We start from the raw sequence: 1153433 nt of genomic DNA on the forward strand, positions 1-1153433 counted from the left end.
GTGAAGATATTTTCAAATAACCATACTGAGGGATGCCTGGGTGGCTCATTCAACTAAGTGCCCAACTCTTGATTTCGGTTCAGGTCATGATCTTGGGGTCGTGGAACTGAGCCCCAGGTCAAGTTCTGTGCTGGGTGTGGAGCCTGCTTGGGATTCTCTCTCTCCCTCTCCCTCTGCCCCTTCTCACCCTTACCACTTGTTCTGTTGCTCTCCTCTGGCCCCCCAAAACAATTCAAATGAGCATACTGAATGCAGATGAAACACTCTAACCTGGCTGGGGGAGTATACATATTCCTGACAATAATTTGCAATACTTATGCACTCTGTCACAGTAAGTTCACCAATAGTGGCCACTTCAAAATATATCACTAGTTCTGAAAACAATGACTTATATACTAAAATACTCATTTCAATGAATAATGATTTCTGAAAAATTAAAAAAAAACTGTGATCAATATAAACATCCAACTATAGAAACATGGTTTCATGCAATTAGAACAGCATGGATTCTTTGAAAAAGCTAGACTTTTGAAGTTTCTGACCTTGAATTCACATCCCAGCTGTAAAACCTTGGGCAAAACAGTCTCTGAACACCGGTTTCTCACCTGAAGAACAGGAACAATAATGCCTAAGATTCATGAATGTTGTAAGACAAAGATTTAAAAACAACAACAACAACTTTATCCATTTGCTTTTCTTAAGCAGGCACATTTCAGTGTTCTAAAGCTATACTGTCTCAGACAGTAGCACTAGCCACATATAACTATTTAGATCGTTTATTAAAAACAAATGCAATCTAAAATTAATTCCTTAGTTGCACTAGCTACATTTCAAACTTTCAGCAGCTGTATGTTGATGGTAGCTACTATACAGAACATTGTGTGGATATAAACATTTTGTTATCTCAGTAGGTTGTTTTAGACACCATTATTCAAGAGCCTTTCTGTATTTAAACTATAGAAGCTCATTGAAAAATTTTTGAATTTTTTATTTATTTGTTCATGAGAGACAGAGAGAGAGAGAGAGAGAGGTAGAAACACAGAGGGAGAAGCAGGCTCCATGCAGGGAGCCTGATGTGGGACTTGATCCCGGGACCCCAGGATTATGCCCCAGGCTGAAGGCAGGCGCCAAACCGCCAAGCCACCCAGGGATCCCCTAAAAACTCATTGAAAATACTGAAACAAGAGAATATAGTAGTAAATGACAAGAATGCTTCTAATGTAGATAAAACATATGCACTTGTGCACATTTTTAGGCATCTGTATTTTGATGATATGCTTTGACTTCTAAAAATTATTCCTAAAATTTAGTTAGGAAAAAATTATAAGTTCAGTTAGAGCAGAAGAATGATCACATTACAACCACGAAGACATAAATGTCATTATAAAACTTTCATTGCTTCTCACTTGAATTTCCTCATTTGTCTTAAGTTGTATTAGACACAGTCACCTCTTGATTTTTCATTTTTCAGTCAATTCTTGAAGAAGTTATTGATGAATTAGTCAGAATTAACTTGGCTTAAAATATCTCACTTCTTAATGGACATATTGCTCTGCTTGCATGATTCTATGAATTAAGTTCCTCAATTAATATAGAATTTTCATGTCTTCTCAGGGAATAGAATAGAATGGGAAAGATTTTTCAATAATAAGGATATTTGGTGTGGACTATATTTGGATGCCTTCTTCCATGTGATCAACACATGCCATACTGGCGGTTTGTGTGTGTGTGTGTGTGTGTGTGTGTGTGTGTGTGTGTATGTGAAGTATCCCCCCCAATCAAAAATACTCTTAGACATAAAAGAATACCATGATAATTCAATTCTTGATTATTCCATTTCACTTCTCTCATGGATCTGTTAGATTAAAATCATATTTTTATAGTTTTTATAGTTTTTAATACATTTTACGAAGTTTACTTTAAAATTCTCAAAAAATAAAAATAACAAAAATCTCAACATTAAAAGTTTGAGAGTAGAAATTCATTTCTAGAGAAAGTGAAAATTGACTTCTCTTTCTTGCTTGTTTTAGGTATGTGAAGTAGATTAGGGCATGGGTGTTACAAGAGCCTTTGTTTCTTTTTCTTTTGTTAATATCATTATTATTTTTATTATTTATTTTTCCTATTCACCCAAATAATTTTCTGATCACAAGCAGAACACAACACACGTAGATGTGTAAGTAAATGAAATTTGGTTCTTTTTATATCAATGCAGATCAAGAGCATTTCTTAACCTACCAATTTTATGCAGTCAACCAAGCCTTGAGATCCACACTTAAAGCATTTGGTCTACTCCTCCTGGACATGTGCTTGGTCTGTCTTCTCTTCCCTTTGTCCACTCATGTCTTGCATCCTCACATGTCTAGATTCACCTCCAGGTCTTCCATACTAGAGACCAGAGACACTGGCTTGGGACCCTTAAGTGGTTTGGTTTTTTAAAGACTTACTTACCTGAGTTTGAATTCGGCTCGGGATCTTTCTAGTACACTTGACCTGAAGAAACACTTCAATTCTTGATAACTTACTCGTCTATTACAAGGGTATAATTAGCACCTTGTTTGTGGATTGATTTGAGAATTAAATTAAAAATAAAGTACTCAGTATGGTTCTCGGCACCTATGAGAGAACTCAGTCACAGCTGTGACGATAAGCCTTTCTTCACCACACATTTCCGCCAGGCTATCATCGTCCTACTGATTTGACTTCCCAATGATTCTGATTCTAGGAAGCAGGTGTGCTGACAGTGCATAAAATATTATGCACATTAGAAAGGTCTGCCTTTCATCAGACTCTTGTGAGTTTGAGACCTATGATTCAGTCCTTTGAGCCTGATCTATTTCATGAACCAGCAAAATTGAATTTCTGGGGCAGCCCCGGTGGCTCAGCGGTTTAGCACCGCCTTCAGCCCAGGGCGTGATCCTGGAGATCCAGGATCAAGTCCCATGTCAGGCTTCCTGCGTGCAGCCTGCTTCTCCCTCTGCCTGTGTCTCTGCCTCTCTCTCTCTCTCTGTGTCTCTCATGAATAAATAAATAAAATTTAAAAAAACAACTGAATTCTGGAAATGCGCACTTAGGACCAGCCCCTAAAATGAAATGACCAAATAAGACACTCACTATACTCTCAAGCAAACTTCCTAGAGAAACCCACTCTCTTGAGTTGTGATAGTTACAGTGGACACAATAGCCAGTTTTATGATTCATTATATCCATCATCTTGTGTGCTCAGTGTCCTTCACATGCTGACTGGTTTTCAACATAAAGATGCATCCACGTTTACTATGAATTCTTTTGCTTTACAAATATTCTATATCACTCCATTGCAGAAAGAACTCAGTAAGAGTTAAATCTCAAACAGCAAAGCAAAACAAACAAACAAACAAAAAAACCCACCAAGGTTAAAAGAAATACCTGGAATCATTATTCACACTAAATACTCTGGACAAAACTGTGAAACAAAATTTCCCCCTCCTTGTGTCCTTTCCCTGTATCCATAGCCATCTTTCAGACCCTATTACTTTTCCATCGGGCGATCATGCTGCTTCTACCTTTTACCAACCCCTGTCAAAGATTGCTTTAAGGGGGGGAAAATCCAATAACCTCATTCACAATTAAGATGTAAATTAGCAATTCCCTGCAAGACTTAATAGGGTCTCTCCCATGGGGAATTTATATTTTAATGTGAACTAGAGGACCACATCTATAAAAATATAATTTCAGGGATCAGAAAGTGAAGTACAGAAGGTCATTCAAGGAGGCTGTAGGCATTTCTTGCACCTACATGTGTGATATCCTAAAGAGTGGAGCACAGCAAGGTCTGTGAGGAGCAGCCAGGGGCTGAGGCACAACCCAGGGATGTTTCTGGGTAAGGCAGGGTAAACTGGGAGGATGGGATGGGAAGGTTCATTGGCAGGTGGAAGTCAGTGGTCTGGTTCTTCCAAGGATTGGTGTAACAGAGGCCCAGCAAGACAACACCAATGGAACTCTTGGAAGATGAGAAGGGATCTGGCAACAGGCAACATTGGGGTTGCCCCTGAAGCTTTGGGGTTTAAGACAGGTTCAATGTTTCAGAGGACCGAGGTGAAAAATTCTGAAGTCACATGCTAGAAATATGGGGGTACCAGCCAGGAAACCAGAGTCAGGAGTCACCATTGTCCTGGTAGTACCTGGGAACTTAATGATACATCCTCCCAATTTCATGGCTCCAGTGTTAATTCAAAAACAGATAGTCTTCAGCCCAAAGTATTTGAGAACAAGTAGACCATGGCTTTGGCCTGATACTTTCTTGTTTCCTTTGCCACATACTCCAGGCTCATCCATTCTCCAAGTCTGACCTCCACGTGCTTCCCAACTCTGGATTTTTTCCTGGTGTATGGTTCTGGAAACTGAGCTTCCTGAGCTCTGCACTTTTGCTTCTTCTTGTTCCAGTCTCCCATTCCTGTTCCTCACTAACTGACTTTGCTCTCTGCTCCACATGTGGCACTCCTTCCAGCTTCTCAGACACCTTCCGTTGGAGTAATTTCTGTAGCACACAGAATAATGAAGAGATGCTTCTGGTAGTGTCCAAAACATTTTCCTCCTCCCAAGTCAAACTTAGCCTACTTTGTCTTAATTACCATTATTGGACATCCTGAACAAACTTGCTGTATGAAGAACCTTTATCATGCCTGGCAATGAAAAGATGTGAAGAAGAGGTCTGTCTAGCAGCTTGGGCCTTTCACTACTTAGAAGAAAATCAGCTGCAGTATCCCAAATCCACTGGTCCAATCAGCATCTTCCACTGGTTCAGGGCCTATGCCAGATGCCATGGGTCTTTCTGGATGAAGAAACAAAGTTGGGGAAGACTCTGAGGTTTTATTTGTTTTGTTTTGTTTTGTTTTTAATTATATTAGTTTTTTTATGCAATAATGCTGCCATAATAAACAGTCTTCAAATCTCAGGGACTTAGAGGAATACACATTTTTCAGTCAGATGTCTCTCCTGGAATCTGCTGGAACAGCTTCAGACTGTAGAATGGGTTTAGATCTGCTCCACATATCAGATTGTTCTAGAACCCAGACTGAAGGAATGGAGAGGACTCAGGGGATATTGTTCTCATGACAAATTACAGGAGGACAAGAAAGTGAGCCAAACAAGAGTAGCATATTCAAAACCTTTGAACAGACTTGGTATAGATTATATCTTCTCATATTCCATTGGCCAAAGTATGGTGAAGCTCAAAGTCAGTAAGGTATAGAGTAGTATTCCCTCCCCATAGTGAACCAAGGCATGACCACAGAGCAAAGATAGAATTGTGGAAAAACAATACAATCTATAAAACTGGCCTAGATAGTAATAACAACAACAAAAAATGCTAAAAGGAAGGCAAGGAGAAGGACAAAGAAGAAGAGAGGTATAAATCTTTGGTTGAATGCTTTCTTTGGGCTAGCCAATGGACCAAGCACTCTTATGCATTATCTCATCATCCTACTGACAAATCTCAAAAGTAAATGTCTTTTTATCCTTTACTTGATAGATGAGGAACCTTAGGGACACAGAGATTAAATCAACTAGTAACAACAGAGACAAAAATAAAGATGAGTTCATAATTATTAGGCATGACATCAATTTTGAAACTTTTCAACTACAAATAGTAGAAAATTAAAATGAATTCATTTCAGTGATGCCATCAATTACTGGGCAAAAAGTCCAGAGGTAGGAGACTCTGTCCTATTATTCGTAGCACGTGGATATTGCTCACCAATTGTTACCAACATGTCTACAGCAATCCCAGGCTTCACATGCAAATGACAACTTCTAAAACCTCCCTCTCATGTATCCCATGGTTAAAGTCCCTACAAAACCCTTCCCTTCATATCGTGTTAGCCAGAATTTTATCATATATCTATGCCTAAATCAATCACTTGACAAAAAGGAAATGAATCAAATTAACTTAGGCAAATTATGATTCACCACCCCTTAGACTTAGGAGAATCAAGTTCTGTAATAGATGTGGCCCTCTGAAGTAGGCAAAAAAATTGGAATTCTGGTTAATGAGGGAGAAAGGGAAGCAAGGCTGTTGGGTAGGCACTCAAAATGTCTGTCACCATCTCTTACTATGTGGCAGATTGCTTAAATCAACTCAACACATACTCTCCATGACTGTGATTTATAAGCTGTTATTAGCCTCAAATTTTACATTTCATTCTGAAAGCTAGAGTAAATTCTCCAAAATCATTCAACTAACAAACAGCAGAGCCAAATTTTAACCCTGCATCAAAATTAGCTTTCAGGGATCCCTGAGTGGCTCAGTGGTTCAGCACCTGCCTTCGGCCCAAGGGCGTGATTCTGGAGTCCTGAGATCAAGTCCCACATCAGGCTCCCTGCATGGAACCTGCTTCTCCCTCTGCCTCTGTCTCTGCCTCTCTCTCTCTCTCTCTCTCTCTCTCTTTCTCTCTCTGTCTCTCTGTCTCTTATGAATAAATAAATAAAATCTTTTTAGAAAATTAGCTTTCAAAGCCAGAGTTCCTTTTTTTTTGGCTGGTTTCTATTAAATGGTTTCTATTTAAAAAAAACTTCCAGCTTTATCTAGATAAAATTGACATATAACATTGTATAAATTTGAGGTGTACAACATGATGATTTGGTACATTTACATATTGTGAAATGATTACCACAATGGGGTTAGTTAACATTTCCATTGTTTCACGTAATTACTATTTTTTCCTCTGGCAAGAATAACATCTACTCTCTTAGCAATTTTCAAGTATATAATATAGTATTTTAACCATAGTCATCATGCTGCACATTAAAACCAAGATCTTTTCATCTTATAACCCCAAGTCTGTATCCTTTCATCAACATCTCCCCATTTCCTATAGATTTGGGCTGGTTTTCTGCACATGCTCACTAGCTATCTGCCAAAGGTCTCTCACTGCTGATATTGGGAGTGAGCCCAGAGAGGTGATCAAAGAGAGTAGTATGAGTGACGTAGATGGAGTCCTGGGGCCATGGGGCAGTTGAGGGGTCCTGAGGGTGAAGTGCTTCCAGCAGCTCATAGGTGGGCTTCTTGATGGAGTCCATGATGCAGTTAGTAGAATTTGTGTCCCTTTAATACCCTCTGAGAGTCTTATCTGCTGCTCTTCCAGCCACTCCCTGCCCCCAATCATGATTCAGTACTCCCTATGGGGTGACATATAAATGGGCCTCTTTGGCAGCATCCTGCATAACTGGGGAAGCTGAGCACTCACTCATATTCTCTCACTGTCTCCCTTCCCCAGGGGAAAATCACAGGCTGAGAGGCTCTCTCTTGACCCTGAGCCATGCTACCTGGGAGGGCTGATGCTGGTGAAGGCAAATTATTCTTCTTACCCTTTCCCATGGATCCAATCCTATATATATATATATATTTTTTTTTTCTCCAACAGCATGCTAGAACTTCTCCAGTGGAAACCTGGATTTCCACAGAGACTCTCTCATCTGTGGGTGATTTTCTGGGTTGATACTCTTCAGGAACTCCTGTACCATGGCCAAGAGGGGCTGAAGCTTGTTCATAGGTCACTGCAGAGTCCACAGCTGAGAGCAACATATCTATGGCTATGACCCGATGCACAGGTGGGTGAGACTCCTCCCCATATTGGCATATTGTGCTGGAGCCCATGTCTCCCATGAACCCATGAAGGCACTGTTGTCCGTGGATGGATGCCAAATCTTTGTTGTTGGGGTTGGGACACAAACGCAGAATGTCTTATTCTTCCACGTTGCTGATGTCACTCCTTCCACCAATCATTTTTCCCAAAGTTAGAGCTCTAAACCAGTCTAGACATTGATGCTTTATGTCAGTTGTAGGATATATATCTTTTTAAATTTTATTATCTCTGAAGTCAGAATTCAACTAATAACCAAAGACATGTTAAAGATTCCCTATCAGCGTTTTCCCCCTTAAAGGTGCATAAAATAACGTAACAAAATATTTTGAAATCAAAGGCATAATTATAAGAAGATATTAGACCTCCAGGTCAAGATAATGTCTCAAAAAGTGATACCAAATTGCCTAGCCTATGTCTCCAAATAGCAGTGCCCTGATTTGTTAGTCCTGGGAATTTGGGGGAGAATTTCCAGAGGCCTCTTGTCCCTGGTTGATGGGGCATGGGGAAGCCCAGACACAAGTAACAGTTATATACTCTAATGACATATTCTTCCTTTTATGAGTCCTTACCTCAGATGACATCCTCTCATGGATAGCTGTCTCTTACTTTATACCATCCCCTGAAAACCCATGGGGGAATAAGGCAGGAGCTATGCCCATACCTGCTGTCCCCAGCTGGCCTCACTAGCCTTGAGACTATGTTGCTTTTATTTAGAACCTAACCTAGGGATCCCTGGGTGGCTCAGCAGTTTAGCACCTGCCTTTAGCCCAGGGCACGATCCTGGAGTCCCGGGATTGAGTCCCGTGTCGGGCTCCCGGCATGAAGCCTGCTTCTCCCTCTACCTGTGTCTCTGCATCTCTCTCTATGTCTATCATGAATAAATAAATAAAATCTTAAAAAAAAGAACCTAACCCTGATCAGGACCTGAGTACAATCTGTTCATCTAGTGAGTACACCAGCAAAGACACCTATTGCCACCATGTTTCTGCCACTTGCTTAACACAAGAGAAGACTTGTGTCCCATCTTTCTATATAGTAAAAGTCTTCTCTGTCCATGAAAGACTTGTTTTGTACATCTTGAGAGGTAGGATGGAGGCAGTTTCAATTGAAATAAAAAGGAAGAGGTAGACATGAAATATGAAGGGGACTCATCTTAGATGATGCCTCATCTCAGATTCTCTTGACACAGAGTCTGAAATGTTCTCAGGATAGCACCTCAGGATAACCTTCAGGGTAGCACCAGGAAAGGAGCCAGATAGGATTAGGGTTACCAAAAGTCTAGACTCAGCCTGATCTTATGGGGAACTCTGGGGCATGACTGCCACCACAGAGGTGTTCTCCCTTAAAGCATGGGGTCTGGGATGCCTGAGTGGCTCAGTGGATTAAGCATCTGACTCTTGATTTTGGCTCAGGTCATGATCTCAGGGTCATGAGATCGAGTCCCCACCTCAGGCTCTATGCTGAGTATCTACCCTTCCCTTGCCCCCCACAGATGCATGCTCTCTCTTAAAAAAACAAAACAAAACATGAGGTCTGGACTTCAATACCATTTTCTTAGGGACTGATTGGGGGTTCCCTCCAGCAAAGGCACAGCTTCCCAGGCTATTCCAGGTAAAGTGGCTCCTACAGGCCAAGGGCAAGTGTTCATCCGTGAACCGTGAATGGCATTTGCATCATTTGGGCATTTGGATGGAGGGCAAAAATCATTAATAAAGGAAGAATTTTGATGATATTTAGTGGCATATTGGCTATTTTTTTTAATGAGCTCCTTGTGTTTACATTTCCTGTTTTTATTTATCTATACAACAAATGCATGTATTTTAAAGCTATACACACAAAAAAAAGAGTGAAAAAGACTTACTTGCTTCAAACTGAACTTAAAGCTGCCTTTTCTCTTCTTTTTCATACTAGTAGGGATATTACAGATGAATTTCTAGGACTTGATGATAAGCTACATCAGGAGAGCAGTCAAGCATTTCACCAAGGCTGTATATATCAAGACTCAATTCAAACTTGCTTGAGAGAAGAGAGACCTTGTTGGCTCCAGTTTTTAGAAAGGATGAATTAAAAAAAAATATTGATTTATTTATTCATGAGACTACAGAGAGAGAGAGGCAGAGACATAGGCAGAGGAGGAAGAAGGCTCCCCATGGGAAGCCTGATGTGGAACTTGATTCCCAGGATCTCGGGATCACAACCTGAGCCAAGGGCAGATGCTCAACCACTGAGCCACCCAGATGCTCCTAGAAAGGATGGATTTGGAGCTAACCTGTAAGGTGACTGATGGAGGACTCCAAACAAACTCAGTACTTTGACACAGATTTTCTCTGTGCATTAGGATCCTTTCCTTAGTCTGTGGATGGGGTGGAAGGGATTAGTGTTGGATAGACAACTCTAGGCTTACCCTAGCTGATGACCTTAGAATTTAAAGGAGACTTCCTACACTCTATTTTAGTATATCTAAATCCTAGGGAAGAACTCTGATTGGCTGCCTCAGGTCACTTGTCCACCACTTGGACCAATCACTGTGAGTGGGGTATGTGGCACAGACTACTATGGATTGACAAATATCTTTCTCATTTACATCCTGACACATAGCCAAGTTTCCTTTCCCAGCCTCCTATGCAGGTGATGTGGCCATATGTCTGTGCTCTGAATAATGGAATCTGGGAGGAGGTGATGGGTGTCACTTTAGGTTTTGCCTATGAACACCTCATGCCCAGTCATTCACACACCCTCTCTTTTCCTATATGCTAACCAAGTGGAGGAGACCAAGCTGCAGACTCTGAGACCAAGAGGATGATGAAGGCCCAAGACAGAAGAAGTCTAGATCCCTCAATGATTGTTTGGAAGGCTGCCTACTCTCCAGAAACATTCGCTCCGGCTCTTGCTTGAGCAAGAAATCAATTTGTTTGTGTTAAGACACTGCAATTTGGGGGTTATATGTAACAACATGCAGTGTTTCTTGCTATAACTAACACAGAGTACCATAAAGAGCCAAATTCTGAGAATTACTGCCCTACAGAAAGTGAATGGAAGAGTTGTCATGTTTGTGCGTTAGCAACTGCAGATGGATTTTTGCTAGATATTAGAAGATCACTATAGACTTAGGCAAGAAATGGCTGGCTTCAAAGAAAATATCAAAAGAATTCAAAAGAATCTCTGTTACAGGGTTGAACCCTCAAATAGTAATGGATGGAACTTAAAAGACTTTGAGAAAGTTCCAGGAGGACTTCATGATTGAACAAAGCAATTCAGCCAGAGTCAAGTAGGACATATGTGACTTTACCTTCCTCCTATCTGAGCCCATTGCTTCACATGTCCTCAAAGTGGTTGCCATTAGCTTCCGAGAATTATGTGGGGGCTAGGGCATAACCTAACAAAAACCAGATTTGAGATCTATGTTTAGGATCAGAACTATGTAATGACGTGAGTGTACTAAATTTTTTAAGCCATGCAATGCCAAAGAAACTGTGAGCCAGGACTGAAAAAGTTAGACTTATTTGAACTTTAAAATAATCTTCAGTCTGTCTCCTTCATTAGATTTTAGAATACATGAAAACAGGGACCTTTTTGGCCTGTGTCTTTAAACCATAGTACCCAAGTTCTCACTGCATCATAGAGCCTCACACAGAGTATAAGCTTAGTAAATATGTGCTGGGAAAAATGAAATAAAACGATACAACCTTCAGAGAGCTGAACGTTATACCAGCTAGAATCTGGCTATGAAGATTGTGTATATCCAGCAAAAGTATACTTGCTATGCACCCTAGATATGGCCATGGAGGCTTCTGGACAAGACAGAGACACCTTGAGTGCAGATCATGGGTCTTGGAAGCAAGGACAAGGGAGTTGCTCCCAGACAGGAGAATCAGAATGTATCAAGATACTCCCCCCTGTCTTAGAGTACTTGTGGGAGAAGGGAGTCCACAGTGTCTGCTTAGCAGGATCTCAAAATTCTTATGTGTGTCTCTCTCATCATTACCTTCTAGGAACAGAAGGTTTATTTGGTCTCTGCTGGATCATTGTGTAGTGTGTGTTATGGGAGTTTGCAGATAATTTGTCTTTTCAGATAATAGGTCACCGGGCTTTCAGGAGCCAAATCTGAATGTGGTTGTCTCTACCATTTCCTGTGATCCTCAAATTGGGCTAGGTATAGGAAATGGGTGGAGCTTTGAATTGTCTCACTTGGAGAAGGGATATGTTCTTGTGTGGGGAAAAAAAAAATAGGTAATATTTGAGCACTAAAAAGAATGAACTGTGAGTTCACCAATCCATTTCCTCTTTTTTTCAGGACTCATGGATGGCCTGCATTTCCCAGGCTCCTTTGAAGTAAAGTGTGGCCATAGGACTGGAATGTAATTGTCTTCATTTGCACTGCTGTAACAAAGTGCTATAGACTGTAGCTTATAAACAGCAGACATTTATTTCTAATCATTCTGGAGGTTGCAAGTCTGAGATCAGGGTGTCAGCATGATTGGATTCTGGTGGAAACCCTCTTCCAGGTTATAGACTGCTGACTTCTCTCAAGTCCTCATATGGCAGAAGGAGAGCGAGCTAGCTCTCTGGCCTCTTCTTATAAAGGCACTAATCCCACTCATGAGAGTGGGATTTACCCACTCTTTACCCTCATGGCCCAAATATCTCCCAAAGACCCCACCTCCAAATACCATCCAGTGGGGGGTTAGGTGTCTTTTTTAAAAAAGATTTATTTATTTATTCATGAGAGACACAGAGAAAGGGAGATACATGCATGGGGAGAAGGAGGCTCCCTGTGCACAGCCTGATGTGGGACTTGATCCTAGGACCCTGGGGATCACGACCTGAGCCGAAGGCAGATGCTCAACCACTGAGCCACCCAGACATCCAGGAGGTTAGGTTTCAACATATGAATTTAGGGCGATACAAACATTCTGTCTATTACAATAGACAATAGAATGTTCATGGAAATTTTCAGGCTTGGAACATAAAGATTTCCCATGTAAGATTCTTCATGCTTTTTTGTGTGTATACTACGTGGAAATTAATATGCTGGGCACCCCTCACAGTCTCTACTGAAAATGGCAGCGCCTCCATCAGTATGAGCCTATGACTCACTGCATGAAGCACTTACCACCTGCTGATCACGGACTTTGGGTTTTATGAAAGAGAAATAAATTTTTACAGTGTTAAGCCACTGAAAAGTAGGGTTTGTTTGTTATAGCAACTAGGATGGTTGTAATTTATGCCCTTATTATTCTCCTTCAGAATTTTAAACTTTTGCTAATGTAAAAGCAATCCACCCCTGCCTTGGAATGCCCATTCAACAAGCAAACTAACAAAATCTACCAATTACCTCAAGGTCAAGTTCAAATTCTACCTCTTGCCTGAATCCTTCCCTAACAACTGCAAAAACAAAGACCTCTTATTTTTCATTTTTTAAAATTGCCTTATATTCATTTCCTCTGGCTTTAGTCAGTATCATTGGTCCAAAATCAGTATGTTGGCAGGGCTGTGCTCCCTCTGGAGGCTCTAGAAGAGAATCTGTTCCTTGTATCTTCAGCCTTCTGGTGGCTGCTCTTTGCTTCATGGCCCCATCACTCCAGGTTTCAAGGCCAGCATCTTCAAATCACTCTGCTCTGTCTTCACCCTGCTTTCTCCTCTGTGTGAGGTTAATCCCTCTCTGCCTCCCTCTTATAACAATACTTGTGATTGTCTGCATGGCTTCTGTGGATAATCTAAACTAATCTCCCAATCTCAAAATGCTTAACTTTATTATAGCTGCAAATACTTTTTGTAGTTGTTGTTATTTTTTGCCTACTGTATATACTTCTCATAGAACACATGCTGGAAGCTAACTTCACCTAGCTCAGAATTTATATATTGCTTTGTATTGATCTCGCTTTATGTTTCCTATCATATGTAATGCTGATACCATTCAATAATTTATTCATTCAACAATTATCTGTTGACATGTCATGACAGATATGATGGGATCATAAAGGTGAGCAGTGGTTTATCAGACCACTTTAAAGGAGTTCATAAGGTGATACACATATTACTATATAGATGATGGTAATGTGGTGTGATGCCAATAGGAAGTGAGTGAAAAGCACATTATGTAATGGGGTGCATAACACAGACAATCCCAAGCTAAGACCTGAAAGAGCTACTCTGGTAAAGTGGGCAGGTAAGCAGGGGAAGAAAGTGGACAGGGTGAGTAGGATGTGTAAAGGCACTCAGGCTTCCAAGAGGATGTTTTGTACATGGAAGTGCAAGTGCCTCCTGATTTAACCAGACTACATACAGAGTGAAGGGGCTGGGGGGTCACAGGAAATGGGGTCAGGAAGACAAACAGAGGCCAGATCTTGTAAACCTTGGCAAGGATCTGGACCTTATCTCAAAAAGCAGTGTGAGGGGTGGGTATCCGAAAGATTTTAAAGTGAGTATTAAGCAAACAATCGGATTGGAGCTTTAGAGACCTCACTGTGGTGTGACTTAAAGGATGGGCTGGAGTTAAGCCATGGTGGTCTCAGAGCAGCTTCTCCTCTCTAGACTTATTTCAATATTAAAACCTTTCTTCAGTACTTCCTTTGGGCACTATTTTAAGTGGAATTAAAATTTTTCAGTACCAAATATGTTCAAATAGCAAGATACTTCTGTCATGGAAAAGCACTGGGCTGGAACTGAATTATCTATCAAGGAGATAAAATATCAGCACTATCTAGTAGAGCCTCCTGTGATGATGGAAACACTCTACATCTGGTCTGTCCAACATGGAAGTCACTATGGAAGACTATGTTGTGGGCTGGCCCATTTACTGAGGAGTAGAAGGTAAGTCACAGCTAACTTTGATTTAAACTGTCCAACAAATGGGTAGACATGAGTCTATGTACAAGTGTTTTTGAGCGTTATTATGTGTTGCAAGGGAAGCAACAGAACAGGCTCAGATGCAGAGACAGTGGAGGAGGGCGTTTGGGAGAAGACCATGGGGCTTAGCTGGAAGTCAGGGTGGGGACCCAGATCCATAATTCAATCAGCAGACTGACAGGCTTCTTTATGACTCCTTAAAGCATGGAGATGTTTAATGTCCTGTCCGTGTATGTTAACATCTTCTCTACAGTGGTTGCTCAGATGAAATGTCAGAATATGTGTAAACTGTAAAGTGCTATACAAACTTTTGGTAGGTTTTAATTATTGTTTTTATATTCAAGTCTGATATTAAAAGATTCTTCCACTTGAATTCCTTTAGATTTCACTTTTATCATTCAATTTGAGATGTTCTGTGATTCTCCTTTGACCTATGGACTATTTATAAGTGTGTTATTTAATTTCCAAATATCTGAAGTTTTTCTGATATCTTAAGTTACTTATCTAATTCCATCATGTCCAGAGAACATATTCTGTAGGATTTCAAGCTCTTGAAATTTAAAGTGTTCTTTTCATGCCCCAGCATTTGGCTTGTCTTGATGAATCTACTGCTTGTACTTGAGAAGAATGTGTATTTAGCAGTCATTGGGTAAGATGGTTATAAATATCAATTAGGTCAACGTGGTTGATACAGACTCTTGTTTTAGAAAAAAAATTAAATGCCCAATCATTTGAGGAATGGAAATTAGATATGGTAAATTCACACAGAAGACTATTTTATGTCCTGAATCCTTATGGACAATTTCACTCCAGATAGTCAAACTTAGAAAGTTCTTGAACAGCTCAACATTGTTCCTATCATGTTCCCTTCAGACAAATTCCCTGAGTGGATAAGGACTGGCAGTCACTGATGGTTAACTTTACACAAATTACAAGGTATTTATCATCAGAACTTCTGAAGCAACAGAGTACTTCAAGCCTCAGCTTTCCAAGTGTTTCCCTGGAGGGCTTTCCAAAGCTAGAGGGACCCAGGAATCTGGAAATAGTTATATTTTGCTCTTTTCATTATTGAAAACACAGAATATTGAATTAGCTAATTCCTCTGGGGATGAGAAAGCTGGAGGGTCTGAGCAATCTCTTACCTACTACTATTGTTTGGCTGTGAGGTATGGCTCCCATGTAAGCCAGGGGATGGCCTGATGTTCAAGGTTCAGTGTAAACAGAAATACAGGAAACATTCCTTTAAAACCAAATAGATTTTAATGTGAAGGGTGGATTTTATTAGTCAGAGTTTTTAGCTACAAGCGACAGAAATGAACTCTGCATGATTTGAATTCCCCAAATCAGGAATATTAGGTATTGCACATAAATGGGAGGAAGGATAAATAAATGGGATTCAAAAATGGACAGGAAACAAGGTGAGTCCAAGTTGAGGACTGTTGCACCATATCGTAGTTGCAAGAGGGAATGAAAGCAGCAATGTTTTTTTTTTTCTGTAGCTCCTCCTCCTGAAAAGTCCTGGATAGGAGCATCTGAATAACCAAACCTGCTTGCAAATCTACCACCCAAACACCAGATAAAGGTGGAAAAAATTCATCTGGATTTTTTTCCAGCCTCTAAAATGTTCTAGGTTTCACTAAGCCTCGTACAGGAGGACATACCTCCCAAATAGGAAAAGGATTCGGACAACAGCAAAGGAGATTAAATAATCCTTTCTCTCTGTCTTTATAATTGAATATAATCATGTCATAAGGCAAAAAGAAGGCATTTTTGTTTTGTTTCATATTTTGATTTGTAAAGAGAAGGATGGAGTGTTGGTTGCATGTTTAATCTGCACATTGGTCTGAACATCAGAGGAAAGGGTTTAGTACTGGATTCTTTTTTTTTTTTTAATTTATTTATTTATTTATGATAGTCACAGAGAGAGAAAGAGAGAGAGGCAGAGACATAGGCAGAGGGAGAAGCAGGCTCCATGCGCCAGGAGCCCGACGTGGGATTCGATCCCGGGTCTCCAGGATCGTGCCCTGGGCCAAAGGCAGGCGCCAAACCGCTGCGCCACCCAGGGATCCCTAGTACTGGATTCTTATAAATGAGCTGTGTGGTCTTGGTCAAGTCCCTATTTCCTGGAACCTTGGTTTTCTCACTTATAACTGAGGGAATTGGAGTAGATGAACACTAGATTACTTACCAAGACAGAAAATCTCTATCAGTACTATCCAATATAGATTTCTATGATCGTTGAAATGCTCTCCTTTTGATTTGTCCAAACATGGAAGCCACATGGGACTTTTGAGTCCTTGAAGGATGGCTCATGAGACTAAAAAGCTTAATCTTCAATTTTAGCTAATTTTAACTAATTTTAACTGATTTAAATAGCCATAGGTGACTAGTGACTATTAGGTTAGACAGTTCAACTCTAAATTATAAACCCTGTAAAAGCAGGGGCCATGTCTGCCTTGATGATTTATCAATTCTTGGGGCCCAGCACAGTGACTGGCTGAGTGTTTGGCAGGTGACAAGGATTCTTTTAAATATTTATTGGGCCAAAAATGGGCCAGGCATCATGTGTGGTGTGGTTGTCAACACGTGAACCCAACAGACATGAATCACTGTTCTCCTGGTGTTTACATTCTACTGGGGAAAATACACAATAAAGATATGAGTATAATTTTTAGTATGTTGGTTGTTGGTAAGACTTAAGGGAGAAAATAAATCAGGAGGAGGATAAGGAGCGTGTGGGCTGTAGCAGGGGAGTTGTTATTTAAATAGTGAGATCCAGCAATAAGAAGGTGACATTTAAGTAAGGACTAGCTATGTAGCTATGTGGGCCAGCTCACTCTAGGCAAAGGTTCTAAGATGAGATCAGGCCTGGAATACTCCAGAAATTGCTAGAAGCCAGTGTGGCTTTGTTGTAGGAGGAACAGGTGGAAAGATAAGTCAGGAGGTTGAAAGAGTAATGTGGCCTATCAGAAGTGGGGGGGGCAGGAGGTGGTCCCTGTAAAACCTGGTAAATTTTTTAAAGACTGATGGGAATTGCTGGAGGTTTTTGAGTAGAGAACTGTGACATGATCTGATTTATGTTACCAAAGGATCACTCTAGCTGTCCTGTCAAGAGTGCTATAGGCCAAGGAAAGGTGTAGAAGGGCCACATAGAGAGAGATATTCCAAAGATCCAGGCAAGAGGTGGTGGTGACTTAGAACACAGTAGCAGGTGGTATGAGCGATCAAATTTTGATTTTAGAGTTAATGCCAACAGCATTAGCTAATTGATTGGCCATGGGCTATAAAAAAGAAAGATGAAGCAAAGATGACTGAAATTACTTTGGCTTTGCAGCTGGACTAATGGGGTGGCTGTTCACTGAGCTGAGTAGGACTGTGGATGAGGCAGGTTGGATCACAGATCAGAAGTTCCACTGGCATCTGTTGAGTCCAAATCTGGAATGAGGAATGAAAGTGCTCTTTGAACCTTCCAGCTCCACAGATATAAGAGTCTGTCATTAGACCAGAAGGTTCTTATGGGACCTAAAGAAACCTGGTGATCTGGATCTTGCTCTACTGCTGTGTCAAGATGTGGAGCTTCTCCCCCATCACCTTCCCTCCTCCCAGACCCCTCAGCTGTCTATGACTGCCATTTCCCAAAGGGCAAAGAATCCATCTGTGGCTGGCCACTGTTTATTCTGCCTAAAGGAAGTTGTCTAGACAATGTTTCACTCCTTGCTAATAAAGTTTTGCTTTATTTTTTTAAATGTAATTTTAAGGTGGTGAATTGTGTTTGTTCCCCAAGGTACTTATATTTCAAGACTAGAAACCATTACACAATTTTAAACACAAAAAGAGAATTTCAAAATGTGTATATCCTGAGGACAAACATGGCCTATTGTTAGGACATTTCAAAGTAAATTGGCCTTTTTTTCTACAAAAGTTTGCTCAAGACCAGAAATATGTGATATCAAAAGTAAATGCAATCAACTTCAAAATGCATAGGTACTTGGGCTAAAAAAACATAATCGAAAAAGTTTCTTTCTTTCTCCTTTTTTTTCTTCTTTCAGCTGTGGAAAAGATTTTCTGGGGTTTGGAATCTTTCATTTATGAAAGTCTAGTGGTCTGGCATTTGCATGTTCTTGGGGTGATGCCAAGAAAATGAGATGCTTGTTATCTGATAAGACTGAAGGCCTCTTTGATTTCCTAGGAGAGCACAGACTTGGAGATATGAGAGGACTACAGAAAGGTAACTGGAAAGGAAACCCCCATAGAATGACCACATTCTGCCAAGCTTTCTCTTGAGGAAGCAACTGCTGAGAGTTTGAGAACATTTGCTCAAAGATGTTCTGTTGATAAGTGTTGCATGGTAGAAAACTGCAGAAATTGGAAGCTGTCAGTCCATAAACACTATATCTCAAGGTGGAATACAAGCTCATGTATCTAGAGGTCGTTTATTATCTAACCTGAACTGCCCAGAACAGAGCCTAGAACCCAAGGTATAAAATGATCTCTGAAAAACCAAAATGATCATCACAAAATTCATAAACCAAAATTCACTTCTCTTTAGAAAATCTCCTCAGACCCTCTTTTAGTGGACACTTCTTATGAGCTGTGTGCTCTAATAAGATTATTAAGTTCTAAAGTCTTCTGGAAATTCGAAAGAGCCATTTCAAGGGGGAAGTGGTTTCCTGGAGTTTCCTGAATTCTCAAAGTCTGATTCTGGGACCAACATGCTTTGCGGACCTGCTAGAAATGCAAAGCTCCTGTCTAGCCCTTACCTACTAGATTAGAAATTCTTGGGATGTCCAGCCATCTGTAGTTCAACAGGCCCTCCAGGTGATTCTGAAGCAAGTTCTAACTTGGCTTCCACTCTTCTGGAGGAAGCAAAGAGCAAAACTGATGACACGGGAAAGGACAGGAGAAAGTAAAGAAACAAACATAGGACTGAACAGACAGAGAGATGTCTTAGGATCCAAGAAGCTTGCTTAAAGGCATGAAGAGGGGCAAATTTTAGTAAGAGGGGCCAGGATAAGTAAAGATACACAGTCAAGAAATAATTGTATGGATAAGGATGATAGAGAAGATTCTAGAAAGGCAATGAGGGGATCATTACAGGCTATATAAAGAAGTTAGGCTTTTATTTTACTTTTAAGTAATTTGGAGCCACTAATTTTTTAGGTTGTAGAGTAAACGGTGAAAAAAGAAAAAAAAAAGTTTTGTAGTTGTAGGGAAGGTTTCAGTATCTAAAGATTTAATTTATCCAAAGATGTGGATTCAAAGAGGCATTATTATATTCAGTTAAATGGTGAATAATGCCCTGTGATAACCCTAAAGTCATAGACACAGAGTTTTGCTGTAACAGGATCTGGTCTGACCAGTTGTGGTGTACCTGGAACTTTATTTTGAGACAGGAATCTTGGCAGAAAATGAAAACAACCATGTTAACATTTCAGACTACCTTTCAGTGTTACATAAACATAACTGTATCTCTCCTCAAAAAAATCTTCCCTGTCATTCTTTTTTTTTTTTTTTTTTTTAATTTTTTTTTTAATTTTTTATTTATTTATGATAGGCACACAGTGAGAGAGAGAGAGGCAGAGACACAGGCAGAGGCAGAAGCAGGCTCCATGCACCGGGAGCCCGACGTGGGATTCGATCCCGGGTCTCCAGGATCGCGCCCTGGGCCAAAGGCAGGCGCTAAACCACTGCGCCACCCAGGGATCCCTTCCCTGTCATTCTAACAATATTTCCACAACATAAAATTTGGTTTCCTACTTTCTCTTCACAACTCTGTGTTTTTGGTCACAATTTTGTTATTCAGACTAATAAATACTAAAACAAAATCACAATTTTCATATTCACACCAACCACAGTAGTATTTAGGCTATGGAGAACACTCTCTGGCTACTGGTCACCATTTCCTTTCACTTTCTTAAATTTTTTGCATTTTTTTAAAATGAATTCTGGAGACTGCCACAAAATTTATACCATATTGCCCTGCCAAGTAGAAAGCAGATGTCCAAATGTCCAAACAAGGTGTCCAAATGTCCTTCTGAGAACCACATTAAAATGTATAATTCTGTGAACATTATATATTTGGTGCTTTAGGTTTAAATTATCAAGCAGTAAAAAACCCCAGATGACATCTTAGTGGCTTCAGGAAGTTAAATGCCAGCGTCAAAAGGAATCACATTATTTTCAGAGTCATGTTAATTTGAGGTAGACTGCTGTCAGGTTAAATGAACACCTGCCCTGCCATGGGTGAGAGAACCTGTACTTCGGCACCTATGAAATACAGCTCTTGGAGTTTCTGGTTAGTGACTTGGCACCACTGACCTAATACAAAGAATCCACCTCTGAGGACCAGCAGGGTCTCAAATGTGTTTTTAGTTCTTGCTGGTACTGGTCTTTTTGCAATAAAAAAAGAAGATGCAGGCTATATTTGATGGCCTCTGCTAAAACTTCTAAAAGCATTCTTTAAAAATTTACAAAATGCTCTCTGCAGTTTTTCCTATCAATATGGTCTTTTGTTTATCACAAAATAGAATGTCTACTTGTATAACTGACACAGATAACAAATACATTACTGGCATTTTTTGTTCAGTGTTGGTGTATAGCTGTTCAATGATAAGCAAAATTGTGTCTTTAAACAAGGTTGCATAGAGACATGATGGATGTTCCTTTCATAATGTAAAAAAGAATATGTGTATGAGTTATGCTGGAGAAGAAATACCTTTTATATATGTATGTTATATTATATATAAATATATATATTATATCTTGGGGAAGATACATATATATATTAGGGAAGAATACCTTTAATACACACATACACTCACACACACAAATACATATACATATGCATATAAACTGGGTTTTGGCTTCACAGGTTAGCATGGTTTGAAATGACATTAAAATTCCCATGGATCCAGGGGCACCTGGATGGCTCAGCGGTTGAGTGTCTGCCTTCGGCTCAAGGCGTGATCCCAGGATCCAGGATCGAGTCCCTCATCAGGCTTCTTACAGGGACTGTGCTTCTCCTTCTACCTGTGTCTCTGCCTCTCTCTGGGTGTCTCTAATGAATAAATAAATATAATATTTTTTAAAATTCCCATGGCTCTGGAATAATTCACTTGTGGACATATACACATACAACTATTTCACATCTTAAAGGGTTATAGTCTAAAAATAGGGAAGGAGAACCTGGGTGGCTCAGTTAGTTGAGCAGCCAGCTCTCGATCTCACCTCAAGTCTTAAACTCAGGGTCCTGGACTTGGAGCCTACTTAAGAAAATTTTAAAATAAAAATAGGTAGGAAAAAATTCATCGCTATTTTGTAATCTTTACTATTTCTACATCCCTCTAAAATGAGAAGGTAATAGTTGTTAACTTTACTAAATCCAATTTAAAATGATGGGCACACATATGTTCAAAAAATTTTAACTTGTTTTTTAAATATATATGAAGAGAAGTGCCTGATTCATGTGCTACTTTCCTTATCAAGACTTTTTTATTTCTCCAATACTTGCCACCCCTCAGCTTCTCTTCCACCAGTGCAAGTCTTATCTTTCCAGGATCTCTGACTGAAGGTCACCTCTTCCAAGAAGTCCTCCCTGAATTTCCTTCTACCAAAGAGTCTGAATCAAGAGCCTCTCCTTTGTACTCCTATGATATCCCCCCTTGGCACTTAAAACTCTATTTTAATCTTTAGTTTATCCATCCATCTTCCCTGGAAGACTGAGGTCCTTTAAGAGTTGCAAGGAAGTCATGTTTGCTATGGCATCTTCAAGGCTCAGCACAGTTGTTTGATTTAATTATCACATGAGTGAATTCCTATCTTATTAGGAGGTTTCATTTGGACATTTTATACTATGGTCATTATGTGCAGGCATCCAAAAAAACGTCTGCTGAATAATCTACTAAATGTAGCAATTCATAATATTTGACTAATCTGTTTCACAAATTTACAATTAAACCTGTCAATATATCTATAGTGGTTAAAAGAAATACTCTGGAACCAGGATGCTGGGGTTCAAATCACAGTTCTGTGCGACCTTGAAAAAATTATGTAAACACTTCATGTCTCATTATCTCATGGATGGAAGATTGTTTTGAGAAGTTAATCAATTGCGGATGCCTGAGTGGCTCAAGGGTTGGGCGTCTGCCTTTGGCTCGGGGCGTGTTCCTGGTCCAGGGATTGGTCCTGCATGGGGTCCTGCATGGGGTCCTGCATGGGGTCCTTGCGAGGAGCCTGCTTCTTCCTCTGCCTGTGTCTCTGCTGCTCTTTGTGTCTCTCTCATGAATAAATAAATAAAATCTTAAAAAAAAAGTTAATCAATTCATATGTGTGCAGGAATTAAAACAGTTCCTAGAGCATAGTAAGCACTGCATAAGTGCATGCTTTTTTATTTATTATTACTATTATTTGTTAAACAACTTAGTAACTAAAAAGGCAATTGCATAGATTTGGAGAAACTGGTTGTCTAAGTAGAGACATTAATGTTCTTTATCAATTTTATTCTGTATCAGTTGCAACATAAAAATATAGACTCTGACATCAAATTTATGATCATTTTATAGTTCCTATATACCAAAGGCATGTTTCCCTTAATTTCCTGCAACCATAAAATCTCAGCCCTCCCTAAGAATCCCCTTTGTACTGAAAAGAATCTTAGGCTTTGACACAATTTGAGATTCAAACTTGACACAGGATCCACTGTCATTCTCTTGAGCCAGAGCACTGTGGGTTCTGAAGAAAGAGGACATTCTTTGTGTAATATCCTCAAATGAAAAAGTATCTTGTTTGAGTCCAGTATTGTAAGAATCTGGTCTATTATTATTATGCTGGACAAAGTATAAAGAGAGGGTTTTGCACACAGGTGAATTCTACTTAATGCATGTTGTCTGTGTGTAAGACATTTTCCCTGTACTCTTTTTGGCTTGATATTCAAACAAGGAGATTGGAGATGTTTCATACAGCCAAACTGTCCATCTTCAAAATTTCCCTATGCATTCCTATCCTTAAAAACTTAGAGACCTCTGTAGCTTTGCTTTCAAAATTTATTCACCTTTATGTGTTGCCCATTGACAAACGTCTAAAAAACTGTCTCCTAATATAGGAGGATAGAAAATAACCTCTCTTCTATATCCAGTCATAGATGAAATGTAGTTCCTTCCTTGAGGAACTTGACAGGTAGATTGCCCATGAATTGATTACAAAAACACCTACCTTCCTAAAGCTTTCATCCCAGGGTAGTGACATTAATCTACTCGCTGTAGATTCGCCATTGTTCCCATTTGATACACTAAGAAAACAAAGGCAGGCAAAACAGGGACAGAGGGTTATTTTTTCAAACTCACAGAAAGAACTAGAGGCAGAGATGGGAAGGGGAGGGGAGTTCCTGGGGCTTTCCTTTGTTAAGTAACTCCCTTTGTTCTTCTACTTTGTCCATTTTCAATAGTGGTATTATTTTGGTCTGTACAAGTGGAACAAAACTTTAGCCAAAAAAGAAAAATAAGAAGCAAGCCTTGAAAATTGAGAAAAACCACTTGAAAATGGATTCTGCTTGGAGATACGAAGCTATAACCTTACCCAAAGTTTCTGGGCAAGACACAACAGAAGACCACTTAGAATCTTAAGCATCACTTGAGTCGAGAAGGCTTTGTAATCGATTCTTACAGGGCAGAATTCTAAAAATTAATGTGCTGTGGGCATACATTTTGTGCCAGGAAAATGAACATTTTAATGGAATTCTCGAAGACCTTATGAATGCAGGAAGAAGAGCTGCTGCCAGAAGAATGGGATACAATGAGAGTGCCAGCTTGGGCAACAACAATATTATCTAACAAAAAGCATAATGAAAACATCCTATAGGATGTTAATTGTGACCTTCAGATAACTTAGGCATCTGCAGGCCATTTTATCAAGGACACATTTTATTTGTGGACTGTGGTCTCCACGTGAGGCTCTCTGATTTACATTAATCCCTTCTTCCCGTACGTGTCTCATGGTTCAGAAGTCCAGTAGCTTTCATTTGCTTGGTTGTGGAGTCCCAGGATAATAATAGCTAACATTTATCAGGCACCATTTCTCAAGCAGTGGGCTGCATCTATGTGAATTTTCCAATTTAAAAAAATTTTTTTTTTCATTTATTTATGATAGTCACACACACAGAGAGAGAGAGAGGCAGAGACATAGGCAGAGGGAGAAGCAGGCTCCATGCACCGGGAGCCTGACGTGGGATTCGATCCCGGGTCTCCAGGATCGCGCCCTGGGCCAAAGGCAGGCGCCAAACCGCTGCGCCACCCAGGGATCCCTCCAATTTTATGCTTATTACAAAAGTACTTTCAGAATTCCTGTTTTATGAGAAAATTGAGTACTACAGAGGACAAGCAGCTTGTCTAAGGTCTTGCACTTACAAAATAACATAGTAGTTTGGAAACCAAGTGGTTGGTCTATCTCAAAAAAAAAAAAAAAGCTACAGCACTAACCTCTGGGCTACATGTCTCACAGCTATTACTTTAAATTAAATATGCATAGTATTAAGTCAAGTCAAGTTTGTTTACAACAATTGCAGTTTGCTCCCAACAGCTAATTCTAATATCTTCTACCTCATTTGTTTTATAGATAATTTCTGTTATGTTCTGAGATCGTGGTTTAAGATTTATGCTTTAAAATTGCCATTTACTGACCACCTACTGTGTCAGTCACTAGTCTGATGACCTATAAACTGCTCTCTATTTTTTTTTTAAGATTTTATTTATTTATTCACAAAAGACACAGAGAGACAGAGAGGCAGAGAGGCAGAGACACAGGCAGAGGGAGAAGCAGGCTCCATGCAGGGAGCCTGATGCAGACGCGATTCTGGGACTGCAGGATCATGCCCTGAGCTAAAGGCAAGCGCTTAACTGCTGAGCCACGCAGGCGTCTCTTTTTTAAATCATGATCTTTTTTTAAATCATGATCTCTCCTGGTTCTGGGGTTTGACTGGGCTTAGCCGGGTGGTTGGTTCTTTCTTTCTTTCTTTCTTTCTTTCTTTCTTTCTTTCTTTCTTTCTCTTTCTTTCTTTGTTTCTTTGTTTCTTTCTTTGTTTCTTTGTTTCTTTCTTTGTTTCTTTCTTTCTTTTTCTTTTTCTTTTTTTTAAGATTTTATTTATTTATTCATGAGAGACACACAGAGAGATAGGCAGAGACACAGGCAGAGGGAGAAACAGCTCCAAGCAGGGAGCCCGACACAGGACTCCATCCCAGGATCACACTCTGGGTGGAAGGCAGACGCTAAACCACTGAGCCACCCAAGCATCCGATCAGCAGGGTGGTTCTTGATGGGAGCTGCTCATGTAGTGGCAGTCAGATGGTGGCTGGACAATCAGGCTGACACCATGTCTGGAGTTCTTCCAAAAAATTCTGAGCTCAGGTGCCTGGTGTCTGGGCTAGATAGAAGGATACAAATAGCTGTGGGCTGGTATAGGTAGAGCTCTTGCCTCTTTATCTTGGTGTGGTGTCTCCAACATGACAGCTTGAGGCAGCCAGACTTCTTAGATGTGGTTCAGGGCCCCAAAGACCTGTGACCCAAGAGAGCCTTGAAATTCATGCAGGGTCACTTCTGCCACATTCTATTCATTAGAAGCGAGTCACAAAATCTAGCCCATCTCCAGGGGAGGAAAACTAGTCTCCATCCCATGACAGGAAGAGCGAAAAGACTTGCAGACATGTTTTAAAACGTGTCATGACATGACAGGCCCAGTCATAAACACTTTGCATAGTTCCTTTATTTAAATATCAAGTTATCAATGCAAAGTAGACATTATCTTCCTAGTACAGTGGAGGTGTCAGACACTCAGCTAGGAAGTGATGGAACTCGGATTCAAACTCACATCTGCCTTAAGCCACAGCCTTTTCTCTTATCCACTGTACTCCTAGCACTCTAGTCCAAAAAAGATATGAAGTTTCCAGGAGAATTAAAACAGAAAATTTAGGGATAAAAACAGGACCATTCCAGAGTAATAGAGTAAATCAATAGTATTGATTATTCATTCATTCAGCAAATATATATTAAATACCTACTATATGCCAGGCACTAGGAATATAAGGATATACATATAAGATCCAAGCAGAATAAGGATATAAGTTTCTGGGTGCATGTATCAGTATCAGAATATTTTTCACAGTCCTACTCTCATGGATATTAGTGTCTAGAGGAATTGGCATTTAACAGATAACCAAGACATAGCAAGGTTTTTTATAAGTGGTGATAAGTACTCAGAAGCGAGTAAGGGCTACGGTGAACTTTGTGATGGATATTCCCTATTCCAGGTAGTTCTCAGTAATTGCCACCCACCCTCACATGGAAAATAATACAGCTCAGGGTGGCCACAAACAGTGTCCATTGCACTGGTAATAGTGATAGGTCCAAGAAATTGACATCAGATTTAAGAAGGGTCCATTAGAAAGCTTTCTGGAACTCACACATACATAGAGGAAAAGATGTTTTCTTTCTACTAGGGTTGCCAAGCTAGGAGAATATCTATATGGAGCAATGGGTGGCCACATTTGAAGAAGCATATCTGGTCAAAGGTAAAGTGATGCTGACACACTTTTAGGGTGGGGAAGAGAAGGGCACAAAACAGACAAGAGAGAGATGGAAGAGAAGAGAAGAGAAGAGAAGAGAAGAGAAGAGAAGAGAAAGAAGAGAAGAGAAGAGAAGAGAAGAGAAGAGAAGAGAAGAGAAGAGAAGAGAAGAGAAGAGAAGGGGAAGAGGAGAGAGAGAACCCATGGAAGGCACCCACTGAACTTGGTTGGATTCAAGCTGCCACTGCCTTCCCCAGAGCATGCTGTACTTCCTCTCAGACACTTATACTGCCACTGCCTGCCCTTTATGCAAAACCTACCCAAGCATGAGGTTCGATAGGGTCTCTCTTGTCCACAATTTACCTGTATCCCCTGGTACAGAATCTGGGACATACTTGAATGAAGGGATGGCACATGAGTAAGTGGATGACTCAGGAAAGAAGAAAAAGACCCACAGAGAAAAGATTTGTTTTCCTCTATCTAACTACATGAAAAGAACACTTAGTGAAGCTGAGGAGTCAGGAATATTTTAGCATTTTCGTATTTAAAAAAAATTAATTCATATGGAGTTTCCTCACAAAATAAAAAAAAATTAAAAATAGAACTATTACATGACCCAGCAGGTCCTTTTCCAGGTACACCTCCAAAGGGAATGAAAACAGGCCACTGAAGAGATATCTGCATTCCCATGTTCCCTGCTGCATTATTCACAACAGCCAGGACAGGAAAACAACCTAAGTGTCCATCAGTGGATGAACCGATAAGGAAAATGTGGTATACATAAACAGTGGAATATTAATCATGGGAAGAGGGAAATTCTGCCATTTGTGACAATATGATGGAAACTTGGGGACATTATGCTAAGTGAAATAAGCCAGACAGAGAATGACAAATACTGAATGGCAACATTTATATGTGGAATCTGGGGTAGGGGGAGTCAAAGTCATAGAAACGGAGAGTGGAGAAGTGGTTACCAGGGGCTGGGGGGTGGGAAGAAATAGGGAAAGAGGTTGGTAAAAGGGCACTAACTTTGACTTATAAGATGAATAAGGTCTGAGGCTCTAATGTAGAACATGGTAACCACCACTGATAGCACTATATTGTATAATTGACGTTTGCTAAGAGAGCAGCACTTAATGTTCTTCCTCCCTAGCCATCCCAGAGGTAAATCTGTGAAGTGAAGGATGTGTTAATTATCTAGGTGGGGGGAGTCCTTTCATAATTCATATCAAATCACCATGATGTACACTTTAAATATCTTAGTTTTACATGTCAGTTACACCTTAATAAAGCTGAAAAGAAACATTAATTAAAAAACCGTACGGTATTGATTCAAATACTACATTCTCAACAGCATAGAAGAATCATAGAAGAAGCTGTAGTTTCTCTTCCACATGGGATGAATACAACTTAGACAATAAAATGAAATATCCCAAACCCTTCAAATGCATGCAAGTTTTAGGATCACTTCAATTTAAGGGAATGCAATGTTGACAGGTAGCACACAAAGTTTTGAAAAAAATCAAGAGGTAGTTAAGACATTCATAATTCCTAGCTTTCAAGGCTTCAAGCCCATAAAAATAATGGAACTTCCTTCAGAATCAAATAACAACTTGAGTTAGTACAATCAGAGAAGACTCAGGAAGCTAAGGCCTCGGGACCAAAACATAACCAGATTGGATGTGTCTTCATGAAACCTCAGAGGTATAATTTAAAAATTACAGGGTTAATTTGCTTTTCTATAGCAAATGGTCCCTGAAAATGATGGTGTAATTTATCATCCAGGCAGGAGGATGAAAAGTTCCTGGTGGGTAGCCAGGCCTTGTCTAGTCTCATAAATTCTGGCATTGGGAGATTTCCTCCATCCCTCACAAGTTTATGGACACAGTAGATTTCCATGCTATCACCTTTCATTTTCAGTACTGGCAATCCAAGCCTTTTTATTAAAAAGAAATCAAAACAAACATAAAAGCCAATAAACACTAAGCAATAAAAACTCATAAAGAATCCAGACATAGGGGAAGTTAGCATCTACTGTTGCTGGTCATTATATTCTAATGTCTTTCTTTTTTTCCACTCACCTCGGAAGAGCACCACCCCCAGCGTCCTTCCTCCCCTAACCCTTCCTAAAACAGCCTTCACTCATCCACACTAAAGGACAAATGGCAATGAGTAATTAAAGGTGTTTCTTTTCCAGAGTGCCTTCGTGACATAAGAGAACAAAGCTTCAAGATAGAGCAATTTCTGATGGTGAAAATTTGAGCCCTAGTGAGAAGATAAAGGACCTATTTTGGGGTCCGACGGGTTTTTTCAGATACCTCTCTGGCATTATGGAAGAGTGGATTTTGCAAATCAGCCCAGAAGAAGAGGCTTGATAGGTATTCATATAATGGAGAATAATCTCTCTTCATTGATATATTCATCCTTTCATCCAAAATTTTTTTCCATTTTTCAACAAATACCTAGGTTTCATTCTTGATTTCCACCCCCCCGGTGGATAAATTTCATAATGAAATAACCAGTGTACGTCTCTGTTTTCTCCTCTGTAAAATGAGGATAATAATGGTACTTACCTCACTGGGTATAGTGAAGGTGAATTAAGTTAATACACATAAAACTTGCAGACTGGATGCAAGTATTCTGGGTTCATATTAGTGAGTAATGACTGTGTGCCCATGACTCTGCCAAGTACTACGTATATAGAGAAGGAAACCATGTTACTGGACTCAAATCTCTCCCAATCTAGTTGAAAAACACTCATGTTGACAATGACAAGAAGCAGGTTACCATGACAAAGGTTGAGGCTGAAAGCAAGGAAACTACATGGTGTCCATTGCAAGAGTCAATGACGGGAATGCCACAGGGCTGTACTAGAGCAATGAATAAAAAAAGAGAAAGCTTTAGTGGAGTAGAGGAGAGGATGGTTGTACGAGTCTTTGAGGAAGGAGAAAAATAAGACTGGGAAACGAATTGGGTGTAGGAGGTGAAAGAGATAAAGACCTAGAGTGGCTTGAGGTTACTGTCTTGGACTGAGTATGTGGAATGGTTACCCATAGATACAAATCAAGGAGGAAGAGGGGAGAGAGCTTCAGTTGTGGATACTTTGTGTCTGAGGTAGAGGTATTACCAAGGAATTGGATATACAGATCTGCAAGGTTTAGATTGATGACTGAGATTTAGGAATTATCAGCTGATGAGTAGGAGAGAAGACCATTGAATTAGATGAGGTGGCCTAAGGACCCATCCTTCACTTCCTAGGCATGCTGCATGTGTCATTTTATTTTATTTTATTTTTGTTTTTTTTTAAACTATTTCAATTCAATTAACATATAGTGTATTACTAGTTTTAGAAGTAGATTTATCAGTTGCATATAACACCCATTGCTCATTACTTCAAGTGCCCTTCTTAATGCCCGTTACTCAGTTACCACATCCCCCAACCCATCTCCCTCCAGCAACCCTCAGTTTGTTTCCTAGAGTTGAGTCTTGTTCAATTTGCCTCTCTGTGTTTTCTTTTTTTAATTTATTTTTTATTGGAGTTCAATTTGTGAACATATAGCATATCTCCCAGTGCTAATCCCATCAAGTGCCCCCCTCAGTGCCCATCACCCAGTCACCCCTCCCCCCACCCACCTCCCTTTCTACCACCCCTTGTTCATTCCCCAGAGTTAGGTGTCTCTCATGTTCTGTCACCCTCTCTGATATTTCCCACTCATTTTCTCTCCTTTACCCTTTATTCCCTTTCACTACTTTTATATTCCCCAAATGAATGAGACCATATAATGTTTGTCCTTCTCCGACTGACTTGCTTCACTCAGCATAATACCCTCCAGTTCCTTCCATGTTGAAGCAAATGGTGGGTATTTGTCGTTTCTAATGGCTGAGGAATATTCCATTGTATACATAGACCACATCTTCTTTATCCCTTCATCCTTCGATGGACACCGAGGCTCCTTCCACAGTTTGGCTATTGTAGACATTGCTGCTATAAACATCGGGGTGCAGGTGTCCTGGTGTTTCACTGCATCTGTATCTTTGGGGTAAATCCCCAGCAGTGCAATTGCTGGGTCGTAGGGCAGGTCTATTTTTAACTCTTTGAGGAACCTCCACACAGTTTTCCAGAGTGGCTGCACCAGTTCACATTCCCACCAACAGTGCAAGAGGGTTCCCCTTTCTCCACATCCTCTCCAACATTTGTGGTTTCCTGTCTTGTTAATTTTCCCCATTCTCACTGGTGTGAGGTGGTGTCTCATTGTGGTTTTGATTTGTATTTCCCTGATGGCAAGTGCTGCAGAGCATTTTCTGGTGTGCTTGTTGGCCATGTCTATGTCTTCCTCTGTGAAATTTCTATTCATATCTTTTGCCCATTTCATGATTGAATTGTTTGTTTCTTTGCTGTTGAGTTTAATAAGTTCTTTATAGATCTTGGATACTAGCTCTTTATCTGATAGGTCGTTTGCAAATACCTTCTTCCATTCTGTAGGTTGTCTTTTAGTTTTTTTGATTGTTTCTTTTGCTGTGCAGAAGCTTTTTATCTTAAGTCCCAATAATTCATTTTTGCTTTTGTTTCCTTTGCCTTCCTAGATGTATCTTGCAAGATGTTGCTGTGGCCAAGTTAAAAAAGGGTGTTGTCTGTCTTCTCCTCTAGGATTTTGATGGATTCTTGCCCCACATTTAGATCTTTCATCCATTTTGAGTTTATCTTTGTGTATGGTGCAAGAGAGTGGTCTAGTTTCATTCTTCTGCATGTGGATGTCCAATTTTTCCAGCACCATTTATTGAAGAGACTGTCCTTTTTCCAAGGGATATTCTTTCCTGCTTTGTTGACCATAGAGTTGAGGGGCCATTTCTGGATTCTCTATTCTGTTCCATTGATCTATGTGTCTGTTTTTGTGTCAGTACCACACTGTCTTGATGAGCACAGCTTTGTAGTATAACCTGAAATCTGGCATTGTGATGCCCCCGGCTCTGGTTTTCTTTTTTAATATTCCCCTGGCTATTCGGGGTCTTTTCTGATTCCACACAAATCTTAGGATGATTTGTTCCAACTCTCTGAAGAAAATCCATAGTATTTTGATAGGGATTGCATTAAATGTGTAAATTGCTCTGGGTAGCACTGACATTTTTACAACGTTAATTCTTCCAATCCATGAGCATGAAATATTTTTCGATCTCTTTGTGTCTTCCTCAATTTCTTTCAGAAGTGTTCTGTAGTTTTTAGGGCATAGATCCTTTACCTCTTTGGTTAGGTTTATTCCTAGGTATCTTATGCTTTTGGGTGCAATTGTAAATGGGATTAACTCCTTAATTTATCTTTCTTCAGTCTTAGTGTATAGAAATGCCACTGATTTCTGGGCATTGATTTTGTATCCTGCCACACTGCTGAATTGCTGTATGAGTTCTAGCAATCTTGGGGTGGAGTCTTTTGGATTTTCTAGGTACAGTATCATGTCATCTGCAAAGAGGGAGAGTTTGACTTCTTCTTTGTCAATTTGAATGCCTTTTATTTCTTTTACCAGTGTCATTTTAGTTGGTACTTACAACATCCCTGTAAGTTAAAGGCATTAGTTAGAACATGGCTTTAGCTACGTGTGATTGAGACTAAAAATCAGCACTGGCTTCAAGAAGATACTCGCTAATTTTTTTCTCAGGTTAAAAATCTGAACTGGATGTGGAGGCTGTTTTCCATGTATGATGCTCCATGGTGTGAGGAACCCAGTATCCTTTCTTTTGTTGTTCTTCTCTGTCTAGACTCACTGCCATGCCTCCATCCTGCCAGCAGAAAGGGAAGCAGGAGGACAAAGGAGTGCATCCATCCCCTTAAATCTACAACCCAAGGTTGAATATGCCACATGCACTTACAGCCCATTGATAAGATTGAGTCTGTGTCAATAATCATCTCCATGGAAGGCTAGCCTTTCTTCTGGGTGGTGTAGCATGCTCTGTAAAAGCAAGATTGAGGACAACTCATGTCCATCAGTAGGGAACATGTACTTCTATAGGAATTCTGCACAGCCATAGGAAGCAATGAAGACTGGCTCTATGAACTCTTATGGAAGAATCTCTGGGATGAGTGGAAAAAAAGCACAGTAGGGAAGAGTATGCTACTGTTTATGTAAGAAGGAGAAAGCATATAAATACACATAAACATTTGCTTTTATGAAAGAAACTGGAGGATGAGCTTTACAGCTTAAAAACGTGTGTCTTATATAGAAAAAGGAACAGGGTGGACAATGGTAGAAGTTGATTTTTCTGCATATATTGTATCTCATTTGGAATCTTGTATATATTTTATGTAATTATGAAAGAAAATTAAAACTTTAAAAACCAAAAGCAAAATGAAACAAATAAATCTGGTTATAAATGCACATACCACCTCATTTGGAGTGACTTTAAAACATGTAAATTTGATAGTATTTTCCTGGTGAGCCATACCCTATGCATAAAAACAAAACTATAATAAAATATTATTCTCAATAATCATATATTGCTGGTGGTGTGGATGTTGTCATTCCAAGTCTATTTGTGGACAGTGAAAGAAAGTAATGGATAATTTTGTTGAATATCATTGAGAATCAGCATTTTTAGTTAGAATGAAAGAGCAGAAGAATATGAAAATCCATAAGGTCAAAAAATCTATAGTCCTGAATTTGATGTTTCAGTATGAATTTATGACATAGTTTCTTTAAAAAAAATAGATGACTCACACATGTACACAAATGTTTTCTAGATCTCTCCCCTGAAAAGGTCTGAGTATGGTGACAAACTCAGTAACATAAGCCCTCAGAGTCTTATCTCTAACTGCCTTTGCATTTAAGGGAGCAGGAAAAGCTGGTTCTGGGTCAAGGGCAGGAAATGTCCTCCATGTGCCTGGAACAAGGAAACTATCAGCACTATGAAGTGCATGTCAAACTCAAGAGTCACTGACCAAAAATGGGAAATTCAGACCACTAATAACGTTAGTGGATCAAAACATGTCAGAACATGTGATAATGGATCAAAACATGTCAATTAGCTCAAACCCTAAAATCAAATAGCAATAGAATCAAAACCACCTCTTTAGTCACCTTTGGAGTATGCTATGGAACAAATTATTTTGAAAACAAGTTATATGAACTCTATTTCAGGGTCAGTAAACAGTTGATTAAAGGAATCTTTTTATTTGTATTTATTTTTAGCTTTTATTTATTATTTAATTAATTTACTGATTTGAGAGAGGGAGCAAGAAAGAGAGCATGAACCATGGCAGAGGTGGGGAGGGAGGGGCAGAGGGAGAAACAGATTCTCTGCTGAGCTGGGAGCTCATCATGGGGCTTATCCCAGGACCCTGAGATCATGACCTGAGCCAAAGGCAGACACTTAACCGACTAAATCACCCAGGGACAGGCACGGTAGGAAGTTTCTCATTTTAGATGTATTCTTGCTAACATAGTCTAGCTAACAAATAAAGAAGAAATAATAGAATCAGAATACTGCCATTTTGTAATCCCTAAAAATTATAGACATACTGATCTAGGCAATGATCATCAAGACTTCATAACATCATAAAGAACAGCAATGTATTGTGTGTTTACTGTTTGAAGTACGCATCCTCCCTGCGAAGTTCTCTTTTAAAAACTCAAACTTATTTTTATTTAGACTTTAGATCTAACTACCAATTCGTAAGAAGCACAGGTAAGAGAGGAGCAGGTTTAACAATACCTAGTTGATATTGATCATCAAAATCAAGACGAGGGGAAACCAGACAGGACAGAAGAGCTGGTTGATTCAATTAAAACTTTGCAAGGTTTAAAAAAGGTCAAGGAGCAGATGATGTCAACCAAATACAATGCATAACCTTTGCCTAGATCTTGATTTAAACAGGGTTAGGAAGCACTGAGGGAAAGTCAAACATAGAGTATTAGAAGATATAAACTATGATTACTTTTAAAATGTGACATATTAGACCAAATTCCTCATCTTTTAGAAAGATACAAGGTTGTATTAATGACTAAAATGACATAATAGATGGTCTTTCTGAGCTTGGCTTCAACATAAGAGAATGTGGTTGGGACGAGGGGTGAAACCAGATCTGTCATGAATTGATAATTGTTAAATCTCTGTGATAGGTACCTAGGGGTTATTGTACTAATTCCTATTTTTTAGTACCTTTAAAGGTTGCTTTTAGGCAACACGCTTGAGCAATGGAGACCTCAGTGAGGTAGAAGGGTCCACAGTGACCACTGGGCTGAATGCAAACAGGCTTATAAGGCAACATACCTCAAAATATCCACAAGTCCCAGCTGACCAATGGGTACTTACACCTGGACACAGGTATCAAAAAAAGAAGGTTCTATACATCCCCATACCTCTTCACCTTCCCCCTTAACTCCAGCCCCTCACCACTGCCTCCTGGCCAACGCTGTCTACTCTGCTGTCCCACCTGTTGCTCTCTTGCAGTATATTTGAAGACTTCTCCTTTGTTCTGCCTTGGGTGAATCCTTCACTGCCCATGCCACTGGCCTCCACCCCATCAGGTCGCCCAAAGGTATATACCTAAAAATTTTAATATCAAAAAACTTTAACAAATTTTTGTGGAAGAGAGAGTACTGGCAGGAAACTAGCAATTTCTACCATAATGTGTGTATTCGTGTATATTCATTTTATGGAAGAAACGGTGACTTGGGAAAGAGAAATGAGTGTCATTCTAGGTTGATACCTGTAACGGGAAGATTTAGGAAAAGGAACACAGAAGGAGTCAGAGAAGGAGGTGAGGAGCAAGTGAGAAGGTCAGGAGACAATGGCCTAAAAGACATTAAGTTAGGGGGCATTTGGAAAGGAAGGATCTCCATGCTCATAGAAATGAGCTGATTTCTTTAAGAAAGAAAATTCCTGAGGCAAGAATTATCAAGAACCCACTGTTAAAGCTCACTGACCAAAGGCCCTCTGGAACATACCTAGAGCCCAATAAAGGGAGATTTATTTAGCTGGCTGCCACCAAGGAGAACACACCCTGAGAGACTGTGGGACCTCTAGTAAGAGGCAGTGGAAGGGGCTTCTTTTTAAAAAATATTTTATTTTATTTTATTTTATTTTTTTTAACTCTTTTTTTTTTTTTTAAACTTTTATTTATTTATGATAGGCACACAGTGAGAGAGAGAGAGAGAGGCATAGACACAGGCAGAGGGAGAAGCAGGCTCCATGCACTGGGAGCCCGACATGGGATTCGATCCCGGATATCCAGGATCGCGCCCTGGGCCAAAGGCAGGCGCCAAACCGCTGCGCCACCCAGGGATCCCTAAAAAATATTTTATTTATTTATTCATGAGACACACAGAGAGGCAGAGAGATAGGCAGAAGGAGAAGCAGGCTCCCTTTGGGGAGCCTGATGCAAGACTCCATCCCAGGACCCCAGGATCATGACCTGAGCCAAAGGCAGATGCTCAACCACTGAGTCACACAGGTGCCCTTGTGGAAGAGGCTTCTTATAGGATTTGGGTTTACACTGGATGGTCCTAAAGCCAGTATAAGGAAACAGCCAGTTCTGAGTGGTTGTCATCCAAGCTGGGGTATCCGAATAGTTTTCCTCCAGGAGATGGGAAGGCTAAAGCAGGGCTGGATGTATCATTGGTAGGAGGGGGCCATGGTTCATTGTTTGCTGTGGGTGCCAGGTGGCCTTGCCTCTGTCCTGTTTATTTGCTGGGAGCACGGTTCACGCTCAGTGAGGAACATCGGGGCCTGGTGTGCAGGAGGACCGTGTTTCACTTTCTTAATACTTCGATGCCGAGCTTCACGCTGGACTGCAAACCAGGTCAGCAAGGCGCTAGCTCCTAGAGTGTTCGTGTCGGCTTTGTTCTTCCAAGGCCACTTGGGTGTGTTGGGAGGACACCTCAGCATCTCACATGGTGAACCAACTTTAATTTTCCTCTTTAAGAAGAGCACATGCACACATCTTAAATGATAAGGGGGAAATGACAGAGACAAAAATGGTTTCCAAGTGGTATGAACAAGCATAAATTTCACAGCCATAAAGTGGAATGAGAATCACCTAATCAATTACCCAGAAGAGTCCCTCGTAGAAACGATAGATAAACTGCTAAACAAAAAAGTTAAAAGGAGTCTCATTAATGGTTACAGCAATCTTGTTTTGGAAACTGTTAAAAGAAATCCAAATTGTAATGCCTTAATGCACTTCACACCATTAACTTTACATAAAGAGCAGCACCATCAAGAAATAAAAGAAACAATTCAACCGGCATTTCCTGCAGGATTATTTAAGAAAATCACCACTTAAAAACAAAAACCCTAGGTGCTTTTGCATTTATATATCAGTATTGCCTGTATCAAGCAATTTCAGCTGGAAGAAGAAAGACCAAAGTAATTAAAATAATTTTCCTCGATATTGTGGGTACATGAGTGCAGCAGCTGGACATTTTTATCTCCTTAAGGAGAGATGTTTTTCAAATCACTTTTTGTTCTCTACATCTTGGTAACCAGAATACTGCTTTTATAAAGGCACTTTTGTTCCTGAATATGAAATGATTCTAGAAGCCCACTTCCAGAAAAGAGAGTCCCTCTTTTTCTGCTTGTCACTACCGTGTGGACCTTGAAGTGAACTCTGCAGCAGGTGGGGGTAAAGGCAGATGCTAATACCAATCCTGGAGAAAGCAACATCCTTTCTAAGGGCGAGGAGCTGCCCCTTGAGGCAGAGGCAGGAGAGAAGAGTGCGGAAACACGAAGAAAAGCAGAAGCAGAACCAAGATTGATCATACCTTCTACGAGGCAGACACTTCTCTAGGCACTTCTGACCCACTAACCCCATTCATTCTTACAACACCCACCCTCCAAAGTTAGATGTTATTGCTTATAATTCAGTGGCAATATAAACAGAGGGAAGTTAAGTAACTTGCTCATCTGGTATATGACTGAGACTGCTGGGAGTCTATAGCCTGAGCTGTCTGGGGTTGGTGGGGAGGGGGCGCAGTGGATTGCAAACTCAGATTCCTAAAAGGAGCCAAATGGGTAACATGAAGGTGTGATTTGTGCAGGAGTTAGGTCCTGTGGCCAGGTGGAGAATGTTTGTCCCAACTAAAGGCATTCCATTAAAAAGAAAAAAGTTAAGCACAGTGCTGGTTTCCCAAAACCATGCTGGGTGCCCGCTGGCACACTTCAATTTAGTACCTGTGGATAATGCTGCTGATCCTATGTTTATTTCTCGTCATCCTTGTTCCCTTGCCTTACGGTCCTTCCCAAGGCTGTTTCCTTCCTTTACCCACCCCTCCTGCCTCTCTCTCCAAAGGCTCATTCCCAACTAGGACAATTCCTTTTATTCCCTTAATCCACCAGAATGGCTGGGTTAGTTATAACTTGTTACTTATAATCCTCTTTTAACTTTACCGACATAAATAACAGATTTTTAACTTGTCATAATAAAAGGCCAGTTTATTTAGAGTCTAAGTGATAGAGGATATCCTAGGAATTCAAAAGTAGCTCAGTGATTTTTTTTTTTTTTTTTTTTTTTAGCTCAGTGATTTTGTTTTGGAAAAATATAAGGGCTAGAGTGCACATGGCTTTCCCAAATTCGTATAGGTTTCCCAAGGTCACTTGACTTTTTATTGACAAAACCAAAAGTTAAAGCTAGGTATCTTCATCCTTCCTGCAGAGCAGGAAAGGATTTCTCCAATCCTTTGTTCAGCTAACAGAAAATTCCTGCTTATTCATTTATAACAATTAGAAAAAGGAGTTTGGGTACCACATATATAGGAGGAAGGGACAATATGTCATATCTTTATAAAGCTTCATAGTTTAAAATCAGCTCATTTGCTCATCACAGGCTTAGGAAATGGAAAGAAAAATATTATTTCTACTTTACAGATGGAGAAACTGAGACTGAGAGAGTATGAGTTATTTTTCTAAAGTTACATCCTAGAAAAGTTATAATGAGAAATCCAGTTTCAGACACTTAATATAATGCCCTATGTACTATGCCACTCTGTTTCTCTTTTTCATAGAGACATCAATACTCACAGGACTTATTGCTGCTTCATTTGTTTTATTTACTTCTAATTTACTCTTTGCTAATTTATTTTATGATCATAAGAGCTACTCAGTTTACTTATTGTAGTGTACTGTCTCTCATGGACCTCCAACACTAGTATGTAAATAAACCCAGGCCAGCTTACTAGAAGAGCAGTCATATGGAAGCTAGTCCCCTTTTATCTGCTGGGGCCATCCTAGACCAGCCTGCAGCCACATAGCTCCCAAATTTGTGACATAACCCAGCTAAGATCAACACAACTGTCTCCTTGATTTACAGTTGTCTATAGAAGCATAAGTGAGCCCAGCCAAGGCTACAAGTACACCCAGATGACCTGAAGACATAATAAATAATAAGTATTTATTACCTTAAGATACGAAATTTGGGGTGCCTGGGTGGTGCAGTCAGTTGAGCGATCAGCTCTCGGTTTTGGCTCATATCTGATCTCAGGGTCATGAGATTGAGGCCCACATTGGGTTCCATGCTCAGCAGTGAGTCTGCTTCAGATTCTCTCTTCCTCTGCCCCTTCTGCTCATGCTCTCTCTCTCTCTAAAATAAATAAGTAAATAAATAAATAAATAAATAAATTTTAAAAATGATACTGAATTTTGAGGTAGATTGTTATGCATTAGTAACTAACCGATATAATGCCTTATTTCAGGAGCTAATAATACAGGTTTTTAAAAAGATTTTATTTATTCATGAGAGACACAGAGAAAGAGGCAGAGACATAGGTAGAGGGAGAAACAGGTTCCATGCAGGAGCCCGATGTGGGACTCGATCCCTGGACCCAGGATCATGCCCTGGGCAGAAGACAGGCCCTCAACCGCTGAGCCACCCAGGGATCCCAGGAATACAGATTCGACATAGCAAAACCACCACCATTTCTACCAACTGCACAGTTGGTTTCAGACGATGGTGAATTTGGAATTTGGCTTGCAAACAAAAACTCTAAACTTCTCTTTCTTTTTTTAAGTTTCAGGACTGCTTGGCTGACTGAAGATTCTGCATAAAGTGAAAATATGAGAAATGTTGTTGCTAGAGCAATGCCAGTCAGTTGGCAGACTATCATGAGACACAAAACCTATCTGGCTACTGATATATTGATAGATGGCAGTGGATTATTTTTAAAAATATCTGGTAATTTCACTAAAACAACTCTTGATTTCTGCCTGGAAGAAAATACATTCCATGTATTTCAAGGAATGTAAAAGTTCTGAAGGAATGGGACGAGAACATAGAGTGGAATATGTGTTACTACCATAAGCCATGAATTCTCATTTTGGTTGGTATTGCTACCATAGGAAGGAAATTGCTTCTTGGGGTGGGTGGTGAAAAAAATCTTAGATGTTACAAGGACTTGTTGTCCTCCAGAAAGCTGTAATACATAAACACATACATAGTATATTTGTTTTATTAGAATTTTATTGGGGGATGGGAGGTGAGATTAATAGTTTTTTTAAAAGTCTAAAAGGTCTCCTTAAGAGAAGCAATGATTTTTAAAAAGTTGAGAAACACTGCTGTAAGCAGAGGTCAATACCACATCGTCATGGTCAATAATTTTTTCATTGTATCCCCTCATGTTGTTTAGTTTTCTCTTAATTTATATCCTTTAACACTTCTGGCTTCTATTTTCCATTTTCATTCAAAATAAAATCCATCTCCCCTCCTTTCCGGAATAACTTCCAGGCTGGAATCATTACTAATATTTCCATCATCACCAGCATCATCAGTTATTTATTTTTTGTAAAGTGCCACTAGCAAACACTCTCTCTGGATAAATACATTCCATCTGCCACGGAGGTCTCTAGCCTTGTTACCATGGAGTCCCCTAAGGTACAAGTCCCTTATGCCTGGCTAATTTAGCAGCAGATGTTAGAGAAACCAACTGATTTGTGTACCTAGAAAAGGGGGTAAGAGAGCACTTTCATGCTGTGGTCTACTGGGGAGGTGAGGATTTCTACTAGAATAACACTCTGGCCTCTCTCCACCTTCTTACCAATTTCCTCTCTGAGGAGGAGCGAAGACTCAACTCCAAGGCTCACGTCCTACCAGCAGAGAGCATTCATTCTCATCTCTTTCATAATGTAAGTTTTTTAGGAGCTTGCTTCCATGGGGGAGGCTGGTGCTTCGGCAAGTATCTGTAATTCATATGTAAGTTTCAGTCAAAGAAGCCATGCTAGACAGCAGATAGAAGGCCCTTTCTCCACGTAGTATTTTTTCAATCATAAAGTTAGATTTTGATCTCTGACTGATGCCTTCAACTATCAGTTGGCTCCTAACTTGGGCAGATACAAAGGTGGGGGCTAAACATTAGCTTCCTTAAATCCCCACATGAATTTTCCTTAGAAGAAGCTCTCCTAAAGTTGAGATAACATTCTCAGTTCCAAGTTTTATATTTAGCCCTTTAATTAGACCATAGAATGGCTGGATTCCATAATTTATACCTCTTACATGGTTGACGCCATGTCTCATAAAAAGTTAAACTCATGAATTCATGGACTTTATTAGGATTGCCACAAATGAGTCAGATGTGACAATCTTCTAAATAACTATACTGTTCATAATGTGAGAATCAAGGATGTTTAAAGGGGAAGTTCAGTATTATCCTTTTTTACGTGTAATGCATCCAACAAATATGCATGCAGCACACATAATAAGCACTCTGCTACCCTCCGCTCTGGCAGCAAGGGATGTCTGTAACTCACAACTCTAAATTATGAGACCCTAATAGACTTTTGCTATGTAAACTCTGTAAAAACTTGCTTTCACAGGAAAAAAGTATAAACTTGGCTAGTATTTCTTTTTTTCCTTTTCCTGACTTAATTGTAGACATGATATCTGGAAGCACAGCATCCGTCTTGCACCCACAAAAATAATAATAATAAGAGTGAAATGAAATTAAACATGAGCCAAGCATGTTAAGGCAGGAAGAGAAAGAGCCAGAATTCCTATTGACAATTGAATAATATCAATGAATCGAAGCCACTACATGCCTTCCTCTAGATTCCTTCTTATTCTGAGGAGAGAGGGAACAAACCTTTATTTATGAAGGCTCTGCTAGTCAAGTGTTGTTCTTGCAGCCAGATGCTTTCCTAAAATTCAATGTGCAACAGTGGATTAGACATACTCTGGCTTTGAAGCTGCTAATATTGTAGAGTCACTTCGGTGTAAGTGAAAAGCATTATGATGAAGGTCAATACAGGAAGGATATAAATAGAAAATAGACCCCTAACATAGTCTAGATTGAGCTTTTGGATTAATAAAATCCAAAATAAAACCTGAAAATAAAAAGATGTTAGGTAAAGGGCTAAGGGGACCAAAGCAACAATTAGAAACAACAGCAACAAGACAATAAAGTTAAAAGTGCAGAGGGGAGTAAAGCTAAATAAATATAGAAAGATAACTAAGGATGAGATATGGGTCAAAGCAAACCTATCCTTTCCTGTCCACTCCCCACCCCACTCTGATAAAATAATCTTGCTTAATTTTATGACAAGTGACAGAGGGGTATTAGCACCATAATATATTATAGACAGGGATTGTGTTCAATCATTATTTATTTCCTACTGCATTAATTAATTAATTAATTAATTAATTTATTTATTTATTTATTATTTTAAGATTTTTATTTATTCATGAGAGGCAGAGAGGGAGACAGGCAGAGACACAGGCAGAGGGAGAAGTAGGCTCCCTGCAAGGAACCCGATGTGGGACTCCATCCTAGGACCCAAGGATCATGCCTGAGCCACCCAGGAGTCCCTGGCCTCCCATTTTATTTTTATTAAAAATTTTTTTTTATTGGAGTTCAATTTGCCAACATATAGCATAACACCCAGTGCTCATCCCGTCAAGTGCCCCTCTCAGAGCCCATCACCCAGTCACCCCAACACCCTGCCCACTTCCCCTTCCACTACCCCTTGTTCATTTTCCAGAGTTAGGTGTCTCTCATGCTTTGCCACCCTCACTGATATTTTCACTCATTTTCTCTCAATTCCCTTTATTCCCTTTCACTAATTTTTATACTCCCCAAATGAATGAGAACATATAATGTTTATCCTTCTCTGATTGACTTACTTCACTCAGCATAATACCCTCCAGTTCCATCCACGTTGAAGCAAATAGTGGGTATTTGTCATTTCTAATGGCTGAGGAATATTCCATTGTATACATAGACTACATCTTCTTTATCCATTCATCCTTTGATGGACACCGAGATCCTTCCACAGTTTGGTTATTGTGGACACTGCTGCTATAAACATCGGGGTGCAGGTGTCCTGGTGTTTCACTGCATCTGTATCTTTGGGGTAAATCCCCAGCAGTGCAATTGCTGGGTCGTAGGGCAGATCTATTTTTAACTCTTTGAGGAACCTCCACACAGTTTTCCAGAGTGGCTGCACCAGTTCACATTCTCACCAACAGTGCAAGAGGGTTCCCCTTTCTCCACATCCTCTCCGACATTTGTTGTTTCCTGTCTTGTTAATTTCCCCCATTCTCACGGTGTGAGGTGGTATCTCATTGTGGTTTTGATTTGTATTTCCCTGATGGCCAGTGATGTGGAGCATTTTCTCATGTGCTTGTTGGCCATGTCTATGTCTTCCTCTGTGAAATTTCTGTTCATGTCTTTTGTCCATTTCATGATTGGATTGTTTGTTTCTTTGCTGTTGAGTTTAGTAAGTTCTTTATAGATCTTGGATACTAGCTCTTTATCTGATAGGTCGTTTGCAAATACCTTCTTCCATTCTGTAGGTTGTCTTTTAGTTTTGTTGACTGTTTCTTTTGCTGTGCAGAAGCTTCTTATCTTGATGAAGTCCCAATAATTCATTTTTGCTTTTGTTTCTCTTGCCTTCATGGATGTATCCTGCAAGACGTTGCTGTGGCCAAGTTCAAAAAGGGTGTTGCCTGTGTTCTCCTCTAGGATTTTGATGGAATCTTGTCTCACATTTAGATCTTTCATCCATTTTGAGTTTATCTTTGTGTATGGTGCAAGAGAGTGGTCTAGTTTCATTCTTCTGCATGTGGTTGTCCAATTTTCCCAGCACCATTTATTGAAGAGACTGTCTTTTTTCCAGTGGATAGTCTTTCCTGCTTTGCCGAATATTAGTTGACCATAAAGTTGAGGGTCCATTTCTGGATTCTCTATTCTGTTCCATTGATCTATGTGTCTGTTTTTGTGCCAGTACCACACTGTCTTGATGAGCACAGCTTTGTAGTACAACCTGAAATCTGGCATTGTGATGCCCCTGGTTCTGATTTTCTTTTTTAAAATTCCCCTGGCTATTTGGGGTCTTTTCTGATTCCACACAAATCTTAGGATGATTTGTTCCAACTCTCAGAAGAAAGTCCATGGTATTTTGATAGGGATTGTAATAAATGTGTAAATTGCTCTGGGTAACATTGACATTTTCACAATATTAATTCTTCCAACCCATGAGCATGGAATGCAAGGCTGGTTCAACACTCGTAAAGCAATCAATGTGATTGATCATATCAGCAAGAGAAAAAAAAAAGAACCATATGATCCTCTCAATAGATGCAGAGAAAGCATTTGACAAAATACAGCATCCATTCCTGATCAAAACTCTTCAGAGTGTTGGGATAGAAGGACATTCCTCAGCATCTTAAAAGCCATCTAAGAAAAGCCCACAGCAAATATCATTCTCAATGGGGAAACACTGGGAGCCTTTCCCCTAAGATCAGGAACAGGACAGGTATGTCCACTGTCACCATGGCTATTCAACATAGTACTAGAAGTCCTAGCCTCAGCAATCAGGCAACAAAAAGAAATAAAAGGCATTCAAATTGGCAAAGAAGAAGTCAAACTCTCCCTTTTTGCAGATGACATGATACTGCACATAGAAAACCCAAAATACTCCACCCCAAGATTACTAGAACTCATACAACAATTCAGCAGTGTGGCAGGATACAAAATCAATGCCCAGAAATCAGTGGCATTTCTATACACTAACAATGAGACTGAAGAAAGAGAAATTAAGGAGTCAATCCCATTTACAATTGCACCCAAAAGCATAAGATACCCAGGAATAAACCAAATAGGTAGAGGATCTATGCCCTAAAAACTACAGAACACTTCTGGCCTCCCTTTTTATTTTTTTTATTTTATTTTATTTTATTTTTTTTTTAATTTATTTATGATAGTAACAGAGGGAGAGAGAGAGAGGCAGAGACACAGGCAGAGAGAGAAGCAGGCTCCATGCACCGAGAGCCCGACGTGGGATTTGATCCTAGGTCTCCAGGATCGCGCCCTGGGCCAAAGGCAGGCGCCAAACCGCTGCGCCACCCAGGGATCCCTGGCCTCCCTTTTTAAAAAAGAAATTTACCTTCTTACATATACTGAAAAATTTTTTGTGATGATTTAATATACAAATCTCATAAACTTTCCTTAATTTGTGCTGGGTATGATATGGAAACCAAGCTGTGTCTCAGATGCTTAATAAATATTCAATGTTGTCTGTTGAAAACATGTTTTGGACTCAAATCTGTGCTACATCTTCTTTGAAATTCTCCAAACTCTGTATGCTTTCATGGTCCAGTTCTCCTTCTCCCTTCAATGGTAGCTGAGTGAATCAAGAAGCTCATGGAAGATACTGGGAACTGGGCATTCTTGCTTGAAAAGAGAGAAGGAGGAAGCTAAAAGCATCCTGGTGAGCTGAACCAAGCAACCCTAAAGCTAGGGGTGTCTGGAATGATCTCTCCTGCTTGATGCTCCTCCTTTCAGTCACTATTTCAGTGACTGTAAGCATTATCTTCTACCTGCCTGTGATGGCTTAACAAACTTCCCTAAAACTTAGTGGCTTAAGACAACCACTACTTATTCAGCTCAATGTATGGCAGGTCAGTTCTTAGTTCAGGTGTGGCTTATCTTGGTTGGGCTTGCTTGTGTTTTATGGTCAACAAGTGGGTTGGGACTGGCTATATTTTTGCTGATCTTGGTTGTTACAGCTAGGTAAACTGGGGCCTTTGTCTCTATGGCCTCTCATCCTCTAAGTTGATTTACATGGTACCTTAGGCTCCAAACACAACAAATGAATAGACATTAATGCATGAGCACCTTCCAAGTCTCTGTTCATGTCATGTTTGCTACTTGTCCCAAGGTCATATTTAAAAGCCTGGAGAGACAAAATCCTCTTAATGGGAGGAATGACAAAGATGTTGCATAAGGGCATAGCTACTAGGAGGGGCCATTTTTGGCAATTAGCCCATTACAGTTGTGCCTTCAAATCAATTGGGGATAATGGCTGATGCCTAGGCAGTATGCCAAGCCAATTACATCAGAATTTCTGGGAGTGGGACTTGGCCTCAGTGTTTATTTTTAGTTTTTATTTTTTGCCAATGGTCTAGGGTTCTGTCTCCAACTCTGGGATGTGAGTTTACAGAAAAGAATTAGGTTCCCTGAAAACTTCTTTTGCAGTTGGTAAACTTTTCAATAATTCAGGACTTTTTGATATGGAAACCCTATTTTTATCCAGCTAACTTGGCAGGCCAATTCAGCTAAAACAGTTAAAATGGATTGCTCTTTGTAGATTGGAGTCTCTCAAAAGTTAGTGTGCTTCAGAATCACCTGCAGGGCTTATTGAACACAAATCTCTGAACCCCTCCCAAGAGATTCTGAATGAATAGGCCTGCTGTGGGGCCCAGGAACATGGATTTCTGAGAAGTTCCCTGGTGATGCTGCTGCTGTTGATCAGAGATGATATTTCAGGAAGCACTCGTTTTGACCCGGCCTCCATTAGATATCGTGTATGATCACCTCGGTCTCATTGCCCAGTGGATGGCTGTGGTTATCACTGTGAGCAGAAGTGACTTTGCAATAAGTTTAAAGTCTTTTGTTCTAAGCATTTAGATACAGCCACAGAGTATGTAATCACTACCACAGGGTCTGATGGGCTGGGAGACTTTTCCAATTGTCTGAGAGACTTAAAGTGCCTCCACGGGACATTCACTTGGCTAAAAATCCAGCTCTCTACCCTTCCTTCCCAACTTTCTCTTAAATGATCAAAAAAAAAAAAAAAAAAAAAAAGAAGAAAAAAAAAAGATGAGGATTTGGAAGGGCAGCAGCAAAGAAGCCTGAAATCTTTAGTACTCAACAATAAAAGTCTGAGACTTTACAGTGAACTCATTCATCCAGCTAACAATCATCAGTCAGAACTCACAAAAGATTTCCGATGAATCCCTTGAAGTGTATGAACCTAACCCTCTACCAACGGGGAAGGAGTGATAATAGAAAAAAAAAATTACTTGCTCTTTCCTAGATAAGAGCAAATGTTTTTTAAGTGCAAGTTATTTGCAGCTCATGCCTTGATCATAAGGAACTGAACACTCTGGTTTATCCTGATAATGGAATAGAGAATGAAGAGGTTCTTATCGGCACTGCCCAGAAAATTATTTTCTATTCTTTAATGTAATCACATATCTATTTATAATCACATATCTATTTATAAAAAAACACACTCCATCTATATATTCCCATCTAATTCTAGGTAACATGAATTCAACAGTTTGTTAGACACACAGCCCACTCTCCGTGGGAATCTCCAAAGAGAAGGATGGTTTTATACAGCATAGAAGCCATTGCTGGATACTATTTTTCTGCTCATAGTGACATTACCAGCTTTGCCAGAGCTTAGCGCCTTAACTTTTACCCAGTCTAACCCGTGCTCAGCCTGGGCCACTCATCTTCCATTGATCTCTTAATAATTTTTAAATTTCCATTCCTTGGAGCTCCTACTTTTCCCATGTACCCCTCAATCTCCTGTGTTCCTTTCTCTCTGTAATCAGTAAGGACATCCTTTTTCCTAAAGTCTTTTTCTTCTTATTAAAAAATATTTATTAATTTGAGAGAGAGAGGTATTGAGAGAGAGAGAGAACTTAAGCATGATCTGGGGGAAGAGGCAGAGGAAGAGGGAGAAGCAGATTCCCACTGAGCAGGGAGCCGGATGAAGGACTCAATCCCAGGGGCCTGAGATCACAACCTGAGCCAAAGGTAGATACTTAACCAACTGAGCCATTCAGGCACCCCCTAAATTCCTTCTTTGCTGAAACTATGGCCCTATAGCAGGTTTAACAATACCTAGTTGGTTTTAAGCAACAGATATATTTGGTCCTCGAACCATATAGCAGATATATTTGGTCCTCGAACCATATGTTTTTTTTTTTTTTTAGTTTTATCATTTAGCTCTCTCCCTCCATGTGCATACAGGAATGCCCTAGAAGCACCAAGTTCAACAGCACACTCGTAACAACAGCAATTATTATCAGAGGAAACAGTGAATTCTCACTGGTCACCATGCTTTATATTGAATTAATATTTTTGGTCTAAGAGAAGTTATTGTTTGTATTTTATCGATGATGACATGAAGTACAGAGAGACTCCTACTTTCCTATTTACATCACCACTAAATCTAGCCCCCGATGCCTTTTTCTATATTCATGACCTGCCTAGTGTAGGCTACTGTCTCAGACTGTTCCTCAGTTAAGGAAACTTCTCTCAGTCAGCCTTGCTGATGTTACAGTGGAATGGTAGTGTGGTTTATTGACAGCTACCAGTAAGTTTAGTTAGAAGATGAAATATTTCTTTAAAGGTGAATTTTACACAATCCCATGGAAGATGGTGACACAAGACAGGAGAAATCCCTGATGAACTCGTAATGGAAGATGTAGATTTCTGAAATTCCCAAATTCTCAAATCCAAATATCATCAGCTGCCACTCTGATTCCCGTTAAGGAGGGTTCCACCACAGTCAGCAGTTTACCTTTGTTTTTCTATTGGGCATTCTGATATCTTCTTGCATTTCCCCTTTGGTCACTCCACCTGTTTGCTCTGGAGATAGCTTACCAGGTGTAGTAACATCAGCTGGGACAAAACATCAGCTTATCTTCAAGTATTTAAGGTTAGAGTAACAGAATGAAAGATCAAGTTCTTGCGCCCAGCAGCCCTCAGCAAGGCCAGGTTTAGCCTGATTTAATCTTTCTCTCTGTGGCACATCCCCTATTACCATTCAACCTTGCATACCATCTCCCTGTACAATTCCTCTCTGTAAGACTCTCAAGTGTTTGCATATTTTTAGTTACAAAGTTTCAATCCAGACAGAATTTAAATGGTTTTCACGGTCACATTGGTTCACATATGCATAAGGGTATGTGTTTAGGTGCAGAGGTGGTAACGAGGGCAGTGGAAGGATGAGGGGGAATTAAAATGTTTACTCCTTACTGTGGTATCTAAACCCCAGGGCTGCCACTACCAAAAACCCAAAGGTGTTTTTTCTCCTTAAAATATGTCAGTCTAGGGGTGCCTGAGTGGCTAAGTCAGTTAAACATCTGACTTTGATTTCAGCCAGGTCATGATCTCAAGGTTGTGGGATGGAGCCTGGAGTTGGGCTCTGCTTTCAGAGAGTAGTTCACTTGAGGTTCTCTTACTCCCGCTGCCTCTTGCCCCTGCACACACACTCTCTCTCTTTCAAATAAATAAATAAAACTTAAAAAATATGTCAGTCCAATAACATGTATAAATAACACAGAAATTAAGCCAAATAATTAATAATATTGACATCATTGACTATGCACACTGGTTTTGTGTTGAATGGCCATTTGTAGGGGGAATAAATAAACAAACTGTGGATGAATAAATAAACAAATATGAGCCACACACTAACATGTTTATCTCAAGTTAACTTAGAGCTATTTGAATATTTGAATTTCACAGAAGCCACAATGAACAGAACAAAATACTGAGGTTGACAACATTGTTTCAAGTGGGCTAAGTCAAAATTTAGCCAATGTCTTATTAGATAATACTTTGCAGGCTCTGGCTTTACCACACCTTTCTTTTCAGGATTTTAAATTCCACATTTCTTCTCTTTGTCCCAAGCAAAGTCAGATGTGACTAACTGGAATATTTAATTTAAAAATTTAGTAATATTTTAAAATGTGTGTAGTTTGATAATATTTGTTTATTACTTGCAGAGTTAGCTCATTACTTTTACTGTCATTCCTGATGTATTTGAACTCATTTATTCCATCTCATTTTGCTCTATTTGACCTATTTTTAAAAGTGTAACTTTCTGTTCTCCTTTCTTATTTTTTGAATTGATTTTCACCAAATTCTACCTTTTTCTCTCTACTTAAAAATAATGAATATTCTTTTCTTGTAGAAAATACCCTGGGGTGGGGGTGCTGGATGATTCAGTTGATTGGGTTTCTAACTCTTGGTTTCGGTTCAGGTTGTGATCTCAGGGACTGAACCCTGCTTTGGGCTCTGTGCTTAGCACGGAGTCTGCTTGGAACTCTCTCTCCCTCTCCCTTTGCCCCAGGATTTCTCTCTCTCTCTAAAATAAATAAATCTTTAAAGAAAAAAGAAAAGAAAATACTTTGTAAAATTTAATATCAATATTTAACCTCGTAATAGTCTAAAATTAATATCAATATATTTACCTGCCTCCTGAACAACACAATCATTTTAAGATACTTTAAATCTAATGACCTACCCAAATTATATGTAATATCCAGGATTCTGGGTCTATCTTGAATTTTGTATTTTTTTGTTTATACTTTGAAGATTTGTCTGGCCTTTTGCATATTTTATCCATTTTCCTTGCCCACAATCCCTTCTTGCATCTCAGATCTACCTTTCTAGAATAATTTGCTTTCTTCCTAAAGCAAATCCTGTGCTTCCATTCTTTAGAAGTTCTTTAGAAAGAAATCATTGTGAGTAGCCTCCTTCACTTTTGTGTCTGTCTCTGTCTCTAGAAATATGACATGAGAGTGTATAATAAATATGTGTAAAGTGTAATATCAAAACTAATACCAACCCAGTTTAAGCCTTCCTAGTTTCTCTTTTTTTAAGCTTTCATTTAAATTCCAGTGCAGTTAATATACAGTGTAATATTAGTTTCAGGTATACAATAAAAAGTCAGTACTTCCATACAATATCCAGTGCTCATCACAAGTGTCCTCCTTCATCCCCCCAATCTATTTCACCCATCCTCCTCACTCACTTCTCTTCTGGTAACCATCAGTTTGTTCTCTATAGTCAAGAGTCTGTTTTTTTTGTTTGTTTTTATCTCTCTTTTTTCCCCTTTGCTCATTTGCTTCTTTCTTAAATCCCCCATGTGAGTGAAATCATATGGCATTTGTCTTCTCTGACCTTTTTCACTCAGCATAATACTCTCTAGCTCCATCCATGTTGTTGCAAAAGGCAAGATTTTATATATATCACATCTCTTTATCCCTTCATCAGTTGATGAACACTTGGGTTGTTTCTGTAATCTGGCTATTGTAGATAACGCTGCTATAAATATTGGGGTGCATGTATCCCCTTGAATTAGTACTTTTGTATTCTTTGGGTAAGTACCTAGGAGTGCAATTGCCAGGTCGTAAAGTAGTTCTATTTTTAACTTTTTGAGGAAATCATACTGTTTTCCAAAGTGGCTTCACCAGTTTGTTTTTCTGCCAACAGTGCTGGAGAGTGCCCTTTTCTCCACATCCTTGCCAAAACCTGTTGTTTCTTAAGTTGTTGATTTTATTCATTCAAACAGATGTGAGTTGATAGCTCATTGCCCAGTTTCTCTTTGTCTTTAAAGTCTCTATATTTCGCCCTCATTCTTGAAAGATTTTTTAATTGAGTATAGAATTCTAGGCTGACCAATATTTTCTCACATAAAAACATCCAATATAGTTAGCATACAGTGTTATATTAATTTCAGGTTTATAGTATAGTGATTCAACAAATTCCATATTATTACTCAGGGCTTATCAAGATATATCTTTTCACTTTGAAGGGATACATTTTTTTCTCTGCTCCATTGTTTTTTAGAAGAAATTGGCTCTTTAAATTTTATTCCTTTGTAGGTAATGTACTTTTCCTTTCTGGCTGCTTTTAAGATATTTTCTTCTGTATTTACTAAAACATGTCTAGGTGCTAGGAATTTATTGAATTTCATAAAATTTGATTAATTTTGGAAAATTATAGTCATTATCTCTCACATATTGTGTCTCTCCATCATTTGGTTTTCTCCTGAAACTGAGTATATGTGTACTGGAACTTCCCACTCTATCATCCACATCCCTTAGGCTCTCTTTTATAATTTGCATCTTTTCCTCTGTGAGTTGTATTTTATATAATTTCTTCAGATCTGACTCTTCAGCTGTGTCCAATCTGCTGTTTCATCTATTCATTAGATTTCAGATTATTTTTCAAATCTGCCTGATAAACATTGAGTCTCCTATTCCTTTATCATTATTTCAGTATCCCTTTGGATTTTTAAAAAATAATAATAAACAAATTTATTTCCTATTTCATATATATTAATGTAAGCATGTGCTGTTTTTGTAGGTTTTATTCTGGTGATCTCTCAATCCTGCTTTGTTCATTAAAACCAAAGCTCTGGGATTCTGCTCCCTCCCGCTAAGTTAAAGACCTCTTCACCTGAATTCAGATCTACCTGGTTAACCTTACCAGGTGCAGGACAAGATGCCAGGATGGAAAGAGAGTATGGGATTGTCCTTAGATTCTGTGTGATATTCCTGCCACACAGACAGAAAGCATAGTGGCAGTTAAGACTAAGCTGAGGAGTGAAAAGACAGACAGGAGGACCAGTCATAGTTGAGTTTAACTAGATTAGTTAAAGAGAGAAAATACAGATGATGTTTTGGGACACAGTGAAATGGACCCAATAAAGATCAATACATGCCCAAAAGGGTTAGTCAATATTCCTCCTCTGGGGAGAGGCAAATGAGAAGTGAGAGGGAGTGGGGGGAAGTGAAGTGTTGGCAGAAATCTCCTAAAAGTGACTTATAGAGGATGTTTTGGTTTCCCACAGCAGTCTCTTGTTTCAACTCTGATTCCAGCTGCAGGTATTGTGGGTAGTTTCCTGTGAGCTCAGTCACCTTGCTAACATCATTGCACTGGGGACACAGTTGTGTCTAGCTTTCTGCTTTGGAGCCTTGTCTGAAGCCTCAGAAAACTGCTTGTCTGAAGCCTCAGAAAACTGCTCAGCCTTTCAGCAAGATGGTATCACTCAACCTACAGGGAGGTGCAGCTGGTAGGGAATTTGGCTGTTTCTTTGGGAAACTCCCAGTGACAGTGTCTTTGGGTCGTTTATCCTGGGCTGCTAATATTCCCTAAAGACCATCTTCTGCTTGCCCACAATCTGGTAGTGGATGTAGAAAGAAGGCAAAGTTCTCCATATTGAACACATGCTTATGTAATTTTCTATTTGCAATTGGGGAATCAGCCACAGTGATTACAAAAATCTTCCATGTCCTCAACGACGTTCACAAAAACCATCCATGGCCAGAACAATCATTGAGCATTTTCCAGGTGGAAGTTACAGCATCAGTCTGTGTTTCTGTGCATAATGCCAAGACATGGGTCCTGATTTTGCATGGCTGGCTGTTTCTTTTGAGCTTAGCTCATCCTCTGGAAAAATGCAGGACATTTATTATAATCATGGTGAAAGGAAGAATAGTTTAAATTCAGCCCAGAGATATGTGAAAATAGCTTAGCAACATTTCTCTAGTGTCAAAATCAATTGTCAATTGTGCTTATGTTTAAGAAACTTTTTATTTTGAAAAATTCAAGTATTCAAAGAGTAGTACAATGGACTTGTACTATTTAAGCTCGCTAATTAACATTTTGCCACATTTGCTTCCCTTTACTGACTCTATCTCTCATTCTGTATCTCTGTTTCTCTGTCTCCCTACTCTTTCTGCATCTATGTCTGAATGGATGTATGACTACACATACACAGACATATATATATTTGATGAACAGTTTGAGGGTAAGATGCTGACATCACCTCTATTCCTAAATATCTCTACACATATCTGTGCAGACGTATGTATTATCTTACATAACCACAGTACAGTGATAAAAAATCAGGAAATTGAACATTGACATAATGTTGTTATCCAATATAGAACACATATTCAAATTTTGCTAAGTGCCTTATTGTCTTTAACAGCAATATTTCTCCCCATCCAGAATCTATTATGAGATCAGGCATTTAATTTAATTTTTATATCTTTGTAGTCTACTTTAATCTGGAAAAGAATCATCAACCTTTTTTTTTTTTTTTTTGGTCTCTCATGACATTGATATTTTTGAAGAGTACAGGCCACTTTTCATGTAATCTTCTGACATAAATAAATAGCTTTTAAAATAGCTGATCTCAGAATGGGTATACTTTAAATCTGTAGACACAACAGTGATTAGATTAAGTCAGTTTGTGGCTTGAATTTTACAAAACTCCTTCATCCTTTTGCTTCAAAGTACTCTGTACTATATGGGTATATATATAGTTCAATTAGGAGAAAATAATGAACTTAGGGCTTTGAGACACTCTCTGACATAATTGAGGTCAATCCTGTGATGCCACAGAGGTGTGGTTAGGAATCAATGGTTTATCGTGAAACACAGACCATACGGATTTTAACACATTTGGCAGATAAATTATCTCAATAACTTATCCTAAGAAGCCATACATCTGGAAATAAATCATAAGGTAATATATAAAATTAAAATTGTATCAAGAAAATGTTTTTTTTGGATGCTAAAATCAAAGACTATTTGCTTGCATACTTAGAGAAGAAGATTGGTGATTCTATACAGTTCGCACGAACTATGATATATGGTAACCTACTTTTTATATGATTTCCCTTTAGAACTAAAATCCTAGTTATGATGAAGACAAAGGATATTAATTATTAAAAAAACTTCCCATATCCAAAACACAGTAGGTAAGCTACGTTTATATATAGCAGCCCAGCTCCCTGAGCTTTACCATTGAGTATGTTCCAGTTGAGCCAAAGCTCCATCGTTGCAATGCCATTGAGGAACAATCTACAGAAGGATTTCCCCCTTAAGGGTTCTGATTTTCAGAACAAAATGAAGGACAAACATGAAACCAAAATGGATAAGGAAGACAAAGAACTGTCTGTGGTGCTTAATCTCTGGACCCCTACAGGTTAATGGACCGGGAAGCAGGGATGGTTGCAGTGGAGGGGAACAGGTAAGTTATATTTATTCTATTAGCCTTCAAGTGTGAAATTTCCTTATTTGTTCTGTGTTTTGTTTAAGTAATGTGATTAGAAAGGAATTTTTCAGACACAGATGATGTTTGCACATTTTAACTGTTTCTACCTGACCCTCAGCCCACTCTACTTTCTTAGTTACATTATAGTAATTGCATTATAATTATGTAGAATTTCAGGATATTTCTGCTTTGTCTTAAAACTATGTTGATGACTGAAAGCTCTTCGTTGAGTGCCTCAGAATTTGTTTCAGTTGCTGGCACTAAAGTCAGCAATTGAATTATCAAAGTGTCTGGCAGACCTAGAGAATTAGAAATAATAATTTGCACAGTATTCCAGATCAAAGGAGGGAAGGAAACTGTTATTCACAGCCACTTCTCCAGGAGCATTATTATTCATTCTGGATTGAAGCCATAGGAAGATGCTGTATAACATATGTTTTTAGAATGTGTAATTTAACATGGGGTGTTGTCATAAAAAGGAAATTACCAAGTTGTATTTAGCTTGAGGTGTTCATATTAATATTTTTTACCCTTTCCTTTCTTCTTTTGAATGAAGTTGGCTGTCCATTAGGAGGGAAAGCATAGATATTTTTTTATTCTTGATTTAAATGGAAAATAGTGAAACTATTCCCAATAATTTAACATTTTTTAATGTACCACTTGCATGTGGAGACAGTGAACTCAAGTAAGTGACTGTGGTCACTTAAATGAATAATTCATTTAGTTATCTCATTCTTGCCCTTCTCTTTACAATTGTAATGGTATTATAGAAACTAAGATGTGACTTCTATCCAGTAGATTTAGCACCTCTGAGTGAACTAAAATACAAGTCATCTATAAAATATTTTTGATTTGTCTGTTCAAATGAAGGGATTAAAAAAGGGAGGAACTAAAATTGGGAAATGAAACTCAGAAACACTGAAGGGTTTCAGATATATTACAGACACAACATCAATAACAGAAATTCCACAGCCTCCCTTTATTTCCCATTAAATGTTCATATTTTTGGAGCAACTTTCTTCCTGTTACATCAGCAGCATACTTAGAATGAGCTTTTTCCATGAGGTCTGAGAACTGAAGCTTATGAAGGTATTCATGCAACAAACCCTCAAAACTGCTCTCCTAGAGAGGGTGAGTGATTGGTGAATTAAGAGCCAGGAAAAGAGATGGAGGATTCGGTTTTCCAAATCTTTTTGTTGGGGACTCACTTTACTTATTTAAAATGCTTTCTTTCTTGATGATTTCCTTTCTTTTTTTCCCCACTAACCTCTTCTCTTCCATACCTGCTATGTGATACTATGCTGACCATGTTCATGTATACACACATACACACACACACACTGATGAAAGACATGGGCCAGCTGAGTGTTGCATGGAGACTATTGTGGCTATAAGCCAATATCAAATGATAATGGAGAATGTGATTAAAGATCTCACCTGAAGCACATTTCTCCTAGTCCAGGGATTGGCCAACAACAGTCCACTTGTTAGAACCTACCCTATCTTCTCTTTCTTTCTCCTTTCTTTTCTTTCTTTCTTTTTTTTTTTTAAGTAAAGGCTTATTGGAATATAGCTTTACCCATTTATTTACATATTGTCTGTGGCTGCTTTCAGGATACAGGGGATGGCAGAGTTGAATAGTGGTGACAGAGACCACATGGCCTGCAAAGCCTGAAATATTTATTTTCTGGCCCATTATGGAAAACAGTTGCTGACCCCTGCTAAAAGACAAAACATTATTTCACAAAGGTTGGTCCCAGACCAGCAGATCCAGCATCATCTAGAAATTTAATAGAATGCAAATTCTCCAGCCTCATCCCAAATGTAAGGAATAAAAGTATCCGAGGGTGGGGCTTACAATCTGTCTTTTAACAAACCCTTTGAATAATTGGGATGCTTTCTCAAGACTCTCCTGGGTCAGAGCATCCCAACCAGATGGTGTTAATGCATTTCAGGTGTGCTAACAATATTGTTCTATAGGCCATGGGTGGCATCATGTAGGATCACACAGAATCACAGTCTGGGGAAAAACGTAATTCAAATTGTGTTTTCGAAATTCATTTGAGCTGAACAGATAGAAGATGATGTTTTCCATACAGAATGAATTTCCTATCAATCTCAGAGTTGATTTTAGAATGACCAAAAAGAACATTCTGATAATACTTTCTAGTTTACAAGGTTGTCCAGAGTGATCTCAAAGACATTTTCAGTTTGAAAGTGTTACTTTAAGATGATGCAGAAAATCTCAGGATAGAGGGCACTTATCTATGTGTATTGTGTTTGTGTGTATTTAACACCTTTTCTTTAAGACAAAGAAATATCTTGTAGGTGGGTTCAGTAGAGAGATATACAAATGTATTTTTTGAGTATCCTTAATGCAAACCTGTTGTGTCAAGCTTTAAACAAATACTATATGATATGAACATCTAGACTGGATAAATTAGCCCAGAGGATCATTTTGAAGACATTAAATCAGTAACTTACTTGAAGTATTAATATCCCAGATTGCACCTAAATAAGATTCCACTGACAAGAATCCACTGCAAGTCATGTTTTTAGAACATTTTTCTCTTGCTTTCAGCAAAACATGCCTATAGGGTAGCCCATTCATAACTGGTGAGTACATGCTTGAATGTCAACTAGTGAGTAATAAACAGTGGTCCACTGCCCATCCATCACAAAGATAAAGAATGTTGACTTTCAGTGGTTTGCAGACTAGGGCCAAAACAGAACACTGGCTTGGGGAATTGGGCCTGTAGCCTATTGACTCTAGGTCTTCAAATTCCTTTCTACAAATCTTTGTCCTGGAATTTATTTTTTTTAATTTATTTTTTATTGGTGTTCAATTTACCAACATACAGAATAACCCCCAGTGCCCGTCACCCATTCACTCCCACCCCCCGCCCTCCTCCCCTTCTACCACCCCTAGTTCGTTTCCCAGAGTTAGCAGTCTTTACGTTCTGTCTCCCTTTCTGATATTTCCCACACATTTCTTCTCCTTTCCCTTATATTCCCTTTCACTATTATTTATATTCTCCAAATGAATGAAAACATATAATGTTTGTCCTTCTCCGACTGACTTACTTCACTCAGCATAATACCCTCCAGGTCCATCCACGTTGAAGCAAATGGTGGGTATTTGTCATTTCTAATAGCTGAGTAATATTCCACTTGTCCTGGAATTTAGACTGCTTCCAGGATCCCTAGAACTGTCTCAGATCAATTGGGTCCAGGATGCTTTGAAAATCCCCTGGGGTCTTTGTCTAGCGAGAGATTTCCATCATGCTCAGAGTATTGCCCAGTGAGTTGCTATTGGTCCAGCTGGGCTTGAGATAATATTTGCACTGGCATGCCCTGCTAATCCCATCCTTGCCCACCAAATACACACATATACATACATGTCATGGAAGCACTTGGACACTTGGACCCCCAAAGCTTGTGCTGATATGAGGTTGTGTTATAGGCCCACCATGGATTAAATTGATCAGATCTACTTTGAATCATTGCATGGTTAGGCCAAGATAACAAATGGAGTTTGACCTTATCCCCTGACCCAAAACTCTTCTCACCACTGGGAGGAGCTTTGTGTGCATGCGTATCTGCCTCAACTGGCATGCACCTTGTCGGGCCTAGGGGTAAATGCACTACCAGAGAAGTCTTCTGTAGAGAGGCAGTGAGAGGCCCACACTGGCCCTGTGTATCTAGTTCTGGGCACCTGGGAACACAGGATGTGGTCTGAAAGAGGAGTTATGGACTCTGGTGGTCCTGTGCTCTAGGCCTAGGCTTCTTGCTTTGTGGGGAACAGAACAACTAGAAGAAGACTAGAACAGATCCACTGAAGCGGGGGACCTGGAGAGAGGCCCATGTTGACCAAAGTCTAAAAGTGGCTCTAAATAGGTCTTCTCAACCTTCTCACATTGACATTGGTGGCCATATAATTCTTTGTAGGGTATATGGCAGCATCCCCAGCCTCTACCCACTAGATGCCAGTAGCACCTCAACTGTGACACCAAAAATGTCTCTAGATGATTTCTGGCAGATGTGATCAAATGTCTACAGAGGACAGAATCGTCCCTGGTTGAGAACCACTGTTCTACACCAAATACCACTTAGTCCCAGCATGTATAGATCTTCCTTGATCAACTTAAAACCAGATCCTCCTTCATTGGGCCTTTAAAACAAGAATGAAATGCAGTTAAGGCAGCTCCTTTTACATTACATCCTACATTATTACATTATTAGTGTATTATTAGTGTGCATAATAGTGGTTCGACTCCTTGTGAGATTTACTCACAATCACACTGGAAGGTAAAGTCAGAAATCCACATCCTTAAATTTTATCAGTCTGATATTGGGACCAAATCCATCAGGCAGATGGCTACTATTTCAGAATCAAACATCCAAGAAAAACTCATCTCATATACTGATTCTATGAAATGTACACAATGAAACTACAGACATTGATTCCATTAACTCAGAAGAAAATCTATTTGGTGCTATAAACCCAAAGTTGAGAACAGAAGGCAAATGTTGAGTAGAAGTGCTCTTTGCTAAAATACATCAAGAATAATGGACATTATATTCACTTCCAATGTCAACATATGTGTAAATCTCATAAATGTGGCTGCTTGAAATTATATTTCTATCATTCCCCCAAATAAAATAATATAAAAGTAATTAATAAATTACCTGCTTATTCCAAATCATCTAAATTTATGTTGCTGAGTTTTGCTTGTCTTGTGTATGTGTGTGTGTGTGTGGGGGGGCATACATAGTAAAGAAATTTTGTTTCAATTAGGCAGGAAAATAGAGGAAATTATACAGGAATCCACCTGTGGGCCAAATCCAGCCAATTTCTGCTTTCTAAATAAGGTTTTATTAGAACACACTGAAGCTCATTTATTTATATATTTTCTATGACTACTTTCATGGTATAGCAGCCAACTTGAATAGTTATAACCAGCTGAGACCATATGGCCTGCAAAATTGAAAATATTGACTTGCTTTTTTCATGAATTGTTTTTTGACCTCTAATACAAGAGATGTAGGCAGGAGTATGTCCCTTAAGAGAGCTGCCAAATATTTCAATGCATGCTTAAATTACTTCAAATTCCAGTCTCTTTTTTTGACTGTCCACTAAAGTTCTCATTTCATGTTGATGAGGGTTATAGTAATGATTTCCAATCATTTTCTGGACATGCCACAATGTGAGCAATTTAGTTTCTGTTTCAGCTACTTAGGCACCAACCACTGGTTGAAGGGAGAGGATGTATTTCTCAACGACAGTCTGGGTTCTTCTTACCCTAGATGGTTGTCACAGAGAGGCCTTGGTTAAACTTACTGTTGTTCTGATAAAATAATCTCAACTCCAATTGTATCTCCTTAAATGACTAAAAAATGTATTGAAGTGTTGGAATTGCCTTGGAAATGAGCAATTTTCTTTCTCTCTTTTTCTTAAAAGCTTTCCTAATATTTGGACACTGCTCATACTTCTAATTAGTACATGAAATATTTTCAGCTGGGTTCTTTGGTGTTGCTCATGTGGAAGAATGGCAGGCAGCTATTTTGAGGACTACCATTTGTCACTAAGATGATTGTCCTGTTATTTGATTGCATTTGTATATTCTGATTTTTCTTTTCTGATTCAGGGCAAGTCAGAGATAGAATTCCATTATGATGCCTTTGAGCACTTGTGTGTGTCTCCAGTCATCTCTAATAGTTTGTGAATGTTGTGCTTGAGAGGATTGAAGAACTCTAGGAAATATTTAAGAATTAAAAAAAAATCTTAGGGCCCTAGTCTTCTTCATAATAAATATTACATAATATTTATATATCATGGACATATGGCTCTAGTGTGCTTACTATATATATCATTACTGGTATTATAATATGTAATAAAATATTAAGTAGCCTTACTATATCTGTGTATGAGGGAATATGTGTAAACCTGATGTGTGTAGGTGTAAGAATGTATGTGCCTACCATACAATGTGTGAGAAACAATAATCTACAAACAAAATTGAGAGTAGGAACTTGAAGGAGGAAACTGCCTGTCAAGGTCAGATATTCCTTGATGTAACTGAACTTGTTTATATTGACTTTGTTATCTCCATGCTGCTTAGAAAATGCTGATTGTGTAAAAACAAAACATTCTTTCCCCTTTTGGATTTTAACTTTTAGAAGCAGATTTCTTCTTTTCTTTTACATTTTATTCACTGGGTTTTCTCTTTGGTTCACTCCCCAAGGTGTGTTTGTTGCTTCCAATGCCAAATGTTCCTTCTCAGCTGTTTCAGTAGTGTCTCCTCCAGATCTTGCCTTTCGAGGCAGCATTCTTGTCCCCCAGCTGGAGCTGACAGGACTCCGGCATCCCCACAAACACATCGTCTTTAGTTCTCAATCCCTTCTCTCTGTTGAGTTTTCCTCACTGAACCATAGCCAGCTTGTCCTAGGTCACAAGGAAAGCAGTTAGACCAGCCTAAACTCACCCCCTGAGATGGAAGTTTCCTGAAACACAAGCTGAATGTTGATGCCATCCTTGTTGCCCTTCTAGAGGAAACACCTCCCTTAGACCTCTAGCATAACTTTGTCACCTTGTTTGTTTAGCCTCTACTCAGCTCCCAGATCGTGAGCTGCCTGTGCGGAAGAACTATGTCTTGATTATCTTCCTATTCCCAAGGGGAGTGTCTCTGGACATAGTCAGTGACAAATGAATATTTATTGAGGGAAAAATGATAAAAAATTAATGTTTAAGCAGTTTATATCAGAGAGACAGCATAAATAAACAGTGGATTCTGTTTCATGCCAATTGAACTGGCCCAATCTCTGATACTTAAATGTAACAGAGGTCATGGAATTTTATAGCCAGGGAGGAAACTTAAGTCATACACAGTCCAATCATCTCAGTTGACTGTTGAGAAGTGTGAGGCTCAGACAAGAAAGGAGAAATAAAAAATGGCATCAGCTGTATGCCGGTCAGTGCTTTGCAATATCTAATCTTCATGGTAACCCCTTGCATACTCATTTTTCACTCTGAGAAATAAGACTGTACCATTAGAAGTCATGGCATGACAGGCTTCAAGTGACAAGCTCAAGGTCACAGACTGAGGAAGGCTGGTTCTGCTGAGCTTCAAAGCCATGCTCACTTCCTCACACCCTGTCAAGGCAGCCCCTGAGTACTATAATTTTGCATCGCCTGTTACTGACCTAAATTCACATAATATCTAACTAGCCACTTACAAGACATACAGAGAAAGGGAGAGAACTACATTATAAGATATCATAAATAAATCATCAGCCTTATCCCGGATTGGAGAAATCTGACAGGGCAAAAGGCCCTGCTTCTTCAACAAATAAATGACATTAAACCATCACCACCACCAACACCACCACCACCACCACAGGTAGGAGATGATTACAGAGAGGGACTTAAGGAGCATATTTTCCAAATGGGACCTTGGCGGCATCTTGATTCATGAACTAACTATAAAAAACAAACAAACAAACAACAAACATCGAGAATCCTGGGGAATTTGAAGATAAACGGTTATAAGATGATATTAAGGACTATTGTGAAGTCTTTCTGATAAGAAACTATTATTTTGAGTATGTTTAAAAAATCCTGGTGTGTGAGAGATTCATAATCATGGGTGAAGAGATATATATCTGGGAATTATTTTAAAATATTCCAGATGAATTCATATACTACTTATTTAATTAAAAAGCATGATTTTAATAAAAACTATAATACCTAGGGCCATGAATTTGGTCTGGGTGTCGGAGCAGATATCAGTTCTCCTCTGAAGTCTTAGGTAAGATTAAAATTCCACATATATACTTGATATGACTCCATGTTAAAACAAAACCCAATTTCTCTAAGATCAGAGTGTATGCAGACTGACAAGCTCACGTAGAGTTGAAATATTCCACTCCTTCACTAGGAACAGTCATAGTGGGGTTAGGATGGTTCATCCTCCTTGAAAACCCTCCAAGGTCACCTGACATGACCAAATTGGAGGCATTTCTTCAAACCAAAGCAAGGACATCTCTATCTTAACAGTCCTTGGGATTGGAAGATCTGAAGTGAGCAACACTCAAGGGCAAAATAACAGCTAGTTTCAAGGATTTTTGAAAAGCTGAGGAATATATTAATTCACAGCTCTTTTATCTAAGTGCTGCCTGCAGTCCCTAAAAAAACCCATCCCTCTCTCGATACTTCTTTCAAAGAGTACCTGGAGAAAGAAAGGAAAGGACTCATCTTCTGCCGACCTCTGCCCATAGAAGTCTTCTAGCTTCCCAGTTATCTGTTAAAAGTTAAAGATTTAAAGAAAGACAGGAATTGAGGGAAGGGAGACAAGACCTCCATGGTTAGAGGGGAGTCTAGAACTTTCTAGACTCAGGGTAAAAAAAAGAAATCCCTAATTTCTGCACCAAGAACTACATTTTAGTCCTCTGAATACTGGTGCTCTCTGTCTATAGTGTGTACACAAAATACCCTGGAGGTTTTGTTAAAATGTAGATTCTGATTCAGCTGGTCCAGGTGGAGCCTGAGATTCTGCATTTCTACCAAGCTCCCAGAAGATGTGCTGCTGCTGGTGGTGGTAGTCCACATTTTGAGTAGTGATCACCTGGTCACTTTTAGAGGTAGGATAGAATTTTCTTATCTTTTTCCTAGGTCAGGTCTTTATTATGTAGCATTTGTTAAAACTAATCTGTTAGCCCACGTGAGTGCTGAGAGTGAGTCTAAAAGACTTAATGTTAAATAAATGGGGACCATTTGAAACCCAATAAATTATAAACCTTCTGAAAGGATTGGAGGAGGAAGTGGTGAATAGGGGATGGGGACAAACATTTCCTCTGTTCTGGGCTTTTTTCAGATATTTTTTTCATTCAAGCCTTACAGAACCCCTCTGAGTGAATGTTATTGTCCTCATTTTATAATAATAAGAAACTGAATCACCAGCTTAAAATCATCCAAAGCAAAAAGGGGGAAATTCTACAAGAAAAATGACCTAGTTTCTTAAAAAATAAATGGCATACAAAAAGAAAGAGGGGCAAGAACGGTTTCAGATGAGAAGAGACTAGAGAGACATACCAAGCAAATCCAGTATCAGGATCTTGCCTGGGACTCGATTGAACCCCCCCAAAACCTCCCATAAATAGCATTTTGAGACATTCAGTAAAATAGATCAGAGACTGATTCTGCATTAAGGAATTGTTACTGATTTTGTGAGGTGTGGTAATGTTACTGCAATTATGTCATAAAACAGAGTTCTTATCAGTCAGGGACTGACTGGTAAAATTATATCCTGTTTGGATTTGCTTTAAAATATTCCAGCAGGAAAAAAAAAAAGTAGGAAAAGGTGAGGGTGAGTTGGGGGAGGAATAGAAGAAATTAGAATGGGGGGATGTGATAAATGTTATTTTTTAAAGCTTTATTAGGAACAGTTTTAGATTAATAGAAAAGTTGGGCTATTTTCAGCACAGGGGGCCTGACTGCATATCCCCTTGCTTCCCCTCATATTTACATCTTATATAACCATGGCACCATGATCATACCTGGACATTAATACTGATAGATCACTAGTAACTGACCTAATTTCTCGTCCCACCTTCTTCCAACTCAAGTTCTTTTTCTACTGCAGGTTTAACCCCGAGTCCCCCAGGGCATTTAATTGTCCTGTCTCCTTAGTCTCCTTGAATCTGTAGCAGTCTCTCAGTCTGTCCTGTCTCTCATGCCCTTGACACTTGTGAAGAGTACTGACGAGTTATTTGGTAGAATGTTTTTCAATTTAGGCTTGCCTGATGTTTCCTCATGATTAGATTGAGATTACATTGATAATTATTGGAGCCAGGTGACATATATACCTATGTTTTAATTATATTGTTCTCCTGACTTTGGGATATGTTTGAAAGTTTCTATAGAAGTAAACATTTTTTTTACAAAGGAGAATAAGGTGACATCACTTCTTTACATTAATTGAGTTATTAGATGAGCATTTCTGGGATTAGAACCCAAATTTGTTTGATTAAAAAAAATCTGTGGGGATCCCTGGGTGGCGCAGCGGTTTGGTGCCTGCCTTTGGCCCGGGGCACGATCCTGGAGACCCGGGATCGAATCCCACGTCGGGCTCCCGGTGCATGGAGCCTGCTTCTCCCTCTGCCTGTGTCTCTGCCTCTCTGTGTGTGTGTGTGTGTGTGACTATCATGAATAAATAAATAAAATCTTTAAAAAAAAAAATCTGTGACCTTTATATTACAAAGAGTCGGATGCAAAATAAATTGATATTTAGTTGTTAAGGTGAGATCCCTGGGTGGCGCAGTGGTTTGGCGCCTGCCTTTGGCCCAGGGCGCGATCCTGGAGACCTGGGATCGAATCCCATGTCGGGCTCCTGGTGCATGGAGCCTGCTTCTCCCTCTGCCTGTGTCTCTGCCTCTCTCTCTCTCTATCTGTGTGACTATCATAAATAAATAAAAATTAAAAAAAAATAGTTGTTAAGGTTGTGTTCATGGGTGAGCCCTGTGAAAAATTTTTTGCTTCTTTGAAAATAATGAAAGAAGCCTCAGTTAATGGGTACATACCACTAATGGATATATCAGGTCAAGATCGAATTGTCTTGCAGGATCGCTCATTATGTATGAGAAACTAAAACCCACACAGGTTAACTAAAATGAATATTGAATATATGGAAAGGGGTGGGGAATGGAATTCAAAATCAAGAGAATAGCAGACTTCCCATGGGACAAGATTTGAGAAAAATGAATCCATAGACATTCATTCTCTTTATATGTATTTCTCTATTTATCTGTCCATCTCTCTGGAAACTCATGAAATAAATGCTTTTCTTCTTCTCTTTGTGTGTCTGTTTCATTATTTTGCTTCTAAGCATAATCTTTCTTCATTTTATGTTTTTGTAAAATAGTATATGCCTGTTTCATCCTGTGTCTGCAAGACCTTAGATACAGTGATTATTACCAAGAGGTTTTTGCCTTCTAGGTTTCATCATTCAAAATCCTTTGTCATATAATCCAGTTTTCCCCATCTTGTTGGTTAAATGGCCAGGCTAGTCTAATGAGCTGTGGCCACTGAAGGGTGGGGACTTATGGTACTCATAGGGATAGGAACCTGCTCCTTTAACTATAGCTAAAAATGAGATGAGTGGATGGTGAGGTCAGGCTAACATAAGAAGCAACAGGAAAAGTAATACCTCATTCCATAGAATTGGCCATTGATTAATTTTGTCCACTTTTTCTTGATTCTAAACTCTCAGAAGAGGTTGCAAATACTGATTTCTTCGTTTTCACTGTTGCAGAAGGAAAAAAATAATCTATTAACACTAGGTGATGTACGTTCCTTGAAAGTCCACAATTTTCTATCCCAGAACAGGCATGATACTAAGTTCTTTGGGTAGGGTGGCACCATCTTTGTCCTTGAAGAGATCAGAAGTTAGTAGAAGAGATAGATGTGTAATTTAAAAAAAAAATTAATACCAAGGATGCTTGGGTGGCTCAGTTGGTTGAGTTTCTGACTCTTGGTTTTGGTTCAGGTCATGACCTTGTCGTTGTGGGATCAAGCCCTGTGATGGGCTCTGTGCTCACCCCCTCCTTGCATGCACATGCTCTCTCTGTCTCAAAGGAAAAAAAATCAATAAAAATGACAATACCATACAATTAATGCTGCAGTAGAATTATATACAAGGTTCATGGGGATAACATAAAAGGAAATAATTAACCATGTCTGCAGAGGGTAGGATGAGAAAGTCTTCAGAAAAAAGGGGACATCAGACCTAGAATTTGAAGGCTGAGTTTGGAGATGAAACACTTTTTTAAAACGACACTTCTTGTAGGATCAGGTCTCAGCCCATCATCTTGAATCTTTAAGGAGAACCAAGATGTAACCTTCCTCGTCTGCAGGAGCAGTGGGCTTGGTTATTCAGGGCTTTTCTAAATAAGCCAACTTAGCCTTTAAGGATTAAGTTATGGGTATTCATATGTGCTCTGCTTTCCAGATTGCTGATTTGAAATTCACTGCTTGACTTCTGACAAACAGTGTCTTCAGCCATGAGGCCCTCTTGGAGGGCATCACTGTGTTGTACAGTTTAGGGCTATTGTAAACAGGTTATCTGAGCAATCCCTACATTTGCAGTAGAAAGAAGGGCAGCGGGGTTTGAAGAAGACTGGTGATTTATCTCTCTCTCGCTTGCATTGTGAAATTTAAATGTGTAGGGTGGGAAGAGCTCTTTAATAATTAGGTAGTTTCACCAACTATGCTGGTGTTTGAAAAGCAGATACAAGAAGAGAGCTGGAAATGGAAAAGTGAAATGAGTGCATCTGAGTCGGTGAATTCTTTTTTTTTTAATAATAAATTTATTTTTTATTGGTGTTCAATTTGCCAACATACAGAATAACACCCAGTGCTCATCCCGTCAAGTGCCCCCCCTCAGTGCCTGTCACCCATTCAACCCCCACCCCCCACCCTCCTCCCCTTCCACCACCCCTAGTTCGTTTCCCAGAGTTAGGAGTCTTTATGTTCTGTCTCCCTTTCTGATATTTCCTACCCATTTCTTCTCCCTTCCCTTCTATTCCCTTTCACTATTATTTATATTCCCCAAATAAATGAGAACATATAATGTTTGTCCTTCTCCAATTGACTTCCTTCACTCAGCATAATACCTTCCAGTTCCATCCACATCGAAGCAAATGGTGGGTATTTGTCATTTCTAATGGCTGAGTAATATTCCATTGTATACATAAACCAAATCTTCTTTTTTTTTATATTTCATTTTTTTTTATTGGTGTTCAATTTACCAACATACAGAATAACCCCCAGTGCCCATCACCCAATCACTCCCACCCCCCGCCCTCCTCCCCTTCTACCACCCCTAGTTCGTTTCCCAGAGTTAGCAGTCTTTACGTTCTGTCTCCCTTTTTTTTTTTATGTCTCCCTTTCTGATATTTCCCACACATTTCTTCTCCCTTCCCTTATACTCCCTTTCACTATTATTTATATTCCCCACATGAATGAGAACATATAATGTTTGTCCTTCTCCGACTGAATTACTTCACTCAGAATAATACCCTCCAGTTCCATCCACGTTGAAGCAAATGGTGGGTATTTGTCATTTCTAATGGCTGAGGAATATTCCACTGTATACATAAACCACATATTCTTTATCCACTCATCTTTCGATGGACACCGAGGCTCCTTCCACAGTTTGGCTATTGTGGCCATTGCTGCTAGAAACATCGGGGTGCAGGTGTCCCGGCGTTTCACTGCATCTGTATCTTTGGGGTAAATCCCCAACAGTGCAATTGCTGGGTCGTAGGGCAGGTCTATTTTTAACTCTTTGAGGAACCTCCACATAGTTTTCCAGAGTGGCTGCACCAGTTCACATTCCCACCAACAGTGCAAGAGGGTTCCCTTTTCTCCGCATCCTCTCCAACATTTGTGGTTTCCTGCCTTGTTAATTTTCCCCATTCTCACTGGTGTGAGGTGGTATCTCATTGTGGTTTGGATTTGTATTTCCCTGATGGCAAGTGATGCAGAGCATTTTCTCAAGTGCATGTTGGCCATGTCTGTCTTCCTCTGTGAAATTTTTGTTCATGTCTTTTGCCCATTTCATGATTGGATTGTTTGTTTCTTTGGTGTTGAGTTTAATAAGTTCTTTATAGATCTTGGAAACTAGCCCTTTATCTGACACGTCATTTGCAAATATCTTCTCCCATTCTGTAGGTTGTCTTTGAGTTTTGTTGACTGTATCCTTTGCTGTGCAAAAGCTTCTTATCTTGATGAAGTCCCAATAATTCATTTTTGCTTTTGTTTCTTTTGCCTTCGTGGATGTATCTTGCAAGAAGTTGCTGCGGCCAAGTTCAAAAAAAGGGTGTTGCCTGTGTTCTCCTCTAGGATTTTGATGGAATCTTGTCTCACACTTAGATCTTTCATCCATTTTGAGTTTATCTTTGTGTATGGTGCAAGAGAGTGGTCTAGTTTCATTCTTCTGCATGTGGATGTCCAATTTTCCCAGCACCATTTATTGAAGAGACTGTCTTTCTTCCAGTGGATAGTCTTTCCTCCTTTATCGAATATTAGTTGACCATAAAGTTCAGGGTCCACTTCTGGGTTCTCTATTCTGTTCCATTGATCTATGTGTCTTTGTGCCAGTACCACACTGTCTTGATGACCACAGCTTTGTAGTACAACCTGAAATCTGGCATTGTGATGCCCCCAGCTATGGTTTTCTTTTTAAAAATTCCCCTGTGAGCTGGTGAATTCTAAGAACCAGAATGGTTGGCAAGAATCTTTCATTGTGTCTCAAAGCCTCCATTTTAACCACCAGGCTGTTGAATTTCTGGGGTGGGGTGGGGGGAGGGGATGGATTTGGTTACTTACCAGGAGTGTTGGGTGGACATGTGTGTATATATACACCAACTACTTTTTTTGTCAATCTGTGTGTAACCAGATGTCACAACATTTAGAATAATAATATGGGTAAAACACAGCTGGATTTATTTTAGAATAATGTAATGGCCACACTTCTTTCCCTGGAACATGCACAAGTGATGCCAGAAAAGTGTTAAACAAATTAAGTCAAAATTTAAAATGGGCCTGTCTATTTACTATCCTAGGATCCTTTGGCCATCTGGAACATACAATAAAAAGAAAGCCATTAGAAGGAAACTTCTGAAACATTGAAACGTCGTAGTTTAGTTTTGGAAAGCTTAAAAGAAGAGGACAGCAGAACCAGTTCCTCCTTGGACTGAAGTTTGTTTATTTTGCTTGTTTGAAATCAGAGCCAAAGGCCTAATGGTTTTGACTAGCTCTATGCGTTTGTTTCTGACTTTTGGGCTGGGCCAGTTTCTGCAGATGAGACTTTGCAGATAGCAGAAGACTTTCCCCCTGGTTTTTAGGACCTTAAACATTTCTGGGAAATCATTCCTGAAATTATGTCTTCTCCAAGAAGCTGCCTCTGCGTCATGAGAAGAAAAAGCATTTTTAAATTTATAACCATTTACCGAGTTCCTGATGTGGGGAGGTAGGATCCTCGTGTTATGGAGTGGAAAATACCTGAGAGCAGTGGGCAAAAGAGAAACCCTTACCCTCAAAACAGCCTGTGCTCCGCTCAGGGAGACAGCGTCTACCCAGGTCTCCCTCAAGGGAGACTTCTTCAAGGGAAAGGGAGAAGAGAAGGGTGATGTGGGAAACCCACCAGTTCAACGATATTGAAACTAGGAACATCAGCATCAAGAATGATGCACTTACCCATCTCATCCTGGAGACATGGTTGAGCACAGAGAGCCTTCCCCAACCTGGGAGCAGACAACTCCAAGTGGACTCCTGGGCATGCATTACATCTCCTCCTGCATTGTGTTCAGCAATGGGAGAATTTTAGGGCTTAGTGTACTGGCCGGACCCTTGCCTGTGATGGTGGTGGAAGGACTTCCAAGGTGTCTCTGCCAGAAAATTCTAGAGCTGGGATTGAAAATCCATACCTGGTTGACTTCAAATCCCACAGCTTGAGTGCTGACATAGATACGAATCAGCAAGGCATTTACCCTCTGGCCTCTGATTCTTCATTAGCAAAATAAGAGACTTGGAATCAGTTTCCAAATTCTCAACTTCTCTTCTTTGAAGCAATGGAATACTTCTCTCAAATAAAATATTACTCAAGCCCAGGACAGAAAACAGATCAAAGTAAAACTGCTTTGGTTGAAGCCAAAGTGGGAACTAGAGCCCTGACCTCCATTTCGCCCCAGAGGAGTCCTGCATATTCTGTTGCATTATTGTTCAGAAAATACTCTTTCTCCTTTACCCCTTCTGTAGGAGGGTCTACTTTACACCCTACTGATGAAGGGCTTGTCTTTGTGACTTGCTTTGGCCAAAGAAATAGATGTGACATCTTTCACACTCAAATTGAGCTCTCATAACCAGATGGCTTGGCCTTCTGCACTTCTGGCCTCTGTTGTGAGAAAAGTATGCTCTGAGAAGTCAGTGCTCCTGCAGCCTGGAAGGACAGACAGATAGAACACATGTGCATTTGACTCTTAGCTTCAAGCAGACTCTGTGGTCAGAGTGCTGAGAGCATAGGTCTAATTGGTGAAGAAAAGTGGGGATCTGAGATATTAAATGAAAACACAACAAGCACCACCAAAACATAACCCTATACTTATTCCACTGATAGTGACACTGGTGCCAGCTAATGAAATAGTTTTTGCTGCTTAGATGCCTCATGTTGTTGTTTTCCTATCCTGTTTTTCAGCCTTGTTTCTGCAGGGTCTGGTGCGATTTATGAGCTTCCTTATATCACTCCAATAAATTCTTTGTTCCTGAGTCATAAAGAGTTGTTTCTGTAGCTTGCAACCAAAGATCCCTAACTGACACAGAGATAGCCACTGTTTGAGTCACTACAGTATCTATATCTATGTCTTTGTATATACACGAAGAAGAGGAAGCTCAGAAATGAGGAAGGGTGGTCATCTTAGCTCATCTAGTTGGCAGTCTCACTCCAGCAAAGCTTGAAAAGCTCACTACTGGGTCCTGTCCGTGCTGTTTTTATCTCCATTACCAAGCCCTGTACCCTCTCCCGGCTGCTGTGACAGTTCACCTGCAATGGCTCACAGCTGTCTCTTCTCTAAAGCATGGCTTTGGGCCCGATAGGAGTGGCCTCACCCCTCCCACCTCCAGCAGCCTGCCCACAGTACCTAACTGACAACGGGAGCCATGGGGCCAGCTTCTTGGTTTGACGTGGACCGACTCTGTGATGCTGTCCATGCTCCAGAGCTCCTGTGGGGTCAGGCCCAATGTGAATCCCAGCTGTGTCCATATCCTTGCTCAACTCTCCCCTCCACCCTATACCATGACCCTCATCTCCCTTCCCCTGAGAACACTTCCTCAATAAATCACAGGCTCTGGCATCCATGTTGCAGGTTCTCATTATAGGGAAACAAAACTAAGAGGCTTTCCCTCCCATTAGTCATGCTGCTTCTGTGGCTACAGCAATCTTTATGCTAAGTTCTCATTTTATAGTGAAATCTTCAGGGCAGGGATGCCTGGGTGGTTCAGCGGTTGAGCGTCTGCCTTGGGCTCAGGGCATGATCCTAGGGTCCGGGATCGAGTCCCACATCCAGCTCCTTGCGGGGAGCCTGCTTCTCCCTCTGCCTGTGTCTCTGCTGCTCTCTCTCTCTCTCTCAAAATAAATAAGTAAATCTTTAAAAAAATAAAAAGAAATCTTCAGGGCAAAAGGAGATGGGGTATCAGAGGGATGGCACAAAGTAATAGATATCTGCCTCACTGTTCTGATGGAAATATCTAGGCCAAGGAAAGGTGGCTTTTAGAAGACACAGTGGAGACCTGAGAAGGGGGTCATGCTTGTTCATTTAACAGGCAGTTTTGCTTCAGCAAAACTGGAAATGGTTTACTTGTTAGCAACTTTTGCACTTTGATGCCAAGGGGCTCCTATTATCTTGCCTCTGTGGGCTCAAATTTTTTCTCAAATACATCCTGGAAACCAGTCCCTCACTGGCATCTAAGAAGACCAGAAAGGGATCCTTTATATCTTCTCTGCCACTTACAGTGCACCTACTGGATGCATCACTGTGCTCAGTGTTAGAGATATAGCCATGACCCCAAGCCAGCCTTGCTCTGTGAAAGTTATGGTCTACTGGGACAAAGACTTTTTAGTTTAAAAATTAAAGGATTCTTTGGTAACTTAAAATGAAAATAATGGCTGCCAATGAGAAGGACCAGTGACTGTATCCTGAGGGCTCTGTGGTTTTATATGGATCGCCATCTGTACCTGGGCCACAGCACACTGGAAGCCCCACTTGTTGCAGCCCATATAGATTTTCCAAAATATGGGCCCAAGGAAATGTATACATATAAGTATAGCCTTTTCTACTTAACATTTTAAAATTGAATATTTTAAAATTGAATATTCTAATATTTTACTTAGAATTTTTTTCTGTGGACACTCTTCCCAACAGCAGTGTCTTTGGACATGTATTCGGCTGCTAGAAATTCCTTTCTGGTTCTTTTCTGCTGTGTGAACTCTTTACTTAGCTTTCAAGAGTCATTTAGAATAGTACACACTCCGGGAACCTTCCAGTCACACCACAGTTTGCAAAGTGGAGCCTGGAACTTTTCTTTTCTTTTCTTTTCTTTTCTTTTCTTTTCTTTTCTTTTCTTTTCTTTTCTTTTCTTTTCTTTCTTTTCTTTTCTTTTCTTTTTTTTTTAAGATTTAACTTATTTATTTATTCATGAGAGACACAGAGGGAGAAGCAGAGACAGAGGCAGAGAGAAGCAGGCTCCCTGTGGGGAGTCTGATGTGGGACTAGATTCCAGGACACTGGGATCACGCCCTGAGCCGAAGGCAGATGCCCAACCACTGAACCACCCAGGTGCTCCTGGCACCTGGAGCTTTCCTTTCTGTATGTGCCTTACTGTACAAATATACAATGAGCTTCTTCTATGCAACTATCAGCTTAGAGTACAGACACTCCATAATAATGAAGATTGATAATACTCATTGAGCCCTTACTACAAAATGCATACTGTCTCAAGATGGTTATGCTACCTCATTTAACTTCCTCAAACATTTTATTGTCCCTATGTTGCAAATAAGTCATGAAGCACAGGGAGGTTAAGTAACTTGTCTGAAGCCACTTAGCTGGGAGAGGGCTAAAGTAGGTTTCCAACCATTCGGAGTGCCTGTCATGGCTTCCAAGTGCAGCTCTTTTATGTCTTTATTTATTTATTTATAAAAGATTTTATTTTTAAGTGATTTCTACATCCAATGTGGGGTGTGAACCCACAACCACAAGATGGAGTCAGATGCTCCAATGACTGAGCCAGCCAGGCCCTCTCCCCGAAATTCCAGCTCTTAATCTTACTAGGACTTCCTGGCCTGTAAGCCACACAACCCTGAGTCCAAGAATAGAATTCAGGGGGATCCTTATACAAGGATGGGAAAAACATCCCATCTTTGGGTAGTTTCTAGCTGAATTATAGCACTTCCTTCAATTGTGAATGCAGGCAACAGACCACAGCAGGGTTTGCAGAAACTGGGCCTTTGTTGCTAGTAGACATCACAGACATTTTCTTATGGCATGAGAGTTGTGGCTGCTCTCTTGAAATATTGTTTACATTCTTCACTACCTAGTGATCATAGTAGTTATTATACCTACCACTATATGTTATTTAAAGCCTTCATAAAATATAAATCATAAATCAGCTAAAAAATGATTAACTCTTTCAATAAATCAAGTTTTTGGGTAATCCATGTTTTCTGAAATTTTATACAGTTAAAACATCATTCTGAATGAAGTACTGATATATGCTACAGCATTATTATTATTATTATATTGTTATATTGAGAGATTGAGAGAGAGAGAGAGAAACTTGCACATATACACCTGGGAATGGGGGGGGGGGTCGTTCAGACAGAAGGACAGAGATAGAGAATCTTAAGCAGGCTGCATGCTCAGCTGGGAGCCCGACGTGGTGCTCCATCTTATGACCCTGAGAGATCGTGACCTGAGGTGAAATCAAGGGTCGGACTCCCAATTGACTGAGCTACTTAGATGCCCCTGCTACAGCATTATGTTAAAACAAAGTACCTAATCATTGAGGACTGCATATTGGGTGATTCCATTTATATGAAAAATCCAGAAGTGGCAAATCTGTAGAGGCAGAAAGCAAATTAATGGGGGCCTGGGGCTGGGTGAAGGGAAGCTAGGTAGTAGTTACCAAATGGATATGTGGTTTCTTTTTAGAGTGAAGAAAAATGTCTTAAAATTAGATTGCAGTGATGGTTGTACCACTCTATAATTACTAAAAGCTATGGAGTTGTAGATTTTCAATGTTTGAACTTTATGGTATGGGAATTACATCTCGGTTAAAGTGTTTAAAAAAAACAGAGAAGGTGTTAGTTAGTAGGCTTCCCTGGGCTACACATGGGCCCATTAGCACAAACACAAAGTTTACATTTTATTTTTATTTTTTAGAGATTTTATTTATTTATTCATGAGAGACACAGAGAGAGGCAGAGACATAGGCAGAGGGAGATGCAGGCTCCCTGTGGGGAGCCTGATGCGGGACTCGATCCCAGGACCCCAGGATAATGGCTTGAGCCAAAGGCAGATGGTCAACCACTGAGCCACCCAGGTGCCCCAAACACAAAGTTTAGAATCCCTGCTTGTGGTTGTTCTTGATAAATATGAAGAGAGATTCTGATTTGAATGAAATATTAAAAAAAAAAAGAGGTAACGGCTATTTTCAGTTTAAATACTGAATTTATATCATGAAATAAAGCAATATGGAACTGCTAGGAGGGAAAATTTTTCTGGATCATTTTCAGTGAACTATAGTAAGAAAACAAGGGGCTTGGAGGTCAGCATTTGAGCCATTGCTCCTTATTCTGGGGTAATACATTTCCTTCCAAATTTTCCCATTAAGTCTCCGTTCTCAGGAAACCCTATCACAGGAAACAGTAGCAGTAACTTGCTTTCACTTTCTGCTCCCCTGCCCCTGCACACCCCATAAAGATGCCTCTGTGATGAGTGCACAAAGTTCCTCCTCTGCCCCTCTCATGAAGCCTTCATCTTTGCCCACAGAGAGCTCTCTTTTGGAGCCTGTCCACCAGGGTGGTTGGTGGTGAGACCTGAAGGACACATTGTTGTTTTCGGGGTGCCTTTGCTTCAGGTATTTCTCCCTGGAAGGCCCCCCTCCCCAGCGAGGGCCTTGCCTTTTCTACAAAGATTCTCTGATGACCAGATCCCACCTGCCATGTTGTGAATGGTGCCTTCCTCTCCTCTCACTGCTCATGGGGACCCCACAGTTCAGCATTGCAGCAGGGACAGTTGATGCCCTGCTGGGGCCCACTGCAGCTTTGGGGGACACCTTTTTGAAAAAAAATGTGAGTATAGTTGACACACAATGTTACACTAGATTCAGGTGTACAAGGCAGTGATTCAACGAGTTTATCCATCGTGCTGTGCGCCCCACAAGTGCAGCTGCAACCTGTCCGCATACAACTTTACAGAACCTCGGACTGTGTTCCCTATGCTGTGCCTTTTATTTCTGAAACTTATTCATCCCATAAATGGAAGCCTGTATCTCCCACTCCTTGTCACACATTTTGCCCAACGGGGGGACACTTTCTGTTCATGCAGACAGCATCAAGCACTCACTACATTGTTGGTCTGAAGGGTTTCCTTGGCCAGAGAAGGGTGTTCAGCATGGCTGTGCTCAGCCTGGATGAGCCAGGGATTCAACGAACCCAGGAACGATCTGTAACCAATGACAGACAGGAGTTAGCGGATAAATACACTGTTTTATTCACCGTCTGCGGGGATTATTCTGGGGTGTATTTCCAGAAGGATCGAGCCCAGGGTGTATAAGTGGTTACCTGCTCAGCACTACACTATTGCCTTCATTCCCTGAATCACTCCATTGGCCCAACAAGCACTTTTATTTGTTGAAATCATCCTTCAAATAAACATGTGGCATGCATATTCTTGTCTTAGGGTTTAACTTAGGGTGATTTTCACTTGGGCAGGCATGCATGAGGTACGGCTATAGCAGAGCTTTATTTATTTATTTTTAATAATAAATTTATTTTTTGTTGGTGTTCACTTGCCAACATACAAAATAACACCCAGTGCTCATCCCGTCAAGTGTCCCCTCTCAGTGCCTGTCACCCATTCACCCTCACCCCCCGCCCTCTTCCCCTTCCACCACTCCTAGTTTGTTTCCCAGAGTTAGGAGCTTTAAATATGATATACAGCAGAGGGACCTATCATGTAACAAGCCCAGGGCCAAGTAGATCCACTGGGAAGCAGGCTCCTCATTCCACTTCCTTTGCTGTTGCTAAGACATTTTTGGAGCTCTTCTTTTTGAACTACCTTCAGTGCCCACAGAATACTGGATTCAGATCTCCAGAAATTTTCATGTGCTGAATAAGCATTAATGGAAGTGTTTTAAACTGCCAGAAGTTAACTCAGGCTGTCTAAGATGTAAGGTTGATTCTGGTAGGAGACAGAACTCTCTTTCCTCCCACTGATCAAAATTCCAAAGGGGAATTCCAAAAATGTGTTATCCAATTCACAAGAGCCATGCAGCTGAGACAATCCAAATGTCCCTCAAGTGGTGAATGAATAAACAAATGTTGTCTAGCCATATGACAAAATATTATTCAGCCCCCAGAAAGAATACTGGTACATGCACTTTGAAAATGTTAAGTGAAAGCAGTCAGACACAAAAGCCACACACTATGATTCTCCTTATATGACCATCCAGAAGAGATAAATCCATAGAGAAAGAAAGCAGATTAATGGTTGCCAGAGGGTGGGTGGAGGTGGGAATGGGGGATGACTGCTTAACGGATGTGGGGTTTCCTTTCAGAGCAATGAAAATGTCTTGGAACTCCATAGAAATGGTGGTTGTGTAATACCATGAATATACTAAATGCCACTGCTTTGTAGACTTTAAACTGATTAATGGTTGCTTTTATGTTATGTGAATTTTATGTCAATTAAAAAAAAAGCATGGGCAGATGGTAATGCCCTTCTATTCTTTTCCTGTAGGTAGGGATGGTATTTTAACTACTTGGGGAACTTAATGTGAATCAGCTTTCGTCCTGAAGAGAAGGTATGGCACAGGCCACAGCGACAAGACTTCTGTGTCTGGATCAGAGGGGTTTGGGAAGCTGGAGCTGTGAAGGGACACTCTGGGGTTTCAGGGCAGTGGTGGTTTACCACCTGAAAAGGAAGTGTTTCAAGATCTTAACAACTAGATAGTCTTTCTGAGCTATACTGGCTAAGCATCAGCTCTGACCACATGGGATGATTGGGAGACCGACCTCTGTGTTTGCTTAGTGAGATCTTCTTCACCCAAGAACAATTCCTCCTTCAGGCTCTATGGTCCAAAATGGGTGGGGTCAGCATGAATGACCCCACCAGTCACTTACCTGGCAGCCACCAGGCCCTGATGCCATTAGGGCAGGTACAATGGAGCAGGATGCTCACCTTTCCATTCTCATTCCCTTCCTACAGGCTGGGAAAAATCCATATTTTGGAACCTATGGAAGCACAGGTGGGAGGCTGGGCTCTACAGCCTTGCTATACAGGTCAGCCATGCGGGTGGTCACTTGGGAGCTTCTCTGAAATGCAGAAATCTGGAACCGACCCCACTCCTACTGAATCAGGACCCGTGGGTAATTTCTATGCACATTAAAATTTCAGAGACTGAACTTTAAGAGACGGTGCCTTAGGATCTCTTCCTATTTTATCTAAAAAATGTAGGTTTATGTCTCCCCCCACTTGCAGTTCTCTTACTGCCATAATTTGGCAAAAACATGTCTTAGATCTCTTTGGATACTGGCAGGGCTTTTCTGGACAGAACCAAACATAGCTCATAGAAAACCCAGGGTTTCTTTACAGTCTCTTGTTTCATCTTAGAAATTCATATGAATTTTGCACTCTATTTCATGGTATATTGATGTTAACCTCGACATAAAATTGTTTGCTTTTTACCTCCTGAATCTCTGAATAGAATCGAGGCTTCAAGTAAGTGCAGTGTATTTTTTTTTCCCCATGGCTCTGTATCTCTCAGAATCTTGTGCACACCATAGACTGAAAAGCAGATGTAAAGTGATTCAAGAGGTTTGTGATTCAACAGGAATACCACTGGCCATTTGAGTCTCCAATTATTAAGATAAGTGCATGGGTGCAGAAATATGATTAGAAGACCTTTCTTTGAATTCTCAACTCAGGGCACTGAGTACAGAATAGAAACAAAAAATTGATGTGATGTCTTCAACTAAAGCAGGAGGGATTTAAAATATCTCCAGAAAAGATTTCTGGACTCAGTGACTATCTTAGGATGAGTTCTTCAAAGCCGAGCCTGAGACAAGGATTTGGGTGGGTATGATTTATTGAGGGCCTCTCAGGAGACAGAGAGTGAGGGAAGCAGGGCAGGGCTGGGAGCTGAGCAAGGATGTGGCTTTAGGGAAAGCCCAGCCTTGGCTTTATTCACAGGAAGCTCTGGAGCATGAGTCATACCACAGAGTTCTCACTTGAAGCAAGAGGACTGGCATTTTGTTTCCCAGTGTCAGGCAGTCATTGGTGCATCTGGGCAGCCTGGTGTCTATTCATCCCAGAGCAATTCTCTGGAGAAAGGGACCTTCTTGGTCAGCAGCAAATCCTCATATCAGCCCTATTTGGAGATCTAGGTAGGCCACCACAGCCTACTACCCAAGACGGTATCTAACATTGCCATTGTCATAATGTCATTATTTCACTTAGAGATTGCATCCTGTTTGATTGAATATATATCACTGTCACTTTTCTTTTAAACTGCTGCTGGGCCTGACCACTACGGACCTGGTTTCTGCTCCTGAAAACAATATTCCCAAAGGATCCTGGTGATTCCCACCCAATGCCTCACCCACTTGTCATCTCATTCAGGTGAAGTTCCTGGGGTGGTTCCCTTCCTTCCCACTTTTGATTTCTGTGTAGTCCTGCCCTGGCCACACCCATCAGTTCAGGGGAGCTTTTTCCTGAGCACAGAGGCCCAAGGAAATAACAAAAGAGCAGCCCTGGCCTTATCATTCTAGCTGATTATTTAAACAGCTGCCAGAGAGCTGCAGCTGCCTTGGCAAGAGTCCAGGGTAAAAAAAGGGAGTGAACCAACATCCAGTGAGCACAGTCACTGCTGTTGCCATGCAGGAAGGCACCCTTGAGTGTCAAGTGGCCTTTAGACACGAGATTGCAATCATCTTGTAATCACCTGGAGTGACTGGGGTTGGGGAAGGTGGCCTACTTTCAGACTGTGCAAAATCTGGCAATGGCTTCATTAATGCAAAACGTAATCAGGGTTCTTCTGTCAAAATTATCTGGAAGCAGACATAGTGCTTCTCTCTACTCGTTCACTTCTGTCCCAGCCCATTCTTCTTTCTCTGTACCCTTTCCACTCCATGGGCAGAGCATATAGGTGCCATAACCGGTGGTGTATGCTCCACAAACAGAGCCTGAAATAGTCTAAGCAAAATGAGGAATTCAGAAATAATCCCTGAGAATGTATAGTAAAATTTACTCCCAATGCAATAATTTTTTTTAAAGATTTTATTTATTTATTTATTTGCTTGTTTGTTTGTTTGTTTTATTCATTCATGAGAGACGCACACAGAGAGGCAGAGACATAGAGGGAAAGGCAGTCTCCCTGGGGAGAGCCCGATGTGGGACTTGATCCAAGGACCCTGGGACCATGACCCGAGCCAAAGGCAGATGCTTAACCACTGAGCCACTCAGGCGTCCCCCAATGCAACAACTTTATTTTTTAGTGTTCCAAGAACTAACTCTAAGTGAGAAAGAGTATGTTTGTCCTTTCTGGAAAGAGCAGTCTTTTTCAAAAAAAAGATCATAGGGAGTTCCAGGTTCTTTGCTAGGTTGACTAAAAACTAATAACACTTCGTCGGAGAGTTCTCTTCCTGTGCGGTCTCTCATGATTACTGCTTCAGAATATATTTGGGGAAGTCTTGGATTTTGAATCTGTCTGAGTTCTCCGTAGAAACAGAACCAATAGGACATAGATAGATGATAGATAGATGATAGATAGATAGATAGATGATAGATAGATAGATAGATACTATGGAATTGGCTCATACAAATATGTTGGGTGAGAAGTCCAAGATCTCCAGTCGGCAAACTGGAAATTCAGGAAAGGTGATGGTACAGCTCCAGTCTGAGTGCAAGGGCCTGGCACCCAGGAGAGCCAATGGTCTCATTGTCAGCCCAAGTCTGAAGGCAGGAGAAGACCAATGACCCAGTTTGAAGACAATCAGACAAAGGGAGAGAATTCTCTCTTCCTCAGCTTTATATCCTATTCAGGCTCACCCACATTGGGAAAGCTATCTTCCTTATTCAGTCTACCAATTCAAATGCCAATTTCATCCAGAAATACCCTCACAGACACATCCAGAATAATGTTGAACCTAATATCTGGACACCCCATGACCAAGTCAAGTTGACACATTAAATTAACCATCACAGAACTATGACAAACCTCCCCCAGGTTTGAATACTCCAGGTTTGCTCGTAGTCAGCTCTGTCTTCCATAGACATAAAAATCCACCTCTTGGGGCCATAGTTTGTTCATCTCTGAAATGAATAGCTTGAATAAAGTAATCTATGAGATTCCAACCATATGATTTAAAATTCATAAAAATGCATTCATGATCCTATTTGAACTTTCTTTGAGATATAAAGGTTTGACCCTGCTTTATATTTGGAATTGTGTGTATTTATATAGAAGAGGGTCTGAAACTATGGTGGCAGAAAAAGTAAATTGCCTCTCAATAACTGTAATTTTAATCCAAGCAAAAGACTGTATTCCCAAACCTCTCTTCACTATAAGTGGCCAAAAACATAAGTGGGAACTGGTAAGTGGGACTTCTAGAAAAATTCCTTTGGAAGGATAGAAATAGGTAAAGTAGACCCTACTTTCTATTCCCCTTCCTCCTGCTTCTTACGTGGAACAGAGGTGAAATGTCTGGAGTTCCTGCAGCCATTTTGAACCATGAAGACATCTTGAGATTGGAAATCACACACTAAAGATTGCAGAGCAGGGAAATAGAAAGAACCTAGATTTCATCTGACACCTCAGAGCCTTCATACTAGCCATGAATATCCACCTCTGAACTTCTTTTGTATGTTAGAGAAATGAACTTCCACCTTGTTTAAGTCACTATTATTTTGAAAGTCTTTTTTTTTTTTAATTGTTATTTATTTATGATAGTCACAGAGAGAGAGAGAGAGAGGCAGAGACACAGGCAGAGGGAGAAGCAGGCTCCATGCACCAGGAGCCTGATGTGGGATTCGATCCCGGGTCTCCAGGATCGCGCCCTGGGCCAAAGGCAGGCGCTAAACCGCTGCGCCACGCAGGGATCCCTGAAAGTCTTTAATAGGAGATGAATTTAATTTTGAACTGCTATCAGAGAAAGCCTAGCTTCTGATTTCCTCAAAATATATTTCTTAAACTTCAGCCTGTGTCAGAGATCTTGTTAAAACACAGAATCCTGGGTGCACCCAGGAGTAGAGTCAGATAATCCTCATTTCTAACCATCTGATGCTGCTGACCCAGAGAACACACTTTGAGAACCACTGTCTCAGCACATCTCTAATCTATTTGGACAGAGTAAGAAACCTTTGCCTCTTGCAAAATGATGTCACAACTTGGATTATAGAGTGTTAATGAAATGCTGTCTTATAAAATACATCTAAATTTTACTTCTGAACTCACAATGAGGAGTGCCTGGCTGGCTCAGTGGGTTAAGCATCTGACTTCGGCCCAAGTCATGGTCCCAGGGTCCTGGTATTGAGCCCCAGGGAGGGCTCCGTGCTCAGTGGAGAGTCTACTTGTCCCTCTCCCTCTCCTTCTGCCCCTCCTCCCACTTCTTGCTCTCTTTCTTGCTCTCAAATAAGTAAATAAAGTCTTTGAGAGAAAACAAACAAACATGCAAACAAACCAACAATTCATGATGAATGGCATCCTGGGAAGTTTTCGTTTAAATGCATAGGAAATGGTGGGTCTTGTGTTCTTTCTCCAGAGCAAAGTGCTGAGCTACAGAGTTGACATCATTCGGCCTCTAAGTACATAGGCCAAGAAGTGGCTATAAGGAATGTTGTGGGTGTCGCCATTTTAAATGTGTGGTATTGCTGTTTTCTGTTCTCGCAAAGAAATGTCTGTTAATGTTTATCATAGTCTCAAATGCTCTCTTTATTGGTATCAAGATCTGGAACATGTTTTTTTTTCCTGCAGAGAGCTGAAGAAGATAAACAATCAGGCCGAATTTAACCCAGTGTTTTGGAAAAATCACCTCATGATGTCATTCAGCCTGAGGAAATGTCACTTTCCCAAGTCTCCTCAGGGCAGCACTTTGTCCCCTGCTTCCTGAATAGAACAGCGTGCCTGAGGAGATTTCCTTTTCCCTCTGTTCTGGTTCACCAGTGACAACTGGGTAACTCAGCAACCTGTGCAGACATCTGTCAGTATGGCCCCCCAGGGGGGGAGTGCTGCCTGCTGCAGCCCAGAGCGGCCTGTTTTCCTGAGAATGGCTTCCCAAGCTGAGCATTACACCAGCATTAGTCAAAAACGCCTTTCATGGTGATTGTGGCAGGAAGTCCTGGCCTTTAAGATGGTGATTTTTGTGCTCAGATTTTTAAGGGGAAAGAAAAGCATAAGCACAGGTGGATTTAGATCTCAGAATCCCTGGTCTTTCCAGCACCTTGTGCTGTCTCTTCAGACTTTTCCCAAGAGCACAGCTCCTTCCCTTCGGGCAGAACTAATCCCGCCCAGGTCTGAGCTCTGTGTATTTAACCTTTTGCTTCCACTCTTTTGCTGTCTGGCCACTTGACACATACTAGGCGCTCAATAATAGTTGAGGAGGGCACGTGATGTGATGGGCACTAGGTGTTATACTATATGTTGGCAAATTGAATAAAAAAAATAGTTTGTGCAACAAATGTGTGGCAAATGTGCAGTGGGTGTGAATCAGCTATGGCAGCCTGAGGTAAGCAACTGGCCCCACCTTTCTCTTCTTTTCTTCCTCTCTTCCTCTTATTTTTCCTTCTTTTCTTCATGGGATACTATGGGAGCTCCAAGTCACTTCTTTATTGAGATATAATTACACACATGAATAGGCAAATCTTGGGTGGGTAACCATCACTGGATCCAGAGAAGAACATTTCTGTCACCCCAGAACATCCCCTCATGCCCCTTAATAGTCGCTTGCTATCCACTTCAACTCCCAGAAAAAAATCTCTGTTCTGATCTCTACAACTATAGATTAGATTTCCTTATTTGTGAACTTCATATAAATGTCTGACTTCTTTCATACAGCATAGTGTTTTTGAGAGTCAAATGGCACCTTTTTTTTTTTTTTTTTTGAGATTTTATTGATTCGTGAGAGGCACACAAAGAGAGGCAGAGACATAGGCAGAGACAGGTCCTCCCTTTGGGGACCCTGATGCAGGACTCCATCCCAGGATCCCAGGATCGCAACCTGAGCCAAAGGCAAACACTCAACCACTGAGCCACCCAGGTGTCCCGCACCTTTCTTAATTTTCTTAGAAAGCGAATTGCCTGACCTTGAGCCCCTGTGACATTGGGCTGCTGCACACTCATCTGTAAGGGCCCTCATGCCCAACCTCAGCTACAAGGTTATAACGAATCTGAAGTGGGGAGGAGAGAAGGCCTAAGGCACAGAAGCTTTGGTGAGGACCCTCTCTTCTTTCCACATTGGTTGGCCCATTGTCTAAACCTACACAGTGCTCAGAAACAGAGCACTGGGAGCCCTACTATTCTGAGATGTGGGACCTCTGCTGAGGCCTCGGGCCTCTGTGCCTAGAGAACACTTCCTAGGTGCCCTCGCAGATGCTGCCTGCAGGTCCTGCCTCTCCTCAAGGCTCTATCTTGGATCCTCAGTAGTTGGGGCCTCCAGACCTCCGCTTGCTGTCCAGTCTAGGGGACTCTCCTCCCTCTTTCCCCCTTTCCTGTTCTCCCAATGCCAAGAATCTGCCTCTGTGTCCCTCTTCTTCCTTTTATAAAAGCCAGGAATGAGATTGTTTTCTTCCAGTGGCTTTTCTATAGCCTGGCCTGGGCCTGAGAAAAAGGAACAGAAGGCCATCTCTGATGGGTACTCCTGCAAATATACCCCAGGACTTCACTTCAGCTGCTCTTTGACCTCTCAGAAAAATCTCTAGTCCATAATAAATCATTCACTTTGGTGAGTTATTAAAGTCACTCCCTTGTGAGATATTTTAATTTCTGCTTCTTCATACTCACCTGGCAAAAAAAAAAAAAAAAAAAAAAAAGTAAATACCCCAACACAAAACCATCCTTTAAGCCAAATCCACACCGGAACCACAGAATCTTTGTGAGGAAAATGCTGACTGGTCTTACCTCAAAGTTAAGGTCATAAAACTCAAGTGAGTCTGGAATCCTTTAATATTTTCCAAGAGTGTTCAATTTCCTGATTTCAGAAACAACTCCTCCATATCTTTCTCTCCTCAAACTTCCTCCCCAATTCCCTCCACAGCGCCACACATCATACATCTCCACCCCCTCAGCCGATAACCTGCCTCAGATTCCTGTGAGAAAAAGGAAGCAGCCAACCACAACTCTAACATCTTGCTATTTCCAAATTTGCAAGGCACTGGCACCCACTCCCTTGGTCTCCTCCCCTCCTACCGAGAAGAGCTGACATCTTCTGGATTTCTTGTCTTCTTCCTTTCCTTAAAAACTTGACTCCTGAAATTGAGTCTTTTTTTTTTTTTTCTCCTGTATCATTAATTTCTCCCTCTTTAGAGGTTTAGTCTCTTCAGCACACTGCTTCCTAACAAACATATTCTCCTGGAACTACTGTATTTGTAGTAGAGCTGTTATAACAAAGTACCACAAATGGGGTGGCTTCAAACAACAGAAATGTATTCTCACAGTTCTTGAGGACAAAAGTCTGAAATCAAAGTGTTAGGAAGGCTGCATTCCCTCCACAGGCTCTAGGGGAGGCTACTTCCTTGCCTCTTCCAGCTTCTGGCAGCCCTAGGTGTTTGTGGGCTTGTGGTAACATAACTAATCTCTGCCTCTGTGGTCACGTGGCATTCTCCCCTAGGGTGTGCCTATCCTTGTCTCTTCTCCTTTTCTTATGTTTTATTTTTAAAAATTTTAATTCCAGTATAATTAACATAGAGTATTATATTAGGTTCATGTGTACGTTATAGTGATTCAACAGCTCCATATATTACTCAGTGTTCATCATGATAAGTATATTCTTAATCTCTTTTACCCATCCCCCCACCACTTCCCCTCCTGTAACCATCTGTTGTTCCCTGTAGTTAAGAGTCTATTTTTTGGTTTGTCTTTTTTGCTCTGTTGGTTTGTTTTGTTTTTTAAGTTCCACATATGAGGGAAATCATATGGTTTTTGTCTTTCTCTAACTTACTTCACTTAGCATTCTACCTACTAAATCCATCCATGTTGCTCTTTTTGATGGCTGAGTAATATTCCTCTGTGTGTGTGTGTGTGTGTACACCACACCTTTAATCATTCATCTATCGATGGACAGTGGGGTTGCTTCCATAATCTGGCTATTATAAATAATGCTGCAGTAAACATAAGGTTGCATATCTTTTTAAATTTGTGTTTTCATGTTCTTTGGGTAAAATCTAGTAGTGAACTGACTGGATCATATGGTAATTCTATCTTTAATTTTTTGAGAAACCCCCATACTGCTTTCCAATAGTGCACTGGCGTTCCTTTTTCTCCACATCCTCACCAACATCTATCGTTTCTTTTTTTGATTTTAGCCATTCTGACAAGAGTGAGGTGATATCTCGTTGTGGTTTTGATTTGCATTTCCTTGATAATTGTTGATGTGCATCTTTTCATGTGTCTGTTAGCCATCTGTGTGTCTTCTGTGGAGAAATGCATGCACATGTCTTCTGCCCATTTTTTAATAAGAATTTTCATTTATTCATTCATGAGAGACACAGAGAGAGATGCAAAGACACAGGCAGAGGGAGAAGTAGGCTCCCTGTAGGGAGCCTGATGTGGGACTCGATCCTAGGACCCCAGGATCATGACCTGAGCCAAAGACAGATGCTCAACCATTGAGCCACCTAGGCATCCCTCTTCTGCCCATTTTCAAACTGGATTATTTGGGTTTCCTTTTTTTTTTTTTTCGTGTTGAGTTGCATATTTTTTTGTATATTTTGGATACTAACCCTTTATCAGATATATCATTTGAAAATATCTTCTTTCATTCAGTAGGTTGTCTTTTGGTTTCATTGATTATTCTTCCCCTTTTCCTTCTTTTTAAAAAGATTTTGTTTATTCATTTATTTTTTTACTGAGAGAGAGAGTGTGTGTGTGCACAATTTGGAGAGGAAGAGAGACAATCTCAAGCAGATCCCATGCTGAGCACAGAGCCCAATGTGGAGCTCAATCTCACAATGCCAAGGTCATGACCTGAGCTGAAATCAAGAGTTGGCTACTTAACTACTGAGACACCCAGTTTCCCTGTTCTTACTCTTCTTAAAAAGATACTAGTCATACTAGATTAAGAGCTCACCTTACTCCAATATGATCCCATCTTAACTAATTACATCTGCAAAATCCCATTTCCAAATAAATTCACATTCACAAGAATCAAGAGTTAGACTTCAATGTGACTTTCTGGAGGGCACAAGTCACCCCAAAATAATCACCTCTCTTCCTCTAGCCATTGCACAGTGTCTCCTTTTGTGGGAGAGTGGTTCATTGTATCCTCTCACTGAACTCACTTAACCTTCTCACACAATCCACATTTGCCCTGCATTCTATGGATACTGCTCTTGTCAAGGCCACCAATGACCCCAGGTTGCCAAATGCAACTGGCACTCCACTGATCTTGAACTTGACCTCTCAGCACCAGTGCACTATTGATAACTTGTTTCTCTGGTCTCCCATGCCATACCACCCTTTTGATCCTTGCTTCCCATCCTTGCCTCTACTTCCAAGCTTCTGCTGGCATTTTTTCTTCTGTTTTTTTTTTTTAAGTTTTTATTTATTTAAGTAATCTTTACATCCAACATGGGGCTGGAACTCAACCCAGAGATCTAGTGTTGCATGCTCTTCTGACTGAGCCAGCCAGGTGCCCCTGGCATCTTTTCTTCTTGACTCCTATAGGTTGAAACATTCTTCTTAGATGACCCGATCCATTCCCATGTTTATTTTTTTAAGATTTTGTCTATTTATTTGTCAGAGAGAGAGAGAGAGAGAACAAGCAGGGGGAGCAACAGAGGGAGATGCATGCTCCCTGCTCAGCGGGAGCTGGATATGGGACTCGATCCCAGAGCTCTGGGATCATGACCTGAACGGAAGGCAGATGCTTAACCGACTGAGCCACCCAGACATCCCTCCTATATTTCTAAACCACCTCTATATCCATAGCCTAGTCTGTTTTCTGGACCTCTTGACTCACATATCCCACAGATTGTTTTACATGTCTACTTGGATTTGTAATAGACCTCTGAAACTTAACATGGTCAGATTAGAACTCTTTGATTTCCCTAACTAGTTCTTTCTCCATTCTTCAAAATAAAAGATATTACCATTTACCCAGTTATTCACATGAAAAAATCTGGGTTTGAGATTTTTTTTTCTCTTGTGCCTCTCTCCCCAACAATGTCTCACCCACCCTCATGTTCGACATACTCCATCTTCACAGTTTATATCTTATTTGTCAACCTTTCTCTGGTCTGGAACAGCTGCCATCATCTCTCACCTGATGACTAACATAACCTCCTAACTGGTCTGCCTATTTCCAATTTTGTTTCTCAGAATTCACACTTCTTAAGGAAACCAGAGTAATTCTTTTCAGAGATGAAAATGTAGGGAATTCCCATGGCATTTGAGTGAAAGCTCATCCTCTCATTTGGCTTACAAAGCCTTTTGTAGTTTGGCCTGTCTCCTTGCTGGTCTTATCTTGTGCTTGTCTTTCCCTCATTCCTCATACTCCAAGTCCTTCAGCCTTTCTCTGTTCCTTGAAAGCTCCAAGTTTATTCCCTTTTTGGGTCTTTGGCACTAACTAGTCCTTCTGTCCAGAATGCTATTTTTCCCTGGTCTTTGGCTGGCTGTCTCTCTACATTCAGACCTTAACCTAAATGTCAACTCCAGAAAAAGGTCAGATAAAGTAGCTGTGCAGACCCTAACTCATCCTATTGCCCCATCCTGCTTTTAAAACAATTCTCCTGTATCATTTACCACCAGCAATTTTTTATAGTTCATTTGTTCATCATTCATTCATTCATTCATTCATTATCTCTACCCTCCACTGGAATGTAAGGTCTGCTGTACATCCTAGGAGAGCAGAGACCTTATCTGTTATGTTCACTCTGTGTACCTGAGATCTACTGCCATGATAAAGTTGCATGACAAATAGCCCCCCAAAACTTGTGTTAAACAAATAGCATTTATTCTCCATGCACATATTTGCATGTTAGCCATTTAGGCTACTCTTGGTGGTGCATTTCTCCTGGTCTCAGTTGGGGTTACACATCTGGCCTTTGGCTGGCTATCAGTTGGGATGATTCAAATAACTGGGCTAGCTTGCCTTGCTCATAAGGCAGTGGTAAGGGTGCAACAGCGAGAACAGGCCCCAGTAAGCAAGTACTTTACAAGCTTCTCATTATGTTATGGCTGCTAATACCCCAGTGACCAAAGCAAGTCACACTAACAAATCCCAGGGAAAAAGCAGATGGCGCTAGGAAGTTATATAGCAATAGACATGGACACAGGGGAAGGTGTAGTATTGAGACCACAAATATAATCAGTCTACCCCAATATGGTATCCCTAGCTCTTGCTATCCATATCTTGTTTAATGAATGAATGAATTATTCTGTCACAATGAACAAAAGAAAAAGAAAACAATTAATGAGGAAAGACAACTCTGGCACATATAGTTGTAATACCACAGTCCCTATAAAGGATTCTCACCTGGGAGTTCCTGAATGGGTTTCAGAAGGCTGGAGAACCTCTGAAATAGTACATAATATCAGGAAAAGGTTGTCTTTCTGGGCAGACAGCAGCTCATAGTACAATCCAGGCCTCGCCCACTCCCCAGCTTAGGTGCCATTGTGCAGTCCATAAATCATACAATCGTATGCAACAGTTCTGAGCACTCACGTTTGAAGATAATTTTGAGCCTTTCTCTTCTATCTTTAGTGTAGTTTACTGGCTTGACTAGGGCTGTGTCTGGGTGTTTGGATGTCCCCATCTGCTTACATTCAGTGTTGATTCTCACAAGTTGATCATTTCTTGCAATGTCTATTAGAGGAAGAGAATAGAAGCTCCTTCTGTCTGGAAAACACCCAGCTTCTTGGTGTGTCTCCTGGGGCAACTCCTTGTCAACTGCTATCTGGAAATCTACCTGAATCTTACTGTGGCTTTGGGGGGGAAATTTTTCTTTAGACCCTGAACATGGATCAATTTGCTTCATCTTGAGAAGGCACCTTTGGACCAACACCAATTCAAAAAGAATCACCAAGATAGACACAACTGAGGTTACTGTAGGTAGCATCAATCAGACAAGGTGCACATTGGCCTCCCTAACTACCCCATCTGTTTAAAACAATTTTTTACACATTCAGAAAGTCTCTAAAATGACTGATCCTTGTTTGGATCAAGGAAAGTCTCATTCCTAGGAGGTACTATGTAACCTATTTCTGTGGACATCATAAGTGATGTAAAGGGATTGTCTTCTCATTTATAATAAATATGTTTTTGAAACCTACTATAATGTAGCTCTTTTCAAGTTCCAAAGGGAAGGAAATCCAAGCCATAGTGATGGTACAAAAATGGATGACTATGACTTGACAATATGTCTATCTTTTCCTGAAGTTTTAAAATTAAATTATATCATGGCATCCTTCTTTTAAAATATTTTCTTAATTTGTTTGGACACTCTAACTTCTCTTAATCACAAATAATCCACATCACAAAAAAGTGTAAATAAGTAAAAGGCAAGAAAAGGTAACATCACTGGTAAACATACCAGTTAGATCAGTCATCTGATTTTTATAGTATTAAATTTAGAGTTCACCTTCAGAGAAGAATATTTTTCTAGGTGGTTTTGGTCTCCCTGAGTTCCTTATGGCCCTTGAATAATAATGGATATTGATTATGCAGGCTGAATCTGGGAAGCTACAGAAAATAACTGTTTAAAATGCTAAATGAAGCAGCAAATGATGAATTACATTCTCCAGGGTCAAGTGGTGGATAATGTGTTTATGGAAAACTTTCTGTGAAAGAAGACTGGGGTGTTGCTAAGAAATGACTTCAAAGACAAGGCAAGTCTATTAAAATCTCCAATGCTAATCCTGGGATTATCAACCTAAACCCTTTTAGATTATTGTAAGCATCCAGTGGCCTTGAATGCTTTGTCTGGAATTCTAATGTTGCTGATTATTGTGATTTGTTGTAGAACTGATGTAGAGTGATCTGAAATCAGAGAAAAAATTATTGAGTTTCTCAGAACCACTATCTCACACTGTATGCCAAGATTAACTCAAAATGGATTAAAGACTTGCATGTAAAACATGCATGTATAAAACTAAAAGAAAATATAGATAGTAAACTCCTTGATATCGGTCTTGGCAATGAAGTTTTTGGATTTGTTACCAAAAGCAAAGACAACAAAAGCAAAAATAAACAAGTTGCCCTCATCAAGCTAAATATAAAAAACTTCTGCACAGCAAAGGAAACAATCAACAAAATGAAAAGGCAGCCTACTGAATGCGAGAAAATATCCGCAAATCATATATCTGATAAGGACTTAATATTCAAAATATATAAAGAACTCACACAACTCAATAGCAAAAAACCCCCAAACAATCTGATTAAAAAATGGGCAGAGGATCAGAATAGACATTTTTCCAAAGAAGACATACAAATGACCAACAGGTACATGAAAGAAATGCTCAAAATCATTGATCATCAGGGAAATGCAAATCAAAACTGCAATGAGCAATCTCCTCACACCTGTTAAAATGGCTAAAATCATAAAGACAACAGATAGCAAGTGCTGGCAAAGATGTGAAGAGAAAGGAGCCCCTGTACACTGTTGATGGGAATGTAAACTAGTGCAACCAGTATGGAAAACAGTAAAGAGTATATAAAATGTGGCATTAGTCATAAAAAAAATAATGAAATCTTGTCATTTGTGACAACATGCATGGGTCTTAGAGGTATCATGTTGTAGGAAGTAAATCAGACAGAGAAAGACAAATACCATATGATCTCATTTACCTTTGGAATCTTAAAAGCAAAACAAGACAATCAAGCTCATAGATACAAAAAACAGATACGTGGTTGCCAGAGGTGGGGAGTGGATGGTGGCTGAAATGGATAAAGGGAGTCAAAAGGTACAAGTCTCTAGTTGTAAAATAAGTAAGTCATGAGGATGTCATGTGCTCAGAGTGACCATAGTTAACAATATAATACTGTATATTTGAAAGTTGCCGAGAGAGTAAATCTTAAAAGCTGTCATCATGAGAAAAAAAAGTTCCATAACTATGTATGGTGATGGGTGTTAACTAGACTTACCTCAGCGATCGTTTTGTAATGTATTCAAATCCCGAATCATTATGTTATACACCTGAAATTAATATAAAGATGTCTGCCAATTATACCTCAATAAAAATTGTTTAAAAATTATCAAGTTTCTGCTTCAAGATTCATTTCTGAAAAGGGCCATAAACAGTGCAGAAAATATTGATAGAGTTTGTCCCAGGAAAAGCTTCCTTCTTATTTCATCGCTCTAGAATTATAGGTCATTGCCAACAACAATCCATGTGACTGTTTCTTCAACAGAAATACTTGGTCCAAAAGCTATGCTATTTTCTGAGACAATTTTTCCAAGTGACATTACAGTAATGTAATTAAAAGTTATTACAGAAAATCAATCTGCCCAGTTACTCTTACCTCTTCTAAACTCAGAACAATCTTCAGGACCGCTTGTTTCTAAGCCATGCCAGCAGACATTAAGAAATAGATTCTTACCAACTGGGGATTGGCAAAGGTTTTTCATAAAGGACTTGATAGTAAATATTTTTGTCTTTCCGAGCCATATGGCCTCTGTCTCAGCTATTCAGCTCTACCTTTGTGGCCCCAAAGCAGCTGTGAATATTATATAAAAGTGTGGATGATGTTGTACTCAAATTTAACTTGACCTAAACTGGGGCAGCCTCAGGCCTTATGCTATAAGCTGCAAACATTTCTTTCAGAGTCCCCCAAGGAAATGTGACCAACCTTGATGGGTTCTTTGCAGGGAGAGAGAGTTAGAGAATATCAAGGTTGGAAAAGAAAAAGGTAAAAGTTTTTGGACAAAAAAAAAACAAAAAAAACCAAAAAAAAAATAATAAAACAAAAAAACAAAGCCCCCAAACCAAACCAAACCAAACAAATAAAACAACCCCCCAAATATCAAAAAGTTATGCTGGCTTTATCGGAAAAACAATGACTTTACAAACTTATGTTTTAATTCAAAGGAATATTTTTTTCCTCAAATGAACATTTATAGAAAATTGCAGTATATGTATGAATTTAAAAATGAATCGCTGTATTTGAGGGGGGTTCCTGACCCTTCATCTTCTCTTTTGCCCTCTCAGCAACTTCCTATTGTATTTCCAGAAAGTTCCAGGAACTCTTGAATGAAATTTAAAATCCACTGCTTCAGTATAGTAGAAGACACATCTTGCCTATCATTAGGGTTACAAGATTTAGTAAATAAAAATATGAGATGCCCAGTTAAATTTGAATTTCAGACCATCAACATAGACTTTTTAAGTAAAAGCATGTCATATGCAGTATTTGGAACACACACACACTAAAAGTTACTCGGTGTGGATCTGAAATTCAAATTTGTCTGAGCATCCCTACATTTAACTGGACACCCTACCAGTACTTTTTTATTTAACCTCCTTGTGCCTCAATTTTCTCATCTGTAAAGTGGAGGACATGATAGTACTTATATAGCAGGATTTTAAAAATAAGTTAATTTTTGTAAAGTGAATAGAAAAGATCTTGGCACATAATGAGTGCTCTATTACTACCCACTTACTATTCCTATTATATTATTAGCTAATTATTTTTTTACTAGTGGTATTGGTTCTAAATGGTTGTCATAAGACTGAGTGATGTAATCCTTATGGACTGAGTTGTATCCACCCCCCATCAAATTCATAGGCGTTGAAGCTCTAACCCCCAAAGTAACTGCAGAGATAAGGCCTTTACAGAAGTAATTAAGGTTAAATTATGTCATAAGGGTAGAATTCTAATGCAATATGATTGGCATTCTTATAAGAAAGAGACACAGGGAAAGAGGCACACAGAGAAAAGGACATGTGAGGATGTAGTGGCAATCTACAAGCCAAACATAAAGGTCTCAAGAGAAACCAAACCTGCTGACACTTTGGTCTTAGGCTTCCATCCTCCAGAACTGTGAGAAAATACATTTCTGTTGTTGAAGCCTCCCAGCCTGTGTACTTAGTTATGGCAGCCCTGGACAACTAATAGAGTAATCATGCACATGACTTTTTTTTTTTTCTGAGCCCAGGAAGCTTATTTAATTATTTTAACAAATACTTTTTGAAGGACTGTGCATTAGGATTGGGGCTAGGAAGATAGACGATTTTTAAAATTCCTTTTAAGGAACTAACACTTTTAGAAATAGAAGAAAATGTTCAGTTAATCTCTTCATTTCTACAGAGAAAAAGGGTATCCTACTGGGGGAGGACACTAAGGCAGCCTTATTTCCACTTGAGAACAAGCCTATTGGACCTATTATTGGACTTATTCCCATGCCAGTTTTCATTGGAGGAAAGGATCTCTCAGGATAGTCTTCATTTCCTTGATATCAAACTCAAGGAAGCATCTTTGCTACATTCCATCGAAAACAGAGGATGAGATATAGTCATCCAAGAATTGGATGGAGCTAGGACGGCTAAGAAGTGCTTCCTGACTGAACAAGTCAGTCTCCCATTCACTTTATGGAGAGTGTACAGATCCAGGTACTTCATGACAGCCCTGTACTCTTCCATGGGCATCCCCCATAATCTGGGCCACCTGCTAGAGAGAATCATCATTCATACCAAAAAAACAAGTGATAGATGTTCAGACACTACTCCAAATCACCTTCATCCTGGATACCAAGGGTGTCTTGAAAACACTGTGAGGCTATTCTGTTCTGCAGGGAGGTAGCCTTGTCTTTAATGATCTTCTCATAAGCGGGACAAGTTTTTCAGAAGACATGGTGCTAGACATTAGAGAGATCCTTGTGCAAAGTGTCCTTAAGCTCTGGGAAGTCATGCAATAAGGGGTCAAGGCTAGAGACCAGAAATATGATGTGTTCACACACCCACTGCTTCTGGTGAGTTTCCAGAATATTCTTTGGATATTCTGCACGGGCTGTTCTTCCCAGAGGGCACTTGTGCTGAGGTCCCTGTCCAGCTTGGTCTAAATGATGTAAAACCTCTTCCCATGCCTTGGATGATTTTGGCAAGCTTCATAAGATTCATGCTGAACTATTTGGACACAATGATAATGAAGAGATCATACTGGCTAAGTGACATCTCCTCCAGATAGTTCTCCAGGCTTTGGATGGCAGCCGTTATGCTGGGACCGGGATAGGAGTTGGTGGATCCCACAATGTCACACTGGGAAAGTGGGAGGAGTAGCAACTGTGAATCTGAGTAGTCCTCACCACCTCAGTGAGAGCTGAGTTATCCTCCTCATACCAAATTCCCCACAGTGTGTTGATGAAGGACAAAACACCGTTGCCAGAGTCCCCAGTCACAGCAATGCTCACTTGGGCACTGGATGAAGTCTCCAGGCTCCCTCTGACCACAGAGACCACCTCCAGCTACTTCCCTTTCCTAAAGTCTTTTCAATATTCATGGGCCCCACCTTGTATAAAATGTACTGAGTGGTATCACTCAGTGATACCACTGAGTGGTGGTATCACACAGCACAGGCGAAGCATGGAGATAATGGGATGTGAGATGACATGGCCGGCTACACCACACTGCTGAGCAGTGGAAGAACGTCACAGGACTTTTAAAATATATTTCCATGGCCAGAATCAAATAACTCAATTCAGAAATTGAGTTATTGTTTTATTTATTAATTTACTTATTTATTTAAAAAAATTTAGAGGGTGGGGGAAGGGGCAGAGGGAGAGCAAGAGTCCCAGTGTGGAAACTGTTGTGGGGCTCGATCTCATGACCTGACCCAAAATCAAGAGTTGGCCGCTTAACCAACTGAGCCACCCAGGCGCTCCTAGATGTTCTTTTAAACGTGAGTTAAAAGTGATATTTTAATAAATTGATGTGCTTCTTCTTTTTATTAAACATACTCTGAAATATTTATTTTTGTACTCATTGAAGTTTTGTTCTTCTTTGACGTTTGTAACTCACTTGAAGTTTATTTTTGTAATAGTCTCATATTATAAAACCTCCCAATAGATGAAAATAAAGTATCTCAAGGAAGCCAAGCTTTGGCCAAAGTGATACAATTCTCATGTCCAGATAAAGTAACTTGTTTGCATCTTAAAATGCTTTTATTTCAAATTTTCTTTTCTTCTTCTTCCTCCTCATCTGTTGCTAGGATTCATGAACTAGTTAAAGAGCAGGCATTTACTTTTAGAATTTGGTGGTGTTCATTATTTTAGCTAGACCAGGCAGTTAAATATAAAATACATCAATATTCAGTGTAAAGTGCCCATGACAGAATCTTGGAATTGACTCTCAATGTTGTTGAATATGTTCTTATGCTTTATTTCATATCAAGTTAACTTACTAGTTAATCCCTTTCATTGTTTTGTAAATTATTTGAGATCTAAATAATGTCCCACACCATGCAAAAATATAGATTTACTTTCTTCCTCCAAAAGACACTCATCCATGATTTGCTTCAAAATAATGAGGGAGTGAGGGGGAGTGAAGCAAGATTAGTAGTGCGATGACTGTTGTAGCTGCGTGATAGGGATTATTATGACATTCTGTCTACTTTTGGCTATGTTTAAAATTTTCCATATTGTGGTAGATTTCCAATTCTTTATTCCTTTTAAGTAACAGGATTACGTATGCCTGCCCTTGGCTGTTTGTACAGTACCTCCCACTCTGCTGGGCATAGTATGTGTCCCTTCTCCTCAGATATTGCACTCAGACCAAGGATATTCTTTGGCTAATGGCATGTGAGCAGACTTGACATAGGACATTTGAGCAGGGCCTTTAAATGTACTTTCATTTTTTGCATGGTTTGCCTTGGCCTCTTACATCCCCACCATCTGTCTTGAGAGGAGTGTGCTTTGGGTAGCTGTTGTTCCTTCATCCATAAGTCCCATAAGGAAAAATGTAGAGAGGTGCCTGGGTGGCTCAGTTGGTTAAATGTCTGCCTTCAACTTGGGTCATGGTCTCAGGGTCCTGGGATCATGTTGGGCTCTCTGCTCAGCAGGGAGTTTGCTTCTTCCTCTCTCTCTCTCTGTGCTCTCTCTCTCTTATGCTCTCTCCCAAGAAAATAAATAAATCTTTGAAGAAGAAAAAGAAGAAGGAGGAAGGAGAAGAGGAGGAGGAGGAAGAGGAGGAGATAGAACAGACTCCAAGCTGAATCACAAATTGGAGTCTAGTCTAGCCTAGGTCAGCTCAGCTGAAAATAGCCAAACCACAGCCAACCAGCAGACTTGTGATAGTAAAATCAATGTTTGTTGTATTAAGCCACTGAAATTTTGGACTTGTTTGTTATGGAGCATCATCACCAGAGAAACCTGACTTATTACACATAAGTAATTTTTCTAAATAAAGAAGAACACTATTAAAAATCTATTCTACATTGAGAATTGTATACTACATGGTAGGTTGGTATAATTAAGCTTGATTTCAGTGGTTGAGCTGGTTTCCTATCTAGAGTTCATTGGTATCCATTTAGCAAAATTTAAAGCTAGTAACTGATTCTACCATTGGCCCCAGGGGTCCTGCCCTATCCATAGCAACTGAGAGGGTGACTTAGGACTTACCAAGTTGCAGCTTTAAAAGCCAGAAACCCACTTAAGCTCTGCTGAAGGGCAGAAAGAATGCAGTGGGGATTCTCAGTAGAAACCAAGGGCAGAAGCTGATTCTTAGGAGGATAAGAATTTAAAGTTTGAACCAAAGTAAAGGCAGAGTCACCATGTATGGCTGTGAAAGTTGGTTTGTCTTTCATACCTTGGATATTATACATTTATATGTTTATTACGACCATTTTCTGGCATATGACAATAAAGTGGCCTGTCCTATATTATAAAATGTTTCAATTAATGAAAGTAGAGTGTCTCAAGAGTGTGATCTTTTTTCGAAATCTTCAAAAGGCACCACATAGGCTTATAGGGATGTGGCAAGCTGGCTTCTCTCCTGGTCTTTTTCATTAACTGGATTTCTCTGATTGTACAGAATTTTTATTCTCTCCTAATTTCAACTTGTCTTTGGCACATCGTTTTAGGTCAAAGATAATTGACTGCGAGAAGCTTATATCCCTCCACTTCACCGTGAATGTCTTAGGTTGGGTTCCCCCGAAGGCAGATTCTAAGACAAGGACTTGTGTACGAGCAGTTTATTTGGGAAGTAACTCCAGGAATGTGAGAGTAAAGGAGTTAGAATTCAAGACAAGGCAGTAAGGGGAGTGTCAGCCTGCAGATTCCTGCCGGTCACTTCCCTGGGGGCCCTCTGTGGACCTGCAGAGTGCATGCTTTAGGTTTGTTCCCGTTTATGTGTCAGCTTGACTAGACCACAGGATGTCCAAATTTTTGGTTAAACATCATTACTGGTGTGTCTGTCAGGGTGTTTCTGGAAGAGATTAGCATTTGCATCAGTAGACCAAGTAAAGCAGGTTGCCTAGCCCATCGTGGATGGGCCTTTTCCATCCACCCATCCCTGAAGAGAACAAACAGGCAGAAGAAGGGAGAATTTGTTTTCTCTGCTTGACTGTGAACTGGGATGGCAGTCATCTGCTCTCAACTGACACTTATAGGGCCCCTGGTTCACAATCCTTGCACTCAGAGAGGAATTCAACCACTGACTCTCCTGGCTCTCTAGCTTGCAGACGGCACATTGTGGAACTTCTTAGCCTCCATGCTTGCATGAGTCAGTTCCTTATAATAAATAAATAAAACATCTATAAACATAAAAATAAAAACATATCTATCTATATCTATATCTATATCTATATCTATATCTATCTATCTCTATCTCTATCTCTATCTCTATCTATCTCTATATCTATCTCTATCTCTATCTCTGTATCTATATCTATTTCCTCTTGGTTTTGTTTCTCTTGAGAACCCTGTCGAATATACCCCAGGAAATGAAGAAGCTGAGGTGTTTATCTACTGATTTCAGGTTCTCATTGGTTGAGGGCTGCACCTGGGGGCATTAAATCCCCAACTTCCTCTCTGCATTGCAGGTGAGGTGAGCAAGTTTCTGAGGCAGTGAAGAAAGCCATCAAGCTGTTCAAAAGAGAGACCCATGTGCCTGTGTCAGGTGGGGAGCTGATGGCATGCTCAGGAACTGTCCCCACTGCAGCTGTAGATGACTCAGCATTGGGCTGAGGGTAGGTGGGTTGGAGCAAACAGCTGCTGTGATAATTATTTGACTGGACCCAGAGTGGATATAACTTGGACAAATATTCTTATACCCAGTGTTTCAAATGAGTTAACATTTAGGCTTTATATACTACCACCCGCAGAGTACATTTCAAGTCCTGAAGGACAGAGAAAAAGAACTGAAAGGTCAAAAAAACGAAACAACAGTATTCGTTCCCCTTGCTCTCCTCTCTTTCCCCAGTGCCCCTCTGCCTGGCAGGAACAAGGAAACAGAATGCAGGTCTATGCAGGGGAGACACAGCTGGAAACCTCTTCCACACCCACACCCAAATGTGTGTTAGGATGGAGTAAACACATTATGAGATGTTTAGTCAATGAAATGGGTTCCACTGGGCACCTGTCATGACATTCCTGTCTATTCATCATTGAAGCTGGGCTGCTATCCATCAACAGAGTCCAAAGATACTTTGAGAACTGTTTCTTGGTGCCCAGGTGAAGAGAACAGTGGGATGGGTCTGGGTCAGAATGGGGTTTGGCATTTCCCTGAAATGTCATTGCTGGGGTGAGGTGAGTGTTAGAAAGAAAGTGACAGGGAAGGAGCCCAAGTGGAGGAAGCTGAAGGCATAGTGTTATCAGAGGAAGTTAATGACCAGCCTAGGTCAAGCCAGACCAGAAGCCAAGGAGTGGAATGTAGTGAGGATACTTGAAGGCACAGACGCAAAGGTGAACCCTTACTGAGTTGAAGGTACTCGGGGAATGCCTCTTACACATATTTCAGTACTGCCTCCTCCAGCCCTGTATGTCTCCTCCTTGAAGTTGATTAACTGATTACTTCAAGAACCTATACTTGGCCATAATTCTTTCAATTCTTCCTCCTTTTATTTTATTTTTTTTTTTAAAGATTTTGTTCATTTATTTGAGAGTGAGAGGGTGAGAGTGAGAGAGAGCACAAGCGGGGGTGGGGGCAGAGGAAGAGGGAGAAGCAGGCTCCCTGCTCCAAGCTCCCTGATGTGGGGCTTGATCCTGGGATCCTGTGATCATGACCTGAGCTCAATCAACTGAGCTACCCAGGGTCCCCTCGGTTCTTCCTTCTTAGGAAGGTTCCTGCCCATGTGGATACAAATGTTTTGGAAGTGAGGTTACAGCCACATGCTCTGTGCAGAAACTTTCCAATCAGAACATTCAGTCAAGCCAGTTGATCAAGTCTGTGTGCAAGGTGGCAGAGTAAGCAAAAAGGACAAATATTGGTCTCCCTGATGAGACTGCTGACATGGAAGCCTGCAGCCAACTGGTTGGAAAGAAAGTTGTGTTTGAAGCACTTCTATTAGAATGCATCGGCCTTGTCCAATGGATTCTTAAGATTCTTAAGATCTGTTTATTATTCCAGGATCTGGGCTCTTTTGATTTCTTTATGATGTTATATCTGACATGCAACACTGCATAAATTTCAGGTGTACAACAGTGATTGGATAATTTTTGTTGCAATGCGATTGCCATATAATGTTACCTAACACCTGCGTAGGGTCACATAATTATCATTTCTTTGATTTTAATTGGAAACAATTAAAATCTAGTCTCTTAGCAAGTTCAATATTTAAAGATATAATTTGTTGTCTAATCACTGTACTGTGTATTTGGTCTCCCAAGACTAAGCCCTGTTTTTAATTTAAGAATAATTTATTAGGGATCCCTGGGTGGCGCAGCGGTTTAGTGCCTGCCTTTGGCCCAGGGCGCGATCCTGGAGACCCGGGATCGAATCCCACGTCGGGCTCCCGGTGCATGGAGCCTGCTTCTCCCTCTGCCTGTGTCTCTGCCTCTCTCTCTCTCTCTCTCTCTCTGTGACTATCATAAATAAATAAAAATTAAAAAAAAAAAAAGAAAAGGATATCATGGTGTCACCTACCTTTAAAAAAAAAAAAAAGAATAATTTATTAAATTATTAACAACACCCCATAGACAGAAGTGCAAAAGTGGAGCAATTGTATGGATTCCACTTCTAGCTCCCAATCCAGGTGGCCCTAGGCCTCCCACTGTCTAACCTCTCTAGTTAGGAAGGAAACTGCTCTGCAAAGTAAGTCCACACTATGAATTCTACCTGTAATGGAATGTCTCAAATTTTTCTTTCTTTGTCTTTCTTTCTTTCTTTCTTTCTTTCTTTCTTTCTTTCTTTCTTTCTTTCTTTCTCTCTCTCTCTCTCTCTCTCTCTCTCTCTCCTCTCTCTTTCTTTCTTTCTTTCTTTCTCCCCTATTTATTTATCTGAGAGAAAAAGGAGAGGAGGGGCAGAAGGTCAGAGGGAGAGGGAGAAGCAGACTCCCCGCTGAGCAGGGAGCCCAACTCAGGGCTCAATTCCAGGACCCTGGGATCATGACCTGAGCAGAAGGCAGATGTTTAACTGACTGAGCCACCCAGGTGCCCTGAATGAGTTAAATTTCTAAAAAGGCACTTTCCTCAAAGTCAAGATGGCAGAGCCTCAATTTCCTAATCTGTACAGTGGTTACCAATAAAGATATTACCTAGATCAGAAAACAACTTTGAAAGTTAAGTAAGTCAAAGGATTAGAAGACAAACAGAAAAGTCCAGAGTGCTGAAGGAGTTCGAGATCTTATGAGATCTGCTCCTCAAAGTAGTCCTTTTGGAAGGCAGTATTTTCCCCACAAGTAATTTGCTAATCATGGAATTTCAAGAGCCTGGAAATAGGGCAACCCTAATTGTTTCTCAATTGTGCTATATACCTGAACTTGTCTGTTCCATCTTTGCTTATAGCTCAGTCTGATAATCTCAGGGCTTATTAGAAGCCCACAGGGGTATTGATTTGCTCGTTAAGGCAAACCAACAGCTACACCAGCAATGCATTGGTCTGCTTCAGAACAGAAACTTGCACACTTTGAGTCCAGCAAACATGTTTTTAGAACACACTCTATGCCAGATATTATTCAGAGTTATCTGGGCTTGGAAGTCAGGGGTGGTTCTCAATGATCTTTCTTTTCTGGTTTACTGTAGGCTCCTACCAAATCTGTAGGAATAAAAGTGAGTCAGATAATGTCTCATCAGACTGTAGGCGAGAGAAGAGAAGATGAAGCAGAATGCAAGCATGGGCCAAGGTAGAGGAATTATCCCTCATTTCTGAGATCAGTTGACACTCCCTGCCACTGACCCCATAGAGGTGCTCCCAGCATGTGCCATTGTGCCCACCCAGCTCTCCACAGACTCTCTTCCTGGTACGGGTTTGATGGTAAATTTAGGTTAGCATCTCTGACAAATAGAGAAATATGAATTCACTTTCTGAGGTTTTGCTAAATCTTTCATTGCCACAACTGGAGCATCCCACGAAAGTCCATGTTCTCGGCACATGCCCTATTTGCACTGACAGTTATATCTGAAGTGAAAGTAACTTCTGGTTCATCTTACTTTCAATACTGAAGCACTGGCCATCATAAATTAGAACCAACCTGGCCCCGTCAATCTTATTAATGAGAATAGATCAGATGTGCCATTATGTGAAGCTGTCAGTTTTCCTCGGCAAGTGTGGCCAAGTGGGGGTGGAGGGGGCTGGCCAGAGAAGACTGAATAAGTCCAGTCGAAGGCTGATGCCTGCCTCTTTTTTGTGTTTGGACTTCTTTCTCCACCAGGCCTCTCATAGCAGATGCTAATAAGTAGTCACATTGGACAGATTTTTCTTTTTTTTAAGATTTTATTTAGACTTGACAGGATGAGCACTGGGTGTTATTCTGTATGTTGACAAATTGAACACCAATAAAAAATAAATTTATTAAAAAATATTTTATTTAGTTATGAGAGAGAGGGGGAGAGAGAGAGCTAGGGGATGGGCAGAGGGAGAGGGAGAAGCAGACTCCCCACTGGGCAGGGAGCCCAATGACCCTGAGATCATGACCTGAATCAAAGGCAGACACTTTACCAGCTGAGCCACCCAGGTGACCTTGGATATATCTTTCTTTTCACTGGCTTTCATTGCCTCTGTTTTTCCTTGTTCCATGGCAGAATGGGGCAGGCAGAGGAGGGATGCTAGAGCAAGGGACTTATATAATTCAGAACTTTGGAGAAGAGTTTGGAGTTACACGATTCTATCTTCATTATTCCCCCCTTGGGCTTCAATTACACGTTAGGAACTTTCAGGCTCTCTACAAATTTATCATCTTCAAATTCCCATGGATTATAAAAACCAAGGGGCCTGATCCTAAAGCTTAACATTGTTCCTGGTGCCAACAGAAAGCTTAAAGGATTAGATCATGAGGAGCCCAGAGAGGATAGTTTCTGTCTTAAGTGGGTAAAAAAACGACCTCGAATCTGGCAGGGCTCTGTTGCTGGAAAATCTCCCCTTTCTCATCATCGTCAAAGGGCCTACAACATTATTATTTCTTACAATGATACCATGACCTTTGGACACAAGGCAAAGGCTGCCAGTGATCAAAACTATTATTGCTTCCACACATATGGCCAGTTTACATTAGCATTTTGCAGAGTCCTAACTCTTATCCTCTTTTGATGTGTTCTTAAAACACCTGGGGAAAGTCACGCTACTTCCCCCTCAATATGTTGTCAGCAGGGAAGATCATAGACATTTTCTGTGAAATGGCACAGATCAAAACCAAAGTTCTTTTTTTTTTTTTTTTTTTTTTAAAACCAAAGTTCTTAATTGAATCACATTAGTTTCTGCTTATTGAGTGTGTATTTAGGGCCAGGCATTGTTTTAGGGTGCTCTGGTCAAGGCGTACAGTGTACTCAAAATGTGTAGTTGAAGGATGTGTAGTGAAGGGATTATTTTGGGGTGAAAAACAGTGGAAGTTGCTCTGCCAGCAACATTTACTGCTCACTGGTCTGAAGGAGGAAGGGTTTTATAGCTTGTGAGGATTCTAGGAGGGCCACCAGGGAAGAGAGGTTGGCAACTGCCAAACCTTTGGGACTTCCAGTCTCTTGGATGTGCTTGCCATTGGTCGAATCCAATCTGAAACTAGAGGCAAGGGAACTGGGTGGTATAGTCATCAGAGATCAGTTTCCTGGGGCATATGGCTGAGCTAGGCTAAATCACATATTCTCTTTATCATTATCGTCATTGTTGTACAGAGCAACAGACAGGTTAGATAACTGGCCTAGGCAGAACCAGGATTTGAACACAGAGAATCTCTTTCCCAATCCTAATGCCTAGTTACCATGTTCACTTGCCATTGGGTGCCTCTTGGCACAAGACAGTTAAAGAAGCCCAGAGCTCCCTAGTTCAATGCTGTTCTGCTCATCACTAAGCAATTATATCTTCATCTGCAGGTATCCCAACAGACCCTATGTCACAGGATGTCAAGGACCTTCTGTCCCTTTCATTCAGAGCTGAATTTCTCAGTGCAGAGCACATAGTAGAGACAACTCAGCATTTTTTTCTAATGTTTTTTTTTTTTTTTTTTTCTAATGAATGAATGAATTTGTGGAGAACCTCCCAGAGCAGATTCCTGCCAGCTCGTGCACTGCTCCTTTCTGGCTTCCAGTAAACACTGCAGTTGACTTGCCTCCAAGAATCATCTTTTCTTCCAGTATAAGTTCCTCATCTCAGTTCTAGAGCTTGAGTGGGCAGCAGTTTGGAGCCTCAGGCCATGACCGTGAGGTGGTGGACAAAGAGACGTTGAGGTCTCCTCTTCCATCTCCTCTGCTCACCTCTTGTGCTAATGGTGGGCTGCCTCTCCTTTCAGCAATGGACAAGAAACACATGCACCCTGGAGAGGATTTCTAAACTCAGTTTGCTGGCACCTTTGTTTTCTGCTTCTTTCTTTCCATGTTTTCTTTCCTTTCCTGGCCCTAAATCTACCACTGAAAAGTGGTACTCAGGTTGGGCTAGGCCATATCTGGTCTTTATTTCTTGCATTTTTCCGAACTAGGAAAACTCTACCCTGTTGAGCAACCAGACTTCATTAACCAGGGCTCGCAGGTGGTTGGTTGTACTTGTGGAAGGAGCCAGCCAGGGCAGCATAGAGAGCTTCCCGGGCGGATTTAGCTGCCACAGGACAGAATGCTTCCAAATGTAGATACTAAATCCCTCATTTCCATTAGCATCCTGTATGGATAAAGAAGCAATCAGTCATGTGATTCCCTCTTCCCACCTTGGGAGCTAAGAAAATACTGCAGCTCTTTGACACAATCTAGATTATCGAAGGCTAAGTATTCACAGAAAGGAGAATCTCTTGCCCTTTGTTTTGGGGGAAACCCTTCAATTTCCAATATAGTATATTAGAGCTTATAAGTATGTACATGTGTGCTGGGGGCAGAGGATGGACCTTAAAGTGTCAATTGGTCCATTTCCTTGTCTCTGGGCCTTTCCACATCATCCAAGATAGGTTTCTTTAGTTTTCGAAGAATAAAGTGTCCCAGCACTTTCTTTAGATCATGCATGATGAACTGGTGTTTTAGAACCCTTGTCTTAGCAACTTAACATGTTTAAACCTAAAAAATAACTTTAATATCAACTCTTATAAAGTTTTCTTAAATCTATAAGGTAGGATAAATAGTACAACGAGCTCCCACATGCCCATCCCCTGGATTCAATAATTACCAAGATTTTGCCACACTTGCTTAGTCTATTTACTTTTTCCTCTTAAAAAAAGCTTTATTGTGAAACCATTCTAAAGCAAATTCCAGAAATGTCGTTTCATGCCTACATACTGCAGCATGTATCAATAAAATCTATGGCCATTGGCTTCCATAGCAATAGTGCTGACTCATACTAATGTTTAAAGTAATAGTAAAAACAACAACTGTTACATAGTTAACAATTATGCACCAGGAACTTTACATTTTGCTCAATTCCAGCATGGTTGTGACAAGAGACTTCAGGCTCTTGCAGTCACAAACTAATTTTTGAATTAGTTTTGGAACTAGTTTTGAAAAGCAGGATTAGCACATGACTATCTCCCTAAACGAAGGGACAGGAGTAGTGAGGTTGAACCTAAGAAAGTGACCCTTAGAAATGGAACGTTGTTGGCATTAGAGGCTTCCCTGAGCTGCCATGGGTTTATCTACAAATCGGTAGCAAAAAAATATCTCGGGGCCCCTTGTTTCTTTTCTGTCTTCTACATTCCTGCCCATATCTCACTCTTGCACAGCTGCCAGAAAGACTCAAGTGTCTGATACGCAACCAGGGAGTTGTTAGATCACCTTCGATCCAAAGCTCCATTTTTAACAATATGTTCCCAACAACACTTCCTGAGGCTCGCTGGTCTTGATATTTGAGTTCAGGTTTAGCAGGATTGGGGGTGCCCATCTCTGTGTATGCTTGTTTACTTTCCCAGTCACATCCTCTGATGCTGGAGGATTCCAAAATGAAGGAATTTGCAGCAATTGCTTAGCACATACGGTGGAATACAAGGGATCCTTTATCTCCCCTGTCTCTGTGGCTTATCCATAGGGGGTGTGGATGTTTGAGGGACTCGGGTGTGTACACAGCTTGGAAGCAGAGGTGGGGTGGCTCTGTGGGCAGGAATTACGACTTTAGACCTGTACTCATGAGCAGAGAATGCCAGCTACCATGAATAATAGGTCCAGGAGGGCTCCATTCCAACAGAGAGGGATGGCTTTCACTCTCTCCACATAAATATCTTGTCATGTGTTCATTATGCTCAGTCTGCAAACAATTTCTCTCACCTTTGCTTGTGGTCCAAACAGGTGGCTCCAATCCAAGTGTCTTGCATGCACTAACGAGAGTTCCCATGTTCCATTTTCAATATTTTAGAGAGAAAGATCCAGCTGGCCCACGACAGACTTTGCATCAGGTGTCCGTGCTTTGTCCAATCACTTGTGGCCAGGGAAGAAGAGGTAGAAAGACCTGTATAGGTTGATTCTGGAGTTGAGTGAACAGTCTTCAGAAAGGATTTTTTGGATGGGAAAACACACCCAAAAGGTGTCTATTACTTCTAATTTCAACATCACAGCTTCTTACAAGGAAGAGAATTTTCTTCAAATTTTACAGGAAGATTAGTTGAAACTTAGACGATTAGGTTGCCTAGGATTACGTGTTTAGAGGATGCGACCCCAGCTTTACATGACTCCAAACCTCATAGGCTTGCCAAACCCCTCTCTCCATGATTCTCATCTTAATATTTATTGATTCAATCAATAATCTTTCCCCTAATTTTGGAAAACAGAGCAGTTCCTTTTAATAAACCTTCATCCTACTAGAAAACAGAATGACTGTTTTGTATGTTTCAATGTAGAGGCCACAAAAGTCACTTTAACCATTAGGTTTCAGCCAAAATTTAGGAGTATATCTCCCATTTATGGGAGTTTAAGAATGATAAAAGCCAGATTTTATCAAGGAGGTCAGCAAACATTTTCTGTAAAGGCCCAGGTAATAAATATTTTTGACTTTGTGAACCATTTGGTCTCTGTTACATACTCAGTGCTATCATTTTAGCGCAAAATCACTAGAACACAAAAGGCACATATGACAGAGACAATATGTAAATGAATGAGCATGGTTGTGTTTCAAGAAAACTTTCTCTGTGGACACTGAAACTTGAGTTTCACATAGTCTTCATGTCACAAAATACTCTTGTTGTTTTGATTTTTTTTAACCATTAAAAAAAGTGAAAACCATTCTTAGCTCACAGATCATACAAAAACAGGTAGCAGGCCACATTTGGCCAGTGGGCCATAGTTTGCTGACCCAGAGTTTAGGTTATTCTCATCCTAGTATTAATTTATTCATTCAATAAACATTGAGAGGATGCTAGCTATAACTGAGGAGTTGTGGCAGGCACTATGTGTATAATGGAACCACATCCAGAACTCGTATTCATGGAACCAATCATTTGTAGAAGAATGATATTTGTGAAATAACCACACCAAAATTTTAAAAATTGTCATAGTGATAAAGGCCACCAAAGAAAAGATAAAAGAACTTTGAGCGTGTATTACAAGGAGAAGTGATTGAATTTGAGGGTGGGGGTCACAGAAAGCTGTTCCATATTGAGGTAATACTTTGTGGTTGTGCTCATGATCTCCACAGCTGGAATTCATACTGCTGATGTGATGCTCACTGGCTCTGGTAGGAATGTCTTCTCTAGTTGTGTCCAGCCAGGCTTACCTACCTGTGCAGTCATGTGGATTTTCACTGTGATGAGCCATCCTACATCTGTTCCCCCTGTGTTTTATCTCCTTTCTAACAAGCTGCCTTTTAAATTTGCTGAGGATCATACTGAATTCTTGTCTGGTCCCTTGAGCCCTTAGGAACTCCATCTAGTTTCATTTTGCTTGCCATTTTAATCCTTCTTAATCCTCAATTTCTTTAGGCAGGCAATTGATAAAGACATTCTATACCCAGAATAAAATTTCCTTCCTGCCTGGTGCATGGTTTTGCTGCAGTTCTAGGAATCTAAAGATGGTTGATTCCATTTTCTTTGCCCAGAAGAGCGGCAAATATACCCTTCAGTTGCACTGGTACAATGCTCAGCTTAGACGAGCGGGTCAGAACATCTCAGGATACAAGTCTAGGATGTGAGATATACTTGTCTCCAAAGCTGCCAGGTACTTGATACAGAATAGGTTACTGACATGACTGAAATTCATTTAAGGTCTCACCTCTCAGAGTCATAGTTGCAAATATCAGACTTAAAGTCAGACAACCTAAGTTCAAATTTTAGCCCTGCAACTTACATGGCTAAGTGACTGCTAGTCCTGCTAGCTTTCAGTGTCTTTGTGTGGAATGGGCAGGGAACAATGCTTCTCCTACAAAGTTATAGGGTCAGGCTGCACAGGAATCTGTTTTCATTAGATGGGATCATCTCGTGGCTCCTGAGATTATAAATCTAGCAAAGCAATTTGATTAGTAGATTTGCATTTCTATGACTACTTGTAACATTATAGGTGAAGACTGCAGAGAACATCAGTCTAAGGAGGGAGATCAAATTTAATTTGGTTATTACACTGGTCACAGAGTGTGGCAGTTTAAAAAAAAAAAAGGTCCAAATATCTTTACTCTTCCTCTCATTGAAAAGTGGGGTCTAATCCTCTTTCCTCAAATTTGGGGGGGGGGCTTGTGGGTCACGTATAGCAAATAGAATGCAACAGAAGCAGTGCCACATGGCTTCTAAGGCAATATTAGCCACTCTTCCACGTTCTCAGGGAACGCTCACCTTGGGGAAGCTAGAAGTTAGGCACTTTATCTGTAAGAAAACCAATTACCTTAAGATCACCATGCTGGGGAAGCACGTGTCAGCGCTGCCAGTCATTAGCCCTAGCTGAGCCAGCTGATGGAACACACTACCTGCTAACTATACTGGGTGGACCAACTTGGATGTCCAGCCCAGTTGAGCCTCCAGGTGACTGCAGCCCAGTCAACATCTGATTGTGACTGCATGAGACACCCCCAGAGATAATTGTTCAGCTGGGCCATCCCCAAATTCCTGACCCACAAAACCAAGAGCAAAAAAATGGAAGCTGCTGTGTTCCGGGGTAATCTGTAATATAGTAACATGGCTGGCAATAAGAACCAGAACCTGTAATCACAATAGCAAGTAGATGTGACTAGAGACCTGGATGCTGAGTAAAGATGCTGCTCCGGGGACATGTTAGATTTAACTTTAACATGTTAGATTTACACATACTGATTGTGACTTTTTTGTGTCACTAGGAAAGAATCAAACAAGAGGCACAGTGGAGGCAATGGATTGACATCCAAGCTGTGGTTAACTCCCATTCCCATTGGGGTGTTGGAGATGATGTTTTAAGTGCAATATCAATTCTTTTGAGCATGTAACCATCGTGACTGCTTAACAGCATCAGGCAAGGTCTGGTTTCACTTCCATACATTATCTATGAAGAATAGACCCCATCTTTTTTTTTTAAGTTTTTATTTATTTATTCCTGAGGGACACACAGAGAGAGGCAGAGACATAAGCAGAGAGAGAAGCAAGCTCCTTGATGGTAAGCCTGATGCAAAACTTGATCCCAGGACCCGTGGATCACAACCTGAGCCGAAGGCAGATGCTCAACCACTGAGCCACCCAGGTACCTCTACTCAATGCTTTAAAGTGTGTACAATTGATTACAATAAAAAAAAAAAAACTGAAAAAATCTGAGAAAGGAAGGAAGAGTCTAGTTAGAAATACATCTATTCCAAATCCTACTTTTAAAAAACTGTTTTAATCTGGTTGGATAGAATTTTTTTCATGAGTGTAAGGAGAGTAAGGAGAGAGGAGAGTAAGGTAAGGAGATCTCTAAACTTTAAGGGATCTCTACAGTGGTCCTTAAGTGTTTTGTTTGATTTATAAGTAAATGTTTTATTGAAGTATTATACACACACAGGTATGCTAAGAACAGTTCAGTGAGCTCTTTGCAAGCTGAGTACACCTGGGAAATGAGAGCCCAGGTCTGAAAATGGAACGTTAATATTTCCTCAGGTATGCCTTCTTACCCACATCTAGTCCCAATGCAAACTTCATTCTAACTTCTAACACAATAGATTAATTTGGCCTGTTTTTAAACTTTTTAAAAAAGAGAACCATATATCATTTATTATTTTGTTCTTGGGCTTTTGCTTAATATTCTATTTGTGAAATTTTCATATGTGGTCAGACGTAATTGGTGTTTGTCCATTCTCATTGCAGTTTGATATTCCACTGTGCCAATATACCATAGATTTACTTATTCATTCTTTTACTGATGGTCTCAGTAATATTATACTCAGCTTTATGAAGACTTTGCAGCTCTAGTTGAAGTCAATCTCCTGAAGATCTTGAGCATCCAATATGGTAGTTTTTTGGAATATGATCTCACGGTGATCTTATCGTCCTCTATGGAGACTCTCCGAACTACAATCTTTATCTTTGATGACATTTTTAATGGCAAAAAAAGAGTAAGATAGTCTCTATACCATGTTAATGACTTCGAATGAATCATTAAAATTCTTTTGGGTTGTATCCTTTGGGATGTGGCTCTAAGAAATGTCAGTGGTTCCTGTTGAAAGCAAGTTTATGGCAAGGACAATGTTTAGTCGAGGAAATCATTGTGCTCATGAGGTTTCTATCACGGGAACAGTCAAATGAAATTTCTAAATGACAGTTTGCAATTTTTGTGGGCTTGTGAAGGATAGGTGAGATTAGCTGCAGAAGCCACGCCAGAAGGCAGCTCTCTTCATGTGAAAATATCAAGTGACATTAGACTCATTAGGGAATAGAATGCATGCAATTCACACCTGTTTGAAAAAAGCAAGCTCGTTAACACTTTGCAACAGCAATGCTAACTGCAGAAAACAAAGGAGATCTTCTGGCATCAACAAGTGTTTGGAGCAAGAGCAGGCTATACAACTGGCTACAACTTAGATCCCTATCTGGCTAGGTGACTCTCCTTTTGTATAAAAGCTGGGGATTTACCCCAAAGATACAGATGCAGTGAAATGCTGGGACACCTGCACCCCGATGTTTCTAGCAGCGATGTCCACAATAGCCAAACTGTGGAAGGAACCTCAGTGTCCATCGAAGGATGAAGGGATAAAGAAGATGTGGTCTATGTATACAATGGAATATTACTCAGCCATTAGAAATGACAAATACCCACCATTTGCTTCGACGGATGGAACTGGGCAGTATTATGCTGAGTGAAGTCAATCGGAGGACAAACATTATATGGTCTCATTCATTTGGGGAATATAAAAATTAGTGAAAGGGAATAACGGGGGAGAGAAAATGAGTGGGAAATATCAGAGAGGGTGACAAAACACTAGAGACACCTAACTCTGGGAAACGAACAAGGGGTAGTGGAAAGGGCAGTGGGCAGGGGGACGGAGTGACTGGGTGATGGGCACAGAAGGGGGCACTTGATGGGATGAGCACTGGGTGTTATGCTATATGTTGGCAAATTGAACTCCAATAAAAAAATGCACACACACACACACACACACACAATTTTGGAGACTTTGTGTTAAACCTACAGATTGTCTACACATGATTCTTTACGCAGATTCCTTAACACACACTTTCATGCAATGCTATTCTAGGGAGAATTCTACCCCAGAAATCTCTAATTAATCCAACATCAACTCTATATGTTGCCATAAGGTAAATTCTGTTTTTTCAGGAGTTAGTTTCTTAGAACCTAGACAGTGCTTCTTGCTTGGTTCATTTTTTTTTTTTAATTTGTGGGGGTTATCTTAACTGAGGATATTAACTGTGTAACAAATAATCCCCCAAATATCAGTGGTTCAACATAAGTGGTTCATTTGTTGCTCTCACAATGGTCTAATGCTGGTCTTTCTGGTGAGAAGATAGCCTTCCAGGTGACATTCAGGAGTTCAGTTTCCTTTCATTTTGTGTTTCTGCCTCCCTATAGCCTTGGTGTCCTTTGCAATTTATTTATTTTATTTTATTTAAAAAAATTTTTTTTTAAATTTTTATTTATTTACTTATGATAGTCACAGAGAGAGAGAGAGGCAGAGACACAGGCAGAGGGAGAAGCAGGCTCCATGCACCAGGAGCCCGATATGGAATTCGATCCCGGGTCTCCAGGATCGCGCCCTGGGCCAAAGGCAGGCGCCAAACCGCTGAGCCACCCAGGGATCCCTGTCCTTTGCAATTTAGACAGCAAGTGAGGAAAGAGAAAATAGAGAGAAGATACTTAGGTCTGAAAAGGACACGCATCACCTCCATTCACTGGGTGGGAACCTATCACATGGGCCAGCCTAGATACAAGAGGTTCTGGGAAATGTAATCTCCTGCTAGGCAGCTGCTTCCCGGTAAGTACTCTATTTCGGTGTAGAGAACAAGCATTTTGCTAGGGAACTAACCGTCAACTACAGAAAGTGTTGGCTACTACAAGAGTCGATTATAACAACTAACACTTGCTGGATTGTGAGTACATAACTCTAAGGTTTCAAAATTGGGTGTGCAAAAATATATGATTTCACTTCCTATAACTTGAAATAGTTTGCATTTTGAAGCTCTATCCTTCTAGTACAGCAAGATAATTTATTTGGGGTCTCTAAGGTATTCCTTTCCCAGAACTTATGCTAGGGTTCTAGAATGCATTTCTAAGATGTTAGGGATAGGATAGGAATCTTGTCATTGATCCATCTGTTGACATGGGTCCTCATGAGATGTCCACTACAGCAGAAATTGTACCTTCTCACGCTACTGATTTTGTCATGCTATTCTCAAAGCATGGAGATTTTTCCATGTCTTCCCCCAAATAAATTCTCTAGAAAAGAAGCACTGTCATAGGGTGCTTTTCCCCTTTGTTCTGAGATCCCAGATCCCTTTTAAGTGCCACTCTCTGAATTCTAACCCCAAATGGAAGAGTTTAGCTAGAAATTCTAAGAAGAGAAATCCTTCTTCTTTCATGTGTCTGATCAAGATGTTTTGTCTAACCCCAAATTCTTCTTTTTTCCACCCTGAGGTTCAGACTGTTCAGCAAACATATAAGACATATATTATTTCCTCCAGACCTTTGCACTTTTGATCCGTTATGCACCAGGGCGCATCAGTTGGCTAAGCATCTGCTTTCTGCTTGGGTCATGATCCTGGGATCAAGCCCCAAATCGGGCTTCTTACTCAGGGGGGAGTCTGCTTCTCCCTTTGCCTCTTTCCCTCCCCCTGGCTTGTGGACTCTCTCTCTCTCTCTCAAATAAATAAATAAAACCTTTAGAAAAAAAAAGACAAAAGCAGTACTTGGGACATAATCATCACTCAATAAATATTTGTGGAATGAATTACCACATTATATAACACATTACACATTATATAACCCCCATTTTACAGAAATGAATACTGTAATTTAGAAAGGCTAAGAAATCTGCAAAACTTTCTGAAACTAGCAAATGAGAGGGTCAGGATTTTAACCCAGGCAGTCAGTCTACTTTCATATCTGTTAAAAAAATATGATATAAATATTCTACCTTGTTCTAATTATCTATAGTGCATTGGGGAGAACCCTGGGCTTGGAATATGAAATCTACTTGATTTGCTATATTTGTGACTTTGGGCAAATCACTTAATCTCACTATGTTTCACTTTCCCCATCTGTGGAGTAAAAGTAATGACACATCTCTAACAGATGATTGGGAAGGTTAGCTGATGATAGACTGAGCACTAAGAAGGTAGGTAATTAAGTCAGTTATCTGTGGTTGCAACAATACACAGCAGTGTAATGGACTACCACACGATCACAGTGGCATATAGCAATAGATTGATCACTCATACACCTGAGGTCAACTTGGGGTTCAGCTGGGCAGCTCTGCTGTTCTTGACTGGACTATTTCATGTATCTGGGATTAGGCTGGCTGTCAGCTGATCAAGGCTGGCTTTGGCTGGGATGACTGGGTGATTCAGCTCTGTTCCATCTATGTCTCATCCTCTAGCAGGTTAGCCTGAAAATGTTGTCATGGTGATAACAGAGACACAAGAGAGCAATGGAAACACATAAATTCTCTAAAGGCAAGGCTCAGAAGTAGCACATCATCACTTCTCCTGCATTCTGTAAATTGCAGCAAATCATGTTGCCTAGCCCAGATTTAAGGGCTAGGGGATTGACTATCTTTTTTTGTGGAAGAAATTCAAAGTCACATGGCAAGCAACATAGAAATAGAGAAGGAAAATACTTGGGCCATTAACACACTCAGTTTTCCCCAGTAATCAATAAATTTTAGCTCGATCTGAAGTCCATTTGGGCATATTAAAACACAGCATTCACTTAATAATCCCTCTGGAATCAATTTCATCAACCCAGCTTCTTCTTCTGTCCCATAGGATGAATCTCTAGCTATCTTCTGAAAAGGAAAATGGTGGATGGTCACCTCTCAGTGGAGAAAGGCCTGCTTTCTAATGAGAAATGGTTTCTTACTGCCCAGATACCTATGATTAGTAGATTCCTGATATGTAGCTCATCTTCCCTTCTCCCCCAACAAAAGAAAAGTCACCTTCTGGTTCTAAATAAAGTTTAACATTTCTATGTTCAGAGGGACATGAAAAAAAAAAAAATCTACCAGCATAGAGATCTTGTGCACCTGCCAAAGTTCTTCTAGTATGGTCTCAGGGTGTGGTAGAGATGGCTTGGGTGTTCCTATGGACCTTCACTTCCTAACTTTTGTTGATTACACTGACTCTGAGGATGAGTATAGGGTCAGGTAAGCTCAGAAGTCATGGTATGATGGGAGAGGCAGCAAGGAATTTCTATTGGGACTCCTGTTTGTTCTCCCCTGGAATACCTGAATGAAAATATTCCCTGCATTATAAAGCTGATTTCCTCCTGAAATCTCCATGTAGTCTGCCTGTGGTATTCATAATCCTTCTAGTAATATATGTATGACTGTTTTTCTAGTAAACAAATTGCTCTGGCATTGTTTGCTGGAAGAGTATTTGCCTTTTACCTGTTCTGGGTTTCTGTATAAAGTTTTTCTTACACTAACTGATTGTACTAATAGCCTTGAGGTCTATGGGTAAGTTGCCTTGGTTTATAGCCTTCCCATAAAATCTCTTTCCATGCTGTAGGACTTCAGTGGGTACATCTTTCTGTTTAAAACCTAACTTATATATTTTTTCTTTACATACTCCACCATGTAATTTAGAAAGATGTGTCTTGATGTGCATGCTTTGTTGACTAAACACATAATGAACAATTTCCCTTTCCATTAAATTTACATCTGAAATGCTATTTTTAGTCCTAACCAAACATCTATTGCATATATGGACAGAAAATTTCACTTAATGGAGGCTTCTTGTTGAGAAACTTGATGTTTTCTGGTTTGTCATGATTATAAACAAAGGAGAAAGCACTGGGTGTCCCATTTCCAAAACAGATTCTTACTGATACACTGCTGTAACTGTGTAAGATATTTCCACCATGCAGGTGACAGAGGTTAGAAGCTATTATAACAGACACCTGTTTATTACCCAGAGCCTCAACTCATTCTAACCATGCTAAGCTATAATCCTCTACACAGGGGAGTCTTAAAATCTATATCTATGTGAAGAGAGGATGGGTGCCCTCCAGCTTATTTCTGTGGTCAGAATTTTTAATAATTGTATCTTATTGGATTCCCACAATGATGTGGTGAAGACAGGGAGATAGATGTGATAAGCACTTGGCCCAAGTCACATTCCTATAAAGAGGGGAGTCTGTCCTCCAGCTCAGGCTTTCTTTCTTTCTTTTTTAATTTTCTAATTTTTATTTTTTTAAAAGATAGATTTATTTATTTATTTATTTATTTATTTATTTATTTATTTATTTATTTATTTATGATAGACATAGAGAGAGAGAGAGAGAGAGAGGCAGAGACACAGGAGGAGGGAGAAGCAGACTCCATGTCGGGAGCCCGATGGGAACTCGATCCCAGGACTCCAGGATCACGCCCCGGGCCAAAGGCAGGTGCTAAACCGCTGAGCCACCCAGGGATCCCCTCTTTCTTTTTTTAAAAAAGAATGTTGATTTTATTATATTTTTAATTTTTAAAAAGATTTTATTTATTTATTCATGAGACATACACACACACACACACACACAGAGGCAGAGACACAGGCAGAAGGAGAAGTAGGTTGCAGGCAGGGAGCCCTATATGCGACTCGATCCTGGGATTCCAGGATCATGCCCTGAGCAGAAGGCAGACACCTAACCACTGAGCCACCCAGGCGTCGCCGGGTCAGTCTTTCTGACTCCCAGGCTGAGATTTTCCACTGCAATATGCTACAAAAACTTTTTGTGCTGACAATAATAATGATAGGTAACTTTTATTGAGTTTTATTATATGCTAGACTGTGTTCTCAGCGCTTTGCGCGTATTAATTCAATCTTCAAAGCAACTACGTGTGGTCAGTGTTATTATTTTTATCTTCACCTTCATTGGCATTTTATTGAGGTGGCAACTGGGAGAGATTAAATAATTTGTCAAGGTCACATGGCTGGTGAGTAAAAGACTTATAATTTTAACTGGGTTTGAACTCAATTAAGAGCCCAAGCTCTTGACCCTTGTGATGCATGGATAGATATTGACTGACGTATGTAAGTTAAGGTAAACACAAAGTCAACTTGGAACCACACCTATCAATATCATTGCCATGTTAAATCCTGGTAAATCCATCATCTTCTTATTTCCTCCATAGCTGTCCTTTGTGCATGTTTGTGTGCAAACATACACACACACAACTAGAGTATTATTCAACCTACCCCCAGATTACAACTCAAAGAATGTTCTTATCATCAAGCAGAGTAATCCCTTCTGGTAATCCTTCTCTTCCCCTATAAATCTCTTCTGTGTCAGTCTCCCTCACTCTTAGTGTCTTCCACCATAAATGATAAATTAATTGTTCAGCTGGATTTCATTTCTGCTTTAAAATATTATTTACTAAAATATTATTTACTATTTCCTTCTTATTGCAAAAGTAGTATACTTACTGAAAAAAACTAGGGAAAACAGAAAAGTATAGAAATTACATCTCCATGGTATCCCATTGTATTAATTAATATAGTAACTTAACAGATGAGCATCCTTTCCTTTCCAAGAAGTCAGCATTTAGAAACCTAACACATCAGGCAGGAGCACAGCAGTGCCAATGAAGATGCTCCCCTCACCCACCCAAAGGGCCCAATTCCTTGGATATCTGGATCATAGACTATATTCTCCACCATTCTAAATGATTGAGTGGGGATGTCTGGGTAGCTCAGTTGGTTGAACCTCTACCTCTTGGTTTCAGCTCAGGTCATGATCTCAGGGATGTGGGATCAAGCCTGATGTGAGGCTCTGAGCTCAGTGGAAAATCTTTTAAGATTCTCTTCCCCAACTAAAAACAAAACAAAATAAAACAAAACAAACAAACAAACAAACAAAAAACCGATTCTCTTCCCCAGGGCACCTGGGTGACTCAGTGGTTGAACATCTACCTCCAGCTCAGGTTGTGATCCCAGGGTCCTGGATGGAATCCCACATCAGGCTCCCCTGCAGAGAGCCTGCTTCTCCCTCTGCCTGTCTCTGCATCTCTCTCTCTCTCTCATAAATAAATAAATAAAAAATAAGATTCTCTGCCTCTCCCTCTCTCTCTGCACCCCCCTTCAAATAAATAAACCTTAAAAAAAATAAATGACTGAGCAAGAGTGACTCATCTGAACTATGTTTTTCTACATCTTGTCCAAAGCTGTGGCTGGAGACATCGTCCAATCTATGAATATCAAGATAATAGTAGAGCTTGGTTCTTGGGAAGAGTTTGTTTTCTTTTTTGTCTTAACTGCCAGTAACCTCAGGACCATGTCCTTGCCCAATGGTGGCAATTAGCCCATCTCTTGCATCTAGACACATCACCCTTTGCTCCCATTAGGTGGCTTCTCCCCTTCTAATTGTGCTATTTGACAGTTTGTTTCCTTTTGCCAATGGCCTCAGGGCACTTTGTAAGTGTCAAGGCAAACTTTGGGCGGGGTGGGGGTGGGGGGTTGTGTCCCAATGTGAGATGTAAGGAGTCATACTGACTATGGTCCTAAAACCTAGAACAATGGAGATCTGCCATCCAAATAAGCAAATGACTGTAGCTGAAAGCAGAAGTATAAACAGGACTCTAATCAGTGGATTTGCTAAGCAAGCATAGTTCCTGTTTTTAGGAAATTAGCCACAGTTTACTCATATGCATTTTTATGTTCTGAGCGCTCTGCGGTTAGAAAAAGTCCTAATTTGTGGTGTTTTTTTAGCTTTAACCAAGAAACATAACCACTTGAAGCCAGTCAGGGAATATTAGTAAAACTTCATTTATTTCTGTGGTTTTTATAATTAAAGATAAGTTATTTGAAAGTATAAAAGCAATTAAATATTTTTCAAATTTCTTATGGGGCATCATTTTCTTACTGACTCAGTGAGTACCTGCTGTGGGCCTGACGCTGAGGATATAAAAGGGAACACAATTGATATGGTTTTGCCCTGGCAGAGCGTACCATCTGGCAGGGCTGTTTGCTTGTTGTACAATAGTTGTTCCTATTACTATTAATTTACTGACAATAATTCCTTTGTTTTGTCTCAATATTTCAATAACAAGTTACCACAAAATGTAATAACCTAAAACTGCTACTTAAAATTTTTGCTCCCAAGTTTGTGCATCAGAAATTTAGGAAGGACTCTCTTACATGGTGGATATCAAACATTAGCTGGGCTATAGTCATCTGGTGACTTGACTGGGTCGCATGGCTGACTGAATACAGGCTGCCAGCTAGGAACTCATCATGTAGGTTGCTGATGGAAGCCCCTTCCCATGGCCTTTCCAGCATGGTAATCTCAGGCTAGTTGAGTCCCTTACATAATAACTGGCTTCTCCAGAACAAGCATCCCAAGAGAAGCAGTACAAGCCACATGGGCTTTCTGCTTGGCCTTTTTCTTTTGTGACCTAGCTTTGGAAGCAGCATCACTTCTGCTGTATGCTAGTGGTGATAATCAAGTCACCAAGATTAGCTCAGATTCAAGTGGAGGGGACAGGGAACCCACTTTTTGATGAGAAGAGTCCCAAAGAATTTGAGGACTGTTTTAAAACAACCAAGAGAGATTTTTCAAGTGGCATCTGGTCCTGCAAGATGTATGTGACTCTCTGGGGAACCTGGTACAGATACAGTGGGGAACATTGTTAAACATGACTGGAATTTGAAAATACACCAACAAAGCTTCCTCTGCTCTCCTTTCCTCCTACAGTGTCCATAAAGCTAATTGATGCAGTGGTTTCCCTACTCCATTTCTCTATTCCATTTAATAGCAGACTTCTTAATAGTTGTTTTGGGACAAGAGTGTAGGCTGTCATAACCAGTGCTGCCACTAATACCTGTAGCATGTTGAAAAAGGAGACATTTTTACTTTGCTAAACAAGAGCTTCCTTATTGGGATTTGCGAATACAACACCCAAAATATGCATATTTACTCTTGGACCCAGTATAGGATTAAAAGCAGAAAACTTTGGGTTATCAAGAACAGCAGGTGTCACACACGTGTCATATTACAGAAATCACCCCTGAGACATAGTCATTGAGTCATTAATCTATTTCTACTTGTAACCTTTATGAATTTCTTAAGTGTAGACTTCCTTGCTGCCACCTGGCTCTGGAATGACTTTTGTTAAAGTACAAGATGTTCTCTGACCCAATCTTGAGAATCTTGGTTTGTCCTTGCAAAGATCCTTATGAGGATCACATAAATTTTTGAACTAGCTGAGGTTATAGATGCTATTATATCAATTTTGCCATAGTCTCAGTGAGCAAGAAATCTCTTGATGCTTCTCTCTCCTCTCCAAATTGTCCAGAATTCAAATGCAGACTGTCGTGTTGTAAAATGTGTTTCCTCTGAAGGTCTTGGTCAAAAGGTTAAAAGCCACTTGCTCTTTTTTTTCTTTTAAGATTTTTTAATTTATTCACCTGAGAGAGACAGAGAGAGCAAGTGAGAGCACGAGCAGGGGGAGGGGCAGCAGGAGAGGGAGAAGAATACTTCCTGCCAAGCAGGGTCTGATCATCGTGGGGCTCAATCTCAGGACCCTGAGATTGTGACTTGAGCTGAAGGCAGATGCTTATGCAGCTGAGCCACCCAGGCACCCCAAAAGCCTCCTGATTTTAAACACCAAACATGATTTTCGGAGACTAACTAGGTGCACAGTGCCAAATTCTGAAAGATTCAGATGTGCAGTAAGCAGGTGTTCATGGGACTGTGAGACCCATGTTCAGTAGTGACATCATATGATGGCTTAGTCTGGTCAAGACCTCCAGTCTCCTCTCTGCCTGGTGGTTGGAAATAGTGTTGACCCTTTTGAACTGTCTACTCTAGGAAATTATACCTCTCCACTCCATGGCATCTGAGCACCCCGACTATGCTGGAGGGAACCTAAGGCAGAGTAAAAGCTGCCCTTGCTGAACTATTTTACAGGAGAGAGAAGTTGGTGCTAGGCAAGGGTGTTCTTGCTCCCTTACTAGCACCAAGTGCCAGTGTGTTGTTCCAGCAGTAAAGATTCCAGAATGTAGCCTGTCTCTTAGCAGGGGGATGGGTATGGGGCTAAGTGCAGGGGAACTCTCAGCCAAGCTGACCAAAGTTCCTTGGGTTCAACCCAGGGCTAGGGTAGATGGGCAAAAATGCAGTGCTTCCTGTGCCATAGGCCAGGATGGATGAAGGCTGTGTTGAGAGCACAGTGCTACAGAACCAGTTGGGGGTGGGTTGTTTGTGAATTTCTCCATTGAAGGCTGGCCCCATCCTTGCTGGCAAAGCCATCTATAATTTTGGATCAGGAGGGCTGGTGGTGCCAGTTGCCCAGCTTGGATGTGGAGCCTGATGTTTCTTAGGCCAAGGACTTTGAACCATTAGATTTGTTCTAGTACTGAGGGTTATAGCTCCTTTCACATTGGGGTAGCACCAATTTTTTCAGGGATTTCAACAATGCCTCCCTTTTATCTCCTACCATAGGGCATGCATGAAACTCCCCTCACTACCTTTTAAAGTTATTCAAAACACTGGAGGTGCCAACAAGCCTCCATTTATATAACTAAGGGCATCATGTATGTGATTTTCTACTAGTAGACGAAGACCTGCTTCATGGTGCATTTTCAGGATCTATACTCAGAGTAGCTAGAAACATCTCTCATTTAAGAGAGGAAAATAGCCGAATAATCTCTAATAGCCCAAGTCTGTGGTAAAGGCTGCTGCAGCATCACAATCAGAAGATTGCTAAGTAAGCAAAGAAACCAAACCACAGTGAGACGTCAGGAGAGCTAGTTGCAGGTCTGCTATCTTAGCTAGGCCCTAGTACATGATAGGTGGGAGACACGATAGGTGCTCAATATAATTTGTCATGTAAATATATGATGGACAAGAATTAGAATTAATGGCCCAATTCTGACAGAGCCTGTCTCTGTCTCACACTAGGGAGGTTCCTGTCCTTGGGTTGGACAACAACACTATGCTCATCACCACTTTAAGCCAATGGTGCTAAGGTGGGCACTGCTAAATTCTTCCTGCATTTCAGGGATAAGCTACTTCTCCTGCTTTTCACATATTTCCTTTTGATGATACATTTAATCAAGTCCTCATGCCCTCAAACTAGTCTGTTCGGCTTAGGTGCCAAGACAAAATTTCCCCTTGGGAGTTTTGACTGCTCAGAAAAGAACAGGAGAAAGTGGAACTCAGTCTTAAAAACTAAGATCTCAAGTAGAGTCTATGAATAAGTTTTAGGGACTTAACAGAATTGTATACAAACTTCCAGATTTGTCTGAGAATTTTTCTAGGGATAAGAGTTTACATTTAATTAGGCTCTTAAAAGGGTCAGTGACCATAGTCTAGTTAACTTTGTAGGATTCTGTTCCTTTCCATATAATCTTTAAACCATTCGGTATATTGTGTTGCTTCCGAAGAATTTCAGCTAAGAACCACAGAATCTTATGGAATTAATTTATTAGGTGGTTTTTTGTTGTTGTTGTTGTTTAAGTAAGCTCCATGCCTAGCACTTGAAGTCACAACCCTGAGATAAAGACCTGAGCTGAAATCAAGAGTCAGTTGCCCAACCCTCTGAGCCACTGCGGCATCTCTATTAGGCTTTAATGAAGCACCTACTGTATGCCATTCATGGTACTTGTGTTGTCAGTTTTGGCCGCTGTAACAAACTACCATAGATTGAGTGGCTTATAAACAACAGAAATTTATTTCTCTGGGTTCTGGAGGCTAGAAGGGTCACATCAGGATGCCAGCATGGTCAGTCAGGATCTAGCAAGAACTATCTTCTGAATTGCAGACTGACTACTTCTCATGGTCCAGTTACATGGCTGAAAGACAGTGAGCTAGCTCTCTGGTCTCTTCTTCAGAGTATACTTAAGCTATTCATGAAGACACCACATTTGTGATTTAATTATCTCCCAAAGGCCTTACTTCCAGATACTCTAACAATGGGGATGAGATTTCAACATAAGAATTCAGAGAGTGGGGTACACAAGTTTTCAGAGCATGACAGCTAAGCACTGAGGTATGAATACTAAAATGGTGTGGTTGGTAAAGAGCTTGCACTCAGGTCAGGGAAAAGAGCAATAAACTCACTGATACTGCCCAGCATGCAATTAGACAAAAGTGCAGTAAGAGATTAGAGAAATACTGGGTGCGAAAAAGAGAATTGAAATTACAGCACATGGTTAAAGGAAGTCTTCTGGGAAGAGTAAACTTAGGAAAATCTTTTACAGAGTTACAGACCATTATTTAATCTGAGAAATGGGGTTGAAGGATGATGGCTATTATGGGAAGAGGAAAGTAATATATATGTTGTAAACATGGAGTAGTGAAATGATACAGGCAGAGGGAAGCAGGCTCCATGCAGGGAGCCCGACGTGGGACTTGATCCTAGGTCTCCAGGATCACACCCTGGGCTGAAGGCGGTGCTAAACCGCTGAACCGGGGCTAAACCGGGGCTGCCCAGCATGTTTTGATTAGGGCAGCAGGAGATAAAGTCAGAGGTAGTTTGAGCTTTGTTTGCAAAACTAAGGGTTTAAGACTTGTGCTTCAGAAAGCTCATTCTGCAAACACTAGTAGACAGATTGGTTGGAAGTGGAATGGGACTGTGGTCTTGACCAGTGGTGTGGGAGTGGGAAGGAGGACAAATGCAACACTTGGGCGATGTTGATAGAGAAGGGAAAATGGACTTGGAGATTCTTTTTGTGTGGGTGAATGAAGTTTCTAGTCCCTGGTGAGTCCCAGTTTCTATGTGGAATAGTTTGGGTGATAGGCAAAAATCTCATTTGCTTAAATTAGTCTGGGAAAATGTTATGAGTTTGGTTATAAATGTGTTTAAGGAGATTGAGGAGCACATGGATATTCATGTAGAGAAATGTTCAGTAGGCATTTGCATGTGGATCTGGAACCAGGAGACAACAAAATATGAATCCTTAACATATATGTGAGCGCTCAGTTTCAATGAAGGACCCAATGAAAATCGACAGTGAAAATAAGAAAGAACCAACAGAGTCCTGAGGAGTGCTGGAATTTAGAGTTTGAGGAAAATATGAAGATTCTGGAAAAAAAAGAAGTAGTGAGAAAATAGCCAAAGATATCTAAGGGGTGATGGGGAACCAAGAGGCAAATGGAAAAGAAGACATCATAAGGGAGTGGTCAGCCATGTCCAACCTCGCAGAGATGTCAAGAAAGCCAAAGGCAGAGAGACATTGTGGGTCAGGTAACTAACCTACTAGGGCTTAGCGGGAGCATTTCCTCTCTTCTGGTGGGAGCAGAAACCAGACTAGAGAAGGTCGAGACATAAATGGGAGATGAGGAAGCAGAGAGAACGAAGAAGCTTGGCTAGCAAGGGAAGAAAAGAGCAAGGACTGGTGGGAGAAGTTGACAGATGGAAGGAAGGAGTTTTATTGTAAAGACTCTGAGGGATTTAAAGACATTGACTCACAGAGAGGAGCCTGCAAAAGAAATGACAAATACTGGGATCAACTCTGTGGCAAAGGGTTTGTGGAGGGGAGGGGCTGGGCCAAAGGTGAGATTCAAGAATTCATCCTGGCCTTGAAAACTTACGTTGGGTGAAAGAAGCCAGATGCAAAAGGCCACATATTGTATGATTCTACTTTCATGAAATGTCTGGAGTAGGCAAATCCATAGAGGCAGAAAATAGATTAGTGGTTAATTGGGGGCTGGTGGGAAGAGAGAATGTGACGTGATTGCTAATGGTAACTCTACATTGTTTTTTGGAAATAGCTAGTGGTGATGCTTGCACAATTTAGTGAATATACTAAAAATCATTTAATTGTATACTTTAGAAAGGTGAATCTTATGGTGTGGGAATTACAACACAATTAAAACAAATTTTGAAAAGAAAAAAGGAATGCTCCTTGAGTAGAAGGTGACATCTCTTAATCTCCAAGGTAGAAATGCCAAGAGGAATATAAATGACATGTTACTATTTTGCAGGAGGGCAGTACCAGCCACATGATTTGTGGGGCCTGGTTCAAATGAAAATGCAGAGCCCCATATTTACAAATTATTAATCCTGTGCCTTGGCCACAAGACCTGTGGGGCCCGGAGCTTCCAGTGCCTTTTGCTCACTTGCTCAGCTGCATGTTTAGCTGAGCTGGACATTTGATGACGGTGATTTATTTCTGATGCAGAGGGCTTTCAAGAAAGGGACAGCAGAACATTAAACAAAGCTTGGGGTCCTATGTGATTGAACAAGTAACACACCCATGAAACTGGCTGAGCAGAAGGGAGATCTCACAAGGTGGCTTTTCTGAGAAAATTGGAAGTAAGATGTGGCACTGGCGTAGCTAAAATGAGATCATGCATAGAAATTTTGGAACTGCCCTTGAGAAGAACTGTAGAGAAAACTAACCACTAACCACAGGCCTGGATTACTGGGCAGGGCATTGGTCAGAGACCCTGAACTTGCAGTAATATGACTGTGATTTTTAACTATTTGATCTCAAAAGACTAGCTATAGAGCTTAAAGCAATTGGAATGGTACAGGTTAGGTTTTTCAAGGCAAGTGTTATTGAAGATCAAAAAAGCAAAAAAATAAAAGTTAATGATTAAACTAACTTGGGTTGCTAGATCCCTGAGGATGGATTAGGGAAATCACCATGCATAGAAGGTGCTCATATAAAGCCTGGAAGTAGAATGGCCTATGAGTCATGGTCTAAATGAAGTGCAGACACAGAGAAGTGAGGAGAAATAAAGGAACTTGGAAGACTGTGCATAGAGATATGGTTATTGGAATTTAAGATTTTAGGTGTGGAGTTTTGGGTTTTGATAAGTCCAGGATGCAATTCTGTTGAGTGGAAGCTGCTTCACATAGTAATGGCTTGGCTCACAGAGCTTCAAGCTTCAAAGCAGTTTAATCTTAAGATCTAATTGGGGCAAGTTATTCTCCTACATGGAAGGAATGTCCTCAATCACACACAGTAAATTGCGTGTTGATAGAAGCTGCTGCATATGGCATGACAGATGGGAAAAGTGGGGGAACATGTTTTTCCCTTGTCACAGAAGTGTTTTCTCTTGATGGCTTTGCTCCTTTATAGGGGTAGCTGTGCTTCTCACAGTTCTCACCTCTACTACAGAGAAAGGACGTGCCAGGCGTAGCACTCCAAGGGAGACAACAAACCTGGCCAGCAGACAACCATCCAAAGGACCAAAAACTATTTCTACTCTAATCTCTTTAAAAAACTTTTTCACAAAAATGTATAAGTGTGCATGAATCAAGTTTTTATGCCATGGGGTTGATACAAAAGGCCCCAGTGTTCCCTTCCAATCACAGCTCCTCCACAAAGGTAATGGCTATGCTGATTTCTAACAATGTTTTGTATTTTGCAAATAAAAATCATGCAATAGGTACACTTCTGTATGACTTCTTTTGCTCCACTCTATGTTTGTGAGATCTACATTGTTCCATTAACTAAAGTTCATTCCTCATTGCTGTATAATATTTCATTGTATGGATACACTAGAACTTAATATCCATCCTACTGTTGGACATTTGAGTTGTTTCTAGTTTGGGGTTACCATAAATAACGTTCTCTTAAACTTTTGTTGAACATATTTGCATTTCTATTGGGTCTGTACTTAGAGTTGGACTTGCTGGATCTTAGGGTATAAATATATATTTGGTTTTACTTGGGACTGCCAAAGGGTTTTCCAGCATGGTTATTTTCATTGTCATTCTCACCAGGACTATATGAGAGCCCTAGTTGCTCCACATCTTTGCCAACATTAGTATTGTTTGTCTTTTTAAAAATTTCATCAATTTCATCATCATTTCATCATTGTCTTTGGTTGTGTGGTATCACATTGTGTTCTGTTTGAATTTATTGTGTATTTATTTAATAACCTGTGGTGGGCCTAGCTGTGTGCTGGATTCTGAAGGATATGCCTATTGTATTTGTCAGGACTCTGCTTGCAAGGGAGAGGAACTTGAACTACAAGTTGAACTACATAAGTGAAACAAAGGAGATTTTTTGCCCATATTACTAAGCTGTGGGCAGGAATTCCACTGAAGGAGGGAACTTAACACTGTCTGGACTTCCTTGGTGTTTCATCTCTGCTTTGCTCTGCATTTTGGTTTCATCCTTCCCTATGGAAGGCAGGCTTCTTGACCTGGCCAGTCACATTGATGATGGCAGGACTGTCTTTAGTGCAAGGACAAGGAAGGAGAAAAGTAGTTCTTTATCATTAGTTCCAAGCATAAAAACCCTGGAGAAGTATTCTTATTACCCTGGGTTTTGTGCCCATCTCTTGATCAGCCTTGGAGGTCATGGCAGCAGACATGGCGGGGCAGCGGGGGGGTGGGGGGGCAGACAAGTGATTATAATTCACATATTTGGATTAGGAACTCAATCTTTATCCAATTACTTTCCTTAAGAAGGCATTGATTATGGAAGAAGATATAATTCCTATTCTAATGACATAGCTCAGATTAAGGAAGGAGCAATTCCCCATAGTGAGAAGGATAAACACAGGTGGTCCTGGAAGAGTCCTTGAGAGCCAGGCCAGCATTGCTTGGTAGGTTATTTATAACCATGAGTGCAGCTATTTTCTCTGAATCTGCTCTTCTTTGCAAGGTGATATTGTAGTACCTCCTTCTAGTAATAGTATCTAAATCCTTTGTCCTTGGATCTAGGCTGGCCATGTGACTTCCTAAAGGGTTTCCTTTAGAATGTGATTTCCTTAAAATAAATAGAATGCAAAGAAGTAACACTGTGACAGTTCTGAGTCTACACTCAAGAAGACCTGTGTGCTTTCCCTCATTCTCTTGCCATTCTTCCCAGATGCCATGTGAATAAGTCTGGGCTAGCCTACCAGAGGTAGAGGGATCAACTAGGGCATGGACAAGTCTGTCTATTTATCCCATTTGAGGTCCCAGACATGGGAGAGAATACAACAAAATTAGTAAAGCCAGCTAGTGAGAGAGGTGGGCCAAGACCAGACAGATTATCCAGCTAAGTCTAGCCTAAACTGCCAGCCCACAGAATTACAAGCTAAATATATGATTTTTTTTACTATGTATTAAACTACTTAATTTGGGGATTATTATTAAATGATTCGTGGTACTATTTTGTTAAGTTATTGTTCTTGTTAAATCACTTCATTTTGTGGTGGGCATTGTGCAGCAGTAGTTGGTGGTGATATACACCCCAACCTGTGATTACTACCCAAGAAAATTGCATTTGTGTCTTTACCCCAGAAACTTAGAGCTTTGGTGAGAAAACGAAGCACTCACAAATTAAAATTCTAAAGAACAATATAAAATAGTACCAAAGTTTAAATAAAGAAAAGTGCAGGAAACAAGTACTAATGTCATGAGTGTGGTGAGAATAAGTTAGGTATACTCAAAGAATGCTTCATGGAGATACAGAAATGTGAGTTAGTTAGCCTTTGAGGAATGAGAGTGTGAGGTACAGAAGAGGTGCTGAAAGCCATTACAGATGGATATTTAAAAATGAACATGAGCAAGGGGGGACCTCAGTGGTCCCATTGATTAAGCATCAGACTCTTGATTTTGGCTCAGGTCAAGATCTCAGGGTCATGAAATGGAGTTCCACATCAGGCTCCGCATTCAGCTCGTAGACTCTCCTGAGATTCTCTCTCTCCTTCTCCCTCTGCCCCTCCCTGTGCACACCTTTGCTCTCTCTCTCTCTCTCTCATAAATAAATAAATAAATAAATAAATAAATAAACAAATAAATAAATTAAATCTTTAAGAAAACAAAACAAAACAAAAACCCAGAATCCCGAGCAGGACAGGTACAGTGGACAAATGAAAGACTTGCATGGAAGTGTGTTTGTGTGTGTGTGTGTGGGGGGGGGGGGCGGTAGGGAGTGGGCAGTTAAGAGCAAGAAGAAAGAGGAGGAGGAGAGAAAAGAGTAGCTCCATGAGTAAGGGCAGGAGAGAGAAGCACAAGTGGTCAAATGAAGACATAGAGTTTTGACCCACATTCTTTTTAGTATGAACAACATTCTATTTATTTATTTATTTAAAAAATTTATTTGAGAGAGGAAGGGGGTCTGGGAGAGAAGGAGAGAGAGAGAGAACATCAAGCAGACTCCATGTTGAGTGTGAAGCCCAACTCAGGGCTCAGTCTCAGGACCCTGAGATCATGACCTGATCCGAAATCAAGAGTCTGATGCTTAACCAACTGAGCCACCCAGGTGCCCCAGTATTAACAACATTTTAAAGTTAAAAAAAATATTTTCATAGGATGCAAAAATGGCACTAATTCTTTTCTCCTTTCTATATCCATTGCCTTTTACAATGTAAATTTATATTTCCTCTCATCAATAGATGCAGTCACTGTCTTTACTCAGTGAATCAGAGCTAGCCTTGTGATTTGCTTTGGATGACAGAAAGCAGAGGAAATGACTGTGTGCCAGTTTCAAGTTTAGGCTTCCAAAGGCCTTGCAAGTACTCACTCTTGGAGCCTGCTTCCATGGTGTGAGCAATCCCAGGCTAGCCTCCTAGAGATGAGAGACACACGGAGCAAAGGTGAGCCCTTCAGCTGATTCCATCCTAGAGAAACTAGTTCCCCATCCAACCTGGCAGCACACTGCAAATCCAAAAGAGAGCCCAGCTAAGATCAGAAAAACTATCTGGATCAACTCAGCCCAAATTGCTGATGCACAGAACTGTTAACTAAGTAAAAGACTGTTGCTTTAAGCCACTTAAATCAAATTGATGATTTTTAAAAATATTTTATTTATTCTTTCATGAGAGACACACACAGAGAGATAGAGACATAGGCAGAGGGAGAAGCAAGTTCCCTGCTGGAAGGCTGATGTGGGACTCAATCCCAGGACCCCGGGATCACAACCTGAGTGAAAGGCAGACACGCTCAACCCTGAGGCACCCAGGTGCCCCCAAATTGGTGATTTTTGATAGAAATCTGGAAAAATGTCTTCCCTAAAAAAAAAAAAAAATCATATGATGTGGAAATATTGGCCTGTATTCCTGCTTGGCACCAACTGGGCCTTGAGTGAATTTGCCTGTGTTAGGTGAGAATGCCAAAATGCAGTTTGCTACAATTTTTACCACTCTCTACTGTCTTACAACTGGCTTTATTTACTCATTTACAGGACCTGACTGGCCCCTATCAGCCTATTCATTTGCAACTATGGTTTAAGTAGTGGAAATATGTGAGGGAGGGGGACTTGGGTGCAATAGAATAGAAGAATGAATGTGATTAAAAAAAAAGACTATTTGGTGGCAACTATTTGGTGGAACAGGAGTGTGGAGGCAGAACTAAGATGCTGAGGTTGTTAGAGAAATTTTAGCAAGAGGGAATTTAGAGGACATTGCAAATATAAAGTACCAGGAGACCTTGATAACTGAATGGTTAGCCATGATGAAAATGAAGAAATTAGTTAAATTAGTTATGAAGGTAGAATGATGTGTTTGGTTTATAAGCAAAGGTGGAATTGCTCTCTTAGGAAATGGTAGATATTACAATATAGCCTGAAATTAAATAGCATTGACTTCCAATGAGGAATTATTTATGGCAGAAAATTCAGTTGATCAATCAGGACCACAGAGTCTTTTATCTTAGTTACCACAGTGTGTTGAGTATTTTATCTGTTACTATTTAATAAATAATACCCACATTAGTGGCTCAAAAGAGCCATAGCATTATTTTATTATCTCTAGGAGGGTTGACCGGGTTTAGCTTGCTGAGATGTCTCACAGGGCTGCTGTTAGACTGTGGCTGGGCTGGAGTCATTTGAAAGTTTCCTTGGGCACATGTCTGGTAGCTGGTATTGGTTGTTGGCTGGAGGTTCAGCTGGGATTGTCAGCTAGAACACCTACATGTGGTCTTTCCATATGGTATGAACTTCCTCACAGCATGGCAACTAGGGTCCAAGAATGAAATCCCAAAATATCAAGGCAGAAGTACTGCCATATTTATGGCCTCAATTTGGATGTCTTATAGTGTCACTTTCTCCATACTCTGTTGGTCAAGATCACAAAAGATCTGTCTAGGCTCAAGGCAGGAGGACATAGGTCCACCACTTGATGGGAGGAATGTCATATAAAGCATATAAAGAGCATATAAAATGGGATTTGGTGACCATCTTTGGAAAATGTAATCTGCATATAAAGAGCATATAAAATGGGATTTGGTGACCATCTTTGGAAAATGTAATCTACCACACACCCATAGGAGGAATAATTAAAAAATATAGTTCTTATTTCTTCTGATTTCAGTGTGTTTCTAAGAATTGACAACCTGTGAGCCTCAATGAGGGCAAAAGGAATAGATAATGGAACAATTAGAAATTTGGGTTTATTATCAATGCAATTTAACTTACCAGATCTGTGATTCTGAACTGAAATGGTTTTCCACCTGAGGAATAAAAGAATAAACATGCAGTCATAGAATTACTGTATCTAGCACATATCTTTGTCTCCAGACAAAACTGAATTTTATACATTCCAAGGAGTTTTTGCTAAATTTTTTTTTTTTTTTTAAAGTCGCCCTAACCAGAATGTGCCCATACAAGGAGACTTTTCTATGAAATTTCTTGGTTGTATGTTCTAGGTTCTTCAAAGAATTTGGGATCTTTACAATTTTTTAAAATGTTATAAGTATTGGTATTTCCCTCCTCATAACATCTCATAGTGTTGCTAAAACTTAGGTCTGAATCTGAAAAATGCAAACAACTTCTACCATCCCCCATGGACTGAAAAGTACACTTCAAACCAAGATATAGTTTTTAATTCTCTTAAATGTTCCTCTTTCCTTTCCAGAAAAATTTCAATGCTAAATATTCCAGGATCTACTGACTTCAGGACCTCAGCAATTATTTAGGTCAAGGGCTCTGTACATAGGAGAATCTTATGTCCAAAGTAAATGTATGTTAAAAATACCATCAGACTCTAATACATAAATTCAATCAAAATAAAGAGGGTTAAGTATGTATCACCCAGGGCGCCTGAGTGGCTGTTGGTTAAGCATTTGACTTTTGCTCAGGTCATGATCTCAGGGTCCTGGGATGGAGCCCATAATCCTCACCCAGTAGGGAATCTGCTTCTCTCCTCTCTGCTTCTCACCCTGCTCATGCTCTCTCTCTCTCAAATAAATAAATACAATCTTTTAAAAAAGAGTATTTGTCACCCATCCTCTTGATATTAACCTCAGCCTGCGTGGATACAAGTCACTCAACTGCTTCCCCAATCCTCCTCTCTCACTGTGTTACATAAGATGAAGGACTCCACAGAACTTTGGTTTGAGAATCACCAGTTAGAATTCTGAGCAGACTGGGGAGCATGATTAGAAGAAAGCTTTTACAGTGTTTTTAGCATAACATTACCATCGCTGTCATTACCATTATTGTCATCATCTTTAGAAAACATAGAAAACCCGAATGTTCACAAACACTCTGTGCAAGGCCAAGCATAGTGTAAGCTACATAGTTACTTTATCCTAAGAAAGATAGCCCAGGCTGACAAGGCACAGAAAACAAAGCACAGGATGAAGTAATTTCACAAATTCATAGAGTCAATAATTTTTGTTATCCATTCTATCCAAGCACTTATTTTGCCACAGCCAAGTTTTAGGAGAAGAGAATGGGTTTGGAAATGCACTGTCTCCTATCTATTTTAAATTCAAACAGAATCAGGAGGAGCTGGAGGGGGGCTCCTCTTTATTAGAAGCCAAATTTCCTTGTCTCAGGCATTGGGCACCTTTCTAGGTATATTAAGTAATTCATCATGGACGCCTGTGAATTTTGGTTTAAGAAAGCATAGTCTTCCAGCCCAGACTCTTGTTGAAATGCAGATTATGATTTGGTAGGTCTGAGGTAAAGACAAATTTCTATCAAGCCCCCAGATGATATTCACAGGCCACACTCAGGGAGAGAGAGTCTAGAGAAATATATGCGTTGTGTTTGAAATTGTAGACTTACATCTTCTTGGATAGGAAAGATGATATTTGGGAATTTCTGGCTTGTCATTCAGAAGCAATGACAAAGTTGATCTATTGCCCAATACTTAATGGTAGGTAGACAAAAGCTATTTATTTGTTATGGATGATGGTAAAGAAATGAAAAATGTTCTTTGTAACCTTACACATATATGTAAAACATATAATACATAATTTATTATTATGCATTATATACATGAATATTTGTATGAAGTACACACACGTAAGTGTATATATAAAAATCTCCATCTAATAAGAATGTATAATTTAAACTTTTCTGTTAGACTACCATAGAACAAATTTTACATTGGGCTTTGAAATGAAAGACTATGTAACTTCTTAACTTTAGTTCATTCATTCATTTAACCAACAAAAATTTTTGAGGTATCTGTTGTATCTCAGGCATTGGAAGAGAAACAAGATAATGTTTCTACCCTGGGATGAGAGGTGGTGATTCAGAGCCTACTGCAAGGGACAAACATAAATTTCTAAGCAATGTGGCAACTTTTATAACAGATATCTTTACTGAAGTTCTTTCTCTGTGTTGAAGGGAGAATCCTGACTCGTGATCAAGCCTGAGAAGACATTTCTGTTTACAAACTTGTGATTGAAACTTTCAACAATGCAAGTGAGAAATGGGAAAGAATTCTTGTCCTGGCAAGCATGTGACTCCAACAGATGACTGTTTTTTTAATAGAGGAGACTGTCTAACAGTGAAAAGTCAGAATTCCTGTTATGTTAAATAGCTTAAGTGAATGAAATGAAACCATCAATTCTTGACAAACTGCCAGATTGAATTTCCTGTTTCAACTGACTTTGGTGTTTTTAAAATGTCAGCTTCTTTTCTTTCTGAAGCCTTCTACTCAATATGTGAGTTTGGTCTTGTTAGTTAGTCTTCTCTGGGGGTAGGCAATGGCTTCTATGAAAGTCTTGAAGACAATTACAGATCCTGTCCATATAATAGCATCTTTCCTCTAAAAAGTTCTGATATGTTTCAATCTTCCCTTAATATTCTCAGATCCATAGCCATAAGGTTTATCAAACTCCCTAGTACTGTGGTCAATATCTTTAGAAACTGAGAGAATTAAACAAAAAAAATTCACATTCTCTAAGCAGTTAAGTTACAAAGATGACATCCCTTCTGCCAACCTGTAGCCCTGTGCCATGACTCAGGCCTTAATTTCATCCTCCATTACCTGCTTGGTGGTGGCCACATGCTGCACTGTCCTGAATCTTCTCAGTCCAGAAGACTTCCCTTTGGGTTTGACACCAAGTTGGATAATTGGCAATCTATTCCATACTGCAGATAGCTTGGTTAATGCTCTCAGGGGACCAGACATTATTGGCACTGTTGAGATAGTAAAATTAGGCAGGGACAAACTGAAGCTCAATTAAGTTTATAACAACCACCAACATAGCAAACCTATGAATGAGACTGAGGGGTGAATGAAGTGCATGTCTCAGAGAGCAAGTACCTGGTTCCTTTGGAGTCTGTTAATTTTTTCCTAATAAACGATGATGTAGGTCAGTCCAACTCATTCTCTGCCATCTTTTTAAAACTTATTTGTAGTCATGTACTACACAGAAAGCAAATCTCCAACACTGGATGCCCTGCCTGTAAGAACTGTACCATTTCCCAAAGATCACTTCAGCGAATGGACTGGCCTTACATCAGTTGGGAAACTTTCATATGTTCCTAGGAGACAGGATATAAATGAGTAAAATAGGCTCTGTAGGTGTCAAGTCCTTTCTAACCCTGAGTGCCTTTCAGAATTGGCACAGGCTATGTAAATACCCATTTGTTTCCAGATTTTATTCATTGTATATCATTTAATCTTGACAATAATACTATGAAGTTGGATTTTTTAATCCCTATTTGATAGTTGATGAAATAGGTTAATAAAAACAAAGTAACTTTCCACATTCAAACAGCTAGTAAGTGATAGGACTGAGTTTTGAGAATTTAGGCCTTAGTTCTGTTTTCTTAATCACATGGTGTGACTATGAACATAGTGCCTGACCAGGGGAGCTCTAGATCCATTGTAAGAGCCAACACCTGTCTCAGGTATTCAAATGTAACCAGGACATAAATTCTCCTGGATCTTCCAGGGCATCCCTTGCTTGTTTGCTTCAGTTCTAGGTTTTTAAAAAAAAAATGATTTTAGAGAAACAGAAGGGGAGAACTAGAAGGAATAAATTTGGTTCAATAGTTGCTGGGATATGCAGGAGTCTGAAAAGATAGATGGAGAAGATGAACGTTTCATGTTATGCAATACAATTTATGTCTACTTCCAACATCTTTTGGAGTCTTCTTTGAAGGTTTATTTATTTATTTATTTATTTATTTATTTATTTATTTATTATTTTTTATTTTTTAAAAGATTTTATTTATTCATTTGAGACAGAAAAAGAGAAAGAGAGAGAGCATGAGTAAGGGGAGAGGCAAAGTCAGAGGGAAAGGGAGAGGGAGAAGCAAATTCTCCACTGAGTAGGGAGCCCAACTTGGGGCTCAATCCCACAACCTGGAGATCATGACCTGAGCCAAAAGCAGATGCTTAACCATCTGAGCCACCCAGGCACACCTATTTAGTTTTTAAAAGATTTTATTTATTTATTTAATTGAGGGAGACAGAGAGCAAAAGGAGGAGCAGAGGGAAAGGGAGAAAGAGAATCTCAAACAGACTTCACACTGAGCGCAGAGCCTGATGCAGGGTCAGATCTCATGACCCTCATATCATGACCTGAGCCCAAATCAAGGGTTCAGCACTTAACTGATTGAGTCATCCAGGCACCCTAAGTCTTAGAAGATTTAAATTACATTACTTTTTGTTTTTTTTAAATGAAGGATTTCTGTTTCTTTGGAATGTGACCATATACCAAGATTGGCCATGAAATGGCCCAATTATCTCTGGATTGTAAAGAATCAGAGACTCTGGAAAGGTCCATCTTGTCAGCTCATTTCTAACTGATGACTAATGTTTACTTCCCAGGTTTTTCATACACTTAGGTTGCTGGGTCTGCTACAAAACATTAGGATGTGTGTGTGTGTCCTTCTACTCAGACTTGAGTTGTCAACAGGTTCACCTTGCTTCATGGTTTCTTCAGAAAAAGATATTTTAAAGGAATTTGTGCCCTATCCCCTGGTCCCCTGTGGCTCAGCCTTAAATAAACAACTCACCATGACAGTGGTTGACTTTTATCCTTACAAGGCATTAAGACAGCAGAGTAAATAAGCGGTATTCATAGCAAATAAACTGTCCCCCCGCCCCCAGGCACCACCTACTGCAGATTTCTTACATTAGATGGCGTCTGTTAACGTGCTTGTGAAGTTTGCTTGCACAGACTACAACAGCACAAGTGGCCTGAGGAATGTGTTCTGTGCAGTCCAGCTTGTATGGGAATAAGGACCTAAGACAAGGGGAAAGAGAGACCTCAGAGGCAGGGCACAGATGGGATGGAAAAACCTTATGGTAATTGCACCCAAGTAATTACTTGAACATCTTAAATGAGGCATTTTGAATGTCTTCACCAAGGTCATTAGCTGTATATGGAGCAAAGGCTTATTTTTAAAGTTTGACGTAGCCCAAGGAATGCTTTGTTCCTAATTTAGAGCGTTTGTACCGAGAGGTTCCAAGTCTTCGGCATCTGCTGCCACCCACCACGTGCTTTGCAGCAGGCCAAAGTCCACTTGTGGTGAAGTCCCCGAGTCTGTCAGCTCCATGGGAAGCCAGTAAGGCCTGGGAGAGAGGTTGTTTGGGGGGATTATTTAGAAAGAAAACTAGCTTTTTAAAAAGACATCTTGGGTATGAGAGTTTGGATTCTATTTCAGTAAGTGTTCACTTCTCTGACCTTTCTATTGTGTGTAGAGTATACTTCCTGGTCCTTTTGATTTTAGGTTTGGCCATGTGACTTGTTTTGGCCAATAAAATATTAGCAGATAGAAGGAGGATGGAGGCCTTAACAGAACTTCTGCCCTTGTTCCTGTTCTTGCAATCTGGTGATCTGCTGTGAGTTTGGGGTAGCTGCCAGTCCTGGGAAGAGCAAATCTGAATTCAGTCCACCATGAAGCTGACCCACAGCCCAGAGTAGAGCAATCCAGCTGAGCCCAACCTAGATGGACAAATCCTCTGATCTGTGATTATGATATGAATCTGTGATTCTTTTTTTTAAAAGATTTTATTTATTTATTCATGAGACACACACACACACACACACACACACACACACACACAGTGGCAGAAACACAGGCAGAGGGAGAGGCAGGCTCCCTGCAAGGAGCCCGATGTGGGACTCCATCCTGGATCCTGGGATCACATTGAGCTGAAGGCAGACACTCAACCGCTGAGCCACCCAGGCATCCCTGAATCTGTGATTCTTATATATGGCTTGGATATTTGCTACACAGCATGATTATAATAATAGCTGACCAAACATGGAGTAAATGATTTATTATTTCTGCACCTTGATGGACATTTATGTAAGTTGACATGATAGAGTTAAGACTCCTTTAGCACAAAATATAGAAAGGGAGCTTCAATCAGCTTCAATCTGGGATTCTGAGACAAGAGAAAGTAGTGGTCTACTCTCTAACAAAGATGACAGCTGCCCCTAAAATGAGCCTGTGGAGAGCCAAAATCAGCAGATATCTAAGAGTGGCAGTATTTAAGTTAATTTTGACCCATAAGCCTGAAGAGTTTATTGAAATCCTCTAGCCCATAGAGACTACCTTAAAAATTATCTACAAAGTTTTGAATTTAAATAGATTTTAATTTATTTAAGTGAAATTTAAGTTGAAAAATTTAACCTAGCTTTTTATATTTCTAGCTTCTCTTGAAAAAAAAAATCAGAATTCCAGAAAATGTCGAGCTTACATTTTTTTTTAAGATTTTATTTATTTATTTGACAGAGAAAGAGAGAGCACAAACAGGTGGAATGGCAGAGGGAGAGAGAAAAACAGGCTCCCTTTTGAGCAGAGAGCTCAGTGTGGGCTCGATCTCAGGACCCTGGAATCATGACTTGAGCTGAAGGCAAACACTTAACCAACTGAGACACCCAGGCACCCATGAGCTCACATTTCTTTCTGATAATAAATGTGGGAGCTGAGCTGTTCCCTCTAGATTGGGTGTATGCCTTTCAGTTTGCTAAGGTGTCTGCCATATTCAGATGTCTGTGATCATCTTTATACTTAAGCACTGGGGGTTGTGACATCTACTACATCTACTAACAACTCTCTTCCTATTTTAAGGAAATCTACAGAGGTAAAGAAAGGACCAGGTGCCCAGAGTAGATGCTCAATAGGGTGATCATACATTCCTTTTGCCCAGGATAGTCCTGGTTTGATGCCTATTATCCTGGGCAGATTTATTCAATTTGTATGAAATAATGACAGGATCCTGTCTGGGGGTTGATACTGGCTTTCAGTATCCCAGGAGCACCTCACATGGCATCACCATATGGTCTAGGTTTGCTCACAGCCTTGTGGCCTCTGGTAGTTAGACATCTTATGCTGTGGCTCAGGGTATCCCAGGTTACAAAGCAGAAGCTGTATTACCTTGACTGACCTGGCCTTGGAAGTCCCATAGCATTACTACTATCTCATTCTATGGTCACAATGCTGCCCAAATTCAGGGCAGGAGACATAGACACCACCTAGGGAGGAATGACTAATTACAAAGCAAAAACTAGAGCCAAGTCTGCTTACTTCACCCAGTATTTATTTTTCTGTTCCAAGAAGCCCTGTTTCCATTCTCCATCCCATTTTTTACTTCTCCACCTGTATTATATCATTGTATGTATTATATTATTAATGTAAAAGCACCTATATATTCTAAGAGAGCTAAGCTATGAATGGTCTTCAGATAGTCTTACAAAATCTAGAAATTACATGCAAAATCTGTTTTTTATGCATGCGTCAATCAGAATTCTATGTCAAAGACATGGTTTAAGAATTTATTAAAGGAATTAGATAGTTCACCACATCCCTGAAAGGCCTGAGAATCAGGTTTGGAACAATTTGAAAGTTAGACTGTGGACTGTTCCAGGGAAGAACTGCTGCCTCTGCTCACCCAACTGCCATAGAGAGCAGTGTACTAGAACATCCAACCACTACTGCTTCTGAAATCCCCATGTCTTCACCTCTGACCTAGCCAGAAAGGATCTGTGCAGTGTCCACTTCCAAATGTCATGTGCATTTATACCTCATCCTAAGCCACAGGTCTGTGTCATAGTTACAATTATAGGAAGTGGATTTCTAGTGTCTACTCTGGACACATGCAGATTAATAAGGTGGAAAAATTCTCAGCTACAAGGACAGCATTCATAAGGTGCTAAGAAGGCAAAAATCATGAGAAAGTCTATTATGTGAATGTGGCAGATATATGTGCTTTTCTGAATCATGGGTTTTGAGTTTTCATCAGATCTTCAAGGAGGTCCCTAATACCCACATATCAAGAATCACTGATACACTTATATAAATACTATTCTGTGTGTTTGAGTCCATTTGTATATACATATATATAAGTCTGATATACTTTTCAGAAAGTGGGGTCCAATGATGTATATCTCTCTACTCTGGTAATGTAATCAGTTAGTAAGAGCCAAATGGATATTAAAATGGTATTTTTGTTTCTTTGTTAAATTTGTTTTGTGCCCCTCTTTTGGGATGATGGAAAAGTGCAAATTCACTAAAGCATTGCTTAACAAGAACACTTATTTTAATAGATTTTGTTTGTTTGACTCCCACTTAGAGGATAAAACAACAAAAACAAAAATCATACAAAGCTCCCAATTAAAAAATTGTTTTAAAAATACTTTGAGGGCTGGCTTAGAGTAAGAGCACAGTCAGCTTAACTTTCTATAATTTCCAATACTCCATTTACAAGTAAATTCCCTGGAGACTTGATAAATGCTCAACTATTAAAAAAAAAACTTTTTAAAAAAGATTTTATTTGTTTATTCATGAGATATACAGAGATAGAGGCCGAGACATAGGCAAATGGAGAAGCAGGCTCCCTGCGAGGAGCCTAATGTAGGACTCAATCCCAGGACCCCAGGATCATGACCAGAGCCAAAGGCAGATGCTCAACTCCTGAGCCAACCAGGTGCCCCTAGAAAAAGCTTTTTCCAGAAATGTAGAGTAAATCATTTGAGGGAATTCCACACAACATATAAGATTAAAACTTAATCTCACATCTGTTGCAGAGAGAATATGAAATGCTTTGTGCAAGATTATGGCAGAGACTTAACTGGATCTGAGGACCTATTTCCAACTTGGCATCCTCTCCTCTAAAACACCCTCAAGAAGGCTTGCAACAAAGATTTTGTACAAGTTAGTTACTACTGTGTAATAAACCACCCAAAAATTGAGTGGCTAAAATCAAAAACTTCTTATCAATGATTACAAGTTTGCAGGTTGGCTTTGTGACAGCCCTGCTACCTCAGCGGGGTGGCTTAGCTAAATTTGATTGAGTCCATCTTATATCTAGAGCTTCAGTTGGGGAAATGAGGTCTACTCTGCTTCATGAAGTTTCTCATCCTCTAGCAGGCTAGCACTGGTTCTCATGGCTCCAAAATATAGGAGTCTGGGAACTGGAATAATGGAGTCATCTCACTCTCTTTGTCAAAACCCATTATAAGAGGAGCCCAGATTCAAAGTGGGGAAGAGACATGACCTCTTGATGGAAGAATCTACAAAGTCACATTACAAAAATATAGAGAGGCTGTGAATAATTAGTTCCATTTTTTCAATCAACTAAGGGTTAATTAATTCATTCAACCTCTGTTGATTGTCATCTATTACACCTGGCTAAGTGCTACACTAAGCTCTTATCAATCAGTCTTGTACTTATTTCTTAGTGAAAAATATCATATAACAAAAACAGTTATTTCTTTAGGCAATTTGATGGCTCTAGGGTCAGGTTTTATGTCATTGTTCTGAAAGCCATTAGTCCTTAAATTTGATATTACATCTTCTATAAAAAAATTACATAAGAGATAGAGAAGTAATTTAGCGTGCATAAATTAAAATTGGCTTTGGTGAGAATAAATGACTTCTCAGAGGGGCAGCCAATAGGGAACTGTCAGGCTAGATGGGTTTTTATACAGCTCAGAGAGAAATTGGAGCTCTAAATGCTAAATTTAGCTTCTGAGGCTATCATACATTACATTTGGCAACTTGAAGGTCTTTAGATTATAGAAATAGTTTGACAGATGTCAAAAACTATTTTCCTATTTAGTTGCTATTTCAGCTGAAATATATGAGTGAGGTTATACAGTATCTTCAATAACAAATGAACTAGTTTATTTTTAGACTTTGATCGCCTACTTTCACAGGTTATTGACAGCCAATATATTCATGCTGTCCATATGAAGGACCTGGTCTAAGAAGCATCAAGGTGTTCTTTGGGAAAATAGTTAAAAAAAATTTCAAAATACACCCAATAGAAATTGAGTAACTATCCTGCAGAAAACAACTAAAATGGTAGATGCAATAGAAACCTAAATCTTTTCTTAAATATAACGAAGAGATGACAAGATAGAAGGTAATTAATGGCCAAAATCTAAGGGAAAGCTGGAATCCAGTGAAGTAAGCACAGTGCTCAAGCCAATTTTCTTCTGAGAATATTTACTTATTCAGGCAAATTTGAATTTCAATTTTTTTTGAACTTCAATTTTGATAGCTTTACTGAGTAAGACAGATAAAAATGAAAATCTGTTTACTCAGATTTGAGACTTTGACATGAGATCCTTCACCCATAGGTTGATGCCCCAAGGGTTTTGATTTTAGAATAAAGGAAAACCAGAACTAATCCTAATACTGCATTTATTATAAGTTCTTTAAAAAGTTTGAGTTTCGGTTAGAAGAACAATGTCCCAAAGAAGTTATATCTTAAAATTAGCATAAGAATTTTCATCTTTGAATATACTATCACATACATTAGTGGTTCAAAACATTAAAAATAACACTAAATGCATCTAGGTTGGATATTCTCCTAGAAACCATGCAGAAACAAAAGCCAATTTCTAAGAATTCCTGTAAATAATTTTCTCAAGGAAAATAAGCATTATACAGTAAAAATTAATTAAGTACACAAGAAAATGAAGTACCAACAGAGAAGAACTAGAAGACACGAAACTGTCAATCTGACAGATACAAAGCATTTACATAAATAAATGCTTTTTACCCTTTACATATATAAAGGATAAAAAAAACAAGTAGAAATAATCTTCAGAGAATAGGTCCTGTAAAAAGATATCCTTAACAGTTTTATAAGAGTGCCACATAAAACATGTAGGTATGAAAAATGCAATAGCTGGAATAACAAACAAGCAACTCAAAAGATAGATTTAACAGCAGCTTAGACCGGGCTGAAGAGAGAATCAATGAATTGGAAGATAGGCCAGAAAAAATGTAAACTAGAAAGTTAGTTGAATAGTTTTCTCCGAGGCTATTATAATAAGATCAATGTGCTGAATGGGACAGGAAGGATCTTAGAAAGACCGGAAGGGATTCAGGAGGACATGGAGAGCTGGAACACCTAATTTTATCCATGTGTTTTTTTCAAACTCCCTTTGAATTATATGGGGCTCAGGCAAGTGGTAAGTAAGATAAACAGCATAGAAGACAGCTTTATAGCTCCACAATTAGAATCCCAGCATATGATAAGGTAGAATAATCTAATATGTTGAACCATAGACCACCATAGACTATTGGGATAGAAAAAAACAGAGTGTGACATCAAACATATTCAAGTGAAAATTCAAGTATGCTTGGTCTTAGAAACAGAGAAGAGCAAATTTGGAGATTATAGGAGACATTTGCACCAAAGTATCAAGCAACAACATCAGAATGGATGGTGAACATGGGAATTTCTAAGGGAACAATTTCTTCACCATGGTCAGCCAGTTGGACAACTGCTTCATAAGAATCATGAAGAATCATTGATATGCATATCAATCATGCATATCATGAAAGTAGTATAGTCCTCTGTCTGATCTTAAAGGACATTTTAGATTAGCTTAGGCCTTTTGGATGTAAGAATTATCTTCATTATCTTCTACACCTTTGGTAGGGTGTGCATTATTTTTATATAACTCAACTTAGTTCATTTTTCTGAGTACCCATCTTCTAAAAAATCTTAGTCAATTGTTTTCAGTTGCAGCAATGTTCCAGAAGGCTTGTATAGTGCCAAGATATGCCAGAAGGAGGACCCACCTTGATCTTCAGTTCATCTTTCTATGCAGGCATCCTCTGAGTCATTGGTTGTCTTGCTTTGTTCTTGTGCTTCTGGTCCATTTATATCCAATGGTTCTGTTTCATCTGTTCCATCCTTGGGAGTCCTGGAATTCTTTTGTTGTTTTCATGCTACTCTAGGATATAGGAATTTCTTACATCTTTCAAAGTGCAATTTGATAAGATTGACTGTGCTCACTCCAAGATCTTGTTAGTTTTTGGTTCTTTCATTGGAGGCAAAATTTCTCCCTTAGGGTGCCTCTGACATCTATGCTCTTAATATATACCCTATATCTCTTTATCTTTCCCAGCTCAAGGAAAAGCTACTTCATCTCATGATTTCTCCCAAATGTTTTGTCCATAGCTGAATCCTTTCCATTCTGCTGAGTGTATAGACTTTTGAATGACAAAGCCTAAGAGAACATAATGACAGACTTCTAGCTTTCTACCTTGCTACCTCCTTCCCTGATTTGTAGAACACAGAAAGGCTTAGCCTTTTAAATAAAGAGAAGCGCCATTGGGGAGACTATTGGGGAAAAAGACTGCATTATCTTATATTTAAGTAATTATCTAGTTGCTTATGTTTGAAAGCAGTATTGCCCTAGATCCAGCCAAGAAGAGTCCTTGCCTTGGGCTCTGTGATTTAGAGGGCCTCACACTGGTCTTTTTCTGACTGTGCACCTCCCCCCCACCACCCCCAACGACCATAGAAGAGATTTGCTGAGCCTAGGGCACCTGCCAAACTGGAGGCCACAACCTCTTTTTGGTCCAGTTTGGCATTTCAGAATTCCTGACCCTAATGCCCTCAAGCCCCATTGTAGGGCTAACACAAGCCTCTTCCTTGGGTCCATTCCTCTGAGGGTGGACCAAGCTGAGATTATGTCTACTTATAGGTATGAGAAATGAGATGGGGCATTTTTGAATTTTACCATTTAAAAATGTTCTAATTCTGACTTCATAGGTAGTTTTATAGGAATCAGTTTACCATTCTCTTCTGTGTATGTTACTTACAGATGGAATCGGGCCTATCTTGATGTATTGGGTGTTAGGATGTAGTTCCTCACTTGCCCCAGATCACCTGAGACCATTCTCTATCCACCTAAGAAGTTGTCTTTTCTGTCTAAGGATGCTTTCTGGACACAGAAGCATGTTTGGCCAATAGATAGGACAGACTGGAAGTGCCAGACAGCTAGTGGCCTCCAAGAGACCCTCAACCAATGAGGCATGGGCATCTGTGGGTAAATATCTCAGACTGTTCATGCCTGGTGGGTCAATTCTGAGCTGTACCTGTGGGGAGTGATCCCAGTTGCTTACAAGTGATAACCGGCTTATCAAAAATAACTTTCCTTAAAAAAAATAAAAAATAAAAAAATAACTTTCCTTGGCTTTCCTCATATCCTTGTCTCACTTAAAAAAAAATAGAATAAAGAAAGAAAGAAAAGAGGATAAATCAAGTGGGAATTGAAAGATATTTGGGGGACAGATATTTTATCTGTGACAATCATATTTACAGGGAAAGAAAAAATGGGAAAGGTATTTTGAAGACACTTTATATTACACCATGAATCAAAAACTACTTTGCCATTTTTAATAGAGGTTTCAGCAAAGGTTGTCTCCCAAATCAACTACATGGACTCACAAACTTTCCCTCAGTGGCATATGGGCCATGTCGTAGGTTCAACAAGTTGGGGTTGCTCCTTGCTGCAGATAAGGGGGAATCACTCAGGGAGACTACGCTTAGAAGATGCAAAGGTGTTATGTGCCTTTTGATGCTGAAGTCCCTCTGTCCAGGCTAGGTGTGTGTGTGCATGCATGTATATGTATAACAGTAGCAGGGGATATAGACCTTTCCTCTTAACTGTGTTGGGGTAGAGACATGCAATATGAGTCATTTTGAGGGAGTAGCCTTAAAGACATATTCATCTGAGTGTGGTTATGACAGAGAAACCTGGACTTCTAACCTGCTTTAGCCTAGAGTAGAACCAGTGCTTGGAACATAGTAGGAATTTATTAAATATGTGTTGACTGGATGTATTACTGGAAAAATGTTGACAAGAGAATATTTATAGCCTCTACCAGTAAAAGAATAATTCTGTTTTGCCTGCTTAGCTTGTGAGCCATTTGGGGGTGAATTAGGCAATACTAGAGCATTCAAGGATAGAATGATTTACTCTGGAAAAGTTAAAGAATTTAAAGAAAATAGAATGAATCCAGAAATGAAAATGACAGGGAGAGAAGGCAAGAATCTGTACAGACTGGGGTTTGAAGGAGATGGGGGTGGGTAGTGCCCTTATCTGTAACAATCACATACAGAGAGGGAAAAAACAATTTTAGCAGACTTAGTAATATGTTATGAATCAAATTTTATCTTGGTACATTTTATAGAGATTTCTGCAAAAATTTATCTCTCATTTTCAATTCCTCTTTTGGTCTTGAATGAGTGTTAGTGCTTCCTAGAGATTGGGCTTTCTACTGATTTTCTTTTTTATTTTTTTCTATTGGTTTTATTTATTTATTTATATTTTTTTCTATTGGTTTTAAATAAATGAATGTATAGCATTAGGTTCTCATGAAAGATATATTTCTTTGAAATTAAAAAAGTGATATTATGATATTTCATTGATTGTAAGATTTACTTTCAGCCTGTCTGAAATCAGGATATGCTTTTATGTTTGATGAGAAGTCATCGTTCAATTGGCAAGATTTTTTTCCTTTGTCACAGATACATTTCTTTTTGGCATGTTAAACTTTTTGACAGTGTAAGTTCCATAACATATTCTGTAATTCACTTCAACTTTTAAAGGCTATGTGACAGATATTTCCATGGCAATATTCAAAATTTCATTTGTCTCTAATAAGCTTCCTTCCATAGAAAATACACTGGATTCCAGTGAATTCGACCCACATTGTGATACTTATTTTGCACCCTGTTTTTAAGAGGAAGAGATAAATCTGGGAAAATAAACAAATATCTGACATTTAGTGTAAAAAAAACTAAGTAAATGACTTTTGGATTCACATAGAAAATAACCAGTACCATTTTCTAAACAATCTCCAAATATTCAGTGGCCCAGGGGAAAATTAGAATTGTGAGAGACTTTGTAAGACAGAGATTTAGGATGGAGAGGCATAGAAGGGACAAAAATCAAAAAGAGGGCCCAGATTTAAAAATAAATATTCATCCAATTAACAAATAGGCAAAATATTTCAATAGACATTTCTCCAGAGAAGATATATATGGGGTCAAGATACACAACATCATTAATTATTAGTGAAATGCAATTCTAAACCACAATGACATACTACTTCTTACTCACAAAAAAACAAAACACAACAAGTGTTGGCAAGAATGTGGAGGAATAGGAAGTTGCAGACATTTGTGGGAACATAAAATTGTGCAGCCACTTTGGAAAGCCATTTGGTAGTTCCTTGAATGGAAAGTTGAATGGGCAGATAACTTATGAACCAGCAATTCTACCCTTAGTATATACCTAAGGGAACTGAAAATATATTCTAAGCAAAAACTTGTGCATAAGTATTTTTAGCACTTATTCATAATCATCAAAAAGTGGAAAAAACGCAAATATTTATCAAGCGATGAATGAATAAATAAAATGTGTATGTAAGGGCATACTATTCAACCATTGAAAGGAATGTAGTACTGATATATGCTACAATATAGATGGACCTTGAAATTTTTATGTGTAGTGTAAGAAGCCAGACCAATAAGGCCACATTTTGTATAAATCTAATCATAAAAAATGTCCCGAATAGACGGACCTACAGAGACAGAAAATAGATTAACGGTTTCCAGGGGCAAAGGAGAGGAGGTGGAGCACTGGGGAAGGAATGAGGAGCGACTGTTGATGATATGGCATTTATTCTTGGGGAGACAAAAACGTTCTAGAATTATAGAGTAGTGATTAATGAACAACTTTTGATTATGTTAAAATTCACTGACATATGTACCTTAAGAGGATGAACTTTGTGGCATGTGAATTATAGTTCAATAAAATGTTACTAAAAATATATATGCAGGGGGCACCTGGGTGGCTCAGTTGGTTAACCGTCTGCCTTCAGATCAGGTCATGATTCCTGAGGTCCAGGGATCAAGCCCTGCATTGGGCTCCCTGCTTGGTTGGAGAGCCTGCTTCTTCTCCCTCTCCCTCTGCTGCTCCCCTTAATTGTGCTTGTGCTCTCTTTCTCTCTTTCTCTCTCAAACAAATAAATAAAATCTTTTAAAATATAAATGCAGAATGTTCAGAGTAACAACTGGACTATATGTGGATTCCAGGGGGGGAAAGAACAGCTCTCAAGTTCTCTCTTATAGGGAAAAGAGGCTGTTGGTACCCATGGAATGCAAGGTGAGCCTTGCTTTCTCTACCTGTGCCTCAGAACCTAATAATTAGTGATTGACCTACTTTAATCACTCACTTGCTGTTTTGTGTTTTGGGATCAGCACCATAAGTCCAAAGAGAAGAGTGTGGGTCCTGTGTGGTCTCACTTCTATTACAGAGTTGTAGACCCATGAGGTACTGAAAACAAGACAAGTTTTGAGTTAATGACACTTATGTATATATCCATGGTTCATTTTTCTCTACTTTAGAACTAATAGCTAGATGAGCAAGTAATAGCATTAATAAGTAGATGATCAAACAAATTTATTCAACATAAATGCAATATTTATTGAGGGATTACATTATAGTTGATGAGGGAGTCAATGGTGAATGAGACATGACACCTGGCATCAAAACTGTCAGTGGAAAAAAAACAAAAACAAAAACAACAACAACAAAAACAAAACAAACCTGTCAGTGAAGGAGGTGTCTAAGTAAGAGGGCCATTACATTAGAGTACATCGGCATATACTCTATATGTGGAAGAAAGTACAAGGTGTTTGGTGGATTGATTTCATTAGTGGACACCATTCAAACTACTCTGTGTCCATATCCTTTTCCCTGTAATATTATAGTGTCTTGGTCTTATGACTTATTTTCACCAGTAGAGTGCTAGAAGTAATAGTGTGCCAGTTCTGAGTTTAGACTTCAAGAGGCCTGAACACTCGTTTTTTTTCTCCAGATCCAGCCTCTGACATGTGAAAAAGACATCGCTAGCCTGCATGAGGGTAGAAAAATCATACAGAGTGGAGCCATGTCAGTCCAGTTGTTTCAGCCACAGTCCCAGACATGTGAAAGAGTTCATGTCAGCAGCCACCAGCCAAGTCACAGCTGCCTGCAGATGTACACATGAGCCTCGCTGAGCTCATGTCAGCCCAGCCCAGATCTGCAGAAACATCCACCTTCCCCTAGACTCACAAAGAATAGAAAATGATTGTTTAAGATGCTAAGTTTTGGTGGAATTTGTTATGCAGCAATAGATAATTGATACAGGATGCTATAAGAGCACACATGGTGAGGCCTGACAAAAACTTGGGTGAATGAAAAAGGGTTTTAGAGGAAGTAACACTTATGCTATAAATCTAAAGATGAATAGAAGTTAGCCAGGGAAAAGAGAGAATCTGAGTGTATGTGCATTTTAGAAGGGGTTCAAGGGAAAGGGAAACAAAGAGAAAGTCTAAGTAGTTGAGGGAATAGTATTAAAGTCAAGGAAGCAAGATGGCCCATAGGCTGGGATGTGGTATGGGAGAGGAGTATTAAGAGATAAAGTTAGAGGGGCACCTGGGTGGCTCAGTCAGTTAAATGTCTGACTCTTGGTTTTAGCTCAGGTCATGATCTCAGGGTCGTAAGATCAAGTCCTGTGTGGGGTACTGCACTGGGCGAGGAGCCTGCTTAGGATTCTCTCTCTCCATGTCTCTCTACCCCCTCACCCACTCGTGATTTATCTTTAAAAAAAAAGACATAAAGTTAGAGTCAAGTAGGAACCAAATCATGTAAGACCTCAAACATTTATTAAGGAGTTTAGATCTTAGCATGATGACAGTTGGATTCAATAAAGACTTTTAATCCCATTTTCGCTTTTGTATGATCAATCTAGCTATATTATAGTATAGTATAATAGTACACTAGTATAGTGCAGTCTAGTCTAGTTTAGTTGCATGATTTGGGACTAGTGGCATGGAGACCATTTAGGAAAACCTTGGCAGGTGGGACGGGGTGGTGGCATGAATTTAGGTACCAGCAGAAAGGATAGAAAATGAATGAATCTGAAGGCTGTCACGGAGTCAGAATTGACACAATCTGTGATTCACTGGAAGGAGGATGAGAGAGCTGTCAAAGATGATGCTGAAATTTTGCCTGAATTGATACTGCTTTTGTTCACTGACATAGAACACAAAGGAGATGGAGCAGGTTTGAGTGTAACTACAATTTCAGTCGGGGGGGGGGGGGCGTACTGTATGTTGCAAATTTTATTTTCCAAGGAGGCCATGCCTGTATGTTTGTTCCGCTCTTCATGTTCTTCATTGCAATCCACTGCCACAGTGAGATGGGGGTCTATGTTTGTTACTTCCTCTTGTCTCTGGGAAGGGGCTTGTGACAGCATCAATGAATGGGGTCCTGCATAAGTGATAGTATGTACCTCTGAGGCTTGGTCATAAAAATTTGGAAACGGCTCATGCCTGGCTGTCTCTCATGAGGCTTACCTTTGGAACCCAGCCACCATATCATGGGAAGGCCCAGGCCATGTGGGAAGGACATATGTGGGTGTTCCAGCCCAGCTGCCCTGCTCATCTCTCAACTGACGTATCATCAATAACCAGACATGTGAATAAATTTATCTTCAGAGGGTTCCAGCCCCCAGCCTTCTGATTTTCCAGTCAAGGTCCTGGACACTGTGGAGTAGAGACACATCATCTTTCTCTGCCTTATCTGAACTCTTGACCTACAAAACTATGAGAGATAAGATATAATTCTTACTGTTTTAAGCCATTGGGTTTTGGGCTAATGTGTAACATAGCAGCAGGTAATGGATATACTGTATATAGGGTGCCTATGGGACATTCTCATAACTCACATGTATACTCCTTTTTAAAAAAACCCAGTGTTACAGGGCATTTGGGGGGCTCTGTGGGTTAAGCATCCGGCTTTTCATTTCAGCTAATGCCATGATCTCAGGGTTGTGAGATCAAGGCCCATGTCAGCTCCCTGCTGGGCACTGGTCTGCTCTGTCTTCCTGCCCCTCCCCCCAAAATAAATAAATAAATAAATAATCAATGTTGCAAAGTCTTTTTATGTCTCATAAGAAAAACTTACATCAAGTACTCTTGTCCGTTTATCTCCACTATTTATTTGTTGGCAAACCTTTGACTGTTTTGCTTTACTTAGCTTCAGTGAAGGAAGGACGGGAGGGTGTCTAAAATGGAAGTAATGGGCAGGTATACCGTCACTCCTGCACGGGGTGGTGGAGTGATAGCGTAATGACAGCTGTGCCTTCTGGCACATACATTGCAGCAGCTAGATTTCTTGTACAGGCGCCGGTGGGCTGTGTCAGGGGGGTCCTTCTGCCCCTTAGTTTGAAGTCTACTCCCACTATCCTGCCAGTCAAAAAAAAAAAAAAAGGCTCTGACATCAAGAAATGACACACCTTGGTTGTGTTAAGAAATTTTTATTGTTTCCTTTGGATTTGTGATGAAAGCACATAAAATTACAAGTGGAAGAAACATCATGCCACAAAATTGCATAGAATTATTACAAAAATGTGAATTACGCATTTTAAATAATTTGAGATAGAAGAACCAGAATATGTACACTTTAAGAGTTTCAAATACTTTGTCCTATCTTTTATTTTTCTTCTGAAAAGGCAAAAGTCACAATGTCCAATCCATCACAAACAATATTTATACAGTGCACAAGCGCAACATTACATTCAAAGTAACGCAAGCAATGGCCCTTTCTTTCAGAATTATTTAATGACTGCTTATCTATTACAGGAGCATTAATTAATGTATGGTGATGTTAAAACGTTCAAATGAAATGTTGAAAACCAAAAAGTCACGGCATGTCATTAGAATTTTGAAAATTGGTGTTCACGGCCAAAATCACGCTATTTGCAGTAGCGTAAGGGTATCAGAGGGGCACAGTCTAATTTACGACACAGCTCTAACTCTCTATTATAGGAGAAACCACGGTACAGAATTTCACACATTCAACACAGAACAGGGCAAATACAGAAAGGCACAAAACTGCACATCATATAGACCCTTTTTCTTTATCTTACTCTATTTCAAGTAATATTAATATTGTTAAATGATAGTATCCTTGTAGTAGTTTCAATGATGCAAGATGGACAGTGTTATGCACTACCGCACGACTGCAAAAAGTGTCATTGTACAGATATAAAAATGTGATTACGGTAAATGGCCAAATACAAATGTATTGCAAAATGACTAGAGTCACTAAGAGAATGAAGTCCAACTACCAAAACAGTTTTGTGTAAGTCAGAGTTTTTCCACTTCTGTCTTTCTCTGGACTAATATGTGATCCAATGTTCAATAATAATTATCATTGTGTTTGGTTATGATTGCTATTATTAGTTCATTCTTCTGCAACATTAGACAGTCTGTGATTTTATTTATGATAATGTAGCTTTCAATTGTGCCCATTCTTGCTTCCTTACGATTAATGCCTTTCTTTCAAAGTGCAAAAGTAGTATGATTTACAAAAGATTTCTCTTTCAGTGGAAGATAAATTTTATTAAGTGTCTAATCAATAGACATGTCCTTCAGATCAAAATATAATAATCTCCAAAGAGGTTGGGATTTTTTTCCCCTTGTGTCTTGCTAGATGTGTTTTTTTTAATCACTCTTGCCTAATGTTTGAACTAAGCCTTCATTTTGATTAAAACTTAATTGTGACCTCTACTTATTGCTTAAAGTTAAATAAAATAATTTGCATAAAAATATTAAATTCTTGAAACACAATTTTCAGGACACAACTAGTTTTTGCATTTTAAAATGTTTCGCTAAGCTACAATCAGACAGGTTTATTTCAAAGTAAAATAAAGCTGTGAGTGTCTTTCTTTAGCACGTTAACTTTAATGTTCTTTGTGTTACTCTCTAAATTATATTTTCCTCTATATAATTATTCTCTCTTACTTAGGTTCTTTCAATAATATTTTTGATCAGTTTTACCATGATATAATTTGTTTTTCTTGTGCCACCCAACATAGAAACTTAATAAAAAGACACAGTTAAGTGAATTAAATGTACATAGTAAATATATAATGAATTTTTTTACGTTAGAATAAAATTGAAATCTGCAGACTTAAAAATTATGAAAGATATTAATAAATTTCCATATTGCTGTCCTATACAGTTTTGCATATTCTATTAAAACAAGCTTAACATCTGATACTTAAAATCCAGTTTTTGATCCTGCAAAATATATATCAAATTCATATTCTAAGCTCTAAATCTACCTCAACTTGCATCAATAGTTCCATCAACTGTTTCTTAGAATTTCAATATCATTTAATAGCCACATAATATAGATAGATGTTTGATCATTTTCTTCTCTAGGTGTTTATCCCTGAATTTGGTGTTAAGTCTTGTGGAAGAGACTTGGGTCATTGCCAATTAAAAAAACACACATCTACATTTATATGCATGTAGGAGTGTGTGTATGCACTTACATGGCTGTGTGTGTACATATATACATGGAGATAATATATATCATTTATATGTGGGTCTGTGTATTCTCTAGATAAATATTCAATCTTTATCTCTATAGTAAAAATAAATGAACCACAAAAAATGTGAGACAGCAAAATAACCACAGGAACCTCTTTACTCTGATTGAATCTCTGCTCAACATACATCGGCTCAACTATTTTTATTCAACCAGACAGACTCTTTGTAGTTATTAATAATCTTAGACCAACAACCAATGAATACTCAGACTTTGAGTGCAAATAGTCAACTCGGAAAGCACACTGCCTGGAAGTGTGTGGCCAATTTGCTCAAGCAACCAAATATGTTAGCCATATTGCTAAGTCTTGGGATAGCTTCACTGGGCAAGGCTACAGTCAAGTGACTTTTTTTTTTTCAAGAAAGAAAACCAACTTATTTGAATCACTATGGTATCTAATAAAGCCATGTCAGCAACAAATACACTGATGCCTCTATGATAAATAAATTAGCAAACTGCAAGCCGCCAGTACTTGCAAAGCAAAGGATAAAACAATTTAATATGCATGTTAACTTGAAGATATGGTAGTTGAGGGGCAGTTAGGAAAACAAATGCTCAAAGTTGGCTGTTGGATAGTGTTAAATAGTGCTATGCATTTCTCAAACTATTTTTATTACTTTGAAATACTTTACACCAGAGCTTCAAATAAAAACAGGAGTTTGATTTTCTTCAAAAAAAAAGACACTGTCCTTCATTAAATGTCCCATGGAGTCTGGAAGTTTCCTGCTTTGAATTTACTATTGGAAAGAAAACAAAAATCCCACATACATGCACTCTCTACAAGTAGACCTGCAGTAGTGTTCACATAATGCATGGAGCTTGGGCATGAGGATGTTTGCATGGATCCTTCTAGAACTCTCCATTTTGTGTGGATTTTAGGCGAAGGGATGCTTCTCAGGAAGATGCTCCAGGGCAGTGATATTTGTAGTCAGAGAGAGTTCGATGAAGTGGCCATGCATGCTTTGAAGGCCTGGCAGGGACAATCACAGAGGAGTATCAAACTCTTTTCCTGGGTTGTCTCCCTCTAGCTCCTCACTGGAGGGAGGCTTGTGGTTCAGTTTTCCAGGGTCTGAGGCCAGGGAGGGAGGGGCAGAACTGTGATTGCTCTCTTCACTGATCTTCCCTTTCATGGCTTCCTGCACAAACTCCAAGATCTCCAGGGGCAGTCTTTTGAACTTGTCTTGGTACTCTTGCTCCAAGTCCATCTGCAGCTGGGAGACATCAAGAGAGGAGGATGATTTTAGGTCATTTAGTTTTCTATAACCACCCACGGAGAACCTCTTTGGGAGAGATGTACAAAGATGAGGGAGGAATAAATTAATGTAAATACCATCCACTGGTTATCTATAGAGAAGATGTCAAACAGAGAGTTGGACACGTCACTTGTCCATAGCTGAAAGTCAAGTTCAGGTTATGTGTGGCTGTAATAGGGCTAAAGACCTGCAACCGTATAAATACATCCCCCCCCCCACACACACACACATACACAGGCACAGAGGTGAATCTTTTTGAAAACGTTTACAGAAGTAATACACAATGATCTGAAGCTCTTAAATTGAAGGGATTGGAAGCTACTGATAGCTGGGAGTGCCAAGGTCAGCCATACATCAGACTGGGGAGAGGGAAGAGGTGGCTGGAGAGGACGGGGGAGCTCTGAGTGGACTTCACGAAGCGAGGCTTCATCCAGGGACTGGGAAGCCAACACTGAATACTTCTAGAGAGGAGCTCAATGAGTTTTTAAAAAAGATTTGTTTAGGATAAGAGAAAGGGCATGGGGAGTGCAGAGGGGGAGAATCCCCAGAGGACTCTTGGAGGAGCCCATTACGGGGCTCGATCTCACAACACTGACATCTTGACCTGAGCTGAAACCAAGAGTCAGATGTTTGATTCTGCCCCACCTCACGCCTCTCAATGCATTTTTATGAACTGAACGTACTCCTGTAACCAACTTTAACTTCTGTTTTGACTTCTATTATCACCTCTTTGAATCTTTTCTTTTCATTCTAACTTTATTTGCCTTGTAAATTGCTTTAGCTATCCTATAAACTCTTTTAATTTATCTATTTAATGGTCTGGATAATGCCCAGACTTTTAAAAGTCACGGAACCCTTTCTTCAAGTACAGACTTAAATGGAAACAGTAATCATAAAACCAATGAAAGCTGGGTGTCTTCCATGGCTGTGGGGAGGAGCAGGCCAGCAGTGGGTGCTGCCTGCTGGAAAGCTCTGCTGCGCTAAGTCGCCATCAAAACCCAGAATTTTATTTTATTTTATTTTAAAGATTTTATTTATTTATTGAGAGAGAGAGAGAGAGAGAGAGCCTGAGCAAGGAGAAGGGGCAGAAGGAGAGGGAGAAACAGACTCTCTGCTGAGCTCGATTCGAGCCTCCATCCGAGGACCCTGAGATCATGACCTGAACCGAATGCAGACGCTTAACTGATTGAGTCACCCAGGCACCTGAAATCCAGAATTTTAAATAAAATTCCCTTTTCTTATTGAATGGTAAGCAGGGAATCTAGTCTTAGAAACAGCATGCGAGACTAATGCTTTTTCTGCTCTTAGCTCCAAGGCAGCTTTTCTTGAGACATGTCCTTTAAGAGGAGGAATTCTAAGGATTTTTTTTTTTTTTTTGTGGTTCTCAAATTTTTAAGATTTGTGCACACAAATCACCTGGGACCCTGACTTTGTTTCTGATTCAGGAGAGCTGAGTGGGGTCCAAGATCCTGCATACCTCAGTGGCTCCCAGGTAATGGCAATGAGGCTGGTTACTTTGGGCACCCTGCTTAACTTCCTGTCCTGCTTCAACTCTGGACTCCTTATTCTACTTTTTGTCTTGATTCTGGCTAGATGTTCTCCATTGGAGGCTTCTTGCAGTCTCTGCTGCTGTTTTCCCTGCACCTGGACCATCCAGGGTTAAGACAGTGCTCGGGGCATCTGTCCCTCGGTGCTGTGACCCCATTTCCTTACTCATATTCTGGACAGTGTCAGCAGCATGAGGAGAACACCCTCTTTCGTTCAACCCCTTTGCTCTTTCTTTTATGCTAGAGAAATTCTGCCAAGAGTTAGTTATATAATATAGTTCCATAATCTCTCATTTGCAGTTCTAAAACCCCTAAAGATCTGAAATCCAGAACTTTTTTTGTCAATTTGTGGCAAACACATAGACATTAATTGATATAAGGTTATTTATCATCCTTATGCATTTCACTGAATGTGAATAACTATGCATGGTACTATAGGCTTATCAATTTGTATGACTATGAAGATGGCCAAGCACCCCTCTAGAGTATTATGCTCACAGTATATGCATTATATGTCACTTTCTAAAATCAGAAAAATTATTAATTCCAACAAGCAATGACCCCAACAGTCTCACATAATGGATTATGGATCTGAGTTACCTTTTTTGTTTTTTTCTCCATGTCAAAAAGTGCCTGATAAAAATGACTCGGCCTAAGTATTGAAAGTCAACTATTCTTCCCAAATATAAAATGTAGGGTATTTACGAACATATTATGCAAGCATATGAATTCTAATAAGCCAAGGAGGAAATGCACTATGAGAAGGGCACTCTTGGGGCTCTGTGATTGACATTGCTACAATGGAGCAAAGGCACCTTCACACACAGCTGCTCCCTCCCTGTTGGGAACAGGTGAGCCATTGAAACATCACAGACTAGAGGACAACGGCCGATTCTTTCCCAGGTACCTCAACAATTTAGAAGGGAATGGAGCTTTTACGGTAGTGAAATCTTAAGCTGGTGTTTGGCAGTTCTCATTAACTACCATCCAGGTGTCATCATTGATTTGTCTCAATATTAATTCAGCAATGCATGCTGTTCAAGTTTGGTTTCTAAGGGGATACAAGGAAAGGAAGAAAAGCAAGGGATTTCACATTTAAGAAACAGTAGATTATTGTTTTCCTTTAGGTCACTGTTGGAAACCTTTAACTTTAGACATGTTGTATATTACCTAGTGGTTCAATTTATCTTAGGTCAGTAGTAGACAAGACCCAATGGTGCTAGATAGAGCTGTTTCCTTTTTTAAAATTTTTATATAAGAAAGAATCTGAAATGTGAGACACTGTCAAATACCTAAAGCTAACATTTTTGAATAATTTTTAATAATCTAATTTTAAAATAATCTAATTTTAATAATTATGATTCTACACCCAGTTCTAGCGTTTAAGGTCTTTCCCTGGCATGCCACAAAGCAATGCCCTAGGACACCAGCTGAGTGTCCCATAATTTCACTCAGTTATAATATTATCTATCTGGAGATAGCATCAGGTCCTAACAAGTTCAGAGCTCAGTCCTATAAGGCTGTCCCCCACTTTCACTTCATTTCAGATGTCAGTTGCAAGTCCAGTTTGTCACCTGTGATTCTAACTGAATATAGATTGGCCATTCCAATGATCCCCTCATTGGGTTTGATTAATCTGCTACAGTGGCTGGCAGAACTCAAATATTTTACTTACTAGATTACAGGCTTCTTATAAAAGAGTGTAGCTCAAGAACAGCTAGGTGGAAGAGATACACAGGGCAAGGTATAGGGAAAAGGGTGTGGAACTACCATGTTCTTTGAGCACCAATCTCTCTGGATCTCCTTCCACATGTTCACCAACTCAGAAGGTCCTCAAACCACATCCCTTTGGGTTTCCATGGAAGCTTCATTAGGTTGGCATGGTTGATTACATCATTAGCCATTGGCTATTGATTCAGCCTCCTGGCCACCTTATCTCCCTGGAGGTTAGTGTTGGGACTGTAAAGTCCAACCTGCCATGGCAAGTTAGTCCAACCCTCCTGGCAGTCAGTCCCCATCTTTAGGTTACCTAGGGCTTTTTGAAAAGTCATCTTATTAACATAACAGAGGACACCTTTGGTTGCTCATCATTTAGGAAATTTCAAGGGTTTTTTTTTTTAGGAAATCTGTGCCAGGAATTGGGATGAAGACTGAATATGTATTTCTTACTATAAATAACAATATCAGGGGTGTGGGGCAAGATGGCAGAGGAGTAGGGTCCCCAAGTCACCTGTCCCCACAAACTTACCGAGATAACTTTCAAATCATCCTGAAAACATACAAATTCAACCTGAGATTTAAAGAGAGAACAGCTGGAATGCTACAGAGAGGAGTTTGCACTTCTAACAAGTACAACTCGTTTTTTAGCCACTTTGCACTGAGCAAAATGACTAGAAAGAAGAACTTACCACAAAAGAAAGAATCAGAAACAGTACTCTCTGCCACAGAGTTACAGAATTTAGATTACAATATGATGTCAGAAAGCCAATTCAGAAGCACAATTATATAGATAATGGTGGCTCTGAAAAAAGCATAAAGGATTCGAGACTTCATGACTGCAGAATTTAGATCTAACCAGGCCAAAATTAAAAATCATTTAAATGAGATGTAATCCAAACTGGAGGTCCTAATGATGAGGGTTAATGAGGTAGAAGAAAGAGTGAGTGACATAGAAGACAAGTTGATGACAAGGAAGGAAGCTGAGGGAAAAAGAGAAAAACAATTAAAAAAAAAAAAAAAACATGAGGAAAGGTCAAGGGAAATAAATGACAGCCTCAGAAGGAAAAACCTACATTTAATTGGGGTTCCAGAGGGTGCCAAAAGGGACAGAGGACCAGAAAGCATATTTGAACAAATCATAGCTGAGAACTTCCCTAATTTGGGGAGGGAAACAGGCATTCAGATCCAAGAGATAGGAGAGGTTTCCCCCCCCGACTAAAATCAATAAAAACCGTTCAACACCTCGACATCTAATAGTGAAACTTGCAAATTCCTAAGATAAAGAGAAAATCCTTAAAGCAGCAAGTGACAAGAGATCCTTGACTTATATGGGGAGAAATATTAGATTAACAGCAGACCTCTCCACAGAGACCTGGCAGGCCAGAAAGGACTGGCAGGATATATTCAGGGTTCTAAATGAGAAGAACATGCAGCCAAGAATACTCTATCCAGCAAGGCTGTCATTCAGAATAGAAGGAGAGATAAAGAACTTCCAAGATAGTCAGAAACTGAAAGAATAAGCGACCACCAAAGCAGATCTACAAGAAATATTAAGGGGGACTCTGTAAAAGAAAGAAGATGTCCAAAGAAATAATCCACAAAACAGGGACTGAATAGGTATTATGATGACATTAAATTCATATCTTTCGGTAGTAACTTTGAACGTGAATGGGCCTAATGACCATCAAAAGGTGCAGGTTTCAGATTGGGTAAAAAAGCGAGACCCATCTATTTGCTGTCTACAAGAGACTCATTTTAGACCTAAGGATACCTACAGCCTGAAAATGAAAGGTTGGAGAACCATTTACCATTCAAATGGTCCTCAAAAGAAAGCAAGGGTGGCAATCCTCATATCAGATAAATGAAAGTTTATCCCAAAGATTGTAGTAAGAGATGAAGAGGGACACTATATCATACTTAAAGGATCTATCCAACAAGTGGACTTAACAATCAAGAATATTTATGCCCCTAATGTGGGAGCTGCCAAGTATATCAATTAATAACCAAAGTTAAGACATACTTAGATAATAATACACTAATACTGGGAGACTTCAACATGGCACTTTCTGCAAATGACAAATCTTCTAGCACAACATCTCCAAAGAAACAAGAGCTTTAAATGATACACTGGACCAGATGGATTTCACAGATATTTACAGAACTTTACAACCAAACGCAACTGAATACACATTCTTCTCAAGTGCACATGGAACTTTCTCCAGAAGAGACCACATACTGGGTCACAAATCAGGTTTTAACCAATACCAAAAGATTAGGATTGTCCCCTGCATATTTTCAGACCATAATGCTTTGAAACTTGACCTCAATCACAAGAAGAAATTTGGAAGAAATTCAAACATGTGGAGGTTAAAGAACATCCTGCTAAAAGATGAAAGGGTCAACCGGGAAATTAGAAAAGAATTTAAAAGATTCATGGAAACTAATGAGAATGAAGATACAACCATTCAAAATCTTTGGAATACAACAAAAGCAGTCCTGAGAGGGAAATACATCACAATACAAGCATCCCTCAAAAAATTGGAAAAAACTCAAATACACAAGCTAACCTTGTACCTAAAGGAACTGGAGAAAGAACAGCAAATAAAACCTACACCAAACAGAAGAAGAGAGTTAATAAAGATTTGAGCATAACTCAATGAAATAGACATCAGAAAAACTGTAGAACAGAGCAACAAAACCAGGAGTTGGTTCTTGGAAAGAATTCATAAGATAGATAAACCACTAGCCAGCCTTATTAAAAACAAAAGAGAAAAAATTGAAAAAAAAAAACAAAAAGAGAAAAGACTCAAATTAATAAAATCATGAATTAAAAAGGAGAGGTCACAACTAATACCAAGGAAATACAAACTATTTTAAAAACATATCATGAGGGGATCCCTGGGTGGCGCAGCGGTTTAGCGCCTGCCTTTGGCCCAGGGCGCGATCCTGGAGACCCGGGATCGAATCCCACATCGGGCTCCCGGTGCATGGAGCCTGCTTCTCCCTCTGCCTATGTCTCTGCCTCTCTCTCTCTCTCTCTCTCTATGTGACTATCATAAATAAATAAAAATTAAAAAAAAAAACATATCATGAGCAGCTATATGCCAATAAATTAGGCAACCTAGAAGAAATGGATGCATTTCTGGAAAACCACAAATTATCAAAACTGGAACAGGAAGAAATAGAAAACCTGAACAGGCCAATAACCAGGGAGGAAATTGAAGCAGTCATCAAAGAAGTCCAGAGCCAGATGGCTTCCCAGGGGAATTCTATCAAACGTTTAAAGAAGAATTAATACCTATTCTACTAAAGCTGTTCCAAAAGATAGAAAGAGATGGAATACTTCCAAACTCATCCTATGAGGCCAGCATCACCATAATTCCAAAACCAAAGACCTTACCAAAAAGGAGAATTATAGACCAATATCCTTGATGAACACAGATGCAAACATTCTCAGCAAGATACTAGCCAATAGGATCCAACAGTACATTAAGCAGATGATTCATCATGACCAAGTGGGATTTATCCCCGAGATGCAAGGCTGGTTCAACACTCATAAAGCAATCAACATGATAGATCATATCAACAAGAGAAAAAAACAGGAACCGTATGATCCTCTCAATAGATGCAGAGAATATATTTGACAAAATACAGCATCCATTCATGATCAAAACTCTTCAGAGTGTAGGGATAGAGGAACATTCCTCAGCATCTTAAAAGCCATCTACAAAAGCGCACAGCAAACATCACTCTCAATGGGGAAACACTGGGAGCCTTTCCCCTAAGATCAGGAATACGACAGGGATGTCCACTCTCACCACTGTTATTCAGGATACTACTAGAAGTCCTAGCTTCAGCAATCAGGTAACAAAAAGAAATAAAAAGCATTCAAATTGGCAAAGAAGAAGTCAAACTCTCCCTCTTTGCAGATGACATGATACTGAACATAGAAAACCCAAAATACTCCACCCCAAGATTGCTAGAACTCATACAGCAATTCATCAATGTGGCAGGATACAAAATCAATGCCGAAAAATCAGTGGTATTTCTATACACTAACAATGAGACTGAAGAAAGATAAATTAAGGAGTCAATCTTATTTACAATTGCACCCAAAAGCATAATATACCTAGGAATAAACCTAACCAAAGAGGCAAAGGATCTATACCCTAAAAACTACAGAACACTTCTGAAAGAATTTGAGGAAGACATCAAGAGATCGAAAAATATTCCATGCTCATGATTAGAAGAATTAATATTGTGAAAATGTCAATGCTACCCAGGGCAATTTACACATTTAATGCAATCCCTATCAAAATACCATGGACTTTCTTCAGAAAGTTGGAACAAACCATCTTAAGATTTGTGTGGAATCAGAAAAGACCCCAAATAGCCAGAAGAATATTGAAAAAGAAAACCATAGCTGGGGGCATCACAATGCCAGATTGCAGGTTGTACTACAAAGCCGTGATCATCAAAACTTGTGGTACTAGCATAAAAACAGACACATAGATCAATGGAATAGAATAGAGAATCCAGGAATGGGCCCTCAACTCTATGGTCAACTAATATTCATGAAAGCAGGAAAAACTATCCACTGGAAAAAGGACAGTCTCTTCAAGAAATGGTGCTGGGAAACTTGGACAGCCACGTGCAGAAGAATGAAACTAGACCATTCTCTTACACCATACACAAAGATAAAGTAAAAATGGATGAAACATCTAAATGTGAGACATGAATCCATAAAAATCCTAGAGAACACAGACAACACCCTTTTTGAATTTGGCCACAGCAACTTCTTGCAAGATACATCTATGAAGGCAAGGGAAACAAAAGCAAAAATTAATTATTGGGACTTAAGATAAAAAGCTTCTGCACAGCAAAAGAAACAGTCAATAAAACTAAAAGACAACCTAGGAATGGGAGAAGATATTTGCAAATAACATATCAGATAAAGGGCTAGTATCCAAGATCTATAAAGAACTTAATTAAACTCAACAGCAAAGAAACAAACAATTCAAGCATGAAATGGGCAAAAGACATGAACAGAAATGTCACAGAGGAAGACATAGACATGGCCAACAAGCACATGAGAAAATGCTCTGCATCACTTGCCATCAAGGAAATACAAATCAAAACCACAATGAGATACCACCTCACACCAGTGAGAATGGTGAAAATTAACAAGGCAGGAAACCACAAATGTTGGAGAGGATGCGGAAAAGAGGGAACCCTCTTACACTGTTGGTGGGAATGTGAACTGGTGCAGCCACTCTGGAAAACTGTGTGGAGGTTCCTCAAAGAGTTACAAATAGACCTGCCCTACGACCCAGCAATTGCACTGCTGGGGATTTACCCCAAAGATACAGATGCAGTGAAACACCGGGACACCTGCACCCCGATGTTTATAGCAGCAACGTCCACAATAGCCAAACTGTAGAAGGAGCCTCGGTGTCCATCGAAAGATGAATGGATAAAGAAGATGTGGTTTATGTATACAATGGAGTATTACCCAGCCACTAGAAACGACAAATACCCACCATTTGCTTCAACATGGATGGAACTGGAGGGTATTATGCTGAGTGAAGTAAGTCAATCAGAGAAAGACAAACATTATATGGTCTCATTCATTTGGGGAATATAAAAAATAATGAAGGGGAATAAAGGGTAAAGGAGAGAAAATGAGTGGGAAATATTAGTGAGGGTGACAGAACATGGAAGACTCCTAACTCTGGGAAACGAATAAGGGGTAGTGGAAGAGGAGGTTGGTGGGGGGTTGGGGTGACTGGGTGACGGGTACTGAGGTGGGCACTTGATGGGATGAACACTGGGTGTTATGCTATATGTTGGCAAATCGAACTCCAATAAAAAATATATAAAAATACTTTAGATCTAAAAAATAAATAAAAAATAACAATATCACAGTAATAATAATTAAGTAATTATTTAAAATAATTTTAAGAGGTTTATTTATTTATTCATGAGAGACACAGAGAGTGAGGCAGAGACACAGGTAGGGGGAGAAACAGGCTCCCCAATGCAATACTTGATCCCAGGACCCCGGGATCACACCCTGAGCCACCCAGTTGCCCCTAAAATAAGTTTTGGTTATTGACCCAGTTGTGGCTAAATTACAATTTTAGTGGACTCTTCTTTTATCATGGGGTTTGATAGCTTGTAATTATATTCTAAACTACTTTAATAAATTAAGATAATTTATTAACTATATTAATTTTATTTATGTTACATGCCATATTTCATTCTTATAAAAAAATCATTCAGTTATTAATAAAATAATTTCAAAATTGCCTTTATTATTAGATTTCAAATTAGAGCTATCCTTTTATTTTTGTTTCTTGTAAATGGAATACTTGTTCATTGTAAAAAATATATGAAGAGCAAAGCCTGAATTTGTTCCTAAAAAGTTCCATTCATCAGGAGTTTAGAATTATTCCAGCCTAGGAATAGGGGTCACAAACTCAGATGTTCGCGGGGAATCAGGCAAATCATGAAAATAAGTTGGAGTGGTGGGGAGGGTATGCTCTTTAAAGGGATAGCAGAAACTCATCTCTAGCTAATGTTTGCAAAACTTGTTTTTCAAGAAAAGTCAGAAATTTAAATTTTCATGAAAGATCTGATTTTTTATTGTTGGCAGTCAATTCGAACCATGTTCATGATTTCTGTTGGGCTTGTGGAGGGTTTCTACTTCTGTCCTAGCAGATTTAAATCTGGTTTAGACCAGAAAACTCAGGGATTGGTTTGACTATGCATTTTCAGTTTGGATCCCTCCTACTTTTGCCTCTCCACCACTCTGAGCTTCAGATGGTTCTCCCCGGAACACCAGGCTTGCTCTTGATCATCCTTCTGCTGGGCTTCAGTGCTATTCCATCTAATTTCCAGATTCTGGTTCACATCTTCATTGAGTATTGAGTGTCTACTCTCTGTAACTCAAGCTACAGGCTCTGAGGGAATGATAAGTTAATTGCAAAAATGATAGCAATTCCTCACCCCTCCTGGTACTCCTGGTCTTGTCAGTGTCTCTCATCAAAGAGGAGAGTTGTATTTTTCATCTTCCTGATTTCATCTCCTTGTGATTTGCTTTGTCCAGTAGAATGTGTCAGAGGGACAACATGCAGTTCTCAGCCTAGGCCTCAAAAGGCTTCATGTGATTCGGCTCTCACTGTTGGAAGCTTACTGAGCCATTATGTGAAGAAGCTAGCTTGCTGCAGGAGGAGATATATGACCCAGTTATACCCCTCTCCATCACTTCAAATGACTATCAGACACGAGAGCGAAGCTATTGTATAACAGCCAGCCCTTAGCTGACCCACCAGCTAAACATAGATTTGAGTAAGGCTACTGAGGCCAATTGAGCCTGACTCAGACCAGAGTTGCCCAGCCAGTTCATAGACTTATGAGCTTAGGAAATGCTTACTGTGTTATGCCACTCAGTTTTGTGGGTTTTTTGTTAGGCAGCAGTATTACGGCAATAACTACCTGATATAGTAGAGGAATTCAAAGGACAGTCATATATGGCCTGGTTCCATGAAGTACTCATTTAATTCAGCTGGCACCATCTTTTTATTGCTGTAATCCAAAACACATTCTTGAGGGAAAATCACCATAGGACTGATAGATCTTCATGAAAAATCTGACTTGGGAGAATATGCTTTTTATGGACCTTTTCTATAACATTAACAAACATGAGCTTGCTTGCTCTTAAATTTATAAGATCTATTTTTAAGAAATGGGCAAAAAAAGAAGGGAGATATGGTCAAATTTAATCTCTAATTTTAAGGCAAATTGTTACATCACATTCAAATATTAATAAATAAGAGCATTGTCAGAGTTTGTTTTTTTTTTTTTTTTAAAGATTTTATTTATTGATTTAAGAGAGAGAGAGAGTGCAGGAGCACACACACGCAGCAGGGGGGTGCAGAGGGAAAGGGAGAAGCAGACTCCCTGCTGAGCACCAAGCCCAATGTGGGGCAAGATCCTAGGACCCTGAGACCATGACCTGAGCCAAAGGCAGATGCTTAACCAACTGAGTCACCCAGGTGCCCCCAGAGTTTGTTTTAGTATGGGCTTAGTTTTCTAATTTGACTATCTGGACTCAATTTCTAAATTTCTCAGTTAACTTTCTTTTCAAAAGATGTTGCCTACTCATAGCTTCTGTGAACTCTGGGTAGTTAAGCAGGAAAATGCAACACAGTCAAATTCAAATGGTTTTAGCTCTGCTTGAGTATAATGTCCAAGATTTTTGCATTTGGGATGCTATTCTGCCTCTGACATTTTTTTCAACTGCCTTAAAAAAAATTAAGGAAGAGATTTTATCTAGTTATGCAAAGTTTTCAGATTCATTAGTGTAAGTGAAGACACAGGAGAAAGCAAAGTTACTATGAAGGTTAGTTTGCAAACAGGAGAGAATACTCAATATAATGTAAATGTGGCATAAATATAAAATAAGGCACGTTATGGAGTTAGTAAAGAGATATAATCAATATCAACTTTCCAAGGAAACAAACTGAAACCAGAGTATAATAAGATAAGTGGAATACCAAGGACAGAAGAACTGCTAAAATATAAAAAACAAACAAAACAAAACAAAGAAAAACCTGCTACAGCAAAGGCACAGACAGAGATAGAAGATTTAGGGAGATCTTTTGGTCCAACTCAAGTCATTTTGCCCAATGAAGTATATTAAAGACCTTAATATAAAACACAAAGTAAAAAAAAAAATCTTAGGAAAAAATCTGGGTGAATAATTGAATAATCATAGAGTATAGAGACCTTCTCAAGCAACACAGGAAAACTGTAAGCTACAAAGAAAAAAATTTACTAGGTATGCAGTTGATCCTTAAACAGTGTAGGGGACAAAGCTGCCAACTTCCTGCACAGCCAAAAATCCAAGTCTCATTTTTGACTCCTCCCAGAATTTAGCTGTTAATAGCTTATTATTGACTAGAAGCTTTGCCAATAACATAAACAATTAACACATATTTTAACACATATTTTATGTTATATGCATTGCATATTGTATTCCTACAATAAAGTAAGCTAGAGGAAATAATGTTTTTAAAGAAAATGATAAGGAAGAGAAAATACATTTATAATACTATGTGGGAAAAATCCATTTTTAAGTAGACCTATTCAAATGCATGTTGTTCAAGGGTCACTGTATTTATCTAAGTGAAAATAATATTTTTTTTTTGGTGAAAAAGTGGACAAACCTCAAGCAATTCATAGGAGAAGTGCAAATATCCAATATATATTTGAGCAATCGCTCACTCTCCTTGACAATAAGAGATATCCAATAGTACATTTTTTAAGGGACATAATGGTAGGGGAAAGAAAGGTTTGTTAAAGGGGCAATAACATCTGGGGAGAAGTGGACATTTTCAAACATTAGGCAATAATCTGATATCTATAATATTTACAAGAAGGAAAATGTACATAGCTTTTCACCTAGCAAATCCACACGTGGGAAGGGAATCTGGCCCAGAGAAATGAAAGCACCAACGTAAAAGGATAGAAGCACCAAACTTACTGCAGCATTGTTTGCAGAGGCAAAAACAAAACCTACCACCATCAAAAACAAAAACAAACCACAACAAAATAACAGCGACAACCACAAAAACCTTGAAAACAACTCTAATAATCTTGATATTTTGCTACATGTAAACATTTTTATTGTCTATCACTCTATTATTTTGGCGAATCATTTGAAAATAAATTTCAGATATCACAACCCTTGATCCATAGACATTACACCATTCTCCTAAAAATAAAGATATTTTCTTACTTACAGCAATACCTTAATCATGTCAAGGACATTAATAGTAATTCCTTAATGTTGCCCAACGTCTGTCGATGTTCAAATTTTCCCAGTGCTACCTCTCCCAAATTTTCTAGCTTTTTTAAAAACCAGAATTCAAAGTTCTTGCATTGCATTAGATTGTGATGTCTTCCTCTTTTTTTTTTTTAACACTTGAGTTATTAACAGTTTTAATTTTTTTATGACTTGGATTTTTTGAAGAGTTCTGTTTAATTTTTTTTAAAGATTTTATTTATTTATTCATGAGAGATATATTTATAGAGCGGCAGAGACATAGGCAGAGGGAGAAGCAGGCTCCCCACTGGGAGCCCAGTGCAGACTCAATCCCAGGACCCAGGATTACGACCTAAGCCAAAGGCAGACGCTGAACCACTGAACTACCCAGGTGCCCTCCGTTAAACTTTCTGAGAGAATGCCCACATTCTGAATTTGTCTGATTATTTCTTTGGGGTGCCATTTAAATTGGTCCAAGAAAACCTGCCTTTTCTGTAAATTAGAAGTTAGGCCTGTAAGCTTGATTAGATGGGGATTAAACATTTATTTGGGCAAGAAGACTCAATAGGTATTCTTTTATACCTCCTATCCTAATGTATTGTGAGTCCTATTATCAGGTGGTCGCATTATCAGCAATGTTAAATTTGATCACTTGCCTAAAAGTGGTAAATACCAGATTTCAACTTTGTCAAGACAATTTTTCCTTTGGCTATTGGTAATTATTCTATGGGGTAAAACTCTGAATGCATATAAAGTTTCTTTAGCACACTTTCATGAAATTGATGATTCTCGCTATCTTATTAAGGGTAAATGGCAATTTTCTAATTCTTTTTTATTTAGCTAGTATTCTTCTGTAAGGAAGAGCTTTCCCTTGTCACGTTGAGATGAACCAGAGTTCCTCCTAAAAAAGGCAGAGTACGCATTTAATTCTCTTCCTTTGATTTCACAAATATTCTGAGTAAGGAGTTGGAGCAATGATAATTTCAAAAGTTAGCAAGTGAGTTTTCTTTTCCTTCTCTCTCTTTGAAAATGACTACAGGCAATATATTTTTATTTCTATTTATTCCTTTTGTCTTTTTTAAAAGATTTTATATGTTTATTCATGAGAGAAACATAGAGAGAGGCAGAGACATAGGCAGAGGAAGAAGCAGGCTCCTTGTGAGGAGCCCAATGTGGGACTTGATCCCAGGACCCTGGGATCATGCCCTGAGCTGAAAGTGGATGTCCAACCACTGAACCATCCAGGTGCCCCTATTCCCTTTGTTTAAATCAGTTGGAGTCATTATTCTTTTCTGAGCTCAAATTGTCCCATATGATGCCAGCAGAAACCTTTTCAGGGCATTACCCTGGGTCCTTTTGACATGCCCTCATTAGATTTTGAGCACTTGCTTGTTTTTCTAGGTAAAATAAGATAAGTCAGCCACCTCTTTGTGCTTTCTCTGCCTCAGACCAGGAGTCAGCTACTTTTCCAGGGAGCCTTTATTGGAGAAGTTTAGTAACCAAGCTTGGCTGCTATAGGTGCTCACTACTACCAGACTGTCATGGTGTTTAGGCCTGCAGGGGACATTAGGACATGTATTTCTGAAAAAATAGTTAGTATGTATTGACATCTTGAATTAAGTAATTAATTTATTTATTTTAAAGATTCTATTTATTCATGAGAAACAAACAGAGAGAGGCAGAGACATAGGCAGAGGGAGAAGCAGGCTCCCTGTGGGGAACCTGATGTGGGACTCCATCTCCAGATCCTGGGATAATGCCCTGAGCCGAAGGCAGACACTCAACCACCAAGCCACCCAGGTGCCCCAACATCTCAAATTAATTAAATAATTATTTATTTATTTAATTTTAACATCTCAAATTTAAATGCAACACGATAGAATTTTGTCTCAATTTCTCTGATTTTATATTTCTATGTTTCTTATATTTTGTAACTAATTTTGTATATTTTGCTTTCTGGCAACATCATATTTGCTTATTTGCTTTACATTTTCAGTAATATGAAAATAGTTTCAATATTGTGACCTAACAGTAAAATAACCATGTGAAGCTTAAGACGTTTTTGAGGTTCTGTTTTTCACAGAATATATCCACCAAGGATGCACAATTATATTACCCTGCAAAAGTTCACTTGAAATAATTGTTATTTGTATAGTTACATTACTTTTGATACACATACAAAAATATGTTTCAGTTTGTTCTCTCATTAGACACTTTTTATTATTTCACTTTCTTTTTCTTTCTCTGGAAATATCTGCTGTATTTTTGAAAATGTAATTCCTCACAGTCTCTTAACCCTTTTAAAAATATCTCTGGCCTTTGGGAAATGCATGTGGTAATATGGTACTGAAATTATCTTGCTCAAGATATTTTAAAATTTACTGCTAAAAAAATTTACTGCTAAAGATTAGGGAAAATAATAAAACTCACAAACATGCAAAAACAAACAAACAAACAAACAAACAAACAAAAAAAACCCCGCAATCTCCTCCCCAAAACCCCCAGCAAAAACATCAATAAAATAGAATTTCTATAAAAGAAAACATAAGGCTTCAGCTTAAAGAAATGGAATGCAGCCAATAAATGTAAAACAATAAATGGCTATGAAAATAAGGGAACATAATTTTTACTGTGATAAATGAAGTAAGTCTACAAACAGTTTTATATGTAGTATGATTACAACCATGAGAATATTTTCTAAGAATATAGAATTACTTTGAAATAAAATACTAAAATATAAATTGTGTTGGGACTGAGTATTTTTACTTTTTCTATTTCTCATTTTTATGGTAATGTGATTATTTTGTTTTTAGCATGAAAATAGCACTCCAAAATAAAAGCAAATATTTTTAAAAACCAAACAGAAAAGTGCAAAACACTGGGCGTGAGATAAACAGAGTGGGAAAATTTTATGAAGAATTAATGCAGGTCTTTTAACCTCAACATCATCAATCAGCTAAGAGGCTACTGAAAACAGTGGGAATAGCATTAAAATACACACACAAAATGGGTGGTTTCAAAATCAGCCTGAGCCACCTTGTAGACTCATCTTATTTTTAGAATAATCTCATGAATTTTTACTTCAACCAAGAATAGAAATAACAGGATTGTATAAAAGATACAGAGGGAAGTCAGTCAGGTTAGCAGGGGATTGTTGGAAAATCGCATGTGGGAAAATGGGACCACATTACATATCCCAACCACTACAGATTATGTTGGTTTATTTGTTTTCCTCTAAATTTCTTTAGAATAAATTGCAGTGGGGCTTTGAGTCAAAATGTCTGAGTGGATATTCCTTCTTCTACTCCAAAGAGGGAAATGCTGAGTAAAATATAACATATACATTTAATTGAAATCGATAACTGAAGTTTAAAAAATATATATTTATTTATTTATTTTAGAGAGAGAGCATGCATAAGTGGGAGGGCAGAGGAAAAGGAGAAAGAATCTCAAGCAGATTCCACACTCAGTGCAGAGCCCCACTTGGGGCTCAATCCCACCACCCTGAGATCATCATCCGAGCCAAAACCAAGAGTTGGATGCTCAACCCCACTGAGCCACTCAGGAGCTGCTGACAACTGAGTTTTTAATACTAGAAAAGGAAACCACAGGAATAACAAAGGAACTCAAAGCCAAAAGGTCTGAGGGTGGCAGAAAGGATTCTCAATCTTAGATAACTGGAGTTTTAATGTTCTAAGAGAATGAGAGAGAAAGCCTATGAATTTGGGTTATTGAAATGGTAAAACTGTAGTCTCTGCAGAAAGCCACTGGTTTCCACATTTCATATGCAGATCGGGAAAACTCAATTCATAATCTCAGGGAAAAGGTGTAGAAGCTAGCAATTCATGGGGCTCACTGAAGGAAAAAGCATTAACCATGAGAATCAGAAACCTAAACCAGCACCATGAGGGAGTGCAGTCTCCAAATTCATAGTATCTTTATAGATGGGTATCCAGCTCCAATAAATCAAAGCCAAAACTTAAAAATGTATGAAACCCATAAGGTCCCTGCAAATGCCCAGCAAATTCAGACTGGATTTGCCACAATGCAGGGCAGTGATGATCCCTATAGATAAACAATTTCCACTGAATGTGAACTCAAAGTTCAAAGTTATAAACCACTCAAGCAAAATGTAGCATTTATTTAACCTTGTAATTTCAGGTTGTCATTGGCAACTGAAATCTAAAGGAAATGAGGAAAAGGTGAGATGAGTGTATTTCTAGGTCAAAATGAAAACCATTCCAGACCTAAACAGAAATAAATTGGATAGTTCATGCCAGTGTGGAGGAATATAGTTAATTTACAATGGGTGGAAATTCCTGAAATTGTTAATCAAGTCCTGGATGATGCTGCATGCCTATATTTTTGGCAGATTTTTCTTAAGCAGTTATATTTGCTGGAAAATAATCTTTTGAACAAATGCCAACTTGCAATAGAGTCCATTTTAAAGGGCTAGGAAGACAATCATGAATTAAACTGTTGTCATTGATCTATACAGTTTGATAATTTACTGAGGGATAGATAAGATTCTCTGTCCATGAAAGGTAAATGCATTTTCCAGATATGACCTTGAGCAGCTCATTTACTATCTTGGAATTGAAATTTCCTCGTATATAAAATGAGGATAATAATGCCAGTTCCCACAGGTTGTTGTTAAAAGCTGTAAATGAGATCATACACACTAAAGTGATTAGCATATTGTACTTGCTTATTAACTCTGTATAACTTCATTTCTTAAGAGAGAGGAAAAAACATAACTTGAGACTGAGAACATCTGGAACCCCATCTAAGTGGTCTTTGTTCTTTCTAGTTATGTCATTTGAATCATTATTGGGTCAACACAGCACAATTATGGGATGTGTTGGATCTCTCTTTTAGACTATGTGATAGGCTATTGTTGATTTTGAAAAGTATATCAACAAATGATATCTTGAACACTCTAATTAGTACAAGACCCTTTGTTTGGTGCTGTGAACAATGAAAAATTTAGAATCTGTTGGGGGTGATAAGCAATATGTATAGGGAAAATAACAAGTTGAGCTGAATGGGTTCTAAGACAAAATATACTATTGATGTTGAAAATGAAGATTGTACTATATAGCCTTGAAGTGATATGGGAAATACTTTGTAGAAGAGATGAGACTTAAAAAGTTGGGGGCCTTGTAGTATCTGCCAACATTCTTGATATTATCACTAGCCTAGGGCAGAGGTTTTCAGCCTTCAACCTGTGGCACATATGGTAGATGACATTTACTATGGGGATGGAGTTTTCTAAGAACAACTTCCTTGTTCCTTGCTCTTTTTAGTGGCGTACAGTACAAGAACATATATATTCTAATATATAACAATTAAATCATTACCAATTTCTTTCATCTATAATTAACCACAGATTACAATTGAGGGTACCTCACAGCATGCAACTGAGAATATATCTTTAAAAGATGGCTCTATGTTAAAAGTGACAAGGTGGGAAAGCTGTATCCGTGCTTCTCAAAGGTTAATGTAGATATGAAGTACCTGGTGATTTATTTTTTTATTATTAAAAAAATTTTTTTAAAGATTGTATTTATTTATTCATGAGACACACAGAGAGAGAGAGAGAGAGAGAGAGAGAGGCAGAGACACAGGCAGAGGGAGAAGCAGGCTCCATGCAGGGAGCCCGACATGGGACTTGATCCCTGGTCTCCAGGATCACACTCTGGGTTGAAGGTGGCGCTAAACCGCTGAGCCACCCAAGCTGCCTGTACCTGGTGATTTTGTTAAAAAAGTAGATTCTGATTCAGTAGATCTGGGACGGGTTGTGAGATTCTGCATCTCTAATAAGCTCCTGGGTGATGTTCTTGTTGCATCGTCTAAGGACCATTTTCTGAATAGTACCACTTTAGACAAAGGGATCCCAACAAAGTGTTCCTTTTTTGTAACCCTTCTCAACATTATTTCAAGGCTGATTTATATAATAGGATTTTCTTTGTAAATCTCATCTCTCCAGAACTCTGGAGGTTGCTAATGTTTAGGCTTTGATTCAAGGTGTTGGAGGCTGTTGCATGAAGGCAGAATGAGGGTTAAGTCTGCAGAGATGAAAGATAGAGGGATCTAGAATAGGTAGGCAGTGGACCCAAATACTAAGTGCTAAGTAGATCCCAATACTGAATCAACAAAAGAGGAAAGACAGAAGCTAGAGATCATGTAATTTACAAGCATAGTCCCTACATGCATTTGCATTTTATTTTATTTTAAAAAATTTTAATTTTTATTTATTTATGATAGTCACACACACACAGAGAGAGAGGCAGAGACACAGGCAGAGGGAGAAGCAGGCTCCATGCACCGGGAGCCCAACGTGGGATTCGATCCCAGGTCTCCAGGATCGCGCCCTGGGCCAAAGGCAGGTGCTAAACCGCTGCGCCACCCAGGGTTCCCTGCATTTGCATTTTAAATTTTATTTCACATCAAAAGCCAAATGCATTGTGACATAGATCTTATGTGTCAACTCTTCTATGTACCCATATACTCAATGAAATTTCCCATGGAGGAAATATGCTGTTAATACAGCAAAAAAACATAATCAGATTCTTGTGACTTGTTTCCTAGCTACATCCCCATTCTTTCTTCATTGTCCTTTCCCCAATATATCTCTTTTGAAATGCTTCAGTATCCTAGCTTAACCCAGAATTTATACCGTCTTTGATTCTTAAGATGTATTACAGAACTTCTTTTGTAATCATCTTACAGGTCTAGAGATTACTGTAGAAACCTCTGAGAGGCACATTACCAAATATATTATCAACCCCTCCAAGACTTAGTAGTATAGGAAAGGGATTTTAGAAATTAGATAGTCAAACCTTTTCCTTTTACTTAGTATAAATAAACCTGTGGCTAAAAGATGTTAAGTAGCTTTCTCAAGGATATAGCATGCTAATAGTAAAGCTAGCCACCAGAACCTAGTTGATTCCTCTTTGTAGTAAACTGACTGGATCAATGGCCTTAGTGCTTCACCTCTCTCCCTCTGTATCCACAGCCTTTGTCTTCTGACCTTTAGTTCCTCTTACTAAATAAAGTGTGGGATGCTCTCTACCTTTTGAATATGAGGTGGCCATGTGACCTATTTTGGACAATAGGGTATTAGCAGACATGGCCCAAGTAAAGGCTTGAAAAAGCACTTGTGCATTTCAGTTTTCATTCCTGTTATTCTGCTCTGGTGATGGGAACATGCCAGGTCTAGTCTAGTAAAGGATGAGGCACATGGAACATAACTGAGTCACCCCATCATCCCAGTCACACAGCCTGAATCATCTGAGATCAACCAGCAGGTGGCTGGTACTCGGATATGTAAACAAGTTCAGCTGAGATCAGTAGTTACCTACCTGACCCATACCTAACCATAAATGTATGAACAAGCCCAGCTAAGATCAGCCATACTCAAACCAGTGTGGCTGAATCCTGCAAATTTATGAACTAAATAAATATTTATAATTGCATGGCAGTGAAGTTTTGTGTTTTTATGCAGTGTTATCGTAGCATTTCCCCCATAAGCTCCACAATTTCTCTCAAAATTGTGCATGAAATTCTAGGGCCTTGACATGGGATGAATTATTTGTCATGTCCAAGGAGCCATACTCTTGCTGCTTTGTATATGTACCACCACCATTCAGCATCTAAAAGCAAATTATACTGTACTGGAGGTAATCATTTTGCTACTTGGCAAGCCACTTCATCTCAATGAATGTATGTGTTCCAGGCCTTGAAATTTTTATGTGTGTACTGGAGTACTCTTTCCTTATAGGTGCCTACCATTAAGGTCTAGGTGTTTTCTATTTTTAGTTAAATGCTTTCTGTAGGGCAACTCAGCTGGCGTCTATCATAGCTGGAAATAAAAATGATGGCGAATGAGGAAAGAAATTTTTATTTTACCAAAATGAGTAATCCTATTTCAGTGACATCTTGCCAAACTGAAAGTTACCCCGGTACTTAAAATACCAAAAGATGGTTTAAATCTCTGAAGATTTGTGCTCTGGGCCAAAGAAGTTCAGAGACTAATTGTATAACTTTGAGTGAATGCACATTTAGCTCATTATTAATTGTCATTCTTTAAACTGAAACTCAGGCTGTTTAGTGCAAAATCAAGATCTGAACACCAAACTCTTGACACCTAATTGAGGGCTCCATCTCACCATTCTAAGCCAACCCCCACTCTGTAAAAACAGAATCTGTGATGATCTCAATAACTAATCTGTTGCATGTTGAGAGAAGAATCACAAATAACTCCAGTGAATTATCTTGGCATGTCTAGGATTTTAGAGTTGCTTTCACAAAATAATCTGCAAGTGTCTTTAAAAAAAAAAAAAAAAGATTTATTTATTTATTTATGACAGACATAGAGAGAGAGAGAGGCACAGACACAGGAGGAGGGAGAAGCAGACTCCATGCTAGGAGCCCGACGTGGGACTCGATCCCGGGACTCCAGAATCGCGCTGTGGGCCAAAGGCAGGCGCTAAACCGCTGAGCCACCCAGGGATTCCTGCAAGTGTCTTTTACTGAAAAGTGACGATGAGGAGGGGTTCCATAGCATAGGGTCTTACTGACATGCTGCCCTTTTAGTAAAAAGACACAGGATCATGGAAACAATAAGGACTCTCACCCAGCTGCAATTAGCCTGGTCTATTTCTAAGCCTTCACTGGGTTTTTCTATTTGTATCTGTCATGCTTAAAAGACACTGGCTTTTCACCCCCCTCCTAAGTAATTCTTCAGTTTAGAATCTGTTTATTTGGTCAGCTGGCTCTTTTCCTGTTTGCCATTAAGTGCAGTCTAATTTAATCAGATTATTTCTATAAAGAGTCATATACTACACGGAGGAATAAGCAAATAAAAAATCGGAAGAAGAAAAACATTCTAGTTTACAAAAAAAAAGAGAAAAACCTCTTGAGGTAGAACTGATCTACTAAATATTGCTAGTACATTGCAAACAGACACAGAACATTAAAAATAACTATGATTTAATTATAATTTACTAAGTGCCTATTATGTGGCAGGCACTGTTCTTAGGAGTTTTCATTTATTAACTAGTTTAATACATGTTCAGTAATTTCAGAATCTCCAAATTCACATATCTATGGGGCCCAAGAAACAACATAAATCTGTGAATTAGATTTGCTATAAGGCAGTAGAGAAATATCAAGACCTATGGTCAACTGAATAGTATTTCATGTTAAACACTCAAATTTAAAAATGTATACATGTACCAAGAGTCAAATAAAAGGCTTGATTTAGTCTGCAGGTCATCAATTTGTAGCTCCTGATTAGCTGCACTATAAGTAGCAAGAGCATAAGAGTGAAGGATGATCTAGGCCCATTGGTAAGAGGGTAAAAAAGACCAAACCAGAAGAATCTTATTCTCTCTAATCTTATTCTCTCTTTTATTGAAAGAATCAATAAAAAGCCTCAAGTCAATTGAAATAAAGGCCATTCAAAGGCTAATTATTTTTAGATGAAGTATGTATTTCTTTTCAATCAAGTGGAATACCACCAGCAGGGAAGAATTGAATTTACATTATGACTTCAATTCCTATACTGAGTCACATTAGAAACAAATGTCTATAGTGCAGATGGTGCACACAGCCATCTCAGATAAGGGAGAGTTCCAGCAAAACATTCTCTGGGGTGGGTCTTGGGCTGGGATCCTTTGAGACATTCCAGAAGTGGTCACTGACACCTATTTCTCATGGAAGGTACTGCCTTTGTGCGGGTCCTTTGGAGCAGAGTCTCCTCATCTGCACACACTTTTGCCTTAACCCTTTTTAGGACTTAACAAACATCAGTAATTATCCATCTTGAGCCCTAGCTAAAAACGCTCTCTCTTGATTTAAAGTCTGTGAATTTAAAAAAACAAGACACAGGCTGTGTCAAATGTCCTGGAATGAACTCAGCCATGTCCCTGGAGAACGCCCTTCTCCTGATCACCTAAAATTAGTTTTGGTTTTTCTTTTTCTTTTTATAAATGTATATTTCAAGAGTGGTTAGCAGTGCTAGGGCTTTATCAGGATAATTGATTTTGATTCTTAGGGAGTGAGTATTTCCTAATTATATAGTCACTCCTTCTAAATATAATATTTATGTCTTCTGGTTATATCACTGTGGTTTTAGGTTAGCTGTTTCCAACTTGATCTGAGAATAAACTAGACATTTGTTCTCCTAGCCTCAGGGGTTTTGAGAAGTCTGATTGTCATTTCTGAATTCTCCATCCAAGGCCAAGTTGGAAACTATGATGGAATTTCTCAGAGAACAAACTGACACAGGGCCAGGTAAAAAGGTAAATGAGTGGCTGGGGCTGTGCAGGAACATAGATACCACAGAGGGTGTTCCTCAGCTACAAAGATCAGCCACTCAATCTTGCCAACTAGATTGCTGCCATGTGTATGCCAGATGTTCCTACATCAGATTTTTCGAAAAAAGCTAGCTATCTGGATCTTCATATTAAATCTTCTGGTTTGTCAGTGTTGGTGTCTAAGTTAGAAATTTATAAAACACTGTGCAGGTCTGGGGTGCTTGGCTGCTTCTGTGAGATGAGCCTGTGATTCTTAATCTTGGACTCATGGGTTCAAGCCCCACATTCGGTGCAGAGATTACTAATAAAACAAATAAATAAACGCTAGAAAAAATTCCACTGTGTAGCTTAATTCACAACCTCTGAAATATCTGGGTAATGTATTCCATGGGTGTGTTTTTGGACTTGATCTAAAAGTCTGCTGAGGCCTCTGTACTCAGGGAGAGGCCTCCATCCTCTGCTGAATAAACTGAGACATAACTACATTGTGCTGGTGTTCTGATTCTTAGATAAGGCACCAATCACTGGGAAGGGAAAAACACTTCATTTAGCTTTTGAATCAAGCAGGTCCTCTGGAAGGCACTTACCTGATAATTTGGGATGCCTCCCTATTCTCTCATTTCCTCGTTTGCCAACTTGTAGTGATGTGATGTGCTAAACCCATGGGGTTTGGAATGCAAACTCTGATAAACCTAATTGCAAGGTGTTTTCTTAAAAATGTCTTTTTCAAGTCTTCTATTCTAGATCCTCCTGCTGATGGATCTCTTTTTTCAAGGGTTCTGCTGATTTGGAACACAAAATGGTTACTCAATTGACTTTATCTTTGAAATCTTAGACAAGTGGCAGCCACTCTAGAGTCATTCAAGGTATAACAGATTTAAATTTCATTATCTTGGTCTATAGTGCTGATAAATGACTAGTTATGCCCCAATAAATTCTTCCTTCTATGGAGTCTGCTGTGTCTGCATGGGACTGCCTAGGCAGGGGCAATGTTTACAAACCCTTGTTAATATCTTTGCACCCAGAGATTACCTTTTGGCCTATTCTTGCCTCTAGAGGTCAAGGTAGGACTTTTTAGAGGTATATGAGGTATCTCTACTGTTTCTTTCCCTTTTCCAGCAAGGCCCTAGAGGATGGTGGAGTCAAATTATGAAAAGAACCTGGTCCTCTGAATTAGCATGTGGAAGCATGCTCTCCACCAACCAGAAACACCCACACTGGACTTTGTTAAATGGGAAAAAAAAGTATGAAGAAAGTGACATTTTGGTACTATTTGTCACAGTAGCTAGTGTTATGCTACCCAATACATTCTTACATGTATAATTTATGTTGCACAATTTACATTAAGTTTAGGTGAATGCTGAACATACGTGTAGATATTATAAGTATTTTTCTTATTTATGATTCATCCTTATTAGTCCATTTTTATACCAAAAAGATGATTTCTTAAAGTTGCTTATTTGATTATTATGAATTTAAAGTAGCATTAGAGAATAATCCTAACAATAAATCTTGTGTACTTTAGCTATAAGAGAGAAGGAGCTAGAGTTATAGATCCAGGGGCATTATTACTTTCCATCACTCTATTTCTCTTCTGCAAGGAAAATTCAGGCATGAAAAAAAATCCCTCCTTTCTTCTCTTGTTATCACTGGATTAAAAGTGTATATAGAGAAACTATAGTGTATGGCTATAATGAAGTTACTCTTGTAAAGACACCAGTGGGTGACTGCAATTAAGTCTTACTGAAAATCAATTACAAAATATGATTCCTTTATCTTCTGCTTAGATAACAAGACTGAGCTAGTCAGCTACATCTTACTTTCTGCCTCCACCTCCCCATCAACTAACAATCTCCTGCCATGTACAACCCCAAGGCTTCTTCCAAAAACTTGGATGATTTCTTCAGATTATTCAATATAGAGGACTAAAAGCCCTTCTGACAGATCATAGGCATCCTTACTTACACAGGAATAAATGTCTTCAAGAAAAGCTACTGGGGACAGAAAGTCTAGTAGGTTCTACCAAATCTGTTCTGGTTCTTGGTTGACCTGGACATCCAGAGAGCTACCATAATCCCAAATCATGGAATACAACCTGATACTTGCAGTACTGGACCAGATGGCAAATGCCACTGATTCATGGCTCAGTCTCTACATTTACTCATTTTTGGGCCTTTACTAACTAAAATGTGGTGAGTACCCTTCCACGTACCTGGCACTGTGACTAATACTAAGCATAGAGACATGAAGGCGATGTAGCTCGAGTTTCAAGGAATCCCCAGACTAGTGGGAGGATACTGAAGTGTAATACAATGATGTTATATGCTAAGAAGCAAGATAAAGTTATAATCAACATGTAATAATAGCACAACAGAGTTTATCTTGGTGTCACAGAGTAGGAATTACCTAAGACTAGAAGTATCAGACATTATTAAACTCCAGTCCTTCTGCATACTTGTCCAGGTGACTGCACTTAATTTTATCAAGGAGCCACGTGTGTCTCTTTCCCCTTACTCTCCATGGCACATCCAATTATATTATAAAATAATTTAAAAAGGAAAAAACATAAGAACTCTGAATTATATTTTAAAGACATGGCCATTTTGTCTAATTGTATACCACATAGAATAAAACAAGTAAAAGTTGAAAATATCCCATGATGCAGCAGAGATCAGTGACCGAGGAAGAGTGGAAAACATTATTATATGCATAAGTCTTCATAGTGCAATCCAAAATCCCACTCAGAAAACCTATCAATCTAACCCTTACCTATGAGTCCAAACTATAAACAACCATCTTTCAATACATGTCAATCAAAATGATATGATAGAATTTTCAGCCATGGGTGGAAGATTCCAGATTCTACTCCTAAGTTGTCTGACTTCTTCAGAGGTCGATAAAACTTCCTCTGCTTAGCTCTTCCAATTAGAATTAGATTGAAAATGTGTTTCAACATTTCAACATCTTTTATCTGAAGACTATATTATTACCAAGAGAAGTGTGTTATGATAATGATAAACACAGAAATGATTTTGGTAATAATGATAAACACAGAAATGATTAGGGCAGGGACAAGCAAAGTGTGTGAGGTTCACATCAATATCACCTGGGATCTTGTTAGAAATGCAAGTTCTCAGACCCACATAGAGCTCTGCAAAATAACCACTGCAATGCAGACTGTCCTATTTCCGACTGCTGCTTTCTCTAGTGGAGAGCACGGCTGGCTAGAAGTGCCACCCAGTAGTTGTCATATGTATACTCCAAGTTCCCTAATACTTGGATCGAATAACTCTAAGGTAGATGTTCCAAATAGACCTCTGGACTTCCCTAGTATGACTGAGCACTGGTTGCCTGAAGTTGTAACTTACTTGATAAGAAACTCATGCTTCATTGGTTGCCTTTGCTTGCCTGCTTCATTTTCCAACCCCTTACTAGTTTCCTGGGATCACTTCTCAGGTAATAATTTTTATTGATATTTATTTATTTAAATTCCAATATGGTTAACATACAATGTTATATTAATTTCAGGTGTATCAGACCTTGATACAAGGATGCCAAATGAGATACATTTCTCACTTCTCAGAAAAACTCCTTGTGCTCAAATCTTTGTCTCAGGGTCTGCTGCTGGGGGAACCATTAACTTAGTGTGAGTTTATTAGCTGACATATATTAGGTGTGAGCAAATTGCAGGGATTTTTGGATGGATATGTCCCAGTGTCTGATGCATGTTGATATTATTTGATTTCTTTATAAACTACTTGAGCTGAAGATCTATCATAAATCATCCAATGCTTATATTTAAATTGAAAAATACATATTCCTTTCTAAATCTACATATATCTATAAAGCAGATTAAATTTAAGCAGCAATCTGGGTAAATTTGAATTTGGCTATCCTTTGACTCCTACTGTATAAGACATTCATCTCAGTGGTCATATATAATATAACAGAAGTTCAGTCTCCTATGAAATTATTTCTGTGAGAAGAGAAATTGATGTACTGGAGAAAAGAGAGGCTGTGGCTGAAATGTGCCCAGCATATGCACATTTATTTCCCTCTTCATCCAGCAGCATATGGAATAGAGGGATAAACTCAAATGCCAATTGGTTCTGCTGTTTTTGTTACATAACATTTCAAACGAAAGAAAGGCTGTCAAGAAAAATTATGCTGAACACTGAGATGAATAAATAATGTATGATATAGTGAGCATATTCAAGCACAGTTTATCCCATCAGAAGAAGACCCAGTGTATTCCACAAGAGGAAATATATTACTGCACTGGATTAAATAGCAAAAATACAACAATATATTTAAGAAAATTGCTTTTGCATAATAATTGAATAATAACACCAGAGATATAATTAATGTATGTTTAAAGAAAAGGCTTTTGATTTAAAATAAATATTTAATATCTGTCAAAATGTATATTTTCAATATTTTTCAAATAACTAAAAAGTTAATTGGCATTTCTTCTCTTTAGCTTGTCTTTTAATCAAATGCTCTGTCTCAAAGAAAATGACCATCTCAACAATTAATGACTTTACTGTCATTTATGTCTCAAAAGAACATAGTGAGTGAATCATTCTTTACTAACAGTTCCTGTGCCTTGATCAAATGTCATTAATACAAATACAGAAATTAAACTTATTTGCTTTATACAAGTATGTTTGCATTTCATACTTGTAAGCCAAATGCAATGAATATTTTCAAGTAGAAATGTTACCAATTGAGACATGAAGCCTGATTTCAAATATAGTCTTTTGGATTAAAATATAGTCAGAAAGACAGCTGGCAATATGGCTTTCTTTCGCCTTTACTCATCCACAAATTTTTGTTCACTGTCTTCTCCTAATGCCTTAAAATATTTATTTTTATGTCTAATACTTATTTAATAAATCAGTAACCAACTTCCTTAGAAACCATCTAACAGAATACAATTACATATCTGTCAAGTCAAATACGGACACCATGATGGCGTGGACTCAAGAAAGTTAGGTCAAAATAATGTGGTCAAAATAATGTGTTGAAAGTAAAGCGACTTGTTGGAATTATTCAGTTTCTAATTGAACTTGGACATTCATTGATTATTATCCTATCAGTATATGAACTCTTCCTATGAGTTCTCTTAAGACATCAGGAAAATCATGTTCAAGAAACAAATGTAAATGCACAGAAATGTACCAATTTCTTTTTTTTTTTAATTTTTATTTATTTATGATAGTGAGAGAGAGAGAGAGAGGCAGAGACACAGGCAGAGGGAGAAGCAGGCTCCATGCAGGGAGCCCGACGTGGGATTCGATCCCGGGTCTCCAGGATCGTGCCCTGGGCCAAAGGCAGGCGCCAAACCACTGCGCCACCCAGGGATCCCTGGAAATGTACCAATTTCTTGACGGGAATAAACCTTAAGATGCTTTTCCTGATTCATTCAGCTTGGGTCTCTGTGGAGGTATGTTGATTACTTCAACTAATCACTGAATTGAGGAATAAATATTTATTCCTAATATTAGAATCTACTAATGTACATAATTGGCTCTAAGGGAGTCACTTGAAGAATCTTGAATAGTATATGTAAGTTGTTTCTTAAGGGTTAGAAACTTAAAGAAAATATATTTGGTGAGTCAAGGAAAAATTCTATAATGACATGAGCTAGTCATGCAAGATAAATTGCCAAATCAGTGAGTATTATTGATCTGGGAATTGTGAATCACTATGGAGAGACTTGACTCCGAGTTATTCCGTGAAATCAGTCTACAGTTACCACACATAATAACAAACCAACAGCCAATGCTTTAAGCACAAGGGTTTTCTTCCACTAGGCCTTTAGTAACTACTCTGTAATAATATGACTATGAATATTTATTGAACACTTATTATATGGTGGATGTTAGGTTAAACGACTGGCATGGACTATCTCTATGGATTGCCTCTTTGAATTCTCCCATTATTCTAGTCAGTAAATACTATTATTCTTTAATGGCTAAGTGACACAGCTAGTCACATAGCTATTAAATAGTGAAGTCAGAATCCAAATTCAGTTATTCTTAAACACCAGTCTCCAATTATGTATAATGACCTCCTCTCCTACCAAATAGCAAGAAGCCCACATATTTGTATTCCTTCAATGACTTGCTGGAATAAAAAGTTGGTGGGAGCTTTTTTGTAAAATAAAGGAAGAACAAAGGGAAAATTGATATATATTATCATGGTAGGTAGCCAAGTATAAAGTTGGTGGGAGCTTTTTTGTAAAATAAAGGAAGAACCAAGGGAAAATTGATATATATTATCATGGTAGGTAGCCATTACATTCAAGTAGATATTCATTCAGTTGACTAATCCATAACCTTTGCAAGAAAATATTTTACTTGGTCTGATAGACTTAAGCTTGAGTCTACATTGAAAAAAAGACCTCAACAAGAAATATTTGACCAACATCTCAGAATTAGGAAAGGATTTTGAAAATGTCCAGGAAGATTAAAATAAGCAAGCAAGCAAACAAACAAGATTTTTGAATTAACATAAGACTGAAGTAAAAACTTCAAAATATTTTTAAAAGATAGCTAGAAGGCCATCTCTAGAAGAAAAAGTTCCCTAATTCAGCTGTGTGGGATAAAATCACTTTATAAAGCCTTGATATTCAAAGTGTGGTCCTACGATCAGCAGTACTGCCTCATACTCAACACAGAGCCGCTGAATCAGAATTTGTGTTTTAACAATATCTCCAGATAATTCATATGTATATTAAAGTTTGAGAAGCATAGGTTTAGAGATACTTGTTATGATTTTCAGTAATGTGGATATAAAGCTGAACAAGTCCAGGCTGGGCTATTTTGAAATATTTTCTATTTGTCAGCAGATAATACTGACCAAGGGATCCCTGGGTGGCGCAGCGGTTTGGCGCCTGCCTTTGGCCCAGGGCGCGATCCTGGAGACCCGGGATCGAGTCCCACGTCGGGCTCCCGGTGCATGGAGCCTGCTTCTCCCTCTGCCTATGTCTCTGCCTGTCTCTCTCTCTCTCTCTCTGTGTGACTATCATAAATAAATAAAAATTAAAAATATATTAAAAAAAAAAAAAGATAATACTGACCAAAAAAGTTCCAGATTTGGTGCTTCTTTAAGATGAACTAAAGTTATGAGCCAATCAAAAATGAACTCACTCTTCCTAACTGCTGGACTTAGAAGTTAGGAATAGGGAGGAACATCTTACCAGATACAGGTTGTGCTATGGAGTTACACTATTCGAGAGATTGGTGCAGACACAAGGATAGATAAGTTCACCAAAGGGATAGAATAGGTAACCCAGAAATTGACCCATGTAAGTACGGAACTTTGATATATGAACATGGTGGCATGGCAGGCCAATGGAAAAAAAAATAAAGTATTTAATAGATAAAGTTTAAAAGACGGCCAGCTATTTAAATAAATAGGAAATTAGATCCTCACTACACACTATGCACAAAGATAAAATCCCGATAAAGATTTAAAAGCCAAAACTAAAACTTTCAAACTTTTATTAGAAGTATAACTAAACATATTTCAGACCTTGGGCTATTTAAGAGTTGCTTAAAAACAAGCCTCAATAGCTAACATTAAACATTAAAGCAAAAATCAAATGCTTAAACTTAAGAAATTTGTTCATTCAATGACACCTTCGATAAAGTGAGAAACAAATTATAAAGTGGCAAAGATGTTCACAACACACACCTGACAAAAGCATAGTATTGAGAATATATAAAAAATTGCTATAAAGCAGTAAGAAAAATAACTCAGCTTAAAAAATAAGCAAAAGATACAAATAAGTATTTTACTTAAGAGACTCATGGCTAAAATCAAAGCAACAACAAACAACAACAACAAAAATGAAAGGATGATCATTTCCTTCATTCTCTTCATCAGAGAAAGGCAAATAGAGACCCAATGCTGTACCATCTTATACCTATCCTGATGGGAAATAGTAAGAAGGCTGACTTGAATATCAACTATTGGCAAGTGTCTGGATCAAGAGGGTCTTTCACATACTATTGAGAGAAGGATAAAATGATATAATTACTTTGGAAGATAATTTCACATCATTTTGAAAAACTGAAAATTCATTTTCCCTATGACATAGCAATTCCACACCATGGTACACAGCCAAGAAAAACTCTTGAATAGAGTTTGCATACTAGAGTATATGGCAGGCAGGAATGTTCATAGCAGATCTGCTTATAACAGTGATAATCTGGAAATCCCTAAAATGCCCATCAACCAGACAGTGGATACACAAACTGTAATATATTATGGAATAGAATGTTAGAAGACAAAACAAACTGGAGTTGCACCCAGCAACGTAGATAGATGATACAGAGATACAATTAATTTTATTTTAAAAGATTTATTAGTATATACATAAAGAAAATTACATATATCATAAGTGTAGTAGGTTGATTTTTTTTTAAAAGACTGCATTTCCTCACTCCTCACTTGTGCCCTTTTTGTGTGTGAATATAATATGGCAAAAGTGACACTGTCCCATTTCTCAAATGCCTCCTGTGCTTCGACTTTTGCTTTTTGAACCCTACTACCAGCATGTGAACAAGTCTGGGCTTGCCTACTGGCAGATGAGAGGCCATATGGAGAGATCCTGTTCTAGCTGAGGCCATCTGAGATTGGCCTAAAGCCAGCTGACCCCCCCCAACTTGAAAGAGATCCAGCCAAAATCAAGAGAGTGGGGTAACCTAGCTCTTAGCTAACGCACAAGTGAGTCCAATATAGAACAGGAGAATGTCCCAGCTCACCAATTTGTGACTAATATCGAATACTTATTGTTTTAGGTTGCTAAATTTTGGGGATCAGAAATTTCTTTCTAAATCAGAAAGGTGAGTTGTTTTGTTCTTTTTTGCCAGAAACATCATTAATTGCAGAACAAGTCTTGTATTTCTTAGAACCTAGAGGGAATCCTGGGTCAGGAAGAGCTGGTGATTTGGAATCAGTTCTGTTGCAGCTGATTGAACTTGGCCTTTATAGACTTCCCTCCCAAGCCTAAATCAAGAGAGGGATTTGGCCACAGAATTACAATAGAGATACTAGCATCATTTTCCCATTTCTTATTGCTTTCCTAAGGGCTCAACTTGAAATATATCCTGGCCTTCATTTCTCTCGTGAGACAACACTCTAGAATTGATAAGGGGGAGAGGACCTGAAGCCCACCCCACCCCCAATTTCTGAAATGTCTGAGTCTTCATCCCTCCCAATCACATGCTCAAGAACGTCAGCAGGGAAAGACTTCCAGATCAATTCTACATTTTGGTCACATCCCCTTATTAATCAGATGTTTTTGCTACTTTCACAACAAAAAGAAATTCTAAATTCACTGTGCACACATCATTTAAAACTTCCCCTCTCCCTGTTAGGTTATTTAAACTTTTCCTACATATCAATTAGTTTGAAATAATAAGTCTTTAGGCTATCCATTAATTGCTGCGCTGTAGACATGATCTGTATTTAAAATTACACAAGGAAAATTAAGCTGCAGCGGGAAGGAGCTTTGGCCAACACTGAGGCTTCCTAGCCTTTCAGAGAAGCAAAAGGAGATAATGGGGACAGGGAATACACAGGAGGCTCCCCTCTGAGTTTGTCATTTGCTAGCGTGGGATGTGAAAACAGACTGCTCCAGCTGTAGGCTCTTCTTCCTCGCTTTTCAGTTTTCATTTTGAATTCTTACTGTATTTGGTCATGCCCAGGCAGAAGAAAACGGTTGTCAGCCAAATGTCCTTTTCTAGTAGAAATTTATTATAAATAGTCTGAAGGCAACTGGCTTCATAATGAATTTCCCTACCCTGCCTCCCTCCCTCCCCACCCGGCCCCCACAAAAACATCACTTCTCAGTCTCTAATGAGGGTAAGTCTGTGGGAGGCTGGAGGGAGAGGGGGAGAGAGAGGAGAGGTGTCACAGCTGGCAGCCTTACCCACCAGTGCCTTGACTTTAGTCAACGCTGTGGCTTTAGTGGAAGAAATACCACTTGGAAGGCAGAAGAGGTGCAGGATTCCCTGTTGCTTGCCCAGTAACCCTGGGGTTTTGAGGGTTCATAAGCTTCACCCCTCCCTAATCAAGCCTCTAGGCTGTGCTGAAAAAACGTCCTCTAGGGTCTGTCTGACCCAGTCCTGCCTTGCTAAGTGGTAATTTCAACAAGTGAGGACCCTGGAATCGATTTTTAAGAACCTTTCTCCTTAAGGAGAAAGGAAAGATGGAAAGAAAGTTAGAAACTGACTCATGGGTGACATTTTTCCTGCCCTCCCTACCCAGAACAGTTTAAGTTTATGGATGTTTATTTTGCCTCCGTGTGCTCTTCCCCTTTTCTCCGGCTTCTTGTTTTTGCCTAGCCATGATTAATCATTTTGACTTCGGGTCTGGCAAAGCCAAGCATTGCGGAGTCATTCTTGCCCTCTAGCGGTGAAATGCTGCATTCAGGGACTAGAAATGCTTTGTGGTAAGTCAACATGTAGAGCTGGGGGAAGCACTTTCTTGGTAGAAGAATGCGCTGGCCAGAGCCCACTCAATCATATAAAATGTCTCAGCACAGGAGGTTGTTGAAGAGGCAGAAACCATCCTATTCTGGGAGTCATCATTTAGCAAATTCATACAGAAGAGAATCTTTCTGCGGAAATGCTTTCTTTTCCTTGCTTGTATTGAATTTATATTTCAGAGGCAGTTATTCTTAATAATTCGGCTGTACAAATGTTCATACCATCACTACTTATAATAGTCATAAGCTGGAAACAATCCAAGTGTCTATCAACAATGGGACGGATAAGTAAATTGTAATGAATTCAAATACTGTATAACAATGAGAAAAAAACCAACTATGGGGACGGTGGATGGCTCAGGGCGTGATCCTGGAGTCCCGGGACCAAGTCCCACATCAGGCTTCCTGCGGGGAGCCTGCTTCTCCCTCTGCCTACACCTCTGCCTCTCATGAATAAATAAATAAAATCTTTTAAAAAAATATGGCTACATACAACAAAAAAAATGAAGCCAGACACAGAAGACTGTAGATAGTGTGATTCTGTTAATATAAAGTTCCGAAACTTCTAGGAAAACTAATCTCAATATTGACTGAAGTTAGAATGGAGGTTACTTCAGGATGAAGGTGGTATTGATGGGACTGGAGCAAGAGGAACGTTTCTTTGATGTTGATAATATTCTGTATCTTAATGTAAATGATAACTTTAGAACCTTTTAAAAAATTGTCAAGCCATGCACTTATGACTTGGGCATTTGATTTTTTTCCTCTCAGGCTTTCACTTATGGACTAATATTTTACTTTACTCCTTACTCTTCCTTTGATAAATCCCCCCCCCTTTTTTCCTGGATGAGCCTTTTGGGACATGTAACAAGAACAGATTCACCAATGTTGGTAGCTACAGCTTAGGAGTGACATGTAGTAATCTCAGACGTGGCTGAAATGCCAGAAAAAAAAAATCAGAGGCAGAGAAGAATTACAAAATAAAGAGAAAAGGAAATGGGATGGAAACATAGGGCTGATGGGAGCACTTGCAGTGACCATGGCAGACATCACTAATCAATTGTGGAAGTCTTTTATGATAAGCTAGATAGCCACAGAATCCCCACCAATGCAGAGTCCCAGACATCTACCATGCATTGGAAATGGCATGTATAGGGATCCCTGGGTGGCGCAGCGGTTTAGCGCCTGCCTTTGGCCCAGGGCGCAATCCTGGAGACCCGGGATCGAATCCCACGTCGGGCTTCCGGTGCATGGAGCCTGCTTCTCCCTCTGCCTATGTCTCTGCCTCTCTCTCTCTCTCTGTGTGTGACTATCATAAATAAATAAATTAAAAAAAAAAAAAGGAAATGGCATGTATAAAGCAAACCATACCATCAGGGTAAGGCAACTGCCTTACTGCAGGTTAAGTGGGCACTCAGGGTTATTTTGCAATCTGGTATAAATCCACAAGCAATAACCATCTCCAAAGTATGACCTGTAGAGGGCTTGTACAAAGAAATGCAAATATCATAAATTACAAGGGACCTTGAAAAATAGGAAGTTAGCAGTTATTAATGCTAATGCCTGTAGGAGGAAGAGAGGTGAAGTTAAGAGTAAGAAGCAGGGGTGGTGGTGGTATGTGGCTGTGGTGGTGACCGGGCTAAAGGGAGCGCATGTGACCATCTAAAGAGAAAGCTCATTTCCCAGGTCCAGAGAAGTACTGCCAAGTGGGAACCTCGACCCAAAATGGCTAGATCTTCCAATATTCAAAAGAAGCCAGGAAACATTTTAAAATGGGAAATTTCCTGACTTTTAAAGGTTGGAATCCAATTCAAAAAGAAAACAAAAGAATAGTAAAGGGGCACCTGAATGGCTCAGTTGGTTAAGTGTCTGACTCTCGATTTCAATTCGGCTCTTGACCTCAGGGTCATGAGTTCAAGCCCTGCATTGAGCTCCATACAGGCATGAAATGAACTTAAAATATATATATTTATATTTATATTTGTATTTATATATATTTATATATAGTATGGCAATGTGTGAGTCAAATAAATTGTGTCTTCTGCTTATTTCAACATGGTTGCCGGTTTGTAACATCTGGTTCATGGATTTTGCTTGGAACAGAATTGCCAGAGACAGGCTTCCTGGAGCAGGTTGGGGAATTCTTATTCTTACTTCTTTAGATATTTAGGATGAGAGTCACTGATTAAGTGCTCTGCATAATTTAGCCTTTTATCTTTTCCTGACCAAGTAAGGGGAGTCCAGTCTGGTTTCTCAGAATATTGACCCCTGGAAGTTCCTGCATATCTATGATTCATGAGCACTATTGGTACAGCTACAGCCCCTTAAACGCTGAGCACATTTCCTGGCTTTGTAAGCAGAAGTAGAAAATGTGCCCATGGGTATTTTTCAGTGGTTTGGTTTGCCCTGAGGCCACGGGGTCTGCTAAGGCTGTGAAACATTAACTGCACAGCCCATCTCCTTTGCCCTCAAAGAAAGAAGACTCTGCTGGGAGTCACACAGCTTTCACCTGAAAGCTGCAGTACATTTACACACAAGTGTTTTTCAAGAGACCATGTAGGCTAGTGGTTTCAATATGAGTTCTAGGGCCAGGTGCCTTGCTTCACATCTCAATTCTGGCTGGCAGAGAGTTGTGTGAACTTGGCCCCCTGGCCAGTCGCCCCATCTCAGTTTCCTTGCACGACATCAAGGTGGTAGAGTCAGCCTTACAGACACTGCACGGGCACCCAGAAAGAACTCAGTCAAATAAACACCCATTATTTTAAAGTCCCGAAGCCAGGACTAGATTGAATTTCTGGGGGAAAACCCAGATGGAGGCAGTGCCCACTTTAATGTCTGGCTTCTTTTTGTTTCTCAGACATAAGACAATACCATTCTAGCAGAAGGAGCTCCCAGAAGCAAGAGGGTAAAGCAAGCCTAAATCTCTCTGATTTTCTTGAAGCCTGCAGCTATTCTCTTCCAGGATAGACCTTTTGAAAACTCCAAGTATTTGGCTTCCAACTCCCCCAAACATAATGCATCTGCAAAAGCATGACAATTTCCTGATTTGACGTTTCAAGTGCAGTTTCCTGGATCTGAGTATGGTGAAGCAGAGGGGGAAAGGGGGGAAACTTTTTCCCCTTTGGTCCTGATCCTCTTGCAGCGTGTTTGTCCTTCCCAGTGAACTCTGAGGACCATCGGCTTCAGAATGTCCTGGGAGAGACCATGAATGAAGTTCTCAGGCCCACCTCAGAGCTTCTAGGAGACCTCCCTTAAATCTGGGCAAAGAGCCCCAATGGCCCCCTTCTGGCCTCCTACACACACACACACACACACACACACACACACACACACACACATTTGTCATAGGGCAAGCTTATCTGGAAACATGGCTTATGGATGCTGGGGTTTCAGAAGAAATAGATTTGGTCTTTGTATCTGGTTCCTGCACAGAGCTCCTAAAAGCCTGATAGCTTTCTAAGTGATAGAAAAAGGTTTTTTGTTGGTTTGTTTTTGTTATCCAATGGCATGAGGATTTTGAGGATGGGACCTAGCCAACAGTACTTCGAAAAGCTTTTCAAAGTGATTCCAATATTTAGGCAAGTTTGAAAGCCCTTAAAATTAGGAAGGCAGATGAACAAGTGCCATGGATTATGTGTAAGGGGTCGGGGTGATAGAAGTGAGGCTTCTGGCAGAAGGTAAATCATGGCCTTCCTGAAGTGATAGCCTCTATTTCTCTCCAGCTGACTATTGCCATGCATGGAAGCAAGCCCTCTCTGGTCAGCCCTTCCCAGATTTTAAGGGAAGCTTCACATGCTTACATGCAATTTCACCCTTTGTAAATGTTAGTAACTAATCCTGAACTGTGTGTGCCAACACCACATAAGCCAGGTGAAACAACCACTGTCATGATGTGGTGTTTGAGCTACTAGCTTGGGCTTCTGAATTAGAATTTTCCCACTCAGGGCGGTTCCCTCCGTGTCACCTGGGAGCTTACTATAAAGTCAGACTATGAAGATGGACTTGTTCTAAAGTCCACTCAGCGCTACGCACTTGGAACCTGCATTTCAATAGGATCCCAGATGATCTGCATGTACATTAAAGTTTGAGAATCACTGATGAGCAGGTTATACCAGTATGGTGATAACAAAACCAGATCATTCTGGTTTGTGTGCTACCAGTTGCCCTGAGTTCCATGATTATGGAGTTACATAGCCCCTGATGTGTGCCTTCAGTAATGGAAGCCTCCCCCTCAGGGAGACTTGGCATCAAGTATACCTACCACTCACTGTGTCCCCACTGCTCAGACCAATATTTGTGGCCTGCCAATCAACTTCTCCTACCTTTCTGAAAGTGAAACAAAGGAGAAGCTCTTTTTTCATCTTTTTAAAAATTAATACTTAATTGGCCCTCCCTCTCTGAACTGTCCACTGAGGCCCTTGAAAGACTCATTTTAATGTCACCTCCCCTGCGCTCCTTGTGTTCACAGATTTGCTTTCTCTCAATGTTCTCCCTGCCCTCAGTACTTTTATTATCCTGATTATACTCATATCATTATGATTCAATTTAATGATGAAAAGCAGGCTTTTAAAAAGCCTGGTGCAAGGGAAAGAGAATGGACGTGCATGGAAGTTCAGCAAATTATAGTTTCAAAGTCAACTTCTTAACTGAGCAATGAATGCAATTAAGTTCATTAGAGAGAAATTAGTGTTACAGGGGTTTTTATCAATTTAATAATCATTTTTGAGTAATAAAACCAACTTTTAGCCTTCTGGATTTCCTGTATTATTGCCTATTTTCTATTTCACTGATTGCTGTTCTTGTTTTATTTATCTATTTATCTATCTATTTATTTATTTATTTTTGAGAGAGAGTGAGCACATGGGAGTGGGGGCAGAGGGGTGGGGTTGGGAGGGCAGAGGGAGAGGGAGAGAGAGAATTCCAAGTAGGCTCCATGCAATACAGAGCTTGACAAGGGGCTTTGTCTCACAGCCCTGAGATCATGACCTGAGCTGATACTAAGAATAGGAAGCTTAACTGACTAAGCCACCCAAATGCCCTACTGTTCCTCTTTTTTGTGTTTGTTTCCTTCTACATGTGCTTAATGTGCTGTTTCTTTTCTAGTATTTTTGAGATGGAAGCTTAGAGCACTGAGTGTCACCCTTTTTTCCTAATACATGCACTGAAAGCTAGGCATTTCCCTCTAAACACTGCATAAGCCTCATTCCATATATTTTAATATGTTGTATTTTCATTATTGTTTAGTTGAAAATACATATATTCTCATTTTAATTTTGATTTCTTCTTTGACCCCTGGGTTATTTGAAGCATGTTGATTATTTTCCAAATATCTGGGAATTTTCTAGTTATCTTTCTAGCTTGATTTCTAGCTTAATTCTGGCATGGTCAAAGAATATTCTAAAAAAGTAAAAAAGAATATTCTCTGCATGATTTTAATAATTTGAGGTTTTGAGACTTGCCTCATGACCTAGCACATAGCCTACATTGCTAAATTTCCAGTATGTACTTAAAGAATATGTATTATACCATTGTTAGTGGTAATGTATTAAATGTATAAATGAGATTATGTTGGTTGTGCTACTCAAATCTTCTATATCCTCATTGATTTTTTTCCTGCTTTTTGAGGGTATGTTAAAATCTCCATCTATGATTGTGGACTTACCTAATTCTCCATGTATTCATCAACTAAAAGAAACCACGTGTAGTTCTTTTAATATCAGATGAAGTAGCTTTAAGCAAGCTCTGTCCAATAGAAGTTTCTGAGATAATGAAAATGTTCTTTGTGCTATCCATAGAGTAGCCACTAGGTGTGTGGCTCATAAACACTTGAAATATGACTAGTGTGACTAAGGAATGAAATTTTCTAATTTGTTTATCTTTAATTTAAAATTAAACACACAATGCTACTGGCTACTATATTGGATAGCATTATTTTAAGGCAAGAAAAATTAAAGGGGGACATTCCATACTGATAGAAGGATCAATTTAATAAGGACATGTAGCAATACTAAATATGTATGCACCTAGTAACTATATCTTCAAATTATATAAAGTGAAAGTTGACAGATCTAATATACTTAGATATTTTCAAAGACATAATGTTATAATACGGCACTTCAACTATCTTTCCTGCCTCCAAAATACCAGAACTCTCTAGTGACCAAAAGAACTCATGATCTATTTTTGGGGGGAGAAAAAAATTACTCACTGCCCTAAAACTGTACCATCGAAGGAGGCATATTTATCCTCAGAGGATACACAGAAAAACAATCCACTGGAATATGAGGAAAGAATACTAGAGCTTCCACTTGCAAGAAAATTTAGCTTTACTCATTATAAAGTTTGACACTGATACCATATTAGTGTTTGTCAGATGGTTATGGGTGCCACATGGTGCTCAAGGCCTTCTGAGAAAAAAGGAGGGCCCCACATCTTTGTAAACAGTGGTGTTCTTACCTATGTGTTCACTTTTGGTGTCCTGCAATAGTTCAGATCCATGTTAAGTGGATTTACAGGTTACTTTGGCTATTTTAACTAAATGAACTCTCACCAAAGGAATGAAATCCTTGTAAAAAAAAATGGAGATGGACCATATTAGCAATTATGCAAGTGCTAAACAATAAAAAACTGGCAGAGTTGACCTTTCCCTTTTTCTTACATCATGAGAAAATAACAATCAGATACCACATGAGGGTCAGTCTAACAAATAATATTATTAAGAAGGCTCTTTGAAATTATGGATTACTTCTCCATATACAACAACAAACCCTGCCTTAAATGTATAGCGATAGCATTTTAATGAATGTGTGAAGCTACTATAATTAGCAGAACACTTAAAAATTAAGCATCCATTATAAAGTGAAACCTTTACAGCTGGTGGATGGGATTGACTGAGAAGGGGTGTGATGATGCAAACACAGCTGAGATGCATTCCTCCATCTCAATCTTCAAATCTGTGCAAGAAATCTTTTCTTCTGGCACTGACAGTTATTAAACCAAGTATTGAAAAAATACCTAAACTTAGAGCCAGTGCTTTGAGTTTCTGAATTACAGTGTTAAACCAAGACATTTCAAAATCATGAAGTCTATTCAAACACATGTGCTCTCACTTTGAGAGCAAAGAGGTGTTTTGAATTATTAATAGATAAAATACTATTTTCAACTTTATCTCATCCTTTTCCATTAGTATTTCATTAAATTTTAAAATATATTTACATATCAAATATACATTCATTGATAATAGTCTAATAATACTTATAACAAATAAGTAAATGAATATGCCTATGGTGGGGTGAATGTTCAGTTTTTAGGGGTGTGAAATCAAAAAGCTGACCCTAAACTACTGGCCTAATATTTAATTTTGTTTCAGCAGGAAAGTAAAAGTCATTGGGTTGCCAATGTCTAACTTTAACTTTCACAAAATGAAAATTTCCAAAACCAGGAAATCTAATTTTGAAATAGTGCCTTACAGAGATTCTATATATTCATAGTGTAGAAGTTCCTCAAACTTTTTGTCTAGATGATGCCTATTAGGTCATGATTTAGGCACAACTTGGTAAGATACAAAAGGTTGAAATATTGTCATTCTCCAAGTTCAAATACTCATCATCATTTTATCTAAGTAAATTTTGTTTTCTGATACAAAAAAAACCTTAATGTACAATTAACACTATTTAAAGTATACATACTCTGAATTTATATTTATATTTTTAATATAAAAATATTTATATATTTAATTTATATTTTTGGCCTGTTATTCTGAAATCATTTCACTGTTAAGTCCATGAATCAAACTCGTAGGCATTGAATCCATATACTCTCTTTAATTCAATATGAAATAACAAAAAACACTTCACTAGGAGATTTTGCGTTGCTACCAAGCACTTTATGTGATTCGAAACCACACTTTCTTAATAAATTGTAAGGCTAGAGTGACAAAGTCAAAGCCAGTAGTCATTAGCAAGAAATGATAAGAATAAACAGCTCTATTTGATATAAAGTTAACAACACCAAATTTGGTTCAAATACCAAAAATACATATTAAAAATATTATCATTCAGTTTCTATGTAGGCATTTTTAGGGATTAGTTGCTTATCCCTATGCATGAGTAAGCTGACCCCTGCCATTCTCTCTAGGATTCCAGAATATTATAAAGCATGGCATTTGCAATGGTCAAATTTCATTCTATTTTACATTGACGTCATCATTTCCTTGTTTTGTTTCAATTTTATTACAGTTTGCAACAGTGGCTACATAAGCCAAGACGCTTTCAAAACTACAGATGTAGGCTATTAATTCTAACTCTGATAGTAATTGGACAAAGCTAATGTCTAATTTACATTTACTCCCTTCTTACTCCAAACCAGAGACCACATCAATTAACTGCTCTTTGCACAAAGCTAAAGAATCAAATTAAAGCCCCTCCAAACAATTTCAACATCCCTTAAAAAGATGACTCCAAGAAGTTACCCCAAGCATGAATCACATATTCCAGGACATGAGCTCAGAGTCATTTGGAGACTTTGAATTTGGAGTCCCAGAGCCTAATAGCTTCATTCACATGAATACAACCATCAGAAATTGTGGCCTGCATGGTTCAGAATTTATTTCATTTATTAACATTTACCCTGGAATTCTGATTTTAATATCAATTAGCACAAGCATAAGAGCAGAGATTATAAACCAGGAGTTGCATGCACATGCTCACCAGCACGCTTGCCACAGAACCCTTGCCAGCAAAAGGATTTGTCTTCTAGGAGGATAAAGCTAAAAAGGCAGTGAAAGCTCAAGAGTCAACTGAATACAGAATAAAGAGAACTGTTGATCTCAATTACTATGACTGTGCTGATCTCCTTTTAATAAAGATCTATTTTAGAAGGAAAAAGGCAAACGCATTAGCCTCATGATTCTCACAAGGGGAAAAATTTGTCTTATTATAACAGTCATGATAAGGGGTTCTGTTCTTTAAAATACAGCTACAGCGAAAGGTAATTAAGGTAACATGACAAAGTGTATTGTTTTAGAAATGACTCCATAAAATGACTTAATAGCCATTACTCACACATTTTAAGGAAGCTGCCTTGTGAGATAACACCAGGCTACTTCTGCAGATAGATTGCAATCATAAAAAATGCTGATGGAAAGTGTTTTATTACTTAATATTTTTTTGGCTTATAATTACCGTGGGATGCTATGCCTGAATATAAGATAAGAACTGATTTCAAACTTAAAAAGGGGAAGTCATTTGTTATGATGGCTGGATCAGGTCACCTTATTCTTGATGAGATTCAGTATGAAGGGGTATCTATGAAATTTAAAAAAACTAAATCAACAGAGAGTTCTGTCTTGAATTTGTTCTTATAGCATTTATGAATGTATTGCCTCTAAAAAAAACACACTGGCCAAAGTTATTGGGACTTATGAAAGCTTGGAACTTTTGATGAAGGAGACCATGTTTTGCTATGAGATAATTTGCTCAAGCCTGGCACTTTACAGACTTTCCACCTTCCTAGGCCTTCTTCCACTCAACTGACAATGTCCTTTCCCCAGGTACTTTCTACAGACCAAGTACTCTTCTTTTTCTCTCTCTCCCTCTCCCTCTCCCTCTCCCTGTCCCTGTCCCTCTCCCTCTCCCTCTCCCTCTCCCTCTCCCTCTCCCTCTCCTTCTCCCTCTCCCTCTCCCCGCCCCCCCTCTGGCTCCTATCTATGGATATCAATGTCATAGAACCTAGCCTTTATTCTATGTCATCATTTCTTTTGGTTATATCACCCTAACGAGATTATCAGTGAACTGAAAGCAGAGACATGTCCCTTTTATTTTTAAAAGCTCACACTAGTTTTGGATTGGCTGCCTGGGGTACAGGTCTGCGCTTGGGGTCATATAGGAGGAGACCCACTGTTGGTGTTTCAAGTCAGTCTTATGGGCCCTTACAGCAGCCCTGCAAGTGCTGGAAAACTCTCAGTGGGTCAAGGAGATATGAACAGAACACTGGGGAAAATATGTTAAACAAACAAACACGGATCAGCCCTGAATATACTTGGGAGTCCACAGCTCAAGAACTTTTTTTAGAAGTACTAAAAAACCTCTAATAAATAAAGGAGAAGTGGGACACCTGGGTGGCTCAGCAGCTGAGTGTCTGTCTTCAGCTCAGGTCGTGATCCCGGGGTGCAACGATGCGGTCCCTCATCGGGCTCCCTGCTTGGAGCCTGCTTCTCCCTCTGCCTGTGTCTCTGCCTCTCTTTGTGTCTCTCATGAATAAATACATATAATCTCTTTAAAAAATAAATTTAAAAGGAGAAGAAAGCAGGCTTTGGAGTCTGTCATAATCATGTTTGATGCTTAGTTTCTATTAGTGAAACTAGTTACTTACCTGTTTGAGCTCTATTTCTTCATTTGTGGGTATATGTCTGACACATAATATTAAACCTAGCTGCCACTGGATCTGCTGGATCATCCAGTCAATTGAATAGAACAAAGGGCTGACTCTCCTAGTAAGAGAGAGTTCTCCTAATGGCCTTTGAACTGAAGTATTTTCCTGGCTCTCCAGCAACTTTTGGCTTTTGTCCTTGAACTGGGATATCTGCTCTGAAGATTTTGGACTTGCCAGCCTTCATAATCATGTGAATCAGTTCCTTAAAATAAATCTTATAGCTCCTATTGGTTCTATTTCTCTATAAAACCACTTCCTTAAGATCACCTTCTCAATAATGCCTTCCCTGATCATCCTTTAAGAATAGAGAACTAAAATAAAATAAGAGGAAGACAGGGAGGCAGACAAACCATAAGAGACTCAACTATAGGGAACAACCTGAGGGCCACTGGAGGGGGGATGGGTGGAAGGATGGGGTAACTGGGTGATGGGCATTAAGGTGGGCACTTGAAGTAATGAGCACTGGGTATTGTATACAACTGATGAATCACTGAAATCTACCTCTGAAACTAATAATGCAGTATATGTTAATTAAATTGATTTTAAATAAAAAAGTTTTTAAAAGAATAGAAAACTTCCAGTCCCTACCTTTCCTTCTTCTTTTAATTTTGTCTATAGTTTTATTCCCTCCCAGCATGCTATATATTTTAATTCTTTATTTTACGTATTGTTTGTCTGTGAAACTTTATGCAAGCAGAGTTTTTTTGCCCATTTTCTTCCCCACTGGATCTCCATGACTCAGTACAATTCCTAGCACATGGTGGATACTTGACAAATATTTGTTGAAAGAACGAACTCAAGAAGAAAGCAAGTCACTAATTCAAGAGTTACTTTTGATCAAAAATTTTTATGAGTTCTGCAGGTTTTACACATATAATCTATAAGAAATGTGGTTGTAATGGTTTGTACTACTCCCACAGAGAACATTCCAGAAGGATGTGCAGAAGCACAGAAGGAGAAAGATTTTTAAGATATCTCATCCAGAAATACAGACATTAGAAAGGATACCAATAAATGGAGGAAATCAAATTGTGATGTGTTAGTTTCTTATGGCTGCTGTAACAAATTACCACAAATTGGTTGGCTTAAAACAACAAAAATCCATTCTCTCAAAGTTTTGGAGGTCAGAAGTCTGAAATCAAGGTTTTGGGAGGGGTGTACTCCTTCCAAAGGCTCCTGGGGAGAAATGATTCCTTGCTTCTTCCAGCTGTGGTGGCTGCCAGTATTCTTTCACCTGGCCTGCACCCATCTAGTTTCTGCCTCTGTGGTCATAATCCCCCCATCTCTTCTGTCTGTCAAATCTCACTGCTTTATTCTTATAAGGACACATGCTATTGGAATTGGGGCTCACTTGGAAAATCCAGGATGATTGGCTCATCACAAAATCCATACCTCAATTACCTCTTTGAAGGCCCTTTTTCCAGATAAGGTAATATTCATGGGCTCAGGGAATTAGAATGTGGATATGATCTTTTGGAGGATCACCATTCAATCTGCTAGAGCTCTGATAAAAAAAAAAAATTAAGCATTTGCTTTGATTCCACAATGACAGTTCTTGATTGTGTTGTCCAGCTGCCAACATGGGGTGCTTTCTGAGGAATGTGGGCCTTTGTCATCAAATAACTAAGCTCTGTTGTGTTCCTCTAAGGACTCAGACTAATCCATGTGGTAGTTTCAAACAGTTACTTATTATAGTAAAGATTTTTGCTCAGAAAGCCATGCAATGAGATCAAGATCAAACATTTTCTTTAAACAAGGGAGTCATCTCTGGGTCAGGCTTTCAATCTTGAGTCTTTCCTCTCATTTCTCATAATCTTATGATAGAGATTCTTATAATCTGGCTCAAGAGCTATCATGTGCTTTAGTCCATGGCAAAGGAATACAGTGCACTTTGCACTAGAGCTTCTAAAATGTCAGTGGTCATCAAGATCAACTTTTAAGCAATGATGTAGCACAAGGACATGCAAAGAGATCCAAGTTCCAAATTTCTGGCTGTTTTTCCTAGTGCTAGTCTCTATATCTTATGACTGCATTTTCACCTTCCCTGACACTCAGGAGACCTGAAACTTCTAAATTAAATTTAATTTGTTTAAAGTATCATAATGGGCACTATTCAGGACCAAGCGTTCCACAATTTATTTAAATCTCCTACGTAACTCTCCATTTCCCTGAGTAAGTAAAAACAAGTGTTCTATTTAAATTTTAGGGCCACTAAATTTTATTACAGCCAGTAATAGTTGCTTTTTTGCTGTTAGGAGTCTCAGTCCTTACATCCTGAGGTCAATAAAATGTCGATTAAAAGGTCATATGCAAATAGTGAGCAATGTCTACTAGGTGAATTTGTAAGTCTGAATTTTAACTGGAAGAATAGGGAAGTATTTATGAAATTTATCTGATAAAAATTCAGTTATCAAAAAATAAGTAGTCATTTAAACTTTCTCTTTTTTTAGGGCTTTGCTTTCAAGAAGAGGCATATCATAATAAAAGGAACTGGTGGGATGTAGTCAACATCCCAATATCAAAGGTATGTTCTGAGGGCATTAGCATGACCTCATCCTTTTATAATGACCAGAACATAGTGATGATCCTAAGGTACTGGAAGCCAAGGCCAAATCATCCAGTTAGAAGCAAAAGCTGGGAAATTTTAAATGAGAATTGAGAGACAGAGAGAGAGGTCTGTTGAACCTGTGGTCAACATTCTAATGAAATCTGAAGTGACTGTCATGTGTCAGATAGTTGTGTGGGCCAGTAAAAAAGTAGGGCTGGGGGATCCCTGAGTGGCTCAGCGGTTTAGCGCCTGCCTTTGGCCCAGGGCACGATCCTGGAGTCCCAGGATCGAGTCCCACGTCAGGCTCCCGGCATGGAGCCTGCTTCTCCCTCCTCCTGTGTCTCTGCCTCTCTCTCTCTCTCTGTCTATGTCTATCATAAATCAATCAATAAATAAATAACTCTTAAAAAAAAAGGAGGGCTGCCCTCACATCTCATCCAGGTTGCTCTGAACGTAAGTATATGCTATATGCTCTGAACATAGCAGAGAGTTCCACCTGTGGAAAACTGTACTGCTTCTAAAGATTATGTCTGGAACTCCCGGTGTGACCCGTGTGAAATCTTGGCTAGAACATATGCTCTGCTTAGATATACTGATGCTAGTCTTTGGATAGATTTGATTACAATTATACATGCAGACTCACATTCGGTAGCTTCTCATGAGACTCTTAAATGTTTTTTTAAAAAACAACTATAAAGCGGAGTTTCATTTAGATAAGGTACTTGATCTGATACATTAAAAAAATGCGTGTAATGGTTAGTGGACCTAATTTTTTTATCATCCTGCACCATTGGATGGGGAATGTTCTTATCTATCAAAAATGCATTGGGTAGGGCAGCCCCAGTGGCCCAGCGGTTTGGTGCAGCCTTGGGCCTAGAGTGTGATCCTGGAGGCCCTGGATCGAGTCCCACGTCGGGCTCCCTGCATGGAGCCTGCTTCTCCCTCTGCCTGTGTCTCTGCTTCTCTCTCTCTCTCTCTGTGTCTGTCATGAATAAATAAATAAAATATTTTTTAAAAAATGCATTGGGTGATCCTTACATGTACTTTCTTCTCAAGGACATAAATGTAGGATATCATTATTTTATAGAATAGCTTTCTAGCTAGTTTCCTCATTCCCCTTTCCAATTCAGCCCCCACTTGACAGAGAAATTCTACTAAAACAGAAATTGGATCATTGCATCTTCAGTGGTTGCTACTGTCCTTTGAATAAAGCTCTAAGCTCTTATTGCCTCTTGCCATAATCTGCCAATTCTGGCCCTGCTTTCTTCCTTGGCCTCAATTCCTTCTTTCTTTTTTCAGTTTCTTTTCTTTTTCTTCCTTTCCCTCCATTTCTTTCTATTGTAGTAGACTTTCTTTATTTCCTCCAATGGTCCCCTTGCCTCTGGGCAGCCACACTAGCTGTTCCCTCTGAAGGGAATCTCCTCCCACAACTTCTAGAGTTCTCACTCCTACTCATACACCTGCTATTGTCTTAGACCTCACATCCTCAAAAAAATGATGCATGGTGAAGCTAATAGCGTTTGTTGGTCCAGTGGTTATAAATCAAAAACCACTGACAATATGAGCATTTAAAAAGAGATTTTGGATTATATATGTAGACAGTTTGAAGCAATTATCAAAGATAGATGGGCTTCATGATATTTTCTGACAAAACTATCTATCTGGCATTAGATACTCCATGTGGTAAAAAAAATACTTTTTGCTCCCAAAACCGCTGCTGCGTGCTTCAAGGTGTCTCAATCATAATTTTAAAAACCATTCAGTAATACAAAATTTTACTCTAATATCTTTTTTGTTTTGTTTAAAAACTAAGTGTTTTATATGTTCTCATTTTATTCCCATTCATTAATATTAAATTAAATTAAATTAAATCAGATGCATGTCAGTAAGAAAACTAAATGTCAAAATGGCTGATTTTTAGCTCTCTTTTTCTTTGTCATTACTGGTCCAATGACTCCTGCATCAACATGGAATTCTATGGAATTCAACATGGAACCAATTAGATGTCCTCAAATCCGCCTACAGAATACTCTGAAAACATCTGTTGGTCTGAGGATGTAAACAAAGATAGTACAAACCAAAGCAGGTGGATAGGGACCAGGCTCAGAAATCTTAGAGACCGGATTTTTTTGAGCTCCTGTTCCTTTTATCATATCGTGGTATTTACCTGAAATACCCCCTAGCAGCCAGTGATTGGTACTGACAGTGGGAGGTCAATGGCATACACTACTGAGATGGGGACTAGCATTTGTGCCTGAATGTAGCCATGCACAAGAAAACCTGGACAATGATCCCTTTGGTCATAGATTTTCCTGATGATTTAGTCCTTTGAAGTCAGCTAGGCTTAAGGCTAATGCTGAGGATTTAGAGGCTTAAACAAGAAATGCATTTCCTGAGGGTTTTTGCCTCCCAGATACAATCTTGTACATCAACATTATCAAATGGGTTGGCTGAGTTCCTAGGGTGCTTTGTCATGGGGCCAGCTAATACACAGGTACCAGAAGATTTTCTGGTACCTGTGTATTAGCTGTCCTGGTCCTGCAGAAATTCTCAATAGCCTTGTGGCATTTCTGACAGGGAAAGGCTTAACGAAGCTCTTGCATGTATTTAATCGTGGCCGAATAAGAGGCAGCATATTCTTATTAGTGAGCCCATTCTCAAGAGATGGGGAGACATGATAATAATGAGAACAGATTGATGCTGACTTGGCTCAGGTCCCACTGTGAAATAATTTTTCATTGTGTCAGCCATTCCGCCTAAGAGAAGGTTAAGAAGATAATTGGCCTTGCTGTCAAGAGGGTAAATGAATTTCCTTGTTTCATATGTCAAACCTTTAAGAGAACTTAATTTGCGTTTTGACAATGGGGAGGAGAGCCCGTTATAGAGAGAAGTGAGCTTTTAGAGGGTATCTTTAAAATTTACGAAAAGACACTGAGAAAACTGAGGTTTCAATGAAGGCCTTTGGACTCATGTCTTGGTTTTAATTACATAGTAAACATGGGCAATCACATAGCATGTGCAAATTTGTCTGCACACATGAACAAAATGCAACTTATCACTGGAATGCCATCACTACCAAATTCAGTGAACAAAAAATCATGGGAAGGAAACTATACCGGTCAATAAAGATCTTACCCCTTATTCAATGTCTACTATGAAAACACAATATTGGGCAATGAAAACTTGTATAATATCAACTTAAAACTTTTCTGCTGGTTTCCTTAATTATCTGTTTCAAAATCCTGTATGTAGATGTAACTTGTAATAATGAGTTTGCAAAACTGACCCCAAGGGATGTCATCTTCCAAAATATACAGGTGGTCATTTCTAAGTAAATGACCATGCATGAACCCCAGGCCATCTCAAAGAAAATCTCAGACTATCTATGGGCAGTACCTCATGCTAATCTCACAGGTCAAGGCCAGAGTAATTGACCAGTAAAAGACAAAAGCATACAATCACTAACACTTAAATGGTTTTGTTAATAAGCATCACTTAACACACATATAAAGTCCTATTCATTAAAAACTAACCCAATTAAAAAGTATTCTTCATCTTGATTAAGACCATTTATGGTGAAACTTCTATTCATTACTGGCAGGGGTGATCTAGGGTTAACTAAGGAAATTTTATTATTTTATTTTATTTTATTTTATTTTATTTTATTTTATTTTATTTTATTAAGATTTTATTTATTTATTCATAAGAGGCACAGAGAGAGAGAGAGAGAGAGACAGAGACAGAGACAGAGACAGAGACACAGGCAGAGGGAGAATCAGGCTCCATGCAGGGAGCCCGATGTGGGACTCGATCCCAGGTCTCCAGGATCAGGCCCTGGGCCGAAGTCGGCGCTAAACCGCTAAGCCACCCGGGCTGCCCAACTAAGGAAATTTTAAAATGAGAAATGGGGGATAGTGTATATCCTTGGTAAAACAAAACAAAGTTAAAGGTTGTGAATTCATGGTGTAAGGGGGAAAAAAAAGAAAAAGACCTGCCCCTACAATCTTAATGCTGTGTTCAGAACAACCCCAGGCCAAGCTGCTCCTTGAAAGTGTCTCAAGGCTCCATCTGAGGCCGTTTCTTTCTCTTGCTATGTTCTGTTCCTTGGAATCTCATTCACACTCATGCCTCACTTCCATCTTTACATCTATATCTGTATGTGTATATGATTTACAAATCTTTTATTTCCAACTAACACTTCTCTCAACTCCAAATTGGTATACCTCACCATCTAAAGGACTTCTCTCTTGGATGCCTCTAAAACATCTCAATCACACCATATCCAATACTACCCTCATGACTCCCTCCTGTCATTCTCGCTTTGCTGTCTTCTGAAATTCCCTAGGCCAATGACAGGTGACAATAGCTGCCCAGTTACACAGACTCCAAATCCAGGTAATTCTGTGACTCCTCCCTTTCCCTACACCCTACCACTGACCTAGCACCAAGTCCTACCTCTCACATCCTTCTACCTCTTTTTGTATCCATTGTCATAAACCAAGTCTACACTGCCAGGATCTCTTGACTGAACTAATGGAATAGCTCTAACTAATCTTTTGCATCCTGCTTGCCCTTTCTATCCTTCAATTTGTTCTTTTCAATCAGTAGAATTTTTTCAAAACCTAAATCTGGTCATATCACTACCTCCACCCAGTTTAAGTCTTATTAAGATAAAAATCAAAATTGCTAGTGTATATGGATATCACTTTTGCCTACCTTTCTTTCCTCATTTTATATTTTCTTCTTTACTTCCTGTACACTGTCTACCATGGTCTTTCATTTCCTTAAACACACCATGGTCTCTCCTACCACAGGGCCGTTGCATGCACTATTTTTTTCTCTCCATCCTCTCACCCCTCCTCACTCCACTGGACCCTACATAATTTATTTACTTAGTTCCTACTCAGCTTCAGCTTCCAATTCAAAAATTCTTTCTCTAAGAAGCCCTACCTTATCTTTACCCTTTGATATCTACCCCATCTAGACAAGTCTGGATTTTTCTGTAATAAATTTTCCTGGAACCATGTTCCTTTCCTGCAGAGAAGCTCCACATATCCTGCAGAGTAGCTCCACATTCTTTTATGTGACCATTTGTTTTTTTGCATACCTCTCTCACTTTGCTATTATCTATGTCTACGTCTTTAAACCATGGTTTCTCTAGAACCAGGCACATTGCTGACACATTAAATGCATTCAAGAAATGTTTGAATGGGGACACCTGGGTGGCTCAGTGGTTGAGTGTCTGCCTTTGGCTCAGGGCATGATCCTGGAGTCCCAGGATCGAGTCCCACATCAGGCTCCCTGCATGGGGCCTGCTTCTCCCTCTGTGTCTCTGCTTCTCTCTCTCTGTGTCTCTCATGGATAAAAAAATAAAATCTTAAAAAAAAATCTTTGAATGGATAAATGTAAAACAAGAGGATCTGGGGATAGTGTAAGTATGTGGTGGCATCTGGGGATGGGAAAATATATGACAACAACTTTCTATGCAAGCACAAGCTACTCCAGGGATATTTCTTCTATACTGCTACTTTTGACTTATAGACTCTGTGGCCTACATGAAATAATGTAAGTGCTATTATGGAGTGTGTGTTGTGTGTGGTTTACTAACTTACTCTTTCCTGCTTCCATGTTACTTTTCTGTTTTTATTTTCCCCATACCTTATTTTCCCCATTTATTCTCTACTGATTTTTATCTTTCTATTCTGCACGTGCTATTGTCAGCTGTGTTCTGTTTTCTTGCAAACAGAGCTACCTTTAAATAATAATATTTAGGACTATAATTATTATTATTTTTTAAATATTTTACCCATTTATTCATGAAAGACACACAGACAGAGAGAGAGGCAGAGGGAGAAGCAGACTCCATGCAGGGAGCCTGACGCGGGACTCGATCCCGGGTCTCCAGGATCATGCCCCGGGCCTAAGGCAGTGCTAAACAGCTGAGCCACCAGGGCTGCCCTAGAATTATAATTATTAATCCCAATCCTTACTGTGCTGCTAAAGCTCTGAAGTCCCAGCTGAGAAAAATTCCAATAGCTCTGTGACAACCCAATAGCCAGTTGGTTACTGGACAAGCAGCCAGACAAATCTCATTGTCTCAGTATGAATATTTTTTTGCCCTTGAGGTTACTTAGAGTTTCTATCACATGCTCTTCCTCATTTCCTCCATGCTGTCCCTGAATGCCTCTGAATTTCTGGGCGTGTTGTAAAATTAAGATAAATGAAGCCGACATAGAATCTATTTAGACTGTAGCATTCAATGAAAATAATAAACAGTAAGATCATATTTAAACCTGTGCTAAAAAAAAAAAACAAAAACCTGTGCTGTTTTCAAAAAAATAATAATAAATATATAAACCTGTGCTGTGATGTCTTTGGGTTTACCTTGAGAACATTTTTCTAGGACAGGTAACTATCCTTGGGTTGGTGCTTGGTCTATCAACACTGTTTTCCAGGGTCTCCTCTCAGAGATATATTTGCATCCATCCAACATTGATTCATGTAGCCAGATGGCAAAGGACAGAGCTGGGTCATTTCACACAAAGTGTGACCTACTTACTGGTCCAACAATCTGTGGTTTAATACTAAATAAAAGTATTGAGCCTTTGAGTTAAAAAAAATGCAGTTTGGTTTGTTAGTTATTGTACAGGTGGCATGAACAGTCTGAATGCTGGATGCATCATTTCCAATAAGCAGGGGGATAAGATGCTAAACTGACTCCTGCAGGCTGGGTGAAATAAGGTGCATGGTGTGTGCCATTGCCAACTCAGTGAGGTGCTGACAAAAGCCATTTAGAATCAGGAGCAAACATTCAGGCACCTATGGAAGAAAATGTCACCAGCAGACAATCGTGATGACCTTCTGACTTGGTCAGAAGTGTCCCAGGGTATTCTGAAAGTGCAAAATCTTCAAGGGTCTTCTGAACTATCTAAGAGGTGGTAGAGCCTGAACGCATATCTATGTGAAAAGTCTTCCTCCCTGGAGCCTGTTCTCTGTTGAAACAGGGTCTGAATCAAAAGGATAAGAACTGAACTAGAGTGTCCCCTATAAATAAAGATGCAATTAGGGCCTGTACTCCCACATCAAGACATAATTGGTTTACAATGGCCTTGTTCAAAACTGCCACAGACACGTCAAATCAAATGTTAATCAAAATGTTAATATTGATACTATCAATAATTGATACTAATGTATTCATTTTCTTTCATCTTATTTTGTACTTTTTTTTTAAAAAAAAATCTTACTGACTATATTCTCTATGCTGTACTTTTCATCCCTGGGACTTACTTATCTTAGTTTGTACCTCTCACTTAGTAGTTTGTACCTCTCACTTCAGGATTGCCTGTATTTTTTTTCTTGCTTTCTTTGGATTACTTTTTCCAGACTCATTTTTTTTTCTCTCTGAAACAAAGTTATATATTCTTTTTATTCTCTTAGTAACACTAGATATTTAAATATTTATCCCATCAAGGGTTCATCAATATCTTCACCCTCTTGCTGAACAACACAAGGACTTAGGATATTTTAATACCAATGACCTCTTCTTGATTGATATAGAATTGTTTTATATGTCAATTCTAATTTAACCCCATAAGACATCATCATTCTATATAATTAATGTTCATGCAAAATTATCTACCTATGTATAATTTTCTTTGTTCTCTGTTCAGACTTTCCACTAAGATTAATTATTCCTCTGACTAGCATTAAGGTTTATGATTTCTTTTGATGAAAGTAAACACTCAGCCCTCTCTGGCCCTCATCCGCATCCTGTATCTCCTTTCATCCTGGGCTAGACAGAAAGTGTTTTTATTGCTATTACTTTTAAGTGATAACTTTCTTTGAGCACAAAACTCTAGACTAGCAAAAACTGGCTTTCAGCTCATTGAGGATATTATCCCTCTGTCTTCTTGCTTCCATCGTTACTGCTAAGAAACCAAGCTTCTAAGAAAGTAACCGTCATTTCTCTAAACGTAATTTCTCCTTAGCTATTTTTAAGATATTTCCTTTGTCCTTGGTCTTCTGAAACTTCAATAGGATGTTTTTAGATGTGGAATTGTTTAAAATATATCTTGCTTGGGATTCCTGAATCTCTGAATTTGTATCTTTCATCACTTCTGACATACAATCTCTTCAAATATTCTCCTGTCCTCATTTTTGCTCACCTTTTCTTCTCACATTATCCATGCTGGCTCTTAATCTCTCTACCCTATTTTTCAACTCTATGACACTCTGCTGTATTCTGAGTAATATTATAGGCCTATTTTAAAATCTCCTTAAGTCTTTCTCTATTACTGAAAGGCTGGAATCTTAAATGCAATGCATTTTCATTTATAGAAAATCAATTTGTTTTCAAATATACTTCATCCCCTTTTTTAGTCAATTGCTTTTGACACATGTCAATTCTAAAAGCACTTGTTTAACATTCTGCATGTCATAATTGCAAAATATAAATAAATTCGTAAAGGGCTCATTGTGCTGTCTGTAGGTTCTCATTCATTGACTTTATTTCTATTCATTTTGTAATTGCTTTGATGAGCTGATATTTCTTGGGTTTTGTTTGTTTGAGAGAGAGAGACAGTGTATGGAAAGGGCAGAGGGAGAAGGAGAGAGAGAATTTTAAGCAGGCTCCATGTTTAGCACGGAGCCACACAAGGGGCTTGATCTCATGACCATGAGATCATGACCTGAGCTGTAATCACAAGTTGGATGCTTAACCTAAAGAGCCACTCAGGGGCCCTGATATTTCTTGGAACTTTAATTGTAGTGACAGCACAAGGTCTGATTTGAAGACAGGCTCCTTTATAGACAAATTGAATGATTATGGCAGGAACCAGATTTCCAGGGAGAGACGTATTTAAGCTAAATCCTGTGTCGGGTGGTGTGAATTCAGGCTTCAAATCCACATGAGAGATAGCTTTTGACCATGAATTCTCAGGGAGAAATTTTCCTCCTCTATTCAATACCAAGTTTTAAGACCAATGATTTTCTTGCAATTCTTTGAGATGATGGGTTTATTTTTTATTCATGCATACTATGAAGTTGTGTGGTGCTCTATAATCCCAGGTTTATGGAGTGGGTCTCTTTTTAGATTCCTCACTTTGTCTTCATTTCCTGTTCTTCGACTACCCACACATCACGAAAAAAAACCAAGCTCAATGTCAACTTGACAGATACTTTCCAGGTGAAAAACAGCTTTACTGCTCTGTAGGACTCGCTGGGTACCCACTTTCACTTGGGCTTTGTGCTTTGAGCATTCCTTAATTTTTTTTCCCATGCACCAATGCATTTAAACATATTTAAAAAGTTATACAGAGTTTTTATTGGAAACTCCAGTCTCTCCAGTTTGTTTTTTGATGTTTTCATAGGTTAGATCATCAGCAACAGATGTGAGTTTTTATACAGCTAAGGGAAACAGGTGACTTCAGGATTGCTTCAGAATCATTGTAATTTTACTAAAAACCAATCAATTTTGAAGGTTTGAAGGGCCCATTAACAAAAATGCCATGATATCTAGTAGTCATAATGGCTTCTTTTAGCCTGAAATGGATTTTTTAAAATCAGAAATAGGAAGAAAAGGGGTACTTGAAAGAAGTGGATCCAGGTGAACAGTTAGAGAAAAGCTTAAATTTCAAAGAATCTCCCTTTTTAAAACTAACTTTTAGCAGTAAGAGAGTCTTTTATATTAATTCAGAATATTGTGAAAACTCAGATAATATATACATTATTTCCAGAAACACATGCAAATATACACTACAGATAGCTAGAAAGCATCCTTTTCTAGCTTCTAAGCATCCTTTTCTACCCCTCCCTCAACTTAACCAGGGTTTAAAAGTTTGATGTGTATAAGTCTAGAACTTTCTATTTATTCTTATTCGTATTCATATCTCTGCACATACACAGAAACATTGAGTTTGTTTTGCATTTTAGAAAAAAATATATAGGAGATCTGGTATTCTGAATGTCTGAACATGGCTTTGAGTTCTCTTTTGCTTTCTTTTGCTTAATATCAAAATATCAGAAATAGTTCAGAAATATCAATTTAATAATCCTTTCATAATTTTGAAGAGTTGGCTTCCCTTTCTTCAAACTTCCAGATTTTCTGTAGAGAATCCTGACCCCATTCCATTCTGACTTTCGATTTGTGACAGGGTAATTTCCTTTCTGGAAATATTTACACATTTCTCTTTGTTCTTGGTGTTTCCAAAACTTCCCAGTGTTGGGCCTTACTGTAGACCTTTTCTTTCTTGTTGTTGGGCTATCAGTTTAGCTCTTCAGTTTGATAACTAATGTTCTTCAGTTGTGAAAATATTTCTTCTCTTATTTCTTTGATAATCTGCTTTCCTCAGTTGTCTCTTTGTGGTGCTCCTCTCAGCTGGGGTCCTGTCTGGGAACTTAGCTTTTCCCTTCTTTTTCTGCAAAATCAGTTACCTCCCTTCCATTTGCCTTCTATGTTCTAATTATATATTATCACCTATTTTGTATTCTTCAACTCTTTTTTCCCCATTAATTATCATTTTAGGAGAAACCATTTAAATAACACTCCTAAGAATATGTCCAATGGAAATGCACAAGACTCCTTAAGAATATCTGCATATAGGTTATAAATATATGTTACCCATTTTATAGTTTCTGTTGTTTTCTATTATATAGAATTATCTCATTATGCATAATTATATGTATATATTATCTATATAGGAAAGAGGGAGAAATAGATTATTGCTGCTATAGAGGAAAGTTTTTTGTCTTTTGAAATTTAAATTACATTCACCGCATGACGAAATTCTTTTAATTTTTACTATATAAGTTTTTAATTGTCTTGTCATCAGCAGATAATTCTGTGGTTGCATTGTAATTGACTGAGATGGAATATGGCTGGGAGAACAAAGTAGCTGGAAGTGAGGTTGGAAGAACAAAATAAGGAAGCTGGGGACTAGATTTCTGGCCTGGTCCTACCACTATCTGTAAGTGGACCTCTCTGGGCCTCTTTTCCAAACTGCTAAATGAATGTGTCAGTCCAGCTTATCTCAAAACCCTTTGTGTTTTGTAATATGTCTATGTAATATTCTAGAATTTTCTACCTTGGGTTGCTCAGGGTTAGCAGTAGCTTTTACCCCACCTTTGGATGATGATAAATTCAATTTTCCCATGGCTCCTCAACACAGTTTTGTGTGAATAATGAAAATCGCAAAGCATGGCACTAGAGTCTGAACATAAGATGTTGTCAGAAGTCCAGTTGAAAAATCTTATGTTAAGTCAATGAGGATAAATCTGGGGAAATGCTGTTCCTGGACATTGGAGGTAATGAAAGCAAAGCCCTTAAGGTTATGTAATCAATTTTTCAATTAATATGCTTTCTTCCCCCTTCAGTGGTGTATAGATTAATAGGAGCTGAAAAGGAATCAAGGCAGGAGCACAGAGGAAAGTAGACTGGAGCAAACAATGCAGTAGAGCAGATATTACATTTACTTGACATCTACACAACAGACAAGGGGAAACATGTGATCTGAAATCAAAGGGGACTGGGTTTCTAGAATAATGGACATTTTACCTAGGTAGCTATCATAGCGATAGCCATGTGGCAAGATAGTGAGGCATGCTTGCTTAGGAATCTGTCTGCTGCTAACATAGTAGGAGGATGTGCATTATAATATTTACATGTGTTTTGAAAAAAATTAATGGATTAACACACTTGATAGGTAATGCACATGGTGCAAAATTCAAAGAGGACAAGAGGCTATTATTCAAGGGTGCTCATTCCTTCCCAATGTTATATCATAATACAATTTTACTGGTAATAAGCTCTTATGTAGCAACATAGGCTTCTTCAGATTAGAGATATATATCAAAACAATGAGTAAATCTAGCTTTTAATATGTCTACATATTTAATATTTATAACTTGTTTTATGTTTATATATATTTATATGTAATATATATACATATATACTCAAGTATGTATCATGGATAGATGGGGATGGAGGGCTACTTTCAAATATATTGTCCTCCAATTTCAAGACATAAATTATTTAATTTGATCTGATTTTTTTTTTTTAGATGGGTTAGGGCAGAAGGAGAGGGAGAATCCTAAGCAGGCTCCATGCTGAGTATGGAACATGGAACTCAACCTCACTATCCTGAGATTATGACCTGAGCAGAAATCAACAGTCAGGTGTTTAACTGACTGAGCCACTCAGGTGCCCCCTTAGGAGATAAAAGATATTTATTTATTTATTTATTTATTTATTTATTTAGATTTTACTTATTTGTTTGAGGGGGAGAAAGAGAGAGAGAGAGAGAGAAAGAGAGAGAGAGAGGAAGCACAAGCAGGGAGAGGGAGAAGCAGGCTCCCCACTAAGTAGGGAACCCAATGCAGGGCTTGATCCCAGGACTCTGAGATCGTGACCTGAACTGAAGGCAGATGCTTAACTGACTGAGCCATGTAGGAGCCTCAGAGATAAAATATTTTAAAAAGAAAACCTATTTCCACTGTGATCAGTAAGTGATCACTATAATTCCAAGATTAAAGACCTAGGTGATAAAATAGTTCTCAATCTACAGTTTCAAGGTTTTCCAATTAAATTAGCTTTAATCTTTAGATAGAATATTCCTAGAGGCCAGAATCCTGGTGAAAACAGTGACAAGTGCAATGCAGCTGATGGCCCCCTGGGTATCTTCACTTGTCATCTTGGGATCTTGGAAAAATCTCACATAATAGCTGTTTTCACATTTTAGTTTGCCAGCAGGGCTTACATACAGAGGAACTGTAGAAATATAAACGATTATGGTAAAACTCTGACCAACACGCCAAACAATATATTTAGGTACAAGGTTTAAAGAAAAGGAAACAACTATTTCAAAAACCCCCCACTGAGCCCAATTCTGGCAGTCACATCAGGATGGAGAGGAGACTCACAGATCACATGAAATGCTTTGCTGACTCTGTGCCCTTGCTGGGCATATGTTCATTTATCAATACATCTATTGAAATATCCCCCCAGAAAAGTGGCTGTCAAGAGCCAGTATAATTAATTTGTCTGTTAGGAATATTTTATTTTAGAGCCCATCTTCAAAGAAAGACATTCTGAGCAGTTACAGATGAGCTACACATTTCAAAAAACCACAAATTTCGGGTTATAGCTCAGCAGAATTGAGCATGATTTTCAGCCATGAAATAGCAAACACTTCTTCTAAAAATGTGAATTTAAAGGCTTTGACTAAAAATCTTGCCAAAGCTTTTGACGAGAGTTCAATTTGGTAGAGAAAAATATAAGAGAAAACAGGAAAAGGTTGGCTCCACCTAGACGAGCGTGCCTTTTGTTCCCTTGTGACCCAACCTTCATGAAACTGTTTGTTATTCACCTCATTACAAACATCTCTCTGCCACAGCAGGTGTTGGGTCGGGAGGGGACACGGTGTCCAGGAAACCTGCAATCAGGTTAGCAAACTCCCAGGAGCCCATTCCCTTTCAATCAACTTGAAGTGCCCAGCACTGCCTACCACAGCTCGTGAGCTGTCTGCCCATGAAATGGTTGTCATTTGAGTCACCGCAGAAACATGTTCCCAAACCACTTTCCCAGGAAGTATAGGAGCCATACTTCTAATGACAGAAAAGAAAGCTGTCCAAACCTTTCTAGCCATTAAAAGCAAGACAATTTCCTTAGAGTTGCTTCACAATTCTACTCTCTATAGAACTGGCCTTAAAAGTTTCTTGTAGGAATCAGTCTCTTTGGGTAAAGTTCAGGCATTTCAAAGATGTCCTTCTGATTTTTAGTTCCTCAAAATGGTGGCTAAGTCTATTTCAGAACTCAGAGTGCCTTCAAAGCAGAAGAGGAGTCAGCAGGCTCAGACTTACAAGGCTTCCTTCTTTTTTTTATTTATTTTATTTTATTTATTTATTTATTTATTTTTTTCAAGGCTTCCTTCTATATCCTCACAGGTCTCTGCTGTGAAGTGGTTGATCTAGATTTCTCCACTGACTAATAATGGCTGTTGGCCATCTGGGGTGATGGATTGGTAGCCACTGCTTGAGTCCACGGTCTGAGCCAACTGGCCTGAGAAGCATCTTTGTCATGTTCTTAGGCTTCCAGCAGCCCCTTCAATACCACCATTTTTTGTCACTAGGGTATACAGGATCTTTCTTCTTCCCTCCAGGACACACGTGATATGGGAACCTTCCAGATTTGGGCCCAGAGAGTAGAAGTGACAGAGGTACATACAAATCTTACCTCCTGCTCACTTCTCTCACCCTTTTTCTCACAGTTCTCAGGCTTGGAAAGGGGCACACTTTCCTCTTACCCTGAGTTCTGTCATCACTGGGTGTAAGACTCCAGCCCCTTAGGCTGTCTGTGTTCAAAGAAGCTAAAGGAATTTGGAGAAATCCTTTCCTCTCTTGAAATGTCTTGTTTTCAAGATTTCTGCCCTGCCCTCAGGAGTCCTGTCCTTTCCTTTCCTGGAGCTGTGATTCGGGAAGGATAGGGAGGGAAGGAGGATGCTTAAGGAGAAGAGAAAATATATCAGTTTATTACATGCAAGTAGTTTCACTGCTACACAAGGCAGAGTGAATTCTAATTAGAGGACGGCAAATGCGGAAACATCTTGGTCTAGGGTGCGTTGTGCAGCAGCCATTCAGGCTTTGTGCCCTTGTGGATCAGCTCTGGGAATCATCATGAAAGCTCTATCAGTATTATTGTTAATATACTAAATAGTAAGAGAAAAAAGACCTAATATTTAACCAGTGTCTAGGGAAACCCTTTATTGTTCCTGACAGTTTGTGAGAGTTTATGCTGCACACTCATTGAAGTATCGTTCTTCCACTGAAGAACTCTGATTCATCAGAGAAAACCACAACCCTGACAACAGTAAAATAGGTGAAATCCCTTTTTCCTGATTCTTGCCTGGCAGTCATTTTTTTTTTAAGATTTTATTTATTTACTTATGAGAGACACACACAGAGAGAGAGAGAGAGAGAGAGAGAGAGGCAGAGACACAGGCAGAGAGAGAAGCAGGCTCCATGCAGGGAGCCCGACGCGGGACTTGATCCAGGGTCTCCGGGATCACGCCCTGGGCTGAAGGTAGGTGCTAGACCACTGAGCCACCAGGGCTGCCCCTTGGCAGTCATTTTATTTAGCAGTCTCATGATAAACTAGACTGGACCATAAGTTGGAAGTACTGATTAATCTCTTCTCAAATGCATGTTCCCTTATTCCCTACATCTCCCATGACTAGTCCAGATTTCTGTTTCCCTTCAAGTCTGGACTTCTGGAAGACTGTTAGATAAGCAGTCCCTCATTGCTTCCTGTTTATCCCATTCTTATCCGGTCCCCAGTCACACCTTCCCACTGAGCCATCACTAATACCAAAAGCACCGGGTCCTCCTGATTATTAAAATCAAAGGACACCTTTCTGTACTCAGTCGTTCTAGACTCTGTGCATCATTTTTTTTTCCCCTCTTGGCTTCTCTGGCAGTCTTGGTTTCCCTCCCATCTCACAGGTTGTACCTTTTCTGTCTCAGGCTCTATCTCCTCTACCAGATCTCTTAAAATGAGTTTTCTGGATCTGAGTCTTAGGATCCCTTCTCTTTCCGCTCTCTTGCCAAGAATTTTATCCATTCTATGTTCAAATTTATTCTAGATTCATGATTTTCAGATTTTTGTGGATGTAAGTTACACCCAGAGAAAGGGTGAAAATTTGCAATTACTTAATCTTTGCTGCTTGAATTTCTTCTTCTATAATCAACCTCATAAGATTCTCATGAAGTGTTACAGTGATAAAAGGAATCATAAATGAACAGGGTTTTCATCAGAAAGCAGATGTATTTGTGGTGTCCATTTGATGTACAAACCTAGAGCAGGAAATAGAGTCCCTTATTTGCTCTGTAACCTTAGGCAGGTACTTTCACTTCTTGGGCTTCAGATTTTAGAGACCACAGGCATGACTTAATTGTAGTGTGCATCAAAGATTGAATGTGAATTCTGCCAAATGGTGTTTCATTTTCAAAACATGAGCAACTCTTTACTTGTCTGGAAGTGGTATAAAAGGGCAACAGTGGAGGGACACCTGGATGGCTCAGTGGGTTAAGCATCTGACTTCAGCTCAGGTCATGATCTTGGGGTTTTGGGCTCAAGTCCCACATCAGGCTCCCTGCTGAGCATGGAGTCTGCTTGTCCCTCTCCCTCTGCCCCTCTCCTGCTCATGCTCTCTCTCTCTCTCTCTCCCTCATATAAATAAATAAATAAATAAATAAATAAATAAATAAATAAATAAATAAATAAATAAATAAAACCTTAAAATAAAAAAATCAACAATCGGGAGAAATGTTTCCTACAGAATACAAAGCTTAACCTGAAAACTGTTATTTACCTCCAGAGGTTTCCTATTCTATTTCATTTATTGTCATTTAAAACTTTTAGTAGGAACAAAAATGTCTTCTTTCAAAGGAATGAGGCAAGTATAAGCTTAGTATTAGCTGCAGGGTAGTATTAGCAGTGGGAGGTACTATGTTACAGCTGTGGCAATTTTCAGGTAGAAGACATTGCTGGGTGGGTTCGAAAGATGTTGTCAGTGCTAGGTTTATGTTTTAGGAGACTTTCTGTTGCCCCCCAAATATTTGATATGCAGAGACTGAGTCCATGGGTCAGCAAGGCAGCACTTCCCCTTTCTAGTGAAGGGAACAAAGAAACACAGGATTTAAAAAGGTAAGAAATTACATTTCAGCAGAAAGTTTCATTTTGTTTACAACAAGTGGGTAATAATAATGTTTGTGATGTGGTAAGTGGCAATAGGAAACCTGTATAACTCTTGGGAAAACCCTATGCCATAAGAGTAAGTTTTGTGCCAGTGGTGTGCTGGTACATGTTTGGTAGGTGGCTCTCCTAGAAAAAGGAAGAGCCTGGTTTGCAGTGTTTCCTGATTTCTGTGGTGGAAATATTCCCACTGTGATCACAGTTAAGCTTCAGAAGGGAAGATCTTGTACGCAGACTTAGTAAGAAGTGCTCAGTAGCACTCTGTTAGAGGGACCACTATACAGATACAATAGATCTAAACTCCCTTGAGAGTGCAGACAATCAGGAAATGTCTTAGCCAGCATGAGCTCAGTTTTGGGTACTTGTTATCTTTGTTTTTAATATAACTTGTTTAATTGTAAGTTTATATAATTTACATTTTTATAATAGCTGTGTTGAACAACTGGCTCACACAGAATCCATAAAATTTTTTAAAATTAAGGTGCCTTGGTGGCTCAGTTAGTTAAGCATTTGCCTTTGGCTCAGGTCATGATCTCAGGGTCTTGGGATTGATCAAGCTCCGTATTAGGCTGCCTGCTTGGCGAAGAGGCTGCTTCTCCCTCTCCCTCTGCCTGCTGCTCCCCCTGCTTGCGCTGTCTCTTTTTCTCTGTCAAATAAATAAATGAAATCTTAAAAAAAAAATTAAATTACTTCTTGTGAGCTAGTCTGACTAACTCCAAGTTAACAACTGGCTTGTCTTCAAAGAATGAAGGAAAATTAATATTAATATTTGCTTGAGCAATATGTAATGACATTTGGGTTCTGAGAGGTGCACAATTTAGGTGATTTTTCTACTTGTTAATTTTCTAGAACTCTATGTATCTATCAATAGGTAAATCAAAAGCAGTGATTAAAATCATCACATGCTAGATCAATAGATGATAGTTTTCTGTAAATTTGTGTGTTGACTGTAAAGTATGTCTCACCTCCTCTCAGGAAAAAAAAGAAAGAATCCAGAGAAAAAGATATTTGCCTATTGAATGAATGACATGTTTTATGGATGGAATTGTGTCTCTTTAAATCTCTTATGTTGAAGCCCCAACATATGTGACTTATTTGGAGATGAGGCCTTTGAGGATGTAATTAAGTTAAATGAGGTCATAATGGTGGGGTCCTAATTTGATAGGACTAGTGTCCTTATAAGAAGAGGAAGAGACACCAGAGCTCTCTCTGTGCAGAAGGGCAGGTCAAAAGCCATATGAGATCATAGCAAGAAAGCACCGTTAGCAAACTGAGGAGAGAGGCCTCACAGAAACCAATCCTGCTGGCACCTTGACCTTGGACCTCTGTGAGAAGATAAGTTTCTGTTGTTTAGGCCACCCCATCTGAGATATTTTGTTATGGCTGCCCAAATGGACTAAGGCAACATACAAATAATGCAATTCCATAGCAATAGCATAATACTCATACCTCAGGCTCTGTCACAAGGTCACGCAGAATTTCTTCCTGTCTCCTCCTCTTCGATGAACTTCTACTTAACCCTACAGGTCAAAGGTTACCATTTCTGGGAAGCATTCCTTGGTTTCCCCCAGTATGTGTCAGGCCTTCCTCCCCTGCGAACAGCTCTATTATCATGATGATCATAGTGTTTTTATCCTAACACAAATCCTTTGAATCCTTTATTTTTTAAAAAAGAGTTATTTATTTATTTTAGGAAGAGAGGGGAAGAGAGAGAGAGAGAGAGCGAGAGTGAGTGAGAGAGAGAGCACACAGGGGGAGTGGCAGAGGGAGAGGGAGAGAGAGAAAATCCTCAAGCAGACTCCTTGCTGAGCACACACCTGAATGTGGGACTCTATCCCAGGACCCTGAGATTGTAACCTGAGCCCAAATCAAGTCAGCTGCTTAACCAACTGAGCCACTCAGGTGCTTCCCTTTAAAGAATCCTTTAAATAAAGGTAGATTACTTATTAGGAATTAAGATTCAGCATACTATCCACCTGTGTTGCCCATTGTTAGCCACTAGCCACATGCAGCTCTTTGTACTTAAATTTAAATACAATTTAAATATAATTGAAAATTCAGTTCCTCCTTTGCATTAGCCACACTTCAAATACTTAATAATCACTTGTGCCTGGTGGCTACTGCATTGAGATCTTACATATAGAACACTTCCATCATTGCAGGAAGTTGTATAGGCCAGAGCTGCAGTAGACTGTAAGCAATTTGAGGCAGGGGGCAAGCTTTGAAATCTTTTTGCATTGCTTTATGTCCCAGCATCTAACCTAGTGCTTGCTCTACAGTAGGCATCCAGTAAGTATTAGCTGAATTATTAAAAGAAAAAAATTAACACTATTTACCTAGTTGTAGCTCCTGAAAGCATTCATGGTTCCTAGAGATCACAGAAATAAACACACCTACATAAATTTGTTTTTACAACTGGCAAGTAAAACGCTAAAAATAAGCAATTTTCATTTTTCCTGGGATGAGAACATGAAGATGCATTAAGATGCAATTATAGAATTCATCTCAGGTGTTAATATAGCAATCTATAGTTGTTAATTCGGAAGCACGATATCGATTCTAATTTATTTTTTTCTAGGTCATCTCTGCTTCATTGTTCTATAAGTGACCCTATGGACTCATTAAATCTTTCAGCATGATATTTATGCAACCCTATTTAATGAGTCCTCCAACACCCTGAAGTCTCTGGATCTCATACCTATTATTTCAGTGGCAAACTTCTGAATTTAATTAATCGTCTTCTTCCTGGACACAAAGGAGGTCAGGAAAAGGTTGCCCAGTCGTACACAACTCTCTTCTTGCAGACAGCCCCTTTGTTGCCACATTTAAAGATATTCGAAGAGACCCACAATGACACTTGGGAATCTGGGTATTTAGAGGTTCCAACCCTAGGAATCTTTTCTTTATTTCTTGCTCAAATGTTTCACAAGTTAGCCCAAAGCAGTTCCCCTCACTCAAACTCAGGAACAAAAGGAGAAGCCCCATATGACAGGACTTAAATACCATCTAAAAAAAAGGTATTTCTCTTCCAAGATGTTCCTTTAGATTTCCTGGTAACTTCATGGATAAACACTAGGGCCGAGTACTTATTATTTTAGTGAATAAATGAAAACCATGAAAACAACTGCTTGGCCCTCGTGCAAAGCCCAATGTGTACCCTAACTTCTATCTTGTATAATTCAGGACATAACTTTTCAAGTGGGAGAAGGAGGTTGTGGTTAGTGAGGGTGTTCTAGAGGGGGAGCATGCAGAGAGAAGAGAATGGCAAGATCTCCAGGGAAGCAAAGCGATTTAGTCTCTGGTTTGAACTCAGCCCCAACGTGCATAAGCTGGATGGAGTAGAGAGGAAAGGGGAGAGGATGGAGGAGAGTCAGAGTTGGGAGGGGACGAGGGTCTCCGTCCTCAATCCTCATGCTTTAAAGAGAAGAACAGTGAGCCTTAGCAGCCGTGGACAGAGATGGATGTGTCAAAATCCTTTTAACCCACTTGTACAGGTGGCACTTGTCTCAGTCTCCACTATGCTTGGCATGGCTTGCCCGCTGGATATGATGAGCACAGAAAACACCTTTCCTGCCTCTCTCCCATGGCCTGGGAGCTGCTGTCAATGGTGACCCCCTGGAGGTGGAGCCCTGTGTTTCACAGGGCTGGAAGTGTTCTAACATCTAATCCTGTGGGATGTTCTTTTCTAAGACACTAGTTTAAAAACAAGTGATTTTGAGAAACTCAAACATCCTTGTTATGAGATTTAATTACTCTTGCTGTTGTGATCAGTTTGGGGGCTAAATTCCTGGCCAGATTCGGTTGAAAACGTATGAAGCCTGGAGTGTACCACCAGGAAGGAAACAGCGTTTGGTGTCATGAATGTGTCTATTCCTTTCAGCCACTCAGAGAGATTTCTTTCCCTTGACAGAGAGCCAGCTAGGTAGTCTCCCCATTTTACAGATGTGTATACTGGGGGCACAGATGGTACACCTTTATTGCTTGCCTGTCCATGAAATGTGAGCAAGAGATATTACACCCCTGACATCTAGATCACAAAATCATGGCTTAACATTAGAAACGACAAATACCCACCATTTGCTTCGATGTGGATGGACCTGGAGGGTATTATGCTGAGTGAAATAAGTCAATCGGAGAAGGACAAACATTATATGGTCTCATTCATTTGGGGAATATAAACAATAGTGAAAGAGAATAAAGGGGAAAGGAGAAAAAATGAGTGGGAAATATCAGAAAGGGAGAAAGAACATGAAGACTCCTAACTCTGGGAAACGAACTAGGGGTGGTGGAAGGGGAGGTGGGCGGGGGGTGGGGGTGACTGGGTGATGGGCACTGAGGGGGGCACTTGACGGGATGAGCACTGGGTGTTATTCTATATGTTGGCAAATTGAACACCAATAAAAAATAAATTTATAAAAAAATCATGGCTTCAGATATTTACTAAGAAAGCTGAAGGGCGTAATACATAGCATGCAGTCTCTAAGGTTGGACATTCTTTGTATGATCTTGGGAAAGTCTATTAACTTTTTTGAATATTAGTTTCCTCTGCTTTGCAATGGTGAGACTAGGAGCATACCACATGTGATATGCTCTGAAGGTGCTTGGCAACATAGTAAGTGCTTGATAAATGCTAGTTGTTTTGTTATTATTTATTTGTCAGGGGGAAAAAGCCTTTTTAATGCTCCCCTATGGCCTTGAATTGCTCTTTATTATTTAAGAACAGGTAGGACCTGTGTTTTTTGCTCTTCTGTGCTTCCTATTGAAATTAAAATTGGCACAGCCCAGAATAAAGAAGGCACTTAATAAATTCTTGACATAAATTAATAATTTTTCAATGCTATATCACTGGCATTTTTATAGACATTGAGGGGCGTGTGTGTGTATATATATACACACACACATATCCTTTTATATTTGTCTTTATGCAAAGGGTTCATGTATACCCAGAATGAGCAAACATCCTTTTTTGTTTATTTGGAATCTTGCTATATAGTGATTTGTATTTAGAAGTTACTACGGTTAAAAATATGACCCACCTTTTTAACCTCCATTTATTAATCTCTAGCGGATAACAAGAAATACACCTTTCATCATTGAAGGTTTGCATTCACAAATTTTAAAATGTGAAATTTCAAGAACTTATGTGATGAGTATTCTGAGGATCAATCTTAGAGGAAAAAAATCACTCTTTTCTAGCAAATGAGCAATGGCTTTATGTACTATTACTTGTTATTCATTTATTTTCTGTTCAGCTGTAATCTATCAGTGGAAATGTATGAGGTGAGTGAAACATTTGGAGGAAATATTAAATGAGGCACAAAAATGTACTTTTCATATACTAGTAGAAAAGGCCTTTTTGTTCTTTTTCAGGTACAAAACAATGTAATTTTTTGTTCTGTTTTAGCAATGAAATCTATTTTCTCATGGAACATATGAAATTGGTTTATTTTTATATTGCCTTTTATATGTGAAAAGCTAAAGGGACAAAAGTAACTATGTGATTAAAGATTTTCTTAATGTCCAGGTATTATGGGAATACTTATCTCTTGAAAACAAATATTTTTGCTAGCAGGAAACTCAGTTGACCTTCTAAAGGAAAAACAACTGGTGAACCAGTCATTATAAGCCTGATAGAGCACAGGAACCAAAATGTGATACTTAGGTATCTCTTGCATTTGTTTTAAAAAACAAAACCCAAGTCACATATTCTGAACTTCATTGTCATTCACCTCCTCAGGGAGAATTCAATATTCTATCTGTGGCATTAAATGTTTCATAATAACACTCAAAAACACCAGGACAGTAACAAGAGCATTAAAAAAATCCAATGATGCTTATAACTGATGACTTAAAAGATACCCTAAACATTTATAGCCAAATGAAGAAGTGATTGTCAAGGTCTCCCTGATTCCTTCCTAGAGGAATCAATATCACTCACCCTTCCCCTGTTCCACCTTCCCATGTGGGCTTTACTACAAGGTCACCACGGAAACAAGATTATCACTATTGGGAAGACACTGATGGAATTCATAGCCAGGCTGTAGCTTTGCTCTCAAACGGCATTTTCTGCCTTTCTCTAGTGGCAGAGTCCACAGTAATAAATAAAAAGATATCAGAGAGTCAAGCTCGTGATTAGGCCAAAATTTTAAAATACAATAAAACTTGAGGAAAGCAGCTTTAAGCTCTTCCTTCCAGGTGCTAGGACCAAGAGGTAGGAATGTACTAGATCCTTGCTTGTCAAATGTGGTCCATGGAAATGTGGCAGCAAGGGTATCCCCTGGAAGCCAGTTAGAAATGCAGATCTCTGGGGATCCCTGGGTGGCTTAGCAGTTAAATGCCTGCCTTTGGCCCAGGGCATGATCCTGGAGATCTGGGATTGAGTCCCTCATTGGGCTCCCTGCATGGAGCCTGCTTCTCTTTCTGCCTGTGTCTCTGCCTCTCTCTCTCTCTCTCTCTCTCTCTCTCTGTCTCTCATGAATAAATAAAATCTTAAAAAAAAAAAAAAAGAAATGCAGATCTCCGGTCCCATCCAGACCTTCTGAATCAGAATGCATTTTAATAGGATCTCTAGGTAATTCATACACTCATTAAAGCTTGAAAAGTGCTGAGCTAGAGCATCACTGCATGTGGTGATTGATGTAGAGGAAGAGAAAGAAATTATACCTTTTCTTTCCCCAAAAAAGTTGTTTTCACTAATTCTTTGACATGTTTCTAAACCATATGGCTTCATATATCAACAAGTGCTTGAAGACAAAAACATGAGCCTCACTGTAGAAATCTACTTTCAATACGTCAGAATAAATGTATTTTGCTTTCTTTATAATCACAATAACATCTTTTTTCCCTGAAATGCATATGCACTGGAATAACTTGGGCCAGTTTTCTTATTAGCAAAAGGAATATAGTAGATTTCATGATGCATTTCCTCTAGTAAGTTAAAGTCCTCTCTAACATCTGAGCTTCATTTTGCTCCAACCAGCAGCCCCTGGCCCAAGCATTCCTATTAGTGAGGTTATTTTCAAAAGCTCTTGATACTAGAGAATCAGGAAATCATGAGCTATCCCCTTAATTCAAAATATCATGTGGGAATACAATGACTTTTGCTGGATTTTTAAAAGGAAGGGTGTAGTAAGTTGAATGGAGTGGGTCAGGAGGACTTGCTGAGAGATAACTTAATCCCACTAGAGTTTAATATGATAGTAAGACTGTGGGCAACTAGTGCTGCAAGAAGTAGGAACGTAAAAATGTCTCAAAAGCAGAAATAACAATGTGAGTGTAAGAGAGAAAGATCAAGTTCTAAAAGGAAGCCAGTTTTGCAAATAGAGAAATAAAATGAAGAAAGAAGAAGATAAGAGGGAAGAATGGAATTTAATGTCAAGAACAGAGAGAACAATGCTGGAAAAAGTAAATACCAGGGAATATGGGTAAAGATGAGGGTGCATCATGGGTGTAGCTGAAAACTATGGCAGGAAAAGAATGGGAATGTAGAGAAAGGCTGGTGGGGGACAGGGCAGTATGAAAAACAAAGAAGCAAGTCAATGATGCCTATAAATCTGATGGCCACATGCCACCACTCTCTCAAAAGCGACCCCTCCCATCCAGTCCTACCTGGCCGGAAGGACGGTGGTCACCACTTGAGAGCTTGAGGGTTGGGGGGAGTAATGTTGGGGGAAACAGAGGGATCCTCATGGCAAGTTTCCGACAAGAATGAGGAGGAACCGTCCCCCTGTGTGGGAAAAAAAGGGAGGCTGTCATTTTTGTGGCATTGAAATTGAGTTCTAATCATTGGTTGTTTCAAATTATTTGTCTGGGAGCTCTCCTGGAGTACCTTCTAGAATGGAGATTTAAAATCTCTATCTCCTTTGTCTATTCCAACACTTCCAACCACAAATGCAATGGGATTGGCAACTGAATTCTCCTTGGTTCTTGCCTGCCCTCTGTAGGAATCAGATGTTACATACGATTATAACTAGTAGTTTTGAGAAAATCTCTACAAAATCCTACTACTGTCAAGAAGCTTGAAAAAAGATTGTATTGAATCCCTGACAGCAACTGAACAACACAGCCCAGTGAGTCTGGGCTTAATGGCTATACTTTTCTCTCTCAAAGAGAGAAATCTATTTTTTAAATGCATAAGGTGAGTTTTGTTAGCCCTCTACATAACTCATTTGTTTAAAAAAAAATTTATTGAGCACCAACTATGTGCCTCTCATTGTTCTTGGGTGCCTAGAACTCAAGAGCATCAGTAAGCAAAACAGTCAAAACCCAACCCTCCAGTGAAAATGCAGCTTACATTTCCCTAGGGAGGGATAACACTGGACAGCACATCTGAGAAAGAAGTAAATGATCTAATGAGAGAAGGTGATAAATACTACGAAAAACAGAAAGTAGAGCTGAATAAAAGGAAGAGGAGATGCCAGGGATGGGGAAGTGGTGGAAAGGGTGTACATTTAAGTGGTCATGGAAAGCCTCTTTGAAAAGAAAGTTTTTTTAAAAAAATTTTATTGTTTATTTGTGAACAAGAAGGAGAGAGGAGGGAGAGTGAGAGGGCACAAGCAGGGGGAGGTGCAGAGGGAGAAGGAGAAGCAGGCTTCCTGCTGAACAGGGATCCTAATGCATGGCTTGATCCCTGGGATCATGTCCTAAGCTGAAGGCAGATGCTTAACTGACTGAGCCACCCAGGTAGGTGCCCCATAAAGAAAGCTTTGAGCAAAGACCTGAACAACAGGATGGAGTTGCCCAAGCAGATCCTTGAGAGAATAAATGAACATTCTGAGCAGAGGAAATACTCCATACAAGAGTCCAAGATGGCACTGGCCTCACTTGTTGGGTCCTAGCAAGGAACCCAGGATGGCTGAAGCAGAGAGTGGATCAATGAGGAAACAAAGAGGGGATACAGCAAAGTGGAGTCAGATTATGTCGGACCTTGTAGATTCTTACTTCTCAGAGAGACGGAAGCCATGAAAGAGACTTGAACTGAGGAGTGAGCTGATTTATCTTCTAAAAGATGACTCTGTCTGCCCTGTTGGAAATAGATTGTGAGTGGGCACATGTGGAAGTGGGAAGACCAGTTAGGGGGCTATTTAGAAATGTAGCTGAGAAAGGATGGTGGCTTTGGCTAAGGCAGTCACACTGCGACTGGTACCTCAACAATTATCAAGATGTCCTGTTTTATGATTTTGCAAGTCCTGCAGTGTTTTTGAATCCACCTAGAACAAAGTCCCAATAATAAATGAGAATTGCAACAGCTTATTATGTATTTCCTAAAATCTAAGAACTATTTTTTAAAAACAATATGTAAGAATCAAAGGAAAAGGGAAAAAAAAATCCTTTCCAGCCAAAGCTAGAAGACAACATATAACCTGGTTTCTACATGTCACCAAAAACATATACATGCTGCTGGCTACTATCTTACACAGGATTTCCCATATGCTAGCATAATTTGAGAGGGCAAAATCCATTTTGATGCCAAAATAATTAAACATGTTAAGCACACCCCCAATTGTATAAAGTTGTTTTTGTGTGAGTGTGTGTGTGATGGTCACAGAGGGTATGTAGAGAGAGAATCCATGCAAACTATCAGAAATGTCATGAACTGTTTATTATTCCATCACAAACATTAGCAAAAGTTAAATCTACCTCTATTGATAAAACTCTTTGAAATGTGAAACTCTTTGAAATATGGAAATACTACTTGAGTGTTGGTTTCACCTACAAAGTCAAAGATCTCCTTGTTAAATTCAAAGATTGTCCTCAGCAAATGATTATAATAAATGTGGAAGATTTGTATCGATTGATGTTTGTTGATAGAAAATGCATTACTAGGACTCCACGTGGAAGATTTGTTATTTGTTAATTTGGCCTTAGGCAGAATACATGGGAAACGGAGAATGTGACTCCTGCTCTTAGAAACTGCTTTCCTATTTTAAACTGAAATTTTCTTTAGCATTTTTCTGCTCAGTGGTCATGCATTTTTTCCTTTGAAATAGCTTTTTATCTGGTCTCCATATGCTGCTTCATCAAATGTTTCAAAGCACCAGGAAAATTCCTTGTTTGATATTCTACAGGCCCATATTTCTCTTGATTTGAATTTGCCATCCTTCCCCTGAAAATGTTGAGGGCCATGGTAGAATCAGGTAGTGGTTCCTGAGGTAATGAAATATTTACATTCTTTGCTTTAAAAAGAATTTAGGGAGTGGGTGTTGACTATTTTTATTATTCTAGTTATACCAAAGCAGGGCTTTAGAAACAAACTAGAAATACATTTGGAATAAAACATCTAATTAGTATTGGCAAAATTCACACAAATCATGCAAAATGGCAGGCACACAGAGTAGAAGTTAACCCAAAAGGTTTTCTGGGGGATCCATAGTTGCATGAAGACTTTTGTGTTATGGAAAGTGGGCAGATTAAAGTCAATGGGATTAAAGTCCATCTCATCCTATTCCTGATGTTAAACTCAATTCTTGTGGGAAGAATCTCAACATCATCAACACATACGCATTCTGCTCTGGCAAGTTCTCTTTGGATCCCTTCTCCTCCAAATTATATACCCATCACTGTACTTCACATTTCCTCATCCTTAGGAAAGAAAGTAGGGGTAAAGGACGAGGAAAAAAAGTTAAGGGGGCCGAGAAAAGGGGGAGGAATCAATGACAACTATGTGAATTTCCATTCCAAATTTGGTTAAATCTCAAACCCAGTTGCCTTATGGGAGCTAATAGATAACAGAAATCCATGAGGCAGCCTGGAGAATGTCACGCAGGCCTAAGGGGAGCCTCTTCTCTGCCCTAAAGATTTGTTTACATATTGGCTGTCTGTAATCACAATCTTTTTTTCAGATTTTATTCCTAAGTAATTTCTACACCCAGTTTGGGGCTTGAACTCATAGCCCTGGGAACAGCAGGTATGTGCTCCACTGAGCCAGCCAGGTGCCCCATATAGTTGAATCTGTAAAGAGAAATTCATTTTTTAATAAGAAAATTTCCAAGTATTAAGTAATAGCATGAGAGTTTTGTAATGTGCTGACTTACTTAGGCTGAACTACATTTCCTAGAGTTCCTTTTCTTTATTTTTACAGTAATGTGAGTTACAGGGGAGACTCTCCTGAATGTTGGATGGTTGAAAGGGAGGCAGTGGCCATCTGTAACACATACACTTTTGCAGATCTATCGAATGGGGTCTGGAATAGTTTTCCATTCTCTTTGGATCTTTAGTTGTTCTGACTTAGAAGCCTAGGCCAGGTGTATGTGTGTGCAGTTCTGCGGTAAATACTCAATTTTCTACAGGTTCTATTTTTCTGGTGAACTTCAACCAATATAGATGTTAATGAATTCAAACATTTTAGAAATGCCATGTGGGTATTTTCTATCTCCGGTTAGGTTACTTGGGTTATCCTTCTCATTGAAAACAACCAAGAAAGCTGGATTTAATATTAAAACTATCTTCTTGGGGCACCGGGGTGGCTCAATAGTTGAGCATCAGCCTTTGGCTCAGGCTGTGATCCAGGGTCCTGGGATCAAGTCTCGCATCAGGCTTTCTACGGGGATTCTGCTTCTCCTTCTGCTTATGTCTCTGCCTTTCTGTGTCTCTCATGAATAAATAAATAAAATCTTAAAAAATAAATAAAGTATCTTCTTTAAACAACCTAAGAACCACAAAAATTTAAAGAATGATCAGGCCCAAACTGCAGGGACATCAAACCTAGACAGGGAATCCACTTTTGCCCTGAGGGGATTTTGCTACTGCTGGAAATTTTGAATTCACCTTTTGAAAGCCCCGTAGGGTAGGGCTATAACTCAAAGCCTGTGGCCTGTACAGAATGAAGAATCTCACAGGAAACTTTCCCTGCAATAAGCTAGACATATAGATTATAGATTTAAAAATAAACCAAATAGCACTATGGAATAAAATAGAATAGAAAAGCTAGAATTAAAAGCTCAGAAAAAAAGGAGAAGAGCAGGGTAAACAAAGAATTGGTGAATTAGAAAAAGGGTTAGAGAAAAATTGCCCTCAGGGTAGCACAGAGAAATGAAAAGATGGAAAATACTGAAAAGAGTTACAAGACTGAGTTGATGGAGTAAGATCCATTTTATTTTACATGTAAATAATGTAATGGAAGCCATTTTTGGTGAGTTTCTATTGAGGAAAGTTATCCATCTAGCCACCTCAAAAATGTATTTAGATACATTTTAGAAAACCTCCAGAGAACACACACACACACAAAATTCCTAAATGCAAGAAAAGGAGGAAAAGTGCAAGCTATTTTCAAAAGAATTACACTAAGACTAACAGCTTCCCAATAATAAGAGAATCCAGATGGCAGGTGAATTTTATCTTCAGTGTGCTAAAAGACAATAATGGTCAGCCTAAAATTTTATACCCAGTGAAAGTATCCTTCCAGAATGAAGGTAAAATAAAGATGTTTTCAGACAAAAATGAAAAGAAAACCAAAACCTCCAGAGTTTGTCATTGGTAGGCTGTATAAAGGAAATTCTAAAGGATGGAGAAGATAACAGTCCCAAATGGACAGTTGGAGGCACAAGATAGAATGCTAAACAAAAAATCTGGTGAATATGTAGATAAATCTAAATGAACACTGACTGTATAACATAGAATAAGGATGTCTTATTTGTTTAGAAATGTATATAGAATTATTTTAAAATTTTAAGAATAAATCAGGAGGAGACAGAGTCAAAACTATCCTACTGTTCTAGTATTGCCCAGGAAAGTCAATGTATCTAAGCTTTACATTCAAGAAAATAATGAATAACTACATTTTTTTAAAAGGCAGTTATTTACATTGATACAAATGAAAAAGAAATTTCTTCCACAGAAAAAAAACAAAACACAAACCATTGGGTGGACCTACCAAGACTTGACAATGAGCAAAACATAGTCAATAGGCAGCCAGTTTGCACTCTGTGGTCTGGCTTCTATGAGAAGGTCCACAGGGTGATAGCAGGGAGAATCCACATTTCCCCACTAAGTTACAAAGGATCAGGCAAGGAAGAAGCTTTTACTTTAAATCCCCTAATCTCTCTCTCTCTCCTTCACACTGTGAAGGTAGGACCGAAATCACTACATTGAGAGTTCTATCTCAGGGCTCAGTGTAGGTCTGGCAAGACTTCACCCAGAAGGATGAGTTCCTCATCCTGTTCATTCTAAAGATGTCAGAGGAAATGAGGAATATCAGTCTATATTCCCCTGATAGATGGAAAAAAAAAAAAGAGCCAGTAGACCACATGATGAAATGTTCTTTTGCTATAAATTAAAATGCCCTAAAGCTTCCTGGAATTCTCTCTTATTGATGAGCTCAATTTAAAACAGAAAACCTGTGTTCTAAGAAGCATCAAAGACAAATTAAGTGTCAGAGAAAAAGTAAATTTCACATTTATTGACTGTTTTATGAGGTTATGGAGATGGTTCATTAAAAAGTCCCCTCAAAGATGATTCTTCTTGTAGTCAGAGCCAGTAGCTGCAAAGTGATCAATATACAGTGGAATATTTGCAGCATATTTGGGGCAACTCCTAATTAACAATGCTTCAACATATTAAAATAAATCTTTTTGAAGTGTTCAGGAGAAAGGCAGAATGTCCTTTTTATAATGAATCAGTTTAGAGTTGAATGTAACCACAGACGGTATCATTTCTCTCCACTGGAAGTTGGGTTGGGAGTTGCTTCTATCACCCTTCATACACATATACCCTTTTCCTATTGGCTTTGGCAAACCCAGATGGAAACCCCAAGGAAACCAATTATGTCACTGATATAATTGGTGGGGTTTATTGCATCCATCTTAAGAACTCTGCAGCTATAGACTTCATAAAAACACACATCTTGAACAAAGCTAAAAATAGTATACACTCAGGAACTGAATAAAATATTTCACTGCTAGGATACACGAACTGAACATTTCTTCAGAATTTAGAACTTTACTGAAAAGGAACTGAGTATTCTCTTTCAAAGATGTCTCCTGGTGTTTGTAACTTAAGAATTTCAGAAGGCTTTATGTATAAGACTGCACAGTGTAACTTTACATTAAAATGAAGGCCAAAATATTTATCTATTGTACTAGTTGTGTCTAGGAATCACCTACTTCCATTTTCCTCAATGCGCTCAAAAATTACATACAAAAGGAATAGACTCATTGATCTCTTTTTTAGTGGGAAAATATACTCTATATAAGAAAAACACTTGGTGCATGTCACAATGTTGGACATTCTCAAATAAACTTTCACACTGTTACTGGCCAAATGTGGTTTCCTACCAAATATGTGCCAGTGGGATGGAAGTTCTTGATCCTAGTGTGGAAATGAAATGGTTTTGATAGAAGCAAATTGTCCTCTGACTGTTCTGTTGGAGGATGGTAACAATTTTAGGAACTTGAGTGGATACTTACAGATCATAAGCCCATGGTTGACTAAAAGGTTAGAAGGTTACATAGGTTACACTTTGGATTAATCTTCATTTGTAGCTTGCTCTACATCCACCAGAACTCCTTGCCATTGAGGAACTGTTTTCTCTCAGCAATTGGCTTTTCAAATTTCTTTTGTTAAAAAAAAAATACTTGTTCAATTTTAAAGGAGTTGTTTGGTTATCAAAGGCTTGGAAAATTACGCAGCTTATAATTGTGGTTCCGAACAGCCCAAAATAGTAATGCCAGGAGAATATACGAATGTAAAAATAGCTTCCTCCCTGTTTTGGAGGAGGTTAGGAACATTAAGCACATTATTACACTAGTTAGAAAAAGTGGATGAAGAGAAACTAAATGATTATATTGGACATTATGGTGAAAGAAACTGACAAATGGAAGAAATATGATGCCATGTAGTGTGTATTTTTGCTATAAGCAAAAGATAAGCCATTATTGGTTTCTAGGTAGAAAACTACTTACTGCATCTTAAAATACTTGAAAAAGGAACGGTAGTCCCCTCAGTTAACTCTGACAGTTTGTCATGATTTCCTCTTCATAGAAAGGTTGAAATTACCTTTAATATTACCTACTATAGAGTCAACTCAATTTTTTGTCCAACATTCAATGATAGAACAGCACATAAATTTCTAGATGTCATAAAATCATTCTACCCTCTCACCTTTCTAACTGAATGGAACTGACTCAGTTAAACCTCTTTTATAAATACTACTGGTTGGTTTCATTTCCTTGAGTTATTGTTCTTTCTTTTTTTATATAAATTTATTTTTTATTGGCGTTCAATTTGCCAACATATAGAATAACACCCAGTGCTCATGCCGTCAAGTGCCCCCCTCAGTGCCCATCACCCAGTCACCCCCACCCCTGCCTACCTCCCCTTCTACCACCCCTAGTTCATTTCCCAGATTTAGGAGTCTTTCATGTTCTGTCTCCCTTTCTGATATTTCCCACTCATTTTTTCTCCTTTCCCCTTTATTCCTTTTCACTATTATTTATATTCCCCAAATGAATGAGACCATATAATGTTTGTCCTTCTGTGATTGACTTACTTCACTCAGCATAATACCCTCCAGTTCCATCCACGTTGAAGCAAAGGGTGGGTATTTGTCATTTCTAATGGCTGAGTAATATTCCATTGTATAGATAAACCACATCTTCTTTATCCATTCATCTTTCGATGGACGCCGAGGCTCCTTCCACAGTTTGGCTATTGTGGACATTGCTGCTATAAACATCGGGGTGCAGGTATCCCGCGTTTCACTGCATCTGTATCTTTGGGGTAAATCCCCAGCAGTGCAATTGCTGGGTCGTAGGGCAGGTCTATTTTTAACTCTTTGAGGAACCTCCACACAGTTTTCCAGAGTGGCTGCACCAGTTCACATTCCCACCAACAGTGCAGGAGGGTTCCCCTTTCTCCGCATCCTCTCCAACATTTGTGGTTTCCTGCCTTGTTAATTTCCCCCATTCTCACTGGTGTGAGGTGGTATCTCATTGTGGTTTTGATTTGTATTTCCCTGATGGCTAGTGATGTGGAGCATTTTCTCATGTGCTTCTGTTAATTTCCCTCAATCTATGTCGAGCTTCAAAGGCCATTCTGATACTGGATATGAAGAGGGATTATTTCAAAGCCAGTGCTATCCTATTTCTGGTCCACATCCAGCAATCACAGGAGCATGGATGAATGCTATGCTGGCCTGGACTTTCACTTGCCTATATTTGCTATTCTGTGCTTTGTTCTTTCTCCACATGACCTGCACTTGATCCTTTTCACTTCACTGTTTATTATTGCCCCTTCTTATCACAGACATTTCCTTTGATTAGCCACTGTGTCCTACAATATTAACAGTCATAATTTCTTATGTTATTACTAAAGTCATGGTTCCAAACCACAAAATTTTTAAGCCCTGAAGAACACCTCTTAATAAATGCCTTAGTTTAACATGAAGCCAAAAATCTCCAAGGGCAATCTTTAAATCCAGAGACAAGATGATCATAAGGGCAACATGGAGGAAAAGCAGAGAGATATCACTGTAGTTTCTATTTACAGTAAAAAAAATAAAGGCAATAGAAATAAATGCTGATGAGGTTGTGGAGAAAAAGGAACCTTTACGCAATGTTGGTGGGAATGCAAATTGGTACAGCCACTATGGAAAATAGTATGGAGGCTCAAGTACATCCACTACTTTTACATCCAAAGTAAACAAAAACACTAACTTGAAAAAATACATGCACCCCTATGTTTACTGCAGCATTACTTAAAATAGCCAAGATATGGAAGCAACCCAAGTGTCTATCCATAGATGAACGGATAAAAAAGTTAAAAAAAAAAAGTATATTTATACAATGGATCATTATTCAGCCATAAAAAAGAATGAGAGCTTGCCATTTGCAACAACATGGATGAAGTTAGGGGGTATTATGATAAGTGAAATAAGACAGAGAAAAACTATTACTATATAATTTCACTCATATGTAGAATTTAAGAAACAAAACAAATAAAAACGAGACAAAAATCAGAATTTAAATACAGAGAACAAACTGAGAGTTGCCAGAAGGGAGGTGGGTGGAGGGTTGAAGAAATATGTGAAGGGGATTAAGAGAGTACATTTACCATGATGAGCACTAAGTAAGTGTAAATTATTAAATCACTATATTGTACACCTGAAACTAATATAACATTGGATATTAATTATACATCAACGAAAATAAAAATATAAAAATAAATAAACATAATACCTCTCAAATGCCCCTTCTCCATATATCATCACTTTGGGGATTAGGGCTTCAACATGTGAATTTTGGGAGGACACAATTCAATCCATAATACCATTTGATTTTGATTATTAGCTATTTTTGGACTAAACTGATCATGTGCAGACAGGCTCAGCATTTTGCAAACAAAACAAAACAAAAATGAAGGCAAAAAAATTACTAAAAATTCATAGAAATACTTCAGATCTCTTGTTAAGAGGCCAAAAGAAAGAAGAAATGGGAAATTGCGATAAATATGGTAGTGGCACACACTGTTAATTACCTACCTAATTGCTATTTCTATTTCTTTGATAAGGTGCCTGTTGACATGAAGCTGAGGAGAAGCTAGACTCCCTCCACTCCTTTGAGTGAGCCTGAATTGCACTAAGTCAATCATGCAAATGACACTCTCCTGCCAGTGACTGGTTTAGGAATGGGTATATGGCACAATCCTAGCCAATGAGGAAATTGGTATTGAGAAGATTCAGGAAGGATTTTTCCTTAATCCTATAAATAAAGGGTTATAAAATGAAGTCATTACCTTTTTTGCCTTTGAATGATTTTATGTAATGTGATGCATGGTGCTATGGCAGCCATCTTGTGACTGTGGGTTTATAGTACAGGCACGAAAGGCAACAAAGTGAGATGGCATGGTGGAAATTCTGAAAATACTTGGATTCTCGATGAGGTTGCTGAGCTATTAGATTAACCAATCCTAAAACTGCAACATGGCTGAACTTCCAGTAATTTGACTTGCTAAGTTTATTATTGTGTAAGCCAGTTATAATTGGGTTTTCTGCCAAACTGCTGCAGAATGCACCCTGACTGATCAGTTGTCCAACAGTTATTCTTCTAATGTGTAGTTATATGCAGTGAAGAAATTTAAAGGTGCTTAACACCTACCAAAACTGACTTTAGTTATGACAACCTAGCTCAGTAACAGAATCTTTGTAGGGTTTTTTATATTGAGTTACATAATTGGGACACATTTGTGATTGCATTATATCGAGACAAGTAGTCGACATTTTTAGAACAAAAACAAAGCAAAATAAAACTCTTGAGAACAACAATATCTCATAAGAGAGATTTAAAAAAAAACACACAACCCCAAAGATGGCTAATAAGATATCAATCCTAACCAAGGTATATTATGTTAATGTACAAAGTAATGACATGTGAATTCAAACAGCATGGATTGAAAATGTACATATTTGACTATATGATTTGGGGCTGATTATTAAGGTATTAATGTGTTTCTTTTTTTTTTTTAAATGTGTTTCTTAAATTCCAGTTGGACCTGAATCTTTTGCTCCACACATTTTGAAAGATCAATCCTAAATGGAAAGTATAGCAATTTCTGAAATAATCTTAAAACCTATCGCTAATGCATAATCAACCCAAGATGATGGCTAAGAATATTTAAATTGTAGGTTTACATGAAGAGCATAAAAATTAGCAGCATATTTAAGTAATTATTAATTCTCAGATTTTCATTACTGCTTCATCTATGTTGCCAGGCCTAAAAGCTTTAGGAGTCAAAAATATTAAATGTATTTCCTGCCTAATAAATAAAAAAGGACAAGATTGGAAATAACTACAAAAATATATTTAGAATTAGCCACAAAAAATTCTATAAGAAGTAAATTGATGAATGGACTATACAAGGAAATGAAAATAACAATTTTGAGCTTTGCAGGTTCAAAGAGTACTTGTATAGAATAGCAATACCTTTTAGAGTAGAGCTTTTAAGCCTCACATAGAATAATAATAAAACTGAAAAACTCATTTTTCGCAAATATTCACTGATGAATCAAAATGTATGGAATAATCTAAAATTAAGATGCTGTTTGCCAACCTAATAGTCTTTGATTTACAGATGATTAGTTTGTTTAAAGTTAGTATTCACGAACAATTGATTTTGACCAAACAATAAGGATAAGGTCATTTTAAAGAGGAGTCACAATAAACTATTACTATTGGGGAAAATAAGGTTTGTTTCTTGTTTTGTTTTGTTTGTTTGTTTGTTTTGGTTTATGAGATCATTTTGTTGGCTAAAAACCTGGGTGATTTTGGTACAGGACATCCTCTGCTGGACAGCGTCTGCCATTACAATATTTTATCAGATCTGAAGAGGCTTGGCTAATTCTTCTAATTATCCCTATTCTAGCAGGGAGAGAGGGAAGGTACTTCAAAGATACCTGAAACATCCCTCAGACTAACTATAATCAAAATGTCAGGAGCTGGGTTCCGAGGATCTGTAATTTGTAAATCTCACCAGTTGATGATAAATGTGTACTGAATAGTGCTAGTAAGATTTTTACCATAGTTGAGGAAGATACAGGAGTTTTACATGTAAGAATGGATTTGAGACTGTGTGTAAGGTACATGACCTACAGAGGTCTTATTCTAATCGAATGGAAAGAAAATGAAGTTATTGTGTATTATTTGGTTCAGTTTACCTTGGGCTTTTCATCCAGGATCTGCTGACGTATCTCCTTGTGTTTCTCTACAAGTTTTTCTTGCCGTTTACTTTGTGCCTCTTCTAACTATAAGAAAGTTACAAAGAAAGTCATTTTCATCTAAACATTCAAGTGAATGTTTTCAGAAAAATTGAAAGCTTTTCAGATCTATGGCATACATTGGTTTCTTTCATATCGTGATCAAGAACTGCCCTTACAAGTGTAGGAGACTGTTGGAGTCAGTCCTGGGTGATGGGTAAACAGAGTGGAGGTGGGTGATCTATAGATTATGCTATTCTTAGATTTTTGTTAATGTTTGAAAATTTCTGTAATGTCAATTTCAAAAACAAAACAAAATAAAACTAATATGAAGAAGTGCCTTTGAAGGTTGCCATCTTCCTTATCACTGATGACAATGACAGGTTCTTTTGGGGGATCTCCTATTAACCTTATGTTTCTGGGCTCCTGACTTTGGAAAGGATTCTTGACATCTATTTTTGATGAGCCTTATATTTATATGTAAATTTACAATTAAACTTGCAAAAACATTGATTACAAAAGGCCTGCTCTGTAAAGCAGCTCTTCTGGGTACTGGTGATAAGCAGATACAGCAAGGCATGGCATTTCCCTTCAGAGGCTCACATTGTGTTTGCCAAACATCGAGACATGGTTTGCAAAGCAGAGAGAGATTAACTGACATACCCTCTTGATGTACTGCACCACCTCCTGGATATATGACCGGATCATCTCTGTCTTTTCCCTAAGAGCAAATGACAACTAGATCATTATATGAACTCATCCAGCATCAACAAATAGGTGCACTTCAGACTTCCAGATGAAACTTTACAGAACTTTCAACATTCTCATTGCTACTGCAAGAAAGGTACAGTCTGCTAGCTCTGGACAAAAGTCAGTTCCGCCCAAGGGCAAGCAAACTCTGTCTTTACTAAATGCTGGGAAAGTTGCCTCACAGTATGGGAACTGAGGATTTGATTTTTTCCTAAAGGAAACTCTTTACTCAGTCTTTATCTGAAAGATCCTTAGGTGTGCCTTCATCCTTTTCCATGTTTAAAACAACAACGACAACAACAACAACAACAAAAACTTTACAAAAGGGATATTTTGAAAGGTTAATTAGAGGACAAATTTCACAGATGGATCTTTATGTGGTTAAGAAGCTCTTATTCTAAACAGAATAAAATAGTCCCCAGGTGAAACTTAGGGGAGAAGGGATTCTTTCTCCTTACTCTTCCATTTGACTTTTGTCTTTGGATTTAGCTTCTGTTATCTTCTCCTGCCTTTTTTTATCCATTTTCTTCTTTAATTCCTTCTTCTCTCTGAAGTCAAAATGGAAGTAGAAGAAAAAAAGGCAAATGAAATGGCAGTTTGTGTGCAATACATGTATAGACACAAGCCCAATGTAAAGAGAACGCAGGCTTACTTCTCACAGATTTCTTTGAGCTTCTTCAACTGATTGTTCTGACATTCTTCAGCAACATCCGTCAATTTTTGAATAAGCTGGGGAAAGAAAATGTGTTTGCTGTTTTACGCGATCATAAACAAAGCACCTGCTCCCTGGATCCCCCAGACAGCAGTGTCTGGAGTTAGAAAATCTCTGATTGATGTTTAACAATAGTTAAAATTGCGCATCTAACAGGCAATGGGGACATAATTTAAAAACCATTATCTAGGTTGTAATATGAAAGTAATCCTCATATCTCTTTTTAAATTTTTTAAAGATTTTACTTATTTATTCATGGAAGACCCAGAGAGAGAGGCAGAGACATAGGCAGAGGGAGAAGCAGATTCCCTGCAGGGAGTCTGAGGCAAGACATGATCCCAGGACCTGGGGATCATGACCTGAGCCAAACCACTGACCCACCCAGGCAACCCTACGTCTTTTTTAATTAAACAGAATTCCTTAGATTATTGTCCTGGTTACTACAGCTTGGCTCAGTGCGAAGAGAACGAACAGAGTAGGCTCAGGTTCCAGTCCCCACTCTATCTAAGACCTCAAAAATATGATTTTGGTCAAGAGTGCTACATTTTCTCAGTTATAATGGGATTATCAAATGCCTTTGTCTCTTGAAGATACAGTGAAGCTCAAAATAACATGAATGTAAATTATAATCAACTGTGAATTGTAATTCTTGATTTCCACTTAATTCATTGTTTAATTGCTTCAAGGGCCATGAGTTGCTCATCTTAGAAATTGATGTTTGTGTCCCTATGTGGGTCCCTTCCAAAGACCATCAGAAATTCTCTTCTATGGTATGGTACCATTGGATTTTAACACATGCCATAAAAGCAATTATTTTACTGTCTTGCATCTATTTTCTTATTAAACCAAGCTTCCTGAGATCAGAGACTGTGTTTGTGTTTGCATATCCTAGGCCCTCTGCATCATTCCTCATATTCAGTAGATGCTCAATAAATGTATATCAATTACCCAAGGGTCATTTTCTCCTCCAATCGCATCTCTTTCTCTTTTTCACATGAAGAACCTAGAGAACCTTCTGCCATTACTCAGGCAGTGGTGGCAACTGGACTCCACCTGTCTGACTGGAGCCCCAAGGAGATGGTGTGGGCTTCCTCTGAAATCCTACCACTGATGTTCGCCAGTGATAGAGATTCTCAGATACAGCAGGGTAGGTTGACACAGTTTCATATAAGTGATTGCTGCAACAGGGATAAAGCAATCTACTCAGTTCCAGCAAATTTGCTTTGATCATTTACATATGGCTGGCACAGTTTGAAGATTTTTAAGTGTATTCAATTCATCCAGTTATAAGAGCTGCACTATGAGGTTGTGCTTTTTTTTTTTTTTTTTTGAGGTTGTGTTTTTCTCTTCATTTTACACATGAAGACACTGACACCTGTGGCTTAAGTTCTGGGCTCACACTCAGAGGTAAGTGGCAGAGCTGGTTTCAAACCCAGCAAATCAGGTTCTGTGGCTTGTAGCCTTTACCACTTCCCCATGCTCTTTTCATTTTGATTTTAGAATTTTTTTTCTTAAAAAAAAAAAAAACACAGAAAAACCCTTCTTACATAAGAGAATAAAAAGTTAAGGGAGATATTTTCTTAGAGAATTATAATAAAGATGGCACATTAGCCTAACGTTAGTGTGAAATTTGATGCATTCATCTGTGAAGTGAATTAAATCTGAACAAATATTAACTGGGATGTGGGCCAGCAGAAAACCTATTTGATCATTCAAAAGACATTGCTTGATCATGACCATCACAATTACAGAAATCATGAAATATTACAGCTTCATAGTGCCATTTATCAAGCTGTCTAGACATAAAATTCCAATGTGCAAAACCTCTGGGAATTTCCTTGATATTCCTGCAAACTCTATTCTAGCTGAGGGCGTGCACCCAGCACCTTTCTTTCCCCACAAGATCTTTCTTCTCTCTCACTAACCCCAAGGAGTTAAGAGGGTTATCCTCCAACCTTTGCTGCAACATGAGATCCACTCCTGGGCAACTTCTTAAAAATGTGGATTGCGGGGCCTGTTCCTAGGCCTATGGACTCTAAATGTCTAAGGGGTGGGCCTGGAAATCAGTATTCAAAATCTCTGGTGATTTGGATCCTTCGCCAGGAGTCTCTGTGGGCCTGTCCCCATTTTACAGACCACTGCTAAATCTTCTAGCAATGTTTTTTAATTCAACGGCCTTCATACTTGTTTCCACTTTGTCATCTGTGTCATTCACCTGACTCCAGAATATTCCCTTATTTTCTTGATCATGCCACCATCTGCTCACATTTCTTGCTTTCCTCCCTCAGCTGTCCTCATCCTCAGCTACCTCGCCATCCAGTCATGGAAACCCCTGAGTTTGAGTCCCACAACCCTTCTCCCCATCCAATTCTGACATTTATTTTGATTTGTTGTCACCCCCTATACAATTGGAAGCACTACACTTCCTCAGAGTCTCACAGAAGTTCCCTACCTGCTGCATCCCCTGGCCTTCCTCACTGTCTCTCCTTCAGACCGTCTACATTTGCTCTTTACTCTGGAAGACTTCCCACATCCTTTGATCCCAGAACAAACACCTTTATGTAAACTATTCAATTTAGCCACAATCCAACAAATATTTATCAAATACTCTAAATACCTAGTGCTCTTCTACAAACTCTGAGCCAATGACTTGGCTTTTAGATCTTGTTACTCAAAATGGAGCATAACTATCTTGGACCAGCAGCACTTGCATTGCCTGGGAACACAACAGAAATCAAATTCTCGGGCCTTACCCCAGATCAACTAAATCAAAATCTGCATTTTTAACAGGATTCTCAGGAGATTTGTATCATGTTACAGTTTGAGAGGCACTGTCTAGATCACTGAGAAAGACAGAGAAAATTTAAAAGAAGCTCTCTGTTATGGGCCAAATGTTTATGTCCCCCCAGAATCCATATATTGATATCCTAACCCCTACTGTAATGGTATTAGGAGGTGGAGCTTTGTGAGGCGGTGATTAGGTCACAAAGTTTAAGCCCTCATTCATGCTCTTATAAAAGATATCCCACAGAGCACGACTGCCCCTTCAGCCATGTGAAGACATAATGAGAAGATAGCCATCTATGAATCTGGAAGTGGGCTTTCACCAGACAGCAGAGCACTTAATTTTAGACTTCCAGCCTTCAGAACTGTGAGACATAAATGTCTGTTGTTTAAAACACTTAATCTATGAGAATTTGTTATAGCAGCCCAAATGGACTAAGACATTTCCTCAGAGTCCCTCTTTTCTGTCTCAAAAGATCTTTGACATTTTATCTACATTCTCTTCACTACCTCAAACTCAGCGTCTTCACCTCTGACACAAGGATAACATTTCCTTCCTGGGGTGGTCGTGAAAGCTGAAAGGAAAAACATACACACAAGTCCTATTAGACCACTTTGTAGGTCCCTAAGTTGGTTTCCTTACCCTTCCATCCAAGAGGAAAGTTCTTGCCCTTGTTTTCTATCTTATCTTTTCCTACCTGTGGCAGGACTTGATCTACCATTTCATTTTCTTCTCTCAAACTTTTTTTCTGCCCTGGACACATTCCCTTTTTTTTTTTTTTTTTTTAAAAAAAAAAGATTTTATTTATTTACTCATGAGGGATGCCCAGAGAGGGAAAGAAACATAAGCAGAGGGAGAAGCAGGCTCTCTGTGGGAAGCCTGATATACGACTCCATCCCAGGACCCTGGGATCACACCCTGAGCCAAAGGCAGATGCCCAACCACTGAGCCACCCAGGTGCCTCATGGTCACATTTCTTTTGCATAAAAACCCATCTCTGTTTTCCTTACCCTCCCAGAATCCTAAACTTTTGTTCCATCTTGGGCCTTTCTTTCATTTCTAACCCTAAAATGGAAGAAGACCAATTGCAGCTTCCAAAGCTTGGATGCCCCAGCCTGATATTCTTCAGCTCCATCATGTCACTTCCACTTCAACCACTGGAATTCCCCTGATTTTGCTTTAAGATTACAAAAACTTTTTTTGTTCCTAGACTTATTGGCCATTTCTCAGACTTAACTTTTATTATCCAGAGATTCATAAAGTTTCTTAGTTCACATTGTCCTTAGGATCTTTTTTCATGGTACTCTTAAGCTAAAAGAAATAAAAAGACAGCTTTATTTATTCATGAAATAGTTAGGTCCAAACTTAATAGTAGTAGTCTGCACAGTGTCCAACAGATGTTGCTGTTTCCTTAAAAAATGTAAAATATCTTATCTTATCATGCCTCTGTGAGTTCAACATGGTGCCTCAGGGTGACTTTGCACACAGCTGGGGATCATGACTTTATCCTATCTTCCTGACATTGTGCCAGTTGCCAACACTCTCACACGAAGCTCTCTTTTCTGAATTTATGGTATATCTCCAGCAAACACCACAGTCACTTCAACTCTTTTAGGGGCTTCAATTCATTTCAGCATCATGCACTACTTCTGACTAACTCTACCTGAGAATGGCTCACCAGCATCTCAACATTTCTACAAGCAAGTTTAGGATTTGTCTTGCACAGAAGATAAGTCATTGTATTTTCCCACTAATTATCACCATTTAGTTCAAAAGTGGACATTATATTTGGTTTCCTTCTTGTGTACTTTCCACATCAAGTGAGTCATAGAGATTTGTGAATTGCTCCTGTTTTTTTTTAATTTTTATTTATTTATGATAGTCAGAGAGAGAGAGAGAGAGAGAGAGAGGCAGAGACACAGGCAGAGGGAGAAGCAGGCTCCATGCACCGGGAGCCCGACGTGGGATTCGATTCCGGGTCTCCAGGATCGCGCCCTGGGCCAAAGGCAGGCGCCAAACTGCTGCGCCACCCAGGGATCCAGTGAATTGCTCCTGTTACAATGTATCTCATGACTTTGTGTTAACAGGATTCTGATGCACATTTTTGCTAACTCTGGTCTAGATGTAGAATTCCCTCCCTGCCCTAAGTCTCTCCTTAGTTCTTCCACTCCATCCCACATATTTTTTCTTCTTGTATGTACTAAAGCCCTAACTGGCCTTCTATCCCCACTATGTTGTTATGTTCCAGCTCCAAATTTCCTTTCCTGGCTAGCATTCATCATACCCAATAATCTAGGCAGTATTTTGCTCTCTGAACTGTCCACACTTGCTTTGTCTTATTAATTTTTTTCCACCTTGATGATATTTCCATTTGAATGGAAGACAGTATAATATAGAACATTCCCATGATTACAGAAAGTTCCATTACACTGGGCTACTTTAACTGTTTCTGACAAGGGAGTGGGAACTGGGTCCCTGCTTGTCCATGCCCTTTTCCTTTCTAAACCAGCCTTTGGTAATTCTCTTCTTTGACTGCCCAGATAACTCTAAGCCTGGCCCTTTAACTGGCTTTTGTAAAAGATATTATAGATATTTACCTTTATGTGTACATACTTTATTATGGCTCCCTAAAAGAATACTACCACTGCAATCTCCTTTTCTTAATAATTATTTTTTTGGAAACCCAGACTCTGCACAAAATAAGTACTCAGAAATTGATGTGAATGAAATCTTTAAAGTTTTAAAGCTACATGGATCCTGACCTTGGTGACAATAATGAAACATCATGTTTAAGCCATGGGCTGTCCTATTGGAAATACTTTCAGGACTATATACTTTTCGTACTTAACAAGCTAAGTTTGAGGTTTTTTAAATTTTTGTTTTTTAAAGATTTTATTTATTTGTGAGAAAGAAAGTGAGAGAGAAAGAGAGAGAGAGAGAGAGCATGAGCAGGGGGAGGAACAGGCTCCCCACTGAGCAGGGAGCCTAATACCAGGCTGGGTCCCAGGACTCTGGGATCCTGACCTGAACCAAAGGCAGATGCTTAACCAACTGAGCCACCCAGGCACCCCACAAGCTAAGTTTTGTTTCATAAGAAACAAATGCCTTATTATGAAATCCAAGTATATCTTTTAAAACATGGTTTTGCATGCAACTAATGAAAACAATGTTTCCTTAGAATCACAGAGAATATGTGTTTTAAAAAGGACAGCATCCCTGTGTTTAATATGGCAAATATGTGAATGTCTTTCCATTGTGCTCAGTTTCCCTTGGCGTCTCCCACTCTTCCACACTACAGACCCCTCCCTGTAGCATTCTGCTTTTCCAGCTATTCCCAAAAGACCATTACTCTTACTATAATTCTGTCCTTTCAACATTTACTGTTTTCTTTTACACTTCCTCTCCTTAGGGTCCAGGAGGTAAAATGATTAATATTATGTGTCTTTGTTAATAATATACTACTATTGTCAGACTCCCACAAAACTGGCATATATATATATATATATACATATATATATATACACACATATGCATCAATATGTATAATTATCCCCTTCCTACAACTAAAGAGAGATTTGGGGCCTGGCTATGGTTTTCTCTACTTAACACTACATGTCCAGGAAGAACCTCTGCTTTCTGAGAACTGGCTCTGTGCCAAATGTGGTTCCCATAGGAGCTACTGTATTCCTTATCCCCATCCCTTGGCCAAGGAAACTGGTCCCAGGGGAGGCATTTATCTAAATTGGACCAGTCATCACCTGACCTTAGCCACAGGTGATTGGTCTAAGGATGCAAGTTTGGCCAATAATATGATGCTTACAAGGTTTCCTCAAGATTTTTCCAACCTGCTACTAGAGAAAGAAATAACTTAGATAAGGCTGGCCTATATTTTCTGACAAAGGGAAGCCTGTATGCTGTTAGAAAAGAATAGTGCTAATACACATTGGAAAGAAAGAGAGAGAGGGAGACAGAGAGAGAGAGAAAGAGAGAGAGAAGAAAGGAGAAAGAGAGGGAGGACAGAAAGAGAGAAAGGAACAGAAGGAAAAGGGGAGACATATAGGGAGACGCCAGGCATAGAAAGGGCTGCCAGTGATTGCCAGCATCCATTTCTCCATGCCTTCCCTTCCCTGGTGTTATGGTCATTCTTTCCTTACGTGATCTACCCTATGCATGTTTCTAGTGTATAAGTTAGTTCACCATGGACTCTTGTCACTTGCAACCAAAAGAATTGTGGCAAAAACTTGAAATAGAAAACCCCAAATAAGATAAAGGAAACTGCATATTTGGGTCCAGAATTTCTGTTGCATGAGGTGTGAAATCAGGACCCAGAAGAGGGATTTTTCACACAATAATTGAAGTGTTTTTTAGCTAACCTAAAGATGCACTCACTTTTGGTGTATTTCTTAGCAGATAGACTCTACTCAAAGAACTACTCAATCATGCACTAGTCACAAAACTCACTGAAGATGAAGAAAAGATTAGTTTAGAATTCCTGAGGGGGGGGGAACAAGAGAGTACATGGTTAAACTGAATTGCAGTAAACATTTAATTTTAACTTTTAGTATGGTTCTTTTATCTGGCCCAAAGGAATAGGCACATTTCAGTTATTGGGCTTATTTATTTACCACTCTTGACAACTCCCCTAGTTAAATGTTCCAAACCTTTTAAGGAGTGAAAAAGAAAAGCCCTGGGGGAACATAATTTCATGCTTGTTTTCAACTCCGTGCTGAAATTCACTTGAGTTAGTTATTTGAGGGTGAGAGAATGGTTTCCATGGAAGAGAATAATTCCTTAACTCTAACTCAAAAGGGATTAAAAAACAAAACAAACAAAAAAACAAAAAAAAAAAACATGTGGACAGAAATTGGCATGCTTAGAGTCTCTTCTTAAGAAGGACAATTTTGGAAAATAAGCAAAAGTCAAGTATAGGATGTTCAGACTTTAGGCACAACCTGTTTTCCTTCCCCTTCCAGTAATATATCTAGAAAAGATACTACCTTCTTTTCTGCTCATCAAAACATTTTCACTATAATTTGTTGTTTTTTCTTCTACAAAGAGTTAATTTATGATGCTTCTAAACCAAGTAATGATTTGTGGACTAAAGACATTACTGACAATTTAAAATGCAAGGTGGACACTCACACTAGAGTATATCCTGCCATTCAAATTGAGAAACATTCATTCAGTCAGTCAACCAGTATTTATTTACTGAGCACCTATGATGCGCTGGATGTTTGTGCTAGTATTGATGGTCCAACCATGAGCTGACAGGTTCAGTTCACAGGGAGCTGATATTCTTCATTTGTTCTCTTTTCTTTTCAAGAGGACAAAAATCTTGGACTAAAAGGGCAACAATCATTGTCTGAGATATTCTCTCATACCTATGAAATTATTTCTTAATATTTGCATAACTACATAGAATTTATAGCAACTTATTTGAGTCTAAATGTTAAAAGATCCTTGGAATTCTTTTCTTTGCTTGGCAAAAAAAACATGCACACACACACACACACACACACACACAAAGGAAAGAAAAGAAAAAAAAAATCTCACCACAATTCCTGGTCAATGTTCATTAAATATGTAACATTTAGAATTATTTTTCACTTTTAAGTTACACCGAGGTAAATGTCAGCTTTTTAGCTTTCTGGGAAATATAAATAGATCGATGTACCATACTCCCTTGAATGATATTTCTGGTATTCTTCTATGAGGCTGTCAAATGGAAATACATTCAAACTTTTGAAAAAATCGAGAATTTTATAAAGGGACCTCTACTTAAGGTATGCTAATGATACTTGGGTTTTACCAATGAGAAAATGTTTGAATTTCATCAAATTAATTGAGACTATTATATCTGATTAAGTCAATGGAAAAAACCACAACCAAACCACTACAATTTTAGGGTAAGGCTTTGTAATTTTAAAAGATGTCAAGACCATTTAGTTTAGAATAAATAAAATAAATATTAGTTACCACTCAGATGTGGGAAAGTAGCAGTAACGTACAAAACTAGAGGTTTTCAAATAATTAGCAAAAGAGATCTGATTAAAAGATATGTGATTTGTCCTGTGGTTTGTTACTAAAATAGGGCAATAAATCATGGGCTTAATATTTCAACAGTCCTTTTGGAATCCAGACTCAAAAGAGCTGCCTGTGAAGATAAATACCACAGCATGTCAGCTACTTTTTTTTCTTAATGCAAAATATATCATTTCAGCATCCCTGACTTGGCAAATAGAATGCAATGAGTCCTGTAATTCCAGAGGGCACAAAAGAAATGATCAGACTTGTGGGTTCTATTCTGGGATTTTCCTTCCAGCAGAATCCCTTCTGTTCCCTAAGCTTCTTTTAGTTGACACAAGTCAAAACTATTATTTTCTTTGCCTTTGGGGATGGTTCTATTTACTGACTTTTTTTTCTTAATGTTACCTAAATAGTTACCAATTAACACATAAAAGTACATTAAGATATATTGTGTACACACACAAAAGAAAAACCAAAATTTATTGCTTTAAACTTAAATTCCTCATTATTTAATAGGCCCAAGAATTGGGTCATCTCTGATTCTATAATTAAAGGAAATTAGCATTACTGTCAGAGGGAGACTTTACAACCATTCTTGTACAAACTTTTCATTTTAAAAATAAGGATAAAAAAAAAATAAGGATAAAGACACTCAAAGAGATAAAATTATTTAGCTAATGTTATACAAATAAAAATGGAAGTTATGTCTCCTTAGCTTAAATCCTATGCAAATAGTTCTTTGGTAAAGAATGATGACTATCTTTTGGGCACCATGTTAAGTTTCCATGGATGATTTTATTGCATCTCACATCCAAAGAATGAGGGCTGTGTGTAGATTATTGCCCTAATTCTCCACCATTCCCTGCATTCACGCTTTCTGTAATGTGACTTGCAGGTCCCCTAAGAGATAGGATCTATTTCCCTATCCCTTGAATCTGGACAAATCTTATGACTTGCTTTGACCAAAGAAGGAAGAATTTTAGAAGATCTCTCAAAACACCTGTCCATTTCCTCTTGCTCTCAAGTGGAATCCTTTTCAATTTTCACATGAACAAGGTCAGAGTAGCCAGCCAACATCTGAGCCAGCCAACAGCCAGCCAAACTCCAGAATCAGAGCCACTAGGTGATGGACAGCTAAACCAGAGACACGTGAATAAGCCCAGCCAAGACTGGAGGAACCATCCAGTTGAGTCAAGCTCAAATTGCTACACATAGAATCAAGAGGTAAACAAATTGTTGTATTAAGGCAATAAGTTTTGAGGTGTTTATTATGCAACAAAGCTACCTGATAAAGATGGGCATACTATTAATAGATCTGTCTGATTTCACAACCTGTACTCTTAACCACTGTAAGCCCCTGAGGGCAGGGACTACATTTAGGCTTGGTCCACATGGAATTCCCCCACCAGTATGAGGACCACAGCAGGGCTTCAAGAACTTCTGATTAATAAATGACTATATAAGTGTGTTTCATACTAACTTGCCCAACCTCCCAAAATAATAAATGAAAAGATACCACATAAACTCTATGCGTCAAAAGGAAAGGATATAATCCAACAGAAAAGCAGGTGATGGATATGAATGGGAAGTCCATAAAAAGAAAAAGAGACTATAATCCACAGCCAATTAAGCTGACTATACCCTTCCGCCCTGGGGGCCTGGTGTGTAATGGTTGCAAACAGTAGCCTCTGTGGTTAGTATATGCAGCCTGTTGTTTGTATTGGTTGCCTCGAGGGACCTTGGAAACAGTCCTTTCTAGTGGACATTCATTTCTGACAGTACTATGTCCAATCTAGGCTCCAGACAGATATTCAAGGTGCCTTTGGAAAGCCCCAGGGCACAGTGGCCAGGGTTCACATTGGCCAAGTCATCATGTCCCTTTACACTGAGGTGAAGAACAAGGAGCATGTGATTAAGGCTCTGCTCAGGGCCAAGTTCAAGTTCCCTGACCACCAAAAGAGCCACATTCCCAAGAAGCAGGGCTTGAATAAGTTTAATGCAAATAAATTGAGCACATGGTGGCTGGAAAGCAGTTCATTCTAGATGGCTATGGGGTGTAATACATCCCTAATCATAGTCCCCTGGACAAATGATGGGCCCTGCATTCATGAGAATCTTGGCACTGCCCTTTTGTTATTCATGCCCACCAATAAATCCTACTTCCTGCCAAAAAAAATAATAAAAGGAATACAAATAACTAATATACACAGGGAATTTCTGCTCATAATTAAAGCAATGGAATGTAAGATAAAGATAACTTCTATATATATATATGAAAAGAACAACATATATATATATATGAAAAGAACAACATCCATTCTATTAGGGTTACCCAATGGTAACAAATAAGAACACATTTTGACAATTCTTTCATTCTTTATTTCACTACTAAATTCTTTGATTTATTTGTCATTTCTTATTTGGTGGAGAATGTAAAATTTTTAGGAAAGTTAAGTAATTTATTTATCAAGAAAAATAATCTCATGTTAAGGTCAGAATATTGGAGGAAGACAGAGAACACTACCACAACTCAGTAGAGTTACTTCCTGACACTGTAATTACTCCTGGCCCATATACTTCAGCTGGTTGACCATAGAAGGGAGAAAATTCAAGGTTTTCTTATTTACAGGCTGCAACAGCAAATGGTGTCCTGAAATCATCAAAAGGAAGGCAATGAGCTCCATCAAGTTGAAGCAAGATGTTAAAAACTGCAATACACATTTATATGTGAAGTCAAGATTTCCTAGTCAATTCATGTATAATTTTTTACAAAGTCCATTAGTAGCTGGTCAGTATTCACCCAGAGCTGTCACTATGAAACATCTTTCAATCCCCGGGACTGGCATGGACCTGAGGAACTCAGGTGGATGGATATTAATGTTGGCTTGGGCCCAGAAATGATTCTTAGTGAGATAAATGGGAGGATGTAAAGAACAATAGCAGCCATTAAGGCTGATGTGAAGGAAGGGAGAAATGAATGGGACTGGCACACGTGTGAGACTTAAAACATGAGAAAGAGGAGAAAACTTAGGGAGTAAAGCAAAGCAAAGCAAAACAAGTCTCTGCAAAGGATAAAGAGTATGGTGACTATGAGAGAAAATGAGGAGATCTTTTCTCGAGCAATGAAAAAGAAGAAAAGGAGAGAAGACAGAACATCGGGAAAGGCGCTGCTGCAACTGAGAAGTGACCCCGGCAACATCACCAGGGAATTGCCTCTCACTAAGCTATGGGTTTGTTTTCTTTTTAAGATTTTATTTATTTATTCATGAGAGACACAGAGAGAGAGGCAGAGACACAGGCAGAGGGAGAAGCAGGCTCCATGCAGGAAGCCTGACGTGGGACTCGGTCCCAGGACACCAGGATCACACCCTAGGCCGAAGGCAGGTGCTAAACCACTAAGCCACTCAGGGATCCCAAGCTATGGGTTTTTTTAAAAAATTTTTATTTATTTATGATAGTCACAGAGAGAGAGAGAGAGAGAGAGAGGCAGAGACATAGGCAGAGGGAGAAGCAGGCACCTGCTTCGGGAGCCCGATGTGGGACTCGATCCCGGGTCTCCAGGATTGTGCCCTGGGCCAAAGGCAGGCGCCAAACGGCTGCGCCACCCAGGGATCCCAAGCTATGGGTTTTGAATGTGATGCCTATACTGGCAACAGGAGAAAACACTTACTTTCAGGTAGAGGTGAACGAAAAGAAAGATGTAAATTCCTCAACTCCAATCATGGTCTTGTGCTCCCTGAAATCTCTCCATAGACATTGTGGGGATCTGTGAACCCCAGTTGGGGACCCCTGTTCCAAAGATAGGGTTGGAATGTCTGCTCTAAATTAATCTGTTTTTCAGCAGCAGCCTCTCATTACTGACATCATCAAGAGCCCCCAGAGGGACCTCCTAATACTTTCTATCACTTACCAAAGTCACTTTTATTTTTATTATTTTTAAATTAATTAATCAATTAATTATTTGAGAGAGTGTAGGTGCTCAAGCAGACTCCCAGCTGAGTGCAGAGCTGACTCAAGCTTGATCTCAGGACCGGAAATCATGACCTGAACTGAAGCCAAGCGTCAGATGCTCAACCTCAACCAACTGAGCCACCCAGGCACCCTCACACCAAGTCACTTCTAAAACGAAAACCTAACCCTAATGGTATAACCAAACTCAGGGTCACCCTAAGGCTGCTGTTGAAAAACAGATTAATTTAGAGCAGACATCCCAACCTATCTTTGGAACAGGGGTCCCCAACTGGGGTTCACAGATCCCCACAATGTCTATGGAGAGATTTCAGGGAGCACAAGACCATGATTGGAGTTGAGGAATTTGCATCTTTCTTTTCATTCACCTCTACCTGAAAGTGTTTTCTCCCATTGCCAGTACAGGCAGGAAATGACAGGAGTGATTTCCACAGGCCCTCCCTGTGCCTTTGACACCAATAGGTATCCCTTCAGCTTGATGAGCAGCTGTGAATAATGGAGCTCATGCTGCATTTTTCATTTCAACTAAAAAAAACTTTAGTGGTATTCCAAAAGGCCTTTTGAGCAAAGATAAGGACTGATGGCTCTGAAACTGTGCTTCTTTAACCTGAACGTGTAACAAGTCACCTGGGACTCCTATTAAAATGTAAACTGTGACCTACCAGGTCTGGAGTGGGGCAGGAGACTGCATGTCTAACAGGTCCCAAGTGATTTGGGACCCATACTTGAGTAACCAGGCTGCAGAGCTATTTGGATACAGAGTTTTAAAGACAGAGATTCTTCTTTGGACAGGTATAAACATTTCTTTGAAGCAATAGAGTCTATGGAGCTTGGTGTGCATTCTCTAGCTCCTATGAACAATTACCTCAAAGATACTCTGTTGATGTTTATCAATTTATATAGTTATATAAGTTGCTCCCACATCTGGGTTTTCACATCAGTTTGCTGATAATTTTATTATTTCATTTATCATATGCTATTATAACTTTGAGATACATATTCCCTGAGTGTGTGTGGTGACCACATCTTCATCTCCAGTGTTTTGCAAATATTAATTTTTTAAAAGATATTATTTTCAAGTAATCTCTACATCCAACGTGGGGCTTGAACTTACAACCCCAAGTTCAAGAGTCACATGCTCTACCAACTGAGCCAGCCAGGCTTCCTGCAAATATTTTTTTTTTAATGAAGGTTTGGCAGGGAGTTTATTGATGTAATACTTTCTTTCTTAATCCTTGAACTGTGGGTTCAGCACAGTTCAGCACTTGAAATGTATAAACCTTAACCTAAACACATCTGTATTTAATTCCCAAAGCAATTTTGGGAGATGAAATATCTTGTTTAATTTTCCTCATCACCCAAATACTCCTTTTTACCTGGGGCCTACTTGCTTTTTAATTACACTTCCACTTGTCTAATTTAGCCTGAGAGGCCTGTTCCTAACTAGGATCCACAACCAAAGATAGAACTGACACTTCTGGGTACTCTCAGTCAAAAGATTTCCTGGCAGAACAATTTCTGGTTGTTACAAATGGAGTAATAGAAAGTTCTGATACATGGCAGCCAAAGACACTGGTATAAATCGTGGATGCCTCCAAATGGCAATAAAATAAACTTTGTGTGGTTTTAAATCCTAGGTGTTTGGGCCTTAACTTTCTTAACAAAAGAATACAATTGTGTTCAATGGCATTAGGGCTTTATCCAAAACCCAAATCCATAGTCACAAAGGTGAAACGAGGAGTATTTTGAGTATATTTGCCCTGAAAGGGCCAGACTGGCTTGAAAATGTATGTACGTTTTTCTGAAAACTCTTCAAAGCTTTTACTATGGACACACTTGTTCCTTCCTAGGGAGAAGGGTGTAGGAGCACGTGCTGTGGGATTGCCACCTCCCGTAGGAATTCTACTACTTCTCCTGCTTGTCCCTTCAGGTGGCTTTTTCCACCTATAAGCTCATCTGGGTCTTCCCTAGTTCCTAAGCCAAGCTTCCCTGGGAGAAAATCTGTTGAGCAGCCCTGTGTGGCCTCCTCTGGTGGAATGTGATGTGATGCCTCATGCTCAGGTGTTTCTTCTGTGATGCTGAGCTTCTGTAGCTCCTCCCTGTGATTTCTGCACCCATGTGTACCGTCCCCTGCTCCTGGAAAGGCCCTTTTGGTATGTTTGGGCTTCTGTTTTCATCCATGCTTTGAATTCTTCTTTTAGGACTCTCTCATGGCTGTTGGATTTCCCCTCTTATTGGGCCTTGTCTCTCTTCTTGGGGAATGGAATCTTGCTAGGGGCTAGAATTCTGGGGAAAAACTCCAGATTACAGCTGGATTGCCTAGTCCTCAAAGTGATATTTGACCCTGTTTGTCAACTGCAGTCATCTGCCAGGGAACCACCAGACTTCTAATGCCATGGGCCACCATTCAACGGAACTGTGCCTTGGGATGGCCTTCTCCTGGGGCCCTAATCTTCACCATGTACACAAGAGTGATCCTCGTAAATGTTACTTTAGGTCATGTCACTCCACTCAAAACCTTTCAGTGGCATCAACTTCCCTCTGAATGAAACACAGAGGCCATAGAGAGGCCTACAACCGTAAGAGATCTGCCCCAGCCCCAAAAGTCTCATCTCTAACGTCCTAAGATGGAACTACCTTGCTGGTCCCCCAACAGACAGGCTTATCCCTAACCCAGAGTCTTTGCATTTGCTAATCCTTCTGCTGGGCAAATTCCTGCCCCATGTGCTTGTAGGGATCAGTCCTTCATTCCTAAATCAGATGCTGCCTCTGCACTGAGTCCTTCCGGTTACTTTATTTAAAATTTCAAAGCATACTCCTCAAACTTCCTTCCATCCCTAATCCCTATTTCCCTACTTCTCATTGATTTTCCTCCTAAACCCTCAGGACCACCTGACATACTATATATTTTACCAACCTATTTTTTTAAAGCTTTTATTAATTTATATGAGAGAGAGAGAGGGAGAGAGAGAGAGAGAGAGAGAGAGAGAGCACTAAATGAGGGGGGACAGGGGCAAAGGGAGAGAGAGAAGCAGACTCCCCACTGAGCAGGGAGCTGGACTCAGAGCTCCATCCCAGGACTCTGAGATCACAACCTGAGCCAAAGGCAGACGCTTAACCAACTGAGCCACCCAGGTGCCCCTTACCAATTCATTTTGTTCATGGTCTGACCCCTCATCTAGAATGTAACCTCCATAGAGGCTGGGATTGTTGTCATTTTTATCCTCTTCTATTTGAAAATATTTACTGAGTAGGTATCTAATAAGTATTTGTTTAATGATGAATGAATGAGGGGTTTTTTTTGAGGTGATAAAAATGTTTTAAAATTGTACTGATGGTTGTATATACCATGAATATGCTAAAGAAAGTCACTGAATTGCTCTGTTTTTTATTTGCATAATAAGCTGACAATAATACTAAACTCCAGTGGTGGTTTTTGTAAGGATTAACTCAGACAATTTCTGTAAATAGCTTAGCACGGGCTATAGCCCCTATCGTGAATGCTCAATACATGGGTGTTATTTTAATTTTTATTATTGTTGTCATTTTCTGGAGTACTAGGGATGAGGTACTGGAGAAAATTCAGATGGCTGTGGTTGTAGCAAGGTCTCAAAGCCATTATTTCTCACTAAGATTTACTTTGACTTCCTCTGGCCTATCAGGCAATCCCTTACACTGAACCTGACCCCAGCCCTACCATTCTTATTTTAGTGATTCACAAACAAGGCAGCCCATCAAAGCAAGGCAGAACTTGTTAAAAATAAATCCTCAAGCCTTACATTTAGGAATCAGGCAGAGATCCTCAAAGTGTGGTCATGGGACCCAAAGCATCAGAAGCACCAGCCCTACAAGAGTCTTGATGAATTGGAAATTTGGAGCAAGGACCAACAACCTGTGTTTTAAGAGGCCTTCTAAGTGATTCTGATGCATGCTGAAGTTGAGAATAACTGGCCAATTGGAATCTGATGTTTAATTAAGTCCTCATGTGACTTTGACCTGCTCGTTTGCATATTAATATTATCATTGGGGAACCAGTGCTAGGTCAACAACATGACACTGAATCACCTATTTTGCAGTGATGGCTAAACCATCCGTCAATGGCTAAAGCATCCACTGATCTCCAAAGCAGAAACAGCTTCGGAATTCTCTTAGACAGACAGGACCTTGGCACAGAAACAGTTCGTACAAACACATACAAACTCTGAATATACTTTAATTTCTATTAGCTTACTCATTTGTTTTGTTTGGGGGCACATGCTTATTTTCAAGGCTACTTTATCATTTGATTCATTTAATCTGTCACCAAATATTTATCATGACCCTATTATATTGAGGCATCAACAAAGTGGAGAGAATGTCATAATCTTTGAGAAAAACTTTTGGGGGACAAAACTGATCACTACGAGAGAGACTAGTGATCACTATGAGACAGACTAGTGATCATCTCCTTCCATAGGGAGCCTCAGCAATTGGGTAGACATTTCATACTGTCCATGTAGATACTCTCCTAAATGTAGGAGAGTGAACTCTGCACTTTGTTTAGTGCTTGGAAGTCCCGGTGACACCAAAAAAAAAAAAAAAAAAAAGTATTTACTTGTAGCATGTTCTTAATTTTCTTGAGCCAGGATAAGTGTATTTTTGTTTTTGTTTTTGTTTTTTTAACTCCTTGTAAGAGTTCAGATTCTCCCCTAAAAGACTATTATAACCCCAAAGTAAGTTAGTGAGAACAAAAACAAACATAGCATCATTGGGGAACAGAGAGGAGCTTGGTAAAGATTCTGGAATAGTGGAGCTTGTAAATTATTAGTGAGGTAGACACTAGGTGCCCTTATACAATTCAAGTTCTAAGAAATGATTTTGTTGTTTTTAAAAGCCCAAATACTGAGTTATGATTGTGCTTTTAAGTTAAGCATGTGTTAAATCACATGTCCCAATATGGATCTAAGAAATGCATCTTATCTCTCTCAATAACCTGGCAGATAAGATTACTGGCCAAGGAAGCCAGAGGAAGGTTCCAGCCAGACCCACCACTGTTTCTCTTTAAAGTTATCTTAGAAACTCTTCAGAGTTTTCTTTAGAAAAGACGGTTCCAGCCATATAAACACAATTGTGTTTCTCAGGCTTACCAGTTTAATATGTTCTCGCTTCTGGTATTTTTCACTATAATACTGCTCTTGTCGAAGATTAAGCAGCTGCTGCTGTTGTTTGTCCTTCAAGTCTATTAACTTTTGGGTCATTTCGGCATCAAGGGCAGCAAGATCTTGCTCAATTGTTGATGAACCATGGTCAGGACTGCTGGGATCTGATCTGCAGAGACATGGAGTTTGATCAGAAAACATGCAGGTCATAACAAGTTGCAGGGAAGACTGCACACCATAGTTCCTCCTGGATAGAGTGCTGTGTTGTTGGGAAATTAAATGTTTTAATAAACCACTTGAGATAGAGGCCAATACCCCAAGGATAGAAGAGGGTCTCCAAATAGAAAGTGGATGATGTTTGTGAGATTTCAGGTAGGGGTAGAGAAGGAAAGTCAGGAGGCTGGGGACCCTGTGGTAGTTGTGGAGAGAATGATAATCCCCCCATTGGGAAAAACAATGTCTAATAAGCATTTTTTAAGGCTTTTATCTTGTAATTTTTTTTAACAGGACATGTATAATGTAATTCCCAGCTACTTATCTCCTATAATGACTTCAATACACTTGGCATTGATTGGATTCTGTCAGGGGAGTTGAAGAGGTGCTAAATTTTGCATCTGGGTAATATGGATATAAAACAGAGCATATGCAGATCCCACGTGCCAGGAAAACCTTCCCCCTCCCCAGGCTGACATGTTCTGTTTCTTGACATCTTTTAATAGCAAAAGTACATTATTAAAATCGGTTTCTTTGGGAGATGTACCAACTTCATGGATAGCTCTACCCAAAATGGAACTTTCTGCCAAATGCTTAGGTTACAAGAGAAAGGAGGATGAATGAGTTCATTGAAAAATATTTATTGAGTGCTTTTCTGTGCAGGGTGACTTTCTTTGAGCTGTTCATAGAGAATTATACAGATATTGAGGAGTTTAGGAGAAATGTTGAAATAAATCAAAGCAATTTTCACTAATTGTGCTAAAACATATGGTGTGATTCCTTCAAATTTTGTGCTCTTACTTTTTTTAGGGCACACAGAAAAAAGTGATTATGCTGAGAATGGGGCACCAAGAGCAGGTCTGTTTTCTTCATTCACATGGAAACTTCTGCAGAAAAAACTAAACCACCTAAGAGATCTAGCACATCAGATTCTACCTCCATGTTTTTCACTTGTGGCCAGGTGGAATGGGTGGAAGTTTCTTGAATCAGCTGGCACTAATTCCTGTTGCTTTCACTTTGACTTAGGCCAGTATTGATGGTGCTACAGGGAGAGGCAAATAAGGGATGATGTTGGTGTTGGTGTTGAATTGAAGTTGGTGTTAGGATCCTATTGTGGCGAGTAAGGGATTCAGAATTCTTTCAAAGGTTTCTATTTGCATTTTTATGTGCAATGCCAAATGAGAATGAACATTCTACAAGGCTCATGAGCCTGATACATCAGAATGGCATGGCAGCATTGAGGTGGCCCTCCGTCCTGGCATGAATACAAGTTTATTTGTCAATATAACAATAAGTAGCATCAGTGAGGTGACCTCCATCTTTGCATGAGCATGAGATACATTTATTGTCTTTTGTAGCAGGAAGTCAGTGAAACCAGAACATAAACGTGTTTCTTCAATCAGCCACAAGTACCAAGTACCACAACCACCACAACAGAGGCAACAGGTCAACATTTATTGACCACTCAACATGTGCCAGGCACTCTCTACTTTTGGTTTTCACAGCAACCCAACAAGTAGGTATGACTATCTCCAGTTTACTTTACAGAAAGGGAGATTCAGTGAGACAATTTGCCTAAGGACACAGTAAGGGGGAGCCCTGAGAAGCTCATCCAAGGACAGACATCTAGCGTAAGGCAAAGTCTGTGTTTTCAAAAACAACACAAACACTGCATGCCAGTGTCTGGACAGAAACTATCTTTGAATGATCTGCTCTTTCCATGATGTGGAAAGCTCAGTTGAAGACAGTGGATATTTTAATTAGAAACTAATCTAATGGACAATATTTCCATTTATTACTCTGAGCTTTTTCCAGGTTTTTACTGTGTATCAACGGTGATGGGAGATAGATGGACATAATCAGATCTCAGTGCTTTGCCTCTTGAAGAGAAGTTTCTCTTGATGTATCTTTTGATACTAGATGCTTAGGGACTTTTGTTTATTTTTTGAAGAAAAGTATAAAAAAAATAAAGGGAACAGTGTTTCTGTATCTTCTGTAAAAAACAGAGTTGAAGACATGATCCCTTGTTGCCTAATACTGTCTGTTTAAGATCCATGAGATGAATTCTCTTATAATTTAGTACCAGGAAAATGTTTGTCTCTCTTAGAAAAACAAACAAGTTTGCTTTAATCAGATAAGGAGAATTGTCTACCCATATTCCCTTTTCTTAGAAGCTAAGAGCTAACTTCAGTGTTCAAGGACAGAAATTACATTAAATGGTTGATACTGTCCAGTAGAAATATAACATGGGCCACATATGTGATTTAAAATTTTTAGTGGCTACCTTGAAAAGTAAAAACAAATGAGTGAAGTTAATTTTAATAACATATTTCAGGTGGCCTAGTACACCTGAAACATTATCATTTCAATATATAATTAAAATAAAATCAATATGTCAATATAAAAATATGAGCTATTTTATGTTCTTTTTTTTAAATGAAGTTTTTGAAATCTGGTACTTTTTTTTATACTTACAGCATATTTCAGTTTCCATGAGCCACTTTTCAGGGGTTTAGAAGCCACATGTGGCTAATGACTCCCATATCGGACAGTGGGCCTGAATAACTGGTAGCCACTCAGCCTGTATGTATATGTATTGCTTTCCTTTCTCTATTTTCATAGGATTTTTATGTATATCTTCTATGATAAATTACTTCTTTACTCTATTAGAAGTGCTCAGGATATGATGTCCAAGTAAGCAAATATGTGAATAAACAAACGACCACGTATACATCACTACAACAGAAATTTAGGAGAAGTTTCAAGCCAAGCTTTGCCTGAACTTTTTGTGTGACTGTGGGTAAGCATTAATGTCTTTAGCTTTTGGCTTCTTCCTAGTGGCAGCAGTTCACCTTGATGGCTTCTAAAATTAATATAAGAAATGATGATGTTGTTGCTTTTTAAAACCCAAGTACTGGGTTTGATTGTGCCTTTAAGTTAAGCACATATTAAATCTTATGTCACAATATGGATCTGAAATTGCCTCTTACATCTGTCTATAACCTGGCATCAAGATAAGATTATTCTGTAAGGAAATGAAAGAAAGGATGTAGTAGAGCCTATCTGATTCAGCACAATGGCAGGTGACTTGCATGATCACATAGTTCCCTGCATTGCCATGCTAGCTACTTAGGGTGGTAACTGCATAAGGCATGGTCACTGCTGTGTCCCTAGGGCACACAGCAGGCACTCAATAAATGTTGGTTGAATGAATGTGTAAGAGATGCTTCTCCCTGTCAAGGTCTGGGTATATGGGGCTGTGGGGGCCAGTAGGCCCAAACACAAGGGTCACCTGTGCAAGGCTTTGCGGGTTTCAGCAAGAGCAGCAAAGGGTAGTTGAAACCAGTCTTTTCTATAACAAGTTACCTCTTCAACTAGGTTCTAGAACACAGCAAAATTTCATACCTGCCAGGTTGGCAGGGGTCATATGGGAAGTCAGTCAACTGGTATTGGGTCCACAGGCCAGAACTCAAGGGTAGAATTGCCTGCATATCTTTTCTTAGGATGCAGGCAAATAAAGAAATTGAGTGCACAAGCAAAACTGAGCTGAGGTGGCTTTCCCTCTTGCACTGGAGCCAAAATATGGTGTAAAACATTGAAAAACTATGTAAAGGATTCTTTTCCTTCACACTATAGAACAAACCAAAAATATTCATTCAACTTACTTTTTCTTACTGTCCTTTTTGGCTGTCTTTTCCAAAGCTGCCCTCCTTCTCAAGTAGTCATTCTGAATTTCATTATATTTTGTAGTGTGTTCTTTGATAAGGTCTGTGGTTTTCTTGTGGTGTCTTTTAACCAGGTCTTTCATTTCTTTGTAGTGTTTCTTTTGAAGTTTCACAAACGATTTCTGTTGCTTTAGCTCTTCAATGGTCTGTGCTTCCACTTCTGCAACAAATGAGTATAAGAGCTAGCAGATGTGGGAGGATTGTAAAAACAGATGTAAAGAGGAATGGCAACCTGCTTCTCGGGTAATATTTGTTTGATTCCAGCCAACTGGAGCTTACGAGCAAAGCTTGGATATCAAACCTATATGAGTTCCAGTCTGGCTCTGTCACTTGCTAACTTCTGTAATTCTGTCACTAAATTTCTCAAAGACCCAATTTTTTCACTTATAATTTTTTTGAATGTTTGGGTTCCCAAGAAGCAGAAGCCAGGAGGGGGGATTTGACTGGATGTAACTTACTGAGAGGGGCTCAGGTAGAGGAAGTGACCTGTAGCAGGCAAAGGGAAGGGGAAGATGTGCACATGGTGTGGTCTCCTTTGGTGCCTGACTTCTACCCATCCAATGGGGAGCTCTACATTACTATAATGAGCCTCACCTTGAGGCAAGAAGGCCAGACTTTTGCAAATTGAGAAAGTCAGTGAAGGGAGGCATAACCTCTTGGTGAGGGGTCTTCCTTTTAGCTGAGGGCAATTTCCAAGAGAATGGGAAAGCTCTGAGCTGTTAGGAGCCAACACTCACAACTGGGGTGTGGGTACAAGTGATGGTCAAAAGATGGACCCCAACAGGATCCACTTTAAGGACCTCAATATTCCCACTACTTGTTAGGGTTGTTCTGATGATGAAATAAAAGAACCATGCAAAGTATTGAACACAGTTTCTGGCAGAGTGCCTGTCGAGGCTTAACAAATAATCGTACAGATTCTACAGCACCATCTTTAAGGGGTACTCTCCACAGCATAGACATTGTAGGTTTGGATTTATCACAATAGTGTTCCAATATAAAGCACTGAAGTGGGAGGGGGTCCTTTGATGTGATTTGCCCAAAGGCACCATCAGGGTTAGTAGTAGCATACGTTACTACGTTGTATTTTACCCAGTGCTTGGAAAACATTTACTGTGACAGGGCTCGACCTTAAAACATTCTGTATTTTACTGACATATTTCACAAATTCTAGAATATGTATTTTAAAATATGTTAACATTTCTGAAAATAAGATGCATTGTACAATCGACAGAGGTCACAACTTGTTGGTGCTTTTCTTTCTTAGCAATCCATGAATAGTGGGGAGCCTTCAAATTGATGGTGTCTTAACTTCAATGAATTATCATTTATTTGCACCTCAATTAAGTCATAGTTCACATGTTTCCATCCTTTCATTTGAACTTTCTGCTTCTGGGAACAAAAGTATGTTATCATAAATATTAAGAACTGTCCGGAGATTCAGAAATAGTATATGCCATGAAGAACAGCAGACCTGAATAGAAATGAGTTATCTAGTGGATAAACACTGAAATCAGAATAATAATTTGTGTGCTTAAATGCTAAGGTCGTCAAGCAATTGAAACATGCTCCCCTTTTTTACAATGTGTCTATTCTCTTGACAGTCAATTCCTTTTGAGAAAGAGGCCAGGAAGAGAATCAGGTACATTTATTTAATGGTTTCCCTCAGGCCCAAATGGACTCATTATGGTTGCATAATACCTTATTATACTAAGAATTTATAATCCTAGGAATTGCTGCATTTTGGGTGACAGATTCAATCCCACTTCATTAAAATGGTAGCGAACACTTCAGCTATAGTAGGTTTAGCATGAGAGTTCCAATCTATGATGAAAAAGAAATTCCACAAAAAGTACTATTTTTTTTAAGTCTATGGATAAAAGGCTGGTCTTTGAATATTCTCTGAAGCATACGGGTAATGTTCATTTACTTAGAGGAACAAGTATCACTCATAAACAAGCCACCCAGAGATAATCACTGCTAGTACATCAGTCACATCCATTGTCTTTTGTCTACACATTTATGTGTTTTAAAATAACACTAGAATCATGCTGTATTTACACTTTTGTCTTTTGTTTTACATGTTAACATTATATTATCTCCTGTGGAATTAAATCTTTAAGAACACGTTTTAAGACATTCCTCCAGTAATTATCCTATGCATATTTTACATATTATTTTGGTGAAATGTACACACATGAAAGTGCATAAATCATAAGCTTACCTCCCTATACATTTTCCCAGAGCAGACATGTCTTTGTAACTACCATTCAGATCAAAACCAGAATATTAGCAGTGCCCCGGAGATCCTTTTTTTTTTTTTGGTTTTTGCATCCCCTCTCCCCTCCCAAGTATAATCCGAATCTGTGTTTCTATGAGACGAATTAGTTTTGCCTGTTTTTAGCTTTATGTAGCTAGAATTACAAAGAATGCACTCTTTTGTGCCTGGCCTCTTTTCCTCAACATTATGCATGTGAATTTTATCCATGTTATGTATGGTCATAGTTTATTTATCCCTACAGCTGTACCCTATTTTATTCTGTGACTATACCACAATTTATTTATCTACACTACTGTTTATGGACATTTGGGTTGTTTATAGTTTTTGGCTGTTATGAATAGTGCTGCTTTTGGTGAACATGTGTTTGCATTTCTTCTGTGTATTGGGCCAAATATTGTAAACATTTCCAAGATTCTGCTACATGTTGCTAACATGTTGTGTTAAAGAAATCGTGTACCAATTTTAGTTCCACTAGTTTAAGGAACTAACCAAATAGAAATTATTTTCCAACTGGATCATAGTTCTTAAACATTCTATTCTATGGTCACAAATGGTTCACAATCTGCATTTCTAAATATGGCTTATTATCGGCACTTTGGGAAGGCATGTATTCCTTTTTCACTAGGTTATATTTCCAGTATGAAACTATCCTTTGATTCTAATATAGATATCTTATGAAATTGTATTATTTTTATACCAATCGAGTCCTATCTGCCAATATGGTTACTTCTCTGTGATGATATGATTACATTGCATAATATGGCTTTACCTAGTTCCGTATATTTTCAGATGTTTTCAGAGAAGAAATATTAATGATGCTATTTTTCAGAAATGAAGGGAAATCTTCTTTTTAAATACTTAAGCTGTATAATATTCAGCTGCCTAATTCCATGGGGAAAGAGGGCAGTGTTTACCTGTTAAAACACTCTGAATAAGATCTTCTGTTTTGGCAGGTGCCTTTACAGAGCCTGAGACAAAGAGACAAAAGAAAAAGCTTTCTTTAGCTTTATTTTTTTTCTGTTTTTTTTTTCATTTTTTAAAATAAGAGATTTATTTTTTATTGGTGTTCAATTTGCCAACATACAGAATAACACCCAGTGCTCATCCCGTCAAGTGCCCCCCTCAGTGCCTGTCACCCAGTCACCCCCACTCCCGCTCTCCTCCCCTTCCACCACCCCTAGTTCGTTTCCCAGAGTTAGGAGTCTTTATGTTCTGTTTCCCTTTCTGATATTTCCCACACATTTCTTCTCCCTTCCCTTCTATTCCCTTTCACTATTATTTATATTCCCCAAATGAATGAGAACATATAATGTTTGTCCTTCTCCGATTGACTCATTTCACTCAGCATCATACCCTTCAGTTCCATCCACGTTGAAGCAAATGGTGGGTTTTTGTTTATGTATACAATGGAATATTCCTTTAGCTTTAAAAACTGCATTCTTCCCGTAAAGCAACTAAGTTTGGCCCTTGAATCTGTCTCTTTATGGAGAAATAACAAACTGTAGGAGAAAACTACTTGCAAAAAAACCCTATTCTAAGCAATGTCTTCGTTCTGTTACTTTGAGGCAAACCTAATTAAATGCAAATCTATATGCTCCGTTAACAGAAAGGCCATCCCTGCACTTTGAATCAAAACTCCTATCAACAAATTCCGTTTCAGCAATGCTACTGCCACCTTTTGGCAAAATCAGGAATGGCAAGGTAGTCTTTGAAAAAAATCAAATGCTGACCGGCAGGCAGTAATAATTGTGGCAGGCTAGATCTATTGTTGGATACCCAAATTATGAGATAAGTTTAAGGAGAAAAAGGTTATTTTCATAGTCTCAAGGTATCTTCCCTAAGATAACTATTAACTATAAAGGGGAAATAAGAATTTTCAGTTGAAGAACCTGGCCGACTCCACCTTAACCAAGTGATCCAACAACACCAATGATGAGAAATGCATCAGGTGCCCGTGACGTGATGCAGTGAGAAGGACAGCATTGTCTACGCGATATTCTTGCCAAAAATGCAAAACTTCACTCTAATCATGGGGAAACATCAGACAAATCGAAATTGAGGGATATTCCACAAAATAATGGACCAGTACTCTTCAGAAGTGTCAAGGTCATAAAAGACAGGATCAACTGTCATAGCCTCAAGGAAACTAAGGAGACATGACAATTAAATACAATGTGCGATCCTAAGTTGGAACCTGGAACAATAAAAAGACATCAGGACAGGGACACCTGGGTGGCTCAGTCCATTAAGTGTCAGACTCTTGATCTCAGCTCAGGTCTTGATCTCAGGATCATGAGTTCAAGCCCCACACTGAGCTCCATGCTGGGCATGGAGGCTAATTTAAAAAAGAAAAGACATTAGTAGAAAGCAGGTGAAGTTCAAATGAGGTCTGTAGTTCAGTTCCAAGTACTGTGCCAACGTTAATTTCCTGGTCTGATAACTGCACCATGATTCTGACAGATGTTAACACTAGAGGAGAGAAGACCATTTTTGCAATACATTCTGTACCATTTTAAAAATGATTCTGTAAGTCATATTATTTCAAAACATCAAGTTAAAAAAATCAAGTGCTAAAATGCCAAATTTTCTTTTACTGTTCATAGCACAAGACTATATTTACTCACGTATTTAAATGACTTATTTATATTCCAGAAGCACTCAAAATGTTTGTATTCTTTATATAAAAAATCTTCATTTGAAAATGTCACTCTCTCAATCGGAGAAGGACAAACATTATATGGTTTCATTCATTTGGGGAATATAAAAAATAATGAAAGGGAATAAAGGGGAAAGGATAAAAAAATAAGTGGGAAATATCAGAAAGGGAGACAGAACATGAAAGACTCTTAACTCTGGGAAATGAACTAGGGGTGGTGGAAGGGGAGGTGGGCAGGGGGTGGGGGTGACTGGGTGACAGGCACTGAGGTGGGCACTTGACGAGATGAGCACTGGGTGTTATTCTATATGTTGGCAAATTGAACACCAATAAAAAATAAATTTATAAAAAAATAAAATATCACTCTTTATGGTAAAATTGTCTTCTTACCATTATTGATCTCAACAGCCTTCTTGATATTACAGGCCCCAGTTCATGTACATTTCTCACAAATTCAATATTATTTGTTCTTGTCAAAATCTCACTCTCCCCCATGAGAATTACCCTTTTCCTCCCAAATAAAAGATCTGGATTTCATCACTGCTGTGCTGTAGTACGATGAGGAAGGAAGGAAAAAAAAAAAAAAAAAAACCATACCTTCATGGAAGGAAATTGTTCTTCCTTTTTTTACTTTATATTAACCCATTCAACAAAAGTGATCAAGTCCATGCTATTCCTCAGGTCTGTACTAAGTAAGCATCAAACTGAAGCCTATCCTGGGAAGCTTACCATCCACTGGGGAAATAGGGACATATATAGGAGAGAGACTTGCCTAAAACAGTCTTAGATCAAAGGCCAAAGTTAGCTGCACAGAACTCAAAGGATTTTTCTAAGAAGTGAGATAGGCGTGGATCTTTGGTAGTAGAGGAACCGAAAGCAAGAATTGGGACCACAGGGAACTGTGTCCATCCTGACTTCACTCTTCACTAGCAATGAGGCCTTCAAGACGTACTTATTCATCTCAAAACCAATTTCTTCATCTGCCCAGTGGGGAAAATGACAGAATAGACCCTCTTAGCCTTAGTCAATCCACTTGAAAAGCTGAGCAGAATGCTCAGGAGTCAGTGGATACCCAAGGCCACTGAAAAATATGTTGGAGGAAGATGGAAAGGAATTATTGGCAGAGACTTAATTGGTGACATAGAAATAAGAAGATGCTTGTCAAGTGTTGCTGTTTCTAAGTCTCATGAAGAATCCTTCACAAACTCTGCGAGTGCATGGATTAATATTGATCACTAAATACACATGGGGATCTGGGTGGTGGTTTGTTGTAGCCTCGTAAGTTATTATCAGAGCCAGATGAGCACTCATGAATCTCTCTTGGCATTTGTTTTTTATTCATTCATTCATTCACTCCACATTTCTGGAGCTCCTCCTATGTCCTTGCATCTTTGCTTCCTTGATATTCTAGGTAACTAAATCACACTATCTCCTTGAGCGGCACAAATAAACTAGAGGCTCTTAGTCATGTTATACAGTTCTCTTTCCAGAGTGTTTACCTGGAGCTGGTTGGCTGTGGAGGGCCTGGGAGGGTGGTTTGGGTGCCAGAGATGTAGTGTGATTCACTCCGTTTTCTGCTGGATTTGTCCCAGCTTCACTTGGAGCTTCTGACGGTGTTTCCCCAGGATCAGCCTATAATCATAAACATCGTTTCATTTTCCAATTTTTTACCGTTCTTTTGTGACCTTCCTAAGCCAACAGGGCTACATTTGAGTTAGCGTTTTCACGACACATCTGGAATCTAAAATATCAAATTGAAACTGTCTGGAAAACAGAAAAACACCTTGGTGTTGAACCGTGACTATGGTAGGTTAATTATACTAAAAAACACTGATTTGTACATCTTCCAATGTCCATGCCTTTTTGTAATGCCCTCTCACACTGACTCTGGACAGGGCCATATAATTTGCTTAGGTCAGATGAGACAGTAGCAAATTTGATGCAAGCGGAAGATTGAGAAGGCACTTGTGAATTTTTCCTCTCTTTCCCAGACTCCTGCGACAGTCATGGAGAATAAGACACCATGTAGAGAAAAGCTGATTCATCTAGGTAAGGATCTCCCTGACTAGCCAGCGCCGGCTGACCATAAACACATGAGGGAGTCCAGCTAAGATGGGCTGAACCTGGCCCAAAGCAGCAGAACTGCCCAGCTAACCAAAAGACTCATGAAAAATAGTAAGTCATTGTTGATGTTGTAAGCCACTAAATTTGGGAGATGTTTGTCATACAGCAGTAGCTGATTTGTACAGTGGTTTACAAGTACAGATTTTGGAGTCAAATTTACCTGGATTAAAAAACTGGCCTTGCCACTTAGTTTTTTAAAAGATTTGCTTACTAATTAGAGAGAGAATGAACAACAGGGGCAGGGAGAGAGGAAGAAAGAATCTCAAGCTGGCTCAGGACAGAGCCTGACACAGGGCTTGATCTCACAGCCCTGAGATCACAACCTGAGTCAAAACCAAGAGGGATCCCTGGGTGGCTCAGCAGTTTACCACCTGCCTTTGGCCCAGGGTGTAGTCCTGGAGTCCCAGGATCGAGTCTCACGTTGGGCTCCCTACATGGAGCCTGCTTCTCCCTCTGCCTATGTCTCTGCCTCTCTCTCTCTCTCTTATGAATTAATAAATAAAATCTAAAAAACAAACAAATAAAAAACTAAGAGCTGGATGCTCAACTGAGCCACCCAGGCACCCCTGCCTGGTCTTGTATAGTATTAACAGTGTAGTATTGGGCAAGTCACTTAATTCTCTGCCTCAATTTCCTCATCTTTATAGATGAAGATGTGTCTATACTGAGTGTCATTATATTATGTACACTGTAAAGTTGTTTAAAGGATCAAATAAGTAAATATTTGTGAAATGCTTAGAACAGTTTCTGGCACAGAGTGAATAGGTGTGCACAAAATAAAAAAAAGTTTTGAATTTGTGCAATACTCCAGTGAAAAGTAATAATAAACACATTGGAATTTATGAAATCTCCACTCCATCCCCTCTAGCAGCTAGTCCACTGTGTTCTATGTAAAATAAATATATAATAAATGTTTGTTGAATAAACATTGTTCTTTATTAAATAGCTGCCTCACTAGTCATCACATACCATTGCAACAATACATTTGAATTCTTAAACGCTCTGCAACTCTTTTCTTAGAATTGCCTTCCAGGTTCATGGCAGATATTACTGACCCTGGCTATCCCAATGTTCTACTTGGTAGTACATAAAATATATATTATATTAAGAAAGAGCCTGAAGTCATTTGAAGCGCAACATTGCGATATTTTGCCATGTGACTACACACAGCAGGTCATATGAAAACATTTCTATGAAATGTAAGATGAAAATGATTGTCACAAGTGGCTTTTACTCTGTCCCCCAATGCATCGTTCAAACACAAATTCCAAAACTGCTTTAATTGATGGCAGAACTTATCATAACAGATCATCCCTACTTATCTACAATGGTCAACTCATGGCTAGTGGTATTGAAGTGCAAGAGATGAGCTCTGGGGCTAGTGGCTGGAAATGAAGTAGGAGAGGCAAGAACCTAAAGGAAGAAATTAGCCAGCCTACAGAACTCACTGTGGTAGAACTCTGCCTTTTGAAAAATGGCTACTTTGGATGGGTAAGTTCTACTTTGGTTGCATTAGTAAATTACATCCATCAGGAAAATTATCCCTAGAGCATTATGCCAAAGGGAGGGACTGCATATTTTTGTTCACCAAAAAATTGCAATGTTGGGGTGCCTGGTTGGCTCAGTAAGAGGAACTTGTGACTCTTCATCTGGGGTCATGGGTTCGAGCAGACATTGGGTGTAGAGATCACTTAAATAAATAAAACTTTAAAAAAAATGGCAAACTAGGGGAATATGATCCAAACAGAGCGCATGGAAATGTTTTCTTTGGCTCACCCAATGTTGCCAAATATTTTAATTAAGGAGATTTTTTTTTTTTGTTAATAAAATAAATTTCTTGCTTTTCTTGAAAAATCAGATCGGCAACATTGGGCCTGTGTTCCCCATGTTGGGCTGGCGTGGAGCGGTTCCTGTTCTTCTTAGAATTGTTCCCTCCTTACTCATTTAGGCTTCACCTCTCTCACTCCTGCAGGTATTTGGTTTTGTGGGACACTTGAGAAGACTGACATATATCATAGATGTTTGGCCACAAAATTCATAGAGGAGATACATTTACACTGCATGGGAGGGACCGACGTAAAGGGAATGTGGGAAAGAACACTGGGACACCAGCAAAGTCATCCACTGGGCCTGGTCCCCTGGGTCGAACAAGGAAGGGGAAAGCTTCCCAGCCTCCTGGCCACAAGGGTGCTTGCAGTCACCAAACTCAGTGCCTGGGAAACCAGGAGGGAGGGTCCTCCTGTTCCATGGGCATCTGACCTTCCTCATTGATATCCAGGCAGGTTTCTGGAACCATGTGGGAGATAAATCACATTTTTTTCCAATGTGAAAGCTGGCTAAAAATAGTCCTCTGGAGGGAGAAAGGGTAAAAGAAAATTTTGACGGAGGAAAAGAGGTGATGGCAAGCCAGCTTTCAGAAAAGCAATAATATGTGGCTGTTTTTGGCCACCAAAATGAGTGTCTTGGGGGATTCAGGCTGGAAGTGTGTCCAAAATGAATCCAACAACTTATTTTCACCTTGTATCAGGTTTGCAGACATTCCATGTAGCTGTATGCCCTTGGAAAACCAAGTTCAATTGTCAACTTGAGTCAAGTTGAAGGAAAAATAAATCTCTGCTTATCAAGGTTATGCAAGACAAAGCCCTACATCCCAGAAACTGACATACTGTATCAATGCAGAGAGATTTTTAAAAAAAGATTTTATTTATTTATTCACAAGAGACACACAGAGAGAGGCAGAGGCATAGGCAGAGGGAGAAGCAGGCTCCCTGTGGGGAGCCCGATGAGGGACTTGATCCCAAGACCCTGGGATCATGACCTGAACCAAAGGCAGACACTCAACCACTGAGCCACCCAGGCTCCCCAGACACTTTTTTTTTTTTTTTTAAAGCAGCTAAGTGTTGAGTAAACATACAGGCACACATGTTACAGTTATAATTGAGGATAAAGAGACCAAGGTTAGTTGCTGGATTTTGAGGTAAGCTTTGGAGAAATGCTTGCTTAGTCCAGGGCTCACTCACACCCTCAGATTCCTCCCAAAAGGTGGATTGCATTGCAGAACCCCAGGTGGCGCCAGTCACACCATACAATTTTTTTGTCTTAAAGATTTTACTTTTAAGTAATCTCTGCATCCAATGTGGGGCTCGAATCCACAATTCTGAGATCAAGAGGCATACACCCCACTGACTGAGCCAGCCAGGTGCCTCACACTGTTCATGAATAGGCAGTTAATGGAAATGATGGAAATGAGCAAAGCTGACTTAATGCAACAGCTCTGGCCATGCCCAGAGCTAGACAGGGAGCTCCTGGGAAGGTGCAGGTGCCACTCTGCTTCATACCAGCCTTTTATTGCCCAGGCTTCAAAAAAAGCTGGAAAACTAATTTTGCGTGTGTGTGTGTATGTGTGTGAAACTGCCTAATTTTAAGTCACTGAGGCCAAACAAAGCACATCTTCAGACCACATTTGGCTCAGAAGCTATTTGTACACTCTGCCCAAAGGAGCAGAATTTTCTGGAATTCTGGGATTGTGTCAGGGTGAGCAATGAACCCACAGCAATGGTGGAGTGAGAGGGCTATGCTGGGAAATGCAAAGGGCCAAAGGACCTGCAGTCCACCATGCCCTATCTCCTGGCCCCAGTGACTGGACAAAGGTGGTGAGAAAAGGGCAAGTGAGGACTGAATGCTAGACTGAGGAATCTGAGGGCTCCTTGTCAGTTTTTGTTTTTGTTTGATATTTGTCAGGTGTCTCTTATGATATTCCAGAAACAAATTTTATTTATTAGTTTCATGTGAATCTATGATGGTGAATACATCAGACTGATGTTTAAGATATTGTGTTAACCAAGGGCAGGATGTACAAATTCTAATACCTGTCTGTCATGAAGAGTGCTAACAGAAGCAACTGTAGATCACTCAGTGCTAGATGGTATTAGACACACCAGCCTCACTGCAGCCAGCGTGGGATGCCCTCTCAACTCCACTATAAAGGAAAGGAATCCAAGACATTGGGGTTCCTGGGTGGCCCAGTTCGTTAAGCGTCTGCCTCCAGCTCAGGCCATGATCTCAGAGTCCTAGGATCAAGTCCTCTGTCAGGCTCCCTGCTCAGCAGGGAGTCTTTCTTCCTCTGCCTCTCTCCCTCCCCACCATTCATGTGCTCTCTTTCTCGCTCACTCACTCTCTCTCAAATAGATAAAATCTTTAAAAAAAAGAAATCCAAGGTGTCATTAAAGGTCTTTTTTTTTTTAAGATTTCGTTTATTTATTCATGAGACACACACACACAGAGGCAGAGACACAGGCAGAGGGAGAAGCAGGCTCTATGCAGGGAGCCCAATGTGGGACTTGATCCCAGGACCCTGGGATCACCACCTGAGCCAAAGGAAGATGCTCAACCACTGAGCCACCCACATGCCTCTAAAGGTCTTTACTAAAGACTTTATTAAAAGTCATATAACTTGCTAGAGGCCACACAGTTAACAGCAGGATTGGTGTTTGAATATGTCTTAGAGTTTAAAGTCTGAATTGCACTATTGCCCTATTTCATTCAGTATTCTGTGCTAATAGCAACTTCTAAGGAACTTAATTTGAAGCTGAAATATAGAGATGTGTAAATGTAAGCATCATTCTCAGAGAGCTTACTCGGTTACACTCAAAAGGCATTATTCATGTATAAAAAGCTAAATGAGTTAAATAGAACAGCTAAACACAAATGCCTGTAGTAATAATACAATAGTAGAATTAAAATTTTGACATCATCACTGGAAAGTTGAATAATTCCCTTTTATAGATATGTGAGCTGAAAAGCAGAAACCAAATTCCTTGTCGTGCTCAAAAGAATCAGTGGAAGTCAACACCTATGACTTTATTTCTGCCCAGTCTTTTCCCAAATATTCTTTTTTATCAGTTTGAATAAAATAAGCATGAAATCCTTTCACATCTTACTGGAAATTACAAAATAAACAAAAGAACAAGAAATGTCAGTTTTGTCAATTTAATAGAGATCTTCCTGGAATCCAATTAAATAAATTTCAAGGAAAGTTCAGAAAATAGTTGCGCTAGAGTTCGCTTAATTGGGTGGAGAAAATTGTGCATAATGAACAACAGCAGTAGGTGCTTGCCCTCTAGTGGCCAAATGTAAGTATTACATTATTTTTTCCTTCAAAACACGGAATAATGGATGTTACAACACCAAGATTTTATTTTAAAAAAATTATGTCTTTCCTACTTCCAAAGAGAACAGAAGTGACTTTAAAGTATAACACAAGTGTATAAATAAGAGGATAGCTGGAAAGACCGTTTTTTGACAAGTTTTGCAGGAGGAGATGCCATTTGGTATGCTAGTTGGAAAGACTTCCTTCCACGGCATTGAAAATTTGGATCTGACAATCAAGGAATGGAAAACTAGGATTTGGAGGATTTATTCAAGAGGGTAATAGAGTAAGTAAGAGGTCTTCCAGATACCAAATATCTATTGTATTACTGGAGGTGTTGGGTCATGCTGACCTGCCCGAGTCACCTAAAAAGTACAGTCCCCTCTGTGTAGTGTTTAGGATGACAGCAGCTTGATTCAGATACCAGATGAATAAGGGGCAAGGTCATCAGTTTTTTACAGAATATCAAGGTCAAGGTTTATAATTTCGTCACGTAGAAATCCAATCCAGTCAGGACAGGTGTGGGCAGGGAGGATGGTTTTGCCAGAACTAGCTTTTCCCTCAGGATAGAACTCCCTCAAACACATGTATTAATTGGTGCCTTGAATTTATATTACCTGAATGAAATTAAATAATGTATCAACTGCACAGCTCTAAGGAATTAAAAACATCTCTAAAAACCTCCTGATGTATGTAATCTGAAGTATTTCAGGATGCAGTATACTAGTATTTGCTGACTAGTATACTAGTATATACCGGCTTCGAAATGAATCAAAAAATAAGACAGAATAATGAGTGGATAGAGAGATGGAGAGAGATATAGATGTGATAAAGCAAAGGCATCAAAATTTAAATTGTGGAACCCAGGTGATTGATACATATTCATTACACAATTCTTTCAACATTTGGGTACACTTAAACATTTTTATAATAAATGATGGTAAAACTATATTGTGAAGAATCTACCAGACTGAGTTAGATGCATGAGACAACTTTAAAGAGCTGAATAAATTTATCTGTTGACTTCAGTTTTTGTCATATCTGTGATCGCATACAAAAATCATCAGCATTCACATCGTATCTTTGTTGAAACATCTGTGACAGCTGTAAGTTGACATGTATATGCATGGATTTTAATTAATGTTAGTCTTCCTCCAAATTATAAGGCCTATGAGAGCATCTGATTTTGCTCATCATTATATATAGTATGTGATGCCAGCATGGTGACTGGCAAAGTTGTGTTCAAATATTTTTTTATTGAACGAATAAATGAAGAAATTTGCATTTTGTTTTTAGCTCATATATAATTACTACATATACTATCACTGACAAGTTCCTGAAACTAAAGAACCACCCATTATGCTAACATAAAAAAACACATTTTTTGAATGAATGAATCAGTGAGTGAATGAAGATGCTGCTCTTTCTCTTGTCTGTAGAGAATCTGCATTTGATTCAGAATTACAGCAGCTTATTTAGAAAGAGATTAAAGGGAGACACTATTTTAGATATGTTACATATGTTATCGTTTCTGCCAACTTTAAGGAATATTTGATATACTCTCCAAAGAAATCAGAAGAAATGAATGCTTCATAGTTGGGCAGATAAAACGGATTCTTCTTTTTAAAATGAAAGTAGACCAACCACCCTTAACATCCATCTTGTGGGAATGTGTCTTTCAAATTAACTAAGCCAGATCACTTGGCAAAGACTAGGGTCAATCACTCACAGAACAGATTCAGGACAATTCCCTGAGAAAACAGTTTCTCCTGCACCCCTGCTTGGATTCTGTGATAAAGCTGACATTTTAGAGTGGATGGAATAGTGACGTTTTAATTCTACATGGGGAGAGCCCCATGTAAGAAACAGATGTAGGACTCCAAAGCACTGGTTCTCAATGTGTTGTACCTTAACCAGCAGCAGCAGCATCACTAACAAACTCATTAGAAATGCAAATTCACCCCGGACCTACTCAGTCAGAAACTCTCAGGGCAATTGGAGCACTCTGTGCCTGAAGAAGTGATCCAGGTGATTCTGACAGATGCTTCAGTCTGAAGACCTTGCTGCTAAAATTTGTAGCAGCAGCATTACTTGGAAACACCTTAAAAATGCAGAATTTTGTGCTCTGCTTCAGAACAATTAAATCTGAATCTGCATTGCAACAAGATCCCCAGATGATCTGTATGCATATTAAAATTCGAGAAGCCTCAGAGTGAAAAATCTTTTCATTGAGAGTCACACTTTTACAATGCCTATGGTATGGGACCTGGCATGGACTACAGTATTCAAATTTCTGGATGTATAGCTGTTTTGGGCAGATGAACTCAAAGCTCCTTAGTTGAATCCATCGAAATGTGAAAAATTGTTATGGAGGAGGTTTGTAAAAGCAGTGAAATTGAATCAATATTTGAGTAGTTTCAACTCAAATTCATATATGGTCTTCTCTTGAGAACTCATTGAAAAAGACTAGTTCCTCCCTTTTTTGCCTATTGCTCTTAGGCAAGTCAATTTACTATTATAAGCAACCACTCCCTCTTTTAAAAATGGGGATTATATATTGTCTAGTTAGGGCTCAGTTTTATCCAGGGCACCCAATAAAATGCCTTGGAAACTCCAAAGCTGTATAGAAATGAAAGGGATAATGTCATTATCTAAAGGACATTTCCAGGGGAACTTTGGGTGGCTCAGTGGTTGAGTGTCTGCCTTTGGCTCAGGTTGTGATCCCGAGGTCTGGGGATCTAGTCCTGCATCAGGTTCCCCTTGGAGTCTGCTTCTTCCTCTGCCTATGTCTCTGCCTCTCTCTGTCTGTCTCTCATGAGTGAATAAATAAAATATTTTTTAAAAAAATAAAGGACATCTCCAAAAAGGCAAACTTTCTCTTCCTACTCTATTGGATGCTTTAAAGTTCAGGGATTGTGAGAAATTATTTCTATAAATTGGCATTTTGCTCAGTTATTATTTGGGGAGAAAGATTTTCATTTAAAGAGAATCCAAAATGACCAGTAAACCTCATCTTAGATTTTAGTGCTGAGTTCTTGAACCATGGATAAGGTATCAAACTCTGATACCCAAAGCTTTCTCTTAAATTAAACACTGTAACCTTATGAATCACCTTGAATTTTTGCTGTCATTATTTTACTTGTGAAATCCACACTAGTAAGACCATAAAATCTTTTTCTTTTCAAATAATCAAATCCCATCAAAGGTGCCTATAGTACCATACACTGAATAAGGGAATAAATTATTTTAGATGCATTCCAGCTCATTTATAAGAACACAGGAGTCTGACAACTTAAAAACAGGCCTCTTGGAATGAGTGAAATTATGGTATTACTAAACAACTTTCCTTTCCAAAATCAAAGTGATATGTAAGACCACCTTCATTCATATAAGACGCAGAAGCCAGTGTGCAAACTAATCAAATGGAACCCACATATATAAATTTCACTATTGAAGAAGAATATAGTATCCAGTGATGTAAATGAGGGGAAGAAGGAATCTTGACATTTGATTTAACAAAAAATTTAATTCAAAGGATGCTACTGTTTAAAGTAAAGGTCTTATATTCTGTACCTAGTTATTCAAACAACATGCTATAGAGGCCAGAAAGAGAAATGAAGGGCTAGTCCTTGTTAATGGTTACTAGAAAATTGCAGTTTTGTAATTGAGGTAGTATGATGGGGTGTAGTGGAGACCCTAGCTACTCAAAGTATGCTCCACAGAACAGTATTATCCTATCACCTGGGCTTGTGAGAGATGTTGAGCTTCTCTCCACCCCAGACCTGCTGACTCAGGACCAGCATTTCATCATGATACCCTGGTCTGCACATTAGACTTCTAGAAATGCTGGTATAATACATGAATTATGGAGCTGGATGGCTTGGATTTCAACACCAACTCTGCTCCTTATTGGTTGTGTGACACTGGCTGAGAAATTGAATCTCTCAGTACTCAGTTTCCTCATCTGTTAAATGGGAATAATCATAGCAAACAAGACATACGGATGCTTTAAGACGTAAGTGTATTAATACATGAAAGGGCTCAGAACAGTGCCAGGTACATAGTAAGTACTCAGTAAAATACTTCTGCATTCCCCAACATGCTAAAAAGCAAGTGACATCCAAATATCACATTTGGACATTAATGATGTCACATAATATTTTGTAATCAATACATTGGGTATTTACTTTTTTCTCTTTACAGGTATATTTTAAAAATAGAAAATCAGGAGTGTTACTGAAGTCTTATCAGGCATTTCTAGAACCATATGAAAACATTAGAGTTGTGAAACTTTTTAAAAATTAAGAATTTTTTTTAAAAGAGGGATGCCTGGGTGGCTCAGTGGTTAAGCGCCTGCCTTTGGCTCAGGGTGTGATCCTGGAGTCCTGGGATCGAGTCCCACATCAGGCTCCCTGCATGGAGCCTGCTTCTCTCTCTGCCTGTGTCTCTGCCTTTCTCTCTGTGTCTCTCATGAATAAATAAATAAAATCTTAAAAAAAAAAGAATTTTTAAAAAAGAAAAATATATGTATACCTACTTGTTAGAAGAATATATACCAAGAATGTTAACAGTATCTGCAAAATTACTGAGGGCCTTTTTTAAAAAAATTTTTTATTTATTTATGATAGTCACAGAGAGAGAGAGAGAGGCAGAGACATAGGCAGAGGGAGAAGCAGGCTCCGTGCACCGGGAGCCTGACGTGGGATTCGATCCCGGGTCTCCAGGATAGCGCCCTGGGCCTAAGGCAGGCACTAAACCGCTGCACCACCCAGGGATCCCTACTGAGGGCCTTTTTAATGGTATATTATGTTTAAAATTTTCTATAATACCTTTCAAAATAAAGAAATAGCTATAAGTATTATAAAGCCTTTGTTACAATTTAGATTAGGTAACTTTCTACAATTTTACTAACCCAGCATCCTGAATGACAACTTTAAAAGACACAATATAAATCCAGAAACTCAAATCTCTATTCTTTAACTTACATAAATATACGTTGGATTTCTAGATAGGTATCCATCTATCTTTTCACATGATCTGAAACAAATGCCTAGTGTTCAAAGCATGGGGGAGTTTTCAACTTGCCTACTTATTTGGTTTGCAAATTACTCTATGAAGATAATTTATTAAAGTATTGCAAATCTGGGAATATTTTGCAGGTCCAATGAAGTCTTGAATTTTCAAATAGAAATGACCTTTATAACTACCAAGTTAAAAGGATTATACTAAAAAAGTCTTTGCAGCTAAAATAGTGTCCCCAGTGCCTGCCATGTCCTAGATAGAATTTTCTTTTGAGAAAACCACAGCTACTTATTTTCAGTGGCCTCATTCAAACAAACTCACATTATTACAAGGCAAGATAAAGGGCACACTGGTGTTCAATGGTGTGGAGTGACTCTTCCTAGCGTTACATGATAAGGGCAAATGATTTTTTGTCTTGAGCTTCAAAAAATGAGGTCATTCAGGGGTTTGACATTTCAAAGGAAAAAAATTATATTTTCTCTGTTGGACCATTTGGAATCTATGGGATTCAATGCCTCTAAAATTATTTTTAAAACAAAATATCTAAATAGCCTCTAAATTTAATGAACATTATATTTACTGAAAATCCTTTCTGATCACCATTGCTAGAGGAGAAGCAAAAATAAAATTGACCTAAAATGCTACTTCTGTATTTTTGTAGCCATTAGTGTTGCATTCTCTTTAAATAGAGTTTTGATATGTGATGTTTGGTGCAAAGATAAGGCTTTGAAAGGACAGTGTGACAGGATCCCTGACATCTTGAAGCCCCTAGGTCTCCCACTCCTTAGAGTGACATTTTTTTTGCAAACACTAGAAAAATGGTCTCTCTGGTGCTCCAGTAAAATACACCATTAGGAGACTTTTTATTTCAACTGCCATACTATATAAGCAGAAACTGACGGTGTCTTGAAATGTTCTCTTCAACTGTGGGCTCACTCCTTGGAGAACCTGGCTAACAAATATGTAGACATCCAGGACAGAAAAAGTATTGCTTCTAAATAGGGACAATACATGAAATTTCACTTGAAAATGCTTTCTTTGAACTTCTATTTCCTAGGAGGGAGAAAACACACACACACACACACACACACACACACACACATCCAGTTGATTAAAGAGATTCCTGTTTTCTAACTGGAGAAGAATGTTATTAGGGATTATTTCTACCTACACAAATTATCTTTACTTTAAATTGTATTGTATTACATATGTTAGTGAGCTAAAGCAAGTAGAAGAGGAAAGAATTCTGGAGCTTCTGTCAGATTTCTAAGGACAGCCTCTAATTCCATATTGGTGTCCATACGAGCAAAATGAGAAATTCATTGAATTTTCTCCTCTTAATCTTTTCAAAGGTCATTGGAAAGAAAAAGTGCTATGATCTTTAAAGAACCACAGAATTAAAGAGGTAACTATTGCCATCACTCAAATTCTGGTTTCCAGACAAAACAATTCAGGAAAGGCATTCATTCTTGATTTTCAGTATAAAACGGCAGCTAGGGCAGCCTGGGGGAGCTCAGCCGTTTAGCACTGCCTTCAGCTCAGGGCCTGATCCTGGAGACCCAGGATGGAGTCCCACATCAGGTTCCCTGCATGGAGCCTGCTTCTCTCTCTGCCTGTGTCTCTGCCTCTCTCTCTCTCTCTCTCTCTCTCTCTCTTGAATAAATAAATATAATCTTAAAAAAAAAAAAGGCAGTTATTCAGCATTGTTGTGTTCCCTCTAAGCAGAAGGCGACATGGCGGTGGTTTTGATTTACTGAGACAATGGTCTCAGGAGAAAACTGCAGGAAGGTGAGGAAAGCAGGGTAAGAGGGAAAGAAGATTAAGTTTAAATGTGGTCTCAGCCTGGAGTCCAGCCTTAGCCTTATCCCATGGGGGCTCAGGAGTGTGAACTGCAATACAGAAGTTGCCCACCCAGAAGCAAGTCACCTGGGCTCTCATTCTCCTGGATCTTTCATTTGCTTGGCATGGGTCACTCCATTCCAGGACTAGCCTGCCAGACATCTGCAGCAAAGTAGTTCCTATCAACCCAGGCCAGTTTTCTGGAGAAGTCTGTGGCCGTGAGCCATCTGCAGCCCACACCTGCAGCAACCCAGTGGTAGTGGGTGAAGCAGCACTAAAAAGAAGCTCTGGGTAGGACACCAAAACATCTACTTGGAGGGTGAGAAGGCTCCCTCCTTCTGTGAGCCCCACACAAGCAGTGAGTGCTTAGACTAAGCCTTCAAAATTCACGCAGAAGAGGGCCTAGGTGTTTTTCATTTGTTTTTCCCCTCTGCAGATGCTAAGTATAGATGTTAGAGGCTCAAATAACTTTGGAAGTATATTTATGTCTGCTGTTCGCCATACTTTTCTGGCAGTGTAAAATTTTCCCATAACCCTACTTACTGCATACCACAAAAAGCATTATTTACGAAACTTATCAGTCTAAGTCTAAATTTAAATTTCTTTAAATTTCACTCTCTGCTGGACCTATGGGATATGATGCTGGCAGTGTAAATAAGAGCCTGGAAAATGTTACTTTTATGTTGAATATTTTCCTTCCCTTTCCTTTCCTTTTTTCTCATGTTAAATTAGTTCAAAACATATCCTAGAGAAAAATTTTCTAAAATTATGTACAAAAAACAAGGAAATAATCATATATGTACTCAAAAATGTGTTTACATATATGTTCACAGAAGATCTGATGGAACAGAGAGCGAAGAAAAGAGTGGAGTATTTCAAATATCCAAAAATAGGGGATTGGAAAAATCAGTTACGGTATGGCTATATGACAGAAGACTGTGAAGTCATTAAATGTTGTGTCATAGAACATTTAATGACATGGAATATATTTGCAGTAAGTGAAAATAAAAGGTTAAAACACAGACTGTGAATATTATTCCATTTTATGAAAAACTGTGCATAAAAAGACTCATTATGTATACACTCCATATTTACAGTGTTATGTCTGGGTGGCTTAGGTATTTGAATTACAGGTAAAATCTTTCGGATTTTCTTTTCTCACGTATAGTTTAAAATTTTTCTATGATAAACCTAGGTTTCTTTTGGAATAAGAAAAAAGTTATTTAATAAATTATATCAGCTCGGGGCACCTGGGTGGCTTAGTCAGTTAAGGGTCCAACTCTTGGTTTTGGCTCAGGTCATGATCTTGGGGTCATGGGATCAAGTCCCGTGTTGGGCTCCATGCTCAGGGAGGAGTCTGCTTGAGATTCTCTCCCTCTCCTTCTGCCCCCTCCTCCCAGCTTGCATGCTCGCTCTCTCTTTCAAATAAATAAATCTTTAAAAAACTAATTATATCAACTTTAATAGACTTGCTATTAGTTATAAATATCCAAACAATTTTCAAAATTTTGTTCTCCCATTCTGATAGTTCTCCATTTTTGTCTCATCTTTCCCCATGAATCTATCCTTAGAATATTCAAATGAAATATGAAAATACCTCATTTCTTTCACTATTTTTAATATTGGCATCATCTCTAATCACTAAATTATATTTCACTTAAAAAAAAAAACAAAAAACTAAAGGACTCGGGCAACCCGGGTGGCTCAGCGGTTGAGCGCCGCTGTCGGCTCAGTGTGCGATCCTGGAGACCCAGGATCAAGTCCCACACTGGGCTCCCTGCATGGAGCCTGCTTCTCCCTCTGCCTGTGTCTCTGCCTCTGTGTGTGTGTGTGTGTGTGTCTCATGAATAAATAAATAAAATCTAAAAAAAAAAAAAATTCCCAACTTAAAAAAAAAAAAAAAAAAACACCGAAAGGACTGCCCGTCTACATAGAAGCTTTCTATTTTTAAATTTCACTTCTAATATTTCTAGACCCTTCCTTAATTATTCTTTGCATTGTGGCACCTAATTTAGAAAAATATACCAATTGTTTGGAAATATATAATGTAATACTAGTGATAGATATTTGATGGCCCAAACTATACACCAGGCATATGTATTAAGGACTTTATGTATTATGAGAAGTCACAAAAGCACTTTGAAAATTCTGCACTTTAGATTAAAGACTAAAGAAAATATTAAATGAATTGAGGATCATCCTCTTTTCTAAGTGCTTTAATCACCTTTAATCAATATGAAATCAGTTAGAACTTCAATCTGAAATGTCAAAATGTGCACTGTTCTATGTGGTCACAAAAGGAGATGCTGGTCACAGAATACCAGAGGAGAGTGAAATATGAAAAATTCAGTCAATCATGTAGATGTTTTGTGAGATGATGCTGAGCTCCATCAAAGTGTTTTTCCAATGTGCCAGTTTCTTCTCGTGAGGTGTGATGTTACATAGGCAATGCCAGCCACTGGGTGTGGAAATTATGTTTAATGCCATGCATAAGATTATAATACTCACTCACCTCTTTCTTTACTTCTTCTTCATCTTCCAGTGTCAAAGCAGCCAGTTGTTTAGCTCTCTGTTCCATCAGATTCACATATCGTATTGGATTTGACAAAGCTTCAATCACATCTAAATAAGGAAGAGATATTTTAGATCAAAAGTCCTGGATACATTGATAGCTACCATTCATTCATCCATCCATGCATCCATCCAACCAACCATCCATCTATCCATTCACTCATCCATCCATGCATTCATTCATCATCTTTCTACTACTCACCTAACCCATCCACCAATTCACCATCCATCTTCTACTCTTCCATCTACCATGTAACCCTCCACTCATCCATCCAACATTTTGGAAATGGACAAGAGTCAGGACCCTTTGCTGCAACCTCAGGAAGACAGAACTCAAAGGAGTTCAGCTCTGACAGCTAAACTGGATAATAGGCTCTAACCCAGGGTGCCTAAATATTCCATAGTTTTTAGTTTCTTTTTGAGGGTCCATCCATTCCAGCACTTGTCCTATTTGGCCCAAATGGTGTTTCATAAATGTAGGAAGACATTTCACATTTTAAAAAGCCTGCTTTACAGACTGTTTAACAACCTAAAGATTGCACAGAATCCTTCATACATGATACTGTCTAGCTGGAGTGAGTTAGGCCTGCCATCTTTGGATGGATATGTGCTCTAAGTTTGCCACAGTCCGTACTATACCACTCCCCAATACCTCACAACCAGGCCACTTAACATTATAACTACTTAAATTTATGATTCCTGGTTAAAGTTGTCACAAGTTCATTCTTCTAAACTTAGAATTTCACCCATGATGTGGCTTCTGAAACTGGCTGAAGACAAATTCATTGTATAGACCTAGATACCCTGCTGTAGCATCAGGTAGCATGGGTTAGAAATTGCTAGATCCATAAGAACAATACCAATAGCAGATAAATATGCTCATACTTTATTGGGACTTAAATGAAATCAAATGAAATTGTATCCACAAAGGCTTGAGCAATTTAATAAATATACCTACATAAATAGAAGTAATTCTGAGGCCAGAATTTGCTGCTTATTTATGGTCCAGATTTCCATCTGAACCACAAAAATATGGATGGCCCCAGATAGAAATATCCCCTTGAGGTAAGTTGTTTACCTGCATAGGTATCTGGGACATAGTCTTTCACCTCTATGTAGACAAACACAGCTGGAAGCATCAGAGGCTGGTTCCTCTCATTCCTCAGACAGATGTAGTGATAGCCTGGAAAGGTGACAGCAGTACTGTGTATCGCATATTTTCTTCACAATGTTAGTTATAACACAGGAACATCTATGTGATGCAGGTGTTTATTTTAGGTGGCTTTGGATGACAAACAGGTCACTTCTTTCTCATTTTAATTGCATGGTTTTACGTGATTTTTTTTTTCCTCGTCAGACAGGAAAACAATGTTGATCTTGATTATTTTCCTTCCCAAACATGTTTTTTTCCCACAAAAGAGAATTTAAAAATGCATGCCAGAGGCTAAATTATTGGTCCAAATTCTTCCCCTGTACATGATTTCTTGATTTGGGGCTTAGCCATGTGCTTTGTTTGGGACAAGGAATATTAGTGATGTGGTACAAACAGAGCCTTAAAATACACTTGCAGAGTCAGGCTTGCCCTTATGCATTCCAGTGGGCTGCCATAAAAGTCCATACTGTGGGTGCCACTGTTCCTTCAGAATGAGCACACATGGAAGAGACCTAACTCCAGCCCACAGCCGCATGGCTGAGCCCAGCCAAACTCTGTCAACCCACAGACTTGTGAACCTAAGGATAAAGTACTTGTAATAAGCTGCTGAGCTTCCAGATAGCTTCCTAAATCATTCTTTAACCACCACCTAAGGTGGTGATGGTTTTCTTTACAACTTTGATAAGTAGTATATCACCATACTATCCATATTATCCATACCTGGCCGAATTGCCTGTACTGGCAAGATCCGGTGACCGATAAATTTACCTCCTTCTTCATAAACTGCTATCCTCAAACAGGCCAGAGAAGGAAGAACCACCTACAGGTAAATTAAGGATACTTGTGGTTAAAGAAGAAGCAACTCCAAGAAAGAATCAGAAACGTAATATTCAAATATGCCCTGTGTTTCAATTTCAAGTAGAAGTTTCTACTTAGCCAACTGATTAGAAGCTAAGTTGTTGCTCTATAACTCAGATTTTCAAAAGGATTACCGGAGATACAGCTTCAGCTATGCTTTATCCCTTTGTCCTGAGGAGGGATTCGTTCAACATGTAGCCCATTTACTTTTGACATGAACATTCTCAACATGGAAATGATAAAAGTTTAAATATACGTTTAAATATAAAGTTAGTAGTCTTATCACTATTTGAGAATTTACTATTACATTTTCTTCTTTCTTTTTCTTTGAGAGAGAGACAGAGAGAGCATGCGCACACACTCACTTGAGTGACGGGTGGGGAAGGGAGAGAGAAAATCCCAAACATGCTCCACACCCAGTGTAGAGCCCCATGTGGGGCTCATTCCCATGACCTGAGCTTCAAAGAATCAGGCATTTAACCAACTGAGCCACCCAGATGCCCCTACTCTTACATTATCAAAGCAAACTGCTTTCATATTTTCTTTTCTTTTTTTTGGGGGGGGGGGGTTTCATATTTTCAAAGCAAAAGCACAAATGCAAAAAAAAACAGCTTTCAGGACAGCTTTCAAAATGAGATTGCTTTATAAATAAATCCCAAGGGCAGCCCAGGTGGCTCAGCGGTTTAGTGCCACCTTCAGCCCCGGGCGTGATCCTGGAGACCGGGGATCGAGTCCCATGTCGGGCCCCCTGCATGGAGCCTGCTTCTCCCTCTGCCTGTGTCTCTGCCTCTCTCTCTCTCTCTCTGTGTCTCTCATGAATAAATAAAATCTTTAAAATAAATAAATAAGTTAATTAATTAATCCCAAATTAGCAACAAGTAATTGTTCATTTTTCCCCAACCAAGGAAAACATGTGTCTAAAACATGAGGCTGACTATATCCTTCAGAACTTAATTTCCATAACAAGAGCAAACTAACACTTATTGACTATTTTCAAAGTGCCAGACATTTTATAAATATTTTCAGTGTATTAGGGGATATTTATTAATAACTCGTTGAAGTAGACACTACTATAAAATCTGAGTAACATATTAAAAATAGTGGGATTACAGAGACATTTAACACAGATGTACTCTATAGAAGACACCCTGTCTAGATCTTTGGCCAGATAAAAGCCAAGGGTAGATATTCTATTCCACTTTCTTTTTTTTTTTTTTTTTTTCTCTATTCCACTTTCTACTGGACTTCTGCCTTCTTCTGTGTGGCAAGCACGTGTGAAGAAGATTTGCCTTTTTGGTATCAAGTGGAAAAACTTTTAACTCTGTCAGACAAAATCCAGACAAGATAGAATGACCAGCTGCCTGAGGCTAGAGTTATAGGAAATTTAATTAATATTCTTTTTTTAAGGAAGTATGGAATTACGGACTTCCTTCTCTCTGCTACCATATATATTATTCTCTACTTCCCACTCTACTTCACTTGAGTTAACAATAAACCTATATCACTTATCTCTTATTTTATAACAGGATCTGAGTTAAATTATATGTTTTTCTGGTTTTCCAAATGAGGCAAACTAGAATTAATAAATTAACAACACAATTCTAAAAACCCAAACAAGTCATTTGCAGAGATCTTGAACAGTTTTTAAGACCCCCCCCCAAAGTGCTATTGCTTGATTAATGTGCAAATTCCCAAATAATTCTTCACGTATTTTTTTTTTCTCAGAGTGAAACACCTTAAATATGCGGTTACATCTCATATCAAGGATATGAGACCAACCTTTTTGAACACAATGGGCTCTTCTTCCCAGACAGGATTTACAGCATTTCCTTGTGATGTTTTGGTCTTAAATGCCTTCCTCCTTGTGTCCACAGGCAAACCAAACATATCCACTTCCACGTAAGTCCCAACTTTCTTATCAGAGAGAAACTGACCTGAAATAATCTAGAAATAATAAAAAAGAATTCTTGATAAGTGAGTAAGTGATAGAAGAGCATACTTGAGGGAGGTACAAATGCTGGTTGAATCATAGCCAAAATGAAATAGAGGCAAGAGTATAAATATAATTGCTTTTTTGGTTAAAGAATTGGTAGAGGGCAGCCCGGGTGGCTCAGCGGTTTAGCGCCACTTTCGGCCTGGGGGTGATCCTGGAGACCCGGGATCGAGTCCCACATCGGGCTCCCTGCATGGAGCCTGCTTCTCCCTCTGCCTGTGTCTCTGCCTCTGTGTCTCTCATGAATAAATAAAAATCTTAAAAAAAAAAAAAGAATTGATAGAGGGACACTGAAAATGATGATTAGAAGGAATCCATTAATAGGACAAAATTGTATACGAGGAAATAAATGAACAACTACCAAGAGTTTGATGAGATTATACCTTTTGTACTTGAGATACATCTGTTAAATGTTGAAGATGGATCTTAGAGCCAACTGAATATAAAGATTTTTCTAATACTTAAAGATGTTACAAGAGAAAAAATTCTCATTTTAGCATGATTGTAAATGAAGTTAAAAGGTTATCTGAGAATACAAATTTTAAACATAACAAAGTAGAAACTCAAGCATTTAAAAAGTTTCCTTTTGTTCATAAAATTCAACATGGAGGAGTGATTGTAACTCTATGCCATTCAATTCTCAGAGTTGTTATACTTTCAGTTTTTAATTTTTTTAAGTAGGCTCTACGCCCAGTGCTCCAGTGTGGAGTCCAGTGCAGGGCTTGAACTCACAAACTTGAAAGCAAGACCTGAGCTGGAATCAATAGTCACTTAGCTGACTGAGCCACTTAGGCACCCCCAGAGTTATTGTACTTTAAATTAAAAAAATAATAATAATAATAAAAACAAATCTCAAATATCAACTTTATTTTTTTTTCAAATATCAACTTTAAACCATCAAGCCTAGTTTATCATCACTATCATAACCCCAACCTGTTAGCCATCCACGTGATTATGGGTATCCTCACTTAACTACAAAATTTATGGTTATTGTAGAGTTAAAAGAGAGCTTGAAATTACATATTCTGGTGGCTAGGAGCTTTCTGAGCTCAAGTCCATGAAAGCAGACAGAATTACCAAGACTATGGTGGTGCCAGAAATGGGATATAATGGCAGCCTGAGAATGGCCCTCAGAGGCTCAGCAAGGCCAGTAAGCAACATGCTCATGTGTCAGAAATTTCAAATAGGTTAGAGACAAAAAACAAGGAAGAGGCTGTCTGAATTTGCCCCCAAGGTAACTCATTTCTCCTGAATGTTCTCTTTAGCCTGAGTGCATGGGGATTTCCAGCAACAATCTCTATTTAATTTGAGGTTCTATGTGAGAACAACTTAGCAGACATTTTATATGTGTAAAACTTCAAAGTTATGTGAGTCACACTGGGAAATCAGATGCACCAAGGATTCTGTGTGATTAAGATGTTTGATTAAAGCAGAGGCCCTTAACTAAATTAACAACACCACACCCTCAATGTTCCCAACAGTAAAACAAAATGGTGAAACACCTTTTGAGCTCCCGAGTCTATTCTGGCATGAGGAAATCTATGTCAGAAGGTCCAAATAGAGGCACCACTGGATGGACACAAACTGTCTCTTGGTTCTGGCTGTCATGTTAAAGGCAGGACGGCTCGGCAGCCTGGCCTGTTCACTCTAAGTACACTAACCACTCTCCAGCAGTGTCTCCATTCTGGACTAAGGTAGTAGTTCATATCTGTTTGGGTCTTAACTGTTTCCCCTCAACTTACTTTCCTGTTTCTAGGTCATCATTTTATAATTACTTACACCATCATGGGAGAATCTTAAAGATTTTTTTAAAAGAATATTTATTTATTTGAGCGAGAGAATGCAGGGAGGAGCAGAAGGAGAGGGATAAGAAGGCACCATGCTTAGCACAGAGCCTGACAAGGTGCTTGAAGTGATGACTTGGAGATCATGACCTGAGCCAAAGCCTAGAGTCGGACGCTTAACCAACTGAGCCACCCAGGTGCTCTGGAATCTAAAAAATAAATAAATAAGCAAGAGCACCTGGTGGCTCAGTCTGTTAAGCATCTGCCTGCAGCTCAGGTCATGATCCCGGGGTCCTGCTTCAGGCTAGCTGCTCTCCTTCCATCCCTCCTCTCTACTAGTGCTCCCTTGCTCTTGCTCTCTCTCACTCTTTCTCAAATAAATAAATAAATAAAATTTAAAAAAATAAATAAGCAAGCAAACATGCACAAATAAAAATGAATTGGCACACAAGGACAACATTAGTTTGATCCAACTAGAGCAACAATTGACAAGGGTTCTAAAAATAACATTCGTCCGTGTGATGCTTAGGAGTTTATCTTAATCAAACTCGGCAGGAATTAAACATCCTTTGCTGAAAAGGATTTCCTAAAATAAACATAATCTCGAAGCTCTAATTCTGCCAACTCCACTCTTCAGATACATGGCGTGAAATAATTTCAGAAGATATAATTTTGAGACACTTCACTGAAATTTTATTTTTGATCTTTGGTGTCAAGTGACATGAATTTTCAAGTAAAACTGGTCTCAACAAGCTTAGGGTAGATAGAAATTAGTGAAACTGTTACTTTTTTTTTTTTACATAGTTTTTCATGTGCTTTTGGTTTAAAGTCAATCTAAAAATTGCATTTATGTCCAATAAAAAATGTTTCTTAGTTCCACAGTTATCCGGCTAAACAGGAGAGAGAAAGGAAAACTTAAAGAAGTAAATTAAACAACCACAACAACCAAGACCTTAGAGAATTCAAGTAAAAATCTCTTTGTAAAATCATTTTTCATTCATAGTACAAAAATACTTTCTTGTAGCTAAAAAAAATATATATTTGATGTAACATCAATTTCAAAAACAGCAGAGATCAATTTGAATTAATATTTTAGGGTCAGATGTATGTTTAATGAAATAATTTTCTTAGTTAATATCATTACTCTGTGTTTTAAGTCCCCAAATCCTCTGATAGATTTTCTTTTTTTTTTTTTTTTTTTTTTTTTATTTTTATTTTCTTTTTTTTTATTTTTTTACTCTGATAGATTTTCAAATGGTAACTTGGGAGCTTTTATTCAAAATTTAACAATTTATTGAGAAAATGTTTCTTTTTTTCTAATTTTGCTCGGCGTGGTTATTTTTCTAGAACTAATGGAGAAATAAAAGACCAGAAGATTCCTCCAACATGGGTCGCTGGCAGTTACACCGAAAGAAAGGACCAACCATGGTGACTCTCACCAACTTGGTTTATTGACTTAGGGTTCAAGTTTTATCCTATTAAAGAATAGGGCTTAGTCCCTTTATCTCATGCATGTGGCTTCTGAAACTTGTGATTCAGATTTAGTCCTTTAAGAAAAAAAAATGCATAAAGGGGTGGAGATATTGCTAGCTCTAAATTTTTGATGACAAAACTCCTTTAAGCAAAATAGGTAATGTTTGAGACTTTTGTTGGGGACAGTTTTGTAATAGAGAGGTACATACCTTGACAGATAAAGTATTGGCCACTATCCCATCCACGATGCCTTCGGTGAATGGATCAAAATGCTTGTCAGGTCTCCTCATGAACTCTGGCTTTAATCTGTAGCCACTTTTCCCATTGTATTCATACATCCCCATATTTATTTGCATAGCCAGGTCTGAATATCAAAAACACAAACCTTATTGTGACAATATTTGTGTCTAGAGCAAGAAAGATTGTATTACAGTCCATTTTTACTCCCCTTTTAAAAAAAGAAATATTTCTTCATTGTAGAAATTTAGGAAACACAGATAAGGAAAAAAAAAAAGTCAAGCTGTAATCTCCAAATCTAGAGATAAACCGCTGCCAACCGGTTGGTGTATATTGTTTTCCTACTTCAGATATGTTTGAATGTGTAGTATATCCATTTCACTAGATATTTGTCTGCTTTAATTTTAACAGCTGTACAAATTCTTTTGAATAGATTAATGTGAATAGATGTGTTACATAAGCCCCCTCTTGGGTACAGTTTTGTGTCTTGTAATTTTTCACCATTACATATGGTGTTTTGATGAATATCATCATGGTGAAAGCTTGGAAGCCATCATTAAGGGCATTATTAGGAGTGAAATGTCTAGGTCAAGAGATATGTTCTGGGAAAAAGGTATATTTTTTTATAAGTCTTGTCAAAATGCTCTTCAGAAAGCTCATGCCACTTCTGAGAATGGACTTCCCTACACCTCACCAACTGTGAACACCAGAATTCTTTTTTTAATTTACAGGAGAAAAGGATTTCCTTTCTGAAATTTGCATTTCTTTTGTTTCTTCCCACCTAATTACACATTGACTCCTTTCTAGTGGACAAAACTTACAGCCAAAGTTTTCTAAGACTCAGTTAATATATGAAATGAATGTCCACACTAATTGCAATTGGTAAGATTTGTAAAAAAAAAAAACATTTTAAAGTCATCAGGAATCTGGGAAGCTGTCATTTGTTCTGGATTGTCTGAGTCATGATTCATCTCTACATAGGTGGACAATAGCAAGGTGATCGTAGAATTATTTCAGAGTTCCATGTAATCAATCATTTTTAGAGTAGAGAAAATAAGTGAAGTTTTTTTGCCAATTTATTAAGCTATGATAACTATGATACAACAATTGGACAAAGTACCCCCCCCAAAAAAGAAAATGACCGACTTATTATACTTGAAGAAACTGACACCAAAAACTTAAAAAAATTGCAATAGCAAATCATATGTTCCAAAAAATAACATACAACAAGGAAGTAGAATTCATCCCATGAACAAAAGGATAATTACATATTAGGAGCTCTATTAACTCACAAAAGAAGAAATGAATACATATGGTTATCCCAACAGATGTCAAATAGACATTTAATAACATTAACATAAATTCCCAAAAGACTGTTATTCAATTAGGATAGGTGCCTACAGTAGTCCCCACCTATCCACGGGAAATGTGTTCCAAGACCTCCAGTGGATGTCTGAAACCCCGGGCAGTACCAAACTTGACATCTACTATTTTTTTTTCCCTATACACATAGAGCTATGACGAAGCTTAGCTTATAAATTAGGCATGAAAAAAAAATAAATTAGGCATGATAAGAGATTAACAACAACAACTAAGAGCAAAATAGAAGGATTATAACAATACACTGTAATAAAGGTTATGTGAATGTGATTCTGTCTCTCTCTTTCAAGATACTTACTGTACTGCACTCATCCTTCTTTTTGTGATGATGTGATATGATAAAATGCCTATGGGATGAGATGAAGTGAGGTAAATGATGTAGGCACTGTGACATAGCATTAGGCTACTTTTGACCTTCTGACAATGAATTAGAAGGAGGAGCATCTGCTTCCAGACCCTCTTTGACTATGGGTAACTGAAACCATGGCAAGTGGAGCCACAGGTAAGAAAGGCTATTGTATTTTTTTAATGTGTGGAAGATTATTTGTTTCAGTCACAGCCAATACCTACTCAATGAAATTCCCCTTAGTGTCAGGATGAAGAGAAAGCTACCCACCCTTAATACTATTATTTAATATTATTTTAGAATGGTCAGTCCAAAGCACTACCAAGGGAAAAAACAGAGATGTGATTAAATTGTTGTGATTGTGTGGGATGCTCGGGTGGCTCAGTGGTTGAGCGTCTGCCTTTGGCCTAGGGCATGAACCCAGGGTCCTGGGATCGAGTCCCACATCGGGCTCCCTGCGAGGAGCCTGCCTCTCCCTCTGCCTGTGTCTCTACCTCCTCTCTCTTTGTATCTCTCATGAAAAAATAAATAAAACCCTTAAAAAAATAAAATAAATTGTTGCCATTGTATATCTACCTGAAAAACCCAATAGAAGCTACTGGCAAAATAGGCTATTATGAGAGCTTGGGAGGATGATTATAAAATATATTTATTCATAAAACAAATATACAAATATCAATATCCAGAAAAAAATTGCTAAAAATATAATGTTTTTAAAAAAGGATTTCATCTAAAGAAACTAGACCTCAGGTGAAGACTAGTGATTTTGCTAAGGGACATAATGTAAGAACTTTTATGGTGAAGAGAAAAACATTCTTTCTGTGATAAGAAAACTAAAAATTAAAAGGTGCCGGTTTTCTTCAAATTTCCTCGAATTATAAATTTAATGTGATTTTAAACAAAATTGTTTTCCAGTAGGGAGAGGGAAACATAGTGTAACAATTAAACTAATGTAAATTAGTTTTGATTTTATTCAAAATCCCATTTCTTTCTCAGTGGGGAAAGGGGAAATAATTAATAAATTAAATTCATTCCAGTTTGCAATGGCAAGCAATGAACTAAAAATTAATAGCCATGAAGGAGAAATTCTACTTCCGGGTATTAGACTGTATTATCAAACATTACAATAATAACAGTGAGCTATTGGCTCCAGGAAGGCAGACAAATTTATTAATAGAGAAGAATATAACTGGAAGAAAATGAACCCAAATTAACCACATCAAAAAATACTACATCTATTAAGCTGTAATTTCAGTTTAGTGTAAAAAGGATTGGTCTCTTCCTGAGATTGTATATTACAATTAAATTTGGATGGCTGAAAGGGTCAAATTACAAATAAAACAGAAACCAGGGGCAGCCCAGGTGGCTCAGAGGTTTAGCTCCGCCTTCAGCCCAGGGCCTGATCCTGGACACGGGATCGAGTCCCACATCGAGCTCCCTGCATGGAGTCTGCTTCTCCCTCTGCCTGTTTCTCTCTCTCTCTCTCTCTCTCTCTCTCTCTCTCTGTGTGTGTGTCTCTCATGAATAAATAAATAAAATCTTTAAACAACAACAACAGAAACCATGAGAGAAACAGAAGTAATTATGGATCTAAATCGGGGGTGGAAAGCCTACAATAATAAAAGTAAACTAATACTGCATAAAATAAAACATTAATCAACCCAATCTCATCTGTTTCACAAAATATGACAACATGCTTATTATATAAAAAGTGCTGTTATAAATGGATAGGAAAACTGACAGTAGTCCTAAATATGCCTTCATAAAAGCAGAGGCACAAAAATCAAAACACATACTTAAAATTTTCAACCTCAGTAATAATCAAAGAAATAAAACTAGAGTAACAATAAGATAGTATTTTGTCTGGATCATCATTATTATTTAATGGTAGTACTTAACCAGGATCTCAAATGAAAAGGACCACTTCATTCCTGATGGAGGAAAAATCCAGTGCAATATATTTTTTTAATTTGTTAAAGGTACATATTTTTTTCAAATTATTTTTTTATCATGATAAGTGTACTCTTAATCGCCATCACTTATTCCATCCATCACCTATTTCATCCATCTCCCCTCTGGTAACCATCAGTTTGTTCTCTATGGTTAAGAGTCTGTTTCTTGGTTTGTCTCTCTCTCTTTTTTTTCTTTGCTCATTTGTTTTGTTAATTAAATTCCACATAGAAGTGAGACCATATAGTTTTTGTCTTTCTCTGACTTAGTTCACTTAGTATTATACTCTCTAGCTCTATCCATGTTGTTGCAAATGACAAGATTTCATTCTTTTTATGGCCGAATAATATTCCATTGTGTGTGTGTGTGTGTGTGTGTGTGTGTGTGTGTATACCACATCTTCTTTATCCATTCATCTAGTGATGGATACTCCAGCTGCTTTCATAATTTGGTTACTATAAATAATGCTGCAGTAATCATAGGGGTTCAGGTATCCCTTTGAATTAGTGTTTTTGTATTTTTTAGGTAAATACCCAAAATTTTGGATGGGCAATTTGGTATTGCATGAAGGTTCGTAAAACATTCACATTTTTTAACAAAGTGATTGTATTTTAGGAATTCTTCCAAAAGAACATTAGGACATAGACTTCAAGATGTTGTCTGAGTATTATTTATTATAGTTGAAAAAAATTTCCTAATGTCCAGTGGTAGGAAATGCAATTGAGTGAATTGTGAAATTTGCTTAATATACAGCTATTAAAATTCATGTTTCTATATAGCATTTAAATATATATGTACATATATATTTTTAAAAGAGGAATTAAATTAAAAAGCACATATATACATAGCCAAAAAAACCTTACAGATTACAAAGCCAAAAGTTAACTGTTGACTTTCTGAGTCATAGTGTTCCTGGTGCAGTTTTATTTTTTTTTCATACTTTTCTGAATTTTCCAAATTTTCTATGAACTATACATATTACCTTAAAAAGCATAAAATTTTTCTTTGAAAATAATGCAAGACTAGTAGAAATAAAGACTTGTTTGTAAACTACTAAAGACAGTTTCTCCATTTTCAAAAGTTACTTTTTTTCTTTGCAGCGATATTCCCTTCACTGAAATTTGCTTCTATTTGCAAGTCTGGAAATGTGGCTTTATAACAGAATGGAAATGAGCTATTAGCTGTGCTACTTACCCACAGTTTGAAAATTAAGTGCAACCATTTGACAACCTGCATTCCAGAAGAGCTGAGGCATGTAGTTAGATGAATCCACACGGGTTCCTTTTGGATATATCCTGCTAAGCTGCATTTTGTTATATCTGGACCATCATGTTAAGTAGTGAATACAGTTATAAAAATAATGAGCTGATACATTAACTGAGAGGCCATTTTCCTTCTTTCTCCATTGGGAAATGAACTAAATGTTGATGATCTCTTTGGACTAGTGGGTGAAAAATGTCAAAAACTTCCTGAACACACAGAATAAATGTGCTTTTAAAAAATTTTTATTTATTCATGAGAGACAGAGAGAGGGAGGCAGAGGGAGAAGCAGGCTCCATGTAGGGAGCCCGACATGGGACTCGAACCTGGGTCTCCAGGATCACATCCTGGGTCTCCAGGATCATGCCCTGGGCTAAAGCCAGCGCTAAACCACTGAGCCACCTGGGCTGCCCTAAATGTGCTTTTATAATATAAATGCACTATCACCTTTGCAGAGCCTCATGGCTGAAAACTAAAGGAGTAGCAAAAATGACCTAGCCAAAGTCAGTGGGATTTTGTGGAGATTATTCAGGATAGGCTTAAAAATTAAGGGCTCGTGAGAAAGCTCAAGCGTTTCAAAGCATGTGAGAGCATGATGTCGTCTCTGGTGGAAGCAGATAACATGCACTGCATGGCTATTTCTGAAATGCTCTCTGCTCATTTTTAAGCCTTCTCTGAGAATGCTATTTGCCAAGACTGTGGTATTCTTTATGATGGATAACCAGGTAAATATAGCACAGAAGGTTCTGACCTTGCTTCGTGTCTTTAAAACACAACTGACTATTCCTATTACCAAATTTAGTGGAGGTTAGTGAGGGTTTTGAGCTTGGGCAGGGGAATTAGGCCTAAAAGAGTCTGAACCTTATTTCTGGAAGTTGCTGGCTGTAGGCCCTGCAGCCATTTATCTCACTCTGTGTGTCAGTTTCCCTCATTTACTTAATAGACTGAACAACCCCTACATTCTAGGTCTATTGTGAGGCTTCAGTGAGATAGGACATCTAATGGAAGGGCTGTCCAATAGCCAGTTCATACTAGTGTGACTTTGTGGATGGAGTTACATTTGTTAAGGAGTTTATGGTTGTTCCCTCTCCTCTCATTGAAGAGTTCTAGTTTTTTTGTTTGTTTGTTTGTTTTATTCTAGGACTTGCTTCATGAAATTGGGCTGTGTGAGGCATTTACTATTACTTTCATGGGAAAGATTTAGAGACTTGATTCAGTTTTGCTTTATGGATAAAAATGAAAAGTTTTTGTTGGGACACCTGAGTGGCTCAGTGATCGAGCATCTGCCTTTGGCTTAGGTGGTGATCCCGGGGTCCTAAGATCACATTCCACATCGGGCTGTCTGTGGGGAGCCTGCTTCTCCCTCTGTCTATGTCTCTGCCTGTCTGTGTCTCTCATGAATAAACAAATTTTTAAAAATCTACAAAATAAATTAAAGTTTTTGTTGTCAGGACTACCAACAAAACCATTATTAGTAATATATATTGATATTCTTTTTAAGTTTTTTTTTTTGAAATCTCTACACCCAACGTGGGGCTCAAACTCATGACCCCAAGATCAAGGGTCACATGCTCCTCTGAGCCAGCCAGATGTTCCAATATTTATAATCTTATCATTGTCCTAACTATTTTCTGATTGGACATCGATTCCATGTAAGGATGTGAGATGCCAAGAAAGTATATTTATAAATGTATTCACTTTACACATATTCTATCTTACATATGTATAAAGTATATACACCTGCTTTACACATGTCGTCCGTAACCCAAAGGCAAGCCACAAAGCTGGTATTACCGTTTCTGTTTTACAGATGAGGAAATTCAGAAGAATTAAGCAAATCACCTTGAAACCTGAGCTTCCTTTACTGCAAGACCAGCACTCTTTTCCATATATCAGGCCAGCCCACTCAGCCTTGCATATGAAACCATTTATCACACCCAGGTGACAGAAGCCATTTCATGCATCTTTCTCCTTATTCAAAACAGAAACCAAACCAATGGCACGTGGCTTCCATTGGGTCATCTCAGCAGTCGATCGTCAAATCAAGGATACTCTACAAATTCCACTGGAGACTTTGTCAGTTGCTCTAGTCCTTTGGTTTCCACGAAAGAAGACATTTCAAAACTTCTATTTCTTTCTGAGTTAATGACAATAAAAACAGGTGAGAAGGACAATTCAATGATAAAACTTATCTCATGTAAGAAGTAGGCACATGTTCAGTGAAGTTAGGGCAATGAATCCTCATCATAACTTCATAAATCCATTTCTTCCAGTGAACCATTTATCTGTACCCAAAGTTGAGTCTTCTAAAAAGCTGTCTCTTCTAAAACTTACTACCTGAGTCAGTTATGCTTATGGTCTGTATTAGGATGAAGAAATGAATTTGAGATGTGGTAAATGAAAGCTGTTTTGTCAAAAGAGGAGGAGCCCTAGGGGAATCTTTTGTTCTGAATCCATTCAGATTGGTTTCTCTGACTCTGTTTGATGCCCACATTGCCATTGCCTCAGTTTGTATGCACCTCTTTGGTTCAAATAACTAACGTGACCTTAGGATCAAGGTTATTTCAAAGTAGAAGGATTCTTGGAAATCTTCCAGTCTAATGGCCTCATTTTCAGATTAGATAAGAGAGGGCGGAGAGATGCATGTGCTAGAGGTCTGAGTAGAGTACAAGAGCAATGTTTGGAAAGTGGAATCCAAACTGCCAATTAGAGTGGAAGAAACAAAACAAAGTTACCTTAGTTTGTAAAGACTAAGAGTCTGACAGCTTCTCAGTCCTCTTTCCAACTAAAAACCAAAGTGTTACACACAGTACTGAGGCAAGTGTCATTCAGAGTGGTTAGACAGCGCTCATGTGTTTTTTTTTTTTAATTTATTTTCATTTTTAAAAAGATTTCATGTATTTATTTGAGAGAAACAGAGAGAAGGGGGTGCCTGGGTGGCTCAGTCAGTTAAGCATCTGCCTTCAGCTCAGGTCATGATCCCAGGGTCCTGGGATCAAGCCCTGCATCAGCTCCCTCCTCAATGGGGAGGCTGTTACTCCCTCTCCCTATGCTCCTCCCCCCACTTGTGCATGTACATGCTTTCTCTCTCTCGCTCTCGCTCTTACTCTCTGTCAAATAAATAAACATTTTACAAGAGATAGAAAGAAAGCAGGAGTGTAAGTTGGGGGAGGGACAGAGAGAAAGAGACTCTCAAGCAGACTCAGCGCTGCTGAGCTCCTGGGACCCTGAGATCAAGACCTGAGCTGAAACCAAGAGTCAGAAGCTCAAGTGACTGAGCCACCCAAGCATCCTGACAGCTCTCAGTTTTTAAATGGTTACCTTTGAGGCATTTCCCACTCTTTGATGCCCACTTTCCATAATTAAAATCTCATTCTCTCCCCTCAATCATTCCTAGACTCTTTTATCCATCTCCTTACCTTCCCCAATTTAATCAACTCTATAGGAAACCCTTACTTCACTTATTTTGGTCCATCAGAAACCTATTTTCATACAACCAGTTATTTTGAGCATGACTGCTAATCAGAATTCAGTCAATTTAGTGGGTGCTTTTGTAACGTATGTGCAGTATTCTTTGTACAAAAGTGATAAAATGTTATAAAACACAAGGAGAAGAGTAGTTCTTGTTTGTAAACTTGTGGCCCATGCTGTTGTTACCAGGTTCTGAAGGATGTCAATGCATCAGTTCCTTCTCAACCTGGCTACTTGTCTAGGAGTTTCTGACTCATGAATTAGGAAAACTCATTTTTGCAGCCAATGAAAGTTATAGAAATATAAAAATAACTACTTTAGTACATTTATAATTGAACAACTTGTGGTAAGACCCATCAGTAATTACAAAAATCAAAGATGTTGAAATATTTATATATAAAACGTATTGGAAGTTAAATTCCTCACTGTAGAGATCTACAAAGTTGAGGCTCTTTGGGCAAAAATTATACAATTATGCATAAGTGTGTTATGTAGAAGCTTAGATTTTGATGTATCTATAAAACTATGCTTTATGAGAGGCTGCAATATTTAAGCAAAAATTCAGATTTTAAGAGCACTCTCATAAAAGCAGCTAAAACATCCCAAAGGTTTTCTTCACTTGCTAGCATCTTACAATTCATCAAGAAAAGGGCAATTTCATAAAATGACTCTTTTCTTTAGGTGGGCAAAAGGTGCTATATTTTTTTTCTTTGCATCCAGTATGGCTGTATAGTTGGATGAAGAAAGAACACAAAATGATGTGAAGTTAATGTTATAAAACAAGATGGACAATTGGAATGTGGGTGAACTTTTCTATTTCTTGTTATTAGAGCTAACCACGTCTCTGGTTGCTCCCTTTCTGGGGGATGGATAGTTGTGGGTTTTTTTGATAGTTTATTTCAATACTGTCCTTATATAACGGAAGGAACCCATTATGTTGTTGAACAGAAACAACTGTGAAACTCTCAATTAGCTATACTCTAGGATCTTTCAGATAACCATGTATGGCCTACAGCCCTATTAAGAATTTTGGGGAAACATTATGGAATACCTTCTCATCTGGTTATGGTCGTCAACGCAGGCATGTATTCAAGGCTTCCCAGAATAGTTCTGTTAAGGGTAACATTCTTTGTTCTAACTACCTTGTATTGAAAGTACACTAGGGGTTCAAACTGCATGCTACATTAGGGATTCTTCTCCAGGGAAAACTTACTTTTTGAAATTTCAAATGACTCAAACTTGACTGGTTGAATATAGTTCACCAGGTTAGACATCTCTTCTGTGGCCATGGCCTCACTCCCGGCAGTCCCCTGAAAGCAGAAATAAAAATAACATTCCCAGAGTCAGCATTACATTACCAAGGTTTTTTTTTCCCCCAAGGCAACGATGAAGTGACCCATGAGAGAGAACATCATCCCTTCTCATCTGAAAACGATTATTGCCAATAGAAAATTCATCACGGGAGAAAATTCGCTCCTATGTTACACAAGTGTGGGATGGAAGGAGGGAGATTTAGGGGAAGCTCCCAGTGTGCTCTGAGGCCAGCTGCAGGATCTGAGAGGGCCTGTTAGAGATGCGGAGATCTCTAACCGCAGATCTCGGAGATGCCCCGACCGCTCACTGGCCTCCTAAATCAAAGTCTGCATTTTACTAAGGTGATTCAAATTCATGTTACAATTTGAAAAACATTCAGCCATATTTCACCTGCCACAGCATATATTCCTTAGCTGATGTCTAAGGTTAATAAATCAAGAAATCAAGAATTCACTGCATAATATGAAAATTAGTCTGTAGGAGACTGCCAGTGAACTAAAAAATGTTTTTTTTTTTTTTTAAAGGTGCCTTGTGGAAATACTTGGGGTGGCTGAACAACTATTGTTTTTCTTTATAGATGTTTATCCCTCCCTGCCTTCTTGATTCCTGTGTGCCTACTAGGCAAGCAGTACAATGGGGATCAGTACGTGGGAATCAGTAGCAAAGGATCTGGAGCCAGTTTGCCTAATTTTAAATCCCAAGCCTACCACCTAGAAGCTGTGCAATCTTGGGTAAATTACTTAACTGCTCTGGGCCTCAGTTTTCTTAACCATTAAATTAGAACACAATCAGTCCCAAGAGCATCTAGATATTAAATGAATTAAATGATATGAAAGAGCTCAGAACATTACCTGGCACATAGTAAAATCTTATGTTACTTTAGCTATTATTAGCTATTACATTTCACTTAGCTAAACTTTTTAAGGAAGGAGAAAACCAATACTGCAGTATTGGTGTGGGACAGACCTCTGTAGGCTGATCTAATATTTTCTCCCAATTTCAGAAGACAGAATACATGGAGACATGATTTCTTTTTAAAACTCCTGTAGCAATATTTAGGTTAAATGTTAATGAGTTGATATTCATCTGCAAATGGACCATCCAATTAGTAAGACAATTTTAAATGATCAAGAATCAGTGATAAAAGTTATGCACAACTGAAATAATTATCAGACAAAACTACTTTACTAGGCATGTTAATCGTGTTCCTCCTGGACATTAACTTGAAATTTAGTAGAGGAACATAATTAATCAAAACTTTAGACCACATTAAAGGAAATAAGTGTCAGAGGAAACATCATATAAGAACAGCTTATTATTCATTATTTATTCCTGAGACAGATACTTTCCAGTATATTTGGAAGCAGATTCAATATAAACTTTTTGACCAAGACTTTTGCTACAACAAAGTTTTAAAATTCCAATTGACCTATCTCAGATTCACTTCTAGACTCTGTGTAATGAGTATCTCTGAGCTGATGAAGCTCTTTGGAATGTTTAAGCTTACATCAGTAAGGTTCCCAGGCAGTTCCAAAATTACAACAATGGAAGGAATGTCATATTTCTGAACATTTGTCCCAAACCTCATGTCTTCTCTGGATTTTGGGTCATTTCACAGTGCATTTAACTGCCTCAAAAATTGAAGCAGTCTCTTGGATGTCACGAATTTTGACTTCATCCTCCAGATGCCCCATTTGATGGAAGGCAATTTAAGCAGCACTGTTTATTATAGAGAACTTTGCTCAGTGCCACGCTTATTCCCTATCGACTCCAGCATGCATTTTCATGTTCCAACAGGGTAGGGTTAAGTTTTAATGTGAGCTAAGACTCTTTTGACCACTAGATGGCAGAAGGTGACCATGAACTGTATCCACATGGGTCAGGATGGGGAAACCAGGGGACTGTGCCTCTGACCAGAAGTCAGTCCCCAAATACCTACCTCATCCATAGAAGATTTTTTACAGTCATCATCATCATCATCATCATCACTCTCGGTATCAGCTTCCCCTGTCAGATTTTAATAACAGATCATGAAGTAACAGGTTTGAAGGCTTGAAGCACATAATAACAGGTGCATTACTAAAAATTTCCTTAGATATTTTGCCCTCTTATGGTTTTAAAATTGTTCTTTGGGATATTTAAATTTTCTTAACTACATAGGGAATTATACTGGGATTTTGAATATGGATTTTTTTTCTCCAAGTTTTTTTGCAAATGCCATTTAAAATGTCCACATTTTATTGAAAATGCTGAACATTTTTTATATGTTTTTAAAAACCATAGGGCATTGTCAACAGTGAACTTTCTATGGCACACACACTATATTGATGTGTACATTGCCTTTCAGGGTCTCCATGACCCTAAAAGAGATAAACTATCCTTTCCCCACTTTTCCCTCTTTTTCTCAGCCTTGACTCTTCCATGTGATGCTTGGCCAGTGCTCAGTGACTCTGTGGCCACTTTTAGGAGGCCATAGAAGACCTCAGAGTGAAGGCCGAGCACATAAGCTAGGAATGGTGGGGCTGTGGCAGCATGTCTGACTACCGTACAAAAACCTATGATTTGTCTGCAGGCTTATATGATGGATGTATTGTCATCTAAACAATGAACATATCTTAGAAAATGGCCATATCCCGTTGGGCGGGAGGATGGGGTAACTGGGTGATGGGCATTAAGGAGGGCATGTGATGGGATGTGCACTGGGTGTTATATGCAACCTATACATTATTGAACAATACATGTGAAACTAAGGATGTACTATACGTTGGCTAATTGAATTTATAATAAAAAAACAGAAAAGTAAAAAGCAGGATGGAATGTATGAACCCTTAAAATAATTATGCATGGAAATCAACTTCAATCAGACATAATTCAGCCTCATATTTAGCCAACACACAGTCATTTCAATGGATTATTTTTCCTCTCCGAAAATTTGGTGGATGATTCTGCTAGTTTAAATATTCATTCGAGCATGAGGTATTAAACTCTTCCACAGCTCTGGGCCTCAATCAGACCCAATAACATAAGCTATGTAAAAAGATTTTCAAGTAAAATACTAAAGAAGGCATTATTTGACTTGACTACTACACTCTTTTCGGCACTCACGCAGGGGAATAACAGGACAAGCCCAATAGATGGCGATATTGGCTCAACAATGAGGCAATTTGCACTTGCAAAGACCTCCCCGCCTCAAATCTCCCGAAAATTGGCCGCCCAGTTCAATCTATATAAATGACACAGGGTCCACAGCAAGTCTTCAAAGAAGCTTATATATGTTTTCATTTGGCTGACGAAGTTCGATCAACTACTGAATGACAGCTGTGAGCAAAGTATTCATGAAATATCTTTAGAGGGAAAAGATTTTCGGGACCAACACATCTTATTATTTATGGCTTGTTAATTAAAAGAAAGCACATACAACCACTTTAGGATGCTGCTATGTTGTTAGTCAATAAGAGGAATTCATTATATTTTAGACAGAAAACATATTTATATAGAGATATGTTCTTTTAGGAGGTTGACACTTAAGTTTTTTTTAATAATCAAATGTGTTGCTCCAAGTTTTTTTAACTCTTTTTTTTTCTTTTTAATTAGAGAGGGGATTCTTCTTATCTAGCAATTTAAAAGTTTGCTTGGCAAACCATTTACACAATGCTTCATGGGACATAACAATACACCAGTCATTTCAAATACTCTATAAGGTCATTTTTTGGTTTACAGGGGGAAAGAAATAATTTATCTTCCTTTAGGAGTGAGGCCCTGGTTTCTTCCTTATAAAAAGGATCTTTGAAGGATCTTAAGATCATAAAACCTTGAACTGTAAGAAAATCTACCTTGTGCTTGTGGTTTAAGACAAGTGTACTGGCTAAGGGCTGAATCCTGGAAGAGGCACCAGGCCAACAGAGGTCATGATAAGTAAATTAATTTTGAAATAAGAACTATTCCATGTTTTTCAAGTTACTTGAATTCTCATCACCAAGACCATCTACACACCAAATGGTAAATTAGCAGTGCTCATTATTCAAGAGCCTACCTACATATTAAAATGTCCAAAATTTTCCATTGAAATAAAGATTGCACAACAGATCATGAGGCTAGCTTAGGAAATCTACCGAATTACTAACAGATTGCTGCTCTTTTCTGTATTAAGCAATAATGTTCACTGCCTGAAAAAATCGTTATTTGTGTTATGCATCCAGTTAATAAGGGGGACAGAACTAGTAGTGGGAAGGGCATATGGGAAAACAAGTTTCTTCCTGCGAAGGAAGACTTGCTTTCCTCCCTAGATTCAAGCAAGAGGTTCAAGAATTGTGCTAGGGAGTAGGTGGCTTCGTAACAATATTTGCTCCAAATTTTCAAAAAGAACATTCTTACTGAGAACAACAGTTATTTTTGAAAAAAGGCTCAGAATTGTGTAATAATGTTTGAAATACACATTCAAAAACTATCCCCTCATAAAACCTTTCAAAGAATTGGATAATATCTATTGATAAGGATTTTAAACAAAACCATAAAAGAACCTGGCCATTGAGATGGCAAAATAGAAGAAAAGATAAATCAGAGTCTTGGTCAATCTTCTCCCCCACCCCTGCCCCCACCCCGGATTGCACTAGAGTTTTTATTTTAATTTTAAAAATTATTCTGAAATCTTTCAATTGATGTATGATAGCTATATAGAAAAGTATACATACTTATATATGTACAGAGTGATGAATTTTCACTGACTTAGCAGACCTTAGTAAATGTTACCCAGATCAAGAAGCAAAATAAAACAAGTGTCCAGAGGCCCCTGTGGATCTGATTCCAGCCACTCCTTCAAGGATCACCATTTCCTGACCTCTAACTGAATAGGGTAATTCTTCCTGTTTTTGTAATTTATATGAATTGAATCATACTTTTTTGTATTTGATTTCTTTTACTGAACATTATGTTTCTGAGATGTATCCATATTGTTGTGTGAAATTGTAAATTATTATTTCTGAATATTATACCATGGTGTAAAAATACTATAACTTATTTATCTGTTGATGATGGTTGGTATCCTGTTTTTGGCTGTTATGAGTGGTGTTGTGTTGAGTAATTCTTGTGCATCTCTTTTGGTGACATTTCTGTTGGGTATATGCCTAGGAGTGGAATCCCTGGGGCAGAGGGTGTGCATATGTTCAGTTTCCGTAAATACTGCCAGTTTTCCAAAGTGATTGTTCCAATGTTAGCTAAGATTTTGTTGAAGAACTTCCTAGATTCAAGCTTCAAGTTTCCTCCACTTATTCACTCCTCAATCAGGGGAGCTTCCTAATGCCCTTTTCTGATTGCCAAGATTCTGATTAAAGCTAGAAGTGAAATCAGACTAAATGACAAGTAATTCAAAGGAAATGGGGTGACCACTTGGAATTCTTTTCTCATCAGCCACAAAAATCTATATCAACTTAAATCTAAAAGGAAGATTAATGATATTAAGCATCACCTAGGAGCTTTGATAGATAATTAAAATAACTTTATCTTTTTACATTTTAAAAGAGATCTATAAAATATGGATGAGTTGAATTGCCCAGAACTCTTCAGGATATCATCAATGAGAATACATTTGGTGAATTTCTTGTGCCCAGACCTGAGTTAATTTAAGGGATCACTGCCCTTGAGAAGCGTAAAATCATGTGATCACTCCAAATATTATTTGGCCAATGTGGTAGACAGAATCATGGCTCCCCTAAATGACCGTGACTTGGGAATATGTCTTATGTCCTATGAATATATGGCAAGAGGGACTTTGCAGATAGATTAAATTAAGGAACCTGAGCTGGAGATTATCCCGGGTTATCCAAATGAGTCCAAAGTTATGGTATGAGTTCCTAAAAGCAAAGGACTTCTCTTGGCTGTGGTCAGAGGGTGATATGATGACAGAAGTGAGATGGGACATTGCTGGCCATAAACCAACAAATGTAGGTGGCCTCTAAAGCTGGAACAAACAAGGAATAGGATTCCCTAAAGCCTCCAGAAAGGAAAGCCACTCTGCTGACACCTAGAATTTAGCCTAGTGAGACCCAAGTGGGCCTTCCTACCTACAGAACTGGAGATCATACATTTGCATAGTTTTAGTGACTTCTCCAATACCGTTTTAACATGTGCCCAAATAGGAATGTTAAAAGCCTTTCTAACTTAAGTTAGAGCTGCAATTCTTAAAACCCACACATGATAGGGAACAAGGGCCCACCACCTCCTCACCGGCTCCTGGAGATGAGGGCTCAAACATGCTGGAGGAGTCACTGTACGTGTTGGAGACTTGTTCTGAGAGCTTCTTTTTGCCACTTCCTTCTGACGACTTGTGGGATTTCTTCTTATTTTTCACCAAAATTTTGTACATTAAATCCATAGGGCTTGGAAGAGGAACTCCAGATTCCAGCTAATGGAAAAGAAGAGCACCTTCTTTAAAAATATTGCCCTGTTAGGGGCGCCTCACTGGCTCAGTCCAAAAAGTGTGCAACTCTTGATCTGGGGGTTTGAGTTTGAGACCGCATTGGGTGTAGAGATTACTTACAAATAAAATCTTAAAAAAAAATATTGCCTCTTTCTTTTGGCCTCCCTCCCCAAACCCCCAGAACAGGGTTGGACACCAAGAGCTCCTATATTATTCATTGCTACCTTCAGTACAGATCAGTAAACTGTTCTAAGTGTGTCTTTATGCTTCATGGTTCTTTATTTTTTACATGAAAGGCATATTTTAACTACCGAAATCTTCTTTTTGCACAATGAAATCTCCATGAATAAGACCATTGAAATGTACTGGGAGATTTGTTAACCCAAAGTTTCCTGAGTTTTCTGTAGACCGTAAGTCCAACTGTTTTGGCAATTTAGGATGGAGAGGAAGGCCCTGCCCTGGATTTTCAAAGGAGGGAAGCCAATTAGTGTGGCATCTGTCAGGAACGGTTGGTAAAGACGGGCAGGAACTTACAGGCAAGGATATAGGATCAGCATTTCAGATGCAGTTTAAAAGGAGCAATCCCTCCCCCCGCAATCCGGAACTAGGTAACTAAGCTGCACATGTCCTTGGCATCAGCAGAAGTGGACTGGCAGCCTCACATTTCCTTGCAGCAGCCCTGAGATTCAAGCTACCCTTATTTGCAAGCCTTATTTCTTGTGTTTCAAGCTTTGCACATCTAATGAGAAAATCAATTTCCCATGAAAGGGTTGTTAGATATTGTATCAGAGAGCATGTGTGCAAGTCCCAAGATGGGTTATTTTTAGAAAGTTCAGTGAACTCCCGTATGCTGGTCCTTTTTTCTTTGTTTGCAAGGAGTCTGGGGATTGGTATGAATCCATGTAAGAATGTGTGGAGTCTAGGAAAAAGGGTTCAAGAGGGGGAGAGGCGACTTTAAGATATTCCTACAGCTTTCTCTCCCAAAGCAGGGATGCTACCAGGGCAACAGGAGGCCTGAGTACCAGGAAAAGGCACATGCGAGGAAGTGAGGACTGGGTGCAAGGCCAGATGGAGGTGTCATTGTGCCACCTGCACTGTCTCATTTTGCTGAACCATATCTCTCAAAGGGTGTGATGAGGTTCCTGGTTGGTGATCATAGCTCTGTCTGCCCGGAGTGTCTCTGCAGCTGACTGTGATTGTGGGAATTCTGTAGTCCTGCCAGTCACGTCTGGCAGAGGGGGAGGGAGAAGACAGAGTACGGGAAAAGGCTGGGAAGAGGCCGAGGAAGGATGCAGGTCTTCCACCCTCAGTAGGGTACACTGCCGGTTTCCTCTGGGTCAGACTTCATTATCAACTGAATTAATCTTACTGAGAAATACAAACATGGAAAGGATGTAAGGAAGCCTCCTCCTAACTGTGGTCATTAATATGCACATTCCTTGGGGGTAAACCTTGAAACTGCTTACTGGGTATTTTTCCAGTGGTTCCATGAGAAGAGCATCTCCAAAGATCAGTCGGCAATACTCCGCCATCTTGGCTTGCTGCTTTGGGCTGAGGGAAGTGAGAAAGAAAGAAAGAAAGGAAACAAGGAGGCTTATTTAAAGAGTTTGGATGGGATTACACTGTGTTGTTAATTACAGAAAGAGATTATTCCCTCATCTTACCCTTCAGGATTAGTATTTATCATTCTAAATGCCTTGTTTATTATCCTGCCTTCTGGAAATTTGAATACCACACGCAGGTAGGTAGACAGTGAAGGCTATTCCTAAGGCTGGCCTCCATAGACACAGATGCAGAGGACAGCACGTCATTTGCCATTCACTGGATTCTTGAACGTCTCAGAATTATGGACTCATTCCCTTTTGTTCAATTTCCTGATTCTAAGTCAAATGTAAGACCTTGGGGCAGAACCCATTCATGCCTCTGTGTGAATTCTTGATTGAGATTTGCCTAACCTGCAGAAAGCTAACTGCAAAGGAGTGTTTTTAAGGAGGTGAGAGAAGAGAGCAGAGGAAGGGCAGGAGGAAGAGAGAGACAGAGAGACAGAGAGACAGAGAGAGAGAATCTCAAAACATAGAAGAGCAGTCAGGCAGAAGAGTGTCTACTTGGGGTGGGATCCTAGAGGAAAGAAAAAGAAGCAGGCACACTGGGGAAAGTTGTATGCAACTGCTACATGCATAATAGGGCAGCATAGGTGGTGTCAGCCTAATCTGATCTGATAGACAAAGGCTAGAGCTGTAGGGTTGCTGACCTGAGCTCCAGGCTCTTAACCACTCTGGATCTATAAAATGAGAATAATAACTGTTCTTGGAAAAGGACAGAAGGTGCCAAGAAGATGAAGTGAGGTAATGCATACAAAATGCCTTTGAGGCGTTCAAAGAGTGGGGCAAACGTAAGATGATCCAGGGTTACGAGACAGCATCCGCCAGCTAGACTGGACAACTTGTATACTTGGTAACACATAAATACAGTCGATACGAGGGAACATCCACATCTTTCAATACTCCTGCTTCCTTTGACCTTTTAAAAAGCAATAACATTTTTTCCTTATTCTGTAGAATGTTAAATATCATTATAAAGGTATCCAATTCCATTGGGTTTTATGGACTGTGAGTTTGATCTACAGGCTGTCAAACTTGATTTTCAATAGTTGTCTCTGCATGAGGTAATGTTAATACATTTGAGCAGAACTGGGATTGTAGTAAGAAGAGTAAATGATAAAAGACCCTTCTTTATTACAATTCAAATTGATTATAAAATGTGATTCTTATTTTCTTTCTTTCTTCTGTAACTGTTAAGACTGGATCATGGACTGTTTTTTGTTTTTTCCCCTGGGAAGGGGTGCTCTGGGGGATTCAAATCATATTGCCATGGTCTACAGGGAAAATCACTCTTTATATCCTTTTTAAAGGCATATATTTTGGGGATCACATGAGTTCTCTGAGGTTCAGAGAGGTCATTGCTTTGTTGAAACTGCAGGGAGAGGCAAAGAAGAGATTCACAGAACTTGCAAAGCCCTGCATAACAACCTCCCACCTTCTCATCTACCTTTCTTGACCTATAGAAGATTTTACTGTGTGGTTTGTGCAGCCTTCAGATTATTCCTCACCAGGATTAGGGAGAGAAGAAAACCTGCCATCCAGAGAACTGATCCTGAAAAGCATGGGGATGACTGCTTAAGGACTGCTCAGTAGAAGTTGGGGAGCAAGCAGAGAAGCAGCTGATTTGGCAGAGCAGCCCTGGGCATCCTGTTCAGACTCTGTTACTCCAAGGATAGCTAGCCCAGTGGCTCAACCAAGCCAGCTGGCTCTGTGGCTGTAGCTGAGACAAGCCCATCTGTGCCCGGCCAACACCTCCAGGCTGCACAGGAGAAACTGTCCAAACTCTCCATTTTACTTTCACAGAATGACGCTACTGAGTGTCACAGAGCTTAGCTACTCCAAGTGTGGTCTGTGGACCAGTAGCATCAACAGCACCCAGAGCTGGTCAGAAATGCAGATTTAGGGCCTCTCATGCAGGTTCTGAGTCAGGATGTCTGGACAAGTGGGGCACAGGGGTCTTCAAACACCCTCTAGATGATTCTGAAGCATGCTCAAGTTTGAGAACTGTTGTGATAAATTAAAGTAAGTCAATAGGTGCTGAAGTCATGACATTTTTCTTGAGGTTTGGAATTTGGGAGCTCCAAGTTCCTTTGATCAGAGACCTGGAGTAAAAAGAGAGTTTTACCCTAATACCCTGGTTTCAGAATTTTTAGGGGATCCATATTCATACCAGTGCAGGGATTTTGAGGCAATGTTCCAGGTGTCCCTAAGCAGGTGATAGGCTGAATCCTTTGTCCTTTGTCAGGCCGTCCCCAAACCAGGCCCTCGGAAGGATTTTGTTGGAGCAAAATCTTCCCTGATTCCACTAAAGAATTACCTGAGCTGTTAATGCTGCAGGTGGTAGGGCCTAGGGCCTGGCCCTGAATTGAGAGAGGAATCCTGGAACCTGTATTTGTAACAAGCCTACAGGTAGCTCTGATGTAGGTAGTGGACCACACTGTTTAAAGCAACATTCTGACACTTCATCCAAATTACCTGGGGTCTTAAGAAAAGGAAACTTCCTAGGCAACATCAGTGTGGGGCCTGAGATTCTGCATTTCTACCCAAACTCGAAGTGGGGCTCGAATTCATGACTCGAGATCAAGAGTCACATGCTCTATCTACTGAGCCAGCCAGCTGACCCAATTCTGCATTTCTACTAAGCTCCTAAATGATGCAGATGCTGCTGGTCCACGGATCAATCACTCTGAAGTGCAAGGATCTAAATCTGATCTTTTAAAATTTGCTTCAAAGTCAACTGAGATGAAAAGAACAAGAGGTAATTTTCTAAGAAAAAGTGAAATGTGCTACTTGGTAATCAGGCTACTCAATTCTCCACAAACACACACATCCATCTCACAGGGAGCAGAATCAGAGCAGAGAGTATAGTGAATAGAGAAAGTCAGAGAAAAACAAAGAAACTTTGTGGGTTAAAATTGCAGAAATAAAAGACATTCACATTGTAGTTAGAGAGCAAGAAAAAAACCTGAAGCCCTTAGAGCATTCACATCGGCTACTGTGGAGATGAGATGATAGGAAATACAAACACATTTTGAGCTTTAAGACATAGCAGGGATGTCTGAACATATTAACACACTCCTAAAATGTAAGCACCTGGCCCAATGGTCAGTTTTCTGACCGAGGATCGTGCCCCATAAAATGTCATGGTGTAAGTCCTCCACATTGAACTAAAACAACCTTCTTTATAGAGGAGGAAGCTATAACCCATGGAAATTAAGGACCTTGTCTAAAATCTCATATTATCTGTGGCTGAACCAGAACTAGGGGTTACTTTGCTCAAATTCAGTGTAAAATTCTTTTAATGGAAATTCTAACTCACAAATTAGGTGGAGGAATTAGAGTTAACTAGGACTTTTTTTTTCTTTCAAGATTTCAAAGCCTCACTTCTACACATTCAAATCAAGTATGGGAATGCTGCTCAGGAATCTGCATTTTATGGGATTCTGATGTAGCATGTGGAGAAGGATGAGTTGTCATCAGCTAATGGAATGGCAGATTCTCTTTGTTGTTTGTAGATAGGTCATTTCGAGTATTTGGAGAGAAAGCCAGAAAATCCAGTGGATTTCTTCCTTTGTTCCAGCATGAGTTTGTTTGGGAGATGTGGCTCGAAGCAGCCTGAAGCACAGTTCTGAATCTGGCATTTTGTTTGTTTGTTTGTTTTTTTTAATTTTTATTTATTTATGATAGTCACACAGAGAGAGAGAGAGAGACAGAGACACAGGCAGAAGGAGAAGCAGGCTCCGTGCCGGGAGCCCGACGTGGGATTTGATCCCGGGTCTCCAGGATCACGCCCTGGGCCAAAGGCAGGCGCCAAACCGCTGCGCCACCCAGGGATCCCTGAATCTGGCATTTTGTATATGCAGCACATGGGGGAATAAAATGGTCCACCAGAGATGGTAAATAGGTTGCAGATATCTTTTTTTTTGGGGGGGGGGTTGTCTCCTGGCCACTGTGTTGAGAAGGATTCTGAGATTTATTTCTAGGTTTAGTGGGAAAGAGAGCTGCAAGTGAAGAATGATGTTTGCCACCAAATTCAGCAATGAGGTGAGGTGGCCTACATTTCAAGCATGGGGTTTTACCAGCAAAGATAAAAAAAGATTTTCTTTGGGTGTTTGATAGTGCCCCCCAGGAGAGGATTGAAACTGAGCAATTTTGGCATGTGAAGCTCGAAGACAATGGAAACGAAGCAAAGAAACTTCCCCAATAGATTTCCGTATCCTGCTATTTCACTGTCATGAGCTTATCTCAATGGTTTAGGCATCCTGGGAAGGCTATTTTCCTATTTTCTTTGGTTACCTATAAATTATTAATAAACTTTTAATAGCTAAATATCTCATTTTTAAACCAGAAGGGACAGTATCATGATACTTTTTGCTTTTGTGTGCAACTCAAGATTTAGTTTTCACGCCCTGTTTTAGCTCTCTGTATGTTTGGTGTTGAAAACCACAAAAAATGTCCTGTGGTTAAGGGTCACAAGCCACATAAAAGTGAATATCTACAGACAGTTGCCTTGCGGATGCTCTGGTTGTCTTAATTCAATATTTTGAAGGCTCCAGAGGCATCTGCTTAGGGGTGGGGATAGTGTTGGTTAAATGTGTGATTTCTGAAGCCAGACCAGCCAGATCTGAATTTCAGCTCTGTTACCTTTTAGCTGCACAGCCTTGGGTAAGTTACTCACTCTTTTGGGGGCTCAGTTTCAACATCTGCAAAATAACGATTATCATAATAGTATTTATTCCGAGGGACACCTGGGTTTGTGATGAGGATTACATGAATTTACACCTGTAAGGCTGCTCCACACATAATATAAATGCAATAATTTTAGCTGTTACTTTGTTTGCGGTGGTAGTGGTTGTTGATACCTCTCTGGTTACCTTATAGGAAAGCTCAGTGAAGCAGCTGTGACAATCAAGAATGGGGCTATGGCGTTTCATCTTCTCTAATTTATATAGAAACATTTCTTGAAGAAAATAAATGTGCGAGATTTGGAGATATTTCTTGAAAAAGGACATAATACACCAACAAGTCTGAGAACTACAGTGCCTAAAAGAAAGGTGTGAAAGCACTGTTAGAGCCCAATTACAAATGGATAGGCAGAGATGAGAAAATGCTCATGTGCAAGTCAGGGTTGTCACAGCAAATGAGGTATTAAATACAGCATCTAAAGGAGGCACTCCCTTGAGTTCGAAGAGAGACAGCAATGAAACAGAATCAATTCTTTTCTCTTCAACTGCCCCTTCAGAACTGTTAGAAAAACTATCTGCCAAATGATTAAGTCATTCATTGGCTGACTGTTTCCCAGCAAAACAGAACCAAGAGCTGGCAAATGTAATATGGATTTCCTAAGGGCAAACTAGAAATACAGATAATTATACAATTGGTTACTTCAAAATAAGGTGTCTCTCCATCTATACATTAACAAATGATCACATTTAAGTACTTGGAAATTCCTCAAGCTGAAATTTCCTCACAACCAAACTGTTTCTTTCAGATTTTAGTGAATTCTTTAAAAATTAGTAAATTGAAGTATGTGTTGCAAAATTAGTTGAACAAAGGGAATCAATCAATGACCCGGGAAAGACTTTCAATACAACAAAGGGTAAAGAAAGAAACCACGAGTCACATTAGGACAGGAGATGTTGGCTTTTAGTTGAGACATCTGGCTTAGGTCATTGAAGTGGAAGAGAGGGCATCACAAATACTCTTTTTTTGTGCAAAGGTGGTCAATACTACACCTTCAGACATTTATTCCATGGAGTAGAATTTTAGTTTCTTGAATTTGGATTCATTATAGAGAAGATCTTTCATTTTGAAGCACTTTAAAATGAGTAACCATAGGGTAAACTCATGCCCATATTTTAGATATAAATGTGTCTTACTCTGGCATTTTCTGATAAAATGAATATAAAAGATTAAGTCAAAAGTGTCTTTTCTTTGTGTGGCTTAGCAATAAGTGCAGGCTATTCTGAAATAGAACCACATTTGCAAATACTAACAAGGGAAACCGATGGGAAGAGGAAGGAGGGAGCATTAGGTGGTCTTAGTTCTGTGTTAAGTGCAGAATACAATTTACAGCTTTCCCTCCACCAGTTCCAGCGTGTGCGGAACTGGCCATTTTCATGTGGACTATAAATTTGCATGTAATAGAAGGAGCTAATGAAGGAGGATTATAAGAGTGTCCCACTCAGTGTCCCACTGAGGCATGCGTTATTCCACAGTGTTGCAAAAAGAGGAGTCCTTAATTTAAAATCCTACAGTGGCCTGAAAATAGATTCCACAAGTCCAGTGGATTATTGTAATGTTAGTGAGATTTGAGCTAATGAATCCCAACATATGCAGATGAAAACATGACACTTAAGACATAGCACAACTGAGGAACACCATTAATAAATCAAATAATCTTAAATCCAATGCACAACTGTTAAACATGCACTATTTGGGAAAAAGATCTCCCATTGGATGTGTGGAATACTTACGAATCTACGTGGTTCTCAAATGAAAGCAGAATTGGAAAAGGTGATGTCTTAAATGCACACTCAGCAATTGCTTCTATCACTTCCTAAAAAATGAAAACACAGGTATATTCAATATGCCAGAATTCTAATGTGTATATATGTTTTCCATTTGGGGTTGTACCCATTAACATGGTTGTCTCTTTCGTTCATAGAATTGTATGGAAAGGCCTGAAGTGGCTAGCAGGGTTTTGTGCAAGCTGCCGCACTATAAATTTTGATTTTTTTTTTTTAAGATTTATTTATCTTAGAGAGAGAGAGAGAGAGAGAGCATGAGCAGGGTCCAGGGCAGAAGGAAAGGGGAAGAGAGAGAGAGAGAGAGAGAGAGAGAAATAGGCTTCTCGTTGCGCAAGGAGCCTTGATGTGGGGCTCAATCCCAGGACCCTGAGATCATGACCTGAGCCAAAATCAGTTGGTCACTTAATCAACTGAGCCACCCAGATGCCCTTAAATTTTCTGAATCTTGACTTAACAAAGTAGAAAGAAAGAAGACTGGTTTGGTGGAGGCAGAGGCACGATGATAAAAGACAGTGGTTCTTCAATTTGCTAATTATATATATGTATTTTTTTTAATGAAAGAAGAAATCTAATCACATTATAAAAAATTTGGACTAGAGAAGGCAAACATTTTTATCCATAAATGCACCCTTTGAACCAAACCACTGTTGGCCTTTGGTTACGTTTACTTCTAGTTTGTTTTTCATTTGTTTATATAACTTGGTTTTCCTTTTTGTAAATACTTGTATTTTTTTTTAACATTGTTATTGAGATATAACCTTACTGAGATACAATGCAACCATTTAAAGTGTACAACTGAATGGTTTTTAGTATAGTCACAGAGTTGTGCAACCATCACCCCAATCTAAATCACGGCATTTTTATCACCCCCAAAAGAAACCAGGTACCCATTAGCAGTCACTTCCTGTTTCCCCGGCCCCCTCCCATGCACCCTGCTCAAGGCAACCACTAATCTACTTTCTGTCTCCACAGATTGGCCTATCCAAACATTTCAGATAAATGGGATCATATGATAAGTTGTCTTTAATGGTCTGGCACCTTTTCTGTAGCGTGCTTTCGAGGTTCATCCATGTTGTAACATGTGTTAGTACTTCATTCTTTGATCTGTGTTTTTAAAGAAAAATTTTATACAGCTTTATTAGCTGTACAGAATTCTAAGGAGCAGTAGTATTATAATTGATTTAAACATACCCAACTGTTGGACAGACATATTTAAGGAGCTATCGTTCAAATAGTTCCACAAAGAACATCTCCCTTTTTTTCTAGTATTTTGAATCACTTTCCAGGAATGAATTCTCAGAAGGGAAATTATTGAAGTAAAGAATATGAATACTTTTATAATCTGCATTTCTCCAGATTATTTTTCATCTTTGATCTCCTAGAGTAATGTATGAAGGACCAGATTGCAATGCATATCCAACCAGGTTTGGGCACCAGGTTTTCAATATGTTTTTCTTATTAGATTGGTATACTCATTCGTTTTTTCAGTTCCATTTATTCTTTCCATAGTCTCCTTTCAAGTAGAAATTTCCACTCTCGTTCCTTATGCCTGAGACTTTTCCACTATCTTCTCTACCTTCCTTAAACAATGCATAGCTTTCTTTATATCCATGTGAGAAAGCTATTTCCCTGGCCCCAGAGTATAAATAAGGCTTTCTAATTCTGTACTACATTTGCATATATCCTCTGAGAAGGATTTGCCTGCATGGAGCAAAAGAATCACTCTCAGTGTTTCTTAGAAGTGAATTCACAGATTGCCTTTCATACATTATCAGTTTAACTTTTATGATAGTTGATGCCATCAAAAATAAGTGCACTATAAATAGCAAGCAACACCAAGACTTTAAATTCTTGATTTATTTGAGGACAAGCTGCAGATTCAAGCAGGCTTGCGTTTGAATTGTAACTTCTTAGCTTTACAAACTGTGTGACCTTGGGAGAAATCACTTAATGCCTCTGTGCATTGGCTTGCTGATAAGTAAAGTGAGGGAGATAAGCCTCATTCCACAAGCCTGTTGTAAGGACCTAGGGAGAAAAAGTAAAGGACTCATCTCATGATGAGCCAATATTCTTAAATCAACTCAGGTTCCTTACCATGCTGGTGTCCCCCTCCTCACTCATGTAAAACCTTCCCTTTTAGACTCTTACTGATAACAAACAGTTATCAGAGCTACCATGGTTAGAGATATCACTAAATGGGCATTTATTATGGTCTGGACATGTATTTTAACTCATGCTGTAAACATTCTCTAAGGAAAACATTATTCACTATTATACAGATTATAAAATGGAGGCTCTGAGATAACCAATTTGCCCAAGGTCACAAAGAGGAGAATCCAAGAAACCCCAGGGAAGTTTACCTGACTCTAGAGTTTATGCTCTTAACCACTGCAGTAACTCTCATGCAGTTAATGGCCTTAACCACTAAAGAGCAAAGCCCTCAAAATAACTGCAAATAGGTGATCATAAAGAAAATAGGTGTTAATTGTGAATCAGAAAGAGCTAGATTTTTTTTTTATTTCATAAATTTGTCTCTATTGTATCAGTTAAATGCAAAACATAGTAGAGCCATTCTTGACTTCTCTTTCTCTCCTATCTTTTGATAGTCAGCAATCTAGTCCAAAATTTATCCAAAATACAACCACATCTCAGCATGTCTACCTCTATCATCCTGACCCAAAAACCTCTGCAATGACTGCTTTTGTAGATTTCAACATTGTTCCCATATTCCTTCCTGTGAGATCTGTTGACAACAGACATGGTCATGTCCTTCGTTTTAGCCAGTAAAATGTGTGTAAAATTGACATACTGAACACAGAGACTTTAAGAGCCACCATGTGATCCTGCCATTTCTCTTCCTCCTCTGCCATGAGCCCAGTGGTATCACAGATTGGGCTGTTCTTTCCATATAGATTATAGACAGTATCAATCAACAACAGCCAACATCTAACCTGAATGAGAAATAAGCCTTTGTGCCTCCAAACCACTGAGATTCCGTGGGGGCAAGGACGAGAAGGAGTGGTCTGTTATGCAGCAAAACCTAGCAGAAGCTTTTACCTACCACAGTCAGAGTGATTGCTCTTAAACTTGAATCAGATGATTTCACTCCTTTGGAGTAGACCTTTTCCTGGCCTTCCATTTCACAGAATGAAATCCAAATTCTTTATTAGATCTGGTACCTGCTCTCTCTCTAAATTTGTCACCTTTTCCTTTCCCATTGCTCACCCAGTATAGTCTATTGATCTTTTCTTACTTTTCCTCAAATTCACCAAGCATGATTTCATTTCTGTTCCTGTTTTTCATTTCTTTGTTCATCTTTTTACTTCTGTTAGCAATACTCTTAACTGAATGCAAGACTCACTTCCTTAATTTTGGGGGTGGTGATCTCTGCTCACATGTCATTTACTCAAGTCTTTTTCTCACCACCCTGCTGCAAATAGCACACCTTAGCTCACTTTTCCTTCAATATTTACTTATGTTGCCTTAAAGGCATGTGCTGTATTATGTGTTGATTTTGGTGTCTCTCTCCCCACTAGACTATACGCTTCTTGGGGATAAGCACTCCGTTTTCTCCAGGACTGTGCCCCTAGAATCTAGGAGGTGGTAAGGTATATTCTAGACACTCACTAAATATTTTCAAATAAATGAATGAACTCTCAACATTCTTAACAGAAGAGAAACATCATTTATCTAGTTGTATTCCAATTTAGTCCTCTATTGACTATTTCAGAGGTCAGCACACATTCCATAAAGGGCCAGAGAGTAAGTATTTTAGGCTTTGCTGGCCGCATGGTTTTTATGGCAATTATTCAACTTTGCCTTTGTAAATCCAAAGAAGCCACAGATAATATGTAAACATGTGGATGTGCCTACATTCCAACTAAACTTAGTTTGTAAAACAGGTGGCAGGCTGAATGTGGCCTGTCAGTTAACCCCTGGGCTAGTTTGATTAGTGGCTTAAGCAAAGCTTAAAACTCTGACTTTAACCACAGGCAAATGTTATTTTGTAGTAGAGAAGTTTGACTATTGATTCCACACTCAGTAGTCCAATGAACCTGAACAATTTCATGGCCAAAATTTCCACTTAAGGTTGAGTGTTGCATTAGAGAAAAAAATCTTTCAAACATAAAAGTAAATAAAAGTGTAATTAGCCTTTGATGACTTTTCAGAGGATGATTAGGGTCTTTGACTCTAAGAATTGCTGCAACTGCCTTTATTAAAAAAGGCTGGCTGTAGACTTGCCCCAAGGAGAGTTAGGCCTGAAAGTAAGCAAGAAATCTACCCCTTTTTCCCTTCTGGGGAAGGGCTCTGGCTAAAGGGCTCTCTCTCTTTATCTTTGGCAAAAGAAATGGGATTGTTTTCCTGAGCGGGCTCTCAGACTTGTAGGGTGTTTGTACTTTCCCCCAGCTTCCTAACTCCCTGTGTCTGGTTCTATGTTCCCACAGTTGAGGTGATGTTGCAGCCTGAATAGCAGCAGCTCGGCTCTGGGATCCCTGGGCCTTTCTGTCTGTGTCTCGTACTTCTGCTCTTTTCCTGCCTCTGGCATTCTGGTCGTCTGTACTTGACAAAAGACACCCTTCTCAGCTGGGCCTCTAACCAAGGCTGGACTGTGTTTAGTTTGGGCTTTGGGTTTTTTCCTAGCAGTGGATACCAGGGCTGGTGTGCGGAGGGCATCTACATTACAGCCTCTAGCAGGGCAACCTTACAATGGACTTAATTCAACCCCCTTCCCTTCTCATCCTGACATCATAAAAATTCTTTGCATATGTAATACCATAACCATTATGTTTACAAAAATAAAGTGAAAGTGTGACTTTAATATTTTCAATTATAATATCAATACCTAACATTTGCAGAGCACTCACTGTGTGCCAAATCTTGTTCTAAGCAACGTCTGTATATTAAGTAGGGTCACTGAATGCTTACAACAACCCTAAAAAGTAAGAATCATTATCATTTCCATTTGCTCATAAGATAGTGGCTAGGTTGGCTAAGGGAGCTTCTTCAAGCTCTTGCAGCCTGTCCTTGGGAGAGCTGGTATTGAAACCCTGGCATCAGCTCCACAAATGCATTCTTAACATCTACAGTCTCTTTTCCTCCCAGCCTCTCCCCCTCCCACTGTCCATCTGTCCTCACCTCCACCATAACTTTAGCCACTGGCATAGGAAACGTTTTTGAACCTTAAAAGCCAAAGAGCACCTACTAGATTTCATCTAATAACTGTAGTTGGAAGCGCATGAAAAATTCAGAAATTCTTCTATAGAAATTCCATTTTTTAATGGCATTAGAATACTTTGCATGTTGTGCATGATCACCGAGGATGAGAAAACCTGTTACGGGCTTTAAGTTTTGTTCTTACATCTGAGCTATCATTAGTGGACATTAGTGGGCATTGGATTGGAAGTACCTTACTACTCAATTGCTCCTTATTAAGCCAAAACTGTTTCTCAGGGACTTCTAACACTGGACTCAATAATCTATAAACCATATGGCTCAATTACTAACCTCCAGTGGGAAAAACTGCCCTTGAAATCCTTTATCCCTGACAGACAACAGCAGGATGTATTTGGATATCCATTTTATGTGAACATTTATGTAGCTGTTAAATTGCACCCTAAATTATTATTTTTCTCAGAGCTTTATTTTCAGAAATGCTCAATTTAACCATATCCTCAAATTTAATATATTTTCATCATCTGTTTTATCACATTACCCACTTTGCCATCTTATACAATTGCTGGAAACTAAGGAACTGCCCGAGGGGAGAAAAAGGAGCAGTTTGGGCATGGTGTGGGGTGGGGGTGGTGGTATCCAGCATGGGGAGGAAGAAGACTGAGTGGGAACAGGGAGAATGAAGACCAAGTGGCGAATTACTATGTCATGACCATCAGAAAGGCTAAGGCAATGAGGCAAAGAAACAACAGCAGATGTATGAGATAAATAATAAATAAATCCAGAATGCAAAATAAAAAGTCCTCCATAAAGATGCTGAATTACAGCATGTCCCCTTGCCCAGAACATAACCTTTTATTTTCACCCATATAATAAATAGGCAGTGAGTGCCAATAGGAACTCTCGCTTTTGGGGATATGTCGCACAGAAGATTTTCAGATTACATAGATTGAAAGCAGATAAACAGTGGGACATAAAAATGATGAACTTTCGTAATCAGTTTATTTTGCTACTGCAGTATGTGCTGTGCCTACAGAATACAACCTAATTGCACCATGAAGGTCAGGTCCAAATATATGAGATAGCCAAAACTGGTAAATGTTTGGAGAATCTTTTTACTACCCACCAATATGTCATACGTGTAATCCGACACAAGAAAATGGGGAAAGACAAAATTCATTTATCTCATGGACAGAGGCAAGGAAGACTAAAATTAAAAGCTAGGCTGAAATTTGTCTCTTTGCTTTGGGACAAGAAGTTATTAAAAACACACACACATTTGTTGAGCACCTACTATATGACAGATTCTTTACGAAGCACTTGGGATAAATCTGGGAAGGAAACAAAGATCTCTATCTTTGTGGTCCTTCCGTGCTAGAGTAGAAGGAGACAGATAAGAAACAAGAAACATGATAAGTAAATTAAGCAGAGTGGCAGGAAGTGATAAAGGGCCACTTGATAAATAGAAAAAATAAAGTGGTGCTGGGGAGTATATCAGGAGTATGGAGGTGGACGTGATGGCTCATTACACTACTAAATAAAGTGGTCCCAGTAGGCCTCATTGAGAAAGTGGCATTTGGGAAAGACTTCAAGGAGGTAAGAGGTGAGCCATACAGATACCGGGGCGGGGGGGCGGGGGGAGAATATTCCAGGCACAGACTTGCAACCTGTGCAAAGGTCACGAAGTGGGACCTGGCTGGCATGGTCAAGGAATAATAGAGCCCAGTGGAGTTATGGCCAAATGAGTGAGAGGGAAAGAGGTAATGGGGGTGGATCACACAGGATTTTGTCCCCCATTTTTCTTCTTACACTTTCTTCCAAAATCACATACACAGCAGTTTCTGGAAAAGCAGACTCTGCTGATAACCACGCAGAACAAACTGGGGCTGTGGTGAGGAAAGGGAGGGGCCTAAGTGCAAAATGTAAAGAGACACTCATCCTTGGGTGCCAACTTTGCATGTACATGACACTGAGAGCAAATGCCTCCTTAAATTTTGCATGTGAGGTCCCTCATCCCAGTCCTAGTCTTGATGCAGAGAATTCCTGCTCCCTATATTTGTCCACAAAACAGGTTGGCATTTCTACTAACCACAGCCATCCTATCCTACCACCACCATCACCCACCCACATCTTTGCAAGAATAATAAGCCATTCTGCAAATGCACATTAGCAGAAAGCATGGTTGGACAAACCAACTGCTGGGGAGAGGAGTCTCTTGCTCCATTTGGCCACTCCCACCCCCAACTGGTAGACAGAGAGAGGAGGCAGTATCCTGGGCTAGATTGAGTCTTCTAGTTTCTACATGTGTCAGCGAAAGTGCGGATGTGGTGGAGAAGTTATGTTTCTCGAGCTCAGGAAGAGATGTCCAATCAGTCTGTGACTCTGGGATCAGAGATGAGACTAAAGAACTGCTTGTATAGACAAGTACATGAGAAGAGTCACTCTAAGCCAACTTGGTGGCTGAGATCAAGAAGCCAATGCTCCATGCAAAATAAATACACCTAGAATGTGCTTGATGTTTATTTCTCCACTGCCCTCCTTTGAGTTCCAAGAACTCAAAGAACCCGAGGATTATACATTTTTAAAAATCTCTAATTGTTTCCCATATGGACTCTGAGGAGATATGAGCAGGAGTGGAAGGGCTCTCCCGGTACTGGGTCAATTCACAAGGCCTTCAGTCCCTTAGTGCAGTAATGGCTCCATCAGGGTGTGTTGTCTGCCTTCTCAGGATTATCTCCATCTATCAACAGCCAGATGAGCCCAAATTGCACTTACTCCACCCAGAGTCAGCTGTGCTACTTTTTCTTAAAAAGCCCAATGAGGCTGGGGTTGATATCTCAGAGAGCTGACAAAGGACAATGGCAAGAGCTGGGAGAATGAAGGGCCACGGAAATGAAACAAGAACCCATTGATTTTTCCATTAAAGAAAACCAAAAGAACTTGAGTGCTCCCTTTTAGGAGCAGTTATAAATTAAAAGATTTGATCAGAATTAAGGTCACCCTCATATTAAACTTTGTTGTAAAATTTAGTGAAGGGTGCTTTGTACCTCTAATTATTGTACTGTAGCCTAAGTTGAAGAAATCATGAAAAATCAAATTCCCTAGATGCAACATAGCGAATATACTTTAAGGTGCTAATGATATCAATTTTGAATGCATTTTTATTACTGTCAAATATGATATCTTTGATAAGGAAATCCATTTATCCTCATTGAAATCTGGCTGTCCCTTGACAATCTTGCTTCTCTTTTGCTGCTCTCTCAAGTGATAGCTGTTTATTTTCTCACATCCCAGGTGCCCCGGGGCCAAAAACTGGAGAACGGGATTTTTTTTTGCTCTCAATGCTACTTTGGAGTTCCTAGTTCTCATAAGGCTGTCCAACCAGCTTTTACTACTTCTTCTCTTGTGCCATTTACTGAGCTCCTCCTCATTCAGGAAAGACTAGCAAATGCCTCACTGTCTTCTTCATCTAAAACTTTGTCACCAATCCTGGTGACATTAACATATAATTCATCCAACATTCTGGTCTCTCAGCACTCTTACTGCCCCATTTTCAATGGCCTTGTCCCCCACTCTATTTTAGCTATCTGCATACTTGGGCTGTTTTCTTGGTTACTTAGGGCAAGAGTTAGTGACCCAGAGCCAGTTCTATCCTGAGACCCAGGTAACACAGTTAATGGGGCTTATACCTTGGGATTTGTGCTCTAAAGGTTATCCTCTGGCCCCTGTTTTCTGGTTCACTTCAGAGGTGCCTAAGTCAGTAAAAAACACATTTCCCCTACAGCCCATATATCCTCTTCCTAGATTGTTCTCTGGGTCCCTAGAATCCTAGATTCCCCCCACTCAAATGACTCCAAGCTCCTGGAGATGGCTGTCTGAGGGCAGGTAAACATAACTTGGATATTTGGGCTTCTGTCTCCAGATGCATGAATGTTAGCCCCTTGATGATGTAGAATGGAGCCTTGTGTGAAAACACAAGGGAGATGACCAAACATACTCTCATTCCTAGCTAATAAGAATGGTTGAAGCTCCTTATCAACTACAGTGTTACTCTTGCTTCCTAGATAGGATTTATTGAGATACCCAGTCACAGAATTATTTCTGCTTATTGACAGTACCCAATTTATAGCAAAACGTTACTTTCTTGAACCCTTACCCAAATCACCTAATAAAAATCCAAATCCTATAAGTCCTCTCTAAGGCACTTTTACTAAGATACCACAGTTCCCCATGCCAGGATGCTCATTACTCACAAATACAGTACTAAATTTTATCCTCTGAAATTGCACAGATGATTAATAGCCTGTGGACTTACTTGTAACCAGTGGGACTTTCTACCTCAGGAGGCTTTACCCAAATGGGTTCAGGTCTCCCTAGTTACTTCTGTTAGCAATACTCATTCACTCTACCTTGAAGGATATTTCGGTTGTCATGGTGAACCCATGGGTGATGACTGGTTCCTCTTCAGCAGTTCGACCCTTCCAGCAGTCCAACTCTACACAGCGACAACCAGACAGGAGCACTTGGCGATACATCTCAACAGAGGAGTTTCCAGCCAACTGGCCAGCTGTAAAACACCAAAATGATCCCTAGAATCTTACAAAGACATTGATGGCTTCTTATCTTGGCAAATCTTCTCAACAATGGGAAGACAAATAGTTCAAAAGCTTGTATAGTTGTTCTCAAACTTCTGCCTCAACATACCAGAAGTTAGTGGCATAATCCCACATTAACTGTGGCTCCCTAGCAATAGTTTCAGGGAAGAGAGAATAGAAGGACATAAAGACGAGAGCATTGTAACAATAACAATAACTCATGTATCCTAACTGCTTACCAGTGCCAATTGTAGTTCTTCTGACTTTATATGTACTACTACATTTAAACTTCATGAAAAGCCTCTCTTGTGTAACTACCCTTATATTTTTTAACATATATTTTCAGATAATGAAAATGGCAGAGAGCAGTTCATTTGCCAAAGTTTTCAAAACTGGAAGATCCAGGATTATAACTCAAAGCTTAGTCTTTTAGCATGAGTCTTTAAGGCTATTCTTTTGTAAATCAACCCTTCCAGAGTCATGTTCTTACAAGGCACAAATATTTAGAAAAGTTAAAGATTCTCTTTTCAAAAGTGGATTAATTTGTAGGAATAAATTTAAATTTAACCAAAAAAGTGCAAAATGTATACTCTAATAATTACAAAACATTGTTAAAAAAAATGAAAGGAAACCTAAATAAATGGAAAGGCAACCCATGTTCATGGTTCATGCCTCAACAAAAGACTTAACACTGTTAAGATAGCAATACTACCCAAATTTATTTACAAATTCAATTTCTATTGAACTCTAGTTGGCTTATTTATTTATTTATTTGTTTATTTATTTAATTTTTTTATTGGAGTTCAATTTGCCAACATATAGCATAACACCCAGTACTCATCCCATCAAGTGCCGCCCTCAGTGCCCATCACCCATTCACCCCCACCCCTCACCCACCTCCCTTTCCACCACCCCTTGTTCGTTTCCCAGAGTTAGGAGTCTCTCATGTTCTGTCTCCCTTTCTGATATTTCCCACTCATTTTTTTCTCCTTTCCCCTTTATTCCCTTTCACTATTTTTTATATTCCCTGAATGAATGAGACCATATAATATTTGTCCTTCTCCGATTGACTTATTTCACTCAACATAATACCCTCCAGTTCCATCCACGTCGAAGCAAATGGTGGGTATTTGTTGTTTCTAATGGCTGAGGAATATTCCATATTATACATAGACCACAACTTCTTTATCCATTTATCTTTCAATGGACACCGAGGCTCCTTCCACAGTTTGGCTATTGTGGACATTGCTGCTATAAACATTGGGGTGCAGGTGTCCCGCGTTTCACTGCATCTGTATCTTTGGGGTAAATCCCCAGCAGTGCAATTGCTGGGTCGTAGGGCAGATCTATTTTTAACTCTTTGAGGAACCTCCACACAGTTTTCCAGAGTGGCTGCACCAGTTCACATTCCCACCAACAGTGCAAGAGGGTTCCCCTTTCTCCACCTCCTCTCCAACATTTGTTGTTTCCTGCTTTGTTAATTTTCCCATTCTCACTGGTGTGAGGTGGTATCTCATTGTGGTTTTGATTTGTATTTCCCTGATGGCAAGCGATGCGGAGCATTTTCTCATGTGCTTGTTGGCCAAGTCTATGTCTTCCTCTGTGAGATTTCTGTTCATGTCTTTTGCCCATTTCATGATTGGATTTTTAAAAATAAATTAACAAGCTGATCCTAAAATTCCTATGGAAATGTAAAGGATCCCAAATGGCCAAAACAACCTTGAAAAATAAGGAGGATGGAGGTTGGAGGATGTACATTTCCCAATTTCAAAACTTAACTACGAAACTACAAGACAGTGTGTTCCTGGCATACAGCAGACCTATAGATCAACGGAATAGAACTGAGAGTGCAGCAATAAAACCTCACATTTATTGTCAGTTGACTTACAACAAAGGTACCAAGACAATTCATTACAGAGAGCACCATATTTTCAGCAAATGGTGCTAGGACAACTGGATACCCACATGCAAAATAATGAAGTTGGATCCCCATCTCACATCATAAACAAACAAAAAAAGATTAACTCAAAATGGATAAAGTTCCTAAATATAAGAGATAAAACTATAAGACTCTTAGAAGAAAACATGGGGGTAAATCTTTGTGACCTGGATTAGGCAATGGTTTTGTAGGTATGATACCAAAAGGAAGCAATGGAGAAAAAAAAAAATAGATACACTTTCTAAAAATTTAAAACCTTTGTGAACAGAACTTAAATACTCTAGTCAAGTGATAAGAATTCTGATAATCAAGGTACTTGTGAAGTCTGAGGGCAGAAATGGAAGCCAAACTATTCCTATTTCATTTAAGTAGTTATTGGAAGGTACTCATTTCTTGCTAAGTTATTTTTAAATGATTAATAATAAAAACTTTTGAGACAGGCCCACCATCAACATACAAATGGAAGTTTTTGGTTTACCTAATTAAAGATTTTCTCTGATTTCCATTCTATAAGTCTCCATCATTTTTTAAATAATTAAAAAGTGACATTCTGATGACAACTGTCAAAATGACTTTGAAATAGACAAGCTCTGTCCAGTGGAGACATACAGGACAAAGAAAATAGGATTAAGCCTAGTAGCTTAATTTTATTTTTATATGCATGTCACAACACTAAAACATCAGCATAACAAAAGGATGACATTCTTGAGTTCTACAGAGCCCCAGTAAATGCATGAAAGGCTGATTAAGTAGATTTTCATAATCACTTTTCTCTGCTGAAAAAATAGGGCATTTTAAACACACAAATGTGTTTGCGAAAGAAGAAACGCTGACAAAGTAATCTAGAAAGTTCCTGATGCTAGATAATCAATTTGCCATTTATAATTGCCTTAACGTTTGTTGTAATAAAGGTCTTTGCTGCATTTAAAAAAGGGGGTTGGACAGTGAAAGTGAATGAGAAAAGGTAGTCACTTATATGATTTTTAAGCCTAAGGGAGGCTGCTTTAGCTAAAGTAAGTGATGGATTCAAATAATTATTGGTTAACTCATTAAAAATGCTAGCTACTGCGAAAAATCATACATTATTAAAGAGTAGAGCAGATTTTCTTTTGTACTATCTAGAAAACTGTTTAAGTGTATTACTGATTATCCAATACTATTACAATTTTGGAGTCTATTTCATTAATTGGTCATTGAGTGTTTTTAACTTCAGTGGGGAAGCTGCCATTGAGTTATAAGCCAGATAAAGTTTAATGGTGGATTGAAATAAATACCTAACCCACACTAGAGTTTTCAGTCATAAAAGATTCAAAAAAATTTCTAGGAAAATTTCTTTGAATTTGCATGCAATTTTTTTTTGCAATTTTTTTTAATCATTCAAAGAACAAATAGGAGGAATTTGATGTACTTTTCAAATGTTGATCAGTTAATGTTTTTAAACATTGATCCTGTGTAAACACACAGGATAAGGTATGGAGTTGCTTTTGTGAGATGCAAAAGAGCCTGAAGAAAAAAAGCATTAAAGAATGGAAGAGGAGTGTGTGTGTATGTGTGTGTGTGTGTGTGTGTGTGTGTGTCTATGTTGTCTTTATTGTCCAACACCTAAGCCAAGAGAATCCTTCCAAGATCAACTTGTTCAATCTTAAAATGAATACTCTTTATAAGAAATGGAAGTCTCCCAAAGAAAGCATATTTTAAGAAAACTCACATTTAAGAAAACTCATAATTGTCCTGTTCCTTGGCATGCACGTTAGGTTCCCTGTGTATTTTCCTTTATTTATGGAGATTTTTTTCTCCAAATAAGTGTATTAATATTTTCCATTATTTCCTCCTTTTCTGCCCAAATCCTCAAAGCTCATTTATTTTTCTTCCGTAACATTCCTAACTCCTCATTATTATATCCCATCCATCTATTATATTTCCATTTGATTACATCCAATAAATATAGCTTCTGGGGCCAGGGGATTGCCTGGAATTGGGATTAATGATATGTCATGAGTCCCTCAACCCTTGTTATTTCTGAAACTAGTATCTGACATCACCTCGGCCTGGCTGTGAATACCCTCTGGAGTACATTCCAAGTCCATGATTGAATTTAGGAACCAAAGCTCCATCTCAGATTAATTCATAATACTGCCCAAAGTCATAGCTCTGCAACTTCTCACTTGACTGCATTCATTTTGGTCAGTTGGCTACATTCACTTGTGCTTTGTCTAAGATTACCGAAGGCATCCATGGATGGAAGAGACCAAAAAATTGAAAATAACAACCTCTCTATTAACACAGGCCTCTGAGAAATTGTCTATATTTATAGTTAACATTATGTATTGTCTTATTTTCAACCTCCATGCAAAAAGTTTCCAGAACATGATGAATTTGTTAATTCAGTGGTCTTCTTCAATAAACAGTATTTCTTTCAAAAAATGGAGATGGGAACTATTTCTCCTTTTGCTTTCAATGCTGTGTCAGCCAGGGACGCCTGGGTGGCTCAGTGGTTGAGCATCTGTCTTTGGCTCAGGACATGATCCTGGGGTCTTGGGATCGAGTCCCACATTAGGCTCCTCTCAGGGAGCCTGCATCTTCTGCTAGTGTCTCTGCCTCTCTGTGTGTTCCTCATGAATAAATAAAATCTTAAAACAAAGCAAAACAAAACAAAACGCTGTGTCAGCCATTCAGGTCGCCTCATCCCACAGTTACAGTTGAGGAAACTGTCCACAGGATAAAGGATGTGTTTATTCATCTTGACCATTTCTAGGGACATGAGTTTGGTCTGATGTCTCTCCCATAGTATCTGCCAGCTGCCCCAGGGAGACCATGAAGCTGTCTTCAACATGGATCCAATTGCCATAGGGTGGCTTAGGTGAGAAAATGGGGAAGCAACTTTTAGCATATGCTGTACTGATTATAGAAGCCTCACCATTAGGGTCTGGCACACTTCCAAACACGTTCTCTGTGGGATGCAAAAGTACTGGTTCCTGGGAATGCAAAATGACATGAGTCATGTTCTTTACCCTTGCCCATCTAAGTGGGAAGGCAAGTACAAACAAATAATAGAGATGTTCTTTTGTGCCAGGGAGTTCAAACTCTCACCTCAACCTTGCACTTCTGGTTTCCGTTTCTTTCTCTTTTTTTCTCTTTCTCCTCACCAAAGAATTCTCTTTGGATCCTATTTAATTTAGCTTCTGATATGCTTCAGGGTCCCCTCTTCAGCCCCAGGGTAAATCTTAATTCTTCCTAATTATTCACAGGAGTTCTGTGGCCCACGTTAGTGATTAAAATGGGCATTGCTATGTGGTGTAACTCTGGGCTATATCTAATAAAGCATAAAGGAAACTCTACTGGGTAGTGTGTGTGTGTGGGGTGGGGTGGGGGTAGGGGGAGGCTTCAGCTGTACAAAGGGCCACAAGACAGGGACTTGCCCTGTGCCACATGTGAATCTTATTTCATAGGGAGGCAATGATCAGGGTGCATAGACATCTTGCAGCCATAAAGGGAGCAAAGAGACAGAAGGCATCTGGGTCTCTGATGACATCAGTGAACTTTTTATTTAATCAACTCTCAACCTCTCTGCTTCTGGACTACTTGCTGTGATTGGTAATAAATTCCTTAACATTTAAGTCATTAAGTAACAGTACCTCTGGCTGTCTCAATTTATTTTACAAATGAAGAAACTAAGGTTTAGAAGAGTTAACTTACTTAAAGGAAGATTTGAATGAGGTCTATTTGTGAAATGTGATTTCTTTCCATTCTATCACTTAACTTTCATAGGTTTGTGTATGTTTTAAACCAAAACTAAATTATAAAAGGTTACACGTGCTAGGGTTTAAAAGGATAGGAGAGATGGGAAAGCAGAAGGTGACACTCAGTCTGGGTTGGTTGTGGCTAAATGACAAGGGTAAAACTATGCCTTGAATTATTTCAGGAACTTTTCTGCAGTCCAGAGCATATATGTGAGGAGTTGAATAATTATTTGATATACTCAATCAGATAATTTAATTCATCAGAGGATAGCTAAAACCTCAAATCTATTTTTTTTCTAAACTGAATGAGGATGTTAATTATTCAGAGATATACTACTTTGCTTTGTCCATGAATATGGAACCATTATCTCCCAAATGGATTGGAGTCTGGGAAGATTTATGAGAAGCTGAAAAAGTATAGGTTGAAATGAGTGCATACTGTTCTGTCCTGAGATAATTTTGTTTTGAGTCATAAGAGTGGATTCCTCAAGGAAAAACAATAATTTAAAACATAATTACTACTTGATGTACTGCCAAGACTATCCAAAACCCTAGAAAAATGACCATGATAATTAAAAATCAACTCATTCTGTGCATACAGTTCTCTCAATGATCCTATTTATTTTTCCTTCTGGGCATCTTGATGGTCAACAAAGGGGCAATAATGAGCAAAGAAATAGACATAATAATAATAGCATATTGCTAAATTGATTGGTTTTCATACTGTACATTTAATTTTTATAGTTCCTTTGAATGCTCAAAAGACAACATTCCAAAAATCAAAATCCTCCTTATTTGAATCTAGACCAGCGTTTCTCAGGAATACTAGCTCCTAATGTGCTCTAGGAAACTAAGTAGGGTAGTGACGGTGGGGGAAGAAGGTTGGTTGATCATAATCTTTTTTTTTTTTTTTTTTTTAATTTTTATTTATTTATGATAGTCACAGAGAGAGAGAGAGAGGCAGAGACACAGGCAGAGGGAGAAGCAGACTCCATGCACCGGGAGCCTGACGTGGGATTCGATCCCGGGTCTCCAGGATCGCGCCCTGGGCCAAAGGCAGGCGCTAAACCACTGCGCCACCCAGGGATCCCATGGTTGATCATAATCTTAATGATTGTGACTCTATAAGCTTTTTTCCTATATTCAAAACATACTGCAATAGGAGCCAACCTTTGTTTGTGTCTACCATTTAAAAAACTCATTTGAGTAGGAAGACTCCTTTTTTTCATTAAATACCCTTTATATGAAATAACATATCTATAGAAAAAGTTTCTACTTGTTCTGTAAGTGCTTGTAAACTATAAAATCTCATTTCCTAGGTATTGATTTTAACATTTAATTGGATTCTATTGGGTTATACATTGTTTATAACTTTATTTTATAATATTCTTAATTGGCTTTGGGAAGTTTGAATTTCTATATCATCAGTGCTTATATTTTACCCAAAGGCCTCTGGGAGAGTTCTACTTTAGATTTATCTATAATTAAAGCAAAGATACTAATAATATCATATGAAGTATAACCAAGTTTAACCAATAAATCAAAGAGAATTTCAGACAAAACATCCAGAGCCTGTATTAGAATTTATATGTACAGTTTCTTGGTTAACTATATGGAATCTTCTTTAATTTCTCAGTAGGAAAATGAAAAATTTTGACTGGTATTAGAATAAAATAACATTGTGAGAATGTGGATTAATATAGTGCAAATCTCAGTAAAGCAATACACGGCTCAGAAGAGTGAGCAAGTTAAAAAAAAACCATAAAGATCAGAACATGGTTTCACATGGATAACATAGTTTTAGACCTGAATATTTGAAAATATGTGAATTCTAATATCACTAGCAATTGAATAATTGGAGAGAGAATTGGTTTACTTGGTCAGGAAGCATGTGTATCAGGTGGTGCTGATATGAAACCTTTGAATTGAATACAAAGAGAGATAGAGCTCTTTGGAGCTCTTTGGAGCTCTCTTGGAGCTCTTTCTATATCAAAAAAATAGAGTAGACCCTTCTCTTTCCTAGTAGCTGAAGGCTCCAACTACTGATAACTATTAGCCATTAATATGCTAACACCCCAAAATCAAGCCAACACAATGAAGCCAAATTCTCAAACACATCTGTGCTTATCAAGTTATTCAGAGGGAGGGCAAATGTGTCTCAGGAAGAAATTCATTGGACTAGAAATCCTTAATGAAATGTAGTTATAAACAACCACAAAAAGGAATCAAAGAGAAAAACTGAAGAGTATTCTGTAGTTTTATTGTTCCTATTGACACCAAATAATTTTCTTGGAGCTATTATTGTGGTTGTTAGTAAAGTAAATGAATTAATTATGTATCATTTAATTGGTATCAAGACTGATAAAGAAAGCATGGTTTTAGGATCAATTTAAACAAGTTGGAAGATAAGAATGAAGATAGTTACGTGAACTGTGCCAGTTCACACACAAATATATCTTTCCTTGCTTTGTTCGCTGAGATGGTCTAGAAGCAGTATTTCCTAATGCAAATTGCTGTTACCCATTCAATTTTTCTCCACTAAAGGAAACCAGAGGTCATTTGGGGAAAAGTCTGATTCCATGGTGGTGCAGAAAGGAGCAAGGTGAGCCTGGAAGATCTTTATGTGCCAGAAAGAAAGGACATTTTCAAAGATCAATGGGTCATGTCAAGAGAATGCAGAAACCAGCTAAAAAATGTTTCCATTGACCAATGCTGAGACAATTTGTGTATCAAAAAGAGAACAGTGGTTGTGGTTGATGAACCTACATAAAATCTAAAAACCATAAATCCATAAAGATAGGCAGAAAGAGAGAATATATTCTGAGAGAAGGTAAAAAAAATTGATTATCCAATCAGTTTTATTATTTAATCATTTTGCTACCATTGCCTCATTTATTATATGACAAATAATACAGATACTAATAAATGTAAACGCATCAGCTAGAAGGCATTTTTGGAGTTAAAAAAGGACAATTGGTAAAATTACTGCATATCATGACTCCCAGGCAGATGAAACCACATACAATGTCCAAAATTTAATTTAACATATACTTAGGTATTTTTAAGAATCTTGTGGTCCTAAGCACATGATAATTGCAAGATGCCATCATGTGCCAGTCTTCATAGTTATATTGTTTAGGATCCTTTCAAATGAAAGATCTTAACTTGAGATTCTGTCAATCTCCTCAAACTTGGATGAGAGAAAAGATTATGTCTTTAATTTAAACCTCTATGTAAAATTTATTCAAGAGACACACAGAACGAGAGAGAGAGAGAGAGACAGAGACATGGCAGAGGGAGAAGCAGGCTCCATGCAGGGAGCCCGATGTGGGACTCGATCACTGGTTTCCAGGATCACTCCCTGGGCTGAAGGCGGCGCTAAACCGCTGTGCCACCTGGGCTGCCCTAAACCTCTATGTAAAATTTAATAATCTCTTCAGTTATAAATCCAGGTCACAAGTCACAGCACTACAAGCAGATCTGTGACTCTGCCACCAGCAGAAATTACAGATATTTTCATATCATGTTCCATTGTTGCAAACAGTCACATCATACTATTTATACTAATGTTTAAATTGTGCTCATAGAAACATATACTATTTGATTACAAATTTATTTTTTAATATTTGCTAAAACTATTTTGCTGGAAATTATCCATTTTTTATTATATATTTTATTTTCTTTTATACATTTAACACTACTCTTAGAAGGGTCCATAGACTTCATCAGAATGCCTAATTGGTCAATGATACCAAATAAGATTAAGATTCCCCTGAGAAGATAAAAAATTAAAAATATTTTGACATTCCTCCCAATGAGAGCTATGGTCTATGGTCTATGCTTTCTCCCTTTGAATCTGGGTAGGTTTGTGATTGTTTTGACAAAGTGACAGCACAGAACTTCAGAGGTGAAGTACAATAAGGCAATTAACTCTCTTTGTTCTTTGGGACATTTGTTCTTGTAGCCATGATCTGCCATATAAGAAGTCTACCTACCCTGGGCTATTATGCTGTGAGGAAGCCCAAGCTACATGGTGAGGCCTCTTACAGGCAAAAAGGTTAAGAATCCTAACTGAACTCAAGTTCTAGACATGCTGGAGAAGCATTCAGATAATTCCAGCACAACGCCTTTGCATTACCCCAGGCACTTATTTGGCAGCTGAAGCCCAAGACACCAGGAAAGAGAAATAAGCCATCTCCTCTTGTGCCCTATCTGAATTCTTGACATATAGAATATGGATCAAAATAACATGGTGGGTGTTTTATGCCACTGAATTTTAGAGTGATTTATTATGCAATAAGAAATGACAAGAATAGAGTTTAGGATGAGCCAAACATGAATCTAGTTAGTTTTTGGCATGCATCTCTCCCAGTAGATAATGTTAGTTGAAATGAAACAGGCTGTGAGTAGCCTGAGAGCCACCCAATTTTTATGAAGAACATACAAATTGCACTTCAATTGACCAGATCTCAGATTATATGGTTCTAATTAGATACTCTCAGATTATATGGAGGCATCCTGAGATAGCCCACTCTAGCTTTCTGGAGGCTACTTTGTTCTCTCTGTTGGAGGGTCATTTCTATTCTAAGCTTTTTTTTTTTTTTTTTTTTTCACCAAGTGTTGGGTACAAGGCCAATGCCGGATTTGATACAATACGGCATACATTTATACTGGGATGAATGGATCTTCTTAAGGGATTTAGATGAAAGAACTCCTTATTTGCCATATAATCGAACCCTGTGAAATTCTCTTAAACACCCCTGAATATACAGTGCCTGGATCTCCCTTGTCATTATGTTCATAGCTTTGCTGGTCTACCCTGCAACACAAAAAACCCTGCAATACGTCCTTGGACAACAAACCATTGGCACATCTAAGCCTCTCCCAAGGCATAGGGGGGCATCTACAGCTTACACAGATCAAATGAGAATTTGGTTGCATTGTGGGTCTTAAAGTCTGGCTATCATATATTAATTTGGGTTATGGAGTGTCTGAAGTAGGAGACTGATATGTTTTTTTTAAAAGGCCTTTTTTTTTTTTTTTTTTTAACCAGTAGACTTTTTTTTATGAAGTCTTTTCAAGGCTGGTAATTAGAAATCTGTCATACAGAAAGTATTCTGCAAGAAATGCATTTTGATTATAAAAACACTTTTTTAAAATTTTTAACTTTTTAATTTAATTTATTTTTTATAAATTTATTTTTTTATTGGTGTTCAATTTGCCAACATATAGACTAACACCCAGTGCTCATCCCATCAAGTGCACCACCCCCCAGTGCCTGCCACCCAGTCACCCCCACCCCCCGCCCACCTCCTCTTCCACCACCCCTAGTTCGTTTCCCAGAGTTAGAAGTCTTTCATGTTCTGTCTCCCTTTCTGATATTTCCCACTCATTTTTTCTCCTTTCCCCTTTATTCCCTTTCACTATTTTTTATATTCCCCAAATGAATGAGACCATATAATGTTTGTCCTTCTCCGATTGACTTACTTCACTCAGCATAATACCCTCCAGTTCCCCGTCGAAGCAAATGGTGGGTATTTGTCGTTTCTAATATAAAAACACGTTTAGCTTATTAAACTCTGTATTTATTAAAAATGTTAATTTTAAACTAAATTAAGATGATATGTATGTATATATGTGTTTTCTTGTTTTTCTATTTATTTAGGATTTTATGTATTTATTTGAGAGAGAGAGCACAAGCAAGAGAGCATAAGCAGGGTGAGCAGCAGAGGGAGAGGGAGAAGCAAGCTCCCTGCTGAACAGAGAGCCCAATGTTGGGCTTGATTCCAGGACCCTGGAATCATGACCTGAATGGAAGGTAGATGCTTAACTGACTGAGCCACCCAGGTGCCCCTTGTTTTTCTGTTTAATGATCTACTAAAAACCATGGCAATGCTCAATTTAGGATCACCTTAGGAAGCACACTGTTGGTTTTTCCTCCATTATTTTAATATTTACAATGAACTATAGGTTGTCATTCAGGGTTAAATTTGTTTTACATCTAAAGCCTCACTCCACCTTAAGCAAAATTAGCTATTTGCTTTTAACATAAGATATGTAGGCTTTAGAACTTCCTGTACATGAAAACAGTCCAGAGAACTAGGTAGTATTGCCAGTGGCTTTGAAGTCCACTGCAGAGGGAGTTCAGTTACACAAAACTTCCATTGACCCAAAGATACCAGACATGATACATTTTAGAAGACTTAAAAACTGAGGAAGAGATATGTTTTGAAGAAGTGATATTGCCTCTGACAGGCAGAACCTCTGGTCCCAGAACTCAGTTCTCAGAGGCGTTTTACAGGAAATGAGAGAAAACACCTTGTGAAAACAGAAAGTAGAGGTTGGTGAAATTTGTTGAGACTGGAGAAAGCCATCGTCAAAGACTTGTGAATTCATACCTGTGAGGTAGGTGTTGTGTGAGGAATTGATGAAATAGTGAGAAAGGGGCTGAGACATATCTTCATTCAAATCCAGTTTCTCAGGTGAAACGACTCCATTTTCTTCTCCACTCAGATAGCGCATAAAGCCATCCACTGAAATCTGTCCTGGAAGAAATGAAGAATTAAGAAGAATGTGAGTGGGTCCTTTCTATGGGTTGCTGGTATCACGCTGCTTGAACTTTTTTTTTCCCTCTCCAGAAAGCTCTGGTATATCCAAGGTAGAAGACAGTAGCCACAATTGCATTTTAACATGGATAACTGTAGTCAAGGATTACCTTATTTCACTACAACTACCTCCCAATGCCACAGATAATGGAGAAAAATGTATTTACATGAACCTAACTGACTTTCAGGGAATTTAAATACCTAAACACCAATCTCTTGTCTTTAAATTAAAAATGGTTATCAACTTTACGGATGGACATCAAAATGTTATTTATGCTTACCTTTGGGTAATATAATTAGGAGTGAATTTCCAAATTTTCTGTTATGTATATGTTATTTTTATAATCAAAAAAGTTATTCACAAGTTGTCTAATTATTTAAAATGAAATAGGAGTGTTTTCAGTTAGTGATCTTTTTCTCTGAAACAGAAACTATAGATGACCACAAATAGGTATCTCCTAAGAATAAAAAATCAAATGCTTATAAACAAGGAAGTCTTTAAATTTCTTATTTAGAATGACTTTACTTCAAATGAAAGAAATATGACTCACACTTTAGTTTACTTGGATCCTATTTAAATTTTTTGCTTTTGTTGTAACCTTTCTGAAGTGACTAATGCTAAATATTCAGATAATCCTTTATCTTTATCTCAGTAATCTTTATGGAATGCCAGAGAGGACATCCTCACTGTTTTCATCTATTACCACAGTTTGTTCCCTCATCCTTAACAATCAGAACCTCAAAAACCCAGCACATTTGTGACCAGTGGAGATGTTGCTTGTAAACAGAGGGTAGCAGTTCTTTCTTCTTACTGAAACAGTTTTGTATTAACATGAAAGTGGTATATGTTCACTGGAATAAAAATTAGATAATGGGATGAACAGAAAGGAAATATAAAACCTCTAAACATGCCTAACTCTTTCTTCAGAACCAGTGATGTTAAAATCTTGGTGTGTATGCTTCCAGGGGGATAAAAAAGTGTGTGCGTGTAATTCTTTTATGAAGGTACAGTTAGTAACTGTATTAGGTTAACCTTAATTAGATTAAGAGCCTTTGTGTTAGTGGAACAATATATAATAAAAATTGTCATGTAATCTATAATATTTGTATTTTATAAGATATGTAGCCATAGCATGACTAAAAAATATTCCATTACCATTGGACATTAAAGTTGTTTCTAATTTTTCACTAGTATAAATGACATCGTAGTGAATACTCTGACAGTTAAACCTTTGTTCAAACTCTTAATTATTTCCTTAGGATGAATTCCCAGGAATAGAACAGCTGGTTCAAAGACGATGCACATTTTTAAGTCTTTTAGTATACATAACTAACTTGCTTTCTATTAAAGTTCCAGCAAGCTACTCTTTCACCGGTGTTTTTTCCTTCTCTTCAATCCTATACCAAACTCATAGGTAAAAGTATGATATATGATAATTCTAATTTTTATTGAACATTTATTATTAAATGATAAGTGGTATGTCATCTGTAAGTGACAAAGCTAGTATAGACTATTTACCACAATGTAAATCTTATTTATTTGGGAGAGAGAGAAAGAGAGAGAATGCATGAGGGGAGGGGCAGAGGGAAAGGGAGAAGAGAGAAGCAGACTCCTTGCTGAGTGTGGAGCCTGACTCGGGGCTCCATCCTGGGATGCTCCATCCTCGGACGCCAAGATCACAACCCAAGCCGAAATCGAGAGTTGGACACCTAATTGACTGAGCCACCTAGGTGCCCCTGCAAATCTTTTTACACCCAATAAATTTCTCAGAATAACTGATGAATATTTTTCCCAATTCTGGAAACATTATAACTAAATTCCTTTAATATTTTCCAGGAATAAGTAAACTAAAAGAATAAATTTGGTCACTGGCTCTTGATGAGTGGAGCTGGGTTTTATAAAAGAAAAACCTCCCTAAACAAACTGAAATGGGAATAATAATTTTACTATGAACTTCTTAAAAGTCAGTTCTAACATATACCTTGATAATTTCAACAATGACAAAAGGAAAAAGCATCATGAAGGTCTCGTGCATTAGAAATGAGAAACAGACTAAAAGGTCCTCATAGTGCTATGTTTGTGTGAGTTTATTTGAAAGATTTTATTTTTTAAGTAATGTCTATACCCAATGTGGTGCTCAAACTCATTAACCCTGAAATCAAGAGCCGCATGCTCCACTGACTGAGCCCACCAGGCACCCCTGTTTATGTGGATTTTTAATAGATGCCATAGTTTGTACCTCCAAATCACCATCACGTAACAAAATGATTGCTACCATTGATGAAAGCACTTCGGTTACTGCACTGAAGACTTTGTTTTAAAATTCATTTACAGTGAAATGCGTATAACCTTTCAGACTGGTTTCATTTTGGAAACAAACCAAAATCAATGCCACTTAGAGTCAAAGCTATTTCAATAGATGGCTTTAAAACTATTTTGGAGTATAAAACTCATTAGAAATAAATTTTAAAAAAACAACTAACTTCTTCATTGTCTTCCCTTTTTTGGTAACAAGTCCAACTTGGCAGCTTCTCAAACTAGTGCTGTTCCTCCCTCCCCCTTTCCTTTCCTTCTTCTCTCATTATTTTCCACTTTGCTACCGTCTTATTTAACAAAAATTTATTGAATGTCTGCCATGTGATGCGTACACAGAAAAACAAAGCATAGGGAACTGCGGCCTCTGCCTTCATATAGCACACAATCTAATAGAAAATAAGATTGATCACACCTTGGAAGCCAGGTGTGAATTCTTCTGGAGCAGGGTGTGTTTTATATCTCTGTCATCCCTGGAATCTACCACAATGCTTTGTGCACAGTAGGTATTAAATCAGTTTTTTTTTTTTTGGCGAATTAGTGATTCAGAATAGGAATAAATTCATTTCAAACTGGAAAATCACCAAGGATAGCATAATTTTGATTCTTTTATCAGATTAGGTCAAATCATATGAAATTGCTAATTTTGGCATTTTTAACCTCTGCAAATGACAATTTCAAAGTACTCAGTCTCTAACTACAGTTTTTCTCAGAGGTCAAGCAGGGAAGGCAGTTATTTCTTTAGGGGCCAGCAAAGAAAAAGTAATGCGACTGATGGAATAATGTGCACACCAGGGAACTGTAGAGTGTGGAAAACTCATGAGTGAACTTTCCTTCTGAAGGCATACAAATGACAGCAATAAAATATTATGGGACTAAACAAACTGTTTTTATGGTGCTGGTGACTCTCAGGCTGTCACTTCATGTCTGTTATCTTGCAGGAATAAATGTCCTTTGGTCCGATTAGCAACTTCAGAGAGCGATTAAAAAAAAAAAAAGCAAATATAGTGAGGATGATTAATTTTAACTTTAGCATCAATGTCCATTTATTGTGTTTAGTACCTTCTGGGGAATTATGTTGTGAAAAATTCTGAGCTACGCTTATGATTAATTTTGATGTATTTCATGGGTGCAGAACAGAGGAGTGGGGATATATATAAACTATGTATTTGTTATTCTCAAATGAGGGTATTATAATTAAGGTCAAGTTATACTTCACAATATGCCAAAGAACATGTGTCAAAAGTTTTATTGAATCCATTAATGAGAAAACCAGGATGATGAAAAGCCTTTTCAAAGAGGGCTATGAGATACTAATACATACATATGTGCATGTTAGCACATCACCCAAACAAAAAAACCCCAAGCCTATAAAAATATTTCTAAATTGAATACAAAGCTGGTTAATGTTCCATAGGTCAATTAAGCACATAATTTTTTTTAATTAAGCATAATTTTTTATTATCTTCTCTAACTTTACAATTTTATAGGAGTTGAAGATTTTGACATAATTTTTTAAAGTCAGTAAAAAAAATAAGAGTTGAGTGAATCATTGTGAGGATTATTTACGATTAATTATATTAAATAATTTAAAACCCACCAGTGAAGGAATTACCTAACTTTGAATGAGAACAGTGCAGGAGTTTGGTGGACGGTTCAGAATATGATTGCAGATTGCAGGTGAGCAGACTCTTGGGAGCAGATTTTCAACCCCAAAGCTTGGCTTTGCTAACAAAGGAGCAAATGTGCAAGACTTTGATGGATCAAATGACTAGGCAGAGATGTGTCAAAGTCAAGAAAAGCCAACAAAACAGTAAGGTTAAGGAGTAGTAGGCTTATAAGTCACGAGGGTCAGGAGTTCATTCGCAAAAATGAAGATTTTTGGGGGGGCATAATGAAGTAGCTTCAAAAATTGTTCTGAGGCACTGGGACAGAAAGCAGACTCTTGGAGGATTTTCCTTTGTTGCATGTAACCTACAGCTAGGTAATAGCTGTTGCTGTTGACTTAAATGTATTAGTCTTTCTTTCTCCATCAACCTTGCACTGTTTTGCAAAACTGCTTGCAATTGTTTTCCTGGTCCACTGAGGAGCACAGAAACATGAAAAACCTTGATAATTAAGATAGGAAACATTGTTTTTCTAAACAAATTAATAGCAGAACAAGAGATCGAGCTTCCAATTCTGTCAGCAGTAACTGATCAGGGATAAATTCCTCAACCACAGGATGGGTAAACTATATGGGCTCTTTGGTCTCTTCTACTTCTAAACTTCAGTGAGTTCAAGTAGTTTAATATCTTAGAGATGAGTACTAGCTAAATTAAAACAAACTGTCCCATATTAGGATGACATTAGGAAACATCAAACCACAACTAAAAGCAATGCTACAATTTTCTGGAATAAAATCAAGAAGATAAGGTAAGTCCAAAAGGATAAGGCCAGCTTACAAAGGCTATAAGTAAAGCCCTTTACATATTTTCTTCATAGAAGAATGGTACATTTCTAATTGGACATGTCACTCCTATAATGGCACCTACTACAGTAGGAAAAATATAACCTCCTTAAGGAATAGGGAAAACACTGTTCTATGAAACTTTTCTGTTCAGAAGTTGTGGTGTTCAAAGAAAAAGGAAACTGGTGAGGCAAGAGTAGAAAGATCTGACTTCAGTGGGGAGAGACCATCTTGAAAGAGATGAAAGAGGCAAGTGGTATGACAAAATGGTGGTCCCCAAGGGCCATTGCTATGTTTCATAATTCTTCAGCAATATCTTTGCTGAAAAGAGACTGTCATGCGGTGTTGCATAAAAGCCATGGCCAGCAACTGTACCTCTGCCTCTTTCTGCTTCCCTCCCTCCCAGGGGGCAGATAATGACTGAGGTTCCACTGGTGTCCTCCTGAGCATGTCAGGAAGGCAGAAATTTGAAGTTCTATTGTGACAAAATAAGACCTTCCAGGGATGCTTTAAAACCATGGAGTGTATCCTTTGACACTCTGCTGGATTCATCTCATGCAGAGGCTCTTGTATATTTACTGAGGTATGAGCTACTCTGATGCCTTCTCTAAATCTGGGACCATCCCATGAGTTTCAGGAACAATTAAGAATAAGGAGGATCTGTGTCTACACAAGGGAGCTCTGGAGACAAGGACAGATATAAAGAGCAGGGTGGACTGATTATCTCACCTTTTTAGGTCCTAACCTTTACCTACTTTATCTACTGGCTTCTTAGAAAGCTACATCAACAGAACTTTCTTCCATAAAATCCTGTTCCAGGCATCTAAGAAAAGATGTTTCAGATCAAGTCTCTCCAGAAAGAACAAGGAATTGTGACCTTACCCTGAAGTTGTGGTAGCCCTTGCTGGTGTTGTTAATGAGCACATTTTTAGTGAGAGCCCAACTGTCTGTGTCCAAGGTTGAGAAGAACAAGAATGTATCTACCAGCGTCCTGACCTTCAAGACTTGAAAAACATAACATGTACAATTCCTTTTTGATGCTCTTTGATGTGCAGTTCAGGTTTCTATTCATTTAGTGTAATGTCCTAATGTAAATATAGCTAAAGAGTTTAGAGTCCCATTTAGCAGACAAACTAATTTCATGTTGGCCACATAGGAACCTTCTGGTCCAACTCATTGTGGTCTAGGTCTGCTCCATTTTTTCATTTACCATTCTGCTGCCAAAGTCTGGCTGAAGATGGAGGAAAATTGGCTGATTTAATTGCTAATGGACTGAATTTGGAAGGAAGGAATAAGGAGAGGCTGAGTGTGGCCAGTTGGTGGAATGGCAAAGGTACAGTTAGGAAGCCACCCAACTGATTTGCTTTTGATGTACAGACAGTAATGCAGGAGATATCTATGGGGAAAACAGTATGGTCCACAAGCAATAGGCAAGGGTAGTTTTCTAAATTTAGATATATTTCATAGCTGCTGTCCAGAATCACTTCTACTCTGATGGATAATAGAAACAAGCTCCCTCATTTCTGTTTGGTTAGAAGCCAATGCTTCTAAATCTTTTAGTTGATACTTTTGGTATTTACCCCTATATCTCAAAATAATATGTTTGTAGTACTATTTTTTGACTTCCTACTATGGGAGATGAGAATATTATTTTTTCTTCTCTATACCCCACAGCATTTGTACACATTCTTCTCATCCTTCTGAGATAGTTACATTATAATTTAGTTGGATCAGTATTCAGTGCTTATGTTATCATGACTATGTATTCTATTCAGGGCTGAGTCATATAGTAAACCAATAATTATTTTTCTTTCCATGCACAATTTAAAATTTTCCCTGTAGTTAATAATTGTCTTGTTTTGTCACTTGCTTAATTTCTTTGCACACTTCTCAAATCCAACTTCAAATTCCCCACTAGTTATCTAAACATGTTTACAATATGTTCAAATACAACACATGTTCTCCCAGTTTCACTTTCTTGAAGAAGCCTTTTTGGAGCCTTATGACCTACTCCAACCTAGATTGATCAACTTCTATTTCTTTCACTAGTATTTTTAATTGAATCTCTCTTATTTTTTATATACCATGTGTTTCTCTTTTATGGTTAGCCTTTTAATTTTATTTTTTATTTTTTAATATTTTATTATTCATGAGAGACACAGAGAGAGAGGCAGAGACACATGCAGAGAGAGAAGCAGGCTCCCTGTGGGAAGCCTGATGCAGGACTTGATCCCAGGACACCGGGATCCTCAACCACTGAGCCATATTTGTCAGTAGATTCCTGAGAAAGGGTTCATGAGTGTGAAAGTATTTGAAACTTTTTGTCTAAAATGGCTTCATGACACTCACACACTTGATTGCTAGATTAGCTACGTATAATATTCTAGGATGGAAAATATTTTTCCTTTAAATTTTTGTGGGAAAATTTACTTCATTGCCTTTAACTTTTAGTGTGGCTATTAAGAGGTTTGAAGATTTACTGATTCACCTCCTTAAAACAGACACGTGGCTTCTTTTTTTAAAAATGGTTTATTTTGTCTTTCTGGAAATTTCTAGCATCTTATTCAGTCCCAGTTTCCTGAAATTTTGTAACACTGTGCTTTGGTATAGGTTTATCTTTATCTTCTGGGCTGGGCACTCTTTGATCCCTTTTAATATGAAAGCTATTATTCTTTTATTTGAAGCATTTCATGAATTATCTTTATGATAATTTCCTCTGTTCTGTCTTTCTGGAACATTATTTAGGCAAATTTGCATTTTAATATACCCTCTCTCCTATTTTTAATTTTATTTCTTTGTTCTACTTTCTGGGAGATTTCCTCAGCTTTTCCCCCAACACTTCTTTTAGTCTTTTGTTTCTCCTGCCTTCTTTTCAATGTCTAAGAGCCAGTTTGTGTTCTATGATATTTCTTTAAAAAAATAACATTGTATTCTTTTTTGATAGTGCAATATGTTTTGTTATCTTTCTAGGTATATAAATAATATATCTAAAGTTTTTCTTCTAACTTCATAACAATTGTTTTAGCTGTAGTTACATATTTTCCTTATTTCTACCTTTTAAAAGATTTTATTTATTTATTTGAGAGAGAGATAGGGAGTGAGAGAGAGATAAGGAGCAAGGGGAGGGGCAGAGGGAGAAGCAGACTCCCCACTGGGTAGGGAGCCTGACATGGAGCTTGATCCTGGGACTCTGGGATCATGACCTGAGCTGAAGGCACAGGCTTAACCAGTTGAGCCACTCAGGTGCTCCTCATTTTTATTAAAAAAAAATCTTTTTTCCTCATATGTCTAGTAATTTTTAGTTTTCTGTTCAGATTTCAAATTGGTAAACTTAAAAGTTTAATTTGATTTGTGAATGCATCTGGATAACTGACTTTACATTGAAAATAAATTTTCATTGTAGAGGGATCAGTCTTTGTCTCTTTGGAGCAGCCTAGGGACTGTCAATACATTTAGGTCTTTCATCTTGTGCTGATCAGCATCCTACTACTTAACCACTTGTCAGGAGAGTGCAGGCCTGGATACTGCATTCCAGAGCACATAGGGAAAGAAGGATGAAGGACTCAGCACTCAGTATGTTTATGTATACATAACATATATAACTTTTATCTCCGATTTGCAGTGTGGTAGTCCTGCCTTCACCTGGGACTGCATCATCCTCAGACCCTCTGTTTTCTTGTCTCCAGAGAGTACACCTTTTGTCTTTATCCAGGTGGGAGTTCTGACTATTCCTTAAACAATAGACAACCAGACCTCCTTATTTTAGGCTGTACCTCTATACCCACTTCCAGATGAACCTAAAATCATCAATTTTTAAGACTTTTTAAGATTTCATGGAATAATTCATATTGGTTTCCAGCTTTTCACATGACAGGTGTATGATCAGTTTTCTCAGAACTATTATAGCTATAAGCATATATATTCATATATATTATGTAATTGTTATGTAATTATGTAATTGTTACCTTTTATTCTATTGTCTCCACCCTTGCCAGATTATGCCTTTAAAAACTATTTCCTTTAATGCAATTTTAGTGTGGTTTCAAGATAATTTAATTTAGATGAATATATTCAGACCATCATATTTCTCCTGATATCCCACGGTTTTTCTACTACACCAGATTGTTGAATTTTTAAGTTTAAAAAGTCAGAATTCACATGCTATATCCCTTGATCTTACTATTTTTAGGTAAAATTGAATCACATGGGAGGAACTAAAGGTCTTCTGTCATAGACCGACTTTGCCTGGTCAGAGACCTACCATGGGTCTCCCTGGTTTTCTTTTACTTACATCTTTCTAGTGAAGAGTAAGCGGTGACTAATATTTCCTTGCAGAAGGCCCTCGATGGGTAATGTGACACTTAGGTTTTTCCGAGTAGAGTGTAGTCAGAGTCACAGAAGCAGTCTGAGCTCTTAGCTACTTATCAGCTAGAAATGTATTTCATCCCCTGGGCTTCTCTTGCCAACCTCACAAGGCTGCTTGTGTTGAACAGGTATGGGAGTGTTTCTTTTTTTTTTTTTTTTTTTTTTTATGGGAGTGTTTCTATGAGGGTGCCAACATCCACACGTTTCTAAGGTAGTCATGACTGAGACAAGCTGGGCTTTGATTTTATGAGTGCCAGTGAATTGTCCATCTCCTCTTACGGTGGTCACGGAATGTGTCCCTCATGATTTCATTCAATCAGAAGAAAGTCCACCCAGATTTAATTTGATTTAATGTAATTCTATTTCCCAAGTCTCTCGTGTAAAATTACAATTTGAGTTCAAAGCATTGTTTGAGAAATTACCTGATTAAATCTAAAAAATATTTAAGGAGACTACTGGAACTAAATTCTAAGGCAGCTGAAATAAATTGGATATTCAATTCTGAGAGTATTTAACAGATGAGAAACTTCCTCTCTTCCTTTCCAAGTCCTCTCACCCTTCTCCAGTAAACACAGCAACAAAACATTCTAATTTTGCCTCAGGGAAGGGAGGGGTGGCAGAGAACAGGGCACTAAAGGATGTCTTTTCTTCTTGGTTCTGAGGGCACTCTTTGACCAAGACTTCCTTGTTCCAAGTTTAGAGGAAGTTCCAGACAAGTATCATGTCCTGAAGAGAGAAGGCTGTGACTCCTTTCCCTGGAGATGCTCCAGAAAGTTCTAAGCTCTGGTGTGTCCCAGTGGCCAGAAACAGTAGATAGGTTTTATTTTTATTCCCTCCCTCTGCCTAGCCTCTGGCAGAGGCACTAATCAGACAGCATTAAATGTCTAAAGCCATCAAAATAGACTAGAAAGAGGGTACTAGGATAATTCAGAATAGGCCAAATCAAATTCTTAAACAATAGAAGAGTTTATTGTACTTCATTACATTGCAGTGACAAGTTACCTGCCCTGTCAATACCCTCTCCTCTTAGCCTTCTTTGTTCAGCCCTGTGGAATTTCTTTTTAAATTCACAAGTAAGAAATGTATCTGAAATAAATCCATAGGCCTTCATCTTCTACCTACAAGCTTATGAAAGTGACTTTTGATAAGGTCAGATAACACAAGCTGATGTTCCTCGGCTCACTGAAACTACTAAACCTGGTGGTGAGTCCTCAGCACTATACTTTCTCATGATGCTTTACAGGAGCTGTGTGACCAGGGGAGGAAAAAAGTACAGCAGGGCATGCTCAAAAGCTAATCTCTAAATAGAATTCATGGCACATTATTAAGGTGCCATGAAATTCCCTCTGTCAGGCTCTTTTCTGTTTAGTATGTATCTTTTACCAGGATGGTTACCTTGGAAATGACCCCATCATGGCATCAAAGTACTGCCATGGAACTGCTCTTGAGCTAATCCTAAAAGCAGATATAAGGCAGCAGCAGGGAAGCGCTCAAGAAAAGAATTATGCCATGGTGGTTCAAGGAAAGAAAATGTAATGGCTATATTTACAAACATGGTACTTTTTTTACTAATGGATTCTGACTTGAAAGGAAATATTTTATAATAGTGTAAAAGGAGATGGAAGGAAAGAGAGAACCAGTCTTTGAAGAGCTTCTTGAATTGAGTCTATTTCCAGCATGTTATTTAGCAGACCTTTCTATACTGTTTAATATATGCAAATATTAACTCATTTTGTCTTCCTGGTAACTCTATGATGTGGGCAATACTATAAGGTCCAATTTATTGATGAGAAGCCTGAGGCAAGTAGCTTGCTTAAATTCACATAGCTTACAAGTGAATAAAATGGGATTAGAGCCCAGGTAGTCATGCTTTGTGTTCCATGCTATTAACTACTATGAGATCCTGCTGTAGAGGACACCATACATAATCTGGGAGAAGGTAAATCATCATCATCATCATTGGAGAAGAAGCTATCCTCACTTGAGCACTGATCATCTGCTAGGCAAGAAATCCTATGGGAAAAATCTCACCCCCTTTTTAGTTGAACAGATTGAAGCATAAAGAGGTAAGTAGCTTGTTGGAGGTCATAGGGGTACACAGTATGAGTGCTGGGTCTGGAGTCCATGGTGGAGCAATGGAGAGAGATGGGTGGTGGTAAGTATGACTGATGATATTTGTCCATATAACTTTCCCAGCACTGGCCTGGATGAGGGACACAGAGGATGAAAAGGAGAGAGGGTCTTGCCTCCCTGGTAGTTGGTTTTAATCTGGACACCCTTGGATTAGTCCTAAAAATAGCTCTGAATGTGACCAAGGAAGAGTTTTTTCCCATGATTTACTTATCTCTCTAAAACATGTTACTTTAATCTGTTAAAAGAAGCTGGGCTCAGGCAGGACAAGTGACCCATCTGGCAGAGGTACAAGGATTAGCTCTTTGATTCAGATTTGTCTATCAAGGTCTAAAATTCTTTTCCAGACTTAATTTACATTCTAATCTCTCCAAGTGATTTAAAGGCATCCTCTAGCATTTTTATTCTATGATTCATGAATCTAACTTTTAGAAAGAAAAATAAAATACAACAGGAAAACTGTTATGCCAATGTGAGGACCAGAGAAATGCTAACAGAAGATGTGACATTATTTTGTGAATTTGGGAAAAAAAAAAACCACAGGTTAGCTTAAAAAAAAATAAACATAGCCAAACACATGCAAATAATATCTCTCAAAGCCCACAGGCACAAAGAAATTTCTATGGATTTAGTCTTGGAAGACAGATGGCCTGTAAATCTATAAATCTAAAGCTTCACTCTGTGAAGTCATTGCACAGTTGAGATGGGCAAACTGGACAACCTGTCTGCCAGCTAGCATGGCCACCAGCCTCATTCTGTTGAGCCAAATTCCAATTAGGCAGGATCTGGCACTCAAATGCTTGGATATCACTGGGATTAGGTGGTTGAGAATCTATTCATCATTATTCAATCCCCACTCTCAATGTCATGATACTCAGAGCATGTTGGAATGCTACCAGTCCAGTGGCTTAACACCTCCTAAGTCACTTCCAAGCACAGCCCAGAAAAGCTATTCCCTTGGCTTGTGTTGCTGTAACCCTTATGTGAGTTTTGCTAGACCAGCTCAGAGAAAGTAAGTGCAGATGGCTTTAATATCCCATGGCTCACCAAAGTCTATTTGTCTGCTTTCAGAAAAAAATCTATTAATTGTCCTCTTTCCAAGTACTTTTGCTTGGGCACAAACTTTCCTATGACACCTGCCAACTAACTGTGCTTTTGTAGAGTGTAGGAACTTGGCCAGTTTATATTATCTGTTTATTTTTTAACCCTGGAGTCAGTATTACAGACTTCTATTCCATCTCCATTGCAAATCTGGTTCTATTACCATAAGTATAGACAAATACAAGTTCACAATACTATGTGATGATGCCCACTAAATGACTACATGGTCCTCTGCAGATGAACCTCTCATCCAGCTGTCATGGCTTTCTGGTCGCTGAAGTTTCCCCTCACCCTAGGTTGAACTTGTTGATGTGTGGTTTGTGTGAAAGTTCTTAATGATAACACCTAACTTTGATTTAACACTTTCCCTTTATCAGAATGTTCTCCCATCTGCGAGTTTATTTACTCCTCACCGTCTGCTTGGTAGGTAAGACAAAGTTGTATTATTTAACATGATAGATAAATAAGCTTTGGCCCAGTGAAATGACACAGTCCTTTTAAATGCTGTGGCTAGGTAAGGACAGAATCTATATTAGAATCTTGATCTCTTTGTTTGGGGTTTTGTTAGTTTATTTTACAGAACTACTGTATTTATTGAAAAAAAATCTGTGAACAAGTGGACAGTTCAAACTCATGTTGTTCAAGGGTTAATTGTACGTATATTCCTTTTTTTTTTTTTTAAGATTTTATTTTATTCATGAAAGAGGCAGAGACACAGGCAGAGGGAGAAGCATGCTCCATGCAGGGGGGCCGATGTGGGACTCGATCCCGAGACTCCAGGATCACACCCTGAGCCGAAGGCAGGCACTTAACCACTGAGCCATCCAGGCATCCCTGTTTATGTATATTCTTTATCCTAGAACCTTGAGCTCTTTAACACAGGCTTGGTGTCTTTACGCCCCATTTGTGTAAGTACTGATTTATTGTTAAGGGTTAGAGGTTCTCCGAGGTTTGGGAACAGTTTGTTGCATTTTATTAGTGGATTGTCATTTTGCTCTATCAGAGGAGATGTTTCACAATGGTTCCTGACCATAAGACAAAGGAGGCAAAATGTTCTAGATTCTCAACCAGAATGTTATGTTCCATGGTCAGGCTCAGCATTGGCTTTCTAAGGACAAGGACCAAACCCTCCCTTCATTTATATCTCTTCCAGTGTCTAGAATAAAGGCAGGCCCAGAATGTGTGCTCACTAATGCTTTCTGATGAGCTACTTAGAGGATATTATCTCTTAGTGCTTTAAATGTCTCAGCATTCCTGAAATATAGCTCGAATGTCACTTTCCTCTTTGAAAGCCTTCCCTTCTTAGATCAATTCCTAACACTCTCTAGAACCTTAATAAATAAAACTTCCCCTTCCTTCCAAGCTTCCCTAGCACACAAATGACACTTAACAGATATTGGCTGAATGAATGGAGGTATATTACATTCTACCTTGTATTATAGTTCTTTGTATATATCATCTCCTCTCCAAATTATAGTCTCCTTAAGAGAGACTTTGTCTGTATTTTGTTCCACTTCTTTGTCAAGTTCTTTTTTTTTTTTAATTTTTATTTATTTATGATAGTCACATAGAGAGAGAGAGAGAGGCAGAGACCCAGGCAGTGGGAGAAGCAGGTTCCATGTACCGGGAGCCCGACGTGGGATTTGATCCTGGGTCTCCAGGATCGCGCCCTGGGCCAAAGGCAGTCGCTAAACCGCTGCGCCACCCAGGGATCCCCTCTTTGTCAAGTTCTTAAGCCAGGTGGGCAATATATGTTTGTTAAAATAAAATTCCATGCAATTATATCAAGTATGTGTTAGAATAAAGAAGAGATTTCAATGAGCATCAGGTACCTTGGAGGAGTTCTCCTTTGATATGTGGAGCAGGTTGGAAGTGTCTAAAGATTAACACTTATTAAGAGCATCCACAGTGACTATGGGTGGGAAACTCAGGTGTGTGTTCTATACTAGCTTCTAGAGTTCACCCCTGGACTGAGCTCCGGTTATGCACATGGATAATTTGTTTGTTTTACAACCTTATTAGCTGCCTTCCCTTCTTTATTCTTTCTACTGGATCACCTCTCGAACTCTTTGTACTTGAATTTTCTCAGAGTTGCTCCTGGGAGAACCCAAATGAAGAAAAACAGAGACATTAATAAGAAGCATCTTTGGCTTATTTTCTGCATGTAAGAGAGAGTGATAGGTGAGAAGGTTGATTTTGTCAATCATGCTCAGTTAAGGCTTCATCTTAAAATAATATTATCTCTACTCTGTTTTGCTTTCACACTGGAGTCCTAGAGATCACAGTGATTCAGAATGAACAGAGTTCCGAGAATCTCTATAATGAATTAATGAAATTATTGGTCATGCTCAGCTTCCTGACATTATTTCACCTATTGCTGTGGCACATTTCTCAGCTGGTAAGTATTAGGGTAAATGGTCCACATCTCACCTCATCTGGGTTTTTTGTCCACACGGTTTGTTTTCCATGGAGTTGGTTCACTCTGTTTTGTTTTGTTTTTTTTTTAATCTGTTTCTCTCCCACTTAATTTGGTGCAAGATCAACTATTAACAATGGTAGACTATGAATAATGCAGATGTTGGGGGCCGGCCAAATGTGTATGTGACTTTGTGGCCTTTCTCCAGGACAGTATAATCTGCCAAGCTCTTTCTTTTAACTGAGCCACAGTCTCCGGTTGAGAAGGGGGAAGATGTCATAGTCAGCAGTTGGTAATACTATGTTCTTTTTTTTTTTTTTTAAGATCTTATTTATTTATTCATGAGAGAGACGGAGACACAAGCAGAGGGAGAAGCAAGCTCCATGCAGGGAGCCTGACGTAGGACTTGATCCCAGAACCTGGGATCATGCCTTGAGCCAAAGGCAGACGCTCAACTGCTGAGCCACCCAGGCGTCCCTAATGCTGTGTTCTGATGGGAGGTTACATGTAGGGAAAGTAGCCACCGTCTGCTTTGTCCCAACAGCTCTCACATGAAATGGCAAACACCTGGGGAAGGAAGGCTTCCCTGGCTGAGGGAAAGTGATTTTAGCAAAACTCAGCAGTCTGGGGTAGATTAGGCTACGAAGCTCACTTCTCCACACTTTGGAACTGGCATTCGAATTTGGCTCTTTATATTTTTCCTGTCTGGTTGTTTCCTTTGAAAAGGCTACTTCAGCTGTGAATGAACATGGCTGTGACTTTCTGGCTAGAACTGTCAGAGGTCACTGAAAGAAGTCTAGAGGCAAAAAACAAACAAACAAACAAACAAAATAAAAACCCCAGGCATCCTGGGCCAGAACTTTACCTCTCCTCAAGCCTCTGCTTCCTGGGAAAAGAGGAAATGCAATCAAGGAAGGGAAAGGGAAACAAGTTACCAAGTCATCTAATGAACAATGGATTCATAACGGCTATCTTAAAACTTTTTTTTTTTTCATTTTAGCCAATCTGAAATAGAGAGAAGTCTATGAGCATTATTTTTATTGATGTCAACTGCTTATCCTTGAGAGACCAAACATGCCATAATTAAAGGAAAAGGAAGAGTGTTAATGGCTAAGCCAGTTAACCTCGGGGAAAAGGAATTGACTTGCTTGAACTTCAGGTCCCTCATCTGTAAATGGGAGGATACAAACACTAGCAGGCCTAAATGCTCTTCCCAAGTCCCTTGGAACTCATTGTTCCAACACAGTCAACAGCTCCATTATACTTCTCCAAGACTTTCCCTCAGCCCAGCTGCAGCCAGCCTACAAGTGGCGGGCCATCCTGGAAGGAGTAGCTCATCTCTCTTGGAAGTCAAGAGGAGCTTGGAATACACTCACAGATGATAATGTCATTCTTCTGTGACCTTGCACAGGGGCTAGAAAGTCAATAGGTGGAGTTTAGATGGGATCTTAATAAAATATTAGAGTGGCTTTTCAGCCACTTTCCCAGTGTAGTAACATAATTAAGGCATTAAAAGAACTGGCTACGTCCTCCAGTTTGCATCTGTCTTCGTCTTTGGGGAAGACAATCTATCTCGTTTGAGTTGACTTTGTACATCCATTTCAATTCTTTTCTTTCTTGCCCTGCTACACAGGTAATCTATATAAAAAAATTTAAATGGATGCCATCTCATTTTGAGGCAGATCTTTAAACCAGTCAATATTTCCTCTAGATGAGTGGTTTTTAAACTGAACATCCTGAATCTCTTGGGGTTTTGGCATAAGTGCCTGCAGAGGATGAGGTGGAGGGGGAGCCTGGCTCCCCCTGTCTTCAAAAGAATGTTTTGAAAGGTTTTTTTCCTACACATTGGCCTTCCTTGTGAGACTTTGTTAGCAGAAACAAACACAAATAAAAGTAGGTTATGTCAAGGACAAGTCTGAAAGTGGTTTCTGTGGATGCCAACTGCTAACTTCTCAATAGTTGATTTGTATCTCTTTTCTCAGTAAGCCCTGATGGAGAACTCCAAGTGGGAGTCTTGGGTAGGAGGAAGGACTCCGCACTGGGGTACAGGAAATACGGTCCCAGTCTCACTGTTGCCACATCCTGCCTTTTCTACCATTTGAGAGTTTGGGCTAAATGGCTAGGTCTCTCGTAGGCAGGAGAGCCCAACGACTTGAGGGACTGGCCATGCCTTTGTGGATGGTAGCAACAAAGATATTTATGTGAAAGGTTGGAAGGGATGAGCCATGGGCACTTTCCATGTTTTTTTTTCACTTAATGCTGATTTCTGATTCTGCTAGAACTGCTTATAAAAAGTGCTTATCTTGCTTTGGCTCTTCTAAAAGTAGGTTTTGAGACAAAGATTGGAGTGCAAGTAACTTGTTTAGGAGGGAACCCCAGGACATAACAGTAGAGGAGTCCAGAACTGAGAAAGGAAGGAAAGGTGGCCTAGTAAAGGGAACATTATGGAGCAAGTTATAGTTATGGGCAATAAGGGCTCAATCCCACTGGGGAATTCTGGGAGGTCATGCATCAGGACTGTTGCACACAACGGGCAAGAGAGATGAGCTACTCCTTCCAGGATGGCCTGCCACTTGTAGGCTGGCTGCAGCTGGGCTGAGGGAAAGTCTTGGAGAAGTATAATGGAGCTGTTGACTGTGTTGGAACAATGAGTTCCAAGGGACTTGGGAAGAGCATTTAGGCCTGCTAGTGTTTGTATCCTCCCATTTACAGATGAGGGACCTGAAGTTCAAGCAAGTCAATTCCTTTTCCCCGAGGTTAACTGGCTTAGCCATTAACACTCTTCCTTTTCCTTTAATTATGGCATGTTTGGTCTCTCAAGGATAAGCAGTTGACATCAAAAAAATAATCATTTTGTTTCTTTATAATTTCTACCTACTAAGGAGAAATGGTGCTGGGAAAACAATGATTTTTAAAAACCTACAGGGGAAAAAAAAAAAAAAACAAAACCTACAGGGAAAATTAAGTGACAAACTAAGTAGTAAGATTCCAGTGTAAATCTTCATATTTTAAATTGTAATTCCATTTTAATAAAAATATTTATAAATGACTGAGTCAGAAATGAACATTTGTGCACAGATAAGACTTTCCATGTTTTATTGTGTTGTTTTCATCATCAAAGGATTCTAATTTATTAATTGCCATAAGTTCATAAGCCTGTTAGCCAAGATACAGCAACATTCAGAAATGCCTCTGCCCAATACTGTGAATCACACTTCCAGATCCATAAATGGTTTGAAATAATTTGGCATAAATACCAAGGACCACTTTTCATCAGTGTTTTGTAGGCAACAATAAATATATGCAACCTTCCTATCATGAATAACTTACTAAATTTTCCCAGCAACTCTCTCAGGGAATTATGTATTTTTTTTCAAAAAATGAGAGAACAAGAGGGTGCGATGGGTCAAAGAGGTTAAATGGCCTCCTAAGGTGAAGTAAACAGTGGGGATGAATAGTTGATTTCTGACCCAGTTTTAGTGGGATATTTTAGTTGCCTGCCAACAATTGTAGCTCCTTTTGGGAAGCACATCTGGACTGAATTGCAGGGAACCACTTACCTGCCACCTGCAGTCCAAACTATGTGCTTTAGGTAGTGGACCTCATTGGCTCTAGGGAGAGTCATGTGACCTAAATCTGTCCAATTATTACAGTCTATTCTTCAGGCCACAGTGATCCTAGATCAGCAATGGCTTTGGATGACTTAAGCCAGGTGTGGGTTTCTGGTACCATGGACACATGAGTAAAAATAATTTCAGTATTGGAGTCTGGTGGGTTTCTTGTTACTTTAAGAGAGTCTGCCCAAGCCTGTATGTTATACCCAGTACAAGAAAATGATTGGAGATGAAGAAAGACAATTCTTGATGACATCATTTGAGCCCCTGGATATAGTCATGCCTGCAGTCATTAACATCTTTCAGTGTAAGCCCTGACAGTGTTCTTGGCTTTAAATTTTATTTTTTGTAGTGGTAGTGCCTGATTTAAGCTTTGATTGCTGAGGCATCCATTCAAAAAGGCATCCACTTTAAAGATGCCTATCTTGAATAAGCCCATTGCCAGCCACATGGCTAGATAGTGAGCCAGGCTGCATCCCCACACTGAGACTCCTTTGAATTAGAAAGTTTGGTTTATTTCAATAACTGGCCATTTGGGCCAATTGCCTTTTCTCTTCCTCCTCTTATGTTTTTATGTTTCACCAATAAAGAGTGAGTCCATGAAACCCTAGGCATGCACCCTCAAAACCTGATAAAAACAGAACCTAAGCTTGCGAGTGTGCTTCCTTTCTCTTTCTACAAGTGACCTCGCTGCATTGCCCAGGTGTGCTATGTAGTTTCCAGGTCTTTTAAGTAATAAACATCTATTTTTTTTTTCTGTTACTTGATGGTTGTTGGTGAAAGGCATCTTGCAATTACAAGAACCACAAGGGTCTGTCTAACAAAACATTGGTTATTGATAAGCTGAGACCAACACAAAACACTCCTTGACTTTTTGTTCATATGTACCCATAAATTTTTTCTGTGCTTCATTTTGAATTAAGTTTCTGTCATTTTTCTACTGAAGGAATTCCACCTAATACTACAGTTTGCAAGACTCTCAAGTCCAGGGCTGCTTCTTTCACACTCTGGGTGTGTCTTGCCATTGACAATAAAGATATATTTCAATTGTCTAAATATTTAAAATACACATATTGAAAACACAATAGGGTTTTTTTCTACTGGCATAATCATTAGCATAGGACTATTAGAAGCAAAAATGCTTGCTTGCCATACCTGAACTTGTATTTGCTTTGCCTAAAACCCAATCAATTTGCTATTGTATTTGAGTTCATTTCTACTATTTAACTCTTAATTCAGTGAGAACTAATCAAAAACTAAGAGAGATGATATAGTTTCATTTTGATGATTTAATTGCAACAAAGCAGGAAGCTTTTGTATAGCATGCCTTATAAAAATTTAAGAGGAAGAACTGATAAAAATAAAGGAATGAAGCTTAAAACATCTGCCATACCATAAAACATACCATAATCTGCTATATTAATTCACTTGCTTAACAAATACTCATGAACACCTGCTCTTCACAGAAAAATAAAAATACAAAAGACAACTGTTTTCTCTGGGTTTGGTTTTTTAAATTAGTTTTGGCCTTCTTTTACAGACAATAGTTCAATCTAATCTGCAGTCTGTTACCTAGGGCTTTAACTTATTCTTTTTCCTGTTTATTTTACTCATCGCCTTCCTTCTAAAAAGTGTAAGTGATTAAAACAAACAAACTCTATTTTGGAGACACCAGTCTTCAAATTGACATTCAGGATGCTTTGGTTTGGAAGAGGCAGGGGTCATTGTGTATTCCTGTGTTAAGCATGGTTTAGCATTACACATTTTGTTCCAGGGCAAACAACATAACGGACCAAGGCATTTTGCAATGTGCGATTTTCAATTGTAAAAATAAACCAAAATCCCTTGAGAATAGTATTTTCTGCAACAAGATTTAAACTTTTTCTTTGTGGAGCACATGTGCACATTTGGACTTAAAACTACACAGAAACCCTGTGATGATTTATAATGAATACATACATCTTCAGAAACAGAAATTCCAGGATGGAAGTGTGGCCAACCCGCCAATACAGCAGGCCCCCAAAGTATCAAAGTCCATCATACCCTTCCGGATTTTCATTTCACATATCTATGTTTAGTTGACTAACCTACAATCAGTTTAAGCATTTAGGTATTTGGCCATATTGAAAAATTTTCACTTAATTTTACATTTCGTCCTATGTAAAAAATATGTAAAGTGCATTGTGAAAACTGAACGTTAGCATACATCAACTTTGTGTAGTTTATTTGTTTAACACCTACTTTAAAAAATAAGTTTCTTGATATCAGAGAATATAGTTATATTGTTCTATTTGGACATTATGGGTGCATCTTATTCTTAGCATTTTATAAATATAGGCAATATGGTTGTGTCTTTTTAAGATAACTGAAATTGAGTTTGTGGGTCAATATAACCAATACTTCTGCACATTTGGAGAACTAGTCAAAATGAAAGTAGCAGAAAAAATTATAATATACTGTTTTCTATCTTCTATCTTATTTATTCTAAGTATACTTATTAATATAAGCATATTACAGTGTAATATACTTATTTTATCCTATTACTATCCTACTTCTTTTCTTATGTGTTTTTTAATCAAAATGTTTTAACTGGTTGACTGAAAGTTAAAAAATCTGCTCTTTCAAAGAGATCGTGGTATGAGATCTTAGGAAGTCATTTGACCTCAAAATGTTGGTTTGCTTCTTTACAAAATGATAATATACATTTTGCAAGTAACATAATGAATTACAGCTAATTTCCTCGCACATCCATACCAGTTGTCATATTGAAATTAAACAATACTTACTTAAATTGTACTTCATTTGATTTTATTTTTAGGTATGTTATAAAGAAGATTCAAAAAATAGCTTTTGAAAAAATCCTAAAGTCAAACATCATATGTGAACAGTAAAACCAAATTTATAAATCAATTTTCATCTTTGGATAAAAAAATAATTAAAACTTTTTAATTACTAGTGAATTGAGGTCTAAGCCAGCCATTTCTTAATCCTACAAAGAAAGATTTCAAAATCGTTATCTTTTTACAATGAAATAACAGTTAACATAATAAAACACTTTTTTTTCTGGTGTCTTTGTTCACAAAAACAGACCCAAAGCAGCAAACAAAATGACTCTCAAGTTCATTTTCTGTCAAAGTTTTTGGGTTAAGAAATGAAATCTGTGATTTAAAAAATCACATCAGGACTGACATGGAGGCTTATCATCAGTATTATGTTAAGTTGTGGAAAAATAAATGAAATTGGTATTTTAAATATACCTGAAATTTGTGTGCCTATTGTAATTATGGAGATTCATACCTAGTATATCTATAAAATGGCACTAAATAAACTTGCAAATGCTAAGAGATATCATTTCAATTTCCATTAGAATCAAAACTGGTTTGGGACGCCTGGGTGGCTCCATGGTTGAGCGTCTGCCTTCGGCTCGGGTCGTGATCTCGGAGTCCTGGGAATGAATCCTGCATTGGGTTCCCTGCATGGAGCCTGCTTCTGCCTCTGCCTCTCTCTCTGTGTCTTTCATGAATAAATCATATCTCAAAGTAAGAATCAAAACTGGTTCTTCTGGGATTATAAAGTATTATAATAATCTGTCACAAATTTTTCCCTTTGTATATAATCTGTCACAAATTTTTCTCTACTGCCTGCAAGTGGTCAGAGTATGATGGATGGAGGCGTCATCCACCAGCTGAGGCATGGACCATCCCCATTGTGATGTGAAAAGTGGAGGGATGGGCAAAGTTTAGGCTCTGAAGTGCCTCACTGGTTTCACAAAAGCTATTTGTTTCCTTTGTGTCACGGGCTAACTGTTTTTAGAGGTCTTGTTGGATTTGTTATAACTGTGTTAGTTATTTTTGGTGCAGTTCAGAAGGAACTGTCAAGCTGCCCCAGTGAAATCTGCAAGGAGTGATTCCCTAAATAAAGATAAGGAGAAATGCCATATCCGTGGTGGTGGGGATGGAAGGGTGTCAAGTGTAAGTAGATTTAGGGGGGTGGGCCTGGTAATGCCAACACACACGGCTGGGGGCTGGGTCACCCGTTACCTTTGAATGACCTCATCTCCATGGCAACAATAAGGATGATGACAACAACAAAGGCAAAGTGCTTGACCAAGAAAATGAACAAAATGCAAAAAATTTCATCTGTAAGTTCCCAGCTAAACACATGTAGGATAAAGTTAATGGTGATATTTTACTTTTATGCTTTATAGATTCTTTTTCTTTTTTTTTTTTTTTTTCATTTAGAGGATTAGTTCCAGAATAAATACATTGGGCTCCTTGCAGGGAGCCTGCTTCTCCCTCTGCCTGTGTGTGGCTCTGCCTCTCTCTGTGTGTGTCTCTCAAGAATAAATAAATAAAATCTAAAAAAAAAAAGACTTTTTGATCTACTTTTACAATAACCATACTTACTAATGACAATGAGCTTGTTAGAGCTGTTTCTGTAACTTATGACCTGGCTGCATAGTAACATGCAATTTATTTTTTTAAATAATTGGCTAATTGTACTTTATTTTCCTCTGTATGGAATACCTAGGCAGTTTACAATAACATAACATTTTTCTCAATGAATATATTTCAGTCCAGGTGAGATATGGTCTTAGTGGTAAAGAGAAAGCTAAAGACCCGAATCAGAAACAGTGATGCCACATATAATTGAAAACTCCTAGGAAGTAAATCATTATTACCTTATTTTGGCAATTCATTTATCCAGAATCAAAAACATAAATTTCTTTATAACTTCAGGCAACTTAGAGTTATTGTTCTGTTATCAATTTTTAGGATCATATTTTTTCTACAAACATTGATTTTTTTTTTTTACATATAAAAGGCCGAATTTTCTATTTCCCAAGTGGAAAAATTCATCAATAGTGTAAACTAGAATAAAGTAAGGTCTAGTGGACTAAATATTTTCTTTTTTTTTTTTTAATTTATTTATGATAGTCATACAGAGAGAGAGAGAGAGGCAGAGACACAGGCAGAGGGAGAAGCAGGCTCCATGCACCGGGAGCCCGATGTGGGATTCGATCCCAGGTCTCCAGGATCGTGACCCGGGCCAAAGGCAGGCACTAAACCGCTGCGCCACCCAGGGATCCCTAAATATTTTCTTTAGTTTTAGAGATTTAGAAAAAGCTGTGGGTCATTTTACAGAACTTCTAGAACCAGAATGAAAAAAGTAACCTTTAATTTTTTTCTTTTTCTTTTTCTTTCTTTCTTTCTTTCTTTCTTTCTTTCTTTCTTTCTTTCGCAGAGAGAGAATCTCAAGCAGGCTCCACACCCAACGTGGAGCTTGAGAGCATGACCTGAGCTAAAATCAAGAGTCGGATTCTTAATCAACTGAGCCACCTAGGTGCTCTCAAAAAAGCAATCTTTAAGATAGGGAATTTCCTATTTAAGAAATATGCATTCAGTCACGGTAAATTTAAGACAAAACAAATGATTAGACATTTGAAAAAATGTTTACATGCATACATACATGTAACAACAAAATCACATGCTGAAGTTTAATTGAACCACTAGTGATTTGAGACAGAAAGGAAAGCAGGCATATAAATGTTGGATACTGACCTACAAATCCTTGATGTCAATACCTACCAGAGGGTGACCCATTCATAATAAGAAACCAGAGATTCCCTATAGTTGGGGCAAAGTGGACTGACCTTTTTTGGCGAGGCTATTGTTGGGTTCATACTTCTCAATCAATACTTGGACTTGTTCTTGCTTTAAAGGTGGGTAAAGTATTTCATTTAGCCGGGGATCTCGCTGCTTAAGGTTGATAAAATCCATCATCTGATCAACGGTAAGGTATGGTTTGCTTTTGGCACCACTAAAACCAATTAAAAACCAGAAATTAGAATATTTGTCTACCAAGTCTCATTCATATATTTGCATTTAACGACAGGGAAACAAAATCCTGCCAATCCTGGTAAGTGCATGCTATCCTGACATTCCTATCTTGCCCTGAAAATGTGTTGCTCCAACAGAATTACTGTATTCTATGGGATGCAAATATCTTTTGCAATCACTGCACTAAATCCCAATGCCTTTGAACTATACCAGATGAGTAAGAAAATCTACGGTAGGAAAAGATTGCATCTTGCGTGTAAAGATGCACCACTCTCAACTGAACATAGAGGAATGGGTTGTTTTTTGATTATGACACTAAACTTAAGCTTTAGTCATCAAATTCCCATATTGCATTTAATCATTTAGAGATGTATTTATCACTCATAAAAAAAATAAACAGCCTAGGTACATTTTTCTTTTCATTACAGTTCTGCTTCAGCACAAATCTGTAAGTCTTCAAACATAGTGTGATTCAGGCTTCCCATTTCAATTCTGCTGACAACCCAAAGACAAGTTCAATGGTAGAAATATTGCGATGCTCAATAAATAGTTGATAGCAACGAGCATCACAAAGCGAGTAAATCCAGCGTCATTCTTAGCACTGTTGGCCTGTCTTCCACATGAAAAAAAATCCTTATTTTGTTGATAAATTTTGGATTGATTTTCTGTCATCATGTAGATTTCACTGTACTAGAAAAGGTAAATTGCTACTGCCCTGCATTTGCCCTGGTGTTTTGGTTTGTTTCTTTTCTTCTTTTTTTTTTTTTTTTAAGGAATGACTATATATTTTCTAAAATAAAAGCTAATGACTTTCAGCTGGGAGGATTTTTAGCAATCCAAAGTTCTTATTTCAATAATCTGTGTGTGAGACGTTAACATGACAGATTCCTAGGTCAGAGTTCTTTATGCATCATGAGTCTGTCTCCGCAAAGCCAAGATGCTCTATTCTAGCCCTAATCTTTAAACCACACAGAGCCCCCCGAGGATACTAAAACAACACCCAGCAACAAATCATAACAAACTTCCACTCATTAAAAGCAGTGGTTGCACCTGAGGAATCGGAATGTTGATTGTCTCCAACAAATTACTCAGAAGCATAATTATCATATACAGTGCACGAAGAGTTCTTTCATCACCCTCAATTGCTCAAAATCTTGTCTGAGCCACCCTAAGCACCACTGCAAGCTGACAAAAAGTGGTTAAAATGTTGTGTTCTCTTACAATTCGGAAAAGATATTATCAATTTCAGGTCGAGGACAAAGGTTGTTCAGGAAAACTCTGTACACTTCTGGAGTGAAATCTTCTTGAGGTATTGAATCGTTCTGGGAAATAAAGCAACAGGGTCAGTGAAATGTCTTATTCTTTCCCTATCTTACCCCCTTCCCTTTTTTCATGTCTCTCTCTCTCCTCTTTCTCCAGGAGGTGAGGGTAAACATTCAGAAAACATCTATGAGGCCAGCTGTAGGGCTCATGTGGACTCTGACTTTGAGGTATCAAAAGCTGTACTTCCTGTTGCCTTTTCATTATACTTTAAGAGTTTTCTGCTTCTAAAGGGATGTTAGGCAATTTTTAGAGTACATTTACTAAGTAAGTTAGACCTAGCAAAAACAGGGTATGTTTAGCAGATTTTTTATGGTTTTAATCTTAAAAAAATTGTTATAAAATATACATACCATAAAACTGACCATTTTAACCATTTTTAAGTACAGGGACATGAAGAGTACTCACATTGTTTATGTGCTATTTAGCAGATGTTTGAATGAATTTTTTTTTTTTTAAGGAGCAAAGAACCTGGAAACAGATGTTTTCAAAATGAAAACATAAATTTCAATTTTGTATCTTTTTTTTTTTTTAAAACAATGTTCCTTCTGACTTAAGAAATCTGATAAATTGTAAAACAGTTTTTCTAAGTAGGACAGTACTAGGCATTATTTCTCACTGATTCTTCTTGGTCCTACTGTTTGGGAAGCAAGTCATTGATATAGAAAGTCATTTCTATGACTTATTTTTCTGTTTAGTCGGGCTGCCATGGAAACCGGAAGCATGTATTCAAGCCTTTGTTAACAGGAAAGACATTCTTCATGCTGTTTTCCTATTTCAGGTATGTGTTTATATAATTATTTTTATTTTCAAGCCTTTAAACCAAAAAAAAAAAAAAAAAACACACACACACACACACAAAACCACAAAACAAAAAACCCTTCCTTTTACCATATGCATATGTTTTGAAATGTACTTTTATAGAAATACCTAAAATTGTTATCTGAAATTGCACACTGCCTACTTATAGATAAGAGAACTTAGCTCACCACTTGGCAAACAGTAGGAGACTCATATTTGTGGAATGAATGAATAAAATAATATTTTCTATACAAAATCCATTCATAGAGCAGGAAAAATCTATTTTGCAAAACAAAATTTTAAGATAACCAAACAACACATGCAGCATTACACATAACAAAGCCCATCCCATAGCAGGGGTCCAATGTAAGATCATTACATTTGGGTGTTACTGACCTCTTATTTTTTTCTCCCTTCTTGTGTTAGTTTAAAACCTCTTCCTCCTGAACTGGATTTTGTCTTCCATTCTGGGCTACCATTACATTTCACTGGTGTAATATTTCAACACTCTAACCATATTGTGCTCCCAGTTGTATGGTTCTATTTCTTGCTAACCTGCAGAACCACATAAGCTAGGACTTGGGTGTTGGTTGTTAACTGCTAGATCTCCAGTGTGCAACATATAGTAAGTCCACAATAAATATTTACTAAATAAATCAATGTAATTTATGGGGAAGGTGGAAATTGATAGAACAGAATTCCCATAGGGCATCAGATTCAACTGATGCCATTTATATAAGATTCTATACACATAATTTCATAGAATATGCATTCCTAAAACTCTGACATTGTTTATTTATCAGCTATGAATTAGGGCTTATTATAAAAGAGAAAAAATTAATGAGATAATCTAAATAAACACAATATTATTTTCATTGCCAGTTAGATGTTAGCACATAGAAAAAAGCCATTTCAATACAGCTGATTTTCTTTGTCTCATTTTTCTTTGCCCAACTTAGCTAAAGATCATACCCAATGTTCAAATACTTTCCTGTAATCCTGCCTGACCACACTCATTAAAGATGGCATGTTTTTCTTTTGTGTTCACAATCCATATTTATATACTTTCATTATAGCATCAATCACACAGTTTTCCCATATTTTTTATATTTCTGATTTTCTACTAGACTGAGTTTTTGAGTGAACTGACTATCTCTTATTTAATTCCTTTGTGTTCCAAACATGCTGCCAGGCATAGAATAGTCTCTCAATAAATATTTGCTGGCGAACCCAGGACATGGGACCTGACCTTAGGTCTCTTGTCTTGTAGTCTAAGACTTGGCCCACCTCATCAGGCTTCCAATACAAAACAGATCATCAGTGATTATTTGTTGCTATTGTTATCAGGAATTTTTAAAGAGAAAATTAAGAAGGGTAATGTAGTCTAAATCAGGTCCATTTATTCCAGAAACTGCAAAGTATTGGCAAACTTTAAAAATGAAGTAGTTGCAATTCCATGCTGAATACAAAGAATCCCAAAAAGGAAAAGATTTTTTAAAACCTTGATGGTAGTACTGATGGCATCTCTATTTCCAGATTCCATAGGTCTAGTTATGACATACCCACATGCCAAATTAAAAATAAGAAAAAGAAAAAACTTTGCATATATGCATGTGAAAAAACACTCAGAAGAAAATAATATTTACTAAGCACTTACTGTGTGCCATGCATATGGAGATTTACTTGTATGTTTTCATTTGATCCCATGTCAACTTTATGTGATTACACACTGTAATCCAACAAACTAAATGTTCACATCAGCTTAGTCTCAATATTTTTGTTCTAAAGCTATAAGCCAAAAGTTGAGTTAGCTATAGAGTATATGAAATAATTACAGGTAAAGTACTCATAATAAACCAAATTATTAGTGTGGTTTAAAAATAGAATTTTGATATTAGTGATTTTAAGAGTCACAGCTACATAAATGATTAAATTTCTGATTTATATTCTGAGTGTGAGTCATAGGAGAAACACAACATATTATAGTCATTCTGGGAGAATTTTTTTTTTTTACATTCTTTTTATTGTATTCTTCAGTAAAATTTATGGTACTCCTTTCTTTAAATATTTTTTTAATTAATTAATCAATTTATTTATTTATTTATTTATTTATTTATTTGAGAGAGAGTGAGAGTGAACATTCAAGTGGGGGCAGGGACAGAAGAGGAGGGAGAAAACCTCAAGCAGAATCCGAGCTGAGCATGGAGCTGCATCTCGTGACCCTGAGATCATGACCTGAGCCAACACCAAGAGCTGGACGCTTAACTGAGACACTGGGCACCCCGTATGGTATTCTTTAAATCCAAAATAATCACTGATTTCCTTGGTGTCACATGTAAGTTCGCAGCTATAATAAACTTTCTTATTTAAAGCAAATAAACTTGACCCAACTTGAACAATGCAGGGATTTAGGATGTCAACCCTCTGCCACACATCGAAAATCTATGTGTAACTTTTGATTCTCCCAAAATGTTACTGAGAGCCTACTGTTGATTGGGAGTCTTACTGATAAAATCAGTAGTCAATTCACTACAGATTTTGCATGTTATATATATTCTGTATGGTACTCTTACAAAGACATAGCCTAGAGAAAAGAAAATACATTTACACTACCGTACTGTATTTACTGAAAAAAATCCACATATAAGTGGGTGGACCTGTGTGGTTTAAATCCGTGTTGTTCTGGGGTCAGCTTTTCACAGATTTAGTCCTATCTTGTTCATTAAAGTGCCAGTGCTCTGCAATGACTATAATACGACTCCAAATGTCACTGAGCTATTTTCAAGTTAATAAGCTTGAAATCAAAGGAATTTGGTACAAGTAAACTACTTTCAGGTTTCAGAAAGTTTGTGGGTAAAGTGGTAATTTTCTGAATATGAAAAGGTCTCTGAAGGTCTCCCTGGAAAATGTTTGGATTATTAATAGAAGGACAGTAATTGCTTTGTCTCTCTTTTTAGATACAGTGCTACTTTTTAACAATTAAGGTAACTTTGGCAAGCAACTGTAATCTCTAAAGGAGTACCCTCTAAAGGAATGTGTTATTCTAGTGGATCATGTTGGCCAGGATACAACTTCAAGTGCATTAATTATCCCTAACAATGTGCACAAAGATAATGTTTTAAAAGTCTCAACAGGATATCCACTGTGTTTCTGGTAATGTATCTATTTACAGAACACAATTCAATCTAGTCTGAACGACCACTGGCTATGAAATGAGGCTCCCAGATATGCAGCATTATCTACCATTTATGTAACCTTTTCTTCTGTGGAGTGTTTAAAACACCTCTTGTTAGTATATCCAGAATCTTTTCCCTATTTAGTGGATATTTTCTAGAGCCACTGCTCTGTAGGTATGAAACTACAACAAGGATTTAAAATACGGTCAGTTCAGGAAAACATTTACTTCCTAGCTCTGAAACTGTGTTTGATTTTTAGATCTTCTGAAAGCATCCTAATTCTACAAGTCCTAAGTCTTCCAAGTAAAGTATACTTTCCCATGGATAATGATCTTTCAAGACTTCATGATGGAGGTTGATTGTGTTTTTTTCAAAATCTCCAATTTGTTTTGAGAAAATTGTTATAACATCTAATTTACAAAAGATATATATTTTTTTCAATTTAAACATAACTTCTGTTATTTGAATCTCATTTTTTTAAAAAAATGTCTCCAGTTGATATTGGTCTGAAAGCATGAACCTATAATAGACATAGTGGTTGTAAAAACTCAATTTATATGTATTGACTGAATTGTCAGAATCCAATTGTTTAGAAAATTGCAATTTACAGAGAATTGGTTGATGGATTTGATTTTCTATTCAGCTTCATTTTCTATCCTTTCTTTGCCTTAGCTAGTTTTATAATAAGTTAAAAATTTTGGTCGTAAGATGTTACTCAGTAAAGGTAAAATCAGGAGCAATTGCAGAGGAAAATAATTCTTTTCATGTCTTTCTAAATTCATCTCTCACGCTTCTTTTTTATGCTTAAATGCAGAAGTCTTTTTTGATACTCAGACTGGTAAATTCTTTCCAGCCTAAGGCTTTGCACACATTGTTTTATTTTTTGGAATGATCCAACCTTATTCCCTATGCCAGCACTCCATTCCTTTTGTTCATGGCACCTTCCTCGCTCCATTTACACATGTGTCAGTCCACATGTTTGAGGAGTGCCTCCAGAAATTCTGTGGTCCTTGCATCCTGGGACTATATTTTGCTCACTACCACATTCTTGGTGCTTGAAGGCGGTAATAAGAGCCCAAGAAATCTGCTAAGCAAACGATGGGACCTTAACGGGCCTATCTTTCCTACCCCTAGAACATTTAGGAAAGAGAAATAATAATCAAGGTCATTTTATTTTGCTTATGAAAGTGAAGGTTAAAATGTTTGGGGGAGCCTCTCCATGGCTCTGCCCAGTGTTGGCAGCATCACCAGCTTTTTCCACCCATAGCAGGGTAGGGGAGCACTCTTTCTTTTCTTTCTGTTACCTACCAGGGACCTTAATAAAAGTATTCACAACACGAATGGGCTGACAAATTTAATAATAGCACTCAATACTTTTTCATAACCTAATGATAAATTTAGGAATGACTTCTCAACTTCATTCAGTGCAACTTGAACATTGCCAGAGTGTTTCAAGAGGCTCAAATGCTCTTCCTATAGTGTAAGTGTTATCCTTGGGTAAGAGCTTACTAGTTGCTTAGATACTAGGATAAAAATAATTTGCAATAGAAAGGTGAGTTCTGCACATAGCCTGAGAAAAAGGCTGTTTTATACAACAGGCTCTGCTCTCCCGGATACGATGGTAACAAATAATTTTAGAGCCAGTCATATAGAAATGCATTGAAATGAAGGCAAATTAATATTTATGTGAGCAATATATATTGAGTGCCTCCAATGTGTTGGGTCTAAAAAAAAAAAACATGTTACACAGCTGTCCTTGCATGTACCTTACCACCGTGAGCAAAGTAGGCAGTCTCTAAACTGATCCTGCACCCCTCCCAGCAAAAAGTTTGTGAACACAGCCCCAGAAATTGATATTTCCAATATCTTCCTAATAATAATCCATAATTATTAGCTAATGTCTCCAGAGATATCAACAAAGAATTTGTTATTAATGAGAAGTTTAAATTCTCAACACTAATACTTTTTGGCCAATACATTTTTTTTGTAATACTAACTTTTTTTTTTTAAAGACTTTATTTATTTACGAGAGACAGAGAGAGAGAAGCAGAGACACAGGCAGAGGGAGAAGCAGGCTCCCCATGGGGAGCCCGATGCTAGACTCGATCCTGGGACCCTGGGATCATGCCCTGAGCCAAAGGATCAACCACTGAGCCACCCAGGTGTCCCTTGGCCAATACATTTTTATGTTAGATGGTCTTAAAAAAATTAGTATTTACAAAGAACAAATTTTTATCTAGATAAAAATATTGGGCTTATGGGAATGAAAGAAAATAAAATTAGAGCAGCCCGATAGATTGTAAATATTAATAAGTAAGTCCTATGGTCTTCTTAATTTAAAAAGGTGTTTGACTAATATGGGGGCAAGTTATGTTTCAGTGTAATTATTCACAGCTATTTAGTAGTGCTAATTTTAGAAAAGCAACATGCTCACCCTTGAAGATGGAAGACTACAAGCCTCTAAAGCAGTTTCAACTCGCTTCCGGTCTGCTGAGAACAAGCGGTATATGCTGTGAAGTGAAATCACAACAGAGAGATCTGTGTCATACACTTATAAATGACACCAACCAAAGGTATCCCATTGAATCAGGCCTTTTTGTCATTCAAGATACCCACTGCTCCATGTATCTGCATGTATGTTCTAAAAGATCTATGTATGTGTTTTTTAAATTCAAAATGTTTAATGTAAAATCAATATTTCAAGGCAAAGGTGATGACCCAATTAAAACACATTGCACTAAGTAGCCTCTAATATTAAGCACTAAAATACATCCTTGATGACACTGTCTCCTTACTGATATCTATTGTGCTAAAGATATGCATTATTAATATTATTAATAAACAAGTAATTACTACTATTAATAAAGTAATTTAACATCATAATTAGCAGTAGTCTATTGTGAGCTAGTAAGTCAAAGGTCGAAGATTAAGGATGCGTTTTCTTTGGTCAGTAATTTGGTTTTAATTTTTTTTAAAATTTTATTTATTTATTCGTGAGAGAGAGAGAGAGAGAGAGAGAGAGGCAGAGACACAAGCAGAGGGAGAAGCAGGCTCCATGCAGGGAGCCTGACGTGGGACTCGATCCCGGGTCTCCAGGATCAGGCCCTGGGCTGAAGGCAGCGCTAAATTGCTGAGCCACCTGGGCTGCCCAGTAATTTGGTTTTTTTATTTTATTTTATTTTATTTTATTTTATTTTATTTTATTTTATTTTATTTTTATTTTATTTTTAAAGATTTTATTTATTTATTCATGACAGACACACACACACACACACACAGAGAGAGAGAGAGAGAGAGAGAGAGAGAGGCAGAGACACAGGCAGAGGAGGGAGAAGCAGGCTCCACGCAGGGAGCCTGACGTGGGATCGATCCAGGGTCTCCAGGATCACATCCCGGGCTGAAGGCGGCGCCAAACTGCTGGACCACTGGGGCTGCCCAGTAATTTGGTTTTAAAAAATAAAATTTATGTGTATCAATTCTACATCAAATAAAAAAGTGGTCAATTTATTGATAAATAGAGTGTTAAGCATTATATTAAAGATAGAATTGAATATAAGAGTTTGAATTATGGGTTCTACTAAAATATGACAAAATCTAGTGCCTAGAGCCCACCAATCCCACAAGGACTATGGTGGAGTTGAACTGTTGTTGTCTCCTCTAGATGGGACATCACACTAGTTCTGGCTCCTGGCCTGCTTCATCACGTAAGTTCCCTGCCTGGTTTCTGTTGACATTTGAGTTTGCAGCCCCTCCTTCAAGGCTAGCATCATTCTGGTAGCAAGAAGCACTGAAGTCACCCAGTTACCATTCCTAGAATAGATCGGAATCTCAAATGGCCTTTTAAGTTTAACAGTAAGTTTCCCCCACCTCTTCCCCCCTCTTCCTGCTTTGTTGTTTCTTGAAAATGATGCCACAGGAAAATCTCTATGAGGAAACCAGCTGCACTCCTGTGAATATGGAGCATGAAGGAGAATGGGGTTACCATGCATTTTTATGCTTCCACTTGGGCCAGTAGAGAAACAAAACAGAGCCATGGCACAGAGTCAAATCTTTGAGAAAAGAACATGAACACTGACTGGGAAATGCTCCCATAGCTTACTTTTTGAGAGGAATGCGCCCTTCTGGAGTGACTTGCAGCTTAAGCTTAGTATAGCTGTTAGAGAAACAGAAAAACAAGTGTTTAAACTTTATAAAGCTGTCTATTAAAGAGTAAAATACATAGGAAAGGGCTCGTGCATATTTTAAAATTCATTTGCAGAATTTTAACAAACTGTCCAGATCTCTGCAATCAGCACTCAGCTCAAGAAATAGAAACTTTTCACTTTAGCAGCATCCCAGAAGCCCCTCTTGTGCCCCCTTTCCACATCCAGGCCCACAAAGGGAATCATTATTATGACTTTAAACAACATAGATTCTTTTTGGCTGGTTTTGCACTTTATATAAATGGAATCACATTCTTTTGGGTCTGGTTTCTTTCATGCAATAATATGTTTTTGAGATCCATCCTCATTTTTTGCTTATAGCTGTAGATCATTCACTCTCATTGCAAAGTATTCCAATGTTTCAGTATAACTACCCATTTATCTCTTCGATTGCTTATAGGATATGTGGATAGTGAGACAGCAATAGAAATTACCAACACTGCTGATGAGTGTGTGGACTGGGATTACCACGTTAAGAAACTGCATATGACCCATCAATCCCACATCTAGAGGTATATGTAGCAGAAATGCCTATTACATATTTATCAAAAGGGATGTTCTAGAACGTCCATAGCAGCTATTCATAGGGATATGCTTGTTGGTAAGGGACATTTGCAATAGATAATGATTAGCCAAGTATAAAATGCGATGTTTGAGATAAGACATCTTTTTTTTTTTTTTTTTAATCTCTGTGTCCCCTTCCACTAATACCACTTGGCAAAACCAATGTTCTAGAAATGTCTGTTAGATGAGGGATGCTAAGGTCAAAGTCAGTAAAAAGAAAGAAGAAAGGAAGGGGAAGCATTAGAAGGGTCCTCAAGATGACAAACTAAAAAAGGAGATGATCATATGAAAAAACTTGTAAGTGAGGACCAATGAAGTACTGACAGTAAAAGCAATTCACAGAAGAGTAAGAAAGAAATGTAGGCTGGTATCATTTGGTCTAGAATAATGGGTATGCCTGACAGAAGAGGGAAAAGAGAAAGTTAATAAAATAGAGGACCACCTAGTAATGTTTCTGCTTGTGGTTTTGATTTCAAGGCTTCCCAACCTCCTGGACATACATAGCTTCCAAAGTGAACACAGCCAGCCTTCCTTGCTGCTCATCTGGCAAAAATCATTATTTTCCTTGGTCAAATTATTTTTAGAAAGACTGTAATTCCAGAGTGATTGGGTAATCCTGTTTTGCTTTTCTTTCCTTCTCCTTTTCATTCTGTGCCTTCCTCCACATCTTTTTCTCTTTTCTTACTAACGCTTTCTGCGATGTTAGTCTAAGGGCAGGAATCAGGACATTAGTCTATTGATTTAGGTAGGCAGGGAAGTTATTATAGCATCTATCAGATCTGAGACTCTAGAGAAATGAGTACCGTATGTTGTTCTTTCCCTTTGTCAGATTAATAATTGATATGACACAGGCATATGTAGAAACGGGGGCCTCTCTGAAATTAATAATTCTTGGTTCTGAGCACAGCTGTCGGGATTTGGACGTGTCTCCTTATTGTGTGTCAAAGGCATTGACATTCAGGGCAGCTCCGCCTAACACGGATGTGCAGCTTGGAGGAAAAGAGTGATCTTTCTTGGAAGTTTTCCAATTCCAAACAGTGGAGGTATCAGTTCTCTAACAAATCCCAAAGGGAAGTTTGTGTTTACCAATGTGTGAAGCCAGTGCAGCATAAACAAAAGACTTCACAAAGGAGAAAGGAAACTGACTCAGAAGAAGCAACACCCTTAGTAATAAAATTAGAGCTACTTACGCTTTTTCCAGAAATGCATCTCTTGACATGTTTTGGGCCAGCAGGTTTGTTGCCAAACTGAAAACCTCATTTGTCCATTCCTGAAAGATGTAAATCACACTTGCATTAGCTTAAATACTCTACAGTCATTAGACACATGTTTTTAGCTGGACTACCAGGAAGGCAAATTAGTTCAATTTGTATGCCTAAGGGATTTTTTTCTTTTTCTTTCTCTCTCCTTCTCTCTTTTCTTCTTCTTCTTCTCCTTCTCTTCTTCTCCATCTCCTCCTCCTCCTCCTTCTCCTTCTTCTTTTATAAAAATGATATAATTAAATTCACGTCCCTGAGTGACTTCTCCTTTCTAAGGAACTATTCTTTAGACATAAACAAAATTTTGTCTGCTTCTAAAAATGCCTACTGATAGGAAACTGGCATGTTGCCTTTCAGGAACCAAATACTTTTTACTAATTTCCTAGCATTATAAAGAGTTAAAGAGTTATAGAAAAGTCGAAAATAAAATCGAAAATATTTTTAGCACTCCTTCAAATGTAATCTTCCTGCTTTACTACTCAAGGCAAAGCAACTATAACAGGGAATTTTTAAATGTTACAGTTCTAGAAGTTCTTGAAACCAGTCCCAGTCACAATGTCACACTCTCCCTCCCCCTAATTCTGTCAGTCCTTTACTTCTCCCCTAATCGCAATTCCTACCTCACACCACTCACCAGTGATCTCACTTGGCTTCCAAGAAAATGGAAAAGAGCAAATCCACACCAAAAGCTGAAGCTACATTCTGAGTGGTTTTGAACATGAAATTAACATTTGCACACCCCTCCCCAGTTCTTTAGGAGAAGACATGAGACCTAAGAAACCAAGTTTTTTAGTTCAACAGCATTTCCATCTAATTGTGTGACTTCTGCTGTTTTATTGGTCTTCTGTGTTTTGCCTCCTGACTTAAGGCGTTGATAATATACCAGATATTATATTATACCAGATATTAATATTTGAGGTAGGACTTGGGGTATACAGTGGTGAAAGAAGAAAGAGGGAATTCTAAGCAAAGAAAACTGTCTGGGAGAAGAACCAGAGGTAAGCACGCAAAGTATGACTTAGAAGGAATGGGGAGGAGTCTAAAACAGATTGGATAAAAGAGTGGAGTTGCGATGAGAAAAAGTAGAATTGGGGGCAGAGTATGGAGAGCATTTAATGTTTGTTGAGGTATTCAGAGATAATTTAGCAAGAAATGTGCTATCACTGAAAGTTTTGGGGTGAGAGATGAGGACACCTGAGGCCGGATTGTGTATTAGGGAAGTTATTTGGTGGCCAGGTAGAGAATAGAGTTGAGGCTGAGAAACCAAAAAGAAGGAACTCAGTTAAGAAGCTGTCTCAGTTTAGGAGAGAACTTTGGGGGCCTTGAACTCTATATATTTTTGGTGGAAGACTTGGAAGACGAAGCACAGAATAATTGTGAGTGAAGCAAAATAACTGACCACTGAACTTTATGTATAAGCAAGAGCATTGGAATAATTTTTAACAGCTTTAAAATAAGTTTCCTCAAATTTGATCATTTAAAACTAGGAATAATAACTGCTAGCCCTAGTTTTACAATATGTTTCTGGTATAATATTTTCTGAGCTAAGGGTCAAATTTAGATACTTCCTATGCAACTTTATGCATTGATAAAAGCATCTGTAATTGAGGGCAATGTACCATTTTGCATGTTTACTGGGGACCAATTCCACGCCAGAAATAAGTATTGTGAAAGCCAGAAATTTAACTGGGTCTCACCTTTTAGTTTGAAAGGTAAGTTTCCTATTATATCCAGCCCAATAAAAATACAACGTGAGTTACGTACATAATTTAAAATTCTCTGGTAGGCACATGAAAAAAGTAGAAATAAACAGGTAAAACTAATTTTAATAATATATTTTATTTCAGCTAATATTTCAAAAATATTATTCATCATATAATCAACATAAAATTGAGATATTTTATATGTATTTTATGTGTTTAGTCTTTGAAGTGAAGAATGGATTTTACACTTACAGACCATCTCATTTGGCATTGGCAACCTCCCAAGTACTTAATAGTCACAGGTAGCTGGTGGATGTTGCTGTAGCATTTGGTCAGTGCTGGACTTCTAGATCCTTGGCTCTTTGTATGGGTCCTTTATAAAGCCAGCTGAAGGGCAGCATCATTGCCACCTTTACCACACAGCCACAGCTCATTAAGCAAGTCAAGCATAATTTATTTTCATCATATTCTGAGAATGTGGGCATCTAAATTTCCAAGTATGGAATTCTTAGAATTCATTGGCCTCCTACAGCCTTTTTGAGATGTTCAAAAGATCTGACCCAGGCTAAATCAAAGATTCAGGGACTAATGTATCGACCAAGGGAACTTTAGAAATCACCTAACTCTTGTTGGATATTGGTCTCAGTCTATATAACACTGAGCTAAAACAGCATGTGTCTTACTTTGGTTTCCTCAGAAGCAGACCCTGAAACAAAGATTTATGAGGAATGGGTTTAAAATGAAGTGTTTTCTGGCAACTTTATAGGGGACTAAGCAGGACTGGGAAGGTAGGAAGGCAGAGAGTAGAAGTGTAGAAGGAAGAAGGCAGATGGTAACTTTGACTTTATCTTGACAAAGACCACACATCAAAGTTGAGTTTTTGATGAAGAACGAGAAAACTGGAGTGTGGCAATCCCGGTGCCTATTAGTCTTGGTTAAAGGCTTCTGGAGGGGATGGAAATCCCCAGGCACTTCCTGGTTTCCTTGATAGTAGCTAAATTGGGTCCCAACATCCAGAGGGAGCAGCCAACAAAGAGACAAGGGTCCTGGCTGTTGGAAGTGAAAGTCACCAAGGCATTGTACGTGAAAGTGGAAAAGGACTGGAAGGGACATGGGGAGAGCACTGCTAGAGCTGGCTCTAGCAGGTAACATATTTCAGGACTTTTGGGTACCAGAAGTAGCTACACTGTGCAACCAAAGTCTTGAAGGAATAGATTCCCATATGTGCTAGAGCAGTGCTTCTGAAACTTTCATCTACATAGAAAATGCTGGGGGCAATAGAGGGCAAAAGTCTTGCTGAAATGCAGATGCTGATTGAGGAGGTCTGGGGAAGGGACAGAGAATGTGCTTCCCAAGGGAAGTCTACTGAACCACTCTACGAGTAGCAAGGTTCTAGAGGAAACTTGCAGCATTGATGGAAATTTTGGTAGAAATGAAATACTTTAAGCTCCACACTAGGTCTTTGGACTCAGAATCCACATATTTTTCAAGAAATCCATATATTTTTATGCACATTAACGTTTGTTTGAGCATCCTGCTGGGCCAGGATCAGAATTTTGAGTAGCAAGGTGTGCCAGGACCTGGTTTAGGAAATATTATTCTATTCTTTGTCTGCTTGCTCCCCAAGCAAATAAAGAAATTATTTTGGCTATTTGTTTTAGAATAACCAAAAAAATCTCAGAGCTGCATTAAGAATGACATGGCTGAAAAGTTGTGGCCAGCGCCGCTTAAAGCAGCCTTGGCTCATCCTGAGATTATGGCATATGCTTTGCTGCAGGATATACTGATGCCACCCTGACAGGGTTCTCATAAATCCAATGCTGGGCCCTGATGAGTCTGGCACTGGAAGGACAGCTTCTAATTTTAATCTAGAGGGTTTATTTTTCTACTTTCATAGACAAGGTTCTGATGATTGCCACCAAGGTTGGCTCAGCTTCTACTATTTCAAACCTGAAGCTTCTTAAATGACATTTTTCTGTCTTATGATCCACCTTTTCTCATGAAGGGGACAACCGAGACCTGAATTAGAGAAAATAGATCTGAAGGTCAACTTCCATGGAATTTCATCTGAAGTTTAAATGTACATATTTGTGTCTTAAGATCTTCAAAATTGTTCCTGCAATTCCCTCACCCCACGAGGTTCTGGTGCACTTATTGAAATGCCAGTATTGACACCATTATAAACACTTAAGTTTTCCTACCTTGCCGCAAAGTTAACGCACTTTTATTTCTAAAGTCATTTCAGTTCCACCATGCTTGGCACAGGATCTATGTGTTTGCTTAATACTGCCAACAATTGTTTCACAATTGTCAATTACTCTCAGAGGTATTGTTTGAGTGTTTACTATGCACTGACCTAAGTCTTTTGCAACCAATAACTTCATTAGTTCTTATAACAATTCTCCAGGGGGTAGGTGCTGTTATTAGCCTCATTTTACAGAGGAGGGTTCAAAGTTTCAAAGCACTTATAAAACTTAAATTCTCAGAGCTGATAAAAGTCATAATTTGGGATTAAATAACTGGTTTCTTTTCTTTTTCTTTTTTTAAGATTTTTACTTATTTATTCATGAGAGACACAGAGAGAGAGGCAGAGACATAGGCAGAGAGAGAGGCAGGCCATGCAGGGAGCCTGACATGGGACTCGATCCTGAGACTCCAGGATCATGCTCTGGGCCAAAGGCAGGTATTTAACAACTAAACCACTGGTTTCTTGGGCTCTAAACCCTGTACTCTCAGATACCATGCATGCTGTCATTTTGTTCTAGAAAATTTTAGGGTGGCTCATACAGTTCAAAAGATAAAAAAGATAAGTCCATTTAACTTTATTCTGTAGAAAACACTGCTTCAGCTCTTGCTAAGGGCTAGTTACTGTTCTAGGCATTTGGCAATTAACTCATGGAATCCCCACAACTACTCTATGAGATAAATTCTGTTATTAACACCCCATTTGTATAAATGAGAAAGCTGAGGCATAGAGGCATCTGATAACTGGCATGAGGTCATACAGCTCATACAGACACACCTGAGATTTGAACCCAGGACATTTGCTGCTGGAATCTGTACACCTTACCACTGTACTATGATGATGAATCAAACTCTGGTGTTTATGAAGTAAACATCTTAATAGCATGCTATCATGATGATGCTAGAGGAGATAAGATGGAGAGAGGGGTAAGGTCAATCACAAAATGCAGGTCTAAAGACTTGGAACTTTGATAGAGGTAGGTCATGATTTTTATTCACCCTTGCTTTGACCAGTGTAAAGAGAGATCCAATCACAACATGTTCAAACCTTTCCCTAGATCCAAATGCCAATCATCCAGCAGTTCGACTATGATGAGTAGTTCTGAGAACAGAGAGAAATTTCTCCCATTGGCATTCACACCTTGTAACTTCTTGGCTTAACTTGTCACCGCAAGGGATATACAGACAAAGACAGAGTCTACTAGAAGAAATAGAATTTTTGAAATAGAAGATGTTTCGCCTTCCCATTGTTCTGATTTATGTTACCTTTAATATTTTAATGTCTTTATTTTACCTTTCTTTTCTTTCAGTATTATGTATTTTCTTACACTTAGAAATACAGAAAACAGTGTAACTAGCACAAATCAAAATGTAACAAGTGTCAACATAGTGCCATATTTACTTTAGTCCTTTTAAAAAATAATATATCCTTAAGATGTTGCAGTGCAGATTAATTCTATGCTGTGCTTCTCCCTGTTTTCATTCTTCTCCCTTTCTCCAGGAGCAAGTTCCATCTTGAAAGGTAGTTATCAATATCAAATCTATTTTCATGTGTTATAGATCAAGGTTCAGCAAACTAAGGCCTGAGGGTTAAATCAAGCTGTCACCTGTTTTTGTAAAGAAAGTTTTAGTGGAATACAGCTATACTTGTTCATTTACGTATTATCTGTGGCAGTTTTCAGGCTATGATGGCAGAGTTGAGTAGCTGCAACAGAGCCAAAAGGGCAAAGCGTTTACTATCTGGCCCTTTATAGAAAATAGTTTGCTGGTCCCTGGCATGGACCCATGTATATTTAAAATGGTACATAAATCATATTATACTCTATACATCTTTGGCCAATGACTATTGGCAACCAACATTATACCCTTAAATATTTCCTTGCTTCTGCATATGGATCTAGTTAATTAATCTTAACTATTATGCTATTCTACTATAGGAATGCATAACTTATTAATGCGTTATTTTATTGATGAACAATTTATGGTTTCTTTCTTCAGAAGAAAGGAAGAAATGTATTTTTTTGTTTGCACAAATGTATTCCCTGTTGCTTTAAGTCACATCTGGGAGATTTTCTAGGGTGAGTATCATGAATTCTTAGAATCCATATTATCTTCATCAGTACCATGCTGATACTTGCTCACCAAAGTGGGAAGGACATTATATTCCCATTGGCAGTGTAGGAGAGATTGCATTTTGTCATATTTACTATATTCTCACTTGCTATTATCAAGCTTTCAGAAAATGTTGACAAATCTGATGGATGCAATGCGGGATCTTGCAGTGGTCTTAATTGGCATCCTTGATTCACCAGCAGAGTTGAGTATCATTTTATATACGTTGGGGCTGTTCCACTTTTTTTTCCTGCAAATTTCCTGTTAACATTCTTAACACATTTCTCCTTTAGGATATTTGTGTTCATTGTCTATGAAAAGGGGAGAAATGTGGGGGAAAAAAAGGAGTGGGGCAGTTTTTGTTTGAGATTTGAGCTCAAGTACAGGACGGTGGTTAGTATCAATCCTATCGATAGAAACAAAGTGCTGCACAGTGGCTGCATGCTGTAAATGGCACCTGGAGCATTGTGGCGTGCAAAGCACCCACCAAGACCATGGCTGTGACCTGATACCAAGCAGCTGGTGTCACAGAGAAGAAGCAGAATGTGGCCTCTGCCCTCTAAAACATGTCTTTATGCAGTGAGTTCTTTGGGAAAGAAAAAAGTTCAAAAAGGAATACTGGATATACAAAGAAATTATGAGTCCATGGTTACCCTAATAAAGTAAAAGGAGTGACAAATGATAATAATCTCAAAGCAGGTATTTCCAAAGTGCCCGATTTGGTAGCCTCAATCTCTCAATCTATTGTATTTAATTAATTTCTTAAAAGATTTTATTTGTTCATGAGAGATGCAGAGAGAGAGAGAGAAAGAAAGAAAGAGAGAGAGAAAGAGAGAGAGAGAGGCAGAGACACAGGCAGAGGGAGAAGCAGGCTCCATGCTGGGAGCCTGATGTGGGATTTGATCCCAGGTCTCCAGGATCATGCCCTAGGCTGAAGGCAGGCACTAAATCGCTGAGCCACTCAGGGATCCCTATTTAATTAATTTTTAAAAGGTTTCTGGAATAAAAAATAATATTATATAAGACATGTTAATATTTGTGGGACACATGTAGGTCCTAACTATCTTATCTTATTTTATTTTATTTTATTTTATTTTATTTTATTTTATTTTATTATTTTATTTTATTTTTTTTTGGTCCTAACAATTTTATATAGCTATCTATTTATTTTTTATTTTTTGGCAAACCCCTACTGCCATCGGCAGTAACAGTGTCATTCCCATTATCTCCACTCATAAATAGTTAACACTTTGGAACTTGAGTAAGAAGGAACATTGTCTTGTTCATGTAGAGCTGCACTGCCTGGCTGAGCACATTTCTCTCCCTACTGGCATGCATCAGAATTCATCTCACTAACCATTTGTCTTAATGGTACAGTAAAGAGTCTTTTCATTGTGCGAGATGGTCTATGAGTTATAAATACGATTTCATTAAAAGCAGAAAGGACTGTTGGAGAAGTCACTGCATTTATGATACTACATAGAGCATTTTGAATTTTGGTAAAACTTCTGGTACAGTTTCTGTTTTAGGTGGCAATGAAAGGCTTATATTTTATAGTCAAAATGTTCATCTCATACTCAGAGAGAAATGGTTGTCAAATAAAATATAGTTACTGGGCAGCCTTGGTGGCTCAGCGGTTTAGCGCCTGCCTTCAGCCCAGGGTGTGATCCTGGAGACTCTGGATCGAGTCCCGTGTCGGGCTCCCTGCATGGAGCCTGCTTCTCCCTCTGCCTGTGCCTCTCCCTCTCTTTCTCTCTCTGTGTCTCTCATGAATAAATAAATAAAACAAAAATATATAGTTAAAAGCAAAACAAAAACCAGGAAGCAATATTAGGACCCAGTATAATCACTACTGGGACAGAAAACTGTATTACTCAAAAGATGTAATATCAAAAAAGGGTGCATAATTATTTCCAAAAGACTATGTGATTCAAATGCCTTTAAGCTACAGCTGACAGAAGCACAGCTCAAACCAGCCTGGGAAATAGAATTTCTCAGGGACACTGGAGATTTCCTGTAATTGAAGGAAAAATTGAGCAAACTGCAGGAAAAAAAAGGTATAATATAAGACATCAGGAACCTGGGGCCTAAATGCAAAGGGGATTTTCTTTATTGCTTTTCCATTGCTCTATCTTACCTGGTGGTATATTTTTTTCACTGATCAGCTTCATTCTCATGGTCACTACACCAAAAGTTACACATGGCACTTCTCACCCACCAGAGATAGTCATGTGTGAAAAATCCTGGCAAAAGTCTCTGATTAGTCTACATCTAGAAAGCTTAGTCAGGTAAGAACCCAGCAGTATCCAAGAGGCCAAATCATTGGAACTGGGGGAGAAGCAGTGAGCAGAAGGATGGAAGAGAATAAAAACACTGCATATATCCATTCACAGGAGTATCATGGAAAACAGCAGATGGAAGAAAAGGATGTGTCATTCATAACGTGTGTGGAATCTCATAGCTCTGTGTCCCATTCTTTTATAAAATGAAATGGGCAATAAATCCACACTTTTGACTTGAGTTACTTCATGAATGAATGAATGTGTCAATGAAAGAGAATTATATCCATGTCTTATAATTAATGCCTTTTGAAATTAATTTTTATGTCTTCTTCATTGTTATAGGTGTTCAATCACCATTCTTGGCTACAGGGTTTTGGATGATCACTTTACATGTTTCTGATTGTAATTTGAACCATGCTGGAATAAGTTATAAGAACTCAGAGTACTGTGTACAGCATTGGGCCGAGGAGGCTCTCCAATTAGTAACATAAAGAAGGTTTAGGAATAGAGCTTAGGGCATCTATATTGGCTTCATAGACATGCTTTATGCTTTGCTTTATACTTTGGGCTATATTCTTGAAGAACTGTTACCCAATTATCTTTTTGCAGCTAAGTGATTGCTGTAGTACACAGTATCCGATGACCTAAGGTAGAGTTCACATGTTGTAGAGTGCAGTTTGCAAAATGTGGCAGTGCAAGGATCCATATTTTGGGAGGTAACAGATGTAGTATATCCCTAGTCTTCTTCCAACACCTCTTGACATTCCCCTGTTCCATGGGAAAACTTTAATGTGGAAAAATCAAGTTAGAATGAATATTAAGAGAGTTTTTCTAAGGGAAAAGCATAAAGCCTCTGAAAAGAGCAGCATGTGAAAGAAAAGAGGAAGATGTTTGCTCTGGCAAAGTTCTCAAGATGAGAGGTTTTCAGCTATACCATTGTCAATCTCAAGATGTATTTTGAGCATCAGCTGAGGAACACTCTCCTTCCCTTCCAGCCAGTTTCCTGAGTCATCGCTCATTTGTAACAGCTGAGAAAATGTTGATCGAGTGCCCTTCTAAAAAACCTCTAAAGCTTCCTTTCCATGGCTTTCATATCAACCTGCCATATTCTTGAAATGGTTCTTTCCAAAAGCCTCATGTCACTTTATGAAAACACTTGCTATAATGCCTTCTAAGCCTAGCAGCGTCAATGCTAATTAGTACTTTGGTTTGAATCCGCTGGCGTGCTGCGTACTAAAGACAGCAAATGTATGTGAGCGGGTCTGTAATTATAATCGATAGCATTGTTTATTGTTAAAGAAGTAATTCTGTTTGAAGAAATCAAGTGAAAAAAATTTTAAAGAAAAATAATCCAGCTAATTTCTTGGTAAGATGTACGTCAAGTGGAATAAAAGGAGCAATCATAACTTCTTGGGAGTAAGGTGGTGCTGCTTATCCATTAAATGAAATCTGACAAAATTCAAACTGCATTCCTTGAAATGTGATTAGTAAACTACACACAGGTACTTCCTCATTAAGTTATAACTTAACCTATGGAATTCTGCTAAAATATAATTTTCTCATTTGGAAGTCAATTTGTTTTAAATACTGTAATTATATCCCCATCTTTATTTTCAATCGTTTTACAAACTGGATTCTTTCCCTTTAAATGGAGGAGTATTTGACCCTTGGTAAGGACTCTAGCCTGTTTGTTAGCCCTTCCCCCACTGGCAGAATGACTCTGCCTTTGGCTCCAGTTGCTTCCCTTTTGCTCATTTTCTCACTGCCTTTGGAAGGGCGAATCTTGAATATAGATTGTGCTTGTCTCCTAATTTAATCTTAAAATACTGCCATTAGTTTATGTAATGATTCTTAGAGACCCTCATATTATTGATGCTTTTGCTAGTTTATGTAAAACTAAACCTTATTGGATTGCAGACCCCACTCTGCTCTTAGCTGTGGGACCCACAGCTCAGGATTACCTAATATCCATTTTCTCTTTCTCTCATCACTGAAACCTGTCATTATTCAGGCCAGCAATATATAATAATTGAAAAATTTGCATTTTCCAACAACTTCAGCAGCTAGAGTGGTAATGTGACACATGAGGAACCACATGTTAGCAGAAGTCTGGGAGGAAAATGTGGTTTCTGATATAGAGGCTCCGTTCTTTTTGCTGTTGGGACCACACATGCAATGGCTGGAGCTGCAGAGGCCTCTTGATCTATGAGGAAATGACCATGGGAACTATAGGGTCCCAGCCTTATTGTCCTTGAGTCCCTCTATCGAAGCCAGAAATGCCTACTTTTAGGCTTCCTGCTGCATGAGGGGAGGGGGGAAGCAAAAGCAAACAAGTAAAAAATCCTTAATTTATCTAAGCTAATGTTTGGTTTGATTTTCTATTACTCAAGGCCAAATGTAACCCCTGCCTGATAGAATCATCTTGGGCAAGTTTTTTTAACCTGTCCAATATTCGTTTACCTTGTAAAAAGGAGAAAATCACAGGACTTACTTCACAGGCTGTTGTGACGACTAAGGGAGACAGTTCATATTATATGTTTAGATTGGTGACAGACACAACACACACTTAGTAAATGGTAGCAATCTAAAAACTTATTATTTATCAAAGAAACACAGACATAGGTTTTCAAAAAAATTGTTCAGAGGGGCTGTCAACAAAAAGCAATGATCACTTGTGATACTCTTACCCTAGCTCTGCTTCTTGACAACTATTTTCAGCATTTCTATTCTTAAATTCCTGGGGGTTAATCCATATTTCTAAATAATCTATTTTTACGGCTTTCTCTTGATTGACCAATTTTAGAATTTAACTATCAATATCCAGCTCTGATCTCCTATTCCATCTCCCATCTGCCCTTTCTCCTTCCTCCTGATAGAATTCTGTGAACCACTGCTCTTTCTTCCCCGACACCTCTACAATCTCAAGCAACATAAATTAAGCCATTTCTTAATTCACCAATTAAAGACAGTATCACTTCTCTGAGAGGAAGACATTTACCTGCCAATCCTTTTATCTCCAACTCCTGTTAGCTTAAATTTATTTTTAAAATGATCAAAGTTGAAATGTTTTTATCTTGTCCAGTTTCCATAATTAACTTCAATTATGTGCATATAAATTGATTCTAAAAGTTTAAAACTGATAAAATAAAAATTTTACATAATTTTACAAAAATGCAAATATAACTTTCTGCAGAGTCACATATTAGACTCTGATTATCATACTTGTTACAGTTCCAATACCACAAACCATGTGACTTTCAAAAGGGAACATTCCTAATACCAACATAACATACATCCTTTTTGGGCTCCTCCTTTAGTTGTTGAATATCTGTATGCTTTTAGCTGGCTTATATTTAGATAATACTTTCCTTGGGGCAGCCTGGGTGGCTCAGCAGTTTAGTGCCGCCTTCAGCCCAGGGTGTGATCCTGGGGTCCTGGGATCGAGTCCCAAATCGGGCTCCCTGCATGGAGCCTGCTTCTCCCTCTGCCTGTGTCTCTGCCTCTCTCTCTCCCTCTCTGGTCTCTCATGAATAAATAAATAAAATCTTAAAAAAACCCATACTTTTCTTATACATTTTCTCTTCTTTTACTTTAGTTTTCTTTTGAAGAGAAGAAATTTAAAGCCTTTTACACTAATCTAATATCTTTCAGCTTTCTACTCATATTGCTTGAAACTCATTCATTCCAGTACCTTCTATTTAAACTTTAAGACAGTGTCTTTAGCTCTTATATATACTTTTTGAAATATATATTTCATATTTTCCTGTCTTCTGTGTTCTCCTACACTCTTTAGGTTGATTTTGTCTGTGTCTCTTACCTTTTGTCTCTCTCTCTCTCTCCCTCTCTTTAGCAATCTCTATATCCAACATGGGGCTCAAACTCATGACCTAGAGATGAAGAGTCCCATGCTTCTCCCACTGAGCCAGCCAGGCGCCCCTTATCTTTTCTTTCTTATTTTCATCTTTTTGTCTTTCACATTTCCTTGTTTTCTGCCTTCACTGTGGTTTCTGCTTGGTTCCCCATTCTGGGAGATTTCCTTCATCTCTTCTTACCATTATGTAGAATTTGGCTTTTGTTCCATTATCTTATTTTTTATTTCCAAAAAAACCCACTTTATTTTTGCTGCCTATTTTTCAGAGCATCTTGTTCTTATCTTATGAATATATTTAAAATTCTCTCTGAAGATAGTTCCTGTTTTAATTTTTTTGTTTATTTGTTTCTTGATTATCCCTGTATCTTCTATCATCATTTCTTATTTTGTCTGTCTTGGCCTCCCTCATCAATCAAGAGTGTAGGCTTTCTCAATAGCCTGTGGACATTTTGATGCTAGTTCACATTTTTGAATGCGGACATTAGAAGGGCCAACTGGGAGCTCTGAGTATGTGAGTGAGATTTACCTGCTTGCAGACCTCTCCTGTGGGTAGGCATGTGGGTGCCAGCCACTACGGTGTGGTACTCACAAATTCTAGAATGAGAAGAGCTTTACTCTGGATACTTGACTCCAATGCTGGCTACCATGATTTTTTCTAATAATTTGTTCACTTCCACAAAAAACAAACAAACAGAAAAACCAAACAAGTTCTCAGCTTTTTGGTCTGCGAAGTAATTGGTATTCAATAATTCTTAAAGCAGAGTAAGTGGAGGAGGTGGAGGGGCTGATAGTTTTGTCCATAACCTTTAATTCTTTGCCCTTCTTTTATTCCCAAGTCTTGCTTCCTATTCCTCTGGGCTGGTAGTTCTCAAGTCAGCGTCTTCTCTCCACTGACACTCAGTGGGTCAGTGACCTTATTGGCTACAGTTCTCTATGGAACCTAGACTCTGTTCCATCACACACTTTCCTCTTCATTTTCTTCTGCAAACTTATTGAAATATGTCATCTCGTAGTGCCCTATCTCATTCTTTACACCACTGTATATTTATGTTACTTTACCATCATTTTCATAGTATCTCAAGACAAATAGCAGGCCACACCTGTACTTATTCTGCTGCTTTGGACTGATACTATTATGAATCTTATGTTTAAAACCAAGTTTCTGATTTTTCCTCCTAATTGGCTCTCCATCTCAAGAAGTGCAATTTCATCAAAACTGACATCATCCTTAGCTTCCTTTTTCTCTCATGCCATGTGTCCAATCCATCAGTATAGTTTCTTTTTTTCTTTTCTTTTTCCTTTCCTCTTTTCTTCTTCCTTCCTTCCTTCCTTCCTTCCTTCCTTCCTTCCTTTCTTTCTTTCTTTCTTTCTTTCTTTCTTTCTTTCTTTCTTTCTTTCTTTCTTCTTTCTTTCTTTCTTTCTTTCTTTCTTTCTTTCTTTCTTTCTTTCTTTCTTTCTTTCTCTTTCTTTCTTTCTTTCTTTCTTTCTTTCTTTCTTTCTTTCTTTCTTTCTTTCTTTCTTTCTTCTCTCGGCTTTAAACTCAAAGTATATTCAGAACCCAGCCATTTCTCACTATCTCTACTCCCAACACTCTGCTCTCGTGGTTTCTGCTCTTGTATCCCTACTATGGCTTTTCAATGGAGCAGCCAGGGCAATCTTGCTAAAATATATTGCACCAAATTAATCCCTTGCTCAAAGTGATGTAAGTTACTCATGTCACGGGAAATGAAGCCAAATTCTTACAGTGGCCACCCACCACTGTCCAAGTCACCTGTCACCCCTCCCCCAACTTCTCCACTGCTATCCTTCCTTATCCCATGCTGGGTACACACCTGTATCAGGCTCTGCTCTCTTCCATGAGAACCATTTGACTCACTCCATCATCTTCAAGGTTTTCTTCAAAAGTCATCACTTCAGTGTAATCTTATCTGACCAATTTATTTAAAGCTGAAGTATGCCTCCCCCTCTCCAACACTTCCTATTCCCCTTCCCTACTTTATTTCTCTCTAGCACCTGGCACCGCCTTATTTGTCATGTTGATTGTCAACCTACCCCCACCATTATGTAAGCTTCATGAAGACAATGATTCTCATCATTTTTGTCTATTTGGCTTATCCCTGGTGCTCAAAATTATGCCTGGTACACAGCAGGCAACTGAGTATTAGTTGAATGAATGAATGAATGAATGAATGACTATCATTATATAGCCATTAGGAAAATTATTGACAAAATATTTAATTCTTTTTTTATTCTCAGGGGCAGCTTGTTCATTGGGAGTATCTGATGCATTAGGAACCGAAAAATGATAACTGATATTAAAGCAGTAGATGGCACAGATCAACTTGCCACTCTCATACGATGCCAGATATTTTTCTCCAGTAATTAAACAAGGAAGCCAAATTTTTTAGAGATCTTCTTTCCAAAAACATTATGGTTTTTTTTTTTTTGGTTGTTGTTGTTGTTGTTTGTTTGTTTTGATCTGCATTCCTGCTTCAAAGCAATTGACACAGGTAGACAAGTGGGGCTTACTCAGTTGTGAGCCTCAGAAGACAGGGAGGTGTAGGAACAAGGGGGCAACAGTTTATTTCTGTGTTATGGGCTGTTTGGAAGGAAAGAGGAGGCACTGCTGGTTAACCAGTTTTCTGACCTTCCTTTCTGGGGAAAAGTGGGTTTGCACTAACAGCAGCCCATACCTGAAAGCACGAGCATTTCTGTTTCCTAGGATATATTTTCCCTGCAGTTTGGCATTCATTCTTCTGTGTGGCTCCCTTCAACACTCAAAAGAAGCTCTTGCTTAAGGATTGCAGGAAAGACACCCAGAAGTCCGAAGGCGAGGCACTTTCCTCTACAATCACCAGAAGAGCAACTACTGCTTCTTATCTGGCTGTAAGGAAGAGATTAATGTCCAAGTTGCCTTTTCCCTCTTCTTTTTATTTTTATTTTTTTTTAATTTTTATTTATTTATGATAGTCACACAGAGAGAGAGAGAGAGAGAGGCAGAGACACAGGCAGAGGGAGAAGCAGGCTCCATGCACCGGGAGCCCGATGTGGGATTCGATCCCGGGTCTCCAGGATCGCGCCCTGGGCCAAAGGCAGGCGCCAAACCGCTGCGCCACCCAGGGATCCCCTCCCTCTTCTTTTTATTATGAATGCCCGTCTTTTGAATTTTGAACTTTTAAACCTTCATGTGGACATTCCATATGGGTGACATTTTCACAATGTAAAAGTTGAAGATGTGCATCTTTCATCTGCTCCACACTAATCCAAAATACAAATGTAGAATGTGGAATGAATCTCATTTGCCAACAGAGGACATCCACGATTACAAAACTCCAAGACCAATAGTGTAGTGCATTGACTTGGTAAGATCTTGGCCCTTATTTACAATCAGGTGGGGGAATATCTGAAGATGACATAGGCACATTTTGCTAGCATGAGGAGGTCAGGAATAGCAATGAATGAAGATCTCATAAAACACAATAATTCATTTATAAATGTCAATCTTTTTGGCATATATATATTCTACCCCCAAGGAGGTCCTGCACAATTTTCCATTATATTCTAAAGTATACTGCTAAAAACAATATATGATATGTCATTCTATTATTCTTAATCATTTTTGTTTAAAGAAAATAAAATCTACACCCATTGCTCACTCACCAGAAATTGGTCCTAAATTCAAAAAGTTAAAGGGATAAATATAAATAAATATTTTGTACAGAATATATTAGTGTTTAAAAAATCTTATTTCAATGTGTATGTCATATATATAAATATACTATTAATTTGGAGGAATGTCTAAGAGAATTCCAAGTTTTTGATGAATCAAGTTCTACGTCATGAACAGCTAGTGGTAGCTGTGGCAGGTCCCTTCACTGCTTCCTCTTTCTCTTATCTTTTCCAATTTCATTTTGTAGACAATATTTTCTTTTTTCTTAAAAAAAAAAAAAAAGCCCCTTCTCTGTAGCATCTTTTCTGATTCCCTTCACCTAAAAAGCTTCAACTATTTGGCTACTCCAAGCCATTTTGGAAACATTTTAACTGGTGGGTGGGGGAGTGTGATAGGGACTATAACTATGAGTAGGAACAAGGTTGAGTTTGAGACAGATAAACAGGATGAAAGTCATTGTAGTTAGTGTCATCCCTTTCTCCTACTGAAAACCTTGGCAAACTTTTCTTCCATCCTGGGAAGAAAGGGCCTGGAGTAGCAGCTAAGAGGCCTCAATTTCTTCAACTCTATAAAATAAGAAAATCAGAGAACATGTGTTCCAAATCCCCATGGCTTAAAGTTTTTCATGATCTATCAGTTGTTTTTAAGGGCTCCAAATCCCCTTTTCCCCTTTCTTTCTCCCTCTTTCTTTTCTTTTTTCCCCAAACACACATGTATTGAGCACCTATTATACACTAAGCTAGATCCTAAGAACATAGAAATGACTAAGCTATTGTTTCTGACTTTAAGTAGCTCACAAATCCAAGGTAGGTTGTCAGATACACTGACAGATAGTTACAGTGTGATAAATTATGCAGCAAATATACATGGGGTTCTATAAACAGCAGAGAAGTAAACTCCATTATTTGTGGAAATCATGAGATGGAGGGGGAGATGGAGGAGTTGTATTTAAGCTGAGTCCCCTAAGGAAAGCTTGGAAGTTCTCCTGGTAGACAAAATGGAGAAGAGAAGTCTAACAAGGCACACAATTCTGAAGGCACCAAAATTAAAATTATAAAGGCAGAAAGAACCACAGGTAGTTAGGAGTTACTGGAGCGGAATGGTACAAGGGCCTAAGTGATGAGTTATCAGCAACTGAGAGCAATCAATCCCCAGTGTCCACTGAGGTGCTCACTGCATCCTAGGCCTTCTATAAATATTTGCTCACTAAATGAATGAATTCAATAGACAGGGAACTTTATTTTGTAGGTAATAAGTAATAAAAAGGATTTCAAGCATGATCAGGTTTGAAGGTTGTTTTTTTTTTTTTTTTAAATCATTCTCATACAGATGGGCACATATAGTTGAGAGCAAAGAGAGCGTTCTAAGAAAGTAGGTAGAAGGTTCCCAGAGGTGAGACCTGTCAAAAATTTGAACAACATAGCAAGGAGATGAGGGATAAGGAAAGAGATGTGAGAGCTAGTTAGAAAATTCAGAGAGCTCGCAAGTTATTTGGATGATGGGCAAGCATCTAGTGTGGTGGATGAAGGTAGGGAAAATTTCCAGGGAATCCAAGTTTATACCCTCAAATGAGTGAACTATATTTTCTATGATGTTTATAGCTGCAGAGATGGGAAAGGTTCCCTGAAACATTTAAAATAACAGCCATTCAGTTTATAGAGCATATCTTTGAAAAACTCATTATTCTGCGACATCAAAATGTAATAAATTAACATATAGACATCCATTATAAAACATTATTTTTTGTGTGTGAATTACTGTTTAAAATACCAATTGGCTCAAACTGTTTGTTAAAATGTCATTATCTAACAAAGCTGAACATATGAAAACCTATGATCAGCAACACGTATCTCACAGAAAGCATATGTTTATAGCAACATTACTTGTAATAGCCTGAAACTGGAAACTGCCTGAATGTTCATGAACCATAGAATAGATAAATCAATTATAGTATACCTTTTAGCAAAGAAATGAACCAAACTATAACCACATGTAAAAAATATAGAAGGATTTCATATATATAAAGTAATAAAAATAAAAGTAATCTATAAAGTTGGAGGTCAAAATAGGGACATGTTAGTAGGTTACACACTGGAGACTTGGTGATGCTCTATTTCTTGATCTGAGTGCTATTTACATGGGTGTGTTTTTTCCAAAATCTATCAAATTATATAGTCACAATTGGTGCTTTTCAATCAAAAATTGAAAGATAATCTGGTTCCTCGTAAATAGCATGTTTTTCCTATTTTATAAAATGCTTCAGAGAATTTAGTGTATAAAGAATTAAAGATTGAAAGCAATGGCATCTGAACAAAAAATTTCCCCTGCACAACTCTGCCATTAGGCATCTCATTCTTAACCCACTGGATGGATCCTTGCTGTTTCAATCCACTGCATCTTAATACACTGGAGCAACACCTAGAAATTTGAAATTTACCAAACAAGGCAGTGGTTCAACAGTATGTCTATGCAGGGCGCCAATCAGAGTGTCAAACATCTAGAACTGACTATCACAGCCTGAATCTCCAATCCTTTTTCTTAGGGTGATAAGTTATGTCACTAATATATTGCATTGAACAAAGATTGGAGATATGAGTTGGGGAGGTGAGAGAGGGGATGACTTCTAGGAACCCAGCCATGGAAAGGGACTAGAACTCAGAGGGAAGACATGTTGTCTTTGCACACTGGGATTCCCCTTTGATAATCATGAGACAGATTTGCGTTCTTGCTGAGCTTCTCTCAGGGAAGGGTGATCTCCTAACAGTTGTCACTGAATACCTGAGACCTGAAGGTAAACACCGGTATATGGCAATCCTGTGAACCTCAGCCTCTAGATCAGAGCAATCTGTCTTACAACGTACACAATGCTGTTTAGACTCTATGACCACCGGGGGTAGTACATACTAGAAGTCTCTTTCTATGTAGCCTCTTCCCTCAAACGAGGGGCTAGAACTGAGCAAGTGGAAGACAATTATTTTATCTTCAAGCTCCTTGACCAGTGGAAGAATTTACATTTTGGTTAATATGCATATAACAACATTATTTTGGGGGCTGATGTGAATGATCCGACTCTTTGCAGTCTACTTTAATCTTACCAGTCAGATCTTGAAAGAAATGTACCAACTGGTGCTGAAAAAGGCTTGAGGGTTCAGATTGTCTTTACACTCAGCCACTGACTTCCGTGTCCTTCGTCACTGAGAAAGTAAAGGCAATCAGAAAATGTCTTCAACTTTCTCCACATGTACCCCTTATTAGCATCTATAACAACATGCTCCACTTTTCCTTTTCTTATTGAGGAAATGTTCTTTCTCCTGTCTGAGCTTAAGTACTCAATCTCTGAACAGGGTCAACACACTTTTTAAATAAAGAATCAGATAGTAAATCTTTTAGGCTTTGTGGTCCATATGGTCTACACCACAGCTACTCATCTCTGTCTAGCCAAAACAGCCATAGACAATATGTGAACAAATGGACATTGCTGTGTTCCAATAAAAGTTTTAGAAGAGGTGGTGGGCCAGAAGTGGCCCCCAGGCTGTAGTTTACTGAGCTCTGCACTAGATCCTACTGCTTCTACTCAAGAATTTGCTCTTACAAGTCTTCTCTCCTACCTTGGCACTTTGTTTTCCCTCTATGGGACCATTCCTATTAGCATACATGTATATTGTTGCTTCTCACACCTTTTTTTTTTTTAATTTTTTTCTTTTTTCAAGATTTTTATTTATTTATCCATGAGAGACACAGAGAGATGCAGAGAGAGAGGCAGAGACACAGGCAGAGGGAGAAGCAGGCTCCATGCAGGGAGCCCGACATGGGATTCGATCCCAGGTCTCCAGGATCACACTCTGGGCTGAAGGCGGCGCTAAACCACTGAGCTACATGGGCTGCCCTGCTTCTCGCATCTTAAAAACCATTTCTGGACCTTGCTTCCCATTTCTCTGCTGCCTTTAACATCAAAACTTCTAAGAAGAGCAATCATTTTTGAATTTTTTTTCTCTCTCTTGCCAATATTCCCCAGAGCCCATTCCAATAGGCTTTTGACTCCACCATTCCACTGAAGTTACTCTAATAAAAGTCACTAATGATCTCTATGTCATTAAATGCAATGGTTCATTCTTGGTCTTCATCTTGGGCAGCATCGGACCCTATTGTTGGCCACTTTACTCATCTTGAAATATTTTCTTCACCTGGCTTCCAATTACACACACTATCTCATTGCCTCCTCACTGGCCTCCTTTTCTGGTTCTTTCATATCTCAGTCTCTTCATGTTAGAGTACTGATGACTCAGGCCTTGGACATCTTCTCTATCCTCAGTCACTTCCTGGCTGATCTCATCCAGTCTCATTAGATAGTATCTATATAATAAATAAATAAATAAATAAATAAATAAATAAATAAATATTATCTATAACCTGATGACTTCTAAATTAATATATTATATTTGGCACCAATTCCAGCCTCATATATCCAACTCAACATATCCACTTGGGCGTCTAATAATGACCTCAATCTGCACATGATAAAAACTGGACTCTTACTATATACCCCCACATGTGCTCTATTTCAGAGGGCTAATGTGAAATCCTCTATTTCTCTGGCACATTAAAGGGATTGCCCCTCCAGGGAGCAGGGAAAGCTGATCCTTAGAGTATAGAGTAGTTGGAAAGTCAAGCTCCTTAACAAAAAATATCACTGTTGTATAATTGCAAGAGATACCATGTTTGTAGTCCAATTACAGACAGAAAAATTGAAAGTGTTCTCTTCCATCAATCTTTTCTTAAAGAAGTCACTTGTCTTAAAGAATAAATAAAAAGTTCAAATTCAAGTGATTTATGTTTATTAAGAAATAAAGCATACAAATCTAGAATAATATATTTGGGTAAGTTCAAGTCGTAGTTCTGACTAATTTTTTAAATTGATCCAAGAGATTTCTCAGAAATATATGATACTGCTATAACTGAGCAACTTCCTTCAGATTTTTTGCCCTCCCTGCACACCCCATAAAGAAGTAACCCTCTTTTCCCACCCCCATATCCTTTCTTCCTGCTTTACTCTTCCACACAGATTTCCATCTGACCTACAATATGTTTCCTTCATCATTATGATTTATCTGTTTATTTCTCCCAGAACACTGGCTCTCAGCATTCTAGAATGCTGTATCCTTAACACTGGAATTGTGGTTGGCGTAGAGAAGGAAACTGACAACTTTGTGTTGAACGAATGAACAAGCCAGAATTCCTTTGTAAATAATTTCTTCTGGAGACATTCGAGTTTCAAAGCAGCTCAGGTTTCTGTCAAGCGCTCTACATAATGAGACAGGCTGACTCCTTTGGCATTGGCACTACACAAAGCACCATGTACACTGGCCCCAGAGATTAAATAAAAGGTGTGATGTTATGAGACAATACTAACAATTAGAAGGAGGGAAAGTACGTTTTGGGAGTAAAATGGTCTTTGCAAATCTTAACCTGCTGACAGAGCAATTTCAGTGAGGGAAAAAAAAAATACCTTACTGGGAAGGCAAAACATATTCTGTATTTTCATTAATTATACCAGGAACATCAATTTGCTGCTGGAAAAATGTCTACAGATACAGTCCTCATGGAGAATATTACAGAACTCAGAAATCAAAATTCCTAAAGAAAACTAATGGGTAGGAGTGTACAGAGAGAAGGAAATTGAATATGTTTTAAACATAACTGCGCAAAGGTTTAATGCAGTATAAGATATGTAGATTGGCTTGTAATATAAAATCTATATTCATTCTTAGTAAAAACCTCCCTAAAACTTACTGTCACTTATTGGATGTTTCTGAGAGTTAATGAATCTCCTGAATTGGTTACTTTTTAAGCTGAATATGGTTGCATTTGGGGAAGATATCTTAAAAATATTTTGTAAATCATTAATATGTATTTACATATATTCATTCATCCATTCAACCATCCAGTCATATACTGAGAAATGAACTATATACAACTCACAGATTACCAATAGTATACCAGAATAAAAACTCTTGCTAGGCAAGTATAATGCTATCACACTGAATGTTTCATAAAACTGAAGTCTCTCCAAACATCAAAATAAGTTATACCTCAGAAGCAAATGGGTGGCTTGGTTCTTAGAAGGAAAATAGACTAGGTCTGTAACACAGTCTTGGAGAGTAGTTTCCAAAGACTTCAGACTGTGAAAACTGGCTCGCATTTCATTCATTCCTTTATAAGAAATAGAGTTGATGTTATGTAAATGTTGGAAATAGGCCTCTACCATGATCACTAAAGAATTAGAGTTCAGATCATTACTTTTGGTGTAGGTCAGAGAACTGTCAGACCATGGAGGGTTAAAAATTTATAAATCAGGGATCCCTGGGTGGCTCAGCAGTTAAGCATCTGCCTTTGGCCCAGGGCGTGATCCTGGAGTCCCGGGATCAAGTCCCACGTCGGACTCCCTGCATGGAGCCTGCTTCTCCCCCTGCCTGTGTCTCTGCCTCTCTCTCTCTCTCTCTGTGTTTCTCATGAATAAATAAATAAAATATTTAAAAAATATTTATAAATCATAATGATAACTGGCTTGACATGACCCCATAGTTATCCTCCACATGAGAAGTTCTATAAGGGCAAAGATATAACATACAAACTTAAAATAATTCTTTGACTCATTTTCTTAACTCTTGAAGGAAAGGTATGAAGGATAAAGATCATCATTAAATCCTATGAACTATAAACATGAACAAAGAAAGCTCTTCTTTCAATATGTTCATTTTAGTACTCTTTTCATGGCAATTGAACTGGTCCAGAGAAAGCATCAAAGTTGAGCCCAGGGTTCCCAGAAATTGATAGCTTCTCATTTGATAGATCTTGCCTGTATTCTAGTTATTTCTGCATGTATCCGAAAGGCCTGCCATATTAGTAAATTAGCAAGTCCTTAATGGAGAGGCCCTGTCTAATTTACCATCCTAGTCTATAACTGAATAGATGTTATTTATTATTATTATTTGAAATTTTTATCTTAAAAGTGTTTAATACCTTCTCATATTCATTAAGCAGCTACCATGTGTATGGTGGTGGGTTAGGTACTGCACACAGTAAAAGAAGTTAAAAATGTGCTAAGGATGTCTGCTCAAGGAGAGGATTGAATGGAGATCAGGTCAGAAGTTTTATGGAATGAGGTTAAGACACAATGTGTGGGGACAAGATGTTTAGGGAACTAAAAATTGGTTTCACTTATATTTTCTCCTGCAAATAAATTATATCAGATGATCAGACTGATTATCATCAGTCTTATTCTTGATGAAAAATCTCCATAATTCTTAGTAGATATCATTATTTGGAGGCATTTGAATTACACTTCTACCTGAGCAGCTGAATTATTTTTAGATGTAATTTTAAGACATGTTAAATATGACAAAAACCCAGTCTTTTGCAGGCATCAGTACAATATAATAAGGATTCAGAATGAGGTGACAAATGTCAGGAGTTTCCATCCACTATACCTTGGCCACTTCTTCTTGGAAAGCCACGAGATTCAAATGGGAGATGTTAACTAAGTCAGGCCCATACACCACCGTTATCATGCGATGCTCCAGGCGTCCGATGTTCCCCACATCCAAAAGTTCACGTAATTTGGGGTCCTAGATAATAAATGTTGAAAAAGTTAGTCTATAACTAGAGATTCCAACATGGTAGCATAGTTTCAAAAGTATTAGATCCAAAATGCCTGCAAAACAAAATTGCTTTTTATTCTTACTAAAAATTAGTATGATTGAAATCCCAAACCCCATCATGGCCCAGACAGGTAGAGTAACCTGATGAAAGGTTGTAGAGAGAGAATTTCTTCTGAGAAATCTCTTACAACTTATGGTCCTCATGGGATTATATAACATGAAATGAGCAATACAGAGAAAGACAAATATTGTATAATATCACTTACATAAAGAATTTTTTTAAAAAGCTGAACTCAGAGAAAAAAGAGTAGAGTGGTTCATTCCAGGGGCAGTGGTGTGGGGAAAATGAGATTTTATTCAAAGAGTACAAACTTCCAGATACAAGATGAATAAATTTTAAGGATTGAATGTATAGCATGGCAATTAATATTATAGTTAATATTGTATTATGTACTAGAAAGATGCTAATAGAGTAGATCTTAAATGTTCTCACCACAAAAAAGAAATGGTAATTATGTGATGTGATGGAGGTGTTGGCTAATGTTGTGGTGGCAATCAGCATTATATTGCAGTATATGCGTGCATCAAATCATCATGTTGTACATTTTATAGTTACACAATGTTATATGGTAACTAACCTCAATAAACTTGGAAAAAAATAAGACTTATGGTCCTCAGTCAACAGCTCTGTCATACATCTTTTAGTAGCATATTTTTATGTGCCATAATTCTCCCTTTATTTCCTCCAATCATCCCACGAATCGCATATTGAAATACAAAATGTCTCCTCAATTCATGACACATTAAGAAGAAGAAGGTGATTCGTGTAGAATCAAAACATGGTAATGCTATCTAGGCGTGAGGCGGAAACATGGCTGAGAGTCACAGAGTGCACCTTCTCCAACACTGAGTTCCATTGTAAAGACAGGTTGTTAGACTGGGCAAAATGGCGGCGCCTGCCATGAATATGTTCATTTTAATTCCACTGCCAGAATGTACTGGGATTTGGACATAGAGAACTTCTGCGATCTTTTCAGAGCAAGTTCCATTCTTTGAGATATCATAAGTAAGGATTCCTTGGAGATCTAGTCCTGCTGGGAAATGGAGGTTTCTGAACCTCCCAAATTGAAGTAAGACCTAAAATAGGACTCATTCACCTTGGCTGAATTCCTGTTCCTCTCATTGGAAATGAGAGGTCCATGCAGAAAATTAACATCAAATCAATCACTTAGCAAATCTGCAGCCAGCTTCTGAGCAAGGAATAGATTTGTATTCTTATTTATTTAGCTAAATTCTGTGCCAACAGGGCCTGGTTATTTTGATCTCCTTGCTGAGGTTTATATTCACAAATTCATGTAAGAATTTGCATTCTTACAAAGAAAAAGTGGTTTTTTTTTTAATTTTTTTTTTAAATTTATTTATGATAGTCACACAGAGAGAAAGAGAGAGAGGCAGAGACACAGGCAGAGGGAGAAGCAGGCTCCATGCACCGGGAGCCTGATGTGGGATTCGATCCCGGGTCTCCAGGATCACGCCCTGGGCCAAAGGCAGGCGCTAAACCGCTGCACCACCCAGGGATCCCGAAAAAGTGGGTTTTTAACAAAAATGAAGAAAGAAAATAAAACCTTTCCGGCTCAATTATTTGATCTATTGCCATTCATTCTTTCTTAGTTAATAAAACTTTCTCCTCTGTTTGTCTACATAAAGAGGAACATTTTCAGGTAAGTTATGAAGAGAAAAATCCATTTCAGAGGTGTGCCTAATATAACTAAAACCTCAACTCCACTAACAAGTTGGGAACTTATCAAAAACATCAGGCCTCCTAGAAAGATCAAATATTATCACCAGAACATCATTTTGCATGACCTAGAAAAGGAGAGGAATAGAGGAGAAATTTTATTAAGCAAGCAATAGCAAAAAAAAAAAAAGGGGGAAATTTTTAGCATTCTAGCATTAATGAAAGATTAAAGGAAAAGATTCAGGAAGAATGGATTTTTTTTGTGAAGACTAATAAAGAATGATTCTAGCTGTTCTGTGAAATGATTAATTGCATCCTGATTTTTAAACATTTTGATTTACTTATTTTTTAATTCAAGTATAATTAACATACAGTGTTATATTAGTTTCAGGTATAAAATATAATGATGAAACAATTCTGGTCATCTCTTAGGGCTCATCATGATAATTGTTCTTAATCCCCTTCACCTATTTCACACATTCCCCCCACCCACCTCCCTGGCTACCACCAGCTCATTCTTTGTATTTTTGTTTGTCACTTTTTTTGCTTTGTTCGTTTGCATCATAGTTTTTGAACATGTTTGAGGCATGGTTAGAAAAGAAAATGATCAGTACCTTTAATTTTTTTGTATGCATACTTGGAAGAGAAAGGTAATTCTTAGAAACCATCTGAAACTTTAATTATAAATAACAAATTTAAAATCAACAATTACAGAGTCTATCTGCGATATTGTGATTTATAAGAAAAATAGATTTGGTCATTCAGATGACCAAAATACATTTCTTGAATGGATTTTGGTCATTGTCTGAGGTTTCTGGCTCACAGCCTCTAAAACCAGAGCATCTTCTGTTCAGTCCGTATTACTTTACTAATTCTCATGTCATTTATTTATTTATTTATTTTTTAAAAAGATTTTATTTATTTATTCATGAGATACACAGAGAAAGAGAGAGAGAGGCAGAGACACAGGCAGAGGGAGAAGCAGGTTCCACGCAGGGAGCCTGAGGTGGGTCTCGGTCCCGGGTCTCCAGGATCACGCCCTGGGCTGAAGGTGGCGCTAAACTGCTGAGCCAACTGGGCTGCCCTCTCATGTCTTTCAAAAACAGGTTTTCCCACTTATTATATAGTTATTGATTAAAGAGTGCCCCTCTCAGAACTGCATGGACTAGGTGTGGAGGTCAGGGAGGAGCAGGTATCTGAGAAGCCATTCTGTATATAAGTGTCTCTACATCTGAGATGTTGTACAATAAATAATAAAAAAGAGTATTGAGCATGAACTACAGGCACAGTAAGATTTGAGAAATATTCTTTCAATAGAAACCACAATATTTTAAAATTATGTAATTCTGGAAGTAAATAGAGAAATTGTTTGAAGTATGTAATAAACAAGTTCTTTACTAATGTCCTTTTTTGGTGACTGACCATACCAATTTTTAAACTGTATTTTACTATCTTTCCTACCATTAGTCATTTTATTTGTTTTTACAAGTCCTTTTCCTTTATATTTTTATTAACATCAAACTTGGGTTATACTAGTATTCTCCCCCTTAACAAGCGACTTCTCTTTTTACCTATACTCTGAGTTTTCTCATTTTGAACACAATATCCCAAGGTGACATGGTAGCCTCAAACCCGAGTTCATTATTGAGCATATTGACATATGAAGGGTATACTGAAAAAAAATATTTCTCCTTTCAAGTACTGAAAGCTGCCCTCAGTTGTTTCAGCAGAGGAGACACTCAGAAAATAGGCAAAGGGAGAATTATCTGGGAGGATAAATAGCAAAGGCACCGAAGTGTTTGGAGGTCCTTATAGGTAGAAGGAATTTAATAGAAATACCTTGAAAAAATATTGTTTTTGGGTACATCAGTCTCAAGTCTGGGGATATGAGTGGCTGTATTTCAAAAATGAATAAAATTAAAGTAGTAACAATAACAAAACCGTACACACAATTTGCATGAAAATCACCCTCTCCTAAAAACCTATCCTACTAAGGATTTTATGTCTGAGATTGTCTTTCCTTCTTTTCTTTCTTTCTTTCTTTCTTTCTTTCTTTCTTTCTTTCTTTCTTTCTTTCTTTCTTCTTTCTTTCTTTCTTTTTCTTTTTCTTTCTTTCTTTCTTTCAAAGGAAGGGGAGAGAGAGAGAACACATATTCATGAGTGGGGCGGTGAGGGGGGCAGAGGGAGAGAGAATTGCAAGCAGTGCTCAATCTCAGACCCTGGGATCATGACCTGAGCTGAAATCAAGAGTTGGATGCTCAACTGACTGAGCCACCCAGGTGCCCCTGTCTGAGATTTTCTTATTGATTGAATATCCTAACCAGTTTCCAGAGAAGTATTTACCTTCTCAGGTTACTACCAAACTCAAACACATTTCTTGGTCCCTGTGATTGATATATATTCCTTGAGATTTTTATAAAGAAAACAAGCTATCTCTACAATTCTGTAATAATGTTAAATTTATCTGTTGGAGAACACTAAAGAATATAGCTCAGAAAACAGTAAGAGATGAACTTGGAATTTCGTATTTTCACTAAGCTGTCACTCAAGGCCTGCTTTCCCCTGAGAATATACTGATATGTCTCTACGGTTAGAATTAGCCAGACAACTAAGAATTTTGGCAGCTACAATTTAACCACACTGTGCAAGAGTTAAGTCCTAGATCACTTCCATTCCCCTAAGGGTTACAAAATGGAGACTGTCTGACTGAATAAGCTCACTTTCTTTCAATCATCAGGATTCATGATCAAATTACTTCATGTCTGTTGCAAAGAAAGTTACTCAAGTTAATAACTCTCATTTCTAGGTAATAGACCAATGAAGAAAGTAAAGACCATTCTATACCTGAGACACATGGCGCCATTACAGCATGTATTACTATAATTGTATCATTTAAAACGTTGGAAATTAATGGAAGGGATAAACACAAGCCAAAGGATGATTTTTCAAAGAGCTAAAAGCTTTGTTCCTTAATATGACTTTTAAAGGAAAGCTACTTTATTTGTATATTTGATATCTGCAAGATAAAATACCTTTTAAAGATCTGTACATTTCATTTTTGACACCAGAAAAATTTTGGTACAGAACATATACCCTACTCAGCCCCATGAAATATATGTTTATTGGATTTTAGGCTTATGGAACAATCTGTATATTGGTTAATTTTATTTTCAGCACTTAATGCAATATTTTCAACATGAATTACAGTTGTATGAATGTAACTTTAATCCATCTTTCATATAATGGATCAAGTATATGAAAGTCTTTCCATTAACACACAGTAAAATAGTCAGAAATAAAGTGACAGATTCCTTGTTTATTTAAGTGACTTTTAAAAAGTATGGCCAAACTTAGTAGATACTAAGCTACCATTTCTTTGAAGGCAGAGCAATCTCTTTTTATGCTTTATTCAAATTTTGTTGTGAAAAAAAGATATTAACATAATATAATATAACATAATATCCAGGATGGTTTTCCATCAAAAACTTGAATTTAATATTTGCCTCTCAAAAAAAAAAAAGATTAACAAATTCCCTTAGAATCAATACTTATCCTCACACTTTTCATTTTAAAGGTTTCTCTTCCCTAGATATTTGCAAATGCCATGTCTGAGAAAATGTTAGTATCCAAAATATGTAAAGAACTTATAAAACGCATCATCTCCCAAATGAATAATCCAATTAAAAATGGACAGAAGGGGGATCCCGGGGTGGCTCAGTGGTTTAGCGCCTGCCTTTGGCCCAGGGCATGGTCCTGGAGTCCCGGGATCGAGTCCCGCGTTGGGCTCCCTGCATGGAGCCTGTTTCTCCCTCTGCCTGTGTCTCTGCCCCCGTCTCTCTCTCTCTCTCTCTCTCTCTCTCTGTGTCTATCATTAATAAATAAATAAAATCTTTTAAAAAAATGGACAGAAGACATGAATAGACATTTTTTCAAAGAAGACACACAGCGAGTGGACACATGGAAAGATAATATCACGCATCATCAGGGAAGTGCAAATAGAAACTACAATGAGATTTCACCTTACACCTGTCAGAATGACTAAAATCAACAACATAAGAAACAACTGGTGTTGCAAGGATATGAAGGGAACCAACCTTTTTGCATTGCTGTTGCGAATGCAAACTGGCACAGCCACTCCAGAAAAGAGTATGGAGGTTCCACAAAAGTTAAGAGTAAAACTACCCTTGATCCAGCAATCACACTACTAGGTATTTCTCTGAAGAACAGAAGAATTACTAATTCAAAAGGATACATGCACCCCAAAGTTTATAACAGCATTATTTACAATAGCCAAATAATGGAGACAGCCCAAGTGTCTATCAATTGATGAATGGATAAAGAAGATGTGGTATATATACACAGTGGAATATTACTCAACCGTAAAAAAGAATGAAATCTGAATGGAGCTATAGAATATAATGCTAAGTGAAATAAATCAGTTAGAAAAAGACAAATACCATACGATTTCACTCAAATGGGGGAATTTAAGATACAAAATAAATTATCAAAAGGGGAAAAAAGAGAAAGGCAAACCAAGGAATAGGCTGAACCATAGAGGACAAACTGACAGTTACCAGAGTGAAGATGGGGGAGATGGGTTAAATAGGTGATAGAGATTAAAGACTAAACTTGGCATAATGAGCACTGGGTGTTGCATGAAAGTATCAGATCACTATATTGCATTCCTGAAACTAATATTACACTGTAAGTTAAGTAACTGGAATTTAAATAAAATCTTAAAAAAATAAAATGAAAGTTTCTCTCTCCTTTTAATGAATGTGATGAGGAATGTCATTCTCTTCAGGATGTACCAGTAGCTTAGGCAGCTGACATAGCCAGCAACCCTTTTCAGATAAAACACCATCCACTTGCATGAACCACAATTCTGAAATACAGTGCTGTGAACATTCTCCTATGCAGAGAGGAAGACTTGGAAGATGTGTAGGCGTTTTTTTTTTTTTTTTTTTTTTTTTTTTTTTTTCCTGTAAGTGAAAGGTGAGGGAGGCTTGGATATTTTTCAGCCATTCCTTTAGATGGAGGGAGCAAGAGGAAAACAAACTGACTATGACAAAGAAAGTGACTATAGGCAAATACTAGAAAGAAAAAAAGAGCAGATAAAGTACTGTCCTTCAGATTTCACAATGGTATTATAACAAGATCATTTATGTTTGTTTGGATAGAGTGGTGATGAATGTATCAAGACAGTCTTCACTCATGGGGAGCTGGAGTGTACAAATAAATCTACCAATAGAGAAAAGAAAATATAGTTGGCCTGCCTATGAATCTCCATCCAAAATAAAGTAGTTCAAAGGTGCCAGGCATGAATTGATAGAGCTAAAGTTAATATGCTATTGAAATATAAAATAAAAAAAATGTTTAGGGAAAAATGTAAAAACAACCATCCCCCAAAATATTCCCTTTGAATATGAACATATCCACTTGGCTAAGGGTTTGGTTATTCTTGGGAATGGCCACAGAGAAGAGAGAAAATTCAAGGAGAATGTCCAAATAGCATTCTAGTGATTAATTAAAAATTTAACTGATTGATGTTTTTCTCCTCTCCATAAACAAGCTCAGAGCACTGTTTCATATATTTTCAAAAGCTAGAAAGAAAAGAAAGAGAAAGAGGGTGCTGGAGGTGTTCAGATGGCTGACACTCAGAAGTAGCAGAAAAAAGAATTAAAATAAAGTGCCCAGATGCCTGGGAACAAGTGAGTTAGTCCCAGAATGTGAAGATGTTCAAGGGACATTTGCCACAACTGGAAAAATGCTGTACAGACAGTATTTCAAGAAGTTGCATTATCTGAGCTGGATTGCAATGCACCTGCTTAGCTAATAGGACGTTTGTCTTGATGCTCCAGAAGCAGACATGAGTGAACAATCTGGAGGCAAGTAGGTTAATTTGGAGGTGATAACGGGAAGGGTGAAGAGGGAATGAGAAAATGAGATGGGAAGAGAGAAAGCCAATAAACTGTGATAATGAGAGGTTTACCACTTTGAGCAACTGAGGCTCCATCCATTCAGGGCCACTCTAAGAGACTGTGAAGAACACATTTGAGAATGTTCCCCAAGGAGTGTTAGGAAAACTAGAATACTGATCCTTTAAATCCCATCTATCATTGGTGAAGAGTGTCTCCTGGGGTGTTTTCTTGCATCATGGCCAGAAAGCATTATCACACATATATGGGAGCCCTGCAGGTCCTCTCTAGGGGTGGAATATATGTGCCTTGAAAATGTGTGTTACACTGTTGTAGTAGTAACTCTCTGAGAAATGCAACCACCTAAACACCAGCAAAATTCATATGTGCCTGCCACTGCCACTCCAGTGCATAAAGATCTTTGTGCCCCAAGGGGTCATGGTACTTGCAAAGCAGGCTATTGGACATCACCTGTCCCTTCCTGTTTAGCTCCCTCACTAAGATGGTCAAACTCATTTTATTTTTCTCCAACTTTCTGGGAGGGAGTTGGTGTTTCTAGGTAAGTCTCAATGTCGTTGTGCCCAAGTTTTGGAAGAATAAAGAGGCTCATTTGGTTTTTTTTTGGGGGGGGTAGTTTAAAGATTTTATTTATTTATTCATGAGAGATACAGAGAGAGGGAGAGAGAGAAGCAGGCTCCATGCAGGGAGCCCAACGCGGGACTCGATCCCAGGTCTCCAGGATCAGGCCCTGGGCTGAAGGCAGTGCTAAACCGCTGAGCCACCTGGGCTGCCCAAGAGGCTCATTTGTTAAAAGAATGCAGATACATTAACCAAGTTCACCCTGGTGTGTGCATCCTTTACAGGTGAGTTTTTTTTTTTTTTTTTTTCCTCTTTTCCTATTTTGTTGTAATGTCAGCCTCCTTACATGGTACTTGATATATAGTACCCCTTCAATGGCACCAAAAGAGTTTCTGGAACCTCAGAACAGAAGTTAAAATGAAGCATAACCAAAAAAAGGCTCAGTAATTCCTTAATAAAGACAAACACAAACAATGCTCCCTTTGCAGTTTCCGGAAAATCCAAGTGTTCCCTAAGACTTTTGACACTTTGAAGAGGATAGTAGAAATTATATCCTCCCTGTTTGACTTTGAGTTTTGGTTCTGCCAATTAAAAGCAATGCGGTCTGTTGAGATTTCCTTAATCTTTCTATGCCTCAGTTTGTTAATTTGTGGGATGAGGATACTAGTATTGACCTCTTAAAAAGTTTGTTATGGGAATAAATGATTAATTATATTTTAAGTGTTCTGGGTAGCACATAACAAGCTGTGAGTACTTGAAAAATAAATCAGTAGCTTGAAAATGAAAGACAATATGGGGGTATCTGAATAATTTAATGGCATCAGAGTATTTTACTATATACACTTACATATATATTTATTTACTTTATGACCCAACAAGCAAGACATATATTTGTATTTATATTTATACATTTATGGTTCATGTATATTTGGCTGACTATATTCTACTCCTATGCATTTAAGTTTTTAAATTTTCTTTAATTTATTCTTCCATGAAAAGCATAATTCAAAAAGAGCTAGAAAACAAGTCATTTCTAGAACTTTTATATTTAACTAGCTTTGAAAATTAGGCAACTTGTTTTTTGCTGTTTCAGATTAGCGTCCACACAATATGGGTGATAGTAATGCCTGCTCATCTTAAAGCATTGATGTGGCGACCCAAATAAAATCTGCAAACAGTAGTGTGCCACCATATATTTTGTGGTGACTAACATGATTAACTTAAGGATGACGTGAAAATTGGCAGTAAAAGATTATTAGCTCTATATCTTTCCCTTGTTAAAATTATAAAGGATTGTATGGATTTAGAGAAGTTTTCCTTTCAGTTCGCTATAAATAATTGAAGGAATTTAAAGTAAATGGATACCTTATAAGTGCCTAAATACAGTTGTGAATATGTTTGTTAAAGTCTCTAAAAATATTTCAAGAAAAAATATTATTTGATTTTCAGATTGATCTCGTTTTATCTACATCTCTTCTCTTTTCCATTACTCTAGATAGATGAGTTAACAATGCACAAAGATCAATAATGTAGTTATTTCTTTAGAAATACAGGAGTATAAAGCTTTTCACAATTCCAAGTCTGGAGGAGGTCTCATGTCTACTTTATAAGAAATAACTAGTAGCATATAAATAAGCTCTGCCTTAAGTGTGCCTCTTTGTGTGGTTCTCGTTGAAAGTAAGAAAATATCTTCTAAAATTCTTTTTTTTAAAGATTTTATTTATTTATTCATAAGAGACACACAGAGAGAGGCAGAGACACAGGCAGAGGGAGAAGCAGGCTCCATGCAGGGTGCCTGATGCGGGACCGGATCCCGGGTCTCCAGGATCACGCCCTGGGCTGAAGGCGGCACTAAACCGCTGAGCCACCCGGGCTGCCCATCTTCTAAAATTCCTTACTGGGAATTACTCTCACTCTGTCTTACTCTTCTGAGCCATCTTTTCTTTCCCCTATCAGTTTTCCCTAGGGGACTTTGTAAATCCTTTGAAACCTGGCAAGTCAAATGTTTTTATATCATCCTATAAAGACAACATTTAATGCACAGAGTGTTTTAGCTCGAATTGTAATGTTGCCCAATTTCCTATCAAGAGAACTCAAATCATGCTATTAATAAGGACTAACTCAAATTATTCCACTTCTTGAGTTCTCTAGTTCATTTAAATATTTGCTTTATGTTCAAAACAAACACTGTCTTAGGTACTCGGGAAACAGAGTATACGAAGTGGGTGTAAGAGGATTCATATACTTTCCCCCTTTTTTTTTCTTCTTTAGTGATTCCCACTTAATACTTTTCTTGTGAAACACAGTTTAGAAGATATTGGAAGACTGCTTCACAGTTTCACTCCTATCTAAAGATTCCCTAACATTGTTGGGTAATTTTAGCAATTAAGTACAAAAAAACCGGATTGCATTGAACCATGAATAGGTTGCTTCTAATAGTTTGCTGGTACACATTTAAGACTTCCAACAGAAAAAACAAAAACAAAAACCACAAAGAAACAAATAACAAGAACAAAAACTCCCATAGTCCTGAACTGTAGAATTTCCTGATTTTCATAGTGATTAAGCTACATTGATAAATAAAAACAGGTACTACAAAACCCCATGGTGCTTACAATCTGGTGAGGAAACAAAGCGTTAGTCAAAGAGTCTGTAAATAAATGTAAGAGGTTTAGTAGGTGAACCTAATATATATAATGGAATAAGTGAGGGCTTCCCTAAAAAAGTATTAGATCAACTGAAATTTGAAAAATGGGAAAGAGTCTTAATCATGTGTAGGAGGTGTAGTAAGAAGCACTTCAGGCAGAGAAATGGCACATGCAAATGATTTGTGGCAGGAGAAAGAGCAGCAAAGTTCCAAGTAAGTAAGAGAGCCTAGGTGAAATGAACCAGAGGGCTATCCCTCTATAGACAGGGGACCAGACTATACTAGGAATATGTCTCTCCTTGTTAAGGAGTTCTAAACCCTTGAGCAAGAGAGAGGAAGGGTTTAAAGCAGAGGAAAGACAGTATGTGATTTGCTAGAATGTGGAGAAAGATTGCAGGTTGGCACCTGCAGCATTTTAGGAGAGAAGGACTTGTAGCATAGTGGTGCAACTAGACAGAGTTGAAAAGGTAAAAAATCAGCTTGAAGTGTTGTTGGATTGTGTATCGGGGTTGAAGAAATGCAGGTAGCAGCAATAACTATTAGATTCTGAAAACGGAGGCGATGTGTAGTCAGGAGGCTCAGGGATGCCTGAAAGAGGGACAGGTTTAGGGGGAGTAGATGGAATGATAATGAGTTTGGTTTTTAATCCACTAAATCTGAGGTGCCTTTGAGACTACTCCTACTCCCTGATCATAAATCTGTTTGCAAAGGTCTTATCTACCAGTGAGTGGCTACAGAAAACAAAGACTGATTCCAGTTTTATTCTAGATAGGATGCTAAATACGTCAACATGTCAAGTAGATTTGTTACACTTTCTCCTCTTCCATGGATTTCAGGTCATTGTCCTTTAATCCCTAACATTTTTTTCTTTTATTCCCATGTTAAAGTCATTTTATATTTATCAAAATATAGCCAAAGGAAGCCAAATGAAATATATACATTTAAAGACCAGCTTTTGAAGGGACTTAACGAGAAGTGACACCTTTTGGATAATCTCTACAGGAGACAGATATTAACAAAAAATTCTGTGTATTGTTAAATTCAGTAGTGGAAGGGGGCACTTGAGTTTTAAAGGCACTTTATCAAAAACATTGATTTCTAAGGCTGTTCTCTTGTATGAAAGCAGTTTTGAATAGTAAGTTAGGACAAAAAAACGCATCATCAAATTGTGATCTGCGAGAGGTCTCTACATATAATGAAAAAACTATGAATCACTGCTTTTCTTATGAGCTTAGCTTCCCCAAATCCAAGTGATTTGCAAAATTCTCAAATATTTTAGTAGTATTTTCAGGCCAACATGTAAAACTAAAATCATTTAAGCACACAGAATGGAATAGAATATGCAGCTTTTTAAAGTGATGTTTTGAGGAGTTTTAAAGAATAGGATACAGCACTTATGGCATAATATCAGCTATAAAAGTGACACTGAACCCTTGTACATGTGGTGTTAATTCTTTGACTCTATAAGTAAAGAGAGCAAAGACTTGAAAGAAATACAACTAGCAGTGCTTATTTCTATGTGGTGGAATGATAGGTGATTTTTTTTTCAGATAAAAGAAACTTCTGAATATGAAGGTATTACATACTCATAAAAAGTTCAAGTAATTTAGAGAAGTATAATGAAATGAAATTAACCCCAAATTTCACCAGCCGGAAGCAACTACTAAAAATATGTTGTAGAACATTTTTCCAGACCAACATTGTCTAATGGAACTTTCTATGGTAATTAAACTGTTTAATATGATAGCCATTAGCCACATGTATCTAGTGAATATTTGAAATGTGGCTAGTGCAGTTAAAGAACTGAATTTTTAATCTACTGTAATTTAAATTTAAATAGCTACATGAGGTCAATGGCAAGTTAAGTTCTAAACATTTCTAGTGTTTATTTTTTTTTCATTTCTAGTGTTTAGATAGTGTAGTTCTAAGCATTTCTCTTTACACACGCACACATGGTTTTATATAAATAGGCTCAAATCACATATTTATTTGTTACTTGCACATTTATCAATAGTTTGATGAAGTGTTTATAGACACAGGCATATATTCCTCTTTTAATTGATTCTGCAGTATTCATTGTAGGAATTTATTTAACACATCATTATATAATGTATTTAATATACCTCTCATCATTGCACAGATTTTACTATTCTAAGCAATGCTTCAATGAACATCTCTGTGAATATATTATCATGTACTTTCATGTACTCGACTGATGATCTAATTGGGATAAATTCCCAGGCTTGGAATTACAGGGCTGAAGGTAACTTGTCTATATTCCCAGTGCTCACTAAAGAGGCGTTACTAATTTACAGCCCCACAAATAGTGTATGAGGTCACAAATATGAGTTATTGACAATTTTTCATCTTTAGCAGATTGTTAAAATAATATTTTATTATTTTTATTTATGTTTTAAAAATTAATAGTGGCAGCAAGCATCTCTTCTTGTCTATTGGCATTCACATGTCTTTTATGGTATGAACTATTTGTTCATCCTCCTATTTTATCAGGATATTTCTCTTTCTTATTAATTTATAAAAAGATTTTTTTGTTAACACTTTACCTAGTAAATATATATTTTTAAGATTTTTATTTATTTATTCATGAGAGACAGAGAGAGATAGAGGGACAGAGACATAGGTAGAGGGAGAAGTAGGCTCCATGCAGGATCACAGCCTGAGCCAAAGGCAGATGCTCAACCACTGAGCCACTCAGGTGTCCCCCTAGTAAATATTTTGTAATAATTTCTCCAAATGTATCACTTGCCTTAATGTTTGTCATAATGTATTTTTTCTCTCTGGAAATTTAAAAGTTTTTGATATTCAAACCTATCAATATTTTAGATCTTTTTTGTCTGATTTATTGTCATCTATAGAAAGGTCTTCCCTATCTTGACAGTAAAAAATGTATTTACACATATTTTTATTTACAAAGTTTTGATAAGAATATATTTTGTCTTCATCATTTTAGTACTTTGTAACTGGTTATAAAAACTATACACTCTCTTTTTTAAAGAGTTTATTTATTTGAGAGAGAGAGTGAGCACAAGAGAGTGCAAAAGAGAGCATGAGCAGAGGGGAGGAGGAGAAAGAGGGAGAAGCAGGCTCCCCACCAAAGACAAAGCAGAGAGGGGTGCTTTGATGCAGGGGTGGGGTTGAGGATGGGGCTCAACCCCAGGACCCCGGGATCATAACCTGAGCTGAAGGTAGACACTTAACAGACTAAGCTCACCCAGATGCCCCAAGACTATGCACTCCTAATACACTCTGTTGCAATATTGAGATAAATATTAAAAAGTACTTTAAAAAATAACAAGCACGTTTTTTAAAAACGAGAGTGCTAATAGTTTCTTCACAGTCTATAGATGAGGATTTACAACTGCTCGGCATCATGAGAGAATCCTATATTGACTGCAAGTCATATACCAGCACAGAAAGGAGACAGCTACTAGCCTCTGAATTTCCCCTTGTAAGATTACTAGCCTCTAAAGGGGCCTCTGAATTTCCCCTTGTGAGATTACAATACTCAAAGGTATGCTTAATGGGCACAGCTAATGTCCCTGAAGTGAGTATCCAAATGTACATTGTTGAATTTATTACTCTTAGGAGACCTTGAATTGCTCTGCCATAGCCATATTCTAACACTTGAATAAAAATGTCATAATTAACGGTGGTCGCTGGTGTCACTTTACATAATTGCTGTTTTGGCTATGGGTGTGGCACACACACAGCTCTATAATGTATAGGGAAGTTACAAATCTAGCATAGTATTGGGCAGTACTCAACACTCCTTGAAGAGCCTTTAAACGTCTTCTTTTTTCTTTTCTTTATTTTTGAAAAATATTTTATTTATTTATTTGAGAGAGAGAGAACACAAGTAGGGGGAGCAGCAGAGGGAGAGAGATGCAGGCTCCCTGCTGAGTAGAGAACCAGACACTGGGCTTGATCCCAGGACTCTGGGATCAAGACCTGAGCTGGAGGCAGTTGCTTAACCAACTGAGCCACCCAGGCACACCCCCCCCCACACACACACATTTTTTTCTTTTGGAGAAATAAAGAGATGCACATTTAGATATTTAATATATGTAGTAGAGGCAACATTCAATTCCAAGCTCTACTGCTTTATGGTTAAAAAGAAAACAAGAAAAATAGCCTTGTACCCATGCATCTCACAAGTAGATCCATTCCTACTTGACATTTATGTTAAATTGTATCATGTATAGGAGACACACTTAAATGTGATCATCCATTTAGGACCCAAAACTCTTCCTGAAAAGTCATTACAGACAGTAACTTTTTCTAGATTGTCTCAAAAAATGCCCTTCATACAGAAGGGAATGTGGTGTTTCATACTTAGGTTGGTAGTTTTGCTTTTGTGTAATCAAGCTCTGCTGGAAAAGAAGCATAAAGTCCCCTAGCACACAGGGGAAGCTATGGGGACCCAAATGAACTGGGACATGTGGCCTAGTCAGTAACTGGGGCTGAAGGGTCTGTGGTAACCTACAGATCTGTGGAGTTTAGTGGGTCCATGATAACCCAATCCACCTAAGGAACACAGGACATACAATGCCTCATGGATGTTTAAACTAGTGGGTAAAGAGGCCTCCTGGTGAAACCTCTGGAATTCCACTAGGTTATGGTAGAGAAGAGGCTGTTAGACAAATAAGATGATGAGAAGATGCAGACATAAATGAGAGCTCTCATTTATTTATGTATGGCTCTTGCTCTACTAGCCCATCCAATGAATGGCACAGATGACATCTTAAGGACTGCCTTCTTCAAAATTGCCTTTTGGATCTTTATATCATAGAGTCCCAGGAAAACTCTGAATGCTTCCTTAAGTGAACTTTAGTACAAGAATTGATTCACCTAGACATAAATGAATATTCTGGGAACCTTATAAATACCATAAAAATACTTCTTTCATTTATATCTATCTTTTTTATTCATTCATCAGACTGTATGCTTTTATTTCCATTCTCTATGCTAGGGTTATATCTATAAATGAGGTATAATGGTTGCTCTCAAAGTTCTAATGATCTGGTAAAGGAGAAACATACATAGACCATTTGAGTATAATAGGATAAGTGCTTTTGGAGCACTGAAGAAGGCCACCTAATTGTGTTTAAGAAATTAAAAAGGGTGAGCTCTACAGCTGGTTGGTTTCTCAACAGAGGACACTCTGAGATGACCATACCTTTTAAGAATTTGCAGACACAAGAATAGTGCAAAGGAAATGTTCTCAAAATAGCAGTAGGAACACTAAACACTAAGACAGTTGATCAAAGAGCCGTCAAGTATTCCCTGCACACTTAGTCAATACAACTCCATCAACTATATTTGGCCTATAAAATTTCTTCTAGTTCATATCACCAGCCTTCATGCAGAATTTGTTTCTACAATCCCTGGAAGTGAAAAACATGTGGATATCATGTTTTCTGGTATTAAGAAACTCATAATTTTTTTACTATGAAAATAAAGTCTTAATCGAGTCTTCTAACATTTTAAGATAGTCAGTGCAGGCTGACAATTAGGTCACTTATTGTGGAAGAACTGACTACAGTGGAAACCTTTCTTGGTTATCTCTTTGTTAAAGATGCTGATGTGTTTTTAATTTTAATCTTATATATTTTTAAATATATGTTTATATACATAGTTTTATATATATATATATATATATATATATATATATATATATATATATAGTTTTAAAACTAATGCTTAACTTTATCAAAGCCAAAGTATTTCCCTGTATTTTATAACTAAATTAAGAAGATAGACCCCAATGGGCCTGTTTTTTTTTTTTTTTTGCATGTCTTTTCTTAACCTTGAAAACACAAAGGCTTTTATTTTTAAATAGATTTTTACATTCACATAGAGCTTGTCACATACATGTGTATGGGTGCCAACCTCTATCTCACTTCTGCATTTCATTCTTACCCTATATAAACTGAAGTAAACTCAACAAAAGTAAAAATTTAAGTGAAAATTTGCTCAGTAATATGCAACCTTGATTGGTGTTTCTAGAAAGCCTGAAAAAAAATTATGGCACATTTCCTAGATGCTTAATAGCTTGACATTTATTTATTTATATTTCCTTTAAATTGACAAACCTCTTTTTTTTAAAGATTTTATTTATTTATTCATGAGAGAGACACACACACACAGAAAGAGGCAGAGACACAGGCAGAGGGAGAAGCAGGCTCCATGCAGAGAGCCTGATACGGGACTTGATTCCGGGACTCCAGGATCACACCCAGCTGAAGGTAGGCACTAAACTGCTGAGCCACCCAGGGATCCTGACAAACTTCTTAAATTAAAATACACTTGCTTCAAATGAAACTTATTACCATTATCATCATGAAGCTGGACCCAAGTCTCACACTATTAAAAATAATTAAAAATGAATCATAGACCTAAATAGAAGAGCTAAAGTTATAAAAATCTTGAGGAAGAAAAGGTGTAAATCTTCATGACTTTGGGTTAGGCAATGGTTTCTTGGATACCAAGACACATGCAACAAAAGAAAACATTGATAAATCGAATTTCACCAAACTAAAAATTTGGTGCTTTAAAGGACACTATCAAGAAAGTAAAAAGACAACTAACAGAATGAGAAAACATCCGCAAATTCTATATGGTAAGAGACTGATCAGATGCACTGCTGTTGGGAAAGTAAAATGGTACAGCCACTTTGGGAAAGTTTTCAGTTCCTTACATTGTTAAACATGGAGTCATCATATGACTCAGCAGCTCCACTCCTAGTTATATGCCCAAGAGAAATTAAAACATATCCAAACAAAAGCTTTTACGTAGAAGTTCACAGGATGATCATTCAAAACAGCCAAAAAGTAGAAAAAAGCCAAATGTCCACCAACTGGTGAATGTATAAACAAAACGTAGTACAGTAATTCCCCTTATTTGCAGGGGTGTGTTCCAAGACATATGTTCCAAGTGGGCGCCTGAAACCGTGGATAGTACTGAACCTTATATATACTGTGCTTTTTGCTATATGTGCATATCTATGATAAAGTTTAATTTATAAATTAGGCGCAGTAAGAAATTAATAACAATAATAAATAGGATAATTATAACAATATGATGTACAAAAAGCTATATGAATGTGGCTTCTTTCTCTCAAGATATCTTACTTACTCACTTATCTTGTGATGATGTGAGATGATAAAATGCTTACGTGTGAGATAAAGTAAGGTGAATGACACTGGCATTGTGACATAGTGTTAGGCTACTACTGACCTGTCTGTAAATTAGGAGAGTCACCTGCCTCGGGATCTTGGTTAACTGAGGGTAATTGAAACCCCCAGAACTACAGATAAGAGGGGACTAGTGTACATCTCTACAATGGGATACTATAGAGTAATTAAAAGCCATGAAGTAATCTTACATGCTACAGCATGAATGCATTTTGAAAATGTTATAAGTGAAAGAAACCAGTTATTAAATACCATGTATTGCATGATTCCATATACACGAAATGTCTAGAATAGTCAAGTCTGTAGTGACAAAAAGTAGATTAATGGCTACCAGAGTCTGGAAGGAGGTAGGACAAGGAGTGATCATTAATGAGAACAGGATTTCTTTTTAGAATGATGAAAATATTCTAAAATTATATAGTGATGATGGTTGCATAACTCTAAATATACAGAAAGCCACAGAACTGTACACTTTAGAAGGGTTAATTCACTGATGTATGAATACAGATGTTCATCCATCTGTCCCCGAAAGTACTTTTGAACCCTTACCACACTGTGAAAGAAGCTGTTCTATGTCCACAGAAGACATGAGTGAATCATGGGTTTCAGTGTTTTTGGAGAAAACTTCAAAATATTTTTATTCTTGGTTGGTGATTGAGTTTTCCTGGCCTAATGATAGGTAGTGAATTGAAGGGAAAGAAAATGCTTAAAATGGCAGAGGCTCACTGGATAGATGTATTTGAGTCAGCATTTGTAATATGCATGGCTTTTGAAGGACACATTTAGCTTAACATAATAACTTTTAATTTTTAACTCACTTCTTCCAAATGCTGGGGAGCTTCCAAACGTTTAATAGGCTCATTCTTATCCTCTCAGCCACAAATGCAAAGGCTTGAGCCAGCTTCTTTAGAAAATGTACAGTTAGAGTAGACATCCATCTAAAATCAGCCACCTAATGCCCAGTAGCCAATACTGTCTTTGCTCTACTGACCTGCCTGCTGTGCAAATGAGTGAAACCAAGTGGGGGGAAAGGTGGGAGGGCAAGAATACCTTCAAGTCATAAAGTTTGTCTTATTTTGGCAGAGAATAAGAGAAAGGTATATAAATTCCTGTAAGCTCAGAAGTCCCAGAAATGCTGGAGCCAGTTTTTCAAGGTCCACTTAAAAGATTAGAGTAACTATATTTATATGTCTTAAACATTTTAGGCGCTAATAGTACTAAATTACACAGCCCATCTCTGCTGTACAATTTATCAATAGTTGTTACAGTCTTCTGATATGATAAAGTAAAAATTGAATTAAAATCTGTAAATAAAATAAAGGTTTGTTTGGAACCTTAAATAATTACGTTTAATATTTTTATGTTTTTATCCTCATTCATTCATTTATTTACTCAAAAAATATTTGTGTTTCTACACTGTTCATGTCACTATGCCAACTGACTCATATTCGTGTTTTTATAAAATGCTTTTATGAAATGTTTTATGAAAAGCATTAGTGTCCAATGCAAGAAAGCACCCTTTAAATCTAAGTATCATTTCCTCAATAACACAAAGTGTTTCTTATTCAGATAGTTAAGAAATATCACATGGTAATGTAAAACTATCTAATTTAGGTGAGCATGATAAAGTGTTTTCGGAGCTGCAACAAGTTTGCCCTGTGGGCATACCCTTTTCTTTTAAGCCAGAGATGATTATCAGCTCATTTTGAGGTCCATTTACTACCTTGAATAAAGAGAGCAATTTTGTTTATCAACCACACAGTAGAGCCCAAAATCTTTACAAAATCCCAAAGCTCATTCTCAAAGAAATGTTTAATTTGCATGTGATATTAGGTCCTAGACTATGTAACAATGGAAGCTTTTGAGTTAGGCATATGATTTAAGCTTTGCACTCTCTCTGACTAGCTGTTATCTAGGGAAAACACACATACATTAAAGAGAAAAGAGTGCATTACTTTTAATTGTATAGCTTGATATACATATATTCTAATTATTTTTACCTCTAATTTTAACAATTCTCGGTCTTCAATCTCTTAAATCCATGCATGCATTTTTTATTTTAATTTTTTAAAGATTTATTTTATTTATTTGAGAGAGAGAGTGAGAATGTATGTACGCAAGCACAGAGGAGAGGGGCAGAGGGAGTAAGTTAGAAAGAATATCAAGTAGACTCCCCACTGAGCATGGTGCCCAACTCGGGGCTCAAATCCATGACCTATGAGGTCATGATTTAAGCTGAAATCAAAAGCTGGAAGCTCAACCAACGGAACCACCCAAATGCCCCTTAAATCCATGCATTTTTAAAATCATCCTGGCTACATTCATTCATCATTCAGTGTATATTTAATGAAGGTAAATATGTGCCAGGCACATGTGAAGAACACATATAATGCTTACATTGTAGACGAGCAATAAACAAATAACTATAATAAACAAAATTTCAGAATGTGATAAGAATATTCATATTTCTTCATATTTGCTACTAAGAAAACAAAATGGGAGAAGGTGAAATAGTGAATGGATTGCGAAAAGGGACAACTTTAGACAGAGTAGTTAGGGAGGGACCCATATAACAAAAACCAGATAATGGACAGAGGAGTTACAAAAATTTGGAGAAGAATGTTCCAGGCCAAGCTAATGCTCTGACATGGGGATGCATTGACATGTTCAAGGAACATAAAGTTCAGAGAGGCTGGAACACAGCAAGAGAAGGGACAGTGATCTGTGATGAGGTGGGCTTGGGCAAGAAAAAGCTTCCATTTTCACATAGTCTCCATGGGCTCTTGAGGGATGAAGTTTGGATTTCTATTTGGAACACACAGGAAAGGAGGTAGGGTAGGTAGGGTTTAAGTCAGGGAAGGGACATAACTTGATTTATATTTTTGGAAGTTCACTTTGAAGCAGCAAGGCCAATTAGGAAGCTATTTCAAAGTCTGTTTCATGGTGGTTGGACAAATGAAGACTCCATGGAGATGGAAGTGCATGCATTATAGATGTAATTTAGACATGGAGCCAAAAGGCTTTTTCGAGGCATGGGATGTGAGGATAGTCATAGGTGGTGCTGGGAAAAGGAAAGAACTAAGGAAGACTCCCAGCAAATCTTCCAACAGAAAAGATGATATTGCCATTTAATGAGCCATAGATAACTGGGAAAGAGGTGAATTTAAAAGTGGGACAATCATCCCCGGCTCAAACTTATCAGAACACCTTTCTTTTTTTTTTTAATAAATTAATTTTTTATTGGTGTTCAATTTACCAACACACAGAATAACACCCAGTGCTCATCCCGTCAAGTGTCCCCCTCAGTGCCCGTCACCCACTCACCCCCACCCCCCGCCCTCCTCCCCTTCCACCACCCCTAGTTCGTTTCCCAGAGTCAGAACACCTTTCTTCCTGGTTTTTACCTTCAGGTATCGTCTCAGTAATTCATTCTAAAAAAATCTCATTTACCAAAACATCCAAAAGAAGAACTCTTTTTTTTTTTTAAAGGTCAAAAAATCTAGGAAAACTTTAAAATGGTTTTCAAAGTCTTGTTTTCCAATAAAGTTGAGGGCTCATAAAGGTTTGGAAGAAATTTTGTCAATGTATCATGGTAAAGATAAATTTTACACTTAATAAGATAAAAATAAAAAAGCTATAGAACTTTGTGTGTGTGTAAAAATCCCGGGAAAGTTGGCATAATCACAAGCAACATAGATCGTCTCATTATGAATATAAATATAAATATCCTAAAAAGAATACTAATATATTGAGTTGGAGAGGGCAATGCTAATTAAATAGTACAAATCCTACTAGTAGTAGCAGTAATGATTTACTGCTGATCAAGTGTTTATTTTGTTAGACACCTTTCAAATGTTTCCCATATATTAACCAGTTGAGGAATGTATTATATCTTCATTTTTTTCAGAGGAGGAAACTAAGGTACACAAAAATGAGATAACTTGCTCTACTTCACACACCTAGTCTGATAAGCCTTTTTTCCAAGTTGGTGAAAAAAGCATTGTATTGTTCAATAAATGGCGATGAAATAATATTTTAATGATTTGGAGAAATTATTTTAGATATTTTTACCATCTCACAGATCATCATAATCTTCAAATAAAGAGTTAAATGTAAACAACAAAAGCTTTGGGATGAACACACAGGTTTTTTTTTTTTTTTTTTTTTAAATACAATATTGGAGTAGAAAGTCAATACCATGAAAGAAAATGTCAAATATAAATAGATCCTTTCCCCACAAAGGACAATAACCAAGACCTTTGTGTTGCACAACTGTAGGGGGCACCCTCAGATCATACTATAAAATACATTCTATCTATAGAATATATTTTCTATAAAATATTCTTTGTTATGAATAACAACTACTTATGAAATATGAATTATATTCATAGTTTTATTATGAATAAAACTACTTATGAAATAAACTATGAACTGATCTTGAGTTTGTGCAATACAACGGTGGTGAAGTTTAATTTTAAAAACCTGGTTTTATGCTTTCTGCTTCTTTTAGAATCTTCATTCTAACAATGGTAGGCAATGAATAATGATTTTCCTTGTTTATTTGTAGTTGAAACTATTGTTTGACACATCAGGAAATTCTAGTGAGAAACTTTCCATACTAGCATTCAAATCGCAGAATTATGGCTACTCTATTTTCCATGTATACTTGGGAAACCTTAGTAATTGTGTAATTAAATGTATCAGATCATCCTGTGTCTAGAAAAAAATTAGGATATACTTAAAATATGAATGATTAGGGGTTGGAGAATTTTTTAATCTATAGGCTTATTGCCTTAGACTGGCCTATCTAAAGCATTTGATTTTCAAAGTGCTGTCATTTACATTATACTTTTAAAAATTCATGGTAAAATTCACATTACATAAAATTAATCGTATTTTAGAGTGAGGAATCCACTGGTATTTAGTATATTCACAATGTTTTACAATCCTTTCTATCCAGTTCCAAAACATTTTGACACCCCAATAAACCCAGTGCCCGTTAAGCCATTGAGGTCATTCACTTTTACCTGTACAACATAAAAGCTCATTAAAATGAAAGGCACTAATTCCAAATGGTGAAATTATTGGCTAATATCAGTTTGAAACAAGTATCTACAAATGTGGTTCTCAAACCTTATGCATCTGAATCGCAGGTAGGGCTTGTTAAGACACACATTGCTGGGCCTCACCTCAGAGGTATTGACCTGATAGTTTGCGTTTTCCCCAAGATTCCAGAGAATGCTGATGTTGCTGGTCTAGGGACACTTTGATAACCACTGATCTATGAATTCAGAAACAGCTGAACTGACAAGCATTGAATCTATGTTTAAGACTCCCTTCTCTTTGAGGAGAGGAAAATGGTTCATTAGAAGCCAGCTGGTGATGCTTAAACCTACCAGTAGGGATTATCCAAAAGGTTGTTTGAACTGCATCTCAGAGTCCCACACTTGAGGGAAAATGCAAATGTTAAACCAACTTTGGCTTGGAGCCACTTTGAAAACCTTAAACATTGGGCTTAGCCACAGATTTAGAGGAGATATACAAAAGGAGGGCACTGGATTTCTGAAATGTATTTTTAGTGATAGGTTCCATTCATAGTATGTTTAAGTCAGTGAGCAAGAAAAAAAAAGAAGAGAAAAAAAAGCAAAGCAAAGCATTCTGGAACATTTCATTTCTTTAAGTAACACATGCACTAAGGGAGTTAAACTTGGATAAAAATCAAATTTGTTTTTGCTAGAGTATTTATCCTATTTCCACAGACAACAGGTCTTCCTTCATTTTCTATACTTTCAGAGTCTTGAATATAGGATAGTGCAGATGGCCCTGCTATACAATAAGACTTTAACAGTGAGTTTTACATAGTCAGGGCTTTTTGAAAGCAAGTTGTACTGAGGACCCCCGAAAAAAATGCTGGATATTAGATGCCTAACAAAGAGGCTCACACTGCTTTTGAGCCCCAGGTCCCCATCGAGCAAATATTTAGAAAAATTCTATTGCTTGGGAAGAAACAGTGATGAGTTCTCATCTAAGATATCAGCTCTTAACTGTGCTTTTGGCTTCTCTGACTTTCATAAGCCACAGAAATTAAACTCTTTTTTTTTTTTTAAAGAAAGGTCTACATATTTGACACTACTGTAATTAGTCTAACCAGCACACAGGTTTTCTAAATCACAAGAACAATAGATTAAGAAGATAACAATTAAGCATAATTTGAACACTTCTTTGAAAACTCACTCTGCTTGCCCTTTCAGCAATCCGTTAATATTCTTCGGCCTGAATGCATTTGTCTATTAGAATTCTGGAGAATGTGACTGGCTTTCGGCTACAATCCATAACCTCTGGTTAATTGTCATGTATTACATATTTTGTGGGTAAAATACATTTGGACAGGGGTAGATAAGTCTATTCATGTTAATTTTTCATTGACATTCAATGTTTAATTTTCAGAAGTGATGATATCCCTGGCATTTCGATAAGTCCATTTTAATTAATACCGCTACACCTCTTTAAACATCATCTTGTATTCTATGCACTTGCTTTAAATTAAGGCAATTTAAGATCTGTTAAAAGAGCCCCTCTTCTGGGATTTCTAAGAATCCACCTTGCCTTTGTTTGGTTAAAAAAAAAAAAAGAAAAAGAGAACTTGGTGTCAAACACTGTCCTTTATGTAGAACATTCTTATGGATATTGGAAAATTATACCTCACATTTCTTATGATCAGCTTCCAAACTAGTTTTATTAGATAAATTTAATTGTTATCTGAATTGAGGCTAGGAAAGATAGTGCTCCATGTAAAAATGTATCAAATGACATCAGATGAACATCAGGTCCCCTGAAGCCTGGTACTTGTGCAGTCCTAAGAGATGAAATGGTGCTGGTAGTGGACATAGTAGTGTTGGAAAGAGGGAAGAAAGGTGGGAGAGGTAAATAACTGGGAAGGCAAACAGCTTCTGTGCTAACACAACAAGCCTTTTCTGAAAGCTAGGGGAGATCACACCCAGTAACATTAGGAGGTTTCGATGAATTTATGATTCAAACTTTGCACTTTTGAAATGTCTTAAAGCTTTATGGCAAATGTTAATTCATCCCCTTTACTCAGGTACATAGAAAACTTGCTGGGAGACATTCTAGTTCAGGGATGGATGACCCAGTGAGTCTGGCTTTGCCACATACTGGCCATTGAAATGTGGGCAGTTGTTGGATTTCTCCATTTCCTCATCCATACGAGGGGTCAGAGTGCATTTACTTCAGAGGCTTACTGCTCAGCGCAGTCATTAGTACATATTAGTACAAAGGAGTTGCTTGGTAAATATTAGCTTTTAACACAGCTTTTGAAAAGATGCCCTCAGTGACCTAACTAGACAGATTCATTCAAGCCCTGTAGGCTTTGACCTTGACAACTTCCTGCTTGGCCTGTTTCACCCAGTTGTAGCAAACATCTTCCTAAGTCAGTTCAGAGAAAAATTCTCTGTCATTGATCACCCTCAACATCTGATCAAATTGCTCATCCCCTCCCCTTGCTGTCCCATCACCCTGGCATGCCTTGGGCAAGACTCTTGTCAACTCAGATTAGGCAGCATTCTGCCTACCCCTGATGCTTCCTCCTGGCAATTTTCCATTCATTGGCCTGTTCCTGCTGCTTGGCTGTACGTTCCCTCTTGTCCTTTCTATGTCCACAGTGGATCCTGGTTCTACCCTGAGATCTCCTTTCCCCCATCACAGTAGTTCCTGAATAAAATGCGCTTTTGCCATCTTAAGTTCGTAAGGTTTCCTTCTTTGCTTTTTAAAAATATTGAGGGCAGCAGCGGTTTAAGCGCCTGCCTTTGGCCGAGGGCATGATCCTGGAGACCCGGGATCGAGTTCCTTGTCAGGCTCCCTGCATGGAGCCTGCTTCTCACTCTGCCTGTGTGTGTCTCTGTCTCTCTCTCTCTCCGTGTCTATTGTGAATAAATAAACAAAATAAAAAAAATAAAAATATTGAAATTATTACCATTATTATTTTAAAATCCGGTGATAAACAACTTCACATTGTGCATCAAAGGTCTAGGAAGTGAATTAAAATCCAACTCAGTTTTCTCTTGTTTGGTGCGTTTAGGTTAGGTTTAGTCTCATCAAAAGTCTTTTTCTCCTTGTTTGTTGGACAGGCTTATTAGTTGCCTTAAAAAAACCTGTGTCTTTAGTTGAACCTAACAGGTCAACATATATTCTTGAATGAAAATTCACAGACACATCTTTAAAAAAAAATACCTAGGTTCTAGACCTAGGTATGAGATATAAAATGTAAGACCCAACTTTTTTTTTTTTTTTTTTTTCAGCGGAGGGAAGACCCAACTTTAAGATAAGTAGAAAGTTAAGGTAAAAAGTTATTCCTTTAAGAAATGCCTTTTAAGAATCTGATTGAGGGCAGCTCAGCGGTTTAGCACTGCCTTCAGCCCAGGGTGTGGTCCTGGAGACCTGGGATGGAGTTCCATGTCAGGCTCGCTACATGGAATGGAGCCTGCTTTTCCCTCTGCCTGTGTCTCCACCTCTCTGTCTCTCATGAATAAATAAATAAAATATTTTTTAAAAAAAAAGAAGAACCTGATTGGGTGAGGAACTCTGTTTTCTAGGAATGCGCTAAGAATCAGATGTGGCCTTAGTGTCTGATGGATACAAGACACGCTAGGTTAAATGTTTTATTTCTAAAAGAAGTAACATATTTGGTGTTCCAGCTATAAATCCATTTAAAGCACTAGGCACTGATTAATGTTATTGTTTAAAAAGTGCTATATTTTTGTTTGTTGCCTCAAAGTCATACTAGGGGATTTTTACAAATCAATGTACAAAAGGACACTATCCTGAGTAGACTCAACAGTGTTCTCAGAAAGTTTAACTTAGTCGGCAGGCACCAAGTTGTGACGCAAAGTGTCGTCTGTGGACCAGCAGCATTGGATGGTCTGGCAGCACTGGGATCCAAACAGGGATGCAGAATCTTAGGCCCAGGCCTGACCTACTCAAACAGAATCTGCATTTAAAAAAAGAGACTTTATTTATTTATTTGAGAGAGAGAGAGAAAGAAAGAAAGAAGAAAGAACGAAAGAAAGAAAGAAAGAAAGGAAAGAAAGAAAGAAAGAAAGAAAGAAAGAAAGAAAGAAAGAAAGAAAAGAAAGAGAGATAGAGACGGAGAGAGCACATGAGCAGAAGGGAAGGGCAGAGAGAGAAGCAGGCTCCCCGCTGAGTAGGGAGCCAGACACAGGGCTGACCCCAGGACTCTGGGATCCTGACCTGAGCTGAAGGCAAATCCTTAACCACTAAGCCACCCAGGTGCCCTGGCATCTGCATTTTTAACAAGATCTCCAGGTGACTCATATGCTCCTGAATATTTTAGAAGCTCTGACCTAAGGCAATATATTGTAGTATGGTAGAGGATCCTTGGAACACCAGTGACAGACAAAAGTTAAAATTTAGATTCCCGAGTTCCAGTTCAGACTACCTAATTCACATTTCCAGGAAGTAAACAAGTTGCTCAAGAGAGGTTTATTTTCAGTCAAATTTGGAAAACTAAATGAAGGGTATAAGGTAATGTTCTGAAATAATATAGAACTGTGCTTGAACGTAAGGTCTGCCCCCTTGGAGACACTGTCACTTTGGGTAAACCCGTCTTTACTTATAATAATAGAACCTTTCCAAAATGGTTGTCAAGAGGCCATGCAAAGCCCACCAAAATTCCTGGTATATAAAATAACTTGATAAATTTTTGGCTAATATAATCAATTTTGCAAAATTACTAGCACTCTTCGTTATAAAGATATCCCTCTTCCAGAAAAAAAAAAATCTCAAGCCAAAAAACAACAATAACCATAAAGTTCCTATTAAACCTACACTAATTTGAAAAATTAATAATCTCAGGTAAGAGCCTTAAAGGCTGGGACACCATGGTGACAAGTGTATAACTGTGCTATTTCTTCCCCTTGTTACTTGCAGGATGAATGCAAGTGTCCTTGAAAATAGGTGAAAAATTAGAAAATAAGAAAACAAAAGACCCAAGATGTCTACAATAAGGAATGGCTCTGCTTTCACATCTGCTTTCTGGTTTTTCCTTAACTCCTTGGAATGCCATAGAGGCCTCTCCTGGATGGGTTGGTATACACTCTTGTTAGAATTTCCCCTTGCTTGGGTCATTATAATATTATTATATAAGAAAGCAAAGAGTGAAATTGCCATGTATCCTCCTAAAAGAGTCCCTAGGCAGGCCACATTAAGAACAGTGCTGTACATGATCTGATAATTGTTTTATTCCTACTAATTAATAATAACCCAAGTCATTTAGTATAAGCCTTGAGAGAATTCTTTATTAGTACTGCTGAAAGCTGAGTGAATCTTTCATCATTCCCCTTCTTGAGTTCTAAGCTGTTTTTATATTTGATAGTTCTGGCATAAGTCCTCCAGAGTAGCAAAGAAAGAAGCTCATTTTTTGTTCTCAAAATTTTGGCACAATTTTACAAATTATATACCACTTTCGGTAGGTAAAAATACTTTCAACTAGTAAAATATATTTTTAGACTTGAAAATTTAATAAAAATATCATCATTACATAACTTATACCAAAAGCTCTACCCTTTTATGTGCTCTTAAACTAAGACCTACCATCTAATGCTGGGGATCTATATCTCAAAGATTTCACAATGTATTTATGTGAGGATTCCAGTTTTTATAGCCCAGACTTTTGAGTTAATTTCACATTTCTGGATTTTAAAATCAAAATTTGTGAGCCCAAACATAAAGGTGTAGAGGGATTGAGAGCAGCACTACTCTTATAGACTATGGCATACATCTGGGAACTTAAATTGTTCCTAACCTAATTTACATCAAATCAAATTTTGCAGAAAATATGCAAAAGATAGCCTTTGGATTTGAAAATTTAATACTCCAAGTTTTTCCTATTTGTGACTGACCACTAAGGTCTATGGCATGTTGGGATTTGTAATTGTGAATATCAGACTTTACAAGGCCATTAAGGGAGTGATATAATTAGCAAGTCTGGCCTAGCCACTGGCCCAGTACCTGCGTTTAAATGCAAACTTGTTTGTCTGTACTCCTTATGGTGTTGACAATAAATCTGCTACCGCCACATAACAACTTCATTTCTTTGTGAAAAATGTGCCTGGAACAAAAGCCAAAGGCTAGATTTGGTGAAGTGATCCAGAGAGATGATTCTTGAGACACACACAGCCTTTGTGATATCAAGGGTATGTTAACCCTGTAGGTCATATTGCCTTCTCAAAAGTCAGGTAATGGAGCCAATATAATAAAACGTCTTTGACCCTGTTAATTGATGTGATTAATCCATGAGTCCCGCTTATTCACTCAGGTCTGCCTGAATGCATTCAGTGAACATTTATTGCATTTGGGGGTAGTGAGCTGGGTACTAGAGTGGACCATAATCCAATGTTGAATAAAACACGATGTCTCTTCCCAAGGATTTTCCACAATCTACTAGGAAAGATAAAATGTAAAAACCACGAAGAGGTATTAACAAACTCAGATTTGTATAGAGAGGAAACAGCTTTATCAGAGAGGAGCTGGAAAGATTACTTAGAGGCAGTATCCACATTTGGATTTAAAGAATGAATGTACTAGGATACTTGGAGCTAGTAAGTAGCAAGGATTGCCTCAAATTTAGGAAACAGTGGAAATAATACCGAGGAAGCACATTAGCATGAGACTCAGGAGAGAAGGACTTAACTTGGTATTCTAGGTTGTGACAACTCAGCTTAGACTTGAAGGAAAAAAGCATCCAGGTCAAGACAGGCAAAAACTTGGCAGTTTGAAAAAAATGGTAATAATATGATGAAAGGCAGAGAGACATGAACCAATGTAATATTGGGAACTAGAAACTGCTCAGTATTAATGGAGTAAAATTTCTGTAGAGCATCATGCCAAGGGCTTGTAGTTCTCCCCAACCCCATCTCATCTTGAACTATTCTGCAAGAGGCTGGTCTAAGGATGAGCCAAACATTTTCTGAGCTATCTGTGAACTGGAGATGTGGTAATGGAACCTCTCCTTGCCATATGACCCAACTCACATGACAGCATGGAGGCACTGGCTCTCAAATATTCACAGCCTCTTACCTCTGGAATATGAGAGATATCTAGATACAAATGTTACCTTTAGGTTGGGAGGTAATTGAAGAAGCTTTCTAGGGTATTAGAAATGCTCTATTTCAGTACCGGTGGTGACTGTGTGTGCATGTGTGTTTGTGTTTGTGTGTGTGTCTATAAATTTATCAAGATGTACACCTAAGATTTGCTCACTGTACTTAATGTAAGTTATACCTTAATAAAAAGTAACATTTAAGAAAAGAGAAACTAAACATGAGGTATTCACAATTTTGGATCTAAATCCCATTGTTGATATAGTTTATGCATTCACCACATATTTATAAAATTCCTACTTGGTGTAAGACAACCAGTTACTATTTCTTCACATTTTAGATATCATCAAATATTTTGCCTTGATTATAACCCTTCATGTATGATCTTTCCTCATTTTAAAAGACGGGAAGTAGGGCAGCCTTGGCGGCTCAGTGGTTTAGCGGGGCCTTTAGCCCAGGGTGTGGTCCTGGAGTCCCGGAATCGAGTCCCACGTCGGGCTCCCTGCGTGGAGCCTGCTTCTCCCTCTGCCTGTGTCTCTGCCTTTCTCTCTCTCTCTCTCTGCCTCTCATGAATAAATAAATAAATAAAATCTTTAAAAAAAGACGGGAAGTAAAAAAAGTTATTCAAAATTATTGTTATTAATAAATTAATTCCAGAAGTGTTTTTCTGGTAGTCAATTTACAAATGCAGATGGAACTCAATATTGTTTTTTTCTGAGAGAGTGCTTCATTTCATTTCTCTAAGGTTCTTATATTTGTGTCCCGGAAACACTCATTTAAATGCAGGTGTGAGGATGCATAAGCTTTTTAGCAGTGACTCAGAGTGCTGACGGACCCCTTTTTATGATTTTTCCAGACAGAGAGGAATGGTTCAGAATGTTAAGTAGCTACAAATGGTATAATTCAGCCATAAATGGCTGCTCCACATGATTGCCTACTGCCACTAAATTTCTCTACCTTAAATGTCATGCTAATACACTGGAATTTCATTTCTCCTTCTCACCAACTTAGTTAAATAAAGGAATATCCAAAGTTCAAAAAGCAAAATTGAAAACTCCCCTTGAAAGCATTTCGAGGTTACTACTAGATATGCAGAAGGTAACAGGAGAGAACTATATCATGGTATTCCAGCAAGCTCAAGAATCAAAAGGATTCTCTTTGCTCAAAGGAAGTATGAAGATCATAAAGTTTTCTCAATGGTTTGTTCGTTTGTACATGAAATACACTAAAGATCATATGTTCATGCCATGAAAATTCTCCATTGCTGGATCTGTTAGGTCACGTTCCCTAAAAGTAAAGTCTAAGACGGTGATTCTTAAACCAGGGATTGACTTACTGAGAGAGGCTCCTGGGGAAACATATAAGGGAATAAAGGAAGCAAGATAAGGAAGGAGAAGCAGGTGGGAAGGGATGTGGTTTCAGCTGGAGACTAGTCTCAGCATGATCCCAAAGGTAGTTCTGAAGTATGCATGGTGCCGCAGTTTTGCCCCAACCTGAGATAAAACGTATCAAAGGTAACTTAGACTGCACTCTATTATTCAGTCATTGGCTAGAGGCCACCAGTGGATGTAGGATATTACTTCCCAGGCATTTCCAGGCAAGGCAGCTCCTGTCAGCTGAGGACAATTCACAGAAAGGGGTGGCTATGAATTGTTAGCAGCCAACACACACAGCATCTAGAAGATAGATGCACTGCCCTTATAAATAAGAGGATGGGATGGTGCATCAATTACATCTACACTAGACTTTCCCCACAGTATTATATCGGCCAAACTTTTTCAAGTCAGTTCACATTACTGTTGTGTTGGTAAATGTTTTAAAACCACTTTTGGGATTAAGTGTGAGGAACAGGAGCCTTGATTTATAGTATTGCTGGTTTCCACCATGTAAATTCTTCCACCATGGCTAATTTCAATCCATTAGCATGACTCATAGATGTGGAATTAGGAAGAAATGAGCACAATCAGCTCTCGAGAGTTGGTGTGAGTTGGTTTCAGTACAATACTGGCTTACAGCAGTAAGCCACACTTTCTTCCCTACTCTGGTACATTGGGATTCACTATAAACACAGCTGAATGGTAGTTAAGATACGAGAAGTTTGGAGAAAAGGAGTCCAGATCTCTCTGGTCCAAATTTCTGAGGTCAGAGGAAAAAACTCAATAGCTATTCTTTGCAGACCTGGAGGGCCAACCATCCTGATTTGCCTGGGAGCTCTCTTGGGTTGAGCACTAAAAGTCCCTCCTGCATCCTGGGAAACCCCTCAAATCTTGGATGGGAAAACCTTGATGGTGGGTCATTCTATCAGATCTATAAAGCACTACATTTTAACGTTTTTTCTTCCTGATTGTCCATAGGGATTGCTGCCTGTATCATACATTGTAGAATTAGCTCTGTTCCAATTAAAACTTCATCTCAAAGGCAGTATATTCAAAATTGAATGAATTATTTTTCTTCCCAAACTTATTTCTTAAAATCATTTCCAAACCACTCAAGCAAGATTTGAGTCATCCTAGATATTGAGAAACTCATCTCCCATCTTTACATCCATATCCAAACAGTAACCGACGTACTTCTGCCTATAGCCATTGGCCAGATCTAGTCTCAAGGCTCCAATTCAACTGCAAGGAGAAATGGAAAATATAGGGAAGCATATGGAACATTAAATTAGCAAGATGGTCCCTGCCACATAAATACCTACCATGAATCAGCCCTTTTATGTGTTAGAGTATAGAAACAAAAAAAAGACGGATAGCATCCCTATCCTCTAAAAGCTTATGGTCTTCCACAGGAGAGCCCAAATGATCTTTTAAAAATGCAGGTTGTTCATATTATTTCTATACTTAAAACCTATAAATTGTTCCTTATTATTGGTGGAATAAAACACCAACTCCTTAGTATAACATTTAATATCCTCCTTGATCTTGAAATACTTCCTGCTTCACCTCATCCCTCACCATTTTTTCACAGGTATCCCAGGTTCTGGTCATACAGAAGTGTTTGCACTTCCTTATGACATGTTAATTTCCACCTTTGTGCCTTTGCATACATAGTCGCTCTGCCTGAAATGCTACCTACAGTCAGGTGTCATACTCATGGATGAGGTCCTTCCAGGATCTCTTCTCAGAAGTTGTCCATGACTCAGTTCAAGAGAACTGATTTCTAACTGTATCTTAATCATTTGTTTTTGTATAATTCATGTTCACTGAACTATGAGCCTCTTGAGTGCATAAATGGCACTTGGTTAAAATCCTCCAGCACCCATCATAGTGCCTGGTAGTTAGTAGGTGCCCAATAAATCATTGTTAAAGTGCATTAGGTTGACACTACCTTCTATTTATCTCCAATTGCTTCCCCTAAAGAAATTCAGAGAGCATGGCTACATTTTTCACACACATTTAGAATAGGCACTCAACAGAATGCTAAGATGGTCCTATATTAACGTTGAGCATTGGAAAGAAAATCCTAGAAAGGGGACAGAATAGCAAGAGGTTACTGCTATAAACCTCAGAAATGACTGGAAAATCCTTTAAAAAATACTTTGAGGAAGTTGTGGGCATTGTATTATCAGTAGGGTCAATTTACATGATTTTATGATATAAGGTTCAGACTCCTCAAACTTTCTTTTCTTAGAAGCATGATATATTATTGCCTAAGAAAGCTAATTTTGAAGTAGAGGTTGAATTAATCACATTTTTCTATTTTTTGTATTTCTGACGCTTTGAAATCTGGGGTCTGCTTACGCTGATGGGACTGCTCCTCGCAGGACTAAGAATTCCTAGAATAGCAATTCAAGTTTGTCTGTAAACCAATCCCAAATCCATCCCCTTACTTTTCTAGTAGGCTCTTGGACTCCCTGCCCTAATTACCCAGGGCCAGGCCCTGTACCCCAGAGTCTGCTGAACCAACCAATTCCAAGCCTGCTTACCCTGTTTTGCCCATTCATTCCAGTGGAAACCCAAGAAGGGCTCTTGCCTACATTTTCTCCTCACTTTCTGTTCCTCTTGACTGATCCTGGAGCTTCCTGCTATGGCTCCCTCTGATGTAGTGTGCCCCCTCCTTTGGGAACTGTGAGTAGCACATTATCCTTTCAGTGGCAGCTTTCTGATCTGTTGGTCTATATCTTTAATCTATATTTTAAAACAGGGGTGGAATTGCCTTCCATGGGCTAGCTTATAGGACTCATTGAATAGCTTAGAAGGATGGGCATGTAAGGATTCTGGCCCCCCATCAAGAAGATATAAATGCGACACAAGAGGAAGACTGCAAAATGGCTGCCATAATTATTTTCTTTGTAACAATGCCCTTATAAGAACTCTCACCCCACCCTTTCCCATATAGATTTTGGCTTTGGCCAATGGGACAATAATACATGAGATACTAGAGGGTGTTTGAAAAGGTTTTGCCGAAGGGGGCTTACCTCTTTTGCTGCTGGGACTTCTACTACCATGTGGAAAAGCTCAGTCCAGTCTGTTGTAGAATAAAAGTCTTTTTTAAAGAAGGTCTCAGTTATCCTCACTGAGGCCCCAGACATGTAAGTGAAGCTATTTTGAGCTATTAAGCTTCCATTGAGCTACCTCAGACAAGATGTGCCTAGTAAACCCACAGAATAATGAAAAATAATACACATTTATTGTTCTACTTTATTCTCTATTCCATGTAGCTGAGGAGACTGCCTTCTACAGCATTACTAAAACCTGTTGTCAGATTATCAGTTAGAAACATGTTATATAATTCTAGAAAATTCCAGATATAGGCCAGGTGGATTCTTTTATAGTTGCTCAATTTTCTTTTTAATGGGAAAAAATAAAGAGACCATAGTTTGAACTTTCTCAGAATTTTGGAGAAAAAAAAATCCATTGTATTTTAAATTTAATTTGATGCCATATCTGTAGAAAAAAAGGCATGGACATATTTGAGGAATTACTATTCATGTCCATATGGTCCTATACTTGTAATTAATAAGCAACAATTACATACTTGAATATTGAAAAATCAAGGTATATTAGTCAAGTGTTGTCATATTAATGCCATGTAACACACTGCCCCAACATATAATGGCTTAAAACAATAGGCAGCTATTTAGCATACACTTTTGTGGGTTGACTGCAGGGTTCTGCTGCTCTTGACTAAACATGCTCATGCATATACAGGTGGATATGCTGATGGCTGAACTAAGATGGCCCTGGTTGGGACAACTCTCAGTTCTGCTTCATTTGTTTCCTTCTCTGGCAGGTAAGCTTGGGTATAAACTTCTTCATGGCAGTGTTGGAGAGCAACTCTAAGAGCAAGCGCGACTGCACAAATGGTTTTCATACATCTGTGAACGTCACATTTGCCAACATCACATTTGCCAGTGTGAGTCACATTGCTGAGCCCAAAGTCAGAGCAGAAAGCAATTATAAAGTTACATGTCCAAGGGCATGGTTCTGGGGCGGCGGGGCAAGGGGCGGCTGATGGCAAAGAACTGGGACTAGTAATGCAATCCATTTTCCAGAAAAGTAAATATCAGCAAGAACACCTAAAGGAAAATAGGTGCTCTGAAAAGAGATTAATATTCTATCATCTGTCATAATGTTTCAGAATACAGATGAACATTTATTAAAAATATTTCTGTCGAACTAATATTTATTCATATCAAGATGTTGTTACTACTCTAAGAAATTTCCTTAGGTCTGTAAATGAATATCCATCTTATTATTGATTTACTCACTTGTTATTACATATGATAGGCTTAAAGAAGCATTTGAGTCATTGCTTCAGGTTATCCTAGAAATTGATAAGAAATAGTGTGACTTATTTCTCAGAAATTCAAGTCATGGTTGATTTCTTTTTGATGACCCTGAGTCATAATGGACCAAGAAGAAAAGAGTGTTTAAAAAATCCAGAGAAATAACTGGAGAACAAGCATGGGCTGCTTCCTTTGTGAATTTAACCTAATTTTTGTACTCTAGAAAGTCCTTTAAACAATATTGGTTGGAACAATCTTTACATAGAACTTTCTATCAGTAATATATTTATTCCTTTTATAAATAATAAGATATCACCATCATAAATTCTAATTATGGCCCTTATAACTAAGCAACACATCCTTTATAATTCAATTTCTTAGGAGAGATAATTTTTTATTTTTAATTTTTATGGCTCAACAGCTTTGTTCCTTTCACTCACTATGATTCAACAGATCAAGAAGTATTCAGATCTGATCATTTACTATCTTCACATACTGATATATTGTTTTACTCCCCCTGGAGAGAAGACTGCATCACACAGAAGTGGCTATCACATGTCCATCCAAAGGAAGTTGGTTCATTCAACAAAGATATTAATAGCAGATATAATATGTGCCAAGCACTGGGTTGGTGTCCAGAAAACACACACATGTGCACAAAGTTTGCAGTGTCATTGTTCTAACTAAGCCATTAATCAGTGAAGACAAAGAAATGAATTTACCAAAAATAAATTCCAAAGGCAAACAAAGGTTAAGACTATGAGTTAATTGTTAATACGTTTTATAAGAATACATAGATGAAAGAGATCCCTATGGGCTGAAGGCCAGGTTTATTAGTTACTGGGGCAACTTTTTAAGACATGTTCACAAAGGCAGAGGCCCCACAGCCCATGCTGCATAAACCCAGTTATAATGAGAATCTGGTATACATGAAAGCACAAATTGTTTTCATAAGACAATCAAATGCAGTAAACAGTAATGAGTTCCTTGACATTTTAACTTTGAAAATGGGGAGGAAAGCTAAAATTAATTGATAACCTATAAAGAAGCTAAGAGAAGACAATTAAGATGGTTTATTGTTCATGCATTTATATTTAGATTTTTAAATTTCTTTTAAAAATTTTAATGTCAATTTTCACCGATCCATTAAATAGTAAGTCTCCTAAACTAGCAAGGACAACCATATCATGACCTGCCTCTATAGAATTAAGGTCAATTCTGCAGTGTTACTTCTGTACTTCCTACAGTGACCTTTCTCTCTCCCTCTCTAAGATTTTATTTATTTATTTGAGAGAGAGAGGAAGAGAGAGAATACAGAGGGAGAGGGAGAAGTAGACTCCCTGCTGAGCAGAGAGTCAGACATGGGGTTCAGTCTTGGGACTCTGAGGTTGTGATCTGAGCTGAAGGCAGACACTTAATCCACTGAGTCACCCAGGCACCACTACAGTGACTTCTCTACTCCTCATCTTAAATACATGTCTTATTCAGCATCACACTTAGCTTTTAAATTCTCAGGTAGAAATTTAGATGATATGTAAATTCTTATGTAGCTACTCATTGATGGCTACAACTTAAAAATAAAAAAAAAAAAACAGCAAGAAAACACTGTCCCACATTTAACCTCAGTTCAGGTAGATAAATAAATAAATAAACAAATGCTTCAAAATACTCTTAGGAGAGATGAATAATGAAGCATTTTCTGATTCTTATTACATATTACCCAAATGTTTCTAGAATCAGTTTCCATTATTTAAATATATACATACATACACACAGCCCTACTTATATTAAAAACCGGAAAATAATGCATTAAATTATCGTCTGAAAATATCTAGAAGTATGTTAATGATAAGTGTCATCTCCAAACTTTCTGCTAAAACTGAAAAGGGAAGTTTTTGTTTTGTTGTTGTTGTTTTTCTTATTCTTTTTGAAAGAGAAATTTTTGAACTATATTTAGAATTAGAATGTTTGGTCAGAGAGAGTTACTTTATTCTCTTTGGTCTCTTATTTATTGCTTTATACTTTATATTTTGTTCATTCCAGACTGGAGGAATTTCATTAATAACAAAGATGTGCTCTTAGGAATGCCTTTAAGGGCATAGCGCAATCTTTGAACAACTGAGTAGCATTCTTTTATTAAGATATGAAATCAGATTAACTGTTTCAGGGGAGATAGGCCTTTACTGAAAATTAGGCAGAAATGCTCACGAATTATCAGAGATTTTTCAAATATTAATTTGACCAACTATGAAGTATAAGAGTAAAGAAGCAATTATATTTTCTTAGCTTTTAAAAAGGTGTATTGCATTTGAAAATATACAGGCTTATGTGATTTTATCTGGATATTTCTTATTATATAGTCTATTGTATTTATGACTTAATTAATATGTAACAATTTGAAGATGGCGTATCCTCCATGAGACAGAAGCACTTGTTTCTTCTTCAATTGTGTCAATCAGTTTCAAATGGTGACTAATATACATTTCTAAGCTTGTTATTGGTATAAAATAAAGAGATCAAATAAATAGCATAGATCACAATCTCTGGAGGTAAGGTGACTATCAATTCTTATGTGACACTGGGCCAAAGGGAAATCAAATCAAGGTGATAAGAGATGCAAATTCCACTTTGAAGTTTAATCCAGCCTGACTGCTTAAACAAGTCAGATCAATGAGAATCTTTCTGTTAGCACTCTTAGGTGAGTTGAAAAACAGCCAGGATTTTCCCCATTTAACAATGAATCAAATCTGTCCAGCAAAAGGATGGTCGTTCAGGTCATGATCCTGGGGTCTTGAGATGGAGTCCTGCATCAGGATCCCTGCAGGGAGCCTGCTTTTCCATCTGCCTATGTCTCTGCCTCTCTCTGTGGGTGTCTCATGAATAAATACGTTTTTTTTTTTTTTAATCTTAGGGAGAAAAACGGAAAAGGAGAATTTATCTCAAGTTGAAGTGCTAGGATATGGACATTGCTTGATCCTGCTCTAGTTCAAAGGAAAAAAGGAATGTTTTGCCCATTTCCCAGGACTCTCTTTTGGCAAATTTATGTCTCAGTCAAAGAAAACATGGGACAGTTACAGGGACTCTATCTATCCACAGATATATTCTGTGGACGTTAGTTACCTTCCGAGGCAAAAGAAAAACTCCTGTTGGGATCCTGGATGTTGTCTAGTATAATATCCTTGTCTGTTTTTGAGTCTTGTTGGGACTAAGTATAAGTTAAGCAGTTTCCATTTTGAAATACTTTGGTTGAATGTCTAAGACAGCTATTTCCTTCCTCTCTGTCAAAATATTTGAACACACACAATTTATTGATGATGTTCCAGACTCATATATAAATACATCAAGATGTCTGATTTCTCTATTGTATCTGTGCATCCTTGAGCAAGTCACTTAAAATATTACTGAGCCTCCATATCCTCATATGTCAATCAAAGGGTTAGACTCAATGGCTCCAAAGTAGTTGTGGGAGGACCTTTGTGGAGTAGTATCAGAAAGCAGTACTGGAGGAAGATTGTTTTAATTACTATTGTGTCTCCCAACCCAAGCCTCTCTTGATGCCCCATTCCTGTCCATACCTTGCCATTTTACTGCATTTGGACTTGACTTCCAACTGCTAGCCTTAGGATATTTTTGGCTGGAGCTTGCTTAGTGCCCAGCAGGCTGAAAGTGCCACCAAAATAATGTTCACTGGAAACAGCCTTCAACCAATAACTAAAAGGGTTGAATAAATACCCTGCTTCCTTGCAGTTCAACTGGAAAAACTCTGTCTCTCAGTTTCCAGTTGGATTGACTCTGTCCACAATGGTAACTGGCTTGATAACACATCTTAGGACCTGTATCTGGCCAACTCAAACTAAGATACTTCCCACCACTAAGTGTTTTGTGATGGAAAGTGATTACGAATCATAAATATTTATTATTTCTATTACTTCTAATGACTTTAAAGTTCTATGATTTTAGGATTTCCTAGTCTTAACCTTAGCATTTCTAAAAAGAGTACTCTCTGGCTCTTTATTCTTTCTCTTTTGCTGTGTAAACTGATTGCTGGAAACTTCTGAGATCTAATCTATATGCTTCAAACATGAATCAGACTTTAAAAACAAAGTCTTAGAGGAAATTCTAAAAAGTTGTACATTTATCTTATTCCTCTTTTGGCCATGAAATGATGTTCATCAACTACAGACTGCAAAATGTAAATGCTCAATTACCCTGAAATCACAGGCTTAAAGATGTATGGAATTCTTGGCTCTTTGCTTTGTTTTCATTTGATCATGGCCTGAAAGCCATAAAGGAAACTATCACCATAATCACACACTGATACTCCAGAGTCCAGCTCAGAAAGAAACAAGAAACAAAAAATTTAAAAAGCTCTTTGTGTCTTGGGGAGCTTATAGTAAAGCATAATTAGCAGAGATCAAAGTGAAACTCAAAGTGAGACCATTTAGAACATTGATCTTTTGAGAGGTCTGAAGGATCATTTGGCCAGAACCTCATACTTATAAATTAGAATGTCAATAATTGGGAACTCCTTTCTCTCTTGATGGAAGTGTAAATTGGTATAACCACTTTGGAAAACAGATGTATTTATGACCATTCAGGAAGTACTGTTTTAAAATACAAAATATATGTAGAAGCAGTCAAAATGACCAATAATTTGAAAAGGCATATAAAACTTGCAGTGTATTCATAGAATAGAATAACTACAGCATAAAAATGAATTGCAGGGATGCCAGGGTGGCTCAGCGGTTGAGCATCTGTCTTCCACCCAGAGCGCAATCCTGGAGTCCCAGGATCGAGTCCCACATTGGGCTCTCTGCATGGAGCCTGCTTCTCCCTCTGCCTGTGTCTCTGCCTCTGTCTCTCTCTCTCTCTCTCTCTCTCTCTCTGTGTTCTCATGAATAAATAAATAAAATAGGGGATCCCTGGGTGGCTCAGTGGTTTGGCGCCTGCCTTTGGCCCAGGGCCTGGTCCTGGAGTCCCGGGATTGAGTTCCCCGTCGGGCTCCTGGCATGGAGACTGCTTCTCCCTCTGCCTGTGTCTCTGTCTCTCTCTCTCTAGGTCTATCATGAATAAATAAATAAATAAATAAATAAATAAATAAATAAATCTTTAGAAAATAAATAAATAAATAAATAAATAAATAAATAAAATATTTAAAAAATAAAGAAAAATAAAATGAATTGCAACCAGATACATCAATACTACTTCTTTAATACACCATCCTTCTGCAAACACAGCCCCATTTCTCTGTCCCTTTTTCTGGCAAAAGTTCTCAAAAAGCTATCTTCATTGCAATCTCTTTTTTCAAGGTAGGTACATCTTCTCTTGAAGGTTTTTTGTGTTTTTTGGTTGTTGTTGTTTTGTTTTGTCTCCTAAAGTTTTAGTTTAACAATTATCTCCACTACACAAAAGAGATTGCTTCCATCGAGATCACTGATGACCTCCATGGTGCCAAATCCAATGATGACATTTCTGTTCTCATCTTGCTTAGCTGCTCACCAGCTTTTAATATAAGTGATCATGCCCCTCTACTTTAAATATTGTCTTCTGATGGATTTTATCATTCTGAAATTCTTAATCACATTACATTTGAACATGTGTTTTGTAACTGAAGTCCAGTGGGTCAATGAAGAGGGCACATGAACAGAGGAGATGTGTGTAATGTGCATGTTCACTGTTCCTTGTTGCACCAATCACATGTAGCATTTGCAATGCAGACAAGCATCACAAGATGAGTGCTGAGTAAATATGTGTCAACTGAAAGAGTAAATAAACAAATGAATCAGCTAAGTAGTTCAGTTGTGTTTTCTCTGTAGATAGATGTGTATGTATGCATTTATGTATCTGCGCATACATACATGCACATGTACAAACACATATATATTAATATATCATAGTAGATATTGGCATTGCTTCCTCAGCACTCATGCTCCGTCTCCCTCACTGTAGAGCAGCCATGGTTGTAGAGTGGAACTGAACTACCCACAGTTGCTCAGGGGTGCCCAAATTGGCTTAAAGCCAATTTTATCCTCTGGCCATATTTTTTGGGATTTTGTTCAATGTTTGAAGATGAGAAGTCCTTATTTTGACCCTCAGTCTAACCAATACAGCAACTAGTTCTAGTTTCTGCTGATGTCAAAGTGACATCCAAGAGGAAAGCTTGTTTGCATATGAAACAGACATCACAGAAAGCAGAGTGAAGGGAAGGAAACCAACTGATCTTAATGACCTAGCTGAGCTGCTGGACCAAACCTGAAGCCCAGTTGCTAGGTTCCCAGTTACACAAGCAATAACCTTAATGTTAAAGTGAATATGAGCTGGATTTTCTGTTACTAGCAAATAAAATATTGTAATTGACACTGGTACTAAATTCTAATCACTGTTAGCATTTTGGATATATTTTCTTCTATAAATTTTTAATGCTGTTCAAAGATAAGATAGCTGTAATCACACTGCATGTATACTTTTTAACAGATTTTTTTTCTATTTATTGTTACAGGAAAAGCATTTATTTTCCTGAAAATCTTCACAACCATGATTTCATCAGTTGTATAAATAGCCACTGATTGCATACACTATAACTTACTTAATGATATCTCTTTTTTTTAGATACATTATCACCTACTCATGTTTTGATTAATTTCTTTAATCCTTATTTCTTAGAAACTTAGCTGAAGGTTAAAGTGTATGGAAGTTCCTTTAACTATTGAAAAACATTACCAAATTGCTTATTAAAATGATTTTAATATTTTTAGTATCACCTGACTGTATTAGACTTTATCATAATTTTACTTTTTACAAAGATTTGAGAACTAAATATACCAATAATTGGTTTCATGTTATGTCTTAATTTATATTTCTCTGATTACTAGAGGGTTTGGATAATTTCTGATATGCATTTTACAGTTGAAATTTATTCTTTTGGGAAATATTTGTCTCTTTGTAGTTGGGCTTTATATTCAGCTTTTGAGACTCATTGTGGCAGATGTGATCAATGTTCTACCAATAACTTCTGAGTTTTCATCATTCCTATGTACTCAGACCAATGACTTTCACAGCAAACAGCCGAAGTTCTCTGCCTAAGGGCTTTGTTGGTGATGCACACTAGGTCCAAGTATGTGAGGAGGAGTAGGAAGTAGTTGAGTCAAATGTCCTCTCCTCAAAAGAAAATAGGAAGGAAGGAAGGAAGGAAGGAAGGAAGGAAGGAAGGAAGGAAGGAAGGAAGGAAGAAGGAAGGAAGAAAGAAAAGGAGGGAAAGAAAGAAAGGAAGGAAGAAAAAGAAAGAGAAAATAAAAACAAAGCAGTTCACTTTCCTTTGGAAATAAACAGAAGTACTTTGTACATTGCATATCAACCTTTTAAAATTCTTAAAAAAAAAATTCTTAAAAGACTTTTGAGAAAAAGGAGCAAAAATAACTAATGATTCGTGATGATTTTTAGACTAAAAGGAGCATTTATTCGTTAAATATGTGCCTTCACGTCTTAGTTTTTTTTCTGTGGGGTACTTCTTAGAGCTTTTGAAAAGTACAAATTTCTTTCTCCCTAGGCTTTAATCATCATGCTTTACGGAAATCTTTTGAAATGAAGGCAGCATATGTTGCAATAACTAGGCCCTTTCATTAAATTTATCCCTTAGGAAAAGCCCACACAGTAACTGATTTTTGACCTCTGTTCAAATAGAACTTTGGCTAGAAAATTCTCAGAGGTAAAATACCAAGAGTAATGGGAACTTTTCGTATTTTAAAGTTTTCCAACAACCACAATATGCTTTATCCAACATATATTTTGTTTGGGCTGTTTGAAGTTCACTTGGAGTTTAGATGGTGTTTTATAGATTGCATGAACAGCCTGTTTCCCAGCATATATGAACTCCTGTTTTAAAGATTGATAATGTAAGAAGAGATTCATCTTTTAAAAGCAAGTTCATTACTGCAACAATATCACAGCTATACATGCATGTTCTTTCCAAACATTGCATTTTAGAACTTCTAACTACTTCAGATTTCCAATTTGGGCATTAAATCTGAAACTCAACTGATGATAAATTCCCTTTAAAGCATAAATTTACTTCAAAGCTTTGGTTACTAAATCACAACTTCTAAATAATGTCTTTTTAAAAATTTTTAAAACTTCAGAACTGCCTAGGTGGCTCAGTAGGTTAAGCATCTGAACACTTGATTTCTGCTCAGATTGTGATTTCAGAGTCCTTGAGTCCCAACTCAAGCTCCATGTTCCACCCAGAGTCTGCTTGTCCCTCTCCCTCTGCCTCTGCTCCTGCCTCCACTTGTATGCACACACACACACACACACACACTCTCTCTCTCTCAAATAAATAAAATATTTTTAAAAATTATTTAACAACTTCAAGTGGGCATTTCAACATTGGTTGCTTTGAAGCAGAGTAGAGGTGTACACCACCTACTAGTAATGATTATTGCTTAACCTATTTTAAGTTAAGTTAAAGTAGCATAAAATGTTTCTGATGTGAAAGGTACAGTTTTATGCATCATAATGTTCACTAAAATATACAGAATTTTGAAAGAAGATTTTGTCATTCCAATTTAATTTTCCATTAAGATCTTGATGTTATTGTAGAATATTCATTTTATGAACATCATGTCCTCAAGAGTCAGGCTGTTTATAAGGGAAAAATAAAGTGGAGATTTGGGTGGCTGGATAATTTAGAGTAAAAACTGTTAATAAAATCAAGACAACGTAGTTGAGAAGGGGTTCATGAAAGAAGGGAGACAGAATTAAATCACTGTAGACCTATATCAGAGTCACCATGGTAGCAATCCTCCTACTTTAACTTTCACTGCAATACCTTTTACAAACTCTAATACTACTGGATATGGCCCATTGTCCCTGCGGCTGAAGGTTGAGAACACAGAGATCAAGAGGCTACCCTTTTTGCATTGTACCTGGCTGAAAATGCTACTCCTTTCCAATGTTTATGAGACCTATTCCCAGGTCTATATCACATAATGACCCAAAATGCCAATAGTATCCTCATTGAGAAAAACTAAATCTGGTCTGATCAAGTTTCTCATCTAACCGGCACAGGGCTTGAAATGCAACTTTTGTGTTTCTTCTTCCCCATATAGCAATTTTAAGTTTGTTTGTTTGTTTGTTTTAAGGTGACTTCATTTTTAATCAGTCCTTAGTTTCTCATTTAACTGGCACAGGGCTAGAATTGCAACTTTTGTGTTTTTTCTTCCCCATATAGCAATTTTAAGTTTGTTTGTTTTTTTAAGGTGACTTCATTTTTAATCAGTCCTTTGTTGCTTCTCTAGGACTGAAGAAAGATGTGAAGAAAGAGGCAAATAAACAGAATGAGAGGCTTGCAGAAGAGCAAGAAGCACAGGAAGGATGATCACCAATGACTGGGGTGCCCTGTCTCTGCCGCTCAGGGAGCGCTTGGTATATGCAGGGCCCCTGGGTCTATTACTGAGCAAAGAGGCCCAATGCAGACCTGCCCCTGAAGCATCAAGGCAAATCTTCAGCCCACTCTTCTTCCTTTCACAGCCTCGTAGTTGAGAGGCAGGCTCACATTGATTGTGCCTAGCTTGTTGGCAGCCACACAAATATAGTTGCCGAAGTGCTCCTGTGTCACATTGGTAACAGTGAGAATGGATCTTGTGCTAAAGTTTTGAGTAATAAATCCTTGTTGGCCATTGAAGAGCTTCTTTTCTCCTTTGTATCATTCAAAGGCTGGAGGTGGCACACCTGCACCTTAGCATCTTATCAATCCACTGAGTCCTGGGGCCATGGTGCCAGATTTAAGTTAATTGTCTATTACGTACCAATCTAAGGAATCCCCAAGTACAAATGACACTGGCAAAAGTATATTATCAGTTCCTTATGCTGGTAGGAACACAGAAGAAGTCTTCCACATAGATGCTATATTTCCTGAATGTGTGGTTTTTAAAAATCAGAAGTGATTTGTATTTTCAAGATAGCTTAAGCTAAGTAACTGAAGTCCAGAAAACCCAAAAGTTTCCTCATCACCCTTAAGTACTGTAGACAAATAGTCCTGTATCATAGCCAATTGCACACTAAATTTATGTTACATCAGCAGGAACATTCCAAGAAAATTCAATAATGTCTATTTATTAAATTTAGTACTATAATTACCAACCAAGCAAACAAAGCTAAAATATATTCCATGGAAAATCCAACTGCTTAAAAGGTGTCTAATGGATGTTATGTTTATTTGGTGATATTTTAATAATGTTCATCATCTCATTCATATTCATGTGATTCCTAAGAAATGATGTCTTTCATATTGCCAAGGATAAGTCATGCATCATTTCCCAGCCTGTTTGGGTGCTAGGGTATCTGTTGTCATATTATTGGAAATAATAATAATATAATGTATATAATATAATAATAAAATAATATTTATGTATTGGAAACAAGCAACTTTTTGATGAAGAATGAAATTGGTTCATATGCTGAAAAATCAATATAAGTTAAGATGCTCTATTCATCCATTCACTTGATACATTAAGCAGACATTCTTTATATTTAATTATGTCTCTATCAGTTGATAAGGTACAAACTTCACCTCAAATGAATACAACTCATAAACAGAAAGTCTTATTTATAGGCAGTCAGATACCCTCTGTAAAACTACAAAGAGAGTGGGGAATTAAAGCTAATTTTTAAAATGAAAAAGTAATTATTTATTTATTTAAAATACCTACATCATATTTTAATTGTGTAGTTAATATCAAATAAATAATGAAATGAAATCTTTGAACTATTGAATTTTTTTTAAGACAGAAGGATTAACTTTCCTTCTTATGGAACAACTTCAGAGTAGGGATTCAGGACTGGTGTGGTGGGTTCAATCACTAGGGACCAAAGCTCCTTATAAGTTTCTGTTCTATCATCCTTAAGCAATGACTTTCAAATGCAAGTTTGCTTCAGTCAAAATGACAGCTGCCACTGAAGGTTCAATCTTCACATCTGCATTATAAACATTAGGAAGGAGAAAGGACAGCAGGATAAAAGGCAAGCCCCAACTGTCTACACCCACTTGAAAAACCTTTAAAGTTTCACCTTCCAACCTTTTCTTACAGCACATTGGTTAGAAATTAGTCACATGGTCAAATCCATGTGACTTTGGGTTTGACTTTTAGCTCATTACATTGCCACCATGAATAAAAATGGGGTATGTTACTGAAGGAAACAGAAGGAAAGGATATTGATTGAGCAAATATACTGTATATCTTCTGATTGCCCATTCAGACCCACTTCCCAGCCTTCCCCATCCTGTTCTGTGCCTTAGGGGACAGACCTCTGTGAAGAGCATCAGCCAGCCTCACCTGGCTTCCTTTTGAGTTTGGACAGTAAGGTACACCAATAGGAGATTGAAAGGTAGGAGATAGGAAATGATGGGGTTTTTATTCCTTTTGCTCTAGCTAAGGCCAGAACCCCTGTGGATGGAATCTAAATTATTTGTGCAAATAAGACTTTTTAACTTGATTTATTTTCCTTAATAGAGCTATACTACTACCACCATACCATTTTAAGAAAATCAACTACTTGCTTGCTAATTCTTAAGTAAACTTTTAAATTTGTTTTATGAATGCAAATTTTATTGACCAATTCACAGAATGACTGTTCCAATTGAGAATTATTTACAAATTGGCAATCTTCCTACTCTGTGACTTAACATAATATGTACACTCCCTTATTGGTTGACTGATTTATTGATTGGCTGTCAGTCTCATAGGTTACTTTGGTTTACACTCTATAAGCTACCAAGAAGATGTATTTTCATGCAAGTGGTAGAAGTGATGCTATTAATGGCCCACAGATTGGTCAGCAATATATATCTCATAAAGATGAGAGACTATTTACTTAAAAATGCTAGCCCTGACTATGTACTTTTCCTGGTTTAGAATTTATTCTAGTTAGTAAAAATGGTGTATTGACCAAAATGTTACCAAAGGTAGTAATTTGAGATGAGAAATATTCTAGAAATGATTTCATTTCAGGTATTATTGATGTTAATATTACCTCCAAGTGAAACCACATTGCCTAATTGCTTGGAATTTCAGTTGGTTATATTTAAATTGGTGTTATGCTTATTAAAAATGCCACCCATTTTTTTTAAAGCCATTTCCAGGCCACAGAGGAGTCCATGTACTATTTGGCAAAAAGACTGCACACCATTCTGTTAGGCAGGTTGGCCTTCATATAAACATTATTAGCATGTGGCCGGAGCAAACATGATTGCCTTGGCACATTTACTACTTAAACATGCAACAAGACAGAAATATTTTGATGAGCAAGGAACACTTAGCTTGCATTTTGGTTCTTATTGGGACAACTACCTTCCCTTTCCCAAAGTCCCCAGGCACATCCTTGCTTTACCTGGCAACAGGTATAATGCTGTTTCTCGTAAAGCAGCAGCTCACAAATGTGGACACACATTTAAATTGCTGGGCAGCTTTTCAAATTCCCTGTGCCTGGAGGGCATCTCAGACCAAGGACATCAAAATCCTAGAGTAGACTAGAGACTAGAATTTCTAAGGTGCCTCAGATGATTCTAATATGCAGTTAAGGTTGAAGACAACTGCTACAAAGAGATAAGGCTCAAGATGTTTTATAAAACAGGACATATGCAGGGTTATAAACAACAAAATCCAGTAAGGTGCAGGGAATCCCATTACAAGACCTAAGTTCACTTCCTTTTTCACATCAAATCTTATACTCTAGGGTAAGTATATGTTTGCAGTTGTCTTATATTCTTAATTAATTGATCCTTTTGTCAGTATTTGATGTCTTTTTTTTTTTTTTTTTGTCTCTTACAACATTTTTTGACTTACAGTCAATTTTGTCTGGTATTAGCATAGCCACTCCAGCTATCTTTTTAGAATTTGCATAGAATACCTTTTTTTTTGTTCTTTCACTTTCAACTTATTTGTATCCTTGGATCTAGAATTAGTCTGTTGTAGATAGCATACTGTTGGACCTTTTTTCTTTTTCAAAAAATCCATTCTGTCAGTCTCTACCTTTTAATTGGAGGGTTTAATTCATTTACATTGAAAGTAATTATGGATGAAGAAGGATGAACAAAATATTTTCTATTATCTTCTTTACTCTTTTGTTCCTCAATTCCTCCATTATCTCCTTTTATTCTTAATTGATTTTGAAATGTACACTTTTGATTCCCGTTCTCATTTCTTTTTCTGTATTTTCTTTTTCTTTTTTTGTTATTTTCTTAGTGCTTATCTTGGTGATTGCAGTTAACATTTCAAACTTATAATAATCTGATTTAAATTAATACCAACTTCAATACTATATTAACCCTCTGCTCCTTTACTCCTCCATCCTTCTTCCTTTATATTGCTATTGTCACAGATTGCATGTTTATTCATTACGTGCTTATTAACATATATTTATAATTATTATTTTATACATTTGTCTTTTAAGTCATACAGAAAAAAGAGCTATAAATCAAAATTATAATAAAATGAGTTTTTATATTTACATATGCAGTTACACTTAAAAATGTTCTTCTTAGTTTGTATGGCTTCAAGTTACCATCTAGTATCCTTTCATTTTATCCAGAAGGAGTCCCTTTTTGTAGAGTACATCTACCAGCAATGAATCATATTGAGAATTTGAATTGCTGAATGATACAGTAGTTCTATATGTAACTTTTTGAGGAAGTACCGTATTGTTTTCTACAGTGATTGCAATATTTTACTTTCCTACCAGAAATGTGCAAAGGTGTCCATTTCTCCACAGCCCCACTAAAATTTGTCATTTTCCTTTTTTTTTTTTTTTTTGGTAGTCATCCTAATGGGTATGAAGTGGTATCTCACTGTCATTTTGAATTGCATTTCCCTAGTGTTTAGTGATGTTGAGCATCTTTTTATGTGTTTATTGGCCATTTGTATATCTTCTTTTCCTTTGCTCATTTTTCTAAACTATTTTTGAAAGACCGTATTATTTATTATGTGTGGTCTCTGAATCTCCATTCCTTTAGCTTGTGGTTAGCTAGTGATTTGACAGAGATTTTTTTAAATGTCTAGAGAAAAACAAAAACAAAACAGAATAAACAAACAAACAATCTTGGACTTTGTAGATTGACTTTGTGTTGGGGTATTCTTTCAATGCTTAGATAGGCTATTTATAACTCTGTCTTAGTCATTACTTTCTGCTAGTGTGGAGCCTAATGATTTAGCTAAAGGTAAAAGTTGTAGGTCTTCTCAAATTTTTTTCTGGGCTTGTATCCTATCTTGGGCATATGCATGGCTTTTTAGAATCCTTTATATTGGGATTTTCTCTCCCCAGCTTTTCCTCCTAGCTTTAAGCATTTGCCTCTATTGCTTGCCCCAACTGTAATCTTTTGTTCCTGGTGGCAGCAGCTTTTCAGGGTTTCTGAGGGACACCTTCTGCATAGTTTCTTTCCTGCTGTGATGGACCTCTGAGTTAGACAAAAGAAAGGCAAGCACCTTCTGCCATTCCTTCTGGGAACCTTGAGACACATCAAAACAGACAAACATAATACCTTGATAACAAGATTGTCTCTGTTCCTTATAGAACCAGATACCCATATTGGGAACATGGGTTGCCATCTTCATTACTGCTGTCATGCTGAGGAAAGTATTTGGCAAGGCTATGTTAAAATGCCACAAAGCTTCTTCATAATGTTTAAGTGACCTTTTTCTCAATGCAGCATTTACTTAGTTGCTTTAAGCCTTTGGCTATATTCCAGGGTTCTGATAAAGTTGATTATGACAGTAGTTTTTCTTCTTTCATTGGTGCTTCTCTGGAGGGATAGAACCCTGGAGCTCCCAAATCTGCTATTTTGCTGACCTTGCCACCAAACCTCACACTTTTAATACTATATCCTTAATGGAATTGAATGGAATTCAAAAGGCAAAGCAGGCAAAGGATTATAATGCCCAGGCAATAGTATGAACTTTGAAGTGAGAGATAGTTAGGAAATAGTCTGGGCACACTTTCCCTCTCCCCCATCCCCATACTTAAATAATAATCCAGAAGCATGAGGAAAACACCAATTCACAGACTAAGATCATCTACCACAACCTGCAATGCTGCACCTCACTCAACAAGGGATCTTGGCTTGAGCTTCTAGAGGCAGCTTTTATGATTTAAGCACCTTTTAAAGCATACATTCTTCCTTCTGGCTGGTTTTAAGCCTTCTCTGGAAAGGTCATATATTTGTATTTTCTATAAATCCCTGGCTTTCTCTCAACTCTTAAGTGTTTCTTCTAAATGTGACAAATAAAAAGTAAGTGGAAACATTTTGTTTTAATGATAAGGCAGGGCCCAATGTGTATGTCAGGGTATAATATGGCAGAGCTCTTATCATAAATGTTACAGAAGCTATTTGGTTGTCAGGGCTTCATCAAAAGCATCAGAAAATTGCTAAAGTTGGAGGGGAATAGACTATAATTTCCATGTCTGCCCCAAATAATCCATCACTGACAACTTAACAATTCTACCAATAAAGATGGAGCCAATTTTCTCTGTTCCATCAAAATAAGCATATTATTTTCCAAAAGAATTTTAAAAATCATTTCTAGACCTAACTAAAATTACATGAAAGAGATAGTGAGTCACAGGAATGATTTTTAAATGAAAAGAAATTTAATAAGTGACCATGAATGTCTGTTGATATGCTGGGCAGCCCATCTTTGCATGATTAAAGACTTATCTAGTCATAATAAAAACATCTAGGTCAATGTTGAGATTAGAAAATTCTTTCAGAGCTAGTAAATCTGATCACTTGGATGGTCCCTCAGCTTTCATCAACATGACCATGTGCTCATATTCATTTCTTCTTTCCTTTAAGGGCAAGAAATTTAATCAATTTACTTTTCTCAAATTCCTCCAAATTGTACCTATTCATTGATATTTAGCAATAGGACTACAGAAAGGCATGAGGGAATTGTGGTACATTCCACACAGTGAAAATATTTCTAATGTATGAAATGTCCTAGTGCATAGAAAATACTCATCTGGCTATTCTGAAAGGATATGAAATATGTCAGAGAATTTGTTGTCAATGCTGAACGAAAAGATGACCAATATGAGACTCTACCAAAAGAAAAAATGCAATTACTGGAGACTGCCACAAAACTGGTTAATTTTTTTTTCTTTTTAAGGCATGGTACTTGAAAGGGGGAAGTTTAGATTTTGTAGAGAGTTTCCTTAAATGGAACAGTACATGTACCAGTAATTTCACTTAAATTACATCCTGCCATATGCTGAATTTGAATTTAGCTTCCAAGCTAATGTAGGAAAACAACAGATAATATCAATATTGTCAAACAGGAACTCAGAAGCTGGGCAATAGCTTTTTTTAATGTTATAGAGCTTATTGAGGTATAATTTATGTATAGATAATGTAAATCTTTAGCAAACAGATTCATGTAATTTGGCAATTGTATATGATATGTCATCATCACCCAGAACAAGGTATGAAATATTTCATTTCTCCAGAAAGTTCTCACGCTCTTTTTCAATGAATCCCCCTGCATTCCAGAGTTAACCATGCTATTTTGTTTTCTATCACTATAGAGTATGTTGCTTGTCTTCGAGCTTAATATAAAGGAATCACAGAATATATTCTCTTTTGTATCCCTTCAACTCTCTTGAAAAACATGATTTTCAGAATCATCCATTTTGTTGAATATATCAGTAATTCATTCTTATTTATAGCTAAGTAATATTCCATTATATTATATACCAAGATTTTGTTTATTCATTCACCAGTTGATGGACATTTGGGTTGTTGACAGGTTGGAGTTATTATGAATAAAGATAAACAATCTTTCACAGGTCATTATGTGGAAATGTTTTATTTCTTTTGTGTAAATACCTAGGACCGGAATTGCTGGATCAAAGTGTAAGTAGGTATATGTTAAATTTTATTAGAGACTGCCAAAAAGTTTTCCAAAGTAGTATTTTTTTGTATCACCACTGCATAAGAGTTTAGTTACTCTACATTCTTGTTAACACTTGGTCTTGTTAGTTTTTTTAAAAATTTTTATGCATTTATATAGTTTCTCTTTAGTGAGTATATAGTGAGTAGAATAGATTTTGGTGGGTTAATAAAGAATTTTATTAAATCTCTATTTTTTATTCTGAATTTACTTGCCTGAGTTTTGCTTTACTTAACTTTCTGATTTTTAAAACATTATTATACCCTAAATGCTATCAGCAGTTACTGACAACAATGAAATATTTTTAAAAAACTTCACTATGTATGTATATAAATAGCAGAAAGACTACATAGAAGAAAAGTTATATGCGGTTTACATATATAAGAATCTATTTTTTACAAATGAAGAGCCTTCAAAGGCTTAGAAGTTTGTAGATCTTAAAACAAGATTTCTGGGTACCAGTTTCTTGCTTTATTTCAATAAATTATTCTACCTTGAACTTGGAGCTGTGTTGACATCACTTACTGATACTTGTTAACTGAAAATTTTGGCATTCCACTAAAATTTCAATAGTAAATTTAAATAGTGAGAAACTATATCTAAATCCTGCGTTGCAACAGAATAAACCAAAAAGAGCCCTGAAATTGCCTTTTTCACACTTATAAGAGTTCACCTTTTTTTTTTTTAGTTTTTATTTATTTATTCATGAGAGACACACAGAGAGAGAGAGAGAGAGAGAGAGAGAGGCAAAGACACAGGCAGAGGAAGAGGCAAGCTCCATGCAGAGAACCTGATGTGGGACTCGATCCCAGGACCCCAGGGTAACGCCTTGGGCCAAAGGCACGCGCCAAACCGCTGAGCCACCCAGGCGTCCCAGAGTTCACCTTTTGAATTTTGTGATTACTGTATCACAAGAAACTATAAAATACATGCAGGTTATAAAATCACCCTGATTCTGATATCTGATTTATCGGTGGGCATTTGCAACAAAACTCAGCTTCTGAAGCTTCAGCTCTGCTCTTTACAATGGAATAATGGATGTAGATCAAACTGTTTTCAGGGATCACCAAATCTATTAAAGGATGCAGCTCAGGAATAGCTGTCATTTGGACACATGTTTCTGCTCAACAACTCAAGTTTATCCTGAATTCTTAATAATTCCCTGAGGTGATTAACACATAATCACCATGAAATCAGTGTGAAAATGCTTTTCCAGTTATAAAACATACAACTTGGAAGGGGAGCTGGGAGCACAGGACCAGATGTTAAATGTCTGACGCCTGAGGGTGGCAATGTGGATACTAGTTCTGGCATCTGGCTCTGGAATTTAAGCCACCACACGTATCTGGCCAAATTGCAAATGTCCACTATGGAATTGTGTGTGTGTGTTTGTGATCCTTGGTATTGCATTTCTTTCCTCATGAACCTTTTGAATCTTAAAAAAAAAAAAAAAATGCAGGGGCTTCTCGTGGCTCAGTTGGTTAAGCATCTGCCTTAGGATCAGGTCATCATCCAGAGGTCCTGGAATGGAGCACCATGTCGGGCTCCCTGCTTCATTAGGAAACTGCTTCTTCCTATTCCTCTGCCTCTCTCTCTCTCTCTCCTTCTCTCTCTCTCTGCATCTCATGAATAGATAAATAAAATCTTAAAAAATAAAAAATAAAGGCAGAGCCAGGGACATAAGTATAATCTCAAGGAAGTCTGATCCATTGTACTCTGCTCAGCTTTCTATTTTAAGTACAGTGAGGCTACCAGGCAGGAAATGCTCTGGTTATAGGGCCAGCACAAGTTGAAATGCTGACAAATTTCCCAGATCATCAGGTATTGATTGTTTTCTCCATTCTTCATTCTCTTTTCTCTTTCATCTATCCTCCAAAAATCTAGATTGTATTAGTCAGACAACAAGAGCCAAAAGATGTCTATGGAGAGAAATAATAAGGCTGAGTTAGGGGGATATAAGTGCTTTTTGGTGAAATGCAGTCACTAATATTTTATGATATTATACTCAATTCAATTATTCCTGTTAATCAGTGAAAAGGGTCATGGGAACAGAGGAAAATTAGCCTCAGACCTTATTTGATAAAATTTCTTAATGTATCCAACCCACCTCCAACCCATTCTGTGTTCTGCGGTGTCACTTCTGGAATCCATCCTAGATGGATTTGTCTGCTATACTTGTCATTCCTTGTCATAGAATCTATAGAACCTGGATAGATAGAGAGAATGAGCCATCAGCTAGGATTCTCTAACTTCTTAACTGCAGAGAGTTGTTCTTTTAATTCAATATACACAATGAATTGTAAGGTGTACAAGAAACCAAGGGAAAAACTGAAAAGCAAAGCACTGGGTTAAAGTTTGATTCTAAAAACATATTTAAGGCATTGTGATAGCCCAGAGAATGAAGGGAGCTCTGAGCTAGGTAGGGCTCATTTCAATAATGAAAACCAAACGTTATACAGTCCTTTGGCCATCTGGACTTTCCAATGGGTCTTAAACTGGTCCTGAGCTATTTAATTACCTTAAAAAATGAAAATACTTAAAAGCAAGGACTGCCTTCAAGGCCCTACACAGTATTCTTTGATTCCATTTTATCTGTTTCCAATATAAGATAATAGTTGCTGACAGAAGGGGTCCATTTTATGTGCTCCAATGGTCTCTTCATTTCCTTTTTAATTTATTTTAGTCTTCAAGAACTATGTCTTCCCTTTCCTCCTGTTTCAGTGAAAACCATTTGATAAGAAATACTGAAATACCTCGTTTTCTTGGAATCTAATATTTTTCCAGTGGTTACTGCTTCTTGATCAACATTCAGAGCTCAGCAGAACACTTCAATTTATTGTATCAGTATTTATTGAGAACTCATCTGTGCCTGGTATTGACTTAGGTGTTAAGCAAATTAAGTTAAGCAATACCAGGTATAACCACTGTTCTCATGGAGTTTATAGTCTAGTAGTAAAGACTGTGGACACAAAAAAAATTTAAATTTATAAATGGAAATAAGTGTCCTGAAGTACAGAGATTGTCTTGTTGAATATATACATATAAATATAGATAGGTAGATAGAAGACAAAGATGGGTCTTGGAGACAGGTATGTAGGGTGGTTAGCAAGACCCTTCTGAGGAAGTAGCACTTGACTTGAAATACAAAGGTAGAGAAGAACCAAGAGAAGAGATGTGAGAGAAGAAATAGTCTTGATAGAGTGGACCTCTTCCTTCCAGAGAAGAGGAGAATGATAATGAATGATCTGGAGAAATAAGTGGGCCTAGAAAATGCAGTGTGTTCAAAGTCATGATAAGGACTTTGGTCTTAGGGATCCCTGGGTGGCTCAATGGTTTGGTGCCTGCCTTTGGCCCAGGGCGTGATCCTGGAGACCCAGGATTGAGTCCCACGTCGGGCTCCCGGCATGGAGCCTGCTTCTCCCTCTGCCTGTGTCTCTGCCTCTCTCTGTGTCTTTCATGAATAAATAAATAAAATCTTAAAAAAAAAAAAGGACTTTGGTCTTAATATTCAGAGCAAGGAAAAATCGAAGGGTTTTAAACCTGTGGCTTACTTGATTTACTAGTTAATTTAAAAATAACACTTTCACTAAAGTGTGCAGAAAATACTGAGAGGAGCACAAGTAAGGGGTTGTGGAGAGTAGTTAGAAGGCTACTGCAAAACATCAAGGCAGACCAACCAATTGAGGGTAGTTATGAAAGTATATCCAAGACATCTAGGATGGATTCCAGAAGTGACACTGCAGAACACAGAATGGGTTGGGGATGGGTTGGAAGAAGAAGAAAGGATAAGGAGATGACTCCTACATTCCCATATTACAAAATTGGATGGATGGATGGATGGATGGATAGAGGTATCACCATTTAAACCAAGGAGGTGATGCTTTTATAGTACATTTGACATGTGTTCCCATGCAGGACTAATTTCTTGAGACTTCATCCTTAGGTTTCATGAGGAATAACTTCGTGGTCCAAATCTGTGATGGAATTAGACTCTTTCTTTGATAACATTCTATTCGAAGATCCCATCACTATTTATTAAAAAAAAAAAAAAAAGACCCTGGAGTCAGCCATAGGGGTTCGGTGCACACAAGAGCGAACCATGAGTGGACAGAATGAGCACAAAAAACAAATTGCTTGATGCTTGGTAGCCTGAAGAAACAATGAACTGGCTTTATTATAAGTTTGGGGAAATAAGAAAGTTCTGTGAAATGACAGCCTGCCACTTCCGATTCTTCAGATAAGAATGCATGTGTTTGTTTTTATCACTGGGCCATTTCACCAGTAGCTGTTAATTAATGCCAAACCTTGGTTTCCAACTACAAGTTGCAATTATAAATCTTCAGATACGTATAGCAAAATCTACTATCTGGAAACAGCAGAGCAGGGATAAGGCAAAGCTGTTGCCAGATTATATTCAGAAAAACACAGCTGAATTCAAAAAACTCATTTCTTATGCCATAAAAAACCTCTTATCGGAAAATAGAAATCATTTTTGTCAGGGAGGTTTATGATACTAGTCATTTTCTACAAACACATAACCTGAATAAGTAACAGCCAGAACACAACAATGGTAATGGTGTTTATTATAATATCATCAACCAATAATTTCAGCCACAGATCTCAGATTTGTCAGCCATGCTTTGAATATACTTATTTTTGTAGCAAAGTCTTTTCAGGAGGTGACTGAGTTTTGAGGCACTGGTAACATTGCATTACTTCTCCTCCGGATCTTAAGTGTGTGGTATGAGCTTCCAGAGTGGTATTTTTGGCAATATAAGAAAATTTCTGAATCATGATGTATTCCCGAAACACAGTTTAAGAACTAATTTGCGAACATATCATAAGTTAGCAAAATGTTATTGAAACATTCACTGGAATGATATATTGGTAACCATTAGAAATGATCATTGGACCAGGAGATCACCCCTACTTCTAGACTTTGTAGACATACTGACTAGATTTTGTTCAAACGTCTGCAAATGTCATGGAAGGGAAGAAACTCACTTCCTCAATAACTTTAGGTAAAACCACTATATGTGTTCCATGTCCATCAATCTGCTAGATTTTTTGCAATGGTGATATACCAAGAATGTAATATTTAGATTTCTCCTTGAATGATGATTTTGCCACTTAGAGAGGCTAATTTACTTCTTGGGCTTTAATTTCTCTATCTGTAAATCTAGTATGATCTTAATCTTCAAAACCACTTTGAAGATTAAATAGGATAACGTGTAGTGTCTAGAAGGTACTCTATATACTAGCTCTCCCACTAGCACTAACTGCTTATGTCTTAAAAGACAGTCTACTGTCTTTCACCTAACGCAGTCTTGCAAGTTTTTTCATTTTGACTGGAAAACTGAGAGTCTTCTTTGATACTTCCTTCTTTCTTACCTCCTACATCCAATAGGTTTTAAAGTCCAAACAATTTTTTAATACTGTTACTTCTATTTGGACTTACCTTCCTTCCCTTATACCTGTTACACCCAATCAAATCCTCGTTTTCTCTCTCGATTACATTTGTTTTAGAATCGGCCTCCCTAATATTGGTCTCTCCCAACATGAGTACATACAGCTGCCAGAATTCATTTTCCATTGACATACTTTGAGTCATACCACAGTTCTGCTCCGAAACCTCCAGTGGTTTTCCACTTCTAGCCAAGAAAGACTGGCACATAAAGCCTTCCATGGTCTTGTCCTCACTTCACCTTCTTCAGCCTGATATTCCAAACTAGTGCCCCAAACATTAATTCTCCCCCTGCCAAATTGGCTGTCACATCAGTTCAGAAATGCCGTGTATTTTCCTGGTTCCATGACTTGGCGCAATCTATTCTTCCACCTGGAATGCCATTCTTGTTCTCAGTGGATTCCCACTCATTCCTTACTGTTCATTTCAAACACCACCTCTCTCATGAAGCTTCCAAGAGACAAGTGTTTATCCCCTTTTTCAACTCTACTGTATTAATTTTTTCTTGTAATGTTTTCCACATATGGTTTTGTATTCAAGTTATTTTTAGACCTATATTATCCATCCTTCTAGATTATCATCTCCCTGACAATGAAAACTGTTTTACTCATCTTTGTATATCTTTGCAAGCCTTCCTTAGTGCCGGATGCTAAGGATGTTACCGGATACATGAATGTGAAAAATCTATATCAAATCTGTTTTGTGACTTTCAATTTTGTTACAAATGCCGTCTCTTTACAGAACATATTTTTGTCTCTCACCACTTTGTCTTATACTGAGAAGCCTCCATGTAAGCTATATTAGAAATACATGTGCTGAACCTCTTTTAGGAATGCATCAGCACATGTAATAAAATTTTGCACGGACATCAGTAAAAGTTGACCATGCCCTGAAATTGTGTCAGTGTCAGTAACACCTGATAACTGGAGTCCTTTCCAGCTTCTGGGTCTCATTGATATGAATGCAATTCAGAGAAGGAAGTTTTAGCGACCACTTAACATTTTTATAGTGCCTTCTAATTTTCAAAGCACTGTCCTAGCTCTTACATTGCCCCTGACCCTTAAATAGCAGAGTGAGGAAAAGTACTCTGATCACTACCTAGAGGAGAAGAAAACTGCCTTCCCCAAAAGTGACTTTCCTAAGGTCACAAAGCTAGGAAGTAACAGAAGTGGAAGCAACAATAGAATCTTTTAGATGCTAATCAGATGTTCCCTCATTTCAGTACCACTTTGGATTCTCCACTCTTTCTTTTCTCTTTTGCTTATTAAAAAATTTAATACCAGAATAGTTAACATACAGTGTTATATTGATTTTAGAAGTACAATATAATGATGCAACAAGTCTATACATTACTCAGTGTTCATCATGAAAAATGCACTCCTAATCCTCCTTACCTCTTCACCCATTCACCCACCCACCTCTCCTTTGGTAGCCTTCAATTTGTTCTCTAGTTAAGGATCTGTTTTATGGGTTTGTCTCTTTTTCTTTGTTTCTTAAATTCCACATATGAGTGAAATCATGGTATATTTGTTTTTCTCTGACTTATTTCACTTAGCATTCTACTCTCTAGATCCATCTATGTTGTTGCAAATGACACGATTTCTTATTTTTTATGGCTGGTTAAGATTCTATCTCCAAACTGTTTTCCACAGTAGCTGCAGCAGTTTGCTTTCCCATCAATAGTGCACAAAGGTTTCTTTTTCTCCATATCTTCACCAACATTTGTTATTTCTTAAGCTTTTGGTTTGAGCCATTCTGACAGGTGTGAGGTGATATCTCATTGTAGTTTCGATTTGCATTTCCCTGATGATGAGTGACGCTGAACATCTTTTCTTGTGTCTGTTGGCGATCGGGATGTCTTCTTTGTAGAAATATTTGTTTCATGCCTTCTACCCATTTTTAATTGGATTATTTGGGTTTTTTGAGTTTTAAGTTGTATAAGTTCTTTATGCATTTTGGATACTAACCTTTTATTGGATATGTCATTTGGAAACATCTTCTCCCATTCGGTAGCTTTTCTTTTAGTTTGGTTAATTGTTTTAGATTCTCCACTCTTTTATTTTGCCAACTCCCAAGCTTTTTGAGTTCCTGAAAAATCTTTTGCAGGGTACAATCTTGTACATGGCACACACGTCTCCTTCTCTCCTCTAGTTTGTAGAGAAGTTTAGTTTCAACTATTGCATTTTGTAACAGCTTTTCTCTCACCTGCTTTTTTTCTTTTACATAATTTATGTCCTGTTTTGTGGTGCCTAACATTTTTTTCTTTATAACTTTTGGAGATAATTTGTATATAATAGAATGCACTCATTCTAAGCGTACCATCAGATTGGGTTTTGACAAAGAGATACATGGATGTGGTCCCTAGAGTCAAGATATAGAATATTTCAATCACCCTTAAAAGTTCCTTGTGCCTCTTTGTAGCCCATCTCCCATTGCCAGGCCATTACTGATCTCTTCTCTGTTTGCCTAACATGTAGGCTGTGCTACATATAATTTGTATTTAAGTCATTTTATGCCACACCTTTGCTCAGAGTCCTCTCGAGGCTTCCTTGCCCACTCAGAACAAAAGCCCATATCCTTTAACTGGTCCACAGAGCCTTGGGCATTGCTTCAACGTGTCTTCCTTGCCTTATTTCTCGATAGTGTCTCTGAACACTTCCTATGTCCCTTCTTTAAATTATTTTTCCATATGCATAGGAGGCTCCAGAAGATATTTTTTTTTTTATTTATTTATGATAGTCACACAGAGAGAGAGAGAAAGAGAGGCAGACACATAGGCAGAGGGAGAAGCAGGCTCCATGCACCGGGAGCCCGATGTGGAATTCGATCCCGGGTCTCCAGGATCGTGCCCTGGGCCAAAGGCAGGTGCTAAACTGCTGCACCACCCAGGGATCCCCAGAAGATATTTTAAAAGTATATTCAGTAGGTCTGAAGTGAGCCCTGAAATTCAACATTTCTGTCTGGCTCCTAGACACTGCTGACTAGCAAGGAACTGGGTATTTGTCACCCACATAAGGGTGGTCTGTTTTGGTCTGTTTTGTGTACCAGCAACAGTATTTCCAGTGCCTAGACAGTCGCTGCCACACTGTAGTTGTTCTTTCTCCTTACTCTCAACAATTTCTAGTCAGGGGCTTCCAACATATGATATTAAAATTAGCTGTCTGCTGAGGATTATAAAAATGAAAGAAAGGCCACAGACCACATTCACAGCCACAAGGAATCTTAAGCAAATAGGCCTGATACCCAGTGAGACTTTTTTTTTTTTTTTTTTTTACCCAGTGAGACTTTTGACAGGTGTGAGCCTTTAACATGGAAAAGGAAGGTGGGAGAAAGTCATATTGCTTAAAATGATCAAAGGTGACTGCCAGTTTCACTAGCCCATTGCCAATCTTCCCACTGATCCCTGCTTTCACATTTTGCTTGTTGGGGTTCAAGATGTTCTGCCAAAGATGAAAGGAGTACCTAAAGCAGAGGTAGACTGTTCCATGTCTGGGTTCATGTCTCTGAAAGGACAGGTCATGGAAGCATAGGAGTCCAGGGACCATTCACATCTGGATCGTTTACCTGGCCATTCAGAGAGGGCATAGCACGGCAGGGAAGAGAAGAAGGGTGTCTGTCTACATGAGTTATGTAAGTGGGCACCTGCATTGACAGAGCATCCTGGGCACAGTGCTCTTGCCTCATACAGAATGGGCTTCCGGTCTATTCACAATTCTACCTCCGGTTGGGAGGAAAATTATTCACAGCTGGGGAACGGAGCTGTGTGTTCTACAGTTAGCTGAAGCCACCTCATTCCTCTTTATCTGATATAAACTGTGCTGCTGTTTCAAAATCTTATGCAAATATAAAAAGGAGGGAAGTTTGAAAGGAAAGTTACATCTCAGAATTTCTCCTGGCTTCTGGGTTTGAGACATTGTCCCAAGAGTGGTGTTAATTCAATATTTGATTATTAAACTGTTATGTGAGGCATGGAGCAAGTGATGTATCTTATTTAGCTAATGCTCAAAAAGTGAATATAAATTATTCAAAAGAGAAGCAAATTATGCACCATTCCTGAACTCTCATCAGGCAGTCAATGTGTACCCATTTCCTCATCTTTCTTTCCTTACCTGGGTTTGCCCATCAATCATTCAATCATCAGTCATTTATAGCACTATGGATAAGAGTAGGAGACCCCACTGCCAGATACAGAGCACTTCTGTGTGTCCAGAAGCAGAGTGGACCTTAGTGACACCTTGCCATTGATACCTCCCCTTTGAAATTTATCCTGAAAAAAAAAAAAAAAAAAAAAAGAAATTTACCCTGAAACTTTTCTCCTACCACGTGACTCCTCTGCTTCATGACCATCTAAGGTTCTCTTCTGCCAGTGAAAGAAAGTCTCTATGTCTTGGAATGGCATTCAGAACCTTCCTTAATGTTTGAAATGGACAGTGGTTTGCTGGCAGTCACCATTCTACTAAATGATGGGGCCCAAATACCAACCAATCAATGGGGTTTTCTCGAAAGGCTTAATTCCTAATTTCTACTCCCATAACTTCTCATACAGTTCATGCTTAATCCAGAAATGCTCACTGCCTAAAATTTAGATCCTCACTACCTAAAACAGAAGAGACAGTAGAGAACAGTTTTGACATCTTTCTCTTCTCAACTTTATTTCTCAACTCAAAGGCATGCAAGATCTGTATGCCTTTTCTCTCCATGTGTTTCTGCACGTGACACACATACACTGGGCAGAGCCAGGCCGTTGTAATAACATGCCCCATTGCGTGAGCAGTGGGAGAATTATTAAAAAAATAAATATAGCGAATCAGGGCTTTAAGTCATTGGTCTCGAACAGGCCTAGAAGAAGTATTTTCATGAGTCAAAAACAAGTCCTTGCTTCAATAGATCAATTGTAGGTGTAACAATGCTGCCTTTATTCACTGTCTGTCAACAACATGGGAAAGGTGAGAATAATTCTAATCATTAGTTATATCTGACACAACCTCCATGCTACATTTCATCAATGGGGGTCTATGATGAGGTGTGCTCCAGTGGTTTGGAAACATTTCAAAGGAAAACTAAGATTTGTGGAGTAATTTGAAAGACGAGAGGGAGGGAGTTGTCTGGAGGCTCCAAATGAATTGGAAAAGTTTGTGTGAAAGGACCGTTCAGCCTGACAGGTACAAGGGGCAGGCTTTCTGAGATATAATGTGCTTCTGATTGCTGGCTGACAAGTTATTTTCTTTTCTGTCTTCTGAAATAGGCGAGACTTTTTCCATGTTGTGATTTACAACTGGGTTAGGTTTCATCCACCTGTGGCTACACTGTGGCAAACTGTAGTGTATTATTAGTGAGAGATCATGTTTTGAGAGAGGCTTTACCACGTCAAGAAAGCTAAAGATATGGGAGGTCCCACCCTGCTTTCTAGATGAGATGGTTCTCTTTTTTTATGATTTTATTTATGTATTCGTAAGAGACAGAGGGAGATACACAGGCAGAGGGAGAAGCAGGCTCCATGCAGGGAACCCAATGTGGGACTCGATCCCAGGACTCCAGGATCACGCCCTGGGCCAAAGGCAGGCGCTAAACCGCTGAGCTACCCAGGGATCCCCATATGAGATGGTTCTTGACAAAGCTAGAGAGTATCAAGTAAAAGCTCATTCATCAGGCACCAAAGCTAAATGAGGACTCCTGTATGAATGAATTTTTCAGATAAAAGAAGAAAAAAAAAAAGCTACGAACCTTGTTTTCTTGAGTAGAATATAAAGAGCATCATTTAACATTTTCTTGACAAATTGATATCCTTATGAGCTTCAATAGCTATGTTGCCCTATATGAAAATATGCGTAATCATTTATTTTGATATCAGCTATTACTTGATGGCTTCTTTCGTCAAGTCACTGGGCTAATAGGGTTGGAGGTTTGGTGGGGCAAGAAGATTGACATAACCTCTAGCCCCATGAGCACTGCTATGATTTGGAAGACCATCTTGTGAAATTCCAGTCTGCTAAGCTCTTTATGTTCTTCTGTTTATTTCCATCAGTGTTTGAGTTTTTAAAATATCTTTCATTTAAATAACAATAAAAGAAAGAAGGACAAACAGAAGAAAGAAAGATGGAAAGGCAGTTAGGAAGAATAGAAGAACAATTGTATCTACTCTGTGCCAAGCATAAACTTAGGTACCAGAGTTATAATCATCTAATGGCACAAAAGACAGGTGAGTTCTTCCCTGTCCTCTAAGGGATAGATCATAACTTATTAATCATCTTTAATTCTATTTTCCTAGTATCAGCATTGCACCTAGAACAGTCAATAGGTGTCAGTTGGGTGGCTGATTTGATGAATGATTTCGGTAAATGAATATGAATGAGTACATTACAGGCTGGGGAAATGTATTACACAAGTTCATTTAAAATGCATCCAAATCAAAGACAAATGGTTTCAAATTCTTTCCGTAAAGAATTTTACTGTAGAGTCTTCACGACTTCAGATCCTAGCTCTCTTACAAATGGCTTTTGCCATATAAGTGAACAAAGATGCTGCTCTTTATTAATCCTAAATGGTATTTCTGCTACAGCCGTGGTAAACTAAAGATGGGAATTAAGAATATGGTGTGAATATATAATAATATTTTTTAGGGAGAGGTGGTTAAGAAATTAGTTGTAAAAATTAAATGGGGACTGAGAAGTGTAAGATGGTCTTAATTTACTCATTTTTTAGTCACAGAATTGAGGTATTGCATTGTACTTTGATATCAAGAAATAGATTATTTGATATCCTTGACGTAGAATGTCAGATTTAGCATGTGACAGGTCAGAGAAATGTGAGACAAAGTAAAATAATGGCTAGTGTTGGTTAATTTGCAGTAGACTAGCAGCCTCTAATAAGTGGATTGAATCATTCTGTGTTGACATTTGCAATATCTCTGTATTTCATAATATATATGCATATTTTATTTATCTTGACTATTTGCTCATCAGCCACAATTCAGACTGACCTAGTCCAAGAAATATCAATCCTCCAATACAAGAAACAGTCCTAGTCATTTACTCATACATTTAGAAACAGAGTAATAATTTTGTTATACAGCAAAGGGGTACCCTAGTCAGCAATTCTGATTAATTTAATGTAGATTCAGGTATCCTTTATAGTGAATTCTACTAAATCTACTTCTTAGTTGCTCTGCTGAGCACTCTACCATCATGGAAAAGTAGGCTCCTTGAGACATGTTTCTTCATTAGAAAGTAGTTTGCATCTTTTCTTTTTAAGAAGTTTCTAATGCAAACATTAGTTACTGACCATTTAAAAAACACAGAAAATGATATAAGTATTTGAAATTTTCAGCTAGATGTCACAATTGACTGATTTCCATGATAGAAAATTTAGGAGGGTCCTTTTTTAATAGCATTCTAACTGGCAAAATGCTACTTAAGAGTTTTTGCTTTCTATAACTACTGTCAGAAACGTTCATTCCTTATCCAGATGTCTGCATGTCATGGGCATGAATGTGTCTTGATACTGTTTTGGGGGGAATACAATTCAAATCCACACATAATTAATTACTCTGCATTTCCAGGTGAATCTACAAAACCCTTTAGTCAAAATTCTTCATGCTGTCATGTTGCTAAACACTTGGGGAAGAAGGCTAATTATAAATTCATTCCTGTGTAAGACTCTCCCACTTTCCTTTCTAATGGATCCAATAACTTTTAAAGATTTTTTTTTTCAAATGCAATGAAAGTATAACACAGGCGTAAGAACAGAAGCAATATGAAGGGCATGAGTAGAAGGGTAAATTTTGACCAGCTGTGGAAATCATTTTCTAACTAGAAAGGCCTTACTTTGAGAAAGGAAAAATAGGTATTTGCAGGATGCTAAATGATATTTCAGAATGTAGACCATGTAAACTTACTGAGAAATAAGAATGTTGAAGTCTGACATCTGTTGAGGTTATTCTCAATCCTCAGTATTTTTCTTAAGAAATGTCCCTCAACTTAAAGAAAACAAGTTTTGAACTTCATGTACTCCTAGTTCATGGACATATGGATATCGCCATATGGCAGGCATTTTTATCACATCATATTTGTAGGGAAAGTATCTGTTTTTCATTGCTGACCCCTCCCTACCTTATGGTATTTCCAGAAACCAAATGTCTCTTGCTGTGGTAGCTTGTGCTTAAAGATGTCCACCATCAAGTCCCCCCTTGTATGTGCATGACAATCCCCCATGGAGAGAAGCTGTCTCTTCTTCCACCTCCTACCCTCTTCAATCTGGAATGGCTTGTAACTATGTCGAACCATAGAACGGGAACAAGGTGATGTGTTCCCAGTTCCGGATCTAGTTGTTAAGGGGACTGGCACTTTATGCTTCCTGCCTCTGGAGTACTAAATTGCCTTGTAGGGAGGCCACGCTACTCTGCTGTGCAGAGAGACCACAGGCTGGAGCACTAGGACACCAGGAGCCTTCAGATGACTTCAGTCTCAACCTCCATCTTATTGCAGCCATGTGAGAAGTCCTCAATCACCCAGCAAAGCTCAGCCAACCAATTAGGTTGTAAAGTGGTTTGTTAAAATCAAGAGGTGCCTGGAACACATGCCCTCATAGTGAAATAGTTGAACACCACAACAAATGACAGTTGTGAGACCAGGATGACCTACCAACCCAGAAAAGGCAGCCTAAAAACATCAAGATCCAAACCACAGGAACTATAATGGGGATTAATACAGTGAGTTTTCTCCACATACTTTTCTTCTTGTGTGTCTATAGACTTTCTTTTTCTTACAAATAATTTCTTTCATTATAAACTACTATAATAGCTTTACAAAACATTTGGGAACTAGAGAAGAGAAAAATGTTCCCCCTAAGCTCACCATCCTTACATTATTGAAGTTACCTGTTTGGTGATTTCCCATCAGATTTTTTTTTCTTGATCATATGCATGCTGTTTCACTTCACTAAAACTATAACCAAAGACAGACCTGATTTTAGGGTGCCTGAAGCCTACACCTATTAAGGAGGTAAAAAGAAAAATCTTACTTCAAGATAAAACTTAAATAATCTCACTTAATTTTTTTTTTACAAAAATCTGTAACCATATGAAACATATTGCCACAGCCTCTCTAAGAGACTTTGAGAAGCTTTGTATGTGGGAGGGCCTACAACCTGAGTTTCAATAGCATCATGATAAATTACTATTGGCCATAAGGTGTATATAAATTTGAAAACTTTATTTTCTTTTATTATACCAAAATAATTTTTCATGTTGAAACCTAGATTTTTTTTTGAAACCTAGATTTTTATATATGAGCTTTCGAGATTTCATATTTTTATATTGAATCAGTATACCCTAATTGCCCTAGTATCAGGATTTTGAACCTTGGCACTACTGACATTTTGTGCTGAGTAATTCTTTATTGTAGGAGACTGTCCTATGGATTACCAAATATCTTCTTGAGAGAGATTGCCCATATAAATCCCCTACTCTGGTTGCTTACATCATTTACTTCTTTATCATTATTAATTGAAAACTATTTTCATAAATATGATTTTATTCAATTCTTAACCTTTTTTTCATCCTTAAGACACTTAGAAATGGAATTACTATGTTAAAGAGAATGGTGTTGACATGGCTTTTGTCGTATACTGCCAAATTTCCTTCCCCTAAAGGCATACAGTTATCTAAAATATAGGGTAACATATCTTACTATAGATGTAGATATATTTATCGTAATTAAATATTATAATGAACAACAAAATCATGTTTATTTTTAAAAATCATATATTTAAAGTATATAATATACTTATGATATTATAATGAAATTATTTATTTTGCTAATAAACTGTAATTATTGACTGAGAATCTACTCTCCCATAGAATGGTCAGCAAAGAAATTCTGGATTGACTCTTTTTTTTTTTTACTTTAAAATTCTAAAAATTATATTTTCATAAAGAATTGTTCTATTCCCACTAACCATGAGAAGGGACTTGAAGATCTTCTGATTCATTGTCTTTCTTCTTCCCTGCCTGGTTTAACAGTTTACTGGGAAAGCCTATATTTGAATTCAGAAAGCTGATTCAACATAATCCACTTGCAGAGATAGAAAAACTGTAGGCTTTCTGCTCTGGTTGTGTTTAGTGATTAGAGAAGACAGATCAGATTTCCCAGCTTGTGTCCTCACCTGTCAGGAAGGCTAATTAACTGCAGCTCTCTTTTCTCCCTGTCATCACTACAAAAGCCCCACTAGCCACCTCCCCAAAGATAAACAAAGATATCAGTTATTTTGTGTCATGAACAGGATCTAGAAAAACAACTTTTTGTTCTCTCTCTTGCCTGCTGTGAACAGTGTGAACATCCCCTCTCTTTGAGGGAAGGTTCTCCACCCTCTTTCCCAGATGGTTGAAAACACTGCCTTCAATTTTACTTCAGTCCCACAATTTTTAAGGTATAGAACAGATCTCCTTCAGCTGGCAATCCCAACAGGCTTTGCTTTTAAGGAGCCCACAAGTCCCTCCTATGGACTGCCTATAGGACAGTCTATAGGACTGCCTCCTCCAGAGTATGAGGGCCAAAGCTCTAAACCACTAGAAGGGTTGGGTTTGTCCTGGCTGCATAGACAGGTGGCCGATGAGCTTAAAAAGTCTGTTACATAAGGAATATTCCAGGACAGTTCACATTCACATGTTACATTTCTCAAGGCTATAAAATAGTGCTATTCCTCCTTTCATCAGCCCCTCCTTCCTTCCCTACCCCTTTCCTTCTTTTTTCCCTTCTTCTTCCTTCCTTCCTTCCCTCCTTGCATCCCTACCTTCCTCTCTCTCCATCTCACTTTTTCTTCTTCCTCTAAAGTATTTTTTCCCAATTTCATGAAAATGGAAGTATAATACAGATTGTCTCTTTTTTAAAGTTTGTTTTTTATTTTTATTTTTAGGAAACTACTCCCAATGTGGGGCTCAAACTTATGACCCTGAGATTGAATCACATGCTCTACCAACTGAGCCAGTCAGGCACTCCAATATGAATTGTCTCTTAGTATATTCTCATCCATACTTTCAAATTCTACATATGGCTTTATGGCTTTGCTCTACTTCTGTTTAATGTGAATCTTCAGCATCAGTTAATACCATATTAGCTCCCATAAATGTCCCTGATTAAAAGTTAACTCACGGGATCCCTGAGTAGCTCAGTGGTTTAGTGCCCGCCTTTGGCCCAGGGCATGATTCTGGAGTCCCGGGATCAAGTCCCACATCAGGCTCCCTGCATGTAGCCTGCTTCTCCCTCTGACTGTGTCTCTCTCTCTCTTTCTCTCTCTCTCTGTCTCTCATGAATAAATAAAATCTTAAAAAAAAAAGTTAACACACAGATGAATGTGCTCATGACAGAGAAATGAGAAACAAAGAAAGGAACATAAGAACCTGGGAAATTTGGAGAGGTTGGTGTGAAATGCAGGTGGCATGAGCCACAGGTCCAGAAGGATAGCTTCCCCAATAGATGCCTAGCAGCCACTATGAGTACCTACCTGATCTTGCTTATAATGGAAAACATTATGCAGTGCCTGTGTATTTGGTAACTCATAAAATAGTGTTCTTGCTGAAGGATCTGATATTACCAATAGCTCAGAAGAATCCATAGGTTTCCGATATAAATGTTCATTTTGTTTTATTTAAATAAAAATACTCTCAAAATACAGACAATAAATAATTGGTTCATAAAATATTAGATTGACAAATAAGGTTATTTTCTAGACTAAGGTAGGAAACAAAATACTAATGTACCAAAGGAGTTTGTTTACAGGCCTCTCCATATCCCAACTTACTTATTACTTGGACTTTGGGAATTAGGTTAAGCAGAGCTCAGCATATCAGATTTCACCATTAAACTCACTATTATTTTTCCATTGCTATATATATTATTTTCATTTCTAGTTTTTAAAAAATAGTCAAGTGAAGTTAAGCTAAAAGTTATGAAACAAAATAACTTATGCTTTTAAAAACGCATGTCCTAAAATTTTGGGTTAGTGGTAACAAATTTCGTTCTTGATATAACATCATTTTCAAGACATAAATTTTAATCTAGAAGAATTTGTAAAATCTTGGTGAACTGGTTTTCCTATCCTCTCTCCCTTCTACCCACAACTTTCTGGGATGGTCAAGATTAAATTTTTGAATACATAAGGAGGGAAAATCTAAAGGTAGCAGTAGCCTTGATGAAATTTTGTAGGTGGTCACTAATTTGTATGAACTCTCCATATCTTGGAGGATAGATTATAAATACAAACAGAATATTGGCTTAAATTACAGGGAATTTGCAGGGAATGTTTCAGGTATGAGGACTGTATATATTAACTTTAACATTACATGCCAATTGCAAACATTAGGTCTTGTCATTTTTGTTCAAAAACTAAATTTCTTTAATCTACATGGTTTAGACTAGAGTCAAAACACCATAAAACACACATTAACTATATTCACCCATTTCTTTGAGATATGAGTAAGTACTGCAAGGATAATTTAGTATGATGTTTATTTTCATAATATGATGCATTTCACACAGCAAAGAATTACAGAGTTCTTTGTTACCTAGGTTTAAATAATTGCTAAAAATGTATACTTCTGTCTGTTGAAACTTCATTTTATTCATTCTTTATAAACTCTTTTTTAGGCAAAAAAGACCATGACCTTATCCATTCCTCTGAAGTCTCTACTTCACTTTTTTGACTTGAACTCTTCAGTGTATTGTTACATGAAGGCCCAGTTTATTACAGATTGTTATCTAATCAAAAAGTCCCATCCTGGGGATCCCTGGGTGGCTCAGCGATTTCGCGCCTGCCTTTGGCCCTGGTCGCGATCCTGGAGTCCCGGGATCGAGTTCGGGGTCGGGCTGTGTCTCTCTCTCTCTCTCTCTCTCTCTCTCTCTCTCTGTCTATCATGAATAAAAAATAAATCTTAAAAAAAAGTCCCATCCTTATGTGAATACAGATCAATGGAATAGGACAGAAGTCCACAAGTAAACCAAAATTAATATGATTTTGTATATAATTAAGGTGACAAAACAGATAGTGAGAAAGATGAATTGTTTGATAAAAGTTATTATTATAACTAATATCTGGAAAAAAAGAAGTTAGAGCCCTACCTCATACTTTACATCAAAATGAATCCTGAATAAACTAAATGTTTGAATATAAAAAATAAAGCATTAGTTATATTAATAACATACAAATAGGACTATTATAATTGATGGTTCAAACAGTAAAGACAGTATAATTGAAAAGTACAACCTACAAATTTGATTTAGTGGAGAATATACATTATGTTCAAGCATATATGGGTTGTTATAAAACCAGACCATATCTTAGCAATAAAGCTAATGGTATCAAATTTCAAAGTACCAATATCATACTGAACACATTCTCTGATCACAATGCAATTTAATTTAAATAAATAGCAAAAAAATAAAAAAAATTAAAAAAGCAAAAACTTATAAGAAACACCCCATCTTTTCTATAAATATAGAACAACTGATGGTCAATGTGGAAACAATAATGGAAATCAGACTATAAGAAATGAATTATAGTACATACACAATGCATAGAAGTTTGTAAGATGAGATTAAAATAATACTTAAGGGGATCTCTGGGTGGCTCAGTGGTTTAGCACCTGCCTTCGGCCCAGGGTGTGATCCTGGAATCCCAGGATGGAGTCCCACGTCAGGCTCCTGGCATGGAGCCTGCTTCTCCCTCTACCTGTGTCTCTGCCTCTCTCTCTGTCTCTGTGTCTCTCATGAATAAATAAATAAAATCTTTTAAATAAATAAATAAATAAATAAATAAATAAATAAATAAATAAAATAATACTTAAAAAATTAACTTCTTAAATATTTACATTAGACAATAAGGTTTGAGATTAGGCAGTGCTGCATCTCATTAAGGATTTAAAAAATAAAAAAAATAAAAAAAAAAGATTTAAAAAATATACCTGACTAATCCAAAGTATATAGGGAACATTTTGTGAGTCAATAGGAAAAAAGAAATAATGGGCAGAATAATTGAAGAGATAATTCACCCAAGTGAAACCCTGAAATACTCATGTGAATAGATGATCGATTTTATTAGTATCTAGAACATGCGCATTTTAACCACAGTGAGATATGGATTTCATACTCACTTGATTGAAAAGCTTGACTAGCAAGGTATTAGCAAAGATATGGAACAACAGCAAAACTCTCTCACTCTTAATGGTAAGGAAATTGGGTTACTTATCTGGAAAAAGTTAATAATTACATGGCTGGGCTAAAAATACACAGAGCACAAAATGCAAAAATTCCACTCCTAGTACTCCAAGAGTTATAGGACTTTCGAAAACATGTACATTGGTAGACATTGTTAAGAATATTCATAGCAACACTGTTTGAAATAAGCAAAAAAATGCATCAGCACAAAAATGTCTATCACTAGAATGAATGGATGAACAGTGTGTTCCTACAGATGCCCATCACACAAGTGAAAAATGGAAGAACTACTGTTGTATGCATTATCCTGGATGACCTCAAATTATAATGTTCTGAGGAAGAAACAAATTACAGAAGAATTTATACTGTATGGCTCCATTTACATATGATTTACAAATAATATGCTATTTAGGAATTTATACATAGAGAGAGGTGGTAAGAACATAAAGAAAAAAAGGTATCATAAATAAAAATTCAGTACAGTGCTTACTTCTGTTTGAGATGAGAATAGTGGCAGGAGTGGGTATTTGGAAGGGCTAGTGTCTAGGGTCTTGGTGACATATATTTGTATAAAAATAAGATGAAGAAAATATATTTTAGAATGTAGGGAAGTGGGGCACCTGGGTGGCTCAGTGGCTGAGCATCTGCCTTTAACTCAGGCCATGATCCCGGAGTCCTGAGATCAAGTCCCACATTAGGCTCTCTGCATGGAGCTGCTTCTCCCTCTGCCTATGTCTCTGCCTCTCTCTCTCTCTTTCTGTGTCTCTCATGAACAAATAAATAAAATATTTTTAAAAATAAATAAAATGTATGGAAGTCCAAAATATTATGTTTTGAAGTATATGCAAAATTAAGATTATTGTTTGAGGGGGAAGTAAACAGGCTAAATGCAAGACATAGACAATAGAGGGATTTTCAATATTTATCATTTCACACATTTTCTACAATGAGCCATGATGTAAATATTACTTCTGAGGAAGGGAACAGGATAGCTGGAGAAGGGTGGAAGGGAGACTGGTTTTTATCATTCATCATTTATTACCTTTGAATTTTGTGACTGCAATATAATGTTTATATTAATTATTGATGAAATAAACAAATTAATACTAAAACAATCAACAACAACACAACCACTCTGTTCTCATTCACCAAGACTCTGTCAAGAATGAACCAAATATATATACAATGGAATACTACTCAGTCATCAAAAAAATCTTGCCATTTGCAATGAGTTGGATGGAACTAGAGGATATTATGCTGAACAAAATAAGTCAAGCAGAGAATGATAATTATCATATGATTTCACTCATATGTGGAATTTAAGAAACAAAACAGAGGGGCATAAGGGAAGAAAGGAAAAAATAAAACAAGACAAAATTAGAGAGGGAGACAAACCATAAGAGATTCAATGATAGGATACAAACTGAAGGTCGCTGGAGGGAGGGAGTGGGGGAATAGGGTAAATGGGTGATGGGCATTAAGGAGGGCATGTGATGTAATGAACACTGGGTGTTATATAAGACTGATGAATCACTGACCTCTACCTCTGAAACCAATAATACATTATATGTTAGTTGATTGAATTTAAATAAATTTTTTTAAAGTATGTAAAAAAATAAACTAGTGGTTTTCAAAAAATATATATACTGAACCAAAAACGTCAATGACTAGTCAATGCTTTGGAAATAGCACTTCCTTAAAAGATAAAACTTTCCTTATTTGTAAAAACATATTGCAAGAAGCAAATAAAACCCCTACAAATGTTCCTTGAACATATGTTGGCAGTCGTGGAGGAAAGTACTGCTGTTCCTACCCTCCTGGAGAAGAAGTAGTGAAATACATTTAAAATAATACAGGAGAAAATTAAAAGGATCTTTTACTCATAACTATATAGAACTTAATAATGACCTAAAGAATACAGAGGGGACTTTTGGTGCACATTTTAATGTCTTGGAAAATGAGTAATGGATGCAAAATTAAGTGCAATCATGTAATTATTAAAGACTTCCATAAATTTCTTGATATGAACACAATTCAAAATGTATTATCGGGGATCCCTGGGTGGCTCAGCGGTTTAGTGCCTGCCTTTGGCCCAGGGCGCGATCCTGGATTATCAATAGTTCTTGAAATAGAACAGGAACAAACAGGTAAAAAGAAAATTCAGTAAAAGTGAAAACATCAAGTGTTGAGTGTTTGAGATATGATAAACATACATCTGTTACTGAAGGTACTGGAAGTACAAACCACCTGCACGTGAACAGTGAGAAATTATCAGGAGCCTCTCATATAGAACTGTATTTTCAATGTCAAAGCATCATCTCCTTGGCAGCTTGTAGTCAAGCTTTCTCATCTTGTATGGTGTGCTCTTGAAGCATTGTATAGAAAATACCCTTTCAGTTTCTCTGGGAAATACCATAGTGCTTTTAACCTCTTTTTGCTCATTAAGGAGATGGAGAATTGGATGCATATGATCTAATCTTGGCTGTTTGTGTCCTTGGCATGAGACATATATCCTCTCTGGGCCTTAGTGTCATTTTCTATAAATGCTAATGTCCTTTCCAGGCTTGTCATTCTATAATGCCACAGCGAGTGCCAGAGGCTTCCGGGATTCTTGCAGCTTTCTCCACTGACACAATACCTGTCTATACTGATACAAATTGGAGCAGCATTTTTTTTTCAATCTTCTCCTAATGGGATGTTCTCAGCTACAGTGGTTGAACAAATAGGACTTTGCCTTCTTTTACATAAGAAGTACGGAAGTACATGGGTGCTGGCATTGGTTCACCACCTCAACAATTTTAGGTCTGATACCTTTGCAGTTCTACTAGGCAGAACCTCAAGATCATGAGATGGCTGCTGCAGGTCCTGTCAAATAAGACAAGGACTCTCTCCATCACCAGGCTTTCTCATCTTCTTATAGTAGAGGCAACCGCTGTTTTGGTATCTACCACCATAGAGTAATTTTGCCTCTTCGGGAAGCTCATATAAATGGAATCACACAGTACACAATCTTGTGTGTCTGCCATCTTTCATTCAACATATTCTTTTGGCAATTCATTCATGTAGTAACTGCTGAGTAGAAATGCATTATATGAATATACCATTCCTTTATCCATTCTCTTATTGATGTGTATTTGAATTGTTTCCAATTTGAGGCTATTATGAATAAGACTACTATGAACATGAGTCTTTGTGTTGACCCATTTATCTCCATTTGTATTTCATAAAAACCCAGAAGTAAAATTGTTGGATCACAGGGCCAACGTATGTTTAGCTTTATAAAACATTGCCAAGGAGCCCTCTAAAATGGCTATACCACTTTGCATGATTTTAATGACTATGTAATCCTGGAAGTAAGGCATTATTGATTATGTAATTTTTTCCCCAAATTATGGGACATTTAATTTATATTATTTTCAATGTTTTTTTAATAGGAAATGTGATAATGAATGCCTTTATGCAAATAAATTTATCTGTTACTGGAGTATTTTTGCTGTTAAAATATTTACTTGAGGTAATAGGGGTAGAGTCACTGAGTCTGGCCATGATTTCTTAATTTCCCAAAGCCTGTAGTAATTTGTATTTCCTCAATAACTTTGAGAAATATTGTTTCTAAGACCCTTCTTTCTTTATTATTGAGTTTTATTTTATTAAGACCTTGAGGGTACAGCTCAATGAATATTTACAAATGTAAAATTCACCAGCTATGGCCTAGATCAAGAAACAGGACATCTTCAGCACCAGAGAAACCCTCGTGCCTCTCCCAGACTATCCCATACTTCATAGAAAGGCCTACTATTCTGACACTGATTCCATGAACTGACTGTGCCTCTGTTTAAACTTCATATAAATTGAGCCATACAGTTTCTATTTATTTACTCTCATATGCACGATTTGAAAGACAAAATAGTTTTTATTTTGGCTACAATCTTAATTTCTGATATTGATGAGAATGAGCTATAACTTATTTAATAAAAATAATAACATCATTGGTTGAGCTCAAGAAGGCACATCAACTCCTATCTAAGGAATTTACATCCATAATTTCACTTAATCTTTTTAATAAGCTAATAAGAAAGTTAGAATATTCCTACTTTCTGGATAATAAATATGAGGCTAAGAGTTGAAATGAGGTTGCCCAATCTTATAAGGCTAATATGTGCCTCAGCAAAAATGCATATTCACAGCTCGTGCTTTAAACTATTACTAGAGACCAGTCCTTTAGAATTTGCAAAAGCTCGGTCACCAGATAAAAGATCTAAATAAGCATCAGAGGATTCTTACACTGGCCCTGCTTTTCTTGACTCTTTAACAAAAGCCAAAGGTAAGCTGCTAGAGGTGAAGGATCAAAAGTCCACTTGATAGATGCAATTGCCAGGCATGATTTTCTCAATCACCCATGTTCTTCAGTTATTATAATCTTTACTAGAAAATTGAAATGGTAGGTGTATATTAACATTGGAGCCCACATCTGGTCATATTACTGCTGACTGGGTTCACTTTTTCATTAAAATGCAATTATTATCCCCAAGACATTATTATACAAAATTATATAGAAAGTAAGGAACAGAGTAGCTAATGATGGAAAAACAGCATGGATTCACAAAGTATACTCTGAGTAAAGGCGATTCTTACACTAAACATTTTACATATTGAAGGATAATGAGGAAGCTGATTGCTTAGGAAAGGAACAGAGAAAGGTAACTCAAAGCCAAGGCTTATATCTCAAGGCAGCTGGAAGCACCAGGCACCATTTAAACCAGTGATTTTCTAATCCCAACTGGAAAGAAGATATGAATTTGTATAACATATTAGAAATTTCAGATAGGGTTTTGCATTACAGAAACAAGGTCTCAGTAAAAAGAAACAAAGAAGGATATTAAGATACATTTGATAAAAATGCATGCATCCAGGAAACAGGTCATCATCAAAGAAAAGGATGGAACCAGTGCTTAAATGAATAAAGGAACCCAAGTGATGTTTTGTAATTCTTTAAAAACTTTTGGAACATGAAAGAGGTAATATGGTATGTGAATAAATCATAAGTGTACAAGTCAAGGAAGTTTCACAAAGTGAACATATCAGTTAGCTTCTACCCAGATCACAATATAGAACATTTACTGCATTCCAAGAACCATCCATATGCCCCATTCTTGTGATTACCAGCTCCAAAAGTAACCACAATTCTAACTTTTACCTAAAGGATAATCTGTCTTAGGAATGCAAAATTTCAAATAAATATATGATGCTTTAGGAGAAAAATAATGAAAATTGTTATCTAATCCTATTTGCATTTGAGGAGTTGAACAAGCGTCATAAAAATTTAACGAGCTAGAGCTACTGAAAGAAAATTTGACATCTCCCTCCTGCCCCCAAGCAAAAAGAAAATTTCATTTTTCCACATTTGTTATTGATTTTTCTGAATTTCATTTTATTTAATTCAGGTGTTAGTAATGGATAACACAGAGTTGATTTTCTTTGAAGTTCTACTTTATCTATATGACAGCAACACAAATGACTGTTGGTAAGACATGAAAATTAAATTTAGTTTTTCCAGTGTCTGTGTGAAGTGATTTCCCTGAGGTCTGCTTTTCAAGATCTCCTGGTGCCCAAAGGCAGAACACGGTCAGCAGAGATGCAGTGAATGGTGTCCTCTAGGTAGTGTTTTTTAGTGTGAAACTAACCAACCTAATAGCCTCCTGAACTTGGCCTTATCAACATCACAATCAAATTAACTAGAATATTACCATGCAGACAAATATTTATGACATTTCAACCCTTAAAAATAATTGTAAACCTTGAAAACACTTTTGAATACATAATACTAATTATAACTGAAGAGCATGCATTTCTGCTAAGGTTAAGCCTCTTCTGTAATTGGTCTGCAGTTAGCTCCTGTTTTTACTATCTTTGGATGGGCTGAGAGGATATTTTATAATAAATTTATGTTCCTCTCTCCATCCGCCAGTCTTCAATCTGAGGTTGAAAAACTTACCTTTTTCCCCCCCTTTACATAAATGACATTGCCAGCAGCTTTCTTGCAGACACTGGAAGTTTTTGTAAAAGCAACTGAAAGGATGTTGGTTGCTGATCAGGATTTTCTTTTAATCAATTCATTCATTAACTTATTTATTTATTTAGTTTTCTGAAAACAAGTGGTCAAACATTTAACTTCTGCCCACACGTCTCTAAATATTCATTGCGGGCCCCAAAGGTGCCTGTGATGACACTCCAGAAGAGGACACTGCCATGTTCTAGCCTTGGTGGCCACCACCTCCCTCTCCTACATCTATCCCTGTGAGAGAATGATAGAACTATTTCTGGACAGAGTGCAGAGGCATGAATTACTCAGATAGTATTTTTAGATGATTTGTAAACATTGATTAATACATCTTAGAAAGCACTGTTCACTTATACCAAACAACCCAACTCTGGCTGAAGAATAGTGCCCAAGCAAAGTTTTATGATTCCAGCGTTTTGTATCATTTAAGGAGACCCTGCAGGGTGATACTTGGTTTCACTTCTTAATTGCATCTTCTGTTCCATTTAACTTTACCCAACCGGACTTATAAATATTTAATCACATCTTTGCTGTCTGCTTAAAAAGGAAGAAGAAACCCTGGCTGATACTCTTGGCCAAACACGACCTTGAAAAGACAGACACACTTACAATGTTACTTTAATCCTGATTTCTGTTTAAGAAGGGATATGAGTACCACAACTGATTAGCAAAATTGAGTTATTATGAAAGATTGATCTAGGTTTAGGTAGCATGGGGAAATTTTTTTTAAAGAGCAGTCTTCTCCTCTTTCCCAGAAAACCCCAGAGATTAAATTTTCTCATGACTTACCGAATCTGCTGAATTGCCAAAGTCACAGAATTGCATTTAAATATTTGTTTTTCTTTAATATCTTCCCTAATATTACTTTGTAGAATATTACAGTTGTGATGAGAGTATACAACTATAACACCCTGCTTTTTGGATATGGAGGCTTTTAATACTTGCCATTGAAATAATTTTTTTTTTGTCTTTTATATTTTTGTTTTTATTGCTGTTGTTGTCAGTTATATATTTTTCAACCTTACACCAAACACTAAAACGTATGTTGGAAGTTTTTCTTTGTATTCTAAAATTAATTAAATAATGGATTATTTAACTATTGTGAAATCTTGAGTACTAACACTTTCCTCCCTACCTTATTCTATTTAATATGTTCTTCACATGCTGGCTTCTGGGCACAAGAAGCCACAAGCATAGTTTTCAGACCTCTCCAAGCAACTTCCTCTGTATCACTGGGCACTCACAGTCTGTAGGTCTTACCACAAACTTTCATAATGCATAAGCATCTCCCTCCCTCTCACTCAACATTGATCTGAGAGCCATCTTGATCTACTAGATACTGAATAAATTCCACTCATGCATTTTCAGTGGATCTAAAATTGAGGTTAATAATGCAAAGGATGTTCACCGATACCATCACTGTAGTCAAACATTGGCTCTAACTCACACCTTCCTGAGACATTCAATTAAATCCTCATACTACTCTATTTGTTGATGATCAAGTGCTTTACCTTTGGAAGTAAAGGTATACATATGTACGTATGTATATTTAGAGGATTAAGTGAGTTTTATATATATATATCACTTAATATATGTGTGAATATATATATATAGGATATATCCTTATTTATATAAATATATATATCCTTTGAAAACCTTCCACTTAAATCTATTATTGCTTAACATTTTTGCTTATTGCTTAACATGGACATGCTTAACATTTTTAAAAAGATTTTATTTATTTATTCATAAGAGACACAGAGAGAGAGGAACAGATATAGGCAGAGGGAGAAGAGGCTCCCAGCGAGGAGCCTGATATAGGACTCAAGCTGAGGACCCCGGGATCATGACCTGAGCTAAAGGCATACGCTCAATCACTAAGCCACCCAGGTGGCTCCAATTCTTATCTTTTTTCTGAATCCTCACTAAATCACAAGTCTCCTTGGCCCTGTCCATCCTCTTCCTTATCATATGCCAATTGCCTAGTATCTGGCACAGAGCAAGAACTCAGTAACACTACGTAAGGGGCCGTTTGGATAGGTGGATGAATGACCACAAGCAAGGCAACCAAGCCTACCTTCTTTGTGCTAATACTATATGACCCTTTCAAATATGTTGGTTATCAGGATACCACACTGGACCTATTTTCTTCTGGTGGAGGATGGTGAGAATCTACAGTGATCTCTACCTGAACTTTCTATTCCACTTAGGACCATAGCCATACTGTATGACCAACATTCCATTTGATAGCTTGGCTGCACATTTCAGCCAGTTTGACTGCAATGCCAGTCTGACTTAGCCTTGCTTTAACTTGAGACTTCACATTTGAGAAGCAGAGTATCCCCCTATATTCCTTGCCTCAGTAGATTTATCTCAAATAAACATAAGCTTTCATTTCATAGTCTTATCTTAATTATCTCCCTGTGTTTCCAATTATGTACAAGCAAGAATATTTTTGACCTTTTCTATGGTTTAGAACATTTATTTTTATTTTTTTTCCTTTTCTTATAGTGTGGTTAAGAATTTTTAAACACTTGTTTTTCAATTGCTCATACATAAAATGGCAGTGTGTGCTTCCTGGGCACAGAGATAACTTGTTTCATCATTGCAACATTGTTTTCTTGAATTTGCCTAATCCCAAGAAAAAGACACTGTGGTCTGCTACACACTAACAATGTGTATCCCATAGAGGAGGAAGTACGGAGTGTGGGGTAGTGGAATAATAAGAGACTTTGGATTTTACTGATCCATGGAGAATGACTCAGTAGATTTGTCTCAGTAGATATTATGTATATATTATGTAGACCATTCTAGAAAAGTGGTATTTGCTTATATCTGTGTTTCAATGATAAAATATTGACTTAGAGGCGAATTTCCAGAATGTGACCATGCTTAAGTACCAGTGTATTTGAACTATTCCACTGGATGTATGACATTCTGCATATGACAATTTACTGAAAGATATTTCAGTAAATATCTATTAACATAGGAAAAAGCATAATGAACCACCAGTACAATGTAGATCTCAGTATATATCTTTTTCTCTTCCTTCCCTTTCATAGGTCTTAAGATGACTCTCCAGAACTTCACCACTTAGATTTGCACCTTACTAATTTGTACACAGGACAAGGAAGATCTGATTGAATTAACAAAGAGTTCTAGCTGATTAATGAAAATTATTGAAAAATGAGTTTTTGAAGTGGCTGATAAAAGGTTAATGAAGCATTGCCTAGAACTGACCCTTAAGGGAACAGCCTTAATAAATGGATAAGAATAATTTATAATTTATAATTAGACTTTTCTTTTTTGCACTTGAGAAGTCCTTAAAATGAGCTCATCTGTAAGAAGGTTAAACAGATCTACTCTTGCCTGCAATTGAATTTCTATTTTTAATTTGTTTCAGGATAGTTTTCTTCAGGAATGTAGAGCTAAACTAACACAGAGTCCCTTCCTGGAGTAACACTTCATTGTGATCAGATATTTTCAGGTTAAGAACTATTACCTTAATTCTGACAGGGTTTAGACAGATGAAGTTGCATATCCATCCAATGTTTACAGAAGCTCTGTCCTATCTTCAACACTGCAGAAATTATTAAAATGCACAGATTTTGAGTAAAAGAAGCCAGACGCCAAAGACCACACACTGTATAATTCTAATGACATGAAGTTCAAGAACAGACAGAAGTAATTTATGGTCACACAAATTGGATAGTAGTTGCTTTTGGAGGTAGGAAGTTGGTTAGCTGGAATAATGTGAGTTGAAACTTATTGGGGTGGTATTCTATATTTTGATCTAGATAATTTTTGCATGGGTTTGCATATATGTCAGAGTTCTTTGAACTGAACTCTTAATATTTGTGCATTTTACCACAGGTAAATTATATCTTAATAAAGTATTATTAGCAAAAAAAAAGTTCATAGGTTGTTACTTGAATCCTGAATCAAACTGTTGAGAGGAGGTTAACACAGGAAAAATAAAACAAATATGGAAAACTAGAAGAGTAGCTACATAAAAGTGTTATATGCTTATGTGATTTATCCAAGCTCCAGTCTTTGCCCCACCACATAGTATGAACTTTAGACATTGATTATGGTGGGAATTGTGATAACAATCTGCTATCTTTTAAACCAAATATTAACTTTATTTTTTTAAGATTTTATTTTTAAGTAATCTTTCCACCCAATGTGGGTCTCAAACTTGCAACCTCAAAATTAGGAGTCACATGCTTTACTTATTGAGCCAGCTAAGCACCTCTGAATGCTAACTTTAAATTAACCAATGGGATACACTGAAATTCCTGAAATGAGATTCCAAAATAAACTACTTTTCCACTAAGTCTTGGTCTCACTAAAGAACTTGTCCACGGCATTGACTCCCCATGCTAAAAAGCTATGAAGATCCACCAACAGTTCTTCAAGCAAAATGCTAATAACTCCTATGGATACTTGTCTTTTCACTCTGTCACCTAAGTGCGATTTTCAAAGTAGCATTTCTGTGTCTGCCAGGTTTGAGAAAACCCAAATTCCCTGTTGGTGAGATCATGAACTCTAAAGCATTCATGGTCTAAGAAGGAAACCATATATTAAATAGCTGAATCGGGCTGTCTTATGATAGAAAGATATATCAAGTGTTTGTTCTGGCCAAATTATCACATGCTTATTAACATTATGGGAAATATCCAGCAAGAAATGTGAGAGCTAATCATTCTCCAGGATTTAATGAATGGTGTCCAAATAGGGCCTTAAAATTATTGAGCTGAAAGTACAGACATAGAAAATTAATTTTCACATGGGGGTTTGGGGGATAAAAGCAAGACATCACTATAGTAATATTTAGTATATCATTTTAGTGGGTGTTTCTGAGGTTCTAGGGTTCTGTATTTGGCTCCTACTGTGTCTTCTGTCTTTGTCTGCTCTAGTGAAACGAGGCAATTATAAAAAATAGAAACTATGCAAACATTCAGATCCCTAAAAGCAACTCCCTTTCCCAAATGTTTGATTATCATTGAGTGGGAAAGTAGTTGTAAAGGATGAAGAGGACTTTGCCACTATCGATGACATTTTATATTTTACTTTGTGTTGTATTCTGTACCTCCTACTCCCTCTTTCCCATCCTGATTCATCTAGTTTACTTTTACTCTTTTTTCAGCTCTCAGCATGAGTTCAAGAAGCTTTTCCTTATCTTTCCCCCCTACAGATTTTTCCCTCACCATACTAAATGCACTTACTTCTCTGTTTCTCCTGTGTAGTACACAACACAGTTGTAATATCTCTCTTGTTCTACAAACTATAAGATACAAAAAGATAAGGATTGTGTGCTTTCTTTTCTTTTTTTTTTAAGATTTTATTTATTTATTCATGAGAGAGACAGAGAGAGAGAGAGGCAGAGACACAGGCAGAGGGAGAAGCAGGCTCCATGCAGGGAGTCCGACATGGGACTCGATCCTGGGACTCCAGGATCACACCCTGGGCTGAAGGTGGAGCCAAACCGCTGGGCCACCAGGGCTGCCCAATTGTGTCCTTTCTTTGATCACTTTGCAACCTCAGTTCCATGCCCATTGCCTGGCATATTGTAGTAGATACTCAATAAGTAGTTACCAGATGAATAAATGCATGACTAACCAATGAATTAATGAAACCTCCCATCAAAACTGAGAAGGTTCTGAACGTAAACTGTGAAAAGAACATTAGTTGCCCTTAGTTAAGAGTGGAGATGCCATCCCAAAATACCCAGTCTTTGCTTGCTGTTTTTCCTCAACTGGGTTTTCTTTCTTCAATCCTATATCCCACCTCCTACCTCTTTGAGAGGGTCTTTTGTGAACTATGAAAAAGTTAATTGTCTGCAAACACAATAGTATTCCTGAAGCTGGGAGAGGGAAAGTGATAATAATCAAATTAACATTTCTGACTTTATTAGGCAGTCTAGGGTAATAATGCTAAGAAACAGCTTCCCAAACCAAGCAACACAATGTAAGTTCACTTCTGAGTTTACAGAACAGTCCAAGTGGATTGAGAAAGAGGTGGTTCTCTTCTTCACACTGCCATTTGAGAACCCAGACTCCTTCCATTTTGGTCCTCTGCTCTTCTAAATGGGCTGGAGCCCACCACTTCCCTGCACATTCTATTGACCACAGAGCTTAGTTATGCCCCCACCCCCCCAACCCCCAACTACAAGGCAGTTTGAAAATGTAACCTATGGTATGTCCAGGAAGAAGAGGAAAGAATATGAATGTTGCTGGAGCTGCCGGAGCCATTTCAGCAACACAGAGATCACTGGATCCTCTTTGCTCTTTCCCTCCAACCTGAATCAAACTAATACCACACAGAAAGGCAAGCTTTTACTGGTTGTCAGGCTCAAGTGGCTTGGACTAATGACTGCTACATCATCAAGTGAGCATTGGTTCCAGTTTCAAACATAGACAATGCCTCTCAGAGCATCTATTGTTTCCTATCTTTATGTGATAGAGTAAATACTGTCTTGTGTCTGTATCTTGACCAGGCTTTAGGCCCACCACCACACAGGCCCCTTCAGGGTCTTGCACCCTAGGTGCAGGGTTATCAGGGATAATGTATCAAACACAAGCAACATCTGAATGGAGTGTGATGTCATCTCTCTATACAGAATGTCCAACTCCTCTAACCTCCTGGTAAGTTTTTCCTCATGTTTCAATATTCAGGTTTAGACCCTCATCTTCTCTTAAGTGGTAAAACTTAATTCCCTAGGAGAAACGGCATACACCTAGTACAGAGCTTCATTTGTCTGTAAACATTGTAAGACTTGTAAAGCCTGGAGCTGGGTTGGATTCTTCTCCCTGGTCATACCAAAAAGCACATGGAAAATATTTGAGGAATTTTTTGTTGTTGTTGAATGAAACCCTTGCCAACCTTGACCATCACTCAACTACTATACCTATCTTGCCTATGACTTTATTCACCAGACTTTTTTAGAATTTAAAACCCTTACTGTGACTAGTAATACACAGAACCAAACAAAAAATACTACATAAGTGGATGTTAGAATCATAATTTTTTCACTTTTTATAAAAGAAGATTCTTGAAGAAACCAAAGCAATACCAATATTTCTAATTTTCCTAATAAAGCTATGGCTATTTGGCATATTATAAAAATAACCAATTTACAGACTTTAGATACTACTTGTACTTACATCTATTAAAAGGGAAACTGGTCCTGGAGATTAGCTTGTTATTCTGAAATAATCACTCATTCCCCTTCACATCTATGGGAGGATGACTCTTCTCTGATCCATTTAAGTTCACTTACTTTGGTTTCATTGTGAGCAAATTGGGTAGACAGTGGGTTCATTGGTCTGACTGGCTATGACCAATATAATCTAGCAGATGTAATGCAGTGGAGACTTGAGATGTGCTTCAATGGCTGAATGTGCTCTACTATGCTTGGGCCACTGGAGGAGAAGAGCATGGGCTCAGATGAGGTACATCAGATAGATATATGTGGAGGACAATGGCCTCACCCAATACACCAGCTGAGCACCTTCTGCTGACTTGACAGGAGTAGTAATAATGGTTTTTGGTTTAAACCACTGGACTCTTGGGTGTTTTGATGCATCAATATTTATTGTGGACATTTCTTATATGAACTTTTCCTTACATTGTACCACTCTCAAAGCCATGCCCAACTAGACTACAGATTATTTCTGATTAAGGCACTAAATACTGAATTGATCCAGCCAGTGCGAAGAGGAGATTGAGAAATAAATTCTAACTAATTAGTTAGTAACGCAAGTCTCTGGACAGACCATGTATCAATTTGAATGACTGTATGGAATACAGAAAACCACATGAAAGCTTTCATTTACTGACACAAATTCACAGAGACACGTGATAGAAAGAAAGCTGTTGGAGAGGTAAATAATTAGGGTAAAATTTCTATTAATTGTATACAATCTGAGTATATTTAGTTCCATGATTACAAATGTAATTTACAGTAATGGTGTCTACATGCTAACAGTTATTAGTCCAATAAAATCACTGCTCTAATAAAGCAGATGCCATTACTGAAACAGCTCTCATTGAAAAGCTACTATTGTAGTCACTTTAAAATAGGAGCATTAAATAAGCAGCACTTGGAAAGCGTGGGGCTTTACCTCCAGGGCTGGGTATATTGAAACTTCTACCATTTTCTATATAGCATTACTTTGAGCCTTGATTAGTGTTTTGCCTTTCATTCTCACCCCCACCCCCATCCTTGATTTTTGCAAGTCAATTAACGTCAGTGAGTCTAAATGTTTTAAAATCTAAGATCTTGTGACTCTAAGTGTGGTCTGCCAACCAGCAGCAGCAGCTCCCCTGAAAATTTGTTACAAATGTCAAATCTCAGGCCCCTACCCAGAACTGCAGAATCAGAATCAGAATCTCATTTTAGCAAGATGCAGAGGTACTCCATATGCACACTGAAATGTGTAGAACACTGTTCTAAAAGATCGTTCCTTCATACAATAAAGAAGATGAATTGTAATCTTTTTTTTGTTTTTGTTTTTTTTTTTGTTTTTTTTTTGTTTTTTGTTTTTTGTTTTTTATTTTATTTTTTTGAATTGTAATCTTACATCCAAGATTCTATGGTAAAAACCTGAAGACATTTCTGTATAACTGAATTAAAGTCCTATTACTCTCAATGCAGCCTATGGACCTGCAGCTTTAGCATCACCTGGGTATTTGTCAGAACGCCAGGAGCTCAGCTCAACCCTCCACTATGTAGAATCTCAATTGTTGCAAGGTCCTCAGGTGATTTGTTTGACTATCATAGTTTGAGAAGCACTGCTCTAAGGCATCTTTTCTAAGGAACTACTTTACATGTAAAGCAAAAGACAATGGTATTAGAATATCCATTCAAACATATTAAATGGGATATATGATGAAGCTAACTAAAATACTGCTTTCACTTTTCGCCAGAATTTTTTTTTTTTTTGTTAGAGCAGAAACAACACTATAAAATAAAAGAAAGTGCTTTACTCTATGGAACACAATTTTCCTTGGGGTTAGGATTTCTTGCCTTATTATGATAGTCTTCTTAATGATAAAGTTTAAAGTGCTTTTGTTTCTTCCGCTCTGGTAGCTCTTTGCCATTTTCTTTGAAAGTGTTTTTGGCCCTATCCTTATCTAGTAGGTTTTAGGGGATGCTATCTTATTTCAGGCAATATATAATGATAACAGCTGGCAGAAAGGGAATAGAATTTTAACAACACTTTAATGGGTATATAACTCTTTGGGTTTCAGCACCTGTTGTATATATTGTATACATCTTCATTTTGAATTGTCCAATGAATTCCAACACACTTGGTGCATTAAAATGAAGGTAACTATTTACACTGTGAGCAAATGTAATTTGCCTTACTGCAACTTACCACGAAAACTGATCATTCTGTGACCTGGTGTCCCCTAATAGATTATCTTTCATTTGGATGTAAGTGAATGAGTATATATTGTACCCTTCATTACTGAGCACTACATATATAGCCAGGGGCTCTAATACTGAGGACATAGTTTAATGAATTTGTTCACAGCTTTACCCCTGTATGACCTTCTCGGAGATTAAAGAGTATGTGCACTATCCCCAAAGGTTTCTTCAGGTTTCTTCTTGTCTTTCCTTTGATTAATATTTCCTTTTCTTATATGTTATATACAGACAATAATATAGTATATACTCATATAGTATATACTTGTGTCTAGATTTTTATGTTGAAGTCTTTTATTTAAACACTAAAGAAAGACAGAAACCACAAAATAAAAAAAGAAAGAGAGAGTAAAGTTGATATCATGTAAGTTCTTCCAGAGTTTAAAACGCTTGATTAAAAAAATAATTTGGAGTAGTTTTAGTAGGTTTATATTTACAAAGCTGTAATACCCATAGCGAAAAGGGATATTAAACTATTTCATAATACTAAATATATGAAATATATTAAAAAGAACATAAGAATTGTAAAATATAACACCTATGTCTAAGTTTTTATTTTTGATATTGGAATACTGACTTATTTACAGCTTATTTACATTCTTTTCCCATAAATTCTCACACTATCTCAGTGAGTCAGAAATGTACTGAAAATGATGATTGTGCACTTGACTTTATAGATTACTGATTAAAACTTCATCATTGTCTTAATTTCAAAAGATATGATCATTTATCAAATTTAATAACTATCTCAACCCTATGGACTGAAACTTCGGCATACAAAGCTTTTTTACCTGCTGCTATTTAAAATAATGGTTGTCCTATATGAAAGAGTTCAGGTGAGTACACAGTAAAAACCCTCTTCTTCAGAAACAATCCAGTTGATGTTAATTTGCATCTGCAGGACAATAATTACAAAGCAATTCAATTCTTCTGTGAGAACATTAAACTTTTAAATTACATTTTATAAATGATCATTAATATCCTCCCAAACAGAGGCATTTCATGACTATAGAGGATTGGATTTGGCTAGTAGAAAAATTCTAACTGGGCAATAACCTTCCCCCAGTTCTGAAATCATTTGGTTGATAGAATAAACAAGCTCCTCATTATATTTGATACTTGGTTCACACTACAACTATCGGTACAATGATCTTTGGGTCTCATACATAGTAGGCAAAATGGTCATGTTACAATCCTAGAAAATCTTTAGTCTTTTTGTCCCTTGTTATCCACAACATCGACATTAATCGTCCATCAATCAAGATATTATGTAGTCCTCCCCTGTGGGTCAAAAATTATAATCACTGCCAGAAGTGATGGCGAATAAGTGTTCCATAATGTAGTCTCTCTAAAGAAAGCAGAAACATAACTAAGTATACAACAAACAAAGCAGATGGTAATGTTTTTCTGTGCCTACGCTAATCCTAAAATGGCCTAATGGAGCAATATAATTTCAAGCAGTCACTTGTAAAAATGGACTGAAGTCTCCTCAATAGTCTTAATACTACCAAAATAATTTTTTACTGACCTCTCATCTCTGATGGCTTTTCTCATGCCAATGTCCTTACTAGAGGATGGCACTATATCAGCGGTAGGGTTAACTTACTGTTATATTCACTATCTCTTTATTTTCTCTTCTTTGAATTTTATAAACATAAAGAATGATACAGGTTTTTAAAATTTTATTTATTTATCTAGTTTACAAAGAGAGAGAGAGCACGAGAACAAGTGGGGAAGGGAGAGGAAGAAGGAGAGCATCCCAAGAAAACTCTGTGCTTCACTGTGAAGGAGAGGAGGGGCTTGATCTCGGGACCCTGAGAGATCAGGACATAAGTGGAAACCAAGAGTCAGATGTGCAACCTACTGGGTCATCCAGGTGCCCCAAGAAACATATAGTTTTGATGAATAACATTAACTAGCAAACCACAACAAAAACATTAACTAGTATTCTTTTAGAACACAAACAAAATGGTAAACATTGACTAACTTTACTTCCTACCCAATTGATTAGATCTTACTGAGGGATTTTTTTCATTTGAATTTGTGTTTATTTCGAAAGCATCTAGAAAATATAATCTCCCCTGCTTCAGCTAAAAATGATGACTTCATTTCCAAGTTGTCTTACAAGGATTAGTGTTCTTTCATGTGAAATGTGTTTTGGAAGCACTTTGAATGAAGATAGCATTTCTATTGTCTAGCCAGACACAGGCAGAGGACTTGTGCGATTTCTTTATGCAGCAGGACAATGCAAAGACCTAAAATACTATTGGGTATCAGTGAAGTTTTAACATAGAATTGCTACTACTGCAAAAAGGTTAGCCTTAGATAGCTAATGGATTATAGTTAAGGGAAAATATAATTAAAATATGATTCTATAATTAAAATAGGGAATAATGTATACAAGGGTGGGGCAGAGGGAGTTGTCTGCACCAGGTGCAGATAATAAGGGAATATATTATCTGAAGGAATTCCAAATATTATAACTAAAAGTTGATTGTTTTTTATTATCAGCCTTCCCTGGCAATTCTTTTGTTTTGTTTTGTTTTTTAGATTTACTTATTTATTTTTTGAGAAAGAAAGAAAGAGAGAGAAGAGGGGAAGGGCAGAAGGCAAGGGAGAGAGAAAGTCCCAAGCAGGCTAACTTGGGAACCCGAGGCAGGCTCGATCTCATGACCCTGAGATCATGATCTGAGATAAAACCAAGAGTAATTCACTTTATCTGAATGAGCCACCCAGGTACTCCTTCCCTGGCAATTTTTAATAAAGTTGATAATAAAATACTACCACCGCCCTCCTCCAAAAAAGTTTGTTGGTTTTACTTTTAAACAATTGCAAGGGTTACTGTTGAGTTTTTGTTTTACACACACACACACACACACACACACACACCTCAATTGCAGCTTTATCTATAAAATGCATTTATATATAAGTATATATTTCAATTATATGTATATATAATTTATGAATTTATATTATAATATATTTACACATTTGAACATGTATACACTTCCACATATATTTTGTATATATTTAAATTAAATATATATACACAAAATATATATTCTACATATATATGTCTTAAGTGTGCACATTTTTATTATTTATTTTTTAATAACCATTGCATTCTGTGTGGAAGTTCTTTTGGAGAACTCCTATTTATAGTTGACCCTGACACATAGCTGACATATACAGACACAACACCACACATTTCTTTTCAAGACAAGAAGTAAGTAACACTTTGGTTTGAATTCACTCAATTTGGTCAAAGGCCTTGTCTCCGGCCTCTGTGGTATTACATATACTGGAGTTTAAATAGTAGATTGGAAATAAGTAAAGACTGGTAAGGATGAAGAAACAGAACGTGAGTCACCTCAAGTCTGTCATTTGATGTGACCACTTGGTATTTTATCTGTGTTTAAAATTTAAAGCAGTGGTGTGGCACCTGGGTGGCTCAGTGGTTGAGCATCTGCCTTTCGCTCAGGTCATGATTCCAGGGTCATGAAATGGAATCTCACATAAGGCTCTCTGCAGAGAGCTTGCTTTTCCCTCTGCCTATGTCTCTGCCTCTTTATCTAGTGAATAAAAAAAAAAATGAATCTTTAAAAAAATAAAATTTAAAGTAGTGAAAGAAAATATGACTTTTGAGTGCTATACATTCATTAAGTCAAATTTTAGTTCATATATGAATGCATTCATTGTATTTCAAGTTGCTAATTGATCTTAAATCTCATATTGTTTTACTTACACACACTCAAAATCACTCTATTATTTGGTAAGATCGTCCCCATGAATCTATGCTGGCCCTAGTGATAGATGGGACTATTTTCTAAATGGGGTTGAAACACAACTATGCAATCATTTGATATGTCTTTAAATTATGTAAAGAGATTTTTTTGTTGTTGTTGCTAATTCAATAATTTTGTAAATTACATCTCTGTTCTGGGATATTTTTAAATTAAATTAACTTAGAAACTTCGAAATTATCTTGGACACTACAGTACACAGCTATCAAAAGATGCCTGGCATTAATCTATAATCCTTTCCTTTTGAAATGAGTTGTTCAGAAAATAATACAGATGCTAGAGTAGCAGCTATAGTGTGGGGGGTGTTAGATGCTGCAAGAGTCTACTTTGAATATGTAGACCTCAAAATTACAAATAAAAATATACTGCAGAATCACGGCTTTAGAAGGAGATACATAAAATTCCAATAACCCATTCCTTTTGTATTATATCTATCAATACATATTATTAAAACATTTATATTCAAGTAGTCCATTTTTAACCATTTTCTAAATGCTTAACTCCTCTACCTAATTGTCTGGTACCAATCTCTATAATCCCTTCTAGATAGGAAACATACAAATACCCCTGTGTCTACCCATGAGGAAGCTCTAGGTTACCACTTACTTGTGGCAAATTTTCTTTGCCTTAGTTCCAAATCTGCTATTTCTCTGATGTCCATTAAGTCTTGCTTTGTGGCTTGAAATCTAAGTTTATGGCGTGATCTCTGTGATTTCCCTTCTACTTTGACTTTGAACTTTGCTACTGCTGATTGTGACACCTGGGAAAAACATACTTCTTAAGATTTTCACTATCCTAAAAGTGTATGAAACTTATTAATTATTCTGATCTTTGGCAACTATTACTTCTCAGTTACCTAACCTCCGATTTACTGGAATCAACAGTTTTACCTAGTGTGACAAATGTTACCCTAACGACTTGCTTTTGAAACCATGACACTTGTGAGACTGAAACATTTTTGAATAGGAATTTGGTTTCATTATATTAATAGATTTCAGTAATAATTATATTAAAGCTATTTTTAAGATAAAATCCTAAAAATAGTATCCTATTAAAAATTTAAACTCTGAGACAAATGACAAACTGGACAACAGATGTCACCTGAGTTTATATCAGATAAAATAGAGTAAAGGGGCACTCTTTTCATAATTTTTCTGGGCTTAGAAAGTATTTTTAGATTAGTTGTGGTTGGTTAGATGACCTAATCATTTGAACTCTGTCTTCTTTGGCAATCCACCCTATAAATACCACCCAACACCTGGAAATTCATTTACAATGGGCTGAGTGAAGTTTTAAACACATCTACAATTTTAGCTTCATTAAAGCTCTGATTTTTCGTTATGTGCTTTGGATTATTAAAATCTAAAATTTTCAAGTTCATTATTCATTTTTTGCTAGATGTTTGGCATGTTAAAAGATGGAGTTTGCATATTCACTATAGAAAACACCATCAAAAAAACTGATAAAGATACTTTCACATGGAAAAAGAATGAGTTGCCTATAAAATCTAGTATCGGGTGCCTGGGTGTCTCAGTTAATTAAGCATCTGCCTTCAGCTTAGGTCATGATCCCAAGGTCCTGGGAAGGAGCCCACATCGTGCTCCCTGTCAGTGAGGAATCTGCTTCTACTTCTGCCCCTCCTCCTGCTCATGCGTGCTCTCTCTCTCTCCCTTTCTCTCTCAAAAATAAATAAATAAATAAAATCTTTAAAAATCCCTAGTATCTCAAAGACAGTATTGGAGGTATATATAAACAGCTTTATTATTAGATAAGGAAGTTCAGATGAGTTAGGTTCAAATCCATAGAGATAAAAATGCTAAGTAAGAATTATTGGCCAGATGCTAATAAACAAATGATTTTTAAAAATCAAGCTTTTTTTTTAAAGGCAAATGATTGTGTCTAAAATTCTTGTAAACTACAGAAGCCAACAAAAGCCAGATAAGCTGTGCTAGCTGGAGTGTTATGTTAAACCAACTTATGAATGACCAGCACCTGAGTTAAGAAAGGAAGCCAGAGAAATCATAGAAATGCACAGACCTAGGATAGTGATTTCCATCCCACACTGGAGTTAAAACTTAACCCAAAAAAGCAAGTGAAGTTCTCCTGCTATGCCAAGTTCCTTTAAGAAAAATGGAAAGCAGTGCTTTCCCAGTTGTCCATTTTGAGAAATTCCTCCAATAATGATAGCAAGTAATTTGCATGTAATCTAACCCGACTTTAATTAAATTGGTACCCCATTCACTTTCTTAAAGGCCAACTTGTTTCTCCAAACAGATGTGACATAATTACCAGCTCCAAAGGATGGCTTCTCTATGGAGCCAACTGTATTTTTCCTTCTCTCCTTTTAGATGCTAAAATTTCCAGTGGTCTCTTGGAGAAAAGTTAATCTCATTGAACATTGGACAATTTCAGAAAATTGTGTCCATCACATCTAGCAAAACAAGATATAGTTTATGGAGCCTTTCACTTGATATCACAGTAATGAGACCTCTGTCACGCAAATATTTTAAGGGCTTTTATATTTATACTTTAGAAGATCATCAAACAGCTGAGTAGGCTGCATTTCTCTTTCTTTCTGCCTTTTTCCTCCCATAAGTGGAGAAGGAAATAAACGTTTGATTGCTTCTTTATTCACCAACTGCATTAACTCAAAATGTCTCTGATGGGGTAACTCAAACCAATATTCATTCCCTACATCCCAGTCTGTGTTTCCCTATTAGTCACAGTGGGTTGAGCTGGAGTTGGCTGCTGAATCTCAAGAGTGCTCTCTGCTTGATCAGAAAGGAGCCAACAAATTGAGGAAATGGCAATAGCCCTGGTAGAAACATTGCTGGAAGCACAGTGTAAAAAAGAACTACCATTGGTCCTTCTTGATAAAGGCTTGTTGTTTCTTTGTCACAGTAGAACATTCCCATGTATACTTTATTAAGACAAAAGCTACAAAAGAACAGAACTGCCCACTTCTCAATGCCACATTGGCAATATTAGACAGTTCACTGGTACCCTCCTTTCAATATTTCCTAGGAACTAAATCTTTCAGAGGGCACACAGGTGTTTTATTTTGTTTTTCTGGTGACTTATGAGTTAAATTATGTTTTTCAAGGGAGGTTAGAGGAAAACATATGAGAAATAGGAGAAGAAGGAAACAAGAAAAGAGGAAGAGGAGAAAGTGTGGTGCAGGTGAGTTATATGGAATTCGTGTGTAACCCAAAAACGTCTTGTGGCCAGATTACAACTGAATCAAAATTTTAAGAGTCTTCTTGATTTATTCTCCTCAGAAAACACTTATCAGTGCTATCTGTGATGATTTTTGAGGTTTCTGGATAAATGGGGGGCATTGCCTGTCTCTGTCTACTTTGAAATTAGATGTGGCCATGTGGTGATTTTTTTTTTTTTTTGACCAAGGGGATGTCACCTGAAGTAGCTTGTGTCACTTCTCGATGTACATTTTAAAAGCCAATACAATAATTTGTCACAGGCCCTTTCCTTCTGCCACAGCAAAGGGCAACGCAACAAATAGTGGCTGCCCCATCACATGGACCTCAGAGTGAAGGTGATATGGGGCACAGTCCCTGCCCATCTACAATGGAACTCACTGCAATGGAGCTGGACAGAGAGATCACACTTTTTTCCATTAAGTTCTGCTCTCAATACCTGATAAAAAATAGGACTTTCAAGAGAAACCTTTATGTCATTTGACTCTTCTCCCTATTCCTGCTCCAATCATAGATGTCAGAAACATCAATACTGAGCAATGTAGGAAAAATATTAAGACAAGGGGGAAATAGTAACAGAGCCAGTGACATTCTTTTCTCCCCTGCAAGCCCATGAGTTAAGTACCTTACAAATTAGTTGAGTGAATGAAACTTTTACATTTGATTCTCCTAGACTTTTAAATTGTATATGAAATGTTCATTTAGGTTATTTAATATTTATTTACTTATTTATTTTTAAATATTTTATTTATTTATTCATGAGAGATACAGAGAGAGAGGCAGAGACATAGGCAGAGGGAGAAGCAGGCTCCTTGCAGGGACCCCGATGTGGGACTCGATCCCAGAATGCTGGGATCATGACCTGAGCCAAAGGCAGACACTCAAACACTGAACCACCCAGGTGCCCCAAGTTACTTAATATTAGATGAGAAATATATTCCAAAAATTTAAAAGTAAAAACAAAATATACGGTAAAAAGTCTTTCTCCAGCCCCTGACTCTATTAACCAAGCCCTAATCTCTGATTCCTGAGCAGTTTTTTTTTATTATGCCCATTCATGCTTCCAGAGATTTTTAGATGAATGTACAAGAAATACAAATATAACTTTTATTTTATTTCATTTTATTTTATTTAAGATTTTATTTATTTATTCATGAGAGACACACAGAAAGAGAGGCAGAGACATAAGCAGAGGGAGAAGCAGGCTCCATGCAGGAAGCCTGATGTGGGACTCAATCTCGGGACTCCGGAATCATGCCCTGAGCCAAAGGCAGATGCTCAACCGCTGAGTCACCCAGGCATCCCCATAACTTTTATTTTAATAGTAGCTACTATATACACTGTCATGCTTTTAAGAATTTTTTAAAGGAGACTATATTATAAATATTTGATAATCTAAATCATTGCAATTTATCAGGGAAAGGGGAAAATTAATCAGTAGAATCTGACTATAAGTTTGTGAGATAAGAAATAAAGTAACTTTCTTTTCTCTCCATAACATACATTAAATTGTTCATGTGACTGTATAAGGTTCAATAGGAAAGAAAGGAGAAGGAATGAAAGCTTATACTTTTTGAAGATTTATTCCGTGAAGTGCAGTTTATGTACGTTCATGTAGCAGACAAGAGGCTGTCTGCCCACTCTTCAGGTAAGAGAGATGTAAAAGCAGTTGGAGGGAAGAGACAATGTCAAGGTGGCAATAATGTGGAATCGTGTGTAGGAGGAGCACAGGAAGCACCTTGCCAGGAATCGCAGGGAAAGGAAAGTTCATGTGCAGGGTCTCTAAGAAATAGAAGAAATAACTAATCCAAGCAGCCACCAGCCATAGTTAGAGACCTGGTGTCATTCTAATGAGTTTGGACACATTTTATCGTTAGAGGCTTGTTGAAAGAAATGCTTGATCAGATTGATGATTATAAAGATTACTTCTTAGTACTCTACTATTTCTGGTGGTCTCTGAGGTCCACTATCCAAGTGCCTTCCCCTTTATAGATTATTTGGATCTTCATATTAACCTCTTGGGGGGGGGGTGTCCCAATCTGTCATTGTCCAGATAGTGGTCAACTCAGGAGCCAAGATGTCACAGCACCTAGCTGGTCAGTGGAAGGATAACATATACCCCTTTCTCTCTACCACTGCCTAGGATTGTGGAAAAGAGGTCACTAGCTGGAATACAGTAGAAGAAGAGATTAAATGGCCCCAGGCTTATAGATTTCCTATGACTCAGGGGAAAGGAGATGGGAAAACATGAGGCACAGGAATAGACTGAAATTATACTGATGTTGCAAATCTGCTCTCTCTAGGAATTATCAGCAAAATGCTAAATATATTATCTGGGGTTGGAGTTTTTTTATAGCTATTCTACCTGAAAATTTTCTAAGAACTCTGCAAAGATGCATGCAGAACAAAATATTTCCTGCCAGGGTTACAGAGTAGCACTTGAAAAATTACTTGGAACCAACAATGGACTTACTATTTACCAATCAGCAAACCCTGGGAAATTTCCTTATCTGTGAGAATGCAGTTGTTCAAAGAATGACCAGAACTTGAAAATGTTCAAGGGATAAATGCACTTAGGTATGAAAAAAAACTGTATTTAATTAAATGCAAATCCATGTGCCAGAAAATAAATAAGCATTTTATTTCCTCCAAATAAGAACATATGTATATTAATATCTATGCAAATAATACAATAAAAGATTTTAAACTGTAAACATGTCCATCTGGCTTGTCAAGTGAAAGATGTTAGAAAATTAATATACAGAAAAGTGTATGGCTATTAATACCACCTTTATCATTGACTGTGACAGGGCTGGCAAGCATAAGAAAAGATTTAAATGTCAGAATAGTTCATGTCACGTATTTTTCCTTTCTGAAATACTTTAAGAGTATGCATTTTTAATAGTTATATATTTTTAGACCTTACCTGTGAAGCACTTTAAATTTTAAAGTTTATATAATAACATTTTTATGCAGTAGTCACTATATACCTTTAAAAATGGAAAATAACTTCAGTTATAAAGATCCATGAATACATTTAATAAATGAAGCAAAGCCATTAACTATAAATTGTATTTTTTAGCTGTTGATTACTTGTTTTTTATTTAATTTTTAAAAACATTTTACTTATCCATTTGAGAGAGAGAGTGTGAGAGAGAGGGAGCAAAAGCAGAGGGAAGGGCAGAGGGAGAAGGAAAAGCAGGCTCCCTGCTTAGAAGGGATCCCAAAGCAGGGCTCAATCCCAGGACCCTGGAATCATGACCTGAGCTGAAGGCAGACGCTTAACTGATTGAGCCACCCAGGTGCCCCTGATTACTTGTTTTTTTTTAGAATTGCATTCCTCCTACCTTAGAAGAAAGTACCAACCTCAGGAAAGATAAAACAGGGGCATAATAGAAGCAAGAAAAGAAGTGCCTGGGACACGTGGGTGGCTCAGCTCAGTGGTTGAGCATCTGCCTTTGGCTTAGGGCATGATCCTGGAGTCCTGGGATCGAGTCCCACATGGGGCTCCCTGCCTAAAGCCTGCTTCTCCCTCTGCCTGTGTCTCTGTATCTCTCTCTCTGTCTCTCATGAATAAATAAATAAAATCTTTTAAAAAAAGAAGAAGTGGCTCAGTCAGTTAAGCGCTGGACTCCTGATTTCAGCTCAGGTCATGATCTCAGGGTTGTGAGACTGAACCCCAGATGGACCCCTGGTAAGCCTCAAGTTGGGCTCCGCATTGGGCTCCAAGCTGGGTGTGAAGCCTGCATAAGATTCTCTCTCTCTCTCCCTCTATCCCTCCCTCTCCCTGCTCCCCCAAAAGGTCCAAAATATATATACATAGATTTTTTTCCCCCAAAACGGTGGCATATGACATATAGTGCTGCACTTCTTAATATCTTTTTTAAAAAAGACTATTTGTAAATGCCCATTAAGACCTTAAAACTGCATTCTGCAAAGCAGAAGCCACTCTCAAAGTTTCCTCCTCCATAAATCCAGGAAAGCAATAGCTTCCAGGACTGTAGAATGTCTACAGCAGCCTGGGAGTTGAAAGCTCTCTCCTGCTGTGATCACTCACTTCCTGGTTGGAATGGCTGTGACCTTGATTCAGTAACCTTAGAACTGCCTTGGCCTAGTGCTCTATCTAGTTTTAGACATCACTGAATTCATCTCCTAACTAAGACTCCCACTCCAAGAGCCCCTCATTTATTTATAAGACCCTTTCCAATTTGAAAATTCTTTGATTCTGTGACCCTCATATGAATCTATCCTTTAAGAAAACTTTTAGGGTTAATTCAACTCCACAGGAGAGTTATGCAGCAGGCCAGAATCACAGCATGAGGATGTTTCCTACTTTCTGTTGTATGGAATTTATCACAGATGGTTCTTTTCCTTCATCCAACCTGAAAATCTAGTAGGCTCAGGGTTGCTGTACAGGAGCTTAGGTGGACTGTGCAGCCAAGTGCCAAAGGCTTCTCTCTAGGGGAGCCAACAGGAGATGAGGTGGGGTTCAGCATACCTTCAGCTGAAGACACACTGGAGGTGATCTGCTTCCAGGCCACTGCTTCCAATGCAGAGGGCACTTCTGTGTCTTAGCATCTCCAACCAGCACACACTCAGTGCCCACCATGCAGTGGGCATTGTGCTGGGCACCTGAGGAATGCTGGTATGCAAGGTGCTGTCCAACAGAGTCTCTCACAGTCTGGTCTGACCATGGAGGAGGGATTTACACAGTTCAGAAGTGGAGAAGTGAATTTGAAGTTTGAAATTGTACCAGGTGATCTGGATTTGGCAGAAATTGCTCTTTGTTGTTAAAAAGGCATTCTCTGTCCCAGACCATGAACAGAACACAACCTGTGTCTGGTTGGTCCACACTACCACACTGGGTTTCTCATGTGCAGGGGGCAGTTTGAGGAGAAGGGAGGGTGACTGGGAATCAGTCTCAGGTGTACTAGAGGGAGTGTCGGGATGTGAACTGTCAAGATTTCTCAGAAATCCTAAAACGAAAACAAGCATTGTGGATGAGGGGCCAGGTCCTGCACTTAAGGCAAGAAACAGAGGGAACCCTTCTTTCAGGCTATATGAGGAAACAGTGGTGCATTTTATGCCTATTTAACAGAGCCAATGCAAATAGGAACACAAATTTGAATAGGAAGACCAATGACCAAAATTTTGGGAATGCTTTTGATGCTGCAGGTACTGCTGTGAACTCTTTCAGGCATGATCTCATTTAAACCTACTAGCAAGTTAGGAAAGGCTTTATGAATTTCATGTTACCGAGGAGAAAACTAAGTCTACTGTTAGTTAAGGTTAAATCACTTGCCCAAAACTGTAAACAGTGACTCCAGGACTTGGATTCAGACTGATGACATCTGAGCATGAGCTCATAATCACTAATAAAGGATGTATAATAAAGATGAGGAACAAAGATTTGGTAAAAGTTTACTTTTCTAAGCTGCCGAAAAAGCAATCCCTGTAGAGTGTGAATTATTCGTGCACACAGTGACCTCTCAGGTATGACTTCTGTGATTCTTCTCATTCTGTGATTCCAACCATCATTGTCTATACCACAGTGGATCTTGCTGGGCTCTAGATTATAGCAATGTTGTTAGCATTTGAGGCACACAACTGGATTCTCATGTGTCTTAAATATCTTTACAACTCTAGATGTTAGAATAGTTTATAGAACCCACCAAAAAAATGTTCTGTTGGCTATAAAATATTTAAATTCCCAAGAGAACAATTTATATGATAAGAAAGAAAATTTAAAGGCATATAAAATGTTCTATGTACTTCCTTAGACTCTGCTCTTTTCTCTAGCTTCTTTATACCTCATGGACTTATTTTATAGAAGTTTCCAATCAAAACAACCTTTTCCTAAATTAATAAACTGCTAAAAAAAATCACTAGAATATTGGATTCAGCTCAATTGTGTCATGCAATCTTTTCTGAATTCTTTAGTAAATTTCTTACATTATGATATTCATTAAAATTTTTATTAGCAGGTTGTTTTTAAAAAGTAGAAAGACTGAATTGTCCACCTAATATCTTAGAGACTAAAAACAAGTTCAAGGGAGCAGGAGCATTACCTGTCTCATTTACAATGGGTCCCTAGCACCTAGAACAGTGCCTAGTAGATACAAGCATTAAATATATATTTGTTGAATGGTTTAATGAAAGATATCACTAAAGAAGAAAACTTTGTGAGTTACATAGAAATCTCCACAAATATTTACTTTTATGTGTGTTTCTATTTTTATTCAGAACACAGCAAATTAACATATATATTCCCCTTATTACAAATGTAGGAGAGTTAATTACATATTGGAATACAATAGATTTTAAAGGGGAGATAGAAGCACACATACCAATAATATAAGAGCATATGAGTAATAATCAAAATACTCTACATTTTGTGAACCAAAGTATGGAAATCTGTTTCTCTGCTATATGACCTCTACCTTCTCTTCAATGAACATGCGACACAAATTACTTGGCATTGATTCTGTATATATTTTTGGCACCCTAATAACAAAACAAAACAAAACAAATTGCATGCGTGTTCGACTTCCTCTAATGCAACTCCTGCTCAGTATTTTGCCTTCATATTGTGTTATAGTTCAACAGGCCAGGTAGATAGATGAGAAGGCATCTTTCCATGACTAGTGCAAAAGAAGGAAGCAGGAGAATACCATGAAAAAAGCAGTGCTTGGGCAGCCAGGGTGGCTCAGCGGTTTAGGGCCGCCTTCGGTCCAGGGCGTGATCCCGGAGATCCGGGATCGAGTCCCACACATGTCGGGCTCCCTGCATGTGGCCTGCTTTTCTTTCTGCCTGTGTATCTGCCTCTCTCTCTGTCTCTATGAATGAATAAATAAAATCTTAAAAAAAAAATACTACACTAAATGTCACTTAAAAAAATAAAAAAGCAGTGCTTGTATTTTTCTCAGAATTGTTACTATTTTCTTTTTTGCCCTTTCCTAAAATATCCCATATGTTCCTGAGCTATTGTAGTTCTTTCTCATTAGAGAAGTCCTAGTAAAATACTTAGTTCTGAATGAAAATCACAAACAGGTTCAAAATTAAATGAACATACATCTTGGCATAAAAGTAGATTCCAAAAAGCTCCCTAATATCATCCTATTAGCAATATGAATTTTATTTTTCTTAAGAGTTTTCAACCCTTGTGACAAAAGATAACAAAGATTTATGGGTAATCTGGTCAACTTTTATATGGTATGCACTTGGAAGATTGAAACAAAGGCCAGGGTGTTTGTTTTCCAATGACCCCTGCTGCATTTGGTACCCCTGTCACCACCACCTGTGAAAAATCTGGGTTAACAGAATATGAGAGTAAGGAAAGCAGACACAAGCCATCTAAATTGAGGACACCCTTGACCAACCTCCAACATGTGAGAGCTGGCAGCCCTCCAATAAGTTGGTCCAACTGAGAGCTGCTTGGCATGACCTAGATCAGCAGAACCACACAGCTGAGCCTAACCCAAATCACAACCATCTAAAACATGAGCCTATAAAAAGGGTTGTCTTAGGCCACTAAATTTTGGGATAATTTCTGTTGCAGCAAAAGCTAAGTGACTGCCAATAAGTTAGTCACTAGTACAGTATCATATGTCCTTTATAATGCATCACACATAGTAACTGTCTTCTTTATTGGATGTAATCTCTACGAGGGAAGGGATCTTTGACAACCTTATTTTAGTATGTATCCTCAGCTCTTACCATTTGCTCAATAAGTATTTGTGGAGTGAACAAGTGAATCTATTTCACAGAATTATTTTGAAGGTTAACAAAATAGTCTATAAAGTGGATGTTTTGATTCTTTGCATTTAAATTTATTATACGAATAGATTTTTGTTGTTGTTGGCTATATGATCTTCCTACAAGATAAACAGTGACCAAGAAATAAAAAGCTATGCAGAAAGTCATCCTATAGAAAGACAAATGCAGATCATGAGTACTTGTGAAGAATATTATGCACTGAGACAAGCAAATGATTGCAGTGATTAGAAAGAAAAACTTCCTAATAAATAAGGCTAAATTTCTGTAGTTAATGAGCTTCTTGGGTACTTATTCTTTATTAACTGACTTTAAAATTTCCTAAGAAGTTCAGATATTTTCCATAATTTATTTATTCAAAACACAGACTGTACCTTTACCAAGAAAAATATATTGTTAGTCTTACCTTTTTTTGATCATCCACACAAGTAATCATTGTAATTACCAATAAGTTAGAATAATGCTTGAATTTACATAAAGTCATCTAACACTATAATCCAACAGCTACAACTGATCCATTTTATGGTCCAATGCATGGCTAAATCTTTTATAATTAATTGGCTTGTAACTACTGTGAGCAGCCTTCAAAAACTTAAAAAAAAAATCGTCTTGTTTTTCAGAAAATGCCAAGGATAAGATGGGTAATTTGGATAGTAATTTTCTCCTCAAAATATATTTAATAATTGTTGGCAGAATTGTATTCAAAATATTATCTTCTGAATTACTTTCCAAAATTACTCTTAGACAGACGGTATTTACCTAAATTCTCATATATTATTTTAAAGTTCAGTAACAAATATCAGATGGGGATTTCAAATATTCAACAATGCATTTAGTGAATTAATAAAATTTAAACATTTTGCTGTTAATATATAGGTAGTTATACATCAAATAAGTTGCAGATTTGCTGATAACTTCCAAATATCAATGTTTATTCTACTTAAAATGCATCTGCCTAAATAAAAATTTTATAGATTTTTCCTTCATCTCCAAACAATTAAACTGCCTGGTATATCTAATGTATAAATATTTATCAGATAACTCAAATATATATATTATATATGACATTCACTGAAATCATCGTAGTCTTTCAAAAGTTTACGTGAAGTAGGCTTTTAATACCTTCAAGTAGTTCAAACTTAGTACACAGACACCCTACGTAGGATAGCTTTTGTTTAAGAAAGTCTTTTATTTCTTTGACTCAGTTCTTCCACCTATAAAATGAGAGTATCATCTTTTCCTTCAGTATTAGCTTTATTATAAAAAAATGAGCATGAAGTCTAATTTTTAAAGTATCAATAGGCATATAAAGGTTTGGTACTAGATATACCACTGAACAAAAAACTATGTTTGGTGGAATAAGGCCAACTTGATTCATGCATTGACTTAGGGTCCATCTACACAGCCTTTCCCTGACCAATTGCCAAGTTACACTAATGGTAAATAGCATTTAATAATGCTTTTAGCTAATCCCATTCCAAAAAGAATCCTGAGAAGAAAATCTACCTCTGTAAGTGGCTTTAAGGTATAGTCTGTTAACCTGTCCCTTAGCATTTCCTTATATGTCCACAAGAAAGAGAGAACTAAGAAAATCACTAGTTATTAATCAATGCGAAGATGGGATGCATAGGAATTATTCCACATTTTTGGAGAATAATTCACTGTAAATGTTATAAATCTGGGACATACCTTTACCACAATGCAAAATATAAGCTTCTCACTCAGTCATGCATATTGGACATTTATTATATGCCAGGACTCTCACTAGGTATTGAAGATAAAGCAGCAAAAAAAAAAAAACAAAAAAAACAAAAAACAAAAACAACAATATTCATCTTTTGTTACAGCTTACCTCCTTCAGGAGACAGACAGATAACAAGGAATAAAACCTAATAACTATAGATGATAATATACTATGTGGGAAGTATTCTGAAAAAGCAAAGCAGTTCAATAACATGATTGGTAAGAAAAAGCAAGTAAGATCAAATCAAAGAAGGCCAGATTTAAATTTTATGGATATCAATCCTGCTTCATATACCAACCAAGCTATGAGTACAGGGTCTGAAAGCCAAAAAGTTGAGGTCTATATTTCACCCCATTATATACAGGCTTTGTGATCCTGGCTTAATAATCTCTCTAAGACTTTACTTCATTAAGTATTAGACAGATATAATGATACCACTTATTTCATAAGATTGCAATGAAATTAAATGAATTTATGTAAATGAAGGGCTTACAATAGCATGTAGCCATGGTAAGTGCTCAATAAATGTTGATACTAAATATCAGCTCATTGTTTGTAGTGTTATTTTTCTCCTCTTTCTCGTGGATTCATGTCCCTTCTTCTCTGTAAGATTTAAAAAATAATAATTTTGAACTAAATCTCAGAATAATAGGGAAAAAAATCTCAGAGCAAAACAATAAAAAGAGGAAAACAAAGAGAACATTTATTATATATTATGATACTAGGCATATTGCCTGGGCATTCTCACATATTGTGGCTCAATCTTTATTATAAAAGCTCTGTGAAACAGATAAGTATCATTTACAGATCGGGATATTGAAGTTTCAAAGTTACATTGCCACCCAAGGTCCAAAAGAATCCAATGATAAAACTAGTCTGTAAATCAAAAGTAGTGGGAAAGGAAGGAAGGAGGGAGGAGTATGACAATTTTGTTGGAGAGAAAAGAATTCTAGAACTTTTTGAGCAATAAGGAAAGAAGTAGAAATTTACACAGAAAGCTGACAAGGAAAGCATTTTGACACATTTAAAGAGCACCCAGAATTACAGACTGAGAGAAGACTATTTTCTCTCCTTTTTTAGATCCTAAAGTACTTCATTCAATCTGGCAGCTGGCTTTCTGACTAAAGATCAAGCTAGCTTCAGAAGTGAAAGAAAATGTTCAAGTATTTAAAATACATTATTAATTTTAAAATATTGTGATGGATCATAGCGTTCTCCCCACTACAACAATACACCACCTATCTTGTCTAGAATACATTCTTATGTAATTTGAGTTAAATTCCTGGTAATTTTTGTCTTAGAATTCCTTAAACACATGATAATTCAACCTAAAATACCTCTGAACATCTACAGAAAAATTTGAGAAGCAGAAATGTAAACTTTTAAAAAGCAGAAGGAAAACAATATTCTCAAATGTTTTCTCATAATCTTCCACTTTATCAAATGCTCAAGATATTATTTATTAATTCCTTTTCAGAATTTTCTAGGATGTGAATGCAGACTTCTATGTCAAGGGAAGGACTATCTGAGGTTCATCTCTGTATCATGCTAAAGCATGCAGCACTCTGAAAACTTTATGAGAAATAAAGCATCATAATCTTCCTATTTGCTAGGTTTTAAAAATTATACAAAAATTTAACAACTTTTCCAGACACCCAAAGCAAGCCAGAACCTTTTATGTACACTAAATAGTATTATTACCTTGTCATAAAATCAATCCATTACTTAAAATCCAGTGATGTATAATCACAGTCTTAGAATAATGAAAATTGAACTCATTCTACAACCTAGATTAAGAAAATTTAACCAAAAAACAAACAAACAAACAAACAAAAAAGAAAATTTAACCAACAAGATATTTACTTTGGTTCTAAATTCAGAAGCTGTTTCTGAAATAAAGTTTTTTTGAGTCAGTATTCATTTTCTACCACTCTCTCATCCAAATGATAGAACAAAGAATGGTGCTTTTGATGACTAGAAACTGAGAAATCAATGGAAGACGGATGATACAAGACTGATCAAAACAGAAAATCAGAATGTATGAATAGAATTTTACAAAAGCCGAGAGCTGCCCAGGAGTATTGAAACCTCAAAGGTATCAGGTATCAGATGCAGAAGGCCATCATTGGGAGGTACTCCCATCAAACTCATTTCAGTGACTACCTCCTGGAGGAGAAAGAGATTGGAGATAGAGAAGGTGTAATCAGGGGAGTTTTATTTTCTCTGATTTGTTTGACTTCTTCACAATAAGAATGCTATATCCATACGATCATATAATTGAAAAATTTCAAGAAATAAAAAACAAAAAATGAACATATATAAAATACCTTTGTACTTGAGGCATGAAAACAAACTTCTAAATTCAAGATTAATCATTACCTGAGAAATCTACCTCTGGGAATATTTGTGTTTAGGTTTAATCCTATTATATATTCCAAAGCAGACATTCTTAGTTCCTGACTTCATTGTCCACATTGCCATTTGTACACAGAGGAAATGCATCATTTTCCCCCGTTTTATCACACTGAAACTATAAACCAATACATTCTTCCCCAACATAGATACAGGAAGAAATCTGACTCAACAAAAACATACATTTCCTACTTATATTATTTAGCATTCTGCAATGTTATTCTTTAAAAGCAAGAAAATACAATTATGCCACACATTTACATAAAACTTTCTTTGATGTGAACTTACAAAAGACTCATCTGAACGGTTTATCAACATCACCACAATTCCATTTGGAAGATGCAGTTAACCATTCAAGCTACATGAAAGGGAATGATTCACATGCACAAATAAGTTCTTTATGCATCAGAGGGGCCAGGAGCATAAATAATGGAACATTATGTAAGTGAATAGGAAGTGGACAACAGGTTTTTTTTAGGCGGGGTGTTTGTTTTTTAACAAACAAAGGGGCTGGTTGGAAAAAAAAAAAACATGTTTGGCAAAGTAATATTCATTAAAAATGAGCAGGCTTGCTAAGTAAATGATGTAGCTAAAATATATAGTACAGTTTGCAGACAACTTCTTAGCCTACCACACCTTTAACCAAGAATATGTACTCATTTCTAGATCAAATTAGTTCTTTCTGCTTCTGGTCATAAAGAAGTAATGGGGATCAGAATTACCCTCCTATCTGAAACAACAACCACCAAAATACATGCAACAATCATTTGCAAGACATAGTGAACTATGGATGATGGAAGCAAAGGAGATGTATAATCCAAATCCAGCCATAGCCAGTTTTATTGAGCTTTGCTTTGTTACCCTTTACAGATACTGCACTGTTGTTTGTTTTTCTGTTTGTTTTGTTTTACAGATTAAAGGTTCCTGGCAACCCACTGTTAAGCAAGTCAACCGGCACTATTTTTCCAACATCATTTGCTCACTTTGTGTCTCCGAGTCACACTTTGGTAATTCTTGCAATATTTCAAACTTTGTCATTTTTATTACATTTGTTATAATGATCAGTGATTAATGAGTAGGACTCAGATGAAGGTTAGGTCTTTTCAACAATAAAGTATTTTTTAAATTAAAGCATGCACATTTTTTTTTAGACCTAATGCAATTGCACACTTGATGGACTACTTATATGTATAAACATATGCTATATTAACTGCAAAACCAAACAACTCCTTTTGACTTGCTTTACTGCAATATTGACCTTATCATGGTGGTCTGGACCCCCACCTGCAGTATCTCTGAGGTATGCCATGATGCAGGAAAAAGGAATTCCAGAGATTTTCTGAGTTGAAGAAATGGAACTGAGAATCTAGGCAGACTAACACAGGAGTACTGGAGACAAGAGAGTTGCAGAAAGGAAGAACTTTGGAGATCTGCACAGAGCACCTTCTGAGTATTCACCTGAGTCAGACTATGCATGTAAGGAATCTACCCAAGGCTGAGGAAAGAACAGCTCATGAGGATTAAAGATAACTATGACCAACACTCACACAAGGCTGGAATAGTATTTATTCCAACTTAGCCTGACTGAAAAAGCTCATTCATGGGGTACTGAGGAGAGTAAACAAAAAGATGTAGTAATGGGAAATAATCAATAGTAGGCTGACCACTGCTGTGGTCTAAAAAAATTATCTTAAAAGTAAGGCCCGAGAACTAAACAGTTTATTTACTTAAATGTGACTAGAACAAAGCCAAAAATAATGGAGTAGAGAAATATTTATCATCCAACAATATAATATTTACAATGTCTGGTATTCCATAAAAAATTACCAGATTTTCAAATAAGTAGGAAAATACAAAACACAATGAAGAGAAAAATCAAGCAAATGAAACTAACCCAGAAAGGATACAGATGTTAGAATTAGTATACAAAGACATTAAAACAGTTTTCATGACCACATTACATATGTAAAAAAAGTTAGTAGAGACACGGTGATATAAAAAAAAAAAAAAGACCCAATCAAACTTCTAGAAATAAACATTACAATATGTGAGACGAAAAATCTCCCACAAAGAACACTTTGTGAAGATGGCTTCACTGGTGATTCTACAAAACATTCAAGGAAGAAATAATACTAATTATTTATAAACTCTTACAGAAAACTGAATACCCCTACTCATTTTATGAGGCCAGCTTTACCTCAATGACAAAATCAGAGAGAATCATGAGAAGAAAAAACCACAGATCGATATCCTTTGTCAATATAGATGACAATTTGGAAACAAAATTTTAGCAACTGAATCCAATAATATATGCAAAGAACAATATTGCATGACCAAGTGAGGATGTGATCCCAGGAATTCAAGTGGGGTTTGATCTTTTGAAAAGTAATCAATATAATTCCCTGTAATAGTAAATTAAAAAGAAAAATCATAGGATCATCTCCATGGATGCAGAAAAAACATTTGACAAAAGCCAACATATATTCTTGATAAAAACAGTCAGCCAAATAGGAACTTTCCCAATTTGATAAAGGGCAACTATGAAAAACCTATAGCTAGTATCACATTTAATCATGAAAATCCAAACGCCTTCCCTTTAAGATCAGGAACAAGACAAATGTAGTTGCTCTAGCTTGTACTCTTCTGCCCTGGAAGTTCTAGACAGTGAAATAAGGGAAGGAAATTAGATTAAAAAGGAAGAATACCATGGTTATCTTTGTAGAAAATCTAGTGGAATATATAAAAAGCTATTATAGCAAATAAATTTAGCAAAATTGTAGAATTCATGATCAATATGCAAAAATCAATTTTATTTCTATATATTCGCAACAGATAACTGGAAATTGAAATAAAAAAGCAATAGTGAAAAATGTGGAATATTTATAGATAAATCTAAAAAAAATAATGTCTAAGACTTGTACCCTGAAAACTACAAAACATCACTTTAAAAATTTAAAGAAGAACTAAATAAATGGAAAGATATGTTCAATATTTTTTAAAGTGTAAAATTTTCTCCAAATTCATCTATATATTCAAGACAATCCCAGTCAAAATTCAAAATTCTTTCTGGGACAAAATGATTCTAAAACCCCAAACTAGGGCTGAATGACCCAGAAGATTGCCTGACAGAACCACTCAGTATCTCTTAAAACCTTTGATGGGAAATGGATTACAGTATTTCTCTTACATTTCCATGTTCAAAGCAAAACACATGTTCCAGCCTTACGGCAATCGGGGAGGAAGGATGATCCCTTTGAAGGAAGGGGCTCATTAAGAAAAGACAGATGGAAAGAAGCAGCAAATATTTTGACACTATTACAACCTATCACAGTACTGGGAGTCCTCTCTTGCCTGGTTCAAGATATTTTGTACAATGTGCTACCTGGATTACTTCTTTCTTGCCTTTAGAGATAACTGGATCACTGTGAATGAGTCCTCAGGTGCCAGAAGGAGGAACGGCTCTTTATTACATAAGCCAAGGATCTATAACCCAATGGGACCCTGTGGCCTGGGAACACACTAGAGATCCCAAATCTGCAGAGAAGACACAGATTAGATTCCCCTTTAGATTCAGATATGGAAGACTCCAGGGTGAATATGATCAGGCTAAAAAAACTCTCTTTCAAACCAATACTTCCAAAAAGTGAAGAGCTTTTTAGAGCCATCCTGGCACTACAGTTGGCTGTGCCGCTTCTGTTCTCTGGATGAACCGAGACCACCAGGATCCTGCCAAGCCCTGGGCTGCTTCCATGGCTTGGACCCGTCTGACTTCTGGAAGCAGTTACAGTTTTCATCACTTGCTTGACCGAAACCAGCACTTGCTACAACATAAACATTTTGAAAAATCCCCTAAATCAAAGATACCTTTCAGACTCCAAGAATTTAGTGGAGGAAGGAGGAAAAAGAAAAGATGTGTAGCCAAGTTTTGCTTTTTTAGAAAAAGAGCAGTTATATAGATATGAAGACATTTATATTTCTTATATCTCTTTATCTCTCTAGGTAATTTAGCTGAAATATCATAGCTGTGTAATACTCATGTTTAATGAGAATACTAAGATTTATTCAGCTCCCAGCAGAGCTTTCCTCTGAATCCCTTTGTACTTCACTCATTTCAGTGCTAAAGTCATACCCTGTGTTCTTCCATCCTATAGGCAGGTCTAGTGCACAGATGCTTACTTATAAGTTATTTGCAGATCTGAGCTCACCCTCAAACCCAGTCCCTTCCCCACAACAGACTGTGGTATCCTCTTGGGAGCAAAACCCATATTCTACTACTCTGGGTTTCTAGCCCTTAGCAGAGTTACACATATTTAAGGTATTCAGTAAATGTATAAGGACTAAATTATCTTATGTTATAAACACTGCTTATCAGCACCTCATAAAATAAGGTATTTTATTTAGGAAAATGTTTCCAAATATCCATTTGCCTTCTTAACATGACACTACTGAGATTAAACGGGACTATGAATATTCCCCATGTATATTTTTCATAATATAAGCTATCAATTAAATGTTGATCTCTAAGAAACACTGTCTAGGACAGAGATATTAAGTCTAACAAATTTACATAGATTTACTAAATTCCTCTACTTGAGGGTTTACTGTGTAAAATTATGTAGCAAAACTACAGTTACCAAATACAGTTCAATAAATTTTGATACTATGCTATGACGAGGAGACAAAATTCTAAAAATGCCTGTTTGTTACTTATAGAGCAATTAAGTTGTAAATGATCTGGGTGGATCTCAGAATGAAAAGGTTAGCCATAAGTGAATTAAAGCCTCCTTTTGACTAATTGAAATTTCAAGTAATCAAAAAAGTAAGGTATATTCTAGTTCCTTCAGGTCATTTCGAGCATTAGCCTTTCAGTTGAGAGGCAGCCCCAGTTGTAATCAGATGTCTGATGCTTCCTATTAGTCATTTTACCTTGGTTGAGTTTCCTAGAATCAGAACCTGAGATGAAGATTCTTAAGCCTGTGATTCCTGATGGAGAGCTCCCAGGAGAAACCTGTAAGGGAGTGAATGAAGAAGGACAGGTAGAGAAGAAGCTAGGCAAAGCTAGACCAGCATGATCCTTGAGGAGTTCTGGAGCAAAAGCCATGCCTATATGTGAGAGAGCTGCACATTTACACTCTCATACAAATCATTCTCTGTGGTGCACCCTTGGGTAAGATGTAACATAACCTATAGGGCAGCTCAAAGGTGAATCATTAGGAGCCAAGTACATAACAGCTCTGAGGGCTGGCTACAGCAACCTACTGACAGGGATATGGGTATGGTACCAACAACTCCAATTTTAAAAAACCTCCATCTTCTGCTTACCAGAGTGTTGTTTACAACAACAAGGAACTATCGAGAACCTAAAATCTTTAGGGGCGCCTGTGTGGCTCAGTCAGTTAAGCATCTGCCATTGGCTCAGGTCATGGTCTCTGGTCCTGGAATGGAGCTCAGCATTGGGCTTCCTGCTCAGTGGGGAATCTGCTTCTCCCTCTCCCCCTCTCTCTGCCCCTCTTACCCCCTACTTGTGTGCTCTTTCTCTCTCAAATAAATAAAATCTTCAAGAAAAAAAAATTTAAAGAACCCAAGTCTTTAAAAAACATATAAATTGAGATAGAAAGTAACTACTAAAAATAAAACTTTAAATTGTTTTATTACACTAAATATCAAACGAATGAAATTATATAGAAGAAATACATAAATATCTTGTTAAGTACTCATTATTCAACTTGAACAAATACCAACTAAACACTGCTCACTTCATCTATGCCTCATTCCCCTTGCCTGATTACTTTGAAGTGAATCTCAAACATCATACATTTCATCATGAATATTCATGTAAGGTTTTTGAATAATTTCTGATACAAGGTTAAAGTTTCATGTTATAATAAATAAAAATTACAAATATCTCCATAGGATATTATCCTAATTACTTCTTAAGTATATGATTTAATATTTTTTGACAAATTCATATACTTGTGTGACCAACATAAAATATGGGATGTTTCCATTATTTCAAGAAGTGCCCTCATATTTACCACCCATATTTACCACACAGTTTTTCTTTCTTTCTTTTCTTTCTTTCTTTCTTTCTTTCTTTCTTTCTTTCTTTCTTTCTTCTTCTTCTTTCTTTCTTCTTCTTCTTCTTCTTCTTCTTCTTCTTCTTCTTCTTCTTCTTCCTTTCTTTCTTTCTTTCTTTCTTTCTTTCTTTCTTTCTTTCTTTCTTTCTTCTTTCTATTTTGTAATTTTTCAGTTCTAGAATTTTATAAGTAGAATCAAACGGTATGTACTGTTTTGTGTTTGACTTCTTTTACTTGGCATATTATTTCTGAGATTCACCTGTGTTAATTTGCATATCAGTAGTACATACCTTGTTTACTACTAAGCACTATTCATTAAAATGATTATATCGCAATTTCTTCTTTTTTTAAGAGAGAAAGGGAGAGCAAGCATAGGCAAGTGATGGGGGTAGCAAAGAGGGGGAGAGGGAGAAGGAGAGAGAGAATCTTAATGCCCAGCAGGGAGCCGAAAGTAGGGCTCCATCTCACAATCCTGAGATCATAACCTGAGCCAAAATCAAGAGTTGTATGTTTAACCTACTGAGTCACCGAGGTGCTCCATAATACTATTTTACTTTATTTTATTTTAATATTTTGTCTTTTTATTCATGAGAGACACAGAAAGAGAGGCAGAGACACAGGCAGAGGGAGAAGCAGGCTCCATGCAGGGAGCCCGAGGTGGGACTCAATCCCGGAACTCCGGGATCACATCCTGAGCCAAAGGCAGACGCTCAACCACTGAGCCACCCAGGCGTCCCAATACTTCTTTTTTTAAATTGAGGTATAATTGACATTATATGATATTAGTTTCAGTTGTACAACATAATGATTTGATATTTATATACTTTGCAAAATGATCACCACATTAAGTCTAGTAGTTACCACCTGTCACCAGTTATAATTTTTTTCTTTTTTTAAGATTTACTAACTTAGCAACTTTCAAATATGCAATAAAATATTATTAACTGTAGTCACCATGTTGTACATTAAGTTCTGATGACCTATTTACTTTATAACTGGATGTTTGTATATTTTGATCCCCTTCACCTATTTTGCCCAGCCCCATCTTCCTCTCCCCTCTGACAACTACCTATCTGTTCTCTGTATCTATGTGCATTTTTTTGTTTCCTTTTGTTTGTTTTGTTTTTTAGATTGCACATATCAGTGAAATCATATGGTACTTGTCTTTCTCTGTCTGATTTATTTTATGTGGTAGAAAACCTTCAAGGTCCATACATGTTGGCAAGATTCCATTCTTTTTATGGCTGAATAGTATTCTGTTATGTTTAGATACCATATTTTCTTTATTCATTCACCCATCAATGGGTCCTTGGGTTGTTTCTGTATCTTGGCTATTGTAAGTAATGCTGCGATAAACACAAGGGTGCACATATCTTTTGATATTAGTGTTTTTATTTTCTTTGGATAAATACCCAGAAGTGGAATTACTATGGCAGTTCTATTCCTAATTTTTTGAGGAATCTCCCTACTATTTTCCAGATAGTGACTGCATCTACTTACATTCCCATCAACAGCGGACAAGTGTTCCTTTTTCTCCTCATCCTTGCTAACACTTGTTATTTCGTGTCTTTTTGATAATAGCTTCTAACAAGTGATATATATATCTATATATAGATATAGATATAGATATATATACACAGATTTGCAGAGAAAAAATGGTGGTAAAAAACAAAATTTTAAGAAGAGGTTATCTGTGAATTGTGAGTTTATATTTGTATTTTTCAAATTTTCTACAGTGAATATGTATTTCCTGTTCAGTCATCAAATACTCTTACAAAAATAAATGTGTATTGAGGCACTTAGTTGGTTCAGTGGTTAAGTGTCTGCCTTTGGCTCAGGTCATGATCCCAGGGTCCTGGGATCAAGTCCTGCATTAGGTTCCCTGCAGGGAGCCTGCTTCTCTCTCTACCTATGTCTCTGCTTCTCTCTGTATATGTGTCTCTCATGAATAAATAAGTAAAATCTTAAAAATATATAAATGTTTATGAAAGTTATGCCTTAGCAATGCCTTTTTAAAATAAAAATGATTATCTTTAAAAAGAAAGGCCTCACCTTTCGCAGGCCCACCTCTGAAGTGAGTTATATTATGGATAACCTATGTATCTAGACAGACAGATCTGGGGTCACTGCAGAAGTTCTGAGGAGCTTAAGAACAGATCAGACCTGGAAGCTCCACATGTCCCCTCATCCCCTCCCTATCTGACTCCAATGAATACAGGAAGACTTCGTGCCTCTCCTGGTGTTGAAGAACCCTAGTCATCTCAGAGGAAGGAGAACAACCAATCTCACATTACAAGACAGTGCTTGCAAAATCTTCTAAACCTGGTTAATCACCACAAATGACCATTGCAAGGCAAGTGCTAATCTCTTGCATGAAGCCCAGTATAGGAGTATTTGGAATTACTTCTCTGTCCTCTGGAAACACTGATATAAGTGTTGCTTGGAAATCTCCACTCTTTACTTTCAGAAAGCCAACTAAGTATGGCCAAACCAGTACCAAAGGAAAAAAAATATATATAGTGTATCACTTATTTTGCAAATTCTAGGATTTATTCACAAAACACCTTCAAAATGTTTTGCAGAAGTATTCTTACTTGGGTATAAAAATATGAACATAGGAAAAAATAACCTGAGACTAGAAAGGACTCTGTCTTCTGATTTTACCTTGTAACTGGATAAACTTTTAAACTTTCTCATGTCACCCCTGCCCCCGTCCCCCCGTGACCCCTCCCCCCCTCACACACACACACACACACACACACACACACACACACCATAAATCACATGGCTCATATTTGGGAGAATGAAAAAAAGAGAAATATTAGGAATAAGTTGTGAACTCAAAGCAGTGAAACATACCCATTCCTGTCAAGATCTGTATTGCTGCATATCCAACAAGATTTCCTTTCATGGTAGAATTTAGAGTACTAAGACCTCATGAAATAGTAAACTATGTTGCTTGCATCCTATTTTGGTTAAAATTCAGTGAAATATTGCTATTGCTCACATTAGAAGTACAAAAGCGCTTACAAGATACTTTGATAGACAATGTCAGTGAAAACACAGTTTCTCTTTCACATACCTGCAAAAGTGTCAGCAACTCTTAAGATTTTGGAATAAAAGCAATTGAGAGAAAAATGAAAAACGCATGTAATACATGGCTGATATTTTATCTTTCTGAATCTCAAGTGTTTTTCCAATTTGAAAGTCAAACCAGGAAAATAACTGTGACATTTGACAAATTCATGCATCTGAATGGGCTGGAATCACAGATATCTAGATACTCAGTTGAGGGAAGTTCACCTTTTTTTCTACTTTTTTCCTGAATGGATTAAGATTTTTAAAAATTAGTGGACCAGGATAGCTTGACAACTTATCATTCATTATCATGTGGTAGGTAAATTATATAATTAGAGTATCAATGCCCAGATTTTGCCACCACTATGACATTGACTTTCATTCATCAGCAGATATCAACACTTATTATGTGCCAGCCATTGGTTTAGGTTCTAGATATACTATGGTGAAAAAATAGAAGACCCTGCTTTGATGGAGTGTACATTACAGTGGTTTGTTCAAAATATGTTAGGATATATTCTATAATTTCTTTCTTTAATATTTTATTTATGTATTCATGAGAGACACAGAAAGAGAGAGAAGCAGAGACATAGGCAGAGGGAGAAGCAGGTTCCATGCAGGGAGCCTGATGAGAGACTCGATCTCGGGACTTCAGGATCAAGCCTTAGGCCAGAGGCAGGCACCAAACCGCTGAGCCACCTAGGTGTCCCTGATATATTCTATAATTTCATGACAAATGTTCTGCAGTTCTGGAAAACCATTCATAAATTCAAAATAATGGGACTACCCATGAAGCTACCTCTCTTTTATTCATCCCTATGAAGAGGAGAGCTTTCACTTTTATTATTCATCAAAAGAAGGATCCTTCTAAATATGCCACTATTGACAAACCTCAGGACCAAAAGCATGGAATTCTTTTAACATTTTAGCTAGAAAGTCATTGATAGGATTGTCTTTAAAAAAAAAAAAAAGATTTTATTTATCTATTCATGAGAGACAGAGAGAGAGAGAGGCAGAGACACAGGCAGAGGGAGAAGCAGGCTCCATGCAGGGAGCCGGATGCGGGACTCGATCCCAGGTCTCCAGGATCACACCCTGGGCTGAAGGCGGCGCTAAACTACTGGGCCACCAGGGCTGCCCCCTATCTGGTTTTAAATCTCAAAACCACACAGTAAGCTTCTGCCAGTTACAAAACCATTATTATTCAATATAAAACAAAACAATACACCATACAAGGCACCTAACATTAAACACAGAAAAGGTATAAAAGTGATGAGTCAGCACTTAACTGGGAATTCAAGAGTGCTCTAAATTATGTTTTTAATGAAAAAAATTGAAATATCAACTACAAAAATCAAAACAAAAACCTCTCCATTATAGATGACTAATTTGATAAAGAGATTAAAGTGTGAGGGAATGGACTAATTTTCAATTAGTTAAAATGTACTGGCATGGGTGAAACCACCCCTAATGGAACCCTTTGTTGAGTTAGGAGTATCCTGCATGATTACAATAGGTTCGTTATTCAAGCCTGTGAAAACTCTGAAAATTTAGGTGTAAGATATAACTAGGCCACTGGGTAGGACAGAAAACAAATGCCAGCAACAATAGCATTCTCATTGGCCTGGAAATGCTTGAAGCATTTTATTTTCAGTATAAGATACTCCAGAGAGGGGCATCTGGGTGGCTCAGTGGTTGAGCATCTGCCTTTGGCTTGAGTTGTGATTTCGGGATCCTGGTATCGAGTTCCGCATTGGGCTCCCCGCAGAGAGCCTGCTTCTTCCTCTGCCTATGTCTTGACTCTCTCTCTCTCTCTCTCTCTCTCTCTCTCTCTCTCTGTCTCTTATGAAGAAATAAATAAAATCTAAAAAAAAAAGGATACTCCAGAGAATTTTATGCCAACACTGAAAGTAATTTTTCTAACTCCTCCTATTTTCCCATTTGACACAGTATAAATATTGAACATGTTGACATTTGCATTCAATTCAGTAAACTTTAATTTCTATATTTTCTTTCCTCATAACAATGTAATATTTGAAGGGGGAGGTGATAACAACAGAAAACTTCCTAAAGTAGCTTCTTTAACAAAATTTCCATTTGCTAGCACAACAATGAAACATCATGTTATCTGTCATTAAGATGTTTCTCTGTAACAAATTCAAATAAAAATAAATCCACAATATGTTAACATAGGACTAATTTAGCCTGCCAATCCTATTTAATATACTTTTACAAAAAAAAAAATTAAGCAAACTTTTCCTAAGACTGACTTTAAAAGCATTTCAAACTATTCCACATATTCTAGGGTTTACAGCATACAATCAATATTTTGGATTGCTAGAAAACTTTGCAGTTCTTCCTCTTAATTTGGTGAGCTGGAAAAATGCTGTTAAAGTTAAATCAAACCAGAATTTTCGAAGGTCTCACTGAATAACTGTCCCAGTGGTGGATTGAAGACGTCACAAATTCCTGGACACACCTCCAGTGGAAAGAAGGGGTTTCTGTCTCCTTCTCTTGATTTTGGGTGGCTTCTGTGAATGTTTCCACCAATAGTTTGCAGTAGAAGTGATGGTGTGAGGATTTCTGGGGCCAGGTCTTAGGACATTGACAACTTCCTTCGAGTCTTCTGGAATGACATCCTGAGCCACATCAAATCCTACTGCCCTGGATACCCTGATATCACCATGCTGGAGAGGTCATGTAACAGACTCCTACAAGAGATCTGAGAGCAGGGAAGCAGAGAGATGCTTGACTAGTTCCAGCTCCTCCCAGTCCCTGGCTCAGTATAGGACAAACATTGTGGAGCCGAGACAAGTCTTATTGACCATGCTTTGTCCATGGCCGTGATGATAACCATGATAAAAGGTTATTTTAAGCCTTTAAGTTTTAGAGTAATTTAATATCTGCTATAGATAACCCAATACCCCCATCCTGGTTTCTTTATTAACCCAGGATACCTCATGTGCACTCTTTGGTCTTCAGTGTACTCCTCTAAGGTCAAGGGAGGGTTTATTTATTTATTTATTTATTTATTTGAATTTTTTTTATTGGAGTTCAATTTGCCAACATACAGCATAACACCCAGTGCTCATCCCGCCAAGTGCCCCCTCAGTGCCCATCACCCAGTCACCCCAACCCCCCGCCTACCTCCTCTTCCGCTACCTCTTGTTCATTTCCCAGAGTTAGGTGTCTCTCATGTTTTGTCACCCTCACTGATATTTTCATTTTCTCTCCTTTCCCTTTATTCCTTTTCACTAATTTTTATATTCCCCAAATGAATGAGATAATATAATGTTTGTCCTTTTCCGATTGACTTATTTCACTCAGCATAATACCCTCCAGGTCCCTCCACGTCGAAGCAAATGGTGGGTATTTGTCATTTCTAATGGCTGAGATACATATACCACATCCTCTTTATCCATTCATCTTTCAATGGACGCCGAGGCTCCTTCCACAGTTTGGCTATTGTGGCCTTTGCTGTTAGAAACATCGGGGTGCAGGTGTCCCGGCGTTTCACTGCATCTGTATCTTTGGGGTGAATCCCCAGCAGTGCAATTGCTGGGTCGTAGGGCAGGTCTATTTGTAACTCTTTGAGGAACCTCCACACGGTTTTCCAGAGTGGCTGCACCAGTTCACATTCCCACCAACCGTGCAGGAGGCTTCCCCTTTCTCCACATCTTCTCCAACATTTGTTGTTTCCTGTCTTGTTAATTTTCCCCATTCTCACTCGTGTGAGGTTGGATCTCATTGTGGTTTTGATTTGCATTTCCAAGGGAGGGTTTAAATAACAACTCTGTAGGTTATGAATCTGTGATTTTTTTTAATTTTTTAAAAATTTTTATTTATTTATGGTAGTCACACACAGAGAGAGAGAGAGGCAGAGACACAGGCAGAGGGAGAAGCAGGTTCCATGCACCGGGAGCCCGACGTGGGATTCGATCCCGGGTCTCCAGGACCACACCCTGGGCCAAGGCAGGCGCTAAACCGCTGCACCACCCTGGGATCCCTGTGTTTGGAGTAGACACCAGACATCCAATTTTTTTTTTTTTGACATCCAAATTTTTAATATTTTTCTTGGTGATTCCGGTGCATACCAACATTGGAGAATGACTGGTATAGTGGAATGAGTAGGCTCTGCCACTAATTAGCTGTGTTCATTCAGGCCCAAGTTCACCTAATGTGGCCCTCTGGGTCTGACCTTCTGTGCCATACTCTGGTTAATGTCTTTGCCAACCTACCTTGAAGGAGTCTGGGATAATAAATTTGTTTATGTACAGAATGGATTTCTCTGTGACTAAATGAATCCATATAATGCCATTATCATCACCAAACCCTGATTCCTTAGTGAATACCTGGCATGCCCACTGATTACCTTATGTCTTAGGAATAAGAAGAAATACTGATGTATGCTACATTTTCTGCCCTGAAACAGCTTACAATTAATTTGATGAGTTAAAACCAATCATGAACACAAGAACAAAGGGAAACTTTTCTTTTTAAGATTTTATTTATTTATTCATGAAAGACACACAGAGAGGGGCAGAGACATAGGCAGAGGGAGAAGCAGGCTCCCTGTGGGGATCCCGATGTGGGACTCGATCCCGGACTCCACGATCATGTCCTGGGCCAAAGGCAGATGCTCAACTGCTGAGCCACCCAACCGTCCCAAAGGGAAAATATTTAAAAATCACTTTATTGGGATGCCTGGGTGGCTCAGTGGCTGAGCATCTTCCTTCAGCTCAGGGCATGATCTCGGGTCCCATGATCAAGTCTTGCATCAGGCTCCCCGCAGGGAGCCTGCTTCTCCCTTTGCCTATGTCTCTAACTCTCTCTGTGTGTCTCTCATGAGTAAATAAATAAAATCTTCAAAAAAATCACTTAATTGAAAAGCTTCCCCCTGCCCACCCCTCGCAATTCCTATCAAAACCCCAATAAAGAGAAATGAGATTTGGGTTGGACTGGCTGAGAAATATATAATTAAATCTCCTTTTATGTGAGTTCTATGTTTGGATGAATCCAGCCTAACAGAAAGCTCTAGATGTGAATCATGTACCTTTGTCTCCTGTACAATGTTCTATTTGACAACTCTGCCTTTCACGTGGTGAGAGACTTGTTTGCTGGAGGAGTATGAGAGGCCTTGGTCATTGCACTAGTCAGTACCCATCCAACAGGAGCCTGTGCAATAGTAGTCTGACAGAATTAAGTGCTTGTTTTCAAAAGCCTTCTTCTCTGTGAAGCACTGGTAAGCATTCTCCTCTCAAATTCCTCTCTCTTCATTTTGACTTCCAGAAAGCTCAGGGCCATGTAACAAATTCATAAGAACATTATTCACTTGGAACTATTTATAGTGTCCTCTTGTACCAGGCACCATTTTCAAAACTGGAGGAGGCAGCGGTGAGAAATTTCAACAAGACCTTGCTCTCTTGGAGGTGGTATTTGAATTGGGGAAGAGAGGTAACAAATCATAAACACACAAGTGAACAAGAAACAACTTGATTTTGGTAAATGCTCTGACGAAAATAAAGCAAAGGGAGCTGACAAAGATGACTGGAAAGCTATTTCAGACAAGGTGATCAATTGAGTGCATCTCTGTGAAAGTGCTATCCCTAAAGAGACACGTGACAAGAAAGAAGCCATCAAAGACCTGGGAAAGTGTCTGCTCTAAGAAGAGGGAAAAGAACTTATGTAGGCCCGAAGATGCAAGCCCTCATGACTATTGGGTCTGTGCATTTGTGTTTTATTTTCTGTGCTCTTGGTTTCCTAATTTATTTGGTTCCAATTCTTATTTTACCATTATTATATTGTATATACTTAGCCTCATCTATCTCTGATCCTTTGTGGAATGAAGCAAGAGAGTCAAAAGAATTAAATGGTTTAGCAAGACACAATTCTTCACCTAAAGTGTGATAGCATTCTGCAACAGTGTTTGCCTAGAAAATTTTAAATTGTGTATGTGCCTAGCTTTATGTTTCTATTCAACAGTATTCTAACCTGAACTAAAACAAAATATACTAGAGTTGCTTCTAATTTTAAGATATTAACTCAATGCTTTTAATTGGAAGGGCCCCGAAGAAGACCATTTTGTTCATATACTTATTATTGGAGGCAGAGAAGGGCCAACTAGGCAACTAATTTGGCTGACTTTTAGGAGGATGTTACTGAACAATAAGTCACTAGAAAAGAAAAAAAAAAAAACCAACAAAAATATGTTCTATACCTTGACTTTTGAGGACCAACTTCATATGACTAATGTTAACTGTAATGGTTTGATAAAACAAGGCATGTGATTCGTGAAAGTATGCAAATCTTTTTTTTTTTTTAAAGATTTATTTATTTGACATGGAGAGAGGGAGAGAGAACACATAGGCAGGGGGAGAAGAAGGCTCTTCATTGAGCAGGAAGCTCAATGTGGAGCTCGATCCCAGGCCCCTGGGATCATGACCCGAGCCAAGGGCAGATGCTTAACCAACTGTGCTACCCAGATGCCCTGAAAGTACACAAGTCTATGTATACTTTATAATGTAAACATGAGTGCCACATTATGGAGTACAACAGATTAGCAGTGGAAAAGGATGAAATTATCAGAAAATTATATGCTGAAGATGGATGGTCCATCAATTATGAAGTACTACTCTATGCCAGGTACTTTGCACTCATTAGCTACAATATTAACTGCAGGTGGAATTATTATTCTTAGGGTATGATTGGAGAGAGTAAGGTGTGAAATAAGTTAAATCAATGTCAAGGGTCACACATTTTGGAAGAATTGGATCAGTAAACTTGGCAGAAAGCATTTATGGAGGATTCTCTCTGAATAGAATATTGTACCAGGTTTTGTCTCAAGAAGGTTATAATAACATTGAGAAGAAAAGAAATAGATTTTTATTTATTTTAGTTTAATGCTTATTAGGTGGAAAATAAACTGGTATGAGAATTGTGCATTCAAATAATACTGGCCCGGCTAATTAGTGAAGGCTCTATTAGCCCACCTTGTTTCTTAGTTTCCATAGATGACTAGAACCATAGCAAAGATTTCAAATGAGTGGAGAGATAATTTCTCCCACATTTTTTCCCACCACCATTTCCCCACCCCCAAACTGATCCCTTCAGTTCAGTAGAGACCTTTAGAAAAAGAGGGAAAATGAAAGGGCTGCCTGCCCTGCACACACCTGTCACACATCCCTTGGCCATTACACTGTCTGTGCTTCACGCTTCACACTCTATGATTTTCTGATTATGTTTTGAGTATAAGTTTTCAAAACCCACTTTATTATACACAGTCCCATTTGACAAGCAGTCCACATTTGTGTATTTTTCCAATATATAAAATTGAGTCCTTTGTAATTAAATTGCTTTTTACTTTTCTGAGTTAAAATGAGAAATGCAAACAGCATTTTCAAAAATAGAACATTTTCCTGTATCCAAGACTGTATAGGGTTGACTGGACAGTTAAATAGGTTTGAAAATATTGCTCCTATTACTTTCAATAAGGGGGATATTATAACACGTTATATATATGTTTTTTCCCGAAATATACTTTTTAAAAATTTACTTCTTTTTGAGAGAGAGAGAGAGAGGTGAGGAGGAAAGGCAGAGGGAGAGAGTCATAAACTGACTCTGTGCTGAGAATGGAGTCCGACTTGATCTCATGATCCTGAGATCAGGACCTGAGCCAAAACCAAGAGACGGACTCTAAACCAACTGTGCCACTCAGGTACCCCGATAAATATTCTTTTTATTTAATGTTATAGGTTAATGGGTATGCCACTTTGTGAAGCTGGACAAAAGATACAAATTTCATCCTGGGTTCACAGTACAGCTTTAAAATAATGTCCTTTAAGCAGAAAATAAATTGAGCTACAGAAAAACACAGATTTTATTAAACTATGAGTAAATGACATACTGCAATAATTTTTTAAGCTGTGGATGTTCATAAAGATTCACATAACTATGGAGTAACTTTTAATTCTAAGCCAGCAAGTTTTCCTGATATTTAATATTTCTTCTTTCACAAAGAGGAAGGAACATTTAAGTAGATGCCAACTCTAACTTGGTAATATCATTAATCACAGAAAAAAATCATTATTCACAGAAAGCACTGACTTTTAGTTGCTTTCATTGTCTGTGCATTTAGGATCAAAGAACCAATTCAAATTATTTATTTGTTTAAGTGCCTACTAAATAACATTCAGTGTGATAATATCAAGGTGAGGGATCGAGACGAATAGAGAAGGCACGCACAATCTAGTGGGGAAAAAACAACTTGTATATAAAAATAGTTCTCTCCAAAGTGGTAATTAAGGGCTATTACATATGAGCTAGTTTATGATTCATTTTGAGAAAATTAACTAAATGGACTAAATTAGGCGGACAGCTAAGGAAGAACAAATATTAAATGTTTATTACACATTCAGGTTAATGCTTTCATTCAGTTACTACATTCAGTTACTGAATGTAACCACAGACTAGTGGCAAATAGGCTAGTGCCCTCCTTTATAAGTACAGGACAAATAACACATAAATAATTATCTGTAAAAAAAACATATAATCAAACCCTCCAGCTTTGTGACACAGGTCACACCCAAAGGCTATAATCTGTCCACACCAAAACTATCTAAAAATTGCTGGCAGATCCAAGAGCACCTTTTCCAGGAGAAATATCCCTTTCTTGGTGATCTCCCTTGGAACAACTGCTCCCCACCGCCCCCTCCCTCCCAGTTGCATGGCTGATGTTTCCCCCATGCTTCAAATTTGTTTTCTTTCCTCCGCATTTCTTGAACTAGCAACTATCAACCAACATTGTATGGTTGTTTTTGTTTACTTTGTACTGCTGGATATGAGTTTAATCTCACTCTTGATTTTATCCTCTGTCCAGCTTGGACATGGGACAGAACCCTGGCTCGCCACCCACTCATGCACCAAAGTCGTGCTTATAGAAGAATCTTTTGGTAGATCTTGACCCAGCTGGTCTCATAAGCCATGTCCTAATATTGCCTCTTTGTATCTTTGAGCTTCTTTGAATTGCTACCTAGACACCCTAAAGATGGGGAAGACTTCAGGTCTACCTGTCTTCTCTATTTCTTGCCTACTCAGAAAACCCACTACTCAGAAAACTTCTAGAAACCAATGTCTAGATAGTTCACTCACACCATCATATGTTAGAGCTCAATTCAGGGGATATTTGTCCCCAGGAACCCCATAGCGAAGACATGACAGCAGTGAAGGTGCTTTGTGGCTATGGACTGGTATCTATAGGACCTGTACTATTGTTAGGTCTACTACTGTTTACTCCACTGACGTTCAACCACAGCAAGGATGGAAAATAAAAGAATCATTAACACATCTATATGGTGCTAGGGATATGAAAGTGAATAATATATGGCTATGTTGTATAATAATCTGATTTGTATCTCTACCATTTTACATATAGTATAGATTAGTATAGATGAGAAACCGAAATACAGCACACACCATTTCCTTCTACAACTTTCCAGTGTCAGTTAATAGCCATAGATTTTATAACACCAAAACTTACAGAACATGGAAATTAATTCACATAAGCTAATGTTTTGGAAGTTCTTCTGAGTTTTAGAAATATTATATCTTCTGAGATATGTTTTGGTGCTATCTTGTTACTGAGGATACACTACATTTATCTATAAATATCTAAATTTTCTAAAAATCATAAAAATTTTCACATATAAATGCATAATTTGATTACCTACATATATTCTATAATGATGTAATTTGTTGGCAATTAGCATTCTAAAGCAAATAAAATAAGTAAAAAAAATTTTTTTTTTTTATGATAGTCACACAGAGAGAAAGAGAGAGGCAGAGACATAGGCAGAGGGAGAAGCAGGCTCCATGCACCTGGAGCCTGATGTGGGACTCGATCCCGGGTCTCCAGGATCGTGCCCTGGGCCAAAGGCAGACGCCAAACCGCTGCGCCACCCAGGGATCCCAAATAAAATAAGTAAACAAGTAGAGTTGACAATATAAAGTAAGGATATTAAACAAATAACATGAATTTACTGAGCTTATCATTCTGCACTATTTTGAATACATGAACTTCTTAACACATTATTACACAAAATAGAGAATATTTTTTTTAGATAGGAGTTATAAATCTTATTTTCCACATTAAAGAGCTAATGACAACAGAAATTCCAAATAACATTTACTTATAGAATTAGGCATGACTGTTAGACTACAAAATTAGCTCTATAAAACATATAGTGAGGATTTTGCAAGTATAATAGAATGAAGTTCATGAAATAAAGGCACATAACATCCAAGCAAATTTGAGCATTTTTAATTTACGGTAAGAATCGGCTCAAATTCGCAGTTTGCAGTTTTTAAATCATTACTAGGAGAAAAATGTTTTGAGGTATTTTTTCAGAATTAATATTTCATAAAACCTTTATGCTTTACATTTTGAACTTAGTGAAAATTACCAGGAAACATTATAATCCACACCCTTGAGGAAAAAAGAATGAAAATTACAACTATTTAAAATATGTTTATTTTCAGAACTAACAACCTCCCTTAATAAGAATTGGAAAAACTGCTACAATTTTCCCAACATACGTAAAATTCTATGACCAAAATTAAAAATGTAAGCTATAGGGGCTTCGCGATTTAGCGCCGCCTTCAGCCCAGGGCCTGATCCTGGAGACCGGGGATCGAGTCCCACTTGGGCTCCCTGAGTGGAGCCTGCTACTCCCTTTGCACACACCCCCCCCCCCCCGTCTCTGTCTCTGATAAGTCAATTAAAAAAATCTTTAAAAAAATGTAAGCTATAAAATACTATTACATGTTTAAGAGCAAGCTCTCATATTATTTGTTCACTGTCATCTTTGTGCCATTTGATATTTTTGCCTTTGTTCAAGCTGTAGTCTCTAAATGGAATGTCTTACATCCACTCATGTTTCATTGGCTCTGTGAAGTCTCACCTCAAACTGACATCTCTAATTTTTTTTTTTTTTTTGCTCAGACTATTATGCTTTTTCACTACTTTAGAACTTTATAACGTACTATTTGCATCTTGTTTGTGAGTTCAATACATACACCTGCAAGTTTTGAGCAACTAACCCTTTATATGTGCCACCATTATCTTGAGCATGATGCTAGGCACAAAGTCATCCCTCAATAAATGATTGATTGTTTATTCCTTTCTTGAGTTTTTAAACCAGTGATGAGGGATGCATTACTGCAGAGTAACAAGAAGAGGAGCACCATGGGCTCTATGGTCAAGCAATTCCCGACTTGAATTCTGTTTGTTTTTCCTCTAGAGTGGGGAAGGAAGGGGGAGGGACTGAGGGAGAGGAAGTGAGAGGATCTTAAGCAGGCTCTACACCCAACATGGAGCCCAATGTGGGGTTTGATCTCATGACCTGAGATTATGACCTGAGCCCAAATCAAGAGTCAGTTGCTTAACCGACTGAACCACCCAGGTGCCCCTAGACTTGAATTCTTGATTCAGCTTTCTTCAGGTAAACTTTGACTCAAGAGACTTATAGCTGGAAGCAGGTGATGAGGCTTTCTGGGAAAATGTGAGGAAAAATCATGATTAAGAGGAGCTAAAGATAGATGGAACGGCTGATGTGAAGCACCAGTAACCTGTGTCTATTTCTGTGTCTTTTCCCTCTTATTTTATACCTTCCCAGATGCGCTGGGGTCAGCCAACACACCAGCCTCTGCGTGGGCCTGTTATGTCTGCCTTCTTTTGGTCCTAATATCAGGCAGAGGCCCAAACTACTAGAAAGGAGGCGTTCAGTACTCACAATTACGTTGCTGTGGCAACTATCTAGGTTTGCCTCCTACTTAATAGTGTCTTTAGAAATTTGAACATGCATCAGCATGCTTAGGGATCTTTTTAAACAGTAGATTTAGATTCAGCAGATCTGGATGGGACCTGAGAGTCTAGATGTCTAAGCTTACAGGTGCTGCTGCTGCTGCTTGTCTAGAGATTACTCTAGACTTACTTTTTAATAAGATTCTGAAGTGATCTGTGTGCTCATTAAAATTTCAGAAGCAATGCTCTAATGAAGAAATTCTCTTGCACATCTTCAAAAGATTCACACTAAACTATTTGATCAAAGGGATCATTTTAATATAGTGGCTAAAGCACTTAAGAAAATTAACATTAGTGTCCATCTAGAATGAATAATAGGAAGGAATGCACTATTGGATTCTTTTTGTTTTGTTTCAGCGAGATAAAACTGAGGTTACATGGAAGAGCAAAAGAGTAATTTCTCAAGGTGGTCAACAGCTTTGCCTATGAGGGCCTTTCTTTTCAGATCAGCCTTGCTGAATCAGGCCGACCCTTGTAACAAAGATTGAATGATTTGCTTGTGGTTTCTTTCAGAGAGAAGTGCAGAATTCATTGTGGCATGTTTATTTCTCCTCTTTTGTCCCTTCTACCATCACATTCTTAAATCCTGTATGCTGCTTTACTGGGAAGGTCTGCCCAGAAAACACTGTTACAAAAGTAACAAATGGTAGGGACAGAACCCAAGATAGAACTTTTGACTGGGGCCTGAAATGACTTTAACAGCCTTAAATTCCAATTGTGTGGCCCACAGACCAGCAGCACCTGCATCCCCTGGGAGGTTGTTAGAAATGCAGAATCTCAGGCCAGCTCAGACCTGTGAATCAGAACCTGCAGTTTAACCAGTTCCCCAAGAGATTTGTATGCATATTAAAATTTGAGAAGCAGTGGCATATATGATATTGTGTTAGATATTGTCCCTCTATAAATGTGGAAAAGTAGCCATCTGTATCATAATAAGCCATGGGATTATTCATATAAAGTACCATGAGTGGGAGACTTGTTCTTAAAGAAAAAATCATGTATTCTCTACAGTTATCCTAGTACTACTTCATTCTGTGTTACCAGGTTCTACCTTACATAGTATTATCCTATTATTTTGTAGACTTCATGCAAACTTTGCTGCCAAACAAGATATTAATTATATTTCCTTAGATGCTATACAACTAACCTAAGCCAATCCATATGAATGGGAATACTTTATGTATGTCAGTTATCTCAAAATATTATAAACTGTGCAAGTATCCGAAATTCTTTTTTTCAAATGTGAGATAAGATGAAGAAAAAGTTGCATTTGTGTTCCAATTCCTTATTCCCAGCTGTGTGAATTGAACACATTTGTGCTTCCCCATGACTCAGATTTCTTGTTTGTGAAATTGGAATAGTCATGCCACACTTTGTGGTTGCTGCAAGTACATCTCTTTTGCTCTTCTTCGTATCTTCAGTAGCACAGGTAAGCCCCACAAAATGGTTTTTGAACAAATGAATAAAATGTATGGAAAAAAACCTTCCTGGCACATCATAGTACTAGATAAATATTTGTTTCTCTGTATTAATAATTTAACATCTTTCATATAGGATCTTTTGATTCCAAATATATCATTCCATTTTAAATTCATGTACTCAATGATATATCCTTGTTAAATACACTAAAGAATACATACATTTGTATATGTGTGTATATATGTATATCATGTATGCAGTCTTCTGGATATACTATATAGTTTTGTATACAATACATATGTACAAATATACATTTATATACATACACTTTTCTATGTAGACTATACACATATAGTCTTCTTTTTTAAAAAAAATTATATATAAAGTTACTAGATAGTTACAGGCTTTTGTTTTAGTCCCTATTTGATTGCCTGGCACAAGCCAAAGCAGTGGTGTACCAAGGAGAGGTTGAGGGTGGTCTGGCCTGGTGGGAAATAGTATTTTATCATTGAAATTATTTAAGTATTATGATAATAAAAAGTAGAGTAATTTTAGTCACATCTGTAATTGTTTTAAATTTTTTTCTGGACAAATGAACCTCCTCATTGCCTGAACCTAGGACCTCCCAACTTTCACTAATGCCTGAAGGCCCAGAAATGACAAATTGTAGTCTTCAGCCCAAATGCAGAGCCCAATCATTGTAAAGCATCATTCGTCCAGTGCTCCACATGAAAGGGAAGCCTCAAATATGGAGGCTTTATGGTTCTAGAGACAGTCCTTTAAAAGGTCAATAGCAGCATCCTAAAGTTTTAATCCCATGTCTACCACTCCATGCCCATATTCCCTAACTTCTCCCTCTCATTCACTTTTGCTGATCTATAAACTTGAGAAGCACACTCCTCACCCAGGGCCTTTGCCTTTGGTATTCCCTCCACCGTAATCTTCTTCCCACAAGTTTCTACATGATTTTCTCCCTCACTTCCTTAAGTATCTGCTTAAATGTCATATTCTCAGACCACTCTTTCCATGACATGTCATTACCTCAAGCTTTATCTAGCACTCCACCCAGCTTTATCTTCCTTTATGGCATTTAGCTCCACCTGGCATTAGGTTATATCTTTATTTAGTTATTATCTATGAAAATAGGAATTTTCTTTTATTGGTGGCTACGTCTCCATCATCTAGGTCACTACTAGGCACATAGCAAATGCTCAGTATTTGATAAATGAATAACTAAAAACCATTTCCACATCCTGCCCTCTTTGCCCGTTGGGATTGAGAATGAGTGAAGGTTGTAAGGCTATTCCTGGCTAGCCTATAGTGCAGCCCAGGGGAGATACTGACATGAATCAAGGCCATAATAGACAATTCTTTAATTCAATGAGTTCTTCTAGAGGCATTAGTGGTGTTCTAGAGCACATGATCATGACTTGTTTTTAAAAATAACCCACCATGTTTCCATTTGAGAAGTCATTACACTGTACAAATAAGATTAAAGTTCTAGAGGGATCCCTGGGTGGCTCAGTGGTTTAGCGCCTGCCTTCAGCCCAGAGCGTGATCCTGGAATCCCAGCATTGAGTCCCACATCGGGCTCCCTGCATGGAGCCTGCTTCTCCCTCTGCCTATGTCTCTGCCTCTCTCTCTCTCTGTGTCTCTCATGCATAAATAAATAAAATCTTAAAAAAAAAAAAGATTAAAGTTCTATACCAGGTTTATGTACTGCTATTGGCTTAAAAAATCAGGCTGCTGAGTGCCCAGTCTCTTCTCAGGGAATAATGACATCATGCCTTTAACTCATCTGAATCACATTTTCATCCACTGAGCAGTTCAGACAAAACCAATTACATGATGTCATTTTCTATTTTGAAAAGGAGGATGAGATGCGAGGATGGATATTTACTTCCCATTAACGTACTGGAGCTATGGCAGGCAGCTTGATCTTTGTGCTAATGGTACCTGTTGAAATGATAACTAACAAGGCTGGGCTGTCAAAATCTACTTTCTAGCTATGTATGATGCTTAGCTACTCACTTGTAAGGAGCTCACTTGTAAGGAGCTCACTTGTAAGCTCACTTGTAAGGAGATTCAGAAGATATTAATATAAGCCAGTTATTTGTTTTGTAAATGAAGGACAAATCCTTGGCTCAATAAAATTTGCCCACCAAGAATGCCCAAAACATCTTTGAACTTATCTGAAAAGAAGTTATTAAGGAAACTATTTAAAATGCTGATATATTAATTTTTAGTCGAGATTTAAATGCATAATTAACATGTATATATCATTTTGTTTCCTTCGGAGATAACCAACTCTATTCCATTAGTCAACTTAATTTCAACATCATAAATACAAAAAGGCAAATATCTGAAGATAGTTGTGGAGAGATAGTTGTATATTCAAAAAACCCATTTCTTCTTTGAGGCATGTAGTTGGACTCCATGTTCCAGAGATAAGATGTGTCTACATGATTGACTTCTCACCAGTAGAAAAAGATCTCAAGTGTACATTATAAAAACACTTTCCTTGGTGACCCTCCATGTTCTTTCTCTTTTGGCTTGCTGCAGCCTAGCAGGATAAATTAGAAGTACTTATTTTAAAATGATGGGCCTACAAAGTGGAAGGATTCTAGGACTGTAAATTATCACTTGAACAGTCCAGCATCAGAAGCATCTTATAAATAGCAGAACAAACTTCTACAATATTAAGGTACAGAGATGTGGAGGTTTCTCTTTTATAATTCCTAGCACCAAAGAGGGTGATGGCCTCCCTCCTGGTTCCTCTCTTACATCATGTCATTATGATTACCACTTTGATCCATTATTCTTCAATTATCCAAAATATTCTAGTGATTATTACAAGATGTCAAAAATAAAGAGAATTTTTGTTCCAGAGAGAGTCGTACTATGAAGTGAAGGCATGCTTAGGATTCAGATAAGTTTTATTGCATCAGTTTAACTAGTTTAGATGGCTTTAACTCTTATATTGGGGTTGGCTTATACATCGTCATCTGTCTCAACTTAACAATAAAACTAAGTAATCATCATCACTGGTGATATGGTCCCCCCAAAATAAATAGGTAAATAAAATGAATAATGTAATACATAAATAAAATAAGTAAGATGAAATATGAGAACAATGAAAGAAAAAGAACATTCTTTTGAGTTATGTGTAGTGATTTAATTTGGTCCCAAATAAATTCCACAATGGTTTGCAAACAATAATATCTTCACAATCAAGTTATGTATTCTTAATTTTGCCTTGAAACAAAAGTTTAACTACTTCACCAAAATAAAACAAAAAATAAGAGCTGAATCTCATAATGAATGTATTGCTAGTATCTTTAGGGAAGCATGTTTTAAATGATCAGTTTTGTATTTATTATGAACATAAAATAACTTATAAATATTTTCTATCTTCAACCTGAAGCAGTGGGAACTGACAAAGGCTATTTTCTGCAGTTCTGGAAAGGGCAGTAAGAGAGCCAAAAACAACTAAACTCTCAATTCCTATTTCCACAAATAGCTCCATTCCCTAGAAATTTATCAGAAAACTTCAGATTTACCAAAATATTACATAAATGAGAAGATACCCCAGAATTAAAATGGCTGGACTGAATAAGTTCTTGTTCTAATTTAGCAGAGATAGAGAAAACAGCTAGAACACAGTCCATGCAGCCTGTAAGTGGAAGGATTTCCAAGCTTACACTTGAAGAACAGTCCAGCATAACAGTCCAGTGTGTTAAATTTAGAGCTCTTTGAAATAGCATAATGAAGCAAGCCTGCAAAATCCCATTCAAAGAGGAGAGGGTCAATTAGAAACTCTAGTGAAAAAAATGAACATGCCAGCTTGCTGAGAGGAATCACAAACTATCTTTCTCAAATCTGGGTTTTTTTCCCCCTCTTTCTGTTTCATTAACATTAATTTTGATTTGGTAAAATGTCAGACCCCTTCAGTATTAATTCTGACTATATAACAAGCAACTTATTACTTATTGCTTCTCCATCCAGCCTTCATCCCTGTGCTATTGCCACATGAGAGCTCTCTATGGCAATATTTTTTTAGGGAAATTGATGTTTTTAAAGCCATGCTTCCTGAGTGTATTCTGTGGAAGACAATTCTCAAAGGAAGAGTACTGGGGAAAGAAAAAGGATTTCATGTTCTTGCTTGGCCCCTCTCCTGAACACTTAACAGTGTTCATTTACATATTAAAGTCTCAAGGAAGTCCTTTAGTTAAGACATTGCATTCTATTCATTGAGTGTTAGGTTCCCCGAGCTTATTAAGCCATAGAGAAAGTCTTCTGGTATATCTATCTATTTACATTCAATGGAACAGTTTGGGAAATGCTGATATTAAATATGGCTTAGAAGATAGGAATTAATTGCTATATTAAAACCAATATGTAGGTAGCACACGATATCTTTCTAACTAATGGTGGGGTTCAGGACCCCCTACCCCAAAGTATTACACCTTGGCATTAAACATTTTAAACTGAAGGAGTTTGAGAAAACAAGAAACAGAAAGGTCTCTGTGACCTTCCCCTTGCTCTTCTCCCTTGAAGCAGATCATAAAACTTTCATGTGAGAGATTCTGTCCTTATAGTTGAAAGAAAGGAGTGTCTTTACGTCTGAGGAAAAAGGAATGCTCAAAAGAGTTGTAACAAACAGGCCTTCCCCATTTCCCCATTTATTACACTTATCAGGTGCTCATTGACATATTTCTCTAAGACTGTCCACTCATCATCAAATCTAGCATAAAAATAATCAAGCTTAACTATTCCTTTGAGTCTTCATTTTTGTATGGAGACTGGTGTTACGTAAAACCTATACTGAATAGATTTGTATGCTTTTCTCCTGTTAATCTCTGTCACTCTGATTTTCGGATCTAGCCAGGGGCCCTAAAAAGTTGGAAGAAAACTCTTTCCTCCCCTATACTAGTATGCCAAACTTTAACCTGTTTATAATCTGCGAAACTTAGTTATCATGTCTATAGAGATTCCACAGTATTTGATTCTCTTCTATTCCCTCAAGCCTCTCTTTTTTGTTCCATTGTGGCCATTTCAGTAATGACTCACTTTAATCAATAGCAAAGGGTTAATGAAAACAAAACAAACCTACAACGACGTGACTCAATTTTTACAACTCGATTATAAAAAGACAAATAACCCAATTTAAAAATGAGAAAAGGATCTGAATAAACATTTCTCTAGGGGAGATATACAAATGGCCAATAAGCACATGGAAAGATACTCAACAGGGCAGCCCGGGTGGCTCAGTGGCTTAGCGCCTACTTCAGCCCAAGGTATGATCCTGGAGACCCAGGATTGAGTCCCAAGTCAGGCTCCTTGCATGGAGCCTGCTTCTCCCTCTGCCTGTGTCTCTGTCTCTCTCTGTGTCTCTCATGAATAAATAATTTTTTTTTTTAAAAGAAAGATGCTCAACATCACTAAGATTAGGTAAATGCTAATCAAAGTCACAATGAGACACCACTTCACACCACTGTAGTGACTGTAAACAAAAAGACAAATAATGACAAGTGTTGGTAGGGATTTGGAGAAATTGAAATCGTTATGCACAGCAGGTAGGGATGTAAAATAGTACAGTTCTTTAGGAAAACGGTCTGAAGCTTCCTTCAAGTTGACACATATAGATACTATCTGACTTGGGCGTTCCACTTCCTGGTATATTCCCAAGAGGAATGAAATGAGAGACAATGAAGGATTGACAGTTGGGAACACTTGAGAACTGGAAGGAAGCTGAACAATTCCTGAGTGGGCTACTTAAAAAGGAATCCATACCTAAGATATTGCAGTGAAACTGCAGAACATCAAAGACAACATAAAAATATTGAAAGGAACCAGAGAAAAACATAACTTAAAAGGAAGAACAGGACTGACAGCTGACTTGTCAACAGCAAAGGTGGCAACAGACTATGGGATACTCTTACCTGTGTGTCCAGAAACTCCAGGTGTCAACCTGGAACTAAAACCCAGTGAATCTTTTACTATTAAAGAAGGCCAACTGGGGGGCACCTGGGTGGCTCAATGGTTGAGCGTCTGCCTTTGGCTCAGGGCGTGATGCCAGCAGGGTCCTGGGATCAAGTCACAAGTCCCAAGTCCCCACAGGGAGCCTGCTTCTCCCAAAAAAAATGGGAAAAGTTTAACAATAGATCTTCACTAAAAGAAATCCTACAGAATGCACATACAGACAGAAGGAAAATAATCCCAAATGCAAAGCCAGAGATGTAAGGAAAGGTAAACCAGGAAACTGATAAATATGGGAATGAATTTAAATTATTAACATTAAAAATAAAATAAAAATTGTAAATATTTAAAATAACAAAGTGGTTAAGGGAGATATAATTAAATACTGAAAAAAAAAATTAAATACTGGATGATAATAGCTGAAGCTAAAATATTTAACATATTTCTGTTATTCAAGGGAAGCATAATGATTTTGGTTAAAGAAAAATTAAGCATGTTAAAATATCTGGGGTAACCAAGAATTAGAAAAAAAAGAATACGGTATGTAATTTCAAATTAGTTCATCAGGGAAAAAGGAAAAAAATAAACTTGGAAAAATTGAGACAAATATAGAGAAATGAAACATGAATGACTATAACTAATTACACCAACATAAAAAAATTTCAAGTAGTGCTATTGAATGAAAAATCAAATTTCACAAGAATGTATATAACATGATTCCATTTATATCCACTGATTCTTTCTAAAGGATTCTCAAACATGTAAAATTAAATGGCATATTTTTAGAGCTGTTTGCTATGTAGCACAATTATAAAGAGAAGGATAGGGAAAATAAGCACAAAATTCAGAAAAGTGGCTACTTTGGTGGGAAAGGAAATGAAGAGATCAGGATGGGGTGCAGAGGGTTTCTAAGGTAGGGCAAACTGGTAGCTGTTATATACACATTCATTTGATTGTCATTCTTGGTATCTTTGTATATATTACGAATATTTTAGTACATATTCAATACACAGTTAAAAGCACATGCGCACACACCTCATACCACACATACACACACGTACACACACACTACTATGCTGCTCTGTGCCAGGTCAGGTCGCTCCTGAAAAATACACTCATTTATGGAAACCCTACTTTAAGGAGACCACGGAGCATGATCTGAAAAAAACAAAAACAAAAACAAAAAACAAAACAAAACAAAAAAACATCGGGATAGTAAGGTGCCTAGAAATCAGAGTATCTAAGAAATAAATGAAGACACTGTAATTTTTCATCAAAGAATTGAGAAGTCAAAGTGCTTCAGGATAATGGCCTTCAAATATTTGGGTGCCTTTTACAGGGCCAACTGGTTAGATGGATCAAAGAAAAAAGTTAGTAGCAGCGATGGCAATTTATGGAGATACTCCCAGGTTCATTAAAGGGAAGACATTTTTGCCCTCTTTCTCAGACACAGCCCAAAGATTAAATTTTACAGCTTGGAAGGGGGTGAAGTCTTTCCACAGGGACACATTTGAGATTTTTAGGAGGATGTGGGTATGTGATAACTTTCAAAATATAATCCTCAGATAGTATAGACACTTCCATTTGGGTCACTTTACACAGCACAGAAACATCTCTCTTGCTTTAAGGACATCAAGTTTTTAAAGGCTATCCATAACATTTTTTCATATTTTTGATTATGTTTTACACCAATGTGGTAATTTTTTACAACATATTTCTACATTAGCCTCCAATTCTCTGGTTTCTTCTTCAATTGTAAAACTATTAGTTATTAAAAAAAAATCAAAAAACTATTAGTTATAGATGTTTGGCTCAAATAACAGAAAGCCCGACTAACAGTACATATAGTTTTTATTTTTCCCCCCTTCATAACAACATCTCTACAGATATGTAGGGCTGTTACGGCTGTTTGAATTCTGGGCTTTTTATGTCTTTCTGCTTTGATATTTTCAGCCTCGGGATTTTGACGTTTTGGTTACAAGATGTTTACTACACTTCTAATTCTCATTTATTCAAGGTTGGAAGAACACAGAATGGCTTTTTCTCCTTTGCCTTTTTATCCACGAAAGGAAGTTCTCTCTCGTTTTCTGCTTATTGGCCGGCCATCAGTCACGTGGTCTATCACTTGAAAGGTGATTGCGAAAATCAAGTGCTTTGCATCCAAACCTCATGGGGGATTGAGGTGAGTGAAAAAGCATGGAGTAGAGGTAGTGTGAGTGTCAGTCTAAACTCTCTTCTATTTTCCTGCAGTAGGAACTCAGAATTAAAACAGCACTGATTCAGCCTTGGAGAAGTTGTTAATAGTTAACATATCACATTTGCTTTTACATTTATCCATACTGGTTGATTTACTTTGAAATGTAATGTAGAATGAAGTAAAATGTCTATAAAGAAACACTGATGAATGCAAATAAGAAGTTGAATTCACAGTAATATGAAGTTTTAAACAAAACATTTAAGTTATTTAATAAGATCTATGGAGTTTGTTTCAGAATATATAAAAGCAGGCAGCTGCATTACAAGCTCTAAGCACTTTAACTAAGAAACATAAAATCAATCTGTCCTCCTTCAGAAATGCCATGATTTGTCTTAATCAATCATTCTTAAATCATTCTGGTGAAGTTCCCAGTTCAACCCATTTATAAATTATGATTGTACAAAGGTCATTGGGTGGCTGTGCCATGTCATCACCGGTAAGATGAAGACTATCAATATTTTCAGAACTCAACACTTCAGCAAACATTGAAAGAGCTTAAAGGTTTATTTGGCCTCAATGCCAATTCAGAGTTTATACATGTAACATGTTTAGAATAGTGCTCTGCATACTTAAAAAATGCTATTGTTATTTTTCTTATGTCCATGAAGCAGGCAATGCTTGTGATTTATATATATACACATATATAATATATATAGACACATTTACATATATGATATGAAAAACAAAAAGGTACCTCAAAGTAAACCTGCCCAAGAAAAACAAAAAGAGAATGTGTCTTCTTTTTGTCTTATTGCAAACAAGGGGAAAATTTAGCAAGTTGGGATGGGTTATTTTTAAGATGAGGAAAATTTAGACAATTCCAATCACACTTAGTAAAACATGTGTGGCACATTTTTATGAGGGAGTTAAATCAAACAATACAAAATTCAAAGCCAAAAATATTATTTTTATTTCCATATACAATAAAATGCAATGCATTAAAATACAAGAAACTTGCTAAAAGCCTTCCTCCTTGATCATCAAAACTGTTTTTTCTATATGAGGAGAGATACAAAACTGCATGTGGTTTTGTGTTATTTAACCTCTCAATTAGACTACAGTTGTGTCCACATAAGGTATCTTTCTATATTGTTTCACCTGAAATATAAATATATAGGAAGGAAAGGACATATGCTGACATTACAATAAAAACTACAATTTTCACAACAAACCACTTGAAAAAATGATTTGGCAAAAATTTCATGTGAACAACAGAGTGTCCCTGTGCAGTAGGTGTTACCATAATCATGATGGCTATTTTGAGATGATAAAATTGATGCTTAGTGGGATTAACTGATTTGTCAGAAATTATTCTGTAATTGGTGGTGGTAGAATTACCTACCCAACAAGTCTTGTAGTTTTACAGTTGAATCTTTTTATTATATGAGAATTAAATTAATCAGCTCTCATACTGTAGACTTCCTTTTCTTTCTTTTCTTAATAGAAATGCCACTTACTATGCCACATAATGTTCTTGGCCCTATGCAAAATTTTGAAAGTTCAGAGAGAAGTAAGAAGAAGCCCTCAACTTTGAGATCACCCTTCTTGAAACTGGGGAAAGCCAATGAACTATAAACACCTTACATTGAATCCTCTGGCATAGTCAAATAGGCTATTTAAATTTAAATTGATCAAAACTCAATGAAATTTAATTTCAGTTCCTCATGTATAGGAGCCACATTTTAAGTGCTCAACAGCCACATTTGGTAAGTGGCCAGTGCTTTGGAAGATGCAGATGAAGAACACTTCCACCACTGAGGAAAGTTTTATCAAAGAGCACTGTTCTAGAGGCTTTGTACTCAATGCGTGCTTTCGGTATCACCCTTGTCATCTGGGAGCTAGTTAGAAATGAAGACTCAGGTACCAACACAGACCTATTAAATCAAACCAATGACAAGAGCCCTCCCAGTGATCTATATGCACACTGAAATTTTAAATGGGGTGCTTTAAAGAAAAGCTTCAAGAACTTTCCCAAAACACTCAAAATCAGTAACATATGTGGGCTGGTGAGTGGGTGAGGGCAACAGGATGGAGCATTTAGCAGAATATAGGGAAGTTTACATTCAGAATAAACACTATTTTTACAAGTTAATATGGCCAATAATGAAGATAGGTGAATAATGAAGATAATGGTTATGAAATATGGATGATCTGCATGGGAGGCATAACACACACACAAACACAGACTGTACATAAGTTAAAGTATACACTTTTTTTTGGACAGAGAATTGTGAACAGTGATTAGTACTCATAATACATTCACCTCGTATTTTGATAAATGTTTAAGAAGAAGGAGTATTTCCAGTGAATTTAAGCAGGCAGTATAATCTACAAGAAGAGTTCACAGAGCTCTGAGTGTGATGCACTTAAGGCAGATGCACTGAGGATTGGCAAATATATGGTCATATATCTGAAACTGATATTCTAAACCATGTATAAGAGGATGACTTCCCAGCTCTTCAGCAAATGCCAGGAAAGTAGTTCTGGAGTTCCTTTTGATTGATACTGGATGATGTCAATATGTAACTGTTGCCAAGAAGTCTAGAAAAATTCTATGAATTACTAAGAAGGATTTCAGAAAGTACCATAAGACAGAACTCACCCTTAATATCTCTATCATAGCCTCATTCCAATCTTAAGTTTGATAGAATTGTTTCTACCATTTTTCAATTGATAGAAAAGAATAACTTCTCAGATCTGCGCAAATCTTTTCCATCCACATAGACTAAAGTAGTTCAAGAAGATAAAGCATTAACTCACAAGTAATTTTGGAACTTACAATCGCCACCAAAATTGGTGTACAATGAGCACATATTCAGCTGTCACATATTGACATTCATAATTTGGGGGGAAGATATTACACAATAACATGATTATCCTTCTTCAACTAGATCTGGGAAAACCTATTGGTGAACATACCTTCATTCATCATTCCCAGATAATTTCTAGAAATCTTGATGGCTGTGCCATGCAAGGTGGCAGTTTATGAAATGACCTTAATTACAATGGGGAGATGAAGAAAGCTGTACCTTCCATGGCTGATTATGGCATCAAATGGTTTAAATAATATGAGGTCATCTGAGATTCCTGGAACAAACCCATTAGATAATTTGCATAGTCACGCGTTTTCATGAGTGTCACAACCATCACATTAAAAATGTTAGTCTAGACAGCACTGCATGCCTCTTTTATATCAAATATATTTATCATTCTCTAACAGTATTTGAAGTCCTACATTATACAAGGCATTTATCATTACCTAAACCAAGCCCATACGTACAACTCAAGTGGTATTATCTGATAAAGGCAGCAGCAATGCATTGCAAACTAGGGTCTCAGATATTAAGTTATAAAAAAATCAGAAAAGTAATTAAGCATTCAATATCAATAATTTATTTTATATTGCTTCTCTGGGATCCATATTAATCCCTTGCCAAAGAATATGATTGAAGGGGAAAAATGGTTTCTATACAGATGCACATTCAGATCCAATAAAAGCCCTGTGCAAATGTCTAAAGACAAAATTAACTTGCTTAGCCAAAACTTCCCCTCAGAGATGAGTAGACAGATTTCCATGATTTAGCTACATAAGTATTCTTTGGTTCATACTGTAGTCCATTGTCTTTCTAAAAAGATGGATATGAATAAATACCACCATCACCTCCTTCTTCCAAGCCAATCACATTCTTCAGACATCAGCTTTTAAGTTGTCTAACGGCATCAATGTAGTCTTATGCCTCCGTGTAAAAGCATGACAAGCAATTCACATTTTATTCTACATTGGCTTTTAATTCTATTGAAATAGAATCTAAACATTTCATAGAGTAGACACCATGATATTAGAATATTTGGTAAAGTGTCAAGCTACCAAATAACGTTGGCACATTATTTCATTCATCTTTATGAGCTCCTTTCTTGAGTGAATGGCATGCTATTGTTACTGTTTTTAAATGGGAAAAGTTAGCTTTGAAGGTCAGCTTCCTTAGCCGCAAAGAAAGAATTTCATAAGAGTCCAGAATTATGACCTCAAATGTTTTTCATCGCAGGCATGTAATGCAAATAAGGTAAACAGGCCAAACTGAATACGTAATAGATATAGGCTGTGGAAAATCAGGGAACACAAGCTCCTGTTTCATGTAAGAATGGTGGTATAGCACAATGGTTAAGGCTTGGGAAATTTCTCTGGACAAGGAAATCTGCTTTCTCTTGGAATCAACACTTTGAGACCTGTGTGGAAGCTCCCTTTTCCATACATTAAGAAAGGAACATATAATTTGTTGAAGAAAGAAGCTGGGACATTAGAATTTCTTATTAAGGTAGAAGAGGAAGAAATGAATACTTACTAAGATGAAATGTTCATTTACTCATTCAACAAATATTGATTGGTCATGAGAAACTGAATATACAAATGGACGATGGCAAGATCTTATGTGACAATATAACTGTGACCATAACTCCTGCAATAGCCAGCCAGATACCAAACCTCTACAGCAACCAGACGAGAAGTAAAACCATAATGTCAACAGCAACCAGCCCCAAATAGTCATAGTCAGTCAGTGGAGTTCATCCCTATTTCTATCCCCCTTACCCATCTTCCAACTCAGGACCAACCAGAGAAAGCTAAACACGCTTGTCAAACCAATCCAATCAGATAATCATTTCTACTTAACTCCAGTTTCCCCATGCTAACAACTGCCAACCAGAGCACACTGGAAGCTGTCCCTTTGTTTTATTATAAATCCTATTCTTCTGCCTGCCTTTGAGTCTCTGCCAAATGCAAATGATGGTAGCTGACTCCCATGTAAGCCATAAATACAGAGCTTCTGTTTATTCTCATTTGTGTGGTCTTCATTTATTTCCAAGACCATATATTAAAGACAAATTTATAGAGTGATCCAGTAAAAGAATGGAAAGGAAGATTTTACAAAGAGGAAAGGCACTAAGAATTATTCACAGGATGACACATGGTAGATGTGTGTGAGTGTGCCTGAAGGGTAGGGTATGTATGTGTGTGTGTGTTTGTGTGTACACATGTGTGTACTTGGGACTGTAAGCATGAGATGAATTTGAATAAAGAGGCCAAGAAAATCACAAAGAGTATTAAATGACAAACTTGTTAGTCTGTAAGTTTATCCTCCAGTTATGGGCAACAAAATAAAAGTTTAAATGTGAAAATAACAGAATTTAACTTAGATTTATGAAATGTTACTCTAGCAGCAGGATAGAAGATGGATGGATGGTAGAAAATTTCTGTGGTGAGCCTAGTTAGGAAATCATCACTCCCAACACATTAGCTATTTTCCCATGCCTACCTCATCACACCTGTGAAGAATTTTTTAGAGGGCAAATCACTGTATAAGGCACCGCATAAAGACAAATAATAAGAGCTATTTTTTTGGCCCTCATGTGCCTAAAGAGAACTATAGTGTGGTGGGATCCACAGCAAAATCTTATTGCTTAAAAATAAGTCATAACATACTACTTTTTATGAGACAAATTCATAACATGCTCCACTTTATAAACCAAATCTTTGATTCTCTGTGCATCAATCACATGAGCTAGGTCAGAGTCATTGATTAAATCCTAACACATATTCCTATAATTTACTGTGTGGCTTTGATTTTTGATGTAAAAAAGCTTTGATTTTGCTGTACACATCATTCTGATTACTGCCCCTGCTTGATTACGGTCCTTGAACACAGATGGGAATTAATACTTAGCACAAAAATAAGAGCCTATGAAGGAAGCAGGAAATCTGCATAAGCGACCATTTGTATGACAGTGGTGACTGAGCAGCTTTGAAAAGGGTGCAGTTGGGCTGCAGTGACTTCCTTCACTACCTTCTCCCCAACCACATACCCACAGAGCCAGAGAACTAATAATCATGGTCTTAGAGAATGTCCCAACACAAAGTGTAGTAAGAAATGGATGCAGTAGGCTTAGAAATAGAATAATACTTATAATCATTATTAAGAAGTAAGCAAGATATGAGCCATTATACATGTCTTATCTAATTTAATCATACAGGCAATGGCCTACTAGAGGTTTCCACTTGGCTGTTTAGTAGGCTTACTGATAGAATTATTAAGTCCCCTTCCTCTAGATTCTCCCATTCATTCACTCATTCATTCATTCACATATGCAGCAAATGTTTACTGATCACCTGTCATGTACCAGACAGTGTTTTAGGCGCAATGAACCACAAAGCAGTGAACAAAACAGACAAAAATACATGGTCTCATAAAGTGTCCATTGTAGAAGACAATAAATGAAATTGGTAAGAACAATTAGAATATGCAAGATGGGTGTAAGTTCTATAGAGAAAAGTACAGTGTGAAGGGAAATGGAAAGGCAGTGTGGCTTTAAGTAGATTGGTTGGGGAAGGCCTGGATGTGAAGGTGACATCTGAGTAAAGACATCCAGGAAGGGAGGGTGAGCCATGCCAGAGTCTGGAGAACGGTGTTACAGACACGAGAAGAACAGCAATCTCCTCCAAAGCACCATCATTTACTCAACTGCTCAGTCCCATGACCTGTGAGTCATCCAATCCATCACCAAATTCTGTCAGCTGCATCTCCAAAATTGATCCCAACCACTTCCCACCATATCTCTAGACTCACTCACCTTTACTCTAGAGTCAATTTTCCACATGGCAGCCAGATTGATCTTTTGAAAACATGTCATATCATTTCACTTCTTGAAGCATATCTTCCAAAGACATACATCACTTTTGGCATAAAATTCTGACTCCTCATCCCAGCAAAGGTGTCCTGGATCTTCACTCTTCTCCACTTGATTTGCCAGCTATCTCATCCATCACTTCATCTGCTGCATCCCTGCACCAAGGTCATTTCAGCCTCAAACCCCTAATGGTCTGCTTGGGCTGCCCATAACAAAATTCCACAGGCTGAGTGGTTTAATGAGAGAATCTTCTTTCCTCACAGTTCTAGAGGCTGGAAGTCCAAGATCAAGGTGCCATCAGGGTTGATTTCTGGTGAGACTTTTCTTCCCGGTATGTAGTCGGCTTCTTACCATATCCTCACATGATCTTTCCTTTGTGCATGTGCAGACAAAGAGAGTTCTCTGGTGTCTCTTCCCTTTCTTTCTTTCTTTCTTTCTTTCTTTCTTTCTTTCTTTCTTCTTTCTTTCTTTCTTTCTTTCTTTCTTTTCTTTCTTTCTTTCTTTCTTTCTTCTTTCTTTTCTTTCTTTTTAAGGATTTATTTATTTATCTATTTATGATAGACATAGAGAGAGAGAGAGAGAGAGGCAGAGACACAGGAGGAGGCAGAAGCAGGCTCCATGCCGGGAGCCCGATGCGGGACTCAATCCCGGGACTCCAGGATCGCGCCCTGGGCCAAAGGCAGGCGCTAAACTGCTGAGCCACCCAGGGATCCCTTCTTCTCTTTCTTATAGGACACCAGTCCATTGGACTAGAATCCCATTCTTCTGACCTCATTTAATATTAATTTTCTTCTTAAAGGCCTTATCTCCAAATACAGTCCCATTGAAGGATTATTGCTTCAACACATGAATTTGGGGGAGCAAAATTCAGTCTATAATAGAGTCCTTGTACTTGCTGTCTTTTTTTCTGCCTAAAATACTTTTCTTCAGATTTCTGCATGGTTTGCTCCTTTGCTTCATGCAGGTATGAAGCCTTCCTTGACTTCCCCCTACAAAACTGCTACCCTCACTGCTTCTCTTTCTCCCTTTACCTTTTGTTATTCTTTTTCCAACATCCAATCCCTACTTATTTTTTTATTTTTAATTATTTTTTAAAGATTTTATTTATTCATGAGAGACACACAGAGAGAGGCAGAGGGACAGGCAAGGCAGAGGGAGAAGCAGGCTCCATGCAGGGAGCCCCATGTGGGACTCCACTCCAGGACTCCAGGATCACGCCCTGGGCCGAAGGGAGGAGCTAAACCACTGAGCAACCCAGGTGTCCCTCCAATCCCTACTTAATATTACGTTATGTAATCATTTGCTTGTTTCCTCTCTGAATCACAGGAAGCAGGGACGTTGTTCTGTGTTGTATCCCCCGGCCCTAGAATAGTAACTTGTATAGTGCAAGTCTTCATATTTGTTGTATGGAAATTCTCAGAGCAATTCTACCGAGTAGGTTCTATTTGCCCAACCCTCCAGATAAGAAGTTATTTTGAATTGGCTCCATTAATTATAACCAAGATTTAAATCCAAAGTGAACATATGTTCCATATACTATCATCTCTGTTCTTCACAATGGTCCTAAGACGTGGTTGTAGGAGCTACTGTTATTGTTCAGCTTCCACCAGGACCTACAAGGTACTGTGATGGTTTGGTAATGGAAACAATGAGAACTCAGAGGCAGGGGGCTACCTGCCCAAAGACTGGAGCTGAAGGGGAACTGCAGGAACAGGTAAACCTAGGAAGGCTTCTGTGCCAGAAACAGGGTTACTTGTTAATCCATGTTGGATTATCACACTCATATCTCTTCCTGGCATTGCATAAAAATTTGTCAAATGTTTTAATCAGATACAAGCCTATTCTACAACTTAGCCACAAGGTGATGAGCTCTATTGTGGAAATATCTACTCCACAGTTGGTGTTTGTTCTACCACCACAGTACTTTCACAAGACTTTTATTAACTATCCAAGGTAGCATTAACTTCCAGGAACCAGTTCTTATTTTTAGCAGAATTTTATTCACTTGGTCCTATGTCATGAATGGAGAAATGGTAGACTCCCTCAAAGAAAATCCTCCAGCTAGGTTGGTTGTTGTTGCAAAGTGTGGAGTTTCTGATGGGTGCTCTACTAAAAACAGAGCCCTAAAGTAGGATCTTACCATAAGGCTAAGGAAAAAAAAGGGCATACAATTCTGGTACTCTGCATGAGGCAAGAAGAAAAGCCACCCAGATATCTGAGAAGCAGGGATTGAAGAGAGTAGAGATGAAAACAATACTACACTGAAAGAATTCTGATGTGACAATTGCATGCAAGTCTATGAGTCCAGAATTGTACTGTTTTCACACATAAAACGCCACCTAAGAATGGTGCCACCATTAGGATGCTACTACCTGTCCTTATTTTCAGAGACTGACAAGAAATTGAAAGAAAAATGAATGTGATGATTTTGTTCGCTGCATTCAATAAAACTCTTCCCCAAATCGATGTAGCTGTTTTAATTCATTAGGGCTAAATATTAGGTTTGGAGTAGATGGAAAGAGGTTTGGCGTGAAATTTTCAAAAGGAATAAGAACATAATCATTTCATCTACAATCTCTGACTCATCTAAGACCACAAAGGAAATTAATAGCAGACACTTCCAGGAGTGGGATGGGAGGAAGCCTTAGAAAAATGATCTTGAAATATTCATGTGAAATCATTAGGCTTTTTGAAGACTTTAAAGTCATAGTAATGTGTGGTGGAGATTCTCCTTTATTTTACTGAATAATTGAATTCCAAAGAGCAAATTTCAATATATTATCATTAACTTCCATTATATAATTAGAGATTTGATGCCACAGAAATATTTCCCAATAAACTTCGGTTTTGTGATAGCCAATCCCCTGGTGCGATGGACCTTGCAGTCCATTAGTGGGATTATGCCCGTAACAAATATAACAGTTACATATTTCTAGGGAGTGTCTTAGTTTGGCTTCTCCTCAAACAGCACCTTAAACAAGGACATAAGTGCAGAAAGTTTATTTGGGAGGTGATCCCAGAAACAGAAAAGAGGAGTGGACAATGAATTAGGGAAGGAAGAGTTCTTACTAAAGGATACAGAAATTAGTTTGTTACTCCTTTGCATTGAATGAGGGCCCACTCTTGCTGGGGGCATTCTGAGGAACTATGTCTCAGAACTGCTCTTCTGGGAAATAGTGAGGCTGCCTAGAAATGTGTTGGCCCAGAAACCGCCCCCCATCATTCCACTGAGTTGAGGTCTGACCCTTGAGGATGTTGATTCCCTTGTATTCTGTGTTACAACTGCCCATTGAGTGGTCCTCTGATTTCTCTCCCACATGCACTTGAAGTGAGGTGTCAGCAGTATGCAATGAACTGTCTATGCCCAATGCTCTGAAATCTGGTGGGCCAAGGAGATGCCCTACGGGGTGAATCACTAGTGTCTGCTATAGAGAACCAGGATGATATAGTAGCTGGAAGAGCATTTGTTAGTGTCAGCTTCATGACATTACTTCAGATTATTCACAATCCTCTGTTTCCTCATCCATAAAATTGTGAGAATAATAGAGTCCATAATGCATATAAAATGCCTGATAGAGAGCCTGGCATATAATAATAAGCATTCAATAAAAACAAGTTGTCTTCATTTTCCTAAGTAAATATTTTTAAACATCTTTTTTATTTCTGGCAATGCTCACCAAACCAAAGAAATATAGCCTTTTCATCAAATTTTCATTTAAGAATATTCTATTCCTCTTCTCATTTTAGCTGGCATTTGGAATAGCCAACTGAGACGTTGTAAGATGTCACATGCACTGGTATTCTTGTGCTCATGAAATCAGAATCCATCAAGATTGGGAAGGGCCTCCAAATTTGTCCCATTCAATTGGCTGTGGCATGCCTTTTAGTAGATTTTGTTTCAGTAATTTTATTTCTTAACTAGAAGCGACCTGTTTACCTCAAACAATTGAGACTGTGTGAGATTGTTTCTTTGCTTTATTGTCATCACCACTCATAGGGACAACTAAAATCCGGACAATGGAGGAAAGCACAGTTTGAAAAGCTAAAACCATTCCCCAAAAAAGAAGTGGTTGAAGGAAATGACATTCATTTTTCAAAAATGAATTATCTCTGAGATATTATGTTGACATTTCTCCAAATTTGCTCAGAAATGGTAGACATTGCTATTTCCATCCTAGTAGAAGCTGTGATGTTGAAACAAATTTTTATAAGACAGGGTTTTCGCAGTCTTGGGCACACTATTTGTCTTCAGTGGCGCCCTAACACAGCAATTTCTTTGCCAGCTCAGACTTCTTCCGCCGCCTTCTAAACATAACATATCTACAGATTTACTTAGAAGTATGTCAGCCACTTTTCCACACAAAGGCTCTGCTCCCACCAAAAACACAGCATGTGCTGAGGATCTTTGAAAAGCTATAATTATCAACTACCAGTGGTACAATCAGAAGTAGGCACAAGACTGATGTGTGCTCAAGATTTCCAGAACCTACTCAATTAGGGTAAAAATACCTGGCAGAGCCAAAAGGAAAACATAAACACAGTGAGGCTTCTTCCCCTGCACAATACATTTTTTCATTCTGATCAAGAAAAGGAGTCCCTTTCAAAGGAAATTTTGTCCAGTTAGGAGGCTCCAATTCCCACAATACAGTTTCTTGAAGAAGTCTGCAAGGCTGTTGACATAGAAGCTATTGTGTGCCACTAAAATGTCTCTGGCAAGCAAAACTATCTGAACAGGGAAATATAGGTGGGATTGTCAATATCTCCTTGGGACAATATGTCTCAGGGCTACTGCCAAAGGACTGATTTGAAAAAGGGCATCATGAACACAAACAAAGGTTGCAGCCATTTTCCGGATATTCTGTCCAACATACACATAGACTACCAAAGGGAAATTAAAGGTCATTTTGTCACCTTTTCCCTCTTCCTGCACATCCTCCACTCTAGCACTTCTTGCAGGAGTTCCTGCTCAAATCATATCCCACAAAATGATTATCCAGTTTTTGTTGACAAATGACTCCAAAAGACATTGCTCATTAACTTGTTTCCTTGCTGGATATTTAGAAACTAGAAAAGTACTTCTACTATTGGGCCAAATTCTATTTCCCTGTAATTTCCACTGAAAGTCTCCTTCTGGCTTCCTAGGGCAATTCTCTTTCCTACTGGACAAACTTTTACATTTCTAAATAAACCTACCCTACTCTTCATACATCTTCTCTCCCACAAACTAAGCTGTCCCCAGTTCACTGGACTGTTACTCATGTGACTTGTTTTCCAGACCAGTCATTCCCTATTCAAGGAGTATTCAAGGTATTGTTTGTACGGTATTTGAAAAGTGCTGGGCATTCATTTTATGTATATTCTCTCAATGAACACTCTCAAGTTCTTAGGATCCCCACTTCAAAGACAAGGAACATGAGGTTGGCCAGCTGGTCCAAATTTCGCAGCTAGTAAGGAACTGAGAGTCAAATCCAGGTCACTAAAATCCAGCAGAACCCTATGCTGGGAACCACTTGCCACATGGCTCTCCAGTTTGTTTACCTGCTTGCTCACGGTAGTGCCCTAAACTGGAAATCTGGCCACAAATGGCCACAGGTCCGACTGGCAGAGGGTATAGTCGGTCTTTGATCCTTTTAATGATGTCTAAAATGTAATGAATATTTCTAAGTAGCCCAATCACAATGTTGCCTCACACTAAACTTATGATCAAAGAAAATCACTCAGTGTATGTACATTTCTACATGCATATTGTGATTTGTATGTGATTTGCATCTCCAACTCTGTATATGCAGGACTCCAGATCATTGAGGCCTCTTCAAATCTTAATGATATTACTCAATGAATTAACTGCATCTCCAAATTGTGCATCATATAAAATTTGAAAACAACATCTTCCAAGATGGCTTCATAGAATTTCTTAATAAAAATAATTGATCACAAAAAGAAGAAGGACATAGTACTGAGACATAATCCATCATAAATACTCATTCATTGGGGATGATCACAGATACTAATTTGTTTGACTAAATGACCTACCCCTGCATACTCCTATTGCTCACTTTGTTCTTCTCTAAGTATCCCCAAATCAAGGACTTAAAAATCCTGTACAAAGTCCCAGCCTCACTCCATCTCCTCTAAAATTCAAATCAGAAAAGTTAAGCCAAGAGACATTAATGAAAGGAGGACTCAGAGGTTTAGGCAGGTTAGGGCAAGCAACAAGGGAAGTTGGTGCACAAGATTAGCCACTGGGGAACTGGAATTACCCCTGGGTTTGTGGAGCCAGGGTAAAGTGGAAGTAGGAGTGTGATGGGAATAGAAATACTGTAACTGGTGACAGCTAGAGAGAGAGAGAGAAAAAAAGGCTGCCTGTTGGGAGCCACTGCTAGAAATGTGGGAGAGGTGGTGGAAGATAAACACCCCACATCTCTTCCCCCTGCCCTCCAATAGCCCAAGAGTGCCTCCCATTAGCCAAACTCCAACTACCTTTCTAGGGCAACGGTAGAAACTGGATAGGGGTGGGAAGTGACATGGGGTGGGAGACTGCAAATAGAGAAAAATAAGCATAGATCCCTTCTCTAGCTTAGCTAATGGTCAATAGGCTTTCTCATTGATTTCTTTTCCATATTGGTAAATGTTATTTTAAAATTGATATTGAATGGTATACTCTTCCATTACTATATAAAAATCAGGGGTCTCATTCCATTAAGATGGAAGAAGTGGCCTCTTCCATACCTGCCAATAATTTTTTTAAGGAAAAACACAATCCAAAGCCAGCCTCCACAGTTAAGTGCAATTTGCTTTAAATCACAACATACTTGTATAACCGAAATGTCAAATACAATTTTTTTTCTACTCTCCAGAAAACCGAGCTTAACGTACTCTTTCCGATTTGTACTCGTGTTCAGGAGAATAACAATGACTCAGTAGTTATTTCATAATTAAATAGTATTATCCCAGCATGGTTGGTTTTCATGCTTGGCTATTTCACTGGTTTCTACAGCATGGCAACGGTACTTCCATCTCTGGTTTCATCAGTAAAATCAAGAACTGAATAGATGATATTGTAAATGTTGATAATTTATGTCATGAAAAATCTGAGTTACTTACAAAAAAGATAATTTTAGTATGGGGCTTTCACTAAACTTCTGATGTAAATGCCCATTGAAATGGGCATTACAGTAGTTTTTAAAAATCAGGAAAATTCTTCTACAGATAAAAACATAAAATGAAATACTTAAAACATATACAGATTTTCTAGAAGATTCTCAAAATAAAAATAAGAAAGGACCACAGAATTGTTGCAACATCTTATACACACACCTACACACAAACTGAATGTATTTGGTTATTTGTTTTCTATGAATATTTTAGATTCAGTTATGTTCAGCTTGTTTCCCCCTGTTTCCTTGTATGTGACATAAGAACTAGAACAAAGTGTATTTCTTGAAAACCAAATCTTTATTTTCTACATTTCTCTATCTTGATACAATGCTTCTTTATATTAATTATATAACAGTTCCATGGTAAGGTGCTGTACTGTTATTGCATAGTTAACCCTCCTTTATTGATATTTAAACTGGCTTATGGAAATTTTCCAATAAAAAGAGCTTCACAGTTGGGCAAGCAGCTGAATGGCCACCCTTCCTAAAGACAATTTGAAGAGGATCCTATCTCCTCCCTCTCCCTCATCTCCCCACCAGAATTCTTCTGCAGGAAGCATGAATAATTTTAAAGATATCTTCTATTGTGGCCAGTCATTGCTCATGTTCCAAATCTGCCTGGTTCAATGGTAAGCAAACAGTGTTTCCATTCAGTCTCTGGTGTTCATGCAAAACCATTTATATTTAGATAAATATTGTCATTCAGCAAACTTCCAGAATAAGTCGTGCTTATTATTTCCTGTTGATGTGAGCTGGAATTACAGTGATTGAACTTCTTATTCTATGATTCCATTATCTGGTAACTAGAACACTGCAAGGTATCAAAACTTTGGTTGGAAAATGCATTCCAAGCAATTCTTTCTTGTAGCAAATCACTCTATCTTTCAAACATTCATATCATGTTCAGGAGCCTTTGGTTGATGGTCTTTGTTATCAAGCTCTTCTTGAAGTTTGCTGTTATGATCTGCAAGCTTGAAAATTGATTTTAACTTTAACTGTAACCATGTAATTCTTGATTTACTTTTTTATTAAAGAGAATCACACAGGTAAAATGTTACTCAAATTATATATAAATTATATATAAACCATAGATACTTGATGCCAGTGAAGAAATGACACTGCTTTAACTGAAATATCATAAATTAGAAACAATGATTTAACTTGAATTGTATATAATAGTAATAATTGGAATATTGCTAAGAAATGTAGCCACTTATTTGCAGAGATATAATCAAATTTCTTATGATGATTTTTTTTGAGAATATTACTCTTTTGGATGACAGCAATAAGGATTCTTGAATTGATTCTACAAATCTCTGTACTGTAAAATAGTAAGGTTGGGTTACTTTCTTAGCTCTGTGTTAGCTGTGATATACAAACATTCCAGATACATGGAAATATGAATAAGCCCTGAGGAGATAAGTATTTTACTAGTTGAAAGGTGTGTAATGGAGCAATACATAACAATCAATTCTTGCAGGAAGTCCAAGAAACATGAATCACCCTTTGCTCTGAGTTTCCCTTCTCCTTTCAGTTTTCCAGCTATAAATGCTAAGCAGTTTTCTTAGTTGATAAAATGTTTCTTTTTTTTTTGTTTTTTGTTTTTTTGATAAAATGTTTCTTAAATGATAAAAATGTGAATTAAAAAGTTGAAAGGTTTTTGAAGAATAAAAGCAGAACAATATAAAGAATACATTCTTATTTTCCATCACCCATATCAATATTAGTTATGGGATTCACTAAAGTTTAAGTCTTTTTTTTGCCATCAGAATATTGGCTATCTTTAAAATGATTTTCCAGCCATAGTGATATGTTTTCCAGACACTGGTTGATTGCTGGCTTTCAAGCTGCAAGGTATTTCTGTCTGAACACAACTAGTTTAAATCACACCATTTATGGTGACCTTGATGTGTTCAACTTACATTCAGCCACTGCTTGATTGCTGGCTTTCAAGTTACAAAGTATTTCTGTCTGAACACAACTAGTTTAAATCATCCCATTTATGGTGACCTTGATGTGTTCAAGTTACATTTCAATTATTCTTATGAAACAAGTTCTGAATATGTGAAATTCTATTATTTAGGATTCTTAGCATTCATTTTAAACTAAAGGAATCTTTGAAACTAACAAAATATCTTAAATGACTCACTACTATGTACTAAACAAGATAATACGTATGTACCCACAAATAAGCCTGAAAATCTATAAAAGATATTGTTAATTAAAATAAAGTAGAGATATAATACTTTCAAAAAAGGATATGGGATGATTTTAGTCAAAGGAAATTTTTAAAATTTTAAGAGGAGTTTTCTATACCTATAAAAATATCAATAATGTAGAAACACATTTAAATCTAACCAATCAAAAGAAGGAAGAAAGGATTTAAATAAAATATAAGGCAGAATTTAGGAAATACAGTAGATGAAGCATAACATTAGAGAAGATCTGAATTTTATTTATAGGTCTTCACATATCATTCAAATATCATTCATCTAAATACATAATGTCATAGATATAAACATCCAAATACCACACAACTTTAAAGAGTGATGAATGCCCATTTGGGATGCTGTCTGAAAGGTACAAGGCATTTTTTATTTAATTTGACAAAAAATCCAGCTCCTTTGGTTAAGTATCCGAGTATTTCTGGAACTCAGGTTTTCTCATGAAATAGTAACAGTTTATGCTACTTGTATTTATTGATTTTAGAGAAAAAAATGCATCTTGTCATCTTTGAAGCCTTTAAAAGAAGTTTTTTAAAGGTATTTTTTGAAAAGGGCCAATAAAATAGTTCCTTAGTCAAGAGAAACACTTCAGTGTGCTGCTGCTTACTAGATGCTTCACAGTTTGGCATCTTTACTACAACTACTTCAGCCACTGACCCTGAACCCTATGGATGGAAAAGAAAGAATCAGCAATTTGTTCCGTTGACTGTTAAATCATTTGCTCACTCTTACCAAAATTTTTACTGAATGCCTACTTTGCACAAAGCACTGGCTATACAAAAGTAGATTAAGGGAATCCTACGGTGTAGAATTCTCTCAAGAGATGCTTAAAAATAACTGTGAAGAGGGGGATTTTGAGAAGACAGCTTTCTGAAAGTATGTTCCTGACTACCTTTTTCCTCCCAATTCCCTTTTCAGAGTAAATTCAACAACAAAAGAGCAAAGGCAGTGCCTGCCTGGAGGTCACATACAAGGCCACGTGCGATCCAAATGGCCAAGAAACTGTGTGGCTTCCTTCGGCATGGGTCAGTTGAGATATCCAGTGGTCATGAAGGTCAGGTGAGATAGCCAGTGGCCAGTATTAAGGAGAGACTCTTCTTGTAGTTTGGGATGAAGGCTGAGAATTTAGTGGCTGTGTCCAGGAGGAGGGCAGAGTTGGGTCCCAAGGAACCTCTGGCAAAGGGGCTTTACTGGTGTGATTGCTGTATAGAAGCCAAAGAGAGGCACACTATTCAGCAGACCCCAGAGCACCTGGCTAGGGGATGTAGTCATTGATTTCTGAAGCACTCTAGACGTTGTGGCTAGGAGACAAGTGAGGCTTGCATCCATAGTTGCCTGAGAGACTAGTTTTCTTATTGATTTGTAAGAGCCACTTGTATGATAGGGATGGCATGTATTTGGTTTCTTTCTAACATATCTTATGTTTTCTTCCAATCTATAACTTGCCTTTTACCTTTGTCAATTGCATTTTTTTGCCAATCAGACATTTAATAGTGCTGAGTAGACAATGTGTCTGTGTTTTCCTTTCTACTCTCTGGGTTTTGTATCTTGTCTAGAAATGTCTTCTCTCCCACTCCACAATTATAAAAAGTATTTTTCACATAGTCTGATAATTTTGGATTTCCTTCAATGTTTTAGATATTTGTTCCATCTGGAACTTATTTGTTTATGTGGTGTGATATAAGGTGCCAAAATTACTTACATCACATATGAATATCCATTGTCCCAATACCCTTATAGTGGACACCATTTCCTGAAGTTTCATTTATACTTTCTTTTTCTCTAGCTAGTCAATCTTCTAAGTCTGCAGTGATGTTTATGACACCCACAAAGTTTTCAAAGATTCCCCCTAATATCTAATAACTATGTAACTGGTAATTTTGCCTAACATTCCCTTGATCACTGTCCAAAGAACTCCAAAATCCCAGTAAAAGTGACATTTTAACATCAAATTTCTTTGCCACTCTTATGGACCCTGCCAGAGCTAACATATGCACGTTTTTGTCATCCACCTTGGTTCAGAAATGTTCGTGATAATAAAAAAAACACTGATAGACACCACACCAGAGAGAACAAACCGATGTTGAAAACAATAGGCTGTCACTCTACTATATTAGATGATTGCTATTTGAAAAATACACATTAATTGCATTGCTCAGGATTTGTGTTCATGTGTTTGTACATAGCTTAATGAAAACATTTCTAAAACAGTAACACTAAAATGAAATAGCATTTCATGAAGCCATTCTAAAAAATTTATGCCCATTTGAACAGTTTCTAATCTCAGTTTCTAATCTGGTTGTGTATTCCTCTCCTAGTAGATGATATTTTAGTATATAGGTGCTTTAGAGTGTTCTCTCTTCTCGCCCAAACTCCCTCTACTTTGGGGATGATTCTAAATTTGTTTCCTAACTTCAACTCTCCAGGATCATTTCCTCTTTTTAGAGATTTTTCTAAATAAAGGAAAATTTTCACCCTTTTCTCTCTTCCCTCTTTTTTTGAAAATGGAACTCCAGTGCACATGGTCCTGATAGATGGACTTTGCTCCTGGCTACTGGGATGGGCATGAATTCCAGGCGTGGGCCACCAGATCATCAAAGCCCATGGCCACCACGATTAAGTCAAATGTTGGCTCAGTATGTAAGTTGGTCCAATGAAAGGTACACCAGGGATTTTGCTGGAGTGAACGGAACTGGGGATCTTTCTTGGATTTGGAGCTAGAATGTATGCCTAGAGCTGGGGTGCAGGGTAGTTTACATGGAGCAGGGAGCTAAGATACTAAGATCCATTAAATGATGAGGGGTAGGAGGAGAAGAGAGGGAGAAAATGAACAGTAGCATTCTTAGGTGATAACAGATTTCTTAAATTAAAAATCTCTTTCCACGTAGTGACAATGTAAAAGCATTATCTTGAAGTGTCTGTTTGCCTGTTTGTTTTTCTGAAGACAAAGTAAGATTTCTATACTTACTGAAGCAGAAATAGTCATTGATCAAAAAAATTAATGTATGTGTATAGTATATTCGATATTCTTAATGGTGGAACTTTCCAAAGAAGTTGGAAAGACTCTTCTTCCAAAGAAACAGAGAACATTACATTGTCTTCCTCATATGGAAAGGAAATCTAGTACATCTCATCTAAGGATCACCTGACTTATTCTTAGAGGTGCTTAAAATCTCATTATAGTTCATCTTTCCACCTGGAGGTAGTCAGCCACAATGATGGTATTTCAAAAAAGTACTTACACTAGTCACAGCTTCTTTGAAAAACTACTTGCCTTTTTAGTATATCAAATAAGGGGAAATGAGCTGTTATTTAATTAAGTACAAAAGCTTGCCTTGAAAAATGGAGCTGTAGGACTAAGAATGGTGACAAAATAGGGGCACCGGCTAACCTCATGAGCAATTCATATAACTTCCTGAGATTACCTCTTGTGTCCTTAAGGCACAAATATTAGATTTCCACCATTGTGTATAAATTACCAAAAATCTAGCAGCTGACAATACACATTATCTCAGTTTCAATGGGTCAGACATCTAAGCACAGCCTCCTTGAATCCTCTGTCAATGATTCATAGGCTACAATTAAGGTGTTAGCCAGGCTGTGTTACCATCTGAAGACTTGACTGCGGAATAATCCTCTTCCAAGATTATTCAGGTTGTTGGCTAAATTTAATTTTTTGAGCTGTATGACTGAGGGCCCTGGCTTTCTTCTGGCTGCCTTAGACACCAGAGGCTGCCTGCAATTCTTAGAGCCTACCATATTTCCTCACCGTGTGGGCTCCTCCAACATGGCCGCTAACTTTATCAAGTCTGTGAGGACAGTGTATCACCTCAGGAAGGATCCAGTCTCTTTTTTTTAAGGAATCCCACCTAATTAAGTCAGGACCACCCAAGATGACCTTTCTTTCGACTTGCTCAAGATCAGTGGACTTGAGGCTTTAATTGTATCTGCAAAATCCCATAACCTTTGTCATATTCCTTCCATTAGCTAGAAGTCTTAGATTCTGCCCCTACTCTATGGGAGAGAATTATAGAGGGTATGGACACCAGGGGATGGGGATCATGGGGGCCTTCTCAGAATTCTGTCTACCACATCTATGTTCCATAATTTTGTATTGTTAAGATAAAATCTGCCTTAATGTTTTATAGTGTATCTACACAAGACTTAAGCAGTATAGTGAAGAGTGATGAATTCAAATCACTGGGTAGCTTGTAAATATCATGTCAGATTTCATCCTTAAGGGGTAACTTTGTAGCTCAATTCATTTTAGCAGGCATTCTACTGCAGGCATGTTATATGCCATAGAATCATGGACTGTGGCTACCTGATGAAGTCTCAGTGTAATGTGTAGACTTCTGTTAGAATATTTATATGCCTAATGGTCTATGTGCATGAAAGGCTAGGTAACAGATTGAAAGAATGCACACTGTGGAGTCCTGAGAGTGGCAGTTTCAACATAGCAGGTCCTGGTTTAGGAAATCTGTTTTATTACTCATGAAGTGGGGGAAGTTATCCATCCATGTCTGCAGTATTAGGATAAGATATTGTAATAGATGAAAGTATTGGTTAAGGGCATGGGCTCTGGAGCCAGGCAGAGCTCCGTCTGGCTCTTACTGTTTGTGTGACCTTGGGTGATTTATATAACCTTCAATGTTCACTTCTGTTTCATAACATTAGTAACAGTTTCTGGTTTATGGTACTGTTGAAATGTTCAGTACAGTGCTTGGCATATAGATATGAGTTGCTAAGATTAGTTCTAATATTTTGAATATATATAAACTGCCTGGCATAGTGATTTATTGAAAAAATATTCATTGAGCATCTAATCTGTTCTAGGCACTGTCTCAGAAAGAGATAAAATAGTGAATGAGAAGGAATTCTCATCCTCCTGATTTCACATGTTCATCATCTTACATGTTCTACTATACATACTAGATATTATTATTGTTATTTTATAATTATAGCCTCTGCCATATGCTGCATCAGTAAAGATAGAGACCAGGTCTTATTGATTTATGAAACTTTAGTGTCTAATATGTTGGACACATGTAGGCATTCAGTAAAGTTCTAAATGAATGAAAACATGGAAAATAACAAGATAGAGGCCATCCATGCAAAAATGTTTAAATTCCAGGAGGAAGTACAGACACAAATTAACTGGAATGATTATAGAATTTAATCAATTGTCATCTAATTTCCTGCTTCATCCTAAAAAGCGTTCCATACAGGAGTGCCTGGGTGGCTCATGCAGTTAAGCATTTGCTTCCAGCTCAGGTCATTAACCCAGGGTCCTTGATTGAGCTCCTGAGCAGGGAGCCTGCTTCTCCCTCTCCCTGCCCCCCTGCTAGTTCTCTCTCTCGCTCTCTCTCTCTCTCAAATAAATAAAATCTTTAAAAAAAATTTTTAAAATAAATGTCTATATAAACTTATTTAATGTACTTTTAAGCTTAAGAATAGCATATCAAATTCATAGAATGAGAAGAAATAAACACGTTAGTCATAGAAACTAATAGTTACTGTGATTGAAAATAATCTATGATTTTCTGATAATAAGGACAAAAACAATAATATGATAGGTTGCTTAATTTGTATTTCTCAGTAGAAAGAAGTGTACCATTCTTTCAGAGAAACAGCTTATCCCCAGTGCTACCCTCAACAATTCTCAGTGTCATACTGTTAGAATCAGATATTTTCAGCATGTACATTGAAACATTCTTCATTCACTCCTAAGGCAATTAGCAGTGGAACGTTGTTAGATGGATGCAACCACGATCACCGGATAAAACCTATGGATGGTGATGATAATAATGATAATGATCGTGGTCATGGTGATGATAATATCCATTCGCTTACTGAAAAACTATTTGATGGCAGCTCTTCTTTTGTGCTCTTGATATATTTTCTCATTTAATCCTTGCAACAAGACTGCGAGGCAGTTACTTTTATTCCCACCATTTACAGCTCAGGATACTGAGGCACAGGAGTGTAGGGAACTCACCAAAGGTCACACAGATAAAATATGACACCAGGAATGTCACTCCACAGCCTGCACTTAACCTTGAAATTCATAGGTTCCCTCTTTTTGGGAGACTTACAGAAAGCATGAGCATGAATGGCTGTAATGCTGCAAATCAAAATAACCATATTGTCCCCAAACTTCAAAAAAACCCTTCAGCATCTCATTAACAATTTCCCAGAGATTTTTCTACAATCCATTCTTGCTCTACAGCTATTAGAGAGTTAAATTTTACTTTACATTTATTAGAAAGTTTACAGTTGAAGTTTTACAGTTATTGAAATGTTAAATTCCCAGATGTTTACAATATTACTCCTGATTCTGAGGTCTGAGGCTTTTCCCTGTTGACCAACTAACATGTGCAAAAAAAGGACAGGATGCTATAAAGAATTTGTTTCCTGTTGTAATGATCTTCCGTAAAGCTAATTGTATTAATAAACCATCCTGGGTCTAATTAGAAGTTTGGTTAACCTCCACTGATTACGTCCATGATGCTGAATGTGTTCACTCTGGGAAACTGGTTCTAGCCAGTGCTAGTGAATGGATCCCATGTGGAATGGAGAAACCTACAAAGAGCAGAGCTGGAGAGGTATCCTGCCATCCTGCCCCCATGGGCGCAGCCAGGAGAAATCATCCAGGCGCAATGGGTTCATTTCTAAATTTAACTCAGGACAGGAAATGTTTTTCATGCCAGCTGGACTTAAGTACCTTGCAGTTGAGATTTTCGATGGATGAGTCCTATCTCTGCTTGTTCTGCTGGCAACTAGGCTCGATCGATCAAAGGCTTAATGTTGGCAACCTCAAATGCCACTTGTAGTTCCTGTAACTTTGATCGTGTAGGAAAGAATGTATTAGGAAAGAACAAACAAACATGGAATTGACAGAAAACTGGGCTTTAAAAAATGCCACAAACTACAGCACATAATGAGCTGGTAAAATAGTGAAAGTCAGTTCAGAATTTCAGCGTCTGCTACAGACTGACTTGTGTCTCCCCCAAATTCACATGGTGAAGCCCTTACCCACAATGTGACTATTTAGAGATGAGGCTTATAAGGAGGAAATTAAAATCAAATGAGGTCATACAAGTAGAGTCCTGACATGACAGGATTAGTGCCTATAAGAAGCACCAGAGAGCTCTTCTCTCTTTTTATCTGCTTCTTTCTTTCTGTCCTGTGGCACACAAAGTAAAGGTCATATGGGCTCCGGGGAGATGGCAGCTGTCTACAAGCCAAGAGAAGAGGCCTCAAAATGAAACCTACCTCTCTGGCACCTTGATCTTGGACTTCCCAGCCTCCAGAACTGTGAGAAAGAAATTTTTGTGGTTTAAACCACCAAAAGTCTCTGGTTTTTAAGTCTCTGGTATTTTGTTATGGCAGGCTGAACAAACTGATACAGTATCCAAACCCTTTAAAATCAAATTTTTAAATTAAGTTTCAGCTAATGTATTGTTCTTTCCAAGACCCTCACATGAAAACTCAAGACAGCAAAGTATTCTTTGTTAGCACTAAATTATCTGGAGAACTTCACGCCATTGCATAGAAATCACCTACAAGTACGGAAACCCTAAGATGTGAGTCATCAGAATGAACACTGAAGTCCCCCAACAGTGTACATGCTAAATACAGGGCTGTAATCCCTAACCCATAGTTTGGAAATACTAAAGCCTCTGAAGATCACAAATCTGGCCCTGATTTTCCAGAAAACCTCATCTGGAGGCAAAACTTATTGAGAAAGGATGTGAAGCAATTTATAGTATTTAAAAAACTCATGTGGATTCATGCATTCATTGTGTTTTGTTAGAAGGAATTCTCCTTCTGCTTCTCCTCTCCTTTTTGTTTTTTGTTTTCCCCAAAAGGAAAAAGGGTGATATTTCCATCCAAGTAACCATCCTTCTAATATAATTTAGCTATTCAGATCATGACCATAACCCAGGTTTCAAGTGTACCAAGTGTCAGTGAAAACAGCCTCTTGACGGTAATCTTAGAGGTTTTGTTAATTCATATGAAGAACTTCAACATTTGGAACAGTGTTTGAAGCTGAGTATTTTTTTTTTTTTTATGGTTTGGTTTTTCTTTTCTACCTCATTTGAAGCTTAGAATTAGTTGAGTAACACAACAATAGACATTTATTAATGTACAATATAATGCATACTAAATAAGTGTATAATATAATTAATTTTATGTAATAAGAATATAATATAAACTATATTACAAGCCAATAAAAATAAATAGTGGGGAAAGAGTTTTTTCTCTAATTTCTAACTTTTCTTCTCTCTTTTGATGAAAAATAAAAATAGAACTTTCCATCATCAGCTCAGCTGTAGTTTTGCTAGCTCATTTTTCGAAAAGGAAACCCAAACCAGAACCAGTTTGGGACTTAACATTTTGACTGTCCTACTCCTCCCAGCTAGATTCATTAAACATGTACCTACAACCTGTATTCTCAGCCAGCTTTGGGACCATTCTGTTCCCAGGCAAGGTGATGTTGAGACCAGTGATCTAGGAACTGCTGTTTCCAACCATGTACTCAAATTTATTGAAAAGTAATTCCAGACTTAAAACTGAGCGAGCAGAACCTACCTCCTGTTCTTGTTTCAAAATACAGTCTCTCTCCAGTCACCTCAGTCGTCACTGATCACCTATATGCCCTGTCTACTTTAAGGAGAAATTCTTCCATCTTGGACTCAGCTTTGACCTTTTTCAAATGTAACTTAAGCTGACACCACATGGACTCATCTTCTATTTTCAGACCTATCTTCAGATTCATACCCTTACATGTTCAACTGCAAAGTAAATACTGCCCCCCCATCCCAGCTTTACACCAAGGCTCAGGCTCTCAGCCCTCCTCATGCAGCATGCAGATATGTGGAATATATGTGCAGTTTCGCCATCTGTTCTATTTCTTGCTTGATCTTGAACTCTGACAAACATACTTGGTGTGACTAATGCAGATCCATGTTCAAATTCAAGCTCTGACACTTACAAGCAACTAGGAAGACTCAAGATAATCTATGTTTTAAAGCCACTGAAAGTTCATTCACATTTTATTTTTTTTAAGATTTTATTTATTTATTCATGAGAGACATGCAGAGAGAGGCAGAGAGGCAGAGACACAGTCCAAGGTAGAAAGAGGCTCCCTGTAAGCCTGACTTGATTCTGGATCCCAGGTCATGCCCTGGGCCAAAGGCAGATGCTCAACTGCTGAGCCACCTAGGAGTCCCATTCATTCACATTTTAAAGCATTGAAGGTTCATCCTTAAACACAGTAAAATGTAATGCCTACTTCAATTGGAGTTTGAAAGAATTAAAAAGCCTGCTCAGAATAGATGTTATATTTTTAAATGTTCTTTCTTTTACCATAAAGACTTTCAGTTTTAAACCTAGCAGAAATACAGTGATGTTGATCAGTGATTTTACATTATTCTGATCATGGTCGCTGGTTGAAATGCACTCTACATCGTCACTCAGTACATTCATACATATACGTATATATGTTACTGAAACATAACGTTTCACAAACTAGCATTTAACCCTATTAGCTATGATCCACTCCAACATTTTCTACTATATTGTACTTGACTCTGTTATATTCTATTTCATTTTTTTTAAACTTATAGTTCCCAATCCATAAAATTAAATTCATAACCCACAGATGGGTCACGACCTGTAAAGCAGTGATAGATAACATCATTGTATCACCTTGGTCACCAATGGCAGTGAAATCTATAAGCTCTAGTCTAAAAGGTCAAGCAGGAAGTTCTCTTATCTTCCCATCGTGAGTTATTTCCTTTAGTTATTAAAGAGATAAAGAATTTTAAAAAATCCAACTCAGTTGTTACTACTCTGGAAATCAAAATCAAATGAATAGGTACATGTGGCGGCCACTTTGGTGTTACCAATCCATACTTAAAAATGTTCAAGACTGGACTCACTATGTGGCCAGGTCTTTTTTGTTGTTGTTGTTGTTTATTTACGATAGTCACACATACACAGAAAGAGAGAGAGAGAGGCAGAGACATAGGCAGAGGGAGAAGCAGGCTCCATGCACCGGGAGCCCGACGTGGGATTCGATCCCGGGTCTCCAGGATCGCGCCCTGGGCCAAAGGCAGACGCTAAACCGCTGCGCCACCCAGGGATCCCTATGTGGCCAGGTCTTATCAACCTGGAACATGTTCCCAGGACAGAGAGGATAAGAAACAAGTGAGTAAAGGGATCCACAGACACTGCTTATGTAGACACTGGGAACCTCCTCTTCTCTTTCTGGGCATACTACTGATTTCCTGAGGGCTTTCAAGAAACCCATCTATTTCAGGAACCATTGATGACACCCTAATCACCAACTAATCCACAATCCATAATTAATCTATACTAATTGTTGGGGATAAAATGCAGATTTTTCCCCCTTTTAACTCTAATGTTTCAGAAAAGTATTTGACAAAGATGCCAAGCAAAATTCTAGATGGAAAGTACAGAAGCTCCTAACTACTGACACTTCTGTTCTCCATCATTTCTCAAAGGCAGTCTGGACCTGCTGTGTCCAAAGTCACTTGCTTCCCTGAGATGTCTAAATTCATCTTAGATAATGAAGTATTTTTTATTTAACCCATAACATTTCCTCCTTCATGAAGTTTGGTATGCCTTTGCAGTTGAATGGTATTTTGGGGGATGGAGAATACAAAGCAGGAATGAATAAGCCTGTACATTCTATTGATACTACATATTTTTCCCAGTGCAATTGTCCTTTCTTTTCTCCAAATATTGCCACAAAAACTCTTCGGGTTGACCTCAGATTTATTTTTTGAGACTCAGGGCATGGAAACACTAGCCGAGGCCATCCTGAATCATTAGATCCTTCCCTGGTTTCATCCTCCCTCCTTGGTTTAATTCAAGGCAGGCATTTTACCTGTCTCTGTCCACAGACCTTCCAAGTACAGGCCTACTCCCTTTTAGACTCCATTTGACCCTTTTATTTTCCAACCCAGCTAGGACAAACTTCCTCAGAAGTTGGGTTTCCTTTTAGACTTTCTAGATGGGAGAACAAACTGGACTTTCATCTTCCATGAGTCTAAGCAACAAATCTGGGTATGTCCAGATTCCCATTTTTTATTATCATAAAATCCTCTGGTTATAATCACCTTCTTTGGGGCACTTGGATGGCTGAGTGGTTGAGTGTCTGCCTTGGCTCAGGTCGTGATCCCAAGGTCCTGGGTTTGAGTCCCACATCAGGCTCCCTGTGGAAAGCCTGCTTCTCCCTCTGTGTCTCTGCCTCTCTCTGTGTCTCTCATGAATAAGTAAATAAAATCTTTAAGAAAAGTCTGCTTTTGCATTTTCTCATTCCCATCAAGTTCGTTTTTACCCTCCGTATTCTGACAATCTGAGCCTACAGTTTTGAAGGTCTAGTGCTTAGACTGTGAAAGAAGGGCTTACATTTAAATTCCATTTTGCTCATCAAATTTCTCTTTTGAGCTTCAAATTTGTGTGTATGCGTGTGCATATGCATGCACATGTGTGTGCAAACAAACAGAACTAGTTAGCTTGTTTGATTTTCCATGCAGTGAAAATGAAATTGTAATGAGATTTCTATTTTCCCAAATACCACTGGAAAAAATAGAACTCTTTTTCCCCCTTAGGATGATTTATTTTAGGCCTTGTCCAGAAACTATGAGAGTTTAAAGTACCACATTGCTCATGGACTTGGCCCCCAATGAAGAATGATCACTGAGCTATGTTTCATTTTTTGCCAATCATCCTTCCAGGTTTCAGGGAAAGAAATGACATTGTCAGTAGTTCCCAGCTTTTCCAGACAGAAATGAAGCAGTGCTTCCCATGGTCCTTTCAACTCGACATAAAAGGAAGATCTGCTGAGGATGATGCCAGGAAAGTGTCACCATAATGCTCAAAGCGAAAGAGGGATGAGCTTAAGCAGGTTTTCCTACTGCCTGCTGGAAGATACCAGAAACATGAGAAGGAAGTTTTAAAAACAGCACAGAAGTGCTCTCTGATAAAGAAAATTTCAAAAACTTTTTCCCCCTAAAATACAGTATAGGTATAATATGCCAACTCACTGAAAGGGAAAATCCAGGAATTTAGACCTCAATTATAGTGCATATTGCCGCTGATGGTGGATACTACTAGTTTGCTCTGCATTAATTGCTTGGGAGGTTTATATCCACTCACTTCAGAGGAAAGGGTATGCAATTATGTCTTAAGGATGAAAATAAAATTTCTTATAAAAGAAAAAGATATGTATCCTGAAAAATGACAAATGTGTTTTCATCTAGATTTTTGCTATTTAGAGTGTGATCCATGGCATCATCTGGGATCTTGTTAGAGATACAAAATCTCAAGCCCCACCCAGACGTGCTGAATCAGAATTGGCCTTTTCAAAGCTTCCCCAGGGGATCTGGACACACATTGGAGTTTGAGAAGCACTGTCCTAGATGATTTGAGCCTGTTTCTCCGAGCACAGGTCAGCGTTGAGGTGGAACCTTTCTGGGGAATGTTGGACCATCTTTGCTCAGGCAGAAGACAGCCCAGAGGCATAATATAGCCTATGGTAGAACAAATTCAGTAGCGCAGGTCCCTGGAGGTAGTGGAAAGAGACACTCATTTAGTTTTGCATCAAATTATTTGTCCACTAAATAGCTCATGAATGCTAAAATGAGCCCCTCCACATTAGAATGGTGCTGCATGGTGAGAATGAGAAAAAGTAGGTTAGTCCCAACAAAATAATAAATACTTAATGTGTTATTGAACCCTCTTGTCTTTCAAATGTAAATGTGTGTTATCTGAGCCACTTAGAAATAAACATTTGCATTTCTGTTCTATGACTCAAAAACAAATCCTCACCACAACATAGTTGGCAGGGCCGTAAACTCTTGCCCCAGGTAGCATATCTTATAACTCATGGTACTCCAAGTGAACCATGGTTCATCACTACATTTTGATATTTTTTGGTTTTGCTTTTTATTTTTAAGCTTATTTCATTTGATTTTTTGGTGGGGATAAACTGCAAGCCAGCTTAGCAAGGTCAATAAGATAATTGTGTTATTGCAGCATTATTTACAATAACCAGACTATTATGGAAGCAGCCCAGGTATCCAACAATAGATAAATGGATAAAGAAGATGAGATATATGTATATACATATATACATACATATTTTATAAATATAATATGTATATACCACATACATATATATACCACATACACACACATACATACACACACACGAGATAAATATATATGGTATACATGCACACCAGAATATTATTCAGCCATAAAAAAGAATGAAACCTTGCCATCTGCAACAACATGGATGAATCTAGAGGGTATAATGCTAAGCAAAATAACACCACTCAGAGCAAGACAAATACCATATGATTTTATTCATATGTGGAATTTAAGAAACAAAACAAACAAAGGAAAAAAAAAAAGAGACAAACCAAAAACCAGGCTCTTAACTATAGAAAACAAACAGATGGTTACCAGAGGGGAGGTGGGTGTGGGGGGATGAGTGAAATAGGTGAAGGGGATGGAGAGTTCTCTTTTCTTGATGAACACTGAGTAATGTATGGAAGTGTTAAATCCTTTATTATACACCTGAAACTAATATAACACCATATGTTAATTATACCAGAATTGAAAAAAAAAAAAAAAAAAGGAAAGAAAACTGGGAGATATTAGGAGTGGGCCCAATTTCTGGATTCTGTGGGTGATCCCTCTCTCTTTCCAGCAGGCAGAGTCTTTGTAAAACACCAACACTTTCTTTAAAAACACTGATTCTTAGTAAGACAGCAACCCTGGATCTCAAGCTCTTGTTCATGTGTTCTACACTCTGAAATTCAATTCATTTAACTTGATTCTATACTAATTGTGCTTATTAAGTGCAAGGCACTCTGGAAAACTTCTAAGAGATACATAGATGAGGTCCCATACATAGGTCCCTACCTCACGGAGTTTGAAGCCAGGTGCATGGGCTAATAGTGCATTTGCCAAACTTGAAGGTCAAATGTTTCTGTTGTTTGGCCTTACTCTCAATCATAATATAAATTGCTTAATCTTAGTTATCTATTACCTTAAAGGGATAAAACGTAAATCTAGCATAATTTGATGGTATCATAAATGTCTTAGCTATGCTTCTAAGTATTCTTAAAAACAGTTTTTATTTCTCTAGACGCAAATTAAAATCTTAGTCTAAATATCGATACATGCACCTTCTTCAGATTCTGAGCCATGCTACAACCATTTAATTCTTGGGGCTTTGCACTGGTAATTCCCTCTACCTGCAATGCTGATGTCTTAGTTTTTCTCATTACTGGCTCTTTCTCATTATTTAAGAGACTTCCTTGATACTATCAAACCTGGCACCTCAGCCCCAAAGCTGTTTACTTATCTATCACTAAATGCACATGATAAGTGCCCAATAACTTACTCGGTACTTAAAAAAATTAAGATTACATCTCAGGATTCACTTCTTTAGAACTGATTTTGCTTAAACTGTATTCATTTATTCAATATGTTATTGGTCACTTACTCTGTCAGGAACTGTTCTAGGGCCTGAGGAGTTACATCAGCTAATAAAGCAGATCAGCTCCTTATGTCTTGGGGCTCTTGAAGTAGGTGGGTAAGTAACTGACAATAAAAATGCAAAAAAATAATTTACAACAGGATCATTTGAAATAGTGATAAGTGCTCTTAAGGAAATGAAACTGGCTGAGATGATAGGAATAGTGTAGCTTCTTTATCAGAGCCACTTGAGTTACCTAACAAATACACATGTAGATTTGCCATGTGCAAGTATTATTTCAAGTTCTTTACAAATATGAAGTCATTCAGTCTTCAAAGTATTTTCCAAGAGAAAATATTTTTTATCATTCCCCATTTTACAGATAAGGAAAGGTCATATGCCCTAGATCGCAGGGGACAAAAGCCAGATTTGAACCCTGATAGTCTTTATCCAGAGTCCATGCTGCATCCCTCTGTGCATGACTTCTCTGAAGAGCTGGCATCACTGATTAGCCTACCTCTGAGGTCAATGTAAACTAGCCTGTACAATGCACATGATTGTGCCCTCCAATAAAATACTCTCCATTTACCAGGTGAAGGGCATTTTCAAAGTATTGATGACAGCCCATCATGCCGCATCTAATATCAATTGTATTCAAATTTCATAAGACAAAGCATTTTACTTTTTTACTGAGGTATTATTAATATACTGGTAAAATATACAGATCTTATGTGAACAGTGTACTGAATCTGACAAATGCATATACTCATGTAACCTCTATCAAGATACAGACCATTTCCATCACCCCAGAAAGTTCCTTTGTGCCCCTTCTAGGTCACGTGTATACTTTTTAGTTGCTTCTTGTAGAGACAGTTCTGCAGACATTTTGCATAATGAACAGTGTTTTGATTTCTCATAAAGGTTTCACCTGTCAGAACAAACCAATAATCATCTTTGAAAGTTGTAATATCAGTTGCAATTTTCAACAGCAAGCTCCAATTCTGTACTTTCCTGTCCTTTTTGTGCATATGCAAATCTTCTTGAAATGTTGTTAGTCATGCTCTGATTTCTGTTAAATACAGCTAGTTCTATAAACTCCACCAGCTGACACTGTGCCTAGGCAAAGGCATACGCTCGTTTGTCTCCTTTTTGTAATCTAGAGTTTCATCACTCATAACCCACCAAACAAACAGAGCAGGTTGAAAAGGCTCACTGAGGTCTCTGAAGTCATCTCCCAACATCACAGAAATGAGGGAAGACATGTGCAGACATTATGTGGGTTCAGCTTCCCTGCAGCTCCCAAATTATTTAAGTTCTGTGCATGAGATATTTTCTCAGTAGGTCCCTAACCTCATTGAAGTGAAGGTGGCAAATAAGAATGAATACAATTCCTGTGCTTCTCAAACTTAAACATGACTATGAACCACCTGAGCATCTTGCTAAAATGTAGATTCTAATCCAACAGGTCTGGGGCTGGGCCTTTGACTCTGCATTTCTAACAAGCTTTGGGTGATGCTGATGCTGCTAGTCTAAGGACCACAGACTGAGTACTATGGACAAATGCAAGTTTAGATTAAATAAACATTTTCCAATATCAAAGGTTTTAGGGCATAAAAAGGATCCCTGCTCAAATCAGTTTGGGTTAAGCTTAAAATGATGTCTTTAATACAGGACTTACCAAAACCTTTAATATGCTAATGTGAATTGTTACTCCTCAAGAAAGCACTATGGTATATGAGGATTCCCCAAGTTTATTACATCATGGAACACTTTATTTGCAGAGCATTTGATGGGTCTGTTGCTATCCATTCAACAGGGTGAAAAGACATTGTAGATTCTTTCTGAACCTAAACGTCTGTTATTTTCAAGGGTGCTCCCTCAAGGATTTGATTGTCTTGGGGGAAAAAAAGTGAAAAATAAGCCAAAAAACTTCCCATTGTTTCATACTCCTTATTCTTGCTTCTGTTTTTCTGAAATGACAGGTTCTATATAAACTTTCAGAGCAAGAAGGCCAAGTTTATATATTATTGGCAACTTATTTCCTAAAAACAAGAAAAGTGGGTACATATAAAACTGTGTAACCTACAAATTACATGAGCAAACTCATTACCTCAGTGAGTTTCATAAGTAATGATAAGGTTATAGGATTCATTTTTTCCTACATTGTAACAATGCTATTTGTTGCTCAAACTAGTGTCACTGGGAAAGTCAAACCCTGTACCTTATTTCTCTAACTTACATCCTATCCTCAGTCTCTTGCTAGTGACATGGTATTTGTCAAACACCTGAGTCTTTAAATATCTTTTTCAAGGGTGCCTGTGTGGCTCAGCCCATTAAGATTCTAGCTTTGGCTCAGGTGAGGTCCTGGGATGGAGTCCCACATGGGGCTCCCTGCTCAGTGGGGAGCCTACTTCTTTCTCTCCTTCTGCTCCTGCCCCTGCTTGTGTTCTCTCTCTCTCTCTCAAATAAATAAATAAATAAATAAATAAATAAATAAATAAATATAAAATCTTTAAAAAATAAATTTCTTTTTCAGATTGTCAAACTCTGTTGTATCACAGCATTTAAAACAAAAACAGACAGTAAACATAAGCACTGTCAGTAACTTAAGAAATTCTGAATGACAATAGTTAATTTTTCCTTTCTGGTTTGGATCTTTCTGTTACTCTTACAGATGCACTTGGAATTTTTGAAACATAGCCTTGCATCTGTGAAATGACATTCTCGCCTTAGCTACTTAGGTTCGTTGATCTAATGTACAGACCTGAAGCTTTCAGAGTTGTATTTACTGAAAAAGATAACACATTAAAATGCCTCTATAGCTATTAAGGAGAAGCTTGACACTCTTAGATTTCATATTTATGGTTTGAAATAATCCTGAACAAACCTGAGCATTCATAAAATAATTAAAAATTATGCATTTAAGTCATGTCCTCTGCAAGAAACATAGGCAGGAGCAGGTTGTTTAGATAAATGAGTGGCTAGCTGACCACCAAGCATCCGGATCTTAGCTCTGCTTGGTTGTTCTCATTTAGCTAATTTAGGAACTTCCCTCCTATTCATTACAATCCATAGGGCAGACATTATTATCCATATTTTAAAGGTAACGAAATTAAGGGCATTTTCTGTTATGAAAGCTTATATTTATAAATGTCTTGGAAGTGTCCTCAGAGCTGTCAGGAATCAGCTCCATTAATCAGAATTACTGCTGTGACCTTAGTTAATAATGGAACTTCCAAAGACTCATTTCTAATATGCCAATTCATTTATAATAATTACGGATACAAACTGCTGTTCAAATAGATATTTGAGGCCTACAAGTCAAGGACAATGATAAACCTACCACAATCCTAAAACAACTAACATAGTTACCTTAAAGTTTTCAATCAGTGTAAGTAAATTGGATACAGAAACATCTGAGATACAAATAAACTATACTTTTGAACAAATGGTCTCATTTCCCACTATTGTCTTCTAATAAAATTATCTCAATAATCAGTAACAGTTTGGATGCTTTTTATAGGCCAAGCGCTGTCCCATGCCACATTTTTGGAAAATATAAGCTGATTCAATAAAACGATCTTTCCCCATGACAAATGAAGGAGCAACATAAAAGTATTATAAAATGCTGTTAAGCATTGTTTGAGGTTCAAAATGTGTCACTTGTTGAATTTTATACACCAAAGACCTGTTGCCTTTGATTTTAGAAAGATTAAGTAAAAAGTTTTCAAAACACAGACATTTTATAAACAACCACTACTTACAATATCAGTGTCAATATTTTAATTTAACATCTTTAATTTTCCACATGATCAGGGATGCTTGCATAATCACTGCCTGCAATAATCACTGCAAATTACATTAATGAGCTTATCAGCAATGATCATATGAAAATTACATTAATGAGCTAATGGAAACATATAAGAAATATTTTATACAGACTGAGGGGTTTTTTGTTTTGTATTTTGCTTCTTAAAAGAGAGGAAGACAGAGAGGTCGGGGGTGGGGATGGTAGTAGAGGCAGAGAGAGAGAGAGAGAGAGAGAGAGAGAGAGAATCTTAAGTAGGCTCCATGCATAGTGGGGAGCCCAACTCAGGGCTTGATTCCACATCCCTGAGGTTATGACCTGAGCAGAAATCAAGAGTTGGACATTTTACTGATTGAGGCACCCAGGTGCCCCTACAGACTGAGTTTTTTTTAAAGGTTCTTTTGGGACTCTGAGAAACTCTGTATTGTCCCTCCCACCACTGTTGTGTAGGTACTGGAGAAAGGGAATCATTTCATTAGCTGTCTCTAGGATGGTTGGGTCACAGGATAAACAAAGTTATCGTGTGCCTGAAGCAACCCATGCACCTAGAGTACTTAATAATTGTATGAAAATTAGACCATAATTAGATAAGAAATTCACAGACAATGTAGTTACCCATTTTCTTAAAATGTAAAGATTTTTATTTTTTCATTATAACATATTTTTGCAAAACCCAAAGATCATCTTTGAAAAAATGATAAAGGGAGAACAAAGAGAGCTTTTAGAAAGTTCTCCATTAATAGATAAAAGACTGCCATTCATTACTCACTACAGATTTTAAAAAGTAAGAATTTACATATAATTGTGTGTTCGCTTCTCAGGCCTTTTTAGGGCAGGTGAATAAAAAGCCATGATCTGCATGCCCTGATGATAATTCAATCACAGATTTGCACCATGTAGTGTTTGATGCTTGGACATGACGTGATGGGTGAGACAGAGCCAACAGGCGCTAATGCAGCTGGCACATGATCAGGGAGGCAGAGCCATTCAGAGTGACATGGAATTAGAGTTTATTAGAGTGAGTCCATCTCACAATACTGTGGGAACTAATGAAACTGTCGATGGAAGGTTGATACCACTGCATCCCCTGTTGCGGCCCAAGTGACTGTAGGTCAGGGCTGGCAGTTGGGAAACAAAGTTGTACATGGCATGGGAGAGAGTGAGGGCAAACAGACACGTAAGTCTGCTCTCACCACCTCCAACCATGACATTGTAGTTGACCTCAAGAAGCCACTGGCACCCTTCACCAGGGGACTGCCCACAAACTCAGGCCTCATGGAAGAGACCCAGCTGGAGATCAAGGACTTCAGGTTATAGCCCCATACCAGCCAGGTGACTACAGATCAGAATACCCTGGGTCTGATGACAAATGGTGTTTAGATTTATTCATTAATGAATTCATATATTTGTTTGCTTTTGTTGAGAGTCTTGTACTAGAACTACAACACTGAACAGGACATGCCCTCTCTTGTAGAAGAGCTCACCCTACACTGTAGACAAATGGTTATTATTCAATGAAAATAAATCCTAATAGATGTGCCCCTGAAATTATATACAGTCTAATCAAATTCTCTAACCGATTTGTTATTTAATTCCTATTTTCAATGGAGTCCCATATACTTTGTAAGAAGACAGAATGTCTGAGTGGAAAATTTTATGAGAGAAAATCTGATTTTTCAAATATTAGAAGGCTATTTATTATTTGTGAATAATAGTTCAGTCTAGCAGGATGTCCTAATGCATACTTAAATGGGTCTACAGACCCATGGCTAGGAAAGCCAGGTTGATATGGAACTCAAAGAAAATGAACTGTTGGGGCAGTTAAGTCCGTTTGCCATGATCAGTTCAAGAAAGAGATAGAGAGAGAGAGACAGAGAGAGAGACAGAGAGTAAGAAAATTTAGTATGTTCAGCTGTGGGAAAAACAGTAAGGATTATGCCCCTAAAGTTCTACATCTGGCCCTCATGTTCTCCCCAGGCTTTTCCAAATGCCTCGTCTCTTATCTGACAAATTCTTCTTCATTGGGCTATCTACACGTGGCCCCTAAACACAACACACTCATGTTCAACTTTATATGCATAATTTTCTGCAAGTCTTTATACCTATCTTTAATTCTTCAAGACTGGCTTCAAATACACCCATCTCCACCAGAGCCCTTGCCGGCCATGCTAAATGACAGCACTGTGTCCTCTGCTCTTTCTCCACACATTCTTCCAAATACCCCCAAATCTCCTTCTAATTCTACTCAAGTGACTATATATAAAATGTGCTCCCAGTAGAAGCTTATTTCACCTATTCTTGAGGATATGGGTCACCTTCCAGAGGGACAGGAAATTGCTTAAAGTAAGTGAACGTATCTTTGCATCCTCCAGAGGTAAGTGTGACCATATGTCTTAAATTTTTTTTGTTGAGCCATTAGAATTTTGCTTTATGTAGGAAGGTCAACTTGATAACATGTAACTAAACCCGATTTTGTAATATTTTTGCATCTAAAAGACCTTTCCTATAAATATTTGGCCTTATTTTCTCTCCACCCAGAACTTAGTATACTAAATACCTGTGTAAGTTGTTTTAAATCATTTTTGAGGTAAACTAAATAAATGTATAAAAAGAACAGAAAAGCTTCTTTGTCACACCATGCATTCTCATTCTCTTGGTTTTGAAAATATAACTTAAATACTCAGAATACCTTGAACATAGAAGTAGTTAAACACACATGGGCCAAAGGGAATTTCAAACAAATCATACCTGTGTTTTAGAGATTCATTAGTTTGCAGGGTATTTTTAGTGTTCTCTCAAGGAATAATGAAAGAGAGAGAAAGGGCAAGTTTCAGAAAAATAAAGATATATTTGTTGATGCAGAAGGGTATAGAAGAATATTGATGGACTAGTCACCTGATTACAAAGTCCAGAGCCTACACTGTACTCTGTGGCTCAGAACAATTTACCTAAGCCAAATAATTAAGCAGTAGGAAACCTAGGTCAGATTCAGGTGCCCTGCTTCTTCTTAGTTCTCACTCTCAAAAGCCATTGATATCTTTCTACAGGGTGGTATTCTATTGCATAAAAAATTTCTATTATGGTGTAGAATATCCAATTGGTGCCCCATATCATATGTATCACTTCGGTGGTCACCTGAAGTTTATGTGGGCAGTTCCCATACATGCTGGCATTTTCCTCCCTCAAACACCCAAAGTCTCTCAGATGGTCCCCAAGGAGAACTGGACCCCAGCTGCCCATTTCTGCAACACATTCAGCAATGTTCCCTTTGCTGACCTTCTCATTCTGTTTCACTCTCTTCACTCACTCACTGTGGTTCTTGAGATCACTGCCTAAGAGACTTCTTGTACCAAATTCTGATCTTAGGGTCAGATTTTGAGGGAATCCAAAGTAAGACATATGGTAAGAAGCAGAATCTAATCAACTGCTTCATTGACACCATTCCCCAATTCTAGCTCTCAAGATGTTTCCTTGCCTTAACAAATTTTGAATGATAATTTTTAAATCCCAGCCCCAAGACTGAAGTCAGCAATCTGTTTATTTCCTTCCCTTTCCCTTTACTATAGAGAGATAAAGCACACATCCAAATTTAACTAGATATGCTTAATAAACAGCAGGTAACACGTGCCATGTAGGGACTGTGTTTCTTTCATGAATGGATGAATCATGGGATCAATGGGACACGTTTATTCACATTTGGAAAAAATTTAAAGTAAGCAATTCAAACACTATTGCAACTCATTCCTACTGCATCAAATACTCTTCTGTGGACAAAATGAATTTGTTGCTAATGTTCATTAGCCCATGATAAAAATAGAGAATTCCCAGCTCTTCAAGAGGGGGTGATTAATTAGCAAATGAAAATTGCTCTAGGGCAGGGTCTCTCAAACTTATACCACTTGCCTGGTGGTGGTGTTAAAATGCATATTCTGAGTCAGTAGGTCTGGGTGGGAGCCAAGAGTCAGCATTTCTAATAAGCTCCCAGATGCTGCTGCTGGTGCAAGACTACACTTTCAGTGGGAAGGCTGTGAACCTGGACGGTCTCATAGGCAGCCACTAGCCACTTGTAGCTTTAAATTCAAAATGAAAAATTCAGTTGCCTCAGTCATCCTACTCAGGCTTTAAGTGCTCAATAGCTATGTAGAACATTTCTAGCAATGCAAAAAGTTTTATTGGATAGAATTGCTTTCAACACTGGAGAAGTATTCTCAGATATTTTACTTTACTTTGTTTTCACTCTTTTAATCTTTCCTTCCTACTTCCCCACTTCCTACTCTCCTGCAATACTCCACACCACGTTGGTGGAGTTTTGCTTTTCTCATATTTTCATAAGGATTCTGAAATGGGGGGGGGGGTCCTCAGAAGCACTTGAGGATACTTTTCTTCTAACAGAGTTGGTTGAAAAGCCATGGGCCATCAAGACAGTGTACCCTCCATAACTACCTTTATTTCTAGCCTATTGTTTTGTTTTGTTTTTGTAAATTTCATAAATAGTAAGTATTCAGTCAGATAGATAGTCTGGAGCAAATACATTAATTTCATATGGCTCAAATGTCCTCTTAGAATACTAGCTATAGCAATACTTTTTATCAATTTTATTAGCCAAAATAAAAATATGTGCAGAAATTGCTCTCCTTTTAACTGTCAAGATTGAGAAAACAGGGCATTTCCAATAAAAGAATTTGGGTTTTTTTCCTGATAGGGATCTCCCAATGTATGTCTGTTTATTGTATGAAACAATTTATGTTTCATAAAAGTACTTTTTATTGAGTCACATAGAAATTCATCTTTCTAATAGCTGAAAATATTTCAAAAATATGCTTGTTTGTTTCTCAGTTAATCTGTTAGTATCTCAGGAAGTAGGGATTGGCTATTTGATAACAACCTTTCTGGAAAATAAAGATACATCTGAAGTTCAAATGCAGCATGAATTGCTAGATTATAATTAAATGCAATTAAGTTTAGGAAAATACAGTTGATGATAGAATACACTGTAGGCAACACTTCTATGGGAGGTGCTGGAGATGGTACCAGTTCAATCTTCTAGCTCTTAAGTTTTAAAATCTAATTTGAGATGGGGAACATTGCAAAAAAATAAAAGATTCAGAACATGTTATAATGCTTTTGCCACTGCAAATACAGGAGAATCTAAGAACTGGGCTGTCTATGGGGTGTCCTTACCTTCACGGTCAAATAGCAGTGATGGCAGTCCTCTGATGTTATGTCCTTCATATTAAGCTAGAGTACCTTGGATATTAAGCTAGAGTGCTTTGGAGGGGTATCTGAAAAGTAGCAATTAGTGATTGATTCAACTCTAAGATCTGTACCAAATTTAGCAGAATACTCAGCCTATTTCAAATATTTGATAAACCTCTTCACATTCCTTATCAAGACTGCTAGTGGGAGCAGAGCCTCATATTTTAAAATGCCTTCACTTATTTACACTGATGATTTGATAAAAGAAAAGCCCAGACTGCTCACTCATTCCATACTCTTGTTGTTAAGTACAGGTTTTAACAATTCAAATGAACCTGGGACACCCTGCATATAATGAGGGTTCACTGCAGCAGTATACCCTGTCTTTGGCCATGAGAGGAAATCAAGTAATACTTGATATTTTAAACAACAATTGGGTGCACAAGAAAGAAATGGATGATTTTATTGGTTACAGAGATTAAACAGATGTAATGCTAAAATAAAATTTGTATCGATTATTAGAAATCAAATTCATAAATATATAAACAAACATTTCTAGAAAATTCCAAGTGATAGTTATGGAAATAAAATAAATGTTAGCATTGGCATAATTACATAATTTGGTGAAAGTCTTTTGCAAACAAATGTTGGAGCTTGAATTTCTCAATTTAATCCGATACACTGGGTAAATTACCTTTTAAAATATTTATTGATTTTTTTAAAGCCACAGATGATCACTGTAGAAATTTTAAAAGCTACCAAAATGCATAGGAAGAAAAAATAATCCTTCATTATGCCAAAACTGAAAGGTACCATTAACATCCTAGTATGTTCCCTCCATGTTGTTTTCTTTGCAAAATACACATAAATATAGATGTATTTCATCTTTTGAAAATTAAGGTCAAATTAAAAAACTAATAGACAATTAGATAGACAGATAGGGACCACAGCTATAATCTTTATACTCTTTATGTGGAAGGTGCTGTGCCCTTCATGTGTTACCTCATAAGTCTTTGTGATGACTGCATAAGACAGGCAACAGTGTTATCTCTATTTTACAGAAGAGGAAGCACAAGGTATTAAATATTGTCTATTAGACTACAAAGTATTCTCTGTTAGACTATAAAATCCTATAAGTCAAGGAACAAAGGAAAAAAGAGACAACCAAAACCAGACTATTAACAATAGAGAACAAACAGATGGTGAGTGAGGGGATGGGAGGAAATAGGTGATGGGGATTAAGGAGGGAACTTGTCATGATGAGCACTAAGTAATATATGGAAGTGCTGAATCACTATTACACACCTGAAACTAACAGAACACTGTACCTAATTACAGTAGAATCATATATATATATATCTTTCTTTTTAATCCAATAAGGCAAAGCCTTATGCTTTACTCATCTCAGACTTCCCACTTTACTCCGACTGCAGAATTTGATCACATGCTCCATAGTCAATCACTGTAAACCTAATATTGAAAGGACAGTTAGAAGAGGAAAATAGGGTTGTCTTGTGTGTTAGATGGAATTATTGTTCTTCACTCCCTCACAACTGGGACCCTGTGGTGGGGCTCAGTAGGAAACACATACACCGCTGCCCCACTGACCTTGGGGTTGGTCATGTGACTGGTTTACACCAACAGAATTTGGTGGAAGTAGGAATGTTCCAGGCATGACTCAAGGTCTTAAGAGTCAGGGAGGATTGCTCATCCTTTTGACTTGCTGAGTGAAAAAAGCCAGATTCAAAAAAATATAACAGTATTTATACTTTTATAAATATGAAATATAAAATATAAACAAATTTATTTATATGAAATCAGTTTTTACTAATCAAAGTTTATTAAATTGGATTCAAGGGGGAGATCCTATCCTCCATCCTTCCTGTCCCATTACTCTGTTCTCTTTGTCTTCATAGTCTATGTCATTCTCTTAACTGACATTATTCATTTGTTCACTCACCTCTTGTCACCTCTTGTTAACCCCTAATCTTAATAGAATCTAAGTTCCATATGCGTAACATCATGTCTGTTCTCAGAGACATCAAGTTTGGCTCAAGGGTGCAATATTTGTAGACCTCTCTGATTGTTAATTTAAGTTTGTCTAGAGTGGAGATATAAGTCCCCCATATAAAAGGTTTGTAGTACAATTTCCAGTCATGGTCTTTAATTCTGTTGGGATCCTACTCTTGCAGCTGCAAACCCTCAGAGGAAAGGCCTTCCCTACCAGGTTAAAACCTCACCAATATGCATTTCTTTTTCCCCAGTTCCAGCTTCACAGCCATTGGGTTTTCAGTAGTTGGAAACACATAGTGAGTGGATGCAGATGTGATCTCTCCCAATTGATCTATATCCCACTAGAATGTAACTTGTTTCTGAAATTTTTAAGTTTCAAAGCTCAACACTATATAAAATACTGAAAATTAGATTTGATAGAAAATCGACTGTACTTTGGATTCTGGAGCACTTATTCAAACAGAACATGGAGGATTAGTATTGGTAATGAAATCACATGGTAATTAGCAGAAAAATAATTATTATGACTATTACTAAAAATATATAGCTTTCAAGTGTCCTGAACAGGTAGAGATATGTGTGCGGCATGGGCAGAAAATCTGATGAGTGTGGATGTAGTAATTTGTTTCAGTTACCACAGTGGGTAGTAAGATAGCTAGAAATAGGTCCTAAGACAGTTCAGTGCCTTTACAGTGTGATTTCAGCTACTTAGATAAAGATGCTAATATGCTTAACAGTGTAAAGCTTTCCAAAATTAAAAATCATACTAAGTCTGTATTGCAACCGACTATCTACAGATTTACCCTACAGACAACTTAACTTTAAAACCAAACACTGTAATACTTCCAAGCATCCTCTATAAATTATAAGAAAAATAGGTAGGAAGTCTAATACTTATGTCACTGTAATCTTTAAAAGAAGATAAATCTCTCACAGAATATACAAGTATCAAATCATTATGCTGTACAGCTGGAACTAATATAATGTATTATGTCAGTTACACTTCAATAAAAATTTAAAAATAAAATAAATAAATTTCTAACTTGGAATGTTTTCATAGCAATTATATTAGCTTTCTGTCAATAGACTTACAAAAAGTTTGCAAGGATAGTGGGGAAAATTCTCCTACTCACCACATCCAGTTTCCTTGGTTGTTACTATCTTGCATTAGTATGAAACACCTGTTTCAACTAAGGAATCAATATGGATATTTTGTTCTGAACTAATGTCTATGCCTTATCATATTTATTTAGTTTTAACCTGATCTCCTTTTATGTTCCAGGATCCCATCTAGGATGCTACATTATCTAGTCTTTGTGTTTCCTTAGTGTACTCTCTACTATGAGTGTTTCTTAACACTTGCTTTGTTTTTGATGACCTTGACAGTTTAAAGAAGTACTACTCAGGCATTTTGTAAAATATCCCTTAAGTTGGGTTTGCTTGATGATATTCTGATGAATAGAGTGGAATCATCAATTTGGGGTAAGAAGACCACAAGCTAAAGTAACATTTTCATGATGTCATATAAAGGTTACGTACCATCATCATGACCAAATACTGACATGTTGACTTTGACCACCTGACTGAGGTAGTGATTATCATATTTTCCCACTAGAACATTACTCTTTCTTCCCTTTCCACAATGTTCCCTTTGGAAGGCAGTCATCATGTGAAGCACATACTTAAAGGCTAGAGTTATGTTCTACCCTATTGAGGGAGCATTATCTACATAAATTATTTGGAATTCTTCTGTACAGGAGATTTTATTCCTCTAGTTTTTAAAATTTACTCAATCATTTAATGACATCAGTATGGATTCATGGATATTTATTTTATACTTTGGATTATAATACAATGTTATGTTATTTATTTTGTTCCTTAAATGGTTCCAGCACAGCCATTGAAAGCTATTTCAATTGGTTCCAGTATACCTTTGACATACCCTTATTTTTATGTTTTTTTGAATACTTCCTTACTGTCAGGAACTACAAAATGGTCCAGGCTCACCTTGTAAATCCCCTACCACATCCTTAGAATCAGTCATTCTCCAAGAAGCTCCTGAATGGTATTACAAATTAAGATCTGGGCACTGGTATATGTATTGTTTCAGAGAGGTGTTGTTGCTTCTAGATTCTGTTAGTGAACAAGCAAGAATATATGTGTGTATACTAACCTGTGTATGCTGACACACTGGACCAGAGGGACTCAACAGATATAGTCAGAACATTTCCTCCTAAAGCAGCAGAATACACATTCCTTTCAAGTGCACATGGGACATTCTCCAGAACAGATCACATCATGGGCCAGAAATCAGCCCTCAACAGGTACAAAAATATATTTATAACTATTTCTCTATTACCCCATCTGTATCTATAGCTAGCAATGGTTCACACCGACATCTCAGTCTAGCATCACATGACTCATTCTAGCTTTTACTCCTTGATGATCTATAATAAATAGAGTATCAGGAGACTATGGACTGATAGTTTAAAAAATGACTTCATTAGAGCAGGCTTAGAAATAGAATTCTGATTTGTTACATAGGTACTGGTATAAATTTTTCCCATTCTGCAACATAATATCATCTATCTTAAGCTTCTACCATGCAAAACCATATTCCAACAATTCATCAAAACATCACTGATAAGTGGATTTTAAAATAAGGAACAGCCTGGCCAAGTTGATCCCTCACACAAAACCACTACAACTCTTGCTTTTTCTGGGGATTGACTTGAAGTCGGTACAGCCAAAGAACTGAATTTGAACAGCCTTACTCTGCATTTTATCTGCTTTCTAGTGCTTCCTCAGTGAGTTTTCTTTCTGAAAAGACTCACAGTTTGGCAGGTTCTTGTGTAGATTGAATGACCTTTTGGCTACATTGGAATACTGGAAGGCAGACATCAAAGCATCTGACTCAGAAAAATACATGAGCCCTCATCTCCACTAACAAGGAGATAAAACACAGTGCCTTGTTTGCCTTCTATTACTTCTCACGACATAAATCTTATCCTGAAATTATTGTATTGAAAACACATGATATTAATAAGGCAATTTTTTTCCCTGAATGTATGCACAGTATTTTACGAGTGTGGCTGTCATTTAAAACATTACTTGCCTGTCTCCCCAGATTTTAAAGTTAGGCCACTACTTTACCACTCTCAGGGTTGAACAAACTTATGTTTTTATTTAAAAACATTTGGCTTTACTAAAGAAAGAGGGGCAGCATTTACCACCATGTTCATCATTGTTCTAAAACTGCACATTTAGGAATTTTAGGTTTTTCAATTAACTACATATTTTTCCTTCTTAAAGTAATAGAACTTATAAAAATAAATAAGGTGGATTTGCACCAACATGGAGGGACTTTGAGAACATTAAGCTAAGTGAAATAAGTCAGAGAAAGGCCAATATGATCTCACTTCTATGTGGAATCTTAAAAAATTAACACAAAACCAAAACACAAACTCATAGATACAGAGAGCAGATTGGTGGTTGCTGGAAAGGAGAGAGGTAGAGGAAGAGTGGGTGAAATGGGTGAAAAGAGTCAAATGTTATGAACCTCCAGTTATAAATAAGTCGTGGGATATAATGTGCAAGATGGTGATGACAGTTAATAATATTATTGTATTGCATATTTGGACGTCGCTAAGAGAGTAGATGTTAAAGGTTCTTATCACAAGAAAAAATCTGCAACTGTATGGTGATGGATGTTAACTAGACTTATTGTGGGGATCATTTCACAACATATACAAATACTGAATTCTTATATCATACAGCTGAAACTAATATAATGGTCTAGGTCAATTATACCTTAATAAAAAAAAGACTAAGGTAAATCTAACTCATGCTACAGACCGCAGGAATGACTTGATAGGAACCTCTAAATCCTCCATGACACTTACAGGTAGATGATGTGTTGGTAAATGTTAACAAGCAGCCATGAAAAAAAAAAAAAAAACAATTAGTAGTGTTTGCCAATTTCAGTAGTATATAAACTCTCAAATTCAAGCTGTCAACATGATATCACTGAGCAGAGATTTGGGCAGAGATATGCAGCAGTACTTCATTAAACAGCATTTCAGATGTAACTGTAAATAACCTGGATCATAATAAAAATACCAGGATTTGATGGGTTTTAGTAATATTATCTTGTTTTCAATGAAATGTATTTACTTTTCAGCTTACATAATTTAATAGTTGTGTTTATCAACTGCTGTAAGCTGGTAAAAGCCAAATCAAAAATACTAACAGAGGAAGGCTTTGGTTATTTTACCACCCAGGTTTCAAATGGCTTTCATTTTGGTGAAAGCAATCAACTGCTGGGCAAGTAGAAAGAGATGCATTGCAACAATGGCCCAAATTCTCCACCCTCCCGGTATTCACACCATTTTGCAATATGACTTTGCAGCTCCTTCTACTAGGAGATAGTCTATTTCTCCAGCCTTAAATCTGAGCTGACCATGAGACTTGCTGTAGGCTTAAGAATGTGGCATAACTGATGAGATGCCTGTTCAGAATCTAGATCTCTAGAATCCCTGTATGCTGACAGTGTCTCTCCCTTGCCCTTCTGCTTTCACCTTGAGAATACTCCCAGTCTCCTGCTCTTACTCTGTTGGCTCCAACATGAGAACGTGCCCAGGCTAGACTGACTTCGAGAGAGTAGCATGCAAGAAACACAGGCTAAGGTGAGTTAGAACAGATCAGTCTAGAGTCATGTGAGTCCAAAACATGTGAGAGAGCTCAGTCAAAATCGGCAGAGCCACTTCACCAAAGCACAGCTGACTGCAGACACATAAGACAACGCAGCCTCAACAGAAGAACCACAGAACTGATCTGCGGGTTCATCAGCAATAACAGATGTTTACTGTTTCATGACCTTGTGTTTGGGAAGATTTGGTAGAGCTTGAGAGTAAAACTGATTTCTGCCTTCTGTATCGAGACCTAAGCAAAAAGGAATCAATATTTGAACATTTGCTGAAAGCAAGTAGAGAGCTCCTTAAAATATTAGAGGAAATTATGCTTTCAGGTAAAAAAGGTTGAGAGAGATACCCGCTGTTTTTGCTAATCTGGATACATGTGTCTTTCAAGAATTGTAGTCTGTAGATGGCTGAGATCCCAAACTCTAATTCTAATCAGCAAGAATTCTGTTATTTTAAATATCATAATCATATTTCCAAAATATTTTAATATGTTTTATGGATTCAATACTTGTGAATACATCTTGGAAGAATTAAGACTTGCTTTTAAAAAATATACCACTGATAAATATTTCTGGATCATGAAAAGGATCTTTATGTTTTTAAATTTAGAATCTTCAAATCACAGAATGCTACCCTAGCCACCAGGTAAGACTGCCAACTGAAGTATGGAATCAAAATGCCTTCACTGTATCGAAATGTATCATTTCCCTCAGTAGGAGTAAAAAGTGATATAACAGCTAGGGAAATATTTCATCCAGGTTTTTTAATGCAATAAGTAATTTAAAGAGTATAAGTAATATGACCTTATTCATGGGTTACACATTTTCTTACCCTGAGGAGTATTCAAAAGAAGAACAAAATAAGTGACAAGGAATTTTAATTTGTCTCAAGGAAAGAGATTAGATGGCCTAAGCTTTAAAATAAAGAGTGTGATAGGAAAGAAATTCAAGTATCTAAAGGCAAAATCCTAGAATATTCAAGGTCCCTTCCATGGTTGAATCTTTGTGGATTCTTATTCACAGTCTTGCCAGGGTATCTTTCTGAAGAAACACAAAGTACCTTTCTAGCCCGGAACAAAAGTGAGGAGGTCTTATTATCAAGATAAACAAGTGTTGTGGGGGAAAGTTTAGAATCATGTAGTAAAGCAAAGATAGACTAGAACCTGTGTCAACAGAACCTTAGAGTTTCCCAAGGAGCCTGATATCCTCTTCCTCAGAGGGAATAAAGAAAAGAAAGAGAATGCAAAATAAACTTGGGAATTGTCCTTTTTATCCTCTATGCTAGGTACTATTTTATTTCATTATTTTAAAATCAGCATCAGGAGACATACTTTACACAAAGAAATGCAAACCATTTGACATACCAGCCCAAATGGGGATTGTTTAAAACCAGTCTCAGGACAGAAGGAACCTACAAATTTTGTAATCCTGTATCTTAATTGTATACAATAGGAAATTGAGGACTGAGGCTTTGTACCCACATATATGCAGATATTTAGACAAGGTGCTGAAATAAAAATTTATGTCAGTTAACTCCTAGCACAAGGTATGCTTTCCAAAATATCACCAAACTCATTGCTTTTAATGAAGATCAACCAGCCATACTCCTTAAATTAAAATTTGCCTACAAAGAAAAAACAATCTTATTATTGCTATGAAATTACTTAATGTCACATTTTTTCACTTATTAAAAATACATAAAAAGTAGACACTTTCTGTCCATACATACAGAACTCCCCAAAAATGCCTGACTTGTAGCTCAAAGTATATAATAGATTTTGAAAAAATGAAATTATAGACAGCTCCACTGTCCTCAATTAATGAGAAAGAAATAGTCCTAATTCTGATAGAATGGACACTCAAATTTCAAATTAAAACATGAATAGATGAGTTACTAGAGTCCCTGTCTCACGTAGACGCAGTCTCCAAATAATATGGGATGTCCATGAGCATAATTATACTAGGTGCTAAATAAAATTAAGCCTCAAAAATAAGTCTAAAGTCACGCCTGGCATCTAGTCACCTGAGCTACAAACTTCCTGTCTCATTTCTGAATATCTATCCAGATTGCATCTACATACTACCTTTGCTATGATGCCATCCCAGCTCCCAGTCCACTGGGCAAAATTAAAATCTTGTTATTACCCAAGCATTATTAATCAAGATAGTATTTCAAATCAGTGAGGAAAATGATGGTTTATACCTGTAATTAATGTTGGACAGGTGGGTCACCAGCTAGAGTGAAATAAAACTACTACTGTAGTAGACATTACCAATGCACTAATCTTAGGTCTCTCTCTTTTCCCTGAGCATAGTAAAGACTGTATTTTCCAGCCTCTTTGCAACTAGAGTGGGTGATGTGATCAGATCTGGCCAATGAAATGTGAATAGAAGAAATGTGTATTGCTTCTGGGCCGAATGCAATGAAGAATCCCTGTTGACTCTCCAGTTGCCTTCTCTCTTCTCCTACCACAGGAAATGCAAAGATCTCTTGTTGGGTTGGCATAGCCCATGTCAGAAACAGCCTATATTCCAGGGGGTAGCTTGGAACTTTTTTCAGATCTTCAGCACATTGTTTGAACAAGAAAAAAGCTTCTGATGTGTTATGCCACTGATACTGAGGGATTTATTTTTTAAAGACTTATTTATTCATGAGACACAGAGACAGGCAGAGGGAGAAACAGGCTGCCTCCAGGGAGCCTGATGCAGGATTCATCCCAGGACCCCGGGATCACAACCTGAGCCAAAGGCAGACGCTCATCCACCGAGCCACCCAGGTGCCCCGAGCGATTATTTTGTCATCATGAACTACCTTAGCCTATCTTGACTAATAAAGATTCCTTTGTCACCTGTCGTAAAATAAGGTCCAGATGGTTCAAAGATATGATCATGAAAACTAAAACAAAACCATTGGAAGAAGTCACAAATTTTCTGTATTATTTTAGAATGGATAGATTTTCTAAGCAGTATTTCAAATTAAAATTTCATAAAGAAAAGAATTAATAAATTTAACTACTGGGACGCCTGGGTGGCTCAGGGGTTGAGCACCTGCCTTCGGCCCAGGGCATGATCCTGGAGTCCCAGGATGGAGTCCCACATCGGGCTCTCTGCATGGAGCCTGCTTCACTCTCTGCCTATGTCTCTGCCTTTCTCTCTCTCTCTGTCTCTTTCATGAATAAATAAATAAATCTTTAAAAATAAATAAATAAATAAATGTAACTATAAAAAAACTCTGGAAAGCAAATATTACACAAAGTCAAATAAAAGTAAAAAGCTGGAGATAAGACATGATGTACATGTTTTAATATATAAAAGTGTCTTATAAAACAATAAGAAAAAGTATAATAATCCATTGGAAAATGGGCAAAGGATATGGTTGGAAATGCAAATATATTGCTCAGGATAAAAGGTTCCTCTTCACTCATAACTGAAGAAATACAAATTTAAATAATAAAGATGTCCCTATTTTACATCCATCACATTTACAACATTCAAAAAATGGTTAACGAAACATAATGCTGGCAAGAGTGGAACAAATAGGTGATTTTGAATGCCACTGCTGGAAGTATAAATCAATACAACCTCTTTGTAGAGCAGTTTGGTAATATATTCCCATAACTTAAAATGCACATGCATTTGGATGTAGGAATTTCAGTAGTAAGAAATTCATACAGAGCCATATTATGCCCAAAGATAAATTTAGTAAATAAATATTGAAGCATTGTTTGGAGCAGCAAAACTGGATAAAACAAAATACCTGTTAAGAGGCAGCTCAATAAATAAATTTTGGTGTGTCTATAAAATCAAATAGTCTACAGTCTCTAAAAAAGAATGAAGTAGATGTATGTGTACCAATATAGTACAATTTGAGGTATATTGCTGATTAAATAGCCATTATTTACATAGAATTAAAAAAAAACCTTAATGGGTTGTTATACACATAGGTTTCTTGGGAAATAAAAATAGAAATATGGAATAAGAATAAAAATAGGACTCTGTATTGCTGCCTCTGGGAATGGAACAGAAAAAATGGGAGTGGGGTATGCTTTTTAATGATAACCTTTAACACTGCCAGAATAAAAACCAAAAACAATTTAAATACATTAAGCCAGACCAATTCCACTGCTACCCAAATGGCTAATATATTTTGAATTTTCACATCCCAAAGGTCATAAAATTGCAAAAATGATTATGTTTCTGGTAATCACTGTCAAGAAAATTTCTGTCTCAAAGAAGAGTAAAGACAGGTCGCAGACAGTTGCTTCTCCTGACATTCATTTAAAAGAAAAACTTACTCAACGTGGAGCAGTCAGTCCAACAGTTAGGAAGTAAAACTGACAGCTCTCACCTTCCTTAGATAAAAATCCAATCAGAAAATTTGACATTTTCACCCACATAATGCAGCTAAGGTGCTTCCCTGCCACCACAAGCAGTGGAAGATGCAAGAAAACTTCTGACATTACACAAGATTTCTATCCCATAAAATTGATAGACTTAAAAAGCACAAGGCAGATGCAGCATTAATCTGCTCCCACGTGTTTTATGGCTATTTAAAGGGCCTGTTAACATGAATAATGCACAGGAGTAATTTTTACATGAAATGTGCTCAGAAATTACAGAACGAACAACTCAATGATGGCATAGATTTCTAAGAATCAAATTTATAAGATAGAGAAATCACAAATATTCTTCTCTTATCTTTATTTCCTGAGCCTTGTGATTAAATTTATAAGAATTGTCAGTTGCTTAACTGATAGTGATTCTGTTTTCTATTTTCTAGGATTTTTAAAAATGAAATTTAAAAAATACACTTTTGTAAAATCAGAAAATGGCATGCAGTAGCCATAAATATATATATGTAAAACAAAAATTGCCTTAGAAAAAATAATTTTTTTCATGGGGGGTGGCTGTTAAGAGGAAAGGAAAGAATAGTGTTAAGATCAAAATTTGGTAGATCTGATTAGTTAATAAAAATTATAATTCTGGGTGGGTTTTTTTGTTATTCTGGCATAGAAATCCATTTTTCATAAGAGAACTTGAATTTAAAATAATCTAATAAAATAAAATAAAATAAAATAATCTAATATACGTTAATAGCCAGACTGAACAATGAAATAGAATAAATAGTCCCAGAAATAGATCTAGGTACATAGGGAAAGACTGTAACTGGTAAAGATGTTATCTCAAATCACTAGGACAAAAGCTGCACCTTTAAATAAATTGTGCACAGAATGAACTTTTAAATAAGTGGTTTGGCACAACTGGATAGCATGTTGAAAACAAGTGAAATTGGATTTTTAAATAAATGATTTTGGGACACCTAGATACCAGATTGGGACAAAACACAGACTTCAAAATATAGTGTTGTAACGAAAGACTATCTAGTAAAACAAGGAAATGAGATCCATACCTCACAACACACAACATAAAAAATCCAAGATGATCATAAAATCATACTTGAGAAAAACTGTGGGTGAATTTCTTGATTAATTTCTTGATAAGGGAAAAAAAAGACCTTTTGTGACTCAAAATCCAAAAGCAATAAAAGAGAATATTAATAAGTGACTACATAAAAATACAAACAAAAGCTTCCATGGCAAAGAGCACTGTAAGGAAATTCAAAAGGCAAAAGGCAAACCAGAATATTTTTACACCTCTATGATAGATAAAGAACTAATTCTCCTAAAAAGCTCTAAAAAAGTTAAAGGGGGAAAAATAAGGCCAAATACTAGATAGAAAAATGTGCAAAATACAAGAGCAGAAATTTGTAGGAAAAAAAAAATCAATGCAATATCACTCAGCCCTCAGAAAGTATAAATACTTAACATTTACGTAGACATGGATAGAACTGAAGGGTATTAGGCTGAGCGACATAAGGCATTCAGAAAAAGACAATTATCGTATGGTTTCACTCTTATGTGGAATATAAGAAACAGCTAAGAAGATTGTAGGGTAAGGGAGGGAAAACTGAATGGGAAGGCAACAGAGAGGGAGAAAAACCATGAGAGATTCTTAACTCTAGAAAACAAACTGAGGATTGCTGGAGAAGAGGTGAGAGGTGGGGTAACTGAGTAACAGGCATCAAGGAAGGCATATGATATGATGATCACCGGGTATTATACACAACTGATAAATTATTGAACACTATATCTGAAACTAAGTATGTACTATATGTTGGGTAATTGAATTTAAATTTTTAAAAAGTGGCATCTTAGATCATTGGGAAAAGATGAAATGAGGGGACTGGATAGCTCTGTGTGTGTCCTTATTTTTACAAACAGAAAAACATAAAGGAAATAACTAGAAGGTAAGTAGGAATAGGTGGAAGGGATATGAATGGGAATGAGTCTTCTCTGAGTATTCTTACATATATAATCTTAGACTTTGAACTACATATTTTACATTTTCAAAATGTAAATTTAATAAAAAGGATGAAGAATAGTAGTCTCTAAAATTGAGCATATCTATAAATAAATGAATCCAATTGTATGTCAAATTAGTATAGCTCTACAGAAAGTAATTAATTTTAATACATTTGGACCTATATCCTGAATGAGAAATGTTCTAAGAAATAAAGAATACTGCAAAGAAAGGTTGAGTTTTCACTACTGGATTTGTTATTAGTGACTAGTGGATTTTGTTATTCATTATTATTAACTAATATTTTTATTTTGGAATTATTTTTGTGTAGTCTGGGACAAAGAAGTACATGTATTAATAGAGTAAGGAAATTGAATTGCCACTATGGGAAAAAAAGAAATATCTACATGGATGAAGAGAAAATGAAAAAGAATCCTATAACAATGGATGAAATTGAATGTATTTAGACAGGTAATCCCACTGCTAGGACTATAATTTAAGGAAATAATAACAAAAAAGAAAATGGTAAATGTAGACAGATATTTGCTTCAGGGTTACTTATAATAGCAAACATAAAATGGGAACTGTGTCACTATTCTATAGAAAAAGTCTGGTAAATGGTTAATATAATTTCAAGTCAATGGATTATGTATTACTCTGCCATAAACTGACAAATATGAAAAATATTTAACATCATGGCTGTGCTTTAAGATACCATGTGAACTTTAATATGTCCTGTCTGCAAATGCACAGATGAACACTGACCTTTTGGGAGATAAACACATAGCTGGGATTTTCTTTTATATATTTGGAATTATTCAACCTTCAAGGCAATTTATCTAGTCTCCAATTTTCTTCAAAAACATATTTTGTAGTAGCCTCAGATGCTGCCAACATTAATGATGGAATACCTTTCCACCACTCTCTCCCACCTTGTTCTTGAACCATTCTTTGTGCAAGCTCCCATTTTTGGTGACTGAGCCTTTATTAAGGCAATAATTCAAGACCAGCCCCTTAAATGACTGGTTTCCTCTTCTCAGTCACACAGCCAAAAGGATTTATTTCTAACCAAAGATGTATAATTCTAGTGTTCCAGTGTAATGCTAGAATTAATAGTGTGTGAAATTTTTGCCACATGCAACTAATACCAGTTAATGCTATTAAAGCAATATGTTTTGTCAGGATTAAAAAAAATTTTTTTTAATTTATTTTTTATTGGTGTTCAATTTACTAACATACAGAATAACCCCCAGTGCCCGTCACCCATTCACTCCCACCCCCCGCCCTCCTCCCCTTCCACCACCCCTAGTTCGTTTCCCAGAGTTAGCAGTCTTTACGTATTTTGCATGGGCTTGGATTCACCACAGTTTGATTTTCTGCCCCTGAATTAACAACGCCACACCTTATTAATTATGGCAAAGATGCCATCAACACCGTCAGATGACACTTCTGAACTTCCTGCTTCCCTCTGCCTCTGCAACTATATGGTTTAAGATACATGATTTATTGTCTAACATCTTGTTGCCAGAGAAACTAGCTCAGCTCACAAAGGCAAGGCATGATTCAACTCCATATATTAATTTTCTTTTACAACTTCATGGTTTCTCAATTCATCTTGAATTGAGCATGAATATTGGTAAATTAAAAGCAGAACATTTAAGGACATGATTAAAAGAAGCATGATGAATTTCTAGTTACTTGGAACATTTCTAAGGATTTACTTAAAGAATTTGAACAATGTAACTCGGTTAAGAATCGGGGAAAATACTGACAGCAGAGAATTAATCTATTACAACTTTTTGTAATTTACACACTAGAATAATAATATAGTTTGTTTTTTGAAAAAAATGGTAATAAAAAAAAGGCTTTAGTCACACTTCTACAATATTTCAAATGCTCCACAGTGTCCTTCAAGTAAATTATTTGACTTACGATTTATCATCTGGAACCATGAAATTTTGAGCAGCTAGCCATAAAATTAAACATTGAGTCAGGTTGCTGTTACTTATACAATTTATTCAACATATTTTCCAAAGCTTTTATGAACCACTACTTCATATAAAATATCTATTTTTAGACATTCTACCATCTATTCTTTTTCAATATTATGCACTAATTTATTTGAAGCATTATTGACTTTAAAACTGTGTAAACATAAAATTTTATTTGCACCATGCAGCTACTGCACATTCCTAGGTATATGTGTGGGACAGAACTAACATAAGATCTAAAATTAATTTTACTTAGATTTTCATCTGGTATTCACGTATGTAAATGCAAATATGTAGATAATGCCTACTAATAATCTTTATCTTCAAACAAAATGGCATGAATGGATAATGATTAAAGAACTATGTTTTCAGAGTCCCCCAAAATAAAATAAATCTCTCTCACTACTCTCTACTTTTAACAGTAGAAATTTAATTTATCTATGGCAAAAATAATCAAGTCAATAGTTAATTTCTCAGATCATCTATATGTGTCCCTACACATAAAACTTCTTTGACTTTTATTATATTTAGGCTAAAGTACTATAAGAATGAAAACGAGTGTAATTCATATACAGACTCCAAATGACTTATTAATTTAACTTCAAATGAAGACAGTGAAATTTCATTTTTAATTAACATTTGTAGAAAGAAAAATTATGTTTGGTAAGTAATTTCCAAGCAGGTATTACAGATCCTAGTAAGGAAATGTTTAATGTAAAATCTGAACATCGTCTTAGTATTTTTGAAATATGAATGAGGAGCATAGCTCTTTTTTTAAAAATACTGTTCGAGGGGCAACCCCGGTGGCTCAGCGGTTTAGTGCCGCCTTCAGCCCAGGGCGTGATCCTGGAGACCTGGGATCGAGTCCCATGTCGGGCCCCCTGCATGCTTCTCCCTCTGCCTGTGTCTCTGTCTCTCTCTCTCTCTCTCTCTCTCTGTGTCTCTCATGAATAAATAAATAAAATCTTTAAAAAAAATAAAAAAAATAAAAATGCTGTTCGAGATAGCATTAAAAGAGAAAACTTGGCCAGAGAGCAAGAAGCCTACATAATACTAGATGGCAGCTGCAAATATCTAAGAGAAAAAATTCAGACTATGGCTGATGCAGCAATGTGTCTAATTTGTCAAATAATCCCCCCAACTGCAAATCTTAAAGGTACAAATTCACAACTTCTAATTGAAATAACAATAGCTACTATGCACAGAGCCAGGACCAGGAAACATATTATGGCCTTTCATCCTCACAAAAACCCTACGAAATAGTGTTCTGACCTTCATTTTATGTATGAGGAAATCAAGACACGAGGAAGTGAAGTGACTGACTGGCCACACAGATAACATTGGTCAAGCCTCTTAACCACCGCATTCCTGCCATATGAGGGGACAGAGTTAAAGCCTTCACTTCTAAGGCATTAAGTCAACTCATGGAAACACTTCTTTATAGGAAACCAGGCAGAAGTTCTGGCTTTTGAAAATTATTGCTTTCCAAGTAACTTCTAGCCACCTTTCATTTAACCTCAACTCAAGCTATATCTCAACTTAAGAGCCTTCCAAGAAAGCCAAGGGCCATTAATTTTATGAGTGCAAGCATGTAAAGCCATAGGAAACTGGTCTCCAGAAAAAATTATCAGTAGAACTGGAATTCTACCCAGGTAGTGTGCCATGCATTAGGAAGGCCTAAATGCCAAACTACTGTGGGAACAAATTAATTTCTCATGTTTTGAATGATATGTTGGCAATGCTGATGGCTTTCTGTCAAAACCAAGGTATAAATTGGGAAGAAGATACAAAGTGGGACTTATACTAACACAGTTTAAAATGAGTAACAGTCCATGGTGGAACACAAGATAAAGTCCAGCCATGCATTATCAAAGGATTTTTACATAAGGAAAGCCCTTTCTTATTTAGATCACCCAGGAACTCTGTCTTTGAACATCTTTAATCAGGTATCGCATGATAGTGGGAATAAGTGTCACTCTTAAGCTGGTGTTCCAGTCCCATATGGAGTGTGATAGATTTTACAAGAACCAACTATAGAAACACTTACCAAAGTGATTCAGCAGAATGTTAATCCTATGAGATGTCTTACCAAAAGGCCCATTGTCAAAAAAAAAAAAAAAAAAAAGGAAAATGGCCCCAGTCCGTGTCCAACATATCAGTCTCTGAGAAGTTCTGTAATAAAAAAATCTTAGCATCTTCCAAACATACTTGATCGGACTGCACTTTTATCTCGTAACACCTGTTAGTTTTCCAAGGACATCGCTTGGAGAAATGCTGAATTACTGTTTTTAAGAAGTATTCTCTGTCCTGGAGAGAAAACAAAGTGACTCTTCACAGAGTTACACCCATTTATAGGTAACAGTGTTCAGCAAATTCTTCCAGTACCACTGGTCCTACCCTGAAATCAGTAATTCCTGGATATAAATTAAAAAGTCAAGAAAGCCTCTGGATGATGAAGAACCAAGAGGCTAGAAGAAAGTGTCTTGGGGAGTGAAGCTGAGAGGGGAATTCTGACCTGTTAGACCCAACGGTCCTGTTTCACAGGTAAACACCAACACATATTCTGCTTAAGTTTGGTTAATCCATCACCTGGAAATCACTATGGACATCAATTTCAGCAGTATTAGAAAATTTCATTTCTGCCATTAACAAAAATCAGTAAATGAGCAAATATTGTACGACATTATTTCGACTTTTCATTGCCACTTTTTAGGTAAGATCAACACTATTTCTTCAGGTACTTGAAATTTCATGTTCTAGAGAGCTGTTTATGTTCACATTCAGGAAAGAGAAAAAAAAGAAAAAAATCTATGGCAAGAGTATTCGTTCATCCTTGAACATATCTTTGTGTCAGGTATTACACCCAAAGTCTGCAATGTAGGATTTCATATTTTTATGGCAAATGGGATAAGTGTAAGAATTTTCAGCCATTTCCCATTCGAAGATGATAAAAACAAAATTCTCAGAATAAACTAATACATACTTTTAAGTTTCTTCCACTCTACTGAACTGCCTCACAAATTAAAAGCACTATATCACACTTTATGGTTGGGAAAGCCATTCCAGGTATGCATATTATTAAATTGTCACCATTACTCCATAAATAACACCTTCCCTTCCCCAGACTTTTTCTTCAATTATGTTGTGTGCCAAATCGCATTCCATTTTTTTTGCCCTGTTGGACCAGGTGTCAAATCGTGTGCCAATTTACTTTAGAACCTGATCTTCAAAAAGAAAACAATTTACATTATGTACACACACACATATATAACACGTATATATGTGTTATATATATATAACATATAAAACACATGTGTGTGTATATATATATATATATATATATACACACACACATATGCTTAATTTCTACCACACTCTTGCTGAGTGGCTAAGAAGGATAAATTGAAAAGTGAACCTAAGGCAGATAGCTAAGTCGCCATGAGTGAGCTCCCAAAGTATCCAACACTAAGATTTGTCTCTTGCTACAAACCAAAATCCAACTCATGAGACAACCCTGTCCAACAGGAATTATCATTGCACGGAGAAACTAAGAAATCTTTCCGAGATCTCTTAGTTAATATGTGCACTGGGATTTGAATCTGGGTCTATTTAACTCCAAACCATGTTCCTCCATTTCAAAATACCAGATTTTGCTTCCATCGCTTCATAATGTGGAAAAATATGTCAACATGCTCTTAACTGAATATAAATTGTTCTTTTTTTTTTAAATATAAATTGTTCTAAGATTATTTTGGTGGTTGGGGAAATCTAACTGTTTGCAAATCCAGATAATTTTTAAAAAAGAACAGTAAGTCTTAGGGCAACAGATTGCTGATGGCCTTCTGTGGGCAGGTGTTTGGCTGCAAAGATAAATATGCTTCAACCTCATTTGTGTATAGTTTATACATTAAAAATAGATTTTCATGGACAGGTATAAATACTAGAACTACAAAGTATAAATCTTCCATTCTGAAGCAATTCACAGTAGTGCACGCAATGTCATTGTAAATAGATAAATTGTCCAACTCTTGCTTTTGCTACTACAATATATGACATAAGCATCAGCAATACATTTTCTTTACTTGCTAAAATTCATTCATGATGATGACTAAAATGTATGCGACATATACAACAGATATGAAAACTGCATTAACTCTATTAATTGTATTACATGCTTTTTATCATTGAGTCCTTGCAGCAATCAGATAAGCTAAACATGGAGATTATTTCCATAAATTTAGGTGGGAAAGCCAAGTCTCAGAGATGTAGAATACCTTGCTGAGTTATTGGCTTTGAATACTAGCCATCTGACCTAAGGGTTTGTGCACTTATTGACTACACTTTACTAGGCACCTATAATGAGCAAGGTCACATGTTAGGTGCTCTGGTGTATGAAAAAAAATGAGCACAAATGGCTGGTAATAAGAAAAACAACATATTCTGAAATAAAGGCACCTTTAAAGACCCATACTGCCTATTTCTAAAATGATTCCTACTACCCATTTTATACACTTTGACAAATTCCTACTACCCATTTTATCCACTTTGACAATCCTATGATCATAAAGAAAAAATCTATTTATATCAGATTAATTTCGAAATAATCCTACAGTACAACTCTCCATAAAGAAGGAAATTGTAAACTTGGTTTTGTAATATAATAAGGAAATAGTACCATAGACTAAATTTTGTGAGAATTCATATATTGAAAGCCTTATCTCCAGTACTTCAGAATGTGACTGTATTCAGGGATTAAGGTCTTCAAAGAGGTAAGTCAAAATGAAGCTGTTAGGATGGACCCTAATCCAATACCACTGATGTCCTTACAATGAGAGGAAATTAGGACAGAGTGGAGACCATATGAGGACAAAAGATGACAGCCAATCAGAAATCAAGGTGGTGGACCTCAGAAGAAAACAACTCTGCTGATACCTTGATCTGTTCTAGCCTCCAGAACTAGGAGGAAATAAATTTCTGTTAAACCACCTAGTCTGTGGTACTTTGTTACGGCAGTGAGAGGAGATTAATACAAACACCATGAGGCACTTTATGTTAACTAAGCCAAATCAAGTTTGAGGGAAACTATACTAAAAACAACAACAACAAAACCAAACAAAAAACAAACAAAAAACAAAACAAAAAAACAGTCTTTTTGACAAGCAAATACTCCAGGAAAATCCTCAATATCTTACTGTACAAAATCCTTATTTTGAAAAACAGAAACCATTCATTTAAGCTGGTGCTTTTTCTTTAAGGTTAATGATTCTCAAAACTTTGCTAAACACAGGAATCTCTGGGGAACTTTAAAGAAAACATTGGTGCTTGAGTCCCACACCAGACATTTTGATTCAACTGATCTGGGTGTGGCCTGCACACTGAGATTTTAAAAGGTACTTCTCATATCTCTAAATTAGAACCCAAGATTAAAAACCCTTTAGAAGGCAGTTCATGATGCAGAATTAATTTATGAAATAAATATCAGATATATCCACAAGATGGCGTATCATTGCATTTGAAAGAATGAAAATTGATTAATGTTTTCAAAATGCAATCTATACCATTACATGAAGAATAAATTGAGTTTAGATTGAAATTATGACAGATAGGAGCAATGGTAAAATGAGTCACAGCCTTCTGAAAAGACCTGAGGTTTAGATAACTCATTTTACTAATCCTGTCTTCAACAAGGGGTCGGTCCTCTCTGGGCCGAATGAGAATGCTTGTGGCTACCATGTCTTTGCCTGCTATTACCTCTTGGCAGAACTGGGGTCCCCCATTTCCTCTCCATTACCCTTCAGGGACCTTTTGAACTCTTTGGCAGTAGGGTACTAAGACAGACACTAGGTACTCTAAAAAATACTCAATCTTTATTCAGCCACACACATGTTCAGTTAGCAGTATTTTACAGATGGATATACATATATACTGAGTTATGTAGGCATTGCTCAAATGCTCAAATTTAGTTCTTGATAAAAGACATACTCTTCTTAAATTTGGGAATTTATACCAACAACCCAGAAAAGACGTAGCCTATCTGTGATTGCTTGAAAAAAAAAAAGTAAAAAGCTTTTAACCATTGGAGAAGATACTCTATACTTTCACGGTAACTTTTAAAATCTTCCCTTGTTCACTATTGAATGGTGAAGACGGTGAGGGGCAGGTGGAAGAGGCAGAGGAGTTTTAAATGCAAATATACATTTACTGAGGGAACCATTCCTTACCCCTCTCAGCATCCTGATATTTCTGCCACCAAATCTCTGACTAGTTATATAAAGGTTTTTGTTTCCAAGGAAACCAAACCACTGACATCTATGGAATTTAATGAACATAAGAAAGGAACCATGCCATATAATTTACATCTGGAGATAAATGTGACTAGCTGTCAAAACCATTACACACACACAAATAATTCTGTGAAATTTTAAGCTCTATTTTTCTCCATTTAGTAAAGATGCAAATAAATACTTTTATGGAAACAGGATGACAACAAACAAAAATTCTTGCACCATGTCAGGTAAATTAAGAAATAGCTAAAACCAAAAATATGGGCCAAAGGTAGAGCTCCTCAGCAATTGAGAGGACAAGAGAAAAACCTTTATTTTGCTGTATAAAGGGTTTTCTTCTTCCCTCAACTTCAAATATCTGCATCACATTTTATGGCTGTGGCTTCACACAATGGTGGAATCTGTACAAAGTTAGAGAAATAGCTTATAATCAGCAGAGGGGGACAATAAATAAAGCACTCATTTCAACTCCCGGCCTCATGGATGATTCATTGAAACCACTGTTGTAGAACATCCAAATAACAGCTCATTATGAGATTTATATATTGGCATCCAGATCCTGTGATGAGCTATTTGGGACTTGACAACCCTTAAATAAATAGCCTATTTTGGATATTAGCAGGAAATGCTGTTAATATGGGGGGAAATGAAAGCATATATAAAAAGGTACCTCCAATAAAATTAAAAATGCACAAAAGTGAGAAAAAAAGCTAGAAGGAAATTTCACTATTTTACTTAAATGACTATTCCCTCTTTGAAATACTTTTTTAGATGTTCAGAAGATATTCTCTTCTGATTCTTCCCCTCCTTCACTGGTTGCTTCTTCTGTCTTTTCCTTTTTTTTTCTGTTATGGTAAAATATGCATGCCATAAAGTTTACCATTTTAATGATTTTCAAGTGTATAGGTTAGTGACATTAGGTGATATTCGTTGTTTTGTAATGCAACCATCAACCACCATTGATCTCCAGAACTTTTTAAACTTGTCAAACTGAAACTCTGTACCCATTAAATAATAACTTCCAATTCTCCTATTCTTCTCCTCCTCCCAGTCCCTGGAAACTGCATTCTACCTCTGGCTCTATGGATTTGCTTACTCTAGTTACCTCATATAAGTGGAATCTTACAGTATGTGTCTTTTTGTGTCTGGCTTATTTCACTTAGCATAATGTCTTCTTATTCATGTTAGAGCCTGTGTGGAATTTCATTCCTTTTTGAGGTCGAATAATAATCCATTGTGTGTGTGTGTGTTTGTGTGTGTGTCTCTCTCTGTGTGTGTGTGTGTGTGTGTACTGTGTTTTGTATATCCTTCTATCAATGGACATTTGGGTTGTCTCCACCTTTTGGGTATTGTGAATATTGCCACTGTGAACACTAGTGTACAAAAACTGAAGCCCCTGCTTTCAATTCTCTTGGGTATATACCATTCCCAGCCTCTTTCCTGGCTCATTTTCATCTCTTCAAAGTTTAAATGCTGGACGTTCCAGGGCTCAAGCATCAGCCCTTTTTCTTCTATACCTACATTCTTTAAGAGACCTCACTTAGCTTTGAGATATAAATATTCGCTTACAACTTCACGGCTAACCTTGTCCCTGAACACCAGATCTGTATATTGAAATATGCCATATCAGATAGAAGCCCAATAGGTACCTCAGACTTCAAATATCAAAAACAAAACAAAACAAAACAAAAACCAAATTCAGAGTATTTCTGATTAAATGTGTTTCTTCCTTCCCAGCTTAGGACATGGCAACTCAATTCTTCCACTTTCCCAGGTCATATCACTAAGCATTATTCTTGAATCCTTTTTTCATACCTCACATTCAATGCATTAACAAATCCTGTGGTGCCACTTTCCAATTCAGAATCTGACATTTTTCGCCTTACCTCTATACCTCTTGGTCAAAATCATTATCAACACTGCCCAGGACATTTACAGTAGCCATTTGGTTGGCATCCCTTCTTCCTTTCTTTTTCTTCCTTTCTTTTTTATGGTCTATGCTCCATGCTGTGGCCAGTGATTTTTTTAAAATTATTTTTTAAAGATTTTATTTATTTATTCATGAGAGACACAGAGAGAGAGAAAGAGAAAGAGAGAGAGAGAGAGAGGTAGAGACACAGGCAGAGGGAGAAGCAGGCTCCATGCAGGGAGCCCGATGTGGGACTCAATCCCAGGTCTCCAGGATCAGGCCCTGGGCCGAAGGCGGCGCTAAACCACTGAGACACCCAGGCTGCCCCAGTGATGTTTTTAAAAGCAAAATCAGATCTCATCACTGCTCTGCTCAGAATACTCAGATCCCTTCTTAGGTCTTTCAGAAGAAAAAGTCACTGTCATTTGCCTGGTCTACAAGGCCAGAATAATATGGCCCCTGGTTACTTCTCTGACTTTATCCTCCTTTCTGTCTCGCACTCTACTATAACCAACTGGCCTCCTCCCTATTTTTCAAATATACCAAGCATATTCCCACTTCAGGGCCTTTGCTCTTACTCTGCCCTCTGCCTAGAATGCCACTCCTTTTCTTTTTCTTTCTTTTTTTTTTTTTTTTTAAGACTTTATTCATGAAAGACACAGGGAGAGGCAGACTCCTCGCAGGGAGTCTGATGCTGAACTCGATCCCAGGATCACGCCCTGAGCTGATGGCAGACGCTCAACCACTGAGCCACCCAGGTGACCCGCCACTCCTTTTCTTAATTAACATCTCTGCTCATATCACTTCATCTTATCAAAAGAACTTCCTTCATTATAACTCTAGAAAGCAGCAAGGACTCCACAACTCATGGTCAATGGTCTCTACCACTCATGGTCAATGATCTGTGTCCTGCTTTGGGTGTCTCAGTGGGACTTATCTGTTACCTGTTTCACCCACCCAGTGAGATACTGGAGTCTGCTTGTAGGGCTAGACACTGTGGTACACATTGCTTTACAAATCCGCATTTAATGGTTTTAAAAGCCATCATTTTTATTTAGGGATTAGGAAAACAAAAGCTGATCAATTTTTTAAAGTTCATTTTACTGTAATCTACCTTACATGATTCTAGTGATACTATACACCACATAGAATTTAACTGTAATCTAGATATATATAAGGAACTTGTATTCCAATTAACATTGCACACCTGAAATAAACTGCCCTTTATCTATAGAAGGAATTGGTCAATTGTTAGCTAAGTATGTGAATCACTTTTCTTTGGATGACACACAATTTGAAAGTAAAACTACAGAAATATTTTTCAATGGTTTTGCTACTAGTATTATTGAGAGTGAATGTCAGCAACAGTTTTCATGTTTGAAACATGGGGTGGTTTCTGGTATCAAAGGGTCTCTACGGAGTCCAAAGCAATCCTACAATGGCTTTCAAGAAGCCACGTGCAAAGTTTCATCACATAAATCTTTCTTCTTTTCTTTAAATTTTGTTTGCACTGCACCTTACCTTGGTTAGAATGTGACCTGATTTTTAACTAAGTTCACCTGATTTTCTACGACCAAGATAAGAAGTTTCTGGTGATGCAAACTTTTCAACGTTAGCTTTATAAACTGTAAGATGGAGAACGTTGGCTTGAATAACTTCATATTTAAAATATATATATTTATTTATTTGTTTATTTATTTATTTGAGAGGGAGAGAAGCACAAGTCAGGGGAGGAGGAGAGGGAGAGAATCTCCAGCAGATTACCTGCTGAGCACAGAATCCAATCCAGGACTTGATCCCACGCCCTGAGCCAATACCAAGAGTTGGATGCTTAACCTACTGAATCACCCAGGTGCCTCAACTTCTCATTTTAAAAGTTGGAATCAAAGGTTAACCAACTTACACACCTAAAATCCTGTGCCTCCTACACACCCCATTACATAGATGAGGAAGTAGAGGCATAGACAGAAGCATGCTACTGGCGGAGCTGGCATCCAAACCCACATCTTCATCTCCAGTAGATGGTTCCATCTACTTTTCAGTATACCTACAGATGGAATACACCCTAAGAATCCTGAGGATAAAAAAACTATCTTATCAGCAGCATTTTTTTAAACCTTTATGGCATGGCCCATAGTAAAAAATACACTTCATGTTGGAATCCAGAACATACCATACATTCACATGCATGGAAAAAGTTTCATGAAACAACTTGCTCTGCACAAGATGTTAACATTTTTCATTCGCATCAGATCTATTTCATTGTATTAATGCTGTACATGAGCCACGAAATTGATCTGCTGGGTGAAGAACCAGCACTAATAGATCAGAAATCACAGTGATCTCTTTTACTTTTTAAAAGTAAAGTTCATTTTGAAATGAAGATCCAGAGAATACGTGTATCTAGCATATGCAAGATGCATATCCCATAGCATCTTGCCTCTATATGTGCTCTATAAGCTGAGGAGGGAGGCAGAGAGAGAGAGAGAGAGAGAGAGCAAGGAGGGAAACATAAATACCTTTTAAATTTCAAAGGATAGGACTTTGTTTTTCTTTTACTTTTTTTTACATGTGGATAAAAATCTTCCAATTTCTCTCCAATGAGAAATTTTGAAACTGATAACTAGAACAAAGGCTGCCTACAGAAACACCAATCTAGAATTGTGTATACTGTGTTGGGGGTCGACATTTAAAATTCATTAATGGCCAACACATAGAGCCTCTTCCATTTCTTATAAATGTTATTTCCAATCACAGCAGGCACAGAAAACAGTTCATCTTCAGCTAGATCGTGGATTTTTATGTAATAAGATACTGGGAGAAAAACAAAAATGACACAAATACACAGATAAATATTTGCAGGGTGCCTGAGTATTTTGATAAATAATATCTGCTCCACACATGTTCTTCCTTCCTTTATGGTCTATAAAGCCCCGCAGAATGCCTTCCACTCAATCTGTCTTCATGTAACATTGCCTACCCATCCCGAGTTCCATGCTTCTCTCACTCTATACTGATTATCTTGATGCTTTTTAATCTTAGGCTCGCAGTCCTGCTGCTTTTGTTCCAGCCAAACCAAAGGTCTCCTCATATATGCTGTCCCCACCCCCCTAATTCAGAGGCCATTCACCTCCTTCTATGGGGAAGCCAGAGCTGCCAGTGATGGCAAGCAGAGGATGTCAACCAAGGGGATCCTGAGGATGGAAGAGGAATCTCTTTTAGCACCTTGGAAGCCAGACTGTCAAGAGAAAGTAGTACCTCTTCCCTGGAGACAGTTTTCCAACAGCTGCATGAGACTTCATCTAAACCCCATGCTTCCATTAGATTTTCAGCGCATCCCAATCATTTCTAGCAATTTAAAAAAATTTATCCAGTTTTAGCTGGGGTTTTCTTTTGCAACTGAAATAATTTTAAACTAATAGTCATGCCACCTTCTTTCTTGCTTGTCAATCCACAAAGCCCCTTTCAGCCAGGTCCCTCCCCCAATCTCCCTTTACAACATAAACCTTTCCACATTAAGTGGAATAAAACTGACTTTCTGCAAATCTGATTGAAATTTTTTATAATAATAAATACAAAAATAACACTGATAACACCAATAATTGTGCCTAATATTTAGCGAGTGCTTATTAAATGGCAGTGAAAAATTAAGGCAGTGGTGCTCAAATTTTGTTGCAAATCTACTTTTCAAAAACCCACACTACACTTACACCAGTTAGAATCTTGTGGCACCAGACCCTTTGGGAGTAGGAAAGGGTTTCACCAGTTTTTTATAAAGCTCTCCAGGTGATTCCACAAGCAGTCAAATTTGAGAACTCCTCTGCTAAAGATTTGCTAATGAATTTTCATTCAGTCCTTATGGCAATGATCTAAAATGTCCATTATTATTATAACTACTGTTATTGTTATCATTATTATTACCACAATGTAGCCAGTGAGGAAGGTCAGGCAGGTATGATGCAACAGAACCCAGATTTTAAAATATTAAGGTCGACTGAATTTCTTGAACACCAGCAAGAAACAGAAAGGAAAAAAGACACGAACATGGATAATCCACAGAGAAAGCAATCTTTGGTGAGAAAAAAAAGTAAAAGACAAAGTATTCTGAATGCTCAAGTCTGTCCGGCAGTATTTTAGGATCTAGTCGTGATTTATCAGCCGAGCACTGTACAGACACTAGTTCTATTTATCATCATTCAATAGACATGTATCCAATCACATCCATAAATGAAACACTGAACTGATAACCAGGCCAAGTGCTGCAATGAAATAGATGGAAGCCCCAGGGCTCCGTCTCAGATGTCAACAGACAAATGGGGGGTCTGATAGAGTGTAGGCAGCAGTCTTTAATCAATATTGGTCATGAAATTTCACGTTAGGCCAATACACTTTACTAAAAGACAAACTTTATAACTATGTTATCAATAAAGTTGTTGGAACTAACAGGCTTACATGAAACTTGGCTGGAACATGTTTTGGGGAAAGAAGAAGGAATTTCTTTCCTATACTAAAAACTGAACAATTCTGAATCATCAATGAAGGACTGCTACAAAATTAAAAGACCAAACTACTGAAATTCTATTACCTTACTAAGAGGTGAAGGCAAATAATAGACTGTTTTCTCATGGAAATGCTTATAGAAACCTCCTAGAGGACAGCCTGGGTAGCTCAGCGGTTTAGCGCTGCCCCCAGCCCAGGGCGTGATCCTGGAGACCAGGGATCAAGCCCCACATTGGGCTCCCTGCAAGGAGCCTGCTTCTCCCCTCTGCCTGTGTCTCTGCCTCTCTCTCTCTCTCTCTGTCTCATGAATAAATAAATAAAATCTTAAAAAAAAAAGAAAGAAAGAAAGAAAGAAAGAAAGAAAGAAAGAAAGAAAGAAAGAAAAGAAACCTCCTAGAAAGTAATTCAGATTTACCTGTCTTTTCATTTTTCACATTTTCCTATAGATCAGCTTAACTCTTACACTAGTAAAAGCAGTATTTGGGTGTTTGCTCCATGGCAAAATTTGCCAGCAACTATTGCACTGGTAGGTATCTGAAGAATAATCATTCTAAGTGATTTTTTTTCTTTCTGTCTCTCCACAGCAACACATAATTTTTGATGTCAAAGAAAGTATTTTGACTTTTAAAGAATAAAACAAAAGTTGCAGGCAGATACTCAAATAGAAAATCGCTAGTTTTATATCAATTATGGTAAGAGGCAGGAGTTCCTGAATGGCATCTGTACTTCCCTATTTGACAATATTATCTTTGCTAGAAAGGAAGTATTTAGAATACTAAAATTTAAATTCAATAAGAGTAGTTTCTCATTTTAATGACAAGTCAACACATTCCGTTACTATACTCAACCAAATAATCTAAGTTAAAAAATTATGTTCTTTATTCAATATTTTAATGTTATCATTAAATCTTCAAAAAATAAATCGCAAACACTGCTCTGAATATGCCTTAAGTTTTTCAAATGAAAATGAATTGATGGGCCGCCACATAACCAATCCCAAAGTTCAGCAAGTCTTCACTCTTGACATTTATAGAAGGACTTCACACCCTCTGGCTTCATGGATGGAATGATGGCAATTGCAAAGTATTTGAACTATAGGGTCTTATTCATCATGTATAATTCATCAGGTTATTTCATGTATGTATATGAGGCTTAAGGAAGGTTTCAAGTAATTTAAGCACATTTTAGCTACTGAGAATTACCCAGCAACTCTATTGTTATATATTTTTCAAACAAAACTAAAATTAAAGGACAGACAGCAAGCCCCCATGTCTCAATTACCTATATATTTACTCATGGTTGCCTTCTTTTAACAAAAGTGGAAATGTTTAGGGCATATAGGTTTCTGGAAGGACTGGCTGTTTTATTGTGTTTTACAACAGTCTACAACAGAGAAACTTTTAGTTGGGGCAATTAATTGATACCATGACATAGCTAAATAATCAAAGCAGCATCTGGTGCTTGCACAATGTTCTGCTTCCTACCTTGGGAGCTTTGGCATGTTTCCCACATCTGGCATCCTTGACAAGGCTGAGATCTAACAGCTCCGTCTCCTGGAAGGCAAAAATGTGAAATTGTTAGGCAACCACACAGATCACCTTTCTTTGTTTTATATCATTGACATCATTTTTCAAAAAATAATATTATCTTGAGACATGCCTGAAGATTTCTCTGCAGTTAGGATATTTTTTCTTTCACATTGTTTACCAGTCAAATTTGAATGGAAACAAGGCAGCTAACTGCTAACTATTCAGTTTAATATATGTTCTAAGACATTTTGAAAGTATAATTGCTGTGGTTAAGGTCCCCAGTCTATACTATGAGCCATTCCTAATTCATGATGAACCAAACCTTCCTGTCCTGTAGTTGAAAAGTAATCCTGAGAGTCAGACTTAGTGTGAAGATATGGGAGTGGCATGGGGTTTTAGGGAAGAGGGGTGGAAGAAGATGCTCCCATCAGCTCTGCTGCCCAAGATAAAGAGACGAATTTGCCTTACCTACCTGCCCCCTCCCCAGCTTTTAGCACACATATCTTATGCCCCAATCTTTTCCTTTATTGATCATATATTACCGAACACCTATAATATACAAGTTACTCTAAGATACAAGATACTTAAAATATGTTCACTCCTCCAGATGGACTTGTCATCAAACAGGGGAGTAAAGAAATGTGTATGTGTAAGATCGGGGAGAGAGTATTCATGCCAGCTTTTAAAGTTAATTGCTATTGGGGTCAATAGAGAAAAGAAAGTTTTTTCCCTAAGGTCCCAGAGAAAAGTCATGTAAGAGTCACTGAGCACAGAGAAGAGGAATTGGAAGGCATAACATTGGCAAATATTCAGACAAGAAGGGACCAGAAGTTTGTGCAGAACCTTGGGGGTATTTATGGCCTTTAGATGCTTAGAGATGGAGAACATTGCAGGGGGAAAGGGTAGGAAGGAGGAAAAAGATAGAGGGGCACCCAGGAGGAAGGAACAGCACAGGGAAGATGTAATGGCAGTGTGGGAGGGTATTCTCATAAGCAACGTTAAGTGTTTCATTGCTGGGGCACAGAACAGATAAAGAAAAGTCATGGGAGATAATACCAGAAAGGAATATGGGCAAAAGGATGGAAACCTTGACAGTCTGTCTTAGGACACTGAACCATGAGGTCTCTGACACACACATCACTGAGTTCTACAGTAGACCCTACACCAGCTAGATGGAACTGGACTGCAATGAATCTTAAAGTGACTCCTGCCAGCCATCCAACCCATGCTAACAATGAGATAGTTGGATGCAGAAATCTAATTCCCTTCTCCTTGTAGGAGGCGCTGCATGATAATTCAGCTACTCAGACTTTCTGGACAGGAGTGGGTATAATTTCCCATAGGTCTTAACATTCCCAAGTAATTGTAGCTGGGGTTCCCAAACAATTCCTTCAAACAGCTGCCACCAATTCCAAATGTTCGGTGCAAAATGGTCTGATTATTTTCTTGTACTTAAGGTTGGTCTCATGATTAAAGCATAACAGTCACAGAGAAGGTAGAGTCTGTCTACAGGATGCAAAATCACACAACAGGTCCAACAGACACCTAGCTCCTGCACATTTCTCTGTGAAGGCAGGACAAGAAAGAGTGCCTTCTTTCCATTTGCTCACCTTGGCCTTCTAAGTTTGCTTTTACCCATATTGGTGGATCCTTTAACCCTTTCCTTACCATGTGCAACTCTGGAAATCCTCCCAAACTCTGGGGTGTGACAGGTTGCAACCCAGCAAAGATCCTGCAGGACAGAATAAGTGGTACTATAGTTCCCATAAGGCCATACTATCCACAAGATTGAAGATCATCTTATGAGTGTTAGAAAAGAATGGCCTCGATGCAGGGCTCAATGCTTCACTTAGGCAAATGCATAATAAAGTCCTCAGACTTTCAGGGATGGAGCAACTGGTCTGGATTTCTTATCCCCACAGCAAGACAATCAAAATTTGTGTTGGAAGGAGAGAAACAGGAAGAGAACCAGACTTGAAGAAACTTCATTCCAAAGACCAGAACCGAGTGGACATTTGAGAGACAGGAGACCAAATGAAGATGAAGGTAGAGGTAACTGGAAAAAAGATGAGAGCCATCACAGGGAGGTAGAATTGCCTACAGGGAGGGAGAGGAGTCATAAATAGCCCTAGGGTTTCCATATTCCAAACTGGAATTTGGGCAAAATGATAACTGCATTTTTGGAGATGTTGGTTTGAAGGGTTTATCCAAGTGGAAATGCCAGAGGCAGCTCTTGCACAAAACCAATTATTATACTCTAAAGGAGACATTTCAAAGTACGCTGGAGATGTGGGCTACGACATCTTTTCAGCTAATACACAAGAATGAGAAACAGTCTGCTAGCCTTACAATTTTGTGGTTCTGGGGGAAAAGAGGGTTACAGGAAGAGAAAACAGTAGGTGCAAATGCACAGAGGCAGGAATCGTGTGCAGGAACTTACAAGTCACTCAAGATACACAGCAGGGTGCACACAGAGTTATCACTAACACTTCTTGACATGGTAGTCCTTACGTGTGTCTCCTCTTTATAATTATCCATAAAACACAGACACATATGTTTGGTATTCTTTTCCACAGATGTTATATGATGTTTTACATATATGCAGAATAGAAATTAAGCACACAGACATACTACATTTACCTAATTTTATTGCCACATTTTCTATTCAAGGAAGTTCCTCTCAGTTGAGCAAACAATAGACTTAAACTTTCCTCCATTGTTTATACACACAAAGCCCAAATTGAGTTCACAAAGAAGTAGATCTTAGCAGGAGTCATTATATAGGCTTTTACATTACAGATAATGAACACTGTTTTCTACTCTCAGCTCAAGAGGAAATGTTCATCCCCCAAGTCGCAGAGGGGTACTTAACGCCAACTGCCCTGGGGATTCATTCCAATACCACAGCGACTAAGAAACTTCTCTCGCCTGCGTGTAAAATTGTGTGTGCAGGAAAACCACCGCAGGGCACTATCAATGTGGGTAATGTGGCATGGGAAAGACCCAGGTGGAAAAGCTGTCCATGGACTCGTTGGAGTAGAAAGCAATGATTAAAATAGTGTCTCCCACTTCTATTAACATACAGCAGCCACCCCTCTGGGGTTTAACTACATCCTATTATCTCTCTTCCACTAAAAAGAAAATGTGGAACCCAATGCACAGGACCACAAAAATGTTGCTTGTGTCATTAAAACTTTTTCTAGGTTAATTTCTTCAAGCTAATAGTTTTAACAACTCACTCTCATTATTAGAAAGCAGTGAAATGGTCCCTTTCTCAGTTCATTTAAGAGATACTGATTTCCAGCTTTATAGAATTCACTATTCCTTTATTCCTCTCTTTAAGAGAGGGAGGTCACATGATGTTTAAGTAGAAAACCTGGCTTTGAGGAAGGGCTCTAAAATTAACTGGTTATGTATTCAACCAATCATAGTACCACACCAAGCATCAACTGTATCATCTATAAAATGAGTGTGATAACACTTTCTACATCAGTGGCTCTCAAACCTACATTAGAGTCACCTGGAAAACGTGTTAAAACATTGACTGGCTGAATGCATTCCATCCTTTCTGGTTCAGCAGGACAGGAATAAGCCTGAGAATCTGTATCTCTCATAAACTCTCAGGTGATCCGGATGCTGCTGGTCCATAGACCACACTTTGACAAGCACTGATATATTCTCATTCATGCGATTGTTACATAAGGCTTCTTAGGTGACTATGACTGATAAAATTATGCATTACTTATACATTATAATATGTTGTATGGAGAATCTACGACTGTCGTTTCTTTATGTAGGGAAGTGTCAAATAAAAATATTTTACTTACTGAATGCAAAAGTGTGCCTAGCAGTGAATAATCTAGGCTTCAGTTTAATTTAATTGAAGGAAAACTACTGAATGACAGATGGCATCAACACCTATTCTAATAAGTGTTCTTAGTATTAAATTTCACCCTATACAAGCAAATGTCTCTGTTCACAAATTTAAAAACTCACTGACATCGGTTTATATTTGCTTAAATGTTATACTATGTAACCTGTGTTTTACAGTTAATAACATTAGAGACATCTTTAGAAAAGCGAAAGAAGGAAACTGGTTCTCTCTCACCTCTAAACTCATCCAACCTTGGAAACAGAGTTGGTGTCCAGAGAAAGCCTGTGGGCTACCCTGACCAGGAAAGTTGGAATGAACTTATTTCAAGGCACACAGTGGCCCCCTGCAGAACTTGGAGACCACACTCTTAGGACCCCTCCCTCACTTATCCACTGAAGATTTGACAGATATGCCTCTTCCCTTTGTCATTATGGATGAAAGTGAATTAACAGTAATCAAGGATTTATTTTTGATGTTTGGAATGAGTGATGAGAAAAGCTAAGGGAAGACCAAATTATCTCTGATGTTTACTATTCAGCAGAAAGATTTCAATCCATCAGCCACAAACCCACTGTGAGGTAGATGAGCCATGAAATGCACTGCAAACTCAGGAAAGAATACAATTTAAAAACCAACTCTTTTCCAGAATACCAATTTCTGTGCATTGTCACCAAATTCCATTAGTCACCCGATATAATAACGTACTTCAAGTTCACACAATATATAATCAGAGCAGCAATTACAGTCACAAACATTTCATGGGGAAGTTATTAACGGCTGGGGGTGTGTGTAGGGGGGTGATTACGGACACCTCCCCATGTGGGAAATTCATTAAGTCGTTCAACCTTGATTTACCAAAGGTAGAAGACATTAATATGTTTTATTGACTGTCAAACCTCCCTAAAATGCCCAATGTTAAAGAAAAAAAGAACTATTTTAGAATCCTTTAATGAAGGGTTTTAATTTAAAGTGAGACAGATGAAGTAGATCCAGTTCTTTGTCCCTGAACTATATTCTACTTCTGAGGGAGTGAAAAATCTGCGTAATGTATCTCTAAAAAAAAAAAAAAAATCCCTGCATTCTCTCTCAGTCTCTTGTTTCCTTTGTTGCCTATCCTTCAATTTTGTCTTTTCTCCACACCCCCTCCCCCACCACAAAGTCTATAATTGAGCCTCAGTATAGGAAACACCAATGGAAATGAGGTGCACAGGTTATCAATACCAACCACAGCAGAGGAAAGAGAAAGGTGATACATCTAGATTCCCCTATGTAAACCAACTGAGGTTTAAGATTGTGAAAAGTTCACAAATCTAGGGTGCAGAAAACTTGTCTGTTGGAATTAGCATTTGTAATCTATGCATTATTAAACTGATTACTACAGATGTCTGTCCCTTGTACTCTTGTCTGTCAAACAGAGGAGTGGATGCCAGCAACACCTTCCTCATTGGGCTGCTGTTATATCGAGGGAGATCTTAAACTAAGATCTCCAGCTAGCAAGCAGGAACCAATGAATACATATCAAGTCTTATGCTTGCAACATTTCCCATTCCAAGTGAAAAGCAAAAGATCCTAGTAGGAAAGCCAAAACATCTGAAATAGAGAAAAGGTAATGAGATAGCTCATGTGTTATGGGTAGAATTGTAACTATCAACATAGTTTGGGCCAAAAAAATAAGTGAAGAATTATGGCTATTCAATTAAACTTTCCTACCACGGAAGGAGACAAAGTCAAGTAATATAATTTATAATGACAACAGCAATAATAAGCATGACTATTAACAATGCAGAACCAACAAGATGCCAAGAATTTTAAGAGATACTATTTGCATATATCACCTCATCATATGTCACCTGCAACACCACTGTGACATGAGTCTTACGGCCTCCACTGTGCAAATGAGAACTAATGGAGAAGTTGAAGGATAACTACTGGGCATTTGTACATGTCTCAGTGTCTTGCCCGTTGTAAGCAGAAAGCTAGATGACCACCCTGACACCTGTGCCCAAGACCTATGCCTTCATTTGATCTCCACTCTTTGAGTGTGGTCAGCACCCAAGACTCACTTCAGATTATGGCACAGGTGATGGGCTATCCCTCCCATGATGATGTCACTTTATCTGGCAAATGTGAAAGGATTTTGCGAGTGTAATTAAAGTCTTCAGATGACTTAGACTTAACCAAAAGAGAGATATCCTGGATGAGCCTCTCAAAAGAGGATCTAGAGGTAAGAAATTTGAAGCAGCAGAGATGCTCACCTACTCGTTGTGTTGTGTGTTACCTATTAAAAAGGAAGGCCTCTAAGAGGTAAGGGCCTCAGTCTTACCATGACAAAGAACAGAAATGTGGCAACAACCTGAATGAGCTTGGAAGAGGAACTTCCAGCTCCAGATGAGAACACATCCCAGCAGACACCTTTAATGCAGCCTGTAAGACCCTAGGCAGGTGAGACCCCGACCCATTGAAACTGGGAGATAATAACTGTTTGTTGTTTCCAGCTTCTAAGTTTTCAGTAATTTACTTTACAGTAATAGACTACAAATGCACTGCCCCCATTGTTTCCACATTTTAATGCACTTAAATAAAAAGACATGCACATGAATTTGCATATCTTGACACTCTACCCAGCATAAACATGACTGCAAAACTGTCATATTTTTTTAATCTAACAGGAAGCAATTACTCTAATGGAGCTGGGACAGACTGCAGATTAGAAAACTGAGTCTCAGAGAAAACATATCAATTACCCAATATCACAGAGACTGAGCAAAAAATAGAAAAAGGATCCACATACCCCCCAGATCTATTGATTGCTCTACAGAATATTTTCCAGTATTCACAAAATAGCAGGAACCTTAACTGAGTGATACGATTTTTAAAAGAATACATTTTTGTTTATATACAGGAAAAAAATATGATAAATAGAATGTGACACTGGTTTTCATAGGCTATGTCCCTATGAGGCAGCATGAACTGTTACTGGCAAATATCTAGTTGATTTTTTCTGTAGATAACCAGAAAGGTAGTTCAGTCCCTGGTTACACAAAAGCCAAATTTCTTCCTTCTTCCTTACTTCTTTAGCTGTCTGGGATAATTTCGCATATTCATGTAATAACAGAAAGTTGCTTAAGTTGAAAGCTAATGCAGATAAAATTGCACTCATAGCACCAAAGCTTTATTAGGACATAAAATTAGTAAAACAATTCTAACAGCATTTCTGCTTATAACTTGATGCATCTATAATCTAATGCATCTACGACTAGGCAGGTAGAGAGAGGGAGGTCAGGGTGGGGGGTGTGCAGAAAATGCCACACATGATTCCAACGTTCTGGAGCATTAGTGTCTTCTGGCAATTTTCTGAAATGATGAATGAAAACCGGTAAAATTTGAAACAGTAATTACTGGCTTTATTTTAACCTTATTTTGTTGACACTCTAAGAAACAGAAAAAAGTCTCCATACTCACCAAGGAAAATCTGAATATGTTCTAAAGACAAATAAAATCAGGAATATATTGGATGTTTATGTTTCTAGCCTCTGGCCTTGGGGAACTTAAAGTCCATTGGAGGAGATATGTATTCTTCAACTATTTGTAAAGCTTATGTGACATTTCATACACATAAGTATAAAATTTCAACTGTGCCCTAACAGAGAGAAGAGAGGGATCTGACCAGGGGTGGGAATCCAAGATATTTTGTTTTCCTAGTTCTTATTTATTAGCAGGCATAAAAAGATTCACCACATTTTTATGGATAAATAAGACATCACATTTGTTAAAGACCCAGAATATTTCCTTAATTGTGACTCCAAAGACAAAGATTGAGTTGTCACAATTTCCTATTATGCCTGTGCTCAGCAAAAATCCTCATTTCAGGCTAATCAGATTAACTAGAAAGAGCATCTATCATTTGGCAAATCATTTCATAAATGCTTAAAACTATCTTTGTGGAAATTTTGTGGGAGCATAAAATCCGATCTCCATAAAAAGTCACTTGGAAAGAAATATGGAAATGATATAGATTAATCAGGCACACAAGCTGTTTCCACTTGAAAAGTCCAGATGATATAAATGTAGCCAGGTTTTCCCTTCAAATTGACTAAAATGTTATCTCTGGTCCACACCTATTTCACTATGGTTAAATAGTCAAGCCACCTAAGCTTTATTATCTGGTAGTGGAAGCCTACTACTACCCTTAACCTCTTAACCACTATTAGTCCCTTAACCTCACCTGAATATAACATTTGAGCATATCACCTATCTGCTTCTATGAGTTAGATTCTTTCATTTCCCTAGAGCAATGGTTCTTAAAGTGTGGTTCCTGGAACAATACTATTAGCATCAACATCACCTTGGAATACGTGAAAAACACAAATTCTCAGGTCTCACCATAGCCTGGCTGAATCAGAACCTCTGAGGTGTGGGGACCAGAATCTGTGTTTTAATTAAGCTTTGGGATGATGCAGATGCAATGTGGAATTTGAGAACTTCTGTCCTCGATATTTTCTTTTTAAAGAAAGATTTTATTTTATTTATGTATTCATGAGAGACGCAGAGAGAGAGAGGCAGACACACAGGCAGAGGGAGAAGCAGGCTCCATGCAGGGAGCCTGATGTGGGACTTGATCCCGGGTCTCCAGGATCACACCCTGGGCCGAAGGCAGGCACTAAACCGCTGAGCCACCCAGGGATCCCCTGTCCTCGATATTAAATGGAGACAACAGCTTCCCATACAGAGGGCAAATCAAACAGAGCTAGAGCTTGTTGTAGGGCTTTCTGTAGGATGACAGACAAGCTGCCTAGATCCATCTAGGAAATTTTTTGCATCAGAGTCATATAGCAACTACAGAACTGATAATGAAATGTGGACAGTCTTCTTCGGACTACTGTGTTCTTCAGTACCATCAATATCACTATAGACTGAAGCAATGATTTCCACCTTGGACCCTAGAAATTGGACAAAGTCAAAGGGAAGTTCTAAAGATACTCAGCCTATTTCCAGATATTCTGATTCAACCCTATGTGTGACACATCTGGGCTAATAACTGATGAATTTTCTTTTCTCTTTAATCACACTATCATGCATGGCTAGTGACTTCCAAATTTTCTGAAGTATGTAAAAATGGCATTCATCTTTGCCTTCCTTGGTAGCCATTTTGTAAAATCCACCCAGATAGTTAACACTTTTCAGTTATTTATTCAAACATGTATCACAAGATTTTCTGCCCAAAGGTTTGCATTTTAATCATGCCAAGCCTAAATCCGTGTTCTGGCAACCACAGGATTTTTTTTAAAGATTTAATAGAATTTTTACTGCTTCATCAAGGACATTCTAAGACTTAAAAAAAAAAAATCCCTGTGATTCATGGAAATTAAACAGCATACTCTTGAAAAACTATTAAATCAAAGAAGAAATCAAAGAGAAATTAGGAAATATCTTGAGACAAAAATGAAAACAATATACCAGACCTTATGAGATGCAGCAAAAGTAGCAACTACAGATTTTGACCTTTTAATCTCACATGACATCCTGAATATGCAAAGAGTTAATCTACCTTCCAAAATGAGGTATTTTAAGTTGACAAGTATGTAATAATATGTCACTTTTTTTTTTTTTTCTTTTCAAAGAAGACTTGCTTCTTCAGATCATGTTTGGTTTTCTGGTAAGACAGAGAAATCCAACTGAGCTTTATCCCACGCTAATCAGTAGGGATAAAGATTGGATATGTCTGATGGGGAGTGTTTTCCCCAGAATTCATTGAATGGATCAACAAATCATCCCAAACATCCTGCCTATGTGCTTAAATTCATTAAAGGTAACTGCCTTTTCATTCAATTGTTGATTAACCTCACCACTAACACAAGGACATAAATGAGGCTTAGCTGTTCATATCAAGAACAATAAAGGATTGAAAAAGTTCATTAAATCCAGGTTCATTTTCCAGTTACTCAGATAATTTTCATAAAGCTTCTACAGGAATTCTACTGATGCCCACTTGGATCCTTGCTGGACCCCTAAAATTCAAAAATATCCTGAATCACAAACTATTCTTAAAAATCATATTTTTATATTGATCCTTTTCTTTGACTTTTGATAGATTTCTGTATATTTCTGGAATTCTTAAATTTTCTGTGAAAATAGTCATAATCATTATGACAAATGTACTAAATGAGCATTCTTTAAGAGATTTCTCAGTCACTCTATGCTGTATTTGATCTTGCATTATTCTTAATTGGGTTTTAAAATATTTTGACCATTTCCTGGGAAATAAACATATGCATATATATCATCTAACCTAATGTGCAAATAGTTTTCTCAAAATCTTGGAAGCATCACATCATAATCAAGAGGCAGTGCTTAATTCTAAAGAAGAAATATTTTTTCCTGACAAAAAAGAAGAAAAACTATAAAAAGCATCGGTTACCTAATTCCCATGCCACCGTTCATTTTTGTCATATTTAGAGCTAAAGAGAAATATGTTCTTATGCACTGTATTTTAGGTCACATTCTTTTTGGTAGATATTCCAGTATCAACCACCTACTACTCTAGGTTTTTTTTTTTTAATCTACCCCCAAGGGAACACAAAAACTTTACTCCAAAGATGAATGAAAAGGATTCGTTTCATAATTTCATCAAAATTTTACTTAAAAATGAATAAAGATCACTTTTTGCAAAGCATCTGTAGACATACCATCACTGTTCTAGGCATTTTCACAGACAGCATTAATTTAGTATTACCATCCCTCTGTGAATGGAGAGGGAGTAAGTGAAATGCAATCGCTGTAGGATCCAGATTGGGATAGGGCAGATTTGAAAGACAACACATGGGCTGGGATGCCTTCATGGCACAGTCCATTAGGCAGTTAACTCTTGGTTTCAGTTCAGGTTATGATCTCAGGGTCATGGGATCAAGCACTGTATTGGACTCCAAGCTCAGAAAGGTGTCTGCTAAAGTTTCTCTCTCCCTCTTCCTCTGCCCCTCCCTGCACTCACCTGCTCACTCATTCTTCCTCTAAAATAAGTAAGTAAATAGAAGAAAGAAAGAAAGAAAGAAAGAAAGAAAGAAAGAAAGAAAGAAAACAAACACATGGGAAGACTATAAAAATGAAGTTACAGTTCTTAAGAGGAGAGGCCTGGAGGAAGAAGGGAAAGATAAGGCCTGGTAATTATTAAGAGACCAAACTAATATTTACTGCAAGGCTAAAGTTTCAGAACAAGTGACTACAGAGGCTTACCCACCAGGAATCTTGGGGTAACTCAGAATTGGCACAGATTTAGAATTGAGACATGAAACTGGGGCTTAAAATTATACATACAGAAATAAGACTTCAGTAGTTCATGTGGAAAGGAAGGAATTTTTATGACCTTTCTATACATTCATTAAAAAAGTGAAATGTTTTGAAGAAAGAGGGAAATTTTTTAAATTACAGGAGTGAGAGCAGGACAGGTCTGGGAGATGGGCAGTGGGCTACATATCAAGTCGAAGTTTGAATAAATGATCTTCTTGGAATTCTTGACCTTGGAGCCAAAAGGGAGCAATGGCCTGATACAGGTATTTGCTTCACATCTGCACTACATAACAATGAGAAAGAAAATATTCTGTGAAAACTCTTTTACAAGGTCTTCCATTTACTCCAATTTCAGCTTCAGAACAGTAGGTAGAAACAGAACAAAGAAAGATAACTAATAAAAGACATTTATCTCCTTCCAATACATCTTTGTCTCAATGTTCACAAGAAATTCCCTGAAGAAATCAACCATTTACTACCCTCATTAAAAAGGTTGCAAAGTGGCAACACAGTGCAGGTTATTTCCATCAATTGGTGTGAAGTATAGAATCTTTTAAAAATTCAATGACTAGAAATTAGAAACAAAAGTACATGAATTAAGTAGTTTCTTGGGTAATGCAAACAACTAAAGCAAAAACATTTGAAAGATATTTCTTTCTGTAATAGTCTACACTTTTGTATTATATACCAAAAGGTATCCCTGGAAAGAAAGCTAGAAAGGAAGACAGGGAGAGATGGAGGAAGGGAGGGAGAGATTGTCATCTCCTCAAAGAATCACATTATTGATCAACACCATTGTTTATCTTTTGAAGTGACTTGTATGTACTGATTCCAAGGGGGTCGCTACATTTTCAAAATGGAATACACTGTAACTTTTGTTCTTTCATTCCACAATATTCATTTTATGATAAATTACTTTATTCTCTAGAGTCTAGAACAACTGAACTTCATAATCTCTTTTGAAGCCTCAATTTTGACCAAATTCACTCTCCCTGGGTATATAATCTTTCCAAATAAATAACTCATGAGGGATCCCTGGGTGGCGCAGTGGTTTAGTGCCTGCCTTTGGCCCAGGGCGCGATCCTGGAGACCCGGGATCGAATCCCATGTCGGGCTCTCTGCATGGAGCCTGCTTCTCCCTCTGCCTGTGTCTCTGCCTCTCTCTCTCTCTCTCTCTCTGTGACTACCATAAATAAATAAAAATTAAAAAAAAATAACTCATGAATCCTTAGCATAAGCATTGAATATTCAAGGGACAGACCATTTGTTCATTATTGCACAATATATTTCTTCTTGCTTAGGTAAAAGTAAACCCTGAAAATAAATCTTCTTTAGAATTACTTCCTCTGGAAGCAAGTAAATACTCAGGACAAAATTCTTAAATCTGTATAGCTCTGATCCTAGATTCATGTTTAGTGAAAATATTCTAACTTGCTTGTCTGGGAAGCTTTTGTTTTTGTTTTTTTGTTTGTTTGTTTGTTTGTTTTTGCTTTTTTCTTTAATGTCTGAGCAACATATTCCCTGTACACATTTGGCCAAACCCTTCCTATTATTCAAATAAGCAACTTATCTCTTTTTGGTACCATTATAGATACCTACTGTGTTTCACAGCCTAGGTTATTTGGGTTTTCAATTTTGAGTCAAATGAATCACACTTGCTCTATGTGGGTCAGTCAAAATTAAGTACAGAAGTCTCCATGTGCTGAAGTTGCTACTATTTTGCCTTACGATCATGGAATTAAATTAACTTGAGTCTTAAGCACTTTATGTCTTTCGGCATTATTTTTTTTTTTTTTAGTACAAAAGCTGGGACACATCAAATAGTTCAACCTTTGAGAAGCTACATGGATATGATACCTTTATCATTACCTCTTTTGGTATTACTTGATAGAATCATCAGTGGTTCTCAAAAGTAGGATCCCTCGAACAGCAACAGAACAGAATCACCTGAGAAATTGTTAGAAACACAAATTCCGGGGCCCCATCCCAGACTTAACTGAATTGGAAACTCTGGAGGGGCAACCCAGCAAAGTCTGTTATAACAAACTCTGCGGGTGATTCTGGTATACTCTGAAGTTTGAGAACCACTGAAATGGATACTTAGAGATTCCTAAGGAATAGCATTTGAAAAGAAGTATCAGGCTTTCTGGTTCTTAAGAGTTCCCTTACTTGTAAACAGTTATATTTACCCTAAAGCCCTCAGTAAAAGTAAAGTTTATCATCTTATTTAAAGAAAATACTTGATTTTTAGGGCTATTGGATGCCATTTTTTAAAAACGTATGTGAATTATGGAAAATTGAGAGACTAAGGGAGAAAAGGAGAGAGAATATATCAGCACAAATACAAAGAAAAATTAATTTCAGACACGACGGTTCTCACTTTATCTCCTACCTATTGTGCAATTCTGTTTTTAGAGTTAAAAAGAAAAATAAAGCATTACAAGGCTCTTTTGTTACATGAAAGATCATTGAATCCTGCAACTGTATGCAACTGATGATTTTCTTAATATTATTTTGATTACAAGCATTCCCATGTGCTTAAAAACATTTTCTGATGAAATTATTATCAAACCATTTAAAGGGCATACAAACATAAGGGGTCAATTTCATCACTACACTCAGTGATCTTCAAGGAGGACTGTATTATGATGGTGCCACTCTTTTCTCTACACAGGTGGGTGGGTTTGTGCAGGTCAGTATTACCAGGCTGTGCAGACCTTGAAGCACAGGTGGCCAACTCCAGTGCAGAGAATCAAAGAAAATCACCGCCCAATCATGAACCACAATTTATAGCACCCCTTGTAAGGAAGGGTCTTTGGACTAGTTCTCAGAAATGGAATGCGAATGGAAGAGATGAGAGTCATTTTCAAGTCTTTTTCTCTCCCTTCTTCCTTTTTTTTTTTTTTTTGTTTAAGATTTTATTTATTTAACAGAGAAAGAGAGAGCCAGAGAGCACAAGCAAGGAGAAGCAGGTTCCCCACTGAGCAGGAAGCCCTTGACACAAGGCTTGATCCCAGGACCCTGGGATCATGACCTGAGCAGAAGGCAGATCCCTAACCATAATCCAGGCATCTCCACTTCTTTACATAGTGGTCAACGAAACCCTAAGAAATATTGGAACATATTAGACATAGCCTAGGTCCCTGAGTTACATAAAAAGAAAGCTATCTTTAGACCAGCAACACACACATTGGACTCTTACATGAATGATAAATACTTGTTGATATGGGGAACAAAAGCAAAGGAAAAATTAAATTTCCTTACAACTTACATCTCACTGGCAAGTCCTTGAGACAAGAAGAGTTACCTTCCTCCAGGAACTCCACTGCCTCAGTGTTAATACTTTGCTGAGGGCAAAAGGCAATCTTAGCTTAACATTATTATCCCAACCTCCAGGATCCTGTAAGTCTACTTTAACACAAAAATTCCTTTGGAGACTTCCTTTATCTCTATCCCTGTGATCTATGTTTGCAATCTTCTTCCAAGCATATGGCCCACTGATATACATCTAAAGGGTCTCATAACTAAGGTTTTACTAGACAGTAGTAAATGACTTTTTCTTAATGACAGCTAGCCCGTCAAGATCCTAGAAACCTTGCTTCCAAATTCCTTAGAGACTTATGCTCCTGATCCCCTCTCAACTTGAAAGTTTATTATCAGCCACTCCTCACCTCCTCAGTGAAGCTCTTTCTGCCCATGGGTCTTGTCCCTATGCTTTAATATAATCACCTTTTTGCACTGATGACATCACAAGATTTCTTTCTTGACCATCTGCTCTGAACCCTGACATTTCCACATCACTTGTGTTAAGCCATTGAAATTCTGGAGTTTATCTTTTATAATGGTATACTCTAGTTAATATAGGGCTTATATAACCTTTTTTTAAAAGGCCAAATTCCACTATCTCAGATCATAAAACATCACAGACACATCGTGATGGGTATTTTTATGTGATAACCTAACCAAGCCATAAGGTATCCAGATATTTGGCCAAACATTATTTTCGGGTATGTCTATGAGGGTATTTCTGTATGAGATTAGTATTTAAATCCAGAGACTGAGAAAAGCAGATTATTCTCCTCAGTGTGGGTGATCATCATCCAATTCATTGAGAGCCTGAATCAAACAAAAAGGCAGAGAAAGGAAGTATTCATTCTCTGCCTGACTGTTTGAGGTGGGACAATAATCTTCTGCTCTCAGACTATGTCTTATGCCATCACCCCCCGTGGTTCTCAGTCCTTTGGACTGAACATCAGATTGTGGGAATTCTCAGCCCCCATAACTCTGTGAGCCAATTTTTTATAAGATAGATAAAGAGATCTGTTTCTCTAGATAACCCTGAAAACACATACAAGGAAAGTTTTGAAAAAGGGAAAAACTGTGAGAACTTATTTTATCTCCATTTTATAGATGGTAAAACTGAAACCCCTAGAGGACTGTGGACTCTGATATCTTAACACGTTTGATTTAACCCAGTTCTGTGACTTAGAATATAATTAAAGTTACAGCAAGCATTCACTAACACAAGTGTGTTGATTACTGTGGCTTTATGATAAGTCTCAAAATCAGATAGTGGGAATTCTCCAACTTTGTTCCTTTTTAGTATTGTGTTGGCTATTCTCAATTCTTTGCATTTCCATATAATTTTTTAATTGTGTTGATTTTTTTAAGCTTTCTAGGATTTGAATTGGGATTGCACTGATTCAATAGTTCAGTTTGAAAGAACTGACATCTTTACTACACTGAACCTTCCCATCCATAAACATAGAATGTCTCCGAATTTATTTGACTTTTTCATCAGAAAGATCATCATCAGATCGTCTTTGACCTTGTTTCATCAGTGTTTTGTATTTGTTTATATGCAAGATCCTTGACATATTTTGTTAGACTTAATCTGAAGCATTTCAATTTTGGTATGATTATGAATGGTGTTTCTTTTTTTTTTTAAGATTTTATTTATTTATTCATGAGACACACACAGAGAGAGAGAGAGAGAGAGAGAGAGAGAGAGGCAGAGGGAGAAGCAGGCTCCATGCAGGGAGCCCGACGTGGGACTCGATTCCGGGACTCCAGGATCACGCCCTGGGCGGAAGGCAGGCACCAAATGGCTAAGCCACCCAGGGATGCCCCATGGTGTTTCTTTTTTAAATATCAAGTTCCAGTTGGGCATTGCTTCAATATAGAAAAGCAATTGACTTTTATATATTGATATTATATCCTGCAGTCTCTGTGGACTCATTTATTTGCTCCAGACAGGATTTCTTGGTAGATTCTTTTGGGTTTCTTACATAACGTATCTTGTCATCATGAGTAAAGACAAGTTTATTTCTAGGTTTCACATGTGTCTTTTTGATTCACTGATTCTCTTCCTCCTCAACTGGACCGTGTTTGGTACTTCTTCCATAGTCCATTCCAGCCACCATACTTTTTCTTCAGAGTATTGATCTTCCCCCTGGTCCTACCAACCTCTTTGTCACATTTCTCCCTCTTATCTGAGCTCTTCTCACTTCACCTTTTCAAATGCCCTAACTTTCTGATTTCCACCAGCAATGCAGCCAGCAATAGCCAAGCATTCTATTGAGTTTCCTCCTTCCCAGACACAGTCATCACACTATAATCATTCCCTCATCTCTTGATCACAGAACTGCAAGTTGATATAGACACAATAAGGATTCTTCATAGAAAAAAATTCAGACCCTAATTGCACAGCTTTCCTGAAAATGCCACCAGGGGAATGGTGTGGTCTCTCATGGCAACTTAACGCATTGCATCAAGACCGGCTGAGAGAAATGAGGATTAGCAAAAGATCCTTTCACCAGGATTTTGACTGCAAATATATCATATTGTGATAACCTAAAATTCTTTCATTTTGTTGACAATCTATTCACTGTTTCCCATTTCCCCTTCTTGTCACTTGTCTAATCTTTCCTTCTAATCTTCAAAACCTAATTCTCCCCAAGACTCCCTAGTCTCTTTGAGCTGCATCCTCTGAGCTGCTGAGGATTTGCTGTGTGTGTTAATCTTTTGCTCCTTGCTTCACTGGTTCTATTGGATTAAACTGCTACACAGTGGAATGTTCTACATTGTTTTTCATGTATGTATGCATATATATAAATGTGTGTATGTGAATGTGCATGTGTATGCACATTTTTAATGTCTTGTTTTTTCACTTTACAGAAAATCACTCAAGGGTCAAAATTCCATTTCATGCTTCTTTGTAATCCATACATGTTCAAATACATTTGACTGATTGATATCTGTTTTTAAGCAAAGATATTGCCCTAGTTTTAGCAAAAACTGGAAGATAATATAACTTTCTAAATGTTGGGATCCCTGGGTGGCGCAGCGGTTTGGCGCCTGCCTTTGGCCCAGGGCGCGATCCTGGAGACCCGGGATCGAATCCCACATCGGGCTCCCGGTGCATGGAGCCTGCTTCTCCCTCTGCCTGTGTCTCTGCCTCTCTCTCTCTCACTGTGTGCCTATCATAAATAAATTAAAAAAAAAATTAAAAAAAAAAACTTTCTAAATGTTAACTAAATATTTTTTAATCCTACTTATAATCATAGTGAATGTATATCAGTAATAATTTATGTTCAAATATAAGTAAAAAAAGAAAAAAAACACAAAATAACAGTTGTTTAGGCAAGGTAAAGACTTATTTCTCTCTCAAATTAAAAAAAAAAAAAAAAAAAAAGCCCAGAGGTAGGAGTCTAGACTGGGTAGGGCTGCACAAAAAGGTTGACTGGATCCCAGCTTTTACCATGAGGTAGTTTCTCAATCCTCAGCATGGGGTTTTTCCCTGATGGCAGAGATAACATTCAAATACAATTCATATCGGTGACAGAAGAGAAGGAAGATTGAAGACACATCTCTCAGACACACCTGCAAAGGAAGCTGGGAAGCATATAGGGAGAATGGATACTAGATCAGCTGCTAGCAGGCTTCCTCTGACTAGAGGAAAAACACGCTTTCCGTGAAAGTGTGTATCTCCAGGACTTCTATGTTCAATAGTCATCAGATGGACATTTGCTGAAAGACTGGAATCTCAATAATCCTCCCTCTCTTTGGGAATGCTTTGTGGTCTGCTCTAGAATATTATCCCTCAGTTATGACTGCACACATCTCTCCTTCAACAGAAACTTACAGTGTGTCTACAGCTACAGCCCCCCCCCCCCCGCCCCTGCCAGATCCTCCCCATCTTGATTCTCTCTTGGAGTGGTTTACCATCATACCACTGAGCTTTTTAAGGAGCCAGGTCCTTTGTGTCTTCTAACCATTTGAAACTAAAGCAAAACTGATAGTTCATAAATATCTCTTCAGAGAATTAAATTGAAATTCAACTTTAAAAATTCATCATCCTTACATTTTATCTTAACTTTAAGGTCTAAATCCATCCATTCTGATAGTAGCATAGTAAGTACCTCAATAAGAAACAGCAGATAGAACAATATTTTAATGGGCCACTCCACTTATATTTTTGGACCATTTCAACTCCCCTAATATAGACATATTCTCAAGTTAACAGCAAATAAACCAAGACCTCTGTCCATTACATGCCCAGTGTCACCCGACTCATGGAAATTTCCAGAAATACTGATCCAAGAAAGTGAAAAAGAAAAGCACACAATAAGTGTACTTTAGACACACCAACTAGTTTCAGTTGGATTCTCCCTTCATGCTCTCTTCTGACTTCTGGTTTAATTCCAGTCCTGCCTCATCAGAGCTCATGTGCAAGGTTTCTTTAGTAATTAGCAAGCACGATTAGTATAAGGTACCTACCCTTTTAAAGGTTGCAACGAATTATGTAATAGACATTTCAAGACAATGAACTCTGCCTTTTTCTTACCCTACACTCCAGAATTTTAATTATACAAAATGCTTGCTCTGACATTCTTGCCTTTTATTCCATAAATAGCAAAATCCAGAGGTAAACCATGTTTGTTTCTCTTAATCAACATATTCTTAATCCTTTCCTGTTTATAGCTTTACACAGGAACCCTTTTGGAGCTGCTTTGCTGCTTAGCATCAAAGCTCAGGCTATCCAGGGAGCCTGGGCTATTTATTTCCATGGTTGCTATATTTAGCTCTTGGCTTTGTTTACAGTCATCTCTCTCCACCCCACAAACACTTTAAAATTCTGTGTTTTTTTTTTTTTTCTGCAATTCTGTACCCTTCTTCTATCTTTATAACTACCTAGTTCTCTACCTACCCGAGCATTTTCTTCTTGAGTTCTCATCCAGGGGATGGCTGTCCTTCCTCTTTGATTTCTTCTGGAGAAGAAATTGCCTTTTGGAGCTGGAGAAGCCTTCAGGGGCACAACTGTTACTGCTGTTCCTCTCTGGGAGAAGGAGCACCCTTCTAGTTGTGATTTGCAGGCAACTGATGAGTGCAATTTGAGTTCGTGGGACAGGAGAATGCTTTTCACCCCCAGAAGTCAGTGGATTTGTTTAATAGTTCATTTAAAAGTGAACATTAGTTTGACTTTAAGACAGATTTAGAATTCTGGGACTGAACTGTGCTTGTCACTACCTTAATTAATATAACAACTACAATACCAGCTTAAGGAGATGTGTGTTTAATAGTTCAAATAATAACTAATGACTACTTTGGGAAAAGGCTCAATGTGTGTTGCATAAACTAAAATAAGGGAATATTAGGAAACATTTTAAATGAAATCTTTATCATGCTAAGGGCCTTGCTCTGATGCACATCTCTAGCATTTAATTTTCATCACTGAGCAAGGAACGAGGTCAACATAACATTCTTCAAATGCCAAAATCATAGTTATTAATTAATTATTCAAGACTTGAAAATCAGATTGGCTTAATTATCTTTATCTTAGGTCAGCCTTCTATCACGATAAATATGAAGGAGTGAGTTCCACAGGCAGGCACAATTGAGGAAGAACATTGGAAGGATGAAATTTGCCAGGAGGAAAAGGTTAAAATTAGTCTGGTCACGGCTGTGTTTGGGGGTAACGTGACTAGTGTTCCTATCTCCATCTTGATAATGCCAGGAAGTTATAGTCAATAAATTATTTTCCTTTTGGAAAATAATAACATAAGCCTGGGACACTACTAAACCTGTTTTTAAAATTTTGTATCCTGCCACAGTCTGACATAAAACATGCATGTCCTCACTCCCCACCCCTCACTTTATAATAGGACCATTCTTAACCTCACTGAATTCTTTCAAATTGAACCCATGGCATCTTCTCTCTTTTGCCATTTTTAGAGACTTAAGGAACACTTCACTATAAAAGTTTGGCTGAAATTAGGAGGGGAAGAAAATGATGATAACAAGAAAAGGATGTAGCTCCTATTCTGCAGAATACTTCTACTCTCCGTTTTGCTTAGACAAGTTTCAGGATCTCTCACTGAAACTCACTTTTAGGTTCTCAATAGACCAATGGTTCTCTGTAGGGAGCCATTTTGCTGCCAGTGCTTTTCCCTCCAGCCCAGGGCATTTGGCAGAATCTGGAGACATTTTGGTTGTCACACTGATGGGGTGTTACTGGCATCTAGTGGGTAGAGGGCAGGGGTGCTGCTGAACATCCTCCAATACCCAGGGCCTGTATCAGCACCTGTCACAGCAAGGGTTGGGTACACTGACCCCCAAGGTAGTCTGGTCCAGTGACTGACATCATTGCTATTCAAGACTCCGGATTTCACAGTCCTCAAGAGGGAAGCTGCCGTTCATGAATACACTCATAATTAAAAATAAGTTATCTTTAAACATCAGGACTGATGAATTTTTAGCTCCCTTTTAGGTGCATGGATATTCACCAGACATCACAGATTTAAATGGTGGCCTGTTCCCAGACCCAAATGATATAATATCAATCAAGGATACTTATGAGCGAAAACATAAAAGACATAAAGAGTAAAAGGAACTCAAGTTTCAAACTGTAATCCATTTCAAATCCTTCCAATGTGTCTGTGTCAATGCATAAAATCCCAAAACAAACAGCCCAGCTCTTTCCTTTTTCTACTGAAGGGTAGTGAACAGTGAAGGAAGAGCTGACTCTGACAGTTTTGAATCTTTGTTACTTTACAAAAACTCAAAAAAATATGGAGAGTGAGTATACCATGTACCAAGTACACTAAAAAACAAATATCAGTTTGGTTAGTTTTCCACTTTTAATGGCTTCAGGTCTTGCTTACAAAAAGCAAGCAGAGATCATTAGGGACAAACATTCCTTTCAGCATGCCAACTTGGGATCGACTGTGCTCGCATTTACCAACCCTCATATGCTTCTGCCCCTAAGTCTGCCGAAATGTTCAAACATTGGCCTGCAGCAAATACCTCCTTCCTCCCTCACACACATTCCTATGAAAACCAGACCAAAAAAACAAAAAAACAAAAAAAAACAAAAAACAAAAAACAAAAAACAAAACAAAACAAAAAAAAAAAAACAACAACCCCACAACACACACACACACACACACACACACACAAACCCAAAACACTGAGACAAGTTAGAGTCCATTGCCTTTTGGGTGAGCTACCACTTGATTTTCATTGGGCTCAACAAGATTCAGTTCAAGATCTGAGTAGGACTGCCTGTGTGGGCATAACCAGGTTGGAATAGGGATCAGGAGAGGAGACACTGCAGAAGAGGACATTTTGGGAAGGGAACTAAGTGGGAAAAAGTAGAGAGGTACACAAGCTTATGACTTCCTTGGGGGAGTGGCTGGAGTAGAAGTGCCACAGCACCAGGAGCTAAGGCTGGAAAGGAAGATAGAAGCCACAAAGGGCTCAGATGCTAGCAGAAGCCCTAGAAGAACCTGGGCATGAGATAGCAAAACAGCAATGGAGGTGGATTTACACAATAAAGCCAGAGCATCATGCAATGAAGAAATCAAATTTTAGCTCAGGCTCCATAAATAATGTGACTGTTCTCATCCAAGGGAGAAGAGTAATAGGTTCCCTTCAGTACTTGTGTATGAAGAAGGTGGACTAAGGACATCATGCCCACTTGGCACAAACTGTGAGACCAAACAAACCCACAGAATCCATCTCCCGGATCAGTTAGCAAAACTGGAAGCCAGCATCTGGCAGTGCATCCTGGAGGCAAGTCAAGCCTCTTTATGGAGGGCACTTGGAGTATTTACAGATCCAAAGAAAAAGAATTAGGACCCAAATCCCCACAACAAAACAAACAGCAGCAGCAACAAATAACCCTTGCATCTTGAAGCCCGGAAAGGAAAAGGCAGGGGTCTCCCAGCAAACAATTTGCAAAACTATAGCAGAGCAAGGACAGGTTCAGGTACAGAACAGAGCAGCTTCTCCTGCTGACACTGGTCAATTTCTCAAGACATTGCACAAGACAGAATTCTGCTGTAAAGCATGATGGGTTCCAAGTTGATATTATGTCTTAGTCATAGGTCGCTAAAACGTTGGTAGGCATCATTCTATAGTGTGTTTATTCCTTCTCAACCGATGCTTTTGTAGTCTGCATAAGTCCCTAAAATAAATATTAATTTATATTATATTATAATATGCCTTATTAATAAGGCATTGATAAAGAGAGATAAAAGTGTGCTAGGTGGACTGTATCTCATAGTTGCTATTAGAGAGACAGGTCCCTAAAACACTTTGTCTTAGGGATGCTTATTTTTTAACCGTATGTCACAACAATGTCAGAGTCTAGAAGTGTATTCAATGGCCCATTGCAAATCATTAAGCAGTTTTGTGAACAAGGAGAAAATATACAAAGTTACCATTTTAAGAATGCTAAGGGTAAGTCTGGTGGTAGGGAAATAATGCAGCAGAGGGCACAGAAAGACAAGTCAGGAGCTCCTACAACAATCTAGGATAGTGGTTCTCAAAGAGTGGATCCCAGACCAGCAGTATCCACATCATTGGGGAACTTATTAGAAATGCAAATTCCTGGACTTCCTCCAAGATCTACTGAATCAGAATGTCTTGTAGCAGGGCCTAGAAATCTGTGTTTTAGCAAGCCTGAGGACATTTTGATGCATGCTCAACTTTGAGAGCGGCTGACCTAGGAACTTGCTCTGCCAACGGTGATCTAGTGGACCAGCAGCACCAGCACAATCCCACCTTCCCGGAGCTGGTTAGAAATACAGACTCTCAGGCCCTACCCCAGACCCACTGAGTCACAATCTGTGTGCTATCCAGAGTCCGGGTGCATTCCAGTCTGAAAAGCTGGACAAATAAGATCCTCAAAGAGAGGTTTGCTGTGGAGATGGGGAGGAAGTGCAGACTAGGAGAACATTTTGGGAAGACTAATGAACAGCTCCAACACTTTACTGGTAACCCAGTTGTATAAAACTACCCCTCAAATATCCACATAGATTGCATTACTGGCCTATTGGGATTTGATGCTCTTCAGAGTCTACTGTAGCGGACCAATAAAGACTTTTCACCCTGTGCAGCTCCACATCTGCCTCTCTAATTGTCCTCTTCCCTCAAATGCAAACATTTCTGGGAGGGGCTATATGTGAAGTCGTTATTGGAACACTTCCAAAGAATTGTTGGTCTCTTTTTGGGGGGAGGGAGAAACAGCAGGTGAGAGATGAGGATGCCTTAGGGAGTTACTCAAGAGGCAGTGATAGGATTTACTGGAAATAGGTTAGAGCCACATCATGGTTTCTGGGCGGGTTGGCTCTGGCTCAGGGCTATGACGGCTTGGCAGCAAGAAATCAACAGTTTACAGGAGCGCTAATAAGCTCACAAAGTGTGCTATGGATTTGTGTAAAGGAGGCAAAGTTCAACCTGTAAGTCAAAACTGAACAGGTGGGAAACACCTGCTCTCTCTAGCTGCAAAATGTGTTCAAACCTGTTTTTCCCTGCCAACAATCCATGAAGGCCTTGGCTTTAATGATTAAGTAAAGAGTCAAAGGAAAGAAAATATAGACCAGCTCATCTTTCTTATTTTGTTTTAATTGGGAACTCATTCTGGTTCGTCTTAGATTAACGATTCATTAACAAGTCAACTAACATATCTTTTTATGTATCAACTACAAGTTTTAGAAATTCACATCTTTATTCTAAGACTTATGCAAGACTTATAATGCACTGCATCATTTAATAAGCACTCGCCACACTCAATTCAGATTGAGATGAATTCTTCACTGTGTATGATCTATTACTTCCTGAGTCATCACAAAGCCAAACCTTGAGATTCTCAGGGCTTCAGAGGAAACATAAAATGTTAGTTCTCTCCAGTTGGTGTCCTTTGAAAATGTTCTGTTCCATCAAATTTCTTGGTGTACTCTCAGAAAGCGTGAGGGAGCAGCATAACTCAATGGTTTTCACCTCAGTAATTTTTATCATGGGTCCTGGCATCGGAATGGCCAGGTCTGAATTCTCACTCTGGTACCTATGGCTTTGAGACCAAGTGCAAGTTACTGAACTTCTCTGTCCCTCAGTTTGCACATATATATAAGGAGGAGCATAATTCCTACTTTGTATTTTAAGTGAGGAATAACCTAACTTGCACATGACAGGTCATCAGTGAAGGTCAGCCATAATTTTTGCCGAGTGTGTGATTTGAGAGTTACAAAATCCTCTGTGAAATAGCACCATGTATATAAGTAAATGAGAATGTCAGGAATGGATAAGTGTTGTTCTTGGGTTAGGACAATCTGGAACTTGGAAGGCCTCCCCAAACAGGTGCAATCCCTGAGGAGGAGGAGCATCACATGAAGATCTGGGAGAAGAGGATTTCAGCAAAAAAAAAAAAAAAAAGGTGGGGGGGAGGGCAGCCCTGGTGGCGCAGCGGTTTGGTGCCGCCTGCAGCCCGGGGTGTGATCCTGGAGACCCGGGATCGAGTCCCACATCGGGCTCCCTGCATGGAGCCTGCTTCTCCCTCTGCCTGTGTCTCTGCCTCTCTCTCTCTCTTTGTGTCTATGAATAAATAAATAAAATCTTAAAAAAAAAAAAGCAGCAACTCTAGTGCCCCAGAAACTCAGGATAAATTTCAGGGAAGAAGGAGACCCATAGGCCACATCAAGTGATGCCCAAGCAGCCAAGTAAGATGAAAACAGATGATAAGATGTTGGACTTTGGTAACTGTGATAAGAACTTTGCAGCAGAGTGTGTGTGTGTGTGGAGGTGAGAATGGAAGGGGAGAGAGGAGAGATCATATATGCAGATCACTCTCTAAAAGAGTTTTGCTGTGAAGGGGAGCTGCAAAATGAGGGAAAGAGCGCCTGGCAGTGCTTTCAAGTTGGTGAAAGAAAGGCTTCACCAGCCATACAGGTGATGTGTGTACAGGCTCAGAAAAGCATGGGAGGCAGGATCTCAAGGGGACAGGACAAGAGGGGAGGTCTGCATGCAGGCAGAGGGTACCCAAGCTTAATGCTGGTCCAAGGCGGAAGGGAATGAGTGTGAGGAGCTAGACTGGCTGGGGCACATCCTACCTGAACACTGCCGAATAAAGAGCTTGGAAGAAAGTGTGCAGCTATTGAATGACACCATTTAAGATAAAAACCCATGATCTTCCTGTTCCTGGGACTCACTAAGTCCTCTCTGCTGTAAGTAAGACAGGATCCCAAGATCATCAGGAATGAAGAATAGTGTTCAGGTACTCCAAACGTGCTAACAATTTTTAAAGGAAGATGCTCTTTATGTGTCAAAATTAGAGTTAAGCTATGTATTAAAACCCTTAAAAGGCATAATGGAGATCTCTATTTAGCATACGATACTTAAAGTTTCATCTTCATCTTGGAAATATGGGATAGAAAATCCAAAGGAAATCCAGATCAAGCTGGCAGGAACTTTAAAGTCTGCAGTGGAAAAAAATAAAAAAAAAAAAAAATAAAATAAAGTCTGCAGTGGAAGTGGTCATATTAACTAATCGCTAACTATCCCATGTCACACTGACTATTTCTCAGAGTGACAGTTTGTGGCTGAGCCTTGGAAAGGGGGGACCTCAACAAAACTTCCTAGGGCAGTTACAAAGATGGTCTTTTGATAGAATTATCCATTCAGGAGACCAGGGCTGTGGAGAGACAATCCATGTAAGAAGCACAGCAGGAGGGGCCAAGCAGGGAATAGAACAGGCAGCATTTACTGAGCATATGCTGTGTGTGCCCGGGCCTGTGCAGAACCCTTTTTGGGCATTCACAGCTGAGTTAACTTTTTAACACTCAGCGGCATTCTTAGCCCCATCTTACAGAAGAGGAAACAGAAGCTCGAAGATGTTAGGTGATTTGCCCAAAGTTACACACCTGTTATTTTTTTTTTTAAAGATTTTATTTATTTATTCATGATAGTCACAGAGAGAGAGAGAGGCAGAGACACAGACAGAGGGAGAAGCAGGCTCCATGCACCGGGAGCCCGATGTGGGATTCGATCCCGGGTCTCCAGGATCGCGCCCTGGGCCAAAGGCAGGCGCCAAACCGCTGCACCACCCAGGGATCCCTTACACACCTGTTATTAAGTGGAAGCACACTGATGACCACAAGCCTTCAGTGATAACAGGACCAACCAAGTAATTACCAAAAACAGAAGGGCAGAGTTGATGGAGCTGGATGAATGCAGGGTGGGTGTGGAGAGAGAACAAGCAGAGATGAGGTCAAGGTGCAGGTGGGCTGAGAGCCAGCCTCAGAGTTAATTCTGTAACACAGCCAGTCTGCTGATGGTGGAACTCTTAATGGAAGGTTGGCAGGCATGACTGTGCTGAGGAGCAGTTCTGGGAGCCAATAAGCTCAGCCTGCTGGCAGGAGAAGGATGAATTACCTCTCCAGGGCACTGGTTGTCTAATTCCATTGCCTCCCATCCCCAGCCTGTTACTCTCTCCTACTCTCTCCACCTCACTAATATTTAGGGTTGAAGAGCTGCCCACTTCAGGAGCGGGTGACAGCTTATCACTGCAATCAGGAGCACTGATGTTCATTCATACACGATTGGTGAGAATGTAAAGTGACACAAACAACTGGGAAAATTATTAGGGGATTCCTTATAAAGTTAGATATCCACCCTCAAAGACTCAACAAGCCCGCTCTTGGGTAATTACTCAAGAGTGATGAAAATATATGTCCACAAGAAGACCCATACACGACTGTTCAGGGCAGCTCTATCCGTAACAGCTCAAAACTGGAAACAATCCAGCAACTAGAAAATGGACAAATTGTGGTCAAATCATCTGAAGGAATACTATAGAGCAATAAACAAGAGTAACACAACATGCAGTAACATGGATGCATCGCAAAAGCATTGCATTCAGTGAAAGAAGCCAGATGCTTGAAAACCTGCTGTGTGATCCACTTAAGTGAAGGACAAGAATAGGTAACACTAAACTAGATGATAGGATAACAGTAGTCTCTGGGTATCTGTGTGTATGTAGGGCTAGCAAGGAGAGGTACTGTCTGGCAGAGGGCAAAAGAGAATTCTCTGGGGCCATGATAATATTCTATCTTGATCCACTCTATGGCTACACAGGTGTACACACTTGGAAAATTCATTTAGGGGGAAGCCGGGGTGGCTCAGCAGTTTAGCGCCTGCCTTTGGCCCAGGGCATGATCCCAGAGTCCTGGGATCGAGTCCCACATTAGGCTCCCTGCGTGGAGCCTGCTTCTCGCTCTGCCTGTGTCTCTGCCTCTGTGTGTGTGTGTGTGTGTGTGTCTCCCGTGAATAAATAAAAAAAAGAAAAAAGAAAATTCATTTAGGTATATATTTGAGAATTGTTCATTTCGCTCTATATAAATTATGTCTCAAAGAAGAACATTAGCATACAAAATAAAAATTTTAAAAATCACTCTTGTTTTGACCTCTGAGTAAAGAAAACTTCATTGTTAGCTTTCAAGTTTATTATCCTTTTCCCAGCTCTGCTAACTGGGCTCTTGGCCATCACTACAAAGCGCAAAGGCAATCCACAAAGCAGAGAACCTACACCATAGCTGCACTTGACCCAACAATTATCCTGGTACCGGGCAGTTTATTGTTTTTCCTTGCAAAAGAGTATTGATAAAAAGACATACTTGCCATTAACATTAACAAAATGATTCAATGGGCACAACATACTCCCACAGAGGAATGGGACAGTACATGAGCTTTCCTTAGGAATGTGCCAAGTTCCACGAATAATTAACTGTCATTGTTAAAATTTTGCCTTTTATATTTTTGAATCATATGCATGAATTATCTATGAATAAAATTTAATAAAAACCAAGTATATGGGAGATAGAAGCAAACAGCTCTCGTGAATTCTTGGAACAGTGAATTGCTCCGGAAGGACCACCACCTTCCCTCCCCTCTGCCCCCCATCACTGGCACTCTGGAGTCTCTAGCTTCTCAGGTACCAGAGTCTTAGTCACGGGCTGGATATTGGGTGCCCTTATTTTTGCTCTTCCCCTTCCTCTGTAACTGAGCAGCAATAGCCACAATGTGCCAAAATGGGTGGATCTCCTCACTATGGACTATTGCATGGTTTGAGATGCAGGAGCTCACCCTTACTCATGCAGTTACTCTTCTCATCTTGCGGACAGAAAAAATAAATATTGAAGAATGAATACTAAGTCTTAAGCATAGTTTATTTACTGAGAAAATAAGCCTCTTTAGAAAATAAATTGCATATCTAAATTAATTTCCTTCTTAAGGATGGTGTGGAATGCCTCAGGAATTAGATAATTTTTTTTGAAATCAGTTTCTTTTTTTAAGATTATTTATTTATTTATTCATGAGAGACAGAGAGAGAGAGAGAGAAAGGCAGAGACACAGGCAAAGGGAGAAGCAGTCTCCATGTAGGGAGCCTGATATGGGACTCGATCTCGGGACTCCAGGATCATGCCCTGGGCTGAAGGCGGTGCTAAACCGCTGAGCCACCTGGGCTGCCCTGAAAAAAAATTCTCTTAGTCAAATCAGTACTGAAATTCAGATATCCTTTAGTTTTAGCAAATGACATAAAATTATAGTTACGAGTCCTGAAAACTCTCCTATGCATTTTACAAATGCTATTTTAAGTTTCATTTCATGAAAGTGACTATTCGAGTAGATTCCATGTGTCTAAGACAATTCTATAAATAAGTTAGAATTTATAAAATGCAGCATGGGTGCTCTCAAAGGCTAAGAAATATATAAGACTAAGTTATCACCAAAGAAGGTACCCTGATGATAATAAGACAGGAACCCATATTTTGATATAAATTTAAGTTACTCTTTTTTCACACAATCCTAATGAATGTTCCCAATGTGGCTATTACTAATTGAGATTACCAACTCAGGAGCCTGGGTTCATATTCTGCCACTCACTAGCTGGGTGACCTTGGGCAAATTACTTAATTTCCCTGTATCTCACTTTCTTTTTCAGTAAAATGGAATAATAATGATGAGTGTTTCATAGGTCTGTATTTTAGATTACATCATTTGATGCATATAAAATCCTTAAAGCAGTGTTTAGTATGTAAGCTGTGGCTAATTGTTCTTAGCCATTGTTATTTGTTACTTAAAAAAAAATCCTGGCTCCTATTCGAATTATTTGAGACATCATTTAAATATAATATTTCTATTACTATGGGAAATCAGACACATAGAAATGATTCTAAAACTTATAGGTACATGTTTTTCAAAATAAAGATACAAGGAACCAGTGGAAGTTAAGGGCCACAATATTTGCTCTGAATGTTAAAATAGGAGATCTTATAATCACATTTATCGTCGTAGTGTTATAGACTGTACTAGCAAAAAGAAAGAAGAAAAGAACAAACTGATTAGTAATGGTGAGACAGTAAATGAAGACATGCATATAATCAACATTTTCCCACAAATGTATATGTAATAAAGATAAAAGAAATCATTGAAGTTACAAGGGAACTTAGAAGTATTATATCCCAACCCACAGCAGGCATCCGTTCTAAGCATCCCTGGAGATGTGCAGTGAGACTCTTGCTTCTCAAGGACCAGCATTACCTGGGAGCTTGTTAGTAATGCAGAATCGCACACCCCACTCCAGACCTAAAGAATCATAGCCGGCATTTTAACAAGATCCCCAGGGGATCTGCATGCATATTAAATATGGAGACATGCTGGCCTACACTATTTTAATTCCTTGCATTTGTGGCAAACTCACTACTCATGATGCAGCTGGTCTACTATGAGATATTCCCAATTCTTAACATGTCTTTATTATATGGAGCCCAAGTTTAAGAGAAATGTATAGGTCATGATCTCATTTTTAAATGCTTATATATATCAATGGTATCAAATACATATATATGCACATATGTATCTAGACCTCAGTTTAGGTTTACATAGAAAAACTTCTGGAAGGATAACAACTAATTGTTGATACTAGTATCATTTAAATGTGCTGTTGGAATTTCTTACTATGACTCCTTTTTGTGTGTGTGTGTGTATACTCAAGTCTTAGTTTGATCAGCTAGAGAATTCAAGATCCACTTTATTAATTCTTCCTCAGAGAGCTAAAAGCAGCTTCCAGCTTCCCTTGGACTTATTTTCTCCAGGCTAAATGGTTCCGAATGTTCACACTGGTCCCTGCAGTTCTACTATCCTATACTCCCCCTTCTGGATTCCTCCAAGTTATCAACAAGTCTTCTAGAAGCAGGTGCCAGAACCCAGGTCACCCTGACTGCCATCAGTAAAAGCAATCATTTGATCTCTAGGAGTGTTTTCCTCTTGGCTAATAACTTCTTAATTTAAAAAAGTCATTTGCAAAGTCATGGAAGAAATTAGTTTTTAGTCACATAAATTATTATAAAGTTTTTCTTCCGAGATGTCTCAAATGTATTGGAGATGCTAGGAAGAGCCCTGCAATAGCGTTAATTGCACTGAACTCAATATTCACTTCTGAAGCAAAATAATAGCCATCATGTGTATGGTGTTTGAAGGATGACAACGCAGGGGTACCAAGTAATTCCTGACAGGAGGAGAACAAGGAATGCAAAGGGACAGATCCGTTCATGTGCATGTAACGACATTTGGTGTAGTCAAGAGGGATAATTGTGAACCTTGAAATGAGCTCCTACAGATAAGATGACAATGGATAAAATAACCCAGACAATAAGAATAGAAGACAAACTTTAATGGGATCTATATAGGGGATTGGAGGTAAAAAAAAAAAAAAAAAGAGGGTAGGTAGGACTTTGTGTTAATTTTTTTCTTTATGTTCAGTCTAGAACAGAGTTCCCCAACACATCAGTGAGTCATGATCGGTGTAGGGACTCTGCCTTTTGGCACAACTGAGTGAGGCCTGACCAGTACAAGACCTCAGCTGGCCACCTCCAGCACGAACAAGCCTGCAAACACATTATATTTGTCCTAAATATGTTGTGCCACTGCTCCCACAAAAAATATATTTATTTGGAAACACTAGTATAAAAGATATTCCTTTTCTGTCAACTTTCAAGGCTGTTTTGAAAACATAGCTCCCAGTAGTGAAGCAGATACAGCATCTCTTAGGCAAAAGACAAAGACATTTCTAGTGCAAGCATTGATGGGCACACCCCCATTCATTAAGGCCTAGCATTGCATTAATCTGTGCTGACATCATTTGGTACAGAAATAGCTATGGTTATAGGAAAATTGGTGAACACTCTGTAACTCAATGTCTGAACATTGAGCTACTGCAGAGAGCACATGAGAATGTTCTGCAATGGCATATCAACCTTGATACAAGGACACAATCAAATATGCATAAAAAAGTATGGGGCAGAGGTAGGTGTGAGACATAGCTTAGGATGTGAAAGAGGAGCAAAAGGAAGAAAAAAAGCCCACAGAGAACCAGAATGGCCACAGAGAGAATAACCTAGACTGTATCAGGATAATCACATTTCCCTAAGTCAAAGAAGACAGAAGGTTTTACAATTCTTTGTTATGGAAGGACTAGAATTAAAACTGAAACTGTATGAGCTCAGGTTGAATATTAAAATATTAACTGTAGTTTAGCTTTTTTTGGAAACCAGTTACATATTCAACCAATAAACTGATAATATATAAATATATGGGTGAGCACATTCTGCCACTCAATAAATTATTTCTGATCTATTCCACCGTATGATTTCAGATCCTGTTAACAAGTTATTTTTGTCACATTTATGAAGGCTTGGGAAGGAAAAGAACATTTATAATGAATCCTTGTTATATGTTGGAAATTATACAAATGTTTAATGTGTATCATTCCATTTAAAGTTTATAAACCTATGAGGTAGGTAGGTAGTATTGAACTTGTGATATTCTCTTTTGTAGATGAAAGAAGTGAAGCATATGAAGATTTAAGTTGCCCAATAACAGCTATTAACAAGAAAGATCTAGCTTTAAAGCCAAAGTTTTCTACTCCACCCACTGTTTATCCTACCACAACATGCTACTTAGGACTGGAAGTGTCGTTGTTGAAACTGAATGATGCACCTTGTGAACAAGGACCCCAGCAGAGTAGGGGCTGGCTAGTGTCTCTACCAGTTCCTATGCACAAGATGTCACAACAGCACCATACGTGCTCATATGTGTTCCAGATATGCTTTTTTTTTAAGATTTTTATTTATTTATTTATTTGAGAGAGACAGAGAAAATAAGAGAGAGAGAGAGAGAGAGAGAGAGCACGAGTGGGGAGGAGAGGGAGAAGCAGATTCCCCACCAAGCAGGAGCCTGACACAGGACTCAATCCCAGATCCTGAGATCATGACCTGAGCCAAAGGCAGACGCCCAACACTCAGAGCCACTCAGCACCCCCAGATACACTTCTAAAGCAAGGTTTCTCAACCTCAGCACTATTGACATTTTGGGCCAGATGAGTTTTCTTTCATTGTAAGGGGCTGTCATGTGCACTGTAGGATGTTGAATAATACCCCTGGCCTCTACCCACTGAGATGCCAAGAGCACCACCCCAAAAATGTCTCTAGACATTGCCAAATGCTCCCCACCACAGGAAGTAGGGTAAAATTACCCCCATTTGAGAAACATTGCTCTAAGGCCACGAAATAAATATTTTCTTTATTGAAGAGTAACATAAGGCATAGCTAAATTTAATGACTTGCTCAGCAATTTTTAAATAGATTTTATTTATTTTTTCATGAGAGACATAGAGAGAGAGGCAGAGGCAGAGGGAGAAACAGGCTCCATGCAGAGAGCCCGATGTGGGACTCAATCCCGGGGCCCCGGGATCATGCCCTGAGATTAAGGTAGATGCTCAACTACTGAGCCACCAAGGTGCCCCTTTGCTCTGGAGTTTAAAGGCTGGACATGAATAGAATCTTCAGTTCTTTACTCTGGAGCTAGACTGAAGCCACAACAGTTGTGTACTTTGTTTTTAGTAGCAGGTAGGCTAAGTAACTCCAGCTGCTATACAGATAAAATCTTAGTGCCTTAATTCATTGCAAGATTATTCCTTACTCGTGTTATAATCCAATGTAGGTGTGCCTCCAGGTGATCATTTAGGAACCCAGGCCAGAACCCAGGCTACTTACCTCTTTGACTCTACCACCTTCAACACATGGCTGGAATTTCCTGCATTTAGCCAGGGAGTAAGAAAAAGATGTTGAGGAGAACACTTCCTCTCTGAACCACATCAGCCTGTAAATGTCAGACATGACTTCTTTTCACATTTTATTGATAGTCCTTTACCGGGAAGACTTTACAGCAATAATCCTATGCTATGAAAGAAATGTATGTAATTTTAGTGTCTTTTTTCTACCCATCTGCACCACCTTTCAAAGCAGGTACATAAATATTTCAGCCTGATAAGAACCTGGCAATGTAGGCAAATTTAATCCCAGTCGTGTGTGTGTGTCTGTGTGTGTATTATCTCCCCATTTTATACATGGTAAAGTTGGACATGAATACTACCTTTAACTTGATTGATATCTTAGGGCTAGAACTCCAAATTCTCACTCTTGGGTTGGGAGTTCCTACCTAAGAAGGCAGGTGACACATATTCAGCAGAGTAAGAGAGTGCCATTAGCCAAAGAGAGGGACAATGTTATAAGCACTGTCTCTGGAATCTGATTAGGTCAAGTCTTTGGCTTTGCCACCAATTGTTGTGGACGACCTCACACAAGTCCTCAGAGCCTACATTTTCACATCTCAGGACAATCATAGTTACCCTACTATAGCGTGGTAGTAAAGTTTAAATGAGATGATACATGGAAAGTACTTCAAACAATGTCCAATAAATTTTGGTTACTGATACAGCATAAGAAGTAACTAACACACGATCTACAAATTTACAGAATTTTCTTGCTAATATACATCACACTTAAGTTCTATGTATTTTGGGGTTAACTTAGTTTTCTCCACATTAGCCTGTTTAAAAAGAACAAATCAATTCTCATTGACTTCGGGAGATTTGCTGAATTCTACAGTAGAAACTGGGAGAAGAGGCATCTGGGAAAGCAAGTGACGATGATTCAGCATAAAACCATACCCAATTTTGGAAAGCAGCCCAGAGTGCAAGCCCTGCTGATAGCAAGTCAGTAGAATCTTGTTCATTTAAACACCAAGGGCAGCCCAGAGCATTATGAAGGATGGAAGCAAGGTCAAATGTTTTGTGTGTTCTTCTGCCAGTTTAGCTGCCAGAAATTCAAGGGCCAAGGATAGAAACCCAGCACCCAACCTCACTGCCCATTTCATGATTTCGAGTCATCTTGTTTTATAGATGAGGAGACAAAAGATGAGGAGACAAATGCAAAGCAAAGTTGATGGTTACACAGGAGACATGAGTTCCCAAACCATGTTTTGTTTTCTTCATTCTTGTGTCAACTGTCTTACCTGTGTTGCCTTCATATGTGTCATTTTATATTCCATAATACTACAAAGTGCAGTGATATTGCCCCAGGAGGCAAAACACAAAAGTTTACAGAGTATCTTTCTGGAAGCTGCCAATTTTTCCCATACATAAACACCTCTTCAAATTTAAGAGCTACTTCCCCAAAACTGAGGGTGAGTCCCACCTTCTGTCAGCACTTTGCCTCATGTCTTTAAAAAGAAAGAAAGAAAGAAAGAAAGATCATTTTCACAGCAAGTTCTTTGTTTATGATCAAAATATTCCAAAGCCCCTTCAGTTGAGTGCATAATAACTGAAGATGTAATGGTTTGGTGCACACGGACACCACACCTCAGTAATTTCTGTCAAAAAGATGGGGCATGAAAACCCACTCAGATCGGTGCAGCACAGACATCTCCCCAACCACAAACCCCTCTGAAAGGCATCAGCCTGCCAAGAGAAGAGGTTTCGCCTTCAGCAGACTAGTGTAAAAACAACTCAAAATGTCATCTTAGGGTAACATGTTTCTATGGATTTTAATATGGAAAAAAATTCACATAGATTGAGTCTTATTCTTACAGGATGTAAATTTTGCTTTGAGGATGTGATGGTGGGCACAATATGCCAAAAACAAACTTGTCTCGGAAACATTCTTCTATTGTAAAAACCTAAGGATGGCTTCTTAGAACAACCTTTTCATTTCAGTGATGCAAGATTTCAATATCACCTGGAAGTCAAGTAAAATCTCACTGGGTAATTGTGAGCTTTGTTTATTTGTTTTACTGACTGAGTTGGCAGCATAAATATCTTTAGAGACATATGTATATATGAATCTGTGTATATCTATGCATTACGTAGATGAAATTTCTGCTAGCTGTTTTGACCTACAGAAATGTCTAGTTCATAAAGTTCAGCCTCATATATTCAAGAAACATCTAATAAATATTATAAATGCAACATACTAAAAACATACTTTATGCCCTATGAGAATATGGCATCATACTTCCTACTTCTCTCCTTACTTCATTCTGTTTTACATCCATCCTATATGATACAGCAAAGGACCTAGATGCTGTTATCATAAACTCAGATTATATTCCTTCAACCCAACCAATAACAAATGTCATCCAAATGCCCAGAAACAGTCTTTCAGAATCTGTTACGTGCCAATGAGTTTGTCCTCAAAATAGACCTGCAGAACACTCTGCTGACTTTGCAGGAAACCCTGCATGCTATCAAGAAAATAGAAACCCTGAACTAGCCTTTTCTGCAGAAACAAGAGAGCTCCAGAGAGTGACGTATGTTCCTCAGAATTACAGAACTGAGAGCTAGCCACTGGGTAGAAGACAGGAAGATTGAACCAGCAGCCGAACCTTCAGCCGAACCAGCAGAAGGGGGACAGACACTCCCAACCAGTAAGCTAAAGTATCATTTAAGAGCCTTCTATGCAACACTCCATTTTAATAGAGCATGACTCTTCAATGGCTATAAATTGCAGCTTCTGGAGCATTTATATGCAACACTTGGAAAAACCACATCCTTGTTGCAATAGCTAAGCACACAAGCTCTAGAATCAGCTGAATCTCAGCTTTACAGCTATACCCGTAAGATGTGGTTCAAGTACTCATCCTCTCTGTGCTCTAGCTTCCCATCTAAAAATGAAAATGAAAGAAATATCTGCCCTCTATAGTTGCTATAATGATTGAGTTAATAACAGCGTAAAGTGCTAACCGGCTCAGCAAATGATAAGCAATTAATTAACAACTATTATTATTGATTTGATACCATTGTATCCATTCATTGTAAAATCCCATCATTGTATCCTACATTTTTTACTAGGGAAAGGGGAGGGAGATTTGTGACTAAGTGATTTTTGCCTCAGGAAAGAATTATTCCTAAAGAACTGCTTGTCACCTGCCTATTTTCCTATTTTCAAGTGCAAAATATGTCAGCTTTTCATGACAAAGGGGAGACCTGAAACACAGCTCCTTTACCAACATTTAAGTGATATTTATTTTAATATGCATTTCTGCTATATAGGAGATTTCATGAAATTTATTAGGCAGAGTCCTCATGAAGTCACACTGTGGTGGGCCAGTGCAGGGTTAAAGAGATCTAACTGAAGAACATGCTGGGACACAGCTCTGAGCATTGCACACATGGGACCTAGAAGTGAACCACACTTGATTTTAATAAGGGAACCAAATAATGATTTTAATAAGGGAACAATGCTGAACAGTCTTATTGTACATCTAGCAGAGGAAGATGCCATTGTCTTTAGTAGTGGCACTATTATTGCACATGGGACAAAACATGGTAGATTCAGAGAGGATCCTGGATCACTGACATTTCTGGCAGCTGAAAGGAAGAAATGTTCCAGTTGCCTGCATGCAGGGCAAAAAGGAGAGATGGCTGCAAATGCGGCAGATAAAAACACGTCTCCATTTCAGGCTGATAGGACAAAATACAGACTGTACTCCGGTTAAAAGGCTTTCAACCATTTCCAAACAAATTTGTTAGAAAAGCGAGTAAACGCTTTAGAAGTCTTGTGTGAAAGAGGCGAGGGTGAATGGGGACATATGTAAAACAGTTTCACTAAACTTTTCCTCTTATAGAATATTGGATATAAATACAGGAATACAAAATTAAATACTGTCATTTAAGACATCTCAAAGCTAACTGACGGAGTAATAGTAATAAGTTAGATTATCACTTGAATCTTGCATTCTGATTTGGCACTGAATTTTGAAAACAATTGGGGCTGTTCAAGATTGGCAGCTATTCCTTGATTTTGCACTCAGTGCTTTGTCGTAGGCATATCTAGCTAGTCAACTGACTAGATGTGCATTATTAGCTGGCCAGAATACAGTATTAGGTTTACAGTTCATTTTCCTTTCTGAGCCATCTCCTCACCCCATCCTCTAGGAAGTCAAGTCTTCTAGAAATCCTGGATCAGCAAGAACTCTTAGAGACATTGTATTTGGGTGAACCTGTATCAGAGCATACCATCAACTCAAAAGGCCATCAACTTTAATATACCCAAAGTTGCAAAGTAGGGGAGTAGTAGTAATTTATTGTTTTATAGATATATTTAATTTATAAAACTATGTAATTCCTATATAACAATACTTAAAAGATACATTTATGTATCTTTTGAAAATGAAGAAATAACAAATAAAACACACCAACTGAAATAATGCAGAACAATAAAAGTAAAAATTAAAATGGATGGTTAGGACCACCATCAGGCCATGCTCAAAAAACAAAACAAAACCAAAAACAAACAAACAAAAAAACAAAAAAAAGAAGCCAACATTAGTCATATGCTTAAAAATTAAGATAAGAAAAGCCAACATAGTGAAAAGAGAAGCTGGCTGCAGATACCAACAACTCCTGCATTTACCTCCTCCTTCCATTTTCAGCACTCTGCAGAAACAGCAGAATCACATTAAAGCTATGATCAAGGAATTCCATAAGAGAAATGAGAGAAAAAAGATCTGGTGAACAATATAAGAAAAATTATCCCTAGTCATATTGGGAGGTGTACATGTATGTCTATTATTCTATGTGTACATGTATAGTATATAATTATTTGTATATGTACATATAACTACATAGATATGTATACATAATATATATTCAAATATATATAACTACATCAATATATATACATAATACATATTTGTAGTTAGTGAAATGAATGAAAAGATAATCAGTTTTATATGAGGATGAGAAGACAATATAATTTTTCAACTATGGGTGAAATAATTTATCAGCTAGAAAAGCCTCAGAAAAATATCAGGGGTCTAAAGTAAACCAGCAGTTCATTAAAAAGCTGGAATGTGAAATTGCATTAATTGCATTAAGAAAAATTAGTTTAACTTACATTCACCAAACTAAAATAGGATAAACAGGCCCTCTATGGCAGGGACTGCTAATTGTTCTCCAATATCTGAGCCATCTTTCTTCCCTTTTGGTAATGGCAAATTTTAAGTGTTGGTTATAGACTCTTGGCCACTGAGCTAGAGACTACATCTCTCATATTTCTTTTCAACTAAGCATAGTCATGTCACTAAGTTCTGGCCAATCGAACATGAGCATCAATGATATATTAACATTCTACATCACATCTTTTTTTTTTTTTTAAGATTTTATTTATTCATGAGAGACACAGAGGGAGAGAGAGGCAGAGACACAGGCAGAGGGAGAAGCAGGCTCCATGCAGGAAGCCCGATGTGGGCTCCATCCGGGACTCCAGGATCACGCCCTGAGCCGAAGGCAGATGCTCCACTGCTGAGCCACCCAGGCGTCCCTCTGCATCACATCTTTAAAAGGAAACTGCTCACCATCCATGTTCTTCTACTTTTCCACAGCTGGAATGAGGACATGGTGCTGTGACCCATGTTCAGCCATATGAACTCTGGCATACACATGGTAGAACAAGATAAAAGAAACTAGAATACCTGGATAACCACATAGAGTAGGGTTAAACTGCCCACTGATTCAGATGTTAACATGAAAAAAGCCATGTCAACATTGCGGCAAATATCAGTCTTGCTTCGGTGTTGTGTTTCGCCCTTAATAACCAAGTATACCTTTGAGAACCTTCAGGAAGTTCTCAGAAATAAAATAAAAAAATAAGATACACTGTGGCTCTGATATTTTAAAAGCTTTGTTTTTTAAAAGGAAAAGACATTAACAAATGCTTTGACAGAAGATATGATTAGTAATAGGTACTTTGTAGCTTCAAAATTTCATAGGTTGAGTTGAACTAAGTCATTAGCTAAACTTTGAAGAAGTAAATAATCTGCACCAAGAACAATTTTCTAAGTCAGGAGAAAGAAATGTCTTTTTAAAGACTGGTTAAGTCATAGGTCAAGGAAAATCAAAACCTATCATTCCTAGAAAGCTTTAAAACAATTTCAAATTGCCTACTCTGGACTTCAGGATTATTCTGCTTTCCATAGAAGCTGGGCTGCAATGCAAACATTCTAGCTCCAGAATCGTATTAAATTAAAAATCTATTTTGTATTAAAAATCTATTCTGTAGAGGTTAATGTATCACTCCAAAATTTCCCAGAGAATTAATACTTAGTGTCAAGAGTTGGAAGAAAATAGGTTAGGAATGTTTCTGATGTTGGAGAGACACATGTAAACACATCAGCAGATATTTACACTTCCAAGTAGAACACTTAACAGAGAGCAAAATATTTAGACAACCCTAAAGGGTAAATCTCTTTTAAAAGAATAAACTCTTAATTACTCTTAATTAGATTACAAAAGTGGGCAGAAGTACTTGTAGCTTTATACAGATTTTAGAAATATTCTAAAATTTTTTCCTCCCTGCAAATAACAGCTTGTCCAATGTGCTACGTCCTTTCCAATTCAGGTCAAGGGTACTGTCCTCTGCAGAGCTTTCAAGCCCCCAGGCAAAGTCAAGGTTTTCATACTCTGTGCTTTCTAGCATTTCCTGAACATTCTACTACACGGCTTAATCCAATAAGCATTTGTTTGTTCGCTCTGCTTTCCACTTAACTGGAATTCCTAAGAACACCCATAGGTAGAGCCTCACATACAGGAGCATAGGCTCTAGAGACAGGCAGGGTTCAAATCCTAGCCCAAATCAGATGCACCTAACTTAAAGATGTGACTTTACCCTACTGAGCCTTATCTCTAAAATATATGAAATTTTCTCTTAAACGAGTTTCTGAGAATTAAGTGAGAATATATGATAAATGCATTAATACAGGATAAATTTTTCAGACCTGTGCCTGGCACCCCCCCCCCCCCCAAAAAAAAAGCCATTGTTTTTTTCAAGTCAGTTTCTGACTCCAAAGTTGTCTAATAAAAACTTGTTTGAACAAATGGTGGGTTAACTCCAAGCAGGACAACTTTAAGAATGGAATGAATCAGGCAGCCCGGGCGGCTCTGCGGTTTAGCGCCGCCTTCAGCCCAGGGTGTGATCCTGGAGACTAAGGATAGAGTCCTGCGTCGGGCTCTCTGCATGGAGCCTGCTTCTCCCTCTGCCTGTGTCTCTGCCTCTCTCTCTGCATCTCTCTGTGTCTGTCATGGATAAATAAATAAAATCTTTAAAAAAAAAGAATGGAATGAATCATATAAAGCAAGTGTTGCTTGTTAAAATATTTGAAATCTTCCAGTGGAAACATAACTTCATAAAACAGTGGGATGATCACAATCCAACACCATTATCTCACAGGCTTACCAGAGATGACTGCCAGAATATTAGTCTAAAATGCAACAATTTAGCTCAGAATATTAGTCCTTCCCTTGCAAACCTGGAACTTGAAATTGAAAACCCTGCTTTTCAATGACATTTATCTAACCAAGAAAATTTATGCTCTAGTTTTGAGTCATTTATTCAATGCAGACTACCTGAAATGTTCCTTCTTTTCAGTGTCACCTATTAATTCCCATGATTTCCACTCCTGTGAATAGCTGGTGTCTTCTAATTGTTTGTATCATAATTGTTACAAGAAGAAAACATCTGTTTAAATGCAGCATGTCACAAGGAATGTACCCAAAAATCTGTCTGTATCTTTACTGTGTCAGCATCTAATATTATCAAAAACTTTCATTTACCATTTTCATCCTTCAAAAATTATTTGGAAAATCTCCCCGAGTGGAAAGTGCACATGGGCACCTGGCAAACACTCAGCAAGCACTGCAGGTCATAGGACCTTAGATTGGGTTTCCCCAGAAGTATCAGTTGTGACAAGGATGTGAGCACAGGAATTCTTTTTGGTAGACAACCTCAAAAAATCCTAGCACAAGAGTGAAAAAGTAAAGAAGAAAGGGAAAGAAAGCCCATGAAAGTGTGACATCCATAAATACAACTCTGTACGCCCTCAGGGAGGTCACATTAGAACTCCAGGAGCCAGAGTAGAACATGTATCCCAGTTTTCATGTCCGAGGTAGGAGGGAGCTGAGGCATTTATACACTGATTCACAAAAGTCATTGTTTGAGGACTGTCTTATGGTCATAAACATTCTGTGGCACGTGGGCTGCCACACATTCTAGCATAATAGACTTTAGAGTTTCGAGAAAAAAATAAAGAGTAGCATACAGCAGGCATGTAACTGCAGATAATGGCCATGCTAGAACATAGTAGTGGCTATGAAGGATACAAGTGGAATATTGGCAGCATTTGCCACACCTAGCTAATCCCTATGTCCATATGGAAACTCAAGACAGTAAAATTGCTTAATAATTGCAGGAAAGATTCAAACAAGTAAGCACAGCCTGCGTGAGGAAGTAATTCTGTAAACAGGTTGGGATTTATGACATTTATGCATTCATGAGAGCAAAATAACACTGAAGGCCAATGAGAAATTGCCTCTTAGCATCGATTACACTTTCATAAAATAAAGTGAGAGGAAATGAATGTTCTTAATCTCCTTCAATACTTCTGTCTCAAAATAGTTCAAGGAGGTCTCCAGTCCTTTGATAGAAGATCTGCCGATGTCATGTTTTGCCTAGTGACACTATGTAAAGTCTCATTCATTCCACAAACATTTGTATGATATTTATGACATATAAGCCATAATTTAGAGTGCGGAAAAAATATCAACCAGGTCTTTATTGCCTGATGTGATCAATGCCTTTCTGCTCCATACAGAACCTGTGGTTTGCAGTTTCTTTGGAAGGAGTATGAAGTGGGAGAATGCTGGGAACTGTTACCTGACATTTCTGCAGAACATCAAAACTAAATAAATGTCTTTCAGTGATATTTCATTGGTGTGACCTCTGTAATGATGCGTTAAATAATCGTCGATGATTTTTGAGTGTGCACACGCGCGTGTGCACATTCATGCATGCACGCTCTTTTGGGACTGTGAACTCCTGAAGGACCTAGGAATAACTCCTGTACATAATTTTAAAGCTTCCTTTCCTCACTGTATTAATCACAGCAACCTAGCCCAGTGTTATGCTTAAAGAAGTCACCGGAAGTGTTCGTTGAATTTGACAAAGAAAAGCAAGAGTACATATTTCTTCCTGATTTAGAAGTCAACATCTTCCTTCTGAATCTCCAGTTCCCGCATTTAACCCATTCCTCTAGATAAATATGTTTAAAATAACAGCTCGACCACATATAAACATTAGCAAAAGTGTTGCTATATTATAATTTTGACATACTAATTTAGCCATTTTTTTTTCAGCCATGACTGAGCATGCTATTAGGCCAGATGCAGTTGGGCTGACAACAATGTAATGATGAAAAAGAATCATTATTAAATATGGTGGTTTAAAAAAGCCTGGAGATTCCTTGACAATCCCTCCATCAAGAGGTGGAATCTATGTCTCTTCTTAAAACATGAGCTACCTTAGTGATTTCCTGCTAACTTACAGAAGCCTGGGTGTTAAAGGGCAACACAGCTGCTACCTGGGTTCTCTCTCTTGAAGTATGCCTCTTTGGAGCATTGAGTCACCAGGTGAGAAGCCTAGCTATCTTGAGTCCACCGTGCTGATCAGTCTATATGGAAAGAGGACATAGAGACAGGGATGCAGACGCAAGAGCCTCAGGTGAGCAGACCTCAGTGATCCCTCCTTCACTGGCCTACCTGACCCCTAGGACCAGAATAGGGAACAGCAGCAAATGATTGTGCTGTTTTATGAGACCAAGTTTGGGGTGATATGTTACCCATCAGTTGTTAACTGGAACATTATGTACCTAGTAGATATATTTTTCCACAAAAACCTTATCTATAACTGAAAGTATCCATGATTATATTTTAGAAGGGACATAAAACATATAAGAAAGAGAAGAATGGCCAACTTCTGCAAATGTGTGTGTAACAAAGTTCATTCTGGCATCAGAGCCCTCTTGGGAATATGTTTTCAAAGGAGTCAGTGAGCTGGGTTTGACTGGAAACCCTTCTCACTCTGTGGGATGGAGATCTGACTGCAGCAGGAGGCTTTAAAAAAAAACAAAACAAAACAAAAAAACTTCGCCTTTCTAATGAGCAAGAGCTGTTCCTTTCAATTCCGACACAATGTGAGGTATATTTTTTATGTCAGTTCTGTCACACTTTGACATGTGGTACAGCCCCAAACAATTCAACACATGCTTGGTCAGTAACAGCTACTTCCCTTCTCTGACAGACCATGTAGGCTGCCCACGCTACCAAGCGAAGAATTTTAAGGAGCTCTTCCAGATTTATGCCTTTGCCTGTCATTTTAAATTCAAAACATTGGAAGTAAATTTTGGGGCTCTTCTACTTTCTGAGAGTTACCTTACATTGATCTAGATAAATAGTTTGGTTTGTTTTAGTGTCTGACGATGTAAGTCTCTTTAAAAACTAATTTAAGAAATGCTTGTAGAGTATCTTTTTATTCTATATTCATAAGCATCTTCTGTCTTAAAATTTAGTGAATTTTTGAAGGCACCATCCACAAGAATTACAAGATTCCTGTATTATATTCTACAGTGTTATATTCTATCCACCTATTCTATTTTATACTTTATTCCTTAGCTGGTGGTACTCCTTATACATTATTGCAAAGAACTTTGCTTTGTAAGATGGGACTATATAACCTTAGAATTCAGGGGGGAAAGGAGAAATGGAAAAGCATTGACAGAGGAAAGAAAAACACAGAAAAAAAATTGTTTTTAAGTAGGCTCCACATCCAGCACAGAGCTCAACACAGGGCTCGAAGTCACAACCCTGAGATTTGGACCTGAGCTGAGATCAAGAGTTGGACTGCTGAACCATGGAGCTACTCAAGTGCCCCACACAGGAAGAAAGTTTTAATAAAATAATTAGGATGGCTTCAGTAATCTAATTTTTGGAGTATTTTGGTAGATGTATTCAGTAGGGCTCCTCCAGGAACACACTAGAGATAAAGGCTGGAGTGCAGGATGGTCATCTGGGAAAAATGATCCCAGGAAGCAATGATAGGTGAATGCCAATGCAAGTCAGGAAAGTGAAGGAAACCCGGAAAGAGTGTTTAATTAAACAGATAACTGGGGCTGGTAATGAGGCTCAGTCCTGTGGGGGAGAGCAAAGCTCAGATTGTCCCACCTGAAAGCCAAAAGGCTTGGGGTCCTTTGCTACCAAAGCCCATCTGTAATTGATGGAGGGCTGCTTCCAGGGTCTTTAACTTTTTGTTCACTTTCAGTCTGGCTGAGAACTGACATGGCTGAGAACACATGACTGAGAACATTCCAGAGGCCAAAGAGATCTCTTAGACAGAAAGTCTCAAGTAATTATAGCAAGAAGCTGGCAGGATAGAACAGATGCTAAGGGAGTATGGACAGGGCACTGACATGTCTGATATGGTAGCTGAAGTTCTCCCTAACACCATGCTAGGGCAGAGCAGATACATGGTGATGGTCTTTATTTGGGGATTTTTATTTATTTGGATACATCTTGGTGACTTGGTAACAGAGTTTTAGACTTTGTGTTATTATCAAAGCCAGTCTAATCTCGTTGGGGACCTTGTACCAATGGAGGTTTTAAAATGTGATTTTTGAGAACTATGGAGTATTAATAAAATATTTAAAGGACCCCTTGCCCTCTTTGGCCTGTTATCAGAGGCCTACTGTTCCCATCCCAGAACCCATATCACCCTCTGGTTGGTTCAGAGTCTCTCCTAAACTCCAGGGCAGCAAAAATGTTTATTTTAAAAGTCAGTTTTCATTAACATACACCAAACACATAGCATAACATGGCAGTTTATATGAGGAACCCAGGACTGGAAAGCTCATTTATGAAGTGCTTGCGGGGGTGGGAGGGGGGCAGATATAAGGGGTTTGATGAATAGTAATTAGGAGCAGGAAAAGGGCCACCTGGTTTAAAATCTGCTTTGAATCAGAATTTCTCTCACATATGTTTACATTTTACTATAAAAGAGAACAAGTACACAGCCATACAAATAAAAAATACCAAGGAGAATACTTTCACAATTTGTTGCAATTGTGTACCATCCTCTCTGAACACCGAAAAATTAGCTTACTACCTAAATAATTTATTTCAGTAATGCGTGTGAACAGAGAAGTGCAGAGAGATAAGTGGATGCACCAGAAACTGAGCAGGAAGTATGCTTGTTTCCCACCCCCCTTCCTTTTCTTGACTTTTCCTCTCCCTTCCTTTCCTTTTATTCTTCCCTTCTTCCCTTTGATCTCCACTTCATTTATTTCTTTCGAGTAGTAGTTATCAGAGGCTTGGAGGAAGGAGAGAAGATGAAACACTGATGGAAGGGTACAAAGTCTCAGTCCTAGGTGAATAAGTGTTGGGAGACTGAATATACAGCATAATGACTACAGTAAAGGATAATGTATACTTGAAATTTGCTAAGAGTGTAGATCTCCAGTGCTTCCACCATTTAAAAAAAAAAAAAGTAACTGTGAGGTGCTGGATTTGTTACTTGCTTGATGGTGGTAACCACTTCACAGTATATATCAAAACATCATATTGCACACTGTACATATATTCAACTTTTATTTGTCAATCATACCTCAGTAAAGCTGGAAAAAGTTATTTTTTGTTAAAACTGTTTTTACATTACTTGATAATGGGTACATGGATGGCAAAGGAAAGTCTTATTAGTTAGGTGCAGAGTGGTGTCAGGGCACAGCCAGAATGGCATGAAAAATGCTCATGGAATGATACGCAAGTCATGGTTTAGTCTCCCTGAGAGCTGGCTTAAAGGAAGACAGCCAGAGTAACAGGAGTGACCACATATGGAAGTCTAACTGGAGCAGCAGCGCCAGAGCAATGGCTTTTGAGGCTCTGAGCCTACAGCAATCCTGCCTGCAGGCCAATCTCCTTGTCATTTACAAGTGGTGTAATTTAGAGTGAGATAACATCTATGAACCTGAATTTCCTCCTCTGCAAAACAGGGAAGTGCATAATGCCTAATACCTGCCTCCTAAAAGGAAAATATGCTAATAGAAGTGGTCCCCTAGAACAGAGTCTGGCATACAACAGACACTTGGTAAATATTGACTGCTGTTCTCTGGGCTCCCACGTTTTGTATTTGATTCCCAGTCTTCAACTTCTTTTGTCTGTGTGTCTATGTTACTGTAAAAACACACCTACTTTATTTATTACAACACAATAATGACCTATAGAAAACATTTATTAATGCATCATATAGTTACTGAAAATGTTGCATGCATCATGCTAAACTCTTCTATATACAGGCAGCTAAAATACTGTGTCACTCATCTCACTCTTGTCGCTGAAAATCTGGTGCTAACACTTTTTTCTTAAGATTTTATTTATTTATTTGAGAGAGAGAGAAAGCACAAATGACGGGAGGAAGAAGAGAGGTAGGGGGAGAAGCAGACTCCCCACTGAGCGCACAGCCTAATGCTAGGGGGCTGGATCCATGGACCCCGAGACCATGACCTGAGCCAAAGTCAGACCCTTAACCGATTGAGCCACCCAGGCACTGCTGGTGGAAATATTTTCAATAACACTGCTAATTTCATCATAGCATGGCACAGTGATACAATGCGTGTGACACATTCAGTGCCTTGGTTTTGAGTGAGTAGGGTCTTTATTTCACTGGAGTAATCCATCATCATCCATGGAGTCATAATAAGGAAAAGGAAAAAATGTGAGGCTTTAACATCAGCGATGACTACTTTTTTTTTTTTTTTAAGAAAAAGGGTAGTTTCTATAAAATAACATTTAGTTTAGTACATTAAGAATGTTCTGAAATGGAAGGGTCAGAAGACCTAGAAGTCAAACTGAGCTTAATTCAGATGCTTTATATTCATTAAAAGTCACTCCCTACCTCGCCAAAAATCAAACAAGGACTTAATAATGAACTTGAAATACTGTAAGGTCAGAAAAAAAAAAAAAACACACAAATACATATCTCCAATGTGGCTAAGGAATTGTTTTTTAATCTTGGTGGTCACATAAACCATATAAAACTTACCAAAAAAAATATTTTAAGTAAAAACCTAGTATTAGTGCTAGGGTGTATTGCAGAGATAAGTACTCCCATTTTATTTATGAATTCCAAACTTAGTGTTGGTCTCTGCATTCCAATATAGAAGTTGAGAGACTAACTTAAAAAAAAAAAAAAAAGAAGAAAAGAAATATTCTTAATGTATTCTCAATGAAAGAAAAGTAAGTGGAGCCAATAGTGTTCCAAGGAAAATAAGGAGAAATAATTAGAATTGCACATAAACTAAAAAGTGACAGATGAACAAGTTATTCAATAACTGCCTTCAAAACTATGATGTTCTGTTACAAGGTGAATATTAACATTTTATTCTTTATTTCTACAATGAAAACAAACAAACAAAAACACCAAAAACCTTACTAAACAGAACCAAGATGGGTAAATAATGAATAGCAGGTACCAAAAAAGACTTTGACAATAATCTGGGTTGGGTGTTGAGCTCATCTTTACAAATCCCATCTGGTCACAATTGGGAGATAGGAACACCTTAGAATTTGCATGTTCATTTTATGATAAGAATTTGCAAGTTCCCCAATTTCACATATTTGCATGGGATCTTATAGGTGTGTGTCTGTCTGTCTGTCTGTGTGTGCGCGCGTGCGCAAAATTGCTCATTCAACAGATATTTGCAAAGTATTCACTTGTGCCAAGCACTCCAGTAGGTGATAGGAGACAGTGCTTGTGATAACAGTGAGGCAGTCCCTGCCACCATGGAGCTCACAAACAAGGATGGTAGAGTGCTCATTTCAGCAGCACATATACAAACGAGGATGGTAGACATTCCTTAGAAATGGGATTACCCAAACAAAGCTCTGATTACAGAATGCCTATTGCAGTGACACACAATGGATCTTTTGCAAGTCTGGGAGGCACGGGAAGGCTTCCCCAAGGTAGGTCTTATCAAGTGAGCTGAGATCCCAAAGGCATAAAAATCTCAAAGCCAGAGGAAGGTAAGGAGAAATAGCTCTAGTCAACTGCTTAGTTCAAAGAAGACCTTGATGAATTTGAGGAACTGGGAAGAGATGTTGGTGAAGGTAGCAAGGTGAGCGTGGGGGATGATGACAGAGGATAAGGCTGAAAACCTGGGGGGAAGCCAGTGGCAAGTTCTTCTAAGCCAGTGTGAACCCCAGATCAGCATAACATCTCTTAGGAATGTGTTAGGAAAAGAAAAAAAAAAAAGGAATGTGTTAGAAATGCAAAGCATGGGGCTCGACCCCAGACCTCCAGAATCAGACACTCTGGGGGTGGGGTCCAAGAATGTGTATTCACTCCACCAATGAATCTGATGTAACCTCAACTTTGAGAACATTCTGGTTTTTTAAAAAGCATTTTGGGTGGTCTCCTTGCCCCAAGCTGTTAGAATCACTTCTCAACTTTATTCTGTCATATCAGTCAGCCTCTATTGCCACTCACCTTCGTTGTAAGCACAGACTCTCCAACGATCACCCACCCTGTATTCGTCTTTTCACTCACTTGTTCGTTCATTTATTTGGTATTTATTGACACTTTCTATGTGTTTTAGTACATTAGTGGACAAAATAAAGATCTCTGTCCTGGTAGGGTTTACATTACTGTTTGTGGGCAAGACATAGGGTGGACAGAAAGTAAGCCAAAAAACATGAAACATAATTAATGAACAAATTATATAAGATGGATGGTGATAAAAGCCACTGGGGATAAAAAGAGTATTTGTGACTACAGCAGGGCGTGGAGGGCTGTACTAACGGAGCTGCCTTTAACCGATCTCTAAATATCCATTTTATAAATGGGAAAAGAATCTCAATTTCCCAGGTAGCTTGCACCTCAGATGTTTCTGCCTCCCATCCCTTGACCTCCCTCCATGTCATTGCAGCTGTACTTTTGGTTATCTGGAAAGTAGTCACTGAGAGAAAGATTTTTATACAAGCATTTATTAGGGAATCCTTATGGGATCAGCGCCTGTTGAAGCAAATGAATGGGGAGAGAAGAAAAATGTTGGGGGCAGAAGGAGAAGTTAGGCTCTGAACAGTTGTCAAAGAAGTCTCAGCCAACCCCAGTGGAATTCTGAATTGGGATGGTCCTACAGAGTTTTCCTAAATTGGAATGAAGAGCCTGGGTCTTATATGCTGGAATCAACACTAGATTGGATGTGTGCTGCCAGAGTGCAAGCTGGCTCTCTGTTGGCAATGTCAACTCCCAGAGAGGGAATTGTCTAGAAGAGATTGTGATCCTGTACCTCGGACCTTACCAGCACTGATTGATTCACCAGTTGTCAGGGTAGGGCAAAGGTATGGACAAGAAGGCAGAAAAACCAACGCCCTTCAGCTTTCTTGGAATCTTCTATTCCAGAGAATCCCATGATAACATCTTCCCACAGAATGCCCAGCAATGCGGATCTGTGGCTCAAGCACTTTGTAGACTTCGCATCAAAACTGTAAGTGAGTGTTTGCAGGGAGGGAATGAGCCCTGCCAGATATCAATAAAATGTACAAGTGCTCATTCAAGAAGAGTAAAAACTGCCAAAATTATAATTGCTTGTAACTGGAAGTAGGCAAAGAAATTAATGTTGCTGAATAGCATTTAGCCCCCGGAGAGCTGGCAAATTTAGTCAAGATTGCATAGCATAGAAAAACTGGAGCGAAACATTTCAGTCAATATGGTCTGCTTTCTCTGAAATCCACGAGTGGTCATAGTTAACACGGTAAATATTTAATTCCATCACTTACGACTGCCCTTTGCCCTTCGCATTTGACTTTGGCGGCTGTGGGAGCTTGAGGCAAACACTCACAGCTCCTTCCCTCCGCCTAGAGCTAGCTCCTTTCTCCTCCATTGACAGCAGCCTTGGGGCAAGTCCCAGTAACAGTGGAAGTAAGACTGGTAGGCATGGGAAACTTCGTGAGGTGGGAAGTAGAATGTCCAACGTCTACACTGAGAGCTGGAAAGGACAGCAAAGATGAAAGAGTCCACCCTACACCCCCTTTTATACAGAAGAATATGAGGACATGGAACCCAGAGAGAAAAGTAATGTGGTTTTGCACAGTCACACAGCCACATCTGTTTCTGGTGTAGCTCACGGTCACCAGAGCTGTGTGGTGACTCTGCAGCCTGTTGACATAGCTGGATTCCACAAAATTCCTCATTTGACTTCCCTGAATGTTTCTGACTAGAGTGGGCCACAAGACATGGTACTGAGGAGAGTTGGAAAAAGGAAGTCAAGAGACAGCCATACTATTCTTCACACTCAGAAGGTGACCGAGTGCTTTGTAGTCCATGCCTGTTGTCACTCACTCAATGGCTCCTTTATTGAGCATGCAATGGCTCCATCTCTTCCTGCTCTCTCATGTTCTCTCTCCCTGAATAGTTATGTGTTCCACTCCATAGTGAAGCTTCTCCTACAGGACCCTTGCTTTGTCAGGGTCGGAGGAAGTGACGATTGACCTGGGTCCAGTCTGTTTTAGTGGCATCCAGTTCATGCTCCAGAGTTCCAGCTTGTCCTCACTCTCCCTCACTTTATGCCCATCTTCCCTCCCCCACAGGCATCAAACTCCAGCTTCAGATGTGAAAACAGCAGACTTATAGAGACTGTTCAGTATCTCCTTACAATTGTACATAGTCAAATCCCTGTAACAAATCATTAGTGGCTCTCCATCTCAAACTGAACTTGACTGAAACAAGGTGCCTGTAGCTGATAAAATCTTTGCTCAAAATGGTCCCTGGTATTTGGGGAATGGCCTCACCCACTGTTAGACCCAGGTTCACTGATTTTCCATTTTTCTCATCTGCTATCATCATCTAAGATTTCCAAATTCAGGAGCTCTATTTCATTTTCATTTTAAAGTTGTTTTAATTATTTGTCATTTTCTTGCTGCTTAGTTATATTTGAATAATAAAATGGTAGCTAGTATTTATTGTTTACTCAATGAACCCAAGACTGATTTTTAGCATTTTTTTGTCATATGGTAGCAGGTTTTTTGTTTTGTTTTGTTTTTGTTTTATTTGTTGCTTTGGGGATTTTTTTTTTTTTTTTTTTTTTTTTTTTTTGCATATGGGAAAACTCAGGCAAACAAAGGTCATATAGCTTTCCCAAAGGCATAGAGTCAGAAATCAGCAGAACCAGAATTTAAAGTCAGGTTGGTTGACTGAAGGCCCCAATTGTCATACTATACTGCCTCTAATAAAGAGATTTTGTTTAAATGTATGATTTCTCAAATACTTTATAATATTTTGGCATCACCATGGGTTCCCTTAAATCACTACTACTTTCCTCCATAGCTTAGGAGATACAGTGCCACTCGAAGAAGAATTAAGAGCTACTGTGGCACCAAATTTTAATGACCTATCCTTTTTTTGCATCCATGACAGGCATTACTAATCTATGGACGGCACTCATTCCAACTCTTCCTAGTTATGGCTGCAGAGTACTCTAAAGCAGTACTCTAAAGGCAGCTGTTACTAACTAGTTGAACATGGCACTCAAGATGCTAACTCAGATGTAGAAAAAGGATAATGTTGGCAGAGACAAGGATGAGCTCAGCATAGAATATGAAAATCAGACCACCAATCAATCAACATACTCATTCAGCTCTTCCTATATAATATACCCATTGGGAGGATACAAATAATTATGACATCGTCTCTGACTTCACGGAATTTATGCTATATCAGAGTAACAAAACATTTATACATATAAAAATAGCCATTAATATAAAGCAGTTTGTGAGTGTTGAATAATCACACAAGCATTAGATTTCCAGAAAACTGAATTTGAGCTGGGTTTTGGGAAATATTTAGGTTTTGGATAGATAAAGGCAAAAAGGCATAAGAATAAAAAATATTCCAAGAAGGAGAATGAAGTGTGTGAAATTTCTGATGATGAATGAAAAATGTCAAAATGAGTTGGGGCAGAGATTTGAAGAGGAAAAGACAAAGGAAATATGAAGTGACAATGGGAGCTTTAGGGTTCTAGCTGATAAGGTTTGTATTTCCATTGATAAAATTATATATACATATAATTATATATGTTGCCTTGATAAAATTATATATAATATGTATATTAAATAATTATAATTATTATGCATAAAATTCCATATATATATATATATTTGTGTAAAGTAGATGCCTCAATGTCTCCAATCCTGTATGTATGTATTCATACATCTGACTATTAATCTTCTAGTATTCTCCTTCAGTGACCCTTAGTTTGACTTTATGACATGCTTTAGCTAATGGAATCTCAGCAAAAATACAAGCAAGTGGCATGAAAAGCATTTAGGTAAGTGGAGTTGCTTACTCTCATCCTTGCTTTTCTGCCACCATCTCATAAGAACAGGTCAGGCTGCTGGAGAATGAGAGAGAGGTAGCTCAGTTGTCCCCATTGCCCCAAACAATAACCAGCTGACTATCGGGCACATGAATGAAACCAGCCAGGACCAGAAGGACTGCCAGGTAAGTTTAATCTCTGTTAGTGAACCACAGACTCCTGAACTAATTAAACCAATTGAAGTTGAGGAGGTTTGATACACAGCACTGCTTTGCAAATAGACAGCACTACTTTGCAAATAGATCATCAGTACAGTTCTTTTTTGTCCACTTCCCTTTATTTAAAACAACAAAAACAACTGCTTGTGTTTTCTGCTTTAATAAAATGTATGCTGAAGGCAGGCTGAGAAGCCTTCCATGGCACCAAAATTTTACTCTAAAGAGAAAGAAATGGTTTTCCCTTCCTCTCACATTTAATTAAAAAACAAATACACATAAACCTCCTTTTCAGTGTAAGTAAATAAGCAGTGTAAATAGTTACCATTTTTGTGATGCTATAAATCTCAAATATTTGGAAGAGAAGACTCACTCTGTAAGAATTGGTGCCACTTGCAAATACAGGAGAGCCTACTGAAAGTGGAAGCCATTTTTCCCCCAGAGAGAAAACATGGAGGCTCCAGGCTCCCAGGAGCTGCAAAGTCTCTGGCATATGCTAATGACTCAAAGTTAAGGTTTCTATTTCTTCTATATGCATCCATCCTGTTGAAAATTCTACACATGGAATGAGGATAAATTATGCCCTTTTTGATGGAGTGAGGAAGCAAGAGGAGAAAAATGTCAAAAAACATGCTTTTTCCTGTTTTTCCCTCCTGTATTAATATGTGGGAGGGTAATTACTCTTGGTTCTGTTTCATACAAAGAGTCGCACTCCATAACCACAGCATGCAGCTGGTTTCAGAGCAGGAAAAACATGAAAATGGCCAATATCTAATTATATGTACCCACATGTAAAGTCATCTCAGAGGCAGTCACTATGCTCTCCTAAGGTGGGCCTGCCTTGGTCCTTTTGAAGTTCTGCTGAGGATCTTCACCATTTTCTTGGGGAAGATAAACAGGAAGACAAATGTTTGAGTACAGTGTTTGGCCTGATCCCACAGGGAGTTCTGGAGCATAAATCAAGCTACAGAGTTGTCCCTATTTGTGGCAACAGAACAGGCCTGTTGGCTGGAGGCAGAGGGGTGCATGATGTGCATGTGTGTTGAGGGATAGATCTGTAACCTCCCTGACTAGACAGCTTCCACCAGCCAAGGGTAATTCTTTGAGAAGGGAGACAGCTGTGAGCCTGAGAAGCCATTCCTCCCAGAAGCTGGGATCTGTAAAAGGATCTGGGTAGGCCACCCATTGTACCTTCTGTAGCTGACTGTTGTATACAGAGAAACATGGACTCGGAGGTTCAGTGATGAGAGAAGAAAGATATCAATAGAGAAGAATATTTACAAAGCAGGTGCAGATGAAGTACTCGTTCTCTTCCTGCATAGATATTACTTAAGGTTGATCCCCCTGCTCATATTCTAAGCCCACAGCAGTACATGCGTGTTTCTGCTAACCATGTAATATGGACCAACCATGATTTCAGGGCAGGGATTCAGTACCACCTCCTCAGCTACGTAGCCACCTTCCAGTGGCAACTTAGAAAATTCAAAGCATTGATAGGGCAAAAGATCATTCTAGAGTTATGGTAGCATTTCAGAAAATCAAGACTTTCTGAATCATCAGACATGGCCAATGTCTGAGAACTGATGCATTTAACGAAATAAAAACTAAACTTTCCCTGCCCTGAGAAACAGTATTATCAAGCCACCTAATCACAGGCACACTTACAAATGCCTTTCCTCTCATTTCTAAAAAAGGAAGATGGATCAAAATGAAGTCCAAATGATCCACTTTTCAACTCAATCAAATAATTGCTGACCACACAAAACTAGAAATCAAGGCAGTGCTTTCTGAAGGTAAACACCTTCTTACAGGGATCTACAGATTCAGGTCAATATTTGAAGTAACAGAACAGACATATCCACACATAAATTTCCAATATTGCTGACTGAGCAGCCCCTAAGCACCACTTTTGTCAGTGTCTAGTTTTTCTAAATCTCTGATATAATGACTCTAGATTTTGCAATGGGGAACTTTATTTTTTACTCTTCTGAAGTAAAATTTATATAGGGTGGAATGCACGAATCTTAAGTGTACATTTATGAGTTGTAATGCATACACGCGTCATTCAAACCCCATCAAGATATGGAGCATTTTCATCACCCCAACCCTTATCCCCAACACCGAGAGGTAAGCACATTTCTCTTTTTTTTCACCATAGATTTATTTTTCTTATTCTAGAAAGTCATCAAATGGAATCAAACAGTATACACTCTTTGGTCAATGGCTTCTTTCACTCAGCATCATGTATATGATTCATCCTGTGGTTGTACCAGTACTTCATTCCCATGTGTTACTCGGTATTTTTCGATGGAGAAATTTTGGAACTAAACATTTTCCAGCTTTTTTTTCTGATGATGAAAGCTGATTTAAAATGCTGATTTAGATAATGGATAATTTCTTTAAAAACATAATGCCTTTTAAAGAATATTTTTTAGTAAATGAGGCAAAGTTTTCCAATAGAGACCCACAGCCATAAAAACAAACAGTATCTCCAAAGCTAAACTCCTAGAAATCCATTCCTGCCCCACAAGAAAACCACATAAGAACACATAAAAATATCTTTTAATCATTTGCAAATTTCTTAAAAGATACAGTAAGAAAAAAAAGGAGAAACCCACTATGGATCTTACTATAGACATTTTATATTTAAGACTCAGGGCTGGTCCAACAAGTCCAATCAACCATGTTGTCAGTTCTTGGGCATAACAGCAGCAAAATAACCCAAAGAATAATTCCCCGGGTGCTTTATTTCTGGCAAACTCTCTTAATTGGCTAGCATGCTAATCCCTTTCTTAGAAGAACACTTAGCACTGGAAATGTGTGAGGCAAACACAAAAATACAAGTCCTGGTTTGGTATGCAAATCAGCACCATGGAAACTGGCATGGCATTGCTGAGCTCAGGGCAATCGGCAGGGAGCAGATGAGCTATGAATCAGAGCCTGAAGAAAAGTGCTGTCAACAAGATTATAGACACAGATTGCTCCTCACCCTGTGGCTCCCTTTAACTCTGAACTAGGAGACTTAAACTTGACACTTCAATGAACTAGATCATCTTTGGGACTCTATTTCTCATTTTTAGCCCCCACTAACAAAGCTCTCAATTTTGTATTCATTTAGAATACAGATGTCAAAGTGTGACATATTTTAGTTACTACTTCCAGTTATAAGGAATATATTTGTAGAAATCTTAAAAATATCCTATTTTCTTATTCTAACAATAAAACAAATGTTTTTTTTTTTCTCTGTTATGTAAGCACAGGAATTCTCTTGTCCTTGGTTCTATTTGCATGACTCTTGTGGTCTAGAAAGGTCTTGGGCATTCTTCTGGGGGCAGAGAGAATTTCACTCTTAGTGTCTCATGGAGGGATATTTCCAAAGGCTAATCACAGTACTCTTAGAAAGCCATAATTCCTTGTTCACATTTGTCTCATACCAAGTGCCTCCACTAGCCCATTCAGAGAGATAATTACCAGCAAGTTAACTGTTGTATGAAACCAAAACCTTTTAAATAGCTCTTTTGGCCATAAGTTCCCAATCATGTGTAAGAGAGAAGGTGAATGGAGTCAGTTATCCAGTCCCCTAAGTCTGCATTAGAGATTTCAAAGGCCAAAAGTAGTGAGGGAGAAGCTAAGGAACCATGTAACCAGGAGAACCATCCTATGTAACAACCATATATTAGCAGAGTTTACAACATAATGTCCGTCCCCTTTTTTTTTTTTAAGATTTTATTTATTTATTCATGAGAGACACACAGAGAGAGGCAGAGACACAGGTAGAGGGAGAAGCAGGCTTCCTGAGGGGAGCCCAATGCAGGACTCAATCTGGGAACTCCAGGATCATGCCCTGAGCCAAGGGCAGACACTCAACCACTAAGTCACCCAGGTGTTCCAACCTTCCACCTTTTAAAAAGATAGATGGCTCCTTTATGCCAAAGAATCAGATAGTCCTTGCACCCACCATGCTCTAGGCCTTATTGACAAATATTGAAGCTGCTTGGGAAATGCAGGAAAGACCAAAGATCAGAAAAATTCAGATTTAAGTATGTCCTTGGCCTGTCTTCTGGGCTGTGATGTGTGAAGGCATTTCAGGAAGATGGCTCAGCACAAAGGGCTGACTGGGAACCGTGTGTGCAGGTGAAACACCATCATCAACAAGAACTGATTCAGCCTCTCTCCCATCCTAACTCAGATTCTTCATCTCCAAAAATAAAAGGATAAGAAAATCCTGAGCCTCTTAGTCCTAACAGTTGATGATCTCAAGGACCATATTCATTTGTTCTCCTAATAATATTTGGTTCTAGGTCCACAGTTTTTAAGATTTCTGTTTGGATTTTAATTTTAGATAACCAAATTGAGAAATTTGTTTTTAATATTAAAAAGAAAGAATATAAACATTCCTTTCTGGGCTTCAAACAGAACACCATTATAAAGACAAAATAGGTACAGTGCTAATGTTGGAAGGCTCTATTATTTATTGTTAGTTTATTTTTTATTACATTCAATTAAGAAGTAGACCAAAAGTAGCGATAGAGTACTGGTTAAGCTCACAGATACTGCCTGGGTTCAAATCCCATCTCTTCCAAATGCCAGCTACACAATCTCAGGCAAGGAACTCAACCTCTGTATGTTTCTGTTTTCTCATCTATATAATGGGAATATTTGTAATGCTTCATTCACAGAGTCATTATGAGAATTAAATTAATTAGTGTTTGCAAAGAGCATAAATTACCTGGCAGATGGAAGTGTTATATATGCATGTATTCAATAGTAAATTAAGAGCAAGTATTTTACTCAGAAAGAATTTGTGAAAAAAAAAAAGAAAGAATTTGTGTATGGTCTTCCAATCTCATATGGTTTCTAATTGCTGGCTATGAAAAGCTGTCCTCTCACAGGAAGGTCTTGTGCATAAAGCAGTAATGCATTCTGATTGTTCAACCCATGTTAAAAGAGGATTAACACTTTGATATTTAAAGCTCCCTTAATACGAACAATAAATAGCTCTACTGTATAATTTGTAGAAAAGAAATAAACCACCATGAGTCAAGTACACATGTTCTTAACTAACAACATAATTAATGATTAATGGGGTAGGGTAGGGGAACTGCTGGACCAAAACAAAAAACAAGCCAAAAAACAAAAACAACCCCCCCCAAAATTTATTAACATTGAAATACTCTCTGAAGCTTAAGGGGAGCAGTCAGGTCTTGAACTGACTATTGCAATAGATAATCTGTAATAAATCAATGGAATGTTCAATTCTTTAGCTTATTTTACCTCTATAAATTCAGTCCCTAATTCATTTGAAGATGACACCAGAGAGGCAAGGAAGGCCATTTTTATTTCATTTCTATGGATCCAATTAAAATTAAATCCAGAGATAAGACCTTTTAACTGATCCTCAGAGTGCCCCTGCCTGCAAGCACATTCACCCATAGTCACCAGCACCCATTCCCACTCTTAAGTCTCCAGGCATGCTGTGTCTAAAATAAACACTATTTTAAACCACTGAAACGTGGATGCTTTTGTTAATTCTATTTAGAGACCATGCAAGATGCCAGCAAAATGTCCCATTTTACATCATCCCTCACCAGACCTGACAGTTGGAAACGCTTAGTTCTGCTCTGCTTCCATTGTGTTTCTGAAGTCATTTGAATGATTTAAATCAGAGATAAGTATTTGCAAATGAGCTGAAGAGAAAAAAAAAAAAAAAAGATGTGTCTGAAAACTCCAAACTGCCTCGTTAAGAATGTACTCGGTTCTAGTTTAATTCTTGGGGACTTGGTTAATGCTTGTAAAGTACAGTGGCAGCTCTCTGCTGATGGTAACATTTCACAGTAAAACTTTTAAAGATTCTGTTTCCAAATCAAGTAGTAAAAAGAATTCCATAAAAAAATGGAAGACAAGATTGCATATGAGGAGGCTTCTTTATTCACTTTTCCTTAAATTCACAAACTAATATTAAAAGAACACTTTTAATAGTGTGTCATTATATTGAGCATCTATTATATGTCAGCACTAATCTGTTCGCTGATCATGTGAGGCATGATCACACTGATCCAAAAAGTATTACTAGCTTCACTTTCAGAGGAAAATACTGAGGATTGCAGACATCTAGAAATTTGCCCAAAGTGAGACAATGACACAAGATTCGATCTAAAACTTGAGAAAATTTGACCCAAAAGTAACGAGTGTCTTTCTAATACTTGACTGTGTAGAAGATTCCACAGTTGATGTAAGTTCTGAATCACTATACTGTACACCAGAAACTAATATTACACTGTATGATAACTAACCGGAATTTAAATAAAAGCTTAAAAGAAAAAAAAGATTCCACATTTAGACACGACCAATGAACTGCAGCTGGTATTTCTGGGACACTCCCTCTACATGTCCCCAGGAATCCAGCTGGGACCTCCCATCATAAAGAATTCATAATTAAGTTGGAGAGGAAAGAGCCAGAGAAAGCCAAGAAAAGACGTGCCTGAGACGTTGAGTCTTTGATCTTTCCACCTTATTTTGTTCCTGCTTTTCCAACAAATCACTCATTCCCTGCTAGCGATCTTTGCAAACTGCAACCCAATAAAGCAATTCATTCTATAATGAGAACTGTCCACCAGCTTCCCATCCTCTGAGAGCGTTTAAACTTCAAAAGGGGAATGCATTAATCTCCACAAATCCTTAACATCCCAGTGGTGTTAAATGCAAAAGAATAGGCCCTCACTTTTGCTCCTAGAGCTTGTGCCAGGGAGCATCTCTGCCCACTCTCCACTTCTGTCCCCACCCCCCGATAATTAGAGTGCCACATACATGCATTCAAATTACTTTAGCAGCCCACAAGTCAGTCTTGCTATTCTGAGACCCTCTCTTCTTTGCATGCAGTTCTATAAAAACCAAAGCTAACCATTGCATTGGCACAGAAATGAGTGGTTCAGTACATAATTTTATCAGTTCCTAAAGACTGAATTTGTATTGTAACAGAGGTAAGGAGAAGGCCTCGGAATTGAGAAAAAGATAAACAACAGGGTTTATGGGGTTCAGAAACCAACTCTGGTGATTTTGCCTCTAAGGCCTGAAGTGAAACCAGTCAGAACTCACCTGACCCCTTTTCTCAGACCACTAGAGGGCACTTAGTCGTAGACAGCAGAGCTCTGAATGAAGAAGCTCTCATTCATTTACCATAGGTGGTTGGCAGCTAGAGCAAATCTGAACTGGGTATGGTCCTTAAGGCAGGTTGGGAGAATGGAAACCCCATGCTTTTGAGCCAGAAGTGACTCGCTTCCAATCCTGATTCTGCTGCCTTCCATTCTCTTTAACCACTTCGAGTCCATTTCTCACCAGAAAAACAGGGTGGATGTGTAGTGAGTGTTGGACGGATGAATCGGGACAACATATCTAAAATTGCTAGCACATATCCAGTGTGGAGTAGATGTTAGAAATGCCAGTTTCCCAGGGGAAATTGAAGATGGCTTCTGTCTCCTGCACAGGCATTATTGAAATAGACAAATGAGGACATGAGGGGTATTAAAACATGGTTAGGGCTCTGAATTCTGGATTCCAATACCAGTGAGCAAGTTATTTAACCTTTCTATGCCTCATTTTTCCTCACCTGTAAAATACGATAATCCTAGTAACCAGTTCATACACTTGCGAGGATTACATGAGCTCTTAGGATACTGCCTGGCCCGCTGCGAGCTCTCTGTAAGTGTTGCCTTTTTATGATTATTATAGTTATTAGTATCATTTGCACAAGACCAAGTAGACACACACACATACACACAAATCATGCCCAATGAAGCATGTTTGAAAGATGCAGAGATGTTTGGCCCATAGAAGAGGTCCCTCAGGGGGAGTTTGAGACCTGCCTTCCCTTTTATTAAAAAGCTATCAAGCACAAGAAGGTTTTTGATTCGTTGTGTTAGATCCTCAGGGATAAATCAGCCTCAATGGATCAAAGCAGCAGGGGATTTGTTTTGGCTTACTTTTAAGGGAGAAAAAAAAAAAAAGGAAACAGTTTGAGCTGCTTAGAGATGAAACAGGATGCTCCTGAAAGGAAGGAGTTTCTGGTCCCAGGAGAGTTCAAGCAGCACTTGGACACAACTTTGGCACAAGTGGCCCTGACAAACATTGACAGAGTGATGGAACAGCCAACCTTTATGAATCACTCCCCAAAGACAGAAGTTCATGATGATAAGGGAAATAATGGAGCCATGTAAATAGATGCTCCATAAATACTATAGCTTTAGTGCTCGGGACTGAAAAAATGCCTGAGGCCATCAGATTTGGTCCACATTTTCCACTGGGCCAGAACTTACTGCTTTGTGTTTGCCCATACCGTCCACCCCTTACAGTCAGAGCTGGCTCAGGAGCTTGCTTGCCTCTCAGTCTGAGATGATCTTTCAAGAAAACAGCAAGAAATGCTATTCATTTGAGATGAGAACCTGGCCTTTGGTGCACTGTTCCATTTTAATTCATGGCTTATTGGCAATCACTCATCTCCTGCTGGAAATTAATTAAGGCTTGTGTTCAGCAGGAGCTGGTATTTGCTTTGAATCCTGGACCCTACTGTCGAAACTTTGAAATGACAAAAACATGTCTCCAATTTGGGGCTCGATGAGGCACATTTGAAGAGCCCCCTGTCGCTCTCAGCTATTCTGTTCTGAACAATGTGCTATAAATGTTCTCGGCAACAATGCACAGGGTGGATTTCAGCCACCTGGAAGTTCCTGCTGATTTTGCCAGGAAAAAAAAAAAAGTCTACCTAGGACTGGACATAAAAGGCCAATTTGAAGGGGAAAAATTAGTATTTTCACTGGAGATTTAAAAATTACTCTCTTCATATTTTGCTTCTCTGGTCCTTTTATAAAAGAAGCAATGCACCATGTATAAGAAGGATAGTAAAAAGTTGATTATTTCTCACCCGTGAATTTCTCTTGTTTCTCTCCCAACTTCTTTTTAAAATCTCTATCCAGATTTGTGGTATTCTTCTAGCTTCCATCTACTTAGGAGGGAAAGTACAGCTCTTCCATTAGTGCAAGAACTAGCAGCTCCCTTTGCCGTAAAGGCAAATGGGGCCCAGAGACAAAACAACTGAGGAGATAAAATCATGACCTTGACTCTGAAACCCCAGATCTATATAAAGAGTAATGTGACAAAGAGGAAACAGGACACCTTTCAACCTAGATGCTCTTCTCATGTTTTCAGGAGCTGCTCATGGCAGCAGGTCTTCTATTTCAGGGATGCACACAGGATGTTAAGATGGAATCAATCCTACCTTTCCAGGAAAAGGCTATTTCTCACCTCTATTCCTTCTCCTAGTAAAAGCCACTAACCCTCTCCTAGTACAAGCAGCCTTGGAGTAGATTCCCTACCTCACAGCATAGCAGTGCAACCAGTGTAATTTTTTATAATTCTATTTGTCTGTTTACATTTTAATCTTATTATACCATCACTGTCCTCTATAGTCTGCAATGTCTAGATGCTATATTAATGACACAAGAGGATATTTAGTAAATGAAACTGTTTTTCAGTGGAAAAAAATAATACCTTAGTTTTTTTTTTTTAATACCTTAGTTTTTAATCAAAAAAGAAGACAGAAGCAATCAGTCTTCTAACAGAGTTTGTATGTGGATAAAAAGACATGTTAAAAAATAAATTTAATGGGGAGCCTGGATGGCTCAGTCAGTTAAGCATCTGCCTTTGGTTCAGGTCATGATCCTGGAATCCTGAAATCCTGGGTTTGAGCTCCCAGTCAGGCTCCCTGCTCAGTGGGGTTCTGCTTCTCCCTCCCCTTGTGTCCCCCTGCCATGCTAGTGTTCTCTCTCTCTCTCTCTCTCTCAAATAAAATCTTTTAAAAAATACATTTAAAAGGTTAAAAATGGAAAGCAACATTAGGGCATGCAACAAGCAACTTCCATCAGCAGCAGTGATTAAAATGCTCTTTAAACACAGGGAAAGAAAAGCTAAATAGTTGTACTGGGAACACACAATGAGAAAATGCAATGCGTTGTTATTAAATGTCTAATTGAAAGCCAAAGTTTTAACTACCTAAAGCACAACACTGGCTCCTGACATTAGATAGAATACAATTAAGAGGTTAATTCTGACCCAATTAAGTCTATTTAAACAATTGGACTCATAGCTGATTTAAAGTAGCCACCTCTCTGAGTCATATTATCAAGTTGCCAGGGTCTTGAATAGCTGTCATGACATCTGTAGATGCTATCATGAAAGAGGAGTAGCTCCCCAAATTAAAGAGTTGGCAAGGCTTCCCTTGAAAGAAATTAGTTAAGAATCTACAGTATCTTTCCTGACAAGTTACCAGTAATTCATTGAACATCTATGCTAGCTAAATAAAGCACCAGGTAAAAGATTGCAGAGAATACAAAGAAGAGAGTCTAACTCTGGTATTAGCAGCAACTATGCAAGAAAAAAAGAAGAAAAATCCACAGATAATGAGAACACAGATAAGGAAAACAAAAAGGGCTTACATGCATTGAGTTCTTCTTGGGTACTGGACACGATTTAAGGTACATCACACCTTAATAAGACTTTTAGTCTTCCCTACGTGCTTAGTAGGTAGTTGCTAGTATTATTATCCATTTTATGTATGAGACAGTTGAGGAAAAAAGGTTAAGTTATGTAACCAAGTGATTTCAGATAGCCACCGATGATGGCGCCAGGATTCAAATCTAGGTAATCTGATGACAATACCACAGTCTTGACCTCCAAATTCCAACTCCTGGAGATGACATAAATACTGCTAATGTTCTGGAGTGTTGCCATGCAATCACAAAGCACAGTTCCAATTATATACTTAGAATAAATCATTCAAGGCAAACGTACTGGGTCAAAGGGTATGCCCATTTTAAATTTCAATAATATGTGATATCTAGACGTTGAGTAGACTCGAATGGCAGGAAAGGTACAGGAGGGTATTCCAGATGGTGGAAACAGCATGAGCAGCAGGATGAATGGGCATCATGATCCAGCAGCAGCAGGAGCTCCATTTGTCTGGTGTGTGGAGGACAGGAAGGAATGCATAATGGCAGTCTTGGTAAAGCAGTGGATGCTCTCTTACCATCATTCTGAACACCTTTTTTTTTTTTTTTTTCAAAAGATTCAGATTCCCCTTGAATCCCTGCAATTGTACCCAATTGTATTGGCAAAGCTTGCATTCATTATTTGATAGAAACAACAACAACAACAAAAAAGTAGTATGGATCTTTCAGTGCTTCCTATTCTTAATGAATTATCCTGAAACTTTTTGCAAAAGACAGCAAATGACTTCACTACTAAATTGTGAGTTACCAAACAAAACTCTTTGAAAGGGGCCTACTTTCTTTGAACTACAGGAAAGTTTTACTAGCAATAATGTTGCCTTTTAAATGGAAGATAATACTATTGAATATGCCATTAGTGGAATAGATGTTGCTTTAGGTTACATTCTTTGAAGGAGAGTTGAATTTCCAGGAAGCAGTTAGGGTTTCTCCCACTCCTTTGACTGGTTCCTGTGATTCCAGGCAGGGATCTAACTAGCAGAAACAGGCAAAGAAAAGCTTTTCTGAATACAGTGTCACAGCCCAGTAAACTGATCCAGGAGAGAACATCACAGTCACAGTATCAGGAACTGGGGCATCTCTCAAAAGGCTCAGGAGATCAGGGACCTTGTGGTGGATGGGCTGATTCATTAACCTGAAGTCCTTATCTCTACCTACAGATAAGTGTGGAGCAGATCTCCACTTAAGAAACAAAGTATAAAAACCTGTGCCTTTCCCCCAAGTTAAGAAATGTGATTTGCTTCGGCCAATAGGATGTTAGAAGGCATGACATACTAGGACATTGAAAAAAAAACACTTGGTGTCTCTACTTGTCTCTATGCCTCAGCCTCTCCCATGAGAATATTCTCCAGCTAGCCTGCTGGAGGATGAGATGTGGAGCAGACCTGAGTCTTTACAGTATTCCTAGCAGAAGCCCTCCTGAATCAGCCAACAGACTGCTGAGCACCAGTCATGTGAGTGAGCTCTTCCAAGACCAGCAGAGTCATCAAGGTGAACTCCACTTCACCAAATGTGTGAACAATGAATGTGTACCATTTCATTGCATGCCAGTGATGTTTAATGGTTGTAACACAGCATTATCACTGTGGCAAGATATAACTGATACATAAGATGACATTAAAGCAGAGCCTAGAGGAAGAAGCATCCAACTAAAACAAGGGAAATCCTTGAGTCTTGGGAGACAGTTAAAGTAGAGAGAAGTGGATGGATTTTAGATATATATTGGATATAAAATCAACAAGACACTGTGATAGATTAGATAGAGGGAGACAAGGGTCTAAAAGGTACCCAAAGATGACCCTTAGGTATCCAGCTTGGGTAACTAAGTAGATAGCTATGGAATTTATAAAAAAGAAGGATGGAGGAGGGGGCAAGTTTGGAGTATATAAAAGCTGAGAGTTCACTTATAGATGAGGAATCAGGGTGTGTGAGAGACGTGTAAGTGGCAGTGTCAGACAAAGAGCCCCCAAATCAAAAGTGATGTGTGGAAGAAATGGTCATATGAGTTTGGGAGTGGACGACAGGTATATTTCCAGCCATGAGGTTGAATGACATGACCTCGAGCAAGAGTGTTGACTGAGAATGGAAGAGGACCTGAGCTGAAAAGTAGTCTGAATGCACATGTGGATGATGTTCATTTGTATGCTGAGGTACATGATAACATGTAGGTTTAATTGTGACTTCATCAGAAGCAAAAACAAAAAACTCAAAAACACTGTTATTGGGTTACTTGGATCCTAAGCCTCTAATTCAGGGTAATAGCATAATAGTCTAGAAAACGATAGTGTAAGAAGAGAGTCCATCAGAAATGGCATGGAGACACTCCTGGAAGAAGAGAAATCTAGAAAACAATTGTTGTGGGATGAAGCATGTGAAGAAGAGCTGCTATAAGACTTTGCCTGAAGAGGATTTTAGGAAGTTTTACGGTCTCTCTTTTGCTACTTTTCAGTAAAAAAAATAATGAATAACTAGAGTCCCCCCCTTTTTCTCTCTCTCTAATTTAATGAAATATGTTTATAGTTAAAGTAGTACTTTAGATATCTGTTCTATTAGCATAACATATGCCCCATGCATCTGCTTTGTTGTTTCGGATGCTCCACCGCATTTAAATTCCCACGTGTTACATAATACCATCAGAGTTTGAATACAAGAAATGCTCAATAAAGAATGAAATTAAAGAATAGATAGTTTTTAAGTGCTATTATTTATCTTTCTGAGCAGTAAATAAATAACATGCAAACAAAAAAACAAAAGCAAAACAAGATTCAAATATTCAAATGAATAAGCATTTTACATTGGCTCATTTCATGGTGAGGTCCCCTCACCCCCCAAAAAAAATCCAGATTCCACATTTCTAAACAGAACTTCTTTGTTCAGTCAATAAAGCACTTTTCAGTACATTTATTCTAAAGTATATCAGATTAAAAATAAATATTAGAAATAGAGCCAAGGTAATATTTCATAAAATGATGAATGGTTTGAGAAACAGGAACACAAAATGTATTGGATTTTTTCCTTTGCACCTGTGAGTTGCAAGGGCTCCTGAAAGAGAATGTAAAGCCTAGCAATCGCTCTCCTAGGTTTTGAGCTTTATGATCTTGATTCAAATTCTTACTTCATCTTATTTGAAAGAACAGGCATTTGGTTGTTCCGTGATTCAAAACAGCAAGAAAAGAGCATATGAGTATGCGAAATCATGCAGGGCAGCTTTTGGTAACGAAGGCAAAGAGAGAGCTCCCTCCTAAGCTAGTAAGAAAGCAAATGAACGTGGAGGCTTAGGATCGAAGGTGACCCCTCAGGGGCGCTGCTCAGGGTACACTGATTTTAATAGCTCTTGACCAGCCAGACAGCCATGAATGTTCCTGAAACATGTCTTGCTTTTGCTTCTAACAGCAGTGTGTATAACTCACCTTTACAAGCCCTTCACAATGGTTATACACTAAGGATGGGGATGTCCTCAGAATCCCAGAAAGCTTTCTTTCGCCAATCAACAGCATCCACTCTCAACTGTCCCTCAATAATTATTATTACTTGGCATTAAATTGCTCTTCCTCATTTTCTCTCACTCCCCTTTGGAATTTTTATCAATAAACAAAGAGAATATGTTATTTAGTTGCTTTTTCCTATACTACTTTGGTATTGTCTATTACTGGTCATCAGTGCACTCAACTCATCTCTGAATATTGACATTGTTACCACTAACGTGACTAATCACCTTTCCTGAGTTTAAATTTATCTTTCTTGCAGAAAAAATAAAAAGGCTAATAGTTTTCAATATAGAAAAAAAAAAACAGAGCCATCTAATTCTTGACTTTATATACAAATGTAATACATATGTACATATATATTAAGACATATGTATCATATATATAAACTCCTGTTACCCAAGTCCTTTCAAAACAAGAGGAAAAAATGATACACTAAGAATACAGCACAATCTTTATCTGGGTAGAATTTTTAAAAATATTTTATTTATTTATTCCTGAGAGAGAGTGGCAGAGACACAGGCAGAAGGAGAAGCAGGCTCCATGCAGGGAGCCCGAAGTGGGACTCGATCCTGGGTCTCCAGGATCTGGCCTTGGGCTGAAGGCAGCGCTAAATCACTGAGCCACCAGGGCTGCCCTATCTGGGTAGAAATTATTTAATATCAAAAAATATACTTTATACTCTCATTTTCCATATGAATGGCTACTTAAACATATGGTTGCTTCATCATATATAAATAATGTCTAGATGAAGCTACATGCAGGTGCAAAGCGATTGCACACCTTTATAACCTTCCTCTGTACCTGCCCTACACTTTATGAAGAATCCTCAATTGCTCCAGAGCTCTTCCACCTGTGCCATAAGTTGCCAGTAAGAGAACAGGCTCAATAAAAGCTGAGAATGCCTTGGTTGACTTAACAGAACACCCAGGGGAAGAAACACAAAACAAGGAGTCATAATTCAAAAGAAAATGGCTATTCACATGGTCCCTCCCTCCCTTTCTTCACTTGTTTTCCTCAAATCATCTTTCCTTTTAGCCTCAAGACAACCATTTATAACTACAAAGTTCATGGGAAATGGGACCGAAAGGAGGTTTTCTAGGCCAATAACCTTGTGTTATTACCTCAGCTGGACAAGATGCAGAGAGCTCCAAGTTCTTGGTGTGCACACACCTGTTCCAATTCCCCGCCTTCATGATTCTATGAAGGTTTAAGAGGGCAGGATACAGTAAGGAAATGAGGATAATGCTATTCCATATAATTCCCTAAATGACACTGATGGGCTATGGGAAATGATTCCAGATGTGTTTGTAGGATAGATAGATACACTCTGAGCATATGTACACACACATACACACACACATCATTTAAGATACAACATTGCACTAAATAAACATGAAAGTTGCTTTTATCAAGCTACAGCAGGGTTTAACTGATGTAATTAAATTAACATACTCAGTGGCTAGTTACTGACAAAATACTACATATCTGTTTTTGAAATATGGTACTGTTCTGACAGCTGGTCTTCACATGAAAATAATCACAGTAACTACCTCAGCATATATGTCAAATGCCCGTATTATTTGGTTGAGGCAAATTCACTCAATAAACGTAATCAAAATCAGTTCAGTATACTTTCTCCTACTAAAAAAAAAAAAAAAAAAAAAAAAAAAGTAAAACTTATTCATTGTCTTATTAGGTTGAATAACGTATTAAACCAAACACAAAAAGACATTCCTTCTGGTTCTGTGTGAATGTGTATAAAATCTAATCTTCAAAATACTTAACCTAAAAGCCTATATAGAAAAAAAAAATTGAGGATTATATGTATATTCTGACTAATGGCCAAATGATAACTAATGTCTTCACATCAAAACATAATTGAAATTATAACTATAATTTATATTATAAATTAATTTTTATAATTGTAAGATTTCCAGCTATTTATTTATTTGAATTCCTTTTGGTAAGCAAAGATAGATTTGATGCATAAATATATCCTAGGAATTTTTTTTCTTTTTTTAAGGTAGGATATAAACATGGTGCCCTGGAAGTTCTCATAATTATCAGAAAACATGCAAAAAAACTCATACTTATAATACAATGTATAAAATACAAAAGAAGACTCAATACTGAGGTAAGGCCTTAACAAAGAAAATTTTCCTTCTATCATATTTTTATATCATTTGATTACAAATACCATACAAACTATATATCATATACCTGTTATATTCTACATCATTATAATAAAATAAATAACCATTTACCCACCTCCCCAACTGAAGACATAGAGGGTTACTAATATCACTGCATGATCTATATATTCCTCCCATATCGCATCTTTCTATCTATATACCTGCCAGAAGAAAACATTTCCTTAAATTCTGGGTTGATGCAGGCTTGTATAGTTTTATCAAATAGGCATATATCCATAAGTACCATTTTAAACTGTCTTCTCTTTGAACTTTATAAAAAGTATATCATACAGTGTACAGTATTTTGGAGCTTTCTTCTTCTTTTAGGCTTGTATTTCAAGTTTGTAAAATTTCCAGTTATTATCACATATAGCAGTTCATTCATTTTAATTGTAACATAATATTTCAGTGTAGGAATATACCACAATTTCTTCTCTAATTGATGGTCATTAGAGTGTCCCCCCAACTTTTTTGGGGGGGCATTGAATATAATGTTCAATTTCACAAAATACTATGAAATTGTTTTCAGAATGGAGGTATCAATTTAATCTTCCGCCAGGAGACCAGAGGCCCTCTCTACAATGCACCGCATCCTCAACCCTTGATTTCGTCCAACTTTTATTTTTTAAAAATTTTATTTATTTATTTATTTATTTATTTATTTATTTATTTATTTATTTATGAAAGACAGAGAGAGAGAGAGAGAGGCAGAGACATAGGCAGAGGGAGAGGGCCTAGGGGGCCCAATGTGGGACTTGATCCCTGAAACCCAGGATCACGCCCTGAGCCGAAAGCAGAGTTCAACCGCTGAGCCATCCAGGCATCCCTCGTCCAACTTTTGAATGTTCACCAATCTATTGAGCATAGAACATTTCACTGGGATATTAATTTGCATTTCCTTTACCTATGATGTAGAACAGAATGACTGTATATATCAATCTGACCAGGAATAAAGGATGGATGTAGAACAATATGTCATTGTGAGGGGCAGGAAGGCAAATGTCACCTTTGGCAAACTGGGATCACTTTTCATTGCCTTGCATTGTGATAGGCTCATAAAAAGTACTTTCTTCTAAATATATGATTTAGGTCACCCTCTAAGGAAGCTTACAATTTCACAAGGAAAATGACTTTTTGAGTGAAAAAAAAAGTTTGGAATGAAACACATTCTTATAGTCTTGGGCACATAGTGGGTGCTCTCTAAATTTTTTTAGAATGAAAAATTGCACAAGATGTCCTAAGATAAGCATTTCAAAAAGGATATCCTCCAGCTGTCTCATCATGCCCTAAAATAGAAATACTCTTTTCTACCCCCAAACCTATACCCTTCTAGTCTCTCCCTTCTCTGCAGTGGCATCTGTGCCTACCCACATTCTTAGAATGGAAAACTAAGTCATCCTTGACTCTGCTGTCCCCTCTATGCCTTCATTCATGAACAACAGTGTCCTGTCAGCTTTTCCTACTGAATGCTTCTACAGCTCAGTGATTCTCAAAGTGTGTTCCACAGATCACTGGGTTTCTCTAAGGCCCTTTCAGAGCATGTCTAGGGTCATTCCTCTTTTCACTATGTTAACATTTGCACTTTGTACAAAAGCAATGGCAGATAAAACTGCTGGTAACTTCACATGAATCAAGACAATGGCACCAGAGTTCTAGTGTTGGAGAAGTCAGTCATTAGATTCTTCATTCCCACACTATTAGAAAAATACCCTTAACAACACTTTTCTTGAAGCAGTAAAAATTAGCAATTTTATTAAGTCTTAACTGTTAAGACCATGATTTTTATTTTTTTAAAGAATTTATTTATTTATTTATTTATTTATTTATTTATTTATTCTTGAGAAACACAAAGAGAGAGGCAGAGACATAGGCAGAGGGAGACGCAGGCTCCCTGCAGGGAGCCCAATATGGGACTTGATCCCAGGACCCTGGGATCACAACCTGAGCCAAAGATAGATGCTCAACCACTGAACCACCCAGGTGCCCCAAGAGTATGATTTTTAATATTCTATATAGCAAAATAGAAGCAGGCAGAGGCATTACTTGTGCAGTATACTGAAGCACTTATTGGATTGTTTAAGTTTTGAATGAAAGGAGTCATTCTTCCCATGTAATATGATTTCTACTTAAAAGAATGAGTGACAGGCAAACTAGCATTATTCAGACTTGGGTACATGGCAGATATTTTCTTGAAAATGAATGAAATGAGTCTGTCATTTCAAGATAAATAACTGACAGTTTTTGTTGCCACTGATAAAATTCAAGCTTCCATGCAAAAATCCAAATTTTTGAAAAATTATATTCACCTCCATGAGCTTGACAGCTCATCAATACCTACAGACTTTTCTGATAAGTGGTAACATAAATGAATGTGACCACATATGAAATCGATTCATGCTAAGACCAAATAGTATGTCTTTGGAACTAAAGTATCAATGAAAAGATGACACTTCAATGTGAAGAATTCTTCCTTACTGTGGCTATTGAGCCCATCCCCTACTAAGTCCATTCACTCATTTCACCATCAAATATTTAATGTGCATCTAGTCTGTACTCGATTCTGGGACAGAGTAGTGATAACAACTGAACAAAAATCCCAGACACTGAGAAGTTCTGCATATATTAATTAACTTAATGCCCATAATTAAGTTATGAGAAAATATTCATAATCTCATTCCGAAGTTGAAGAAATTAAATCATAGGGAGTTTGAGTGACTTGATTAAATCATAAGCTCGTAAGTAATGGAAACAAGCATTTTTTAAATCCATTCATCATAGTAGTGTTATGTGTGATGACAATATGATGCAGTTGAATATCATCAAATATGCTTTAAATTACTCCCTAACTCTATAATAATTTTACTATCTGACACTCAGAGCATCCTAAGTGCCTGGTACCCTTTAAAGAACTGTGGGGGAATTAATTCTCATAGTAATCTTACAAAATAAGTACAGAGTATGTGCCCTTTTTACAGATGAGGAAGTTGAGGTCCACATATTATATAATTTATCAGTGTTAAATATTGGACTCAGACTTCCTGCTCCTTGAGATCCTTTTCTTAATCTATTAGGCTATATTTCTTCATAAAACACAACTGTGCTTGAGTTCTTATTCTCAAGGGTAACAAATAAATCAGGTACCAGGTACTAAGATTTTAAAAGCTTGATATGACATATTAGGCTATACTTCTTCATAAAACACAACTGTGCTTGAGTTCTCATTCTCAAAGGTAACAAATAAATCAGGTACCAGGTATTAAGATTTTAGAAGCTTGATATGACATAGAAAGAAGTCAACCTTACACGCAATCAAAACTTTTTTGGTTTCCTCATCCAATCCTCATTCATCCTGAGGGATCTGAGGGCTATCTTAAAAATTGCTGATTAGAAAGCCCAAACATCTTTTCGTTCCTTTCTTCAATTTCTGTTCTAGTTCTAGAACACAGCATCTCTAGATGCTCTAGATGCTCTAGATGCTCTAGAACACAGCATCTCTCTACCACAGAGGTTGTACACAATAAAAATGAGATCACAATGTAGGAATCTGGAAGTATTTGAGAGCATTTTCAGGGGTAATTTTGACTCTGTGGCATTTTTCCTTTAGGTTACTGACTGTACATTCTATTCTTTACTATCACAAAACCAGGGGCAACATTTTTCTTATAAGAATCCAGAGATGGGCAGCCCTGGTGGCTCAGCGGTTTAGTGCCGCCTTCAGCCCAGGGCCTGATCCTGGAGACCCAGGATCGAGTCCCACATCAGGCTTCCTGCATGGAGCCTGCTTCTCCCTCTGTCTGTGTCTCTGCCTCCTCTCTGTCTCTTTCACGAATAAATAAATAAAATCTTAAAAAAAAAAAAAAAGAATCCAGAGACCACAGAAAAACCCTCTAATAGGTACTGAAAAACATTCCTAAAGCTATCTGGAGTGGGAGTGGGGGGAAAAGCAGAAGGATTAATCTAGGAATCAAAATTAGTTAATATAAACATTTCATCAATCTTAATGCTATTTTCATGAGCATACCACTATGATAATCTAGGTGCTTCAATATTCACATCTCTAAAATGAGGGTAAAAATAGCACCTACCTCATGGCCAACTTCTGAAGATTAAATAAACTTAATCTGGCAAGTGCTCAGGATATTGTCCAGCATATGGTGAACACTACACTTTGTTAATTAAAATAAAATGGAAATGTGTCACTGAGTTATATAATGAAGCACACAGAGCTAGATGTACATCTCCAAGTCCCAAAAAAGTAAACCAGATATATGTTTGGTAGGTTCTCCTGGTCTATAGTGTCTATAAAGTCACGCTATTCCTAAGGAATTGGTTGAGGAATACAGGTTGTTCCTGGGCTTCCATGAGTAGCTTCACAATGGAAAATAGAACCAGATGGGAAAGCTTTTCTTGAACCTTGTGCCTGGTGTCAATGACCACACTTCTTTTGTTCTGTTTTCCTTCTCATGGTCAAGAAGAAGGTATACAGGTGGGCAAACAGCAGCGGCACTTGGAAGGTGGCAAGACAGCCTGTGTGGTGCCAGTCAGAAGGTCTAAATAATGAGACCACAGACAGCAGACCCTGGGAAGGAGCTGGATTTATTTCTCTTTGGCCTGGAATGCACTTTGCCATTTCTCCTTCACCTCTGACAATGCTAAACATCAGTGTTGCATTTTCAAGATTAATTTTTAAACCCATTAAAAATTACTGCAACACAGAAGCTTCTATTCAATTTTCAGTTTGGCTAGGCATTCTTCTTTTTCCTTCCAAAAAAAATGGTTACTGAGGGTTCACTCAAAGCCAAGTATCATGATGGGCATCCTGAAAAAATTGATGAACAAAATCCCAAAGCACTATAAAGTACAGTTTATAGTCTTTACAGTCTGCATAATCTCATCCATGGTTCTAGTTTAATTTATATCCTTCTAAATTGGGATACAGTATTGTATTATAAAATGTATGATGGATAATTGCTTTAGTTAAATGTCTCCAAGTCAGGGGCATATGTTTTCCAGATGATGGGCTCCGTGTAAGGTCAGGGACAAGAGCTGGGAACTGGTGTGGAGAAGCTGCTGGTATAAAAAAGAAATTCAAAGCAACACAATTTGTAGATGGATATTGTAATAGATGCTATAGGGTCCCATCTCCCCTTGGCATTGACCATTCCCACATAGGCACAACTCTACAGCTACAAGTGCAAAAGCAGTTCTTTCTTTCTTTCGAAGGCTTTCTCTGGCTGACATAGCCTGCCAGGCCCATGCCCAGAAGTGCTGGGATTAATACCCTATCCCTCAGGAGCAGCCCTACACCGATGACTGATGGGAGGGGTGAATATATATCCCAGTTGACTTGTTCCTTAGTTATTATTATTATTCTCAAGTACAAGATCTGTGGTGTCTCCCAGAGAACCCCAGAGGCAGAGCTGTCCCAGCAGTAACTAGTTCGATAATGTACTGTTAGTGTTGTTGACTCTGGTTTCCCTGGCTCTCTTCCCACTTCTTGTTGGGGTTTTTCTGGCACCACTTTCCAGAAAAACTACTTGCAGTCTCTTCCTGGGGGAGCTCAAATCAAGACAGGGTAATCCAGGGTGCTCTGTTGAGTTTTAGAGTCAATTTTCCTCCTTTATGTCTGGACCTCAACAGCAAAATCAATTTCTATTTACCTACCAAATAAAAGGCAAGTCTCAATTTTTCATAAACTGTTATACAGCTGCCTTTGGACAGCTTTTAAGAAGCCTAGTGCACCATTTTAGGGTACACAGGAAAAATTAATAGGACCCAAGGAAGCCAAGAAATCAATTAGAGTGAATCAGGTTATAAATCTCCAGTTGCCTGCTGTTTTACATTACATGTTGAAATATCACAAAAGACAAATCAAATGATCTTTGTGAAATTATAACTGTTGGCATTCTCTGCTATTAGGCCCTGGCACTCGCTCATTAGTTACTTTTAAGCAGTTGGGAAAGAGTGTCAGAACACAGCAAGGCTAATGGTTCACAGTCATGAGAGGCTGGAAGAGAAACAGAAGGTGGAACAGTCTAAGAGTCATACACTCTCAATGACTGAGGACATTGGGCAGTATTAAGGCTTTGTTTGCCTCGAGATCAACCACAGTGATGTCTGTCTTTATGTATCAGCCTGAGTGGCCTCATTTACAGCTTCACCTTCAACAGAGACCTTCCTTCATAGCATTTAAGGTGCCAAATTTGGGAGCCAGTTGCCTGGGTTCAAAACCTGTTCCACCTCTAAGCAGTTGTGAAATGTTGAGCAAATGACTTAACCTATGCCTCATGTTCCTCGCCTGTAAAATGGAAATACTAGTAGAATCTACACTGGGGAAAGGGACCTGGCTGGCTCACCTGGTGAGCATCTGACTCTTGATTTCAGCTCAGGTTGTGATCTCTAGGTTGTGAGATCGAGCCCCATGTGGGACTCTGCACTCCATGCCGACTCTGCTTGTCCCTCTCCCTCTCCTCCCTGCTCCCTTACTCTCTCTCTCTCTCAAATAAATAAAGAAGTAATCTTAAAAATAAAGAATCTACATTGGCAGCTATGAGGATTAATGAGTTACACCCTTGCTACTTATTGGAGCTCCACTGCAGACACACAACATCAGTACCCCAGTGGGGCAGGGGACCAGGAAGTTGGATAGAAATGCATTTTAACAAGATCCTCGGGGGAATGTGTGTGCACATTAAAGCCTGAGAAGTACTGACTTAACACGTGTCAGGTGCTTAGAGCAGACCCAGACAGGCTGGAAATGCCCTATCCATTTTTGCTATCATCATTTCCACTAATGAGACACTTCCCCAGGAAAGCCTTTAGTAATCTCCAAGAATAAGGTAAGTACTTCTATAACACTATTCTTTCATGGGAAAGGCCCTGGTCATACTTTTGCATTCTTTCGCATAGTTACTTGATACATGTCTTTCTCCCAGGTTTAATATACATGGTGTCACAGATCCCATGTCCTAGATGCGTACTGGTGAGGGAAAGGTAGATAAACATGCGACCTGCTAACACAGCGTTCATAGGAGAATCGGAGAGCGAAGAGGCAGAAACCAAATGGAATAGGGAAGAGAAAGAAGACAGGTATGTTTATGATCTCAGGCAAAGCTCTAGTCTCAACTGATCCTGTAGAGAACTCCATAGCTCAAACTATATTAGTGTCTCCAGCCTTAAGGCAAAGGAGCTGGACATTCATTAGTGGGTCCCAGTCACTCACTGTCTAGAGACTTCCCCAGGAGGAAACTCCAAGGCACTCCTGGCACCTTTGGAAGGGTAGCCTAAGGAAGGCCTTCTGAAGAAAAGAGCAGGAATTAAAGCGTGAAGCTCACAAAGCTGCAGGATGGGAACCCAGGACCAAGAAGCAGGGATCTAAGGCCATCTGGGCACATCACTGAAAGTGTCCACTACAGCTGGGCACTATATAGATGGTCCCAAATGGGTCTCTTTGCCATCCTACCCCACTGCACCCCCAATCACTCATGTCTTCCATAGATTATGTCCTGAGTACCTGCTATGCACCAGACACTGCTGGTGATACAGTACTGATGAAATATGGAGCTTATGAAACCTAGCCGAGAAGAAGCTGATAATAAGCAGTAAACATATAAATATGTCAGAGATTTCCAGTTGATGGTAAGTGCTATGATTATATAAAACAGACTAATAGAAAGAATGACTGCAGAGGGCAGGGACAAGAAAGTGAAGTTGGTAACTGGAGTTGATGCTTCCATGCCCCAGTCAGGTCCCCTGCACTGGGCTGGGGCCCCCATTCCAGATGTTGCAGGTGCTAACAGCTCCAATCTGTAACCTCAGGAGAATGGCCCTTGGCTGAGGAGTACCACTTCATCTGGAGGTGGCTGGAAAGTGATGTACCCATCCCTGAGAAGGGGAAGGTGCTGGTGGCCAAAGACTGCTGGCACACTTTGTTGCAACTCATACTCTAGAACTTCCTATGGGACCAGGTTAAGGCAAGACCTCTCTCACTCCACCTTTACTCACCTTCTATCTCTCCACCATTCTGATTCTCTCACTCTCTTTCTTCTGAGATCACTCCCTCAATAAATCACTTGCCTGAGAAGCCTTATCTCTGGCTCGGCTTCTACAGAACCTGACATAAGATAGTAAATTTTCTTTCCAGAATTTTTTTTCCCTGCCAGGATCCCAGGGCCAGTGTTCCAGATCTCTAGCTAGATGGGCAGCCGCTTTCCATTTCCTTGTAGCCTCTGAACCCACCAGGTAAAGAAGCAGGGTAGCAAAAGGCCACTTTCAGATTTGCATTGGCCTCCTGACAGACCTAAAACACAGATGTCAAGATCTGCTGGAAATTCCCTATGTATTGGTTGGGAAGGTCCCTTGCTGTTCAGCTGGCACTATCTTGAATCATGGAGAGACACATGGTTGAGTTATATCTTGAATAAAGAAGTCTTCTAGTTATTGTGCACTTACTGATCTGTCACCAACCATGAGAATCAAAATGGCCAAATCCACCACACATCTTTTTCCTTTTCTCTTTTTTTTTTTTTTGTCTTTTTCCTTTTCTCAATGAAAACATCTAAAATCTTTCTTAAGGGTGACATCAGCAAAAGCAACCCAAACCCTCACTGCTCATTTCATTGGTTATAAATAGGGTTTTACTGCCCAGTTGTTTCGGAGGCAGTAGTGAAGCAAAGATCATTGTCACATGTAAATGCCATAAAATCCTTGAGCAGTTACTAGTCTGTGTAGGTGACATCGAGGTGACGAACAAGCCAAGAGGGTCCATGCTGATTCTTTGTACATCGATCAGGAGGATGCTATGATTTTGTTGGCTTAATTATTACAACTTGTAGAGATGAATGCAAGGAACATGCTTGCCTTGTCGGCAGCCTCCCAGGGGACTGGTACTGAGTAATTGCTTTCCATCCCTGTAGGAATCATTGACATGGAACCACAGGCACCATCTGGCTCTCTGTCCCTCCCCCTCATGACTAGTAAGCCTCCTAGGGACAGAACGAAGTGTTTGGGGTGGCAGTTCTCATCAATACACCGATGACATCTTGTCTCCTTCTTTATTCTAATCACAAACTCTTGCAGTTTTAAACATTCTTGACACTTGAAAAACGATGCTAAACACAAATATAAAAGATATATAAATTTATATTCACATATCAAGTAAGATATAAATAATATATACCAGCAATTATGAAGAATTATACAAATATATCTATACATAAATGGAAATAAATATTACATATATAAAAATATAATATTGAAGTGGGAGCCTCTGGGGTAAAGGGTAAAGAAACTCATATGTGAACATGTAAGAAATATTTAATACACAGTACTATAAAAATTGGCTGGTGATTTCTGAAGAAGATGTAGTCATTTAGGTCTCACCAATCACCAAAAATGAAACTAAATTCTTGGATTAAAATAAAAGGTAAGTACTAAAATATGAGATAAAAAGTATGGATTCGAGTATCTAACAGCTTAATGGATGACTTGAATGACTTTTTTTTGTTGTTCATAAAACAAACGGAAGAAATATAGAAAATCTTACTGGTAATTTCATCAGGACAAGACTTTTCAACTTTTTCAGACCAAAACCATCATACATAGTTACAAGGAAAACAGAAAACTAGGAAACTATTTTATTACATATATAACAGATTAAGGGATAATGGCCTAATTATAAAGAGATTGCTTAATATAAAAAGTTCTGAGAAATGAATCTCTTTAATTCATTAAAAGAAATCTTTTAAAAGTATTCAAGAGCTCTAACATATAGTAGGCATTCAATAACTATTTGCTCAATAATTAGCAATTAATAAACAATTGACAAAGGGGGAAATGTGTAAAGAATACACACATACAATTCACATGGAAGAAAATGGACAGATTCATACATGGGATGCTTTGAATGATGGCCCCATTCTCTAGCTCCTGGGAGTATTGGCTGCTAACAGCTCATAATTGTCCCTTCTAAATATTGCTTTCATCCAAATAGGAGTCATCTCACCTGGGAACCTACAGGTCTATCCTGGGGCCAACCTCAGCAAATCATTGACTCTCATGAGTGGGAAGGAGCCAGAAAACAAAAGGAAGTAGGACAATAATATATGATACTTCTATGGAAATCACTAAAACAATTTTTGCCAGAACATCAAATAATAAAACCAGATCATCGTATACTATGGGGATTATAAAGTAGATATAGTCTAAGTTAATGGCATTAATATAAACTTGGCATTTGCACATAAGATGGCAGCCTGAAAAACCTACCTTTCCATTTTGTGCTATGCCTCTCAGACACCTTCTTAAAAGGCCGATGGACTACAAAATAGACTACAAGTGCAGGGAATCAGCCCTGACACAACACCAGCAATATTCAACATCAAACTTCTGCTACATATAATTGAGAAGGGAAACACTAAGGACTACCTTGCATGCCTTCATCTTGAGAAAGAACCATAACATGACTGAAAGTAATCCTTGCAGGATCATAGGAACCCTGCCTCAGGGTTGTTGTAGTGTTGGTAGGTATAGGTTATCAGGCCATGGGAGTAGCAAGCCCCAATAAAGAATCTTGTGAAGAAGCTATTCAAGCAAACATTTGATCATCTTTGTGACCCAGAATGTATGTTGATGATATAGCAAGTAGAAGAAAGTCATACGTGTTCACACTTTGTACTTGATAAGGAGGATATGCTAACAAGAAAGTTAAATACATAAAGCCACCATGCCCTTCAAGCAGGTAGGTCACTAACTAACAATATAAATATATTAATACAACATCCAGAGAAGGATTTCTAAACAAACAAACAAACAAACAAACAAACAAAAACCTTTTTAAATATAGACGCATGAAAAGATCCAACCATCATTATTTCATACAATGGTCAGGTCAACATCAGAGATGAGTCTTTGTTCAAGAATGAATAAATACTAAAATGAATAAAAAATTTTAATAAAAAATTTTAAAAGCTTGACCCCTAAAGATATTTTTTAAAGGAAAAAAAAATGAGGAGAAGGAGCATACATTTGAAGAGCAAAACAAGTGAAGCATTTGCTTTATAGGATTAATAAAATTCCTGAAAACAAGAACTATATAAACAATGAAAAGATAAGGCCAGAGAATGAGATAAAACAGGAGTTAAGACATCGGCAGAAACAAAACAAGAGCTAGATAGGCTAGAAACACAATGTCAAGAAAGAAAATTACCATAGTAAAAGTAAAATCTTTGTTAGAAACAGGACACATAATTGTCAGAGCAGAAAAATCAAACCACTGGTGCAGGAGCAAGCCTTTCAAACTCCCAGAATGAGGAGGAAAGATGAGATAAAGACAATGAAAAGAAGATAACACCTATAAAAGCAAAGGTAAACCCAAATAATTCAAACTGAAACACCAGAGAATGAGGCTAGATATATCCAAGAAAAGTGAGAATTAAGAACAGAATGGTAGGGAATATTTCCAAATCTGTCTGTCTAACTTAACTTCTGATATTCCAGGAGAAAATTATGAAATATCATTAATGTCCATACATGTTATAATAAGTTGATTTCTTTTTTTTTAATATTTTAAGAAAGAAAAAATTCTTAAGGTTTTGGAAAGATAAAACAAAACAGCAATATCTTAAGAAAAAAATAAAAATCACCTCTCCTAGCACATACCAGAAGGTGACAGGAAAGGTCTAGAGAGTTGTGAATAAAAACAGCCATAATGAAGGATTCTATACAATCACCCAAGTACTTCGGTAAAGTCAATAGAAAGATATTTTGATAGGCTTGAGCACCTCAAACATAACTCTTTCTCAAAAGTATCATTAAAGTATTTACTCTACTCAACTATGACACAAATCAAAATAAAGTTTCACAATGGGGGGTCCTAATTAAAGAAGAAAAAACTAGCAATAAGTATTAAATACAGTAAAATGTGGGAGTAAATCTTAATTGTTTACTCCTTGACTTTCTCATTAAATGAACATTTAGTGATCACTGACTAAATATAAATAAAATCTTTGTTGTAAATACAGTAACAGAACAAATTTTCAAGAATACATATACTTACTGAAAGAGAAGAGTAACTCCAAAGTGGGAAAATATTTAAGCATATTTAAAGAACTATAAATTATAATATCTGTGAATAAACTATATATACTATCTGTATCATACAAAAAGCTTTCACAAATTAGCAAGTAGGAAAAGAGAAAAAGATCACTTAGAGAAAATTTATTTATTTATTTTTAACAGATGTTATTTATTTATTCTTAAGAGATACAGAGAAAGGCAGGGACACACGCAGAGGGAGAAGCAGGCTCCCTGTGGGGAGCCTGATGTGGGACTCGATCCCAGAACCCCAGGACCATGACCTGAGCCGAAGACAGATTGTCAACCACTGAGCCACCCAGGCATCCCCATTTACAAGAAATTTAAACTAAATGCCCAAATTATCAGGAAAAAAATTTAAGGTTTCACTGTTGTTCATTATCAAGGAAATTGAAACTAAAACAATAATATGAGGCAGCTTATTAACTCTCAAGTCTTAAAACATCTACTATTTAGTGGGAAAAACTTTGTGCAGTAAATCTTTTAGACTTAACTGAAGGAGTATAATTTTGTATCACCATTATGAAATTATTAATAACCTTAAGATGTTCATTGTATCTCTAAGTTAAGGATCTTAACCACAAAAATATTTATAAATACGGGTGCCTTCAGAAAAATTTCTAAATATTCAGAAGTATGAACTCAGTTAATTATATTGTGATATGTACGTAGTATGTAATATTATTCAACCACTAAAATAATGTTTTGGATGGGATCCCTGGGTGGCGCAGCGGTTTGGCGCCTGCCTTTGGCCCAGGGCGCGATCCTGGAGACCCGGGATCGAATCCCACGTCGGGCTCCCGGTGCATGGAGCCTGCTTCTCCCTCTGCCTGTGTCTCTGCCTCTCTCTCTCTCTCTGTGACTATCATAAATAAATAAAAGTTAAAAAAAAAAAATAAAAAAAATAAAAAAAAATAAAATAATGTTTTGGAGGTTGTTGAATATTGGAGGAAATATTCAGGGTATGTTATTACAGTAAATAAAAACAGCATATTTTAACATATAGTGTGATTCTGTTTTACAGTATTGAATGCATTAAAGAAATGGAAGGAAATATGCCAAAAGTTAAAGATGAAATTATCCTTGGACTGTGAGTTTATGGATGATACTTATTTTCTTATATTTTTATGTATTTTAGCTAAGATTGCCAGCTAACCCCAATATTCAATCTTCTTCTCTTCCTATAGCAATAAAACTACTAATATGACCTGAGCATATAACTATAAGAAATCAAGGCTAAGTTATGCAGTTTTCCTTGTGTGACTGAGCACAGAATACAATTTAAATGGAAGTGAATACAGGACTTCTGAGAATGTCCAGAATATTCATTTCTCATTTCTACTTCTTGTTACAAGGCTGGAGTTGAAGCCTGTCAGACCATGACTTGCAAGAGGTCGGCAGCATGGTAATAGGAAAGAGTCCCAGGCCCAGACACCATGAAACAAACACCACAATAGCTTTGACTATTATCACACAGTAAGTAATATGGGATAGAAATAAAATGTAACCATAAGACACTTGGATCTTTGTTGCAGCAGCTAGACTCATATTCTAACATACACACCTTCCAAAATGTCTACCTTGTTCCCTTATTATTTTATGGTAGAAAATAGTATTTAAAAAAAAAGAAAAAAATGGAGTTTTTAATTAAAAACAGTTGGGGAAAGAAAAAGAAAGAAAGCAGTTGGGACAAGACTTAACTTGGACACATACAGTCAAAAAACAAAACAAAATAAAATGAACTACTAATGAATGCTTGTGATTGATTATTTTCTCTCATTTTATTTGTTTTTTAAACAAGTAGATTTAAGGCAATAAAATCTATAAAATGCTGCCTCCATATTACTGCTGTCATTTTTCCCCACTTGATATCACACAAAATTAAAATTACTTTATTATTGACCAGAAATCTTTAAACAGCTTCCTTCCGAAGATCTAGAGGAACAGAGAATGTTGATTATATCCCTTCAATTTCCAATGCAAATTCAAAATACCAGATGACATAAAAACAGAGAGCTAAAGAGCTGTCTTTCACCCAACATGACCAGCTGACCTAGCCTAGGTTTAATAGTTTGCGTATATATAATCTTGTTCCTCCAAGAGGCAATAAAGATTGGTCATAACAATAGAAAGCACAATTTCCGCACCTTAGATTGCTTCTGTTTCATCTTTATACTATTTCTCTTTTTATTAAAAATTAAAACCTGCAGGAAGTAGAACACTAATGCTTAGCATACAGCTGATCCCCATGGTGGATATTTATCTGTGTTGTCAGAGAAACTGCACTACAAAGAAATAGTATATTCTAATAGATCACACTGACCTGTAGTAGATGAAAATCAATGTATATAATAGTTAAAAGGTCTGAAATATGAAATTACATATTGAGTGTTGAGTGTTTTAGCATTAGATATATGTATGTGTGTATATATTTATATGTATGTATATTTATATGTATATATATATATATATATATATATATATATATATATATATATAAAATTTGGTGTTTTTGAAATGTTCCAGGTCAGATCTTCCCATGATAACTTATCCAAAGTTTCCCCCATTTTTTAAAAAATATTTTATTTACTTATTCAGGAGAGACACAGAAAGAGAGGCAGAGACATAGGCAGAGGGAGAAGCAGGCTCCCTCTGAGGAGCCTGATGCCAGACTTGATCCCAGGACCCTGGGATCACAACCCGAGCCAAAGGCAGGTGCTCAACCATTGAGCGACCCAGATGCCTCCAAAGTTTTCCTTTTAATGAAATAATATGTAGCTGCAAAATATACTAGTTATACTAGGAAGACCCAACAAAACAGTGAAAATTCAAGCATCCCTTAATTTCTGAATTACTAGGCAGACAGCAATTAGGATAGTGCCTGTTGTTGTAACAGCTATGCTATATCTTCTCAACTAGAATTCTAAAGGATAAAAGAAAGGCACACTTTCAAATTTGTTCAAATTTATTTGTTCAATGATAAGCATATCAGTTATTATCTGTTAATTTTTAAAGCAAATTTGGAAAAAAGTAAACGGCCAAAGTTAAAACACAACCATACCAAAATAATAATAATAATAATAATAATAATAATAATAATAATAATAACGCTATGAGACATCTTCATACAAGTTCTACACATGCTTTTGAGATTTTTTTTTTAGGCCAAAGTCATAAAACCAGTTTGGAAATGAATTAAGAAGAGTTACTGTGTTGAACTATCCGTGTAGATCTCTATTGGTGTAAAGATTTATCGGTAAAATGGGTCTAAAAGTTTAAATAGATCTAGTAAATGAACATCTTTATCTTCTATGTAGCTTTAAAAATCTGCTCTTTGCTGCTAAATTATTACTGAAGAGAATTTACAGTAAGGTTTTAAAAATAATTTAATCAAACAGTACAGGAAAAATATTTTCAAAAGAATAGTAGGTTGAGTTACATGACTTTTTTTTGTATACAAATAAAAAGTCCCAGTAATTTTAAGTGAAAATGGATGCCTGGATATAAACCACGAGTCCTCTAAAATCTGTCTTTTCCTAAGCTCACTATGCTTGATACATTGTTCTGGACTATGCTTAATATGCTGTCCTACAGATTCCCAACATCATACTGCTTTGACAGTGAAATGCGAAGTTTCTAAGAAGCAGGCTGACATTGTTTACCTTAATTCTTATTCAATTTCCAATCCCATGTTACCCAAAATAAAATTTCTACTCTTAGGAGGGGTTATTAACTTTTTGTGCAGTCATGAAGAGAGACACCTGAACAAAGCCCCACAGACCAGGGAAGAAATAGCCACCGAATGAGCCAAGGGTAACAGGTGATATTCTCACAGAGGAAGCTTAATCTTCTTGCCCACAAATGCTTCCTGAATCTCTGTGGGGAAACGGCTTTATTCAGAAATTTGATGCATGATCCAAACAAGGAAGTTAATTTGGCTTGCTGCGAGACTTCTCTGTGGGAAGAACTGCTACCGTGATTCAAGCCTTGGCCAAGCAGAGTTCAGTCTCAAAAAGGAACAAATGAATCCATCTTACTTCATATTTTTCTTCTTATTTATAATATTTAAAGGCCTGATGTTTCATGATCTAGGTTGGATTTTGAAGACAAATTAAATTTAATAATTGTATTTAAGAGATACTTGTTTTCATATTTACACAAATCAAGTCTTCACATGTTCTGGAAGGCTCTATAAGTTAAACATGTAAAATCAACATTTTTTCCAGTTATCTAATTCAAGTCATTTGATAGCTTACTAGTATAGTATTTTAGATTAAAAAAATAAATGTAATAACATCAGTTAAAATATCAAATAGAAATGGTATAAAATTAAGATAATCATGCCCACTACATCCAGTTCTCCCACAAACATACTCATGACCTCTAACCACTTTTAGTATTTTTTGAACATTCTATTGTGAAATGTAACACCTATGAAAAAATGCATTTAAAATATATACATAAACAGGGATGCCCATGTGGCTCAGTCAGTTGGGCAGCAGGCTCTTGATTTTGGTTCAGGTTGCAATGTGATCTTGAGATCATGAGATTGAGCCCTGCCTTGGGCTCCACAGCAGGCATGGAGCCTGTTCAGGATTCTCTCCCTCTCCCTCTATGCCTTCCCCTGCTTGTACTCTCTCTCACTATCTCTCTCTAAAATAAATAAATCTTTAAAAAAATTGGTGAACACCTAGATAAAGAAATGGATCACTGTGAGCATCCCAGGAGACCCCTGTGATCTATATCCTCCTTTCTATGGCAATGCCTTCAGTGCTTTCATTCCTACACTCTATAGTCTAATTTCACCTAGTTTGCCATTGTTATATACGAACCTACATATGTTTAATGTTAGGCATTATTTTGTGTATAGCTTTCATCATTATATTTAAAGGTTTCATCATGTTGAGTGTAGCTGTAGCATGTTTTCATCACTATATGATATTCTTTTCTATGAATACACTATAATTTATTTTATTTTTATTATGAGAAAACATACATAACATAAAATTTACCTTTATAACCATTTAATGTGTACAACCTGGTGACATTAAGTACATTCACCATGTTGCAACCATCACTACTGTTTACAGAACTTTTTCAACATCCCAATGTAAAGTACTATATTCATTAAGCAATAACTCTCTATCCTCTTTTTGTTCCAATCCCTGGAAACCTCTATTCTACTTTTTGTGTCTACAGACTTGCCTATTCTAGATAACTCATGTAAGTGGAACCATACAGTATTTGTCCTTCTGTGACTGGCTTATTTCATTTAGCATAATGTTTTCAAGATCCATCCACGTTGTAGGATGTGTGGGTACTTTATGTTTAAAGTTGAATAATATTCCATTGTATGGATACACCATACAATGTTTAAGGTTGAATAATATTCCATTGTATGGATACACCATATTTTGCTTATGCATTCTTCTGTGTGAATCTTTGGGTTATTTCCACCTTTTGGCTCTTGTGAATAATGCTGTGAACATTGGCATATAAGGAGCTATTAGAATCTTTGCTTACAATCCTTTTGTGTGAATACTTAGGAGTGGAATTGATGGATTATATAATATTTTTTTTAAGATTTATTTATTTGAGACAGAGTGACAGCATGGCTGAGGGGGAGGAGTAGAGGGAGAGAGAGAGAAAGTCAGACTCCAAACTGAGTGTGGAGCTTAATGTGGGGCTCAATCTCACAACGTTGAGATCATGACCTGAACCAAAACCAAGAGTCAGACACTTGACCAACTGCATCCAGGCACCCCAGGATTACATAATAATTCTATGTTTAACTTTTGAACAAACTGCTACATTGTTTTCTACAGATTCTGCACCATTTTACATTTTCACCATCAGTACACAAAAGTTCGAATTTCTACACATCCTCTTTTATGCTTATTATTTTGTGTTTCGGTTTCTGTTTTTTTTTTTTTTTTTTAAAGAGCCGTGTTTATTTGTCTGTCATTGGTATTTGGGTTGTTTCCAGTCTGGGGCTATTGCAAATAATGCTTGTGCCTCTTTCCTAGAGTATTTGAGAATACATTTCCATTGGGCATATACTTGGAACTGGGATTGCTCATAGGAATGCATAGGCTCAATTTCAGTAGAAAATGTCAAATAGTTTTTCAAACTTCTCAATTTATACTGCACTGGCACATATCTGATTCCTGGTAACTTGCTGCTGTGAAATTTTTAAATTTTGGCCATCTAGTAGGTGGACAGTGATAGCTCCTCTTGGCTTGAATTTTCATTTTTATTAATGAGATTGAGCAGTTTTTCATACATTTATTGGCTATTTAATATCCTCTTATATGAATATCCTATTCAATAATGAAAGCCTGTTCAATAATCATGTCCATTTTTTCACTAGTGTGTCATCTGTCCATTTTTTACAGTTTTAGAAGTTCCATATATGTCCTAGCAAGCTCTTCAACAATTACGTGTTAAAAAAAATTACACATGTTGGAAACACATAATTTGTTGCTTATGTGTGCTTGCAGAGTTGTGTGTGTCTGTGTTTTTTTTTTTTTAATGCCCATACTGGCTAGTTCAAATATTTATTTTGGTTTTGTTCCTTTATTCACACAAAAGATAATAAATACCATATTCATTTTTTTGCTCCTTGCTCTCTTCCCACCCAATACCCAATTTCCAGCAATGCCAAAGCCAGTTTCTCCACAGCCCAGAAATATATTGTCATCCCTTTGCAATTTTGCCTGTCTATAGGACTATGTAGTTGTAGTTTTAAATTGCAATTTTTAAATTATGAGTAGGGAGCTTCTGCTTCATATGTTTAAAGGCTTTTTATGTTCATGTTTCTTTTGAGTGTTACAGCTTCCCCTATCAAGGGATGTCCCAGCTATACCTGTACAGTGACATTAAACATTAATGCAAATTTCTGGGGGACCTTGGCAAAATTATAATTCTAATTCAGTGGGTCTGGGTTGAGGCCTGAGATTCTTCATTTATAACAAACATTCAGATGGCACCAAACATACAGGTCCAAGGAATATTCTTAAGTACTATGGATGGTATGAAACTTTCACAGCAACTTAAAGAGAAAATTCAAAGCAAACCATCAAGTAAAATATTTGCTGAAAATAATCCAGATTTAGAATGCTATGCTCGAAATACCTTCTCTATTGCGGGTAGCTCAAGATGATGGCATCTTCATATAAAAATGACTCAACATCTAATTTTCATGTGTGCAAAGGAAATAAAACTCTCAGACAAATGCAACATAATGCATAATGAGCTACATAGGAGCTCATGGAAAGGCTATGGATGTGTTCCTTAATGCCCTGGGCCTTCAGACACAGACTCAAAGAACCATAATGGGAACTGTTATGAAGGCACATCTAAGGCCTGTCCCCATCACAGTCCAGTGACTTCACTCAGCATTTACCAAGTGCTTTCTCTATATTGGTTCATTTAATCCTCACAACCTCAGTATGAGGCAGGTTTCTTTTTTTTATTATTATTTTTTAAAGATTTTATTTATTTATTCATGAGAGACACAGAGAGGGAGAGAGAGGGGCAAGACACAGGCAGAGGGAGAAGCAGGCTCCATGCAGGGAGCCTGATGTGGGATTCAATCCCAGGGTCCCAGGATCAGGCCCTGGGCCAAAGGCAGGTGCTAAACCACTGAGCCACCCAGGGATCCCGAGGCAGGTTTCTTAAGCAGCACTCCACACACAATGAAGAATACAGCAGGAAAATCTAGTTACACTCTGTTATTCTCGCATGTGAACAGGATGTATGTTCAGAAAAAATATATTTTTTCAGTATTTTCAACTAATAGCATTTCAAAGCAAAACACAGAGAGCTAGGTCTTCATCTGCAAATGTTAATCCGATGTAATTTTACCTTTGAAATCAGTGAGAATGCCTGCAGAAACACACACCCGAAAGGAAAAGACCTTCCAAACTTAAGCACGTTTTATTTAAAACTACTGTTTTTTGTTTAAGTTTTTTCTTTCAAAACACTAAAGATGCAAGAGTTTTAAAACAATCTTGATAATGATTCTTATCTGAATGTTCCCCTCTCCCTTCTAATTTGTAAATCTTCTCAGAGCAAGTTAAAATAAATCAAGAGGGAAATTAGAATTTCCCAACAACCAGAAAGTCCGTGAGGTGTGAATCTTCTTATTTGGCTTGTTAACAACAGCAATGACAACAACAAAAAGCTTGGTGAAAATACAGGACCCTTGACACTAACAAGTGCTAAGAGTAAAAAAATAAAAGCCAGCATGTTCAGTTAAATATCTTTCTGAGAAGCTTAGTTCACACAGGCGGTTCTACTCCTCTGGACAGCTTCCCCACAGGGACAATACACCATCTTCAAAGGCCAAAGGAGCAACTTTCTGGGCTTAGGTCAAAATCCTGCACTGATTTTCAGGTTAAGACAGGGGATGAAACTGCCTTGCAGAGAACATTTTTAAAAGAGCAAAAAGAGTTAAACAAGAAATTTTTAAAAACCACACACAAACAAGAAATGAGGCTTGACCCGATGCAATAACTCTGACAGCTAAGAAAATAACAGAAGTTTCTGGGGCAGAGAGTTGCTGTGAGTCACTGACTTCAAACACCAATCCCTCCCTGAAGCCAATGGTTGATTACAAACTTACTAAGAATTCTCATCTACAGCCGTGAAGTAGAGAGAAACAAGTTGAAGAGCTGTCCTTATCTTTTTCTTATCTGAGGAAAAGCAGAGATGATTCTGAGTGAGGAAAATGGAAGAGAATGATTCTCTTTGAAGTAAGGCAGGAATCCATCAATGCTTCATATGAATTGAGAAAGTTCACTGAAGTCTGAGGATGCCTCCCTATGGGAATGGGAGGCACTCCTTCTCCCCTACACACACACAAACACACACACACACACACACACACACAGTGTAAACTGTATAAACTGTGTATAAACCTGGTAAACCCAGTACAGGACGTTTAGCAAAATGGCAGAAGAGAAAATAGACCCTGGTATTTTAAGAAAGAATATACATGATATCAATATTCCCACCAGCCTTCCTTTCTAAACAGAAAAAAATCAAAACATTCAGGTCTCAAAGCATCACTTGAGAAGCGAAAACACTCTAGGCTCAGATAAAGGGAGAAAGTCAAGAAGTCACCAATACTTTATTAGAAAAATCAGGATGTTTGAAAAGGGTCATACAGGCAAGATGAAAAAAAAAAAGGTGAAGCAACTGTGCAAAATATCCCAATCTAGAGGAAAATGAAGAAAATAATTTTTAAAGCAGCCAGGCATAAAAACAAATAACTCATTTCAGGGAAAGATTAAGTTCTCCTCAGACTTCTGTACAACATCACTTAGTGCTAGAAGACCATGGAGCAGTGGCTACTAATGTGACCTAAGAATTTTGCATTGAACTAAAGTATTATTCATACTCAAGGTAAAAGAGTGACACTGGCAAAAATGGAAGACCTCGTCCTCTGTCAACCTCTTTCTAAAAATATCTTTTTAAATAGATTGTGACAATGAAATACAGCCAATTTAGAGAAGAAGCAAGATAAACATTGTGAGCATGCAATACCATGGTAAATGGTGAATGGATAACATTGATTTCATTGAAATGTAGTGCTAATACCAATTGAATATGGAAATTGTGGTTCTAGGACAATGTGAATGTGTTAAGCAAACAATGTAAAACACAAACAACAAAAATTAAGGCATGGAAGCAAGTAGAGAGGGGGAGATATACTAGGAAGTGAATGTTCTTGTGTTCATAAGGAGGCAATTAATGTAAAAATCTAAAATCTAAGGCTTCATCCTAAAATAATATCTGCAGAATGATCCTATTTTTATAAAACTATGTTTTAATCCTTCTACCTATATTTATATCTGCATATATGCTTAGGAGTATATTTGGAATGACATTAACTGAATGTTAATGATAGTTTTTTTCTGGGTGGTAGCATTTCAGATGACATTTTTAAAAAACCTTGATTTCTGTGTTTTTTTTATTATCTGACACATAAACAATGCATATATACATAAGTATATGTGTTACAAAAACAGTGCCATGCTTTAAAATAATACTGAAAGCAAATATAGACAGTTGCTAATACTAATTATTCATCATTTCAAATAAGTTCTTAAATTGAAAGTCCCAATCCGCTCTTCTTACCCTCACTGTTGATATCTATGTTACTAATACCAATATGATGGGTTAGTTTTTCCTGTATTTCCTTTTCTATAGTTTTCAACAGTGTTTATGTATATGTTTTCATCTTCTAGATTATTACCTCTATGAACTACTGTTATCTGGACATTACAGATCAGGAAACAGCTTTGCCCAAGTACACCTTATGCGGAAGAGGTGCGATCAGAACCCAGATCCGTCTCACACCAGTGCCTATGGTATTTACACCATAACATTTTAGGAACAATTTTCATGCTTTATTTTTAAAAATTAATCCATGTAGAAAGTCAGACGTCTGAAGTCTACCGGGAATCAACTTCTTGAAATACATGAAAATTGTCACCATCCCTAAAATCCAGTATTTGAAAAAAATCCCTATCTAAGGGAGGACACAAGACACAATTCTTCACCTTGGTTAAGCCATTGGGAAAGCTGCCTGCTTAAGAACATTCTCAGCCTAGGTGCTTTGAAACAGCACATCAGTAATAATTAATTGATCTAGTGCCTGCCTAAGTTACGACCAAATTGGTGATTTATTTTCCACTGTAAAAGTTTACTGTTGCCAAATGATGTGTATGTAAAATATAGTCTCTACCCTAAAACAATTAAAATTAACAATCAGAAATGAGTTTAAAAAGTGATCCAATGTTGCCAACTTCAATTTTGAGACACTTAGATTTAAGTCTATCTGAGCCAAAAGTAAGTAGTCGTTGGTTAATATTATTGAAATAAAAAGCTAAGTGGTAAAATGAGAGACAAATACTATGAAATGATTAAATTACCCACCAAATGTCTTTAAATATGGACTTGGGTTATTTGTCAGCCTCTCCTGTTAAAATTTAGTTCATCCAACATTAATGATGGTAACTTTTACAGGGCAGAATTTGAGGCAATCTTTTATCATCTGTTGGGCAATCTTTTTTTCCCCATTTATTGCTACCTCTTTAACTGGAATCAGCCCATGTTTCAGGAACTGTTCATACATGTCTATCGTCACTACTTACCTCTTGTTTGTTCTCCTTTGAGTTTCAAAATTCTATCCCTGAGTGAATAATTACAATGAAAACAAAGAAGTTACACAGACATTGTATCTTCATCACTAGATGTTGGCATTCAGAGCACAAATGCAAATGGTGGCAGGATAGCTGTATGTTGATTATAATGTTGGCAGTTTCCGCAATTACATTTAACTTAGCAGGGACTTTAAATTTTTTTTTTCTTGAACTAAAAGTTGTCACCTTAAATTTGAGACAAGCAAAAGGTATTAAACTTTTGGTGCCTGAAACAGATAGAATTCTGATGTGGACATATTTCTAGCTGGTTCACCACAGTCAATAAACTCCAACCTTGGGGAAAAGAGTAGAAAACAATCCGGAAAATTGGTTCAGAATTTAATTTTCCAATTTGGGTGTACTCAAGGAAAATCAAAAAAATACACTTCTTCATCAAGAATAACTGCTGTTTCAGGTTTAATAGCACAGGAGTAAGTAAAGTGTTACAGAGACTATTGCTGAATAAGAAAAAGAAACAACCGTAAGATTAGTGGTTGGAATGATTCTGCTACATTGATTGCTGGGATACTAACCATTGTTACCACAATAAAGCCCCTTGCTGCCATCTTTCTTTTCTTTATCTCTTTTGTATCTTCCCATGACATTGTTGGTAACAAAACATATCACATTATCTGAAACCGTGATGATATTGCAAAGTCCAATCTTCTGGCTCACGCATCTGAAGGTGCAAATGATGTGCTCTCTATACACGTAAAAACACTGTTTCCCAATACTGAAAACAATCTATCCAAATAAATAAATGTTCTTAGTTATTGGCTCTTGCCCTCTTTCTTCAGACTGAGTGCTTAAAGGACAAGCATTGGCTGTTTCCCAAATAGCTGAGCTCATATTTTTGCCCCAAAGACTGGCTTGACCAAGGCTTTAAAAAAAAACAAAAAACTCTAAGGTCATAGGCACCTAAATTATATTATGCATGATAATATAAAAAACGTTTAAAAGGATGATACCAATGCATATATCAAACTGTTCTTACTCATTATTCCTTAGAAATCTTTCCCTGCCCACCTCCTCTCTCTTTCTTCAGAGCTTGTGTAGGTGGAATGTGCTACTTGATAAATGCAGTCTAATTATATAACTTCACTTCTTCTTTTACAAGATGTTATACCAGGGTTACCTTATTTTGTCCCTGTTATGTAATTGGCTTGTAGGATGCTTAAGCCCATACACCTACATAAATATTAATTTTATTTCTGTCTTGTTTGATTCCAAGATATTCAAGCTCTAATTTTACACTTTTAAGGACAACTGTATCTTTGAATACAAGACACTCTGCCTCACCTCTTTTACCTATTAGTCAAGCAATTTATAAGTCAAACTCTATTATGACCCAGCTCTTAGATGTGATATATATCTTGGATCATCTTATACAGAAATCTCCCAACTTCTGACCAAAAGAGAGTCAGAAAGTAATTACAATGTAGGAAACAAAAAATAACCATAAATTTAAAGTGATATAATGTGTTTTCCTTAAACTAACTTTAATCTGATTTTAAGGATTTTATTAATTTTAAAACCTGGGCTTCAATCTGCCAAGGATGCAAAGGAAACAATGGGATTGGTGCACCTAGGTAGCTCAGTTTGTTGAGCGTCTGCCTTCAGCTCAGTGTGTGGTCCCAAGGTCCTAGGATAAGTCTTACATCCGGCTCCCCACAGGGAGCCTGCTTTTCCCTCTGCCTATATCTCTGCCTCTCTCTGTGTCTCCCATGAATAAATAAACTCTTAAAAAAAGAAAAAGAAACAATGGGATTTTTGTTATTATACTGGGGAAGGGTGTGAAACAAACTTTCATAAGTGCACAGAGGCAGATGGCCAGCAGTTTCAGTCATATAACCTACTACGGAATGCCTTAAATGTTAATATAATAAAATCAACCACAAAAAGATGAAGAGAATAGATTAAAACCTCGGGGAGGGGTGGGGGGCTGCTGCGCAGCCTGGGTGGCTCAATGGTTTAGCGCCGCCTGCAGCCCAGGGCTTGATCCTGGAGACCCGGAATCGAGTCCCATATCCCTGCATGGAGCCTGCTTCTCCCTCTGCCTGTGTCTCTGCCTCTCTCTCTCTCCTCCCTGTGTTTCTCACGAATAATAAAAAACAAAAACAAAAACAAACAAGCAAGCAAAAAAACCTCAGGGGGGAAGCATGGGAAGACGTATAATGTAATATGTGTGTAATCTCCCTATCTTTTTTATTCTGACATTTATTCTAGGCAAACCAAAAGTGTGACAGGGAATGATGCTTAGCCCTGTCAGTGAAACTTACTGTAGAAGTAAAATTTTAAAATAGCAGACAAAACACAATGGTATAGCAACAAGCATGCAGCCCTGGTTAAGGAATGTTCAGAATTTTCATCTTGAGTTTAGGTGCAACAATGCATTCCACTGTGTGACACGGGGGTTGGTATCTGCTTTGGATAATTTCTTCCATATTTGTGTAGGTTTGTTTTGCTCTATCAGCAGAAGGGGTACAACATGGGACTGAGGCAGCAGCTCTATTATTTTTAAATGCTGGTCTAAGATTGAGGTGCTTAATCAAAAGATAAAGATAGATCACTTATTCCAAACATTATCGATAAAAATAAGAAAGTCTTCCACCAGTTTTCACTTTCAAAGAGCAGAAAAGCAAAAATTGGATTTTAACCCTAGATAGCAGGATTAGCACACATCAGAGGGCAAATGTAAGGAAATAGGAATTTAAGAATCTGAAGCTTAAGAATTCCCATCACTGGGTTTTCTTTGCAGAATTCCATCCTCTTGTTTTTCCTCAGATTAATCAATCTGTTGGCTGATCAGTTTGCTTAAAAACATTTTTCCCTCATTAAATGAAGACACAGTAATGTATGTGGACATCTGTGTCCAAAGTTCTCCAAACATTGGCAGTATCAGCAATCTTGGACATTTTCATCCCCATTTACTACACACTCAGTATTACACTATAACCAGTGTCAACCTTCACTGAAATGTAAGTGTGCTAGCATTTTTCCATTTTCCTGACTTATTCAAATTCCTGAAGAAAATATGTCTAACAAAAATTCTTTAAGGAAGGAAACACAGTGCATATTTCAGCAAGTAGAGGAGCAGAGAAAGATAGTAGTGAAAGTCAATACAATGTGATTAGATAGGTGATTTGAAGAGAAAATCTGTACACGCTACCATTCTGAACCTATGGGTGTGAATTAGTTCACAGTGCTTCACAAAATCTCCAACAGCATTTTATTTTCATTAAATGGTTATTTTGGTAGAGGCTGGTTAGTAATCACTCTGGCCATGACCCTAAAGAGCATTATTTTCAACGTGAACCTGGACTGACCCACAATACAGGTAAATTTTATCACTGACGTGATACCAAAGCAAGTGTCATTTTCAACTTGAATCCACAATCATGATATCCAAGAATTCTATAGTTCAGCAGAATTAAGCTAGCTGAATTTTTTTCAGAAAAATATTTCTCAAAGAATGTTTAAACCATTATTTATTCCTCAAAGCTTACTAATTTTGAAGATTTATTTTGCCATATGCCTGGAGTAGCATTCAGAAGAGAAAGTCAAAATAGAATGTTAAAATGAAGTGAACATTCCTTGATCTTATTGAGCTGATGTGATGAAAGCCAAAAATATGTCTTCATTATCCTCTGGATAGAAATACAAAACATGTTTCAATTTTGACTAAATGATAGAAATAGTAAGCAACAAAATCAGTTTTTGAAAAAAATAGTAAGCAACTAAATTATTTCTGAAAAAAAAAGTAGTAAGCAGAAGATCATTTTTCTTTATTACTCCTGTTCTAATTTAGTCAGTCTACAAATAAAAATAACATCTCTTTAGCCCCTAAACAAAGCCCTTTGACATGCCTTGTCACATTTAATTTAATTTAATTTAATTCTCAATATTATCTTACACAATAGGAAGTATTATTCCCATTTTGCATGAAGATATTTATTTATTTTTTTTTAATTTTTATTTATTTATGATAGAGAGAGAGAGGCAGAGACACAGGCAGAGGGAGAAGCAGGCTCCATGCACCGGGAGCCCGACGTGGGATTCGATCCCGGGTCTCCAGGATCGCGCCCTGGGCCAAAGGCAGGCGCTAAACCGCTGCGCCACCCAGGGATCCCTGCATGAAGATATTTAAAGTCAAGTTGAATGATCCACCTAAGTTCTCAGAACCAGTAAGTGGTAGAGCTAGACCTGAACATTTCTACTTCCTCTTTTACTACTATGTGGTTGCCATGAAAATATGACTGGGCTGGCCAGGAGGCACAGGCCATGTGAGAGCCCAGCCATGTTCAAGGACACCACCTAGCTAACCCACAGCTGACTGCAGATGCATGAAAGAGCCTTGCAGAGACATGTTCAGATCAGCAGAGCCACCACAACTGTATTGCAAAAAACCAGTAAGTGGTTGTTTTAAGCCACGAAGTTTGGGAGTGGCTTGTTACACAGCATTATTGTAGTGATAGTCAACTGATACACAATTCAAAATTGTCAACACAAAAAAGCTTCAGCATTGGCAATAACTGAGCCAAAAGAATCCAGAGGTTCAGCAGCACTTTAACACAGCATTTGATACTTAAAATAAGAGACTCAAAAAGTTAGGCAATCTTACATAGATTCTGCATAAATATTCAGGCCAATATGGTTAATTTTACAATTAAAAAAAGTAATTCTCCACAGTACTCCAATGATTTATTTCCATGACACTTGGATGACTTCTTAATTGTGATTGTAGAAAATAATAAAAATTATAAAATAATAGTTCAAAGATCACTAAGTACTATTCTTGTCATCTTGGTACATACTTTTATTTTTAAGTAACTATTGTCAATGAAAAGGTTATGATTTTGATAATATTGTGATAACTTAGCAAATGTGACTGGAAATCGAGACATGTATTTATGCTCAAAATTTTCCATTTTAGAAATGACTTAAGTGTATATGGTACAGAATCAGAAGCAAGATTAAGCAGAGGACAACATTAAGATACACACTTGGGATATACCCAGTGAATAGTAGTGCTCCAAAAAGATTTTTTAAAGGCACACATGAAACAATGAAAATGCTTATGAAAGTCTGGCTTCTACATTCCAAAGTTTCTTTCTAGCTAAAAATGTGTAATGACCTCAACTTAGAAATTATCAGTGATATCATTATTTGGATATTAAATAGCTCCCCACCCTTTGGCATGTCTTAAATGGTATTTTGTCATTCCTTTGTAAAAATTAAAGTTTTTGAGTTAGACAATTTCAGCAGTAATAATTACCCTAGTGCTATCATGTGCCAGATTTAAGACCAAGCACTTTACATGCATTTGCTCATTTAATCCTCACAACTGTCATATGGGATAGATATTGCTACTCTCATTTTATGGATGAGAAAACTGAGACTGTCCAAAATCATACAGCTAATGACTAGTGTAATTGGTAGAGCTAAGATTGAACCCAAGTATGCCTGCCATCAAAGTCTATGTTCTTAAACATTCAGAATTACATACAGGGTCAGACAAATGCCAGGTTATTTTCAACATGACCAGGTCCTGGACTTAGTATGAATCTCCTGAGATAAGAGCTGGAGCTGGAGAATCAGAGTCCAGATCTTACTACTTCTTCCTTCACCATCCCCTTTACGGATAATGCACCCCCAATCACATACATTGGACATTTACGTGGAATTGCTTTATCTCCCCAGAGCAATAGTAATAAGGCACCAAAAAATTTTGAAATTGTATACCTGCCTCTTGCTAAGATGAAAACACCCTACAGTGCCAATAAATACTGACATTCTATACCAAATTAATGAATGAAGAATCCATATATATATATATATATATATATATATATATATATATTCCATGATCCTCATACATATATATATATGGCTACCCATTTTATATATATATATATAAAACAAGAATTGAATTTTCAACTTTTGCTTTGTATAATGTAGACACCCAAATTTCTACTGAATTTGAGTCAGCTGATGCTGTCATATTAGAGGAAATAACTTGAGCACTTTAAGAAGACTAATGTCACAATTTGAAATATTAGACCAATTAAAAATTTTGTTGACAACAGGGATGTCTGGGTGGCTCAGTGGTTAAGCATCCATCTGCCTTTGGTTCAGGTTGTGATCCCAGGGTCCTGGGATAGAGTGCTACATTAAGCTCCCAGTAGAGAGCCTGCTTCTCCCTCTGCCTATATCTCTGCCTCTCTCTGTGTCTCATGAATAAATAAATAAAATCATTTTTTAAAAACTTAAAAAATGTTGACAACATAATATTCAGTATCTCCTTAGTAATGAAGTAATTTTGATCTCTCAATTTCTGATTACTCCAGAGCCTAAGCTAATGATTAAGTTATTGAATATATACTATCAGGCACATTTGTAGGTCCTGTAGTCATTAACTACTTTGTCTCCATTTCACAGATCAGGGAACTGAGGCTTAGAGATTTTAAGTAGCTTGCTCAAATGTCACTAGGCCATCCGTTGAAAATGCTGACTCTATTACCTCTCTTCTGCATTAAGGCCAGAAATTGAAAAGATGTTAGAAATTCAAAAAAATGCAGCTAGGCACCTAAGTACCTAGATGTCAGTCACACTGGGGGTTTTCCAATGACTGGAGGCAATTCCAAATTAGATTCTTTTCTGCTTAGTCCCATGCTCTAAACTGTGTCTTGCTGCTTCCTATCCCTCATTGGAGTTTTCATAAAATGAAGACTTTATGGATTGTAAATCCCCCTTTCCTCCAGGTAGTTGGTATTTCTTGTTGCCAAGAAGGGAAGGAAAAAGACCCAGCTGCTATCAGGACTTAGAAAGCAATTACTAATGCCTTCTCAATGATTCAATTAATGATACAACATTGTACATTTGAAAGTTGCTCAGAGTAGACCATAAGCATTCTTACCCCCCCCCCCACAAAAAAAAAATTCCAGATGTGTTTGTAATCTTGATCTTGGTAATTATTCCAATCTTGATCTTGGTAATTATTCCACAATGTATATGGAAATCAAAACATCATATTGTACCCTTCAAATATATACAATTATATCTGTCAGTTATATGTCCTCAATGAAGTTAGAAAAATTTCCCAGCCAGAGATGCCTGTTTGGTTGCCAGGATGACCAACACTTAGAGATTTGTATATTTGATATAATATTTATTACTGATTAATCTTAACTACTGATTGCTAATTCATCTCAATACTAATTAGAATACTCATACCCTCTGCAAAAGAAGGAAAGCAAGCTACCCAGCATTTTCGTATATTTTTGTCCTTTTAATTATTCTATGGTATCAAGTAACCAAACCAGCAAGACTTATAAAATAAAATCACCAGGCATGTTTCCCCAGTAGCTCCTTAAATGGATTGGGTGAGTTATTATTCTCCGGCTCCTAGATGAAAACTCAGGCAGGTTCCATGATTGTTCTGCTGACACTCTCCTAGCTCTTCACTTAATTACTGTCTTGTATCATGGAAAAGTCATAATGGTTTTATATCAACGCTTCTTTTAATAAGTCTCAAGGCCAAGGCCGGAGCTGGGATCTTAGCAAAAGGAAAGAGGTGTGATTTTCATATTCTCTCTTCCTCTAACTAGTTTGGTAGACATCCTCTTCCTATCCTGCTAGCATAGTATCTGAAACATAAACTTAGTGTAGAGATAAGGAGAGGCAGAGAAGTTCTACTCTGGTTGCTGGAGTAATAAACTGAAATTACACTCTGTACACTTCTTTTTAAACACCTGAGCTCTCTGTCTCTGTATCTAGGTCCATCTCATTTCCATTTGTCTCTCAGGCTTTTGTGGATTTTTCAGAGACCTCTATCCTGGGTCAGGTGTCCTAGATGTAGAGCCAGAGACAGTGATTCTTGGGCAAATTATTATTATTATTATTTTTTATGATAGTCACACAGAGAGCGAGAGAGAGAGAGGCAGAGACACAGGCAGAGGGAGAAGCAGGCTCCATGCACTGGGAGCCCGACGTGGGATTCGATCCCGGGTCTTCAGGATCGCGCCCTGGGTCAAAGGCAGGTGCTAAACCGCTGCGCCACCCAGGGATCCCTTGGGCAAATTATTTTTAAGGGAGATCCCCTGAAGAAACTTCAGAGGGACTGGGAGAAGCAGGCTGGGACAGGAGGAGCTTGAAAAAAAATGTTTTGGCTGAACTTAACCTCAGCCAGATCCCATGGAGACCTCTGGAGCATGCACTGCAACACGGTGGTTGTCAGGCCCTGAGGCAAGGGGGATGAGCTTTTATACTTCCGCATTTTTAAATTACTGGCCATGGCAGCCTCCAGATTGGTGTCTCCGAAAACATGAGCTACAAGGCATCTCTGGCCAAGGAGGCTCCTGTCAGCCAAGGGCAGTCCTCCAGAGAATGGGGGCAGCTGTGAGTTGCTAGCAACCAGTACCAATAGCAGCTTGAGGACTGGATGCACCTCCTCAGATAAAAAGGACATAAACAGACCACTAACAGGATCTGCTAACCCCACTACTATGATTAGGGCTGTTCTGCCTGCAGCTCTTTTGATGGGCATGATGCCATTTTTCTGTAGTTCATCTTTTACTCCTTCCTCAGCACTAAGTATAAATATCCTACCTTTTCTCTGCTAGACCCCACTCACGCCTCTGGTAGCATCTTGAAAAGGCTGTAAGTAGACCCCAGGCTATAGGGTAACCTGAAAATCGACCTAGTGACCCTGCCATACTACACTAGAGGTATATGATGGGGATCGGTATGAGCTCTCACCAAGGGTCCTTCATCACTTTCTCAGCCTCTCTAAGTCTCTCTTGCTATGCTTGCTGATCTTCAAGAAGAAATGCAGCAGCCATTATCTTCCTGCCTTGGCCAAAACTGGCACAAGAAGAGTCCTATTATAATTTCCTAATAGGTTACTTTAGAACTTCCATATAAAGTACTCTTTTTGAGGAATGGAACATCTGGAGGTTACAGGATTATGTGGTACACCCAAAAATTACTAGATTAAACTTCAGGAAAATCAGTGTAATGATTTTGTACTAAAGCAGGTACAACTTTATGCTCTGTAAGATACCAACGTATTTCAGTTTACTAGAAAAAACTTAAGATTTGGAAAATGCAATGTATCAATGGTGAAAATTTGAAAAAAAAAACTGGTAAATCTTGGATTTAAACAAGAACAGAGCAGTAGTGATTGTTGGGAACATAGTTTAAGAATGATTGATTGTCTGATTATACTAGTTGACAGCAGATACTTATTCCAATAACACCTTTGGACTAAGACTTCTCTACCTCTCTCCCCATACATACATAAAAAAGTACTTCTTTCACCATTTTATTGGACCTTTTCCAAAACAAATAAAAAACATAAATCGATTATACTTCTAATTATCAAAAATTAGAAACAAATGTCCCTCAACTGGAGAATGTATAAACCATTCATGGTATACCCATACAATGAGATAATAATTAGCAATAAAAAGGGATGAACTACTGATTAATGCAACAATAGTGATAAATCTCAAATGCACCATGCTACATGAAAGGATCCAGATCCCAAAGGCTACATATTATACAATGCCATTTATATGAAATTTTTGAAAAGGCAAAATTATAGGAAAAGAAATCAAATCAGTGGTTACCAGGTACTAAGTACCTGCAAAGGGCTGCAAAGGGGCATCTAGGAATGTGGAGGCTGATAAAATTATTCAATACCTTGATTGTGGTGATGGTTATGCTTGTTAAAACTTACAGAATTGTAGACCTACAGAGGTAAATTTTACTGTATGCATATTGTACTTAAATGTAAAAAATAATGCATGGCTTAGTAATAAACCTATTGCTACATAAACCAAAATAATATTAATATTTTAAAAAATAATTAATATTGTATGGATCACTTTCAAAATTCCTTCCCATTTTTAATTGGCAAGCATCAGAATCCTGAAGCCTAAGAGAAATTTCAAAATATTTTCTCCACAAGAAATTAATTTTAATCTATGATAAATTTCTTTTTGCATAATTAATCCCAGTTCATACAGATCAGATTGTTAATTAATTGGAAAGCCACTTAAAGCAGCCCTTAAAAAAAAAATCAATCCAACTAACTACCTGTTTTAATAAATCCCAAAGGTTCTTTCATAATGAAGTCACTCAGACTTGCATCTTGGACCTACCTGTTCTAATGACCCAAGAACAGGTAAAAGCCAAACTGAGTCCATCGTTTTCTGATTTCACTCTTATGAAGTCTTTATTGCCTCTACATTTCTGGGACTGACAAAGGACCTGGAACTTGGCAGTAAAAGGCTAAACTCAAGACCACTTCATTAATGAGTAAATGCAATTCATACACCACACTTTTTCCTACCACATAGTTCACCAGTTCCAAAGCAAATGTAAGTTCATGACAGGGAAAGGGATAGAACCAAATCGAGAGTAGCCAAGTCAGTAGTTCAGATTTTATGGTATTGACAGAACCTGTTTTCCAGGGAAGCTTCACCAATCTACGCTTTCATGGGGTCCAAGTATCTACAAAGAGAATTACAGTCACTTCCTTTGCTTTGTAGCAGAGTTTAGTCAATAGCAAAGAGGGGTTATTTTCAGGAGACAATGAGAAACCACCAAATGAAGATTAAAATGCTTCATACTGCAAGAGTGAAGAATGTGACACTTTTCGAAGGCTTAACATACTCTATGTAAAAAGAATGCCTTATGTAATATTGGGAAATTTCTAGAATAAGTCAATATATTTAATAACATAATATTTACTAAGATAGTGTCTGTATATTTTTAAGAATTATAGAGATTGAGCATAAACTTGAGTAATCCAACTAATTCAATACAGTTTACTTAACAGCTAAAAGTGTTAGCTTCTCTTGGTTCAGGGAAGTGTATATATAAATTCTTTTTGTTTTTCTAAAAAAAAAAAAATAAGTCTAGTGGACACTCTGAATGACCTTCAAGCTTGATTTCCCTTTATGGGTGGCATGACCCTGTGTGCATCCTTATGTATGGTAGAGGTTACTCATCCAATATTTCCAGCTACTTGGGTGCCATACCGTTGTCCTTTGTCTCTGTCTTCCAGGGCCCTCACATAGGCATACACCACATGAGTTCAAACAAATATGGAATGAATCAGTGAAAATGCATGAAAGTTGAAAAAAAAAAAAACAATCGTAAGTATTGATATAAGAATTAACATTTATTGAATGTTTACCACGCGTGATCACTTCCCTGGGTATGCCACATATATGGTCTTGTTGAATCCTCACAACAACTTATGAAGCAGATACCATTACCATCCTCTTGTACTGGGAAGTTATAAAGGTTAAGTAATGTGGGATGCACACGTAATACGTGATGGACTTTAAATTCAACCCAAGCATTCTATCTCTGAAGTCTATCATCCTGACTACTTCATAATATTATCTCATTAATTATATTAGACTACAATATGTATAGGCAAGGTAGATATACACAAATGCCATATTTTGCTCAATTCTTGTAAAATGACTACCATATGAGTACATAATACAACTCTTTCTAATTTTCTAATTTCCTCTAATTCTCTAATTTGTTCAAAATGAAACAAACTATTATGTAAAAAAATCACTCAAGTACCTAGTTATAGCTAGACTTAGTTGATGAAACTATTCTCAGTAGAGTATATTCATTTCATATGTAAGTTTTAAATGACATGTTAGCCTTTCTGGCCCACGTTTTGGGCTAAATAGAGCAATTATGTTCCACAGGTAAAGGTTACTTTGGGGAATGCTCTATCTAAAAACTAGGATTTTTAGAGACATCTGGAAAGAGAATACATGACTATCTTTAAATTTTTAGGCTCAATATACAAAATCTCATTTCAGTTACAATTTTATTTATCCACACTTTTTTTTTTTTTTTTTAATCCACACTTTTTAAGAAAGCATTTGTTCAGTAAGGCTGGCTTCATAAAGTTCTCAGAGCAAACACAATCCTTCTGTTAGTAATATTAAACTTTTAAAAGCATAATATTTATTATAATCAAATCGAGAGAAAAACTCACCAGTTTAAATAAATGTTCTATTTATTAATGCATGGATTAAATTAATTTCCACATTAATCTTCTTTTTACTAGAAATTCAGACAGAAGCAGGAAAGACTGTCATTATGGACATTTGTCTGAAAGATTCCATTATACTGCTCCACAGGAAAGGATGGAGGGGAAAAGGTAACTGTTATGCTGATTGAAAGGATGAGCCCAATCAATGGCCTCCTTGTATCTATCTTTTGCCCTGTGATGACATTGCCATCTCTCCTATCGAGAGTGTCGATTTCTCCTCCATTTAAATTTGGCTGACCTGTGACTTGCTTTAGCCAGAAAAATGCTGCCAAAGTGACACTGTGCCAGTTTCAATTTAGACTTGAACATACCTATCTGCCTGTCTGTCTGTCTTTCTTTTCTCTTTCTCTCTCTTTCTCTCTCCCTCCATTTTTTCCTCTGTATGTAAGTATCACTCAGTGCCCTGTCTTTGCTCTCTGAACAGGTTAGTCAATTTGAGATGGGAGATGATTAGAGTAAGGGTGAGCTGAAGTATCCCAGCCAACAGCAAACCAACCCTTCAAACCAGAGCAGCTTAGTATATTAATGGCTGACCATATAAACAAGTGGCCAAACAAGGCCAGAATGACCCAGGATAGCCCACCTTAAAATACTGGTCCAGGGGATCCCTGGGTGGCTCAGCAGTTTAGTGCCTGCCTTTGGTCCAGGGTGTGATCCTGGAGTCCCGGGATCAAGTTCTGTGTCAAGCTCCTGGCATGGAGCCTGCTTTTCCCTCTGCCCGTGTCTCTGCACCTCTCTCTCTCTCTCTCTCTCTCTCGCTCTATCATGAATAAATAAATAAAATCTTTAAAAAAAAATACTGGTCCACCGATTTGGCACTTAGTAAATGGCTGCCATTTAAGTCACTGTGTTTCAGGATGTTTTGTTACATGGCAATAGCTAACTGATACAGTCTCTGTTATGAAAAATATAGTAAAAATAATTCAAAAAATATTTTGAAATTGTATCAGGCTTTTAATCTAAATCAACTATTTATGAAATACTCATATCCTGCAGAAGAAACTAAATTGACATTTAACATGAAGTATAATAATATAATCTTAATTGAGTTCCCTTGGTATGTTGTTTATATATTTCTACTTCTCAATAAATATATTGAATTGAACTGGATATCTCACTGTCATTAGCAGCTCAGTATTTTATGTGAAGCATATTGAAGAACAATAAGCATATGATATATAAAATCCTTAATATTTTTTTATCAAGATTTAATATAATAATTGCTAAGTCAACGGACAACCAACACATTCCTAAAATTTTTAAACAAGGGTTAGAGCTATGGCATTCATTGTTATTAGATTTATTTTGTTCTGTTTTAGAGCAGTGATTTGCAAAACATTTTATGTTCCCATGAGTATTTGTGTAAATGTATGCATGTTCATATATATGTATACCTAGAAATCATCTCAAAGCAATATTTATCTTTACTATCTCTAGTATTTTCTAGTATATTCTGGTATGTTCTATTCTCCTTATTTTTCTTTAATGCTGGTCTCCAACCAATAAACTGATTTTATAACCTACTCACAGGTCAAGATCTCTAGTTTGAAAACCACTACTTTATGAGTTAGTTTTCATCTGCTATGAATCACAATCATTGGAAAATGTTTCAATGATAAAGTACTTGCCTAAGGGTTGAGCTGTTCTTTGCTCACAGTTAAGACTTTTTCTTCATTCTTAGTGGCCACAGGTAGTTTTTCCAATATAGCAATGACAACGATTAACAACTACATAGGTGCTTTTAAGATTACAAAGCATTTTTCATATTTATTACCTCAAACCTCCATTGGGTTAATTGGCAAAGGAAACACAATGTTTTACAATTAAGTTCAATTCTAGGTAGATCTGTAATTTTATTATTCAAGATAAAGTGAACTGTCAGCGAGTAAGACACATCACACCATTTTCCCATGCCCTGGTAATTTGGTTAGTTTTGAATGTGTGATATGGAGGGATCTTCTGGAAAAGGTACACAGTACTTGAACCAAAAAATTTCTCATAGTTATATAAAATAAGTTAACCGTGTTAGATTGCAGTTTTCAATAAACCTACATAGAGTGAAGACTTTTTTTTCTTAAGTAAGTTGCCTCAGAAAGAGGGGTTTGATTCATAGTCAAGTACTAACAAGTTCTAACAAGTCACTCATGTTACCAGTATTTTCTTGATTACTTTGTTTTGAATGATAGAATATTTGGGGAATATACCTTAGCCTACAATAACCTCAATTAATCTATGTTCGGATAACTTTAGAAGTCTTTTTTAAAGATTTTATCCATTTGTTAATGACAGACATACTTATCAATGAGCAATAGTCACCTGGGAATAATTATAGCAGTCTAGTATTGGTAGATGAGTAGACCAGCGGATGAAAATAAGTCTAGAAACAGACGCACACAAATAAAGTTACTTAAACAGTGCTGCCCAGATAAATCTGGACAGACGATCATCCAAATATAATAAGGCAGAACAAAACTATAATGTCACCATAGATAACCATTTTATCTCAAGCCTATCAAACTGATAACTAATTTTAGCCATGAGAGGAAGACATGGTGTAGATAAAGGCTATATCCTCCATGCAATTCTCCTTCAAATAGTACGTAACCTGGCTGATGAATTTCTATACTCAGTGCTCTATACTACAGACATAATTGAGGGAGAGTGGAAGGGTTAATCAAGTGAGGATTCTATTTGCCTTGATATACTAATGAGATTTTATTAAAAAGCAACCTTAGGAAGAGTAGAATCCAGCTGTATTTGTTATGCATGAAACAGCTTTTTAATAAAACTGAAACCTTCTTCAAAAGCAAAGTTCACATTTATTCTAATGTTATGTATGATCACTGGATCAGAATTAGCCATTGTCCATGGAAGGGACTTGCTTTTCATCTTTTCTTCCTCTGTCTCAACACTGTGCAGGCATTATAGAAAGGAGATGCCATTAAGACTTTCTTGGTGTTGGTGACCCTGCAAAACTCCAACACAGGATTCACTAAAATGCAGACATAGTTTTATCAAGTGAAGCCAGCAGTTTCACACCATCTAAGAGATGTGGAGAACAGTTCATTACAGACAGGAAGAGCTACGGTCCCACTGAGTTCTAAGACCAACAATTGCCTGATGACCTGAGATGCCCCTTGGGAATCAAGCTTAGCCAAAGACAGTATGTTCTTGCTTATTCGGCAGCTGTATCTGGAGTCCCCAAGTTCCCTTCAGAGTTCCTTCCTTTCCACCCTACAATGGATGTACCACTGTAACCTCATTCTCTCTTCACCCCATTTCCTTACTACTTATTTTCCAGTCTGGAATATCTGGAGCTGCAAACTGAGTCTTCAAGAGGCCCTTCAGAACTTCCTGCCTTTTCAAAGCGCTTGCTAAGGGCAGTTGTCAGTGCTGAGCTACCAGTGACAAAATACTCAGCTACATTCCTAAGTCTCAGGCAATAAAAGTCTTTCATTCATGAAAAATTCACAGACATTCTCAATTCCAATCATCTTCACTGCAACAAACAAATCACATCATCTCAAACTTCATCATAAAATCTGTCCCAACTCTGACTATCTTCAGGGCAAGAAAATCTGGGTTGGAATCCCCCTTCCAAGTATATAATCTGTGTTGTCTGAAAATTCTCTTTCTTATTCTCTTAGCCGTAACAGATGGGCACATACCCTTCCAACAACTGGCAGGCAGGTAAGATAGGACCCACTTTGAACAGTATATACAGTTCTTTGGGATCTCACCTCTACCCACCTGGTCTCCCAGCTGAAGCCATTATTTGCCTTGTATTTCCAATAATGCAGAGCCACTAGTAGATCCGAGGAGTTTAACAAGCCTTTGTGCTTTAGACGGTATTGTTTCCCTGCCTAGACGAAGGCCTCTCCAAGCTCTTATCCACCAGGCAAACCTGCTCTCTATGCAGGGAGCCTTAAATCTAAGGCTATTTCCCTTATTCTCCCAGCCTAGCCCTTCATCAGCATATGCATCTTATGTCTACCACATTGATTTTGTTTGTGTCTCTTCTATAAATTCTGTGAATAACAGGAACTATGTCTTCCCAAGTCTGAATCCCAGCAGGTAGCAAAATCCCTAACATATTGTTCAGGCTCAAAAAAATATCTGTGGACTGACAGCCTCCACGTAAAATGAAATGCATCAGTGCCCTTGTCCCACTGACCCAGCAGCCAGCAAGGACCCTGGCATACTGTTGGGGTCAATACATATGTGTTGACTGACAGGAATAAAAAGATAAGATGTATCAGTTGGCTAAAAGTTTAATATGGAACTTCTGGAAATAGATTTTATTGGTAGCTTTTCCTACTCTTATTAGACTATAGATTAAGGGATTCTTTAAGGCTACAAAGGCCATTCAAAGATGGCAAAAGATATGATAATGAGTATCTAATTACCAACTACCTCACAGATGCAAATTCACTTGAAGCACAAGGTCACAAAGCCAACAGATCACACATAATGAAGAAAAATAAACGAGATTGCAGCATAGAAGATGAGGTATTTATAGCGGCAATCTATGCCACATGATTAGTACCATGATTTTCTCTTTAATCAACTAATGAAAAATTGCAAATCATTAAATGGGGGATACAAAAGGAGTAAAGACCACCTTTGACACACACCTTGAAAGCATCCTTCTAAGGCTGCATTGCACGTCTCGTATCAGATTTTCACAGATACAGGGTGATGCTCAACAGATATGGAATGATAGGCTTAAGCTTAAATCCCAGTGTTCAACAACTCTCTGTGTGTTTGATTTTCCAGATGCGTTAGAGAAAATGTATGCTTTCTCAGTTAATGCTACACTAACTGTACTAAGCCAAAGACTGAAGTGACTCGGCTTCCCTGTTAATACTTTGCACCTAAAACAATGACGGTAAATCTCTGGCACAGATTTAAGCCTCAATTCCTCAGGCTTCTAATCCACTGTCCTTATGGTCATAAATTTCAAATGTGTAACACTGGAAGCATGAATAATTAGGGGAGGGCATAGCTAATCTGCTCACACAGTCACATCAGAGAGATGGCACAGGCAGCAACCTGCCAATAATCAAAAGAAACAAATTGGGCTCAAGGCCTTCTGGTTATGGGACTCAGTGGAATCACTTACACAGGACTGTCTTTGTCACTTTAGACTGATATATCTGAAGATATGGCTTCAGTGGAGGCACAGATTTCGGAGTGGATGTGACCCAAAATCACAGAGAAGCACACAGCAAAGAGAAAAATGAGCTCTTCATTTTCTGATACTTTCCATCAATCAAAATAGGTTAGAAGATGCTGTATTATCTCCATAGCCTTCATAATTAGTTTTGGCATCTTGCCACCATTCACCATTTATGATTCTGGTTCCAATTCTCATGCAGCTTCAGGCAAAATTTTCTTTCCAATTGCTTCCACTGATGGACAGGTCCTTAACCCAGACAAAAATGTAAGAAGGATGAAAAGCCATGCATCACAGATAAAGTGGTTTATTAACTTACTTCCAAAGTATTAAAAATTTCTTATCAGTTATTTCTAATTTCTCATAAGCCCGCAAAATAAGGAATATTAGCTCACTTTTTCACAAATTTAAGTGCCTTTTTTAGTATGTCAAAGACCATGAACAGCTCTTTGGACATTTTCTATTGCTAATCATTATTTCTTATTTGAACCAAACCCTCAAATTTTTTCCAATGTTACATTTCCTCAACTAAAAGACTGATTGGGGACGCCTGGGTGGCTCAGTGGTTGAGCCTTTGGCTCCAGGAGTGATCTCGGAGTGCCAGGATCGAGTCCCACATCGGGCTCCCTGCATGGAGCCTGCTTCTCCCTCTGCCTATGTTTCTGCCTCTCTCTCTGTGCCTGTCATGTATAAATAAATAGAATCTTTTTTTAAAAAAAACTAAAAGACTCTAGCTGCAGATTTGTGCAACCAGAATATTTCATTTGGATTTTGACAAATACCCATGAAACTCTTAATATTTCTCAAAAGAGGAATTTCAAAATTGCTTCTGAATTCTGAAAATGTCCTAAAACTCTCTTTGCTTTTTTCTCTTAGCTGCTCATCCCTAAAAGTTGCGGTTAAAACAAAAGGACTAGGATGCTTGGATGGCTCAGCAGTTGAGTGTCTGCCTTCAGCTCAGTACATGATCCTGGAGTTCTGGGATTGAGTCCTACATCAGGCCCCTGCATGGAACCTGCTTCTCCTTCCTCTGCCTATGTCTCTGCCTCTCTCTGTATCTCTCATGAATAAATAAACAAAATCTTAAAAAAAATTAAACAAAAATGTACCCTTTGAGATGTAAATCACTCTTTAGCAATCCTTTTATTAGGATAGTCCTACGTGGCCCAGAAATTAATCACCAGTTGTTTCCTTCTACAGAGGATGGTAGTGAAGCTGAATCTTGAACATGGTCCTCTTTCATTCTTCATGTCTACACAAATGCCCATAGGCACATTCACCTCTTGTTTGGCATAAGATTAGATAGATGGAGGGACTGAAGCTCCACACGGATTTCCTGGGTGGTTGATCTTCACTGATAGACTTGTTTCTGTTGGTGGATACTGCTTTATTAGCTGCTCACAAACATAATGCATGACTTTGACCTAAATGCTAACCTTGCCTTTCTCTCAAAAAGGCCACCATTTAACAAGAGATTTGTTTATCTGATCCTTATAAACTCTGAGAGGGAATAGAAGATATTGTTCTCGACTGCCCAGATCTGTCACGCTTATCCCATGTACATTCCCTGTACCCACCCCTAGCCTCTACATGCTTTATTCTCAACAGCTTATACCTGCAGTCTTCTTTGGGGGTTCTCCGTGGTCCTGGAGCTGCTCTATTAGTTTGGAGAGCTGAAGTGTCTGGGAAGTTATGCCCCACCAGATGGCCCATAGCCAATGACAGACAGGTGCAGGATTATGAAAGGAAGGCTCCCTTGAGTCAAGGCAGAACATATCGTGAGGTAGGGTTATACTCTAGAGCACCGCAAGGTGTCAGGCCGAGGTTAGGTCTCCCCTGAAATTATTTGGCTTCTTCCCTTTTCTTGACCTGATCCCACCACTCCTTTGCCATTCTCTCCTGAGACCTTTTCCTAAAACTCATCTGAACACAACCCATTTTTCAAAGTCTGCTTCTGGGGAACCCGGACTAACATAGAGGGCTGGTGTAAAAGCTGTTCAGTCACCAGAAGGAGAGAGAAGGCAAGAAGAAAGTTAATATTTACAGAGTGTTGACTCCTTCCAGACCCTGCACCAGGCATTTCACATATATTATCTCATGGGATCTTACCCAAGGCTAATTAATATATGTGTCACATAATCTGGACACTTTACAAGAATATCAAAAGCTATGGTGGAGAAACACCAGGAAGTCTATGCAAGTGATCCTCCGTTCTGTTGCCGTATCTAATCTAAAAAGTTCATTTTCCCATTCTGCCCTCTTGTTTTCAAGAGTAATAATAATGAATATTTATTGAGCATTTACTACAATGTACCATCCTACTGTGTGTGTGTGTGTGTGTGTGTGTGTGTGTGTGTGTGTATTGTATTAAATTACCTAAGGTCATACATCCTATATGTAGTGGAACTGAAATAATGAATCCCAGTCTGGCCAATTCCTGAATCCATGTTTTCATTTACTGTGCCATATGACTACAAACCAATGAAAAAGGAACATTCACTAAACACCTAATTTTAAATGGCTTTCTAAGGCTCTTTATGCCAAGACACCAATTCTCTATGTCCAGGCCTCCTAGAAATATTATGTTAAAAAGATAAGTTAACAAATATATCACTTTAAGCCTTCAAAAATTATAAGAGATGGTTCGTTGAGAAACCTGAAACAACCTGAAAATCAAATTAGGTGATATACGTTGTCAAGGGACAAGAAATGAGAAACTCTTGTATCTCAGTCTGTGAACCCTGTATGAAACATGATACTTTCCCATGCCTCGTTAACTCATCTACTAAATGGTTGTCCTACTTAGCACAATTGGGCAAGAATGCTGAGAACTGGAGTATAAAGGTTTAGGATGCTGAAGGTGTAGAAAGGGTATCCTTCTTGGAAAAAAATATGACATGCCCTTCAGGATATATACAACTTACATGTATCATCAGCCAACTGAATTAGAGAAAATGGTTTTGTATACATTGATTATGTAGTCAAACAGTCCCACTCCCTTAAAATGCCACAACACAATGTCATGTTCTCTGACTGCCCAAGCATGTTCTCTGGCTGCTCAATCTTATTGAAATTAATATCAGCCAGTACAGAAGGACTTCAAGAACATGCAAATAGCTCTAAAGTATGGGGAGATTGGTACAACCTAAATATTCAGAGCAAGAGGGTTACTATCTCAGAAAGCAATACCCCTCCCCCAACAAAACCACCAGCTACTGGCAAACTAAAACATAAATATATAAAAGATATTCCCAGCAGAAAACACACACACACACACACACACACACACACACACACACACACAGAGTACTTATAAGAAATTGGTGTCAGAGCTCTGTGGGATAAATTAAACTAGTAAGTATTGTTTTCTTTTTGTTCCCACACTGAATGGGATAGCTGCAATTATTCATCACCCTATATCTCTGCTTCTGTGCCATGTGACTTGGCAGTAATTCCCAGAAAGTGGCTGAATCTGGGTTATCTGAGTGTCTTGCTTTGACTTATAGAATATGGTAGAAGCCAAAGTGTGTCAGTTCTAAGAGTAGGCCTCCAGATTTCTCATATGTTTCCACTCTCCCTCTTGAAACCAAACCACCAGTATTTGCATGAGCTTGGGAAGCGTGCTGGAGGATGAAAACCCCGTGGTCCAATTGCCCCCATTATACTGGTTTAAAATCAGTAGATCTCCAGAGCAGCCTTGCCCAACTGACCTAGCAGCTAATTACAGATGCTTAAGTGAGCCCAGGTAAAAAGCCAGAAGGACTACCTAGCTGAGCATACCCAGATAGCTGACTCACAGAATCATGACCAACATACATGGTTATTATTTTAAGCCACAATTTGGGATGGCTTCTTACACACAAATAGCTATCTGATACACATCCTTTCTTTCATTTTTAAATTTTAATATTGTTCATGATCAACAATGTAATTACATAAGTTTCTTGAGAAACCATTATATTTGATACTATTCATGATACTCATGTATAAAATAAATTGTCCAATGAATATATTTGAGAGGCAAAATTGCTTGAAAAATAAAATCACAGGATCTCAAGTGAGATATGCAGGATTTGAATCTGAGATCTCCTGCTGACTTTGTGTAAGTTATCTCAATTTTTCTTTTCTGAAAAATAAGAAAAAAAATAATACATAGAAACTTCCTTGGTCAGGATTAAATGAATATGCTAAAAGTTCTTAGAACAGTGTTTCCCATACAGTAAAGTCGTGAAACTTAACAATGGCAAAACTCTTCCCATCGTAACAAACATATATACTCCTCTACACCTTCTTTTTGATTCTTAGAGCTCATCTGTAATGGAAGGGGTATATTTATACCTCTCTGATAGATGAAAAGACATGGACTTGGACAATTTAAATGACATAATCCTGGTTATGGTTTCTGAGTCTAAAACTCTCTCACTAAAAGTCACTAAAAAACTATGCCCAAACGGAACTCACACACAAAGGGTTGATTGAAGAAATTATAGTATATCCACACCATGGACTATGGACTAGGCCACCATGATGTAACACCTGACATGGAGGGATTTTCATGGAATTTTGTTGGGAGGATAAAAGCAAGATGCAGAGAAATATGTATAATATACCATCTTTGTGGCACAAAGACAAAGAAACCTGCACTTAACTATGGATGTGTGTGTGTGTGTGTGTATCCATACACATATCTCTCTATGTATATAAAATAATCATGCCTTATTATGTGAGCTTAAAGAAAATTATGTAGGACCACACAATATGTTGTCAATAAGAGGAGAAGCAAAATGGATAGAGGAAACAGAAAACGCATGCCCCAAAAATATCTATCCTAAAAAGCACCATCAGCATATATCTGATTCCATTTATAGGAATGGTTACATAGATATATAGATATAAAAAATTTCTAAATAAAAAATTGCTTAAAATAGAATTGTTCTCTTATCAATTTAACTAATATTATGTGGTATAAAAGATTTTAAAATATATTATTACTTGTTCTACAGTCCAAAAAAAATTGGACCTCTGCTAAGCCACGTGTGTTAATACCTTCACAGTAGAACAGATTTACCTCTTTGCAGTAAATACAGGCAAGTTAAAGCCTCTTTGTATTTTTATCAATACTTAAATTGCATCATCTCCTCCCCAGTTTGGCCCAGGATCAACTTTTTGCATTAGACTTAACCACTCTCTTCTCTGAAGAATCAGAAAGAACAGAAGTAATTCGTTGTGAATCATTTTGAGGCATAAAATGAACATTCATACATTTACTGAAGTATAACATACACATGGTTAAGTACTCTAACCTCAAGCGCACAACTGAGTGAATGTTTATATCCACGGAGCCCCCATTTAGACCAAAATCTAGAACACTTCCATAGGACCCCAAAATTCTCAGGTGCCACTTTCCAACATTACCCTCCACAGGAAGGTGGCTTACCACTCTGACCTCTATCATCATCAATTAGTTTTGCCTTTTCTTGAATTTCATTCAAGAGGAATCACATTTTTCTTTTGTGTATGGCTTTTTTTTCATTCAACATGACACTTATGAGAGTTCATCCATATTGTAGGAAGTATAAATAGCTCATTCTTGCAATGTAAATTTATCCCTCCTCTTGTTGGTAGGCAATTGGGTCGTTTGCAGTTTGGGACTATTAAAATAAAAATATTCTGAACATTCTTTCACCTTATAAAGAGCATATATGCTCATTTCTCTTAGACTCATATGATACATATGTATAGTGCTTTAATAAATACTAATAAATAGTTTTCCAAAGTGGTAGCAACCACTTCTCACTCCCATCAGCAATACATGAGAGTTCCAGTTATGTGTATCTTTGCCAAAACTTGACAGTCAGTCTTCTCAATTTTCATCATTCTGGTGGGCACAGTTTAAAGTATTTAATCATTATAAGTTTGTTGTATCAATTTTACCATAAAAATTCTCTAATACAAAGCAGTACAAATCTAATCATGATTGATAAAAACCAGTTATTTTAATTCTTCAAAAATTAGGGAATTACAGCTCTTGCCACATTTAATTTTGAGGTAATGCATAAAAATACTGAAGAAATAGAAATTATAACATACAAATACATTATTAACAATATGCTACTTTTTGAGTATTAGATAACGTTTGTTTTCAATTCTAAGAGAATAGCTAAAAACAATTATTATAAGCCTTTAGTATTTGACTTTATTACAGGTTTTGTAGAGGAAAGTTTTCTTGGTTTTCGATTCTACAGCCAAGTTACAAAGCATGCTTATGGGCAATGCATATTCTTGATGAATAAAATAGAGTGGTTTTTAGGAATTAAAGTGATTGTAAATCAGATCTGAAGTTAAATTAAGTAACCACTACAAAGCATATGGCTTGTCTCCTTAAAGGTTCTATTTATATCCTTTGGATGACAACCATTAGGCAAGTACATAGTTCCCTTAGCCCGAGTTATAGAGGTCTAAAAATATATTTCCTGGCTTCCACCAGGAACTGGCAGAGTCTCAAAAAGGAGTTCGTGGCTTGGCCAAAACACAACCATTCTTTCAGACCAGTGCTGTCTGCATGTGGGAACAGCTAGGTCCCATTAGTACAAAAGGAAGAAATATTTAGCCCTGCGTTTGAAAATTAACCTTTTCTTATTTGCCTTTGTGGTTTAAGGCACACTTTGGGAACCACTGGCCATGAGTCAAGCACAGGCTCTGAAGTCGGTTAGTTATCCACAGTAGACATTTGACTTGTTTCTAGAGTTTTCCCTACTGGAAGGAACTCATGCATTATCACTGTACTTCCACACATTATTAAGTCATGATATTTTTCAGATATTTAGGTCTTGAATCGCCACTCCATGACTTGACCTATCCATCTGGAAGTACAGCAGAGTTCTGTCACAAACTCAGAGACGGCATGTCCCACGATATAAATTTGGTTTGGGATGCAGAATGGCTTCGCATCTCCGCACTTCAAGCTAACATGGCTTTGTGTCTTACTAACTCACTTTGCACACCCGACTTGTAGCCTTATGACCAGTATTTACATACCACCATTAAATGGTTGAATCTGAGACATTTCCCCTAAGAGATGTGTCATCTCTCTCCTGATGATCAGATTTCTTCTCCTTCTCCTTTCTTAATCTCCCAAAGGTACATAATTTCATCCTTATCCCTGGGGCTAAAAGCTCCCCTTTCCTTATAACCAGTCAATGAATCCAGCTTGCCTTGCTTTCTAAGTGTCCCCTATCTCCTCCCAAATCATCATTTCTCTCCCAAATCTCAAAGTCTATTTATTTTGCTGTGTGCCACTATGCTTTAGCTTACCTCTGTGCCTCAGTCTCCCCACCCTTTCAACTTGCCCCAGACCAACCCCTTCATCTTGCAACCTTTCCCCTCTCAAAGAGACCAGCGCATGTGTTCTTATGAGGCCCTCAAGGTATTCCACAGTCTGACCATATGGACCTCCCACGTGCTCCTTGTGATTCAAATGCCAATAATTTCCTTCTTAGGCAACTGCCTGTAACACGGGATCAAAAAATCAAAAACCCTACTCCCAAGCCAAGGTGAGTGAGCATTCAAAGTCATTCCCCTCATCACAGCTGATGGGAGCAGGGATGGACATCTGGCCCCTGGAATCTGGCACTGAGGCTCGGTGATGCTAGCTCATCTTTGCTATAGTGGGATGACCACACACTGGGCAAAGAAAACAAGCCATTCTGCAGACAAACACAAATGTATGTAAATTCAAGAGAACTAGGGAAGACAAATGAAGTTCTCTAGAGATACACAGGGAGTCTTCTGAGCTCCTGACTCCTAAGTTCTGGTTGGTGTTTTTCATGAGGTCCCAGTGCTTTCCTGCCAAAGCCCTTTATCCTCCAAAATTTCAGCTTCCAAAGCTAGTTGGACAGGGCTATGTACCTTGTAGGTAAATCTGAATAAACTCCATTTGAGCACCATGCCCTTCTTCCTGTACAGAATCTCCTCCCCTCTTTAAAGACTATTCACTTGCCTCTTCATCTAACTCTTGGCCACCTTTTTGGAGTTAACTCAGGCTCTACGGATTCCAAGAGGTTGCTCCAGCTTCCACTGATTTCTGCCAAGGTGGGAGGCCAGGTGGTGGAAAGAAAGAGGATTGGGAGCCTCAGTACTTACTAATTATATAACTCTCCCCTCTCTCAACCTCCATTTCCTGATAGGGAAGTCGAGTAAAATATAATTTACTACATGAGTTTCTTGTGATCCTACACCAAGTAACGTGAAAATGCTTAGCCCCAGTTCCTAGCCTCTGTTCAGTGCTCACTGAATCTTTCATTATGTTCTTGTATCTTTTTTTTTATTTCTACAGACCTTTGTATTTCATTCATTTCTTGTATCCATTCATTACTGTATGTTTTTTATTCATACAGAAATTTGCTTCACTGTCAAGCTGATCTTAGCTGGCTAGGAACATATAAACAGTTATCCAGAAATACATTGATGTGGGCCCAGTTATCTTCAAATATGGGAAAGTTCAAGTGATGTGTTCCTCCAGTTCAAGAGGCAAACAGAACTCAAATGAAGTTGACTGAATGCCTAGCCTGGATGAGCACATGTTTATGACTCAACCTGACCCCAGGCTATGGAAGGCCCTTGGAGAGTGAACCCAAACTCCATTAAAATTATTTTTTCTAGAAAGTAAAAACTTAATTTTTCAAATATATTACTTGTGCTTTTTTCCATTAATTTACTCTGCATATTTTCTTACATTTGGAAATACATCAAGTGAAGAAATAAAGATAGATTCTGTTGATAAGTTCATGAAAATGAAATTTCTAAACCAGGAGAATTTCAATTATCTTAGGAAACACCCAAACCATGAAAATCATAGCAGATGTAAGAGTACAAGATCACACAACCTGGAAAAATAACTTAAAACAGACTAGTAAAGAATCTGTGTTTATAATCATTTCCCATAACTCTTAAATCAAAGTTAACTATACCTCTGTTATTCTTCAACCCATTGATTTAAGTGACCAATCAGAACAAGTTTTGCAAAGGGGCAAAAGATAGGAAAAATACAAAGCAAAGTATCAAGGCAGCTAGTCTCATATGTATTCTTTTCTTCTCTAAATTTGGAGAAACTTTAGTGTAGGCATCAGAAATCTATCAGGGAGACAGAACATCTGATTTCCATTCCTTAGATTTTTATGATATTTGGAAAGCTATATAATCTCTGTGCCCCATTTTTCTCATTCCTAAAAATGAAAGATTACTGATGGGGAAGAAAATTAGTACATTAGTATAATCGTTTCAGAGAGTAATTTGGCAATGCCTATTAAAATGTAAAATGCATACATGTCCAGCATTTTCCTTATCCTAAAGAAAGCCTGCACAAGGAAGTATGTACATTCTAGCATTTTTTACAAAAAGGAAATCTTTGAACACACCAAATGTCCATCCATCCATCCAAAGGGAATGACATGGAACAAAGGATGGACCATCCATAGGATGAAATACTCTCAGATAAAAAGTGTGGAGTAGTTTGAGGTTTAGTAGTATGCAGAGGTCTCTAACATGTATCATTAAAGATAAAAGGCAAGGGGAACCTGAGTGTTTCAGTCAGTTGAGCAATCTGTCTTCAGCTCAGGTCATGATGCCAGGGTCCTGGGATCAAGTTCCAAGTCAGGCTCCCTCCTCAATTAGATGCCTGGTTTTCTCTCTCTCTTCTCTCTCTCTCTCTCTGCCCATCCCCCTGCTCTCACTCTCTCAAATAATAAATAAATAAATAAATAAATAAATAAATAAATAAATAAAATATTTAAAGAATAAATATTAAAGGCAATTTACCTAAAATGTGGTGTTGTTTGTTGTACATACACTAAACAGTATTGCATATTTTCTGCAGATAACATATATTTGTATGTCAGTGCTCATGAAAAGTTCAGGCAATGGCATAGCAAATTGATAACACAGCTAACCTGTGCGCTTATTTGGAAGAAGATGTGTCAAAGGGCACACTGACTTCATTTGTACTGTTTTCAGTTTGGTTTTTTTTTTTTTTTTTTAATTTATTTATTTATGATAGTCACAGAGAGAGAGAGAGAGAGGCAGAGACACAGGCAGAGGGAGAAGCAGGCTCCATGCACCGGGAGCCCGACGTGGGATTCGAGCCCGGGTCTCCAGGATCGCGTCCTGGGACAAAGGCAGGCGCCAAACCGCTGCGCCACCCAGGGATCCCTGTTTTCAGTTTTTATATGAAGAACGTATTCACAGATTACATTTGCAATTGCAATTTTTTTTTTAAATTAGAGTGAAGTCTAATTTCTAAGTCCTCTCTCAGTTCTACGTTTATTGAGAAAGTATGGATAGATAATTTATTACTTTGAAATCTTAACTTATATCTAATATCTAACTCATATCTAAAAGTAACTTAACGTCCTTTAGTCTACTAATATCCCTTAATTGACTATTTTGTAAAACCATATCTGTTTTATAAGCAAGTCGTTGGGAATTACCTGTAATCTTGGAAGGAAGTAACATGAATATGAAATGGCTTTGCAGATTTGTAGCCAAATCCTTAGAGCTGTGGGCAAGATATTTAACACAGTCTCCAAGTAAGCATCAACAATGAGCCTGTTTTACAGGAGATCCGTGGCTAGCAAGACTCTTTTGAACTGAAAGAGCTCAAATTATACTGTCATGGCCAATTCTATTACAAAATTCTAAGGCATAGAATAGAATGTTATTTCTTCAGTTTAATAAAAGGATCTGCTATAAGACATATCTTTCTAAAATGTTAACCAGCAACCCCTGTCTCCCATTTAATATTCATATTCTTTTCTCAAGAGTTATTTCAGAGTATGTTTGGATGCCTTTATCTTCTCTTCTCCTCCCCACCCCGCTGCCTATATATTAGAAAGAGGAAACACAGTTATAGAAAATAAGGAAGCACTATTTGGTAAAACTAAATAGAATTTACTAGAGGCAAAACTCAACACCTTTGTGGACTGCATATGGCAATTCATCCACAGCGATCACTGGCCTATTGGCCAAAATCTCTAAATTGGTCCCCTATTACTTACACTGAGGGTGACTTCATTAAAGTATATGATTCGTACTGCCACTTGAATGAGATGGCTTAAAGGATTTCTGTATCTATCACAGGATAATTAATGAGATAATTAATAAGCTCATGAGAGGGCTTGTTAACAACTTGGGGCCTCTCCCTTTATTTCAAAATTCCAACCAGATTTTAAGTTGAATTCGATGACTTAACTCATTTCTCTTCTGAAAGGAGTTAGTTCCTTGCCCACCTCAGTCTCATCCTGAGAAAGTGGCATTCCTTCTCTTTCTAGGGCCACTCCACCTTGGCAAATGGATACAGTCTTTGCCTGCCTTCCTCAGGACTCTCTGTGTAATTAACACTTCCCTCTTCCTCTTGTACCTCCAATTCCTCTCTTTGCCCTGATTCTTTTTGCTCTACATAGCAACATGTTCAACCTTTCCCAAAGAGAAATAAAAGCTCTTCCATCAGTGATGCCATACTCTGAACTCAGGATCTTTCATTCCTTTCCAGGCCCTGACTTCTGCTTCCAGATGCCTTGGGTTCTTCTCTTTTACTCAGTGGACTCCACCATCTCCAAGATATCAGTTTCTTTATACTTTGAGGCCCAGTGGCCCATCTCAGCTCTCATTGGCTTAGGTCTGTCTAGAACATTGACACCATGGGACATACACTCCCTGAAATTCTGTCCCATATCATTCTTCCTCACTGACTCCTGTTTTCTCCTTTTCCTGTCTGCATGTAGATGGGAGTCCTGTTACAATTCCTGCACTGTTTCTCCCCCCACACATGTAAATGTGAATCTTTGTACCTCTTCTGTCTTGCTTTGCCAAGGGAACTCATCTAGGTATATGCCACCTTGCATGGTAAAGGGATGGAAGGGAGATTGTACTTAATATCATTCATGTGAGTTGTATAACTTCAGGAATAGAATGAGAAGAGTGTTCCCTGGATGGGAGCTGTGTAACCAGGGGGCTCTGAACTCACTTGGAATTCATGTTTTTGCAGTGTTTCAGCACTGGCAATGGACTGCACATCAGTCTCATCCCCACCGATATGTCTAATTCAACAGTCAAGTCCATATTCCCAAATGCCTGCCAGCTCCTGAGGTCAATACTGAAATCAAAGCTGTCTGTCTCTCAAAGGTCATCTTTAACTTGTATATCCTAAATCTTTCCTCTAAACATTACAAGCTTTTTACAAGTTAACAGGATCAATTTTAAAAGTTGGTACTTAGTTGGTTTTGTAAAGAAAAAAACATTCTTTGCAGAGGTATGATTGTTGAATCTGGGATCTAATTTATGTAATTACTTTGCTAATTAATTTAATGGTTGGTGCCTAGATTATGCTGTGGATTCTATTTGTGTCTACATTGGAGTTAATGAAAAAGCTAGATTATCCAATTAAGTAGTAATAGAGAAACCAGTGAATAGAGATTCCTCTTTCAAATTCTGAATTAACAAATTGTTACAATCATTCACTTTCTGATTTCTGTTTTTAAAAACCAAAACAAATATAAAATAAAATATAATACAATTTTATTGTGATAAATTATGAAAGTTATGTATGGTCACTGTAGAAAAATTACAAACGTGAGGCAAGTACAAAGAAGCAAATTAAAATCATTCATAATTCTACCAGCCAGAGAAAACCACTGTTATTTTGGTGCTTATCCATATAGCTCTAGGCATTTTCCTTTTTTCAAAAGAAAAAAAGAAAAAAAAAAGATCTTTTTGTTCATTTTCCTTTGTAGTCTGCATAGTTCTCCTGACAGCAGAACATGAACATTTTTATGTATGATTTCATTTGGCAACATTTTCAATGCCTATGAGGTTCCATTATAAACATATAATTATTTAACTGACCTATTGTTGAATAGATACAGTTTATTTTCCAGTTTGTTATACTGTTGATCAGTATCATGATGAACTTCTTTGTAATTTCTTCCCATTTTCATGATAATATTTTTTAGAATAATGCATTAAAAGTGAAACTGCTGGATCAAAGGACTTGAGAACTTTTATGCTTTTGATAAATATGCCTAAAGCTACCCAGAAAAACCAAACCAATTACATTCTCTTCAAAACAGCTTAGAGTGATTTCTACCCCCACCACTGCCAACCACTGGATCTCTTAGTTTTGGAAAAAAGAAACTTTATGGATAAAAATAATTATTTTTTAAATTTGTATTTCTTTGGCAAGTAGTGAAGTTGATAATTTTCTTATACTTTTTTGTGCTTGTATTTCTTTTCTTTGTTTTGTTTATGTTTGTCTGTTTTAGTCAATGGTCCCTTCATATAATTGGCCATTTTTCGGTTTCTTTTATATCCTAGTATTGGAATAAGGATTTAAAGCTTCTAAATGTCATCTAGTTTGCAAAAGTTATTCCTAGTTTGCTTTGTTTTGCCTTTACATTTTGTCTTTTAATTTGTGAATTATTTTTTGTGGAAGTCTTTTTAATAATGCTGTCAAATTTATTTCCTCTTTCCTTTTTTAGATTCTACCTCTTTTAGAAAAGTCTACTCTTACCCAACTGATTTAGTACCTATATTATGTGTTCCCTTTAAAAAAAACAATAGGTGTGTTTATGAACTATCTGTTCTGTTTTACTGATGTGCCAGTTTCTATACCAATAAAATGCTGTATTATTTTATACTATTTTTCAAATTTTATTGGCAAAATTCCCTCTTAGTGTTTCTCGAGTAGTTTCTTTTTTTTCTCTCTCGAGTAGTTTCTAAAAAAAAATTCAGATTCACTTGAGTTATTTACAAATTTAAAAATAACTTTCCAATTTTGACTTTGCGTTAATTTAATTTGAGAATAGTATATCTTAAAAAAAAGAATAGTATATCTTTAAAATATTATTATTCTATCTAGAAATATGGTATCTCTACCTACTTAAAACTATTTTTTGATTCCCTGGGGATTTAAAAAAATATATGGATTGTATATACTCTACTTTGTTTTTAGAAATGTAGGTACTTTGAATTTTGGGTTGCTGTTTTGAAAGTCATCTTCGCAAACTTTTTGTTATTGAACATAAGGAAACTTCTTTCATAAATTTATTTTGGAAACACTCTCCTTATTGAACCCTTCATTAGGATTATTTTTTTTTAGTTTATCCTATGTTTTTAGAATAGACAACCATGTCATATGTAAGTTATAAAATGGCTTCTTTTTTTCTGATATTTATAGTGCTTATTTAATTTTATTGAGGTGTTCACTAATACAAATAACAATGAGAAACTTCTTGGCTCCTTCTCAATTTAATGGAAATGCCTGGGGGATCCCTGGGTGGCTCAGCGGTTTAGCGCCTGCCTTCCGCCCAGGGTGCGATCCTAAAGTCCCAGGATCGAGTCCCACGTTGGGCTCCCGGCATAGAGCCGCTTCTCCCTCTGCCTGTGTCTCTGCCTCTCTCTCTCTCTATGTCTATCATGAATAAATAAATAAATAAATCTTAAAAAAAAATAATGGGAATGCCTGCAGAATGTTACTATCATATGTGATGATGTTGGTTGTCGGTCTGAGATAGTATGCTACCATTCTTTTTGTTTTTTTTTTTTTTAAGATTTTTATTTATTTATTCATGAGAGACACAGAAAGAGAGAGAGAGGCAGGCAGAGGGAGAAGCAGGCTCCCTGTGGGGATCCCAATGTGGGACTCAATCCTGGGACCTTGGGATCACAACCTGAGCCAAAGGCAGATGCTCAACCACTGAGCTACCCAGGTGCTCCATATGCTACCATTCCTAATTTGTAAGATCTCTTAAAAGTTATTAGAAATAGATATTGAATTTTATCATGTCGTTTGTCTCTTTTTCAGTATGATCAGGGGTTTTCCTCCTTTATGCATTGAGACAATGATTATATGGATAAGTTCTCTAATATTACAAATTCTTATATTTCAGAATCAATTTCTACTTTATTACATTGTATTTTTATTATACTACTAGATTTTGCCTATAGATACTTTCAATCTTACTTTATCCAATAGAATAATTCAGTTGCATGGTTTATAAATGGAATGCGTTACATGAATTAACAGGAAATTATGCATGTAATATTTTCATTTTCACGAAACTTCACATATATGTCTACATGGTTGAAACAAAGGATATGAAATTATTTTAGGTAATACTTTTCAAGAAAGTCACATATAAAGCATATATTCAGAATTGTCTAATAAATGAACCCTTAGGGCAGCCCGGGTGGCTCAGTGGTTTAGCGCTGCCTTCGGTCTAGGCCATGATCCTGGAGACCGAGGATCAAGTCCCACATCCGGCTCCCTCATGGAGCCTGCTTCTCCCTCTGCCGGTGTCTCTGCCTGTGTCTCTCTCTCTGTGTCTCTCATGAATAAATAAATAGATAAATAATCCTTAAAAAAAATAAATAAATGAACCCTGAACTCAAAAAGGAGTTACATGAATTCAGCTGGACAAAATGGCACTTCTTTGCTACCTTTTACAGAAAATGGTTTTTCTAAATGACTCAGAAATCACTACTCATTAGGCACAATCATTATGTGATTTTGAAGTCCCTCCGCAAATGTATAGTCTAACAAAAAAGGAAAAATTAATTCTAACCATATCATAAACAAGAAGGGTTAAGCCAATCAGCATTATGCTCTGGATGATACTTAACTTAATTGTGGTAAATAGAAACAGACACTCACTCACATTGTCTCTTGAGACACTGGTAATCAGCCAAGAGATCTATTTTTAGTAAAATACTGTTTTCAATATAGTAATCTACTCCAAAACAATTTATCAATTGTTGCCAGATCCAAATAGCTGAAGCAAAGGCAATTGAAGCCCCCCTCCAAAATATGGATTTTCAAACAAAAAAATTCATGTTAACTGGATCTTCCCATGACAACAAGTAACTGTATGTCTTTAAACAGGAGTAGCATTTTGAAGTATTATATCCGGTTCTAGGAACGGTATTTAATAAGATGTGGAAATTTTACAGTTGACCTTTAAAGTAGTACTGTGTTGAAAAGGAAGAAGTTCATAAAGGGTAAAGTGTTACATTCCATTAGTGGCTGGAAATTTCAGGCAAGAGTAAGCAAAGCGAACCCATGGCAGGGTTTCAAATACATGCACGTGGCTAAACCAGTAACAACCAATTTTGACAATCATACACTGCACATTTCTGGAATACTCTTTTCTGCTGTTTTCTTGTTGTTATCAAGCTTCTGGCTAACTTTCACTTGCTTCTTTAAAATTCAGCACTGGATAAAACAAACTACTTTGGAAAGTTGTTTGGTAGCACCTATTAAAGTTGGCCATACTCGCTGCCTGTAACCAGTAGTATGCCAAGCTGGTTTCCATCAGCTCACTAGCTGATTGTACACATCTCTTCTCCACTTTGCATTCAAGCACATGACTGCTTTTAACTCACCAATTCCACTATGAGGTACATGCCCAGTAGACATAGTTTCCTAAGTGTAACATAGATGTACACTAGAAAATCCACTGCAATACCATTAATAATAGCTCCAAGCTAGAAACCATCCAAATATCCATTACAGTACAACAGATAAGTATATGTAAGAATATTCACACAATGGAATATTATATAGCAGCAAGAATGACAACTGCATGTGACAATATAGATGAGTCTTACAAACACTGTATTGAGAGAAAGAATCCAGACACAAAAGAATACATGCTGCATGTTTCTGTTGATATAAAGTACAGAACAGCTAATCTATGTTGTTAATAGTGAAGAGCTTGTCCTTGCAGGGAAGGACCATAACACATGGAGCAGGACAGGAGGACAAGGCTAAGGTTGGGGGAATGTAAGGACCTGTGGATGCTGAAAATATCCTTTTTCTTAATCCTAGTATCAGAGTGATAGATATATGGACATGCTCAGGTTGTGAAAATTCACTGAGGTATACACTCAGGAGCTATGTACTTTTCTAACTGTATTCAATATTGCAATAGAAAGTTAAAAGGAAAAAGAAAAATGAAAGAAAAAAGGTCAGCCAGGGGGATCCCTGGGTGGCGCAGCGGTTTGGCACCTGCCTTTGGCCCAGGGCGCGATCCTGGAGACCCGGGATCGAATCCCACATTAGGCTCCCGGTGCATGGAGCCTGCTTCTCCCTCTGCCTGCGTCTCTGCCTCTCTCTCTCTCTCTCTCTCTCTCTCTCTCTCTTTGTCTCTCTCTCTGTGACTATCATAAATAAATAAAAATTAAAAAAAAAAAAAAAGGTCAGCCAGGGATCAATTTCTGGAAGGGGTTTCCCCTGTCACAGAGATCTGTCCATCTAACCAAACAGTGGAGACTTTAAATACAAGTGCAAACTGTATAAAAAAATGCTCCATGTAGTGCCTAACATAAAGTACACCCTTACAAAAGAGGATTTATTCTCATCATTATTCTCTGACTCCCCCCCCTTATCTGTGTTACCATATCACTTTGTATATTCATTCCCTACTGTACTGTAATCATGTTTTTGCTTCATTTCCGTTCCCACTAGATGACCAGCAACATGAAGCACAGGGCAACATCTTAATTGTATCCACAGGGGCTAGAACAGAGTGAGTACGTGATAAATATTTGATGTGATTGAATAAAAGTCTGTCACAAAGCTCCATGCCTCTGTGATTAGCAGTGTCCCAGGTGACTTGATGGTCATTCTCTGAGTCCATCTAACTGACCATGTGGTTGAGTTACAAAGGAAGCTAAAAACAGCTGCCCAAGGCCAGGAGTGTGCTGGGGCTGAGGCAGGCATCTCCTGGAGATGCAGAGAAATGCAGAGAGAGCTCATATTTTGTGGCAAGGAAATGTATACATGTTTTCTTAAAATACTCATTTGAGATCCTCTGAATCTAAAAGTGAACTCCTATTTTCACAGTAGCATTCTTCACAAAAACCAAGGTATGTAAACAACTTAAATGTCTATTGACAGATGAATGGATAAAGGAAATGTTACACACACACACACACACACACACACACACTGAAATATTATCTGGTCTTCAAAAAGAAGGATATTCTGCCATTTGCAATAACATAGATTGTACTAGAGGGCATTATGCTAAGTGAAATTAGTTAGACACAGAAAGACAAATATTGGATGATCTCACTTATATGTAGAATACTAAAAAAAAAAAAAAAAAAAAAAAAAAAAAAAGGCTATGCTCCTAGAAACAGAGGAGTAGAATGATGGTTACCAGAGACTGGAGGGTGGGAGAAAAGTAGAGATTTTTTTTTTAAAAAGGAAGTAGAATGATGGATGCCGGGGGTCCTGCTAAGTTATTATTAATGGGTACAGAATTTCCATTTTGCAATGAAAGTATTCTAGAAATAGAAGGTGGTGATGGTTACACAAAGGTATGAATGTACTTAATACCACTGAACTTACAGCAAAAATAGTACATTTTATGTTATGTGCATCTCACTATGCACACACAAAAAGAAATATGTGCACATTTCCATTTAGAGCAGATCATAGCATCATGGCAGTGTCAGAGAAATGCCAACATAAGCTGTTGGAAGGTCATCAGACCACACCTGCTGGGATTAAAGGTGGATGAAGTTCTATGAAGGCCATGGCAAAAGTGTTGAACCAAGACAGAAAAAGGACTTACTCATCTTACTGCCAGTCCAAAACAAGAGATGGACAAGGCCTTGGTAATTGAAGCCTGGCATCAAGACACACGTGGAGAATCTCTGAGTAGAAATGATTTCCAACATGAAGGACAAATGTTATTAGGTATAGATTTTCAGAATGTGTAGAGGAGGACTCCTTTGTCTGAGAGGATTCCAGAAAGAAGAGTAAAGCAGAAAAGCAGACCCCAAGGCTGCTGGAGACCTGCCATATAACTTATGGGTCCTTTGTACTCAGCTGCTGAGTACCGTAGAGCCAAGCTGGTATGGTATCACCATACCATAACATTGCTCTAGTGCCAGAGGATGTCCTGGTAGGCACCAGTCTACAAAGTGTAGGACTTTCAGATCATGAGCGTCACTATCCTGTAACTCTGCATTTGATGGTTGTAATTAATGGAGCCTCAAAACCGTGTATTCATCTAGGACACTAATAAAGAATGAAGCAGAACCTAACAAGAACACCCACATGTAGATAAAATGGGGAGGCTGGAATTCATCTTTTAGATTTCCTACAAATTCTAAAATCCTGTGCCAAAAGCTAGTTGAAACCACGATAGATTTCAAAACCTTGGCTCTTAGTTCAAATAATCAAACCGAGCATCCACTGTCAGTGGAGGTGAGCACTGTCACCTCCAATCCACTCCCAGGCAGTCTTCAGTTTAGGAAGCTGATGATTTTGTCAGTCTATCTACCCTGGATCAGCCAACCAAGACAACTAGCCACAGTAGACACAGTGATAGTCCTTTCTTGGGCTGTCTCTCCTGGTTAGTGGATACATGCAGGAAACCAAATTTGATGTAAGAACATGTTGCTTCATGTGCAAAGAAAGAGAATGTAAGGAAAAAAAAAGAGCAAAAGAAGGATGCAAGAAACATAAGCATCTGATGACAACAGATTTTCCAGACAAGCATTCATTCACCATTTGTGCCAACACAGTCCCATTTGTATGCAGAAACTGTTTGAAATGCTATGGATTCAGTGTTTCATAGACCTTAAGAAACTCCATGGAGTGGAAAGGTCTAAAGCAGTGGTTCTCAACCATTGGGGGTTGTCTGAGGACATTTTTTGATGGTCACAACTGGGTGTGTGACTGGCATCCAGTGAGAAGAGTTCAGGAATGCTGCCAAATATCCTACAATGCACAGAACAGCTCCCTACTTTCCCAACAAAGAATTATCTGGCCCCAAATGTCAAGAGTGCTGAAGTTGAGAAATGATGATCTAAAAGGAGAGAATAAATCAACAATGACAAAGAGTGCACTGCATGCACATACAGGCATCTAGCTAAGTAATGAAAGAGGACAATCTAAATTGCGTGTGTGTGTGTGTGTGTGTGTGTGTGTGTGTGTGTGGTGTATGAATGGTTCCACAAAAAGCTTTTTGGAGCAGCTGACCCACAAGATGAATTCTGACACAGAGATGAGTTGAAGAATAGGAGGAGGTAGGTAGGGAGAAGGGAAGGGAACAAGTTGTGTTCAAGACAAAGGAAGAGCAAGAGTGAAGACACATAGGACCCAAATTACATGATCATTCATTAGAGAAGGGGTGAACTGAGGTCATGATGGGGTCTAAAATTTGAAAGTCAGGCAGGAGCTAGAAGATGCGGAATCACAGCCTATATCAGCACTGTCCAATCAAATTTTTCAGTGAAAACAAACGTTATATATCTTCATTTCTCAATATGGTAGCCACTAGTCTCCTATGACTATTGAGTACTTGACATGTGGCTAGTGAGATTGAGGAAACAATTTTTCTATTGTATTTGATTTTTAATTAATTTAAATTTTAATAGCCACATGTAGCAGTGTTTACCATTTTGGAGAGAGTTAATCTGGATATCTATGGAAAGACTAGAGAGGAGACTGGTCAGATTTAGCCTTTAGATGACCCTGGAAACATCCTGGATATGGCTTCTAAGTGGTTTTTTAAATGGTAGGTTTTTTGTTTGTTTGTTTTTAGGATTTATTTATTTATTTTAGGTGGGGGCAGAAGGAGAGGGAGGCAGCAAATCTTGATCTGACTCCTGACTGAGCATGGAGCCCCACTGAACTTGGAGCGCCACACAGGGTTCGATCTCATGACCCTGAGATCATGACCTGAGCCATATCAACCTGAAGCTAAAAAGCAATTGGAAATTGTGTGTGTTGGGGCAGAGGGAAGGCAGAATTGGGGATGTGCTGTCAGATGACTAAAATGTATTCACTAGGAATAGGAGCGAAGGCTGTGCAAAAATGCACCATTTTATGCATTTATTTATTATTTTCTTTTTATTTCAAAGTGACCTGGAGTCTTTCCCATATAGGACCTTGGATTGCCTAAACCTGCATTGCCCAATATGGCAGCCACTAGTCCTGAAATGTGGCTGGCCCAAATTGAAATGTGTTGTTAAGTGTTAAATATACACAAGAGAATTCAAAGAATCTGTGCCCAAAGAAAAGAAAAAAGTAAAATATCTCAAAATTTTTTATACTGATTATATGTTGAAATGATACTACTTTGAATGTACGGAGTTAAATAAAAATATTTTTAAGTTAGTTTCCTTTTTTCTTTTTATTTTTCCAGAATGTAGCATTCAACATTGCCTATGTAATCTAAAAGAAGGCACTGAATCATCCTGGAAGACTGAAAAGCACATTTTTGCAACAAGCCACAGAGAAAGAAGTAAGAGGTTATGATATAAGAAGATAGAGGCAAAAGAACTCAGAGTCCTGGTAACTCCTCCAGGCAAAACCCAGAAAAAATGAGAAAAGCACTCAACTATGGTTGTAGGTTTCCAAAATCACAGAGACTGGTCCCCTACTTCTCTGTAACGTGTGTAGTGTAAGCTCAGCCATCAGAGCAACAGTATGCTCAGTATGACCCAGGAACAATACAGTGGCAAAGCTGAGGGAGATGACGACCCTAAGGGTGGCCTCATGTTGTCTGGCACACTTAGAGAGTGAAGAGAAAGCAGGCAGGAGTGCACACGTTCCAGGGAAAGCTACAGGATCATGGACAGAAGAGGTCTAAGGTTTGGGCAAGGAGTTAACAGTGAAAGGTGACCTTGTAATCGGAGGCAATGGTGGAGGTCAACAACACAGGGTGCCAGAAGAATCAAAAGACTCAGAATTCTCAGTGACTGCAGAAGATGTGGCTTGACATCAAACAGTATCAGAGCCCACAATCAACCAGTGAGCACTGCAAGAACAAGATACCTTCCTGTGCATGCAGGTTCCATTTTGTGGTGGAAAGGACAAAGAGCAAAACTCTTACACAGGTCAAAAAAGGAGGCAGAGACTTATAAAGACCAATAGTCAATGAAGCTTTAATCTGGAAAAGACTGAGACTTTATTTTAAGATTAATTTATTTACTTGAGAGAGAAAGAGAGTGACAGAGAGAGCATGAGTTGGGGGAGGGGCAAAAAGAGAAAATCGCAAGCAGACTCCTCCCTGAGCATGGAACCTAATGTGGGGCTCAATCTCAGAATCCATGAGATCATGACTTGACCAACTGAGCCACCCAGGCACCCTAGAGCATGAGAGATATTTAAATGGAAACATTATGGAATGCTAGGGTGGCACAGTCAGTTGAGCGTCCAACTCCTGATTTCAGCTCAGGTCATGATCTCATGGGTTGTGAGACTGAGCCTCACACTGGGCTCAATACTCAGCAGGGAGTCTGCTTGGGATTGTCTCTCTCTCCCTCTGCCCCTGCTTGCTTGCTCATTCTATAATAAATAAATAAATCCTTTTAAAAAATGGAAACATCAAATATTTTCTGTGGTCAGAATATTAGCAGCTTGAAAATAAGATAAAATAGAAACAAAAAATCATTTGAACCTGATTTGTGTCAGCTTTACTGTTATATTCGTAAAGTCACTCTCCAGCGTCACTGGTAGAAGTGAGAATTTGAGGGTGAGAACACTTTGGCTTACTCTATACAGCTCCTTTCCAGGAATATTCTCAGATCTTAGTGATGAATTTCTTCATACAAGCTGAGCTAAGATGGCCCACTATGCTTGTCGTTTTGCAGGTCAATCAAAGAAGTAAAACAGCAAGAAGACAGATTAAGCTAAAAGTTCACTTCCAAAGCACAAAAGGGATTGGAAGTATGCCAAGACACAAGATGTCAGGAAATTAAAAGACTATCCCAATTTTTCAGATTCTCAGATATTATGCATGTCAACAACAGAGCTAATTTGAAAATATGCAGAATTTTTCTTTCTGCCTATGTGTCATAAAGAATGACACTCTCTCTCAAAGAGTCAATAAATGTAAGTAGAACATGGTCCCCAACGTTACAACTGGTCATTTACAAGGTTGTGCCTACTTTATTCAGATGTTCCTGTGAACAATCCAACTGGAGAAAAAATCACTTCTCAGACAATGGGGAAATGTTGATTTCTGACAGGATATTGATTTTAATATTTCACTGTGACAGGGTGCCTGAGTGGCTCAGACATTTGAGCATCCAACTCTTAATTTAGGTTCAGGTCATGATCTTGGGGTCCTAGGATCGAGCCCCAAGTCAGGCTCTGCACTCAGCGAGGAGTCTGCTTGAGATTCTCTCTCCCTCCCCCCACTCACACACATTCTTTCTCTCTCTAAAATGAATAAATAATTTTAAAAAGTATTTTGTTGTGACAAAAAGAATCCTCTTTTGGCCAAGATACATATGGAAATATTTATTGGTGAAATGATATGATGTTTGGGGAAATTCATCCATTGCTTCAGGGGCAGCAGGGAATTAGGTGAGTATTTTAATGAAAGTATTTATGAATTAGGATGGTTTTACATCATTACATAACTTTAAATCATTTCCATCATTACAGGCAGCAGACGCATTCTATGCTCTTGTACTTTCTCTTCCTTTGTGTAGGCTTGAAATTTTCCATAATAAATACATTTTTTAAAATGAGAATCACAGACATGATGCTAAGCCAAGAAAACAAGATATAAGGGTGTGCATACTACATGATTCTGTGATTATAAAGTTTTTTTAAAAAAAGAGGCCAAACTAATCCAATGTATGAGAAGTCAGGAGTGTGGTGTTCTCTGGTGAAGACAAATAATGAATGGAAGGAACATGTGGGTGTTGTGGATGGTACCTGGAAGGTCCTATTTCTTAATCTGGACAATGGTTACAAAGGTTTCTTCAGTCTGTGAAAATCATTTTGAGTTATATACTTATTATCTTTATATTCTTTATATGAATAACTTCATTAAAAAAGCATTTTTAAAGTTTTTTTGAAGCTGGTATATTGAATGATGTTACTATGAAATTCATTAACATATATTTGTGGCTTATGCCTCCTTTGTGTGGTTTATATTTAACAATAAAATGATTTATTTATGAATTAGGATGGTTTTACATCATTATCATGTATCTCAATTGTCTCAACCCAGCAACACCACTATGAAAACAATGAAGCTTAGAAATTATAAGTCATAAAAAAATGCTTTCATTTTCTGGTCCTATCTATTCTTAATTATAAAAGCATTTATTAAAGACATACTGGTTGCTGGATCAATCTCTAATCTGCTAACCTACCCTAAAAGATAGCTATCATTTCTAATTTATAGAAAATAAATTTGTGGCTTAAGGAATTAACCAGCTAGAATTCAAATCCACACCTATCCAGCCCAAAAGTCTATGTGACTACTTCCATTTCACCACGATGATTTCCAAACAATCATCCAATATATGTGCAAACTAAGTTACATGTTTATTTTACACTAAGCAGGCTGTTTGTTTAAATTTTGGTTTCTGTTATTAATGAAAATAACTCAAAAGGAAAATAATTTGAAATTGTTAACAATTGTTCACTTAAAAAAATTCTATTAATCTCACACATGCCAAATCTCACCAGTTCACCTACTGATTCTATTCCTCTTATATGAAAGCTTGCTTTGCCTCTCTCCAAACAAGTATTTTAGGGATGATGTTAATTCTCCTACCTGAACTTCAGGCATATTTCATCCTGAAGAATGGGAGCTTTTTGAAGCAGGCTGGGAAAGTCATTTTCAAAACTATTACTATAACAACTTCTTAAAGAGGTTTAATCTACATGCATGTGTCTGAATTAAGTCACCGTTAAGAATGTATGATCTTTCTAGATTGTACAAGTATTTGGCTGGATGTTTATATACCCAGAATATAATCCTTTCCCATGGAATTTAAGCAAGATTTTACGCCCTGGGAAATAAAGAGACCTGGACTCAATTCAACAAAAGCAAATGTGCACAGTAAAACAAGTTTAATGTTCAACTGCTGGATTTCAAATTTTGATACACATTACAATCAATAGTAAACAGCCATTCTTCTATTTTCTTAAGAAAAAGGAGAGAAAAAAAGAGAGTAAAAGGTCAGTGTTGGGACTCTACCAAGCCTTCAGGCTTGACTGTTCATTTGGGTTCCTCCAAATGGCTAGCTTCCAGGTCATTTGCCAATGAGATGGTGTATGAATGAGTCTTTAAGTCTTGCTTAGGACAGAGAGGTCTTACAGCCTGTTCTAAATAGAGCTGTGAGACAATATAAATGTTAAAAGAAGGCCTGGGTTTGGCCAATTTATTTGAAGAACAAATTCCATAAAAGGACAAGACTCCTTAGAACTGCACTATGGTTTCTATAACAGAAATGGAACCAAGTCCTTATATGGGTCATGAACAAGGAAGCATAATGATGATGGGGCAGAAGAGAATTACACTTAAAAGAGGCACTGCTCAGAACAACAGTAAGATTAGAATATTTATCTATCAGTGAAAGCTTGATCATTGTAACAGATAAAATTGTTTGATTTGGAATAGTTTAGAAATACTAAGGTATGTACATCACTCATGAATAAAATGGTGATTTAACTAATAAAACACAATAGCCATAGTAGATACATAAAAGCCTGGTCACACATACTTGCTGGATATTTGCACAGTAGTTTTTTAAACAAATGATAACCTACAGGTAGAGTATATAGAGAAAAGATTGGATTTCTTTCACAGAAAATGCTAAAGTTACAAAGGTTGAGAAAGCAAATTTATTTGTATCTGATTACATTAAAAAGATGCACGTTGAAATAAATTATTAAAATTAATATAAATTGGGGTGATATTTAAAAACTTAACATACATATAACTGGAATCCCTAGGAGAGAAGAAAGTGGGACAGAAGATATTTAAAGATTAATGGGCAGATTTTTGCCAAATTTGGTGAAAGATATGAATTTACAGATTGAAGGAGCTCAGCAGAACTCAAATAGAATAAATACAAAGAAAAGGGAAAATTAGAACTCATCTTATATAAGCATTAAAAGCCAGAGATAAAGAAAATTTTTGAAAGCTGCTAGAATACAAGCTATCCCCTCCAGATGAACAGTGATTTGAATGACCACTGTAGGGATAAGAGGTAGACAAACATCTTTAAGATGTCAAAAGGAAACAAATATGTCACCCTAGAATTCAATATCCAGAAAAAACATCATTCACTAATGAAGGAAAATAGAGTTATTTTCAAAGCCTAAAACTAAAAGAATTTTGCTCCAGCAGACCAGTTCTACAGCAATCCTCAAGGAAAATCTTCAGGCTGAAGGAAAATTACACAAGATGGAAATTCAAAACTTCAGGAATGAATACTGAGCCCTGGAAGTGGTAATATGGGGGTAATTTTTTTAAATTATTTTCTTCATAATTTCTTAAAAATGCATTAACATTGCTGAAAGCAAAATAATGATACTGTCATGAAAAGTTCAGAATGTACGTAGATATAATTAACATAAAACTACTATGGAGCCAAGAATGAGGTAAATGGGCCTATGTGGTTGTGTGCTTTCTGTATGATGTGGTACAGCAGTGATACTCTTTTGAAAACTTTCATAATAAGCTGTTGGAAAAATAATAGAAAACTAAGCCTGAATTTCCAGATACTTGATCTTTCTGCTTCAATTCAATCCAGCAATATATGCAAGCAGACTTTTGGAAAGTATAATTAAATACACAAACTTATGGAATATGGATTTTTCAAGTCACTTTAAATATAAAAATTCTTTGTGAATTTTAACTTTAATCTTGAAGCTCTCTGAAAGTTTCTCATAATACCGATTTTGTTAACACGATTGGGTTGCTGTTTGAGATTTTAAACCAAATGAAGGACCATTCATTGATTAGGGACAGGTGAGCCCAGCCTGAGCTCACAGAGGACAGTGAACATGTGTGAGGATGGTATGGATTGCTCATCTCTCAATCAAATGTACTGGCAAAGAGCCAGTCTAGAACCTTCTCATGATAACTAACATTTACTTTGCCTTTATTCTGAAACATAAACTGAGTCTATTAAGCAATTATGAGGCTCAAGAACTTTTTCAAACTCTTCATAACTTTCCATTTTTGGGTTCTTATTAAATAGTGGCAAAATGTGGTAGTTATTTTTTTTTAATAGGAAAAAATATCTACGATTGGAATGGAAGCCAGCCAAAAGGAGTTAATCAACCAGTTCTGATTATTGTCATCATGACAGAAGTGAATTCAGATGCGTTCAGGAAGATATGATCAAGAATCCTGAATCACTTATAGGTGGAAAAGAAAACTATTTGGAACTGGACCATGATTGCCTTATGTCACCTAATCTATACAGTCTATAGTCATAACCAGTAACCTTTATAAGGTATTATTCCAAGTTACATGTGCACATATATGCCAGGCTACATCTACTATCTTGTGTAATCATCAAATAAATAAATAAATAGGTTACAGCTATTATCACCTGGACTTTACATCTGAGAGGTATGATACGCTCAAGCTCCCAATGCCACCAATAGCAGAATGATGATACCATCTACGTCTGTCTCAAAAGCCCTTGCTTTTAAACCTTATGCTACTTGCCTTTCTCCATAAAGAAGGTCTGGCCAGTAGTAATGATGCCAGGACACCAGGCAAATTTCCAGAAGCATTATTTCATTTCCGATCCTGTCCCTTTCTTCACAAGATGAAAACACAACTGCCTTTTGTAGTAGTTTCCTAGGACTATTATAAGAAAGTACCATTTACTGGGTCACTTTAAACAGCAAAAGTTTTTTTCTCTCACAGTTCTGGAAGCTATTGATGCAAAACCAACGTGTCAGAGGATCATGCTCCTGTAAAGGCTCTAGGGAAGAATCCTTCCTTGCTTCTTCTTAGTTTCTGGTGGCCTGTGGCAGTCCTTGGCATTCCTTGGCCTGTGGCCATATAAAGCCAATCTCTGCCTCCATCTTTACATGGGCTTCTTCTCGTGTGTCCTCTCCTCTTTTTATAAGGATACCCGTCATTGGATTTAAGGCCCATCTTAATCCAATATTATTTCATCTTAAATAATTACATCTGCAAAAAACCATATTTCTAAATAAGGTTATAATCTGAGCTTCTAGGTAGATGTGGATTTTTGGACACTATCCACCCCACTACACCTTTCATGGATCATGATTCCTCTATGAATAAACCCAAATCTCACTCCACACTCTTTGTGGGAATTATTAAAGCTTGCATTTGGTTAGGTTTTTGTGGTTCTGACTTCCCTCTTTTGATTTTTTTTAAGAGAGAGAGAGAGAACACAAGCAGGGAGGGGACGGGTTGGCAGAGGAAGGAAGAAAGGGAATCTTAAGCAGGTTCCATGCACAGTGCAGACCCCAACGTGGAGCTCGCTTTAGCTCAGGATCCTGAGATAACGAACGACCTGTGCCAAAATCAAGAGTCGGACGCTTAACTCACTGAGCCACTCAGGCACCCCTCTCTTTTGATCTTAAGAACAACTTTATACAGGGTCACCTGACTAGCACAGTCTGTAAAGCATGCAACTCTTGATCTCGCTTGTAAGTTCAAGCTCCATATTGGGAACAGAGATTACTTAATGAGATAAAATAAAATAAAAAGAACAACTTTATACATAATCTGGGCAAGCATTATTAAGTTCAGTTTTTGGAAAATGACACCAGGATTTTAAGTCACTTATCCAAGTTCAAAACTCAGTTCAATGACAGAGCTGGAGGTTAAAACCAGAATGCATGGCTTCAACTCAGTTTACTTTCCCAAATCCACCAGCCCCTCCAACACACACACAAAGGTCTGCCCATTCATTAAAAATGTATTGCATTCTTGTTCTATGCCACGCACTATTTTAGTTATCAGGGGCACAACAATATTCAAAATCGATTCCATGTCTGCAAATAGTTTGATAACTAGAAGAAAAAAAATCACTTGTGAGACTTTCAGATGGCTTAAAGTGGCCATATATACTCATTAGTAATAACAATTCATCCAACTTGTAAATGGGTATGTTTTTAGCATACAATTTAATTCAAATTCTCACCTACCCCACCAATAACGTCACTCTCATGTGCAAATGGAAGGGCTCAAGGAATAAACACTCATGTTAGCCAACGAGCTTAATTAACTCCAGAAGTGTGTGATTATTTAAATGGGTTTGGACATAAATTAGAAGCTAGTTTATGTGCAATGACTACATTCCATCAGAAAGAACATGAACTTCTACCTTGTTTATGAAGATTTAAAGAAAATTGTCAATACCTAAAGAGTTTAGGAAGTTAAAACTGCCCTCAATCCCTCCTGTGACAATTTGTGTCCATTTAATGAATACTTTCCTCATGGACAACAGTCACTATCTACCCCCCAACAACTGCCTGGCTCCACACCTCTGTCCCAGGACACTTGCTTGTACTTCTGGTTCCCACCCACATCAGTCCCAACTCTGACACTGTCTAACAAACATCTGTAATAAACTAAAATCCACTGATCACATAACTTCTCCATCCTGTGATACAATGTCTTTTTAAAAACAACATACTGAGCTAATTGTAATACAAAGAAATAAAAGGAAAGTTAATTACTCTAAAAGTTCATGCATTTCAATGTTATCTGCTAGGCCACAGCTTTGCTGGAAGACTTGCGAAGTCTCTGGATTCTTGTACAAATAAGGAAGAACCACAGTGAGTGCCACACGCACGCTGACGGAGGTACATTGCATCGGGACTCATGTGCTGGGATTGCTGTGCATTAGTGACATTCTGAAATGGTGAATAATTCTTGGTAACGTTCTGAATGAAACAAAGTACAGTCATCCCGCAATTTATAAGGCAGCTGCAGTCCTGGAAAATTCGATGTAATAATAAAATACAATATCTACCTCTCACAAGTACATGTAAGATGGGGTTATAAGTAGCTTCGTTACATTATAAACTACCTTTTTTTCACCTACACAAATGTCTGCTAGGAGATTTGAAACTTCTGCAGGATGTGCTAGCCCATTCCCACCATCTTCCCCAGCCAATTCTCCACAAAATTCTAAAACAGATTGCATGGAATGGTACTTTCACCCTTGAGACACACTGGTCCATGCTTTCTGTTGTCTATTATAGTCTATATTTTTTTCTAACTGCCTACTTGTATGTATCAATACTTTATCATATGTACCAAGACATTTTATAAATATTACTTAATGTTCAAAACAACTCCATGAAGTAGGTATTATTATTTTATTCCCAGTTTATATAAGAGCAAACAGATTTTTAAAAGTTGCCCCAGGGACACCTTGGTGGCTCAGTCCATTAAGCGGCTGCCTTCCTTGGGCTCAGGTCAGGATCCCAGAGTCCTGGGATGGAGTGCCTCATTGGGCTCCCCCCTGCTCAGCGGAGAGCCTGTTCCTCCCTCCTTCTGCCACTCCCCCTGCTTGTGTTCTCTTGCTCTCTCTCTCTCTGTGTCCAATAAAATTGTTAAAGCTTTTTGAAAGATTAAAAATTAAAAATAATTTAAAAATATGCCCCATACCACAGAGCTAGTAAGCATTCACTAGCATCAGAACCCAGGTAGCTTGGCTCTAGAATCAACACTCTATCCTGCACCAATGCTTTTCACTTTTAATGTACATAGAGTTGTTTATCTCTAACACAGATGCTATTTATCTATGCATTACTCTTGGAATAGCAAGGTAACACCCTAGATTCCCCACTGATGAAAACAAGGATGACACCTCTGCTACAAGAGCTTTGGGCTTATAATGCAGAGCAATCTAAATATTGTTGAATGAATGGATGAACACATGTGAATTAGAAATTCACTTCAATAGTTAGCCCAACCCTTTCTAATTCTCTTCTGGACCTTCAGCTCTATGCATCATGCTACTGGCAGATGACTTCATTTCTTATTTTGGTAAGAAGTTTTAGGTCACTGATATCAAATTCCTAAAAATTCCTTCCTATCTCCTTCAAGCTGTTGCACCCATCTCTCCACCTGGAAGTTTCTTTGTATTGTCCTTCTATCTGCTCTCCTTCAGCCCTCAGGGAGAGATGGGGTGCTCCATCTCCTACCATTTTCCTTTCTTCTTGACTCAAATCCTTTGTCTCCTCAGGGCTTTCTTTCTTAGCTAATCGATCAGCTTATATTTTCTCCTCAACTCTACTGTCTTCTAACACTCTGGCCCTGTCTCTTCATCCCCATCTGCTTTAGAGACCATATCCTAACACTAATCCTAGACACCCCCCCTCCATAGCTGAAGGGTCTTTACTAGGAATTAGATAACTTAGGTTGGCTTCTATGCAAGGTTCCAGCTGCTTTAAAATGAAGATGTGGATAAGGGATATGTTCTGGGAATGATTGGGAATAATGTCAACTTCAGTCAAGTGGATTAAAACAAGGTTTGGAATGTAACATTGGAATATAACTATATCTCAGTCAAAAAAAAAAAATGTATCTCACAACTACATCACATAGCCTTATACTATGGTAAGCCTGCAATTAATGTGTGTTGCATGAGAAAATACATGAAAAAAATAAAATAAAATAAATAAAATAAAATAAAATAAATCGGGTTTGGGAGAGGTCAATCAAGGCTTCACTGTAGTCATTTTCCTTCAAATAGACTGAAAGTATATAGAGAAAGGGAATAAGTCAAAGTACCTCAGCAGGAAGTCATATACAAAGGCACCTTTGGGAAAATGATTCTGAGGAGGCAAGAGAACAGTGGGCTATGGTACTAATTGTGTCATGTCGAGGAAACTGGTTTGTTTAAACTCCTGAATGAATGTTCCATCAGTAAATATAGAGCTCTAAGTACTTTGGTTTCCATACAGCCAGAGTAGATGGCAAATATTTTTGGGTTCACATACAGTGAGGGAAACAGTCTGAATTTTTCTTATGCTATATAATTTTGTGGGGTTCTGTAATTAATGTTTAAATATAAGCATTTGTGAGATCTTTTCTCTGACCTCTTTGAGGGCAAGGATCTTCTACTTCCCAGGAAACTGCCTTAAGCTGGGTGGACACCATGATTCTTGATCAGATGTTTCTACTTAAATATACCCACATTCTATCTTTACTCAGAACTGTATTTTTAAGCTTTAATTTATTTCTGAGTTCTATCTCTGTTTTACAAGATCCTTTCAAACGGTGGAAGCCAAAACAGCACACAACAAACTCTGCTCTGGCTTTATGGAAGGGAACTTGACAACTCCAGCCACAGTCCCTGATTTCTATTTGTCTCAAGTTTTAGGAATGAATCTTCCTTCATTCAGGGATGAATCTTCAGGAAAGAGCAGAGATCCACAATGCCTTTAGATTTGTATTTGTGCTCTATATTCTTTTTCTAACTTAAAACTCCATATTGTTCAATAGCTTTGCTAAATTCATTCTGTGACTATAAGTCCATGCACAAAGTATGGTGGATGCTTTTAATCCCATTATAAAGACTTCCTAAGTGAAAAACATACAGTTTACATAAAACTCTGCCAAGAACTCCCAAATATGGCAATTCTTCAACTGTGAGAGCCTTCCAGTTTTTCTGAACTTATGTCCTCATGTCCTATAATCATGTAAAATGTCAAAAGGATCTTAAAACATCAGCTAATTTTAACAAGCTCCTCAAAATCATATAAATAGCTTTTTAAAATAAAAAGAAGTAAAGAAAGCTTAGTACTGAATTATTAAGTGGCTAGGGTATCATCAAATTAATTCTGATCAAGTGGATAACTCTCTTATTTATCTAGAAATAGTTAACTATCTCTAGATAGACAGATATCTAGTGCTACCTTCTATAAGATATATATATATATGAATTATATAGAGATAAATACATAAATATAAAATTTTTAATGTGGCAGATTAATACTTTGTCCCATTTAAGTATTTTTCAAAGATCTTCAGGCTGCCTTTCTGGGTCATTTTGTGCAAGTTTGGATCTGAGCCCAGAGCACTTGGTCTGTATAACCAAAACAATGCTGCCGATGGTCACAGAGCATCCAATGAAGTCAAGTTTGTCAAGAGAGACCAAAAGCTCCCAATGTTCACAACCCAGTCTTAGCCTCAAACCAGAGTGCTGAAGGAGAATTCCAAATGGATTGCATAATCTGTGGCTGGAGTGCTCCAAAGAGGGGCAGGGGAGCGACAGGGGCTGGGTAGAGGCAGCTATTGGAAAGGGAAAAAGCTGGCCTTCACCATCTTAAAAAAAACAGACTGCAGCTCCTGATTGGCTATAATTCAAAACAATTGTGTGTCCTGCTCAGTGACAGGACTTTGCCACTTCTAATCTCTCAACAAATAGCAAAGGTGCTCCCCAAATATTACAGTTTCAAAGTCATCCAGGAACTGGTTTAACTCCACCCCCTACCACCACCACCATTAGTTATGTAAGTGTGCAGGTTTTTACGACCTTCAGAGATTAACAAATTGATTCAGAAATGTAAGAAGTGAACACAACCAAGGGGGTGCCTATGGTCTGGCTTTTATTTATAGTGTGGTAATAGGTGAGAAGACAGCTCATGGGCATGAAGAGATCAGAAAAATAAAATAATCTTCTAAGTGGCCTTAAACTCATGTGGTGAACACAGAGCTTTTGCGTTAGGCCCTGCTAAGCAGATTTATCTCAGCCCTAAAGAAGCTAAGGGGGGCTTGGGAAAGAAAAAGACTTTCTTAGCTAGTAGTAACACAATGGAATTAGATGGCAGGAGACCTATTTCAGCAATAAGCACACCATTTTCAAGTTAGCTTGGCTGTTTCTAGAGTCTTCACAGCCCCATAGACACAATCCTCAAGCAAGAAAGCGCAAACAGCACCACCACCCCACCACCCCCAAATCTAGAAGTAATGCCTGGGCCCTTCATATATCCTAGAAGAGAAAAAGAAAGTTAAATAAATAGCACATTACCAAAAACACCATCCCACCATTGCTTAAGGGGTAACTCTCTAGGCCCCATCAGAAGATATCATCAATTTAAGAGAGAATGAGGCTACATTAGTCCTTGAAACAAGGCATTAGTCCCAAATATGGGACTGCTACAAAATGCCGTCCTTGATATGTTTCAGTTGCCTTTTAATGAAGGAAGACATAGCCACTTTCATCAGCACATACTGAACCCATTCCCACTAAGGCGTTTATTTGCACATCACTCCCAAAACTTGAACACTGCATCTAAACCTGCCCTTCACTTCAACTGCCTTTGTTTAACTTTTGCTTTTTTAGCAGCCTTAATAGGGAGGATTTTTAAAGTACATGGGCTATTGTCCTTCTTTTGGTTGAGCAGTTAAGGATTAAATTGTATGGAAACTGTTAGTTGTGGATGCTAAATTGGACTGGCACTCTCTGCTCAACAGGAAAATGACTTTATTAGTGTTTCCTTCCAGAACCCTAGAAAATAATTGCATTGTTGAAGAAAACCACCTCCAAAAGAATTAGGAACTGTTTATGTGGCTGACTGGTACACGGTAAGCAAAACCACAGCTTTTCAGAAATGTAAACATTCCTTTCATATTTTACTACAATTTATGTGAGTGGAAAGCTGTGTTGCTTGCTCATGGGCACACACACCCCACCACCACCTCCATTCTACCTTTGCTTAAATTCTTCACTCCCTCACGATATACTGAAGAGATAATCAGATCTGATCAACAGAGCAGCACACCAAACGTCACTCTGTGTTCTGGGCTCAGCCACAGGGTCCCCTTTCAGCTCCTCAAACTGGCCTTGCTGCTTCCTGCCACAGGGCCTTTGCATGTTCAGTCTCTTATTTAAAAACCCTTCTTCCCAGCCCACTTGCTACCTCCCAACACATTGGGCAATTAGCTCTTACTTACCTTCAGAGCTAGAATCACTTCCCAGCAGGCCCTCTTCTGAAGGCTCTCTCTCCCCGACACTTGCCACCATTATACTCTGTAGGTCCTCTTGTATTCATTGGTCTCTCTTCCTCAGATGGGAAATGCACATGCATTCCTGTAATTATCTAAGTATCACCTTCATCCCTGACCACCTGGACTATAACTCCATAAAAGCAACTATGGAAGCCATTGCTTTTGTTCGCTAATGTGACCTCAGTTGCCAGTGCAATCTTGGGCCCAATAAATTCTTGGGTGAATCAATGAAAACATTTTTTATCACCAACCAGCTTTGAGATGAGAGAGTCCAGCAGGAAACATGGTATACAATCTAAAGGGCACCTGGATAAGCTTTCGTGAGAGGAGGAAGATTCAAAAAGGGAAACACCTTGTTTTCCAACTTCCAAATTTGCAAAGAAATTTTAAAAATCCATAATGTCCATTTTGTCATAGCTTTTATGGTAATACAGGTGAAAATTTAAATTGTCACATGCTTTGATGAAGCATTTTTACATTAAAACTCTAAAATACATGTAAAAATGTTCTCTCTCGGAGTCTGCATGGGGCATATATAACTGAAATGTGAAAGTGCTCCAAATGTCCTTTAGTAGGTAAATAAATAATGGTATACTTATGCAAGGGCATATCATTCAGCCATCAGCAAACAATGAATGGTGCCTTTAACCAAGGTTTTAAATTGCAAAAGACATTCTGGCCTTTTTGGTATACCTATATGCTTTTTTGTTTTATATTACTTTTGTAAACCTAAAACAATGACAATGAAAATTACTATGCCCATGAGGTCCTAAAATACAGAGACTGAAATAAAAATAATCATTGTGGGTTTTTTTTTTAAGATTTTATTTATTTATTTGAGAGAAAGAGTCTGAGGGGGGAGAGCACATGAGAGTGGGGAGGGTCAGAGGGAGAAGCAGACTCTCCACTGAGTGGGGACCCCTCTGCAGGGGCTAGATCCCGGGACTCTTGGACCATGACCTGAGCCAAGGGCAGACCCTTTACCAACTGAACCACCCAGGCACCCCAATCATGGTGATTCAATCATTTCATTTCATGAATTAGAATAAAGAGACTCAGAGAAGGTTTATTTAGCAAAGGTCACAAAGCAAAAAGGGAAAGTCTGTCACTGACTGTTACTCCAATGCTTCTTCATATATTTTCTTGATGTGAATTTGATTTAGAATAATGTATATAAAACATTTAAATAGTTTTTAAAGAAACTATATGTCGACTAATATTATTAACCTAAAAGTCAGACACTGTTCTGAACTTTGTAAGTTCAGACTTACAAAGTTCTGACTTCTCATTTATTTATGTCAGGAGGTTTTTATGTTCTTGAAAACAAACCAGAATAAAATTCCAGCTTTTCCAAATGCACCAAGAACTGAGTGCCCTGGTGATAATTCTTGAAATTTGCTACAGTGCAAATGAGAGACAAAAGGTATATCTATCATCAGAAGTAAAGTCAAAACAAATATGATTCAGTAAATTAGACCTTGTACTTTTGTGTACTAGAAGAAAGTTTCCTGACAATAGAGCAAAACCTCTGAAGATAACTCAAATATCAATTAATACTCAAAGCAATGGCATTCATATTTCAGCGCTTGCAGTTGCTAATAAAGGAAATTAAGAAGTCTTATAATATGAAAAGGATATTAATAGCTTAATGAAGATTGACCTAGAAAGCAGATTTTTATTTTAACTCAGGATAGAATTATAGATAATGAACTGCTTTGAGTAATTTATTTTAGGAAAATTGATACACCAAGAGATTTTGCAATCTTTTCCAATCACAATTCAAGCAAGAATTGCAATACGTTTAAATAGAAATTAGAATAAACATGCCTTCTATTATAAAATACAAATTTTCTTAAAGAATTTTAGCAACTCAAACAAACATAGTTAATATTTTCCTATTTTACTTCATCATTAATATCTATAGTTCTGCATCTTTCCTTTTCTTTTGAAGACTTCTATCGACCAGTCCATAACCCCAACAACATCATTTGAATATAATTATGTGTAGAGAATCTAAAAGTCCAAAATCAATGAAATTTGCTAATGCTCATCACTGGTATTTTTCTCATAGTAACCAACTACTTCTTGCATTTCAAAGATCAAACACAGAGGGATCCCTGGGTGGTGCAGCGGTTTGGCGCCTGCCTTTGGCCCAGGGCACGATCCTGGAGACCCAGGATCAAATCCCACGTCGGGCTCCCGGTGCATGGAGCCTGCTTCTCCCTCTGCCTGTGTCTCTGCCTCTCTCTCTCTCTCTCTCTCTGTGTGACTGTCATAAATAAATAAAAAATTAAAAAAAAAAGATCAAACACAGATATGAGGGTCCACCAACAGTTTCTAAGAGAAACTTCAGGCATGGAAGTAGTTTTAAGAATGAGGTTGCAGCAAACTGTCAGTGTTCTGGTCCAATCAATCCAAGGCACCTGTAGTAAGATGGCCTCCTCCTTCTTACCCACAGTTTCTTTGGCACTCTCATTCCTTACAAAGCAAATCCATGCCCCCTCATTCAGTCAGAACTTTATGAAGAGCATTATGCAAAGAATAAAATCCCCTGAGGCACCAAAGGGGTATGTATATTAACCTCCTTCATCCCAGGCATCATAAAATTGTATGGCATTCTAGATCTTCCCTGTATTCATCATAAGTACATTCTGAATCCAGATATCTTTCAGATTAAGGCAGTGGACGGTGAATGACTTTCACTTAACAAACTGGTCTCTTCCATCCCCTGCTATTAAGAATGAGTGCATCTATCCTGAGACAGAGTCCCATAAAAACGAATGGAAACAAAGTGGTAAGATATCTTGACAGCAGCAGAATATTATCACCAAGGAAAAATATCTGCCAAAGCTTGTGCCCCTTGCATCTCACTTTCAAAATACCAAAATGAGATGAAGATCATGGCATGCTATTAACATGTTTATTTGTTTTTTTTTTATAAATTCTTTTTTTTTTAATTTTTATTTATTTATGATAGTCACAGAGGGAGAGAGAGAGAGAGAGAGGCAGAGACACAGGCAGAGGGAGAAGCAGGCTCCATGTACCGGGAGCCCGACGTGGGATTTGATCCCGGGTCTCCAGGATCGCGCCCTGGGCCAAAGGCAGGCACTAAACCGCTGCGCCACCCAGGGATCCCTAACATGTTTATTTGAACTGAAAAATAAAATCAGACTTTTTCTGACAATAAAGAGTAGGTTTCCCAATCAGGTTATATGATGAACATTTGTCATAAAGTGAATGAGTTAAAACTGCTCCAAGGTTCAGCTGGACATAAAATTATGATTACAGATTTTCTCAAAAGAAAATATTACATAGTCAAAGTGTATTGATATTACTAACATCCTGGCTTCCTGAAATCTCTCTAAGATACACATGCTGCCTCTGTGTGAACTCACTTATATAGAGAATGATTTCTTGATGTCTTTCCCAGAAACTAAGGAAGTAAAAAACCTCAATACTGGTAAACAAATCCTTTCCATAAGTCAGGTTGTCTCTAATTCTTTAAATTTAATAAAATTGAAGGAAAGCCTAACTAACTTGTCAGCTAATAGATTGATAAAATGCCTTTTGGTGATAGATGAGTGATGATATTTTGGGGGAAATGACTTAGGATTTAAAAGACATGAGGGACAGTGCTATAAAAAAAATACTTCCATTATCATTCACGTATTTATAAGCATGCTTCTCAGCATGTATGTTAATAGAAGGAATACTATTTATGTTGAAGCTTATTTCATTTTAGAAATCCTAATTTTCACACCAGACACATGAATTTTTAAAACATTGCCTTCTTCATCTCATTAAGAGATATACTTCCAATAACATTTTATGTTTTATATTAAAGTTATAATATATAAATTCCAGGATATTTAATAACTATTTATCAACAGTCGAGCCTAACGAATAGTCACTGAAGTATTCCATCCAGAATAACATTTTCAAAACTTAGAAATGACAGTCACAGAATTTTTTTTCTAATTTTATATAAACACACACATATATGCTTTTGCAGAAGAAAAATGTGATAATCAGTACAAGAATTGCAGGAACAAATATGTTAAATTTCTATGTTAGAATTAGTGTAGAATTACAAATTAAAGCAAAATTAATCATAAATCTCTTTTTAAAAGAATACTTAGGGCAGCCCCAGTGGCCCAGCGGTTTAGTGCTGCCTTCAACCTGGGGTGTGATTCTGGAGACCCAGGATTGAGTCCCACATCAGGCTCCCTGCATGGAGCCTGCTTCTCCCTCTGCCTGTGTCTCTGCCTCTCTCTCTCTGTGTCTATGAATAAATAAATAAATAAATAAATAAATAAATAAATAAATAAATAAATAAGATGTATTTTGTTAACTTAAAGATTTCCGAAGGGATACACAGATCTCCAAAGTTATTTTCAGGGGTTCATTCGTTAAAACTCTTGGTCACTTTGGATCTAAAAGTATGGTCTGGGATCCCTGGGTGGCGCAGCGGTTTGGCGCCTGCCTTTGGCCCAGGGCGCGATCTTGGAAACCCGGCATCGAGTCCCACTTCGGGCTCCCGGTACATGGAGCCTGCTTCTCCCTCTGCCTGTGTCTCTGCCTCTCTCTCTGTGTGTGACTATCATAAATAAATAAATAAATAAATAAATAAATAAATAAATAAATAAAAATTTAAAAAAAAAGTACGGTTTAAGGTATGTTCAAATCTCTGCTACCCATGAACTGTGACCCTAGGAGAAGTAGATCCACATAAAGAGACCTTGAAACATCATTAATTATGGACTTGCTTTCCTGCCCAAATTGCCTGTGTCATTTTGTGTATTGCCAGCCTACATAAATGACTTGGAAGCTTCCAACTGGAAAGGATCATATTTTGCGCTTTTCTGATAGTACTCCTGAATACATAGCCTATAACTCAATTACTTCTTTCGCAAATTATTATATTACTCTCAGATCCTCCTATTACATACTGCTCTTTTGGTGGAAATGTAAACTGACAGAGTATTTAAGCAGTACTATTTATAATTTCTAATCAACCCAGTTTTTGGCCAAACAATTCTAAAAAAAATACACTACAACAATACTGCCACAAGAGCACAAAGAATGTCCACCACTGTATGCATAGGACTAAAAGAGAAACGATCTAAATATCTTCAATAAAGGGAAGATCTCTAAAGCAAAAAATGGTGTATACAAACTATAGAAGTATGGGGCACCTGGGTGGCGCAGCAGTTGAGCAGCTGCCTTCAGCTCAGGGCATGATCCTGTGGTCCCAGGATCCAGTCTCACACCAGGCTCCCTGCGGGGACCTGCTTCTTCCTCTGCCTCTGTCTCTGCCTCTCTCTCTGTGTCTCTCATGAAAAAATAAATAAAATCTTTTTAAAAAATCTATGGAAGTATTAAAAGTCATAAAACTTAGTAACAATAAGAGTAATATACACAGACATGCAAAGATTGGCCTGATCTATTGTTAAATAAACAAAAAAAGAAAAAAGAAAAATGCAGGGATCCCTGGGTCGCGCAGCGGTTTGGCGCCTGCCTTTGGCCCAGGGCGCGATCCTGGAGACCCGGGATCGAATCCCAGGTCGGGCTCCCGGTGCATGGAGCCTGCTTCTCCCTCTGCCTGTGTCTCTGCCTCTCTCTCTCTCTCTCTCTCTCTCTCTGTGACTATCATAAATAAAATAAATTTAAAAAAATTTTAAAAGAAAAATGCAGAAGATGCACAGAATGACCCTAATTTTATAAACAAAAATTATATATATCTAGACATACATAGACATTCAGTTTATTTATTTAGAGTTATGTGTGGTAATTAGGCATTTTGGCTCAGAATACAAACTCTTGGGTTTAAATACCAACTCAGCTTTTACTAACTGTGTGAGCTTGCACAAATTACTTTAAGTTCTCTCTGTCTCATTTTCTCATCTATAAGAGGAGGTTGATAATAGCACCTATAATATAGAGGGTAAAATAAATGGCTAAAAAGTGCAAACACACTTAAAGAGAGGCGGGGCTGATATATATATATATATATATATATATATATATATATATATACACACACACACACACACATATATATATGTTTTCCTCTTAGAATAAAGTGCTATTTCTAGAATAAAATATTCTGTATAGTAACACATCAAACTGATCATAATGATGGCCTCTTGATAGGTCAGGAAATCAAGAAAGAGCAATACTTTTAATGTCACGTGCTTCAAATCCACATAGGTCTGATTTTTCTTTTCCAGCTGGAATTATGACTTTGGAATTTGAAAACCATCACGTACTTCCAATTAGCAAGCACTACTTTTGTAATTCAAAAACATGACAAGAACATGTTTTCAAGTTCTGCGAAGTAAAACAATATAACACACAATAAAATTGTCATAAGATTATATATTCCTTTTCTCTTGCTAAGTTACATTTGACATATACCCATTGTTTTAAGAAAATAATGAACTTCTCTGAGAACACATGCTAAATTTGCCAATGCAAGGTATTTCCTACTTTCACTTACAATGGAAAAATCATTTGGTTGGACTGAGAAACTACACTCTGGTTTGTTCCTGTAAACTGTTCATTTTATTCTACAACTGTTGACAATTTCAAGGTTCAACACACTGTACAACCTCAATATTTCTTTCCAAAAAAAAAAAGAGTCCTCTTCTTCTGCCCTCAAGTTTAATTAAAATAGTAATCAGAGTTCCTACCGTCAGGGTGGCCACCTCTTGAAGACCATCTGGACAGTCAGGAGAACCAGTTTTTCTTTAATGTTATCTCTGCCGCTATTAATCATCCTCTCCAGAGATAACTGCCAGCAAAGCATTTTTAGAAACAAACACATTAATTTAATCTTGACTACCTGATCATAATCTTCACGAAAAATGCCAAGACAAAAACTGAAGAAAATTGTAATATCATTCAAGACCCAAACTCTCCATTTCACTGAACTAATTGATCTGTGATTTGGGGTAAACAAATTAAATTCATCAATAAAATGCGTGTGTTGCACACTAGCTTATCTGAAGTGGTATTCTCATCGTTTATTAAATTATTTTCAATAATCTCTTGAAATAAATGAAAACCAGTGGTCTAGTCCTCACGTCTCATTTGATTTGCCGATTTCCTCATATTTGATATCTCTACAACACGGGTATCAAAAGGTACATATAAACTCCTTGGAACATGGACCCTTTTTATATTCCAAGAGCATTCCACATGACATCTATAAAACAAAATCAGAGGTCAATGTTTTATTAGGACTCCTGTGTGTTTAGTAAGATGATGCCTGTTAAACCCTTGAATTAGCATGAGAAAACATGCACCACATAAACAAGACGCAGGGTAATACAGGGGCAACATCCTAGTGGTGGAATGAACCAAGAACGTCTACGGTTTACAACTGTACAGAAAATTGACCACTCCTCCCTTTGCTTTCCAGGGCCAGTGCTCATCAGAAATTATGTCCACAGTCTCCTTTTAAAAAGCAGCCAACTCTCCAGAATATCTAATTTTAACTTAATTGTGGAGTAAAGAGGAATTAGCCAAAGAAGCACCTCATCCAGTTACATGATCTTGTCTTCTGATCCCACATTCCAAGAATTTCTTTAAGTCTATGAAATAAATCATTAGTATCACTGTATTAGGAAAAAGAGAGAGAGAGAGACAGGCAGACAGACAGACAGACAGAAAGAAAATGGTTACTTACGGTCTGGTTCAATACCTGTCTCCTCTTTGGAATCCTAACAATGGGAAACAAACACCCAAATGTTCCAAAATTCTCTCCCAGTGCAATAACCCCTAACAAAAAGAAGCCAGCTCCCTCCCACACCTCCTCCTTCCACCAGCATGCAAATACCCCTCAAGAATATAGGAAAACTAGGGGCTTCTGGCTGATACAGTCTGGGGAGCATGCAACTCTTGATCTTAGGGGTGTGAGTACAAGCCCCATGTTGAGTGTAGAGATTATTTAAAATCAAATTGTTATGCTGCATCATATAAATATATCTTGAGTAAATATTTCAAGAGAAGACAAAAAGTAAACATGCACAATAATGGTCGCTGTAGTATTTTCCCTCCCTTCCTTCCTCCTTTCCTCCCTTTCTTCTTTTTTATTTTAAGTAGTTTCTGTACCCAGGATGGAGCCCAATGTGGGTTTGAACTCAGGACCCAAAGCTCAAGACCTGAACTGAGAACAGAGTTGTATGCTTAACCAGCTAAGCCACCCAGGATCCCCACTGTAATATTTTTAAGACTGAAAGTATTAGACATGAATTGAATAATAAGTTGCAAAAAGTAAAAGTAAATAACAATATTACAGCAAAATGAATTACTGAACTACCATGAGAAATAAATTTTAAAAACGAAGCAATATGGAAATATTTAGATATAAAATTAGGAAAATACAGGCAGAATAAAAAAATTATGCTTTCACTCTGATAATAAATGTGTAAAATGTTAGTTTATAGATAATGACTAGAAGAGTATATTTAAAAATGAAGCCAGCTGTTGCATTATAATGGTGATATTAATAGTGATTTATTTTTTTCTTTAAAATTCCTTTCTGTTATGATATTTATAAAATATAAAATAAGAAAAAATTATTTCTGACATAGGAGGCTCTAATTATATTGAAAATAAAGTCCTAAAGGGAAGAAAATGGAAGATTAATTCTATGAACCCTAAGAAATGCAGTGAATAAATTGCAATGAACCACCACATTTTTTAAAGTCTCATTTGTATTATAAGAGATAATGCAGGGCATCTTATGGCTCTGTCCTTATGAAGACAAAAATGGCACAATAAATCCTGCATCCTAATGAATCATTGCATCACTGAGATAATGGGGTTGATCCATTTTACTCTCAGTGATGACCTGGTGTCCAGCAGAGTGGCCTGCCCCACAGGGGCATGTAAGAAACACAACTGAATTGATCAAAGGGATGGTGTTGAGTCCCTTTATCTCATAATCAGTGCTTCCTGGAAGCAGTATTTCCTTAACACTTTATTTCTCTTTAATATTGAGTTCCTTTTTCGACAAGTGCCTTCCTCCAACTTTAGAGTTGTAGATATATGTTTTCTTGTGCCAACACTAAGTCATAGTTTTCATATATTATGTTTTTAAATTTTTAATTCCAATATATTTAACATATAGCACTTCAGGTGTACATTATAATAATCCAGCAATTCCATGCATTACCCAGTACTCTTCATGACAAGTGTAATCCTAATCCCCATCACCTGTTTCCCCTATCCCCCCCCACCACCTCCCCTCTGGTAACTATCAGTTTGTTCTCTATAGTTAAGAGTCTGTTTCTTATTTTGTCTCTCTCTTTTTTTCTCCTTTGCTCATTTGTTTTGTTTCTTACATTCCACATGCAAGTGAGATAGTATGGCATTTTCATTCTCTAATTTATTTCACTTAGCATTATGCTCTCTAGCTCCATCCATGTTGTTGCAAATGGCAAGATTTCATTCTTTTTTATGGCTGAGTAGTAGTCCACATCTTTTTTATTGTAATTCTCCTATATTCTTTTTTAAGAAGATTTTATTTTTAAATAATCTCTATACTCAACATGGGGCTTGTACTCACACCCCTAAGATCAAGAGTTGCATGCTCCCCAGACTGTATCAGCCAGAAGCCCCTAGTTTTCCTATATTCTTGAGGGGTATTTGCATGCTGGTGGAAGGAGGAGGTGTGGGAGGGAGCTGGCTTCTTTTTGTTAGGGGTTATTGCACTGGGAGAGAATTTTGGAACATTTGGATGTTTGTTTCCCATTGTTAGGATTCCAAAGAGGAGACAGGTATTGAACCAGACCGTAAGTAACCATTTTCTTTCTGTCTGTCTGTCTGTCTGCCTGTCTCTCTCTCTCTCTTTTTCCTAATACAGTGATACTAATGATTTATTTCATAGACTTAAAGAAATTCTTGGAATGTGGGATCAGAAGACAAGATCATGTAACTGGATGAGGTGCTTCTTTGGCTAATTCCTCTTTACTCCACAATTAAGTTAAAATTAGATATTCTGGAGAGTTGGCTGCTTTTTAAAAGGAGACTGTGGACATAATTTCTGATGAGCACTGGCCCTGGAAAGCAAAGGGAGGAGTGGTCAATTTTCTGTACAGTTGTAAACCGTAGACGTTCTTGGTTCATTCCACCACTAGGATGTTGCCCCTGTATTACCCTGCGTCTTGTTTATGTGGTGCATGTTTTCTCATGCTAATTCAAGGGTTTAACAGGCATCATCTTACTAAACACACAGGAGTCCTAATAAAACATTGACCTCTGATTTTGTTTTATAGATGTCATGTGGAATGCTCTTGGAATATAAAAAGGGTCCATGTTCCAAGGAGTTTATATGTACCTTTTGATACCCGTGTTGTAGAGATATCAAATATGAGGAAATCGGCAAATCAAATGAGACGTGAGGACTAGACCACTGGTTTTCATTTATTTCAAGAGATTATTGAAAATAATTTAATAAACGATGAGAATACCATTTCAGATAAGCTAGTGTGCAACACACGCATTTTATTGATGAATTTAATTTGTTTACCCCAAACCACAGATCAGTTAGTTCAGTGAAATGGAGAGTTTGGGTCTTGAATGATATTACAATTTTCTTCAGTTTTTGTCTTGGCATTTTTCATGAAGGCAACTTCAATAGAGATACTCAATTAAATTCAAAACGTATTGCTAGAATAATAACTTATTATCATAGATGGCAAAAGAGAGAAAGACTGACTGAGATCAATGTCAGTGAAGTAGGAAAAACCAGTGCTGTCATATAAATGCCAAGGAAGGGGAAAAAATGATGGAAGGGAATCTTATCTCTTAAGACAGAAAATCCCAAGTGTGTGACATAGAGGAGAGAATGTGCTTTATAAATATTTGTTAAATGAATAATGACAATAGATTTAGAATGAATGGACTATCCCAGAGGTGTGCTCAATAAACAATTCTGTCTCCTTCAGTGGGAAATGATAGGATGAATGATCACACCCCAAACTTTATTTATTCCAATCTCTTCCCTAGTGGCTCAGGGTTATCGGTAAAGAGCCTCTTATTCTCCTCAGTTCTGCTGACTACTACTTACTCAATTCCTTCCCTATCCTATCATGGTGAAGCTCTCTCTTTCCACAATTTATTTTCCTCTAGTCCAGTCCAGGTTTTCATTTTTAGGAAAAAGGAAGCAAACTTCCATGTTGTCTCAGGTTTGTTTCCTCCCAGAAATAGACCCTGATTCAAAAATGTGATTGCAAGTAAGTTGTCCTGTCCTCTCGGGGAGGGGAGTTGAGAAGGGAGACATGTAAAGCAAGAAAGGCAATCAGGGGTGTTCTAATGAGCAGGTTACTCACTGTGGAAACTGGGGCTGAATCCTGCAAGGGAATTCTTGAAGACTGTGTGGAACTTGCTTCAAGGTCGTACCAATGGAATGCAATGAAGTGAGGGAATTTATTAAGCAACTCTCATCTGTGATCTTGATGTCTATTCCCTTTAGAAACACTTGCCGTTCAATTTTCAATAGAATATTCACCAAATTTTCTCCCATATCTCGCGGACTGTCCTTCGGCAAGGGCCGGCTCCTTCCCATCACACCCTATTAATGAGGAAGCTGGTTTTTGTGTGCATCTCTCTCTGGCTCAGCTCATCCTCTCCCTTCTCTACAACTATCAGCAACCACCTACCTCCTAATGATACACCCTTCTCACCATTTCCAAGCTGCAGACTCATCTTCCCCATTGCATGCTGGTATCTCCCCGTAAGTAGTTAGGCAGGCTCCTGAATCCCCATAGGTTCAAAAGAAAATTCAGTCCTTTTCTTTTCATCACCACACCAGAAATAATTTCACAAGAAAATAAAACAATTTCTCCTTCATAATTCTCTATGCCATTTAGAACATCACTTTCCCCCTGGTTTCTCAAATGAGACCCCTCCCCATCATCTCTGCTTCTTTCTCCTCCTTCTTCTCCACATTAAATTTGTCATCCAGTTTATCTCTGTAGTCTCTTCCACATTCTTATCACTCCTACCATTGTTCAGACCCCAAAGTGCATTCTCAACTCTGTAGTAATCTTGATTTACGTTCTCCAGATTGCTAATGATACACCATACAACTGCCAGATAATCTATATAATAACAATGGATATGCCCATCCAACATAACCTTTTCTGTTCCATAATCACCATTCACTGCTCCTCACACATCCTATATGATTTGCCACTCCCAAAAGAAGCAAAGTGCACCTTTGATTCAGGGCTTTGGCCCCCTCTGCCTGAAATAACTCTCTTCTCAAGGATTAGACCAAATTCTTCTTTCGCTGTGTGTTCCTCATCTCTGTTCCTACATCCACTCCAATCCTCTGAAAAACAGATTGATTCCTCCTCTGTGCTCCCTCAACACCTTATTCATGATGTGGAATATCCATATATTATCTGATGTGATCATTGTATACAGTCCCCTGGTTCTGAGATTTTCACTGTGTTTGAAAACCCAGAACACAATGTATTGCTTAGTATACAAGGTACTGTCAACATATGTCATTGAATTAAGCAGAAAAACAAACCACTTCCCATGTGTTATATCAGAATTATCTAGTCCAACAAATATTTGAATGTCTGCTGCATTTGAATGTCTGTATATCTGTTATAAATACCCACAAACATAGATATCACTGTAGAAACAGACTGTGTACTAAGGGTAAACATATGCATGCACACACAATACACATAATGGCTGAAGCTCCTAAAAATATAATATTGACATTAACAACAATAAAGAGAAAGAGTAGACAAATGCCAAAAAGACAGCACCAACATCATCCCAATATATTACCTTCCTGAATATACTGGCTGAAGAAAAAAAATAATATTAAGATTAACCATGTTGGAGATTGTCATTTTAACACAGGCACTAAATATAGTCAAGATTCAAGAACCTGTAACACCTGATATAGGTAAAAACTCTACACTTCTTCATTCATACTATAGGTAAACTGTATTCTTCATGTCTCTGCTAATTTTTTAAACTTACTTTCTTTTAAGTTCATTCAGTATTAATCTAAAATCATGTCATTGATTGAAAATCTCAAAATTTTGCTCCACAGGTGCAGAACATCACTTTTTTTTTTTTTTTTTTTTTTTTTTGAGCTATTTACCTTGCTTCCGTATGCTTGGGAGTTCCAACTCCTTGCTAAAGTAAATCCTCAGTTCTGGCTGAATAATAGTCTATATGAATTGGATAGATTCCCAAATTAAATTTTCTTCTCTAGTTATTTTTTGAAATTAAGGCTTACTTTTGCATTAAGCACAAAATCATTGTTGAATTAGGTAGAGACTTGGATATATTTTAAGCCTGAAACCTATAGCAATTCTCTTGGGCATCCCAGCTGGCACCATGGAAAATATATTTGAAGCTTCTAAAAACAGCTTTGGAAATTTTTCTGTGGCTTTAAATTAAGAATTACATAACCCCATCTTGGTCATGTATATGGAGGAGCAAACCCTAAGTTATCTCCTCAAGATTTAAAGGCTAACAGAATAAAATACAATATCTAATATATAAGAAAGAAATAGGTGACTATTTTTTCTATGTTGACACAGGAGACTTTTCTTAATAACACACAAGAAAGGGACAGCAGTAAATAACTGAGAGATCTGAGAACATAAAAAATTAAATAACAAAAAGCAAACAAGACAATTTCTCCAACTGATTTTATGAAGCTATGTTATCTTGATTTTGAACATGGAAAATGCAAGAAAGAATAATTCTAGGTCTGTCTCACTTGTGAAGATAGAAGCAAAATAAAATACTAGCAAGCAGATAGCAGCAATGAGTGAGTAGGATTTATCCTAACATGTGAAAAGAGAAAAGCTCACATCAATATATGCAGAGAAGTCATTTAACAAAACTTAACACCTATTTATGATTGCTCTAAAGCCCTTAATAAATCAGATCAAGAAGAGAACGTCTTTAACTTGTTAAAGGAGTACTGTCTCCATATTGGAGACAGACATACTCGAGAGTAGAACATGAGAAGCAGCCCTTTAAGATCAGGGAAAATACTCAGATCCAGATATCTCTGTCTTGATGCAGTTTTGTACCAGAGGCGCTAGGTGATTCAAGAAAATGAATGAAGGAATGAATGAATGAATGAGTGAATAACAAATTAAATAATGGTAAAAGTATTTGGAAAGAAAACAGTAATTATGTATATATTACATATTTATTAGTTTTCTACATGGAAAATCCAAGAGAATCAAGAGAATCTCCAGAAAAACTGTTAGAATGAAAAAGATAGCTGATGTGCTATGGCACCTGGGTGCCTCAGTCAGTTAAGCATCTGCATCTGAGATTTTGGCTCAGGTCATGATCTCAAGGTCATGAGATTGAGCCTCTCCCTGTCCCTCTGCCCCTCCCCACTGGTAGTTGATGTCCTTCTAACAATAGGGGAAGTTGAATAAGAAGTATACAGGAATCCTCTGTACTATTTTTGCAACTCTTACATAGATCTAAATTCAAAATAAAAGGTTAAAAAAATAAATAAATAAATAAAAGGTTAATATAGTTTTCCAATCTGCTAATGACCAAAGTATATGCTATCTGTTCCTATCTGTTTTATTCTAATTTTCTCTCAGCTATGTAGTTTTATTCCCTCTCCTCTGCCACCACCTTAATTCACCACCACCCCTACCTCCCATCTTTGTCTATTTTCTCTACTAGTTTTTGGCATCCACTCTGTTGTGACCCTTCTCTCTCCCACTTACTGTCTCTCCAAAATCTTTCCATGGTTTCCCATTGACTGCACAATATAGAAAGACATCTTTAAGCCCTTAAATGACCTTGGCCTCCCTCCCTCTTCCCCTTTATGTCACCTGTTTCCTCCTTTTGCTATCCAAGCTCCACCTACATTGGCCTCACCTTGTAAAGTTCTATAGCTAACAGTGATAAAGCTCCTCCTGCAAAACTACAGGACTCACTCCCCTAGAACATGAGGTACACCCCACCTGCACCCATACTTTACCTAAACTTCAGCCCCCACTAGTTGCGTGTACTCTGAGCCCAAGCTTGAGGCAGGTTCCTTGTCATGCACTTTTGCAAAATGGCCTACTCTCCCTCCATAGCACCTATCTCAATTGCATATAACCAGCATTTACTGAAGAATTCATTCATTGTAAGACTCCTTTACAAAGCTCTGTGACATTTGGTACAAAGTGGATGATCAATAAATATTTTCAGAATGATGAATACAGAAATGAATAAATAAAGTCTATATTTAATACAAAGGCCATATCACCTCTATCTTTATAAATTACTGTCTTATGAAGAGAAGGAGCCTTATTTTGAATAAAATAAACTATTGCCATATCTTCCAAACTTCTTTCAAAAAATATTTTCTTTTTGCATAGTTTCTTCTTTGCTTTCCTAAAGATTTTCTACTTAATAGCATGTAGGAAAGCCCATTTCCATAAACAGAATAATTATGTAAAATGTGTTTTAGAATATTTTTTCTACTTAAAGCAGAGAAAGAGGCTGCTAAATTGAGTATGCAGATTAGATCCTGTATATAAGGTGTCCTGAAGAAGCCATCCCAGGTCTAAAAGAAATTAGATATTATGAAACACCAGTGGAAATTGTCTGCTTCTTCTCTCTATTAAGATTGCTCTTTAGTGGGGTTAGTACATCAGTGAACAACACTTGGTTTAGACAGATAGTACCATGTGACCACTGATGAAATTCCCTTCCTCTTCTAATACGAAAAAAATGTGAATCTTCTAGCGATGAGATAATAATATTTTTTCACTATCAAAACTTTTTGGGGGTTTTGTTTTCTGTTTATTTTAAGTAATCACACCCAACATGAGCTTGAGCTCACAACCTCAAGATCAAGAGTTGCAAGTGCTACCAACTGAGCCAGCCAGGTGCCCTGCTATCAAATCTTTTTGAAAAATAGATTCTTATTTACCTAGAGGATATAGTTTACTTATTACAGTCACACTAACATATGCCTTGGCTGAAAATACACCAGGCCTTCCCACTATCACTTCAGCAAATATCTCATGAATCTAAAAAAATAAATTTATCCATGCCTCCATGTCCTTTTATCTTTCTCGTCATACTTTTTTGCCTGAATTACAGGCATACCAATAAAAGTCATGTACCTTTCCTAAAATCGATGTATTTCCACATCCTTAAGACCATGATTGAAAAATCTGAACATTTATTTTGACATGGCAAATATGGTTATTTTAACTGCTTATTAAATATTAAAAATTCTGCTGTATATCTACATTAAAAAGAAAAGTGACATGGTGCACATAAGGAATCCTTCCAACATCAGCATGTAAGATTGCAAAACACAGTGACAGGCAACATTCATATCTCATGATTTTTCAGAAACACTTATCACAGCCATATTGTATCAACCCAAAGAGGGACCATATATGAAATAAGGTCAGAGGCTTAGAATGCTATAGCAAAGTTCACAAAGCAAACAGTATAAAAGAAAACACAATTTCTCTACACTAGGGGTAAATAGTGGATTCGATTCCACAGTATAATCAACAACATAAAAATCAAAAGTAAGAGTGGTATACACAAGCTAGGAGCTGTATTCGTTTGTTTGCTTGCTTTTTGCATAAGAGAAAGCAGGAAGAAGCCTATATGTTGACCCCATAGTGTTCAAGAATTCATGTGTCTCTCTTTCTCCTCTCTTCTGCTATCTTAGTAAATGGTTTTCAATATCAAGGTCATTTCATTGCCTGAGATGTCTACTGGGGCTTGACATCAAATCCATACTTACAAGCAAGAAAGCCAGATAGAAAGGTCCTCATGTCTGAATAGATTCATGTATAAAGTACCAAAATATCTCACACAACACTTCTCACATTATCTCCATGGTGTCAGAACCACATCTAGCTGCAAGGGAAGCTAGAAAAATCTATTTAAAGCCTAGAGGACAGTGTTTCAGTTAAAATCAAAACAATTAGGATAGGTGTTTAAGTGAAAAAATTAGCAGTCTCTGCATATATGAATGCAATCGTCTTTTTTTTTTTAGTTAATTTATTTCACTAACTAGTACATGAACACAGATCAAAACATTTTTTAAATAAAAAAAGGTTTACACAGTAAAGACTTTTACACCCACCCCTGACTCCATCTGCTAGTTTTCTCCCACCATACAACATTTTTAATCATTTTTTATATCTCCTTCAAGTTTCTTTATGCAAACACATGCAAATGAGATTATTCTTATTTTCCTTTCAGGACTTATTTCCAAATCAGTACATACAGCATATATTCATTCTTCTTCTGTTTTTTTTTTTTTTTTAAATTTTTCTTCTACAGCTGCATAGTATTCCATGGCTGGATATACCAAGGTTTATTTGATCAGTTACCATTTTAAAATATTTGATTTGGGTTTCAATCTTTTTCTGTTACAAACAATGCACATATGTTCTTCTGCATTGTGCATAAGTAAATCTGTAAGAAAAAATATAGAAGCTGGACTGCCAGGGCGAAGGCTAAATTTGTAATTTGATAGATATCGCCAAGTTGCTCTCCATGCCTGTCATAATCATTTATACCCCTACCAGCAGCATGTAACCATGCCTGTTTTCCCAGAGCCTCTCTAGCAAAATGTGTGTCACATTAACAGTCTTCATTCTGAAGCTTCTTTATCAGTTTCTCATTGTGTCCTATTATTTAGGCCAAAAATTCCATATGCCCATATGCAAAGGCAGAAATTCTCAGACTAGACTTCATTTTTGTAAGAGGTTCATGATCAAATGTCTTACACAGTTATAAATGTAATTGAATATTTGAAAAACATCTACCTATCAGGGACAGCTTGTTTTGCTAACTGGACCTTAAATACCATTTCATCAGCCTACATCCTATTTTCATGAGAACTGGCAGCAAATTGGAGATCCCTGACACACACATTAGTCCCCGGGTCCCAAAGCATTTGGCCACGCTCAGCAGTTACCTGTTTCTTTGTGGTTACATAATTTCATTTACATAATGAATGTTCTCTTTTCACCTTTATGTATATTTAAGTCCTTCTAAGTCTTCTATATTTGTCTAAAAGATATTCTCCTCATCCCCTGAATCCTTAGTATCTACACTAGTTCCACTGCTGTAAATGATAGGAGTGCAGTCCTGCCTCCATACGTGGCTTCGGGCCTTGGACTTAGGGCCTAATGGTGCAACAGACTTGATGGTGCAAGTGATGTTGCACTGAATTTTTAAAAACTTCCAAAGCCATCCAAAAGGCTGTGATTTTAGGATCCTCAGGATGTATAGCTGTACAGGTGAAGAAAGGCTCTTCTCCTGTATGTCTAACCTACCAAGTGATCCTTCTGGCTCCACACACCCTTTATGCCATTCTTCAGTGTTCATTATAACCTCACAACTTACCAGCTGAACTTACAGTTCAGCCTTATGTTCTTTGATTTGGCTTCTAAAGCAAGAGAAGTCCATCTTGCTTAATATAATTTCTTGAAACAAAGACTGTATAAAAATGAACACGAGGTAGTTAAGCATGAACAGATGATTTTAATAGATAAGCATCTCTCTAAAGTCTTCAGGAAGAAGGATTTAACCCTCTTAATTATTGCTATAATAGTGCTACATTAGAACATCTGAACAAATTTTTAAAAATCTGACATCCAAATAACATGCCTGCTCCTATTACTTATATTGTTACACTGACTCTCGTACAAAGTGTGTTGTTAAATTAAAAGTTCTCCTTATTTTAGATGGATTTTATCTGCCTTTTATTGTATGTTAATTATATTTATACTAAATTATATACTTAAAACCAGAAATCCAATATGATGGTGATCAAGTTCAAGGAGCAATGAAGTTCACTTGAATATTCATCTCCAAGGAGGGGCAGTTATGGCTGAATATTAAGGTCAAAGTCAAACTTCCTGGCATTTTTAATTCAAACATGCTTTACAAATGTAATGTGAAAATTGAGTTTGAATAATTGCCCATAATCATCTCCTTGGTAAGTCATTGGGGAAAAAAAAAAAAAAGAAACCTTCTAAGTGACTAAAATATGCACAGGAGTTATTGAATAAGTGACCCTCATCTAATTGGCACTTAGATCATCTAGCAACTTTATAACTGAAAAATAGCCTAACATGTGACCATTAAATAATTAAGCCAGATTCATTTCACAGTGACATAGCATAACAATCGGCCCCAAGCAATGAATGTAATGATATTTTAGAACTGAAGTCATTCATTTTCATTTTCTTGTTTCTTTCCATATAATTTATCAAAAAGAAAAGAAAAGAAAAAGAAAATATCCATAGTCATGTAATTGTATGTATCATTATCATTATAGTAATGTATATATCATATACATTATATAATGTATATATAACATTATTAAATTTTCTGTTTTTGATAATTATGCCCTGTGTTTATGTTTTATTTATTTTTTAAGATTATTTATTTATTTATTCATGGGACACAGGGATAGAGAGGCAGAGACACAGAAGCAGGCTCCATGCTGGGCGTCTGACATGGGACTCGATCCCGGGTTCCCAGGATCACGCCCTGGGCGGAATGCGGTGCTAATCCACTGAGCCACCCGGGCTGCCGTGTTTATGTTTTACAAAGCTCTTGTTCTTTGAATATATACATTGAATTACTTAGAGGTCAAGGAGCATCATGACTACACCTTATACCCAAATGATTCAGGAAAAAACATTCTATGTAGGTCAATAGCTTGGCAGATAAAAAGATAAGGAAGTGGGGAAAATGATTTAAAAAATGATAAATAGGGGATCCCTGGGTGGCGCAGCGGTTTGGCGCCTGCCTTTGGCCCAGGGCGCGATCCTGGAGTCCCGGGATCGAATCCCACGTCAGGCTCCCGGTGCATGGAGCCTGCTTCTCCCTCTGCCTGTGTCTCTGCCCCTCTCTCTCTCTCTGTGACTATCATAAATAAATAAAATCTTAAAAAAAATAAAAATAAAAAAAATAAAAATAAATAAAAAATAAAAAATGATAAATAATCAGTGAATATGTGTAAAGGAAGTAAAGCTGTACCTTGGTTTAATCCTGAAAATTTTCTGTAGGTTTAAAATATATCAAAATAAAAAGTTACCAAAGAAATATCCACAAAATTATGCATATATATAACTCTTGTCTAATGATGTTGTTTTTATCATATCACAGATTTATTTTAGCCTCTCTGAACCCCTACTGTATCTCTTGGTCAGCTTCTCCTTGCTAGAATATAATAAACATGAACTTGATTAGCTTACTATGGACCAGCTAGCTACAAAAAAAAACCTATCAGCCCCCTTGTCTACCAGATCTGGGTCACTCATTTCGGAAAGGACATTAAATATTTGAAACTGTGGAGTGACCTTCAATGAACTGCACCAGTAACAAAACCAGGGCATTTAGAGAAATACATGAACATCTCCGGGCCTTTAGTTACTTATTAAATGGTTCCCTGGTGACCCACGAGAGTTAATGCTCACCCTTAAATACCCAACTTACACCAGCAAGTGACTTGGCTGCTGAGAATAGAAGGCAGTCGGAGCATTATGTACTTAACAGGTTGCCCAAAGACAGTCCAACGTCCAGCTTGCTTTGCCTATAAACACAGCAGCCAGCAGATACAGGGTCCTGTCAAGATAGTTGTCTGAAATCTTCACTTTGTTGAACCACCATAAACACAGAGCTGCATGCGGGTACTGAGCTCACTAACTACAAAACATAACTTGTCTATGATGGGGAAGTTTAAGGCATTTTAAACTTCAAAATCACAGAACTGGTACTTAGGAACAATTTGTTTCGTAAGAATGTGCAGAGTGAACAATTTCACATAATTGAGCAAAAATAAAGCTAGTTTTATATAGCAAATAACAAAAAGATATTAAGAAACTACTTATCTGAGAATTTCAGGTGGTGTGTACACTCTGACCTGTTTAATGATTAATCAGGTTTCACAAAAAGGGGATTAGGAATGTATGCTAGAACAAAATGGGGAACACAGACCACATTTAATAACATACTGGTATTGATGCCACCTGCCGTTTAGAATTCAGGTTTTCAAAGACGATATGTAACATAGGAACTCTGGTTTTAGTCCTTGGTATGGAATCCATATTTCTCACATATTTATTTATCAGTATATGAGGAAAAGAAAATCAGTGAAGCCACTTTTCACTATTAATTCAAGATATGCTAAGAACATACTACATAGTTTTCACATCATGACCTTTTTATGGATATTCTGTAAAAAATTCTATTTTTCTTCTTTTCCATACTTGTACAGTTTTTTTTCTTAGTGAAACATTCTTTTAAAGCATGCTAAATGGTTGGGTACTGAGGTTTCTAAGGGAATCTGAGGATGACAAATATTAAAGAGGAGGGAAGTTGTCAGTTCTTGAATCCTTCCAAGTTGAAACAGATAAATTTGTTGAATGAATTTCCCCATGAATAATACGACTGTAGAAAATTTGAGTGACTGAAAATTAAATTCATTATCATATCCATGTTTCTTAAGAAGATATCGATGATAATGTATTGCAGTTTTGACAAATTTTACAATTTGATAAAAAATTCTAGAATATTCAACCACAAGTTCATTGTATTTCCTATGATTGGATAAAAGTATGCCTGCCAATGTTTCTGGTATAGAAGTAGGAGAGATCAATAATCCTTGTCTTTCCTTTATCTTTGATTTTATGTAAAATTAAAATAGAAATGTCTTGCATCTACATAGGCAATTACAAATCTCTTAATACTAATAAAAGAAAACTTACATCATGTTCATTTAGGTAACATTATTTTTAATATTACAACTACTCATCCATTGGGACTCTTCTCATTTTAATTTTTAAATCATTTGCATTACACAATTCTCTTCTGAAACATTTACAGGATATTTTAATTACCAATCCAAACACAATAGCACAACCATATACTAATTTTAGCAGTCAACTACACAATACTCTAAGAATTACAAATTCACTTCTGGGAATCCACTTCCTGATATGTTCAACATTTATGAGTTAATGTTTAACCAGCTCATTTTATAAGAGCCTACCAGAGTTAAGACCAGTTTTAAAAATAAAATACATCACACTGTACTTCACTCTTTGAATAAGTCATATTACAAATATGAATGAAAATGGACAATTCCCAGGAAGCTTCCAAAAGAACTGTGAAAGTTATTTATAAGTGGGTGGCTACTCTTATCAGAAGATTAACATGCAATAATGCCATAAATCTCCTTTTGTTTAGAAATTCACATTACCCTTCTGTTTCCAATTTAACATTAGCAGGAAAATGCATCTCCCCTCCTAATGAGATTAAACATACAGCTCAAAAGTCATTCATACACAAGAGGGCCCAGGTATTTTTATATTTGTTTTCTTTTTTATGGAAAGCAATCATTACAATTGTGTTAGATTGCATTATTGTTCCCAGTACTTCACCCCTCCCTGTGTCTACTTCCTTTGCAGTTCCTCCCACTAGAACCTTTGATGTTGTGTTTGGCCATGTACCTTGCTTTGGCCAGAGGAATGTCAGTGAACATGATACAAGCAACGACTTCAAAGGTATCTGTGTGACTGGTCTTGCTTTCTAGCACCTTGCCATCACCCCCAAGAAGAGCCTATTCTAGATGGCTATTGGCTCCTAAGCCTAGGACACACAATGAACACATGTTGGAAGGACCAGAGCCTAATCCACAGCCAGAGCCTGGAACAGGCGAGGCCTAGAACATAGCTTGAACTCGAACCCAGCTGAGCCAAGCCTATATCAGCTAAATCACAGCCAACATGCAGACAAGAGAGCTGGAAACAATGATGATTGTTTTCTGCCACAGAGATTCTGTGGTTGTTTGTTACAAAAATAACTTACTGAGGTAGTAATCAATTATGTAAGCCTTTATCATATCCTTATGTTTATACACACATGCATACACCACCACCACTAGAAAATGTGTAACAGTCCTATATATTTACTGATTTAGTTACCTACTTTTGATACTTTCTGTATTATTGTATGGGCATTAGACATTGCTGGCTCTAGTTTCTGGAACTTTCCTATCATAAAATATCATCATTTTTGTACCAATGTGACAAGAAATGGTGGAAATTTTGCCACCAGTCTGCCTGCATCTATCATTACAGATTTTGACCTTTTCTACAAGTATAAATGCTGAAGAACTATGGAAAAGGACAAGAACCGCAATGAGAATTCTGAGAAAAGATGCTTGCCAGCCACTACTATTAAAAAATGAGTGGCAGGCCACATCCATTCCATTCTATTCATTCTTGCAGCAATCTAGGAAATGAACACTCATGAATCCTCTTTTAAAATTAACTTGATGATAAAATCTAGCTAACCAAAAAGTGAATCAAATTAAATAATGAATTTAATTAAATCTAATAACTATGAAGAGGAACCTGTGGACCCAACTAGGAAGGAGGGACCAGAGTCTAGAATTTAAATACATGCAAAGGACGTAATGGTTAATTGGATGCTTGAGGTGAAGGGGAGTTAAAGGTACAGATGACTCCAAAGTTTTTAACTTGAGAAGGAGAAGGGAAAAGGTATGGTTAAACTAACAGAGTGAAAGAGGGTCATGGATCATGAAGGGATGGTTAGATCATGAAGAATCATGAGATTGAGTTGATTGTGGGTTTGGAAAGTCTGCAGGGCAGCAAAGTGGAGATGTACAGCAGGCAGTTGGGAATGAGGTTTGGCATGATCAGGACTATAGACTGAAACTAGGTGACAGTCTATATGCTAGGAATAGATGAGGTCATCCAAGAACAAATACAAAAATACAAAGTAAGAGGCCCAGTGTAAACCTTGGAAAGATTCATTGGAAGCTCAGCCTGCTTATCTCTGAAAGCCAACACCACACTCAGGGCAAAGATACAGCCCCTACTTGTGCTCCCAGCCCATGACGAATGCCAACAGGCCCATTCCTGGCACATATGGGACTCCTCTCATAGTTGACTCTGATTCAAGGATTTTCCTTCAGTTTTACTGTACCTTCCTTAAAACATGTGCTAGTCTGGGAAACTTCCCATTAATGTCTTCTCCACCTCCCCCCTTCCCTTGGGGCCAATCTTGCCCCATGTCAGAAGGCTCTCTCAGAGTCTCCCAGCCCCTGCCCATTCTTACTCACAGAGATGCTTCCCCTAATAACATCTTTGCACAGTTGGGGCACCTGGGTGGCTCAGCTGGTAAAGCATCTGACTCTTGGTTTTGGCTCAGATCATCATCTGAAGGTCATAAAATTGAGCCCCACATCAGCCTCCACACTCAGCGGGGAGTCTACTTGACATTCTTTCCCTCTCTCTCCCTCCCTCCCTCCTTTGGTTTTCCCTCCTGCTCATTCTCTCTCTCTCTCTTTCTCTCTCCCTCTCTCTCTCTAAAATAAATAAATAAAATTTAAAAAAAAATCCTTGCACAGTAGACACCATCTTGGCATGTGCTTCTCAGAGAATCAGGTAACTGAGTTACTTTCCTCTCCTTATTGTTTCAGGTTATTTTACCATCGTGGAAGCAGTCACAAAGCCTTATAAGACATTTTGTACCTTCTGCACATAGAAAAATTTAATCTATGAGGCTTATATCACAGTCAATAAAAAATAAAGCTATCAAGTAGCCTGCCTCCCTATTAAAAAGCATTCATACAATTCAAAACCTAAACAGTAAAGAGATAAGAAAATTAGTATCATTTTCATGACACATGCAATTTAAACACATACTAAACTTCAGATTATTCCTATATTTCATTCATATGTTCATGGAGAATATATGAATAATTTCACAGAAAATATTTTGAGTTAAATCAATAGAGGAAAGTTCCTCCCTGAATATATGCCACAATAAAAAGTTAAAGATAGAGCTGACATCCACAAAATAATAGAATATAAGAGATAATCTAAAAAGAAATCTAAACTTCTGGGTAACATTAGAGTATAAGCCATTTTTTGTGAACTCCTGCACCTTAAAAAATATCACTAAAACTACAACAACAACAAAGAAACATGGAAGGTGAAGAAAACTGCACTTTGATGCAAATGCCATAATCTTATTCTAGAAGAAAATGGAATGATATGCTAGGACAGAAAAGCAAGACAAAAGGATTTTAAAGGTATTCAGGTAAGGATTCACCAACAAAATTGTGATAGACAAATATTCTCATTCATGCAGCAATTTAGGACATAGGATACTTGTGAATCCCACTTTTAAATTAGCTGGAGGACAAAATCCAGCTAACCAAATAACCGAAAAGTGAATCCAATTAAAGAAGTCACAAATGGAAAGTCTGAGACAAAAGAAGTACTGTTGAGAATGGAATCCATTTAATTAAAGCTTTAATTTTCCTTTTGTAATGAGTAATGGTCACTGATAAATAAAATAACTCAAGGAGCTAGAGTCTACCAGTACCCCCCTCTCTTCCAGGTAAACACTTTCATTAACATCATCCATATTTGTCTATATGCAAATACAACAACTCTCTACTCATTCACTAACTCTTTATTACACATTTTTGAGACATGAATATTTTACTGATCAGCATATCTTAGAGATCTTTCTATATCAGTACAAAGATGTATTCTTCCTCTCCCTTTTTCCCTGCTTCAGCTTAGCTGCAAAACATTTCACTGAGGCTATGTTCTGTGATTTATTCAACCAGTCCCCTATTGATGGACACTGAAGTTGTTTCCAAGGTAGCCTTTATAAGCAACTCTGAAACAAATAACTTTGTACAAATATCATTTTGTACATGCACAGATAAAAAGATAGAAAAAAAAGATAAACACCCCGAAGAGAATTAAGGACTCAAAAGATAAAAATGCATTTACAGTTCTGGTAAATATTACTAAATAACCTTCCATAAGAGTGATGCTTAACTTTCCTTTTCCCAGAAATGCTTAAGGCCTATTTCCCCACAGCCTCACCTTAAGAAGATGTTGGCAGACTTTTAGATGGTTGACAATCTGATAGGTAAGAAATGGAAACTCAATATGGTTATAATTTGCATTTCTACTATTAAGAATGGCTTTGGGTTTCCTTTTTCACAACTAAGCACTGTATTTCCCATTTTAATTGGATTTGTTGGTTTTTCTGATAGAATTAGTTTTAAAGAATTTCAGAGGGCACCTGAGTGGCTCAGTTGCCTTTGCTCAGGTCATGATCTCAGGGCCCAAGGGAGGCCACATTTGGCTCCCTGCTCAGTGGGGAGTCTGTTTCTCCCTCTCACTCTCTGCTTTCCCCCACTTGTGCATGTGCTCTCTCTCCCTCTCTCTCTTCCAAATAAATAAATAAACTCTTAAAAAAAAAAAAGAGAGACCTCCAGGAATTGTTTCAGGAATAATTACCATAGAGTATCATGGCATGGTAGAAGCTTGAAAAACGTAAAAATAATATTATAACTAATGCATTTAGGGGATGAGATAGTAAAGTGAGAAAAAAGTATACATAATCTAATTTATTCATCTTTCATACCAAGAATTAAATATAGTTAAAGGGCAAAATTTTAGTTACATAATTAATAAGTTGAACTTCAAGTTTTTTATAAACACTATTTTTTTCTTAGCTTTAGAGGGATCCTTTAGCAACAACATATCCTATAGTGAAGCTGTTATCTGGAGTTCAGGCTTTCAGAATACATTCGGTTTATTTTTTTATGCTTAATTTCAAGCAAAATTAAATCTGAAATGTTCATTGAATTAGCACGCATGAAATGTTCCAGTTGTTCCAAAAGTATTCCTATTTATGCATTATCTTTCTACATGGATAGATGCATAGACTGGTACCTGAAATTGTATTCTTTTAAGGTTAACAGTGTGTGGGATCCCTGGGTGGCGCAGCGGTTTGGCGCCTGCCTTTGGCCCAGGGCGCGATCCTGGAGACCCGGGATCAAGTCCCACATCGGGCTCCCGGTGCATGGAGCCTGCTTCTCCCTCTGCCTGTGTCTCTGCCTCTCTCTCTCTGTGACTATCATAAATAAATAAAAAATTTAAAAAAAAAAAAAAAAAAGGTTAACAGTGTGTGTTTCTGGGTGAAGGTATCTGGAAAAAATTTATTTTATTTTATTCATTTATAATCTCTTTATTACCTCAAGTTCTATAATTAAATATTATTATCACCAAAAAAGATATTATATTAAAACTAGAAATATTCAGAATTTTCAAGGTAATATATGCAAAGAATGTAATTTACAGTCAAACCAAGAAAACCGTTTTCCTTTCTTGGAAAGATAAAGACAAAAGAGTAATATTTTTGGTTATTCTAATAATAAACTAGTTAAAGATATCAAGAGTCAACTTTTATCTCTGTGACTGCAAATAAAACAACTCTGAATGTTGATGAGATTTAATTTGAGAAATTCTTTTCTAAATTTTAAAATCATACAGGGAACTGTGTGCTGTGAAACAAAAGGTGCAAATGTATTTAAATAGGACCAATTTATAATTAATTACCTCTTTGCACATGCCATTACCCGATTAAAGCATGCAAATTTTACTTCAAGGATGCTATGCGAGTTCACACCCTGATGTGCCTGGATAGTGACAGTCATATCTGACATTCTGCATTAAAAAGTTGCCTTGAGTAAGGCGAAGCTTGTTTTGCTTTATTTTATTTAAAGGCCCCTTCTGTAGGCTATATTTATAGAATCTGAAATTTTCTTCTGCAGTTAATTTCAAATTTGATATTGGGCTATCAAGACATGCCTGGATTAATTTAGCAGATTGGCAGGGCCTTAAAGTGTTCTTTATATGTTTGTTTTATGTAGTATCTAAAAGATCAATTGGATTGGAAAAAAATTAAACATGATATATCATTGTAGAGAAGAGTGTTTTAAATAACCTGAACTTGTACTTCACAGCAACTAAACTTTTTTTTTTTTTAAGATTTTTAAATTTATTTATTCATGAGAGACAGAGAGAGAGTGAGGGGCAAAGACACAGGCAGAGGGAGAAGCAGGCTCCATGCAGGGAGCCCAATGCAGGACTTGATCCCGGGACTCCAGGACCACGCCCGGGCTAAAGGCAGGTGCCAAACTGCTGAGCTACCCAGGGATCCCCGCAACTAAACTTTTATAAACATTTCATTTCTATCTAGCAATTTTGAGTTAAAAAATCATTTGTGTTTTGTTTCCATTTTACAGACACTGCTCAGGGAGGCTTAAAATATTTACTGAAAGTCACGTATCTAGTTAAAATAATTCTGAAGAATGAGAACTGGAACACTAAAGGCTATATAGTTCATATCCTTCTCTACAATAGATGAAGCCAGATATAGCTGTAATCTGTCACCACAATAATGCTGTGTAACAAACAACTACAAAACGTCAATGGCATGTAATAAACATTTAACTTTGCTGATGATGTATGGTTCAGATCAATGGATCTGCTGATCTGGACCAGCCTCAGCTGAACTCAGCGTGTCTCCATTATACATATCTGATCAACTAGCAAGGCAAGGGAAAGAGGTATGGTCTAACATGACTCATCTCTGCTCCAGGTGGTCTATTATCTCCTATTAGGCTAGCCTAAGCTTGTTCTCTTGACAGAGGATGAAGCAGGAGCACAAAAACTTCTTCAGGGCTAGGTTCAGGTAACAAACACTTATCACTCATAACTTCCTATTGGACAAAGAAAGTCACAATGGCAGCCCAAATCCGAAGGGTGAGGAAAGAGTCTCCCCCTTCTGATGGCAGGATCTACAGAATGAAATTACAAAGAGGCATAGTTAGCAGGAAGGGAGATCTAGGACCACTAGTCCTCCACCCCAGACACTGTATAGCTATTGCACACCTGGTTGACATAGTTTGTTTCTCCAGAACTGCTAGTTTATTTCTCCAGAACTGCTAGTTTGACCTATGGTTCAGAATGATATGAGACAAACTCTGTGAATACTATTGCTTCTATGTCTTATCGAGATGTCAGTGTGGTCATCACTCACTGAAAGAAGAGATGGCATGGTCTTCTATACAGGGACACTGTGGACACACTGGAGAAATCTCTTAGGTGTCAGTATCAATAGTAGATATATTAGTAGTTATTATAGCCATGAGACTTCTGAACAGCTGGTCTGTTTTCTCTAATCAACACTGAGAATCTTCCTATGTCCAGATAGGAAACCCAGAGCCAAACTAAATCTCTTTGAGTAATTAGGCAAGCCTTTCAATGCTCTACTTCTAGTTTCTTGTTGTTCTTGTTTTCTCATAGTCTCATTTTCTCTTAGTTCTAACTTATCTCTTCCTTAAAAATGAACACTTACTGTATTATCTTCTGACTTCAAAAATAATATAAAGTCATGACAAAAAAAATCTAAATATACAGAATGGCATAAGAAAGAAAATATATTTCATGCATGTGAAACACCAACACCCAGAGCAAAGCACTGCTAGCATTTCAATACATTGCTATGGACTGATTGTGTCCCCCCCAAATTCACATGTGGAAAACTTAGTCACTAATATGATGGTGTTCAGAGATGGGGCCACTGGAAGGTAATTAGGTCATGAGGGTGGAACCTTATAAGAAGAGACAGGAGAGAGATTGCTTATCCTTCCTTTCTTCCTCTGCCATATGAGGACACAAGAAGATAGTCCTAAACCAAGGAAGAGAGCCTTCACCAATAACCCAACCATGCTAGCACTCTGATTTCAGACTGCCAGGATCCAGAGCTATAGGAAAAAAATGCCTGTGTTTACACCTATGGGATTCTTGATACAGTAGCCCAAACTGACTAGTTTCTTCTAGTCTTATTTTTTTCTTGTTTTTATACAGACACACACACACGTACACACACACACACACATTGTTGATACATATACAAAATGCAAAATGAAAGTCTCTTTTTCAAATTTAATTTATCATAAACATTTTTCTATGGCACTAAGGATTCACCTATAGCATGAGTTTTGGGGCTACAATGCTTTCAAGTACCATGATTTAATCAATCCCATTTCACCAGTTAGAGATTTATAGCCCCATTTATTGTTTTCCTGGGTACCATATATTCTGTGAGCTACCTCAATGAGCTACTTCATTTGGAATAGAGGAGAATTGACAAACAATTTTTTTTTAAATGAACTGGACTTTGGATTTCAGAAAGTCTATCATACAGTCCTGTACTTCTCACTTTGGGCTTAATACTCAACCTCAATTTCCAAATTCAACCAAACCATCCAGTTTCTGATACAGTCCTGGGAATATGTATTTACATAACACTTTGTACTTGCCAAAAATTGTATCCTGAACTCATCTTCTTATTAGGGATAAAATAAACTCATAAGCATAATGAAGATAATAAAAATAATACATGAGCACTGCATGGCAGTCTTCATAAGCAGAGGTTGGCCTTGCTAATCTCTGTCCCTGTATTTTATAGAAGGATGTAGCAGCCCAGAGTAGGAACACAAACCTTAAAGCCATATTGTCCAGAATCCTCTCTCACAGCAGTCATATTTATTTGGATTAACATCATTCTTTTTCTTTAAAAAAAATATTTATTTATGAGAGAGAGAGAGTGAGAGTACATGGAGGAGGGGCAGAGAAAAAGGGAGACAAAATCTCAAGAAGACTCTGCACTGAATGCAGAGCTGACTCACCATCCTGAGATCACAACCTGAGCTGAAACCAAGAGTCAGTCACTCAATTGACTGTGCCACCCAGGCGCCCCAACATTACTCTTTTTCTGAAATGTAAACATCCCCCCAAAGAGTTAAATCTGTCATTTGCACATTTGTATGAGATTATTACTTTTTTAAAAGATTTTATTTATTTATTTATTCATGAGAGACACAGAGAGAGAGGCAGAGGGAGAAGTGGTGAGCCAGATGTGGGACTTGATTCCAGGACTCTAGTGTCACGACCTGAGCCAAAGGCAAATGCTCAACCACAGAGCCACCCAGATGCCCCACATGTGAAATTATTATAATTAACACTTCCTGATATACCAGGAAGTTATTTAACTTCCTGGAAATAACCAGGAGTTATTTTCCTATGAATATGATACTAATTATTGAGAAAGGTGTAGTGATAATATTGCATTATGAAAAAACTTCTATTAAAGGTAGACTCTATCGTTTTTATTTAGAAATGTTCTGGGATCAAGGATATTACTTAGAATCGTCAGGTGCTAATTTGAGTGGTCCTATTGCTTCATTGAAATTTTTATTGAGATAATTATAGAAATAATACAGAAAGATCCTAGTATCCTCTAATGGTAATATGTCTCAAAATACAGTACAAATATCACAACCAGGATATTGACATCGATACTATCCATTGATCTTATTCAGGTTTCCCCAGTTTTACTTGTATCCATTTATGTATGTGTACGTATATGTGTGTGTGCATTTAACTCTATACAGTTTTATCATGTGTAGGTTACTTATCCAATCACCATAGTCAAGACACAGAACAATATCCACAAAGGTTCCTTATGTTACCCTTTTATAACCACACTAAATTCCCTCCTTCCCTATACCCATGTCTAATACCTACAAACCACAAATATGTTACCCATTTCTATCATTTTATCATTTCTTTTTTTTTTTAATTTTTTTATTTATTCATGATAGTCACAGAGAGAGAGAGAGAGAGAGAGGCAGAGACACAGGCAGAGGGAGAAGCAGGCTCCATGCACTGGGAGCCCGACGTGGGATTCGATCCCGGGTCTCCAGGATCGCGCCCTGGGCCAAAGGCAGGCGCCAAACCGCTGCGCCACCCAGGGATCCCCATTTTATCATTTCAAAACACTTATATAAGTGGAATTATACAATATATAATCTTTAGGATTGGCTTTTTTTCACTTGGCATACTGAAGATTATCTAGGTTGTTGAGTATACCAATAGTTCATTCTTTTTCATTGCTCAGTATCATTCCATGATATAGATATACCACCATTTATTTACTCCTTCACCCACTGAAGGACATCTGGGTTGTTTTCAGTTTTTTGGCTATTGCGAATAAAGCTTCTATGGACATTTGTATACAGGATCTCTGTGTGAGCCTACATTTTCATTTTTCTGAAATAAATGCTCAAAACATTGCCACCTCACATGATAGTTACATGCTAAGTTTTATAAGAAATTGCCAAAATCTATTCTAGAGTTCTGTACCATTTTACATTCCCAGTGATCCAAGAGTGATCCAGACTGCACCCAGTGCTAGCATTTGGTAATGTCACTATTTTCATTTCAGTCATTCTGATAGGTATGTAGTGATATCTTACTGGGATTTTAATTTGCATTTTCCTAATGGCTAATGATGTGGAACATCTTTTCATATGCTTATGTGCCATCTGTATATCCTCTTTGGTGGATTGCATATGTCTTTTGCCCATTTTCTAATTGGATTGCTTAGTTTGTTTTTCTACTACTGAGTTTCAAGTTCTTTGTATATTCTAAATACAAGTCCTTTGTCACATCTGTGGTATGCAAATACTTTCTCCCAGTCTATAGTTAGTCTTCTCATTCTCGTCTCAGAGTTTTTCACAGAGTACAAGATTTTAATTCTAAAAAGACTCAACTTTTCTTTTTATGTATTATGTTTTGGTGTCAAGTGGAAAAAACTCTGCCTGGTCCTAGATCCCAAGATTTCCCTGTGGGTTTTTTTTTTTTTTTTTTTTCTTCTAAAAGTTGTATGGTTTTGGGCAGCCTGGATGGCTCAGTGGTTTAGCGCCTGCCTTCAGCCCAGGGCGTGATCCTGGAGACCTGGGATCGAGTCCCACGTCAGGCTCCCTACATGGAGCCTGCTTCTCCCTCTGCCTGTGTCTCTGCCTTCCTCTCTCTCGCTCTGTGCCTCTCATGAATAAATAAATAAAATCTTTAAAAAATAAAAATAAATAAAGAGGTAAATAAATAAATAAATAAATAAATAAATAAATAAATAAATATTGTATGGTTTTATATTTTATGCCCATAATTCATTTATATTCATTCTTTTTTTATTTTTTTGTTCATTCTTTTTTAAAGATTTTACCTTTCTTTCTTTCTTTCTTTCTTTCTTTCTTTCTTTCTTTCTTTCTTTCTTCTTTCTTTCTTTTTTTTTTTTTCTTCTTTCTTTCTTTCTTTCTTTCTTTCTTTCTTTCTTTCTTTCTTTCTTTCTTTCTTTCTTTCCTATGGATGTCCAATTTCTCCAGCATCACTTTGGTTAAAAGATTATCTTTTCCTTCATGAAACTAATTTTTTGTCTTTGTCAAAAATCAATTGGGCATATTTCTTTAGGTCTGTTTCTGGGTTTTCTATGCTATTATCTTTAAGAGAATTATTCCTATGTTTGAGCTTTACTCTGCCATCTTATTAAATGTTTTCTATTTGTTTACTCTGGTTCTTACTCCTTTATTTTCCTTTTTTTTGCCTTTTTGGGAGTTACTTTACACTTTAGGATTCCATCTTTATGTGGGTCTATATAGTTTTTTTCATAGTACTTGCTCTGGCTACTACAATATATGCATGTGACTATTATTAAAATATGTACTTTTTGGCCATTGCATTTTTTCAGTTTTATCACTTCCAGTTGGTTCTTTTTTAAAACTTCTCTTTATCTGCTGAGGTTTTCTATTTTTGCATTGGTTTTAAAAGAATTTTCAATTGATTATTGAAGTATTTTTATGATGGTTACTTTAAAACCCTTGTCAGGCATTTCCAAGGTCTGATTTATCTCAGTGTTGACGTCAGTAGATTGCCTTTTCTCACTCAAATTGTGATTTCCCTGGCTCTTGGTATGATGGGCAATTTCAATTGTATCCTGGATGTTTTGTCTATTATTTAAGAAGACTGAATCCTATTTAAATATTTTATTTTAGCAGCAATCACCCTGCTTAGTTTACCATGTGGGTCCTGGTGTACTTTTGTGGGCTGTAGTTCCAATGACAGTTTAATTTTCAGAGCTTTTACTGTGTTATTTTGGTGTGCTTGGTTTATCTGATGCTGCTGGGGCTCCAAGAGATCCTTGTGCCTGAGGAAGCAGATGGAATTTCTTCAGTCCCGGTCCCCAGTGTCTGGGTAAGGGAGGGAAGTCTCACGCTCATAGGGACAAATGGCTTCCCAGACCATGCTGCTTGTGGTAGGCTCTCTTTTGCCAGTGCCACCCGGCCATCCCCACATTGTATCTCTTGGTGGCAAGAGATTTCAGGCCTGCTTGAGGAAGGAGAGCATTTTTCGTGGCCACTTATTATTAGCTGAGATCCTAATTGATCCCCTTTCAGTGGAGTCAGGCTGCCCTGGTGCCAGTGGAAGGGCTCCCATTAGATCCATGAAAGGAAGGCCACCTTCTGTTTCTAGGTCAGGGGTCATGTAATGCTGGGCCTGGGTTGTTTGTTATTTGGGGGGAACATAAGATGCCGTGCCACTATGCTCTTTGTTCCTCTAGTCCTGACAACAAATTAGTTTACCTTTCTCTTAGTGACTTTCAGAGTTCTACACTCTTTGCTGCTTGCATTACTTCCAGGATTTATAGTTGCACTTGTTGTGGAAGAGCAGGGAGAAACAAATCTCTGCCCTCTTCTCTAGATCCTAAGTCTGAATGATCCTTTTTGGAAACACAAGTTACTTACATCATTCCTTTGTTTAAAACCTTAAAATGGCTTCAGATTTCATTCAGAGAAAAGCCAAAGACCTTAAAATGGTCTAGAAAACTCAACATAATTTGCCTTTGCCTTACAGTGACCTCTCTGACCTTGTCTCCTATTATTGGCCCAGTCCCCCATTTACTCTGCTCTAGCCAAATTACTTCTTTCCTGTTCATCGAACTATCCCAGACATAACACACCTCCACACTTATTAATTCATTTGTCTAGAATATTCTTCCTGCAGATAGCCACATGGTTGGTCCCCCAGCTCCTTTCAATCTCTGCTTTCCAAGGATGTCTTTCTTGAGTACCTACATCATCACTTCCACCCTTATACTTACTATGCATCAAGGAAGTTGTATGTTGTCTAGAAAAATGCCTGACATTTAGTAGGTGCTCAGTAACACCGTGGCAAACAAATGAATTAATAACAGAATGCACATTTAAGTGCAACTGTCACTTACTGTGGTTTAGAATGGTTCTGTTGTGGGAAAGAAATCACCCGGAAAGAAAGTACACTAGAACCTACAAAAGGTAACAGCAGGTGGAATAGTTCCCAGCCAAGCGGGAGGCAGTTTATTCCCACCAAGCAGTCTTCGCTAAATGTAAACTGGTTAAGGAAGCCCCACCCTGCAAGTCCATCTGGCTTGTATGGACTTCATATTGACAAAGTGGCACTCCCCAGAGATGAATTTCTGGCACAACTGGAGAATTGGTAGAGCTTCTCACTTGGAAGGACAAGTAATCATTCTCCAGACAACTCATGTACACAAATTATAAAAAGAAGACTACAATGAGGGACCCCTGGGTGGCTCAGCAGTTGAGCCTCTGCCTTTGGCTCAGGGCATGATCCAGAGATCCTGGGATCGAGTCCCACATAGGGCTCCCTGTGGGGAGCCTCCTTCTCCCTCTGCATTTGTCTCTGCCTCTCTCTCTGTCTGTATCTCTCATGAATAAATAAAATCTTTTTAAAAAAGACTACAATGAAAAATAGTAATAATAAACATCATGCTTCCAACATGATAAGTACTAGTCGAAACATATTCAATCAATTCATGTACTCCTCATGACAACCTTTCAAGGAAATGCAATTATTATTGTCTTTTTATATATGTATAAACTGTTTTACAGAGAGGGTAAGTCACTTGCTCACAGTCACACAGTTCACAAGGTAGAGGGCTGGGATTCAAACCCAGGCAGGTGGGTTTCAGAGTCTGCTGTAAAAGAAACAACCTAAATTGGTCTGTCTCTTACACAAGAAAAAATAAAAAAGAACATAACTCGTGAGCAAACAAAATGATAAATATATAGGAAATTCATTCCAAATGTATTTTTCCCAGACTTGAATTTGAAGCTGACCTCTTAAGCAAAAGTTATACTTGCACTCAATTAAATGCACACAATTCAAAAAGAAATGCATACAATTCAATATGAGAAGCCTGTACAGTTTTAAAAGTAGCATATTCTCTCTTGTTATTTATGAAAAGTCATACCATATACGCAACGTAGTAGAATAAAACTATATCCATTAAGAAACCAATGTATTAGAATAAAATTGCATCCATTAATAATAGAGGAAGTTAACTCATATTTGCTGCATTATTGTCAGGTTCTACACTGTCATTACGAAAAAGCCAATTTAGCAAAAGTAACACTTGCTCTTTCCGAATGATTGTAGAGTTAAAGCTATGGGAAACTGTCCTGTTTGACCATTTTTGACTTATAATTATGGCAATTTCAGCCTAACAGATACAGGCCTCTTTTTTTTTTCTTTCTTGAAATAAATCCTTTTTATTAATTATTTCTTTGTTTATATAAAGTCAGAGATTAAAGATCCCTTGCTTTTATGTACCTAGCATACCCTTTTAATATAATATGTTTCCTCCAGGTCAGAAAGCAGAAACCAGAATAATGCCCACTGCATTGCCTATTTCCTACTGATGTATCGATTTGTTTTCCTAAGAAGTTCTAAGCAATTACACTCTTTTTTTTCCACCCAGACTTTGCAAGACTAAAGACTTAAATAGGATTTAAAATAAATCTGCAAATGGCATTATTTCCTATTCCAATTTTCCCACTTACATTTGAATGAAACTGTGATTTACTGCAAAGTTATACTCTCATATGCTTCCCCCTTCTTATCTCTGTTTTTAAATAGAGTTTATCATATGTGTTCTGTAAATGTCCAAGCTACGTTAAGCATTGAGATCCTCTCAGGAAAAAAAAAATGCCATTTTTCCCCAGGATTGGTAAGATTTTTCTATCTGTCTTTAAAGAAGAATAATTTATTTTTTTATTTTATTTTTTTTTAAGAATAATTTATTTAATTTGAGTGGGCATCCCAGCTAAATAGAGTTCTTAGATACAGTAAGGACGAACACATTATTGACATTCCAAAGGGATGAGTGCCCAGGATTCCCAGGAAATCTGGGGGCAACATAGTAGAGTGACAATCAGTGTCCCTCTAACTGATTGCTCAGGTCATCTTGAATGGAGACTTACCACCATTGTTTGAATAAAAGATGCCTTGCTGAAAGCTTCCAGAGACATGAAGGAAAATCAGACAGGGCTCCTGTTTTCAAAAAGTAGAGGATTTAGCCTCATTTTAACAGAGCCAACCAGGCAGGTAGAACCAACAAGATTGTCCAGAACCTTGTGTTGGGTGACCAATTGTTTTCTCCCCTTCAGTCTTCCATTCCTAAGGTTCACTGACATAGGTCACAGGCTCCATGTCCTTGCCGAGTTCCAGCATCTAGATCTGTACTCCCAAACTCATGGAGTCCCATGGATATACTAATTTTTCAAGAGTCCCCCAACCTATACTTAACTCAGAAATGCATCTGCAACCTGAGACACTAGCATTCCTTGGGCATCCCAACTTTTCAATCAAATTGGGTACAGAAAGATTTTTAAAACATGAACTGGAAGTACCTGAACACCTCTCATAGTTCAACAATTCACACAATATATAAGCATTTAAATTTGCCAAATGCTATGAAAAATAGCTAGCAGGCATGGAGCACTCACTATCTCAGCTGCGCCAAGTGTTTCATATATGTGATCTCATTTGATGCCCACAAGATTCTTATTAAGGAGATGTATTATCCCCAGTTAGCAGAAGGAACAAAAGCTCAGGGTGTTTACGTGACCTCCTGAGAGACACAGTGTTCAAACCAGGTTCCAGACTCCGGGAGTCGGAGATCAGAGTCCATGATCATACACAGAATGTCTCACAAAAGAACAATTATGGAGGTCACACACTAATTCTACAAAGTAAGAGATGGCAATGCACTGAATATTTTAACCTCAGTGACTCCCCACCCAATATACATTCACCAGATAAGGGCCTTCCTTTCCTCTCACTGCATGCTCTGTTGGCGCAGTCGGATATAAATACGCTGATGCCTGCATCTTCCCAGAGCACACTCAGCTTAAAAAAAGATGAGCTCAGAGTAAGGACTGATCCATTCCCATGCTTCATTGACAAAACCTACGGAACACTCCCTCGGTCAAACCCATGTGTTTCTCATCCCAGAAAAATGCACACTATGGCCCAGACTAGAAGAAAGTTTCAGTGATTTCCACCTCTCTACTATGGAAAGTTCCCCATGATCATTTTCCTACAGTGAAGAATTCCGAGTTTTAATTTCCACTTTTGCCATGTTCTTACAGATTTTGAATTATTTCCATGTTCTCAACATAGGACTACTTTAAAAAAAAAAAGAAGAAGAAAAAGAAAAAAATAGACTATATCAGGCATAGAAAAATCACTGCAAAAGTATTTAAGAAGAGAAAAAGGAAAACACACACACACACACACACACACACACAAAGTGAGAGAGTGACACCAGCAAACTCTAGCCTAGAGGAAGAGTTGCAAGTGCCGTAAGCCAGCCAGCCTCATCCTCAACACCTGCGAAAACACTTTTTTGTTGGAAAGGCAGTTGCTAAGAGGGTGCTGCCCAAGTGCATCCTGGATCAGAATGTGACTCTACTGTCCCCAACACCTCACAAAGGATCTTTTCCTCTCAGAACATCAAGGACCCTAAAGTTGAGGGTCTGGAGAGAGGACTCCCCCACCCCATCTCATGTGCTGTGTTCCATAATTAACACAGTTGCCTGGCTAAGATATTTAGCATTGCCTGGATACTTCGGGAGGGTGAGGAAGACATTGGTCAGTTCTGCCCCATGGAGACACTTCACTATTAGAGACAGAACCTTCTATAGTTTGAGGAAACAATCCCTTTTCTGTATTTAATTGCAAAAGCAACTACAAATCATTCCCTTATGCATATCCATGCCCCTTTGCAATGTGACTTTGCAGACTTTGTTATTAAGAATTGGCATCCATTTCCCCACCCCATGAATGATTTGATTTGGCATATAAAATATGGCAGGAGTGCCAATATGGCCATTTTGATTCTAAGGCCTGGCAACTTCCGTCCTCTCTCAGAACTTTGCCAATCCACCGAGCTGGGCTAGCCTGTGGGAGAACGAGGAGATGGGCCAGATTCAAGTCAGCCTAGCCTCACACAGGAGAGGGCAGCCCCTGATCAACAGAGCCGTACAACGACCCCAGGGCCAACTGCAGATGCTGGGGGGGGGGGGGGGTGGGCAGCCAGAAAAATGATCACGTGAGCACACACCAATTTATCAGCCCATACAGCGATGATCTAAATAAATAGCTGTTGTTTTCAGGCACTAAGTTTTGAGGTGGTTTGCTACACAGCAAAAGTTGCCTAATATATTTCTTCTATAAATAACTCCAACACATAAGTAAAAGTGAAACATGATACAGGGAAAGTCCCTTTCCACACACAACTTAAAACTTGCTAAAGAATGAGCAAATGTTGTCTTTTCTTTTGTATATTTATTTATGATATGTTCAACTATACCACTGTATAACAACACCACTTGAATTAAATCACTAGTATTTTTTAAATGATTTTTTTTTTGAAATGACAATGTGATATAGTGGAATGAGTGTTGGTTGGTAATTAAGAGATGTGCATTTTAACTTGGGCTCTTCTACCGGAAGCTGTGTGGCTATGGCAGATCCCATTTGCCGACCCTCAATTATAGGAGACAAAAATGAAGGGATTGGCCATAATAATATTTAAGTCCTAGTCCAATTCTTTTTTTTTTTTAATTTTTTTTTATTTTCATGAGAGACACAGAGAGAGAGGCAGAGACACAGGCAGAGAGAGAAACAGGTTCCCTGCAGGGAACCCAAGGTGAGACTCGATTCCAGGACCCCAGGATCATGCCCTGAGCCAAAGGCAGACGCATAACCGCTAAGCTACCCAGGTGTCCCAAGCCTGGTCCAATTCTAAGATGAAGGATTTTATGGCATTTTTGTTTGTTTGTTTAAGATATTAGCATATTTTTATCACTACATTTCTATGATGAAATAAGAACATTTAACCCTCCAACGTTGCTGTTATTTTCCATGTGCTCAGCATCACTCCCAGTCATGAGAATTCAGCATTGAAGAAGACAGACATGCCCTAGTTGTGTGCTGGAGCTTTCTTCTAAGCTCATGAGAGCAACTTGTGTTCTTCTCTCCCCAAATCTGCGTTCGGTGAAGATATATTGATAGCCTGAAATCAGACATAGCAGGAATATTTAAACCATGGAAATCAGCAATGCCACAAATTGGTTTTCCCACCAGGACAGTCAGTCATTAAACATTAACCAGGACAACTTTGGACTCTTCTCTCATTGAGACAACATCCTAATAGGGGGTCTAGACATTACATAATTAAGAATAAAATATTTCAGTACAGTTGAGAAGTATGGTGAAGCAGGGGAAAGAGTAACACATAAGGAGACAACACATACTCCTGATAGAGGGCAAATATTGGGAAGACTTCATGCAGAAAGGAATATGCCACGTCTGAGGAAATGGAGGAAGGCCAGTGTGGTTGGTGTGGCTGGAGCACAGAGAGTAAAGGGCCGAGAACTTGAAGGGAAAGTGAAGAAGGAAGTATTAAGAAAGACTTCCAGGGTTCAGGCTGTGCAACCCTACACAGGGGGGTGTCTTTCATAAGGCAGAAGGACTAGGTCAGGGGTGTAGGAAGGAAGAGAATGAAGCCAATCTTAGAATGGTGTGTCAGGGATCCGGGGGGCTGAATGTTGGATGGTGTGATAGAACGGGGCCACTGTGTGCAGGTGGTAAATGCAGCTCTAAATGCAGATGAGAGTCTGGCTGAGTGGAGGACTGCGAGTCAGAGCCAGCAAAGGAACCTAAGTGGTCAGGGAGGTGGGAAAAAGTATGGAGCAAGGAAGTCAAGAAAATTGGGCCATCAAAATATAAAATCTAATAAAAGATCAAGCACAAAGAAAACTAAAATGGCCAATACATTTTACAATATGAAGGTCACTGGGGGCTTTAGAAAAAAGTTTGAAGGAGTAATGGGGATAGGATCCAGGCTGATACAGACTGATGAGCCAGGGAAAGGGGAAAACAGAGAACAGATGCAGAGAGTATCGGTGAAGTCTTTAAAGGTGTTCTCTCTGAATGAAAAGGAGAAAGAAAGGAAAGCAGCCAGTTAGGGTCAAGAGAGGGTATATGGTTTTCTTTGAAGAGGGGAGAGACCTGTCATGTTTAATATTGACCGTAAAGGGAAATCTTGACAACACAAGAAAGAGAGGGACTTTTTTAAAAGATTTATTTATTTATTCATGAGAGATAGAGAAAGTGGGAGAGAGAGAGAGAGAGAGAAGCAGAGACACAGGCAAAGGGAGAAGCAGGCTCCACGCAGGGAGCCCAACATGGGACTTGATCCCAGGACTCTGGGATCACACCCTTAGCCAAAGGCATTAGTTCAACCACTGAGCCACCCAGGCGTCCTGAAAGAGAAGGGATTAATGTTAGTGTTGAATCACTGAGAAGTCAGGATCCAGAGCTCGAGAGGGAGGGAGGAGGGAAACAGGAGGAGAGATGTAGATGAAAACCAAGGCAGTCCTCGGGAGTTGATGGCAGGAAGGAGGTAGAGATGTCCTCCAGGGTTTCCTCTTTCCTCCAGGAGGTAGGAGGTCACATAAACTATTAGAAGGGAGGCAGCTGGAGACCTAAACAAGGAGAAGGTTTTAGTGAATAGGTAACAGTAGGACAAGTCATTAGCTTTGGAACCTGATAGACCTGGAATTCACCATTTAGTGGCCAAAACCTTAGGCATGTCGCACCACCTTTATAAATCTTTAATTTGACCAACAATGATGAAGCAAGTACTGTATAGTAGCAGGATACTAGAAATGCAAAAAAAAAAAAAATCAGATTAAAGTTCTTGAATTCAAAGACTCCATCTTCTATCGCATAAGTAAAATCAGTCAGACAAAATTAACACAGCATTAAAAGGGCTAATGTGAAGGAAAGCATAAGGTAGTCTAGGAGCACAGAAGAAGAGAGTCCATTCTAGACTGGGAGGGTTAGAGACAGCTTTCCAAGAAAGAACGACTCTAGCTATAGTCTCGGTTTCCCAAAAGCAAAAGAAGGAAAATAAACCAGGTGATTAATTAATAAGACAGTCGACACAAGGCATGTTGGCCTGATGTCTACAACACAGCAATTATCAATAAGTTCTACTTTCCTTCCCTAGAAATCCTCCTCGTACAATTGAGACTGTTAGTTGTCACAAACTTCTATTTTCTGCACTAATTTTCCATTTCCCCATGTTTCTCAAACATACAATTCCCTAATGATAGCTAGAATCCATTAAAACTATCCCTGATAGTGAAAGTCCAACTTAGAAAAATATAAGAAACAACTAACAATATTGTCTTACGTAGGGGATTGTAGACACTGGGCATATAAAAATTTCACAAGTTCTCTCTCTTCTCTTACTTCTCTTTCATGTTTATGAGCAGATGCAGCTGGATCTTAGATACCTGAGTCCCTGCTTTCCTTTAAAAGAATGAATAATCAATGTATCAGTTAGCAATCTTGACTGCAAAAAGACAATGGGCCATCTTAAACTGGCTTAGACAATGAAGGTATTGATCAGCTTATGAAATAGAAATGGCCTGAACTTGCATCTCAGATGACATCAGAAGGATTTGGTTCTTCACTGACTTGTTCCCTGCAGGGTCAGCTTACCCTTTAGGCTCCCAAGGTGATAACCAAACTATATAAATAACAAATTCAGGTCTACCTACATGCATCGCACGATCCAGCAAAAGAGAGGAAAGTTCTTTCCCTACAAGTTCAAGGAAACTTTCTCTTACTTTGGACTGGTTCTGAATAGACCATTCTGGAGGCAATCTGTGCAGTCTGACCTCTACCAGAACTCTATAGAGTGAAATAAGTCAATCAGAGAAGCACAATCATCATATGGTTTCACTCATACGTGAGGGATTATAAGGAAAAGGAGGGGAACTGAGTAGGAAAAATTAGAGAAAGAGACAAACCATGAAAGACTCCTAACTCTGGGAAACAAAGGACTGTGGAAGGGGAGGTGGGCGGGGGTTGGGGTAACTGAGTGATGGGCAATGAGGAGGGCACTTGATGGGATGAGCACTGGGTGTTATACTAAATGTTGGCAAATTGAATTTAAATTTAAAAAAAAATGTTAAATAAATAAATAAATACATTTTTAAAAAGACATAACTTTCTACAATGATGGAAACCCCTAACTGTACCTGTTTATAGGTAGCCATTGAGCTCTCAAAATATGGCTAGTGTCCACTGAGAAACTGCTTATTTTATTTTAATGAATTAAAATTTAAATGTAAACAGCAATATGTGTCTAGAGGCTCCTGTATTGGACAATACAGTTCTACAGTGAGGGAATAGTGGGTTATACTGATTGGCTAAACCAGTCCGAGCCCACACTGCCTTGAGCTGGGGATGAAGTGAATCCCATCCATTCCACAAAGGCAAGACTTTCTGCCTGGTGTCCCGGAGCCCACCATTTTTATTTCCAAGAGATTAATGGCCCAAATCAATGTGAAAACCTTTGCTGAGGAGTCATATTTATAAATCTTACCTAGGACAATGCCACGTGAAAGTCACTTTGGAATAATAGCCTTTTAAAGCTGAGAGCAACCTCAGGGCTTGCACACTTTAGATCCATATTTCACAGAGAAGAAATGGACTTGAAGCATCAATTGCTTTGATTATGGCAGTTATGAGCAGAGCCTGGGTATGCTGACCTTCAGCCATTTTTCCACTGTACAATTCAGTCTTCATGCTACAGCACTCCAATAGGCCCACTGTGACGGAATTAACTTCACTCTACATGAAACTTTGTAATCGTTGGCTTATTGAAGTTTCCGGGAAAGAATGTTACCGTAGAAGTCTTATATTTACACTCAAAAGTCTAAACGAGCCTAAGGGGTAATATAAACAAATAGGCTGGCCTGGTGGGGACTGTGGCTGAGTGGATACCACCACAGGCTACTTAAAGCAGGCAGCCCCCTCTCTGCTCCACCCAAGTGTGGCCATGGGGAGTGTGTCAGCCATTGCTGCCATGCCTTCAGATGAGAAATCCAGGTCTGTTTATGAACTCCCCAGATTTTTAAATGCTGGCCTTTCATGTTTACATTTTTAATAACTTATGCAAGCTAAACCAGATCTGTGAATGGGTTTAACCTCCAGTTTGTATGCTGTGATAGAGATTTGTAATGTCTGACCTGCTGAAAATTAAAGCCTTCAGAGGAGCTGCTGCTGGAAATGCCCATGTGTTCCCATGCATGTCAAGTGACAACTTCCAACTATAACTATGTCTAAGGGCTTTCTTGAAGCCTAGGGTCCACTGGTCTGAAGCCCCTTGGCGATCAAAAGGGGGTGGCAGAAATGTTAAGGCCCTAAGAACCCAGAGGAGAGACGCCTTCAGTCACTAACAGGTGGAAATTGGTGAATAAATCCCACAGCTCCTCAACTGGGACAATTCTAAGGTATGTTCTGCACTGTCTCCCAGAGTTCCTCAGTGGTATGGACCTTCAGACCCCCAGAGTATAAACTATCTGATAATTCACCCTTTATTGGCAGCCTTCCTTTGCCTGTCTCACTCCCCTACTGCCCTGCCTCTTTTGGGCGGGGGGGGGGTGGGGGGGGTGGTCACCTTCCAGATAAACTACTTGAACTTGAATCCTTGTCTTAGGGTCAACTGCTAGAAGAACTCAATCTACAAACACCAGAAATCCTGAACTTGCTCTAGTATTTCATTTACTTTTACTTTGTTTGGTGGGTTTTGTTTTTCATTTTTTCCCCTCTAGTAATGAAATATGTCACAGGACTAAAATATATGAAAACTTCCCAACATAGTCTAAAGTGGCACCCTTTCTGGTATTTGGATAATTCAATATTCACAATACGGTGCTGAAACTGCTGCCCTCTTGCATAATGATGCCATGCTATAGGAACAAATGTTCACCTAAAAATAGAATCCATTATGTATACCAGCACAGTTGTTAGTTTCTTAGCATAGCAACTAGTTCTGCCCCATAAAACTTTTTATGGAGGCATTCACTTCAAACAGGTGCAGTCTGCCATGCCACAATACAATTTCCAGACCGCGGTGCCTAAGTAAGTGGGGAGTTTTGCACATGCCAAAGAGAAATCTCATGCAAAATCATTCTCATCACAATCCATGTTCCCTATAAAAGACAGAATTGAAAACCAAAAATTCTATTGGGAGACACATGAATTTTACCACTTTCAAACGTATTATGTAGAGGTGATTAAATCACACACTTCCTATAACACCTGCATATGATCTGGCTCTCTCTGGTTTCCCTGGTGGGTTTATGTGTCAATAAAAGAAGATTCCTACAAATTAATAAGAAATGACCTGATGTTATAATTTAACGACATGATATCTGTTTTTGTATCCATAATACAAATTTAAGTTACAAAATGACATAATTACATAAAACTATTTTTATAACCACATTTGCCTATTCAAGAGTGTAGAGAATTTAATTAAATAGAGAATTCAAACAGCAACTCAGTCTAATAGAGAGTCTAGAAAAACATAAACATAAAGATTCATCAGCAGGGCTTCAATGCTGAGGACATGTTTGGTAAAGGTAAAACAAATAGCTCATACCTGGAACATTCAGAGAATGTAAAATAGAATGAATTTTAATCAACTGAATATTAAAAAAATCTATTTTGATTCAATCTTGGGTACTAAGAATCTTTCTAAAAAATGCTAGTAATTTCCTGCCTTCCTAAGTGCAGTATAGGGAATAGTATTCAATTGTGGACAAATAATTCAAAATCTTGTAGGGCCTCTGGGTTCTCAAGCTGAGTATTACTTCTGACTGAAAATTAGGCCACGGACAGGAAAGGTAGAGTGAACACATCCTCTCAGGAAGTTTACTGACTTAATTTGTGATGTCAGCTTGCTTTCTATCAGTGTTCACCTTGGCTGCACATTAGAATCAAATGAAGAGCTTTCCAAAAAAAAATCCAATGTCCTGACCACACCCCCAGAGCAATTAAGTCAGATTCTCTGGGACTAGGGCCCACGAATTGGCATTATTGAAGCTGCCCACGTGATTTCAATGTGCAGCCCAAGCTGAGAATCATTACATACTGTTTGCCTCTTCTTGCAACAAATCTCATAATAAAAACTAGGGGAACCTGGGTGGCTCGGTGGTTGAACGTCTGCCTTTGGCTCAAATTGTGATCTCCGGGTCCTGAGATCAAGTCCTGCATTAGGCTTCCTGCAGGAACCTCCTTCTCTCTGTGTGTGTCTCTCATGGATGGATGAATAAAATCTTTTTTAAAATATCTCATAGGAAAAACTAACTTTACACATTGAAAAAATTAACTTTACACATTAAATAGGTTCTTTAAAAGTCAAATGATTAAGAGCCAGGGCATACAACCAGACTATACGTAGGTTCTAATCCTGCCTCTACTAGTAACCAATCCTGTGACCAGAGGTCATTACTTAACCTCTGTTAAGTGCATGCCAATGTCCGCACCTATAAATGGAGATAATTAATAGCACTATCCCACAGGCCTTGGGAAAAGATTGAGTGTATTTGTGTACATATTTGTGTATTAGAACAGTGGCTTGTGGAGAACATCACATACACGTTTGCTATTATTGGTGACAATGGTAGCCATAATAATAACAACAATAATTAAAAGGTATGTGCAAACTGGATTAGTGGATATTAAAAAAAACTCATTCATAATATTTGAACACCAACTTCCTAATAAAATGATTGTTCAATGTTAGTGTTTTTCCCTTTTTAAATTAAACAAAAAACATGATGATAAAATAGGGAAAAATGGGAGGGGGAATAACTAACTATATTCTTTATTTTAGTCTATTGTTATTGTAGTAAGTTCTTAAATGACTCAACTGCCCATCTAAATTTATTTTACCAGAAGGGGGAGAAAAAAAGACTTGTGTTGCTGATTAAATACAGAAAAACCTTGACAAGGACCCCATCCCACAGGATCAAACCATCTTCGATTGGCAAGAAAAGGAACCAGAGAGCAATAAAAAATACTCACTCTCTCTACACCATCTGTAATTCAAACCAAGGAGCAAAACCAGTATCTGGGAACTCTTATTCATATCAAACGCAAACACGTTTTCCACATAACAGGAAATAAAATTATGAACAATGTACCAAATGTATTTCTTCCACACATTCTTCCAATCCAGTGTCCCAAACTAATTTTGGTATCAAATGGTACAAATATCTCATCATAATAGCTTCCGAGCATGGAAAGCACCTAATTTAATTTTTCCTTACAAGACTGGGGAGAACTAAATATAAGCAACTCATAAAACTGAGGCACAATGTTTAAATTATATTAAAAGTAAAATGTTTTGAATTAAAGCCAGGGTGTTTTAGATTTCTCAACTCTGACCACAATGTATTCAAATGAGCATTGCTGCTGTTACTGGTATGATGCAGTGTGGTGAAGGTGACATGAAAGTCATATCAACGCACTTACAACCTGCAAACAATCCCAAAGAAACTGCAGTGATACTATTTCATAGTAATCAGCCTGATTTTAGAAAACATTTGAAGAGGTTACACTTCAGTTAGAAATTCTGCTAAAAATCCATGAAACATAAACTCCAAGAAGAATTAATCATAATAACATTTCTTCTTATGTTGTGTTGACATAACCTAAGCAATCATAGCATTTGGCTATCATGCACTAGTTACATACAGTTAATTGAGGAAAAAAGTTTTGGGGCTCAAAGCAACGAAAAGAAGGTAGTGTTGAAAATCAGTGGAGCTAGGCAGCCCCGGTGGCGCAGAGGTTTAGCACCGTCTGCAGCCCAGGGCATGATCCTGGAGACCCTGGATCAAGTCCCATGTCAGGCTTTCTGCATGGAGCCTGCTTCTCCCTCTGCCTGTGTCTCTGCCTCTCTCTCTCTCTGCATCTCTATGAATAAATAAGTTAAAAATCTTTTAAAAATATGTTCATGTGATATTTAAATGTTCATGTGATATTTAAAAAAAATCAGTGGAGCTGAATCTAGAAGTGGGTTTGATGAAGAGATTCATTCCTCAGCAATCGAACAGACCAATGACTACCTAAATTATACTTGAAAACACTACAAGTTTAATCTCTTAAGGATCTGATCAGTAGGGAGGAGGAGGAGCTACCTGATGCTGATATAGCTGTGAAAATCCTAAAATTATTTATCTTAGGAAAAAAGACACAATCATGGTGGAGTCCAATTCTCCTTGTGTATAATTCCTTATTCTCTTACCCAAGACTTTTAAATCATCTTAAAGCTTATTCCATAGGATGCTTCAGAATCCCAAAAGCCCAAAAAACTTTCACCTATGATGGAGTATTTATTAGGGAACTATCCTCAAAGGAAAATTCTCTTAAACAATAAACCCCTTCTTTTGCCTTCTATGGCTATGTTCCCAAAACATTATGAAATGCATAAATAAACATATTGTGTGCCCAAACAGACCTATGCTTCAATGCTTTAGATCAAAAGTTCACAGCTGAGTCTAAACAGAAAACAAGGGACGCCTGGGTGGCTCAGTGGTTGAGTGTCTGCCTTCAGCTCAGGGTGTGATCCCAGGATCTGGGATCGAGTCCCATGTCGGGCTCCCTGCAGGGAGCCTGCTTCTCACTCTGCCTGGTCTCTGCCTGTCTCTCTCTCTGTCTTTCATGAATAAATAAACAAATCTTAAAAAATAAAATAAACAGAAAAGTCACTATTTCCTTGAAGGAGAAAAATTTATATATTTAAAAAATATACATAAATAGATGGTCACTTGGCTTTCAAAACAGCACATTTGTGGCCCTAAATAATTAGTTAGAGAGACTAATTGCTTAATCAGAGACTAATTGTTTATTATATCCCAATAAAAAAAAAGCCACCACAAATGACCTTGAGGGTGCTACACTAAGTGAAATTAAGCCAAGGAAAGACAAATGCTGCATGATATCACTCATACGTAGTATAGTTTAAAAAAAAAAAAAAAGTCAAACTCGGAACTCATAGAAACACTACAAAAGTGGATACTAGGGCCTGAGTGGAGTGGGGGTAAGAGGGGTGGAGGTTAAAGGGTATATAAACTTTCAGCTCAAAGATTCATAAGATCTGAGGATTTAACATAAAATATGGTGACTATAGTTGAAAACGCTGTAGTAAGTCATTGAAATGTGCTAAGAGAATAGGACTTAAATGTTTTCACACAAACTAAAAAAAATAAATAAATCTGAGTGATGGATGCATTAATTCCATGGGGGGTCCTTTCACAATATATATATACCCTACAATTTTGCCAATAAATTATTAACTAATAATTATACCTCAATAAAACTGAGCATTTTAAAGCTAAAATAATTATTTTTTAAAATAATTAAAAATAAAAGAAAAGTCCCCTCAAAGAATCAAAAGTTCATAAAGGGCCAGGCATTGTGTTAGGCACACACATAATGCATTTAACAACAATACTAAGAAAGTAATACCCCATCTTGCAGACGAAGAAATCCCAGGCTTAGATTGTGAAGAGATGCACCAAGGTCACTCATTAAATACAAGGTAGAGCAAGAGCTCAGACCCACATCTGTCTGACTTCAGAGCTGGTTTTCTTAACTGGCTTCCAGCCTCCCAAATTATGGCTGTTTTAAGAAAACTGCTTGGCTTCAAACACAAGTATTCATCTAATAGTTTCCAGTGCCTCTTACTAAGAAATCCTTTTAATGCCCTTAATTAGGGGGCATCTATATTAAGACGTCAAGCATTAAGCATCTATATTAAGCAGTTCCTAGAGACGGATTCTAGTAAAATTGGCTTATTTTAGAGGTGGTTCCAGGACACATCAGGAGTGAGGAATTGAGACAGGAAGAAAAGGAAGGACATAAGGGGTGTGATTGCATGCCATTTACCACTGTGGATAAATGGACTTTAATCCCACCAAGAAATGCTGGGGAAAAAATATAAAGTTTGCACCTTTGAGTTATCCCACCCAAGAGGTGAGGGAATCGTGGTATTTACCTATCAAACTCCTTGGATTGGAGTGGTTGTTAATTCCCAGAGTCTTCAGGCAGCATCTGGGTGGCAAAGTGAGCACTTGTGACCAGAAAAAGCAAAAGAATACAAATGCTGTCCACTAGGGGCCAACTTGTGGCTTCTAGAGTAGTAAGGACTTGGATATAGACTTCAGGCTTATACCTACTCTATCAATTTCTTCAATAATGGTGAAAGAATTCAGTCCCTAGATGCTGCTGGTTTGTTAGCAATGATTAGTGTACCACTCCAGGCCAAAGAATGATCCCAGCCCTCAGGAAGCAATCCTCACATTCATTTTGTTGTTTTCTACCTAAGGTAATTCCAGTTATTGTTTCAGGCTTAGGGAAAAGTTACCAAATAAAAATGAATAGAGTTCGTCTTTTTAAATTCATAACCACATCATTGCACTCACTAGACTATTGAGTATCCTACCTCATTTACCATACACAAGAAAGGTCAAAATTAATGTTTCCGAAATATTCTAGAAAAGTGTACCCCAAAGAAGAAACACCATTGCGAGATGATGACTGATGAAATGTGCAGTGCCTGGTGGTTCTTTATGGAGGCCAAACTAAGTTTTTAACAGGATATTCCTAGAGTTTCATGTGGAGATCTATAATTCATCATTTATAATATTTGTGAACTCTGGACTCCCATGCTGAAAAAATGTCATCAGAACTCATGTAAACATTTAATTTTTAACTTTGCTTTTGAACTCTGTATAGAAATTTAAGATTACCATAAGAGAAGACAGTCTATATTTGCCTTTAATAGAAACTTAATCATCACTCCATACAAGAATCCCAAATGGCATCTCATGCAAATCACATACCAGAAGAAATTGGCAGATGGAGCAGATGGTAAAGCCAATCATTCCTATCCTAAGTCCCTCAAAATGACTCAATATGCAGGTATAAATTTATGTCTATGAACTAGGGTCATGGGTAAACAGAATGCAGGTTGTACTTATTAAATCAGAAAGTATAAAAGAAGATAAATGGGGAAAAAATGAAGTGAGAAATGGTATCCCAGAAGCCCCCAGGCATTAAACCATAGGAGCAGGTCTACAGGCCACAGTGGTGGTGGAGGTGTCCGTACTCACTGTACAACAGAACCATCAACTCGGGTCAACCTGACTCCTCAACTCCCACCTCCCAAACCCTCCACACCCTGAGCTACAAGAAAGCTACAGCAGAAAGGGCGCCATCATAGCTGGCTCCAACCAGAAGGAACAGGAAACCACCAACACATGGGGCTACCCACTAAAGGAAATTAAATTAAGAGCTCCACCTCACACTGTCCTCAAAACGTATTACATGATTGCTATGGTCTGAATGTTTGTGTTGTCCCCACCCCCTGTCCCAAATTCATATGTTGAGAACCTAATGCCCAAAGATGGGATTAGGAGGTGGGGTCTTTTAGGAGGTACTTAGGTTTTGAGAGCAGAGTCCTCAAGGATATGCTTAGTGCCTTTATAAGAAGCTCGAAAGATCTCCCTAGCCCCTTCCACTATGTGAGGATACAAAGAGAAGTATGCAGCCTGGAAGAAGGCCCTGACCTTGGTCTCCAGCCTCCAGAACTGTGAGAAATAAATTTTCATTGTTTATAAGCTACTCAATCTGTAGCATTTTATTAGAGCAGCTGGAACTGACTAAGATCAGAAATTAAATTAACAATAGTGATGGCTGTAAGGATGAGGAAGAAGAAAGTCCTTCAGTAAAGCAAAAAGCCAAAAAAAAAAAGAATGAAATGTGAATACATTAAAATTGAAAATGGCAAGTCATCTTTTGCCATGCATAAGTTAAAAGTTAAGAAATCCAAAGACAAACCACAAACAGGAAGAAAGTATTTGCAACATCTATAACAGCTAAAGGATTAACATTTAGAATACATAGAAAACTCTCAACACAAGACAAGGGATAGAAGATTCATGTAAGAGAAAACAGGAACAGTGCATAAATGTATAAAACTATGCACAGCTCACCAGCAAATCAGACATTGGCAACTTAAAACAGAAATACAGCAGTTGCATCAGATTGGCAAAAATAAAATGTTTCTTAATAGTGTTCGTGAGGCTTGAGGAAACAGTTCCTCTCACACAGGACTGGCAGGGTTATAAAATGATGCAACTATTAACTAAAATTTAGGATATGTATAGCCTTCAAGCAGCAATTGTAGTTCTGAGAATTTACCTCAGGGAACCCCTGACCCATATACTCAGAGCAAGATACACAGCCTGAGCATTACTCTATATTACAGGATTGTTTCCTGTGGCCCCAAATTAGAAACAAACATCAAACAGTCCATCAATGAGAAATTACATTAAATAAAACTTAGCCATCCATTCAACGGGATATGACACAGAAATTTAAAAGTATTAGGTAGATACACATGTACTTACATGAAAAATTCTCTAAGACAAATTATAAAGTAAAACACAAGTTCACAGGACAATAAAGATAATATGATGGCATTTAGGATACTAACAGACATAAGCAAAACAAAATGAAATATTTCCACACTTATGCATGTAAGATTCCTTCAAAGGAGACCTGGAAAGACACCATGAAGCTGTCACCAGTGGTTGACTCTGGAGGGAAGACTAAGACCGGGGTCAGAAATGGAGAGGGGTTAAGGACATTTATGCTTCTTTACTCTCTTATGTGAAGAACATATTTGTATATTGGTCACAAAATTAAAAATAAATAAAATCTGGGGCGCCTGAGGGGCTCAGTCAGTTAAGTGTCTGCCTTTGGCTCAGGTCGTGATTCCAGGGCTCTGGGATAGAGCTGAGTAGGGAGCGGGCTTCTCCCTCTCCTCCCTGCTCAGGTTCTCTCTCGCTATCTCTGTTGCTATCTCTTGTCTCTCTCTCTCTCTCTCAAATAAATAAATAAAATCTTTTTTAAAAAATAAAATCTGTAACAAAAAAAAAAAAGAGAGAGAAAGTAGTAGGAGTCCTTCATTTAAAATGTATATTCTCCCTGCTATTCCTTTTCAATTTAATGTAATTATGTGCTTCCCTCCCATCTCCCTCCAAGCTCCTCCTTTAAGGATACAAGGAAGAGTCTGCTGAGCTACACTCAACTTCTTGGATCTGAACTAGTAGTAACTAGTTTTATTTTTACACCAACCTTGGCACAGAAGCAGAGCATCAAGTTGCAAGGCAAAGGTCTACTTTGTTTCATCTTCTAGCAGGATAGGTTTGTATTAGCTCTTTAACATGGACATCTTTTTTTTTTCTTTTTGGCTTCTCCTCCAAAATGGTGATACAGATTCTTCTTGTAGCTACTGGTTTTCATGGCTGACACTTCCTGTGTTGCTCCTGGTCCCAAAGGGGGACCAAAGAAAAGTCAGAAACTAATGCTGGCAACCTCTTAAAGACTCAGGAGATGCAGGAGCCCCTTCTCATCCATGATTACAAATAAGTTCATCCTCTTCACATAATATACGCCGACATAAGAAAAACCACTGTGCTTAAAACAGTCCTATTCAGAAACTTCTTGTTGCCACTTATAGTCACTAAGATGTACAGAGCCAATGGTAAAGAAGAAAATGATTAAAATAAGATCAAAGCTGATACAAAGTATGAACATTTCTCCCTTAAGATCATGTTCATATTTACCTGCTTCCACCACCCCCAAATATTCTTTCAGTGTTTCACCAAGGCACATGTTTCCTATCTAAAAATTACTTGCTACTAGCTCCAGGTTTTAATTCCTAAATCTACCTCCTATGCTGCCTGTCTTCTTTGCCACCTATCATTTCTGTGATGAAAAATCAAAGGGGGAGTTAGAGGAAGGGAGCATGTCATTGTCTATAAAGGGTGAAATCAATGAAAGGCTCAAAATCAATGGCTCTAGTCTATAGTATAATGTACAGCATGGTATAATGTATCATGTAATATAGTATCACATAGCCGCTACAGGAGAGAGGACCTAAGGCATTGTATAAAATGTGAGAATTTTCCTCCAGTACTATAAAAAGAAAGATCTTGTTACAAGAGCTTCTTTACGAAGAGCTTCTTAAAGGCACTCATCTCGCCTCTGAGCAGACTAGGCGTCGCTCTGGCATAGGCCTCATGGACAAAGGACAAGCAAGGTGGGAAGAAGCCCAAAGGTAGACGAGAGGCACATTACCATAAATACCAATGCAAGCATCCAAACCAATGGAAAACACAGTATGTAAAATCAATGAATAAACTTAGAAGTAATTTTTTTTTTCTGAGACACAATCTCTATAATACATGTGCTAGATTCACATCACTAAAAGTTGTTGTTAGAAAAAGATTTTAAAGAAAGTGGGCCTCTAAGTAACATCATGATTGCACCACTCGGCCGGGTACCATCAAATGATCTTATGCAAAAACATGGACTAAAAGCTTGGCTTGCCATCCCTCATTTGAGAGCATCATCTTCTAGCATACATTTCCTCTAATATATCACTTACACCCGTCCATCTCCTAGAAGTGGATGTATCACTCCTTCTGGCTCTGACACCGGGCTTAAAGCCAGAAGAAAATGACAAACTTGGAAGCATGGAAAGTTTAATTTTTTTCCCTTAAATCCTCCAATCTTTTGTTTACTGATATATGATCATTAACTAGAGAATAAACCTCCAAACTCTGATATATATATGACTGAGGGATGACTTCGGTATTTAAAAAGTCAGAAATGAATTTTACTATCTCTTAGCAGAAGCATAATATTAATATCCATGAGAGGAAAAATAATAGAGATAAAAGGAATTGCTACCAACTGACTTGTTTCAATTGGTCATAAACAGCATTACAACCAAGAGAAAATGGTTGTTGTAAAAAAAAAAATTGAAAAAAATTGTCCTACATCTGAAATAGGCATCTGTCAAAATCCTGGGTTCGCATAACAATGGAGATGCATCAAAAAACCTTCGGTCATAAACCCTTTCTCTTTCTCAAGCAAAGAAATATTTATGATTGGTCTTAGAAGGGAGCTTAACAGAGTTGCCATGAATTATTTAAAAACCCCAAAATACCTTCTGTTGCTTTTATAAAAGCTTGATTTACAAGCTGAAAAATCAAACTGACAGTTTAGTCCCTTGTACAAATACTCAACCTTTAAAAATGCCGTAGGCATTATAAATATATCTTTCATGAATATAGCTTCAGCAGTTCTAAAAATAGTCTTTAGGAGGAGAAAAAAAAAAAAAAACTCTTTCAAGCCATTGTTTTATACATAACAGCAGGAAACCAAACAGAATGTCAAAGCCAAAGTGATTAACACACCCAGCAATAAACATGAACATTAAGTAGGAAATCTTACCCAAATATATTTTTTTTTGATATGAGCTTGGAGTCTATGGTTTAGCCTTGCATCTACGGCCAGAGATGATTCCAGCGTACCCATATTCAGAAAGTAACTCCAGGGCTACACAGTTAAAATTGACCTTTTGGATGAGTGTAAACAGGCATGTCCAGGACTGGCTGTGGGAGCCAGTATTACTGTCCAACACCCTGAGAGTTTCCCCCAGACTCCACCCTGACCTCAAACGTGCCATTGCAAAGGGTCAGTTCTAAGACCACTGCTCACAGGTGAAGTGAAGGTTGCCCCAGGGCAGAAGGAAAAGCCAACAAATTCCAATAACTTTGGCTATAGGGACCTAGCTCAGAGATGTGAAAAGACTAACAGCCCTTCACTATGTGGTACCAGGTATTTTATTGGTTTTAATATGTATTTAGCACACTCAATAAAGCTTACCCATCTCTTCATCTAACAGAATTTACAGGGCCAAAATATTCTATGTTCCGTGGCCTTACAGGTTCAAATACAGAACCATGGCATTGTCTCTTGAAATAATAACTATGTTCTATGAATATTTTTTTCTGCCCATTAAACTCCAAATAATTCTTGTGATCTGCAGACATTCTACGTCTCAATAATTTAATATGGAATCATCTAAATTGGTTTCAGAGTAAATGAGATCCTAAATTCATGATATGGTAGACAGAAAGCTCATATGAAAAAAAATTCCTGAAAAACTGAAGATATAAGCTAAAGGGATCTTATTCTTCATTTTTCTAATGTGAACAAGTGATCATGACCAAAATCCCCCCTGAGGCTGGGACAACCCTTAATAAGAAATGAAGGGGGGAAGGAAGAGAAAAGAAAGTCAAACTTAGAGTCATTTGGGTCAAAAGTGATTTTTTTCTCATTTTCTTTATTCTTTATTAGTAGAGTTGAAGGGGGGCTTCAGTTCCTAACACTGCCTAATTTTCTTCTAGAACAAATGTAATTCACATTTCCAAGTTCTTGTCCTGAAAAAAAAAAAAAAAAAACCCAATTGTTCTAGGATTTAGCATATCTAATACTTCAGACTAGAATTCTTGGAAAATCCTAAGACATTTCCACTTTAGAGATCCTAAGTAGAATCTTTAAATAAATTACAGAGTCATCAATGAAATGGATATACTTATATAGGTAACTCAAACACTTGGCAAATCAGTAACCAACTAGGAAATGTAAGAAAGACATATCTCACTTTTTACCTTATTTTGATCTGTCCAGTAAAAGAAAAATCCCTGAGGGTCAGTCCTCAAAATAATTGGAGTCACAATAGTGGAGTCCTAGAAGTATAAGAAAAAAACACAAATATCAGCATATATCACTGTAGAAAGTCCAACCCAGGAGTTGCTTAACAAGTAATAATTGCTAAGAGTTTCTCCAAGGTAATCGGTTATTAGTAAAAGTTTCAAAAAAATATCCTAACTTCACAGTATTATTAATTACATAACTAAACTTCTTTACTAATAATTAGAATATCTGTGCATTCTTGTAAAGGAAAAGCCCAGTGATGCATATATTTATTAAGACGAATTGACATGTTTTCTATTAAAAAGCTATATCTAGTTGTCCAAATAATTTCAACATTAAACACCATTACATATTTTATATAAGTAGAATTAATTAAAATCCATGCTTGAAGGTAATATTTTAAATTACATTTGCGCTATAAAATGATCTTTAATTGTACTAGAGAGTAAACACAGTATTTGGGCATTGTTGTTTCCAAGGTAACAGTAAATAAGTTCACAGTCTACATTTTCAGAAAGATATACACAAAATTGTCGCAAATTTAAATTTCATAAGATAAAACATCACAAATAGTCTTCAGAGTTTAAAGCATGCACTTTATAAAGCAAAAACGGCATGCACTGTAATTATAATATTAAACATTTCTAAAATATGTGTTCTTTTCTTTTGGCAATTTTCAGAAAGGCATACCATCTGCACAAGAAAACACATGTCACTGGATATGGATTTTTATACTGAAATACTTGGGCCTTTGTAGGAATCACATTTTTAAAAGAGACATAAATTACCAGTTTATTTCAACTTTTTCATACACTTTTTAACCAAGGTATGGCATATCCTCCATCTGATCAAAAAGGCTTATAATGAAAATTAAAACTTCCAGAAATAATTTTGGAATTGAAGACTGTGTTCCTGATGGGAAGAGCGGATCAATGGTTTTAGTCAATGTGGTTAAATCTTATTGTAAAGCTCGGTTCTGAAGGCCATCCCCTTGGGGATGTCTGTCCCTCTGGGTGTCTCATCTTACACAGCTACATCTGGAAACAACAAAAACCACAACAAGGTAATAATAACATCTACCTCAGAGGGTGTCTATGAGAATTAAAGAGGATAATTTGGGTAAAGTACTTGGACCAAATGCTTGGCTCATAAAATCATTTACTGTTAGTGGATTATGCTTAAAAACTGACTTATTGGGGATCCCTGGATGGCTCAGCGGTTTAGTGCTTGCCTTCGGCCCAGGGTGTGATCCTGGAGTTCCCGGATCAAGTCCCACATCAGGCTCCCTGCATAGAGTCTGCTTCTCCCTCTGTCTGTGTCTCTGCCTCTCTCTCTCTCTCTCTCTCTCTCTCTCTCTCTCTCTCTCTGTGTCTCTCATGAATAAATAAATAAAATCTTTAAAAAAATAAGAAATAAAGGTAGAATGCTTTAAAAAATTTTTAAAAAATTTTAAAACCTGACTTATTAAAATAGCAAATGAAAGTTTACCCTGGTATTCTTTTCTTTTCATGCTTAATACCTATAATATAAAATGTACCTGTAAGTTCAGTAGCATTAAGTATATTCACATTGCTGTGCAGCCGTTACCACCAACCATTTCCAGAACTTTTTCGTATTCCCACCTGAAATACCCCAATCATTAAACACCAACTCCCTATTCCCTCCTTCTTAGCCCCTGGCAATTACCACCTATTTTGTCTCTATTAATTCAACTAGTCTTAGTACCTCATATAAACAGAATCGTACAATATTTATCCTTTTGTGACTGATTTATTTTGTGCCTGGCATCATGTGCTAAAGGGTCATCCATGTTGTACCAGATGTCAGAATTTCCTTCCTTTGTAAGGCTGAATAATATTCTATTGTATGCTCATATCATATTTTGTTTATCCACCCATCTGTCAACGGACCTTTGGGTTGTTTCCACCTTTTGGCTATTGGGAATAATGCTGCTATGAACATAGATTCACAAATATCTGAGTCCCTGCTTTCAACTGTTTTATATCCAGACGTGAAATAGCTGGATCATATCGCAGTCCTGTGTATAAGTTTTTGAAGTACTGCCATTGCCATTCTGTTTTATCTTGATGTTCTTAAGATTTATTTTTAACGTGCAGTTTGGAAAATATATTTTACAAGGATTGTGCTGCTGCACAGAACTTCGGCTGGAATTTAAAATCTCAAAATTACTTCTAAATGCAAAAAAAAAAAAAGATTTGAAAACAAATTTAATATGAGAGTGAAAGAACAATTTTTAAAATAGTTTAAGCTGCTTCAATGAGATTATATGCAAAAAAGTTCATAGCAATATTTGCAATAAATCATAGCAATGTTTTCAGGTCTGTTTTATCACCCACCATCATCTAAAATCAGGCAAAATGAAACTTTCTGACAGGCTGCATGCAGCACACATCCCCACTTCCGGTGAATCTGGAATTAACCTGTAGTTTTAACATATCATTTGCAGATCAGTTCCTTTTCTTATCAGAGTGTCTGACAAGAGCATCTGACAAGATTCTAATCGGAATCTTGGTGACAAGTCACTGCAAGGATCCCAGACAATCAAATATTTAAAATCAGCATAGTAAACCTGCTCAAATTTATATTTTAGAACACTGTATTAGGCTGCCTCATTTGCTTCCGATACTGCTATTTCTAGTATTTCTAGCTAATTCCTTCTCTTCCTTCAAAAATATAGCTCCTTTGTTAAATATTTTCTTGACCCCAATCTTCCAGCCACGGTCCTTCTGTTAAATGATCATTTATCTCGGCTACCTGCCTGCTTCCTCCATAATCACCTCTAACATTCCAAGATCAGCTGGAACTTGGCATTCTTGCCATCCAAGGAAGGATTTGACCCAGAAATACATGAATATCCATTTTCAATTCCACCTGCTTTCTTCCCACCTCCCACATAGCTGCAAGTGTCTATATTCTCCCTGTACCAAAGTAGCCACTCCACCCAGATCACAAGTATTCTTAATTGTCAGAACATATGCTCTAGTTTGAAGTTTGAAATATATGGTCATCCTTCATTTCCAAGGAAACTGCAGAGACTGTAACTCTTGCTGCATTTTACTGCAGAAAAATGGAGACAACTCTCAGGGAATCTGTTATTTGTTTCTCTCCATCAATATCCTTAAGACATGTATTCTATTTAAGATGGTGGCTTTCAAACTTCTGGGTGCATGAGATTTTACTAAAAAGGCTTGTTAAAACACAGATTGCTGAGCCCCTTCCCCAGAGTTTTTCATTCAATAGGTTTGGGCTGGAGTCTGAAAACATGCATTTCTAATAAGTCCTCAGTGCTGCTGCTGCTGGTTCTGGGACCACACTTTGAGATCCACTACACTGGCCTACAATGGGTGAGCTTTGGGTCAAGACACAGTGATGTAAAGGCCCAAGGAGTACCAGCGAGCTTAAAATGTAGACAAAACTGTGTCTTGTAAGTACATTGCCTCTAGGAATTCAACTTTAACTTGCTTATTTCAAGTTAACAGGTTTTACAGGTTTTTTTTTTTTTACCCAATAAACATCTGCCTTGGAAAAGAGAACACTGATAAACATACTTGTCTTAAGTAACAGTAGATGATGTGAGGTAAATTTCCATTTACTTCTCTTTATTTTATAGAAACTGTTTTACTCACATCCCTATCTCATCAATAGATCCACAGTGAGACTGATATAATGATATAAGAAGCTTCTGCTTTGCAATTTATTTTCTTTTTTATTATTGTCCCACTAAGGAGCCCTTTTAGGCATTTATTTTTCTAATCATCCTCAAAGAAATTGTATCACAGGTATTCCTAGGATGTATATGTTGTATGTGTATCTGTGTTTTATACAAAATTTTAAAAAAAAGATTTTTTTGTCTCTTAAGACCATTTTCACTTTTTTGGAGGTGACTGCCCCCACTTGAGAATCCATGCTCTGTGCCTGAAGTCCAAGATGGACTTACTAGCCATCTGTGGTGACTAAACACTTACCAATGTGGCTAGTTCAACTGAGATGTGCTGTCTGATTTCAAAGACAAGGAATGAAAACAAGAATATAAAATAGCTCATTAATAATTGTTAATATTGAGGGGTGCCTAGGTGGCTTAGTCCATGAAGTGTCTGCCTTAGGCTCAAGTCATGATCTCAGGGTGCTGGGATCAAACCCGGCATCAGGCTCTCTGCTCAGCGGGAGCCTGCTTCTCCCTCTCCCTCTATCCATCCCCCACTCTCAAGGGCACACTCTCTCTCTCCTCCTCTTTCAGATAAATAAGCAAAATCTTTAAAAACAATAATAATAATTGTTAATACAGATTCTATATTGAAATAAATATAGTGGGTTAAATAAACTATCTTGTTAGAATTAATTCCATCTGTTTCCTTTTAGCTGTTTTTAATAGGGCTACTAGAAAATTTTAAATTCCTAAGTGGCTTACATTTTATTTCTACTGGGGAGTGCAGCTCTAAAACTATGGAGAAATAAGGTTTCTCATTAGCAGGGAGATGTTTTTCACAAAACGAACTTGGCCAGATAATTCCATCTAGCAAGTTTTGGGGTTTTTCCATACATGCAGCTACCATCCACTTTTAACATCTACGTAGTACAAAATAAATCTAGTTGCTTTTCTAAGTGTCAATTCTTCAAATAAATAAATAGAGCCATCATGTTGCCCCCTCTAAGCAACAGACTTTGCCAGCCAGGTCGAGGTATGTTGTGGGGTGAACTGTGCCCCCCACAAAAAATATATATGTTGAAGTCCCAACCCTAGTGCTTCAAAATAACCATCACCATATCTGGACTCTCTATGGAGGCTATTACGTTCAAAGGAAGTCACGAGGGTGAGCCCAAATCCGATAAGGCTGGAGTTCTTATAGAAGAGAAAGTTTGGACACAGAAACATACAGAGAGGAGATGATGCAGAGACACAGGGAAAAGTTGGCCATCCAACAGTCCGGGCCTAAACAGATGTTTCCCTCACGAGGAGGGAACCAGTTCTGCCAACACCTTGATCTTGGATTTCTAGCCTCCAAAACTGTGAGAAAATCCAATTCTATTGTTTAAGCCTCCCTGTGGTACTTTGTAACGGCAGCCCTAGCAAACTAGTTCAAAGAATAACCCTAAACCTTAAGGCTAACGTCAAGGACCAGTCCACAGACCCACGGCATATTCCTCCGTGCCATTATCAGAAAGTCTATTGACCAACATTGACCACGATCCTAACTCCACATGACTCTGATTTTATGCTGTTACAAGAGAATACATATGAATAAAGACATGCAGGTCTAAATTAATCAGTATTACAGAGTCAACAAGGAAAAATAACAAGCAATGTTCCATAGGGATTGCCCAAGACCTGCATCAGGAAAAAGAAGAGCCAAAGATGGGAAATATATACGTTGCAGTTGTATAAACAGGGAAAAAAGAATTCTAAGGGTCACAGAAAAGCAGATGTGATCCCTTCAAACATTGGCAATGCAGTCCTAACTATGCAAAAAAATAAAAATTAAAAATAAAATAATAAAAGACGTTAAGGTATTGGCTTAGGATCAGTGAGGTAAAACTTCTACATACATCAGCATTGATGAGAATTTTCTTCCCCAGGTCTATCCAGTCTGAAATTTCCCTCAAATAAAGGAAAGCAGAGGAGGTCTGTTACCAGGTCCAGAAGAGAAGATGCAAAACAATGGAGAGAAGCACCATTTCAATATGTGCATTTTACCGACAGGTGTAAAAATCTCTCTTAACAGAATACAGGGAAAAGATGGAAACATATTTCTTCAAATACCACACAAGTTACTTCGGACTCTGTAGTACAGATTCAAACAGAAGCCCAGATCCCCAGTCACCCAAGGTGCTGTGGCTTACTGGGGACATCAGATGAGGAAAAAGACCATTTTAGTAAGATATAACTCTTGTGGGTATAAAGGGGCATCACACTGCAGTCTGAATTTGCATTTCCTTATGACTAATGACGTTGAACATCTTCTCATATGCTTCCTGGCCTTGTGTGTGTGTGTGTGTGTGTGTGTGTGTGTTGGCACACTCATGCACATGCGTTAGCCCAATACTTTTAAAAATCTGTTGCTAAGATTTAAATCAGTGGTTCTGAACTGGGGCAATTTTGCAATGTCCAGAGATAATTTTGTTTGTCGAACTGGGGCTTTTACTACTGACATCTAGTGGGTAGAAGCCAGGGATGGTGCAAAACGTCCTACAATGCACAGACCAGCCCCTTACAACAAAGAATTATCTAGCCTCAAATGTCAATAATACTGAGGCTGAAAACATGGCTTCAATGGCTTCCCATTAACTTTATGATAAAACCTTGCAGTGGCCTAAGGAGGCCACTTGCCATCCTGACAGTATTACCTGAACCACAAGCTCCCCATCTGCTTATTCTGCTCTGTCCTTCAAAGGACACATCCTTTGATCCTTGGAATGCCCCCATGTGCTGCTCCATTGGCCTGACACACTCTCCCCTCCTTTTGATGGCCCAAGTCCTACTTAGAACGCAGGTCTTCCCATAAATAGAATGCCTCCCAGGGACCCTTCCACATTTCTTATGCTCACATGTACCTCTAGATCTTTTTCTGTAGCACTTACTAACACCATTATAATGAAGTAATTACGCTCCTATTTCTTTAGCATCTCTCTCCCCCCCAATAAAATACAAACTTCACCAGGGCAGGAACCAAACTATTTATCATTATAACTCCACAACACTAATAAAATATCTAGTTTATAAGAGGCATCAATACATATTTTCATTATGAATGCTGAATGGGTGGATGGAAAGATACGGCAGGAAAAGAAGCAAGGAAGCAAAGACTGGTTCTGCAAACTATCATTTGGGGTTGGCGCCTAGCAGGTTGCCAGGAGCCTTGGCAAGAGAATTTCTAAAGCAATGGTAAGGGCAGAACAAGGCTTTGGAGGACTGAGAAGGAGTGGCTGGGATGTAAGGAAAGGAAGATGTGGGTATAAGCAACACTTCTGTGGTGGTGGGAAAATGATGAAGGGGGTAATGACTACACAAGGAAGACTGGAAAACATTGTGCTGAATTCTACCTTGGGATATATATGACTAAAAGGCATATTGAGAGATGCCTGGGTGGCTCAGTGGTTAAGTGTCTGCCTTCGGCTCAGGGCATGACCCCAGGGTCCTGAGATCGAGTCCCACATCGGGCTCCCCACAGGAAGCCTGCTTCTCCCTCTGCCTATGTCCCTGACTCTCTCTGTGTCTCTCATGAATAAACACAATCTTTTTAAAAAATTTTAAAAATAAAAGGCATATTGATATGTTTTTGGAGGAGCTTCAGCAGAAGGAAAACTTTCACAGATACTATCAAAGCAGAGGTAATAATAAAGTCAGGATCCAGAGAAACCAGGAAACATGGGCTCCAGAACACAGAGAGGTCTGCTTTTCCAGGGAACAGAGGGAAGGTGGGAGAATATAGGTGGCCCCAGGTATTAAATAAGGAGTGGTGAAGGAAGGAAGTCTCAGTGAATCATTAGAGTAATAAAGAGAATGTTTGCACAAGCATCAGTGTTTTGTTCTGTCACTCCCAACGTGTCTGAATTTCCTTAAGGGCAATTTTCACAGCAATACCTCAGTAGTTGTGCAAGCATCTTTTTCAGAAAACAGAAGCCACCAGTAACATTCAGAATATGGAATGCAAATACATTAAGCATCATAATTTTCGACCAATATTAAATTGCAATTGAGTACACACTCAACCTTGAGCCATATTTGTACCTTACAAGAAATCGGTCCTGTAACAGCAGTCAGCTCTGTACTGACAATAAACATTTTGCTTCTCCAACCTCCATCAAGAAACCCTATTTAAGAAGGCTATAGAGTCCTTTAGAACTCTGGGAGATTTCAGATAGAATGGAAGGATGTAAGGCAGGGCTTTCCCACCAATGTCACACTCAATGCGTCATGAAGGTGTCTTTCAGAATATGACTACCTCCAGGTCTGCCTCCCCTGTGTGAACCCACTGTAAGCCAGACACACATCAGACACTTCTTTCATTCCAAAAACATCCTCTCAGCACTTACTGAGTGCCAGGCCTATGCTCTGCCCCAGGGAAGGAGATAAATAACAAAGCCATAGTCTGCCAGGTGCCTTGGTCCAGTTGTAGGACAGACAAGCGTATCAACCTCCCTGTATGCACCTTCCTGTGCTGGTAATCTAGATCTGGCTTCTCAGGGACACTACCTCGAATTCAAGCCATTCTTCATTTTGCTTAAGAACTTCATCTACATTTCCTCCATGCCTACTAAAGATTCCAAGATCAATGACTTCCAGAAGAAGCCACAAGACTGGTCTTAATGGGAAACCAACAAAAGACAACATTTTGCAAGTATGTTGGGAAGAGAAGAAGGTGGAGAAGCACAGTTAATGAGTCTTGCTAGATACAAAAGTGTCACTTACTAGACAATGAAAAAATTACCTCTAACAACATTTCTGAATATTTAAATATACCATGTGTCTATATTGAATGACTGATATAGAACATTTGTAGATTAGAATATACACTGGCCTGTATGCCTCAAAGAAGTAAAGAAGCTTTCCTACGTTGCCATGTAACATGATGTAGGCAAAAATGGACTCTGCATATACTCCATAAAAATATCTGTTTTTAAAGACACTAGCCAAAAGGTATCAGTTTTTAGGGATCTAAACACCATTTGTATGAATCCTAAAATCAGGGAGATTCTTTGGAGAAGCCAAGGAATATTTTTCAACCAGTATTTATCTGGATTCTATTGAGTCTTTTATTACCAAAAGGATTCTGTTTAAGGATACCATGGTAGACTTGAAAGAACCCAGAACATAACCAGGCTTAGTTTTAAATTTAAGTAACTACTGGTATGTCCTTGGGCAAGTCACAACTCATTGGCATCAGTTTGCTTCTATGCAAAATGAGTATAATGCTTGTCCTTTTCCTATCACTCAAGGTGGTCTTGATGAGAGTGAATGTAGATAAATAATAGTGCTTTACGAGTATAAGTGCCTGTTAGTAGGACTCACTCTCAATATTGAACTCCAAAGGCAGCATTATAAGCAAAATTCTGTTACTCAAATGTAATATTGAAAGAGAAAACCACATGGGATGTACATGGTTATTGCACATAAGGATTAAAACTCACGAAATCCTAGAACCATAAAAGGCATATCAGGCAGGTAAGAGTGAAGAAAAGAAATTTTGAACATAAAAGGATTTAATTACAGTAATTAAGCATTCTACAGAATCACAAAGTTTGCTGAAGTGGACTTCCAGGTGGGCCACCATGAATGACCCCAAAACACCACAGCACTGACCCTTGAGAAGACCTATTGCCTCCACCATATTCCAAAAGGTAAGGAACCCAGAAGGAACTCCTGAAGTCCAAAACACACCAGCTTAGTTGAAAGCGACGGTAGCATAATCTGATAACAGCCAGTACCCTCTTGCCATTGACTCTTTATACTCATGGCCCTGGAAACAAGCCATTGAAGTACAATTAGAGAAGGTAATGCTTCTTCCTTAAACATCTCTTATGTCTATGCAAACAACCCAAGAGTGCAGAATGGTGGCTTCTCTCACACCTCTGCTCTCCACATCTCATATGAGTGCATCTCCTACTGGTGGAACTTAATTTACAGCCAGAATATCAGATGCCTCCAGAGAGTCTGGTAAACGCAGCTTTAGATTTCCAGACTCTGCATTTTATAAAGTCGGACAAAGAGGATATGAAAATTGACACTGAGACTCAACCATACCTGAGACAGAACACCTGAGAAAGCTTCATGGTTAGCATCCTTTAATTTTTTTTTTTTAATTTCTTAGTCCACTTGCTAACTTGCTCTGTGGTCTTCCATTTCTTTTTGAGTTTGTATGGCCTCTTCTATAAAATGAATCAAATTAACTTTCTCTTACCTAATTTACAAACAATTCTCAAAGAAAATTTGTTTTTTTACAGCAAAATGATCTCTTAATCTTTTAGGTATCAGTGTTATAGAATGATATCCATCATTCTATAGTTTAGGTAAAAGTGTTTTCCTTGTTAACTGATCCATTTTCCCTGAGCTTGCTCATAAAGCTTTAATGCAATAAAAAGAAACAAAACATAAAGCAAATATCATGAACCAAAAGAGCCGCTGAAATAAAAAACAGATATGAGATGCTTTTGTTCTGTTTGAATACTGAGGCTTTTTCTTAATTTATATAGTAGTCTCTTTCCCCCTTTACAATAATATAGTTTCTGGATAAGCAAACAGATTTTTTTTTAATGTACAGATTTAGTCAATATCAATTAAGACACAGGCCTAAGTATTTTTTCAGAATGCAAATTAAAGTCAAAATTTCCCAAAATTGAAATTAACTTGTGAAGAAGATAGTAAATTCAAATAACAGAACTTAAAGAGATCAGAAGGGAACCAGAGCCCTTAAAGAATCCAGCCCTCTTTACATGATATTTCAGTTAGTTACAGAAATTGATGGCTCCCTTAAAATCTTATGTGTAACTGATCTCGAAAAAAAATGCCTCCAGTTCCCTTCCCTACTGATACACAGGAGCACATGGCTTAGATTGGGGCATCAAACATGGCATAGACAGGGAAAAGGAAGCATTATGAAATCTGTCTGAGCAGATGGAATTTATGACATGATTTGAAAAGGCTGCATGAACCTAACATCAGCTTGGGTAACAGGAAAACCTACATTTTCAGTCACCAAGGTTGTGTTATTTAGGTGAGACTGTAGCATTAGTCAACAATTCACAATCAATCCCATTCCATTTTCTGCTGGCACTCCTTGTTCATGATAACATGAAATGATCATGATAAAGAAACATTTAACCACAGGTTACCAAGTCGACATAAAAAAGGAAAATGTTCCTGTCCCATTTAAACATCATTGCAGGTAAATATAATTTGAAGCTATTTATTGATAAGCTGAACTTTCAAGGGAAGTATTCAAGATATGCTAATAGCCAGAGCAAATTATCCTAATGCACTGCAGGTAGGAATATCAAAGTTAGGCAAGATAAGAGAGAAAATCTAGAAGAGAAAAATATATCCCACAAACAGCACTCTGCTGGTCTGCTTTCCCATGCCAATCACAGCCTGTAGGCATTACATTTCCTTGCTAAATTACTAGAGTTTTGTGGGACACCTGGGTGGCCCAGCGGTTGGGCATCTGGCTTTGGCTCAGGGAGTGATCCCAGGGTCCTGGGATCCAGTCCCATATCGGGCTCCCTGCGTGGAGCCTGCTTCTCCCTCTGCCTGTGTCTCTGCCTCGCTCTCTCTGTGTCTCTCATGAATAAATAAATTAAATATTTTTAAAAATAAATAAATAAATTAGTAGAGTTTTGTTGAACTGTTTCCTCCGTTGGGGCATTTACAACTGCTTCTCTTTCCAGACTTCACCTTTAGGACAGATAAGGAGCTAATCAATTGCCGTCTAAACAGAAGGCAAGTCACTTTTGTTGTATTGTTCAAGAGGGTTCATTCAGCAGTTAATAAAAACATACTTTAAGGGCACCTGGGTGACTCAATGGTTGAGTGTCTGCTTTTGGCTCAGGTCGTGATCCGGGGTCCTGGGATCGAGTCCCGCATCGGGTTCCCTGCATGGAGCCTGCTTCTCCATCTGCCTATGTCTCTGCCTATCTCTCTGTGTCTCTCATGAGTCAATAAATCTTTAAAAAAAAAACAAACAAAACAGAAACAAAAAACCATGCTTTAGGCTGAAGAGAGTTTATTTTGTTTTCACGGAAATTCTTTTTTAAAAAATAGCTTTTTAGATCAAAAACAGGGAAAACCAATCTGTACAGTTATAAGCCAGGATGACTGTTCCCCTCCCCCTCCCGCCTCCAGGAGGTGTAAGGACCTGAAGGTAGCACCCGAGGCTGGTAGTGCTGTTCTTGATCTGGTGCCGCTTACTGAAAGTGTTCATTTTGTGAAAACGGAGCCAGGGGGACAGAAGATTTTTGTGTTTTGCTGTGTGCATGTTACACTCTGATAAAAAGCTTAAAACCGCTTTATTTGACGAGGCTTTGGAAAAGTTAATACTTTTACACTTAAAGTAATTACTATCAATGAGAAAGTCACAGAAGGTCTTTGAACATAGAAAAATGGACATATTTGGGCATACTTAAGTGGCATTTTTGAGGGCATCTGCCAGCTTTCCAGCCTAAAATCTGTCTCTCACTCTGTGGGGGTCCCATCCGGATCCACCACTTACCAGCCGGAGCTATTTCTTCTCTGTTTCCCATAACCTTTCCAAAGTGAGTGCTGCCGAATGCCCATCTCATGAACCCTTCCCCTCTGCTCCCTCATTAATTTTGTCAGTGTCATCCATCATCTGCTTCCATCATTTTGGAAACTGTAACCGCAGATTCTACATAATGCAAGTGTTCTAACTAAGCTTTTGTGTATGATGCTGAGTGGTATATCACACATTTCCCACTACCTGTTTTAACTGCAGAGATTTTGTTTGTGGGGGGGAAGAGCAGTGGAGAGGGAGGAGGGTGCTACTTGTTTCAAATCCATGGGGCATTAATGCAAATCCAAACCTTTGAGCTTCCTCAGCCTTCTTTTCAAACAACTTAGCCAGTAACAGGTATAGCTGTCGAGTTAGACTATACTTATGGGAATGTACAAAGATTATTTATATATATATTTATTTATTTATTTATTTTCAATATGTATGTTCTTACCAAATTATAAGAGTTTTGTTTAACTGTTTCTTCTTTCCATATATATATATTTTTAATTTAAATAGAAATAAAACTTATGGATGCTTTGTAAACTGACTTGCTTTAAAGAGTATGTGTCCCGCTTTTTATAAAGATTTATTTTCTCTGAATCACCTGAATTTTTTTAAAGGAGTAAAAAACTGATTTTTTTTCTTTTTTCCCAACTATAAAATATGAACACACATGAAAGGGGAATGAACAGAAGATCTGGATCATCCCACTTGTAGAATAAAAGAGTTGTCTAACATACACTGGCCACTATGATAAAATTCATGGCCCTCTAACTATTAGAGGAACAATAATTTTTAAAACTGTGTTTTATCAAGTTTCCTGTGTGTCAGGCACTATACAAAACAATGCATATGCCTTCGTTCATTTAACCTTACCAGCTGGTGTGGGCAGCAGGAAATATTACAATCCTCACATCATAGATGAGGAATCTCAGTTTGAGGTGCATTAAGTAACTTACTTATAGCGAGATCGGAATTTGGAGGGCAAAACTAGAGAAAGAAGCCCTCCATGCCTTAGAGGTCGTGGAACAAAGAGACGGGGTCCTGGGAGCTTACACAGAGGCAAATCAGAGCCCGGGAGGGAGTAGAAATATGATTTCTACTTTTCCTCTTTTCTTCCCCATACTTTCCAATGCAGAGCAAGGCCAAACATGGTGGGGGGCAGACTGACATTCTCTCAAGCTCCTTGAGATGCAGAAAGAACCCCCCTCCACTGTCCATCTCACCAGAACTTTCCTACAACATTCACAGTCCTTTGTACCCACCTCCACTACAGGGGCCTGTAACATACAAGTGCAAAATAAAAGCAAAGATAAAGCTGCATCCTTTGATATCATTGGTAAAACAGATAACCAAGATAGGTCAGTTCTGTATCTGCTGACCAAGTTCTGGAGGACAAGGTGTGGCCTTGATGTTCTGACCATACACGCGATTACTAGTTGTTCAAACATTGAAATAATTCTATGCCCCACAGTGCCTGAGGACCCCTAGCCCTCCCCACAATCAGGCAGAAGAAAGGCCAGTGATTGGCCCTGGTGCAAGAGGGTGTTCTCCACGTCCCTGCTCCAGTTCTATTGCCCACCTACCGTCTGCTGTGATTGGTTAGTGCCTTGCTCGGTCAAAGCTTTTGACTACCACTTGTAGAGCATCCACAGCCATGATCCTGGCAGGTAGCCAGCAGATTATGCAGGGCACTGCACCTGCTAGCTGACATTTCCATTCCATATGGTGGTCAGAAAAACAGTACTTATGGTGTTTTAACCAGTCAAGGAACAAGAGATAATCTCTCCACAATTCTAAATAGTCCCACACTTATCATTTTCAAATGTATTCTTATGCTTTGCAATGGGCTATTAAGAATCTCTTTTACGAGTTTGTGCATCCTTCTTCTTAAAGACCAAAGAGCAGAATTCTATAGGTTTTAAGTGAGATCAGATATTTGAGAGATTTTTTTTTCTTTTTTTTTTTAAAAGATTTTATTTATTTATTCGTGATAGTTACACAGAGAGAGACAGAGAGGCAGATACACAGGCAGAGGGAGAAGCAGGCTCCATGCAGGGAGCCCGACGTGGGATTCGATCCCAGGCCTCCAGGATCGTGCCCCGAGCCAAAGGCAGGCGCCAAACCGCTGCGCCACCCAGGGATCCCTATTTGAGAGATTTTAAGATTATTTCCAGCATTTACATCTCCTCTGGACAAGCAGGTGGGGATGCACCCTGGGGCAAGAGGCAGCAGGTACTTCCCAAAGTCAGAGCCAAAAAAGAAAAACACAGGAGTCTCCCCTGCTCAAAGACAGACAAAACGGCCTCTCAAAAATCTTCTGTTTTTCCCTTTCTAACAATCCCATTAGAAGCAGGTAACAATGCTGAAAATTTTTTATTGCGTAAAGGAAATTCAAAAGACACATACGAGTGTAAGGTAAGCCAGCCTAGGCATCAGAGACACTTCATAAGATAGGCCATAAGATCTAAAAAGAATGTCCATGATTTATTTTGTCATTGAGGTCCTTCTAGCTCTTAGATAGAAAGGTAACAACTGGATGAATTTCTCAACATGGAAAATAGAGATAAAATTAAAATCACAAACTAGCAAAAATTGACACAGACTGACAAGATCACGGGAGCTATCTATCATACTTTGTAAGTTACTTCACAAATCTTATCTCAGTGGTTTCAAAGTGTGGTTCCCCAGAGCAGCAGCCTCATTATCACTCAAAAAACAAAAACAAACAAACAAACAAAAAAAATCCTATGAGAAATTCAGATTCTCAGGCCCCACCTCAGACCTTCTGAATCAGGCCCTGAGAGTGGGATCAGCAATCTGAGTGTTGCCAAGCCCGCTCTGATGTATGTCTCTGATGTTTCTGACGTATGCTCAAGTGTGAGAAGTGCTGCTTTATCCTACTGGGTACTCCCAACCATGCTATGTAAAATAGGTTTAAAAAAAAAAAAAAAAAGGAGCATTCTCACAGTCTTGCACAAGAGGCAGCAAAGATTCAGAAGAGGCAAGTGATTAACCTAAAGTCACACAGGTGACTGGCAAGAGAATCAGCAGGTAAACTCAAGCCTTTGGACTCAAGATCTAGTTCTCTTTTGTCTTCATCATGCAGTATCACTATGATGCAATATAGTTAACCGGATCACCTAAACTAGTTTGATTTTGGAATGGCAAATATGAACCAGAACCTAAGTTCAAAAGTAAACTTAGGCCACCTATATCCACCTGAGGAGGATACAGGGGACCTAAGAAAGTCTGGTGGCCTCTTAGTTCACAGATCACCATGGAGATGCAGAGCTACGGAGCTTACTGGAGAGTTCATCATATGCCAGATAACTTGACTCTTGGGTGCAATCTAGGTTCTCCCCTATAGAAGATCTAAGATTCTCCAGGCCTCCTCTCCTTAGTGCTTACATCCTTCCTGTAGGGTTTCCCAGGAAACTCACTGTTGTGGTGCTCAGAAAGAGCGCTTCTCACCTTCAGGTGGTGTCTGACTGGTGGCCTCTCAACAGAGAGTAATGACTCTCATTGCATCACTCCTCATCTCTATATGACCGGTGGTGCTCCTGATAACTTTCTCTCTCCTCTACCTATCATGTAAGGTCTGTAACAGCAGAGATTCTGTCTACAGTGGTCATCACCCCCCTGATCTAGGGTAGGGTCTGGCATTATAGGTAAAGAAGAAATACACAGGCCATGAATGCACAGTAATAAAAATCATCTACCAGGATGTATCAAAATGTGTTCCACAGAAGAGCCTCATTTTCAAAGTGACACTGGCTATTTTCTTTCAAATAAGACATTCTGGAACATTGTTTAAAATCATCACTGTGAATAAATCCAGAGTTTATAGTGGAATATCCTTTTATACTCTGTAAAGTCTCTCTCTCTCCTCTCTCTCTCTCTCCCTTTTCTGCCCTTACCTTCTTGTAGGTAAACTCTCTATTGGAGACCTCAAGGTGGGCAAGCCTGTTTTATTTGCTACTGAACTGCGTTTTCTTGCTCCTTGTTGTTGTTTTTCCTTCACACAAACAAAGCATTTAATCTGTGTCTGAATTTATTGTTTAGATTCTATTCCATTTACAAAAACATCCGGTCATTACACTGGGACGGAAGAAGAAAAGTGTAAAGTCCTCAGTAAAAGGATGTGTGTTTACATCTTTGCCTACGGCATCAAATAATTGGCATTAGCTTTCAAGGAAGCTGTGGCTCATGCTCCAAGTTAGGCTTGCACTTCCAACTGGACGAAATATAGACACAGACTCACTCCCCTAAGTAATTGGTTTCGCTACCTGGAATATTTAAATTGTTTTCAGACACTGGAAAATGGCTTAAGAAGATTAGAGAAAAATACCCTGGGGGATAACAGGCTATAATTTACTAGGTGGAAAATCTTTTCAGCAAGAAGAACACCTTATTCCCCTATAATTCCTCCTGTTTAAGAGATGTGTAGACCTACATTTCTCTAGATCCTGACAGCTCAGGTTTATCCCGGTGGGTCGCTCTTATCAAACCTTTTGAATGACACCCAGGACATGAAAACTGATATGATAATGTCCTCCATCTGAAGATTCCCATGTTTTCAGCAATTATAAATGTAAGTGTTTGAAGCCAATGTGGGGCGGGGGGTGGGGGGGGCGTCGCTTGAAGTCTTGGGGTCCAGGGCTCAAGTGAAACCTGGAGGTCCGGCTCTGGGTTAAGCTCTGCCCCACTTGGCAAAAGATGTCCACAAACTGTGGGGGGGACGCCTTGCCGGGTCTGCTCCCAGCTGAAGACTCCAGCCAGCTCAGTTCTCAAAAGGGGAGCCCTCTCCATTGCCCGCAGGCCCGCTGCACACCCCCGGACCCCCGCGGGGCCCCCCGCCGCCCTCTGGCGCTCCTCATCCGTGCCCTCGCCGGCCACTCCCAAGGCCCCTCGCTCCGGAGCCAGGCGCGCAAGTTTGGCATCAGCGACCACCTGTCGGCTGGACCGCTGCGTCCTCTGCCGCGTGGGCTCCCATCGGAGCGCGGGAGGGTCGGGAGCAGTCACCCCACGGCTTCGGACCCGAGGCCGGTCCTTCCTGGGACGCGCAGAGCAGGTAATGGGGGGGGGGTGCGCCGCGGGCGGGGAGGGGCGCGTCTCGGTCACACCCCAGCGCTCCCCAGCTGGTCCCAACTTCACACTTTCCAAACTCTCAGGCCGTCGCCGGGCAAAGCCCGCCCCTCCCGCTCCTCGGGCCCCAAGGCCTGAAGACCCTCAGGGGGCGCCGGCCAGCCCCCGCAGAGAGGGCCGCCCCGGACCCCGCCGGGCGCAGGAGCGCGCCAAGCCGCCGCTCTCCGCCCGCAGCCCGCCGCCCGCCGCCCGGCAGGGGCCACCCCGCGCGCCCCGAGGCCGCCCCGGCCGGAGCCGCTGCACCCATTGCATAACGCGCCCCTCGCCCCACCCCCACCCCCACCCCCACGCCCCGCGCCCCGCCGGCGCCCCCAGCCCGCCGCCCCGACTTACATCATCCCACTTGACGAATTTGGTGCCCTTCTTGAGGCTGTCGGACACGCACACGGGCTTGAGTTGCAAAGCGTGCACTCCGGGCTGAGCCCCGGCCATCTGGGCTCATCGGGGCTCCGGGCGGCCCGGGCGAGCGCGGCAGGGACGGGGCGCGGGGCGCGGGGCGCGGGCTCCTTTCTCGGCTCCGCGGCGCTCGGCTCTGCTCCCCCGCCGGCCTCCCCCGGCCTCCCCCGGCCTCCCCCGGCCTCCCGGCCTCCCGGCCTCCGCACCTCCTCCGCGCGGCTCAGCAGGCGGGGCGCGCGGGGGCCAGGCGCCGGGCCATGCCCCGGGCGGGACGCGGGGTCGGGCGCCCGCGGGGGCTGCGGGGCCTCGGAGGGCGAAGGCGAAGGGAAGCCGAGCCGGGCGGCCGACGCTGCCAGCTGCCGCCGGGTCCTGCTCCGCCGCCGCCGCCGCCGCCTCGAGGCGCACCATTCAGCACATCCTCTACACACAGAGGGAGAGCGCGAGTGACACACGCTCGGCGCCCCCCCCACTCGCTCCTTCCCCTCCTCCCGCCTCCTCCCGCCCCGCTTCCCCGCCACCCTCGCTGGCTCGCTCCCTCCTTCCCCCGGCGGCTTCCAGCCCAACTTTGCGCGCTGGGTCAGGCGCCGGGAAGCGGGGACGCAGCGGCACCTCCCGGCGCCCGGGCCCCACTGCAGCCGACGCCGGCGCCGCCCGCGCCCTCTGAGCATGCCCCGTGCCGCGGTGGCTGGGGCGCCCGGGGTGCCCTGGAGCCGCGCGTCCCCTGGGGCTTGGCGGGGAACTCGCGCCGGAGCCTGACGCGTCTCCGGATCCAAACCGGCTGGAGAATGGGGGAGGTCGGGAGGGCCCCGAGAGGCAGCCCCCTCGCTGGAGCTCTCCAGCGCCGGCCACAGCCCAGCTCTTTGCGAATAGGACCTATCGGTGGGGAAGAGAGCAGTTGAGAGGCGGCGTGAGGGCTCTTTGGGGAAACCTCGGGGCGCCTGAGAGTTTGCAGCGCGCTGGCCTTGAAGCAGGGGCATGCGGTGAAGTCGTGCTTTGGAGAAAGCAAGCCCATCCCAAGAGAGACAATGGCTTTGCTTCCCATGGAGACAGAAGGCCCCCTCTTCTCTGCACGTGGTGTGTGTGTGAGAGAGAGAGGGACAGAGAGACGGACAGAGGGAAAGAGAGACAACGGAGAACGATGTCTCACGGATAGAAAACTTGCTCATTCAATAACACGAATCTAAGAATGTTTGTCTCCATTCAACAAACATTTCTCATTTCTTAGAAAAAGAGAGAAAGAGAGATACCCTCCACAAGGATAGGTGAAATTTAAGATCGCCAATACCAGTGTTTGAGAGGATATAGGGTAACTGGAACTCCCATCCTTTGCTGGAGAGAGTATGAAATGGTAAAGCCATTTTGAAGCAGTTTCTTATGAAAAGTTAAACATTTACTTATCATAATACCCAGGACTTTCCCAAGAGAAATGAAAACATATGTTCACACAGACTTACGTAAGAGTGTTCATGGATTTCTTCGTAATAGCCCAAACTGGAAACTGCATATGCCAATCAACAGGTTTAATGGGTAAATAAGCAATGGAATGCCCAAACAATGGCAAACGTTCTATTCAGCAGTAAAAAGGAATGGGCGTCCACTCCAAGGATGAATCGTCTGAAGGAGCTGCATATTATATTCATGATTCCACTTGAAGAATTCTGGAATAGGCAAAATAGCCTATATTGACAGAAGGCAGGTCGTTAGTTGCTTATGGCCAGGAATGCACAGGGACTGGCAAAGAAAAGGCACCAGGGAAATTTTGCGGGTGTTGGAAATATTCTAGATCATGCAGGTACACATTTGTCAAAACTCATAGAACTAAAACGAGTACATTTTATCATAAATAAAATTTACCTCAATGAAACTGATTTTTAAAAAGAAAAACAGTATATGAACAAAGCACGAGAGACACCTTCCTCTCTTTTAAGCATTTGTTCTCCATGTCTTCTGTCACTAGGGCTTTCCAGGTCCAGTGTTCATAAACTAAGTCAAAACGTTACCAAAACTCCAATGGGGGAAATTTGCTTACTAAATAGTTCAATACATTAAAAAAATATATGTATTGATCACCAGCTATATACTAGGCACTAAGAATCACTATGGATAACCTGGTGAACATGACCCCAGACTCCTGCTCTCTTGTGGGGACCTTACCTTGTCCTCAGAAGCCACTTGCTACAAAGAATCCCTGTAAAGGCTGACTTGTTTCATCTGGATCACATGTCCCTAAACTGAACCTGAGTATATTCTCCACAGAACTTCTAACCAGTAGCCTTGGCTTGCCAGTTACCTTGCAGAAGGCACCAATCACAATCTCACGTTGCTTTTCCTTACTTTAGAGGATGCAGCAAGACTACCTCCAACTTTCCTGGCCTTCTCAATTGTCCTTACAATGGATCCCACTAGATTGGTTCTTTTTCGTTCCTATTCTGTCTTCTCTTTTTCTCCCCTTTTCTTTCTCCTTGCAATCTCTCCATTATCTACTGGAAGGATTTTGAGCAAATAGATTTTATCCACCAGAGTGGCTAAGAAAGACAAGATAGACAAGAGATGTGGCCTCCAGAAGAGGAATTTGGAGGATTAGAGATGGGCTGTAGCCAAATGAGAAGGTAGACTGAGTTTCTTCGTCGTCATGCCCTCCTTGTTCTCTTCCTTGCCCTTTTGTGCATCCACACATTTTGCCATGTGACCTTGCAGTTTTCAACTAGATGACTGTGATTTATCCACCCCATTTATATTAGACCGTAGCACTTGCTTTGGCCAACAGGATAGGAGATGCAATATGAGCAAAGGCTTGAAATATGCTTGTGAGGTTGGGCTTGCCCCTTTGGGTTTCTTGTCATTGCCATGAGATAAACATATCTCAGGGAGCCCTATTCGGCAGACTGAGGCCTAATCTCCAGGCTGGAGGAAGATCCATAGAACCTATCATAGAAAAAAAAAAAAAAAAAAAAAGAACCTATCATAGATTTGCCAGAACCCAACCAACCTACAGACTTATGAACATGACAATAGATGCCCATTGTTGAATGTTACTAAGCTAGAGGGTCATTTGTTATATACCACTATGGTAGCAAGAGCTGGTTGAGTCATTCATAAGATATTCTTGTTCCTTCCCAGATGTTAGTGTGAATGTGAATATAAGAAGGAAAATAACGCTGTAGAATTCTAAAGAGTGTTGGTGTTTCAAGACAAACATAGGCTCCCGGAACTTCCTCTGCCAGCGAGAAGATGCAGTTTGATCCAGGAAGGCTATGGGATAAATCTCTTCAACATGTATAAGGCTTGAGGCAGGTTGGATCAACCCCCTCATTTTCCACATCTCTGGTTAAGGATACAAGGCAGAAATAATTTTAAAGCATGGGGATTTTTGTCATGAAAAGGACATCCAAAGTTGTGTGAACCAGGCCTATGATCCATCAAGTTCAGTGTTCTGTTCTGTTTTTAAAACAATACAAAGTTCTGTGTGTTTTTTTTTCTTTCTCTCTCTCTCTCTCTTTTCTTTCTTTTTCCTTTTTTCTTTTCTTTTGTGTGTGTGTGTGTGTGAGAGTGAGAGAGAGAGAAAGAGAGAGAGAGCACAGCATTGACCTCCAGAAGGTCAGCCTCAAGGAGTTGGCAAAGCCAACCTTTACTGAGTACTCACTATAGGCCAGAGTGCTAGGCTAAGCTAAGCACTTCCCAGACACTCAATAACATAGCACTTACTTTTCAACAGCACCCTCCCACCCTCTTTTTCTTGTAAGCAAACCTCAATTTGATTCAGATGCTTGGGGAAGGTGGCTCCTCCGTCTTCCCAGGGAATGAACTATTATTAGTCTATTCTAAGTCGGTTATAGAATCCTATTCCCCTTTGTCTTTGATTAGTTTAGAAGGTGGTTAAGAGACCAGAATCTGGCCAATGGATTAGAAAGGTAGGGCTTTAGGGAAACATTTCTCTCCACCCGACCCTCTCTCTCTCGTAGTACATTCCTGTGTAAAGAGGATGGCCAAAAAAAAAAAAAAAAAGAGGATGGCCAAGTAGAAATATGCAAATATGGTCCTTCATGAGATTAAGTCTTTGACCATTTCTAGACTTCCTGATAAGTGATGTAATAAGTGTCTTTATTGTTTATGCCATATTGTTACTCCCAGATGATCTGGTGGACAATATTATTATCCCTCACTTTATAAATTATGAAGTTGAGACTTGAAGGGATAAATTAACCTGCTGAAGGTCACACAAATTAGAACTGAGATTGAGACCAAAGAACACTGACTTTAGCATTTACCTCTTCACCACCATGCTAGTCATTTCTAGAAGCTACAACTCAGATCTGAGTAATTTCTCCCTGCTTTCAACCACAACATAATATAAATATTCCCAATTTCCTTAGAAAATAATGGTATGTAGCCCAGTCTTTTATCAGCATAATTCTGGGCCTGCCATAGTGGGAAGAATAGGTATTTTAATTTGAACAGACATGTTTCTAGCAGCCAGTTCTACCAATTGCTAGATACTGGGAATATTGCACCCATTAGAATATTTCCAATATTGTATTTCCATACAATAGCCTAATATGGTAATAGATAAATAATAATGGTCATAAAAACTTATTCTGTGCCAGGCACTGTTGTAAGGGCTTCACACTTTTAGATCATTAATCCTCAAATGAACTACATCACCTGGATTACTATTCTTATCACCATTTTATAGTGGAGGAAACTGAGTCAGGCAAGAGTTAAATGTTAATCCATGATTTTTCAGCTAGTAAGTTGGAAGAACCAGAATTCAAACCTAGGCAATTTGGCTCTAGAGCCAGTACATGTAATCACCATTCTATGGTATAAAATCATGCGTTTAAGTTTCTGTCACATAGTGCTAATCAATGGTAGTTAATGCATCTATAATTATTCCAAAGGTGTACTTTATTACCTTTATGTGCCTTAGAATAACGTTTTATGTACAATATTCAAAGATAGCAGCCTAATTCTATAGTCTGTGATCTAGTAAACTTCTTCTTGCCTGCATTGATTCTATAAACTTTAATCATACTCATTTTTATCTCTAACCTGCTAGAATTCAATAGCTCTTTTCCATTATGAATAAATGAGTTCTAATTGCATGTAAGCATCAGATTCCTCTAACTCTACCCTTTTTGAAATAACAGAGAGATATGAAGAAAACCTTCCCAGAACCAGCTTTATAATAACTACATCTGGGTTACATTAAATAGTCTTTGGCACATAAAATCCTTCACATGTGCTGTTCCATACTCTTTCCCTGCCTGGATATCTGGAATGAAGACAACCCCCATGGTGACCTTGGGAACCATGTATTGAAGAAGACAGAACCTCTGTTAGCCTGGGTTCTGAATGGCTGCAGGGTGAAGGTCACTCTGATCACTTGCTCGCCTGCCTAATACAGTTATGTGAACAGAAATACATTTTCAGCGTAGGTAAGCTAGGAAGTAAATATCATTAGTATCATTGGTATCATCTTTACATTTCACAATAATATGAGATAAAGTTTATACATCTTAGATGGTAAATAAGAATATGCATCATGATGAAATTGCCAAGTTCTGACTCAGTGAGATCTGTTATTATCCAGTAAAACACTGAGATAGGTAGAGGCTCAAAAGAAGAAACTTAAAAATTATCACCAGCACATGGAAAAAAACCTATACTTTTTCTTCCCCGGAGGCTCTTATTTGAACTCTTTCTTAATAGCACAAAGCATTTTTGTCTACATTCTATCACAAAAGAAAAAAGCTTTCAGATTGAGTTAGTTATGTCATTAAAAAGGTGGGATTTTTTCTTCTTTTGGAAAAACAAGAAAAATGACCTTATATTCATTTAAGCTCCATTTTATCCTTCATGTAAAGCAAAAGCTTTCATTGAAATCTGGCTGATCGCCTTAAACATCATTTAAAAAAAAAAAAAGAATTTGGAAGTGCAGCTCCAAAAATGTTTAAAGAGAGACATTCTCAGCAGCATCTGGCTTTCACAGAAAATGCAGGCATTAGGGAGTGAGGACCACAGAAGCAATGCCTCAGGACAGATAGGAAGCACTGAAGAAAGACCTCTCCACCTCACCCTTCTTCCCCCACTGCCATCTCCAGACCCTCTGGAGTGTTAAGATACAATCTTCAAGAGTCAGTTTATCTTCCAGACATGTATCTGCACTGTTCTATAAAAATAAGCGTCAGCACACCCATAATCCTCTCTCACTTCAAATATAACCACTACGCTTTGAGTCTCTAGTGATATCTCAACAGAATTTAAAGGAAATTTCTTTTTACTTTTGAGCTTTTGAACACAATGAATGTATTCACACTTGGAAAAAAAATCTTTTGGCCTATTGACTGGCAGGTTATAATCCTCTTCGTGATTAAAGTAGAGTTAAATTCTACAATTTTTGTACCTCTTCTTCTTATACATAGTTTTCATTGAACATTTACTGATACAAAAATATGGAACCTTCTTTATCAGCTATCTTCGTCTGGGGCTTTTGGCAAACAACAACATGGCTTTGTTTCTGGATCCATCCTTTTCTTGTCTGGCACTCTCTCATTTCACTGTAGTTGCCCTACCTTAGCAATCAAAGAGCAAACTCTTTGGTTATAACTATTCATATTACTATTTTAAACATACAAAGGCAGTGAGGGAAAGTTATTTTTTTCTGAAAGGCTTTTCAGAGAGGTTCAAGTTGTGCATCCAGTTTCCATTCTCCTAAAGCCCATTAGCAGTAGGATTCTGTTGACTGGAAATCTCCAGAATTCCCCACGGGAAAATTTGAAACTGGCTACCTTACACAGCATTGGCATGGGGGAGAGGGTGAGGTGGGGTGCTAGGAGAAATCAAAGAAAGAGGTAGAGCCTCCAGATTGGTAGATGGCAGGTTGAACAAGCAAAGGAACTTATACAATGCTTGTCTTGGCAGCTGAGAGACAAGTAGATCTCTGCACATGCCCATCAAAACCTTAAAAGTTTATATGGAGATCTTGCCTTGATTCAGTTCAGTTGAGGTGGCCTCAACAAACACCTTAAGTCTCAAGGTTGTATCTTTGGAAATGGCTACTACTGTGGGAATAGTTGTCAGAACATATGTTCTGGAACAGGGGAGGGAGTGAGGTGATTCTGATTGCCTGGACCTAGTTCATGAGTCAACCCACGGTCACATCTTTTTGATGACCTCCTCTAACAGACTTCAATTTAATTTGGAATAGAAATGTACTTTGTTCACCCTCCTTCCTTCTGCCTTCTTGCTCCATGGAATACCCACTTGATGGCTTAAATGCCAGCCATAAGCTGACCTTGAGAATGGAAGCCAGGAGCCAGCCTGGTAGAACAAAAGAAGTCCTTAGCTCTCCTAACCATCACATCACCCTGGGTCATGGGGGAAATGGGTTAATACCCTGGGTTAAATGAGGAGGAAAAAATGAGGAGGAAAAAGCTAACCTTGAGAATGGAAGCCAGGAGCCAGCCTGGTAGAACAGAAGTCCTTAGCTCTCCTAACCATCACATCACCCTGGGTCATGGGGAAAATGGGTTAACAACCTGGGTTAAATGAGGGGGGAAAAATTTCTATCTTGTTTATATCCTTATAATTTGGGGGTTTTCAGCCTAGGCAGCCACAACTATCCTAGCTGATAGAGAAGCAAACATCAGACACTCTGGTGGCTTCTGGTGCTATTGTTTCGCTCCACATCAGTCTTCGAATGCCTTTCAATGCTCTGTGCTAGCAAGTTAGGAAAAATGTCTTTGTTTTTTTCTGTGTATTTCCCCTTGGTTTTTGTTCCTGAAGAAACTGCTGGTTCTCAGTCATTCCACCAATTCAGGATCAGTATAGAAACACTGGTTTTCATAGAAACAAATTGTACTCAAAGTATTTGTGAGGGTAAGTAATGAGTAGCACAGCGATGCATTTTATTAAAAATAAGTCCCAATGCTACGGTAGCAGCTACATAATTAGAGATAGATGTCACCACGTAAGTCAAGCTACGATGATTTACAGAGACTGTGAAGTTTTGCTTTTTCTCACTTGAAAACCATCTTTTACATTAATGTTGACATTATAATATTCTAGGGAACTGACAGAAGAAGGGTTTGACAATTTCATTCTTCATCTAACTAAATAGCATGACTCAAAGGAAAGAAATATATTCCAGTTCCTTTCCAATTTTAAAGACTGAAATAAATAAATAATCCCACATCATTGTTGATCAGACTTCCTAATGCCAAACGGAATCATACAGATAAAGAATAATGTTGAGCTGGGATTTTGCATTCACAAAAAAGAATGCCAGGTTTGCACTTCAAGATACATAAAAAATTGAATCAATTTGTACATACATATGTTGGGTAGGTACATAGGTACAGATATTTCATAAATATATATGCATTTCCCTACTGTATATTACCTCAATTGGTGCATATTAAGTATCAGACTCCCATATACAAATATGTACAAAAAGCAGAGAACAGCTAAGCCAAGCAACAGATGGCAGTGATTATGTTACAAATTAAAAAGGAAAAATAACTTGGAAAATCATTTACTTAAAATTGCAGTAAAAAATTTTTTTCAATATGAAGATGCAAAAACACCCCCTTTTCTGGACTACAAAGGAAAAAATGAATATACTTTAAAAACAAGTAGTCGCTTTGGTTTGGAAAGAGTGGTCAAAAAGAAAAATTAAGTTTCAAATAAACACAATGGAGAGAACTTCCCCAAACTCTTACAAATTATATTCTGTTATTTGAACTATATTGCCACTGATTCTTATAAAGGCTGAAACAATGTAAGATTCATAACCATCCTACATTCTAATTCTAATCCTACCAAGGGAAGATAATCATCTCTCCTGTTACCTGTGCAAAATAATGTATTAGAAAGAGTATCATCTTTGGTTATATGTCAGAGATGGGGGCACCTTTAAAATAAAGATCGGAGGGTAAATATTTCAGGTTTTACTGGTCATATAATCTTCTATCAGAACTGCTCAACTGCACCATTGCAGATTGAAAACAGCTATAGATAGTATATAAATGAAAGAATATGCCTGTATTCCAGTAAAATTTTATATTTTTTAAAAGATGTATTTATTTGAGAGAGAGTGTGTGAGGGATTGAGCAAGTGCCAGGGTGGGGGTGTGTGACTGGGGCAGGCAGAGGGAAAAAGTCTCAAGCAGACTCCCTGCTAAGTGTGGGGCATGAGGCAGGGCTGGATCCCAGAGCCCAGAGATTACCAGAGATTACCTGAGCTGGACCCAAGAGCCAGAAGCTTAACCAACTGGGCCAGCCAGGTGCACCTCCCACTCCCCACCCCACCCCCAGTAAAACTTAATCCACAAAAGCAAGTGGCAGCCTGGATTTGGCCTTAGGTTACAATTTGTGAACTCTTGTACAGGAAGAAATAAGCTCAAGATTTCTTGAAATTCTCTTTTAAAGTAACTAAGCAGAGACACCTGGGTGGCTCAATTGGTTAAGCATCAGAATCTTGATCTCAACTCAGGTCTCGATCGCAGGGTTGTGAGTTCAAGCCTTACATTGGGCTCCAAGCTGGATATGGAGCCTACTTAAAAAAGAAAGAAAGGAAGTAACTGAGCATTTGTTGCCTCATATCATTTCTTTATTTCTCTGTGGCATGGAATATGTAACTTTAATTCTACTAGTGTACTATACAGAGTAAGCCCACATGATACAACAGATTTGAAGCAGGGTGTTTTATATATTAAGTCAAGCAACTATCTGTCTAGGTGAATGTAAGTGAATATAAAATTTTGGTCCATAACAACCCAGTAGCAGTGAAAATAGCCTGGCAACAGCAAAATCCACAATAAAAAAGAAATCTAAGGAAATCATCTTGCAGAGTACGTGTTCCTCATAAGATAATGTATAATGGGCATCCTGGGTGGCTCAGCGGTTTAGCGCCGCCTTCAGCCCAAGGTATGATCCTAGAGATCCGGAATCGAGTCCCGCATCCGGCTCCCTGCATGGAGCCTGCTTCTCCCTCTGCCTGTGTCTCTGCCTCTCTCTTTCTCCTCTTTGTGTATTCTCATTGATAAATAAATAAAATCTTTAAAAAAAGATAATGTATAATAAAATATATATTCCTGTATATTTCATTCATAACTATTCAAATTAATCTTTCCTATAACCATGTGACAAATGCAGTTATTGAAATAGCATTTCTCATTAGCATTATATAAATATGCCAATCATATATAGATGATAGGCTAGCTCTCATTAAATATGGCCAAGATATGGTCTCTGGGGTTTCTCTTCAACTCCATATTTGTCCAAGGTTAGTCTAGTCACTGAAAAGATGTTAATTGAGTTGCTACTGTATGATAGGCAATCTTACAAACTATACAATTAGTTTTCTCTCTTTTATTGCCAACATATGAAATCTAGTGATTTATAAATCAGAGGACTATGATATCATTTATCACCTTGCTACTCAATCTGTGGTCCCCAGACCAGCAGGATGAGCATTCCTGGGGAGCTTGTTAGAGATACAGAATCTTGGGCCCCATCCTAGATCTGCCATATCAGAAGGTGCATTAGCCAAAACCCCAAGGGATTAGTGTACAGACTGGAGTTGGAAAGCACCTAGGTAGTGATTAGAACCACAGTCAGGTAAGTGCTTCTTCAGTGTCCTCGAGTCCTGGTTCCAACTTCCTGAGGACTAACTTCTTATCAAAGGCTATCTTGGCACTGAGGATAGTCTAGTGCTTTTAGTTATAAAATAGTCATATTGCCTTCCAATCATATATCACAAGCCTTGTCTCCTGAGATGTATATTCTTCCTGAGAATAGCTGAAGCCAACTCTGTACGTGGAGTAACATGCTAAGTTTTGATGGATTGTTGAAGTTGGGAAAAAAATCCATGTTGACTCTACACTCCAGGGGTAACATACTGGTCAATTGGTTACCTATGTTAGCATATGCTTCTATGTGCTAGGGTGGAAAGCTACGACTAAAACATAAGAAAGCTATTGTGCTATTTAATGTCTATACCCAGAAAATTCACCTGTGAATTTTGTGAATGCCTTTCCTTTTTCTCATTTCAGAATATTGGGAAAATTGATTTTTGTCCTCGTGGTACAATGACCAGTGCTACTCAGAAAAAGGGCACTACCTGATTCTAAGTTGCTCATATTTGATATTTGAACTTCTAAATATTGAGATCATCTATTTGCATGCTTACTCCTTTGAATGTATTTAATTTTTGATCACTCACTTAGTCAAAGACTTTTATAAATTTTGATGAGACCAATTATCATCTTAGCCCCTTTTTAGTTTAGATTTTTTAAAGATTTTATTGATTTATTTATTTGAGACAGAGAGCACAAACAAGGGGAGCAGGAGAGGAGCACAAACAAACTGAGCAGGGATTCCCAACACCTGGGGTTCAATCTCAGGACCCGGGGATCAGGACCTGAGCCCAAGGCATTCGCTCAATCAACTGAGCCACTGAGCCACCCAGGCGCCCCCATCTTGGTCCCTTTTTGGATGCATATAGTTTTAGTAGTAAAGTATATCCTACATCTGTATATATATTTTTTACTCCAGGGGGGGAGGTGGCGGGCAGAGAGTGACAGTTGGCCACTGCTTTCTTGTTGTTCAGCCTTAGCTGAAAGTTGCTTGGCAAGTTTGGGTTCTCAAGAATGTGAGATTGAATCTACAGATAAAAGTTAGAGAAATATCTGTAGTACTCACACAGGAAAAATATGTTTCACGTCTAGAAAATAATTGCTTTGGTTAGTGATGACATCAGTGCATGCATGTGTGTGTGTGTATGTGTGCTGTCCTGCACACGCACATGCCCATGTTTAAAAGCTCCCCTCAAACTGTTTATTGGGGAAATATCTGTCTACATTTTTCAGAACATTGAGCCAGTAAGAGCAATGTCATAGATACATCGTTTTTAACATTTAGATTTTATATTCATCCAATTATACAAACACTTAGTATTTAAGTGCCAAATAAATCTACACGCTTCTTATAAAGAGAAGCAGCCTCTTGTCCCAACCCTATCCAATTTTCCTCTCTCCAGATATAAGTACTTTTCAATTATTTTACCTGATTATTTTGGCATTTAGTTCCATTTCATTAAATGATATATTTAGCTTACTACTTAATGATTCGTTCTGTTCACTATCAATTTCTCAGTAAGAAAGATGAGGAATTTGCTCTTTGTCAACATCGTTTCCCCATCTTTCTCCTGCCCTCATTATCCCACCACAGATATACAGATTTATCTTAATTTGGGTTAGCTTTTATTTCATATTTACATTGTTATTCACAGATATACACATCGCAAATATATATAAATGCATACACATATACATATAGAAATATAGCACATATATAGTAACGTATATATACATTGTGCATGTATGTATACATGAACATATGTGTATATAGCTAAATCATGCAACCGCCATGATTACCTTTCATTCCTGTATACTTTTATTCTCAATGCCTTGTTTGATCATTTGATCAGATTGTTTTGTAGTTACCACTGATTCCAACAGATAGAACCCCGGTTGTTCAAATCTTCTGTGATATGTGCAAACACATGGAATATTCTCCCAACTTCTTTTTCTTGAAGAAGTCTTCCCCCAAGACTTCTGCACTCTCCAGTCTAGAGTCTCTGCCTTCAACTTCTGGATCACCATATTCTGGAGCTTTCTCTTCCTCAGAGTGATAATTTCTTTTGTCTCATCACTGCATTGGAACTTTTAATTCTTGTCTCCTCAGTTTTGCTTGACCCCTTTGTTTTCAAGGATTTTATCTTTATGTAGCTTCCTGTCAGTGTGCTAGGGACGTAAATTATTTGAGAGCTGACATGTATAAAAATGTTTTTACTCTGCCCTTCACAATTAATTGACATTTTGGCTCAATAGAAACAGTATTGCTTAGAAATCATTCTCTCTTAGAATTTGAGGGGCTTTTTTCCAATGTCTTTTTGCTTTCAGCATCACTTTAGAGAAATCTGACTTGCTATCTTGATTCTCCATAAAAAAACATTTGTTTTACATTCTCTAGAAATTTGTTGGGTCTCCTTTTCAGACCCCAATGGTCTGAATTTACATGAATTTTGGACTTTGGGTTATTTTCATTCATTATCATGAGCATTCATTGAGGTCTTTTAATTTCAAAAATTGTGGGAAATGCTCCAGGATTCTGGGAAGTGTTTTAGAATTATTTAATTGATTACTTCCCTTTTTACATTTCTCTCTTTCTGGAACACCTCCTGTTTTGGATATTGGACCTTCTAGAACATTACTATTATTTTTTAATCTTTTCTTTCCTGTCTTTACTTCTTTGTCTTTTTGCCCTACTTTCTGTGCCATCTCCGTAGCTAAATTTCCAACCCTTCTGTTTCAGTGTTCCTCTCTGATATCATGTTTTTAATTTTGAAGAGCTCTTTTTTGTTCTCTGAATGATCATTTTTATAGCATCTCTGCTATATTTATTTCCAATTATCTCCATAATGTTAATTTACTTTATTTTCAAAGTCTCCTTCTAATGGCTAGTCTTTGTTCCCACCTGTTTGCTTTCTCCTGCTTGCTTTGCCTCTATGTTTCATATCAGACACTTCCCACAGATATGTGATGACCTTTGGTTGCTAGTTTATTTTAAAGAGTGGAGCAAGGAAAATGGCTAATTGAATGTTCTAAATACATGGGCAGTGCTTACAAAGTATGGCTCATACTGTAGAATGATCAGACTGGGCTGCTTCCTTGCATAACTTCAATATCAACGTATCTAGCCTTTTCTCTCATATTTGTCAGTTTTCCCAGCTAAGATTCTCCCACGGGTTAGGATGTTGGCATATTTTAACACGTGTGACTTCTAGCTATTATTATTTAGAAAAAGCTTAGGAAATATTTGCTTTATGCACATGACCTCATGTGTAACTATAATAATTATTTGAGATAAGTAACATTATTATCTGCAATTTAAAGGTGAGGAAATGAGGTTTAGGGAAATGAACTACCCCCTTATCAATGTCAAATAGTGAATAATGTAGGATTTGAATCCAAAACAGCTTTCTCCAACATATGTTTAATAATGATTGTTATTTTACAATGTTATAAATGTCTCAGTTAAATAAATAAATGAATTCCATGAACAAAAGTTTACAATAGATAATCAGCGAGGTTGGGTAAATATGAGCTAAGCAGAACTCTGAAACCGATGTGCGGCATAAGACTTTAATCTCCACAGGTAGCACATAGATTTGCATAGGCCCCTGGGTTCAAAAACAGTTCAACAGGCTGAAGAGAATGAAAACTCGAAACAAGAATTCATAAAACGGCAAATTAGTGGAGTAACTGTGGATTTCCTGTGTAACTCTCACTCTGTATGTTAACTGGCATTTTAAAGCCTGTCTAAAATGTTGTGGGAGGGATGCCTGGGTGGCTCAGCAGTTGAGCAACTGCCTTTGGCTCTGGGGCATTATCCCAGGGTCCTGGGATCGAGTCCTACATCGGGCTTCCTGCATGGAGCCTGCTTCTCCCTCTACCTATGTCTCTGCCTCTCTCTGTCTGTCTCTCTTGAATAAATAAATAAAATCTTTTATAAAAATAAATAAAACGTTGTGGGAAAGATAATTTTTCTACTTCACGACTATTTAAAATCTGTTGCCTACTCTAAATACATTACTCTCACTTATAATTTCAAACACTTTCTGAGAGGTCACTGTGGCTAGGGAGATGCTCTGCTGTATTCGGAAATATCTAAAGCCACCAGTGGGGCTCTAGTCATTGTTTGTTTGTTTTTTTAATTGAGGTATTATTGACATATAACATATGTTTCAGAGGTACAACAGAATGACTTGATATGGCATATAGTGCAAAATGATCACAAGTCTAGTTAACATCCATCACCATACAAAGTTACAATTTTTTCCTTAGGATGAGAACCTTCAAATATACAATAGTGTTATTAACCATAATCACCATGCTGCAGATTACATCCCATGTCTGATTTCTTTTATAACTAAAAGTTTATACCTGTGACCACTTTCATGCATTTTACCCTCTCCCTACTGATTACTTAATTGTATTATTTTACATTTTCTGCAGTGGTTTAAGGGATTTCACTGCAATTATCTGGTTTTACTTTCCCAATAACACCTTTTAATTTTGTTTTCTCCATATTCAATATTTTTTAAAGATTTATTTATTTATTTGAGAGAGAGAGCGGTGAGGAGGGGCAGAAGGGGAGAGAGACAAGGTCTCAAGCAGGCTCCATGCTCAGCACAGAGCCCAACATGTGGTTCAATCTCAGGACCATGAGAACATGACCTGAACCAAATTCAAGAGTCAGTTGCTTAACTGACTGTGCCACTCAGGTGTCCCCTCCACATTCAACATTTATACAAACAAAAAACTTTTATTAACAAAGCCCAAGCAAAAAATGTTACTGTCATTAGTGTAAATTCCTCTTTGAAGCTCTGTGCTTAAATGACCGAAGTAGTCTAGGGACACCTGGGTGGCTCAGTTGGTTAAGTGTCTGCCTTCTGCTCAAGTCATGATCCCAGGGTCCTGGAATCCAGCTCCCCATTGAGCCCTGCTCCACAGAAAGCCTGCATCTCCTTCTCCCTTTGCAGAATCCCCTACTTGTGTTCTCTTTCTCTAAAATAAATAAACAAAATCCTTAAAAAAAATAAATAAAAATAAATGAAGAAGTAGTCTACAGAAGCAAAGAATTGTAACCTCCTCCTTCCACTCTGCCACACACATACTTTTTGGTATCTAATGATATGAGTAAATGTGCTATATAATTAATTGTCCTTTGTATTAACACCCCCATTTTCAAATATGATTGAGTAAAAATAGCTTTCCTCACTCAAAAAATACAAGCTAGATGAAAAACTTCAGAAAAATGACTTACATCGATTCTATAAATTAAATCCAATATGTAAAATAATAGCAGTATAGGAAATTATCCTGTTGTAAGGGTGGCTGAGAAGGGTATCACACCATCATTTAATGCATCTGATTTGTTTGCTTAAGTAGCACAAATGGGATGTTTCAGATACTAGAAAATACATGCCAGCCAAACTCTTATATTTATAAAAATAGTTGGTGTACCTTGCAGACCCCTCGAAGTACAAATACAGCTTTCTGTATGCAAGCTGCTTATTATAGTAGCATGCTGGTGTAACAATGTCTTTATCTATACTTTTTGCAATGTCATTTTGCAGCTTCTCCCATCTAGCCATGGAGTCTTTATCTACTTTTCAAATCTGGCCTGCTTTTGTGACTTAGTGTGCCCAGAAAAATGGTACAGAAGTGGCAATATGCCAGTTCTGAAGCTAAACCTTAACCACTATGAGATAAGCTCCGGATGTGAGAAATCAATGAAGAACTTACTTATTCCAGTTGAAACCCATCCTAGACCAGCTTAGAGCCAGCCTATCCCCAAATATGTGAAAGAGTCCAGCCAAGGTCAACAGAGCTGCCTCCCCACCCATAACTGATTACAAATGTATGGGTGTATCCAGCTAATACCAGAAGACTTGTCCAGCTGACCCACATAGTCATAAGCCATAAAAATGTCTGCTGTTTTAAACCACTAGGTTTAGGGATAGTTTATAACAACATTGTTGCAGGAAGACATAAAAGATATGAGCATGGATATCCCTAGCTACTAATCTAGAATCTTACTAAACTCATTATAGACTTCGTAAAAATCAATTCTTTAGTATTCTTTCTCTTTGCAAATCAAGAGTTTGCTTCCACTTGACCAAAATCATTCAGGTCATGACTTTTCTATGTTCTTTTTAGAAATCCTAAAAAATTCCATTTTCAAAGCCTAGAATTCTGACTCTCATATTAGTCAAGAGTAACAAAACACTATTTATGTAACATGAAAATAAATTGACATATTAAATGCTATGACTCATCATCTACACTAAAGTAAGGAATAGCTTTCGTTTTTATGACACTTGATTTTTTTTAAATGTACATTCTTTTATATTATTATATTTCCAGAGACATTTCAAGAGGTAAGTGTTCCTATCATCCCCATTTCTCACATAGGAAATCTGGAACTTAAAAACCAATAAGTTGACTTTTCCATTTTCACTCAATTTTTCATGATAGGTTGAAATACCTTTCTTCTAGTCTAATTAAGACATGCTACTTCATGAGCCCCATGAACTATTCTGTAGGAACAAAAGGCAAATGTAAACCATTTCAAATATTTCATATTAATATTTATGTTTGATAACTATATATTATGTGGTTATAATATAACTTATAATTAGGTGGAACTTCAAAACCCTGATAATGCAGGAAGGGAAGTTAAACATCGCTTTCCATAAATGGAAATACTAAAGTTTAGAAAATGAGTTCACCCGGGTCATACAATGATGGAACCAGATGTGGTTTATCCCAGTTTTTAGACACCAATACCAGAAGCCTGAGTCTGACCCTTTGCTTGAAAGAGATTTATTCAGGTCATTTCCTTAATATTCTGCATATTACAAGTTGCACACTAACACAACTGAGATCATCATGGCCCTAGAGGAAAAGCCATGTCAAGTAAGACTAGTGTTGAGTGAGCCGTGTAGAGACTGCAAGTTAGGACTCACTCAGACACACTATAAAGAAGAATCTATTCATGAAGAAATAGACCAAACTGATTCATTGGCTTCTGTTATGTGTGTTGTTTGGAGTTCATAGAACAATCTTTGAATCAGTATTTTGTTCTCTAAAAAAGGAGGGGTAAATGAACTGTCATATTCAATTAATGAAGAGTATCCTTTGATACTAACAGTGTGGATAGATTGAGTCTGTACTTACTGTGCAGATAGTATGCCAGTTGTTCTCTGAAGGAATTTGGATGCAATTACAGCCTGCAACTCTCTGGAACCCAGGATGATAGTCACAACCGACAGCTGCACGCAGAGTAAGTGGTGAGTTAAACCATGGACCCCATCTGTTTATGCTTCTTGACAAGAACAAGTTACTCTTCCAAAGATTGGCAGCAGCCCCGTTAGCACACCAGGTCCAAGTACATTAGCTTCCTCAGTCTCCAGTCAAGCGTAGGCTAAATACTCAAGTGAGTTTTCATTTCTATCACTTATGGCTTGGGATAACTAACTCACCATGTTGGTTGTATTCTGTTGACCCTTCCGGATCCACTCTCTGTCTTTCTACATTTTTCTCTCTGCCCTGGCTTCTGGGAAGCTAACCTGGCCAGATTTATTAATAGGAGTGTCTTGCTCTCCGTCTTCTGGTTGGCTTTCAACATGGGGTGCACAGGATCATATGGAAGGAAAGAAGGAAGATGAAGTCAGGGTATTTATCATCCTGGCTCCCTGCCTGCTGGATCTCTGTAAGTTAACTGGTTTCATCTACTGAGGACAATAGTTCCTATCAAGTTGCCTTACAGCTCTCTCCATAGGTTCTGGAAACTACTTCTCCTTATCTCTTTCTTTCTTTTATTTTTTAAGATATTATTTATTTATTCATGAGAGACACACACAGAGAGAGGCAGAGACATAGACAGAAGGAGAAACAGGCTCCATGCAGGAAGCCCAATGTGGGACTCAATCCCAGGGCTCTGGGATCACACCCTGAGCCAAAGGCAGATGCTCAACTGCTGAACCACCCAGGCGTCCCTCCCTACCTCTTTTGGTCTAAGAGTGGTAGTAATGGCTCCCTGTAGTAATTACTAGTACCAGGGTCCTGCACCATCCTAGCTTTTATGATAGTTCTTTTATTAACTTTCCTCAATTACCCAGAGTGTGTCATTGGCTTCCTGCTGGGACCCCTGACTCATACTTTGTTGGATAGCATCTGAGTGGACCCACTCAAGTTTATTGTGTTCATTTATTTAAAAACACATATGACACATTGATTGCATTTTAATGAGCAGTCTACATGCTGTATTGAAAGCACAAGACTTGGTTTTCATCCCAGCCATATACGACTTAGCTTTGTGACCACAGGCAATTAAATCCTACTTTGAAAACTTTTTTTTTTTTTTTTTTTTTTTTTTTTTTGCCATCTGATATATGCCAGGCACTGGCTAGGACCTGAGAATACAAAAATAAATAATACAAGATATCCATCCTCATGTAGCTCATAATCCTAACAGATGAGGTAGAGACATAAACAAAGATCACTAATACAATATGATAAAAGCTATGTGGTGATTTATATAGATGTTATGTTTACCTATAGTGACCTTCATTTTTCTCATTTAGTAAATAAGCACAATGGTATTCTGTCCTGCTGATTTCATGAGATGAAAAAAACAAGTGATTCAATGACATTGGTGAAATGTTTTGAAATACTTAAGAATATTCAACAAGAAAGTTATTATTAGAAGTATTATTATACTGTTATTATTGTTACCTGCTTTACACTTTTATTTTTTTTAAAGTAGTGGTTTTATTTATTTATTTTAAAGATTTTATTTATTTATTCATGAGAGACACAGAGACAGAAAGAGAGAGAGAGGCAGAGACACGGCAGAGGGAGAAGCAGGCTCCATGCAGGGAGCCTGACGTGGGACTAGATCCCGGGTCTCCAGGACCACACCCTGGGCCGAAGGCGGCGCTAAACCGCTGAGCCACCAGGGCTGTTCTTTACTCTTTTAAAGTAAATTAATTTAGTGTTTGTTATTTTCTGGCATTATCAGAAACTTGGGCATTATTCCTCTCTAGGAAAAATTCTGCCTAGCATGAATTTGAAGAAATAAGAATGGATATTTTGAACATCTAATCTTATGAATTTAATCTTATATATATATAAAGTGATATTTATGGGTAGACTATAATAATTAAATCATAAAGACAATGGAATGATTCCATTCAACTGTAAATAACTGCCCAGGTATGGGTTGGAAGATACTGCTTTAACTAGTTTAAAAAGCAATTAATAAAATAGTTTACTGGTTGTACCCAGGTGGCTTTCCTTGAAAATAAATGATCTTCTATATCTTTATCTAACCTTCTAGCTGAAGCTATTGATCAAAAAATAAGAAACATTTGTTTTCTTCAAAATGTGTAGGAATTATGTCTGGTGCACATTGTTTTTCTCCTCTTCTTACAGCAATAAATAATCTTGTTCTTTGTCTTGGGGATCTTTACTTACATAGTTCAGGTGTGGCTGCTCATCTTTTACCTCTCTCCATCTTGGGAACAGGACACTCAGTTCTGAGAAATCTGAGAATTCCAAACACCTGGCCACAAAGTTTGACTTAAGATTAGTCATGTGACCCAAGGTAGACTGATCAGAATCTTCACTGAAACTGTTATGTTACAACTGCTTGGAAACTGGGATTAGGAAACTAAAAATAAACATCTTGTCTACCATGAGGAGAGAGCCTATCCAAAAGATGGAGAGATCGATAATTCAGCCATGAATTAAGATAGACATATTCATGAACTTTTTAATTACATTAGCAGAAAAAGAAAGAAACCCTTTTTTGCTTAAACTAATTTGATTTAGTATCTGGCACTGACAATCAAATCTTGATTAATTTATATTGCCATATAACTAAAAATGAAGATGACTGAATGAATTAGAAATTAGGATTCACCTTTTCTCTTAAGAAAATTCAAAGAAAAAAATAACTTAGAAATAGTAATTACCATTCACAGCAATATGAGATGATTCTATGTATAACAAAAACAGGAAGGTATGATCAAGAAACAATTTGAGAAAAAGGATTCATGTATATTTGAAATAGAATTACTGAATAAAATGTTTAATTGAAAAGTGGAAGAAGACCAATCATTTAATTTTCCAGGACATAAAGTTACTCATTCAGTCACTGAAACGTCTTATTTTTAAAAATTTTAAAAAAGATTTTATTTATTTATTTGACAGAAGGAGAGAGAGAGAGAGCATACAAACAGGGGGAGCAGCAGAGGGAGAGGGAGAACCAGGCTCCCTGCTGAGCAGAGAGCCCAATGTGGGGCTCCATGCAGGGCTCCACGCGGGGCTCAATCCCAGGACCCTGGGATCACGACCTGTGCCAAAGGCAAATGCTTAACCAACTGAGCCATCCAGGTGCCCCCAGTCACTAAATCTTAATTAAACACCTACTATGTGTGTGATTCTAATAGTATGTACTACTAGGTGTATAGGTTATACTAGTGGAAACAGACACAGACTCCTGCTGTTCAGAGCTGACCTTCTAGCTGCTATGGACAGATGATAAATACAAACATAATGACAGGTGAAAAATCAGAGTATTAGACAACGAGAGAGTATGGAAACAGACATCAAGTGTACTTGGGGAAGGGGACAGGTTTTGGAATTTAAATGGGACAATCAGGACCAGCTTTTTCCTGTTAAATTAAAATATAAGCAAAGACTTGAGACCAATGAGAGAGTAGGTCGAGAGAGTATCTGGGAAGGGAGTTCCAGGGAGAAGGAACAGATCACACAGACTCTAAGTCAGGAATGTGCCAGGGCGGGTAGAGGTAGAGCAGAGTGGCTGTGTAGCTGGATTGGAATGAGTAAAGATGAGTGTAGTGGAAGATGAAGGCAGGGAAGTACCAGGGGCAGATCATGTATGATTTTTTAAAAAATATTTTATTTATTTATTCATGAGAAACATAGAGAGAGGCAGAGACATAGACAGAGGGAGAAGCAGGCTCCCACGGGGAGCCCAATGCAGGACTCCATCCCAGGACCCCAGTATTGTGACCTGAGCCAAAGGCAGATGCTCAACCACTGAGCCACCTGGGTATCCCCAGATCACATATGATTTTATTGACTGTTGCATGGACTTTGTTTTACTCTCATAAAAATGGGGAGCCACTTTAGGATTTGAGAAAGAATGTCATGATCTGACTTAGGTTAAACTTGACACCCTCTGGCTACCGTGTTGGGAAGAAATTATGAAATACCAAGATTAAAAACACAAATACAAAGAAAATAAAGAGGAAATGTATTTTAAAGAATAGTTAAACTCATCAAGGGCAAGTCTAAAAGAGATAGCATCCACATAATAGATGTGTCAGAAAGAGAAAACAGAAATTAAGGGTGGGGGGCTGGGGACTGGTGGAAGTAATCACAGATGCCATGGCAATACATTTACCATTGCCGAATTAAAACATAAGGCTGCTGCCCAAAAAGCTCACTGATATTTGGAAAGGAAAAAAGATCCATATCTGAAATCAATTAAAAAAAATTAAAAAGTGCCTAAAAGCTTTCAAAGAGGAAAAACACCAATAAAGTGATTGCCTAAGAAATTAGAATGAGAATGACATCAGACTTCTCATCAGTAACAACAGATGTCAAAAGATGATATAGCAATACCTTCCAAGTTTAGAAAGAAAATTACTTTGAGCTAAAAACTCCATATTCATTCCAATTATCAATCAAGTGAGTGTAAGGGATAAATAAAGATGTTTTCTGACATGAAATGATTCAAATAGATTTTCCAAAAATCCTACTTGAGGATGTATCTCAGCTAAATACAGAGAAAATTCAAAAAACAGTGAGGAAATTGAGCAAGAAAATAATAAGAATTAGGAATAAGTGTATTATTTGAAATTACAAAGATAACCAGGGAACTAACTAAAAATTAAAGCAAAAGTAACAGAACTTGAAAAGGGAAAGAAATAAATGGGGTAGGGGTAGAAATAAGATAAATTACTTTCCTTTTTTAAAAAATTTGTTTTCATTGATGTTTGATTAACTTTTCTGAATCAATGCCATAGTTTAAAGTTTACAAAGAGAAACAGAAGAATTAACATATTACTTAGAATTACAGAAGTAACTAGTAGAAGAGTTAAAATTGGTAAAAATAAGATTCTCCTTGAGAACTGGGGAGTCAGAAGGAAGGAGGCAATTGCTTTTCATCTGTATTGTTTTATTTTATTTGAACTTGTGTTTTTATATGTATATATTACTTTTATAAGAAATTAACACAAATTTTATTTTTTTTAATATTGATATATTTATTCATGAGAGACACACAGAGAGAGGCAGAGACATAGGAAGAGGGAGTAGGCTCCCCCCGGGGAGCCCAATGTGGGACTCTATCCCAGGACCCCAGTATCATGACCTGAGCCAAAGGCAGATGCTCAACCACTGAACCACCCAGGTGCTCCTTAACACAAATTTTAAATGGTGGCTGTCTCATTCTCATTTTCAGTGAAACTTTAAAAAAAAAAAAAGAAATAGAATCTCTTACAAAGAAATCCAAAAAACCATTCATGGGTGATACTGTGATATCTAAAGCATGACTGTGACAGCAGCTGATGAGCACCAGAAATGTCACCTGTTATAATGGAATGGAAGCATTTGAATTATTGAAAAAGCAGTCTATCAAAAAGGCATGTCTTTTCCCCAGAGTTAAGTTGCTGCCTAGAATACAGAAGCCAAGCAGGACAGACATAACTGGGTACTTGAGCTCATATATTCTATTTTTTTAAGATTATATTTATTTATTCATGAGAGACACAGAGACATAGGCAGAGGGAGAAGCAGGGTCCTCATGAGGAGTTTGATGTAGGACTTGATCCCAGGACCCCGGGATCATGACCCAAGCCAAAGGCAGATGCTCAACCACTGAGCCACCCAGGTACCCCTAAGCTAATATGTTTTATATACTGTAATTAGTCTATGAGGTTGCAACTAAAACTACACAGGTTTAAAAGATACACATAGAGGCACCTGGGTGGCTCAGTGGTTGAGCATCTGCCTTTGGCTCAAGGCATGATCCCAGGGTCCTGGGATTAAGTCCCATATCAAGCTCCCCACGAGGAGCCTGCTTCTCCCTCTGCCTATGTCTCTGCCTCTCTCTGTGTGTCGCTCACGAATAAATAAATAAAATCTTTTAAAAAATAAAAATAAAAGATACACATAGTACTCTATCACATATTGTACTTGTCACAGCTAATTGTAGAAGATCATTTCACAGAGAATAGCTCAAAATATTATCAAGTTCATAAGACCAGGAATAGAGAAGATCTTTTGAAAATTCTAACTTGCCAAGTGTCTCACTGTGAAGGAATTTGTGCATATTTTCTTGTGTGGTATTTACAGACTTAGGTATTTAGGTATTCTACAGATGAGGAAAAAAATAGGCTTGAAAATGTGTCCACTAACATGGTATAAACAAGATATGAACAGCATAGAAGCATCTGCAGTGTGAACATATGCTGATGTCTGAAATCATCTGAAGGCTTCTTTTAATCACCCTTTCTGGTGACAAGGCTGCGCTCAACTAGGACTTTTGAAAGATCATGGTGTCTTGTAGGTTGGGGTCCCTCACAACATGGTGGACTCCAGGTATTGGACTTCTTATATAGTGGGTCAAGGTTCCAAGGGCAACTGTTTCAGCAAACAAGTTGAGAGCTGAATGGCCTTTTGTGACAACTTGGGAAGTCACATAGTTTTCCTTCTGCCACACTCTATTGATGCAAGTAAATTTAGGTTGAAATGAAGAAGACAAGGACCTACCTCTTTATGAGACAAGTGTCAAAGAACTTATGGCTATGCTCTAAAATTCTGTAGGAGCACATTTACGCACACTCAAGAGATAAATTTAAAAGCATGAGATTGAAATAAACATCAACATAAGTTGCAATATTTTTTTTGTCCCACTGACTCATCTTGCTCATTCCTTCAGGTATGGAATGGACCCCACATTGGAGATTGATTCGTTCTTCATAAGTGAGACATGAGATTTCCCTGATGAAGTCTTAATAATGGTTGATGTTCATGTATGGGACTCACTCTCCTGGATGTACCAATTTTAGGCATAGTTCCCAGCACACTTGTTGCAACTCTACCCTTTCCTCTCCAGCTCTAGGATTTATATGATAACTCAAAGAAGTAAGAATGATTATCATGGGAGTAACCTTAAACCTCTTTTCCATGAGTAATAAAAATTACTTACAGCATGAGAGTAAAAAAATTACTTGCATCACACTTCGAAATTGCTTGTGACACATCAATGATCAAGGTGGTGGTCCAAGAATCAGCAACTGTTGTATGAAGTACTGTCACATCGGCCTGTTGTTGGCCCCCCCTTGTGCTGGAATTCACTTCTTTGAAAAAATTGCCAAAGATAGTGGGTGATGGGTACAGAATCTTGAGAGAGATTGCCATATCACTAACATGGAAGCTCAGGGACATCTAAAAGGAAATTCAGCACAGAGACAGATGAGGACTGGAGAATGTAAGAATGTCAGGGTAGTAATATTTAATTGTAAATATCTGCTCTTCTATGCTGTGATGTAACACCTCTCCTTAGCTGTTTTAATTATTGACACCACGCTAGAGCTTCATGCCCTTCCCTTGGGCAGGCACAAATAGAGAAGAGAGAACCTCTTGCAGGATGGCCAGAATAAACAAGATAGAGAATGTTTCAAGAATAAGGAAGTAGAGGGGAAAGGTAGCTGTGAAATGTATGCCATCCCTGGAACTTATGGAAATCTTAGGGCAAGAAAATTTGCGCTGGGCTCAGGGTGGGGATTCAAGCCAATTTTGTAAGTCTCAAAGGACATAATGTAATGTTTGGTTATGAAAGCATTAAGCTAGCAAAAGCCTTGGCTGGCACTCAGCCAGGAGTCCAGTTTCCTCCAGTCCTTGTTGGCAAAGTAAAGGAACCTGACTCAACTGCCTGTAAAATGAGATCAGGAGAATCTGTCACACCACAAATATGGCCAAAACAAAGCAACGCTAGTCTCTAGCATGAGCTGCTCTGCCTCCTTCATTCCCTACCATCACGCAAGTTTCAACAGGAAAAATATCCAGTCTCAAATGGAAGGCACACCATGATATGTACAAGATAATCTTTGGGAACCCGGCAAGAAAATACTAGAACTTGTATTTCTATTCGTTTTGGTCTATGTTTTAAAATGTGTGAATTGCATTAATATAGGAGTGCATCCATACCATTTGTAACTGTTATTTTAAAGATGGTATGCATAATTATTTTTGCTAATGAACACTCAGGGAACAAAATGTTGGATATTATAGATTTGGAGGAGAAGGTGTTGTTTCAGGGCATCCACAAACTAAATCAGAGCATGCCTCTAGAGAAGGTTGGCAGAGTCAAAGTATCTGCTGGGCTCTGGATAAGCCATTAAGTTTTCCTACATGTCTCACAGCAGTTAGTTGCCTTTAGGACTGTGATGGGTTGAGAAATACTAAGATGAATTATGCAAGTTTCTTGGGGAAAAAAATCTGCTGAGAGAGAACATGATTACTTATAATATTAAATTGGCCTACACATCACTGCAAGCCATGATTACTGGCAGATAAATATTGACACTTTCCTGATTCCTCTACCTCTAGCAGTTAAGGAGGTTCAAACTCACAATATTGTGTTTTGACATGAAAACAAGGAATGGATACTTAGTGTCAGGCAGTTTACATATGTTAATCCATTTGACCCTCGTTACAACTTTGTAAAATAATAGCTAATACTATTCTCATTTTACAGGAAAGGACCAGAGACTAGGCAATTTGCCTAATATCCCACAGCTAGGTAGGGAAAAACCAAAATTCAGATCCAGTTTCTCTTAATCTCAATACCATATGCTTAGGCTGTGGTTTTCCTGGTCTAGATAAAGATAAAGTTCTCCAAAGCTCTCAGATTTTGAAAAGATATTTTCCCCTGTGTTTTTGTAGCAAGGGAGAGGCACTTCCCACAGGCCTAATGTTTTGAAATGGAAGAAGGCATATTAAATGAACATCGAAATTCATCTTAGAAAGAGAAAGTGAGATCATTAAAACCCTGGTCACGGCATTTAATTGCTGACCCATGAATGATTTGTGGAGCTCTCTTTGACACTCAGCAACTGAATGTTGAATCAGAGAAATGATCATTGGGAAAAGTTAATTGTCCTCTCCATCTCATTAAACCAATTTTGTAAGACAATTCAAGAGAGTAGATGGCTATGCAATTTCCATGCATCATTTGTTTGCTAAGTCACTCAGCCCTGGATGCCATTTATTTTCCAATTCAAAGCTAAATACATGCATGGGGGAAAAAACTGAATCTAGAGCAAGGGTCCAGGAGGGTTTGATGAAAGGGGTCAGCAACCCCATTGGAAAGAGAGCATATCTCCCCTGAAGGTTTATGCACTTCAAAGCATGCTATTAAATGATAAGAAGGAGGAGGAAAAATGTAATTTCTCCAGCATAATTTTTGCAACCACAGAAATATCCTGCGCAAGTGGATCCTCACTTCTTTCCAGCTCATTCCTAAATGTACACTGCTGTGGCCTGTGATGAAATATGAAGAATGTCTAAGGAACCGTGTCTCCTGAAAGTTGCAGATAACAACCCATCAACTGCAAAAATCATATGTCTATTGTCGGAACAGTGAAGAAAAAACACAGGGAACTACAGAGGTGAGTGAAAAGTCAATTCAGTATGGTGAGTTTGGACACAAAACTACTAGTAAATTGCAAAAGAAAAGAGCACATCTCAACTGAATCATTTCCTGAGAGGCAATTATATGGGAGATTGGAAGGTAGGGTGTTTTTTTTTTTCTTTTGATAGGATAAAGTAATAGGAGGTTTATATTCACTGTCTAAAATTGTCTGATGAAGCATGTGAATAGTCTGTTGAATATTTGTAGCTTTTTATAGAGTCAATTCTGTTTCAATGACATTAAATAGGCAAAATACCGTTTTTAAGTTTGAAGTATTAGTAAGCAAATTAGAATAAAGCCACTAGAGTCAGCATGGAATGACCAAAGATGAGGAAACATTATAGAGGGGGAGACATTTGTCTTCCAAGCCTGACTTATTTATCCTCAAATATTTACCTTTAACATATATTTCCACTCTCCTTTATCCCCCAATACTGTTCAAACTGTCAGGTTTGCCTTTCTTTTCTTGATTCAGTAGCCTCAAAACCCTCCTTGTTCCAAGTGTCAACTGAAATAGTGGTAAGCTGTGCTTAATGAGCACTTTGTCATTTTTAGAGCCTCTGGGTGAATTGTTAACTTGACCTTGATCTGAAAGAAAATGTGATTGCTAATGTTCTTCATTGTTTCTCTGCACCTCCTACCCATCTTCCTCTTCCTGAGGGGATGAAAATTATTCTAAGTGCCATGCCACACAGTCCTCTCTCATTCTTTCTTCTCCTTTCTCTCAAATTCCACATTATTCCCTCCCATAATAGTATTTTTATCCTCCAAAAGTTTTCATTCATAGAAACGTAAGGTGCCAATTTATTAGGCACCTACTCTAGACCAGGTGCCAGGCCAGGCTCTCTAGCAGTGTAGAAGCAGATATGGAGGAAGAAGGGGAACTATTTCAGTATGTTTTCCCACTTCAAGGTTTGCAATAAACATCATTTTCTCAGCTGCCAAATGCAGAGTATTACCTGCCAGCTACTGCAATCTATGAGAAATGGCTAGAATTCATTAGATAGAATCATAGTGCTAGAAAAGATTGTAAGATGTCACTTCTGGTTTTATCAGTCTTTTGTGGATTGGGAAATATATAGACTAGATTAGTACATACTTTTATATATACAGAAGACATAAACTGATAAAGAAGCCCCATTTTTTAGATATACAAAAGCTGAAAGAATTCACCTCTATCCAACAGACTCACACTATATGCAATCTTAATGGAACTCCTTTGAATAAATGAAAAATGATGCCAGACAGAAATATAGATCTACACAAAGGAATAAAGAACACTAGAAATAGTAACTACATGTGTAAATAAATAAGGATCTTTTATTTGTCTTTCTTTTGAGATTTCTTAAAAAGATAATTTACTATTTAGACAAAAATAATTACAACGTAATGTCAAGTTTATAACATGTATAAGTAAACATGTATGGCAACAATCATAAAATCTGGGATTTCAGAAATTGAAACATAGTATTTTACAATTCTTAAAATCTCTAAGTGGCATAATAACAATTGATAGCAGTATGATACACTTTGAAGATTCCTGCTATAAACCAGAAAGGGATTACTAAGCAAATAAAGCCAAAAATTATAAAGGATAAGCCAACAAAGTAGATAAAATGAGTAAAAAAAAATAAATAAATGCTCAATTTCACCAAATGAAGGGGGGAGTAGAGAACAAAGAACAGAAGAGACAAATGGAAAATGGATAGCACAGTGATAGTCCTATGACAAAGCATCCCAATCACCACACTAATTGCAAATTATTTAAAAACTCTAGTGTAAACGCAAAGAGTTTTAGATTGAAAAAAATCAAGACTCAACTATATGTTGTATACAGGAAACAAACTATAATTTAATACGAAATAACAAGTTTAAAGTAGAAGGATGACAAGGAGTATGCCATGCTAATCCTAAGCAAAAGAAAACTGGAGAATCTATATTAATATCAGACAAAGGAGATTTTAGAGTGAATAATATTACAGGAAAAAATATCATTTTACAATGGTAAAGGAGTCAATCTATCAAGAGGACATAATAACCTTAATTGTTTATGCACCCAGTAACAAATGTTTGAATATACATGAGTAAAAACTAATAGAACTGTAGGGAGAAAATGACTGATCCACAATTACAGTCAAAGTTTTCTCTATATCTCTTTCAAACAATGATAGAAGCAGTAGACAGAAAGCCAAAAGCAACATAGAAGATTTGAACAACACAATCACTCGACTTAAATAGCCTCACACATATATTGACAAATGATTTTAGGAATAAATGCAAACACAAATCAATGGAGGAAGGATAGTCTTTTTAATGAATGGTGCTGGTTCAATTAGATATGCAAGCAGAAAATAAACTTTGATGCATTCTCTTACTATATATGTAATTTAACACAAAATGAACTGTAGACACCAATGGTAAACTTAAAGCATTATAAATTCTCGGAGAAAATCCGAGATTTTGGATTAGGCAAAGAGTTTTTACATAAGATGCCTAAAGCATGATTCATAAAAGAAACATTGATAAATTAGTCCTCGTCAAAAGTAAGAATTATTTTGTTCAAAAAACAGTGTTAAGGGAATGAAAAGATGAACCACAGACTGTCAGAAAATATTTCCCAATCACGTATATCTGATAAAGGATTTGTATCCAGAATAAGTAAATAACTCTCAAACTCAAATAAAAAGTAAACACCAAACCAAATAAAAATGGGCAAATTATTTGAACAGACACTTCACCAAAGAAGATATACAGAGGATGAATAAGCATATGAATTAGATGCTCACTATCATTAGTCATTAGAGAAATGCAAATTAAAGCTTATGAGATAGTGCCATACTTGTAAGAATTGCTAAAAATAAAAACCTAACTGTACCAAATGCTGATAAGGATGTGTGAAAACTGGAATTCTCATACTTTGCTGGTAGAATTTAAGTGTTTTAATGGCTATTTCTTAAAATGTGACATACACTTTTGGACAAATACTTAGGAGTGGAATGACTGGATTGCACTCCTAAGTATTTACCCAAGAGAAATGAAAGCATATGTCCATACAAGATATTGTACATGAATGTTCACATTTGTAATGGTCAAAAGCTGGAAAGAACCCAAATGTCTTTCAATATATGAATAGATAAACAAATTGTAGAATGTCCATACAATGGAACAAAGTTAACAGTAAAAGGGAATTATAGATGTACACAACAATATGGATGTATCTCAAAATAATTATGAGTGAAAGAAACCAGACTAAAAGAGTAAATGTATTATTTCATTTATGTAGGATTCTAGGAAAAGCAAATTCATCTATAGTGACAGTTTTCTGAGGAAGGCAAGGGGAGAAGAGGTAAGGAATGGATAAGGATTATAAAAACTCATGAAGAAACTTCAGGGGGTCATGGATATCTCACTCTTTGGATTGTGGCAATGGTTTCATGGCTGTATACCTAGATTCAGAATTATAAAAAGAATATTATAACTGTGCATTTTTATGTTGATAATCAACTTGTTATAAAAAAACAAAAAGGACAATGAAAACAACACTTAAATTTCAAGGTTATTTTGAACAAAGGATAGGTAAATTCATATGAAAGACTTAGCACATATCCTGATCCATAATAAGTATTCAGTAAGTTACTATTATTATTGTATTATGAATTTCTCGATGAATCCATAGTCTTTTCTTGGGTTGAGGAATACTATGTTTTACCTTCTATTTCATGAAAGTTTGGAGAACATGTTGGAAAACTCTGTTATAATAAATGTAGATGGACTGCTGGCATAACCTCAAAATTGTAGATAGGGAAAAGAAAATGTAACAAGAGTAGATAAGATACATTAAGATGATGCCCCAGGTCTGATTTTGGTTCCTAAATCTAGAAAACTTACTGGATTTTGTGTGCTCTACTGTTAAGCATTTCAGTGGATATAAAACTCCCCCAGATTCTTTCAGAGTATAAAACCTGATTTAAATATGCAACCGCCAAATAAGTTGTCTGACGTTGGATTTCTCAGACATTTGAACACAACTAGCAACTGAATTGAGAACATGGATTCGGGTGCAGATACTTTGGGTAACCCCCAAGACACTGATAGTTGTTAAAAGTGATCTCAGGATTTACCCCAAAGATATAAATGCAGTGATCCAAAGGGGCACCTTCACCCCAATATTTATAACAGCAATGTCTACAATAGCCAAACTTATGGAAAGAGGCCAGATGTTCATCAACAGATGAATGGGTAAATGTGGTATATGTACATAATGGAATATTACTCAGCCATCAAAAAAAATGAAATCTGGGATGCCTGGGTGGCTCAGTGGTTGAGCATCTGCCTTCCGCTCAGGGCATGGTCCCAGGATCCTGGGATCAAGTCCCACATCAGGATCCCCTTGAGAAACCTGCTACTCCCTCTGCCTATGTCTCTGCCTCTCTCTGTGTGTCTCTCATGAATAAATAAATAAATAAATAAGATAAAAAAGTGAAATCTTAACATTTGCAATGATGTGGATGGAACTAGAAGGTATTATGCTAAGCAAAATAAGTCAATCAGAGTAAGGCAATCATCGTATGATTGTACTCGTGGAATTTAAGAAACAAAACAGAGGTGCATAGGGGTAGCGCGGGAAAAATAAAACAAGACAAAATCAGAGAACTCTTAATCATAGAAAGAGACTCTTAATCATAGGAAACAAACTGACAGTTGCTGGAGGGGAAGGGGATGGGAGGATGGGATCACTGGGTGATGGACATTAAGGAGGGCACATGATGGAATGAGCACTGGGTGTTATATAAGACTGATGAATCAATCACTGAACTCTATCTCTGAAACTAACAATATACTATATGTTAATTAATTGAATTTTTTTAAAAAAGGAAGAGATCTCAGGAAACACTAGTGGTGGAGTAGGGAAATAACCTAGAAAAGAGAAATCAGGCACTACAGGTTACATTATCAAGCAAGTGACCAATGTGATCAGCTGCTGCTTAAGTTTGGCTGGCAGACTCTGAGAGGGAACGTAGAACATGCATTAAGGTTATGCCAACAGAGTGTCAAGAGAGGTTGTGTCTCTATGGTTCAACATCTGTTCCAACATTGGTTGGAGTTTGTGTCTAGAACATTATCCTTCCTCTGGCATTTCCGGTCTGCCCTGGGCATGGGCCAGAATTCAAGCTCACGGGCAGAGAGTAGCAGGTGTTTGCAATAAGCAGCCTTCACAGTGCAGGGGTGAGTCCCCGGGGGAGAAGAGCGGGCTCTCAATAGCTTCAGTTGCATAAATCATGCAGGAATGCAGCTTTCTTTTCTTTTTTTTTCCCATCGCCTGCTAAATTATCTTTAAAGTCTTTCACAGCTGCCATTGAATGCATTGCTTCACCACTTTGGGGTGTATGACTTCAATTTGTTAGTGATGTCTTTGGGAAATGCTGGGAGGCTCAAGATGCAATGCAGCTGTGCCAGGCTTGTTATTAATGAAGAGACATTCATAAAGTATTTTATGAGTTGGATTATCATTGTATGGACTTCCTTCCTAAAGAAGCCAAATCACTGACGTGTCTATACAATTTGTCATGTGTTTTATCTTCAAAAAATAGTCGTTGGGTATTTAATACAACTCTGGTGATAATTTATTTTTCACTCTTTGTTACAGTTTCTGAGCACGACCGTGTGCCCATGTTCCATTTAAATTTTCTGAAATGATAGGTTTTATATGTGGAACTTGACTACAGAAAGATACCTCAGACCAAATCCGAGATCTTTCAAGAGATAATATGCTTTTTCTTTTTTAAACAGTCTTAACCAGTAACATAATTTTCCTTATCCCAAATGAGAAATCAATATAAATGATAGCTGGTCACAGAAACATGAAAATTCATCATTATCTAGTGACTATTACAGGAGGAATTTCCAAACCCAACTGAAAATTAGCTGCATTAAAATGTTGAGAATATGGGAGGAGTTCAAGTGTGACTTAGCTATCACTAGCAGGAATACCATGAAAGTCTCAAACATCTAATGGGACATGGTCCTAGTTGATTGTCAAATCTCTCCCAATTCTAAGATTCTGTGATTCCTTATAATACCCACAGCACGTTCTGTTGCAAGGTGGCCTATATTAGTTATTTATGCGATGTAACAAATTACCCAAAATTTAGTGGCTTAAAACAACCAACGTGATTACCTCACAGATTCTGATGAAGTTTTGGAATATAGGTGAGGTTTGGTGGGGTGAAGTCTGGAGCCGACGACCAAGAAAGAATTCTTGAGACATCTTTAGTGCAAAATGGTGGTTTTATTGAAGCATGGAGACAGGACCCGTGGGCAGGAAGAGTGACTGCCCAGGGCCTGTGAGGGGTGGGCTGATTGTATACCTGGGAGTTGGGAGGGGTTTGGGGGTAGCATACTCTCTAAGAAATTTTGGAACCAGGGTTTCCAGGACCTTGAGGGGGCTAGCTGTTGTTGGGAAAAGGTCACTTATTACTGTCTAATAAAACCTTAGTCATGAGATCCTTCCAATGTATATCTGTGGGCCATGTGCTTGGGGCATGATTGCCAACATGTATCTTGGGTGTTTAGAGATAAAGGAAATTTCTAAAGGAATTTTTATATGTTAACGTAGACTTACAGGATCCTGGAGGTCGGGCTAAGATTGCTTTTTGCCCTTAGCAAAATATAAACATCAAGGCAGTTGAGTCTGTAGAGGAATGTCCCTCTGCCTGTTTCAAGGACTTGTCAATGTGCTGCCCCAGGCTTGTGCTTTGTCCTCAGCTCGCCCTGTTCCCCCATCAGATTCTGTAGATCAGAAAACTGGGTGTGATTTAGCTGGGGTCTTCTGTCTCAAGATTTCTCCCAGAGCTGCTGCAATGGTGTTAGGCTGGAGTCAACTCAAGACTCCACTGGGGGAGAGTTTGCCCATATGATTCTTGGCAGGATTCGGTTCCTCACAGGAACTGAATGCCAGAATTCAGTAGCTGAGCTGAGTTCTCCTTGAGTTGTCACATGGCATCTCTCTAGGGCAGTTTAGAACATGGCCTTGGCTTGCATTAGTGAGCAGGAGAGAGTCAGAACAAGCAAAATGAAAGCCAGTCTTCTCTAACATATCTTGGAAGTGATATCCTATCACCTTTGACATATCCTATTTTCTGGAAGCAAGTCATTAAGTCCAGCCTACATTCAAGAATAGGGTAATTACATAAGGCATGGAAACCCATAATGAAAGAGGACCACTGGGAGGCATTTCAGAGCCTAGAACATGAACCTGAAACTCTCCTGAGACAAAGCATAGCTTTTCCTATGTTGCCCCAGAATCTTATATTTTTATATACTTTCTAGTAAAGGGCATTCCATCTCCTGATCCCCTCCAGCAAATTATGTGAAATGCAAATGTATTTCACAGGAAAGTTATGTACCAGAGCAGCTGTGATAATCCAGGAATATAAATCATCTTTAGATTCAATACACATGTAGTAAAGGCTATTTAATTTTTCTTTGGGGATTGAAGGGTAGAGAAGAATATTTAGTATTTCAGAAGTATCCAGAACACAAAAGGGACTACCACAGGAGAAAAGGTCTGCACAGTGACCCTGAGTACGTTGGGGAGAAGATGAAACCCCACAAGGGAACAATGAGGGAAGGAAGACGGGTTTTTGTCTAGGGCAGTCCTGCCATCACAGTTTTCAGGAGCATCAGTTTTTTGAAACCACACATTGACCATATCCTTCTTTTGCTTACAAGTTTCTTTTTGCTTTCTCTCGATACATAGATTGCTGAGGCCACTTTCAGGTAATTAACTGGAACAATGGAAACCTGAGTGAGGTAGAAGGGCCCAGAGTGCCCCCTTTCCCCTGGTTGAGTACAACAGGCCCATTAGGTGACCCAGCAGACAGTGTGTGCTTTGCTGTCCTGCCCACTGCTCCATTGCAGTGTATTCAATAAACTTCTATCTTCTCTGTTCTGTCTTGGATGAATCCTTTCACCTCCCGGACCACCACCCTCCACAAGATGTGGTCACCCCACACTGGTGGTGCCTGACATCCGATTGGGAGACCCCATATACACAATCAAAACCTTTTAGTCCTCTCAGAGCTCTCTCTATGTGCTTTTTCAGCCTATTCTGCAATGACATATGCTCCTTTGTTCCATTTCAGTAAAATTGACCTAAGGAAATGAGAAACCCCCCTGATCAAGAAAGCCCTTCCCTCTGTGTCTACTTATTTGCACCCTCTTAGCTACATTCAGAGTCTCACTATGAATCTTTCTATGTCACCAACCCTCAAACTGCCATGGTTTTTGTAGCTTATCCTATTAATTTAAAACTTAATGGTGTACCATCCCAAAGCCTCTCATTTATTATTGCTCTTTGTCAATTTATAACATATCTTTTTGATGTTTATGTCTCATTTCCCTACATATGCTTGAAATTTTTTTAAGGGGAAAAAACTTCTATATTTTTTCTGTAGTTTTAGAGTTTCACGTATTGATGGTCTTTGATGCGAAGTTTAGAAATAGGTCAGTTAGGGCAGCCTGGGTGGCTCAGTGGTTTAGCACCTGCTTTCAGCCCATGGCGTGATCCTGGAGCCCCAGGATCGAGTCCCACATTGGGCTCCCTGTATGGAGCCTGCTTCTCCCTCTGCCTGTCTCTGCCTGTGACTCTTTCTCTCTCTGTGTATCTCTCATGAATAAATAAATAAAATCTTAAAAAAAAATAGGTCAGTTAAAATAAACATACAAAACAAAACAAAAATACCTTATGCAGTCTTTGGTATAGCTAATGTGGATCTACACTCCTTAACACTACATTAGAGAAGATCAAATATTTTTAAGCTTGACATCTTACAGATCAGCTGTATCATACCTATTTGTCATACAGTGTTCTCCAGTGCACACCCCACTCCCATGCTCAGTACAGAACTTAATAGCCATGAGTGCAGGGACTTCCTGTTTGGTTCAATGCTTTCTCCCAGAGCCTAGAATAATGGGACTGGCACATTATAGGTCCTCAATAAACGTTGTTAGATAAATGAAGATCATAATTCACTGTTGCCAAATATAAATTCCTGATATTTATAAGTGACATTATTTTTATTTTTTAGGTTTATTTTTTTTAATAATCTCTACAGACAACATGGGGCTTAACTCACAACCCCAAGATCATGAGTCCCATGGTTTTCTGACTGACCAGCCAGGTGCCCCATAAGTGGCATAATTTTTACATTTAAGAGTGACAAACTAAAGAAATGAAAGCACAACATATCTATGAGAATTCCATATATAAATTAGGTGGTATCTCCTATCAGTGAGGTAATTAAATATTCATCAAATGATACTGGGACAACAGATTTACAGATTTTCCAACTTCCCACTCACAACTCAAAAAAATTGATTCCAGATGGATTAAAATCTAAATAATATCAACAAAATCTGAAAAAAATGAAGGAATATGTCTGTGACTTTGGGAAAGTCCTTAAAATGTTAGTGAGAAAAAATTCAATAAATTTTAATCTTCAGTTTTAAAATTAACTATTAAAATAATTATAGAATATATCATTATTAAAGTTAAAAGACAAATAATAAAATAGAGAAAATCATAACACAAATTCAATAGATATCCAGGACATGTAAATAACTTTTTTAATTCATCAAGAAAATACTTTTATAACCTATAGCTAAAAGATAAACACTATAATAACCTTCAACAAAACCACTGCATTTCTTCTTTCATAAACATAGAATTCCAAGGCAGGAAGTGGAACTGACCAATAACTATATAGAAGATATGTTCAGTTGTACTCATTACCCAGGGCACTGAAAATTCAAACAAATTTGATGCAATGATTTGTATCGACTTGGCAAAAATTGAAATGTTTGTTCACCCGAAGTGTTGGCAAGGGTGGGAGACACATTAACTTTCATGCATGACTGGTGAGAATAATGTAGTACAGCCATTTGGAGGAGAACTTGGCAGGGTTTCCTAAAAATTAAAATTTGTGCCCCCTTTAACCAAATAATTCTGCTTCCGGTTTTGTTGAAAAAACATGACAGTTGTGCAGAGAGGTACATTTAAGGAATGGTTAAATAAAACTGGTTAAATCTCTCCTATGAAAGAACTAAATACGATAGTTAAAAAGAAATTAGTTGTTCTGTATGTTCTAACAAGGAAAGATCTCTAAAACATTTCTATGTGTCCCATACAACAGTAATACAACCATATGAAATCATTCTTATACCGAAGGTCCCCACATATTTCCAATTATATATTTCTCTTAGGGAATTTAGAAAAGACGAAATGCAAATGGCCAATAACTATATGAAAATATGTTAAACTACACTTGTTACCTATACTTTTGTAAGTGCATGAATGCATACACACACACCCATACACACATACACTCATATATACACATAGCAAAAGAGATGTCCGGATACACTGGGAAGGAGCTGGGATTGGATTGATATGTGCTTTATAATAATAATAATAATAGTAATAACCATATATACTACTCTATATGTAATATTTATATTGGTCTCTGCCCTCAGTTTCTGACACACAGAGCTCCTAAAACCTTGTAAATTCCTAAGTGGTAGGAGCACTAAGAGCATATTTTGTTCTAATATTTGGCCTTTGAGCCTGGTTCCTAACACAGGGCTCCTAAAATCCTCGTAAGTTCCTAGATGATAGGAATGCCTTTTGTTTTAATGAAGCACCTCTGGGTGGGCTTCTGGATGGTCCTGGATGAGGGCTGGTCACCAGAAAGGAAATGCCATGCTTAGAAGCTTGAAATTTTCATCCCTACCTCTCATTCTCTTGAGAAGAGAGAAGGGCTGGACATAGAATTAATAATTGATCATGCCTATATGAGGATGCTTCCTTGAAATTCCAATAGTATGGTGTTTGGAGAGCTTCCAGGTTGGTGAACACATTATGTACTGGTAGGGTAACACATCCCAACTCCACAGGGACAGAAGCTCCCATGCTTGGGATCCTCCCAGATCTTGCTTTATGTATCTCTTCATCTGGATATTCATTTGTATCCTTTATCATATCCTTTAATAAGCTCATAAACATTAGTGTTTCCCTGAGTTCTGTGAGCCAGTCTAGCAAATTAATCAAACCTGATGAGGGGGTCTTGGGAAACTCCTATTTGTAGCAAAATCAGATGAAAGTTGTGGGTAACCTTGGGAACCTACTACTTATGATTGGCATCCGCAGTATGGTGGGAGCAGTCTTGGGGACCGAGCCCTTATGTCCAGGTAGATAGTATCATAATGGAGTTAAATTGTAGGACACCTAGCTGATGTTGTGGAGAATTGCTTGGTATGCGGAAAGACCTCCATGCATTTGTTGACCAGAACTGTCAGAAGTGAAGTGTCAGCCGTGTTAAAGTACAGGAGGCATATAGAAAGGAAAACTGAAATTTTTTCCAATACACTATTCAAAAGAGCTTTTGTTTTATTTGCTATTCTAATCACAAAATCTGGCAATGGAATTCATGTATTAATCCACATGACAAAAATAAATTAAATTAAATTAAAAGCCATAGGGGAATATAAATGAATAAATTAATTGGAAGTGTTACTCCTACTAAACAAATTTAGAAATCCCTGTTGCTCATTTTCCTCCCAGGCTTTGCCTATGGGAGATTAGACAGGCATTTCCAGAAAGCCGGAAAGATATGTATGCTCATGACACTAGATTTTTTCTTCCCCTAGTGTTTAAGGCTCTTGATAACTCCCTGTTCATGATTCTGACTTCAGTCAGTGGTCTCCTGGGGCTAGACAGACACAGGAATGCAGCTGCTTGACTTCTCTGAGAGTCAAAAGAAGTTCATAACCAGTGTCCTCCAGCAGAATACTCACTGCCTGGTAATTAACTAAAAAATTGATAATTTTCAAAAATGGAACCTAGAACACCATTTTTTCAGTTGAAGATCTATTTTTACATCTTTGTATAATAAAAGAATGTCTTTCAAAGACAAAAATTTATCCTGGGTAATGACTTAGTTCCCAGTATTCTTATCGTTTGCCAGAATAAAAATAAAAACAATCAGTGATAAGCTTTATTTTCATTCTGGAAATTATCATATGCATTTTTAAAGGCTTTTGCATGAAATATTGAACCCCTCTAAAAATGTAGGCCAGATCTACTATTTAAGCATCTGAAAAGTTACTGCTCCTCCTAACCTAACCACGGATAGTTGCCCATGGTTGGGTAACCTCGGTCTTGTTTGTTTGTTTGTTTGTTTGTTTGTTTGTTTTAATCATTTTTTGTCAAGTGTATTATCAATTATTGGGAACTGGTTGATACTAGTTCTCAAGTCCTTAGATGTTTGAAATCAATTCCTTAAATATTGCTTTATGACTTGCATTCTTTTGTAATGTTTCATATTTTCTAAATATGTTAGGTATATGCTTTTAAATATACTGCTGTGCTTCAATTCTTTTTTTCTTTTTTAAGTTTTTTTATTTATTTATGATAGTCACAGAGAGAGAGAGAGAGAAGCAGAGACACAGGCAGAGGGAGAAGCAGGCTCCATGCACCGGGAGCCGGACGTGGGATTTGATCCCGGGTCTCCAGGATCGTGCCCTGGGCCAAAGGCAGACGCCAAACCGCTGCGCCACCCAGGGATCCCTCAATTCTTTAAAATAATGATAATGGGTTCTTTCCATATATCAATGGCCACTTTAGTGAGTGGGAAGAAAAGTGATTTCTAATAATATTACCAAAAATTAAATCTCTTTCTACCTTTGGAATCTATATAGGAAATTCCTTCCTTCTCTCTCCTTCTCTTTTAAGTTCTCTCTTACTCTGCCTCTGTCTTTTTTACTTTAGGTCTGAGTCTGAAATATAGAAATTGGTATCGCCCTATATTCAAAATTCTTGAAAGTGAAAGGATTTGCTAATGCCTAATTGTTTCTATAGTTGCCAAGTTTGGCTCAAAGTAAAATCATTAAGGGGATAAAAGGGGAAGAGATTATATAATAATCATTTTAGTTTTGAATGTAGACATCAATTGAAAGGACACTCCATTAATTAATAATTATGCATCTGGAGAATTTCCAGAAATATAACTTAGAAAAGGCCCAATCAGCGAGGACTAAAGAGGCAGACATCTTTTCTAAGCTTGAGTACATGCCCTTTCTCCAAAATGGCTGCTTCTAGTTGGTATTTATAAAGTTTACCAAAGTAGAAGACATAAAACTTACACTACACGATAAAGAAAATGTGTTTCAAGGCCTCTCGGCTATTTATAGCTTTGGCAAAATCACAGTCATCTGAGTTATATCAAAAGAAAAAGCCAGGAACTGACTAACCTTGGTTATCTCTTCCAAGTATGCAATAGGCCTGCTTCTGATAAATTCCACTCCGAAACTTTTATTTTAAAAAATCCCTGCAGGTCTACAGACTGTTAGCTTTGTGAATTGCACACAAATTACCCATGTTCTTACTCTGAGCTCTGATAATGAACAATGTGTGTTTATATTTGTGTAAAATTAGAAACAATATACTCATGGTGGAATTCACTTTTTTTTATTCTACAGCCTTTCCTGCCTAAAATTGTACAGGAGGTCAAGAACAACAGTCTTGTCATGTTTGTCTTCCTGTCCCCAGTACTTGGCACTGTGCCTGGCATGAGGTGGGTACTGAGTAAAGAACTGGTTATCCATTAATGTTGAATATGCATTATTCATATACATTCATGTAAATGTATTATTATGTGCTGTGTCTGTTTTTTTTAGTGAATGTAGGATAAACTTCAAATTTATGGGTGGAAACATGGGACCATATCTACAATGGGGCTAATTTTGCAACCTAAATCAAACCTTTCAGTGCTCTGCAGGTTATCTAACCTTCACTGAACCTGCCATTTGCTTTTCTCTGCCAATCCAAAGCCCGGGGTGATAACAATGGTTTTTTAAAAGTGTGTTTTAGGGGATCCCTGGGTGGCTCAGCGGTTTAGCACCTGCCTTTGGCCCAGGGCGCAATCCTGGAGTCCCGGGATCGAGTCCCACGTCAGGCTCCCGTGGAGCCTACTTCTCCCTCCTCCTGTGTCTCTGCCTCTCTCTCTCTATGTCTATCATAAATAAATAAATAAATCTTAAAAAAAAATAAAAGTGTGTTTTAAATATTGGTCATTTAGACAAATTTTTAATACTCGAAGGTGCTGTAAGAAGGGAATCACTTGGTTTCTCAGAGCTAATCACAGATGGAGAAGATGAACAAATTTGTATAGGGAGCACTGGATCTCCTGGGAGGAAGGAATCCAAACATTTCCTACTAAGTGAGGTTCAAAATTAGAGAGATTCATTCACAAATCTGAACCACAGTGACAACCCCTAAGACCTAGTAGCAAAGAAGGACTACAGAAAAGTTGGAAGTTATAAGTCTGCAGAGACATGGATTCAAAGTTCAGCTCCAATATTAGAGTGTAGCAGGGGATTGGGGGGGGGGGGTGGGAAATCTATGATTCTGGGCTGAGTTATTTTAAAGAATAGAATTGAGTCTTCCTCAAACTGGAGAAGCCACTGTGCATAAACAGAAAGGACTAGTCACTGAGAATTCTAATAGCCAGAATTTGTCTCTTCTCAACTGATCTTGCCAAGCCAAGAATGTTTTCAGCTATGGTTTTAATGGTAGCAGCAGAACAGCAATCTCTCGTTGGCAAGTTTCTCCCCAACCAGCAAGGATCCTTTCACTAGTGTGGATAGCATCTCACTTGCCTATGGAACATCTTTCTGCAGAGACGATCAGCTGAAGCCATGGTGGACCCTAGAAACTCTGTTCCATGGCAATCTCAGTGTCCACCAAAGAGCAGCCAGTAGCACATCTGTCCCTCCATCACTCTGGGGCTAATGGTACTGGGAAAAAGTGTTTGGGTAAGAACCTAAGAGAACACCAACTCCCTCCTGAACTCAGTTCTACCTTGAGCAAAATCTAGTACCAGTCAAGCTATCACCCTACCACCCATGGTTATATCACAATTAGGAGACAGCAGCTTCTATTGGTAGCCAGCAGCACCCCTCCAACACTGTGAGGCCAAATGTACTGGATTGCTCTCTGTTCTATAGTTATGAGCAGAGATTTCTGGTCTCTCATAGAGCTGAAAAGAGGAATAAACTCCCCTTCAGAACGTGTATTTTATTGACAACTGGGGAATAAAATACAACAGTCGAAAGACTGATTGAAGAATGTAGTTGTTCCATAAGTAATATCAAGTTACCAGGGCTCAATGGTTGAGCATCTGCCTTTGGCTCAGGTTGTGATCCTGGAGTCCTGGGATCGAGTCCCACATCCGGCTCCCCACAGGGAGTCTGCTTCTTCCTCTGCCTATGTCTCTGCCTCTCTGTGTTTCTCATGAATAAATAAATGTTATCTTTAAAAAAATATTGAGTTACCAATTTAATAACCATATGATAGTTTTAAAAATTGACCATGTTAGTAAATCTTATCAAAAGAGCTACAAGAAAAATTGTGACAGTATATAAGCATGTATGGTAGATGAGTTCTGTTAATGTCCCAAATTTTCCACACTTCCTGGCAGGCACACACCTTGGGAGTGCTTTCTTACACTGATTCTGGCTTTGTTCAGGTGGTATTTTTGACCCCAGCAGAGCTTTGAAAAAGCTCTTGGGTATTTTCACTTTATTTCCTGGGCCCCTGCCACTACCACAAGAATGTATTTGGATGAGCCCACGGAAGCATGAGGTATGTGGCCTGGATCTGAATTGTCCCACTGAAGCTATGATAGATCATGCGGTCCCCAGTCAACCCAGAAATTGACAGCAGACACAGGAATGAAACTGAGCAAGATCAGCAGAACCACTAAGGTGAACCGTACACCCATGGGAAATAACAAGTGGTTGTTGTTTTAAGCTTTTAATTATGGTGCAATTCAATGTGTCAATCATTACTATTGATAACAACATCTGTTTATGGTTTTATATTTTTATCTCTTTATTAAAAATCATTCCAAATTTTCAGGTAGTAAAGGCTATATTCTTATCTTATAGTTTTACCTTTTTTTTTTTTAAAGCTAGTCTTTACCTGGTTTTGTTGTGTCTTCTTATAATGTGAATTATGGATTGCTTTTTTCCATATAGAAAACCAAATATCATCCTTCCCTCACAAATTTCACATCCTTTTTATTTCCTTATATCAATGCTTCATGCATGATTTTATTTTCTTTTGTTTTATCCTATTGATCTATTTATTTAGGCATCATTACTATATTATTTTTTAAAAACATTCTTTTAATTATTACAGCTTTATTATGAATCTTGATAATAAACAGGCATGTTATCTTTCTTTGTTTTAAAAATGGTCTTGGAAAAAATAAGGTCTTGGTTATTCCTATACTTTTCCTCTTCTATACAAGTTTTAGAATGAGTTTGTCAAATTCTTTGATAAATTTTGTTTACTATTTTATTGGAATTGACTGCATTCTCTTCCTTGGCTAGAAAGGAGAGAACAGACATCTTTTATATTGAGTTCTTTCATCCAGAATATGATATATCTCACCATTTAATCAGGCCTTTCTTTTGGTTCTTTAATCATTCCTTAAAACAAATTTTCTCCAAAAACAGCTTACACAGTTTTTTTTTTTTCACAGTTTTTTTCAAAGATTTTACTAGGTACCTAGTAGTTTTTGTTACCAGTTTGAATCATATCTTTAATAAATATACTTATAATTGGTTCCAATCCTCTATTTGGGTAAGTCTGGGCTCTTACAATATTGGGTTACAAAAATGGGAAAGAGACATTTCCTGTTTAAGGTATTAAATCTCTTCAGTTTGACCCAATTTTCTGGTATGAAAATACTGATTTAACATAATCTCTCCTATTAACTTGGCAGAAACAGATAAGAATTGTTCCATGAAAATGTGAATGCAATGAGTATCACTTTAATTTATTGCTAAAATTAAATTAGAATTTGTTTAGGCCTTCTCTAATGGAGAGCGTATCAAATTTTTGTGGCTTTATGTTGCCTCCTATATCTGAGCATTCCAGACCTGTGAATCTCAGACTTCTACTACTTCATAGACAAAAATCTTAATGTCTTAAACTCTAATTTGGCTCTTCCTACTGTTTCACCTTGATGAAAAAATGCACCCATTTGTGAGATCTCTTTTTCCTTGTTGATTCTGTTCGGCCATGCTGTGTTGGGATTCTCTTGGCCCTGCAAAGGCCTATCTCTTTCTATGCTCAGGATCTCTTAGCTAAGGCCTCCATAACAGCCAGTCCTTTTCTCCAAAGGTCTTCTCACTGCAAAAGTGATTAGCTGCATGAATCTGCCTCTTAGAAACTCCAAAACAGGGGTGCCTGGGTGGCTCAGTTGGTTAATGCTGGGCTCTTGATTTTGGCTCAGATTGTGATCTCAGGGTCATGAGATTGAGCCCTGTGTCAGGCTCTGCTCTCCTTCTGCCCCTCTCCCTGCTCTCTCTCTCTCTAAAATAAATAAATAAATCTTAAAAAAAAAAAAAAAATTCCAAAACCTTTTCCCCTATTTGTTAGAGAGAGACAAGGAAAACTAATACCACTCTCCCTTTTCAGCCCTCTGAGAGTTTATGAGATTCACATCAAACATCAAGGCCCAAGTGGACAAGCCTGACCTTAGATATGCTAAAGACTTGTCCATCTTTCCAGAAGGTGCACTCATTCTTGATAAGTCACATTTCCTCATCTCAGCTTTTGATTCCTTATCTCAGTTTTTGGTTCCTCATGCCCAGAGACAAGCCTGGGATCATCTTGCTGCAATATACACACTCGCTTGCATGCACGCATGCACACACACACACACACACACACCTACACACACTCTGACAAATTGAATTCTCTATGGGTCTTCTGTCCAGTTTTATTTTTCCCCATTCTCACTAATGATAAGTGATTTGAAACATTTTATAAACAGAACCTAAAATTTGAAAAGATTAGCATAAAATTTTTGAGACAATAGACCAGTGTTCAAAGAAAGTTTATGCTTGTTGGAGATTGATTTTTGTGTCTACCCAGAAATATCTATTCATTCTTTTTTTTATATTTGGAAAATGTTTGTGAAATATTTGTGAATCACTGGCATCAATGATCTCATGTCCTTTACCTAAAAATCTCAAACCAATTCAAAGTGTTGTTACTCTTTTAACAGAAGAGGGAATTGAGACTTTAAAACTATTTGCACAGGGTCCATTAGATTTAAGCAGTAAAATAAGAATATAAACCCATGTCTCTCAGATTATGAGGTCCATGCACATAGCTATTATGTTACAATGTTTCTTCTGCTCATATATTCTGAATTATAAAGCATAAATATACTAAAAACAAAAATTATTTATTTTTTGTATTAGGACCTTATTTGTACAGAACTGAGTTGTGACACTCTAAAGAGTAGCCTACTTTTGTGGCTATATTATTTATTTAACTTATTTAAAAACTGTGTCATGTATTCATCAGCTAACTAGCCAAAACAAAAGCTAAAATTTTGATAATAACCTCTCTAAATATGATCCCTTCCCACCGCACTCTTACATCTCATCACTGTGGATAAGCATTATCCTGAATCCTATGTTCTTAATTTCCAGTGGTTTCCTCTGCCTTACCCAATATCTAAAAGATCTTAACCTTTAGTTGTTTTTAAGCTTTAACACAATTTTTTATTTTAATATAAAATATAATGAAAGTGCTTTCTAAGAATACAGAAAGCAAACATGAATGAGAAAATCATGTCATGATTATTGAGAAATTCTTCCTCAAAAATAATTTTCTTTTTTCTTACTGCACTGGCTATTACGATTCAGGTGAAAGTAATGATAGTAGAGATGTTTATAATTAATTTTATAGAGGGTATTCATATGTTCCTCCATTTAGGATGATGTTTGGTCTAGGTTTATTTTTATTTTTTATTTTTTTATTTTTTTAGGTTTATTTTTAATTGACAAAACTTAAATTTTCCTTCCACTCCTTCTTTAATGAGTTTTTTAAAATAGATATTTAATTTAATTTATTTGACAGAGAGAGAGCCAGAGAGCACAAGCAGGGAGAATGGCAGAGGGAGAGGGAGAAGCAGGCTTCTTGCTGAGCAGGGAGCTGAATGTGGCGCTTGATCCCAAGACCCTGAGATCATGACCTATAACCTGAAGGCAGGTGCTTGACTGACTAAGCCACCCAGGCATCCCTATGAATGTTTTTTTTTTAAATCATGAGTGGGTATATATTTTGTGAGTGCTTATTCTACAACTATCAAAATCACTATATATTTTTCTCTTAATCTGATTAAATATATTTATATATTGTCATAGCTTGCATTCATCTTGGTCATGACATATCATTTTTTAATACACTGATTCAATTTGAATACACTTTGTTTAAAATATTTGCATCTATAATCAAAAGCCAAATGGGTCTGTACATTTTCTATTTTGAGCATTCATAACAGAATTTACCAAAATGTGCCCTTGGATATTAGGCTTTAAAGATGCCCCACACAATACAGTTTACAGAATCACTTTAGTACAATAATTTTGTATTTAGCTTTACCCATCTTAGGGATTTACAACATACATTAACAGTGTGAAAAAGTCCTGGGGTAAAAACATGTACTTAATTCTGTTTCCCAATCCAGTTTGACTCCAAAACTTTCTTTTTCCTAAACAGTGTCCTGTTGAGAATATAGGGAATTGCTGAGTTAGTGGGAACAGAATACTTTAGAAAAGATATAAAAGGGTTCCTTTGACCTTTATGAAGTCCTATTTTTGGTGCCATGGGGGACACCCCATCAATGAGTGCAAAATTGTCAATTTGCTTTGTTTTAGCCTAGGCATAAAATCCTGATGTTCAGTATATATTTTATGATAGTCACACAGAGAGAGAGAGAGAGAGAGAGAGGCAGAGACACAGGCAGAGGGAGAAGCAGGCTCCATGCACTGGCAGCCCGACATGGGATTCAATCCCAGGTCTCCAGGATCACACCCTGGGCCAAAGGCAGGCGCCAAACTGCTGTGCCACCCAGGGACCCCTGATGTTCAGTATTAATAGCAGTATACTTTTGCAGAAAGTTCATTTTATGCCATTTTATCTTGATCAGGGAGCATAGTCCAAATCCAGTTAAGTCAAATAGGGTTTCTTATTTAATCAAGACAGCTGGTCAATGTAGCACAACTAACCTCAAATAATGAATGGACATAGAGGCAAGTTTTATCAGGTCCAGTATGCTAGAATTACACACTAGTATATGTAATAGGAGTGTTGTTGTTTGAACATCTGTAAACCCTCAGATTGCCTATAGTGGTTCTGGGCGCCCATGCCTCTGATTTATGTGTTTTGCTCCAACAACTCATACCTATAATTTTCCTCAAAGGACTACTGCTAGACTATTTCACTGGGTTCTTGGAGAGTCAGAAGTAACTGGGTTTTCATGTTTCCCTAGAGGCAATCCGTAGCAATGACTGACAGGCCCAGGAGTATAATAAGAACCACTCCCTTTGTCTTAAGCAGGGAAAAAACTCTAATTTGTGACTCACTCCAGAGCTCCTAATGGGATCAGATCAAGGACAAAACTTCACCTGAAATCATACCATTGCTTAGCTTTCTCCCTTTCTTTATTCTGTTTCTACCACCTTCTTACTAGCTTCCCCTGGGAACGCCTACTTAATAAATCATTTGCATATGTACACTGGTCTTAGGGTTGCTTCTGGAGAAGACAATTTAAGACACCATGTAATATGTCGAGTATCATTAACTAATAGGATTCAGTATCAGTGCTCAGTTTTTTAGCCCTCTGTCATTTGTTGATACCATGGCTTAATCTGAGAAATATTCTTGATCAGGACAGAAATATAAGGACTTTTTTGTTTTCTTTTGTTTTAAAGATTTTATTTATTCATGAGAGACAAAGAGAGAGAGAGAGGCAGAGACACAGGCAGAGGGAGAAGCAGGCTCCATGCAGGGAGCCTGATGTGGGACTTGATCCGGGAACTCCAGGATCACACCCTGGGCGGAAGGTGGCGCTAAACTGCTGAGCCACAGGGGCTGCCCTATAAGGACCTTTGTGACTAGTTTTCCTGTCACTAGGGGAAAAGAAAGCACAAGAGAGAAGGCCTATGAAATCATTTCTATTTTAAAGACCTTAATATTTTTCACTCTTTGGTGACCATCTAGCTACTACTAGAGACCGTTACCTGAATTTATTAAATTTTTGTTATAGCTTAATCAGTAGATGTGGCACATGACTACAGTCTATTGCTCTTTATAGGGACTGAATAATATCACTAAAAGATTTTCAATGCCTTCATGGCTTGTGTTTCTTCCCTTACTTATCTTTCAAAGATACAGCCACGTAAACAAAGGAAGAAGAAAAAGAAGAGAACTAAATAAAAGTATGAGCTACTGTCCCTTTTGATGACTCATTAAATATTGTCACAGTCAACTCATTAGTGTAAAAACTCCCATAAGATCAGATGACATTTTCCTTTCAAGAATTGACCTTAAGTAATGACAGGTTGAAAAAGAACTGAGCAGAACATTTCTGGAATGAGATTTTCCTCACTTGTTTGTGCTTCCCACTAAGCATATGAGATTGCCCATAGGACAAATATATGATGAATGAAGTAAAAATGCTTCTTAAAATTTCAAAAACTAATAACAACGTCTGTTTCAAATTTTTATTCTCTTCATAAATTTGAGAATGGCATATAAATTATGAATAATCTAATGGAATTAAGACTAGTTTCTCCTCTGTTCAAAAGACTTGCAGCAGGGATGCCTGGGTGGCTGAGCGGTTGAGTGCCTGCCTTTGGCCCGAGATGTGATCCCACAGTCCCAGGATCAAGTCCCACATTGGGCTCCCTGCATGGAGCCTGCTTCTCCCTTTGCCTATGTTTCTGCCTCTCTCTCTGTGTCTTTCATGACTAAATAAATAAAATCTTAAAAAAAAAAGACTTGCAGCAGCCTATGAGTACAGCAGTTCATGTTCCCAATCACTTTTTCAAATTACCAAATCTTATGTCACATTTGTCCTGGGTCCTGTTTCTCCTTAGCTATAGCCCTAATGGAAAAAGGCAGCTTCTAGATCCACTTTGATATTTGGGGCAACTTTATTAACTTCTTCAATTTTCTCTAAAATGACACTTCTGATAACAACTTTAAAAATTGGACCTCTCACAGACACTGCTTACTTCACAAGGTAATTTTGTTTTATTAGGTTATGCTATATATGAATCACTAATATTTGCAAATTGTTCTCACAATTTGATTTGGGGTTGGCATTACATTTTACAGCTAAGGAAGACACTAATCTAATTTTTGATAGCAATACATTTGATGTTCCAGGGATAGGAAGGAAGTCATTGCGCTTTTTATGGATCATCTTTTTACTCCCTCCTTTGATGACAGGAGTCATATTTTCTTTCTTTTAAAGATTTCATTTATTTATTTGAAAGACAGAGTGAGAAAAAGAGGTTATGAGCATTGGGGAGGGGCAGAGGGAGAAGCAGACTCCCTGATGTGCGGGGAGCCCAACCTGGAACTCAATCCCAGGACCCTGGGATCATGATCTGAGTCAAAGGCAGACAGACATTAACCTACTGAGTCGTCCAAGCATCCGCAGTCCTACTTTCTTATCATCTTAGTCATTTTAGTGAGCAGTCTGTTTTCTAGCACTTAGTAGGTCTGTTCATTACATATTACTTTACATATTACTTTACATATTACATGTTGCTTGTATAAAGGGTTCTGCAAAGTGCTGGTTGTAAAGTGACTTGAAATGAATGGGAGCTTTATTCAGTAAGTAAATGTAATTTAGGAATATAATTGGATGAGCTTAATTCTTGGGCTAAAAGTCTGTTTTCTATCAGTTACATAATCTTGAATTCATAGATTATACTTAACTATGACCACCAACTATGCCTTTTCATATCTGCCCCTGCAATAACTTCTATCTTTGATTCTGTTTCCTTTCTCCTAATTTTAACATGAGATGAGGGAATTACTATCATTTCACAGAAGTTATATATATATGTATATATGTGTGTGTGTGTGTGTGTGTATAACATAGTGTTACTAATTGGAATCTGAGAAAATTCCTGTAAAATCAAATTCGTGCTTCCCTAGAAGTTCACTGGCTGAAAGAGAAACTACAAAAGGAGTCAAATATATGGAAAATGGCCTTTCACTCACACTAAGAGCTCTCTCTCATCAGCAATTTTTAAAATTTTTTTAAAGATTTTATTTGAGAAATAGGGTGTGGGGAGGAACAGAAGGAGATGGATAAGCAGACTCCATGTTGAGCTTGATCCCACGACCCTCAGATGATGACCTGAGCTGAAATGAACAGCTGGATACTTAACCGACTGAGCCACCAAGTGCCCCTCATCACCAGTTATCGAGTAGATCTTCAGCCATCACATCCTACCCTCAGCTTGATAATGCCTGGACAACAAAAGCAATACAAAGGAAATCGTGTTTTTTCAGTATATGTCTTTCTACATTTAAAAATCACTTGTAGGTGTGCCTGGGTGGCTCAGTCAGTTAAGTGTCTGCCTTCATCTCAGGTTATGCTCTCACGGTCCTGGGATTGAGCTGTGAATTGGGCTCCTTGCTCAGTGGGGAGTCTGCTTCTCCCTCTGCCTCTGCCTGCTGCTCCCCATGCTTGTGCTCTCCCTCTCTCTCTCTCTCTGTCAAATAAATAAATAAAATCTTAAAAAAAATATCACTCTTAATGGGCTTGGATTTTACAAGAGTGAGCTAAAATGGAGTATCACTGACCATAAAGTAAAACATTCTGCTATATTCATGAAGTAAAGCAGAGCCCTAAGCTGAGAGAACGTTGATAAAACTGTGACTCAGCAAGGCTTTTGCATTTTAGTAGGCTGCTCTCTAGTCATTCCTACCACTTATGTGTACACACGTTATTTTCAATGCTACTCAAATGTGACTCCATTGGCTAATGCTAAATCAATTAAATGTATCCCAGCTATTTTCAATTGGGTTCCTGCATCAGCAGACTCTCAAAGATTTGAGAGTAAGTAGCTTATTTGGCAGGTGACTCAGAAAGTACCCATAGGCGAGTGGGGAAGTGAGACAAGGAAGAGAAAGAAACCAATTAAGGATGTGCTAGCAAGAAGGTAAGTTACCACTGTGTTTTTTGGAGCTCACTCTTGCTGGGGGACTCTGAGGGAGATCATGTGGAACACACAACTGAGAGTTATCTTTATATACACTCGTTCCCTTAGTCATCGGCTAAGGGCTTATCCCAAAGGGTAATCCCCTGTCATTGCCAGCCACCATGTGCTTGGCAGTGAGTAGAAAAAGATATTGGCAACTTCAGAGAAAGCTTTCCAGCACAGTGAAGCATATAACTTGCAGTCGAAAGTAGACTAGTAGTCTCAGAAGTGGGAGGACCTAAGGGATAAAGAGAGAGTACTAATAATATCCACTCTATCATCCAAACAATTGTGTCTTATGATGTCTTGGAATAAGTACAAATGAGAAGTAATGTGGTTCACTAAAAATTTAATCCTGCAAACTTCTCTGATTAGTCAAGCCAAAACTCTTACATGTACCTCTATCACAAAGAATTATCACAACGTATCTTTTCAGTTACGTTGTTTTTCTAACTTTCTATAAAACCTTCCTTGACTGCCTGACCTCAAGAAATCTCTCCTTCAAAGTCACCTAGTACTTTCTGTCTGCACCAGTTATTTGCAATAAACATGTCCTGGTTCCACTTTGTAATATTTTCTCTGTATGTATGCACCCATGTTTTCACATTTTTAAAAAGATTATATTTGTTTATTTGAAGGAGAGAGAGAGAGCAGAGTGAGAGCGCATGAGCAGAGGGAGGGAGAGAGGCGAAGGGAGAGGGAGAAGCAGGTTCTCTGTTGAGCAGGGAGCCCAGATGTGGGGCTCGACCCCAGGACCCTGTATCATGACGTGAACTGAAGGGAGATACTTAGCTGACTCTGCTGCCCAGGGGTCCCCATTTTTTCACATTTTGAAATATACTTTTACATCCCAGTATGTAACACTTAGTGAACATCCAAAAACATTTTGCTTATCTTACTAAAAATCAAGGAAATAGTTGATTCCCTAAGTTTAACATACAATGATTACAGATTTACTTGTCCTTAATTTTTTAAAAAAGAATCAGTGTCCTTAGTAAATAAGGAAGCCAATATAAAATGAATAATAAACAGTAGCACTCTAAATTTTTCTATGAAAAATAAAAGCGTTTTCAAAAATTAAGAATGCACTGAGGGGGGCACTTGATGGGATGAGCACTGGGTGTTATGCTATATGTTGGCAAATTGAACTCCAATAAAAAAATTAAGAATGCATAAACATATTTTTGAGCTGCACATCATTTATTTAAAGCTTCTAGGGGTGCTTGGGTGGCTCAGTCAGTTAAGCATCTGCCTTCAGCTCAGGTCGTGATCCAGGGCCCCTGGGATGGAGCTCCGTGTCTGGCTCCCTGCTGAGCAGCCCCTGCCCCATGCTGCTGAGCAAGGAGCCTGCTTCTTTCTCTCCCTCTGCCTCTCCCCTCCGCTCGAGCTCTCTCTCTTTCTCAAATAAATAAAAGAATCTCAAGATAAACAAACAAACAAATAAATAAATCTTCCAAAATAATGCATTTCAACCACTGACTGAATTTTACCTGTTTATGCAGCCAGCTACAAACCAAAAATGTTGGTTTCCTCTTCTAAATTTATTTCTTCTAAAATTTTACATTCCAATAGAAGAATGTCTTTCATTTTCTTTAGTTATGATATCATTTTATGGCTTTCTTGCTTCAGATTCCACACTCTGGTAAAAAGCAAGCCTGAAAGTTTCTATTGTGATGCAGTTAAAAATGTGACATTAGAGCTTTCAGAAGAAAAGTGAAAAAAGACTTCCCCACCCACCCACGTCCCACGCCCAGCCAAGCGTATGATTTTCTCCTTGTGGAAACAAGCAACTGGATTGTTACTGACCTACGTCTTGCAGCCTTGAAATAGCAGAAGCCATAAACTATGGAACACCTTCCCAGGAGCTTCAGTCAACCAACGTGACTGTTTACATGACTAGGATGGTTTTAAAATCCTAAAATCCAAAATCCAAAGGCAATGGCAAAGAGTACATGCCTCATTATTTTTCAGATACTTTAAACAACACATGCAATCAACTTGTTTTTAAAGACCGTGGAAGTTCTAGTCGTATTGACTAGAAAAGTCTATTGACTTTTGCTCAGAGAAATATCACAGTGCTGCTCATCTTCACGGCGCTCCTCATGGTTTAGTTTTAAAAAGATTTGTTTATATCTTGCAGTCTTCAGTAAAGTGAGAAATAAATTCAGAACTCCAGTAAAGTGAGAAATAAACTTTGAACTTCAGTAGCGTAAGAGAGAACTTCTGCGTGCCATTCCTTTAATCAAGACCATGCAACCGGGATCCCTGGGTGGCGCAGCGGTTTGGCGCCTGCCTTTGGCCCAGGGCGCGATCCTGGAGACCCAGGATCGAATCCCACATCAGGCTCCCGGTGCATGGAGCCTGCTTCTCCCTCTGCCTGTATCTCTGCCTCTCTCTCTCTCTCTCTGTGACTATCATAAATAAATAAAAATTAAAAAAAAAAAAAAAAAGACCATGCAACCTTTTTCATGCAACTATCACATACAGACATGGTAAGCCTCTAAAGATATATATGGTATAGTGTTAAAAATAAAAGTGCATACAAACCTAAACCTGTATTTTGAAAAAGTAAGCCAATACTCCAAATAAAATATTGGAGGAATAGTGTATAAAAAGATTCAAGACCTAATCTGAAGATTGTCAAATACATAATGAAATGGAACAGATTATGTAGTGAATGTATGACTAACACTGAAATGTGGATATAAATTCCTTTCATCTTGGAACACACTACAGAGGAAGTTTTTCATGCATAATAATTTTAGCAAGCTACCTTATTTATAATTTTATTTTGTGATTTCCCCTACTGGAAACTTAAAGAGAAGCTACTCAGTGTCGGAAAAAAAGAAAATCTATTCATTCTTCCCCCTCCACACACACACACTTTACATAGTTTTATTTAAAAAAAAAACTTTCTCAGGAATTCCTATAGATATTTAGATATATAAATATTTTTCGTATTTCCTTAGAAGAAACATATTTTGAGGCATCTATAAAATCTATAAATACAATGGAATAAACCTTATTGAATAAAAATGATGTTCATTCAAGGTGAGAATATCTTCCTAAATTCTGAATTTCTTCCAGATGGCTATTTTGAAGTGTTTTGCTTTATTCCAGTGAAATTTTAGTATTTTAGGCAACTTGTACATCTATGTCTTGAACTGTGTTCTTCGAAGCAGCAAAAAATAACAATAAGAATGAATTTTCAAAGCAAGATTTATAATACACAGAGGCCATAGTTCAAGTAGGATAAAATACGTCCAATATGATTTTAAAATAAGTGTTTACTAACATGTCAGTAGCAAACATTTTAATGTTTACTGACAATTGAGGAAAAACACGTATTTCCTTTCAAATCCTGGGAACTTTTCAGGGACTAAGATAAAATATCAACCAGTTTTAACAGTGTGGCCAACATTATATAAGACAGTTTCTCACAATGATGAAGTGCCCCAATGCCTTCTGTTTTATGACTTAACTATGTGGGATTCCAGAATCAAATTCTAAGGAGAATAATAGTTAAAAGCAACAGTAGGGCTTATTTAAAAGATGCCTTTTATCTTTTCACAATGTAGACCACTGAGAACAGGATCCATTCTTAGAAGATGGAAGTAAAGCAGAAATGAGCCAAAGCCTATTAATACAATGAGTACATCCAAATTTTCATAGTGACAGCAGAGCTAGTTCACTCAGAGGTTAGTTAAATAATTATTTTAAGGACTCACTGTCCTTTCTGGGAAAATGAACTGTGTAATGTCAAAAGCTCTCATGATATGAAAAATTAGAACGGTTATGAACATGGATTAATATCTATTCATAAAATACTGGCTTCACTTACTGAATTACAGGAGGCACATTAAATGTTTATTTAGCATTTTATAATAAGCATAGTTGCACTGAAATCACAATATCCACTTATTTCTATTAGATAGATGTCACTAGGCCCGATGCAACTGCCAAGTCTAATGTAGGTTGTACATTACAATCATGAGTATGTTTGATTCTTGTTGCTTTTGATGGGGAGAGGAAGAAAGTAAATTAATATGGAAGTTGCTGTGAATTTTTTGGGGGAGGGGGAATTACCTACTGGCAATCATTAAAGGTTTCTAGAAGGCTGAGATTTTGGGTTAATTTCATTCACCATTAATATCCCAGTGTTTATGTTTGAAATATCATAAGAAATTTTTAGAAAATATTTAAAATAAATGAATTATATCAACACAAAATATTGGTAGAAAAATAATTTAAATAGACAACTCATCTGGAAGATTTCTTCTCTAATTTTAAGAATATTAAAAACATGGGTGCTAATTACTGTGATTTCTCTTACTTACTCCCATTATGGTGTGATGACTCCCCATTCACATTAGGTTGGACAGGATATATCAAGCAGGAGAATCTATGTACTTGTAGAAAAATCTGTTATGTTTTAGACTTCTGTCATAAATCATGTCATCTATATAGAATTTAAATTTATCACTTCATTGTCCAAAATTGTTTCATAAATTTACTCTATTGATGTTATTTTTTTTCTTTTCTTCTGCCTCCTTTAGTTTCCTTTTCCCCACAAATGCTTCTATCTTTAATTTTCCATGAGTTTTAATACCATTAACATATTATATTAATACCATTAATACCATTATATTAACACATACAAAGGAATAAAATTATCAGCATCAAAACTCCCAAGCTAAACTCAACTATCTTCTTTCCAAATTTGGCCTCTATCCAGTCCCATGAAGACTTCAGAGAGTTAGAAAGTACAAACCCAGATTTCTCAATGTCAACTTAGACCATTCTCTTTAATCCTCTTCAGGTCATTGGGTAATAGCGCTTGTTTCAAAGATATATTTCAGATGAATCTCCTCTTTCACCTTTTCTCTGTCATCACCTCTGTTAAGTGTCTCTTCATATATGAACACTTCTCTGCAAAAGCCATTGGCGTTTGGTTACTCCCAAACCTTATGTCACTTCATTCGTTCTTCTCAAACTTCCTAAATTATGTTCCCAGAATACAGGCTTGTCATTTCTCAACTCAGAGTCATCTCACAAGTCCTTAAAGTTTGCAGAACCAAATCATTTGGAACATGATTGTCAAGATCCATCATCATCTATGCAGCAAACACTTCTTTGCTGACCAATTGCATACCTGGGTCTCCAGACCTTGTGATCCTCTGAACATTTCATGTAATATTTTGTCAGTTCTTTTGTTGCTATTATTTTAATGGTTTGACATGTCCTTCTTGCCTTTGACTCCAAAAATGCTACTCATACTTTAAGATTAAGATCAGATGCTAGTTCGATATTCATATTCCACCACATTGCTTTCTGTTTGTTCTACCTATGCATTAGGTTGGCCCCTAATTCAGTCCAGACTCCCCTCAATGATTCAACAGATACTAAATGGTGACAATTGTGAAAATAAGCCTTGGATGATTTGTGCCAAATATAAGCAAATGCATTTTGTAGATCTTCAAAGAACATTAATTTACAGGCCAAAGATGAAAATATTTAGCTCAATGAAATGTGTCAAAGATCAAACCTAAAGTACATACAAGCTGTTAAAGATGAAGCCTTTTAATGTCATTGTTTTGACCCTCCCTTTGATGTTTGACTGTATTTATCATTGAAGCAAAAATAGTGCAGCCTCTGAAGTTACTTTGATTAGTTTATTTCTGTCCCAGGGCCCTTTTTTTCATATTCGCTCTGTGAAAGTGATTCATCTTTTCTTCATTTTCACTCAGCAGTGGCACTGGATTTTGTCTTCAAATGGAATATTTAGTAGCAAAGATCATCACATTTTTAGGCTGCCTTTATTTATCACATAAAATAATAATGATAATAGTACAGAATATTAATTGTGCTTTTACTCTCTGTCAGGCATCCTATTGAATGTTTATACATAAATCCTTTCGTGCAATTATTTCCCACCCTGCGATGTAGGTACTATTTTTACCTTCATTTATAATTCCCATAACTACTTTTGAAAGCAGTATACTTTATGTCCATGAGCTGCTTTTAAAATATAAACATTTAATTCCCAGCAAAAATATAAAGTGCTAAACTTCATTAATTATCAAGGGGATGTAAGTTAAAACTACTATCCAATACTTCTTAGAATGGCCACAAAGAAAAAGACAGACAATATCAGTTTCCTTAAATAGACCAACTGAAATTCTAATACACTGCTGAAGGGAGAAAAAAAATGATCAGTCACGCTGGAAAGCTATTTGGCAGAATCTACTAAAGCTAAAAAGATACATATTCTTTTTTTTTTTTTTTTTTTTTTTTTTTTTTAATTTATTTATGATAGTCACAGAGAGAGAGAGAGGCAGAGACACAGGCAGAGGGAGAAGAAGGCTCCATGCACCGGGAGCCCGACGTGGGATTCGATCCCGGGTCTCCAGGATCGCGCCCTGGGCCAAAGTCAGGCGCCAAACCGCTGCGCCACCCAGGGATCCCAAAAGATACATATTCTTAAACCAGCAGTTGACTCCTAGTTAAATGCTCTAAAAAATTATGCACCAGAAGACAGTGACAAAGACATTCATAACAGCACTATTTGTAGCTCAAACTGAAAAATACTAAAGTCCATCAATATCAGAATGGATAAATAAATTATAGTATATTCACCTAAAATAATTCACACACAGCAAGGAGAATAAGGAAAATACAACTACATGCAACCCAGTTGTATCTTACAACCTTGATGTTGAGCAATAGATGTCAGGTGCTGAAGAATACCTACTATTTGATTTTTTTATGTAAAGTTCAAAAAAAGGCAAACACTATATGGTGATAGAAGTTAGAGCAACTGGGTGGCTCAGTGGTTTAGCGCCTGCTTTTGGCCCAGGGCGTGATCCTGGAGTCCCAGGATCAAGTCCCACATCAGGCTCCCAGCTTGGAGCCTGCTTCTCCCTCTGCCTGTGTCTCTGCCTCTCTCTCTCTCTTTCATGAATGAATAAATAAAAAATCTTAAAAAAAAAAAAAAAAAGAAGAAGTTAGAACAATGGGTCCACCAGGGAAGCTGAGTAACGTTTGATTTTCTGATCTGGATGTTGGTTACATGGAAGTGTTCAATTTGTGAAAATTCATCAAGTTGCACACTTAGGATTTTTTACTTTTCAATGTGCATGTTGTTCTTCAATAGAAAATTTCCATATAAAAGTAAATGTTTGCTGTTTTGCCTAACATTGTGGCCTGAAGCTGGAGGACAGCAGCCATCCTGTGACCAGGAAGCAACTTCATCACAGAGCAGCTCCTCAGTTAATAAACAATTGTCAGAGTAATTGACTTGAAGTCACATAAAGGTGATTTGGGGGTTCAGTGACTGAATGTCTGCCTTTGGCTCAGGTTGAGATCCCGGCATTCTGGGATCAAGTCCTGCATTGGGCTCCTTGCGGGGAGCCTGCTTCTCCCTCTACCTATGTCTCTGCCTCTCTGTGTGTCTCTCATGAATAAATAAATAAAATCATTAAAAAAAAAAAAAGATGATTTGGAAATGTGGAGCATTCATACTGCTTACCAGAGGGTCCTTGCCAAGTTTTTGGTCCCTCCCTCACCCTGCTCAGCCTCAGTCTCCCTACAGCTGCTCAAACTTGCCAAGCACACTCTTCCCTGTAGCTTCTCCCCTAAACTATTTCATCTGCTTCAAATGGTCTCCCTCCAGAGATATCCACAGAGCTTGCTTCCTCATTTCCTTCCTGCCTCTGCTCAAATGTCATCTCATCAGAAAGGCCCACCATCACCTCCACCTATAAAATGGCAGCATTTCTCTCTACCCCCTTATCTTTATTTTCACCATTAATAATCTTATCTGTGCCATTTAAGAAATTTGCTCATTAAACTGCCTCTGTCCACTCATACATAAGTTCTATCAGGGCAGGGGTTTTGTTCTCTTTAGTTCATGGTAATAACTGCAATGCTTAAAAAATTGTTTAAAATATATACAAAGATGTATGACAGCTATTTTTGATTGGCTTTATCAAAGCCATCCACAACCTCCAGGACATCTGATTGTCCCCTTATCTGCTACATTGAAAATACTGCCAAGTGAGATAGTCTTAGGATCCCCTGACCCACCGTCCTCACTCCCTGTGATTTAATGCAGGACTTCTCTCATAATGTGAAGTTCTGGATGGTCTCTTCTCTCTCAAAAAATCCTTTCAAAAATTAAATCCTCAACTTTGAGATGTAGTTTTACACATCACTTTAAAACCCCAAAAATCCCACATCCTCATTTCACTTCCTCCCTATGCTTTTGTGTTATCACTTTGATACTTGGACCCCAAAGCAATAAAGAGCTTTCCTATACTGCAAGATGGGCAGGTCTTAGGTTCAGAGGCAGGACCTCTTAAGATATCCAAATTATATCCTACCACATATACATGCATACATTACCCATTCAACAAATATCTATCATGTGCTTAACATGTGCCCAGCACTAGGGGAAAGGGTGCATAATGATGAATAGGTCAGATGTTTTCTGCTTTTAGTGGAGCTTACATTCTAGTTGAGAGAGAGTCTTAGGTTGGATTCTTTTAGAAACAGACCCCGAAACAAGTATTTGGGCACAAACAGTTTATTGGGAGATGATGGGAAGTGGAGAGAGGAAAGGAAGTAGGGAAGAGAGGGAAGATAATACAAGTGTGTTAAAGAGCTGGTAGTAAAAAAAAAAAAAAAAAAAGAGCTGGTAGTGCTATAGGCAATTGGGGTTCAGCGTCACTCTGAATTGCAGGGACATTTACAAAGTACATCTCAGAATCTCACCAGAGGGTTCATCAACGATCAGTCATCATTGGAGGGCTGTTCCTGGAATGTGAACTCACTGGCGCTTTGGCCTGCTCACTCGTGCAGGCTGAGTGTGCCCCTGTGGCCAGAGGAAGTCTGCAGGCAGACAGACTTGTGTGCTTAGAGTGAGAGCCACCTGCTGGAGAGGGACCCAGGGAAGGAGAGGCACCCACCCTCTGCTGCAGAAAGAGAGACTGTATGCCACTTAGAGACAAAAGAGAAGCAAAGAACGTAAGAGAATTGGAAGCACTGGGTAGCAATGTCAAACAGGCAACAATGGTCATTCTGTGTCTGTGATGTGCAAGATAAGAGCTTCTCAGGCTTGCTCCCATCAGGTGAAGAATGTTCTGGGGCCAGGGGAACATCCAAGACAAAGATCAAGATGCAAGAATCCTTTTGTGTGTTTAAGAGACTAAGAGGCCTGTGGGGCTGGAAGGGAAAGGCAAGGGAAGAAGGGTAGGGGATGTATTCAAAGCAGCACAGGAGCTGGGGCAGGTATCGCCAGGAGCTTCAATGCCACTGGGCTTCAATCATGGCAGTTCCATGAGCCTTCTTTCATTTTAAAAGTTATATACACATGTATGTATATACCTGTATATACATATGTATTTATTAGATATACACTTCATAAGCATAGATATTTGTTTGCATAATTGTTTATATACATTAATGTATGCCTTTATTTATACCTACCAGCTTAACAGGTGATGAAAATAATGTAATCTGTTTTCTTTCTTAAAAAAAAGATTTTATTTATTTATTCATGAGAGACACAGAGAGACAGAGACAGAGACAGAGGGAGAAGCAGGCTCCATGCAGGGAACCCGATGCGGGACTCAATCCCAGGATCCCAGGATCATGCCCTGGGCCAAAGGCAGACACTCAACCACTGAGCCACCTATGTGCCCCATGCAATCTGTTTTCAATTTCAGTCACTGTGAACAAATGAACCATGTAGACAAATAAGGGTGTATTTTATGATCCTGGTTGAAATATCTGTACATAACTCTGCAGGTGTCTAGTTGTGTACAACCAGGATACTAGTTACTAAGAGAGTAGCACCACTAGGGAGTAGCTGGGAGGGAAAAAGGAAGACAGATGGCTGGCAAGTAAATCTAAGATGATACTCGTTTTCTTTTTTCGATGGAAACTCCTCAAAGGAAAGGACTATTATAAAATGAAAGGGACCGGAAATAAATAATAAAAACATGTAAGTTGAGGCTTCAAGCATGATGGAGAACTTTGCTTTTCGTACTATTTTTCTTCTTTTTTAGAAATTCTGGCTGTCACAAAACCAGAGAAATTTAGAAATGAGTGACTCACACCAGGACCCATCTCCTTTCTGATCTTGCTTTTTTTTTAGGATTCAAAGTTAGCGGGAAAGGCAAATGCATTATTTGACTTAAATTCAGTATGCATTGGCATTACTTACAGTGATTTTGAGAGCCTCTTAACAAAGGAGAAAAGATTACTGCACTGACAGTGAAATTAGAGAACTGTACGGGTGCATTCTGTTGAGTTGGCAGTGAAACGTTTGGCAGCACACCTGTTTTATGCAAATGAAACAATAGCATGAGAAAATCAGTGAGGCAGCATTGTTCTCAGTTGTTTTAAAGGCAAGGGGTCATGGAGACAATGCTGATATGGGCTCGTTTTTAATGGATTTAAAATTAGTTTCTAACCTATTGAAATCTTGCACAGCATGTGAAGTGACTTGCTCTGAGTTATTGCTGAGAAGGAACTAGATAATGGAAAAAAGCAGAAATATCCAAGTTCATTCTCCACAGAGCCTCTCATTGCCCTGGCCTGTTCACTCTCCATTCTGCAGGAAGCCCACGATTGCCTAAATGGACAGCATCATTGAGGAGCTAAGCCCTAAAAGTCATCCAAAGAGGGTGTTCTATCCTCTAACCCAGCTCCTGGCCCAACTTTCCCAAGTTATACACTTGGATAATCCTTTCGTCATCTCATTGCTATGAAGCCAGCTGTTCCCCATTGGAACATAATCCACTTGAACTCTCTCCATAAACATACTGGTTGAGAAACAGGAGCAATTGCATCAAATCAGAAAGAATACAGTGGGAAAATGATTGATTACAAAGAGACTACTGCTCTCCTCCCCCCAAATTGTAGGATTCCCATCAGATTGATGATTTCTAACTTTTGCTAGTAAGAAACTCAAGATGATCTGAAAATATGAAGTTAGTTAAAATAAAGATTCTATGGGAAGATACACTGTTAACCTTTTTTGCTATTTTAAAAATGTTGTATGTTGAAATCAACCCAAATTTCCCTCATTGGGTGAACGGATTAAAGAAATTGTAGTATATTCTTATAGTGGGATACTACTCAGAAATAAAAAAATGAGCTACTAATAAATGAAGCAACATGGATGAATCTCAAATGCATTGCAAATTGTCTGATCCTATGTATATGATCTGAGAAATTTCAAACTAGAGTGGAAAAAATGAGATCAGTAGTTGCCAAGCCTAGTCATGGGTGAAGAGCATTGACTCTAAAGACATAGAAAATTAACTTAAAGTAATGGAGTTGTTCTCTATCTTAATTGTGGTGGAGGTTACTTTTCTATACCTACACACTCTAGTTTGTGAAAACTCATAGTATAACATACCAAAAAAGGGTGAATTTTACTGTATATAAACCATATATCAATAAACTTTATTTTAAAAATTGTTTTTGGTACGGGCAGCCCGGGTGGCTCAGAGGTTTAGCACCGCCTTTTTTTTTTTTTTTTAATTTTTATTTATTTATGATAGTCACAGAGAGAGAGAGAGGCACAGAGACACAGGCAGAGGGAGAAGCAGGCTCCATGCACTGGGAGCCCGACGTGGGATTCGATCCCGGGTCTCCAGGATCGCGCCCTGGGCCAAAGGCAGGCGCCAAACCGCTGCGCCACCCAGGGATCCCTAGCACCGCCTTTAGTCCAGAGCCTGATCCTGGAGACTCGGGATGGAGTCCCACACGGGGCTCCCTGCATGGAGTCTGCTGCTCCTCTGCCTGTGTCTCTGCCTCTCTGCCTCTCTCTCTCTCTCTCTGTGTGTGTCTCATGAATAAATAAATAAAATCTTTAAAACAAATTGTTTTTGGTGAAAATGATATTTCCTTCTAACTTTTGTTAGAAGAGCAGCACATACTCTTGTTTTTCTTCCTGAAATACGCTGAGATGCCTGCTATGAGGTGCTTTAACCCAATGTTCTTTCTGAATTACAGGTGTTACATGTTGCTTCGACTTGGTGATGTAAGAGGAAATGAACATCATAGCCTTTTTCTGCAACATAAGGGACACTTTTTTTGAAGACCTGCCTGCTTGTAACCAACATAACATAACTCAATATAATTAAAATTTCTGAAATATTTCTTTACTATGCAGAGATCTTCTAGTTTTAACTAACAGAAATCTCCTTTAAACCAGAGTTAGGAAAAAAAATTATAAAGCTAACAGGATAATTCATAAAAGCCACAATATGACATGATGGTGAGAAATGTTACTTAACTGGCCTGGACTCTCCAAAGAGATCAATGCTATTCTGGTGGTTTTAAAACATGGTGTAAATTCCTTGACCTTATTCCCATGAAAAGGTGGATGGTCTGCATCCCCTCTTCTGTGACTGCTTTGATCTATATGGGAGAGCAAAAGTGACACTGTGTGACTTCTGAGGCAAGGCCAATAAAGGCCTGGCAGCTTCTACCATGTAGTACCAGAACCCCTGGTCATGGAGCTTGAGGTGCCATATTGTGAGGAAACCTAAGCCACATGAGGTGGCCATGTATAGGTGTTCCAGTTGATAATCACAGCTGAGTCTGCCCTCAGAGTCATCCCAGCTTAGGCAACAGATACAAGAGTAAAGAAGTCTTCAGATGATGCCAGCCATTTAAGCGCTGAGGCATTAGGCATCATAGAGCAAACACAAACACTGTGTCCTGCCTATTTTTTTCTGACCTACTAGATCTGTGATATATAATAATAGCTGTGATCATAGTAAAATGGTGGTTGCTTAAAAGCATTGTCACCAAGTCATAGGGTAGTTTGCTATGCAACAGTCGATAGCTATAAACAGGCATGGGACAAAAAGCCAAAACCCAAACCACACCAAAATCAACAACAACAACAGTAATCAGAAACTAAATTAGAATAAAGGAGACTAATGAAACCTGACAACTGAATGCAATCTAAGATCTTGATTGTATTCTTGAAGCCAAAAATAGCTCTAAAGAAAATATTTGGGACAAAGAGAGACATCTCAAAACAAAAACTTGTTGGAAAAAAAAAGAAAAAAGAAGGAAATTAAAATATATATATATATTAAAAGGGTTGGAATACCTGGATGGCTTAGAGGTTGGGCATCTGCCTTCGGCTCAGGTCATGATCCCTGAGTCCTGGGATTGAGTCCCACATCGGGCTCCCCGTAAGGATCCTGCTTCTCCCTCTGACTATATCTCTGCCTCTCTGTGTGTGTGTCTCTCATGAGTAAATAAATAAAATCTTAAAAAAAAAAAAATAGAGAGAGAAAGAGCGAGCAAATGTCAGCCCTGGAATCCTCCCATCTGGTTGTAGTTGTTTCTCTTCTCATCACTAGATCCGAGACCATAAGGAGTTAAACTCTCTTCACATATAGGGTCAGTAAGAGTATTTAGTCATCTGACTGTCATAGGAATCCAAAGAAATAGGGTTTCATATGCAAAGTGGTTGGAATAGTGTCCAGCCTACAGTAAATGCTCAGTAAGTGTTATTACTTGTAATGATGGTTTCCAACGCCAGAAAAACCCTTATGAACCCTAAGCAACTGCTCCCTATCTCCCTCTCAGCTTCTTCCTGTGTGTCTGTTTCATCTGACACTCTCCTCATCTTTGCAGCATGGTTTTGCTCTCCTTCTGAATGCACGCGTCCAGCATTGCTGCCCTGTCTCTTTTGGTTTCCGTTGTCCATCTGCAACCCATCCAAATTGTCTCACAATCACCCCTAAATACCAGAGACAGCCTGATCTGATCTGCGGTCCTGTGAACACTCAGATCCTATCAGCTTCAGAAACACATTGAACAGAGTTCTGCAGTAGAAAGACCGTTGTTGAGAACCCCCTCATTTCTTAGAAAATAGCCCCAAGACAGGGGAAATGAGCTTGGCAGATGCCTTCTTAATTAAAAGAAAATTTTAACATAGACTGACTATGGAAATAAAATTATTTTAATTTCAAGGCCGTGAAAACAATTTGGATTGTGAAAATTAGAATTTTATCTGATGTTTATAATTTTAAGAGATGACCTGATGAAACTGGCAAAATGGGGCTGGAAGGTATGTCTTGCCCTTCTAATTCTGTCAATTTTTAATCATTCCCTTTGCAATAAAATGGCTGTTTAGGAAGTGTTGAAAAAAAAAAAAAAAAGAAAGTGTTGCTTATTTTCTCTGAAGCTTAGTAGCCTGGAAAAGAACAAAAGAAAGTGTATTGGTGACATCATTTTATATTTTATGAAACAAATGTATTTGTGGAACTAAGTTATTACAAAACAATAATAAGCTGGAATGATCTCTTAAAAATATTTTAAGTGCACAATATATTCTTATAAAAATAGGAATATATTCTTGTAAAAATTCCAGTAAGGCATATGCTGCAGATATAACTTTGATAGTCACAAATCAGATGTGTACAAAAATAAATCTCTATTTTACCACTGTGCTTATTTTTCCTGGTCCATGATGATCCATTTTCACTCATCACTGGAAAACTTAATATAGTTACTTCTGGTAGAATTGCTGGATTGAAAAGTGTAAGGGTTTAAAATTTTAATTTTATAGCCAAATTACCTTTCAACATTTTAATAGTCCTTGTTAAATTATCAATTCACATTCCACTTGCAATGCATGAGAACATCCACCTCCCCACGTCTTTGCCAAACTAGATGCTTGATCCTCTTCTTACCATCATCCCAATGTCACTTGACTTAAAGTCTATTGTGATTATCAATGAGTTCAAGCATCAAACTTTAATTATCCTTTCATATTTTTTTCCTGTGAATTGAACATATTGATTTATAGAAGTTCTTTAAATGTTCTAGATATGAATCACTTTTTTGTTATATATGGTGATGACATGTTTTCAAAAAGGATGTATTTGACCATTAAAAAGACCTCAAATGAGCAACTTTATCCACAAGGGGTGGAAAAGAGGAGCAGGGATTTGCAAGGGATATTTTTTAAGATTTTATTTATTTATTCATGAGAGATGCAGGGAGAGACAGAGGCAGAGATGCAGGCAGAGGGAGGAGCAGGCTCCTCAAAGGGAGCCTGATGTGGGACTCGATTCTAGATCTCGGGATCATGCCCTGAGCTGAAGGCAGACACTCAACTGCTGAGCCACCCAGGCGTCCCTTGCAAGGGATTTCTGAAGAGAGCCTTCTGCCCAGTGTGAATGCCATCCCTGCCCTGTTTCTTGTCCCAGGTTAACTGGAGTACTCCTCTCCTTGTTCACATCTAGTGAGCAATGTTTTCCATGAGGTTGGAGAAAAGCGGACTGGTCTCTTGCTCAAGATGTAAGGAAGGTGACAGATTAGTGAAAGAGGATAAAGGGCTGCATTTGGGAAGTAACTATCTCCCCGGTCCTCACCTTGTCTCACAGTGGGTCCAGGAATGTGGTTGTCTTCCCTAACTGTGCCCTCAAACCATCTAGGAAGAAGTGGGAACTCCAACAGTGAAAGTCAACAGTTACTAGAAGCATGACCTGGAGAGGCAGGAATGCTATGGCTGGGGTTGAGATGGATCATCTAGATCTCTAAAGACCCTACTAAGTTCTTTTTTTTTAATTAAAAATTTTATTTATTTACCCATGAGAGACACACAGAGAGAGGGGCAGAGAAATAGGCAGAGGGAAAAGCAGGCTTCTTGCTGGGAGCCGGAAGCCGAGCTCAATCTCAGGACCCTGGGATCACGACTTGAGCCAAAAGCAGATGCTCAACCACTGAGCCATCCAGATGCCTCACCTTACTATATTCCTCATGAAGGTCACCTTCAAACATTAGCCAGGCCCATAGGACAAGAAGTCATATGTGACAAAGGCCATCCCCTGCTAAGTAGGAATCTTTCTGCTTTATTCCTTTACCTCTCCTTCTTTCTTCTTACCTTTAAATGCCAGCTGTGAGTCTAAACTCACAGCTATCAAGAGGGTAGGAGGTGGAAAGAGATAAAAAATGGATAGAAGCCATCCACATCCCCTTCCCTAAAGGCTAGGGGCCTGCTAAATGCAGCACAGAGTTGGAGAGAAGAAGGAGAAATTTTATCTTAGAATGAAGTTTGAAGTGTTGATTAATATCTTGGATTGAAATGAGGATATGTTTTTGACTTCACGTCAACTTAGCACAGAAAAGCCATGGGGCCCTATTGAAGGTTCTCCCACTTAAATAATTTGTAGAAAGTCAATAAAGTTACTTTTTTAATGTTCTAAACATCAAGGATTGGTTAACACATGTTGCAGGTATTTTTTTTTTTTTTACTGTCTTGGCTTTCTTTATGCTACAATGTGTTTGACATTCTTTATGTTATAATATGTTTATAGACCTTCTCAACTCTAGTCATCATATTCATCTATTATTAGAAGGGCCTTCTTATCCTAAGATTGTAAATATGTTCACTTCTTTTTAAACTCACAGCCCATATTTTAGTTTCCTGCAACTGGTTTTTAGATGCATCTGGAATTCATTTTGTGGATATTGTTGTGATGTCAAGCCTCTCTGGAAAATTGCCCTCAGATAGGAAGAGCTGCCTCGCTCAAGGTTACATCTCTTTCCCCAGGGGCAGCCCACATTCAATGACTAACCCATGTGGGACTAGAACATGCCAGTTCCCTGACCCCAAGGCTGACAGCTCTAAAGGATACCCTAGCTTCAGAGTTCCCCTTTAGATAAGCTGAAGCCACTGAGACTAGACTGTAACCCAACTTGTCCCTCTGCCCATTGATACTTCCTTCCCATCCTCCTCTGGTGTTGATCTACTGAACAAGTCTCCAGTGAACTTCCTGTCAACCAATCTCTGTCTCAAAAACTATTTCCTGGGGAACCTGATTTGCAACAAATTTGAAGTAGTTAACTGGAATCTATTTGTCTGCCAAGTGCAGAATTCGCAATCTCAGTACCTTTTGCTGAACAATTAATCCTTTCAATTTAAAATGTCACCTTTATCGTATACTGACTTTTCCATTGAACAAAGGTCTGTTTTTGGTCTATTCAGCCTACCTGACTCAATTATATTTTCTGAAATTATTTCCACACTCCTTAATTCAGTAGATTTAGAATAAATTCTGTTATCAGGCTGAGCAAGTTACTCATTATTTTTTTTAATAAAAAGTGTATTGGCTATTCTTTTGTCTATATATTTATTTGTTTTTCCTCTTCAAGGTGAAATTTAAATATATTTTCTTCAGTTCATATAAAAATTCATATAAGAATTCAAATGTGGATTTCATTTACTATTGCATTGAATTTAAGGAATAATCTGTGGAGAGTTGAAATATTTAGAATATTGAATTCTCTCCTCTAAGAGTTTTGAATATTTCTTTATATGCTCATGCATTATTTTCCCTTTTGTAGAATTTTCTTATATATATATATATCACACTTATCTCTTGGTAGGGTTGTTTCTAGACATTTTAGAACACTTATTACTACTTATGAAAAGTATTTGAGATTTGTAGATTTATTGTACATTTGACTTTGATAAATTCCCTTGTGAGTTCTAATAATATTTTCACTTATACTCTTAGATTTTCTGGGCAGATGATATCATCTGCAAATAATGCCAGTTTTGTCCTTTCCTTTCTAATCATTGTATTTAATTTCTTTCTTGTTTTATTACATTGGCCATTTTTTTAAAGGGTAATGAACCTCTATTTTTCCCAAGTTTTACATTACACCATGACCAAGATAGTAGGCACTTTGCTTAGCTTAAGACTTTTATAGGAACTCTTCTTATATTTAACCAATATATTTAACCAATAAATGTGATTTTTGGCCTAAGTGTCTGGTAGATACCAAATATCTATTTAAGGCCGAGTCTTATGGATGAGTCATCCTTGAGTAAATGGTAAAATAACAATAAAGTGAGATGAACTCAGAAGTCAGAGAGAGGGTGATGGGTCTGCTGCCCTGAATAGCTAGCTGGCTTCTAGCCAAAAAGAACTACTGCAGGAAAGAGATGGCAACTTTAATGAACTAACTAAATAAATAAATAAAATGATGTAAAAGGATTCACTTATAAGACACAATAATCTTTTGGGAACAAAAACAAATAATTTTTCAATTTTATGACTCAGGAGAGATACCAGTAATGGACAGAAGATACTGTTGAGCCCAGATATATTAGGTAGGAAGAACTGGAGTAATAAATACTATTAAACACAAAACAAAACTGCAAAGATTTTGAAATCATGAGGCAAACCAAAAGCAATTTGCAATACAACTCCAGGAATTCTAATATGCAATTAGTAAGAACTCCAAATAGAGATAAAGAAACAGAAGGAAGAAAGGTAATAATTAAATAATGAAAGAAATTTACTGCGAGTGGAAGAAAAGGTCTTCATAGTTAAAGGACTGAATTACTTCCCCACAAGCTGATGAAATGAGTCCTGGTATATACCTGGTAAAATTTCTGGACTTCAAAAACAAATAGCAGTTCATACAAGACTTAAGAAAGGAAGAAAATATTCTCTTTCTTAAAAGATCTATTAACTTATTTTAGAGAGAAATAGCCTATGGGTGGGGGGCACCTGGGTGGCTCAATGGTTGAGCTTCTGCATTTGGCTCAGACATGATCCCAGGGTCCTGGAAGCAAGTCCTGCATCAGGCTCCCCAGAAGGAGCCTACTTTTCCCTCTGCCTTTATCTCTGCTCTCTCTTTCTGTGTCTCTCATGAATAAATAAATAAAATCTTTAAAACAGAGAGAGAGAGAGAGAGAGAGAGAGACAGCCCATGGATGGGGTGGAGGGGTAGAGGGAGAGGGAGAGAAATCTTCAAGCAGACTCCCTGCCCAGTGTGGTGTCTATCACAGGTCTTGATCCCAGGACCTGAGATCATGACCTGAGCCAAAACCAAAAACTGGATGCCCAACCAACTGAGCCACCCAGGACCCCTAAGAAAATATTCTTTTATGAACAGTAGAGATACTCATTTTAGCACTGTAGCCCCAAGTCCAACAAAAGTATGAGGAATGTAGTCTTATGATATTAAAATAAAGAAGGAGAATTTAAGATTCAAAGAACTAACAGGATAAAGGACTATTATGTAAGATAAAAGGCACAATTACTGAGTAAGATACAAAGATTATAAGCCAATGAATAGGGCAGCTACATATGCAAAACAAAAAATATTAGAAACTTAAGAAAACTAACAAAAAGTAGAACTATGTTGAGATATTATAAATACTACTTTAAGAATTAGTAAGTCCTTGAGCAGGAAGTAAGTAACACAATCAAAAATTGATCTCATGAAAGAAAATTGATTTCATGATAGAGCAAATATTTGCAGGTAGTGCATGTGCAATTTTTTCATAAGTTTGGGACATTTATAAAAATTAACCATATAGGGGATCCTGGGTGGCTCCGTCAGTTTAGTGTCTGACTCTTGATCTTAGCTCAGGTCTTGATCTCAGGTCGTGAGTTCAGGCCCATGTTGGGCTCCACACTGGGCATGGAGCCTACTTAAAAAAATTAATCATATAGTTGATCACCCAAAACTGAAAAAAATCAGTGTTATAATCCTGAATCTTCTGAATCTCTAAACATTAAAAAAAGCCCCAAAAATGGGGCACCTGTGTAGCTCAGTTGGTTAAGTGTCTGCTTTTGGCTCAGTTCACGATCTTAGACTCCTGGGATCAAGTCCCCAGTCCGGCTCCCTGCTCAGTGGGTAGCCTGCTTCTCCCTCTCCTCCTGCCTGCTGCTCCCTCTGCTTGTTCTCTCTCTCTTTCTCTCTGTCAAATAAATAAATCAAATATTTTTTAAAAGGGCCAAAAACTGAATAATTAAAATTATCAAACATACCAAATGACCTTTGAGTTACTTGAAAACAAAGTTAACATGAAAATCGACATATAAAGGGCTATAAAAAGAATACTTCACATTGATTGAGACATAACCAAAGTATAACTAGTTAGAAAACATATGTTCTGAAATGCCTTTATTATCAAAAGAAGATAATAAAGAAAAAAACTCTGTACTTCAGAATGTGTAGTGTATGCTAGATAATGTTTTGTGTCCTTTATTTGTGCCAAGTTATTTAATTCTCACAAAAATCTTATGAGGTAAATATTATTATCCCTATTCTTTAGATGAGGAAACGAAGGCACAGAATGGTTAAACAGCTTGATGAATATACACAGCTAGCAAGGGGGTGGCACCAGTCTTTAAAACTAGTGAAGTCTGGTTCCAATATATATTGTCAGTAATTGTGTTAAACTCATCTTAAGAAGTTGGAAGAATACATAACCATAAAAACGAATGAAATCTTGCCATTTGCAGCACTATGGATGGATCTAGAGGGTACAATGGCAAGTGAAATAAGTCAGTCAGAGAAAGACAAATACCATGTGATTTCACTCATGTGTGGACTTCAAGGAACAAAACAAACAAAGAAAAAGAGAGACAAACCAAAAGACAGGCTCTTAACTGTAGAGAACAAACTAATGGTTACCAGCGGTGAGGTTGGTGGGTTTACAGCGGAAATAGGTGATGGAGATTAAGGATGCACCTGTCATGATAAGCATCGGGTATATGGAACTGTTGAATCACCATATTGTACACTTGAAACTAATATAACACTGTGTCTTAACTACACTAGAATTAAAGTTAAAAAAAAAAAGAATTTGGAAGAACACAGACATCAATGAAAATGGAACAGTGATGAGAAAAGATATAGAATGAAATTTTAAAAATAGAAAATAAGAAATATAGCAGAATAAATAAACAAATGCTGGCACTAAGTATTGAAATATATATTTTTCAAATTTTAATATCTAAAAAATATTGAAATATGTAAAGTAAATATGATTAATAGATAAGAAAGAGTAAAAATATTCACCAGTAAGTATGATAAAGAAGGAATGTAGGTGTGAAGAGATGAAATAAAAGGAAATAAATGGTATGTAATTCTGTGATATAAAATCTAAAAATTTATAGAAAATGCATGCTTTCTTAGAAAAATGAAAATTATTGAAATTGATTCCCCAAATGTGTAAAACACATGAAGAGACTAGTAGCCTGAGAAGAGATTTAAAGCAAAATTGTTCTTTAAGGAACATGAAAATAATACCAAAACCAAATGAGTGTTGTGCTTTTCAGAATAATTTTAATGTTAACTCCTTAATAGAGGAAAAAATTAGAAAAGCTAGCCCCCTTCATTATAAGAAACTGAAATATCAATAATAATACACTAACAAAAAATAGGATGGGTTTCAGGAATACTTGGACAGTACACTATCAGAAAAATCTCTCCATTTATTATCTAAGTAGACTAACTAAAGAGAAAACAAAACCATATCACATAGATCTTAAAGAGAGATTTGAGGAAATGCAGCAGCCATTGGAAATAAACATTTAAATAACATATAAAAGAAGCTAATACTCTCAGACTTCAAACACTAATGGCCACCACTCTGATTAATGAAGCATTAAATCTATCACTATTAAAAAAATAAGACAGAGATGCCTGTATTGCTGTTATTTACCATCGCTTGAGAATTCTAGCGATTCAATTAATTTTTGAATTAATTCAAAAAAGCAACTAGACTAGACTAAAATGTTATTTTAAAAAATACGTATAATGATTTCTTCTTATCTGCAAAGCAAAAGAGATTTTATTAAAAATTAACAAGATTACTAAGGAAATTAGAGAGCTAATTAGAAAATAAATTTATGACAATCAATAGAAATAGCTAACTAGAAATAGAGTGAGGAAAATGGTCTATGCATATTAGGGGCAAAAATCAGTAAAATACTATAAAATTTTTGAAAAGAAAGGGAAAGGATGTGTATGAAGAAAATTATAAAATCATATTGAACGATACAAATTCATGTAACAAAATAAATATTAACACCAGAAAAGAAATTAAAAAAAAAACACAAAAAAAACAACCAATGCTTCAGAATGTGATTTCTCAAATAATAAAACCTACTCCAAAGCCACTGTAATCAAAATAACATATAAAATAGAATAGACTGGGAATCTCCCAGATGTATCACTATATATGCAAGCATTTGATAATGACAAAAGTCATATTTAAAATAATAGGGGGAGGGACATAGTGCTTTTAAGATATGCTCATGCGAAATTGATTAATACATCTGAGAAATGACAAATTAAACTTCAACCTCACATCATGTAGCCAAATCAATCCCAGTTGGATTAAATGCAGAAATTTTATTTTATTTTAAAGACTTTATTTATTTATTCATGAGAAACTCAGAGAGAATGGCAGAGACATAGGCAGAGGGAAAAGCAGGCTCCAGGCAGGGAGCCCAATTCGGGACTCAATCCCAGGACCCTGGAATCATGACCTGAGCCAAAGGCAGACACTCAACCACTGAGCCACCCAGGCATCCCTAAATGCAGAAATTTTAAGTAGGAAACCCAAGGAGCAATAAAAGAAAAGATGAACATATTTGACTATATATACATTTGAAATCTATATAATTATACTACATACTATTCAAAGAGCTCTTACAAATTAACAAGAAACAAATCATAGGAAAAATAGGCTGGTGATATAAAAAGGCAATCTGTAGAAGAGCAAGTACAAACCAATGATAAACACTTGGTAAATAAATGCACAATTATTCCAACAGTTAGAGAATTGAAATATAGTTAACAGTGACACTGCTTTATAACCCCAAACCTAAAAAAAATATATGAGCGTGATTATACCTGCTAGTGGCAAGGGTGCAGAGAAAGAGTGTCCTCTCACTTAGCTGATATAGATGTGTACTGTTTCCAGCCTTTTGGAATGTGATCTGTCAATGTTTATTCAAATTCAAACTATACATATTTGTAGCTCCTGAATCCTTCTTTTGAAAATCTATCACATTGAAATAAAAACATCTAGTACATAAGACTGCATGCACAACTGTGTTCACTGCAGCATTTTCTGAAATGCTAAAGAAAAGATTAAAAACAAATATTCTTTTTTTTTTTTTTTTTTATTTTTTTTTTATTTTTTTTTTTTTTTATGATAGTCACAGAGAGAGAGAGAGAGAGAGAGAGAAGCTGAGACACAGGCAGAGGGAGAAGCAGGCTCCATGCACCGGGAGCCCGACGTGGGATTCGATCCCGGGTCTCCAGGATCGCGCCCTGGGCCAAAGGCAGGCGCCAAACCGCTGCGCCACCCAGGGATCCCAAAAACAAATATTCTCGTCAATATTATAGCTGACAAACTTATAGCTATTAAAATAACGGACAAACTTATAGCTATTAAAATAACGAGTTAGATCTCGATGGACTGGGAACCAGAGCCATGCTATCTTAGGTAACAAAAGCAAAATGAATGAAATTATATGTGATATTATCACAGTTTTGTGAAGTGAACAATGCTAAATCTTCTAATGTGTTCATTTGTATATAATTAGGTCAGTCGGAGAAAGTAGGTGTTTCAAATGGGTCCTCTGGGAAGCAGATGTTCAGATGGCCTTAAGAGTGCAAGAAGTACAGGGCGATGACTAGCAATCTGTGAAAGATAAAAGGGGAGAGGCAAATAGCATACAATAAGCCATAGATTATGCTTCAGCTACAGCAAAGTCTTGGCCAACCTAGTGGGACGTTCTGGAGCAAAGACTGCCCACTGGAGAAGTCCCCCATTGGACACAAATGGGCAGCCATCGGCCGAGGTCTAGCCCCAGAAAAGTATAGCACCAACTCAACACCTGAAGGTGAAGGCCCTAATCACGGGAGGCCATCAGCTAACTGCATTCCTTTCAGGTGAATGGTGAGTTCTTTTTGAAGAGAGAGCCGAATAGCTCATTTTCATGGCTGCACATACACCAGGATGTTTGGTAGTAGTGAAAATATGAGACTAGAGGGCATGGGGGAAGGTAGAGTAACAAAAAGGGAATGGATTATGGTGCTTTATCACTGTTGCTTTTGCTGCTAGATAAACCACATATTCCTTGACAAAAGGAAGTTTTACTTACTTACCATCTTCATAAAAATGGAGTTTTATTTATTTATCAATTAAAGACTTTATTTATTTATTCATAAAAGAGATGAGAGAGACAGAGATTCATAAAAGAGATGAGAGAGACAGAGACAGATTTATTCATAGAGAGAGAGAGAGACAGAGACACAGGCAGAGGGAGAAGCAGGCTCCATGCAGGGAGCCCGATGTGGGACTTGATCCCAAGTCACCAGGATCAGGCCTTGGGCCGAAGGTGGCGCTAAACCACTGAGTCACCCAGGCTGCCCTGGAATTGTATTTATATGCAATTCTTTGCAACTTGCTTTTTTTCCTTCCAAAATTATAGTCCAAGATTCATACAAGCTAATGAACAGTTTATTCATTTTCATTGCTAGATAATATTCTGGTTAAGGTTATACCACAATTTATTACCTCCTTGTCTGTCGATGGACAGATGTGTTGTTCACTCTTTGGGAGCATCGAGGGCATGTCTCCAGAGGTGCATGAGCAAGAGTTTCTTTGATGCATATACCTAGGGTTGGAATTGCTGGGTTACAGGCTACAAGTATCATTAGCTTTTGAAGATAATGCCAAATACTTTTACAAAGTTGTATGAAAATAGTTCCTATCATAGAATCTTACATAAAGGTATGTAAATTAATGTGAATGTATGAGGAGATAGGGTGGTGAGGTTTCAAGTGATTCTAACTTTCCTGCATAGAGTTTGATTTATCATGATTGTGTGTTTTTTTTCTTTTTAAAGATTTTATTTAGTTATTCATGAGAGACACAGAGAGAGAGGCAGAGGGAGAAGTAGGCTCCATGCAGGGAGCCTGATGCAGGAGTCGATCCTGGGATCATGCCCTAGTGAAAGGCAGACGCTCAACCGCTGAGCCACCCAGGCATCCCAGGGGTTTTGTTGTTGTTGTTGTTGTTGTTTGTTTTTTTAAAGCAAGTATTATTTTTGTAATCTGGGGGGGAAAACTCAATAAAGGTATATTCATCATGAGAAGAAAGTTGAATCCTCAAAAGTGCAGTAGCCATGGTAACACATTCTGTAATAAGAAAAGCCAGCTAGGACATCTCATTAAACAAAACAAAAAATAAAACTGAGCCATCTATCCTTATCCATTATCTGGGAAATGTTACAGATAAACAGAAGCTATCAAAATAGATAAGAAATCATTATCCTTGAATCTTAATCCCAGCTAATTTAATTTTCCTCTGACAAAACTCCTTCCCAATTAAACCAAGGCTACTCTTTGAGAAAGGCATGCTTCTACACAAGAATGAACTAACTGTCCAAATGGTTTCCTTCTTCTCTGAGAGCAAAAGGTTATGTGAAACACAAGGTCCTGCTAACTTTATGAACACTGTAATAGAATTCTTAAACATATCCAGTTTTCTTTCAAGACTTTATGGATACTGAAGCTTCCAGTTTCAGGGTCAAAGTGTCTCCCCATTTTTTGAAGTCATTGAATTGTATCTTTCCAGTCAGTTTAAAGTAATAACATTTGTAACCATATGCATTTACTGTAGAATCAAGGTGTATACCCTGCCAAAGTAACTGGCATGTTTGTGCAATCTCCCTTTGTGTCTTTCTATCCTGTCACTAGGAGTTTCTCTTATTTTTAATTTCAGAAGAAAGATGAAGGTTTACGAAGTATTAGTTCACTTCTTATTATCCTGGCTGAGAAATTTACCAAGATCTTAACAGAAGACTCTATGAGCACTCAAGCCAACAGAAGGGTTTATCATTCTGTGTCTACTCAGAGAAGAGAAACCACGCCAGCTTTGCTGACAATGAGAATTCAATATAAAGGAAGGACTGTCAACTCAGCACTAGAGAAATATCTACAAAAAGAAAAAAGTATTATTGAATTAGTAATGGCAGCAAGCAACCAGCCCAGCAACCCAGCACAAAGAGAAAGTGTTGGACTCATAAAAATGAGCAATTTAGAGAAGGACTCTATGGAGATGAACCTCAGACTTCTACAGAGGGGGTGCTGGCCAGATGGACTTGGATGAGGGGAACTGGGGGGGGGGGCTGGCACACAGACCTCTGAGGAGGATCATGGCAGCTGGTGCTGGTGTCTCTGGGCTGGGAGGAAGGCTCCCTTGGAGGGAGAGGAATTTGGGCACATATTAAAAGTTCACTCTAAAATTCAGGACTAGATGAGAACCAGCTTACCCTCTGGAAAGGCGAGGACAATATGGGAAATGTACAGCCATTGACAGAAGTATTCTACACACCCCTCACGTAATTAAGAAAGCCTTTTTTGTTGTACGGTTATTAAGTAATGTTGGGTGACTTTTCCAAGTTACACAAGAAGTCATAAGAGCCAAACAGATGTGGAATTAACTTTGTGTCTCATTTCTGATCACATGTCTGAATCAGTTTCATCTGATGTTAGACACTTGAAGGACTATAGTTTATTTTCTTCTCCCTGTGTGTTTGATGATTATGACAAGGCAACTTTTAAAAGAAGTGTATGAAAAAATGATTTTTTAGTAGATGCAACAAATGAATATTACAAATTCAGTGTAATAATTGAATTTGATACTGTTACAACTGTCAAATTCAGGTCATTTCATTCTGATTTCAAACACATATTTTTGAAATGATAAGTATTAGCTTAAGTAGAATGGAGGAGAAGACAAGAGCCAAGTGGCCACATTCATTCACTTGACAAATATTTATTAGGTTCTTGCTGTTTGTCAGACTCTTCTAAATGGGGAAACTAAAACTTCCTTCTTCACGTGTGAAGGTCAGCAAGTCATGAGATCACACTTTATAAGACTGTGAAAAAAGGTGCATATGTTGCTGTTTAGCCCTTAACTTTATGTGGTATTTTTATTTAAACATTGTATATAATTTGTTAGATATACAGCACTTAAAAAATATATAATATTTACCTCAGTTACAGGAAGAAATAGATACAGGACTCTATAAACTCAAACTATCTGGCAGTTACCTGGGCAATAATTATATTTATATAATCAAGAATTTAAATAAATGAAATGCATCCAAGAGTGGAGCACTGAAAAAAATCCCACGGCCCACAGTGACGGCGCAGTTATAATCTCTATCGCCATCTAGTGGCACAAATCTTAAAAATCAGTTGAACCAATGCGCGGAGGAGTCTTTGAACCCCATTGGCCTGAGCATCTTCAGCTTCATTCATTCTCAGGAAAGAAATGCCACAGAATGTGATTTTTCTCTCTTTGTTCTTGACTGGTATGCATTAGAGGAGTGGTGTGGAGTGTTCATATTCCTTGTAGGCTTCCTTATTTAGGTTCTAAAGAAGGGATTGGAATGAAATCATGTCACTGTGCTTTCCTATTATTTCACTGGGTGAAAAAAACTAAGTTATCATTTCAAGAAAACTTGACTTTCCTCTTAAAACGTGAAGGGTATCAGTTCTTTACAAATAATATTTATAATATTTTCTTTCATATGCAAATTGTCAATGACTTTTATTTAAAGTGTTTGAAGGTATAGAACATTTTTTTCTAAGCGTCGTTTCCTGATTGTGAAAGCAATTGGAAGAATGATCATCAGACTCAGTGAAAATCATTGACCTAAAAAATAAAGAAGTAGACTTTCTTTAAAGGTTCTTTTGACACCGTATAAAAAAGACACACCGGGATGCCTGGGTGGCTCAGCGGTTGAGTGCCTCCCTTTGTCTCAGGGCACAATCCTGGAGTCCTGGGATCTAGTCCCACATTGGGTTTCCCGCTGGAGCCTGCTTTTCCCTCTGCTTGTGTCTCTGCCTCTCTCTCTCTCTCTGTATCTCTCATGGATAAATAAGTAAAATCTTAAAAAAAAAAAAAAAAAAAAAAAGAAGAAGACACACCAACCAAGCTGTGGAAGACCTAGAACTCACTGTTGTAGGGAGGGCCATGTACAAGAATGAATAAATATGTTTATACTTGGGTTTCCTAACTTAAAATTACACAAAACATATGTATTGATGATTTTAATAAAAAATGATTTAAATTTTTTTTCTAAGTATGAAAACAGATGTATAGGATATAAACTTGTTTTGGCCTTGGCCTTAATGTTCATCTATTATGTGAATACTGGACTGAAGGGTAGGTTAGATAAGACACATCAAATATCTGCAGTGGAGAAAAATGGAGAAATGTTTAATTTGGTTTGGTTTAACTGGATGCAGAAATAAAATAATCATGTACCCAATCCTGGGGACACTCATGATTTTGTACAAAGCCCCTCTCTTATTTCATCTTCCTTTATCCATCCTTGCCCCGCCCACCCCACCCCCAAATGGCCAGTATTTTGCTTTAGATCTTCATGACCTTATTTTAACCCCAGACTCTTTTCAAGACCCGCCCTTTGCTGTTTCTACTTCTAGTTCTTTGTGTCTAATATTACACAGTATCCATCATCGTTTTGGTTCCCATTTTTTCCTAGTGGTAGACAACCAGATTCCCCATTATTCTTGCTACCACAAGTAGTACTTAGATTACCACACTTGCTTGTAACTCTCAAAATTCCCTGGTTTTAATTTGTAGGCATTTTACAGATATAATTTCATAATACAATGAATCATTTGCCTTTTGAATGCTACACTGTCTAAACCTGTATTTGGAGTACATAAAGGCTCCCATTTCTCCAGAGCCTTGCTAAAGGTGACATAATATGGCTGTTTTGTTATGTTGTTTTGTTTTTGCCAAAAGGGAAGGGCCATTATTGTTGCATGCCATTAATCTGATTTCTAGTGTGGCAAAGTATCTCTTCATATCTTTGCTAGCCATTCTGTTTTGACTATGGATGGCTTATTCATATATCTATTAAGTGTCCATTCTTTTCTTTTTGTCCTTTCATATTATTGATATTAATATCTTATAGGTTTTTGACAGGGCATTTAAATTTCTCCCAAACTTTGTCTATGATGTCCTACCTCAGACTTGTTGAAGATGTAGTGTAAGGAAGAGATCCAACTTTATTTCCATATGTTTTTTTTTTTTTATAATTTTTATTTATTTATGATATTCACAGAGAGAGAAAGAGAGAGAGGCAGAGCCACAGGCAGAGGGAGAAGCAGGCTCCATGCACCGGGAGCCCGATGTGGGACTCGATCCCGGGTCTCCAGGATCGCGCCCTGGGCCAAAGGCAGGCACCAAACCGCTGCGCCACCCAGGGATCCCCTATTTCCATATGTTTATCCATTTTTTTCCTAATACTGCACCTTCTAGTAAACAAGCCATCCTTTCCCTACTGATTTGAAGTGCCAGCTCTATCCTATGCTGCATTCCCATATATACCCAAATCTGTTGTTTGAGATCTCTATATGGCTCCAGGACTTTGTTCCAAATATTATGGCTTTATTATAGCATGTCTTTATTTCTGGCGAAATGGGATTTCACCTAAAGTGTAGGGTTCTTGCCCTCGGGAGAATTTTTGTCTAGGATGGGTGCCCTTTTGAGGCCAGCAGACACACGACTGGTTAGGCATATTCTACCTCTTATCTCTTTTTCAAAATCTACATAATCATTTGAGTCTGTCAATTCTTTCATGTAAATTTAACACTCAAGTTTTTAGTTTCTTAAAATATCCTGTGGGGATTTGGTTGGAATTCTTTGAGATTTTATTTTATTTTTTTTTTAATTTTTATTTATTTTATGATAGTCACAGAGAGAGAGAGAGGGAGGCAAAGACATAGGCAGAGGGAGAAGCAGGCTCCATGCACCGGGAGCCCGATGTGGGATTCGATCCCGGGTCTCCAGGATCGTGCCCTGGGCCTAAGACAGGCGCCAAACCGCTGCGCCACCCAGGGATCCCTCTTTGAGATTTTAGAGTAAGGTAGAGGAGATGAACATTTAAAAAATGTTGAGCTGTTGCTTCTTTTCTTCTTCTTCTTCTTCTTCTTCTTCTTCTTCTTCTTCTTCTTCTTCTTCTTCTTCTTCTTCAGAGATGACCTCTTCACTCAAATTGTATACAACTCATCTGAAAGCCATGGGCCATTTTCAGTGCTTCTTAGTGGTTATTTTTCTAGCCAAGTTTTGTATTTGTGCTAATTTTGGCATTTTGCATTTTTTTCCAGACATCAATTTAGAAGCCTGCTGGACGATGAGAAGCATTTGGCCATCTCACCCCATTGCCTCCACTGACAGCCAACACCAGTAGTCAGATGAGGCAATGATAGGCCAACCTCAGCTGACCAGCAAATGATTATAGAGTTTCCCAGCTGACCCACATACTCACAAGCAAAAACAAGCAGTTGTTGTTCGTTACACACCATAAGGCAACTGATATACTTTGTTTATTTCAAAGGTTTCTGAGATTTAAGGTCAGTTTTTCAAATCCATTGGTCTTGCTCTCTGCCATGCTTAGCTTTGATGGGGGATGTTGCCAACAGGCTTTGCTAGTTTGATGGGTTTTTATATATGTTTTCTCTCTGAGTAGAGTAGAGAGAAACCTATCCTTTTATATTCCAAGTGACCCAGAAAGAAAATGGGATTGTATTACACCTAAGAGCTCAGAGTTCCTACTCTATGAAGAAGTCTGGTCTAGAACAGACAGACAGGCAGCGTACTCAAAGCTGGGAAGGCAATACCAATCCCTGTGCCTTCAGTGACTGGGGGATCAACACCAGCTCTGGAGCCCTGAACTAGAAATTAAGATTCTCTCTACCTTTAGAGAGAGGACCAAAAGCAGAGTAAGTGGAAGCTAACCAACGCTTGGCCTTGAGATTGATAATAAAGAAAGGGTTTATGAAATCTATGATCATTATGCCTTCTCCATCATTAAAAAGAAAAAAAAAAGAGTAATCGAAGTGTATTCTATCTCAGAGAAGGGAACCATCTGCTAATTTAACGAATTCTACAACCCAAGCAATAAAAGATTGGAAATTTGTATGTTTCTCACATTTTCCTAAGTATCATTATACTGCAAGCACAGTATTTAATTTTAATATTTTGAAGTGTCCAGATGTCATGTAAACTCAAATGTGAATTACTCTTCATTTAAAATCTTCATTGCACTTCTCTTTTTCTTTCTTTCTTTTTTTTTTTTTTTTAGATTTTATTTATTTATTCTTGAGAGACAGAGAGAGAGGCAGAGACACAGGCAGAGGGAGAAACAGGCTCCATACAGGAAGCCCGATGTGGGACTCAATCCTGGGTCTCCAGGATCACGCCCTGGGCTAAAGGCGGCGCTAAACCGCTGAGCCACCCGGGCTGCCCTGCACTTCTCTTTTTCTATGACTCGTCTTTTTCCATTTACTATGCTTTAGAAGCATTTGAATCAAACAAGTCTCTCTCTGCTCCCACTTCCTTTGTTTCTCTTCTCAAACTCACCTGTTTCCTTTATGTGTCCTCTGTTGCTTTTCTGTATGGGCCTTTCATATTTTCCTCTCAAAATCTACCATCTACCTTAAGAGATTAAATCTTTTTAAAAAGATTAATCTTAATCAGAAAAATGTTTTTTAATCTTAAGAGATCAAATCTTTCTTCCTTTAGCATAATGATTTGGCTCTTGTAAGTTCTACTCTCTTTTTTTGCTAACTGAATGCAAAGTCCTTTTCATCCCACATTCTTAAATGAGAAGAAAGAGAAGAATTAATTTTAAAAATGTGAAATGAGCCTGGAATCTCTTGTGGTACCAAAAAGAAAGGAAATTCTCAGAAAAAGGATGTGGGCATGTTGAAAAGACACAGGCATCATCTTGAACAGGCAGCCACAGGTCAGTTTGAGCAAATAGTTATAATATTGGTTTACAACCCATAGACTAAGACATCTCCATACATTCATGCCGATATAAACTAGTTGAATAAATGAATTGATGAGGGAGAATGAAAAGTTCTACCTAGAGGGGAATTCTAATTAATAAATGTAGGAGGGATGAAGGAATAGAAAATCATGACAAGGCAAACACCAGAAATAAATATTGCAGGCAAGATCCACTGATAAATGCTAAAAGCAGTAGGCAAAAGTTTGAGAAGCAGGATTTCTGCAGTCTCAAAATGTCTGCCCCAAGATATTAATTAATTGTAAGAGGAAAAACAGTAACTTTATGGAGTAGAGACCTAGCAGATGCCACCTTAATCACAGGACATAATTTCTTTTTAAAATGATTTTATTTATTTATCTATGAAAGACAGACAGAGAGAGGGAGAGAGAGAGAGAGATAGGCAAGAAGAAGCAGGGTCCCCACGGGGGAGCCAGATGTGGGATTCTATCCCAGTACCCTGGGATCACACCCTGAGCCAAAGGCAGATGCTCAACCACTGAGCCACCCAGGCATCCCAAAAGGACATGTTTTCATCACAAACTGCCTGATAGGATCCTCTGAGGAAGGCATGGCATCACTTGTGGGATGGTCTTGCCAAAAATGCAGAACGTCAGTCAAATCATGAGAAAACAACACACCAGCTCAAATCGAGGAATATTCTATTGCTGGAAAACAAGGAAAGACTAAGAAACTGTTCCAGATTGAGGGAGACCAAACAGACATGACAACTAAATGCAATGTAGGACCTTGAATTAGATCTTGGAACAAGGGGAAAGAAAGGACATTAATGGAAACGCTGGTCAACTTTAAATGAGGCAGCTTAGAATTGATATTCCTCTCCTGATTCCTGTAATTGTAAGCTGCTAATGTTAGGACAATCTGAGTGTGAAGCAAATGAGAGTTCTCTGTATTATTTTTATAAGTTTTCTATAAATCTAAAATTATTTCAAAATAAAATTTGTATTTATAAGTATGTGTAGGTAAGTGCATGTATTAAACATTAGTTTTTTCTCTCTTAGAGTTACATCATGCTCTTGTGTTAGCTCTTATTATTTTTACTTATCAGTAAGGAAAAGGCTCCTCAGATTTTTATGCCCCCTAAGCTAAGCTCCACATTTGGCTCTAAGAACAAGAACAAGTAAACACCGAGACCTTCTAAATATGTTACCCATAAACATGTAGCTCATTGTCCTGCCCACACCAGGGCACTAAGAGGGAGGTTATGGTTTAGAGTTTTTTAGGCAGTTTTAGCTGCCTTGATGTTCTATCCATTTTTCAGAAACTGATTTAAAAAGTAATGAGAAACATTACTCATCTCTCCCTAAATGGAGTGAACTCCAGCCTTTCCCTGGAGTGCTCTGTTCCTCGCTGGTGGTGCTGTGGTGTCAGAATCTCTGTTGGGAGAGGGATGAGACTAAGAAAGTGAACAAGATTTGAAGAGAGAGGGGTGCCTGGGTGGCACTGTCCAATCCCAGAGCCCTTGGAAAACATGGAGTCTGCCTCTCCCTCTCCCTCTGCTCCTCCCCCTGCTCCTCCTCCACTCTCTCAAATAAATAAATAAAATCTTTTTTTTTTTTTTTTTGAAGAGTTTAAGAGAGGACAGAAGCCTCTGGGGGAGGGATGGAAATCTTCACCTCATCATCCTATTTGGAAGCTCCACTTGGCTGCTCCAAAAGCCCCTCTGCACTCTTAGGATCTGGTACTTATTACTGTGCTTTGACTAACTCCCTTGTTCTCCAAAAGTTAAGCATCTCTCACTCAGTTAGCATCTCCTGGAGCAACAGTCCAATTAGGTGACAGAGCACTGCTCTTGAAAACTATTTATCTTCGTTGTAAATGAGTCAAGATGTAAACACCTACATATTTACCCGAAGAGGTTCTCAGCCTGGGCAATTTTGTCCACCATCCTCCCCACCCCCCTCAGCCCCGTCCCAGGGAACATTAACATTGATGGTATTTGGAGATATTTTTTATTGTTAGCACTGGGGAGGTGGTACCAGCCTTTAATGGGAGGAGACCAGGGACATTGATAAACTTCCCACAATGCAGAGGACATTTCCCCACAAAAAGGATTATCCAGTCCAAAAATGTCAGTATTGTTGGAATACCCTAATGACACAGGTTTGTTTGTTTGTTTGTTTTTAGGAACTAACTGTATCAGAGTTCTCTAGTTCTAAACCAGCTACTATCTAGTATCACACACACGTCACCACACTGCTTACTTCGCTTTTAACTTGTTTGTGTTAATAATGCAAGATGATCCATTGACTCAGCCTATTTTCACCATAACAATTACAATAAATAATATTTACATAGAGCTTTAAACTATATCAAACTTTTCCCATGTATTGCCCCATTTGAACCTTGGCTTGGGATGCTATCACAGTGAGGTCATTCCAGTGTAGAGTCCATTAATCTTTTCTGGTAATATCCAAATTCATGGAGCTAGGGGGTCTTAGCAACAACCCATGTTCCCACAGAGGACACAAGGGCAAATAAGCAAGTTAGTTGATTCTCAGAACCAGCCTTCCAAGTCCACTGTCCCCTGGAGTAAATAGACAAACTATTAATGACCCTCGATTATGTATCTAATTAAATTTTTGGCAGTAAGCAAAAGAAAATCAAATCAGGTTGTTGCTATGAAGGGGCACAACCATGTTGACTCTTTGATTTTTCCATTTTTAGAAAAGTCAAGAAAGGAATTATGACTCCTATTAAGAAGGAAGCTATTTTCTGTTCTATTTTGTTGTAAATATAATACAGCTGTATTTATTAGATGAGAAGAGGAACTTAAGTTTTCCTAAAATTATCTCATTTTAATTTTCATCATACCATCTTTTTATCTACCTCTGAATGCTAATGATTTCCAAACACATTTCCCTACAGTTTGGAACCATATTAACCATCTCTGATTCAACATCGTCAGAAAACGGTGAACAGTTCCGCCTCCTTCTTACCTGCCTTCCCCTCCTCCTCTGCACTTCATTTGGATAGCATGGTAGCCTCATAGCCCAGGAGAGGGTAGGAGGCTCATAGATTCTTTCCCTCTTCCTAAAATCGATCTTTAAAATCTCAGTAAGGGTACTTTTTCTGTTTGTTTGTTGTTTTTAATATTCATTTTTAAATTGTGGTCAGATACACATAACCAAGGTTCCCCTTTATACTCATTTTAAAGTGTATGACATGGTGCCATTAATTACACCCACAAAGTTATGCAACCATCACCATTATCTTTAAACAAAATTTTTTTGTCATCCCAACCAGAAACTTTACCCATTAAATCATAACATCCATTCCTCCCTCCCCAGGCCCTGGTAAACTCTAATCTACTTCCTGTCCCTACAAATTTACCTCTTGTCCATAGTTCATGGAAGTGGAATCATATACTATGTGTCATTTTGTGTTTGGCTTATTTCATTTAGGTTAATGATTTTAAGGTTTATCTACATGGTTCTATACATGGTTCTATGCATCAGAACTTCACTCCCCTATGGCTGAATAATAAATGTAGAGGTACCACATTTTGCTTATCCATTATCTGTTGATGGGTAGTTGGGTTGTTTCCACCTTTTGGCTATTTGAATCATGTTTTTGTTTACATTCATATACAAGTATCTGTTTTAGTTCCTGTTTTAAATTCTTTTGGGAATGTAATTATGAGTATAATTGCAGGTCATATGAATATATACATTATATATATATTTACACACATATTATATCATATATATTATACACATATTATATATAATATATATATTATACACACAGAGAAAACATTTTCAACATTCTAATGTGATGAATCTATTTTACAGAAATAAGGAAAATATGTACACAATTGGCTATTTCAGTGTTATCTGCAAATATATCAAAGCATTTATGGATTTCTGGGAATTGTTATTTTTAAATAGTTTTAATATTTTAAAACAAACCACAGCAGACATGTCTTATCCTTCTGAGATAAGTAAGTTAATAGAGGAATAATTGAAAGAATTACATCAAAGACTTTGAAGAAATTTGGAAGACACTTTCATTATCATTTAGATAGCTTATTGTTTTTACAGAGCACAGCTGTGGTGGGAAAATGGATAGATATTGGCCATAGTTATGATGGTAAAACTGTAGAGGGTTTTCTTGGTACAATCAAATAATATTTTATAAAAGATTGAATTTCATATCTTATCTGACTCAATGCCACAGGATTGAGCATACATATCTCCAATAAAAATAGTTTGTGATAAAAAATGTGTGTGTATTCTTTGGTAATGTCCCAAGATATTTCATCATATAGGAGTATTTGAATTTTATTTTGAGAACCCTAAAGACCAAAACCCCTTTAAGACCAAATAAGTAACTAATGCTAGAATTTCAGGCACTATGATAGTTCAAAGCATCTTGTTCAATGTCCCTAATTCATATCACATAGGTCATTGCCTGCTTGTGCAAGAAAAGAAGAGCCCTGCTGTCAGCACGAAATAGATGTATGGGGTTCACCTCCAAGAACCTCAGGCACCTTCTATGTAGTATCAACTCCACTCTAGTTCATACCCCTTTCCTGGGGCTAACAGTCACTTGTCCCATGAATGCTGGAACCTTCCTCATGGCCACCACAAAGCAGCCAAGCAGGCCCATCTGGAGTTCTGACTCCTCCAGTCACCTGAAGATTTCAAAAAAACATTATGCCACTAGGCTTGGGTTATGGCATCTCAAGAGGCAGCTGAAAGAGTCAAATGATGCCAGTAGGCAGCATGTGGAGTTATATTCCATTTTTTAAAAAAGATTTTATTTATTTATTCATGAGAGACAGAGAGAGAGAGAGAGAAGCAGAGACACAGGCAGAGGGAAAAGCAGGCTCCATGCAGGGAGCCTGATGTGGAACTCGATCCCGGGATCCCAGGATCACACCCTGGGCTGAAGGCAGGTGCTAACCACTGAGCCACCAGAGCTGCCCAGTTATATTCCATTGATGCAAACTTTAGCCTTTGGGGAAGAGATGTGTGAAGCCCAGCCTATGTATTCCTTCCTTTTTCTCCCTCTGAAGGACTGGTCTGATGCATGGATTCTCTTTTCCTTGGCAATCCACGATATCCCATGCCAGGTAGATTCATTTGCTAATTACCATGGCTCTGTACTTCCCTGCACCTCATGCCCCTTCTTTCCCTTACCCTTACTGTTCCAGTTTTTCTCTACCTCCAAATTAAGTATCATCGCTTTCATCCTGACCTTGGCCTGTTTTCTAGGGAATCTGGGTTGAAATGGTTGGCACTGATATTCCCATTTTACAGATGAGGATAATATTAGTAAAACTCTGAGAAGTTGAATAACTTTGAAGTCACATAAATAGCAAATGGCCGGCCAAGTCCGGCCCAAATGCTAGGTCTATAACATACTACATCTGCATCGAAGACAAATTAGTTATGGCTTGCAAAGGCAGTAAATTGCAAGACAGGACTAGTATGATAATGTCCTGAAACCTAGCCATCATTTCAGAATACACAGTAAAATACAATGGTTGAACTTAAAAATGGAAATGTCATTAATACATTCAGAAAGAACATAAAATCCACTAATATATCTCAGAAGGGAAAAAAATAGGCTGTTATTAGGCAGAACTCCAAAACCAAACACAAGGATCTGTACTGTTCTTAGCCAAAGGATTTTTAATCTTGTTACACTCTCTTGCTGGCTCCCAATATTCTCTGTGCCAAATAGTCCATTACCAAAATTAAACTGGCAGTGTTTAAGTATAGCTTAAGTATAGCATAAAAGCATTTTCTATGAATGTGGACTAAATAAGAATCCAGATATATTACATTGTACTAGTCATAAATGCACACTTCTCATTTATCACTTTTGCTATTTGTGTTTATATAGTCATTAGGACAGTCAGTTTAAAATCTCCAAATTACTCCATTCCCAGCTATCTAACTTCCCTATCATAGGGAGGAAGAAGTTAAATTAGTGGCTTGAAATCTGCTTAGTCCTCTACAGAGGACATGTCCCCAAGGGAAAGGCAGGGGACTTGGTCTAACTTCTACCATCTGGACCTGCATGTAAACAGACTTACCATATTTTTAGGAGGAAGCAGCATTGTCTCAAAAAGGTCCTTAGTAGGCAGTCCCTGGTCGAGGATAGCCTATAGGAAACAGAGCCCAGAGTTACTGAGGTGGGTCTCCTGAGAGAATGTCAGGTAGGCTATACTGAAATGCTCTCACTGTGGGAGATAATTATGTGCCCACACATAGGGCATTTCTAGATGATGGGGTGTCAGCCTCCATGACTTCACAGACCTCTCTGCTTCATCTGAGAATTTTGATTGTGTGAGCCCTTGCCATTCATTTTTTTATGATTTATTTTTATTTTTTTATTTTGGAGAGAGTGTGTGTGCTTGTTGGGGGGAGGAAAGGGAAAGAGAGAATCTCAAGCAGACTCCCTACTGGGTGCAGAGGCCAACTCTGGGCTGGATCCCACCACCTGAGCCAAAATCAAGAGTCAGACACTTAAATGACTGAGCCACCCAGGGGCTCCCCACCCCTTGTCATTCTTAATAAAGCTTGACACTGAGAAATATCTCTGTGATTCATGGCAGTCTATAGGTTACCTCACCTTCTAAAGAATATCTATGCATACATATAACACATACTTCTAACATTTTTTACATCAATGGTAGTATATTATACATACTGCTCTGTAACTTGATTTTTTTCTGTTAATGTGAAAATCCAAAAAAAAAAAAAAAGGCAAAACAATAACAAACAAAAAAACCAAACACAATGATGAAAGGGGGTGGATCACTTATAACTACCACCGAAATCTGTTTGTTGTGTGTTTTTTTACATTTTCTGCATTAATCAAGTCTTGGGGAAAAGAACGGAGTAAACATAAGCTGTGTTGACAGGGGTGGGTAAAAACAGGTGTTTTCATACATCACTTATGGGAGCATAAGTTGAGACAATCTCTGTGAAGGACCTTTGGGCCATGGCTGTCAAAGTCACAAACACTTTCCTTTAAGTCAGTAATTTTCTTCTAGCAAACTATTCTACAGATGTACTTGCATATATGCAGTACATTATGCGTACAAGATTATTCATTGCAACACTGTTTAAGAAAGTAAGTTTAGAAACAACCTAAATGCCATCAACAGAAAACCGATTAAATTTGCATAATACTGAAATTGTAAAAAAAAATGAAGAAGCTCTTTGTATGTTGCTACAGCATTATCTGTAAACTATTAGTTATAGCCACACACTGCAACACTTCTTTATTGACTGCTATGAAATTGTTGGTATATATATTTTAAGGTTTTTTTTTTTTAAGATTTTATTTTATTTATTTATTCATGAGAGACAGAGAGAGAGAGAGAGAAAGGCAGAGGCACAGGCAGAGGGAGAAGCAGGCTCCATGCAGGGAGCCTGAGTGGGACTCGATCCTGGATCTCCAGGATCAGGCCCTGGGCAGAAGGCGGCGCTAAACCTCTGAGCCACTCGGGCTGCCCTTTTAAGGGTTTTTTTTTAAGCATGTGCATGACCACACATGTTTTTTTTCTATTATTATATCCTACTACATGTGCTATTTTCTAACCTACCTTATTTATTACACTTTCTAATATGATCAACATTAATTTATGTTAAATAAACTTCAGGAACATGACATTATCAAATGCCTTAATTAAAGTGACATATATATATATATATATATGGAAAAGCATACAAACAACACGTGTATGTTCAGTGAGTTACCTCCAGATGAGCAAACCCACTTCTGAACACCAGTGGCAATCTCTATCTACACTCTCCTGACTTGTTCATGAATTCATAATCTTTTTGGATTAAGATCGCATTTGAACAAATGGAAGTGTTATCTATGTAACGAACTTTGTATTTTAGAGATCACAAAATAGTTTCCATTAGAAATATACAGCCAATTATGACTTTAATTTCTGACAACGTATCACCTGAAACACATTTTACAGTGGCCTTCTTACTAAAACATCACCAGATCATTTACAAATCTGAGCTTGTGAAGGCTCTGTGACTTGATAACACATTTGAAGCTGAAATTGTTCATATAAACTCATGTGGCTACAAGTGATAAAGGTCTTTAAGGAATTAAGGGCCACAATTTCTGAATATCTTTTCTAGGTTATACTGAGCTATCACCTACCTACTTTGTCATTAAATAAGCTTTCAGGGATCCCTGTGTGGCGCAGCGGTTTAGCGCCTGCCTTTGGCCCAGGGCGCGATCCTGGAGACCCAGGATCAAATCCCACGTCAGGCTCCCGGTGTATGGAGCCTGCTTCTCCCTCTGCCTGTGTCTCTGCCTCTCTCTCTCTCACTGTTTGCCTATCATAAATAAATTTAAAAAAAAATTAAAAAAAAAAAATAAATAAGCTTTCAACTAGGACTATGTAAATCACCGCAAAGATGGCAATTTGAAAGAAGTGACTAAGGAAGACATTTACATATGAACTAATGATATAAAAACCAGTACATTTTGTGAAAATTGTATTTCTTGAAAATTTTGTATTCTATAGAAAAACATATTATTAGAAGAAAAATCAACCACGGGAAAATGTTTTCATAGAAGATCTTCTCTAATATAACTAATTATAGTCACAAATATAAGTCATACCCTATACGTACATACCAAACGTGTACAGGTAAGTGTTCTTGTTGGCATGCTGTAATTGTAGTTTACGACTGGTGTGATCTGTCAGTGTATATAAAAAAGCCCACGGAGCCCATGGGTTGTCAGTGAGGTTCCAGCTTTCTCCCTGCCTGCTGAGGTGACTTGGGCTTGCCTTGTTCTCTCCCTCATCTTTGAGTGAGTCTGTAACTTTATGGACTCTTGTGAAGGAAGAGAGGAGTCAGGGGCTGAATCTAAGAAAGGAAGATATGTCTTTCAGGTGTGTGTGTGTGTGTATCAGAGAAAGACTCAAAGAGCAACTTTGATGTATGAGAAATTGGGTGGGAAGAGAAACTAAACTTTATTTTTATTTTTACTTTTTAAAGAAACATTATGTGTCTTATGTTTCCCTTTCCTAAGACTTGAGACGTACAAAAGGGGTTATTTTGACATTAGTGTTGGGCATGGCACTGTGCTCTTGCTCCATAACTGAACCACATGGTTTATATCTTTACACAAATCATGAATGCAAAAGCTGAGCCTTACCTTATATACACCATTGGCTGACAGTTCCTTGCCAATTTAATATTTAAATTCAACATATATTTGTCATATTACCCAAGATATTATGCATATGAAACACTATACTATATGAATTCTTTCTCTTGGATCTTGACTGAAAGTTTCTTTGTTTTTTTTTTTGTTTTGTTTTTTTTTTTTTTTTTTAACTGCTGGAACACACTCCCTGAAATTCAGGTTTCCTGGAGTCAGGTATGTTCCTATTTTATTTTATTTTATTTTTTTTTTACTTTTTTTTTTTTATGATAGTCACACAGAGAGAGAGAGAGAGAGGCAGAGACACAGGCAGAGGGAGGAACAGGCTCCATGCACCGGGAGCCCGATGTGGGATTCGATCCCGGGTCTCCAGGATCGCGCCCCGGGCCAAAGACAGGCGCTAAACCGCTGCGCCACCCAGGGATCCCAAGTTTCTTTGTTTTTTTAAAGATTTTATTTATTTACTTGAGAGAGAGAGCATAAGCTGGGAGGTGTGAGAGGCAGAAGGAGGGAGAAGCAGATTCCCCACTGAGCAGAGAGCCTGAGTGGGGCTCCATCCCAGGACCCTGGGATCATGAACCTGATCAAAGGCAGATGCTTAACTGACTGAGCCACCAGGTGCCCCTGAAAGTTTTTTTTTAAAGATTTATTTATTTATTCATGAGAGACAGAGAGAGAGAGAGAGAGAGAGAGAGAGGCAGAGACACAGGCAGAGGGAGAAGCAGGCTCCTCACAGAGAGCCCCATGTGGGACTCCATCCCTGATCCTGGGATCACGCCCTGAATGGAACAAAGGCAGATGCCCAACCATTGAGCCACCCAGGGATCTCAAAATTTTTAAATTAACAAAATATATTCTATTTGACAAATTAATATTGAAGAAGGTGCTGGTCATGTTCCATTTCTTTACCTGGGTGCATTTTTATGTGTGTAAATGTTTGGTATAGTGAAAGGTTTCTATGACATTTTGTTCTTTATTGTGGGTGGCTTAAATATTGTAGGATATTTAAGCAACACCCCTGGTCTTTGCCTACTAGGCACCAGTAACTCCCGCGCCCCCCTCCCAAGTGATAATAACCAAAGTGTCTCCCGACACTGCCAAATGCCTTCTAGTAAACAAAGTCACCTCCATTGTCCATTGACAAACACTATTCTAGTAATTTTCTAATAAAAATCTCCACTAACAGAAGATTGCCTGTTTATGCCTTCACAGGAGCCCACACAATTTTTACTAGAACCAGACGCGTTTCAACCTAAGCAAAAAGTGGTGAGATGTTTGTTGCACCTTCTTCTAGGAGCGTTTCCCGTCACTTTTCCGAATCCTGGGTTTGAGGTTCCTTTTATTTCTTGGTTTCTTTATCCCATAGTTCATAGAATAAAACTTTCTTTAATTCTAATTTTTAAAATTCCATTATAGCTAACACACAGTGTTATACTAGTTTCATCAGTTCCATACAACACTTGGTGCTCATCACAAGTGCACTCCCTAATTCCCATCACATATTTCCCCCATCCCCCACCACCTCCACTCTGGTGACCATCAGTTTGTTCTCTTAGTTAAGAGTCTGATTCTTGGCTATTCTTTCTCTCTGTTTTTCCCTTTGCTTGTTTGTTTCTTAAATTCCACATATAAGTGAGATCATATGGTATTTGACTTTCTCTGACCGGCTTATTTCATTTAGCCTTATACTCTAGCTCCATCCATGTTGTTGCAAATGGCAAGATTTCATTCTTTTTTATGGTCTAAGAATCTTCCACTGTATGTACATACATCATTTTCTTTATCCATTCATCAGTGGATGGACACCTGGATTGCTTCCATAGTTTGGCTATGGTAAATAATGCTACTATAAATAGAGGGATGCATGTATCCTTTCGAATTAGTATTTTTGCATTTTTTGAGTAAATACCCAGTAGTGTGATTATTGGATCATAGGTTAGTTTTATTTTTAACTTTTTGAGGAACCTCCTTATAGTTTTCCACAGGGGTTGTACCAATTTGCATTCTGAAGAGGGCTTTTTGTCACCTTTAATGATGTGATGAAAATTCTCTCTTCTGTATGACATAGAATAAGGTCAATGGAGGAAGTCTTGAGACCCCTGGGTGGCTCAGGGGTTTAGTGCCTGCCTTCGGCCCAGGGCATGATCCTGGAGTTCCAGGATTGAATCCCCTATCAGACTCCTTCCATGGAGCCTGCTTCTCCCTCTGCCTGTGTCTCTGCTTCTCTCCCTCTTTCTGTGTCTCTCATGAATAAATAAATAAAAATCTTTTTAAAAAATGGAGGAAGTCTTATGCTTTCAAATTAAACATCTAAAAATAAAACTAGTTTACTATTTCTGGCTCATTACTATGGGAAAAACAAATATTTTTAACTGTTACTTAGATTTACTTCCATTTTTATTAGTAAAAAAAAAAAAAGAACCTGAAAACTTGACAATAGTAAGTATTTTAAAGTTTCTGAGTACATGTTGTCTTTTAGGTAAGTGCATTTTGAGAAAAAAAATTAATGTTATAATTTATTAGGGTTTAGGCAGTGTTGTAAATCTATCATAAAACATGGGAAAAGCATCATTTATTTATGTTGGAAAGAGGATTGTTGCCACAGCCCAACCACCTGTACTAAATCCATTCAGTTAAAAATTCAAGGCTCTGTGTGTGTGTGTGTGTGTGTGTGTGTGCAGCAACAGATGCAAGCAGTAACTTGACCCCAGTTACACTTATATGTAAGAATTCACTTAGAGGGGTGCATGGGTAGCTCAGTGGTTGAACTTCTGCTTTCAGCTCAGGGCATGATCCTGAAGTTCCTGGATATAGAGTTTTCTGGATGTATTAGTTTGCTCAGGCTGCCATTAAAAACCATTAATTGGCAAGGCACTTGGGTGACTCAGTGGTTGAGCATCGGCTTTTGTCTCAGGTCACAATCCTGGGATGGAGTCCCACATCGGGCTCCCCATAGAGAGCCTGCTTCTCCCTCTGCCTGTGTCTCTGACTCTCCCTCTGTGTCTCTCATGAATAAATAAATAAAATCTTCAATAAAAAAAGTGATTTTCTTAAAAACATGTATGTCCTTTGGTCATATTTTTCTTTTTCAAAAACTTTGAACAACAACAAAAAAATTAGTAAGTGCCTAAAAGCATAGGATTAAATCAAGTGTAGTATTTTAAGTTCATAAATATGCAAAACACATACACAGCCACTTATAATCACTTATTTTTAAACTATTTTAGAGTTTTTAAATCTGCGCCTTTAGTATTTAGAGTATTAAGGGGACACATTTTATTAAGTGGTAGTACACTATTATTTATCAGTGTTTGCAGTGGGTTCCTGGAGTCATCTTGTATCAGATTTTACAAGCCAAATAATATGTTTTCAGAAATTTTACCAGCTGGTGGACATCAGCTTCGCAATCTGAAATCAGTCATGGTGGCAGAACCTAGAACACAGAAATGGCAAACTCAACAAATCAAGGCTTCCCAGTCTCAGGGCTGTGGGTTGTTAGACATCTACCACCATACCACTGAGCTTAGCTTAAAAGGATGTTACATAGAATTTATCTTACCATATATATAATTTTAAAGTTTTCTGTTTATTCTTTAGTAGTAAATTGTATTAGTGATTTATGTGAAATATAGACTTTTGTTTTAGTTACATTTTAGTTACATTTTCCCTTACAGAACACCCTGAATATTTCTTCCAGTTCCTATAAGGAACATATAAATTGCTGCCTAGCAATTATCCCAAAGCACTTTATTAGGTAAAATGCAAGACGTTGAATTCTTGGCCTACATTATCTAACATGATGATATTTACCTCTAATTTTGGATTTCAAAATTTTATATGATGACAAAGGAATAGGAACTTGAATAGGGACAAAGATTAAACATCAGGAGTATAAAATTAAATTTATTAAATGGTGAATAGTTGTTTTCTACCTTCACCGAAATATAAACAAAACAGTTTTTTTAAATTCATGATTTAAGTACATTGGGAAATATTTGGTTCACATAGTAAGAAATATTTACTAAAATGAGATCTGTAAAGTGAATTCTTGTACAGACACACAAGAGCTAACAGTTTAGTTAATATGTTTTGTTGCCTTGGAGCAGAGCAATAAACTCAATGGACATCTTGGTCCCTTCCAGTTTCTTCTCTCCAGTAAAAATAAATCCTGACTTAGCTTGTTAAGCATACAGATAGAATTCCTGATTTCCCAACCTTCAAATACCAAAAGATAACAGATATTTCGTTCGTAATAAATATGGTTTGGATTTTTTTTTTAAGGTGGAGAGTTGAACATTGAGGTTTTTATACTTTTAGGTTGTGTCATTTTCTCCATCTGCCCCTCTTTGTCATCTTTTCTATTCCTGTGTACATTTCAGGATAACACTAAAGCTCATTATCTTCCTTGGCTAATTCTCAACCTTCCTATTCTTAAATGCTCTAAACCATCCAACACTTAGTATTTTCTGAACATAACTGAAATTTTATTATTTAATGTGTTACCAGTCAAAGCCTTGCACGTCCAAAAAGAGACTCATGCCTTTCTTGCTCTCACAGAATCTAGACGAGGCGTGCACACAATATCCATTCCATGAAATTTGTTAACTAAAATGAAGACACTAGCTGGTATGCTTCAATCTATAGGACCTGGGGACTATTAGAGATCGCCAAGCATTAAAGGTAATTTTTATACTTGGATTCATTAAAGTTTTTTTTCCCCTTTGTGTACAGTTTGCTAGATTTGTGACACACAATTGCTATAGAATAAAACTTATGCCTCCTTCTTTTCAAGTATTAATTTAATCCTACTTTAAAATTTATATGCACAAGCCAGGTTCCTGAAAATCCTCTAATCAGAGAGTATAATAAAAAAGTGAGAAGGGTAAATTGTTACAGAAGGAAAGCTATTGTATTTAGCGTCTAATAAGGATTTTATGAAATTAGGGTGGCTCGTCCTAATTACAGTTGGTTGAATTCAAAAGGGGAAATCATAGGGAATCATCAAATAAACTGTATTAGTAATTATAAAATATACTCTCCTGGTCAGCATTATGCTCAAGCAAATCTTCCTATTCATCTGCCATTTGTATTTCTTCTTCTTTGGGTATTTATAATGTTTTCTATTTTCTTATTGGGTTGTATGTCTTTTTCTTAATTATTAGTAGAACGTCTTGAATTTTAGGGGTATGAACATTTGTGCATTGTGCAAATTTCAGCTTATTTTGCCCAATTTGACTTAATTTTATTTTTACTATGTGCCACACTTATCAGGATCCTTTTATGGCTTCAGTGTTTCATGTGTTACTTAAAAAAAGCTTTGCCCACCAGATGATTATAAAAGTATTCTCCCCAAACTTTTTTAAAGAGCATTTGTTATTTTGTACTTTTTTGCATTTGAAATCTATTTGGTGTATATATTAAAGTAGAGGTATATATATTTTTTCTTGATGAGGAGGATATTATCCTAACACTACTGGACATTAGTCTAATGTCTCTCACTGATTTAAAGTGCCATTTGTAGACATTATAAGTGTACATCAATCTTCAGTTCCTAAGGACGAAGACTATTCCTAGAAATTCTTATGATTCATTCTAGCTAATGGACTATGAGCCGAACTGGTATGTGCTACCTCTGAACAAAGGAAGCCAAAAAAGCTTCTTGAATCTTTTTACTTTTCTCTTTCTCTGCTATAATCACGGAGGAGGCATCATGCTGAGATGGAAAAGCCATAAGATTGAAGTAGCCTGTATTGTGTAGACCCTGCCCAGGCTTCAGTTTCTCTAGAGTCTCCTAGATCCAAGGTGGAATTTGCATGGCAGAGATATGAGCTTACTGTGTTGAGCCTTTGAAATTTGGGGGGTTGTTACTGCAGCCAAAATCCACCTTTTCCTAATTAATATACCACTTTTCACATACATATCCAAAAACATATAGTTTTGTTTCTTGAGTCTTTACTCTGATCCATTTATCTACTTGCTTCTTCTTATACTAATACCTCAGTTTTACTGTAACTTTATAGCATATTTTAATGCCTGAGGGAGCAAGACTTCCCGCATTGATCTTTTTCAAAATCTTGTTGCTTAGTCATAAGCATTAACTTTATAAGAAAGCTTTTTAGAAATCTGTGTAGCTGAGTGAAGTGAGTCAGTCGCAGAAGGACAAACATTATATGTTCTCATTCATTTGGGGAATATAAATAATAGTGAAAGGGAATATAAGGGAAGGGAGAAGAAATGTGTGGGAAATATCAGAAAGGGAGACAGAACGTAAAGACTGCTAACTCTGGGAAACGAACTAGGGGTGGTAGAAGGGGAGGAGGGCGGGGGGTGGGAGTGAATGGGTGACGGGCACTGGGGGTTATTCTGTATGTTAGTAAATTGAACACCAATAAAAAATAAATTAAAAAAAATAAAAATAAAAAATCCTTTTTCATAAAAAAAAAAGAAATCTGTGTAAAGGATCTTGGCTGTACTTTGAATCATATTGCATTAGATTTGCAGATTAATTTGGGAAAACTGACATCTCTACCATATAAAGCCATTCTGCTTTTTCCATATGTCTTGCATGTTTCTTTAGCTTTTCCTTTTTTTTCTGATAGCTTTTGTTGCTCTTCAATAAGATCTTTGTCCGTATTATATTTTAAAAATAATTATTACTGGTGTATAAGAAGAGAATTGGTGTGTGTATGTTTCTCTTGTAAGTAGCCTTCCTGAGCTCACTAGTTTTGAAAGAAATTGGTTCTCTTTCCCCAAGAGGTAGTGCTGAGATTGCTATTTCTTAGAGACTTATCCTTCTTCTGAATTTGTTTCTAGTCACTAGCCTGGGACAATTCAGTGTATTTCCATTCTTCATGATGTTTCTCCTACCATCTGTTCTAGGAAGTGTCCTATTTAAATTCTCCCTCCACCTCTTGTTCCTGTAAGGCATTTAGCAAATCTGTTTGTGTAATTAAATTCCTGTACTATTATTACTTTATGAACTAATTTTACAGCACTATCTAGCTTATTTAATATTTCTGTATTGGTTTTACCATTCTCAATAGGAAAAATATTGCATATTATTTATTTACCCTATTATTGAGTTTGTAATATGAATATAATCTCTTTACCTCTCATTGATTATCCTCTTATTTTTTTTAAATTTTATTTATTTATTCGTGAGAGACACGGAGAGAGAGGCAGAGACACAGGCAGAGAGGAAGCAGGCTCCATGCGGGGAGCCCAATGCAGGACTTGATCCCAGGACTCCAGGATCACGCCCCAGGCTGAAGGCAGGCACCAAACCGCTGAGCCACCCAGGAATCCCCTGATTATCCTCTTAATACCAAGTCCTGAGTTGCTAATTTTAGCAAGGTCTTTGATTTTTACTATGTGTTAAAAGTTTCTAATATATGGAATATATATTCATATGTCACTTGGTAAGTTGTGTTCTTAAATTCATTATTTAATGTGTAAAAAGGGTTCAGAGTACAAAAGATATCTCACCTTTGTGAGTATGCTTATGTAAATCTTACCACATTATTTTTTTTTAATTTTTATTTATTTATGATAGTCACACATTGAGAGAGAGAGAGAGAGAGGCGGAGACATAGGCAGAGAGAGAAGCAGGCTCCATGCACCGGGAGCCTGATGTGGGATTTGATCCCCGGTCTCCAGGATCGCGCCCTGGGCCAAAGGCAGGCGCTAAACCGCTGCGCCACCCAGGGATCCCTATTTTTTTTAGTTTTTTTTAGAATCAGTTTAACAAAATCTTATGAATCCCCATGAGTACTTAAACACTATGGCATCAAAATGTGGAGCTTCCCAAAGCCTTGAAAATCATTCTTTCCAATACTTTTGGCCCAAACAAGCACCTCACAGGGCAGGTCTACTCACAAAAGTTAAAAGGGGTGAGGGTAGTTCCTATGCTGCTTTCTGGAAATGTCATCCCAAGACAACACCTGAGCTATTCTTGACAAAAGTCAGAAAAGGAGGATACTGGGTTAGTCTAAATGGATTAGATGATACTTCAGTGACAAACAATTCCAAATTTTCAGGGTGACTTTTTGATAAAGATGGCCACAATTTATCTTGGCTGCTTCTTGTTAAGGGGTAAAGTCTAGTTTCTCTTTCCTTTAATCTGGGCTGGCCTCTAGTGATTTGTTTAACCGGTAGAATATAGTGGATGTGATATTCTCAGGCTTTTGAATTTAGGTCTTCAAAAGCAGTGAAGCTTCCACCCAGGTCTCTGGAAACTCTGACTGTACATAAAGTAAATATGACAGCACTGACACTATTGTGCCAAAGGAAAGCCCAAGTAGCCACACAGAGAGGATAGAGAGATGCCTCCTCTCTTCCCAGCTGCTCCAGCCAATCTATACCAGGTACCAGACACGTGAGTGCAAAAGGTTTTAAATAACTGTAGCCTTAGCTTCCAAGTGTCTTCCACTATATACAGGAATCCAAGCAAAAACAACCCAGCCACGCTCCTCCACCCCCAGAACTATGAGACCTGATATTAGGGTAGTTATATAGTAATAGCTACCTGAATAGATTTATCATAATGAAAATGTATTTTTTGCCTATGCAAAATCCGTCGAAAATCCAGGGGACTATCTAGGGCAACTGTTCTCCATGAGGCATCTTAGCAACCTACACTTCTCTGGTCTTGTATAATCCTAGAGCACGTCTTTTCTCTGAAAGTTTCACAGTAGGAGCTTCCTGCTTCCATTGGAGGGTCTCACATCAGTGTTTAGATGCTTCAATCTGCAAGTGGTACCTACACATCCTTTCTTCTTGCAGCCCATTGGCCATAACTTTCACACTGTTGACCTAACTTCACAGGGGATGGAGAAGCATACTCCTTGGTGGGCTGGAAAAGAGAAGGGAATTGGATATGCCTCTACCACATTATTCCTCTCTCTCTTCTGCTATTATGTCACCTCAAAACAGTCCCCAAACTTCCTTTTCCATCTAGAAATCATGTAATTTGTGCTACCATGGCTGCCCTACAGTATCACCATTAGAACTGCTCGAGGGGTAAAAGCTTTTTTTCTCAGTACCAGGTACCCAATCTTCTTAAAATTGTCAGTAGTTACTTTAAATATAAAAAACAATTAAGCACTGATCTAGTTTCCAATTGCTGTGTAACAAATTACCTCAAATCTTAGTGCTTTAAAACAATAACATTTATGGGGTACCTGGCTGGCTCGATCAGGAGAGTATGCAATTCTTGATCTAGGGGTCATGAGTTCAAACCCCATGGTGAGTGTAGAGAAAACCAAAAACAAACAAGCAGAAAAACATTTATTCATAGTTTCTGTGGGTGTGAGGCCCTTGTTAAACTGGTCCCTCTGGCTCTGGGGTCACTATAAGGCTCAATCATCTCAAGAGTAGAGGAAGGATCTGCTTCTAGGTCAGTCGTGTGGTTGTTCATTTGCAAGATTCAGTTCTCCCAAGCCTACTGAATTGAGACCTTAATTTCTCACGAGATGATGACTTGAGGCATCCCTTGGTTCCTTGTCACATGGAGCTCTCTGGACAGAGTCTCGAGTGAGCAAGCCAGAGAGAAAAAGATGGAAGTCCTAGTTTTTTGTAACCTTATCACAGAAGTGAGATCCCATTAATTTTGCCATATCCTATTCATTAGAAGTGAGTCACTAGGCCCAGCCCACACTCAAGGGAAGACAATTACACAAGGGCCTAAACACGGGAGGGGGGGGCGGTTATTGGTGCCATGGGGGAAACTGCTTACTTCAGGTCCCCCTAGGAAGTATTCTGCTATGTGGGGCACACAAAGTTAAAGAAGACAAAGCACTTAACTTTGAGTAGTGGGGAAAGAAGGTCATAACTGCAGGTAATTAAAATACAAAAGAGGAGTGTGGTGGAGTTATACAGGAGAAGAACTATTGGATCTGAAAAGAAATAGCAGTTAATTTTCTATGGCTATTGGAGGTGCAATGCAAGCCACAGGACAGAGGCTGAATAACAATTCACTAGGCTTATAGAAGAGTGTCCTGAGCAGAATGAAGAGGCAAAGAGGCATACAAGTACCTCACTACTCTACTACTACTACTACTACTACTACTATTACTACTATTATTATCATTATCATTATTTTAGAGATCATAGATATACTGAGACAGTGTTGTGGCATGGTTATCACTGGGTGTCCCTTCCTGTTCTTCTGTGAGGTGCTGGTCATGCAAATCAGTTCATTGATGGGTTCTTCCTGCTGTTCTGTGTACTCAAAAAAGGTCCATCATCAGAAGGGGTAGGTGAGGAAGAGGTGTTGAAGGAGGAGATAACAGAAGTAAAATTTAAAAAAGGGGGGGGGAACGGTTGGAAGCAGCTAACGTTGTGCAACAAATGCCAGCATACTAATGTTTTCTGCAGACACAGTGATTGTAACTAGAATAATATAATGTTGATCACACAGTAAATTCGATAACGGCCCATATCCCTATGTCAGAAATGTGATGCATCAGTGAGAAACATGCCTATCTAGGGATAGAGGAAAGAGAGCATTTGGCTTTTGACTCCCTCTTAACCCTAAAGAAAAAGGGGAAGGACAGCAGGACCTGTTGTCAGCCTGACCTCAAGTCACACTCTCAAAGACCTCACCAGGTTTCCTAAGGTGCCTAGGGAACCTAGAGTTACTGAAATAGAGTTACTGAAATATAGGGGATCCTGAGAATGGCAGTATGTAAAGTGGGCAAAACTGAAGCTGGATTGTGAAGGATTTTGTGTACTATGAAAAGCAAATTTGGAGGGAGGAGCAAGATGGCCAAAGAGTAGGGATCCTCAACTCATCTGGCCCTACAAACTTACCTACGTTACTTTCAAAACATCCTGAACACCTATGAATTCAACCTGAGATTTAAAGAGAGAACAGCTGGAATGCTACAGAGAGAAAAGTTTTCACTTCTAACAATGGTGTATTTTACTTAGGTCGTGCTTGATATTTTTGACTCTGCCTGCTCATACAGCCACTCTGCACTGGATGAAATGACTAGAAGGAAGAATTCACTACAAATGAAAGAACTGGAAACCATACTCTCTGCCACAGAGTTACAGAATTTGGATTTCAATACAATATCAGAAATTCAATTCAGAAGTACAATTATAAAGTTACTTATACTTGAGGTCAGGCTGACAACAGGTCCTGCTGTGCTTCCCCTTCTTCTTTTAGGTTGAAGAGGGAGTCAAAAGCCAAATGCTCTCTTTCCTCTATCCCTAGATAGGCATGTTTCTCACTGATGCATCACATTTCTGACATAGGGATATGGGCCGTTATGGGCTCTGGAAACAAGTGTAAAGGAATCTAGAGACTTCATTACTGTAGAATTGAGATCTAATCAGGCTGAAATTAAAAATAGTTTATCTGAGATGCAATCCAAACTGGATGCTCTAACTGCTAGGGTTAATGAGTTGGAAGAGAGAGTGAGTGACATAGAAGACAAGTTGATGGAAAGGAAGGAAGCTGGGGAAAAAAGAAGAAAAAAAAAACAATTAAGAGCCCACGAGGAAAGGCTTAGGGAAATAAATGATAGCTTGAGAAGGAAGAATATACATCTAATTAGGATTGGAAAAGATTGAGAGAGAGGGAGGACCACAAAGTATATATGAACAAATAATAGCTGAGAACTTCCCAAATCTGGGGAAGGAAACAGGCACTGAGATCCAGGAGATAGAGAGGACCCCTCAAAAAATCAATAAAAACTATTCAGCACCTCCACATTTAATAGTGAAACTCGCAAATTTCAAAGATAAAGAGAAAATTCTTAAAGCAGTGAGAGACAAAAGATTCTTAAACTTATATGGGGAGAAATATCAGATTAACCGCAGACCCCTCCACAGAGACCTGGCAGGCCAGAAAGGGCTGGCATGCTATATACAGGGTACTAAATGAGAAGAACATGCAGCCAAGAATACTTTATCCAGTAAGGCTGTCACTGCGAATAGGAGAGATAAAGAACTTCCAACATAGGCAGAAACTGAAAGAACATGTGACCACCAAACCAGCTCTGCAAGAAATATTAAGGGTCACCCTGTAAAAAGAAAGAGGGACCCTAAAGAAATAATTCACAAAAACAGGGACTGTACAGGTAATACAATGATACTAAATTCATATCTTTCAGTAGTTACCCTGAACGTGAATGGGCTAAATGATCCCATCAAAAGAGGCAGGGTATCGGACTAGATAAAAAAGCAAGATCCATCTATATGTTGTCTACAAGAGACTCTTTTAGACCTAAGGACACCTCCAGCCGGAAAATGAAGTGGTAGAGAACTGTTTACCATTCAAATGGTCCTCAAAACAAAACTGGGGTAGCAATCCTCATATCAAATAAATTAGAGTTCATACCAAAGGCTGTAATAAGAGATGAAGAGGGACACTATAGCATACTTAAAGGGTCTATCCAACAAGAAGACCTAACAGTCATGACTATTTATGCCCTTCTTGTGGGAGACACCGAGTATATCAATCTATTTATAACCAAAATAAAGAGATACTTAGATGATAATACGCTAAAAGTAGGAGACTTCAATATGGCAAATGACAGATTTTCAAAGCAGATCATCACCAAAAAAAAACAAGGGCCTTGAATGATACACTGGACCAAATAGATCTCACAGAACATTCCATCCGAATGCAACTGAATACACATTCTTCTCAAGTGCACATGGAACTTTCTCCAGAATAGACCACATACTGGGTCCCAAATTAGGTCTCAACTGATACCAAAAGATTGGGATTGTCCCTTGCATGTTTTCAGACCACAATGCTTTGAAACGAGAACTCAATCACAAGAAGAAATTTGGAAGAAACTCAAACACATGGAGATTAAAGAGCACCCTACTGAAATATGAATGGGTCAACCAGGAAATTATAGGAGAACTAAAAAGATTCATGGAAACTAATGAGAATGAAGAAACAACTATTCAAAATCTTTGAGATACAGCAAAAGCAGTCCTAAGAGGGAAATACATCGCAATACAAGCCTCCCTCAAAAAACTGGAAAAAAACTCAAATACACAAGCTAACCTTGCACTTAAAGGACTTGGAGAAAGAGCAGCAAGTAAAGCCTACACCAAGCAAAATAAGAGAGATAATAAAGATTCAAGCAGAACTCAATGAAATAGAGACCAGAAGAACTGTAGAAGAGATCAACAAAACCAGGAATTGGTTCTTTGAAAGAATTAATAAGATAGATAAGCCATTAGCCAGCCTTATTAAAAACAAAAGAGAAAAGATTAAAATTAATAAAATCATGAATGAAAGAGAAGAGATCACAACCAATACCAAGAAATACAAGCAATTTAAAAATGGATTATGAGCAGCTATATGCAAACAAATTAGGCAATCTAGAAGAAATGGATGCATTTCTGGAAAACCACAAATTACCAAAACTGGAACAGGAAGAAATAGAAAACCTGAACAGGCCAATAACCAGCGAGGAAATTGAAGCAGTCATCAAAAATCTCCCAAGACACAAAAGTCCAGGGCCAGATGGCTTCCCAGGAGAATTCTAACAAACGTTTAAAGAAGAAATAATACCTATTCTACTAAAGCTGTTTTGAAGGATAGAAAGGGAGGGAATACTTCCAAACTCGTTTTATGAGGCCAGCATTATCTTGATTCTAAATCCAGACAAAGACCTCACCAAAAAGGAGAATTATAGACCAATATCCCTGATGAACAGGGATACAAAAATTCTCACCATGATACTAGCCAATAGGATCCAACAATACATTAAGAGGATTATTCACCATGACCAAGTGGGGTTTATCCCCGGGATGCAAGATTTGTTCAACACTTGTAAAACAATCAGTGTGATAGATAACATCAATAAGAGAAAAACAAGAACCATATGATCCTTTCAATAGAATCAGAGAAAGCATTTAACAAAATACAGCATGCATTCCTTTTTTTTTTTAAAGATTTTATTTATTTATTCAGAGAGAGAGAGAGAGAGAGAGAGGCAGAGTCACAGGCAGAGGGAGAAGCAGGCTCCATGCAGGGAGCCCGACATGGGAATGGATCCCTGGTCTCCAGGATCACACCCCAGGCTGCAGGCAGTGCTAAACCACTGCACCACCGGGGCTGCCCTACACCATGCATTCCTTATTAAAACTCTTCAAAGTGTAGGGATAGAGGAAAAATTGCTCAATATCTTAAAATCTATTTATGAAAAGCCCACAGCGAATATCATTCTCAATGGGAAAAAACTGAGAGCCTTTTCCCTAAGATCCCGAACATGACAGGGATGTCCACTCTCACCACTGCTATTCAACATACTACTAGAAGTCCTAGCCTAAGCAATCAGGCAACAAAAAGAAATAAAAGGCACTCAGATTGGCAAAGAAGAAGTCAAACTCTCCCTCTTCGCAGATGACATGATACTGTATATAGAAAACTCAAAAGACTCTGCCCCAAGATTGCTAGAACTCATACAGCAATTCTGCAATGTGGCAGGATACAAAATCAGTGCACAGAAATCAATGGCATTTCTATACACTAACAATGAGACTGAAGAAAGCGAAATTAAGGAATAAATCCCATTTACAATTGCACCCAAAAGCATAAGATACCTAGAAATAAACCTAACCAATGAGGTAAAGGATCTATACCCTAAAAACTACAGAACACTTCTGAAAGAAATTGAGAAAGACACAAAGATATGGAAAAACGTTCCAAGCTCATGGACAGGAAGAATAAATACTGTGATAATGTTTATGTTACCCAGGGCAATTTGCATGTTTAATGCAATCCCTATCAAAATACTATGGACTTTCTTCACAGAATTGGAACAAATAATGTTAAGATTTGTATGGAATCAGAAAAGACCTCCGATAGCCAGAGGAATATTGAAACAGAAAACCAATGCCAGGGGCATCACAATGCCAGATTTCAAGCTGTACTACAAAGCTGTGGTCATCAAGACAGTGTGGTACTGGCACAAAAACGGAGACATAGATCAATGGAACAGAATAGAGAACCAGAAATGGGCCCTCAACTCTATGGTCAACTAATATTCAACAAAGCAGGAAAGCATATCCCCTGGAAAAAGGACAGTCTCTTTGATAAATGGTGCCAGGAAAATTGGACAGCCACATGCAGAAGAATGAAACTGGACCATTCTCTTATACCATACACAAAGATAAACTCAAAATGGTTGAAAGGTCTAAATGTGAGACAAGAATCCATCAATAATCCTAGAGGAGAACATAGGCAACAACCTTTTTGAACTTGGCCACAGCAACTTCTTACAAGATACATCTATGAAGGCAAGGGAAACAAAAGCAAAAATGAACTATTGGGACTTAATCAGGATAAAAAGCTTCTGCACAGCAAAAGAAACAGTCAGTAAAACTAAAAGACAACTTACAGAATGGGAGAAGATATTTGCAAGTGACATATTAGATAAAGGGCTAGTATCCAAGATGTATAAAGAACTTATTAAACTCAATACCCAAGAAACAATCCAATCATGAAATGGGCAGAAGACACGAATACAGATTTCACCAAAGAAGACATAGACATGGACAGCAAGCACATGAGAAAATGCTCCGCATCCCTTGCCATCAGGGAAATACAAATCAAAACCACAATGAGATCCCACCTCACACCAGTGAGAATGGTGAAAATTAACAAGACAGGGAACAACTAATGTTGGAGAGGATGTGGAGAAGGGGGAACCCTCTTGCACTGTTGATGGGAATGCAAGCTTTTGTAGCAACTCTGGAAAACAGTGTGGAGGTTCCTCAGAAAGTTAAAATAGAGCTACCTACAACCCAGCAATTGTACTACTGGGTATTTACCCCAAAAATATAGATGTAGTGAAACCATCGGACACCTGCACCCCAATGTTCATAGCAGCAATGTCCACAATAGCCAAACTGTGGAAGGAGCCATATTGTCTTTCGATAGATGAATGAATTATGAATGACCATAAAGATGTGGTCTATATATACAATGGAATATTACTCAGCCTTCAGAAAGGATGAATACCCACCATTTGCTTCCACATGGATGGAACTGGAGGGTATTATGCTGAGTGAAGTAAGTCAATCAGAGAAGGGCAATCATCATATGGTTTTACTCATACAGGGAATCCAAGAAATAGTGAAAGGGATTATAAAGGAAAGGAGGGGAACTGAATGGGGAAAAATTAGAGAGGGAGACAAACCATGAGAGACTCCTAACTCTGGGAAACAAAAGGTTGCAGAAGGGGAGGTGGGGAGGTGGTTGGGTAACTGGGTGGTGGGCTCTGAGGAAGGCAGTTGATGGGATGAGCACTGGGTGTTATACTGTAAGTTGGCAAATTGAACTTAAACAAAAACAAATGTAAAAAAAAGAAAAGCAAATTTGACTCTAATCTAGGAAAAATAGAGTCTTAGAAGCATTCTAGCATGTTGTTGCCTCTAGATAATGACACAAAGTTTATTAATCATACCATGTGCTAGGTATTATATTTATCCCATTTAATCTTCATAGCCCTTGTATGTAGTAGGTTCTGTTATTATCTGCATTTAAGCAGAACATTGATGTGAACTAGCTTTAGCCCCAAGTCACATTGGTCAGAAGTGTCAGGGCTCAGATACCAATCTTTAGACATCAGTTGGCCCCCTGACCTGGCTCTGTGCCCTCCCACTGCTCATCTGCTCCCATGTGTTCTTGCTATATTCCTTCCTACTGACTGACCTTACTCTGAAGGCCAGGAAATGCCATCCTTGAATACAGGTTTTGTGTTAGAAAGAGGAAGAGCTTCAGCAATGAGTTTCCTTTGTGCCTCGGATACTCTCTCTTTTTAACTCTTCATTTTGCAAATTTTCTAGCATACACAAAAGTAGAGAAAGCGAAAATGAATTTAGCTTCAGCACTGAGGGGGGTTGTGTCATTTATGTTTATCCATCCTCTTTGCACCCCCACAATTTTATTTCTGGATTCTTTTCTTTCTTTTTTTAAAAAAATATTTTATTTATTTATTCATGAGGGACAGAGAGAGAGAGAGAGAGAGAGAGAGAGAGAGACAGGGAGAGGCAGAGACATAGGCAGAGGGAGAAGCAGGCTCCATGCAGGGAGCCTGATGTGGGACTTGATTCCCAGATCCTGGGATCATGCCCTGAGCAAAAGGCAGATGCTCAACCACTGAGCCACTGAGCCATCCCTTTCTGCATTATTTTCAAGTGAATTTCAGACACCAAATTATTTGACATGTAAATTTTATTATCTGTAACCAATAAAGACTTTTTAAAATTATAGCTATAAGACCATAATCACATCCAACAAAATTAATAATTATTTCTTAATAGCAGAATCTTTAAATATTTTTTTCTGCCAATCACATATCATATACAAAAGTTGCACTGAAAAGAATGATAGAATTCCTGTGTATGACATTTCTTTTTATAAACAAAATGTTTTCTATTGAGTTTATAGGATTTATTTGCATAAAGTAACAGTGGTTCTTTTTTTTTTTTAAGATTTTTATTTATTTATTCATGAGAGACAGAGACACACGTAGAGGGAGAAGCAGGCTCCATGCAGGGAGCCCAACGTGGGACTTGATCCCAGGGCTCCAGGATCAGGCCCTGGGCTGCAGAAGGCACTAAACCGCTGAGCCACCTGGGCTGCCCAACAACAGTGATTCTTACTAACATTTATTACAAGGACATTTTCCAAATTTACAATAATTTGTAAATGCCTTATATTTTTCTAAAGGCTGGCTCCATATAGAATTGAGCTACTTACTACTAATTAACACCTAACTCAAGATCTTCTCTGGAGGCAAAATTAATCTTTCTCTCCTATAGGATTAGAGACTGATTTCATGTGCCCTGCAATACTGGTAGTTTTATAGCTGTCTTTGTTTTAAGCCCAGGACAGAAATCACACTCTTTCATCATGTATTGACCATATTACCCAGTTTTATGCTTTGCACAGCTAGTACATTCTTATAAAGTACACTGTGAAAAAAGCTCAGTCACCTTCTCATTGTCTTGCAGCCACACACATCAGGGTGTGGTGATCCCCAGGTACCGCTGTATCTAATGTGTATCTGCAGGGGAGATTCGGAAGTCATTTAGGCTGCTTTCATTTAATTTTTATTTTATTTTTTTTGCTTTTTTTTATTTTTTTGCTTTCATTTTAAATCTGACGAACTGTAGCCAAGAGAAGTGCGAGATCCATTGAATGCAACTGGCAATATCCTTTTATTCGCAGACTCGTTTTATGTTAGTCCTCAACGTTTTGGAAGTGTCTTCATAAAAATTAAAATCGTTAAAAAATACAATTGCAGAGTGTAGTTTCACTATTCTCTCCAACGGGGCAGTGATACTTCCACACACACACACACACACACACACACGAGATTTAAATGTTCCTCTTCCTTCAGCGAGGGATGGCCGCGAGTCCTCCCGTCTCCTCGTATCAATGGGTTTACTCTGCGGTATTGTCATTTTCGCTACCATTGAACGGGGGGATGGATTTGGGGATTAGCGGCCGTGTTTCTGGTTAGAATCCCCGCGCGCCGACCCGGGTCCTGGGGCCCGGGCACGCGCAGCGCCCACCGCAGCGGCGGCAGCCCTGGGTCGTCTGATTGCGGGGGCGGGGGCGGGGGCGGGGCCGGGGCCGGGGCGGCGGCGGGGCGCGGGGGCGGGGGCGGGGGCGGGGGCGGGGCCGGGGCGGCGGCGGGGGAGGGCGTCAGAAAGCGAGGGCGGCCGTCGCCCCGGCAACAGACACCGGGGCAACGACCGGGCGAGGCGGAGGGGGCGTGGCCTCGGCGGCCCGGGCGGATAAGAGGCGGCGCCAGCTGCCCGCCTCCGCAGCTGGGACGGTCGGCGCGGCCTGGCGGAGGCGGAGGCGGGGCGGCCCGGTACCGCCTCGAGCACCTGCACAGGCCCGGGCCCGCCGCTCCCTTTCCCCACGCCCACGCCCCTCGCCGTGGAGCCTCCGCCGCGTCCCGGCATGGCGGGCGGGCCCTGGGGGCCGCTGCTGACGGCGCTCCTGGCCGCCCGAGTCGCGGCGGAGGCCGGCCCCGAGCAGGCCGCGCTGCCGGAGGAGCGCAGCTGGGTGCTGCCCATGACCGCCTCCAACTGGACGCTGGTGATGGAGGGCGAGTGGATGCTGAAATTGTGAGTGTGCGCGCCGCCCGCCCTGCACGCCCTGCACGCCCTGCACGCCCTGCACGCCCTGCACGCCGCACGGGCCTCGGGGCGCCGCCCTCCCGGAGCAGCGCGGGCCGCGGGGAAGCCGGCGCGGCCCCTGGGCTCGACCCGCGGCGCCGGGGCCGGGCTGCTCGCGCTGCGCATGCGCGCCGGGCCCTCCGCGGTGACAGCTGCGGGAGTCTAGCATCGCCCCCCCCCCCCCCGCCTTGTTAGTCCCCCGCTTTGGTGCGGCGGGGGCAGAGTTCTAGGGATGCGGGGGACGGCTTACCGAGGGGCGGGGGGGGATGGAGAAAACCTGCTGGAAAAAAAAATCGCGTGCTTTTGATACGGGCCTGGACGGAGAGGAGGGGCTGTCATTCAATGGCACTGTCGTATAGTACGAATATGTAGCACGGGGGGGCGGGGGGCAAGGGATTCATTGAAGGAATGAATGATTCCAGCTCGGAAGGGCAGGCCCGTTTGTGCCAAGCAGTCCGGTTTTCGTTTCGAAGACCCTGGGATGTCATCGTGAGAAATAAAACAGGACGATGGAGTGTGTTTGAAGTTTTAGAGAAAGATTTCAAATAAATGTTGATACTCGTTACCGCTTTTAGAGGTAGAGATTTCTGAGTAGGTATCTTACTAGTGCTGATGTAATAAAAGGACATTCCTAAATTGCCCCTTTTGAACAACAGAAGGTAAATTGTGCACCTTTGAAGGAGATGGGGAAAATACGGAGTTAGGAACAGGCAGGTAGCTTAAAATGAACTTCTAGGAAGAAAGTGATCATTTGGGAAAAAAAGGCTTAAGGTAGACAATAGGCAGGTGTCTGAACAGACTTCAGAGACCGTCATGGTGGGCTTTCAGGGGGAGGGGAAATGAAGCACCTCTGGAGAAATGATTACCCAGACCTTATCTCCTATCTCCTTAGACTGTAGTTTTAGGTAATGTATGTGCTTGGTCACTACTACTTGGTAATTAATCTTACCTTGAGGACACAGACACACAGAATTGCATCTTTCTTTTATTTGTCCAAGACCAAATTTTGATTCTTTTTTTTTTTTTTAAGATTGCAAACAGATGCCCGTGGAGTGAAAAATCTCACTGTGACATCAGGGCCAAAAGTTAGAAGTCCCTTAGCAGATTACATTGTTCAGAGAATATAATACGATACACATTACCCATTCAAACATGCATTTACCTTTGGGTCACAGAGAAGGGAATATTTTAGACTTCAAGATAATAAAATGCCTTTGGTAATCATAATGAACCAGTGAAATGATTAAAGAAATCTGTAGACATGTAAGACTTATTAAATTGCTTCACTACTTTGGATGAAGAGGGCAAGGTCTTTTTCCATTTAAGAGAGAAACTTTTAAAAGTAAGTGGAGCTTTATTCAAGACTGCCATGTTTGTAATAATCATAAGAATTTTAGGCTGCATTTGGTCAGCTAGTACTACAGAAAGTTCTTTTTTATTTTCGAGATTTTTGTTTATTCATTCATGAGAGACAGAGACATGGAGGGAGAAGCAGGCTCCCCACAGGGAGCCTGATGTGGGACTTGATCCCCGGGACCCAAGATCACACCCTGAGCCGAAGGCAGATGCTCAACTGCTGAGCCATCCAGGCGTCCTGAAAGTTCTTTTTTAAAGTAGGTGCTTACACAGTGGAGCTTTCTAGATGTCAGTGTTCTGAAATCTGACTTTGTGTATGTACACTGATGGTCAAAACAGAAAGGCCTCAACTCCTGTATTCTCCTTTTTGGAATACCTATGTTTTTGTTTTTGTTTTTGTTTTTTTAAGTAAAAGAACTAAGCAAACTAAAGGTGAACATAAGCCTCATTAAGCTTGTAAACACCAACAGCCAATAATTCCTGTGTTTGGCCATGTTGACTGTTCAAATTATACTCTTCATAAATATACAAGCCCAGGCATAGTAACTGATTGCTCTGAACTGGCCATGCATCCACTGTATGGAATATGTCTGGGCTGCGATACAGGATGAGACTTGTAACCCGGAAGTAAGCTGCCCTTGAGACCATTTTAGTAGAAGTTCCCTTTTCATCAAGTGCACTTCAGAATAGTTCAGTGTGAAGGGAGGCTGTAAAGGGAAGAGGATTTAAACCATTTCATCCAGCTTTTGTCTATATACCAGAACCTAAGTCCTGAAGAAATATTGTGGTTCTTATCTGTTTGTGATACTCCCTCTCTCCCTTTGACAAAATCTAGCACCTAAAAGATACAAAATTCATTATATTCTCAACCACTATAGGCCTGTAATTTCCAAGAATTCACTTAAATAGCCAATAATTAGCTTTTTTTTTTTTTAAGGACCTAGCAGTGTTTTCTGCTCCTGGTGTAAAGCTCAATTTGTTATATTTTCTTTGTCTTTAAAAGAGTCCCTTTTTTTTTTTTTTTGGAAACTTGCATTTGAATTTTCAGATTTTTAATAAAGATTTATTTATTTATTTTAGAGATAGATAAAGAGAGAGCATGCATGTGTGTAGGGGGAAGGGGTAGAGAGAGAGACTAGTCCAGCAGACTCCTCACTGAGTGTGGAGTCCAATTCTGAGCTCCATCTTGGGACACTGAGATCATGACCTGTGCCAAAACCAAGAGTTGGTCCTTCAACCAACTGAGCCACCCAGGCGCCCCTGAATTTTCACTTAAAAAAAAACACTTTTCTGTTAAGGAGAAATATGAGTTAAAATGTATTTTTAGTAATTCACTTTCTGAATTTTTTTTAAAATCTGAAAATTTATCCCATTGCTTTTACACTTTCTTCAGTGCTTATTGTATATTCAGTTTCTCTCTTCTTGTTTGCTTTTATATGTTGTTTTATAACTTTATTCCTATTTCTGCCATATCTCTATCATTGGCTTGCTGTGCTTTTCTTAACTTCCGATGAAAAGTTTGCTCTTTCTCAGGGGTCGGAAAGATTATATAATCTTTAAAATATCTTCTGATATTTTCTTTTCTCTATTTCCATTGTTTTGTACTATCCATTCAGTTACTTTGTAACCTTTTGCTATTTTAAACTTTTTTGGTTCCTTTGAAAATAGTACTTTTGTTCCTTTGACAAAGGACAGTACACATTCCATATACTTTTCTGGTGGTTTTTCCTCCCAGAGAAATAAGTAGCTTTCCACTCAGCTTAATTTTGACCTGCCTACTTTAAAATTGATATTCAGAGACAAAGTATGTCTCTGGATTAATTTACTTCTGTAATGCATATAGATCTTTATAAAACACTACCTTTTCTAACTTTGTTCTTGGGATAATCATGTTTCAAAATTGAAATTAGTCATAGTGATGGAGGGAATCATTTATTTCCCTAGGAAATTTAGTGATTTTTTCCCCCAAATCCTTCTTATTCCTGAAGAGAATGTCTTCGCGTCATTGCCTTAGCTTGTTGCTGACAAATAGTTATAATTTTTTACAGTTTAATAGATTATCTTGATGTACTGATTGAATGTTTAAGACATAGTCATTAAATACTTGTTATATTTCAGGTTTAGAGTTAGAGGTCTGAGAAGATGAAAATGAATGGAGCTACATTCTTTGCTTTTAAGGGACTGTCTACTGTGCTGTGAAAGAAATATATAGCAGATATAATATTCATTTAATGTAGCAAATGTTTACTGAATATAAACATTCTGTCAAGCATTCCACAGTGATTCTCATCAAGGCACTATTGGTATCTTGAGTTGGACAGTCCTTTGATACGTGGAGATGGCCTGTCCGTTGCTGAACCTTTAGCACTGCTGCCCCTACCCATTACATTCTAGTATTCATGTGACACCAAAACAATTCAGCAATCTCCATCCCCTATGCATATTTCCAAATGTCTCCGATTGGAAACCACTGCACTGGGTACTGTTATGGGTATTTAAAAACATGCAAATTAATAGCTCATAAGTGAACCTAGAAGTATTTGATTTCAGATTTTGTTTGTCACGAAGGGTTATCCACATCCCCTCCACTATCCTCATCATTTCAGTCACAGTAAACCGTTAAGTTGCTTACATCGCATGTCCTGAATGTGCTCTTATTTGATCAGCCCAGCGATCTGGTACAGAATCCTCATTCACATTCTCCTTTACTAGAGGAGATGAAAACTCGAAAAGGTTAAAGCTTTAGTCAAGGCCAGATCCTTAGCAAGTGGTTGGCAGGGCCAGAGCTAGAATGCAGGCCCAAGCTTTGCAGTTCCTGATGCAAGCCCAGGAGAATGGTTGGGAAGTGGGGTGGGTGGGAGGGTTTGCTGGAGGAAGACACAGAGGCTGACTGATTCATGCTTAGGCTGTCAGCTTGTCAGCACCATGAGCCACTTGAAAGGAAGCCTTTTCCCTGTGGGATTCAGAGGCCCACCCATGGTTTTATCATCTGTAGAAATCCAGATGAAAAGCATTATTGCTAAATGCTCATTCCTGATACTTTTCACACTTAAACAGGTGCTCTGCCTTCTGTGCACACCATCCACCCAGGAATATTCTCACTTTGCCTTGTTTGTATCTAGCATGGCCCTTATCACAGCTTGTAATTATTAATTTATATGCTTCAACACTAGGTTTTTGTCTAATTCCTTCTCTAGACAATTAGCTTTTCAGTAGAAGACAAAAGTTTTCTTCTTCCTGTTTATCTCCAGAGCCTTGATAACTGTGAAGTTCTAGGTGTTCAATAAATACTTTGACTAAGTGAATGAATGAATAATAGACTAATTGTTCCTTTGCTCAAGACTTTCCTCAAGGACATCACTGAAGGAAACATCTATCTATATATATTATCCTAGGTACTAAGAAGAGTCACTATCATCTCCCACTTGTTTATTAATATAATAAATACTTATTGTGGCCTAGGACCTGACAGGCTCTGTTCTAGCTAGTTATAAGTGATGTACCAATTACTGGCTTCATGGAGTGTTCATTTTCTTTCTTTTTTTTTTTAAAGATTTTATTTATTCATTTGATAGAGTACAAGCAGGGAGCGTGGCAGGCAGAGGCAGAGGGAGAAGCAGGCTCCCTGCAGAGGACATGGGGCTCCATCCTAGCGTCCTGGGATCATGACTTGGCCAAAGGCAGGTGCTTAACCGACTGAGCCACCCAGGTTTTCCTGGAGTGTTCATTCTAAAGCAGGTAGTGAATTCCATTTTCTCTAGCAGATATGGTTTCTTTTTTCTTTTTCTTTCTTTCTTTCTTTCTTTCTTTCTTTCTTTCTTTCTTTCTTTCTTTTTTTTTTTTTTTTGCAGGTATGGTTTCATAGAGTTATCAATTTTTATTTTTCCTCTACATTTTATGATAAATGTATGTATGAAATTTGATAAATGGCCTAGAAATGATCTTCTAAAGAAATAGAATTAAATAAAAGCCTTCCAACTTTTGGGTCATTAAGAGTTTTTCTGTGTTTTCCAGAGAGAAGAATAACATTTGATGTAGGTGGGTCATTATCTGTTGACATTTTGATTTAGTTTCATGTTTTAAGTCCTAGAAAGATGAACCTAGTGTATCTCTTTCATCTTCATTGTCACATATTCTTCTGAGCATTTTGGTCAAAGTAAGTTCTAAGTGAAAATCTGCTGTATCAGTCATTGTCCGTCTCCTTTCTGCAAGGATAAGAAAAGAGAATGTGTGGGAGTGTGCACTCTCTCTCGGAGAGAATATGTGAAATTTGAGCCAAGACAGAGAAGATAAATTGCCCATTATTGGGGAATAAAAATGTACTTTCAGTAAAATTTTATTTCTAGGAAGTGTTTTTAAGTAACTCCTTTCTCTGAAACATTTTGTACATTTAATGAAATCTCACACCAAGTTCAGTTGGCTCATGCAACCAAAGTAACAAGGGCTTTCAACCACCTTGCATATAGCAGAAACGTAAGTGTGATAAATGCATAAATATGGACATGGATGACAAGAAAACATGCTTTTGAAATGTGTTTCCCAGGAGTGGCCAAAAAACACTAGATTGATATCCAAGTTGGTATAATTTAACAGTATTTTAGCTATCTGGAATGTATTTTGCACGTCTTTATGAAGCTTACTGACTTTCTATACTGCTGCCACCTGGGAAAAGTTTAAACAGGAAAGATACTGTTGTATAGTTTACATGATTATAAAGGTTCTAATTCCTCTTAGAGGCTCTTACAAGAAAGAAGGATTAATTTAAAGAACGAAGTTATGACAGATCAACTCTTTAATAGTTCTTAGAAGGCTGACATTATGAACTAGTCTTAAATAATATAAATGAAGGCCATAGTCCGGTCCTTGCTGCTGATTTTTTTCATGTATATGTGCATATAAATTGCATTATATATATATATATATATATATCCATACATACACAGAGAGAGAGACAGAGTGCATGAGTACATGAAAGTCTTGAGTTTCCTTGTTTGTATTCATTGGGCCCCTACAAGTATTTTCCTTTAGTAGGTTCTAAATTACTATCTAAATCACAGTCCTTTAGTTGTGAAAGAATACTAATAATTTAAAAAGCTGAAACAGCAGTGGACCATTTACCACACCAGAGACTCAGAGCTGACTTATTCCTACCATCAAAAGAACACACTAAGTTAGTGAATGATGTTGGTGTACTCCAACACAAACAGCTCTGATTAAATCTCAGAATAATAGCACTCATAGTCCCAGTCTCCAGTGGGTAGCAGCTACATTAAAAAAAAAAAAAAAAGGAATATCTAATATTACCTCGATAGCATTTTTATGTCTGGGGATCACTGTCACCAAAATCCCAATTTACGTAATAGCCTGTCTAGAGATTAGGGACTGGGATTTTTAAAAATAAAAGATGAAATTTGCAAGATTTAATAATTACTGATGTAGGGGATCCCTGGGTGGCTCAGCGATTTAACTCCTGCCTTCGGCCCAGGGTGTGATCCTGGAGTCCCAGGATCCAGTCCCGGGGGGGCTCCCTGCAAGGAGCCTGCTTCTCCCTCTGCCTGTATCTCTGCCTCTCTGTGTCTCTCATGAATAAATAAATAAAATCTTTAAAAAATAATAATAATTACTGATGTAATAAATATGTCCATGCATTAAATGCAAAGGCAACAGGCCTAGGGAAACAAAGCATAAAAGACCTAGAACTCATTAAATTGTACTGCAAAATTTCTTCCTTATTTTTGGTAATTTTTTCCTTCTGTCTGGTTCTCTCTCTCTCTCTCTCTCGGGCTCTATTTTCCTTGGAGACTTTATCACATAAATACCTCCATCTGGGTTCTTGCTCTGTGTTGTCTTAGATGACCTTAAGCAAGGTCCTTTAAACCTGCCTTGTCTGACAGTGAGGTTGTAGGGTTCAGACGAGCTAATGTATCATAAAAATGTCTTGGAAACCAAGCAGTATTTTACAAATGTAATTGATATTAATGATTGTTCTTAGTGTGTGCCTGCTTTTATAAGTCATCTAAAGTTATAAGGAGCAATCTTCTCATCTATAAGTTATTGGGGGCAGTAACCTTCTAAAGTAGCTGCTGTTACTATTCCATTTTGCAATTGAGGAAGCTGGGGCATGGAGTGATTACTAAGCTGCCCACAGTCACACGGTTAATTTGTAAGTTGATCTTATTGAATCCTCTGGCAGAACTTTCACCTAATACACTGACGACTGTTGAAGTACTAAATAATAAAACGCTCTCTTTTTTTCCTAAAGCTTACCAACTGCTTGTCCCAGTATCATCTGCCATACAGATATTTTTAAAATAGGTAGAAAGTGTCTTTTCTCAAAGACTATAATTTTCTTTAAAATTTGTTTATTTATTTATTGAGCACTTACTGTACTAGGTAACTAGGTATATGCTTTGCCCTGTTAATGCAGAGATACATGTTTCTTTTTTTCTTTTTTTTTCCCCCCAAACAACCCAAATGCTTTAATGTTTAATGGCCTGCCTCCAGGACCCACAGCCTTCTTACAAACCTTAGCCAGGCCAAAGGCCAAGGTTGCCAGCCTTTGGCTCAATTTAGCACTCTGCAAGGAGGTAACTCACAGCAGGCATGACCGATGGGGCTCTGGCTTGGGGAGGACCGAGGCCACCAGTTTGGATCTTCGGAGACCTCCCAGGATTGGGCTGTCATTCAGCCTGTCTTATCTCGTCCCTGAGTCCCTGCAGCCTCTTGGCTTCCAGCAAACGTACGACTTTCTTGGGAAAATGCACCGGGTGGAGGAGGCAGCTCAGGGAAGTCATAGATGTCGATTCAGGAGCGGCCTGGGGCCCCCCAGAGGTAAGAGCAGCAGACCCAGAATGAGGATGCCAGCCCTAGGCTGTATCCTGGCACCCCCTGTAGCAATGGAGAGAAGGGGCAGGCTTCCCCAAGGAGCTCCAGGCTGGGGGTCAGGGCCCAATCCCAGATGCTGGGGGACAGTCCCAGGCTTTCCTGGGAAAGGACTCTAGGTAAAGTAGAAGTCATCCACACTGTACACTGTACCACCCTAAATAACCTATGACACACGAAGACTTTCTAGAAGGTTCTGCTTGCCTTAGCGTCCTATCCCAGGCCCTGGCTGAGATCTAGGCCCCTGTCCTGGGGAGGGAGCAGAGAGCAAACCTGAATGGGTGTGTGCCAGGCATCACCCCCACAACAACCCTGTGAGGTAGGCTGCATTGTCCTATCTTACAAATGGAGAACTGAGGGCTCACAGGAGGAAGTGACTTGCCTGGTCATACAGCAAGGAACACTGGAGCCAGGATTCAGCCCAAGTCTGTTGAGCTCCAAAGCCCACATGCTTTCTCTCAGGAAGAAACAGGAAGTTGTCCTAATAATAAAGGCCCTCAAGTTAAAAGTTTGGGGGCTCTCAGCCCCATGGGGTGTGAGGGTGGCAGTGAGAGGAGAAGCTCCCAGGGCATGTCCGCATCTGGCCCTGGGAAGCTGGGCCTATAGCAGGTAGGGGGTACAGAGGGTGACCCCACATGGCATCTGTCCAGAGAGCAACCAGCACTACAGGGGATGGCTCTGGTCACCCAGCACCTGTGGCTGGGGCATGGGCCGATCCGGCCCTGTGGCCTTGTGGCCCCAAGTGGGCAGTGCCAGGCCATTGAGCCAGGCGGTTTCTCGCAGGCTGCAGAAGTGGGCCCTTAGTATGGGGCCCTGGGGGCAGGTGCTGGCGGCAGGGGCGGGTGAGGCACTGCAGGCCCCTTCCTCCGGGGCTGCCTCTGCTTTCTCCAGGCCAGGGGTTGGTGGCTTCCTCCCTGGCTTCCTGGCCTTGGGGACGGGTGACTTCCAGGCCAGGGCTAGGCTCTCCGACTCATCTCTGGCCATGGTGGGTTCTGAGGAGGGCTCAGATCCAGCCTCAGTGTCAAAGTCACCTGGCATAAGATATATGTTTTTAAAATCTACCATGTTCAAAGATGTCAGCAGATTGTTCTTGGCCTATGTTCTTTATTCCATATATCTGGGATTTCTGGTATTAGAGTGTGAGCTGTAATGAGAAGATTAATGACTTTTTAGAATATTCTTGGAATTGACTCTCCTAGCCCCTTCTAGAGATGGATGAACGAATCCTTAGAGAGGATGAACAATTGTGCTGAAGTCTGACTGCTTCTGGCATCTGGCTGGTGAAATGCATGCCTTGCTTTGGGCAGCCCTCTCTCTCCTGGGCTGTACCCAATCTAAATATTTGTGTTGAAGTAAATGCAACCTCCCCATTATGTTGACTTTTTAACCCCGCATACACTTTCATAATGTGAAATATCAAGATATTGTCCCTTTTCTGTTTGTTATTGTTGTTTTTCAGAAAAGTTGGTTTGTATGCATCATTGCGTTGAGTGTTGCATGGTACCTATACACATGCTCCTGCTCAGGTCGAGATAAAAGGGTTCATAAATGATGACCTGACAGCACCTTTGAGCCTGAATCTTGTTATAGAATTTGATCATTTAACATTTTTCCTCTTTATTTCCTAAGGCATTTTTTCCTGTGTGTGTTTGTTTTATTCTTTTGGCAGACATTCTTTCCTACTTCCCTCCCCCCATGCCTTTCTTCTCTTAATATAGAAATAATAGATGCCACATTTTGTAAAAATAACTCAGGAATGGAAAGAAATGAAAAATAAATTGGAGGGAATCAACATTTTCACAAAGCTGAGCCTGCCCATCCAGAACTTGCTGTATCTTTCCATTTAATCTCCTTAAGAAAGATGTATTTGATCATTGTGTTGTAGCTGAAACTAATGTAATATATCAGTAATACCTCAATAAAACAACAAACAAAAGCTATCTATTGAGAAAATTTCAAACATAAACAAATATAGGAGCAGTATGATGAACCCACATCAATCCATCATCCAGATTCTGTAGTTGTATCAGCATATTTCCAATCTTGATTCATCTTTGTCTCTTGCCCTCTACCCCTTGGTGGCATGATTTACATACTATAAAATTCACCCATTGTACATAAATAATTCAGTGATATCAAGTCTTTAAAAAATATATTTGCATTTTTTCCCTAAGCATTTTGAATTGAGTTGGAAATTTTTTTAAGTATAATTTAAACAGATTTAAGCAGATTTTAAAAATATGTCTAGTTGATGGTATCCCAAAATATTATTCAAAGTGTCTGGTGATTTTTTTTTCCTGGAATATCCTGTTCTATTTTATGAGATTGATTAATTAATTTTATTTACTGCTTTTTTTCTTCTGGGTATTATTAAGCAAAACAGAATGTCTCTCCATTTGTACTAATGTATGTTTGTGATGTTGTCCTGTAAATGTTAATTTTCCTTTAGTGTTCTATTTTAAAATGGATTTCTAGTGCATGTTACTGTTTGTTCACAATACTTTATATTAAGCATAGCTCTACCAACACTTTTAAGTTTCCATAAAGCATATTCAATCTCAATTCCTTCTAATTTCAAATGATCTCTGTAATAGATTCCTTGGACTACTGCAAATTGTCACTAACTTAGTAGCTTAAAACAGTGGAAATTTATTCTCTCACAACTCTGGAGATCAAAATTGCAAAGTCAAAATGTTGGCAAGGTTGGCTCCCTCTAGAGGCTCTGGGAGAGAGCCTGTTCCATGCTTCTCCTAGCTTCTTGTGGCTGCCAGCAGGCCTTGGCATTCCTTGGCCTGTAGCTATATACCAACCATCTCTGACTGCATCTTCACATGGCCTTCCTCCTGTGTCTCTGTGTCACACTTTCTTCTTTCTTTTATGAGAACCTACCCTAAATCCAGGATATCTCACCCCAAGGTCCTTAATTCGATTATGTGTATAATGATCTTTATTCCAAATAAGATCATATGCATGGGTATAGGGGCTTAAGACTCCAAGAGATGTTGTTCACTATACTTTCTAAACAGCAGTTTTCTCTGGATTCCTATTTTAACATCTGCATGTGAAATCCTGGAGCACATTAGAGTTTTATGGCCCATTTATGATGTTTTCTAGCATCAAGGGAGGCAAAGTGAGGCCATTAGCAAAACAGGAGGACAGCACAGCCTTCCAGTTTGCTTTTATTTTATCCTTCCCTGATCCATTATCCACAGAGCTGCCAGATGACTTTTCCAAAAATGTAAATCTGATCATGATTCTTACTTTTTTTAGGGTATCAGTCATGGAGCTTTGAATAAGTCCCAACTCCTTATACAATATTTTTAAAGCTGTGGATGATGTTTTCATCCTGTCCTGTCAATACTTTGTCTTCACACTTCTTGTTCTCTCTGCTTGGGTTAGAACATTCCTTGACCCCTCTCTGGCTATTATTCTTTAGATCTTAGTGCAGATGCTCCTTTCTCTTTGGGCCCTTCTGAGATCCTTGAGTTTCTGAAAGTCCCATAGCATCTGTTCCATATTTTCAGTCATGGCATTTACCACTTGGATTGTCCTTACTCCCATGTTTACCTCTTTTCATCTGTGGATGATAGAATCCACAAGGAGTGGGAAGGCACCATGTCTGTCTTATTCATAGGTGTAGCCTCAGTTTTCAGCATGGTGCTTAGATCATGTTTATTGAATGAAAGAATAAAACAGCAGAGTTCTAGTTGAAGGCCCAAGTACTTTTTCTAACTCCCCTTTTATTTAAGAAAGTGTGGAGTAGGCTTGGCTTATAGCTTCTACTTTCTCCACATGGTTCAGAACTGCCACATGGAAATGATTCATATTTTGGGGGACCCACTAGCAATACATCTTCTGGTATCTACCCCTCAGATCTCACTTTGATGAATCTGAAACTGGCGTGGCTAGTTTAAGACCCCCTTATGAAGACTGTCACCCTTTGTGGGATACTCAAGCAGTTTCATCCTTATAAATCAAAAGCTATCTGGAAGGTAGTAAAATTTGGGTCCATTGTAAGAATAACACTGAAATAAAGTATTTTATATATTACAGTAATTTGTGAAAATCTTCTTAAATTTTGGCTATTTTTCCCCAGAGAATTGATATTCATACATTAAATTCTAGGGGGAAATATGGTTCTGTTTTTCTATATCAAGGAACTTTGGAAAAGCTTACTTCTTCCCTTTAGTTAAGAATCTATTTTTTTTAAATTTAAATGCACTATTTCCCTACTTTGTTTTATAGATTTTTTTCAGATGTTTATATTGATTGGCTATTTTTCTTTTACAGTTATGCTCCTTGGTGTCCATCCTGCCAGCAGACCGATTCAGAATGGGAGACGTTTGCAAAGAATGGTGAAGTACTTCATATCAGTGTGGGAAAAGTAGATGTCATTCAAGAACCAGGTACTGTACAAGTTGAACATTAAATGCAAAAGTTTGTTACTTTTTATTTTGAATTTTTTGAAGCTTATAGAAAAGTTGAAAGACTAGGATTTTGAGTTTATTGACCATGAACTAACCACCTACAATCAACAGATAACATTCTGGCATATCTGGGTCTATCTATGTATGTTTGTATTTACATATGTATGTATATATATATTTATATTTATATTGTTATTATTTTGCTGAGTCATTTGAAAATCACTTGTAGACCACATGATACTTTACCCTTCAATATTTCAGCATATTGAAATCTTTATAATTATTTCTCATATTTTTTATAGTTTTTTGAACCAGGATCTAATCAGGGTTCACTAACTGAATTTAGTAGTTACATCTTTTCAGTTTCCCTTGATCTGGAAAATAGTCCCCTCTTTTTTTCATGACATTGACACTCTAAAGAGAACAGGCCAGGGATTTGCCTAGGTGTGTCTTTATGGTAACATTTAATTTATTCTTATATTTTCTGCAAACTTGAATTTTGGTCTAGAAGCATGATTCAGGCTAGATGTTTATGGCAAGAGTACTTTATAGGTAATCCTGTGACTTAAATTGTATTCCATCGGAAGACACATATTATCACCATTAATGTTGAGTTTGAGTACTTGGTTAAGGTGATTACAATAAACATCTCCATTATAAAGAAAAGACCCTACTTTGTGATTAGGAAATAATCTGTGGGGTGATATTTTGGGGATTTAAGATCCATGATGGTCTTACCTGAATCACATTTTTTTTTTTTTTTTGAATCAGATATTTCATAGTGGGTTCTAGAATGGTGAACTTTTTTTTTTTTTTTTCCAGAATGGCGAATTTCTAATTCTGTTGTTCCATCTACATTTATTAGCTGTTAATGATGTGATTTTTCAAAGGAAAGAGGGAAATAAATGAAACTTTTAAATTCAGAAAAGATGCAATTTGTTTTTGTAGTTTAAAAATAATTGTGTTTTGGGACACGTAGGTGGCTCAGCAGTTGGATGCCTGCCTTCCGCCCAGGTGGTGATCCTGGAATCCAGGATCGGGTCCCACATCGGGCTCCCTGTGAGGAGCCAGCTTCTCCCTCTGCCTATGTCTCTATCTCTCTCTGTGTGTTTCTCATGAATAAATAAAAAAAATCTTAAAAGAAAAAAACAGAAAAAACCCAACCCGTGTTTTGTATATAAAATGAGAAGAAAAGATGGGTTTTTGTGGTTCAAATTTCAAACCTGTTTTGATTCAATAACTTTATTGGTTATTTTTTTTTCCTGTCTACATTCAATTTTTATCTCCTGTATCCCTTTATAAAGGATATTGCTGTAACTTTTCTGTAACAACTGTGAGTGCAAAAACACAATGTAAATGCATTTCCAATTACTTGGACCACAAAATGGATGGTGTCTGTTTAGATGTATTGACAAACCCTTGGAGAGAGATTTCTGTTAAAGCCATCAGTCCTCAAGCTTTTGCCTTTCTAATCATTTGAATCAAAGCCACTTCTGCCCATCTGCTATTTAGAAATGGACAATTATACTTATTAGTTTGTGGTTTGAGCTGTTAGAATGAGTTATTCTGTTTGGACATCAAATTGCAATTATATTTTTGCTCTGAAATTGTTTTTGTAGTTCAAGTCCAACAAAATCAGGTGTGAACTAATACCGTGAGTACCAGATATATTTTATGATGAGTTTCTTAGAAATGTAGCTGACCTGTTCACATTCAGTCATTTGGTATACCTGCCGTGAATTCACAGCATGATTTGAATTAAAAGAATTAAACAATTACCTTTGTGATGGATTCACAGATCTGAAGGCTAACTGAATACAATCTTTCCAACTAAAATGTAGATTTACAGCTACTTTTTCCATTGTGAATGGATGGAGTGCTTTTTTGATCATGTAGAGACAAATTTATGATAATGAAATATTTTAAAAACAAATTTATCATTGACTCCTAGAATTTATGTAAATGTAAGCTATATATATTTGAAACATTTATCAAAGCAGAAGGAAAAAACCTTTGGTCTAGTATTTTTTAGGAATAGTGAAGAAACAAAGTCCAAATAAGGAAATAAGCAAGTTTTTTAAAGTATAATTTTAGAATTCTTTTAAATAATAAAAATTTAAAAACTGCAATTCATAAATTAAAATTATGAGACAAAATTCCACACACATGACTGAGTGGCCTAAAGAATATTTCACTTCAGATTATACTATTTTATTTTATTTTGAATTACAAATCTAATGCTGGAGTCCCTGGGTGGCTTTGTGTTTGAGCATCTGCCTTTGGCTCAGGTCATGATCCCAGGGTCCTGGGATCAAGTCCTGCATCGGGCTCCCTGCAGGGAGCCTGCTTCTCCCTCTGACTGTGTCTCTACCTGTCTCTCTGTGTCTCATGAATAAATAAATAAAGTCTTAAAAAAAAAAAAAACCCAAACAAATCTAATGCTGTCAATACTTTTATTTTTTATTTTATTTTTTTTTTATATAACAATTCACATCTTTATTCATCTATCAGTGGACAATTGGGCTGCTTCCATAATTTTGTTATTGTAAATAACTTTGCAGTAAACACAGAAGTGCATGCATCCTTTTGAATTAGTGTTTGTGTATTTTTTGGGTAAATACCCAATAGTGTGATTACTGGATCATAGGGCAGTTCTGTTTTTAACTTTTTAACTTTTAACATCCATACTGTTTTCTGCAGTGGCTGTACCAGTTTGCATTCCCACCAACAGTGCATGAATGTTCCTTTTTCTCCACATCCTCATCAATGATTGTTTCTTGTGTTGTTGATTATAGCCATTCTGACAGGTGTGAGGTGGTATCTCATTGTAATTTTGATTTGCATTTCCCTGATGATGAGTGATGAGCATCTTTTCATGTGTTTGTTGGCCATCTGGGTGTCTTCGTTGGAGAGATGTCTGTTCATGCCTTCTTCCCATTTTTAATTGGATTATTTGTTTTGTTTTTGTTTTTGTTTTTTGGTGTTGAGTTGTATAGTTCTTTATATATTTTGGATACTAACCCTTTATTGGATATGTCATTTGCAAGTATCTTCTCCCATTCTGTAGGTTGCTTTTTGTTTTTGTTGACTATATGCAAAATCTTTTAATTTTGATGTCGTCCCAGAAGTTTGTTTTTACTTTTGTTTCTCTTACTTCAGGAGACCTATCGAGATATGTGTTGCTATGGCCGATGTTAGAGGCATTACTGCATGTGTTCTCTTCTAGGGTTTTTATGGTTTCAGGTTTCACTTTGATGTCTTTAATCCATTTTTAGTTTATTCTATGGTGTAAGAAGGTGGTCCAGTTTCATTCTTTGTATGTTGCTGTCCAGGTTTCCCAACACCATTTGTTGAAGAGGCTGTCTTTTTTCTTGGATATTCTTTCCTCTTTTGTTGAAAGTTGGGAGGAAATTAAGCCTATAATTAGGCTTGTAAGTGTGGGTTTATTTCTGGACTCTCTGTTCTGTTCTGTTGATCTATGTATCTCTTTTTGTGCCAGTACCTTCCTGTTTTGATTACTACAGTTTTGTTTTTTTTTTTTAAAGGGTTTAAGAATAATGTATGTATTCAACAAATACTTGCATTTCTACCATGCATCAGGTTTTGTTCTAGATACATGATACAAGTGAGTAAGGAAGATAAAGACCTGGCTCTCCATTGAGCCTACATTTTAGTGAAGGAGGGAAATAGTAATAAGAGTAAATTGGAGAAGAGTGTCTGGTGGTAGTAAGGACTAAGAGGAAAAAGAAAGCAAGCTAAAAATTTAGAAAATGACAGGAGCCACTATTTTAAAGAGGAAGGACTGTTTGACTAGATATCTTGACATATTGAGGAAGTGAATTTCAATAAGCTGTAGGAGAGGAGCATTACAGACAGACCAGAGAGCACATGCAGGCAGGAGTGTACTTGGCTTATTTGAGGAACCATATGACAGCCAGTGGGGTACTCAAGATAAGCAGAGCTGGAGAGGTAGCTAGGAACCAGACCATGGGGGTCTAGTTGGCCATGCGAAGGAATTTAGATTTTAGTATGATAGGAAAGAAGTTACTGGAAGGTTTTGAGCAAGAAAGCGACATGATATGCATGGCTTACATTTTAAAAGAATTGCTTTGGCTGCTACGTGAAAAGTTTCCTGTAGGAGGTTGGAAGTAGAAGCAAGAGGAGAAGTTAAGAGGCTAATGCAGTAGTTCAGCATGGAGACTATGGTAGCTCGAACTAATAGCAGCAGGGATGAGTGACTGGAGTTGAGATGCTACATTTGGCTGGAATATCCAAAAGGATTTCCCGATGGATTGGCCTGTAGCATTTGATGGAAAGGAGAAGATAGTAAAGATGAAAGGAGGAGCAGGTTGGGAATAGGGTTGAAGTTCGACATGTTCAATAGAAAACCAAATAGAGCTGAGCTGGAGATATACATTTGAGGATCATCGCTGTGGATGTATTTGAAAGGAGAGGAAGAGGGACACCTGGGTGGCTCAGTGGTTGAGCATCTGCCTTTGGCTCAGGTCATGATCCTGGGGTCCTGGGATCGAATCCCACATCGGGCTCTCTGCAGGGAGCCTGCTTCTCCCACTGCCTGTGGCTCTGCCTCTCTCTCTCTCTCTGTGTCTCTCATGAATAAACAAAATCTTTTGGAAAAAAAAAGGGGGGGGTAATAATTGAGATTACCTAGGAAGGGTGTGCTAGGGAAGTGTTTTGAGTATTGAAAACCAGGGCACTCTATCATTTAGAAGGAAAGAGGTTAGTTCTAGCAGAGGAAAAAGAGAAGCATTAGAGGTAAGAAGGAGGTGGAGGAATAGGGGTTCTGGTAGCCAAATGAAGAGAGGGTGTCTTATGTGGTACTAACTCATTGGCAAGCTTCTGGGGCAACTTGTCCCTCTACTTGAAAGCTCTTTGGGTATTTACTTTGCTTTTACAGAATCTAACATTCTGAATGAGCGGTTGGGGTATCATTGAGATGATACCACTTTTCCTCAAGTTGAGCACTTTACTGGATATTTCTGTGTATAGATTTATATTTGATTATAGATCTCCATTAGCATATTCTTTCATTATGGCTGCTTTGGCAGGAATGCAGTAAGGCATAGTTTCATTTCTTTTCCCTGCAAGTAAAATTTAAAAAGAAATGAAAGCAAGAATTTTTTAGTGTTTCTGCATAGCCTTTAGTTATGCCTGTAACTCTTCCATTGGTATATCACAAGAGATTTTTTTTAAAGAAGTTTGAACAGAAAATAAGTTTTCAGAATGATAAAGATTGGGGATCATACATTGCATTTTACAGCTGAGATGTAGCAGTCAAGGAAAAGCAAAGCCTTAGATTAGATTACATAACCTTGCCTACTTAAACTACATAGACCACGTGTTGTTTTAGTTGCATGTTCTTTGGGAAATTAAATGTAATGAACATGTACTTGAATGTTCTGTTCCATGCAGATGAACTTAGTTGTGAAGGACAGGAAAACAGCATAGAGCACCCATGGGTGATGGCTATTTCACTAGACAGAGGTATACCAGACTCCTACCACAGCCAAGAATAAGCATTGTGTTTAAACCACTAATTAATTGCAAAAGCAAACTTACTTTACTGTCTTCAGTTAGTGTTCATATTTTAACTTTATAATTTTAAAAATTAGTATTTTGTATTATGGTGACAACTTTATTTCTATCTCACAGGTAAGATTTGTTCTACTTTTTTTCATTGCTTTCCTTCTGCTACTCTTTTGGTAATAACAAATAACATTTAGTTAAACATATACTTCAACCTATAATTATGTCAGACACTTTAATACATTTTAGCTTCATAACAACCCTAGAAAGAACTATTTATCTCTATATTATTCAGAAAACTAAGACTCAGAGAGGTTAAGTAACATGCCCAAAGTAACACAGCTATAATAGAACAAAAGCTAGCAACTATTAATAATTTTTTTAAATATTGAAGTTAAATAATTTCTCTTGTGCTTTTGTGTATCCAAATATATTTCCCTGATATAATTTTTCTTTCTCTAATCTTTTAATTCTTTTCTTTCTTTTGCTATATGTGTTTAAGATAAGCCTGCTAATAAGAAATTAAATTTTGTCCTGCATTTTGGATTAATGCCCTTTTTACATTGCAGTCAGTCTTCTTTTTTTTAATATTTTATTTATTTATTCATGAGAGACACAGAGAGAGAGACAGAGACAGAGACACAGGCAGAGGGAGAAGCAGGCTCCATGCAGGAAGCCTGATGTGGGACTCGATCCCGGGACTCCAGGATCACGCCCTGGGCCGAAGGCAGTCACTAAACTGCTGAGCTACCCAGGGATCCCCCAGTCTTCATTTTAAAGTAGAAGTTCCTCTTATTTTTTTTTTTTTTTTTAATTTTTTTATTTATTTATGATAGTCACAGAGAGAGAGAGAGAGAGAGAGAGAGAGAGAGAGGCAGAGACATAGGCCGAGGGAGAAGCAGGCTCCATGCACCGGGAGCCTGATGTGGGATTCGATCCCGGGTCTCCAGGATCGCGCCCTGGGCCAAAGGCAGGCGCCAAACCTCTGCGCCACCCAGGGATCCCTAGAAGTTCCTCTTAAAGTAAAAAAGACTTGCAGAAATGTTGGGAGACCTCATGGTCAAACTTTCTTAGTTAAAGGCTGAAGAGTAGGCTTGTTTCTTCTACATTTTCTGAGGTTTCTCACAGTGAATCATTATGCCAGCCTTGCAGTGAGCTGCTGCCCTGCTGTTGTAATCCATTGGTAAAGTCCATGCTAGCCTTGTTTTTCAACGTTCAAGTCCACACCCTCAGATGGTGCTTCTCTATTCCAAGTTGGTCATGTTTGAACTTTTCAGGTAATTGAAAGACTCCCTTGATACTTGATAACATCAGTATTAAAGGTTAGAAGACATTTTTGGAGCAATGACATGAAACCCAAAGCTTTCTGACATTTGTTAGCCTCTCAGAAATGACATTTAGTCAAGGTGAATTTCCTGTGGTGTCAGATCTTTGAGGACTTAGTAGTGTTTCATAGTTAGAACTACTTTGGTTGTTCTCGATTCTGTTGTTGACTGTCCTAAATACATCCTCAGTGACAGTGGATTATTCCAGACAGCAAACAACTCGTAGCTGAGTTAGATGCCATGATCATATTATTAGTATTCTGCATGGGTTGTCATTTGAAGAAATACTGACAGATGTAAGTGAAAGCAGTTTTGAGGTGTTATAGTTTATTAATAATCTTTAACCTTAACTGATGGTCTTGTACTCTGGTACAATAGGGAAAAAGCACAGCAATTCATACAATGAGCCATAAAGTTCTCATACCCTTTATTTTAAAAGTTTTGGGGATGAACATCCTTTTAGTCTGAACCAGAAAGGTAAACACCAGACACTATAGACACCCAGAGACTATCTGTCACTGTGGTCAAACACTGTATTCTATGTGCTTTATAAATATAAAATCATTTAATACTAAAAAATACTGAGATAGAAATTATATGCCCATTTATGAGAAAACTCATGGTTCATATTTACTGTCCCAGATAAAAACTAAGATGCAGAAATGGGGTTTGACTTTAGGCAAGCTGGCCTGTGAATCTGGAAATATTGTTATATATACTGTATAAGTTAATATGTTTTATGAAATACATTTTCTGTTTATTTACTTTTAATTTATTGCCATGGCCAATAATGACCAAGAACATACGAAGGATTTAAAAACTTTTTAAGATTGATTTATGTATTTATTTAGAGAGAGCTTGAGCAAGGGGTGAGGCAGAGGGAGGGGGAGAAAGAATCTCAAGCGGATTCTGAGCTTCACTCGGGGCTTGATCTCACCACCTGGAGATCACGACCTGAGCCAAAATCAAGAATCAGTTACATAACTGACTGAGCCACCCAAGCACCTTGAACAAATGAAGGATTTTAAAGACCACGTTAAAAATACTGCCTTAAGTAATGTTTAAATTTATTAGAAATCCTATTTAATCTGATAAAAATAAAACCCAGGTAGAAATTTGAAGAAGTGATGGAATGCTAATTGTACACTCCATTTTTTTCTAAGATATATTTATTTATTTATTTGAGAAAGAGAGAGTGCATGCACACAAGTGGGAGGGGTAGAGGGAGAGGGAGAGAGAGAAAACCTCCAGCAGAATCCACACTAAGTGCAAAGCCTGATGTGGGGCTCTGTCTCACAACCCCAAGATTGTAACCTGAGCCAAAATCAAGACGCTTAGCTGACTGTGCCACTCAGGTATCCTTGTGCATTCTATTTTAAAAGAGCATGTAAGTAAAGCATAATTCCCTAACACTGTAACTCTCCTTATATAAAATTTGGCGTGGTCATAAAAATCTGTAGCTAAGTAAGAAGTGAGATATGAAACTTTTTATAAAAAAGATTCTATTTATTTATTCATGAGAGACACATAAAGAGAGGCAGAGACACAGGCAGAGGGAGAAGCAGGCTCCAGAAGGGAGCCCGATATGGGACTTGATCCCGAATCATGGGATCATGCCCTGAGCCAAAGGCAGATGCTCAACCGCTGAGCCACCCAGGCCTCCCTGAAACTTTTTATAGTAAGCAAGACATGTAATAATTTTTCAAGTCTTTAGGATCACCAGTACTTTTTCCCTTGGCAGTTTAGATTTGGAAATACACTAAAATATGCCTTTGTTCCTTGGTAGAATGGTTCCAAGCTTGTGAGAGGTGAGAATACCCTGTAGACAGAGATGCTTATTCCAATCCTCAACTGACTTCTCAGGTCACTTTTGTTTTTGTTCCTGCCAGTACAATCTTTAAAAAAATATAAATCATAAATGTATGAAGTTTAGGTTTCTTTTTGTAACATTGACTTTTACTGCCTGCAGAATACTGTGTTTGCTTTTAGGTGCCATAGGGATGTCTTAGAGTTACTTAGTTGGATATGAAAAAAATTAGAGAACCCTTCTTTGGGAAGACTCATCATCAATCAATAAATTATTTTGCTGAATATAGATTTAGTTTATAAAATGAGTATAAGCAAATATCCCTTGTTATTAAAAATAAACCTTCAATATCTCAAACTGCAAGTTATCCCAGAGCTGTAAAACGAGCCACTTTATTTAAATAAGGATTTGATATCATCCAGATAGTCCTGCAGTGGGAAAGGCAGAAGTGATGTGGAATGTGAAAATGATATATCTGCCATTTTATCATGTGGGCCAGGAAGATCCTTCAACTTTCCTTCTCTTTATCAGAACTGGTACTCACACAAATATTATCGATTTAAAAATAAAGAGCAGGGATCTGTTCTTTACCCTTAGTGTCATGCAGGTTTTTGTTGCATGTCCCTTTCCTTGATACCACCCATCCCTTTCTGGCCATGATCATTTGATTACATTATCTCCCTCTGCCACTAGGCTATAACTTCTGTGAAAATAAAGACTGCATGTTTTTGCTTATTTATGTGTCTTGAGCCATTATCACAGTCCCTGGAACAAAGAAGTTGCTTAGTAAATAAATATTTGATACGTGACTAAGGGCTTTATTTATCTTTATCTTCACAGGTACCTAGCATAACATTTGATATGTGGTTATTGTTCACTAAAGGTTTGCTAAGACAAATTTAAAAAAAAATCTGTATAATGTACATTGAATTCCTGGACAGAAATAACAAGTTTTATAATTATGCAAAGATTATACGTGATCCATCTTATGTCATATTCTTTATTCTTTCTTAACCTGACATAATGATACCTATAATTTACTGAGTCCTTTAATTTGTGCTAAACACCTAACATACAGATTTAACCTAACTTCAGAACAATTCAATCAGACTTTAGTACCCCTTTTACAGAAAGATTGATTTATTTAAGGTCACAAAGCTGGTAACTAGAGAATATAGTATTTAACCCAGATTGCATGACTCTACAACCTATCCCTTCAGCTACCATACTATTCCAAGCAATGCACAAGCCAAAAAACTTTAGTGTAATGTATCAAAGATAAGTAAATTGTATGTCAGTGACCAGGAAGTGGTTAGGCAAATAAAAACGGATAAAAATATGATTTCTTTAAGTAAAAAAAAAAAAGGTAAATGATTAAATAATTGGAATGATTTTAATAGTGTGACTATGAAAACAAGCTCAAGGCTGCTTATTCTTACAACATAAGTTAGCTGCTTGGGGTAGTCTGAGTTTCACTTTTAACTTTTTTGTTTATGCCTCTTGTAGGTTTGAGTGGCCGCTTCTTTGTCACTACTCTCCCAGCATTTTTTCAGTAAGTGTAAATAATCTTCTGATTAGAAACTTAGAAACATTAGAAAAGATTTGAAAGCAGTAAACGTGTATGAGGAATTCTAAGTTGTTTTCCATAACCATTGCTCATTGAGCTTAATGTTTGAAGAGAAAAAGGCTGATGTGCATTGAATGATAGCTGGTAGAAGAGAGGGGTGCCCAGAGTACCCCAGGGGAAAGGCACCTAATATCAGACAGTAGGAGGGGGCAGGGAGAGTCAGAGGAAGATTTCTCCAATGATATGAAAGGTAGAAATTGGATTAGGCAGACAGAACAGAGAAGGCCTTTCCAGATACAGCAGCTATCATGGAAAAGCCTGAGAGAAAATGAGATACCTTCTGAGGACTATAACTGCTTCTGGCCCATTGGGTGCAATTGGATCATCCTGAGTGATAAGGCTAGAGAGGCTCAGATAGTGACAGGGGAAAAGAGAGGGGTCGATACATTGGGACATGGTGACTAGTTAGCCATAAGGAAGGAAGGGCCTGTGATGACTATCAGTGGGCCATATAGAACTCATAAAAGCTACTGAAGAGGCATTAGAATAAGATGCAGTTTGGAAGATAGAGACCAGAATGGAGAAGATAGTGTGAAGTGCCTCTATTAATTCCAAATGGAGAAGTTTAGGTAATAGTTTGAATTCAGGATCTAAAGCTCAGAAGAAAGATCTAGACTAGAGACACATATTGTGGAGTCCTCAGCATCATGGCAGATAAAAATTGCAGTATATCTAGAGAGAACATATATAGTAGGACAAGAAATAGGTCAAGGATAGGAGATGGGTTGGCCAGCATTAGGACATCTACAGATGAGGACAGGGAGTAAGGAACTGAGCAGGGGTGGTCAGAGTAATTAGAAGAAGCCAAGAGCTCAAGTCATAAAAGCCAGTGGAAAGGAGGAAGGAAGAGACGTTCAGTAGTGGACAGTGCTGGTGACAGACAAGGAGAAATGATAGAAAAGTGCTGTATGGATCTGGCGTTGCAGAGTCATTGGAGACCCCCAATGTGAGCCGTTTCTATGGAGCCAGGGCAACAGAACCACCAATCACATGAGTGCTGAATGAGTAATACTTAGGGAGAAAATGGCCAGTGCAGAATCTTCCCTCAGGAAGCTGGACAATGGCAAGAAAGCCAGAGAAAGACTGAGGGACCTGTGAAAATACAAGGTGTTCTGTTAATTTTGAAGAGAGGGCCTTGAATGACCTAAGTTCGGAAAAGTGGATACAATTTTTTAAAGCTTGATAAAAATTATTATTTTGCCATTGTAAGAGAAAAATTGAAACAATTGATAGCAAAAATAATAAAAAAGTAACTTGGTAGATTAGACACTGCTGAGAACTTTGCTTATGGTCCCAAATTGTACGGTGATAAAATAGAATGCGTAATGCTTGCTGTTTGGGAATTTCTCATCTTTAATACATTAATATTTATGCCTACCTATAATTTTTTTCTTCTTTGAGCCAAGTTAAAATTCAAAGTGGAGTTCACATGTAAAACTAGTAGTTGTTTTGATTTTTATTATCTGTAGCCCTTGTTATTTTAATGGATTTATTTACTGTGTGGTTTTTTTTTTTTTTTTTAATTTATAGTGCAAAGGATGGGATATTTCGCCGTTACCGTGGCCCAGGAGTCTATGAAGACCTGCAGAATTATATTTTAGAGAAGAAATGGCAATCAGTGGAGCCTCTGACTGGCTGGAAATCCCCTGCTTCTCTGACGTAACTTGTTATTTTTCTTATGACAAGATGTTATTTATAAAATAGGAAGTATTAAGTTGACAACCTTGAAAATCTACATTTTTCTTCAAATTCAGTTCTGATTACCCAGACTACATCAGACCATGCTTGGCCAATGTTGTGTTTCTGGTTTTATGACCCACATGTTTCAACCAGTTGCTAGCATACTGGGAATTAATTATCCAACTTCAGGTGGGTTACAAAAACCTTCTCTGTGACTTTTCCACTAAGCCACATCAACTGTTTCCTCTTTACAAAATATAATATTAAATATCGCTTACCATTCTTTGTTCTGTTTAAATTATTGGTAAGAGAGAAGAGTTAACTCTTCCCTGAATTATAATTTATTGAAGGAATTGCTGTTGTATCTATATGGAAAATAAAACATGGTGTCTTTAGCTGACTACGGGAGCACTGCTGGGGGTAACTTTTGTCCATGATGGCAAACTGTATAATTCTTGGTGAAGTAGATAAGCTCAAACCATACTTTTTCCATAGTTGGCTTTAATTTTGGATGAATTGTCATAATTGTAGTTAATTTTACATTAGTATATAAATTGAATCAAATCATTCAATATATCAGGAGTAAATCATTTAGTACAATTTATATAATACCCAGGAAATACAGAGCTTACTCTAAAAGCAGTTCACCTCTGGCATTTCATTCTACAAATATTTGAGCACTGATTTTTATGCCAGACGCTGTTCTAGGTGCTAGATATTCAACAGTGAGGAAGACAGAGTTGATCCCTCTGCTCTCCATAGGTAACTTAAGGTAAGACAGATTAAGAAAAAAACTAGAGATATAAAGAATCCTAGTCTAGATAACGCTATTAAAAACAAACAAATCTTTACTAAGACAGGGACTGACTGTGGGGCATGGGCCTCCATCGGATGAGAGGTGGAGTAGCAGAGAGAGCTGAAGGATAGGATGACCTAGCTGGGTAAAGGGCATGGAGAGGAATATTCCCAACAGTGGGTATAGCATGGCCATAGGCCCCAATTTGGAAAGAGTTTGTGGTACTGAGGAGCAGAAAGATGGCCAAGGTTGAGCAGAGAGAAAGGGGAGAGAAGTGGTATATGCTAAGAAAGAGAGGCAGGCAGGAGCCAGCCAGATCATATAGGTCTATGGCCTCAGTTTGAAACTTGTACATATCGATGTGTACAATTAGAAGATGGCTCTTAGGAAGAGAGGTTGGAAAGGGTACAAATGGATGAGATGAGACAGTTAGAAGAGTGTTGTAGTGTCTAGCCTAAGGATTATATTAGTACCTAGCAGGGTTGTGGTAGTGGGAATTGAGAGAATTTGAAATATGCTTTGAAGGTAGACTTGGTTAAGATGCAGGAGAGGGAAGAGTCACAAAAAATCTCCTGGGTTTCTGCCTTAAGTACTTGGTGGGTCTTGGTATCAGTTACTGATTTGAACAAGGGGAAAGCAAGGGCTCAGTGTTAGACATGGTAACTTTGAGATTCAGACTTCCTTCTAGAGCTGTCAGGTTGGATGTCTGGTGATTGGTCTCCATGGAGAATTCAGGAACACAGATACAAAGCATGTAGATGGTATTCAAACCTTAGAAGGGATGGAATCACCTAGAGAGGGGGAAAAAGATAAAAGTGCTTGGGACCGCCAGGAGATACCCCAAAGTTAAGAAGATGGGTAAGGAAGGAGTCAGGAAAAGGAAACTGAATGAGTACCAATGAGGCAGGAGGACCATCAGGGGTATGATAGTTTCCTAGAAGCTAAGCAAAGGATACTCAAGAAAGGGAGTAGTCTCTTGTGCCCCATGTGACCAAGAGGTGAAGGAAAATCGAGTCTGAGACATGGATGTTGATTGAAGCAATGCAAGGTCATCATGGCCTAATCACAAGTAGTGATAGTACAGTAGTGAGGACAGAAGCCAGATTTGGATGGTTAAAGGTCCAGTGAAGAAGAAACAGTAAGCGTAGATACTCCTTGGAAAAGTTTGTGAAGCTGGAGAGCCATATGAAGTCCACAGATGTACTTTTTAAAAGATAAGAGAGGGTAAAACATGTTTTCATGCAGAAGAAAATGATCTTGCAGAAAGGGAGAAATTGCTAATGCAGGGAAAGGGATGGCAGAAAGAACCAAGTCATTGACAAGACCAAAGAGATGGGATCCGTGGACAAGTGGAAGAATTAGACTGTGGTAGGGCAGTGATACTTTCTCTGTTGTAACAGGAGGAGATGGATCAGGTGTCCACCAGGCTCAGATTTGGTGGTGGGGAGATAAGAGAGATCACATAATGCCTTCTGATTTTGCAGTGACATACAAGGAGTACTGTTAGCTGAGCATGCACAGGAAAGGGAGGGTGCAGAAGGTCTGAAGAGAGGGAAAAGATATGAGCTATCATCTCAAGTAGAGCCTAAAACAATGCAGTCTTGACTGCTCCCTGAGGTTTGTGCCTGGGAAAGGAGAACAGTCAGCTGGCCATGTGGTTTTCCCCGGACACATACCCAGCTACCCAGGGAGGCTTGAATGTGTTTCTAACAGAGGAATGGAAATGAAGAGTGTGGAATCTAAGCTTTATGTGAATGGAAGTGAATCCAGGAGAGGACAACATATTGCAAAAAGTGGAGGGGGAGATCCCTATGACCTGAGTTTTGTTTTTGCTCTTCTCTTCTCTCTCTTCTCTCCTCTCCTCTTCTCTTCTCTTCTCTTCTCTTCTCTTCTCTTCTCTTCTCTTCTCTTCTCTTCTCTTCTCTTCTCTTCTCTTCTCTTCTCTCTTCCTCTTCCTCTTCCTCTTCCTCTCTCTTTCTCTTTCTCTTTCTCTTTCTCTTTCTCTTTCTCTTTCTCTTTCTCTTTCTCTTTTTCTCTTTCTCTTCTCTCTCTTCTTTCTTCCCTTCCCTTCCCTTCCCTTCCCTTCCCTTCCCTTCCCTTCCCTTCTCTTCCCTTTTCCCTTTCCTTTCCTTTCCTTTCCTTTCCTTTCCTTTCCTTTCCTTTCCTTTCCTTTCCTTTCCTTTCCTTTCCTTTCCTTTCCTTCCCTTCCCTTCCCTTCCCTTCCCTTCCCTTCCCTTCCCTTCCCTTCCCTTCCCTTCCCTTCCCTTCCCTTTTCCCTTTCCTTTCCTTTCCTTTCCTTTCCTTTCCTTTCCTTTCCTTTCCTTTCCTTTCCTTTCCTTTCCTCTTTTTTCTTTTTTCTTTTTTCTTTTTTCTTTTCTAAGTAGGCTCCACACCCAGTGTGAAGCCCAACACAGGGTTTGAGCTCATGGCTGTGACACTGAGACCTGAGCTGAGATCAAGAGTTGGACACTTAACCAACTGAGCCACCCACACCTGCCTTGTTTTTTCATAATATATATCACCAGTGTTGGTTCTTCTCTTCATTTATTCACTTTTCTTTTAGGATGTCTGGAATGGCTGGTCTTTTTAGCATCTCTGGCAAGATATGGGTGAGTAATCTTAAATATACTTTTTGTGATTATCTTTGCAGAGAGATTTTTAAAGAGTTAAAATGTAGCTTCTACAGGAAGTAGAAGGAAAGTAAACACTAATACTTTTATAATTTCACTTTTTAAAAAAAAGATTTTATTTTGAGGGGGGAAGAGAGAGAGAGAGAGAGAGAGAGAAAGTGCATGAGCAGGGGGAGGAGCAGAGGGAGAGGGAGAAGCAGACTGCCCACTGAGTAGGGAACCCGACAAGGGACTCAATCCCAGGACCCTGGGATCATGACCTGAGTCAAAGGCAGACCTTAACTGACTGGGCCACCAAGGTGCCCCTATCTTTTCTCCTCAAGCAGCACAACTGCTCTCTTGCGGGGTCCCCGATAGAAATGTGTTGTTGTGTAGAAGGTCATAAATTGAAGAAAGACTGTAACCACAGTGTCATTCATATTTTCTTAGATCAGTGATGAATCCCTTTATCTAAGCTGAAAGGGCTTTTGTGGTTTTACTTCATCTTATTTTCCCATTGTCATAATCTCCCTATAGGTCAAAGATTATCTAAGCCTGAAAGTGATTCTCTGTGTCAGGGATCAGCAAACTATAGCTTCGGGGCTGGCCACCTGTTTTTATAAGTAAAGTTTCATTGGAACACAGACATGTTCATTCATTACCTATTATCTAGGACTGCTTTCATGCTATAGTAGTAGAGTTGAATAGTTGTGACTGAGATCCTATGACCCACCAGCCTAAAATATTCGCTCTCTGGTCCCTTAAGGAAGTTTGAGAATCCCTACTATAAGCACTGAGTCATTTCAGTGAGTTAGAACTGTTATTTAGGTTAAAATGTTGAACAATTATGTAATCTTGAATGTGTTACATAATCTTTTACTTCCTTTATGTGTAGGGTGGGCTAAATTCTGCCAAATTTAACCAACTTGCTGTGGAATTAAATATATATCCTTAAAGTATTTAAAAAAAATCTTTAGAAGTTGAGTCCTTATAATTGTCCTTTCAAAGCTATGATTCTAAGTCATGATGTCATATTTAGAACTTAATATTCAAGGAGTTCATGTTTCACTTGCAGTACAAATTATATGGTCATATATATTGGAAAAATTAAGGCAACATTCATCTAGATTTACCAAAACATCAGAGGGCTCTGAAATCCAACAATGCCATACAGAAGTCTGATCTTTCTGTTGCCAAAGAACAAAGCCGAGCACATGTCCACCTTTCCATTTACTCAAAATGTTTAATGTAGTAACATCAGAATGAATTAACACACGAGCTGTTTCTCATGCTTCTTCTGTTTCTCATGCACATTGATATGTGTTTGGGGAAATTTAAGAACAATCTTTTGTGTCCCAGTTTTTAATATTTTCTGCCTTGTGAGATATACTACTAACCAGGATTTTTTAACAATAGAAACTAAATTTGTCCCCTACTTTCAGTATTTCTTGGGCACTTGTGTATGGTATTAAACAATAACTGGGATTTTCCCTCTCTCCAGATAACATGAGTTTTATATGGTTTTCTTCAACTATTTTCATAACACTGATGAGAAGTTTATTTATGGTTTGAGAATTATGAATTGCCAGTTGGGAATTGAGAATAAGAATTTTACCCTTTGCAGTTTGTTGACACTAAAGGTTGACAGAGTTATATGTTCTAATAGCCATATCAGAACCTTGTAGCCTTATAATGTTTACTTCAACAGGATAATCATAACAGACTGATGTCAGGGATCATAAGAGCAAGATCTTGGCATAGAACCTATAAGAAGTGCAGATCAAGAGATGAATTTGTTTAGTGGCTTAAGAAGAGCTTAGATAGAAGTTGGTCATGACTTTCATGCATTGTTAGAGAGGTATATTTTCAAATATAGTATCTGGGGAGAAAATAATTGCTTTGTCCTCATAACGACATTTTGTGTTTAGATAAACGGGAGTTTAGATAAAGAGTTACAGTTTTTCATTTTATCATGCAAATAATTACAATGTGTGCCACTTGTCCTGTCAAGGCCAGGAGTGGATGTTTTATCTTTATACACACAGTGCTCAAGCCTTGGGCAGCACACAGATTCTGTGCGTATGCATCAGACTGCAAAGAAAGGGCAACTTGGAGAATAAAATATGACCCATCTCTGAACAACCAATGAAGATGTTCTTCCTTTTTTTTTTTTTAAGATTTTATTTATTTATTTGAGCAGGAGAGAGAGAGTGAGAGAGAGAGAGAGAGAGAGAGAGCGCGCGCGAGAGCACAAGTATGAGTGGAGGGAGAGGGAGAAGCAGACTCCCTGCTCAGCAGGGAGCCTGATGCAGGACCTGATCCCAGGACCCCAGGATCATGACCTAAGCTGAAGGCAGACTCTTAACTGACTGAGCCACCCAGGTGCCCCTATGAAGATGTTCTTAGTGATTAGAAAGTAGAGTAGATATGATATTTATATACACATATATACTTAGAATGTCTTTCCAGATATTTAAAAAGGTAACAAAAGAAGATAGTTTTATAGGATAAATTGTTAAATTTGACAATCAGTTACATTTTACATTCTATAAAGTCACTTTTTTTTAAAAGATTTTATTTATTTATGAGAGAGAGAGAGAGAAGCAGAGACACAGGCAGAGGGAGAAGCAGTCTCCATGCAGGGAGCCTGATGTGGGACTTGATCCCAGGACTCTAGGATCATGCCCTGGGCCAAAGGCAGGTGCTAAACCACTGAGCCACCCAGGGATCCTCTATAAAGTCACTTTTATCTGGTATTAATACCATATTTTTTTCTTTTTGGTCAGTTTTTGCCTGAAATGTTTTTCCACTTTCAACCTTTTTATAGTTGGTTTTTTTTTTTTTTTTTGTATGTGGGTTTGTTGTTGTTGTTGTTGTTTTTAAAAGATTTTATCCATCCATAAGAGACACACAGAGAGAGGCAGAGACATAGACATAGGGGGAAGCAGACTCCCTGTGGGGAGCCTGATGCAGGAGGATCCCAGGACTCCGGGATCACTACCTGAGCTAAAGGCAGATGCTCAACCACTGAGCCACCCGGGTGCCCCAGTTGTTATGTTTTAAATGAGTCTTATGAAAAGCATATAGCCAGAAGTAATTCTTTTGAATGATAAAGTTGGTCCATTTATATTTATTGGTGTCACTAATGTATTTGCTCTGACTGTAGAGTGTGTGTGTGTGTGTGTGTGTGTAGTGGAGAGTAACATGACTAAAAGAACATAAGTGGTAGGTTTTAGATTATTTTGATTATTTTGATCTCTCCATGTGTGTGTATTCATTACCTTAAAAATCTGTGCTAGAAATTTGGCATCACCCTCTGTATCAGCAACTAGCTTCCCCAAGCCTCTTGACAACTTGTGTAGTTGCTTCTTTTCTTAGAGACAAGTTTCCAGCTTTCCATGAAATCTCTGGGAAGGGCTCTCCGAACCTGTTTCTACAATCTAGCCCTTGTCCTCTTATTCACAGAGCACGTGATTTCCAGCCTGATGAGACTCAATCCTTGGCTGGCTGGCAGGTTCTCACTTCAGCCTTGAGGTGTAGTCTTGCCTGGTTGTACCCAAAGAACCGCTTAGTGAGTGGGTCCTCCTAGCTGCCCACCCAGCTCACTCACCTTATTTAGCCAGCCCTTCTTTCTTGCCCAAGATCCTTTCATCAATGTGGAATGTGTAATTGTGGGGAACATAATCTGTTTATAAGACACATTTAGACAATATAAAATTATAGTGCAGCTGTATTAACAGTGAACAGAAAAAATATATAGCATGTGGTGAGAGAGAGAGAGAGAGAGAGAGAGACAGAAAGAGAAAGAAAGAGACAAAGAAAGAAAGAAAAGGAGAAAGAACATGGCTAGAACTAAATGAGTATAAGGTTTCCAAGAAGGAAAGACACAGAGTGGCTAATGCCAGTGAGGCAAGGATATTGATGCCCATCCACAATCTCTTTTATCCTACTGAGACTTTGTGGATGCATAGACAGATAGAAGTCAGTGTTTCTTCAGCAACAGTCTCCCCTGGTTGGGTAGCTGGTTAAATATAATATTTCTGTAGGGAAAATTGCATGTTATTAAGTGGGTGAAAAGATGACAAAACAGTATGTGTAATGTTATGTTCTTGTGGAGTTTGTATGTGTATACAGGAATATGCCTGGAAGGAGATTAATCAGATGTCAACAATAGCTATCTCTGATCCTGAAATTATGGCTGATTTAAAAAAAAATTCTTTTCTCTGTATTAATTTTTTTTCTATAATGAAAGAGATAAAATAAAAACAAGAGCAGTATCTATAAGATGAGAGCCTACTGAGCTCATCTTAAAGTCCTTGAGTTTCTGCTTTAGGAATGAAGCCAGCTTACTCAATCTGGCATTCTGGAAACAAGAGCTTGTCCTCAGGATGTCAGAATTGCTTGTTGAGGAGACACCCACACAGCTGAGTTCCCATGAACTCAGGGGTTTTGTTGTGTTCTGCATTTGGCTTCCTTAATTCTATGCCAACCTCCCATATGTTCTTGCTTGATTAAATCCTTAAGGTGGAGAAGTTCCTTGAGTAGTGTTACAAGCCAGATCTGTGAGCTTTCGACTATCACCTGGAATCTGAGGGATCCTTAGTAGGTAATTTATACCACAGTGTGGGGGAAGGGTGGATAATCTCAAATATTCTCTCCACCACTAAAATTCAGATTGTCTTCCCAATGTAGTTGTGATGGTATCCACCTATGTATTTTAATTTTTATATAGACTCATAGAAGTCACTGACACATCTGCTATAACACCTATCCTCATAAATAGTCTTGACATTTGCCTACCTCATACGAATCACTGGTGCCTGGAAGATGTACAACTCAAGGAATTTCTTAAAGAGTGGATAGACATCTTCTAGATACGGAATTGGTACTAATTTTATATTTATAATGGCAATGTAAAATTTCTTTGAAATTCAGCTTAAAAAATTACTCAATGAAAAATGTCAATAATCTAAAGGATAGTAGAGGTGCCATGAAAGCAATGCACAGGAGATTGAACTTGGGAGGTACTGTCACTGACTGTGGTGCCGCAGTCAGGGTTAGGAATCCTGGGGCTGACATGTTGTCTGTGGCACATGAGTGGAGAGACTTTCCAGTCTTTCTGTCTTCTCATCTCTTTTCACAGTTGGTTACAGTGGTGTAGGGAGGTATTATCTTTCATTCTTCCAGAGAGAAAGCTCATTGTTCTCCACCCTGTGTGTGTATATCTGAACCTATGAGTTTTCCCTGCTATAAACTGTTGTCACTAGAACACTTTGAGTGCTTAGCATAATCAGTATTTGATAACTGTTTGTTGTTAGTTGTATTCATTAATCATTGTTGTCATCAATAAGTAAAACTACTTATTACCTCTCACTAGTCAATATGGAATGCTTTATCTTTTTATTCCTTTTTTTTAATCCAGGCTGATAGCAGGATTAAAATAGGGTTTTATGGCAGTTGTACAATGTGTATTTTTGCTAACTAGGTTTATCATCTGAATGCATTTCAATATTACTTGATTTTGTGAATTTGTGCTGCTCGCTGAGCTAATATAGTATGGGGGAACTGCCCTCACCTTGGTGCCACTGTTGTCATGCAACAAGGTGGACAGTAAGGTAGGCAGCATCTGTGGGAAGACAGTCTGGATGATGGAGAAGATTAAAGGCTTTATAAATACCTCACAATGAGAATTAAAGCCCATAGGTGTTTAGACTGGAGGATAACAAGAGTGTGTTTTTTCAAAATGGAAATACTTTTTAAAAACATTAATGAGAGTATAATTAACAAACAGTGCTATATTAGTTTCAAGAGTACAAGATAGTGACTCAGCAATTCTCTACATTACTCAGTGCTCATCGTAATAAGCATACTCTTCATCTCCATCACCTATTTCACCTATCCCCTCACCCAACTCTGCTCTGATGACCATTAGTTTGTTTTTAACAGTTAAAATCAATCAAATAGATTTTTGGATCAATAGATCCAAAAAGAATCTATTATGATGAAAGAAGGGGCTAGTCTGTTTTTTGGTTTATTTCCTTTTTTTCTGTTTGTTTCTTAGATTTTACATGAGTGAAATCATATATTTGTCTTTGATTAATTTATTTCACTTAGCATTAAATACTCCATACACATTGTTGCAAATGGCAAGATTTCATTTTTTATGGCTAATATTCCATTGCACACATATACCACATCTTCTTTATCCATTCATCTGTCGATAAACACTTCATTTCCTTCCATAATTTGGCTATTATCAATAATGCTGCAATAAACATAAGGTGCATACATCTTTTCCAATTAGTGTTTCCATATTCTTTGGGTAAATACTCAGTAGTGAAATTACTGGATCACATGGTATTTACATTTTTAACTTTTTGAGGAACCTCCATACTGTTTTCCATGGTAGCTGTACCAATTTACATTCCCACCAACAGTGCATAAGGTTTCCTTTCTTTCCACGTCCCCGCCAACACTTAAGAGTATATTTTAAAACTTCTGAAATGTCCCCCTGTGTTTTAGATGGTAGCATCTCTCCTCACTGTTTTGAGGGGTTTTCTTTGTAAAATTATCTAGAACCATATTACAGTGAGATAGCACACACCCACAGAATACCTCTCTTAATGCCTACAAGGGGCTGCAAGGTTGTGTCTTGTTACAAGTGTTGAAAAGGTAAAACATCGAATGTGAACTAAACCCTTGGCCATTACTAGAGATAGCCTTTCTGAGCTACTTCCACACAGGGAAGATGTTTTGAGGATTCTGATCTGTGTTTGAAAGAGATATTGGATTTGTCCCAAAACGCCTCAGAGTATATCCTGTGATATTGGCAGAATCTAATCACAGCCTCTCTCAACAAGGCTGTGCGGCACTGGGCTGACTGAGTGGGTGCCCTTGGACAGCACTGAATCTGCCCTGTAGTAGTTCAGCTCTCGGAGTACTGAGCTGTCTGGAGAGAAGATTCTACCGGTGATCCATGGAGGCCTTGGCCTTGCTCCATTCCTTAAATTCATCTGACCACTGGGTAATTCTACTGTAATGGTGTCTTCATTTAGTCTCTCATTCAAATCTGTATGTAGCCAAACACTAGCTCTAATTCCATTATCTATGAATCAGTTATTACTTAAAAACATATATACGGCAAAACTTCAAGTACTTAATGCCACAAATCCCAACAATCTTAAGGTGTTCTAAAACCATTGTGGACTCAGACAAAATAAACAGATAAAGATTTATGTCTACAGTTGTGAAAACACAACTTGGTTAAGGAGGCTTTAGTATTAATTAACTAGAAGACCACAAGATGGTGAGGTTTCTCTAAGAGGCTCAAATACATCCTTTAAAGAATAAGTTGATATGAGAAAATTGAAGTAGAACTTGCTACAGTAAGAGGATATTTTGAATGCGCTAAGTGTGTGACTCAGAATGCAGTGACTCAAGAGCAAATAACTTAGTGAATTCCAGAAAATAACTTAGAAAATTTCTTGAGGGTTACTTTAATCATTTATTTTGCTGAAAGGGCATAAGATACTATCCAGAAGGACTTATAACTGGACATGATTCATTCCAGCAATTAATGGATATTACTTATAAAGCAAGTTCCAGAATACAGGCCTCTATGGGTCAGCACAAAGTTAGACTGGCTTTCCATATCTTTTAATTCCTTGGCACATTTCAGAGTTTAATCCTTAGGGTGGCACTGAGTAATCAAGAGAAGCATAAACTATGACTACATAGAGTTTTCTAAAGTAGAGAACTGTATGACACATTTTAGAACTTAAATTGAACAGAGTTTGAATGAAGCAATCTTTGGATATCCCAAATGCCTCTTTGCCTGCTGGGCTGCAGAATGTTAGATTATTCTTAATAAACTATTGCCCTGGCTAAAGGCAGAATGTTGAACAATGCCATCACCAGAGGACAATAATAGTTTTACAAGTCATGAGTTGTTTGTATTTCCTATGAATAATTGAAGGATCTGCTAGTATCTTTTTTTTTAATTCAATAAATATTTATCGAACACCTTGCAATATAAGTATGTAAAGTACTTGTTGAGTCTAGATCTGTCCTTTCTACTGAATAAGAAATTGGAGAGAGGAGATCTCAGATTATTCTAGACCATTAACAAGCTGTTTTGTTTGTTGGTTTATCATTCAGAATTAAGCCAGAATAAAATATACTATTGTATTGACATTTATAAACTAGAAACCAATGGGAGATATTTGAGTAATTTGGATTTTGAGAAATACTAAATTAAAATAGAAGCTAGGAGTCATTTTCATCCACCTAATCACTTATAGGCAAGTCATTCAGTTGTTATCTCTGCTTGCTGGTGGCACTTAGCTTGGAGCCATTTCATCATATGCCCAGTAAATGCTTGGATTATAGTTAACGATTTTGGTTTTGGAACTGTAAGATCACTAAGCCATCATGGTGAAGCATGGTTTCAGCAAGTCTACATTTAAATGGGCCTTGACTCCAAACTTGCATGATTTAACATGTAAACAATTATTAGCAAAAATGGTTATCTCTTCACCCATTTTTTAAAGTGTTTGACATCAAATAGAGTCTCAGGGAACAGGAAGCATGAAGGGATGTACGCTCTACTCAAAGACTGATGGAATTTCGTTTATTTATAATGAAATAACTAGAAAAACTTTCTTCTAATATTTTCAGTTTTGTAGGAAAGTTATTGAATATGAGTGGGATAGAGTAATGGTCTGATTAGGAAAAGGAAGTATGAAGAATTTTTTTTATTTTTCATTTCATTTGATTAATTGATCTATTAATTAATTAATTAATTTATTTTTTTATATTAATTTATTTTAAGGGAAAAGGGGTGGGGGTGGAGAGGGGCAGGGGGAGAGAATCAGAAGCAGGCTCCATGCATGGAGCCTGACATGAGGCTCCATCTCACAACCCTGAGTTCATGACCTAAGCTAAAATCAAGAGTCAGACGCTTAACCAGCTGAGTTACCCAGGTGCCCTTGTATGGAGATATTTTAAACGTTTGATATTCTGTAAGTAGTAATTTAGTTCCACTTAAAAATTGACAAAGGCCCAAGAAGTTTAATTTTTTATGGGTGCCACATGAGGAGTAAAAATTGAGGTATATGGAATTATTAGGGAGAATGACCAAAAAGAATCTATTATGATGAAAGAAGGGGCTAGGAAAACAATTCTGCCAGAGTTCTCCCAGATCATGAACAAAGGTATGTAGGTCTTACTAGATATGACCTTGATTATTACTCTCCAGTACTCAGCATTGTAAGACTTGTTCTTGAAGAATCGAATAAATGTAGACTGGTGAACTTTGTGGGAGCTCATACGTACAGAAACATTGTACAAACTTGAGTTCTAGCTAAGAGGGAGATTCAAACATGTTTTGTAATAAGTAATTTTTTTTCTTCTGATTACAGCATCTTCACAACTATTTCACAGTGACCCTTGGAATTCCTGCTTGGTGTTCTTACATCTTTTTCGTCATGGCCACCTTGATTTTTGGCCTTTTTATGGGTCTGGTAAGAGAGAATGCCATTTTCCCCTTTGACGTTACATGGGTTTGTTTTTTTTTTTTTTTTTTTTTTTTTTTTGTAAAACTAGAAAGCAGCCAAGAAAGAAAAGATGCATAAACAAATATCATTTTGTGTATAATCTAAGCAGTTACTTTTTTGATACTACTCTTAGTGGTAATTTGAGATATAATATTCCTTAAACTTTTATCTCCTAATCCTAACCTTAAATATCCTGAAGGTGTGTGCAGGTATATAGTCTGTATATCTAGAATATAGGCAGTAATGAAAGAAGAATTGGAGACCTTACATGAATTTCTAATTTTCAATACAACCAAGTCAGCTGTAATTTCACACATTGCCTACTTGACTGGAACACTGGTGATAAGGCCAGTCCTGTGAATTTGTTCCTTGAGTGAACAAGATGATTTTTCTTGTTCATATCCTCCAATTGAACCCCTAATCCTGACCAGCTGCTTATACAAACACTCTGGATATCCTAAGGTGAATTTTCTAAGATAATGTAGATAAAGAAACAGTCATGGGAAAAAAAAAATAAGATGCAAAGCACATTACTATGTCTTCTTTAGGTTTGAAAATTAGTATGTAGTAAGTATCTGTACGTTTTTTTCCCTAGATGTTTTAGGTGAGAATTGAAATAATAAATTTATTTACCTAACTATATAGTATTTTGACAATGTTTTACTCTTTTACATAGTTTTTTAATCTTTCTTTTTATCCACACTTAATCAGTTTGATTGAGCTTTAAACTCTAAGAAGTTCTTAAAAGCCATTGTGCTATTTATTAATCACATAGCTCCTAAACACTGTGTGAAAGAAATTTCATATAAAAAGGACATTTTAGATAAGATTATTTTAAAGTCTATCCTTACATTGTATAATGCATTTCAGCTCTTTAGCAAGTTCTTTTTAAAAATAAACGTAAAATGTTAGCAATTGCTTTTATGTATATTGATATATAACTTGTAATGACAAAGCTATACTCCAAGAAGCCAAGGAGGCTTGATTTTATTTTGCTGCAAATATACTTACCTTATACTATGGCATTTGAGATCTGACTGCTGGTGTTAACTTCACAGATGGGGGCGGGGGGGACATTCAGATTTGTCAATCATTAGGTTACATTAATCTTACTGCTAACCAACATGTCCCTGATGGTCTGGCCTAAAAGGATTGGACTTTGGATATAAATTTGACTGGATATAAATTTGCTTCTCCCATCTACTGTCTAGTGCTAGATTTTTCCAGCAGTATATTTTAGAGCCACATGAGTGAGGCTTTTGTAAGGGGAACACCATGAAATCCTAGGTGATTCTCAAGTGGAGTTATGGAGAATGTAGGTTGAGTGTGAGCCTATTGGAAGAGCACTGGAAACTCATCTCAGCATAAAGAGTTTTTGAATTTTATCTTTGAAGTTAACTTTAAGTTCAAGAAATCAGATCAGGTATGCATATACCCTAAATTCATATGGAAACTTATATTCAAATCATCAGTCCAGGAAGGTTATCAAGGTTTGGCCTGAAGAAGAGAGTTGAGTCTAGACTGACTGTTCAGGAGACTGGCAAGATAGAGGTCCTCAGCTCTGGTTTCACAAACTTACCTAGATAACTTTCAAAACATCCTGAACACCTATAAATTCAACTTGAAATGTAAAGAGAGAACAGCTGGAATGCTAGAGACAAAGGTTTTTGCTTCTAACAAGGTAGGAAGGTGAAAAAAATTAAAGAAATAAAATGGGTGGGGGGAGCTGTGACTGCAGGGCTAAGGGGGAGCTGCAAAAGCCTCCAGGGCACAAAAGCCCAGCCCTGGACAAGCAGGAACTTTAAAAATCCACGCCTGCGTTTTCCCTGACAGAAAAGTGCTTAGCAGGGAAATCGGGCAGAATTGCAGAAGGGGCAGTGAAGCATCAAGATTCCTGGAGTCACTATAAGACTGGGGTGCCTGGGACAAAGCTCACCGCAAACTGCAGTCCCGTTTCGCTAAAGAGCTGGAGCACCGCAGCCCTTTGGGGCATTTGGGAGAAGCCCGCTGCTTACCCTAGAGCCTGGCAACAGATGGAAGTGGCTGTCCTCCATTCCCTTTAGGAGAGGCGGTCCCTGGGAGCGCGGATCCAGCAGCAGGGCCCTGGATCCAAGGACACTGAAGTGGACAAAGCTGGCTATCCTCCATTCCCCCTGGAATAGGCGGAAGCAGGGAAAGCACAAGAAAGCAAGAACTCCCCTGCTGCTGGGCACCAGACAAGCTGTGCATGTCAGTGCACCCGTCCCCAGGAGCACCTAGGCCAGTGTGGACTGGGAGACTGCGGTTAGTTACTATGGGGAGCTCGACTGCAGAGCTGGACATCTGGCTGCCACCATTTTTTTTTTTTTCCCTCTTTGTTTCACCTTGCACCTACCTTTGAAAGGCAGGGCCTCTAGGGAACAAAGACCTCACAGGATAAACAGCTCATACTGAGCCCAGCACCTGGCAAGAGGCGGGACATCTCCACTCAAGCAGAGACACCTGAGAATAAGTGCAGCAGACCCCTCCCCCAGAACTGCTGGAAGAACAAGGGAAAAGCAAGTTTACTGAATAAGCAGCACTGGAAAGCTCCAGGACTGAGGGAAAAGAGTATATAGAACTACAGGGTCCTTTTTTTTTTTTTCTTTTTCCATTATAACTCTTTATATCACTAAAATTTTTCAATATATTTTATTTTCCCACATTAACTACAATATTTTACCAGCTCTTCTTTTTTAAGTTTTTTTTCCTTTTTGACTTTAATATTTTACAATTATATGTCTTAGATATATTTTTCCCTTCTGGATTCCCTTCAATGTTTTCAATTTAATTTTTGTAGATATACAAGATACAGGTTTTTGTTTTTTTGTTTTTTCTGTCTCGTTTTGTTTTGCAATGGTGGAAATTATACTTTCTAACACACGACCAAAATATACCCAGAACCAAGGGAACACCAAGTTGGTTCATTCTGTGAGATTATATTCTCTCTTCCTTCCCATTCTGCCCTCCTCTTTTATCTTGTTTATGTTTTTGTGGTTGCTGTTGGGTCTTTATATAAGTATTACTGGTTTATATAAATTTGGGATTGAGCATCTTTTAACATATAGAACAAAATACACTCAGAACCAAGAGGATCACCCTATATGTCCCCTCAGGGGGACCACATTCCTTCTCCATTACCACTTCCTTACCACCACCATTCTCCCTACCACCTTTTTTCCTTTCTTTTTTTTTTCTTTGTTTTTTGTTTTAGTTTTTAAATTTTTACTACTTTGTTTTAAAATTTGTTTTTCACTTTAGTGGTCCTTTTGTTTTATTTTGTTCTGTTCTTTATTTTCTTTTACTTTCTGGTCTCTTACCTCTTTGTAATCATCTAGGGTGTATTTTACTTAGGCTGTGCTTGATTTTTTTTTTTTTTTTTTTTTTTTGACTCAGCCTGCTCATACAGCCACTCTGCACTGGACAAAATGACTAGAAGGAAGAATTCACCATAAATGAAAGAACTGGAAACCATACTTTCTGCCACAGAGTTACAGGATTTGGATTTCAATATGATGTCAGAAATTCAATTCAGAAGTATAATTATAAAGTTCATGATTCTGGGGAAAAAAAAGCATAAAGGACTCTACTGCAGAATTGAGATCTAATCAGGCCAAAATTAAAAATAGTTTAACTGAGATGCAATCCAAACTAGATGCTCTAACTGCTAGGATTAATGAGGTGGAAGAGAGAGTGAGTGATATAGAAGACAAGTTGATAGAAAGGAAGGAAGCTGAGGAAAGAAGAGAAAAAACAAGACCCCATGAGGAAAGGCTTAGGGAAATAAATGATAGCTTGAGAAGGAAGAATAAATGTCTAATTGGGATTCCAGAAGAGGCTGAAGGAGAGGGAGGACCACAAAGTATATTTGAACAAATCACAGCTGAGAACTTCCCAAATCTGGGGAAGGAAACAGGCATTGAGATCCAAGAGATAGAGAGGACCCCTCCAAAATCAATAAAAACCATTCAGTACCTTGACATTTAATAGTGAAACTTGCAAATTTCAAAGCTAAAGAGAAAATTCTTAAAGCAGCAAGAGACAAAAGATTCTTAATTTATATGGGGAGAAATATCAGATTAACAGCAGACCCCTCCACAGAGACCTGGCAGGCAAGAAAAGGCTGGCTATATTCAGGTTACTAAATGAGAAGAACATGCACTCAAGAATACTTTATCCAGTAAGGCTGTCACTGTGAATAGAAGGAGAGATAAAGAGCTTCCAACATAGGCAGAAACTGAAAGAACATGTGACCACCAAACCAGCTCTGCAAGAAATATTAAGGGTCACCCTGTAAAAGAAAAAGGGAGCCCAAAGAAACAATCCATGAAAACAGGGACTGTACAGGTAATACAATGACACTAAATTCATATCTTTCAGTAGTTACACTGAATGTGAATGGGCTAAATGATCCCATCAAAAGAGGCAGGGTATCGGACTAGATAAAAAAGCAAGATCCATCTATATGTTGTCTACAAAAGAGTCATTTTAGACCTGAAGACACCTCCAGCTTAAAAATGAAATGGTAGACAGACAGACTGTTAACTGATGGAGCCACCCAGGTGCCCCAGACCTGTTTCTCTTTCCCATTCAAATGGTCCTCAAGAGAAAACTGGGGTAGCAATCCTCATATCAAATAAATTAGAGTTCATATTAAAGACTGTAATAAGAGATGAAGAGGGACACTATAGCATACTTAAAGGGTCTATCCAACAAGAAGACCTAACAGTCATGAATATTTATGCCCCTCATGTGGGAGCCACCAAGTATATCCATCTATTTATAACCAAAGTAAAGAGATACTTAGATGATAATACGCTAATAGTAGGAGACTTCAACATGGCACTCTCAGCGAATGACAGATTTTTAAAGCAGAACATCACCAAAGAAACAAGGGCTTTGAATGATACACTGGACCAAATAGATTTCACAGAACATTCCATCCGAATGCAACTGAATACACATTCTTCTCAAGTGCACATGGAACTTTCTCCAGAATAGACCACATACTGGGTCCCAAATTAGGTCTCAACCAATACCAAAAGATTGGGATTGTCCCTTGCATATATTCAGACCACAATGCTTTGAAACGAGAACTCAATCACAAGAAAAAATTTGATTCTAGACTGTTAAAGTGATTAAGTGATATACAATATTGTTCTTTATAAGAAGTTGGGAGGATAACTTTATTTAACAAAATGATAATAATTTCAAAGCAGTAATCATAATTTTTTGGTAATACATTTCCATAAAGTACCAAACACATATCTCTGGTTCCTTTTCTACACTGTAGAAAAGGATTCCTTTTCCAACTGTAATATGTGTTAAAAGAAGCACACAACAGCTAGAATTTTTGCCTTCAGGGAGGTCTGCAGATGTGCATTTCAGTGTTCTATGTCACCCTGGCCATTAACTGAGGGCTGGCTGAGAGGAGAGCCCAGGCATGCAGTTATGTGAAGCTTGGTCCTGGTGTCTCTGGAAGTTCTTCCCTCTATGAATGTTTATGGAGTTTAACTTATACAGTGGCCAGAAGGAACACAATGTTTTCCATAGAGAAGTGATTTTCTGATGAAGTTACTGTTTCCCATAAACCTGATTATGATGTTTCCTACTTTTTTCCTAATTTTAAAAGATGGGAAGTCAAAACGAGGCTGTTAGTTTAGATTTTTATTTGTTTTCTTGACTGAGCCTCATGATGACTGAAATACTTTACTAAATGTTATTTTTCACATGTAAACAAAGGGCTCAGTTTTCAAGTATGTATTTTGCATTTTAGACCAGTATGGGAAAGACCAGTAAGTGAGTAGTCTATATATGCAATCATTTTGGCAGTGTTGCTGTCCGCCATCAGTGACTGTGCTGTGAAAGATGGGAGACTGCAAAGCTCTAGGCAAGCAGAAAAGCAGTGGAAAACATTGGCAGTGATATTATGTCTCTATTATCCGTCTCCATTTCAGTTGGTATATATAGTCACTGTCTAAATTTTGGTACTTGGGTAGATTATTTTTCTGTGTATTCACTACTGTCTAGCATAGAGCTTCCCCCAAAGGAGGGTCTCTAATATAGGAGGTATAGATTTCATTCTGTGAAAGATGGTAAATCTGCTTGCTTTCCTCATTCAGTTGCATACTCTCTGTACCTACCTGGTACAGATGAAACCAGAAAATATAACCCTGGAAGGAAAGAGGAGGAGGATAGCACCATTCTCCTATAGACTTGGTGGGGTTTTTTTGTAATTTTATGTAAATTCAGTGTACCAACAAATAATAGAACACCCAGTATAGACTCTGTTTTTATTATTTTTAATTTTTATTATTTTTTGAAGATTTTATTTATTTGAGAGAGTGAGAGTGAGCACAGCAGGGGGAGGGGCAGAGGGAAAAGGAGAAGCAGGCTCCCCACTGAGCAGGGTGTCCAATGCAGGACTCAATCCCAGGACCCCAGGATTGTGACCTGAGCCAAAGGCAGACAATTAACTGATGCAGCCACCCAGGCGCCCCAGACCTGTTTTTAAAAAGTGCCATTCTTAGTGGCTCAGAAAGTGGCTCATTCCAAGGGAATGGTTCTCTAGACCAGAAAATAATTCTTGAAGTAAGAGAATCTGGGAGAATAAGAGCTTCTGAGCACTAAGGCTACATGATGGAATTGTGTACTGTTAAACATAAAATAGACCTTGAAGATAGGTTAGCCCAAATCCATCCTTTTGAGAGACTGCAAGTGAGAAAGCAACTAAGTAACTTGTCCAGGGTCACACAGAGGCAAGGCTGAGGCTGTCCTTTAAGTGTTTTCTAGGCCCTCTATACCCAGCCCTCTAGCTGGCCCAGGTATATCACAGGTGGTACTTACTCCCTCCCAGGCTTCGTTGTAAATGCCAGGATTTCTTGTCACTGGTGAATGTTTCTTCTTTCCCTTCCCTAATTATGTCAAGACCAAAATTTAACCCTACAATTAGAATTAAGAAAGGAAAAAGAAAACAGGTAACAAAAAAATATGTCCCACAAATAGCTAATAAGCATGGAACTGTCACATTAAAATGTAATTTTTCTGTTGGTAAATTGAACACCAATAAAAATAAATTAAAAAAAAATAAAATGTAATTTATCAACTTCAGGCTTTTCAGATGGAAATGTTTTCCTCTTTACTGTTCAAATCAATTTAATGGTTGGGAGCTTTTTCCTCCCCAGCCCACAGAGCTTCATGCATTCCATGGCCCTACCACATGGATGTCCACAATCCCGGCATTCAGGGCTTTCTCTCCATCCAGGAGCCCCCATGGTCCAATTTGTTGTAGCTCAGAGGAGCCAGGCAGCTGTTGCTGTCCATCTACCCTAGACTATGCCTCGGGTCTTAAATGCTGCCTCCTTCACGTGGTCATTCTTAGTTCTTCCCAGACCTATAACAGGTTGTTCTAGCTGTAACTCTGAAATATCTGTCAAAATGCTTTATTCATTTTTCTTATGGAATTCATGTTCCATATTGCTTCATAATTAAACCGCCATTTTTCCCCTTTTTCTGAACCTCTCCCCACAGAGGTTAACCTGACATCTTGAACCTAATGAACCAAATTTTAAATAAGTAATAAATGAATATATAGATGATAATAATTCTGAACATAAAGGAGCATACTCATTTGATGTTTATGAAATTGAATCAGAAGTACTATAACTTCTTTAGAGTCCTTAAAATTTTATAGCACCATTAAAACACTAATGTCTGAAGTAGTATTACTATTTTAAAGACTGGGCAATTATTCAAAGTAGGGGTAAAGCTGGGGAGTTAGCTAGGTACAAGGAGAAGTAGATTGTCCTTACAAACAGAGAGCTTCTTCCTCGTTGGATCTTTGTGTTGTGGGGTGCCATAGGGGAAGATGTGAAGAATTGGCTACAGCTTATCCCGGGCCCAGCTAATTGTGCCAATTGACATAACCTGTAACTCCATCACCATGGCCTAGGCGGGGCATGGAACAGGGACTGGGATGAACCTGCTCCTAAGGAGCTTGTATAGTTTCTCAAGAGAGGGATGTTTATAGTAAGTAGACAGTGATTCATGCTGCACTAAGGTCAGAATGAAGCCAAGACAATCACAGTCTAAAATAGTGTTTGGTTCATATCATCAATGACTTTTCTCACAACTTATTTCTGTAGAAATTTCTTATGGTACTCTTAAGAATTCTAGAGCCTGACATAGTCTTTTACTCAATCAGTGGTTAGCCATTGGTGAGAGGCAGCTGTATGCAGACTAATTTTGTTTGGCCAAAGGAGTGTTTTTTAAAAAGCCATTTTAGACTTGGCTCATAGTATCTCTTTTCTTATACTTGATTGATTTATGTATTTTTAGTGGACTCTTTATAGATATTTGACTTTGTGTCCTGTTAGTCCTTTATATAGTAATAATATTTTCCTGTATTGTTACATTTGAAAAATAGGAGATTCTTAATTGTACCCATGTCTTTTTTGAGGACTTTTGACCAACTGCTAATTTTTTGTTTATGAATATCTGGTTATAGAACCAAGGCCTAAATTTGAGATACTTTGGTAATAAATGTCATAGCTAGTCACTGTAAAATTGCTTTTTTCCCTCCAGGTCCTGGTGGTAATATCAGAATGTTTCTATATACCACTTCCAAGGCGTTTATCTGAACATGCTGGTAAGTGTGATAAACCTCTGTGATAGAGTATTTTTGGAATTCTCTGGTGTGCCCTTTTGTGCTCAAAGAGATACTAGATTCTTCTTCCTGATTTGCATCACCATTACCAAATTCTTTGAAATATGTTCTCTAGATCAGATATGAAGAAAAATTCCCTTTTTTCTTCCCTGAAATTAGGGAATACTTCATTTTGGCAATTATTTTTTCCCTTTAAGTGTATGTCCTTCATTAATTAGTTGACACCTCTTCCTTCATCCAAACTGGAATGAAGGAGGGGAATGCCTATTTATTATAGAGTTTCAGCTAAGTACCAGTAACTATCCTAAGTCCTGTAAAAAGTCTCCCCAAATCCTTGCACTGCACCACACGGTTTGTGGGACTCAATAGCCCTGGATTTGCATGTTTGTTTGTTTTTTTAAGATTTTATTTATTTGAGAGAGAGATAGAGGAAGTTGAGCAGGAAAAAGGGAGAGGGAGAAGCAGAACCCTTGCTAAGTAGGGAGCCCAATGTGGGACTTGATCCCAGGACCTTGGGATCATGACCCAAGCCGAAGGCTGACGCTTAACCCACTGAGCCACCCGGGTGCCCCGGATTTGCATGTTTTTATTCCTAGCTTTGAAACTTTGCATGAAGAAAGACTTCTTTGAGGCTTTAAAATGGTTGAATTTTATGTGGGAGTTTAACTAAATAAGCTGCTATTTCTTTTGAGTTCTTGAAGTTTTCTAGCTAGGAGACTTCCATAGATAATTAGAAAATACATTATATTCCATAGAATTCTTAGAAGTCACAGAAACTCAGTTTAAAGTAATTTAGGGGGAAAAAAAAGAGGAAAAAATTTTAACTCACATACCTGAAAGATCCAAGGATGTTCTGATTTCAAGCATAGCCCAAGGGATGTTAGGTTTCTCCTTCTATGTGGCTGATTCAGTGGCTGTTAACAGCCCGGACTCACATATTATCAGTTTAGCAATTCCTGTAGAAAGAGAGAAGGCTTTTCCTCTCTACTCTGGGCAAAAGCTCCTGGGAAATCCTGTGATTGGCTTGCTTAAGTCACATTTCTCACCAATCACCATGACCAATGATTGGGTCTGAGGGTTCTGGAAGGTACAAAATATAAAGCATGAGAGAACCTTCATCTTTCCTGCCCTGGTGCTCTACTAAAGCCAACAGGGTCAGTGAAATCTCCAGATGGAGCTAGGACACCACCAATCAGAGATCTGTGCTGGGTGATAACATAGCTTCAGATTGGAGAACACTGTCATGTGCCCCCATTTCATTTCTTGCCTAAACACAATCAACTGCTGAATGATCAGTTTATTCAGAGGATGTTCCCTTCTTTTCCCTCCATAGAGCAGACTCAGAGGCCAGAGGATGCTCACAAAGCTGAACAGCTGCAGGATGCAGAGGAGGAAAAAGAGGATTCAAATGAAGAAGAAAACAAGGACAGCCTTGTAGATGATGATGAAGAGAAAGAAGATCTTGGTGATGAGGAGGAAGCAGAGGAGGATGAAGAAGAGGACAGCTCTGCTCCTCCTGTGGGTGAGGGGAGAAATGACACCCAGGGCCAAGGGCCCCTGAGAGAAGTCCAGCAGGTGGGCGAACTTGAGCCTGAAGAACAGGTGCCTGTGTGGCCCAGCTCAGTCCACGCGGAAGTAGCCGAAGATACATTGAGGCAGCGCAAAAATCAGCATGCTGATAAGGGACCATAGGTCTAATGACAGTATTTCAGAGAATTCAGACCAAAGGAATAGGTCAGCCTCCCTCTGGTCTGCAGTGTAAATCAAATCCTTATTTTTTCCTGAATGAGCAAGCTTCTCTTAAAAAAAACGATCTCTAGTCGTGTAGTCTCTGGCATTAAGCCTCATGTATATTAATGAGAGTCTTTCAGGCATGACAATCAGGAAACAGAAAAACAGACAAACATGATGTTAGGATCTGTTGGGGGATTTGGCATGGGCACAAATTCATTGGCTTGGGGCTAGAGAGTTTTGACCAGAGAAAGCACCCTGCAGGCGCCATAAAAAGAAAGCAAAGCAACACGACCATGCTCACGATGCATGGGAGGTCTTGCAGAAGTCTTGTGTTAAGCATTTGTTTTTGTCAAACTGTAAGAAACACAGCCACCACGGTACAGAGACATTCTTTTAGAGCTAGAAATTGAGAGGGCCCTGGGTATTATGGTAGAAAAGAGCTTGGATGTCATTCCAACTCTCTAAATCTCCTTTGTTATGATTTATTTCTTACTTTTAGTATTTCCAACTTTCCCACCACGGGCCTGCAGGCGCCCCACACTCTTCACAATACTTCCTCAGTGAGAGGCCTCAGACAGCGGCCGCTTGACATCAGTGGCGTTCATTCTGACTTAAGGGTTTACATAATCCAGAACCAAAGCCCATGAAGCCGTGACTGCCAAGCATCTTGAATGAAATGTTGTAACCTTTGGAGATTCAAAAGGAAGTAGGGATTTTACAGGAGAGATTTTTGTTGTTGTTTGCCAAAATGTAGTAATTTGTTTTCGAAAGGTTCCTGTAGCAATATTCTTTTTGAAGCCAGAAGTGCCCTAAGTGTTGCCAGTATAAGGTTGTCTTGTGAAGAGAACTTGAATACTTTGTTGTTTTGCTTCCATCTCAAGGGGTTCCCTGGCTCTTGAGCCACTTTAATATTAACTGCAAAACCATTTCTAGTTTTGTTTCAGTGATGTGCTTTTGGTGAAAGAATTAATGAAAGTGAATATCTAGAAATGAAAGATTTGGTTTCGTTTCCTCCTTCCTTAATCTTGTGAAGAATTTTATCCCTGTAAATCTCTCAATACTCAATCTACTAAAAGCACCCTGGGGGCTCAATTTCTTTTAAACAATCCATCCATCTACTTCTGCCTTACCTGATTTATGTCTTAGAATAAATTCATAAAATTAGATTCCAAGCTTATGAAAGATGTCTAAAGTTGATCCCACACCCCTTGGGTCCAGACAGAAAAACAAGTAATCCAGGTTTATGAAATTCGAAAAGTTTCTGTCGTCTTTATAAAGAAATATGCAGTATACTCCTGTCTGACTGTTTAGGTAACCCTTACCTCGTATTAACTTTGAACACAGGCTCCCTGGAGGAGGGGGAGGTGCTGAAATTCTCTACCCTCAAGTGGTTGACCGGGCCTGTTGCAAGCCCCACACAAAGGGAGTTATTATTCTGATAGAATCCAATGTTTAGAGATGGTTATTTTTCATCTTTCTAACTCAGTTACCTGACAGTCTCATCCCCTAGTACTGTGAGGTTCATGAAGAGTCGCCACTAGTTTTTCTCTTCAGACAGCAGCAGCACCTTGTGTTGGAGACCATCACAGAGCTGACAGACTGGGGAAACCTTGACTTTGGCTCATTTCCTGCCCCGCCTGCTATGTCTCTAACACATCCTCAGCCCAAGCACCCTAGTTCTGATGATGGCAGCTCCGTCTCCCTGATACTGGGAAGCTTTTCTGGATCATTGCTGAGCAGGGCCTGCCCACCTGTCACTGGATTTCTGTTCTCTTACAATCAGCTGAAACAACATTTTCAGAGATCATTAAGTTCAAGTTCAGAAGTATGGCATAAGAAAGGTTTCGTAGTTTGGCTTTTTGTATCATACGTCCACCTTTCCTACTCCTTTTATTAAAACTTATTTTTTTTTCTTTGTAAGTGGAGTATTTGACCAGAAGGGAAGGAATGAAGAAATAAAATCCACTTTAGCTTTTTATAAATGTCAGCCCAATTTCCAATTGGACCCCGAATAATACCTAATTATACAACAAGAGAAATGTATGTTCTTTCTCAGCAACACTTAAAAAAAATTGGAGGAAGAGGAGAAAATAGTTTGGAGAAGAAGATCCATTAAAAGTTGAAGCCTCTGTTGCTATAGGAACTTTTTTTTTTTTTTTTTTTTTTTTAACATCCTGGCAAAAGATAGGGTTTTTACTAAATGGCCTGATAAGTACACATCTAATTTAATTTCTTTCCACTTAAGGCCTTAAGGTTTGTTTTCAATATTTACTGCATATAAGACTAAAGGAAAAAAAGTCAACCTAAAATAATTTAAAATTTGATTAATATTTCAATAGGCTTTTATGGATTTTTCCTGTAGATAATATGTTTCATCCAGAAGTCAAATATGTGGAAACATGATTTTGATTTAAAAAATAAAAGATAATCATGCTTTCCTATGTTGCAATATTGGCTGTTTAATTACAGAGCAGTATTTTATATAAATCAAAATTAGGAAAATTAAATAAAAGTGACTATAGATTTTGGAGTGCGGGTGCAGTGCGTTATATGTGAGTAGTTGGAGTGGGGGTTCTTTTGTCTGATGATAGGGAAAGTTTGAAACTTCTACCTAACTTCTTGTTAGTTTCTTTTATCATTCATTTCTTGTTAGATCTGTTAAACTACCCCAGCTTGCTTAGAGATCTCATTATGGAAGCTGTGGACAGCTAGTCCCACTTCTTTCTTTCCCTTTGAAGTATAAACACTGAATGGGGTGATAGCAAGGTTCATTGACTACACAGATCCCTGCACTTCAGGAGCATGTATGTACAGCCTGATATGGTGCATCTGAGCCCTGTTAGTTACAGGCCCCTTTCACTACAAAAAAGAAATCCAAAATAACGACTGTAATAAAAAGTAAACAAGCTTTAGCCAGGTTGCCTTTTGACAGTGGAGAAAGCCAAATTTTGACTTTTTTGTGGCCAAACCCTTTGTTGATAACTAACTATGGCATTGTTATAGGATTTGAGTATATATAAGCCTGCAGAGCCTGCATCCTGTGATACTTTTGGGGGGGAGATAATAAAAATGTCTTCTAAGGTGAGCACTTAGCCTTCATGACTTTTTATGACCAAGTCTTTAAGAATGGAGCCTGTATGCTGCTTTATAGGATGGCAAACGTTAAAGAGCCCCCCCTCCCAAAAAAAACACATAGAAACAAGAGTGTATACCTGAGATTTCAGTATGAAGTATTAAATTGGCATGAAGTCAGAGAAAGAAGGGAAAGACTGGTGCTTTTGCTAATGTGTATCAACTATCTCTGTCCATCTTGGTGTTGAAGTGTTATTTCTGCCAGTATTATAAACGTGTAACAGATTCATCCCGTCAAATACAACATTTTTGGAAAGTATTTATGTAAATCTTTTGTGCCAACAGTAAAGTTCCCTCTTGTTCAGTATCTTTAGTCCTACATTTTGATCTTCAGAAGATCAGTTTGTCTTCAAAAACCAAATAATGAACCTTGAATGGGGCAGCTCTTTGAAGAGATGCGGTTGGAAGGCCTTTCGTGTTTCAGACCAGGACATGGCCTTCAGATAGCTTCTTCTCGGTCAAGTTTCATGTGAACGGTGCCACTGTATATATGTGATTCAGATAATTTTCCCATGTTTCCAATGCAGTTTAATTGTATTTGTTACTAAATAGCTTCTTTGTGCAAATGCAGTTTTTACACTAAAAATACTGTTTATTTGTATTGTAATGCATTATAAATTCATTATTTATATTCTTTGTAATAGTCTTAATTATTTAGTTCAGTGATATTTAATGATTCTTTTCTTCCTCCATGTGTTCTTTGCTTCCCCAGATAGCATCTGCAGCATCTGGAATGGGGAATCAAGATATGAGTCTCAAGCAGTACATTGCTTGAATTACAAATCACCTTATCACAAAATTGTATATAATCTTTGATCATATGTTTTATTTTATTGTGAACTTCATTTTGCATCCAAACGTAATGAGAGTGCTAAGTAAAATCAAAACTGTATTGCTTTCATAAAAGTATTTTCACAAAAGTCATTTGCCTAAGCAGTGAAAAATACTGCTTTGTTAGAAATAATTTTCATGTGCCCATCCTCCATCCGATCTGTTTGCTCGCCTCTTTCTTTCTTTCTTTCTTTCTTTTTCTTTCTTTCTTTCTTTCTTTCTTTCTTTCTTTCTTTCTTTCTTTCTTTCTTTCTTTCTTTCTTTCTTTCTTTCTTTCTTTTTTTCTTCCTTTTCCTTTTCCTTTTCTCCCTTCCTTTCTCCCTTCCTTCCTTCCTTCCTTCCTTCCTTCCTTCCTTCCTTCCTTCCTTCCTTCCTTCCTTCCTTCCTTCCTTTTCTTCTTGACTTGGTGAAATGGAAACCATGTGTCTTTTAGCTGCCCTGAAAAGTGCATCAAACCAACAACAAGTGCAAAGATCCAAGACTTCCTCTTTGTTTTAGGCATTGTGTTGCCTTTAGAAACTTCATTTCACTCACTGCTCAGGTCCCTCTCGGCCCTGAGGTCTGGAGGTGGCCAGGGCTGGTGCAGATGGCAAAGGATGCTGCTAATCCTTCAAGACACTGTGGACTGACCTGGTCTCCTAGGGCATTCAGAAGACTTCCCATCACTGTAGCATTGAAAAAGAAAGGAGATGATGGGATCCTCTCAAACCCCCTAAGGGTCTGAACCATGGATATTGGATTTTTCACTTTTGAAAGATAGTAGGAGGATGTGTAGTAAGGAGAAAATGTTTAAACTTCCATATCACAAGGTCATTCCCTCAGATAAACTGTCTCAGAAGGCTCATTTGTCTATATGGAGAAGAACATCCATTACGCTATGTCTCAGCCTATGTGAATTTGGTCGTACATCCTTGGTGGGAGCAAACCCTGCAACTTTTGAAGTAAAAAACACTGAATTGCAAAATGTAATCCCCTGCTTTGCCCCAATCTTGAAGACTCTGGAACATATTCCAAAGCAATAGGAATTCTTTCTTAGAACATGTGAATTTCTCAAGATTGATAACTGTATTAGATAGTCTAGGCTGTGAGGCTGTGTTAGCGGAATCCTAAATCTCAGAGGCTTTTTTTTTTTTTTTCCTCTCAGAGGCTTTAAGAAGAAGAATTTTATGTCTGTTTCACTTAGGTCAGGTCAGCCATCTCAGATAATAGTAGCTCTCTTCATGCAGGTTTTTCTGGGACCCAAGTCAGGACAGGCTTGCGGTCTGACCTGTGGCTTTTAAGGTGACTAGGGTTATTTTCATCCCACCAGTCTGAAGGGAAAACGATATGAAAGAGTGTGTCTGGGAGATTTTAAAGCCAGGCTGCCAAGAGGCACACACTACTTCTTTACTCGTTCCTATGAGAGCACTTAGTCACAGGGTCACACCTAACCAAAAAAGAAAGCTAGGATATGTCATCTTGCCATGTGCTTAAGAACAAAGGGAAATTAGAGGGCTGGCCTCTCTGCCCCAGGGACTTTATTCTACCTACCTGTGCCACCTGAGTGTTTCACAAAGAGTTAGCCATGTGAACATGCAGGTGGCAGGAGAGGAAAGAATGCATATGGCCCAGCACTGCTTATCTTCCTTCTGGACTTTGCTATATTTGGTCTTCAAGATACCCGACTTCAAACTATGAGTGGTGTGTTCTTGGAGGGTTTATATTTTATTTGGGAAGGTGGACATTATTAAGTGGGATAAGAATTACAAAGGGAAAAGTTCCGAGATGCCATATGAGTTTATGAAAAAGGAACCTGGTTTAGGTGAGAATTTTTTTTAAAGATTTATTTATTTATTTATGATAGAGAGAGACGCTCCATGCTGGGAGCCCGAAGTGGGACTCGATCCCAGGACTCCAGGATCTCGCCCTGGGCCAAAGGCAGGCGCTAAACCGCTGAGCCACCCAGGGATCCCCGAGAATTTAAGTGCTATGTGTGACCAGGGAGGGTATGATTAGGGGTTACTGAGGCAGAGATGGATTTGATACCCCCTCCAGTACATGCCCATGACCTTGAAGCATGCACATATGGAAACAAAGGGCTAGCATTATCTCAATGGGATATTCTTTGCCGAGCCATCAGGATAGATTCTGGGTCTCGGTTTTCCTTTTGTATGAGGGAGTGATAGAAGAACAATTTCTCATTTATCTTCGCGTGAGCTGTTTCTCCCATTTTGACATCTCTGATATCTACTCAGTAATTTATAAACTCCATAAATCTCCCTGAATGGGATTCTAGTTAATAGACATCTGGTTAATCATGTTAACCTAAAAATTATACTTTAGAAAGATTGATACTATCAGATTTCTTTGTGTTCCCTTGCTGCTGGTGGAGCATATAATTCCTAAAATTACTTATTATAATTGGTTAGTCTGGTAGAGCACATAGGATAGACCCAGAGGATGTTTGTATTCCAAAGGGACAATCTTAAGATTCACAGAATTACACAGTTGTCACTCTATGGGATTGTCTTCAAATTCTAGCACTCTGTGCAATAAATTTTAAACATGTGTCTCAATCCAATAAATAGCATTAGAAGCCAGCAGCTTATGGGTTGTCTATTTTAACTATTTCACTAATAGTAATTTTGTACAAAGTATTCTAAAACTTTTCATATCCTTGACACTCCATATATGGGAACTGACTGTGGGCAAAGTCTTGTGATTATAGAGTGGCATCAAGTCACTTGGCCCTCCTTCAGAGTCTTTATTAACACTGGAAAAATAAGAATTACCTCCTAACAGAGAAAATTGTCCTATTAAATGGCATAGGTTTCTGTATTTATTTTAGAGAGGGAGGGAAGGAGGGGCAGAAGGAGAGAATCCTCAAAGAGACTCCTCACTAAGCAGAGAGCCTGACTCAGGCTTGATCCCAGGTCCCTGAGATGATGACCTGAGCTGAAACCAAGAGTTGGATACTCAACTGACTGAGCCACTCAGGAGCCCCGAAATATGGTGATTTCTTTTTTTTTTTTTTTTTGTGATTTCTTTTTCTTCTATCTCTTCAATAACATATAGACAGTATTGGCATTTGTTTTAAAATGGTGGTTCTGCTCTCATGCTATAGCAGAAAGACAGCCCCACCCCCATCCTATGAGTACAACACCATCCTAGTGACAAGTGAAAGTAGTAGCCTCAAGAAACCATTAAGCCCATCATTATTCTTGAGTGGGGAGAACTCCCTCATTCATAATATGCAAACAAAATGGTGATAGCGGCAAACCCACATCAAGAGAGATCCTAGTGTACATTGTTCCAAAAAGGGTTAAATTGTTATCCTTTAACCAGCTGATGATGTGACTCCCTATGGAGTTTATAATTTCCGAGACTTATTTGACAAGCAATGTTGTAGAACTGAAAAATTGAAAACCCTACGGCTATAAAAATGCAAAAAGTTGGCTAAAATATAACTGACTTCTTTTTAAAGCAGAGCTGACTGCAAAAGAAAGAACTCACAGGGACCAAAAAACAAGGGGCATAGAAAATGACATGGAACTGGGACTGCCTCAGCGGGGGTGATGGTGGTGGCAGTGATAGTGGCAGTGGGGGAGAGCTGCTGCCCTAGGTAACCACACAGCATGTATTTTGCTGGTCACATAGATATAGGTCCTCACTATAGCAAGGTCAGAAATTGGAACTGAAACTGCATAAACTTCCCAGCTACATCCTCAGAGAAACCAAAAAATCTGCTCACTAGCACATGGAAACTACAGTAAAGCTTACCTGTCTCAGTCTGGTCTTATGTGTTCAAAACTAGACTTCCCTGAGAAAGCAAAACCATGGGCCTAACCTTTATATATTAAACTTTGAATTTACACTACTTTCATAGTTTTAAAAGTCTCCAAACCAATAGATTCTAATAAAAAGGCTAATGGGGGAAGAGGACATACCAGCAGAAGCAAGCACTAAACTAAGTGCTCTTGAAAACACCCTCAGGGCACTTGGGTGGCTCAGTGGTTGAGTGTCTGCATCTCAGTTCATGATCCTGAGGTCCTGAGATCGAGTCCTACATCAGGCTCCCCACAGGGAGCCTGCTTCTCCTGCTGCCTATGTCTCTGCCCCACTCTGTCTCTCATGAATAAATAAACAAAATCTTAAAAAAAAAAAAAAACCCTCAACCTGGCATTAAGTTTCCCATAGATAAAGCTCCACTTAAGATGAATTCGCAATCCAAAGTTACAAATTACATAAGGAAACCATTAATCAGCAAAATTAGATTTACCCTAATCTTTGAAATAATATCAGATAATAACTTTAAGCTTTTAAAAATGATTTAAAAAAATAGAAGAGGGAGTATAAACACAAAAATAAGGCACTCCCCCCCCCCAAGAATAAGATATTTTGGATTCAACTATGCTGCATGTATCAGTAGTTCAATCCTTTTCACTGGTGTATAGTATCTCATATGAATATACAACACATTGTTTATTCATGTAGAGTGTTTCCAATTTTTGGCTCTTCTGGTTATGAGGCATTCCCAGAACTACTTTCTAATAATCTTTGGTAGAAATATTGGCATGAACATTAGAAATATATTTTTTATGGATTTTCTAAGGTTTCTTCTCATATCACCAGAAAGCAATATATATCACCTTTGTAGGAAGTAGATGCTTGAGAAACCAAATCTTCCTGGATTGAATCCCAAGTCTACTATTTATAGGCCTTTCTGAGTTGAATCCCAGGTCCATCATTTGTGGGTCTTCCTGGGTTGAATCCAAGGTCCACCATTTGCCAGGGATGTGAACTTAAGCAGGTTCCCTACTGTCTCTGTGCCTCATCTTTACAGTGGGGTAGTAAGAGACTTCCACATCCATTAACAAAGTTCTAGAAAATTGTAACCAATCCTTCTAATTAGGACAGCTAGAAATGCTACTCTGAAATATATATGTATATGTGTATGTTACGATATTAATATATTATAAATTTTAGACGCACATACACACAGTGCTTGAAGGCATCAGAGTTTATAAGACAGTGAAGGGTTACCAGGACAAAATCTGAAGGAGATGGAAAGGTCAGAAATGCCATGCTGGTATTCAGGACTGCTTTTCTGGGGACTTCGGTGTTTCTAGGAGCAGGGGTAGAGAGTGTGCAGAGAGCCTGAGTGTTGCTTTTAACTTTGGCTTGGCTGAGGGAACAGGGATTGGCTGAGGGTGGGAGGGCCTATGAAACTCCTTGTTTGAGTTGGGTCTCTGAAAAAACTCACCCTAGAAATAAGGATGAACCAGGAATAGGCAGGTCCCACAGCTCAGCTATGATCTGCCCAGCTCCTGAAAACAGGATAAGGTAACCCTGGAAGCAAGTGCTAATGCTGGGAAGAAGTAATTTGGTAATGACTGAGCTCTTCACAAGTTAACTGATGGGTTCTCTTGCCTCTTTTACTTTGCTGTAAGGTGGGATTCCATACTCTAAATAGCTCCTAAGGCTTATATAGTCTTGTCTTGGTGGATCATTGCATCCAAAAGCATAATCTAGCAATCAAAAATAAACATGGATTTATTTATATTCCTCTCATTATCTGCCTCTTTTAATCCCCAAAGCAATCCCATCCCCAAGCCAGCAGTACCTGCCTTTTTTGTTCCTTATATATCCCTGAAAAATCCTCCATGGTATTCCCAAAATGTGTGCATTCATTGTTGCCTTCCCTCTCCATCTTCCTCTCACCTACTCCTCTCCATTTTTACCCTTTCTGGAGAAGGATCCTTCCTCCACAGATCCTTTCTAATACAGATAACCTGTCTTGGCTTACAAATTTCTTTCACTGCACAATTAGGCCACAAAGCTCTAGGAAAGTAGTAAATAATCTAATAGCATTGCCAGAATTCTCCCTGATTAGGAGGAGAGGTGGGAGAGAGGCAATGTCCATGTGTCAAAAGAAATTGTGCCTGTATGTCTATTATACTTTCCATCTGTTGCCCCCAACTTCTCTAGTTTATTCTCGGCAGAGCAAAATCCCTGTCAGGTATCTCTGACAGGAGGAGCTGTCAGGTTCAGCTTCCCTTGCCAAAATTAATTGTCCTTTCCACAAACATTGGAGGCAGAGAATGGGAAAACCTCTTGATGGCCAACATGTCAGATTTAGTATTTAGTCCCTCCCCTCTGCCCCTGAGAATCTCCCTTCCGCTTCTCCAGTTCCCCTTTGTCATATAATGGAAGATTATTCATGTACTAGACATGTTGAGGTAGAGACTACCATGAGATGTTCCTCTTCACAATAGAAGCAAATGTTGGCTATGTCTAGTCCTCTAAATTTAACCAGGCAGATTGAGAGTGATCCCTACATGAACTCACCCATGCTGAGTTCTTTCAGATCTCCTTTCATCATAGGAGACCTATTTGAATTGGAAGCAGTTTGGTGCCCAATCTGCAAGAAGAGCTGTCTCTTGGGGTCCCTGATTAGGATTTGGCTCCTATTTATGCTCACCTGGGAAAAATTCAGTACGATGGAGTATCTTTGCTGTAACTTCTAGTTTCCTAGATCTGCTCAACACTTGTGGTGCCAGCACCATAAGGTGATCCTGAAGGCCATTACAATTCATTCTTATTTCCCTCAACCTAGGTCTGCTTCACCAGTAGTGAGAATTCATGAGGCTCTTGCTTTGGGATTAAAACCCAGCAAACCATGGCTCACTCACCTACTTGCTCCAACCAGTAGATTTGCCAAGCCTCATTCCATCACTTCTGGCACAGTCACCTCAGGAATTCTTCCAGCCGCTTACTGCTTATGGGTAGATCCTTTCAAAATCATCCTTAACATTAATAGCAGCTTTTTTTTTTTTTTTTTTTTTTTTTAGTTTTGACTTCATAAATCATCCCTAGTGGAGGATGTTAGATGTTAGCATCTCTATTTTTTGTGTCTGTGCATCTTTGTATCATTTTGGTGGATGGTCAAATCAACTCATGGTTTTTTATTTGGTTCTTTCTTGGCAAGGCATTTTCCCATAAATTTCTCAAGTTTCTGGGAGCTATTATTCTGTTCCATTGCTTCCAAACTCTGCTTGAAGTTGACTTCCAGGGCAGCAGCCAGATCCCCCTGGAATGAATCTGTTCACCACCAGTGGAGCAGGGCAGCTCCTGACTGGTCCAAGCTGGATTGAAGTAGGCCTTCTTCCTCTATTGAGGAAGGAATATAACTTAAGAAGTTAGATGGCCATTGAAGCTGTCTTATTTTTTTTTAAAGATTTTATTTATTTATTCATAAGAAACACAGAGAGAGAGGCAGAGACAAAGGCAGAGGGAGAAGCTGGCTCCATGCACCGGGAGCCCGACGTGGGATTCGATCCTGGGTCTCCAGGATCACGCCCTGGGCCAAAGGCAGGGCGCTGCGCCACCCAGGGATCCCTGAAGCTGTCTTAAAACTAACATCCAGTTTGCAGTTTCACAAGGGAGGGTTTTTTTTTTTTTCAAAAGACAATCTCAATTTCATTATATTTGCTTCACAAATCTGATTTCCAAGTTGGAGCTGTTTTTCCTTCTTCCCCTCCCAACTGCAGTTTTCATTTCAGTAAAGCTTGAACCACATTGTTCTGCTCTCTGGAGTTACTTCAAAAACTTACTCTTCTGTTCCCACTTCTTTATTTCATTGTTCCAAGACTCTGACCTTCATACCAAAATGCACCAGTGACTCAGGTGATAATTTAAATCAAGGTGCAGTTGGATATCACATCACAAAACCCAAAGACTTGGAGATTCAATCCCAAAATGTAACCCAGCTAAATGTAGTGACTCTACATGGTTCAGTCTTTCCAGGCAATGCAACTCAGCCCAGGAACCAGAAATATAAATTAATAATTCTATCTCTGGAAAAATACTAAGGAACATCCCAATTCATTACCCATAATTGTTAAAGCCCCACCTCATCTCTTTGTTTTGACTATTCTTCACTTTCTACCCCTTTGCTTGTTCTTCTTTCTCTTTCCCATGGACTTTTCCCTGGACTCTTTGTATATAAGCTCTTGGTTTTTTTTCCTCCTCTTTTCCTTTTCCTTCCATGTCTCTCTCTTTTTTTCTCTTTTCACAAATCTCATTGCTTTTCTCTTTTTCTCTTTTATTTTCCTTTGTCTCATCTCTTCTGACTGCTTTGGATTTGTATAGTAAGGTCTAAGGGGAAGGAGGAAGACAAAGGAAGAAATGGGATATAGCTAAGCTGTTCCATGCTGGACGGAAATCATCAAATACTCATAAATTAATATGTTGCCCCTGTCATAGTACAATGAAATAATAAATTACAACTGATATAATTTATTTCCTTTGTGGAGCCTATTTTCACCCACCACCTCCCCCCCACTTCTCCTTTTTTCTGAGTTTGACACTTTGAGTCTTCAATCTAAAAATAGAAATAAAACAATTGTTCTTTCTTCCCTAACATTTACTTATAGCAGTTTTCACATTTGAATGAAAGATGTTCTAACGAATTCCAAGTTAGTGGTATTAATTCAATTCAATCCTTTTCATTTGCTCAGAAGTAAATTAGGCTGTAGAAAAAGAAAATCTCATATTTTCTGCTCTAGCATGGGAAAAATTTTGCCTCTGACTCCCTCCTTCCCTCCTTGTCACCATCATAAGTTCCCAACAGAGTGTGCAATGGCTAATATTTGTTTGTTTTTCTGTATGCAATTTAATTTTATATATAAAAGTCTCTTCAGAGGGCTACATTCTTCTCAGCATGACACCATTGTCAACTCAAGGAAACAGGCTCTCCATCAAAGGAAGCATCATTAATTAGTTTTCTTTTAGAAAACTAACGCCAACAGGAAATTAGAATTTATTGTGAAAGCTTGCAAAAACTTCTCTAGTTTAGGTAAAATTCAACAGACTTCTATTATTGACCTAACTCAATGAGCATGGAAAGATGGGGGTTTCTCATAAAACTTTCTAAGACATATATCACTTCATCATATGAAAAAACAGAAAAACAATTAGACTGAAAGCCTGATATATAGTTCCACTTACAGTAACAGCCGTGAAATAGTAGCGAAGCTTTCTCAAAACTGATTCCTGAGCCAACTCAGAATTCCCTGATATACACCTAACTAGAAGATTTACAGATAAGTTTCATATGTGTGTAACAATTTCAAAATCCTCAAAAATCATTCTCATAATTTACCTTTAGATTTGAAAATACTGTCTTTTTAATGATGAAAAAAATACTTGCAGCTTTCCTGTCATAAAACCTAATTGGAGGGTGCTCCTGGGTGGCACAGTTGGTTAGTGTCTGACTCTTGGTTTCAGCTCAGGTCATGATCTCAGGGTCATGAGAGAAGCCCAGTGTCAGGATCTGCGCTCAGCATGGAGTCTCTTTGAAATTCCCACTTGTCTGTCTGTCTCTCTCTCTCTCAAAATAAGTAAATCTTTAAAAAAGTAAAACCTAATTGGAAGTTATTATTTTACAATTTACCTGGATGTTTGATACCTATTACAGCAGATACTGTCCTTGAAATATGTTTTGTGAGAATCCTGAGTGTGACTCGAGAGGTTTTAATTAAATGGTTGTACCTTCCATGCGTTCTGTAGAAGCAGCCTGTAAAAAAGGGGATGAGCACTATCTTTGGAATCAGAACCTTTAAGTTCCAGCTTCGACTCAATGCTTATGTGATATTATGCAAATCGTTTAACCTTTCTGGAGCCTGACTATCTATACAGCTTATTGTTTATGTTAATATGACTTTATTATTCTATTGTCTTCATCAATATAACTTTACTCCTCCTGGAAACATTTGCATGGGAAGTTAAATGTTATAAATAACTTTATGCTGGTTCCAGAAACTTTCTAAGAGGCCCATCAGACTTTTCAGTATAAGGCATCAGATAGCATGTTACAAGTCTTTTTGGCTTACTGTGTTCACTGACCTGAATCGATTGTATTCTGATTCTTACCCAATTCCAACCAAGCCTGCCCTCACTCATGAGAAAAAAAAAAAAAATCTTAAACAGGACTTCTAAATTTCAGTTAATATCCCAAGTTTATCCTTCGCCTCTGAGATGTCACTAAGGAAATCTGCTGAGGTAGCGCTCTGTCTTACCAGAGTAAGCAATAAACTCAACGTTGTCTTATCAGGAGGTTGTTTTAGTGATGTTCTGGGGAGCCAACATTGGACATGGGCCCAATCAGCATTCCTGATCTATTAAGTGATATTGGTGGACTATATTAGAGGCTCTTAATTGTGGCTTTATACTGGAATGACTTGGCTTTTCAATACTTCAGATACCAGAACACTACCCTGGATAAATTCAATGTCGTTGTACAAGCGGGCTCCACAGGGATCCATCTTGTACAGTCAGTCGTACAGGGCCCCATGCTTAGAAAGGCCCAAAGCTCAGTTTAAATGTCACATTTTGGGGTGCCTGGGTGGAGCACCCGACTCTTGGTTTTGGCTCAGGTCATGATCTTGGGGTCCTGACACTGAGTCCCACTTGGGACTCCAGGCTCAGGGGAGTCTGCTTCTCTCTCCCTCCCACTATGTCCTTCCCCTACATCACATGTTTTCTTATGCGCGCATGCACACTCTCTCTCCTTCAAATAAAGAAATAAAAATCTTTAAATGTCATGCTGTTGCTGTTTTGAAATTCTTAATAATGTATGAATAAGTGGCCCTGCAAATGATGTAGCTGTACTGCCTTTGGGAGATAAAGCACAAGCATTTTAAACTTCTTAACGTGATTTTAACATGAAGTGGGTCAAGGAACATAAGACTAGGGTTTCTCTTTGGACCAGAAACAATAAGAGTACTATAGTTGGCATTTATTGACTGATTGTATAAAGTGCTTTACATGCACTCATTAAGAGATTAGGTTTGAACAAAACAATGTATTAGTTTACAGCCTGTGCTCTCAATCATGAGTATGTGTGTAAGGAATTGATTCATTAAGCAAATACCTATTAAATGCATCTATATCCATTTTCTACAGTTGCTGTAACAAATTACTACAAATTTAGTGGCTGAAAACAACACATTCATTTTCTTATAGTTCTGGAAGTTAAAAGTTCAAAATAGATCTTAAGGGGCTAAAATCAAGGTGTCAGCAGGGATGTTTCCTTCTTTAGGCTCCAGGAAAGGATCTGTTTTCCTGACTCTTCCAGCTTTTGGAAGCTGCCAGCATTCTTTGGTCCCTGGCCACATCATCCTAATCTCTTATAAAAATTCACAATTACATATAGGGCCTACAGATAATCCAGAATAGCCTTCCCATTTTAAGATCCTTAATTTAACCACATCTGTAAAGTCCTTTGCCATTCAAGGTAACATATTCACAGGTTCCAGGAATAAGGATGTGAACATGATGAACGGGGGTGGGTCAGAGTCATTCAGCCTCAATAGCATCCTATATGGCACACTTCATTCTGGATCCTGGAGACCCCACTATGGAAAAGAGAGATGAACCTGTGATTTCTTTTTTAAAAGATTTTATTTATTTATTCATGAGAGACACAGAGAGACAGAGAGAGAGGCAGAGACACAGGCAGAGGGAGAAGCAGGCTCCATGCAGAGAGCCCAACGTGGGACTCGATCCCGGGTCTCCAGAATCAGGCACTGGGCTGAAGGCAGTGCTAAACCGCTGAGCCACCCGGGCTGCCCTGAACCTGTGATTTCAAAGAGTTTACATTTTAGTGGGGGCAACAATAGTAAATAAACAAATGGTAAAAGATTTAATGTCAGATTCTCATAAATGCTAGGAAGAAAATAAAGCAGGATAAGGGGCAGGGTTAGGTACGGTCAGGGAAATCCATTCCAAAAACGCACCCATTTGAATATATTTTTTTTCAATAAGAAGGAGCCAGCTTTAGAAAAATCTAGAAGATAACTGTTTCTTGGAAAATAAGATAAGTTACCAAGGCTCTGGAGCTAGAATAAATATGATATGTTCAGGTAAAAACAAATACAGGGTGAATAGTTGGAGATGAAGCAGTCAGCATGTGTGTGGCAGGAGCGTGCAAATCCTGTAACATTTTAAAGTCTACCTCGCAAGAAGGATGGATCTTATTCCAGGTGTGGTGGAAAGTCATTGCAGGGTTGAAACCAGAGGACAGGATTTAACCTGTTATTAATTTTATCTTTAGGTCATCATCTCCAGTCAGAGAAGATGACAGCTTAGAGCAGAGTGACTGAAACACAGTGCTGACTAGTGATGGGAATTGGAATATAATTTAATATGAAGCCTGTAGGAGTTGCTACTAGATTGGATGTGGAAGGTGAAAGGGAAAGAAGAGAATTAGGAATATGTCCTAGGTTTTTGGCCTGAGCACTTGAGTGAATGATCCATGAAAATTGAAATTATTGGGTTAAGCTGCAGTTCTGGACTGAATATTAATTAGTGTCCTCCTCCCCCAAACTCATATGTTGAAGCCCTAACCCCTGATGTGAATGAATTTGGAGACAGGACCTTTGTGGAGGTGATATAGTTATATGACTTAATAAAGGTGGGGCCCTAAGCTAATGAGTTAGTGCCCTTGGAAGAAGAGGAAAAGATGACAGAATACTCTCCTCTCTCTGCCATGTGAGGACACAGTGTAGAGGTGCCCATTTGCGGATCAGGAAAAGAGGTCTCCCAAGGACCAAAGCAGATAGCACCTTAATCTTGAAGTCCCTGGCCTCCAGTACCCTGAGAAAATTCTGTTGTTCAAGCCACCAATCTGTGCTATTATACCATTCCAAGCTAAGACACTTCCCAATCATGAATAGCAGAGACAATGAACTCTTAACTCCAGAGTACTTCCTACTGGCTTATATGTTAGAGGCAAATTTAAAGGTATGCAATGAATGCCTCTTACATTCAGGAACTTGTAGAGAAATTCAGAGACGTTATTTTAGTAATTGTTTATGCTTTTATGTGTTGACCAGCTGTTTACGTTATCAGTAAGGCTTCTGGTCAACAGTAGGCTACTAGTTATGTGTTTAGGGAGTCAAGAGTTATCCTCATATTTTCAACTGTGCAGGCAGTCAGTTCCCCTAACCACCACATTGCTCAATGGTCAACTATATCACCATTTTATAAGACTCTTTGCAATAGATAGTGAAGGAGTGGCTCATTTTAGGGAGGCTGTTACCTAAAAATCTATACACACAAATGTCTTAATGGGAGACGCTCATTTGAAACTCCTACTGCTCATTTTCTCAAAGTCAATGCATTTGAACAAGGGTCTGGATTTCTAAAATTTCAGACCAAACTCAATATTTCAGAAGTGCAGTATTTCAGCAATATACAGATATCCCCCACCTCTTTTGAAAGTCCACGTTAAGCCATTTGGCTTTTATGAAAGACCTACATTAATAGAAAATACGAAAAGAAATTCAAAGAGGAGATAGATAGATGATAGATAGATAGAGATATATAAGAGGATATATATAAATAAAAGGATATAGATCCAAAGAGGATATATATAAATATATATATTAATTTATTTATGAAATACAGAGAGAGAGAAGAGAGAGAGAGAGAGAGAGAGAGAGAGGCAGAGGGAGAAGCAGGCTCCATGCGGGGAGCCCGACATGGGACTCGATCCCAGGTCTCCAGGATCAGGCCCTGCACTGAAGGTGGCACTAAACCTCTGAGCCACTGGGCTGCCCTATTTTTTTTTTTAATGTGAAATGAATGTGCAAATAGCTTCTAGTGTTTGTTTTGCAGTAAGCCCTGGTAAAGGCAGCTGGTGCTCCAAGTGCTCCAAGTGCTCCAAGCACTGAGAGTGGCCCTGCCAAGCACCTTCCCTCCAGGACCTATACTCAGCATCTCAGCATCAAGCCCCCATAGTTTTAACTGTACATATGAGCATCTGTGCTTGATTGACTTTTTTGTATCCCTTAGCAAGGTCCTAAGGTATCAGAAAAGCCTAAAAGAGGTTAGTTTTTGGTTCTGAAAACACTCCCTTTCCATATAAAATGATAATTTCTTCTTAGCTTTATGACCTTTTGGCTTTCGAAGGTTTCATAGGAACACTCTTATTTGGATAATGGAGGAAACCTGCACCCTTAAAAATGCACCTTCAAATAGTATTGTGGAGTTCAACAAAAGAAGTGCTGTTTGGATCCAGAAGATGACTTGTCAGAAAGTTGCAATTTGAATGATAACTGAATATTTGATGACTTAGAGCAATTTTTGTTAGATCTTATGTATGATAATGGTATTGTGGCTATGACTTTTTAAAAAAAAACTTTATCTTCTACATGAAATGGTATGATGTCTAGAATTTGTTTCAAAATAATCCCACAGGAAGCTGTGGGGAGAGAATGGAAAATATAAGATTGGCCATGAATTGGCAATTGCGAAAGCTGGGGCCTAGTTAGATGGAGGGAATGTCATTCTCTCTATTTCTGAATCTGTTTGACATTTTCCACAATAGAAAGTTAAAAGATAGCCATCCTGCTGTTAAGGGCAGTCAGAGAAGGGACTCAGGTCTCAGAGTCTCTACTCAGTGTCCTGTCCTCATTACCAGCCTTTCTCAAACTTGTAGTATCTTTTCTAAAAAGTATATGCACAAGTCAAAAGATAATTTTCACCAAGGGGTAAAATGATTCACATGTAGATATAAAAGTGAATATACGTTAAAGATTTTGTTGAACTCATAATCAAGAAAAGAATCAGACAAAAAAAGGTTGACACACTTCTAGATCAGGAGCATTAAGACAAATGTGCATATAGAAGCAATATTGCTGTTTCTACAAGACAGGAAGGGAAGCCTCTTGCTCTTCTATAGCACAGGACTGAGTCTGCTTGTCGGTAGACAAGAATTATATAGCATTTCCATCAGATGTCAGTGACTTACAGAATTGCAAAATAGCTCAAACAATGAGAGACTAAAATCAGATAACCTAGAAGCTTACCATCTAAACAATTAGAGTTTTCACTGAAGTATATATTTATTCCTATGGATTTCTGTCAAGGAATATCCTCTAGGGATAAATGGAACCCACTTTGGGAAATGGGTTTAGAAGCTGCTGCCTTTCTGTATGTTGACCACAGGAAATGAAAAAAGGCAGTATAAGTTAGATTGTGTCTCATTAGATGAACTTGAATTTCAAGTATTGTTTATTTTATATATATCTAAAAAATTTGAGAACTTAGGTCTACTCTGTTGGCAGGAATTATTTATAATCAGATGCTGAGTTTTGGAGCAGTAGGTAGTGACTCCAGATTGGAAAAAAGAATAAAAATATACTTTATTTCTATTGAGAAATATTAGCCAAAAATAAATAACCTGCCCATAGGACCATAATTTTAAAGCCATCATTTTATATTTCCTGTGCTTTTTGAACTTGAGAAATTGTTTCCTGCACATTGAAAATGATGCCATCTCCTTTCTGGAAAATGTTGATTGTCTATCAATACTGAAATCTCATTAACAGACACTTTCCTGCTACTGAGAGCTGAAAAGACAGAATAATTTGTATGATCCATATCCACATGACTTCTCAGAAATCCTATTAAGATAAAGGGCTGAGAATTATGGAGCTGGCCTAGTTCCCACCATTGTCTAACTGAACTGCAGGGATGACTGTGGATACTCAGAGGAGAAAAAGGTAGACATGGGTGTGCTGAGCACTTGTGAGAAAACACAGGCTAATTTATCCTATTGTCTTCAGAAGTGACGTAAGTGCTCACAGGGGACAACTGTGAAAGTTATTTGATAGAGAAAATGTTTGATGGATTTTTCCAGTTGTCATTCTGCTACAAATTCCCCATATTCTTTTCAACAATTCCTACTTTTTTGTGATTTTTCTCTCAAACAAAAGGTAACAATAGGATTTTTAAACACACATATATTTACCTTTCAGGAGATATTCCTCAATGGATAAAGCTAGCTCAGGGAGAAAAAAAAAGGAAAGAACTGCAGAGTTTCATTTTAATATTATCCCATTCTAGCTTGGGAAGAAAGCCAGCCATAAACAACAACAACAACAACAACAACAACAAAACCCAGTGATTTGTCTTTTTACTCAAGGGGCTGATCACCTTGGACACCTGAAAAATTGTCCACTTTTACTTTCTATAATAGGCTGATTGGTAGGCTTCACTCAGGTACTCCACAGAGGTTGAAGACAGCCTGTGTTATGAGGCTTTGAGCATGAGGTAAATTTACAATAACTCAAAGAACCTTGGGAACATTCTGTTGTTTATTATTGAAGAGAGAGCCTGAGATAGTAAAGCTCTCATTCAACAGATTGGAAGAGTCTCTGAGCTTGATGGCTGCTGGAAAGGTTCATTAAGAAATGGCCATTATTTAGGACAAAATCCCATTAGTGCTATCCTGCCTTGGCTATGAGGGGTGATAGGGTCCAGGGTTAGAATATATGTCTTTGATCAACACTTTGCTTCTGTTGGGATTTCTAAAAGCTAAGAGCCCTGGCTTAGTGATTGTTTAGATATTTTATCTGTTTCCAACCTAAGGAGGGGTCCTCCTTATTTTGGGCACATAGCTTTTTAAAACATAGCTTAAAAGGGCATTGGAGAGGGGGCACTTGGGTGGCTCAGTGGTTGAACATCTGCCTTTGACTCAGTTCATGATTCTGGAATCTTGGGACTGAGCCCCGCACTGGGCTCCCCTCACCATCGGGAGCCTGCTTTTCCCTCTGCTTATGTCTCTGTCTCTCTCTCTGAGTCTCTCATGAATAAATAAATAAAATCTTTAAAAAAGGGGGGGCACTGGAGAGGAATCAGTCATTCTATCTGTGGCATTAAAGCTACAGTTGGGAACTATGAATATTCTCATTGATAATGTTTGGTTATATTGAAAAATTTTAGTTGATTCTGAAATAGAATCTTCAAACTGAAGTTTCACTGTTAATGTTGAGGGTCAAAATCACAACATGCACGCTTTTGTTTATCCCAATAAATCTGTAGAAAACAACAAGAACTAACATTTTAATGAGTGTTTTGGCGATTATCCTCAGTAAAACTAATTGCAATGACTTCTGATACCTTGAGTTCTGATACAGATTATTTAACTTATCTGTAAATTAAGTTATATTTAATTCTCAGTTAACTATAATTTTTTTAATTTTTATTTATTTATGATAGTCTCACAGAGAGAGAGAGAGAGGCAGAGACACAGGCAGAGGGAGAAGCAGGCTCCATGCACCGGGAGCCCGACGTGGGATTCGATCCCGGGTCTCCAGGATCGCGCCCTGGGCCAAAGGCAGGAGCCAAACCACTGCGCCACCCAGGGATCCCCTCAGTTAACTATAATTTATAGTTAATTTTATATATAAGGTAAACTGCAAATTAATATATTTGTATACATACAAAATATTGTGTATATACATAGCATATGTGTATCTATTTATATATGTAATATGTTATATATCTTATTATTACCTTATTGCATCCTTCCCTGGGGATGCTGATGACTGAGGTCTGATCAGTAAGGAGTTGTGTTTTGATTCTAGCAAAAGATAACCCGAATATAAAAAACTTACATAATAAGATAAAGAGGGGGGATCCCTGGGTGGCTCAGAGGTTTAGCACTGCCTTCGGCCCAGGGCGTGGTCCTGGAGTCCCGGGATCAAGTCCCACATTGGGCTCCCTGCATGGAGCCTGCTTCTCCCTCTGCCTGTGTCTCTGCCTCTCTCTCTGTGTCTCTCATGAATAAATAAAATAAAATTTTTTTTAAAAGTTAAAAAAATAAGATAAAGAGTTGTGTTCTATAATATGGAAGACATTGGGAAGCAGGTAGCTTGGCGTTGGTATGGTGGCTCTGTGGGCCTCAGGACCCAGGCTCCTTGTCTCTTTCCACCCTGCCACCTTTAGCTCTGGTCTTCATCCTTGGGTCACCTCACTGTCCCCAGATGACTGCTGACTTCTAAAGAAGAAGAAAAAGAGAGGAAAAGATGGGAACAGCAGAGTGGAATAATCCCCTGAGATACCCTCGGTAGAAGTAAGGGAGGGCCATGGGGAAGGTGAAAGGTGGTAGTTAGGGTTTTCTTCTAACACATAAAGCACATACCAGTGGGGCAGGACAGTGTACTGATATGAAATTTAACCATCGTTTCTGTTCCTTAGGACCTGACCACGTAAATTTTGATATGAAAGAGAAAAATACTTGAAAGGTCCTTGTGGCACCTTTCCTGCCAAAATATTCCCTCACTGGTAATAAGTTAGAAGTTACATGTTTTTTCTTCCTATGCTATCCTCGGTGGATGGGTGAATACCCTGTCCCAAGGGTTATTTCCATCAATATTGAGTTGAAGTATCAGAATATAAAAAAGTATTTTATAATCCTTTTTAAAAATTGGGTCATTATTTTTTTAAATCTATTATCCTTACCACTATCAACAAAACGAGGAAGGAAGGATGGAAATTCATTCAATCTGCTCCTTTCCCCAAGCCCATTTGCTTTTAATAAATTTGCATAGTTCCCACACACATTTCTCATAAAAATATTCTCTCATTTTAGCAATTTCAAAGATGTTGGCCCCGACGACATCGGGACATTTCTAATTTTCAAATATGCTAACAGGAGTTTTTCATTTGACGTGTACATGCATATGTGACTTTCAGCCTTTAGTGACTGGGAATGATTTATGAGAAGCATGCTTAATTAATATGCTTCTGTAACACTCATAAGAGTCAGAGCTGAGCACATGCAGCAAGACAGCAAGACTGCACACAACTCTGTCTCACCCTCTATGACGAGGTCCCTCAGAATGAGAATCTATTCCAGGATGCACATCCAAGTGCAGCAATTTCCTTTCAGCATTGGCTTGTAGGTAGAGCTTTCATTCCTGTCTGGCTTCAAAAGATTTCCTTGCAGAAATTACATCTCGTTTTCTTTTTCCTTTTCTTTCTTTCTTTTCTTTTTTAAGATTTTACTTATTCATGAGAGAAACACACACACACACACACACACACACACACACACACACACACACAGGCAGAGACATAGGCAGAGGGAGAAGCAGGCTCCATGCGGGGAGCCCGACATGGGACTCGATCCCAGGTCTCCAGGATCACACCCTGGGCCGAAGGCGGCGCTAAACCACTGAGCCACCCTGGCTGCCCAACATCTCGTTTTCAATATCCAGAGCTTTTTGTCCTAGAACAAGACTATAGTTTAAGCAGAACTGCACTGGTTAAGGTCATTTCAATTCTGATTCTTAATCTTTAAAATCAGAGAGTGTGACATCTCATTATTAGCCAGTCTGCTCTTGTTCACTGCTTCCACATGTGGCTGTTTTAAGAACCGTGCCCTCCAGAGATTGCCGGCTTACCTCTCCGTACACTGATTACTGAGAGCAAAATTTCTAGCACTTACTATCCATATTGTTTCATCATTAACTTTGGGAATATCTTTATAGCTACAGAAGTGAACTTGTGGCATAAAGTTAGTTTTTTGTTAATCAGAAGAACAAGCTTTAGGGGCTCCTGGGTGACTTAGTTGGTTAAGTGTCTGACTCTTGGTTTCCGTTCAGGTCATAATTGCAGGGTCATGGGATCAGCCCCACCTTGGGCTCAGTGCTCAGGAGTCTGCTACAGATTCTTTTCCCTCCTCCTCTCCCCTCTCTGTTTTTCCTTCGCTCTCTCTCTTTCTAACAAATTTTTAAAATTAAAAAAAAAAAAAAAGAACAAGCTTTAGGTTCTAGTGATTATATGCATAGTATGACTTCCTCTTACAGAATATTATTAAGAGTGAGGGAAGATGAGCATTAATAAGTGACAATGAGACAATTGATTAGTTATTTGAAAAAATAAATTAATTCCTACCTATCTTTATCAGTAAGATTGGGATGCAGTATGTGATGTAGAACAACAAAGGTATAATTTGTGATAACACTGAATATATTTGTTAAATATTTGCCTCCTAAAGCAAAATGAACTCACCCCCCCCCACAAGAGAAGAACAGAAAATCTCATTTGATAATGGCATTCAGCTAGGGCCTGGGCTCTCCACTTTGAGATGAGTGGGAGTTCTTACATCAGAGGTGATGCATAGGATCTCTGCATTGGGTCAGAATGTGGCTCCTCTTTATCTGGAGACTACAACCTAAAAAAAAAAAAAAAGGAAAAAAAATGTTTCCTAGCGTCTATAGAAGAATTCTTCAAATTGTGGACCAGCATTGTCAAATATTTGAAATGTAAATTCCCACTCCAGACCTGCTAAATCAGAAATGGTAGACGTGAGCCTAGGAACATATGCTTAATCCCCAGGTGATTCTAAAAAAATGTCACAAAGCACTGTCCTACACAGCGTTCAGTGACAAAATAGGAACAGAATAATCACTATCAAGGTGGAAGAATGAGAGCCTTCAGCAGGCATTTGTCCATAGCAATTCTGAAGTCCTCTCTTGCTTTTTGATAAAACACATTTTGGTTCTTAAAACACACATATAATTTTAATTGTTTATTTGAACAATTTTGAGAAGTCAAAATGTATACTTATATCCCCCCAATGCAACTGAGCATTTTAAGCAAAATTATGTGTGTACAAATCTTGCATTACATTCTGATTACCATTTGTAAAAGAACAGAAACACATGCAGATGTTTTGAAAAGTAAGTTGAGGGTCTGCAGGGATGTGTGGCCTCCTTTATGAGTACAAAGTAAATGACAACATTTTAAACTGTTTGATCATCAAGTAATGGTGTTTTAAGCATTTTACATCCTGAGATGATAGTTTAGAACTTGCATGTAGATGCTCTACTGTGTTTTTAGGAAATTGGTTGAGGATCGAATGTTGGCATTTAACGTATTATAAATTTTCTCCATTTAAATAAAGGAAGTAAGCTTCTGATTCCTATTTTCATCCTGATTTTCAAGAATGGATTCCTGATAGTTAAGAGGAAGCATTTATTTACATTCTTCCCCCCTATGCTGTTCTCTGTCTCTTATGACCTCACTGTGTGTCTATGTTGATTTTAAAATGTGGCCGCAAGTTCTTAGATAGTCATTTCAATAAATTTGAAGTTTCTGGCTCCTTCCCTTTGAGTCTGGGTGGATTTGAGACTGCTTTGTCCAAAAGCAGAAGAAGTGATGTTACATGAATTCTGATGCTGGTCCTAAAAAACCATGTAGCTTAAGCATTGTTTGCTAGAGCATTCACTCTTGGAGTGGTAAGTCATTGTGTAAGAAGTCCAGTCACCTGAGTCTACCACGCTGTGAGGAAGTCTTAGCAAATGAAGAAGCTTCATGTAGTGGATGCTCTGGATTCAGTCATCCAGACTGACCCTAGCCTTTGAGACGTCCCAGCAAAGGTGCTAGATATGTGAATGATTAGCCTCTAGATGATTCTATCCCTATCCGTTCATGTCATACCATCTGAGGCCCCACATCACAGAAGAGAGTAGAGCCATCCTTGCTTGCTTGCCTTGTCCAAATTTCTTACATATAGAATCTATGAACATAACAAAATGGATCTTAAATTGTGTCACTAAATTTGGAATGGTTTGCCATGCATAATTGGGTATCTGGACAGCGTACCTTGGCTATATCAGCCACATGTTTCTACTCTTTTCCACAAGCTATCTTGTTCATATGAAAGAATTTATTGAGTGTCATATTCTTATTTGGGTCTTGCTCTGAAGTGGATTAACTTATTCAGTTGTGTTAACAAGGAGAGTGAGGACTGTGTTCTAGATTTGATCCTTGCACAGAACTGAATTTGAACTGGCCTTTACACGCAAACAACTTTTAAATTTTATATTTTATTGACAGGGTTTGGGAAACAATAGCCTCTCCAAGCTTTTCAAATCCCCAAATTTCTGAACTCTCTCTTTGGAGAATCTTTTGTATTTCTTCGTTGGAGACTCTTTTTTCCCCACTGTGTATAATCCAGTCAAGCCTTTGTGAGCTTATTTATTTTTCTTGTAATAATTCACCCAATGCAGCCAATAGTAGCCAACTCATGCTGCATATTTGTCTTTCCAATACCTTCTCTTAATAATACATGTTCATTAAGTACATAGTCTGCCTCTGAATTATTGCAAATGACATGAATAATAATGGTTTCACCACTGCATGGCATGAATCTTTATCCTTTTCCCTTCATCATTTTTCCTACCACTCACCCCCTAACCAAATACTTAAGATTTTTTCATTTTTTGTTACTCTTTCTCTAATACTATGTTTTAAGTTTGTCAGAATAGTGTTGGATTATACTGCAGCAATAAAAACTTCAAAATTTCAGTGTCTTAAAACAACAAAAGCTTATTCTTGTTCATACCACATACTCATTTTGGTTTGGCTGGAGGTTATGCTCTATGATAGCTACTTGGGAACTCAAGCTGATCGAACAACCACAATTTGGAATATTGGTAGTTACTGTGGCAGAGGAAAAGGCAGCCCAGAGGGTTTCAGCTGGCAATTAAATTCTCAGTTGATAAACTATACTTCCACCCATGATTCCCTGGCCAGAACAGGTCTTATGGCCCAACTGTACTAGGACAATTCAGCACTTGCAATCCCAAGATGAACTTAGAAGACAAAAAGACCTATTTGCCAAAAATCAGTAATGACAAGCTCGGTGCACAAAGATTAGTTCCAGATGGAAGAAAATACAGGAGAATGCTTTTATGACCTCTTGGGGAATTCTCTAAATAAGACTTAAGAGTCCAAACCATCAATAAAACTAACAAAAAATTGATTGCATTTTAAAATTTAAATTTCTGTACAATAAAAGACTCATAATTAAAAAAAAACCCATAGACTCTGGCTTTTGAAAATACCACAGATTTGGTTTGCTAAAAAAGATCTTTCACAAAACACCTACGGATGTGAGAAAATATTAAAAGCATAGTTTATGATGTGTTTGTTGAAATGGCAAAAAAGTAAGGGATAGCCAGACAAGTAAACAAACATACCAAAAAACAAGCCCAAAGACAAAAACTCAAAGCCAACCCAAAGCCCAACAGGCTGATAAATAATACTGAAGCTGAACGTTGTCCAAAGGACATCTGTGAAACCCCATCTACTGAGAGTCTGGGTGTGCAGAGTGAGGGGACAAAGCCATGGAGACTCCTGTACAGAGATGGGAACCTGAAAGGCTGCATCCTCAGTGAAAGGATAGTGGTGGTGAGCTGGGGGCAGGGTTGGGAGGATCTTTTCCTACAGGGGGAGATCCAAAAAAAAAAAATTATCTGTTTCTACATCCTGGACCTGGTAAAGTAGGAAGAAAAAGCTGAACTAATAATTCATGATTATCAGTAGTCAAATAAGTTGTCACCCACATTCCTACTGAGTGATCTAAAACATTCAATTCAATAATACTGCTGAAAATAATTTATAGTCATTTTAAACACACCACACCTATCTCTAAAGGCATCAGAATGGTCATAAAACAGTAAGGAATAAACAGGCCAAATATCAGGTGGGAGCGAGAGCCCAGAGAATAAGCAGAGGAGCTTATTCCCTGAGGGTGTGTGTTGATCCCAGGTTTGGAATTCTATTTTAGAGCCTCGTGGACCCTGCAGAATAGAAGACAAACCATACCACTTTAAATGTGGACACTCAAAGGGTTTTTCACTCAGGGTTATGGAGAGGTGCCAGTGAACTCTTCACACCCTTCATCTCTATCTTCAGACCACCCCCAGACAACTGCTTGCAAAGTCAGCCCTGCTGCACAGCATGAAAGAGGACACCTTTCCAGAAATTTGTAATGATTGCATACCCTTTCATTCCAACTCAAAGCCAGGACCCCCAAGGGCAACATATTTCATGGATGAACCAGAAAAAAAAATCCACCTAGCTTGAGGCAACTTGCCTAAGACTTGTCTCTAATTAAAACAGAGAGAAAAGTAAGAGAGGGATAATAAGAGAATGAGGAGGAGGAGGAGGGGGAAGAGTAGGGGAAGGAGAAAGAGGAGGGAAGGAAGGAGAAGTAGAAGGGGAAGGGGAAGAGGAGAAGGAAGAAGAGGAAGAGGAAACTAAGTGGAAGATGGCACAGATAAAGAAAGAGAGAAGGAATGGGCGTGGGGAGTGAGTGAAGAAGGAAGAAAAAGGAAAGAATTGGAGAATATCTAACCACATGCTCTCGATCACACAGCTTTGAGGCTGATATTGGCAGTTTTTCTGTGTGGAAAAAAAGTCAAGAACTTGGTAAAAATGTACCTTATATGTGTAGACCCACAAAGGATCTGTATCCAAGGTATATAAAGAAATTCTACCACTAGATCACAATAGCAAATCTAATATAAAAATTGCCAAAGACACAAGCAAACACTTCACAAAGTGAAAGAGGAAAAATAAAAGGCCAATAAATACGCTTGTTGACGATTATTAAACTCATTAGTAAGCAGGAGAATGCAAAGCACAATGACCATGAAATAGTTTTCACCCTGGTAAAAGGTCCTCTCTCCAGCTGCCCTCATAGGTTGGTGTCTTGCTGGCATTGATGCCCGTGACACTATAAACATGGCTCCTCCTGGTGCCTGGAAACAGTAGAGTGACCAAGGTTTCACCAACCCTATACCTCAGGGAAGATGAAAAGCCTCTAAAAAGAACAGGAAATAAGACATTCTCCAAGCAATCCTCGAAATCACACTTTAAGATAAAGGAGAATGAAGACCCAGTTGAGGATGTAGAGTTCTCTTACAGATGATGATTGAGTAGTCCTTAAAGTGAAGACAGAAGAGTTCCCCATGGTTTGGAAAATATCCAAGCGTGGAGATGGTGAGGGATGATTCTGCTGCACATTTTAGTGGAATATTAGGAAGGACTGGAAGTGAATTAAGATTTTATTGAGTCTAGTACAAGAAAAAAAAAAAAAACCTGATCCTTTGGCCACTGTGAAAGAGAGTGCTCAAATCCAGCTGGTGCCATTGCATTGGCATTTACAGTCCTGATCCCTGACTGGTAGGGGGAGCAGTTTGTTGGGGTCAGGTGGGCAAGTGCAGGCTGTCACAGCTTGAGCAAGGCCTGAACTTGTTTTGTCACCTTCCACCTTCAGCATCTCACTTCACAGAGGCCTAGAGAGGAGTGTACATCTCTGAAAAAAATGTGAGGTATTGAAACAATGTAATTATCACAAATTAATGAAAGCTTGCTAAGCTCTAGCCACTTCTTTTAGTTCTTTCCACCAGGAGATTAATTAAGCAAAGTGGGACTAGCGTTGATTCATGAAGATGCTGTTGAGTTGCCATTGTACACAACCAGAGTGGATTTTTTTGTTGTTGTTTTTATTTAAGCCTTTAAAAACAAAATCTTCTTTTCTTCTCCATCTTGCCAAAGCAGTGGTTCTCACACAATATTGTGCAACAGAGTCGCTTGGAAGGCTTGTTATGGTACAAGAGTTATAAAATTTCTGATTCTGCACGGGATGGGGCCTGAGAATTTGCATTTCTAACAAGTTCCCAGGTGAGGATGCTGCTGCTGGTCCTGCTGGTCCAGGTTCACACTCTGAGAAACAGTGGGCCTTACCTTCCTTAGTTTTATCAGAACTTGGCTTGATTAAGGTTCATTCAAGAATATTAAGTTGCCTCTGCACTAGAATTACATTAGTTGTAAGGTGCTTACAGTTTTAACAATTATTAAAGTTGCAAATGAAAATGTCATTTAATCTGCAGATTTCGAATTCGTTCTCAGCAGAATTAAGATTCCTTAGATATTCTCATGTGCTTGTTGGCCATGTCTATATCTTCCTTTGTGAGATTTCTGTTCATGTCTTTTGCCCATTTCATGATTGGATTGTTTGTTTCTTTGCTGTTGAGTTTAATAAGTTCTTTATAGATCTTGGAAACTAGCCCTTTATCTGATACGTCATTTGCAAATATCTTCTCCCATTTTGTATGTTGTCTTTTAGTTTTGTTGACTGTATCCTTTAGTGAAAGGGAATAGAGGGGAAGGGAGAAGAAATGGGTAGGAAATATCAGAAAGGGAGGCAGAACATGGAAGACTCCTAACTCTGGGAAATGAACTAGGGGTGGTGGAAGGGGAGGAGGGCGGGGGGTGGGGGTGACTGGGTGGTGGGCACTGAGGGGGGCACTTGACGGGATGAGCACTGGGTGTTATTCTGTATGTTGGCAAATTGAACACCAATAAAAAAAATTTATTATTAAAAAAAAGATTCCTTAGATAAACTTTCTCAGTGATTTCGGTAACTGTAAAACTGAGTTATTTCTTTTAGGACTCCTTTATCACATTAACAGACATTTACATTCCAATAGCAACTTTAATGTCATTTTACCTATGATCGCACTGATGCAAAAAAAGTGAGCATTTGTGAACTTTTGAAATAAACCTATGTTTAATTCAATGCCATTCTTGACAGCTTAAAGCCTTTTGATTAAGTTAAGGGGTAGGAAAGTGAGATTGGAAGGGAGGCAGCCAACCCACAGGGTGAGTTATCAACCAGCTAATACTGTGGGCAACCCAAGGCAGCAACAAAGAACAAGACACTGAGGAGCTGATCACCAGGGGGGGTGGAGGTGGGATTTAGGGTACTTATGCACTGACTCCCTTGAGTCTTTGGTTGAGGACTTGGTGGAGGGCTGTCTCCTAGAGCACTGACTCCTTAGCACTGTGGTATGCTAAGTGGTTGGAAAAGCAGAATCCAAGTTGAAGAGAACATTCTTGAACAGAGGTAGGCAGTTGGAATTCAGGTGTTGAATGGCTGGAGAGCATCTTAAAGTGGAGGAGGATTCTAGATTGAAACCCAATATCAAAGCCACTGCTTTGTGAATCGTATCTTAATAGTACAAGTCTTCCCCAAATGTTCCATTATTGAGTGAAATTTTCGATTGAGACCACAAGATCTTTAGAATGGCACCTCCCCATATCCTTCCCAGAGTGAGACAGGGCTCCTTATGAATAGACTGTAAATTTAGGCTTAATGTTCCTTGTTAAAGCCAAATGTTTATCATCAGCTGGATTTCATATTATATAGAGGGCCTGGTTTTACTGGATGCCCTGTTCATTCCATAAGCCCTTTGTCAAATGATATGCTCATGGTGAATGTGGAAGAAAAATGAATGGGCAGCCCAGCCTGTTCTGGGTTCCAAGCAAAGAGTAAACGCACATACCGTGTGGAACAAGCAGCCTTAGCCAGAACCAAGCCAAGTGTGGATTCATGCAAGTATTTCTCTAGGTCCTTAATTTTTGATGGGACAACTAATCTGCTTCAACTGCCTCCCCAACCCCAACTTCTCATAGCTTAGGTGTTGCTGTTCTTTGGCAGACGACTGCAAGTGAAATTGCAAAATCTAAGCATATATTTACTCACTTAATGTAAGCAACAGAGAAGTAAATCTGAACTTTGGAAAAAGTCTATTAATAATTGACAGCTAGTGGAATTATCAAAATGTAGAAGGCTATGAACAGGGAAAAAAAAAAAACCCAAACCTGGGGTCACAATAACCTGTGAAAATGTTTACGCGGTTAGTTTGTATCAGTGATTATGAACAAAATGCAAAATCAGTACTTCAGAAGTCGATATATGACTATTACAGGTCCGGGGCAAATGATCAGGAAACATTGGCTGATAATATTGCAGCATTTTCCAGGTAAGAAAATTTACTTCTTGTTCAATCGTGTTTTAAAATTACATGAAAATATCCTACCAAAATAAGATCTCTAAGTTTTAACGTTGATGATGTGAAATTATTTGTCTAGATACATGCCTTGTAAAGAGGCAAAAACTCTTGGGGCCATGAGAAGTCTTAGCCTATTAAATTGTTTAAAAACATCCCAAGACTGGGAATCTCAGACAACTGACTGAAAAAACCAACACTAATTTTCCTCACACCAAATTCCGTGGATATATAATTTAACTGTGTATAAAAACGGTGATGCATTCTGATGACTCCCTTTTCTTTTTCTCTGGGTATGACAGGGAGGGTCATCGCTCATGGTGCAGGAAACAGCATTAAGTGCAAGATAGCCATCTTATCTGGTTGAACCAGATCGGACTGTTGCCTCAAATATTCCCATCCTGCTGGCTTTCCGTTATCACTCAGTTTGATTACTGTTGTCTGAACTTTCACTTTAGATTTCAATTTGTCTCTATGGCATTAATCTTTCAACTTGGCTATTTCATCCCTCATCCAGAGTGCTTCGCCTGCCTCTATTCCCAAATTAGTTTTCCCTGCCTTTCATATTTCAAAGCACAACATGGTGGGTGTCATGGTTTATGTTTTCTGTTTTGTTCCTTGTAAATGCAAGGAACAAAATAACTTTCAAGGAGTGTTTTTCTCTCAGCAGTTACAGAATGGTTTATTTGCTGGAGTAGGGGTGGAGAGCCCTCGATCCCACTATACTTTTCAGGCTCATCCATCTTACATTCTAGCCTTCTGTAAAGTCAGTGAATATTGTGGGTGTTCATTGATGGCGGTAAATTGAGAAGAAGAAGAAGAAGAAGAAGAAGAAGAAGAAGAAGGAGAAGGAGAAGGAGAAGGAGAAGGAGAAGGAGAAGGAGAAGGAGAAGGAGAGAAGGAGAGAAGAAGAAGAAGAAGAAGAAGAAGAAGAAGAAGAAGAAGAAGAAGAAGAAGAAGAAAAGGAGGAGGAGGAGGTGGAGGAGGAGGAGGAGGAAATATCCCAGAGGAAAGACTCTACCTTCCTTCTAGGCTTCCTCAGTGTAGAGAGAAATCTCTCAAAAATCACATTTCTCTGTATGAATTAGGAGAGATGAGATTATTCTGACCAAGGTGGTTCCCGGTAAGCAGCATTGATGTATCCCCAGGAATCTGAGAATGGGGTGAAGGATGGGACCTACCCCAAACTTCTGTAAGCCTTGACTTTGTCTCAGATCTTCTCAGGAACCTACACGAGCTTCACAAATGCAGAAAAGTTGTAAAGGAAATGTTGGTTAAGAATGGAGGGTCTTAAAATTCTTTTTTTTTTTTTAATTTTTATTTATTTATGATAGTCACACAGAGAGAGAGAGAGAGAGAGGCAGAGACATAGGCAGAGGGAGAAGCAGGCTCCATGCACCGGGAGCCCGACGTGGGATTCGATCCGGGGTCTCCAGGATCACGCCCCGGGCCAAAGTCAGGCGCCAAACCCCTGCGCCACCCAGGGATCCTGGGTCTTAAAATTCTGTATGATCTTTTTCACTTATTTTGCATTTTGGGCCTCTTCAAAGGCTTCTGCTCCTGGAAGATGTCCTTCCGTAAGCCCATAGCAATTCTATTCACCAGGTAATGCAGCTTACCTCTCAGTAGTCTCCTGAAAAGAGCACTTTACCCTAACTAGGGAACTATCAGGCCCTTGACAGGCTGGTGTCTCAGAATTTCTCAGGTCATAAAGCTCAGATCACCTCCTAATTCCTGACCCACCCTTTAGCCCCCTTCACCTCATGCTACTTAATTCATTATCTCACACTTACTACAAATCTCTGTGGGCTCAACTCTGTCCTACATGCTGAAGATAAAGCAATGAACCAGACAGACAAAGTTCCTATTCATGGGAGCTTACATTCCAATGGATGGACATCAATCTTTGACCTCCATAATGCTGGTGGTTTGAACTGATGCAAAATGTACCCCAAATAACTGGTCCAGTTGAGACCTTAAAGAGGGAGCAAAGGGGTACAGCAAATGCAGACACCTCTGCAACCCTGGAAATTCTAGAAACTTTGTGAGACATAGAAGACAGTGTTGACTTCCAACTTGTAGATGGGAGGAGTGCCTCATGCTTGTGTGGATCACATGGTACTCTAGTGACTATTCTCAGCCTCTGCATGCACTAAGTACCTTCAAGACAGAGCATAGATAATGAGAATGAGCTTGCAATGCCATCCTTTCCATGATACTTGATCTTTCTCTTTTGTTCAGTTCAAGAGGGAAAAAAAATGTGCATTTAATCAACTTTCTCTGGAGTTTGGCTGATGCTATTATCAACTATGGGAGGAGTTTTTATATTGCAACAAATGTCAGGGCCCATCGCCTATCCAACACTTCAATTTCTCTTTTGTTGGGTAACTTGCTGGGTGACCCTTCATTCCTCACCTTCTGTCATTGAGTCGATCACGTGGAACTAAGAACAGATTTTCTGCCAGGGTCCCAGTGGCTTTGGGTTGATGGGATGAAGCCAATCAATCTGAACTCTCTCATTCTGATTCAAATGAAGACTGCAAAACAACCAAACCTCAGATAACCTGCTGTGACACAGTGTCAGGGCATTTTAAAGACATTTACGAAATTGATACACCTCCTCCTCCCACAAGCACAACAAAAGGTCATTCACAGTGACAGCTATCTATTATCTCTCTATACTCAGCTCTGACAACCACAGTTTGAAGTTCTGGGGACATGGCTCACTTAGGTGACCTCGCAGTTGCTTATAAACATTTCTGGGGTATGGCTTGGGACTCTGATGTTACTGTGGCCAAAATAAAATAAAATACCAAAGGACAAATAAAGTCAAATGGATGGAACCACACTGAAGAGCATGATTTCCTATTATAAACATGATGTGAACAGCAGATGTCAGCGTACTACATTTTGCATGGCCTGACTTGATTGGGGTTAACTAAAAAAAAAACAAAAACAGGGATACTTGGGTGGCCTAGTGGTTGAGCGTCTACCTTTTGCTCAGGGCCTTGATCCTGGAGTCCTGAGATGGAGTTCCCGGATGGAGTCCTACATCGGGCTTCCGGCAAGGAGCCTGCTTCTCCCTCTGCCTATATCTCTGCCTCTCTGTGTGTGCGTCTCTCTCATGAATAAATAAATAATAAAATATTTTTTAAAAAAGACAACAAAAAACCCAATGTACATTGTTTCTCTTGCACATGAACTCAGCGTATCTTTCTCAACCATGGTCTGCATTTTGTGGCTTCTTGTGAAATTCTCATTGGTAGAAACTAATTCTACAATTTGGGCATTTAGAAGTCTTGATGATATTAGAAAATGAAGCGTCTGGGGTGCCTGGGTGGCTCAGTCAGTTAAGTATCTGACTTTGGCTTGGGTTATCATTCCAGGGTCCTGGGATTGAGCCCCACGTAGAGCTCCCTACTCAGCAGAGAGCCTGCTTCTTCCTCTCCCTCTGCCCTTTCCCCTGCTTGTGCTCTCTCACTCCTTCTGTCAAATAAAGAAAAATCTTTTTTTTTTAAAAAGGAAAATGAAGCTCCTCCTTTTTTTCCCTGTGTGTCACTTATTGACACTGAAAATTGCATGATTTTCTTTTTCTTTTTTAAAAAATTTATTTATTCATGAGAGACACAGAAAGAGAGAGAGGTAGAGAGACACAGGCAGAGGGAGAAACAGGCTCTATCCAAAGAGCCCGATGTGGGACTCGATCCCGTGACTCCAGGATCACGCTCTGGGCGGAAGGCAGTGCTGAACTGTTGAGCCACCCAGGGATCCCTGCATGATTTTCTTTTTAAAGAACAGATGAAAAAGTGATAGCATTCTCTCACTTAAATATTTGAGCAGTATAAACTCACCTGCAGCATTTTAAGTATTCTTCTCATAGGTGTAAATGCCACAGGATCACGCAGCTGGTTTCTACATGTGAGGAAGCTGCTTTCTGCTTTTGCATTTTGCAAATTAGCTAATTGCCTCTTATTTTCGACGATTCATGTAGAAAGAGGTCTCACATCTATCCCATTTGTTTTCTCCTATTCTCTTCTTCTTCCTCCTTTTTTAAAAAAGATTTTATTTATCTATTCATGAGAGACACGCAGAGAGAAAAGCACAGATACAGGCAGAGGGAGAAGCAGGGGGACTCGATCCGGGATCCCCAGGATCATGCCCTGGGCTGAAGGCGCCTCTAAACCACTGAGCCAGCAGGGCTGCCCCACCATCCTCCCTTTCTGCTCCACTCCCTATCTCTATCTCTCCTTCTTTATCTAGATAGGTGTTAGCAAACCTACACATGCACACCCATGCGTGCACACACACAAGCACAACTACACACCCTTTCAGGAGGTTCATAGGCTTTCTGAAACCCATTACACACCAAGGCATTTAAAAACAGGCTTGACTATTTAAATATGCTTAGTATGCAGTGTTTTCTTCAGACTTAGATTCCTGCCCTCCTTATTTCTTTATTGCAATGCCTCAGAGGTTAAGAGTGATCCAGTTAACTGTTTTCAAGATATCACAAATATTAAGAATGAAGGGTAAAAAATAAGATTACAAAATCTGTGCTATTTTGTATATTTTATATGCATATTTACATATATTTTACTTGATTTAAATGCTGAGTGTAAAATATTATGTGGAGAAATTGGAATGCAGTGAGATCATCTTACAGGACTTATAAAACATTAATTCACTGTGTTCAATTGATGGGATTCAGTAGCAGCACATGGCTTTAAAGCTGGGTGTTAAGTGTCCTTCAAATAGAGTATCCCATCATGGGGCGTGTGTACATCCCTGGATTATTTTGTAAATTAAATGTGAGGCGTTTGTTGGATGTGAGGTATGAGTCAAAAACCCTGTGAAAGGATCCGCCCTCTACCCCACTTCCTTTGTTCAGGCATCTTATTTTCCGTCCTTTGAAAGAGGTTTATTATTCCATTGGTTCAATTGTTTTGTCGATCTTCATATCCTTTTTCCAAAGTGGAGGTCCTATAAGAGCACAGTCCAAGGTTACAGTCAGCTGTGATTTTATGTAAGATTGTGGAAAAATCACTTAAACTGGGGGTGGGGTCAGGTGAGACTTGGAAAGCTCTTAGAACTACGTGACAAGGTTAGCTGTAATTGCCCTTCTGAAAAATACCAAAATGTGGAGAACTTCTTAGAGAACATACGCTTTCCGCTCCAGTGATCTTACCTAATTATGTGTGAGGATTGCATTTTGTGCACTGGTTGGTGAGTGTCTGTAATGTCACCCTCAGAAGGGAAAGTAGTGTGCCTAGGGGAAGGCCGGGGAGGGGGAACACACGGTTATCAAAGGGACCTGCGCCACCACGTGGACAAGAGTAAAGCTACTGCCTGGAGATGGAAGGATTGAGCTTTGCCTTCTATGTAGGAACTGAACATTTAGCAATGTCTTTTCTCACACACACACACACACACACACACACACACACACACACACACACGGCTCATGCCCTGCAGCTTTGTGTGTGCTCTTCATAAAAGCTTTCATTGTTTCCTCAGCTCTAAGTAAATATTAATGCCTTCCAAGGCCACCATGCCAACGGGTGCTATTAAAATCTTTTTCTCTCATTGTAATAATACACTTAGAGATGATTGGTAATAAAAGCTCTCTTCAAGGCTTCTGCCTTCCCCTCTCAAAATGCAGATCAAAGAAGCGTGCTGTGAGGGTCAGTCCAAAAGAAAGGACTTCCAGCAGCAAAGCATGTGGTGTGACTGAAAATAATGACGATTATGATGTTCAAAGGAATTGCAGAGAAATCGCACAGTAAAACTTCTTTATTATGCTTTTCAAGGGCTGCATGTTTTTACTTTAGTATGTGAGGAAGGGTTAGATTACAGACCCAAAGCAACAGAAGGCAGAATTTCTTCTTCCGCTACATGAGGTAGGCTTCAGTTAAGACTTCGGAGGTCCAATTTGTTTTGGTTACTCCATTTCTAAATCATGCTTCACTATAATAACTAAAAATCTTGAACTCTCTGGAAGCAGAGTTCAATCTAGGTAATGAAAGGTGAGTGCTGGTTAGGTGTGTATGAGTGCCTTATCCACATGTTTATTTTCTTTTTTTTTTTCACATGTTTATTTTCTTAAAGCTCATTATAAACAGGTCTGTACTTTCTTCCATTCTCATCAGTTACTAATGAGAAAAATAATCCCAAACAAATAGGACAACATAAATTCTGCTAAGAGGGAAAGAGAACTTGTTCTCCTGTAAATTTTACTCTAAAGTTTCGCTTCTTGGTTTATTGATGATTTTCATTGCAACACGAGAGAATTGCAGGAAGAGTCATTTTAGATCATGTTCAGGAGTCAAAAAATCTTTAAACTAAACTCCAGTTCCTGGTGAATAACCTTTTGGAGGAAAATGCTCAATTAAACTAAGAAAAATTATATTCCCTCTCACCATACTTCAATGAATACGGACATCAGTTTAAGGATTTCAAAGAAACCACATTATAATTTTAAAAGTAAGTATCCAAAGTTATTGTATGTTATAAAAGTAAAAGACAAATTGGACATAGTATAACCTCTCTTCATAAATTATAATCTGCCTTCTATGTTTTTGTCTATCAAAATGATTTGGAGGAAGTGAAATGAAAGCTATGTTCACACAAAAACATTTACGTGAATGTTTATGGTGGCTTTATTAATAATTGCTTCAAATTGGAAGCATTCCCAGTGTCTCTTAGATGGGGAATGGGCAAACCGACTGGGACAGTAGAATACTATTCATCAACCAAGATGAACAGATTATGGATGCACTTGACAACATGGATGAATCTCAAAAGCCCTATGCTTTAGTGAAAAAAGCCAGACTCAAAGGCTACATTACATATGATTCCTTTTGTATATTCTTGCAAAGTAAAACTATACTGACAGAAAACATATCAGTGGTTGTTAGGGGATTGGTTTCAGTACAAAAGGAAATGGAGAAATTTTTCAAGATGGTGAACTGTTCTTGATTGTCTCGCAGTTACACAACTGTGTGCTTTTGTCAAAGCTCCCAAGGGTAAATCCTACCATATGTTAATTACACATCACTGAGAACAACAGCTTGTGAAATTCATTATTATCTTATTGCTAACTTGCCATCTTAACAAACACTAACACTGCCCCTTCCCTTTAACTTTGTAAAGTAATTTGCCAGATGGGAAAACTAGAAGTAGATTTTATCTTTTTAATTAAACTGTAATGTCAAAGTTTTAGTTATGATTTTAAAATTCTAATTTTTTTTTTCTTTTTAAAATTCTAGATGGAAGCTGTATCCGCGGATGCTCCGGAATGTTGCTGAGATAGACCTGTCGACTTCTGTTTTGGGTCAGAGAGTCAGCATGCCAATATGTGTTGGGGCTACTGCCATGCAGTGCATGGCTCACGTGGATGGGGAGCTCGCAACTGTGCGAGGTAGGTAGCAAGTCCTCACCAAAGGAACAGAAGAAGACTAACATTTAGTGATTCCTTTCTCTGTATGCGTCAAGCAAACACTTCCCCGGATATTTTCACACTCACGAAAATTAAGCTCATTGACTCTGCCATCAAAATACCAGTTGTTGCACATTCTGCTCCTCTATGACCCTAGGCAAGATATTCTTTGGTTCCTCAGTTTTATTAGCTAAGTAGTGGCAGAGATGGGATTCAATCTAATAGCTACCTCATTTCAAAGGCCTCCCTGCTTCCCCAAACCACGTGATCCTCACAGGGAAACAGCAAATGCAGAGACCCGGATGGTTGAGTTTTCTGTCATGGTTTGGGACCACGATTCTGTTTTACAAATGGGTTATACTCCCAATAAAGCATTTCTAGCTGCCTTAGGAGAGAGAGAGATGAGAAATTCAAATATGATGCAAAGAAATTCCTTATTAGGGCTAATTTATTAACTCCCCAGTCCCCTGGCAACTATGAACATTTGAAAAGGTATGCACAGTGATAAATCTCCCCACCCTGCTTCAGAAACTCATATAAAAGTTGGTGATGAATTCTATCTGGCTTCTTTTGATGCTAAGCAGGGCAGGAAATTCAGGCTCAAAGAGCAGGAACTAAATACTATTTTAAAGCATTTCAGTTCTAAGCGTTACAGATCTTATGGATTTACTTCCCTTCTTGAAACGTTTGCCATATAACTCTGCCAGGGATAATGGCATGACACGGTGAGGTTGAGACAGGCTTAGGTTAGAGTCCAGAACTTTTTTGAATTCTAGGACCACACACAGAGAAGTGGCCTTGAGGCCTGGGCATTTGTCTGTGGTAATCCTGAAATATGGCCAGAGAGAATGGGAAAAAAAAAAGAAGGAAACCAGTATCTTTCTATTCACAGTTGGGGTAAGAGAAGCCTTCCCAAACATGCCATAGACAAAAACCATTAAGACAAAAGCCAACAAATCAACACAAAATGCAGAAACGTCCATGCTGTTTCTACAAAACATGCATGTTTTACAAAAATTGAAAAAACAAGTGGTAAACAAAACAAATTGAAAAATTATGAGGCTGCAAAGCATTAATGATCTTTCCATGTGAAGAGCCCTTATACTTGAATAAGGAAATAATATCTAACCCAAAATAGATGAAAAGACCTAAGTGGAAAAAGACAAATAGAAAATTCATAAATGGACACATGAAACTGGCCTATAAACACATGAAAAGTATTCAATATACCATGTTATCAAATAAATTATACTATATATTTTATTTTTTGAATATCAAGTTATTATTTTCAGACTATAAAATGTGATAAGGGTGGAAGGACAATGTGCATTTTCAAGTACCGGTAGGAAGAGCATTAAGTGGACCGTATTTCTAGAAAATTATTTGACAATTGTTTATCAAAGCTTTGAAAGTATGAATTCCATGTTATGCTCTAAGTCCTCTTCTAGGAATTCCAAGGAAATAATTATGACTTTGAAGAATGACGTCTCTGCAAGGATTCTCATGCCTTTGTTATTTTTAGTAGGAAAAAAATTAGAAAAAACAAAACAACCCCAAATGTCCCATAATCAGAGATTGATTGTAAAAAACAAGGTGCATTAGATATGGGATAAATTTGGGACCCCTCAGTGGCACAGTGGTTGAGCATCTGATTTTGGCTCAAGTCGTGATCCTGGTGTCCTGGGATCAAGTCCTGTATGAGGCTCCCTGCAGGGAGCTTGCTTCTCCCTTTGCCTGTGTCTCTGCCTCTCTCTTTCTCTCTCTCTGTGTCTCTCATGAATAAATAAATAAAATCTTAAAAAAAAGAAAAAGAAATGGTATACATTTTTATCATGATATCAGAGAAAGAGTGTAGTGGTATGGAAAGATGTTGCAGTTTGTTTTTTTAAAAACAGTTACAAACAATAGCAAAGCCCTAAAATACATTTACTTTTTAAGACAAAGAATGCAGACTACATATTACATGTGTTTATTTATGAGTGATGGGGTTACCCTTGGCTTTATATTCTTCTTATTTTGGGTCCATCCTTACAAAAGTCCCTTTGAACTATTTTGTAAGACAGGAACAACAACAACAACAACAACAAAACAAAACAAAACAAAACAAAAACAAGCAAAAGATGGAGAAGGGACCATGAAAAGACTGGCAGTAAGGAAGAGTAAGTAAAAGAAGGCAATATGCAGAGCTCACTTTGTTAAAACAACAGCAACAAACCGCAGGGATTGCCTGTATATGTATGCATTCCTTTATGCAATATTTGACAGGTGCTGCTATGCTCATTCTGTGGGCAAACAGCGAGAGCTCCAGAGGAAGCAGTTTTTTCTTTCTTTCTTTTTTTTTTTTTTTTAAGATTTTATTTACTTATTCATGAGAGACAGAGAAAGAGAGAGAGAGGCAGGGATATAGGCAGAGGGAGAAGCAGGCTCCCTGTGGGAAGCCTGAGACGGGACTCCATCCCAGGACTCCAGGATCATGCCCTGAGCTGAAGGCAGGTGCTCTATCACTGAGCCACCCAGGTGCCCCACAGTGTTCTTGATGAATAAATGACAGGACTTACTCTCCCCCTCCCTTCTGGTGGTTCCAAGATCAGTGCTCCTTATTTTTGGTAGGGATAGGATGAAAAGAAAAATGAGAAGGAAGCTTGCTTAGAAACTATAATTTGATGGTCTTGATAGGACCATTTTGTGCAACATTATTTCCTCCCAACACTTAACCAGGAGGCATTATTAAGTACCCGTTAGAGTATTCCTTTAGATTAATTCATCAAATACTTACAAAGCAATTACCATGTTCCAAGTGCTATTCTAAGTACATTGCGAGCATTAAAGCATCAAATCCTTGGAGCAGCCCAAAGATATAGTACTATCTTAAGCCCATTTTACACATGGGAGACTGAAATATCAAGCAGATGAATAACTTGCCCAAGATCACACAGCTCATCCTTGACAGACATGGGAGTCAGAGCTAGGCAGTCTGGCTCCAGAATCTTGGCTCCTAACCACCTGGTGCTGCTTTTAATTTCCAGAAAATCCCATAAAATGTCATGAGGGGAAGCCCATTTATCTGTCAATTACAATTCCCTAAGAGTGATTGATTTATCACTTTAGGTGTATGCAAAACAGGCTTCCCCAGGACAGTAGGATACATGTATTGGGACAGGGTTGAACAATGAGAACACAAACTGTGTGGTGACACTGGGGGCATAGAGGAACTGGCAATGAAAGGTCACACACAATGCCCTTCAGAATCCAAGTCCCTGGATCGGGTTCCTATGAGGGCAGGGATAACATAGTTTATATCGAGATTTGTAGTAGAAACCTCTTTTAAGGATTTCAACATTCCTGAGGTTTTCTTCTATGATCTAATTACCATGTATGGATGGATGGTCTACTAAACATTTACATTAACCCTGAAAGCTGGTGGTGATCAGCTCATAACCAGGAGTACTCCCTTGTTGGTATGCTTTGGTTGTGGGATGGATAGGTTATTTGGAAGGAAAAAGAGCATGTGTGCCTGGATCGGATGCTGTTGGTACTCAGGATATATCCCCCTGTTACGTATAATTTCTATCAGAACCTGCAACTTTTTGCCTGGCATTTTCTCTGACAACAGGAGCTGATGGATAAGAGGATTGAGTGCTTCCTGCCCATTAACACACCCTTGGTTGACTGCCTTCCTATCCTCTCAGTTTCCTACTTCATCAACTCTCCTTGTGATTATTCCCAAATAAGACTTGTACTCATATCTTTTTCTCATTTTTGGCTTCTGGAAGAATGTAACCCAAGGTGAGGGCCGCTCAAATTCCCAGGGAATGGTCAGGCTTGAATAATTAGAATGGACATCCAGAAAGTTCTGGAAGCTGCCACAGTACCACAGTCTTGCCTTCTCAGTTGGCTCTCCAGACTTTACAGAACCCTGCTTCAAGGTTCTTTTGGACTTTCTTTACATCACTCTGGAGTACATCTCCAGTGTGAACTGGGCCCGAGAACAGAGCTTGTCTTCTTAGATAGCTTTGTGGTTGAAGAGTGACCAGTGGGGCCGTTCTTGCTTCATATTCAAAATGGCAATGAATATTAGATTGCCAAATAAAACACAGGAAGCCAGTTACATTTGAATTTCAGATAAATAACGAATCATTTGTAGCTGGGTTGTCCTCTATGTATATTTGCTATCTCTGGCAACTTTAGTTGAATGAGCTCTTACTTCTAGGAGGGTCCTTTGAGAATCACCTGAGAATAATGCTAGGAAAAGCTTCCCAAAATGAGGCACACTTGTTGTTTGCCCTTTGGGGTCCCCAAAATCCCCTCCACATATTAAAAAACCGACCTTCAGGAAAGTACAAGCAGTTTACACTTCAATGGGAGTGAAAGTTGCCCTTTCTACTCTGCTAAAGATATTTTTGTTTTAAGCTTTATGCAGGAACCTGAGAAATGGCTTTGAGGGTCAGACTGGTAACATAAATATCCAAAGAGGGATGAAGTTAAGAAAACAACAATGCCAGCTCAGTGGTGGAGATTAGCAAACCCCACGGAAGGAGGCAGCCACATTTTAGTGCCAGCTAACTAGTGCCCCACGGGAATGAGGATGTGGGGTTGCCAAATCTTCAAAAATTTTAAGAGAAGCCAGAAGCCTTGATTTTTATGTGTAATCTCCTGGTTTTTAAATGTTGGCAAATAAATCAAAAATTCCCTAAAACACAGTTTGGGGCAATAATGTGTGGGCCAAAGCAAATAATTTTGTGGGCTCCAAGTGTCCCCTGGGCTGTCGGGCTGGGACATCTGATTTATGTGGAAATTCACCACTAACTAGTTTCACTTCTATGGCAGGTCATTTTCACTTTCTAGCAGGATTACGTTTCCTCACTGATAAAGTCAGCTGCTTAAGCAAGATCAGTGGTTTGCTTGCCACCTCCCAAGGTCAGGATTGTTCCACTCTCAGGGAAGTTAGGGGCGTCACTGAGCAATGAGTTACTTGTCTTGCCTGTTGGGGTTCGACAGGACAGTTCTTTACAGAAAGTTCTGCTAATGGAAGCAAGGCTAACGAAGACAAAATCTCCTCGATGAGAAAACTCCAGAAAACAAAACCAGAGAACCCATTAAAGGTAGAGAACTGCCCTCCTGAAATCCCACCCCTTTCTTCTACCTCTTGCCTACCAGACCAGCCCTGGAGAGTACAGATGGTGGGATGAGCATTTGTATGTCTTTGATATTCATTTCTCATATTCTGCATGCTTGGGATAGACAGAACCAAGCACACATATTTATTTCTGGTTCTTGCTGAAAATGCAAATAGATGTTTAATAAATGCCACACAAATAAACTGTCGTGAAACATGACGATAGCCAACATTTATCTGGCAATGTGTGCCAGGCAATTTGCATTTATTAACTCATCTATCTCTTATCCTCCATAAAACATGAGTCCAAAGCCCTAAGGATTTTTTACCGACTCCTGCGCTTCGGAAACTGAGGCTTGCAGAGGACAAATATCTTGTTCCCGGTTAGTAATCCCATGTGCAATGCTGCTTATAAGATCATGGTCAGTGACTGATATTTCCAAGTATCATTAACTGCCACAAGAACCCTAAGGCAAGTTCTATGTTATAATAGTCTTAGAATATTAACTGCAAACATTCTATGTTTTTATGGTTTTATCCCGTTGGTTTTGAGAGGATGGAATAAGCTACAGAATGTGAAACTCATTAAAAAATATGAGCTTTGAGCAAAATGTAGGAGCATAAATAAAAGGGCTTGAATTTTAAACAAAAATTAAAACTCCTAAAAGTCGGGGTACCTGGGTAGCTCAGTGGGTGAAGAATCTGACTCTTGGTTTCAGCTCAGGTCATAATCTTGGGGTCATGGGATGGAGACTCTACTCGAGCCTGTATTGGGCTCCATGCTCATCAGGGAGTCTGCTTGAAATTCTCTCTCCCTCTGCACCCCACCCTAAAAGTCTTTTAAGATGGAGAGAAACTAACCGAGAAATGCTGAGTGGAGAGCAGTTTGTCATGCATCGTGTTATGAATAAGACATTTATTACACTGGATGATTTAGTTAAAAATTTAATAATTGACAATTGTTATAATATATTCAGAGCCATATAAATGCCTCTACTTATAATGGCACATCCATTTGAAACCCTATTAGATTGTTTTTAATTTAAATTTTATTTTTCTTACAAGCTTCAGGGATGACTACAGAATCATTTCTACAAATACTTAATGTAGTGAAGGAAATATCAATGATAAACATAAATGCTAGGGTTGTATAAAGAAGGCAATCTCATTAGGTGAAATATTCATCTTGCAAGAGAAGTAAAGCATCTCTGACTTCTCAAAGAACACATGAAATGCTTATTATACCACAGAGGCTTTTAGGACATTATCATGGAAATCTCTTTGGTTTTAGGCACTGTGGCTGAAATGAAATTTTATTTCAGCCTCCATGGAACAACATTAGCTTTTTGTTTCATTTAAACATGAGAAATAATAATAAAAAAAATAAACATGAGAAATCAAGGGGAAAGAGAAGAGATTAAATGTTAATTCATCCCTTTGCCTCTTGACTGTTATGTGCTCAAGCGCCACATGAGGGAGTGCCGGGACCTCAAATAGAGAAAAATTAAAACCCACCTAACGCGTTCCAGGAATGCTCAGCATATTAGCAAATTCTTAGTAAACTGTCAGAAAAAAAAAAAAGATTTTAAAAGAAATTCCTGCCCGTGGATGCAATTAGAGGCTACCACACAGGATTTGATGGGCCATAAAACCATTAAATCTAAACACTTTCTTTTTGAGCCTAAAAGGCCAGAACATTCCAAAGTGAAGTTTGGGGACTCAGCTATGACTTGACCACCTATTAAGATGCAGGTGGAACAGATTGCAGAGTAACACAAAGAGCCATACAGACCCCAAAGAACTGAATTAGGGTGTAGGTGAGAGCTTTCGCTGTTGAATTTTCTGGATTTTCCGAGATTAAGTGATCGACCTTAACATTGAGTGAAAGACCATTCAGCAAGAAAAATTGTCATTTCCTTTGCTCCAGACCCAAATGATGTATTTTTGAAAGCTTTATTGATTTATATATTTATGTGTTGTACTAGGTGACCGAGTAGATATACATTTCAGCATACCTATGAGGAAAATATCCCCCTTATTCTCAATTTTACCTAAATCCAGGAAAAGCATGAGACTTGCTTTAAATGGAACTTTTATTTTTTTTCTGAAATGAGTGCCTTTTATGCACCAGATGCTGGACTTTATATCCCGATCATTTATCCTCACAATAGACCTATGAGGCAATTATCATTTATCATTCTCCTCATTTGACAGTGGAGGACAAGGATGCCCTTAACCAAAGTCTAGGGCTGCTCCATGATCAGGATGGGGTGCGAACCAAGATCTGTTTCACTTTAGAGTCTGATCCAGTTATTTGTTTTCATCCATTATTTCATTCATTTTTACTGAGAAGAAACAAAACTAAGGAGATATAAGAAGAAAGGACAGTTCACTAAAACTTTGTCCAAATTACATCATTAAACATTTGGAAGAGAATACCTCTTTGCTTCATTGGAATAAAAAAGAATCAATTCTCACTTTTATTTTCAATCTATTTCAGTTCAACTTTATGTTTTGGACATTCTTTTACTGTCATGAAAATTCAGTGGACACACTCTTTCTGCAAACACAACTGACACATGTCATGTATGCAGAGACACGCACATACACACGTACCGACATACACAGATATAAAAGGATTATGGACCTTCTTTGTATATACGCATACATATATATACAAACAGGTAACTTATATCTAAAAATTTTCCAAAAAGTGATAGATTCAGTGTTGAAATCACTTAAAGACAAACTTCATCAATCAAAAACAGCTGGTAAAAAATTAGACTCTTACTACATTGAAGACCAACATCAAATGGTATGATTCCTAGTATCTCACACCAGAATTTAAGCTATTGGGCAGTTTTTTGAGAGCATGAGATTGCTTCTTCTTCTTCTTTCTTTTAAGATTTTATTTATTCATGAGAGACATACAGAGAGGCAGAGACATTGGCAGAGGGATAAGCAGGCTCCCTGCAGGAGGACTCCATCCCAGGATGCTGGGATCACACCCTGAGCCAAAGGCAGACGCTCAAACACTGAGCCACCCAGGCGTCCCAAGATTGCTTCTTCTCAAATGGTTACTGTGCCTGATGACGTTAGAGCATGACAGCGAGAAGTCGGAGGCTCACTGCTATGTCCTGGCACTGAGGTTGTTATACTGAGGGAGGTTGATTGAGGTCAAGGGCAAATTTGATCTTCCTTGAAATCCTCATAAAAGGCATCTCACTATGGTGTGGTCTCCATGTAATCTGCCAGTCATTCCAGGACCTGACAACTTAATAAAATGACAGAATAATAACCTGGGGATCATTACCGTAAAGCTAATGCTTTAGTCTAAATCAGAGTTCTGCCCCAGAAACAAAGTGGAAGCAAGAAAGGGAGGGCACAAGTGTCATTGGGACTAGTTGTTTCTTGAAAATCTTTCTATGCAATCAAAAGCAGCTCTCAAACTTAGTGACGATGTGATCACTCAAGGTTAAACTGCTCCTGAGTCAGACAATAGACTGTCTTGAAAGCACTGGAAAGATCAAGTCTGGTTTCCTGACCTTTCTTGGCAGTGTTTACATTGCTTCAGTTCTCTAAATCACAAATTAAGGTTCGTTTGACCACTTCTAAGTGTTTCATGCATAACTGTAGTGGAAGTTTCACAACATTATTTTTGTAAGTAATCTCAACAGTAATTTCAGACACGCAGACAATAATACTCATTGCATCTTTAATAAGCCTGTGAATGGCAGTTCCTGTGTGTAAAGAAAGGATGACACACCCAGGGGATGTTAGGGTGCACATTTATGCAAACACTCTGGTGGGTCAGACCCTGAGTTCTGAACCAGACGACTGCTTGGTACTTTGTCACTGCATATTTTCCCCATTGCACAATGACTTCCTGTGCAGAGGACAGAATGCATTTTCTCAACAAAATTTTCAGCACAGCTGTCTTGGTGACTAAGTTTTGCAGGAGCTTTTTAATCAAATGCACCTAAAAATAACTCGAGACACTTTCATCATGTTACCCCCTTTTCCTTTAAACACACAGTTTTGGAAACTTAACTCACCTTTCCCATAAAGGAGAACTATTTTAAAAGAAATAATTTGGACCCAACGTAACACATTGCTTAATCATTCTGCTCTAAATCTGGGAATATGATTTGATCCACATGAGTTAATGCTTCAAATAATAGACATTTACTCCCATTGATAACTACTAGTTTATATTTTTCTCTGTTGTGGTAGTGGTGGAGGTAGCTATGGGTGAACATCGTCCTCCGATGTATAATAATTCCTGTCCTTGTCAAGCCTGGCATGATAAACTTCGGTTTTATTTGGTGATTTGACATCTTATTTATCCATGTGAGACTGTTAGACATTTGGAAGCTATTTTATCATTGGTAAATTGTGTTGCCTCAGCTTTGAGAAACTTCTGTCTCCCTTATTGTCTGCCATTTTATTTTTATTTTGTTGCTTATTTTTGCTTCTAATTTAAACTTTAGGAAGCTGGGCAAATCCTAGATAAGCAAGGTTATAAAATATGCTGGGTAACGGTTAAATGTGTTGAGGGGCTATTACTATAATGCAATTTCATTCCTTGACTTTAAAACTAGTAAGGGACGAATGCATAAGAAACTGTGGCACATTTACCTGTGCTCTCCTCAAAGCAGAAGACAGACAGATGCACTGGCAGGATGTGGCTGGCAATTGGCAAGCTGGGGGCCAGTCACTACCCACCCTACCATCAGTGGGCAGTTTGCTATAAGGTCCTGGCTTTCGATGGAAGAACCTGAACTGTCAGGCTTAGTGTCGCCTAAAGTTAAGTCCACAGTAGCTTTCCTGCCTTGTCTCCTCTGCATCCAGATTACCAAGATCAGAAATGAATGTTTTCATTAAGGCTTGATGGAAAGCAAAACCCTGCCAAAATCTAGAAGCGCAGTTGCATTTCTCAGCCATAGCGAGGATTCTGACAGTTTGTGCTGTGTTGCGGAGCTGTTTAACTGTTCTAGCCCAACTGAATCATTGTACATTGGAGTTTATAGTTTGTATCGACTCCAGAGGTGGTTGCATTTATATCTAAGATGAGTTGATGTAAACCTCGGTGGTTCATTACAGGTTCTGGAGCGTAGATTGAGTTAACTCTACCGAATGGCAGTCTGGGGAGGCAGAACTACATTTGATCTTATGCCAGATTATTGCAGGCTCTTGTAGCATTTCCCCACCCCGGGGCATGTGATTTAACTCATAAAAAAACTTTGTTGTGGGTGTGTCCCAGGATAACTTTTATTCTGTAGACAGAATGCACCAGTATTTTCCAGGAGCCTGTAATCTATTTTGGGTGAGTGATAGTAAACAATGACTTAAAAAAAAAAAAAAGATTTTATTTATTTATTCATGAGAGACACACAGAGAAAGGCAGAGACATAGGCAGGGGGAGAAGCAGGCTCCACGCAGGGAGACTGATCCAGGACCCGGATCATGCCCTGAGCCTAAGGCAGATGCTCAACCACTGAGCCACCCAGCTGCCCTGTAAGCAATAATATTAAACTCATTTATGTCTATATTATTATACTTACAATTTTATTGCAAATAAAGTAGAGAAACAAAAAACTGTAGTGAGAATTTTGAAATTTTTCTTACAGGTATTATTGTTGATGACTGACTAAGCATTGCTGACAACCGCTCAAATCTACTCTGCAGACCCTTCTTGGAAATCTGCAGACAGAGAAGGGGGTGGGGGTGAGGGTGGGGAAAGACATGTTTTTGTTTCATCTCTCAGATTATTTGATGCTGTCTTTTCCTTGGATTTCCAAAGGAATGTATACCCTGAAAATGTAAGAATTATCTGCTTTGATAGTCTCTTCCTATATCAGCCATCTCACGAAGTTCCTTGGCCTAGAGAAGATTCCCCCCCCACACACACACACCCCGCCTCCTTTGAGAGATTTCCTGCTTAAGGTAGTGAGCATTCGACACTATTTCTGCAAAGAGGAATGGGTATCTTGACCATCAAAACCAATGCAGGGAAAAGGTGGGTGTGGAGAAGATTATGAGTGATGATAAGAAATCGAGATTCTTGGCAAAATTCAAAGGCAGCTGCTTAATGACTGAGCCACTCAGGCACCTCTTAGGTGTTTATTCTTGAAAGTAGATCTTAAGGATGATAAAAGAGGGAGTGAGTGGAAATAGGGAAATAGAGTTGTGGGATGTCAGATAGGATCAGTGTTTACTTGATGGTGTGTCCTCCTGGATACTTTATCTCTAGGATCAGCTGACTATAATGAAAGCCAAGATTTTTAGAGTTGAATCAACATTAGGGACCTTCATCATAGGCAAGATCCGGGCCTGGGCTTTACCACCCCAGATGTGATCTCCATTTTGCCAAAAGTTGTGAAATGCAGCTGGTATCTTGGGTTACATCATGCAAGTGGATCACTGTCCCTTTAAAAGAAATCTGACAGTTGCTCCTTTTGAGAGCTGGAGGTCAGTTTCATTATGGAAAATGAATAAGGGGAGAAAACGAGTTTCAAAAACATTTGTGCTTTGAAGCACTGGCCTAGGATAAGTCTATTAGAATTTTTTTTAAGATTTTATTTATTATTCATGAGACACACAGAGAGAGAGAGAGGCAGAGACATAGGCAGAGGAAGAAGGAGGCTCCTTGTGGGGAGCCTGATGTGGGACTCGATCCCAGGACCCTGTGATCATGACCTGAGCCAAAGGCAGACGCTCAACCACTGAGCTACCCAGGCGTCCCTCTAATTAGAATTTCTTAACAAAGTCTGATTATAATTATGATTATAAATTATCATTTATAAATGATTATGATCATTTATAAAACTAAAAAGCTTGCAATTTTTGTCCCCTAAAGAGTAATATGAGCTAGAAAGGTATTATCGTTATTTCTCAGGGCAAAAATGACATTTGAAATATTTAGCAACCAGTGCAACAAAGGACTTTAACCAATTAGAAGAGATGGTCAGATGCTCATTTCTAATGCTTTAACAGCATCCTGAATGCCCCCAACCCTGCCAGGTGTTAACTTTTAGATTTCTGGATTGTAGGGGTCAGGGGGTTCTGAGAATCCTTGAGGAGAGAAAGGAGTGATGCCACATTAAAGGGACTCAGAAAGGATGGTCATTTACTTCAGAGCCATGGCTATTTACGGATTGAAATGGAGGTGTTTCAGTATTTTAACTGGCACATTTGTGATCGTCTCTCCCAAATGGTCCTTGCAAAATCCCAGGATCCCTCATCTCATTCTAACGTAAAACTGTGTTGAAAACCATGGATGTAATTCATCAACAACTTGCCTTGATCATGGCATATAATCACAAGTGAGTGGGGATCACAGTGGTCAGTAATATATGTTCCAAGGAGCGTAAAGCCTTCTCAGTTTTGCTGCTGTTCTCTCCTGAGAGCAATATCTTAGTCTCAACTCATAATATGTCAGCATAGACTCTGATATTCTCTCTGCGTCCAGGAGACTCTCTTGGAGTAAATTCATTAAATCACCAAATATTTATTAAATGCCTACAACTTTGAGCACCAGTAACATCAGGAGCCATTGGTACCAGAGGCAGTAGACTCAGGAAAAATGACATGAAGTGGCCTTGCTTTTCTCTGGACATGCCTACCCAGCCAAAGGGGCAAAGTGAGTGTGAAGACTGACACCTCCTGCAAGGTAGGTAGGAAGTGACTATTTTAATGGTCTTTGTGGAGTGTCTGTAGATGTTTCTTATGAATACAAGGAGATCTTTTTGAGGAGTTTTGATCCTTATTGACAGAACGGCTGCTCATCTATATGATGCCTTTGTGTAAACTACAACGAAGTGTCCTATCGTTTGATGGCTCTTTTAGCTGAACCCCTTTGTGTCACCATGCCCTGATGTGGCAGGTCCTATCCATTGGTTTCCAGTTTCCTTGCCTTTCCAGAGCTATCGGCATGGTGGCATCCTCTCCATCTTCGTGGGACCTTAGTTAGGTCACATCCTCTTCAGGACCTATTTTTCTTTATGATAAATTGATGATTAGAGGATTCTGACCCAGTCAATGTCCCCTGGTGTTCCTTCCAAACAGCAATAGATGACCTGGAGTTATTTTCCATATTTATAAATCTTAATGAAAATCAGACAATGGTCTAGTTGTTCTTATGTGTTATTTCTTAACAAGATGTGGTTTTTTAAGACAATATTTTGCAAGTCATGAGTCTCTTGAGAGAAATTCTCAAGGGCACACTAGGAGGGAACAGAATAGTGACCCATGGACAAGATCATCCCCTGTTTAGGTCTTCTTTATCTGAATTGTTATCTGAACAACAGGGATGAAAAACACCTTCCAAAGCATAGGGCAGGTAACACGTATTAAAACAAAATCCATTTTATTACCATGTGAACTTAGAGTTTTACTACCAAAGGATATTGCTACCACTTAAATCTCAAAGTGTGGTCCAGGGGATTGGCAGCATCGGTAACCCTGGGAACTGGCAAATTCTCAGGCTATACCTCAGACCTACTGAATCAGAAATTCTGGGAGGATGTTTGCATACTATGTTTTCACAAACACTCCTGGGGGATTTGGCTGTCTCCTAAAGTTTGAGAAGCAGGGCAGCATTTTAACCTCTCAAAGTAGTATCTTGAATAGCACATCACTTGATTCTCAACATCACTCTATGGATGTCACTTGGACAACTAACTGCTTTTACTGCCATTTGACACATGTCAGGCACACAGATAAGTTTAATGACTCAGGATCATATAGTCAGTTTTATATCTTTATTATTGTCTCTTGCCACATTTGGTATTTGGCATATAAACATTGTATCAGTTTCTCCTCCATTAAAACTGACCCCAATTTTACTGGTTTTTACCTATTTTTGGTTAAAAGCCTATCACCCATGCTCTTTCATGTTCTCTGAGACAATTGGTTAGGTGAATCTACCTAATTTATTACTAATTTTTCACTTTCACTGTGCTCAGTTTTTGGTATCTTTGCTCAAAAGATTGTGAGAGAGAAGTGCTATCTACTTGGGATGTCCAGCATATGTACTTTATAAAATTTAGAAATATAACATAAATGGTAGAATGCACCTTTAACAAAATTTTTAAAGATAAAATTTTAAAAGTTAAAAAAGAAGAAAAAAAATTAAACTCACCCATAATTCTCTGACCTATCATTAGCCATTAGTTTGTTTAAGTTTAAGTTTATATACCAGTAATCACATTTGTACATATGTGGAATTATGTTGTATCTGTCATTTTGTAGACTTTTTTTGTTTTTTTTTAACGTATCTTGAAAATATTTCTGTGTTCACAAATATTTTATTTTATAACCATAATAGAAACAGAATATGTAGATATATGGAGGGAGAGAGAGAAAGGGAGAGACAGAGAGAGACAGAGAGAGAGGTGAAATGGGGGGATTGATTTGGGGAACTGGCTCACATAGTTGTGAAGACTGGCGAGTCCAACATTTAAAGGGTAAGATGGCAGGTTGGAGATGTAGGGAAGAGCTGATGTTGTGGTTTGAGTCTGAAGGCCGTCTGCTAACCGAATCCTTAGGGAAGGCCTTCAGTTGATTGGATGAGTCCTATTCACATTGCAGAGAGCAATCAGCCTTACTCAAAATCTACTTATTTAAATGTTAGTCTCCTTTAAAGAATACCTTCACAGTAACACCCAGTGATTTGGGCAAATTCTGGGAAGCATCACCTGGCCCAATTGACACACAAAATTAACCATCACAAAAATATTAGCTGTAATGGGTGTGTATCTTTCATTTATATATCCAATCCCCTAAGTTTGGAAGTTCAGATTGTTCCCAATTTTTTCATCCTTTCACATAGCACATCTTTGGCTATTTGACTCACTTTTGTCTCAAAGATCAATTCAGGGTGTAGAAAGGAATGCTTATTTCTATTTAAAGAATTGACTTCTTATTGCCTAATTTCCTTTGTAGATGTCTCTACCCTTGAACCACAACCTGAAGGCTTTGGAGTGGGGAAAGTGCCAGATTCTTCTTTACCGCTTCCTTTTTCCTCAGCCTGCAGGTCACTGGGAACTGGAATGATGCTGAGTTCCTGGTCCACCTCCTCAATTGAAGAAGTGGCAGAGGCCAGTCCTGATGCACTGCGCTGGCTGCAACTGTACATCTACAAGGACCGTGAGGTCACCAAGCAGCTAGTGCAGCGGGCTGAGCGAAAGGGCTACAAGGCCATATTTTTGACAGTGGACACTCCTTACCTGGGGAACCGCTTTGACGATGTGCGTAATAGGTTCAAGCTGCCACCTCAACTCAGGTAACCATGGGTATCTGATCACCCGAGCCCCTGAGCTGATCTTCTAATTCTCTTTAGTCTCACTCTTGTCATGTACCAGCTCTAAAGTTTTTTTTTTTTTTTCCCAGTTTCCACATACATTTAATTCCCAATTAGATTTTCACAAAACATTGGTCCCAAAGTATGGCTAACAGGGATCTTATTTAGGAATGATAGGCTTTGAGTTCTAGAGGTAAGTGCATTTCTTTGTCTGTTGAAACAAAGAGCCATCTGTTAGTTTTATTTTTAATTGTATTTGGAATAACTGTGTCTAGAAGATTAAAGGAAGCTAAAAGAACGGAGACAAAAGAAGTCACATATTTGATCCCCTATTTCCTTCTTTCAGCAATATTCCTCTTTCACTGTGGTTCATCCATGGGTCAAGATTCATTCATTCACTCATTCACTCACTTATCTTAGCATATCTAGTAATCCAAAATGGAACTGGACAGGTCATTCAGCCTGACCACTACCAAGGAATTGTCCCTTTTCCCTGTAATATTTTAGGACTAGAATCATCTTGTGTCAAAGCTAAGAACTCATGGAGTTTACTGAGAAAGACCCTCACCTCCCTATTTTTTTTCCCCTTTGTTTTTGTCTTTCCCCAGTTCCCACCAAAATCTGCTCTTAAGTTTTTCATACCAATATATGACTAATAGCTTTCAGGGGTAAAACTATCTGAATAGGAATAAGAATCTTAGTTTTAATAGAGGACATTCTGATGATGGGATTTCAAAGCAAACCTCGTAGTATCTGAAATGATATAGGGTGCTTTCCTTGGATCCTAGACCTCATTTTACAACGGGCCATTGTTTACTCTCTCTATATATGAAAAGATCCAAATCCAAAAGATTTCAAAATCAAATCAGCATTCCATATCAGGGTGAAAAAATTGTTAGAAGGTAGGAATTCCATATATATTATAGAATGACATGTGTCTCAACCACTACATAAGTCCAAATACAGTCTTGTATGAGTGTCACAGAAATATTATATAGCTCTGGTGTGTATATACCTATTTGGGTATAAACTACTGTGCATAAAAACTCACCATTGAACCATATGTAAGTTAGCTGTGTGATGCTATCTTTGTGACTTCCAGGCAGGTGTAGGATATTGTTTGTGTATGTAGTACCTTCAATAACCCACTAACAAAAGAGACTAACAGTGCTGTCAATAAACCCGCTCCATGTATCCCAGATGCTGGGTTACCCAAACACCCTGTCTTTCTAAGGGAACAGGAACAAAAACAAAAGTCCTGACATATTCCTACTTCTTGCCAAATTCATCAGAAGTAGATGGCTTTAAATTTCCTTAATGTGAAATCTGTATTCACCTTATTTCTCTATTTTGGTTACCTTATTTATCAGACTTTCTAAAATAATTAGTTTCCCACTATTCAGGCTTCTGACAGGAAACAGTCCTCATTACTTCCCTTTGGCCATTTGAACGAGAATTTGCTATCCTATTCATCCTCCTCTCACTACCACTACTACTAACAACAACAATAACAAATAGTGGGGTAGGGTGTTTTTGCGGCTTGGGAAGCACTTTCTTGTTCCGGATAACAAAACGTGTTTCACGGTGCTTAATTAATCCTGGCTGATATCGCTTGCTTCTCCGGTGCCAGGGCCACTCAGTCAGGAGCTGGAAGGTTGATTTGCTTTTTCCCTCTCTTTTCCCTTTGCTGCTGGGCTCCTGCCCAGATGACGAGGAGGACCATGAGACAAAGGCCCTTTTCAGCTGTGATGTGCTCAGGAGTGGCCACGACTCCCCAGCTCGTCCCATCTCTCATCTGAAGATGATCAAATACTGAGCAACACATCCAGGTTATGGGGAACGCAGGAAACCCCCCACAGCCTGAGGCCGGGGCCCCTGGAGCGCACCCTGGCCTTGTTTGTCTCTGTGAGCTTGGGGCAGGCCAGTGCCCTCTGGTCCCGTCCTCAGCAGCCCACATTCAGCAGTGGAAGGCAGAGGGCACTAATGGGAGGCCCAGGCTTCCGCTTGAGGCCACGTACAACCAGAAAGCTCATCTGGTACAGCCTGATATGAAATCAGGTTTCTTTCCGCAACTGACCTGACTCATAGAAGGTGAAGCCCGGCTTTTCAGAAGTGAAGTTTGGCAGGCGAGAGAGGCAGGAAATCCAGAGAAGAATGAGTCTGTAAAGCAGTGGCTCCTTCCAGCCCTAGCTACTTCCTCTGCCTGGGAGGAGGGGGGCGGGGGAGGGACGCGGGATGGGGGAGGGTCCCGACTCTTGGCATCTGGGACCAGCCAGGGTTCAGGAGTTTGGTAGTCTCTGCTCGGTCTATATGCAAAACACATGTATGTGTGTATTATGAATGGCACAGAGGTTCCTGAAACTGAGGGGGGACGGGTAAGGGGAATTCTCATCTGCTTTTGGAAGAAGCAAGGAATGAGGCCAGTTTGCTAGACTGATTTCCTCAGGCTTTGAAGCACGGGCCTTTTCCTGTCACTCTACCTCGTGGAGATGGTTCATTTACCCCGAGGAAAGACTTGGGTCTGTGGTGAAGCACCAGGGCAGTTGAAAGAGAAGAAAAGAAATTTCCAATCCTTGACTAAGATCAAGGTAAATCGTGACACCTACCCTTTCGGTGATTTGTGTATAACCCTATAACCCTGAAATGATTCATTAATCATGACAGCCAGAACAGATCATACTGAAAAAAGATCAGACTGTTGTTGTCTTCCCAGGACTCTAGTGATAAAAGTGACCCGTGGGGCTTTCCATGAGCAGGACCCCATCACCTCTTTGTCCTTACCACCTGGCACCCTCACCTCCATTCTCACTTTCCAGCTACACTGGCTGCCCTATGGTTCTTTCAGCATGCCAGGATTGCGGGTGCCTGAGAGCCTCAGAACTGACTCCTTTGCCTTTTACCATTTTCTGCACATCCATCCACAACTAACTTCCTCACTTCCTTTACACTTTGACATCAAGGATGGGTCTACATGTCTTTCTAGTGGGAAACCAAAATAAAAATAATTGGTAGAGATCAGAATAGAGATAAATATGTGTGGGGACCTTGAGCAGGGGTTTTGGGTAGAGGAAGATTTGTGAAGGAGATTTGGGTACATGGGCCACCAAACTCTAAATTGTTTGGTTTAGGAAAACATTCACAATATAACTGTATTAAAAAAAAATAGCAGCCTCCCAAAGATATTCATGTCGTAATCCTTGGAACCAATGAATATGTTATTTTACAGGGCAAAATGGACTTAGCAGGTGTGATTAAGTTAAGGACCTTGAGATGAGAAGATTATCCTGGATTATCTTAGTAGACTTAATATAATTTAAAGGGTCCTTATACGAGGGAAGCAGGAGTGTCAAAGTCAGAGGAGATATGATGATGGAAGCAGAAGTTGGAGGGATTTCATCAGGAGTCAGGGCATGTAGGTCTCTACAAGCTGGAAAAGGCAAGGAAATGGATTTTTTCCTATAGCCCCTGGAAGGAAAATAGCCCTATCAACACCTTGAGTTTAGTCCAGTGAGATACATTTTGGACTTCGGACCTCTAGAACTGTAGTATAATAAATCTGTGTTGTCTTATAGCCCTCATCTGTGTCATTCTAAAGGTTGTGGTCATTTGTTATAGTGGGAATAGGCAAGTCTGATTATGATATTTAAACTTTCAAGTTCAGCTTCTACCAGTTCACATCTTCTTATTCTGCTCTACTTCTTTTCTTTATATAACACTTATGTTCTAACATGCTTCATAAGCTTATTTTGTTTATTGTTTGTTTTCTGCCTCTCCTTGCTAGAATGTCAACCCTAGGTGGCCAGGTAGTTTTGTTTTACTTACTGGTATATCTTAAACATCAAAAACACTGGCATATAGTAGGTGCTCCACAAGTAATGTTGAATCATTTTATCATTTTACAGTCGATAAAAAATGTACCAGATCATGTGAGATTTACCCAATAAAACATGACTACTAAGACGAACAAGATTTTGAGCTGAGACTTAAAATCTATGCCCTGCTCATTTCTTCTAACAGCCCAACACATTGAGGGAGAAATTAGCAGGGCTATGTTCTTAATGTGTTTTCTATTCACCATTAAAGGTTGGTGGTCTATGAACCAATTTCCATATGTATTATGAATCTTTTTCTCACTCTCTCTTATTGTGTTGATATCATGGGCTCCACTGGTTACTGTTTCCTCCTTTGTTTCCCACTATGGACACACATAGCTTTGTCATTAATTTCATATCATCCATACTTGTAGTAAATAATATATATTTCTCAATAATATCTATTATCATTAGTGTTACTATTGGTTGTTCAATGATGTTTAACTTTCTTGGGCAGCCTGAGTGGCTCAGCGGTTTAGCGTCACCTTCAGCCCAGGGCATGATCCTGGAGACCCGGGATCAAGTCCCACGTTGGGCTCCCTGCATGGAGCCTGCTTCTCCCTCTGCCTGTGTCTGTGCCTCTCTCTCTCTCTCTCTCTCTCTCTGTGTGTTTCTCTCTTGTGTCTCTCATAAATAAAATCTTAAAAAAAAAGATGTTTAAATTTCTTTAGTAGTTTTTACTATTCTCACTTACTTGATTTACTAAAAGCTAAAATCATTTCTATATTAGGTTAAAAAGCATATTTGGGGGCCATTCAGGGCACAATAAACCCCTTACAAGGCCAGTGCTCTCCCTTACCTTTGGATCATTAAACAAAGCTTGGGGTTTGGAGCATTAAGTCCCAAGTAATTGTGTTATTATTTTGATGTTGCTCTTTTCCTTCCTCAAGAAATGGAATACTTTGGTTATCAGCAGCCACTTTAAGTGTTTCTTGTGTATGTGTCATAATTCAAATAAAAATAGTATTCAGGGAGGTTTCCTTCAAAAGCACTGGTAAAACACTCCATCGTGGGTCTCTGTCAAGATATCTGAAAACTTTCTCTTGGCTTCTGGCTTTGAACGACGTTTTAGAGGAACAACAAGGCTTCATTGTGCACACTGAAATTTCTGTAAGGCAACATTCATTCAAGTGTTGATCTGCATTTCACCATCCAAGAATAACAACAGTTATTTATATAATTTTATCCATGTTTCTGTTTTTTCCTATCCATTTCGCCCTTCCACCCCGCCCCTCCTGAAACACTGTAGCTTGTTTGGGATGGGGGTGGGGTGCCATGCAGAGTATATACACATACAGATGTTTTTCTTCTTTTCCCCTTCTGGTCTTGCTATGGGATTGACAGACCAAACATTTTTCTTATTAACAATATTATTTATAAGTTTGGAATTTAGTATCACTTAATACCATTTCTAGGTAATGGAATAGGTTTTCATAATAAAAATATGTTTATTGACCAAAAAAGTGTCAGTTAATTCAAATTAGGATGAACACAGAATAGCAAAGGCTATGATAAAATGTCCAACCCTAAATGGTTTGATTAAAAGAAATGCCCAAATATTTCAGCTAAAGTCTGGACCAAAGTGCAACAAATAGATGGGTACCAGTATGACTTTCCTGAGGTTAGAATTTTCTATGATTAAAGATGGCCATCTGAGTCAATGAAACTATAGAACAGACTATTCAATCCTTATTGAGAAAACTTTGCCAATAGCCTGAACAGAGTTTGGTGGGATGTGAATGTTCATGCCCGTATGATATATATACCATGTAAGGCGTGCAACCAGCTATTTCAACTGAAAGTATACTAAAAACATTAAGCCTAGTTTGTATTGAAGTAAGTATTTTAAAAAATTAAAAATAGTGTGCTTATGTATTTATATAAAAATTGTTATAGTCATTGCTCCCAAATCCTTTATATGTTCAATGGCAGAGCTAGTAGAAGGAAAGAAAGAGCTATGGCTAAGCCAGAGATTAATATACAGCTGTACTTTTACCCAAATTGGAGATTGGCTAGCTGTGTAATTTATAATGTGCAGAAAATCAAGGTGAATCCAGGTCACTGTCATCATTCAAAGACAGACTTTCAGAGAAATGAAGTTTGCAATTAGATTTGAGTCTGTAGGCAGCTAGGTCACAGGGTTGATGCCACTGTGTATCCAGATGGTCATCTATCCAGTCAGTGATCAGAGGTACAAGCAGAAAAAAACTTTGTCCCTAGTTCAGGGAACTGCCAAAATCTAGTCAGGATATCAGGATCTTAAGCCAAGAGGAAAGATTTTAGGTGTAGAGTGAGCCAGTAGCAGAGTCTTACCAGTAAGTTAGAGAAATCCTGGTCTAAGTTGGGTCAGTAAAAGTAGATACAGGGAAAGTGGGGTTGTGTCTCAGTCTGGGTTCCCCTAGGAGAAGACTATCAGTCAGTGATTTAAATGCAAGTAGTTCCTTTGGAAAATGAAGGGAATACTGGTAGAGGAGTGGGGAAGTGGTGCAAGGGAGGGAAGGCAGCAAACAGTGGGCATGTTGCCAAGATAGCTCTGACTATAGGCAACTGAACCTTAATCCTGATGGGAAATTCTGGAGATCATGTATAACTGATTTATTTTATAAAAACATAGCCTAAGACATACATTAAACTTTAAGTGACCAATTAAGTCCACTTGATTGACACATTTGGCCTGGAATCTCTCTCTCTTTTTAAAAAGATTTTATTTATTTATTCATGAGTGATAGAAAGAGGCAGTGGCAGAGGGAAAAACAGGCTCCCTGCTCTGCAGGGACTCAATCCCAGCACCATGATATCATGACCTGAGCTGAAGGCAGATGCTTAATCAACTAAGCCACCCAGGCACCCCAGCCTGGAATCTTACATCAAAACATGGAAATATGTATGCAACTGAACCTATAGATGGTTGAGGAACATCCAGTTGATCTGAAAAGAGTGGCATTTCATTTTTCATTGAATGAGTCATTGTAAAATTATCTCTAACTTTGGGAAGGTTCTCATTTTATGTATCTCTTTATTTCAGGATGAAAAATTTTGAAACCAATGATTTAGCATTTTCTCCTAAGGAAAATTTTGGAGACAACAGTGGACTTGCTACGTATGTTGCTAAATCAATAGACCCATCGATCAGCTGGGAGGATATTAAATGGCTGAGGGGGCTGACCTCACTGCCAATTGTTGCAAAAGGCATTTTGAGAGGTTTGTGTATTTCTTATACTGATCTTATGATTCTTTGTAAATATGACCATGATATGTTTAAAAGAAGAAAATCAGGAAAAATTAACGTGGAAATCTAAGGAGACATCCCACATCTCAATTCTCTCTGTTGACTTGAGTAAATAGTTCTTCATTCTTAGTTAATACACTGAAAAGCCGGGCTCCCGTGAAGTAAAAAATTACCTTCATGGTAACATGGAATACTGTTGCCTGATTTTGAAGCCATCACTAAATCAGGGAGTTTGACAAGATCTAGACAAATGGTCTTGAGTTTATTGCTGTGTCTGAAAGCTACAACAAACTGCTCTCAGACCAAAAAGAAAACCAAACTGATATCATGACAACCAGATCTGTTTCAAGAGCCTTTTCTATTTTTCTCTTGTTCCATGCAAATACCAAAGACTAGCACTGATTTTTGAGTGTGGTGAATCCCACATCATCTCCTTCTAAAGAGGCTGACTACAACATTAAAATCCTCAAATATCACATCATGGGTATTAAGAAACTTGACTGCTTCCCCAGTATCCACATGTATTCAAATCCCACAGGGAGGTACCGATGACTTCAGTAATTTGGAGTATAAATGCATTCACCCACAAAAATGTTTTCTTGCCTTAGAAAACATTTTTTTCAGTTGATTATATAGAAAACTGCCAAAAACTTATTTTAAATGTGAATATTTAAGCAAATGGCTCTGAAATGAGAGACTCTATTAACTTATCTCAGGGTCAACAACAGCTTCTAATCACAACATTTCATCCGTGTTATTTGAATATGTGAGTCACGTGGCCCTATTTATAAAGCTATAGGCATGCCACAGGCTTTGTTTATTTAATCTTAAGGATGCAGAAATGAAGTTAAAAAAATAAAAGAATGGACCCAGTAAAGCTTTTAAGTAGTGGAGATATGTTTAAATCCAGATCTGTCTTAATTTGTGCTATTAAAAAATACTGTTACATTCTTCCCTGTTAGTCATACATAGTTCTAGTTCAAAATTTCTGTGGATTATATACTGCAAAGAGTAGATCTTAGTGTGAGAGACACCTTTCAACAACAGTTTCACTTACTTGACTGGTATCCATATTATCAGCCATGATTGTTAGAGCTATTAACCTAATGGTTCTGCCCCATTCATTCATTCATTCATTTATCCATTTAGTTATTCACTCACTCAGGCATTCATTTTGTAAACATTTATCATGCTTAATGTGTGCTAAAGTTGAAAGTAAAATAATAATTTGAGGTCCTTGGCCCAAAGGAGAGCCCATTTTTGTAGGAGACAGACATGTAAACAAGAATTTTGGGGGCAGTAAGATGTTACAGGTGCTGCATACAGACATGCAGCATTAAGGTGGGGTATAAAATAGGGAATGGAAATTTAGAAGAGTGGTTTAGGGAAGGTTTTATTTCAGAATGAAAGATAATGCCTGAGTTTCCCTTGATATCAAAAGACGCAGACTGGAATAATGGCAAAATAAAGCAGTCTGAGTAACACTTTATGAAACATGTAGGCTTTAAGATATTTGAGAACCACTGAGGCTCCTGATCAGGGAAGCAACCTCATCAGATTAGCATTTTAGAAAATCAAGCATTGTATAATGGACCTAATGGTGGCAAAGTTGTGGTCAGGGGGACATTTAAGAAATGGTTATTGTCCAGGCAAGAGATGATGGTGGCCTACCTCAGGAAACTGAGAAGGTGTGATTGAATTAGAAAATTAATGCCATTCCAAGTATTTAATTCACTCTCATCACATAAGTGGCCGAGGGCAAATGGCTTAAAACACCAAAGAAGAATGAAGTTTTTAGTCTTATCTCCTATTTGTCTGCATTAAATAGGGAACATATATAAGAATGAGGTTATTTAATTTTTTTTTAAGATTTATTTATTTATTCATGGGAGACACACACAGAGACGGAGAGAGAGAGAGAGAGAGAGAGAGATAGGCAGAGACATACGCAGAGGGAGAAGCAGGCTCCATGCAGGGAGCCCAATGTGGGACTTGATCCTGGATCCCAGGATCATGACCTGAGCCCAAGGCAGGTGCCCAATCACTGAGCTGCCCAGGCATCCCGGTTATTTAATTTTTTAACCAACTTTTCAATTTAGGATTTGTAATATATACCATTTTCTACAACTCTGTCCTCTAGGATATGATGCAAATCTATTCAATTAGACTTCACTATCATGTGCTACATTGAGAAAATACTCTGGCTTCTAGAACTTCTTTCTGTGGTCATCTTACCTAGAACCACCACCCCCACCATCACCTCTTTTTTTTTTTTCTCACTCATATGAATCATATGACATCTTTCCACATATTTCATAATGTTTTACACACAGTAGATAGACCAAATGTTTATTGAGTAGAATCCTCAGTGAAAACTATGAGTCTATATAATTAGATAGAGCTCAAAATCAAGAGAAAGAGAGATGGAGCATTTGGCATTTGAAAGGAAATAACTTATTTATACATGCACAGTTTACATTGTCTAGTTTTTCTGTAACTATTTATTTCATTTATTTAACAAACAAGAATCATCTCCATGACAACTGCATCAAGTAGTGCACAAACTCAATCTTGGGGGTGGGGGCAAGGAAGGAGTAGGGCAAATTCTGGGAAATCCAGTTCTCACTATTTCACAGATCTTCATCCAGAAGTCACATGGGTAGACTGAATGTCACCCATCCTCTTTCATTTTCCTTTGACCAGAAAGGTATAGATTATGTTTGCAGGAACATGAAATCATGGGAGCTGGAAAGACCTCAATGAAATCCCCCCTTACCACCATTTTAAGAATTGTATCTTAACGAATGCAAATTGAAGTACAAGATATAATCTCTTGCTGTGGTTAAACTCTGCCCTTGGGAAACTTCAACACAAACTCCAGGGATATATATGAGATAGGATTTGGTCTTCGCCAAAACTCATGCTAATAAACAAATGACTTTATGTACAAAGGCATAATGCTTTTCAGAATTGTTTTAAAATTTAAAAAAAATTAAACTATTCTGTGGTATTTCCATAGTGGCTTTTTGTTTCTCAAAAACTGTAATTAGCTCTTTTCCTATGTACGTTTCTTCACAACACTCTCAAAGATATTCACTCAGTGTTTCCAGATTGTGCTCAAAACTGCTGCCGTGCACCTAGGATTTAGTTACTAAATTCCTGTGAGATAGCAGAGCCCTGAGTCCAAAGCTCCAAAGGCTGCAGGGTAAATCTTGAGTACTTATATTTCACTTATTTTTTCTGATTAAATATAGAAATAATATATCAGTAAGATAGCAAACAGTGCTATCCTCTACTGACTGTTGTATTTGTCAATCAATTAATGTATTAATTGGTAAATTAACATATGTGGAATGCCATAACAGTAAACTTTAAGGATTAATGAAAATATGAAGTTTTTCTAAGTCAGAACATTTTCACCCTCCTGTTAAAACACACTGTTTTCCTCTCTGGGTTAAAATAAAATGTAAAACTTGGACCAGGTTTCATAGGCAACTAATGAAAGGGGTTCATATTTGGTCATAAATTATTCTTACTTTGCCTCTCTGGATACTCATGATCTTATCTTCTGAGCAAACCATTCTATCATTTCCCCCTACATTCCCAGCACTGTCTAGAAAACCTGGAAAACCACTTGAAATGACAGGAGATGAAAAAACTGTTGCTTAAGTAGCATTTACTTCAAATGAAAGGCTCTTTATAATCATAATCCTGACTAGGATGAAAATTTATTGTTATAGACAAAGCTCAGACTTGCCAAAAGCATCCAGCAAATGGATTTTCCTTCACTTACTCATTTTCTGAGTTTACACTTCCTGCACCATCAGATGAAATTAATAGTAACAGTTAATATTTATCTGAGTGCTCAACATGTGTCAGGCTCTTTCTAAACACTCCTTAAACTAACTTAATCCACAGGACAATCTTATGTAAATTATTATCCCTATTTTATGATTTTGGACACCAATGCACAAAGAAATTAAGAAACTTGCCATTTACATAGTAAGCAAGTGGCAGATACAAGATTCAAATCCACGTGGTCTGATTACTAAGCCGAAGCAGTTCGTCATTTTTTCATACTGTATAGGATCAGCTTATTGATAATTTTCAATTTCTGAAAATATAGGTTGTAACAATTCTGATTTTTTTCTTTTGATTTGATGTTTTGATATCATGTACACAATTAGACAGCCAAAGCAAATGTCCCCAATTCCAAACACATTTTACTTTGTATTAAGGCCGTATTTTTGGAGGATCATTTTCCCAAACATGTTTTAAGTTGATAACATATTGGGCTTCTTGTTCCAAATGATGGACTTGAGTACATATGTACCCTCTCATCAAACCCACAATGCTGCTGAAATTAACATATGTCTATAACAACAAAGCAAAGGAAGATGAGGAGCACACACAGCAGAGAAACTGAGAGAAATTTATGAGAGAAACAAAATGTAAGGGAACGTGTTGATATGAGGGAAATGCAAAGAAAATTGCCCCTCAAGATAGGCTCAGAGAGAGCCCTGGAGGGACAAGTGAGATTCTGCAGTTGATGCTGAAGAGGGACTAGATGTCTAATCTGCAAGTATGACAAAGATGGCAGATGAGAAGTGCAAAAGAAAGCTAGGGGATTCATGGGAGCTCTATTTGTGAAGCTCTTACAGCAGCCAGCCATCCTGTCTTCCCTCATCGCTTGTGCAACAATGGGCAATTTGGCATAGTAGCTCAATCCTTCCTAAAGAAATGAATGGATGGCTGGGACACCTAGGGGTGGATAACACTTAAAATATGACATGATGCTGTTTTCAATCCTGACATTTGAGGAGCTCACAGTCCAGTAGCCCCTTAGTTAACATTCCTTGTTTTGTCTCACATGGAGCTCCAAGAGTTTCTACTCTAGGCAAAGACTTGGAAGGAATAAAAATGATTTACAAAACAGTCCAGGGAGCCAAAGCAGTGACCCAAATCTTTCTTCCTTAAATATAAATGGAAAATGTAGCATCACAAGGCATATCGGAAACACCAAAACATAAAAGGCCAAGATAAATCTACAAAAAAGCTGATCCCAGAGGAAAAAGATAAAACAAAACAAAACAAAACAAAACCACACAAAAAACTCAAAAAAAGAACTTAAAAAATTCTAAATCATAGACTCAGAGAAGCTGAAAGTATACCTAAATAAGAAAAGTCTGCAATGAAGAGAAAATCAGAATATTAAAAAAAACAGCTCTCAAAGATGAAAAACATGATTTCTGGAATTAAAAATGAAGTTACTGATTTAACAAGAGAGTCCATGACGTTTCCCAAAATATAAAAAACAATAAGACAAATGGAAAACATGATTAAATGAAACAGAGTCCTGAAGACCCTTTAAAATGTCCAATATCCAACTGATAGGGGCTTCAGATAGAAAATATAGGAAAGAGGCAGGGAGGGAATTATTAGAGAAGCAGTGTCTGAATGTTTAGACATAATTCATTAGACTGAGAAAGCAAATTATAATTTATTATATCCCCTTATTAAATTTCAGGGGGAAAATGGGCATAAAGAAGGAAAACGAACATAACATAGGCTATTAACAAAGAGTGGGGGCCAAACTAACATCAATCTTCTTGTCAGCAACAACACTAGAAGACAGTGGAGTAATGTCTTTAAAGTTCTAAGGAAAAGGATTTTCAACCTAGAATATTATACCTAATCCAATCACCAAAGGTAAAAGTAGCTATTTAAATGCTCTGTAAGTTACCTCCCACGGATCCCTTTTTAAGAGCTTGCAAAGGAATGAATGTACTACACACAAATGAGAACTTAAGCCAAATGAAGTCATAAATTAGACTTCAAGGAATTCAACTCACAGAGAGTAGGAGCAATCCTATAGGACGAAGGTCCGCAGTCAACCTTGAGAGTAATCAGAGTAAGATGGAGAAAGAAGATAAAGAGGGGATGTCTCCAGAGGGAAAATAAGACTGTCAGGTAGACTCCTTACTGAATGTGGAGCCCAATGCAGGGCTCAATTTCACACTTTGAGATCAAGACCCAAGCCCAAACCAAGAGTCAGATGCTCAAATGACTGCACCACCCAGGCACCCTATAATTGGAAGATAGTCTTAAGGCTCATGGTAACTAGAGGAAAAAGCGGTGGGGGGCAGGGGTGGTGGAAGCAATTATAGATCCAGGAAAATAAAACATGTATGGTCCAAATATGAAGCAACATTAAAATTTAAAATAGGAATCAATCAATGGGATCGGGGCAGGGAGTGGGGAATCATCTCTCAATCTTGGTGCTAGGGCCTTTTCCCTGTGGGTGACTCAGAAGTTTCCAAGAACACTTCACCATCTGCAGTGAGTGCATGCTTGGATTAAGACAGATAGCCAAATCAGTGTTACAGAAACATGAGATTTTATATTTAATATGAAATAAGTAGGGAATATCAATCATATATTGAATATATAACAAAATGCGTAATACAACACAGGCTTGGAGGTGAACAGATAGCATATAAGGTAATTAGTTGGTAAACACTGCCACTTCATGTAGCAGAACACCTTTCATACGACTTCATTGTGTTTTTTTGCTCATCATAGCACCTTTCTTAAAGGTGGATCCTAACAAGAACAATGCAAGTACATGATGTCTAGGTCAGCCCTGGTTGCTGTAACAAAACGCCATAGACCGTGTGGCTCACACAACACACACTTATTTTCTCATAGTTCTGGAGGCTGGAAATTTGAGATTAGGGTTCCAGCCTAGTCAGTTTCTGGTACAAGCTCTTCCCTTAGGTTGTAGAAGTCGCCTTTTCCCTGTGTGCTTACATGACCTGTTCTTTGTATGAGGAGGACCTGGGGGCATGGGGGTGTGCAGGATTGGCCAACAAGCTCCCCAGTGTTTTCTTATAAGGGCACCAATACCCTCGCGAAAACCCCACTCTCATGACCTCATCAAACCCTGCTGACTTTCCAAAGGCACCGTCTCCAGATATCATCATACTGGAGGTTAGGGTTTCAACATATGAATTTGGGCGGGGACACAGGCATTCTGTCCATAAAACATAAGCTTAACATTTCATCTACCTATAATTTTAGAAGAAAAATAATGCTACCATCATTTTTTATGGGAATATTTAAAAACCAGCAGTCAATAAAGCACAGCTTGTAAGATGATGTTTTTAGCCAAATTTTTGTTTTAAAGATTTTGTTTATATATTCATGAGAGATGCAGAGAGAGAGAGGCAGATACATAGGCAGAGGGAGAAGCAGGCTCCCTGTGGGGAGCCAGACGTGAGACTCGATCCCAGGACCCTGCAATCACGACCTGAGCCGAAGGCAGATGCTCAACCACTGAGCCACCCAGCTGCCCCTAGATAAAATTTTAAAATAGTCAGAATTAGAGGTTCTTTTATGAGTCTTTTAAAATTATTCCTAGTCAGATCTACCCTTGATTCCCATTGCTGAATTTATGAACATATACAATGTTCAGTGTTCTGTATCCACCTGCTTACATTTCCTAATGGTTTATTGGGAGCATGCTGAAAATAATAGTTCAAAACATAAAATACAAAAAATGTGTTAGAAATTGGTTTGAAAAGAGTTCATGGATTTGGTAATTTTGTGTCTGTTTTTGTAAACCTTTGCTAATATCATTTATAGCAAGCAATAAAGATCAAGATTTGCTCTTAAAAATTGGTTTGAGAGAATGTTACTCTATTTTAAAACTATATTTTAAGAAGTTAGCATATTTTGAAGCATGAGTAGAAATGTAGTGTATGATTTTAATTTTTATATATTTTTATAGACTTCAATGGCAAAACCCATTTAATTATAGAACAATAGAACTTAAGATAATTATTGAAGATATTAAAGAATATTTTTGGAATAGACTTGTTCCCTCCATGTTACTCTTCAGGTGCTTGACACTCATGTATTCTTTTATGCTATCCAAATTACAGAGGAATAATTCTGCTAAATGGTATGCTCTTATTAATAATAATAAAAATACTTAGCAGGGGTGTTTTCTTGTCAGAGTAAATAAATTTTAACTGCATGTCAATTTGCTGTCTATTGAATATTTTATGTCATGATTCAATTGTTATAAGTGCTAATATTTTGGTGAAGGAGACTGTCACTACTCTTCTAGACCTAAACTTTGATGTCTTTCTATGCTAAATGTTTTGAACAAGGTATAGATGTGTGAGGTCAGACTCCCTTTGACTGGCACCTTTCACCTTTTAAATCCAAGCATTCTATTAAATAGCCTTTTTTTTAAATTTTTTTATTTATTTATGATAGTCACAGAGAAAGAGAGAGGCAGAGACACAGGCAGAGGGAGAAGCAGGCTCCATGCAACGGGAGCCCGACGTGGGATTCGATCCCGGGTCTCCAGGATCGCGCCCTGGGCCAAAGGCAGGCGCCAAACCGCTGCACCACCCAGGGATCCCTAAATAGCCTTTTTTATACAATGTCTCTCTTGCTCTTTCCAGGTGATGATGCCAAGGAGGCAGTTAAACATGGTTTGAATGGGATATTGGTGTCGAATCATGGAGCTCGACAACTTGATGGGGTGCCAGCCACTGTGAGTTTCAGTAAATGCTGAGATTTCCCTTTCGAGTTCTCATTTCCATCACAGTTTTGACTATATCTATGCCTGGCTCTTTTCTGTGTATTTTTTGTGTGTGAACACTCCTGGTAAAATATGTGCATATAATATATGAGGCCTTGGATTTTAAATTTAGTGGTATATAACTACCTAAATTGGATCATTAATTAATCCAATACATTTATTTGTAAACTTATAAAAGTCACTGTTAAAAAATAATGAGTCCTTTGTCACAGAGATTATTCTTGTGTTCATAGGTATACTGAAAGGTATAATGTAAGTTAAAGTATGAAAGAAATGATTATGTCATGAGAGTTAGAGGAACTAACAGACAATTGTAATTATAAAAGGCTTGGGTAGAGAGTTTGAGGTCATTGGTATAAGAAGTCAGGAGGAGAGGAAGCCTGAAATTCCTGTGGTTATGGGCGTTGAGAAGCTGAGAGAGAGGGTAGGTGGGTGGGGGGAAGGAATAGAAATTCTAGCACCCAGGTAAGGGGAGGTCCCCTGCAAATTGGCTCTTCTGCTTGAGCTGTGAACTAGCTTGGCTGCATATTAGAATCATCTGGGAAACTTTAAAGAATCCTGATGTATAGGCTACACAATAGATCAATTCATCAGAATATCTGGGGGTGGGGGGCATAGGCACCAGTATTTTTTAAAGTTACCCATGAGATTCCAGTGTGCATCTATGGTTTTTCAGACACTGTACACACTGTACCAGGCAAGTTAGAATCCAGAATCTAGATATAAAAGTAAAGCAAAGTGCCTTGAAAAGACATGGGACTGAGTTAAAACTGTGAAGGAGGGACACCTGGGTAACTCAGGGGTTGAAGGTCTGCCTTTGGCTCAGGGTGTGATCCCGGGTCTGGGGATCCAGTCCCACATCAGGCTTCCTGTGAGGAACCTGCTTCTCCCTCTTCCTATGTCTCTGCTTCTCTCTCTGTGTGTCTCTTATGAATAAATAAATAAAATCTTAAAAAAAAAAAAACCCAAACAACAAAAAACTGCGAAGGAGAGCAATTTGCCCCAAGACGGTTTTCAGATGTTATCAGAGTAGTTCAGTCATGGTTTTTGTATGGATGGCTTTAATTGGGATGACCAGTGAATTTATTCGAACAACTGGAATTACAGTAGGACAAATAATTTTGTCAAGTAGTAGTGGTTTACTGTCATTGAACTAGCACGTTGATTTAGATAAATCCATAAACCACTTATATGGGTCTTAGGACAGACCCTAAACAACTATGGGGAAATATCGGATGCCGTCCATATATGTATTCACAGTTTTTCCTAAAGCACTAATGGCAGGAATGAATCTCATCTTTGCACACTATAGGATCACAGGGTCGAGAATCAAATCACAAAACTGGAAGTTTTCAGTCCTTTCCAGTTCAGCTTTACTTATAGAGACTCATCTTCTTAGGTGATATTAAATGTTGCCTTCAGGTAAAGAGAAGTGGAGAATGAAGACTTCCTCTGGGCACGGAGGAGAAGTTGGTCATAGCTTGAGGCTCTTTTGCAGATTTATGCCTTTCTTGTGTATGAAGACATAGACTTAGTGTGCAGGCCAAATTAAGTTTGTTTTCTAAAAATAAAATCTAAATCTACTGAAATCAAATCTAACTAGATTTTAAGGGGAAAATATCTAAATGGAGTGGTTTATTTCCCTCTGGCTGAGGGGATATGGAAACTTATCTAAAAGAGCTTTTTGAGCTGTGGTCTTCGAGACTGTTTTAAAAAAACAATGACACTCCCCTTTGCATGCTGTGTGAAGAGAGGAGATGCTTGCTTGAGTTTTGCCTCATACTTTAGAGCACATTTAAGGCCTATGATGGTGAGAGAAATGTGAAATTAGATTCAGTTTACAGTGAAGACATTTTTCCCTCAGTGGATAGGTTTTCAGATGAGGAGCAAAGAGTTACAAATTGAGTTCATGTCAATGTTCCTACACTCAAGATAATAATGTGGCCAAGATTGCCCTTAAAGATGGGTGCCTGGCTGGCTCAGCAGGTAGAGCATGTGATTTTTGACCTTGGGTCGTGACTTCAAGTTACATGTCGAGTGTAGAGCTTACTTGAAAAGAAAAGAAAGATTGCTCTTGAAGTAATAGTGAACAAAATGGCAGCATCAAATTGATTTTCAAAATCCATAGTTCTGGATCATCTCAAACTAGGGTCTAAAGATGGATTCTCTGGAGTCTTTGAACCCTAGGATTTTTTTTTTAACATTTTTCATTTTTGTTTTGATGCTAACTGAACCCAAACTACCTTAAACTTAAAAATATGACATTCTTTTCTAGTTAAAATGTTCAACTATAAAAAATTTTCATGAAATAACATTTGGGTTGTTAAGTCAATCATTTCAAAATTAAGTCCTTGGGCCTGTTCTATGAGATCTTAAGAGATTTTATTTTTCCTTTTATTTATTATTTATTATTATTGTTATTTATTTATTTATTTATTTATTTATTTATTTATTTATTTTTTAGAGAGTGATTGAGAGAGAAAGCAAATGGGTGTGGAGGGCAGAGGAAGAGAGAGAGAGACAGAATATTAAGCAGGCTCCATGCCCAGTGCAGAGCCCAATATATGGCTTGATCTCACGACCCAGAGATCATGACCTGAGCCAAAATCAAGAGTTGGGCATTCAACCCGCTGAGCCACCCAGATGCCCCTATTTTTCCTTCTAAAAGGTAACCATGCAATTCTACCTTTGAGAAACAGTTGATGTATTAATTAGCTTTTGCTGGGTAACAAACCACTCTGAAAGTTACTGGCCAAAATTCAATAGCTGTTTATTCATGTCACAGTTTTGTGAGTTGCAATTTGGGTTGAAATCTGCTAGAAAGTTTTTCTGGTGTTGGCTGAGCTTACTTGTATGTATGTGGTCAGCTGCTGGGTTGAATAGGACAGGCTGGTGGAGGGTAATTTCAGCAGGGATAGTTCTGTGTTGTCTCACATCTAGCACAGTAGATAGGCTGGTTCTCACAAGGTGGCAGGTTTCCTAGAGGGTAAGTGCAAAAGTGCAAGTCCTCTTGAGACTGAGGCCTAGGACAGGCGTGCTGTAGCTTCTCTCTGTTCTGTTCTCTCTATACTCTATTGGTGAAATCAGATCCTAAGGGTAGTTTAGATGCAAAGGATGGGGAAATAGACTCTTCTAGCCTCATTTCTCTTCTCTCTGGGAGGAACAGAAATATCACATTGCAAGGAAATGGAGATAAGGAGGGAAATAATTGCAGCCATTCTTGCAATTGTGAACAATCAGTCAAGCCTATAGGAACCAGTGATTTTCCAAGCGTGCTTAGTAGAAACCCCATCCAGGACTGCCTGGTAAAGTATAATGGGTGGGGTGGGGCAGAGAGTCAAGAGAAGATTTTTGGATAGTAACCTGGACTCTGATTCTTTGCTTTTAACTAAAGCAGCTCTGGCTTTATCTGCTTTTGTCTATGTTCAATTGCTTTGGTTTGAAACCCCCCCCCCCCCCGCCTTTTTTAGGGAGAGAGACAGGAAGCTGGTTGGGAGGGGGCAGAGGGAGAAGGAGAGAGAGAATCTTAAGCAGATGCGGGGCAAAATCTAAGGACCCTGAGATCAGGGCCTGAGTTTAAATCAAAAGTCAGCTGCTTAACCGCTTAGCCGAGTGAGCTGCTCAGGTACCCTGCTTTGGTTTGAAACCTTTAAAGGACTCCATACCCAAAACATCAGCTATTGGGAGTATCCTGATGGAGGCTATGGGAAGACAGAAAGGTGGGTACTCCTTATGAGTAATTTTGTGGGACAGAGAACATCCTGAAGAGTGTGACTTAGGCAGGAATGGGAAAAAGGCTCATTGTAAGTCACAACCCTGTGGGAGTCTTTTTGGGTCCGTTAGGCCATCTAGCATAGTGACTTGAATATATAGGGTCCTCAATAAAGGACCTAAGTCAGCAAATGGATGGATGAGTTAGCCAGTATATTGGGATCTTAGTGTATTTTCCTATAGATTAATCCCACCAGAGGTGAGCCCACAATTAGTTGTCTAAAGAATCACTAAGGAAGGAAAAGTCTAAATGAATGGTTTCTCAGATGTGTAGCAACCTGGAAAGAGGAAATGTAACAGTCATAAAATAGTGGATTTGTCTACTGTATTTACTTTTTTAATCTCCTCTGATCAGAATTATTTTCTGAAATATATACCTTGTAAAACGACAGCTACAGAAAGAAAAAGAGGGAGGATAGGAATGTTCAGCAATGAATAGAACATCCTTGTCCACAGACACACAAAACACCAATCTGGGTTCCGTTTTTGTAGCCCAGAATTCACATTTTAAGTATCCTTATTAGTTTCCTTTTGGGCCAGGTTGGGCGTTGGAAATAACGTAAACAGACTTGATTTGCGTGACTTTGAAAATGTGTATTGCGCTCAAGCTAGCTAATATTTTTCTTTGGTTTTGGTTTCAAATGGGGAAATACGCTTAATTATAGCTTGCATCATCTCTTGGAAATTGTAGCATTTATATGTTGATGTAACTTGCTTGACTGTAAAAGGAGGACTATGTATAGGTAAAGGGACATATGTAAATGGATCCAAAGCATGTTTGGCAAGGCAGAAAAGCCAAAAGGAAAGGGGGAAAATCATGTTACCTGCCAAACACTAAGGGGCTGCAGGCCAAAAGTTGCCTTCACTTCCTCCAAATCTGTAGCAGGATTTGGTCTTCAGCCTGTTACATAAAATTCTCTTTAAGGTTAGCCTCTACAATTTTGGGGGAGAAGTGGGAAACCTTTGGGTGATTTTAGCACAATCATGACTAGAAAAACTGCATTCGAATGTGTGGTAGCTTCTTCAGCATGCATTTTAAATGGAGATTGGACTTAATTTTATACTTAGCTATTTTGGAAAGAAATGTGGATAATTCCTCCAGATTTTACCTACCAGTCACCTTGGGAATTGTTTCGATTCTAAATGTAAAGATTTACATAAAAAAGAGACAATTGTATCAGCTATTAGCTATTAACTCTATTGGCTATCAGCCAACTCTATTAGCTATTGCCACATGATGCTATGAAACAACAGACTCCGAACTCAGTGATTTAAATCAACAGTCATTTATTCCCATGAAACTTTGTGTCAACTGGTGTGGGAGGCAGGATGGGGGGAGCAGTCTGCTGATCTGGACTTGGTACTCCTTAGGTAGCTGTGCTCCACATTTCGTGTCCAGCTGGGCTTAACTGGGCTAGCTCTGCTTCCTGAATTCCTGAATATTTATTCTGGGGATCCAGCTAAAGGGAAAGCATTGAGCAGGGGGTGCTCCTCTCATAGCACATGCCAGAGAAAGTTGACATGCATAAGGTCGTTTAAGGCCTAAGCCCAGAGATGGCACTCTGCCACCTTTGCTCACATGTTATTGGCCAAAGTAAGTCGCAAGGCCAAGGCCAACGTCAAGGAACAGGCCAGCAGGAAACACTGCAAAGTTACCTTGGAAAAAGAGTGGTTTCTGAGTGCTGTGAAGGATCAAGAACTGTACTGCAGTCCACCAGATCAACCTCTATGAGTCTCTTGTATTCTCTGGTGCTGATATAAGCTCATCGTCAATTGTCAGTCAAGACAAGGACCTTCAAGGTGCGTGTGGTCATAGTCCTTTTAAAGCAAGAAAAATATTTTCATAGAGAGTTCCTCTCATATATGGCTGGATGCAAAAGATATTGGTCAGGGAAATCAGAGGATAGATTTTTCATTGCTAGCCCTGCTTGTATTTTTATACACCCACCGCTTCCACTACCAATTGAGTATTAATTTTAACAGCTGATTTTCAATGAGTAAATAACGTACAGAATAATTTATATGAGCAAGATACTTGTATGCATACTACTATGCATTTTATAAAGCATAGCTATAGAAGGTCATTACATGTATTAAAATTTTGTTTATGTTTTTTTTTAATTGTGATTTTTGAACATCCAGAACAGAAAAAAAAAAAAGTCTTGAACTTCGAAACACAAATAAGTCACTCAACTCCAAATTTAGTTGGTGTTTTAGTTACTGACATTTGCACCCCTTTTCTTTCACGAAGAGGTATTTTTACTGTTGATTCCATACCTGCTTAGCTGCTTTCACACAAAACCCTTGTCAGATGGTCAATGATGATGGGGATTGAGTTGGCTAACAATTCAATATGCATACTATCGCATTATTGACCTCTCCTCCCCGCAGATTGATGCTCTGCCAGAAATCGTGGAGGCTGTGGAAGGGAAGGTGGAGATCTTCCTGGATGGAGGTGTTCGGAAAGGCACCGATGTTCTGAAAGCTCTGGCCCTGGGAGCCAAGGCTGTGTTTGTGGGGAGACCAGTCATCTGGGGCTTGGCTTCACAGGTAATTGGAGGACAACAAAATAAATATATAAAACAACAATGGTGAGATAAATGCATGAATCAAGTCAGACCGACTTACCTCAAAGATCTGTATCTTTTACTTGCTTAGGGAGAGAAAGGTGTTCAAGATGTCCTTGAGATACTAAAGGAAGAATTCCGATTGGCCATGGCTTTGAGTGGTAAGACTTGCCATTCTCCTTCCCAACTTTCTTTTCTCTTTGTAGGCTTTAAGCCAGGTGGAGAGAAGTAAGCTCAAGGGGGAAGAAGAGGAGTCATCTGGACTGTGATGAAACTTGAAGTTGGCTCCATGCTCACATCTCTAGTACAGAGCACTCTCTGCAGAGAGGAAGTCCACAGGGTGCACAGCCAGTAACAGTCACTTTGCCTCTACCTTTGACAGTCAAAACATCAGGGCTGTTTTGGCAGATGTGAGCACCTGAAGGGTAAATGCTATACTCCTCATCTCATAACACATGAACCAAAAAAAAAAAAAAAAAATCTAACTGGTTAGTTAGCACCTCCCCTGGTGTTTCTACGTGGCATTTCAAACTCTACCTGTTCAAAATGAAACTGCTAACTTTCTTGATTGAACCTGCTCCACCTGAAGACCCTCCAATCTCGGTTCATGTTTGTACCATTGTTTCAAAAATCTCGAGTCATTTTGACTTCTCATTTCTCTCACACAGTCACTTCGACGGGAGCTCTATCTGCATAATGTGATCGGATCCTGACCTCCTTCACTACTGCGATGGTTTCTCTATGTTTCTTCCTAGTCAGAGCCTCTCTCCCCTTGGGCATTGCAGGTCTGTCTATCTTACCTTCCTCTCCCTCCCAGCTTGTTCTGATCACGGCAGTCAGGACAATCTCTTCAAACAGGAATTCAGATCATGCCACTGTTCTGAGAACCCTCCAATGGCTCTTGGTTTGTTTAGTCAGCCTAAATGCTGAAGTCCTTACAATGATCTACAAGACTTTTATGTGGTTTGACTACTGTCACGTCTCTGACCTCAACTCCTGCTACTGTCACCCTTCCTAATTCTGCCCAGGCCATATTTACCTCCTGCTGTTCCCTGACTATGTCAGACATGTTTCATCCTGAAGGCTATTCCATCTGCCTGGGTGCTCTTCTCCTAGATATCTACATGGCTAACATCCTCTAAGTCTTCCCTGAAATTATATTTTCTCAAAGGGTACCATCCTGACCACTTTATTATTTATTTATTTATTTATTTATTTATTTATGAGAGAGAGAGAGAGGCAGAGACACAGGCAGAGGGAGAAGCAGGCTCCATACTGGGAGCCCAATGTGGGACTCGATCCTGGGACTCCAGGATTGCGCCCTGGGCCAAAGGCAGGCGCTAAACCGCTGGGCCATCCAGGGATCCCGTAACCACCCTGTTTAAAATGTCAATTCATCCTCCACCCACCCACCCACTCAACTTTCAGATTTCTTCCCCTGTTACTATTTCATTCTTCTCCCATAGCACCCATCACTTATAAATCGTTTATCATATAATTTACTTCTTAAATTACTTACATCATATATTATCTTCTCCTCTGTAGAATATCAGAAGCAAGAGGCAGGGATCTTTGTCTGTTGTCTTTTTTTTTTTTAAGATTTTCTTTATTTATTTGAGAGAGAGACATCAGGTGAGAGAGAGAGAGAGAGAGAGCGAGAGAGAGAGTGATAGGGTAGAGGGAGAGGGAGAAGCAGACTCTCCACTGAGCAGGGAGCCTGACTCGGGACTCGATCCCAGGACCCTGGGATCACGACCAGCCCTGAAGGCAGACGCTTAATCAACTGAACCACCCAGACCCCCCTGTCTGTTGTCTTTAATGCAGTATTCCCAGTGTGTAGAGTAACTCCTGGCACCCAAAGAGTATTTGCTGGAGAAATGAGTAAAAAATAAACACCATTATTACTAGTGGCTGTTTTGAATTTGACTCAGAATGGACTTCTAGATGCAAAGAATGATTTTGAGTCAATAATCCATTTCTGAAAGTACTGAGGGTTTCCTTTTCTGTGATCCATATCACAGATGGTCCTCGTAGATAGAATTCCCGAGATCAATGGTTTTACTGCTACTGCACTGAGCCTGTGTGGACATAGCCTCAGCAAGAAGAATGCCATTCTGTGAATCCTCACTATGCATTTTAATTTGCTACAGACATATCCTAAAAGAGAGCTTTCAGCTGCTGACTCTCTATTAAATGTGGCAGAAAGAATATACTCTTTGTGTTAATAAAAATATGTGCCAGTCATTTTTGTGTTAAGGACTGTTTAGGTAATAAAAATGGTCTCATGCCACATAAGATTTGGCAAGCCTACCTTGAATCATAAACCTTACATTTGTCAAGTTTTACATTCCTTGGGAAAACGATTACCTGCCTGATTATTATTGCATTCATTTCATATTAAATGTATGCATTATTTTTTCAGGGTGCCAGAATGTGAAAGTCATCGACAAGACATTGGTGAGGAAAAATCCTTTGGCCGTTTCCAAGATCTGACAGTGCACAATATTTTCCCATCTGTATTATTTTTTTTCGGCATGTATTACTTGACAAAGAGACACTGTGCAGAGAGTGACCACAGTCTGCAATCCCCCACTTCAACACAAAGGGTGTCGTTCTTCTCCAACAAAATAGCAATCCCTTTGAGCTCATTGCTTTTGACTTTTCAATGGGTGTCCTAGGAACCTTTTAGAAAGAAATGGACTTGCATCCTGGAAATATATTAACTGTTAAAAAGAAAACATTGAAAATGTGTTTAGACAACGTCATCCCCTGGCAGGCTAAAGGGCTGAAAAACAAAAGATAGCCTTTGGTAAAATTGGAGGTAGCTACACTGAGGTAAAAAGATAATGATCTCACTGTTTATTAACCCACATTGTGTTTAGATGTCCTTAAAGCAGCGTTCCTAAATTGTAAGCTCAGGTTCAAAAGGTTGGATATGCCTAGAGAAACAGGAGATTTAGATTTCCCAACACTGAGGAGTCAGCTCTTGATAGAATTGTGATGAGTTGGTGGTAATTTGTGACTTTCTAGATACTTTTTAACCCCCTGACTTATGCTACTTCTTTAATGTAGATTTCTCTTCCTATCTTTAGTGTTTGCATATATCTGAATGTTTTATGCTATGTATATTGCTTCTTAATCAGAAATAAATAAAGCATTTTTGAAAAGAATCTATCTGGGCCGTTTGTAACAATATGAAATTTAATCACTTTTGTCTCTGAACCCTAGTAACTGCCCTGTTCCTCATTCATTCTCTTATACCTTCTAGCTCTTCTTTATTCTTTTGCTTTTTTTCCCACTTACAGTCATATGCAGGGCCAGTAACATAATTTGGGAAGATCGCGCCAAATGAAAATGTGGCCCCTTTGTTCAAAAAGCAGGAAAAAGACTTTTCTTTCCTTCCACAGTTTCTCTCTTAACCTGTCATGGCATCTTTTATTTGCTATTTAATGAAATGTTTCCTTGGGCATGAGGATGCTCACAGAGCAATTGTAGACCCTACCACACTGTGATGTGCCCTGACTCTTCTGTGCCTGTGCCCAGGACCCTGCCAGGGGTGGACAGCGACACCGTCCCTGGCAGGTGGGTGAGTCAGCCCAGGACTCATTCAGGGTAGGTGGGCAGATAACAGGAGATGGGACATTGTGTGATTCTAGACTCCAAGCCCCTAGCACATGTTTCATTGTCCCTTGGCTTTTACTTATAAAACACAAACTCAAAGATAAAATTATTAAGAATTTCAATCCAACAACTGCAGAGCATTAAATGCAAGTGTGAAGCCCCCTTCTGAGTGTGGAATCTGGTGCAACTGTACTGGTAGTGTGCTTATGAGGCCCTGGTCGCATGACTTAAGTTTATTCCCCAAACCAGGCATTTGGCAGATTAGAGGTGAACTTGGTAGCCAAAGTAATTTTGAAATTTATCACCATCTCCCTGGTTGTTCAACCACTGTGACATATTAAATGAAACAATTGAGAGAATCACTGCCTAAAAATACGATTGTTTAGTCATCTTTCAGTGTTTTATTGAGATGTTTTATTATTTTCAGAACTCTCTCTCTCCTTCCCTCCCTTTTTCCATTTTCTTTAATGCTGGGCCTTTCCTAAATGATGGACACAAACATAGTGCTTTCTTTCTAAAATTATTAATTTAGCCTGATAAAAAAGAATTGTCTAATGTGATAAAAAGGAATAATTACCCTTCAATGTTTTCTCCAAATGCAAAGAAGGAATATTACTGTCACATCAATGGTTTAATGTAGTTACAATTAATATTAATCAATTAATAGGTATATATTAAGTGCCTCTTTGATTCCCCCACCTGATTCAGAAATGCCTTAGATGTTGGCAAGGAATGTCCACTTTGACCACATCATAGTATGTGGTTGGGTGGTGAATACAAAAAGTTGACAACTTTCCCAGCAAGTGGACATCCACACATGGTGTTTTAAGTAGGTTTTATGCAAGTTTTGTGAAATGGGAATTAGTGCTCTTAATTTGTGAATTTCTGGACATTTTATGACTCCCAGAGCCATGCTACCTAATTGAATGTAGATTTTCACTTTTTTTCTTCAGAGTTGTAATATTACTGAAGCCTCTATGATATATATTATTTCCATAATCAGAAGGATATAAAGTTGTCTTTACTTTTCTTTAAGAGTACCTCCAGTCCAGTTGTAGCAATCCTAGAATGACAGCTACCTGATGGCTAGAACAGAAATGGGGCATGCTGGGTGCATATCTCTTTCTGAAGATTTGTTACTTGAACTTGATAAAAGTTTTCTGAGAAAGCCAATTGACTTTTCCTGATGCTGAGTCTTCTGAAATATGTTGGGGAAGGGATAAAAGGGAATGTATAGTTTAATCTAGGCCAACTCTGCTTTTGTTGGACTGTTATTTAATGGGTATAGTGCTCTAGAGTAGTGTTTCCCAAACTACAGAGTGTGCCATGATCACCTGGGGGACTGGTGAAAACATAGCGCTAGGCTCATGCCCACAGGTTCTGATAAGTAGGTCTGAGGAGGGGACTGGCAATCTGCATTTCAAACCTGCTTCCAGGTGAGGCTGATACTGTTCATCTGGCCATCGCATTTTGAGAACCATCCATTTAGTCTAGAGCAAGAAACATCAAATCAGATTTACTGGGCCAATCATGTAATAAGCCAGCTGTTGGATATGGACAATGCCCCGCCTACAAAGGACAAGTTGTCCTTAGCCAATTGATTCTTTTTGTTGAATTTTATTTCTCATTGAGGTATAAAGTGCTTACAGTGAGGTGTGTAAAGTGTTGAAACCTAAGTGCACAGGTAGATGCATTTTATATATGCACCTACCTGACCACACCACCATCACCCAGATAAAGATATAGAACATTTCCATCATCCCCAAAAGGACATGCTCTAGGAATTTTTTTAAAGATTTATTTATTTATTTATTTATTCATGAGAGACAGAGAGAGAGAGAGAGAGGCAGAAACATACACAGAGGAAAAAGTAGGCTTCTCGCAGGGAGCCTGATGTGGGACTCGATCCTGGATCCTGGGATCATGCTCTGAGCCAAAGGCAGACACTCCACTGCCAGAAGTAAATTTATGCTAAATTCCGTCACCACTGATTACTTTTGGCGGTTCTTAAACTTTGTATAAGCAAAACCATACAGTGTGTGCTTTTGTTGTTGGTTTCTTCTTCACAATATGTATGAAGTCCATTCATGTTGTTGAGTCCTGCAGGGAGCAGGTAGTTCTATTTTTTACTCTGTAGTAAATCCAGTGTTGAAAGTACCACAATTCTGTCCATTCTCCTATTGTTACATGTTTGCATTGTTTGTTTGCAGTTTTTCTACTGAAAGCCGACCTCAACTGATTTTTTTGTGAAAATATAAGCTTGGTATTATTTTTGATTCTTCAAGAAAAGAGCTAGACATCCACATTTTTACAGAAAGATTTTAAATATTGGTGAATATTTAACATTGCGAACATTGGGCAGGTCATGTTAAACACGGTGTGGCCTGTGTCTGGCCGGTGGGTCACTGGATCTCAACGCCTGTAACGTTTTGTCCTCACAGATGTTTTCCTCATGGCTTAAATCCATGAGGATTTTATGCCCCTACAGAGTCATGCCTGAGACATGTAGCACTGATGTGGGATTCTGACAGAAGAATTCCTCAGAATCTCTTTTGTTTAAGCTTGCTTATATTCTACTACCTGGAAGACTGTGGGTGTGAAGTAAACTTCCTTCTCTCCATAGGCCTGGGAAGCCCAGGTTCACAGTCTTAGAGGAATGAATCAAATGGTATTGCTGCTTCTTAGCGTGCAGTTTGCAAACTGCCTCTGTGTCATTGCTGTGTTATTTATTCATTTATTTATCTCACCAAAACATTAGCATTTGTGAAACAGCTTTAGAGGGTTGTGGTGGATTAGTACAGCATGAAAGGAAGTTGTGGCTTGTTCTCACACAGAGAGAAAAGACTTCTCATTGTAAAATTCATAATCTATTTATTGTCAGATAGGCTGTATTGCATGTCAGTTGCATAGCAACAAAACAAAGTTTGTTTAAAAAAATCTGAAGGTTTCTTATCACAAAAAGATAGAGGATATTTTCTGAACTTATATTTGCTTCCACACATACTCTGTCACATGCCAATAATAGAAGGACATCAGGATGAGAGTTTATTTTGGGTAATATAAATGTTAACCCAAATGATGGAAGGCTATTATTATATGTTTATGTGATGGGAAATCTTCTTCATTTTAAAAGATGCAATTTCCTGTCTTTATACAAATCTACCTTGAGCAATAGCTATCTTCTTTTCTCCCTAATGTGGTTGCTCGTAGTTGGTTGGAAGAAACAAGAACTGCTTATTTTTATCTAGTTACCTGTTTGTTTCTCCACTGACATTTTTCTGAATATCATTTTAGATAATGAACATGGGTGCAACTGAAAAATTTCCAACATCTTCCACAAACTGATAATTGTTACCTTAAATAATGCCAAAAATTCAGAGTTGAATTCAAGCAAACTGTAAATTTGATTCAGTTTGTTCATTTGATTCCATATTGCTGCAGAAGACATTGTGGCTTGGTTTTTTTAGCTGTATTCCCTGGTTGTATCATCTGTCTTGAAAGCTGATTTGTTTTCCATTACAAACTCCTCAGTCTGTTTTTAACAGTGGGATCTCCTTGTTGGTAGAGTCATTTAGGGTAATAGACTTCACATTATGTGTTAGAGTTTCACTAAGTGAAGATCAAGGCCAATCTGCCCCACAGCACTGGATTAGGATCCTGAAGATTGGAGTGACTAGTGGAGTGAAACAAACCTTAGGACCCTCAGATTCTCAGCTCTGAAATGAGGACACAGCATGGTGAACTATGTGAGAACAGATCATGGATTATACACCAACAATCAAAGTCATATTAATAATAATTATTATCAAGATAGATAATATAACAAATTCTGACATATATTTTGTTTTTATATTATTTATTTTGAAAAATTAACTTGTTTGTAGAAATCTTTAAGAATTGTAAGCAACTCAACCGAGTAAAGATAAAAATCGTATATTTTACCACATAGAGGTAATTGTTGCTTAACTTTGGTGAATATTATTCAGATTCTGTTATACACATATAATAAATAGCAGTTGGAGAGATAGAAATGGCTTTACTAGAATAGGACTACACAATAAGTGTTACAGGAAAATATTCAATTTAGTTGAACTTGACTTTAGTAAGAGAAAGTGAAATTGAAAGGATTCTTAAAATTAAGGTAATGTTCTTTAAAAAAAATATAGCATAAAAGTGCCTGCTCATATTTTTAAAATTATGTAAAATTTAACAGGTTGGAATATTTCCTTTTTCTTTTTTTTTTTTTTAAGATTTTTTATTTATTTATTAGAGCCAAAGAGAGAAAGAGAGAGAGAGACACAGGCAGAGGGAGAAGCAGGCTCCATGCAGGGAGCCCGACATGGGTCCAGGTCTCCAGAATCAGGCCCTGGGCTGAAGGCGGCGCTAAACCGCTGAGCCACCAGGGCTCCCCTTATTTTCTGTTTTTGGCATATACACATTACAATTGTAGACCGTATCAGTTGACTCATTGCTGTAAAAAAAATGAAGAAATTAGCCTCTTATACCCACTCTCCTCTTCTTTCTCCCTTTCTCTCCCTATTTTCTTAATATACTATTACTTTTATACCATCAAAATAGAAAACATCCTCCTATGGAGTAATAATTTCCAAAATTGTTTTAATATTAGTTTTCATTGAAATGAGTTCAATATTTACTATAATCTTCATAGCTTCTCTATCCCCTCATTCTTGACTTTAGTTCACTTCTTGGTTTCCTGCATTTTATTGGTAAATTGTATTTTCTTTTCTCTTTTTTTTTTTTTTTTAGAGATGGTAAATTGTATTTTCAAGAAGAGCTGGATCTCTTGAGTGTGTTCATATTCAAAACTCTGCTGCATGCTTTTTTATTTGTATGACAGAGGAGTATAATATTTTAGGGTCATGCTTCCTTTTTGCAGACATTTTGGATTGCCATCTAGCATTGAATTTGATATGAAGAAGTGGACCCTGGCCTGCTTTCCTCCCTTTGTTGTTAACTGGCCCCTCTCTCCAAAACAAAAGAAAATGAAACAGAACCCGATGTCTGAAACACTTATTCTATATCTATGAATTTATTAACTTCAGGTGAGGTAATGCTAGATATCACATGACTCACAATTTAGAAACTGAACTATGCCGAGCATGCTGTGTTTTTATTTTTAATTTAAATATGAAAAAACCAACTCTACCAATGTCAATTATTAACTTAGAATTTACAGCATTGCTTTCTATTTTTCTGTTAGCTTGACTGATAATGTTGTAACAATGGTAATATCAATGGTTATTATAAATGTGTGGCCATTTGTTCCTTTGAAACAAAATTAAAGATTCTTATTATCCAGTTCACCTTGACCCTGTGAATGCTTGGTGATAATGAAAAAGTTTTATATATATGCTGTCCAATACAATAGTTATTATGTACATGCAGCTGGCTGTTGTGCACTTGAAATATGCCTAATATTAAATGCTTCACGTTATTTAATTTAATTAAATTCAATTTAAGTGGTTGCACATGGCTTATTGGTACCATACAGGGTTGAATAAATCTAGATGTTTAGAACAAACTTAAGTACCAAAGAAACTTTATCTAAGACTCAGGACCAAACTTACTAGATAGCTAAACCCTAGGCCAGTGACATAAAGACTTTTCCATGTAATTTTCCAACTTAAAACATAAACTGTTAAAGTAGCTCTCAACTTATATGGTAGGTGCATCAATTGTGATAGTAAATGTAATATTTTTAAAAATTATTTTGAAATTTATAATTATTTTGAAGAAATAATTTTGATCTAAAAATAAATTTGATTTAAGCAGCTTTGTGTTTTGTTTTTCTTATTAATCTTTCCAGTTGTGGTTTATGGGAAGATCTCAAGAATCTTGCTTAAAGTCTGGAGTGTATGGCCCAAACCAGCCACTGAGTGAACACTTTTTGAGAAAATAAACTTGGATGTCAATTTTCATCCTTCAGGTGGAAAGTAATATTATTGGTCAATAAGATGTAATAATGAATAGCGATGTCCTTTTAAACAGTTAGAAATGATATTTGTGCAAGCTATAATAATAATACATGCCCTGTAGTATAATCTGAAAAGAATGAGCAAAGTTTATTAGACATACTGAAATATGTCCTGTAGAGTAGACAAGATCCTGTATCTTAAATAACTGACTGGCACCAATAACGAGTCTTTCTCTAAGCAAATTTGGCGTCTTCTGGGTCAATGAACAAGCAGAATTGCCCAAACCAAGAATATACTTTTGGTTCTGATTTTCCTTTATTGTTGTTGAGACCATGTTATCTTGTTTTAATATTAATAAGAAAACCTCTCAGATTTTTTTGAAAATGTCTGAATAATAGTAGTTGAGAGGTTTGCCATATTTAAGAATATATTTTTGGTTTTATTTATTTATTTATTTATTTATTTATTTATTTTATATATTTTTGGTTTTAATATCAGCTAACATTTCAGCCATGCTGTCTATTTTAAATATTAATGAAAAATATTACTTAAATTTTTGAGAATTTCTGAATAATAATTCAATATAATATGTGTCATAATGTGAAAATCCCTGTTTCAAGTAGTTATTTTTTTTAAATGCACTAAAAACGTAGTCAGGAAGAAACTATTTTTAAATATTCTTCAATAATCTGACTGAATAAGGTTAACATTCAGTATTTCCAATCTCTCAAACACACACATGCACACGCAAATACAACAACCTGACAAACCAACAAAAATATTTGAAGATTCAGGCATTTGTAAAGTATTAATCTAACAAAAAAGGAAGAAATGGTTTAATTTATGCAACTATTAAATATCCATGATTATGGCAGAGCAGTGTATGTGAAAGCCAGAATCCCGTAAATTTGAAAATGCAATCATTGAATCAACTGGTGGTTTTGTCTGCACAACTGCATAAACAATTTGCCTACTTTCCACTAAATTGACCAGATGCTTTGTTGTCATGTAAACACGATCTAAATGAAATCCACAGATTTCCCCCAAAACCTTATTTTAGCTAAATGTTTCTTGGCTAATCTTATTCCAGGTCTGTTAACAATTTATCCAGAATGATTTGATTGGCTTTCAATTCTTTTGCCACCTCTTGTCCGTCCTTTATTGGGCAGGCAAATGATGGAGAAAATGATGCAAGTATAAGCAAATAAAACATATAAAAAAAGGTCTTTGGAAAGCAGGACACTCCTTCCAGTTGTTGGCTCTTTCACAGGAGGGGCATGATTAAAAGGGCATGGGAGGTTCATGCCCAAACTGCCTCCACATTTGAGATGCCTACTTCCAGGAGCTTATAGGAATAAGAATCTATCCTCCTTTAAATATGCTCCCTATTAGCACTCCTACTTCAAAATGCTTCAGAGTCTTCAGGTAAGTAAAAAAAGTAGCAACACATATTTTTAAAAGTTGGTTAAAAATTATATATAATGAATTAATTAAAAATCATTTAGTCTCTTGTAATTTTCACAAATGTTCACATTTTTGTTGGTTGTCCAGACCTTTCCCATGATGAAGGTTAACATGGTCCTCCATTATTTTTTATCTTGCCCAGTAGCAGGAAATGAGAAATGATAAAGCTGCCATAATAATGAGATAAGACTGACATCATACAAGAATCCAACTCTCCATATCAATTTCAATTTCAATTTATGTACTGCTGACCCTTCTGAGTTTTTGACTCTCCTTCAGAAATAAAGCATACATTGAGTTTTCTTGGTGGTCCAATCCAATATAATAGCCAATGTGATTTCCAGTCTAGATTCATTTATATTTTTGTTTCCGACAAACTAAGTATTAAGAATGAAGCTGAGGGTCATCTGGGTGGCTCAGGTGGTTAAGTGTCTGACTCTTGGTTACAGCTCAGGTCATGATCTCAGGGCAGTGAGATGGAGCCTCGGGATCAGCTACGCACCCAGCAGGGAGTCTGCCTGAGATTCCCTCCCTCTCCCTCTGCCCTCCCCTCTCTAAAATAAATAAATAAGTCTTCTAAAACATCAAAATGAAAATGAGAAATATGAGACCTTGTTAGAAAATTCTCATAATCAGACCTTCTTTGCACTATTGAAGCAGTTCAGTAAAATGAGTAATTATGTGTGTCACTGGCTATCACATGATAGCATATCAGTTACTAAAGCAATACATTATTTAAAAAAAAATTTTTTAGCCAGGTTTATGTGGAAGGTGCAAAGGAGTAGGAGAGTGGAATTTTGTGGACATAACCTTTAATTTCCTAGAGGACCCTAGATACCATCATATATTTCTCTGAGCATTGAGGTCATGCCTCAATGAATGCTGGAGTTAAGGGGTGCCATTCAGATCTCTGGGCTTGTGACAGAGACCTCCTTCTGTCATGGCACATTGCTTTCTGCACTGCTCTTCGATGCTTTGAATACTTATCTCAGATAGGGTAGAGTTCTATTATTGCCAGCTGTAATACTTCTTAACCCTTTAGTACAACAGAAATGTGGTGTCAAGAACAATAGAAAGAGTCTCCCTCAAGTGTGTTCTCTCTGTTCATGCAGCATTGCTTCCAGTTCTTGCTACACCAAGTGCATTCAGAGAGGAGCAAGCAACATGGTAAAGATGTCTGGATATCCAGTCCTGCTGACGGAAGGTACCACAGTCTTGGGGTTGACACGTGACAATCTTTACTTCCTTACATGCTGCTAAGTAAGTATATGGGTAAACTCATGCTGTGTTGTCTGTCCCAAGAACAAAACAAACATCCATAAGGAAAAATTATGAGGAAATAGTGCTAGAAGCTAGGTTTTTATGTCTATGAAGCCAGAGAATCTCTCTGTCTTGTTTTTTTTTTTTTTTTTTTTTTTGGGGGGGGGGTATTACCAGCACATTATCTGAAAAACTGTAGTTATTCAAAACATGTGTGTGTGTTTTTTAAAAATTTTATTTATTTATTCATGAGAGACACAGAGAGAGGGAGAGAGAAACAGAGACACAGGCAGAGGGAGAAGCAGTCTCCATGCAGGGAGCCCGATGTGGGACTCGATCCTGGCTCTCCAGGATCATGCCCTGGGCCAAAGGCAGGCGCTCAACCGCTGAGCCACCCAGGGATCCCCAACAAAACATGTGTGTTAAATTAATCAATGAACATTTGTTGGGGATATTATAGAGATTTTTTTTTTTTAGAGCCAATTGACATTTTGCGTTTGGCATCAGATATAGCAAATACTTAGTGCATTCCACTTAGATATTTAAAATTACAATATGTAATGGGAAATTCTAAGAACTCTGATTTTATATGTATTTTATCATCATGAATAGCTATTGTGGAATTGTGCTTGGTTTTCAAGACAAATTAAAAAGGAGGATATTATACTATTAAGTATAATTTTCTCAAGGGTAGATTTCGTAATTTCAAATTTTTGATTATATATGTATATGTATATATATATATGATTTTATTTATTTATTCATGAGAAACACAGAAAGGCAGAGACATAGGCACAGGAAGAAGCAGGCTCTCCATGAAGAGCCCAATGCAGGACTTGATGTCACTACCCCAGGATCACAGACTGAGCCAAAGGCGGACACTCAACCACTGAGACATCCAGGTGCCCCTAATCTTTTGTGTTTTAAAATAAATAGCTACCAAACTGAGTTTCATAAATTGTTTAAATGTCACAAAGTCATGGAATTTTAGAGTTGCTTGGAATATGTCAGTTCATGTGGCCATTACTTGTATTCAGTGGGCAAGTCCCATGATCCACTCTGAATAATAGCTTTATAGTCACATAAGTTAGGTGATGTGAGTGTGCCACATCACAATCATTCAAGAGTTAGACCATAAAAAGTGATGAGTGATTGATATCTATTTAGTCCCTCTGAGAAAATTAATTTTTCTGTAAGCATCCTCGAAAATATCCCATTGAGATTTTGTAATTCATGACACTTTATTGGAAAAAACAAAAACAATTTGAGTGAGGTCAAGTGTAAGGAGGTTTTTATTTATTTATTTATTTTTAATCTCACTAAATCATAGGAAGTGTTTAAAACACCAAGCCAGGGGATCCCTGGGTGGCTCAGCGGTTTGGCGCCTACCTTTGGCCTAGGGCGCGATCCTGGAGTCCCGGGATCGAGTCCCGCGTTGGGCTCCTGGCATGGAGCCTGCTTCTCCCTCCTCCTGTGTCTCTGCCTCTCTCTCTCTCTCTCTCTCTCTCTCTCATAAATAAATAAATAAATCTTTAACAAAACAAAACAAAACACCAAGCCACAGGAAAATCATGAGGGCAATTGAGCCTTGGGATACTTGGGTTTAGGAATTTAAAAGCAACAAGTACTCGGTTTTTGTTTTGTTTTGTTTTTCATTTTGGTTCTCTCTGAATGTTAGCTTTATTGCTTTCTCAATGCAGACAGTCAACTTCTTCTTGATGGCTCACAAGGCTACCGTAGCTCCCTAGATTCACATTTCCTGGCTCTGCTGCTAAGGAGAATTCATGCTCTTGTTCCAGCTCCAGTTCAAGATTGTCTGAGAGTGGAATGCTAATTACACTTGTGCATTCCTTTCCCAATCAAAGATTGTCATAGAAAAGGTACAGTAGGTGTATAGTGCACAGTGGATCCCAAATGTTATAGTATAGAGAGAGAAGAGGGGAGAAAAGAGATGCTGCTATTTCCTGAGTAAGGAAGTTTAATTGGGAATGAAACAATAGGTGTTCCTTGTGGAAACAACAAATGCTTTTTTAGTATAAGTATATCCCATGCAGCATTTGAAACATATTTATCTCAGAAGATTGCTTTTTACCTCATATTCAACTCCACCTTGGCATTTTGTCTTTTTTCTGTCTATGTCTGTGTGCTAAATTTGTGGGCCTCTTTACAAATTAACAATGTTTTCTGGTCATACATTCGTAAAAAAAAAAAAAAAGAAACTAGAAACATACGACTTCTTTGACCTTACTCTTATGATATCTGAAGGATACATCATCACATGGCAACTGGGAAATTCAATGCTGGTTAGGGATTGCCTCAAATCTCACTGTGAGCAGTGTGTTACTTTGTTTGCTTGACCATGTGTCTGTGATCCAGAACCGTACTGTCAGTTTAAGACCACAGAATGTTTGATGGAAGTTTAACATGTTATTCCAAAGCTAGTGAGTTCATTCTTGCTAATTTAATTTCTTCATTGTTTTATTGTTGAAGTGCATAAATTAATCATATACATTTAAAGCTGAATGTCTGGTTTAATACGATACACTTGCCTATCTCAAGTATTATGTTAAAGAAATCTAGTTACATCTGCTCAACCAGGTCTTTTCCATAAATACATTGTCTATATCTACAATTAACATAATAAAGAACTATAATTCTGTGGAATGCACTATGAGAAAATCTAAAAATCCAGCCCTTTAGTGTAGAAAACTGACCCAGAAGGATTTTGACTCATCTAAGGTTAGTCAACTAATAGCCCAGAGCTAATTGATAAAGTTTTAATAACAAAATAAAGTGTAATGGTAAGTAATTTTAAAAACTTGTTTAATACAAATCTCTGTTAGAATATGCCTCATCAGTTTAAACAGCATCTGTAGACTTCAAGTAGTTGTTACTTCAAAAAATTAATAAACTTTAAAGTGGTACAATTTTATTTTCCACATCACAATGCTGAAGGAATTACATGAAGCAAGAGAGATACAGTGGTTCTTCTAAATAGGGAATGCCTGGGTAGCTTACCGGTTGAGTGTCTGCCTTTGACTCAGAGCCTGATCCCGGGCTCAGGGATCAAGTCCCATATCAGGCTCCTGCAGAGAGCCTGCTTCTCCCTCTGTCTGTGTCTCTGCCTCTCTCTCTCTCTCTCTCTCTCTCTCTGTATCTCATGAATAAATAAATAAAATCTTTAAAAAAAAAAAAAAAAGATCACCAAAGAGTAAAAGGAGTTCACCACAGAGGATGTAGAAGTCAGCTGGCATCATGGAGCCAAAACCAAAGTGTTCAAGTTGTCACTCTATTAAGGAGTCCTTTTCTAACATCTGTGGATCCTGGCTCTATGAAAACAGTCCAAGGCCTCTTTGTATACTCTTAATTATCTGGATCCTGCTATCAGGAGCTAAGCATACTTCAGTATAGAGAACCAATGGTTGGATAGCTAGTATACATCAACTAGTCTCTCAGAAGAGAGGGCAATAATCTAATTTTCTGCTTTTCTTGAGATAGTACTGGCCCCACATGCAGGCAATCATGAAATGGGCAAAAGACATGAAGAGAAATCTCACAGAGGAAGACATAGACATGGCCAACACGCATATGAGAAAATGCTCTGCATCACTTGCCATCAGGGAAATACAAATCAAAACCACAATGAGATACCACCTCACACCAGTGAGAATGGGGAAAATTAACAAGGCAGGAAACCACAAATGTTGGAGAGGATGCAGAGAAAAGGGAACCCTCTTGCACTGTTGGTGGGAATGTGAACTGGTGCAGCCACTCTGGAAAACTGTGTGGAGGTTCCTCAAAGAGTTAAAAATAGACCTGCCCTATGACCCAGCAATTGCACTGTTGGGTATTTACCCCAAAGATACAAATGCAATGAAATGGCGGGACACCTGCACCCCGATGTTTATAGCAGCAATGGCCACGATAGCCAAACTGTGGAAGGAGCCTCGGTGTCCAACAAAAGATGAATGGATAAAGAAGATGTGGTTTATGTATACAATGGAATATTCCTCAGCTATTAGAAACGACAAATACCCACCATTTGCTTCAACATGGATGGAACTGGAGGGTATTATGCTGAGTGAAGTAAGTCAGTCAGAGAAGGACAAACATTATATGTTCTCATTCATGTGGGGAATATAAATAATAGTGAAAGGGAATATAAGGGAAGGGAGATGAAATGTGTGGGAAATATCAGAAAGGGAGACAGAACGTAAAGACTCCTAACTCTGGGAAACGAACTAGGGGTGGTAGAAGGGGAGGAGGGCGGGGGGTGGGGGTGAATGGGTGACGGGCACTGGGGGTTATTCTGTATGTTAGTAAATTGAACACCAATAAAAAATAAATTAAAAATAAATAAATAAAAAAATAGGGCACAGACACAATAAAAAAAAATAATAAGTAAAAGGTCCTTTAAAAACAAAGAAAAATAAACAAACAAAAACCTTTGCTTGCTTGTGACCAAGATCAAAACATAGAATCATGGGACACCTGGGTGGCTCAGCGGTTGAGCATCTGCTCAGGTCATGATCCCGGGATTTGGGATTGAGTCCCACGCGGGGCTCCTGCGAAGAGCCTGCTTCTCCCTCTGCTTGTCTCTGCCTCTCTTTCTCTCTCTGTATCTCTCATGAATAAATAAATAAATCTTTTAAAAAAACATAGAATCACTTGTACACACGATTTTATAGGTCATTGTTGAGTCAGGTTACTCAGATAACGCAAGAGTACTGAATATCTAGTTGGGATTCTTTTTGACATTGTAATCTGATGTGCCTTGAAAAAAAATTTCATAGAGGAAGATAGCCATCTAATTCTCCTCTTGTGACCTCAAGGTGAGAATGCTCAGTATGGGGAATGGATGAGAGGGAGAGGCTTTCCCACCTACTCTAACTCATCTGGCCTCCCAAATGTCTCTGGGCATGTGTGATGATCTATCATTTCTGTCTACCATCTAGTTTTTCCTGCAGAGGCTCATTGCCTTTGATTTCCTCCAACAGTTCCTCATCAAGTCTTACTCTGGTAAGGGCTGGAGCCAGGGAGCATACAGTTGAGTGCTTGCCTCTGGCTCCCATTCTGGCCCTGGCTAGGCTAGCCTCCAGGATAAAGGCAGGAACAGGAATCCCGCCATGAGTATCTGTTCCAGTCAGATTCTTGCCACACTCGAATCTGGTCCTTCTTTGAACACCCGAGATCTTTCTCTTCAGCCCGGTGGTGTAGTGGTTTAGAAAATTATTTCCACTGTCAGGTGTGGGCAAGGTGGCTGAACCCTGAAAAATACAGCATAGTAATTACAGAAGATTTTGAACTGCAATTATTATTTAAAAATTGAGAAATACAGAACATTCCCAAGAAGATTCTTCCACCTGTGGCACTTGGAGGAACACTTGTTAAAAATGATCCTCATGAAAAAAAAAATGATCCTCATGTTCTAGAATTACCCAGCTAATGGATATATGTAGGTAACATTTCTGTAGAGACAAGGACAGACCAAATGTTGAATGCTGAATGAACATACTGATGAGCAGTCAAAAAAGGAATGTTGTGCATTGACAATATTTATAAAATTTAACTGAAAAACACGTTTTATTTATATTTATTAGTCACTTGGGTCTGGTTCATCGATTGACTATTTGCTACCATAGTCTCTTGTATCCATTTACAACTCACCTTCTACTTCAGTCTTATTTGAGTGAGAGAACATGGAAGATTTAAAGAAAAAAAAAAATCCAGATTCTAAAGTGTTGATTTGTGGGAAATCTGGATTATAGGAAGACCAGCTCCATTCCAGGCTGTGTGACAGGCACAATTTTCAGGTTTTTATGTCTCAACGTCCAGGATCTATTTAAAATTGTTTAATTCGCTAGTGTTTTCCAACATTTCTCTCCAACACCTGCCCAGGTGACTAATAAAGCAGCAGAAACAGATCAAAGCTGTGGTTATTTTCCCTGTTCTTCACACAATAAATGCCTCAGGTATCTGTCTGGCATTTTATATATAAAGGAAACCTGCTACCATCATAACCATTGATATACGTTACCAATATGTTGAGCTACTAACACATTTGCCTGTTATGTCAAGGCATCTGAAAGTTTAAAGCTTGGCAAAGTCGTGTTTTTCTTTTTCTTCTTCTATAATCCCAAGGTAAACATTAAGCAGACAGCATTTCTGCTTTGAGCATTAAAGAAAAAAAAAAAAAAAGACTGAATTTGAAAAGCCGACTAGTACACTTTGGGGATTTTGGAAAGTGTCATTTGGCTGGGAGCTGAGTGGAGAAGCTGCCATTCTGTAGATGGGATAGGAGGGAAGCCGCATGGCCTCATTCATAACTTCACAGCTCCTGCAAATATCAGCTGATGAATATTTATGTTATCCCTGGCTTAGACCAGAAAGACAAACAGGGGAAAAAAAAACGAAAGTTAGGAAAAGGTCGTCTGAACTCTGTGGGATTTTTTACCAACACTTTCCATGCGCGAGCAGTAGCCCTGAATGAAGTCATTCTGTCCAGGGGCCCTGCACAGGAAAACAGAGTCTGTTCATTAGTGCCCCGCACTTTGTTTGAACCTTGTACATTCATAGGGTCCTGAAAGGGAAACCCTTCTCCTTAAATCAAATACACAGGATATACAGCTACCTTATTATTAGGTGTTTTTTTTTTTTTTTCCATAAATTGTTGCAAATTGCTCTTCATCATCTGGTAATTTCAATGGTTCAAAGAGAGAGGAAATCAGTGAAGGAGAACCTTTAGGAATGTATATTCAGAAAAGGACAGTTCCAGGCCAGGTTAATATTTTATTTGTTACGGTTTCAGAAAAGTATCTGTAGGTGTATATAAATGGTTGAGTTACATAACTCTACTAGTATCATAGTCAAAAATATTATTTTTCTAAAATGGACTAGATTCTATTTTTATTTCAGGAAATAGTACTGCTTGAGTTCCACTGTCTAAGAAGTAATAAAATCTTGATTGCTTGGGGTTTCTTATTTAAATTCTGTATCTCAAAAATAAATAAATAAATTCTGTATCTCTCCTTTTAACTATTTCTTTGCCCATCAAAGCCACTGTTATCCCTTGCTGCCATTTCTACTATGTTTACCTCCTATGCTTTGGCCCAAGGAAACAAGAAAAGGAAACTCAGCAAGAAGAAGGAATTTCTTCACCTGCTGATATCTCTATTATCAAATTCTCTTCAGGAGAGGAAGGTGAAAAGTTTGGCTAAAGGGAAATTTGTGGCAGGCTTATGGACTTCAATGACAGACACATCCCTTGATTTTTCTGACACTCACAGAAAGGCAGGTTTCTTCAGTGGGGATATCCAGATGTGCTTCACTGAGATGAAGACGGGATGCAAGTGATTTATAAAGTGCTTCCAGGAGACATGGAGAAATGGGGCAGGGCGAATAAGACGTAAAAAGGAAAGATACTAGATAAGAGACATTCCTGGATCTTGCAAGGAACTCTAGAGCCTAATTATGTCTGAATGTTTGTCCCAACTTGAGGCAAGGAAACTGGGCTTTCATACTCTTGCACTAGTCAGATATTGGCTAAGGACTGCCCACTAGTGGTGTTGGGGCTGCTCTGGGTAGCCAGTTATCTCCATTTGCCTGGGAACTTCTTGCTTGGGGCAATAAAAAGCCCACATCTTGGGGAACACTTCAGTCTCAAGCAAACTGGGCTGGTTCAGCAGCCACCCTTGAAGGATGTAAATTCGCAGGCACTTCTGGCTCTCTGGGCAGCAAAATAGCTCTAGAAATCCAAGGTCAACCTTCTAAAGGTAGTCACAGGTTCATGCCATGTGAAGCATGGCCCATGACAGCTTGTGGCTGAGCCCAAGGACAGGGCAAGGGGAATTCAAGGGCCTTTGGGTGGAGCTCAGCTGTGTCTCCTACGGCAGTCACTTCCTATAACCGGTTCTCAAAGCAACACTTACATCTTGGTAGAGATTATTTTAGATGTGGGATAGAAGGCAGGAACCTCCAGTAAGGTATTTAGTTCATCATCCACATAAAGTTATTTGTCGTGTGAGACTTGAGGGCTATGGCATGTAGGTTCAGCACTAGTGGATACTTAGAAGCAAATTTATGACGACAACGTCAACACCTGTGCGAAATTAGGTACCAAGCCACAACTTAGAGATTCGGAGAGTGGACTTGAACAAACTACCTACAGATTTCATATGGGGAGGGCACAATAAGCAACTGCCCTCCGGTGGTGACTCCCTTGCAACATGCTGCTTCCTGTGATGCTGTGGTATCTAACTCTGAAGGCACATCACATGTATCAGAAGACATCACATCATCAGAAGACAGAAGGTGCATATTCCCTAGCACGGCTCAAGCTTGATGGAACCTTAGACCTCTTTCGATTCAACTTCTAGCAGTTAATGCCAACTGCCCAAAGTAAATCGTGAAAAATCTGCAAACTTGACCCTTTTCTTGCATTCTTTTCTTAGGTTATAAACATGAAAGGGAGATTTTTTTCCCCTTGTGTTCCTCCTGGTCCATAAAAATAAGAGTGAGTGAGAAACTGGTCAATTGACTAACTGGAGCAGGTAGCGTCAGTAAATGGTGTGAGTGTTTTTAACTCCGTGTGTTGGCAGTGACAACTGTCTCACGTTTCCCACTTGGTTCTTGTGTTATTTTCCTCTACTTTCTGGAACCCTCGCAGAGCAGGCCCACCCAGAGGATTTATTATAGGAGTGCTTCCTTCTGCCTGAAGCAATCCATTATCCGCATGAAAGGATGTCTCAGACAACCCACTTTGTATCACTGTTTAGGAGAAACAGGGACTCCAAGGAATGGTTTCCAGCTAAATCGCTATAAAACTCTGGCAGAATATTATAGGGGCTGATGCAAAAAAACCCCGGGCGTCCACCATTGCTTTGTTCATTGAGAAAACAATTGAAGTGGTGGCTTCTTGTGAACTTTCCAAGTCTTTCTAAATGTCAGCCAGGTTGCTGTTTGGTCATGAGTTTAAACAGTCAGGGCACTCCTTCAAAAATCTTACGTTCGCCTACTGCCAACTCACCCCCACAATGAAGCATCAGAATGCTCTTTGCATAATAAGGGGAGAATGAAATAGGAGGAAGGAACATAACAACAACAACAAAATGTCATTGTGAAAAGTGTTGGGAAAAAAATAAGGGAGTGCTATTTCTGAATGATTTGAGTATTTTGAAAGGGCAAAGACCGATGGTTGAAGATGGACAAATTCACTAAAACTGAGAACCATAAAAGTATGAGTAAGCTTTTGAAGCAATAGAGAAGTGAATTTATAGCATGTTAAAGGAATAATATTTATTGAAACCCTATCTTAAAAATGGTTCAGATCAAAAATATGGCTAGGTTTGTGGCATTTTAGCCTTCATTTCATTATAGGTTTTGAGGTTTGAAGGAGAGCTTACCTAAGCACTTAAGCCACTGGTTAAGTAATTTTAAGTGTATCTTTATGCTTTAATATGACTGGTGAGACCAGTTACCCAACTGCAAAACACAATTGAGGATTCTGGGTACTGGCACAATGTGGGAACTAGGTACAGATTTGTTGAATGAATGAATGGGTTTTTCTCTGAATGATGAAATTGTTATGCAAAGAAATTGCAAAGATTAAATGTGCAAAACATTTCTGTTGATGGGAAATTCATATAATGTAAGAAGTTACTATCAATTTTTAAAATGACACTGATCAGAAATCAGTCTGATCAGGCTATCCCTCCAAGTGCATATCATTTCCGAACTAGAAAGGATATGGAGACTGTCCTATGCACTTTGCTTTTTACTAGACTGATGACTTTCTATGGGAGGCTAGTTGTCTAGCATCAGTCAGTCTCATGCCAAAATATTTTCCCCAGTTATGGACAAATTAATTCTATTATTTGGGGGTAGAGTTTTCTCCAGATTAGATCCGCTCCCTTTATTTCTACTTAGTGTCAATTGGATTACTTCAATTAGATACCTACAAATAAATTAAACAGAGATCTGAGTTTTTAATTTATTTTTATTTTTTAAAAATATTTTATTTATTTTAAAAATGTTTTTATTTATTTATGATAGTCACAGAGTGAGAGAGAGAGAGAGAGAGAGAGAGAGGCAGAGACATAGGCAGAGGGAGAAGCAGGCTCCATGCACTGGGAGCCCGACGTGGGATTCGATACCGGGTCTCCAGGATCGCGCCCTGGGCCAAAGGCAGGCGCTAAACTGCTGCGCCACCCAGGGATCCCAGATTTTATTTATTTATTCCTGAGAGACACACAGAGAGAGGCAGAGACAGAGGCAGAGGGAGAAGCAGGCTCCCTGTGGGGAGACCAATGCGGGACTTGGTCCCAGGATCCTAGGATCATGACCTGAGGCGAAGGCAGACACTGAGCCACTGAGTCACCCAGGTGTCCTGAAATTTTTTTGTAAAGGATTTATTTATCTGAGAGAGAGAAAGAGAGAAAGAAAGAGAGAAAGAGAGAAAGAGAAAGCAGGTGTGGGGAGGGGCAGAGGGAGAGGGAGAGAGTGTCTTAAGCAGACTCCATACTCATCGGAGAGCCTGACATGGGGCCCAATTTTACAACCCTGAGATCGCTACCTGAGCCAAAACCAACAGTTGGATGCTTAACCAACTAACTGTGCCACCCAGGTGCCCTAAGATTTGAAGTTTTAAAAGTTTTACTGAGTCTTTTTATTCTATAAGCTTTTCTTTTTTTCACAGAGAAAAGCTTTAATTACATGATTATATAAAGCTACAGACTTCTAAACTTTTAGGGTTGGCTCATATTTTCTTTTCTTACTGCCCACAACCCTCAGTCAACCTGGTTAGCAGGCATCAAATTGGTTAGTACCAATGCCCTCAAAAATGTTTTTCCTTACAAACCATGTCTCCTGGTTTGGAGCCTCCATTGAGTAATCTGCCTTTCCTCCTCTGTACTCCTGGAGACACCCATCATAACTCAGATCCTATTGTTCCATTTCCAACTTTATTATTAATATGTATCCTCCCAAAAATGGTGAGCTGTCCTTTGTCTTTCTGTTCACCACTATAAGCGAAGTTGGTTTTCAGCACCATAACACACATAACAGACATGCAAGGAATAATTGCTAAATAAATTGTGTATGGCCCAAGAATCATATTAGTGGACAATGTATCTAAAGGGAAGCAGTGATCAAACCACTGATAAAGTAAATGTTGTTGTGACAAAATGGCCTTAGAAGCTGTGAGTTTTTGTTTTTTAATTAATTAATTAATTTATTTATGAGAGTTTTTAAACAGTTTTTCCCCTTCTCCTCCCCCTTTGGTTTACCTTACACCTGGCATCATCAATCTAATCCAACAAGTGTTCTCTCATAGGTGGCAACCTTTGAATTCTTCTGTTTGTGGCTAAGAAGTCACCTGGGTCGTATGAACAAATGTATGGCTCCAGGAAGAGAGAGAACAGTGTAATCTTGGGCTTGAAAAGAAAGGTAGACCATTCAGAACTGCACATTCATTTATTTGTATAATGTAAGCTACCAGAAATTCTTCCTTTTTTCTTCCTTTCTTTCTTCCTTCCTCTCTTTCTTCCTTTTTTCCTTTCTTTCTTCTTTCTCTTTACCAGAAAGAATATCTGAAGACATTTCACACAGATAAGCATTCAGGCTCAAAATGCACTCAGGATTTCATTAAATGACAGCACAATCTACTGTTTATAATAAATTTTGATCACAAAAATGTGGATGATGTAACTTCATATTAGACCAAAACCTAGTTCAGATTTTATTATTTTGAAATGTAGGATATCTTAGGAGCCAGGATTAATGTTTATTTAGCAAGTGCATTCTTTTAAGAAATAAATTGGTTTGTTTAAACAAATAATGTGCAAGGGTGGAAAATACTTTCAGTTCCATCTTTTTTCAACATAGGTTATATATTGAACTACAAGTTAACTATGTTTTATATTTTTTATTGAGTTGTAATTTACATAAAGTCTGTTATATCAATTGTACAGTCCAAGAGTTTTGACAAATGCATACTATCTTGTAATCATAACCTCGATTAAGATATAGAGCAGTTTACTCATCCCCCAAACTTCCCTATGCCCCCTTGCAGTCACCCTCTCCTTCAACCCAGCAACCACTGATACATTTTCTGTCCCAAAAAGTTTTCATTTTCCAGAATGTCATAGAGTTGGGATCATACAGTATATAGCCTTTCTAGACTTCTTGTACTTACCAACATGCAATAAAAGTTCTTCCCTGTCTTCTCATGGCTTGATGGTTTGTTTCTTTTTAGCGCTGAGTAATATTCCATTGTCTGAAAATACCACAGTTTATTTATTCATTCACCTACTGAAAGACATTTTGGTTGCTTTCAAGTTTGGCGATTAGGAATAAAGCTTCCATTAACACTCACATGGTAGCTTTTGAGTGGACATAAGTTTCAACTCCTTTGGATAAATACTAAGGAACATGATGGCTGGATGATGTGGTAAGAAAATAACGTTTGGTTTTGTAAGAAACTGTCAAATTATCCTCTAGAGTGGCTGTACCATTTTGCTTTCTTACCATCATGAATGAGAGTTCCTGTTGATCCACTTCCATGCCAGCATTTGGTGTCATCAATGTTCCAGAATTTAGCATCCTAATTAATAGGTGCACAGTGGTATCTTGTTGTTGTTTTAATTTGCATTTCCCTGATAAGATATGATACGGACCATCTTTTCTTTCTTTTTCTTGGGCCATCTTTTCATATGCCCTATGTATATCTTCTTTAGTGAGGTGTCTGTTAAGTTCTTTGGCATACTTTTTAATCTGGTTGTTCATATTCATTTACTTCTGCCTCTCCTCCTCCTCCTTTTTCTTCTTCCTCTGATAGTGATAGTTCTTTTTTTATTGTTGAATTCTAGGAGTTCTTTTGATATTTTGGATAATAGTCCTTTATTAGATGTATCTTCTGAAATATTTTTCCCTTTCTGTGACTTGTCTTCTCATTCTCTGGATATTGTCTTTTGCAGAGCAGATGTTTTTAATTTTAATGAAGTACAGCTTATTAATTAGTTCTTTAATGGATTGTGTCTTTGGTATTTTTCTAACAAATCATCACTATTCCCGAAGTCATATAGATTTTTCTGCTATATTATCCTTTAGGAACTTTATAGTTTTGCTTTTTATACCTAGGTCTGTGATTCATTATGAGTTACTTTTTGTGAAAAAGTGTAAGGTCTATATTTAGATTCATTTTCTTAAAATGTGAAAGTGTAGATGTTCCAGTTACAATTTGTTGAAGAGACTATTTTTGCTCCTTTGCTCCTTTGCTCCTTTGTCAAAGATCAGCTGCCTAAATTTATGTGAGTCTGTTTCTGGGCTCTCCATTCTGTTGCATTGATCTATTTGCCTATTCTTTCACCAACACCAGGCCATCTTGATTATTGTTGCTTAATAATAACAATGCCTTAAAGGATTCCTGGGTGGCTCAGTGGTTGAGCATCTGCCTTTGGCTTGGGTCCTGATCCCACGGTTTTGGGATCGAGTCCCACATCAGGCTCCCTGCATGGAGCCTGTTCTCACTCTGCCTATGTCTCTGCCTCTCTCTGTGTGTCTGTCATGAATAAATAAATAAAATCTTAAAAAAAAAACAAAAAACAGGTATCGCTGGGTGGCTCAGTGGTTTAGTTCCTGCCTTTGTCCCAGGGCTTGATCCTGGAGTCCTGGGATCGAGTCCCGCATCGGGCTCCCTGCATGGAGCCTGCTTCTCCCTCTGCCTCTCTCTCTCTCTCTCTCTCTCTGTCTCTCATGAAAAAATAAATAAAATCTTTAAAAAAATTAAAAAAAATAAAAAAAAAACAAAACAAAGCCTTGAAGCCTGGTAGTGTTAGTCCTCCAACTTTGTTCTTCTTCAATATTGTGTTGGATGGGTATTGTGGATCTTTTGCCTCTCCATATAAACTTTAGAATCTATTTGTCAATATCCACAAAATTAACTTGCTTGTATTTTTAAAAAAATATTTTATTGATTTATTTGAGAGAACAAGAAAGAGAACATGAGCAGTGGGGAGGGGCAGAAGGAGAAGCAGGGAGCCGCACTTGGAGCTCAATCTCAGGACCCCTTGATCATGACCCAAGCTGAAAGCAAACACTTAACCAAATGAGCCACCCAGGAACACCAACTTGCTTGGATTTTTATTGCAATTTCACTGAATCTATAAGATTAAGTTTGAAAGAAGTGACATCTTGACAATGTTGAGTTTCCTTACCTGTGAGCACGGACTATTTCCCTATTTATTAAGTTCTTTGATTTTGTCCTTCTCCGATTGACTTATTTCACTCAGCATAATACCCTCCAGTTCCATCCACGTTGAAGCAAATGGTGGGTATTTGTCATGATTTTGTTCACCAGAATTTTGTAATTTCCCAATATAGACTTGTACATATTTTGATAGATTTATACCTAAGCATTTTGAGGTGCTAAAGTAAATGATATTGCATTTTTTCTTTCAAATTCCACTTCTCTGTTGCTGGTATATAGGAAAGCTATTGACTTTTATATATTAACCTTGTATCCAACAATCTTGCTATAATTGCTTATTAGTTAATTGCTAATTAGAAAATTTGTTTTTATTATTTTAGGTTTTCTACGTAGACAATTGTGCCATCTGTGAACAATGACAGCTTTGTTTATTCCTTTCCAGTCGGTATGCCTTTTACTTCCTTTTCTTGTCTTGTTGCATTAGCTAAAACTTCCAGCATATTGTTGAAAAGAAGCAGTGAAATGGGACATCCTTGATTTGTTCCTGATCTTTGTGAGAATGCTTCTAGTTTCTCACTATTAAGTATAATGTTAGCTGTAGGTTTTTGTAAATATTCTCCATCATGTTTAGGAAGTTTCCTTCCATTCTTAGTTTATTGAGAGTTTTTATTACAAAAGAATGTTGGATTCTGTCAACTGTTTTTTTCTGTGTCTATTGATGTGATGGTGAGATTTTACTTATGTATGTACATTCCTATGTATATAGTCCACGGAAATGATGGATGGGTTACATTCATTTGTTTTCATGTGTTGAACCAACCTTGCATACCTGGAATAAGTTCCATTTGCTCTTGGTCCACTTGTATAATTCTTTTTATACATTGTTATATTTTATTTGGCAATATTTTCTTGAGGATTTCTCCATCTATATTTATGAAAGATATGGATCTATAGTTTTCTTGTAATGTTTTTGTCTAGTTTTGGTATTAAGGCCTCATAAAATGAGTTACTAAGTATTTCCTATGCTTTTATCCTCTGAAAGAGATTGTAGATAGTTGGTATAATTTCTTCCTTAATTGTAGAATTCACTAATGAACCCATATGGGGTTCATTAAGTAAGCCCTGATGCTTACTGTTTTAGAAATATTTAATTATTGATTTAATTTCTTTAATATATATGGGCCTATTTGAATTGTCTGTTTCTCCTTGTGTGAGTTTTAATAAAATTGTGTCTTTCAAGGAATTGGTCCATTTCATCTAGGTTATCAAATTTGTGGACATCAAGTTGCTCATAATATTCCTTTACTATCCTTTTAATGTCTATAAGATCTATATACATGTCTCCTGTTTCATTTCTGATTTCCCTCACTTTTATTGCTAAGTAGCATTCTGTTATAATTTGTTTATCCATTTACCTATTGAATAATATTTATGTATGTTTCAAGTTTTGCTGATTATAAATAAGGTACTATAAGCATTTGTACACAGTTTTTATTTTAAACATATTTTTATTTCACTTGGATAAATACCTAGGTGTAGAATTGCTGTGCCATATGGCAAGTGCATATTTAGCTATATAAAGAAATTGTCAAACTGTTGTCCAAATCGCTGTGCAACATTCTATTCCCACCAGCACTATAAAATATTTCTTATCATTTCTCATCCTTTTCATATTTTCACTTATTTTTAAAATTTAGACATTCTTATAGGAGTGTAGTGGTATCTGATTGTTGTTTTAATTTTTCATTTGAATACTGATGTTAAGCTTTTTGTCTACTCAAGTGTCTGGACCAGTTTTAAGTTCAATTGATTGCTTTCTTATTACTGTGTTTTGAAAGTTCAAATTGTAGTCTGGTTCTTTATCAGACATGTGATTTGGGAATACTTTTTTCTCAGTCTTGTCTTTGTTTTCCAAACTGTCTGTCAAAGAGCAGACATTCTTATTTTTTGATAGTATCCACTTTATAGCTTTTCTTAATGATTGTGTTCATGGTGTTATATCTAAGATTTATTTGCCCAATCCAAGGTCACAAAGATTTTCTGCTATGTTTTCTTCAGAAAATTTTACAGTTGTAGGGTTCTTATTTAGATTTGTGGTCCATTTGTTGAGTTAATTTTTATACAAGGTATGAGGTGTGGGTTGAGGTTGCATATGTTTTGTATAATTGTTCCAGCACAATTTATTGAAAAGATTTTCATTTCTCTATTGAATTGCTCTTGCACCTTTATAGAGAATAATAGACTCAATGTGTCAGTCTATTTCTGGATTCTTTACTCCATTCCTTTGATCCATATGTCTATTCATTCTCCAATACCACAGCAGGCTAATTGTTTTTTAAACCTTGGACATGTGAAAGTGACTTTTTTTTTTTTTTTCCAGTAAATAGATACCCTAAGAATCTTGTGCACTCTTGGTGAATTTACCTAAACTTTCTGAGCTCATATTCTTCATTGATAGAATGAGGCATTGGATCAGTGGAAAGCTAAAGCCATTTTCTTTTTTTTCCCTTTCTCTTCTTTTCTTTCGTCCCCTTTTTCCCTTCCCCTCCAACCTCATTCCTTCTCACCCTCTCTCCCTGGTCTTCCTTTCTTCTCCTTCTCCTCTATGTTTTTTCATAATGTGGACAGTAGATGGTGCTGTGCCGCAACACATATATTTACCGGTGTCTTAAAATTTTTAAAGATCACATTATGTCATCTGTTAATTCTATGTCTTATGCCTATACTTTGAGAAGTGATTGTTAAATGTTAATGGAACAATGACGTTCACACCTCTGCCCCTTAAACAAGCAGAACCCCAGGCCCACATCAAGTCACACAAACGGGTATACGTCTTCATTGGAAAAGTTGTCAAAAGAGAAAAGCTTCTGATTAAAAAGGACATTTTTAAAAAAGCAGGGGTGGGTAGTGGCCCTGAAAACCCACAGTATGGCTCGGGCTTGTGTGACATTTGAGTTGGTATTTGTTTATCCAAGAGCAGAAATATGGATGGCTGCTAAGAACAGGATAGGAAGCCCCTTTGCTCAAAATAAAATACCAAGGTTAATTTGTTTGTGAATCATTGAGCCAGCTGGCTGTCCTGGCCCAGCTATGACTTTTGTGGTGACAGCTGTGTCTACCAAGATTTGATGGGTGGGAGGGATGGCAGAGCTGGTGGTTGCAAGATGGGATGGAAGTGGGAAATGGATTGAAAGAATGGACTATGGTTTCTTTAAAAAGGAAACCCATGGGTTTCAGATATTCTCAATTGAACTCATATTTTCTTTACTGTACAGAATACTTTCACTTCCTAGACAAGATGAGGTGGGCGTCCATGGTCAGTTGTTACTTCACATCCCCTTATGATTTAATGGTGGGTGTTTAATTTTCCCAAAGTTTAGCAAACTGTGAAGGTTTCCAGAAAGGGCACTATATTTGCTTGCAAATAATTCAGCTTTTACTCTTTGGGCCCTAAAGCCCTGAGAGGCTATGGACTCTTGTATGTTTCCTATAGCCTGGTTTTCCAAAGGCAAAATAAAAGGCCCTTCTTGGGGTTGATGGCATCATTCTAGGATTTCCGTGTATAAACAGTAATAATGTTCACTTTATAGTGCTTTATGGCTTCACAAAGCAGTTTTACAAACATGTGTAATTATCCCTTTCCTTCGAAAATGGAGGTTCAAATTAGGGCATTGGAGGCCCAAGCCAGTCAGTGAGGAAGACATGCATAGATTGCTGAGGACCTCTATCCTCACTTAGATCTCCACACTTAGATCTCTAATTGGGTATTACAGTTTTGCAAATCCAAAGCTGAGCTTCTGATAGACATCTAGTCTGCTCAATTTCCTGTCTTCTCTATCGCAGTAAATGACAAAGTCCTCTTTTCAGTTCTTAGCTCCCAAACTTTGAAGTTGTCCTTGACTCTCCTCCTTTATATTCTACACCTGATATACAAGCAAAACCTGTTGACTCTATCTTTAAAATATATTCAGAATCTGACCGCTTCTCACCACCTTGTTACACTCTGGTATGACCTATCAGTGCCTCTTACATGAATTAGAACAAGAATTTTCTAACAGATTTCCCTGTTTCAACCCATGTCCCCACTTGAGTCTTATCTCAGTATAGTAGTGAGGCTGTAAAGGGTAAATCAGATTTTTTCCCTCTTTTGCCCAGAACCCTTCAGCAACTCTCCACTGGACATTGAGGAAGAACAAAGGCCTTACAAAAGCCCTGTGTGATGTGGCCCTTCCTAACTACAACCGGGACCGGACCCGGGTTTGGTGTTGCTTATCCATTCTCTCTCACCCATAGCCTCCTGCTGTTTCTCAAGCTTGCCAGGAATGCTCCTGCCTTGGAATTTATTCACTTTGTCTTTCTCTGCCCAGATCACATTCTAACTCTCATTTCCTTCACATCTTTACTCAATGTCACCTGCTCACTGTGGCCTTCCCTGGCAGCTCCATTTAAAATTAAACTCCTCTCTAACCATTTCCTATCCCTTTCCTGGTTTAATTTCTCTCTTCACACTTAATCTGTATTTATTAGTTCTGTTTCTCAGTATTTTCTAACATCCTAGAGTATAGTCTCCATGAGGTCAGGGATTCTTGTCCATTTTATTCCCCAAAGCCTATGATAATGCTTGACACATAGGAGGCACTCAATAACTATGACTGAATGACTGAATGACTGACTGAATGAATGATATTCCCCAACATACTTCCATGGTATGAGCTCCTGGCAGAACTACCAGAGGTACTACAGCTAGTTTTCCTGACTAGAAGGACTGGAGCATGGTACTCAGTGCCCTACAATTACTCTATATCCATCTTGTAGTCCTGCCCCTGGAGATTCTGATTCAGTAAGTCTGAGAATCCATCCAGGTATGTGTTCCTCAAGTAAACTTTTAAACAGATTTGGGGACCCACTGGCCCAGAGGATAGTTTGCCATTAATTCAACAAATATTTATTGAACATATTCTGTATCCTAGAAATCATGCCAAGGAGAGACCCCAGCCTGATGCCTGGTAAGAGAGACAGATGTATAAAATTGTAATGTGGTAGAACTAATGCTTTCCTGAGGCATCTATTAATTGCAGGAGTTTCAAAAGACAAAAGAAGGGCATATCTGGAGTGTTTAGAGAAAATGACTCCTGGTAAAGAGGGGGGGCCAAGGCCTGCGAAGAACAGAGGATACTGTGGACAGGGAAGACAGTCTTGACCTCAGAGTTCAAGGCAATTACTAGGTTCCTAATACCTGTATGGAATAACTGAGAGTCCAGAGTTGTTCCTTATACCCAGTGAAGAGAGAGAAGTTAGGCAATCTTTCTTTTTTCCAAGAGATACCTACATTTATTTTCATAATCTTCTTTTCCAGGTGTCCAGAATTTCAATTGTCTATGAGATCATAAAAATATATTTGTTTTATCTGGTTTCCTTTAAAAGGGTATGTACAGTTAAATCTTTTTTAAGTTGGAGCAACTAATGATTTTTGATACATTTCTCCGAGATCTTTGTATTTCAACAAAAAGAGGCAGCTTTTAATAATAAAATAAGAAGCAGACAGACATTAATGACAAGCTAGCAGGGAGATATTCTTTTAGGCCTGAACTTCCAGTTTTCCTCAAGTCACATTACATGAGGAAGACCTTAGGGTCAGTGCTGGAATTGGCTTCTGGTGGTTCTATGCCAGTTTATCTTATCTTGATATTGGAAGTGATGATAAGCAGTCCTGTCTTTTCCAAGCTTTGATATATCCTTGAGAATACCTTTATTTTTTTTTGTACTGTAATTACCTAAATTTATAATATATTGTTTGTACAGGGTACTCCATCTATCCCTTTTATATTTGTTGAGGTAAGTAATGTTAGCTCCTGTACAAATAGTCCCACATCTCAGTACCTTAACATGATAAAATTTTATTTTTCACCCAGGTCATGGTCCAAAGGAGTGGGGGTAGGCTGGTTGTTTGGACAGGGGCCTCAGCATCATGTAGTCATTCATGGACCCAACTTTTTCATGATGGGCCTCTCCAAAGCCAAATTATGGCTTCAATATTGCCCTGACACCTTCTAGACAGCAGAAGATAAGTAGAAGAGAGAGTGGAATAGACAGTCGGATTTAAGATGCCTTCAAGCAAGGGTTGGTGCACATTTTCTGTAACGGGATAGATAAGACATATTTTAGACTGCTCCCACATACTCCCTGTTACAACTACTCAATTCTGCCATTATGGTATGAATGCCGCCAGAGATAATACGTAAATGAAAGAGGTGGTCGTGTCAAAAACAAACAAACAAAAAACCAAAAACACAAACCTTCATTTACCAAGACTGGTGGTGAGCCAGATTTGGCCTGGGGGTTTTGGTTTGCTTACTCTTACATTAAACCAAAAGGGATGCCTTCCACTCATATGGCATTGGCAAATACCGGTCACATGTCCTCACGTGACAGAAGGTGTCAGGATGATGTAGTTTGGCTGTGTGCTCAAGAAGAGGAAACTTTTTGGTGAGTGAGCATCTAGCTAATCTCTGCCATGTCATGTATCAGGGCTAGAAAGTTCATTGATTTTTTTTTTTTTTTTGAAACATGAACATATTATAGTCTAGTCAAATTTGGTCAAGTATACTCCTCTTAAAAGCATCATCTCACAAGTTTTCTAAGTGTAGATAGCTTGCCGAAGATGGTTCTGGGAGATCCTATATAGATCAGGTGGGAAGCTTTCCTTCAGGAAAGGATAAGCACGCTTCCTATTATATGTTTGAAGTAAAACTGCTCCTATTGGTATTATGTGGTCATTCTTGGTTAGCAAGAATAGAGATAAGGACCACTCAACTTTCAAATATCAGCTGGGAGCTAAAGCTCTTCTGTCAACTGTTTTTATTCCTCTTCTTTCCTTCTAAAGTCCCCAGACACAATGAAAACCTTGCTCTGCAAGTGTGCATCCAAAGATCTAGACCAGTAGCAATTCAGTTTGTAGTAACTATTTATTTCTTTGTCTCTTCAAAGTTCTCTCCTTTAATCTACAGTGGAATGAAAAACAAAGGGTTCCTTCAACAGCTCTGTGAAATAAGCAGAGCAAATGTTTGGCTAAAAATATATTTAGTGGTGGCTTCATATATAGGAACTAGAAATAATCTCACAATCCCAGCCCTTAAACTCTCATATTCCGTGTTTATGTGATAGATTTAGTGCAGTAATGGCCTCAAATTCTCTTTTTCTCTCCTTGCATTGGACTGGCTTTGTGATGTGCTTTGATCAACAGAAGTGGAGACCTTCATGTTCCACCTTCTCTCTAAACTCTACTGTTTTTATCCACAAAATCTGGGCTAGCCAGGTAGAGGATGGGAGGTAATATGAAGTAGGGAACAGTTGTCCTAGCTGAGGCCTTTCCAGGAGAGCCAGCCTGCCAGTGCCTCCAGATTCATAAAAGAGCTCAGCCTTGCAGAAGAGTATTTTTCAAAAGTAATAAAGCTAGAGTTCGATTGAGCAGGACTCAAAGGTACATCTTCAGATTTGTACCACACCTTGCAAAAATAGAGGCAAGTCCTGTAACCTCAGAGTTTCCTGTATATATCCTCTCAATGGCCGTCGCAATGCTGAAATACAATTATCTCTTTACTAATGGGTAGACCTGAAGGCCATATTATCAGTTGGTGAACTTGTGGACATTACTTAACCTTTTGGCCTTAGTTTCTTTAAAAAATATATTGTCAATAAAATAAAAAATATATTGTCAATAGTCCAACTCAGTTATCCAGAAAAATCATCTCTGATTCACCCTGTGTGAAGTTTCCCACCTCTAATAATTTACAAAAGTCCATTCATTTTACATCAATAGTATCTCACATTTATCCCATTGTTATCAACCAATTTAAGCTGCCATTACCTCTCCAAGGTCTAGTGCAATAGCTTAATGGTTTATCTGTTTGTTTGTTTTTTTTTGGGGGGGGGAAGGGACTCCTCAAATCCAACTTGCATTTGAATTCTGTAAGGCTATTTCTGAAGCAGACACCACAGACACTTCCATGACTTTTCCTTTAGCAGACCCCACAGCTAGATCTGCCTGATACAGTGCCACTAAGCCTCTTGTCCTTGTGCTCAGTCCAATTTGCCATTTGTCCCACCTAAAAACTGAACCAGTTTGGATGGTAAACTACATGATCATTCTCTTTTCCTTTAACTACTTCCTTTTTTGTGGAATTTATCGTTGTTGGCAAGAAGTGAGCTATTTCTTTGAAGCACAAATTGTAGAGTTCTTCCCAATGCTTGTATTTCCTTCTCTTTTATAAGATTTGAGCAAAAATGAAATGTGAGTTAGCATGTAGGAAGAGGGGCCTGAGAGGTGTTACCTAATATGCAGGAAGCAATTTTAAACTTTTGCGCTACTGAAAGAGACAGGGCATAGCTTATTTCTTGTGTAAACTTTATGATCACCCTGATATTTGCCATTTGACCCCACATCACTCTTACTGTGGTTAGATGTAAGGAAGAGCTCTGTGATTTTTGGCCAAAGGAAGAGTGACAATTTGCTCACTCCTTTTGGGAGTTGAAAAAAGAAGACAAATTGATAGACATAGTGGGGAAGGATGATTGGGCCCAGGGCTTCCTTAGGTGGCAGGCGCAGGCTAGCTCTGAAAATTCACCTGAGAGATTTGTACTAGCTGGCGTTTCTCATACCTTGGAGAGACAAATCTTCTGGAACATCAGTCATTAGTCCTGGAGCATGAAGTGTATCCAAGGGGAAAAGTTCCAGAGACCCTGGGTTGTTAGAACTCTAAGTATCATCTCTCCTCAGGTATGCCTGTTGTTACCCGCATTAACTCCTGCTAACTTCCTTGATTTCTTCCTCAATATTATTGATTATGGAAGGCTAATCAAAGTTTATTATTATACAAGATACAAAAGGCATTCCGAGTCCAAATAACTGAGTCACAGTCATATCTGAATAGCATCTAAATTGGTAGTGGGGTAAGGAAACTGGCAAATGGCAACAATCCCCAAGGATAAACTATCTTTGCAAGGGGGGGGGTCTCCCCATCTATAGATAGATTGGAGGCATTTAAAAATTATTATTATAGGACGTATTTGAAAATAACCAGGAGCAATCAGAATCATATCTGGTGTTGGAGTTCATCTGGATTAGAAAATTAAGCTTGAAGGTAAGAAAACCAAAACTAAGTTACTTAGTCATTGTCTGGTAAGAAATCCCTGCTTCTCCCTATCTTTGGCATCTTTTCTATCCTTATCTAATTATTTATTGAGTGAAAGGGAAAGGACTCAAGACAATCAGAAAACAGATATATAGGAAAGGAGTTTGACCAGAGGGAACAGATGTTTTCCTAATTTTGTAAAAGTGTAAAGTTCAAACTTGGCTTTCAAAGCTAGAGATATGCACAGATTACCACCCTGCACTTGTGGTTATGGGCACTTGTGGATTTCTTGTCCATCTAGTATTTTTTGAAGTTTAATATCTCAGCAGTGAAAGGAAACAGAAGCTGCTAATTCTGAACCTAAGAGTTTTTTTCTGACCTCTTGGTACCTAGGCACAATAGGGTGAGTTCAGGATCGAGTAAAGTCTTAACTCCCTGTTTCCTGTCTTTTGTTAATTTTAATCTGACACTTAAACAGGCTTCAATGTGGACTTTTGTGTAGGAATGCCTTTGATGTTTTTTTTTTTTTTCCATTCCTAAGGAATGCTATTTAAGAGGGGGAGAGAAATAAAGTTATAATCATACAAAATATGTATCTTAAAAAGTGATGTGTGCTGTTTTTTTCTTTTTCTTTAACTTGAGAGCCAGACTGTGACATTGCAATGCCTTTCTGCCTTTCTGCCCTTCTCTTAGAGGGACTCTGAATGACTCTGAACTCTGTACTCTCAGTTCTTTGAAGTGTTCACATCTCCATGAGAAATCCACACTGCACAGGCAAGGAGCTGTGTGGCTCCTGGGGCCACATGCTGTCTTTGTGAATGGAAGCTGAAGCTGGGGTACTTGCGTTTGGAAACATGAGAGCTGTTCCCATTCCAGGGAATGGTGTGAGCAAGCCATACTAAATGCACACATCTGTCTGGATAGGTGTGTTTGGGTGTGAAGTGGGGAAGGGCTCCTTGAGAGGCCCAGTGACATGCTTTATTGGCTTAGTAAATGCTTCCCTTGAGCTGGTTGGCCCAGTTACCTGGTCAGTCATTTCAGTGGATCATCAGTTGACTATGACTAATGGGCCATTAGATTTGGAATCTTTTGCCTAATGTGGTCTGCTCAGCTGCCTTTACGGGGAAAAGCTCCTATTTCCACTTGAATGAGTGGGACCACGTCTGGGGGGGGGGATGATACATATGTCTTAGTTAAGGAGAATGATGGAAAAGCAAATAACAGGCAAGAATGAGTAATAGTGATTAAAAGAGTTAAGCAACACTGTTAACATTGTGCCTTTATGACCACTGTGCTTAACAGAATGTGATACATACTTGTGATGCAGAAACCTATAAACTCAGGATTACTGTATGGAAAATATGTTGGATACAATATATCAGTTACATTCTAACACATGTATGTGCCTATGTGTCTATATTACAGGTATATACATAGTAGGTAACCATCTGCTTTAAAGGGCTCTATTAGATTATTCTCTTGGTGTTTTCATTTAATGATCTTTTATTAACAGACATATTCATTTCACTTTCAAATTGCCTTGCAACTATTACATTGAGTTGTTCAATAGAAAACATTCTGTATATTCTGTTAACTCAAACTCGAACTACGCTATTTGGTAGTTTATGCACACATTAAATAAAGATGTTTTGTTATACTGTTAAAACATAATTTTTACATGAGTAGCATCATGACTCATGCAAATATAAAGTGAAAGATCTTATTCAACTTGTTAATAAGTAAGAGAATCAGTAAGATGTTAAAACAGGTCCAAATGAGAATTTGACTTACTGAGACATATAATTCATTTGCATTGCTATGGGCAGAAATCATTCATTTGGCCATTCACTTTCTACAAATTAACACCCACCTCTACAGAATTTTTAAAGGGCCAAGAAATATTCTTTTTTTTTCTTTTTTTTTTAAATAAAATAATTTTTTATTGGTGTTCAGTTTACCAACATACAGAATAACACCCAGTGCTCATCCCATCAAGTGCCCCCCTCAGTGCCCGTCACCCACTCACCCCCACCCCCCGCCCTCCTCCCCTTCCATCACCCTTAGTTCGTTTCCCAGAGTTAGGAGTCTTTATGTTCTGTCTCCCTTTCTGATATTTCCCACACATTTCTTCTCCCTTTCCTTATATTCCCTTTCACTGTTATTTATATTCCCCAAATGAATGAGAACATACACTGTTTGTCCTTCTCCAATTGACTTACTTCACTCAGCGTAATACCCTCCAGTTCCATCCACGTTGAAGCAAATGGTGGGTATTTGTCGTTTCTAATGGCTGAGGAATATTCCATTGTATACATAAACCACATCTTCTTTATCCATTCATCTTTCGATGGACACCGAGGCTCCTTCCACAGTTTGGCTATTGTGGACATTGCTGCTAGAAACATCGGGGCGCAGGTGTCCTGGTGTTTCATTGTATCTGTATATCTGGGGAGAATCCCCAGCAGTGCAATTGCTAGGTCATAGGGCAGATCTATTTTTAACTCTTTGAGGAACCTCCACACAGTTTTCCAGAGTGGCTGCACCAGTTCACATTCCCACCAACAGTGCAAGAGGGTTCCCCTTTCTCCACATCCTCTCCAACATTTGTGGTTTCCTGCCTTGTTAATTTTCCCCATTCTCACTGGTGTGAGGTGGTATCTCATTGTGGTTTTGATTTGTATTTCCCTGATGGCAAGTGATGCAGAGCATTTTCTCATATGCGTGTTGGCCATGTCTATGTCTTCCTCTGTGAGATTTCTCTTCATGTCTTTTGCCCATTTCATGATTGGGTTGAATTTCTTCAAAAAAAAAGTCATTTCCAAGTCTTGGATAAATTTTCCTGACCAGAGTTCTTACTGCTTCATTCATTAATTTGAGCATTTTTGAGGGTCTATTATGAGCCCATTTTAGAGACTGCTGTACAGTCTTCTCTAAACATGAGAAGATGTCTGATCTTTAGGAATTTAACATTTAGGTGATCTTTAAGGGTTTAATATTCAGGTAACTACAGTTCACTTGATAAACCCCAATTGAATCTTAATGAATCATTTTGTTATAGAAGGGCATTCATGACTCTACTGAAGAAATACTGTTTGAGCAAAGTGTCACTGGTTGAAATACTCATTAGCTGGAAAAAGGAGGGGATGAAGGTTGGAGATTGAAGGGTTGCCTTTCCATCCTACCTAGAAGGAACAGAATATGGAGGGCTCTCAAGTGCAAAACAGCGAGGCATATTTATGGGAACTGCAAGTATCAACAAAAGAACAGAGGACTTGGGAGGGATGGGACTGGGAAATGAAACTGCTGAGGTACATAAGGCAGAATTAACTGATAAACCGCATGGTGCTAAAAGAAGTAGAGGACTAATGGTGAATTTTAAGCAGAAAAGAAGTAATAATTTCAGTATTTCAGATCACACCCTGAAATAATGTTACATTAGTATTAGGAAAATCAGTTAAAATAGGTTGTTACAATAGACCAGAGAGACAAGGATCCAGACTCCATGTCCTGCCCCCAAAACATTCTAACACTTTGATCAGCCAAATTATGTTTTTGTGTTTGCTTGTTTGTTTTTAGAGAAGGGGGCTTTCCCTGCTATACTGCTTCTTTTCATTCCCACTAATCTTTTCCCTTTCTTCCCCTTCATTCCTTCCCTCATGTATCCCTGCCTCTGCTATTTTCCTTTCTCCCTCCTTTCTCTTTTTCTGTGACCCTGTTTCCCTGCAGTTTAGTGCTCTAGGAAACACCTGCTGCATGTCTCACATACTGTGATCTCTCATGTAGAATCAGAGTGATTCTGAGAAGTGCTCTGATTTTCAAGACATTTCTGGACAAACACTGACACATTCCTAGTCTTCTATTTTTATTTTAAAATCAGTTGCTAAGGCACCATGACATCATCCTAAGCAAGGTAAAATACAACTGCTGTTTTCTGCTTTATAATTATTACATGCCAGTCTGGTTTTGCTGATCCCTCTCAGGACTGGAAACCCTTTGCTCCCATTGACAAGGCATTTATAGGTCACCTCCCAGGATGGGTTATTTCCGCAGATGGCTAATTTGGTCCATTTGTCTTGACTTGTGCTAATTTCCTCTCTAGGGGGTGAGATTTTTCTGACAATATTAATTTTTTTTTTTTTTTATAAGTAGTGGTAGTGGGGAAAGATGGAGGAAGGGGCTAGAAGAGTATTCTTAAGTAACTTCCAACACTCTAAATTTATCACAGTGCCCTCAGGCACTCAACTCCTTCAGGGAGTGATTTTATCTAAGGATATGGATAAATTTAACCTGATTAAGAAGTGTGAAATGATCAATAACCAACCCATCTAAGCTTGATGGTCTTTTTAGAATAGGAGATTATTAACTAGAAAGAATCCCAAATTGAGTAAATTTGGAGTATTAAGTAGAAAGAAGAATTTAAAGCAGCTTAAGAGTAGCATGTTTGATCAATTAGTATCTACTACACGGTAAAATAAAATCATTATTCACCATATGACAAGATAGGAATAATTCAAAGCAGGTCTAAAACAATGACCTCATGGTTTTGATTGCTGTGACTTGCTGTGATTGCTGCCATGTCATACTTATTAAAAGTAGGGATAAAGATGAGTTGCAAAAAATTAGAAGGCTGCTATCATATTAGCCCTTTTCAAATATGGAAATAAAAAAAAAGAAAAAAGAAAATTGACTGTAAAAAAGTATAATATGCAAGTAATACATGCTCATGGTGTAAAAACAAACATCCCAAATCCAACTAAAGCAATTTATGACAACACAACATTGAATTGTACAGTGTGTTATAATGTGATGATGGAAGTTCCCCTCTGTACCTTTAGGACCTACATCCCATTCATTTCTCAGAGGTAATTAGTGTTAATTTCTTCTATATCTTTCCAAAAATGTTCTTAGTGCACTGCATTAGTTAAGGTTCTTTTGGTTTCAGGCCACAAAAATAAACTCCAGCTGACAAGCCACAAAAAAGAATTTACTGGAAGGTTGCTGGGCTATTTTGCGGAATTGAAGCAGGATTAAATCCCTAAGTCTTTGGAAAGGGTAGGCTAAGGGAAAGTTAGGAGACATCCCAGCACCATAAGTCAGACGATTGTCATTGATGTGACTTGGCTGTAAGGTTTCCCAGCCTCTGGTACTTCTGTTTTAAATTTCAAACATGATTGGCCAAGCTGGGTTGGGCCAGTAAACTGTAATGTGGCTGGATGTGTGGAGGTGGAGGGGTCAGTAGATGCGGCAAATGTAATAGTGTAGGAAGCTGGGGAAATTTTCTGGACAGGTTAAATGGTAGCTTCAAGAACAGCAACCTCATGAAATATCTATTGCACATAAATATGTTTACATTTACTCACATATAAAACACACTGTATATATTTGATTCTAAGACAAATAAGTTTCACATTTTAAATATCTATGAAATCAGAGATGAATTTTATAGTTGATGCTATCTTGGCATTAGTGAACAAATTTTATATAGACCATTTTGTGTTTCTCTGTGGCATATAAAATAGTGAAACCTCTCCATTTTGGCACTCCAGTAACTTCTCTACATGGTGGAAAAAATACTGTTTGTTCTGAAGCCAGGTGTCACTTATAGACATATTAGAATTGCATACCTGGCACTATTTTTAGGAATCCCTTCATTTAAAACTGATGCCTGAAATTACCTTCATAGAAAATTCTCTTCACCATTGCAATTAAATTAAACTTTATATAAACACTGTAGAGCTTATTTTAGAAGCTAAGTACAAAGCTAGGTACTGTGGGTTAGAATAAAATGTGACTCCATTTTTGCTCCCAAGATAGTTACAAATTGACAACTTGATTTTGAACTTCTGGCCTTCAGAATTATGAGAGAATAAATTTCTGTTCTTTTAAGGCACCAAATTCATGATAATTTGCTATAACAGCCCTAGGAAGCTAATATACCCTGGGAGAGGTTATACAGTGCTTTAAAAGTAGAAAGCATAATGAGGTATATCAGATCTTTTTTGAGATCTGGTTTTGGTGGCAGAAGGGGCAGGCATTATGAGTCAAAAGTTGGGGATTTTTAGCAATTTAATTCACCAAATACAGCCTGCATTTCTGTTAGATCAATAGCTGGTAGGAATTCCACCTCTGGCTAACAAAGCGTTAGGAGGAAATGTATTTACCTGCTTACCTGAAATGACCAAAAAATCAGAACAAATACATGAAAAATGAATTTTTAAGACATTAGTCATCAGGTAACAGAAGACAATGGTACCTGAGGGAGAGAGACAAGTGTGGTAAGCCTTATTATTGTCCCAATTTATTGTGTTGAGAGAATCTCCAGGCAGTGATTCATGTAGATAGAATCTAGGAAAAGCTTGGTGGATAATGTGAATAAAGCAGATAGAATTGAAATTCTGGAGAGATGGAGGTGTTAAAAGGCCAGGGTACTGGAGGAGAAAGGAATATATGCATGAGAACCATGCACATTGATGCGTAGACTTCTAATACGTTGATTATCATCAAATGCTGTACAATCTGCTTCATTGCACAGTTCTTCACAGTAATTCATCAAAGTGTAGGACCTCTACCTGGGAAGGCTTTTGGCATGTACTACATACAAATTTTTCATATCATTTCTACTGAAAAGCATGCATCCATCACTATAGTAGTAAGAACCATTCCTCAATGCATATTCTGTGTCTGTCAGCCCCCGCCTGCTAAAGATGTCCCTACACCTTCAGTGCTGCCAGCTGAGGAGGATCTGATGAGTTCTTCTGGCATTTGTGTTGGGAGACCAGAGAATGACTATAGAGGATAAGGACCTGGAAGCTGAGAGGAGGAGGGAAAGGATTAGCAAAAGACAGTCAATCAGTGGTCATAATAACAGGATGAAGTGGTGAAGGGGAGCGGTTGGAGTAAACATCTGGATGACAGGAGGTTTAGAGGGCAATAGGTTCTTGCTATTTTGAAAAAGTGCTTTGAGAATGGCTTCCATGCTGAAGTCAGTGGATGAGAGCAGAAAACAGATTTCTTTTTCCTTCAAGTTTATTATTGGGACTCTCTGTCCTCTCTTCAAGGAGTTAAAAAAATGCAAATAAAGAATTTAGGGGGAGCATCTCTCTACTTGCTGGATGGAGTGCTAACCAATTCATGAATTGTTTAATAAAGTCAAATTACATATCTTCAAAATAAAGAAGTTAGCTTACTTCGAGGGTTCTTATTTTTCCTTGAACCAGGTTTATTTGATTGTTTTCTGAGCCTGAACTTAGAGAGATACATAGCATAGTATATCATAGCACCTCAGAAAACATTTAGTTCTCGCTGTTTAATCAGGACTCTATTATAGTTCTGATATTGTGGGCCTTCAGAAAGCATTTAATCATGTTTCAGGTAACCATGGGAGACAGAATTATACTAAGAATTTAATGTCAGGGGATTCTCATATACCTCTTTCTTCTGTAGATACATTTTATCACATTGGTCTTTCCTCAGCTCTTTGAATTAATCAAGTTTTCCTACAGGGTCTTCTTTCTTTCAGGCTTTCTAATTAAGTTCTTTGATCCATGATTAATTGTTTCTACCACTTTACATTACTAAACCAAAGATGTTAGATAAGGTCTATAATGCTCAAATACTGAGCCATGAGAATTTAGTTTGGCCGAGTTACTCTACCATGAACCTGTCTACAAGATGGTTGGCATTCAGACATTCAGAATGGACACAGAAAGACTGAAGGACACATCTCATCTGAACCAACTGGAGAGGGAGACATGAACTTACTTGAGCTCAGTTGTTATGAGTGTGCCTTCTCCTCTGTGCGAACTTGGTTCTGAAAGTCATTTTCAACTACGTATGAAAACTATTTTCCGAGACCCCTTGCACGTACAGGTGGGGCAGTATTAACACATTATTTATATTAATAATTCAATGTTATCTCTCATAACTAATATGCTGCAAATATTGAACTGGGAGCAGCTGTGTAGCTGCTCATATCTGAAATAAACAAAGAGCTAGTGTCTATGAAAAGAAAGAGCTCAATTCATAACAAAATTGCATATATTTCTAATATAGGAAATATAGCTGCTTTGCAAAGTTCTCTCTAGGACAGTGGGATATGTTATTTTACACACTCAGCATTCACTAGTTTTAACTTTCCAAACAGAACCTATTTCAAATATTTTAGAGATTTTTTTTTTTTTGTTCTGTTTTATTTTTACTTTCCTTAAATTGGATGGCCAAAGACTGCCTTCTGGAGGTCAAGCACTTGATTGACAGCTCAGCTCTGTTTTAAGCAATCAGAAGGCAGCAGGCAATGGTGCAGACAGGAAGAAAGAGAGGAACATCAAGTAGAAAATGGGCCAGGGGCCCTGGGCCTGGGAGTCTTGCCACATGTCAGAAGTGGAGTTAGAGGAGGCTGAAGATGAGATGGATGGGAGCCAGAGAAGACAAATGATGGTGGCAGGTTGTAAGGGAGACAGAAGGAGTGGGAAGAGGGACATTCGGAATGTTGGAACCGTATGGGGCAAGACAGACTTCTTCTGTTGGGGTCTGCACACAGAAAACTTGCCAAGACTCGGTTCTTAGCTTAAGTAACCAGGTTGATTGAAGGAAAAACTATGAAGTAGGTAAGGGTTGTTTCCAACATTCTGCCATTACTTTTCAACACCCTGTAGCTCTTTTGGCAGATTGTCTCCATCCAGGTGTTCAGACCCTCACCCTCCCTTCCTCTGAACTACAGCATACAGGGTCACCCACATTGTAGTAATCATTGGACAACCTTCTTATTCCAAACTTTTCTTCCCAGCTTTTTTGCTTCTCCCAAATCTGGTTCTCTCCTTGCTCATGCCCTTGATCCCTGCTGGAGCTAATTTGACAACTGATTGGATCCAAGGTGTCAATGACTGATGTTGTCTCAGTTTTTCCTCTCTCTCTGGTTACATTTGTACTCCTCCTAACACAGGAAAGAGGGGACTCGATAGAATTGGGCAAGAAAGTGGCTTTCTCTTGATTGTTTCAGATAACTTATTGCTTTACCCATGAGTAAGGGCCAACCCTGAGAGTATGAACTTAGCTGTTAGTGTAGCTGTGTTTTAGGAACAATACAGGGAAGCATGGAGATTACTAAGGGGAAGAGTTAGCTGGATAGAGATAGAAGACCTGTGGGGTCAGAGTGGGGGCTAGATTAGAGAGTCTATCAGCCAGCTTTGGAGGATAAACACAAAACATTCAAAGGTCCTGGTGAGTGGCTGAGGTAATTCCACAAAGCCTTTTTTTCTTAAACCATGGCTTGAGCTAATGGATTTCTCAAGGATGGTTTCTCCTTTCTCCTACTCTGTAAGTGTAGCCCAGCCTTCTGTTCTGCTAATGTTCATTGGTTCTGTTACTGGTTATGGGATGGAAAAGGTTGCTTAGGTGTCAGCCAAGACACTCCCTCTGTTTGGGGGAGATGGAGCTGCCAGCCCAACTATCCGCTTCCTGCCAGCTTAAGGAGCTTATGACTCAGATTCAAGCAAAACACTGAGCCGAAGCAGAAAGAGAGGGAAGGAACCTCAGCTCAGATGAAGGTCCTGGTGCCAAACTGCATCACTGAAACATTCAACTCAGGGGAACCCATCACATCAGAAGGCTGTGTGATTTTGTGTTCATGTTCTGCTTTGAAAATACACATATGTGTGAGGACACACATTCCTTTCTCTTATACCCACACAAACACATTTCTCCCCAAGCTGGAATTCTGAGGCTATTGTACCCTCCTGTAGGGAGAGCTACTCTTGGGAACTGGAATGATTATTAAGCGTCTCTCAGGTTCTATGATAACAGAAAAGTCCTCACCTGATGTTGTGACTCAACTGGAGTGTCCATTTGTCCCTTCTTGCCACATGTTGCTCAATTCCCATTCCTCACCCAAAGAGGTATTGGAGGAAGGCTAGAGACATTTCTTGGGAATAATACTGAAACCCAGACGCATGTGTTTCAAGTCCTCTGTGGTTCTGTTAACTTCCTGGATATTGCTCTGGTGTCTGAGCTGCTGCCAATGTTGACTTGCTGGTCATTTCGGAAGGCAAACTCTACGTCTGAGGAAAGGTACTGGATAAATTAGAGAGATCTCCATTCTTTCTTTTCTTTCCTCCTTCCATTACTCATAGACAGGCTCATATCCCTCCCTTCCCCCCTCTCCCCGCAGTTGTCACTTTGTGAGTAAACATTAGTCATTTCCTTCTGAGTGTCTTACCTCCAGGTACCAAAGAAAAGTGTGTGATCTCTTTGAAATTCAAAGTATTGAACTATATACTTTTGTGCTAAATACAGTTTACCATGTGGTTTCTTCATGTATGATTATATATCTATGCATAATCTTCCTAATACTCAAAATTATCTGTCACTACCTTTTAAGACACCCTAAAAATTCTCATAGTCAACTATTCAGGACCAGATGCCTTAATGCACTTTGGAAATCTTCCTGATCTAGATCGTCTTAAGTTTCTAGTTTCATCTCACCTGGCGTCACCATTCTTTAAATTGACTGGACAGGCCTACTTAATCCCCCAACCCAATTTAATCACTCCTGTCTTTGAAATTCCCTCTTCTAAAATCTTCCTAATCCCAAACATTCTTAAAATTCAGACCCATATCCATTCATTATGTTTATTGGTGGAGAATAAAAGTGGGGTGGACAGAGAGAAAGAATAAATGTGTTGAAGTTTGAGGAGAAAGAAGCCCAGTTGTGATGTGTGGTGCTTCTTGTGAAAGTCTGTCTTTAGCCTGTGGAATGCATTATAGGCACCCTCGTCCTGCCAACATTTCAAAAAGCTCAGAAAATGAGATTTATCAGTGCATCAAGAGCTATCATTCCCAGTTAGGAAAACATTACCTTCACTCTGGAGTGGGACCAAATTTTCCCTGCAGAGCAAGGATGGATACATGGGAAGTCAAATTGGAATCAAAAGGTAGTTTAGTGGGCGTGGAAACAGTAAACATAGAATTAGTTGCAAAAATTAAATGCTGACTATAATTTAGCATGGTAGTTTGTCTCTTCTATTCATGAGGATCTCTCTTAAGGGGTGCTTGTAGATCTGAATTGTCCTAGAGGCTGGTTCTCAAGGTTGTATCTCTGAACTTGTAAAGCAGACCAATGTTGTTCCCGTCAGGCACATTTCTTTTTCAAATATGTGAATACCATCCATCTGGTTATTATCTAGGCTTAGATGTTGGGGCGGGTGGTGGTGGTGGTGGTGGTGGTGGTTATTCTCCCACTTTAAGAGGACTCTGCATATCTCTGCTTTGATCATTACCTATGGGCCTCACCTTTTAATTTTATTCCCAGTTATAGGAAGGACCACGACCCACTTGCGCCATAGCTGGTTCTGTGAGGCTCTAATACTAACCAGTTTTATGTAGCATTTAGCCTCTAATGGCCTTTCGGTGACTATTTGCTGCCTAAGTATTTGCCACTTTTGTAGGCTGTTTTATATTCCTTTGTCTGGGTTGGGCAGCCAGGAGTTTAATTAATGACTCAAAGTTAGTGGCTGAAATTTTCCAGAAAGCTTCAACATTTAAGTCAATTTTTTCTTTGATTTAAAAATAAAATTAGATTAATAACTTATATTTTTATATAAAAGTCACTTCAGAGATACCTAGATATTTCTTACTTTAAAATGACTAACACTCAGATTGATTGTCTTATTCAAATTCAAACAATTGGCCAGTGATGAAGCAGGACAGGAATCCACATCTTCCAAACTAGGCAAATGGAAATCATTTGATTAAACCATAGTTTAATTATGGAGTCTAATTGAGGACATAGTTACTTGATCTTTATATTTCAGTATGGTCTCCCAGGGAGCCAATGGAACAAAAGCCACCAGAGTTAGGCAATTTCATTATTGCTGCCAAACATTTATGTCCAAAGTTCTTTATGTTCATTATAAAAGTTAGTAATGAAATAAACATTGCTATGGTTACCATGGTGTCAGACAAAAATTTCAACATATGCTGCTTGGAGGGATTGATCTGGCTACTTCAGATGTGATTTCCAAGGTAAAGATTGTGGTAAGGGTGACTCTTATGAAGGAGTCAGCTATTACAAATATTGGGCTTCCACGTTGCAATGTCTTTTCATGTATTTATTTATTCTGACCCGGGCGGAGTTCAGAAATATCGTATGATTACACTGGTTGATACCAAGGAGGCAAAAAACAGTCTGTTTTTTTCCTTCCAGAATGATACAATGTGCACAAAACTATTTCTATAGAAATATGGGGGTACATTTTTGTTTTATGCCCAAATATGATTCAATCAAAGCAATATTAATTGGGAACAGGTTAGAATAATGCTAACAACACAGTTTTGAGAACGATAGAGTTTGTTTAACACTGAATCTTATTTTATTTGCTTGGTGTTTTGCTTAAAGGTAAAAGAGCTTTGTAATAAAAGTAGAATTTCTTGAAGTTTGACTTGATTGTAGTGAATAGCCAGGATACAAGGACACATTCTGTGTCCTTTGAATTGTTTTCAATATTTTATTCTTTCTTTTTATGGTGAACTATTTTCTCTATAAAAGATAAACAAAACCATGTTCTTATTCACTGTCTTGTTATTAACTCAGGGAAGTAAATATTCAAAGTATGTTAGTAATTTTTACCTTGAACTGGCATTATTTTATAGAAGGTGAAGATCTTTTCATAAGCTTTGTCATTGAAGATAAAACATTGGAATTGCCAAGGGTTCATAATGTTCGTAATGTTCATAAAGAAATAGTAAAACAATGAGGATCATTCCTGTAAGTGATTATGGATAATTAGACTATATATAGGTTTGTTTGTTTGTTTGTTTGTTTGTTTTCTTCCAAGAGGTGCTACATTTCAAATGAGTATATTTTCTTCCCATGTCCTGAAGACCTGAGCAATAGACTGGATAAAAGGATAAAGTAAAAAAGCACAGCTCAGTACACCCCCAACTAACATGTAACCACAATACCACCAGGCATGAATCATATTGACATTATAAGTGTTATGTCCTGTGCTTTATGATAACAATTTGTGCAATATTTAGTCTGGGTGGTAAGTAGCTTTAATTATATTGTGTAGGACTTTTTTCCTTCTCAGAGAGTAAAGAGAAAGGATTTGGGGTTGGTATGGCTAATTTTAGTTGTGAATATAGTAATTCTTGTTCAGAAACAGAATAAATTTTATTATGATACAAATTTGTTTCCTATCAGTCTTTCTTTCATGGAATGATGCGTAATCTTGTAACTTAAAGATTTTCAGAGGACTATTTTCAATAATAAAAGAAGATGAAATTCAAAGTATAAGAATAATGGAATTCTCTGCATATTCTAGACTATATATATAAAAAAAGAGGACGGTAGAAAACTATGTCAGTCCTACAGACCAGCATGAGATCAAAGGGGAGAGATGAAAATACATTATAGTCATTTTTTGAGTTTTTTATACTATCTAGATCCTTGAAACTCAGTGTGGCCCATTGACTGGCAATATCCACATCTCTTAGGAGTTGGTTAGAAATACTGAATCTCAGTTCCACAGTCTTAACATGTAGCTGGACAGTATTTGATACATAGAAGAGCACTGCTGAATATAACTATGCATTGTCCAGTATGGCAGCTACTTAGCCAATAGTTGTTATTGAGCAATGGAAACCTGGCTAGTATAACTGAGCTGAATTTTTAATTTATTTAATTTTAAATGGTTGCTAACATATTGACAGAACAGTTTATGTAATTTCTGGGAAGAATATGGAGATGACAAAAATACTCTGCCCTAGTTTGTAAGCTGTGAATTGAGAATAAGTGGAAAATTCAGTAAAGGGGGAAGTTTATCCGTGGTATATCCAGTAAAAATGCTTTGTATTTCTTTTAACCCCCAAATGTGTGTCTCTTGGAGCGAATGATAACAAACCACAAAGAAGCAATGTCATAAGGGATCCATCGTATATCCAAGATGTAATTGATTTCAGGCTTTCTAAAGATAAAGGAGATTATATTGGAATCTGAGAAGAATTCTGAGATGTTTTCAAATACAATGGTCTGTATGATGACCTGCTGAGCTGCTTTCCAGAAAGGTACCTCCCAGCCGCCATCTTATTCCTTTTGTTCTGTCTTATTGGGTGACTACACATTCCAATGTAGGCTCGGAAAGATTTCCAGGAATATGCCACCAACATGGTCTATTTATAGTGTTTATTATCGGGAAATGTTGTTTATTTGCAGTGCTGTGATGATGATGTTGACAATGATGATGATTATTAAATATAGATTACTAGTTTGGATCAAACTAATTTATTATATTTACCTAGCCTCTTGTACTATTTTTGGTATTTAATCAGAGCAAACACTCAAAATCAGGGGACCAGAAATAAATTAACAGAGGTTCCTATCACCTTTTTTTTGTTCTCTGCTTTATCCAAAATTTTCAAACATGTTACGTGTGGAAAATTATGGGTAGACTAAACTTTGTAGCCTGAATTTTACTTAAAAATACAAATGATATACAATGGAATATTCCTCAGCCATTAGAAATGACAAATACCCACCATTTGCTTTGACGTGGATGGAACTGGAGGGTATTATGTTGAGTGAAATAAGTCAATCGGAGAAGGACAAACATTATATGGTCTCATTCATTGGGGAATATAAAAAATAGTGAAAGGTAATAAAGGGGAAAGGAGAAAAAATGAGTGGGAAATATCAGAAAGGGAGACAGAACATGAGAGACTCCTAACTCTGGGAAACGAACAAGGGGTGGTGGAAGGGGAGGTGGGCGGGGGGTTGGGGTGGCTGGGTGATGGGCACTGAGGGGGGCACTTGATGGGATGAGCACTGGGTGTTATGCTATACCTTGGCAAATTGAACTCCAAAAAAATTTTTTGTTGTTGTTAAAATAGCATTTACCTCTGTTTTGCAGAATTTTAAAAACATAGGAAGTCCCAATAGGCATTTTTTGCATATGCTATCATGTAAAAAACTTTTCAGTTTTTGTAAGAATCTTCTAAACATTTATAAGAGAATAAATTTTCTGATGAAATAATTACCACAAAAATATCCACAGCTTTTTCAAACTGCAAGGACATGCCAAAATTGAGCTCTCTAGGGGGAAAAAAACAATTATAACTAGAAAGAAACCATTTGGATCTATAGGAAGGGTCACAGAAAAGATAAACATCAATGAAATGTAAGCCTTAATTAAAATAAAAAAAATACACATGAAATAGTCCCATTTTACAATCATTTAGTCATAGTTTGATATAAAAAAATGGTAACATTATTATAGTAACCAGTGGTGGATGAAATGTTCTTTAATAAAGTAAGGATTTTTTTATCATGCAGGTATCTGTGAATAATATCTTTTAACTTATCTGTTTTCTTATTTTGGATATTTGTTTTTACCAATTACCAAACTTTTTTTCTTGTTTATTATTACAAAAATAACATGTAATTTTATTCTTGAAAAAGTAAATCAGACATATAATTAAAAGAAGGAAAAAAAACTCACCTGAAATCTGGCCACCTATACACTTTGAATTATGTTTATATAAACACATTTTTATAAAAATGAGTTTATATTTAATATACTGCTTTGAAATTGTTTTTTATTTTACAAAAAACCTAATTATCATATTTTCATGCCTTTGAATTTCCTATAGTTATTTTATAAAACATTGAGATGAATAATTATTTATAATTATCCAATTTTTAAAGAACATCCTATATACATTTATGTATATATGGACATTCTGCTTCTAATCTGCAAATTCCAGGAGCAAATCATGAGGCAAAGGGAGGAAAATAGTAGATGTCAGAGTCAGATATACACAGATGTTCCATTTAGATCTCTGTCAGTCTGCTGCTATGTATGGGGAACGTCAGAGTGTTGAGGGTACATGATTTTGTTTGGGAAAGTGAGGAAAATGCTTGCAATATGAAGTCACCAAAACATTTGTTACTCCACTAAGCTCCTGAGGTCGATCTGAATGACTGCTCCAATTGCAAAGATTCAAGGACGCATTCTTCGATGTTGTGGATGGAAGAAAGAAACTCTTCATCCTCCCTTCACTGGTCTTACTTCCCAACTTTCCCCTGGTGTTTCATGGGGTTACCTCCAAAATAAACTGCTTGCTTTTGAATATGGCTCCTGGGAGGAACTAAATCAAAACACCTCCTTTTGAAATGATACTTAGTGTAAGAATTAGATCAAATTTGGTGTTTCTCAAATATACTGAGTGACAGCCAACTGAAGTCCTATTTTGTATCACTCTTCCTGAAGGAAAAGGTTTTTCTAACTGGGAGGAGTAGACAGATAATGGCAACACTGAGTGAGAAATTGAATGATTTTGAGACCTATGGCCTTGATTGATGATGTCTCTTCATTCATTCAGCATCCTTCCATGCAGTGGTTGTATTATGCTTTGAGGCACTATTCTGAGCACTATTTTAGACACTTGGGATACAATTCTGAGAAAATAAGATAAGATCTTATATACTTATGGGCAAGTGATAGAGGACTGTATGTAAAGTGAAACATTAATTAACAAGATCACTTCATAGAGTAATGTTCTATGAAGAGACTGAAACCAAAGAATACATTCATGTATTTTTCATTCATTTGTTAACTAGCTCATTCGTTTGATAAATATTTGTTGCTGGTATAAGATAGCTATACTCTAATTTTGAAGAAAGATAACAGAATAAGATTTGAACTAGAAAATTTCAACTAGGAACTATATCTTGGCCCTAAAAATAGTGAAATAAATATATTGTAGAAATCATTGCCTTCTCTTTTTTTTTAGCTTAATACAATATTCTAGAATGAATTGCCATGCATATAGTTTACAAGCTTTGGGAGATACTATAGATCACCTCTAGGAGCTAGCATACATTCATTCAAGATAAATCACACTAAATTTACATGATTTCTCATTTTGTTAGAATCTCTCAAAAACAGGAAATTCCATGGATAAAATACATTTTCATTATTTCAATTACATCATCACATGTGATACTATCTTTTGCAAGAATATCATGGTGAAGAAGTACTTTAATGATAAAGTGATTGATATTTAGTGTCTTTTTGCCTTCTATGTGTTGGTGAATAATTTTATAGTTTTCTAATGGAATTTGACTAGGCTATACTCTTAGCCCTGTTGGCTAATATTTATATAGATAATTTTGATAAAATTTAGAAGTGGAGATGGGTGGATGGGATCCATAGCTAAAACTATAAGTGATACATCCAAGCCTAAAAGTGATGTCAAATGACAGAGACATACTGGTCCAAAACAAGTGAAATGAAATTTAGCAGAAACAAGTTTCAAATTCTGTTTAGGTTCAGAAAGTCAGTTGCATGAGAGTGAGCTGGCTTGGCTACAGTACAGATGGCAAAGCCGTGGGACTTCCATCTGATGACAACCGTAAAACAAGCCAATAGTGTGATGTGGCTGTTAGAAAAATAGGCTAGCATGATTGTCAGTCGTCTTAATGAAATATTGGGTCTAGCACAACAGAGACAATAAAAAAATAACAATTTCACTAAATTCTATTCAAGTGAGATGACTTATGGAATACAGTATCAAACTCCTTGCATTGTATTTTAAGATAGACTTCTCCAATTGGAGTATGTTCAATGGAAGGCACATGGAATTCAGAAAAATCATATCTTTTGGGGCAAGTCTGAAAGAATGGGGCATTGTTTTCCTGTGGGAGAAATGACCAAGGAGACATTTGCAGAATGTTTTTGTCTATGTGGCAAGCTTTCATGCGAAGAAACCAGGGAAGATCTGTTTTATGCTGACCTAGAAGGTTAATCTAGAATAATAGTTTGAAGGTAGAGGAACATTTGGGTGATTCAGTGGTTGAGTGCCTGCCTTTGGCCCAGGGCATGATCCTGGAGTCCCGATTGAGTCCCACATCGGGCTCCCTGCATAGAGCCTGCTTCTCTTTCTGCCTATGTCTCCGTCTCTTTCTCTCTGTGTGTCTCTCATGAATAAATAAATAAAATCTTAAAAGAAATAGTTTGAAGGTAGAGAGATGACCATTTTGGTCTTATACAAGGAATAAATTAGAGTTATCCAAAACATGGCTAATACCTGAAGAGTGTCCCCTTTACTAAAGTCATTTAATCAAAAAGCTACATCCCAGAATGGAGATTTTGGATCAGCGGGTATACTAGTTATTTATCTCTGCATAACAAATTACCCCAAAACACAAAGGATTAGCACAACAATTTTATTTTTTTCATCCTTTTGTGGGTCAGGAACTCAGAAGGAAGGACTTGCTTGCTTGGGCAATTCTCACTTGGGGTTTCTCATCCAGTTGCATTATATGCCAACTGTAACCATATGAAGTTATGGACCAATTACAGTCATATGAAGGCTTTACTGGGTTGCATGTCCAAGGTGGCTTATTTACCTGGATGGCAGGTTTTTCTGGCAGTTCGCTGAGAGCTCAGCTGGGGCTGTCCACTGGAGCTTGTACTTGTAGCTTCTTTTTGTGTTTGCGACTTCTTCACAGCATGGCTACATCAGAATAGTTGGGTTTCTTACATAGTGGCTCAGGGATAAAAAAAGAGCATGTGTCCTCGTGTTCAAGGCAGAAGCTGTATTACCTTAGAAATCATAAAATATCACTTTTCCTACATTATGTTTTTTTGCAAGTCAGTGAGAGGCCTACATAGATGTGTGAGAGGGAGATATAGACCCCATTTTTGATGGGAAAAGTGTACAAAATTTGTGAACATTCAAAACTGCCACAAGTGAGCTTTTCAGTAACTTCTAACTTGAAGCCTCTAATTTTATGAAACTTGCTGCTATATAGAAGATTTTAAGAGAAATGGATTTTTATATTTCCTAACAAAAATTTGGTATTAATTGCTGGGCTCTTTTGAAATTATTTATTGGTGTTATCAAAGAGAGAATAGTTTTTTAAAAAGATTTTATTTATGTATTTATTTGAGAGAGGGAGAGAGAGCAGGAGAGAGGGAGAGAGAGAGAGAGAGAGAGCGCACAAACAAGGGAAGTGTCAGGCAGCAGGAGAGGGAGAAATAGGCTTCCTGCTGAGTGAGGAGTCGGACTCAGCCCTCAGTCCCAGGACCTTGGGATCATGACCTGAGCCAAAGACAGATGCTTAATGGACTGAGCCACCCACATGCACCAGAGAGAGCATTTTTAGTCTGATTTTATAAACATACACAGAGTAGATATTATGAGAAATATACAACTAAAATTATAAATGTCCCCAAGGAATTTATTGGATAATATAAATATAAATAGGAAAATAAAGCTCTCAAACAATATTATAAAAGCTCTCAAACAAATTTAGCTAGTTTAGTTCACTAGAGAGACCATGATAAGACAGGTATATAATTGACAAGTTCACAGAATTTGAGGTTTCTACACTTGTCTTGCTGGGTAGGAACAGCTAACAGAAATAAAAATTTGAATTTAACGACTGTGTTTGGTGAGAGATAAACTTAATGTGTTGTGCCCTAAAGGCATATAGTGTTATACTCGTGAGGATGGAGGAACCCTTATGGAATTTCAGTTCAAATAATCATTGAAGATAGTGTGTGTGTGTGTGTGTGTGTGTGTGTGTGTGCTGGTTCCTATCAATCATCTTGTTCTCAGATTCTGAATGAGGAGGTTACTATTGCTCTCATTTGCCCACAAGAATTTCATGGGCCTTTGGGTTCTCCTGAAATCTGACCCTGAATAAATCCTTTCTCTACTCTGTTGCAATAGCTAGATTTTTAGCATTTTGTCTACTTCCTAATGGTATCTGACCCTTGCCATGGACTTGACTTTGTCTTAGTGTCCTTATTAAGCACTGACAAATCTACCCACCTTCAACACATTGTTGAGAGCCACCTGTTATAAATTCCCCTTCTGAGATTTTATTTTTTAAGTTTTAAAGATTTACTTATTTATTTATTTATTTTAGAGAGAGAGTGAGAGCAGAGAGAGGGGAAGAGGGAAAGGGAGGAAATCTCAAGCAGATTATTTGCTGAGCACAGAGCCCAGTGAGGGAGAGTGGGGGCCTCCAACTCACCACCTTGAGATCATGACCTGAGCAGAAATCAAGAGTTGGTCACTTAACCAACTGAGCCACCTAAGTGTCCCCTCCCCTTCTTAGATTTAGGTGAAAGGATTTGCTTCTTATACTTTTTTGGGGGGTTTGTTTCTTTTTACTTGAAAAGCAACACCTATGTTTGCATGGAGTAACCTTTAAGCAACTGTAAATATTTGATAGAACTAATCATAATCTTAAAGTTTCTTCAATTTTTTCTCTTTTCTTATGATGAAAGAAAATAGAAATAGAAATTGAAGACTTGCCTTTTCCAGCTATTAATTTCCCTATTGACTCAAACTTTCATTATTTCTTTCATGTTGATTAGACCTTTTTTGGGGGAAATATTTGCAGAAGTCTTAGCAGTTTCCTTACTGTCCTGAAACTAAGTAAGTATCTACTTTGTACAGTCCAAGGAGGATTCAGACAATATTTTCAGAAAAGATCTCATTTTAAAAACACAGTCTGTTACTCTGTCTAGCAAAGACTCTGTATTTTTACTTCAGTGTTTTTTCAAATCTAATTTTCATTCCCCAGACCCAAAATAGGAGACCTCTTGGTGAAAAGAACCACTAGCTGTATCTTCCCATTAAAAAAACAAAAACGAAATCACATTCTTCTTCATTATGAAATACCAGCTCAAACAGAAACCTCTTGATACTCAAAATGCTGTGCAGAGTCTGAAAGCCAAAAGGGCAGACCTTATAGGCCTCATGGATGCAAATTTATAAATAGAATTTGGATAAATAAAATGCTGAGTCCTAAAGATTGTAATGAGACTCTTGTCTTATTCTTTAACTTTTTTTTTCCATTAAACAATAAAAGCAAACTCCTTTACAATAAAGCTACAACACAATCTCTGCAGGAAGTGAAAATCTGCTCCTTCACCAACGTACTTCCCAGTAGAGTGTTCCCACCCCAGACTGATTTTAAACATTTTCAAGCCTTTCATGTATGGCCCAGTTTGAAGTAACCCAATTGTGTCAGATGTATCAACCCATCCAGGTATAAGCTCAGTATTCAGGCCAACATTTGGCCAATGTCTATAAAGCCTGGTCAAATAGATTATTTATTTTTTTGGAAGCTGAAGCAGAGATGAAATATGGCTTGAAATCTTGTGCCAAAATTTTCCTTGAAAAATCAGAGAACTTACCCCTGTAAAATGTCCAGCAATGGAGTAAGAAAATGAAATAAGGCAGCCTGTTCTTCAGCGATATATGTGCTCCTATTATGGTGTCAGTGATACATATGCTGTATTATTCTTGATCCATTACTGGCAGTTATGACCATTCTATCACCCTCGCCAAAAGAATGTCAAAAAGGTGGATGCAGAACAGGTTCTTATGAGGTCATTATTGCTCATAAGTGGAGGTGCTTGACTAGACTCAAGAATCGCTACCTAAAGAATATTTGGTTACTTTGGACATGGCAACAATTTGCCGTTCCGTTGCCTCAGGAACCCAATGGATCCCAGAACCAGAGTTGTGGGGTTGCTCATGGCAAGAAGTAATTAAAAAAACGAGAACAAAAGTTAAACAGTGTCTGAACTAGTGGTGATACAAACACTGTTTCTAGAATGTTCAGATGAATTGAAACAACAAAAATCACACTTTAACTTTTACATCCTTTGCAAGAGATTAACAGAAAGTCTGGTCATGTTCACCAATGGGAAAGAAAAGATCTTTATTTGAATAGTGACAAATAAGGTCATGGCCAGTTTTAAAAAAAAATCTGCTAAAAAAGGAATTTATTTTCTTTGCAAAAATTAGCCCATGAATAAAGAACATATAATAAGAAAGAAGACAACAATAAAAGTAAAAAATAAGCAAACTGTGACTTTAGATTAAGAATTTATTTTTTTATGTATGTAAGTTTTTACCCACATACCCTAAATATAGGATATGTAATAAAATAAGTAGATGTCATGTTGTACTCTATCTTATGCATACTTTTTAGACATTTTTTATGTCACATTTTTCTAAGTACATTGTTTCCATTGCTTATATGGTGTTCCATCATAAAGATGCAAAGAACCTACAGTTAAATATTTAGGTTTTTCTATCATTTTAAAAAATGAAATGAGCACTACTGTGGTAAATAAGCTTGTAGATTAGTTTTATGCAGCTAATTATTTTTCTCCTTGGGAAAAATTCCTCCAACTGTAAAGCCTTCAGTGACTCTACACTGCTAATAGGATAAAGATAGGTTCTCTTACCCTGTCTCATACTTTCCTCACTCTCTTAGATCTAGCCACACTGGACATGAGATTAGTGTGCTCTTGAAGTATTTCAGCTTTCTGGCATCATTGCACCTGGTGAGAATGCATTCTCTGGACCCCTCTGTGGTTGGCTGAGGCTATGTCACTAATTATGTGACCTTTTAACCTTTTCCCTTTATCATGGTGATTGGTAACTAGCATTTCAGATAGTGGTTGCTTTATTAGACCGTGTTCCTGAGTTAGAGGAACAAGGAGCAGAGCTGATTAGAGCAAAGTCAATTTACACTGGTTAAAAAATGTGAGTGAGAAGTAAATCTTTGTTGGTTTAAATCGTGGAGACTTTGGGGTTATGTTACTGTTGAATAGCAGAATCTACGATAACTGATACACTGGCCTTTATATTTTGCATTCCCTCACCTTCCTTATGTTATTTGTACATGGTATTACATTTTCCGCATTTCCTTTCCTTATGTAGTAAGCATGGTTTATAGGTAAGTGCATCTTAGGAAATTTTGTTAGGATTCTGGGACTGCTCAGCTTACCCTTACTATAGGCATCTCCAATGCCATATAAATCCTTTTCAGTGCTTGTCACAATTGTAATTTTACATTGTTTGCTTTTTTTTTTTTAGCATGCCTATTTTTGGGGAATGTCTGTCTTGTCTTATAGATCATAACCACTTTGAGCGGCAGATGTTTTACAATGTGCTTGACACATATTAGATGCTTGATAAAATATTTGTTTAATGAATGAATAAATGCTAAGATACATTCCTAAACTTAATCAGCATCAAGCCAAACGGATCTCCTGAAGATTTTATACCTCACTACACAAAAGTGAACATTTCCTCTGTTATAAGCAGTCTCAATTTTAGAGGCAAAAAGATCTCATTGCTCATTGTTCTAATTTTCATTTCTTCCATAAGGATAAAATACTTTTATGGGCTCATTGGCCATTTGTATTTCTAGTTGCCTCTTCATATTCTTCACTCAATGTGAGTTGGGTTTCTATCACTTACAATTGAAAGGATACTGAATAATGCAAAATAAATGAGTAAATTTGGCTTTGTTCTGCTATGTAGCCAGTGAATGTTCTCTTTTACTCTGGATCTCTGAGCCTCTTTCCTTTCTCCAAAACATTCTAGGAGTGCCAAAGTCACTGACCTTGATAATATTAAAGTTCTTTAGCACCTAGTAGTAAGGTAATCTTTTGATTCCTACTCCACTAATTTTCCCTCTGTAGAGTGTCCCTGGGAATCCCTCAAGGAGCTCCACATGCCTGACAGGACACTAGCGCATTCTAGAGTTTATGGCTATGAAACTGTTATAAAGTCGCCAGTTCTTGAGAATCCTGACACAACACATCTTATCTGGCTATGGATCTCACCTGTGAGACTAATCAAACTTAGTCCTGTACACACTACTCACAGCCATAGAAACTATAGCCCAGTCCTTGCTATACTACTGATGGCATGGCATTCCAAGAATTAATTTTAATCTAATTGTTTTCTTTTCTCCGGATGCAAAATATGAATAAAAATTCATTCAAAATAAACAAATTTATCCATGCTCTTTAGTTCTTGATCCATGGCAAACTGCACCCTTTTCTTCTATATGGGTGCTCTCTATGTAATTTACAAAATGATTGGTTTCCTATTAAACTTTTACATCTTCAGCCTTGTAATGTAAATCCTATTCTCTTGGATTTGTAGCAAAAGTTAATTTCATATGGATTCTATTTCCTTGTGCAAATGTGAATTGTTTTTCCTTTGGTCACAAAATGTATACATATACCTCCCTAATTTGATCCTAACATCTGCCTGACAATCCCAGGGGAACAACCTTTGCAATGCTGACCTTCACTGGAGTCTTGCCTTCCAGAAAAAAAGGAAACTTTTTCTTTCGTATTTCTTTTATTTGACATTTGTGATCTTTTTCCTCTAGAATTTCGTTTTGTTCAATAGATTGCTGTTTCAGTGAAGTCAAGTGCATTTCCAGATTTATACTGCACAGTCTGTTATAGCGATATGTTCAAGGAATTATTAATAAATATCTCCTATTTAATGTGCATTGTTTCAGAAGGCAGATACCTGTGGAGAGGAATGACACCAGTGCCCATCGGATACATTTAGTGGTCTTGGTGTGTGAGTGAGTTTGTCTGCCATGTCACAATCACCATATCCTTTGCTTCGTGTTGGGCTAGTCCACAATATATTACTGTTCTATGTACCACACACATGTGCCACAGATGGTCACTTTCAATTTCAGAGCTCAAATGTAATAAATTCAGCACATTAATATTTGGCTAAGATTAAGTGCTGGGAGGCTACCACGGAAAACCCATCAGTCAAGTTCATCTCTAACCAGGAAGTTGTGATTCCATTGCTACAAAATAAACCTTTGTTATGCCTTCTCCTTGGCCTCACCACCCTTTCTCTTTCTTTGTAAGTAAGATGTAAATCTAATCCACACGCTAACATTTGCTTACAAGCTGTGCAAAAGAACTCAAGGTTTTGATAGTTGGTTAAAACATATCGTTTGGGGAGACATTCTACTAGCTGTATAAATCAAAGCAGGTCCTATGTTTCTTTTTGTCCTTTGTTTGGACTGTGCATTTATTTTATGTATTTATTTCATTTTCTATTGAATGCAGTGGAAGGCAATATCACCATCAGCAATTCCAGAAGAATTACTGTGTCGATGGCATAATGTGAAAGGCTTGGTGGGAAATTTGATTTCTGTACTTAGGCCAAGTAAAAAGACAACAGTTTCAGGTGGAGAGGTGATAAGAAATACCAGATAAAGTTGGACAAAACTACTGTAGAGACTCCTACCCATCCTTTCTTGCCATCCATCCACTTTTCTTCTTTATTTTTCTCCATTTACAGCTTATTTTCCAAAGTTAATTAATAATTTCATAACTTCCTTGCCAAATGCCTACCTACTTACTCTCCTTTTATCCACAATTACCCAGTATGATCTTAATTCCTATAGAACCCATACTTGAACAGATAAACACTGCACTCGTGTTTTGCTATTTCATGATTACACATCCCTGGTCATGAGTCTTACTGATTCTTCCATATGCTCGGCCATGTTGGGTCAGTCTGTGGTCAGCTCACTCTTATTCTGCATCCTCGCTCCTTCCCTTTGTTCTCAGATGTCACCTGATGTTTAGGTGCTATCCTTCCTCCCAGAGTTTGTGTGCTGTCTTTTCCAGCCATCTTGTTAACTTCCCCTATTTAACCTTTGCTCCCATGAGCATTCAGCCACTCACTCTTACCTGAATCTTTTCTATTGTTCTGCAATCAGATGTGTCAATGTATAGACTTTGTCCTGTTCCATTGATCTATTTGTTTATTTTTGCACCAGTGCAGACTATTTTAGTATCAGTATCTTTATAAGATGTCTTTAGGTGTGCCTGGGTGGCTCAGTTGGTTAAGTGACCAACTCTTGGTTTTGGCTCAGATCATAATCTCAAAGTTGTGAGATCAGCCCCCAGTCAGGCCCTGTACTGGGTGTGGAGCCTGCTTAAGATTATTTTTCTCTCTCTGGGGTGCCTGGGTGGTTCAGTTGGTTAAACAGCTGACTTCAGTTCAGTTCATTATTTTGGCTTCTGGGATCAAGCCTAGGATGGAGCCTACCTTGGGCTCCCTGTTCAGCGGGCAGTCTGCTTGTCCTTCTGCCCCTTCCCCTGTTCATGCTCTCTCTCAAATAAATAAATAAAACCTTAAAAAAAGATTCTCCCTCTTACTCTGCCCCATGTCCACCCCCCAAGTGTACTCTCTCTCTCAAAAGAGGCTTTATAAGATGTCTTGATGGGGGATGAATGTGGGCAAGTTCCTTAGTTTTATTCTTCAAGATTTTCTTGGCTACTTTAACTTTTCTTATCAATTTTATAATAGGTATGTCAACCCACACACATACACACCCACATACCATACTCACATACATGAATACGCTATTCTGTTGGGATTTTGATTGTGAGTGCATTGAATCTATAGATTAGCTTGGGGATGGTTGGCACCTTTATAATATTGACTCTTCCAATCCTTGAGCATAATATAGCTCTCCATTATTATGTAGATCTTTAATGTCTATGAATGAAAATTTTATCATTTTTTCCTTTAGAAATTTCACATATCTTGTGTTATATTTATGTTTAGTATTTTTCATTGAAAGCAGTATCTTTTAACTTCTTTTTCTGTTTGTTGCTTATAAACAGAATATGATTTCACTTTGTATATTTGCATCCAGCAATATTTCTTAATTCTCTCATTTATTTTAATAATACCTTGGTAAAGTATTTGGATTTTCTATATATAATCATATTATCTGTTAATAATCATATTTTCTCATTTTTAAAATCCTTGTTTCCTTGTTACTTTTCTTTTTTCTATCCCTTCTTCTTTTCTTGATCTCGGGAAAAGGAACTAGTAATTTTGAGAACCTGAGAAGAGACCTAGCAATTTTGTATTCAGACTTTTTTTACATACAGAGGGCCTTCAAAGCCTGATTAAGTTTAAGAATACACAAGCCCTTGTCATGTCTGAATTTAATGGTTATAATGAAAGAATAGCCACAATTCTGATGTGCTTATTTTTTTAATGTTTAGGGGAATAATAATAGCCATAGATGAAACAAATACAGCAAAATGTCAACAACTGGATGATTTTCATGGTGGGCATTAGGGCTATTGTACTATTTTTTCCTCTCATTTATGTTTGAAATTTTCACAATAAAATTTAAAAATAAATAGATTAATTGTTCTATTAAAAGACAAAGATGACAGATTGGAAAAAAAAATCTATGTGATGTTTATGAAAGACCTACCTAAAACAAATATGTGGAAAAGTTGAAACAAAAGGAGAAAAGATTAATCATTCAAATACAAAAGAAAATGATCTAGTCAAAGAAGTATACCATATAGTAGACTTTAATATAAAGAGGGCCAATGAACAAGAAAGATAAAATAATTCTAAATGTATAAGGCAGAATCAATTTTTATTTTTTTATTTATTTTTTATTTTTTTAAAGATTTTATTTATTTATTCATGATAGACATAGAGAGAGAGAGGCAGAAACACAGGCAGAGAGAGAAACAGGCTCCGTGGCTGGAGCCCAACGTGGGACTCGATCCTGGGACTCCAGGATCGTGCCCTGGGCCAAAGGCAGGTGCTAAACCGCTGAGCCACCCAGGGATCCCCCAGAATCAATTTTAAAGATTATTTTGTCTTTTCCTTTAGGTATCCTTTTGAAAGCAAGGAATTGGTGTATTAGATAGTTACCAAGGTAGTCTATGGGGTCTTCTGTGTCATTCCATATCATTATGGGTATCATTATGGACTTAGGAATTATTACATATTCAAGTGTTTGTGTTACAGACAGGGTTATTTATTTATTTATTTATTTTCAAAGATTTTATTTGTTTATTCATGAGAATAAACATGAAACCGAGGCTTGGTCACTGAGCCACCCAGGCACACCTAAAGACTTCTTATAAAGATACTGGAACTAGAATAGTCTGTACTGGTGCAAAAATAAACAAAGATCAGTGGAATAGGACAAAGTCTATACATTGACACAGAGAGAGGCAGAGACAGAGGCAGAGGGAAAAGCAAGCTCCCCACAGGGAGCCCTATGCAGGACTCATTCCCAAGATCCTGGGATCACAACCTGAGCCAAAGGCAGAAGCTCAACCACTAGGCCAGCCAGGTATTATTAATAACCCAGACAGGGTTATTTTTGATGGCCAAATTAGCTCACATGTGGCCAATGTGAGCCTCTTTAAACATTTGATGCTTTTACACATAGTAACATGTATGTTGTTTGGGTGTGCCAATCAGTTATCACTTTTTCTACTTGGTATACTTGGTATTTTTTCAGCTTAGAATTTTTTTGCTCCGCCTTTTTTTGTGACTTCTTTTGAATTGACTTTTTTTTCCCCAGGAAGCTCATCAAAGCCGAGCCCAGAGTTTTATCATGGGTCAGTCATGCAGGCAGGTGGTGCCCATGCTACTGACCTCAACTACTTGTGCATTGACTGCTCAGAGCTGAAAGTGGCAATGCATGGCTCAAACATTACAAAACCACTCTTATGGAGCAGGATGTTCTAAAGGTTCAGAGATTATCTCCCAGGATCCAGTCTAGGGCCAGCCCTGACGACTGGCCTTCCTTTGGAATGTGTGGATTTGAGCAGCCCAGGCCTGCTGAGTTAACTCTTGCACAAAGACAGTGGAAAATAAAAGTTCAGCAAGTTATTTTCAACTCACAAGTATTAAATAGTACTTTATCTCACAGTTGTTAATTAATATTAACCCTTTCTAAAATATGCCTAGAAAGGAAAATGTTACTTCTCAGCCTCACTTATTAAAAATCTCTTCCCTTATGATGAATTTTCTCTTTTGCTCATTTGCTTTATGCATTTCAGTAACATGATTGTTACCAGTTTCTGATTAGAAATATTAAATTATTATTACTACTAATAAAAACAAATGTTAGTTTTCTTGATTTCATCAATTTAGGATCTCCACCCCACCCCCACCCCAGTTTTAATCAGAATCTCCCTCTGCTGAATCTAGGAGCACAGGTGCCTTTGAAATGTTGGAATGGGTGTATGCCCTGGGGAGACCTCAATGAATACAAGTTATCTTTAGTTCCACACAGACATGGGGAGAATATTCTCTCTATAGTTTATGTCACATCTGATCTAACTGAGCACCAAAGCATCTTTACTTGATGCCCTAATCTCTCACTGTCCTTGGTGCAACAGAGTTTTCCTTTTTTGCCTGTAACCCATCCCCACAGGGTTCAGATTAAGAAGCACTGGACTGACAGGCAGCCTTTCCTGCCGGCAGATTTTTTTTACCTCATGCAGCTAGTTTCCTGGCAGCTCTTTCTTTTTCTGATCACCTGATATGTGGGCAGAGGTTATAGTGAAATTGGAAGGCTGGTCCTAATGATACCAGATTAGTGTCGATTTCTGAAAAGTCTTGAGCATCTCATTCTACTCTTACATGATAGAGAAATTGGCCAAGCATGAGCGGTGCATTTTTTTTTTTTTTTTTTTTTTTATGATAGTCACACAGAGAGAGAAAGAGAGAGGCAGAGACATAGGCAGAGGGAGAAGTAGGCTCCATGCACCGGGAGCCTGACGTGGGATTCGATCCCTGGTCTCCAGGATCGCGCCCTGGGCCAAAGGCAGGCACTAAACCGCTGCGCCACCCAGGGATCCCTGACCGGTGCATTTTGAAGCAGAGGTTCCCAGACTTAATGCTTTTTAAAAAAAATCGGTTAATCTAAATACATTTGGGAGAACCTAATAGAACTTCCATATTTTTTACTTTCCCAAAAAAGAGTATTACAAAGTACAGTTACCATCTTCTCATTGATTTAATCCTGTTTGTCGAACACAAGTGTCTGTACAAAAGAGTAGTTAGAGCACACTCTAGGAATTAAAAAAAAATTATTTAAATGAAATAAATTCAAATTCTTTAAAAATGTATTTCACTTTGTCTCAGGGTGGTGAAAACTTTGCTATGGCCCTCTCTGCATGGAAACCAGTAGATGACTGCCTTCTTACAAGTTGTTTTGGTCACTCTTGTCTTCCAAGGGCCTACCTCAAAGCCTGGCCCGTAGTAGATAATTATTGGACAAATAAATGAGTGGATGAAGCAATGCATGGGTGAAATGCTAAGTAATGGATTGCTGCTATTTTACCAATTCTTTTTATTTTAATTTATTTTATTATTTTAAGAAATTTTAATTCCAATGTAGTTAACATATAGTGTTATATTAATTTCAGGAGTACAATATCATGATTCAGCAATTCCATATATTACTCACTGCTTATCAAGAAAAATAGACTCTTAATTCTCTTGACCTATTTTACCTATCCCCCTCACCCATCTCCTCTCTAGTAACCAGTTGTTTGTTCTCTAGAGTGCTTTTGGGGACCCCTGGTTGGCTCAGCTGGTTAAGCTTCTGCCTTCAGCTCAGGTCATGACCTCAGGGTCTTGGGATGGAGTCCTGCATTGCATCAGGCTCCTTCCTCAGCAGGAAGTCTGCTTCTCCCTCCCCCTCTGAACTTCCCCCTTGCTTGTGCTCTTGCTCTCTCTCAAGTGAATAAATAAAAAAAATCTTTAAAAAAGAATTTGTTTTTGGTTGTCTCTCTCTCTCTCTCTTTTTTACTTTGGCCTTTTGTTTCTTAAATTCCATATATGACTAAAATCATATGCTATTTGTCTTTCTCTGACTGGTTTATTTCACTTAGCATTATACTCTCTAGATCCAACCACATTGTTGGAAATGGCAAGATATTATTCTTATTTTATAACTGAATAATATTCAGTAGTATATATGTATCATATCTTTATCCATTCATCTATGATGGACACTTGAGCTGCTACCAATTTATTTATTTTTATTTATTTTATTTTTTTATTTCTTAAAATATTTTATTTATTTATTCATGAGAGACACAGGAAGAGAGAGAGAGAGAGAGAGAGAGAGGCAGAGCACAGGCAGAGGTAGAAGCAGGCTCCAGGCAGGGAGCCTGACGTGGGACTCATCCTGGGTCTCTAGGATCAGGACCTGGGCTGAAGGCAGCACTAAATCGCTGAGCCACCGGGCTGCCCCCAATTTATTTTTAATTCTCAAACTTATTTCACAGTTTCAGTGAGTTGAATTATAGCTCCCAAAAGATATGTCTATCTAGAACCTGAGAATCTGACTCTATCTGAAAAAGGTTTGCTTATGTAATTATGGTAAGAGTTCAAGATAGGACAATTCTAGATTAGGATGGAACCTAAACTCAATGATGAGTGTCAGACTAACAGGGACATGACATACAGAGATAGAGAGTGAAAGCCATTTGAAGGCAGGACACTGATCATAATGGTCATTTGCAAGCCCAGGAATGCCAAGGATTTCAGTCAACCACCAGAAGCTAGGAGGAAGATCTGTTAATAGGCTCTACTTCAAAGCCTCAGGAAGAACCAGCCCTCCTGACACCTTGATTTTGGACTTCTGGCCTCCAGAATTGTGAGGGAATGCACTTTTATTATTTTACCACCAACTTTTGGCAATTTGTTACAGCAGCCCTGGAACTGAATACAATAATCTATATACAAACTTGTAGTCAAGTTTACATATGCAAAAAAAAAAAAAAAAAAAAACAACAACCAAACAAACAAACCCCAACTATTGTGGAATATTTATATGATAATGGTGACATGGTGACGTATTTCTTTAAAATAATTACTTTCCATTACTAATCATGTTTTACAAAATTATTTAAATTGAATCGTTAATATTCTTTATGCCTAGCAATGTATAAATGTTAACATTTAAATAGAAAACAAAGGCTATTTACTTCTAAGAGTAAAATGATAAAATGACAAAAAAAAATTATAAAATTGTAAAAAAAAAGGTGATTTGTTGACAGATTAAAAATGGTATGTTATGCTTTGTTATAAGACAGATGTTCGTTAGATATATGTGAAACTTAGTTACATGTTTTACATCATCAAAAAAATAAAGACTAGAAATAAAGACCGGTTTTGTGATCTGATGTTTAGAATATTACCATCTTGGACTAGCAATTAACTGGTCTATTTTTCTAAAAGTTGTGTTTATTTCTAAGTCATAAGAGAGTTGACTTGGTATTCTACTTTCAAACAAGAGGTACCTCTGGAATTTCTTCACTCATGTTAAATGAAAAGATAAATTGCATATAATCCCTGCTGTATTTTCTCTTGTTAGCCTCTGATTTTCTTAGATCTAAAGCTATTTTGATTTGATCTGCAGGAATTTTAATCAGAAGAATTCAGTGTGCTGGTATGGTGCTGATCACGTTGAGAAAAGTTACATTTGCATGATGTCCCTAATCTATGTTTCTTCTTGACTTTAATCAACTATCATTTATGAATATAATTTAAACATATGTTAAGAACAGTGATAGACTAGGTTATTTTTCAGAAAATAGTTTTACTCCCCCCAAACCCTCTCTCTACCTGTGATATTTCTCCACCATTTGATGTTTACATTAGTCTTAACATATGTTTCAGTTTTCTGGTGTATATTAAAAAGAAACATCTTATTACTATAATTTCCACTTACAAATTCAAATAAAAATAATCAATTGTTAAGTATGAATAATAGGGCTATAATGTAAGCACAAAATTGGTTTTTGGCGCTTCTGACTGGCAGTTGTAGCATTCAGCTTATTACATGTTTCAGCATTCAATATTTTATATTTTTTGTTGTAGTTGAATAGAACCAAGAAAATTTCAGTCATTTAGAATAATAAATACAAGCATTAACTTGTTTTTAAACCCTCTTTTACAATGTTGGGATTATCTTGAACTAAACTAGGAACCCTAAAGTGAGTCACTAGGACATTATTTTATTATAATCGCAACAAATAATATCTCAAAATTGTCAATATTCTATTTATTATTTATTTATTTACTTATTTAAGGAGAGGGAGAGGGAGAGAGAATCTTAAACAGAGTCTGCACTAAGCACAGAGCCTGAGGTAGGGCTCTGTCTCATGACCCTGAAATCACAATGTAAGCCGAAATCAAGAATTGCACGCTTAACTGACTGCATCATCCAGGTGCCCCATTACAATTGTTAATATTCTTGTAATTATAACAGTCAGAGAATAAGGAGCCAAATATCATATTAGTGGTGATATGCAATTATTAATAAATGGTAGACTGCTTTATGTGGACCTATTATTGAATAATTGCCTTGGCAGAAGTGGCCTCTGAGTGACACACCTAAGCCTTTGAGTTTAACTCATAGATTTTAGTGCTCTAGATGCTGGATCTGTAGACGGCAAGTGTGATCTATGGATGGCAACGTCAGCATTGCCTGGGAGCTAATCAGAAATGGAGAATTTCAGGCCTTATCTGATACCACTGAATCAGAACTCTTGAGAGTGGGGCTCAGCCATCTGTTTTAACAAGCCACCTGTGTGATTCTTGCATAGTTCAAGTTTGGGAGGTGTTGGGCCAGAAAGACACACACTTGGACAGTGTACTTATATATCTGTATGCATAGACCAGAAATCATGTAGAAGATCAGTCTAGTCCAAGTTTAGTGTAGTGCAAGTCTTGGTGATGATTCACTTATAAACATTTCAAAAAGCTGACAAAAAGGGCAGACAGAGATGCATTTAAAATAATTAAATTTAAAAAGAAATTAACTTGAATTCAAATGATTATTCCAATATGTCCATTTAATAATGTACAATTAAATAATTTTTACAAATAGTTAAGTATATTTCAAACAGAAATCTGGATCAAAATGTCTGGAATTTTTGAGATAAAAACTCATGACTTCTGCATAGTTGCTTACAGTTTTGTGAGAGGGAAAAGCAAGAGAAGAGACAGCTGGTACCTCCAAGAACCAGGCAAATGTTATGTTGGATAGAAAGAGTCAATCCCTGGCAAGGGTGTAAAAAGATATGGAGCTTCCAAGTTAGCAAGGAACTGTCCACTTAAGGAATTACAAAGCCATTGATATGATTGTGTGGTGTTGTACTCTGATGGTCAAAGAAAGGATAGTTAGGTTCTTCTCTTCTGACTGTATAGCCATTTTATCAAGATTTAATTCACATAGCATAAAATTCACCCATTTTAGGTACAAACTCACTTGATACATACTGACTGTATACTCACAGAGTTGTGTACTCACAGAGTTGTGCGATGATCACCACTATGTAATTTTAGAACACTTTCATCATCCCGCAAGGAAACACACATACCCTGAACATTCTGAACATTTCATATAAGTGGGATCATATGATATCTGTCCTTTCCATTGTTTTGTGCTGGCCCCTTTCATTTTGTATGTTTTCAGTGTTCAGCCATGATCTAGGATATTATCAGCACTCTATTACTCTTTATTGACAAATAATATGCCATTGCATGGATATGACAGATTTTATTAATCCATTCATCATTTGAAGGACGTTTGGGTTGTTTCTTTGTTTTGACTATTATGAATAAAGTTTGCTATAAATATTTATGAATAATTTTTTTGGTGGACATATGCTTTTATTTCTCTTGGGTATATAACTAAGGGTGGGATTATTGGGTCATATACAAACTATGTTTAATCTTTTGAGAAAGTGCCAGACTGTATTAAGTAACATTGCTCCATCATTTTACATTCTCACCACCACTGTAAGAAATTTCCAATTTCTCCACATTCCTGCCAACACTTATTATTGAATCTCTGATTATAGCCATTCTTGTGGAGTGAAGGGGTACCTCATTGTGGTTTCAATTTGCATCTTCCTAATCACTAATGATGTTTTCATGTGCTTTTTGGCTATTTGTCTCCTGTGGAGAAATATTAATTCACATCTTTCATATTTTTATCATTGAATTATAATAGTTATTCTATAAACTGATACAAGTCTCTTATCAGTTATATGATTTTCATGGATGAAGTACAACTTACACTTCATATTGCATACAGACTTCCTCATCAATGGCTCAGCTTCGGGGTGCAAGGGCATACCCTATGAAAACCCGCCAGGAGTGCCTGAAGCCGCAGGGCAGTGCGCTGGAGGAAACTCCGCAAGCGCTGTAGCAGGACTCCGCACCTGCTTCCTGCCCTAGGGATTCTGGTCCCTGCTGCCTGGGGATATGCCAGACACAAGCTGGGATTTCTGGTGCACACAACGTGCTGCCAAACAAATATCACTGTTCTCCTGATGTCAGAGCTCAAGGGAGCTCAGCCTTGCCCACCTGAGCAGTACAGAGGAGTCCACTCACCTGAGACAGTTGGGAGTCTTGACTCCCCAAGACTTGGCTGTAGAGATCCAGCTCAAAAGTCCTTCCTTGATAGGCGTCAGGAATGGAGTGTGGGGAACTGCTGGCTCCAGGAAGGTGGCCTGCTAGAGGGGGCAGCGCCATCTGCACCGGCAAAGTCCTAATGCCTGAGGTTGAGCTGTGGATATCCTTGCCGCCAGCTGGGAATTCGGGATCCCTGAGCTGGGTCCCTGCATTAGCTGAGGAGGAACTCTCTGCAACACTCTGCCTCCAGGATCCATCCTGCTCCAGAACAGAGTTGCTAAGTTCCCTGAAGCCAGATCTCGCCAGGATCACAGAGGCCCTTCTGGGCTTGACCTGGGCTACATGGGATGAGAGACACCTGTTAATCATGGTGTCTAGTCTGTAAGTCCCATGTAAACAGCAGGTCCTTTGGAAGTCTGAGGGTAACCACCATTCAAATACCCTCATCAAGGAACCCTTTGGGAGACTGCTGACCCCAGAATAATGGATCAGGACGATGTCTGTCTCTCTCTAATAGGCCAAAGGGATGCCTGAGGGCAGATGCATGGGAGTGATCTGCACATGTATGTGTGGTGTTTCTGAGTATCTAGATTCTGAGTTTCCGCATCTGGGTTCAGTCTGTGTAGGTCAGACGGGGCTGTGACTTCTGGAGCATGCAGGGTGACATGCATGATGTGAGGTAGCCACATTATTTTATTATTTTGCTTGTTGCTGTCCTGTTGTCTCAGCACCATTTTTTCAAAAACTATTATTTCCCCCACTGAATTCTCTCAGCACTCTTATCAAAAACCAGTTGACTATTAATGAATATAAATATATTTATTTGCATGTTTATTTTTACTTTTGGATCTTGAACACCATTCTATTGATTAATATGTCATTTTATGTCAGTATCATGCTATCTTAAGTACTGTAGCTTTGTAGTAAGTTTTATTTTTATTTTACTTTATCTTTTTAAAAGATTATTTTGGACATGCTAGGTTCCTTGCTTTTCCGTATGAATTTTAGGATCTGCTTTTCAATTTCTTCACAAAGCCATCTGAGATTTTGATTAGTTGTATTTTTCAAAAGATCTGTTCATTTATGAGAGAGAGAGAGAGAGAGAGAGAAGAGAGAGAATGCATTGGGAGTTCAGAAGGAGGAGAGAATCCCTAAGCATACTCCCCACTGGGCATGGAGCCCCACATGGGGCTCAATCCCATGACTCTGAGATCACGAACTGAGCTGAAACCAAGAGTCGAAGGCTTAGCCAAATGAGTCACCCAGGTGCCCCTTGGTAGGTTGCATTACATCTCTATATACATTTTATTTTCATATGTGAATGTAAATGCCTTCACTATGTCAAGAAATCTCAAGTATCTGTACTTAATCCAGACATGTTAGAAACTCTAAACTTGTATGCCTACCTGCCCAGTTGGCCCTCTCTGCGACATCTCAAGTTCATTTAAAGTAACTCTTGGTGTTTCTTCCCATCACCTGAACTTCCTGTAGCCTTCCCCTTCTCCATTAATGACATTCTTTTTATGTAGTGGATTACATTGTGTGTCAGGTCATGCTCTTTTGGCTGTAGGTGATTTAGACATAAAAAGTTTCATTTTCTCATGAAAAAGAAATCTGGAGGTATGTGGCCTAGTTGGCATGTGAGTCCTACCTCTTCCAGGATTTGGCTCTTGTCTCCATGATCCAAGTTGATTGCTGAGGTTGCAGTTTTATACCCAGACAGTAGGGTGTCAGAAGAGAAGAGTAAGGCCATGACATCTTTTTTTCAGGTTACCTATGCAGCCTTGTGTGGATTGGTCACTACCTATCTCTCCAGTCTTAACTCATATTGACTTTCTCAGATTTGGCTGCATGGACTTTTTTCAGACCCCATGCATTGTGAGTCCTGTCACAAGGCACATACTGTTGCCATTGTTGGAATGTACTCTCCTTTCTCTTTGACCAGTTAAAATAATACCTTTCATTCTTCTGATCTCTTATGAGGTCAGATCCTCCTATTGCAGGCTCCCACATGTCTGCTTCCTCATTTCCTCAAGTAATGGAGTCAATTTCCCTGGACTGCTCAGCCAGTCTACTCTTGAAATTTCTATTTTTCAGGCCTCCTCACCTGTTCATTAATACACTGGTAATTAAAGATTTTGCCTTTGAGGCTCCTATCTCTCTGAATAAGAAAGTTATATATTAGTAGATGCTTCCCTCATATTGATTATATCTTGGCATTCCAATGAGCTGTCCTAAGGGTTTGGTAAGACTCAGCATTGAACAAATTGGAGTTAGTTCCTGTCCTCATGGAAGTCCTAGTCAAGTGGGGAGGTAGGAAGATGTAAAATCATTTTAAAAATAGTAATCAAATGCTAAATTGGAATAGGCATTATGAGACAATAGTTAGGGACTGTGATATGGGTATATAGAGAATGTCTGTATGTATTTAGCAAGATGTTGTCAGGCTTCTTAGAAAATAAAGACTGCTTGATCATTAGAATTAGGGAATGCTAATATTTAATGAATTAGGAAATGTTAGTATCAATCAGTGCTTCTTCACAAGGGAGCATCCTGGGATCCTTCATTTATACTGATTTTATAAGATCTTTCCTGATGAAAATAAGAAAGATGAGACTGTCCAGAAGCATGTATATTATAGGTGGCAAATTTAGGTGAGGGTTTGGGAATGTTTCTTTGAGGAAGTGGTATTTAAGTAAAGATTTAAAGGATGAATAAGGAGTTTCACTGGCAAGGAGTGGGAGGAAAACCATTGCAGGCAGGTAGCAGTATTAAGCCCCCATGGTGGGTGGCTTTGCAGAAAATCTGAGAGGCTGGTACAGGCTCAGGGTGCTGAGAACACTTACCATGTTGCACCTTAGTTTCTAACTTCTTCTCTTCCAATATCCTCCTAAACAAGGACCCAAAGATTCGACACTGTTCCTCTGTAGCACTCTAAGTACAGAGAATATTAGTCTATTCTGCACTCCTCCCCACAGCCCTTTTCCTAGGAAGAGTGTATTTCCATTAGTGTAACTGAGTATACATTTGCATGCTTATTTTTTATTTTTTTCAATATTTTATTTATTTATTAATGAAAGACAGAGAGAGAAGGAGGCAGAGGCAGAGACAGGCTCCTTGCAGAGCAGGGAGCCAGTCGCAGGCCTCAATCCTAGGACCCTGGGATCACGACCTGAGCCAAACAAAGGCAGGTGCTCAACTGACTAAGCCACTCAGGTACCCCATACATTTACATTTTTAAACAATTCCTCATTGCTGTGCTTACAGTTAGTTAAGTCCCCAGAGTCTTGATCAAATAAATAGGTGTTAAAGAAGTTATGTACTTAGAATTAATACTTGAAACTAAAAAGGATATTCTAAACTCCCTGCTAATCTCCAGATTTTAATGTTCATTTTTACAGCATTTAAAAAAATTTTTTTAAAGATTTTATTTATTTATTCATGAGAGAAAACATATCCTGCACAATTCTCTAAGTCAAGTATAACCTTAATGTCAAAGACAGGCCTTTACTTACAGTGACTTAATGAACAGATGAGGTGGGCTACAAAATAAAAATAGGAAAAGAAGATTTAGAGGGTGTTTTATTTTTTAATCACAGTGATACCAACAGAGGGATTGAAAAGTATCCTGAGGTATCAAGAAGTCAGTCACCCTCACTTTAAATAACTTATGGCTGTACAGATGGCAAAATGGTCTGGTTATAGTATAGTGTGATATATAGAGACACACACACACACACACACATACAGACACACACATTCTTTCAAATAAAGGAAGGTAAAGGGAAATAAACTCCTATTCAAACCTTTTATATAACAAAGTACTTAAATTGTGAAGTGTTTCCTGGGAGTTTGGGTACACTATGCCTCATACTTTGAGAATTCCCATTAGATGATTTGTAAGCATGTCTAGTGTTCACATGTAGCAGTGGAAAGATCAACATCCATGAGCTTATATTTATACTCTGGACAATGCTAGGCACCTGTCACAATATTGGCTCCAAATGTGATTCCTGGGAGGCTTATATTCCCAAGACATCTTTGAGTGTTTCCAGTGTCCATGGATCAATGTCAGCTTTATGGAGTCAGGACTGGATGAGCCCTGGTCAGCTCGTGAATTCTTCTTTTCCAGTGCAAAGTGGGACCATGTCCACCTGGTCAACAAAAGACAGATGAGAACCATGTCTGTTCTGAGAGCTCTCCGAAGAATATTTCACAAACTCAGCCATTTATTCTTATACAAATGACTTCCCTCGTTAAGGAGTTCTTTCTTGTGTCTAACCTTTGAAACCTGCTCTTTCCACTATTTTGCCCCGGTAGAGATTACTTAGGCTACTATATAATCATAGCCATTAGTCCTCTTTAACCTTTGTCCCTTCTGGTTTACAAAATAATCTTCGGTTCATTTGTTTTTACTGATTGACATATAACAATTTTGACCTTTTCTTAGTGATGTTGAATATTCTTTTTTTTTTTTTTTTAATAAAAAACAAGCTTTATGGCAGGAAAAGGAGTTTAGCTGGAGGCCAAAAATCAATGAGAAAGTAGATTTCTGAACTCACAGGCTAATGTTCTTTTTTCTGCACCTCAAGAAACTCCTCTTTCTGTCTCTGGAACAACACCTAGAATTTCTAGAGTGCAAAACTTAGACAAGTAGGGGTTCATAGAAGTATGAGTGTTTGGAGGATGATGGTAGTTGGTAGGAGAAGAGTCAATTATCTTACTATTTTAAAGCCTTGAGAATGAGAATTAAAACCATGATGAGTTTCCAATTCTTCTTGATGCAAGCATGTTCTACTCTATTGATCATTCTCAAAGTAGGTATATGAATGTAGTTGGGTTTGTTGTCATTCCTGGTGGTGTGGTTCAGGGTTTTGGTGATATAAACAGAAGTCGTTATGGCCATCCACTTCAAGTTCCAGCACAGGACTGTGGGAGTCATAAAGTCTGTTGGCCTTGACTTGTGCTCCATGAGTGCATTCTACAGCCCTGGCCAAAGAACACTCCTCATCTCTTTTGACACCTACTCTGTATCTTTAATTATAGTAATAAAATAGCCAACAGTTACTTGGTATTTAAAATGTGCCATGCATTTTGCATGTGCGATGCATTTGGCTAAAGGCTATATATGTATATATATATATATATACATACGTGAATATAAGTGATATAAAATATATATGTGTATATATTTATATATTTGTGTGTAATTCTGCATGTATATGTGTATAATATTTATATGTGCATATGGAAAAATAATACATGTGTGTGAATGTATGTAAACACTGTCTACACAGATACATACACATGTACAAACCTATATGCATGGAAAGGTTTGGAAAGAAATATAATAAAATATAAACTATGATTTTCTTTTTTTTCTTTTTTCTATTTTTTAAAGATTTTATTTATTCATTCATGAGAGACACAGAGAGATAGAGACAGAGACATAGGTAAAAGGAGAGGCAGGCTCCATGCAGGGAGCCCGATGTGGGGCTCGATCCCGGGAACTCCAGGATCAAGCCCCGGGCCGAAGGTAGGCACCAAATCGCTGAGCCACCCAGGGATCCCTTAAACTATGATTTTCTAAGGTTTACAGGATTGTAGATATTTTGGTGTTCTTCATACTTTTCTGCATTTCCAAAACTTCTTGGCTAAATGTATATGGATTTTGCCATTGAAAAGAATAAATAAAATGTGGAAGATAATATTGTAGATCCCAAGTATGCACAATATTAGGTTTTAAAATCTGTTATATACATTATCTCATGCATTGTCCTATTGGAGTCATAAGAACCTCTAGTAAGAGAGTGAGATAAAGCTGTATTTTAGAAGCCCTCTTCCTGTGAAATCTTTGTTTTTTATTTTTTTTTCCTGTGAAATCTTTGTGAGCATGTCTTTGACTTATGGAAGACACCATCTTCAATTAGATAATTCTGGTGCTGGTAGTAAGTAAATTTGCAGGCAGCTCTCTATAGTTTTAAGAAAGTGTAATTAGAAGTGAAATTGCAGCCATTCCTTCCAGGAACTCACAAGGTGGAGTGAGTCAGAGGAAAGAACAATCTACTCAGCAATGAGAATGCATTTATATTTATGTTCATATTCATATGTATATATAAATTAGAGCATATAAGCAACATAAAATATATATTAGAATCACCATGTTAGTCACTCAAACTTTTTACTTTTTTTTTTTTATGTAATATAAGCAGATTGGACTAGTCTTTGAGAACTTCTCCAGATCTCAGTGTCTGGAATTCTGAATTGATAAGAATTGCACCATTAAAAAACTCTTGGAACACTCACAGGAATGATAGAGTTATAGATGAAGGATAAATGAAACCTTCTTTCTAAGCATTAAGAAACAGATCAGCAATAAAGATTCTCAAGAGTAGCTCCATTTACAATAAGAAAAAAACTTTTCAATTTCCACTGAAAACCATCCTTAGTGTTTTTATTGTTGTTTGCATTGGTTTTTTTCCACTGTAGTTAAAAACACCTAAATGAGAAGGGCCTGTATGACTGTTTTCTGGTCAGCTTAAAAGGACAAGTGGAAATTTTTATAAGACACAGCTCTGTAGAAGAGAGGAACCGAGAAGGTAGTGTGTGTGGGAACACCCAGAGTTGAGAGGTTACTGATCCAAATTCTTAGAATCTGAAGACAAAGGGAAACTGCTATGTGTGGAGATAGTTCGGGAAAGACATAGTTGTGTATTTTCTCCCAGAGCTTAAACCCATCCATAGGCAACAATGTTCAACTTTTTATCTTCAGACCATGTGATTCCTATAAGCCTGAGACTCAAACATCCAATTATCCATTTGGCATTTCTGTTTGGATGTCTCATAGGCATCTCAAGCTATTATTAATATAGCCAAAACAGAACTCTTAATCTCCCCCTTAAGTCTGGCTCTCCTCAACCTTTTCCATCTGTAAATGGCACCACCATCGACCTAGTTACCAAAGCCAGAAGCCTGAGAGTCATTATTGATTCCTCCCTTTCCCTCATCCCTACATCCAATTCATCAGCAAGTGCTGTCAAGTTTCTCTCCAAAATATACCTCATTTCCATCTTTTTTCTCAATCTTGAGAACTCCCACTGTATCAAAATCACTATCATGTTTTCCCAGACCTCTGTAACAGCCTCCAGATTGGTTTCTTCATGTCTATTCTTGCCCCTTCAATTTATTGTCTACATCACAGCCAGAGGGAAGGGATCCTTTAAATATGTATGTCACTTATCTACTTAAATGCATTGTTCTTAGAATAAAAACTGTTCCTATCCATGGACTGTAAGTGTCTTTGTGAAGTGTCTGTGTGATCTTCATTTTCCTCTGCATCTTCAGCTACTATTCTCTCCTTTGAAATATCCAAGAGATCTAACTTCTTTTCTTCTTCTTTATTTTATTACTTTTTTTGAGGTCAAGCCTTCTTATTAAGTTTTAAAACATATCCACTTATTTAGGTCATGAGATTTTTCTCTACTTTTCCTCTACTTGGAATATTTTTTCCCATGATTGGCTCTCATTGCCTTTACTATCAGTCTTCAGGCGAAATTTCACTTTATCAAAACGGCCTGAATGTGACCAGTCTATTGAAAATTAGACCTTTCCCTCATTCTGCACCATGACACCCTGTTAATTTTTCTTTCATCATTGCATCAGTCAGTTATTACTATTTATTGATTTACTGAACTGTGAATAGCTAGTCTCACTCTCTTGCATTGGTGATCTCATCAGGTAGCACCTCTGCTTTCTTTGTGGGATCCACAGTGCCTACACAGTGCCTGGCTACTAATAGGCACTTGATAAATCTTTGTCAAATGTGTGGACAGATATGTAGGCTTGGGCTTCAACCAGTGGAAGATCCAAATACATTTTTGACTGTGGCATGATCATAGAATGGAGAATAAATGTCTTTAGAAGTGACTTCTTTGACAATCATTCTCAGCTGGATGCATAACCTCTAGAGAGTTTAAATGATAAAAATAAATGTCAGTCTATTTTTAGACCTTTATCTGTGTATTATCTGTGGATTGGAATAAATTCCAGATCAGTAGTGACACCTGTATTTTTTCAGAGGGTCCACCATTTTGATCCAGAAATCTACTTGTTAAATATGAACCCTCCTTCTAGCCCCTGCATAGGATATGGAACAGTTCTAAATGCAGCTTCTACCAAAATTATTTGTATAACTTCAGCAGCCAAAGACCCTCCAATCTTCCATTTTCTTATCTGTAAAGCAATGCAGAAGGAGAGGGGTTTTGGAATAATTTTTCCTTGGGTTACTTTCAACTCTATTTTTTTGGGGGGGGATTTCAGGAGATGATTTTATTCCCTCTTAATCACAAGTAGGAGGCACTCAGCATGGTGTTTCCAAACCTTATTTCACTTGTGTACTTCCTCTAAAATTTTTTGTCATGTATACCTCTTACCTATATAGTTACTGATAGGCATAATTTTATTTGAAGATTTGTTTATTTATTTGGAAGAGAGAGAGCGAGAGTAAGTGAACAGGTAGAGGGAAGAAGGAGAGGGAGAGAGAATCTCCAACAGATTTCCTGCTGAATGCAGAGCCCATGCACCGTGGGGCTCAATCTCACTACCCAGAGATTGCAACCTGAGCCAAAACCAAGAGTTGGATGCTTCACTGACTCCTGGGTAGACATCATTTTTATTTTTTATTTTTTTAAAAGATTTTATTTATTTATTCATGACAGACACAGAGAGAGAGATAGAGGGAGAGGCAGAGACACAGGCAGAGGGAGAAGCAGGCTCCATGCAGGGAGCCCGACATGGGACTCAATCCAGGGTCTACAGGATCACACCCCGGGGCTGAAGGTGGTGCTAAGCCACTGGGCCACCGGGGCTGCCCACACATCATTTTTAGATTGATTCATTCTTGTTTAGGTTACAATATCACTACCAAACAGAATCAATGGTCATAATTAGAATTGAAATTTAAAAATATTTTAAATATTAAATATAATAATTATTTGTGTTCCTGCAATGATAATTTTATCCTTAACTGCTGGTATGATAGAAAAACATGATTGAAATCCCAAGTTAAAACATGGATTAAAATCCTAGCTCTTTCAAATAGAAGTTGGAGGAATTGGAAAACACTTTCTGAGCCTTATTTTTTTTCTGCAACAAAGTAGAGATATACACAGATAGATAAGATCAGAAGAAGAACTAAATGGCCAAAGAAGAGAATTCAGAGTTAATTACTCCTTTATGGTGTGTTTTGAGTACTTTTTTTGCTAAGTCAGAGGACCTAATAGAAAGAGAGAGAGAAAGAGAGAGAGAGAGAAAGAATAATTGAGAGAGAGAGAGAAAGAAAAAGAGTGAAAGAAATGTTGGAAGGGAAGGAAGGAAGGAAGGAGAAAAGGAAAGAATCCTGTCTTTTGTCCTGCCTACTGGAAAGCATGTTAAACAACTAAGAGATGCATCATCAATTCTTAATGTGCAAAAGCAATAATTGTGACGTTAAAAAGTTGCGTTGTCATTGCAGCTATTTATAAGAGCAGCTTATTAAAGTTAATACTTGTTGTGGTTGAACCTATTATATTTAGCAACAAGAGGGATATTTACAGAAATAGATGCTTAACAGAATAGCTATGAGAGTCTTTTCACTACTGTGATTCAATTTTGACTGAATTATTTTTCTCTGCCTTATGTGTATGGTACAAATAAACCTGGCTTCTAAGGCTTTCGTTTCCTCTGATACTTAGTAATTCACATAGCATCCTTAGCTCCAAGATGTGTCATGAGAACCTTGAGCTAACTTGAGCCTGACCAGTGGTTCAGAGTTAACTTTGCATATTCTACATAAAACATCAGCTGGATTTCTCAGCACACATTGCTTAATTTCCTTCCTATTCAATCAGTGTTTGCATTTTACTCAACATTACTTTCTATTGAGCATGTTTAATGGTCTTTGCCAGTGGCGTATTCCGTGAGGATACAAGAAACTCTAATTCTACTTGCGTAACTTCAGATCTGGAAAAGTCAATAGACTTTTACTGGATCCTCAAGGCATGGATGATTTTCTCATGAGAGTTATTTTTCCCATGTTTGTAAATAAGTACCTTCTCAAAGACATAGTCAACCAAGGATTCCTTTCTGCACTTATTCCTTATTTTCTCACTCTTCACAGTAAGCTGGAGTCTGACTCTCAACCTAATAACCCAAATCTTGGCCCCGTTATTATTTTCTGTCTGGTAAGTTACATTCATCAGAGTCAACTGAATTTGAAAACCCTTCTAAATGACCTCTGGAGGAGAACCGCTCCTGGCAATTAAAAAAGAATAATTTGTAATCATCATATATTGACTAAGATTGGTCATAATATTTATAAATAACCATAGAAACACATGACTAACAGGATCTACACAGTTGCTTCCAAACCTCCTTCCAGCACCAGGGGAGTCACATAACACTTATAATCTGAGATGCCAGGTGATGGCAAATATTACTTACATGAAGATAGAGAAACAACCTGCTGGGGTAATTTCTTAATGGGGTTACTTTGCAGGCAGCCTCACCACATTCACACAGAGTCCTGATGATTGATGATTGATGAGAACTCAGTCCAGCCATGCCCACTTAGTTGAGAAAAGGGATTTCAGAAACAGCAGAAATATGTAAAATAGAATTTATATTCCATCCCAAAATATAGTGGAGGCGATCAAAATGAATGCTGTCTTGTCTCAGATACTAAAAACCAAGGTGCCATATGAGTGTCATGTCACCAGATGGTTATAGAGACAAGTGTTGAGGGACTGGTGCTATTTGAGAAAGTTATTTCTGCCTAGTTAAGTTTGTCCTATGAAGTCTCATGGGAAAATGCATTGTCCTGTGTCACTTACCATGAATGACTTTAGGAAGCTGGAAATAAAGATTTCCTGGCACTGGAATGTAATGAATACAAGTTGGCTTTTCATAATCAGAAGCATTAAACCTGTGTCCACTTTAATGCCCTGATAAGATATCTCACCTGTCCCAAACTTTGTCTATTTACCCCATTTCCAACAAACATCATGTATCCTGGGTTCTAATACAAGCATTGGAGATATGGCAGTGAATATGTGGGATGGTCCTTACTTGAATATGAAAATGGCCCCTATAAGTTAGTTGTCTTTAGATAATTGTCTTAATGACAAACAACACTATAGGCATTAGTTAAGTGTTAAGGATTTATTTGACTTCAGTCTAAATATCAGTTTGGAAGTATCTACTTACAAATGAAATGGATAAATTCCTTATAGAATTCTTGGTCTTTTCTTATTTTAATCTTTCATAACAATAATTCTGTTGGAGGTTTATAAAATCATGGAGCTTTAGGCAAATCCTCTGTATTTCAGGCCATACTCAATTAAAATTGCAATACTCTATGTGTTCCTAAGGGATAGAGGTTCTGAATTTGAATTTTTTAGGCTTTTACTATAATACTAGGAAGGCACTGAATAAATATTAAACAAAATTAAACAAAACAGATCCTTTCTCTAGCTTTTAGGATGATAGTTTCTTTATCTGCCACATTTAAGGACTGTAAATTGGAGACTAAATTGGTATTGCTCTTTGTTTTAGGATCCTTCAAAGATAGGGATGATAGTTGCAAGGTCCTTTTGTGTGTGTGTGTGTCTGTGTGTGTGTGTGTGTGTGTGTGTGTGTTAACCATGTTTATTTTCTGAAATGTTTGAAAGTACATTGCAGACATGACTTTCTCTTACCTCTAATCAGTTCACTGTGTGTTTCCCAAAAGCAAGGACATTCTGTGATATAAACACAGTACCACTACCAATATCTGGGAAACTAACATGTGCACATAATATTATCTAGTATACAGACCCCTCCAGATCTTGCCAGTTGCCTCCTCAGAGTTATTTTTCTGGCCTGGGATCCAATCCAAGATCCTACACTGTCATGCTCCCTGGTAATAGTTCATCTGGAATTATTTTTGGTCCTGCCTGGTCTTGCATGACCCCAGCATCTCTGGAGAGTACAAGACAGTCACCTTGTAATGTGCCCTCAATTTAGACATGCTGTTTCCTCATAGTCAGATTCTGGCTCTGCATTCCTTATGGAAATCCACAGAAACAATGCTGAGTCTCTTGGTGCATCATACCTGAAGAATGGGTTTTGATATTAAAAACCAGAAATATCAGTGTGACCTGGAGCAAATTGTATACCTTCTCTGAATTTTGGTTTCTTCTTTTATGAAATGGGAATATTAGTATGAACCCCACATTTTGCTAGGGATTGATATAATGTGGTAAATGACATAGTGCAATGTCTGGCATATGTGAATTGCTTACCAAATGATAGTAGTTATTTCCTCTATCTCAGAAGATGGGCATAAGTAGGCCTTCTGAAATTATGGTAATTGATATCTAGGTTCCTTCATATCTCACCAAGAAAACAATAGAATCCTTGTGAATTGTTAGTTTTGGCAAAACATTTAGGAGGAATAAGAGGTCGCTGCAATTACTGTTCCATGTAAAGTTTAGGATTAACTGAATCATTCAGTTCCGCAGAGTAACCCTGTCCATGATAACTCATGGAAACTCAGGCTTTAAGTCATAATCCAGCAATGCAGTTAATGTAAAATTCATTTCCCACTCAGCATCAGTGAGCCAAATTTGGATGAAAGGAAAGTGGGAGATGGGGGCGGGTGTGTGTTCTATTTGAGGAACCAGCTAAAAGACAAGAGATACACATCCAACCACATTCATTTCATCTAGTGGAGCTTTATTTATTTTTTAAAGTTATGAATTGTCTTCTGAACTAAGAGGAAGTCATCTTGGTCTAAACATTCTCAGCTTTTTTTGTTGTTGTTGCTTCTGACAGACATTTTTTTAGAGTAGTTTTAGATTCACAGCAAAATTAAGCAGAATGTACAGAGATTTCCCATATATCCCTTGCCCCCATGTTATATGCATAGCTTCTCTCCATATCAGAATCCTCCACAGGAGTCATGGTTTTTATAATTGATAAATCTGCATATATACATCATTATCACCTAAAGTCTATAGTTTCCATTAGGGTTCACTCTTAAATATTTGATGGGTTTTAACAAATGTGTGGTGACTTATATCTACCGTTATACGATCATACAGAGTAGTTTCACTGCTCTAAAAATCCTCTGTGCACTGTTTATTCATCTCTCCCTCCCCCAGACCTTTTGTAGACACTGATCTTTTTGTCTCCACAGTTTTAACTTTTTTAGAATCATACATTATGTAGCCTTTTCAGATTGGCTTCTTGCACAGGTAATATTTAGGGTTCCTTCATGTCTCTTCATGGTTTAATAACTCAGGTTTTTTTTTTTTTTAAAAGCACTAAATAATATTCTGCTATCTGGGTGTACCATAGTTTATCAATTCACCTACTGAAGGTCATCTTGATTGCTTTCATATTTCTGAAAGTATGAATAAAGCTGCTTAAAACACCCTTGTTCAAGCTTCTCTGGGGATATGTTTTCAGGTAATTTGCTCAAATACTAAGGAGTGTAATTGCTAAACTGCATGTTAAGAATATGTTTAGTGATGGGCATTACGGGCATTACACTTGATGTAATGAGCCCTGGGTGTTATATGCAACTGATGAATCACTAAATTCTACCCCTGAAACTAATAATACACTATATGTTAACTAAAAAAAAAAAAAAAAAAAAAAAAAGAGTATGTTAAGTTTTGTAAGAAACTGCTAAATTATCTTCTAAAGTGGCTGTACCATTTTGTATTCTCACCAAGCAAAGAATGAAAGCTCCTGTCACCCCACATCCTCCTTGGTATTTGGTTTTGCTAGTGTTTTGGATTTTGGCTATTTTAGTAGGTTTTTTTGCCCATTTAAAAAATAACGTTAGTTTTATTATTACTGAGTTTTAACAGTTCTTTGTACTTTTAGATAACAGTTCTTTGTCCTTTATCTGATGTGTCTTTTGCAAATATTTTTTCCCAGTCTGTGGCTTGTTTTCTCTTGACAATGTTGTTTGCAAAATACAAGTTCATCAGTTCTTTCATGAATTATGCTTTTGGTGTTGTATCTAACAAGTTATCACCATACTCAGAGATATCTGGGATTGCTCTATCTCACCTTCTGGGAGATTTATAGTTTTGCATTTTACATTAAAGTCCATGATCCATTTTGAGGTGTGTGTGTGTGTGTGTGTGTGTGTGTGTGTGTGTGTGAGAGAGAGAGAGAGAGAGAGAGAGAGAGAGGGAGGGAGAGAGAGAGAGAAGGGTTAAGGTGTGTGTATGTCCAGTTCCATCACCATTTGTTAAAAACGCTATTATTCTTGCATTCTATTGCCTTTCCTCTTTTGTCAAAGATTTAGTTGACTATATTCATGTGGATCTATTTCTGGGCTCTCTGTTCTGTTTCTTTGATCTATTTGTCTGTTCTTTGGCCAATACCACTCTGTCTTGGTTACTGTAGTTTTATAGTAATTCTTGAAGTTGAGCAGTTTCAATCTTCTTACTTTGTTCTTCTCCTCAGTTTTACATTGCTTACTCTGGGTCTTTTGCCTCTCCATATAAATTTTAGATTCAGTCTGTTGATACCCCAAAATAACTTGGTGAGATTTTGATGGATTGCATTGAATCTATATAGTTCAAGTTGGGAAGAAGTGACATCATCTTGACAAATTGTATGTTCTTATCCATGAACATGGACTCACTGTCTTTTTATTTAGTTTCTCTTTTATATCTTTTATCAGAGTTCTGTAGTTTTTCTTGTATAGATAATGTGTATAATTTTTATTTATAATGAAGTATTTCATTTTTGTTGTTGAAAATATAAACAGTATTATATTTTTAATTTCAAATTCCACCTGTTCATTGTTAGTATATAAGAAAGTGACTTTTACATATTAGCTTTGTATCCTGCAGTCTTGATACAATTACTTCCGTGAGTTTTTGTGTATGTCATTTTTTCAGATTTTCTACATAGACAATCATGCTATCCATGAACAAAAACAGTTTTACTTCTTTCTTCCCTGTTAATTTACTTTTTATTTTCTTTTATTATTGCATTAGCTAGACCTTCCAGTATGATGTTGAAAAGGAGTGGGCAGAGGGGCCATCCCTCCATGACTAGTTACCGATCTTAGGAAGGCTTCCAGCATCTTACCATTAAGCATTATGTAGATTGTAGGTTTTTAAATATTTGCCATTTATTAAGTTCTGGAGGTTCCTCTCTGTTCCTAGTTTGCTGTTTGTTTGTTTTTCATGAATGGGTGCTGGATTTTGTCAAATGCCTTTTCTGCATCTGTTAATATGAACATGTGATTTTTCTATTTTAGCCAGTTGTTTCAACTTGCATTTTTTTAAATCTATTTTGAAAAGGCTTGCAATAAGTAAAGAACTTTTCATATTAAGAAATAATCTTTGGGCGGCCCGCGTGGCTCAGCGGTTTAGCGCCGCCTTCAGCCCAGGTGTTATCCTAGAGACCTGGGATCGATTCCCACGTCGGGCTCCCTGCATGGAGCCTGCTTCTCCCTCTGCCTGTATCTGTACCTCTCTCTCTCTCTCTCTCTCTCTCTCTCTCTGTCTCTCATGAATAAATAAATAAAATCTTAAAAAAAAAGAATCTTTAAAAATGTCTTTCTTGACACCATCCAATTTCTCTGTCCCCCTTTATGAGAACATTTCTTGAAATCATTATGGCTGCTACCATCTCATCTTTCCCCCACTCCCTTGAAACTATTCTTGTCTAGGTGTCCAGGGGCCTCCATCTTGTTAAATCCCATGACCATTTCACTTTCATCTTCTTCATCTGTTAGCAGCACTGGACCCTGTGGACGACTCCCATTTTTCTGATTCCTTCTTCGTGTTTATTAATAAGTTCCAAGACTTCAAGTTTAATGAGAGCAAAGTTTTGAACTATTTCCTCACTATATAATGATGCCTGGTATACAGATGTTCAATATATATTGAATGAATGAATTTTCTAGAGTACTATTGCAGACATTATATAATCTGTTTACAACTATACTTTACATAGTAAATCATTGTTATGAATTTGATCTGAAAGACTGAGATTAACAGTAGCTTACTCAGGAGATGGAAGGAAAATGAATATTCCTTGGGTGTCTGGCACTGTTTCAGGTCCCTTTATGTGAATTAGGTCACTTAATTCTTACACATGAAAGACTTATGGCTAAAGGGGCTCCTGGGTGGCTCTGTCTGTTAAGCCTTCAGCTCAGGTCATGATCTCAATTGGATTGAGTTCCGCATTGGGCTCCCTGCTCAGTGGGGAACCTGCTTCTCGCTCTCTCTCTCTCTTTCTCTCTCTCTCTCTCTGCATGTACTCTCTTTGTCTCATATAAATAATTAAAATCTTTAAAACAAAAGACTTACGGTTAAAGGTGAAGAAAAATGTTCAGGTATGTTTAGAAATGTTCACAAGATCACATACTAAGCGGCAGAGAATGTATATGAATATATGTTTGAAGACTTCTCTGGGTTCATACTTTCTAATAAAATGAACAAGGACCTATATCTATTGATATCCTCTTCAGGGTCATTATTTTAGGATAGGGGTCAGAAAACTTTCACTGTAAAGAGATGGTACCTTGATCTTGGCATTCCCTGCCTCCTGAACCATGAGAAACAAATTTCTGTTGTGTGTAAGCCACCCAGTCCATAGTATTCTATTATACAAATCTGAACTAAGACACCATATTAATGTTATTATGTCTTCCAATCCATAAGTGCAAGATGTCTTTCCATATTTAATGTCACTAGTTTTTGATAATTAGGAAATTAAATGTAGGTAAATGGTAGGCAGAATTGACTTTGTTCACAATTCTTTATGCAGTTGTATGATTTTGGTTATGTGTTTAGGCTTTCTTAGCTTCAATTTTGAAATCACTAAAAGTGCTGTTCGGCTTACTCTTTGTTTACACCTACAAATGTGGAGGCTGGAGACAGGTATCTTAAGAAGTCTTAGCCATAAATTGTTTATTTTATTGATGAGTGGTCAAAGGGTGGAGAGAAGTGGAGTTTTGGTTGAGATTATGTATTGAGAAAGCAGTAATTAGTTCTTTACAGTGTCTCATTATTTGTGTTTTTAGGAGATATTAAGTGTGGGAGACATACAGGGAGCCAAAATCTATATGTAAAACCAGCTGAAGTATTTCGACTATGACTGTTCCTGCTATTCAAACTACAATTATTAGAAAAATTGTACAGAAAAACTTTATGCCCTAAGTGCCATGCTAAGAGTTTTAAATGCATCAGCCCATTATATTCTTACAGAAGCCATATTGAACATGTATTATTATTATTATCTTCATTTTAAATATAAGAAAATTGAGGCATTGAGAAATTGACTTCTCCAAATTTAGGCAGCATTAACCTCCTGAGCTAAGATTCAAGCCAAACTTTACATAAAATGCTCTAAAACCTGTGTATTTTCAATGTGGCATACGTGATCACATTGGTCGAGTTGAGACATTCCTGTGAGTTTTTACGCAGCATCTTCAGGGGGCTATTAAAAGGAGAAAAATCCCTTTGCCCTTTTACTCTTATGGTTTTACCCATTTAAAACTGTCTTCTTCCTCTTCAAATATTTATGCCAATTCATCTGCTAATACCTATTTTAAAAAATTTGTTTTTCCTTCTGGGGGATTCTTCAGTCCCTCTGAGCCACAATTAAATCCTATTCTCTGACCTTCTGTGCACCTGAGCACTTGAAGGGATCTGTAAGATGACCTGTCTGAACCTCTTCATTTTTCACTTTAGGAAACTGAAGCCCAGTGGTGTTAAGTCATAGAACAAAAGATTGGTTGGTATTCCGGGCTAGAATTTCCAACATAGTTCTTCTAATATATGTTATATCTTCCTTAAATAAGTAAGACAACAAAATGTATGATCATATATAGTCTTCTCTTACTTTATGCATGTGGGGCTTCTTTTCTCTAAGCAGCCTATAATGGCCACCCTGTCAGCAACTTCATCATATATCTCATTATTAGAAATAGGCTCTCATTATATGCTTGTAGAATTAAATCTTGTGTCCAAGAACAGATTATCACAATTCCAAAGAGAATGGGTTTTAGTACAAGATAATTTGTTGTATGTGAGTCTGGACTTTTCCAACCAAGCCTAGGTGGTACTAGCTGAGCACTGTAGTAGGCAATGAGCTCTATTCATAACTGATTCACTATTTACTCATGCGCACTAGTGTACAGAGAATTATTGATAAGTGGGTTCCAAATCTTGGGAAATAAATAAACATTATTTTTGCTATAGCTTAATATACATACAGTTAGGACAACACCTGTTAAATGAAATTTGTAGATGAGTGGATTGTATGATAGGATGAAAAGAATGACAATCTCTATAAGTGAGGTGAGAGACACATCATAAAGTTGCTAATGGTTGTCTTTTTACTGGAATATACTAGAATGTTGTTAATAGGTACTTTTATAGACTTATATAGACTATCATGATTAGATTATATTTACTGCTAGCTTCTTTGTATGATTTTTAAGCATGTTGCCCAAAGATTCACTATTTGGAAGATATATAGTGACCACAAGCATGAGAATATTATTGCAGCTACTGAGGTCCAAGAGGTCTTTAATGATATATCTATATCTATATCTATATCTATATCTATATCTATCTATGATGAGAAGATAAATAGTAAATTTGACTATTCAACTAACGGACAAACATATTTAAAAAGTGAGAGGTTTTTGTTTGTTTTCAAATGTTATGTGGTAGCTTCTGTTTTTTGGTAACAGTTACTCATTCTCTTCTGTTTTTGTGTGTTTCAATGTGGTTGGAGAACACTAGCCTGATATTGATTTGGGGCTTGGCATGTGACTTGAGTTATCCAATGAATGTTTGCAAGTATGACAATTCCCATAGAGACCCTAAGAAAGATTAATGTTTCTGTTTCCCAGTTAGGGGTATATAGGTTCTAAGCCTGACTTGCATTTAGAGCAGGGGTATTGCTAATCCACTAATCCATTAGCAAGAAGTAGATGTTTGCTGTTGCAAACTGCTGAGATTTTGAAATAGTTTATTATTGCAGCAAATATTTGCTAATACAGCTAGTACTTTGGCAACTAATTTTCGAAAACTATTGATCCATGATAAAATTTGTAATTAAGATTATTCTTTGCATAAAAATAATTTTTAGTTTTCTTTGCATCAACAATCTTACATTGAATAGAAGCAGAGTTGTTCTGGCTTCTGGCAACTTTAAGGAAGGTCTTGCATGGCAAGATGTTTTAAGAAAAACAAAGATTGGAAATGTAATAACATATATAGTTGTTGATTCAGAATGAATTCTCTAAAATAATAAAAATAAAATATGAATATATAGATTAAGAAGTAAAACTAATTGGGTTGCAAGAAACTCAGCCAAAGCATTTAGGCCATGGGAAAAAGTATTTGGTGAATATGGGACCTCATAATTTTCAAAAGAGCAAAGAGGCATATGGTTGTCTTGAACTAGAATCAGAAACTCAAGTTGTACCAGAATACTCTTGCTCAGACTTTTGCCCCTGCTTTTCCCAGTGCATCTTAACTTCCTTTTCTCTTACTGTGAGCCACCTATATAGTCGATAAGGCCTTGGGTAGTCTCTCAAAGCCTCTCAAGGCCTTGGTCTTGTAACCAGGGAGAAACTTCCTCATCTCTTTGTTTCCAGATAGAAAATTCCCAATTAAGGACTCTTGTTTGGACCACCTGATGTCACATACTCAACTTCAGGCTAATCAACTCTGCCTTGAGGTGGTATATTGAAATCTCTAGTAGAACTCCATGACTGAAAAAGATGGAGAAAATATTCCCTAGGGGTGTTATTCCCAGAAGAAAGGAAGCTTCCTGGGTAGGAAAAAAAATAGATACTAAATTTAGAGGATTTGAAAAAAATAAACAGATAATCTGAAGCCTGGTAAAATTTTATTGTAGTGGCATGTATTTAGAAGTCCTTGATTTGGTTTTAGGTTGATGTTTCTCACAATATGGCCCATGTATCATCTGCATCAGAAATCCTTGGAAAACGTGTTACAAAGATTTGATACCTGACTCTGTTGCATACCTACAGATTCAGAATCTCTGTGACAGGGACCAGGAATCTGCATATTAAATTAGTCCTTCTAATAATTACAAAGCCCATCATTTTATATTTTCCCATGCAGAAATGTTTGTGAGATTAAAAGGGAGCAAGTTAAACAAGAAGAGTTTAGCTATCTGGTGGTAAAATTAGAACAAAAACGGCTCTTTGGTCTTCATAAATAGGGCATGCAGTTTTCCTTCCATATTTTCTCATATCTCAGTTGCGGGATTTTTACTAATGTGGATCTAATTAGGCTTCCTCTTTTTAAATCTTTCTCTTCTCGTGACTCAGTTTATTTATTGACCAAGACTTTTAGGAATAGCATGGCCAAGCTTATGAAGAAAAGGCCTTGCCAAGAGGTTCACACCATTGAGAAGAAAGGTATTAAAAATGTGAACTGCATGGAACAAATTTTCACTTGTTTTATGAGTTTTTTAAAAAATCAAATCATTAAAAGGGAGCAAATAGGAATGTTTAGTTAGAGTTTTGATCATCACCCATCATACAGGGATTGGTGTAAGAGTGGAAATGATGTACATTCTCAAGTCATTACTTCAAATCTTCATATTTTCACCTTATTCTTTGTTGAAATTTAGGCAGGTTATAGATAGAGAATTTCCTTTTTCCTTACTCTTTCATAATGCATTAGAAAAATTAAATGAAGTATATAAATTATGTAAGGCAACCAGCACATCATAGGCATTCAGAAATATCAATTTACAGTTCCTTTTCTAAATCTTTCAAAAGAAAAGAAGCAAAATTATATAAAACAATTTACAATTTAATCTATCCTTGAGAGATTTCATGTAGTTGGTACTATTCATTTTTGAATTAGTTTCCTATTGTGTCATTCCTCTGATAACAGATCACTTTTGTGCCTTGCACTGCACGCAGAGAGAAATGAGACACCTCACCCTCTGACTGCCAGTGATGTGGGAAAATACTGATTTGTCAGCTCGTGTGACATCCTCTGCCCAATGTATCTGTTTCACAGCCCAGATTGTTGGCAAAACATAATATGCAAACCTTCTGCAAAGCTTTTTGTGACATTGGAGATAATGCTGATGTTTGATGACTTGATCCAATCCATCAAAGACCTTATGGAGAAAACCATGTGTCTGTACTATTGTCTGCATAGAATTCAAATATGCACCAAAATAATCTGGCAGATTCAAGAGCCAGAAAGAAGAAAAATGATGGTAGCTCCAAAGTGACCCTAAACCTACCTCATTCTAACATTGCTCAGCTACCCAGAAGCTTGCTGCTGGTCTTCTAGAGACTCAAAACAACCCTTAACAGCCCTAGGAAAGTGATTTATATGCAGTAGAGGAATATCACAATACCAGTTCTGTGGTCAGAGAGAAGCGAATTTGGTACTTTGGGTTTTGGTTTGTCAATTATGTAAAGATGCTCCCAGCAGTGTACTTGCCCCTCAAATATTAAACACCTGGCAGTCTGCCACATCCTGTGGAGCTGAGAGCTTTCTTTTGATTTGAAAAGCAGCATCATAGTTGGGTTTCCACTTAAGTGACTTTCAGCTGCTTTTGAATTGCCTGGAGTTGATTGAAAATATGTTTTACCAGGTGTTTTCCAAGCAATGTTGGTCAGAAATCTGCCAGAGCAGTTGGGAACTTGGTTTGTTAATACATGCTCATGGCTGGGCTCACCGGTCTCTGAAAACAAATAATAAAGATAGAAAGGCATAGTAAATCTATAATAAACCACTTCTTTATATTTTTATGAGAACATGTCAAACCTCTATCAAAGGCTTGATTTTTTTTTTTTAAAGATTTTATTTATTTATTCAGGAGAGACATAGAGAGAGAGAGGCAAAGACAGAGGCAGAAGCAGGCTCTATGCAGGGAGCCCGACGTGGGACTCGATCCAGAGTCTCCAGGATCACGCCCTCGGCCCAAGGCGGCACTAAACCACTGGGCCACCGGGGCTGCCTCAAAGGCTTGATTTAATTTAATTAAACTATGCCAAATGGAAGACCAGAAAGCAAGTACTTAATCTGGGAGAACCGTTTATGCACGAATAAAAATAACAGGGAGCACCTTCTTGCCTGGGCTCATGCATGAGGCCGTCTGATAAAGTCAAAGAAATTGATAGATTTGACTCCAAGTTCTCTGGATAGAGATTTGTAGAGCATCCTATTAGGTAGCAATGCTTTCATGATGAACACTTGTGAAAGCAAGGCAGAAGAAACAGGGCTGGACAGGGGGAGAATGCAGTCCCCACTGAAGCAGGACATGCTAGGACAAGGACTCTAGTGTGATGAATCTTTGGGAATAGGAGGCACAGTCTTGGACAAGGCTGTGTCTTCAGCTGAGGCAGTCCCCAAAGAGGGCTGGCAGTGGAGACCATCTTCTCACAGCATTTCCAACAAATGGAGGGATAAATCCTTCATTCCTGAAGGGGAATTTGGACCTCCCTGTACTACCTCACCATTTTATTTTTCCCTCATTTTCTAATCCATATGTGTTACTTCTGGCACTTCCTATCTCAAAGCATTAAGCAATGATCAAAAGTGCCAGATTCATAATTTCTTTTTCTTTTTATAAAACGGTCGATAGTGCTTCAAGCCTGTTACTTTATATTAATGGAGTATTCGTATGTTCATTGAACTCAGCAAATATGCAAAGGATTGGGAACGCTTTGGTGAGCAAAACAAAGCCCCTGTCCTCTTGGAGCTTACACGTTCATTCGTGACTAATTCAATTAAGTGCAGTTGTTATTCTTGGCTTCCTAAGGGTTGCCACTTGGTCAGTATAATGTAGTACTTAGCCAATGATCAATCAAAATATATTTTTAAGTACCTTGCTTTTATGTCTTCTACTTCTTATCAAGGGATCTGTGTGTGAGAGTGCACCTTCAGAATTCAGGAAATTTACAAGAGAGTTTTAGGTTTCTCTTCCGATTATGCAGTGCCTCAAGGTCAGCCAGAGGTGAATGATTGAGGTTTGTACTTTCCCATGTTTTTTGTGGCATGCACATAGCACCCTGTACATGCAAGCGGCCTTTTAGATCCCAGGGAATATGTTGGAGCATTTCAAAGTTTCTTCTGGTCCTGCAGGTCTCCAGGACTCCCTTTTGAAATTTTTGTTTAGGATCTAGAATTCCTAACTCAAATCACAGCATTAGGCATCTGCAAAATAGCTGAAAGATTACTATTGTTTGTATCAATTGCCTAGAGATAGGCCTTTCTTCTTTTTTTTAATGAGCTGAGCTCTGAATCAAATCAGGTAGCAATACAACTTAAAAATAAGAGATTTTCTAGGGAGCTACCACTTTGGACAAATATTGTCTGTACTCTAAGCACAAGGCTTTTAACAGAACCCCAGAAGATGCCAGGCTTCTTCAGTTGTCAGCCTGCTGGCTTATCATGGCTACAGTGCCCCTGAGCTGGTATGGGAGAGCATGGATAGAATAGCCTGGAGTTTAAATTTCATACAACCAACTGTCTGTCTCAGATATGTCAGTCATTTCTCTTGGACAAGGAATTTTTAGTTTGTTCAATGGTTTTGATTAATTTCAAGAGTTCTGAAATTATTATTATTTAGAAAAATATTTTATTTATTTATTCATGAGAGACACAGAGAGAAAGCGTGGGGGGGCAGAGAGACAGGCAGAGGGAGAAGCAGGCTACCTGCAGTGAGACAGATGCGGGACTTGATCCTGGGACCCAGGATCACACCCTGAGCTGGAGGCAGATGCTCAACCACTGAGCCACCCAGGTGCCCCTGAAATTATTGGTTTTGATTGTTTTGCCAGTATTTTCATTGTTTTTGTAGGAGAGCAGGTTCATGGACATCCTCACTCCATCATTCCATCAACTTATCTATTCTTGGGTTCTTAAACTTCGCAATGATGTGTATTCATGTGGCCTTTTAAATTTAATTATCCTTCATTGTCCCAGGCTTTTCCAATTAACAAACACAAGCATTATACCTTTGATAATGTTATTTTTTAAAGATTTTATTCATTTATTCATGATAGAGAGAGGCAGAGACACATGCAGAGGGAGAAGCAGGCTCCAGGCAGGGAGCCCGATGCGGGACTCAATCCCGGGACTCCAGAATCCGGCCCCGGGCCAAAGGCAGGAGCTAAACCGCTGAGCCACCCAGGGACCCCCTGTTACTCAGATTTTTTTTTTTTTAATTTATTTATGATAGTCACAGAGAGAGAGAGAGAGAGAGAGAGAGAGAGAGAGAGAGAGAGAGGCAGAGACACATGCAGAGGGAGAAGCAGGCTCCAGGCAGGGAGCCCGACGTGGGACTCGATCCCGGGTCTCCAGGATCGCGCCCTGGGCCAAAGGCAGGCGCCAAACCGCTGCGCCACCCAGGGATCCCAGATTTTTAAAGTAATTTCTTCCTGGAGCGTCTGAGTGGCTTAGTCAATTAAGCAGCTGACTCTTGGTTTCAGCTGAGGTCATGATTACCGGGTCGTGAGATTGAGCTCTGCATCGGGCTCCCTGGTCAGTGGGGAGTCTGCTTAAGGATTCTCTCCCTCTGACCCTTCCACCACTCACACTCACTTGTGCACTCTCTCTCTCTCTCTCTCTCAAATAAATATAAATCTTGGGCACCTGGGTGGCTCAGTGGTTGAGCATCTGCCTTTGGCTCCTGGGATCAAGTCCCGCTTCAGGCTCTCCCCAGGCAGCCTGCTTCTCCCTCTGCCTATGTCTCTGCCTCTCTCTCTTTGCCTCTCATGAATAAATAAATACAATCTTAAATAAATAAATAAATCTTAGGGATCCCTGGGTCTCGCAGCAGTTTGGCACCTGCCTTTGGCCCAGGGCGCGATACTGGAGACCCAGGATCGAATCCCAAGTCGGGCTCCCGGTGCATGGAGCCTGCTTCTCCCTCTGCCTATGTCTCTGCCTCTCTCTCTCTCTCTGTGTGACTATCATAAATAAATAAAAATAAAAATAAAATAAATAAATAAATCTTAAAAAATAAAGATAAAATAATTTCTTCTCTTTTCCCTTTTTTCTCTATCTGAAATACCTACTTCCTGTATTAATTTTCAGACCTCTTATTATTTCTCTCCCATTTTTCCCTTGGTCCTTTTTTCTATCTTCTCAGTTGTTTTTTGACATTATCTTCTTAATCTGCTTTTGCATTTTTATGCTCATATTTTTATTTTCTAAAAATTGTTTATCCTCTATTATTTTCAAAAACTACATACTATTCTTGTTTTGCAAATATGACTTTATTTTTCACTGTTGAAAACCAATTAGCATGTCTCATGAACTTTGCTTGATGCTCTCTAGAGTGTGTTTTTTTTTTCCTGCTCATTTTCATTTCTCTTTTATATTGGAAGCATATTATAGTGTCTGGTGGTCCTTGGTTGTCTATTTCATGTTAGCACTAAAACTTATTGGCCACAGTATGTGCTTTGGTGGGGCTTTTGGGTGGGTTTTATATTAGGGTGATTATTTGGATTGCAAACAACATTTAATTGAGGGACTCATGGTAGCATGCAAGCAGATTTTTTGCATTGGGGA

At 38.1% G+C, this 1153433-nt stretch overlaps 3 protein-coding genes, 3 long non-coding RNA genes and 1 other non-coding gene across 9 annotated transcripts; 6 read left to right on the forward strand and 1 right to left on the reverse strand.

Moving 5' to 3' along the window:
• Positions 1–150890: 150890 nt before the first annotated feature.
• Positions 150891–821366, reverse strand: PLCB1 (phospholipase C beta 1). 2 transcript variants are annotated; one of them, XM_025469337.3, is made up of 33 exons: positions 821141–821366; positions 803369–803446; positions 601936–602004; positions 395263–395400; positions 371825–371904; positions 369968–370021; positions 368303–368378; positions 361793–361893; positions 360385–360551; positions 336136–336282; positions 323873–324030; positions 314238–314320; positions 307627–307711; positions 305968–306145; positions 301685–301752; positions 299645–299741; positions 297013–297097; positions 294895–295019; positions 289997–290151; positions 286317–286481; positions 284400–284499; positions 283605–283709; positions 282468–282577; positions 267321–267453; positions 264080–264133; positions 260825–261044; positions 256935–257115; positions 238968–239044; positions 238774–238863; positions 238229–238286; positions 237527–237613; positions 225490–225607; positions 154061–154198 (listed from the first exon to the last, which is right to left on the reverse strand). In XM_025469337.3, exons 1-32 carry the CDS (start codon positions 821237–821239, stop codon positions 225509–225511), a joined length of 3522 nt encoding a protein of 1173 aa, XP_025325122.1. In that variant the 5' UTR covers positions 821240–821366; the 3' UTR covers positions 154061–154198; positions 225490–225508. The 2 variants fall into 2 exon arrangements, with proteins under 2 accessions (XP_025325121.1, XP_025325122.1); XM_025469336.3 differs by lacking the exon at positions 225490–225607 and having other exon boundaries at positions 150891–154198.
• LOC112674331 (small nucleolar RNA SNORA70) lies at positions 249456–249590 on the forward strand. Its single transcript, XR_003145380.3, has one exon. It is a non-coding gene; the product is annotated as a small nucleolar RNA SNORA70 (small nucleolar RNA).
• Positions 358718–365327, forward strand: LOC112673612 (uncharacterized). The gene is made up of 5 exons (XR_007405431.1): positions 358718–358872; positions 359976–360074; positions 361991–362061; positions 362590–362672; positions 364817–365327. It is a non-coding gene; the product is annotated as an uncharacterized LOC112673612 (long non-coding RNA).
• Positions 638023–644577, forward strand: LOC125753479 (uncharacterized). The gene is made up of 2 exons (XR_007405432.1): positions 638023–638239; positions 644462–644577. It is a non-coding gene; the product is annotated as an uncharacterized LOC125753479 (long non-coding RNA).
• Positions 819678–884888, forward strand: LOC112673610 (uncharacterized). 2 transcript variants are annotated; one of them, XR_003144932.3, is made up of 4 exons: positions 819678–820733; positions 848350–848542; positions 862102–862196; positions 884737–884888. It is a non-coding gene; the product is annotated as an uncharacterized LOC112673610 (long non-coding RNA). The 2 variants fall into 2 exon arrangements; XR_003144931.3 differs by lacking the exon at positions 884737–884888 and adding an exon at positions 874342–874970.
• A 47492-nt stretch (positions 884889–932380) lies between these two features.
• TMX4 (thioredoxin related transmembrane protein 4) lies at positions 932381–984563 on the forward strand. The gene is made up of 8 exons (XM_025469339.3): positions 932381–932717; positions 945297–945412; positions 955619–955664; positions 957270–957398; positions 960779–960824; positions 970244–970345; positions 978980–979043; positions 980395–984563. Exons 1-8 carry the CDS (start codon positions 932551–932553, stop codon positions 980751–980753), a joined length of 1029 nt encoding a protein of 342 aa, XP_025325124.1. The 5' UTR covers positions 932381–932550; the 3' UTR covers positions 980754–984563.
• Positions 984564–1012003: 27440 nt separating this feature from the next.
• On the forward strand, positions 1012004–1060317 carry HAO1 (hydroxyacid oxidase 1). Its single transcript, XM_025469340.3, has 8 exons — positions 1012004–1012213; positions 1019506–1019657; positions 1034821–1035076; positions 1041992–1042167; positions 1050670–1050761; positions 1056972–1057130; positions 1057239–1057308; positions 1059570–1060317. Exons 1-8 carry the CDS (start codon positions 1012077–1012079, stop codon positions 1059638–1059640), a joined length of 1113 nt encoding a protein of 370 aa, XP_025325125.1. The 5' UTR covers positions 1012004–1012076; the 3' UTR covers positions 1059641–1060317.
• Positions 1060318–1153433: the final 93116 nt, after the last annotated feature.

The sequence above is a fragment of the Canis lupus genome, chromosome 24 (assembly GCF_003254725.2).
Source record: "Canis lupus dingo isolate Sandy chromosome 24, ASM325472v2, whole genome shotgun sequence".
Taxonomy (NCBI): domain Eukaryota; kingdom Metazoa; phylum Chordata; class Mammalia; order Carnivora; family Canidae; genus Canis; species Canis lupus.

Excerpts from the sequence above, each read along its gene's own strand:
- PLCB1 (XM_025469336.3), bottom strand. The coding sequence starts at position 821,239 with ATGGCCGGGGCTCAGCCCGGAGTGCACGCTTTGCAACTCAAGCCCGTG. Across the intron at positions 324,031-336,135 it reads ACACAACACCTACCTCACAG|CTGGCCAGTTGGCTGGAAAC; the intron begins GTATGAATTCAC and ends GGTGTTTTACAG. Across the intron at positions 286,482-289,996 it reads CCAATACTTTATCTGTCAAG|ATTATTTCAGGTCAGTTTCT; the intron begins GTATGTACCTCT and ends TATTATTTCTAG.
- TMX4 (XM_025469339.3), top strand. The coding sequence starts at position 932,551 with ATGGCGGGCGGGCCCTGGGGGCCGCTGCTGACGGCGCTCCTGGCCGCC. Across the intron at positions 957,399-960,778 it reads AAATCCCCTGCTTCTCTGAC|GATGTCTGGAATGGCTGGTC; the intron begins GTAACTTGTTAT and ends CTTTTCTTTTAG. Across the intron at positions 970,346-978,979 it reads TTGGCCTTTTTATGGGTCTG|GTCCTGGTGGTAATATCAGA; the intron begins GTAAGAGAGAAT and ends TTTTCCCTCCAG.
- HAO1 (XM_025469340.3), top strand. The coding sequence starts at position 1,012,077 with ATGTTTACGCGGTTAGTTTGTATCAGTGATTATGAACAAAATGCAAAA. Across the intron at positions 1,019,658-1,034,820 it reads GGAGCTCGCAACTGTGCGAG|CCTGCAGGTCACTGGGAACT; the intron begins GTAGGTAGCAAG and ends CTTTTTCCTCAG. Across the intron at positions 1,042,168-1,050,669 it reads TGCAAAAGGCATTTTGAGAG|GTGATGATGCCAAGGAGGCA; the intron begins GTTTGTGTATTT and ends TGCTCTTTCCAG.